General features: G+C 41.5%; 5 protein-coding genes across 12 annotated transcripts; 2 read left to right on the top strand and 3 right to left on the bottom strand.

The window, feature by feature from the left end:
* The first annotated feature begins 26486 nt into the window (after positions 1-26486).
* On the top strand, positions 26487-176605 carry zmynd11 (zinc finger, MYND-type containing 11). 4 transcript variants are annotated; one of them, XM_072254015.1, is made up of 15 exons: positions 26487-26780; positions 79755-79890; positions 98584-98743; positions 102758-102919; positions 118630-118707; positions 132991-133083; positions 143786-143873; positions 146525-146580; positions 149897-149974; positions 152777-152895; positions 159220-159427; positions 161088-161153; positions 169368-169637; positions 173610-173795; positions 175098-176605. In XM_072254015.1, exons 2-15 carry the CDS (start codon positions 79775-79777, stop codon positions 175218-175220), a joined length of 1803 nt encoding a protein of 600 aa, XP_072110116.1. In that variant the 5' UTR covers positions 26487-26780; positions 79755-79774; the 3' UTR covers positions 175221-176605. The 4 variants fall into 4 exon arrangements, with proteins under 4 accessions (XP_072110116.1, XP_072110115.1, XP_072110117.1 ...); XM_072254014.1 differs by having other exon boundaries at positions 26490-26780; positions 161085-161153; positions 175098-176604; XM_072254016.1 differs by lacking the exon at positions 79755-79890 and having other exon boundaries at positions 26490-26780; positions 161085-161153; positions 175098-176604.
* Positions 176606-198552: 21947 nt separating this feature from the next.
* Positions 198553-851890, bottom strand: LOC140195535 (disco-interacting protein 2 homolog C). 4 transcript variants are annotated; one of them, XM_072254007.1, is made up of 39 exons: positions 851602-851890; positions 658633-658776; positions 466276-466347; positions 445602-445712; positions 432408-432533; positions 423428-423640; positions 409755-409886; positions 386694-386813; positions 385251-385448; positions 378620-378711; positions 376039-376149; positions 358078-358201; positions 356111-356220; positions 351612-351714; positions 349378-349442; positions 346943-347036; positions 346615-346734; positions 343511-343625; positions 341056-341195; positions 337802-337938; positions 331486-331694; positions 330028-330142; positions 327802-328003; positions 327381-327490; positions 323373-323453; positions 321649-321772; positions 321256-321377; positions 308908-309019; positions 299586-299695; positions 293136-293234; positions 291813-291943; positions 282286-282454; positions 278786-278956; positions 247636-247697; positions 223267-223324; positions 218072-218146; positions 215648-215822; positions 206477-206600; positions 198553-203428 (listed from the first exon to the last, which is right to left on the bottom strand). In XM_072254007.1, the coding sequence occupies exons 1-39, from the start codon at positions 851684-851686 to the stop codon at positions 203176-203178; spliced, it is 4914 nt and encodes a 1637-aa protein (XP_072110108.1). In that variant the 5' UTR covers positions 851687-851890; the 3' UTR covers positions 198553-203175. The 4 variants fall into 4 exon arrangements, with proteins under 4 accessions (XP_072110108.1, XP_072110109.1, XP_072110111.1 ...); XM_072254008.1 differs by lacking the exon at positions 293136-293234; XM_072254010.1 differs by lacking the exon at positions 423428-423640.
* Positions 851891-947753: 95863 nt separating this feature from the next.
* On the bottom strand, positions 947754-1048205 carry larp4b (La ribonucleoprotein 4B). Of its 2 annotated transcripts, XM_072254011.1 has the most exons (17): positions 1047849-1048205; positions 1013678-1013808; positions 998665-998800; positions 997711-997875; positions 995757-995850; positions 994780-994916; positions 994595-994698; positions 994132-994242; positions 993136-993189; positions 992850-993056; positions 979819-979928; positions 973849-974103; positions 973390-973435; positions 964315-964491; positions 958674-958807; positions 956012-956123; positions 947754-951162 (listed from the first exon to the last, which is right to left on the bottom strand). In XM_072254011.1, exons 2-17 carry the CDS (start codon positions 1013756-1013758, stop codon positions 950869-950871), a joined length of 2217 nt encoding a protein of 738 aa, XP_072110112.1. In that variant the 5' UTR covers positions 1013759-1013808; positions 1047849-1048205; the 3' UTR covers positions 947754-950868. The 2 variants fall into 2 exon arrangements, with proteins under 2 accessions (XP_072110112.1, XP_072110114.1); XM_072254013.1 differs by lacking the exon at positions 973849-974103.
* Positions 1048206-1103204: 54999 nt separating this feature from the next.
* Positions 1103205-1128838, top strand: gtpbp4 (GTP binding protein 4). The gene is made up of 17 exons (XM_072254005.1): positions 1103205-1103313; positions 1107251-1107421; positions 1109507-1109610; positions 1110432-1110568; positions 1111369-1111469; positions 1113999-1114091; positions 1114782-1114973; positions 1115777-1115842; positions 1116103-1116192; positions 1117017-1117127; positions 1119603-1119677; positions 1119755-1119806; positions 1120693-1120793; positions 1122111-1122311; positions 1122568-1122633; positions 1126695-1126838; positions 1128143-1128838. Exons 1-17 carry the CDS (start codon positions 1103266-1103268, stop codon positions 1128293-1128295), a joined length of 1905 nt encoding a protein of 634 aa, XP_072110106.1. The 5' UTR covers positions 1103205-1103265; the 3' UTR covers positions 1128296-1128838.
* A 3997-nt stretch (positions 1128839-1132835) lies between these two features.
* On the bottom strand, positions 1132836-1150302 carry idi1 (isopentenyl-diphosphate delta isomerase 1). Its single transcript, XM_072254006.1, has 5 exons — positions 1149811-1150302; positions 1148629-1148795; positions 1146686-1146778; positions 1136293-1136423; positions 1132836-1133542 (listed from the first exon to the last, which is right to left on the bottom strand). Exons 1-5 carry the CDS (start codon positions 1149966-1149968, stop codon positions 1133225-1133227), a joined length of 867 nt encoding a protein of 288 aa, XP_072110107.1. The 5' UTR covers positions 1149969-1150302; the 3' UTR covers positions 1132836-1133224.
* Between the last annotated feature and the right edge of the window lie 3131 nt (positions 1150303-1153433).

Below are 1153433 nucleotides of genomic sequence, written 5' to 3'. Positions count from 1 at the left end.
CTACAGGACTGCTTTGAATCAGTGGACTGGACTGTATTCAGGGATTCATTTTTGAACCTGGATGAGTGTGCTGCAGTTGTTACCGACTTCATTAAAACCTGTGTGGATGAGTGTGTGCCTACAAAGACTTACTGTACATTCCCAAACCAAAAGCCGTGGATGAACCAGGAGGTACGTTGTCTGCTGAAGGCTAGATCTGTGGCATTCAAGTCTGCCGACCCAGGTCTGTATGAGGAAACCAGCTATGACTTGCGGAAGGCTATTTCAGGGGCAAAGAGACAATTTCAAATGAGGTTGAAGGCAACATCAAATGTACGACAACTCTGGCAGGGTTTGCAAGACATTACTTCCTACAAAGCAAAACCCAATAGCATGAATGGCAGCAACATTTCACTACCAGATGAGCTCAATGCCTTCTATGCCTGCTTTGAAATGAAGAATATAACTGCTACTATGAAGATCCCTACTGCACCTGGTGACCTCTGTCTCAGAGACTGATATTAGGCTGCCCTTAAAGAGGGTGAACCCTCACAAGGCAGAAAGCCCCAACAGAGTACCTGGTAAGGCTCTGAAAACTTGGGCCAACTGACTGGCAGGAGTATTCGAGGACATTTTCAACCTCTCACTGCTAAGGGCGGAACTTCCCACTTGCTTCAAAAAGACAACAATTATATTATGTATTGCATTGAGCTGCTGCTAAGTTAACAAATTTCATGACACATGCCAGTGATAATAAATCTGATTCTCGTTCACAAGCCTGATGGGTGAAGGGTAATAACTGTTGCTGAACCAGGTGGTGTGGGACCTGACACTCCTATACCTCCTCCCCAATGGCAGCAGCGAGAAGGGAACATGGCCTGGATGGTGGGGCTCCTTGACGATGGATAATACTTCTAGCAGGTGGAATTCCAGCAAGTGGAGTGCAAATGGAGTTTGTGATTTAGAGTGGAGACAAAGATGTCTGTCTTCCCAATATTTAAATAACTATTTAAATAAAATATTTTTTTTTTCCTGGACATCAGGCTAGCATTCAAAAATTTGAGATATTGGTCCAGAGGAAGTAGTCTCCATAAACCTCTAAATTTTAATCATGTTCCTCTTAAACATTTCACCTTTCACCCTTCACCCATGACCTCTAGTTGTAGTCTTACCTTATCTAATCTCAGTTTACCCTATATCCCCCTCATAATTTTTTTAAAACTCTATTAATTTTCCCCTCAGTCTTTTATGTCCTAGGGAATAAAGTTCTTACCTTTCAATCTTTCCTTATTAACTCAGGTCCTCCAGACCTGGCAAAATCCTTTTCTCTGTACTCTTTCAATCTTATTTATATATATATATATATATATATCCTGGAGCTAGGTGACCAAAATTGCACATGATACTCTAAATTAGGCCTCACCAATGTCTCATACAACTTCAACATACCATCCTTTCTTTTTAAATCTTTTTATTGAATTAGTACACAAAAGGTAAACCATATAGGCACTGATACATTGTTGCAATATAACTTTACAAGAGCTATTAATACACAAAAAGTAATTAGTACAAACAGTGCAGTTTAGATATAAAATAACAAGGTAATATAATAGTATGGGGGCGACCCACTTTCTGGTACCCAGGAACCGGCTCACAACAGCTCACGCAGGCAGAGGGCCGGCCCCAAAAAGGGCGCCAGGCCATCTTCAGCAGGGGGAAAATCCCGCGCGCAGAAAGGATTTGGGAATATGCATTCCCCACAGTAATCCCGCCCTAGGGAGGGCGGGAACAGGAAGGCTTTAAAGCAGGCCGCGAAGTTTGAATAAATCTCTTTCATGGCAACTCTAACTCACCGACTCTGTGTGGTTATTCTAGCGCTGTGTGTAGCACACCGCTACAGTATATTAATTTTCAAAGATGTCAATAAGGAAAAGGAAAAAAAAACCCACCGTGCAACTAATCTAAAAAGCAAAGCATAGTAATGGGCTAACTAGGTATCAAGTAGAGTTAAACAACTTAAAACAATCACGTCCTCAAACCCGACCTCCATTAAAAACAGTTAAAAAGCAAGAAGGGACTGTAGATATGGACAGAGAAAGAAAAAATTTATATTAAATGAAAATGTTGAATAAAAGATCTCCAAGTCTGTTCAAATAAAGATTACTTCTAATTTTCTCCAAATTTAAACATAGTATCATCTGGGAAAACAAAAAGAATGGTTTTTGGATTTATTTTTAGATGGTTCCCTCATGTCTTTTGAACAATTATCTAACAAATATAACTTACCAAGAATATATTTTTTTAGATATCTCTAAGTTAGAAATTTCCTGAGTACTTTACTCTCTTCCTTTCCGATGCTACCTCCTACATATATTTTAGATACTATAATTAACCTTAATCCATGTCAGAAAGGAGTAATGGCTATTATTTATAATACTATTATGAAACTTAGGAAAGCTCCATTTGATAAGATTAGGTCAGATTGGGAAAAGGAATTGGGCTTTATTATTCCGGCGGATGACTGGGCACATATTTTACAACTAGTCAATACTTCCTCTATCTGTGCTAAACATTCCCTAATTCAATTTAAAGTTGTCCATCGAGCACATATGTCTAAAGATAAATTAGCTTGTTTTTATTCTCATATTAACCCTCTTTGTGACAGATGTCATAGGGAAATAGCTTCCTTATCTCATACGTTTTGGGCCTGTCCTACTTTGGAATCTTTTTGGAAAGACACTTTTAATATTATTTCAAAGGTATTGAATATAGATATTTCTCCCCATCCTATTACTGCTATCTTTGGATTACCTAAAATTTCCAGTAATCTCTCCCCTTCAGCCTGTAGATTGATTGCATTTCTTACTTTAATGGTGAAAAGATGTATTTTACAATATTGGAAGGAGATTAATGCTCCAACTACATTCTTTTGGTTTTCCCAGACAATACTATGTTCAACATAACATCCCAACTCCTGTACTCAATACTTCGATCTAGGAAGGCCAATGTGCTTAAAAACTTTTTTTTATGATTCTGTTTACCTGTGACACAACTTTAAATGAATTATGTAACTGTATTCCCAGATCCCTCTCTTCAGTGCCCTACCACTCACTGTGCAAGACCTACCCTGGTTGGTCCCACCGAGCTGCAAAACCTCACACTTGTCTGCATAAAATTCCATCTCCCATTTTTCCAACTATTCTAGATCTGGCTGCAAGCTTTGATAGTCCTCCTCACAGTCTACCACACCCCCAATCATGGTGTCATCCACATATTTGCTGATCTAGTTAACTACGTTATCGTCCGGATCATTGATATTGGTGACAAACAACAGTGGACCCAGCACCATTCCCTGTGGCACTCCACTATTTGCAGGTCTCCAATCAGAGAGGCAAACATCTACTACCTCCCTCTGGCTTCTCCCACAAAGCCAATGTCTAATCCAATTTACTACCTCATCTTGAATGCCAAGTGACTAAACCTTCTTGACCAAACTCCCATGTGGGACCTTGTCAAATACCTTGCTGAGGTCCATGTGGACAATATCCACTGCCTTGCTTTCAGCAGCTTTCCTGGTAACTTCCTCCAAAAGCTCTATAAGATTGGTTAGACACAAACTACCATGCACAAAGCCATGCTGCCTATCCCTAATCCGTCCCTGTCCTTCCAATAACTTTCCCCCTACTTATGTCAAGCTCATTGGCCTGTAATTTCTTGGTTTATTCTTAGAGCCTTTCTTAAACAATGAAACAACATTATCTATCCTCCAATCATTCAGCACCACACCTGTTGCAAAGAATGACTTACATGTCTCTGCTAGTTCTCCTGCAATTTCTGCACTTGCCTCCCATGGGGTCTGAGAGAACACCTTGTCAAGCCCTAGAGATCTGCCTCAAGACAGCAACCGTCTGTTTCTCTGTAATCAGTAGAGAGACCATGACCTCTGCTGCTTTGTCTTGCTTCTATAGATTCTGTGTCCATCTCACAAATAAATAGAGATGCAAAAAAACCATTTAAGATCTTCCCCATTTCTTCTAGCTCCAAGCATAGACTACAATACAGATCTTCCAGAGGACCAATTTTGTTTCTGGCAATCCTTAGGATTCTCCTTCACTTTGTCTACTAGAGCAACCTCATGGCTTTTTTTCGCCTTCCTGTTTCCTTCCTTACATGTTCTCTTGCATTTCTTATACGCTTCAAGTACCTCATTTGCCTCTACCTGCTATGCACCTCCTTTGGTTTCTTAACCAGGGCCTTAATATCTCTCAAAAACCAAGTGTCCCTAAACCTGTTATCCCTGCCTTTTATTCTGACAGGCACATACAATCTTTGTACTCTCAAAATTTCACTTCTGAAGGCCAAGTTCGCATTTACCAAGTACACATTTGCCAGATAACACCTTTCCTAATCCAAACTTGCCAGACACTTTCTGATATGATCAGAATTGTCCTTTCTCCAATTTAGAATCTCAACCTGCAGTCCAATCCTATCCTTCTCTATAATTACTTTGAAACTAATGGCATTATGATTACTGGATGCAAAGTCTTCCCCTACACAAACTTCTGTCACTTGCCCTGTCTCAGGAGATCAAGTATTGCACACTCTCTCACTGGGACTTCTATGTACTGTACTGATCAAGGAAACTTTCCTGAACACATACGACAAGTTCTATCCCATCTAGTCCTTTTACGGTATGGGACTCCCACTCAAGATGTGGAAAGTTATAATCACCTATGTTGGACAACCTTATATTTCTTGCAACAGTCTGCCATCTCTCTACAAATCTGTTCCTCATTAACATGGGGCTATATATATTCTTATTCCTTATTTCCACCCATAAAGCCTCACTAGAATGATTTATCCAGTCTTCTTATTCCTTATTTCCACCCATAAAGCCCCACTAGAATGATTTATCCAGTCTGTCCTGACTGAGGTGTCAACTATCCCGAGAATGAAACAGAAATTTACCAGAGGTCAGACAAAATTAAATGACAAACTTGATGATGATTGTAAGAAGGTGGCAATGGGTCAAATAAAGGAGCAAAATTGGTCTGGAGATGTGTCAATGGAGGAACCAGAATGTTAAAAATAAAAACATTTAGATTATCAGAGTATTTGTTGGCAATATTGTGCCAGTCAGTATGTAAGAGCAATGGTAGCGTGTGGAACTGATCAAGTTTGTCTATTATACAACAAACAAAACCAATATCCTAAGAAAGCAGAGTACATTTAAGGATCAGAGGAAACCAAACTTTTACAACTTCTGCCAATAAAAGCCAAGTATCTTTTTTATCTAGAGAATGTAGTAAGTGGAGTACATTTAGTTATATAAAAATTATACTCAAAATCTCAGTCTCTTTCTGCGAAGTGGGCATTATAACTGATTGGGCAATTCATCCTCACTTTTGTCCAGTAATAGCATTGTCACTGTTTGCATCCTTAGTCAATTCTGTTAATGATTCCGTTTCTGAACTTCACTTTGTAATATAGAAATTATATGACATTTAATTTAACATGTGTCTCCCAGACTGGATCTCCAAGGCCTATTTGCATAGCCCAACCTTAGCTGATGAAATTAGGTGCAAGACATAGCAAAGACCCCGAAATGGAATACTCTATGTCATCCTGATGAAATAAAAATTGATATATTGCTAGCAGAATAGAAAGGCAGCTCAAAATATCTATGGCAAAGGCAGAAAAAATATATTTATATGATTTATAATGTTTTTCTATGTATGGAAACTGTACTCTTCGTTATCTCTCATATTGATGCTTATAAAGCACAGCTCTGCTAACACCTTGCTGTCCTTTTCACGCCCTACTGCTTCAGATGACACTCCTACCTTGGCAAGAAATACAGTTTCTGTGCATATTAACATATAAAATACAGAGCAGATTGCGGCTCCCACTGCTGAAAATCAAACATTTTTTGAGAAGTGTATGTATATAGAGCCACATAGTAAGTCACCAGGGATTCAGCTACAAAAACTAAGTGCTTTGTGGAGCTATTATTAATTTCCATGTGATGAATTGTTGCAGGAGTTTCTTTATAAATCCAATCCTTGATGTCGCTAATACGGTGCTGAAATTTAATTTGTGTTGCCTGGAAAATAAACAGATGCCGACTGGCTTTATACCCAGCGTAATTTTAGCATTTCAAGCACTAAGCACTAGGCTTCCATTTTTGTACCAGTGCCATACTTTCTACCAAAGAAGGAAATAACTTGAAAACAACATTGATAAATGAAATTCTTTGGATGTGTTCTTATGCTTCTTACATGTTAGTAATAAAGAAATTCCCTGTTGAAATTTTCAAAGCTGATTCAATAATTAAAGGTCACATTCTAACAAGCTTCAAGAAAGAAATACTGCTTCCCTCTGTATTTACTGTTAGTACTATACTGTAGTTGTATGTGGTTTCCCAATGGAGCTCAGTCATTCCAAGGCACAAGTTCTCAAGATTTTTCTTAACCATAGTTAAGTCTTTTTGCCTCTGTGGGGAATGAAAGACCAATTAGAAATGTGTCTGTATGTTTACACCAATAAATATCTTTTTATATTTCCAAATAAACTTCATTAATAATTTTTAAAATATTCGCAAGAATAAATCATGCAATGTATTTTCACTCTTACAATACTTTAAGTAGTACTCAATTACATTTTGTTAAGCCAATAGCACTGTTCCATTCATGTAGACCCCTTGGATGGTACACTACCGCAAGAATTGAGAGGCTTCCTTACCTAACCAGGCCCCTCTCTGTTCATTACACCATTGGTTAGCTGCATTGGAGATTTGCAATTCAGTAAACTTGCCACAGTTCTACAACTCTACATCTGGAGTCCAGGATTTGGAAATCTACTCCCTTGGTTTATTAACCCTGTTCCAAAAATAAATCCCTCAGAATTCACTGATAAGAATCTGACTCTTGATTTGTACATTGTTGCTTGGCAAAAGAAAACTCTATAGATAATCTGTATTGATATTGGAATTGTTTCTCTTTCTAAAGATGCTGCCTGACCCAAAAAATACTGTAAGGTCAGCATTTGCTAATTTATTTTTGTATTCCTAGCTTTGAACTAATGGTTATGACCATGATGCAAGGAAGTACAGCAGTAATGTCCTGCAAACAGTGAATAGGTATGAAACCAAAAAATCTGGTTTTAGTTATCTCAATTAAGAATTAAATGCTGGCTAACACCTATTTTTCAAAGACACAGGAGAGTCAGCATATGCTGGAAATCTTAAGCAAAACACATGAAAATTGCTAGGGGAACTCACCAGGTAAAGCAGCATCCATGGATGGAAATGAACAGTTGACGTTTTGGTCTGAGGTATTTCATCAGGATCAGGATCAGTATGGATCTAGATTGTGTGCCTAAATCTTCAGAAGGGGATTGGAAACTACAACCTTCCGAACTGGATACCAGTTTTCAAGCACTGTCACTAAAAAGTACATTTCGTTAATCATTTTCAAATAGGTTATGGTGGTTGTCCATCGTATCCGACAGTGACAGGAAACCAGTGCGGGAGGGTTTTTAAAGTGAAAAGGCCGTTGCACAGAGGTAGTTCCAATCTCCCAACCTCAGAAGTCCGGGCCCAGTGATACATACAGGTGTCACAAACTGGTGTGTTCCTTGACTGTAGTGGATAATCGTGACTTCTCCTCTGCCTTGTCATACGCTTCGCTCTCCACGGAGTGTTGCAGTACCGCCTACCTAGTTGTTGGATCTCACTATAGGTCCCATGCGCCCAGTATGCCAGAGCTGACTTCACATGCTAGGATTGGCATATCCCTATCTCACCAGGGTATGAAGCTGCCAGCTATCCTCACCTGGTTTAGCCTGCCGGTTGAACCGGTGTACCAGGATGTGGCCGCTGTCACATGCCAACAGCCAAGGTTCAGAGCTGAGCGTCCGGTGAGGACCAAAGGTGAGTGAGCTGTCCCAGAATGGACATGACAAACCTCTTCACCAGAGGTGCTACCCCTCCATGGACACCCCACATAAAGGTTAACGCATTTTTTAAAAATATCTTAGTAAAAAGCTTCATACGTATGTCTGTGGCTTACTACATTTAGCATCATAGAAACATACAGCACAAAATCTGTCAACTCACCTCATCCTTGATGAACACAATGCCTCACTAATTTTTATAGATGCACCGTAGAAAGCGTTCTTCTAGGGTGCATCACAACCTGGTATGGAAGTTGTCCTGTCCAAGACCGGAAGAAGCTGCAGAAGATCGTGAACACGGCGCAGCACATCACACAAACCAATCTTCCGTCCTTGGACTCACTTTACACCGCACGCTGTCGGAGCAGTGCCGCCAGGATGATCAAGGACACGACCCACCCAGCCAACACACTTTTCGTCCCTCTTCCCTCCGGGAGAAGGTTCAGGAGCTTGAAGACTCATACGGCCAGATTTGGGAACAGCTTCTTTCCAACTGCGATAAGACTGCTGAACGGATCCTGACTCGAATCTGGACCATACCCTCCAAATATCTGGGGTTTTTTTGCACTACCTTATTTTCTATTTTTCAATTTTCTATTTATGATTTATAATTTAAATTTTTAATATTTACTATCGATTTGTAATCCAGAGAGCGGGAAGCGCAGACTCAAATATCGCTATGATGATTGTACGCTCTAGTATCAATTGTTTGGCGACAATAAAGTATAAAGTATATCAATGCTGATCCCATTTGCCAATATGAGACCTGCAACTGCCCAAATGTCTTTTAAATGTTGTAATGGTATCTGTTTCCAATACCCCCTCAGGTATCGCACTCCAGACACTCCGCATCCCCTGTGTGGAAAACTTATCCCTCGGATCTCTTTTGTCCATCTAGTTGCCTCACGGCCTGGTATGACAACTGCTCTGTATGTGACCAGAGAAACTGCAGATAGCTGTGGATGCACTTAGCACCTCGTGGAAATCAGCCTCCCCTCCATGAACTCTTTCTATACTTCTCGCCGCTTCGATAATGCAGCCAGCATAATCATAGACCCCATCCACCCCACACGTTCTCTCTTCTCCTCACCCCCCACCCCCACTTGCATCAGGCAGAAAACGTGAAAGACCAAAAGTATGTCCTATTAGGTTCAAGAACAGATTGTACCCTGCTGTTCTAAATAGTTTCCTAGCATTATAAGTTGGACTCTTGACCTCAGACTCTACCTCTTTCTGATCTTGCAGTTTATTGTTTACCTGCTCTACGCCTTCCCAGTAGCTGTTACACTTTATTTTGCATTGTTGTCACTTTACCTTGTTCTACCTCAATGCACTGTGTGAAATGGAATGTTATTTTAATTGGCAGAGATGATGTTACCCATCATGAATATGTACATTATTGTTCATTCGGCTTTGTTGTAAAGCCCTGACTCACAGTAACAGATGTAAATCGATTTCACAATTCACTTGGACTTACTGTAACTGACCTAACAATGGTTATAATATTATTCCAGTGATTATGAAGAACAGGAAAACTATTACTGCAGACAAATTAGTTCAACATAAAGTATAAAATGCTGTTTATCAGAACTTAAATCTAATTATATGCAATGTCAATCTACTCCTGGGACCTGGTAAACAAATTAACCATCTGCCTGTCTTATTATTACAGCATCTTATACACCTGGAGACAGTGAACATCCAGGGACAAAATTAAAATACTAATTTAATGTATGTTTTTGTGGCATATACCAATATAGGAAGCTGATTCTACTTCTCAGCTACAAATAATGGGTAGGGCTTTCCAGTTCAGAAGTTATTTTGTGGTACCAATCATAGGGGATGTGCCACTGCTTTTTGGTTGTTTAAATTTTACCAGATTTTGAGCCAGTCCGAGATCAGACCAGACAGATCAAAATACAATCGGGGCTCTTTCCACAAAGAGAGCAATAAATTAGAAATAAGAAGGGACGGGGAACCCAGAAATAAAATGGAGATCGATGTTCAAGATGGAGCATTTTAAATTATAGTGTCATACATCTTCATACTGTGGCCAATAGACTTGAAAATTAACAGGTGCTGACAGCTGTTCATAATGTGAACACTAACTTTCATAATTAATGCCAAGCAAACAAAAAAAAACACTTAAGTTGATAACATGTGCTTTCTAAAAGAAGATTAAAAAAAGTTAAAACTCATGTAAAGAGCTGTAGTCCACATCAATGTCAGGAAGCCCTGAACTCATATCATTGTCTTTTCCATGCTTCTGTACTACTTCAATGTTAGGCTTTGCCCAGATAAGATGTAAGTTGAAAAATGTGCCATTAATTTGTTATCTCCTTCCACCAAAGTTAGAGAATTTATTGCTTCTGTGTGTCCACTTTATGGGTTACAATTCACCAGGAAAAGAAAGACCTGGATTCTGAATATCCTGGATGTTTGGCCTGCAGTCCTTTGCGTTTCTTTTTCTTCTATGACTTATCCAGCAGACAGATGATGTGAGGAACTTTCTGCTTGAAAAGATCAGAGAATTCAAGTCAAGTTTATTGTCATTTCACAATATACATGTGCACCATCAAATGAGACGTTTCTCCAGACCAGGGTGTAAAGCACAGTAGTACACATAGTGAAAACTACAAATGAATTACACATAACTTAACAAAGTAAAGTGCATAAATTAAATATTGTAGGGTACCTGGAGAACCTTCAAATGTGATGCAGCAGGGAGTTCAGAAGCCTAATGGCCTGAGAGAAGAAACTGTTTCTCATCCTGACCCCTCTTGTTTTTATGCATCGGAATCTCCTACCTGATGGTAGAAAGTGAAAGGGGATGCTGGATGGATGGATGGGTGGGATCCTTGATAATAATAAGGACCCTGTGTATGCAGCGCTCCTGATAAGTGTCCCCAATGGATCGTAGAGACCCCTATGATCCTTTCAGCTGTTCTCACAGTCCTTTGGTATAGTCTGGTATGCTCCCAACCCAGATGGAAATGCAGTTTGTCAGGATGCTCTGAATGGCACTGCTGCAAAATTCAGTTAAGATCAGGGTTGAGGGGTGGTGGGTGGAGAGCCTTGCTTGCCTCGACCTCCTGAAGAAGTCAGACACTGCTGTGCCTTCTTGTTCAGGGAGGTCATCCATGATATGAACTCCCAGGAACTTGGTGCACTGTTCTCTGTATGGAGGAGCCATGTATGCGCAGAGAGGATCGGCTCATCTGCACCTTCCTGAAGTCCATAATCATTTCCTTACTCTTCTCCACGTTCAGAGTTAGATCGTTGTTCTCGTGCCAGTCCACCAGCCGCTCCACTTCCCCTCTGCACTCTGACTCATCATCGTTGCTTTTGAGGCCAACCGCAGTTGTGTCATCCGCAAAACCTGATGACACGTTTTGAGCTGAATCCTGCGACACAATCATGCGTCAGCAGTGTGAACAGCAGCGGGCTGATCACAGAGCCATGGGGAGCGCCAGTGCTCAGCGTAATGGGATTAAAGACATTACTGCCCATACGGAATTTCTGTTAAGAAGTCCAGACTCCAGTTACAGAGGGAGGTATTGACAGTTTTCCCACGAGATTCTAGAGTATGATGGTGTTAAACGCCAAAATTAAGTATATAAACAGCAGCCTCGTATAATAGGCGCCATTTTTCAGCTGGAACAGGACAGAGTGGAGAGTAAAGGCTATTGCATCATCAGTGGATCGATTTGAGCAATAAGTGAACTGGAAAGGGTCCAATGTAGCCTGGAAAAAAGCTTTAAAGCTCTCCGTGAGCAGCTGATCAAAGCATTTCATAATGGTTGATGTTAATGCCACCAGATGATATTCATTTAGACAGGTTACTGTCATCTTCTTTGGCACTGGAATGATGGTTGGCTCCTTTAAAACCAAGGCGACAATGGACTGTTCCAGGGAGATGTTGAATATTTCTGTCAGCACCTCAGTTAGCTGGGCTGCATAGTCTTTCAGAACTCAACCAACATTCTCTTATTCACATGAAACAAGATGCAGTGGCCCTGACAGTTACTCTGAACTTCAGAGATACCAGAATCTTACTTCTGCATTCACTGATTCCCTCAGAGAGGTGTTTTATCCCATTGTCATTTGTCCACAGCACAGAATTCAGTGACAGTAGTGACAGAAGATTGTTGGATTGGCGGCACCATCCTGCACAAGATGCCCTTCAAGGAACGTCTGAAAGCAGTGACCTCCCTCACCACATCCCTCCATCTGTGCTCTCCCATCATACTGGCAACTCATGCAAAGGACATTCTCACACTCATTAAGCAACATGAGAAAATGACCACCTATTCAAAATACACTTTAGAATGTTCTCTTCTACCGCCAGGGCTTACCTACCAAATCTGCAGAAGGAAAACACAATGGCAAATATAGCACATCCTTAATTGAAACTGCTAGAATCTTCTTCCATTAAATTTAGAGGCAGGAAAATCAGATGCCATTGTACATGGGCAGAATGAAATTATACTGTATACAACTCTTTTTGCCGATATTTTATTGAAATAGAGTTTCCAAAGTGAAGAACTAAAATGTACCAGTTTCACTTTCTCAACTGTTTAAAACTCTTTCAAAGTTTCAATCATATACTCAGTTCTGCTCCAGATTCCACCCTGCCCCCCCCCCCGGCCCCTAGATCATGCTTTCCCGCTATTCTGAAAATCAAGCTAAGATGTCTTTCTGCACATTAGGAGCATGAGGCAAGGACATTTGATGTTTAATCCAACTGGACAAATCTAAAGTAAAAATGCTAATGTTGATTCTTCTTAAAAGTGGTACATTTAAGTCTTCTGGATAAAAGCAAGGAATATAAACCTTCAGCTATGACTGCAGACAGTGCAAGTTGGTTACATCTCTTCAACTTTTCATAAAGATACTGCAAGAGAATAGTTGTGGGAAAAACGTAAGACTTTATTTACACCAAGTACTATTCTACCCCTGCACGCTCATCTATTTTATTTTCTCCATTTACTGGAATAAGCAGAAATTGCTGCTGGAATCACAGCTGCCATCAGGAAGATGGTACAGGAGCCTCAGGACTCACACCACCAAGTTCAGGAACAGTTATTATCCCTCAATCATCAGGCTCTTGAATGAAAGTGGATATTCAGAGGCTTTATCCCAGGGCTGAAATGGTTGCCACAAGAGGACACAGGTTTAAGGTGCTGGGGAGTAGGTACAGAGGAGATATCAGGGGTAAGTATTTTACACAGAGAGTGGTGAGTGCGTGGAATAGGCTGCCAGCAACGGTGGTGGAGGCAGATACGATAGGGTCTTTTAAGAGACTTTTAGATAGGTACATGGAGCTTAGTAAAATAGAGGGCTATAGGTAAGTCTAGTAATTTCTAAGGTAGGGACATGTTCGGCACAACTTTGTGGGCTGAAGGACCTGTATTGTGCTGTAGGTTTTCTATGTTTCTATGAAAGGGGATAACTTCACTCAACTTCACTTGCTCCATCATTGAAATATTCTCACAACCTCTGGACTTACTTTTGACGTTCTTGATATTTATTGCTTATTATTATTATTATTATTATTACCACTTATTTCTTTTCATATTTGCACAGTTTATTGTCTTTTGCACACTGGTTGAATGCCCAAGTTTTTCATTGATTCTATTATAGATTTATTGAGTATGCCCACAAGAAAATGAATCTCACGCTTGTTTTTGGTGACATATATGTACTTTGATAATAAATTTACTTTGAACTTGGGCAGCACAGTAGTGTAGTGGTTAGCACAGCACTTTAAAATATAGGTGACTGGGATTTAATTCCCACTGCTGCCTGTAAGGAGTTTGTACTGTGTCTACGTGGATTACCTTCGGGTGCTCCGGTTTCCTCCCAAAGTCAAAAGATGTACCAGTCATAAATTGGTCATTGTAAATTGTCCCAGGACTAGGCCAGGATTAAATTGGGGAATGCTGGACAGCACAGATCAAAGGGCCAGAAGGGCCTATTCTGCACTATCTCAATAAATAAATAGACTTTGAAATGCCATATGCTGATGTATATCGAAACACCCAGCTCAGCAGCCCACCCCCAACACACACAACCGGCCTCCTGTTGTCTTAACACTCCTTTGCTGAAACACCCTGTCACAACTTTCTCACTGTCTGCAACTCCACAATTATCACTTCACACATTGGTTGTGCTGAACTTATTTACAGCGTGCCGGGGGTAAAGCTGGAAGCACGTTGGCCTCACTTATTGCACAGTTTGATCAGGTGTCCGAAAGCTCATGTCGGGCCTGGCTGGAAGGAAGCAGTCAGTCACCTTTTGAATGCGGTCTCCCCTGAGGAAAGCTGCACCTGTTTGTCTCCACCTGATGACAGCAGCTATTAACAAGAGCAGTTAGAAATCGCAAAGCAAGAACAGGACTCTCATGTCAAGTACAGCCATCATTATATGCTTTTAGCACGTCAGCCATGGAGAGAATGCTAAAAGGAGTTAGAGTTACAGTGCTGACTTAATTTCAAACTAACAACCTGCAAAACTCACTTCGAAATGTTTTCAAAGACTTTATTCTATGAGGAAAATGAGGTGGAGTTCTGAATTTGCATTTTCAAATGAAGACCAGCAATCCTCATTGCAAATTCTGGAGTTATTTACAAAATTTTTGCCCCTGTTTCCTGCCTTTTTGGAGATGTTATCATTTCAAAGCCACCATCTATCCTTCAGTAATATGTAAATGTCATTATTATTCATATCTACCACTTTATTAGGTACATCTGTACACCAGCTTGATAATGCAAATATCTAATCAGCCTATCGTATGACAGCAATTCCAAGCATGAAAACATGCAAATATGGTCAAGAGGTTCAGTTGTTCAGACTGAACATTAGAATGAGGAATAAGTGACTTTGACTACAGAAAATCATAAATACGAGAAAGTCTTCAGATGCTGGAAATCCAAAGAAACACATACAAAAGGCTGGAGGAACTCAGCAGATCAGGCAGCTTCTATGGCAATGAATAAACAGTCGGCGTTTCAGCCAGAGACCCTTTTTCAGGACTGAAAAGGAAGGGGGAGGAGAAGGATGCTAACTAGAAGGTGATAGGTGAAGTCAGGTGGGTGGGAAAGGAAGGAGAGGAAGGGCTGGAGAGGATGGAATCTGATAGGAGAGGAGAGTAGACCATTGGAGAGAGGGAAGAAAGAGAGGACCCTAGGGATGTGTAGGCCGGTAAGAAGAGGTAAAGGGTCAGAGTAGGGAATAGAAGACAAAGGGAGGGGGAGGGATTTTTTTAATAACTAGGAGAAATCAATATTCATGCCATCAGGTTGGAGGCTACCCAGATGGAATATAAGGTCAATCACGCTGGAGGCTCATGCAGAATGATTGTTGGTGGTTTGAGAATCACAGAAACTGCTGATCTCCTGGGATTTTCAAACACCACAGTCTCTAGAGTTTACAGAGAATGGTGCAAAAGAAAAACATCTAGTGCGTGGCAGTTCTGTGGGCAAAAATGCCTTGTTAATGAGAGAAGTCATAGGAGAATGGCCAGACTTTTTCAAGCTGACAAGAAGGAGGTAGAAATTCAAATAACCACACATTACAACACTGGGTGTACAGCAGAACAACTCTCAATGAACAACACATTGAACGTTGATGCGGATGTGCTACAGCAGCAAAAAACCACGAACATAAACTCAGTGGCCACTTTATTAGGTACAGGAGGTGACTAATAAAGTGACTAATGAGTGTAAATGAGAGTTAGCAAGTAATTTGACTCTGTAAAGTGTCACAAATGACCTTGCACAAAATTGTCACATGCATTCTTTCCAGTTTTGAACATTATTCCGGATCTATGACTTTACGACATAGAGCGTAGAACTGTGCAAAACAAGAAGAGGGCCTTTGGCCCATGATGCCTGTGATAAATTGAACTAAGTCTCTTCAGCCTACATGTGATCCATGTCCTTCCATTCCCTGCACTTTCACGTGTTTAACGGCCTCTTATATGCTACTCTCAGGTCTGGTTCTATCATTACCCTGTCAGCATAGCTTCTGGTAGTTGACACCTCTACCCTATCTATACTTCTCATAATCTTAGAAGTTTCTATCAGGTCTCCCTTCTAGACTCTGATACTCCCAGAGAAGACAACTCAAATTTGTTCAACCTCTTCTTATAGTTCATACCCTCTAATCCAAGCAGCATCCTGGTAAACATCTGCACTCTTCCGAAAACTTTCTACATCCTTCCTGTAATGGAATGTTTAGGATAGCACATACTACTCCAAGTGCAGTCTAACCAAAGTTTCACAGAACTGCAACATGACTGTCTTATTCTAATGCACAGTGCCCAACATTTTCTTCACCCTATTTATGTATATGGCCAGTTTTAGAGAGCTATGCACTTGGACCCCAATATCCGTCCCATCACCATTGTTGTTAAAGGCCCTAGAATTACAGTAACTGTATACTTACTCCTTATATTTGACCTCCTAAAGTTCCACCGCACTTTTCTCTGTAACTGATCTATATCCTGCTGTATCTATTCACAACCCTCTACACTGTTCACAGCTCTACCAATCATTCTGTCATCCACAAACTTACCAAACCACCAATCTACATTTTGAACTTAGTCATTCATATAGATCACAAATAATAAAGACCCGAGCACTGATCCATATGGAATATCACTCATCATGGTCCACCCTTCTCCCATTACTCGCTGTCTTCTATGGGCAAGACAATTCTGAATCCAAGTCACCATGGATCCCATGCACCTCAATCTGCTGAATCAGTTTACCATGAAGGACTGTCAATTGTCTTACTAAAGTCCAGGTAGACCACATCCTCTGCTCTACTCTTGTCAATCATCTTCATCACCTTTGCAAAAGATACGTGTTAATAAGGCTTGACCAATCCCCACACAAACCAAGCCGACCTTCTCTAACCAGGCAACACACATAAAAGTTGCTGGTGGATGCAGCAGGCCCAGCAGCATCTCTAGGAAGAGGTACAGTCGACGTTTCGGAAGGGTCTTGGCCCGAAACATCGACTGTACCTCTTCCTAGAGATGCTGCCTGGCCTGCTGCATTCACCAGCAACTTTTATGTGTGTTGCTTGAAATTCCAGCATCTGCAGATTTCCTTGTGTTTGTGTTCTCTAACCAGGCCATGTTTTTCCAGATGCACATAAATCCTATCCCTAAGAATCCTCTCCAGTAGCTTTCCTACCATTGATTTGAGGCTCATCAGCCTATCATTTCTTGGATTAGCTCTATAACCTTTCTTCAACGTTGAGCTACTCCCCAATGCTCTGGGACCTTGCCTGAGGTTAGTGAGGATACAAAAATCATCATCAAGTCTCCAGGAATCTTCACTCTTACCTCTTTTAATAACCCCTTTGCCTGTTTTATCGCTTCTCAAACCTAGAATCCCAGAGGACGACCTTCTAGTCCCTGCAACCTCTGACTGCATTCCGGTTCTGCACAGATTGGAGACCAAACCTGGAACCGAATCATTGATTTATATGATATGAAGTTTGTTGTTTCCAGCAGCAGCATAATGCAAAAGCATAAAATTACTATAAATTCAACGAATAGTATCAACAAAAGGGTTGGCGTGGTATTGTTGCTAGGTTTATGGACCTTTCAGAATTCTTGCGGTGCAGGGAAAGATATTGTTTCTGAATCATAGTGTGTGGGTCTTCAGGCTCCTGTACCTCCTCTCTGATGGTCGTAACAAAAAGTGTGCATGTCTCAGATGGTGAAAATCCTCAGAAATAGAAGCACCATTCTTGAGGTGCTACCTCTTGAAGATCTCCTCAACGGTGGGAAGGGTTGTGCCCGTGATGAAGCTGGCTGAGTCAATGCCACTCTACCATCTCTTATGATCCCGTGCATTAGTGCCTCCATACAAGCTCAGAAGACTTTCCACTGCACATTCATAGAAAGTTGTAAAAATCTCTGGTGGCATACTGAAATATCCCAAACTCTTAATAAAGTAGAGCCACTGGTGCGCCTTCTTTGTGCCTGCATCAATGTATTGGACCTAGGGTAGATCCTCTGAGATGCTAACGCTCAGGAACTTCAAGCTGCTCACCTTTACCATCATTAACCTTTCAATGAGGACGAGTAGGTATTTTCCCAACTTCCCCTTCCTGAAGTCTACTATCAATTCTTTAATCTTGCTGATATTGAGTACAAAGTTGTTGTGACCCCACTCCTGTTACCATCTGAGATTCTACCAAAATCAGTGGGGTCATAAGCAAATTTACATTTTATGAGTGCAGCCATTTAGTCATGAGTGTAGAGACAGTAGAGCAGTGGGCTAACCGTACATCCTTGGGGTACATCTGTATTAATTGTTAATGAGGAGGAGATTCTTCACCTTCAACATGGCTTGCTTCAATATTAGGCAAAGGAGACAACAGTCAATCACCAAATCCACAAGACCAAGACATTAATAAGTCAACATAGTATTGTTTAAGAAGCTTCCTCTTATAAGCTCCTAAAATCTATGATATGTTATAAGTATCTGTGTTACAAGTTCAAGCTTAAGGAGATATTTATCTGCTTTGCTGCCCATAATGGACTCTTTTCTATTAGAAGGCATCTGGCACATCACCTGGAGGGTCTGGGAAATGATTGGCTATCCACAGAGTGAGAAAAACAACAGAGAGGTCATCTCCCCATCTTATATTACTGAGAATCCATTTAAATAAAATGATATGTTTCTTTAGGGAGGTGCACCTGATCTGATCAAGCTGGGCAAGGCTTGAAGGATGCCAGAATAATTTTTTAAAATTTATTTGATCTTTTTATCTAGAAGTTATTAGGCTGATAATTGAAAAAAAAACCAGAAAATTCATCGCTGGGGGTGGAGAGGCATCCATCTATAATTGTGCAAAGTTTAGAGAGTTGTCAAAAGGCAAATGGGATTTTATGGTTTAAATATAGATAGAATCGAGAAACAAAGAGGTTATTTAGGACCTTGATGTATACTGGAATGATGGGTCCATTTCTGCACTCTAGGAAGGATGTAAGGGCCTTAAAAAGATCACAGAAAACATTTACTGGAGTGATCCTATGGAAGGGAAACTGCAATTATTTTGATAGAGATAAGAATCTGGAGTTTTTATTTTTCTTGTAACAGAGACAATTGAGAACTTATTTAATGGAAAATCATAACAGTTTGGACAAAGTGAATAAAAAACACTCGTTTCATTTGGCAGGACGGTTGATAACCAAAGAACTCAAATTTAAAAGAATTAAAGGTGGAATAAGTAAAACCTTTTTCACGCAATGAATAGCGATGATCTGGAATTCATTGCCTGAAGCATTGGTGGAAGCAAATTGAAAATACTTGAAGGAAAGGAATTTGCAGGGCTACATGGAGAGAGTTGGAGAATAGATTGTTAACCGGGTTACTTTTATGAAGAGTTGTACAGACTCGATAGTCCAATTAGCCTTCCTTTTACTGTAACAGTATTATGATTCTACAGTAATTGTGACAATTTTACAATGTTAAGAAAAGGCAAATAATTTTTTCTCCCGATTGTGATAGGAATGTCTTCTGGGAACCTGAAAGAAGAGTGTGCTTCTTTTCTAGTACTTTCTCTGTTTTCAGGAAGTGGAGAAAAAACAATGGAAACAACAAAGAATTTTCAAAGGCAAAATAGAACCAAAGACCTTGGGACTAAAGAAATCAAAGGTGACATGAGGGATATCTTTTACATACACTGATTAGTTATGATCTGGAATTCGCTGCCCTGAGGGATAGTGAAAGCAGATTCAGTCAAAGAATAACAGGCCTACACAAAGCAACATAATTACAATGGTTAAGAGACTGCATATTTCAAATGGTAAGTCAGTAGCAAAGGAACAAAGTTCAAAACGTGTGATGTTGTATTGTCAGTGGGGAGGTCTGTAAGCAACTTGGGCTTCTTCCAAAACTATAGAAAACAATTTAAAAAAAAATAGCAGAAAGAAATATGGTGCCCCGCAAATATTAAACACGAGCTCATAAATATATCCCATTCCTGAAAGCAGAGAGGATATTAGAGCAAGAGCATTACACCATTTCAAGCACCACTGTCATTCTTGGGTTACCACGAATGGGTGAGAATAAAGCTTATTTTTGTTTTTTCAGCATTTTACATTTGTCCCTATTATTATGGAATCATATCATTATTTTTATTTGCTCCCATCCTCAACCCCTTTTCCAACCACTTGCCAGTGTCCAGTCCCTATCCCTCCTCCAATTTGTTTCCCCATCTTCTCCTGCAGCCTTCAGTTCCTTCACTTACTTTTCCCCACCCCATTCAATCTCCCCACCTCCTCTTCCAGCAAATATTTATTTAATTTCCTTTTGAAATTTATTATTGAAATATCATTGCACATTAAAAGATCAACAATGCTCAACATTCGTTATTCCCTCCACACTTACAACACAAAGATTCTGAATATCCAATTGCCCATAAAATAATTTGATATACACCCTAGCAACAGCAATAAGAATGCCAAGGCAGTTAATGGATGTGTTTAAGAAATTAAACTGCAGATTGATATAGAGAAGTAAGAAAGGTGGGAACAGGGTTGATGGAATTTCTCCCTTGGAACCAGCAAGGAAATAATGAAACAAGTAGCCTCCTTCTGAGAAATACAAGTAAGCTTGTATTGTAGAGATTTGATTAGAATTGAGGATTGGAAAACAGGGAAGGTATAGGAGACAAATAGAATTACAACATAGAACATAGAACAGTATAGCACAGGAAAAGGCCCTTCGGCCCGCAATGTTGTACTAAGCCAATTAAATGTATAATAATGTAGTAATTTTATTTATAGAACACTTTTCATACAGGCAATGTAGTTCAAAGTGCTTTACAATGGGATAAAACTAGAAACATGAAAATAAAATATAAAAAATAAAACTAAATATGGAAATAAAAGGCAAAAAGATGTTAAAGGATAGGTGAAATAAATAGGTTTTGAGCTGGCGTTTAAAAGTGTCAATTGAGTCCGCATCCCTTACAGTTTTAGGCATTGAATTCCACAGTTTAGGAGTGTAGTTCAAAAAGCTGACCGTCAATTATCTTTTGAGGGAGATTGTTTAAATTTTACAGACTGGTGGAAGAAGACCTGAGCGCTCCAGCAGGGTTATAAAATGACAGTGATTCCTTGATGTACTCTGATTCCAGATCACTAAGAGCTTTACAAACAAGCAAGAGAACTTTAAAATCAATTCTGAAAGATATGCAAGACAATACAGAGTAGCTAGGACAGGGGTGATATGTTCCCTCATCCTGGTTTTGGTTAAAAGTCTAGCAGCAGTGTTCTAAGTGAGTTAAAGTTTGTCAATAGATTGCTTTGCAGGGCCGGTAAAAAGTCCATTGCAGTAATCTAGTCTATTCATTATAAAAGCGTGAATTCATTTTTTAGCATCATTATTTGACAGAAATGAACATACCTTTAGTACTCTTTTATCTATGTGGGATTTAAAATTAAAATCTGAATTGAGGATAACATCCAGGTTTGTTCCTTCTGATTTTACAAAGGGGAGACATGTTCGCAATTTTATCAAGGAGTTTTTCTATGTATCTCTTTTGGTTTTAGAATCAACCGAAAGGATTTCACTTTTATCTTCATTTACTGTTAGGAAATTATTGCTCACCCAATTTGTTTATTGTAGCTATCCCAGAAGTCAGAGAAGATGGGGTGTTATCATCATCAAGGCCTAACAAGATATACAATTGTGTGTCATCTGCATAACCTTGGAAATCAAGTTTATACTCTCTAAAAGATGTCTCCTAAGGGAAACATGTATAAGGAGAGCAATAGGTGACCAAGACAGCTTCCCTGAGCAACACCAAAAAGTAGACAACATCCTTTGCCTTGCCTTCATCAACTTTCCTGGTAATTTCTTCGAAAAACTCTAAACATTTGACCTACCAAGGTTTAACACTTCATATTTGGCTGTGCTAAATGCCATCTGTCATTTCTCTGCCTATATCTGCAAATGCTGTATTATTTGCCAATTCTTTGTAATCTACATTATCCACTACAACACCAATCTTCTCATCATTGCAATCTTACAAACCCACTCATCTACATTTTAATCCAGGTCATTTATATACACCACGAATAGCAGAGGTCCCAGTTCCAGATCCCTGCAGAATACCACTAATCAAAGGCCTCTAGCTAGAATAGGACCTTTCAACCACTACCCTCTGTCTACTATGAGCAAGCCAGTTCAGAATCAGAATCAGGTTTAATATCACTGGCATATGTCATGAAATTTGTTAACTTAGCAGCAGCAGTACAATACATGGTAATATAGAAAGAAATACAAATGAATAAATAACCAAGTAAATCAATTACAGTATGTATATTGAATAGATTAAAAATAGTTCAAAAACAGAACTAATATATAAAAAAAGTTCATGGGTTCATTGTCCATTTAGAAATCAGACCGCAGAGGGGAAGAAATTGTTCCTGATTCGCTGAGTGTGTGCTTTCAGGCTTCTGTACCTCCTTCAACCTGCAACCTGGTCACCTCTGAGGCTGAGGTACGCAGATGTTTCCAACGAGTGGACAGTCGCAAGGCTGCGGGACCGGACAGCAACCCAGGGCGAGTACTCAGGATGTGCGCAGCACAACTGGCAGGTGTGTTTACTGGTATTTTTAATCTCTCCCTCTCCCAGTGTAGAGTGTCCTCCTGCTTCAAATTATCCACCATTGTCCCTATACCAAAAAAGACCAAGGTAACATGCCTGAACGACTGGCACTCACATCAATAATAAGCAAGGCTTATTGAGAAAGTAAGGAGGCATGGGATCCAAGGGGACATTGCTTTGTGGATCCAGAACTGACTTGCCCACAGAAGGCAAAGAATGGTTGTGGACAGGTCATATTCTGCATGGAGGTCAGTGACCAGTGGTGTGCCTCAGGGATCTGTTCTGGGACCACTACTCTTCATGATTTTTATAAATGACCTGGATGAAGAAGTGGAGGGATGAGATAGTAAATTTGCTGATGAGTCAAAGGTTGGGGGTGTTGTGGATAGTGTGGAGAGCTGTCAGAGGTTACAGCGGGACATTGATAGGTTGCAAAACTGGGCTGAGAAGTGGCAGATGGAGTTCAACCCAGATAAGTGTGAGGTGGTTCATTTTGGTAGGTCAAATATGATGGCAGAATATAGTATTAATGGTAAGACTCTTGGCAGTGTGGAGGATCAGAGGGATCTTGGGATCCAAGTCCATAGGATACTCAAAGCTGCTGCACAGGTTGACTCTGTGGTTAAGAAGGCATACGGTGCATTGGCCTTCATCAATCGTGGGATTGAGTTTAAGAGCCGAGAGGTAATGTTGCAGCTATATAGGACCCTGGTCAGACCCCACTTGGAGTACTGTGATCAGTTCTGGTTGCCTCACTATGGGAAGGATGTGGAAACTATAGAAAGGTTACAGAGGAGATTTACAAGGACGTTGCCTGGATTGGGGAGCATGCTTCATGAGAATAGGTTGAGCGAACTTGGCCTTTTCTCCTTGGAGCGACGGAGGATGAGAGGTGACCTGTTGAGGTGTTTAAGACGATGAGAGGCATTGATTGTGTGGATAGTCAGAGGCTTTTTTCCCCAGGGCTGAAATGGCTAGCACGAGAGGGCACAGTTTTAAGGTGCTGGGAAGTAGGTACAGAGGAGCTGTCAGGGGTAAGTTTTTTTACGCAGGGAGTGGTGAGAGTGTGGAATGGGGTGCCGACGGCAGTGGTGGAGGCAGAAATGATAGGGTCTTTTAAGAGACTTCTGGATAGGTACATGGAGCTTAGAAAAATAGAGGGCTATGGGTAACCCTAGGTAATTTCTCAGGTAAGGATATGTTCGGCACAGCTTTGTGGGCTGAAGGGCCTGTATTGTGCTGTAGGTTTTCTATGTTTCTATGTTTCAAATGCTTTGAGAGGCTGGTCAAGGATTACATCTGCAGCTTGCTACCACCCAAAATGGACCCCCTACCATTCACCTACCAACACAACCCATCGATAGATGATGCAATAGCCACAGCTCTACATACCGTCCTTACACATCTGGAGAAAAAGGATGTTTTTGTAAGAATGCTGTTCTTGGACTATAGTCCAGCATTCAACACCATAGTTCCATCCAGGCTTGACAGGAAGCTCAGAGACCTCGGCCTTGACCCTGCCTTGTGCAGCTGGATCCTGGATTTCCTGTCAGATTGGCAGCAAGTTGTAAGAGTAGGCTCCCTCACCTCCACCTCTCCGACTCTCAATACAGGAGCCCCTCAGGACTGCGTAGAGTCTCCTCCTTTACTCCCTGTATACCCATGACTGTGTCACCACCCACAGCTCCAATCTGCTAATTAAATTTGCCAACGACACTACATTGATTGGCCTTATCTCAAACAATAACCAGGTGGCCTACAGGGAAGAAATCATCTCTCTGACACAGTGACGTTAAGAAAACCACCTCTCCCCCAATGTCAGAAAAACAAAGGAGCTGGTTGTGGATTACAGGAGGAATGGAGATGGGCTAACCCCTGTTGACATCAATGGATCTGGGGTTGAGAGGGTAAAGAACTTCAAGTTCCTTGGTATCCACATCATCAAGCACCTCACGTAGTCTGTACACACCAGCTGTGTGGTGAAAAAGGCACAACAGTGTCTCTTCCACCTCAGACAGTTGAGGAAGTTTGGTATGGGCCCCAAATCCAAATAACTTTCTACAGGGGCACAATTGAGAGCATCCTGACTGGCTGCATCACTGCCTGGTATGGGAACTGTATCTCCATTAATCACAGGACTCTGCACAGAGTGGTGCAGACAGCCCAGCGCATCTGTAGTTGTGAACTTCCCACTATTCAGGACATTTACAAGGACAGGTGTGTGAAAAGGGCCCGTAGGATCATTGGGGACCCAAGTCATCCCAACTCCAATCTATTCTATTCTAGCTGCGACCATCTGGGAAGCGGTACTGCAGCATAAAAGCCAGGATCAACAGGCTCTGGGACAGTTTCTTCCACCAGGCCATCAGGCTGATGAACTCATGCTGATTTGAGTGTGCTCTATATTACACCGACTGTTCTATTTTTTATAAATTACTATGATCGCACATTGCACATTTAGATGGAGATGTAACATAAAGATTTTTACTTCTCATGTATGTGAAGGATATAAGAAATAAAGTCAATTCAATTCAATTCCTGATGGTAGCAATGAGAAGAGGGTATGTCCTGGGTGGGGGTCCTTAATAATCAATGCTGCCTTTCCGAGGCCATGCTCCTTGAAGATGTCTTGGATCTTTTAATATGTCCATCTATGGCCTCCTCCACTGTCATGATGAGGCCACACTTGATTTGAAGGAACAACACCTTATATCTGGGTACTCGCTAACCTGATGGCATGAACATCGATTTCTTAAACTTCTGGTAATGACCCCCAACCCCCCTCTTTTCCATTTCCCATGCCCTTTTCCCTCTCTCACCTCACCTCTCCAATCAACTTCCCACACCTTGGGCTCACTTTACACCGCAGGCTGTCGGAGCAGTGCTGCCAGGATAATCAAGGCCATGACCCACCCGGCCAACACACTTTTCGTCCCTCTTCCCTCCAGGAGAAGGCTCAGGAGCTTGAAGACTCGCATGGTGAGATTTGGGAACAGCTTCTTTCCAACTGTGATAAGACTGCTGAACAGATCCTGACCCGGATCTGGGCCGTACCCTCCAAATATCCGGACCTGCCGCTCGGTTTTTTTTGGAAAGCTTACTTTCCATTTCTCTATTTTCTATTTATGATTTATAATTTAAATTTTTAATATTTACTATCGATTTGTAATCCAGGGAGCAGGAAGCGCAGAATCAAATATTGCTGTGATGATTGTACATTCTAGTATCAATTGTTTGGCGACAATAAAGAATAAAGTATAAAGCTCTTTACTTCAACCACCCCCCTCCATGTTTCACCTATCACCTGGTGGTTCTCTCTCCCCTCCCCCCACCTTTTAAATCTACTCCTCCGCTTTTTCTCTCCAGTCCTTCGGAAGGGTTTCAGCCCGAAACGTCGACTGTACCTTTTTCCCATAGATGCTGCATGGCCTACTGAGTTCCTCCAGCACTTTGTGAGTGTTGCTCGGATTTCCAGCATCCGCGGATTTTCTATTGTTTGGATACTACAGAGGCTAGTACCCATGATCTAGTAGTTTGTTTGTTGCTGAAGCACAGCACATTACAAACCCAAATGTATTGAATAGGAGTGATCGAATTAGACCAATTCCGAATTGAAGAAGGGATCAAAGTCAGGAGTAGATTTAGGAATTTCGAACTGGAGTGATTGGGTAGGAGGAAGGTTTCGATTGGAGGAAGAGTTACTTAGATTAGAAGAGGGATCGGGTTAGAGTGATCAGATTGGACATTCTATCGATTGGAGGAGGGATCAGATTAGAGTGATATGATTGGCGGAGTGCCCTGGATTGGAGGGAAGGATTGGATTTGGAGGAATGTTTGGATTAGAGGGGACATCGAATTAGAGGAAGGAATAAAGCGGAGGAGGGAGCGGATTGGAGGAGAGGTTCGGAGTTGCGCCATCGGATTGGAGGGATGTCGGATTGGAGGAGGATCGGTTGGTAGGCAGGGAGGTTGCTGAGCGGGGACGTGGCCTGCGGAGGGCGCCGGTTGCCGCTGAGCCGTGCCTTCGGTGTTTATGTGGAAGGTAGGCCGAGCCCGAGGGAGAGTCGGCGAAGGCGGAACGGAGCAAGGAGCCGCGGATTGACTCCTGCAGCCCCCTTCCCTGCAATAGGAAGCTTGTCGGATCCCACAGCCTGGCGTCGCCGGTGGATGGGTGGCGGATCGCGGCCGGAGCAGGAGTGGCGAAGGTGAGTGCGGCGGGTGGAGCGGGGGGCCCGGGTCGCTCGCTCGGTGCGGCGAACATGGCGGCTGAGCCCAGTAGCTTGGAGCCTCGCCTCTTGGGTCACCGTCGAGCCGGGGTAGGGGTGGGGGCCATCAGAGGGAAGCACCCAGCCCAGTTGTCGGTGACTAGGCCTTCCTCCCTCTTTGTCTTATTTATTTCACTTTACTGCGGTGGATTTTTCTTTTTGCATCATTTCCACTCCTCCCAGACTCTCAGCGAGGAGTCTTAAGTTGACGGGAAATTGATCATGGGGAGGGCGGTTGTCGCCGTCCGCTGGCCGCTTCTGGAGGAGTAGGGGAGAGTCAGAGTGAACAGGGGCAGGGAGTAGAGCGGGGCATCGGACGAGCAATCCACTGTACCCTGATGATAGAGTTTGAAGCCCAAAATCGATAGCTTCAGCCAGCCTGTGCAAGCGGGGGAGGTGGGCACAGAGATTACAATTTATAATGTTGGTCGCACGAGTTCTGCTACTTTTTCGAGGGGTGTCAACCAATAAATTATCTTCGCATTTTGGAAGACAGAATGGAGATCAAGGTGTTTTCACATATAGGCACACTACTGCTTTAAGTTCAGTGAGCATCTGGATTCCCCCCCCCCCCCCGGAGGGTCGGGTAAATCTTTAATGTGTGTTTGGAAAAACTTTTACGTGTGCTGCATTTACAACGGCATTTAATGCTGTCAGGCATGTATTCTAGGATTGAAATACACCCTTCAGTTCCTGCTGCGTGTAGTAGTCCCATAAATTAAGTGAACAATGTCATGCCTACTTTAGCTTTGAAGCTTTGGCTACTGTTTTACTTGTTGCTAATAGTTATCCTATCATGCTTATTTTAGTTTCCTGTACCTTAAATTACTTCGGGCTTGCACAGTTTGTCTGCTCTTGTGTCTGTCATTGACCCTCTTTGATAGTCTGCATATTATATCACTTTTTCAAAAACTGTTAGTAAAGGGTATGTGTAGATGACACCCAACTCTTGATCTCCTTCACAGTTCATTGTAATTAGATTGGAGTGAGCAATCTCTTGACACCTTCTTCCTCCTCCCTGCCAGCTCTGCATTGTCAAGCTGTCAGTGTAGATGAGTTGCAATTCACCTAAACATCGGAGAGATCTAGGATGATTCAATTGCCACAAACTATTTTTCTTCTTGTTGATTCCATCTGCTTCCCTGATTACTCCTTTGCTAAACAAGACTCTTTGTGCCTGTTGAGCTTCCCAAACCACAGTATGTTTCTACTTTATGTTCTGTTCCTGTCTTGGCCTCTTTATCTGTGCCTTTGTTATCTTGTTGAAGTGACAATTTTAAGTTGAGCATCTCATTTGTCACCTAAAACTGGCCCATGGCCTAACAGTATTTCAATTTACCTCATCCTGTGTTGTTTTGCTGTTCACCAATTTCTTGTACTTGAGTTTAATGCCCTTCAGGATTTTGAATCTTTGCATTATTACACTTTTCAACTCTGCAGGCTTTCAGAAATCCTGTATCTCCAACTCTATTCCTTCAATTATGTTGCTTCACCCTACTAGTGACAGCTATATTTTCAGATCTCTAGGGCTTTAAAATCTTAAGTTTTTGTACTCGACCTGTCAGTCCTTTTTTTTTCAGTTCATGGCTTGGCTGAGCCACTGACCAGCTTCTAATTATTTAACCTGTCTCCTTTTTGTGGCTTGACATCAGTGTTCATATGATTACAATGCAGTGAAATACTTTGTTGTTGGAATTTAGATTCTGTATTAGCCAGGTACAATGTCATCCACTCAGGTGGTTCCTTGCTGGTAGAATTTCATGTATATTATATATTTGCAGTTTATCAAAGTTTGTTTCACCAATTGAAACTACCATCATGGGCTGTATAGTCATGTGGCATTTTCTCACTAGAATTTAGTAAAAATATCAATGCTGACATGTTTGTATAATCCTTTGGTGTGAGGCATCTCTCTCTCTCTCTCTCTCTCTCTACTCAAAAGTTTAACATAGTATTTCCCAGTCTGGGGTGTGTGACTTCTTTGATTTGGATAGAAACAACAAAAATCACAGTGGCTCAATGAACTTGGAAAAATAATCAAAAATTTGCTAAAGTGTGCATAAAAGCAAAAATCATGAGTGTAGGAGTGAATTTAGAGAGTGCGAGCAAGTTGTTGCCTTGTTGATTACATCAACATTCAAAATGTTGGGAACTACTGGTCTGGTATAATGGATTGTGTTTGTCTTGAGCTTGGTCATATTTAGTCATTAGATGGAGGAAAGATATTTTCTACATTACACCTATGCCTTCTCTTGCAAGTGCCTATCCATTCAACCTCCAGTGCTTTTGCTGTAGCTTCATGTTTTGTCTGTTTCAGGTATATAATCCAATTCCTTTTAGAGATTTGCTGTTACTTCAGTAGTGAGAAGTACATATTTTTAAGAATCGGATTTAATATCACTGGCATACGTCGTGAAATTTGTTAACTTATGTATTGCATTGTACTGCTAAATCTAGAGGAAAAGCAATAAGTAAATCAATTGCAGTATGTATGTTAAATAGTTAAATTAAAAACGTACAAAAACAGAAGTATTATAAAGTGAGGTAGTGTCCATGGGTTCGATAGCCATTTAAGAATCACATGGCAGAGGGAAGAAGCTTGGAGTTTCACTCAAAATGGATAGGAGGTCAGAGGTACTTGATGGGGGATGGAAAGACAAGCTCATTCACATTATTATCACCCTTGTAGTAACAATACATGAAAATAATAACTTGACTAAACAGCGATTGGTCTTTTATCAATTAGTTTGCAACAGGCCTAGACATAAAACCCAGAGGGAAAAGAAAGTAAGAATAATCTCAAAGTCTCCTGTTCCCTGTTGTGCTTATGTCGTGTCTCAAATTGTTTTGAGTATAATGTTTCTGGTATGTTGTCCCTCACGGTGCAGCATATTTTTATTGAAGAATTATATAGATCTTACTAAAAGAAACAAAGCCAAAAAATCATTTTGCTCTTTGCCCCAGCTATACATTGTCAGAGAATCACACCATTACCAAGATCAAAACACATTAGTTTTTATTCACAGTACAATCACAAGCCAGACTTTTTTTTAAACAAGCTAGTGCCACTTAACTTCACAGGTCTATGTATATGTAAATATATATCAAAGCGATTGTTGATGGGAGTAGGCATAATAGTGCAGCATAGACTAGATGGGCCAAAAGGCCTGTTTTTGTGCTATAGGTCTCTCTGACTAATAATTCTCTTTGAGCGATTAGTGTAACATACCAGCATTCAAAGATTGAGATGGTACCCATGGTAGTAAGCAAGCATTGTTGCTTTAATTACTTTATTTTGAATTTTGAAGCCCTTGCTTGGACTATTCCAAGTTTGGCAATGTTTCAAGATTTTGTCAAAATATCCCATGAGTTTGTTGTTGCAAATTATGCAGTTAATCTGGGCATCAGAGTAAGAAACAGTTTTTTTTCCTTTGGCATTTTGCAATCAATGTCTGCTATGTTGAACCTAGTGTCTGATCTAGTAGTGAAGTGTGCTTGAGGTCAAATGTGTGCATATTGCCTGGAAATATCAGACTTCTGGTTTGACCCATTTGAGTGCATTTGGAATATTTTCTTGTGGAAACATTTTATCAGTATCTGGATGTAATTTTAAGCTAATGGCTAGAGGTGAGGATATTGAGTAGGAACCTTAAAACTACTGCCATTTGCACAACAGGAATATCAAATTTATTTTTAAAAATTAACCATGTGTAAGTAGATAGGGCTGATTAATTGTAGGTGAGTGATCCAACTGGGTGTATAGCAGGGAAGTAAGTGGCCATGTATTTTCAGTATTTCCATCAGTAGTGCAAGTTGTGGACTTTGGGACTATCATTAGTGTTTAAACACCGAATTTTTTTTTTGTAAGTTTACTGCTACTCCTAGAAATGGAGTTTCAATTTGAATGCACTTTCAAAGGTAGGCAGCTGAAATTAAGAATAGATCTAAGGATAAGCTAATTGGTATATATAGTTGAATTCTTTCAAAAAGAATGGGCGAGTCTTTTAAAGTCTATCTTGAATGAGCCTCTCCCTTCCAATTAGTAACCTCACCTCTTCCGTAGCTACCTTTTCCTTTCTTGTGATTCATTCAAGCTCAGTAGGTTATGATCTCAGCATTTATATAGTACTTTAATGTAATTGAACATGCTAAGTTAAAAGTCCAAATGTGAAACAGAAATAACTGAGTACCGTATGTGCCAACTGGAAACAGATGTGAATAGCAATGCTTCTCCTGATCTCTTTTGGTTATGGTGTTTCTTTTTTCCTTTCATGAACCATCTATTAAGTATTTCACAAGGCACTGCTTTGCTATCTTTTCATTTTTGTGCCAGCTGGACTGCCATTGGAATGGAATGCTGTTGGTAAAGATTTAAAAAGTTGAATCAAAGCACATCAGCACCTCCACTTCAGAAGGCTAAGGAAATTTGAAATGTCCCTGATGATTCCTACTAATTTTACCAGATGTCCTGTAGGAAGAATCCTATTTGAATGCATCATAGTTGGGCTGGGCTTGGCATAGCATGACACCTGTGCCCAAGACTGCAAGAATTTGCAGTGTTGTAAACACAGCCGAGACTCCCATCCATTGAATGAAAACCAGTCTCCCATCCATTAATCCATCTACATCTCTCACTGCTTCTGAAGGCATCCAATGTAATTAGGGATCCTTCCCACCTAGGTCATTCTCTCCTCCCCTCCTCTGTTGGGCAGTAGATGTAGAAGCTTTAGAGCATGTACCATCAGACTCGGACAGCTGCTGTCCTGCTGCTATCAGACTCTGAATAACCCTTGATTTTTCTAAAAGATGAACTCCAGATCTTCCTGTCTTCTTCATTGTGGTTCTTGCACTTGTCTACCTGCATTACACTTCCTCAGAAACTATAATATTATAATTCTGCATTGTTTTCCTTTTCTGTTACCTCAAATGACTTGTGAATGGAATTTATCTGGATGGGACATACAAGCCTTTCACTGTATCTTGGTACATGTGACAATAATATACCAATACTAATAAGAATACAGGTCTTGGTTCTTATCACTACTATGCCTTCTCATACTCTGAAAGCAGCATTCTTCATTGCCTACTTCTGTTACCGAAGATTTACTATCAACTTGTATGTTCCATTGAGTGCTCCTCTGCCTTTTGTGTTTGCAAACCTGGGTCAATTTTGGCCCTAATGCTTGTACATTGACAAAACTTTTCATTATTAAATCCAGTAGTTCATATTTCATTTGTCATTTTATAATTCTGTTTGTTAACCAACTGGTGTTTCTTCTGTGCAAAAAGCAAGAGTCTAAAACTGGTTATATTGCATTTGAAGTATTGTTCCACACCTGCTGGAGGAATTCAGTGGGCCAGGCTACATCTTAAGTCAGAGAGCCTGTTTCTATGCTGTAGTACTCTTTAGCCACTCTAGTTCATACCACATCTATGAAGGAAAATGAGTAGCTGAAGTTTTGTTCTGATGAAGGGTCTCAGCCCAACTGCTCAATTTCCTCAATAGCCTGACCCACAGAGTTCTTCCAGTATTTTGTATGCTGATCCAGATTTCCACTATCTGGAGTCTCTTGTGTGTCTGTTTTTAAGTATGGTGTACAGTGGCCTCTGTACTTCTGGAACGATGTACCAGTAGAATGCAGAAGAGATTCAGCAGAATGTTACCTGGAATTGAAGGATTTAATTATAAGAGGAAACTGGTTAAGCTGGGATTGTATTCACTTCAACGCAGGAGACTGAAGGGTGAATTTGTGAAGATTTAGAAAATTGAGGGATACAGATTGAGTTATATGGTTCCAAGGGTTGGGAGTAGGACAGGTTTAAGGTGAGAGGGTAAAGATTTAAAGGCGATCTGATGGCCATTTTTTTTCCACAGTGGGAATACTGTCAGAAATGTTAATCGAGGGGGGTGTATAATAAAATATTTAAGAATCACTTAGATAGGAATGGAATAGAAGTTAGACTGAAGAGCTTGCTTCCATGCTGTATGACTGTATAAAATTTCATTCTTATTTGAGCATACACTGTGTAATTACATATTATACTTGAGCCTGGAGAACTTGACTTGCTCTTGCAATAGTGAATCTTTATTTAGTTGGTATCAATTAATAGCTTGATTTTTACCTGGAGAAACTGCATCTTTAGCGTCGTTGTAAGCATTGCTACTAGAATTACGATGGCTTTCTGATTGCCAATATTACATCACAAATTTGTTTGTCAAATTTTATAAACTGTGTGGTCCGGTTCTGTGGAGTTTCCCGTTCACCTCTATTTCAGATTTAATTTTTAAGAGGGTATTCATCGCTGGGCTATGAGCCATATTCTACTGTTTACTTGTGTATTTTTTTACTGGCTAGACCATAAGACATAGGAGCAGAATTAGGCCACTTGGCCCATCGAGTGTGGTCTACTATTCAATCATAGCTAATGTTATCTCTCTCAACCCCATTCTCTTGTCTTCTCCCTGTAACCTCTGACAGTGACTAATCAAGAATCTGTCAAACTTTGCTTTAAATATACTCAGTGACTTGACCTCCACAGCTGTAGTAATAATGAATTCCACAGATGCATCACCTCTGGCTGAAGTAATTCCTTCTCATCTCTGTTCTGAATGGATGCCCCTCTATTTTGAGGCTATGCTCTACTTATCCACTAGAAGAAACATCCACCCCATCTAAATCTTTAAATATTCAATAGGATTCAATGAACTCTTCCTTTTTCTTCCCCACCTGCCCCCCCCCCCATTCTTTTGAATGCCAGTGGGTACAGGCCCAGAGCCATCAAATCCTTTCATTCCTGGATTAATTCTTGTGAATCTTCTCTGGACCTTCTCCAATGCTAGCACATCTTTTCTTTGATAAGGGGCCTAAAACTGCTCACAATACTCCCAAGTACAGTCTGACCAGTGCCTTTTAAAGTCTCAGCATCACATCCTGATCTTGTATTCTAGTCCGCTCAAGATTATTGATGACTTTGCATTTGCATTCCTTGCCACTGGCTTAACCTGCAAGTTAACCTTTAGGGAATCCAAGTCCCTTTGCATCTCAGATTTTTTGAATTTTCTCCCCATTGAGAGTCTACACCTTTATTCCTTCTATCAAAGTGTATCGCCATACATTTCCTTAATTATATTCCATCTGCCACGTTGCCCATTCTCCTAATTTGTCCAAGTCCATCTGCAGACTCCCTGCTCCCTCAACAATACCTGCCTCTCTGCCTATCTTTCTACTGTCTGTAGACCTGGCCAGGAAGCCACTAATTCCATTGTCCAAATCATTGACATATAATGTGACAAGAAGCGATCCCAATACTGACCGCTGTGGAACGACACTTGTCACCAGAGCTGACCCTTTCTTCTTGCTCTTTGCCTCCTGCCAGTGAGCCAATCTTCTGTCTATGCTAGTAGCTTTCTAGTAATGTCACAAGCTCTGAAGCAGCCTCATGTGTAGCATCTTGTCAAAGGCTTCCTGGAAATACAAGTACACAACATCCATGAACTCTCCTTTGCCTATCCTGCCTGTTAATTCCTCAAAGAATTCCAACAGATTTGTCAGGCAAGATTTGCTGCATTTGGCCTACTTTATCATGAGCTTCCAAACACCCTGAAACTTCATCGGTAATTAGACTCACAGCATCTTCCCAACCACTGAAATAAAGCTAACTGGCCTACAATTTCCTTTGTTCTGCCTCCCTCCCTTGAAGAGTGGAGTGACATTTGCAGTTTTCCAGTTTTCCAGAGCCATTCCAGAATCTAATGATTCTTGAAAGATCATTAGTGCCTTCACAATCTCTTCAGCTATCATTTCCAGAACCCTGGGGTGTGGCCCATCTGGTCCAGGTGACGTCTACTTTCAGACTTTTCAGTTTGCTAAACACCTTCTCCTTAGCATCAGCAACTACACTCACTTCTGCCCCCTGACACTCACATTTCTGGTATACTACTAGTGTCTTCTACAATGAAGACTGACATGAAATGTTTGTCTGCCATTTCTTTGTCTCTCATTACTACCTCTCCAGCGTCACTTTCCAATGATCTAATATCGACTCGCGTCTTTTACCATTCCAGTCAATGTTGGACAGCTCCTCTGTTATGTGTCTGTAATTTCCTTTACTCCACTGTAATACTGTTACATCCGACTTTATTTCCTCCCTCTCAAATTGCAGGGATCATTCTATCATATTCAGATCATTGCCTTCTCTGGGTACCTTTAATCACATCAAGTTCATTACACAACACCTATTCCAGAATTGCCTTTTCCCCCAGTGGGCTCAACCACAAGCTGCTCTAAAAAGCCATCTCGTATGCATTCTATAAATTTCCTTTCTTGGGATCTAGCACCAAGCTGATTTTTTTTTCCCCAATCTACCTGCATATTGAAATCCCCATTACTATAATAACATTGCCCTCTATTATATGTCTTTTCTATTTCCCATTGAAATTTGTATCCCACATCCTGGCTACTGTTAGGTGACTGTATATAACTCCCATCAGGGTCTTTTTACTCCTGTGGTTTCTTAACTCTGTCCATAAAGATTCTACATCTTCTGATCCAATGTCATCTCCTTCTAAAGATTTGATTTCATTTTATACCAACAGAACCACCCCACCTCCTCTACCTATTTGCCTGTCCTTTTTTTTTGAAACAAAGTGTATCCTTGAATGTTAAGCTCCCAGCTATGACTCTGATGTCCACAATGTCATACCTGCCACAGTCTAACTGTGCTACACGATCACTGCCTTATTTCATATACTGCATGCATTCAAGTATAACACCTTCAGTCCTGAATTTATCACTGCTTTTGATTTTGCTCCCACGTTACACTTCTCACCCCACTGACTGCAGTTTTCTCCTATCACCTGCCTGTTCTTCCTCACAGTCGCACTACACAATGCATTGACTCGTATACTAACTGTTCCATGCTCAGCCCTAACACTGTAGTTTCCAAACCCCTGCCAATTTAATTTAAACCCTCCCTAACAGCTCTAGCAAACTTGCCCACAAGGATCCCCTTGGGTTTGGAAATAACCTGTCCTTCTTGTACAGGTCATACCTGACCCCTACATCACTTCCTCAGTATCATTTCATCTGTACCATCCTTCCTGTTCCTACCCTGACTAGCATGTGGCACTGGGAATAATCCAAAGATTACTACCTTGGTCCTGTCCTTCAGCCTTTTCCCTAACTCCCTATACTTGCTGTGCAAAACCTTTTTTGTTTCCCTTTTGTACCCATGTCATTAGTTCCAATGTGCATTACAATCTTCGGCTGCTCACCTTCCCTCTTGAGAATCTTATGCAGCCGCTCTGAGACGTCCTGGACCCTAGTATCTGTGAGGCAACACATCATCCTAGCTTCGTTTTCACAGCTACAGGATTGGCTGTCCTTCCTCTTTATCTATTGAGTCTCCTATCACTATCGCTCCGCTTGACTACCCTTCCTTGCTGAGCCACGGAGTGCCACTGGCCTAGCAGCCACTGCCGTGCCCTGATAGGTCATTCTTGTTTCTCTGCCACCCCAGCTGTATCCAAAGTGGTATACTTGTGGCTGAAGTGAATGGCTACAAGGGAGCCCTGTCCTGACTGCTTACTCCCCTTACCTGCCTGTCATCTGAAGCCTGCACTCTGGGTGTGACCACATCAGTAAAACTCTCATCTAAGAAGTCCTGAGTACATTCAGCTCCAGCTCCAATTCATTGACCTTGTTAGTCAGGAGCTGAAGTTGGCTGCACTTCCTGCAGATGCCATCACCAGGGAAACCGTTGGGCACACTGAAATCCCCCAACTCACAGGTGGAGCATTCCACTGCCTGAATTACCATGCCTGTTATACCTCTAACTTAAATTTAAGTTCAGGCCTGTGCCATTTGAGTCAAAGCCTGACTACTCTTAACACCATCCAGTGACATAATGACCCCTGTGTTCAAACCCCACTTAATTTTTATTGACCCTTGCTAATTAACCCTAGTTACTAATAACCCAGGCAATCTCCCGCTATACAGATAAATCCTGATAGGCCCATCTCATTTTTTAAAAACTGGTGTATAAAGTCGTCAAAGAAAAGGCTCCAGTTCTCTCTGCGCATTCCCGCTCTGCAGACACTCACTTTTCCTTACCTTATAGCTTTTTGAATGTTTATGCTTACAGTAATTTATAATTTTGACATCTGCACCTGTCCAATTTCAGAATCAGTCCTACATAGTCGGTTTGGATTGGGCTAACATTTTGCTAAAAAAAATTTTATATACTTAGCTGCTTTGGTTGTGCTTTGCCAGCCTTTCAAGCAACAGATTATACTGTGCTTCTAATTTAGGGTGCCTGATGTTGACTTCAGGTGACTGTCTTTTCCCCGTGTTGTCTTGGCTTTTTCTGTAATAGTGCAGTTGCCTCAAGGGAAGTGTCCAGGCTAACCTTCTGACCTAGTTAAAATCACTACATTTGCATTATGGCAGTCTCTAGCCTGCATAACTTGACAACCCCATCCTGTTTACTTGAGACCATTAAGTTGAGTTTGCAGTCAGTGACCTCCTCTGTGCTGGATGCTGGGTATCACTTGTAGCTTGTGAGATTTAATAACTGTACTCTTTCTACATTGGCTGCTTCTGCTCTTCACCACCCCTTCCCACTCCGGCATCTATCATTCTATCATTTTCTTCGTCTATGTGAAGAATGGAAAATTAGTTCATGGTTGATGTGATTTTCTGGCTTTTTTTTAAACTAGAAGAAATTGTCTTGCTAAAAATATGCTTTGAAATTTATCCTGAATGTATTTTTCTGGTTTCTTTGTGTCATTTATTCTTTTCACTGTCGTGGGTTATGTTTTTCTCCCCCTATGCCCTTGACACTGGGGTCTGACACATCTAAGGTAAATCCTTCTCTTCAACGTGTGACTTTCAGAGGAGAAAGTCTGATAAACTGCAGCTTCTGCTACTGTGTAGAAGAGATTTTTAACTCGTGAAATGTCAGCTGGAGGGAAAAGGCTATCTACTTAGTCAAAAATCAGTGTTGACAAGCGAGAGTGGGAGAATACATACGATAAGTTGTAATGATTCTAGTCGAGTCAGATAAGATTAACTGCCATGAGAGACCATGGAACAAAAGTAAGATTTATTTAATTCAGCGTTGAAGCTTGGATTGCATGCGCATAATTAATAGGAGGCCCTTAAATAAGTACTGATTTACAACACAGCAGGGAGTGGAACACTGGCTCCCAGTTCCTAAGGACAACAGTGGTTTTACACTAGAGATTTTATTACCCTCTGTGTTCACTCTGGAATAAAGTTTCCACTGTAAACAGTTGCCAAGGTACAAAAAAGTTGGGAATGTATTTCAACTAAGTTGAACTGAGCTGAAATTGTGCATCAATTATGTTTAAATAAAAATAACTTTGAAGGTATTTCGGGGTGAAGTATACAGAATTTATTGTTGATTCTGTTCTGAATTTTAAACAAGAATGTTGTCAAAAACACCAGCCTGATTTGAATTTAAGGAATTTGAATTGGATTCACCTGTGGTAAGTCTGTCCTAAAAAGCCAATGTTATGTTTTCATGAGCTGTATCTCTTAATAAAATGATTAATTCTTGAGTGTGGCAGGATTGCTAAAGATAATTAAGGTAAGCGTTGCCAATAGAATACAAGTATCCTTAAGCAAAGCTATTTAATGTGTCAGTGATCATGCGTTTGTCATACCTTTATGGCTTAATTGAAATTACTCAAAACCAAGTACTCCCTGATAGGAAAGCTACAAATATAATGGCTTTTAATAGGGTTTTAACGGATGGACTAACAAACTATAGGCTGGAGTTCAATACAGTATCTCTTTCCATTTAGACTCCTGATTGTAGTCATGCATAGGTTGGTATCGCCTACCAATAGGTCTGACTGAACTCAGCTTGATATTAAGGCGGATGCTGGTATTCATGCAACTTATCCAAAGACTGTCTTTTTCTACCTTTTGGACATTGCCCAGCTCAACCTGTGGTTCTGTGTGTGTGCGTATGTATGTATGTATATATGTATATATATATATATATATATATATATATATAATTAATATATATAATGTTAGACCTGGCAGATCAGGGGTACTCCTATTGTCACACCTCCCTATCGCGTGTGGGTAAGCGTGTTCACCAGTTGGGGGGAAACGAACGGTAAGCTGCAAGGGGTTTTGTTTGGTGCCAGGTGGAAAAAAAGTTCAAAAGCTGCCCAAAAAGTATTATTTACAAATAGACAAATGAAAACAAATATATGTATAAAAATCTACAAATATACAGAGGCTTTCTCCACAACACACTTTGTCTTTAGCTTTCAATAAAATAGAATTGAAACATGCTTAAACAGATTCTGACATCCTACAGTTTTATTCCACAACAAATGTCTTAGTTAAACCCGTAGATCAGTGCCTGCGTGCTCAGTTGAATATAAAAGAATGTCTCCCCACCTGTGGTGTTGCCTGCGTAAGGTGTAATGCGCCTGCTCTCACTAACCCAGGCATTATTTTAAGACACCCCAAAATGTCCCTTGAGCCTTTTGGGGCCATTCTGCTGTCTACAAACTGATGTAACAATGTGAGTGAAAATAAATGAAACTATTTGGAATGTATTTAGAATCCTTATTTTTGAGTTATAAATCAGTAGAGCACGCTATCTGAAGGGATTGTTTTGATTAGCCAAGCTAGCGATTTTATTTTTTTTCCTTTTGTTTTACTGTTGGGATGAGTAAATGTTGAACTCCCAAGAACTGCTGAATGGGAGATCAGTGTGTGAACTACTGGGGGAAACTAGACCAGGGACGGAATGCGGAGGAGTGACTAACCAAGCAAACGGGTAAGGTTAGTAGGTGAATTGGTATTGCCAACCTGTTCTGTCTCCTCTTATTCTCTCTTCCATAAACTTGATTTAATCACTTTTTTTAGCCTGCATGATTGCCATTCAAAGACTTTATTTTCCCCATTGGTATAACAAAGACTTCTACGATCTCCATCTGTTTCATTGCTTGCTCGGTGTTGAAGTAGTTGCAACTGCATTGTTTCCATTTATTGCAAAGAATAATGACTAGGTTAATTTGGATGTCAGTCGATTTAATAGTGACTGGGACATGGGCAGATTTAGCTATATTTTTGGGAAATTATATCATGGCATATGTGTACTTATGACCATGTGATAATTTTTTAAACAGCTCATTGAAATGATAGCATTGCTTATTGTACATTGCAGTGATAAAGTAAATTTTGCCTTCACTTAATCAGCCTAGTGTTGCTATTTTTAAATAGCCTCAAAAGACAGCATGTATTGTATCACTTAGGTGTCTAGTCATTGGAGTTGAACGTGAATGGCAACCTGAAATCAAAATGCCTGGCATATTTAGATCATACAGCATTAATGGCAACAAAAACACTTCCTGATTTTTTTTTAAATTTCCAATTGCTAACATCTGCAGTATACTACTGAAAAGCCATCTCCTTCTGCAGAGACAAATGAGATTGAGCAGTAATTGGTGATGTTTGTCATTGTGTGGCTATTGGCAGTTGTACCAGAATGGATATGTTTATTCTGTTCGAAGTGAGTGCACAGAGTAAGGGACTTTCTTATTTGGCAAAGTTTGGGGATGTATCTGAATCTGCACCACAAGGCGGTATATTTAGCCCATTGCTCTATTCACTACAGTATATACTTATGACTGAGGCTAAGCACAGCTCTAATGCCATATTTAAGTTTGCTGATGACACAACTGTCGATGGCTGAATCAAAGGTGGTGATGAGTTGGCATTTGGAGGGAGATTGAAAATTTGGCTGAGTGGTACCACACAACAACCTCTCTACTCAATGTCAGCAAGATAAAGGAGCTAATCGTTAACTTCAGGAGGAGGGACCCAGAGGTCCTCATTGGGGGATCATAGGTGGAGAGGTTCAGCGAATTTAAATTCATTAAAAGAGGATCTCTCCTGGGTCTAGCGTGTAAATGCCATTACAAAGAAAACCTCTACTTTCTTAGAAATTTGAAGATTCAGCACGTTTCCTAAAACTTTGACAACTTTATAGATGTGGAGACAATATTGGTTGCATCACGCCCTGGTATAGAAACTCGTATGGAAATTCCAGTGGATATGGCCCACTCCATCAGAGATGAAGCCCTTCCCACCATTGAAAATGTCAACACTGAGTGTTGTTGCAGGAAAGCAGCACGTGTCATCAAGGTCACCCTCCATTCAGGCCGTGCTTTCTTCTTGTTGCTGTGTCAGGCAGAAGCTACAGTAGCCTCAGGACCCACACCAGGCTCTTGAACCAAAGTGGATAACTTCACTCAACTTCATTTGCCTCCATCACTGAATTGTTCCCATAACCTATGGACCCAGCTTCATTGACTTTTCATCTCATTTTCTCAACATTTATTGCTTATTTATTATTTTTCTCCCCTTTTGTTTTTGCACATTGGTCGTTGTCAGTCCTGTTGGATGTGGTCTTTCATTAATTCTTATTCTGTTTCTTATATTTATTATGTTTGCAAGCAAGTGAATCTCATTTATATATGGTGACATATGTACTTTGATAAATTTACTTTGAACTGTTTGGAACTTTGAACTTTGTCCATACAGCCAAAGTTGTGCTGAAATTTTCCTGCCAGTCTCATTGAACTGCAAAAGAAGAGGCACAAGTCATTGTATCGAATTGGGATTTGAGAGTGGTGTTGAATTCACATCAAGTACAAAAATTAAAATTTCAAGTTTTCCGTGCCCATTAGACACGTTATTAACCTGTGATCAGACAAATCTTTGGATGTTAATGTGTGAACTTGTGCCACAGAATCATACTTAAAGAAGTAACACAGCCCTCACCAGGGATAATTTTTTTTTGTTTAAAGCGAAAAAACATCAGAAAAACGACTGTTTCCTGCTGTGTTTGAAGATCTGTTCGTGATTTTAGGAGCTCTGAGCAACTGGAATTGCAGTAAATTCAGTCAGTAGGTGGTTGTATTGATTGAACACTTTCCAGTTATTAGCAAAATTCAACTTATTGACCAAAATACTTTAATAATTGGCCTATATTCATTCCCATGTCTCTTGGTGCAGAAATGGAGGACATTTGGGGATTTCCCACTAATTGTATGTTTAGAATTAAGATTTTATAGAAGTGCAGATATCTTGTACCATTAAACCTTTGTAAAATACAACTGAGAAAAGTGAGTGTTTCATTAATTTTATAATCACTTATTAGCCCTTTTTCCTGCCTTTTGGTGAACAGTTTGCAACTTGTATGTATCGATCCATGACTTTTCAGGTGGAAACAAAATACTATTGATGCTGTCATACCTGTTAAGCATCTTCTTGAGAAAAGTACAGGAGCATTGTGTCCCACATCTTCAGGTTCAGGAACAAATGTTACCCCTTAACCTTCAGGCTCCTGAACCAACATGTGTAACTTCACTCACCGCAACACTGAACTGATCATTGAACACAACCTATGGACTCAATTTCAAGGATCCTGCAACTCGTGTTTTCAGTATTTATTTACTTTATTATTTGTATTTGCAGAGTTTGTTTTTTGCACATTGGTTGCTTGTCAGTCTTTGTAGTTTTTCATTTATTCTATTGTTTTTCTTTGTTATATTGTGAATGCCTAAAAAAATAACTTGCAGTTTGAATCAGTGGAAAGGAAGGCAAATGCAGTGTCAGCATTTGTTGTGTTCTTTACACATACTGTGGGTTACTAAGAACAAACTATATTCTGGAAGAATTAAAACTAGAATGTTTATTTACAACAGCAAACAGCAAGCACATCTCTAACATACAGTTTCTAGATCATTCTGTCATTTCTGCGCATGCTCCCGATTCTGTCCAATCACGTTCTTACACATGATATCACCACATCTTCCTTTCCTTAAAAAAACAATTAGCAACATTAATCAAAACAAATGCATAATTTAATATATCTCCATCAGTCTACGAACATGAGTAGACCTTCTAAGTGGTTCACACAGTTCTTGTGTTTCGTTGTTATTTCCTTTTTTTCATCTGGTCTGCATCAGTTAACTGAAACTCTGCAGTTGGCTCTTTCTTAAAGATCTTTGAGAAGAAACTGCAATTCATTCATTAACTGTGTAATTTTTTTTTATGCTGAGACTTCATTTCAATAAAACTTCCAATTCCTTCACTTGTGCTTTCTCTTCTTCAGTTGGATCCTGATTCTTGTCTCTCTAGCTTCAGATCCGTATTGTACTGTACCAGCAAGTTTGGCCTCTGTCCACTGTTCTGACTCTGTATCACTGTCCAGGACTAAGACTCTTTTTACCAAATTCAGTCTCTCACAGGCAGATAAACCCAGTATTGACTGTACATTTTTTGGCACCACCACAAATGAAAGCTTGTGCACCATATTTTTGTGTGATACTTTTGCCACACATGCTCCTTTAACTGGAATGTCTGCATCTGAATACCCAGTCACTTTTATATTTGTCTGATGTAACTTTGGTCTAGGCTTTAATGCATTAAACACAGATTCTGCAAGAACATTTACTTGTGCTCCAGTATCAAGTTTAAACAGAATATAGTTTTAGTTCACTTGCAGTGGCATAGTCCAGTCATTCTTACTTTGTTTTCACAAAGCACATCTATATAAAACTCCGTTCGTTTTTAAGCACTGCATTTACATGTTTTATTTCCTTTCTACTCTGCAACAGTGTGAAAAATAATTACTCTTACCACAGTTGTTGCACATTTTCCAATACGCTGGACACTTTTTAGGTCGGTGCTCCCGCCTAGAGCGATCACAAAGTATTTTTTTCTTTCAGATGACATTTTGTTCTCTGTCGGTTCTGTTGTCGCTGCATTATTTTTTTCTGATATGTTTGCGCTTTACAGTGTCTATGCAGCCATTCTCAATAAAAAGCTCTTTAGCCTGTGACATCATGGTCCAGAAGCTTTGCAGAGTGCCACAGCTTTTTCCAAATTCAAATCTTGTTCTAACAGTCTTTCTCTCAAATCATTATCCAGAATGTCGGAAACAATTCTGCCTTTAATGAGATAGTCTGTAAGCTCTGCAAACTCACATCTTTTACTGTGGTTTCTCAACTCCGTAACAAATCGATCAATCTTTTGACCAGGTCTCTGCTGACATATGAAAAGTTTTAAAGTGCTGATATGTTGCATTACACTTTGGTATTCAAAATGCGTCAAATTTGTCGAATATCGCTTTTAGATTCAAATTATCTCCATTTTCAAAAGTAAAATGGTTATGTACCTCAATTGCGTCATCCTCTATTACGTGGAGTAGGATCGCTGCTTTCGTATTTTCTGTTTTATTTTCTGCTCTGATCACTGATAAATAAATTTCAAAACGCTGTTTAAATCTTTTCCAGTTTTCAGCTATGTTTCCGGTCAGCTGAAGCGTTGATGGGGGTTGCAAAACTTCCATTGTTAAAGCTGTTAGCAAACAACGAAAAAGTTCATGTTCTTTTTTTGGTTATCTTTGCTTCTCCCGTGTTAGTGAAACGAATTATTCTTCCAAACCGACTTCTGACACCATGTTGTGTTCTTTACACGTACCGTGGGTTACTGAGAACAAACCATATTCTGGAAGAATTAAAACTAGAACGTTTATTTGCAACAACAAACTGGAAGCACATCTTTAACATGCAGTTTCTGGATCATTCTGTCATTTCTGTGCATGCTCCCGACTCTGTCCAGTCATGTTCTTACACGTGACATGTGATATCACCACAGCATTCATTTGTAGAGGACTAGAATACAAAATTAAAGATGCAGTGCTGATGCTTTATAAGGCATTAGTCAGACTGCACTTGGAGTATTCTGATCTGTATTTGGGCCCTTTTTCTAAGAAAGGACGTGCTGACATTGGAGAGATCCAGAGGAGGTTGTTGACAATGATCCCAGGAATGTAAGGTTTAACATATGAGGAGTGTTTGATGGCTCTGGGCCTGTATTTGCTGGAATTTAGAAGAATTGGGGGCAGGGGGATGTTCCCATTGAAACCTATTGAATATTTGGAGTCTGAATAGAGAGGATGTGGAAGGGTGGTTTCCTGTAGTGGGTGAATCTAGGACCAGGCAACACAGATTACAGGCATGTCCATTTAGAATGCAGATTAGGAAAAATGGCTTTAGCCAGAGGGTGGTTAATCTATAGAATTCATTGCCACAGATGGCTGTGCAGGTCAAGTCATTGGGTATATTTATACCAATTTACCAGTAATAAACCAATTTGCCTCCTGTCTGGCAATTCAAGTTAGAAGTCAGGTGTTTTTTTTCAGTTTTAATGTAAGGTCAGTGATCTGAAACATTAACTGACTTCTTCCACAGTTGCAAACTGACCTACTAAGCATCGTGTCCTTGTTTGAATTCTAACATCTGCAGTTTCTTCCTTTTTCATTAATTGTGGACACCAACCTCCTTGTGGTATTTGAAAGCTTTGTTGCTGGATAGCTGTTTTAAGTACCTGTTTAAATGGCAACTCGTGCAAACTTTTTTGTTGGAGAGTTATCAAAAATAATATACTAATTCCAAATTGAGATTTGGAAGTAAAAGCTATGGGCATGCAGTAAAAGTTGAAATTGATGGAAGGAATTAATTTAGCTGGGCATTTGTTTACTAATATGGCACATCACTGTAAGCTGTAAAAACCTGTTCCTATGCTGTATGGTTCCTTGTCTTTGAGCATTTGAGCATCCATGTATATATAAAAAAAATTGGTTCTCTTGCTATGTAAACGCCATTAAAATCTAACAAATGCTTTTGGGTGATAAATAATATATATTTCTTTAAGTAAAATGTCAACTAGGGTCCACCGCTAGTTATTGCAACTGACAAGCAAAATATATAGAATCTGAAAAAAACAATTTTATCTTGAGTTCATAATGTCAGCAAGCCAGCAGGAAACTATTACAAGACGAGCTATAGTTGCAAATGACCTTGTGATAGACAGCTTTACTACTTTTATTTTCTACTGTCTGTGAAAGTCATAAGGTCATTGAGTAGTGGAAATTAACCAAGGCAACAGATGTGAACAAATCCACAGTTAATAATTAAACCTAATGATAAGATCACCTTATCAACAGCATGGTGATTTTCCAGTGAAGTAACAAGACCCAATTGGTTTTTGTCCTGTTTTAAATCGATAATAATTGAAATAGAAGGAAATTTGTGACCTTGGGTATAGTCGTGTTATTTTATCTGTCGTCATAAATGATATACCTTCAGAATATCAGTTTTCAACATGAACACTCCAAATTTGATTTCTCAGGTTTGTAAGTAACTCTCAGTCAATGGAGACTTAAATTTGTGCTTAAAATTAATGGAGCCAGTGCCACTGAAATATTGGAAATGGCAAGCAGTGCCTAAGGCACAATGTTGTGCTGAAGACAGCTGTAAAGCTGCTTTGCCAATGAGTCCAGTGAGGTACAGCTCTTTACGTAGCGTGTTACTGCTCTAACTCACTGTTGCTGACAAGGTACCTATTGTGCCCAAATGTTACCAAGATTCAACTCTGCATTGAACTCTTCAGGGTGACGCTAATAAATTTTACCCCCTATATGCTTTGTATTTTTTTTTGCCTCACTGGCAGTTCACACAACTGAACACTGAGGGAAATTGCACAGCATTGTGAACCTTTGATTAGTGGCACTAATCTAATCAAAACAATCTAAACCACATTGCAGTCAAGGCTGCACTGTTTGGTATTTTGGCATAAAGTAGCAGGTAGTTGCGCTGCTGTTCATGGGAACTTGCTATACCTAAATTGGCTGCTTCCTTTATAATAACTGTGACTATACTATAACAGTACTTAAATTGTTATAGTGTTTTGGTGCTCTTTTGAGGTCATCAGAATATTTGTAGTGCCAGTTTTCTCTGCCTTGTATTTATAGGCATTATCTTCATTTGGGTACCATTGTTGGTGGAAATAGTGATCCCCTGTGGTTTCTGCATAAATTTATCCAGAGCAGACTTGCTAAACAAGTTTCAATTAAGGGGTTCTCCATTGTGACCTGACTTTTCTCAGCAATTAAAAGGTGCATTGTTCATTTTATATGGGTATCCTAATTTAATACATTCCTAAATTCATACCAAGTACAATGTTTCTCATTCCTAGCTACCCCTGTGCCTAAATTTGAGGTGAATTTTTTAAGGGGAGGGGTTATTCTTATGAATTGCTAAAGAAATCTGATTTGTATTCTTCAGAGTTTAGGTGATCCTATTGAAATATGTCCATAACAGAGCAAGGTTTTTCCACCGGTGGGGGGGGGGGGCGGGTGGAGGTGGTTGTGAACGGTGGTTCATATATATATAATATATATATATATGTAAAACTGAAGTGTATGCAATTTCTTTTTGCAGAGAGCACACTTTGGAATTCTCTAAGCCGGATAGTGGAGACGAGATTCTTGGATGAATTTTGGGGGGGGGGGGGGGATCAAGGAATTCCTACTATGGTGTGCTGACACAGAAAGAGGTGCTGCAGCTTGAGGCAGATAAACCATCACTATAATGAGCTGAGGAGAAAAGTCCCTTTAGCCTATGTTAAACTTCAAATGTGAAATTTGCTTATTGAGTATCTGCAGCTTTGATTTTTCGATTCGGGCTTTTGGTCAATTCCCTCATCGCCATGTGATTTTTATTTTTGTTGTTGTTGTTGCTACTTTAAATTTTAACATGTTAAAATTTTTATAACAAATTGTTAGCAAATTGTATTCTGACCTTATGTGCAACAAGCTATCTGTTGTCCAATAAGAATTAAATAGCCAATTTCTATTTCATGTAATTCCCACTTTACCTTGCTAATTTACTTTATCCTTTGTTGAAGAGTACAAAAAGTAGAAAAGGAAAGAGAAATTGAAAGGAAGATTGGAGAAGGGGTTGTAAAAAATAGGAAATTGCATGGGACATTGAATGGCTCCATATTTGACTGGGATTGGTTGCAGCTGTGGAGAGTACTTGCATCCAACTGGCAAAGCTTTCACTAAGAAATCTTTTTTGTCAGCTTCTAACAGTGCTGAGTGTCTGTCTCTTTGCAGTTGCATAAACTGTACCTGTAGCTATGAGAGCTATGTTGATGTACTACTGTTGCCTCTAGTTCTGAGGTTAAAGGAGCTGGCTTTTGTCCTGTTTGCCCTTTTCTCTACATAATTTTAAAGCTGTTTAATGTATTTTTGTTGACCCAGATAAAATGCTACTTTAAAAAATGATTGTGCGAGCATAATATTTTAAAATTGACACCTTTTTCAAATACTGCATATAATGGCACCAAAGTGAACCTAAGATGCAACCAAAATTGTAATGAGATTTTTCGCTTTCTACCATATACACAGTTGAACTGATAAGATAAATTCCCATGTACCTAACTGAGACTGAAAATTACCTCTATCAGTTTGCTAAAGTTACATAGTTCCTTGGTGTGGTTTGCACAGATGCATGCTATGTGCCAAACTAAATCAGCAATCTGATTTGTAACTCTTGAACATTTGTACTTGGCTAGGCTTTTACCCAGAGAAATATGGAAGAATGTGAGAAACTTGCTCAAATTTATTTGAGATACAGTGCAGAATAGGCTCTTCCAGCCCTTTGAGCAGCTCCTGATTTAACCCTAGCCTAGTTATGGGTCAGTTTACAATGACCACTTAACCTACCAGCCGGCGTGTCTTCTGACTGTGGGAGGAAACGCACGGTCATGGGGGGGGGGGGCGGTGTACAAACTCCTTACAGACAGTGGCAGGAATTGAGCCCAGTTTGCTGGTATTGTAAAGCATTATGCTAACCACTGCGCTACAGTGCTTAACGGGGTAGATCTGACGAGGTTGTATTCTGTTGTGGGAGTATCTAGAATTGGTCACAGATTAAAAAGAAACCGCCAATTTTAGAAATGCTATCATTCTTGAGTGGTGCACGTCTTTTTGTTAATTTGCAACAGGAGATGTATATTGACATGTCAGAATAGGGCTTCTGAGCTTCACAAGGCAATATTAAAGTGACACGAGAGACTAGGTAAATTGTCCTGTTCTCTCTGGAGCAGATAAAGAAATTTTGTAGATTTTTAAAAAATATATTGATTGGTTATGTTTTAATTTTCCAGTTTCGAGTACCTTAAGGTAGAATGACCAGAGCATAGAACAGTATAGCACAGGATCAGGTCCTTTGGCCAACAATGTTGTACTGAACCAAATAAATTGGTTATGAAATGGGCAAGTAATCTAATCCTTTCTGCCTATGTAATGTCCATATCCTTAGATTTTCCTCATATGCGCCTATCGAAACATTTCAAGCCTCATTTTAAAGTGTAGATTATCTGTACTGATTGTAGACACATAACATTGGGTTTCATTATTAGAGGGGGAGGATCTAATTGCTATAATACTTGTACCAATAGGTCTAAGGTTTTGCATAATCGGTATGAGGAACAAGTCATTTTAAAAAAGCAAATCTCAGTAATTGGCAAAAGGTGCATACACTTGACGTATGTGGCTCAAAAATTATGGCAAAAATGAGTTTGCATGGTACTGGGGGGAAAATGGAAGCTGTGCCATTAGGATGATTGGTTCATAAGCCATGTTAGTGTTCTAGGGAAGAGTGAGGAAGTAGTGACAATATTGGTAACAACTGTAGGTCTAAGAGAACTAAATGGGAAATGATGACTCGTGTCACAGGGAATAGAAGTCTTAAAGGCAGCGGATAAGATCCAATGACTTAAAGTTCAAAGTAAATTTATTATCAAAGTACATCTGTCACCATATACAACCCCAAGGTTCATTGTCTTGCGGGCATACTGAATAAATTTATAAAATAGCCATAACAGAATCATGGAAGACCACACCAACTTGGGTATTTAACCAGTGTGCAGAAGACAACAAACTACAATTATAAAAAAAAGAAATAGTAATAATAAGTGAGCAGTAAATATCGAACATGAGACGGAGAGTCCTTGAAAGTGAGTCTATAGGTTGTGGGAACATTTCAATGATGGGCAAATCAAGTTATCTCCTTGGTTTCAAGAGCTTAATGGTTGAGGGGTAATAACTGCCTGAACCTGGTGGTATGAGTCCTGAGGATCTTGTACCACCTTCCTGATGGCAGCAGTGAGAAGAGAGCATGTGGTGGGGGTGATCCCTGATGATGGATGCTGCTTTCCAGGGACAGCGTTTCATGTTGATGTGCTCTGTACCTGTGATGAGCTGGCTGTATCCATTACTTTTTGTACAACTTTACATTTAAAAGCATTAGTGTTTCCATACCAGGCTGTGATGCAACCAGTCAATATTCTTTCCATTGCACATCTATAGAAATTTGTGTAAGTTTTAGATGTCATGCTGAATTTTTTGCAAACTCCTAAGGAAGTAGAGGTGCTGCTATGATTTATTCATAATTGCATTTGCATGCTGCAGCGCAGGATAAGTCCTCCAAAATAATAGATTATGAGAACACTCAGTCCTCCTTTATTGTCATTTAGAAATGCATACATGCATTACGAAATGATACAATGCTTCTCCGGAGTGATATCACAGAAAACAGGACAAACCAACGACTAACACTGACAGAACCACGTGATTATAACATCTAGTTACAGCAGTGCAAAGCAATACCATAATTTGAAGAACAAACCATGGGCACGGTAAAAAAAAAGTCTCAAAAGTCCCCGAGTCGATCGACTCCTGAGGCCCCGATAGCAGCAGCAAAAGAGAGAAACTCCCTGCCATAAACCTCCAGGCACCGTTGACTTGCTGATGCCTTGGAAGCAGCTGACCACAGCCCACACTGAGTCCATCCGTCTGAAAACTGAGACTCCAACCGGCCCTCCGATACAGCCTTCGACCTCGCCCCGGCCACTGAAATACGCAAAGCCGAGGATTTCGGGGCCTTCTGCTCCGGAGATTCCGATTACTACACAGTAGCAGCGGCAGCGAAGCGGGCATTTCAGAAGTTTTCCAGATGTTCCTCTGTGCTCTCACATCTGTCTCCATCAAATCAGGATTGTGCACGGTCCCCTACTTGACAGATAACAGATATTCATCACCGGAAAGGCCGCGTGTGCTGCCGTCAGGTCGCCATCTTCTTCTGTAGTAATACACTAGGATTTTAAAGTTGCTGACCCTTTCCACCTCTGATCCCAGACAAGGACTGGCTCGTAGACATCAGGTTTTCTTGTCCTGAAGTCAGTAATCATCTCCTTGGTCTTACTGACATTGAGTAAAATGTTGCTGTGCCACCACTCAGCCAGATTTTTAATCTCCCTCCTAAGTGCTGACTCATCCCCAACTTTTGATATGGCCTACAACAGTGGTGTTGTCAGCAAGCTTGAATATGACATTGGAGCTGTACTTAACCACTCAGTCGAGGGCTAAGCATAGCCTCCTGGTACATCCGTGCTGATGGAGATTGTGGGGGAAATGTTGCGGATTCGAACTGACTGGGATCTGCAAGTGAGGAAATCGGGGATCCAAATGCACAAGATGGTATTGAGACCAAGGTCTTGGAATTCATTGATTAGTTTTGAGAGGATGATGGCACTGAATGCTAAGCTGTAGTTGATAAGAATATCCTGCTGTATGTATCTTTGCTGTCTAGATATTCCATGGTTGAGTGAGAGCTGTTGCTCTAGTAGACAAATTGGAATAGATCCAAGTCATGTCTCGGTCAGGAGTTGATATGTTTCGTAACCAGCCTCTCAAAGCACTTCAAATTGTATAAGATGATGAGAGGCATTGATCGTGTGGATAGTCAGAGGCTTTTCCCCAGGGCTGAAGTGGCTAGCACGAGAGGGCACAGTTTTAAGGTGCTTGGAAGTAGGTACAGAGGAGATATCAGCGGTGTTTTTTACGTAGAGAGTGGTGAGTGCATGAAATGGGCTGCCAGCAATGGTAGTGGAGGTGGATGCGGTAGGGTCTTTTAAGAGACTCCTAGACAGGTACATGGAGCTCAGAAAAATAGAGGGCTATGGGTAACCCTAGGTAATTTCTCAGGTAAGGTCATGTTCGGTACAGCTTTGTGGGCCAAAGGGCCTGTATTGTCCTGTAGGTTTTCTATGTTTCTGTCACTCTGGATGCAAGTCTACTGGATGATAATCATTGAGACGGGTCACCACATTCTTCTTGGGCACTGGTATAATTGAAGCCTGCTTGAAACAGGTGGATACCTCAGAATGCCGAATTGAGAGGGTAAAGATCTTGGTGAATTCCAGCCAGCACAGGTATTTAGTACTTGTCCAGGTACCCCATCTGGACCAGATGTTTTTTCCATGGGTTCATCCTCCTGAAGACTGTTTTCACATTGGCCTTATCCTGAAATCATAGCATCATCAGGGACTGTGGGAGTTTGCAGTGGTTCCTCCAAGTTTTTATAGTGGTGAGCATAGTAGGAATAGAGCTGATTTGGAAATGATGCCCTGCTGTTGCCCATGTTGCTTGATTTAACTGTATAAGAGGTGATGATATTTAAGCCCTGCTATCACTGTCAAGCATCCAATGTACTTGGCATTTACCAAATAGAACTATGCTGTAGGTTGATCTACATTGGATGTTAAAGGGTAAACTTAGAAATATGGAAGTTAGGAAAAAGTGAAAGAATGGCTTTGTAAGTTAAAGATGGCATTATCTCAGTAAAAAGATTATCTAAATTCAGGAAATCATGATAGTCATGTGGAGATGAGAAGTAAAAGCAATAATTTGTTAATGGAGTGCTGCATGGACCCCAACAGTTAACCACAAAGGAAGATGTAGTTTCAATGAAAAAAAAGGTTGCTGGAAAGATAGTGATAATTGATGGTTTTAATTGACATTTAGGTGGGAAGAATTGGATGGCACAGGTACTTAAATGAGTTAATGTTTGGGGAATAGTGTGTACCACAGTCAAGCCATGCATGCGCATACTGTCCCACTTAATATTATTAATGATCTCGTAGTGAAAGTGCCTCTGGTAGAAACAATCAAAATACACTTGAATTTTATTTTAAATTTGAAAGAAAGGGGAGTGGGTCTAAAATATTTAAGCTAAATAAGGGCAATTATAAGGGCATGAAGAGCAAGCTAAAATAAACTCGTAAAATTGGCTAAGGGATCAAGATGCGCTGCAAGAAGGATAATTCTAAGGAAAGAACCAACCACCTGTAGTTAACCAAAAAGTTAAAGATAAATGTATAATTGTGCAACGAAAGAGACCAGGTCAGTAGATTGAACAGAATTTAAAGCAGCAAATAGGCTAAAAGATTGTTGGGGGGGAGGTGGAACTGAGGTAAATCAGGGCAGGAATACAAGATGAAAATTTTAAAAATGTTAAGTGTAAGTATTGGTGTTGGAGTGAATGTAGGAAATTAATATTGAGAAATAGAGGTGATTGAGTTAAGTGGGTCTTCACTTTTGTGGATGCAAGTAACAACCCAACAATAGCTGTACGTTGGGAATTGGATGGAAGGAACAACTAGCAGGGAAATTATTCATCAGGGCAGTGGCATCAAGAAAGTAGTTATGAACCCTAAGCACGAGATGCAGAACAACGCAAAATTCTGAAGGTACTCGGTAGATCAATCAGCTTCCGTGGCCTTCGTGGTAAACTGTCAACTATTTATTCCCCTCCCCTGGAAGCTCTTAACTTGCTGAATTCCTCTAGCATCTTGTGTGTGTTGCTCAAGATTTCTAACATCTGCAGAATCTCTTGTGTTTAGCCTTTACCGATAATACAATAGAATGCAAATGCTAGCTATCCACCTTCTACTCCTCCAGTTCAGGTGAAGGGTCTCCACCTGAAACAAAGACTGTCTATTTCCTTGAACAGATACTGCTTCGCCTGCTGAATAACAGTTTATAATCTAAAATGGTGAAAGATTGCAGAGCTCAGATGTGAATGGATCTGGGATTCCTTGCGTATCATTCATTATGAGGGAGTGTGAAGGTAATTGAAGCTAATAGAATGATCAATTATTGATAGGGGAATTGATTATATTCTGATTATTTAAGAGATGTCATTAATGTGTTTTAAATAGTTTGGAGACTCACTTGACTGCAACCTAAAATGAGCAGGTTGTCTTGAGGGGAAATGCCAGTTAATTTAGACTTTCATCTATAAAGCTTTCAGCCTCTTGTAAACATCCTAAAGTGTACAAGATTTTGAAGGCTATTAACACATGGGAAGTATCTAACACTTCTATAAGAATTTTGAGGTACGGTTTTTGTTTTAAAATGGGGTACTAGCATTTTTTCTGAATGTTGACTCTTGGGATCCCTCCCTCTCAAAAGCGGAGTTTTAATTAAGACTGACAAATGTGGCTAGTCTGCCACGTTTAGTGGGTGTTTACGTATGACTCCCCCTTCTCCCCCTCCCTCCCCCCTCCGTTGCTGTCAGAGGATAGTGCTGGAGTGATGGGTCTTGGGCAAGGTTTAATTGACAAGGGTTGTGGATTTGACTTTGTCATTCATGTTATGATGTGCTTCTGATCGCTCCTTGTTGCTATTTTGATGAAGGCGGCCTGCAGGTGAACTGAGTATGCCTGGATTCTTTCAATTTTATACTTTATTGTCGCCAAACAATTGATACTAGAGCGTACAATCATCACAGCGATATTTGATTCTACCCTTCTACAAATTTCGTGTTTTATGTTCTGCGTTTTTTGTTTTTCTTGTGTTTGCGCAATTTGTGTTTTGTGGATGGAGGGGTTGATGGTTTTTCTTCAAACAGGGTCCATGGTTTTCTTTATTTTGTTGCTGCCTGCAGGAAGATGTCAGGGTTGTATACGGCACAGATACTTTGATGTATTTTGAATCTGAAGGAATGTAAAGGATTACTGCAATCAGTGGGAATGTGGAGTTTTGATTAGTCAAATCAGCTGTGATTTTATTGCAAATTTGACTAGCCTACTCCTAATCCATAAATTGTACTTCGTTTAAAGAAATTTGTTTCTCTCCAGTTTGCTTTGTGCAATGATAGTTGTTCTAAGCATCCCATACTGTTAGACAATGCTCCTAATCGATCTGTGGTGTACTCTTCAACTACTGTCCCTCTGGGATCAGATTTGATTTGAGGCTTAATTAGCATTAGTTATTTTAATTGTTGCTACTTTACAAAGTGAGTATTTTTTGGGGGAATGCAGTTCTGTAAGTTAATGGATGGGACTTAAACCCATAACCTTCTGAAGTGAGAATGCTACTATCGAAAGGATCAATGAAGATTGATTTGCTAGGGTTGTGCATGGTTCAAAAATTCATTATACTATTGCTGAAATGGAGAATTAAGAATCTGAAAGGTTTTGCAAAGGTAGAATCATCAAAAATAGTTTCCAGTGATGGGTGAATTATTAAAATGCAGGTGAACAGTAGACTTGAGGTACATACTAGAAGAACAAAATGAAAGGGAAAATAAAACATGGAAAATTTTACCACAAGCACCATTTGAGAGACTTAAATATTTATAAATATACATCAATGATAAAAGTAAATAAGATGAGAGTGGGGAGTTGTAATTGAAATCATAGAGCTAACCCTTTAATCTAATGACAACTTTACACATTTTTACTAAAACTAATAGTAAAGAGTTATGTGAATTTGTCCATAATGGATCCAACTGTCCAGCTCGGCTCCATCCCTCCCCCTCCTGTCTTCTCCTATCATTTCAGATCTCCCCCGCCCCCTCCCACTTTCAAATCTCTTACTAGCTTTTCTTTCAGTTAGTCCTGACGAAGGGTCTCGTCCCGAAACATCAACTGTACCTCTTCCTAGAGATGCTGCCTGACCTGCTGCGTTCACCAGCAACTTTGATGTGTGTTGCTTGAAGTTCCAGCATCTGCAGATTTCATCGTGTTTGCATAGTTGGTTATTTTTGTAATAGATGTAGCAGTTTTTTGCTCAACAGTGAGATATTACTCTAAAAGTTTGTTTTGGGTAACAGTGGATATTTGTTATCTGGATTAATATACAACACAAGAATTGAATCATTGCATAAACTTTGAAGTATTTTTCAGTACTGAGAGAAGACCATTTCTCATCGGGGGGGCACTGGAACTTTTATACAAATTAAGGAGTTTAAAAATAGGATTGGTCAGATAATTTGGTAGTTTAATTGACTACTTTTCCCTTAATATAATGGGTGGCAAAATTTGGAGTGGGTTGGGTGGGGGGAATAGAATGGGATGAGTATAGAGTCAGTATCTGATGAGGTGATTGATATCCTTTGCCATTTCTATCTTTGCTTATTGGACCCAGGCATTAATTATAGTTGATCTAATAGATTTTTAGATAAATTGCAGCTGATTTTATAAGTTCATAGAATTATTCTTGATTATTGGTTTTCTAATTGTCAGAATTTGAGATCTTTTGGATGATTTAGAGGGCTGAAACTGGCAGATTAATTTCCACCTTTTCTTTTATGTTTCTAAAATGGTAGTTAGGCTTGTTCCAATAATGGCCAGTTCTCAGAAGACTTTTTGAGTGTTCTTTACCATATTAATTTAAACCTTTAGTTGAAAGCAGTGCTATGTTCCATGCGGTCTCCCATCTGTTCTAAACAAGCACTGCCATGGGTTGAGTAGAAAAACACTTGTGGGTTCAAATAACATTCTTGTCTGTTGTGCATAGAATCAAGGCGGTCATTCCGTACAGTACTGTGTCTTGCTTTATTAGTGATGTACTGTAGGATGAGTTGTTAAGCAGAGATTGTCCCCTTGATAACATGCATAACTAATTTGAAAAGAGTAGGGCAGCTTTGATGGTTTCTTTTGTGCCTCAAGCCATATCAAAAATGCAGCTTATTTGGCCATTCTCACTTTTGTATGTAGAGCTCACTACGCATGACATTGTTCCCCATGTTTTCATTGCAGTAGTGACTGATTCAAAGAAAATATTAATTGGCAATAAAGTATTAAGACATTTGAGGTTGTGAAAGAAATTATAAAAATATACCACACATCAGTCCTGCCAACACTCTGCTCCCTCCCCACATGCTGACCAGTCACTAATTTTAGCTACCAGATTACAAGCAAATAAGTAATATTTAATTGAGAAGATTAAGCTGATTTGCTTTGAAATTGTATGATAGTTGCAAAAGAGAATATGCAAAGGTACACATGACAAAGTAGATGTGATTTTAAAAATGAATGTTACACTTGGATATTGAAATCTAAAAGTTTTTAAATAAAAGGCAAACAGCTTGTAGAAGATAATGGATCAGGAAGCATTTGTACAGATGAATGAAGCTATTTGTATTCAGAACTGGTTTGCATGTAGACGACAGGGCAATGGTTGAAGGGACTTCTTTGAACTGGAGGTCTGTAATTGTTGGACTTCCACTGGGATCTGTGCTGGGACCTCTGCCGTTTTGTAATGCATATAACTGACCTGGATGAAAATATAGGTGGGTGGGTTTATCATTTACCTATGATACTGAGATTATTTGAAGGTGTGGACTGAAGGAATGGCAAATGGAGTTGAATCCAGATAAATGTGAGGTATTGCACCTCGGTAGGGCAAATGCAAAGAAATGGATGGTGAGAGCTTATCCCCACTACAAGCCCTAGCTATAACAACCTTAAGGTTGTGCATTGTAATAGATGCAACTTACTCTTTTACGATAAATATTGCTATCCCATTTACTAAGCTTTTATGCTTTTGGTTGTTGCATGTGCCCACCTTTTCACTGACTTGGCTCTCAAAATTCCCAACACATGCCAATCTGGTTTAAAACTTCCCTGGTTGCAAAATTTCCCTGCTAGGGTTTTTGATTCCCCTCTGGTTCAGTTGCACCCCATCCTTGCATGGGCCACCTTGACCCCAGAAGAGATCCTAATGATCCAGAAATCTGAATCTCTGTCTCCTACAGTTACAAATTCATCTGGCTTATCTTGCTACTCCTGGACCCACATGTTATTGAAACCAGGAATTATTTGGAGAACAGTATCCTCAAGCTCCTGCATTTTAATCTCTTATTTGACCCCCCCCCCCACAATACTTGTTCTGCAGTATATCATCCATTGCTCTACCAATGTCAGTGAAGTACAGTTAGAGTGAGATGGCAGATGGATGTAGGAAGGAAACAAAGGAGTGGATGGTGGCGAGGCGGGGGGAAGGACAATAGGGTACGGGTGCAAATGAGTTGGAAAGAGCTGCAAAATTGGGATGACTGGAGAAGCAGGAGGAAGGGGATGTATAATAAGGAGGTGTATTTTAGATGGTGCCCCTTGCCTTTGGGTTGCACATTACCCAGAGGGACTTTAAACTGTTGCTCAAATTTATGCTAAGGCTTTATCCTGGTAATAGAGAGGGTGGATGAGTCAGCGTAGGAAAGGGAACATCAGCAATTTCTTTCCCTCCACAGGTGCTGCATGAGCCACTGAGTTCCTCCAGCACATTGTTCTCTGGATTCCAGCAACGGGAGCTTCTTTTGACTTTGTCCATCACCCACATGCTGCTGCCACTGGGTCCTCTGGTGCTTTCCCCCTACCCCTACTGTCGCCATTTGCCTATGCTGCCTCTCTTATTGGTTCCGTGATCTACAGAGCCTATAAAAATTATTCACCCCCACCCCTCCCCGGAAGTTTTCATGTTCTGTTGTTTTATAACATTGAATCACAGTGGATTTAATTTAGCTTTTTCTGACACAGTCAACAGTAAAAGATTCATGTTAAAGTGAAAACAGATCTCTACAAAGTGATCTAAATTAAACAAATGTAAAACACAAAATAATTGATTGCATAAGTATTCACCCCCTTCAAGTCGGTATTTAATAGATGCATCTTTGGCTGCAATTACAGCCTTGAGTCCGTGGATAGGTCCTTTATTAGCCCAGGATACTGACTTACCAGCAGTTGGACCTTCCAGATACAAGGGAATTTTTACTTTATACTTTATTGTCGCCAAACAATTGATACTAGAGCGTACAATCATCACAGCGATATTTGATTCTGCTCTTCGTGCTCCCTGGAGTACAATAGTAAATATTAAAAATTTAAATTATAAATCATAAATAGAAAATAGAAACGGGAAAGTAAGGTAGTGCAAAAAAAGAGAGGCAGGTCCGGATGTTTGGAGGGTACAGCCCAGATCCGGGTCAGGATCCGTTCAGCAGTCTTTTCACAGTTGGAAAGAAGCTGTTCCCAAATCTGGCCGTACGAGTCTTCAAGCTCCTGAGCCTTCTCCCGGAGGGAAGAGGAATGAAAAGTGTGTTGGCTGGGTGGATCGTGTCCTTGATCATCCTGGCACAGCGTGCGGTGTAAAGTGAGTCCAAGGATGGAAGATTGGTTTGTGTGATGTGCTAGGCTGTGTTCATGATCTTCTGCAGCTTCTTCTGGTCTTGGATAGGACAACTTCCATACCGAGTTGTGATGCACCCCAAAAGAATGCTTTCTATGGTGCATCTATAAAAATTAGTGAGGGTTTTAGGGGACAGGCCAAATTTCCTTAACTTCCTTGGGAAGTAAAGGCACTGGTGGGCCACCTTGGCAGTGGACTCTGCTTGGTTGGACCAAGTCAGTTCAATTGAAACATCTTGACTGCACACAGGTGTCCAAAAACAGATCTCCATTTAACTAATTATGTGACTTCTGAAACCAATTGGCTGTACCAGTGATGATTTGTTCTGTCATTTTAAAGGGGGAGAGTGGTAAATACTTATGCAATCAATTATTTTGTGTATTATATTTGTAATTAAGTTCACTTTGTAAAAGGACTGTTTTCACGGATGCATAAGAGTCTTTTTCTGTTGATCAGTGTCAAAAAGCCAAACTAAATCCACTGTGATTCAATGTTGTAAAACTTCAATGTAAAGCATGAACTTCCAAGGGGGGTGGGTTGAATTCTTTTCATGAGCACTGTATCACTCACTCACATCTATAGTCATGTCCTTCTACAGATGCATAGTGCAGAGCATCCCAACAGACTGAAATACTGCATGGTACAGAAACTGCTCTGTGGCAGGCAGGAGGGCTTTGCAATGGGTATTCAGAACTGTCCAGTGCATCACAGGCACCAGTAACACCATGAAGGGTTGAACCCGCTCTGCTCACATACTGTTTCTCCCACTCCCATTAGGGAAGAGGCTACATAGCATCCACATCAGGATCACCAGACTCAGAAACAGTTACTTTCCCAAAGCCATCAAGCAGATTAACATTTCAACCCAGTAACCCACCCTTCCATATCCCTGCCCCCCCCCCGCTACACTACGTTATCACTTCCTATCAGCACCTTGGTACAGACAGTCCCTTGCCTAGTGTCACTTCATGAAAATAAATCAGTCTATGTATATAAGCTATCTTGTGTATTTATGTTTTACTCCAAAAGAAATCCATACAAATTGTAAATAAGACAAGTTATTATGAGCCAACCAATCCACGATTTATTCAATTAAATGCTTTAAAATTCAGAAATTTTGTAGATTTTAAAATACAAGTTATGTATAAAGTAAAAAAATGGACAGTTACCACAAAGTATCCAAAGGTGGTTTAAAATGAGAGAAAGTCAACATGTTCCTCTCAAGTCATGAATTTCAAAAACAAAGGATAAGAACAAATGTAAAAAAAGTCATTGTATTTCAGTCAGGGGGGTGAACCTATGGAACAGTTGTAGTGAGAATTTAAAAACATGCACCACACTTAACAAGCTTAAAAAAATTATTTAAAAATAATTTAATGAACAAATATAAAATGATTTAAAATGGGAGTAATGTAAGTAAATGATACTTGGAATTGGAATTTTGTGTTAAGATTATGAAATATTTTGTTTTGATGTGAAGATTGACGCCCTAATGCGATGCCAAATATGTTTTTTGTATAAGTGAGAGGGGTAGGCGTAATAAGCTGTAGCTTCAGCCTACACCCTTTTGGCCTGTTTTAAAGAATATCTATGTTTTTGTTTTATGAAATCATCGTTGAGAATGATGTTTTGTTATGTTTGTACTGACCAAAATAAAATTTTATTCATTCATTCATTCAATTTCATTGTGTTCTTTAACTTGTGGGTTATTTTGCTACATCGGATTTGAAGTAGTAATTATTTCATTTATGACATTAAATAATCTTGAATTTTTTCGTCTCAAACCGAAACTTTCTATTTCCACGGATACTACCTGACCTGAGTTCCTGCAAGTTTTATTTGCTCTAGATATAGGTGAACGAAATATATGTACTGAAACTTCAGTAACTGTACAGTTTTGGCCCAAAACATCAATTATTTATTCCTTTCCATAGATGTTGTTACTGAGTTCCTCCAATATTTTGCATTTTCCTAGATTTCTAGCAACTGTAGAATCTCTTCTGTTGATCATTTTGCATTGTCTTTGATATGTACCAAAATGCCTTGTAGGTGTTGTTCAATGTCTTTTAGGTTTGAGGAACTGTAAATATATAAGGAACATGAAACACAAAATCGGCTTGGGGAGGTGTAACTGGGAGTTTAGAAGAATCGTTAACTGACCTGGAATCGCTCTGTCTTTGTCATCTAGTTGTTAGTGGGAAGTTTTGCAGAATGACTCATTTCAAGATGTCTGAAAAACCTTGGAACCTTTTGTAAAATCAGTACTGTAGCTTCTGTCTCGCCAATCAACAAAGTGCAAGATTCCACAACTTTCGATGGACTAATAATTCATATTGTAATTAAAGATCTGATATTACTTTTGATATTCTAAGCCTTTGGAGACACTGACTGTGGTTTTACACTTGAAGAAAAGTTCTGTTTAATTAGTCTGCACTAAAACTTTGCTTTTTCAACACATCAGTTCTGTGTGATGTTATCTTGCTACTGATTACACGTGACTGATGTGTTGGAAACAAGTTGAACCTCAATTAGTCTTAAAGATTTGAATCCCTGTGAGGAATGTTTTGTGTATTTGCAGAGGCAATGTACTGTTAGCAGAAGAAGATAATTGGGTGTTGCTGCTACTTGAAATCTTTTCAGTTATTTGGTGGAACTCTGAGCAGATGTAGTCCAGCCCATCTGATGAATTCAGCTTCATGGGTGCTTGGTTATTTAGTTATCAAAAGTAATTGGGGCATTAAATTTGGTGTGCATTTTAGATTAACAGGTATTGACGTTTGCTTCACAATATTTGAGACCGGTTCACATTTGCCTGGCATGCTGTTGTAAATGGTGAAAGGAGCCTTGGTTTGTAATTAGTGTTTCTTGCTGTCAACAATTTAGCATTTTCATTGCACGTCTAAGCACTTCAAAAATGTTTTTTTTTTGCAGTTATTAGCCAGTTATCAGGTCTTGAGTACATTATAAAACTTTGTCAAACTTTGTACTGCGTTAGATAATTCTTGGAAGCTGCAAGTCATTTGAAGCAGAGGGATGTGTAAAGTTTCATAAAGATCAGTTGCTGTTTTATCACGCTGCTAGATTAGATCTTTGTTAGGGCACATTGATTCTTGAGAATGGACAGTTTTCTGGTTAGAGACCGAAGAAGGAAACACTGTAGTCTGTGCTGGATTAGGCAACATGAAAAAGAATAAAGCAAACAATAACTTCTAAATGCATCCTATGTATTAAAATGGAATGTGTGCACCTTTGTCCCCTTTTTTTATTTGCAGTGGATTTTGAGCTGCAGGGTGGTAGATTTGTCTACTTTGACTTTAGTAAGGCATTTCAAAGATTCAGTATGATAGAAAATTAGACTACAGGAGATCCAGAGTGAATCTGATACGATGTTGGATTTGCACTCTTTCAACCTTATTTACATCTTTCCTGTAGGTAGGTGACCAAAACTGCACATAATACTCCAAATTGGGCCTCGCCAATGCCTTATACAATTTCAAAAGAACATCCTACCTCCTGTTCTCAATTCATTCATGAAGGCCAATGTGGCAAAAGCTTTCTTTACAACTTCATTTACCCGTGATGTCACTTTCTCAAGGAATTATGGATCTGTATTCCCAGATCCCTCTGTTCTACTGCACTCCTAAGTAGCCTCACTGTAAGACCTATGCTGGTTGGTCCTCCCAAGGTGTAACACCTCATGCTTACAATAAATTCCATCTGCCATACTTCAGCCCATTTTTTTCTAGCTGGTCCAGATCCCACTGCAAGCTTTGGTCTTCCTTAGTGTCCCCTACACCCCCAATCTGCAAATTTGATGATACAGTTTGCCACATTATTTTCCAGATCATTGATATAGATGACAGACAATAGTGGAGCCAGCAATGATCCCTATGGCACACCACTAGTCACAGGCCTCCAGTCAGAGAGAGAAACCGATCACTCTCTGGCTTCTTCCATGAAGCCAATTTCTAATCCAATTTATGGCCTTATCTTGAATGCCAGCGACTTAGCCACCATGATCAACCTCCCATGCGGGATCTTGTCAGAGGCCTTGCTAAAGTCTAGACAGACAACATCCACTGACTAGCCTTCACCTTTCTGATAACTTCCTTGAGAAACTCTAAACGATGGGTTAAAATGACTTGCTAAGCACAAAGCCACATTGACCATCCCAAGTCAGTCCCTGTCTATCCAAATATTTGTATAACTGCTCCCTTAGAGTACCTGGCAATAACTTTCCCACTACTGATTGTAGGCTCACCAGTCTATAACTTCCTGGCTTATCCTTAGTCTTTCTTAAGCAATGGTACAAAATTAACTATCCTGTAATCCTCCGACACTTCACCCATAGCTAAGGATGTTTTAAGTTTCTCTGCTAAGGCCCCTGAATTTCTGCACTTGGCTCCCACAGGGTCAGAGGGAAAACCTTGTCAGGCAGCAAATGCCACCACTTCAGGAAGGGTAAGATGAAGGAACACATACTAGGTCTCATAGAGGGATCAGAAATGGAGAGAGTGAGCAGCTTCAAGTTCCTGGGTGTCAGTATCTCTGAGGATCTAAACTGGTCCCAACATATCAATGTAGTTATAAAGAAGGCAAGACAGCGGCTATACTTTATTAGGAGATTGAAGCGATTTGGCATGTCAACAAATGCACTCAAAAACTTCTATAGTTGTATTGTGGAGAGCATTCTGACAGGCTGCATCACTATGTGGTAGGGAGGGGCTACTGCACAGAACTGAAAGAAGGTTGTAAATCTAGTCAGCTCCATCTTGGGCAATAGCCTACAAAGTACCCAGGACATCTTTATCAAGCGGTGTCTCAGAAAGGCATCCATTATTAAGGACATCCAGCATCCAAGGCATGCCTGTTTCTCACTGTTACCATCAGGTAGGAGATACAGAAGCCTGAAGGCACACACTCAGTGATTCAGGAACAGCTTCTTCCCCTCTGCCATCCAATTCCTGAATGGACTTTGAAGCTTTGGACACTACCTCACTTTTTTAATTGTACAGTATTTCATAGAAAACATAGAAAACCCACAGCACATACAGGCCCTTTGGCCCACAAAGTTGTGCTGAACATGTCCCTACCTTAGAAATTACTAGGGTTACCCATAGCCCTCTATTTTTCTAAGCTCCATGTACCTATCCAAAAGTCTCCTAAAAGACCCTATCATATCTGTCTCCACCACCGTTGCCGGCAGCCCATTCCACGGACTCACCACTCTCTGCATGTTTTTTTAAAAAAAAAAAAAAAAAAAATTACTCCAGACATCTCCTCTCTCACGCTCACCTACTCTCAAGCACCTTAAACCTGTGCCCTCTTGTGGCAGCCATTTCAGCCCTGGGAAAAAGCTTCTGACTATCCACAAGATCAAAGCCTCTCATCATCTTATATGCCTCTCATCATCCTATACACCTCTATCAGGTCACCTCTCATCCTCCGTCGCTCCAAGGAGGAAAGGCGAAGTTCACTCAACCTGTTTTCATAAGGTATGCTCCCCAATCCAGGCAACATCCCTGTAAATCTCCTCTGCACCATTTCTATGGTTTCCACATTCTTCCTGTAGTGTGGTGACCAGAACTGAGCACAGTACTCCAAGTGGGGGTCTGACCAGGGTCCTATATAGCTGCAACATTACCTCTCGGCTCCTAAATTCAATTCCATGATTTATGAAGGCCAATACACAGTATGCCTTCTTAACCACAGAGTCGACCTGCGCAGCTTCTTTGAGTGTCCTAGGGACTCGGACCCCAAGATCCCTCTGATCCTCCACACTGCCGAGAGTCTTACCATTAATACTATTTTCTGCCATCATATTTGACCTACCAAAATGAACCACCTCACACTTATCTGGGTTGAACTCCATCTGCCATATGCATTGCATTGAACTGCTGCTAACTTAACAAATTTCACGTCATATGCCGTTGATAATAAACCTGATTCAGATTCTTCTGTAATCTGTGTAGGCTCCATGACTTCCTTGATGCATTGTCTCTCTTCTATAGACTCTATCCATTTCCTGAGTAAATCAAATGCAAAAAAAAAATTAATTTTAAGATCTTCCCCCATCTCTTTTGGTTTCATGCATTGATTTTCACTCTGATCTGCCTGAGGTCCAATTTTGTTCCCTGCTACCTTTTTGCTCTTAGTATCTATAGGAGCCCTTTGGGATCTTCCTTCACCTTGTCTGCTGGAGCAATCTCATGGTGACTTTTAGCTTCCCTGATTTCTTTTGTGTTCTCTTGCATTTCTTGTCCTCCTGAAATACCTGCCTGTATCTGCTATGCACTTTTTTTTCCAAACCAGAAATTCAATATCTCTCTGAAACCAAGGTTCCCTAAATTTGTCATCCTTGCCTTTTTTATTCTGTCAGAAACTCACAAACTCTGTACTCTCAAAATTTCACTTTTGAAGACCTCCTGCTTGTACTTATTTTTCCCCAACTTACTGTATGTAAATGTTGCTGAGTGATGTTTGTACCTTAAAATGAAGCTTGGAGAATGAAGTATATTCGAGACAGTGTTGTATAGTATGGAAACGGGTCCTTTGGCTCAACTATTTCATGTAGACATAGGTGTCTACTTGAACAAGTCTCCCTGCATTAGTCCCACATGCCTCAAAACTTTTCTTGTCCAGATACCTGTCCAAATATCTTTAAACACTGTATTTAGCTCAGCGGCTTCCCTAGCAGCTCATCACCATTCTCGGGTCCCCTTTAAGCCCTCCCTTGCTCACCTTAAATCTTTTAGTTTTGGACTTCCCTACCCTAGAAAAAATTGACTATTTGCCTTACCTATGCTCCTCGTGATTTTACATGCCTCTTCAAGGTCATCCCTCAGCAACCCAAATTCCATAAGAAAAACACCAGTGTCTCTTTATAACTCAAGTCCTCTAGTCCAGTGTCCTTTAGTCCAGTATCATCCTTGTGAATCTTCATCAGGCACGACACAGAGTACAACAGTTGAGATATCAACTTGTTAGTGAAACAATACTTGGAGTAATGTGTGCAGTTCTGGTTACACAGCCATAGGAAGAACATAGGAAAGGGTGCGGACTACCTGTGTCACCACTTTCAGGGAACTACGTACCTGTACACCTAGGTCTGTTCTAAAGGATTCTTCGGTGTCCTGGTCTATTTTCCAAAAGTGAAATACCTCATGCTTAGAGTTAAATGCCTTCTGCCATTCTCTTGCCCACTTCCCCATTTGATTTGGATCCCATTGTAATCCTCTTCTAGGATGAGTTGGCATATGTTGCGCCCCATAGTTCCCAAGGAGACATTGAATTGCATAGATGGAGAGAGAGTTTAAAAGAAGTGAGCATGGGTAGTCTGAAACTTGATCTATAGTTTCAATAATTGAATAGCTTGTGTGAAGTTGAGCTAGTTCTAAAGTGTTTGATTTTCTAGTTTTCGCTGCATCTAGTACTCTTGGCCACTTCATAAAATTAAGGAGTAAAAAGGCTGTTTTCAGTGATGTTGGTGGTGTCAGAAGGAAAATGTGATAATTCCTGGCACTCCTGATGAATGTTGTCAAAGCCTGATGTGCTGAAACTGGAGAAAGTTCAAAGAAAATTCACAAAAATGATTGCAGGTTTGAGCGGCTTGTCATATGAAGAGCATTTGATAGCTCTGGGCCTGTATTCACTGCAATTCAGAAGAATGAGGGGTGACCTCACTGAAAGCTATTGAATGGTGAAAGGCCTTGGTAGAGTGGATGTGGAGAGGAAGTTTCCTATGGTGGTAGATTCTAAGATCTGAGGACACAGCCTTGGAATACAGAAGTATCCTTTTAGAATGGAGATGAGGAATTTATTTAGCCAGAGTAGTGAGTCTGTCATAGTCATACTTTATTGATCCCGGGGGAAATTGGTTTTTGTTACAGTTGCACCATAAATAATAGCAATAGAACCATAAATAGTTAAATAGTAATATGTAAATTATGCCAGTAAATTATGAAGTAAGTCCAGGACCACCCTATTGGCTCAGGGTGTCTGACCCTCCAAGGGAGGAATTGTAAAGTTTGATGGCCACAGGCAGGAATGACTTCCTATGATGCTCTGTGCTGCATCTCGGTGGAATGAGTCTCTGGCTGAATGTACTCCTGTGCCCAACCAGTCCATTATGTAGTGGATGGGAGACATTGTCCAAGATGGCATGCAACTTAGACAGCATCCTCTTTTCAGACACCACCGCAAGAGCGTCCAGTTCCATCCCCACAACATCACTGGCCTTACGAATGTGTTTGTTGATTCTGTTGTTGTCTGCTACCCTCAGCCTGCTGCTCCAGCACACAAAAGCAAACATGATAGCACTGGCCACCACAGACTCGCAGAATGTCCTCAGCATCGTCCGGCAGATGCTAAAGGACCTCAGTCTCCTCAGGAAATAATGACGACTCTGACCCTTCTTGTAGACAGCCTCAGTGTTCTTTGACCAGTCCAATTTATTGTCAATACATACCCCCAGGTATTTGTAATCCTCCACCATGTCCACACTGACCCCCTGGATGGAAATAGGGGTCACCGGTACCTTGGCTCTCCTCAGGTCTACCACCAGCTCCTTAGTCGTTTTCACATTAAGCTGCAGATAATTCTGCTCACACCATGTGACAAAGTTTCCTACCGTAGCCCTGTACTCGACCTCATCTCCCTTGCTGATGCATCCAGCCATGGCAGAGTCATCAGAAAACTTCTGAAGATGACAAGACTCTGTGCAGTAGTTGAAGTCCGAGGTGTAAATGGTGAAGAGAAAGGGAGACAAGCCAGTCCCATGTGGAATTCATTTCCATAGGCAACTGTGGAGGCCAAATCTGTATGTATATTTAAGGCAGAGGCTGATAGATTCTTGATTGGTCAGGACATGAAAGGATAAGGGGAGAAGGCAGGAGATAGGGATTGAGGGAAAAAATGGACCAGCCATGATGAAATGGCAGAGCAGACTTGATGGGCCAAGTGGTCTAATTCTGCTCCTACATCTTATGGTCTTGTATCAACCAAATAACAATGTACAGGGAACACTCGGGACAGGCAGCAGCAGTGGAAAGAGCTAGTTTCAGGTCTAGATCTTTCAGGCCTGTCTGATCTGCCTGATAGTATTCAGTGGTATTGTAATTGACTCATTTTGCTGGTGATCCAGCAGTTGAAATAGCATAACTTTGCCTGAAATTGTGGGTCACCAGTATTTGCCAGTTAATCAGATAGTTGGTTTTACACATTTCAGTAAAGCATGGCTTTGCAGTTAAGTTGAGCTAATCTAGTCTGTACCTGATTAACCCTCACACTCTGCAGTACTATGTCCTATTGACTCTCAATTAAACCTGGAATATTGAACTATTACTGAATCTCACAGTCTAATTAGCTTTCCTCATTTGGTTTTCCCCTTGTTTAGGAAATAGTAGCAAGTAAACCAGGGTGTCATGTCTGGCTACTGTTACGCTGCACCTGTTCGAAATTTCTGAAAGTTAAACTTGCCTTTCTGCCTATTGGATTTGCAAACCCATAGAAGTTCTTTGATACGGGGGGCTTTTTTTCATGCTGTGGATGAGCTTTTCCTGGATAGAATAACTTGCATAAAAACTGTCCCTTTTGGATCATTGTCAATGCTTGCTGAACTAGGTACCTACCTAAGCTAGCCTCAATCGCCCATGTTTGGCTCATCACTTTCTTTCCCATCAGTGTGCTTATCTAGATGTCTTGAGTGACATTTGCACCTGCCTCAACTACTTCCTAAGGTAGCTTGGTGTATATGTGTACACACTAAAGAAGTTGCCCCTTGAGTCTCCTTTCTCCTTAATCTCTGCCTCGGTCCTTAAATCTCTAGTGTTTTTTTTTTGTTCCTATTCCCAGAGAAAAGTACTACATTCATTCTATATATGCCTGTTTTTTTGATTTTGTACACCTCCTGAGGTCACTGGCAATCTTGGACACTCTAATGAATAATTCCTTGCTTGCCCTCTCCCTATAAATCAGGCCCTCGAGTCCTGCCAACATTCTCAAATATTCTTCGCACTATTTGCAGTTTAGTAGTCCTTCTTGTGTCAAGATAACCAATCTGTACCTAGTACTACAAATACAGCCTCACGAGCATCTTGGACAATTGCTCATATCCCAACTCGTATACCCCAGCTGAAGGCCAGCATCCCATACACTGCCTTCACCTCTACCTGTGATTATGAACAAACCGAACTTGTGCTTCTAGGTCCTTATGTTCTACAACATTCCCCAGCATCCTCCCATTTCACTAAGTTCTGCCCTAGTTTGACATCCCAAAATACAATGTCTCAAATCATCTAAATTAAAAGCCATTTACTAATCCTTGGCTTATTTTCTAGCTGATCAAGAGCTTCCTTCACTTTAGTATAATCTGAAAACTTCCTAATCATGTACATTTTAAGACCATAAGACATGGGACATAAGACATCTGGCCTATCGAGTCTGCTTTGCCATTTCGTCATGCCTGATCCAATTTTCCTCTCAGTCCCAATCTCCTGCCTTACCCCATATCCCTTCATTCCCTGATCATCAAAAATCTGTCAATCTCGGCCTTAAATACGCATGAAGACTTGGCCTCCACAGCTTCCTCTGGTAATGAATTACACATTCTCCACTCTCTGGCTAAAGAAATTCTTCCTCATCGCCGTTCTAGACGCACAGATTCAATTGTGAGGCTTTGTGCTCTGGTCTTCGGCACTCCCACTGTAGTAAACATTCTTTCTACATCCACTCTCAAAACCTTGCCATTCAGTAGGTTTCAATGAGGTCACCCCTCATTCTTCTGATTTCTAGTGAATACAGGCTCAGAGTCATCAAACATGACAAGCAATTTGATCCTGGACTTGTATTTGTGAACCTCCTTTGAGCCCTCTCTAGTTTCAGTACATCTTTTCTAAGATGAGGGACACAATACTCCAAGTGAGGCCTCACCATGCTTTATAAAGTTTCAACATTACATCCTTGCTTTTATACTCTTGTCCTCTTGAAATGAAGGCTAACATCGCATTTGCCTTCCTTGCCACAGACTGAACCTGTAAGTTAACCTTTAGGCAATCTTGCATAAGGACTCCCAAGTCCCTTTGCACCTCCATTATTTGTATTCTGTCCATTTGGAAAACCTTCTTCCTGACACTATTCCATCTGCCACTTCTTTGCCTATTCTCCTAATCTATCTGTTCTTCTGTAGCCTCTCTGCTTCCTCAAAACTACCTGCCCCAATACCTGTCTTCATATTGTCTGCAAACTTTGTAGCAAAGCCATCAATTCCATCATCCAAATCATTGACATATAATGTAAAAAATATATCCCAACATGGATACCTGTGGAACATCACTAGTCACCTCAGCCAGTCAGAAAAGGCTCCCTTTATTCTCACACTTTGCCTCCTGCTAATCAGCCACTGCTTTATCCATGTTCAACTTTCCTGTCATACCATGGGCTTGTAGCTTGTTACGGAGCCTCGTGTGGCACCTAGTCAAAGGCCTTCTGAAAATCCTAGTATACAACATCAACAGTCACTAGCAGAACATCAACCAAACATTGGTCACACCCACCTGTCTTCTGGAATCATTGATACTATTGCTTCTTCATCACAAGATCACAAGTCAAAGGAGCAGAAGTAGGCCATTCGGCCCATCGAGTCTGCTCCGCAGCTCCCCCATGAGCTAAACTATTCACCTATCTAGTTCATTTGTTCCATTTGTGAGAGTTTTTGAAATTCAAGGACATTACTTGAGAAATTGCCATTCTAGCCGCAATGAACCTCATTCTGGTCTCGCCTTTATTTTTGTTGATTTAAAAACCTAATCATTGTTTTAAAAATAGTAGCCACAGACGTGCTTAGCATAACGTAAAGTCAGATGCAATAGCAGTGAAAAGAAGCTTGTTCTTTTGCTGCTGTTGCAATAAATGCAAGTAGTGCGTTTCTGTACTCGTTAGTGTGAACTAACCACAAAGCTTTATCATTTCCAACTTCCTATTTACATGATGCTATATATTGCATTTTTTGCATTTCTAAAAGCTACACAAGCAGATAAATGCATTTAATACCTCATACTTTTTTTTTAATTAAGAAAACTAAATTTCATGTATGACAAACATGCATGCGTGGCTGCTCACCACCCTTCTACTTCCGGTGACCTTTCTTAAATGTTTGAAGTATGAAGATAGTTATAGCAGGCTGTAGATTGCTTTTTCTTAAAGCCACATGTAAGATGCAGTGCTACACTTGAAAGATTCTAAAAGCTGTATAAATGTTGAGCTGTTGTGTTGCCCCCATGTCCTTATTGGATATTAAATTTGTCTTTGGATCTGATAAGTGGTGTTGCCAGGAGGTTTGTGAAAGTCTGGTAAGAATATTGTGAAATAATTCTGATTGATTTAAAAGTTGTGAAACTCCTAAGTTAAAATATTGCTGCCAGTTATCTGCTTGATGCAGGGATTAATGAAAATATTTACAGCTTATGCTAAAAAATCTGAGATATGAACAAATTATTAGAAACACTTGACTCATCGGGCAGTGTCTGTGGGGAAAGAATTTGAATCGTTAACATTTTAGAACCTCTTCAGCTGCTGGCTGACCTGTGTTAAGAGGGGTTAGTGCTAATAGTGTTTTTTTTTAATTCAAGCTATCATTATATCCAGTTTGGCTAACTTTAAGGCCGTAGCAGACTTGTTTACAAAAATGGGCTGTAAAACTAGTTTGACCATGCGGACTCTGCAGAATTTGTATCTTGATCTTGTTTTTGGAAATGAGCGCTTCCATAGTGGTGGAAAGTGGGTTTGTGACCAGATTTTCTTGGATTATGGTCTACTATCCACCATAGATGGAGCGCTGTCATCTTATTGGATCCGGTAAGATGGCAGTGTGCTCATTCATGAAAGCTTCTACAGTGCTATCCAAAGGTTTTATTATTTTTTTTATGATTGCAAGACCCTGTTGGACATTAAGAAATTAAAATGCTGCAGGTCTACACCCATCAGCTATTTGCTCAGCGGGAGATCTGAAGGAGACGGACGGTGCAGATCATGCTGCTGCTGCATCAGAGAGGCGTTAGAGGAGTCTGTGCTTGAAGGTGTTGCACAGTCTAACGGCGAGTGTTCGTCTCTGTTGCTTTTCTTGTGATCGCAAGATCCTGTTGGGCTTCGTTAATGTGGAATGCTGCAAGTTCGAATCACTGATTTGATGGTGGGGGTAGCTGCATGGCCTCAGTCATAGTGAGGACTAGGCCTCAAGCCACAGTGTCACCTGTTCACAGCCACCCAGGAGAGAGCCATTGAAGTCAGTGTGCACCACTGAAGTGCCAGGGGCAGTCTAGCATGGCTTCCAAGCTGGAATCATTACTGCCCACCCCCAGCGTTCACTCAGAAGACAAACCTTATTGTATTCAACTGCAGGTTGCTGTAACATTCATGGACTCAAGGTCTTGGACTATATTTTTCAGGATGACTCTTTTATGTACTTGCTATCTTGTATGTGTATGACTGTTAATACTGTATTTTGCACCTTGCCCTTAGAGTAATGCTGTTTCATTTGGCTGTATTCATGTATAATTCAATGACAATTAAACTTGACCTTTAAGTCAACCTTAAAAATGCAGCAATGGTCACAGTGATGGATATTCCACGGTAGTCTTCTGGGTAAAGTGTTCCAGGGTATTATTTTGACAATGCTGAAAGAATGATGCTGCTTAACTTGAGCAAGCTTTGGTGCGAAACTGCAAGATGATACCATATTTATGACACTGCTATTTTATCCTTCCTAACTAAATACTGTGTTGGAAGTCGCTGCTGTTGAAGTATCCTAGATGAGTTGTATTAGTGTTTTAGGAAGTCTACATATGCCCCAGCTATGCCGTTTTGTTGATAAAGTAGGTTGAATCTGAACTTGGTAATAAGACACAAATTAATCAGACTGGACGGTGTTAAGTGTATCACTTTTTTTTCCTTTGCTTTGGCGCTCATTTGAGTCAGTATTTAACCACACTGGTGGTTTGCACCTTGTAGATAGTGGAAGCATTTAAAGGTGAGTGATTGCAGTTATTCACTTTGCACTCAGCTCTTGTAACCATCACTAGGTTTGCTGCTTGTATTGTCTCCAGCTTTTGTATTCTGACTGTGTACAGCTTTCGCCATCATTTGACCTTGAGTTTGTAATCCTATTTTCCTTTTAGGGACTTGCCCAGTAGTGTCATCTACCTTCACCTTATTTCATCCTATTTCTATCTAAACCTAGGTGTGCGTTTGCCTTCTCCAAATTTAACTAATCCAGTATTCTCTTGGCTGGCTTTTCACTCAGTGTTAAACTTTGACAACCCAGTTAATCTATGAGATGTTGCTTCAGACGTGTTTGACACCTCAGATCACAGAGATCTTAAGGAGAAGAAAGGCAGCATTCACTTTAAGGTGCTGCACAAGTAGACAAAACCCAAGATAATAGTGTTTCTGTTGAATTTTATCATGAAATATTGAGAGAGAACATTTTCTCTGGTTTATTGATAACTGGTAAGAGTATATAATTTTAAGTTCTTACACACAAAGAATGGTTATGTGAAAAATCAGTATTTAGAGATAGAGGCCCAACAAGCCATGCTGCCCAGCAACCCACCTATTTAATCCTAGCCTAATCACTGGACAATTTACAGTGACCAATTAACCTACTAACCAGCATGTCTTTGAAATGTGGGAAGAAACCCATGCGCTCACGGTAAGAACATAAAACTTCTTACAGGCTGCATCAGAATTGAACTCTTGACCTCAGTCCTGAGCTGTAATAGCGTCATGCGAACCGCTACGCTACCACAGCTACCTTGATGCAGCGATGAATCTGCGTGGGTAGGTAATTGTTGAGGGAACAATTACCCACTCTCTCTTTTATGAGAAATGGCATATTAACAACTGATGCCCCTTAGAGTACATTACTAAGAATGAGTTGGTTATTGAAATGGGAGGAAAATGTCCAGAAGGATGAGTCAGGGTGATTAGTTTTGGATTGGCATTGGGCATGATGAGTTAAGTGGCCTCATACAAGTTTAACTTCCTTTGGAATGGAAGGAAAATTGCCGCATTACAGTTGTGTCATCTTTTCAAACTCTTGTTTGGAGTGACAAAATTAGGGGGAAGGTAATTGCTAACAATGTATGGGATAGAAGGACTGAAAGCTGAAGGGATGAACAATAATTGTGCTGCCAGGATCTAATGAAAAATATTGATCTTGAATCAATTAAACAGTAGAATTGCTACTGATTAAATGTAATTTCTCTGTAGCAAAAAAATGTGTGGGTTGTGATAGCACTTGCATTCTAGAATAAGCATGGGGGAGCAATGTACACTCAATGGCCACTTTAGGTACACTGTACACTTCGTTAAAGCAGATACCTAATCAGCCAATCATATGGCAGCAATCGCATAAAAGCATTGAGACATGGTGAAGAGGTTCAGGTCGAGGACGCAGGAACTAGGAATGGTCGAGCGTGGTCGTCAGAAGACCTGGTGGGAATGTGATTGAGTGTTTGGCCAGATTGAAGGTTGAGGGGAAGGGAGAGATGCAGTTAATGAAAGAGATCCTGTTGGCTGGTTTGAAGTGGTCACCAGGGAGGGAGTGGAGGAGAGAACATTCTGGTCATTGCTGCTGTTCTTGGCTGGCAAGGAAATGCAGGACATCCTCTTGGTTCAGTGCTACTTCAAAGTGCGAGAAGTTCTTGGAGTACTTAATGACACCTGGATTCAGTTTTATGTTTGGAAGATGATATTAGGAAAACACAATCTAGTTGGTGGTGGTAATGCACCCTTTAAGTTGGACTGCCAACCACCTTTAAAAGACATGAGAAGAAGCAAACATGAGGAAATCTGCAGATGCTGGAAATTCAAGCAACACACATAAAAAACAATGTTGGTGAATGCAGCAGGCGAGGCAGCATCTATAGGGACCCTCCTGATGAAGGGTCTCGGCCCAAAACGTCAACTGTACCTCTTCCTATAGATGCTGCCTGGCCTGCTGCGTTCACCAGCAACTTTGATGTGTGTTGCTTGAATTTCCAGCATCTGCAGAATTCCTGTTGTTTGAATTTACACTCAGTGGCCACTTTATTAGGTAAGGAGGTACCTAGTGAAGGGGCCACTGAATGTATTTTCCTTTCTTGGCTTTGAGACAATCTTTGATCTATTGGTGTGAATTAAAACTAGCCACTATTGTTTACTGTATGATATATTGGGCACACAGTTCCAAATATATATACTTTTTTGATTTGCTATATTAATGGACACTGTGAAGGAACTAACAGATCTACGTCTGCGAGATGTCATTGACGCTGCGGGGGATTGTTTGATGTGGAGAGCCATGATCACCCAAGCGTGTAACGTGCAAGGCACATGAAGACGATATTAATTAGTCCAATTTTTCTTAGTGCAGGGGTAATATGTTCTTTGAGTGTTTTTTATTGCTTTGAAATTTGCTTTTTTATTTTGAGTGATTTTTATTGCTTTGAAATTTGCCTTTTTAGCTTCTGATATTGGAAAATGATTAAAGAAAGATTTAATCCATCTTTTTTGCACTGATTCCCTTGCTTGACTGTATTTAAAAATGTTATGAAAAAGTTGATTATTGATGTGGAAATGGTGCACTTAAAAATTTGCATTAGGCAGAATCAACACTTGTGAGAGGAAAATCACTGACAAAATTGTTAGAGCGTTTGAAGATGTAATTGGTGGGGTAGATAGAGGAGGATTAAATATATTGGATTTTCAGTAGAATTTTGATAGTGTCACAAGTGAATATTGAACAAGATTAGGACTGTAGCAGCTGAGTAATGCGTTAGTGAGCATTGGTAATGAACAAGAAGCAGTGGGTGTGAATTGGTGTTTTTCGGATTGGAAAGCAATAGATCATGAAGTGCTACACTGAGTTGAGTGCTACCACAGTGTTGAGACTCAGCTGTTTTATGAACCAATCATAAAATTGCAAGCGTAAAATGCTGCAGATGTTGGAAAACTAAGATAAAAGAATGCTGGAGAAGCACAGGCAGCATCTATGGAGAAGAACAATTAATTTTTAGGGTGCTTGATCTTGTATCGGAAAGTGTTTCAGAATATAAACCAAGAGGGGAAGTGGGTTGTGAAGAGAATGAAATTAAGCCTACTATTCCTGCAGTGGATGGTGTGGATTTGTACAAAAATGCACATTGGCAGGAAGAACGAATAACCCTTTCCTTAAGTAAATGGATTTTGTTTTAAAGAAGGATTTGAGAGGTACAGAAATATGTTGGCTCATGGCATCCATGTTGACAATCTACCCCGATCCCATTTGCTACAAATTGGGACTGAATCTCTTGATACCTCACGATTTAAGCATCTCTCTAAATATCTTTACCATCACATTCCAGATATCTATCAAAGTATCTTTCCCCCTCATCCCTTTTAACACTCCTACCACTTGCCTTAAACCTGACTTTGGGAAGGCAAGTGCTTTTTGCAATGAAGAAATTGAAAGCATGCCTTAAAAGCATGCGAGCCCTTAGTGAGGCTGTACCTGCAAATGGATGGTGTTTATTTTCACACTTGTGACATGAAATTTGTTTTGTGGTGGCAATAGTGTTAAGACAATATAATTGCATTAAATTACAAAACTAGTGCAAAATAAAGGCATGTTAATATGGTGTTCATAGACCATTCTGTTGGCAGAGGGGAAGAAACAATTTCTGAATCTGAGTATGGGTCTTCAGGCTCCTGTACCACCTCTCTGACTTATGAGAAGAGGACTTCTTTTGTATGGTGGTGGATGCTGTCTTCCTGAGGATGTCCTCAATGGTGAGGTGTGTTGTGCCCATGATGAAGCTGAGTCTACAAATCCCTAGCTTCACATACTATGCTGTAGAGCTTCCATGCATGGCTGGGATGCTCTCCACTGCTTATTGATAGATGTGCAAGAACCTCCTCAGGCTCCTGATGAACTAGAGCCACTGGCGAGTTATCTTTGTGATTGTGCCAATGTGTTGGGCACAGGACGGGTCCTCCAAGATGTTGATACCCCTGAATTTAAAGCTGCTCACCCTTTCCGCTGCTGAACCCTCCATAAGGACTGCTATGTGCTCTCCTGACTTGCCCTTCCTGAAGTCCATATTCGTTTCTTTGACTTAGCTGACGTTGAGTGCGAGATTGTTGTTGCCGTACCACCCAACCAGCTAATCTGTCTCACTCCAGTGTGCCACTTTGTTGCCATCTGAGGTTTTATAAACGCTATTTGACCTGTGTTTAGTCACAAGTGTATACAGTTTAGAGCATTGGGCTAAGCATACATCCTTGTGGTGTGCCTATGTTGTCAGGAGGAGATGTTATCACTGAGGATCCAGTTATACAGGGAGGTATGGAGGCCCAGGTTTTGAAGCTTGTTAATTGGGTTGGTATTGAATGCTTAGTTGTAGTAGATAAACAGCAACCTGATGTAATCTTGATGATTGCATAGGTCAGTGGTCCCCAGCCTCCGGGCTGTGGACCGATACTGATCCGCGAAGCATGCAGGGGTATAGCGGTAGCCAGAACGCACTCAGCACATCTTTAAGAAAAAAGCCGAAATAAACAAGTTAGTTAATTAGATGCCGCCCGGCACGTAAATGTCGGCCCAGATCGGAGGTGATTGCCGATTGCGTCGCCTCTGATCTGGGCCGACATTTACATGGCGGGCGGCATCTAATTAATTAGCTTGTTTATTTCTGCTTTTTTCTTAAAGATGTGCTGGGTGCGTTCCAACTACCGCTGCATTCTTCACGGCCCGGTATCGGTCTGCGGTCCGGAGGTTGGGGACCACTGGCATAGGTGCTCCAAAGAATGAGATACAGTGACATTGTCCACTGTAGACTTGTGGTGATGGGTGATTTGCGGGAGGTATAGTTCCTTGCATAAGCAAGAGTTAATTCTAGCCATGACCTCTCTCTCAAAGGGCTTCATAATAACTGGGAACCACAAAGCAGTAGTGAGATTAAAAATGTCCTTGAACACTCAGCTAGTTGGTAGGCATAGGCTTTCAATACCCAGTCAGGTACACCATCAGGGACTGACTTTTGTATCCTCTTTTGTAACCCCTCCAATCTCTATTTTCTTTGAACTCTACCTCCTTCCCCCCCCCATCATAAAGTTGTATTGCACAGAATTTTGTGTGTGTGTTTTCTCAATTCTTTTCATGACTTTGTAAACCTCCCACGTCACCCCTTTGGTCTCCTCTGGTCTAGCAGGGAATGTCCATCCCTTCCTTGTAACTCAAACACTCCAGTTCCAGTAACATCCTCAAGATTTTTGCACCCTTCTGAAGACGGTGACTAGAACTGTATGTAGTTCTGTAAATGCAGCCTTATGCAACCGTAGCAAGACACGCCATGTGCTGTATTCAGTATTCTGACCGATAAAGACAAGCCTTGCTTCGTGCCACTTCCAATTAGTGGCTAATTTTATGGAATGATACCTGTACCTCTCTTGGAGCAATTTTGATGTCTTCAGTAACCCTCTATCACTAGTGATTCACATCAAAGTTGCTGGTGAACGCAGCAGGCCAGGCAGCATCTCTAGGAAGAGGTACAGTTGACGTTTCAGGCCGAGACCCTTTGCCAGTCCTGAGGAAGGGTCTCGGCCTGAAACGTCGACTGTACCTCTTCCTAGAGATGCTGCCTGGCCTGCTGCGTTCACCAGCAACTTTGATGTGTGTTGCTTGAATTTCCAGCATCTGCAGAATTCCTCTTGATCACTAGTGATTGTTCTTTCACTTCCATTGACTGAGCTTTAGAATTACCACTTCTCTACCTCTATTCACCTTTATGGTTTACCCTTAAACTTGATCAGAGGTAGGTTTTGGATACCTGCCCTAACCTTATGGTGTTTAATATTGCAACACCTGGAGAACTGTGGAATATTTTGTTTCATTTCAGATACTGTTTCTTGTTAGTTGGGTTTTCCTGTAGGCCAGAAATGTAAGAGTACAGGCTGTCCTCGGGTAACGAATTTTTACAGGGATCCATGTGGATTTTGGCCAAGAGTCTAGAAATATACTAACATCACTCTCGGTCATCATTACCTTCATAGTGTTGTAATGAATAGCATTAAATGCACACAAGACTGATTTTTTTTTTAACAGACTAACTAAAAGAGAGAAGAACCCTTTTCTGCCATTTGTAGGAATGAATGTTTGTATGTCAGACTTTTGAATTTGTTATGATAGATCCTTTGTATGGAGGCGTGTTTATAAGTTGGGCGTTCGTAACTCGGGGGTGGCATGGGAATAGTGAAATGGAAAAATTGGTAGTGTTCCAGTAGCAACCAGTTATTCTGAAGGTAACCCAATAGCCATGTTATGAGCAATATTTTTCCATACAAGTTGCAGTTATAAATAATATGCAGGAATTAAATTCGCCAGCTTTTGTGAAGTCTGTATAAAAGCCCTTAATGTTATAGGGCAATATCTTCATGCATGTCCAAACTTTGGATTATGCTTTCCTTTCAAATTACTTGCCATGACTTCCACAATTTTTGAGGTGTAATGATTTTGATTCCAAATTTTTTTTTTGGTATTTTGCACCATAAAAAGAAAAGCCATCCACAATCATAATCTTCACTTTATTAGCCTTCTGCAATTGAATAAATGAGCAGGGTTTTAGCTCAGTGCCACTACTCTTGACTAACCCTGTTGTTTTTATTCTTTTGATGCAGCTCACTGACTAGATAAGACCATGGCTCGTCTAACAAAACGGAGGCTGTCAGACTCTCAAGTGGTCCAGCGGCTCTGGAATGCTATTGAAGTCATCCGAAATCAGAAACAAATTGCAAATTTGGACAGGATAACAAAGTATGTCTTTATTTTTTTTTGTTTAAAAATAGTTCCTGGAAAGTTTGAACTACAAAAAGAAAGGTGACAAGACTGAAATCTTTAATGCTCTCTCCACTGCCCTTTATTTGCTGCATTCTAACTGCTGAATTCAGCAAGATCATGGCATCTACCTATGTCAACCCACTTTCAGATACTGAATTGATAATGCTTCTGCTCTCTTGGAAACCTTTTTAATGAGCTTTCCTAACTTGTTGCTGCAGTCACCATATTGACTTCATTACTAAGGTGGTTTGCCTCTTAAGTCTCCACCCTTTGTACTATGTGTACCTGTTCTCTTGGACTCATTTCCTAACCTGTCAGTCTTGACCTTGACACCTCATCTAGGAATGGTGCCTTACCTCAGACTTTTTTTTACTGCGTCATTGATTCTATGCATTTAAATGTAGATGAATTTACAGAGCATTTTCCAGTGAGAACTCTCCAAATGCTGGAGAGTTCAGAGGTCTGAGTTGTAGGCAAGTATAGTAAACTAGGGTAGGGTAAATGGGTAGTTCTCACCAAGTTAGGCAGTTGATTTGAAAGGTCAATATAAAAAAAACTACATAAAGCATACGACCATTGATGTCCAAAGTCAAGAAACATAGAGAAGAATCCAAAATGTTTGCAATTTCTGACCTGCAATTTTGGTCTTGAATAGTGAAATAGTTCTATACTGAAAACACCAGTTGAATGCAAATACGGTGAATCCTTAATCCAACAGTATTAAAACAATTTGGAAACTATTTTGCCAGGACTGATATTTCATGACCAATGGTCGGTTAATTTTCAGTTCTCCGATAGCTTGCACTGTATAGATTACTTCGCAAAATGTAGTTGTACGCCTACAAAACTCCACAGTTGATCTTCTTTTGCCCAAAGCCTAAAAAAACCTAATGAATGTGCAATGTCACAAAATAATGGAACAGGAATTACTTCAGCCTGCTGCTATCAACATCAAAAACAAGGCTATAATTTATTACTACAAGATTCTGGTCCGTCTTGCAGCATGTGTTTTTTTTTTAAATCCTTTGCTGACCAGGAGTTCAAATCCATATTGAATAACATATATAAATGAAATATTTGTATCTCTAGCTTCAGAAACTTACAGGCAGTCTCCGGGTTACGAACGAATTCCGTTCCTGAGTCCGTCTTTAAGTCAGATTTGTAAATCGGATCAGGTAATCCGTCTTTAAGTCAGATTTGTAAATCGGATCAGGTAATCCGGTATTAGTGCGTGCATTCGTTACTACGAACCATTGTATTTAACTTGAATTTTCAATATAATAGGCTTTGTGGCAGGCCGTTTGTAAGAATGAGTTGAGGCTGATTTATACTTGTGTGTCAAATGTACGCTGTAGGTACCACGTACCCTACGCCGAACCCTATGTTGTAGGGTGATGTGCACCTCCCTAAAAATGTAACTCGCGCATCGCGGCAGCGCAGACCGCAGCAACTGTGATTGGTCCGCTTGATAGCATCGCATTTCTGGTTACTTTTCTCCGCTATGCCTATACACTGATGCGAAATAAATGGTTAGAGACGATGAACCAATGCCGACATCCAAAAATATTTGAAATGCATTTCCTCGTCCAGTCTCTCACGAAGAAACTCAACACAGTGGCATAGAAACCCGACCGCCAACTAGTGTTTTGGCGGTGAATTGCAGAGTGACACAGACACATCTACGCATGCTTGCTACGGCGTAGGGCTACGCAAAAGTATACATCAGACCTGTGGCATAGCCCATACGCACAAGTATAAATCAGCCTTTATTGGTAAGTCAGTCGTTCATAACTCAGGGAACTGCCTGTATCTTTCAGTTTCAAAGACTTACTCACTTGCTGGACTCAATACCTCATCATCTCTTAGATATTTAATTCATAGTATGCATTTCACCATGCCCAAAGAATGGCAAAGACAGCATTTTGCTGGATCCATTTACTAATTAAGTTGTATTGCAACAAAATCTTGAAGTACTGGAATGAAGGTGATATTTGGTGGGGGAGGGGGGGTTGGAGGTACAAGTTGGTAGGAGGAAATAATTTGTTTTTGTGTGGTGCTTTCTGCACCCCTGCACATCCCACAAATGCCCTTTAATCAGTGGGAAACTTTGTGTCATTTTAGGGGTTGGTGGGTGGGGGGGGGTGTAGATAATATTAGTAAGGATATAACTTTACAAAATAACTGTATTTACACCTGGCTGGTGGCGTAGTGGCATCAACGCCAGACTTCGGAGCAAAGGCTCCTAAGTTCAAATCCAGACAGCTCCCTTGCACGCTTTCCATCTGTGCTGGGTTGAGTGTCGAGCTAGCAACTCGGCCTGCTTAAAAAAAAAAGCGCTGTCATGACGGCGTCCCAATGACTCCACTCGGAGTTAAGTGCTTTCTTCTATATTTACACCCATCTAGAGAGCTTAGTTTAAAAGTCCAGGAAAACAACACCTCCATTATGTAACATCCCCTGAATACAGCATTGGTTAATTAAGTTTAAATTGAAATCTACAGTTTTCTGAATTCCATGGTGGATATTCCCTCATAATAAGCAAATCTTTTACACTCTCAAAAACTTCAATATTTTTGCTTTGTTATGCATACATTTATGAAATTAAGCACTCCATATGCTTTAAACAGCTTTCAATCTATATTACCACCTTAAGTTCTATGTAAGTACAGCTCAGAGTTTCCCTCTAAATTCTATATTGCCCTTTCTCATTTGATATTGTATTTTAGACGAGATCACCACACATACAACTTGCAGAGAAGGCCTTCTGTGCTAATCTAATCATGGTACATGTTGCAATTTCCTTTTCCGTATCTCACTTTGTTGGGGGGAAAAATCAATAAGCTCAATCTATTTTTACAAGCTAGCAAATATAAATAGTAGTAAGAAATACAAATGCCTTTTTACAGTAGGGTGGAGACGACAGGAAGGGGGTGCAAAAGGCTGCATTTCTAGTCTTTAAAATACAAAAATAATACACAAGTAGAGTTGACATAAGGAGCATCCATAAAATTGTCACGCATAATGGGGCTGGCATTTAATGTATTGTAATACATTACAATACATTGTCAGTTACTTGTTTTAAGTATCTGTAAAACTAAAAAAAGTTTAGAAATTGTTCAAGGCAAGCTAGAGTTTAGATAATTTGGATCCAGCAATAGGATAAGTGGGCAAGTACAGGATATTTTGGTTTTTTGTTTTAATTATAATAAACGACTGATTCAGCCTTTGGGCCATTTCTACTTTCCAGTAAGCTAGAATGCATTCAGAGAACACACATCAAAGTTGCTGGTGAACGCAGCAGGCCAGGCAGCATCTCTAGGAAGAGGTAGTCAACATTTCAAGCAGAGACCCCTCCTTCGGAAGGATCTCGGCCTGAAACGTCGACTATACCTCTTCCTAGAGATGCTGCCTGGCCTGCTGCATTCACCAGCAACTTTGATGTGCGTTGCTTGAATTTCCAGCATCTACAGAATTCCTCTTGTAAGCATTCAGAGAACTGGGTTATGTACTACATAAAAATGCATTCATGAAGTTTAAGAAAAATAGCTGTGCTTAGAAGTAAGGAGTAGTTCACAGAACAGGTCGATGTTATTAGTAATAGATCTAATATATAGTCAGATCTCATTTTAAGATTTATTTAGATACAGCACGGAACAATCCCTTCTGGCCCACTGAGCCCAGCAACCCACCAGTTTTTAACCCTAGTATAGTCACAGGACAATTTACCAACTAACCAGTATGTCTTTGGACTGTGGAGGAAATCGGAACACCTGGAGGAAACGTGTGCGTACGTGGAAAGAACATATAAGCCTTTCTACAGAGGGCATTGGAGTTGAAGTCAGAAGCCTTGAGCTATAATAGAGTTGCACTAACCACTGTTCTATCATGGTGATTAAACTGTTTAACTTGAATTTCTGTACTGAGATCAACCTGAGCAATCAGTGAATGAGGAATAGTGCAATTTTTAGGAGGAGGTATGTTAGATTGCCTCTGATTTGCTAGAGTGTGTCTTGAAGTACAACAAATGTGAATTTGGGCTAATGATGGGGGAAGGAAAGCCCAGATGTCTCAGGAATGAAAAGCTAGAGATGGAAAAGATGTCATTTTAAACTGAGATTTTTGTTAACAAACTTAAATTGCTATGTCATATATTGGGAGCATTCAACAAATGTTCCATATAAACAGTTCATAGCATTTTTTGTCGTACTGCAAGTTTAAATAAGCATAATTTGGGTGCATCAATTGATATGCCAATTAGAATATCTACTTCCAGCTTCTGGTGCCATTTTATTTGAATAGAAGGACAGTTTGGTAAGTAGTGCCTCGAAGGAACCAGCATCTCAATGTACCATATTATTTTTTGCTTTATGCTATTGCTGACCTGTGGTAAGGTGCCCAATTTTGGAAACAATTCTTTATTTCCACTACTGACAAAAAATTGTGTTAATATTAATACTTTCCTCTAGTTACTATCTTTATTTGATGCACTTTGTTCTGTGTTGAAAATTGTTAATTACTACTTCAGATATTTGACAGTGGCTTTAGTTCAATTTTATTGTCATTCAACCATGTACATGTATACTGACAAATGAAACAACATTCCTCTGGACTAAGGTGCACAGCACAGTACATGTACCTCACACACACCACATTTAATATTGTGCTCTTACTGCATGGCAGAGTAGAAGATTTTAAGCATATTAGCATAGACCTATTGAGTCCAAGGCAAAGTATAGTCCAGATATGTGCCTGTTCCTACTGAAGCATTCCTCTTATTTTCCCAGAGCCCTTATTTTTTCTTATGTGTATGCAGTTCCCCTTTAATTCTGTTTCCAGCATTCTTGCATATAAATTCAAAACAAGTTGTAATGTTTTCCTTGCACCACTTGTTTCTCTAGCAGGATTTGTTTTTAATCTGTGCTCCTGGTCTTTGAGCCTTCTGCTGATGTGGATTAGCTGATAAACTGTATATCTATCTATTCGAAACCAAGTATCCTTTCAACCCCACAGAGAACGTCCCCAGCTTCATTAGCGTAAACATAAAGCTGGCCTCTCTTATTCCTGCAGCCATTTCAGCAAGTATTTTCTGTTTCTCCTTCAGAATCTTTTCATCCATAAGTATTGTGATCAGAATTATTTGCAATATTCCAGTTGCAAGCTGACTGGTGCATTCTGCAGGCTCTGTGATATAACCTATAACAGCATGAATCCCAGGATCTTGCATTCAACCTGCATTTTCAATATCCCCACCACTTGTAAAGAATAATACATGTACATGTAGGGATATCTGTTCCTGCATGCCCTGTAGATCTGTATTTGTTAGCCTTCGTCTTGCATTCTTTTGACAAATTGTCCTATTAAATTTGATCTGTCATTTGTCGTCCATTTAGCAAGCTTGCCGATGTCTACTTGAAGTTTTCCTTTACCATGCTGTGTCATCTAAATTTGGAAATTTTACCCTGAACTTCCAGATCCAAGTCATCAGAAATATATCAAAATAGCAGCACTAGCAACTCAGACACTGATACCAATGATTCTGTAGTCTGAGTCAACATATAGTGGTACTATTGCTCTGCTTCCTGCCATTAAGCTAATTTCCTATTTCCGTTACTGCTGACTGCATAATTCTATGGGTCTCAGTTTTATGAAACAGCCTTTTTTTTTAGTGGGACTTATCAAATCCCACCTGAAAAATCATATTAATACAGCATAAAATTAAACCATTCAGCCCCCTGAGCCCATGCTGACCATCAGCAATACCATTTTATTTTCCCAGTATTCTCCTCATCTTCCCAGATTCTACCACTCACCTCCCACACAATGCACAGTGTATAGTGGTCAGTTTACTTAGCAACCCACACATCTTTTAGATTGTGAGGAAGCTAGAGCCTGTCATTACTTTTGTCATCCAGACAGACTGATGTAAACAATTCCATGTTAAACTGTTAGACACAAGATGGCATTAGCTTGCAAAACAATTCAACTCTTAATTACTGTGATATTTGCATTCTAGGCACTCTGGTATCTTAAATACCAATATAGGCATATTAACATTATTTAAGTCTTGCGTATTTCCTACAAAAATATCCAAATTTGCATTCTATATATTTGACAGCCATTTTAAAGCTGCAGGGGATTGGAGGGGTATGGACAAAAAGTGGAGGCAAAATGTTAAAATCAAGATTGGATCAGTTGTGATCTTATTAAGTGGTACTGCAGACTTGAGGGTCCAATTGGCATTGTCCTGCTCCTGTTTCTTAAGAACTTACTGTAATTCAGATTTACAAATTAAATCATTACATTACTCACAGCAAACTCTGTATTGCTGGGTGATGTATGCCTTCAGTGTTACCAGATTCTTGATGGCTTGCCTTTAATATTTTATTGAAATTTAGTGTAAAATGAGAAGATTGTCATGCTGTGCTTTGTTTTTATGTATGATAACATCTCAAAGCACTTCAGCCTTTGAATTATTGCTCACATTCAGTTGGAGTTATGTATATAACTGCAAGGTGTTTTTTTGAATCAATGCACTTCAAAAAACAAGTGAGTATATAAACAGTTATTTTTGGTAATGATAGTTGAAGGAGCAATATTGGTCAGTGACCAATTCTCGAATTTTCTCTTAAATACCTTTGAATCCTCTATTTATTTCGTCTAGCATTTCTGGCTGTTCCTCGAACTACTAACATGCGATCATAAATAAGGAGAATCAAGGGGTATGGCGATTAGTGCTGGAAAATGGTGCTTGAGATACTAAATGATAAAATAGACTCGGTGCCAAATGGCCTACCTCTCATTTGAGTTCCTTGTGTTCTTAGCAGCTCAAAGTATTCCATAGGAATGTAGATGAAAAGATAGTGTGCAAATTATAGCAGAAAATTAGTTGTGGATGAGCAGGTCATTTTTTTTTTCTATTTGTAAGTATGTATTCTGATGCCGCAAAACTTATAACTTCGCAACAAACTTATTTTGTGTCTGTCTTTGAGACCCTTTCACAACAAGCTGGGGTCTGATCAGCCCCGGCTGGGTCACCTGGAGGAGGTTGTATGATGTTGAAAGACCCGAGACACCCGATGATTCCAGGAACATCACTGAAGATGTGTCCAGAAGCATCAATAGATGTATGTACACAGCTGACTACTTCAGCAACTTCACCTTCCATTGTCCCTATAAGATATAATGTGGAGAAGTATAGTGATGAATCTTCATAGGAAAAATAAACACCATTAATTTAATTTATAACTTTTCAGAGAGTTTGCATCAGACAGACCTGAGATGTGCAGTTCTTTGAAGTAACTGTAATTGTTTTTAGTAGGCCACTGGCTATAATAAAACCAAATGTGCTGATTTGGATTCAATGCCAGCTGATGTCCTTGTAAGCTTAGTATTGATGACTAAAGGTAGATGTCTCGGGACAGTGACCTGAGAATAAGGTGATCCACAAGGAGAATACTTTTTTTTTTCTCCTTGTGCCTAAGGTGCTTGAGTTGCAATGTTCCACGTCATAGCTTCTAGGTACACCTAGTGGCAGTGATCTGGAACATAGTGCCTGAAGGAATGGTCAACAGTGGCTAAATATGAAAGGAAATTTTTTTTTCAGGGCAGTAAGTGAGTAGGTATTGATGGGATGAAGTGTGAGAAGCAATATATTGTAATTTATTGCATTGCTGCCTTTAAGACCAAAAGACATGATGCTGTATTCATCATTGATAGATATTTTAAGTATGGCAAAAGGGCATGATACTGATCCATGGAAGACTTGGCTTACTGCAGAAATCTGAAATCTGAAATAAGCAAATTCTAGGAATTTTCTGCCCAGTTAGAGATAACATAATGCTCCAATTATTAGCCACCCATCAGTTAGTCCTCTTCATGTAGCAAGTTTTAATCTGTTTCCTGTTCTATTGGAGATGGTTCGCTTGAGAATTTCAAACACATGGCCTGCATGCTTCGCAGTCCTTGAACTTTTGCTTATGTGATTAAAACAACTGGAAAATTGTACAGATAAGGCAATCAAATGAGGCAATGTGAATAGTACACCTGCAACCATTACCGGAGACTTATTGAAGTTTTGAATTTGTTACTGATGGAATCTATGATGCATTGCCACTTTGAAATGATTTCCATCTTGTTGCCTTTATAAATAAACACTTAAAAATTATTTGTTAACAATTGCACTATTTAAAGTGAATGCAATGCGCACATTAGGTGAACTTCACTCATTATTAAATGAATTTTATTGTATGTCCTAGAATATTGCATGGACTCCTAAATGCCTTTTGTGTTTCAAGAGTAGTTGATGCTTCAATGTTGTATGCTATTTTTGGATTAGATTTCTGCATTTCTCCTGTCATATTTGTGCAAGTGTTATCAATGACTTGTTGTATTGAATTGTCTCCTATTTCATAAGAAAATGCAACTTTTTTTGAGTTGTGTACAATATTGACAAATTCTGGTCCTCTATCTGTATTTGTTCTTTTAACATTGTTGTATTCTGACTTTGGAAGTTGACAGCTGAATGTACAGTGGTACCAGAAACTTTTTGTGTGAACCCTTTAGTATTTTCTCTTATTTCTGCTTAAATATGACCTAAAATGTGATCAGATCGTCACATGCCCTAAAACTAGCTAGAGATCCCAATTAAATAACACAAAAACATATTTATTGAGAAAAATGATCTAATATTACATGTATTTGTTGGAAAAAGTGTGTGAACCTTTGCTTTCAGTAACTGGTGTGACCCCCTTGTACAGCAGTAACTTCAACCAAACATTTCAGTAACTGATGTCCTGTGCATCAGCTTGTAGGAATTTTAAGCCATTCCTCCTTACAAAACTGCTTCAAACTCTGGGATGTTGGTGGGCATCCTTGTATGAACTGCTTGCTTCAGGTCCTTCCACAACAGTTCTATAGGATTAAGGTCAGGACTTTAACTCTTTTGTTCCAAAATGTGAGATTTCTCATGCTTTAACCAGTCTTTGGTAGATTGACTTGTATGTTTGGGGTTGTTTGTCTTGTTGCATGACCAACTTTCTCTTGAGCTTCAGTTTATGGATTGATGCCCTGACAATTTCCTGTAGAATTTGCTGGTACAATTCAGAATTCATCGTTCCATCAATTCCGTCCCAGTCCCAAGGCAGCAAAGCAGGCCCGAACCATGACAATGCCACCGCCATATTTCACAGATGGGATGAGGTTCTTGTGCTGTGTTTGCTTTTCACAAAAATAACACTTCTCATTTAAGCCATAAAGTTCTATTTTGGATTCATCAGTTCACAGAACATATTTCTAATAGCCTTCTGGCTTATTCACCTGGTCTTTAGCAAACTTTAGACTGGCAGCAATGTTCTTCTGTACAATGTTGTTGTTCTTAGAAATTACTATAATGATTTCTTCAAATAGAACTGCTGTTTCCAGATATTCTAAGTATTAAATGCAAGTTCAACCTCCAGTTTTCTCCATATATCCATTTATCCTCAAATCTGGAATGGCGATAACTGCAGGTGTTTGGGCAGTTTCCATCATTTTCATTAGATGGTGGGTCGTGATGTGATGAGTTGGGAATCTAAGTTACATATGTTCTCAATTTCCTTTTAGTACTTTTCCCCTTAGGAGGCTAAAAGTGCTTTCAGAGCCTATTGAGCTGAACAGTAATCCCTCTGAACTGGCTTTTATTGTGCCCGTATTCTTGTATCCATAATCGTTTACCCTTATTTTTCGATAACCAAAAAATGGCTCTATTTTGAGTGAGACAGCAAATTCTTGACTTTCTGTATGTATTCCCAAGAATGAATTCTACTTTTCTTGTATTGTCAGATGATTTGTGTTCTGTAGCTTCCCATTACTTTTAAGCAATCTAGTTCTCAAGTTTTTGTGCAATCATTTCTGTTGTTTCCATTACAATCAATTCTTCAAAGGGCAGTTTCTCACTTTATCCTAATTTTATTTAGACAGCCAAAAATGTTTCCTTAAATATGAGAAAGTAAAAATGTAAAAGTGGGTAGGAAAGCAAGTTGTGCAGAGGACTGTGTGGTTTTATTTACTGATTGAGATACAATGTGGAATAGACCCTTGCTGCCCTTCAAGCCATGCCGCCCAGCAACCCCCAATTTAATCCTAGCCTAATGACGGGACAATTTACAATGACAAATTAACCTACCAAATTAATCTCTGGACTATGGGAAGAAACCCACACAGGATGTTGCAAGAGTAATTGGACTGTGATTTGGTAAATAGAATATAATGTGTGAATTATATTGCTATCAAGTGGCAATTGCTTAACAACTGTTCGTTACACTCTTAGTCCAAATGTGAACAATAGAAATGAAATCCAGATGTGAAATGCAAGTAGTCATCATTGACATCAAGGTGGTGTTGGATTAAGTATGATATCAAAGAGTCCTAGCTCAACTGATGAAGATGGGAATTTGGGGAAGGGGTTGGTGGGGTTTGAAATCTAATAAGGAGTTGGTGCAGGAGGGAGGGCTTCATGTTTCTGGACAATTGGGCCTTGTTCCAGGGAAAATGGGACCTGTTCCGACGGGGCAGGTTGCACCTGAACTGGAGGGGGACTAACATCCTTGTGGGAAGGTTTGCTAGTGCTGCTCTGGGGAGTTTATACTAGATTTGCAGGGGGAGGGGAACCAGAGTGTTAGTGTAGATAGTGAGGTGGAGGAAGATAAAGGTCATGCGAGAACTGGTATAGTGCATGGAGTAAAGCCAGATCTAAAATATAAAGAGGCTTTGATGAAAGAGAAACAGAATAAAGGGTGTAAAGGTAGTCAGGTAGAAGGGCTAAAGTGTGTGTACTTCAATGCAAGAAGCATCAGGAACAAAGGTGATGAACTGAGAACTTGGATACATACATAGAATTATGATGTAGTGGCCATTACAGAGACTTGGCTGGCACCAGGGCAGGAATGGATTCTCAATATTCCTGGATTTCAGTGCTTTAAAAGGGATAGAGAGGGGGGAGAAAGGGGAGGAGGGGTGGCATTACTGGTCAGGGATACTATTACAGCTACAGAAAGGATGGGTAATGTAGCAGGATCCTCCTTTGAGTCAGTATGGGTGGAAGTCAGGAACAGGAAGAGAGCAGTTACTCTATTGGGAGTATTCTATAGGCCCCCTGGTAGCAGCAGAGATGCCGAGGAGCAGATTGGGAGGCAGATTTTGGAAAGGTGCAAAAATAACAGGGTTGTTGTCATGGGTGACTTTAACTTCCCTAATATTGATTGGCACCTGATTAGTTCCAAGCATTTAGATGGGGCAGAGTTTGTTAAGTGTGTCCAGGACGGATTCCTGTCACAGTATGTTGACAGGCCGACTCAGGGTAATGCCATACTAGATCTAGTATTAGGTAGTGAACCGGGTCAGGTCACAGATCTCTCAATGGGTGAGCATCTGGGGGACAGTGACCACTGCTCTCTGGCCTTTAACATTATCATGGAAAAGGGTAGAATCAGAGAGGATAGGAAAATTTTTAATTGGGGGAGGGCAAATTATGAGGCTATAAGGCTAGAACTTGCAGATGTGAATGGGGATGAAATTTTTGCAGGGAAATGTACTATGGACATGTGGTCGATGTTTAGAGATCTCTTGCAGGATATTGGAGATAAATTTGTCCTGGTGAGGAAGATAAAGAATGGTAGGGTGAAGGAACCATGGGTGACAAGTGAGGTGGAGAATCTAGTTAGGTGGAAGAAGGCAGCATACATGAGGTTTAGGGAGCAAGGATCAGATGGGTCTATTGAGAAATATAGGGTAGCAAGAAAGGAGCTTAAGAAGGGGCTGAGGAGAGCAAGAAAGGGACATGAGAAGGCTTTGGCGAGTAGGGTAAAGGAAAACCCCAAGGCATTCTTCAATTATGTGAAGAGCAAAAGAATGACAGGAGTGAAGATAGGACCAATTAGAGATAAAGGTGGGAAGATGTGCCTGGAGGCTGTGGAAATGAGCGAGGTCCTCAATGAATACTTCTCTTTGGTATTCACCAATGAGAGGGAACTTGATGATGGTGAGGACAATATGAGTGAGGTTGATGTTCTGGAGCATGTTGATATTAAGAGAGAGGAGGTAAAAACATAGAAAATAGGTGCAGGAGTAGGCCATTTGGCCCTTCGAGCCTACACTGCCATTCAGTATGATCATGGCTGATCATCCAACTCAGAACCCTGTATTGGATGTTGGAGGTATTGGAGATGTTAAAATACATTAAGACGGATAAGTCCCAGGGGCCTGACGGAATATTCCCCAGGCTGCTCCACGAGGCGAGGGAAGAGATTGCTGAGCCTCTGGCTAGGATCTTTATGTCCTGGTTGTCCATGGGAATGGTACCGGAGGATTGGAGGGAGGTGAATATTGTCCCCTTGTTCAAAAAAGGTAGTAGGGATAGTCCGGGTAATTATAGACCAGTGAGCCTTACGTCTGTGCTGGGAAAGCTGTTGGAAAAGATCTTGGAGATGGGATCTATGGGCATTTAGAGAATCATGGTCTGATCAGGGACAGTCAGCCTGGCTTTGTGAAGGGCAGATCGTGTCTAACAAGCCTGATAGAGTTCTTTGAGGAGGTGACCAGGCATATAGATAAGGGTAGTGCAGTGGATTTGATCTACATGGATTTTAGTAAGGCGTTTGACAAGGTTCAACACGGTAGGCTTATTCAGAAAGTCAGAAGGCATGGGATCCAGGGAAGTTTGGCCAGGTGGATTCAGAATTGGCTTGCCTGCAGAAAACAGAGGGTCGTGATGGAGGGAGTACATTCGGATTGGAGGGTGTGACTAGTGGTGTCTCACAAGGATCGGTTCTGGGACCTCTACTTTTCGTGATTTTGACGTTGGCAAGTTTGCAGAGGACACAAAGTTGGTGGTGTTGTGGATAGTGTAGAGGATTGTTGCAGATTGCAGAGAGACATTGATAAGATGCAGAAGTGGGCTGAGAAGTAGCAGATGGAGTTCAACCCAGAAAAGTGTGAAGTGGTACACTTTGGAAGGACAAACTCCAAGGCAGAGTACAAAGTAAATGGCAGGATACTTGGTATTGTGGAGGAGCAGAGGGATCTGGGGGTACGTGTACACAGATCCCTGAAAGTTGCCTCCACAGGTAGATAGGGTAGTGAAGAAAGCTTATGGAGTGTTAGCTTTCATAAGTCGAGGGATAGAGTTTGAGTCGCGGGGTAATGATGCAGCTCTGTAAAACTCTGGTTAGGCCACACTTGGAGTACTGTGTCCAGTTCTGGTCGCCTCACTTATAGGAAGGATGTGGAAGCATTAGAAAGGGTACAGAGGATGCTGCCTGGTTTAGAGAGTACTTCTCTGATAACAAAGCAGTGAACATCCCAATTCTGCCAGGCCTGGGCTGATAGATTGTGGTGCCACGCAATGACAACATCCAACAAGGGAAAATCCAGTTATCACTGTATGACTTAAATGGCATTAACTTTGTTAAATCCTCCACTATCGACATCCTTGAGGTTACTAATTACCAGAAATTGAACGGGCTAGCCATAAACACAATGTGGCTACAACGACAGATCAGAGGCTAGGAATCTTACAATGAGTAATTCATTTAAAAACTCTCAAGTCTATCCACCATCTAAAAGTCTTAATTCAGGAATTTGATGCCGTGAAGTTGCACTCGTGGAATATTGTCCACGTCTACAATGCTCAAGAACCTCAGCACCATACAGGACATAGAAGTGTACTTGATAGACACCCCTTCCACCATTTACTCAACTACTGGTGCCCCGTAGCAGCAGTTTGTACCATATGCAGAATGCACTCATTAGACAGCACCACCTTAAACCCATGACCTTTACTAGCTAGGAGGACAAGAGTTGCAAGAGCAGAGGAACATCATGGTCTGAAAGTTGTATGCCATCCTGACTTGGAAAATATATTGCCGTTCCTTTACTGTTGCTGGGCCAGAATCCTTGTCCTCTCCATAACCGCATTGTGGGTAAGAAAATGCTTTGAGAGATTGGTCATGACTAGAATTAACTCCTGCCCAAGTTAGGCCTTGGATCTGCTGCAATTCACCTGCTGCCACAATAGGTTTACTCAAACCTAATCTCTCTGACTCACCACTCTGTTTCTGAGCACCTAGACAAAAGCAAAACATATGTCAAGCTGCTGTTTATCAATTTCAGCTTGACATGCAACAATATCATCCTCTCAATATTAATCTTTGGCCTTGTAATCCTGGGCCTCCATACCTCCCTTGGCAACTAGATCCTTGATTACTTCATTGGTCACCACAGTCGGTGGGAATTGATGATGTCACTAAAGACCTACAAATTTCTATAGATCTCTGGTGGAGAGCATTCTAATTGGTTGTTTCATAGCCTTGTATGTGGGCTCCAGTGCACAGGATTGTAAAAGGCTGCAAAGGGTTGTAAACTCGGTCAACTCCATGAGTTCAACCCACTCCACAACTAAAGACCTCTTCAAAATGCAGTACCTCAGAGGTGGTGTCCATCAATGAGGACCTTCACCATCTGGGATATGCCGCCTTTTTGGTATTACCAGGGAGGAGGTACAAGAGCTTGAAAACCTACAACCAGAGTTTCAGAAATAACCTCTCCCCTCTACCATCTGACTTATGAATGATCCATGAACACTACCTCTATTATCCATTTTTTTCATGCTCTATTGGACTGGAGTGGTTCAAGATGACAGCTTACCATTGCCTGCTGGAATACCATGGTGTTCATGTTCAGGAATACCATGGGGTTGAGGGATGATGTAAGATGCAGAAGCTCACTATTTTAAAAAGAATGCAGAGCTGTGAGATGTTGAGGAATGTGAATATTCTAACATGATTTGATGATGAATACGCAAGCAAAGTAATTTGGAAAAACTAACAGAAATTGAGAATAACTAAATATACAAAATTATGAAGGTCATCTTTCATTTACAAAGAGCATTGTTGAGAACACATCTGGAGCACAGTGTACAATATTAATCATCTTTTTAACAGTTCAGTGTTCATTAAAAACCTATTGTCTTATTAAGAAAGTTGGGCTGACTACCCTTTTATCCACAGGAGTTTAGAAGATTGGGAGGAGACTGGGTTGAAACAAGAATGTGAAGACATTCCTGTACCTAGTATCACTTTATGTACATACAATCAATGTATATAAGCTATCTTGTATTTGTTGTTTTTTTTTTATTATTCTGTTCTTAATGTGCTGCATTGCGTCTGAAGTAACAATTATATTGTTCTTATGTACTGGAAACAACATTAAGCAATCTTGAATCTTCTCTACATGGTGAATATGGAGAGGTTATTTTCTCATGAAAAATCTAGTTCTAGGGGTCATGTTTCAACAAGGGGCAACTTAAAGTAGTTGAGGCAATATTTTCCCCTCTAATTTTAAGTCAAATTTTTAAGGTAGAGGAAGTTGGGTGTGAAAGATTGCTGCAGGTAAGAGGGAATGTGCGTTTGGGACCATGTTCTTATGAAATTATGGAAGATGTCAGGGATTGAGTCTTAAGGGAATGTGCTACCACAAGGCACATTGTTGTAATGAATTCATCTGTATGAATGGTATACCAGATAAGTTTTTCACTGTCCTTTGGTATGTGATAAAATTATTTATTTGTTTTTGTTACTAGAAACATAGAAAACCTACAGCACAATACAGGCCCTTTAGCCCACAAGGTTGTGCGGAACATGTTCCTACCTTAGAAATTACTAGACTTCCCCATAGCCCTCTATTTTTCTAACCTCCATGTACCTATCAAAAAGTCTCTTAAAAGACCCTATCGTATCCGCCTCCACCACCGTTGCTGGCAGCCTATTCCACGCACTCACCACTCTCTGTGTAAAATACTTACCCCTGATATCTCCTCTGTACCTACTCCCCAGCACCTTAAACCTGTGTCCTCTTGTGGCAACCATTTCAGCCCTGGGAAAAAGCCTCTTTGACTATCCACACGATCAATACCTCTCATCTTATACACCTCTATCAGGTCACCTCTCATCCTCCATCGCTCCAAGAAGAAAAGGCTGAGTTCACTCAACCTGTTTCATAAGGCATGCTCCCCAATACAGGCAGCATCCTTGTAAATCTCCTCTGCACCCTTTCTATGGCTTCCACATCCTTCCTGTAGTGAGGTGACCAGAACTGAGCACAGTACTCCAAGTGTGGTCTAACCGGGGTCCTATATAGCTGCAACATTACCTCTCAGCTCCTAAGTTCAATTCCACGATTAATGAAGGCCAATACACCGTACTCCGCCTTAACCACAGCGTCAACTTGTGCAGCTTCCTTGACCGTCCTATGGACTTAGACCCCAAGATCCCTCTGATCCTCCACACTACCAAGAGTCTACCATTAATACTATATATTCTGCCATCATATTTGACATACCGAAATGAACCACTTCGCACTTATCTGGGTTGAACTCCATCTGTCACTTCTCAGCCCAGTTTTGCATCCTGTCAATGTCCCGCTGTAACCTCTGACAGCCCTCCACACTATCCACAACACCTCCAACCTTTGTGTCATCAGCAAACTTACTAACCCATTCCTCCACTTTCTCATCCAGGTCATTTATAAAAATCACGAAGAGTAGGGGTCCCAGAACAGATCCCTGAGGCACACCACTGGTCACCGGCCTCCATGCAGAATATGACCTGTCCTTAACCATTGTTTGCCTTCTATGGGCAAGCCAGTTCTGGATCCACAAAGCAATGTCCCCTTGGATCCCATGCCTCTTTACTTTCTCAATAAGCCTTGAATAGGGTACCTTATCAAATGCCTTGCTGAAATCCATATACTTGTATTGACATGCTTTTATATTGACTTTATTAATACACCCTATTGACTTTCACTTAAATTTTCACCAAATAATCTATTAATAAGGTTTCCAGGGAAGTACCATCAGTCCTTCCACTTCACACTATTAAAAAGAAGCTTCTTTATGTAATACCTTGGAATCCCAAAGTATGTTTATGACAAAGATGTACTTTGAAGTTATTTGTATATAGAAGGAAACAGTGGCTAACTTGAGAGAAGCACCATAAATCTTGGTGATATTGGTGGAAATTGGTATTTATCACCGTGATATGTAAGAAGGCAATCCTTAAGTTTGAATTGAGAGTGCTTACATCAATGTAGTATTATTTTTAATGCCCCAGTGCCAATATTTTGCTCAAGTCAATGTAGAGGGCCTGGATGCTATGATCTTTTTATTCAAAATACTGAGTAAAATTTTAGCAAAAAAAATAAGCATTCTGTATAAGTTTAAAAGCTGAAATGGTTTACTTGATGTAATACTGATGTTCAGTTATATAAGTACCACATGCTGCACATTTAAGTAGTGTATGCCAGTTACTGTTGCTATTGCAAGAAGCTCCAATAATCCTGGTCCAGCATCTGATTCAATCATTAGTCAGGAATGTTAACCAGGGGTTCAGACTGCAAGCAGGATGTGCAGCCATGATCTGGGAGCCAGTCTGTGCTGGGGTGCAGCCAGAACCTGGGGACCGGTATGTGCTGGGGTGCAGCCATGATCTGGGGGCCAGTCTGTGCTGGGGTGCAGCCAGAACCTGGGGACCGGTATGTGCTGGGGTGCAGCCATGATCTGGGGGCCAGTCTGTGCTGGGGTGCAGCCAGAACCTGGGGACCGGTATGTGCTGGGTGTGCAGAAAGGTAGATAGGTTACAACTGGAGCCAGGACCAGGAGCGCTTGTATACTTACCACTCCCTTTAAACTCAGCGGTTCACAGGTAAACTTAGTTACTTTAAATGTTACTTCTATTAATATTCAAAATCATCATTAAATGAAATAGGTGTGCTTGAATATTAAAGTCTGGAAAATCTCTGCTAATAGATTTTCAATTCAAAGCAACTGCAGTAAAACAGTCTAGCACAAAGTCTCATGAGTGCTGAATTGAAGTCTTACTGTAGGTGGTTCAAATTTTCATCTTTATATAAGCCCACTAACTCTTGAGAAATGTATTCCAAGTTCAAGCAACTGATTCTATGATTAATTGTTGCGGCAGTATTATGACAGTACTAATTACAGTCATTGAGGGGAAAATAGAAGCAATTAATTATATTGTTTAATATTGAAATTTGTAAATCAACTAAACTATAATTAGAGCTCTGGAAATCTTTCTTTGGTATGCAGTTTGCTGATGTATATATTTGCTATGCTGCAACTTCAAGAATAAGACAGAAAACTGAAAAATTACAATCAGAAAAAGCTGATTTCTTTAAGAGCACTGTTCCCTGTAAGTTGCATGGATATGCGGTTGCACAGTAGCTGAAATGCTACCATGCAGCTGGAATAAAAACAGACAAGAAAACATTTACAAAATGTGAAAGATTTGCTTGTATTGTATTTCATTATACCCTTCAATTAATAAACTGAAAAGTTTTTTCAGTTTTCATTTTAAATATTTATGGTATGCCTATGACAAAATTAAAGTCCCTGCTTCAGGCTGTGTGTATATGTGTGTGTGTGTGTGTGTGTGTGTATATTTATTTATTTTTTAAAAAATTCTTGCTCAGAGCAATGGTTGTTCTGTGCACCTGTATTTAAAAATAAATTGAGGAGAAGTTGGCTAAAAGATTTATAATTCTAAATTTTTCTTTTTGGGCAACACTCCGCTTTGATTTAACAGTGATTGATTATGGTGGTCTTTGTGGTTTCTCCAATAGGTTTATGTCTCGCCTTCACAGTATGCATCCAAAGGACGCCAATCGACAGTTAGGTCTCGCGGTAAAAGATGGCCTGATTGTTGAAACATTGACTGTGGGCTGTAAGGGTTCAAAGGCAGGCATCGAACAGGAAGGATATTGGCTACCTGGAGATGAGATTGTAAGCATTATTGTTATCTGGCATTGGCCACTTCTGTTCAGAGTGCCTTCGTAGAAGCTGAAAAGAATTATATAACAAGAAAAAGAACACAGTTGCCTGCAAGGATGTAAAATCATTGTTAAAGAAAGTAAAGCTGCATTATATTACAGTGTAATCGTGATTTTTAACAATCCTCTTGGAGGAACATGATTTAAGAAACAGTGATCTGATGTAAAATGAACAAGAACAATAACACGGAGAAATGGTTCTGAATGTTTACTTAGACTGTGCCTACTCTCTTTAGGTCATCTGAAGTGCATCATCCTGTGCAGTCGTATGTGATTTTACAACCCAAGTAAGCCTGCAAGATTGGTCACTAGTGCTGTAGGCACATCCTTGTAAACTCGCTGTTTTCAGTGTTCAAGACAACTTCTATAATACTTCTATAATCATGCAATCAATGACTATTTAGGAAAATTGGGCTAAATTTATTTAATCAAATAAAAGAATTTGTGTTTTATAAATACCTTAATGGTGTTTTTAAAAATACATTTTTGCAGAAACATTTCTTGTAGTATACTGCAGCTTTCAGTATTATGTAACTGCTGTTCATTTGTTTCCAAATAAGTAGTTGTTTGGCGCTCTTAAGGCCTAAAAATTGCAAGTCATTTTGCAATGTCTTTCCAAGTAAGTTTTGTTGGCTTTCAGCTTTAAAACAAAATAATATGGAAAAGACCATAAAGTCCATGATAATAATGTTTATTGCCATTAGTTACAGGGAGCTGATGATAATCAATTTTCCATAATGGGTAACTCCTGCCAGACAAATTTAGCTACAGAGCTTTTAAAAAAACTGCAAGTCAAGTTGATGCAGTTCAGACTAGCCGTCAATACTAATCGTTTAATTATTAAAGGTGAAACCAAATAGAATTTTTCTTTTGCATAGTGTTTTCTAAAACTAACATTGTGTTAAATATTGAGAGATGTTTGGAATGAATAATTACAAATTACTATATGAGCTACTAACAAATAGTTTCTGGCACTGGCTATAAATATCTGCTTAGTATATGGCTTTAAGTTTAAATTTAACTTTCTTCCAGCACTCAAGCTTTAAAAATTCATGTAAATCAGTGTCTTTCACAAGAATCAAAGGGTAGGCAAATGTCTTGAATGCAAGTTGCTTTGTGGATAAGACTGATTGTGCTGAGGGTGATGGACTTGATCGTAAATATTTTTAACCAGTTTTAGTCTGCTGATGTGTTTTGCATTCTAGCAAAATAAAATTTTAAATTGTAGAATACTAATTACTATATTAGATAAGAAATGTTCTTTCCTCTTAATGTTTGCTCAGTTGAAGCTTGGATTTTGAGGTCCTTAGAGTCATAGAGTTGTGTAGCACAGAAACAGAACTTTCAACTCAATTTGTTCAGGCCGACCAGGTTACCTACCTGAGCTAATCTAAGCTACTTGCATTTGTGTGTGCTTGGTCCATAACTGTCTAAGCCTTTCCATGTACCCTCAAGTGTTTTTAAACAGTGCGATTGTACTAATTTCTGCCACTTCCTCTGGCAGCTCATGCTGGAGAGCTATCACCCTCTGGGGGAAGATAAATTGCCCCTTAGGAACTCGCGAGTCAATAAATTAACCATCATTTTATAAACTTCCGTTCAATTACCCTTCAGCCTCCTTTGCTCCAGTGGAAACAGTCCAAGCTTATCAAATCTCATTCTAGAAGCATCTTTGTGAATAATTTTTTACACCCTTATTCAAATTACTTCTGCAGCATAGCAATCAGCCTCGCTAACATCTTGAAAAACTGTAACAAGATTGCTCAGCTTTTGTATATGCCCTGACCAATGAAGGCAGGTGTACCATATGCCACCTTCTAACTCAGTTGACAATTTCAGGAATTATGTACTTATGGAAAAGAGAGACCAGGAGGTACAATATTCCCCTGGGCCTTGCCATTCACTGTGTATGGCCGGCCCTCGTTTAACTTTCCAGAATGCATCATTTTGCACTTATCTGCTTCCTTTGCTCACCTTCTCAGTTGAGCTAGATCCAGTTGTAACCTTAGCTTCCTTCACTGTCCACTAAAGCATCAATTTTGGTAGCCTCCGCAAACTGATAATTATGTCACCTGCATTCTTATCTAATTCTCAACCCTGTGACACAGCTGGGGGGAAAAAAAGAACCCTCCATTACTACTTGAGACTACTTCCACCAAAGCCCATTTTGTATTAAGTTGTCTAGATTGCCCTGGATTCCATGTGATCTAACTTTCCAACCCAGCCAATCATGTGGCATGTTGCCCCCGCCTCTCCTCTCCCCCCCCCCCCGATTTCTTCAACTGTACTCCTAAATAATTGCCTGTAATTTGTGCTTTTTCCTGACTGAAGCCTAGTCAGTCAGGGGTCCCTAATCTCCCTAATCCTACCAACCTTGCCCTTCACTCCAATAGGAACATGTTGGCCTTGAACTCTTCCCTGTCTTTAAAAGCCTCATACTTGGCTGATGCCACTTTACCTGTTGACAGCCTCGCTCAATTAGCCCTTTGTTATTCCTTTTGAACATTGTTTTTGCCAAGTGTTTACAGAGATTGATCTGACTGTGCTCTAATCACAAGTGATACAAACCAGCTTCGTGAGATAGTTGTATGCTGCTACAATTTTGCACTACAACTATGGCTTGGATTCATTGGCAGAGTTATAACATTGAAGAACACTGTTGGATCCACTTGGTCCATAGGAGCTAAAATTGAGCTATTTAGATTAGAACATGGCCCTTTTGGTTCTGGTACTTCAAATTCTTACCCAGCCATTAGCTGAGGGTTTCTACCCCGACTCTTTCAGGCAGCAAGCTCAAGGCCCAAACTACTTTGTCTCGGTCCCCATTGTTTTATACATCTGTTAAATTTTCCTTTTGGAGTCCTTTATTTTAAAATAACTAACTTTATCTTGGCCATCTCTGTAATTCTACATCCCTGAAACATTCTTGAGAATCTTCTCTGCTTCTCCTGTGGTGCCATATCTTCCTGTAGTGGGGGGACCAGAGATCTGTTACTGTAGCTGGGGCTTACCTAATGCTCTGTATAGTTTAGGAATTGGTTCCTATTCTCTGTTCACTGCCTATTATAATCACTAGTACTTAGCAAACATCTGATATGCCGCTCTCATTGGCTACTTCCCTTTCCTGCTGCATCCAGGGACCTGTGGGAGATGTGTTCCAGTATTTCTGCTTCCTGGATTAAAAATCCTTCCATGTGTGATATTTGTCAAAATGCTTCATTAATATCAGAACAGACTACAGAAATATAAAATTGTGCCTTCATTAAACTAGCCACCTTAAAATTGTCTTTGTTTGCCATGAACCTTTTGGGAACATGTAAAATTAAAACTGGCTGTACAGCTGTTCAGATCGATGTCATTTGGAAGCCAGTGAGCAAATTTTACACTGGTCAACAGAGGAAAATGACTGATGCGTACTGTTGACATTTTTCTCATTTTAAAAAGCTAAAAAAAAAACCTGCTGATTCTAAATTTTGAAATGAAAGCAAAACATGCAAGAATTCCTAACCGGATCAAGCAGCTTTTTCTTGGCTATTTGTGGCCTAGATATACAAGTGGATTTTAACATGGGTGTCTCCATGATAAAGGTTTAATCTATCTGCCAATTAATTTTTGCTGCATTTAGGAAAAAACATGAGAGAAATTAGTACTCTTAATACATAATCATGCTAGTTTGCCTATCATATCTGTAATAATGGCCCAAGTAAAGTTTAAGTGGTTAAGTATACTCCACACTGAGGAATTGAATTGTCATTTTAGAGTTAAAGTAATTTTGGAAACAGTTTACAAAATAACTTGAATTCCATTGTTGCAAATGTTACAAACCTTCACAACTAGTATTCATAATTTTTTAATCTCCCTCTGACTTCCTTCCTTCCTTCTCCCCATGTGTCTCTGCTCACTTAGAAGTTTATTTGTATTGGATGTGCTTTAGTTTGCTCTAAAGTAAATGACCTTTCCATTGCAGGACTGGAATGCAGAAAATCATGATTGGTATTGTATGGAGTGTCACATGGCAGGAGAGGTCCTGACTTGTGATTCCTGCTTCCGTGTATATCACCCAAAATGTCTACCTGATGAATTCCGGCCACAGGATAGCAGTTCACATTGGCAGTGCCAAGTGTGTAGGGTGAGTACAGCAGTTTATAATCTAGGAAGCTTTTATTTTGAGAAGAAGAAAAGAAAGCCCTTGACTCCAAGTGGAGTAATCGGAACACTGTCATGATGGGCTTTTTTTTCAGCAGGGTTTCTTAATTTTACGAGGTTGAGTTGCTAGCTCGATGCTCAATCCAGCACGGATGGAAAGCGTGCAAGGGAGCCGGCTGGATTCGAACTCGGGAGCCTTCGCTCCGAAGTCCGGCGCTGATGCCACTACGCCATCAGATGGCTTATTATATAGAGAGCTGGAATGATAATTGTGTGAATTTCTTGAATGCCTATTGTAATTTTGAAAATGGGTGTAATTTATCTCAACAAGAAATTTTATTTCAGCGCTTAATACATTTGAGTTAGTTGCCATTGTCTTCCATTGGTGCCAGCATTAGATTGGTTTGATAACTGAACTGCAAAGAACATCCTCAATGAAAGATTTGTGAATGCTATAAGGGAAGTTTAAACTAAACTAGCAGAGGTTAGGCATAGGAAGGTAACATTGATTTGGGACCGGTGCAGTGGATAGCTACAAAAAAGGTTGGCTGAGGTTCCTTATGCCAAAAAGGGAAATCTGGGGTCTCTGGTCATTTACAACGCAGGTGTATGGATTCACAAAGCAAGGCTGATGACCTGCAGGATGTTATTAATCTCATGGAATTTCAATATTGTGAATATTGACAATAACAGAGACCTGTTTATATTCTTAAAAGTCAAGAAAAGTGTTAAATATTTCTGGATACAAAGTAGTCAGGAAATCCATGGTGATTGGAGGGGTGTAGGGGAAGAAGCTGCAGTAACAGTGTAAACTAAAGGAAACATTACAGTGCAGAAGAGGCAATGTCTTGGAGTAATCAAGGATATATTCTTAGTTTAGAGTTTAAAACCAGTAGGCATTGTTAATCCACAGATTAGTTTATAGGTTACCAACTGGTGGGAACATTTTTTTCAGGAAATTACAAAATTATGCAAAAATCCAGAGTAGTTAGTGATATGGAAAGGCTTTAACCATCCAAATGTAGAATAAAATAGCAGAAATTAGAGGAGCAAATTTGAGGATATTGCAGATAGCTGTTGGATCAATAGGGTTATAATAAGAAGGGAGTTTTAACTTCCCTAGTATTGACAGGATTAACTATAGTACTAAGGATTAGATAGGGCAGAATCTAGGTGTGTCCAGGAAAGTTTTCTGATGCAGCATGTAGATGGCCCTGGTGGAGAAGGCATTACACTTGACCTTAGGAAATGAGGCAGGGCAAGTATCTGATGTCAGTGGGACAGCACTTTGGCGCCAGTGACTATAATTCTATCAGTTTTAAAATGGTGATGAAGTCAGGTAAAATTACAATTTTTAAAAAATTCTTGGACAGGTACTTTGCTAAGAAAGTTTTGGATGAATATGGGACAAATGCTGGCAGTTGTGACATCTTGGTTGGCATGGTCGAGTTGGGCCAAAAGGTCTACTTCTGCATTGTATGAATCATTGAATTTCTACCCTAAGAGGAGAAGAAATGGGAGAACATCAGTACATTTCTGGCTCAATGGGAAATGTGACATTGCTGAATTGCCTTTGTGAAATGCATTGGGAAGAACAGCAAATAATATTGGGGCAATAGTAACACAATATCAAATTCGGAACAGCTAAGGTAAAGGGTATAAACCACTGGGTTTTTTTTTTGAAGAAGAGCCAATTGCAATAGGATGAGAATAAATTGGAGTTGAAGCTTGGCAGGCAAGTCATTGAATACTGGGAGGCCTCCGAAGTGGTTGTGCTTCAGCTGCAGATTTGAGTACATTTCCATGAGTAAAAACGGGTGGGAAAATGATGGCCAGAGCTCCATGGAAGACTAATTGGATTAATTCAATTAATTCAAGAAGGGTGACATTACTGGTCAGGGATACTATTACAGCTACAGAAAGGGTGGGTAATGTAGCAGGATCCTCTTTTGAGTCAGTATGGGTGGAAGTCAGGAGCAGGAAGGGAGCAGTTACTCTATTGGGAGTAATTCTATAGGCCCCCGGTTGCAGCAGAGATACCGAGGAGCAGATTGGGAGGCAGATTTTGGAAAGGTGCAAAAATAACAGGGTTGTTATCATGGGTGACTTTAACTTCCCTAATATTGATTGGCACCTGATTAGTTCCAAGGGTTTAGATGGGGCAGAGTTTAAGTGTGTCCAGGCCGAAATCCTGTCACAGTATGTTGACAGGCCGACTGGGGTGAATGCCATACTAGATCTAGTATTAGGTAACGAACTGGGTCAGGTCACAGATCTCTCAGTGGGTGAGCATCTGGGGGACAGTGACCACAGCTCCCTGACCTTCAGCATTATCATGGAAAAGGATAGAATCAGAGAGGACAGGAAATTTTTTAATTGAAGAAGGGCAAATTATGAGGCTATAAGGCTAGAACTTGCAGGTGTGAATTGGGATGATGTTTTTGCAGGGAAATGTACTATGGACACATGTGGTCAATGTTTAGGAATCTCTTGCAGGATGTTAGGGATAAATTTGTCCCGGTGAGGAAGATAAAGAATGGTAGGGTGAAGGAACCATGGGTGACAAGTAGGGTGGAAAAGCTAGTCAGGTGGAAGAAGGCAGCATACATGTGGTTTAGCAAGCAAGGATCAGAAGGTCTATTGAGGAATGTAGGGTAGTAAGAAGGGGGTATGAGAAGGCCTTGGCGTGTAGGGTAAAGGAAAACCCCAAGGCATTCTTCAATTATGTGAAGAACAAAAGGATGACAGGAGTGAAGGTAGGACCGATTAGAGATAAGGGTGGGAAGATGTGTCTGGAGGCTGTGGAAGTGAGCAAGGTCCTCAATGAATACTTCTCTTCGGTAGTCACCAATGAGAGGGAACTTGATGACGGTGAGGATAATATGAGTGAGGTTGATGTTCTGGAGCATGTTGATATTAAGGGAGAGGAGGTGTTGGAGTTGTTAAAATACATTAGGACGGATCAGTCCCCGGGGCCTGATGGTATATTCCCCAGGCTGCTCCACGAGGCGAGGGAAAAGATTGCTAAGCCTCTGGCTAGGATCTTTATGTCCTCGTTGTCCACGGGGATGGTACCGGAGGATTGGAGGGAGGTAAATGTTGTCCCCTTGTTCAAAAAAAGTAGTAGGGATAGTCCGGTGAGCCCTACGTCTGTGGTGGGAAAGCTGTTGGAAAAAATTCTTAGAGATAGGATCTATAGGCATTTAGAGAATCATGGTCTGATCAGGGACAGTCAGCATGGCTTTGTGAAGGGCAGATCGTGTCTAACAAGACTGATAGAGTTCTTTGAAGAGGTGACCAGGCATATAGATGAGTGTAGTGCAGCAAATGTGATCTACATGGATTTTAGTAAGGCATTTGACAAGGTTCCACACGGTAGGCTTCTTCAGAGAGTCAGAAGGCATGGGATCCAGGGAAGTTTGGCCAGGTGGATTCAGAATTGGCTTGCCTGCAGAAGGCAGAGGGTGGTAGTGGAGGGAATACATTCGGATTGGAGGGTCGTGACTAGTGGTGTCCCACAAGGATCAGTTCTGGGACCTCTACTTTTTGTGATTTTTATTAATGACCTGGATGTGGGAGTAGAAGGGTGGGTTGGCAAGTTTGCAGACGACACAAAGGTTGGTGGTGTTGTGGATAGTGTAGAGGATTGACAAAGATTGCAGAGAGACATTGATAGAATGCAGGAGTGGGCTGAGAAGTGGCAGATGGAGTTCAACCCGGAGAATTGTGAGGTGGTACACTTTGGAAGGACAAACTCCAAGGCAGAGTACAAAGTAAATGGCAGGATACTTGGTAGTGCGGAGGAGCAGAGGGATCTGGGGGTACATGTCCACAGATACCTGAAAGTTGCCTCAGAGGTAGATAGGGTAGTTAAGAAAGCTTATGGGGTGTTAGCTTTCATAAGTCAAGGGATAGGTTCTAAGAGCTGCAAAGTAATGGTGCAGCTCTATAAAACTGGTTAGGCCACATTTGGAGTACTGTGTCCAGTTCTGGTCGCCTCACTGTAGGAAGGATGTGGAAGCATTGGAAAGGGCATAGAGGAGATTCACCAGGATGCTGCCTGGTTTAGAGAGTATGCATTTATGTTCAGAGATTAAGGGAGCTAGGGCTTTACCCTTTGGAGAGAAGGATGATGAGAGGAGACGTGATAGAGTTGTACAAGATATTAATTGGAATAGAGTGGATAGCCAGAGCCTCTTCCCCAGGGCACCACTGCTCAATACAAGAGGACATGGCTTTAAGGTAAGGGGTGGGAAGTTCAAGGGGGATATTAGAGGAAGGTTTTTCACTCAGAGTGGTTGGTGCATGGAATGTACTGCCTGAGTCAGTGGTGGAGGCAGATACACTAGTGAAATTTATGAGACTACTAGACAGGTATATGGAGGAATTTTAGGTGGGGACTTGTATGGGAGGCAGGGTTTAAGGGTCGGCACAACATTGTGGGCTGAAGGGCCTGTACTGTGCTGTACTATGTTCTAATTCCACATGAAATCATAAAACTGAAAATGCAGGTAAGACTCTGTGGGTCAGGCAGCATCTGTGGGCAGAGAAACAGTTAATTATTTCAAGTCTGTCCCTTCATCTGAACTGAAGGGACCTTTACCAACATTAGAGAGCAATGTGTGGAACAAAGGGAAATGATGTGGTTACAAGTAGTTAAGCTTCAATCTGTAAAGTGTAAAATCTGAACTACTGGAACATTACCAACATTCCAGAGTATACAAATAAAAGGAAAGTGGGGCGGGGGAGTGATGGTGGCAGGCAAAAAATCCAATCTTGATGCAAACAGTACAATTAGACAAATAGTTTGGATGTTGGAAATCTAAAACCCAAAGAATTTGGGAAATACTCAGCAGGTTAGGTTACTTATGTGGTTTAAAAATGTGACCCAGCATTTCAGGTTGGAGAGCTCTTATAAGAATGGAAATAGAAGCAGAAGAGGCTGATAAAAGGGGGTGAAGAACAGATGTCTCTGATAAGTTTACACTGGAATGACCAAGATGATAAAGATATAAACTAGGTGAATGGGAGCATTTAGAGGGTAAGAACACAAGCAAAAGAATCTGGAAATTGCAAAATGCAGAGTGGAAGGAACCTGCCTAGCAGGTCATGCTGGACATGTCCCCTGTTCTCAGAGAGAACAAAAAATAAAGTTAATATTACTATGTTCCTTGAGCTTGCATTGGGTCCTGTTATGGTATTGCAGGAGGCCTCAGAAAGAGGCCAGTGCAACAGAGCGCAGGTACTCTACAAAGCAGTCACCCAGACTCTAGTTTGTTTCTCCACTGTGGCAGTGGCCATACTGTGAACACCAAATGACTAGGCCTTTTGACATTGATAAAGGTAGCGGTGGACAAACAGGTAATAGCAACTCGTTGCACGGGAAATTGGCACCCTGCAGGGTAAGTGAAGTGAAGTCAGAACAGAGCAGGCAGTGATTCTTTTTAAAATGCTGAAGTGGGGGAAAGAATGTACATACCTCTGAAATCTTGTTAGACCTGACAGAAATTATGAAGGACGATCTGTTGAAAGCAGAGGTGAGTGGGAATTAGTTTAATGTTTTAACATTGGAGCAAATGTGACAGATGGAAGAACTGAGAGAATAGAATGGAGACCTTAACAAGAGCAAGAGAGGATATTAACAAAAGTTCTTCCTTTTTTACAGCTACATTAATTCACCCTATCAGAGAAATGCTTTGCTCCACCTATTGCCTACTTCACCTTCTCGACTATCTAGACGATCTTGTTTTCAGTCTGATTCTGATGAATTGTTCCTAACCTAAAATGACTTCATTTTCTTTTCATAGATGTTGCTCACCTTGAGTTTCTGGAATTTTCTGTAAACATTCCAGTAAATAATGTCTGCAATGTTTTTTGATTTGCTATATCAAAATGCCACCAAAAGCAATGGATACAGAGGCGGTGAAACTCAATGTCTGTTGGCTCTAGAACCCAGGAGTTTCATTCACCAGTGCCCCATTTGGATTGTAAGGCCATGGGCTTCCGATCTCACCCAGCCATGGTCCATTGTAGACCAAAAAGCTGAATTCCAGAAGTAAGAAAAGTGACTGTTCTTGATATCAAGGCACCACTTGATAGAATGTGGCATCAAGAACTCCTGGTGAGCATCAAGTGGAAAGCAGAGAGATGGATGACTGTGGTTGTGGGTTGAAAGCATGAACAGCAAGTTAAAGTATGGGTCAGAACTGTTATTTAGTCCCCCAGAATGTGACCTCTTAATAGAGTGCAGCATAAATGGGAATTATCCAGGGCAAGTTTGAGGCCAACTGTACTTGCCATGGAGATTTTAATCTATATTTTGATTGGACACACCAAGCTGGCTAGGGTATCATACAAGAAGAGTTTGTAGAATGCATCAGAGATCAATTCAAGAACAAGCTATTTTTAGATTTGGCCAGTAATAATGGGAAGGATTAATGACAGATTTTGTGATTTTTTTTTTAAATGTCCTTGGAAGGTAGAACCACAATATGATAGGTCCAAAAACAGCTTGAGGATTTTATTTAGATTATTTAGTGATACAGAATAGGCCCTTACAGCCCTTCATGCCACGCTATCCCAGCAGCCCTGATTCAACACTACAAAGGGTAATTTACAATAATCAATTTGCCTACTAATCGGTGCACCTTTGGACTGCTGGAGGAAACCTACAGGACCAGAGCCAGTGCTGGAAATAATCTAGAGGACTGGGAAGTTACAGAATCCAACAGTGAGATGCTATTCAAAAAAAATAATAATTTGAGAGAGAATTTTCATGTAATCATACAAACAGTTGATATGCATTTGAAAATTGGAAGGAGAATTGAAAGATAGGTGTGGAGCGCCTAGAATGAGGCTAGTGAATAACAAGAAACACAGAAATGCTAAATCAAATTGCATCATTATTCACTACCAATATCCTAAGATAATAAATGAGTTAATTTTAAATAACAGGGAGGAACTTGAAAAATATCAATCACAAGGAATAAAGGATTATATAAACTCTAGTTTAAAAGTGGCCAGATTGCTGGGACCCAATGGCCTGTATCCAAGCGTTTCAAAGGAAGTGGTTTGTAGGAATAGTAGATCAAGAGAGTCTGAGAGGTCACTTTTGGGGGCTGTTGCTGTGAAATCTGAAGCAAAAAAATGGATGTATTGGTTGAAATTTTTCAAAACTTGTAAATTAAAGGAGGGTATCAGAAGACTAGGGAAAAAGATTCATGTAAATACCTTTTTCAAAAAGGAAGATGGGGGGAGGCAGGACCAGGATTTAGATTGGTTAGATTTAATCTGTTGTTGGCAAGATGCTAGCTCAGATAATAAAGTATGAAATAACTATTCAGTTTAAGGAAACAGAATACAGTCAAATTTAGTAAGCATGATTATGAGAAAGGCAACTCAATCAACATTTGCTTGAATTGTTTTATGGATGTGACAGAAGAGCATGTATGTATAATAGTGTACTAGATTTCCAAAAGACATTTGAGGCGTCAGCTAGGGGGCTGGTACACAAATTGGAGTCCAAAGCATTGGAGGAAGAACATTAGCATGGATTGAAAACTAGCTGTCACATAGAAAAGAATTGGGATAAATGGTCCTTTACATGCTAGAGGGAAGTAACTAGTGGAGAACCACAGGGATTGGTTCTTGACCCTCACTTGATTGCAGTTTACATTAATGACCTAGCAGAAGGGATAGAATGAAAGATTTCCAAGTTTGCTGAAGTGGAAGAGGTGGAATGACATGTTCTGATGAGGACATTGTGATACTACAAAGGGATATTGAGTGATTGGGTGATAAACTCTACTTTCCAGGTTAATGTACAGAAGTGCAAGGTTGTGCACTTAGTAAGAGATCAAAAGGGTGGATATTACCTGAAAAAGAGACTGTAAATAGAAACTAGAATGCAATTGCAAACGAGAAATCTGCAGATGCTGGATATCCGAGCAACACACAAAATACTGGAGGAACTCAGAAGGCCAGACAGCATCTATGGAAAAAAGTACAGTCGACATTTTGAGCTGAAACCCTTCAGCAGGTCTCTTCCAGTGTACTCTTTTCCATAGATGCTGCCTGGCCTGCTGAGTTCCTTTAGCATTTTGTGTGTGTTGCTAGGATCTAGGGTGCATGAGGTGCAAAGTTAGCAGACAGGTTCAACAAGTGGTTCAGAGGGCAAATGGAATATCGGCCTTTTTGCAGGGAAGCTGGAGTTCAGGAATAAGGTTTTGTTACAGTTGTACAGAATGTTTGGCCATCACCTGGAATGATGTGCACAAATGTGTACCTGTTACCTATAAAGGAATAGAATTGTTGGAGAGAGTCCTTTTGGGGCGTGGGGGGGGGGGAATGGGTACAGATGGAATTGAAGAGGAAGTGGTAGATCGTTCTCCTAAGATGGTTTTTGTATTAGGAAGACAGTGATGGTAGTTATCAAATTAAGAATGGTAGTGCTTAAGAAAGCACTGGCTATAAAATCACTCAGCACTGGTACCAAGAAGGAGGATGTTTGTCAGAAATGGGTTAGGATTGGTACAGTTTAGAGGGATGAGAAGAGCTTGAATGAAATTACATGCACAATCTAAGACTTGAGATGAGAAAGGCAAAGACTGGAGAAATAATTTACAGTAATTATCAGGCAGGGGTTCCCAGCTTAAGCCCCATTGAAGTCAGTAAGCAGTTTATGCACTCCTTGTTCGTGGAGGAGAGTAGGAAGAGAACTTAAACAACAGAAAATACAGTAAATACTCAAAAGGTCAGGCACAGGAAATTCATGAAGGTCACCAATCTGATACATTAATTTGACTTATCAATATAATACAAACTCTCATGCTCTGTCTGTGACCTCCAATTAGCGCAAACGGTGCATTACAGCGGCACTTTTTTTGGCTAAATCGAGTTAAAATGCAGTAACTTACAGAATGCAGGCAGAGTTCAGGGTTATGTATTGGTATAAAATTGCTCATTCGCAAAAATCAACAGGCTCCCTTTTAACCCGAGAGCCGATCCGCCTCCATAGAAATTGGGGCGTGACAGCCTGCCGCATGCGCACGGCCAGCCTCAGCAGTGACACCTACCGGAGCAAACGGGCATGGCAGCTCTATTTCATGGAGTCACATTCTGCTAATCACCATCAGCATGTGCAGGATTGGGACAGGTCTAACTGCCACCCATCAATAAGAGATAATTAAATCTTATTGTAATGACGTACTTCGAGACACCCATAAAACCCTTTGCTGCAGTCAGACGACAGCGGTGACTATATCACGTCCATTCAGGAGAGCACCAACCACATCATCAACAATAATCAGCATCCTTTGGTGTTACTGCTTCGTATCTTCTATCCAGCATTAGGGTAAAAAAAATGGTCAGCCTAATTATGCCGTGTGGTCAAGAGATGACGCCAAACGTCGTTGGGAAGCGGCAAGGAGAGGGAGAGAACAAGAATTGCATGAGGCCAGGGCCGCACGACTCCAGGATCAAAGAGTCAGGACAAAAAAAAAAGATGAGATAAGAAGAGACAGAGGAGGAGAGGCATGCACGTCTCCAGGATCAGAGACAAACAACAAACAGCAGAAGAGATGAAGAGACGGGGGATGAAAGGACTGCATGTCTCCAGAATGACAACGAGATGCACAAAGGTGGCAGATCAACCAGAAATGATGCCATCAAAAGTGTCCTTCGTTAAATGAGGAGCAGCTATATTTGCTTTGCTGCGCGTCATTCTTCTTTAATAAACTGAGGTTTTCTACTTCAGTTTCCAAAGCAAAGCGATACCAATAGCATTCAGGAAAATTTAATGTTCATTCTGGTCACATCAGAATGCACTACCCTTCTCTCAAAGGGTGCCCCAACAGGTCACCCTGTTGTCTAGTATTTTTATAGATGTTGCCTGGCCAGCTGAGTATTTCCAGCATTTACTGTCTTTTATATTTTTATTGAGATCAAAGTACAAAATTGGAAGTAAATTTATTATCAATGCACCTATATGTTATCACTTGGTACCTTGTTATTCATTTTCTTGCAGGCATTTACAGGGAAAAATACTACTTTTATGGTAAACTAGATGTAAAGACTGAAACAATCAATGTGCAAGTAAAGGTGCATTGCAAATGAAATAATACTCAAAACAGTAGTAAAGAGTCTAGCATTTTTTTTTGCTTAAACTCTTAGGAAGTAGTTTTTAATTGAGAAAAGGAAGTTGAGGTTCTGCTTTCATTTATGAATGATTGCAGAAATTTTAGCAGAATGCAGTAAGACCCAGAAGCTTATTATAATTGAGCTGCATCCAGAGTTTGTTAGGTGATGCCTATGATCAAGTTTACGTTCTTTGGACTCGACAAAACATGATCTGCCTCATAATGGTTAAGATGGGAGACAGTAGCAGATGTGGCTGATGACAAGTCTGCCATTGGTGGAATTGGAGTGTTTGTTATAACAGGGATATCAATCTCTGGGTTTGTGCATAAATTGGAAGACTGTGAGGTTGAAAGTGGGTGAAAGAATGCAAGTGATGTTGAACGCAGGAAATTTGAAGTTGACAACATTAAACATAACAGCTACAGACCCTTTAGGCCATAATGTCTATGCCAGTATTGATAGTAATCCAAACTAAGATGATCTGATAGCTATCCCTCTATTCCCAGCCTATTTGTGTGTCTGCTTAAATGACTCTTAAAAGTTGCTATTGTATCTGCTTTATCATCTTCCCTGGCAGTGCAATCCAGATACCTACCACTCTTGTGTTTTTTTTTAGAGAAAAAACAATAAACACTTACCTCACAAATCTTATTGCTCAAGATTTCTGCTATTTACGTTATCTCTTGCATTAAGGACAGCTTCTGTTCACTGTTCCAAGACTGCTATATGGTTCTGTAATATGATGAGATGAACTCTTGACCTCACAATGGCAATAATATTCTTGTTCTTTGCAGAGCACATCTTCAGCCAGATAAACACCCCGTTTACTACCATAGATCTACAGCAGTATGGCATTGAAATAGGGCTGTATCTATCCAGGCATTATACCTATTTGTATTAATCCCACTGTCTTCCATCTCTAAGCTTTGCTCATTCAAGTACCTGTCCAGATGGCTCCAAAGTTACCTCTGGCAGCTCATTCTAGATACCATCTACCCTTTGTATGAAAATATCTACCCCAGACCCCCTTTAAACCACCTCCCTCTCACCTTAAACCTATGTCTTTTAGATTAGGCCTCTGCTACACTGGGGGGAAAAAGACTGACAAATCACCTTACTTTACAAAGAAAAATTATAAAGTTTCCCATCAACAACCTTCGCTTCAGGGAAACAATCCCAGCCTATAGTCGCTCCTTTTAATTAAAGCCGTCCAGTCCCAGCAACTTTGTTGTGAATCTGTTCTGCACCCTCTTTAGTTTAATGACACCTCCCTGTGGTTTTAGAGATTCAGCATTCTGGGCCAATGAGCCTGTGCTCATTGCACCCACATGAATAATTAACCTACTAGCCTGTATGCTTTTTGGAATGTGGGAAGAAACTAGAGCAGCCGGAGAAAACCTGTATGGTCACAGGGAGAACATAGAGACAGTGGCAGGAATCAAACCCTGATCAATGATGCTGTAAAGTGGTTGCTCTAATCACTATCCTACTGTACCGACTACAAAATTGAGCATTTACTTCAAAGCTCCTCATGATTTTGTATGCTAAACTCTAAGCTCACCCCTCAGCCACCTATGCTCCAGGAAGTGTCTCCTTGTAACTGGAGCCCTTCAGTTCCAGCAATATCCTTGTGAACCTTGTCTGTACCTTTTGCAGCCTAACAGCATCTTTCCTCTGCTTTTTTTTTTTAGTATGGTTTTAAATATGGGTAAGCACATTGATGCAGCCGATTTGTGCTTATGCCTCTGAGGTCTGGTGATCTAGGTATAGTTCTGAACTCAATTGCTATCTTTGTGGAGTTTGCCCCTTCTCCCTGCAGCCTTGTGCTTCAGTTTCCCCAACACAAGACAATCTGCAGATCCTGAAGATCCAAAGCAACACAAAAAATGCTGGAGGCACTCAGCAGGCCAGGCAGCATCTATGGAAAAGAGTAAACAGTCAATGTTTCAGGCCAAGACCCTTCATCAGGACTGGAAAGGAAGGGGAGAAGTCAGTAAAAATGTGGAGTTGGGGAGAAGGGAGGAAGTAGTAAAAGGTGGAGGTTATAGGTGAAACTTGGGGAGGGGTGAAGTAAAGAGCTGGAAAGTTGGTGAAAGGAATAAAGGGCTGGAGGAGGGGGAATCTGATTTTTTTTAAAAGAGAAGACCATGGAAGAAAGGGAAGGTGGAGGAGCACCAGAAGGAGGTGATAGGCAAGTTATGAGATTAGGTGAGAGGGAAACAGGAATGGTGAAGGGGAGAGGGGGGAAAATTACCACAAGTTTGAGAAATCAATGTTCATGCCATCAGGTTGGAGGCTACCCAGGTAGAATATAAGGTGCTGCTCCTTCAACCTGACTGTGGCCTCATTGTAGCAGTAGAGGAGTGTCAGAATGTGAATGGAAAGTGGAATTGAAATGAGTGGCTACAGGGAAATCTTACTTTTTCTGGTGGACAGAGCCTAGGTGCATGGCAAAGTGGAACAAGCACTGCACCTCCTTTACTACCATTCGGGGATCCAAACAGTCCTTCCACATGTGGCGACACTTCACCTGCGAGTCTGTTGGGGTCACTACTGTACCCAGTGTGGCCTTCTGTATTTCAGTGAGACCTGGCGTAGATTGGGAGACAGATTCGCCGAGTATCTATGCTCTACCAAAGAAAAGGCGGGATCTCCCTGTAGCCATCCATTTCGCTTCTACTTTCCATTCCAGCATGTCAGTCCATGGCCTCCTCTACTGCCATAATGAGGCCACACTTGGGTTGGAGGCGCAACACCTTGTATTCCATCTGGGTAGCCTCCAAACTGATGGCATGAACATTCATTTCTCCAATTTCTGGTAATTGCACCCTCCCCCATTCCTGTTCCCTCTCTCAATCTATCTCCTTACCTGCCCATCACCTCCCTCTGGTGCTTCTCCCTTTCCCATTCTTCTCTGGTCTCCTCTCCTATCAGATTCCCTTCCTCCAGCCCTTTATCTCTTTCATCGATCATCTTCGCAGCTCTTGACTTCACCTTTTCCCCCACCTCCTTACTCTAACTACGTACTTTTCTTTCCAATGCTGAAGAAGGGTCTCACCCTGAAAAGTTGACTGTTTACTCTTTCGATAGATGCTGCCTAGCCTGCTGAGTTCCTTCAGCATTTTGAGTGTTGCGTTGCTTCCATTTCCTCCCACACCCAATCAAATGAGGTTACTGTAACCAGTCACTGTTGTAGGTTGATACTTGGGGAAGCTTGGGTAGTGTTGAGGGACAAGTCAACCTTTTTCTCTTACAGGGAAATGTGAGGCTTTGGGGTTAATGGAATTACTTTGAGATCCAACGAAGACTCAGTGACCCTAATAGTCTTTATCATGGCAAAATGTGAGGTAAAAGTTCAAATTGGAAAAATATGGAGCGAGAGAGACTTTCGGAAGGCTGATATAGTCTGTGGAGCTCAGATGTTTGATGACAAGACTGTTCGTGATAGCAACTGAAATATATGCAGAGTGGAACTGGAGGTCCTGGGTTCTGGATACTTGAGATTAGTGAAGGTTGTGGGTCCTCATTATATAAAACTTGTATGAGATTCAGTAGGCATTGGAATTATGGATAACTTTCTGTCACCAGCAAAACTCACTGATATATTTTTAGAACATTTCAAAGCTAAGGAGTGCTTATACAAATTAATAAAATAAGTTGCGGCTCTTGTTATGGATGGCTCTCTACATGCAATAAACCAGAAGGATCTTGGTTCTGATGTCAAGTATACAACTACTTGAGCACATGGTGCTGAAGGAACTTGGGACAGGCAGCATCTATGGAAAGGAATAGAGTTGAAGTTTTAGGCTGGGACCCTTCATTAGGTCCTGCTGAGTTCCTCTCGTATTTTGTGTGTTACTTTGAACTTTGAGATGCTGGAAATCTAAAGTAAATTTATTATTAAAGTACATGTGTCACCATATACAACCCTAAGATCCATTTTCTTTTGTGCATACTCATTGAGTCCAATAACTGGTTTAAGATGGTGCTTGTAAAGCTCAGTGACTGTTTGCTGGTGGCAAATAAAACAAAGAAAAGAACTAAATACTTCATTAATCACACTTTTCTGCTAAGTGATCACTGCAAACAATGGACTAACTTCCCTGTTGGAGTTCAGCTTTTGAACCACCTGTACGACTTGGCATTTCTGCAGTGGGAGCTGAAGTCTGAAAAGTGCAGGATAGTTGTGGCACGGTGAGCACTGGCTGAATCGAGGCAGCAGGGACCGGGCTGGTGTGTAGGGAATGTGCTAATATTTGGCTTGTGCAGACTTGGAGGCAATGTGGTTCAGCTGAACCGAGGTGCAGAGAGCAGAGGCAATACAGAGTCATGGCAGTGGGGTCCGGACCGCGCCTGAGACTGAGGAAAGGCCTGAGGTTTGATCGATTTAAAGGCCGAGCCTAATTGGAAAAGTTGAGTACGGGTCAAATTGAGGTGGTGCAGCACCGGCCCGAGTGTGTATGGAAATGTCAAGATCCTGGTCCAAGAGCTACAGTAGTCTGGACCATTTAAGTACCGGACTAGATTGAAAAGGGCAGGATGTCGAGACCATCTCAGATCACTGCCCTGTGAGTTTTACTCGACTCTGCACTGAACTTCAGTTTGTTGCTCCATGAGGTTTACTCCTCTCTGCACCAAACTGTGCCTGTAGCTGGCAACTATCACAGTGTGGGCTCACATTTGTGAACTTCAGTTCTGAATGCTATTTGCTTACTTTTATTGTTTGCATTTTTTTTTCTCTCTTTGCAAGTTGGGTGTTTGACCGTCTTTTTTATTTTAATTGGTTTCTTTCTTGTGTGGCTGCCTGTAAGAAGACGAATCTCAAGGTTGTATAAAATATACATACATTGATAATAAATGTACTTTGAGAACCACAATAATCAGTGAAAGACCACACCAGCTGGTGGTTCTTGCTATGTTCTCAGGCACTGGAATAATTGAAGCCGCGTACCTCACTGCCGAACCAAGAGGCTAAAGATCTCTGAAGACTTCAGTTAGCTGATCGGCACAGGCCTTAATATTTAGCCAGGTAGCCCTTCTGAGCTGGATGCTTTTCGTGTGTTCAGCCTCTGAGATTGAAATCACAAGGTCATCAGGGGCTGTGGGAGTTTGTGATAGTTCCGCCATGTTTTGACAGTCAAAGCAAGCAGAGGCATTGAGCTCATCTGGAAGTGAAGCCCTGCTGTTGCCTATGTCACATGATTTTACTTTATAGGAGCTGATAGCATTCAAGCCCTGCCATCGCTGTCGAACATCCTATGTTGATTCAAGTTTAGTCCGGAATTGCCACTTCACCAATGGAACTGCAGATCCTCTTGTGTTTATGATCAGATACCTGCACTGCTTGGTTTCAGATTCATTTAAATAGACTTTTTGGTATAGATTTGTTTTCTAAATCTTGAATGTGATATTGTAACATTGTGTGTAACATTTGCTGTATTTGCATTTTGAGTGACAAACTCATTCAGATCAGAGAAACTTAGTTTCTGGTTATTGTTATTCAATAGATGAGTTAGTGATTGATTCTTCACTAATGTTACTTCTCCATCACAATAGAGCACGAAAAAGAAGAATACAACCAAGCAAGCTATGGGCCGATATTTGGGTTACATTGTTTCTCGCATGAAGGAGCGGGTGAGTAATCATCTCTAGTGAGGATTCTGTGGTGTTACACCCATGTTTAACGAGTTGAATATGATTTTGTTCTACAGCTGTTTTCTATTGATCATGATTAAATTACAAGTTGCATTAAAATCGTATTATAAGAATATTAGTAAGTGGCATTCCACATTGCATTAAAAGACGTTATTTCAATAATGTAGAGAAGTGTGTGAGACCAAAAGGCTATATATCCCAGAGTTTTGAAAGAGGTTACAGTAGAGTTATTGGATGCATTGGTTATCATCTTCTAAAGTTCTATCAATTATGCAATTGTTCCTGTGTATTGGAAGGTAACAAATGAATGAGCTGGCACATGGAATTTTGGGTATTGTATGGCATGGGATTGAGAAATGATTAACAGGTAAAGCAAAGGGTGGGAATAAACATTTTTTTTCTGAAGCTGTTTGGAATACCACAGGAATTGGGGTTTGGAATCCATTTGGTCGCCATTTATATCAATGATTTGATTCAAGCATCCTGTTTTTCAAGTTTGATGAATGACATAAAACTATGTGGGATTGTGCATAGGGAAGCTTTGGAGCTATTGACAATCTGAGTAAGTGAAACATGGATTATAATGTAGCAAACTGCAGTTATTAATTTTGAACAAAAACAGATTATTTTTGCATAATGGCAAGTTGTAAAATGTTATTTATAAGATTCTGGCTGCCTTTGAATAAACATGATTGAAAATCAGTAGTTATAGCAAGTGATTAGGAAAACGGTATGTATGGTGTTACTTTTTTTAAACTAAGAGAATGGTAAACACCTGGGATTCTGTACCCTGGAGAGTTGTAACTTATTGAGTTCATTCAAAGCTAAGGTTTTGACAGATTTGTGGGAACAAGGAGATTGGGAGGCTATGATAGTATGTGAAAGTGGAACTGGATTGAAAGTTCATCCATGATCTGCTAAATGGCAGAGCTGACTCAAAGGCCTGAAGGTGCCATTTGGTTTGATTCTGTTCGTAATTATGTTCTTAATCAGAAAAAAAATGTGGTTAGATTAGGGTAAAGGCCATATAACTAAAAGGAAACTTAATTGTCTTGTTCCCAAGCAACCAGCAGTACTTTGAATAAGAATATAAGGCCATAAAACATTAGAGCAGAAATAGGCCATTGAGTCTGCTGTGCTATTCCATCATTGCTGATTTATTATCCCTCTCAACCCCATTCTTCTGCCTTCTTCCCGTAACCTTTGATGCTCTGACTAATTAAGAACCTATCAACCTACACTTTAAATGTACCCGATGATTTGGCCTCCACAGCTACGTGTGGCATTGAATTCCACAGATTCACTCTCCTCTGTCTGAAGAAATTCCTCTTCATCTGTTCTGAAAGGACATCCCTCTGTTCTGAGGCTGTGCCCCGTGGTCCTGGACTCCCCCACTACAGGAAACATCTCTCCATTTCAGCTTTATCTAGGCCTTTCAATATTTAGATATGTCTCAATTTGATTTCCCACTCATTCTTCTAAATTTCAGCAAGTACAGGCCCAGTGTTATCAAATGCTTTTCATGTTAACCCTTTCATTCCCAGAATTCTTGTGAACTTCCTCTGGTCTCTGTTCAATGTCACCACATCTTTTCTTGGTGTATTGTGTGCTCCTTATGCAAATGCAGTCTGTCCAAACCTCAGCATTATATCATTGCTTTTATATTCTAGTCCTCTCGAAATGAATGCTAACATTGCATTTGCCTTCCTCACCACCAACTCGAGTCTGCAAATTAACCTTTGGGGAATCCTGGACAAGGACTTCCAAGTTGCTTTGCACCTCTGATTTTTGAATTTTCTCCCCATTTATAAAATAGCTGTACCTTTATTCCTTCTGTCAAAGTGTATGACCATACAATTCCCTACACTATATTCTATCTGCCACTCCTTTGCCATTCTCCTGATCTATCGTTAAGTTTTTCTGCAGAATCCCTGCTTCCTCAGCACTACTTGCCCCTCCATATATCTTTGTATCGGCCACAAAGCCATCAATTCCGTCATCCAAACCATTGACATGTAACGTGAAAAGAAACAATCCCAAGGCTGACCCCTACAAGACACCACTAGTCACTGGCAGCACCATTTATTCTGGGAGGACTGCCTCCTCCCAGTCAGCAAAACTTCATTTCATGTTAGTATCTTTCCTGTAATGTCATGGGCTCTTGTCAAACAGACTTGTATGAAGTGGCTGTATTTAAGAATGTATAACTGGGGAGCTCAGCAAGTTTGGCAACGTCAATGGAAATAAATCGGTTATTAGTCACACAAGAATACTAATATTCTTAATTCTAACCACATCGTTATTTTAAAATGATTCACTGGTTTTTCAAATGTTTTAATTTCACCTTTAATTTTAATTTGGTAGAGTATAATCAGTTTGATATGGAAAGCTTTTTGGGATATGATATAACGAATTCTTAATTGGAAAATATCCTGCTTCTTAAGCATTCTTAAAACAAAAGTAGTAGAAATTGAACTGTCAATTGTTTTATTTGCTCAGGTTACAGGAATTGATTGTTTCATATAAATTTAATACCAGTCTCTGTTTTGTAGTCAGTGATAAAGTCATCATGCTACTTGCTGATCAAGAGAAAATTGACCACGTGTTTTGGTGACAAATAGGCCGAAAGACTTCTTCCAGGCTTCAGATTGGAAAGTGATAAGCATGCAGTATAATCTTTGTAGTATTTTGTTCCCTAGACTGATCAAAGGTGAAAGAAATATCAATAATCATTTTAAAAATTAAATTGAAGAAATGATAGCACATACATTTAAAAGAATTGCTTTGGGGATGATAATTTAGAACTAAACTTCAACAGCCAAGGTTTACTTTCCTTTATCTAAATGATAGTTTATATAGTACTGTCTTAGGCATGTGTGTTTTTTAAAAAAAAATCCTATCAAAGATGCTTTCAAAAATAAAGTTTCTAAATATCAAAAAAATTACTATAAAGAACAGCAAACTGTAAAGAGCTCTCCAGGCAATGGACAAACTGTTTCCTGTTTGAGCCAAAAAGTTTCAAATTTTGACTAGTCGGTTCAGAGTACCTGCTGCCATTGTTCAACACCCCGGTACTTGTGTTTTTGTGCATAGGCGAGTCTCTTGGCTTTGTTTCCACTTTTGAAGAATTACTTTTTGCAGCCACTCTTCCCTGACGACTACTTCTGACAAGACTTCTCCAAAGTCCAGAGGGGTATACTTGGGTTCCAGTGGTTTTTGTGAGTTTAGAGCTGAGAGTTTGATTTCTTCTACATCAGTTATCAGTTTAGTTCATTCAACCCATTGTCATTGATCATTAGCACCTGTTTGTTATCTTTGTTTAATCATGCACTGGGCTGTATGCCTACAAAGTAATTAAGTTTTAATGTCGTAGGTGTGCGCCGCTTAACGTCCATTTGGACAACGTCCAATCGCATATACGTCGTAGTCCCGATCGGAGAACATGACGTAGCGAACGTAACCAATCTTGTGTATCGCGTGTCTCTTGAATGTAGTAGTGTTATCTTTCTGTTTAATTTTCTTTCGAAAATATTACCGTAAAGTGCATCATGGCTTCCAAGCGCAGCAAAACCACTCCTAGTGATAGCAGCAGCCAGAGGCAAAGGAAAAGTATTGATTTGGAAGTGAAACAAAAGGTCATTAAACAATATGAAAGTGGAAAACCAATGAATGCTATTGCTCAGGATTTAGGCATGTCACAACAATCACGATGATCCTGAAAAACAAAGAAAAAGTTCTCAAAGCTGTTAAAGGATCAGCTTCACTGAAAACTACAAGGCTCACGAAAATGCGGGGGACCTATAGCGGATATGGAGAAATCGCTAATGACATGGATTTAGTCAATACACAGTACTCCATATAGGTTTGCTAAGTATATAATACGGTGTTCGCACAACGTCCAAATCACATAATGTCCGATTTCATAGAACGTATCATGGATGTTGAGTGACGCATACCTGTAAATCAAATTTTAGAAAACCAAACATTCATTTTCCAAAAAAATTAAATATTTGCTCTTTTCTACTGACACACTAATACAAAAGGCAAAAAAAATCTGAAGCAAAATTTATATGCAGGTGTCCCCCGCTTTACAAAAGTTCGCTTTTACGAAAGACCTACATTAGCACCTGTTTTCGCTAACCGAAAGAATCCGGAGGATTTTCGCTTTTACGAAAAAAGGCGCCTGCTTTAAACTTGTGTTTACCCCGAGGAAAGATTACCATGACTGTGAAGCCTTGCGCATGCAGGTGTATGCGCATGCGTGTACATGCCGATTTTTTTTTTCCACAGATCTGTTTTAACTAAATCTTCCCAATTCTAATAAGTGAAACTACACTGTACGTACATTATTTCTACTTTAAGCTCTGTATTTAACATACCATTCCTGCTTTTACTATATGTTAGTGTTATTTTAGGTTTTATGTGCTATTTGGTATGATTTGGTAGGTTTTTTTTTGGGTCTGGGAACGCTCAAAAATTTTTCCCATATAACGTAGAATATAGAATAGTACAGCACAGTACAGGCCCTTCGGCCCACAATGTTGTACCGACCCTCAAACCCTCCCTCCCATATAACCCCCCACCTTAAATTCCTCCATATACCTGTCTAGTAGTCTCTTAAACTTCAGGAGTGTATCTGCCTCCACCACTGACTCAGGCAGTGCATTCCACGCACCAACCACTCTCTGAGTAAAAAACCTTCCTCTAATACCCCCCTTGACCTTCCCACTCCTTACCTTAAAGCCATGTCCCCTTGTATTGAGCAGTGGTGCCCTGGGGAAGAGGCGCTGGCTATCCACTCTATCTATTCCTCTTATTATCTTGTACACCTCTATCATGTCTCCTCTCCAAAGAGTAAAGCCCTAGCTCCCTTAATTGCTGATCATAATGCATACTCACTAAACCAGGCAGCGTCCTGGTAAATCTACTCTGTACCCTTTCCAATGCTTCCACATCCTTCCTATAGTGAGGCGACCAGAACTGGACACAGTACTCCCAAGTGTGGCCTAACCAGAGTTTTATAGAGCTGCATCATTACATCGCGACTCTTAAACTCTGTCCCTCGACTTATGAAATCTAACACCCCATAAGCTTTCTTAACTACCCTATCTACCTGCGAGGCAACTTTCAGGGATCTGTGGACATGTACCCCCAGATCCCTCTGCTCCTTCAAACTACCAAGTATCCTGCCATTTACTTTGTACTCTGCCTTGAAGTTTGTCCTTCCAAGGTGTACCACCTCACAATTCTCTGGGTTGAACTCCATCTGCCACTTCTCAGCCCACTCCTGCATCCTATCAATGTCTCTCTGCAATCTTCGACAATCCTCTACACTACCTACAACACCACCAACCTTTGTGTCATCTGCAAACTTGCCAACCCACCCTTCTACTCCCACATCCAGGTCATTAATACAAATCACGATTAATGGTGATGGTAATTGAATTTATGATAAATTTATCACAATTTATGACTGAAGTAACAAATCTCTTCACTGAAAGGATGGTAAATCTGAGATTCTGTACCCTGGAGGGTTGTGGCTATTGTTACTGAGTTCATTCCAGATCAAGATTGGTAATTACTGGTAATTGCTTCTTCGCTTTACGCCATTTCGGCTTACGAAAGATTTCATAGCAAAGCTCTACTTTCGGATACAGTATCGGGGGAAACGTGTGTGCCAAAGGCTTTTGCACAATACTGTTTTTTTTAAGTTAGTTCCTGTTGAACCATTAATATTACAAGTCCTCCCCAGCTTATAAATGCCTAACATGTGTACAGCCTGAACCTACAGCTGAGCATCTGGGAGTGACTGGACCTGGTGGTTTGGCTGCTGCAGCCACCTTCTGCCACCGGGGAACTTGGTTCATGGCAGCATTTCCAACTTGCAAACTATTAAGAGTATAAACAGTTTATGGGAGCTGGATATTCTGTAACCTGGTGGCGGGTGGGGGGGGTGGGGGCGGGGGTTGTGTGTGTGTTGTACATGTGTGCTGCTAGTGTCTTTACTGCCGCAGATCCAGGCCACTGTTTTAGTACTAGTGCATCTCTAATGAAGTTCGAAGCTGCTGGCTCTCCTTATAAATGATCTATATGACATTAACAATGATAAGGCAGTATATGATATTAACAGAGTTGAAGCTTAGGTGGAGAATAAAATTTCCAGTTTGATTGGGTCCAGAACTAGAACCATTGGCTTTTCAATACTTGTATTTTACGTGATCACCTTAACATCACTTTTGCAACATGGTTAATTATGTGAATGTTGTACTTGTTCTGTGGTGATCAAGCGATTTATGAAACTAACTTGCAGGTACAGAAAGTAGTGTGGAAGATGAATTGTAGGTTGGCCTTTTATTACAAAACGCTTAATGAGGAAGTAACAATGTCTTGCTACAATTATATGGGACCTTAGTGAGATCAGAACCTGAAGTATTGTTACTGTTTTGGTCTCCTTGCCTAAGAAAAGGATATGCTTGCCTTGGAAGGATTCTTTAGATTGGTTCCTTGGTTAATGGATTTATAGTGTCAGCAAGTGTATTAGGCCTGTATTTTCCACATTTTAGAAGGATGAATGAAAATCTCACTGAAATATATAAAATTCTTGCAGGACATGGGGAGATCATTTTACCAGGCTGAGTTTAGATCTAGGGGTCAGTGACTCTGGAAAAAGTGGTCACAATTTATGACTGAAGTAACAAATCTCTTCACTTGAAAGGATGGTAAATCTGAGATTCTGTATACTGGAGGGTTGTGGCTACTGTTACTGAGTTCATTCCAGATCAAGATTGACAGATTGCAGGAAAATGGAACTAGGGCTTAAAGGGCTTAAGGTGCCAGGTGGCTTGCTTCTGTACGTTTATACTCTTGTGTTAAGATCACAAAGAATAGCCGACAGATTAAAGGCTATTTAAGTGAAAGAACCTTGTGTGTCTTGTTGCCAAGCAGCCAACAATACTTTGAATGCTTCAAATATCCTTAATTCCAAGCTCCTATTAATAGGTCAGTTTCACATTTTTTCTCAATGTTTGGATTTTACTTAATTTTGGTACAGTATAAAAAGGTTTATATCGAAAGGTGGGAAGGTTTTTAGGGCATTATTTCTTTATTGGCAAATATCTTGTTGCTCTGGCATTCCTAATGTAAAAGTTGCAGAAATGGAATTCTCAATAGTTCTGTTTATTCAAGACTGAATGTCCTTTTTATTCAAAAGCGAAAGGTAGGAATTAATTTTCTTCCACTTGTGTTTGATATTGGCTGGTGTTTTTGCAGTTGGTGGCAGAGATTACACTTGGTGATTAGGAGTAAATTGTCCTCGCATTTTTAGGGGTAAAAGACAGTTAATTCAAGATTCCTGATTGTTTAATGTCACTTCTAGTACACAAGTGCAAAGGAGAATGAAATGATTTACTCCATGTCCAATGTAATACAAAAAAAATTAGGATGAAGAATGCAATAATTTAAAAAATCACAAAATATGAATTCCCATGAAAACTTTGGTACTTTGTACATTGGTATAAGTTTGATGGGAGAAATTACAGATAGCTTTTCCTATTTGACTATTCCAACCAAGGTACTTCCCTGAGCAGTATCCAATTTGCCTGCTATTGGCCTACATCTCTCTAAACCTTTCCTTTCCAAGACCTAAACCTTTCCTTCCCAAGACCTGTTCAAATGTCTTTTAAGAGTTGTAATTCTACCCATCTCTAAATGTTGTTTTTTGGCAGCTCGTTCCATTTCCCCACTTTCCTTGATGTGGGAAAACTGCTACCCAAATCCCTTTTAAGTCTTAACCCTCTCACCTTTAAACCTGTGCTTTCTAGATTTGGACTGCTTTCCCCTGCAAAAATTATTTTGACCACCCAACTTATCAATACTCCGGATTTTTATACAGCTCTGAGCTGTATAGCCATCAGCTTCCTGTGCTCAAGGGGAAAGAAGTCCCAGAGCACACATTCTCTTTTAACTCGAGCCCTCCAGTCCTGGCAACATCATTATGTATCTTCTCTGCATCCTCTGGCATAATTAATATCTTCCTATAGTATGGTGATAGGTGTACCTGGTATTCCAGGAGCTAGCTCACCGATGTCTTGTACATCTGTAACATGACTTTCCAACTCCTGTGCCCTGTCCAGTGATGGCAAACATGTCATATGCCTCCTTCATCACCTTGTCTACTTGTGTTGCCACTTCCAAGGAACTATATACTTCCCTTAAGTTTCTGTGTTCTGCAGTATCCCCTAAGCTCGATCATGAGACATAGGAGCAGATTTAGGCCATTTGGCCTGTCGAGTCTGCTCCACCATTCCATCATGGCTGATTTACTATATCTCTCAGCTCTTATTAATCAATTAACCTATCAATCTCCACTTTAAATATACTCAATGACTTGACCTCCCACGGCTACCTCTGGTGATGAGTTCAATTAATTCGCCACCCTTTTGCTAAAGAAATTCCTCCTCATCTCTATTCGTAAGGGATGTCCTTCTATTCTGAGACTATGCCCTATGGTCCTAGACTTCCTCCTACATAGGAAACATTCTCACTACATTCACTCAATCTAGGTCTTTCAATACTTAATAGATTTTAATGAAATCCCGCCCACACCCCCCCCCCCCATTCTCCAGTGAGTACAGGCCCAGAGCCACCAAACACTCCTCAATATTAACTCTTCCATTCCTAGGATCATTCTTGTGAACCTCTCCAACGCCAGCAAATCTTTTCGTGGATAAGAGGCTCAAAGCTGCTCACAATACTCCAAATGAGGTCTGACCAATGCCTTATAAAGCTCCAACTTTACAACTTTGCTTTTATATTCTAGTCCTCTTAAAATGAATACTAACTTTGCAGTTATACTTAACACTAATTTAACCTTTGGGAAATCCTGCACAGGGGCTCTCAAGTCCCTTAGCACATCTGAATTTTTGTCCCCATTTAGAAAATGGTCTACACCTTTTCCTTCTACTAAAGTGCATAATCACACATGTCCCTACACCATTTTCCATCTGCCACTTTGTCCATTCTCCCAGTCTAAGTCCTTCTGCAGACTCCTTGCTTCCTCAGCTCCACCTGCCCCTCCAGCGATCTTCGTATTATCTACAAACTTGACAACAAAACCAATTCTGTCATCCAAATCATTGACGTACAAGCTGAGAAGAAGTGGTCGCAACACCAACCCCAATGGAACACCTCAGTCAGTGGCAGCCAACCAGAAAAGACATCTTTACTCCCACTGTTTGTCTCCTGCCAGTCAGCCAGTCTTCTCCCCATGCTCATTTCTTTCCATGGGCTCTGTTAAGCAGCCTCATGAGAAGCACCTTTCAAGGACCTTCTGAAAATCCAAATAAACCACATCCACAGACTCTGTATATTCTGCTTGTTATTTCCTCAAAGAATTCCAACAGATTTTTAAGGCTAGATTTCCCCTTTATGAAACCATGCTGACTTTGGCCTACTTTATTATGTGTCTCTAAGTACCCTAAATCCCTAACAATAATGGACTCTAACATCTTCCCAGTCACTGGTGTCAGGTTAACTAGCCTATAATTTCCTTTCTTCTACCTCTCTCCCTTTAGAGTGGAGTGACACTTGCAATTTCCCAGTCCTTCAAAACCATTCCAGAAATGCCTCCACAATCTCTCAGCTTCCCTGGAAGTCCCTGCTCCCTGGTCAGAAGCTTACTTACTTTTAGACCTTTCAGCTTCCAATGCACCTTCTTAGTAAGAGCAACTACATTCACTTTTGCCCCTGATGTTCTCTAATTTCTGGTGTGCAGCTAGTGGCTTCCACAGTGAAGCCTAATACAAAGTACTTAAGTTGTGTGCCTTTTCTTTGTCTCCCATTGCTACCTCTCCAGCATAATTTTCCAGTGCCCCAATATTTGCTCTCTCATATGTGTATGTATCTAAAAAAATCTTTTGGTATCCTTTATTTTTTATTATTGTCTAGCTTGCCTTCCTAGCTTTCATACTAGGTCTCCTATTAGGAATGAGTCAGGGCAGGTGCCAGAAGTTTGTGTAAGGGAACACTTTGCTTCGAGTGATTATAATGCCATTAGTTTCAAGGTAATTATGGAAAAGGGTAGGTCTGGTCCTTGGGTTGAGATTCTAAATTGGAGGAAGGCCATTTTTGATGGTATCAGAAAGGATTTGTCAAAAGTTGATAGGGGTAGGCTTTTTCTGGCAAAAGTGTACTTGGTTAAGTGGGAGGCCTTCAAAAGTGAAATTCTTGAGTTTGTATGTTACTGTCAGAATAAAAGGCAAGGGTTAACAGGTTTATGGAACCTTCTCTTTTTGAGAGATATTAATACCCTGGTTGAGAAAAAACAGGAGCATAACAGGTATAAGCAGGAACAAATGAGGTACTTGAGTGTAAGAAATGCAAGAGAAATCAGGAGGGCTAAAAGAAGACATGAGGTTGCTGCAGTAAACAAGGTGAAGGGGGAATCCTAAGGGCATCTACAGAAACATTAACAGTAAAAGGATAGTAACAGACTAAATTGGTCCTCTGGTAGATCAGAGTGGTAATCTATGTGTGGAGCTGAAAGAGAAGGAGATCATACATGGATTTTTTTGCATCTGTATTTACTCAGCAGATTGACACAGTCTATAGATATGAGGAAATGCTGCAGTGAGGTAATGGATCCAGGAGAAGGGTTTGCTGTCTTGAAGCAAATTTAGGGTAGATAAATCCCCAGTGCCTGACGAGGTGCTCCTTCGGACCCTGTGGGAGGCTAGTGCAGAAATTGTAGGGATCCTAACAGAGATATTTAAAACATCCTTAGCCACAGGTGAGGTACCAGAGGATTGGAGGGATAACTAATGTTTCTTTTTTTTAAGAAAAGCTCTAAGACTAAGCCAGGAAATTATAGACCGAGCCTGACATCAGTAGTAGGAAAGTTATTAGAAGGTATTCGAAGATGCTGGATAGACAGGAACACACACATGCACCCACCCCTGCAGCACACCACTAGTTGCAGGCCTCCAAACTGGAAAAAAAAAATCAAAACACTGGATATCTAGTTTCTCAGAATCCCCTCAATAAATTTTCTATCATTGATGTTGGTCTTACTGGTCTGTAGTTCCCTGGCTTGCTTCATAGTAAATCCAAAATGTTATTTTTTTTACTGAGGGGAATGGCCACAGATGAAACCTACACTCCTTGTCTGGTCCTTCTACTGTTCCTAGTGGTCACTTCACTAAAACTCCCATCAACTCATGAAGCACTGATGTACATGAGTGAATCTGGCTCCCAAGTCCATCTGCTCGATGCAGGCAATCAGTATCTAGAGCTGGACACACTGCATATATATAGTCACCAGAAACACTGGAAATGCTTATGGTTTCTTGAGAATTACAAATTCTGACTGTGTTTCAAGAATAGTGAATCTCCTATGAGGTTACTGGTCTAGAGGTGAATGTTCAAAAACTGCTGGCTTCACTTGCTGGAAGTAAACTACATGAAGGTTTACTGTGATTGTAATGGAAACTTTATTTCCCAGGCCATGCATGCAGAAGATACCAAAGTTATAATACTGTGTATTGTATTGAAGATTGAACAGAGAATAGAATTACTGGTTTGGTTCCCAAAATGAAACCATCTTTTTGTTGTTCTTTTCAGTTTGTAGGTGAACTCATTAGCATGTGGTTAGTCCTATGAATGTTGCACTTGTGTGATGACAGAGAGAGGGGTGAAAAACATCATTTACACATTTCATTAAGCAAAAATGAGTTGGAACCAATCTTTTTAAGCTGCAGCCAGAAGATCATTGGATTCTTATAGTCATTGCAGTCCATCTCTTCAAATCTAATTCAAATCTAATTAACAAGCAATAGATTCTGAAGTTGCGTTCCTGTTACCAAAAATATTATCAGAGTTTTAGAAATTAGACTAAACATTTTGAGACTGTCTCATTAACTGGAATATTGTTTGTGGAACAAGTCGTCATGCTTTGAGGATGACTGTTAGATATCATTATGTTGACATATGGTAATTATAATCAATTTCAAAAATGTCATCGTGCTTAATGATTAGGGTTCATCTGGTAGAACATGGTATTCTTGGTTGTGGATTGCCTGAGCATTGCACTAAAGGGACGTTTTAATAATCATTATTTTGTCTGACTGAATTGTGATTGCAGGGGGAAACCTGGGTCTTGTATCATGAAAGCCTTGTTTTATTAAAAAATAAGCATGGTCACCTTTTTTGTAACTTGATTTTACAATCAATATGGTAACATAGATGTTAAGATTAGTAAATTGTTCAATGAAACTTCATAAAGGTTTTTTCTGAACATCATTCCTTGGATTCAAAGTTCTTGTTTTGGGAATTGATAACCTCTGAATTACAATGAAACTTTGAACTGTCAGCAGTTCAAAAACCAGGGAAAATTTAGGAATCACAGCCTCTTTGGGTGGAGCAGTAGCAAATGAAATTTAATTCAGATAAATATGAGTTAATGCACTTTGAGAGGTCAAATTCTGGTGACACAAAATAAATCAGGGACCTAAGGAGCATTGATGTGACCTCGGGGTGCAAGTTCATATCTCCCTGGTAGTAGTGGTGCATGTGATAGGGCAGTGAAAAATGCATTTGGTACATTCATTCATTCATGGCTTGGCTTCGCGAACAAAGATTTAGGAAGGGGGCTGCCCACGTCTGCTGCTGGCTCGCAGATGGCTGACGAGGCCAATATGGGACAGGCAGGTAAAATGGGCATGTCCTTTGGCCTGCGCAATGGTATTTTAGGTGGAGTGGAGTGCGGTGTGCGCGGTACTGGCCCCACCCTTTACACCCGGGGCTCATCTGCCATAGCCTAGCAAGCTGGGATGGTGACGGTAAGGTCCTCGGGTTGTAGGAGTTACGTCGGAGTGTCCTCCTTCTCGGTGGATGGCCTGACGAGGCTAACGAGCCCCACCTGCCCGGGTTTGGAGTCAGAGTTGCCCTTCTCTTAGGCTGGCTGCCAACCAAGGCTAACGAGCCCAGCCTACCCATCCAGTTATAACCAGACAGTGACCATGCGGCGATCACTATACCAGGAAAGGAGAGGTGATGTATTGCGCGTACACTTTCCCTGGGTGAGCAGGACATCAGGCTCAGACCTCACCCCCCCCCCCCCCCCCATTTGGTACATACGCTTGCCTTTATAGGCTGAGGCATTGTGTTGGGACATCATGTTCCCACTGTACAAAACATTGCTTAGCCTGTGCTCAGCACAGTGTACAATTCTAGTCGCTACACTACAGGAAGGATGTGGTAGCAACAACGAGTGCAGAACAGATTCAAATGGATGTTGTCTAGAATGGAGTGCTGAAATTCTAAGGAGATTGAATAGATAGGATGTTTTCTTGTCAGAATATAGGTGAGAGGTTATACAACATAGTTTCTAGAGATGTATAAAATCATGAAGATCCCAGCTGTGATATAGTCAAAATCATTTCCCCAGGAGCAGAAGTATTTCTAACCAGGGGGTACATGCTGAAGATGAAAGGGGGGAAATGGAGATCTGTGGAACCAGGTTTTCCACACCTGGAGTTGCCAGAGGTCCTGTGGAGGCAGATATATTCACAACTTTTAAAAGACATTTGGATTGGTATTTGGCGTGGGGGAAAAAAGCATAGAAGGATATGGGTCTAATGCAGGCAAATGGCATTAGCATAAATAAGCATCTTGATTGACATGGACATGTTGGAGAGAAAGGGCCCATTTCTGGTCTGGAGTCATAATTATTGAAATTTGCAAGAATATTAGTAGAGTTACTGCAAGTAGCTCAATTTGCTAGAATTTATTAATATTGGAAGTCCTGATTAGTGTATTTGATTAAGGTCGTATCTTATTTTGTACTTCACAATGTCACTTCTCCAGATCATGTAATGTAAGGCTTCTAAATTCACAGTAAACTCTATGATGCTTTTATGGAATTAGATTCCATGCCAGTGTTTGCTTTAGGTAAAAAAAAAATATTGCACCTAGTATTAAAGTCACACAGGGCTGCAATTTTTCTTTTAAGAGGTGAAAAGTTGCATACCATATGGAACTGTTGGTATCCTATTCCTAATATTTCAACATGCTTTTCATTTGTGAAGATCAAAATTGTTTTTTGTTGATCTTGTATGTATTCACTGTAAATGGCAATTTGTATTATGTGGAACATAAATTGGCACTTAGAGTATATTGTACATTTCCAATAGCTGAATAGCAAATTTTCTGTGCTTTGGAACTTGAAGGGCTGTGTTTTGAGTTTTTATCTTGTTGTTATTTTTGCAGGCTACAGAACTGGGTAAAAAGGGAAAAGAAAATAAGCATCCAATGTACAGAAGATTGGTACACACACCTATAGATGTTGCCAGCATACAGGAGGTGGGTAGAAAATGATTAGTTGAAAGCATTGTATCTTTGGAAGTTCTTGTTGAATAATAGAGCTAGAATCAAAGGCCTTGTTAGGATGGACAGATTACAGAAATTGGGTTTGTATTTAAGTGGAGAAGATTGAAAGGAAATTTGGTACTGCAAATTATGAAGGTTTTGATAAATGGAGAAAAACTGATTCCAGTGGCAGAGCTCAAAGTTCAGACGACAGATTTGTCTTACTTGTCAAAAAAAAGACCATAGGAACAGAATTAGGCCATTTAGCCCATCAGACCTGCTCTGCCATTCAATGATGGCTGATCCTTTTTCCCCCTTCCTCAACCCCATTCCCTGTAACCTTTGATGCCATCTGGACAACACAAACACCTACATCAGGATGCTGATAATCAACTATAGCTCAGCATTTAATACCATCATTCCCACAATCCTGATTTGAGAAGTTGCAGAACCTGGACCTCTGTACCTCCTTCTGCAATTGGATCCTTGACTTCCTAAGTGGAAGACCACAAACTGTGCGAATTGATGATAACACATCCTCCTCGCTGATGATAACACTGGCACACCTCGGGTGTGTGCTTTGCCCACTGCTCTACTCTTTCTATACATATGACTGTGTGGCTAGGCATAGCTCAAATACCATCTATAAATTTGCTGGCGATTGTTGGTAGAATCTCAGGTGGTGACGAGGGGGCATACAGGAGTGCGATGCCAACTGGTGGAGTGGTGCCGCAGCAACAACCTGGCACTCAACATCGGTAAGATAAAAGAGCTGATTGTAGACTTCAGGAAGGGTAAGGTGAAGGAACACATACCAATCCTCAGAGGGATCAGAAGTGGGGAGAGTGAGCAGCTTCAAGTTCCTGGGTGTCAAGATCTCTGAGGATCTAACCTGGTCCCAACATATCGATGCAGTTATGTTGAAGGCAAGACAGCGGCTGTACTTTGAAGAGATTTGGTATATTAACAAATACACTTAAAAATTTCTATAGTTGTACCATGAAGAGCGTTCTGACAGGCTGCATCACTCTGATATGGAGGGGCTACTGCACAGAACTGAAAGAAGCTGCAGAAGGTTGTAAATGTAGTCAGCTCCATCTTGGGTACTAGCCTACAAAGTACCCAGGACATCTTTAGGGAGCGGTGTCTCAGAAAGGCAGCGTCCATTATTGAGGACCTCCAGCACCCAGGGCATGCCCTTTTCTCACTGTTACCATCAGGTAGGAGGTATAGAAGCCTGAAGGCGCACACTCAGCGATTCAGGAACAGCTTCTTTCCCTCTGCCATCTGATTCCTAAATGGACATTGAATCTTTGGACACTACCTCACTTATTTTTAATATACTGTATTTGTTTTTGCATATTTTAAAAATATTTTCAATATATGTAATTGATTTACTGATTATTTATTTTTATTTTTCTCAACTTGATTATGTATTGCATTGGACTGCTTCTGCCAAGTTAACAAATTTCACGTCACATAATAAACCTGATTCTGATTCTCCCACAGTGAAGACTGATGCAAAATACGCATGTCGTACCACCTGCCACATCCTTGTCCCCCGTTATTATTTCTCGAGCCTCATTTTCTAGTGGTCCTATATCCACTCACATCTCTCTTTTATTTTTTATGTACTTGGAAAGGCTTGTTCTAGCCACCTTGATGTTGTTTGCTAGCTTGCTTTCATATTTCATCTTTTCTCTCCTAATGATTCTTTTTAGTTGTTCTCTATAGGTTTTTAAAAGCCTCCCAAACCTCCATCTTCCAGCTAATTTTTGCTTTGTTGTATGTCCTCTTTTGCTTTTACATTAGCTTTGATGTCCCTTGTCAGCCACAATTGTACTATTTTTGCCATTTGAGTATTTCTTCATTTTTGGAATACATCTGTCCTGCATCTTCCTCATTTTTCCCAGAAACTCAAGCCATTGCTGCTCTGCTGTCATGCTTGCCAGCATCTCCTTTCAACGTACACTAGCCAACTCCTCTCTCATACCAATGTAATTTCCTTTACTCCACTGAAATACAGCTACGTCAGACCCTTTCCCTATCAAATTTCAAGTTGAACTCAATCATATTCTGCACACTGCTTCCTAAGAGCTTCTTTACCTTAAGCTCCTGAATCACCTCTAGTTCATTATATAACGCCTAATCCAGTGTAGCCGATTCCCCCAGTATGCTCACAACAAACTGCTCTAAAAAGCCATCTTGTAGGCATTCAACAAACTTGCTCTCTTGAGATCCATTACCAACCTGATTTTCCCAATTAACCTGCATGTTGAAATCTCCCATGACTATTATAATATCAAATATATATTTGACACGCCTTTTCTATTTCCTGTTGTAATCTGTGGTGCACATTCCCAGCTACTGTTGGGAGGCCAGTATATTACTGCCATCAGGGTCCTTTTATCATTGCACTTTCTTAACACACAAGGATTCAACATCTTCTGATCCTGTGTCACATCTTTCTATTGATTTGATGCCATTCTTTACCGGCAGAGCCATGCCACCTTCTCTGCCTATTTTCCAATCCCTCCGATACAATGTGTAACCTTGGACATTCAGCTTCCAACTAGAACCAATCATCAGCCACAATTCACTGATGGCTACAACATCATACCTGACAATCTGTAAATTTGCAACAAGATCATCCCCCTTATTTCTTATACTCTGTGCGTTGAGATATAACACTTTGAGTGCTGCATTTGCTACCCTTTTTGATTCTGCATCCCGAATGCACTGATGCTCAACCTGCTGGCTGTAATTTTCTCCTATCATCTGCCTGCCCTTCTTGACAGTCTGACTACACGCTACATTTTTCTGTTGTTTACTATCTGTCCTATTATGAGTCCCTTCACTCCGGTTCCCATCCACCTGCCAAATTAGTTTAACCCCTCCCCAGCAGCTCTAACAAAACTGCCCGTAAGAAAGTTGGCCCCCCTCAGGTCAGATGCAACCTGTCACTTTTGTACAGGTCATATCTCTCCAAGAACCTGAAGTCCTGCCCCCTGCACCAGCTTCTCAGCCACACATTTATCTGCCAAATCATCCTGTTTCTACCCTCACTGGCATGTGGCACAGGTAGCAATGTGGAAATTACTATCCTGGAGGTCCTGCTTGTCAGCTTTGTGCCTAGCTCTCTAAATTCTGACTTCAGGACCTTCTTTGCTTTTCCTTCCTATGTCATTGGTACCAATATGTACCAAGACATCTGGCTGCTCTCCCTCCACAAAATATTATGGACACAATCCGAGGTGTCCCTTATCCTGGCACCTGGGAGGCGACATACCATTGGGGTGTCCCATTCACATCCACAGAATCTCTTGCCTGTTCGCCTGACTGTTGAGTCCCTTGTCACTATTGCTTCCTTCTTTCCCTTTGCACCATGGACCCATGCTCATTGCCAGTAAACTGGGTCTCCGTGGTATTCCCTTGGGAGGTCATTTCACTCCTGGCCCGCTTCTCCTTCCCCCCCCCCCCCCCACAACAGTGTTCAAAAAGGTGTGCTTATTATTAAAGAGAATGGCCACAGGGGTGCTCTGTGCTAACTGCCTATCCACCTTCCCATTCCTTCTACCCAGCTACCTGCCTCCTGCAGCTTGGGGGTAATTACTTCCCTGTTACTACAATCGATGAGCTCCTCACTCCTGAAGAAGCTGAGGGTCATCCAGCTGCTGCTCCAGATCCCTAACACGGTCTTCAGGGAGCTGCAGCTGGATGCACTTCACATGATTTAGTTCCCTGAGAGTCTCTGGGTCTCCCGGGACTCCAACATCCAGCATGAAGAGCACGCAACGACCATTTAAACTACACTAAGTACCCCTGACACAGTAAGAAAAAAGGGAAACTTAACAGAAACTGACCCGGACAGCTTGCCCAGATGTCAGCGGTAGCATGAAAAAAGGAAGATTTTGTGTACATTGCACAATTTTAAGAGATGGAGGAAAAAGATGTACTTAAAATTTGGAGGAAAAAAAAATGTGGTTACTGGATATCTTAAAATAAAAACAAAATTCTCAGCGGGTCAGGCCTCTCTTCTGTTGGAAGAGAAATCAATTGATTTGAATTCTGACAAAAAGTCTCTGATTTTTCAGTTGAGCTCTGAGCAGTGATCAATCTAGACATCAGAAGTTTGAGAGGTGGGGGGGGATTTCACCCAGGTCCACTGACCTGATCATGACAGCATAATTGAGCTCTGACCAGCAACCAGTCAGCGTTTGGGGCTGATTAGTAAGAGCAATCTAAAGGAAGACAGGCAGCAGATGCTGTAGCCATCATTGCAGCGGCTATCATTGGAGTGGACAGTTAGATTGGTCATCTTGAGGCTTCTGTAAGGAGAGGCTTCAGTCATAGAGAAAGCAAAAAAAAAGCTCTAGGTAATTTTTTTTTTACACTTCCCTTCTTCATATCTGCTCAATTAGGACAGTAGAAATGCCAGGCAGGATAGTTGAGTACTCCTCTTGCGGGATGTGAGAAGGCAGGGAGACCTCCAGTGTCCCTGGCAACAGCAAGAAGTGCATCCAGCTGCAGTTTCTAACCAACTGTGTTAAGGACTGGGAGCTGGAACTGGATGGACACCGGATCATTCGGGAGGCTGAAGGGGTGATAGGTAGGACATGTAGAGGGGTAGTTACACCCAAGATGCAGGAAACTGACTGACAGTCAGGAAGGAGAAAGGGGTTGAGCTGGTGCATAGTACCCCTGTGGCAGAATCTCTGGAACTGAGTCTGCCTGTGTAACTCGGAAGGGGAGAGAATAGGCACACTGTGGTGATAGGGAATTCGTTAGGAGAATGGACAGGAGGTTCTGTGGGCGAGAACGAGATTCCCAGGTGGTGTGTTGCCTCCCACGTGCCAGGGTCCAGAACATCTTGAATTGAGTCCTTGGCGTTCTCAAGCGAGAGGGTGAACAGCTAAAGATCATGGTCCACGTAGGTACCAATGACATGGGTAGGATGAGTGCAGAGGTTCTGCATAAGGAGTTCAGTGAGTTGGGTGCTAAGTTAAAGAGCCCATGTTAATGGGGCTATACTACAGGCCACCCACCTGTCCAAAGAATTTAGAGGAACAAACTTGTAAGGAGATTGTGCACTGTTGCGAGAAACATAAGGTTGTTATAGTAGGTGATTTTAATTTGTCTCTTACTGGGAATTACATACTATAAAAGGACTGGATGGGGTAGACTTTGTCAAATGTGTTTGGGAAAGTTTCCTTCATCGGTATGTAGAAGTCCCAGTGAGAGCATGTGTAGCTAGATCTGCTATTACAGAATGAGACAGGACAGGTGACAGAAGTTTGTGTAGGGGAACACTTTGTATCTCGTGACCACAGTGCCATTAGTTTTGAAATGAGCAAAAAAATGGGTCTGGTCTGCAAGTTGAGATTCTAAATTGGAGAAAGGCCAATTTTGATGGTATCAAAGGATCTGGCAAGTATGGATTGGGACAGGCTGTTTTCTGGCAAAGGTGTACTTGGAAAGTGGAAGGCCTTCAAAAACAAACTTTTGAAAGTACAAGACTCATATGTGCCTATCAGAATTAAAGGTAAAGTATAGGGAACCTTGGTTTTCAAGAGATATTGAGAAAAAAGGTGCATAGCAGGTATAGACAAGTAGGAGTGAATGAGGTGCTTATGGAGTATAAGAAATGCAAGGAAACACTTAAGAAATCAGGAGGGTTAAAAGAAGGCATGATGTTGCACTAGCAGACAAGGTGAAGGAGAATCCTAAGGGATTCTGCAGATATGTTGAGAGCAAAATGATTGTAAGGGACAGAACTGGTCCTCTGGAAGGCCAGAATATAATCTGTGTGTGGAGCCAAAACAGATGGGGGAGATTTTAAATGAATTCTTTGCATTTGTATTTACTCAGGAGACAGGCACAGTCTATAGAAGTGAGGCAAACTGGCATCATCTTCATGATCCTGTACAGATTAAAGAGGAGGATGTGTTTGCTACCCTGAGGCATATCAGGGTGGATAAATCTCCAGGTCCTGACGAGGTGTTCTGTCAGACCCTACAGGAGGCAAGTGCAGAACTTGCCTGGGCCCTAGCAGAGATATTTAAAGCATCCTTTGCATCAGGAGAGGTACCAGATGATTGGAGGATAGCCAAGGTTGTTTTTGCTGGTTTTTTTTAAAAAAAGGCTGTAAACATAAACCAGGAAAATACAGGCCGGTGAGTCTCCCATGAATTGTGGGAAAGTTATTGGAGGATATTCTAAGGGACTGGATAGACATGGACTGATTAAGGATAGTTAGCATGGTCTTGTTTGTGGTAGGTGATGTCTAACCAATCTTATAATATTTTTTGTGGAAGTTTCCAGGAAAGTGGATGAAGGCAAGGCCGTGGCTGTTGTCTACATGGACCTTAGTAAGGCATTTGACAAGGTGCCGCTTGGGAGGCAGCTCAAGAAGGGTCAGTTGCTTAGTATTCAGGATGAGGTAGTAAATTGGATTAGACATTGGCTTTGGGAGAGAAGCAAGAGAGAGGTAGTAGAGGGTTGCCTCTCTGACTGGAGGTCTGTGACGAGTGGTGTGCCACCGCGAGTGGTGCTGGGTTGTTTGTTGTTTGTCATCTATATCAATGATGTGGTTAACTGGATCAGCAAATTTGCGGATGACGCCAAGATTAGGTGTGCTGTTGACAGTGGGGAAGACTATCATGACTTGCAGGGGGATCTGCATCAGCTGGAAAAATGGACTGAAAATGGCAGATGGAATTTAATGCAGACAAGTGCAAGGTTTTGCACTTCAGTAGGACCAACCAGGGCAGATCTTACACAGTCAACAGTAGGGCACTGGGGAGTGTGGTAGAACAAAGGGACTTGGGAATACAGGTCCATAATTCGTTGAAAGTGGTGTCACAGGTAGATAGGATCGTAAAAAAAAAAGCTTTTGGCACATTGGTCTTCATAAATTAATGTAGTGAGTACAGGAGATAGGATGTTATGTTGAAGTTGTATAAGATGTGGTGAGGCTTAATTTGGAGTTAATGTGCAGTTTTGGTTACCTGCCTACAGGAAAGAAGTAAACAAGTTTGAACCAGTCCAGAGAAAATTTACAAGAATGTTACAAGTCTGAATTATAAGGAAAGATTAAGTAGGTTAGGACTGTATTTTTAGAGCATAGAAGATTAAGAGGAGATTTGAAAGGGGTATACAAATTATGAGGGGTATAAATGGGGTAACTGCAAGCAGCTTTTTCCACTGAGGTTGGGTAGGACTACAACCAGAGGTCAAGGCTTAAGAGTGAAAGGTGAAAGGTTTAAGGGGAACATGAGGCGAAACTTCTTCACTCAAATGGTTGTGAGTGTGTGAAATGAGCTGCCAGCATACAAGCTCAATTTCAACATTGAGGAGAAGTTGGGATAAGTACTTGGATAGTGGGGTTTGGAGGGCTGTGGTCCCGCTGCAGGTCAATGGGAGTAGGCAGCTTAAATAGTTTTGCCATGGACTAGATGGGCCAAAGATTTCTGTGCTGTACTTGACTATGACTCCAAGTGTTAATTCTGTTTTGCTTCCCACAGATATGACTTAACGTGCTGAGTGTTTCTAGCATTTTCTGTTTTTACTTTCCAAATAAATTTCTGATACAAGTGGGGGAAAGAATATGAGGTTAAATAGATGAGTTTTTCCTCTTTTTGGAGCAGCTTGTGGTAAAGCCCCCTAGAGAACAGGCAACTTTAGATTTGATGTTTTGTAATGAGGCAGGCTAGATTAGGGAACTTAAGGTGATGGAACACTTCAGAGCCTGTGAGTCTAACCTGAGAGAATTCATCCTAATCTTTGGCAAGAAGAAGCTGAAGTTGGATATAATTGTATTACAGTTGAGTAAAAGTAACTGCAGAGATATGAGGAGGATCTGTCCAAACTTGATTAGAAGGGAATTGTAGCTGGGAAGACAGTGGGGCAGCAATAGCAGGATTTTCTAGGAGCGGTGATTTTAGGGGAGGCAGCAGAATTTCGTCCCAGGGAAGAAGAAACATACTTAGAGAAGGGACGAGCAACTTAGGCTGACAGAGGAAGTCCGAGACAGCATGAAACCTAAAGAAGAGACGTGTAATATGGCAAAGGTTAGTGGGAAACCAAAAAAAAAAGGCAACTAAGAAAGCAGTGACGCACAAACTCCATCTTTTTTTCTTCAGTCCTGCTGAAGGGTCTAAGCCCAAAACATCGACTGCAGCTTTCATTTATACATTAATGAGCAGGATGAAGGAACTGATGGCATTGTCGCCAAGTTTGCAGAGAATATACAGATAGACAGAGACATAGATCGTATTGCAGAGGCTAAGAGTCTGCACAAGTACCTGGGACAGGCTGGGAGAATGGGCAAAGGGGCGGCAGATGGAATGCAGTTCGGGAGAGTGTGGGGTTATGTGCTTTGGTATGAAGAATACGTAGATGGCACAACATTGTGGGCTGAAGGACCTGTAATGAGCTGTAGATTTCTAAGTTTAGACTATTATAAATGGGGAGAGAATTCTGAAATCAGAGGTGTAAAGGGATTTGGGAGTCTTAAGCTTAGCTTGTAGTTTGAGTTGGTGATAAGGAAGTCAAATACAATGTTAGCATTCATTTAGAGAGGATTAGAATTTAAGCACAATAATGTCTTGATGAGGCTTTATAAGGTGTTGGTTAGACCACATTCAGAATGTTATAAGCAACCTTTGACCCCAAATCCAAAGGAAGGATGTGCTGACCCAAGAATGATCCCAGGAATCAAAAGCTTAACGAGCATTTGATGGGTTTGGGCCTGTGCTCAATGGAGTTTAGAAGATTGAGAATGGGAATCTCATTGAATCCTTACAGGTACTGAAATGTCTGGATAGAGTGGACTAGGATAGGGGTCCCCAACCTTTTTTGCACTGCGGACCAGTTTCATATTGACAATGTTCTTGCAGACCGGCCGACCCGGGGAGGGGGGTGGCTGGTAGGGTTGCCAACGAACAAGAATAGCAGTCAAATACGTTGGGTTTACCCCAAGAAAGACTACAATGACCATGAAGCCTTGCACGGGCACCAGTGCGCATGCGTGATTTACGCATGCGTGTATGTGCCGATTTTTTTTTTCTACAAATCGTTTTTGGTGATTCTGTTCGGGGTGGGGGGTGTTAATCACGAACACAATATAGGTGATAAGTGGCTAATACACTCAATTTCATTTCTAAAAGGGTTTATCTAACGAATTTAATATTAAACACACAGCGCATATTTTGCTCGCACGAATATAGCGATAAGTCAATTATCAGGGGAGCTTGAAGTAAGTGTTGAACGAACTTCCAGTAGAAATGGTAGAGGCAGGTTCGGTATTATCATTTAAAGAAAAATTGGATAGGTATATAGACAGGAAAGGAATGGAGGGTTATGGGCTGAGTACAGGTCGGTGGGACTAGGTGAGAGTAGAGTTCGGCATGGACTAGAAAGGCAGAGATTGCCTGTTTCCATGCTGTAATTGTTATATGGTTATATAAGTCAATAGCATCATAACATTTTAAGTAATGTTTGGATATTAAACACACAGCACATATTTCCCCCGTATGAACATATAAAATCATTGCAACACACCAATATCGCTGAATCAGTGGGAGCCCTGGGCTTGTTTTCCTGCAACAAGACGGTCCTATCGAGGGGTGATGGGAGACAGCGATACTCGAAGGAAGTTCCTTATGTCCAGTCTATTCCGCAATTTAGTTTTCATTGCATTCATTGCAGAGATATGTTGGAAATGGAAGCAACGTTTTCAGTGCTTTCGTGGCTATCTCAGGATATTTAGCCTTGACTTTGATCCAGAATGCCGGCAGAGATGTTATGTCAAATATGCTTTTCAGCCCGTTGTCATTTGCAAGCTCGAGGAGTTGATCTCCTTCCCGCGCTGACATGAATGACACGTGCGTATTGACCTCGCGTGCATTCAAGCTTAACAGTGGGCGTGACAGGGAATGAGGAAGGGTGCAGCTGATTCCTATCGCCAAATCATATCGTTTCCTCGCGGCCTGGAAGCGCATGCTTTGCAGCCCGGCACCGGTCGGCGGCCCGGTGGTTGGGGACCGCTGGACTAGGAGAGTCTAGGATCATTAGGGCACAGCCTCAGAATAAAGAGACATCCCTTTAGAACTGAAGTGAATTACTTCTGCCAGAGGGGGGTGAATCGATGGAATTCCTTTCCACGGATGTCCATTGAAATCAACTCATTGGATGTATTTAAGGCAGAGGATGATGGGTTCTTGATTTGTAAGGGGTTTAAAGGTTGCAGGAGAATGGGGTTGAAAAATCAGCCCTGTTTAAATGACAGAGCATGCTCGATGGGCCAAATGACCTAATTCTACTGCTTAAAGTTGTTCTCTGGACTAAGTGGATAAGTTTTGAAGGACAAGCACAGGAACAATGTACAGATTACAGCCTATTGTATTGAGTAATTTGATCTTGAGCAGCTGTCACCAGAATTCTGGATTCGATGTTGCTCGGTTATACAGTCTACCATCATAAAGTAAAATAAAGTTCTAAAATTGGAGTAGGCAAAGCTCCATGCTTATTGCTTTAAAGTTGAAATTTAGGATGGAATATGTTTCCCTCAATATCAATACAGAAAATTTTGTAATCCCTTTGTATAAAACAGGTTTTGGTTTACTTAGTCATGCTAAACCAATAATGCTTTAGTGCTCAAATGATGTCTTTAAAATTGTTTTAATTTCTTTTCTAGAAATTGAACGAAAACAAATACAAAAGTTTTGACGAGTTTAAAGCCGATGCCCAATTGCTTCTTCACAATACCATACTTTTCTATGGAGGTGAGATTATTTTTATATGCACTTAATTACTAATTGATTATTTATTCTGCTTATTTGCAATGCAGTAGGTAGTTAATATTAATGGAATTAACCTACAATTCAATTCAAATTAGATGAACAGCATTCTAGTCCATCTGAATCTATGCCAAAGTGATTTTTCTTTCGTGCTTGCTCTCTATTATCAGGGAAGGAATGAAGCTAGTTTTGGAAGGTGGGTGTCTTCTTTAGTCTCTAATGTGTTCCAGCTGCTGTTCTGATGGTCGTGCCAGGTTAGCTTTTGGGCCATCATTTGACAGCAATCCACTTTTTTTTTGAATATTTTTAGTGCATCATCTTCCTTCATCATGATTTTCAGTTGGGCGCCAGACACTCGGAAAGATTTGACGGGGGCCATGGTCGAGTGGTCAACGACTTGGGCCAGCTCCCCTACCAGAATTAGTCTGGTGAGGAGGGGGTGAGGACACCCAGCAGGACTTTTAATAAAAAAAAATAAAAAAAAAATAAAAAAAAAAACAACAAGACCTGACAAAGGGTGAATGAGCTCCTCGTGAGCCAACACCATCTTTCGTGGAAGAGATTAAAGCCTCACCACGAATCTACGAATCGTATGCTATGCACCTAGTTAGAAGAGACATGATGAACTTGGGCACTGCACCGTGTGCCTGGACCTGCCCAAAGCCTCCGCCTAAGGAAGGGCAGAGCTCGAAGAAGCGGCCACGGCTGGAGGCTGACACGGCCTCGGGCTCGAGTTTGGCGGGGGCAGCGGCAGGCGGTGCCAAGGTGGCCAGCAAGAACAAACTGGAGGAGATGCTGTACTCTGTGCTGTAGCAAGATCGAAGAAGATGGAGGTGCATAGCCACCAACCCCAGATTTGGGACGGCACCCACTGACAGACTGACTTCCTTCATCTCAGGAGGAATCTGAATTATGTGAAAATTTTATTTTGATTTTATATATGTCATGGAGGAAAATGATTTGTACTTTTTGTATTTTTCCACTTATTTTCAACTGTTCTATTTCTTTGTCAAATGGGAGTTACATTTTCATGAAGAATAAAAAATGACCCATTTGTACAATGGTGTAGAGCATTTAATTTTGAAAGGAGAATTGATTCATATTTTGGGGCAAGTATCCCAGGATGCAAGTGTTGAAAATTTTTTTAAAAACTGCTCCAGCATCCGTGGAACCAAAAGCATTGTTGACATTTTGGGTCAAGTCACAGCGTCAGGACCCAACCCAAACATTGACCATCTCTTTGCCTCTGCAGATGTTCCTAAAACAGTTTGTTTTCTCCTATGCTCCAGGTTCCAGTATCTGTAATTTGTTTTCATAGTCATAGAGCACTGAGGGCCTTTCAGCTACTATTCTATCAAATCTACCTCTGATTCTCCTATGCTCCAGGGAATAAAATCCTAACCTATTTAACCTTTCCCTATAACTCACATCCTTAAATCCTGGCAACATCCTTGATAATTTTCCCTTATCTCCCTACAACTCCTGTCCTAAATACTTCGATTTATGAAGGCCGATGTGCCAAAACTTTCTTTACGACCTTATTACTTGTGGCACCACTTTCAAGGAAAAATAGATCTGTGTTATCAGCTCCCTCTGTTCTACCACACTCCTCAGTGACCTACCATTCACTGTGTAGGTCCTAACCTGGCTTGTCTTCCCAAAATGTGACACCCCCCCCCCCCCGACACTTGTCTGCATTAAATTCCATCTACCATTTTCCAGCCCATTTTTCCAGTTGGTCCAGATCCCGCTGCGAGCTTTGATAGTCTACCTCGCTGTCCCTTACACCTCTAGTCCTGGTGTCACTCGCAAATGTCCTGATCCAGTGTGCTGAATTTTGCTGCTTTCTGTTTGTTTTGTAAATTTAGCATTGTGAATGAAAGCTTTAGCATTGTGGCTTCATTTGTAGCTGTCAACTCATCAGTTTCCTTTCTTTTATTTTGGTGCTCTGTGTATTCACATTATTATAACTGATAATTTGCTATTTCAAACAAAATTCTCTTCAGGCTATGGTGATGTCTCTAATGAAGGCTTCCTTATTTCCTTCATGTTTTCCTGTTTCATTCCAGATGTGTTTTAAATGGTGACTGTAGTCCATATGGAGCCCCAGACTCATTTATTACTGTTTTAAAATCCATTAGTTTTTTTTAATTATAGAAAGTAATTTTGGTTCCTCAGGTTTTTTTTGTTCTTTTTCCTCTTGATATGCTTGCATTCTAATTTGGATTCCCTCCTTTTTAAATGCTAATTTAAAGGAAGGAAAAGTTTTTCACAGCATTTTAATGTATAGTTACTGTTATAACGTTCGGAGTTATGATAACCAAATTGCTTGGTATTGCTCCTAAAGTAGAAAAGTTAGGACACCAGGTGAGCTTCTCAACAAATGGGTTGTTTCATGTACACTAAAACAGGCAAGGATACAAATGACATAACACTTCAGTTCCAAAATTAATGTTGGCCTAAACTTTGTGTTTGAATCTCTGGCCTGTAGTTTGCCTCTTGAGGCAAGAATGCCTCATTGGTCAGTTCTCTTTTTCTAATTTCTTCCAGTCATTTGGCTAACTTTTCCATTGTAAGAAATACTGTATCGTGTTACTATAAGTAGTATAATTTTTGAATTACCTCTCTTTTGGCAGCTGATAGTGACCAGGCAGAAGTAGCCAGGGCTCTGTTCAAAGACACTTGCCATGAGGTAAGCTGTAAAATATGAAGCAATTTAATAAAACAATACATTTCTTGCCAAACTCAGTAGCTACACTTGGACCAATTTCTGTCAGGACAGTTATGGTACACAGCCACAAATCCAAGAATCCATTGGTGCTTATGCTAATGTAAAAACTGTATTTGAACTAATTTTTGCCAACATTCTCATCCACAGTTCATTATCCATCTGCATGCAGTCAGAGGCATGGTTTTAATTATTTGGAGACATTTTAACTTGTATGGAGCACACATTGGATTTGGATGAGTGGCTATCTAGAGCTTCTCTAATTCTCATTTCTGTACTTTAACTGGCTTGTCTTTAAAACTGTTGTGAGATCAGGCACTTGGAATCCAACTGAGTCTTGCAGGGCTCATGGTAGAAATTAGAATGATACCATTTAATGTTCTGATTACCATTGTACTGTAGATTGGGGTCATTTGTAGCTGAAGTCCAAGATGCTGTTTCATATTTTAACAGATCTCAATGTATAACTTGAAGCTTGTGTTGGTCAATCAGTATGCAAGTTAACATGGCAGTAGTGGTTGAATCTCATCTACCCATTTATTCCTGAGGTTCAAGGCTGAGTAATGATTCAAAAAAAAAAGTCATAAAGATTTACCAACTTACTGTAAGAATACCATGCCCTGAATTATTTCATAATATAATGTTTTTGTACCTGACAGTTTTGTACAATCACCAGGCCTAAGCCTGTGGAAAATAAAATTGAACCAATCATTTTAGGATTTTAAGTGGGACGAGTTATTTTTTTTTTAACAAATTTTCCTCTTTTCTTAATAATACTGAATTATCACAAAGCTATAAGACATGGGTGAAGAATTAGGCCATTCAGCCATAGAGTCCCCTCTGCCATTTCATCATGTTATACAATCTTGAGATTCATCTCCTAACAGGCACCCAATGTGCTGAGAACTTAAAAAAAAATGTGTCCATAAGAAACCAAAAAAAAGAAATAACCCATAAAAAGACTGTCAAACACCCAATGTGTAATAAAAAAAAACACATAATGCAAACAGTAACAGCAAGCAAATAGTGTTTCTGATCTGATGAAAGAATAGTTCTCACATTGACTCTTGAATTGCATTGTTAAAGAATGTTCAAAGTTCTCAGATCAGGCAGTGTCTCCGGGGAGTGAAAAATAACTCAGAAATATAGATCTGCTTCCCTCTCCATGGAGACTATTGCCCACTGAATTTTTTAAAAATTATCTTAATAAAATTGCAGCTGTTGTGCTTTACAATTATAGTGTTACTAGACTTAATTATTAGTATTACCTGGCTTAATTTTATGTTCATTGATACTTATTTCAAATCATCTTACATTTTCTGCCTCCCCTTTCCAAGGTGGATATCATTGTGCCTTGGTTAATTTGAGTTGTGAAGTATTGAAATAAGATCATAAGATATAGGAGCAGAAGTAGGCTGTTGGACCCATCAAGTCTGCTCCACCATTTGGTCATGGGTTGATCCAATTCTTCCAGTCATCTCCACTCCCCTGCTTTCACCCCATACCTTTTGATGCCCTGGCTTATCTATCTCTGCCTTAAATACACCCAATGACTTGGCCTCTACAGCCACTCGTGGCAGCAGATTCCACAGATTTGCCACCCTCTGACTAAAATAATTTCTCTGCATCTCAGTTCTAAAAGGACGTCCTTCAATCCTGAAGCCATGCCCTCTTGTCCTAGGATGCCCTACCATGGGAAATAACTTTGCCATATCTAATGTGTTCAAGCCTTTTAACATTTGGAATGTTTCTATGAGACCCACCCTCATTCTCCTGAACTCCAGGGAATACAGCCCAAGAGCTGCCAGACATTCCTCATATGGTAACCCTTTCATTCCCGGAATCATACTCGTGAATCTTCTCTGAACCCTTTCCGATGTCAGTATATCCTTTCCTAAAATAAGGAGCCTAAAACTGCACACAATACTCCAAGTGTGGTCTCACGAGTGCCTTGTAGGGCCTCAACATCACATCCCTGCTCCTATATTCTGTACCTTTAGAAATGAATGCCAACGTTGCATCTGCCTTCTTCACAACCAAGTCAACCTGGAGGTTAACCTTTAGGGTATCTTGCACAAGGACTCCCAAGTCTCTTTGCATTTCTGTATTTTGAATTCTCTCTCCGTTGAAATAATAGTCTGCCCATTTATTTCTTCCACTATTTTAATACAATTTATTATGCACTGGTATTGGTTTATTAGAGTCACATGTACTAAGCTATAGTGAAAAGCTTGTCTTATATACTGTTTATTCAGATCAAATCATAATGTAGTGCATTGACTAGAATAAGATAAAACAAGTTTTCACACATTTAAAGGTTAGCAAAGTTCTATCAAGGATTTTCATCATAATTAACTTCTTGAAATTAAAGTAATATTTTCTTAAACACGAGATTCTGCAGATGCTGGAAATCTAGAGCATCTCACACACACACAATGCTGTAGGAACTCAAAAGGTCAGGCAGCATCTATGGAAAAGTATAAAATACCGAAATAAGAATGTGTGGGGAGGGGAAGGTATACAAACTAAAAGATGATGGGTGGGGGAGGGAGGCTGAAGTAAGAAACTGGGAGGTGGTAGGTGGAAAAGATAGGGGGTTGCCAAAGAAGAAATTTAATGGGACAGGAGAATGAAATGTGGAAGAAAGGGGAGGAGGGGCACTGGGGGAGGTTGTAGGCAGGTGAGGAGAAAAGATAAGAGACTAGATCTAGGGAATTGGAGAGGGCAGGAGGAAAATTACCAGAAGTCAGAGAAACTAATATTCATGCCATCGGGTTGGAGGCTACTTTATTTTCTTTTCTAACATTTTCAATAAAATGGTGTATAATATATAATTAAGGCAAAATAGCATTTTAATAATTTTGAAACTTAGCACAGGATAAGTATCTTAAGGAAGAGAAGGTTATTTACATAAAATAATTATAAACGGCTAGGGTTTTCCTGCATCTTGTGTTTGAGTCTCATCTTGTATGTTTTGATTCAAAAATAATTATTGAAAAAATACTTGACATAATTAAAAGTGCAGGAAATACTCAGTGGGCAATAAAATCTATGGAGAAGGAAGCAGATCTATATTTGTTTTCTCACTCTCCAAAAATGCTTCCTGACCACCAAATTTTGAACATTCTTTAAAATTTACAGTAGATGTAATTTCTACATTTCAGTAACTTAATTATAACTGGTATTTTAATCAATTCAATTTATTAATCTAAAATGTGATCAGGGATTTGAAGTGATTCCAAGTTTTTTATTTTATTCATTAATTCCTTTCATTTTCCAGTTAGCAGAACTTCAGCTCTGCAAGAATTGTTTCTACTTATCCAATGCACGACCAGAGAATTGGTTCTGCTATCCTTGTGTAAGTTGATTAATTGCTGCTTTTAAATTTAATTATTCACTCAATGTACTATTGGCATTGAAGACTGGATAATTTTGTAATGTTGAACATGTGGGGATAGTAGATACAATTTTATGTGAAGTTTATTCCATACTGACTTGTATCCAAAGATGGTAAAAGCTGCTTCATTTACTTTTGCATATCATCCACATGACTACTTTGACTGCATACCATTTCTTTAAAATTTTTGTTTCATGTTGTCAGTGTATATTTAGCATTAATAGACTGGAAGCATTGAAAATGGTGATCTAGGGACATAACATACTGCAAGAGTTGTCTTTTTTGAAATCTGGACTCAAGTCACTTGGTTACACTGACAGAATGCTAATATATTGTACCACTGCATTAAAGTTTGAGAATTAAAATGTCAAAGCTGTCTATGCTTGCATGCGATACCTCGGTGTTTTTGTGAGAGCATCAGGTATTTATAATTTTGTTCAAAGCATAAGAACCCACTGAAAAATTGCTCACAACTTTCAATAGGTACATTTAATGTCAGAAATGTATACAATATACATCCTGAGATTCTTTTTCTTCGCAACATCCGCAAAAACAGAGGTGCCCCAAAGAATGAATGAGTTAAAACGTTAGAACCCCAAAGTTCCCCCCCAGCTCCCCCAACCACATACAAGCAGCAGCAATGCAATGACCCCCCACCCCACCACCAGCTAAAGAACATCAGCACCCTCCACTGAACACTCAAGCGTGCAGCAAAGCATCAATAAATACACAGACTTGCAGTACCCCAAAAACTACTCGTTCACCCGGTCATTCAACATACCACAGGCTCTCTCCCTCCCTAATGAGGGGGGAAAGAGATGTCCACGTTTCACAGCGAGAGGGGAGACCTAACAAACAGCTCACTGATTTACAAAGTTTAAAAATCTGTATACTTGGGGTGAGAACACTTTCATCTTTAGACCAACTGTGCGCCATCTGGAAAGATTTTTTTAACCTACTGATATTATTTACAGTTATCAATAAAAATTTAAAAGTAATCTAAAATAAATCATACACTTATTACCAAATGTGCTGCTTACAAGTAGCTGCGCTTAATAAGATGTGTATCCTTTGAATTTTTAACAAAATAAACAACGTAGCAATATTCCTAATATTCTTGCAGCTGTCTTAAAGTGAATTTTGTTCATTGATTTGTATGTCATAAAACCATAGAGAATTTACACCACTGAAGGACCTAAATTCAACCTCTGCCTTTCCTGGCCAAAAAGAACTGTGTAGCTGAATTTCACCTTCCATAGCACTCGGGTCACTGTTTTTCAAGGTCATGTCCAAATAACATTTTAAATGTGCTGAGGTTTGTTTTGCTCTACCATCTTTTCAGAGTTCCTGAGTGGCACCAATTTATTGGTGGGGGTGCGGGGGTGATTAAGGTTTCCTTCATTTCTTTCTCTCCATTTTCTTCCCCTACTGTCCCCATTGCCTCCCACCACATACAACTGTTTTATCAATTACTCTAAATCTGATTATATTCAGATCAGTTGTCTTCCCTTGGCCACCTTTTCCAAGGAGATCAACCCAGACTCGTATAATCTTCCTTTGTGGCTGCAATTTCCAGTACTAACAGTGTCTTTATAAATCTCCTCTGCACTCTTTCTAGTGAAATTATATGTTTCCTTTAATGTGGTGGTCAGAACTACGTGCAGTACTCAGTGCTGCATCCTGTCTAGCATTATATTCATTTCTAGCCCAGAGCCAGTTTGACAGCTCTCATATTCTTGGTTAATAAAGGACAGCTTTTTCTATGGCTTTTTAACTGCCATATTGACTTGCCTTTAAGACTACTCTAATTTTTCTGTCTTTCACCCCACTCCCATTTACCAGTGGTACAATCTGGGAGGAGTGAGTTAGTAAGAATAAGGGAGAATGAAAATTGGAAATAATGAATGATTGGTGTAAATGGATGGTTGGTTGTACTGTAGATCCTGTTTCAGTATCTACATAACTCTCCATGATTAAATGTAATATCTCATGGTTCCTAATTTAAATTCTGTTTGCTGTACAGTCACATGGCACTACGCTGTAAGCCAGAGGAGTTAAAGAAAAAGTAGAGTAATGTGAGCCTCAATAATTTCCTCCCTTCATCCTTCCTTGTTTAGCCTTCTGTGGCCTAGAACCTGTTTTATCTGGGCGTGGTAACTAATCTAATTTAAATAATAAATGCAATTTTTCATGATTGTGTAACTGACCCGCAATCTCTCACCTTTATTCCAAGCTTTCATTTCCCTAACCAACATGTGGAATCCACGTTCCTTCTACAAGTTGCAGAGAAGTACAGTATTAGGCTGGTGTATTGCAAGTTACTTGCTCTATTCAGATTTTTTTCATTTTGTAGGAATGATTTAACTTTTCCTCCTACCATAGGAAGCCTTTTAGGCCATTGAGTCTATGCCAGCTTAAAGGAATAAGTGTTACCCTTTTGGTTCCCTGTAAACTATTCCCCTTCAAATCTGGTGATTGAGAATTTGATTCTCACAGACATTCAAGCTCAGTTTAATTTCTGCATCCCTTCTCATTTTACTTGTGAGGAGGAGACTCGGCTATTTCCCATTTTACTCACTGAGAACTGAGCGGTTAATTTTAAGACCTTGTGGGCTGTAATCCTTTCAGTTTATTCAGTGCAGATTGTATCCCTTATTTTTATCTTTTGAATGCTGGTTCACAACTCCTGGCAAAAATGGATTTTGCAAAGAATTGGGCTGTTCAGTTTTTTGTATAAGGTGGCAATTTTGTTTTTTAATTTAGGTTCCCAATCATGAGTTGGTTTGGGCACGGATGAAGGGGTTTGGTTTTTGGCCTGCCAAAGTCATGCAACGTCAAGACAATCAGGTAGACGTGCGCTTCTTTGGACATCACCATCAGAGGTACAATATTTTCACTCCTGTTTTAGTTTGGGTTATTACTTTATTTTGTTTTTAATCAAAGCTAAGCAAAATTAATTCATCTTGTTCTGCTTGTTTGACCTAAGCTCAAGGCAGTTTATTTCCTAAGTTTTTTTTTTAATTTACCCCGGATCTTCATGCAGTACACTTTCAGCTTTCCACAGGTCTATTCTTTTAGCTGAATTTAAGTCCCTGCTTTCCAGAAGTTGTCCAGTAATTTGTTCACCCATATTAATGTGAGAAGTTTTAAACTGCAGAAGCTGGGCACCTAAAATAAAACCAGAAAATGGTGGTAACCTAAAGCCTAGCTCCGTTTCTCTTCCTGCAGGTGCAGCCTGATCCATTGAGTATTCACAACACTCCATAAGCAGCTCTTTGGCCCATATCCCTCAACCTTTCCTATCCATATAACTGTCCAAATATCTTTTAAATGGTATATTTGTACCTGCCTCTGCCACTTCCTCAGGCAGCTTATTCCATATACCCAACACCGTGTGGGGTCAAAAAGCTGCCTGTCAATTCCTGTAAGTCTTTCCCACCTCAACTTAAACCTGTGCTGTCTCATGCAAGACTCCCTTATGCTTGGTAAAGGACTGACAGACCATCTTATACCCCTCGTGATTTTATAAATCTCTAAAATCACCCCTGAGCCTCTTTTGTTCCAGGGAAAACAGACCGAGCCTGTCCACTTTCTTTGTTAATGTAAGCCCTCCAGTCCTGGCAGAATCTTTCTGCACGCTTTAGCTTAATCACATCCTTCCTATAGAATGGTGACCAGAACTGCACATAGTATTCTGGATGCAGACTTACTAATGTCTTGTATAGCTGTAATACCTCATCCCAGCTCTTGTACTTGGTGCCCCATTCAATGAAAGCAGTGTGACATTTGCAGTCCTCACCACCTTGTCCGGCTGTTTTCATTCTACGTATTGGTACCCCTGGATTCTTTGTTCTACAATACTGCAGGACTCCGTCATTAACCATTTTCTGACTTGATTTAACTTCCCTAAATGTATCACTTCCAACTTGTCCAAGTTAATCTCCATCTTCCATTCCTTAGCCCACTTTTGGTTTTTAACCTATATTAATGTATTTCTTACGTTGTCCCCTGAATTTGAGGATGACTTCTCTGGTTCTCAGGTGGCTGAATGATCATCTATGAGATCTGTGGACTAGGTGGTAGGTGTTGGGTCAAGTGGGTAATTAGCAGTATTATACGACTCCCTTTTCATAGCAGATGACCTCTATCTATTCCCGTAGACCCTTGAGATCTGACTCTTTCCAGGTGCTGCTGCTCCATTTTGTGTGGTAACGTTTTGCAATGGCAAGTGTTAGTAAATTTGTCATCTAAGTTTTGTTTATAAAAAGTGTGAGCAAAATTGTTGCACCCTACTCATTGAGTTTTGTGGAAAACAAGAATAAGAGTGGATGTTAGTCTTACTGATTTATTGCCTGATTCATAGTTCTAACATCCAAAGTTATGATAGAAGCAAGAAGTTCACTCGTCTACACTTCTAGCAATTCATTGCTAGTTTACTGTAGAGTCTGGCGTCCCCATCTGTTTCAGAATTATCATTTTGGAGTAATGTAATCTGTTTCTTTTCAAATCCTTTGAAGAAACAATAGATACAAACAAAATTTTAAAAAGATGGTCTTCAAAGAGAATATACGGAACTTGAATTTAAGCAGATTGATTTATTCACTTGGAGCTGATGAATCTGTGATAAGCATGTTGGCTGACTATGGCATAACCTATTTCAGGAACACTGGATGTAATAACATTGCATATTATGGCTCTACTACATTTGCTTGTCAGGTCAGAACTTGCTTGGCATGCCATCTGTTTCCATTTAAATCAGTTAGAGCCTGTTATATCATTGTATTGTCAGTGGCTGAACTGGGAAGTCCATCTACGCTGGTTTAGGTGAGACGAAAGAGCAAGTATTCAGTAAATTTCACAAATGACCCATAAAAGGACAAATAAGCATCAGAGGTATTGAGAAAAGTTGGGTACACCCTGGTCACTGACTGAAGAATTACCTGTTATGTAATCTGACTGAATTGATCATAATCCAGATAAGGTAACTAAGGACAGTGATCAGAATACCCATCCATCAGAGCCCCAGCTGCTAATGTTAGGCTCACTAGCCTGTATTTTCCTGAATTATGCCCACTGTCCTCCTAGAACAAGGGAACATCTGCTCTTGTTCAGTCTTCTAATTTGTTGTATAAGGCTAATAAAGATGCAAACCTGTTAGACCCCCAGCAGTCTCTTCCCTTGCTTCCCACAGCTTCCGAGGATATATCCTGTCAGGCTAGAAAGACTTACTTAACTCAGTTTGTCCCAGTATGTCTTAATTCTTTCCCTCTACTGCCATGATGAGGCCAAACTCAGGCTAGAGAAGCAACACTAATTCCATCTGAGTAGCCTCCAACCTGAAGGCATGAACATTGATTTCTATAGCGTCTGTAACTCCCCTCCCACCCCCTCCCCTCCCCTCCCCCCGCCTGCCTCATCCTCTACCTTTCCACTTCCTATTCTGGTTACCCTCACTTGTGCATCACCTCCTTCTGGTTCCTCTCCTCCTTTCTTCCAAGGTCTATTGTCCTCTGCTAGATTCCTTCTCAGTCCTTTATCTCTTCCACCTCGCGGCTCCTTAATTCATTCCTCCTCCTCCTCCTCCCACCCACATTCCCCCTCACTGAGTCTTGCCTATCACCTGCCATCTAGTCCTCCTTCCCCTCCCATCACCGTATTCTGACTTTTACCCCTTTCCTTTCCAGTTCTGATGACAGATCTCAGCCCGAGGTGTTGGCTGTTTACTTCCCACCATAAATGCTGCCTGGTTTTCTAAGTTCCTCCAGCATTTTGTGTGTGTTGTTCCAGAAGTAATGCTGGAACAACTCACACAAAAGGAGCATAGAACTGATGAGGTCACATTTGTAGTGGGAGGGTGCTTTTTTTTTAAAAAAAGAAAACTAATGAAAGACAGGAAAGTAATTTATTTTATTGTTAATTGGCTTTGGACTTTTTTAAAGGGCTTTTTATTTTTAAATTGTGTTGTGGGAGGTGGTGGTAGAGGGAATTAAAGAGCCCCAATTTTACATTAACCTGGAGGCAATTGAGACTGAGAAATTAAAAGAAAAGCACTAATTATTTGATTTGAACCATTGAATATTGACATAACTGCAGAATGTAACATCTTAAACTGTTTCCTTACATTAAAATACAAAAAGATGTGTTAGAATATTGAACTTGATGGTGATCTTATTCTAATAATAGAAGGTTTACGTTTGTCATTGTAAGCATATACTTATGGCCTGTCTCCACACTTGGGAACAACGCACATCTTCATGCATATTTGGACTGAAAATGGACATTTATGATGCAAACTAAATATACTTTTTTAAATATGCCTGTTTTTACCATGGAACACTGGCTGATAGAAATGTTATAAATATTGACTCAATTCAGCTACTCAAATTATTTAATCAAATCAACTTTGACAAAAGATACAAAGCTCTAACTGCATAGATAGTGCTGAATAGCTAGCTGATTGGCTGGCTTCCCCAGTTGGCTCTGTCCACTTCTGACTCATTCCTTCCCTTATTTTGCAAAACCCTTTTACTGCGTTGTTTGGCATGCATCTAGAATCTTATAAAGCATAGTCTTCATTTACATGGCCTTGTCTGTGGGAAATAGTTGGTGCTATTGTCAGTGAGGTGCGTAGGATTGCCCCCAAGTTATTTCTAATAACTAAGAATGACATGACGAAGAGGCAAATTTTAGTCGTGGGATTCCATTGATTAAACTCCCCTCAAGTTAATTAATTCTGCATGTGAAATCAGTGTGGTCCCACCAAATGCAGTGAGGAGTGTTAGATCTGAATTTGGTGCCTGTGTCATGACAACATGGTGCAGTACCATTTTGTTAATTTGGGATCAAGACTTTATTTAGTCTGAGATTTTCTTGACAATTAGATTTTTTTTAAACGAGTACTCCAACACCTTTAAATTACTTTTTTTGAATGGGACGCGGTGCAGATTTTCCAGGAAATCTGTAGTACAAAAGCACCACAGAAACTCTGCCCTGGTGTGTTTAAGGGAGAGTAAGGGCTGGGGCCCAGTGAACATATGCCAAACCGTCATGATTTCCCTGCAGTCTGTTAGCAAAATATCTTTAATTTTCCTGTATGTTCTAACTTGCGTTTTACAAATGCTGGAGTCAAATCTAAATGACAAGGATCTCTGCAGACCCAGGGACTTGTTTACATGATGTGCACAATCTATAGCTAAGTTAACTGTCAAGCTGGAATATTGTGGAATTCAGAAGTATCAAAAACGAGCAGAACTAATTAATTAATATTACTTTTGTCTTTTGAGACATCTTAAAGTCTTTAATGGTTCAGTGCTTATCTAGGGTTTTTCCTAGTAGCATAGCACTGTACAGTGACAGCTGTAAAAGTGGGATTTGATTTCCGCTGATATCCATAAGGAGTTTGTACATGGCTGCCTGGGTTTCCTCTGAGTGCTCCGGTGTCATTCCAAAGATGTACAGTTAATGTTGGTGATTTGTGGGCAAGCTAGTGGTGACACTTGCAGACTGTCCAGCACGATCCTCGCTCTTTGATTTGATACAAACAGCACATTTCACAGTTTGTGTACAAATAATGCTAATCTTTCTAACTGTTGTTCTTCATTGAAATAGTTGGTTTAACAGTTTGTGCCAGGGCTGACTTGTTGCAGATTCAGCAGGCAAATTGCCCAGTGTTTCTGCTGGGAAGTTATAGCAAATTCGCGCATAGCCAGTGAACATCTGAATAAAATTGGGAAGATCAATGAAGATTAGGTAGTAGCACCAAAGCTTAAGTTTATACAAGAATCCTAATCTGTTAATGGACCATCATTTATCTGTATTAACTACATCATTACATTAACAACTCTGTGCCGACAGACATACCTATCTGGTCTAGTTTGGCCCTTATAAGGACCTGTTTGGCCCTTATCCCTCCTAAACCTCTCCCATCCATGTACCTGTCCAAGTATTTCTTAAACATTGTGATTGTACTATTTCCTCTCCCAGTTCATTCTGTGTACCCACCATCTGCTGTGAGAAAAATTTGGCCCTTGCATCCCCTTTGACTCTTTCCCCTCACATCCTAAACCTGTATTCTCTAGTTTTATACTCCCTTACCCCAGGAAAGTACTGACTATTCAGCTTATTTATGCTTCTCGTGATTTTATAAACTTTTTAAAAGTTTGTATCAGATTTTTCCTTTTTAAATTCTGGTTTTCAGCCTTCACATTTTTTTTAAATTTCACATGTTAATTTTGATACCTCCATCCCTCCACATCGTCTGCATCTTAAAATGTTTAATTTCTAACATTTCTTCCTTCTGATAAAAGGTAATCTATCTGAAGCATTTTGATTTCTTTTGCGTCCTGCAGATGAATGTTCCAACATTTAGATATTTATACCTTTTCAGTAGAATGTACCTGTATTTTTAAAGCCAAATCAGTTGTCTCCTTATTTAATCACAGATTTTAATGAAAAATTCTGACCATTTTGTTTCTTCAGTTAATGTAAGTAAAGACTAACTCATCCTCTTGGCTTCCTCTGTCCAAAGTTGATCATTTGTGCTGAATTATCTTTTTGAGGCACACCTTCTCTCTGGGTGGAAACTTGTTACCCAGTCTCTCATTTTTTTTTTAAAAAAAAAGCAAATTGCTGTTGTCCTGAAGCGCTTCAGAGTTGTTGCTGTTGGCTGAGTTCACAAGTTAAGCAAAGTTGAAATTGTGATTTGAGTTTGAATATTTTTGCAGATATGTTTTGTCAAAATACTTCCAAATAAAATGCGAGGAATAAATGGGGAAATTTATTTTTTAAATCAAATCAAGCTTCTGGACATTTTTAAATTTTTTCCTACATCCATTAATCAACTGTTAATTCTAAAAAGTACTGATGTAGCAATGCTTTCATGCTGTATTATACATCAACTGGTTGAAGATGTCCTTACCTTTTTAACTGTCCACTGAAAATTCCGTGGTGCAACTGTGGGTGAATTTTGATTCCTTTCCTCTTATTTCCTGTGGAGTAACTAATATGATGTAGGAGAGCTTAAGATCAAGATACTTGCCATTTAACAAGCCATTGGCACAGATTTTGCATTGTGGTTTTGAGTTATACTGGAAAGGTTCCTTTACTATATATTTTTTAAAAACTGTGGCAGTAAAAAGTTGATTAAGCTGTACGTGTTAAATTGTTAGCCTTGTCGATTAATTAAGAGATGGACTTTTTGGCTACAGGGCATGGATTCCGTCAGAGAATATCCAGGATATTTGTGTTAATGTTCATCAGCTGGCAGTAAAAAGGAGTCTTGGTTGGAAGAAAGCCTGTGATGAGCTTGAATTGCACCAGCGCTTTGTCCGTGAAGGGAGATTCTGGAAGAATAAAGTGGAGGATAAAATGGATGAAGAAGCAGAGTCCAGCATCTCTTCCACAAGTAATGAGCAGGTATGCTTAGTGTTTCTAATATGGACAGTTTTACTTGGGAGCATTCTGAAAGGAACAAGTTTCCCTTTAAACATATTTAATGTTTTATTTTGTCGGGGCAGATAAATAATGACTTGGAACCAAACTTAAAAATATGTTTGAATCGATAAGGATGCTTTCTTGAAATGGTTTGGTTTACCAATACTGTTAATGTGCTTTCTGTTAAGGGAAGGGAAACTTAGAATAGACTGTTTCATACCACGATGAGTAGACATGAGTAAGATATTGGGAACTACTTAGAAGTATAGTGAGAACTATTCTTCTGAGGGTGACAAATGTTAATTGGAAGTGGTGGATTTGAAGTTTTGGCAGGAACTTGAGATGATAGATTCTTAATGTTGTCAGTGCAGGTTGTGAACTAAATAATATTTTGTTTGGAATTAGAAAAAAAGGGCCAAAATACTTAACAGGTTTATTGAAATATCTGGGTCACTAATGTCCTTCAGGCATTTGCTGGCTACTTATTCTTATTCCAGTTCAACTTGTTGCTGGCCATCTCATCTTGGACAAAATGCAACTTTCTCCAGTTCAATTTTGCTTATGTTAAACCTGTTATTCTCCTTCCCATTACAAACACTTACTGTACCACTTTTACCCTCTTTGCCAGTTGCTGCTTTGGGATGAACAAATATTTTCACAACTCAGATTTCATTCGCTTTGCCAATTTTCATCCTGTTGCAATGTTCCCATGTCCATATCTGACATTTCCTTTTGACATTTCTATCTTGGGGAATAAGTTTTATGATCAGTCTCCATTATAAATACTCAGACAACTACACCACCTTACACCTTTTAAGGAGCATTCAATTCTGCCAGTTTCTATGAATTAAGATTTCCCACATCAGTACTTTTCAGAGGTCTTTCATTTCCCTTAACTGGTGTCCATCTCTTTTACTTGTTCCCTTCCCATTGTCTAGGAACCTAGATGAGCCAGGTTATAGCACTTGCTCCGGATGGAAAGGCATAACCCTTGGATTTGAATTGAACTAGTGTATGATTTGCGTAGTAGACTTTCAGTCTTAATGCTGACTTAAACCAGTCACAGCCATGATAATGCCATACTTGTGTACTCTAGTCTTTACTGGCAGTACTCTCAATATTCAGTACATTAGTACAACTGACATCACTAGCTGATTGCTCTACATATAGAAGTGGGTAAATCAGTAATGCTGTCAAAGTTTACGCTTACAGCATAAATATAAAAAACAGTAAATCTACTTGTATTACTGGTAGCAGAGAAATGCAGAATATTTAAACTAAAATGGTCGACTGCATGACAAAGTGCTGAATCCAAAACTCACTTGAAGCCGCTCAGATTTCTAAGAGTAATTTTGATATGGTACATGTGATGACTTTATGCTGCAAATGATGTTTCTTTAAATACACATCATCACTAATGCCACATTTGGCAAAAGATCATAAACATATGTTTTACTTCACATAATGAGTATGTTTCTGTCACAAGAAATTAACTGACTAATGAGAAAACTTTATTTGGAATGTGTCACTGCGATTACAGTTAGGTTAAAGTATCGCCGATCTAGTATAATGGAAACTGATTACAGATTACCTTGGTTCAGAATCTACAAATGTGAAATAATAATTATTGTACTTGTAGCAGAAGAACACACAAGAACCCAAGAGCAAGAAGTCCAGACGGAGTCAGCACTCAGATGCCAAAGATGAAGTAAGCTTAACCGAAACTATGATGGTCTGGGAAGCTGCAACTGTTTGTATTCTGATCTAGGATTTTCTTGGAATTGTATGTTAAGAAGTGTAACTGTCTTACCAGCATAATGCAAAAACTTAAAAGAAATGGAGAAAATCAGTAACATAGAATTGCATGGAAATTGCAACTTGGACTATTCAGCTAAAGCGATCACTGTTGGTTGCGATCTTTAAGGCAATCAATGGTGTTGGCCTTGTGTTTTCCCATTTCCCACAGGAGAGGTTGGACAAACTTGGATTATTTTCTCTGGGATGTCAGAAGCTGAATGGAGACCTGATCAAAGGGTATAAAATTGGGAAGTATAGACAGAGTAGATTTTTTTACTTTAATTTTATTTAGAAATACATCGCAGAGTTGGCCCTTCGAGTGCATCATCAGCAACCTACTGATTTTAACCCTAACCTAATCACAGGACAACTTATAATGATCAATTAACTTACTAACCAGTACATCTTTGTACTGTGGAGGAAACTGGAGAACCTGGAGGAAATCCATGCATTCCACGGGGAGGACATATAAACTTCTTACAGAGGATGCCGGGTTAGACCATAAGACATAGAAGCAGAATTAGGCCAATCAGCTCATCGAGTCTGTTCCGCCATTGTGTCATGGCTGATCGCTGATCCCAGATTCCCATACAGTTGCCTTCTCGCCATATCTTTTGATGCCCTGACCAATTAGGAAACTATCAACTTCCACCTTAAATATACCCACTGTCTTGGACTCTCCTCCAGTCTGTGGCAGAGCATTTCACAGATTCACTACTCTCTGGCTAAAAAATAATTCCTCCTTACCTCTGTTCTAAAAGGTTGTCGCTCAGTTTTGAGGGAGTGCCCTGTAGTTCTGGACACACCCACCAGAGGAAGTGTCCTCTCCACACCCACCCTATCTAGTCCTTTGTCCTTTCAACATTCGGTAGGTTTCATTGAGTTCTTCTCTCCTTCCCCCACCCCACCCCCACCAACCTTCTTTTAAATTCCAGTGAGTACAGGCCCAAAGCTGCCAAACACTCAGATATTAACCCCTTCATTCCCAGAATCATCCTCGTGAACCTCCTCTGGATTCTGTCCAATGACAACACAGGGTTGAACTCTGAGCTCCACCCTGAGCTGCAAAAGTATCATGCTTACTGCTCTGCTACCTTGGTGCCCCTTTTTCCCATGGGAGAAATGTCAACTACTTTGGATACAGCTTTAACAAAAGGAGGAAAGTTCAAAGGTGATTTATATGGCAAGAGTTTTCTCCAGCTGCGGTGGGTTCCCCTAATATGCTGACAGGGGAGGTGGAAGAAGACGGTATGTTCATAATGTTTAAGAAGCATCTAGATGTACACATGAACAAGCAGGGAATTGAGGGATATAGATCACGTGCAAGCAGATATGCAGTTTAAACTAACATTGTGGCTTGCACAGACATGATGCCACAAATGACCTGTTCTGTGCTGTACTGTTCTATATTATGTTTAAATCACCCCTGTAGCTGTTTGTCTTCCACAGATTTTATTTCTCTAACCCCTGTAATATCAATATGTTCTCTGCTTCGGCGAGTAACTATAGGGTTGGCATTCCACAACCTTCTAAGTAGTCATTTCTTTTCCTGTCCTAAGTATCTCTCATTTAATCATGTATCTCTGTAGCCTTGTTTAGATTTTTTGAATCACTGGAAATGATCTGTTCTATCTTAAGACTTGTCCCTAACGTGCCAACAATTTGCTCCTACTTTCCTCAGTTCTAAAACTATAGCCACAATTTCAATTTTTTTAAAACATTATGGCACATATGGCCATGTCTCAGTGAATTGCACTGTGTCTGTTTTATTTCCTCAATATTGTTTCAGAGAGTCTGAAACTGTCTATAGTTCTTCAATTGTGCACTTGTATATGAAGATCTTGTGCATTTTCCCCATTACATCATGGCTTTCATTTCCTATTTAAGCTCTGCTATTTCATTTTCATCCCCTCAAAACTAATCAATAAGCTTCAAGATCTTGGCCTCAATAACTCCTTGTGAAAGTGGATCATCAGTTTCCGCACTTGCAGACCACAGTTAGTTTGGATTGACAATAATTTCTCAATATTGAGGCAGTGTGTTTTGCCCCCTGCTCTAGTCGCTTTATACTTGTGACTTTGTGGCTAAGCTCAGCTCCAATGCCATGTTCAAGCTTGCTGACGACACCGCTGTCTTAGGCTGAATCTAAGGTAGGGTGATGAATCAGCATATAGGAGGGACAATGAAAATCTGGCTGAGTGGTGCCATAACAACCTCTTACTCAATGTCAGCAAGACCAAGGAGCTGATTATTGACTTCAGGAGGAGGAAATCAGAGGTCCATGAGCTAGCCCTCAAAGGTTGAGGGGATCAGCAACTTTAAATTCCTCAGTCTTTTTATTTCAGAGGACCTGTCCTGGGCCCAGCACAAAAGTGCAATTACAAAGAGGAAACAGCAGCACCTCTGCTTTAGGAGTTTATGAAGATTTAGCATGACATCTAAAACTTTTGACAAACCTCTACAGATTTGTAGTGAAGAGTATATTGATTGACTGCGTCACAGCCTGGTATGGAAAGGCCAATCCCCTTGAAATGGAAAATCCTACAGTAGTGGATACAGCCCAGTCCATCATGGTAAAACCCTACCCACCCTTGAGAATAGCTACCCAAAGTACTATCACAGGAAAGCCAGCATCCATCATCAGAGACATTCCCCCTCCCCACCACAACCACCACCACCACCCCCACCCAGGACGTGCTCTCTTCTTTCTGGGTTAGCAGAGGTGCCTACTGTTCTTAATGGCTAATGAGATATTTTCTGCCACTGTCTTCGGCATCTGGTCATGGCAACAACAGCCTTCACCCAGGGCTTTTGGACAGCTGCTGAGGATCTGTTCCAAAGTCCATCTGAGGAGATATTTTCTGCCACTGCCTTCAACACCTGGTCATGGTGCCAGTTATATGTCCTTGTCCCAGGGCTTTTGGACAGCTGCTGAGGATCTCTCTGCCAGCATTATATATGGAGACATATATGTACCTTGATGATATATTTATTTCGAACTTTGAGCTTTTTAAAGTGTGTAACTCTGGGCTTGTGTTAACAGCCATGCACAACTGCAATTTTGTAGGTGAGACTGTACCGGGAATATTATACAAGAACAGATTTTACTTGTGACAGTCAGTGCAACAAATGGTCATGATATTTATTACTAGGATGTAATTATCTCCAAGAGATTGAACCAGTGTTTCCCCAACCTTTTTTTTTTTAACCAACACCCCCCTAAAGAACTCTCATGCTTGCCAACACTCTTAGACACAATATATTTTCTGGCACACCCCCATAGTGTTAAAAAACATGTCTATCAGAATGAGGTTTATTATCACCGGCATGTAACGTGAAATGTGTTAACTTAGCAGCAGCAGTTCAATGCAACATGTAATCTAGCAGAGTGGAAAAAAATAATAATAAAAAATAAAATAAAACATTATAACAATATACCAGTAAATCAGTTACCTATATTGAATAGATTTTAAAAAACATGCAAAAACAGAAATACTGTTTTTTTTTAAAGTGAGGTGGTGTCCAAAGCTTCAATGTCCATTTAGGAATCAGGTGACAGGGGGGAAGAAGCTGTTCCTGAATTGCTGAGTGTGTGCCTTCAGGCTTCTGTACCTCCTACCTGATGGTAACAGTGAGAAAAAGGCATGCCCTGGGTGCTGGAGGTCCTTAATAATGGACGCTGCCTTTCTGAGACACCGCTCACTGAAGATGTCCTGGGTACTTTGTAGGCTAGTGCCCAAGATGAAACGGACTAGATTTATAACCTTTTGCAGCTTCTTTCGGTCCTGTGCAGTAGCCCCTCCATACCAGACAGTGATGCAGCCTGTCAGAATGCTCTCCATGGTACAACTATAGAAGTTTTTGAGTGTATTTGTTGACATGCCAAATCTCTTCAAACTCCTAATAAAGTATAGCCGCTGTCTTGCCTTCTTTATGACTCCATCAATATGTTGGGACCAGGTTAGATCCTTGGAGAACTTGACACCCAGGAAGTTGAAACTGCTCACTCTCTCCACTTCTGATCCCTCTATGAGGATTGGTATGTGTTCCTTCGTCTTACCCTTCCTGAAGTCCACAATCAGCTCCTTCATCTTACTTACATTGATTGCAGGTTGTTGCTGTGGCACCACTCCACTAGTTGGCATATCTCACTCCTGTACGCCCTCTCGTCACCACCTGAGATTCTACCAACGTTGGTTATATCATCTGCAAATTTATAGATGGTATTTGAGCTATGCCTAGCCACACAGTCATGTGATATAAAGAGTAGAGCAGTTGGCTAAGCACACACCCCTGAGGTGCACCAGTGTTAATCATCAGCAAGGAGGATATGTTATCACCAATCCATACAGACTGTGGTCTTCTGGTTAGGAAGTTGAGGATCCAATTGCAGAGGGAAGTACAGAGGCTATATATTAACATGAGAAAAAAGATACTACTTTAAATTTTTATTTGTCTTTAAACCTAGCTTACACAGTACCTGTGTGCTGTGCAGCAGCTTCAATATCAATGTGATCCTTGAGCTTGATGATTTTTAGCAAGTTAAAATATCTGGTTTAATTTGTGACAGTAAAAGCCTAAGTCCCCACGCATAACAATGTCCAAGTGGTTTCTGTTTTTTTGAGCATGTGGTTCACTGCACTGAAGCCTCTTTCAACAAGGTAGGAGGATGGAAATGCAATGAAGAGCAGTTTGGCTCTTCAAAAATTAGGAAACTTCGTATGGTAGTGTAGCCACAACCCACAAAAGCTGACATTTTTGAAAAGCATTTTTGCTGCTTCATCATTCTGAATTTCAATAGTGTCTTCTTGAAAGTTCTCTTTCTGTTCTTCCACTTTGCAAAGAAATAGGTTAATTACCCAGTCAGGAATTTCCAGATCATTCCAATCCTTGAATCAATTCAGAAAATCCTCCTTCAGTGACTGCAGGTGTAAAGCAGTACCCTTGCAAATCACTGTCTGTGAAAGAGAGTGCCATACTTCCCATGCAGGAAGACTGTGAGAACATTCTTCCCCCAATGTTTTGCTTATACATTTCCTATTTTCCCATAAAAGTGGACACAGCACTTTTTGCCTGACTTAAATTGAAGTTCTCACCCTGCAATTTCATATTTAGAATGTTTATTTGTCATACAGATTGGCTAGGTTTGCCACATTTCCACAAAGAAGTTCTATTGTGTTTCCCAAGCTTGTTGAGTTTGAGCAAAAATTCAACCGCCGTATCAACAAGATCAAAGGAACATTTTAAGCAGCGACCTTTTGATAGCCAATGCACTTCATTGTGAAGAAGCAAACGTTTAAACTCTTCATCATTATCTTGGCATAACTGGCAAAATATTCTGTTATTTAATGGAAGAGCTTAATTTTGTTGATGGAAATTACAAGAGTTGTGAGTGAAAAAAGTCGCTAGCTATGGTTTTTGGCTACGAGATGTTAAAGATGGATTACAAACAAACTTGGAATTTCTTTTTTCAGAAATGCCACTAAACCAGCATGGTGACCTGTCATGTATGGTGCTCCATTTATTGCACAAGAAATCATGTTCCTAATTGGAGTACTTTTATCCTCAATATACATTTTGAGCTCATTGATTCTCTGATATTTGTTTTTTACTTTTTACAAAAGAGAATCTCCTTGAACTCTTCTATTTTTGATAAACTGTACATATGCCATTAGCAAAGCCTTATCTCGCACAGTTGACTCATCCAGTTCTATCCCAAATTCTGTTTTTATTTTTGTAGCTCTCTGCATAGTTGATGCTGAATGCCTTCATTTGTTTCGTCAATGCAACAAGCTACAGAGTTAATATTCAGAGGAATTGGTTTTAAAATACTGGTATCCATTTTGAGAACAGTGGTGAGCACTTCTGATACAGCAAACATTATTAATCCTTCAATTGTATGAGATTTTCCACACTTTGCTTTCGTTTTAGAAATGTTATCAGAAGCAATGCGACCACTATCAAGGTCATTTTTAGCTTTGCAAATGACTTGAGTGTGCACCGCTTTTCAAATGCTTCTTTCGTCTCCTGGAACAGAGTAATACCATAAGTAGAGTTTTTAGTGTGTGTTTTACAGAAGTGTTTCTGAAATCTTGATGGTTTCATGGCTTCACTAGACAGTACAGTATTCCAAATAAGACACATGGGGCATTGCTGATCTGACAGGATGATTGAGAAGAAAATTCTCCATCTATCATCTTGGGATTCTCCAGTACAGGCATCCTGTCTGAAATCCCATTTGGCTGCTTCGCTGTTGTTTTTGTGACTGGAAAACTGTCATCAGCGGAGATCCACAGGGCTTGGCTTTGCGTCAGGATAAAGAAGTTTGCAGAGTACGCAAAAGTTGGCCTTGAGTATCAACCCATCTTATATATTTTATCTTCTCACCTGTTCTATTGGGCAGAAGATCCAAAAGACTGAAAGTACATACCACCTGGTTGAAGAATAGCTTCTACTCCACTGTTATTAGACTCTTGAACAGACCTCTTGTATGATGAAATGGACTCGACCTCACAATCTGTTTGTTATGATCTTTCACTTTCTCTGTAATTGTTACACTTTATTCTGCAATGTTATTGTTCTACCTTGTTCTACCTCAGTACATTATGTAACGATTTAATCAATATGAACAGTATACAAGACAAGCTTTTCACTGTATCTTGGTATATATGACAGTCATAAACCAATACAAATAATGTGTTAAAATTTAGGCAAATTATATTTATTAGATAATTGTACAAAGGACATAAAACAATTATCCAAAAATAAATCACGAAATCATACTATACCTTTGATTTTTCCAATCTAAATAAACTTGATCCATAGTGGAAGGTTGAAAAAAGAAATAAGATATAATAGGACTTGCTAAAATAAATTGGATCAACCCAAAAAATTTTCGAAATTGAAACCATGTATGTAAAGTATGTTTAACTATTGGGTTATTCATTTGTTTATATAATTTAGAAAGAATAAAAGGAAGCAAAGTCCCTAAAATAGAACCCAATGAAAACCCTTGTAAAGAATTACATTCAAGATTCACCCAATGTGGACTAGTCCCTTAACCAAAATTTTAAGTGTCGAATGTTAATTGCCCAGTAGTAAAATCTGAAATTTGGGAGCGCTAACCCTCCCTCTTTTTTAGATTTCTGTAAGTGCCTTTTACCTAACCTAGGATTTTTGTTCTGCCATATACGTGAGGAAATTTTTGAATCAACATTATCAAAAAAGGATTTTGGAATAAAAATTGGTACTGTTTGAAATACGTATAAAAATTTAGGCAAAATAATTATCTTGATAGCATTGATCCAACCAATCAGTGCCAAGGACATTGGTGACCATTTAGTAAACAGAAGTTTAATCTGATCAATTAAAGGTAAAAAATTAGCTTTATATAAATCTTTATGTTTTTTCGTGAATTTTAACCCCTAAATATATACAGGAATCAGTAACCAATTTAAATGGTAGACATCCATAAATAGGAACCTGCTTATTTAGGGGAAATAGTTCACTCTTATTAAGGTTCAATTTATAACCAGAAAAGTTACTAAATTGAGCCAACAAAGATAAAATAACAGGAATTGATTTCTCTGGTTTAGAGATATATAATAGCAAATCATCTTCATATAATGATAATTTATGTATTTCATTTCCATGGGTAATACCAAAAATGTTAGGTGAATCTCAGATAGCAATTGCCAAAGGTTCAATGGCAATATTAAATAATAATGGACTAAGAGGTACCCCGAGATAGACAAAAAAAAAGGGAGATCTTTGATTATTAGCACAATATGTTAAAATCTAACAATTTATCTTGAGTTTCATCATCCAGAAGGCAAAGATTTAGAATTCCCTATCCAAGTGGGTTTGGAGGTTCAATTGATGAACATTTTCAAGATGGTTGTATAGATTTTTGGATATTAATGAGGTTAGCACAGGAATGTGGCATTGAGATTGGGATATCTGGATCTCTGGATTCCAGGTCCAATTATTTAACCATTGAGCTAGAACAAAATAAAATTTTCTCCCAGTGCCCTATATACACACTAAGAATTTGTTCTATAATAATAGAAATGGGTATGGGAAGGCATCATTCTAATGTTATTAATGATTTTTTTCTCTGTTTTAGGAACCAGAACCTGAAATTGAGGCTGTTAGTTCCAGCCAAGAAATACCTACAGTGCCACCCCAACCAGAGAAAGTTTCAATTGCAACACAAACAAAGAAGACAAGTGCCTCCTCACCAAGAATGTTACATCGGAGCACCCAGACTAATGACATCCCCTGTCAAAACATGTGTCATGAAAAGTACACCAAAATATTTAATGAATTTAAAGACCGTGTGAAAGCAGAGCACAAAAGAGAGACGGAGCGAGTTGTGAGAGAAGCATTAGAAAAGGTATGGGTTAATTTTGTCTCAAACCATCTATTTGAACATTGATATAACAGTTGGAAATGTTTCTAACATTTTGTGTGACAAACTAAAATCCTCAGACTTTTGAAACTTACAGCAACAAATGTGCTATTAGTTGTATTAATTATACAAGTATACTTATTTATAACTATATAAATATATAATTGAAGTTCAAGTGTCAGTGGGGGAGGGGATAGGTAGGGAGAGAAAATAAATCTCTTTTGCATCTATGGGCACCACCCATCTTCAGTGTCCCGAAGCAACAAAAGTTTGAATGTATTTGGCTTCGCTTGGAGAGCAGAGTGAGTTTTGCTATATCTTTTCCCTACCTTTGTATGTTCTAAACCATTTATAGAATGCACTATCTCTGTAGTCAAAAACATAATAAATGGCTTTGGTCCAAGTATAAATGTTTCATTACAGGGGACCAAGATCTGGTTTAAGAGTTTTATTTACAGATTAGCAGGTCACATTGAAATTTAGTAGTTGGATACTTCTTGTATGTGTACCATTTACAGAGTTATGGTCATGAAATTATGGCCTTCAGGGACTGATTGTCTACTCTTGTGATTGCCTGTTTTTGAAGCTTATAGTAAAAATCAAGCATTGCTGGAAATACACAAGTCTGTCTGTCTGAGATTGGGAAACAGTACCATAATTGATTGACCCTACAAAATAACTGCTTTCAGGCATCTTCAAAGGCAAGCTTGTCAATTCTTGGCCAGCATGAAGCATTTTGTTCACAGCTTATTGGCTGCCCTGAATTTTGCCACAAGTAGCATCCGCAAAGTGACTCCCAGCTTCTGCAGGAAGAAGTACCAGGGCTGGTTTGATAAGAATGATCAGGAAATTGAGCAAGCAGTTAATGAAAACCTAAGCTATCCCTGGTTTGGTAGCTCCAGTAGAGTCATAGAAAAGTATAGCACAGAAACTGGCCCTTTGGCCCATCTAGTTCATGCTGAACCATTTAAATTGTCTTCTTCCATTGAACTTCTCACTTTACACCCTTAACCCATCCAACCTCAGTGGAAAAAGCATTTACCCTATCTATATGCCTCATAATTTTGTATAGCTCTATTAAATCTCCCCTTAATCCTCTACATTCCAAAAAATGAAAGTCCTAACATATTCAAACTTTCCTTGTAACTCGGGTCCTCCAGTCCCGGAAACACCATTGTAAATTTTTTCTGTATTCTTTCAATCTTATTTGCATCTTTTCTGTAGATAGTTGGCCAGATCTGCATATAGTACCCCAAATTAGGCCTCACCAACGTCTTGTACAACTTCAACATAACATCCCATCTCCTGTACTCAATACTTTGATTTATGAAGGCCAATGTGCCGAAAGCTTTCTTTATGACGCTATCTACCTGTGCCGCCACTTTCATTGAATTATGGACCTGTATTCCCAGATCCCTTTGTTTTACAGTTCTCCTTGCTGCCCTACCATTCATTCTGTACGACCTACCCTGGTGGGTCCTACCAAAATCCAACACCTCACACTTGCCTGCATTAAATTCTATCTGCCATTTTTCAGCCCATTTTTACAGCTGGTCCAGATCCTTCTGCAAGCTCTGATAGTCTTCCTTACTGTTCACTCACTACACCTCCAATTTTGGTGTCATCGGCAAATTTGCTGAACCAGTTAATCACTAGTCTTCAAGCAAAAGTAACAAGCTCTACAGGTGCCTAAATGCAGAAATCCAGCAGAAGACTTATGAGCTATAAAAGCTATCAACAATTGATAAATACAAAGCCCGACTCACTGACAACCAAGAACTGAGGAGCAAATTCGTTAGAGACAACAGATAGCTGGATGGAATTTGCTGTAGGAACACTTCGCAGATCCCCTCAACTTCAACTTTGTCCTTGTGTGAGAGCCCTTTGAATCTTTCCAGCTTTGCTGCCATTTCTGAGCAACAAAATGTCAACAATGCTGTATTCCAGTTTAAAATAAAAACAAAAAACCTTTGCGACAAATGGAATTGCCTAATGAATTTCAAAGCTTGTTTGAAGAACTTCGGTAACAAATCTGCAATCTTACCATGCATAGTTGGGAAGAAGGGAGACGCACTTGCTATATTGCAATCATTTTGTTTTAATGAGTGTTCTCCCAACTGTTATTGTATAAAAATTAATTGACTGGGTCCAGCTCAAAAACTAGCTTCCAGTGGATTCTGTCCTTGTAGAGGTGCAGTAGACAGTCTTCAGTATATAATAACTTAAGCAAAAAGCAGGGAGCAGTCCTAACCACAATTTCAACTGTGGAAAAATCCTGAAATGACCTTGATCTTTGTCTCGGAGGCTGACTCCAAAACATCTTTTAAGAGGGTGAACCCTCGTAAGTGATGGTGTACCTGGTAGGGACGTGATAATCTGTGCCAACCAACTGATGGGGTGTTCAAAGACGTGTTCAATCTCTTACTGCTGCAGTGGAGTTTTCCACCTGCTTCAAAAGGTTGACTATCATACCAGTGCTCAAGAAGAACAGGGTGAGCTGTCTCAATGATTATCACCCAGTTGCACTCTCATCTGCTGATGAAGTGCTTTGAGAGGCTGTTCGTGGCCAGAATCAACTCCTGCCTAAGCAAGGACCTGGACCCACTACAATTTGCCTAGTGCCATGATAGGTCAATGGCGGATGCAATCTCACTGGATTTCTGCTCGGCCTGGACAATAGCAATACCTACTTCAGGCTGCTGTTTATTGATTACAGCTCATGCTCTGGGTTCTAATCAACAAGCTCCAAAACCTGGACCTCTGTAACTCTCTCTGAAACTAGATCCTTGACTTCCACCGGGTGATTACAGTCAGTGCGGATCAGAAATATGTAACATCTTCTCTATGACAATCAATCCTGGTGCACCTCAAGGATATGTGCTCTGTCTACACCCACAACTATGTGGCTAGGCACAGCTCAAATGCCATCTATAAATTTGCCAATGACACAACTGTCGGCAGAATTTCAGATGATGACCAGGAAGTGTACAGGAGAGAGATCAGCAACCTTGCACTCAGTAAGACCGAGGAATTGATAGTGGGCGATAGAAAGGGGAAGTCGAGGGAACACACACCAGTTCTTATCGAGGGATCAGCAGTGGAAAAGGGTGAGCAGTTTCGACTTTCTGGGTATCAACACCTCTGAAGGTCTACTGTACCTTGAGCCCAACATATTGATGCAATCACAAAGAAGGCATCACAGTGGCAATGTTTCGTTTGGAGTTTGAGGAGAATTGGTATGTTATGACTCTCCGCAGATTTCTAAAGGTGTACCGTGGAGAGCGTTCTAACCGGTTGCGTCACCATCTGGTATGGAGGGTCCACTGCACAGGATCGGAAAAAGCTGCAGAAAATTGTAAACTCAATCAGCAACGTTATGGCCACTGTCCTTCCTAGTGTAGAGGAAACCTTCAAAAGGCAATGCCTCATAAAGGTGGTGTTTCTTTATTAAGGGCCCCCATCACCTAGAACGTGCTGTCTTTGCATTGTTACTATCAAGGAGGTATATAGGAGCCTGAAGACACACTCAACATTCGCTTCTTTTCCTTTGCCATCAGATTTCTGAATGGACAATGAACTCATGAATGCGACCTCATTTTTTTTCTTTTTTGCTCTTTTTGCACCAATTTACTGTGCAATTTGTAAGTTTTTAAAATTATTATGTATTGCAATGTACTGCTGCCGATAAACAAATATCATAGCATATGCCAGTGGTATTAAATCTGATTCTGATCATTTTGTATTTGCTCTCTGGCATGCCAACCACCTTGCAAGCTAACAGGTTTGTGACAGAGCCAATTTCAGTGAAGACTGGCTATGTAATTGTGCCAGAAGATTATGCGATGAACAGGCAAATCTCTTGATGTCTAGTGATGTGCTCCATAGTTGAACACCTTTTAAAAAGATTAATGTGATTGAACTTGAATGAGTTTTGTTTCTTAAAATGTCTGTCTGTAGCTGCGCAGTGAAATGGAGGAGGAGAAGCGTCAGGCGGTGAACAAAGCTGTTGTCAACATGCAGGCCGAAATGGACAGAAAATGCAAACAAGTGAAGGAAAAGTGCAAAGAGGAATTCATGGAAGAGATCAAAAAATTGGCCACGCAGCACAAGCAGTTCATCTCGCAGACCAAAAAGAAGCAGTGGGTAAGTACAAAAAATTTAAACTGGTGTCAATGCAGCATCTTTTATGACATTAAAATATCAGAAATACAACTGCCAATTTGAATATAGCAAGTTCTTATCATGTGCAACTATTCCACTTCTTGATATATGGTAGAGAGTGAGTACTAACCATGACTTTTTCTAATTGCATACAGTATTCTTTGGACCTTGCCCTTCACGATGTATGTCCTAGCCTCATTAGTACTCCCAAAATTCAACACATCACACTTATCAGGATTGAACTACATTTTTCAACCTTGTAGCCTAACGGCACCTTCCACACTGTCAACAACTCCACCGGTCTTGGTCATCTACAGACTTGCTGATCATCCTTCCAGTTTACACTGATCAATCCCTATCTGTCCAAATATTTGTTAATCCCATCCCTAAATTTTTCTGACAACTTGATTGTCGGCTTGTAGATCTATAATTGCCAGGCAGTTACCAAACTGCCTTTCTGACTGTCATATTTTTTTCATACGTGGCTAAGTGTTTTTTGTAATACTGGTAATTTATTTTACTAAACTTAGAGCAAAAATTCAGTTTCATTAGCTTTCAAAATAAGTTAATGCTGAAGAGATCTGCTTGAAGAATGGTTGTATTGAAAATTGACTATTAATAACACTTCATTACCCAAAGGGTTGGTGATGGAGTGTTTTTCTCATTCAGCGCTGTAAATATTGTAATCAAACCATGCACAGTCAGGAGAGCAGATGTCCATTAAACAGCATGCGAAAGTCAGTTTACCACAACTTTCAATAAGAAACCGGGTAACAAATGACTGTAAAGTGCAGTAAATGAGGGATATTACTTGAAAAGATGTGCTTAATATCAGCCTCAGTCACATGCAGTGCTGCTGACAGGGCTTGACTACATGAAGCATTAGTCAATGATCTGTTGGCCATGCTAGCATACTTTCCTTCAGTTGACTTGTAGCTTGTGCATCAGGGCCCTCTAGGGGTAATATTGTGGCTTGCAACTTCAGTTTTCAGCAGGTAAATAGAAGCATTTTATATTCGATCACAGAAGAAATCCAGATGTACAGTGTGCTCTTGTCTCATTTTTCAGTTTAATTTTTGAAGGACAATTCTGATCAATACATGGCCTATCAGAACAGGAAGATAAATTGCAGTTCTTGAAAATGGTGCTAACTACTTGGCACCACGAGTACTTTGCACTTTATAGAAGAGATGTTGGAAGAGTTTGGTCATTTCTTGCAACTGAAATGGCATTGTAAATTCACCAAGCATTATAAGTAATGTTGTCCTTTCCTTCTCTTTTAAGTGCTACAACTGTGAGGAAGAAGCCATGTACCACTGCTGCTGGAACACCTCTTACTGCTCAATCAAATGTCAGCAGGAGCACTGGCATGCAGAGCACAAACGAACCTGTCGTCGGAAAAGATGAAAGTTTTCTCCTTCTCGAGAGCCATACTAAGAAACAGTTTCCTTTTCACAGACAGTGCTGGTTTTATTTCAGAACCATGTTTCTGTGAATCTTGCTTTCCATTTGCACCAGCATTTTAATCTACAAGCTTAGTTTCCCCCCACCCCACCCACTTTAATCAGAGAGCCGAACTAAGATGGCCTGTTTTAATTGTAACCAGATACCTTTTCGTGTGTTTTTAAATTCTTTTACATCAGTGGTCATGTGATCAGTACTTCGGGACAGGGTTGACTTAGCAGGTAATAAACCTGCTTTAAAAAAAATAACTGTTAATATTTCCCAACTCTGCTTTTTTATATTTTTCTTACGTATGCTACTTTTATTAATAAAAAATTGAATGTTGATCATGTATTAAAGCAGGGAAATGGGATTTCTAATGAGCTGGACCTTAGAGATGGAATGAACATTTAGTTCTGTTTTTGTAATTTGCACATTTCTTTTATTTCCTAACCCAAATGAGTCCACACGCATGTAAAATTGCCAAATACTACCTTTATGTACCAGTAGATATGAACAGAAAAATTACAGTAAATTTTGCTTTCTGCACCAGTGTTCACTGAATATCTGTGCGATTGTCTGTCTTGCAGTTGAATTGTATAAAATAAAATGAAGCACTTAGTTTTCTCAGCAGCTATTAGATTTTTGGATTGTATTTAGCTATTGCTGCCTGTTTGCTTACAGTCCTTGTCACCTTAGACAGAATTACGTAACTGCATGTCAATCCATTTATAAAAGACATTGTGATTGTGGTGGGTCTGTACCTTGCTGAGTGTCTGGTACAAAACATATACCAGTAAATGTTTTGTGATATTGCAGAAAATGGAAAATAATTTAAATATAGAATCATTCCAAAGGCTGTTTTAAACCTTTTACTAGTAGCTGCATGAAAGTAAGACACGTGTAACTTTGACTGTTCTGTTTTCATGTCTTGGTGACACCATAGCACCTTCAAATTATGCAGTATAAACACTCTGTTAAACATGACTGTGGCCTGATTTTGTTTTAAATGATCACTAAATTGACCTGCTCTTGGATTGTTTTAGATGCGTTAAAATCAATTCATTGCGAAATATAGTTGCCATTTGTAACTCCATCATGTAAGGTTTAGCCACTCTGCACATTTATTCATTTTAGTGTGGCATCACATGGCAGTTCAATTAGGACATGGCAAATTCTGGGCTTTTTTGTAAGTTTTTCTTACTGGCAATATATTAAATCATCTGTGTTTACATTGGGCAATAAATGTATTTCAGAGATGTACTTTGAATGTTTAACTTTTGGTGTTTATTTATATATAAATATATAAAATAAAAATAATTGGCAAGGACTGATGCAATGTCGTCTTCCCATCAGGAGAGGTGGGTCTACTTCAGTTGATTATTTAGATGTAAGACCATACAAAAAGCAATATTGTCCCAGAAACCTTTCAATGTAGAGTGTGAACGTTTGACCATCAAAACTTTTAATTTGCTTCATGAATTTTTTTTTTGGTTAAATCAGATTTTTGTTGTGGCCATTTCAAAGCAGTTTATCAGCACGTTAGAGACATGAGAGACCATAGTTGTTGGAAATCAGAAGCAATGCATACCAAATGCAGGAATAGCCCAGTAGATTGGACAGTATCTAATGGAGGGAAGTAAACAGTTAATATTTTGGGCCAAGATCAATTACTGTTGGACAGAAATCTCAATTTAGTTTCTCTCCATAGATGCAGCCTGACCTGAGTTCCTCCAGTGTTTTGTGTGAAATATAGACACTCTCTCCCTTGTTCCTCCATTCTGCTTGAATTGTTGAGTTCCTCCCGCAGTTGGTTTTTGCTTCAGGTTCCAGCATCTGCAGTTTCCTGTGTCTTCAAACTGCTGCTTATACTTCAATTTTGTCAACAAAATTGAGAGAGTACTGAGAAGATTTGCTAGAATGTTACCTGGGTTTCATCTCCTAAGTTGCAGGGAAAGTTTGAACAAGTTGGGTCTTTATTCTTTGGAGCGTTGAAGGTTGAGGGGGGACTTGATAGAGATATTTAAAATTATGAGGGGGATAGATAGAGTTGATGTGGATAGGCTTTTTCCATTGAGAGTGGGGGAGATTCAAACAAGAGGACATCAGTTGAGAGTTAACATAGAAAATAGGTGCAGGAGTAGGCCATTCGGCCCTTAGAGCCTGCGCCGCCATTCAGTACGATCATGGCTGATCATCCAATTCAGAACCCTATACCTGCCTTCTCTCCATACCACCTAATCCCTTTAGCCACAAGGACCTTATCTAACTCCCTCTTAACTATAGCCAATGAACTGGCCTCAACTGTTTCCTGTGGCAGAGAATTCCACAGATTCACCACTCTCTGTGTGAAGAAGTTTTTCCTCATCTCGGTCCTAAAAGATTTGCCCTTTATCCTCAAACTGACCCCTCGTTCTGGACTTCCCCAACGTCGGGAACAATCTTCCTGCATCCAGCCTGTCCAATCCCTTTAGAATTTTATACGTTTCAATCAGATTCCCCCCTCAATCTTCTAAATTCCAGAGAGTATAAGCCTAGTTGATCCAGTCTTTCATCATATGAAAGTCCTGCCATCCCAGGAATCAATCTGGTGAACCTTCTTTGTACCCCCTCTATGGCAAGAATGTCTTTCCTCAGATTAGGGGACCAAAACTGCACACAATACTCCAGGTGTGGTCTCACCAAGGCCTTGTACAACCGCAGTAGTACCTCCCTGCTCCTGTACTTGAATCCTCTTGCTATGAATGCCAGCATACCATTCGCCTTTTTCACCGCCTGCTGTACCTGCATGCCCACTTTCAATGACTGGTGTATAATGACACAGGTCTTGTTGCACCTCCCCTTTTCCTAATCAGCCACCATTCAGATAATCTCTTTTCCTGTTTTTACCACCAAAGTGGATAACCTCACATTTATCCGCATTAAATTGCATCTGCCATGAATTTGCCCACTCACCTAACCTATCCAAGTCACCCTGCATCCTCTTAGCATCCTCCTCACAGCTAACACTGCCACCCAGCTTCGTGTCATCCGCATACTTGGAGATGCTGCATTTAATTCCCTCATCCAAGTCATTAATATATATTGTGAACAACAGGGGTCCCAGCACTGAGCCTTGCGGTACCCCACTAGTCACCGCCTGCCATTCTGAAAAGGTCCCGTTTATTCCCACTCTTTGCTTCCTGTCTGCTAACCAACTCTCCACCCACACCAATACCTTACCCCCAATACTGTGTGCTTTAAGTTTGCACACTAATCTGTGTGGGACCTTGTCAAAAGCCTTTTTGAAAATCCAAATATACCACATCCACTGGTTCTCCCCGATCCACTCTACTAGTTACATCCTCAAAAAATTCTATGAGATTCGTCAGACATGATTTTCCTTTCACAAATCCATGCTGACTTTGTCCGATGATTTCACCGCTTTCCAAACGTGCTGTTATCACATCTTTGATAACTGACTCTAGCATTCTCCCCACCACCGATGTTAGGCTAACCGGTCTATAATTCCGTGGTTTCTCTCCCTTTTTTAAAAAGCGGGGTTACATTAGCCACCCTCCAATCCTCAGGAACTAATCCAGAATCTAAAGAGTTTTGAAAAATTATCACTAATGCATCCACTATTTCTTGGGCTACTTCCTTAAGCACTCTGGGATGCAGACCATCGGTCCCTGGGGATTTATCTGCCTTCAATCCCTTCAATTTACCTAACACCACTTCCCTACTAACTTGTATTTCCCTCAGTTCCTCCATCTCACTAGACCCTCAATCCCCTACTATTTCCGGAAGATTATTTATGTCCTCCTTAGTGAAGACAGAACCAAGTAGTTATTCAATTGGTCTGCCATGTCCTTGTTCCCCATGATCAATTCACCTGTTTCTGGACTGTAAGGGACCTACATTTGTCCTAAAGGGCAAAAGTTTATGCGTAACATGAGGGGGATCTTTTTTACTCAGAGAGTGGTAGCTGTGTGAAACGAGCTTCCAGCAGAAGTGGTTGAGGCAGGTTCGATGTCGTTTGAAGTTAAATTGGACAGCTATATGGACAGGAAAGGAATGGAGGGTTGTGGGCTGAGTACAGGTCGGTGGGACTAGAAGCGCCAAAATGGCCTGTTTCCGTGCTGTAATTGTTATATGGTTAAAGCTGAAGCACACTTAATAAAATTTGGGCAGAGTAAATAAGAATTATTCAAAACAAAGAATTGGAGGAGCAACACCTCGTGTTCCATCTGGATAGCCTGCAACCTGATGGCATGAACATTGATTCCCAACTTCCAGTAGTTTTTTTTCCCCCTCACTCTTTCATCTTCTACCATTCCCCTCCTACCGCTTCTCTTCTCTTCTCTCCTTCCCCTGTTGCCCCTCCTCTTTCCCTTTCTCCCACGGTCCACTCTCCTAGCCAATTAATTCTTTAGCTCTTTACCCTTTTCGCCTATCACTTCCCAGCTTCTCTCTACATCCCCCCACCTCTCCGTCTCACCTATGCCCCCTCATCTGGTTTCACCTATCACCTTCCAGCTCATACTCTTTCCCCTCCATCCGCCTTATTATTCTGGTTTCTTCTTTCTTCCTCCTTCCCTTCCAGCTCTGATGAAACTTCTCAACCCAAAACATCAACTCTTTTTTCCTTTCCAAGATGCTGCCTGACCTGGTGAGCTCTAGCATTTTGTATTTCTTGATTTGAAATATTAACACTTGCTGTCTCCGCAGATCCTAGCTAACTTTCTAAGTATTCTCACTTTTTAAATTTAGCTTTATTTAAACCTAATGTGTTGAATGTTTGTTAATACTTAGTCAGAATTTGAAAGAAAAAACTAATGCATTCTTGCAGTAAAGGTTTCCATTAGCGAGGTTTTAAAGTTTACAAGCACCAAGGTTAGCAGTCAGTGTAAGTTATTACTTAAATGTATTGACTTGAATCTTGCAAAGAAGTATGTATTAATATGCACCTTTTGAAATTGTGCTGTTTTTAAATTTTTTGCAACATTTCTACAATGTGTAATTCTACAAATGTACATAAATGTTAATGCTAAGGTCTGTTGCTGGTAATTTGTTCTTCAGTGAACCACTCTGAATTCATTCCAAGGTATGACATAATGTAGGATTTTGTGTTCACATGCCTCTTCAACCAGTCTTGCTTCATCTTCATCGTTTTTCTTAACAGACCATCCAGTTTTGTTTGCTATGGCCTTCTCTGCCGCTTCCAGTCTCTGTGTTACTGCCTCACTGGATTTGTTGCACCATTTGGAGTCCACTGGAAATACTTTCTGATACTTGGTATTCCACGAAGCATCAACTGATCTACTGTAGTCTTTGTTGTTTTGTATATATATATTTGGAAGGGTGGGTTAGTCAGTTTGCAGATGACGTGAATGTTGATGGTGCTGATTGTAACCTATGATAACCTTCTACACAAAGGGACATTGATGGGATGCAGAGCTGCAAAGCGGCAGATGGAGTTCAATCTGGAAAATCTGCAGTGATGCACCTTGGAAGGTTGAACTTGAAGGCAGAGTATAAGGTTAATGCAACACAAAATGCTGGAGGAACTCAGCAGGTCAGGGAGCTCTGGAAATGGTGGTCGGCATTTTGGGCTGAAACCCTTCAGGTCTATAAGGTTAATAGCAGGATTCTTAGTGTGGATGAACAGGGGAATTTGGTGTCCACATCCATAGAAGCCTCAAAGTTGTCACACAAGCAGATAGGATGGTTAAAGAGGCATATGGTTTGTTTGCCTTTATTAGTAGGCAATTGAGTTCAAGAACTGCAAGGTTGCAGCTCTGTAAAACTCTGCTTACTCCACACTTGGAGTATTGTGTTCATTTCTGGTCACCTCATTATAGGAAGGATGTGGAAGTTTTAGAGAAGGTGCAGAGAATTACTGGCATACCTGAATTAGTGAACCTGTCTTCTGAGGAAAGGTTGAGTTGTGCTAAGGTTTTCTTTTCTGCATGAAGGAGGATGAGAGGTAGCTTGATAGTGGTGTATAAGATAAGAAGTTTACATGGAGTTTTCAGCTAGGGCCGTTTCCCAGAGTGAAAATGGCTAATATGAGAGGGCATAATTTTAAGGTGACTTGAGGTAAGTACAAGGGGATGTCAGAGGTAGGTATTTCTGCAGTGGTGAGTGAATGGAACGTTCTGCTGGGGTGGTGACAGATAGATGAAGGAGATTTAAGTGACTCTTGGATGAAAGAAAACTGGAGAGCTAAGTGGGAGGGAAACGTTGGACTGATTTTGAAGAAGGTTAAAATGTTGGCACAATGTAGTGGGCTGAAGGGCCTGTATTGTTCTAAGAGTTTGGGAGCTCTATGCTTCAAAGTACCCACTCTCCTTAGGTGCTTATTCCCAGGCGCTGCTCCAGAAACTGTTTGCCTATACTAGGCAGCTCCAAATATTGCACTTACCTTGTCTCTTCTGAGTTTGAATGCTATACCTATCATGTCTAGTATGTGTCATTAACAATATTTGTTCCCCAAGTATTTCCTAGTTGTTATTCATTCCTCCCTGCCCATCTACCAACCACTGCTCTCCTCTCTCTCCCCCTCCCCAAAGAACTGGCTGCAGCTGAGTGGCACTAAGAGCCAACAGCAATAACTAGCTCAGCTGCATGCAAGCTGTTGCGGACAATCCGATCTTTTCCATGTATCAGTTAAGTGCAGCAAATTTTCTGACTACTGCAAGTAGAATTTCATTTTACCAGATTTAGTGACTCAACTTGTAATTCTGCCATTTCAAGCCAGCCTCTGACTTACAGCCACTGCAATATTCTGTTCCCACTATCTCTGTGCCTTCATGCAGTTTATAGGCCCATATAAAAACAATGATGTGGGAGTTCAACACAAGATTAATACACCTGGTCCTTCAAGACTGCTGTGCAATTCTTCAAAGTGGTGGCCTTGAGGTTGGAGGATAAGCCCATTTATAAGATGAAACTAAATAAAATACAATAAATCAGTATTTGACTTATCCTACAATCCCTTTTAGAGCTTTCTTGCTGCTTAAACATTAACAGCACAAGAACAGGTCCCCTGGCAAACCATGTCCGTACTGACCATGGTGCCTGTCCAATATCTCCTAAGTGCCCCTATTGTGTCCCCTTGTTTTGGCAATACCTTGTTGTGTTTTTTTTTAATACTGCGCACACCTTTAAACTTTCCCCTCTCACCTTTAAGCTTTGTCCTTTTGTTTTTAACATTTCTGTGGGGTGAGGGGATAGGGAATATTGACCATCTATCTCTTATCACTCAAAAACCTCTCAGGTCTCCCCCCAGCCTCTGCTCCAGCAATCACAATCCAAGTTCCAACCAATACCGTGAGTGCCTTTAAGACTGAGGATGACTTGCTTTGGATTTGTGTGTTCAGGGGAAGTTAATGTGGGAATGGCAGACTTGCATTTGGTGCAGAAATGATTGAGTGGCCAGGTAGTTTGAAATTGTGGTCTGCTTCTTGTGCCACTTGTGCAAGGCCTTGTGGCTCTTAAAACTGTTCCAAGAAGTTAAAGTGGGCTTTGCATTTCTTCAAGGAAGTTATGAGTATTTTCTTGATTTTTTTTAACAATTATCTCTGTGGTGATCCCTTTCATCAATGGAGCTTCGAGCATGGTTTATTTCAGGTGGCTGGTGTTTGCAATTTATTTAGTTCATGACTCAAGCTGTACCTCAGCTTTATTTTCCTGCAGTATCCTCATATTTCTCAATTCCTATAATATCCAGAAATGTATTGGCTGCTAGAGTCAGGGCACTACAGCATAGAGACGAGCAGGTTATTTGGCCCAACTAGTCTGTGCTAAACCATTATTTTGCATAATCCCATTAACCCCTACCTGGAGCATAGCCCTCTGTAACTCCTCCCATCCATGTACCAACTTCTCTGAAATGTTGCAAATGAAACGCCATCCACCACTTCTGTTGACAGCTCATTCCACACTCTCGCCACCCTCTGACTGAAAAGATACCCCCTGAAGTTCCCCTAAGTATTTCACATTTCACCCTTAACCTATGACCTCTAATTCACCCAAACTCAGTTGACTGTGTGCATTTACCCTACCTATACCTGTCAAAACTTTTGCATACCTCTATCAAATCTCCCCTGATTCTCCTATGCTCCAATGAATGAAGTCAAGTCAATTTTTCCCTATAATGCAGGTCTTCAAGTCCTGGCAACTTAATTGTAAATCTTCTCTGCATTCTTTCTATCCTATTGATATATTTTCTGCTATTTTGAATGAACCCTGGAAATGAGCTCTCATCTCTCAGATAGAGAATTCTGAAGTCTTGCCACATGAATAAAGAAGTTTGTCTTTTTCCATTAGTTTTAAATGGCTTACCCCTTGCTCAAGAACCTCTAGTTCTTGGCTCAGCCAGTGGAAACAACTTTCCTGCATCTACACTGTGGAGCTTTCACAACTTGTGTACTTCAATAAAGGCTTTTTTATTCTAAGCATGATGCTGGAATTCTAAGCAGATGCTGGAATCCACAGCAGCTTACGGAATGCTGGGGAGCTTGACAGGTTAGACAGCACTATGGAAATGAGGCCACTTGAGTTGGAGCAACACCTCATATTCCTTGGTAACCTCCAACCTGATAGCACGAACATCGATTTCTCCTGGTAATTCTTTCCCTTTTCCCCTTCCTCCTTATTCTATTCCCCACTCAGGCAGGTGAGGAGAAGAGGCAAGAGGCCAGTCACCTCCCTATCATGCCCCTCTCCTTGCCTCTTCCACCTATCGCCTCCCAGCTTCTCTTTATCCCCAGCCACCTAGCTTCACCTATCACCCTCTAGCTTGTCCTACTTCCCCTGCCCCCACCTTTTTATTCTGCCATCTTCCCCCTTCCTCTCCAACCTCATGAAAAGTCACAACCCAAAACGCTGACTGTTTATTCATTTCTAACGGTGCTGTCTGATCTGCTGAGTTCTTCCAGTATTCTGTGTGTGTTGCTCTTTTATTCTAAATTCTAGAGTATGGTGGCCTAAACAACTCATGTCACCTTGTAGGAAGGCTGTACTATTACATACAAAATTATACAGTACAACACAACAACAGATGCACAATGTCTAGGCCAAGCATGATGCCAAATGAATCTAATCCCCTATACCTGCACATAACCCTTATTCCTCCATTCCCTGCATATTCATGTACCTACCTAGAAACCTGTTGAATGCCTGCAGCAGATCTACTCTCTCTACTACTCTTGACAGCACATTCCAGGTACCTCCTTCCTTAACAAGAGGTGGGTATCCGCTGTATCTGATGACCTGTGTGGGGGGAGTTTTAAAAGTGGAAAAGCCGCTGAGCTGTTCCACTCTTGACTTTGGAAGTCTGGGCCCAGTGGTCCGAGTAGTCATCACCGCTGGGGTCTACCTTGGTTGCAATGACTGCTTCTGTGCCTCGTCACGCCCCTAGCTCACCACGGAGCATTACAGCACTGCCTTCCTGGCCGTTGGATCTCAGAGTTAATCTTATGCCGGAGCTGACTTTGCATGCTAAGACGGGATGCCCCTATCTCAGTGCACTATAAGGCCTGCCAGCTGCCCTCTGCTGGTTTAGCCCGCCTGTCAAAGCTGAGTACCAGGGAGTGGCCGCTGTCGCATGCAAGCAGCTACTTGGAGCCACAGGTGAGAGCTGAGTGACCGGCAGGAACCAAAAGTGAGTGAGCTGTCCCAGATTGGACACTACAAGCCTCTTCACCAGAGGTGCTGCCCCTCGCTGGACACTCTGTATCAAGTATATCCTTAGGATCAGAGCTTAAAACTGTACACATTAATCCAGGTGAGGTCTCACCAATGACTACTTAGTTACAGTTGATTATGTTTTAGTCAAGGCCTTTCGGAATAAAAACCAACATACTTTCTTAACTCCTTGCTGCACCCATATAGATTAAAAGGACATTGTGGTCCATTTGAACGTTTCCCAGTCTCTTGTCATTTTGCAAATGCTCTGCTTTTATCTTATTCTAGTAGTTCATAGTTGTGTAAGGGGGTTTCGTCTTTTATGTTACTGTGTAGGCTAATTAAAATAGCTTCTTTGTTATGTTATACTTGGGAATGCTTCTTTGTTATGTTAAACGCTGAGAAAGTCCTTCCCGCTAGCAGTTTGTGGAATCACGTTACTGATAAGAAGCTGTTATGAACCAATTTCAATAGTTGTTATGTTTTTGGTGTATCTGTAAGATATTGTTTGCGTGGGGTTTTGGGGCGGAAGGCGGGAGAGCGAGACAGAGGATGGACCAGGTGCTGTGAGTCCACTAACGGGGTCGGACCCCGAGCGGGGCGTTCGGTGAGGAGAGGAGACGGACTTGTGTGGAGCGTCTGGTCGACCACCGTTGTTGGTCCCAGGCGGCCGGTTGAGGTGGTCTGAGGGGTCGCAGGGTGAAGAAGAAGAGCCTTGAGCTCCAACTGTTTTTTTCACGAAGAGATTGAACTTTGATAAGTGTGGCACCTTTTATTTTCCTTTTATATTTTATTCTCTATTAATTATATAGTTCCAGTAATATCTATAAACTGTAAATCATTTAATCGTATCTGGTGTATTGTCTATTATTTGGGCGGGGTGGGGTACCTCACACAGCATCCACACAAACTAATTACCCAGTTTGCGGGGCCGAGGGCTGTTTCCCTAGACGACAGCGAGCCGAGTGACCCTGAGGGTGGCCAGGGGGGCTACAGTTGGCTAAATAACGTATCCTCTTACAGGTTTTTCTGGAACATTGATCTGAATGGAGCAATTGTCATCTTTGGAAACAAAAGTCCGAGTGCTCAAAGAAACCACACAAATAAAAAGCTTAGCGAACGATCAGGTACAGTGAAATTGTTACTAACCCCAATTTTTTATTCTGTCGTCTTCCCCCCCCCCACCCTTTTTACTTTCCAGTTCTGAAGAAGGGTCTTGGCCTGAAACGTCGACTGTTTATTCATCTCCAAAGATGCAACCTGACCTGCTGAGTTTCTCCTGTATGTTGTGTGTGTTGCTTTGGATTTCCAGCATCTGCAGGCTTTGTTTATAAATTGATCTGTGTTGTCATTGCAATCTACTGTTCAGCCAAAAATGCAAAGCTAGATTTAATGTGATGGAATATACTTAATGGTTCTGGTAAAGTTGAAAAATAGCAGCACAACTGAATATATGTCAAGGCAAGATGTTTTATTTTCTAAAGCTGATCTTCCAGTTATCTGGGAATGAGACACAACCTGACAGTAGAGGGCAGTAGCGATTTAGCCAACCACCTCAGGGTCACATTAGTGTTTGTTTACTGGAGGTAAATCTGCGACATTGTCACTGCAGACCATTACACAGGGATACTGTCACCTGTGAAGAAACTGAGGGCAACTGTATTGCAAGCGTTACTCTCAAAGAGGCAAAATATTTTCAATTATGAGGTGAAATATAATAAAATACCAGAAAAGCATTGCAACCGTGTGATCATATCTGTCTGTCTATCTGTCTAGGTACCACATCCGATGCAGGTGTCTGGTGACCATGGTTTTCCATATAAATCTCTCCCTCGTTCTTTGGATGACTTCCATTTCCTCGATGTGCAGCCACCTGGCTAGGTTTTCGACGTACATAAGCCGAGGTCTTCCTCTAGGTTTGCTCCCCTTGATCCTTCCTGAGAGTATGAGTTTTTCTAGTTCATCTTTCCGCATGATGTGTCCTAGGAATCTGAGTTGTCTTTCTCTTATTATTGGTATGAGTGTGATCATACTTCAGCAATTTTGAGTCTCATTGCCTGAGGAATTTCACTCTCATTCCAAATACTGAACCAAGAAAGCAAAATGAATTTGGATCAGTTCCTGTATGATGGACAGGGTGCTCATATCTGAGGCCTTCTGATTCAGGGGAATGAGATGGAGTTAAGTAGACCAATATATAATGCAACAGAGTAGACAAATATAGAGTTACAATATTGTTGCTGTTGTGTGGAGACAGTGTGTACTGAATGAGCCATAGAGAAACTGGAACTTGTAGTTCTTTATTCAACATAAGCCAATATCCTGGCAGGAAGGTTTAATAGAGCTGTTAGGGAGGGTTTAAACTAATTTGGCAGAGGAATGGGAACCAGAATGATAGAGCGGAGGAGGGGGAAAACAGAAATAAATCTAAGATAGTGAGCAGTAAAGATGTCAGGAAGGACAGGCAGGTGATGGGGCAGATTTGCAGCCATTGGGATGAGTTGCAGTGCAATCAAAGCAAAAAGTACCAAATACTGGACTTAAGGTGTTATACTTGAATGCACACAGCATAAGGGGTAAATTGGATGATCTTGTCGTACAGCTACAGATTGGCAGGTATGATATTGTGGCCATCACTGAGACATAGCTAAAGGATGCATATCTCTGGGAGCTGAACATCCAAGGATACACGGTGTATCGGAAGGACAGGCAGGTAGGCAGAGGGGGAGGCATGGCTTTATTAGTAAGAAATGATATTAAATCATTAGAAAGAGGTGACATAGGATCGGAAGGTGAAGAATCTTTATGGGTTGAGCTAAGAAATCGCAGGGGTAAAAGGATAGGAGTTATATACAGGCCTCCAAACAGCCGCAGTGATGTGGACTACAAATTACAACAAGAAATAGAAAAAGCTTGTCAGAAGGGCAGTGTTATGATAATTGTGGGGGATTTTAACATGCGAGTGGATTGGGAAAATCAGGTCGACACTGGATCTCAAGAGAGAGAATTTGTAGAATGTCTACAAGATGGCTTTTTAGAATAGCTTGTTGTTGAGCCCACTAGGGGATCGACTGTACAGGATTGGGTATTGTGTAATGAACCGGAGGTGATTAGAGAGATTGAGGTGAAGGAACCCTTAGGAGGCAGTGATCATAACATGATTGAGTTCACTGTGAAATTTGAGAAAGAGAAGCTGAAATCCAATGTGTCGGTATTTCAGTGGAGTATAGGAAATTACGGTGGCATGAGAGAGGAAATGGCCAAAGTTGACTGGAAAGGGACACTAGCGGGAAGGATGGCAGAGCAGCAGTGGCTGGAGTTTATGCGAGAAGTGAGGAAGGTGCAAGACAGATATATTCCAAAAAAGAAGAAATTTTCGAATGGAAAATGGATGCAACCATGGCTGACAAGAGAAGTCAAAGCCAAAGTTAAAGCAAAGGAGAGGGCATACAAGGAAGCAAAAATTAATGGGAAGACAGAGGATTGGGAAATTTTTAAAAGCTTACAAAAGGAAACTAAGAAGGTCATTAAGAGGGAAAAGATGAACATGAAAGGAAGCTAGCAAATAATATCAAAGAGGATAATAAAAGCTTTTGCAAGTATATAAAGAGTAAAAGACAGGTGAGAGTAGATATAGGACCGATAGAAAATGATGCTGGAGAAATTGTAGTGGGAGATGAGGAGATGGCAGAGGAACTGAACGAATATTTTGCATCAGTCTTCACTGAGGAAGACATCAGCAGTATACCGGACACTCAAGGGTGGCAGGGAAGAGAAGTGTGCGCAGTCACAATTACAACAGAGAAAGCACTCAGGAAGCTGAATAGTCTAAAGGTAGATAAATCTCCCGAACCAGATGGAATGCACCCTCGTGTTCTGAAGGAAGTAGCTGTGGAGACTGTGGTGGCATTAGCAATGATCTTTCAAAAGTCAATAGATTCTGGCATGGTTCTGGAGGAGTGGAAGATTGCAAATGTCACTTCGCTATTTAAGAAAGGGGCAAGGAAGCAAAAAGGAAATTATAGACCTGTTAGCTTGATATCAGTGGTTGGGAAGTTGTTGGAGTCGATTGTCAAGGATGAGGTTACGGAGTACCTGGAGACATATGACAAGATAGGCAGAACTCAGCATGGTTTCCTTAAAGGAAAATCCTGCCTGACAAACCTAATGGAGTTTTTTTGAGGAAATTACAAGTAGGCTAGACGCGGGAGATGCAGTGGATGTTGCGTATTTGGATTTTCAGAAGGCCTTTGATAAGGTGCTGCACATGAGGCTGCTAAACAAGATAAGAGCCCATGGAATTACAGGAAAGTTACATACGTGGATAGAGCGTTGGCTGATTGGCAGGAAACAGAGAGTGGGAATAAAGGGATCCCATTCTGGTTGGCTGCCGGTTACCAGTGGTGTTCCACAGGGGTCTGTGTTGGGGCCACTTCTTTTTACGTTGTACATCAACGATTTGGATTATGGAATAGATGGCTTTGTGGCTAAGTTTGCGGATGATACAAAGGTAGGTGAAGGGGCCGGTAGTGCTGAGGAAACAGAGTCTGCAGAGAGACTTGGATAGATGGGGAGAATGGGCAAAGAAGTGGCAAATGAAATAGAATGTTGGAAAGTGTATGGTTATGCACTTTGGCAGAAGAAATAAATGGGCAGACTATTATTTAAATGGGGAGAGAATTCAAAGCTCTGTGATGCAACGGGACTTGGGAGTCCTCATGCAGGATACCCTTAAGGTTAACCACCAGGTTGAGTTGGCGGTGAAGAAGGTGAATGCAATGTTGGCATTCATTTCTAGAGGAATAGAGTATAGGAGTAGGGATGTGATATTGAGGCTCTATAAGGCGCTGGTGAGACCTCACTTGGAGTACTGTGTGCAGTTTTGGTCTCCTTATTTAAGAAAGGATGTGCTGACGTTGGAGAGGGTACAGAGAAGATTCACTAGAATGATTCCGGGAATAAGAGGGTTAACATATGAGGAACGTTTGACTGCTCTTGGACTGTACTCCTTGGAGTTTAGAAGAATGTGGGGGGACCTCATAGAAACATTTTGAATGTTGAAAGGCATGGACAGAGTGGATGTGGCAAAATTGTTTCCCATGGTGGGGGAGTCTAGTACAAGAGGGTATGATCTAAGGATTGAAGGGCGTCCATTCAGAACAGAGATGCGAAGAAATTTTTTTAGCCAGAGGGTGGTGAATCTGTGGAATTTGTTGCCACGGGCAGCAGTGGAGGCCAAGTCATTGGGTGTATTTAAGGCAGAGATTGATAGGTATCTGAGTAGCCAGGGCATCAAAGGTTATGGTGAGAAGGCGGGGGAGTGGGACTAAATGGGAGAATGGATCAGCTCATGATAAAATGACGGAGCAGACTCGATGGGCCGAATGGCTGACTTCTGCTCCTTTGTCTTATGGTCTTATAAGCCGACATTCAGATGGAGACATTCTGATGGAACAGCCTGGGAGTATCCCAGTAGGATCTGTGAGAACTCAAAGTACTTTGAAACAACAGGTGACTGAATATATTTTTTCTTGTTATAATTGCATGGCTGAGTATTTGTGTACCTACAGAAGTTTCCATATGCTTACGTGGGGAACATATCCTAACTAACAAGGCCATAAAATACCTTTGTTGAAATAACGTCATTTGCATGTATTGTCTAAAACTTTTTGAGGACAGAAAACTCTCAAAACTATTAGAATCAGTTTTAGTACCACCAGCATATGTCATGAAATTTGTTGTTTCTGAGACAGCAGTCTGATGCAATATATTATTTTTCAAAACTGAATTACGGACCTCCTAGCTCAAATAAGTCCCTACAACTGCTACCCTTTGTCTTCTATGCGCGAGCTAGTTCTGAATCCAAACAGCTAATTCACTGTGGGCCCCATGCGTCTTAAATTTTCTGGTTGAGCCTCCCATGAGGGACTTTGTCAAACGCCTTACTAAAATCCATGTAGACAACATCCACGGCCCCACATTCATCAGTGTCTCTCGTCACCTTGTCAAAAAAGTCATTGAAGTTGGTAAGATACAACCTGCCCTGCACAAAGTCTTGGTGGCTCTCCCTAATTAAGCCATAGGTTTCCAAATACTCATAGATCCTAACCCTAAGAACTTTCTCTGACAATTTATCTTTAAATGGACCTACCCTCTTGCTCTTGATGTACGTATAGAATTTTTTGGGATTTACCTTAATCCTACTTGCCAAGAACTTTTCGTGGACAACCCACCCCAACCCCTGGCTTTCCTAATTCCCTTCTTTAGTTCTTTTCTGGCTTCTTTATATTCCTCATGTGCTCTGTTTGATCCCAACTTCTGAAGCTTTACATATTTTTCCTTTTTCTTCTTGACTAAATTCATCACCTCTCAGGCTATCCAAGGCTCTCTTGTCTTTCCATCCCTGTCCTTCCTTCTAACAGGAGCATACTTTTTCTGTACTCTGTGCTATTGGTCTTTAAACACCCTTCACGCATCTGATGTGGACTTGCCAGAAAAAAAGGTTTTCCCAATAAACTCTTCTTAGCTCCTGCCTAATTCTCATTTAAAACTCTGCCCCACAAGGACCATACCTATTTTATCTATAGCTATCCTGAAAGTTAAGGAGTTGTGGTCATTGTTCACTCACTGAAAGGTCAGTCATCTGGCCAGGCTCATTATCCAGCACCAGGTCCCTCCTTGTGTTGGACTATCCACAGATTTAATAAACCTTCCTGGATACACTTCACAAATTCTGCCCCATCTAAGCCCCTTGCACTAGGAAGGTTCCAGTTCGTATTAGAAAAGTTGAAATCCGCTATGACAACAACCTTATTATTTTCACACATTTCCTTAATCTGTTTACATAGCTGTTCCTCAATGTCCCGGTGGCTATTGAAGGGTCTGCAGTACAATCCCATCAGTGTGATTGCACCCTTCCTGCTCCTGAGTTCCACTCAAATGGACTCAGTGTCTGACCCCTCCATTATGTCCCCCCACCAGAGTGCAGCTATGATATTGTGTCTGATCAGTAGTTCAACTCTTTCTCCCCCCCGATCTTTTACCTTCTCTATCTTTTCTAATACATGGAAAATCTCATACATTAATCACCCATTCCCACCCCTCTCTCAACCGAATTTCAGTAGTGGCCACAACATCGTAGTTCCATGTACTGAGACATGCTCTAAGTTTATCACCTTAACCTATAATACTCCTAGCATTAAAATAGACACACATCAAACTATCTGACCCATCATAACTGTTATTTTGATTCAATACTTTCCCTGACACCTGTCCGATCCTTCACTGACTGGCCTGGTGCTCCGCTTCCCAGCCCCCTGCAAAACTAGTTTAAAGCCTCCTGAGTAGCATTAGTAAGCCTCCTGGCCAGGAAATTGGTTCCACTCCAGCTCAAACACAACCCATCCTTCTTGTACATGTCACCCCTACCCCAGAAGGTGTCCAAGAACTTGAAACCATGCCCTCTGCACCACCTCCTCAGCCACTCATTCATCCATGCTATTGTCCCATTCCTACCTGCACTAGCCCATGGTGCTCCTCTTCAGCCTCTTTCCTAACTCTATGTACTTGCTGTGTAGGACTTTTCCCTTTTCTGCCTGTCTTTGGAGTCGATATGCACCATGACCTCTGGCAGTTCACCCTCCCCCTTGAGAATATCCTGCAGCAACTCCAATGCATCTTGGACCCTAGCAACCGGGAGGCAAAAAAACCATCCTGGTGTCTCGTTTGCAGCCACAGAACTGTCTTCTTTCTGTCCCTCAAACTATCAGGTCCCATTATCACTACCACACCGCCTGACTTTACCCTTCCCCGATGAGCGTCAGAGTGGCCACAGTGCCACTAGCCTGGCTGCTGCTGTCGTACCATCATGGGTCATCTTCACCCCACTACCAGCAGTGTCCAAAGAGGTATTCTTGTTGCTGAGGGGAATGGCCACAGGGGAACCCTGCACTGATTTCTTAATCCCCTTACCTGTGCTGGAGGTCTCCCATCTACTGTCCAAGGCCTGGACTCTGGGCGTGACCACCTCTTCAAAAGTCTCATCAATAATGTCTTCAGCCTCCTGAATGATCATAAGTACATCCAACTCCTTGACCCAGTCAGTCAGAAGATAAAGTTGGGTTCACTTCCTGTGATGTAGTCACGAGGGAAACTATCAGGTAGCCTAATTTGGCTCTTTTACCTTAAACTCCCTAATTCCCTCCGGTTCATTACATTCAATCCAGTATAGCTGATCCACAAGTAGGGTCAATGACAAACTACTCTAAAAAACCATCTCATAGGCATTCAACAAACTCACTGTCTTGAAATCCATTATCAACCTAATTTTTCCAATCAACCTGCATGTTAAAATCTCCCATGACTATCATAACATTGCCCTTTTGACACGCCTGTGTAATTTGTGGTTCACATCCCAGTTACTGTTGGGAGGCCTGTATTTAACTGCCATCAGGGTCTTTGTACCCTTGCAGTTTCTTAACTCAACCCACAAGGATTCAACATCTTCTGATCCTATGTCACATCTTTCTACTGATTTGATGTTCGAGGTCCACGTATTATGTCTATGTAAGCCCAAATGTACTGGCCAGATTTATTTATCTCTAGATCTATTTTTTAGAAACAAAATTATCTGCTTTTCTTCTGTTACAATGTAATTCTATTATACTTATAATTACAACTTTTAAATGACTGAATTTATACTATCAAAATATTGGAAATAAAGTGGTTATTATCACCATCATTTCCTAAAAGAAAATCTGCCTTCAGGAAATGTACATCAATTTTGTTTTAAACTTGAACATAAAATCATTATTTTACATCGAATCTTTTTCCTAGTGTTTTACAATATTTGCTGACATTCTTTGGTAAAATTGTGAACGGGATTGGTGTCAGTATCTGGATTTCTGGTGTAGATTAGACACAAAAGATCCTTGAGCATGAGCTGTAGTCTCTTTCCCCTTCACTTCTCCAACACTGACGACAACTTAACCTGGGCATCTTCCATGTGAAACGTTTTCCAAAACATGTTGAAAGATTGAATAAACAGCTCCTGATTCTAAGCTGCAATACAGAAAGGTGCTGGTAAAGGGCCAGTAATATCATGAAGAATCCCACCCACCTTGCTCATGAATTGTTTGTCACATTCCCATCAGGGAGGAAGCTGTGTAGCATCCACACCAAGACCACCGGACTCCATAACAGTTACTTTCCCCAAGCAGTAAAGCTGATTGACACCTCCACCCACTAACTCCACCGCTACCTTATTATTTCCCATCAGTCATCAGTATAGCCTAGCGTCAGTTTATGGACACACAATCAATTCATGTTCTTTACGAAGAGAGTGGTGTGCACATGGAATGTCCTTCCAGTGTTGGAGGTACAGGCAGATACATTTAAGAAACTCTAAGGAAGGCAAATGGATCATAGAAAAACAGAGGGTTATGTAGAAAGCAATGGTTAGATTGATCTTAGAGTAGGTTAAAGGTCAGCAAGACATCATCTGCTGAAGGACATGTACTTTGGTGCAGCCTTCTGTGATCCTTATAATCTATGAATGACACTGGAATGAAGTTTGAAAAAGAAGTTAAATTGCAATGCCGACAAGCCAAACATGTGCATGCATGCACACACAAAGAGAAGGACGGTTTGCTTAATCAGACAGTTCAATGCCACAGCTTAATTACAGCCTTTGTCCATCTTTTGAACAAATCAATCGGGTTAATTTATACAAAGAAAACAAAACCAGGTTAAGAAATTCCATGACTCTTGGTAGTAAAACTCAACTCCATCAGTATTCACTGTTAAGGCATCATCACTTTTGTCACTGACAGCAAAAACCCAAGAATAGTTTCTGGAACGTCACTCCTTTCCAGGCATGCACTTTGATCGGAAGACATGCATTCTTAATAGTGACACAACAGACTGCTGCAATCCGGAGCAAAAAGCAAAATGTTGGAGAAATAAAATTTAATAGCAAACAGCGCCTATAGTGTGTACAATTAGCCATTGTGATTATTCACATCCACAAGCCCCAACATTTGCATTAAAAAAATTAAAAATGCAGATGCTGCAATTTTGAAAAATAGGGACTATAATAATTCTCTTAAATAGTAATGCTGCTAATGTTTTAAGTTGATGACTGATGTAGAGACTATGCTTGATCTGTAATTTTGTCAAGTTTTTTCTAGTACTGAGTTACATGCAATGAAATTAGACTATCAGCCAATGAATTGAAAGTGGACTAACATTAAGGAATCTTCTGTACAGCAAAATCAGCTTAGTCTGTCAATTTAAGGAATGGAGATGGCCTACCACCAGAAGCTTCACACTACTGGAGGAGGATAATTCTGGCAATAAGTGCATAGAAATTAGTATCATTTTTGTTTGCTTAGGATTATTGACAAATACAGCATTAATTATCCATCCTTAAATTCCCCCAGAAAGTTGATGATCCACTGTGCTGTTGAGCAAGACAAGGACTTTAGACAGAGTAACAAGGAACAATGTCATATCCCAGTTAGTGTTCTTCATGATTTAGGTTGGTTGGGGAAAGGAACCATGCAGATTGTTATATTCCCTCATACCTGTTGCCTTGGTTGTCCTAGGTGGAGGAGACTGCGGATCTGAGAGCTACTGTTGGAAAGTCTTCGGTGAGTTGCTTTGATCTGGTGGAATATACAGTATTTTGGAGATAGCGCATTTACCTTGGACTTGTTAAAAGAAAATGATGCTGAAGATGTATGGTATGTCTGCTTTATTCTGGATTATAATGAACTTCTCAAGTGTAGTTGGAGCTACTTGTCTGGACACATATGGAGCATATGCCTTCAAAGCCTTGATTTGAAGGCTGTAGATGGTGGAAAATATTTGGTAGTCAGAACTTGGGCTCAGTTTATAATTACTGCATTTCTAATGTACGTACGATTAAGTTTCTGCTCATTAATGAACCCTGCACACCCCTTCACTTCCTACCACTCCACTTTATTCCTGGGCATTCAGGTAATGCTGTTGAGAAGTAGCTAAGCTGGGTGGGTTGCTTGCTGGGTTGGTCATGCTTTGGTACTACCCCAGTGTAAATGCCACTTGTCATTTATCAGCCTAAACTTCAATGATGCCAATCGTTGTGAGTGCTGAGAAGCACTGCTTCGCTGTCTGAGGAGTTATCAATGGAATTAAGCACTTTGTTATCAGTGAATGTACTCACGCTGATCACATGGGGTTTATCGAGGGATTCGAAGAGAAGGATCAGTTTTAACTTCGGTGTTTGGAGATGGAGGAAGAATGGCAGTTGGCGGGAAAGCAGAAGATGGTTGGTTGGGATCATAAGCACAAGAGATTCTGCAAATGCTGGAAATCCAGAGTAACACACACAAAATGCTGCAGGTTCTTTGTGGTCAGGCAGCATCTATGTAGAGAAATAAACAGTCGCTGTTTCGAGCCAAGACCCTTCATCAGGACTGGAAAGGAAAGGAGAAGAAGGCAGAATCAAAAATTTAGTGGGGGCGTGTTGGGGAAAGGAGCACAAGCTGGCGGGTGATGAGTAAAACCAGGTAAGGTAGGTTGGGGGTGAGGGGGAGATGTACGTTATAAATGAGTCATCGGTGGAAGTAGGAATCTGATAGGAGGGGACAGTAGGTATGGCAGAGTGAAGGGGAAGGAGGCAGGGCACCAGAGGGAGGTGATGGAACTAGTGTCACCTGTCACTTGCCAGACCCTATGGCAGCTTGAAGATTGACACAAGATCAAGAAAAATAATGCAGGGGATGAATCAGCTTTCTCTCAAAAAACATGTGGAAGGAACCCTGTGATTTAAACCTACAAGGGACTGAAGGAAGTCAAAGGACTAAGCCTGGGGAATTCTGGAGTTGGTCACGATTGTTGAGAAGGAATGAAGTGGGAGCTGTATCTACAGGGTGGGTGGAAATTGCACATTGAGTGGAGGCCTGATTGGTGATGTTGTGCATAGTCTATAGCAATTGATCAGTGGTAAATATGAGCAGAGAAATGTCAGATGGAGTTTCATTCAGTTGAATGTGAGGTGTTGCACTTTGGGAGATCAAATGTAAAGAGAAAGTATCCAATTAATAATAGGATCCTTAACAGTGTGGACATACAGAGGTATCTAGGGGTTCAGGTCCTTGAAAGTGACTGCAGAGGCTGATGGGGTTGTAAAGGTGCCATTTGGCTTGCTGGACTTTATTCGTTGAGACACTTGCGTTCAATAATCAGGAAGTTACATTGCAGCTTTATAAGACTCTAGTTAGGCCCAGCTGGAGCCTAACCTGAATTGGGCTGCATCTTTATGATACTCTGGTATCATTCATTTCTGATCGCCCAATATAGGAAGGATGTGGAGGCTCTGGAGAAGGTGCAGTGGAGGTTTGCCAGGATGCTAACTGGATCAGCGGGCATGTGCGCCAAGGAGAGCTTGGACAAATGTGGTTGGTTTTCTCTGGGGTGGTGGAGGCTGAGGAAAGGCCTGATAAAATTTGTAAGAAAAGAACAGGTAGAGTAGAGAACTGGTATAGTTTTCTTCGGTGGAAGTGTCTAATATTAGATGGCATAGATTTAAGACGAGAAAGGCTAAGTTCAAAGATGTGCAGGGTACATGTTATTCCACGCAGTGTTGGGTACCGAGAAAGTGCCGCCATGGATATAGATGTGGAGGCAGATATGATAAAGGCGTTTCAGAAGTTCTTAGATAGGCACATGAATGTGGAAGGATATGGACATTGTGTGAGCAGAAAGCATTATTTAGTTAAGAATTGAATTACTAGTTTAATTAATTCAGTATAACGTTGTAAGGGTTGCGGGGTGGAGATATATCTCTACCAAACGAGGGGTAAGGCACTCCTTACTTCCACTAGCCTGCAGGTCACCCTTGGGCAAGGTGTAGCACCTGGTTAGTCCCCCCACCCCCAATCAGGGTCATGTGAAGCCATGGGAGGAGGTGGTGGATGGTCATATGATCAGCTGGTGCGTATCACAAGTTCTGGTTATGTGACCACTGACGCCAGGCAGACAATCTCTGAAGAGTATTGACAATGGCTGGGGTCACCCATCTTGTAAAGACACTGGCCAGAAGAAGACAATGGCAAACACTTCTGTAGGAAAATTGGCCAAGAACCATCATGGTCATGGAAAGACCATGATCTCACCCATTATAGGACATGGCACATAATGAACGAACGAATAACATTGTGGGGTGAAGGGCTGTTCCAGTGTTCTACTGTTCTGTGTTCTAAGTACAGCTTGAGGTACAAAAGGCTGTATACTAAGGTCACAAAACGACAGTATGTCATTCCCAATTTGTCTTGTAGCTTTGTAGCATCTGAGTTTGGAGCCTGGAGATACTGACATGTTTAAAGTAAAGAAAATGCTTAAAGGGGAGTCAGAGAATGAAGAAGTCGGTGGGTGGATGGGTCAAGAATGAATTCTGGAGAGCAGAGCAGCACTGATTCTGAAAGAAACTGGACTGGTACTTGAGAAAGCAAGACCATGCCAGTGATGAGTTGATAACAGTAACAAGAAAGTTGGGCAAGGTTTAGAAGATAAAGGCGTACAAAGTTTTAATGTGTAGCAACAAAACTTTTATTCATAAAAAGACACATAAATGTAATCCAAATACTGTACAATTCCAATTCTGAAAATATAGTTTACAAAGGCAAAATAAACTGACTTCACTTGTGTGTCGCTCATACTGAAACAACACTGCATTTATGATATTGGACCAGTATCCAGCGGTTGGCTGTTAAACGAATGACAGGTTGTGAAGAAAAACACAAAAAATTGACTGTGAGTTTGCTGGCAAAAATGATAATTGCAAACTGCTTTTTAAAATCAAAATCAAACTGGTTCATTCTCCTCCTGGAAGGGGATCTGCCACCTTTACCCAGTTTGCTCCAATGTAATTAACTTATTTCTTTCTAATGTATGTAATATTGCCTGTTTCTCACAGCAACAAATACACCTCTGTGTCAGAAATGGAGAATCAAAACCTATCCAGTGACTGTGAAGATTTAACACCAATAGCAATGAGTTTTTTTTTTAAACCTTAAACTTCTAGTTAAAGCAATTTACTGGTTGTAGATGTTTTGATTAATATTCCATTTTTTATTTTATAATTCTCCTAACCAGTTTCTTAAAATCTGAAAATATCAAAAGTGAAGAAAACATTGAAAGAAATGTCAAGTGTTTCTTTAACTACAGTTGCAGGCTGCAGGCAAAAATGAGGATGTTAGTGTATTTATAGATCTTAAAAGCAAAGTGGTAAATTATTGAAGGAATCACAAATATACTAACACACGACTGTGTGCTCAGGTGATTATCAAATCAATCTCCCCAGCACTTTGAACAGAGGAAGTATTGAAATAGAAATCTCAGATTTGACAGAGAGTGATAGGAAATTAAAAGGCAAACAGGGCACTTTAAATGTAGAAGCAGACTTGATGAAAGTTCAGTAAGATCAACCAATCAGTCCTTGATCAGAAGTGAAACATTACAAAACAGAATTGGTGCCCAAGGTTCCGATGGCACACAACCCTACATCTAACCTTAACAAAAGGCTGTAGGAGTAATGCTGGAAACAACAGGCCGGGTTCTGTCTGGGAATAAAAATGTCCTGAACTGGAAGGAAGTTTCACTGTGACTGAAGCCATCGGTGTGCCGAAGATGGGACTGTTGTTACTTGCAGTGCAAACACAACTTTCAGATGTTTCTTTCTACACCTCAGACCAAATCTACAGAAGGAAGTTTAAGGAAGATTTTAACCTTGCTGTATCTCATTAAAGAGAATCCAGAAAGGTGGGAAGGTGACAAGCATGTGCACTGAATGAAACAGATGCATGGCATTGGGATCAGAGGCTGGGAACAAAACCAAAAGAACAACACAGGAGAAAGAACTGAAGGTTTTGTTGGATCATTTATTGAAACCAACACCTCAACTCTGAAGACTGTATATAGTTTACTGTATATAATAGTCTTTTTTATGCAGCATCCCAATGAAATAAAATTTGATAACAGTACACAAATTACCCTGATAAATGTTCAGTCCCCTTACTGTCTAGAACCAGAAAACAGAAATAACCTTACAGAAGGAAGGTGTACAGGCCATTCAAATTTAATTGCATTACATATAAATCAACTTTTAGTAAGACAAAGTGTGATTGAAAAATTAATTATGGTTTGGATATATATTCAGAGGACTGGTCAATTTAACTACTAGCTTTTAGAACCAATTTGATATTATCTGTTGTACTAGACTATATGTATATTTTGCCATCTCTGATTTTATGGTGCCTATTTCCTAAAATAAATGTCATTCTGCAGATCTTGCATTCAGGCAGAGCAATAACCATCATGACTCTGCTGCCAAAGGTTCTTGTCTAATCTCAAGAAAGCAAATTGAAGAGTACAAGAGTGTAAGCTAATTAAGCCCATTATGAGGAAATTTAGAGTGTTGAATGAAGACAGATGAATTGTTTTCAGAGCAACAAAAATAAAAGCTTTTATTTGTTCATTTGAATATAAAACAGGCGTTATCACAGATGTACAAAGCGTACTGGTGGTTTAACATACAAGAAAGATTGCTGTCCTTTGCACAGTAAAATCCATTCTGATTGGTTGAGTACATGACATTCTCTACCAGTCATTAGACCTTATGACGGAACGCTGCCAACATTCAACTGATAAAGGGACAGTCCTCCCTTGGGTAAAGTGTCAAGCAGGATAATAATAACAAGCACCGTGAGGAATCTGATCCTATTTCTGATATTGTATGATCTTCATGTACCTTCCATTTTTGTGCATGTGCATCGTTTGATTACATGGTTTTCTTTTACTTCAAAGCACTAGATCACAAGACAAACAGTTTTTTATACATTCTAATGCATGGTTTATCTACAATAAGTTTTCTAATACGGGACAAGCCTTCTTTATTGCTGAGTCTGCTGGGACTCTGGATGGTTGCTTCTTCCACTCTCACAACAGAACAAGAAACCTACTTTACTACAAATAGTAAATGTTAGACTCTCTTTACAAATGGCAGGTAGCAGAGGATACAACAAACCTGGCATCAAAAATAAATGTAGCTAAGGTGATATTACCTAATGTGCTGGATTTGGTTCTGTGGGACTGGGACTAGTATATAATTCACTTTAGGTTGTTCTCCAGTAACGGCAAACACCGTTTTCAGACACTGGACGATATTCAACATGCAAGGGTTCAGTCACTCATTAAGGCAGTAATCAGAGCTTCATACCCAACTGGGCAGCTCCAGGCAGCCTGCCACTCTAGACATGCAAATCTTCTATCAAGCTTCCACAGTGCTGCTGTCAGAACACAATTTAGCATTTGAATGAATTTTTTTAAATGTTGTCAACTTGTCCCTGCTTATCCAGCACTTCTTACCAGTTAATTGCAAGCCCAGCAATACTTCCAAGAGCGCAAAGAAACCGACTGGCGACCAGATTCGTTCTCTTAACCTGAAGCATGCGGGAGAACATTTGGCTTGACACATGGCAAATGACCTTTAATAAAACATAGGGTTATGACAAAATGGAGTAACAGCAAAGGTGCCAGCCACCATTTTGTGTGCATGCTGCATCTTATTAGACAGATAAAAATTAAGTTTCTGACATTTTATTGCAAATATTTTTGTTTTAAAAGTTTTACAACATTGTTGTAAAGATTTTAACTGTAAAAAAAATTAACACCATTTCTTGTGCATAAGTTTCTATAATTAAAAAGGTTTACTTGAAAAATGGCTCTTTTGCAGTTATTTAATTTCTGAACTTTTTTCTTAATATCCCGTAACAGGTTAAGAAAAAGTCTAATTATAAACATGATTAGCAGCAGTAGAAAGTTTGAAACTATCATAAATAGCTTGGACTCTGAAACACACAGGATAGAACATGCACATCCTGACAACCACACAATCTACTCTGTGTAACCTGCCACATGTGGAGAGTCTAACAAATGTCAGTGTATGTGTGCACATGCGAACACAAAGTTATTAATGAACACCAGCCAATCTGGCACAATACAATTTTTTTATTGATTTTTTAAAATATTTTAGTGCACTTTAAACTTCAGTTAATTCACAAGCATAAAGATGTCCACAGATCTTTTCACAAACTCTTATCTTCCGATGGAAGGTGCTTGCGTGACGCCACGTCATGTGCTGAGATTATTGCACCTCTGAGGTGGACCGAGTGAATAACACAACCTTATGTTCATTTAAAAACTGGGACACCATGCAAGTCAGAATTACTGCTTTTCTCAATATTTCTTCAATTGGTAAAACCATAGATCTGATGAGTTACCTCGAATATAGTGTGCAGATGTGCAGCTATCCACATAAAATAATGCAACACTTTGCCTCTTAATAGCAAACATTTAAAAGAGTAAAACATTCTCAAATGTCTCTCTCTTAATATACTTCTAAAGAACAAAATAAATTAAAACTGTTTTGTACATAATTACACGATATGAAGTTACTCGGTAGTTTTCTCCTTTTTTTTGTAGTACAATGATAATCATCACCATGAAAACGTATTTGAACCCTTTTATTGGATACACCTGCAATCTACACCCCTGTTGTTAGGTAGCAGACTCCTCCTGATTGCCCTTGCACGGTTTCCTCGAGCCCCGGTTTAAGAGGGACTCATGACTTGGTTGCAACTTTTAAGGTGCCGATAGGGTAGATTTTACTCTCGTACCTCTTAATATCAAATACCAGACATACAAGAAAAAAAGGAGGAATAAAATATCTTCAGTCAGTCATCCCTAGGTAGAAGGTTCCTTGTTTACAACTTTTTTTTTGACAATTTTTGACCAAATCTCAAGAATCAACAACCTAAAATACTTGCTTTTGCCACAGTATGTGAATACATAAAAAGCACCCCCTTAGAGGGCAGATTAAAAAACGTAAGCAACTTCAGCTGATATAACTTAAAAATACAGAGCGCAGATAGTACACTTACTTCAAAAGCAGTTAATCAACCAACAAGCAAAAAACAGTTCCATGACGGGATTTTGACCTTCAAAGGGCTGTGTACTAATCATTGTCTTTGTGGTACAAAGGAAAGTTTCACATCTTTGTGACGAGTCACTAGTGCTTGCGTGTGCAGAAAGGCCCCTCTGGAGTGGCTATTTGTCTTTTGGTTTCTGCACATTTTGTGGTGAACACCAAGAATTCTTTTTACATATGTACACACACACATAGTTAAAGGAAGCCTTAAGCAAGAGGCTACATGTTGTAGGCCACATAGATAGGATCGAGTTGGTCTGCCAAAAACCCATCCCTTAGATGCATGCGTTGCTTTTCTCCACGAGAGTTTATTGGGATCACTCCGACATCAACCACAACTACAACTCCTACAATAAGGTAATGTTCCTCCAGAACAACATTAGTGACCAGAGGAACAAGGTCCAAAGCCTCTTGCTCCGATCCATCCAGTTCCACAACGACCACCAAAAGATTTGTCCAGGTAAACACCGCACTGGAAGAGAGCCAAAAGAGAGAAATAAGGAAGTAGCAGTGGTGCTTTATTTAGAAACAGTAATTTGGATTAAATGAATATTTTCAGCAGTTATCTGTCTTATATTCACTGTCCAGTTTTTCCAGAAGTAAAAACACTTGTTCTATGCGGAAACTGCCTTTCCTCTTGTATCCTGCTGTGACCTACCAACACGTCCCGAGGCTTGACCTAACCCTAATAATCAGGACCCGGTTTGCCGAGGTTACCCCACCTGATCGTTATCCAATATGCTTGCCAATTTAGTTTCTATTGCAGGATTTCACTTCAGTATGTCTTGTTATGAAAACACTAATGCCCCAGAATAGAAAAGTCCACAGAAAGTGGAGGATATAGCCCAGTCTATCACAGGAAAGTCTTTCCCACATTGAGTACACCTATGTGGAGCACTGCCACAGGAAAGCAGCATCCATTAAGATTCCCACCAGCCAGGCTATGCCCCCTCCTTGCTTGTAACAGTGGGCAGGAGGTACACACCATCAGCATCAGGCTCCTGAACTGGCGAGGATAACTTCACTCACCACTATTTTGAACTGATTCTACAATCTAGAGAATCACTTTCAAGGACTCTTTACAACTCATATTCTTAGTATTATTTTTTATTTGCACTTTGTTTCCTTTTGGTGTTTTGTTAGTCCCTGTCTGTTTACCTATAGTTTTTTTTGTAAATTATATTGTATTTATTTTTTTTAATCTGTAAATGCCTGCAAGAAAATGAATCTCAATGTAATATATAGCAACATATAGATTCTTTGATAATAAATTTACCTTGAACTTTGAACTCTCCTTTTTTGACTAATTAAATTTTTAAGCAGCTCCATTGTTATCACCAGGTTTCCAGTGCTCATAATAGGATGAACTGTTCCAAGCCACAGGAAAGCCCTGATCTCTGTGCATGCACCAATCACAGAACTTCACTATCACCCTGCAAAGATTGGTGCTATCTGCAAACTTTAAAATCTGGCAACTATAAAGAAGGAAATCGCCACACAGTTTATAATACTGGAAATGTACAGAGGATAAAATAAGCTATACCCTCATTATTTCAGAGTCACTCTCAAGCATTCATGCTCTGTGCCAACTCCTGACTAGAACCATCCTAGCCTTTCCCCTTAACAATGTATCCTCATCAGCTTCAATTACGTATCCTTCCCAAAACAGACAGAATACACTGCCTCAACGATATGACAGAAATTTCCCCAATCTGGGTCCACATTCATATCAACACACACAAAATGCTGGAGGAACTGAGCAGGCCAGGCAGCATCTATGGAAAAGAGTAAACAGTCAACGTATAGGACTGAGACCCTTCATCAGGACATTTGTATGCTAATTTTAAATTGACAATTTTACTCACATTAATAATTTGGATTCAAGTAGAAATTCACTTTCCAATTTCACCAGAAGCAAACACTTGTTCCATGCAGGAAACAAATTAACTACATTTCCTCTTGTACCCCATTATGACCTACACTACAACATATCCCTAACCTTAACCTAATACTGATTCTGGCAAAGAAAACACCCTTTTCCTATTCCTGTTTTTAAGTCTTTGTCATTGACTTCTGTGGCAGCATGAATCCCTCTTCCCAGAGCTAATTTCCCAATTCTGGCCATTATCCTGTGAATTCTGGGAATCTGCACTGTACCTTGCAGAGAACAAGTGGCCACTTTATTAGGTACAGGAGGTACCTAATAGTCACTGAATGCATGTTTATGGTCTTCTGCTGCTGTAGCCCATCCACTTAAAGGTTCGATGTGTTGCGTGTTCACAGATGCTCTTTTCCACACCACTGTTGTCGCCTCCCTGTCAGCTTGAACCAGCCTGGGCATTCTGCTCTGACTTCTCTCATTAACAAGGCGTTTTTGGCGAGAGAACTACTACTCACTGGATGCTTTTTTTGGTTTTCCTATCATTCTCTGTAAACTCCGGAGACTTGTGCATGAAAATTCCTGGAGATCAGTAGTTTTTGAGATACTCAGACCATCCCATGGGGCACCAACAATCATTCCATGTCAAAATCACTGAGATCACATTTCTTCCCCATTTGAACATTTGGTCTGAACAGCAACTGAATCTCTTGACCATGTCTGCATGCTTTTATTCATTGAGTTCCTGCACATGATTGGTTGCTTAGATAGTGGCATTAACGAGTACCTGTACTTAATAAAGTGGCCACTGAGTGTATATCGTGACCTTGTTCATCTTCAGCAGTCACTCAGATGTGCTGTGACCATATCTCCTGCCACAGTGCAAGTAGATATCTATTAAATTATTTATGCTAAAGGCACTTGTTCCTATCTATTTCCCTTCTGCCTGAGTGCTTACTCAATCATTGTATTCCTTGACTTTTTTTGTGACTTGGCATTTATTTTCCACACATTTCTTTTTAAAAAGCATATTAAATCTCTACAGCCGTGAGTATCATTTCCTGCAAAGAGGAGGCCAGAACACAATGAAACACAGTATGGTTCTCTTCAACCAAGTGTGCATACCATACATACTGTCAAAACCATGTTGGTCAAAACTCTGTTCTGGCAGCAGCTGAGAAAAATAAACAGCTGATATTTTAAATGAAGGTTCCAGTCCAAAACATCAACTGCTCATTTCCTTCTACAGATGCTGTCTGACATGATGAGTTCCTCTATACCCTTTGTATTTTCCTTGGAAAACATTTGTATCCTTTGAGGAACAGATTTACATTTATGACTAACAGAATGAAGCCACAATGGAGAAATGCACTGAATTCTCAATTGTTAGGTCACTTTTTGAGGGAAGATAAAGATCACCAGAATTTAAGGTAAGTTCATTCTGTTAGCCATTAGACAATGATATGACCAGAGAAAATAACTTAAAATATAGTTAAGGAACTTAACATCATTACAGAACAGAGTTAGCTCATGAACAAGCCAACTTCCTGACTTGCAGGAATGGGTCAGAGTGCATTAAAGGCAATATATATACGTATGAGCATTGCGTGGAAACTGCTCACCAGGCTGAGAGAGACCTACCATTCAGTGATGCTCTTGTGAGCACGAATCACAGACGTTTCGATATCAATGGGGTGATACCTCATTCCTCGCAACTCCATTGCTTCATCCAACGCACCCACAACATATAATGCATCATGGCGTTCTAACAAAACACAAATCATTGATTCTTATCGAACTCAGCTTGAAACTTATTTTGCGCACAGACAACAATATGTACACAGTTGCTCAAAACAACTATACAGCAAGAGCGATAAGAAATCAGCAAAAACATTCACTGGATGTTCCAAATGTTGATCAGTATAGGAATACTGATTTATTCTTGTTACATATACTGAGATATGACGAAAAGCTTCTGTTTTGCCTGCCCACCAGAGAATGCCATACATAATTACACTGAGGTAGAAATAAGAAAACAGAATGCAGAGAGTAGTTTTGAAATTACAGAGAAACTGCAAAGCAGTTAAAAATGAAGTACAAGGACTATAATGATGTAGACTGGGAGATTAAGGGTTCACCTTTTGGCGTATGGAAGATCTGTTCAGGAATCTGATAACATGGGATAGAAGCTGTCCTTGAGATTGGTGGTTCATATTCTCAGGCTTTGCATCTCCTGACTGACGGGAGAGGGGAGAAGAGGGAATGACAGGGTGGGAAGGGTCATTGATTATGTTAACTGCTTTCCAGAAGCAGCAGGGAATGTGGTGGTCTTGGGCAGAGTCATTACCCTCGAGCTTCTTAGGCTGCTGCAGTCGCTTTGGTGGAGGTATTCATTTGGTGGTGTTTGGGAAGGCAATCCCAGCAGTAGCAAAAGAACAGCGATCTACCACGAACAAGAGGAAAATCTGCAGCTGCTGGAAATCCAAGCAACACACACAAAATGCTGGAGGGAACTCAGCAGGCCAGGCAGCATCTATGGAAAAGAGTACAGTACCTGCTGAAAGATCTCAGCCTGAAACGTCGACTGTTTACTCTTTTCCTAGATGCTGCCTGAGTTCCTCCAGCATTTTGTGTGTGCTGTTTACATATATCAGAATGATTTAGCCTCCACAGCTGTCTGCGGCAATGAATTCCACAGATTCAGCACCCCCTGGTTAAAAAGATTCCTCCTTATCTCTGGTCAAAAGGGACATCCTTGTATCTGTGATGGATACTTGCTTTCTTTCTCGGTTTGCTCGGTTGCCTTTCTAAACACAGCATCAGCCACTTGTAAGATCAAATCAGTTAGTTGCAAGTAAACTTCTAACTAACAGATCGTTTAGTTCCTTGTCGTAAAACAAGAGTTAGTTTTCAGTTCTTAAAATGTAAAGAAAAGGCTTGAATTAGTTTGAAGTTAAAACAAGTATTGTCTATAGAACAGCTTTGCAGATGCTCTGTCTGTGAGAAAGCAAATGCTAGTCAGTCCTCCTGCTCAATTAAGTGTAATAAAAGAGAATGGGTGGCTTAACTTGGGTTGTTTCAAACAGACAAGCTGACTCCTAAGTTGCTTTGTTCAAGGAAACTTGTAGACTAGACAAAAATAATACCATTTAGCACATCAAATACCTTATGTGTTTATACTTTTATGTATTCAGAGTTAGCTTTAGAGCATTAATAGTAACCAACTAAGATCTATGTCTCCAAAAGAAGCTTTTAGACTGTTTGTATTAAAAGGGTGTCTGAGGAAATATCATATACGTGTGAAGTCACTCAAGTGGGAGGAAAACGGTATACATGTAGAGACCAGTTTAGGCTCTTTAGGAATGGGATAAAGGAACATCAAGAAATCTGGAAGAAAATGGATGAATTAAAATCCATTCCTCCAAGTTCAGTTTCTGCAATGGACAACTTGTTTGCCTGCATTGCGGTATGTCTTTTAATTTTATAGGAATTATACTTGAGTTTTGAAAATTCTTTATTCGTTGGGCTTTGTGCTTTGTCCTTACTGCTCTATGTTGTAGAAAGGCCTTGTGTTTCAGAAATGGTTTGTAATTTGGAAATGTTTAAGATATAAATCCTCTGTGAGTTTTAAATGTGTTTTAAGGGTGTTATTTGGATTTAAATGTGTATCACTGTAAATAAATGAACTGTGTTTTAAACTACTTTGTTAGCTGGAATCCTTGGTAGGAAGAGGGGATCCACCACTCAAATAGTGTGTATTGGCAGCTGAATGCTGGTTGAAGAAATTCATCCTCATCTCTTTATTTTGAGGCTGTGCCCTCCTACTAATGGCAACATCCTCTTTGGTTTCAATGCATTTCCTCTCCTCCCTCTCATCCTTCTGAACTCTCTCAGGTACAGGTCCAGAGACATTGAACATTCCTGATACGTGAAGGCTTTCTTTCCCAGGATCATTCTCATGAACTGCCTCTGAACCCTCTCCAAGGCTAGCACATCTTTCCTTAGCTACAGGGCCTTAATACTCAAAATATGAATGGACCAAGGCCTTTCAATGCAGTAATGGTGCACAGGTTTGGACACAGTGAAGATTTAAGATGATTGTTGGAGTGCTGTGCCTGTTTCCTGAGTATTATTGGAGATGCAGGCACGCAGCTACACACTACTAAATTGTGGCCACATACAGCGGTGCTAGAAAGCTTGTGAACCCTGTAAAATTTTCTCTATTTCTGCATAAATATGACCTAAAATGTGATCAGATCTTCATGTAAGACCTAAAGCTCTAGAGAACCCAAATAAATAAATACCACAAAAAATTAATACTTTTTCATTTATTTATTGAGAAAAATGATCCGGTATTACCTGTATTTGTTGGAAAAAATATGTGAACCTTTGCTTTCAGTACAGCAATAACTTCAGCTGAACATTTTTGCTAACTGTTGATCAGTCCCGCACATCAGCTTGGAGGAATTTTAGACCATTCCTCCTTACCAAACTGTTTCAACTCTAGGGTGTTGGTGAGCATCCTTGTATGAACTGCTTGCTTCAGGTTCTTCCACAACATTTCTATAGCGTTAAGGTCAGGACTTTGACTTGGCCTTTCCAAAACATGAATTGTCTTCTTTTTAAACCATTCTGTTGATTTACTCATCTTGTTGCATTATCCAACTTCTATTAAGCTTTCCTGATATTCTCCTGTAAAATGTCTTGATACAATTTTGAATTTATTGTTCCTCAATGACTGCAAGCTGTCCAACCCCTGAGGCAGCAAAGCAGCCCCAAACCATGATGCTCCTTCCACCATATTTTACAGTTGGGATGAGGTTTTGGTGTTGGTGCAATGCCCTTTTTCCTCCAAACATTACAATGTGCATTTCCACCAAGAAGTTCAACTACGGTCTCATCCGTCCACAGAACATTGTCCCACAAGCATTGTAGAACATCCGGGTGGTGTTTTGCAAACTTGAGACATGCAACAAAGTTTTTTTTTGGAGAGCAGTGGTTTCCTCCGTGGTGTCCTTCTATGAACACCATTCTTGTTCAGTGTTTTTTATATAGTGGACACATGAACAGAGACTTTAGCAAGTTCTAAAGATTTCTGCTGGTCTTTTGCTGTTACCCTTGAGTTCTTTCTCACCTCCTTCAGCATTGAACATTATGCTCTTGTTGTGATCTTTGCAGGAAGCCCACTCCTAGGGAGAGCAGCAACCTACTGAGTTTCCTCCATTTGTAGACAATTTCTCTTATTGTGGACTGATGAACACTCAGGTCTTCAGAAATGCTTTCGCAGCCTTTTCCAGCTTCATACATCTCTACAAGTCGTTTTTTAAGATCCTCTGAAAGTTGTTTTGATGAAGGAATGGTGTACATAAACAGATCTTTCTTGAGAAGAGCAGGCTCTGTCAGTAACCTGCTTCGTGTGTATTTTTTTATATAGGGCAGGGCACCTCAACAACCCACACCTCTCATTGAACGGCTCACCTGACTCCAAACAACTTTTGTAGAAGGCATTACCCCAGAGGTTCACATACTTTTCCAGCAAATACATGTGATATTGGATCATTTTTCTTAATAAATAAATGAACAAGTATAATGCTTTGTGATGCTTATTTAATTGGGTTTGCTTTATATAGTTTAGGACCTGTGTGAAGATCTGATCACATTTATGCAGAAACAGAAGATTCTACAGGTTGCAGCACCACTGTAGGCGACCGGAAGTCGAGAGGTCAGTCACCGCCAGTTACTTCTGATCTATTCTTAGAGCTAGCTTGTTGTGCGGCTGCTTCATTTATTTATTTAGAGATACAGCACAGGCACTTCCAGACCAATCAGTTAAGTCCTCAATGTATCAGGAACAGCTTCTTCTCCTCCGCCATCAGATTTCTGGATGTACGCTGAACCCATGAACACCACCCCCACTATGTTTTTTTGCATTACTTATTTAATTTAATTATACATTGTAATTTTTATAGATGCACTGTAGAAAGCATTCTTCTAGGGTGCATTACAACCTGGTATGGAAGTTGTCCTGTCCAAGACCGAAAGAAGCTGCAGAAGATCGTGAACACGGCGCAGCACATCACACAAACCAATCTTCCGTCCTTGGACTCACTTTACACCGCACGCTGTCGGAGCAGTGCTGCCAGGATAATCAAGGACACGACCCACCCAGCCAACACACTTTTCGTCCCTCTTCCCTCCGGGAGAAGGCTCAGGAGCTTGAAGACTCATACAGCCAGATTTAGGAACAGCTTCTTTCCAACCGTGATAAGACTGCTGAATGGATCCTGACCCGGATCTGGGAATTACACTCCAAATATCCGGACCTGCCTCTTGGTTTTTTTGCACTACCTTACTTTCCATTTTTCAATTTTCTATTTATGATTTATAATTTAAATTTTTAATAATTACTATCGATTTGTAATCCAGGGAGCAGAAAGCGTAGAATCAAATATCGCTGTGATGATTGTATGTTCTAGTATCAATTGTTTGGCGACGATAAAGTATAAAGTACTGCTGCTACAAAACAACAAATTTCACCATGTATGCCAGTGCTATTAAACCCAATTCTGATACTGAGCGCGTGCTATCCAGCTACACCCATGTGACCAATTAATCCACCATCTGTACGTCTTTGGGACGTGGCTGGAAACCCATGCAGTCACGGGGAGAGGGTATAAACTCCTTATAGTCTTGAATTGAACCCAGATCGCTGGTGCTGTAATAGTGTTGTAGTAACCAGTACACTACTGTGCTGCCAACAGTTACACTGAGGGTCATTAGCAATGCCCAGGGTATTGATGATGAGTTTCTGGAACTACTGCTGAATGTCAAGGTGAACGAGCTAAGTGTCCTCTTACTGGAGAGGGTCGGTGCCTGGCGATTTTGGTGATGTGAAAGCTGCAGGGCAGCTCTTGGCCTATATCTGAAAGTTAACTATTTGTGCTGTTAGAGAAACTGTCCATGAAGAGGCCGTACTCACCAAGAAGGATGTGAGTAGAGGAAAGGGTACGCAGATGGTCTGAGGTATGCCAGTATTCAGAAGGGGGAGTTTCAGATGCTTTGGAAAACGTAAGGGTTGATAAACCTCTAGGGCAGATGAGGTCATTCCTATATTGCTATGGGAAACAAGGGAGGAGATAGATGGGGCCCTGGCAGAGATTTGTGCATCTTCTTGGCCTCAGGTGAGGTACTGGAGGACAGTGAATGTTGCCCCTTTATTTAAGAATAAAGCAGGGAAAAGCCAGCTTACTACTAGTCAGTGGTATTCAAGGGATAGGACGGGAGTACACTTGGAAAAGCGGCAGCTGATTTGGAATAGACAACATGGCTTTGTGCACAGCAAATGCTGTCTCATCAATTTCACTGGAGTTTTCTGAGGATGGAACGAAGAAGATAGATGAAGGCAGGCAGTGGACATTAGTAAGGCACTTGACAAGGTAGGCTGGTGCAGAAGGTTAAGACAAATGGGCTCCAAGGTGAGCCCGCTGCCAGTCTAAGACGCAAACTGGCAGTGAGAGTGGCAGAGGGCACATTTCTGATTAGATGCCTGTGACCATTGGTGTACTGCAGGGATCAGTATTGAGACCTTTGCTGGTTGTGACACCTACAGTGGATTCCAGTTACTTGGGCCATCGGTTAATCAGGACAGCTATTTATTTGGGACAACTCTTAAAGAACAAAACTGAATCAAGAAAATAGGGGCAATTCCCTCCATTTATATGGGACGATATGCCAATTAATTGGGGCACAGGCTGTTGACAAACAGTTTGTAACTAGCATCAGTCACGTGCACTTGTATGTCCATTAGACACTACACTGTACTTACAGCAATCAGTTTTTAAATAGCGTCAGTCGCGTGTGCTTGTGTTCAAAAAGCAGTGATTTTTGGTGAGAAATAAGCAGTAAGACAATTCCGAAATATTTTGATCACTGCGGTTTCAAGCATTCAGACTTGCATACTCCAGAAATAGCTGGGAATGAAAATTAAATGATTTCACTGCTTCAACAAGGTAGGAATTACTAAAGTATTAACAATTATCTGGAATGTTACAATGAAAATGACAGATGTAATTTGAGGACGTGATCATCTAAAGTATTGCATTAAGGCAGTCCGTTATGTACACTAGGTGTCTGCACTGATTTTGTTCACTTACAGTTAATCAGAAGAACATTGCAGATGAATTCCTCTTTCGATAACTATTAGGAACTAATATACATTTTTATAGTAGTTTAGGGGTATTGGTAGTGTTCTGATTTATTCATTTAAATACATAAATTATTACTCAGTCAAAAGGTTGTTTGTCTTTGTTATACAATTTAACAATTCACATGAAACCTTGGTTAATTGGGGCAGCCACTTAATTGGGCCAAAAAGTATTTATTGGTCCTGATGTGTCCCAGTTAACTTGAATCCACTGCATTAACAACCTGAATGTAAGTGTTGGTGGTATGATTAGTAAGTTTGCTAATGACATGAAAATTGGCATTGTGGAGAGCAGGAAAGTTATCTAAGGTTACAGCAGGATATCTGTAGCTCAGATGGAAAAATAGGTAGAGCATTGGTACATAGGATTTAATTCCAACAGGTACAAGCTGATGCATTTTGGGAAGTCAAGTAGCAGGGCATAGAACATAGAACAGTACAGTATATAGTGCCAACCTTTTTTACTTACTCCAGAGCAATCTCCCACATACTGTAGCCCTCCAGTTTTCTTTTAACCATGTGCCTCTTAAATATCCCTAATGTATCTAATTCCACCCCTGGCAGTGGATTTGATACACCTACCACTTTCTGGGTAAAAAGCCTACCGGCTATCCCCACATACTTTTCTCCAAACACCTTAATGTTTAGCCATTTCCACCCTGGGAAAAAGTCTCTGGCTGTCCATTTGATTCTTGCCTCTTATCATCTTGTAAACCTCTACTGAGCCACCTCTCATCCTTCTTCACTCCAAGCTCACACAAACTGTCCGAGCTCAATCCTCATAAGACATGGACTGTATGCATCTACCACTTACCCTGGTACCTACCACTTTCTGTAAAAAAAAACAACTAGCCTCACACATTTTTAAACATTCCTTTAGACTTTTCTACTCAATGAAGGCAAGCATGGCATATGGCTTCTTTCCCACCCTTTCCACTTGTGTTATCATCTTCAGGGAGCTATGGACTTGCACCCCAACATCCACTGTGCATTTGCTCCTAAAGACCTTGACATTCACTGTACACTTTGCCCTTACGTTTCATCTACAGCATGTGCAGAAGTCCTTGGCACCTACATGTATCTAGGGAGCCTAAGAAATGACACAGTATAGTATTTTATTCGTCGATGTGGAATGGAGAGCGGGTTTGTATATCTGGCAGAAGCAAAGGATGCTGGGAATGGTGAGGGTGGAACACTGCGGGAAGGAGTGCCTGCTGCGGGGGGGTGGCACGGGTGTAGGCACACCCAGCCCTGAGGCACCAGGCAAGGTCATCTGATTCCAAACAAATAGTTTACTGATCATTACAGAATGTCTCTCTGGTTCTTCCACCTCCCTCCCCTCTTCCCAACCATGATTCCTATCCCCCTGTCCCTATCACACTCTTAGTCCACAATAGAAACCCATATCTCATTACTCACATGCAGTATGTCATGAAATCTGGGTTCTTTTGTGGCAGCAGTACAGTGCAATACATAAATTACTACAGTACAGTGCAAAAATCTCAGGCACCCTAGCTGTATGTATGTGCCCAAGACTTTTGCACAATAGTGTAAAGCTCCCAAAATGCAACACCTCACACTTGGCTAGATTAAAGAGTATCTGTCCTTTCTCCGCTCATATATCCTGCTGTATCCTTTCACAAACTAGGAATATAGGGTATAGACATCAAATGGTATGGTGCTAAGGACTGATGATTTACAGAAACACTTGGAGTTCAGATCCACAGATCCCTGAATGTGGCAGCCTAGGGTGTAAAGAATGCATAGGGCAGGTTTGCCTTCTTTGGTCAATGCACAGAATATAAAAGTTAGAACATTTTGTTGCTATTTTACAAAGTGCTGATTAGGCGGCATTTGGAGTACTGTGTGTTGTTCTGATCACACCACACCACGGGGGGATTTGGTTGCACTGGAGAAAGGACGGGGAAGATTCACTAGGGTGTTGCCTGGATCGGAGGACTTTACCACGGAGAGAGATGGGATGGGCTGGCTTGTTCTCCCTCCAACGAAAGAAGCTGAGGGGTGACCCGACAGAACTTTGTAAAGTTATAAGAGGCAGAGATAGGGTAGACCCAGGAGACTGCAAATTCTGGAACCTGGAGCAGCAAACAATCTACTGGAGGACCTCAGTGGGTCAAGCTGCAGCTGTGGGAGGAATGGAATCATTGATGTTTCGAGTTGATATCGGTGCAACAGGTCTGAGGGTGCAGAGTGGAGATGGCCCAGTGGTTTAGATGGGGTAGACAGTCAGTATGTTTTTCTATGGTAGAGCATCAAAAACAAGAGAGCATAGGTTAAAGGTGAAGGAAAGAGTTTCAAAGGGAATTTGTGGGGAAAGGCTTTTTTTTAGAAAACAAGTATTTGATATCATGAACTCACTGCCAAAGCAGTTGGTGGAGTTTGATACAATCATTACTTTTAAGAGACATTTGGACACTTGAATAGGCAAAGAAGAGACTTAATGCGGGTAAATGGGACTAAAATAGATGGAGATAAATATTGGCGTGAACATTGTGGGCCAAAGGGTCTTTTCTTGTGCTGTACAACTCCATGGCTTTGAACAAAGCATAATGAAAATGTGACAGCTGGTTATGCTTGCCAGCCCTTACCTCCGTTGGCATCAGTAAGATCCGTCCGTCTGAGAAATCCCAAGTAACCTGTCCGAGCCCAGACTGTTTGCGTATCTCCAAAGCTGAGGCGGGAGTTGAAATGATCTGACTGAAGAGATTCATCTCCATAAATGGTGAAATATCCACTCGCATTATGAGCACTGTGAACCCAAATCTGTTCATTTGGGAAAAAGATGTGAATCGTTGTTTTTGTCTTAGTCCAGCAAAATACCGTTCTTGCAATCTGTTGCAAATCTCCACAATGCCTTCAATATCATAAATAACAAATCCCTTAATGTTCACAAAAGTACAGTAGGAGCGAGTGGAAAGATCCAAAGAGGAAAATTTAAACACTAATTAAAGGATGAAAAAAATTAAAAAGACACACTGGAGATAAATAGTGATAGTTAGAAGAGAACTTCCTCAGTCTTCAAATTAAATTGGTGCTCGCATAGCAACATTAATATCCAATAAGAGGAAGGAAATATCCCCGGCTCAGTGGCTGTAGGAGAATGAGGGGTGACCTTACAGAGAAGAAATTATAAAGTAGATGTAATGGGTCTATTCCCCAGGGCAGGGAAGTCCAAACCTAGGGGGCAGAGGTTTAGAGGGGAAAGATTTGAAAAGGAACCCGAGGGGCAACTTTTTAAAATGTATTTTTATGTATTGACATACAACATGGAATAGACCCTTCTGGCCCTTTGAGCCACGCTGCTAGCAATCCGCCGATTTTAACCCCAGCCTGATCACGGGATATTTTACAATGATGACCAATTAACCTACTAACGGGCACGTCTTTGGACTGTGGATGTAAACTGGAGCACCCGGTGGAAGCCCATGTATTCACAGGGAGAACGTACAGACTCCTTACGGATCACATCGGAACCGGACTCCAAATTCAAACGCAGTGAGCTGTAATACTGTTGCACTAACCATTCGTGGAGAGAGCAGTGAGCCTATGGAACGAGCTGCCCGAGGAAGTGGTCGAGGTGGGAATAATAGTATCATTTAAGAAATTCTTGGATAGGTACATGGAGAAGAGGGTCCTGGAAGCATTTGAGCCGAATGCAGGAAATCGGGACTAGCTAGATGAAAAGCACAATATGGCCAAAGGGCCTGTGTCTGTGCAGTATTGCTACAGATGATTCACAATCACACAAATCCATGTCATTCTATAATCTTAATTCACAAAACTAAGTTAAAACCCCGCTTTGCAGGGATGTTCCAGTACTTTAAGAAGAGAGACAGCTCAATGAACCATAAAAGACGTAAGGAAAATAAATTGGCCCAGCTGGAAGAAAGCCAGAGATATTCCAAGAGGCGGATGCAAGTGTAAAGTCAGTTTTTTCCCTATAGAGACTCAGAATCTAATTTAATCAACATCATCTTCAGTTTAATTGGGGGCACTCTTGCTTCTTGTTCAAATACTGCTCCAGAGTCTTCAGCTCTGGTGGACAGTGTAGGAAGGAGAGAGGATGCTCTCTTTGTATGAGATAATAGACCACACCATTTGCTGCATATACCCACGCAAGATACCCGCAATGCTTCTGGAAAGAATAGCAAAGGATTTTGCTGACATTTCCAGGACAATAGAGCAAAATAGCACTGACAGAATATGTGGTCCTCTCACATTATACCTAGTGGGAACTAGCTGTGCACAATGTCTTTGCCATGTGACCTATGTTACAACAGGGATCTCCAGCTCTAAACTTCTTGTTAAAGGGGCTTTACAAGTGAAGTCTTCCTTTCATTCACTTCAAGATAATTACAGTAACAGAAGTCATTTGATGACCTGGCAGGCGAGGGGTGAGGGAGGAGGATGTCAAGGTGACACTGCTTGAGGATGATGGAGTTTAGTGAGTGCAACCTGACGAGCCCCGCTTGGCCCTGCGACATTTGCTGTGGACTTGTAGATAGTGCAATCAGAAAATCTAACTCAGTCATGACAATTTAAATGATCAGCAATTGAGGAAACATCTATAACCTAAAAGTTAAGGTTAAGTGAGAGAGATAGGTCCGAAAGACCCTCAATCAGAAAGCAAGGCTAAATGCAAATCAGCTGCTTAGATGAACAAACTCTAAGAAACAAATGGGTTGTTGCTATGCCTGATGTTGGTCTGGCCTGAGGCAGTGAGTGCTGAGAAGTACTAGAAAGCATGTGGAAAGCCAGCTAGAGAAAGAGAATGATATCACGCCTGTGAAATCCTCCAAAACAAGGCTAATCCCGCACAGCTGCAGACCCAACTTTCTCAGAACTCCACTGACTAGCTCGTGCACGTTAACCCATTCAAAGTGGGTGCACATTGTGACAGCAATAAATTTTCATAGCCCAATGAACAATTAAATAGATCACTCATAACATAAGTTGAATTGCATCACAAAGAGATCGGTTTGAAATAGAGAAAGAAATTACAGACAATTCACCTCTCCAAGGTGGGAGTCCCCCAGTGGCCCTTTTGTTTCAGGGTTGGCAATGATGATTCTGACTCCAGGCAGGATCTATAAGACAGTTCACAAAACATAACATCAGTCATGACAAAGAAATCATCAGGAAAAATCATTGCGGATGTGACCCGCCTGCAAGTTGCATTTTCTAAAAGCTCCCTTCTGGAAGCACTATAGGGTTATTAGGACAAAAACTTCATGCCATCTCCAGATAGTTAATCTGATCAACCATTCTAGTAACTCCCCCCTCCATTACCACTGTCACTGCACCAGACTGTAAACACTAAACCATTTTTTCTAATGCTATTTACATAGTGAATAGTCGAACATGTACTTACTTTAGAAACTACCTAGGGTTACCCATAGCCCTCTATTTTTCTAAACTCCATTTACCTATCCAGGAATCTCTTAAAAGACCCTATTGTATCCGACTCCACCACCATTGCCAGCAGCCCATTCCACACACTCACTACTCTCTGCACAAAAAACTTACCCCTGACATCTCCTCTGTACCTACTTCCAAGCACCTTAAAACTATGCCCTCTCATGTTAGCCATTTCAGCCCTGGGAAAAAGCCTCTGACTATCCACACGATCAATGCCTCTCATCATCTTATATACCTCTATCAGGTCACCTCTTATCCTCCATCGCTCCAAGGAGAAAAGGACAAGTTCACTCAACCTATTCTCATAAGGCATGCTCCCCAATCCAGGCAATCTCCTTGTAAATCTCCTCTGCACCCTTTCTATAGTTTCCACATCCTTCCTGTAGTGAGGCGACCAGAACTGAGCACAGTATTCCAAGTGGGGTCTGATCAGGGTCCGATATAGCTGTAACATTACCTCTCAGCTCCTAAACTCAATCCCACGATTGATTAACGCCAATGCACTGTATGCCTTCTTCACCACAGACTCAACCTGCACAGCTGCTTTGAGGATCCTATGGACTTAGACCCCAAGATCCCTCTGATCCTCCACAATACCAAGAGTCTTACCATTATTACTATATTCTGCCATCATATTTGACTTACCAAAATGAACCACCTCACACTGATCTGGGTTGAACTCCATCTGCCACTTCTCAGCCCAGTTTTGCATCCTATCAATGTCCTGCTGTAACCTCTGACCGCCCTCCACACTATCCACAACACCCCCAACCTTTGTGTCATCAGCAAATTTACTAACCCATCCCTCCACTTCCTCATCCAGGTCATTTATAAAAATCACAAAGAGTAGGGGTCCCAGAACAGATCCCTGAGGCACACCACTGGTGACCGACCTCCATTCAGAATATGGCCCGTCAACAATCATTCTTTGCCTTCTATGGGCAAGCTAATTCTGGATCCACAAAGCAATGTCCCCTTGGATCCCATACCTCCTTACTCTCTCAATAAGCCTTGCATGGGGTACCTTATCAAATGCCTTGCTGAAATCCATATACACTACATCTACTGCTCTATCTTCATCAATGTGTTTAGTCACATCCTCAAAAAATTCAATCAGGCTCGTAAGGCACAATCTGCCTTTGACAAAGCCATGCTGACTATTCCTAGTCATGTTATGCCTCTCCAAATGTTCATAAATCCTGCCTTTCAGGATCTTTTCCATCAACTTATCAACCACTGAAGTAAGACTCACTGGTCTATAATTTCCTGGCCTAACTCTACTCCCTTTCTTGAATAAGGGAACAACATCTGCAACCCTCCAATCCTCTGGACTCTCTCCTGTTCCCACTGATGATGCAAAAATCATTGCCAGAGGCTCAGCAATCTCCTCCCTCATCTCCCACAGTAGCCTGGGGTACATCTCGTCCAGTCCCGGAGACTTATCCAACTTGATACTTTCCAAAAGCTCCAGCACATCCTCTTTCTTAATGTCTATATGCTCAAGCTTTTCAGTCTGCTGTAAGTCAGCCCTACAATCGTCAAGATCCTTTTGCATAGTGAATGCTGAAGCAAAGTACTCATTAAGTACCTCTACTATCTCCTCCAGTTCCATACACACTTTTCCACTGTCACACTTGATTGGTCCTGTTCTCTCATATCTTATCCTCTTGCTCTTCACATACTTGTAGAATGCCGTGGGGTTTTCCTGAATCCTGCTCGCCAAGGCCTTCTCATGGCCCTGTCTGGTTCTCCTAATTTCATTTTTAAGCTCCTTCCTGCTAGCCTTATAATTATCTAGATCTCTATCATTACCTAGTTTTTTGAACCCTTCGTAAGCTTTTCTTTTCTTCTTGACTAGATTTTCAACAGCCTTTGTACACCATGGTTCCTGTACCCTACCATCCTTTCCCTGTCTCCTTGAAAGATACCTATGCAAAACGTCACGCGAATATCCCCCACACATTTGCCACATTTCTGCCATACATTTCCCTGAGAATAGCTGTTCCTAATTTATGCTTCCAAGTTCCTGCCTGATAGCTTCATATATTCCCTTACTCCAATTAAAATTTTTCCTAACTTGTCTGTTCCTATCCCTCTCCAATTCTATGGTAAAGGAGAATTGTGATCACTATCTCCAAAACGCTCTCCCACTGAGAGACCTGACTCCTGACCAGGTTCATTTCCCAATACCAGATCAAGTACAGCCTCTCCTCTCGAAGGCTTATCTACATATTGTGTCAGGAAACCTTCCTGAACACACCTAACAAACTCCACCCCATCTAAACCCGTTGCTCTAGGGAGATGCCAATCAATATTCGGGAAATTTTAATCTCCCACCACGACAACCCTGTTATTATTACACCTTTGCAGCATCTGTCTCCCTATCTGCTCCTCAATGTCCGTTACTATTGAGTGGTCTATAAAAAACACCCATTAGAGTTATTGACCTCTTTCTATTCCTAACTTCCACCCACAGAGACTCAGTAGACAATCCTTTCTTGGCTTCCTCCTTTTCTGCAGCTGTGACACTATCTCTGATCAACAGTGCCACACCCCCACCTCGTTTGCCTCCGTCCCTGTCCTTTCTGAAACATCTAAAGCCTGGTACTCTAAGTAACCAATACTGCCCCTGAGCCATCCAAGTCTCTGTAATGGCCACAACATCATAGCTTCAAGTACTGATCCACTCTCTAAGCTCATCCGCTTTGTTCATGATGTTTCTTGCATTAAAATATAAACACATTGGTATTTATGTATTTATGCAGATTTTAATCCACGGCTGTACTTTAACTTCAAACTTTACTTTTTATATAATTCTTTATTCTTTATAATTGTTTAATGTTATTGTTTTTTGTTGCAAGTCACGCCAACACACCACAGCCAATTCCTAATACATGCGAATGTATATGGCGAACAAAGTTGATCCCTTCTGTTTTAGTAAACACAAGTTCACATTGGGCACCATTGTACATTTCGACATGCTGAATTATCAGCAGAGTTTCCTAAACCAAACTTGCACAACTAACCATTAGTACTACTGAGAATTCTTAAAACATAATTTTCAAAACATGACTGCCAATAACAATGTAATTTCATCATTAGTGATCACAACCATAACGGTTCAGTTTAGATCTTTCAACTTCCTGACTTAAATGAAAATAAAAATCCTTATTCTCAATAATCTGTTTTCATAGCTGCAACCATAATCCTTCATTCTTCATCTGTTAGTACACAGTTAGTGCAGCGAGAATGGCTCCAGGGGCTGCGTTGTATTCTTTGTGCGAGATGTGGGGATTCTGGGAGACCTCCACACTCCTGGATTGACACATCTGCACCATGTGTCAGCCCCTCGGAGAACATATTAAAGAACCAGAGCTGCAGTTCAGTTTCCTCTGGCTCATATGGGAAACTGAGGTGGTGATAGATAGGAGCTACAAGGAGGTAGTCACCTCTAAGTTACAGGAGGCAGGTACCCGGGTGTCTGTCAGGAATGGAGGGCTATGGTCCCAGAGACATCGATGGGAACAGATAAGGTAAACATCCGTAATCTTTTTCCTTGTGTAGAGGAGTCTAAAACTAGAGGATACAAGTTTAAAGCGAGGGGGGAGAGATTTGAAAGGGATCTGAGGGGCAACTTTTCCCCCACACAGAAAGTAGTGTGTATATGGAATGAGCTGCCATAGGAAGGGAGAGAAGCTGGAATAATTAGCAAGTCCGAGCGCCATGGCAACGTAGCAGTTAGCACGACGCCATTACAGATGAGGGTGTCGGAGTTGGGAGTTCAATTCTGGAGTCCTCAGTAAGCAAATTTGTACATTCCTTCCTGTATGCGCATGGGTTTCCTCCGGGTGCTCTGGTTTCCTCCGGGTGCTCTGGTTTCCTCCCACAGTCCAAAGACATACCAGTTAGTAGGTTAATTGGTCATTGTAAATTATCACATGATTCGGCTAGGGTTAAAATCAGTGGGCTGCCGGCAGCAAGGCTCAAAGGGCCAGAAGGGCCTACCGAGCACTGTCTCTCCAAAATGAGTAAATAATGACAATTTGAAGCTGTTTGTACAGGTAGACTGATAGGAAAGATTGAAGGATATGGGCCAAATGCAGGCAAATGTGACTAGCTCAGTCAGGCAAATTGGTCAACATGGATGAGTTGGGCTGAAGGAACATGGATGAGTTGGGCTGAAGGTCCGTTTTCAGTATTGAATAACCTTCCGACTCTTTTCTGTCCCTTTGCAATCAGCACACTGCCCCACCGTTGGATTACGGCAGACGTGAATTTCAGTACAGGACAACACCACTTCCACTCTCAGGGATGAAATTCCTATGAAGGCAGCTAATCTTCCACATAAATAAACAACAAGGATGTTTTCATTAAACATTGAGCGCAGAACTGCCAAAACACACTCCCTTCCACTCTGGCTGAACCCAACCAAGCTCTGCCAACTCCAGAACACTCACATGACGTTAGTTTTTAACTAGTTTCAAATTAGCTCCTCATGGAGAACAAACTTCACAAGAGAAACTCAACTGTAATCTCAAGCACAAAGCTGGCCAGCATTCAGAATGATACAATAATGCAACACTGTGTGCCCACCCGAAGATTACCCACTTTCGTTTCAGCTTTTCCTTTCTAATACATTGGAAACTTTCAAAACATGCATCCTTCACCTGGCTAAGCATAAAATCCACCATAAGTTTCTGGAAAATATCAAAACACACTTAATTGCAAACAAATGAATATTTGCTTCTTGTTTTTAAATCCATTTTTCAAAGTCAAATTTGTTACTCACTTTTCCGGATTCCATTAGTGGCAGGCTGTGAGGAGATCCTCGTTCCACTAAGCGGACCCTGTAAGCAAAAAAGGGGATGTCGTGTAGGCTTCTGCTAATAGTCACGCCCGTGTTGTGCAAGTTAAAAATTCCACAGATTTATTCAATAGCAGTCTTTTAAGATTTTTTCCAATGTCTGTTTTCACAATCTGCTGCTATATTAAAAGCAAAAAAGGGCAAACAATGATAGGAAAAGCAAACTGTGCTGTTATTTATCAAACCCTGGGTCTCCCCTTTTTACATTGGATTCAACCTTATAATATTTTTGACCACAGTCACAGTAACTTACATGCTTGTTAAGTAGTTTTAGAATCAATAACTCTTTACGCAATCTGCTGACCCATAGTCGGCAATTTCTCTATCTCATATCCCAATAATAATGGAAACAAGATCTCATAAACTTCATTTATCAACTTTGAGTTACTTGTAAGTCCTCCCCAATTAAGATTTGTTTGCCCATTATCTGAAATGACATCTGGCGGGAGGAGAGAGAGCAGTGCGCCGTGCGTGCGCAGCCCTCCGGTGAAAAGTGATACCGTATCCGTTAAATAGGGGCCGTGCACAATTCTGATTTGATGGAGACAGACGTGAAAGCACAGAGCAACATCTGGCGAAATTTCTGAAACGCCCGTTCGCTGCTGTTGCTACTGTGTGGTCGGGAATCTTCCGGAGGGAAGGCCTCAAAATCCCCGGCTTTGCCTGCTGCTGGCGACCGAGATTGAGGTCGAATCGTTTGGACAGAGATGGCACTCAATACTCAGTGTCAGAGAGCTGAATCAGAGGATCAAAGTTTTCGGATGACTCAGAGTCGGACTATGGTCGGCATGGCAGGGAGAGTTTTTCTTCCTTCTCCCGTCTGCGTGAGATGTGGGGCATTTGAGAGACTTTGAACTTTTTACTGTGCTCATGGACTTCTTCATCAAGTTGTGGTATTGTTGCACTGTTGTAACTATACGTTATAATTATGTGGTTTTGTTAGTTTTTTCAGTCTTGGTCTGTCCTGTTTTTGTGATATCACACCGGAGGAAATATTGTATCATTTCCTAATGCATGCATTACTAAATGACAATAAAAGAGGACTGCGTGTCTTCATAATCTAAATAATCTCTCACCACCACAGACTTATACATTCAATTAGAACTCAGAACTTAGAATTTGTGCTATACATGTTTAAAATTTAAATACAGTTCCCAATAGATTTTTGCAATAAATTTTGAAGCATGCTTTTTGTTATCTGTTAAATGTACCATGGAATCGTAGGCCCTCAATAAGCATTAAACTAATTAATAGACATACAATTCCAATAGATATACTTCAATCAGACTCAATCCATTTGCACACATCAATAACTATGCTTTGTGTTCCAGTGATCTGTGCAATTTGAACAGCAGTACTCATTCAAAACCCTGTCTCCCACATTTTAGTTAATTGATTTGTTCCACCAGGACAAGACTTCTCCAACAGCTTGTCTGAGAGTTTTTTTGTTAGCATTGCTGTCTGCAGTGCAAACTATAGTTCGGTTAATTTTCATCAAAAGTTCAAAGTTCAAAGTAAACTTATTATCAAAGCATGTGCATCTCAACATATACGGCAGATTCCATCTAATTGGGACACATCAGTTACTGTATATTTTGGCCCAATTAAGCGGCTGCCCCAATTAGCTGAAGTTTCATGGAAATAGTGAAAAAGGAAAACTGAGTAACAGGTTGTATGCCAGTCCTATAAAACCATGTATTAGTTCCTAATAGTTATCGACAGAGGAATTCATCCAGTGTATGCAATGAACAAAATCAGCACACACACCAAGTACAGATACTGGACTGCTTTCATATGATGCTGTCAATGATTGCATCCTCCAGATCTTCATTTTCATTGTAACATTCAAGATAATTGTTGATAGCTTCAAAGCCTCTGTAGTTCCTGTTATATTTTTTTTTAACTCCAAAACATAAAACTAATCAAAGGAAAAACACAGAGCCATGGATAATGTGTCCTTAGTTTGTTTTATTTAGTGAGACGCGCACTTATATCATGGTGGCATAATGATGCATGCCATTCGCGTACTCTTACATATAACCCGTAATCAATCAAGTATATTTATAATATTACCCAAATATTAAGGTTCGTCCATCGTCATCGATGAAGACCTCAACACCATTGGTACTTTTTACGAGGTCGGGTTGCCAGCTCAACGCTCAATCCAACACGGATGGACAGCGTGCAAGGGCGCCGGCCAGTTTCGAACTCCGGACCTCTCACCCCCACCTTCTTGACCGTTGGATCTTCCATTGGTCTCGTCTGCTCAATCCACCGGAGTCTGTCTTCACATGCTGGGATAGACATCTCCCTATCTCACCCAAATACTATTGAAATATTAAATACACAACTCTCCTCCCTGCTTAGCTATAAATTCCAACTCAGTATAGAATGCATCTCATGTAATAGTGAACAACTTCTGCAGATTCCAGCCATCTTGGGTGGCCACACGGACTTGAGACAGTGTGGGGTCTTATTTGGTTTCCCTTTGTATTATCTCTGCTGTAAGGAGGAGATTTTTGATTTGCATTATGGAGAATACATCAAGAGGAGGGTCCTCTTTTGTAAAATTCCCAGGCATTTCCTTTTCTAAGGGTAAATGGGACAATCCATCAGCATTTCCATACTTAGTCATCCTCTTGAATTCAATTCTGTAATTCTGTCCTCCAAGAAAAAGAGCCCACCTCTGTATTCATGCTGCTGTTGTTAGTGGAATACCCTTCTGTGGACTGAAAATGGACATTAGTGGTTGACGATCAGTAATGTTCATGCTCACTTTCATTCTTGACCGCAGCTCACTTGTGTCTCTGGGTGCTGTTTCCATTGATACAGCAATTTCAGCTGCTCTTTTAAATGTGAGTTGTGCTTCAGTTAGGAGCCATTTTTGAAAGCATTCTTGTAAGATTCCAGAAACTACACAATCTCTCAGTGTGTCATTATGTGCGTTACTGATCTGACAATGCTCAGACAATTTCTTCAATTCAGCCATGTCAGCTGCAATGGAATCCCTTGCCTCTTGATTCCACTTATGAAACCTGAAGTTTTCTGCAATCAACAATGGTTTTGGTTCTAAATGTTCCCTGCATTACTTTCACAATTCAACAAAACTCATTTTGGCTGGTTTGGCTGCAGCAGTGAAACTTCTGAACAAACCGTAAGCCTTTTCACCTGTTTCGCTCAGCAAAACTAGCACTTGTTTTTCACTGGTTATTTCATTTGCTTCAAAATACTGCTCAATTCATTCAGGATACATCAAGCAGTTATCTGTTATCCAATGGAACGCGTCTATCCTTTCAATATATCCAGCTATTAAAATTTTATTTTTATTATCAGGTAATCACTGTTTATGGACATGTTAATTTCATCCACTTTTTGCCTTTTTTTTAACTCAAACATCTAAAGAAAAAACATGCAGTGCTCGTTTTCAAAAACTCAAACTTCTCTCGCTCTCTCCCCCCTTCAGAAGAAAAACATGTTGTTCTTCATCTGCTCTGTAGTTCGTTTTAAAACTGTTAGGTTTTGTAACTTCAAAGCATAAAACTAATCAAAAGAAAAACACAGAACTGGGGATAACATGCCTTTAGTTTGTTTTACTAGTGCAAGGCGTGCACTTATGACATGGTGGCATAATGACGTATGCCATTCATGTGCTTTTACATATAAATTTAAACAACAAAGCATGTTTAATAAAATAATACATTCACAATATTACTCAAAATTTACTGAAATATTAAATACACAACACTTGTTTAAGTAGTGAAATCATTGCATTTTCAGTCCCAGCTATTTCCGGCATCTCCAAGCTGGAATTTTTGAAACTGCCAGGAGCAAAACAGTTCAGAATTGACTTACTGCTTATTTCTCACCAACTATAAGTGACAAAAATCACTGCTTTTTGAATACAAACACACGCAACTGATGCTATTTTAAAAGTTTTTGCTCTAAGCATGGTGCAGTGTCTAATGGCAACTGACGCCAACTATAACCTGCTCGGCAACAGTTTCCTGCCCAAGTTAAGTGACATGGTGTGCCAAATAAACAAAGAGTCAATTTTCTAGATTGGTTTTTGTTTTTTTAAGAGTTGTCCCAAATGGACAACTGCCCTCATTAACCGATGGCCCAACTACCCTGAGATTCATTTACTTGTGGGCATTCAGAGTAGAGACAAAGAAATACAGCACAGTCAATGAAAAACTACACACAAAGATAGACAAACACCAATGTATAAAAGAAGATGAGCTGTTATGCAAATACAAACACAATAATAACTTTTAAAAATAAATAAATAATAAATAATATTGAGAACATGCATTGCAGAGTCCTTGAATGTAAGGACATAGGTTGTGGAATGAGTTAAGTATTGAGATGAGTCAAGTTGTCTACACTGGTCCAAGAGCCTGATAGTTAAAGTGTAATAACTGTTCCTGAACCTGGCGCTGTAACTCCTAACTCCTAACTCCTTTCCGACGGCAGCAGAGAGAGCAGAGCATGGCTTCGATGGTGGGTCCTTGATTAGGGTTGCTGCTTTCTTGTGGCAGTACTCCTTGTGCTCAATGGTAGGGAGGGCTTTTCCTGTGATGGAATGGGTTGTATCCACTACATTTTGTGGGCTTTTCCATTCTACAGAACTAAAGATTACAGTTCAAGACTAGAGCTAATTCTCAGTTGATGCTTTGGGCCAAATGCCTTCCCAAGAAGCCCACTGTTTATTCCCCTCCATTGATTCTGCCTGGCTTGTTGAGTTCCTCCAGCATTTTGTATGTTGCTCAAGATTTCCAGGAACTGCAGAATCTCTTGTGATCATAGTCAATTCTCTTTCACCTTTTGAGAAAGTGACCATACCACACCAAGCAACATTGGGACTACCTGCTTCTCTCTAAATCCTTCAATGCCGTTCACTGCATGACATCCATGTTTCCTGCTTCCCAAGAGCTGGTCTCTAAATATTTCCTTCAGATAACTTGACCAGTAGCATCCTTCGGAATTTCTGTCAATGCCACCACTATCAGCATCCCAACAGGCCTGTTATCTTTTCCCTTTGTATCTCCACCCATTTACGTCACTTCTCAAGGGAATTTCCCATGCAAATAAGTAAAAAAAAACACGTGCCCTTTTTCCTTTTCCCTTCCCATTATCAAGCAGTCCTTCCATATGAAGTGACAATTGGCTTGCACCTCCTCCAGTTCAGCCTACAACATTCATTACCCACAGTGTTGCTCCTACAATGGGAGATAGCTTTGCAGAACACCTCCATCCTAGCTATTAAACAACTCTTAGACAAGCTAGTATAACAAATTCTGCAATATCTTTGGTTCAAATTATTAATCTTGAGTGGCTCCTGGCACCTTCTGAAAGTCTAAATACAGCATACTTATCCGACACAGGGTCTTGGACTTCAGACATTAATTTTGAGTCTCTCTCCTCAGATGTTGCCTGACCTGCTGAGTGTTTCCAGCATTTTGTGTTGTTATTTCACCTTACCAGCACATGCAGATTGTATTGATTTTCACCTTACTTACAGATTTACTACCTTGAAAACAAACATTTGTCAAACATGATTGCCATTTCACAGGCCTGTGCTGATCCCTGCCCAATCTAATTATTATTTTTCAAATGCCATTTTATCACTTCCTTCATAATCATTTCCAGCCTTTTCCCCTCTATTGACGTTAGATTAATTGCTCCATAATTCTTGCGTGATGCTCTATAATTCTCTGGTCTCTCTCACCCCCTCTCAGAAATGGTCAGGAAGGTCACATTAGATGCAGATACGATGTGCCTTCTCAGGAGGACGCAACACTCACCAATGGTAATATTTGACAAACAGCTGGGGAGCTATCAGTGCTTCACTGGCAAATACTACGCCTCAAAGACGCCACTGAAAGGTTTTATCAGATTATTATTCCACTGGCTGTGGGAGTCTGCTCATATAAATAAGTGACTGCCATTCCTGCATCCTTCATGATTTCACCTCACCCACAACCGGATCCCCCCTGATTCAGCTCACCCACAACTGGATCCCTCCTGATTCAGCTCACCCAAGTCCCTCCTAATTCACTTCATCCACTGATTGTGTCCTTTATGATTCACTGCCCAGGCACCCTTGTACCACAGAGGCTGTGTTATGCAGCATAGAACTGATCCATTTTAGAGCACAAGACCATAAGACATAGGAGTAGAATTAGGCCATCTGGCCCATCGAGTCTGCTCCACCATTCAATCATGGCTAATCCTTTTTTCTTCTCCTCCTCAGCTCCAGTTCCCCGCCTTCTCCCTGTAAACTTTGATGCCATGTCTAATCAAGAACCTATCAATCCCTGCCTTAAATACACACAATGACCTGGACTTCACAGCTGCATGTGGCAACAAATTCCACAGATTCAACACCCTTTGGCTAAAGAAATTTCTCCACATCACTGTTTTGAAAGGGTGCCCCTCTAACCTGAGGCTGTGCCCTCTTGTCTTGAACTCCCACTATGGGAAACATCCTTTCCACATCTACTCTGTCTAGGCCTTTCAACATTCAAAAGGTTTTAATGAGATCCCCCCCCTCATCCTCCTGAACTCCAGTGAGTATAGACCCAGACCCATCAAACGTTCCTCGTATGACAACCCTTTCATTCCTGGAATCATCCTTGCTAACCTTCTCTAGACCCTCTTCATTGCCAGCACATCTTTTCTAAGATGAGGGGCTTAAAACTGTTCACAATACTCAAGGTGAGGCCTCACCAGTGCCTTACAAAGCCCCGGCAACACACTCCTGCTCTTGTATTCTCGATCTCTTGAAATAAATGCTAATGTGGCATTTGCTTTCTTCACCACCGACTCAACCTGCAAGTTAACCTTCAGGGTGTTTTGCACAAGGGCTCCCAAGTGCCTTCGCATCTCAGATTTTTGGATTTTCTCCCCATTTAGAAAATAGTCCACACATTTACTTCTACTACCAAAGTGCATGACCATGCATTTTCCAACACAGTATTTTATTTGCCACTTTCTTGCCCATTCTCCTAATCTGTCTAAGTCCTTTTGCATCCTACCTGTTTCCTCAACACTACCTGTCTCTCTATTTTGTCCACAGTACCCATGTGGATCTTGATCACAATTCACTGAGTCTACTGACTGTGTCTTTCATGATTTACCTCATTCCAACACCATGTTTTATTTTTAATTAGCAGTACACTGACTCACCTCTCTCCTCCTCACTGTGATTCTGGGCAGTTCATTGGTTTTACTCTCACTTATTCTCATTTCACAAGGTTATTTGGAATTTGAAGCTTCTTATAGGGGTTTGCTCCACATTGATTCATTATTAATTCATGGACCCATTCAAGTTCTGCAACTGAACTATGGCAAATCCTCCACTCTGCACCAGGCCTCTTTCACCTTGCTCGGTGCCAGGTTTGCTTCCTTGGCCTTGGATCTTATCTCACAGGTCTGTAGCGTTGCTTTGTGTGCAGGTTCAGCAGGCAGTGTGATCTGCTGGCCCTCATCTCTCCTCCTGGTATGGACGACCAGCACAGTAGCAAGGGCATCCATCCTGTGGTGGATTCAACATCCCTTATGAAGCGACCGAGGGCTTCTTTCTTTGGAGCGGAGGAGGATGAGAGGTGACTTGTTGGTGATGTACAAGATGATAAGAGGCACTCAGAGAATGGATAGCCAGAGACATTTATCCAGGACGGAAATGGCTAATATAAGGAAGCACAATTTTAAGGAGGAACGTACACAGGGATGTCAGAAGTAAGTTCTTTACACAGAGAGTGGTGGGTGCACGGATGCCCTGTCAGGAGTGTTGATAGAGGCAGATATATTAAAGGCATTTAAGTAACTCTTAGGTAAGCAGACAGATGATGGAAAAATGGAGGGTTATGTGGGAGGGAAAGTTAGATTGATCTTTGGTTAGAAGGTTGGCATGACGTCATGGGTCAAAGGGCCAATACTATGCTATAATGTTCTATAAGCCCAAATGAGCACCAACATGTTCTTTTTCTTCCCCCAGTGCAATCCAGGTTGATGTGTCAGCTTAGTGACTACCAACTGGGTTACATGGCACAGGTTTCATGGAGACCATGGTTTCAGATAAGGAGAAACTTTGCTACTGTATAAACTTAATAACCCATGCACAGAGACTGTAGAAATATTTTTGTAACTTAAACAGCAAAATATGCCAGTGAACCAAAAAGTATATAAAATGTCAGTGAAGAGCACATTCCACAAGACCCAACCCAGACTGTCACACAAACCTGATTGAAGAAAGATGTGGAAAGAAAGATATTTATAAAGGACAGGCAGTAGTGGAAAAGGTCAAGGAACAACTACATAAATAAAAACTTGAGAATAAACAGCAATTCAACTCCACTCCTTTCAGATTGCCTTATCCACTGCATGTCCAGGGTTGAACAGTAAGTTTGCTCTTCACCAGTTCTGAACAGCAATGCATTGTACATATGAGAGCTTCTGCAGGTGCTGGAAATCCAAAGCAATACCCACACAAAATGCTGGAGGAACTCAGCAAGTCAGGCAGCATCTATGGAAAATAATAAACAGTCGATATTTCTGGCTGAGACCCTTCTTCAGGACTTGTTGGCTCCTTCCTCATAAAATTATGGAGGGCTTTGGTTGAAAAACCTGTCACCCACCTCTCCCACCCCCAGGGAGGGGTTTAAGATCAGAGGTCAGGGCTTAAAGGGGGACATCGGGGGCAGCTTCCTCATGCAAAGGCAGATACAGATGTGGAGCAAGCTGGCAGAAATCATGATTGAAGTGGGCACATTAACAACATTTCGAAGCCGGCTGGGGAAGAACATAGGTGGGAGAGGTCTAGGCAGCCATGAGCCAAATGCAGACAGATGGAGTAAGCTTGTTGGGCAACAGAGTTGACATGGATGAGTTGCACCGAACAGCCTGTTTCCATGCTGTGTGACTGTCTTATACTGACTACTGACATACTTTATTTCAGATTAGTACAGCCAGCCGGTGCTGAGAGAAGATTAACAAATAAGATCATTAGAGACACCTGGCGTTGCTGGGACGGCCCAACATCCGACAAGCGTACATGACTTCTGGAATGTACAATAAGCGTACAAGGCAGCTCTAGGAGCAGTGTTACATTCAATCCGACCAATGGCAGAATTAAAGATCAAATAAAAGGCTACATCTGATGCTGATTACAGTGAAATCAAACCAGTTGTAAAAAGTGCCTGTTTGGAAATTTACTGTAATGAATTAGCTACTGTGTGCTATTAAATGTCGGTCAGTCATAAGGGTCGTATATTAAGAAAATTATATACATGAGTGATAATTTCTGTCAATCACTGGCACATTGCCAGGAACTGCTTTTCACAAAGAGATTCACTTTAATATGGTTAAACAATTTCAAATTCAGAGCTTTCCAGTTAATTGGGCTATCAGTTAATCGTGACAAGCCACCTATATAGGACAACCCTTACAGAACAAAACTAACTGAGAAAATAGACGGAATTCCCTTAATTTATTTGGGACACTATGCCGCTTAATTGGGACAGGAGATTGTTGCCAAACAGTTTCTAAGCAGTGTCAGTTGCGTGCACTTTGGCGAACACTTCACTGTGCTTAGAGTAACTGTGTTCAAATAGCGTCAGTTGCATATGCTTGTGATAATCATTTGGGTCGACAGGCGCTGAATTAAAAGGCAGTGATTGTTGACACTACTCATACAGGAAAGCAATGGCGGCATCTTATAATCTGCACTAGGGGCCTGCGCTGATTTTGTTCACTTACAGTCAATCAAAAGAACATGCAGTATATGAATTCATCCTTCGATAATTATGTGGAAGTAATACAGTTTCATAGTGCTCTAGTATTATTGGTGTTCTAATTTGTTCTGTATTATATTTCAATACTTAATTTATTACTCAGTTAAACCATAGTTTGTCTTTTTTTAAACCATTTCCATGAAACCTCAGCTAGTTGGGGCAGCCTATTAACTAGGCCAAAACGTACGGGTCCTGATGTGTCCCAATTAACTACAGTCCATGTCCTAAAACTCGCAGCAAAAGATAAATCACGTTGCAGCAAACACAAGACTTCTGCTGAGAGAACTAAGACTTAAATATATTTCTGTATAGTACCACAAAGTGTCCTGAAAAATCCAAGAGAACTGTCACTATCAAGTTTTACATTAGCTGAAGACCGAATGTGAAAAATTAAAACCTCAATCTTATCAGGTCGTAATTACAAGGTAAAAATAAAAATATACATGCATTAGGGTAAGAATTGAGTGATGTTGGTATTTGCATAATAATCATCTGGAAAATATATGGTGCATGCTCTCTGAGGTCAGTGAGTTCCCCAAGGAGGCCGAGATTGTTTGATGTCTGTTAGGTGTGGTCTAACTAGGGCTTTGATTAGCTCCATCCCTTTGTTAATCCACAGAATACAGCATTTTTCTGTATTTGTCTGGAACATTTTGTACACGCGTATTCTACGTCCCTTCCTTTTCATAAATTAGAGTATTTTGCCTGATCCTTTTTAAGTTCCAAGTGGATGGTAACAAATTTGCTTATATTGTAATTCATTATCATAGTTCTGTTCAACTGCTTAAATATATTCATATATTTCTATCTCATCTACCTACAATGCAACCATCTTTGTGAAGTGTATTGAATTCTTTTTCACTTCAAGGATCTTCCGAATTATCTATCCCAGTTGAGTTTCTGTGCAAACTCCATCATGCGTTTCTAATATATATTATTCATAATTTGCAACCGGATAATATTCACTTCAGTAAATCATTTCTGCTTAGGTTTGTTCCATGGAACGTCTCCTCTAATCAATACTATGCAAGTTACATTACCACAAACTAAATCCCTCATCACTGGGATTAATTTATTAAGAAGTCAAAAAACAAGAAAAACTTCAATTGCTGGAAAACTGAAAGGAAAAAAAAAACTAATTTGTTCCAATGAAGGATCATCAAATTCTAATGAAGTATCACCAAGTTGGAAATATTAACACACACAAAATGCTAGAGAAACTCAGCAGGCCAGGCAGTATCCACTGAAAAAAGTACAGTCCACATTTCGGGTCGAAATCCTTCAGCAGGACTGGAGAAAAATAGGCGACTGTACTTTTTTTCCATAGATGCTGCCTGGCCTGCTGAGTTACTCCAGCATTTTGTGTGTGTTGCTCGAATTTCCAGCAATAAACACAAAATATTAACAATATTTCTTTTTCTACATATTCTGTCTGATACAATGAGTATTTCCAGCATTTTTTATTTTAATTCCTACTAAGACAGTAAATAAATTGTTATTTAAGTTAATACGTTACTGAATTTCCCTGCCATATATGTTGAAATCCTCAATTTTAAACCAATTCTAACTGTGCTCTACCTCATTTCATCCATCCTTTCCTAACAGTTCATTCGTTGCTAAATCAATCTAACACATGACAATATCAATGCTGATCTAATCAGTGGGCCATTTTCTGTACAGTAGCTATTTCTTCCAAACATCTCTCTTTACATTAATCACCTTCCACAATCAATTACGCAAACAAGAACAAAGATGTTAAATTCAATGCGAGGGTATCGGCCATGGTTTATAATGACAGAAGCATCCAACCGTCCCGTAGCGGGTAATGCTTTTGGCAGACCTTTCCGATCAAAACCACTTATTAAAAATAGACATCACCAGTGACAGCCTCTTAAGGTGACCCTTTGAAAATAACTGGAGTTGTCAATGCTGGCACAAGCAGAGATCCGGCGACAAAGCACACTACTTTCCTGATTTGTGGCTTTATGGTTCAAACTGTTACTCAAAATTGTTATATGAGAAGCAAAGACATCTGTGAACTAGTAGCAACCACACAGTCATGTGAGCTATAAAATACCCCTTAATGTATCAAGGAGTGGTAACCTGATACATTTTAATAAATAACACTTCAAACCTCACCCCTAATAAGGATCTTAATGGTAGTATCTGGTCTACAACCTGTGACTAACCTGATTTTCCATAATAGGAAGTGGCTTTCAAAGAATCAGGAAGATGCCTGGTGTCATTGGTCTCAACCAAAAGTTACAATTCATTAATTTATAAAATTTTAAACATGATCAATAGTTAATTTTACGACCCTTCCTGCAGGCAGGAACATGGGCACAAATAGGGGCAACTCCATGCTGAGCAATTTGATCTGGGGGTTCCCGGTGTTATGGGAAAAGGTGGTTTTCAGTTCAAATGTTTGTGTTTCAAGTTCTGCAAACTACAGTGGCTGAAATGATTTTGGATGAATTTCACTTGATGCACAGAAGAAAGTAAGGAACATAAGTAGGAGATGATCATTTGGACACTTGTTAATGCCCCACCATTAATAAGATCATCTCTGTTCTACCATGTCGCTACCTAATCCAACATCCCTTGATTCCCTTAATGACATCTTTTGCCTTCACAGATGCTGTTTGACCACACTGCTTTTTCCAGCATTCTGTTTCTCTTTTCAGACAACAGCGTCTTTTGTTTGTAAAAATCTACTGATCATTGTGCTGAATAAATTGTCTGAAACTCCACAGTTTTCTTGTATGCAGAACTCAAAAAATTCACTACTCACTGACTGGAGAAATTTCTGATTGCATAGAAACATAGAAAACCTACAGCATAATACACAAAGTTGTGCCGAACATGTCCCTACCTTAGAAATTACTAGGCTTACCTATAGCCCTCTATTTTTCTAAGCTCCATGTACCTATCCAAAAGTCTCTTAAAAGACGCTATAGTACCCGCCTCCACCACCATTGCTAGCAGCCCATTCCATACACTCACCACTCTCTGAGTAAAAAAAACTTACCCCTGACATCTCTGTACCAACTCCCCAGCACCTTAAGCATGTGTCCTCTTATGGCAACCATTTCAGCCCTGGGAAAAAGCCTCTGACTATCCACACGATCAATGCCTCTCATCATCTTATACACCTCTATCAGGTCACCTCTCATCCTCTGTCGCTCCAAGGAGAAAAGGCCAAGTTCACTCAACCTATTCTCATAAGGCATGCTCCCCAATCCACGCAACATCCTTGTAAATCTCCTCTGCACCCCTTCATGGCTTCCACATCCTTCCTGCAGTGAGGCAACCAGAACTGAGCATAGTACTCCAAGTGGGGTCTGACCAGGGTCCTATACAGCTGCAACATTACCTCTCAGCTCTTAAATTAAATCCCACGATTGATGAAAGCCAATACACCATATGCCTTCTTAACCACAGAGTCAACCTGTACAGCTGCTTTGAGTGTCCTATGGACTCTGACCCCAAGATCCCTCTGATCCTCCACACTGCCAACAGTCTTACCATTAATACTATATTCTGCCATCATATTTGACCTACCAAAATGAACCACTTCACACTTATCTGGGTTGAACTTCATCTGCCACTTCTCAGCCCAGTTTTGCATCCTATCAATGTCCTGCTGTAACCTCTGACAGCCCTCCACACTATCCACAACAGCTCTAACCTTTGTGTCATCAGCAAACTTACTAACCCATCCCTCCACTTCCTCATCCTGGTCATTTATAAAAATCACTAGAGTAAAGGTCCCAGAACAGATCCCTGAGGCACACCACTGGTCATCGACCTCCATGCAGAATATGACCTGTCTACAACCACTCTGCCTTCTGTGGGCAAGCCAGTTCTGGATCCACAAAGCAATGTCCCTTTGGATCCCATGCCTCCTTACTTTCTCAACAAGCCTTGCATGGGGAACCTTATCAAATGCCTTGCTGAAATCCATATACACTACATCTACTGCTCTTCCTTCATCAATGCGTTTAGTCACATTCTCAAAAAATTCAATCAGGGTTGTAAGGCATGATCTGCTCTTGATAAAGCCACGCTGACTATTCCTAATCCTCTCCAAATGTTCATAAATCCTGCCTCTCAGAATCTTCTCCATCAACTTACCAACCACTGAGGTAAGACTCACTGGTCTATAATTTCTTGGGCTAGCTCTACTCCCTTTCTTGAACAAAGGAACAACATCCACAACCCTCCAATCCTCCAGAACCTCTCCCGTCCCCATTGATGATGCAAAGATCATCGCCAGAGGCTAGGCAATCTGCTCCCTCGCCTTCCACGGTAGCCTGGGGTGCATCTCATCCGGTCCCAGTGACTTATCCAACTTGATGCTTTCCAAAAGCTCCAACACATCCTCTTTCTTAATACCTACATGCTCAAGCTTTTCAGTCTGCTGCAAGTCGTCACTACAATCACCAATATCCTTTCCCACAGTGAATACTGAAGCAAAGTATTCATTATGTACCTCCGCTATTTCCTCCGGTTCCATACACACTTTCCCACTGTCACAATTGATAGGTCCTATTCTTTCACGTCTTATCCTCTTGCTCTTCACATACTTGTAGAATGCCTTGGGGTTCTCTTTAATCTTGCCTGCCAAGGCCTTCTCATGGTCCCTTCTGACTTTCCTAATTTTCTTCTTAAGCTCCTTCCTATCAGCCTTACAATCTTCTAGATCTCTAAAATTACCTTGCTCTCTGAACCCTTTGTAAGCTTTTCTTTTCTTCTTGACTAGATCTATTACAGCCTTTGTACACCACAGTTCCTATACCCTACCATAACTTCTCTGTCTCAGTGGAACGTACCTATGCAGAACTCCACACAGATATCTGCTGAACGTTTGTCACATTTCTTTTCCCTGAGAACATCTGTTTCCAATTTAAGCTTCCAATTTCCTGCCCGATGACCTCATAATTCCCCTTACTCTAATTAAACACTTTTCTAATTTGTCTGTTCCTTTCTCTCTCCAATGCTATTGTAAAGGAGATAGAATTATGATCACTATCTCCAAAATGCTCTCCCACTGAGAGATCTGACACCTGACCAGGTTCATTTCCCAATACCAAATCAAGTACAGCCTCTCCTCTTGTAGGCTTATCTACATATTGTGTCAAGAAACCTTCCTAAACACACCTAACAAACTCCACCCCATCTAAACCCTTGCTCTAGGGAGATGCCAATTGATATTTGGGAAATTAAAATCTCCCATCACGACAACTCTGTTATTATTACACCTTTCCAGGATCTGCTTCCCTATCTGCTCCTCGATATCCCTGTTACTATTGGATGGCCTATAAAAAACACCCAGTAAAGTTACTGACCCCTTCCTATTCCTAACCTCCACCCAGAGACTCCGTAGACAATCCCTCCATGGCGTCCACCTTTTCTGCAGCCGTGACACTATCTCTGATCAACAGTGCCACGCCTGCACCTCTTTTGCTGCCTGCCTCCCTGTCCTTTCTGAAACATCTAAAACCCAGCACTTGAAGTAACCATTCCTGTCTCTGAGCCATCCAAGCCTCTGTAATGGCCACTACATCATATCTACAAGTACTGATTGACGTTCTAAGCTCATCCGCTTTGTTCACAATACTCCTTGCGTTAAAATAGACACATCTCAAACATTCGGTCTGAGCACATCCCTTCTCTATCACCAACCCATCCTCCCTCTCGCACTGTCTACAAGCTTTCTCTATTTGTGAGCCAAACTCCTCTTTCCCAGTCTCTTCAGTTCGGTTCCCACCCCCCAACAATTCTAGTTTAAATTCTCTCCAGTAGCCTTGGCAAACCTCCCCGCCAGGGTATTAGTCCCCCTGGGATTCAAGTGCAACCTGTCCTTTTTGTACAGGTCACACCTGCCCCAAAAGAGGTCCCAATGATCCAGAAATCTGAATCCCTGCTCCCCGCTCCAATCCCTCAGCCACGCATTTATCCTCCACCTCACTCTATTCCTATCCTCACTGTCGCGTGGCACAGGCAGTAATCCTGAGGTTACTACGTTCAGTCACAAACAGTCAATCTTTTATTTTGAGCTTGAACTAGGAGAAACACCAGCTCCACATCTATCCTGGCAGACTTCATAAGACTAGGTTTCAATGAGATCACCAATTTAATGACCCTGATAGGACAACAATCCCACCTCCTTCCAGGAACCAATCTGACAAACGTTCATCACCCTCCCACTAACACAAACATTTCTTTCATTAAGTAAGAGATGAAGAGAAGAAGAAAGCCCTTAACTCCGAGTGGAGTCATTGGCACACTGTCATTACGGCTTTTTTTTTAAGCAGGCTTTCTTATTTTTACGAGGCCCAGCTGCTTGCTCGACGCTCAACCCAGCATGGATGGAAAGCGTGCAAGGGAGCCGGCTGGATTCAAACTCAGGAGCCTTTGCTCCGAAGTCCGACGCTGATGCCACTGCGCCGCCAGCCGGCTAAAGTAAGAGATGAGATCCTGTAAAATTTTCCAGGTGCAGTCTCAATCACAGTTTTAAGTAATTGTAATAAGATGTCTTCACTCATACTCACATCTTCTTGCAGTGTAGACAGACTAACTACTTATTTTCCTAATTGCTTGTTTCCCCTCATGTTAACTTTCAGACAAGGCCACTCAGATTTCTTTGAGCATCAACATCTTTAAATCTATTGCCATATAAAAAATATTAAATTTGTAATCATCTGAATCCTGATGAAGGGTCTTGGCCCAAAATATTGCCCTCTCCATAGATGCTACCTGACCTGCTGAGTTCCACCACCATTTTGTCCATATTGCTCTAGATTTCCAGCATCTGAAAAATTTCTTATTTATATTTAGTTTTGTATTTTTTTCTACAAAGGGGATGATCTCACCCTTTTCCTCATTCTATTCCACCTGCCACATCCTCACCAAATCGCGCATTCAGTCTACATTCCTTTGAAGCTTCTCTGCATCTTCTTCACAACACTCATTTGCAACAAGCTTTGTATCATCATCCACCTGGATATATTACACTTGGCTTTCTCATCCAGATCACTGATACAGATTGTGAACAGCTCATGGCCGTGCATCAACCCTTGCAGCACCCCAATCCCAACATAAACAAGACACATTTATTTCTATTCTGATCTGTTAATCAATCCTCAAATCATATTAGACCAAATTATATGGGATATTTTAAAAATAATTTCTACATGACAGCTTATCAAAGTCCAAATACACCAGATCTACTTGTTGCTCCCTTTTCTAATCCAAAAAAGCTGAGATTGTAATCTTTCTTTCATAAATCCACGTCGACGTTTGCCAAATCCTATTATTATTTCCAAGTGCCATGTCACCACTTCCTTATAATAATAGACACTAGCCCCACCAATGATATTGGATAAAATGTTAAGTAGTTTCTTGTTTTCTCTCTCCCTCTTTCATTAAATAGTGGGGATGCACTTGCTACTTTCCAATCTGTAGAAATGATATTATAATCCATGGAATTCTGGAAAAGACAAGGTGTCAATGTGTCAAGTTGATAGGGTAGTTAGGAATATGTATGTTATATTAATAGCAAAAGGATGTGTATATTATATTAATAGCAAAAGGATAGTGAGGGATAAGATTGGTCCCTTAGAGAATCAGAGTGGACAGCCAAAAGAAATGTGGAGCCAAAAGAAATGGGGGAGATTTTAAACAATTTCTTTTCTTCAGTATTCACTAAGGAGGAGGATGTTGAATTGTGTAAGGTAAGGGAAACAGATAGGGAAGTTATGGAAACTATGATGATTAAAGAAGAGCAAGTACTGGCGCTTTTAAGGAATATAGAAGTGGATAAGTCTCCGGGTCCTGACAGGATATTCCCTAGGATCTTGAGGGAAGTCAGTGTGGAAATAGCAGGAGCTCTGACAGAAATATTTCATATGTCATTAGAAACGGGATGGTGCCGGAGGATTGGCGTATTGCTCACGTTGTTCCATTGCTTAAAAAGTGTTCTAAGAGTAATCCGAGCAATTATCGGCCTGTGAGTTTGATGTCAGTGGTGGGTAAATTGATGGAAAGTATTCTTAGAGATGATGCATATAATTATCTGGATAGACAAGGTCAGATTAGAGGCCGATGACTAGTGATGTGCCTCAGGGATCTGTACTGGGTCCAATGCTGTTTGTCATATACATTAATGATCTGGATGATGGGGTGGAAAATTGGATTAGTAAGTATGTAGATGATACTAAGATAGGTGGAGTTGTGGATAATGAAGTAGGTTTTCAAAGCTTGCAGAGAGATTTAAGCCAGTTAGAAGAGTGGGCTGAAAGATGGCAGATGGAGTTTAATGCTGATAAATGTGAGTTGCTACATTTTTGTAGGACTAATCAAAATAGGACATAGGAAATAGGAATAATGGTGCATAGTTCCCTGAAGGTGGAATCTCATGTGGATAGGGTAGTGAAGAAAGCTTTTGGTATGCTGGCCTTTATAAATCAGAGCATTGAGTATAGGAGTTGGGATGTAATGTTAAAATTGTACAAGGCATTGGTAAGGCCAAATTTGGAGTATTGTGTACAGTTCTGGTCACTGAATTATAGGAATGATGTCAACAAAATAGAGAGAGTACAGAGAAGGTTTACTAGAATGTTACCTGGGTTTCATCACCTAAGTTACAGAGAAAGGTTGAACAAGTTAAGTCTTTATTCTTTGGAGCGTAGAAGGTTGAGGGGGGACTTGATAGAGGTATTTAAAATTATGAGAGGGATAGATAGAGTTGACATGGATAGGCTTTTTCCATTGAGAGAAAGGGAGATTCAAACAAAAGGACATGAGTTGAGAGTTAAAGGGCAAAAGTTTAGGGGTAACATGAGGGGGAACTTCTTTACTCAGGGAGTGGTAGCTGTGTGGAATGAGCTTCCAGTAGAAGTGGTTGAGGCAGGTTCGATGTTGTCATTTAAAGTTAAATTGGATAGATATATGGACGGGAAAGGAATGGAGGGTTATGGGCTGAGTGCAGGTCGGTGGGACTAGGTGAGAGTAAGCGTTCAGCACGGACTAGAAGGGCCGAGATGGCCTGTTTCTGTGCTGTGATTGATATATAGTTATATGGTTATACAGTATGATGTGTTGGCCTTTATTAGTTGGGGAGTATTGAGTTCAAGAACTGTCAGGTAATGTTGCAGCTCTAATAAACTCTGGTTAGACCACACTTGGAATATTGTGTTCAGTTCTAGTCACCTGATTGTAGAAATGATTTAGAAGATTCAGAGAGGGTACCGAGGAGATTTATTAGGATGCTGACTGGATTATGATGGTAAGTTGAGTGAGCTAAGGCTTTTCTCTTTAGAATAAAGGAAAGTGAGAGGTGATTTGATAGAGATGAAGAAGATGATGAGACACATCGATCAGGTGGATAGCCAGAGGCATTTTTCAGGGTGGAAATGCATAATACTGGGGGCATAAGTTTAAGGCGATTGGAAGAAAGTATAGAGCAGACGTCAGGGGTAGGGTGTTTCACAAACAGAGTGGTGAGCGTGTGGAATGCTCTGCCAGGGTTGGTGCCAGGGGCATTTAAGACACCTGGATGATAAAAAAAAATGAAGATTATTTAGAATGGAAGTGTTAGATTAACCTTAAAATGTCAGCACAACAACACGACCAAAGCGCATGCACTGGCTATAGTGTCTTATGTTCTATGTTTGGCATATCTAGTCCATGCCAGACTATTACTCTGCCTAGTCTCATGGACCATAGCCATCCATACCTCTCCCTTCCATGTACCCATGGAAGTTTCTTTTGATATTGAAATCAAACTTACATCCACCAGTCCGCAGGCAGCTCATTCTACTCCCTCGCTACCCTCTGAACGAAGTTCCCCCCTCATGCTCTCCTTAAATGTTCCATCTCTCTCCCTTAACCCATGACCTTTAGTACTAATCTCACTCAACCTCGCTGGAAAAATCCTGCTTGCATTTACCCTATCTATACCCCTCATAATTATGGATACCTCCATCAAATCTCCCCTCATTCTCCTCGACCCTGCAGAATAAATTCCCAACTTAATCAACCTTTTCCTAAAGTGTAACTCTTCATGTCCCAGCAACATCCTTGTAATTTTTTTTTGGCAACGGTCTATCCATTATCTTGATAGAAACCCTTTCCAAAATCTTGGGATGCAGGTAAACAAGTCTTAGGGATTTATTGGCCTTAGACCTATTAATTTCTCCAGTATTTTTTAAGCACATAGATTGGTACAACACAGGAGCAACCCCTGGCCCACAATGTCTGCAGTGAATATGATGCCAAATTAAACTAACCTCTTCAGCCTGTACATGGTCCATATCCCTTCATTCTCTACACATTCAGGTGTCTGACAGCCTTGCAAATGTCACTATTGTATCTGTTTGCACCACTCTCCCTGACAGCCAGTTCCAGGCATCTACCATTCCCTGTGCAAAATACTTCCTTTGCGTATCTTTTTAACTTTCCTCCTCTCACCTTAAATAAATATTGTCTAGTATTTGGCATTTCTGCCCTGGAGAAAAAAAGATTCTGATTGTCTAGCCTATCTTTTTCTCTTATAGTTTTAATAAAACTCTTTCATGTCTCCCCTCAACCTCCACTTTTCTACAGAAAACAACCCAACTTTGACTAACCTCTCATAGCTCACACCCTCCAATGCATGCAGCACTCTGGTAAACCTCTTCTGTATACCTTGTAAAGAAATATATCAGAGGCATTGAAGAGGCTCTTAGCTGGGCACATCATGGGCTGAAGTTCCTCATCATTTGCCCTGCTCCAATTTAAAACTATTATTTAAACCCTATTATTTTCACACATTTTCTCAATGTGATTACATCAGAGGGACAACAGTGGAAAATGCGAGCAGCTTCAAACATCTGGGGGTGCACATCTCACTCAACCTGTCATGGTTCCAGAAGACATCCCGCACAATCAGGAAAGCTTAGGAAGAGCTCTACTTTCTGAGGAGGCTGAAGAGAGCAGGATTATATACATCCATACTCACATCATTTTACATACACGCAGTAAGAAGCATCCTAACATGCTACATCACTGCATGGTACAGAAATTGCACTGCGGAGTCAGGTAGATTTTATAAAGGGTAGTCAAAACTACCTAACGCATCAATGGCAACGGCCTACCCACCATCAAGGACACACATACAGAAAAGTACTGGAAAAGGCCTAGTAACATCACCAAGGATCCCACCCACCCTGCTCATGGACTGTTTATCCCATTCCCATCAGGGAGGACACTACATAGCATCCACACCAAGACCACCAGACACAAAATCAGTTACTTTCCACAAACAGTAAGGCTGATCAACACCTCCAACACACTAACCCATCCCTCCACACCCCCCACCATCACTACTTTATCATTTCCTGTCAGTTACTTGATGTACAGACACTCCTATGCCCACTGTCACTTTATGGACACACAATCAGTCTACATATCGAAGCTATCTTTTGTGTTTATATTAATTGTGTTTTTAATTATTATTATTATTATTATTATGTTCTTTATCTTTTTTGTGCTACATTGGATCCGGAATAACAATTACTTAGTTTTCCTTCACACTTGTATACAAGAAATGACATTAAACAATCTTGATCCTTCAGCCTATTATGTCCCTGTTAGCCAAAAAAGTGGCTAACCACACTCAAATCCACACTTAAGTTTATCTGAAATCAGCAGAATTTACAGTTACATTACATACATGGAAGATGGAACAATACAGCAGAGGAACGGGACCTTTGGTCTACCATGAATGTGTCAACCACGAAGCTGATTTAAACTAATGCCGTCTGCCTAAACATACATCCCTCCATTCCCTGTATGTTCCTATGCCTGTCTGCAGGCCTCTTTCACCAGTTTCACTGGCAGCACATTCCAAGTACCTACCAAAATCAGAAGAATCTGAATCAGGGTTATTATCACGAACATATGTTGAGAAACTTAGTTTTTTTTTGTGGTAGCAAAAACTACCACTCTCAATGTAAAGAGAAACTGCCTCGCTAGTTTTCTTTAAATCTTATCCCTTTTCACCTTAAATGTATGAATTTTTATATTTGACATTTCCAACCTGGGGGAGAAAATGACTCTGGCTATCTTCCTACTTATGCCTTTCCTACTTTTATATGTCTTCCGGTTTGGTCGCCAGCCGCTCAATCATGGTTTTTGGTCGAGCACCGGATGCTTGGAGAGATTTGGTGGGGGGGGCGGGCACCCGGCGCTCGGCTGGGGGCCGTGGTCAGGTGGTCGGCAACCTGGACCGGCTCCCCCACCAGACATAGTCTGGTGAGGAGGGTGTGAGGGCACCCAGCAGGACTAAAAAACAAGACCTGACTAAGGGCGGATGAGCTCCTTGTGAGCCAACGGCCATCTTCCGTGGAGGAGATTAAAGCCTCACCACGTATCTACGAATCATATGCTGTGCACCTAGTTAGAAGAGACATGATGAACTTGGACGCTGCACTGTGTGCCTGGACCTGCCCAAGGCCTCTGCCTAAGGAAGGGCCGAGCTCGAAGAAGTGGCTGCGGCTGGAGGTCGACACGGCCTCGGGCGCGAGTTTGGCGGGGTGACGGCAGGCGGTGCCAAGGCGGCCAGCAACAGCAAACTGGAGAAGAGGCTGTACTTGGTGCTGTCACAAGATCGAAGAAGATGGAGGTGCATAGCGCCAACCCCGGATTCGGGACGGCACCCACTGACTGACTGACTGACTTTTATATTCTTTGATCAGGTTGCCACGCAACCTCAAATGCTCCAGATAAAACAACTGAAGTTTGCCCAATGTCTCCTTATACCTAATAGTCTCTAATCCAAGCAGCAGCCTAGACAACTTCTTCCTCTCCAAAGCCTCCACATTTCCTATAGTATGGCAACCAGAACTGCACACAACACACCTACTTGAAATTTTAGACAGCTGTTACATGACTTGCCAAATTTTTTTTACCGAAAGCCTTGACAAACATGCTGTGCACCTTCTTTACCTCCCTATCCACCTGATGCCACTTACAGGGAGCACCCCAAATGCCCACTCTACAATCATGTCTTAAGGGTACTGCTATCTACTCTATATTTTCCTCTTACACTTGACCTTCTATCTCACACATCTGGATGAAACTTCATCTGCCATTTCTCCACCTCTATGTCCAAATGACCTATATCCTGCTGTATCTTTTGACAACCTTCCTCACTATTCACAGCTCCTGCAGATTTTGTGCTGTCTGCAAACTTACAGTTCGGCCCACCTACATTTTTGTCCAAATCATTTACATACTTCACAAATAACAGAGGTCTCAGCGCTGATCGATGTGGAACACCACTAGAATCAGAATTAGCTTTACTATCATTGGCATAGGTCATGAAATTTCTTGTTTTGAGTTAGTAGTACATTACAATACATAATAAAGTATAAATTGCTATATATATGTAGTTCAAAAAGAGAGCAAAAAAAAGAAACAAATATAGTGAGGTGGTGTATATTCAGAAATCTGATTCAGAACTGACAACATTCATCAGGGACCCACTGCACCCAGGCCACGGGCCACGCTCTCTCCTCACTGCTACAATCAGGAAGGTGGTACAGAAGCCCCAGGACCCACACTACCAGGTTCAAGAACAATTATTCACCTGCCAGGTTCTTGAACCAAAGGGGATAACTTCACTCAGCTTCACTTGCCCCATCATTGAAATGCTCCCACAACCGATGGACTCACTTTCAAGAACTCTTCATCTTATGTTCTCAATATTTATTGCTTATTTATTATTATTTTTTATTTTTGTATCTGTACAGATTGTTGCCTTTGCACACTGGTCGAACACCCAATTTTGAGAGCTCTTTCATTGATTCTATTATGGTTATTATCCTATAATGGATTTATTGAGTATGCACATAAGAAAACAATCTCAGGGTTGTACATGGCGACGTGAATGTACTTTAGTAATAAATTTACTTTGAACTTTTTTGTGTACGATAGAGAATGTACCCATCCTTTCAGAATCTGTCAGAAGAGGTGATAGAGCCAGGTACATCAGAGACATGCCAGAAGTATGTTGACAAGTATACAGATGACAAGAGTTTGTAAGGACATGGGTCAAGTGCTAGGAAATAGAATTAGCTCGAATATGGATATGAATGAGCTGAAGGGCCTTTTCCTATGCTGTACAACTCTCTGACTACCCATTCCCTAAAATTTGTCAGTAATCAAATGTGCTGAAGAAAGAAAGTACTAGGGAGGCTCATTTATTCAAAGTCCATTGCAAGCTATGTATAAAGATGTGGATGGGAATGATTCCACTCCAGGTTAAGTCATTTTGCATTGCTGCAGGCTATCAGGTGTTTATATCATATTCAAATTGCCCTAGCACGCCCATATAACTTTGTTCTGGCAGCCAGCTGTGAGCATACATGCAGCAGGAGTTTTCAAATCTATTGATTACCTGTGGGAAAATGTTAACACCACATTCAAAATAGCTGGTTATGATTGCCTTAATTACCTGTCATGCCGTAGAGCTCTCATATCCACGTAAACGGTCGTGGGATCTGGTCCCGACGTACCCTGCAATCAACAGCATGAAGTGATTAGAAAATGAGCGCTGTAAAAGAGCACCGTCTTTCTTCACAATTAAATTTGCTTGAAATAAACTTTTAGCTGAAGCCATCATATGAAAATATTATCAATAAAGGCCTTTTTTTTTTAACAAATATATATATGCCAGTCTTATAAAGACACAACTTCCATAATTTGGTTTTACGGGCTGAAATATACATTCAGTATTTTAAAGTGGGCTGGCTGGTGGTGTAGTGGTATCAGCACTGGACTTCAAGGCAGGTGGTCCTGAGTTCAGACCCTGCCAGATCCCAACCTGGGCAGCAGCAGTATCCATGCGGAAGAAAGGCCTGGCAATCTCCTTCTGTATCTTGCCATGAAAACCCTATGATCCATGAGGTCTCGAAGAGTCAGACCCGACTTAGTGACTGAACAACAACAACAAATTTTAAAGTACCCACACTGAAAATACAGGTGGTTGATTCATTCAGTTTTAGTTCCACTCGGGTTGGTGAGACTAGAACGAGGGGTCATGGGCTAAGGGCAAAAGGTGAAACGCTTAAGGGAATCTTCTTCACACAGAAGGTAGTAAGCGTGTGGAACGAGATGCCAGAGGAAGTGGTAGAGGCAAGTTCAATTTCAACATTGAAGAGACATTTGGATTGGTACATACATGGATGGAAGGGTATTTGGTGGCTACAATCTCAGGTACAGGTTAACGGGGCTAGGCTGCCTAATAGTTCGGCATGGACTAGATGGGCCGAAGGGCCTGTTTCTGTGCTGTAGTGTTCTACAGCTCTTCGTGTACACTAAGGCTTTCATTTCTTACTTGGCCACAAAACTTGTAAACACAAACTATGCAAACAATGACAAAATTGCACGTTGACAAAAAGCAATTAGATAAATTCATGCAGGAAAAAGATGCAATAAACATTAACACAGGTGAACAAATGCATTAGAACAAGGAGTAGTTTTCACCCTTACGATAGTCAATTGAGAAGACATACTTAACGTGGCGAATGAAAAGCACCAGAAGTTCAGTTTGCAATTGCAACCAAACAGTGCAAGGAAATGATACGGGATAAACATTCCATACTTAAGACAAACTAATATCATTAACAGAATAAAAGTAAGTTCCTTCACAATCGGGTCCTTGCTAATCTATTTGCAAATAGATTCTGTTTGAGAGTTCAAAAATGTTTTCTTACGTTTTACAAGCCATTCATAACAAAATGCAAGGAACAATCCTTCATAAACTATTTATTGAATGTGTTAATAATGCCAAGTGAATGGCAAGATTTCTTATAAAATTTGCCCCAAGCCAGATGCCATCAACATCTGGTTCATTCATGAAACCAAAAAAGAAATTAAAATGATTAACAGAGCAAAAAACTTGAATGTTGCCAAATCTTGTATGTTTGTGAGTAAGAATTATAAGAGGAGTGCAGACAATACACACACCTGCCCTCATGGATGCAATAGTATCATTTCCCCAGGGCAGGTAATTAAAGGTGAGAGGAGGAATGTTCAAAGGAGATTTGTGGGGCAAGTGCTGGAACGTGCTGCCAGAGTTGATGCTCAAGGCAATTACGAAAGAGGAGTTTCTTGGGTAGGCACATGAATACACAGAGACGGGGGGGATATGGACAAGGTGGAGACAGAAGGGGTTAGGTGTCATTAGTTTAATTAATCCAGCACAAACTTGTAGCTCAAGGGGCTTCTTCCTTTGCTGCACCATTCAATATTTTGTGAAATAAGTATTTGCTCATTACGTTATTGGGAGTAACTTCAGAAAGGGCAGAATTAAATTATAAATTCATAAGTTCCACCTTAACAGTCACAGATGGTTTAGTTCGAACTCCAAAGTAAATTTTTCAATGCCTACCAATGTTGTAGTAGCTCTCTTAATAGCTAGAAATTTTGATACCTGCCATCTGTGGGCCTTCACTCACTTCCACAGCCTTTCCTACTGAGTGGAGGCTAAAGTATTTATTATCCGAAACTTTCTCAGCATCAACATGAGCAGGCAGCAGGATATTCACATTTACCTTCCATTGTGGTAAGTATTGCAGAGAAAAAGGTCAGGGTTATTTGTCATGTGTACATTGAAACATACAGTGAAATGTGCTGTCTGTGTAAAATCAAATCAGTAAGGATTGTGCTGGGCAGCCTACAAGTCTCGCCACGCTTCCTGCACCAACATAGCATGCCCACATCTCACTAACCCTAATCGTACGCCTTTGGAATGTGGGAGGAAACTGGAGCACTTGGAGGAAACCTGAGCGGTCACAGGAGAACGAACCAGCTCCTTATGGACAGCGCTGGGAACTGAACCTCAAACACTGGCTCTGTAAACATAGAAACATAGAAAATAGGTGCAGGAGTAGGCCATTCGGCCCTTCGAGCCTGCACCGCCATTTATTATGATCATGGCTGATCATCCAACTCAGAACTCCGCCCCAGCCTTCCCTCCATACCCCCTGACCCCCGTAGCCACAAGGGCCATATCTAACTCCCTCTTAAATATAGCCAATGAACTGGCCTCAACTGTTTCCTGTGGCAGAGAATTCCACAGATTCAACACTCTCTGTGTGAAGAAGTTTTTCCTAATCTCGGTCCTAAAAGGCTTCCCCTCTATCCTCAAACTGTGGCCCCTCGTTCTGGACTTCCCCAACATCGGGAACAATCTTCCTGCATCTAGCCTGTCCAATCCCTTTAGGATCTTATACATTTCAATCAGATCCCCCCTCAATCTTCTAAATTCCAATGAGTACAAGCCCAGTTCATCCAGTTTTTCTTCATATGAAAGTCCTGCCATCCCAGGAATCAATCTGGTGAACCTTCTTTGTACTCCCTCTATGGCAAGGATGTCCTTCCTCAGATTAGGGGACCAAAACTGCACACAATACTCCAGGTGTGGTCTCACCAAGGCCTTGTACAACTGCAGTAGTACCTCCCTGCTCCTGTACTCGAATCCTCTCGCTATAAATGCCAGCATACCATTCGCCTTTTTCACCGCCTGCTGTACCTGCATGCCCACTTTCAATGACTGGTGTATAATGACACCCAGGTCTCGTTGCACCTCCCTTTTTCCTAATCGGCCACCATTCAGATAATTACACTCGCCATTATGCTACTATGCTGCCCTTTTAAACCACATGAGAAACAGTCCAGAGCACAAACAGAAAGATCTGGAGACATTATCGGTAACCACCAAACTGCCAGAATGGCTTAAAAACCTATCTGCTTCACTAATACCCAAAGAGGAAGATATATGCCAGCTTCAACAATCTGACCCATACAGGACTCCAGAACCTAAGTAAAAGGCACTCATAATTTGAGGGAAACAATGGGCTTCTGCAAGGACCAACATCCAGTAAACCAAATAAAAAAGAAACAACACAGTACAATACATAAATAATAACAAGTCTCAAACTTGTGGTGATCTGCACAACATCTTATTTGCTCTTAAATTAAGGACAAAGAGCTGCAAAGTACAAAATGTAATACACAAAGTTTTAAAATGCTTCATCACATTTCTACAAAATGAACATACCAATAGTTCTATAATTATTTTTAATGAATTTGTTCAAAGCAACAGTTTGTCACAGGACATATCAAGAGTACCAGTAGGATGGTGTCATAGTTAGCACACTTGCACCTCACAAAAAGCGCCTCAAGTATGGTCCAGTCTAGCAATAATAGAAACTCTGTTTTCTACACATTTGTATGTGAATAAATTTCATATGGTTTCAATCCTCCTTGTGAGGGGCACAAAAATTGCTCCAACTTTAGCACCATTTGACAATCTTATTCTGAATAGCTAAGAAGAAAACCCTAGTATAGATATGGGAAAATTCACAAGCAGAACAAGCCACCTCTTGTTTTAGGGTCAATTCAGACATGCATTTACTTCAGAGCTAGTTTCAGTCCACCTGTGTTGGAAATAACACAATCTTTGCTGCTGAATGCCAACTTATGTCCTTAAATGTCAACAAGTCCAAGACTCCAACCCGTGGGTAAACAAGCACTCATGTCCTGAATTCAATTACTGAATGTTGTGCTCTTCTGCTGCACTCCTGTGCAGTCCAGAGGCACAGTTTAATCAAGTCCAGGATTTATTCTGGGCACCGGGGAAAAACTGCTGGAGATCTATTGATTTCATGGGTGTGGGGTAGGGGTTGCATTGTTGGTGTTAGGAAAAGAAAAGTGTTCATTTTTAGAAAAATAAATTGTGCTTTGTTCAATTGAGCCCTCGTCTGGGATGTTGTTAATCATTAGCAACATCCTCCGGGTCCGGATTAAGAAAGTTGAAGAGTTCTAATCCCTGCAGCAAAACCTTTCCTGCAAAAAGTGCCAAAGCAGGAACATAAACCAGCGTGCTGCACTGTATTTGGTTCAAATCCTGTGCTTGAATGGAATTCAAAACTGGAAATCTCTCATCCAGTTTACATAAATTCTACTTCCCTCCTGGGGCATTGAAAGAGCCTCTAACTACATAAGTAAACACTCTCTGCACATCTAAGACCAAGAATTTGTGGGAGAAAAAGAGAGAAAATATTACCAAAAGTAACAATGTCTCATTTAAATAAATAACTTAATAAGATTCTAGGAAAATTTCTTCACACCACTTACTGTTTTTGGTTTTTTAATGGCAGGATGTAGCAGAAATAATGCAATGGTGATCAAATTTACCAGGATCCTGTCCAACCAGATTCACCCCTTACGGTGAACACCCTTTACCATAAATGGCCTAATACCTGATCACTGCATCATCCTGCTATTAAATCCCAGCAAAGACTCGAACATGCAGGCTAGTCCCTAACAGAGGCTCAGGTGTAGATGATAGAGAATGTACCATCCTTTCTGAAATTAGTTGGTGTTTTTCCCCCATTTAACCTTTGTAAAGAATTCAGCAGCAAACTGACTGGAGCTGAGCAGGGAGATTATCCGTTTCAGTTTCTTCCAAAGTCATCAACCAAGTTAGAAAATTAACAGGAATGCATCCTCAACAAAAAAGAAACTGTAAACATGACATGCTACCATAAAGAGTACATCAAAGAACAATTTAAGGAGACGATTAATCTTCAAACACAGAGTTAAAAATGAAGCAAACTCCAGGAAGAAAATTTTAGATTTAAAAGCTTACAAACAATGTGATATCTGTGAGGAGGAGAAGATGGCAACATGACACAGCGCACGCGGCCACTCCGGTGGTGATGTCTGTTATTTGTCAAGTAGGGTACCATATACAATTCTGATTTGATGGAGACGGACGTGAGAGCAAGGAGAAACATCTGGAGAAACTTCTGAAATGCCCATTTCGCTGCTGCTGCTACTGTGTGGCCTGGAATCTCTGGAGGAGAAGGCTCCAAATCCTCAGCTTTGCTTGTTTTGGCGGCCGGGGCGAGGTCAAAGGCGCTTGGCAGAGGATGGCACTCGGGAGGCTGTATCAGAGGGGCTCATTGGAGGCTCGAAGTTTTTGGACAGACAGACTCAGTGTCGGCTGTGGTCGGGTGCTTCCAATGCATTGGCAGTTGTCGGTGCCTGGAGGTTTATGGCAGGGAGTTTCTCCCCTTTGCCGCCTGCTATCGGGGACTCGGGAGCTGATTGGGACTTTGAGACTTTTTTTTTACCGTGCCCATGGTCTGCTCTTTATCAAATTATGGTATTGCTTTGCACTGCTGTAACTATATGTTATATTATGTGGTTCTGTCAGTGTTAGTCTTGGTTTGTCCTGTTTTTTTGTGATAACACACTGGAGGAACATTATGTCATTTCTTAATGCATGCATGCATGCATTTCTAAATGATAATAAACGAGGACTGAGTGTTCTCATAATGTAATCTAATATCTTTTATTGGAAATGCAAACAACCAGGCTTTAGTCCTTTAATTTAGAAAGTAGACCTAATAACGAGGCAAGATATTTATTGGCCGTCTATTTCCCTTCACAGATGCTGCCTGACGCACAGAGTTCCTCCAGCAGTTCAATATTTTTGTCTGTACTTGTGGATGTTCCTGCGTTTAGAGGGCTTGGTGATTCAGCTTGTGAGCTTGCCCCAGAGGCACTCTGCCTCAGCTCAGGTTTAAATTGTTACCTCAAACCCCCCAGCACGAGAACTTCACAGCACACTCCTGCTTTGAGGACAACCACCAGTCAAATTCAGTTACATTCCAGCAGAGTATGGTTTGTTCCTAAACTATTTCAGCCATTTGTTTAAGAACCTCATAAATACTTAGATGGCCCTTACAGTGTAATAAATTGCATAGTTTTTCAACTAGTCTCGTTCCTCAAATGCTTAATTTTAGAAGTGAGTAGATAACTGACAGAAAGTTGATACCATTCAATCAATTAACAATTAATTAATTTTGCTCTTATGCTAGTTATTATGATTTTATGGAAAATTTAAGACATTATTCTAACAATGTCATGAAAACTCTAAGTCGCACTCACCTCAATCATAAGCAAATGCTACAAGGACTACATCTGCTGCATGCTACCACCCACACTGGACCCCCTCAACTTTGCTTACCGACACAATCGATCAACAGACAATGCCATAGCCGCAGCACTATACACCGTCCTATTGACATCAACGGGACTGTAGATGAAAGGGTGAGTAGTTTCAAGTTCCTCGGCATACACTTCAGCGAGGATCTCCTTTGGACTGTACATACCAGCTGTGTGGTGAAAAGGCACAACAGCACCTCTTTCACCTCAGACAGCTGAAGAAGTTTGGCATGAGTCCCCGAATCCTAAGAACTTTCTACAGGGGCACCATCGAAAGCATTGTGACTGGCTGCATCACTGCCTGGTATGGGAACTGTACTTCCCTCAATCACAGGACTCTGCAGAGAGTGGTGCAGACTGCCCAGCGCATCTGTAGATGTGAACTTTCCTCTGTTCAGGATACTTACAGCAGCAGGTGAGTAAAAAAGGCCCGGAGGATCATCAGGGACTCCAGCCACCCCAACCACAAACTGCTTCAGCTGCTTCTGTCTGGCAAATGCCACCGCAGCATTAAGGCAGGGACCAACTGGCTGCGGGACAGCTTCTTTCACCGGCCATCAGATTTATCTGTACACGTTGATCTGATTGTGTATCTGACTGTATATACATGTATACAAAACAATTATGTATACAATCTCAATATTCTCCATTTCCATTCCTTAGAGGACAGAAGAAGATGGCAGCACGACGCAGCGCGCAGCGGCCACTCCGGTGATGAATATCTGTTATCTGTCAAGTAGGGTGCTGTGCACAATCCTGATTTGATGGAGGCAGACGTGAGAGTACGGAGGAACATCTGGTGAAACTTCTGAAATGCCTGTTTCGCTGCTGCTGCTACTGTGTGGTCCAGAATTTCCGGAGGGGAAGGCCCCGAGTCCTCAGCTTTGCTTGTTGCTTGGCGGCCGGGGCGGGGTCGAAGCACTCGGCAGAGATGGTGCTCGGTGTTCAGTGTCAGAGGGCTGGTCGGAGGCTTGAAGTTTTCGGACAGACTCAGAGTCGGCTGTGGTCAGGTACTTCCAGGGTGCTGCATTGGTAAGTTTGCGGCAATAGAGGTTCATGGCAGGGAGCATTTCTCCCTTCTACCATCTGTGTGAGATGATGGGCTATCGGGACTTTGAGACTTTTTTTTTTACCGTGCCCATGGTCTGCTCTTTATCAACTTACGGTATTGCTTTGCACTGTTGTAACTATATGTTATATTTACGTGGTTTTTGCCAGTTTTAGTCTTGGTCTGTCCTGTGTTTCTGTGATATCATGCTGGAGGAACATTGTATCATTTCTTAATGCATGCATTTCTAAATGACAATAAGTGAGGACTGAGTGTCCTCATAATCTAAATCTAATCTAAATCTATTGCTTGTACATAGTGACAGAAATGCAACATAAATATTTTTACTCTCTCATGTTGTGAGATGGATATAAGAAACAAAAATTCTAATTCTAATATCATTCTGAAGGAAAACCAGTCATCTCACTTAATCCACCATGTTTACGATCAGCGAAAGGATGATGCAACCTTTTCAATAATTTCAGCAAATGAAACTAACAACGTATGCCCACACAGTGGTGAACAGATAGTTCATGTGGATGCCCCCGAGGTAACTAAGTAATGTTAGTGAACTGAAAGGGATAATTTACACTCAGTGCTCAGTTTATGAGATACACCTGTATACCTGTACACCTGCTTGTTAATGGAAATATCTAATCAGCCAATCATCTCGCAGCAACTCAATTCACAAAAGCATGCAGATATTATCAAGAGGTTCCGTTGTTGCTCAGACCAAACATCAGAAGGGGTAAGAAATGTGACCTAAGTGAGTTCGACCATTGTTGATGCCAGATGAGGTGTTTTGAGTATCTCAGAACTTGGGATTTTCACACACAACAGTCTCCAGAGATTACAGAGAATCAGTGACATCAGATGGGAATCCCTTTCATTAGCTGAAGGATATCTTTGGCAAATACCCTTTTTCTCAGAGATATTCAAGTTGCTTCCCTTAGTAAAATTAGAGCCGACGTAGAGGCTGGTTAACAGAGCGAACAAACCAGGACATCCTCAACACCAAGACAGCTTCCTAATTAAGATAATTTGGTGGATTGCTTCAATTGTAACTAATTGATATATTCACATAAAGGAAATGTTTGAAGATGTTTCTCGGGAGTTATATTGAGCACTCATTCAAAGGAAGTAGTGCAGTTGGCCACAAACTTGGTCAGAGAAGCAGGTTAACCTCTCTCAAACTTGCTGAAGGGAAAAGAGGTTGAGAGGTCTAGGAGAAAATTCCAGACAGTTGAAGACATGTACCACTGGTGAAGCTGTTAAATTTGGGGATGCTCAAGAGGTCAGTACTGATGTTGTTCGGATATCTCAGAGTGCTGTAGCCATAGATCAGAGGTCCCCAATCACCGGGCCGCGGACCGATACCGGGCTGCAAAGCGTGTGCTACCGGGCCGCGAGGAAACGATATGATTTGGTGATATGAAACAATATGAGTCAGCTGCACCTTTCCTCATTCCCTGTCACACACTGTTGAACTTGAAATAACCTACCAAATCATACCAAATAACACATAAAACCTAAAATAACACTAACATATAGTAAAAGCAGGAATGATATGATAAATACACAGCCTATATAAAGTAGAAATAGTGTATGTACAGTGTATTTTCACTTAACAGAATCGGGAAGATTAAGCAAAAACCGATTTGTAGAAAAAAATCGGCATGTATACGCATGCGCACACAGGTGCCCACGCAAGGCTTCATGGTCATGGTAGTCTTTCTCGGGATAAACACAAGTGTCCCGTATTTGACCACTACTTTTGTCCCTTATTTGGGAGTGAGAAAGTTGGCAACCCTACTTGAACACTCCCCCTTCTCCCCCCCCCCCCCAGAATCTATCGACTTTTGAAAGATCATTGCTAATGCCTCCGCAATCTCCACAGCTACTTCCTTCAGAACACGAGGGTGCATTCCATCTGGTCCAGGAGATTTATCGACCTTTAGCCTATTTAGCTTCCTGAGTACTTTCTCTGTCGTAATTGTGACTGCGCACACTTCTCTTCCCTGCCACCCTTGAGTGTCCAGTATCCTGCTGTCTTCCTCAGTGAAGACTGATGCAAAATACTTGTTCAGTTCCTCTGCCATCTCCTCATCTGCCATTTCAATTTCTACAGTATCATTTTCTATCGGTCCTATATCTACTCTCACCTGTCTTTTACTCTTTATATACTTGAAAAAGCTTTTAGTATCCTCTTTGATATTATTTGCTAGTTTCCTTTCATAGTTAATCTTTTCTCTCTTAATGACCTTCTTGGTTTCCTTTTGTAAGGTTTTAAAGACTTCCCAATCCTCTGTCTTCCCACTAATTTTTGCTTCCTTGTATGCCCTCTCCTTAGCTTATATTTGGCTCGCATAAACTCCAGCCACTGCTGCTTTGCCATCTTTCCCGCCAGTGTCTCTTTCCAGTCAACTTTGGCCAGTTCCTCTCTCATGCCACTGTAGTTTCCTTTACTCCACTGAAACACCGACACATCAGATTTTGGCTTCTCTTTTTCTAATTTCACAGTGAACTCAATCATGTTATGATCACTGCCTTCTAAGGGTTCAATTTCATTACTCCTATACACCTGTAATGTATCTTGGAAAGTACTATATGTAATTCAGTATGCAGGGAGTGTGCTTCATTGAAACCCTATCACGTTCTTGCATAATAAAATAGTAGGTCTCTGGAGAGTGATGAAGAAGACAGAGGCCTAGGGGCACAGGGTAATTAGGATGATGAAGAAGGGGCTTGGTATTCATCAGGACACTGGGCTCTCAGATGAGGGGACTGAGTATTGTGCAGGAACACAGATTTGTATCATACAGAAATGGGCCTTTGAAATTGATGACCCCTGAAGTACTAAACAGATTTTTAAAAAATAATAAAGAGGAATGTGGGATGCTTTCCTTTATTTGCCAGGACGCAGCACAGAACACAAGGAGGTACTGCTGGCACTGTACACAACACTAATAATACTCCATGGGCAGTTTGCCCAGGCCTACTCATCAAGTACGAGGGGGTGAAGTGGAGATGGTGTTGACTGGAAAATTACAGCATGAGGTAAACTGGAATGTTGTTTGGAACAGAGGAGTCTTTATTGAGGTGAATAATCAGAGCCCTTGGTAGAATAAATGGGAAGAATGCATCTCCCTTCACAGAGGGATAAAGACTCAGAGTCACAATGTAAATGGAAGGAGTAAAGAGGATAAACTCTTTCACTCCGAAGGTGGGAGTAGTTTGGAGCTTACTGACTGAAAGATTGGTAGGAGTATAAACCATCGTTACATTGAAAGTGTACTTGGAAGTGTCTTGAAGAACTGTGACCTCTATGGCTGTGGGTCAAGTGTTGGAAGTTTGGAGAGCTCCTTTTCAACAATGATTTCATGAAATTCATCCCTTTCCCAATTACCTATCTCTCACCCTTATCTTCAAATCTCCCTGCCTCCAATTATGTATATAATATCTTGTTCTGCTACTCTCAACCAAGTTGCCCACAGGAAATATGTAAGAAGATACGCAACTCGGTTGGACACTTGTACACCTGATTTCTTCATAAGGAAATCCATCCCCATCCCCATTTTCTTCACGGTCCAAAATTAACATACGGCCCCCTGGCATGCAATAGCACAGAGAATCAACTGAGTGATATTTCTATTTTTCCAGGAAGCAGGCTCAAAGCAGGTCACAACATAGGTCCTCAATGACTTGCATTCTGATGAAAGGCCACTACCTGAAGTGTTAGGCGTTTCTCTCTCTACACATGCTGAGCATTTCCAGTACCTTTTGCCTCTATGTTAAGTGGAAGAAATGAATTTGATAAGCTGGATAGTCATTATCACTTTTCATGTTTTCTTGTAGCTTGAAGAGAGGAAGCCTCAGCACAAGCTGAGGTGACATCATCTGCAAACACCTCACTTCGTTGCTTGAGAAATGGAAAGTAACTGTTGCTTGTTGCTTTTATTTGATTTCTGCAGGGACTGAATGGCACTTGTCAAACTTATATGGCTGCAGTATAACTCAAAAGATTTGATGAGATTCAACATGTTTTAAGAAAAATATACAATCCCAATAAATGATAGGCCTGCAGCAGATAAAATATGTGCAGCTGAACATCACAGACTCTTGACAACCTCTCATTTCAAACAAATCTGGCCGAGTGGTGCCACAACAACAACCTCTTACTCAATGCCAGTTAGACCAAGGGACTGATTATTGACGGAGGAAACCAGAGGTCCATCAGCCCATTCTCACCGGGGGATCAGAGGTGGAGAGAGTCAGCAACTTTAAATTCCTCAGCATTATCATTTCAGAGGATCACCCTGGGCCCAGCACGTAATTGCAATTATGAAGAAAGCAGGGCAGCACCTCTACGTCCTTAGAAGTTTGGAAAGATTCAGCATGACATCTAAAACTTTGACAAACTTCCATAGATGTGTGGTGGAGATATATGGACTGGTGTTTCATGGCCTGGTATGGAAACACCAATGCTCCTTGAGTGGAAAATCTTACAACAAGTAGTAGATACAGCCCAGTCCATTCCGGGTACAGCCCTCCTCACAGTTGAACACATCTACACAGAGTGCCATTGCAGGAAAGCAGCACCCATCATTGGAGACCCCCATCATCCAGGTCATGCTCTCTTCTCACCCAGGACCAAGGTACAGCAGCCTCATGATTCACCACCAGGTTCAGGGATAGTTATTGCCCCGTCAACCATCAGGCTCTTGAATGAAAGGGATAACTTCATTTGCCCCATCACTCAACTGTTCCCACTGCCTAGGGACTCACTTTCAAGGACACTTCATCTCATGTTCTTGATAATTATTAATTAGCTATTTATTATTATTACTTTATTTTTTATATTTACAAAGTTTGTTTTCTTTTACAACTGGTTGCTTGTCCACTCTATTGTGTTCTATTGATTCTATTATGGTTCTTGGATCTACTGTGAATGCCCACAAGAAAACAAATCTCAGGGTTGCATAAGGTAACATTATGTACTTTGATAATAAGTTTACTTCGAGCTTTGAATCCCTGTTTTGTGGGGGGCATGGCTTATTCTGCCTATCGAAAGTCTCTTCCGTTGTGAGTGGTTAGTTTAGAAACTGCAGCTGCTTACCCCATTGGTCAGTTGCCTGGTGTCCAGTTTCAAATGTCTCAGGTATAAAGTTGCACATAGAAGGGGCTTTCTCTCTCCTCTTTTGTTTAAGGCAAGTGGTGCACATAGCCATTAGGAAGGTGTGCCCTGTGTGCGCTTTTAACTAAATGTTCGCTGAATATTCAGCTTTGTAGTTTCTGTAACTTGGGAAACATGAATGTTTGATTAAACTTTTACTGTTTGTAAATAAATGCCAAACCCGCGAAACTGATTCAATGTTACAATCCCAATTGAAGGAAATATAAATGATTAAACAATAGACAATAGGTGCAGGAGTAGGCCATTCGGCCCTTCGAGCCAGCACCGCCATTCACTGTGATCATGTCTGATCATCCACAATCAGTATCCAGTTCCTGCCTTATCCCCATAACCTTTGATTCCACTATCTTTAAGAGCTCTATCCATCTCTTTCTTGAAAGCATCCAGAGACTTGGCCTCCACTACCTTCTGAGGCAGAGCATTCCATATATTCACCACTCTCTGGGTGAAAAAGTTTTTTCTCAATTCCGTTCTAAATGGCCTACCCCTTATTCTTAAACTGTGGCCTCTGGTTCTGGACTCACCCATCAGCGGGAATATGCCTCCTGCCTCCAGCGTGTCCAATCCCTTAATAATCTTATATGTTTCAGTAAGATACCCTCTCAGCCTTCTAAATTCCAGAGTATACAAGCCCAGTCGCTCCAATCTTTCGACATATGACAGTCCCGCCATCCCGGGAATTAACCTTGTGAACCTACGCTGCTCTCCCTCAATAGCAAGAATGTCCTTCCTCAAATTTGGAGACCAAAACTGCACACAGTACTCCAGGTGTGGTCTCACCAGGACCCTGTACAGCTGCAGAAGGACTTCTTTGCTCTTATACTCAATTCCCCTTGTTATGAAGGTCAGCATGCCATTAGCTTTCTTCACTGCCTGCTGTACTTGCATGCTTGCTTTCAGTGACTGATGTACAAGAACACCTAGATCTCATTGTACTTCCCCTTTTCCCAACTTGACTCCATTTAGATAATAATCTGCCTTCCTGTTCTTACCACCAAAGCGGATAACCTCACATTTATCCGCATTAAACTGCATCTGCCCACTCACCCAGCCTGTCCAATTCACCTGCATTCTCATAACATCCTCCTCACATTTCAAACTGCCACCCAGCTTTGTGTCATCGGCAAATTTGCTAATGTTACTTTTAATTCCCTCATCTAAATCATTAATATATATTGTAAACAGCTGCGGTCCCAGCACTGAACCCTGCGGTACCCCACTGGTCACCAGCTGCCATTCCGAAAGGGACCCATTAATCACTACTCTTTGTTTTCTGTCAGCCAGCCAATTTTCAATCCATGTCAGTACTCTGCCCCCAATACCAAACTAGGAGTGTTTTGCTTAGAGCAAGAAAGGTTGAGTGGAGTTTTGATAGGGATGGGAAGAGCTGCTGTAAATAGAGAGAAAAACATAGCTTGAATTCTGGGGGAGCAATTTCTAAATGACAAGCAAAATTCAAAGGCGGATGAGAAGATAAAAGCTTTTTGTATATAGTGGATGGTTATGATCCAGATTTCACAGCTTGTCAGATCATTTTAACAGTGTCAGTCAAGGCTTCCAAAGGTGGATTGGGAATGGATGAGGGAGAATGAGGGCAGAGGGCAGTAAGAAAAGAGATCGAGTTGGCACAGTTTGGTGGATTGGTGTCTCTTTGTGATGTAGCAACTCTGCTTGTAATTTTACATTGTGAACAGGAAACAGCAATTGAAAAGCTTTTCTGTCATTTGTAAGAGCAGCCATAAAGCCACTACTTTGCAGTTAACTGTAAAATCTTTGATATTTTTTATACTACCCAGCACTGCAGGAGTTTTTCTGAATAATGGCCTTTGACCAAGCCATCTTTGTTTGACTTATCAGAAAACTCAGAAAACGTCTGCAACAAGACCTGGGACAATATTCAGGCAAGAGTAATATTAGTGTCACAGAAGCAGCAGGCAATGACCATCTCCAACAAGGGAGTCGAGCCATCTTCTGTTAAATCCCATGGCATTATTCTTTCCAACTATCGACATCCTGGAAGTTACTGTTGACCAAAACTTCAGCTGGAATAGCTATATAAATATGTCGGGTGCAACAGTAGGTCAAAGGCTGGTTATTCTAAAGTAAGTAACTCTAGCCACCAAGCTTACTGTTCATTATCTTCACCACCAAGAAACCATGACTGCAATTACACGCCTGGACTATTCCAACCAAAACAAGCATCCTTTACTACCAAGGCAGTTAAGGACAGGAGTTACATGCCCTCCAGTTCACAAAATATAAAGTTTTTCCTCTACTGAAGTTAGATCAAAATGCTGAAAATGCAGTCAAAAACCTTCATCAGAAACATCGCAGTACTTCAGGAGGCTCATCTCTATCTTTTGGAGGGTAAATAGAGATGGACAACTGATCATACCTACTGATCAATGTCCACATTTCCCCAAAGCCACAAAAAAAAAATGAACAGATCTCTGCACAAGTTCCCTTCCCTCCTTGTGTGTATCTGGCCCACCATTTTGTATCTTTCACATCAAAGCACCTATGCTTTGTTCAGATAAGCTAACCGCCATGATCCATTAGACATTACAAAGTAGTGGTTAGGAGTGCAAATTTGAAAATGGTAAAACATGATCACAGGGAAAATGTCCCTTTGAGGTAAGTCTTGGTCAAGATTCAAGATTGTTTAATGACATTTCCTGTACACAAGTGTAAAGGAGAATGAAATAATTGTTACTCCAGGTCTGATGCAGCACAATAAAACAAACAAAAAAGTTCAAAGTACATTTACTATATACACCCTTGGAGGGGTGGATTAGTGGGTGGAGAAGGCTTGGGGAAAGTAATGGTTTTGAGTCTGGTGGTCCTGGTATGGATGCGACATCGCCTCCTCCCAAATGGGAGTGGGACAAACAGTCCATGAGCAGGGTGTGTGGGATCCTTCATGTTACTGTCCATTTTCCGGTACCTTTCTGTATATATGTCCTTGATGGTGGGTAGACTGTTGCCAGTGATTCATTGGGTATTTTCAACGACGAGTTGTAGAGTCTTCCTATCTGCCGCAGAGTAGTTTCCATACCAAGCAGTGGTACAGCTTGTACTGCAGCAGTCAAGAGTATTATGTTAAGTAATATTCCTCCACAAACTGTAAATATTAAGGATTCCTAGGAATTATTTTACAGTATTGCATCCTGCAGCTTGAATTACTCCTATGAATAAATACAAGGTATTCTGCAGAGGCTAGAAGTCTTGAGCAACGATGTAAAATGCTGGAGGAATTCAGCAGTCTAACAACATCTATGGAGGGGATGAAGGATCTCAGTATGAAACGGGAACTGTCTATTCCCCTCAGTGTTAGGTACACCTGCCAATTAATGCAAATGTCTAATTAGCCAATCATGTGGCAGCAACTAAAACATGCAGACATGGCCAAGAGGTCCAGTTGGTGTTCAGACCAAACATCAGGATGGGGAGGAAATGTGATCTAAGCAACCCCAACAATGGAATTGACATTGGTGACAGACAGGGCGGTTTGAGTATCTCAGAAACTGCTGATCTCCTAGGATTTTCACTACAACAGTCTCCAGAGTTTACAGAGAAGGGTGTAAGAAATTTAAAAAAGCATCCAGTGAGAGGCAGTTCTGTGGGTGAACATACCTGGTTAATGAGGGAGGTCAGTGGAGAATGACCGGGTTAGTCCAAAATGCCAGGAGAGTGACAGTAACTCAGACAATCAATCTTTACAACAGTGGTGTGCAGAAGAGCATCGCTGAATGCACATGTCGAACCTCGAAGTGGGTGGACTACAGCAGCAGAAGACCATGAACATACACTTAATGGCCACTATTTCAGGTACAGGAGGTACTGTGCCTAATACAGTGATCACTGAGTGTAGATGTTGATTGACTTGCTGAGTCCTCCAATATTTAGAGTGTGTTGCTTCCATACATATCTGTGATTTGGCCTCCTTTTCTATTGCAAGTTCCCATCTCTACATTGGGCATCAGCAAGAAGCAGACTCACTATGAGGTGCAACTATCGCAAGAAGAAACTAATTCAACTAGTTACTCATTGGGAGCACGATGTAGAAGGAGAGCATAGAAATGTATTGCTAAGCAACAGAAGCAATTTTTATGCACAGAGGAAGATGCTAATTGGTTGTGTTATTAAGTGCTTTTACAATATTAATTTGTGATTGGCAGAGCAACATCCTGTGAGTCACTGGAATGAATAGACAGCCCAAGAAAGAGCTCATATTGCTTTATATTAATCCCAACTACAATTGCTGTCCTAGAAATAAAGCAAAGGGGAAAATGCATTGAACTGTAACAATAAAGCACATACAGTAAGGCAGCAGCATGGACTTGGGAAGCCACAGGGTTGTGAAAATACACAGAGCTATGGCAATTTTTCATTTAAAAAAAATCGCTGCCACTCATTGACTTGAACCTGCACAGTCGTTTTTCAAATGTGAAAAGCTGAACCCATAGAGCTCTGTAAGGCACATGACGCTGACAGTTCCTTCAGAAGCATTCACCACAGGTAACAGATACTCAAAAGTTTCCCATGCTGACATCCAAATAAAGTACACTGACAAAAAAGTTTAAGAAACATTTTAAATTAAAATCAATGGCATATTCAGTGCCTTTCAGTTTCGAGTTCCTGGGTGTCAACATATCTGAAGATCTACGCTGGGCCCAACATATTGATGCAATTACAAAGAAGCTACGACAGAGGCTATATTTCATTAGGAGTTTAAAACGATTTGGTATGTCATCAAAGACGAGCAAATTTCTCCAGATGTACTGTGGAGAGCATTCTAACTGATTGCATCACCGTCTGGGATGGAGGGGTCGCCACACAGGATCGGAATTATAAATAAATAAATAAATAAATAATTGTAATTTACTGTGTTTTTATTATGTATTGCACTTTACTGCTACTAGAAAATGACAAATTTCATGACATGGCAGTGATATTAAACCTGATTCTGATTCATGCATGCAGTGAAATACAGGGATTACAGTTTGTGACAATGAAATACACATATTCACCACCTTCTGGCTCCATAAATTCCTCATCTCTGTTTCAAAGGGACATCCTTCTATTCCACAACTGTGCCTCCTGATCCTAGATTCCTCCACTATAGGAAACATCCTCTCCACGCCCACACTGTCTAGGCCTTTCAATATTTGATAGGGTTCAATGTGATCCCCCATCATTCTTCTAAACTCCAGAGAGTAAAAGCCCAGAGCCATCAAATGCTCCTCATACATTAACCCTTTCACTCCCGGAATCATTCCCGTGAAACTCCTCTGGCCCCTCTGCAATGCAGATGCAACCATTCCTAGATAAGGGGCCCAAAACTGCTCACAATACTCCACTTGCAGTCTCACCAAAGCCTCATAAAGTCTCAGTATCACATCCTTGCTGTAAAAGTAAAGAAGGATAAAAGTCAGGAGATCGTGCTCTATACAAAACTTTGGTTCGGCACATTTGCAGTATTTTTGTAAAGTTCTGGTCACCATATTACAGGAAGGATGTAGATGGTTCAGAGTATGTGCATAAGAAGTGCACCGGGACAGGACCTTGCCTCGATTAGAGAGTATGATCGATAAAGAGAGGCTGGACAAATTTGGATTAATTCTCTGGAGCATTGGAGGCTGAGAGACAACCCGATGAAATGAGAGGCATAGATAGGGTAGGCTTACAGAGTCTTTTTCCCAGGATGGAAATGCTAAAATACTAGCAGGCATAGATTTAAGGTGAGTAGAGGGAAGTTCAAAGGAGTTTAAAAAGGCAATTATTTTCCTTTACAAAGGCTGCATCACTGTCTGATATGGGGGGGGGAGAGGGACTGGGTGGAAGAAAGCTACAGAAAGTTAGAAAATTTATCAACTGCATTTTACTAGCCTCCATCCTGCTAGCCTCGGTAGTATCTAAGACAACTTCAAGGACTGGTGCCACAAAAATGCACGATCTTTAATAATGACCCCGATCACCCAGGACATGCCGCCTTCTCATTGTTACTGTTAGGAAGGAGGTACATTTGTCTGGAGGCACACACTCAGCGATTCAGGAACAGCTTCTTCCCCTCTGCCATCTGATTCCTAAATGGACATTGAACTCATGAACACTACCTCACTTTATTTATAAGGCAGATGGAATTAATTTAAACTGGTGTCATGGGCAACACAGCCATGGTATGCCAAAGAGCCTGTTCTGAGTTGTACTGTCCTACTTCTTACAATTAAAACATACCCAACAGGAGCCAGCAAACATGATGAAAAGCAGAAGAACCATCTTGCCATATAATATATCCTCACATCTCTCCAACTTCCAAAGTTCTCGAGATACGTTGGAGTGTAACATGAAATGTCAATGTTACTGTGTAACACGCCTGGTGACATGTTGTGGCCAATCCTTTGCCCTAGGCTGCATTACAAGAGCAGCTATTGTCCATGCACATTGAACCTCAATGAATGAGGTGCAGCTGAGTTCCTTAACGTTGTCATAGTTGGCAGCAGTAGTGGAGATTAGCTCCCATTACCCATTACATAGTCCCAAAGGTGTACGTACATCTCAAGTTGCCACTGACAACCAAGTCCAGCTCCTGGCCTTCACGTGTGGCTTACCTACCAAGCCTGGCCATTTCTGCTAACAGTAGAACCGGCAAAGATAGGTTAGTGGTGCCTCAGAACCAGTTGCTTTGGGCAGATGGGGCTCGTCAGCTGTAGTTGGCAGCTCACCCAGGAGAAAGGAAACTCTGATCTCAAACCTGTGCTGCCTAGCAGCTATGGCCACCCATGGGGAAAGCTTCGGGAGTAAACCCTGAGGAAACATCCAGTGCAGGGGTCCCAGATGCAGTCCTATGTTGAGTTCAACGCTGACTGGCAACTCCTGTGACACTGCTGGTGCCAAATTATATGCAGACTGCCATTCTTTTGGATTCATCAGCTGTGTGGAGAGAGAGAGGGCCTGCTGCACATTCAACAGCTTGCTCTCCATATCGTACTGCTCTGGATTGTATAGACAGCCAGGACGCAACACGGTCGATCCGATCAATGGAGAGTCTACCACTATACCTATTCATCATCATCAATCAATAACTCTGAGCTGGTATTGGAAACGTGGAGCTTCATTTTCTCAGAACAATCAATCCAGCAACGCATTTCTTTAAGAAAACCATTTTGTAAATATTATGTTTACCCAGGTATTATAAGATGGACTATGTCCCAATGTTTATTTCATTTTGTCTAATATATTCCATAACAAGAGTTATTGGTTCCTCAGTCGATTTTATGTCAGCACTCTGCTGGATGCCACAGATCCACTACAGTTCCTGCCTGTTGCCAATGGAGTCAGGGAAAAAAAGGGAAATTGGACCAAGAAGCTCAATTTGTGGGCTGCTTTCTTTATCACAGACAGAAAAATCTTGCCCATAATACCATATGCAGAGTGGTATTAACCAGGTACTTCAACACAGAAACAAACTGCCTTCTCAACTGCGTTAATGCTCCATACAAACACCCTTGCATCTTCCTTCACTTGTTTCTCGTTCATTAGCAAACGATAACACAAGACAGGAAACGGGATATCCAAATTATGACTTCCAGTTCTTCTGTACACACGTTGCATTTTGAGTCACATAACCTAAAGCTCTTCAGCTGCCAATTACATTCCCAAAATGCACCAATATTAAAACTTCATTCATTTCTGTATTTAAATTTCATATCCTCATTTAAACATTGCTGTACATCTTCAATTACAGAAGATTTGATTTCATAATGTCATTGATATAAATCTGTTGTACACATCTTGTACTTTTTATATTTAAGACCATAAGACATAAGAGCACAAATAGGCAATTCAGCCAATCGAGTTATCTCCACTATTCCATCACGTTTGATTTCTTATCCATCTCAACTCCACTCTCCTGCCTTAGAGTCATAGAGTTATAAAAAACTAGTAACATAGAAACAGTCCCTTAAACCACTTAAACTGTCCAGTCCCATTGACCTGCAACAGGACCAAAGCCCTCTATACCCAAACTTCTACACATCTGTGGAAACAAATAGGAGATGAAAAATGATAATCAAACCACCTCAAAGATTGATTGAAAGTTGATGAGTGATGAGTCTGTATTCACTAAGGAAACTAGCATGAAGTCTATGGAATTAAGGGAATCAAGTAGTGAGACCATGGAAACTGTACAGATTGAAAAGGAGGAGGTGCTTGCTGTCTTGTGGAAAATTAAAGTGGATAAATCCCCGGGACCTGACAGGGTGTTCCCTCGGACCTTGAAGGAGACTAGTGTTGAAATTGCGGGAGCCCTGGCAGAAATATTTGAAATGTCGCTGTCTACGGGTGAGGTGCCAGAGGATTGGAGAGTGGCTCATGTTGATCCGTTGTTTAAAAAAGGATCGAAAAGTAATCCGGGAAATATAAGCCGGTAAATTTAACATCGGTAATAGGTAAGTTATCGGAGGGAGTACTAAGAGACAGCATTTAGACAGACAGGGACTTATTAGGGAGAGTCAACATGGCTTTGTGCGTGGTAGGTCATGTTTGACCAATCTATTGGAGTTTTTCGAGGAGGTTACCAGGAAAGTGGATGAAGGGAAGGCAGTGGATATTGTCTACATGGACTTCAGTAAGGCCTTTGACAAGTTCCCGCATGGGAGGTTAGTTAGGAAGATTCAGTCGCTAGGTATAGTGGTGTGCCACACGGATCAGTGCTGGGTCCATTGTTATTTGTCATCTATATCAATGATCTGGATGATAATGTGGTAAAATGGATCAGCAAATTTGCTGATGATACAAAGATTGGAGGTGTAGTAGACAGTGAGGAAGGTTTTCAGAGCCTGCAGAGGGACTTGGACCAACTGGAAAAATGGGCTGAAAAATGGCAGATGGAGTTTAATACAGACAAGTGTGAGGTATTGCACGTTGGAAGGACAAACCAAGGTAGAACATACAGGGTTAATGGTAAGGCACTGAGGAGTGCAGTAGAACAGAGGGATCTGGGAATACAGATACAAAATTCCCTAAAAGTGGCGTCACAGGTAGATAGGGTCGTAAAGAGAGCTTTTGGTACATTGGCCTTTATTAATCAAAGTATTGAGTACAAGAGCTGGAAGGTTATGATGAGGTTGTATAAGGCATTGGTGAGGCCGAATCTGGAGTATTGTGTTCAGTTTTGGTCACCAAATTACAGGAAGGATATAAATAAGGTTGAAAGAGTGCAGAGAAGGTTTACAAGGATGTTGCCAGGACTTGAGAAACTCAGTTACAGAGAAAGGTTGACTAGGTTAGGACTTTATTCCCTGGAGCATAGAAGAATGAGGGGAGATTTGATAGAGGTATATAAAATTATGATGGGTATAGATAGAGTGAATGCAAGCAGGCTTTTACCACTGAGGCAAGGGGAGAAAAAAACCAGAGGACATGGGTTAAGGGTGAGGGAGGAAAAGTTTAAAGGGAACATTAAGGTGGGTTTCTTCACACAGAGAGTGGTGGGAGTATGGAATGAGTTGCCAGATGAGGTGGTAAGTGCGGGTTCGTTTTTAACATTTAAGAATAAATTGGACAGATACATGGATGGAAGGTGTATGGAGGGATATGGTCCATGTGCAAGTCAGTGGGACTAGGCAGAAAATGGTTCGGCACAGCCAAGAAGTGCCAAAAGGCCTGTTTCTGTGCTGTAGTTTCTATGGTTTCTATGGTAAGGTACTGTATATAAAAACATAAAAAAATAGAAAACCAACAGTACAATACAGGCCCTTCGGCTCACAAAGCTCTGCCGAACATGTCCTTACCTTAGAAATTACCTAAGGTTACCCATAGCCCTCTATTTTTCTAAGCTCCATGTACCTAACTAGGTGTCTCTTAAAAGACCGTATTGTATCTGCCTCCACCACCTTCGCCCGCAGCCCATTCCACGCACTCACCAATCTCTGGGTAAAAAACTTACCCCCGACATCTCCTCTGTATCTGCTTCCAAGCACCTTAAAACTGTGCCCTCTCATGCTAGCCATTTCTGCCCTGGGAAAAAGCCTCTGACTATCCACACGATCAATGCCTCTCAACATCTTGTACACCTCTACCAGGTCACATCTCATCCTCCGATATATGCTCATTATAATTGAACAATGTCAACACCTTTGTTGGAAAGGATTATTGTTCCCTGCAGGTTGATAAGGACATCTTATTGTATTCGTTTTTCTTCAAAGGGGGAAGATATGTTATTAGATGTGTACTGTACATAAAAAAGAACTTCAGTTCCCAGTGGACAAAGCAGTCAGTTCACCCAGAACTGCAAGTTACAATGGTGAGCTGGTCACACGTGCTGTGTTGAACAGTGTTAAGAATAAAATGTGCCTGTACTTATTCATGCCAGGATTGACTTTATGTTTAAAGCAAACATAACCTATCCAAACTTCTCTTAAATGGTGAAATCGAAGTTGCATCCACTACTTCCACTAGTGGTTCATTCAACCTCAAAGTGAAGCAGTTTCCCCTAATGTTCCCCTTAAACATTTCACCTTTCACCCATAACCCATGACCTCAGTGGAAGAAGCCTGCTTGCATTTACCCTATCTCTACCCCTCATCATTTTGTATACCTCTTTCTCCCTGTGATGCCACTTTCAATGAATTATGGACTGTATTCCCAGATCCCTTTGTTCTACTGCACTCCTCAGTGCCCTAACACTCACTTTGTAAGCCCCAGCCTGGTTGGTCCTCCCAAAGTGCAAAACCTCACACTTGTCTGCATTAAATTCCACCTGCCATATTTCAGCCCACTTTTCTAGCTGGCCCAGATCCCGCTGCAAGCTTTGATAGTCTTCCTTGCTGTCTACTACACCTCCAATCTTGGTGTCATCCGCAGATTTGCTGATCCAGTTAACCACATCATCATCATGCAGATCGTTGATATAGTCGACAAACAACAACAGACTCAGCACAGATCTCTGCAGCACTCCTCACTTACTAGCTCCAGTCAGAGAGGCAAACACCTACTCCTTCCGCAAAGACAATGCCTAATCCAATTTACTACCCCATCATGAATGTCAAGTGACTGCATCTTCACGACCAACCTCCAATGAAGGACCCTGGCAAATGCCATGCTGAAGTCCATGTAGACAATATCCACTGCCTACCCATCAACCTCCACTTTAAATATAAACAATGTCTTGGCCTCCACCAGCAGTCTGTGGGAATGAATTCCATATTCACCACCTATGGCGAAAGAAATCCCTCCTCATCTCTGTCCCAAAATGGTGTCTTGCTATTCTGAGTCTGTGATCTCTAGTTTCAGACTCCCCTGCTATGGGAAACATCTTCTCCACGTCAACTCTCTGTAGGCCTCTTAGTATTCGTTAGATTTCAGTGAGAACCCCCTCATTCTATTAAACTCCAGTGAGTATAAGACCAGCCATCAAACCTTTTCATTTCCGAGATCATTCTTGTGAACCTCCTCTGGACTGTCTCCAATACCAGCACATCTTTTCTCAGATAAGGAGCTCAAAACTGCTCACAATACTCCAAGCACGGTCTGACCAATGCCTTATAAAGATTCAGCATTACACCCTGTTTTCAGATACCTTGTATAACAGCACGAAGGCACAGAAGTAAACACAGTCTTTCCCGCTATGAATTCAATTACATTGCAGTGCTTTAGCGCTGTGCCTTGGCCACGATATGAGGGAATAGGGTTACACTAGTAAAATATCAAACACAAATATTATTCTTGAGTCTTAATAATTTCTTACACTTACTCAAGCTGAGGATACAAATACAGCTATCATGGTTAAATGAAGACATATTGTTTTTCCACAAAATTAATAAACTTTTAATTATTTTCCTCAGCATAAACAAATTTACCCAATATTTTCACTTTGCTGATTCAGAGGAAGTGTTATTACAGCGCAACTTGAGAATCATAATTCCCTTGTACTTTGCTTTCCTGCCCATCACTCATAAAGGTAAAAGCCAAAGTAAATACTTCATCTCTCTCCTCCAGGGCCCTCCTGTTAACAAGATGACTGTTAATTTTCCATTGTATGCCTTAAATGGAAAGAGATAGCGTCACTGAGAGTAATTTGAGTCGAATACACTTTTGAGTGCAATAAAGCTTTAGAGCATTGGGATTGAAAACACTATGTATTCTTTGTATTAACCATGTGTCCATAAGAACTCCACAGAAAATTTCAGCTGCAAAATCCTCGAGGTGAAACGGAAACGTCAGATTCTCACAATGTTCCTGAATTTAAAACTTAAAACATTTCATTAATAATTTTTCTAATCATAGAAAGAATTCTAAGATCAATGACTGTTTTGTTGGTTAATCTTGGATTAAAACATTGAATTGTACAGATCTACGACCCAATATTTGTGATGAAAATGACAATGAAGATATAAATCCCTTGCCTATAGCAGGTAATAGGGAGGAGAAGATGGCAGCGCGACACAGCGCGCGCAGCTCTCCGGTGAAATGATATCGTATCTGTTAAATAGGGGCCGTGGACAATTCTGATTTGATGAAGACAGACGTGAGAAGCAGAGGAACATCTGGAGAAATTTCTGAAATGCCTGGTTCGCTGCTGTTGTTACTGTGCGATCGAGAATCTCCGGAGGGTAGGCCCCAAAATCCCCAGCTTTACCTGCTGCTGCCGACCGAGGCTGAGGTCGAAGCGTTCGGATAGAGATGGTGCTCGGTACTCGGTACTCGGTGTTGGAGGGCTGATCAGAGCTCGAAGTTTTCGGACGACTCAGAGTCGGACTGTGGTCTGGCATGGCAGAGAGAGTTTTCTTCCCTCTCCCGTCTGCGTGAGATGTGGGACTTTCGAGAAACTTTGAACTTTTTTACTGTGCCATGGACTGTTCTTCATCAAGTTATGGTATTGTTGCACTGTTGAAACTATATGTTATAATTACATGGTTCTGTTAGTTTTTCAGTCTTGGTCTGTCCTGTGTTTTTGTGATATCACACCGGAGGAATATTGTATCATTTCTTAATGCATGCATTACTAAATTACAGTAAAAGAGGACTGCGTGTCCTCATAATCTAATCTGACGGCATCTTTTTGAGTGCACACATACTGTACATGCTGAATGTGGAATTCCAGAAGTCACTGCCAGTGATTTAGCACACTGCCATGGAATATGAAAGGATTTTAGCTTTTGTAGGAGAGATTGAGTAAACTGGTACTGCACTTATCAAGGAGAAGGAGGTGGATGGTGGTGAGATTAAAGAGAGGCATGTTGAAATTCGAGGGCATATCAATATTAAGAAGCAAGAGGTTTAGGATGTCTCAAAAAACATTAAGCTAGATAAGACTATGAGATCTATCCCCAGGATACTGTAGGACACAAGGGAGGAGATTGCTGGAGCCTTTGCATCCTCTTAAAACATAGGGAGAGTGCGAATGGACTGGAGAATAGCCAATGGTGTCCAAAGACAAACCATGAAACTAAGGGCCAGTGAGTCTTATATCAGTGATAAAGAAATTACTGTAAAAGATTCTTAGGAATAGGATTTAGCCACATCTGGAAATGTGTGGGCATGCGGGATAATCACCATGGCTTTGTGCAGGGGAGGTCCTATCTCTCAAGTTTGGTTGCCTTTTTTTCAGGAAGTGACAAAGATGATTGATGAGGGCAGATCAGTAGATATTGTCTACATGAAGTAAGAAACAAACTGCTGGAAGAACTTGGTGGTTTGGGAATGCTGTCAGCCCTCGACCCACAATATTGGCCATCGCCTGGCCTCCAAAGATGATGGTCAACTTGCTGAGTTCCTCCAGCAGTCCGTTTCTTGTTCTAGATTCCAGCATCTGCAGAATCTTGTGTCTCTCTCAATGTGGACTTTAGTAAAACATTTGACAAGGTTCTTCATGGCATGACTTAATCCAGGAGATTAAGTCATGAGGGATGCACAGCAACTTGATAGATTGGATCCAACACTGGCTTGGTCCAGAGGACAAAAGGGAGCAGTAGAGGGCTGTTCTGACTGGAACAGAGGTGTTCAGCAAGAACAAGTGCTGCCACCTCTGTTGTTAGCTAATTATTGATTAAACATCACCTTCCCCTCATTACTAATCACCAAGCTTCAAAATCTGGATCTATGTACCTCCCTCTACAACCAGATCTTTGACTTCCTTATCAGGTGACCACAGTCTGTCCGGATCAGTGAAAATGTCTCCTCTTCACAGACAATCGACGTAAGTGCACCTCAATGATGTGTGCTTAGCCTACTACTCCACTGTCTATAAAGGTTTTCTTTAAGTTCACTAATGACACCACTGTGGGAAGAATCTCAGATGGTGGCGAGGGAGTTTACAGGACTGAGAAAGATGGACTGGTTGAATGATTTTGCAGCAACATCCTTGCATTCATTGGCAGCAAGACCAAGGAACTGGTGAATTTGGACCGGGGAAGGAAGTCAGGAGAACGCACAACAGTCCACGTTGAAGGGTCAGCAGTGCAAAAGGCCTCAAGTTCCTGGATGTCAACGAGACCATGCTGGGACTAAAAGATTAATACAATCATGAAGAATGCACGTCACTGTGAGAGGTTTGAAGAGATTCGGTATATCACCAAAGACATTTCTATGGATGTAGTGTGGCATTCTGACAGGTGGAGGTGGCATCAAACCTGGTATGGAGGCTCCAAAGCACAGGTTTGCATCAGGGTGCAGTGGGTTGGAGGTTTGGGCAGCTCCATTGCAGGCACAACCCTCCCCACCATCGAGAACACCTTCAAGATGTGGTGCCCCAAAAAGGCAGCATCCACCACCACGGACGCTCACTACATTCTGCTCATTACTACAACTTGGGAGCAAGTACAGCAGCCCAAAGACCCCACTCAATGATTCAGGAATAGCCACCTCCCCTCCACCACCAGATTTCCAAATGGTCCATGAACCCTTGAACCCTACGGCATTAACCCTTTTTTTCTTGGCTCCTTTTGTTTTTGTAATTTATAGTAATTTTATGCCTTTGCATTGTACTGCTGCTTCAAAACAACAAATTGAACGTTATATAGGTCAGTGATAATACATCTGATTCTAATCCTGATTCAAAGTTCTGGATGGTGAAGGTGGTTGTTAAAGTATACAGTAGCTGGAAATTTGGGCAGAAAAATGACAGATTCACTTTAATCCAAACAAGTGTACAGTGATGCATTTTCATAGATCAAGTACTAGAAGAAAGTATATAGTAAATAACAAACCTATAAGAGTACTGATGTACTGAGGGATCTTGGGGTCAAAGTCCATAGCTCCCTGAAAGTAGATAGGCTTTTAAAAATCTTTGGGAACAAGGTTTATAGACCTCAGTTTCTGAAGAAACTTGGAATGAGATTTTTAAATTAGTTCATACTTCATCGTTATATGCTCGTCATTCCCTCCTACAATTTAAAGTGTTTCATAGGGCTTATATGACCAAGGATAAGTTATCTCATTTTTATATGGATATATCTCCCTACTGTGATAGGTGTAACAATGGAGAAGCTTCATTTATTCATATGTTTTGGACGTGCCCAAGTCTTAGAAAATATCGGAAGCAAGTATTCGAAACTTTTTCTGTACTCTTTAAAGTAAATTTTAAGCCTAATCCTTTGACTGCCCTATTTGGTAATGTTGGAAGGAAAGATATCATTTTGAAGACATCTGATCTGCACATTCTGGCTTTCATCTCTCTTATGGCTAGGAGGGCGCTTTTGTTTAAATGGAAGGATGCTGTTCCGCCTAACCATGTTCAGTGGTTACGGGATGTTATGGCATGCCTAAATTTAGAAAAGATTCGTTGTCAATTTCTGAATCTAACCAAGATTTTCAAAATTTGTGGGGGCCGTTTTTAAATTATTTTCATAATCTTTGACTTCTTGTTGAAGTACAGAGGTTGGTTAATAGCATATTTTATTATCTGATAAGTTTTTTTCTTTCTTTCCCCCCAAACAGCTTTGACTCTGGTAGTGGGTGTAGATCTTTTTTTTTAATAAAATTGTTTATATTCTAATATACGAATTAATCTAATCTATATGAACATAGAGTAAGGAGTTCGTTAGTGATTCAATATACTGTATCTGGTATTACTATATTTTTTCTTTTGTTTTATAATATGTATTCTCTTGGACTCTGTATTCTTCTATATAGAAATCAATATTGGAAAAGAAAGGAAGTAGATAGTCTGGTAAAAAAGGCATACTGCATGCTTCCCTTCATGAGTATTAAGACTGGGGAGCCAGATTATAGCTATATAAATCTTAGGTTGGGCAATTAGAGTTATTTTGTATGGTTTTGTTTCTGGCCGCTATACCAGAGCAAAGAAAAACAACCTATGGAGAGGGTGTGTATGAGGTTACATAGACTCAGGTCTATTATCTACAAGGAGAGGTTGGACAAACTTGGGTTTGTTTTCTCTGGGGTGTCAGAGGCCAAGGGGTATCTGAATACAAGTTATTAAAATTATGAGAATCACAGCTAGGGTAGGTAGTCGAAGGTTCCACCCACCCGCCAGAGTGGAAAGGACAAATAGTATAATAGACATAGGTTTAAGATGAGAGGAGGAAAGTTTCAAGGAGACATAAAGGTGAATCTTTTTGCACAGAGCACATTCAGTTTCTAAAACAAACTATTGAAGAGATACGAAAAGCATTGTTTAAGAGAAATGCAGACAGGCACAAGAAGGGGCAGAGGATGGGGATGGGGGTGAATGAGGGTACGAGTAATGTGCAGGCAGATTGGATTAATTTAGATTGGCATCATGGGCCAGTGCCAATATGGTGGGCAGAGTGTCCTGTCCCAAGGCTGTCCAATGTCCAATAGAGCTTAGTTCCAAACAAAATTCTCCAAGGCTTTGACGGGCTAGTTGCAGGAAAATATCCTTCCTGATCATAGAGTCTAGAATCAGGTGCACAGTTCAAAATAAAGAGTAGGAGAGATTTCTTCACTCAGAGGGAAATGACTCTTCAGAGGTCTCTACCACAGAGGGCTGTGGAGGTGCCATCACTGCAGATTCAAAGCAGAGGCTGTTGGCTTACTGAACGTTATAGGAATCGTGGGATTTGGAATACTGCTGGAAGAGCACACAGAGGTGGAGGATCAGGATTGATCTTAATTATTGGTGGAGCAAGCTTGAAAAACCACCTCCTCTTTCTTAATTTCTCTTCAGCAGAAATCAGTGAATTGACAAATATACCATCTGACTTTTTAAACTAACAACTCCGACTGTAAAAAAAAAAGATTATCTTGTAGAATGACTTATAACTTAATCTATAAGTGCTCACTAAGCTAAAACTACTCTTCATTAACCTTAATATCCTTAAAATGCTTATTGTTTATTGGTGGAGACTAAGATACCCTAAGATAATTACTCCAAAGTTCTTTAGTTTTTAAAATATATTATTTACATTATTTTAGTCATTTTATGGTCTTAGCTTCTAGGTCCATGCTTCAATTTTTATCCTACAGTTTGCAAAAAGTCAAATTTAAATACCAGTTTTGTTCCAGAATAAAAACACAGAAATATGATTGGCTGCTGAGCCTGCATGATGACATCACTGAGTTGGGTAGTGACAACTGTCTTGCAGTGAGATCAGGGTAGAAGCTGCTCAAATCACAACGCAGGCGTCTTGAGATCAGCCTAGAGCGCCAACGTCTTGCCACTGACCTCAAAATCCAAGCCGTTGTGACCAAAGATGCCACAGATCCAGGGACAAGTTAATTGCTGGAGAGGATACAAATACACAGATTGCCAAACAGTACACTAATTTGTTATTTCAATTACTTCATTCAGTTATCTCTCAATATGACCAAGCCACAGCCTCTCCAACTGAGAATTTTACTTGATCAGCTGCCTTCATAAACTTGGGAGATCATAGAAAATTCCTGAGATGTACAAGTAGAAACAGTCCTAAGTATTCCTCGGCAACAAAACAGAAAAGAATTTGATGACTGCCCTCTGAGTCAAGGCACATTAACATCTGATATGCAGATGCAATGTGCTAATTTGTTTGTCTTCAATACATTGAAAGCAATCTCTACCATCTTCTCACAAATGCATACAAACTATTGTCCATTCTCTATGAAAACCCCCGAGACAGACTCGGCAGTACTATGAAATCATGAATGCAGAAGTCTGTAAATGACATACATTTTAAGAGCTGAACTTCCACACACAGAAGCATAAAATAATGCGATTACTGGATGTCACCGAGAGAGAAATAAACACAGAGCAGGAGCAAACAAACCTAAAGTTCTGAGAAGTAGTAATAAATATTAAAGAGTCTGTCATTTTTATTCATAAGTAAAAAGCTTTTGTAATGATAAACGTTTTCATAACTATAATACACAAATGCATACCTGAAGGCATATTGCAAGATTCACTCTGCAGCCAAATGATGTGCTAACCGCTCTTGGGTTGAGGTTCAGGTCTTTAAATAACTTGGAGAACGATTGAGTAAGCGCTATTCGAGGGCGCTCTTCTGCAACGACGACACATGTCCGCACACGAGACAGATCCAATCCTCTCGTCTAAACCCAGAAAAACACAAGGAATCAAAAGGAATAATAAGTAGAAGATATCTAACCAAAATCATAGTGCAAATTCTGCCACTTAAACTCTAGCATCTATTGAGTGGAAATTTTGAACTCAAACAAAATTGTGTTAAGATTTATTGAGGAGGTTGAGGTACAGTAGGTAAAATGATGAGTGTGCCAGGCAGCGTAATTAGGATGGGCCCTATTTCCTTCCACCAAGGATCAAAACTAATGAGTAAGGATTTTTCGTTGAAGGATCAGTAGGTGACAGGAGACCCTTCTGACTGCCTGAAAGGGTGGTAGAGGCATTTAAATGGCACTTGGATCTGTACTTGCAGAGCTGTACACTTTGTGCTGGGAGGATCAGTAGCTCTTTTTTGACCAATACAGAGACAAATAGCCCCCTTCTGTGCCATAAATTTCCTGTGATCAATCTTTTGGTCCTAGAATCCACAGTAATTCTCACCATCTCTTTGTGCATCTTAATCTGAGCTTTCCTGAAGGTAGATGGCCATTCGGTAAATGAAAATGACAACTTGTGATCATTCTGCTTCAAGCACAGAAAGTTAGCCTCAATTCTTAGAAACATAGAAAACCTACAGCATAATACAGGCCCTTCGACCCATAAAGCTGAGCTGAACATGTACTTACCTTAGAACTACCTAGGCTTACCTGTAGCCCTCTATTTTTCTAAGCTCCATGTACCTATCTTAAAAGACCCTATCATTTCCCCCTCCACCACCGCCGCCGGCAGCCCATTCCACACACTCACCACTCTCTGCATAAAAAACTTACCCCTGACATCCCCTCTGTACCTACTTCCAAGCACCTTAAAACTGTGCCCTCCCGTCTGACTATCCACACGATCAATGCCTTGTACATCTCTATCAGGTCACCTCTCATCCTCCATCACTCCAAGGCCAAGTTCACTCAACCTATTCTCACAGGGCATGCTCCGAAATCTAGACAACATACTTATACATCACCTTTGCACCCTTTCTATGGTTTCCACGTCCTTCCTGTAGTGAGGCGACCAGAATTGAGCACAGTACTCCAAGTGGGGTCTGACCAGGGTTCTATATAGCTGCAACATTACCTCCCAGAATAATTGTTAGAATAATTTTTACAAATATAATATGTCTATACTTTGCACTAGCTTAAACAAAAAGTCCACCCACCCAGACGTTTTCCTTTTGGCCCCTCCCATCAGGCAGAAGATAGAAAACGTTGAAAGGACATGCCATCAGGCTCAAGGAGAGCTTCTATTCTGCTATTATAAGACAACTGAACAGCACCTTTGAATGATAAGATGGACTCTCGACCTCACAAGCTGCCTCATCATGGCCTTGCACCTTATTGTCAGCCCGCACTTTCTCTGTAACAGTATTCTGCATTCTGATGTGGTGTCTCCCTTGTACTACCTCAATGGACTTATGTGAGAAAATGATCTAAATGGATGGCATGCAAAGTTTTTCACTGTACTTTATTAATGTCACATGTACCACGTACAGTGGAAACAACAGAGTGGGGCCAAACCAATTTATTCATTTACACTGTATATTTATATACACAGTTTAAGTGGGTTTAAAACTGTCTATCCCTGATGAAGGGTCTCAACCCAAATCGTTGACAGTTCATTCAATTCCACAGATGCTGCCTAACCTGCTGAGTTCCTCCAGCATTTTGTGCGTCTTGCCCTGGATTTCCAGCATCTGCAGAATTTCCCTTGTCTGTGCATTTGTAACATAATATTCAGCAACTTGGTATGTTTTTTTTAGCTCTTTTTTAGAAATACTTCGAAAAGGCAGGTGGAGAAGATAAAAAGCCCAACATCAAAAGAAACTTACAAGAAAAGAAACAGGTTAGCTCTCCTTTTTCAGTTTTCTTGCAATGTTTAATCCAATAATTCCTCAAGACCTATTCTCATCATTGTCATTGCCCGTATTAGTTGAAGAGTATTCCTCATTCAAGCAAGTGGATCCCAAAATACTAAATTTAAGTCTAATAAAAGAAACATAATGGTGAACTATCATCTCAATAAAATGATGATGTCACCAGAGATTCCCCAGTGCAGTCAAACAAAGAGAGAGAATAAGTTGCACGAGTACTGGGAATTAAATTAAATTGAATGGATTGTGAGTCTGCATGGACCCAATTGATTGAATGGCCTCCTACTTTGCTGTAATAAATGGAAACAAGTGGAATATTAACAATGATCCAAGGGGCAGAAATTGGGTCTAGGCTTTAACAGTAACTGTGAGAGTCTGCCTGCTGGTTGTACTTGCCACAATGCACTTGCTTCTAATCACAGCAATTCCGTGGTGAATATTTGTGCATTACTGGCAGAGGCATTGGCGTTTGTTCCTCAAAGATTTCAACAGGAGTTTAGCTCTATACTATTAGCAACATTTCTCCACTGGTGCTGGAGTGGTGGCATGTAAACTTTCTTATGGAGGGTGAGAGCATCCCTGCAGTTGCTACCATTTATTCTCCATCCCCAACTGGTCCTGTCTTGAAGAGGTAGTTAAAAGTCAAGTAGGTGCTGAGTTAGAGAAAGATGATTTCCTTCCTTGAAGTATATTAGTAAACAAGATGCAATTTTTTACATAAACTTGGCAGCCATCAAATAAACTCTTATTTATTTAGTCAGTTGAATTTACATTTGCCAACTGCCATAGTGAAATTTAAATTCAGCACTGGTAGCCAATCCGGCAACTGCCATCTTAAGTTACCCTTCCATAACTAATCCCCTGCCACCGCTTTTATCCTCTGTCCTTAGAGAGACTCAGGATCGAAGAAGACCTGCTTCCCCTCTTGTTCTGAGGGGTAGAAGGGACCTGTGCATAAATTATTTTAGAGGTGATCCTTTGTTAAACTTTTGGTGTTCACATTAGTTGCTACAAGCATATATATAATGGAAGTTCTTGCTCTTTGTGTCATTTTCTTAAGACTACAGAATTGCAAATTTGTATAAATTATAACCTTCTATAAAACAGTTAGAAAATAGATGGCACTTTAGAGGTGTCATTGCTCCCAATGAAATGCTTATAGAAGAAATGGCTTCTGCCATTTTTTCACCTTACTTAGTTTCAAGACTTCGATGATTTTTTTTGCATTCATTTCCCCATGGTTTCCAATTATAAAGGTAACTCTACAAGATTTGAATTCACGTCCACAAAGTTTCCGGGCATGTCTCATTTAATCCAGATCACCCCACAATGACACAGTGGTAGAAAGCAGGCCTACAATATTCAAGTATAGCTGCAGAAAAAATTCTAAATTGAAGATTAGCTGTTCCAGAATTTTTTAAAAAAATCATTAACCTTGAGCGATTCCGTTTGCGAGCCAAGCCCCTTTGTGCACAGTTCCATGACAGAGTAGGAGCAGAAAGTGTCTCGGACTTTGTACTGACTGACAGCAAGGAGCCAAAGCGAAGGGTTTATCTCCAACTCCGATGGTGGGATTAGGATGGACTGATGCCCTGAGTAGACACTGGAAAGAAAAGTTGTCACAATAAATGATAAAGTTTAAATAATGTTTAATAATGCCATCTCTCATGGCTGTTGCTCCTAACATTTCAAAACTGAATGCTTCAAATGGCAATTTTATTGGGGTGTGGGCATCTGGAGGCATGTAGAGATGCAGGATAGATGCAAGTCCTTATTTTATGCTTACTCCTGTTTTATTAATATAAGTTAATTTATCATTTCTGAAGTCAGAGTGTATGAGGGAATATTATAATGTCGTACACTCAATTCTCATTATCTGAAAGGTATAGCAGCAAAGATGGCCCACCGACGATAAAAATGTGGAAGCAACTCTGGCTCTCTTCTATGTAAAGCATTAACAAAAATGGCCTCCCTCCCCCAATCACAGTTCTAGAAGCATTACATTTACTTTGATGATAGTAGTTGGGCCGAGGTCCCTTGATGAGATTCTCCATCAACTCCACACCAACCTTCATCCCAGTGAGCAACACACACACAAAATGTGGTACATCTGATAATAATAAACCAAACAGACCAAAGCAAAGCACTCAAAATGTGTGAGAAACTCAACAGGTCAGGCAGCATCCATGGAGGAATTAAACCGTTGATGTTTCAGGCCAAGATCCTTCATCGGGACTGGGAAGGAAGGGGATGGAACCAGAATAAGAAGGTGGGCTGGGAGAGGAAGCAGGACAAGCTGGCAAGTGATAGATGAGACTAGGTGAGGGGAAGGGTGTTGAAGTGAGAAGCTGGGAGGTGACAAATGGATGAGGTAAGGGGCTGAAGAAGGAACCTAATAGGAAAGGACAGTGGACCATGGAAGAAAGGAAAGGAAGCAGAGAACCAGAATGGGGAATGAAAAACAGAAAAGGAGGTGGGTGGGAGGGGGGGGGAATTTACTCAGAGGGTGGTGAAAGTGTGGAACGAGCTGCCAGAGGAAGTGGTGGATACAGGTTTGATTTCAACATTTAAGAGAAATTTGAATATGTACATAAATGGATGGAGTACAGGGGACTATGGTCTGGGAGCAGGTTGATGGGGCTAGGCAGATTAATAGTTTGGCGCAGACTAGATGGGCTGAAGGGCCTTTCTCTGTTCTGTAGAGTTCTATGACTCTAATTACTGGAGGTCAGCGAAATCAATGCCCATGCCACCAGTTTGGCGGGTACCCAGATGGAATATGAGGACGTCCTCCTCCAACCTGGGTGTACAGCAGAGGGGGCCACGGACAAACATGTAGGAATGGGAATGGGAAGTCAAATTGAAACAGGTGGCCATTCTGCATCTTGCGGTAGATGGAGCGCAGTTGCTAGGCGAAGCAGACCCCGTCCTTATGTCCTCTGTACATTGCAGGTCCTTCAAATCCCACAGGCCTGACTCAAACCAGTGACAAAAAGTAGCACTCCTTTTTTCACTTTTGGAGCTGTGTCAATGATTTGTCTGAAGCTGGTGATACTGGGAGAATTTCTATGCATTGCACTGTTTATCAGAGCTCAGTCCAGCTCCCTATCCACACAACTACTGTATCCTAATTCGGGAGAGGCTGGACTTGCAGACCTATTTCCCAGAATGCCTTAGGCAGAAGATGCCCTAACAGGCAGACACCAGAACAGGGGGTTTGGGAGAACCTTGCACTGTTTACTGATACTCCCGGTGATACAATGCCAACCTAAAGTGCATTGTGGACAGCAGATAACTGGATAATGAACACTATGTGTATTGTCCTCTCAACTTCTGCCGCTCTAGAGAAACAATCCACGTTTGTCCATCCTTTCACTAATACCCTCTAATCCAGGCAGCATCCTGGTAAACCTCTTCTAAACCCTCTCCAAAACATCGACATCCTTCCCATAATGGAGTGACCAGAACTGCATGCAATGCAATGAATGATATAGCCCATGGAACTGGAGAGAGGAAGCTGAGGGTAAGAATTAATTAATAGTTTTTCTAACTGATAAATAAGGGAAGTGGTCCACTTTAAGAATGTACTCTGGTGCCTCCTTGTAAATGAAAGGGGGATGAACAATACAGCTTACAAAAGTATCTGCAGAAGATCTTGCAGTAGAATAATTAAATATGAGATTGGCAGGAAGGGATCAACAGTGCAGATAAGCAGATTTTTAAGAAACAAGAGAAAATGATTTAGAATTACATATAGGTTTCAGTGATGCTTAACTTATACCAAACATTTGGAGCATATACACAATTCTGAGCATTGTCATTTATTAATGTTCAGGAATATATTCAGACAATAATTACCAAAGTTATGCCAGGAATTAATAATCACTGTCAAGAGGAAAATTTGTAAAGCTGGGACCTTCCTGACAAAATCTAATGAAACCTTCGAGCTACGAGAATCTTTGGGAGCTGTAGAAGTGAAGGCTGCTCCCAAATATAAAAGAATCAGTAAGACGGGAGGGAGGGAAAGTAAACAGTTTCCTACTCAGAAAGGATTTATACAAGGGAGCAATTTATTTATTAAAAACATATACTTGGCAGTCTTCAGTATTGCCAGTAGATAATGTTTGTTTGCATTTGAAACTGGGGAAAATCAAAAACACTACCCCGAGATTAACCAGAATATGAGTCAGGAAAACATTATTCATTAGCTTCTTGGCTTTGCGTGTGTACTAGACCCTGAGAAGCTCCATAATGAGAAAAATCCATATCTATAAAAGGAACTGATGCCACAGGCCAAACGACCAAAAAGGATTATATATAAAGACAGCAGACAGTAAGAATATTATATGATTTTTAAAAAATCCAATAAGCAGATCAATCAATGTCACATAAATTATGCTGGGCAGTATTAAAACATCAAAGCTACACACCGTACAACTTGTTCTTGTGCATCACTGGTGGTCAGTGGCTTGATCAATAGAACATAACAAGTCTCTCAATAGCTTTGGAGTGGTTTGGACATCAATTGTTTGACTAGAACTAAATTACAATGGGCTTTGCTTTCCTAATGCAACTTGGCCATCTGTTACTTTACACGCATTTTCAATCTGTCTGGGAAAGTCAGTAAATGACAGTCTTAGGAGGTTAACGCTTTATTAAATATAGCATTCCTTTGGGTCTGACCTTTCGATCCGCTGAATTTTAAAAGTCATTGAAAAGATAATTAAGATAGACAGTTTTTTTTCCAGCTATTCCAATGGTTCCAATTTAGTATCTAATTAGGCCAAACAACATGGTACAGAAATTACTCGTGGGTTTGCACAAGTTAAAAGAGGCAAAACATTTCACTTGCTGTGCTGAAGAACCACAGGGTGTGGAAAGCAAACATTTCAAAACCACAAGAGTTGGATCTCTACTTTTGGGGGAAAGTCAGTTTAATAGTTCAGATAATCAAGAATGCACAATTTAAAAGTGCTAAGTTATATTATGTGGAAAAATCTGGTTTGCTGCTTTACGGGCAGGAACTGGGGACTCTGAACATTACTTGTCTGAAGGCAAATGCATTCCCTGCTGATAATGAGATAAATGTCTTTACATGGCATCTTTGTTTGCTGGAGTTGGGTGAGGAAGGTATGTTAGTTTGAGAGATTTGTGTTCATTTAAAATCAGAGAGTTATACAGCACAGGAAGGGGCGCTTTGGCTCAACTGGTCTGTGCTGACAAAGATGCCCATCTACATGTCCTACTTGCTGGTGTTTGGCCCAGAGCCTTCTAAACCTTCCCTATCCATGTACCTGTCCAAGTGCCCTTTAAATGTTGTTAATGTACCTGTTTCAACCACTTCCTCTGGCAGCTCATTCCAGATGCTGACCACCCTCTGGGTGAAAAGTTGCCCCTCAGGCTCCTATTAAATCTCTCCGCTCTCACCTTTACCCTTTGCCTTCTTGTTCTCGATACCCAACCCTGGGAAAATGAATATGTACATCCCCTATAAATAACACTAATGATTTCAAATGCCCCTATAATATCATGAATAAAGTCCTATCCCACTCAGCCTTTCTCTTTAACACAGAGTCGTGTGTCCTGGCAAGGTCTTCATTGCATTCTTTCTAGCTTAATGTCATCTTTCCTGTAGGAATGTGATCAAAACTGAACACAGTATTCTAAATGCAGCTTCACCAGCAGCTTGTACAACTACAACATAACATTCAATGTCCTTACTGATAAGGACATCTGGTTAAAAACTTCCTTTGTGTAATCTGATAAGATCACGGCATCTCTTACATGGGAACAAGTAAATGGGGCTTTGGCGTCTGGTCTCGTGTAGACCTGTTGCTTCCTGAGTGCCATACCGCAGTGTCTGTCTGCATTATTTCATCAGGTTCTAGGAGGACTATTGAACATACTGACTTCTGATTCAGGGGCAAGACTGTTTTCAATTGCCTCAGCTTGTCAGTAAACCAACGATTCCACAAACCTACAGACCTCAAGAAGAAATTGAGTGATTGAGAAATTGGCTGAGCAGATTGAGAGAATTAGAATCAGATTTAAAATCACTGGCACGTCGTGAAATTTGCTGACTTTTCAGCAGCAGTACAATGAAATACATAATAATATTTAATAGTTAAATTAAATAAATAGTGCAACAATTGAAATTTAAAAAAGTAGTGAGGTACTGTTCGTGAGTGCAATGTCCATTCAGAAATCGGATGGCAGTGGGGAAGAGGCTATTCTTGAATTATTGAGTGTGTGTCTTCAGGCTTCAGTACCTCCTCGCTGATGGTAGCAATGAGAACAAGGCATGACCTGGGTGACGGGGGTCCTTAATGATGGACGCCCCCTTTTTGAGGCATCGCTCCTTGAAGATGTCCTGGATGCCTCGGGAGCTGATGCCCGTGATGGAGCTGGCTAAGTTTACAACTCTCTGCAGCTTACTTCGATCCAGCACAGCAGCCCTCCCATACCAGACGGTGATGCAGCCAGGTAGAATGCTCTCCACGGTACGTATGGAATCATATGTACACATGGAAACATATGGAATCCTGAGCTTCATCAGTAAAGGGAGAAGAAACACAAAAGTGAAGACGTTAAATTGAAATAAGGTAGTACAGTGGCCTATCGGTTAGCGGAACCACTTTACAGCAATCACCAATCAGGTTCGATTCCCGCTGTTGTCTGTATGGAGTTTGTTGGTTCTCCCCATGACTGCGTGTGTTTCCTCCGTGTGCTCCAGTCTCTACCCACTTACACGTACGTGAGGATTAGTAAATTATGGATGTGCTACACTGGTGCTGGAAACATGGCAACAGTTGTGGGCTGCCCGCAGAACAATCCTCGCTGATTTGATTTGACACGATTGGTGCACTTCCCCTTATGTTTCAATTTACGCGTGAGAAATAAAAGCTGACCTTTAACCCTTGTCACACCACAAATAGAGTCCTACACCCGGCCCTGGGCCACTTCATTTAGAAAAGATGCAAAGGTCATTGGATGTCTGTGGGAAAGGTTTATCACAACAATTCAATGGATGGCTTGTTTCATTTCAAAAAGCAGATTAGAGAATCTGGTTTACTTCTCCTTGGAGCAAAGAAGATTCAGACAGGATTTGATTCAGTAATGAAAGAATTGACAGGTTTAGATCAGATAAATGGAGAAAAACTACTCCCATTAGAATGGGAACCAAGAAGGAAAGGAGATTAATGATTTTTAAAAACTGCAGGTTACGCCACAAAACATATTGTTATTTACATTGGAGGTAGTTATAAGCTAGAATGTAATGCCTAAGAATGTGATGGACACAGTTTCAACTGCGGCTTTCAACCAGCATTTGGATAAATCTTTAAAAGAGAAGAACTGCAACACTCTGGGGAACAGTATTAATTACATGGTTTTGCACAGAACTGAGGGGCTGAGCGGCCTCCACCTGCCTTCTATCGATTTTGAAATTCAGTGACTTGCCATTGGAACCATGAATTGATTGCTCTCAACCAACACGGGTAGGATTAAACACAAAGCTGATGACACCCCCCCTCCCCAAAAGTCGGGGGTCCATACGAGTCCGAAAGTCCAGGCCTGAAGGTCACACCCATAAATGGCAAGCCCTGAGGTGAAGTCTGAAGTTGGAGGCCTAATGTCTGTGTATCTGAGAATCCAGGAACAAGAACTGGAGGTCCAGAGGTGGCCCTGGTGTTGGAGACCTGTCTGGGTGGGTGTGAGGGATGGGAAAGCAGCTAGTTTTGCTGTTGTTGTTGTCGTTGCCTGCGTTGTTCTGTGGAAGTTTGTAGCCACGCTATACTGACAGCAGGATGTTGTGACAATCAGCAGACTTTAGGTCTGCTGATCGTTAACCCAAATGATGCATTTTACTGTGTGTTTAGATATACATGCGATAAATAAATCTGAACCTCATTGGAACATAGAGCAAAGGTATGAACTTTACATCCTGAAAGGGTCCAGTGCGGGAGGCTCTGTCAAGGATCATTATTTCCTCACAGCGTTAGATGAAGATTATGGACATGCGTGTCAACTAACAAAGACCAACATTTATTAACGAACCTGTAAGGATGCCAGTTACATGTTAAGTCACCTGAAGTTTGTGCTGAGAAATCTAACTGAGATTGGTCAAATATACCGTACTGTGCAAAAGTCTTCGGAACATACATTACATAGACTCTTGCACAGTACTGTAGTGATTTTATGTATTGTACTCTATTGCTGTAGCAAAAAAAAGAACAAATTTCATGACATATGTGAGTGATGATAAACCTGATTCTGATAAGGATCTCTGTTGTGGACTGAGAGTGGGAAGGGGGCAGAGAGAGGGGAATCATTGTTGGGAAAAGGTGAAAGGAGAGGGGAGGAAGTGCGAAGCACCAAAGAGACATTCTGTAATGATCAATAAACTGATTGTTTGGAATCAAATGTCTTTGCCTGATGTCTCAGGGCTGGGTGAGCCTGCACCTGCACCACTCCCTGACCCTGGTACTCCTTCTTTGCCAGTTGGCACTCCTGCGGTGCTCCACGCTGTTCCCAACATCCTCAGTTCCTGTCAGATTTACAAACTCTGTTAGAGAATTTAGTACTGATCCAACACAAAGTCGGCAAAGGCCTCAAAACCAGTTACGTTCTTCATTTTGTGATATCACAGGGAGCCGTTTCTCACAATGTCTCCCCCAACGCAAGGTTACAATTCAAATTTATACAGTAAACCTAATCACACTAGGTCAGCCAGTCTCCAGACATCGTTTCCACAATTTACACAACAGTAGCGCCTTTACAAATTGGTTCCTCATTCATCAGAGTACCAAACAGGCCATTAATCATGTTGCCTCTCAGACGATTACACATATACAATTGGTTCCTCATTGATGACATGATCTATTGTTAATACAAGGAAGATATGCCCATTCTGTTGTTGTCCCTCTCCCCAGGATTCTGTGAAGCCACAGACCTCGAGCTTAATTTTTCTCAGGTGTATCTACAAACGTTTGTACATCTAAGACTTCTGCACAGTACTATATATCAATGTGGATTCCAGTGGATGTCAGAAAGAGTGAAAAAAAACAGGACAGACCTTCTATTCCCTGAGGTCGCTGGCCACAGCCAATGCAACAAATGGGTGGTGGGCCTGGTGTAGTTTTTGCTGGCAGGCTGGCTCTCCACAATTTATGCCGGCAGGGAGCAATTTAGGAGCTGCCTGAGGGCAAGGATTTGACTGCTATCCCGCTGTTATCAGACTGTTGTACAGACTGACCTCTTGTACATTAAAGGTGATGTCTTGATCTCTCAGTCTACTTCGTCATCGCCCTCGCAGTTGTACCATTTGTACTGCATTTTCTCTGTAAGTGTACCAGTAAATTCTGCAGTGAGAGAGTGCACCTTGATGGGAAAATCAATACTGCTTTTCCCTTCATGATGCACTTTTTCAATTACATTTCGGCATAGGTGACAACAATAAACCAAATACCCTCACCTCACCAAAGCAAAACACCACCAGATGATGGGAGTAGGCAGAAAACAGATCAGCATGGACTAGATGGGCTGAAGGACCTGTTTCTGTGCTGTAGTGATCTTTGACTGTATGACCCATTTAAAGAAAATGTTTAGTTTATTAAAGATCGTACACCTCAGATTATGACATAAAACTTACATCAAAACTTTCTCCAGCAGTCAAAGTCTCCTGTTCATTTTGATGGGCCATTTCCCTTGCACTCAGTTTAACCAGCCTCAGTCCCAACAGGCAGATCTCCCAGCCTGAGAGCTGGCTGGAGTCCAGAGGAAACTGGTTTGAAAGATGCTGCAGCAGTTTCCCGCCCACATTGGTGCTGGCCTTCAGGATTTCTTCCGTATCCCCCAGGAGCGAGCAGGTCTGCCCCGGGCAGATGTTCAACACGGGATGACCAGGGAGTAGAAGCAAATGCAAATACTCCAAGTGGGAAGCAGCTGCACCAGGTTTCGCTCTGTCACTGTTAATCACAAATCTATGGCACAGAAAGTGAAACTGCCCCATTCCCTATTCTTAGACCGAACAACTCAAGTTATTTTTAAATGTAATGATGATTTCCGTTCCCAGCCAAGCTCCCAGCAAAAGATTACACTCAGGGCCATTTTGGAAGAAAGTGTTTGCAAACCTTCTAAACTTTCTATCAATTAACTTAAACCGTATAACTGCAGTGATTGACTTTCCACCAAGGGAAAAGCTCCATCGTGGGCAAAACCATTCCCACGAGAAAAGACATCTCCAAAGACTGTGGCTCAAGATGGCAGCATCTATCTTGAAGGACCCTCACCGTGCAGGACTTGCCCTCTACTCATTACTACCATCAGGCAGGAGGTACAGGAGTCTGAAGATGCACGCTCAATGTTAAAGATTAGCTTTATTTACCTATCATTTGTGTCAAATCAAATCAGCAAAGGTTGTGCTGACCAACCTGCAAATGTTGCCATGGTTTTAGAGACAACCCAGCATACCCACAACTCACGAGCCCTAACTATACATCTTTGGAATGTGGGAGGAAAACAGAGCACCCAGAGGAAACCTATGCATTCACAGAGAGAACGCCTTACAGACAGCAGTGGGAATTGAACTCAGATCTTTACAGCTGATGCTAAGCAACCATGCCACTCTATGATTTAGGATAGCTTCCTCCCCTCTGCCATCACATTTCAGAACAGTCCATGAGCACTACCTTGTTATATTCTTTTGAACTATTAACTAATTTTTATTGTAATTTACTGTAGTTTTTATGCCTTGCATCGTACCGTTGCCACAAGACAACAAATTTCACGATATATGTCAGTGATAGTAAACCTGATTCTCTTCATCGTTTTGTCTAGGCCTCTCATGATTTTGTATACAAATGGTGACAATCCGATGGGTTTATCATATCCTCGACTATTCATCTTATACTACTGTGAGTAATTGAATAGAATAAAGGTGCTTATTAACATCTGCTTCTCACCTGCAGAGGCACCAAAGAACAAATCCAAGTCCGCAATATGGGTCCAAGCAGATTGCTACTTCTCGGGATGGATAGAGCTCACACTGCAGCTTAATTGATCGACACAAGGCACTGGTCGCTGCATGGGACATCTGCCAAGCAAAGGAAGGGTCTCATTAGAAATCCCAACATCTTCATAGAAGTCCCTCCTCTACAACTGACAATTACCCCTCATCTTGCATTGGTGTAAGATAGAAACTATACTGTCATGGAGTAATTTCAAATAATTTCAGAAATAGTGCATGTAGATATTTTTAAACAATCATTGTTTTAGTTCTCTTATAAAACTGTATTTTCTCCTTCAGGACTAACCAATTTACAAGTTACACATTTATAGATAAAAAGATTGAGATTCAGAAACCATGTAATGTGTGCTCTAAAATAAAACTTTATTTCCCTACAACACATTGTCATAGTTATTTAAAAAATTACTGAATTGTGTCACATGATTGAGCATGCATGCTAAGTGGCTTGAATTGCCAAACATTCCCACAGCTGATTGGCATCATCCACTGTTGAGTCAGTTCCCCAGTTTGGATGGCAACTTTAGCTAGGGATCACGCTCAGATTTTGGACACGCATTCATGGAAAAAGAATTCTAACCAGTGGAACTTTTGAATCTCCTTTTGTAATTTAAACCATCTATTAAAATTTAAATCGACATGCTATTTCCCTTAAGCATGCAATTTATAGATTACACTACAAAATATATATCTGTAATTGTCATGAGAGAAGCTTCTAACTTGAACAACTATAGGTGTGCACCTCGCAAAATGAACCAGCTTCAAAATGCGTATAGGAAGGAAATTTAGCTACACATGATATCTAACAATCACAATCTGTGCAGAATCAAATTGCACTTTGATAGGTCATAATGGAAAATATTCATTTTAGAAACCTCTGATATAATGAAATGAAGACCATGAGCTTAAAGATTGATGTCTTAATTTTATATTTTTGAGTTTTCAGTTATATGAAATATTTTAATACTTTAAGATCTATAATTTGTACTGTAACATCTGGAAAGAACAATCAGCTACAGATATTTGAAAATATCTAAACCAGTTTATAGATTAGTTTGAAGCATAACACCACTCTCAATTATTTTAATGTTAACAATAGAAAATACATTAAATTCACAAAATTCAAATAATATGAAATCATAGATCACACATAAACAACTTTAGGGGCTCAAACAGGTCTTTGAAGGCTTGACTAACATTCATATAGCAGGAGAGATGGCTTTCATGAATAAAAATAGCAATAGTCTATCAAAGGACTCACATTATGAGTGAACTGATTGATGGAAATAGAGGGCAAGGCTTGTGTATATATGCCAGGTGCTCCTGTGTAAGAGTCTTCAACCTCCCAGCAGTAGTTTTTCTACATTTAATTCAAACTAAGAATTCTTAGTAGTCTGCACATAAGAAAGCCATTACATTTTACACAATGGAACTATTACAGCTGCAAATGCAAAAGGTTAAGAATCTCAAGTGGGCCAACCCAATCTCAATCCCAGATTTCTTTGTCAACATTCATACTTCGGTCTTCCCCTAGGAGAGAAAGAATTGTTAAGTACAGTGAAGTCATCTTACTTTGATTGAGAGGAGTAGTTTTCCCACACTTCTCATGTGTGTCTCCATGTAAAGTGACCAATACTGAAATTGTCTATGGTAATCTACTCATGCCTAGTTATTTCATCCTCTTGTTTGAGGACAGGCTGTCTCTTTAAATAAAATGAGGACAAGGGAATTGTCGATGCAAACAAAAATACTGCGATCTTTCTCCAGTGGCGTCTTGATGTGAATTAATTTGGCGGAGAGCTTGGGGAATGATAGGGGAAAAAAATCCTGCCTCAAAGATCTTGAGGATTGTTATGATTAAATTAAAATAAATTTTTAGAATGTTACCTGGGTTTCAGCACCTAAGTTACAGAGAAAGGTTGATCAAGTTGGGTCTTTATTCTTCGGAGCGTAGAAGGTTGAGGGGGGACTTGATAGAGATATTTAAAATTATGAGGGGGATAGATAGAGTTGACATGGATAGGCTTTTTCCATTGAGAGTGGGGGAGATTCAAACAAGAGGACATGAGTTGAGAGTTAGGAGGTAAAAGTTTAGGGGTAACATGAGAGCGAATTTCTTTACTCAGAGAGTGGTAGCTGTGTGGAATGAGCTTCCAGCAGAAGTGGTAGAGGCAGGTTTGATATTGTCAGTTAAAGTTAAATTGGACAGCTATATGGACAGGAAAGGAATGGAGGGTTATGGGCTGAGTGCAGGTCGGTGGGACTGGGTGAGAGTAAGAGTTCGGCACGGACTAGAAGGGCCGAGATGGCCTGTTTCCATGCTGTAATTGTTATATGGTTATAAACACACTTCTAATTATTAATCATGCCAGGACCCATGCTTGAAATATAAAACAACAGTCAAAAACAAAATCTCTTAATTCTCTAACCCTGATCATGAATCCAGCCCAGTGATGAGTAATGAAAGTCACATGTTCATGGCAATGACAAAGTCATCTGAGAATTCACATCTAATCTACAGAGTGCAATATGTAAGTGCCTTTGGCTAAAGTGGACCTGGTGCCGTTACAGTGATGAATAGAACTGTCATGTCTCTGTCACTGCCTGCTCTCACGCTCCAGGGTACATTTCAAGGGCTGTGGTAAACATTATTAAGCAGAGCCACAGGGGTTGGTGTTGGGACTGCTTCTTTCCATGACCTGGATGATGGAATTGATGGCTTTGTGGCCAGATTTGTGGATGATGCAAAGATGGGTGGAGAAGCAGGTAGTGTTGAGAAAGCAGCGAGTCTGCCAAATGACTTAGACAGACTAGGAGAATGGGCAAAGAAGTGGCAGTTGGAATAGAGTGTAGGGAAGTGTATGGTCATGCACATTGTAGAAGGAAATGGGGAGAAAATTCAGAAATCAGAGGTGAAAAGGGACTTGAGTCCTTGTGGAGGATTAACTTGCAGGTTGAGTCAGTGGTAAGGAAGGCAAATGCAATGTTAGCATTCATTTCAAGAGGACTTAAATCTAAGAGCAATGATGTAATGTTGAGGCTTTATTAGGCATTGGTCAGGCTGCACTTGGGCCCTATATTTAAGAAAACGTGTGTTGGCATTGGAGAGAGTCCAGAGGAGGTTCAGGAAAATGAACCTAGGAATGAAAGGGTTAATGTTTGAGGAGCATTTAATGGTTCTGGGCCTGTACTCTCTGGATTGGGGGGAGGGGGGAGGTCTCATTAAAATCTATCAAATATTGAAAGGCTTAGAGTGCTTGTGGAGAGGACGTTTCTTATGGTAGGGGAGTCCAGGACCAGAGGAAATAGCCTCAGAATAGAAGGATGTCCCTTTAGAACAGAGATGAAAAGGACTTTTTTTTTAAAGCCAGAGGGTGACAAATCTGTGGAATTCATTGCCACAGACAGCTGTCAAAGCCAAGTTATTGGGTGTATTTAAAGTGGAGGTTGATAGGTTCTTGATTAGTAAGGGCATTAAAGTTTATGGGCAAAAGGCAGAAGAATGGGTCTGAGAAAGATAATAGATCAGCCATGATGGAATGGCAGAGCAGACTTAATGGACCAAGTGGCCAATTTCTGCACCGATGGCATATGATCCTATTGGCTAATGGCTCCTGCTATCACTCTACACACAATTTCTTGGAGTAGCAGGGTACTTAATGCAAAATGATAATAATTTGGTGTGTTTGTGAAGTATAAAATTAAGGAGATGCTTATGCCTTGGTGCTCAAAGATCAATATGCCCAAGACTAAAGTTAATTTAAAAAGATTCTGTCAGATAAAGGACTTAAAAGTAGCAAATTCAGGTATGTTCACTGTTCAAATTTTCACACAGCTATACCCAAAAGCCTTAAATCTTTTTGCATTAAAACAATGTAACTCAAGAAAATGCCATTGTCCAGCTAATGAGTGTAGAAAACAACACGAATTTCAAAAAAATGGCACTTTTTATGAATTACATAAAAATTAAGGTCTCAAAAGACCACAAGATATAGGAACAGAATTGGGCCATTTGGCCCATCAAGTCTGCTCCATCATTCCATCATTATCCCTTTCAACCTTTCCTGCCTTCTCCCCATAACAGTGATGCCTTTTCTCAGGAAAGTTTATTTTGCAAATAGTGCCTAAAAAGCTCAAAATTAATTGCAATGTTTAAATAAGTAATGTTTTGCATTTTTATAAATTAAAAGAATCATCTAATTTGTCATCATCTGTGTCTTAGCTATTGTCTGGGAAAAAGTCACGGACACAAGCTTCCACCCAGTGATCATAGTCCTACAGATTATACACGTTAAGGTAATTTTACGTGCTCAAGTATTCTGTGCTAGAATTAAATGAAGGATCTTTCCTCATGAGCATTCAGAGATAGTGGCAACTATTTGTGTTTGGTTAATATCTTCTATAAGTGGTATACACTGGCTCAAACCCAAGGACACATTGTGATATTAAACCGCCCCTTAATCTGACTGTTCTGTATCTAACTCACAGCAGAATGCCAAATTAGCACCAAATGATGATGACAGCCATGCTCACTCAAAACTAGAATGGTTTTACCAAAATATATTATAAGCAAGTCAGCAGTGACTTTCAGTTCACCAGTCTGGCCTGGATTGGGTGCAAAATCACAGATATGAAAGGCTACTTGCTCATCAACTGGAACATTTAGCAGACAGCAAAGAATTTACATGTACAAACTAATAAAAAGGATTTTGTATATATGTGATAACATATTATAATTTTTTGTATTTGTACTACTTTCCTTGACATTCAAGAATGTTTGCAAACTGTTCCATTACAGACTAAAAAAAACCCACTGACATAAATATAAGAACATAGCTTTTGCAGTTAAAAATTTGAAATTGCCCAAACTCCAAAGTAGCAATGAACGTTAATTCATAGCTATATAAAGAATGCAAAAAATATATAGATTTTTTTTCCACAGTATCTTGATGCAAGAACAATGTCACGATCCAACCATTTAGCTGATCTGGAGAAATTACAATGTGTTTTTAATGACACTTCCTGCAGACATTCCAAATGACATAAGATGCTTTGCTGTTATTTTTTTTAAGCTCGTTTGATTAATGGAGTCTGTGACATTATTCCATCTTCATGTGATCTCATTCTGTAGGCTGTTGTAACAGTTTGCCCAAAAATATATTTCTCCCGCAAACCCCGCTCTTACCAAAGGAGACAGCTGACGCTTGCCACGGTATAAATACATCATCATAGTCTTTAAAATGAGCATTGAATGTAAATATGTACAGGGCTATTCAACTACCGTTGCATCCCAACTGATCCGCATCTTAGGTTCACCTGTGTAAACCACAAACTTTACAGCAGAAGTCACTGGTTAGATATCAGGACCAGGAACCACAATTACAATTCTTCAAAACTGAGGGATGCAGAGGGCAACTTTTACGGATGAAAACAGCTCAGCACAGAACAAGGATGAACACTGAGACGTTCCTGGGCTGTGTGTGGTTTCAATCCACACCAGGTGACAAATTGATCAACCAAACAGTTGGAGCAACATTGCATTTCGTGACATCTGAAATAAGCATTCATACCGTTTTAAAAATAGAGGAAAACAGTTATATGTTACAGATGCACTAACGAGTACCTTTGCACAAACAGTAAAAATATGACAACAGAACATCAAGGAAATACAGTGTTTACAATGTTATCAGCAAGGCTTCTACACAGACCTGTGTGCTTGACATACAAATCCTACTTTTGCCTATATGAAAAGATTAGTTTGAAACAAAACAATAATTGCTTGTGAACTTTTAAGCCTACAATAATTATTGACAAGTTTTTAGGATTGGTACACTTCATTAAAAATTGCTTTGGCAACTTTATCAAATAACTTTATCAATTTGATATCTTAAATAATTCAAAAATAATTTATATTTCCTATATGCGTCTTATGTGTACCGCCATCTTAAACAAAGTTTACAGTAATGACTGTGTTATGGATTAGTATGGCAATGCTGTAACATAGCAGGAGTTGACTATTCAGTCCCTCAACCCTACTTTGCCATTCAATATGATCGTGGCTGATCCTGTATCTCAATACTATACTTCAGCTCTCTTCCCATATCCCTTGATAGCTAGCAAGGGAAAATTCACCACATGATATAATATTTTATTCAGCAGATTATCATGGTCACAGTCTCAATGTCTGGGTCAGTAATAGACTTATTAGTACTTAATAGCCCAAATCAAACATCTCCTGAGGCAAATTTTTTTTATTACAGAGTGCTTGGACTATTAACAAATTGTTAGGATTTCCCTCTGCCCCAGTTGGTCTGAATAATAATTTGGAGAGATATATTTAAAAATTATAACTGAATTTATAACTTAAGTCTTATAATCTATTAAAAATATGCTTGGACTCTTCCAATTTTGTGTTTTATATTTTTCGCTCTTTTTTGTTCTTTGTACGATGCGGCTTTTTTGCGCATGGGGGAGAGGAGGTCTTTGAACGTGTCCCATGATTTTCTTTGTTTCGTGGCTATCTACGAGGAAGACAAATCTCAGGGTTGTATACTATGTACATATTCATATAATAAATGTACTTTGAATCCTTGATTTTTTAAATATGGATTAATTTTACTCTCTATTTTTAACTTTTATTTCATTAACTTTAAAGGTGTCTATGTGGACAAAACAATCAGAAATCCGGGCACAATCTCATCTCCTGTGTAGCTTGTGACCTGTCTGATTTTGGTTTGATCGTGACAATCCCAAAAATATCTTCCACAGAATCATGGTGAATACAAATAAGGACATCATTCCAACTGGACTCATTTCTTAATAAATGCTACTTCTATTATAAGAAAGCAAACAACCACAATAAAAGGCAGTGGAAATAACATCATCTGATGATAAATGGCAATGAAAGTACCTCAAAATGTGATTTTAATTCAAGTGGCTCATCAAACAAGTAAACAAAAAATAAATCACAATGATGTGAAAAAAGCAAATCCCATTTAGTTATACTTCAAAGAGGCTGATGAATGATACAAAATGGTACACAGTAATTCATGTAAACACAATTTAAAACATGCTCAATATATTTTACTTAGCTACTCAAATCCATGTCAGGGCATATAATCTGGAAATAAAGTACAGGAGATAGTATACATAAATATTTTCTGCCCTTCCATTTCATCCAGCATCATTAGCTCCCAAACCAGGTTTGGGATAATGATCTTATGGATTATCTTCATTTGTCACACATACATCGAATGTGTTTTTTTTTGTGTCAAATCAAATCAGTGAGGATTGTGCTGGGAAGCCTGCAAATAGTAAAACCCAATCATATATTAAGGCTGCAGCAACTTCCCTCTGGAAAATAATCCTGAGAGACTGTGTGAGGAGACACATCGACTTGGCAGAGTCTCTCTCTGAGACAGCCGAGGCCAGGCAGACAACTTATTAATTAGTTCCATGCCACATTCTACTGCTCTACTGTGGAAAAGATCCAGGCCAAATATGCTCAGCCACCTATTCGCTCCAGATAATTGCCCTTGAATGGACAGAAGTACCAAAGTTACCCAGCTTCAGTATTTATTGTTTACTCAGCTCATTTCAAACGTCATTCTTAATTTGAGATGGGAATGAGATGTGCAATATAAAAGCAGGTGAGTTTTCATTTAGACAAAGACTCATGAGACAGGAGACAAAAGCTTCTCTTTTATCTTACCTTCACCCCTGCCAGCATTCCTGTTGTAGATACACTAAAATCAAGGTAGGCCAAAGTGTCGGGGTTTGAGGGTTTGTAAATTTGGGAAGGCCGTCTCTTTGGCAAATCATCTGAAAGGAAATTAATGCATTTAAGGATATGAATGAACCTTTACTTAGATGCAGACTATGGGTAAACTTATCACCAAGCTTTTGAACATTTGAAAATGCCAAATTTATGTTAATTTTTTTTTGAGCATTATGAAAATCATGCTCTCTGAAACACAATAGACTGCCTTGTTAATCCTGTACATGGTAACGTGTACATCTTGAGTCACATCACCAAAGCCAATCAAGAGAAAGCTGCTGGCATCAGGCAGGAGCCACACAGCCTGAACAGCCACACGGCCGGTTTCTACAACAGCTTCTAACCTGAAAACACTTAACATTACCTCGGACTCCGTTCCTGCTTCTTTCCCTCAACTAGCAGTAACGCCATTATATTGTGTTTATTTTGTCGCGTTAAGTCATGTATAATTGAAGCTTGTCACGCTTGCAGCATACTGTGATCCTGCTACAAAAAGCTCATTTCCATGGCATGCACACCCTGTGTAAACATGCACACAACAATGAACTTGAATTCATCTATGGCATTAACAGAAACACAAAAACATTACTGAAGTAACAGAAGTAGGCCATTCAACACAAATATGGCTAATTCTCTAATATCAACACTATATTGTGACTACCATAAGAGGATCAAAATCAGGCCATTTGGCCCATCATGTCTGCTGTGCCATTTAATCAAGGCTGATCCATTCTCCCTCTCAGCCCCAATCTTTTGCCTTCTCCCTGTATCTTTTCATGCCCTGACTAATCTGCTTTAAGTGTACCCAATAATTTGTTCTCTACTGCCTCCATGGCAACGAATTCCACCAACTACCCTCCATGACCAACTGCTGACTCTTGCATCCAAAACCTATCTACCTCCTTCTTAAATATATTCACTAGGATGGCCTCCTCCATCTTCTGGGGCAAGGAATTCTACAGGTTTAACATCATCTCAGTGAGGAAATTTCACCTCATCTCATTCCTAAATGACTCATCCATAAAACTGTGACTCTTCATTCTAAACACACATCCTGCAGAAATAGTCTCCTTGCATCGAGTCTGTTTAACCCTGTCAGGATGACATATTTGTCAAAGAATTCTTCTCTCAACCTTCTAACCTATTCAAAAACTAGTCAACTGATTGTTTCTCATGTAATAGTCCTGCATCCTCCAGGAGTCATTCAGTTGAATCTTTGCTATGAGAATTATATCTTTTCTTCACCAAGGGAACCAAAATTGCTCATGATATTCCAGTGTGGTCTCACCGAGGCCATATATATCTGCAGCATGACTCCCCTATATCAAAATCTCGTGCAATATAGACCAAACCTATCATTTGCCTTCTTAACTTTTTGTTGCAGTTCAAACTTGCATAGGGAAGTTCAAACTCAGAGGCATTTTTAAAAGTACACAATGACAAGTAGTTTTACGTTAGCAGGAAGATCAGTTGCCAGAAAATAAAATTTAATGTAGTTATTAAAAGAGCCAAAAGGGGGATAAGTCACTACATTAAAAAAAGTACAGTTTGAAAGGGTTGCAGAAGCAGATTAGAAAGGTGGCCTTCAAATGAGATATGGCATAGCTGAGCTGTGATTACGAGACTAATATTCTAAGGTCTGGACCACTGATCTGTGAACACAACTTCAAATCTGGCTGGAGGAGCTTCAAATTCATTCAACACATTCAAATAATTAAAATTCAAGGATTTGTAAAGGTGACCACAAAACTATCATTGGGTCAATGTGCTTCACCACTTCTCTTCAGGGAAGGAAGTCTATTGGACAAACCTCGATAAAAACATGATAAGGAAATATTTGAAGGGACAGTGGAGTGAAACTAATGGGATAAACATTTCACAGAAGTCATAGAGTTAGATCTTGGAAACAGTCCCCTCAGACTAAATCACTCATACTAACCAAGGTGCCTACCACAGCTAGCCTCATGACCCGAAGTTGGGCCCATACACCTCTAAACATTTCCTATCCATCCAAATGTCTTTTGAATGTTATCATTGCACTTGCCTCTACCACTATCTCAGGCAGCGTTCTGCATAAACCCACCACTCTCTATCTGAACACATGCTCCTCGGGTCCCCTTTCAATCTTCCCTCTCCGACCTTAAACCTACCTCTTCAGTCTTAGACTTGCCTACTTTGAGAAATTGACCCTGACAGTCCACCCTACCTATGTCCCTCATTTTATTGACCTCCGTAAGGCCACCCCTCAGCCCCATTTTCTCTTGGAGAACAGTCCCAGCCAACATAGTCTCTCCTTATAGCGCAAGCCTTCCAGCTTCAGAAACACCCTGTAACATTTCTTTCCTTAGCTCAGTCACAGCTTTTCTACAGCATGGCGACCAGAACTGCACACAATACTCCAAGTAAGGTCTGAATGTATTGTGTAGAGGTAACACGAAGTCACAACTCTTTTGTTCACCCCCACAATTGCTTTGGGCAAGCTTGCCCAAAGCCGTTTTCACCACCCTATCTACCTGTTTTACCACTTTCAGAGAACTATGTACTTGTAACCCTTGACAACACTCCCCAAGGCCCTACCAATTACAATGTGTATCCCATAATGCTTTGCTTCACCATTATGAGATAAATTCCATTTGCCATTTCTTTGCCCGGTTATCCAGGTGTTGGAAATCCTGTTGTAACCGTAGACAACCTTCACCACCGTCACTAAAGCATCAAGTTTGGTGACATCCTTAAACTTATTAATCATGCCACCTACATTCTCATCCAAGTGGCTAATGGATATGACCCATGAAGCACTGATCCCTGCAGCGCTTTACTGGTCGCAGGCCTTCAGTCTGAAAAATTACCCTCTACTACTATCTTCTGACCCCTACAGCAAGACAACCGATGATTTAAAAGTATTTTTTATTTTAGAGATACACTGCAGAACAGGCCCTTCTGGCCAGCTGAGCGGCACCACCCGGCAGTCCACCAATTTCAGCCCAGCCGAACCACCGGACAATTCACAATCAACCTACTAACCGGAATGTCTTTGGACATGGGAGGAAGCTGGAGCACCCAGAGGAAACCCAAGCACACACAGGAAGAACACACAAACTTACTTACTTTGTCACCTTTTCACAAACAATCTGACAAAGGGTCTCGGCCCGAAACGTCGACTGTACCTCTTCCTATAGATGCTGCCTGGCCTGCTGCGTTCCACCAGCATTTTGTGTGTGTTGACATTTGTCACACAGATACTGCCTGGCCTGCTGAGTTCCTCCAGCGTTTAGTGTGTATTTCTCTGCATTTCCAGCATCTGCAGAATCTCTTTCGTTCATCACATTTGACAGACATGATTTCCGATACACAAAACCATGCTGACTCTCCTTAATCAGCCCTCACCTTTTCAAATTCAAGGAAACCATGTCTTGCAGTTACTGGAGTTCTTTCCAGTAACTTCAAAATCAGAATCAGGTTTATTATCACCAGCATTTGACATGAAATTTAACTTAGCAGCAGCAGTTCAAAGCAATGCATAATCTAGCAGAGAGAAAAAAATAATTATAAATAAAATTTAAAAAACAGTAATAATAAATGAACAAGTAAATCAATTACGTATATTGAATAGATTTAAAAAAAACATGCAAAAACAGAGACACAGTATATTTTAAAAAAAGTGAGGTAGTGTCCAAAGATTCAATGTCCATTTAAGAATCAGATGGCAGAGGGGAAGAAGCTGTTCCTAAATCGCTGAGTGTCTGCCTTCAGGCTCCTGTATCTCCTTCCTGATGGTAACAGTGAGAAAAGGGCATGCCCTGGGTGCTGGAGGTCCTTAATAATAAATGCTGTCTTCCTGAGACACAACACCCTGAAGATGTCCTGGGTACTTTGTAGGCTAGTACCCAAGATGCAGCTGACTAGATTTACAACCTTCTGCAGCTTCTTTCGGTCCTGTGCAGTAGCCCCTCCATACCAGACAGTGACGCAGCCTGTCAGAATGCTCTCCACGGCACAACTATAGAAATTTCTGAGTGTATTTGTTGACATGCCAAATCTCTTCAACCTCCTAATAAAGTATAACTGCTGTCTTGCCTTCTTTATGACTACTTCGATATGTTGGGACCAGGTTAGATCCTCAGAGATCTGGACACCCAGGAACTTAAAGCTGCTCACTCTCTCCACTTCTGATCCCTCTATGAGGATTGGTATGTGTTCCTTCGTCTTGCCCTTCCTGAAGTCCACGATCAGCTCTTTCATCTTACTGACGTTGAGTGCCAGGTTATTACTGCGGCACCACTCCACAGGTTGGCTTATCTCACTCCTGTACACCCACTTGTCACCACCTGCGATTCTACCAATAATGGTTGTATCGTCAGCAAATTTATAGATAGTATTTGAGCTATGCCTAGCCACACAGTCATGTGTATACAGAGAGTAGAGCATTGGGCTAAGCACACACCCCTGAGGTGCGCCAGTGTTGATAGTCAGCAAGGAGGACGTGTTATCACCAATCTGCACAGGTTGTAGTTAGGAAGTTGAGGATCCAATTGCAGAAGGAGGTACAGAGGCCCAGGTTCTGCAAATTATCAATCAGGATTGTGGGAATGATGGTATTAAATGCTGAGCTATAGTCGATGAACAGCATCCTGACATAGGTGTTTGTGTTCTCCAGGTGGTCTAAAAACGTGTAATGAGCCATTGAGATTGCGCCTGCCGTTGACCTACTGTGGTATTAGGCAAATTGCAATGGGTACAGTTCCTTGCTGAGGCAGGAGTTCGATCTAGTCATGACCGAAACATTTCATCACTGTCCAGATAGAGAAGTTTTGCTGCCATTCATGCTATGGAGTTTCGCTTTGCAGGAGAAATGTCTTAGTTGCCATGCATCTGATGCCGCCTCCAACCTTGTTTGAAATTCTCTCTTCGCCCTTGAAATAGCCCTCCGCAAATCCTACCTGGTTAGCTGGTACAGGCCTGGAGTGCCAGACTCGAATGCCACAGACCCAGCCTTCAGCAGACGATGCACCTCCTGGTTCATCCACATCTTTTGGTTTGGGAACATACAGCAAGTCTTTGTGGGCACACACTCATCCACACAGGTCAGTAACAACCGCAGCATACTTGTCCAGGTTCGAAGATGAATCCCTGAATACAGTCCAGTGCACCGATTCAAAGCAGTCCTGTAGGCGCTCCTGTGCTTCCCCTGTCCAAACCTTCTTGGTCCTCACTGCTGGTGCTGCAGTCTTCAGTCTTTGCCTATACTCAGGGAGCGGATGTACAGCCAGGTGATCAGACTTCCCAAAGTGAGGGCATGGAATAGCATGGTACGCATTCTTGATGGTGGTCGGTGTGTTGTTTCCTCTGGTATTGCAAGTGATCTGTTGATGGTAGTTGCTTAGTGATTTTTTCAGACTGGCCTGGTTAAAATATCCCAAAACGATGGTAAAGGCGTTAGGGTGTGCTATTTTGTGCATGTTGATCCCATTGCTCAGATCATCTAAAGCCTGACTGACATTGGCCTGAGGTGAAATGTAAACTGCTACCAAAATGACCACAGAGAATTCCCATGGTAGGTAAAAAGGACGGCACTTAACTGCTAGATATTCCAGGTCTGGTGAGCAGAATTGGGACAGCATTGATACATTTGCGCACCAAGAAGAGTTGATCATGAGGCATACTCCTCCACCTCTGCTTTTGAGAGACTCTATAGATCTATCGTGACGGTGTGGAGTAAACCCGCCGATCTGGATCGCTGCATCCAGTAAGAAAGGGGTTAACCAGGATTCCATGAAACAAAGGACACATGTGGTCCTAATGTCCCTCTGATTCAGCACTCTAGCTCGGAGATTATCAATCTTATTCACCAGAGACTGCACGTTCACCAGCAAGATAGTCGGTACAGGGAGTTTAAAACGCTGTTTCCTTAAACGCACTTGTAATCCTGATCTACACCCGCGCTTCCTCTGAGGTGCCCTATTTGGGCACTTCCTACCATAATTGGTGTTCTCTCCGTCGGTTTTGAGCGGCGATAGTTGTTTAAGCGCATTAAGACATCTTTGTTGACTGTACTGACCTTGCAAGCAGTTGTGCTTTCCAGCCGAAAAGGGAATATTTAATCGTATCCATTGAGAGTATTGCTGCTGCTCGAGTCGCGCCTAGGCCCCCCAGAATTTCCCCACCACTGGTGAAATAAAAAGTTGTATGATGTTGTGAACTGGAAACCAGTTTCACATCAGCATACTTACACCTAATATTAAATAAATTGGGTGTCGGGGTGGAGAGACATCCCTACCAATGGAGGTGTAAGGTGCTCTTTCCTTCTGCTAGCCTGCAAGTCACCCTTGGGCAAGGTGCAGCACCTGCTTAGCCTCCTCCCCCCCCCCACCCGAACAGGATCTCGTGAAGACATGGAAGCAGGTGGTGGAGGGTCGTATGAGCAGCTGGCGCATATCGCAAATCCTGGTTATGCGACCACTCTGGAAGAATTCATAACGGCTGGGGTCACCCGTTTTGTAAAGACGCTGTGCAGAAGAAGGCAATGGCACACCACTTCTGTGGAAAAATTTGCCTAGAAAATCCTTGATCACGTAAAGATGTACATCATACGATATGGCACATAACAAAGAATGATTAAATTAATGACTAATTAACATAAAATGACTATGTCTCCTATGGATTGGCTGTGGGGTGGCACAGTAGCACAGTGGTTAGCCCAATGCTTTTCAGTACCGGTGACCCGGGTTCAATTCCCGCTGCAGTCTGTAAGGAGCATGTACCTTTTCCCTGTGACTGTATGGGTTTCCTCTGCGTGCTCCAGTTTCCTTTTCAGACCCTGGATGCACTGTTTGGTCAGTTAATTGGTCATTGTAAATATTGTCCTGTGATTAGGCTGGGATTAAATTGGGGGATTGCTGGGCAGCACGTCTCAAAGAACCAGAAGGGCCTATTCCGTGTTGTATCTCAATAAATAAATTAGGAAAAATGTAACTCCTTGTGATGCTTGCCTAACAGGTTAGTCAGCTTTGAAATTTCTCTTGCACGTAAGTAAACTCTGACCCGTTGTTATTTTATTACCTTAATTCAGGGGTTCCCAGCCTTGTTTTTATGCCATGGACCCCTATCATTAAGCGAGGGGACCGTGGACACTAGGTTGGGAACCCCAGCCTTAATTGAAACAAGTGAGAATAATTTCAAAATTAAAACTTTGTTGTACAATTATGAAAACCCCATCCCAGTGTGGTGCTGAATGTATCAGTATGGTACTGTTTTAACCCTGTTTTGCAGTTTCTTTCCCTTGCTGATATACAAAGAGGTAAAAGAGATTTATTTCTTGTTATTGGAGGTGTCAGGATCCAAATGTTATAAATATAAACAAGCTATTGCTATTCATCCACTCCTAGTACCATGCCTTTAAAGTCTTTACATAATGAACCATGAAAAAACATCTTCAGACTGTTGAAGAGTCTCAATCCTCTTTTAAAGTCAACAGATAATGGGAACATTCAGTATCAGTGAGGATGGTGCACTATTAAGCTGCAAGGAACCATCATAAGCAATTTCTGTTAAAGCTGATAAAGTAGGGCAATTGTCAACTTGCACTGTTTGTTGAAAGAAGATACACAAAGCCATGATGTACAAATCTGGAATCTGTACAATAAAAGCCACTGACTGTCCAATTTGTTTAAGGAATGGGACAGATTTACTTGTTTTGCTTTTTCTCCCCTCAAGAAAAATGATCTTTTTGATTGACACCACATCAACGCTGGCAGTAAACAGTGCATTTAGTTCAAACACAATCTTTACACTCTGCATTGGATAATCACCGAGTACAACCAACCTAGTTCATCTGATTGTCTTCACCAATGAACCATAGTTTGAAAGCTAAAGAACCGGAAAGGGGCAAGGTGCACATTTCACTAATGTCCCAGTATGCTGCCTTGCTGAGCACACAAGGACATACAGGTAATAAACAGGTTGAGTAGACCGCGTAATAACTAAAACATGACCCAATCCACCATCCAGGATTATGGAACTTCATAGTTCCCCCATCCTTTCCCTGCAGCTTAGGAGCCATACTTTCCCGTATTCAGCCTGGAACTTGGAGTAACTTGGCCTTACTTTCCCAGACTCCAATGGTAGAGTGAGTTGATCTTCCTCACCCTAGAGGCCATCCATAATTGGTCAGACTCTGAGCTGCTTCTCCAGCTACTGCAGGGGCCCTGTTCCCAAAATATTCCATTGCACTGCAGGTTTTAGGCTTTGGGGTGACCAACAGAAACATATAAAAAGCTTTGAAATGTGGAGAAGTTCAATAATTGGGGCCAGTATCCCTGATGAAATCCCCATCCTCAGCTCACTGGTGAAGAGCGGTGAGCCCAGCTGTACAGTGAGTGGATCCGATGGGCGAGGTACCTTCAGCCTGCTGTGATTGTTCGTCTGAACACAGGGGTCTGAGTTGTGCCCAGGCTCACATAGCCAATTCCTGTAAACATTCAGGATGTGCTGAAATTATATATCTTTTTTCTTCCGTACAGTACAGGAGACTATTCAGCCCATTGAGTCCATGACAACCCTTGGGGAATTTCTATCAATCCCATTCCCCCAATATTTCCCTTTAACATATTCTCCCCACAATCCCATCAACATCCACCACCTACACTGGGGGTAATTCACAATGGCCAACTAATCTAAAAACACATCCTTGGGACATGGGAGGAAACTGGAGTACTCCGGGGGAAACCCACACAGTCATGGGCAGATCATGCAAACTCCGCGCAGACAGCACTGCAGTGAGTCTGGGTCGCTGAAGCTGGGAGGCAACAGTTCTAATAGCTGCTCCGCTGTATATACCTCCACCAATGTTAGAATTAACAGTACACCAGAAACTGTTTAAACATTGAACAGCTTAAACAAACCTAAGTTTCCCTGAAAAACATGCAATCGAAGAATTATTTTTAAAGGTATTGAAAATAAATGCTCAGACTCTGAATTTATAGTCGAATATACAGTATTTAATGAAATGTTGAGCTTATCTTAATGCTCAGAATAATATGAGGGTTCACCGACCAAGGCCTTGTTTAATTACAATTTAAACACTGCATTTACCTAGAACTGCTTAAAATGCATCACTGAACATTCATGCAATATTAATTGGACTTCCCATCATAGAAACCCATAACAACCAGGTTAATAAGTTGAAAGTGACCTACCAAACGCAGAACAGAGTGCATTTTTCTCATTTGCACTTAGTTTCTTAAGTCACATTTCCTACCTGTGTCTAGAACAGGAGGCCACGTTCTTACATCAACAGCTGCCCCTGCTTCTCTCGATCTTAGAAGTTTGACAATCAATTGTGACGTCATAATGCATGCTGACCGGCTGACCTGTAAAACAATGGCGCTCTTCAGTAAGTGATAGACAGAGAATACCAAGCCTAATCAGCTCGGTCTTTTGAGAGTGCTTTAACTTAGAAAGTATCCAAACATAAAACCCTTGATCATTGCAATAAAATGTGATTGATATTACTTTAATGCATTGTTTGAAGAGATTGAGCCTCAGGACGTAAGCATTCTTAAAAGCATAACATTTCTGCATCTCCCGGGTGCTTCAACCTTGACGCAACTGATAAGTCACGGGCAATCTATGACTCAGCAGCATCTGTGTTGAGAAGCAGTAGCAGAAACACATAAGCTAGACTAGAGCGCGTTTCCTTCCCTAAAACACATTGTCAGTCTCTTCTTAAAAACAAATATAGTCAGACACATACCATAGATGTATTCCAAAAACAAAAATACTCAAAAGGCAAATTAGTATAACGGTGGCTGACAAGGGAAGTCAAAGTTAATACAAAAGCAAAAGAGAGGGCATACAACAAGGTGAAAATCAGCAGGAAGATAGAGGATTGGGAAGCTTTTAAAAACCTACTGTGAACAACTAAAAGAATCATTAGGAGGGAAAAGATGAAATTTGAAAGCAAGCTAGCAAACAATATCAAAGTGGATAGTAAAAGCTTTTTCAAATATGTTAAAAAAATAAAAGAGAGATGAGAGTGGATGTAGACATGCTAGAAAATGAGGCTGGAGAAATAATAATGGGGGAGAAAGAGATGGTGGATGAACTAAACGAGTAATTTGCATCAGTCTTCATCGTAGAAGACACCAGCAGTGTGCCAGATGTTGAAGGTTTGAGGAAGAGAAGTGAGTGCAAATACTATTACAAGGTGCTCGGAAAGACCTAAAAGTGCTCAAACCACCCCATCTGCCACCAACAATCATTCCACAGTCAAAGTCACATTTCTTCCCCATTCTGATGTTTGGCATGATCACCAATGAACCTTCTGACCATGCCCGCATGCTTTTATGCATTGAGTTGCAGCCACATCATTGGCCAATAAGACATTTGCATTAACGAGCAGGTGTACCTAATAAAGTGGCCTCTGAGTGTACAGAACACCAACTTCAGGAGTTTCACTATGATTGTATAATCATTAAAATACATGTTAAGATCCCTGCTGGACATTTTCTCTTCTCCCCTCTCCCATCGGGAATAAGATACAAAAGCGTGAAAGCAGCTGCCACCAAGTGCAAGCACCGCTCTTATCAGCCTCTCGAATGGCCCTATTATATGATGAGATGGACTCTTCAAATTAAATTTATTAACAGCAGTACATAGATTTCACCATATACAACCCTGAGATTAGTTTTCTTGTGGGCATACACAGTAAATCCAATAATCATAATGAAATCAATGAAAGACCACACCAAAGGGCAGACAACCAGTGTGCAAAAGACAACAAACTGCAAATACAGAAAGAAAGAAGAACTAATAATAATAAACAACGAAGTGAGGAATAAATATTGAGAAGATGAGATGAAGAGTCCTTGAAAATGAGTCAATAGGTTGTGGGAACATTTCAGTGATAGGGCAGTGAAGTTGAGTGAAGTTATCCCCTTTGGTTCAAGATCCTCTCTTGACCTCACCATCTACCTTGTTACGATCTTTCACTTTGTTTAACTGCATTTTCACTGCAGATGTTACTCTTTATTCTCTGTTGTTGTGGTACCTTGTTATATCTCAATGCACTGTGCAATGATTTGATCTGTTTCAACAGTATGCAAGACAAGCTTTTCATATATCTCAGTCTATCTGACCAAAATAAATCAATACCAATTTCAATACCTGGGTTGCTAAATATGTAATGGGTAACTTTAACCTAACCTCTTCAGTTGAGTAGGAAACTAATGTCAGGTGGGAATTAACAATGGAGTGAAAAATTAGGTGGATACCTAGTTGGTTCATTAGGATAAAGTTTTCTTGATGTTGCAATAGAGAAAGTTGGTTGAGATCTGATACAGATTTAAATATTAGGAAGAGTCGTGATGGAGAGAAATTGATCCCATCAGAGGGGTTAGGAACCCTCCTCCTAGTATTGTATTCTAGGCACCCATCACAATAATTTTTATTATGTAAAATAATGTGCATCTCCTTTAAGCTTTCTCCCTCTCACTTTAAACCTATGCACTCTAGTATTTAAACACAAGAGATTCTGCAGGTGCTGGAGATCTTGAGAAACACACAGAAAATGCTGGAAACTTCAGCAAATCAGGCAGCATCTATGGAGGAGAGTAAACAGTCAACATTTCGGGCCAGGACCCTTCATCAGGACAGGACTGTGTGTGTTGTGGTATTTTCACCCTGGGAAACAGACAGACTATCTGTCCTGTCTACATCTGTCATAATTTTAAATGCTTCTATCAGGTCTCTCCTTAGCTTCTGACTGTCTCAACCCAATTTGTCTAACCTCTCGCTGTAGCTAATACTCTCTAATCCAGGCAACTTCCTAATGACCCTCTTCTGCACCTACACTGAAGCTTCTATACCCTTCTTACAATGTGGCGACCAGAACTGCACACAATATTCCTTGACTCAATAGTAAATATCGCCCACGTACTGTGAGACTGGGATCTCCTAATTTCGGAGTAACATGTTCTTCCACATAAAATTGGGATGTGAAGAAATACCTTCTCTAGAAGGGTTGGAAATTTTACCCAGACAGATGTGGAAGTAGTATCATTGAACCTATTTGAGGCTGAGATTAGTTTAGATTTTTGGACTACAGGTAGGTTAAGTTATAGGAATGAGAAGGAAAAGACTTAAAAAGGAGTGGAGGGCAAACACTATCACAACCTTTGATGCCCTTACTAATCAAGAATCTGTCAACCTCTGCTTTAATATACCCAATGCCTTGTCTTCAACAGCTGTCTGTGGCAATGAAATCCACAGCCATCATCCCCACCCCGCAACCCCGGCTAAGGAAATTCCTCCTCATCTCTGTTCTGAGCGTTCATCCGTCTATTCTGAGGCTGTGCCCTTTGCTCCTAGACTCACCCACCACAGAAAACATCCACTCCAAATCCACTCTATCTAGGCCTTTCAATATTTGATAGGTTTCAATAGATAAGTGTTCATTCTTCTAAATTCCAATGCGTGCAGGCCCAGAGCCTTCAAACACTCTCATACGTTAACGCTTTCATTCTCGGGATCATTTTTGTGAACCTCCTCTGGACCCTCTCCAATGCCAGCACATCTTTTCTTAGGTAAGTTGCCCAAAGTTGCTCACAATACTCCAAGTGCAGTCTGACCAATGTCTTATAAAGACTCAGTATAACATCCTTGCTTTTACATTCCAGTCCTCTCGAAATAATGCTAACATTGTATTTGCCTTCTTTATCACCGACTCAACCTGCAAGTTAACCTTTAGGAAATCCTGCACAAGGACTCCCAGGTCCCTTAGTAGCTCAGCTTTCTGCATTCTTTCCACATTTAGAATTTAGTCTACACTTACTGGAGATGGAACAAGCTACAAACTTTAAAAGACATATAGACAGGTACATAAATAGAAAAAGGTTTAGAAGGTGAATGGAACTAGCTGGTCAACACAGACAAGTTGGACAGAAAGACCAGTTTCTTTGCTGTATAACTCGATGGGGCTCAGGACGAGATCAAATAATCTTACTGAGTGCCAGAGGAGGCTTCAGAGCAGGATTCTTCTATTTTTGAAGGGTTCTAAGTGAAGAGTTACATCCCATTAAAGAGCTTAATAAATCATACCGTGCAATGACATTACATTTCAATAATTAATCTAAGAATGAGTCATTTGTTTTGAGCCTTTTTTCTGCCTGTGTGTAAGCAAGCACAAACATAATCCTCAGCAACCTCGTCAAACAAGCTTCCACCCTGGACTTATGCAACCTGATATCAAGACTGCCCACCTATTTGAGAGGGAGTATTTTGATGCTTATTTAAGTTTTTTTTAATCTATATAACCAGATCAGAGGGAAATTGCAGTTATGATGAATGATGACGTACATTCGCCATTCTGATTCATAACACCATCATTTCCAGGCCCCAGTAAATTCAAAAGGCTTGGTAATAACTGTGTGTCTTTGTGCACAATGTCACAACAGGCAGTGCTGCTGCAGTGCAGTTCCAGTGACTCAAACTTGATTCTAACTCTCTCACACCACCATGCTCTCTCTACTCCCTGAAACACACACAAAACGCTTGGGGGTTCTCAGGACTGATGAAAGGTCTCGGCCTGAAATGTCGACTGTTTAGTTTCTCTCCATAGATGCTGCCTGACCTGCTGACTTCCTCCAGCATCTTGTGTGCGTTGCATAAGATTTTCAGCAGAATCCCTCTGCTCCCGTTAACTCGGCTTCCTCACACATCCCAAAGAAACGCCCACGCATTAGATTCAATTAGATTAGATTCAACTTTATTGTCATTGTGCTGAGTACAGATACAAAGCCAAGAAATGCAGTTAGCATCTGACCAGAAATGCAAAGAATAATGTTATTTACAAAATAACTGCGAATAAAAAGTAAGTGTTATAGCACACAAATATAAAAAGTACTGAGACAGTACAATATGGGTGCAATACTGCTTAGCGCTGTGATGTGAGGTTCAGCGGGGTCACAGCCTCAGGGAAGAAGCTCTTCCTGTGCCTGTGGTGTGGGAGCGGAGGCTCCTGTAGCGCCTACCGGATGGGAAGAGAGTAAAAAGTCCATGGTTAGGGTGAGATGCATCCTTGATAATGCTTTTTGCCCTGCCCAGGCAGCGTTTATGGTAGATGTTCTCAATGGTGAGCAATTGGGTGCCGATAATCCGCTGGGCAGTTTTCACCACACGCTGGAGGGCCCTGTGGTCCAATACGGGACTATTGCCATACACTGAGATGTAGTTACTGTAAATGACTACTGTAAATTAACCCTGAAAGAGGGCAATCAGGATGACATTAATAAGCATGCAAGAAGGAGTAGGTTACAGCGAGATCTGTGGGAGCAGGGATTTGAAGAGATTTCTCTGAGAGTCAGTGTTTCAGTTCCCCTTGACAGGAGTTGGTCAATCAGCAACAGAAAAGCACCGGCTGGTTTATATTCACAGTGCCTCACCTCACACCTACACTGACTGTAATGCAGTTTTTCCCCATCCCAAACTGATAAATCTGACATTGCAAAATTACAATGTGGAATGGTGCATTAAGTGAAAGATTGTTGTGTCAGTTATGGATCAGCAAAGACATTCTGAAGGTTGTGGATTGGAATCCTACTCAAGTGATGAGATGACAAAATTTAGGCTGATACTCCAACACAGTCTGAGGGGAAGGGAAGGCTGCTTGTTCGAGGAGTCACCTTCTGGGTCAGGTTCTGTTGCGCTTTCTAAAGCCTGAGTTAAGAATCTAATGTCACTATTTCAAACACTGGCTGAGCAGAATTATTGGTAAATATTTGCAGTTATACCAGATATTTATTCCATAAGAAAATTAAACATAGGAACAGAATTGGGCTAATTGGCCCATTGAGCCTGCTCCACTATTTGATCATTCATGATTATCCCGCTCAAGCCCATTTTTCTCCCTTCTTTACATAACCTCGTACACCCTTACTAATCAAGTTATTATCAACCTCTGTTTTAAGTATACCGAGTGACTTGGCAAAGAATTCCACAGATTCACCACCCTCTGATGAAAGAAATTCCTTCTTATCTCTGTTCACCCTGGGATAGACCAAGGCAAAGGAACTGATTGTAGACTTCAGGAAAGGGAGACCAGAGGTTCACGAGCCAGTACTCATTGGAGGATCAGAGGAGGAGAGGGTCAGTAACTTTAAATTCCTCGGTGTCACTATCTCAGAGGACCTGTCCTGGACCCATCATATAAATATAATCGCAAAGTATGATAGCGCCTTTACTTCCTCTGGAGTCTGTGGAGGTTTGGCACCTCATTGAAAACCTTGATAAACTTCTATAGATGTGAATTGAATTGAATTTATTTCTTACATCCTTCACATGCATGAGGAGTAAAAATCTTTACGTTTCCATCTAAATGTGCCACATGTAATCACAGTAATTTATAATAAATAGAACAGACGGTGTAATATAGAGTACACTCAAATCAGCGTCAGTTCATCAGTCTGATGGCCTGGTGGAAGAAGCTGTCCCGGAGCCTGTTGGTCCAGACTTTTATGCTGCGGTACTGTTTCCCGGATGGTAGCAGCTGGAACAGATTGTGGTTGGGATGGCTTGGGTCCCCAGTGATCCTACACACCTGTCCTTGTAAATTTCCTGAATCATGGGAAGTTCACAACTGCAGATGCGCTGGGCTGTCCGCACCACTCTCTGCAGAGTCCTGCGATTAAGGGAGGTACAGTCCCCATAGCAGCCAGTGATGCAGCCAGTCAGGATGCTCCCAATTGTGCCCCTGGAGAAAGATCTTAGGATCTGGGGGGCCCATACCAAACTTCCTCAACCGTCTGCGGTGAGAGTGTGGTGTACTTACTGGCAGCATTCTGGCCTGGTATGGGAACGCCAATGCCTTTAAGCAGAAAGTAGTAGATTCAGCCCAGTGCATCGCTGGTAAAACCATTGAGCACATTTACATGAAACATTGCAGTAGAAAAGCAGCATCCATCAAAGATCCTCACCTTCCATGCCATTCTCTTCTCTCGCTGCTGCCATTGAGTAGAACGTACAAGTGTCTCAGGACTTGTGCCACCAGGCTCAAGCACAGTTACTACACCACAACCATCAGGCTCTTGAACAAAAGGGGATAACTACACTCACTTAAGGACTGTTTGGTCTTGTTATTTCATGCTCATTATTTATTGCTATTTATTTCTATCTGCATTTGCTCAGTTTGTTATCCATTGATACTGCTTACAGTTATTGTTCTATAGGTTTGGTAAGTATGCAGGAAAAGAATCTCAGAGTTGTGTGTGGTGACATGTACGTACTCTGATAATCACTTTTACTTCGAACCTCGCACTCCTAAAGGAGTGTACTTCTATTCTGGTCATACATTCGCCCACTATCGACATCTTCATGCCCACTCTGTCAAGACCATACAGTAGGCTTGAATGAGAACCCACGCCCTCCACCTCCCCCCCCACAAACATGTTCTTCTAAACTCCAGGGAGTACAGGCATTAGAGGTAACTAATGTTCCTTATACACTAACTCATTTCATTCCCAGGATAATTCTTGCAAACCTGCTCTGGATTGTCTCCAACGGCAGCACACCCTTCCTTAAATATCAGGCCCAAGTCTGCTCAATACTCCAAATTCTTTTATATTTGATTCCTTTTGAAATGAATGCTAACATTGTATTTGTCTTCTTAACTATCATCTTAACCTGCAAGTTAATCTTCAGGAAATTCTGCACTAGAACTCCCAAGTCACTTTGCACCTCTGATTTTTGAATTTTCTCTCTGTTTAGGAAATAGTCTTTGCCTTTATTCCTTCAACCAAATGCATAACTTCTCTGTGCTACAGTATATCCCATCTGCCACCTCTTTGCCCATTCTCCTAATCTATCTAAGCCCTTCTGCAGACTCCCTGCTTCCTCAGCACTACATGCCCCTCCCCCTTCTTTATATTGTCTGCAAACCTGACAATAAAGCTATCAATTCCATCATCCAAATCACCGACATATAACATGATAAGAATGGCCCCAATACCAACCCTGTGGAACACCACTAGACACCAGCAGCCAAGCAACAAAGGCCCCCTTTATTTCTATTCTTTGCTTCCGGCCAATCAGCCAATATTCTATCCATGCTAGTATCTTTCTTGTAATACTATGGGCTCTTTATTACCTTCCACTGGATTTTAAAAGGTTCCTAATTGTCTAGCTCCCCACAGATTTTTGTTGTACTGTATGCTCTCGTTTTTGCTTTTATGCTGTCTTTTTCTTCCCTTGTCTGCCATGATTGCTTCATCCTTACTTTAGAATACTTACTCTTTGGCATGAACTAATCCTGCATCTTCCAAATTATTCCCAGAAACTCCAGCCATTGCTACTCAGTCGTCATTATCTGTTAGTTTCCTCCTCCAATCAACTTTGACAAAAAATATTAATTTTGGCCAACTCCTCTCTCATGCCTCTGTGGTTACCTTTACCTCTCAAACTGCAGGGTGAATTATATCAGATTATAATCACTGTCTCCTAAGGGTTCCCTTACCTCAAACTCCCACCAGAGTCTGTGGTGGCCAGTGCGATCATGTTTGCTGTTGTGTGCTGGGGCAGCAGGCTGAGGGTAGCAGACACCAACAGAATCAACAAACTCATTCGTAAGGCCAGTGATGTTGTGGGGATGGAACTGGACTCTTTGACGGTGTTGTCTGAAAAGAGGATGCTGTCCAAGTTGCTTGCCATCTTGGTCAATGTCTCCCATCCACTACATTATGTACTGGTTGGGCACAGGAGTACATTCAGCCAGAGACTCATTCCACCGAGATGCAGCACAGAGCGTCATAGGAAGTCATTCCTGCCTGTGGCCATCAAACTTTACAACTCCTCCCTTGGAGGGTGAGACACCCTGAGCCAATAGGCTGGCCCTGGACTTATTTCATAATTTACTGGCATAATTTACATATTACTATTTAACTATTTATGGTTTTATTACTATTTAATTATTTATGGTGCAACTGTAACGAAAACCAATTTCCCCCGGGATCAATAAAGTATGACTATGACTAGTGCCTCAGCCAATATCTTTTACACAAAGAAATAGTTCTGTTCATATATTGTTTTCAATATTATAAGTTGTCTCAACAAGTCTCTTGGGAAGATTATTCAACAAAATTTGTGAAATGACCATACTGAGAAGTATGACAATTCAGTTTGAAGGGGCATCGGGTAAACGTGGATCATATGGAGTCAGGCATAACCTCATTAAGATGGAGGAGAAGTCTCAAGAGGCAAACTACCCTCCCTTATTCGTACTTGCTATGCACAAATTAGTCTTCACTCTTTCTATAGTATGGCAGTGACTACATTTTGTGGGTGTTTAATTAATGACGAAGTCCTTGAAGATATCTCAAAGTAATGAAAGGTTCAATATAGCAGCAGACAGCGCACTCACTGTGGAGCCAATGTTCCACTCAGATACATTTGAAAACTGCTTTTTGCAATGTCCCTCTACTACTCCAGAACCAGCAGCATGACTTCCTTTCCATTAGAGGGGAGAATGAAAGTTATCATTGATAGCATTGCTGAGGTGTAAATGAACCATAAAGCAAGGCCTTGAAACACTGGAAGGATACTCCACTGTCTGAATGTCTGCTCAGAATAAAACAGAGTGTTTGATGGACAAAAATTAATATAACCCCATAACCTGAAGGTCAGAGATAAATAATGAGAAATTTTCACAAATTATATATATCGCTATGGTCAATTAAGCAGAAGATTTCTAGTTACCACACTTATGAACGCTGAACAAACCATGATCATTATTATTCATTTAAATCACTGGATTCATTTCTCAGTAATTAAAATTGTCATCCACTGGCTCATTGGGACGTGCATTTTAAAAGGGCACACAGACCTACCGGCTTGCAGATATTTACAGAACTGATCTAACCAGAAGGCATACCAGTGCCACCAACAACTAATTCAAGCCTAGGTATCAAAGTTCAAAGTATGTATACCTTACACAACATTGAGATTTGTCTCCTTATTGGTAGCCACCAAAAAAGAAACCTGATAAACAAAAGACTTTCAAACACCCAGTCCACTAATTGCAGGCCACAGTTTCAGTACAGAGGCGAGCAAGGTATCAGTTTGATAATGGCGATCACGTTTTACAATATTTTACCTTCAGGATTCCTAGCACCTATGAACTAAAACAGTTAGCAAGAGAACATTAAGTGAATGTTTATGATCACCTGACAGTTGTTTATTTAGAGATACATTGTGGAACAGGCCCTTCCAGTCCAATGAGTTGCACTGCCCAGCAACCCCAGGATCAACAGCTTGTTCTTCATATCGTCCTGCCCTGACTTGCGTATCACTGAAACAGACATCCCTGGCCAACCCTGACCAGCGGAGGGCCTCAATCACAGGACAATTTACAATGACCAATTAACCTACTAACCGGTACATCTTTGAATTGTGGGAGGAAACTGGAAACTTCATGGTATTTTGTTAGTGACCCAGAGGCACAAGGCTAAATCCCAGCATTGTAAATTGTGAAAGCAATTTCATTAAATTTGATCAATTACAAATTAAACTCATAAGATAAAATGATCCTGAGAGGTCTATTGACGTGCTCCAGGGTAGAGGTTCCATGGCCTGGGAACTTGATATGCATGCAAAATGTTTGATTCTAATTTACGCTAAATAAACTTCGCTTGTTGAGTTTGTATTCTGATATCAAGTCAAAAAACTAATTGCTGAAGTAATTTGCAATATATTTTTAAAAAGAGCAGCACAAACAAACACACAGAAGTTGTTATTGAGAATGGAATTATTTGAGAATGTAAGCACATGAAAAGGCATGCCAGTGTAACCAACAAATTAACAAACAGATGCCAGAAACCTGAATTAAAACTGGAAACTGCTGGAAATAATGTGCCTGTTTTGTTTGCTTTTGTTTGTGTGTGGGGGGGGGGGTCGATGTCCCTGTTCTGTTTTTGTTTGTTTTTTTTGTGCAGGAGGGGGGATTTGGGGGTCAATGTCCCTGTTCCATTTTGTTTGTTTTTGTACAGGAGGGGGGATTTGGGGGTCAATGTCCCTGTTCCATTTTGTTTGTTTTTGTGCAGGAGGGGGGATTTGGGGGTCAATGTCCCTGTTCCATTTTGTTTGTTTTTGTGCAGGAGGGGGGATTTGGGGATCGATGTCCCTGTTCCATTTTGTTTGTTTTTGTGCAGGAGGGGGGATTTGGGGGTCGATGTCCCTGTTCCATTTTGTTTGTTTTTGTGCAGGAGGGGGGATTTGGGGATCGATGTCCCTGTTCCATTTTGTTTGTTTTTGTGCAGGAGGGGGGATTTGGGGGTTGACGGTTGTGCTGCCTTTCATTTCTTTCTTGGTTTCCTGCCTACCCGGGAAAGAAGAATTTCAAGCTGTATACTTTGGTAACAAATGAACCTTTGAACCTCCGAAACACTCAGCAGTTTGGAAGCGTCTGTGGAGAGATCTGAGGCAATACTCAAGAAGGGGGCATCCATCATTAATGTCAAAGGCATGCTGGCTTCTCTTTGTTACCCTCAGGAAGGAGGTACAGGAGCCAGAAAGGACAAGCTCAATGTTTTAACAACAGCTTCTTCCCCTCCACCATCAATTTCTGAACCCATCAGTACTACCTCATTATTTTGCTCCCTTTTTGCATGATATTTTTTTACGCTCCTTTTTGAGACCTATAGTAATATTTCACACTGTGCAGCACTGTACTGCTGTGTAAGATGATAAATTTCACAGCATAGATCAGTGATAATAAAACGGATTCTGAGAAAAACAGAGTTGATCAGGGCATGGATTCTCTTTCCTGAAAAAAACCTCAATACATTTGTTGGGTTTATTCTTATTTTCTGAGTTTAACTCACAAATGACCAAATTTAATGAAATTAGTTTCACAATTAGCAACACTGGAACTTATCTCATACCTCTGGATCATTAGTGTAGTACCATCAACTTTTGGTGCCCATAAACATTCACAGACATTTACCTACCAGCAGTTTCTTAGCAACCTGATGGTAAAGCGTGTACATATCTGCAGCACCGTCACCATTATCTAGCTCATACTGTATCCAGCCTGGAGGAATATGTTTTACAAGCAGCTGGAAGCCTGTGGATCTGAACTTGTCTGTTCAGAATGATAGAATGGAAGGCAATGGTAGTTGCTTAAAAATGGGCGCAATGGTTTGAAAGAGTAATGATGATCATTGGTTTGGAATGGCACGAGCTCTCTCTCCCCAGATGCCGCCTTCCTGTCAAGTAATCAGTTCTGAGAAACAATTTTGACATGACTTACTTCTCAACAGAGTTCCAGAGCACAACAGTATTCACTGGAGAATTTTTGGACAAACTTGAGTGCGATGGTATTCCTGAGTCTCCACCCGCATGATTGCCAGTAGCGAAAACCGAGAGGAAGCTACTGACATGATGAATAAAGCCCTGAACACCACCAGAGGTGGGGAACATTCATTGCTGCCCATTACACAGTAAGAATGTCTGTTACTTGAGTCAGAACTACCTCAGCCTCAGTAATTATAGTGGGAAGAGTTGGCTGAAAATTCAAACACAGAACATACTAAGAATGTTAATACTAGGAATCTTCACCTACCTCCACTATCATCTTCACTGTGGGTAACGTGGTCGCAATATTCTGTGGATGTGGAGGTCGAACAGTTATTGGCACACAACCTGCATACAGGCATCCATAAAATGCTGCAATTAAGTCTATCCCTGCATGAAGGACAAAATATTTTTCAACTCAGTATCTGCATTTTAAATTCCAAAGCCCCACGTTAGCACAGCCTAGACTTCAGACCAAACTAAGTTGTAAGGCTGTCTCTAAAAGCCACCTGAACAATGTTAAAAAGTGATTGATTAAGTGGATTTCCCTGTATTTCATCAGCTGAACATAAAACTATTTTTTTTTAAAAACCATTAGATTTGCCATGAGAAGAGAAGGACATAGTAAAGGTCTTGAACAAAAATTATAATCTGACTCTACCTGGCGGATATACCAAAGCCACATGATCTCCGTCCTGTAAGTGTCCTCTCTCCATCAGCATAACTGCTATTTTCTCTGCTCGTTTATGCAGCTGAAGGCATGTTAAAGAATTGGCTATTGTCCCCTGTGAAACAAAAATAAAAGGTAATTTGTGATTACTTCATTCACAGTTCAATGATCATCTTAATTGCTCAAGAATTACGAACAATATTCACACTCGTCATCAGTACCCACCTTGGATATTCACTTCTGAAAATTAGTTCATCAAGCAGAATCTGCTTCTCTTTTATATTCTGAACAAAAGATCATGATTACATTTATAGAAATAGCATTTAATTTAGAATTAATATTTTCTGCCCAGAAACAGGACTTAGGTCCAATAGATCTGTATTATGTTCTACATGAACTTCCTCCCAAGCCTCTAAATCTATTTCTTTCTCCCTCATGGGCATTTCCACCTCCCAATATACAGTAACTGGCCACTTTATTATGTACACCTGCTCGTTAATGCAAATATCTAATCGGCCAATCACATGGCAGCAACTCAATGCATAAAAACATGCAGACATGGTCAAGTTGCTGTTCAGACCAAACATCAGAATAGGAAAGAAATGTGATCTAAGTGACTGACTGTGGAATGATTGTTGGTGCCAGATGGGGTGGTTTGAGTTTCAGATACTGTTGATCTGCTGAGACTTTCACACACTATATTCTCTAGAGTTTACAGAGAATGGTGTAAAAAAAAAACATCCAGTGAGTGGCAGTTCTATGGATAAAAACACCTTGTTAATGAGACAGGGGAATGGCCAGACTGGTTCAAGCTGACAGGACAGTGACAGTAACTCAAATAACCAAATGTTATAACAGTGCCGTGCAGAAGGACATCTCTGAACGCACATGTTGAACCTTGAAATAGATGGTTTTCAGCAGCAAAAGACCACACTGTGTTCCACTCCTGCATCTAATAAAGTGGCCGCTAAGTGTATATCCAGGCTTTTTACCTCAGCGCCTTGCTGTAGGGAATTCCACGTGCACTTACTGGAGAACTTCCTACAAAATTGTTCTTCTATCTGATACTGTTGACCTCTTTTGGTCTCACGCATTTTAAATAACTTAACTAAATCTACCTATTCGAATGTATTCATAATCTTGAAAGCTTTGATCAATCACTGCTAGTCTTCACCAGCCGGAACAAAGGGTCTCGGCCTGAAACTCTGACTGTTTTCCCTGACTTGCCTCTAGCACTTCGTGCATTTTCCGCATCTGTAGAATGTCTTGTGCTTGTGATTTGCTGCTCCACTGTGAAGTCCCTCTGAAGTACGTAGTTTCCCTCACTGCTTCCCCTCTGCGATTTCTGCTGCTCTCTGACTCTTCACCAGTTCTGATGAAGGGTCCTGGCCTGATATATTGTCTGTTTTCATAACTTGTCTCCAATATCTTGTGTTTGTTCGATCTGCGCAGATTTTTACTACCACTTCTTTACATTCTCATGTGAATCTATGACCCTTCCATTACTCTTGGACAAAGACTATTCACAATATATTGGTTAGTCTAAGACACATTTCTGATGGTTTAATATTTTACCTCTACTTTTCAATTCGTCACAAAATAAATGAAATATTTTGTTTGTTTTTTTTATTGTCAGGAGACTCTTTAACCTATTCAGAGATAATCAGGGAATGGATAACTTCGTTTATTCAACAATGAAACTATACAAAACTTACCCTAGAGTTCAGTAGTGTGAAAAGCACATGGTCAGGAGTAGTTTGTGCACGCCATTGTAGAACTTCAGCCAGAAACATAAACTATAAGAAGAACATAGCGATAACAGGCTTAAAAATGGTCACTCTGAGAATATGGATAAGATGTTATGTTGAAATTGATATATCTACTCAATTCAAAATTAATTGGATGAATCAAGGTCACATGCTTTGTGGGGTAACTTCCCTTTAAACCTAACTGCTGGGAATCAGATTCAAATGGTCATGGAAAACAAAAGTCAACATCATAACCATTGTCATAGCTGTAGAAGAAGAAATACAGGTGTGGGGCTATTTTAAACAAATGTAGCTGGAGTGATAGCAAATGCCAGAAAAACTAAAAAAAAATTAGAAACACCACGCTTCAGAGCTTTACACAAAATGCTTTAGTCTTTGAATCTGCTTTTGGTTAATGGATATAAAATGGCTAGTACAGTTTATTTAATTCAAATCAGGTATTACTGGAAATCTATAAAGCAAATCTCAGCTCAGAACTTTTCTACATGACCAACTCTCAGTGCAGTCACACGAGCAAACAATGGTCCACAACGATGTTGTCTTTGGGCAATTCAGACACTCGTTCAATCAGCTAGTTTCATTCAGGCTAATCTAATGTACTTGCTGAAACCCTCACGACTGATAGACGTTAATTAAAGATTACAATGAAAGAACTGGAGGTTAGAAATAGCCCAGCTATTCCTCTGAATAAAACTGAGCTGAATCAAGAAAGCAAAAAACATACATTGAAACAAGAGATTGTAAACAGGTGGGGGCATAGTAATAAAAACAAGAGATAGAATCTTTTCACATGGTAACCTTATTAAGTCATTCTATTCTGACCATTTGTCGTACCTGATCTTTACATCCTAATATAATTGTCCACGTGCACCTTATAGCTCCCTCTCCTCTGGACAAGTACATTTGTAGTATCAACACTTACTGAAAATTGGAATACATGTTTATTTTGTTTGTATGCTCATCACATTGAAATTCATCTCTGTTTAAATGCTCTGTAATTAATGTTCTTTAAGGAAAAACATCTGGTAAAAATGTAGTTTTAAAACAGCATTGGATGTTAAAACAGTACATCTGGTCAGTTTAATTATCAGATTGTCAGACTTAATTTAAAGTCACTTTCTAATCGCATAGTAATTGCTATTGAAATTTGGTTGATCAACAAGCCTTATTAAAGGAATAACCATGCAGAGCGGTGTAATACTGCATCCTAAGAACCATGGCTGGTGATTTCTAACACTGATCAACTGGGATTGTTATTTTGTTATAATACTAGAAGGATGCGACCCATCAGTTTAAATGTCAATGTTCAAAATAAATTTATCATCAAAGTACAAGGATTGGAGAGAATGCCTTATGAGAATAGGTTGAGTGAACTTGGCCTTCTCTCCCTGGGGCGACGGAGGATGAGAGGTGATCTGAAAGAGGTGTGTGACAAGAATACACATAAATTAAGATGTTAGCTGTCCTGTGCTGGCACCAGTGGGATCAGCAGTTGGTCTGCCGCCTGTCTTCAGGAGAGAGAGAGATAAGGAAAACAATGGAGCAGCATTTGGAGATGTTAATGAAGGGACGGGAGAGAGTAACGGAAGGAGAGCTGTCAAGATCGGCTCCCCCTTTGAACCCTGAACTGTTTGAAGTGATGGACAGGCGATACCCCAGAAGGGGAATAAAAAGGGACAGGTTCGCTAAGGCAAGACACACACGGCACCCGAGGTAACGAGACCCTGGAAGCGGTGCGTCTCTCACAAGTTGGTGGGAAGTTTTGGAAGGCCGGATGCGGGACCAGGCCATAGACGCACAGGGTGGAAAGGCACGATCGGCGGGAACCTGGTGTGTGTCCACCCTTGCCTGGGTGCTGGGTTCACCGCAGAGAAACAATCGTATCTGGAAACGGAGGGGGGGTCGCGGTCGGTGACCTCAGATGACATCACAAAGGGCTCGCACGAAAGCTGACTGCGAAGGTCTGTGTGGAAGCCGTTTGAATATTCATTCGTTTTTGCTCTCTCTCTCCTTCCCCCCACTGTCCATCGCCACGGCAGCGATTACTGCGAACTGAACTGAACTAAATTGAACTGAGCTTTGCGTCATTTTGAAACTGGTCATTTACCCCTAGACAACGATAGAGCTTGATCGATCCTGTTATCTTAATTCTGTGTACATGTATGTTTATCATTGCTGAACTGTTGCATTTATTATCCTTTTGATTAGAGTACTGTGTTGCTTATTTCTTCAATAAAACTTTCTTAGTTCTAGTAATCCAGACTCCAACTGAGTGATCCATTTCTGCTGGTTTGGCAACCCAGTTACGGGGTACGTAACAGATGTATAAGATGATGAGAGGCATTGATCATGTGGATAGCCAGAGACATTTTCCTAGGGCTGAAAAGGCTAACATGAGGGGGCATATTTTTAAGGTGCTTGGAAGTAGGAACAAAGTGGGTGTCAGAGGTAAATTCTTCCACACGGAGAATGGTAGGTGCGTGGAAGTGCACTGCCAGTGAAGGTGGTAGAGACGGATACAATAGGGTCTTTTAAGACCGTGGTCCCCAACCTCCGGGCCGCAGACCGATACATTGCCGCGGAGCATGCAGCGGTGCAGCGGTAGCCAGGACGCACCCAGCACATCTTTAAGAAAAATGCCTAAATAAACAAACTAATTAATTAGGTACCACCCGGCACGTAAATGTCGGCCCAGATCAGAGGCGATTGCCAATTTCACTTGCTCTACACAATCGGCAATCGCCTCTGATCTGGGCCATCTATATGTGCCGGGCGGTACCAAATTAATTAGCTTGTTTATTTAGGCTTTTTTCTTAAAGATGTGCTGGGTGCATCCCGGCTACCGCTGCACCTCTGCATGCTTCGCAGTCTGATATTGGTCAGCAGCCCGGAAGTTGGGGACCACAGTTTTAAGAAGTTCTTAGATAGGTACACAGAGCTTAGAAAAATAGAGGGCTATGCGGTAGGGACATTCTAGGCAGCTTCTAGAGCAAGTTACGTGGTCAGCAGAACATTTTGGGCTGAAGGGCCTGTAATGTGCTGTAGATTTTCTATATTCTATGTTCTAAAGTACATATATATTACTGTATACTACCTTGAGATTTTTTCGCAGGCACTTACAGGGAACAAAATGGAATGCAATGGAATTTTATGAAAAACTATATATAAGCAAAAACCTGAAAGTCATCAGTGTGCAAAAGAAGACAAACTGTGTGAATAGTGAGAACATGAGTTGCAATAAAGGTCCTTGGAAGTGAGTGTGTAGATCATAGAATCAATTTACAATAGTGATGAGTGAAGTTATCCATGCCCAGTTCAGGAGCCTGATGGCTTTAGGGTAAGAACTGTTGCTGAACCCGGTGTTGTGGGACCTAAGGCTTCTACACCTCCTGCCTAATGGTAATAGCAAGAACAAGGCAGGGCCTGGAGACGAGGAGTCTTTGATGGTACAGGCCTCTTTCTTGTCGTAGTGCTCCAAGTAAATGTGCCCAATGGGAAAGGCTTTGCCTATGAAGGACAGGGCTGTATCCACTACACTCTGTAATCGTTTCTGTCTTGCAACAACAGTGCTTCCATACCCAGTTCTGACGCAACCCAGGTAGGAAACTCTCCACTAGACGTCCCTTCACCTAATCCACATCACTCACCGTTCACCATGATGTTAGCGAAGATTTTTCTCAGAAGCAATTCTGAGATAACTGACTACATTACTTTACTCTAGAGTTGCACAGCATAATCAAGACAAATTGTTGAGCAGCCTTCATCAAAATTAATTTGATTCCAGAGAAAAATCTTGCATTTGATTTTACTGCATTTAACATAGCAGCAATTTTTTTTACCTTTATCCGATATTATAATCTATAATTTTGTCAATTTCATTTTTACATGAATTGGAAGTCAAGACTGTTCAGAAGATGTCTCATTTGGAGTGTGCCGAAATACAATTCTGCTCACCTTTCTACCTTGGTCATTGTCTTCAATCTGCCCCAAATCCCTTCCACTGGCCTGGGCGATTCTCTTTCCTGATACCAGATTTCCCACCATTACCGAAGCAGGGCCGATCTCTGCAGTGGGCATAAAATCCCAGAGAAACCTTGTTAGCAAAGAGTATCCACCAAAAAGCATAACCAGTAGTAAGTCTGGAGCCATATTGTCCATACAAGATGGTATACTTATTCAAACTACTTGGTGCACAACCAGACCAAGAAATGCAAATGTTAACAATATTTCATATATTTTAATTTAGTGCTTCAGTCACAATATAATAAACAAAAGAATATTCTACCCATTGTTACACACAAATTACTGATTATCCATTTAATTATTTTTCATGGATGCAGTTTGACATTGAGCTTATGGAAGCAAAGATCTTTACCTGGTTGTTTCTGCCTTGGTTTGGGCAGATTTGTTACGCACGTGTGTGGACACATTAACACATTGCAAGGATGGAGAGAACCTTCTAAAAAGCACTGTTTGGTTTCAGAGAGGTGTATACCACCCAGAGGAGTTTTTGGAAGAGTATTAGCTGGTACCAGAGCCAAGCAGTAAACCCCTACTTGATGAATACCGTCGATTGCCTTTAAAAAATCATTAATGAAAATTAATACACAACTCTCTTCAATCATTTTCCTCACTGCCAAGTCAAAAAATAAACTACAAGCATCACCAACACATCTGAATGAAATCAGAAGAAGAGGGACAGCATGTTTGGCTTACTTTCATATAAATTCATTGCTGTTGTTGTTTCTATCATTAAGGGTTTATTTGCATGAGTTTTCTTTGAATAAAGTTTGCTATCTTAAAGTTATGATTAAGGAACTCTGTTGCCTAACACACAAGGCTTCTATATCAGCTCCAAAGAAAGCATTATAACGGAATAATAACACTGCTGAGTAACCTCAAGGATGGTAGTCATTAGAAACATGATCAATATATACAGTAAAAGGCATGTTTTCAAAGATAACCACTGGCTAATCTAAGCTAATAAAATAAGTGACTCCAATATAAAAAAAGGTTAACTTGTTTATTAAACATTTGCCAGTATAGGTGTAAGGAGAAAATATCTTTCTGAAATCAGTGCTAATGTAAATGAAGGAAAATTGTAATGATCAACAATGTCTAAGTCTCGGCAGCATATCTTCAAAGGATTCCATTCAACACTAGATCCAACATAAATAACATTGGCAAAATTGTAACTGTGCAAAAAGGAAGCGTTTATGCGAAAGCATTTCTTCTTGCATTTAGCTTTCTTCAATTATCTAAAAACTATGTATAATTCCAAGAGCTTTCACATTGCCGATGCAGCTTGAGTATGCACTCTGATCTCAGATCATGCAGCTTATTATCCCCACCAGGGATAAGTTCCCCTTGTCCTCGCCTACCACCCCACCAGCATCTGCATCCAGCACATAATTCTCCATAACTTCCGCCATCTCCAATGGGATCCCACCAGCAAGCACCCCCACTTTCTGCAGGGATCACTCCGTACACAACTCTTTTCTCCATTCGTCCTTCCCCACTGATCTCCCTCCTAGGACTTATTCTTGCAAGCAGAACATGTGCCATACCTGCCCCTACACCTCCTCCCTCATCACCAGTCAGGGCCCCAAACAGTCCTTCCAGGTGAGGCGACACTTCACCTGTGGGTCTGTTGGGATCATCTACCATATCCAGTGCTCCCAGTGTGGCCTCCTGCATAGCAGTAAGACCCAACGATTGGCAGACCACTTCGGCGAGCACCTACACACTGTCTGCCAGAAGAAGTGAGTTTTCCTGGTGGCCACCCACTTTAATTCTACTTCGCATTCCCATTCTGAGATGTCAGTCTATGGCCTCCTCTACTGTCGTGATGAGGCCACGCCCAGGTTGCAGCAGCAATGCCTTATACTCTATCTGGGTAGCCTCCAACCTGATGGCATGAACACTGATTTCTCGAACCTCCGGTAATTGCCTCCCCCTTTCCCATTCCCGCTTCTTTCCTTCACCTCATCTCCTTACCTGCCGGTCATCTCCTTCTGGTGCTCTTCCCCCTTCCATTTTCTTCCATGGTCTTCTACCCTCTCCTATCAGATTCCCCCTTGTCCAAACCTTTATCTCGTTCACCTATCAGAATCCCAGCTCTTTACCTCTCCCCCTCTCCCAGTTTCACCTATCACCTTCATCCTCTCCTCCTCCCACCTTCTTGCCCTAACTTCTTTCCAGTCTGGATGAAGGGTCTTGGCCCAAAACATTGACTCTGTCCCATAGATGCTGCCTGGCCTGCTGTGTTCCTCTAGAAATTTGTGTGTGTGTGTTGCATTTTATTATTCGATTTCATTGCACAACTTATTGATAGCAACATCACTGGTAAGCTCAATCCTATCCTCATCCAAGTTTCCACAGTTAATGAAATGATCACCGGACACAATAATGGGAGCCTTTTTAAACCATATGTATGATCTCCAATCAAATGACTGGAGTCTCAGCTGGTTGTCAAAACGTCAGAGACTTATCGAAGATCAAAGTAAATTCAAGATCAAAGTGCATATATGTCACCATATACTACCCTGAGATTCCTATCTGCCAAACTTGAGTCAAATGTAGTTTTGGTGATCATCTTTACCTGAAGGACTCTACTCATCCACTGAAAGCTATCCTCCTCAGTAGAATCTGGTCTCTGCTCAGCAATGATTACGATCCTCTCATCATGCAAAACATTTATAGAAAACACAGCTATTCTGTTAACAAACAAAGATGAATCAAATTAAATGACTGTCATGTGTAATCTAACAACAATTATTGTTCTTATTCACTTGTGCTACTGTGACCTTCCCTTTATTTTTGGTCATCGTTTAGCCCTTCATCTGGATTTAACTCAGAGTCAAATGGATCAATATGCAAACTTGTCGCTTTTCAAAAGGCTTAATGTCCCACCATAAACTCTGATATCTAACTTAACTAACTGTTTCACAGTTATTTATAACTATTGTTCCTTTAGATTCGGGTTGTATGACTACAATTTTACTTCTCAGTGAATTTTTTGAAGTTAATATATAATTTTTAACCTTTTAAATGTCAAAACATCTCCAATTGTATGTTATACCCATTTCCTCAATAACTATCATGATGATTAAAAGTCAATGAAAAATTTGGTTAAAATTCTATAAGATTTAATTCTATCATACATGAGTTTCTTCTTTCAGTTAATGTGAAAGGAACATTTTGACCAAATTAGTTAGTTTTTGGGGAGGTGATCAAAAGGATTGACAATGGCAAGATGCTGGACCTTGTCAACAAGACCTTTGACAAGAATTTACATGGTCGGCTGGCTCAGAAGGTTAGAATACATGGGAACTTCGGTGAGTTAGCAAATCCATTACAAAATTGGCTTGTTGTTAGGAGACAGAGTGGTTGCCTTTTAGGTTTTTGACCTGTAACCAGTGGTGTGCCACATGGATCAATGCTTGGTTCTTTATTGTTTGTTAATGAATTGGAAGAAAATGTAAATAACTTGATTAATAGGAATGCAAAGCTGGTGGCTGAGTGGGCAGTGAAGAAGATTGTCTAACGTTATAATTGAATAATAGGGATGGTGGACAAGGAAACGACAGGTGGAATTGAAATCAAACAAATACAAGGTGACGCTTTATGATACGTGAAATCAGACCACGGCATACAGAGTAAATAGCAGAGTCCTGGAGAACAACAAGGTATAGTGGTAGAAGGACGTAGTTTCCTAAAGGTGGCAACACAGGTAGGCAGATCGGTGAAGAACACATATGAAAAGCTTCATTGGTTAAGAATTTGAGTTAGAAGTTGGGACACAATGCTACACTTGTTACTGAGTTTCGAAGCACTTGATTTTTCTCAGTCAAAATTTTTAGAGATAATCGAACTTACGAACTGTAACAGTTAAATGTAAAACCATCACCTTCCATCAAAAAACAATCAACAATATATTTACTTTGAGCAACTTGAATTGTGCAATTAATGCTAACACACAGAATTTGGCCCCAAAGCAAAACAGTTTGCAGGATCAGCTCTCAGGCTTTACGTTCTACAAGCCAGCACAGACACAGACCTTCCTCTGTAGACAAACTTCATTGGTTCCACTGCAAGTGCCGTTGCCACAATGTCATCTGCATTGTGTCGCCGCCCACTGACAACCATCAGACCGTCCATTTTTCCCACCACAAACACCATTCCACCGGGGCCAACGAAGCCCAAGAGTCCAGTTCGTACGAAAGGATATTCACTGACCGGAGCTCCTGAGCTCATCATGGGAAACATCTGGAACCGGAAATAACGGTGATGGGGAGAAGAATCAATGAACAGATGAACATTAAAATTCGTCACACAACAAGGAAGTTGCACAATGGGTATTTATACAGTATGAAGAGAAAGGGCACTAAGAATTGAAGTAATATTTATAAGAGATCAAATCCCTTTTATAAATCCAATTTAAAGTATTGGTGGGCAGTCTGCAAAGGTAGTAGAAAGCAGCTTGTAGAAGGCGGTAGTGGCTGCTCTGGAAGACAGTAAGAGGTCCTCAGATGAAGGGTCTCAGCCCGAAACGTCAACTATAAATTTTCCTCCACAGATGCTGCCTGGCCTGCTGAGTTCCTCCTGCTTTTTGTGTAGTGGCCACTGCCTAGCGTGCACTCAAACACCAGGCAGATGCTTGAGAAAATTTCTCAGTACCATTGAGATGATGTGTCCCTTCCTAAAAGAACCAACGTAAAAACGTCAACTATGAAGTGCCTTTTGCTCCCCAGAGACTTCTGTTTTTGTTTCAGATTTCCAGCATCTGCAGCATTTTGAATTAAGAAAGATGTTCCTCGAAAACAAGGCAGCAGACCCCATTTTGCTATGCTTAGAGATGAAGTTTTAATTCATACACATGGGAAGAGATGTTACGAAGTTGCCTGTTGTCCCAGGTTAGGAGCAGTCATGTAGCAATGAGCTGGAGGCCCGGTGTCAAGGGACTGATTGCATTTCCAGAGGTTGACGGCCCAAGTCCTGTGAATCTACTTGGTAGTTTGAGGTCTGGAGACAGCCTGTCCTGGGGTTGGAGCCCTGTCGGTACGTGTGAATGGGTGGTGGGTGAGAGGGAGGAAGGCGGCTTGTTTTGCTGCTGTTATTGTTTGTGTTGTTCTGCTGACCGTGTGGGCATGCTACGTTGGTGCTGGAATGCGTGACGACACTTGTGCCTGCCCCCAGCACATCATTGGAGCATGACACATTTCACTGTATGTTTCAATGTACATGTGATAAATAAATGAATCTGAATCGGAATCTGTGAAATAGAGATTATGGATGTTTGCCTACCCAGGATCTCTTAGGTCAGTAAGTGATAGGGTTGCCAACTGTCCCGTATTAGCCGGGACATCCTGTATATTGGGCTAAATTGGTTTGTCCCATACGGGACCGCCCTTGTTCCGTATTTCCCCCGCTATGGTAGAGCGTTCCTATGAAACTTTTCGTGCTGAAATGGCGTAAGGCGAAGAAGCAATTACCAGTAATTTAGATGGGAAAAATTTTTGAACATTCCCAGACCCAAAAAATAACCTACCAAATAATACATAAAACCTAAAATAACACTAACATATAGTAAAAGCAGGAATGATATGATAAATACACAGCCTATATAGAAAGTAGAAATAATGTATGTACAGTGTAGTTTCACTGAACAGGATCACCAAAACTGATTTGTAGAAAAAAAATCGGCACGTACACGCATGCGCACACACAGGTGCTCGCGCAAGGCTTCATGGTCATGGTAGTCTTTCTCGGGGTAAACACAAGTGTCCCGTATTTGACTGATACTTTTGTCCCTTATTTGGGAGTGAGAAGTTGGCAACCCTAGTAAGTGGGCTTCCTCAGAATGGAACAGTTGTGTATTTAGTACATGAGGTTACGGCCTATTGCTCTAACCACGTAAGAATTCTTCCTTCTGAGAATCTCGGAGTGCCATTGGAACATTATGACGAAGCCCTGCTTGTTTCAACAAGTAACTTGGCAACTTGGAGTGAGACAGTGGTAATAAAAAGAAAAATAAATAATAACCCTGCAATTGGAGAAAAAGTGACTCAACTGCCACAAAAGAAATGACTGTGTCAACTAAAATGAAAATAACATAATGAATCTGAGTCAGAACCGTGTTTAATATCACCGGAATATGTTGTGAAATTTGTTGTTTTGCAGCAGCAGTACATTGCAATTTTAAAAACTATAAATTACAATAAGAATTATATATAAAGAATAAATTAAATAATTAGCACAAAAAGAGAGCGAACATTTTGAAATAAAAGTGAGGTGGTATATGTGGGTTCATTGGTCATTCAGAAATCTGATGGCAGAGGGGCTGGTTCTAAAATATTGAGTGGGTCTTCAGTGATCATGTCTTCTGTAATCAATGAGAAGAGGACATGGCCTGGGTGATCATATAACAAAAACCAAAACTATCTGAGGTTTAGGTTGAACTCGGCTTTTTCCACTGCTATGCCCTTAGATTTTGTTAGAGTGTGAAAAATAGCTGTATTTTAAATTGCTTTTGGACAAAAACTTTGCTACTTTGAAATGAACTGCAGACTCCAGATTGAATTAACTACTGTTGTTAGTTCTATCAATTCTGCTTGTTTGTGGTTTTGAACAGACTTTAAATATAATTTTTTTTAAACAGACAAGTCTACCGATAGACAACTTGACTATTAAGTTTTCCTACATTATTAGAAAATGGATACAGTCCACCAATGTATAAATTAGGTTCTGTACTATTTTAAAATAATGTTTAGGTGTTTAAAATTATGTCCCACAGAGATAGTGGACCGATGAAAAATTTCTTGAAAAACAAATCATTTTCAATTGTATTCATCAAACTGAACAGAGATGCCATCCTCAAATAGCGCAAGGAGTTTTCTCTAAAAAGATTTCTCTCCAAAAATAGAAATTGAATTTCAAGCCATTTTTGAGTTGTTAAACACTTTCTGCACAAAGTCCGAACTTTGGAACAAATGTGCAAATTTGTCCAAAGTATGTGAAAAGTAAATACACTACGGGATGGTACAAAAGCTGAGTGACTCCCATCCGAATCTCTTTGCAGAGCCCCTGACCATCTCATCAGTACTGCACTGACTGCTGGGAAGTGGGTCACTACTTCAGGTATCTGCAAGGCAGTCACAGTACAGGAAAGGGTAACCGTGAAAGTGAGCCAAACTACAGGACAGGAGCAGGGAGGGGAAAACAATGCTCTGCTGTTCTTCAGGGCCTGCCACATAAGACAAACTGGACTGACTGGCTACCATTCCGTAAGTGGGCCCAAGAGGCTTGATACGTCTGGAAGCAGATCCACAAATGAAATGTACACCTGGTACCAGTGCAAGCAGGGAGTAAGTGATTGGTATTGGCTTATTATTGTCACGTATACCAGAAAACCAGGTATGATTTGTGGAGGGTTATTTCAAGGGCGAAGAGACAATTTCAAATGAGGTTGGAGGCGACATCGGATGCACGACAAGTCTGGCAGGGTTTGCAAGACATTACTTCCTGCAAAGTGAAACCCAATAGCATGAATGGCAGCAATGCTTCACTGCAGAATGAACTCAACGCTTTTTATGCCCACTTTGAAAGGGAGAACACAACTACAGCTGTGAAGATCCCTGCTGCACCTGATGACCTTGTGATCTCTGTCTCAGAGGCTGATGTTAGGCTGTCTTTAAAGAGAGTGAACCCACGCAAGGCAGAAGGTCCCGATGGAGTACCTGGTAAGGCTCTGAAAACCTGCGCCAACCAACTAGCGGGAGTATTCAAGGACATTTTCAACCTCTCACTGCTACAGGCAGAAGTTCTCAATTGCTTCAAAAAGGCAACCATTATACCAGTGCCTAAGAAGAATAATGGGAGCTGTCTTAATGACTATCACCCAGTAGCACTTGCATCGACAGTGATAAAATACTTTGGCAGGTTGGTCATGACTAGAATGAACTCCTGCCTCAGCAAGGACCTGGCTCCATTGCAATTTGCCTATAGCCACAACAGGTCAATGGCAGATGCAATCTCAATGGCTCTCCACAGGGCTTTAAACCACCTGGACACCACAAACACCTCTGTCAGGATGCTGTTCATCGACTATAGCTCAGCATTTAACACCATCATTCCCACAATCCTGATTGAGAAGTTGCAGAACCTGGGCCTCTGTACCTCCATCTTCAATTGGATCCTCAACTTCCTAACCGGAAGACCACAATCGGTGCAGATTGGTGATAACATCTCCTCCTCACTGACGATCGACACTGACGCACCTCAGGGGTGTGTGCTTAGCCCACTGTTCTACTCTCTCTATACCCATGTCTGTGTGGCTAGGCACAGCTCAAATACCATCTATAAATTTGCTGACGATACAACCATTGCTGGTAGAATTTCCAGTGGTAACGAGAGGGTGTACAGGAGTGAGATATGCCAACTAGTGGACTGGTGTCACAGCAACAACACTGCACTCAACGTCAGTAAGACGAAAGAGCTGATTGTGGACTTCAGGAAGGGTAAGACAAAGGAACACATACCAATCCTCATAGAGGGATCAGAAGTGGAGAGAGTGAGCAGCTTCAAGTTCCTGGGTGTCAAGATCTCTGTGGACCTAACCTGGTCCCAACATATTGATGTAGTTATAAAAAAGGCAAGACAGAGTCTGAAGAGATTTGGCATGTCAACAAATACACTCAAAAACTTCTATAGATGTACCGTGGAGAGCATTCTGACAAGCTGCATCACTGTGTGGTATGGGGGGGGGGGTGGTGGGAAGAGGGGGACTACTGCACAGGACCGAAAGAAGCTGCAGAAGGTTGTAAATCTAGTCAGCTCCATCTTGGGAACTAGCCTACAAAGTACCCAGGACATCTTTAAGGAGCGGTGACTCAGAAAGACAGCGTTCATTATTAAGGACCTTCAGCACCCAGGGCATGCCCTTTTCTCACTGTTACCATCAGGTAGGAGGTACAGAAGCCTGAAGGCACACGCTCAGTGATTCAGAAACAGCCTTTTCTCCTCTGCCATCCGATTCCTAAATGGACATTGAACCTTGGACTAGTCACTTATTAATATATGGTATTTTTCTGGGTTTTGCACAATTTTTAATCTATTTAATATATGTATACTGTAATCGATCTATTTATTTATTTATTATTTTCTTTTGTTTTTTTTAAATATATTATGCATTGCATTGTACTGCTGTGCTAAGTTAACAAATTTCACATCACATGCCAGTGATAATAAACCTGATTCTGATGTATCAACCCAAAAGTTTTGCTTGCATGCCATCCATAAAGATCATTTCAAAATTCAGGTAGTGCAAAGAAAAAGCAGAATATAGTTTGACAAAGGGTCTCGGCCTGAACCGTCGACTGCACCTCTTCCTAGAGATGCTGCCTGGCCTGCTGTGTTCACCAGCAACTTTGATGTGTGTTGCAGAATATAGTGTTAGAGTTAGAGAGAAAATGCAGTGCAAACATTGACAAAAAAGTGCAAGGGGCACAATGAGGTAGATTAGGAGATCAAGAGCTCGCCATTAACGTGCAAGAGGTCCATTTAGTGCCTACTATTCAGTGCAAACTATATATGGTCTCAGATTTGAATTCTGTTTCATGAAGCAAGAGAAAAATGTGAAGAAAACTGTAATCAGGTTCATTTGCAGACTGATTTTTGTCCAATGCTTAACCTCCCCAGCCATTAATGCAAGACCAACATAGTTATTGCACTAAAGCTCAGACTCCAACCTACTTCCCGCATTTTTTAAAAAATATATTTGTTTTTACACAGACAGTGTTGAGTACATGGAACGTGCTACTGGGAATGTAGAGACAGATACATAAGAGACTCATATATAGGCGAGCAGATGACTGAAAAATGGGGGCTATGTAGGAGGGAAGAGTTAGGTTGACCCTACAGTAGGTTAAAAGATCAGCACAACATCGTACGTGCCTCCATTTTATATCGTCCATGTGCGTCTCTATGAGTCCCTTAAACATCCCTACTATATCTACCACAACCAGCACCCCTAGCAGGGTGTTCCATGCACCCACCACTCTGTGTAAAAAAATTAATAAATATATAGGCAGCAACCAGATTCCTGACCATTGGGCTGATGTCACCCTTGGCCTACTGTGCTAATGTCCCCTCCAACCTACCGGGCCACTGACCTCTTAACTTTGCACCCTCGCCTCACCCCACAGCTAAACGGGCCCACACCCTCCTGCTCCACTGGGCCCACTGTATTTGCACAAATGGGAAGCAAAAACTATGAGAATCTTTGAGACTGTCCAACAGCACAATCGCCAGAGCAATGCCAAATTTCTTTCTGCAGTATAATCCCCCAGGGTTGTAAAGAAAGACACAGACCGTACCTCAAAGGTATTCTTTGTCATCCCTGATAGACCGTAGTAGGACATGCCCGCAGCGATGGAACAGACACAGAGTTCCCCAATTTCATCAGTTCTACAGAGCAACGGGATTCCTTCCGGTCTGACAACACACATCACAGCTGCAGAGAGGCACAAGTGTCGGGAAGATTAACTCAGCAAAACTTACAAAGATTTAAAGTTACAGAGCTAATATGCTACAGAGGGATGGTGTTCCCATTAGTCAATTGGCCAAAGGTCTGAGAACAGAATTAACATTTCAGGTTGAAAGATTTTTATCGGATGCCAGGTTATTAATTCTTTCTCTATCTCTGAGTGCATCCTTGATAGCTGAATGTACATCCAGCGTTTCCTGTTTTAGTTCAGTTTTCCAGCATCTGCAATCAATCCATTCTGCACCCCCTGCACCTGCTCACCATCACCTTGGTAGCTCTCAGAACCCTCTGGCAGCTATCACGGAAAAATAAATATACTCTGATGTATACACAGGGATACTCAGCATACTCTCAGGAATATGTGATACAGGAAACAGTTGTAAACTATAGAGTTATGAGGTGGTCGATGTACAAGCACGAAATGCATATGGGAATATTTTACAGGGCTATCTTATCAATTACACCAGGTTACAAGAAATAAATACCCCCATGGCTTCAGTGCAATACAGGCCCAGTCTTCTGGAGTCCTTTCAGAAATTGATTCAAGTAGCAGACCAAAGCCATCTGATTTTCAGAATGCATTCAGAAGGAATGCCCACTTGATAATGTGAAACAGGGTTCATACAAAATTAACAACAAACATATAAACAGATAAATAATTAATTAAAAGTAGATATAGATTTGTCTGAGGAAGGCAGTGACTAACAATCAGTGACATGCCTCAAATACCAAATAAGACAGCAAACTACATAACTGTGTAACTGGACCTTCTGGACTTGAAAGGAGCAAGAAGGTAAGCAAATAAGCTACAGGGATGATTTTAGGTAGAGACAAATGTGAGATAGTAAACACTGATATATTAGCAACCAAGGACAAGGAAACAGGAACTGAAAGTGATTACCGTTCTGCTGCTATTAGTGAAAATGAGGTTCATTAAATACTCCTCTGCAATCTGAAACCTTTTCATACTAATTTCAAAACTGTTATATTAACCCTGCAAATCATCGCTAGAACAGAGACAGAAAATTGAGAACTATATGAAGCATCGTACATTTAAAAGGATACTAATGAACTGGCAGACACACAAAGAATTGTATCGATTAAGATGCCAAGATATATGGTTGGGTTGAGTTGTTTTCCAATCTTAAGTTTACATAAATAGGATTGAGGTCTGCACGTCTGTTTACAGATTTGTTTGCAGAAAACCACCCTCCTAGGAATTGTCTTGCATGGCCTGTGTTTGCTTACGCCATGAGTTTCAGTCGAATTTGTGCCCCTCTCAATCTTTATGGGTAGAGACTAGGGAGAGTTGATCATACCACTTTACAGTTCCATGGATCCTCCTGACATTATAACTAACGACGACCAGTCAACTGATTGTTAAGTATATGAAGACCAAGAATTTGGAAGACAGAATACAGTTGACATCACACCGATGAGATCTCCTCGTATGGTGATGAATCATTTGCAAGCAAATCACCAAGATTGGAGAACAACTCTACCCAACTATCAACCACCTGAGCCACTCATTTTCCGAATTATCTCCAAGATATACTGTATACAGTAGGTCCATGTTTAAGCCTTATTTAGGAACCTGGGCATGAGCTGGTACAATATCAAAGGGAAAGTGCAAAAAGTGCAGTTGGCCTCTTCTGAATCTGTCACTATACAAAGGGCAGCTTTCTTGCCAAGGGTGGAAGTACATGATCATGCAGTATTTTAAGAGCAAAACACAAGAGGAAGGGTCCTGATGAAGAGTTTCTGCTTGAAGCATTGACTCTTCATTCCTCTCCATTCATGCTGTCAGACCTACTGAGTTCCTCCAGCATTTTGTTTCTCTGGATTTCCAGCATCTGCAGAATTTGGTGGTTTTGGTTTTAAGAGCAGATATTGCTGGGGTTTAATTAGGAACAGATCTCAAAGGACTACCTGATATTCATTCTCTTCTAATACTGGAGTGAGGATAATATATTCAATAAAGGCACTAGAAATGATCAAGGTAAGGAGGCAGGAAGGCAGTGCCTTTTGTGGCACTTGGATAACATGTGGGTCATGTGGAAAGAATAGCTCATAGCTGAGTAGCACAGTCTATTGAGCATCCTGAATTGTTCAATTACAAAAATAATTGAAATGCAATAACGTGTTTGTGCATAGCACCAGGACTCCTATTAGTACAAACCTCTGGTGAATGAATCATTGATTGAGATGGAAAAAATGGAGAGGCCATGAGAGACTGCAGGTTTTCTTTTAATGAAAAACACACCCATTGTGCACAAGGCAAAGTCATCAGTGGCTTAAATAGGGAGAACAATTTCCCCATAATTGGTCTGTCTCTAGCCAAAGAGCATAGGTTTAAAGTGAGGGATAAGAGAGCTGGAGGAGAATCTGAGGAAAAATGATTTTGGTCATTGGGGGGTAGAAGCCTGGTCAGTATGACCTGTGGGAGTGCCGGAGGGAGGTACTCCCACAACACAATAAATATTTAGATAAAACATGGCATCAAAGGCCTCTGGCTAAGTGCTGGAATATGGATTATGTACAGTACTTAACCTTCATTGGGTCTATTTCTACACTTCGTAAGTCTAGTATGGACAACTTAATGTTGTCTTCTCTATCTGATATCAAGTGGAATATTGCTACTATAATTTCATTCCTTGTAGGGATATGCAAAAATAATTATATTTTGTATAATTAAATTTAAATAACATCTGCACTTTTTTTTGCTTAAAGTGCTCACTAAAGACAATTGTAAAATAATGAATGAAGAAATGCTATTTCTTCAGTTTTAAAGTCTGTTAATAACAATCAAACACTTGCACATCACCAACAACTTAGCATCACACGAGCATAACATAATAATTAATGCACTTATTCATTTAAACTGCTTCGCTATTCATCATCCAACTATTAGGCACAATTAACGTGGAAATATATTCTACAGACTTCATCTGCCTAAACACCATTGATACATTTGATACTTGCACACTCGAGATTTTACAAAGCACGGTGTGCATTAGCTGATTAGCTTAATCTCCATGTTGAGTTGAGAAAGCAGCACTGAAAACGTGCCCCAATGTGCCATACCTCCAGGCATCACCATTCCAACATCTTGCACAGTCAGAACAGACAGCTTTTCTTCAGAGTCCACTCTTATCACCCCGTAGCTCAAACCATGCATGGAGAGAACGCCTCGACCAGGAGGCTGGTTGGTATCATCGGTCGGCCTAAAATATAGAGAGGTGGTGTTACATAGTAGGGAAACAAGCCCTTTGCCCCAGCTCATCAATGCCAAACAAGCTGTCTACTTCGGCCAGTCCCACTTGCCCACACAAAATAGCACAGCATTGGGTAGATCACTTGGCCCACGATGTCATCATGCCAATTTACATTAAATGTCTTCTTCTTGTGCATCGGAGTCAAAGAGCACTACAACATAGAAACAGGCCCTTTGGCCCATCTAGTCTGAACTATTAATCTGCCTAGTCCCATGGACCTGCACCTGGAGCATAGGCCTCCATAAACCCTCTTATCCACATACCTATCCAGTTACTCTTCAATGTTGAAATAAAACCCCCAGCCACCACTTTCGCTGGCAGCTTGTTCCACACTCCCACTACCTTCTGAGTGAAAAAGTTCCCCCTCAGATTTCCCTTTAAATATTTCATATTTCACCCTTAATCTATGACCTCTAGTCTCACCTAACCTCATTGGAAAAAGACACCTTGCATTTCCCTATTTACACCCCTCTATCAAATCTCCCCTCCAGGGAATAAGTTCTAAATCTATTCAACCTTTCCCTATAACGTTGGTCCTTAAATCCCAGAAACATTGTTGTAAATGGATTATTAATTGAAGCATATCCTAGTTTATATATCCGAGTATTATCAATATCCCTCACTTTCAGATATCACTTCCACTACTTTCCCTGTAACTAATTGCAGGCATCTACCACTCTCTGTGTGAAAACCTTGACCCCCATGACATTTTCAAACTGCCCCCAACCTGAAAAGCATAGCCCCCTCTGGTGTTTGACGTTTTTACTCTTGGGTAAAGATTCTGACTGTCTGTCCTGTCTATGCTTCTGATAATTTTATAAACCTCTACTGGGTCTTCCATCAGCCCCCTGTATTCTAGGGAGAACAACCCAAAGTTGTCCAAGCTTTTCTTATTGCTCATCCCCTCTACTCCAGGCACAATCTCTATAATGGGTCACCTAGAATGACACACAATATTCCAAGTGCAAACTGACCAAAGCTTTACACAAGCTGCAGCGTAACTTCCTTACTCTTATCTGCAACACCCCTATCAATAAAGGCAAGCATGCCATATGCCTTCTTTACCACTTTATCAGCTTGGAAGCTATGTTCAGTGAACCCCAAGATCTCTTGGCCCATATCCTTCTATACCTTTCCTTCTCATGTACCTGCATGCTGAATGTTGTAACTATCACTTCTGGCAGCTTGCTCTGCATATCCACCACTCCCTTTGTGAAAAAGTTGCCACTTGGGTCCTTTTTCTTACCTCTCCTAATAAATATTCACACACTAAATATTTAATGGAAAGTATCCTACATTTTTTTTTCTAAAGAAGAGTTATATATGGGATGGTGTGAAGACTGATATTGGATCAACAGTAAAAGATCATTTAAGTGTGTTATATTTCTCTACAAAGTAGTGTAGAGAAGTGTATGGCCATGCACTTTGGGAGAAGGATTAAAGGCTTAGATTGTTATCTAAAAAGGGAGAAAATCCAGAAATCAAAGATGCAAAGGGACTTGCGAGTCCTCATTCAAAAGTTTAAAGAAAACTTGTTATCAAAATACATACGTATATGTCATCATATACAACCCTGAGATTTGTTTTCTTGCGTGCAAACTCAATCCAAGATTGCACCAACAGGACGGACAAACAACTAATGAACAAAGACAACAAACTGTGCAAATACAACAGAAGAAAAAACATGACAGAACTGTTCCCACAACCTATGGACTTTTAAGGACTTTTCAACTCATGATCTTGATTTTTTAATTATTTTTCCTTTTGGCCTTTCTATATTTGCACAGTTGGCTGTTTCTTGCACATTGATTGTTTGTCTGTCCTGTTGGGGGCAGTCTTTCATTGAATCTATTGATTGTATTTTTGAACTTACTGTGAATTCCCACAAGAAAATGAATCTCGGGGTTGTACATAGTGACGTATATGAACTTTGATAATAGATTTACTTTGGACTTTGAACACCACACTGATTTTTCCTCAGTTAAAGCTGGAAAGTGTGATGTATACCTTCCTCTGCCGAGTATTTAATAGAGGAGACTACAGGCTCTGAACTCAACTGCTGTGCATCTGTGTAGCCATAAAGACTATGACAGGCAAACCAGGAGCATGGTAGATACCAACATCAACAACACATGTTCATATCTGAATTGCTTGATCAATAGAAAGCTGCAGTTTTAACAGGCAAAGGCCAGTCACAAGAACAACATTCAAGATGCAAAACCCTTCCCCTTCTCCTTAAACTTTCAAACAAGTTGATGACATACCTGCGGATAGCTACAGTAAGAGCTTCAGGGGAACTGGCACAAGGACATATTACTTCAGGGCGCAATCCTTTGCTTTGGAAGACATTCAGGAATGCATCACAGGAAGAAATAGACCCTAAGGAGCAAAACGTTTACAAAATATTAGAACAATTTTAACAATCAGGTACTAATCTAAATTTCACTATGCAAGCACTATTGCATTTTTCTTACTGCTAAATTGAAATTAAATGCAGGGCAACAGCCTGCAACTTACACTTACAATGAGAACACAGAACAGTACAGCACAGTAAAGGTCCTTCAGCTCACTAGCGGGGCACTGTTTACGCCACCCCGAGCTACCTGCCAGCCTAGTCATCATATGGGAGCCCAAGCATGGGAGGATGAACCCTGGGCGCCCTCCCAAGACTATGGTCAACACGCTCCTAGAAGACAGCAGCGCGGCTAATGTAGATGAACTGAACACACTGATGAGGGAGAGGGAGAAGTGGAGAGTTCGTCATCGTGCCCGACGCCAGCCCCCTAGGCCTGAGTCCACGTAGTAGTAGTAGCCCACAATCTGACCCTACATAGCTCATGCAAGAAGGACAATCCTAAGAAGTCTGGACCAATTCTGTGGTTAACGAAAACAAAAACACTAATTCAACACACACAAAACGCCAGAGGAACTCAGCAGATCAGGCATCATCAATGGAAAAGAACAAAGCGTCAATGTTTTGGGCCAAGAACCCTCTTCTGGACTGCTCAGGACCCGGCCCAAGTTGTTGAACAAAAGGACGACAAGAATAAAAGCAGTAACAGGCCATCTTACTCCACTATTCAATGAGGTCATGTGAGATCCTTTACCTCAGTGTCACTCCCTACTCTAATTCTATATCCCTCACTCGATTCATTGACTATTCAAATATCTGTTAACTTTTATCCAGTAAGCGACAGAGGCTCCCGAGTAGAGAATTCCAAAGATCCACTACCCTCCAATTTTCTGTTCATCTCAGTCCTGGCACCCTAGTCAGAGTAGACATCGTCCCTGTATTTAACCCTTCGATGCCTTGGAAGAATTATGAATATTTGAATTGTGAACAGTTCTGATTACCGTAAACTCCTGGTCTATTTAATCTGTCCTCATATGAGAATTCACCCATCCCAGCAATCAGATCAATGGACCTTTGCTGCATTGACTTCCAGTGTAATCCTTAGGGAGGAAGATCAGATCAGGACACAATATACCTGGTGCAATCTCCCTTTACAATTGAAAGATTTATTATCAAGATATGTATGCAGTATACAAACTTGAGACTCTTCTTCCCATGAATGCAATAAGATGCATTTATTTTTGTATTCAAATTCCCTAACAATAAAGGTCAACATACCACCTGCCTTGTTATTGTTTACTGTACTGGTAACTTTCAGTGTTTCATGCACAGCACACACAGGTCCCTCCAAACATCAGCTTGCTCCAATCTCTCAGAATTTGAAGAATACTTGTCATTTTATTCTGCCTCACATTTTTCCACATTATATTGCAGATCACATTCGCACAGACTATTTTCATCTCTGCGAAGCCTCTCGGCACCTTCCTCATTACCAGCACAGTCCCCCAGCTTGGTTTCATCAGCAGACTTGCAAGCATCACACCTGCGTCTTCATCCAAACCACTGCTGTTGCATATGAATGACTGAGATCTGCAGCAACCCTCGAGTCACAGCCTCCCAACACAAAACTGACCCAACTACTTCTACTCTCTGCCTTCCTCAGGATATTAATGTCAATCCCATGCGTTTGATTTTTTAATATCTTCTTATTTAGCACCTTATCAAAGACATTTTAAAAATTCCAGAAACCCCAGATCCACTGGTTCCCCTTATTCTGCTAGTCACAACTTCAAGAAACAAAACGGATTTGTCACATGTGAATCATTTGATTTTGTGGCTTAATTTTTATCTGCTACAATGCAAGCCAGGATCTGAACCAAGATTCCCCAGACTCCCAACCCCTTCAACAAGGCTGCGTCATCACTTCAATCCCCTCCTCTGTGGCAATGAACTTGATTTTGTATTTGACTTTGACTGAATCTTCTTTGTTATTACCAGTGTTTTACCCACAAAAGGTCCCCCAGGATGGAACTTTGTCATTTCCCTCCCAGAACTAAACATCACCCAACCTTACTTATCGAAATACAGTGCACAAGCTATACTTGTGCATATTCAGAGACCACAACCTTGACTCCTACATTGAAACATATGAAACAAGAGTCCTCACATTAAACACCTGGAAGGCAGTGGTTCTCAACCTGACTAGCCCCGTTATATAACACTGTTCTCCAACAATCAAGTTCCACAACGAGACACTGGATAAATAACAGTTAACTATCAAAACCAACACAAGAGATTCTGCAAATGTTGGGAATCTTGAGCAACACACACACAAAATGCTGTAGGAACTCAGCAAATCAGGCAGAATCTATGAAGGGGAATAAACTGTCATCATCCTGATGAAGGACCTCGGTTCGAAGTGTCGACTGCTTATTCCCCTCCATAGATGCTGCCCGACCTGTTGAGTTCCTCCAACATTTTGTGTGTGTTGTCCACTGATAAATATCAAGGGTGCTTCCTCGTAGCAAGAGAAATCCACAGCAGCCTCCAGGTGACCGGTTGAACGCGATAAAGATGGCCTAAGAAATCAAAGCTTCAAACCTTCCTCACTGCCCACTGAACAACAGCGATCCCTACCCTGCTGGATGCATCAGAGACAAGGCCAACCTTCAACAAGCAACCTAAAACACCGGGGAGGTACTACTAACGCTGCCCTGAAAATAAATTTACAGGTGATCATTGTTCACTTTCAGATCAATGTTTTAAGGTGAGGAAATCCGTGTCCAAAATTGGGCATTTCAGATTCAGATTCATTTATTTATCACATGTACCTTGAAATGCATCGTTTACATTAGAAACCAACACAACCTAAGAATGTACTGGGGGCATTATTCTTTGCATTATGCTGCAAAGCCAAAAATTGCATTTGAAACTTTGACAGCTGCATTACCAAACCACGTACAATGCATTTTTGCTTTAAATCAGCAGGTGTTTGTAAGAAAGGAAGCTACTTACAAGGGTTGGCTCCATCTGCTACAATAAGCATCCGCAGTGAGGTGAGGTTGATATCTCGTTGGTCTCTGTGTGCTACCAAAGCCCAGTGCATATCCCTGGACTTCACACAAGCTACTTTGGCTGAAATTAAAGGGAATGAAATGCATCATTCTCTCTCTAAACTCACTCTTCTTTTCAAAGTAAAATTCAAGTAAAAATCTGCTCAGGTTTTTATTATGTTAATCAAAACTTTCATAGAATGTGCTTTCAATGTGAAATCAGGAATAATATTCAATATTTAAATAATTCCTTCTGCACAACTATCATTAAACAATCCCACTGCACTTACCCTTATATGCATAGACTTTCTGTATCCATGATAGGGGATTCACCTTCATTAATGAATATGGGATACTGATTACATGCATCATGTTCATAACACTCTGAGGAGCACAGTAAAACATAGTGAGAAAACAAAACACTCAGAAATAGCATTTCACTTCAAGGCTAAGCATTTCAGAACCAATTAACATTCTTTCAGAACTAAACCACACTCGTACACAGAAATAATAAGAACTTGGAAGTTTCAGCAGTACCAGAATGTTTAAGCAGAACAATATGATTGTAAGTTGAGGTTGAACCACACCTCTTTTATTGAGAACCATATCATACATTTTCCAAATAAGATAGCTTGCAGAAATATTTCATAATAAGCTTCCAGATCAGAAGACTGAATCAACAAAACATCCTTCATACTTCCTAGTTTATTGCATGGTGAGATCCAAATATTTCAACCCACTTCTATTGGAAACTGAAGTATCCACTAATATCCCTTGGTCCTCCTTACTGAAGTACCTACGACTATGACTACCAGCTCTGGAATTGACAGTTGCCAGATTCTCTGCCAACTCCCCAGGCTCTGAGTTCTCATGATCCTCTTAAACTGCCTGGTTCTGTTCCCAATGCTCCCTTTAAATCTAACAAATAGTAACAAAGAACAAAAAGTGATTTAGAATTGTGTCCCAATTTTAATAAACTAAAATTCATTAGTTCGGAATGTCTGTTGGTCCAGCATCACCAACGTCTCAGGAAGGTGGGATTAACAAAGGCTTAGAATAAATTCCGTGGGACAAGAGTAGGGAGAAACAGTCCTGTTTTTTCTTTCTTGGATTGAGGTAGAAGTTGTGGTGCTGGATTGGAGGACTGTGGAGACAATGAGAGGGAAGTTCTTTTCAGTAAGGCCAGTGCCTCTAGAAATAATGGCCATATATTCTGTGGTGGTTTCTTGGTCCAAGCGCTTTGAGATGGAAGTCAGTTCACCAAAGAACAATTGTGCTGTCTTCCGCGTTTCATGACAATATTGGCCGTATTTACTCTCTTTCTCTCTACCTACAGATGTTGCCAGTTGTACTATTTATTTTTTTCTCTTTTTCACGCATCTTGTCCAGGTTCAAATTTGGATATAAATCTGAACACATCACAAATGGATTCACTTAAGGTAAGTCTCTTCCTTAGTTCTCCATTTCAAAAAGAGAAACTACTCTAAATAATGTGCAATACTCATGTTACAAAGTATTTAATCATGATGTTTCGTATCTTGAATCTGCTAAATCCTACTTCCCTCACTGCAGACTTATCACACATGGAAGCCTCCTTGTAGGAACCACCCACTCAAAGTTCTACTTTGTTCTTTGTCCATTCACGTCACTTAGAATTTCTCCTGCCTACAGTGCAATTCAAATTTGAATTATTGAGTTAAGGATAAAATCAAACACAATCTAATACTGATGATTATGACAGTTAAAACATAGCAGGGTTGTTTAAAACATAAATTAGTACTGTTGAACTTGTTTACAAACAAAATTAAAATGTGATTGGTATTGTCTTACACTGATAAAGTCAAAGCAATCATTATTCAAGACTACTGAAATATAACTGCACAAAAGGAGGAAATTTGGTCTACCAAACCAACCTTGCTATTCTTATTGATGAAAATTAATCATATACTTATAAAGGAGAATAAGATGATGAGAGGCATTGATCACGTGGATAGTCAGAGGCTTTATCCCAGGGCCGAAATGGTTGCCACAAGAGGACACAGGTTTAAGGTGCTGGGGAGTAGGTACAGAGGAGATGTCAGGGGTAAGTTTTTTACTCAGAGAGTGGTGAGTGCGTGGAACGGGCTGCTGGCAACAGTGGTGGAGGCAGATACGATAGGGTCTTTTAAGAGACTTTTAGATAGGTACATGGAGCTTAGAAAACTAGAGGGCTATGGGGAAGTCTAGTAATTTCTAAGGTAGGGACATGTTCAGCACAACTTTGTGGGCCGAAGGGCCTGTAATATGTTGTAGGTTTTCTATGTTTTTATGATAAATTAAAATTTCAGTACTTCTTATTTGCAGGAGCAAAATCATATTTTATATGTTTTTTGGGGGCAACTGACAAGTTGAGAGAAGATGGCAGAGGTGAAGATGTGTGAAGGTGATCTAATGGGAAGAGCTTTAACATGTCAGCAGCATCACTCACAAATCCAAAGAGACCAACCCACATTCTAAAACTTTACTCATGTGTTTCTTAAGAAGTGAAATAGATAGTGGGAAAGACAGCTAAGCTATGTTGGGAGAAAAAAGTCTCAGACTGGTTGGACCATATAACCTCCTCCTGCCCTAGGAAACCCTGATGTAAAATGATCAGTTAGATGAAACCCACAATCTTCAACAGAAAGAAAACACGAATTTCTGATGTGCCGTATCTATATGCATGGATTTAATAAAATAAACTTACCGTAAGAATACCATGCCACAAACCAACATCTTTCTTAAAATCCAATACATTCACAATGGTTTCCGCTGTTTAAGAAAGATAAGACTATCTCAGCTGAAGTTAAGTTTTTGAAGAGAATTTAAAAAAAAGAATACATTTCACTTCAATCCAAGTGTCACAATGTATTTATTTCTCCCTCCAATTTTCTCCACATGTCCATTCTTTCCTAAAGGGAGGTATCATTTAGACACACAGAGCTATTTATTACTCATCACATTATGTAGTGGGACACTGCATGCTTGGGGTGTTATGACTCAGTGCTAGTTCTTTTCAACAAAATGTACCTCAGTTCTTGTTCCACTGTTTTTCGTACCTCCACTGGCAGATATGTAAGAATGAACACTTACAAATATCAGCATATTTACAAACACAAGGGACTCTACACACAGCAACACACACAAAATGATGGAGGAACTCAGCAGAACAGGCAGATTCTATGGAGGGGATTAAGCAATCGATGTTTCAGGCTGAGACCCTTCATCAAGACTCAACAGTACAATTAAATATGTTTTTACCTTATTTTTACTGGAATGGAAGGCTCTTCAGCCTCATCAACAGCAGACATCGACTTCAACCTCAATACAAGAATGAACTGGGTCTATTCGGTATACTTATCAGTCATTTTCTCTGTATTTTGGCTCATGATACTTTGGAACCCAAGTTTTAATACAAATTTTATTATTTTAGAATTTTCCCCTTCCTAGATAAAGTTTAAGAATTTATTTATTAAAAAGATTCTGGATACATCTACTAAGCATTTTAAATATTTTGTATTTCCTTCTATAATTTTCCATATTTCAGTTTGATTCAGAAGTATTGTTAATAATTAAGGGTCATTTGTATTTGTTTTAGAGGGTAAAGAATTTACAGAAAAAAAATAACAAGCTCCAGCTAATTATTAATTCAACTTTTTGTTTTCCCTGAATTACTGCACTGCTTTTATTTGAACGAAACTCATGCATGCACTCTTGGATTGATCGCCAATTATTGATAAATAACAGTCTGGGTTTTATTAGATGTGGTGTCTTGAAGGTGTCACAACTTGCAAAAAAATCAAGTGGCCATTTACAGGAATATAAAGTACCAAAACAAATTTCAAATACGCCAGCTATATTGCTAATCAATTATTCAGCATTTTACTGACACATCTTCTTGAAAACACTATGGCTCCGGATTACTGTAAATATTTTATCACGTTTTACAATAAGGACTTTGGAAAAAAAACACTACTGGGGGCAGCACAGTATTGCAGTAAGCAGCACTGCTGTTGTCTGGCCTCAGCAAACCACATTCAAACCTAACCCTGATGCTGCGTGGAGTTCACATGCTCTTCCTGGGACCGTCTAGGCTTCCTCCAGGTGCTCCGATTTCCTCCCACAACCCAAAGACATGCCGCTTGATAGGTTAGTTAGCTGCTGTACATTGGTAAATTACAACAGATCTGAGGCTGGGGTGGGGGGCGGGCACGAGAATAGGGGGCACATGAGAAAGAATGGGTGATAGAGAAATGTGCAGGAATGTGAGTTGTGAGACTCAGCACAGACATGATGGGTCTCAACGCCTCCTTCTCTGTCACAAACATGAGAAATGAGAATCAGAAACCACAAAACCCAGTGCCAGTGAATTCTTTGACAGAGAACAAATTGAGAATTTTTCAAGTAAATCAATCTCTAAATCCTAATCATCCAAGTCGATGGGTGTAGGGATTGGGCTCACAGTTGTGAACACATGGTGTAAGTAATGTCAGCATTCCAAACACATTACTTTCAAAACTGCAGGAAACTATACAACTGCCATTGTCCTTAACATTAACATCTTAAGATTATCAGCGCACGTTAAGGAATGCCAATAGTAGAATTTTTTAAATCGCATTAAAACTAGATAATGCTATTATTTTAGCAATTTCTTCAGATTCGTTCACTCAGAATAGATAAGAGGCTGATGATGATAATCAATGAGTTTGTCAATAGCTTGCAGTTTACTCAGTTCTAGATCTGCTACCGAGTGTAGGTTTCACTTGGAGATTCATTCACATGCTACACAAGCTCTCGCTTTCTAAATAGGCACCAGCTTATGTTGATACACAGGACATTTCATTGTAAGATATTAGCGTCTCTCCACTTACAGAACTAAGTTACACAGCTGCTTTGGTCTTACTTGCTTTAAGTAATAGGAAAAAGGAAAGGAAGCCTTACCTTCTGTGTATGCACAAGCCTGAGTCAGAGCCTGACAATGGGTCAGGAGTGCAATTCTGGTCACAGTGACGCCTAACACGCTGCCATCCTTACAGGTCTTGTACTAATAATGAAAAACAGGCCAAGGATGTTGATGCAGTTGGGAGCACTCAGTGCAATTTACTTTGCAATTCTGCAACCAGACAACTTTCCCCCCACATATAACAGCCTTACGAACAGTTAGGATAAACCTTCTGTATTTCTCCAATAGGTCCACTGAAGCAATCCAATCCACCCTGCCATTATTTTACACTTTCTAGATGCATTCATCCAAACATTCATTATTGATACTGTACCTTCCTTAAAGACAGAAGGCATATAAGTACTTTTGTTATAGAAATCTCACTCACTTTTTAAAATTACTCCATCCGGGTAATGGTACCACAGCATTAAAGCCAGGACTAATAGACTCCAGGACAGCTTCTTTCACCAAGCCATCAGACTGATTAATTCACGCTGACACAATTGTATTTCTAAGCCATATTGACTGTTCTGTTGTATACCTTACTGTACATACTATTTATTACAAATTACTATAATTTGCACATTGCACATTTAGATGGAGACATAACGTAAAGATTTTTACTTCTCACGTAAGTGAAGGATGTAAGAAATAAAATCAATTCAATTCAAGAGCATTGAATACAATTGCCCTTAACATCACAAAGTGAACTCAACTAAAATACTTATTTCTGTGCTGTTACATATTTATAATATGTTATCAGTCATATCTATACAAAAGCAGATAACTGAAGAAGCAGTCTCCTAATCCATGCCACAACTTTCTCAGAAGCTGGGAAAATGATTTTCCAAATTACATATTATATCTGAAGACTATAGTTAAACATAACCAAAGCAAATTGTCGTAAATTTAAAAACTCAACACAAATAATCTACTCTACCTTGATTCCAAACAGGTTTCTGCATCCAAAGATGCAGTAATTCAAAAGAAAATGTCTAGCATATGTTTGCTACTTACCTCTAAATAAAATTATAAGTTACTGCCTTTGAGATTTAAATTAACCTCAACAGGTGTCTGTGACCATGAATTACATTTCATGTTCTTTCCACAGTGATACCAGAACTAGACTCTATGTGGCTGATACAATTTCACTTTCCTGATCACAAAGCTACTTCTGATCTTGAAATATGTAAACTAATTATTCCACATGATGTTTATATAAGAATACATGAAAATTTGAGCAGGTATGCCTGTTAGACCCTTCAAGTCTGCCTCACTATTTAATATTGTCATGTCTGATCCACGCTGACCTCAAATCCTCTTCTATGTCATTTCTCCATTCCTCTCAAACCCTTGATTTATCAAATATTTATCCACCTCCACTTTAACTACTTCCAACTTCCACCACCTGCCAGGGCAGAGATTCACTGTCTTACGCTGGAAGAAGTTTTAAATGACCAGCCCCTTGACTTGTAATTGTGTTACCTTGTTTGTGACTCCCCTGTTAGTGAATGTATTCCATTATCTAACCTGTCAAGGATCTTATACAGTGGTGCTGGAAAGTTTGTGAAGCCTGTAGAATTTTCTCCATTTCTGCATAAATATGACCTAAAACATGATCAGATCTTCACCCAAGTCCAACATGTAATACTGGATCATTTTTCTCAATAAATAAATGAACAAGCATAATTTTTTGTGTTATTTATTTAATTGAGTTTTCTTTATCTAGTTTTAGAATGCATGAAGATCTGATCACATTTTAGGTCATATTTATGCAGAAATAGAATTCTACAGGGTTCACAAACCTTCTAGCACCACTGTATGTTTGAATAAGGTTAACCCTCATTCTTATAGAGACCCGAACTATTTAGTCTCTCTTGATAGCTTTACCCTTTCAACCTTGGAATCAGCTTGTACTGCCTCAACGTCACCCTGTACAATTGCAACAGAACATCCCAAGTTTTAAATTCTATTCCTTTTGCAATGAAAGCCAAAATGTCATTGGCCTTCTGAACTACTTGCTGGAGCTGCTTGCTAGCTTTTTGCAATTTATGCACTAGAACACCTAAATCCCTCTGTATGACACTCACTTGTATTCCATCTTCATTTTGTTGATAATCTGCCTTTTGATTTCTTTATCTGAAGTGAATGGCCTCACACAGGGTACAATGAACTCCATTTGCCAGAATTTCGCCCACTCACTCAATCTTATCTTTCTCTTTTTGCAGAATCACAATATAACCCTTCCACCATTTTCATATCATCAGCAGACATGAAACTAGCTCTGCATACTAATCCTTCCTCCAGGTCACTAATGTAAATAATGAGCAATTGTGTGCAAAGAACAGAGCGCTGAGATACTGCACCAGTAACCTCCTTATCCAGTCTGAAAAGGTCCCATTTATCCAACTCCTTGTTTACTGTGAAACAGTCAGTTTTTAATCGGTTCTAACCCGCTTCCTTTATCATGGGCTTTTAATTTATGCATCAGCCTAATATTTGACACTGTCAAAAGGTCTTTGGAAATCTAAAAACACAAGTTCTCTTTATTAATTCTCCCTGTTACATCTCAACAAAATTGAGCAAATTTTGGCAAATCTGACTTACCTTTATGAATCCATGTTGACTAGCTTTAATTAAATTCATCTTTCCTAAATGATTAACTCTTTCCACTTTGATGACTGACTCTAGTGTCGTACTGATAATAGTTATTAATGTAACCAGCCTCTAGTTCTCTGCCTTGGCCTTTCTTTTTTTGAACAAAGAGTCACATTAACCCATTTAAAACCTTAGGGATATGATATCCGATTATATTAAACCAGTTAATGTGTTAATACCAGTCCATGGTGAAGACTTATGCAAGAAGTGTATTCAATATATTCAACTCCTTTGTTTTTGGTTCTATAAGGACTGCTCTCTGCTTATTTTAAAAAAAAGAAAAATGCATCTGAAATCTCCACATCCACCTTTTTCAAACCAACACATTTCTGACCGGACAAAAGTCCAGAATGAAAGTCCAGCCTGTAAACATGTTCTTAATGTTCATCAGTGCCACTGCTTGGTTGTCATAGCAGGATGCCAAAGGAAACATTCAGTTTCCTGCCTTTACTTCCACTCCAACTTAAAGCTGAGAGTGAAAAAACAACATTTTGGGGTTCGCAGGTTATGGAGACCTGATTTATAAAAATCCAATTTAATACAATTTGAAAAGAAATTCAAGATAGAGAAGTTTATAACAGAGAGGCAAATTTCTTTTGGAGTGATGACATAGCAAACAGTTTTTAAAATAAAATGTTGTTTACATTCAAGCTCGCCACAGTAAGCAATTGATAGAATTGCTTGTAAGATTAACCTGGCAGTCCTCAGCAGGTGGCTACTAAAGATGTTTGCTTTGGAAACTGACAAATTACTTGTAAAATACCTTATCAAACAAAGGAACATCCATTGAAACTAACCATGGTACTGTATGTGAAAAATTCTCTTAGTCTATAACAATGTAACCACACAGAGGAGAGCAATTGATAAGATGTTCTTGTTAATCGATCCTCTGAAGTACTTCGTTTCTGACTTGCAGAAAAATAGGTTTTAGGATAGTTGTCAGGAATGGAATCCTTATATAAACTGGGGACTGCCTGAATGAATCTGAATACCCAGCAAATCTCAGGCAGGGTGAGGCTTCTCAGGCGTTTTCCTGGCAGAAATCTCCTGTTGCGCTCCGCTGAGGTCATGGAAGCAGAATACAAGAATCCCTGAGGAATTTCTCATGTGCAGATTCCTCATACAGAATACAGATGCCCTCATGGCATTATACTGATGTATGAGCTAATGAATAACTTCACCATGGACGGTCCCAATCTGGGCTGAGAAAGGAGAAGGTTTGGGCATGGGTCTAGCAACCCCATTCCATAAAATCCCAGAGCTACCCAAACACCAGGAGAAGCTACAAACGCCTCATCCCTGGGAGAGGAAGGATCTTCGAGGATAGGGCCTGAACAGTAGGGGTAATGGGCTTAAAAAGAAGGCGATCTAATGAATGCTCTATATTCCTTTTGAAAATGTGTGCTTTGTTTAATGACCAAAGCTTTTGCCCAGCCTAAGGGGAGCACAATAAGAAATTAGCGGTAACAGAATGTTCACCTCTCCCTTTTGTCATCATATCTGTAAACTTGCCAAAAGTTAACAGAAATAATTGACTTAAATTCTAACTGACAATGTTAAGTTACATCTGTGAGTAGTTTAGACGGTGTGGCTACAATATTAGCTTACCAACCAACTTTAAGTGTGCACATTTATAAATGTACCATAAACATCACAGGGATGAATTCTAAAATCAGTTAGACATCACTAGCAACGGAGAAAATGTAATTGCTTTTTCAGTTTTTATAGGCAAATTTTAAGTGCCTTGAAGATCACATTCCTTACAAGTTGGAAGATAGTTATGACATTGATTGATCAATTGGATGGAAAACACTTTGCTTAGAACTTCAGTTCATCTCACCTCAATGTATGCAGTGTCATTGTTTGCATCCTTGATATGAGGGAACCAGTCCCGTGGAGGCTTAGACAGGTGCTTAGATTCTGTTACAAACCACAGCAACCGTGGCCAACCTAAAACAAAATGAGAAAAGGCAAAATCATCCTAACCTTCAAAACTCCAATACATTTAGGTGCATATATTTCCGATCAATTAAGCCATATTTTAATTAATAATTTTTATGATTGCTATAAAACAAATTAAATATACAGTAGATTCCAGTTAATTGGACCATTGGTTAATTGGGACAGCTCTTCAAGAACAAAAATTAATCATGAAAATGGCTAGGCTTCCCCTTATTTCCTTGGGACATTGTCCCTTAATTGGGGCCAGAGACTGTTGCTAACCAGTTTCGTCCATTTGTGTGGCCAGTAAACACTACACCGTACTTACTGCAAATAGATTTTAAATAGCGTCAGTTGTGTGTGTTTGTGCTTAAAAAGCAGCGATTTTTGTCACTGATAGTTGGCAAGGAATAAGCAGTAAGAAAATTCAGAAATGTTTTGCTCACTGCAGTGCCAAGCATTGAGGCTTGGAGATGCTAGAAGTGGCCAGGAATGAAAAGGAAATCATTTCACTAGTTCAACAAGTTAGGAACTAGGAAGAATTTAAAGGTACAGTAATGACAATCATCTTGAACATTACAATGATAATGATTTGAAGGATGCACTTGTCGAAAGCATTGCACAAAGGCAGTAAGAAGGTGTAGGTGCTGATTTTGTTCATTTACAGTCAATCAAAAGAACATGGCTGCATATACTGGATGAGTTCCTCCATTGCTAACTATTAGGAACAGTTTTGGTAACGTTTCATTTTGTTCTGTATTTTATTTAAATACATAATTTGTTACTAAGTTAAATAGTAGTTTGTCTTTTTTTACACCTTTTTAACTATTTCCATGAAATTTTGACTAATTTGGGTAACTGGTTAACTGGGCCAAAATGCACAGGTCCCAATGTGTCCCAATTAATCGTAATCCACTGTATACATATTCTAGCTAAAGTACAATCGGTGGAAAATATTATAATAGCTTATTCACAAGAACAATGACATGAGTAAATGAACCATAGTAAACTTACTGTATTTGATTTTTTGTTGGTTCTTTACATTAGAATTAGAAATACAAAGATATATATTTTATACAAACATGCACATAGAAGAGGAATGACAAAACAATTAAGCATCTGAACCCAGGGTTATCATGATTTATTTGAAGAGTAGAGCTTTCTTTAAGCTCTCTCAATGAGCATTATATCCAAATGCACAACTCTACAATGCACGTGAAATTCTAATGTACCACATTAGCTAATCCTCTCTGCTTCTGAATAAGGTTGCCAATTACTATCAAATTATAGACTCTGCTGGGTTTTGAAATGTGCCCAGTAAACATCTGGAACTGAAAATGCCAATGTTAACTTTGTTGAAAGTTCTTGCAGCCCAAGAAGAAATGTTACATCCTATTAGTTTAGAATAGATTTGCAATTTGTCTCCAGAAGTGAATGGATTAAGTTCAACTCCATTCCTCTATCACATTTCACACTTCTCGGTTTGGAAACTGAATATTATCTTCCAAATAATGTGCTTAGGTACCTGAAATATCAGCATTAGAATGTTTGTTTTAAATATTAATGCTCAGACAATACCACATAAACAAATTCTTGACTTCTTTTTGTCTGTATGTAAGATGGACTGTCGGTTTTTAAATTAGAAATCAACTTATAATTTTTCATTGGTGTTGTTATTAAATCACCATGTAAAGAAAAAGAATGTTATGTTATATTGTGAAGAAATTGCCACAAAGGGAACAAACCTCACTATTCATGGAGCTGCACGTGTTAGAGAGGAATATCTGAAATTAGCTTTGTCTGTGAAGTTAATGACAGCAAAATGCAACTAATGTGGAAAGAGTAAACGAAGTGAAACAAAATTACCTTTAAACTGGAGAATCTCGCCTGTTGGACTTTTAGGCAAGCCTTTATGGCAAGCATCACTGGTCAGTGCTACAGTAACCCCACAACTTCCCAAAAGAAAACCAATTTGTTGGCTTCCAGCATCCTGATGGGAAATGAATAAAAACAATTCTGTCCTGTGAGGTATTTCAAATTTTAAATTTGAAAATGTTAAAAAAAATCTTCGTGCTGATACGGGAGAGGAAAGATGGACATTTATAATAAAAACAAAATCACTATAACTTATTACAATTATTGAATGTACAGAATTATGATACATACAAATTTAAAGACATGCACTTTTCAATAGTCTGCAACTTAATAAATATATATGTGATAAATATGTATTGAATAATGACATCCTTGGGCTGAATTCCATGCCTGTATGAGAACACTATCATGGCAAATCCACATTTAACCCTTTGAAAGTTTCACATTGGCCCCTGTTTTCAACACAGAGTAAATCTGGAGAAGCAACATTGCCTCTGATACATTTACGGCCACTCTGCAGATTTACAGGTTGTTACCTGGAAGCATTAGGGTTGCTCCATTGACTATCGGTTAGATGGAATGGTCTACTGAAAGGCAAAGAACAACTTGTGCGATTTATGGAACTCTGGAATGCAATGCACCACAGAGAAATGCTCCCATAAACTAATAAATATGACTAAGAGAAGTCAGCTTATTTCACTTTGAACTTTGGAGTTTGAGGTAACACAGAGCGACATGTGTGCAGGGGATGCCCTGCCAGGGGGTGGTAGAGGCAACTACTTTAGAAGATTATAGAAACTTTTAGATAGGCACATGGATGTTAGAAGAACGGAGAGCTATGTTGGAGGGAAGAGTTATATTGATCTTAAGAGTAGGTTACAAGATCATGGGCTGAAGACCCTGTACTGTATTGTACTGTAGTATTCTATGTTAAATGCACACCCTCTGCCATTCAAAAGTTCAGGTCCTGAATTACTTTTCTTCACAGCATCAGGAGTCGGAGAAACTCACCCCTGTATAGAAATCATTTGCAGGTACTCTATTCAAGTACTGTCTTCTGTTTTTTAATGCCATGCCTATTATTGCTGGTCTTCAACAACTCCTGACTCCAAGAGCCAAACCAGTCCTCATCTAATTACAATGGGCTCCAGTTACTTGGGCTGTCAGTTAATTAGGGCAGCCACTTATGTGGGGCAACTCTTAAAGAACAAAAACTAATCAAGAAAGTAGCTGGGATTTCCTTCGTATATTTGGGATACTATGTCACTTATTGCAGCAGGACACCTTTGCCGAACAGCTTCTAACTAGTGTCAGTCGGCTGCACTTGGATGGCTGCTAGATTCTACACTGCGCTTATAATGAGAGTTTTTAAATAGCGTTAATTGTGTGCATTTGTGTTCAAAAAGCAGTGATTTGTGTCACCGGTAGTTGGTGAGAAACTAACAGTAAGACAATTCCAAACTATTTTGCTCTCTGCGGTTTCAAACATTCAGGCTTGGAGATGCCAGAAATGGCTGGGATTGAAAATGAAACAATTTCACTACTTCAGCAAGTTAGGAAACCATGAAGAATTTGAAAGTGGACAATCTTATTGAATGTTGTAACAAAAATGAAGATCGGAAGATTGAACAGCTTTTGACTAGTGTCCATCGCTTGCACTTGTGTGGCCGTTCCACACTACACGTGCCTAGAGCCAACAGTCTTTAAATAGCGTCAAGTTGTGTGTGTGTTTGTGTTGTGTTATGTTATTCATTTGGAATGACCAACACTGCTTCATGCAGGAAGGCAATGAAGGCAATCCATTACCTGCACTAGGAGTCTGCGCTGATTTTGTTCATTTACAGTCAATCAAAACAACACAGCAGTGTTCAATGGATGAATTTTTCTGCCAATAACTACTAAGAACTAATACGCAGTTTCACAGCACTGTAGTAATATTGGTAGTGTTTTAATTCATTCTGTATTTCATTTAAATACATGATTTGTTACTTAACTAAACGGTATTTTATCTTTTGTTAAACCACTTCGATGAAAGTTCGGCTCATTGGGGCAGCTGCTTCATTGGGCCAATATGTACTGGTCACGATGTGTTCCAATTAACCGGAACCCGCTGTATATCTTTAAATCTTGCTCCAGGAAAAAGGCTATCCCAAAACCTGCTGAATAAACTCATCTAGAATTCACTCACACAAAATTCCTAGCGTACATAAGCCAGCCACCATGGTCAATGAGCAATCCCACTATTATGTTGCCACATCCTGTATTTTGACTACAGTGGCTGGTCCAACAGCTACAGAATGAAAAGATATTCAGAGTTTCTAGTCTGCAAATTATAATTTGATTTACTGTTGTCACGTGTACATTGAAAACCTATCTGTCCATACAGAACAATTCATGACACTAGTGGACTCAAACTCTCACCGACCCAGGTTTCCTGATTGACCTTTGGGCTTTGATCTTCGGTATAGATCCCAAGATTCGCCAATGATGTCGAATGAGGACTCGGGATGAGGGCCCCGAAATCCAGACTCGCCTTTGACGGGAGACTGAAAACTAAGCCTATAGAACTCCAGTCTCACTGATCCGTGTACCTATTGAGGTCACCAGCCCTTGTGCCTCCAGTCTGCAGGGAAATCTGATCAGGAACCCACCAATAACTGACTGACCTGGGGATGGGGTGGTGATCAGCCCTTCTCTTCTCTGGTCTGCCAGCCCTATATCCGATTATGGATATCCTACATCTCATGTCCACATCACTGGCCTTCAAACTCAGAGGCTTAGAATCCAGCCTGATCTCCAACTCCCCCACATCCCTATCCCTAAACCGTAACCTGACCCCCTAACTCTCCTCTCTGTCCCCAAATCCATTCCTACCAACTTAAAAAACAAGTAAGCCTGAGCCACAAACTCGATGGAGACCACAGCTTGGCAGCAATGTGACCAGAATTTTTATATGGAGGATCAATATTCTTTTAGCAGTAGAGAGCAAGTCTAACTGGCTAAAGCAAAGAAAGTAATAATACAGGAAGGCTTGGTTTACTGTCTGCTCCTTCTCAGATTAAAGAAAAACTAATCCTACTAAATGTTTTTATCAAACATCTAAAAATGCTGCAACTCCAAGTACTGACTCTATTTTCTTTTGAGGAATGCAATGATCTTCCTGGGTGACTTTCTAGTTTAAAACAGTACATTTGCATTCCACATTTCTCATAATCCAAGGAAAACATCTGCTCCAGTGGAAGTAATGATGGTCTTGAACTGGTACCCATCTCTGCAATCATCTTGTAGAGTCTCCAATTACCTGTCTCGACAGCTTCTATGTTCTTTTGTAAAAAAAATGGCCTGGAGTTTGTAACAATACTTGAAACAATGGTTTGCACAAATACAGTATATCACTACTTTAAAACAAAATGGGCTGAACCACCAAAGGGATATTGATGAAAAGCTAAGAGCTTTGGGAAGGGTTCCAGGGGTCCCCAACCTGGGGCCTACATACCCTTCAGTTACTGGTGGGGCGCATGGCATAAAAAAGGTTGGTAACCTCTGGTTTCAACTGACAAGATATTTAAAGCAGCACATCAATATATACAGACTGAGTTCTTCCAGCAGGTTGTTTATAACACTGAATGCATAAGCCCATGAATTCAAACTATTGCACTGTCAGACATAAGCATGAAAATGTAATTATGAATCCACGCATAGACTAAGATTGAAGCATTTTGTGCAGCTATAGTCTTACGACAGGGTATACAAGAGTGAAGCCGGTGTTGCTTCGCAGTTTGAGAATGGTTGCCTTCTATAAAGAACCTTCTGATATCAGTTCTGTTTTTTTCTGAGTGAAAATGCCCAACTAGGGCGTTCAACCTGATAACTTGGAGATAAAGATAGTATGTTACCATCAAGGACTTTGCAACTAATTTTGTCCATATTATTTACTATTTGCATAATTTGTCATCGATCATCAGGGACCCCCACCACCCAGGACATGTTCTCTTCTCGCTGCTGCTGTCAGGAAGGTGGTACAAGAGCCTCAGGACTCACACCACCAGGTTATTACCCCTCAACCATCAAGCTCTTGAACCAGAGGGTCAACTTCACTTGCCCCATCACTGAAATCCACAACCTATGGATTCAATTTCACTCACTCTTTATCTCATTTTCTTGATATTTATTAATTATTATTGTTTCTTCTTTGGTATTTGCAGAGTTTAATGTCGTCTGCACTCTGGTTGAACACCCTAGTTAGGTGGTCTTTCATTGATTCTGTTATAGTTATTATTCTATAGATTTGTTAAGTCCACAAGAAAATGAATCTCAAGGCAGTATATGCTGACAAACATAGAAACATAGAAAACCTACAGCACAATACACGCCCTTCAACCCACAGAGTTGTGCCGAACGTGTCCTGACCTTGAACATGTCCCTACCTTAGAAATTACTAGGCTTACCTATTGTCCTGTATTTTACTAAGCTCCATGTACCTATCCAGGAGTCTCTTAAAAGGCTCTATCATATCCGCCTCCACCACCGTTGCCGGCAGCCCATTCCATGCACTCACCACTCTCTGTATAAAAACTTACCCCTGACACCTCCTCTGTACCTACTCCCCAGCACCTTAAACCTGTGCCCTCTTGTGGCAACTATTTCAGCCCTGGGAAAAAGCCTCTGACTATCCACATGATCAATGCCTCTCATCATCTTATACACCTCTGTCAGGTCACTTCCCATCTCCGTCGCTCCAAGGAGAAAAGGCCGAGTTCACTCAACCTATTCTCACAAGGCATGCTCCCCAATCCAGGCAACATCCTTGGAAATCTCCTTTGCACCCTTTCTATGGATTCCACATCTTTCCTGTAGTGAGGCAACCAGAACTGAACACAGTACTTCAAGTGTGGTCTGACAAGGGTCCTATATAGCTGCAACATTACCTCTCGGCTCCTAAATTCAATTCCATGACTGATGAAGGCCAATAAACCGTATGCCTTCTTAACCACAGAGTCAACCTACGCAGCTGCTTTGAGTGTCCTATGGACTCGGACCCCAAGATCCCTCTGATCCTCCACACTGCCAAGAGTCTTACCATTAATACCATATTCTGCCATCATATTTAACCTACCAAAGTGAATCACTTCACACTTATCTGTGTTGAACTCCATCTGCCACTTCTCAGCTCAGTTTTGCATCCTATCAATGTCCCACTGTAACCTCTGACAGCCCTCCACACTATCCACACCTCCAACCTTTGTGTCATCAGCAAACTTACTAACCTATCCCTCCATTTCCTCATCCAGCTCATTTATAAAAATCACGAAGAGTAAGGGTCCCAGAACAGATCCCTGAGGTACACCACTGGTGACCGACCTCCATGCAGAATATGACCCGTCTACAACTACTCTTTGCAGTTTGTGGGCAAGCTTGTTCTGGATCCACAAAGCAATGTCCCCTTGGATCCCATGCCTCCTTACTTTCTCAATAAGCCTTGCATGGGGCACCTTATCAAATGCCTTGCTGAAATCCATATACACCTCATCTACTGCTCTTCCTGCATCAATGTGTTTAGTCACATCCTCAAAAAATTCAATCAGGCTCGTAAGACACGACCTGCCTTTGACAAAGCCATGCTGACTACTCCTATCATATTATGCCTCTCCAAATGTTCATAAATCCTACCTCTCAGGATCTTCTCCATCAACTTACCAACCACTGAGGTAAGGCTCACTGGTCTATAATCTCCTGGGCAAATATGTACATTGCTAATAAATTTACTTTGAACTTTTAACATTAGCTTGTGAGTCAGCGGTTCAATTGACTCCAAGTAGGAGCATGAGTGGTGAGAAGGGCAGGAGGGAGACACATGAGGCACATCATGAGTCGAAGCAGGCTCAGCCTTATGCCCTGGATCTGCACCAAGTGAAAACCTTGGTTAAGGTGGATCAACTCACGGAGGTTCTAAGGAATGACACAGAACAGAGGGACACAACGATAAACAATGGTAAGCAAGGATAAGACACTGAGCTAGTCAGGGACATCAGTGGGAAAGCAGTAGGTTGGGTGCGTACTGAGGGTGGGTAATTTACGGATCATCTGGATGGAAGGAAACGATAAATTAGCCTGCCATGGATATTGATTCAGGATGCTTTGACTATAAGGTGAGGCATTAATTGTGTGGATAGCCAGAAGCTTTTTCCCAGGGCTGAAGTGGCTAACACAAGGGGGCATAGTTTTAAAGTGCTTGTAAGTAGGTACAAGGGGGATGTCAGAGGTAGTTTTTCACACAGAGAGTGGTGGGTGCTTGGAATACACTGCCAGTGAAGGTGGTAGAGGCAGATACATTACGATATTTTAAGAGACTCTTAGCTAGGTACATGAAGCTTAGAAAAACAGGAGGCTATGCAGTAGAGAAATTCTAGGCAGTTTCTAGAGTAGGTTTGGCACAACATTGTGGGCCAAAGGGCCTGTAATGTGCTGTAGATTTCTATGTTTCTATGCTCTGCTGTCACAACGGCCATAAAAAGACCTTCATGAAGCCGACAGCCCTATGTGCTTCGGAAGGAGGGAGGCTGGTCTACTGAACAAACAAGTTGTGAATGTGCATATATTATGGAATCAGGAGACAGAGACAGGAATACTCGGTGATATTCATTGCACACCTAAAGAGAATGGTTCCTGTACAATCACAATGCCATTCAGTGTATAATCATAAATATGAAAGTAGATATGTAGCAGGGTTGTTCTCTGTTCAAATGAGGCACATAGTTGTAGTAGTTTTGCCTGTTCCTACTGATGAACCCAAGACGGTGTTCTGACACTCTTGAGATGCACTGCTGAAGGTCTGGAAGGGAAAACTGGATCCAGTTACCTGCCATAGCTTCAGACAGTGTCTGTGCACTTGTGATCCTGGGGCAGGTATGAATTGATCATTCAGACTGAGAGCTCTGTTTTGAAATGAACATGTACTTCAGGATTGAGGGGGATCTAAAAACCAATCACAAGAAGACTACTGATTGGTAACCAGGGACAGGGGTGGTGGGGGTTGGAAGGTACCAAGGGGGCTATACCTAGCAGATGGGATCTACAGCCTGCTGCAAAAGCCCATGCCAACCAGTTACTTCAGTGAAAGCATCTGTGGAAGAAAAAAAATGATTGTGTTTTTGCAAGCAGCATTTCACCTAGTGTAAAGAGCAGTTTGGGATTTAGTACTGACAGCTACTAAGAATCCTGCAGCTTTTCCCAGTTAGTGCTGTACATGCTCATGTCTATCCTCTACTATGTGAAAGCAGAAAATGAGCCTTTGAATCTTGTTGTGATGTTTGTGCTATTTATAAGAGTGAGCCACCCCTTACACTTCCTCAATGGCTATATAATTGTCTTCTCAAGATCAGATTCAATTTGCCTCTGAAATATTCTACTTATTTCCATGCACTATTTTAATATACCTCTTTTGCTGTTTAGCTTAAATCGTTGACCTTGAGTCACTCTTGCCAGTGAACAGATAATCACTTCATTTATTCTACGAAAACATTTTTGAACACCTCTTGAAATTTCCTCTTCACCTTTTCTGCCCCAAAGAAAACAATCCCAATTTTTTTAGTCTCCCCATGTAACTGGAGTTTCTCATTAATAACCTGCAGAATTTTACACAAGTAACATTAGATTCACTGCACTATGTTCAATTTAGTCCCTCCTCAGAAAAAAGAAGATATTAACCTGGCTTCTCTTCAGTCCCCACACATTAGTTGTACACTGCCCTCCTGATGGACGTCTTTGACATAGCTGGTCCCAGCATCCTCTCTATTATCAATAGCTCCCTGGCCACTGGGACCTTCCAACCTGCTTCAAGTGCGTCGTGGTCCAGCCCCTCCTGAAAAAACCCAACTTAAACCCTACCTTACCTATTAACTACAGACCTATTTCTAAACTTCCATTCCTGTCAAAGGTTCTCGAAAAGGTTATTCTTAGTCAATTGCTGCCCTACCTACACCAAAACAACACCTTGGAAAGATTTCAGTCAGGTTTTAAGGCTTGTCATAGCACAGAGTCTGCCCTGTTGAAAGTGTACAATGATCTCCTCCTCTCTACCGACTCAGGTGACTCTGCCGTCCTAATTCTTCTTGACCTCAACACAGCATTCGATACTGTGGATCACGCCATTTTAATAGACCGTCTCCAGTACGGGGTTGGTGTTGATGGCACTGCCTTGAACTGATTCACATCCTACCTCAAAAATAGAAGCTTCTCTATCAACATTGGCAAATTTTCCTCTTCTCCAGCTAGTTTCTCCTGCGGGGTCCCACAAGGTTCCATCCTAGGTCCCATTCTTTTCTCTATATACATGCTTCCCCTCGGCCAAATCATTCAAAAACACGACATTCCCTTCCATTGTTATGCAGACGACACACAGCTTTATCTCCCCTTGAAACTAAACGACCAGTCAAATCTAGTCAGCCTCATGAACTGCCTTGAGGACATAGTGTTGGATGGCACAAAACTTCTTACAGCTGAATGAAGGCAAGTCTGAAGTTGTCCTATTTGGCCCCCCTGACTCCATCAAAGTGATTACCGACAGTCTTGGAAACTTGTCCACTCTTGTCAAACCCCATGTCAAAAAACCTTGGTGTGATATTTGATTCCGCCATTAAGTTTGACAAGCAAGTTAATGCAGTAGTAAAAGCCAGTTTTTTCCAGCTTTGTACTATTAGCAAAACCGAGCCATTTCTCTCTTTCAACGATCTCAAGAGAGTCATCCACGCCCTTACATCCTCCCGCTTGGACTACTCCAACTCTCTGTATACTGAGATTAGTCAGTCGTCCCTGTCCTGCCTGCAACTGGTCCAGAACGCCACAGACAGGCTCCTGACTGGTGCCCGGGACCATATTACTTCGATCCTGGCCTCTCTCCACTGGCTACCAGTACGATTTAGAATTGATTTTAAGGTTCTCCTGTTTGTTTATAAAGCCCTAAGTGGGCTGGCCCCCTCCTATATCGCAGACCTTCTAACCCCAGGTCCCTCAGGTCGGCTGGCTTGGGGCTCCTGCCTATCCTGTGATCTAAATTCAAGCTCAGGGGTGACCGTGCCTTTACTGTTGTAGCCCCTAGACTGTGGAGCAGCATTCCCCTCCCTATCAGATCTGCCCCCTCCATCGACTCTCTTAAGTCCAGGCTCAAAACTTACCTTTATTCACTAGTGTTTGAATCCTCCCGATGTGGCTTTTTTTTGGCTTGTGCCTAGGATCATGCGTTGTTTATTTTGTGCCTATAAGCTGTGTACTTTGTTGTTTATACCTGGGTTTCTTGTATTTGTGATTTTAGCTACCTGTTATGGTTTGTACAGCACTTTGGTCAACATGGGTTATTTTTAAATGTGCTTTATACATAAATTTGATTTGACTTGACTTGACCTGAGAATCAACCAAAACTTGCTCTGAATCAATGCCATCTTCTTCCTGTATGACTTCTTCATCCATTAAGTTTGAGTTCTGCGATTCTGCCTGAGAGCTACACTCAACGGCCACTTTATTGAGTAACTCTGCTGCTGTAGCAGATGTTACAAATGCCTGAGGCTAGAACTAAGGGGCCAACAGTACAAGACAGCAGAACAACCTTGGAGGAAATTCTCCACCTGGTGTATGTGGAACTCCCTACAACAAGGTGCTGAGGTAAAAAGCCCAGATATACCCTCAGTGACCAATTTATTTGGTACAGGAGTGGAATCTGCCATGGTCTACTGTTGTAACCCATCCACTACAAGGTTTGATGTGTTGTACGCACAGAGATGTTCTTCTCCACACCACTGTTGTAACGTGTGGTTATTTGAATTACTGTCACCTTGAACCAGTCTGGCCATTCTCCTCTGATCTCTCTCATTAACGAGGCATTTTCACCCACAGAGCTTCCGCTCACGGGATAATTTTTGTTTCTCGCACTATTCTCTGTAAACTGCGGTCCGTAAAAATCCCAGGAGATCAGCAGTTTCTGAGACACTGAAACCACTCCCATCTGGACCCAACGATCATTCCACGGTCCATCGCATTTCTTCCCCATTCTGTTGCTTGGTCTGAACAATAACTGAACCTCTTGACCATGTCTGCAAGCTTTGATGCATTGAGTTGCTGCCACGTGATTGGCTGATTAGATATCTGTATTAATGAGCAGGCGTACAGGTGTACCTAATAAAGTGGCCACTGATGAGAATAGAATCTCCAGTCCACTGGGCATTAATACTCTGGCAAGGACAGTAGGGTCGGTGTCAGAGCTTCATTTGTTCTTCAATTTTAAAATGTGAACACATGATGATACAGCTTTTCACTATAAGAGATATTCTACTTTCCGAGCAGCTTCTGCTGGCAAGATACTTCCTTCCACCAGAAACTGACAAAAAAAAACGACTAAAAATACAATATATGAAGCCTCAATCTGCTGAAAGAACTCAGTGAGCTAAACAGCATCTGCAGGAGGAAAGGGATTGGTTACGTTTTGGGACAGGACGTCTTGGCAGATTGCTTGTTGCTGGAGATTCCAGCACCTGCAGTCTCTTGTGCCTTTATTGGTCTTGTTTCAGGACCCTGACCTGACACATCGACAATTCTCTTTCCCCAACAGATGATGCTCGACCTCCACTGTGTTCCTTCACCATATTGTTTGTTGCTCCCGATTCCAGCATCTGCAGTTTCTTGCAGGCTGGGTGCTTAACCCCCTGCTCTATTCACTTTATACTGTGTGGCTAAGCACAGCTCCAACGCCATTTTCAAGTTTGCTGATGACATCACTGTTGTAGCTGAATCCAAGGTGGTGAAAAATCAGCAGATAGGAAGGAGGTTGAAAATCTGGCTGAGTGGTGCCATAACAACCACCTCTAACTCAGTATCAGCAAGACCGAAGAGCTGATTATTGACGTCAGGAGGAGGAAACCAGAGGTCCACGAGTCAGTCCTCATTGGAGGATCTGAGGAGGAGAGGGTCAGTAACTCCTTGGTGTTATCATTTGCAAGGATTTGTCCTCGGCCCATACAAAACAATAAACGGCAAGCCTTAGAGGCCCCAGAAGTGATTCTACAGTCACGGGCCGCTGAGTAAAGTCAGTCAAGAAGCCAATGGCCACTGGTCAGTTCGGTGCTGTGTCAATGGTTGTGGTCACTGAGTCAGTCAGTTCGGTGCTGTGTCGATGGTTGTGGTCACCGAGTCAGTCAGCTTGGTGCTGTGTCGATGGTTACGGTCACTGAGTCAGTCAGTTCGGTGCTGTGTCGATGGTTGTGGTCACTGAGTCAGTCAGTTCGGTGCTGTGTCGATGGTGAATGATCACTCAGTCAGTCAATTCGGTGCTGTGTCGATGGTGAATGGTCACTCAGTCAGTCAGTTCGGTGCTGTGTCGATGGTGAATGGTCAGTCAGTCAGTTCGGTGCTGTGTCGATGGTTACAGTCACTGAGTCAGTCAGTTCGGTGCTGTGTCGATGGTTATGGTCACCGAGTCAGACAGTTTGGTGCTGTGTTGATGGTGAATGGTCAGTCAAGTCAGTTCGGTGCTGTGTCGATGGTTACTGTCAGAGTCAGTCAGTTCAGTGCTGTTGTCGATGGTGAATAGTCAGTCAGTCAGGTGCTGTGTCGATGGTTGTGGTCACTGAGTCAGTCAGTTTGGTGCTGTGTCGATGGCCGCAGACCTCGTTCAAATTGCAAAAATAGTAACTGCGTTCAGCACTGAGGATATTAAACGTCAAACTGCAGCCGAAAGTGAGTCCACAGCCATGAGCCTCCGAGGCGATTGATCCTTGCAGTGTGATTAAGATTGAAGACTAGCTTTATCTGTCGCACGTACCTTGAAACATCAAAACACAGAAACATACAGTGAAATGCGTACTTTGCGTCAATGATAAACAGAACCTGTGGATGAGCTGACAGCAGTCCGCTGGTGTCACGGTGCTTCTGGCACCAACACGGCATGCCCACAACTTACTAACCCTAACCCATTCATCTTATATGTGGGACGAAACCCACCCTCACATGTAGAGAATTCTTTACGCAGTGGAGGCAATTAAACCCTGACTTTACAGCTGGTGCTGAGATACGTTACGCTAACCACCACAGAGTACGATGTTGCTCACTGACTCACTGACCGAATATGTCGATCTGTGGTTTTGAGCCCAGTGTTCTAGTATTCATGTCCCCTGGATCAAATTCTGTAAGTGACTGTCTGTTGAGCCCCATTGCGTATTTATGGGCATTTACCCCTCATCAATCTGCTGCAGAAACTCAGTGAGTTAAGCACCCTCTGTGGGAGGCTGAGGCTGTGAGTGTTTTGAGTCAAAATCAGGAACAGAGTGGAGCGGCAGATGGCCATTGTGAACTGAGCATCAGCGTTCTGCAAAAAGGTCGCTGAGTCTGCGTTTGGTATCCTCGATCTAGCGCAGCTATATCAGAAGCAGCAAGTAGACTAGAAGAGGTTGAAGGAGATGGATGTGAACCTTTGTCCCACCTAGAAGGTCTGTTTAGCTCCCTGCATGGTGGTGAAGGAGGTGTACGGACTGGAAGGGCAGGGGAAAGTGCCAGAGGTCAGGAAGCAAAGGGTGCAGAGGGATGAACCGACCAGGGTCTCGTGTGGAGACTGGTCCCTGCGGAAGGCGCAAAGGTGTGGGAAGGAGGAAGGAGAAGACACGCAGGGTTCGGAATGCAGCTGGCGGAATAACGGCGGAAGATATACTGGATGCGGAGGCTCGTGGGGTGAAAGGTGAGAACTTTGGAAAATCTAACACTGTTCTGTGAGGGAGGAGGTGGAGTGAGAGCGGAACTACAAGAAACAGAGAAGAAGACCGTGGGGTTAGGCAGGGTAAGTACACAGAATGCATTCAAGTATGTTTCATTATCAAATGTAAGCAGCATTGAAAAAGCACGAAGATGACAGACCTTCAATAACAGTCCGTAAACATACACAGCAATTAAATATGGTTCCTGCCAAGGAGTAACACTTACCACATGTGACAGCTAAAAGGGTTCTATGTTACACTTAAAAATAAATTCTTGAAACCATCTTACATTAAATTAGTTAATAATGCATTTGTAACATCACCATGCCTGTGGGACATCAGCAATATGTGGATAACAGATGGTGTGTAGTTGTGGGTCCAATCTTTTATAGATCAGTTACTTAGCAAGTGGGAGATTCATTATTTTCACAAAATAACAATGGAATGCAGTAATAATATTGCAAAACAAAAGACCAACAGCACAATAGGCATTATCTTTTTCTGCTTGCGCAGCAAGGGACTTTCTGTTGTCATTCCCCTTAAATAAACTCCATAAATTCAAGTAAACTAATGCCTGCCACAAATGAGAAAAAATGCTTAGGGAACACACAAAATGCTGGAGGAACTCAGGAGGTCGGGCAGCATCGATGGAAATGAACAAACAGTCGACATTTCGAGCCGAGACCCTTCCTCAGGACTGGAAAGGAAGGAGGAAGGCACTAGGGAATGAAGGTGCTGATTTTGATTGCTTCAACTTGAAACTAAGACAACGTACAAAAGTAAAGCCTGTGGACCCTCAGAATCTATGTTTCATTATCTCCGGAGTCAATATTGTGATTCATACCACTTCACTTGCAAGGTGTTATTTTCTTTCCAGCATTAATCAGTCATGGAAAAATCCTGACAAGTCTTCTTGATCACCTCTAACGCTCTCCCATTATCTGTCAACATTGCATAATTCACAGGCTAATGTCCTTGGCCACCCTGAAACGCCCACTCCTTTCAGTTAATTAGGGTGTCAGACAGTCAAGATCGTGATGAGCACAGAAAAAAAAGTTCTCTTTAGCTAAAATGATGCACAAAAATAAAAGAGGTTCTCCGCACACCCACTTCACTCCTTGGCCCATAACAGGAGTATGTATTCATGTAATTAATTACTCTGTAACTTTTGTTTGAAGGTGCATTGGAATAGATGAATTCATTGTTATATACAACAAGATACAATGGAATTCCTTGCTTGGCAAGCTGGCCTTCATAACAAGGGGAATTGAGTATAGGAGCAAAGAGGTCCTTCTGCAGCTGTACAGGGCCCTGGTGACACCACACCTAGAGTATTGTGTACAGTTTTGGTCTCCAAATTTGAGGAAGGACATTCTTGCTATTGAGGGAGTGCAGCGTAGGTTCACAAGGTTAATTCCCGGAATGGCGGGACTGTCACATGTTGAAAGATTGGACTGACTGGGGTTGTATACCTTGGAATTTAGAAGGGTGAGAGGGGATCTGATTCAAACATATAAGATTATTAAGGGATCGGACACGCTGGAGGCAGGAAGCATGTTCCCGCTGATGGGTGAGTCCAGAACCAGAGGCCACAGTTTAAGAATAAGGGGTAGGCCATTTAGTTGAGGAAAAACTTTTTCACCCAGAGAGTGGTGGATATGTGGAATGCTCTGCCCCAGAAGGCAGTGGAGGCCAAGTCTCTGGATGCTTTCAAGAAAGAGATGGACAGGGCTCTTAAAGATAGCAGAATCAAAGGTTATGGGGATAAGGCAGGAACTGGATACTGATTGTGGATGGTCAGCCACGATCACAGTGAATGGCGGTGCTGGCTCGAAGGGCCAAATGGCCTACTCCTGCACCTATTGTCTATTGTGTGAAGCTCACGATGTCAGAGGAGAATGGCCAGACTGGTTCAAGCTGACAGGAAGCAACTCAAGTAACCACATTTACCGCAGTGGTGTATAGTTGAGCATCTCTGAACACGCAACACATCAAACCTTGAAGTGGATGGGCTACAACAGCAGACCACGCCAGCTTCCACTCTCATGGCCACTTTATCAGGCATGCTCCTACACCTAACAAAGAGACCACTGTGTTTAGCTCTACGGTAAATAAACAGGACTATCCACAAATACTTCGGATGTCATTTCATACGGGGTAGTGGAGGTACAATTTGTCCATCTGTGCTGATCACCCCATCCTTGTCTAAGCTGTTCCACCGTGAACATGATCTGTTATGAGTCAACATGATGCTTTCAGATCAGGTCATGCATAGCACATACCTCTGCCGCTGGGGTACAGGGGCTAGCGACCCTTGTGCCTGTTCTATGTCTATCGCTGGGCAGCAGTGAACCATCTGATTGGCCTGCCAGAGTTCTCTTTGGGAACTAGTTGACTTGATCAGCATTTCTGATCTGGCTAGTGTTCACAATTGCACTTAATAATAAAAAAGACAGGTGTCAAGCCTTCATTTCTTCTTCTCTCCCTTTGACTTTAGGGGTGGAAACCGTTAGCACAGTTTTAAGTTCACTTTGTGCCGATGACACCAAGATTGGGTTGCAGTGGACAGTGAGGAAGACTATCAAAGCTTGTAGCGGGATCCAAACAAGCTGAAAAAACGGGTTGCAAAATGGCAGATGGAATTTAATGCAGACAGTGTGAGGTGTTGCACTTTGGGAGAACCAGCCAGGGCAGGTCTTGCACAGTGAGTGGTAGGGCACTTAGGTGTGGGGTAGAACAAAGAGATCTGGGAATCCAGGTCCATAATCCATTGAAAGTGGCATCACAGGTAGCTGGGATCATAAAGAAAGCTTTTGGCACCTTGGCCTTCATAAATCAAAGTATTGAATACAGGACACGAGGAAATCTGCAGATGCTGGAAATTCAAGCAACAAAACACAAAAAGTGCTGGTGGAACGCAGCAGGACAGGCAGCATCTATAGGAAGGGGTAGAGTCGACGTTTCGGGCCGGGACCCAGTTAGTCCTGACGAAGGGTCCCGGCCCGAAACATCGACTGTACCTCTTCCTATAGATGCTGCCTGGCCTGCTGCGTTCCACCAGCATTTTTTTGTGTGTGTTTATTGAATACAGGAGTTGGGATGTTATATTGAAGTTGTACAAGATGTCGGTGAGGCCCAAAACTTGAAGTATTGTGTGCAGATTTTGTCACCTACTTACAGGAAAAATGTAAATAAAGTTGAAAGAGTACAGAGAAAATTTACAAGGATATTGTTGGACCTGGAGGACCTTACTTACAAGGAAAGATTGAATGGGTTAGGACTTTATTCCCTAGAAAGTAGAAGACTGAGGAAAAGATTTGATAGAGGTATACAAAATTATAAGGAGCATAGATAGGGTCTATGCATGGGGCTTTTCCCACTGCGGTCGGGTGGGACTACAACCAAAGGCCATGGGTCAAGGGTGAAAAGTCAAATGTCTAAGGGGAAACTTCCTCACTCAGAGAGTGTCGAGAATGTGGAAAGAGCTGCAAGTGATGGATGTAAGTTCAATTTCAACGTTCAAGAGAAGTTTGGATAGTTACATGGGGTATGGAGGGCTATTGTCCAGGTGCAGGTCGGTAGGACTAGGCAATTTAAATGGTTCGGCATGGACTGGATGGGTAAAGAGCCTGTCTCTGTGCTGTAGTTTCCTATACTATGATACTAAGGATACTAATTTAATGCAATACAACCGTAGTCATATTTCAAGCCAATAAACTGACAGCACACACTACATCAGTATTTTTTCATCTTGTACACAATTCAAATTTATCCAAGACAGTGTTCTTTCCATTAAAATTGACTGATCTGTGTTTCATGATTTTTACATTTTTACTTTCGATTTCCAGCAGCTACAGATTCTTTTATTGAAAATTTTATCAAGCTGTGTTACTCTTAGGCACGGCACTGGGACAAATTCATTCCATATATTTTAACTGGAGGGGAAGAAAAACAACCTCAGAATAAAGAAAAATAACTTTTCGGACAGATGATAAACTTGTCTGGTCTGAACTGGTCTGAACTCAGCATGTTGGCCCTTTCTTGTTTCAACTTGTGGAGAGCTGTAACTTTTTAGCTTATTTTTCACATTTGTATTCCATACTTTAACAATTTCTCCTTCCCTGCCATCATCCTGATTTCACGCCTTGCTGATTTTCATACATCTTCCATCAATTGTCATTACTTCTAGGCTTTCAGCAGAATCTCTAAGGGTACACTCTGATGAATCATCTATTCCTCCTTTCCTCTCAGCTCCCCAACTACCACCCCCATCTCTTTGTTCAATTTAATAGATGTGTCATTTTTCAACTCTAACTCTGACAACAGGCCACACTCAAAATATTAAGCAGACTCTCCATTTGCAGATATTCTTTTTACTGTTCACATTAGTAAAACTTACATATTTACTTAGTAAACTTAAAAAAAGACAATGATGGTGGTAAAGAAGTGTCCTTAGGCCAGATTTGTTCCCAAGGTTAATTCCCGGGATGGCGGGACTGTCAAATGTTGAAAGATTGGAGCGACTGGGCTTGTATACACTGGAATTTAGAAGGATGAGAGGGGATCTGATTGAAACATATCAGATTAATAAGGGATTGAACACGCTAGAGGCAGGAAACATGTTCCCGATGTTGGGGGAGTCCAGAACCCGAGGCCACAGTTTAAGAATAAGGGGTAGACCATTTAGAACACACATCAAAGTTGCTGGTGAACGCAGCAGGCCAGGCAGCATCTCTAGGAAGAGGTACAGTTGACGTATCGGGCCGAGACCCTTCGTCAGGACTACACCCAGTCCTGACGAAGGGTCTCGGCCCGAAACGTCAACTGTACCTCTTCCTAGAGATGCTGCCTGACCTGCTGCGTTCACCAGCAACTTTAATATGTGTCACACAGAGGGTTGTGGTTCTGTGGAATGCTCTGCCTCAGAAGGCAGTGGAGGCCAATTCTCTCGATTCTTTCAAGAAAGAGTTAGATAGAGCTCTTAATGATAGCAGAGTGATGGTATATGGGGAGAAGGCAGGAAAAGGGTACTGATTGTGGATGATCAGCCATGATCACAGTGAATGGCGGTGCTGGCTCGAAGGGCTGAATGGCCTACTCCTGCACCTATTGTCTGTTGTCTATTAGCTGGCTGTGACCTGAGACACAGAGACACAGGGACAATTTAAGGTAATCTCAACCTGTGCTACTGTTATTAAGATTGAAGAATTCATCTTACCTTTCTCGTCAGGGGCACTTCAATTGGAACAGGAACTACCTCTGCCAATAGGCAGCCATAGAAAGCAACCATAAAGGCAGCAGGATCGTTGTTCGGAAAAACAAGGGCTACCTAAAAGCAAACAATAAAGGCAGCTTCAAAGTATTGCAGAAGAGAAAAGACCATAATGCAGAAATCTAAACCCTGGCCTGAAATTATCAAGTGGAATTATCAGTTTTCCCATATAATCTACACATGCATGAATAGGATAAGAATAAGATAATAATAATAAGATAAGAATAAGATAAGAAAATATATTAGAGAACATTTGTAAGGTAGAGTCATAGAGTTATACAGCATGGAAACAGGCCCTTTGGAGCAACTTGTCCAAGCCAACCAATATGTCCTCTAAGCCAGTAACAATGAATTCTACAAACTATGGACTCAATTTCAAGGACTCTACAAGTCATGTTCTCAGTATTATTTATTTACTTTTTTTAAAATTTGCATTTGTCTTCTTTTTCACGTGGTTTGTCAGTCTTTGTGTGCAGTTTTTTATTGATTCTAATGAATTTCTTTGTTTTCCTGTGAATGCCAACAATAAAATGAATCTCAGGGTAGTAATTGGCGATATATACGTACTTTGATAATAAATTTACTTTGAACTTTGTTTGGTCCACCTTGAGTGAACATCCCTCTAATCCTTTCCTATCTAATTAACTCTCACATCCTCGAGATATTCAAAAATAGCAGAGCTGAAATTAAATTCTTCTGAGTTATGCTGCAGAGCTTAAGGGATATAATCAATGCCCAGATGGCTATTTTTTTAAAGTGCACTGACTGGTCAAAGATACCATGTCCGACATAGGAAAGTAACTCTCAGCTTAGTGCCCAACATTGACCTTTGAATAGAAATGTCCTGATGGGGCAGCAGCTGTGGCCTGTACAAGAGTTGCTCCACAGTAGCTTTCTCGAACTGAAGCAGCCCATGTACTGGAGAAACTCCTATGAGGCAAAGAAATAAAGGATGACTTTAAAGGGACATAGTGCCTATCAGCATGACATGCAACTTGGGAATGTTGGCAGGTATGTGCTACCCTTCTTCCAGGTGAGGCACATTCAAGGTGCATGTTGAAATTATGCAATGCATCCTGTGGACAGCATCTTCACATCGAGAGTACGGATGAACTGAATGTTTTAGGTGTGGTTGTTCCGTGCTGAATGGCGAAAATTTCGAGTGTTGTTGGAGTTGCAGGCATTAAAGCATTCCTTAGAGGTTCTGAGAGGGCTTTGAAGAGGCAAAGAGTAAGAGGGTCACTCATCACACTGAACAATCAGCCTAAACATCTAGATTTTGCTACGGGATTTTGACTACAGAAGCCTGTTGAAATTCTGGTCAATATTGACTCCATGATGTTAATTTTTTAAAAATTTATTTTAGCGAAAGAGCACAGAATAGGCCCTTCCAGCCCTTTGAGCCGCGATGTAGCAACAACTCCAAGTTAACCCTAACCTAATCATTGGACAGTATACAATGACCAATTAACCTATGGATTGCAGAATGAATCTGGAGTGCCTGTGGAAAACCAAGCTATTCCATAGGGAAGATGTACAGACTCCTTACAGGTGATACCAGAACTGAACTCCGAATTTCGACACCCTATAGATATAACAGTGTTGTGCTAACTGCTACACTACCATGGCGCCCTAACCACGTGCACTGCCCGGGATTGTAAAGGGCTTCAGAGGAGTAATTGCCCTCCTGTAGTGGAAACAGTCATTGAGTGGAATGTGTACCACAACTTTTCACGTGTCAGGTCAAACTTGGATATTGTCTAGATCTTGGTGCATATGTGTATGGGCTATCTCATTAGCTGAGAAACTGCAAGTGGTAATCACCAGCAACCCTCCCTATTTTGACTTTACGCTGGAAAGATACTTGCGGGTAAAATGTCAGGAATTCCAAGGGTTGAGATTTCAGAATAACAGGCACCAGTCAAAATAACCACAGCTCTGAATATTCAGTAAATTGTATAAAAATATATGAATGTAACAACCTTTGATGTCTGAGACTTAGATTCATAATTATCAAATGAAGTGACTTTAAATTAGAAGGATCTGGTAAATATTACAAATTTTATTTCCTTTCATTGACCTTTCTTTGCCAGATGCTGATACAATCAAACCCTGTCACTTCCTTTACAGTCTTCCCTATTTCATCACCATCTGTGTGAAACAACTAAATCTTTAATCTCATCCTCCAATCTCTGTTTGTCTTTGTTGCATGAATATAGTGATGTTATTCTATGAACATGATTAGACCATAAAATATAGGAGCGGTATTAGTTCATTTGTCTATTAAGTCTGCTCTGCCATTCAATTGTGGCTGATTTTTTAACCCCATTCTCTTACCTTCTCCCTATTACCCTTAACCCTGTTACCAATCAATCTCTGCCCTAAATATACCCCTTGAAATTTAGCCGCATGTTCCTTTGCTGGGTTCAGAACTATGAAATCACAGAGCAACTGAAGTTAGGAAGTGACTGAGTGAACCTTGAAACAGTGCTTGCAAATCGGAGCTACACTAGAGCAGAATTCTCACCCGATCTCCAGGCCTGACCATTGGTTCCTGCTTGGTGCCCAGTTTATGCAGGATGTTGTAGGCCACTTTCATACTTCTTGTCCACAGCTTCCCTGATGACAAGATGCAATGTTAAATGATTACTAACAAGCAAAGCCACAGTAAGTATTATGCTTATTTCCTTGATCATAAAAGATCCAATTCATGCCACACTATGTAGAAAACAGGAGGATGGCTTTATAGTTCACATCAACACTGAACAAGCATGAACACTTGACAGATCATGCAAAAAGAGAAAAGAGAAAAGATTTCCCTACCTACATCAAAATATTATGCAAGTGAATAAGGAGATTTAATAAGCACACAAGAAGGTGGGAATAGGGGTAGACCAGCAGGCCTTTCAAGCCTGGTCTGACTGTGATTGATCTACATTGGCCTCAACTCATCTTCTGTGCCAATTCCCCATAACCTTTAATCCCTCAGTCTTTCAAACATTTATCCAATTCTGCCTGAGAGAAGAAATTTCCATATACAAACAAGAAAATCTGCAGATGCTAGAAATCCAAGCAACACACACAAAATGCTGGAAAAACTCAGCAGGCCAGGCAGCATCTATGGAAAAAAGTACATTCAACGTTTTGGGCCGAGACCTTTTGGCACAGCACCTCAGTTTTAAATGTTTGGTCCTTTACTTTGTAACTACTTTCTCCTGTTCACGTTTCTCCCACAAGTGAAAACTTCTCAACATCTGCCCTGCTAAGTCCCTTAGGACCTTATGTTTTAAGAAGCCAATCTTTATTCTTCTCAATACCAGGGAATACACACGGGAGCCGCACAGCTTCTCTTCACTCATCTTCGGATTCAGCTGGCGAATCTCCTCTGGACTGTTTGCACGTTCCAGCATAGCCCCACCCAACTGCTAAAGTGGATGAAAATACCTTGCTCTGTCAACGTACTTCTATAGCTTTCAAAGCATATTTCTAGAGTTAAGTCAATGCATTTAGCTCAGGCAAGCAGGTGTTACAGAATACAAGCAAACAACTGTGTAGGGGTTACCTTTCCAACTGGAGCTTATATACTAACATATCATTCACTGAAACTCAAGTTGAAATGGCAGTGCATATAGGAAAATAAGACCATACACATCACTCCTGGCACAATACCAATGCATTCGATGACCCATTCCTTGATCTTGAAATTTCTTAGAGGATGGCAGAAAAGAAACCTTGCAGAGAATCAACTGAGCTTCTCTACAGCATGCAAGCTACGTGTCCTTGTAATTGCAAGAGAAGTCATCCACTATACATGTCTTCTTCACAAGAAGCAATAAAGAAGAAAAGGAGAGTGAGGTATATCCTTTGTTATTCTCTGCCAAAACAACCGCTCGGATGGTGGTTTAGAGGTTCTGAGCTGAGCTAGGTTCACCAATCACCTGGCCTAGGGACATACTCTTGTGTGGAAGGTGATCAGCGAGGACCACAAGGTCCAGGCTCCCCAAGAGCAAGTGCCAACCCTGGATTATTTTGGCACCTGGCCCCAGGCTTTCCAGAGGTCAAAATTCTGGCTGAGACTTTTAAACTCAAGAGCTTCTTTAGATGCTGGAAATAGAGCAACACACATAAAATGGTGGAGGAGCTCAGCAGGTCAGGCAGCATCTATGGAGAGGAATAAACAATTGATGTTTCAGGCTGAGCCCCTTCATCAGGACTGGAAAGCTTCCATCCCCTTCATTCTTATTCTGGTTTCTTACCCCTTCCTTTCCCGTCCCAATGAAGGGTTTCAGCCTGAAATGTCAACTGAAACTTTTAAAAACATTGAAAAATATTCAACAAAATTTTTTTTCAAAAAACGCACTGAAACATAATTGAAAATAAGTAAATAAATTTGGGTCACTTCAACTAAGGGAACTTATCCTTCTGTCTGCAGTTATTTCTACCACACAAGTCAACAGGCCTGTTGGAATTGTTCATTCGGTACCAGCCGATGTGCTGAGAACTCTGTGCAAGTTTGCTCTGCTGCCTTGGGATCCTGGGACTCTGAACAGCAGCCAAGATGCCTCAGAACTGGCAACATCCAGGGAGCAAAGTGGGTGACAACCAGGAGGTAGGAACAGAACAATCTGTTCTAAGTGGAAGATGTGACCTAACGATCAATTTTTGCTATTTCCGAATGTTTGCAGTTAATGTTCGTTTGCAGGTTTTGGAGTAAAAGCTAATAAATAATTTGCCAAGCAGTCTTATTTGCAATTCAAATAAAACAAAGTGAACAAATCAATTAACTTGGTCAATAATACACGAGCCTGAAAATGGATAGAAGTGACCTTTCAAAGCAATAATATTTTACCATCGTATGCACTTCATTCAAAATTGATGCAATTTCATGACAATTATCAAATTTCACCTAAGCAATCAGACTGGTAGCAAAATAGGAGTTAAGTGTTTGGTGAAACAGATTAGCCTAGAAATTCAATCATTCACCATTCTTATTTATGCAATGTGCAATTGAATTGAAGTGTAAAATCCATTGTGGGCACTTCCAAGTGTATGTACTTCTCTACGTGAAATTGAACTGCTTGCTTCCATGTACTGGATTATGATCCAAATCAAAATATTTCAGGACAATTTACTCCTCATTTCCACAGGGTTATTGAAGTAAACCTTTCGTTATACTTGCCAATACTGGATTATCCCAGCAAGACTGGGAAAATAACCGTATCCAGATGGTTCAGGTGCTTTACTCTCTAGGTCTTTCCTATCACAGAAGGACTCCGACAAAAGTGAGGTTTGCAATTTGAAATACTACAAGTCGATAGTATCTGTGTTAGTCCTTGGAAAAATTCCTTGAAAAAAATCCCTGCTCTTTCTTCGAATTCCAACTATTTCTTTTTGCCCCTCAAATATTTACCTTTAATTTTGTTTAGTTTAATGATGGAAACTATCAACTTTGCTTTACCAGGCATCCAGATCATAATTACCTACTGCAGTAGAAACTGTATTTCCTGTCAGCACCATATCATACGGTAAGTTGAACGTCGGGTTAGAGAAACGAGTTGCAGTTAATAGCCAACTGCACATGAAAAGCTAATTTAGCCAGCAAGCAAGGTTTGCTTGAATTATGATGGAAGCAAAAATTATACCAATTTCTCCCAACAAAAATATATGATTTCTCCAAAAATGGCAATGAACCAATCACGGTTGCATGAATTAATTGAATAAAATTTCTCTCATTAATACACTTGATAGACAGGGGAATAATCATCTCTACTTCGCATTGCTAAGAGTTACTATAAAATAGTGAAACTGCCTTCCTCTTGATCCTTAGATAGTTACACTACATTATACCTGCATCCCTAGTTCACTGAACTACTTGCCAATGGAAAACATTAATTATTTCAAACAACTCTGCCACATTCCTCCTTCAATCTTACTGCTGCTTGAATGAAAGTCCAATTAAAGACCATGAGATCATTAGACATAGGAGCAATCCCATCGAGTCAGCTCACCATTGTATCGTGGCTGATTTAATATCCCTCTCAACCCCATTCTCCTGCCTTCTCTCTGAAACTTTTGATGTCCTTACTAACCAAGAGCCTATCAGCCTCTGCTTTAAACATGCCCAATAACTTGGCCTTTTGTGTGGTGTCTCCTTATAACTTGAAGTCCCACGTAAAACTGGCATCCCTTGTAGAGCATTGTGCTTCAAATTACACAATACTTCAACAAGAGGATTTCAAAAGGTGCGGTAAAGATCCACTTTATCTAACTACATGCTGCTGAACATACCATAACAAAGCAAATAATAGTGTCAGACTATGAACTGTAATAAATATGATCTTTATCCTTTCATTCTGGAACAAGGTCTCCCATCTTGGGTCCACAGCCCCTTGCTTAATAGAAGTCCACAGCATAAGAGAGGTTGGGAACCTCTGTTTTAGAGACACCTTGCATTCCACATAAACTCTCAGTTCAGTTCATCTTTTTCCGCACCCTGAAGCGAGCTGCTCAACACTGTAATGAATACATGTCTGAAAATGCCACCCTTTGTCATTGGAAGGCAGGCCAATGTAATTTTACAAGAAACCTGGCCAGATTCCAAAGCAGATTCCTAATCTTTGCCTTCCTTGCATATTTGTCACTGAAGGACATTTGTTATTTGCAAGGTTATAAGAGATCATAATGAATCTCATTGTATACAACATATTACACTAAATCCTTAAAATGGAGGTAAATTACTACATGCCATTTAATGACATTAACAGGCTAATGTTGTACAATTAGCTCCTTCTGCTGATTCACAAAAACTATTTTTGAGCATATTTTTCTTCAGCATTCAGCCTTGAAAAGAGACGTGATCAATGAGGCAAAGCCTGACATCTCTACAAGGAGATACAAAATAAACACGTATTTTACTTTCTTTCACCAAATACCTACTTACATAATGATGAAACAAATTTGGATTTTCCTCCAAAATGGAACTCAATACCTGCCTACATATGTGAATATAATCACTAAAAAACTCGAAAGACTTAAATCAAAGCCACTAAATTTCATGCACTGTCAGTGGAAAAACCTTGCACTGATGAATAGGCTTCAGAAATTTTGATTTAATGACTTTTGGCATAACAAATAGATACATTTTCAATAAACTATTCCGGAAGAAGATTTAAGAAAGAAAAAAATATCACTCAGGAAATCAATGTCAAAAAAAAGAGGATCATGACTAATTTAAAACTCAATTTCATATCAGCTCTGCACACTCCTGTGACATTCTCTTACCATGACATAGTGATTGCTTCATCCGTAGGCAAGTCTAGAAATAGCTGTAAACAATTTGATGTCAATTGTACACCAAAGAAGACGACAAATTTACCCACATCCTACAGAAACAGAACTAAAGATTGAAAAGAAAAGTTTTCATGGATACCTAAAGCCAGTCCTCTAATCTGTTGTTAAATAAATGTAATAATTTCTAGGATTAAATGGCTGGTAAAAGTGGTTGGTCTGCAAAATCTCATCTTTAAACAAAAGTCACACCACTGCAAAATGGAGATAGATTTAATAATGTGATTAGGATAGTTTAATGGCATCAAAAATAATCACGATTCTTATTTCATAATTAATTTAAATGTCATTGGAAAGTGATGAATAGCAATATACTTAATCAAACCAACAATCAAATTTACATTTCTGGAAACGGCTGTGTTGCTATGGTGTCAGAGTTATAAAAGTATTGTAAGCCTGCAGCAAGCTCAAGCCTGATTTATATTTGTAACTGTTAGTATCAGGCTTAGAAAGAGATGATGCTGATTTTTTTTCCCTAATTGAAATGTTTTCTACTCACCCTGACTTCCACCCCCTTCTTGGATTAAAGACTGACAGCTCACAGGATTTACTTACAAACTGCTATCGAACTTGCAGCTTGCAAGGATCTGCAGCAGTGATAAACTAAACCTCCTCTCTGCCCACCCAAAATGTAATGCTCTATCTCTCAATTTCGTACAGGGTTCCATTAAAAGAAGTACTGTAGTGAGGTCACATATGCGTGTAGCCAACTGATGAATGAACTCCAGCCTCCAATGGAACACTCACCCACACTTCACTGGAGATCAGAGCTCGCTGTTTCTTTACTGCGCTACGTTACTGGCACTGTACACACCCAAGGACAACAAAACTGAGGCAATTTATCTTATCAACAGGCTGAAAAATACCAGCCATCAGTCTGACTGTAGAATCATTATTGTTTCATATCTTATCAACTAAATTCTGCTGCTTCCTGTGCAAATCAATAGACTTGATTCTGAGAAAGCATAGGACAATTGGAACTCACAAATTTGTTATGTTATGGCTCATGAAACCAATCCTTGGATAATCATTAAAAAAATTATACAGCAGCAAACCATGGCCATGAGGTTCTGATACTTAATGTAGCTACTGTCTCCTACGACTAAATCAACAGAATGGAAGAATAAGCCATGTAATATTGATCTTGAATAACAGCTCAGATGATCGAGCATGTGTTTGTAAAATAAGCTGGTAGAATTCTCACAAAGAATCTTAAAAATAAGCAGATTCCTATCCGTGTCAATCTTGAATGGAACTTGACTGGTCTGCAAAGCTTGATACAATACATCAAAAATAATATGACTAATACGTGGCTTCTCCTTGTTACCAATAATTCATCACAATTATAGGCCTCACCATATATGTAAAGTCAAGTTATTGAATAATCATCTGACATAAACAAAAGGGAAAATTTACACACTAGGTGCCAGTCAGCTTGCCAAAGCAGTGTCAGAAATCTTATAATAACATTCCTAGACAGGTGAACGATTCAACACTATTACACTCCCAGAGAGTTGGACTGAACAAACCGATCACTGCCCCTTAGAAGAGAAAGCATTCTTTGGCAGTTTTCTTGTTGTGATCATATTATTTTAGATAATGAAACATATAATTAAAAAAAAAACAGAACATGCAGAAATTACTCAGCAGATCAGGCTTCATCTGTGTGAAGAGAAACATTAACTCAATTTCTCTTCCCACACAAGTTGCCTAACCAGCCAAGTATTTCCAGCATTTTCTGATTTTCATTTGAAATTTTCTGCTGTTTTTTCATGCAAAAAGAAAAGATCCGGCTAGAAATATCCACGTACCATATGTAAGAATGTAAAGAGGTTTTCCATTTGTGTCCATGGTTGTCAGGCAAGGTGCTTTTGGAGAGATGGTACCCCAGCGCTGAAGAGCTGCCTCAAGAGAGGGTGGCCAATTAGTTACCACACCAAGCTGCTCTCCCCGAATGGCCAACATCTGTGCTCCCTCTGGTCTCGGCTGGTTTGGGTCTGGCTGTTGAACTACAAGAGAATTTAGAGATTATAATTTAGTTCTTCATCCAAACCCCTGAACTTCTGTAAAATTGATCTCCACAACCAGTGCACTATCCTTCCGGGTACGCCCTGACGGTGCAGCCCGGTGGTAGAGTAGGAACATCTGCAACCTCCTCGTGGTTATGTGGGAAACTTGCCCATGAAATTCGGTTCAAGTCCAACACTCCCAGTTACTTTACAACAGCCAAAATAGAGCTGTAAGTTACAACTAAGTTGCATAATTTTGAATTAATGAGTTAATTCAAGAACTTTGTGTTTTTTGTTTTCTGGTTTAAAAAAGTCAAGAATCATAGAAAAATACAGCAGAGAAACAGGCCCTTCGGCCCATCTAGCTGATGACAAACCATTTGAACTGCCTACTCTCATCGACCTCCCATTCTTTTTTGCAATAATTTTACATTTAAACATTTTTGATTGTTCAATATTCTTAAATTCTTGGACAAGTATAGTGGGGTGAGTGGTTTAGTGTCTATCATAGGTCATTTGCATAGGAGGGCTTTAAGGGGATTAGGCCAAACATGGGCAAATGAGATGAGCTTGCTGGGTACCATGATTGGCCTGAATGAGTTAGGCTGGAGGGGTTGTCTCCACGCTGTATTTCTCCATGACTCTTTCTGTGAGATTGACAGTGGATGAGACCCTACGTTGCTCAGAGCCTCAGCACAGCCAGCACCCTTGAGGAAGACCTCCCTGCAGAACTCACTCAAAGTGAAAACATTCTTACACTTCTCACAGCCTCGGTAAAGCAGCCAACATAATCAAAGACCCTTCCCAGGAAAACATCTACCTCCTCTCCCCGTCCCATTGGACAGTGGATGCAAAAGCCTGAAAGATTGTAACACCAGGCTCAGTGTTAGCTCCTTTACACTGTTAAAAGACAACTGTACGGTCCCTGGGTGGACCCTTGATCTCACAATCCATCTTGTCATGGTTTTGTACCTTATTGTCTGTCTGCGGTTCATTTTCTTTGTAACTGTAACATTGTATTCACCATTCTGTTATTGATTTTCCTGATCTGTCTGGACAGCATGCAAATTAAGGTTTTTTTCCCTATACTTCTGTGCATGTGATAATATCAAACCAATTTGCCAGTTCACCTTGATCAAGTCCTTGCGGTGCAGGTGAAGCCCAGAACCGACAGCTTTTTTGGGCACACGTGTATTCCTAACAATTCCAGAAGTAAAAACCAGTAACTAAACAGATTGCACTTACCTTCCAATAGTTCTTCAAAATCGTCAACAAAGAATTCTCGTAACGGCGGGCGCTTTGGCCGTTTCAAAGTGTTCACAAGTTGCTGGATCTTTGCAGAGACTCGGCTGCTGACTGGTACTCCTAGACAAGAGCATTCAGTGCATTGATTGAGTTATTGAGGATAAAGTAGTCTGTTGTCAGAACATGGGCAGTTTTGCAGAGCTGGTATCACTTCATTAGAAAATACAGGAAATTCAACACAATCAGTACACCTCTTCCCTGACATTCACTGTGTCATCATGGTTCTTCTCGAAGCAGAAGGAATCCAAGCTAGGCCTTTCCCTACAGAGGCTTTCCGTTGGCTGCAACCTTCAGCATGTCCTCCTACAGCCTTCAATGTGCCAGTCCCTTACCACTGAGCAGAATTTTAAAACATTAAGACAAATTGTACGCCAGCTGGTGGCGAAGTGGCATCAGTGCCGGACTTCGGAGCGAAGGCTCCAGAGTTCGAATCCAGCCGGCTCCCCAGGCACGCTTTCCATCCATGCTGGGTTGAGTGTCAAGCTAGCAACTCGACCTCGTAAAAAAGAAATTGCCTGCTACAGAAACATCAACAGCAAAAAGTTGATGGCCTATGCACTCTCGCGAGTTTAAAAGGCAATTTCCTTTTCCTTTACGACAAATTGTGCTCTTCACTGGTAATTATACTGAATAGTTCTAACTTTGAAAGGGGCTCCGTTCAGAACAAGTGACTTGACTGGCTGTAGTGCTACTGAAGAGCACATACCATTGTGAACCCGAAGTGTTATCAACATACTGTATGTTGATAGCAAGTAACTGGAAAATCATCATTGCTGTCTTTTCCTTCTATTTACTTCCAGTAAAATCAGGATCAATAGAAATTAGCATTATAATCTGACTACCTTAACAATACATATTAAACTACGATAATGAACATTAGATCTAGCAGTTATTTACATGTTGAAAGACCATGTTCCCACAGCACTTAATGAACAAATCATAAGTATTGTGAAGGTAGTGGTCATTCTCTTTCTGGAATCAGTGTGAAGCTTGTATTGTACAGTTAGGTTGGGTGTTCCAGTATTTTATTCCAGTGGGAGGCTCTGGGTTTGTATAGTGGTGGTGGTGGTGGACATCAGTTCATTTATTCCTGGCTGCATTATTCCCGGTATCTAACTCGCTCTTGTAGCCTCCTCTTTAATGTGATGATGTCTTTGGGAGATCCCAGAGCAAGTTAATAGAATCAAACGTACCCTCCTATCTCATCTGGCAACGGGTTTCATACTAAACTTTGGCCAACTCTTTACCTACGTGTCGTATTGCAGCTGAACTAAATCCATTGTCAAATATTTATACAAACAGAAATGTCCTTCTTGCAACAGTTATAGAATAGCAATCTTGGACAAGGGTCTTGGCCAATCTCTCTTTGTGTCTTGCCATTGTAGTTGTACTGTCAAAATCATAGATTAGTAATCTGCAAATTAAAACTAGATTTGCTTGGTCTGTAGAGCTGAAAAAAATCACTTTAGAAATTTCCTTAGCTAAAAGGGAAGATAAAAATTGTAGTTTTCTTACTTTAATCTTCACTCCCTCTCTTTACCAGCCTACTTCATGACAACAAAAAAGGGAAATAGTTTTGACATCTTTAATTTTCAATAATTGTTATTTAATAGACTCATAGACTCTAGAACAATACAGCACAGAAGCAGGATGTTTGGCTGATCTAGTCTGTGCTGAACGATTTAATCTGCCTAGTCCCATCGAGCTGCACCTGGACCATAACATTTCATACCTCTCCCATCCAAGTACCCATACAAACCCCTCTGTTCAAATTGAAACCAATTCCTCTACTTGTGCCGGCAGCTTGTTCCACATTCTCACCACCCTCTGAGTGAAGAAGATCCCCCTTCATGTTCTCATTAAACATTTCACCTTCCACACTTAACCCATGACGTCTAGTTCTATTCTCGCCAAATTCAGTGGAAAAAGCCTGCTTACATTTACCCTATCTATACCCCTCAGGATTTTCTATACCTCGATCAAATCTTCTCTACCCTCATTCTAATGCCAACAATTACTGATTCCAGCCCCCATCTGGAGTTCGAACACAATCTTGGATAATTATATGAGTTATAATAGAATAATAGAATTTATCCTGCTCATAGATGCTAAGCCAAGTGCGCATTGACCTCATTCGGGTCAAAGTGCAACATTCACTGTTACTATTTTGAACATGCATGCCAATGTTGCTTCCTCAAAATAACCTCACTTATTAAATCATCAATTTCCGAAACCTTGCGTTCCAGATAATCATTGATCGGCCATCTAGCCACTACCCCTGCTTGCTGTGGTGGTTTTTCCTGTATTTCTTTGAACTCCAGTTCACTAGCTGTCCAATGAGAAGAATGGACCACGAAGTGTGAACCAGGCCTCGAGTAGAAGCACATCCCACACCACCTGGGAACCGACTGCCATTAAAAATGTCTTGGACCAGGGACGTGCCAAAGCTGTTCAAACATTCAAATTATATTAAAATATTTAAAAAATAACAGATATACTTAAAATATGTTCAAATGTGAGAAATTAATTAATATCACAATCGTGTAAGCAGAAACAAACCACATGTAAGAATTTAACTTTTCATTTAAGGAATGACATCCCTGGTGAAAAGCAAACGGGAAAATCTGAAGGTTGGTCCATGACCTCAGTTCATAGTCATACATCACGAATCATGCCACTCTCCTCTCTATCAAGGCCATGTCAATATTAATATCATTTTCAAGCACTGAGACTTCTGTGCCTTTTTTTCCAGAGCTCATCCAAATACATCTTAAATGTTGTGAATTTACCTGTTTCCAACATCTTCTCAGGCACTGTGTGTCAGAATTCAACCACCCTTTGGGCGAAAAATGTTCCGATAACATCCTCCTCTAGTCTGAAACTTATGTGGTTATTACATCGCCAATCAATGGGAATGTATTTTGGCTGAAGGTCTGACTCGTGGTGTTCCACAGGGATCTGCACTTTGACCTCTGTTGCTTGTAATATATGTAAGTGGTTTTGTTGAATACATGGATAGGTGGGGTCGTAAGTTCACAGACAATACAAAGGTTGGTGGCATGGTGGATCATGTAGAAGTCTGGCAAAGGATACAGTGGGATATAGATCACTTGCAGACTTGGGCAGAGAAATCATAGATGGAGCTTAAAATGGATAATGTGAGGTATTACACATTGGGAGATCAAATGTAAAGGGATGGTACACTGTTAGTAGTAGGACCATTAACAGTATTGATGTGCACAGGGATTCAGGAGTGCCACTTGCTGTTCCCTGAACGTGCTTGCACAAATTCATAGGGTGGTAAAGAAAGTGTATGCCATGCTTGCCTTTATTAGTTGAGACAGTGAGTTCAAGAGTCAGTAAGTTATGTTGCAGTTTATAAACCCTTGATTAGCCACATCTGGAATATTGCATTGACATTTCAAAGGAGATATGCAGAACAAGTTTTTGTTTATACAGATAGTGCTGTGTGCCTGGGATGTACTGCCAGGGCTGGTGATGGAGGCAAATAGTATAGAACATTTTTTGAGAAGCTCTTCCACAGACACATAAACAAACATGCAGAGAATGAGGTGATATGAACATTGCCTTAGCTGTTAGGCATTTACTTACCAGTTTTTTTGGCAAGATGGCGCCGATGAACCACAGTGACATTATGCAGGCTACGTACAATACCTCTAAATACACCTCTTCTGAATTACTCTTAGTGCAACCTGCAGCATGTAATTTCCCTTTTAGCAATGTATTTTTGAACCAGCGTAATGAACACAATCTCATAAAGGACTCAGTGGACTTAACCCTCAAGCAAGCAGCTACGGAACCTTTAAGCGGACGAAAGATCATACTCATGGCTGGAAGGAAGGCTTGAGAGGGGTCATCCATTCCAGGCTCAAACGCAGAGGGATGAGGGCCCCTCTACCCAGCATTCTGATTGCAAACGTGCAGCCGCTGGAGAACAAAACTGAGGACCTAAGGTCAAGATTGATGTATTGTAGGGAAATGAGAAATTTTTGTGTTCTGTGTTTTACAGAGACATGGCTTACTTAGACTATGCCAGATACACAGGATGATCTGAACTTCATAAAAGGCAAAAAGGTGGGGGGGTGTGCTTCATAATAAACTCTCTGTTGTGTTCCAATGTGGCCGTTTTGTCATACTTGTGTTCCCACAACCTTGAACACCTAACGATCAAATGCTGACTGTACTATTAATCAAGAGGTCCATGATCCTGACCGCAGTTTATACTTACCAGCAGCCAACTAGAATCAAGTGCTGGAGGCACTACATGATGCTCTCACCAAACAACAACAGTCCACTCCGACACATTTCAAATCACAGTCAGGGATTTCAATCAGGCTTGTTTGCAGACATCCCTGCCCAATTATCATCAGCATACGACCTGTAGCACCACAGATCCCAACACACTGCTAAGGAGTGCCTACCTTTCCATGCTGAGAGCACATTTCAAGGGATCTGATCACTTGGCTGTCCTTCTCCTCCCTGCACATTGACAGAGGCTAAAGAGCAATGCTTTAGAGATTAGGACAACAAAAAGGAGGTTGCAGGAGACGGAGGAGCAGCTATGGAATTGCTTTGAGTTGGTGGACTGAGCAATGTTCATGGACTCATCTGTGGATCTGAATGAATACACCACGGTTGTCACAGACAATTGTAGACGAGTGTGTACAACAAAATCATTTAGCGTCTTCCCAACAAGAAGCCCTAAATGAACCATGAGATCTGCAATCAGCTCCAGGCTAGGTCAGAGGCATTCAAGTCTGGCGACCAGGTAAATTACAAGAAGTCCAGTTACGATGTCTGGAACGCCATATCGCAAAGTGGCAATTCTGGACTAAACTTGAATCAATGAAGGATGTTCGACAGTTGTGTCAGGGCTTGAACACTATCACCTCTTACAAAGTGAAATCAAGAGACACAGGTGGCAACAGGACTTCACCTCCAGATGATCTCAATGCCTTCTATCACCTTGACCATAAAAACATGGAGGAACCAACACAAACACCTACAGCCCCCAGTGTCACTGTAACTTCAGTGCCAGAGACCAAAGTGAGAGCATCCTTCAGGAGGAAAGTATCCAGCCCAGATGGGGTACCTTGCTGAAAACTAAAGACCTGTGTTGATCAACTGTCTGCAGTGTTCACTGAGATATTTAACCTCTTGTTTCAGCAGTCTGAGGTACCCACCTGCTTCAAACAGGTTTCAATTATACCAGTACTTAAGAAGAACACGGTAACCTGCCTCAATGACTCTCGTTCAGTTGCACTTACATCCACACTGTGATGAAGTGCTTTGAGAGGTTGGTGATGAAACATATCAACTCAAGCCTGAGAAGTGGTTTGGATCTGCTCCAATTTGTCTACCAGCATAACATGTCCACAGCGGATTTAATTTCAATAACTCTTCACTCATCCTGCAAACATCTCGACAGCAAAGATGCATACATGGCAATGATCTTTATTGACTCCAGCTTGCCATTCAATACTATCATCCCCTCAAAACTAATAAAAATTCAAGACCATAAGACATAGGAGCAGAATTAGGCCATTCAGCCCATTGAATCCACTCCGCCATTCCATTATGGCTGTTCCCGGATCCAATTCAACCGCATACACCCTCTCACCATATCCCTTGTTACCCCGACCAATCAGGAATCTACCAACTTCCGCTTTAAATATACCCATGAACTTGGCCTCCACTCAGTCCACGGCAGAGCATTCCACAGATTCACCACCCTTTGGCTAAAAAAATTCCTCCTTACTTCTGTTCTAAAAGGTCACCTCTCAATTTGGAGGCTGTGCCCTCTAGTTCTGGATAGCCCCACCAGAGGAAACATCCTCTCCACATCCACCCTATCTAGTCGTTTCAACATTCAGTAGGTTTCAATGAGATCCGCATCTTCTAAATTCCAGTGAGTACAGACCCAACGCTGCCAAATGCTCCTCATATGTTAACCCTTTCATTCCCGGAATCATCCTTGCAAACTTTGGCCTCAATAGCCTCATGTAGAATTGGATCCTCAATTTCCTCATTTGCAGATCCATGCCAGTTTGGATTGGCAAAAACATCTCCTTTACAACCTCCATTAGCACAGATGCACCTCAAGGCTGTGTGCTTAGCCCCCTGCTCTACTCACTTTACCCTTATGACTGTGTGGCTAAGCACAGCTCCAATGTCATATTCAAGTTTATTGATGACACCACTGTCATTGGCTGAATCAAAGGTGGTGATGAATCAGCATATACGAGGGAGACTGAAAATCTGGTGAGTGCTACCACAAAAAACCTCTTCGTAAATGGCAGCAAGACCAAGGAGCTGATTATTGACTTCAGAAGGAGGAAACCAGGGATCCATGAGCCAGTTGTCATTGGGGCATCAGAGGTGGAGAGGGTCAGCAACTTTAAATTCCTTGCTGCTATAATGTCGGAGGACCTGCCTCGAGCTCAGCACACAAGTGTAATTACAAAGAAAGCACTGCAGCGCCTCTATTACTTCAGATGTTTGCAGAGATTCAGCATGATGTCTAAAATTTTGGCAAACTTCTATAGTGGAGAGTACTTTGACTGGTTGTATCACAGCTTGGAATGGAAACACCAATGCCCTTGAAAGGAAAGCCCTACAAAACGTAATGGATACAACCCAGTCCATCACGGGTAAAGCCCTCTCCACCATTGAGTACATCTCCAGAGAGTGTGGTCACAGGAAGGCACCATCCATCATCAGGGATCCCTATCACTCAGCTCATGCTCTCTTCTTGCTGCTGCCATCAGGAAGAAGGTGCGGGAGCCTCAGGACTCAGCACCAGGTTCGGAAACAGTTACTATCCCTCAACCATCAGGCTCTTGAACCAGTGGGGATAACTTCACTTGCCCCATCATGGAAATGATTCCACAACCTATGGGCTCACTTTCAAGGACTCCTAATCTCAAGTTCTCAATACTTATTGCACATTTATTATTATTTTTCTTTCCTTTGCTATCCACAGTTTATTGCCTTTTATACACTGGTCCTCCACCCTGTGGCCACGCTCTTTCATCGATTCCATTATAGTTATTGAAAACATATATGTACTTTGATAACAAGTTTACTCTGAACTTTGAACTTATTTGGCACAACATCGTAGGCCAAGGGGCCTATTCCTTTGTTGTAACTGTTCTATGTTCAAAGTTATGAGAAGTTCCTTGTTACCTAATTTATGTCTCCTCACAATTGTGTTCAGTTTAAACAAGACCCTCTCTGATTTCTCCACTCCAATGAAAATCTTTTCACACTCCATTATCTGTATTCTGCTCTCTAACTGCACTTATCTTATTGCTTTTGTTCCTTTAGTTCCCCCAGGAGTCTACAACTTATTCCCACAGTAATACTGGCCTCATTCCTATACCACCAGGAGTTCTCCTGCAACTTTAAACTTAATAGTAATATAATAAACGGCAAAGTGAAATTGTTTCCTACATCAATAACCAAAGGAAGTAGAACGGAAATGATTGAAAAAAAAATTCAGTCAAAATTTATTTCCACAAATGGTTTGGATTTTGACAAACTTTATGATTTGATGCTGGATATGAAATCAGTAGTCACCTTCTAAAGAGGTTTGGATAAAATCCTGAAAGAGATGCAGGGAAATAGCAATGAAGTGGGTAAATCAGAAATATTCTTCAATAAAGCTGGCACAGACTTAAAGAAAGACTTTCTGTTCAGACTCAAAGAATGTCCTAATGCCTACATGATTTATGATTCTTAGTATATAACTGTATTTGGGGGAGCACTGGTGCTGAATGTCAGCCTATGTTTCTGGATGTTATTTATTCAGAGAGGCAACTGCTGTGTAAATCAACAACACTTCGGTTTCTGACACTTAAGCCTGTATTTTGATAGGACTATCTGTATATGTCTGGCCGCCTGGCTGTATGAGAGGTGGGAAAATGATTTCCATACATCCCCAAAAAACCTCAGGAGTATCTAAACCCATTCAATACCAAGGAGCAACAGGATTTATCATTCCAACCTGCTGAATATGCCTATTTCAGAACTTGTGCAACATAGGCTTCTTCTCTACAGTAAATTACTGTGCAAGGCATTTAGTCACAAATTCATACAGCATAGAATCAGGCCCTCTTTAGCCCAAATGAAGCCTCCTAACAAAGATGCCCGTTCAAGATAGTCCTATTTGAAACCTTTCTGCTCCATGTATTTGTCTGGTTGCTATTGGATCCGCCCAAACCAGATCCCCTGGCAGGAAGATTTCTTAAGGGCAGAAATGAACTGCTGAATGCTTGTACTTGAATAGTACTTAAACATTGGTTCTGCTCAATAATAAAAATCAGCATCTAATCAATTTTACAAATATTTCTTTAAAAGAACTTGATAACCTGGCAAAGTGGGCCCACAACTTTCTTATAAATTCTGCTTTAACTGAAGAAGGAGTATCTTAAAATTCTCCCAACTATTTCCTCATGTAAAGGCATATTTGAAAATTCTTGATATTGAAAGCAGTGCAATGAAGCCAAACATTAATTCCTTTCGCAGTTTCAAAAATAAAAAGGATCATTGCTGGTTAATCACAACAAAATATTGCCTATGAGGCACTGGCTGTAGTAATATTATACTCAAATTAAACACACCTGGCGATTGTCAACATCAGTTAGACAAATGTAAAAACTTAAGTGTTTCTGAATGACTCATTTGGAAGTGGACATCGTCAACACAAATGCCAGTCGAATTCCACAGCTGAACATTTTCTTGTGATCTTACTGTTCTTTGTGCATACCAATTGGAATATAATGCAGTGTTCTCACCAACTTTCTTTTATTTGGGGAAACAATGAGAACATCACTTCCTTGAGCCTTTAACCAAACTAGTGACTTCCATCATTGCTGCTTCTCCTGATCCATCAGGATTTGCTGCCTTAATGAAACAAATAGTAGTGAATCCCCACCATTGTACCCGTTGCAAGAATTTCTTTAAACTATAGGTTGTTTCCTGAAGACACCATTCATTAACTATTGTGAACAGTTGTTACTGCTTGTGGTGTATTTGAACAGTCAGCGAGCCCTATAGAGAATTACTACAGGGGTCAGCAAACTTTTTGGCTCTGTGGGCCGGATCGCGTATTAATGAGTGGACGGTGGGCCAGACAAGTGCCATAAAAAACTTGAAATATGGGAATTATCCATTTAAATACATCTAGTTATGTTTTGTCTCAAATTAATGAATAATGCATGCTAGAAAATCATTTGTGCATAAGGTTGCCTACCCCTGATCTATGATAATCTCTCTTGTATGTGGCAGCTTCAAATACAGGAGTGGATACTTTACTGCAGTCTAACAACTCAAGACTGATGGCTTCATTGTGTATATCAAGTCAGAGCAAGTCAAACCAAGTTTATTGTCATTTAACCATATACATGTATACCATCAAATGAGATGTTTTTCCAAACCAGGATGTAAATCACCATAGCACACTGAACACACAATAACTTATGAAAGTAAGAATAAAATCTACAGATGAGTCACACATAAATAAACAAACTAAAGTGCATAAATTAAATACTATAATATGTAGAACAGATTAACCAGTGACACTTCGAATGCGGTGCGGCAGAGAGTTCAGAAGCCTAATGGCCTGAGGGAAGAAGCCGTTTTGTCTTGTTTTTAATGCTTTGGAGTCTCTTGCCTGATGGTAGAAAGTCAAAAAGGATGCTGGATGGATGGGTGGGATCATTAGTAATACTAAGGATACTGTGCAGGCAGCACTCCTGATAAATGTCCCCAGTGGTCGGTAGGGAGACCCTATGATCTCCTCATTTGCAGTTGCAAGAAAAAGTTTGTGAACCCTTTGCAATTACCTGGTTTTCTGCATTAATTATTCATAAAACGTGGTCTGATCTTTATCTAGGTCACAATAATAGACGAACGCAATCTGCCTAAACTAATAACACACAAATAATTGTACTTCTTCTCGTCAATACTGAGTACACCATTTAAACAATCACAGTCTAGACTCAAAAAGTATGTGACACTCTGGGGTAATGCCTTCTAGATTAGATTAGATTAGATTCAACTTTATTGTCATAGTGCCCAGTACAGATACAAAGCCAATGAAATGCAATTAGCATCCAACCGCATTCTACAAAAGCTATTTGGAGTCAGCTGTTCCAATCAATGAGATGAGATTGGAGGAGTGCCCTGCCCTTTTTAAAAAAGACAAGAGTCAGGTTACTGACAGTGACTGTATTTCTCAAGAAAGATCTCTTTATGTGCACCGTGCCTCAATCAAAACAACTTTCGGAGGACCTGAGAAGAATAATTGTGGAAATGTCTGAAGCTGGGAAAGGCCACAAAAGCATTTCTAAAGACCTGAGTGTTCATCAGTCCACAGTTGGAGAAATTGCCTCCAAATGGAGGAAATTCAGTACTGTTTCAGTACTGTCCCTAGGAGTGGGCATCCTGCAAATAGCACACCGAGAGAACAATGTGCAATGCTGTAGGAGGTGAAAAAGAACAATAGGATAACAGCATAAGACCTGCAGAAATCTCTAGAACTTGCTGAAGTCTCTGTTCATGTGCACACTATAAGAAAATCACTGAGCAAGGAAACCATTGCTCTCTAAAAAAAACATTGCTGCACGACTCAAGTTTGCAAAGACCACCTGAATGTTCCACAACACTTCTGGGACAATATTCTGTGGACAGCTGAGTCAAAAGTTGAACTATTTTTGAAGAAATGCACACAGCTATGTTTGGAGGAAAAAGGCCACTGCACACCAACACCAAAACCTCAGACCAACTGTGAAGCATGGTGGAAGGAGCATCATGGTTTGGGGCTGCTTTGCTGCCTCAGGGCCTGGACAGCTTGCAATCATTGAGGGAGCAATGAATTCAAAATTGTATCAAGACATTTTATAGCAGAGTGACAGGGCAGTGGTTCGTCACCTCAAGCTCAATAGAAGTTAGATGATGCAACAAGACAATGATCCAAAACACAAAAGTAAATCAACAACAGAAAGGTTTAAAAAGAAGAAAATTTGTGTCTTGAAATGGCCAAGTCAGAGTCCAGACCCTAACCCAATTGAAATGCTGTGCCAGACCTGAAGAGGGCTGTTCATGCAAGGTTTCCCAGAAATATTGATGAACTGAAACAGTTTTGTATGGAGGAACGGTCTAAAATTCCTCCAAGCTGATGTGCAGGACTGATCAACAGTTAACAGAAACATTAGGTTGAAGTTATTGCTATTAAAGGGGATCACACAGTTACTGAAAGCAAAGGTTCACATACTTTTTCCAACAAATACAGGTAATATTGGATTATTTTTCTCAATAAAGAAATGAACAAGTATAATGTTTTCAAGTTATTTATTTAATTGGATTCTCTTTATCTAGTTTTAGGACTGACATAAATATCAGATCATATCTTAGGTCATATTTACACAGAAATTATGGCCTCATAAGAACATAAGAAATAGGAGCAGGAGTAGGCCATCCGGCTCATCGAGCCTACCCCGCCATTCAATAAGATCATGGCTAATCTGTCCGTAAACTCAGCTCCATCTACCTGCTTTTTCCCCATAACCCTTAATTCCCTTACCATGTAAAAACCTATCTGTTTCTTAAGTATATTTAGTGAAGAAGCCTCAACTGCTTCCCCAGGCAGACAATTCCACAGATTCACCACTCTCTGGGAAAAACAGTTTCTCCTCATCTCTGTCCTAAATCTTCTTCCCTGAATCTTGAGGCAATGTCCCCTAGTTCTAGTCTCACCTACCAATGGAAACACTTTTCCTACTTCTATCTTCTCTCTTCTATCCTACCTCAGGGGTGTGTGCTTAGCCCGCTGCTCTACTCTCTATATACACATGACTGTGTGGCTAGGCATAGCTCAAATACCATCTATAAATTTGCTGACGATACAACCATTGTTGGTTGATACTCAGGTGGTGACATGAGGGCGTACAGGAGTGAGATATGCCAACTAGTGGCGTGGTGCTGCAGCAACAACCTGGCACTCAACATCAGTAAGATGAAAGAGCTGATTGTGGACTTCAGGAAGGGTAAGATGAAGGAGCACATACCAATCCTCATAGAGGGATCAGAAGTGGAGAGAGTGAGCAGCTTCAAGTTCCTGGGTGTCCAGATCTCTGAGGATCTAACCTGGTCCCAACATATCGATTAGTTATAAAGAAGGCAAGACAGCGGCTATACTTCATTAGGAGTTTGAAGAGATTTGGCATGTCAACAAATACACTCAAAAACTTCTATAGTTGTACCATGGAGAGCATTCTGACAGGCTGCATCACTGTCTGGTATGGAGGGGCTACTGCATAGGACCGAAAGAAGCTGCAGAAGGTTGTAAATCTAGCCAGCTCCATCTTGGGCACTAGCCTACAAAGTACCCAGGACATCTTTAGGGAGCAGTGTCTCAGAAAGGCAGCGTTCATTATTAAGGACCTCCAGCACCCAGGGCATGCCCTTTTCTCACTGTTACCATCAGGTAGGAGGTACAGAAGCCTGAAGGCACACACTCAGCGATTCAGGAACAGCTTCTTCCCCTCTGCCATCGGATTCCTAATTGACATTGAAGCTTTGGACACTACCTCACTTTTCTTTAATATACGGTATTTCTGTTTTTGCACTTTTTAAAAATCTATTCAATATACATAATTGATTTTCTTCTTTATTTATTATATTTTATTTATTATTATTTTCTCTCTGCTAGATTATGCATTGCATTGAACTACTGCTGCTAAATTAACAAATTTCACGTCGTATGTCAGTGATAAGAAACCTGATTCTGATTTTGAAATAGAGAAAATTCTACAGGGTTCACAAACTTTCAAGCTCATACCACCCTAGTACATACCACCAGACTGAAGGACAGCTTCTATCGCACTGTTACAAGTATCTTGAAAGACCTTCTATTATGATAAAGGTAATGTTTTGATCTGTCAGTCTACCTCACTCTGGCATTGCACCTTACTGTCTACTGGACTGCACTCACTCTGTAACAGTTACACTGTGTTCTGCATTCTGTTTTTTTTTGGCTTTTGTACTAGAAATGATCTTTCTGGATGGCATGCAACACAGACTTCTTTCATTGAATCCTGGAACAATAAAAATAAATTATCAATTAAATACAGAGATACCACATGCATGGGGAGACTAGGAGGAAAATGCTGACTGGGCTGTTTATTTTTCCTGATCTACAACATTTGTGTTGCCTACTCTGACAAATATTCTGTACTGTCCCTGGACATGTCTAACATTACTGTGAACAATTATTTGAACTCTATTCTCCAAAGTGTGAGAACATATCATCTTCCTCCTAGGTTCCCATTGATTGCTCAAAACAACCAACAAGTTGCAGATGGTTGAAACACTGGAAACATAAATAGTCTTCCTATCTTTGCAGGCTATGGCCATCTTATAGAACAGGGGAGAAAAGAATAAGAAAAGGAATTCTACAGCTCAATTGTGCTCCACCATTCAATGAGATCATAGCTCATTAGCGGCACTATTTCATTTATCAATCTTGGCTTCTACTGTTTTTTGAGTACGAATCTTTTATTTATATTTTTACTTTATTTCTTCCTTTAAAAAAGCAACAGCTGTATTTACCTCTCCCTTGTAGAAATGGCAAACTGGAAGCAGGCCGACAACTCTTTCTGAGTTACTGATCATTTATGCTGTAATGGTTTGTTCAATAATCACTCTCTAGTTGAATTCAAGTAATACTAAACAGCGAGCTGCACAACCACACAGTTTTTGGCAGCTGTAAGCTCTCAATATTGCAGTCTGTTTGCAGGTCACATTTCTATCCTTATTGATTTCAGTCTAATTCAGAGAAGTAGTGAGAGCTCTATTAGGTTCTCAAGAGATCGAATTGAAGTCTGTTACCGTTAAGGTAAATCGGCATTTCCCACTGCACATACATACAAACTGAATCAAGCATTAGCCAAACTTGACATTTTAGACACTCAACCACTCCAAGATGGTGCCCTTAAATGCTAATCAGCAGTTTTATTTCTATTCTGAACTGGGGTTTATAGACTATACAATTCCTCTTCACAAGTACCTTCCATTTAACTTGCCACAGCTGTGATATAATTCCCATCCACCCCAGTCATTCCCTCTTCTCCCCTGTCCATCATGCTGAAGACACAGAAGTTTGAAAGCATGAACAAACTCAAGAACAGCATCTGTTCCTGCTGTTATCTGGCTCTTGAATGAACCACCAATGTCACCCATCACTTGCCTGCGTGTGCTCCTTAACCCCTCCCCTCACTCCTTTTGTGGCTCTTCTCTCTTCCTTTCCAGTCCTGATGAAGGGTCTCGGCTGCAAAATATCGACTGGTCATTCCTCTCCATAAATGCTGCTTGACCTGTTGACTTCCTCCAGCATTTTGTCTTTGTTCCTCGTGATGATCCAATTTACCTTCTTTATGCTTTTGCACGTTGTTTGCTTATCTGCACTTCTCTGTAGCTGCAGCACTAAACCCATGCTTTCTGTTTGCTACCTTGATGCACTTACGCACAGCTATGAGACAGCAGAGTAGCGCAGTGGCTGGCACTACGTTTTACGGTGCAGGCAACCTAGGCTCAATTCCCGCCATTGCCCGTAAGAAGTTTGCACGTTCTCTCTGTAACTGCTTGTGTTTTTTCTAGGTTCTCTGGTTTCCTCCCACAGTCCAAAGACGTACTGGTTGATGGGTTCATTGGTCATTGTAAATTGTCCTGTGGTTGGCTGGGATTAAATTGGGGGACTGCTGGGTGGTGTGGCTCCAAGGGCCTGAAAGGCCTGTTCTGCACTGTATCTCAATAAGTAAAAAAATCTGACTCTATGACACACAAACAAAGGCTTTTTTAAACCAATTCCAATACCACAAGTGACCCTGTTGACTTGTGAGGTTTGTCCGGGTCTTTCCTCAAAAACACTAACAATTAAGTAGACAGAATAATAGACGTTGGGATTCTGACCCAGGTTTCCAATCTCCCTCCTCGAAAAATGCTGTGAGGATGTTTCTCCTAGAGGGGGATGTAGAACCAGGAATGCAGGAGGCAGGGTGGGAATGGGTTGCATTTTGTCAGGTTATAGGGTCAACCACTTAAGTTCACTAGAGAAGAAATTTCTTCCCTTGAATGGATGGAATTCTCCGTCTCACAGAGCTGTGGATGCAGTCATTAGAGACATTCATGCCAGAGATTTGGGGCCACAAGGGACTCTGGGATTATAGGGATCAGACAGGAAAGTGCAAGGCAAAATTTCAGATCAACCTTGATCTTACATAATGGTAGAAACAAACTCAAGGCAGTGTGCGGTCAAATACTTCTCCAGTTTCTTACATTTTTAAAGTGAAGTGCTGAGATTTGAATTGAAGCAGTGAGCAGTATAGATTTGGGGGTTGTTGTAGAGGGATTTAACAGTACACAGGTTCCTGAAAGGGACTTCACAGGGAGACAGAGTGCTGAATTTGTTTAGTAGGACACAGAATAAACAGTCGATGTTTCAGACCGAGACTCCTCATCAGGACTGTGGTAGCATAGTGGTTAGCATGATGCTGTTACAGTTCGGGGTATCGGGGTTTGGAATTCATTTCTGACGTTCTCTGTAATGAGTCTCTGTACTTTACTCCGTGGAACGCATGGGTTTTCTGCAGATGCTCCAGTTTCAACCCACAGTCCAAAGACATACGGGGTAGGTTAACTGGTATTTGTAAACTGTCCTGTAATGAGGTGAGGGTAAATCAGGGTTCAAAGGGCCAGAAGTGCCTACTCCACTCTGTATTGCTAAATAAATAAAAGTATTTTCGCATGCTGACCTTCATCAGTCAGAGCGCTGAGCGTAGGAGATGGGAATGTCATGGTGCAGCTGTGCAAGATGTTGGTGATGCTGAACTTGGGAATGCAGTGTTCACTTTCTGTCACCCTGCCTTTGGAAAGGTGCCATTAAACTGGGAAAGGGTTCAAAATGATTTACAAGATGTGCCAGGACTCAAGGGAACAGATTAGAGGTGAGGTTAGGGAGGCTAGGATTTTATTCCTTGGGGTGTAGAAATCTGACAGGGATCCTCTACAGATGTATACACTCTACAGTTAGGGTGAATGCATGCAGTCTGCTTTCCAAGGTCGGAAATCAAAAGCTGGATGGCATATGGACTGAGCTATCAGAAGATGTCATAGAGTCATGGGAAAGTACACCACAGAAGCAGGTCTGTGTTGAACCATTTAAACTGCCCAGTCCCATCGACCTGCATTGGGGCCATAGCCCTCCATATGTCACAGTCCGGTCCGTTGACTCCTCATTTTCTTTTAATTCCCTTTTCCCCGTGTTCTACCAGGCTCCTTGATCAAGGCACCTGATTCTCATTCGAACCGGCAGCATAAAAACTCCAGTTTACACCTACTCGGGGTTGGACCATCACCTCAGCCGGTGTGGCAATGCACGTTCCGGGCCGCCGAGAATGGTGGATTCTAAGTTGCTTCGGTAATTCTGTCTCTTCATGTCCAGCTAAGTGATTATCGGCTGTTTGCTGCTTCATGTGCTACTCCGTGTCAAGAAACGAATTGTCTGTCGTTGTTTGGTTTTGTCATCTCATGTCCAGCTGAGTATTGCCGGCCATTTGCCGCTACTCCGAGTCAAGATACGAACTGTCTGTCGTTGTTTGGTTTTGTCATCTCATGTCCAGCCGAGTATCGCTGGCCGTTTGCCGCTACTCCGTGTCAAGGTACGAATTGTCTGTCGTTGTTTGGTTTTGTCATCTCATGTCCAGCCGAGTATCGCCGGCCGTTTGCCGCTACTCTGAGTCAAGATACGAATTGTCTGCCGTTGTTTGGTTTTGTCGTTTTGTGTCCAGCTGAGTATTGCCAGCTGTTTGCCTCTTCAGGTGCTACTTCATGTCAAGATAAGAATTGCCTGCTGTTTGTCTGTGCTAGTCTGTGTCGAGATAAGGATCGTCAGCCATTTACCTTTCCAGTTAATACTCCACGGCAGGAGGAGTGTTGCCTGCCGCCTCTCTCCAGTTAGAAGTCCAGCTTGAGGAACTTGGCCTGCCTACCGCTCCTCTGTCCACCCACGCTGTTTGCCTGTGTTTACGCTGTCTCTCAGCCGCTGAGTGCTCTATATTCTAAGTTCCGTTCCCGCGTCGGTTGCCTGTGTTAATCCCCCCCCCCCCCGTGTTAATAGGAGCAGGACATTCCACCCTCACCCTCTGTTCCTTCCCAGTCACGCTTATCCCCTGGTCCACATCCCTGCTCTGTCCAAGTCCCGCCACTAAACGCCAGAGTCTTGCAGTAGTGACCCGGGCTCGATCCCCGGTCCAGCTTTGCTCACTCCTTGGCTCCCCTCAGCTTAATCCTCGCTCCCCGGCCTTCTTTGCAACTATCAATAAACATACTTCTGTTAATGCTACCTACGTGTCGACGTCCTGCATTTGGGTTCACTTCCAATGCCCTTGTAACACCATTCCACTACCAATTATGTACTTACCCAAACTTCTCCTAAATGTTGAAACCGCACTGCTGCTGGCAGCTCGTTCCATACTGTCATGACCCTCTAAGTAAACGTTTACTTCCCCTTAACTCCTCCCGTTATGTCCCCCTTAAGCTTTACACCTTTCACTTTTATATATATTTAAGGCAGAGGCTGACAGATTCTTGATTGGTCAGGGCGTGAAGGGGAGAAGGCAGGAGACTGGGGCTGAGAGGAAAATTGGACTCAATGGCCCAAAAGGCCTAATTCTGCTCCTATATCATATGGTTTTAACCGATGACCTCTGGTTGTAGTCCCACCCAACGTCAGTGGGAAAAAGCATGCTTGCATTTACCAAATCGATACCCCTCAAATCCTCTATCAAATCTCCTCCCAATCTTCCACGTGCTAAGGAATAAAGTCCTAACCTATTCAAACTTTCCTTATAACTCAGTTTCTCCAGACCAGGCAGCTTCCTTGTAAGTTTTCTCTGTACTAGTTCAAATTTATTATAATAGAGCTGAGTATAATAACGACATTGGTCAGGTCTATGGATAGGAAAGGTTCAGAACTGGGATTCCCAGCTTGGAGTCTATGGTAAAGGCACAAAAAGGGTTGGGAACCCCCAGTTTAGAGGGATTTTGGGCTGAATGCAGCAAATGGGCTTAGCTTAGTTGGGCCAAAGGGCCTTCTTCTCTCCTGTATGACTCTATGAACTTAATCATCACTGCTCAGTAGTCCTGTCTGAATAACTGCTGCCTCTTGGACTTGAACAGGTTCTTCTGACATAGAATCAAGTATCAAAAACCTGAGAAACAGGACATCCATATCTAATAGCCTAGCTTGCACAAACTTGAATTGATTGATTAAAATTTCAACCTTTCTTGTCCTCTCTCCCCTCAGCAACATCAATGAAACTTCCATACAAAGTATGGCAGAGCACATGAAAGACCAGAGAAATCAAGAGTTGCTTGATTCCTGTGATATGGAGAGGAGCAAGGTTTTAAAGCATCAATCTTAATGCAAGCTGCCAATTTTTAAACGCACAGGGCTGATTATATCAATGTAACCTGGAGCAAGGGAAATTGCTTAGTGATAAGCCAGTATCTGAGGTCGGAGCAGATCATCTGGAATCAAGGAGCTCGCAGAGCCGATACCATGGCGAGGAGTTCAAGTGCACCTGCACCCACAGACTTTGTAATCGGGACTGCGAGGAAATTACAAGATAAAAGGAACAGGACTCAGGTGCAAGATTATATGTAATTATCCTGCACTTGAATTCCCTAGGTCATTTCAATAAAAACAGGTCTGTACGTGATGCCAGAGAGAAGTGAATCAGATTGTGAGCGGGCAAAGATAAAGTGATGGAACCCCTTGCCCAAAACATTGACTGTTTATATCTCTCCACAAGGTGCTGCCTGACTTGGCGAGTTTCTGTAGCATTTAATGTGTGCTGCTCCAAGGTGAATAGTCTTTTTCCGCCAAAGAATAAGACATAGGAACAGAATTGGGCCACTCAGGCCGTCAAGTCTGCTCTACCATTTCAACATGGCTGATCCATTTCCCTCTCAAACCTATTCTCCCACCTTCTCCCCATAACCTTTTACACCCTGACTAATCAAGAACTTATTAACTTATGCCTTAAATGCATCCGGTGGCCTCGTCTCCACAGCCACCTGTCAATGAATTCCACAGATTCATCATCCTATCACCCTTTGGCCAAAGAAATTCCTCTTCATCTCTGTTGTAAATGGATGTCCCTCTATTTTGAGGCTGTGCCCTCTGTTCCTAGACTCCCCCACCAAGGGAAACATCCCCTTCACATCGACTTTATCTGAATCTTTCAACTTTCATTACGTTTCTATTAGATCTCCTCCCAGTCTTCTAAATTCCAGTGAGTACAGGCCCAGAGCATTCAATAACTGCTCCTATGATAACCCTTTCACTCCTGGAATCATTTTTCATGTACCTTCTCTGAACTCTCCCCAACGTTTGCACATCTTTTCTTAATCAAGGGGGCCAAAGCTGCTCACAGTACTCTAGTGAGGCCTCACCAGTGCCTTTTACAGCCTCGGCATTACATCCTTGCTTTTATATTAGAGTCCCCTTGAAATATATTTTCAAGAATGGGGGGGGGTGGAAGAGGGGTAGAAGATGTGTTTCGTGGTAGGATCCTGATGAAGATAGTGGAAGCTGCAGAGAACGTTGAGGTGGATACGAAGGCTTGTGGGTGGTAGATAAGGATTAAAAAGGAAACTTCAGCTCTGTTACGGCGATGGGAAGATGGGTAAGGCAGATGTTCAGGAACTTGATGAGATACGGTTAAGGGTATCAGGGCTCCTTGATGTCAAGTCTGCCAAATGCTGTTGTCATATCCAAGGGCAGTCCCTCGAGATTATCGGTATCTCATGGGACGAAGCCATTGCAGACTGAGTTTATTGTTCGTACTTGATTTGTAGTAAGTGGTAATCTAGGCCTTATGAGAAAGGCTCAGATTAATAGCTTTAAAATGCAAGCAGAGGGCTTATGGGCATGTGAGAGAATAAACTGCATAGCTGAAGGAGAAAAGGGAAGGGGAATAGACTTTGACATAAGGACAGCATTTGACGGACTGTGACATCAAGGAGCCCTGATAAATTGGATGTCAGTTAGCATCAGGGGAAAATATCTCATACTAAGGGCAATGGTTATTGTTAATGAAGGTCAAACAACCCAACCCAATGGCTTGGCTGCAGGAGTTCCTCATGGGATTTTTCCAGGCCTAATATTCTTCAGCTGCTTCAACAATACCCTTTCTTCCATCACACAGTGTACACTCCATTGTACACTGCTGGATGCACAATGTAAAATTCCATTCACAACCCTTCAGTAACTCAGGGAGTTCACAGCAAAGTTTAGCCAAATTTCAGGCATGGACTGATGAGCGACAAGTCCCAAACCTCCTCAAAAATGACATGCAATCAGCAATCCCCTTTAACCACTGTGCCACGGTAGTGGAGCAGTTAGCACAACGTTACTGCAGCTCTGGGCATCCTGCGGTTCAGAGTTCAACTCCAGTGCTGCTCTGTAAGGAGTCTATATCCCTGCCCCACGAAGTGCGTCGGTTTTCTCCAGGTCCTCTGGTTTCCTCCCACAGTCCAAAGACGTACCAGGAGCTGTAGGTTAGCTGGTCGTTGTAAGTTGTCCCGTGATTAGGTTAGGGTTTGATTAGGGTTGCCAGGAGGTGCTGGAGTGGCACGGCTCAAAGGTGCTGGAAGGGCCTACTCTGAGCAGTATTTCTGAAACAAATATAAACTAAAAGATATTATAATAACCTACGCTTCAATTACCTTTCGTAAGCATCCTGGCAACATACTGGGATCATCACAGACCAGAAACTAAACTGAACACAAAAAAAAAAGGCCATTTAAGCCTGCCCCACCACTTAATGATACTAGCCTGATCTACAGTGGCCTCAAATCCTCTTCTATGTTTTTCCCCACTACTTCTCCATCTATCAAATATTTATCCACCTTCACGTCAAATATTTCTAATTGTAAATAAATAGTGTAAAAAGAAAGCAAACTAGTGAAGTGGTGTTCATGGGTGCCTCGCTCTGTGAGGTGAGCCACTCTCTGTGAGGATACAGTTCTATGTACCTCAGTTTCAAATGACCAACCCCTTATATTGCAGTTAGGTCCCACTGTTAGAGATTCTCCCTCGAGAGAAAACGACAGAATATCTACCCTGTCAAGCCCTCTCATTCTTCTAAAAAAGACTAAATAGTTTGGGCCTGTAAATACAGGCCCAAACTATTTAGTCTTTCTTAGAGTGGTAGGCCAACCCACTCTTCCCAAGAATTAACCTGATGAATCTCCTTTGTACTGTCTCCAATGTTATGGTATTTTCTTCTGGAATGGGGACCAAACCTGTACACAGTGTTCCAGGTAAGGCCTCATCAACACGCTGTACAATTGCAACAAATTCCTTCGCAGTGAAAATTTTTTTATCCTCTTAATTACTTGTTGGACTCTCTGGCTCATTTTCCTTGGTTCGCGAACCTATCATATAAATACTGTGGCTAAAAAAAACCGATTAGAGTTTGGTAACACTGCAGTGAGTAACCTCCCACAGTCTTTCAAACATTTACAGGGCACAAGCCAAGAATGTGAAGGAACATTTTGAATGTTCGCCGAGCCTCCAGAATTGCTTTACAAATGTAAAAGGTTACCTGACTAAATATTCCTAAACAGGCTGGACGATGGGTTAAATGGTCTGAAGTTTCCACTTTCATTCTTGAAATGTACTTATAGTCTCTTCAGGGACCGATTCATCAGATCCATTTTGATGCTGTGGCTGTGTCTGGGAGATTGTTCTCAAACCAAATGGTACTACACTGATCAATATAGATTAACAACACCAGACCACTTAAAACGTTAAGTGTCTTTTCTCCTTGTAAAAAATGTGCATATTTTATGTTTAACTCTCGTACTTCTTAGCAATACTACTTATGATGCAATGTGCCTGTGATGCTGCAGTAAGTACATTTTTCACTGCATCCGTACAAATGACAATAATTCAAGGTGTCAATTGAATTTAGCAAAATCGTACATCAACCTTCTTTAAACCCCCACAGGAAACTCCAACACGAACAGCTAATTAATAAATACAACCTTAATTACTAATAAATACAAAGTTAAAAAGATTGAGATACATATTGCTTTCAGAGCTCAAGGGAGGAGGCACATTAAACGCATTTTCAATTTTCAGCTTGTCTCCGAATTACACTTTGCTGATTTCTGCCTTGGTGTAAGGTCTTGCCCTTTTAGTGACTGGAAAAGACTCACCAATGGCAGGCGTAAAGGTGGTCCATTAGTGACCCTCTCAGGCCAATGATGACAGCCCATAATCCACAATAAGGTTAAAAAAAAACACAACAATTTCTCATGTTTAACATTAATAAAAACTGTTTAACTCTTCATTCCTTTTTTACTCTTTGTCACCATGCACCACGGACATCCACAGAAGGAGCTCTTAATGAACTCATCAAAACTATTCCAAAATTGGTCACCGAGACATACGTGAACATCTTCATAATTTCCAAACAGCAATCAGTAATTCAGGTCAACAGGAATTAGTTGTGTAAATGTCTATTCCACAACTATTGTGCCAAGAACCAGTCACTACAGGCCAATCACACCATTTCTAAATCAATCTGGATTCATTGCCATTCATTTTTTGACGTAAGCATTCTTCCAGAACTCCACTTTTTCCACGTAGAATAAAAAATTCCAACTTAGTAGGGAAATCAATTATTAAGACTGTCCGTATCTAGCTTATAAATAAATCAGTCATTAACATTAATGGATGCTTGAAGTTACAACAGCTATTTATACTGGTTGATCATATCCACATCATTCACTTGAAATTCAGAATCATTCATGCCAATTAAATGATGGAATTCAGAAACATTATTACCAGTTAAATGATGAGTTATAAACCGAGCATGGAATAAAACAAGTCATCAGGCTCAAACCTACCATCTCCAGTTTCCATTAGCTCAGCATTGCCGTATTTTGGGACTGCTCGAGGTGTTGATGCTTGTGGCCGTTCAACTTGTATTGAGTGCTCTGTGGTGTAAGTGGTGATGTCTGGAGGTGCAGAATGGTTTTCTAGTGGAAGTAAAGGTACAAGTCAAACAAAAATAAACATTTTAACTAACTGGTTTAAAGGCAAAAATTTAATGCCTTCTCGAAACCCATTTGGTTAACCATATATACATCTGATATGTAAATAAACCTAAAATTTGCTTAGGAAGGTTAAATAACCAATGCTCAGGTTAATTTGCCCACTTCTTGCTTTTTGATCTTACTCATTCTCCAGTTTGATGACCAACAATTAAGAAAACAAATCTAACTCATTCTTTAGGTGCAGATGCACAATATATTGTTATGATACCTTCTCTCTTTGTAAAACTTTCTTGGGCATTTCATTGCACAGTACAAATGCCACCAAAATGCAAAAATGAGCAATATTTGGTGGATTTTGAACATTCAGTTTGTTCAAACTCTGTGTTTTAATTCTGCACTTGATAAGCACACCCTCTATATGTCACTTCAAACTCACTTGCAATTTGGTTAACAGCAATGTAGTGCCTTTATCATGAATAAATAATTTTGTTCTATGTCCTGGTTAGTATTATTTCCACATTGTGTTCTTTCTTGTAAAAATTGTGGCACATACCCCTAGGCTTAAGGACAGCTTCTATCTCACCGTTATAAGACTATTGAACAATGATAAAACGATGACCTGCTAATCTACATCATTAAATATTACACTTCATTGTCTACCTATACTGCACTTTCTCTGAAACTCATATTGTTTTACCTTGCACTAGCTCAATGCACTGTTGCAATGAATTGATCTGTAAGGATAAAATACAAGACTCATTTTTCACTGTACCTCGGTACACGTGACAATAGTGAACCCATTTACAAAGTTTATGTTTAATTATTTTTATTTATAACGGTGAGATAGAAACTGTCCTTAAGCCTGGGGGTATGTGCCACAATCTTTACAAAAAAGAACACAATGTGAAAATAATACTGGACAGGACACAGTTAGAACAAAATCATCTATCAACTTTCCAGCTCTTAGCTCCATCCCTCTCCCTCCTGTCTTCTCCTATCATTTTGGATCTCCCCCTCCCCCTCCCACTTTCAAATCTCTTACTATCTCTTCTTTCAGTTAGTCCTGACAAAGGGTCTCGGCCCGAAACGTCGACTGTACCTCTTCCTAGAGATGCTGCCTGGCCTGCTGCGTTCACCGGCAATTTTTATGTGTGTTGCTTGCTGTTCATGTTAAATGCCTACATTGTTGTTGAGCAAATTGCGGGTAAGTTTGAAATGACATATAAAAGGCAAGTATTATGCTCCAGAATCATTTACCCGAATAAAAGCCAGTGTAAATACTAATTTTAGATGTACGTTTGGGTGGTGGGGTGGAGGTGCGTCTCTACCAAAGGTGCTCCTTACTCCCGCAGGTTACCCTTGGGCAAGGTGTAGCACCGGCTTAGCCCCCCTCCACCCCCCACTGGATCAGGGTAATGTGACGCCATGTAAGCAGGCGGTGGATGGTCGTATGAGTAGCTGGTGCATATCACAAGTCCTGATTATACGACTACTGACAGGCAGACAATCTCTGAAGAGTGAAAACTGCTTATATGATGCCATATGTCTAATGCCACTACATGCGAGGTTCTCATTGCACCTGTGCACATGACAATGATCTTGACTTTAACCTTGAGTAAATATCCCCAAGTGCCTCATAATATCTTTACCCATCAAAATATGAAACCAAGCTACATAAGGATATATCAAGAGAGTGGTAAGCATTAACAGCACCTCCAAAATGGATGGAAGCAGGTTTGCTCATTGAAGGAATTCCAGATGTCATTTACTCTAAGTTCTTGTTTTTAAAAAAACTCAGTTTCAGCTTGTTCTGTTTCCTTGTGAATTATTCCTGAACTCTTCCAACAAATTCCTTCTAACTTGCCCATCTCGAAAATCAATACACAGTATATCCATTATTCTGTTTAAATAACCAATTGTAATGTTACACACTTATCACATAAGATCACAAGACATGGGAGCAGAATTAGGCCACTTGGCCTATAGATATCTCTCCGCCATTCCACCATGGCTGGTTTGTTATCCCTCTCAATCCCATTCTCCTATCTTCTCCCCATAACCTTTGACATCCTTACTAAACAAAGCTATCAACCTCTGTTTTAAATATATCTAATGACATGGCCTGCACAGCTGTTTGTGGCAATGAATACCACAGATTTATCACCCTCTGGATAAGAAAATTCCTCCTCATCTCTGTTCTAAAGGGACGTCCTGTGCCCCATTGTCGCAGACACCCCCACCAAAGGAAACATTCGCTCCATCCACTGAAAAGGAAACTTTTCAATTTTTGATAGCTCTTAATGAATCAGAATCAGAATTGGAATCAGGTTTAATATCACCAGCATATGTCATGAAATTTGTTAACCTTGTGGCAGCTGTACAATGCAATACATAATAATATAGAAAAAATATACTGTGAATTACAGTAAGTATAAATTTATAATAAATAGTTAAACTAAATAAGTAGTGCCAAAAAACAGAAATAAAAAATAGTGAAGTCGTATTCATGGGTTCAATGTCCACTCAGAAATCGGATGGCAGAGGGGAAGAAGCCATTCCTGAATTGTTGAGTGTGTGCCTTCAGGCTTCTGTACCTCCTTCCTGATGGTAGCAATGAGAAGGCGGCATGAGTTCGCACCCCATTCCTCTACATGTGCTAGCTTGTAGGTGAAGTTCTGATATGACCCTAATACTCAGCTGTTTTGTGTTAATTGTTTATTGGTTTACTCTCATGAATGACTTTAATCTGCATGGGAATCAAATAACAACTGCCGATGCTAGAAATCTGAAGCAGTTTGGTATAGAGCAAGAATAGGCATTCAAGAGATTTTGCAGATACTGAACATTATGAACAAGGCACACAATATGCTGGAGGAACTGAGCATGTCAGGCAGCTTCTATAGAAATGAATAAAAAGGTTGACATTTCAGGCCGAGACCCTTCACCAGGAAGGGGAAGACAGCAAAATAAAATGGTGGGGGAGAAAGGAGGGAGGGAAAGCTAGAAGGTGACAGGTGAAGCCAGGTGGGTCAGAAAGGTAGAGGGCTGGAGAAGGAGGAACTTGTTTGGAGAGTGGAACATAGAAGGAAGGGAAGAAGGAGGGGCACTGAGGGAGGTGATAGGCAGATCAGAGGAAGAGGTAAGAGGACACACTGGGGAAAAGAAAAAGAGGGAAGGGAAAGTGGATAAGATAAAATAAAATAAAATTTACTGGCTGGAGAGATCAATGTTCATGCCAACTGATTGGAGGCTACCTAGATGGAATATGATGTGTTTGCTCCTCCACCCTGAGAGTGGCCTCATCGTGGCAAAAGAGGCGGCCATGGACCGACATGTCTGAGTGGAAATGAGGATAGGAATTAAGATGGTTGGCCACCAGGAAATCCCACTTTTGGCGGATAGAGTGAAAGTGGTCGACAACACAATCTCCCAAATTACATCAGGTCTCACCAATGTATAGGAGACTGCATCAGGAGCACCAGTTACAATAAACGACCCCCAAAGATCCGCAGGTGAAGTGTTGCCTCACCTACAGCCCAAAATGTCAACTGTCCATTTCCCTCCATAGATGCTGCCTGACCTGCTGAGTTCCTCCAGCATTTCGTGTGTGTTGCTCCAAAGCAGAAATTATCTGGTTTTGACGCAAAGGCAAACCAAAAACATTGGACTAGATTGCATCAGATACAGCCTGACCACCACTGCGTGACACCTCTCCAGCCACACTAACCTTACATGGCCATTTGGTTTACACTGACCTTGGACCTTTGCTGGCCAGCCACCAGGCCTAGGCAGAAAAATACAACCTGCCCCCTAACCATCTGATGTCCTCCTGACACCTTGTGCTGGCAGATTTTCCTCACTGTATCTAAATGTCTCTGCAGATCGGAGAAATTTAAGTTTAAGTGAAAAACGTTAAAATAATCTTAAAAACATAAAAACTTACAAAAGCAATCACATGCTGTTAATTAATTGCCACCAATTAAAGTAGATAAAAATAATGAACATTCGAGTACTATTGAACGCGGCCGCATTATCTATGACTGACATAGGGCTGAGGGTCCAAATACAACATGTATCCAGTCAATTACGAAAAATAATGGGTTCAGTAATAAGTCTATAGTCAGAGCATCTTACCTCTAGTGTATTGCATAATTCAATTATCTGGTCTGCAGATCCAGACAGCAGTGACACAAGCAGAGCAGTGAGATGGAGACTTTCAGTGGACCCGTGTAGCTATGCATCTGTGCAATCCAACCTGCTAACTCCACTGCACGGTCTGCTTTGTATTCCCAGTTTCTTTACAGCTTCTTTAGAGCTTGAATCTACTCGGGAAGTGGTGGAACAACTCACCTTTTTCTCTTTTCCTGTGATGCCAGTAACTCTCTAAATGCATGTAATTTAATAACTGTGGTCAGATCCTGCGCAAGCCCCTCTATCTTTAGATATCTTTCTAAACCCTAAGTATCTATTATCAGGTCGTTGTGGTGTGCTCACTGAGTGTTCTGCTCAGAGACACCACGAATGTCCTCATTCTCACCTCATCTATATTTAATCAATATCTCCAGATAAATGCAAACAGTGTAATGAAGTCTCATTTTGTGTGTTAGCTCCTGAAAAAGCAAAGGTGACAATACACTTTCAGGAAGCAATTTGAGAGTGATTTGATTGAGACAATCACAATAAATTTAGATAGTCACAAACATGAGAAAACTTAAACAGCGTAAATTGAGAGATGTCTTCAGTAGTGTGAAAGCCAGGAAATGCAGATCAAAATTGAAGGGTATAGATGCAAGAGTAAGGCAGTTTAGTGATTTGAAGAGATTTTCACCTTCCCTAGATGTAGTTACAGTCAAGAACCGGGTGCTTGGAAGATCAGTGGAAACTGGCTTTATCCGGACTTTCAAAAGAAATTGCATAATACCAGAGAGATAATTTCCAGGGCTACGGGAAAGAGCAGGGGTAAGGGATGGACTGAATCACTGTACAGACTCCTGTGCTGACTCTATTACACTATTAAATTTACCAAAACTCTCATGAAATCAACTTCTAAAATTAAATGAATGGATGGGAATCAGAGTGGTAACTGTTTTACTTCTCTCTCTCCCCAAATCCAGCCTGCTACATGTTTATGAATTGATTTGTTGAGATACTGCAAGGAATAGACACTTCAAGCCGTGCCACACAGCAACCCGCGATTTAACCCCAATTTACAATAACCGATCCAAAACATTGACTATACTCTTTTCCATAGTATGCTTTTTCCCGTAGATGCACCCTGGCCTGCTGAGTTCCCCCATCATTTTGTGTGTGTTGTTTGGATTTCCAACATCTGCAGAATTTCTCTCATTTGTGATTGAACCTATTAACCAGTGCGTCTTTGGACTGTGGGGAGGAACTGGAGCACCCGGAGAAAACCCACACATTGCACAGGGAGGACGTACAGACTCCTTACAGATGACATTGGAAATGAACTCTGAACCCCAGCGCCCCGAGCTGTAATAGCATTGTGCGAACTGCTACATTACCGTGGTACCCCATATGGTGTGTTCTGTCACTAGTGAATGAATTAACCAAGATCTTTCCCTAGTTCTTAAAAAACAAATGTAAAGCAAACTTTAAGAAGATGGATATATCAACTACATCAGTTAAATATACTACTCAGGGACAAGAGGAAACCTGCAAAAGCTGCAAATCAAAGCACACACACAAAATGCTGGAGGAACTCAGCAGGCCAGGCAACATCTATGGAAAAGAGTAAACAGTCGACGTTTTGGGCCCAGACCAGTCTCATCTTTTTTTCCAGTCCTGATGAAGGGTCTCAGCCTGAAACATCAACTGTACTCTTTTCTATAGATGATGCCTGGCCTGATGAGTTCCTCCAGCATTTTGTGTGTGATACTACTCAGGGCATTAACAAGTTCAACTTAACAAGAAGTTAGTGCCAATTACCTTTTAATATTGCATGACATAATGTAACTCCACTTTTTAAAAAAGGAGGGAGAGAGAAACCGGGGAATTATAGACCGGTTAGCCTAACGTCGGTGGTGGGGAAACTGCTGGAGTCAGTTATCAAGGATGTGATAACAGCACATTTGGAAAGCGGTGAAATGATCGGACAAAGTCAGCATGGATTTGTGAAAGGAAAATCATGTCTGACGAATCTCATAGAATTTTTTGAGGATGTAACTAGTAGAGTGGATAGGGGAGAACCTGTGGATGTGGTATATTTGGATTTTCAGAAGGCTTTTGACAAGGTCCCACACAGGAGATTAGTGTGCAAACTTAAAGCACACGGTATTGGGGGTAAGGTATTGGTGTGGGTGGAGAGTTGGTTAGCAGACAGGAAACAAAGAGTGGGAATAAACGGGACCTTTTCAGAATGGCAGGCGGTGACTAGTGAGGTACCGCAAGGCTCAGTGCTGGGACCCCAGTTGTTTACAATATATATTAATGACTTGGATGAGGGAATTAAATGCAGCATCTCCAAGTTTGCGGATGACACAAAGCTGGGGGGCAGAGTTAGCTGTGAGGAGGATGCTAAGAGGATGCAGGGTGACTTGGATAGGTTGGGTGAGTGGACAAGTTCATGGCAGATGCAATTTAATGTGGATAAATGTGAAGTTATCCACTTTGGTGGCAATAATAGGAAAACAGATTATTATCTGAATGGTGGCCGATTAGGAAAAGGGGAGGTGCAACGAGACCTGGGTGTCATTATACACCAGTCATTGAAAGTGGGCATGCAGGTACAGCAGGCGGTGAAAAAGGCGAATGGTATGCTGGCATTTATAGTGAGAAGATTCGAGTACAGGAGCAGGGAGGAACTACTGCAGTTGTACAAGGCCTTGGTGAGACCACACCTGGAGTATTGTGTGCAGTTTTGGTCCCCTAATCTGAGGAAAGACATCCTTGCCATAGAGGGAGTACAAAGAAGGTTCACCAGATTGATTCCTGGGACGGCAGGACTTTCATATGAAGAAAGACTGGATGAACTGGGCTTGTACTCGTTGGAATTTAGAAGATTGAGGGGGGATCTGATTGAAACGTATAAGATCCTAAAGGGATTGGACAGGCTAGATGCAGGAAGATTGTTCCCGATGTTGGGGAAGTCCAGAACGAGGGGCCACAGTTTGAGGATAGAGGGGAAGCCTTTTAGGACCGAGATTAGGAAAAACTTCTTCACACAGAGAGTGGTGAATCTGTGGAATTCTCTGCCACAGGAAGCAGTTGAGGCCAGTTCATTGGCTATATTTAAGAGGGAGTTAGATATGGCCCTTGTGGCTACGGGGGTCAGGGGGTATGGAGGGAAGGCTGGGGCGGGGTTCTGAGTTGAATGATCAGCCATGATCATAATGAGTGGCGGTGCAGGCTCGAAGGGCCAAATGGCCTACTCCTGCACCTATTTTCTATGTTTCTATGACATCACTGTTGTTTTTAGAGACTCAGCAAGTCAGGCACCATCTATGGAGAGGAAAAAACAGTCAGCGTTTCGGGCTCAACTGTTCATTCCTCTCCGTAGATACTGCCTGAGCTGCTAAGCCCTCCAAGCATTTTGTCCGCTTTACACTTGATATCCAGCATCTGTGGAATCTCTTGCATTTGCGTTTAGAACGCAAGCTAAAAATTTCACATAAGCCAGCAAGAAAGCAAGTGTATCTACCCGTTCAAAGGAATGTTATGTTCAGGAAACAAAATAAAACAATTGCCATCTGTTCATTTTTCTTCATTCAGGAGTTCCAGGTCTTGTTTGAAGTTGCCAATAACTGAAACAGATCATCTCCATGACCTTTTCACTCAATTGTACTTACTGTGTTATTTCAACGTGGAACGTATTAAATCTATTTTATCAAAATGGCAGCGGAGTATTCAAATCATGCATTTCTGGCCTCCTACTGGGATAATAACACAGCCTTTGCAAGCACTTTTTGTAAGTATATCTAGCACAAATAGCTGGTTATCTATGGCTGACATCTTTAATCGTATCATTGGGTAAAGGCTTTGTACCAATAGATTGCCTCTGCAGCCTCAACTCATCCAATTTCCTGAACCTGATGCCAACAGCTCAGCACATTCATACGTTAAAGGCTGGTTCTGGTTTTTATTTCCCAGTCAGCAATAACTCATTTAACTAATCAAGTTCCATCAAACAAATAATATAGCTACAGCCAACAGTGATCTCCAAAAGTACCATTTTGTACTTTGCACTCACTGTAAGTCAAATTTCATCCTCTAACAAAATATTCAAATTATTTTGTTGCATTTTCAAGATGTATTTTCCTTTTTGAATACACTCACCCGTGCACCTGTACACCTATTCGTTAATGCAAGTATCTAATCAGCTAATCATGTGGCGGTTACTGAAAGCATAAAAGCACGCAGACATGGTCAAGAGGTTCAATTGTTGTTCAGACCAAACATCAGAAGGGGGAAGAAACGTGATCTAAACCAGGTGGGATGGTTTGAGAAACGGCTGCCTGGGATTTTCACACACAAGTCTCTAGAGCTTAAAGGGAATGGTGCAAAAAAAAAACAAAAAACATCCAGTGATGAGGCATTTCTGTGGGGGAGAAAATGCCTTGTTAATGAGAGAGGTCAAAAGAGATTGGCTAGGCTGGTTCAAGTTGAGGGGAAGGGACAGTAACTCAAACAGCCACAGTGGTGTGCAGAAGAGCATCTCTCAGTGCACAACATGTCAAACCTTGAAGTGGATGGGCTACAGCAGCAGACCATGAACATACTCTGTGGACACTTTCTTAGGTACGGGAGGAATTTAATGAAGTAGCCACTGAATGTGCATGTTTTCCATTTTTTTTTACTTTAAATGTTTCCGTTCGAAAATTACAGATTGGCTGCATTGCTATTTTATCTTTTCATACCCTCGAAGCAAAATTATAGAAGAACTGTAACTTCTTTTTAATATGGTAAAGTGTATTAAGGCGTTTCCCAGAATGTTATCAACACACACACACACACACACACACACACACACACACACACACACACACACACACACACACAAGGATGCTGGAGGAACGCAGCAGGCCAGACAGCATTTATGGAAAGGAACAGTCGACCTCTTGGGCCAAGACCCTTCATCAGCCCTGTTTATTTCTTTCCATAGACGCCGTCTGGCCTGCAGAGTTCCTCCAGTATTCTGAGTGTGTTGCGTTGGATTTCCAGCATCTGCAGATTTTCTCTCGTTTGTGTGATCAACATGCCTTTTTCTCATTGCTGCCATCAGGGAGGAAGCACAGGAGCCTTAACACTCCACATGTTAGGTACAGCTTCTTCCCCACCATCACCCCACCCCCACCGCTATCAGATTTCTGCATGCACAGTTAACACTATCTCACATTTCTTAGTCTCCTTTTGCAATACTTATTTAATTTAATTTTTACATATACAGATATTTCTTTTTGTAAACTATACCTTTTATATGTAAGGCACTGCTTGCAACTGCAGAACAACAAACTTTACAATATATGCCAGCGGTATTAAACGTGATCCTGATTCCAGTCAGGAAAGGTATTGATGTATCTCATTATAGCCACATACTCAACAAAAGCCGCTACTGCAGCATCCTGAAATGCTTTGGATATGTTACATTTCAAAACCAGTGGAAGTTCACTTTAGATATAACTTTTCCATTCCCTGGAGCCATTTATGTAACACCACTTGCTTGAGAAGGCCAGGTTTTTTTTTACAAACTTTCCTCATAACTCAAAAACTGTTCTTACCTCTGTATTTCCCTGTGCAGTGTATAAAATACATCACGCTTCACAAATTTGTTACAAAATAAAAACAAAAGATGCTGGAAATACTTTTTAGCTCAGTACACAGCTGCAGGAACAGAAACAGAGTTAATGCTTCAGGTCACAGACTCGTTTGATCTGGGAAGGAGACAAAAGAGGCTCATTAAGGTGAGGGAGAGGAATGTCTCTGATAGGGTAAAACTGGGGGTGAGCGTGGAGATAAACGTGAGCAAATTGATTCGCCTGGTGAGTGAATGGGAGCAGTTAAGAGATGAAGAATACAGACAAAAGAATATAGGAGTTGTGAAATGCCACGCAGGAAGGTACGCTTCGATGGTCAGGGCGGGAAAGGTTCGGCACTCCCAGAAAGAGGAAACAAACAAGTAGATGAACAACCACAAATACAGACAGAAAAATCAAGTCACCTCAACTTGTAAAATTCATTGTTGTGTCCATGCTTATTTCCCATCTGGGAACATTGAAGCTTTCTAGACACAATATTGAATTCAACAAAGCCAGGTAATTTGATTTCTCTATGTGAGTCGTCTATCCGTGACACTGGCATAGCTGGTTTGCTCTTTACCTCTCTGGAAGCAGAGGACACAGCCTCAAGATTCAGGGGAATAGATTTACCTTTTCCATTCTCTAACATCATCTGCTTTTTCTTTGAATAGGCCAGACTGATAAGGAGGGACTGCTTTTCCCAGAGATCAGTGAATCCCAAGGGAGCAGTAGAGACTAGCTCATTGTGGCCCTCCATTGGTCGAGCTCGAACTGCCTATGTTATTGATACAGTGCCGTCTGCGGCTGACGAGACCAATGCGAGAGTGGCAGTCACTGTTGCAGAGGTCGCATGTATAAGTGGCCTCAGCTCTGCTGGGGATGCGGCATTCCTCTCAATGGGCCTGTTTGTCTTCTGTTGCTTTCAGGAATTTTTCCTTGCCTGATTTAAGGCATCGCTTCAGGGTGCTTCTCCATCTGGTGTGATTGCCAGCAAATTCCTCCCAGGACTGAGCACTGATGTCCAGCGCCTTCATGTCCGACTTGCGCACGTTGTGGGTGGCCAGCGGTTCTCTTGCCCGAAGCCAGCTCACTAGAAAGGATGCCTTTTGGGATTCAGAAGTCATGGCTCAACCAGCGCGGCCTACGCTACCCGAGCAGGGTATACACATTAGGGAGGCTGGCACGAGAGAGGGCCTTAGTACTGGGTATGCTATATCCAGGCGATGCACAACGTGTGACAAAAGCATCTTAAATAGAAGACTTTGAGCCTTCCCTTCTGCCTCACGTATGTTATTGAAGTCTTGCTGCTGTGCAGTAGTGTACTGGTGACACAGACACTGTACAATACCATCTTTGTTTTGACTGAGAGTCTGGAGTTCTCCAGACTCATGTAGTGAGGTGGACAAGAGTTGTTCAGCCTTCCCGATGCACTTGTCAAGTTCTGCATCCAAGGAGAGGCTGTCACTGTTGACAGACCCCAGGTCTCTGAACTGAGAAACAACATCCAGTTTGAAGATATCAATGGTAATGACTGGTGGAGCCTCCACATCTTGTCCCAAGAATTTTGTCTTTTTCAGGCTGAGAGTCAGACTAAATTCCTTGCAGGCCTGGGAGAAGCGATCCATCAAGCTCTGGAGCGTAGGTTGCGACTGCTCCATCATCAGCAAACGGCACGTCTCTGATCATAGTCTCATGCACTTTGGCCTTAGCTCTTAGGTGGGCAAGGTTAAAAAGCCTGCCATCTGATCTAGTATGGAGGTAGACCCCCTCTGTTGCAGTGCCCAATACATGCCTCAGGAGATGGGCAAAGAAGATCCTGATTTATACACACTTAGATAGATTTTTGCATAGCAAAAGGGTTATGAAGGATTGAAGGGTTATGGAGAAGAGTTACCATCAGATCAGGCATTTTCTAATTGAATGGTGGAGCAAGTTCAATGGGCTAGATGGCTTACTCCTGCTCCTCTTTCTTCTGTTCTTAGGAGATGCCTAGCCTGGCCTGTTGGACAGGTCCTCCTACTCTGTGTTTCGCAACTCCTAGATTCATTCATCTATGTTCTCACTCCCCTACTGCTGCCATTCACTCATTAAGCACAATCATGTTTTCTCCCATCAGAGATATAACCCCCCCCCCAACTCCCCATGAATCACCTCCCCCATTGTGCACACACCCTGTATCTTTATAAACTTCTTTTGCCTCCTGTTTTGATTAAGTTTTTCTGTCTGAGATGATGACTCTGTTTCTCTTCTCATAGATGCAGCCTGTCCTGCTGAGCATCTGCAGCATTTGCTGTTTTTATTTCAGATTTCCAGCATCTGCAGCATTTTTCCTTTTTTTAAACACTTATTATATACTTGTATAAATTTTTGAAAGTCTAATAAAAATCAGAATCCAAAGAATAAACAACATTATTGGTATGAAACATTCATATAATATTCATCTTTGAGGCATGGGTGAGATAGCAAAAGACTGGCTACTTCAGTAGCCCATGAGTTTGGGCTAAGTACAGGTAAATAACACTTGCTTGGTGAGCACCGTGGTTGGAATGGAGGAGCTAGGCCGAAGGGCTTGTTTCCTTACTATATTACACTATGATTCTGTGAAGGGTGATTCCTGCTGTGCCTTTACTTAAGAAGGGCAGCAAGGAAAAGCCAGGGAGATTTAACATTGGATCTGGGAAACTTTTTGTAAGGGATTCCATGAGAGAGCATTTGGAGAGGCAAGAACTGATCGGTACGGCAATCAGTGACATCACAACTGGTGGTATAGTGGACAGTGAATAAACTTGTCTCTCAAATCACAACAGGGTACAAATCACCTGAGAAAGTGAGCAAATGAATGTCAGATAGAATTTAAATGAGACAGTTGCAAAGCGATTCATTCTTGGGGAAATTAAACCAGGCCAGGACATATACAAAATGAACAAAAGGACCCTGGCTGAGAAGTGTCGTGGTACAGCAAGAACTTGGGGAACAAGTACATAGTTCCACAGAAGTTGCAACACAGGTGGCCGGTGGTGAAGAAAGCAGATGGCATGACTGCCTTCATTGACCAAAGCAACGATTACAAGAGTTGGGACGTTATGTTACAATTATACAAAACACTGAATAGGCTGCACTCGGGCATTGTGCGCAGTTTTGGCTGCTACGTCGCAGTAAAGATGTGATTAGGCTGCAGAAAAGATTGGCTGGATTGGAAGCCTTGAGTTACATACAGATTGGATATGCTGGGTGTTTTTACCCTGGAGCGAATGAGGCTGGGAGGTGACAAGATTTATAAAATTATGAGAGGCATAAACAGGACAGCTAGCCATGGTCTATCCCCTATGGCAGGGTATCTCAAACAGTTAACATTGTTTTAAGGTGAGAGAGAGAGAGAAGACTTAAACAGGAGTTTAGGGTAACTTTTTCCACACAGAGTAGTTGATATCTGGAATGAGCTGCCAGATCAGGTAAGGCAGGAGGAATACTAGCTTTTAGGAGCCACCTGGACAGGTACTTCAAGGAGCTGGGCACAGAGGGACATGGAATTAATGTGAACAAGAGGGATTAGTGCAGATAGGCATGAAACAATGGCACAGTGGGTAGAAGTGCCTGTGTCTATGATGTAAGAGATAGACTTTAGAAAGCTTAGAATAGAAACAAAATCACACAGGCTGCGAGTTACCCAAGTTGATTTTAAAAGAGCCAAGGCGTAGATGATTCTGCTTTAAATGAAGGAGCAAATAGCTACGGCGATGTATAAATGGGGACAGATATTGTACCAACCGATGCGCGTTTGTGTCATGACATCAGCCAACGCGTTAGCAGCACTACTTCCGCCACTCTGCGTGGAAGAGGAGGAGTTGGTGGATGATGTTGTGGAGCCATGAATTGCTCGACTTATCCAGTGTTCCATATTCAGGCTGCCTTGGCTGGAGGAAGGGGTTCCCTGGGAGTCACCCTGCCCTGATCCCTCATCCTCGGACCCAGAAGAGGTATCTAGAAGAAGTTAAAAGAAACACCAAAACATTAGGTTATGGTATGTAGACGAAAGGGAATGCAAATGCTGGAATCCGGAAAAAAAGAAAACAGAACACTTGGAGAACCCAGAATCATAGTCATACTTTATTAATCCTGGGGGAAATTGATTTTTGTTACAGTTGCACCATAAATAATTAAATAGTAATAAAACCATAAATAGTTAAATAGTAATATGTAAATTATGCCAGGAAATAAGTCCAGGACCAGTCTATTGGCTCAGGGTGTCTGACCCTCCAAGGGAGGAGTTGTAAAGTTTGATGGCCACAGGCAGGAATGACTTCCTATGACGCTCTGTGTTGCATCTTGGTGGAATGAGTCTCTGGCTGAATGTACTCCTGTGCCCACTCAGTACATTATGTAGTGGATGGGAAACATTGACCAAGATGGCATGCAACTTAGACAGCATCCTCTTTTCAGACATCGCCATAAGAGAGTCCAGTTCCATCCCTACAACATCACTGGCCATATGAATGAGTTTGTTGATTCTGTTGGTGTCTGCTACCCTCAGCCTGCTGCCCCAGCACACAACAGCAAACATGATAGCACTGGCCACCACAGACTCGTGGAACATCCTCAGCATCGTCCGACAGATGTTAAAGGACCTCAGTCTCCTCAGGAAATAGAGACGACTCTGATCTTTCTTGTAGACAGCCTCAGTGTTCTTTGACCAGTCCAGTTTATTGTCAATACATACCCCCAGGTATTTGTAATCCTCCACCATGTCCACACTGACCCCCTGGATGGAAACAGGGGTTGTCGGTACCTTAGCTCTCCTCAGGTCTACCAGCAGCTCCTTAGTCTTTTTCACATTAAGCTGCAGATAATTCTGCTCACACCATGTGACAAAGTTTCCTACCGTAGCCCTGTACTCAGCCTCATCTCCCTTGCTGATGCATCCAAGTATGGCAGAGTCATCAGAAAACTTCTGAAGATGACAAGACTCTGCGCAGTAGTTGAAGTAAGTCTCTGTGCAGTAGGTTTAATATCACTGTCAAATGTTGTGAAATTTGTTGTTTGGCAGTACAGTGCAATACATTTAAAATACTATAAATTACAAAATATATGTATATAATGAAATTAAATACGTAGTGCAAAAAGAAAGCAAAAAAAATAGTGAGATAATGTTCCTTGATTGGTTCACTATCCATTCAGGATTCTGATGGTGAAGAGAAAAACACTGTTCTTAAACCATTGGGTGTACTTCGGGCTCCTGTACCTCCTCCCTGGTGGTAGGAGTAAGAACAGCAACTGTGTAAATTTATTATTGATGTACTGTATATGTCACTATGTACATTGCTGTACTCACTGTACACCCATGATTGAGTAGCCAAGTTTCCATCGAACTCAATATATAAGTTTGCTGATGACACAACAATTGTAGGCCGTATCTCGGGTAATGATGAGTTTGAGCACAGAGAGGAAATTAAGAACCTGGTGGTATGGTGCGAAGACAATAACCTATCCCTCAATGTCAGCAAGACGAAGGAATTGGTTGTTGACTTCAGAAGGAGCAGCGGACTGCACGACCCTATTTACATCAGTGGTGCGCAAGTGGAACAGGTCAAAAGCTTTAAGTTCCTTGCGGTCACAAATGTCCTGACTTGGTCCAACCAAGCAGAGTTCACTGCCAAGAAGGCCCACCAGCACCTTTACTTCCTGAGAAAACTAAAGAAATTTGGCCTGTCCCCTAAAACCCTCACTAATTTTTATAGATGCACTGTAGAAAGCATTCTTCTAGGGTGCATCACAACCTGGTATGGAAGTTGTCCTGTCCAAGACCGGAAGAAGCTGCATAAGATCGTGAACATGGCGCAGCACATCACACAAACCAATCTTCCGTCCTTGGACTCACTTTACACCGTACGCTGTCGGAGCAGTGCTGCCAGGATAATCAAGGACACGACCCACCCAGTCAACACACTTTTCGTCCCCCTTCCCTCCGGGAGAAGGCTCAGGAGCTTGAAGACTCGTATGGCCAGATTTGGGAACAGCTTCTTTCCAACTGTGATAAGACTGCTGAACGGAGCCTGACCCAGATCTGGGCCGTACCCTCCAAATATCCGGACCTGCCTCTCGGTTTTTTTGCACTACCTTACTTTCCATTTTTCTATTTTCTATTTATGATTTATAATTTAAATTTTTAATATTTACTATCAATTTGTAATCCAGGGAGCGGGAAGTGCAGAATCAAATATCGATGTGATGATTGTACGTTCTAGTATCAATCGTTTGGCGACAATAAAGTATAAAGTACATTATTAATTTTTGCAGGCATTCACAGTAAAACAAAGGAATGCATTAGAATAGATGAAAAACTACACACGAGGACGGATAAACAACCAATGTGCAAATATTTGGGGGGAAAAAGTGCATATTGATGTCTGGGGTGAGACTCTGCATCATCTGGGCTGAAGGAAAGGGGAAGGATTGCCAGTATGCAGCACTTCAAGGTAGGAGTTTATAAAATCACGAGGAGCTCAAATAAGTCTTCTTTCCCTGGATAAGGGAGTCTAAAACTAGAGGCCATGGGTTTGAAGTGAGAGGGGAAAACTTGCCTCCATTGCCCCCGTCCAAAGGTGAAGAAATCTGAATATGTACTCTTTAGGAGGAGGAAATCTTGATGAAGCATAGAGAAACTTCAGAATAGGGGTAAAGAAGGGTAATGGAAAAAGAGAGAAGGGAGAAGGGGTTCTGGCTCCCCTCTTATCCCTTCTGCTCACCTGCCTATCACCTCATTGCAGTATGTCTTCTCCTTCCCTTTCTCCTGTGATCCACTCTCCTCTCCTATCAGGTTTCTTGTCCTTCAGCCTTTTCCACCTATTACCTCCCAGCTTCTCACTTCACCCCCTTCCTCCTCCCCCTCCCCCTCCCCCTTAGTTGACTTCACCTATCATCTGCCAGCTTATACTCCTCTCCTCCCCCCATTTTCTTATTCTGGCTTCTTCCCCCTTCCTTTTCAGTCCCGAAGAAGGGTCTCAACCCAAAAACGATGACTATTTATTTCCCTCCATAATTGCTGCCTCGCCTGCTGAGTTCCTCCAAGCATTTTGTGTGTGCAGCTCTGGACTACCAGCATCTGCAGAGTCTCTTCTGTTTACGAATGGTAAATGCAGTCTCGCAGGGTAAGGCAGTTCAATACTTTTTTTTTTGTGCCGTTGTTTTCATGCACAAATTGTGAAACTCCTGCTCTCCTGTATGTTGGTAGAAATAGCAAATAAGCTGCTGTTTCAATCCATTTTGTACCTTGGCCCTGCACCAACCATTGGCACGCACCACTGATCGTTACCTCACCGGGTTTTCAGTAAATTTCGACATAAATGTGCCACAGGAGCTTCAGCACAAAGCAGCGCAACTTCTGGCTTTGTCGCCAATTTCGACAAATGCTTGGCCATCACTACCATGTGAAAATTAGAGATCTCAGCTGGCATTGGTCACAGTCAGTTAGATACTTGGCTTTATTCATGACTGAGAAAACTTCTACATAATTTTAAGATTAAACTGTGCCTATCACACCAGAATTCTAATTGTTGTAATGTTCCTGCTTCAGGCTACTGTTCAAACTTTAATTTTAACAGCTAATAATGAGTAATCTTAGCTACTACATGTATTAATTGCCTTTGTTTCTTTATTTTTACACATTTTTGGAGTGTGATGTATGTTCTCCAAATGATTTAATTATGAAATCTCTTCAATGCCACAGTGCTATAAGGATTATTACAATGTAGTATTTGAATTACTGTTCTGCTATTACATTGGAGATACGTAAAACCATAAGTTATACAAGCAGAATCAGGCCATTTGGCCCATCGAGTGTGATCTCCCATTCCTTCATGGCTGATCCAATTTTCCTTCTCAGCCCCAACGTCCTGCCTTCTCCCCATATTCCTTCATGCACTGGCCAATCAGGAATCTATCAACCTCTGCCTTAAGTACACGTAAAGACTTGGCCTCCACAGCTGCCTGTGACAACAAGATTCACCACTCTGTGGCTAAAGAAATTCCTCCTCAGCACCATTCTAAAAGGATGCTCCTCTCTTCTGAGGCTCTGTCCTCTGGTCCTAAATTCTCCCACCATAGGAAACATCCTCTCCATATTCCAGTGAATACAGGCCCAGAGCCATCAAACTCTCTTCATATGACAAGCCATTCAATCCTGCAATCATTTTCATGAACATCTTTTGAACTCTCTCCAGAGAGTTATTCGCAACACTCCAAGTGAGGCCTCAACCATGCTTTATAAAGCCTCAATGTTATATCCTTGCTTTTACATTCCAGTCCTCTTGAAATAAATGCTAACATTGCATTTGCCTTCACAATCTAACATACCACCCAGCTGTCTCTATCACACCCTCAGAACCTCATCTCTGTTCCTCTGACTAAGGAATGTCCTATCACAGACATCCCATCTCTCCTGGAAGGTCCGGCAGTCTCCCGCAAATTAATAGTGGCTCCCTGATGCCCGCAAATTATACACAATGTCCTGGAAACTGATTTTTTTTTTAGAGCGAGCGCAAGAGCGAGAAAGCGAGAGCGAGTGAGAGCAAGAGCGAGAAAGCGAGTGCGAGTGACCATGAGCGAGAGAGTGAGAGCGAGAAAGCAAGCGCGAGAGAGAGCAAGAGCGAGAAAGCGAGTGCGAGTGCGAGTGACCATGAGCGAGAGAGTGAGAGCGAGAAAGCAAGCGCGAGAGAGCGAGAAAACAAGCACGAGAGAGCGAGAGCAAGAGCAAGAAAAGTGAGCGCGAATCAGAGCGACCACGAGCGAGAGAGCACGCGTGTGATAGAGAGAGAGCGAGAGCGAGAGTTCCAAAAAAAGTCAGAGTGGCAGTGTGTTCCAAAAAAAGAAAATACAAAACGTACGTCACCCCAGACTACACTAAAGTGTACCCCTGCCTAATAGGAACCAAAAATAATGACAGTGTTCCTCGCTGCACTGGTTGCAACTGTGACTTTTCTATTGCCCATGGTGGGTTAAAATGTAAAAGACATGTTGAGGTGAGTTTAACAGGTGTCATTCGTTCATTAGCATAGCCAACATTATTTAAACTAGCTGGCTGGCTGCTAAGGAGCTACTCTATTGCAGACATCCCACCTCTCCCTGAAGTCTCCCGCAAATTGATGGTGCTACCTCCCTGAAATGAGTTTTTGCAGGGTGGGATGTCTGCTGTCAATACATTATCCTCTTCATCTCTCTGCTCTTCTGAGCCACAGCACCAGACCCAGTGCCAGAGATCTGGTCACTGTGACTTCTCCCTGGTAGGTCATCCCCCTCAACAGTATCTAGAGTTATTATATACTTATTACTAAGGGGAATGGCCACAGGTTTACACTGCACTGGCTGTGCATTTCCTTTTCTTCTCCTGACAGTCACCCAGTTACCTGTCTCCTGCAGCCTAGGGGTGACTACCTCCCTGTAGCTCCTATCTGTCATCTCCTCATTCTCCTGTACGAATTGCAGCTCAGAGTATCTGGTACAGATGTGTTTATCCGGGAGATTGCACATCTCTCAGACCTCCCCTATCCCACAAGCAGTGCAGACCACTGCCCCTGGAGCCATTCTCAATGAACTACTATGCCCTAATGAATGAAGAATGAGCAATTAAGAATAGAAAGAGAAACATCAAATACTTTCCCCCGCCCAAGCCTGATCTTGCATTAGAGCGATGACCCAAAGCCACTCTAAACACTGGCACACTCAGAAGAATGGCCACTGTGCTTGCACTTGTGCTTTTTAAAATTCGCCCTTCCTAATGAATCCCTGTCGGTGATTGTCCGCAGTCCAACTCCGACAAACTGCCACAAAGCTCTACTTACATTGTGGCTCCACTTAGGAACACAGAATTCAAAGACGAGGAAGGGCCACAATTCAGCTCACATCATAATTATTATTACTGACTTATGATGTGATATGTTTTACTTTGCAGCAGCAGTGCAAAGAAATAAAAATCTATAAACTACAAAAATAAATAAATAAATAATGAAAAACAACGAATAATAAGGTAGTGAACGTGAATTCATGGACTGTTCAGAAATCTGATGGTAGAGAGGAAGAACAGCTTCAGGCTCTTTTACCTACTCTCCGATGACAGTAATGAGAAGACTCTTCCCAAATTGCTACGAGTCCTTAATGATGGATCCTGCCTTCTTGGAAATATCCTTAGTGGTGGGGAGGGTTGTGACTGTGGTGGCTGAGTCTGTAACTCTTTGAAGCCTCTTACAATCCTATGCATTGCAGCCTCCACGAGGCTTAGAGGCAATTTTGCAGGAGTCTTTGGTGAAATACTGAATCGTTTCATCTCCTAATGAAGTACAGCCACTGGTGTGCCTTCTTTGTCCACGCATTGACGTGTTGAGTCCAGGGTACATTGTCCAAAACGTTGACACCCAGGAAATTGAAGCTGCTCACCCTTTCCACCAGAGAGTGCTCAATAAGAATGAGTGTCTGTCCTCCCAGTTTCCTTTTCCTGAAATCTACAATCATTTCCTTGGTCTTGCTAATGTTGAGTGCAAGGTTGTTGTTGAGTGTTGAGACACCGCTCAATCTATCTCACTCGTGTATGTCTCCTGCGATTCTGCCAACAACAGTGGCACCATTGCTGAGCTGCGCTTACCCACACAGTCATGAGTGAAGAGACAGTAGCGCAATGGACTAAGCATGCGTACTTGAGGTACACCTGTGCTTATAGTCAGCATTTTTATCTCCCCCGTTGAAATCCTCTTTATCTTGTTTGCTCCATCACCTTCATTAGCTTTGGAGTAAATGTAGGTTTAGCCACTGTGATTGGTATTCTGGGTTCCATATTATTTATTACAGATACATAATAAACATGACATCCAACTTGTAAAGACACGACCCAGAAGAAGGTACTGGCAAACCTCTTCTGTAGAAAAATGGAAAGATCATTTGGTCATACAACACAGCACATAACAAATGAATAAGTAAACAAAAGGGACTGCTGAGAATCCTCTTGAGTCACTAATAACATTCACTCGGACTGCTGACATTCCAAGTACTACTTAAATCAGGATTCTGGTAACGAATTATATATTAACTGTAAATGGATCCTTGACTTGTTAATCGGAACACCACAATCTGTGTGGATTGGAAATAGCATCTTCACCTCAGTGACAATCAACTCTGGTGCACCTCAGGGATGTTTGCTTAGCCCACTGTTCTACTATCTGTGGCCATGATTATGTGGCTAGAAATAGCTCAAATGCCATCTATAAATTTACTGATGATATAGCCCTTGCTGGCAGAATGTCAGATGGTGACAAGAGGGCGCACAGGAGCAAGACAGATCAGCCGGTTGAGTGGTGTCACAGCTACAACCTTGCACTCAACATCATTAAGACTAAAAAACTAATTGTGGACTTGAGAAAGGGTAAGACAAGGGAACACACACCAATCCTCGTAGATGGATCAGAAGTAGAAAGAGTGAGCAATTTCAATTTCCTGGGTGTCCATATCTCTGAGGATTTAATCTGGACCTAACGTAGCAATGCAGCTACAAAGAAGGTACAACAGCAGCTATATTTCATTGGGAGTTTGAGAAGATTTCGTAAGTCACCCAGAACCCTCACAAATTTCTACAGATGTACCGTGGAGAGCACTGTAAACTTAGAAACTTAGTCAGGTCTATCACGGGACTAGCCGCCATAGTATCCAGGACATCTTCAAGGAGCGATGCCTTAAAAAGACAGCATCCATTATTAAAGACCCCCAACAGCAGGCCATGCCCTCTTCTCATTGCTACCATCGGGAAGGAGGTACAGAAGCCAGAAGGCACACATTCAGTGATTCAGGTATAGCTTCTTCCATCCGATTTCTGAACGGATACTGACATCATGAACACTACCTCTGTATTTTTTATTTCTATATTACTTATTGAACTATTTAATGTATATATACTTACTGTAATTCACAGTTTTTTCTTCTAACATTATGTATTGCTGCCACAAAGTTAACAAATTTCATGATGTATACGGTGATATTAAGCCTGATACTGATGCTGGCGGCGATGTGACACGGTGTCCAGGCTAGAGTTGGTGCTGTCCCCCCAGTGTTCACTTGGTGGGCTTTATTGTGTTCGGCTGTGGATTGATGGCATGGGTTTTGGGATTCTTTTATTGTGTGATCGTAATACCCATTATGTGTGCTTTGTGCCGTGTTGACTGTTGGTACAGTGTCTTGCATCTTGACCCTGGAGTAACGCTGATTTGTTTGGCTGTATTCATGAGCGTTCATATATGGTTGAATGACAATTAAACTTGAATTCAATTTTGATTCTGAAAAAAGTAATTCTATTGATTCACACTGATTTTATCAGTGGAAGATGTACTGTAGTCTCAGAAATGCATATGATACACTTCACTGAAATTATATCTTCTGCCTTGCTTCTAACAACCTCCTAAGAAAAGCAAAAACTTATACTGCAAGATCTACCCTTCATGAAGTCGCTTGTGCAATCTTTTACGACTTAATTTCCAACCAAATTCTCCACGATCTTACCTTTAAGACCATGTTTCCGTTAACTTTTGCCACAATGAACTCTGATTTTCTGGATCTTTGTTGCCCTTTCACAGAGGAATAATCATTGCCCTTCTGTTCCTCGGGCACTCCTTTCGTTGTCAGCAATTTCTTGGAGATCATTTTACTAACTTTGCTACAGGGAGGGAGAATGCAAACTTGACTGGTGACTCAATAGATTACGAATGCTTTGATTTACCTGGAGGTGTGTAAGCATCCATTGATGTTTGTACCACCAGTGAGCGTCGTTTCGATGGCATGGGAACAGCCATCTTTCTCTCTTTGTGTTTGGCAAGAGCAGCTTGCACCGCCTCTGTGTGCACGTCTGAAAAAAAATAGAAAGCAAGGATTAAAATTGAAAAACATTAAATCCACATAAGATCTACATTCGAACTTAAATCACATGAAAAAATACACGTGTCAAGGGCTCACCACTAATTTACAGATAATTCATGAGGACTAATGCTGAAGAGTCTTCATAAGGTCAGATCCTAATACACACATGGGGTTTAATCAGCTGCATTACTAAAAACTACCTAAGTCACATTTATTCCCCTAACAAGATGCGGATACTCTGCTGATACTACTAAAAAGGTGAAATACACCAAAGACGAGGTTCTGCAGATGCTAGAAATCCAGAGTAACACATACATAAAGTGCTGGCGGATCTCATTAGGGCAGTCAGCATCTATGGAGAGGAATAAATGGTTGACATTTTGGGCAGAGACCCTTCATCAGGACTGGAAAGAAATGGGGAGGAAGTCAAAGCCTAACAAACCTTCTCTTTCATTGCTTCATTAAAACTAATTATTCCTCCACTTTGCTGAACTAAATATACCAGAGAGTATATACTTGTATTTGGAAAAGCAGGGCCTAATTAGGGATAGTCAACATGGCTTTCCACATGGGAAATCTTGTCTCATGATTTCAATAGTTTTTCTGAAGAGGCAACTGAGAAAACAGATGAGGATAGCATGGTAGACATTATCTACACGGGCTTTAGCAAGGCAAGATACTGCATGGCCAGGCTGGTCTGGAAGTTAGATCACACGGAATTCAAGGCGAGCTAGCCAAACAGATACAAAATTCACTTGACAGTAAGTGACAGAAGGGTGGTAGAAGATTTTTTTCGTGACTGGAAAAGCCACAGAAAATATCCAGCTCAGACGGGGTATCTGGCCAAGTGCTAAAGGCCTGTGCTGATCAACTGGCTGGCATGTTCACTAATACTTTTAACCTCTCACTTCCGCAGTCACAGCCTGCTTCAAGCAGGCTTCAATTGTACCGGTGCCCAAGAAGAACGTGCTAACCTGCCTCCATGGCTATCATCCAGTAGTACTCACATCCACTGTGATTAAGTGCTTTGAGAGGTTGATGATGAAATATATCAGCTCCTGCCTGAGAAGGGATTTGGATCTGTTCCAATTTGCCTAACACCATAACAGGCCCACGGCTCTTTAGTCTCAACCCTGGAACATCTGGACAGCAAAGACGTGGCCAGCAGGATGCTCTCCATTGCCTGCAGCTCAGCATTCAATACTATCATCCCCTAAAAATTAATCCATAAATTCCAAGACTTCCTTGTGCAAAAGGATCCTCGATTTCCTCACTTGCAGATCCCAATCGGTTTGGACTGGCAACACCTCCTCCAGAATCTCCATCAGCACAGGTGCACCCCACTAGGCTGTGTGCTTAGCCCCGTTCTGCTCGCTTTACACTTATGAATGTGAAGCTGTGTACAACTCCAATGCCACATTCCAGTTTGCTGATGACACCACCATCATTGCCTTCACGCAATTTGCACAGCTTGTTGTCTTTTGTAAATTGATTATTTGTCCGTCTTGTTACGCACGGTCTTTCATTGATTTGACTGTGTTTCTTTGTATTTACTGTCAATGCCCGCAATAGAATGAATCACAGGGTTGTATACGGTGACATATATTTACTTTGATAATAAATTTACTTTGAACTTCGAAGGACTGTGAGTAGCAATGTTCCACAGGGGTCAATGCTGATCCGCTGTTGTTCGTGATTTATATTAATGCTTTGGATGATAATATTGGTGACAAGGCTATTAAGCTTGCAGACGATACCAAAATTACTTGTTGGGTGGATGGTGAAGACAATTACCTAAGATTATAATGGGGCCTTGATCAACTGGACCGGTAAGCCAAGGAATGGCAGATGGAGATTAACTCAGATAAACCTGAGCTGCTGTGTTTTGGGAAGACAAATCAGGGCAGGACCTGTACAGTAAATGGTAGGACAATAGAGAGTATTGTAGAACAGGGAGACCTAGGGATGCACAAACATAGCTTCTTGACAGTGGTACCACAGATATTCAGGGTGGTGAAGAAAGTGCTTGGCACATCTGACTTTGTTCAGGATATTGAGTTAGGAAGAGATACGGGGGTGGGGGGGGAAGGCAGGAGATTGGGGCTGAGAGGAAAAATGGATCAGTCATGATGAAATGGCGGAGCAGATTCAATGGGCCAAATGGCCTGTTTCTGCTCATATATCTTATGGTCTTATATTACAGACATCGGTGAGGACACACTTGGAATACTGCATACAGCTCTGGCCATCTTGTCACTGGAAGAACGTTACTAAACTGGAAAGGGTGCAAACAAGATTTATGAGGATGTCAGCAGAACTGAAGGGTTCAAGTTATAGAGAGAGGTCGATCAGCTAGACATCTTTCCCTGGAGTACAGCATGCTGAGGAGAACCTCATAGAGGTCTATACAATCATGGAGGGCTTAGAACATTAGAACATAAGAACATAAGAGATAGGAGCAAGAGTAGGCCATCTGGCCCATCGAGCCTGCCCTGCCATTCAATAAGATCAATGCTGATCTATCCGTAAATTCAGCTCCATTCACCTGCCTTTTCCCCATAACCTTTAATTCCCCTACTATGTAAAAAGCTATCTAACTGTATCTTAAATATATTTAGCGAAGAAGCCTCAACTGTTTCCCTGGGCAGAGAATTCCACAGATTCACCACTCTCCGGGAAAAACAGTTTCTCCTCATCTCCATCCTAAATCTTCTCCCCTGATTCTTGAGGCAATGTCCCCTAGTTCTAGTCTCACCTACCAATGGAAACAACTTTCCTACTTCCATCTTATCTATCCCTTTCAAAATTTTGTATGCTTCTATAAGATCCCCTCTCATTCTTCTGAATTCCAGAGAGTATAGTCCCAGGCTACTCAATCTCTTCTCATAAGTTAACTCCTTCATCTCTGGAATCAACCTGGTGAACCTCCTCTGCACAGCCTCCAAAGCCAGTATATCCTTCCTCAAGTATGGAGACCAGAACTGCACACAGTACTCCAGGTGTGGCCTCACTAGTACCCTGTATAGTTGCAGCATGACCTCTCTGCTCTTGAATTCAATCCCCCTAGCAATGAAGGCCAACATTCCATTTGCCTTCTTAATAACCTGTTGTACCTGCAAGCCAACTTCTTGCGATTCATGCACAAGCATTCCCAAGTCCTTCTGTACAACAGCATGCTGCAATCTTTCACCATTTAAATAGTAATCTGCTCTACTATTATTCCTTCCAAAGTGGATGACCTCGCATTTATCAAAGTTGTATTCCATCTGCCAGAACTTGGCCTACTCACTTAACCTATCTATATCCCTCTGCAGACTCTCCACCTCCCCTGTACAATTTGCTTTTCCACTCAGTTCAGTGTCATCAGCAAATTTTGCTACACTACAGTCAGTCCCCTCTTGCAAATCATCAATGTAAATGGTAAACAGCTGCAGGCCCAGCACTGACCCCTGTGACACCCCACTCACCACTGACTGCCAACCAGAGAAACACCCATTTATACCAACTCTCTGCCTTCTATTGGTTAACCAACCCACTATTCATGCCAATACACTTCCTCCGATTCCATGCATCCGTGTCTTATTTATAAGTTTCTTGTGCGGCACCTTATCAAATGCCTTCTGGAAATCCAAGTATATGACATCCATCTGTTCCCCTCTAACCACTGCACTCATAATGTCCTCAAAGAACTCCAGTAAGTTTGTCAAACAGGACCTGCCCTTTCTGAATCCGTGCTGCGTCTGTCTAATGGAACCACTCCTTTCTAAATGTTTCACTATTTCTTCCTGAATGACAGTTTCAAGCATTTTCCCGACTACAGATGTTAAGCTAATTGGCCTACAGTTGCCCGTCTTTTGCCTACATCCTTTTTTAAAAAGTGGCGTGACATTTGCTGTCTTCCAATCTGCCGCGACCTGTCCAGAGTCTAGAGAGTTCTGGTAAATGATTACCAACGTGTCTACTATAACCTCCAGCAATTCCCTCAGAACCCTGGGATGCATCCCATCAGGACCAGGGGACTTATCTACCTTCAGGCCCCCTAGTTTACTCATCACTATCTCTTTAATGACAGTGATTTTATCGAGGTCATCACCTCCCATTTTGCCCATAACATCACTCTTTGGCTTAGATAAATTGAATAGCCACAGTCCTTTACCCGGGGTAGGGAAGGCTAAAACCAGAGGACATAGGAGTGAGAAGGAAAAGATTTAAAAGGGACCCAAGGGGCAACATTTTCAAGCAGAAGGTGGTAGGTAAGTAGAAATAATAGAGATGGGTACAAATGAGCCATTTTAAAGACATTTGTACATGGACATTAATGGGAATTATTTTGAAGGATATGGACCAAAATCAGGCAAATGGGATTTGCTCAGTTAGGCAACTTGGTTGTCCTCGAAGAGTTGGGCTGAAAGGCCTTTTCCCATGCTACACAGCTCTGTAACTGATCATGTTGGGAAGTGGCACAATAACGACGACAGTAGGATGGACAGATGTAGTGTTACTGTAGAACTGATATGATGCCTTGGTTGTGATCTTCAGCTCCAAATGGTTTTCCCGGTTGAGATGTAATTTTGCACCCAATGTCATTAACAACTTCACCCCTCCTCTTCCAACAATCTAAAGCAAGATGGGGGCGGAGTGGCAAGGTGCATTCATTAACCAAAAGCCCATCAACCCAGAGCCAGCTAATGAAGCAACACTGGCTTATAATTACCAAAGGAATTAAACAAAATAAGGGAAGCTCTCAAGTGTAGTAATTCTGACATTTTGGCCTGATTTACAAAACCATCTTTGGAACAACTCAAGGATATTAATCTAACACAGTGTACTACATTTTTCAATTCTGGCAAATTGCTTTCATCCCAATTGCTTCCAAGAGGGTTTTGCTTTCTCAGCTTGGAGCAGGGGAGAGATTCCCAAATCAAAGCTGTGAGTACAATCCCCAGTACTGTACTGAAGATCTGACAGTGCTGTTCGGATGGATGTGAGTGATCCCATAGGGCGCGTTTGCCAGAGGAGAATATGGTTAGGATTAGCAATTCAAACAATGACAACATTTGAACACTAATTCACCATCTCTACTAACCTAAGGGAAGGAAATTCTCCACAGAAATCCACATTCTTTCCCTCCACTCAAATATTTCCAGACTTTATACTATTTATTTTGGTTTTCCTTTCATAATCTACATCCTTTGAGATGCTGCTTGACCAGAATCTCTTTTGTTTCAGATTCCCAGCAGTTGTGCCGTATATCTTGCAGTTGCAACAGATCCCCTCCCCACCCCTTCTTTCCTCTGTTCCCATTCATCTCTTTCCACTTGCATCCTTCTCCAGACAGACAAGTCATTATTAACCACCAACATTGTGTCATTCCATCCCTTTTGATCTCTATTCTATCTCAGTAATTTTCTTTGTTCTCTCTACTCTCCCCTCTCTGCAACTTAAATCATTGATTTCTAACCTTTCCTGCTTCAAATGAAAGTCTTTGATCTGAAACACCGATTCCTGCTGAGTAATACCAACACTATTTTCTTTAATGCCACTTTTCCAATGTTGTCTTGCTGGACAAAGTTGTGATATGGTGGCTTTCCAGTGCTGGATAGGTCATTCAAAGATCCGACCTATTAATCAAGGATACAATTCAAATCCCATCAAGGCATCTGCAGAAGTTAAATTGGATTCAAATTACAAAGCCGGAATCAGATTGTGGTTGTAGCTTCCCTGGTTCCTTTACGTACCATAGAAACAGAAAACTGCCATTCTTACCTGCACTGTCCTATATGTTACCCTCACCCCTCACCACCTACCCCTCCCCACATAAACGGCATTGTGGTTGACTCTCATGAAAGGTCAAAGATGATCTAGAAAACTGTTAATTTCAAATGCATGCAAAAAAGGCTAATGTATGTAAAGATGCATATAAAAACGTTCAGCATTTCAGCTCTGGCCCCTTTAAAGCTTGGTAATGCAACTTGTGTCCCTTACGTTAATTATGGTGAGCATCAAAATTAACTTATTCTATTCATACTTTGAAGAGGAAAGAATATTTCCATCCTTGCCTCCTCTCCATAATCTTAAAACAAATTTGACTTTTCCTGTCTCATGAACTTGAGATATAATCAATGTTTCCATCACCACAGACACTGCTTGAATCAATGAATATTTCCGATACTGTCTCCTTGTAAATAACCGAACTATTTGGATTGATTCATGACTCACATTATCTCTCTTTATGGCACACAGAAATAGTGATATGAGGACTAATGTTTTTGTTTTTGCAGCAAGTTTCGGGCCATTATTTGCTAGCATGTTTAAGTCAGTTAGTCATCAGAAGCAGTGTAGTTTCAAACGTCATTCAGTGTGTATCCCCACAGATGCATCTCTATATGTAGACTTCTGACCAAAATATGCATACAGAAGTTAAGAAGGTTAGACTGGTTCACATCATGACATCCCGCACACTCTCTTTAGCTCGAGTTCTGGTCAAGATGGCGGCAGCAAACAATGATTCCTCGGGCAACATCTTCCAGAGAGCAAATCTATTCAATCATTTCATTTTTCCTGCGCCTTTTGCATGCTCTTTTCGTCCTGTTTGTGTTACAGAAACTGTTGGAGCCTGTAACCTGCAGTTTGGAACTCGATTGAATGATCTAGCGTTCTGCTGTGTCCAGAGAGCTGCCTCGTAGAGATCAGAGACGGTTACCCAAGAAGGTCCGAGAACACAAGCTGACTCATAGAAAAGACCAGAGATGGCTCCATCTCAAAGCGGTGAGGAAGAATGAGACATCGAGATAAAAATGGGGGGGGGGGGGGGGGAGGAGGATGGTCAGTAATCACTGTTAACGGAGACCACCAGGGCAATGACGGTCAGCAGCCGGATCGGCGGCGTTCAGACCGGTCGGCAGTCACTCTTCATGGAAGGATTGAGTTCAGGTGGCCGCTCTCCTCGTATGCTGATGAAAAGATGTTTTCGACATTCTGAGATTTATGTGATTATTGGATGTACTTTCTATTGGTCTCCTTCAGTTTTTCAGTGTTGTCTCTCTTGTGGCAAATTGGCAGGTGGGGGGTGTTGGGGAATTTGATGCTATTATCACTTTTTTTCTGTGAGTGAGAGGGTCAGGGATTATTGCTATCGCAATTTTTTTCTGCAGGGGAGAGTTACGGGATTTATGCTATTGTCGTTTTTTCCTGCAAGGAGGGGGTGGGATATTTTGGGGTTTGCAAGTTTTGTTCCTTTTCCCGGGGGGGAGGGAGGGGGAGTCGATGTCCTTTCTTTCTAAGTATTTTAAGGCTATCTGGAGAAGACAAATATCAGAGTTGTATTGTACTTGCATACTTTGACAATAAAATTAATCTTTGAACCTTTGAGTGGTGAATCTGTGGAATTCAGTGCTTTGGCAGCTGTGGAGGTCAAGTCATTGGGTTTATTTAAGGCAGAGGTTGATAGATTCTTGATTAGTCAGGGCATGAGGGGATACAGGGAGCAGGCAGGAGATTGGGGCTGAGAGGAAAAAGGATCTGCCATGATGAAATGGGGAAGATTCAATGAGCTAAATGGCCTAATTCTGCTCCTACATCTTATGGTCTAAAATGCAGCTTCTTTGGAATGCTTTTTCTGATTTTGAAAATCAAACAACTGCAGACACTGAAAACCTGAAATAAGTTCAAGTATTTTGTCATACAACAGTAGACATGAAAACTGCCAAACGAGACAACATTCCTTTGGACCATGGTGCACATCACAGTACATATATGTCATAACTCACACACGTAACAAATAAAGTTATATTACCACAAATAAATTAACAAATAACAAAGTACGATGCAAGTTAAAAAGTAAACAGTATAATGCTACTGGTGCTTCATAGATGATGAGACCTGAGTGGTGACAGGGAGTTCAGTAGTCAGCTAGTCAGGCCACTACAGTAGAAAGCCAAGCAGAACTAACATTTCAGGTCAAAGCCCCTCATCAGAGTGTTTCCAGCATTTTTGTTTTTATTTTACAGACTCTGATTTATTTTTATTTAAAAAGTCTTTCACTATGGCAGTTAGTCCTGGGAACTGCAAACCAGACCTCTCAGATATAGAGAAACATAGAAAACTTACAGCGCAATACAAGCCATTTGGCCCACAAAGCTGTGCTGAACATGTCCTTACCTGAGAAATTACCTGGAGTTACCCATAGCCGTCTATTTTTTTGAGCTCTCTCTTAAAAGACCCTATCGTATCCACCTCCACCACCATCGCCGGCAGCCCATTCCACGCACTCACCACTCTCTGCATAAAAAATCTACCCCTGACATCTCCTCTGTACCTACTTCCAAGCACCTTAAAATTGTGCCCTCTCGTGCTAGCCATTCCAGCCCTGGGAAAAAGCCTCTGACTATCCACACGATCAATGCCTCTCATCATCTTATACACTTCTATATTCCAACAGATTAAGTAGCTTCCAAACATTGCTGCAACTATCTCCCATTTATAATTCTCCAAAATGTTCTAATTTCTGTAATTATTTTTGTACTGCAAGTAGCCACTTCAATTCCCAAAACCCTTCTTGTAAACATCGACTTCCAGAGAAAAAAGCTGCTGTGGTTCAGTCTTTCCTGCATGTGGAGTACACAATTTGAATGGATGGTTTCAGAACTCTGGAATCCATTATATCTTATTGTATTCCATGAATGTCAACATTTTTCATAACATCCCATGCACAGTTGAACAAATCTTTCATTTCCAGCATTTCAATTCTATTCTTTCAGGAAAACATCGCTGAAATGTGTTTACTTTTTCCATGGTCTGGATAACTTTGTTGATTTGTTGTTGTGTGCTCTCTCATTTTCAAAAGATTATGCATCCTCTTGCCCCTGCCAAAAGCTACACCCTCATTTCTCTCATTTGAGGTTAATTTGCCAATGGTATGCCATCCTGAGGTTTGTTGACATATTGTTTCTGGCACCAGCGAACAACGCAACCGATGGTGACATCCAGTAGACAGTTCACAAAGCTACTTTATTTCTTCTTCTTTCAAATATGACTCTACCACTAAGCTATGTGCGATTGGAACCTGTGATTTACATTTTGATGGTGTGCTTTTGGGCCGATGGAGCGATCTGGTGCTTTACTGTCTCCGAGGGAGCAGGTTTGGAGCAGAATTTGCGGTCTGGAGGCTAGGAAGCCTGGAGACGGGGTACAAGCCCACGATCGACTCCACTGCTTTTCTCCAATTGAGGTGCCTAGGGTGCAAGCCAACAATCGACTCCGTTGTTTCTGTCTGATTGAGGCGCAGGGTGAGGTTGAAGTCGATGAGGGTGACAGCGGACGACGGGCAGGTGTTCGAAACCGACTGCCTGCATTCGACTGATCTTCCTCTCCCTCTCACGAGCTGCTGTCAGATGCAGGTGCAGGAGTCTTGGGATCCACGTTGCAAGGACTGATCAGCGAGGCTGTGGACTCCGCCTGGAGGACGTTGATGTTTATGGTGCATGTGTTCCTGGATTCTGGTTACTCTTTTTTTTGCTATTTTTGGGCGGATTGAACAGGGCGATCAATGTGGACTGGAGTGCTTTGGTGAAGAATGGCCCTGCGACCAGCAGCGTACTAGCCATGCAGCACTGAACTGAACTCAACTGAATACTCCTGGACCCCTGGTTCGATGTTCGATGTTTGATATTCTGTGCGTTGTTCGCTTGCTTTTTGCTGTTAGCGCAATTTGTTCTTTTTCTGCGCATTGGATGTTTTCTTGAACAGGTTCCACAGTGTTTCTTTGTTTTGTGGCTGTCTGCAGGAGGACAGATCTCAAGAGTTGTATTCGGTATACATACTTCAATAATAAACGTACTTTGAGTCTTTGAATCTCAATCTTTGTTTCTCAGATGACCATGTCATGGTTATAAATCCCAGTTTATTAGTGTTGCTTCAGATTACTAACTGTATTATTCAAGTAAAAATAAAAAAGGATGTGTTGATCCCAGTAACCGTGAGTTTTTCCAAAGATTTTTAATTCCCTAATGATTCAATAGAGTGAATACAGAAATACATTTACTAATTTAGATGTTGAAAGCTTGAAGAAATGTGGGCTGTTTGAACAAGCCTGGTTGTTCTTGTACTCAAACCACAAGAAACTTACATGCAAGTGTAACAGACATGCAGGAAGCAAGTGGTATGTTGGTCTTTCCCGCAAGAAGATTTCAGTACAAGTGTATGGATGCCATACCACAATTATATGGGACCTCACAGAGACTACACATGGAGCATTGCGCACGATTACTGTGTACAATTTTGGTTTCCTTATCTAAACTATTTACTTGCCATTGAGGGAGTTCAATGAAGATTGGATCATGAGCAGAGATTGAATAGGTCTGGGTCTGGATTCTTTGAGTTTAGCTTAGAGGAGTAACAAGTGATCTCACTGAAAACATACAAAGTTTTTACTAGACTCAACAAGGCGGACCACTGTTCCCACTAAGCTGTGCAGGTGCACGGTCGCGCAATAGCTGAAATGCTTCCCCACACATAGCCTTCGTTGTCATGCAGCTAGGATTTTCTTTCATACAATGTTAATATAATTTTGGTCTATGTTAATAAAATTTAGAAATGCCCTTTATTAAATATGTGTTAATGAATATAATCCATAAAGTTTATAAATAATTAATGTGCCACAACCTGGCATCTCCTTGTAAATTCCTTCAGAAAAGTTGTTTGAATACAATTGAAGCAATACTGTATGCAAAAGCAAAAATTAACAAATTATGGTCACAGTAGCTTGGCGATACCATTTATTATTCAATTCATTCAACATGGATAATAGATTTCCTGACAATGAGTCAAGAGAATAACAAGCTTTTGACCCTGTAGCTACTGCAAATGCAACCAATTTTGAATTTGGAAAAGAGAATATACTACGACTGACAAAAAATATACTCAGCTACTATTACAAACCATGATGAAAGCATTGCTTCAAAAATATTGCAGCAATATGTGATTTCAAATTTGTAGCTTCTAAGAAAGTTAAGACTGGTTTACTTAAGGCTTTTACTAATACGCTGAACTACGTGCTTAGAAACGAAGAATTTGAAGAACTGGCATCTTTGGAACATTTCAAGCTTCTAGTGCTGACTGCGAACGTGGATTCAGTCTTAGGAATTCAATCAAATGTAAATCCAGAAACAGACATGAAGTGGAACATTTGGATATCTGATGAGGATTAAGACGTTATCTTTCGTCTGGGTGCAAAATTAATCAGGACAGTGTTTATAGATAATGGATTCGTAGCAAAGACAGACAAGAAAAAGTTACGAAATGTTAAAGATTTTCTTTGTTGTACTGTATTTCATTTTACCCTTCAAAAAATAAATAAAATCAAAAGTATGTCATTTTTCAATTTTCACTCTAAATACTCCTAGTACACATATTACAAAAAGACATTTAAAGTGCTGTGCAGTTTTCAGACCATTTAAAAATTTTCTGCTCACAGCAATGATTGGTCTGCACAACTGTAAAGAAATTGAGGAACTTTGGAATGGACATGGGTGGATGTTTAGGATGCTGAGGCGCACTGAATCAGAAAAAGGAGTCGGCTCACTTTGGACTGGGACGAGGAAAACTTATTCACTCTTTGGTATCTTTGGAACTTGCTAAGCTAGTAGGCTGAGGAGGTTCAGTTCGCTGCATTCAAATGGGCCACTCGTTCTTTTATTTCTTGCTGTCTTTTTCTTGCTTATTTGTCCCATAATGCAAGTTTGGTTATTATGTCAGGAATTAAGTTTGACTATTTGATTAATTACCCACCCCAAAGCATGAAGTGGGAAAAAATACAGGCAACCCAGGTTCAGTTCCCGCTGCTGCCTATAATGAGTTTGTACGCTTTCCCCATGACCAAATGGGTTTCCTCCAGGTGCTGCGGTTTCCTCCCACAGTTGAAAGACGTAGGTTAATTGGTCACTGTAAATTGTTCCAATGATTAGGCCAGGATTAAATCAGGGGATAGCTGGGCAGTGTGACTCGAAAGGCCGGAGGGCCTATTCTGTGCTGTATCTCGATAAGTATATAAAACACATAGTTAGCAGAAAATATAGCACAATTTAAATAAGATTTAAAGTGCTAATTAAAGAGGAATCATGATGGTCAGAATTGTCGAGCTCAGATCTCAACTCTGGATATGGCCTTAGCTTTACTTGATTTTCAATAACATTTTAAAATGAATTATACATTAGAATGTTTTCCTTTCTCATGGGACTGCCAAATGGAAAACATAATTTCATCAAGTGCTCTACAGTTTGTGTGGAGCACTAATTATTACAAGTGTGCAATCATCATAAAATTGTTTCTAAATCGCAATTATGAAGCCTGCATAAGGTATCCTTTGTTTCAGGGTTTCTGTGAAGCCATCATTCATTATCAGCCACATTTAGCCAGGGTTAATTACAATATTAATGATATATTAAATTATGAAACAGTAAACTGTGAAAGTGGTCCAACCTACAGGAAGTAGAAGGAAAATCTAATGGATGGTGTCACCCAAGGCAGAATAGCACAGGGATGAGACCTGGACTAATAATCATAAGGAAAATATTGAAAGGGCTTTAATGTTTCAGTTCTGGTGTGGACCGAGTGCTGACTGGGAGATCACTGATGTGGTGATGCAGCAAAGGGAGACTTGAGGAACTTCAAGGCACACGTAAGGAAACATTGTCGATGAACCCTACCATAAAATGCAACTGCAGTATAAAGATGATTTTGTTGCAATGTCTTGCTTTAGTTTTTGTTCTGAAGCCTGAATTGGACCTTTTGTTTTAACAATCAAATAATTTTAGAAAGTTAAGTGAGATGCATGGCTGTAATATTATTAAAAAAAAGCGCTGGATGAAAAATGTGTATTTCAAAGTGGTTATATTTTAGTCTGGTTTAAGAAGATGACAGGATTACTTCTAAATGTTTAATGACATCATTACAGCCCTGATAAATTGGGTCGATTCTACAACTGTAAAGGAAATACTCATTCAGAAATACAAAATAGGTCACTAGTGTAGGAAAGGAAACAACTGGGATCATTGCTGACCTGATCGGTACCGCTCATCTCGTGATCCTGACGACCGACGTCTATGATACCTGGAGGAGGAGGATGGCGTGACGGGTGTTCGCCGCTCTTGTGGCAAGGGCGGTTCCACTCCTGTAATGACAGAAAGTCAACAGTCACCACAGTCGGTACACACAAGTCATTCTGCAGATCCTGGAAATCCAGAGCAACACACACAAATCGCCGGAGGAGCTCAGCAGGCCAGGCGGCATCCATGGAAAGGAATAAACCACCAACATTTCAGGCCAAGACCCTTCATGAACTTCCTCTGGCCTTCCTTCCTTCATGGCCCTTCCTCCAGCTTTTTATATGTGCTTGCCACTACAACTATCTTTTTACCTCGCTACAATCTGCCATCTGCTGATGAAGATTGTGATCCCTGCAAAATCTAATGGATGAATCCTATGTCAATATCTAAACTCGAGCAGGATCTTGCTCTGACTGACAGAAACAGTGCACACTGCACCCCAGACTAGTAATGAAGTAGGGTGAACCTGATGTTAACACTTCAGCATGTCTGAGCATCTTCCTGCGGGGGTGAAGTTAAAGAATTCAAAGGTAGCCCTGAGATACCACTGGAGTTTCGCTGACTCTGTTTACTATTTCCATTACAGATGCAAGACTGTTCGTTCCAACTGGGACAGCATGGTAGCACAGCGGTCAACAAACACTTCACAGCACCAGGAACCTGGGTTCAGTTTCCACCGCTGCTTCAAGGAGTTTGTACGTTCTCCCCATTACTGGCTGGGTTTCCTCCGGGTGCTCTGATTCCCTCCCACATTCCGAAGATGTGCGGGTTAGTAGGTTAATGGGTCACGTGAGTGTAATTGGAAGCTCAGGCTCATGGGCTGGAATGGCCTGTGACAGCGCTGTACCTCTAAATAAATAAACAGGCAAACAAACAAACAAACAAATAAATAAATAAACTGGAGACATCAGGGACTGCAGATTCAGGAATCCGGCACAACAAACTACTTACTGAAGGAATTCAGTGGGTGGCGCAGAATCGGTGAGAAGAGTAGAACTGTCGATGTTTTGGGTCGAAACTTTCCGTCAGAACTATACTGAAGGATCTTAACCCAAATTGTCAACAGTTCCTTGCTGATGCTGCTCGACTCATTGTTCCTCCAGCAAATTCTTACTCATTGCTCCAAACGTCAGTTAGACCACACAGTATTATCGTGCACAGTTCTAGTCACCACTCTTCAGGTATCAGGAAAGATTTACTGAGATGTTGTCTGGAATGGAGGGCTGGAGTTATAGGCTGTGTTTACTCCCACTGGGATTTAGCAGACTGAAAGACCTTACAGAGGCTTATGAAATTATGAGGGGCACGTAAAGGATAGAAAGTCAGAGCGTTTATCCCAAGGCAATGGAACGGAAAACTAGAGGCCACAGGTTTTAAGATAAGAGGGAAGAAATTTGAACGAGGGTAGTAAAGTTTTGGAATGACTTGTCATTGGAAATAGAGAAGGCAGACACTACTACAATACTTAAAAGGGATTTAGACAGGTACTTGGATAGGATAGGAGTATAGCCCGAATACAGGCAAATACATTTAGTGGCTACTTTATAGGTACAGGAAGTACCTAATAAAGTGGCCACTGAGCGTATTTGTGTATATTTGTGGTCTCCTGCTGCTGTAGTCCATCCACTGCAAGGTTCAATGCATTGTGCGTTCAGCAATGCTCTTTTGCACACCATTGTAGTTATCTGAGTTATTGTCAGCTTGAACCAGTCTGGCCATTCTCCTCTGACGTCTCTCATTAACAAGGCATTTTCACCCACAGGACTACCACTCACTGGATGTTTTTTTTGTTTTTCGGACTATCCTCTGTTAGCTCCAGAGAAAATCCCAGGAGTTCAGCAGTTTCTGAGGTAGTCAATCTATTCCTTCTGGTGCCAACAATCATTCCATGGTCAGTGTCACTTAAATCATATTTCTTCCCCATCCTGATGTTTGCTCTGAACCTCTCAACCATGTCTGGATACTTTTATGCATTGAGTTGCATCCAGATGATTGGCTGATTAGATATTTGCATTGATGAGCAGATGTACAGGAGCAATTAACAAAGGGGCGGCTGAGGGTAGAATTACTGTAGATAGGCATCACAGCTAGCAAGGCTATAATGGGCCTGAAGGGTCTGTACATTTCCATGTACAAGAGTGATGACATCACTGTCTTCTAATCTCACATCTTATTTAACATAACAATATACAAATACATCACTGAGGAAAACATGCATAAACACTTTTTGGAGTTATACTGAATCATTGCAGATTTAGTCTATCTTTTGCCACTTTAATCTCAGTTGTGTCTTGCTTCTGACGTATCCCTTGCCGGAACTGTGGAACTCACCACTTTTTGACTCATTGCTGCTTACTGATTCTTAACTCTGTGCTGATACCACAGCTGGACTCATCATACATTTAATTCAGCATCTGCAAGGATGACTCTTACTGTAATTGTTTGGTCTACATGGACATTTCGGACATAATTCTGCATTCAAACTCAATTCCGTTCAACACTACTTCGCTAAGCACTCATCACTGAATCTCACTTCCCCTTATGGCCAGCACCGAGCTGGACATGTTTTTCTGTACCTCTGCTTCAGCTGATGCCCCTTTGCTCTCTAAGTTCGGAGGCACACAGCGCAATGCCTGCAAAGATATTGAAAAATGAACATCTCTTCCAAGCTGACACCAGTAGTGGAGGAGGGAGCCAAGTGGTACATAAACAAGAGGCTAGCGGCCCATTGATGGCCTTCTGTTCCACAAGCACAGATCTTTCCTTAAATTCAGTCATACATCACGTGATCCTTAGGCTACGTCTACACTAGACAGGATAATTTTGAAAACGCCGGTTTCGAGCAAAAACGACAGGCGTCCACACCAAGCATTTTCCAAAATATTTACGTCCACATTAGAACGGATATTTGGGTGAATTTCCTCCTACTGGACATGCGCAGGACACAGAAAACAAGCCAAGAGGAAACGGTATACTTGGAGCACATTTGTCCAGTTACAGACGAGAAAAGCTTTAAAGGATTGTTGTTGGCTCTCGCGCAGGAGTACTTAAAACTAAAAAACAACAAATACTGGAGCGTATGGAGGTAACCGATACACGGACAGTATGACCCAGCTGACAATGAACAGTGAAAAACTGACTAACTCTGTTGCATTAATAAAGCACCATGTTTAATGTATAAAACATGTCTGCATCAGTGTTATCTTGTATTTCCATACAACATTAGATTAGGCCGTTACACATCTATTGTCAGAGAAGTACTTGCATAAATAGGTAAACCACCTTCATACAAGCAAGGATAGAAAACGGCAAGTTTATTCAGGAAGCTATGGGTCAAAGTATTTGGTGAGTACATTTCTAACTCTTCTGGCTTCAGTCCCGTTGCCATCTGTTCTGAAATTGTTAGGTTGTGTGGGGGGTTGCGTTCAAGAATACAATGAAATGCCGCACTGCCGCCATCTGTTCCAGCACGTCATGACAGCGTTTTTAAATAGTCAAAAAGCTCACTTTACAATTTAACTCTCACGCCATTCACACCGACTGTGCGTTATAACAGCCGTCCGGCAGTGCTTGCGCATTACCAAGCAGAAGCAGAAAAAGCATTGCTGTTGTGGTGCAGTCATGACAGCGTTTTTAAATCTCTCCATTTACCCCATCCACACTACAACACACAACAATTGTTTTCAAATTTACACACTCTGGAGAGTGTTTTAGAAAAGCTCAGTTTTCAGGGGATGAAAACGCTGTTTCAATGTGGACAGAGGGTCAAAACGAAGAGAAAAAGCTTCGTTTTCAAAATTATCTGGTGTAGTGTGGACATAGCCTTCGTCAATTTGCAATTCTGCCCATGTAGCAGACAGCAAAAATTCATCTCAACTCGTTGATGGTACTTTCCACTGACCTTACAAAGAGCGATGTGTCAGACTTCAATCCAGTTTGAGTATGTGTTGATGAGGAGGAGGAAATGTTTAATGCAACTGATCCCTTTGTGGCAAAAATTTCATCAAGGATTTGTTGGAAAGGCCAGTGCAGCCATTTCCATGGTTGAGATGGTATGTCAGGTAGAATTATAGTCATAGAAAAGTATAGCATATAAACAGGACCTTCAGCCCATCTAGTTCATGCCAAACCATTTAAACCGCCTACTCCCATCAATGCACTGGGGCCATAGCTCTCCAAACCCTTACCATGTCCCTATCCAAATTTAAACATTTAAATTGAGCTCACATGCACCACATGCGCTGGCAGCTCATACCACACTCTCATGACCCACTGAGTGAAGAAGTTTCCCCACATGTTCCCCTTAAACTTTTCACCTTTCACCCTTAACCCATGACCTCTAGTTGTAGTCTCAACCAACCTCAGTGGACTTTGAACATTGACCTTATGAACTTTGGAAAAAGTGTGCTTTCATTTACTCTACCTATATCCCTCATAATTTTGTATACCTCTATCAAGTCTCCTCTCAATTGTCTACAAGAAATAAAGTCCTAACCTATTCAATCTTTCAATATACTCAGGGTCTCCAGACCCAGCAAATTTTCTCTGTACTCTTTCAACCTTATTTACACCTATCCTGTAGGTAGGCGACCAAAACAACACACAATGCCCCAAGCTAGGCCTCACCATTGTTGTATACAACCTCAACGTAAAATCCCATCTCCTGTAGCCAATACTTAGATTTTTGAAGGCCAAAGTGCCAAAAGTTTTCTTTACAACCTTGTCTACCTGTGACACCACTTACAACGAATTATGGAAGTGTATTCCCAGATCCTTTTGTTCTACTATCCTCCTCAGTGTCCTTCCGTTCACTGAGTAAGACCTACTCTGTTTGGTCCTACCAAAGTGCAAAACCTCACAATTGTCTGCATTAAATTTCATCTGTCATTTTTCAGCGCATTTTTCCAGCTGGTCCAGAACCCGCTGCAAGCTATGATAGTCTTCCTCGCTGTCCACTCCACCCTTGTGCATTGCTCTGTATTTTCATAGATGGATATCACTCAGTCACCCCTTGACCAATGTAAGAATATGGATCCCATATCTACTGTATACTAGTACCATTTGCCTACACTAGAACAGCATGGTACTATGCCTTATATATATTGTGCCCATCCACTTGTCTCTTAAATGTAGTGCATAGAACAGTACAGCATCGAGAATGGCCCCTAGGCACATAATGTCTGTGCCATCGACGATGCCAATTTAAACTAATGCAACCTGCCTGCACATGGTCTACATCCCTACATCCCATGTATGCTCATCTGCCTCTCTCAATGCCTCTTAGATTTTGTTAAAGTATCTTACTCCACCACCTTCCCTACATCATGTTCAGAGCGCCGACCGCACTATGTGTAAAATAAACTTCTTCCTAATCTCCTTTAAAGATTTATCTGATCCCCATACCTCTGACAGCATATTTCAAATACTGACCAGGTTATAAAAACGGACACAGCAGCTTCCTTTTCTTTTACCTTAAATCTACGCCCTTTTTTTCCTCCCATGGTAGGCTCATCAAAACTATGATTCTTTACCACATCTAAGTCTCTCATGATTTTATATACAGTATATCTATCAGGTCACTTCTCAACCTCCTTCACTCCAGAGAAAACAGAACTATAGCCAATCTAGTCTACAGTCCTAAATCAAGGCAACAACTGGTGAATCTTCCCTGCATTCTCTCCAGCATAATCACGCCCCTTCTAGAGTGTGCTAACCAGAACTGCACACATTAGTCTACTGCAGTCTAAACAGTGTATGAAATAAGGGATACCATATGCTTTCTCCACTAGCCAAATCACCAGTGACACTTATGGGGAACTGTGTTCTGCCTAGATCACTCTATTTATAAACATTCCTAAGTCTCCTACCATTTATAATATCAGGAAATATGAATATACGACACTCAGAGTCTCCATCTAAATCATAACAACTACAAGCAATTGAGCTCTAGCATTCATCCCACAAGAAACTCAACAAGTTACATAACTTTTGTTTGTTGATAATCAATCCTCCGTCTTCGGTAATACATTATTCTTGATCCCATGAGCTCTTATTCTGTGTAGTAAACGTAATGTGGCACCTTATCTTTTTTTTTAATTCTGAAGCAGAAACTTCAAGTAAAGAGAAATGCCTTTCCAAGTCAGTGCAGCTTTGGATGTGGAAAATTGATTGCACCTAAACTGAGAACTCTAGACCCCTGTACCAATTATGAGAGTCCAACTTAAAGGAAATTCATCTACGGCATCAGATTAGCACAGCACATTACCTTCTTTTTTATTTTGTTTAGAGATACAGCACAGTAATAGGCCATTTCGGCCCAATGAGCCCACACCGCCCAATTATACCCATGTGACCAACTAACCTCCTAACCCATTCGCCTTTGGAACTTGGGAGGAAACTGGATTACCCTGAGGTAACTGCAGGGTGAAGGTAAAAACTCCACATTGTAGGAACATCTTCTTCCCCTCCGCCATCAGATTTCTGAATGGACAATGAACCTATGAACACTACCTCACTATTTTTGCTCTCTTTTTGCACTACTTAATTTCTTTAATACTCATTGGCCAATTTATTTAGTACAGGAGTGGAACCTGGTGTGGTCTTTTGCTGCTGTAGCCCTTTCATAGAAATAGAAACATAGAAAATAGGTGCAGGAGTAGGCCATTCGGCCCTTCGAGCCTGCACCGCCATTCATTATGATCATGGCTGATCATCCAACTCAGAACCCCGCCCCAGGCTTCCCTCCATACCCCCGGACCCCTGTAGCCACAAGGGCCATATCTAACTCCCTCTTAAATATAGCCAATGAACTGGCCTCAACTGTTTCCTGTGGCAGAGAATTCCACAGATTCACCACTCTCTGTGTGAAAAAGTTTTTCCTAATCTCGGTCCTAAAAGGCTTCCCCTCTATCCTCAAACTGTGGCCCCTCGTTCTGGACTTCCCCAACATCGGGAACAATCTTCCTGCATCTAGCCTGTCCAATCCCTTTAGGATTTTATACGTTTCAATCAGATCCCCCCTCAATCTTCTAAATTCCAACGAGTACAAGCCCAGTTCATCCAGTCTTTCTTCATATGAAAGTCCTGCCATCCCAGGAATCAATCTGGTGAACCTTCTTTGTACTCCCTCTATGGCAAGGATGTCTTTCCTCAGATTAGGGGACCAAAACTGCACACAATACTCCAGGTGTGGTCTCACCAAGGCCTTGTATAACTGCAGTAGTACCTCCCTGCTCCTGTACTCGAATCCTCTCGCTATAAATGCCAGCATACCATTCGCCTTTTTCACCACCTGCTGTACCTGCATGCCCACTTTCAATGACTGGTGTATAATGACACCCAGGTCTCATTGCACCTCCCCTTTTCCTAATCTGCCACCATTCAGATAATAATCTGTTTTCCTATTTTTGCCACCAAAGTGGATAACTTCACATTTATCCACATTAAATTGCATCTGCCATGAATTTGCCCACTCACCCAACCTATCCAAGTCACCCTGCATCCTCTTAGCATCCTCCTCACAGCTAACACTGCCACCCAGCTTCGTGTCATCCGCAAACTTGGAGATGCTGCATTTAATTCCCTCATCCAAGTCATTAATATATATTGTAAACAACTGGGGTCCCAGCACTGAGCCTTGCGGTACCCCACTAGTCACCGCCTGCCATTCTGAAAAGGTCCCGTTTATTCCCACTCTTTGCTTCCTGTCTGCTAACCAATTCTCCACCCACACCAATACCTTACCCCCAATACCATGTGCTTTAAGTTTGCACACTAATCTCCTGTGTGGGACCTTGTCAAAAGCCTTTTGAAAATCCAAATGTACCACATCCACTGGTTCTCCCCTATCCACTCTACTAGTTACATCCTCAAAAAATTCTATGAGATTCGTCAGACATGATTTTCCTTTCACAAATCCGTGCTGACTTTGTCCGACGATTTCACCGCTTTCCAAATGTGCTCTTATCACATCCTTGATAACTGACTCCAGCAGTTTCCCCACCACCGACGTTAGGCTAACTGGTCTATAATTCCCCGGTTTCTCTCTCCCTCCTTTTTTAAAAAGTGGGGTTACATTAGCCACCCTCCAATCCTCAGGAACTAGTCCAGAATCTAACGAGTTTTGAAAAATTATCACTAATGCATCCACTATTTCTTGGGCTACTTCCTTAAGCACTCTAGGATGCAGACCATCTGGCCCTGGGGATTTATCTGCCTTCAATTTCATTTCAAGGTTTGACGTGTGCATTCAGAGCTGCTTGTCGGCACACCCCTGTGTGATTATTTCAGTTACTATCACCTTCCTATCAACTTGGACCAGCCCAGCCATTCTCCTCCGACCTCCCTCATTAACATGACGTTTTTGCCAACAGCACTGCAGCTCACTAGATGATACTTTGTTTTTTTGCACCATTCTCTGTAAACTCTAGGGAGTGACGTACATGAAAGTCCCAAGAGATCAGCAGTTTCTGAGATACTCAAACCACCCCATCTGGCACCAACAAACATTCCACTGTCAAAGTCACTTAGATCACATTTCTTCCCTATTTTGATGTCTGTTCTGAATGACAAACAAACCCCTTGACCACGTCTGTGTGCTTTTATGCATTGAGTTGCTGCCACATTATTGGCTGATTAGATATTTGCATTAACGAGCAAGTGTACAGGCGTACAATACCTAATAAAATGGCCACTGATTGTATTTCTTATTATAAATTATAGCATGTTTATGGATTGCACTGTACTGCTGCTGCAAAGCAACAAATTTCACGATATACGTCAGTGATAATAAACCTGATTATGACTCCGTACAGACACAGGCAGAATTGAACCTGGGCTGCTGGTGCTGTAGTAATAGTATAATAACTGCTACTCTACCGTTCAAATTGGGTACTCAATCCCATCTCCCCAACCAGTTTGTTCAAGAAATAAATCGTGACAAAATAATATTGTACTCTGTTTATGTTGTCCTTGGTTATCAGCTAAATAAATTGATGTACAATTGTGTTTGAAATGCACATAGTCATAAGATAAAATTCCTCTTATAGGGCTACAGGAATAATATTTAATATGAACTGACAAATAGATTGTATGTGCAAGACTGAGTTACTATAGTAAATTCAAACTGTTGCCTTCGAATATTGCTGCAAAATATTGATTAAACTCAACAATTCATATTAACAACATAACTTTTGACCAACATACTAAGCTACTGGACGACTTAAGTGTAGCTAAAATCTTTGTAATGTAGCTTTGGAAACGCGACAAATAGCCTGCCAAAGCCAAGGTGTCTTCAAGTGAGATTTCAAGCAAGGGAATAAATTGTCAGTAAATCTTGGTATTATAATGATTATCCATTTTATTCTTTTCAATTGTCGTGTCCCTTAGAAAAAGCAGTTTAAGCCATCCCAGTCTAAAGCATGCAGGCCAGGCAGCATCTCTAGGAGGAGGTACAGTCGACGTTTCAGGCCGAGACCTTTCGTCAGGGCTAACTGAAGGAAGAGCTAGTAAGAGATTTGAAAGTGGGTGGGGGAGGAGGAGATCCAAAATGATAGGAGAAGACAGGAGGGGGAGGGGTGGAGCCAAGAGCTGGACAGGAGATTGGCAAAAGGGATATGAGGGGGTCATGGGACAGGAGGCCCAGGGAGGAGGAAAAGGAGGAGGGGGGGAAAACCCAGAGGATGGGCAAGGGGTATAGTCAGAGGGACAGAGGGAGAAAAAGGAGAGTGAGAGAAAGAATGTGTGTATATAAATAACGGATGGAGTACGAGGGGGAGGTGGGGCATTAGCAGCTTCTCCAGCTTCTGCTAATGCCCCACCTCCCCCTCGTACTCCATCCGTTATTTATATACACACATTCTTTCTCTCACTCTCCTTTTTCTCCCTCTGTCCCTCTGACTATACCCCTTGCCCATCCTCTGGGTTTTCCCCCCCTCCCCCTTTTCCTCCTCCCTGGGCCTCCTGTCCCATGACCCCCTCATATTCCTTTTGCCAATCTCCTGTCCAGCTCTTGGCTCCACCCCTCCCCCTCCTGTCTTCTCTTATCATTTTGGATCTCCTCCTCCCCCTCCCACTTTCAAATCTCTTACTAGCTCTTCTTTCAGTTAGTCCTGACGAAGGGTCTCGGCCTGAAACGTCGACTGTGCCTCCTCCTAGGGATGCTGCCTGGCCTGCTGCGTTCACCAGCAACTTTGATGTGTGTTGCTTGAATTTCCAGCATCTGCAGAATTCCTCGTGTTTACCAGTCTAAAGCAGCCCAGTCTAAATCGTCCCAGTCTAAAGCAGCCAGTCTGAAGCAGCCCAGGCTAAATCAACAGCCAATGTAAAATGCATTGCTTAGTACATAGAAATACTTTCCTAGCCAATAGCATTAAACTCATGCAACACACATCAAAGTTGCTGGTGAACACAGCAGGCCGGGCAGCATCTCTAGGAAGAGGTACAGTTGACGTTTCAGGCCAAGACCCTTCGTCAGGAACTCACTATCTTGTGACATTGGAGCAGAGTATTCAGCAACTTACACATCCTGTTGACTTCAGTGGAGGCAGAGCTGATGGTGATGATCTCAGTAAGTACCGATTTCCATGTTGCCTATTGGGGATAAATATTTAATTTTTGTCGAAACATTCCAACCTGATTGAGACCCAGTAAAGTTGATGGTAGTTTTCTTTCAGATGATCTAATTATCCAGAAACTGAGAATGGTCACATTCAGACCAAATGATTTTATCCGGTCCATATATTAGCTGCTCCTGTTATCCCACCATCTGCCCTTAGCCCTGCAGCCTCGATGGTCCGAATGGTCTAATTCTGCTCTTATATCTCTTCAGCAACTTCTTTAAATCTTTTCTCCAATGCACACCATATCCTAGCAGTGCTGAATAGTTTTTGTAAAGATTCTTCATGAAATCCTTGCTCCATTTTCAATTTGGTCTTTCAACTTGGAGTACTTCAACAACGTTCAACAGTAGTAAATTCGATTGTGAATGGTTTTCACTGATTATTGTCTGCCTTAAATGATTTTTCAGACAGAGCCAACATCGGATGTCTTGTCAACACTAATGCTGTGTGGTTTGAATGCCTACGCTCAGTGGCCACTTTATTAGGTACACCTGCTCGTTAATGCAAATATCTAATCAGCCAATCACATGGCAGCAACTCAATGCATAAAAACACGCAGACATGGTCAAGAGGTTCAGTTGTTGTTCAGACCAAATATCAGAATGGGGAAGAAATGTGATCTACGTGACTTTAACCATGGAATGATTGTTGGTGCCAGACAGGATGGCTTGAGTATCTCAGAAAATGCTGATCTGGGATCTTCACACACAACAATCTCGAGATCTCACAGAGGATGGTGCGAAAAACAAAAAGCATCCAGTAAGTAGAAGTTCTGCATTGTTAATGAGAGAGGTCAGAGGAGAATGGCCAGACTGTATCAAGCTGACAGTAACTAACGTAACCACATGTTACAACAGTGGTGTGCAGAAGAGCATCTCTGAATGCACAACACGTCAAACCTTGAAGTGGATGGACCACCACAGCAATCGCATTGGGTTCCACTCCTGTACCTAACAAATTGGCCATTGATTGTAAATCTTGGAATTATAGCTTCGACATCAGAAATCTTTTTTAAAAAATAGTTGCTGCTGCCTCTGAAAGTTAGGAGAATAAGATAAAAGGCAAGTGTTTAATATTTTTCACCATAAGGTGAACTCTGAAGCAAAATAGAAGTAAAATAAGAAAAGTGACAGATGTGAAGAATTTCAGCATCTGCAGATATCCTCATGTTTGCATTTTTAGATGCGGAGATTTGATGGCTTGTAACCTATAACAGGATGTAAGATGAAAATTTTGAAATGAAACTTAAGGAGATCAGGTTAAGAGTCTGGACCAAGTGTACAAATGGATGATATTATTTTAGAACAATTTACTCTATTTTGGACTATTAGAACTTGGAATTGGTAAAAAAAAATCCCCCAGATAACAATGAATCTCAAGAATTTTCCAACATTATTTGCAGGCAATTGTCTGTAATCTGAAATTCAAACATCAAATTTAGATATTATCATTTTCTGCAGGAAGAACTCAGCAATAATCATTAAAAATAATTAGTTCTATTGGGTGTGGCACGATAGGGTAGCAGTTAGCATAATGGTATGACAGTAGGTGAATTGGTCACATGGCTCTTTGGGCTGTGACAGCTTGATACTATGTTGTACCCTTAAATAAATAATATTGATAGTTGAACTAACTGTGCCCATTTACTCACAAATATTAATTAAAAGAGAACAAAATATTTCTGTTCAATATTTGTAGCACTTGATCTTCTTGCCCTCAAAACAATGCCACCACCTCCCACCTGTCGACAGTCACTAATCCCAAATGTGAAAGGTAAAGGTGAGCTGTGTCAGATGCAATTCTCACATTGTGAGATCCATCACTGCCAAATTCAGGATCCTCAAAATCCAATAAAATCCAGAAAGAATTGTATTCATCGTTAAATGATTGAAGCTGACGCATGCACGGAAAATCAATAGAAATGTTTGGAACGTGGAGCTCGCTTCCGTGTAGAATAGCTGAGGCAAACATTATTGATGGATTTAAGAGGAGGCAGAACAACTACTTCAGACAGCAAAGAAGTAGCTTACGAGAATGGGGTTAGATGAAAGAAAGTGAGACGAGGAACATGAGCACCACACCAAATTCATTTCGGATGGCTGCTCACTTCCACATTGAATCTTACAAATAATACTGATGGTGAGAGGTAAGTATTGCAGTATTACACCGCTGATATTTTTCATTTTTCATGCACGGAAGATCACAGTACAAACAAGGGTATGAACTATAATGCTTTTCCTTAAAGGTGGATCACCTCTACAAAAAAAAAAGGGAGAAAAAGATTTGAAAATCCATGAAATTTATTCATCAACATACATCCACGAAAGCCCTAATTATGGTAAAGTGTTTGTTCTGCCCATCATTGGCCCAGCAAGAATGGAGGTTGTAAGCCTTCCCCTTGAAATGCAATGGTTTTTGTTGTGATGAGATCTTTGCAAATTAGTCTCTGGAAATAATTGTGCTACTTCTCTCATCCCCTTGGCAACTGAAGTGAACAGGGAGGATACCGCTGTTAAGCTAACCCATAGTAATGTCCACCAACAGAGCCACTATATCATGGAAGCAACTGCATCTTGGATGGTGCCCATCTCAATGCAAACTGCACTTAACCAGATTGGTTGTGGGTATTCTACATGTACAGTACGTTACACAGGGTTTAAGCATTCAGATGGAAAGACGTTTGAATAAGACCCGAACTTACATTTGGTGGTTGTAGCAAGCTGACCGGCCAACTTTGGTTTAGGAAATTGAAGTACAGGCACAGATAATGGAGGGTTTGACAATGAGGATGTCCTTGAATACCTTGGGGAGGTAGCTCATGCTGCTTGCTTGTAACATTGAGTCATAGAAAAGTACAGAACAGACATAGGCCCCACAGCCCATATAGTCCATGCTGAGCCATGTAAACTGCTTTCTCTCATCAACCTGCACTGGGACCACAGCCCTCCATACCCCTACCATCCACGTACCTATCCAAAGTTCTCTTAAATGTTGAAAGTGAGCATGCATGGACCACTTGTGCCGCAACTCATTCCACACTCTCTCAACCCCATGAGTGAAGAAGTTTCCCCTCATGTTTTCCTTAAACTTTTCACCTTTAACCCTTAACCTATGGCCCATTGTAGTCCCACCCAACCTCAGTTGGAAAAGCCTATTTGCAAAGAGTATCTAATCCAATTTACTACCTCACCTTGAATGCCAAGCGACTGAACCTTCTTGACCAAGCTTCCATGTGATACCTTGTCAAATGCTTGTCCATGTAGACAACATCCACCACTTTGCGTTCATCAACTTTCCTGGTAACTTCCTTGGAAAAACTCTGTAAGATTGGTTAGACACGACCTGCTACACACAAAGCCATGCTGACTATCCTTAAGTCAGTCCATGCCTATCCAAATATTCATATATTCCATCCCTTCCAATAACATGCCAAATACTGATGTTAGGCTCATTAGCCTGTAATTTCCTGGTTTATTTTTAGAGCCCTTCTTAAACAGTGGAACAATATTGGCTATCCTCCAATCCTCTGACCCCTCACCTGTCACTAAGGACGATCTAAATCTCTCTGCTAGAGCCCTGGCAATTTCTGCACTTGCCTCTCGCAGGGTCCAAGGGAGCAACTTGTCAGGCCCTGGGGATTTATCCACCCTAATTTGCCTCAAGACAGCAAACACCTCCTCCTCTGTAATCTGTATAGGGTCCATGGAGCTGATGCCACTTTGCCTCACTTCTGTCAACCCTGTGTCCATCTCCTGAGTAAATACAGATGCAAAAAGATTATGTAAGATCGCCTATATCTCTTTTGGCTCATCTTTTGCCTTTACTATGATTTGGTCATATGGCATTTAAGTTCCAAGATGCTCTTGGATTTTTAAACATAAAAAGAATGCAGGTTAGTGCAGGAAAGGTGCACTCAAGTAGAAGTTCAGCCACAACTATATTCAATGGCAGAACCACTGAAATAGATGACATTGTCAACAATGGAGGTGGTTATCAAAAATCTTATGGGAAGCTCTTGATCATCTGGTTAAGTGGGTAGAGGAATGGCAAATGCAGTCAATCTAAATAAGTGTGAGGTGTTGCATTTTGGGAAATCAAACCTGGGTAGAAGTTTCACAGTGACTAAGAGAGTCCTGGGCAGTGTTGTCAAACAGAGGGACCTTGGACTACAAGAATATAGTTCCTGGGTGGTAAAGAAGGCACTTGGCACATGATCCCTCAGTCAAGGCACTGCGTATGGGGAGCTGGGATGTCCCATTGTCGTCGCACAAGACATTGGCGAGGCTGCACCTGGAGGATTGTATACAGCTTTGGTCACCATTTTTGGAAAGTCATCATCAAGACAAAAAAAGTGAAAAGAAGATTTACAAGAATGTTATCAGGTTTTGACAGCCTGAGTTACAGAAGCTTGTTGGGCAAGGACTTTATTCACCGGAGCATAGACCACTGAAGGGTCATTATACCGAGGTGTATAAGGTCATGACTGGCATTCATAGAGTGAATGCAGTCTTTTCCCAAGGAAAGGGAATAAAAAGACATAGGTTGAAGGTTAGAAGCTTACATCAGGATGCTCTTTGCTGATTACAGCTCAGCACTCAATACCATTATCACCTCAAACCTAATCAATAAATTCCAAGACCTTGGCCTCAATATCTCCTTGCGCAATTGGATCATCAATTTCCTCACCTGCACCAGTCAGTTTGGATTGGCAACAACATCTCCTCCACAATCTCCATCAGCACAGGTGCACCACAAGACTGTGCCACTGAACAGCTCCAAGTTTGCTAACAACACCACGGTCGCTGGCCAAATCAAAGGTGGTGATGAATCAGCAGACAGGAGGGAGATTGAAAATCTGATTGAGAGGTGCCACAACAACAACCTCTTACTGAATGCCAGCAAGACCAAGCAGCTCACTTCAGGAGAAGGAAACTAGAGGTCCATGAGCCAGTGCTATTATTTCAGAGGACATGTCCTGGGTCCAGTACTTAAGTGCAATTATGATGAAAGCAAGGCAGTGCCTCTACTTCCTTAGGAGTTGAGAAGATTGGGCATGACATCCAGAACTTTGACAAACTTCTGTAGATGTGCAGTGGAGAGTATATTGACTGGCTGTATTACAGCCTAGTATGGAATTACCAATGCCCTTGAATGGAAAAGCCTACAAAAAGTAGCGGATATAGCCCAGCCTATCACAGGTAAAGCCTTTCCAACCATTGAGCTCACATCTACATGAAACGTTTTCATAGCAAAGCAGCATCCATCATCAGGGACCTCCACCATCCAGGTCATGCTCTCCTCTCGCTGCTGCCATCAGGAAGAAGGTACAGGAGCCTAAGGACTCACACCACCAGGTGCAGGAACAGTTATTTTAAGGCATCCATTAGTCTTGCAAGACCATGGATCTACACCTGGAAAGTCTTCACTCTCCAGGGCACAGGTCTGGGCAAGGTTGTATGGAAGACTGGCAGTTGCCCATGCTGCAAGTCTCCCCTCTCCACACCACCGATGTTGTCCAAGGGAGGGACAAGGGCCGATACAGCTTGGCACCAGTGTCGTTGCAGAGCAATGTGTGATTAAGTGCCTTGTTCAAGGACACAACACGCTGCCTCAGCTGGGGCTCGAACTCACGACCTTGAGATTGCTAGTCGAACGCCTTAACCACTTGGCCTCGTGCCTAAACAGTTATTACCCCTCAGACATCAGGCTCTTGAACCAGTGGAGATAACTTTACTCAACTTCACTTACCCCATCACTGAAATGTTCCCACAACCTATGGACTCACTTTCAAGGAATCTTCATCTCATGTTCTCAATATTTTCTTTCTTACTTATTTATTTATTTATTATTTTTTTCTTTCGTTTTGTATTTGTACAGTTTGTTGTCTTTTGCACACTGGTTGAATGCCCAAGTTGGTGCAGTCTTTCATTGATTCTGTTATGATTATTATTCTACGGATTTATTGACAAAAAAAGACACGTACGTTCGAATGCTGTTCATAGACTTCAGTTCAGCATTCAACACAATCATTCCTCAGAAACTGATTGGAAAGCTGAAACTTCTGGGCCTGAACACCTCCCTCTGCAATTGGATCCTAGACTCCCTGACTGGGAGACCTCAGTCAGTCTGGATTGGAAGCAGCATCTCCAACACCATCACACTGAGCACGGGGGCCCCCCAGGGCTGTGTGCTCGGTCCACTGCTGTTCACTCTGCTGACCCACGACTGTGTTGCAACACACAGCTCGAACCACATCATCAAGTTCACCGATGACACGACCGTGGTGGGTCTCATTAGCAAGAACGACTAGTTAGCATACAGAGAGGAGGTGCAGCAACTAACGGACTGGTGCAGGGTTAACAACCTGTCTCTGAATGTGAACAAAACAAAAGAGATGGTGTTGACTTCAGGGGAGCATGGAGTGACCACTCTCCCCTGAACATTGACGGCTCCTCCTTTGAGATCATTAAGAGCACCAAATTTCTTGGTGTTCGCCTGGCAGAGAATCTCACCTGGTCCCTCAACACCAGCTCCATAGCCAAGAAAGCCCAGCAGCATCTCTACTTTCTGCGAAGGCTGAGAAAAGTCCATCTCCCACCCCCCATCCTCACCACGTTCTACAGAGGTTGTATCGAGAGCATCCTGAGCGGCTGCATCACTGCCTGGTTCAGGAATTGCACCGTCTCGGATCGCAAGACCCTGCAGCGGATAGTGAGGTCAGCTGAAAAGATCATCAGGGTCTCTCCTCCCACTATTACAGACATTTACACCAGACGCTGCACCCGCAAAGCCAACAGTATTGTGAAGGACCCCACGCACCCCTCATACAAACTGTTCTGGCAAAAGGTACCGAAGCATTTGGGCTCTCACGACCAGACTGTGCAATAGTTTCTTCCCCCAAGCCATCAGACTCCTCAATACTCAACAGTCTAGACTGACATCTACAGCATTTATTATTATATTGTAATTTGTCCTCTACTGTGCCTATTGTCTTGTTTATTAATTATTGTACTGCCCTGCACTGTTTTGTGCACTTTATGTAGTCCTGTGCAGGTCTGTAGTTTAGTGCAGTTTTTATGTTGTCTTACGTAGTCTAGTGTAGCCTTGTGCTGTCTCACGTAGTCTAGTGTAGTTTTGTGTTGTTTCATGTAGCATCAGGGTCCTGGAGGAATGTTGTTTCGTTTTTACTGTGTACTGTACCAGCAGTTTCTGGTCGAAATGACAATAATCTTGACTTGACTTGATTATGCCTGCAAGAGAATGAATTTCAGCACTCTATATGGTGACATATACACAAACACATACATATACAGGTGTCCCCCACTTTTTGAATGTTCGCTTTACGAAACCTCACTGTTATGAAAGACCTACATCAATTACCTGTTTTCGCTAACAGAAGGTGTTTTCACTGTTACGAAGAAAGGCAGCGCGCGAAAAAAATCAGCGCGTGATAAAAGGCAGCGTGCGCCCCGAGCAGCCGCTCTCCCCCAGATTCGGAACGGCATTCTCGCCGGCATTGCTTAAACACATGCCTGTGAGCGTCCATTTGCAAGGTGAGTTCTAAGGTATCAGAAAAGCCTGAAAGAGCTCGTAAGGGTGTTACACAGCGTAAAACCAGACAAAATTAAGTGTTTCGATCGTGGTGAACAAAGTAAGGGCAAAGTGAGTTTGGCTTGTGGAAGTTGACGAAGATGATGTTGAAGAGGTTTTGGCATCCCATGACCAAGAACTGATAGATGAAGAGCTGATGCAATTGGAAGAGGAAAGGATAACAATCGAAACCGAATTCAGTAGCGAAAGTGAAGTCGTCCAGGAACTGAATGTGAAGCAACTGCGTGAGATTTTCGCTGCAATAATAAAGTACGACTTTAATTTTGAAAGGGTACGTCGGTTTAGGGCATACAATATTTGCAAGATGGTTTGAGTGCTTACAAAGAACTATATGATAGAAAAATGTGCGAGGCTCAGCAGTCAAGGAAGCCTTCCACATCAGCCACAGCAGACGATGAACCTCGACCTTCGACATCAAGGCAGGCAGTCATAGGAGAAGGTGAGCTGCCTGCCCTAATGGAAACAGACGACGATGAGATGACACCTCAGTGTCCCACCACCCCAACCCCCAGGCCGCGGACAGATACTGATTCGCGGAGAATGCAGTGGTAGCCGGGAGGCACACAGCACATCTTTAAGAAAAAAGCTGAAATAAACAAGCTAATTAATTAGGTGCCGCCCGGTACATAATTGTCGGCCCAGATCAGAGGCGATTGCCGAATGCATTGCCTCTGATCTGGGCCGACATTTACATGCCAGGCAGCACCTAATTAATTAGCTTGTTTATTTCGGCTTTTTTCTTAAAGATGTACTGTGTGCCTCCCGGCTACTGCTGTACCCCTGCATTCTTTGCGGATCCGTATCGGTCGGTGGCCCAGAGGGTGGGGCCACTGCACCACCCAAACTCCGACGACTCAGTCTAACACACCATCATCAGTGTGCTCGGCAAGCTGACTTCCCGATTCCCGTAAGTGATAACACACTGTACATACATTATTTCTACTTTATATAGGCTGTATATTTTTATGTGTTATTTGGTATGATTTGGCAGCTTCATAGCTTAAAGAGTGTTTTTGCCAACAGCGCTTGCGTGAGATTTTCGCTACGGTGGATCCTGCTGCAATGATTGTGGAAAAGTATTTCTACTTTATATAGGCTGTGTATTTATCATATATCATATCATTCCTGCTTTTACTATATGTGACTGTTATTTTTATGTGTTATTTGGCATGATTTGGTAGGTTATTTTTGGGTCTGCGAACGCTCACAAAATTTTCCCATATAAATAAATGGTAATTGCTGCACGACATTCCGGCTTACGAACTGTTTCATAGGAACGCTCTACCTTCGGATGGTGGGGGAAACCTGTATACACATATACAAGGAGAAGACAGGCAGTTGGGGCTGAGAGGAGAATTGGATCAGCCATTGTGACATGGGGAAGCAGACTCAAAGGGCCAAATGCTCTAATTCTGCTCCTATATCTTATGGTCTTACATATGTACAGTAATTTGATAATAAACGTAATTTGAATTTTGAAGGGAAAGACTTAAAGGGGACTTCCTCATATAGAGAGTAGTTTATAATGAGTTGCCAGGGAAAGTGGTTGAGGTATTTATAATAACAACATTTAAAAGACATCTGGACAGGTACATGGATAGAGAGAGATGGGCCAAGCACAGGAGTAACTTGAATGGGCTAAAGATAAGGGACAAACATTGTCAAGCAGGACTGGCTGAGACGGGCTAATGGTAGGCATGGATGCGTTAAGCCCAAGGGGCTGTCTCCATGCTTTATCACATGATGGCTTTATAACAAGGATGATGGGTCAAATGTTCCTTTTCCTCATACTGTGCTCGATCGCTCAAATAACAAATGGCTTGGCCTTTGCTGTAGTCTGCTCATGACTAAACATTGCCTATCAATACACAATGCTCAATATATTTAATGCCCAAGGAGTACCAATGTAAATAACTATCTCAAGTAGTTAAAATTCCTTTAAAAATTTAAACAAGCTGAAAACCTGATTTTAAAATTACAGCATACAACATTTAGCAGCTTGAACTGAGAGATTCTCAAGTTCCAGAAAACCACACGACATAGGAAAAGGATTAGGTTATTCTGTCCATTCAATCATGGCTGATTATTTTCCATCTCAACAACATTCCTCTGCCTTCACCCCATAACCTTTGGCACCCTTAGTAACTAAGTAGTTATCAAACTCCCCTTTAATTATACCCAATGACTTGGACTCCACAGCTGTTTGTCGCAACAAATTCCACAGAGTCACCAATCTCTAGTTAAAGAAATTGCTCCTCATCTCTGTTCTGAAGGAATTTCCTCCTATTCTGAGTCTGAGCTCTCTGGTCCTGGATCTCCCACTATTCAAATTGTGATAGTTAATGAAGTTAAGTCTTTATTTCACACTTCATTTTGGTTTGCCGTTTAAGTAGCTTACCTGGAGGTTGTGGCAGGTAAGCCCCCAGCAATTTGGATTTCTTCTTTTCATAGCCTTTCTGTGTGATGTCTCCTGTAAATGAAAGAATAAGCCATTATTAAGTGAGAGTTTGCAGAATAAATTTCTGTACCAAGGCTGGACACATTGCCAACACAACAGCTGCTCTGGCACATTGCTTCAAATCAGGGCATGCTGGGTCACAGACTTCTGAAATCCACAGTCATGTACAGTAAGTGATCCTTTTGCTGGATAAAAACCTGGTGCAATTTGTTTCAGTGGGACTGGTCGAGGATTCACAGCTTAAATCCTTGCTGGCTGGATACCAGCAGAATAACACAGGCACTTTCATCAAAGCAATCAACAATGAATTATGCATTGGCTATGGGCTTGTAATTGCTGTCAGAATGAATTATCTACCAAGTCCAATCATATCAATTTAATAAAGATGGAAGCTCTATAAATAGAAAGCATTTCCATCAGCATCAGAAAAGGAAGAAGAAAAATAGTTGGTTCATTGTGAGTAAAGCTGCCCTTTTTAGACTGACCAGATCTCACAAAGAAATTCTGCTCAAAATGTTGTTATTTTTTCATATTACCATCAATACGGGATTCCAATATTTTGCTTTGATTTCAGTTTGCAACAATTAATTGTTATACAAAAATTGCTTAACCATGTGGGCAAATATACTACTGCAGCATAATTACAAGTGTGTCAGCAAAACTATTTACAATTTGACAGGTTGAGTGATGTAAAAATAGAGATCACACCAAGTGATTGCAAGCTCGTTCAACGTTAAAAACCAACTAGTAAACAATCTGGCCCATTTCCTGCTCTCATTCCGCTTATTTTTAGTACAGTCACACTCAATATTTATGATTCTCTGAGGTAAGTTCAATAAAATAATATAGTAACCCACAGACGTAAGAAATGTGTTAATTTAATGATTAACTGTGGCAAATTGAAATGAAAACAAAACACTGGAAGCACATAGTAGATCTGTTAGTAGCTGTAGAATAGGCAGGTTAACAGTTTGAACAGAGTTCCTATTTATTTATTGAGATTCAGCGCAGAGTAGGCCCTTCTGAGCCTTCAAGCCAAGACACCTTGCAACTCCCGATTTAACCCCAGCCGAGGCACAGGACAATTTACAGTGACGAATTAACCTACCAACCAGTAGGCCTTTGGAACGCTGGAGGAAACTGGGCACCCTGACGAAACCCACACGGCCACGGGGAGAATGTACAAACTCCTTGCAGGCAGTGGCAGAAATTGAACCCAGGTCGTTAGTACTGTAAAGCGTCGTGCTAATCACTACACTACCGTTCTTCTGTGAAGCCTGGAGAATACATCCGTCTAACAAAATAGAGTGAGCTGCAAATGAAGATTAGGCCTCAGGTCACAGAATGCTTCTATAAAAATCTCTTTAGTCTAAAGCTTTCAAAATTTTAAATCAGAAATAAAACTGGTGAATCACAGGCATTTGTTTCTTATCAATTTAAAAGTTTAAAAGACAGTAACCTTTTTAAAATATAAGAACTAGACAAGGAAAGATACAATTTGCATTATAGCTATTCATGAAAATCACAATGGTTTAATTAAAAAGATATTTAACATCGTATTTGTAAGGGTATTACTCTTGTTGTAACTTCAACATCATCACCAGTGTTAGTGCACGAACAGAAGGGAATATAGTAGAACAGTGGTTAAGTTACCACATTGGTATCTGGAGGCCTGGTTCTCTAATAAGTTCCTGGACCAAGACCCACAGCACTGTGATTGATTCTTAATGAACTGACTTATCACCAGTTCAGGGCAAATAGTTATGGGTATTAAGTGATAGCTTAACCAATAGCACCCAATGTGCTTTGAACAAATAAGTAGAACCACTTCCTTGTCACTAGAACTGGGTGCAGAGCAGCAGGCACTACTTCTTGTGTATGTTGCTCGGATTTCCAGCATCTGCAGATTTTCTCGTTTGTGATTCGATTACTCCACTGTAAAGTCTCTTCCAGAGATGCCTACCCAGAAGAAGTTTAAATCGTCCCTTCGACAAGGGTTCAGTAAACACTCTCTCTCACTGCTCCTCCTCTGTGATCTGTGCTGCTCTCTGACTCTTTGACCACGCACCAATCGACTTCCCAGCTCTTTACTTTATCCCTCCCCCTCCCGGTTTCACCTATCATCTCTCTCAGACATCCCACCCTGCAAAAACCCATTTCAGGGAGGTAGCACCATCAATTTGTGGGAGACTCCCGGAACTTCCGGGAGAGGTGGGATGTCTGCAATAGAGTAGCTCGTTAGCAGCTAGCCAGCTAGTTTAAATAACGTTAGCTATGCTAATGAACGAATGACACCTGTTAAACTCACCTCAACATGTCTTTTACAGTCTTAACCCACCATGGGCAATAGAAAAGTCACTGTTGCAAACAGTGCAGCGAGCATCACTGTCATTATTTTTGAGCCCTATTAGGCAGGGGTACACTTTAGTGTAGTCTGGGGTGACGTACGTTTTATATTTTCTTTTTTTGGAACACTCTGCCACTCTGACTTTTTTTGGAACTCACTCTCTCTCTCTCTCGTGGTCGCTCTCACTCGCGCTTGCTTTCTCGCTCGCTCTCAAAAAATCAATTTCCGGGACATTGTATATAACTTGCAGGCATCAGGGAGCCACTATTAATATGCAGGAGACTCCCGGAACTTCTGGGAGAGGTAGGATGTCTGCTCCCTCCCCTTCCCCACCTTTTGAATCTACTCCTCATCTTTTTTTCTCCAGTCCTGCAGAAGGGTTTCTGCCCGAAATGTTAACTGTACTTTTTTCCATAGATGTTGCCTGGCCTGCTGAGTTCCCCCAGCATTTTGTGTGCATTGCCAATATCAGTCCATTGACTTGACCTGAACTTTAGAACTCACTCTCCTTAACCATTAAAAAGACAAAAATATGAATTGCTGTATTTTTAAATAGTATAGAAGGACTTAAGCATTTTACATCAACCAAAATGCTTATCTGAAACAGTTCCGAAAAGTCAACACTTTTGATTCAGATTGAAATGGTTCTGCCTGAATTATAGATTTTCAAAACCCTGAAAGTTGACCATAAAATGAAAATCTTTGTTTTGTCTCTTGGGAAGGAGGAGAAAAACATCCATGTAGATTTTAAAAAGCTGTGCATTTTTATTTGAACAGTTTATTTCTTGTTGTGTCGCATCAAATGAAAGGAGGGGCCTTTTCAGTACACAGTGCTAGAGCAGGGGCTGCTCATCTAAACTACTGTTCTCCATTTCTGTGCTTAAATCAGGTTCAATAACATCTGCAATCATTAATCTCACTTTCAAATAGCAGCTTGCAGAAAAGCACATTTTGTGACATTTCTAATTTGTGTAAGCAGTTAAAAGGAAAATATTCCTCTGAGGAGGGTCCAGAGGAATGATCCTAAAATGAAAGGATTAATGTATGCGGAGCGTTTGATGGCTCCGGGCCTGTAATCATTGGAGTTTGGAAGAATGAGTGGCGGGGGTGGGGGATCTGATGGAAATCTATAGAATATTGAAAGGCCAAGATTTATTTATGTATGTATGTATTTACTAAGATACAGTGCAGAACATGCTCTACCAGCCTTCGAGTTGCACTGCCCAATTTAACCCTGGCCTAATCATTAGAGAACTTACAGTGACAAATTAACCTTTCAACCAATACATCTTTGGACTGTGGGGGGAAACTGGAGCACCCGGAGGAAACCCACACGGTCACGGGGAGAACATGCACACCGACAGCAGCTGAAATTGGACCCAGATCCCTTGTAGTGTAAAGTGTTGTGTTAACTGCTACACTACCGTACCGCCCCCTATGAAACAATGGATGTGGAGAGAATGTTTTCTATAGTGGGGGAGTTTAGGACCAAAGAGCACAGCCTCTGAATAGAAGAACGACCCTTTAGAACAGAGATGAGGAGGAATTTCCTTGGCCAGAGGGTGCTGAATCTGTGGAATTCATTGCCACAGATGGATGTGAAGGCCACATCATTGGGTATATATAAATCAGAGGTTGATAGGTTCTTGATTAGTAAGGGCATCAAAGCTTACATGGAGAAGGCAGGAGAATGGGGTTGAAAGGGATAATAAATCAGCCATGATGGAATGGCTCGATGGGCCAAATGGCCTAATTCTACTCCTATGTTTTATGGTCTTATTTGTTGAGCTATACTCTACAGAATAGGATGAACGTGGACAGCTCTTCCATTGAGCTGATATGGTCTCAGTGAGCCAAATGGCCTTACTCCAGAGGGGAATCAGTATAAAGGTCTGATGAGAACTGCCATGTTCATTGCCAGTGAAGGATCAATTACCTGTACTCCTCTAGTTCCATGCTGAGATGTTCAGTATCATCCTTCACAAAGACCCTCCACCACTCTCAGAACCAGACAAATCACATCAATTGCGGACGGAAACACAGGAGATTCTGCAGACGCTAGAAATGCTGAGCAACAGACACAGAAACCTGAAGCAGACAGATTTCCACCCTTCATATCAAATTAACCAAAAAGGGCATTTATTACACAAATACTTTTAAAATCTGATGAACAAAAGTAACTGCATAAATTTAGTTTTTAGTCTGGTTTGGCATTTTCACAATTTTGACTGTCAACATCAAGCAACTGATATCTTACATCTTGCGCTAAATACACCATTCTGTCTTTCTTGATACGCAACTAATCGGCTACCTTGGATGCTTTTCAAAGCATTGCAACTCAGACAGAAATTTATATTTAGCATATTCCCTTGAGTGCCAACTCCACCATTGTTAGCTAGACCAATGTGAGAGCAGACAAGCAAGCGCAGGCAATCCAATCACTGCTCTGCTGACTTAAGTTAGCCTCAGCTTCAGTCTCCCAGCAGCACTACACTTTTGAATGTCTGAAACAATAAGCAAACCACCTTCTGAAAAAAAGAACACTCTGCAAGCTTTATGAGGAAAGAAATTTTGCTAGTGGAAGATTGGGAGATTTTTGAATAAAACCAAAAATGACAGGGATCATTTACGGTAGTACTTCAAATTATAGAAGGATGGAGGGTCTAGAATACAGATAAAATTCAAAAGAGAGATTTTGGATTTACTGTACTCAATAAGACTAGTGCTTAACCAGTAGTTTCTCATCCATCATTATTACATCTTCATCTACTCAGAACCAAGAATACAAGAAATTAGGGGTAGGAATAGTCTATCAGGCTTCTCAAACCTGCCACACTATCAATATGATTATGGCTGTTCTAACCAATACCTCAATTCCTTCCTGCTTGAACCCCCCATAACCCTCCATTACCCTAACATTCAAAAATTTATCTAGCTTCACCTCAAACACCAAGCCTCCACAATTCTCTGAGCAGGGAATTCCAGAGATGTCTTCATCTCTGTGAGAAGAAATTTCAAAGTACCTCAGGTTTAAATGACTGGCCCCTTATTGTGAAATTATCCCCTCATACTAAAATTCTCCCATGAGTGAAAACATCTTTATATTATATTGTCAGACTGACTTCGGACCTTGTACCTTTCAACAGGATTGCTGTTCATTCTTGTAAGTTCAAAAGAATACAGACCCAACCTGCCTAACCTCAGATCTCTCCTCTCAGGAATCCGCCAGGTGAATTTCTTTTGGACTATCTCCAATGTCACCACTTTCAGAGCTGTTCCTAAAAGTGCACTATTCATTTTTCAACATTCTCAGCTCACGTTTGTGTCCTTCCTCTCCCCAACCTTTAAGGCAATGTGGTACTTTTTTCTCCCTCTCTGTCAATCTCACTTTTTTAAAAGCTCTTTACAAATTAAAACACTCATAGATTTTCCTATCCATTAACTTCATAATTACTTCAAAGAAACTAATTCTCTTTATAAGGCACATTAGTCATATCGAATCCATTTAGCCAAGATTTTACATATGCACCGTTTAAGATTTCCCCAAATATACTTAATTTTACTGATCTCAAACTCCTGCGTCAATAATTTTCTGATTTGATTGCCACCTATCCTAAAACATTTCAAGAGCCTACAGAGGTTGAGTAAAAGACTGGAATCTCAGTCAAGGGGTTACAAAATAGTGTGCTCTATTGTCTTGAGTAAACTTCACCCTAGGGCCTAAGACAAAGAAGTTTATAATAATAAAGACCAGGAAGTCTGCAGATGCTGGAACTCCAAAGCGACACACACAAATGCTGGAGGAACTCAGCAGGTTAGGCAGCACCTATGGATCGGAATAAACAGTCACCTTTTTGGGATAAGACCTGAAACGGTGACTGCTTATTTATTTCTATAGATGCTGTCTGTCCTGCTGTGTACCTCCAGCATTTTGTGTGTGAAGTTTATAGTAGTTCAGGTGATGGAAGTAGAGGGAAAATTCCCTTTAACAGATGATTCATGGAGTAGGGGAAATGGACTTAACGTTTTAGATAAGAAATACAACAATGTGAGTAAAATGCTTTACTCAGACAGAAACTATGATTTTGTTACTCATTGTCTCCACAAGCATAGCGGTTAGCTTAATGCTAAATAGCGCCAGTGATCAACATCCGGGGTTCAATTCCTGCCGTTGTCTGTACATTCTCTCCATTCCTCCCACATTCCCAGGTTAGAGCTAGTGAGTTGTGAGCATGCTATGTTGGTGTCGGAAGCCTGGTGACATCCAGCATTTCCTCGGACTGCGTTGGTCGATGACAAAAATGATGCATTTCACTGTATGTTCTTCTTTGTGACAAATAAAGCTTAAAAGAGTCAGAGATTTCAAAGTGGAGCTGGAAAGGCAGTACAGAGAGTAATTTGCAGGACCGTTGCGAAACTGTTGGGAGCATGGACCTATGCAATTACACAACCAGGGGGCAGAATCGACTCACAGTGCTAAATGACCTTCAACGGTACAGTATGACACTATATCCTTCAGCCACAATATGCATTCTACTAGTGGTTTTCAGCACTTCAGTTTACCAAGAATACCAACCACAATTCACTAGAACAGTTCAAAGAAGAGGCTATTGCCTGATGAAATCACAAATATTAGGGGCTACTTTCCTGAAAAAGAAGTTTAAGTCTGCTTTAAAGATTGGCCTTTTTACTAGGCACATCTGTGCACTTGCTGGTTAATGCAAATCACATATTAGCAACTCAACACATAAAAAGCATGCAGACATGGTCAAGAGGTTCAGACCAGACATCAGAATGGGGAAGAAATGAAATCTAAGTGACCTTGACTGTGAAATGATTGTCGTTGCCAGATGAGGTGGCATTCAAAAACTGCTGATTTCCTAGGATTTTCGCACACACTAGTCTCTAGAGCTTACAGAGAATGGTGTGAAAAGCAAAAATCATCATTTGCCGACTGAACTGCCGTCAGTTCAGTCGGCAAAAATGCCTTGTTAATGAGAGAGGTCAGAGGAGAATGGCCAGACTGGTTCCCACTGACAGGAAAGTAACAGTAACAGAAATAACCAAGTGTTACAATAGTGGTGTGCAGAAGAGCATCTCTGAACTGTGAAATGGTTGGGCTTCAGAAACAGAAGACCACAAACATACAGAAATACACTAAGAGGTCACGTTATTAGGTATCTCCTAAACCTCATGATTTGGGTGGTGAAGTGGAGATACGTCTCCACCTAAGGAGGTGTAAGGTGCTCCTTCCCTCCGCTAGCCTGCAGGTCACCCTTGGGCAAGGTGCTTATCCCCATGATCAGGGTCACAAGAAGCCTTGGGAGCAGGTGATGGATGGTCGTATGAGCAGCTGGTGCATATCCCAAATCCTGGTTATGCGACCACTGACACCAGGCAGACAATCTCTGAAGGTCATTGATAATGGCTGGGGTCACCTATCTTGTAAAGACAGTGCTTAGAAGGCGGCAATAGCAAACCATTTCTGTAGGAAGAAATTGCCCAGAACAATCAGGGTCGTCATATGACAATGCACATGATGATAATGATGATGATGATGTCTGTACCTAATAAAGGGGTTATTGAGTGTAGATGTGACATTACAAAAGATTTTCAATCAGTAAACAAACAGCTTTGATTACAAAAGACCAAAGATTAACAATTAACAGCAAGAAAAAATAATTTTAGTTGTAGAATTGGATTACTGTAATTTTTTAATACATTAACTTATTATTTTTGGAATGCATTTGGCAAGGCCAACATCCATCCCTATTCTTAAATCTTGCATCAACTTCTAAATGGAAAGAGATAAATAATTGAGAGGGAAGAATAGCAATATACTGGGAAAAAGGCAAGGAAATGAGATTATGGTAGATAGGTTCAGATGAAGAGCAACAGGGAAAAAAACCACAGAAGGGTCAAAAGATCCCCCTTCTTGGGATTCAAAATGGCATCTTAAGCACACTGCCTTCAGTGCAGATGCACTGACATCCTGTTAAAGACCAGACCGTCAAACCATCAGAAGCAAATGACATTTTTCAAAGAGAAAGGTCTCACTCTAGCAAATTTCCACAGATATACCGTGGAGAGCCGTCTGACCGACTGCACCACTGCCTGGTCTGAAGGCTCCAATGCACAAGATCAAAAGAGGCTGCAGAGGGTTGTGAAGGCAGCTGGCTCCATCATGGGCTCAAACCTCCCAACAGCCAAGGACACCTTCAAAACCTGGTACGTCGAAAAGGCAGCATCTATCATCACCATCCAGGACATGCCATCTTCTCATTACCACCATCAGGGCACAAGAGCCTGAAGACACACACTCAATGCTTTAGGAACAGCTTCATCCCCTCCACCACCATATACTGAATGGCCCATGACCCCTTTGCTCTCTTTCTGCCCTATTTGTTTATATTTCTTACAAATTTCCTCTTGCAAGTTGCAATAACTTTTACGTACTGCACCGTACTGCTGCTGCAAAACAACAAATTTCATGATATATGTTGGTGATAATAAACCTGATTGTGATTCTGATTTCTCGTTCACTGGGTGTCAGTGCTTTTACCTGCTTCTTTCTCTGCTCATACTCTCATGTGTTGCTTGTCATCATTTGCTGACAGAGTATCCACAGCGATCAGGCCTTTGCCTCTGATTCTGTGCAACCTGATGTCTGTAGCATCAACATCACGTTGACATCTCTCCGCAGAAACCCACAAGACCAAAATAGAACAGGATATTTTTTCTCCAAGATTGTTTTTTATGTTAATTTATTCACAGGGATGTCAATATCCTGGGCAGGGACAACAATTAACTCTGGTCTTTAATTGCCCTTAGGCTGACTGGCAAGCCTGGCCATTTCAGGGGACAACTACATTACTGTGAGTCATTAACAGGTGAGACTGGGTAGCACCACAGATTCGTTTTACTGTAGAACATGATCACCGTGGCTGATAGTGACATTTCATTCCAAATATACATAACTACAGGTCCTCCACAGGTTGCAAATGCCCAACTACACAGCCTGTACCACAAACGAGACTGGCAGGCATCACCAGCCAGCTGGAAAATCAGTTTACGGCCACTTTTCCAATGTGGGCTGCTCAGGTTGCAAACTGTTCACAGGACCGGAACCCTGCCACAACCCATGGAGGGCATCTGCTTGAACTTAAGCTTCATTGCTACTTGCAAAACTCATGCTTGTGGCGCAGGACAACATGCGTCATTTACTAGTCCAGCAATTCAACTGCTACATTTCCAGGGGCTGTAATGGTTATATGGTTATATGGTTATGCTCTTACTTGATTAAAAAAATGTTAATGATCCAAAATAGGATCTAGAGTGGCGTGATGCAGGTCTTTGTGCATAAATTAGTGATAATCTTCTAAACAATTTCTCTCATGTACCAAAGAGCAGAGATTGTCAGAAATTAATGAAGTAGTAACAAAAATGGACATTTAAACCATAAAACATAGAAGCAGAGTTAGGCCATTCGGCCAATCGAGTCTGCTCCACCATTCCATCATAGCTGCTTTATTACCCCTCTCATCTCCATTCTCATGCCTTCTCCCGGTAACCTTTGACATCCTAACTACAAGAATCTATCAAGATCTGCTTGAAATACACCCAATAACTTGGCCTCCACCGTCGTCTGTGTGGCAATGAAGTCCACAGATTCACCACCCTGTGGCTAAAGAAAATACCCCTCACTTAAGAAAAAAAGGATGTCTTGTTGCTTATTTATGGGCATTAATTGTTAAATTATTATTACAATTATAACAGAGATTGATTGAAGTAAATCGTGCTTTAGAAAACCTGTCCAAATATTAATAATATTTGTTAATAAATTTATATTTTTTAAAATTGAAAAATAACATTAATTACAGGTGGGTGAAGAGTTATTGGGCCAATGAAGGAGAGTGGGTTACAGAGAAATAAGGTGAGGAAGGGATTATTGGGATTCCTGTGATAGACAGCAGAGATACAATGGCCCAAATGGTTGACTTCAATGTTCTAAGGAAATAGGGTATTTGAATGAGAATCAGATTTATCATCACTGACTTATATGACTAAAATTTGGTACTTTGTGACAGCAGTTCTGCACAAATATATAAAATTACTGTAAATTATAAAATTAAATAAATAGTGCAATAAAGAAAATAACAATCTGAGCTCAATGGGTTCATGGACCATCCAGAAATCTGACGGGAGAGAGGATGAAGCTGTTCCTGAATTGTTGAGTGTGAGTCTGTGATCTGCTTGGACAAGTCCTTTCAAGCCACATGGAAGTCAGCTCATGGGTGAGGTGGAAGCTGCCTTCTGTATGAATAGCCACATGTGCACCACTGAAAGCTACAGGAATGCCCAATGTGCATAAACTTCCCAAATTCCAATTTCTTTCTGAAGACAAAGGAGACTGAAGATAATGGTAAAAGGTCTCGGCATGAAATATCAAAGTTCAAAGCAAAATTATTATCCAAGAACGCTGAGGTTCATTTTCTTGCGGGCATTCACAGAAGAACAAAGAAATACAATAGAATCAATGCTAAACTAGACACAGCTTGTACCTTTTGCCTCTACAAATGCTGTCTGACCCAGAGTTCTGTCAGCATTCTGCTTGCATTTTGTTTCAATTATTCTTAAATCACATTGAACTAGGATTGGTTAGAGCACAAGTCTTTGTTGGCAGTGGAATGTAGAGATTTGATGGGAATTGAATGGAGAAGTTTCAGTAAATTGAAATTTAAAAAAATGTTTATCCTCATTCTATTTCCTATTTTGCAATGCTTCCTAAAGTTTTGGTAAATATTTCATTTTTGTTTAAACAAATTCAAGAGCTAAATGTAGGCCAGCAATAACGTGATTAATTCGTTCAGACAGCAAACTATAACGACCTCGTGACATGTTACTTCTGGCTTCTTTGTAAAATTAACAGAGAGCCTTTCTCGACTGCAACTCCTTTATCAATCTGCTTTCATTCCAGGGGGTCCCTCACTCACCACAAAAGGCCACTCTTTGCTTCCAATCATCTCCGAAAGATTATTGTTCCCTCATCTCAGGGACCAAATTCAATATCACTTGGCTGACAGATGACTTAGAGAGAATAAAACCCCTTCAGTAAAATAGCATGATGCAGTCTTTTCCAGATACAGTACTCTGATAAAGTCACAAAGATTTTGCATGCTGTTTACTGTATTGCTAATATTTTTGGCAGTGCCCTGCAGGAACATTTTTCATCAGATCCCATGTGGTTCTTGGTTCACTAGACCATTCACAACCCTGTTTTGGCAAATAAAATGCAGAAAAGACACCTGTTTGACAATGCTGGCGGAGACAGCAGGTTCAGTAAAGCTCTCTCAGCCTGCTGGCTCGATAGCCTATCACACACAATCTCCCAGACAAAGCAGGGCCTGTCCTTCACCACAACCAAATCATTACAATATTTACGAGAAGTAATATTTTGTCTAGAAATGCTCTCCTAATCTCCATTTCAGGCCTGGTTAATATGTATTAACCTTGGGCTCAACTGAACAGAAAATGCAAATTTGCTTTAGGCTCAAATAAGGTATCCCTGTTTACCAGCCAGATTTGATAGGATGTGTGAAAACATAGCTTTAGTCATTGTGTTTTGTAAAAGGGAACACATATTCTGTAAAATCACCATATACATAGGCTTTACCCTTTCAAAGCTGAAACTACAGCTTCTTGTAAATATGTGGATGACACTTCCATAATTTCCAATAGCATACGTACATCTGGCTGTTCATTCGGAAGCAGGCCATTGGGCAAGTATCATCACGACATTAACTAACTTCCTGCAACAAAGACTAGATATTCTTCCACATGGATTAAGGAGTATTACGTCAAGAGCTGTATGCCAGTACTACCTAGGATTCATCTGCAGCCTCAGAGATCCATCATGCAAGAAATCCAAGGTATGGTGTGGTTTGAACAGACCCCCCCCCTCACAGTAGGAAGCTTGCAGAATGACCTTTCCTCTATCAGCTCTGGAATGGCTCAGTTAGCAGACAGATTGGGCAGGGCAGAGGGGTGCACAGCCAACCTTAGCTGGAGTCTGGGGACGGTGCAGTGTCTATACAACTGGGGGAAGTGCAAGGTGAGGTGGGGTAGTGGTGGGCAGGAGGATAGAGGTATTGAATTGGACACATGTTTGAGCTGGGAATTGGACAGAGGGGTGGTTTTAAGGAGGGGGTGGAGTTAGTCCACTCACTCAACCAGTCCCTAGTGAAAACCAAGAGGAGGGTTGGCAGTACACAGCAGGGAAACTGAGGATAAAGTAAATTACTTAATGAAAAGCCTCCAGCATTGTAACAAGGGAGCCTGACCATAGCAACCGAAAATACACAATTTATTAAAAGGCTTGTCATAATAGATGTGCATTGGATTTCTCTCCAGCATAGAGGTCTATAACCCTTTCTCCTGCCAAAGCGTTATAGTCACAAAACAAGTGGTAGGTACTGAAGTGAAGAAACCTCTTATTGCAGACTTGAATGGTGAATCTTTGGACTTCTCTGTCCCTTAAGGATGTGAAGTCTTGATCATTAAGTTTGTTCATAGCTGATATCAATAGATTTCTGAATATGACTGAGGGACATAGAGTGAAGAAAATAGCGCTGATCCTGCTGATCGGGCAGATAGGATGTAAACTCTCAACTTATTTATGGGAGCACAGACTGGCGGTACAGAGAAGAGATCTACTGCCATTGATCTCGGTACATGAAGATCGAGAAGAATACTACTTTAACTGGAACACCGTGGACGTTCTGGCGCAGGCAGACACGAAACAGCATGAGGATTTTTAGAAGTGTTGTCCTCTTCTGATAATTCTGTAGCCAAACATATCGAAATAGATGCCAATTAACCCTTAAGAGGCCAATGCAACGCAGGCCATCAGAATTCGAAGGTCAACTGACGGGGTAACCAATCAAGATTAAGGAAAGCGAACAGAGGCCAGTATAAACGTGAGCACTCCCAGAGAGAGAAACACCAACAATTGTGCACTCAGGATGTTGCCTCAACTGGTGATGAAATGTCTGCAAGCTCATTTCCAAGCTCGGAGAACACCACAACATCAAACACCTCAACCCGAGCTACCAATATTCACCACCATCCTAAATCTTGCTGAATGTCAGTTCAGGCTTAAAAGAGGCAAACCCTGCTCCAAATTCTTCTACTCGTTTGTGTTGTGCGGGCAGCTGTATTCTGGTACATTAAGGTAAAATGCTACATTCATTGGATTAGCAGTTGAGTGGCCTTCCATTATGCTCCCCAATCAATCACAAGAGAACATTGAGTACCACAGGCACCTAATCAGTCTTGGGATCCAGAAATTTAAAAGCATTCCCATTAGGCCAACAATAATGCATAGAGTCTATATGCCATTACTTAGTTATAATTCCTTCAGGGTTGGTGAACTGCTTCCTACCTCTGTAAAATTGAATGGTCTTTATTTAATGGGCCAGACAATCCTATGTCACACTAAATGCAAAGCAGAAAATTATAGCAATTGGGAGAAACAGAGCAGCAGTAAAATAACAGTTCTTACACCTTCAGATTAATCAGTATTCCCCCTGGAGCTATCACTTACCACCAGAACAAAACTGTACTATGTGCCACCACATTACCGAAAAGAAAACAACGTCAGTTTTTTTCTCATATCCTGAATACAAATAATTCTCTAAGCATTTTTTTTAAATAAAGGCACAACAGTTTGTCTATCCCGAGTGATCAAACAAGAATTAATAGTTAATTTACAGACCCTGCAATGGTGCATGTGTTCTTATAATCCATGGACCCATTTGCAGTATTTTTTAGTTATTATATATATGAACCCCCAAGTGAAACCACTAACTTTCTGTACACTTTGTTTGCTGATATGTACATCCCATAACCAATGCAAAGCTGTCCTTGTTTTCTTCTCCCCAAATATATTCAGTCAATGCGCCAAGAAAGAAGTTACGAAATAATTTTGTGGTGCTTTATTCAAATGTATTATGTCTAAAGTATGACATGGGGTACATGAACTAAACGATAAAGGGTAAATTTAAACTTAATTTTAAAATGCGTAAAAATACAAAAAAGAACTCACGAAAACTTCTACAGATGTACAGTGGAAAGCATTCCGACAGGTTGCGTCGCTGTCCAGTATGGGAGTGGGGAGCGGGCTACTGCACAGGATCAAAGTAAACTGCAGAGTTAATAAAATTATTCAGCTCCAGCATGGGTACTAGCCTCCTTGGTGTTCAAGGCATCTTCAAGGAGCAGTGCCTCAGAAAAGCGGCTTCCATCATCAAGGACCCCCACCACATGTTCTCTTCTCAATGTTACGATCAGGATGGAGGTACAGAAGCCTGAAGGCACACACTCAACAATTTCCTAAGGGACATTGAACTTATGAATACTACCTCACTACTTTGTTTTAAATCTCTGTTTTTGCACTACTTATTTTAATTAAACTATTTAATGTAATTTAATATGTGTTGGCGCGTGGCCAAGTGGTTAAGGCGTTCATCTAGTGATTTGAAGGTCGCTAGTTCGAGCCTTGGCTGAGGCAACGTGTGTGTCTTTGAGCAAGGCACTTAACCACACATTGCTCTGCGACGACACCGGTGCTAAGCTGTATGGGTCCTAATGCCCTTCCCTTGGACAATATCGGTGGCATGGAGAGGGGAGACTTGCAGCATGGGCAACTGCTGGTCTTCCATACAACCTTGCCCAGGCCTGCACCCTGGAAAGCTTCCAAGGTGCAAATCCATGGTCTCATGAGACTAACTGATGCCTAAAATAAAAAAATTAATACATATACTTACTGTAATTCAGTTTTTTTTTCTGTATTGCACTGTTCTGCTGCCTCAAAGTTAACACATTTCACCAAATATGCCGGTGATAGTAAACCTGATTTGGATTCAGATTCTGCCTTTATGGATGCTTGCATATTCTCATTGAATGAGGCTGGAAACTATGGATATGGGGCTGCAGTAACAATTCTTCTGTATTCTGTGCTAACAGCCGTTTCTCTAGCCACTGATCTTTATGAATTAAATTCTAACTTTTTAAATCACAAAACCTGCAACATGCACACACAAAGGCCTTCATTAGCTTAATTACCCAAAATGGAATAGACTCCACTATTTTCTTGGTTTTGCACAGCAAAAAAAAACAATTCAATGCTCAATTCTGTGTAGTTATCTATGATTAAAAGGAAAAACAAAAGAGCAGTTCAAAAGTCAACATTGAAACTATTCTCTTGATTATAAAGATGATCCCACTACGATGTTTTCTGCTTTCTTTTCAGACTTACAACATTTGCAGTTTGTTAAATTAGTCTGTTCCCTGGAACCTGCCCTTACATGTTGAAGAGAGGTGTAGTTGTAATTTTCATATTAAGAGCAATTGATGGGGCGGATGTAAGGAAATGAATTCTTCTGGCTGAAGAATAACAAAACCTTCATCTAATTCATTGCAAACTTAAAATAGCATTATTCAGGTGGTAAGATTAAGTTAAGAAGCAGAACATTTGCTGAATAATATTAATTTGCAAAAGTGCCTGAGGATGAAAATGGAAAATCATTTCTTTGGTTATGATGAAAATCCCAGGCCCAGTGAACTGTGCATCAGGAATCTGGGTTTTAATTAAGATCCACATGCACAAAGCAGTTTACACGTAAAAAGAAAATATGATGAGGTAACTGTCACTGCTGAAAGCCAATTAGGAATCTTCCTCTTCAAGGTGGGAGAGTTGCAAAGATTAAAGAAAAGATTCCAACTGACCCCTCCATAGATATTATTCTTCAACAAATGTTTATATTAAAGGTATGAAATGAGAGGCTATTGGGAAGAGGATGATAAAGAGACCACAGCAAAATTCTAGGAGTTACTTCAAAATCCCGATATAGTTCTCACCATTTACCCCATTAGTTCCTCTGAATAAAGTTTCAATAAATTCTCCGATTAGTTTTACACACTAACTTTTAACTTTAAGAACATCAAATTGAGGAATTGAAGATGATACAACTCTGAAAAAGAAGCAGAAAGTACCTGGATGGGACATTTAATTAAGGTCACTGCCTGTAAGGAGTTTCTACATTCTCCCTGTGACCGTGTGGGTTTCCTCCCACAGTCCAAAGACGAACTGGTTGGTAGGTTAATTGGTCATTGTATATTGTCCCACGATTAGGCTTGGATTAAACCAGGGAGTTGCTAGATGGCACGGCTTGAAGGGTCAGAAGGGTCCATTCTGTGCTGTATCTCAATAAATAAATAAATACATTTGCACCAGCAGGAAAAGTGTTTCAGAATTGACTTCTAGTTTAATCTTTGCCACCTACCTTCTAGTTTAGTTCTTTAGTTTCATGAACTAAAATTGTCAATGTTTTTTCTGCTGTGTGAAACTAAGGCAAATACTTGAGTCGATTCCAATTAGATAATTACAGTAATGAAGACTTGTGTGTGTGTGTGTTATATACATCTTCACTTGCACATGAAGAAAACTCAATAAGGTCTTCAATCAGCACCTCACATATTGGAACACTCGCGGCAGTGACAACATCACGCACAATATCTCGCAACAATTTAAAACAGGTAGGTGAGATTTCTTGAGAGCAGTTGGCGTGTCAGAAATACTCTATTTAGCCAGTGTGAATGAGAAAGAGAAATTCCACCAAAAAATATCCATCTTTAGTAGGTGTGTTCCTTTCCTTTTTACAGAAGAAGACCCATATATAAATCTGACTTTTGCCTTCACTGGATTCAGGTATTTTATGGCGTCATGCAATCATTCGGGACAGAACCATCCCGTACAGTGCAGTGGCTAGCGGAACGCTATTACAGCTCACAACATTCCAGAGTTCGCAGTTCAATTCCAGCACCCTCTGTAATTCGATGCTCTGGTTTTCTCCTATGGTCCAAAGACGTACCGGTTAGAAGGTTAATTGGTCATTGTAAATTGTCCTGTCGTTAGACTCGGGTTACATAAGCGGGTTGCTGGGCAGTGCAGCTCACTGGGCTGGAAGGGGCACTGTATTGCTAAATAAAACAAAATAAATAAATACTGATCTTTGTTAATCCCATTCTCAGTACTGGCCTACAGCCTTCTATGTAATATTGTTTCCACTGCTCATTTAAAACCTTATGTTATATCATGATTGAGGGGAAAATAAACATCACACACCATCTGCACTGTAGCAGCTGACCATAATATCTGCAGTCACAGTGATTCCAAATTATATCTGACTCCGTGCAATAACAACAAGATGCCAATGGAAACTGGAAGAACACCTTACCTTCAGACAAGGCACATTGCAATCTCCTGGATTCAGCACTGACTTCAATAACTGGCACTAGGAAAATGCTCATTTTAAATTTCTAGCATTTACAGCATTATGCCATGGTAATGTTTCCGTTCTCTCCAATTGCACCAACCTTTTCTCTACGTATTCCATTATTGCTTTCTGGACATTGGAGTAATTACACTGCGGTTTGGAGGCGGGACAGTTGCACCTTGAACAGTCAATCCACTTTTTGATCTATACCAAGCTTAGACATTTATCACCTTGTGGGTCAGGCACTTTGTATCTGCACCCTCTTCCCGCCTGGTTTAGCTCTTATTGAAAAGGTGCAGGGTTTGGGAGAAGCCCTTTGACAGTAAAATCTGTCAAAAGAGCCATCAACTTGGTTGAGGCTTAGTCTCTCCGATCAATGGTCTATTCACCAGAGATGCTGCTAATGCATTAAGATACACAGGGCCACAGAAGTGTAATGGTGGCGTTACTGCAGACAGTGCTAATACAGAGAACAGTAATACATTTTATTACCTGTAATTATCTGGGCAGAAAACATTCACTCCCAGGCACTTGATATTAAAGATGCACATAAAATGCAAGGACATTATGACTCCATTAGCCTGTGTATCTCCCCAGAAGAAACATGCAATGTCAAACTTAATAACTCATGACAAACAGTTTCCATTCGAGCAGAAGCAAAATTTGCTGTGAAGACTGAAGAAGCAAATGCAATGTCACCAGGTGAAGTTGGAGAACAGCTGAGGATATATACCAGCCTACAAGTCTAACAGACACCAAAAAAACTAAATACAAGATTTTTATTGCCACACAAGCTAACGGCTGATGTCAAGGAGGCTATTGGCACTGCTTCATAGGGACTAACTGGAGGGGGCATCATATCAGACTAATCTTGGGCACAGCTAAATACGAAGCTCAGAAGTAATGGCGGCAGCAGTCTAGCAAGGCACCAGAAACCAGATGTCATAGTCATAGTCATACTTTATTGATCCCGGGGGAAATTGGTTTTCGTTACAGTTGCACCATAAATAATAAATAGTAATAAAACCATAAATAGGTAAATAATAATATGTAAATTATGCCAGGAAATAAGTCCAGAAGCAGCCTATTGGCTCAGGGTGTCTGACCCTCCAAGGGAGGAGTTGTAAGGTTTGATGGCACAGGCAGGAATGACTTGGATCAAAGTAAAAATAGGCAGAAAAGACATTGGTGCAGAAAACCGAAGACTGAAAAAGCAAAGGAATAGAGGCAACCTGATGAATGTGTGAGGGGGGAGGGTAAGAGTTATGGTTAGGGTTAGGTTAAGAAGAAACAACAGCAGAAAGCTCCAGAAAGATGAGAGAACATGAGAAGGAGCACTTAATCCAGAAATGAGATTCCAGTACTCCAAAACACTGTTGATATTGTGGTCTGTTGAATAGTTCTCCTCAATATGTGCAGAGTAAGTTGAATATTTGGGGCAGGAGACTGTTGATACTGTGGTCTGTTGAATGGTTCGCCACATTACATGCCGAGTAAGTTGAATATTTGTTAAAGCAGCCAAAATCAAAACATAGTGAATCAAAAATTAACTCATCCATGGAGATGTTCCTATGGATGGAATTCTAAATGGAGGTTGCCAAGACTTTTTTTTAGTAATGTAGTTACTAGAAATTTGAATTAAAAACAGAAAATACTAAAAATGTCAGACAGAATGCACAGAGAAATGGAATTCATCCAACCCTTCATCAGTCCTATTCAGCAAGCTCCACTGGTGAACATGGCAGCGATTACAGGCAACAATAAATAACATTGGTCAAAGGCCTGAGGAAAATGGATTTTGGTTTCAGAATCATCCACCGGAAAGCAATCAAACCCCTTCTTCATCATGACCTGTAACCAAATACATTGTAATAGTGCAGTTGTTGAAATTTGATTTTAATAGTTCTTTACAATTTTTGAATTGCTGGTCGAATTAATGAGCAACAAATCATCTGAAACTGGAAGGACCTCAAAAGCAGTTTCTACTCCCACATCACACATCGAAAGGTAAAGAGGATTTATTCTCAAGAGAAGGACAGGCCATATAAACATGAGAATGCTAGAGTATTCCCATGAAAATCTTTACTGGAACCTAGCAGATGCCATCGATTGAGTTCCACGAGGAATACTGCTAGGACATCAACATTTCACAACTTATGTAAATGACTTGGATGAAAGCATTGAAGACATAAACGTTAATTTTACTAATGAAACCAATGATAGGCAAGAAGGAAAGATGTGCAGAGGAGGCTGCAAAGGGATATAAGCCCATTCAGAGAATGGGCAATGACCCTCATCAGTGTGACACATTTTGGACAGGCCATGCTGCTATACACCAGAGTTCAGAAGAACTGGAGATGATCTGACTGAAACAAACAATTCTGAAGGGCGTCAACATAGTGGACTGGAGATGATGTTTCCTCCCACATGAGAATCCAGAGCAAGGAGTCATAATTTAGAATCAGAATTAGCTTTAATATCACTGGTATATGTCGGGAAATATTTTAACTTTGCAGTAGCAGTACAATTCAATACATGATAATGTAGAAAAAATTGCGAATTACAGTAAGTATATTGTATATACTTTAAATTGTTAAATTAAATAAGTAGAGCAGAAACAGAAATAAAAACTGAGTGAGGTAGTGCTCCTGTGTTCAATGTCCATTCGGAGATCAGATGACAGAAGGGAAGAAGCTGTTCCTGAATCATTGAGTGTGTGAATAAAGATTCAAGATTCAATTACTGTCTGTTGCTATTCTTTAGTACATAAGTGTAAAGGAGAACAAAGTGATTGTTACTCTGGATCCAACCCAGCAAAAAAAGGACATAATAAATATAAACACTTAAGATTAGTTTTTTTTATATATATATATATATATATATACATACATACACACACACACACACAGAGACAGAATGCATATACGTAAAGTGACGCAAGGTGCTGGAATATTTGTATATAAAAGAGATGTAAGGAAGAGATAAGGTTCCAGATAAAGTGTTTCAGCCTGAAATGTCGACTGTTTATTCTTTTCCATAGATACTGCCTGGCCTGTTGAGCTCCTCCAGCACTTTGTGTGTGTTGCTTTGGATTTCCAGCACCTGCAGATTTTCTTGTGTTGGTGTTTCCATAGCAGGCTGTGATGCAGCCAGTCAATATACTCTCCACTACACATATATAGAAGTTTATCAACGTTTTAGATGTCACGCCGAATCTTCGCAACTCCTTAGAAAGTAGAGGCACTGCCGTGCTTCCTTCATAATCGCATTTACATGTTGGGCCCAAGACAGGCCCCCGAAATAATAACACTGAGGAATTCAGAGTTTCTGACCCTCTCTACCTCTGATCTTCCAATGAGGACTGTCTCATGGACCTCTGGTTTTCTCCTCTTGAAGTCAATAGTCAGCTCCTTGGCTGTCAGCAAACTTGAATATGTTTAGAGATTGCATGCAAAAAGTACACTCTCCAGGCCACTCGAATGGAATTAATCTTTGATACCTTTTTCTGGCATAACATTTAACAAAGGCAAAGTGTGAACTAGCAGTGGAGAACAAAAGAGCCATCCTAGTTTGCACATCAACACCTGTTACCAGCTGTCCACAGATGGACACAAGAGAAGCTAACAAATATCAGAGACTGCTTGCCAGCCCCCTCAGATGGAGTGTTTCAGGGTGATAAAAATACTTTGAAACATGTGTTGAAAACATGCATTGGGTAGTTAATGACAGATATGGCTCAATTCAAAGTCAGAAGGAAATAGAACAAAGATAATTTGCTCTATTTTTTGTTCTTTTTTTCTCAAAGTTATTTTTTCAAGATAATTCAAAGGTTTTGTTTTCATTTTTAAATGCATTAAAATACAATTTATTGCTGATTGGATGTTTGACGGCCTTTTTTAATGGGTTCTACTGGTTTTTTTGGCTTTATGGCTGCCTGGAAGGAGCTGAATCTCAAGGTCATATATAGTATACATACTTTGATAGTAAGTGTACTTTGAACACAAATATTTGTTTAAATAAAAAGATGTGATGGCTTTTCTGACTGAGTGTCAGACTCACATCATCCAATCTACTGAAGTCAATGAGGATATTTGTTAAAATCAACACTAAAAGCATTCTATGATGAACAGATATAGATTTCTTAAAGCACTATTGCAGATTTGTGTATCATGACTTTCACATCTGCCACTTGTTCTGGGCAATTTCACAGGGGTTTGAATGAAATAAACGCATACTAAGTTAATTACTCTATCTGTGTTTCTAGGTTTACTACTGGCCCAAAGAGAGTAATCCTATCACCCAACACATAAATAGGATGACTTGTGGTTTTCAGTTCACTGCTTCCATCTCTCCTAATCATCATTTATTCTGAAGAACAAAAAAATATAAACTTTAGGTGCCATTTACAAGCAGTTATATTCCTGTTCTAATATTGGAGATGATCCAAAAATGGAGAAACAAATTTGAAAGATCAGCCTGTCATTTACTTTCTCCACCCACCCCACCCCTCACCATATACGCGCTGCAGGCATTATTGATAAGGCCAAAATTTATTAACCATCACTAATTGCCCTTGGGTGATTTGGTGTAATTGAATGGTCTGATAGACATTCCATGGGCTGGTTAAGAGTTAACCTCATTGCTGAAGCAGAGGGAACATGAAGTCACTTATAGGCATGAATGGCTTAAGAATGGCTGCATTCCTGGAGGGCATTGATGTTCCATATGTGGTTTTATGATAATTCAAAGGTTTTGTTTTCATTAGAATGGATATTTCAGTCCCAGAATTTTTTTTTCTGATTTCATTAACTGCATTTATATTTCCCAGGTGCCATAGTGATATTTGAATTTATGTCTCAAGATCATTACTCAGAATAATTCATGCGTTATGCTACCATAAATGTTAAAACTTAATTACAATAGATATACAAGAAACACTTCATTTGCCGAAGATGATTTAGCCACTCCTGACTTATAATGGAAGCAAATTAACTCCGGAGAAGTAACCTGTAGGGACATTTCAACACTTTCGTAGCCAGCTTATGTAGAAAAAAGCAGGAACTCGTTTTACACTATAACAGAAGAGCTTTAGATAGAATTCATTATATATTTTGTTTCCATTTTTAACTATGCCACAGAGATCATGCATTGGAGGGAGCTGTGCCTCTACATTAAGAGAATCTCAATTTCTTTCCACCTTGTCTTGTTGGCTATTGGCTGCAATGGACTTAGAAAAACTGGGCTGGATAAACTGGTTCTTTAGTCTGATGGATATGAAGAGAAAGGAAAGAAGAAGAGTTGATTAACAAACACAAATTGCTGGAGGAACTCAGCAATTCAGGCAGCATTTAAGGAGCAAAATAAACAGTTGACATTTCAGGTCAAAACCCTTTATCAGGACTGGAAAGGAAAAGAAGCCAGAATTGTTCATTATATAGTTGGCTCCTTCTCTGCAGTTTACCAGGGATCCGTCACATCTTTGAGTCAGATATCTGTTCCAGGTTAGACCGCACTTGGAATATTGTGTTCATTTCTGGTCATTTCATTGCAGGAAGGGTGGGGAAGTTTTAGAGAGGTTGCAAATGAGATTTGCCAGGATGTGGCCGAGACTGAATAATAGCTTTTCTGTTTGGAGAGAAGCAGGATGAGAGGTGACCTGCTGGAGGTGTACAAGATGATAAGAGGCATAGTGGATAGGCAGGGATTTCTCCCAGGTCTGAAATGACTAATACAAGGAGGCATAATTTTAAAGTGACTGGAGGAAAGAATAGGGAGGGCATCATAAGAACCATAAGACAAAGAAGCAGAAGTTGGCCATTCGGCCCATCGAGTCTGCTCCGCAATTTTATCATGAGCTGATCCATTCTCCCATTTAGTCCCACTCCCCCACCTTCTCACCATAACCTTTGATGCCCTGGCTACTCAGATACCTATCAATCTCTGCCTTAAATACACCTAATGACTTGGTCTCCACTGCCGCCCGTGGCATCAGAAACAATTTTTTCACACGGAGAGAGTTGAGTGCATGTAATGCCCTACCAGGGTGGTGATAGAGGCTGATACATCAGGGACATTTTAGAAACTCTTTATTAGGCACATGGACAGTAGAAAAACTGAGGGCTATGTAGAAGGGAAGAGATAGGTGGATCTTAGAGTAGCTTAAAAGGCTGGCACAACATCGTGGGCCAAAAGGCCAGTACTGTGCTTTAATGTTCTATGTTCTTTCAGCAAATCCACACTGGATGCCAAATAACTAGGCTGTGAGGTAATAAAAGGGAATGAAACTCCATTTCATTAGAGAATGTGTCTAAACAATGTACCAGTCCAAGTTCATTGTCAACAAAAGGCAAATTCCAGATGTAAAGGTGATGAGGATGTGACATGTTAAGATAGAGACCTGAGCCTGTTTACCTCTTCACCTGGAAATTGTAAGCACCCCTGACACATTAAGAAGAAAAATATACTTTGAAACATTTACAACATTTTTCCAGTTACATTTTTCAAATGCTACATTCAATGTGTTAAATTAGTTAACCTGGAAATAGCTCCATCATTTTTGAACATCTCTACGTAGAGGTGACTAATTCAATTTCTTTAGGATTATTCATTTCAAGACTAAAGTTCCACTTATACTCTCTGCTTGTTCTTAAAGCACGAATCAATTGCAATTAGCCATTGCTATGACATTTGATCACCAGCATCTAAGTCAAATTGTCTAACACAAAAGTTTACTTCAATGTTTCAAAACCAATGATACAACCTATAATTGCTATCAGCTTTCTAATTAATCTTATTCTGAAACTGTGTTGTAATATGAAAAGGCTGTTTTACAGATATGCACATGCCTTGCCATTATTTTTAACCATTTGTGTTCTAAACCATCTCTTAGTTTCCAAAGAATGTTCATAATGTACAAAAGACAAATACCTCACCAGAGAGACAACCAAACTGAAATGTAGATTAAAGTTAATTATTATGGCAGCCCTACAAGAATGTTTGTTCTTGGTTTGCAAATACAGGAGCTAATCATGTTCCACATATTTTAGCCAAATATTCCAAGCTAATTTTTAATAGATAGCCTGTAATTGTAAGATAAATTCTCTTCCTGCATAAAGTCCTCTGCGTGAACAGGTGATATTCCAGATACAATTGCCAGGTGTTTTACAGTTGACCTTCATTAAACTGAAATCCTAACCTATACAGATCCTATCCCAAACATGAAGATGGCGGTGCAACGCAGCTCCCAGCGGCCACTTCGGTGGTGATGTCGGTTATCTGTCAAGTAGGGTGCTGTGCACAAACCTGATTTGATGGAGACATACGTGAGAGCACGGAGAAACTTCTGAAATGCCTGCTTCGCTGCTGCTGCTACTGTGTGATCCAGAATCTCCGGAGAAGGCCCCGAGTTCTTGGCTTTGCTTGTTGCTTAGCAGCCGGGGTGGGGTCGAAGCGCTCGGCAGAGGATGGTGCTCGGAAAGGCTGTGTCAGAGTGGCTGGTCGGAGGCTCGAAGTTTTCAGACGGACTCAGAGTCCGCTGCAGTCGGGTGCTTCCAATGGCGCTGCATCGGCAAGTTGGCGGCACTTGGAGGTTCATGGCGGGAAGAGTTCCTCCCTTCTGCCACCTGCGTGAGATGATGAGTCTATTGGGACTTTGAGACTTTTTTTTTCCGTGCCCATGATCTGCTCTTTATCAAATTATGGTATTGCTTTGCACTGTTGTAACTATATGTTATAATTATGTGGTTTTGTCAGTTTTCGTCTTGGTTTGTCCCATTTTCTTGTGATATCATTCTGGAGGAACATTGTATCATTTTTTAATGCATGCATTTCTATATGACAATAAGCGAGGACTGAATGTCCTCATAATCTAATCTAATCTAAAAAATAAAAGTTAGCAAGGGTTTACCAATTGTTATGAATCAGCTGCTTGGGACTTAAACTAAAATCTTCTTTCAGCCAACTCAGAACTTCCAATCATTATCTAGGAACTGGACATTTTAAACTCCATTTATGCCCAATGGACTCAGTTTCTCTTTATAATTCAGCTCTAGCATCCCAGGAGTCAATCTAGCTGACCCACAACTTTCTTTTACCACCAAAGGAGTACACCAAAATTGCAATCATTATTGTAACATGAGGGAAGCCAATCTCATAAATCAAATTTACTACTTTAGCAATAAATATCGGTCACAACTTCAGGGAGAACAAACCCACAGCCACCTGAAGGGTCACAAGGGACATGGGTTGATTGTTGCATCCCAAAGCCCACATTGCAGTAAGCCTTCAGTTCTGCATGGAAACATCAGTCTACAGTTCGTCCTCAAATTGTTGGAGTGAAGCTTGAGCCCATAATGCTATTATTATTTAAAAAAAAAGTATTTATTGATTGACTGATTGAGATACAGCACAAAATTGGCCCTTCCAGCCCGCTGTCCAGCAATCCCCCGATGTAATCTGAGCCTAATCACAGGACACTTTATAATGACCAATTAACCTACTAACCAGAACGTCTTTGGACTGTGGGAGGAAACTGAAGCACCCGGAGGAAATCCATGCGGTCATGGGAGAACGTACAAATATGTTACAGGCAGCGGCAGGAATTGAACCTGGGTCACCTCTACTGTAAAGCGTTATGCTAGCCACTATGCTACAGTGATAGAGTTTAGTTGCAGGCATTACAGTGCCTGCTGTTAACCATCAACAAGGGATCACCATTGATAAGTAACTCAACTCGGCCAGCTATGTAAATACTGTGGCTACAAGACAAGGCCAGAAGCTGGGTATCTGGGTATCCTTCAGTGACTGACTCAGGCCACACAGATGCCTTTGCACTATCTGCTGGGCCCAAGTAAAGAAGATGGTGGAATATGTTCCACTTGGCTGGACGAATGCAGTTCCAACAATACTCAAGAAGCTCGACACATTCCTGGACAAAGCAATTAGTAACCCAACCACCAACTGAAATGTTCATTCCCTCCAACACTGGCACACCATGGCTACTGTGAACCACCACAGCACCTCTGCTTCCTTAGAATTTGGTGTTTCATCTAAAATTTTGACAAACTTCTATAGTGGAGTGTATCCTGACTGGTTGCACCACGGCCTGGTATGGAAACACCAATACACCCGAATGGAAAAGCTGACAAAAAGTGGTGGATACAACCCGGAGAAAAAGCCCTCCCCACCATTGAGCACATCTACGAAAAATGCTGCCACAAAAAAGCAGCATCCATCATCATGGACCCCTAACAGCCAGACAATGCTCCCTTCTTACTGCTAACATCGGTAAGGAGGTAGAGGAGCTTTAAGTCCCACACCACCAGGTTCAAGAGCAGTTGTTACTTTTCAACCACCAGGCTCCGGAACCAGTGAGGATAACTTCACTCACCTTAACACAGGACTGATTCCATAACCTATGAACTCACTTTCAAGGCACTACAACTCATGTTTTCATTATTATTTATTTATTAATATTACATTATTTTGTATTTGCACAGATTGTCTTCTTTTGCACATTGTTATTTTGATTGAGTGTAGTTTTTCTTTGATTCTGCTGGGGTTTTTTTGTTCTACTGTGAACGTCACCAAGAAAATGAACCTCAGGGTCGTAAATGGTGACTTTGATAATAAATTTACTTGAAGTTCGATCTACAAGATGCTCTGTAGTTATTCGATGAGGCCATTCTGGCAGCATTTCCTAACCTTGTAACCACTTTCATCAAGAAGGACAAGAGCACAGAAAAGCCAATAATACCCAGTTCCCTTCCGCTGTCGCACACGATCCCTTCTTAGAAGTACTTGCCATTCCTTCATCATTGCTGGCCAAGATCCGAGAACTCCTGACCCAACAGCAATGTGGGACTACAACAATTCAAGAAAGTGTCACATTACCATCTCCTCAAGGCCATTAGCTTTGGACAACAATAAGTGCTGGTTTTGCCAACAATGCTCGAAGAGCAGGTAGTGGTGAGGAAACAGAGAGCCTGCAGAGAGACTTGGATAGTTTAGGGGAATGGGCAAAGAAGTGGCAAATGAAATACAATGTTGGAAAGTGTATGGTCATGCATTTTGGTGCAAGAAATAAATGGGCAGACTATTATTTAGATGGGAAGAGAATTCAAAATGCAGAAATGCAAAGGGACTTGGGAGTCCTTGTGCAAGATACCCTAAAGGTTAACCTGCAGGTTGAGTCGGTTGTGAAGAAGGTGAATGCAATGTTGGCATTCGTTCAGAGGTATAGAATATAAGAGCCAAGATGTGATGTTGAGGCTCTATAAGGCACTCCTGAGACCACACTTGGAATATTGTGTGCAGTTTTGGGCTCCTTATTTTAGAAGGGATATTCTGACATTGGAGAGGGTTCAGAGAACATTCACAAGAATGATTTCAGGAATGAGAGGGTTACCGTATGAGGAACATCTGGCAGCTCTTGGGCTGTATTCCCTGGAGTTCAGGAGAATGAGGAGGGATCTATTAGAAACACTCCAAATGTTAAAAGGCCAGAACAGATTAGATATGGCAAAGTTATTTCCCATGGTAGGGGATTCTCAGACAAGAGGGCACGACTTCAGGGTTGAAGGATGTCCATTTAGAACAGAGATGCAGAGAAATTACTTCAGTCAGAGGGTGGTAAATCTGTGGAATTTGTTGCCACGAGCAGCTGTGGAGGCCAAGTCATTGGGTGTAATTAAGGCAGAGATAGATAGGTTCTTGATTAGTCAGGGCATCAAAGGGTGTGGGATGAAAGCAGGGGAGTGGGGATGACTGGATGAAGTGGATCAGCCCATGATTGAATGGCAGAGCAGACTCGATGGGCCGAATGGCCTATTTCTGCTCCTAAATCCTATGGTTTTATGATCCCATCTGAAAAAAAAAAGGTGCTGGTAACAAACACAGAAGCCAAATAGAGAAACGTTACATTTGAATGGAAAAAATGCATGGCGTTAACAAACTCCAAGACATTCAAGAACTGACTACTAAGAGCAGGAATTCCCTAAAGTTGAAACACTGTCTAGCATTCACTTAGCACCTCTCTACATTTCTCAGTCTCGACTTTTAATTTAATTTAAATGTACTAATATATACTCTTTTCGAAATAAATCTTTTATTATTTTCCACTACTTACTATTGATCCGAGACTAACCATCAGCTCTCAGGCAATTAGGGATTGCCCTGTAATTGCTGGCCACACTAATGAGGTCCACAATGCTTGCAAGAACAATATCCCAAAAGAATCAGAATTATACTGCTCACCTTGTCCATGCCAAATGTGAGCCTCTCTACGCTAATCACTTTAGCCTCTATTAAGCCCTTATCACTCCATACATTTCAATCCAAGTATGTGTCAAAATGCCTTTTAAACATTGTAATTTTATCCGTTTCTGTCACTTCCTCAGACAGCTCATTCCAGATAACCAAAACCCTGCCCCTCAGATCTCCTTCAAATTTCTCCCCTCTCAACTTTAACTTATATCCTGAAGTTCTAGGTTCCTCTGCCCTGGGAGAAAGACTGATTATCTATCCTATCTTCACCCTTGTATAATGGCACTCTGGTTCCTTAAGATTGTTATAGCAGGGAATGGTAATGGGGACAAGCTCTAACTACCTATTAATGCTCCCAATGACGTGCAACTCAACCAAGTCCAGCTCTTGGCCTTCATGTGTGGCTTAGCTACTAAGCCTAGCGGAACCATTTCTACTGACACGAGAAGGGGCAAAGGTGCCTTAAAACCAGTCACTTCGGGCAGATGGGGCTCTTCAACTGTGATCGGCAGCTCATCCAGGAGAAGGACACTTCTGATCTCAAATCTCCACTGCCTTGGGAGTATACCCACTCCTGGGAGAGGCTTCAGGAGTAAACCCCGTGGGAAAAATCCAGTACTGGAGTCCATAAGGCAGTTCTACGTTGAGTTCAATGCTAATCAGTAACTCCTGCGATGCTGCTGGTACCAAACTGTATCAGTTTCTGCCGTTCCTTTGGGTTCATCAGATGCACGGAGAAGGGAAGTTTGGTACATAGGCAACAGCTTGGTCTCCATATTGCACAGCCCAGGCTTCTGTATCTAGACAGTTAGGACACAATAGCCATGGTCGACCCTAACCATCTCATCAATACCACTACTACTACTACGTCGACTCAGGCCTAGGGGGCCGGCCTAGGGCATGATGACAGACTCTCCACTTCTCCCTCTCCCTCATCAGTGTGTTCAGTTCATCTACATTAGCCGTGCCACTGTCTTCTAGGAGTGTGTTGACCATAGTCTTGGGATGGTGCCCAGGGTTCATCCTCCCATGCTTGGGCTCCCATACAATGACTAGGCTGGCAGGTAGCTCAGGGTGGCCCCACTAGTTGCAGTCTTCTCGCCTCAATTTTAGTGATGAGCATCGGTAGGTTGGAATAGAGCTCGATGTTTGTCATGTGCTTTTGCCAACTCATGTCAAGAGCCACCCGGAGCATTCGTGTATAGCAACATCTAGAGACTTTCGCATCGTCTTGGTGAGTGTCCACGTCTTGCATCCGTATGTGAGAATGGACTCTATGACTGCTATGAAAATCCTCTTTTTAAGCCCTCTGGTCAGGTTTGACTTCCAGATTTCCTTCATGTCGTTCATAGCCCTCCACGCCAGAATCTTCTGTATCTTTATGTCCTTCTCCGATCTCATCATTCTTGACCCGAGGTACTTGTAGTCAAAGACTTTCTTAATGGTATCATTCTTTATAGTCTTGAGAGTACCTTCGTCACAGTTAAACACCATGTACTCTGTCTTTTTAGCATTTAGGTGAGGTCCAACTTTACTGCACTCAATTTCCACTTTTGTCAGTAGCTGCTGTGCTTCCTCCATCTGGTCGGAGAGCAGGACTATGTCATCTGCAAAATCGAGATCTGTGAGCGTAACTGGTCTGACCCTTTTGGTTCGTCCTGGTTTTATGGTAAAACCAAGCTCGTCATGATCTTTGGTAGCTTGACGCAGAGCGTAATCAAGGACGATTATAAAGATGTAGGGTGTCAGAGTGTCTCCTTGCAGCACACCAGCTAGGAGCTCGAACACTGCAGTTTCTCCTTCTGGTGATACAACTTTCACCATGGTTTTGGTAGAGCTGGACTCTATTGCTCTCAGTAGATGGTCTGGCACTCTGTAAACCTTCAGGATCTGCAGGATTTTATCTCATCAATCGTACTCTGTCAGCCTCCTACATTCCGGTTAGAAAAAAATTCAGCTTAGACAATCCTTCCTTACAACTTCAGACCTCCATTCCAAGTAACATCCTGGCGAATCATTATCAATTCTCCCCAAAGACAGAAATAACACATTGTCGATAAATAAAATAATTCACAGAAAATCTGAAGCCACGGTGACTAAATGAGTCAGTTTAGTGATCCAGAATCCCTCAGTACAATTTAGTCTAGTTTTTCTTTCACTTAATTATCTTGACTGACCTTTTTCTAAATACCAATGAATTTGCTTTGTTCCTTAATTTATTTCGCAATTAAGAGCTTCAAGTTTATTCCTGGAAAGGCAATTTTTGCTCCTTGAGGTAATGAGTCATACTTGCCTTGTAGGACTATGACTAGTAGTTATACGTCATGCATGAGTTGGACAATGGGCTTCAGTAGTTTGTTTGTGTGAACCATTAAAGCAGGTATTGATCTCATGCTTACTATCCTTAACTAATGACAATATTTTCAACTGGACAGTTAACCAATTCATCCTCGCAGTGTAGTGTGACTCTTGTCGGTAAGCATCAGCTAAGTCAAAACACAGCAGGCCAAACACCATCTAGAACAGAACATTACAGCACAGTACCGGCCCTTTGGCCCACAGTGTTGTGCTGAACTTTTACCCCAACTCTAAGATCAATCTAAACCCTCCCTCTTACTTTGCCTTCCATTTTTCTATTATCCATTTGCCCACCAGAGTTTATTAAATGCCCCTAATGTGTCTGCCTCTACCGCCACACCAGTCCCCACCCCAGACCCACCATTCGCTGTGTAAAGAACTTACCTCCCATACTTTTCAAACACCATAAGGTCAACATAGCCCCCCTTCCTCTATTCCACACTCTGGCCTCTTACCTCTTTTTACCTGCCTATCACCTCCTCTCCAGGTCCCTTCCTCCCCTTTCTCCTATGGCCCATTCTCCTCAGGTTCTTTCCTCTCCGGCCCTTGACCTTTGCCACCCACCTGGCTTGGCTTCAGCTATCACCTTCTAGTTAGCCTCCTTCCCCTGCCCCTTTTTATTCTGGCATCTGCTCCCTTCCTTCTCAGTCCTGAAGAAGGGTCTCGGCCCAAAACGTCGACTCTTTTTTTCATTTCCACAGATGCTGCCTGAGCTGCTGAGTTCCTCCAGCATTTTGAGTGTGTTTCTTTGGACCTGCAGACTTTCAACATGCTTATCACAAAATAATAACCCCTTTGTGATAGCCACCCATTCAAGGAGGAACCGTTAACATATTAAGGCCAAAGTCTTTTCATCAGAGTGCTTGCTTTTCATCATCAGCTAAATATTCATTGAAACCACTCAGCATCAAGAGATAATTTTAAATCTCTCTGAACTTTCTTTTAAAGATTTCACAGACAAATACAAATGACCTGAGTAGCTGCACCATTGGATATATATTTAGTTATAATTTGCCTGGCAACTTCCCTGCGAAGAATTTTAAAGCATTTTCACAGCAAGAAATGAGCTATAATAATTAAAAATGCTGTTGTTCCCCTGATGTGAATAACATTTGAAAGGATAAATTTATTAATCCTTCTGAACAAAAAAAAACAAAATAGGAATAAGCAGATAATTTTCAGGTTTGGAGGTGCCACAGGAATTAACACTGGGTCTCCAACTGTGCACAACCTACAAATCTACATTCAGTAGCCAATTAATTAAGTACACCTGTACACCTGCTTGTTAATGCAAATATATAATCAGCCAATTACGTGGTAGCAACTCAGTGCCTAATAGCACGCAGACATGGTCAAGAGGTTCAGTTTGTGCTTAATTATTCGTTATATCTTGTTGGAAAATATCATTCTGGGGTGTGTGGGTTTGGTCATCATTATGAAACAGTTGAACACATTCGTTTACAATGTGAAGCACATAAGGTTGAAGGAAAGCAAATACAGGCCGCACTACTATCTTTGGGGGTTGATAGTTTTCATTTAAAAACTTTACTAAAGTTATGGAGGTGACTTAAATTTAATTTCAAATATTGTCTTTCATTATTTACAATCTATAGGACTTTTTGGGATAATTTAGATTTCATTTGATAACGAACTAGTATGGGTTTTATTTCCCAACTCTCGACACCACACTCCTGTCCAGTTGGTTGTGGTCATGCTCCTTTAAGTTAGACTGCCAAACGCTACTAAAAGTCAGAGGAAGAAGAGGAAGAGGAGGAGATTCAGTTGTTGTTCAGGCCATGCACCAGAATGGGGAAGAAATGTGGCCTAAGTGACTTTGACTGTGGTATGATTGATGGTGCCAGATGGGGTGGTTTGAGTATCTCAGAAACTGCTGATCTGGGATTTTCACACACAACAGTCTCTAGAGTATACAGAGAATGGTGTGAAAAACAAAAAAAAAAATCCAGTGAGTAACAGTTCTGTTGGCAAAAATGCTTTGTTAATGAGAGGTCAGAGGAGATTGGCCAGACTGGTTCAAGCTGACAGGAAGGCAACAGTAACTCAAACAGCCACGCGTTACAGCAATGGTGTGCAGAAGAGCATCTATGAACACACAGCATGTTCAACCTTGAAGTGGATGGGCTACAGCAGCAGCAGATCACCGACACTCGGTGGCCACTTTACAGGAGGAACCTAATAAAATGGCCACTGAGTTTATATCAGCGCTTTATGTAAGGGGACCACATGTACAAATTTCTGGACAATACTCACAAACAAACTGCTGGAGGAAATCAGAGGAGGAATTGGTGACTTTTCAGATCAAGCCTTTATCAGACTCTGAGTCCTGATTTTATTTTGGCAATTTCTTTTCCCCAGCAGATGCTGCTCAACCCATTGAACTCTTTCCAAAGAGAATCTTGTTAAAGGCCTTACCAAAATCTACGTGGACTTCATTTCCCTCATCAACGTTTTGTTACTTCTTAAAAAAGAAACTCTGACAAATTAGTCAGTCAGGATTTCCTATCAAAACATTTATGCTGACGCTTTTTGATCAACCACCAATTTTCCATTGGATTAATCCTGTCCCTGTTACCTACATTTTGTTTTATCTTGTCAGAGGCAAATAAGGATGTTGTCCCTGAAATATATGTTTGAATGTCTTGGAAAAGCAAAACTCCATATTTTTATCAAATCTATTCACTGAAGGATTTGACTATGGGCTTTTTACTTCAAGAAGCCCATAGAAAAGCAATGCACAATGCCATTAGAATGCTAATATATCAATCCAACCTGCTGATTTTAACCTCACAGAATGCATATAAATAATAAGTGCCTGTCAGTTTTCTGGACATAAACTTGCTCAATGCTCAAATACCATTTGACTCTGGAACTGATATTTGCCCTTGTTTTTCTTGTGTGAGTGATGCGAACACCGTACGTCTTTCCCACTGCTGTCCGTTCTCCCCATGACTGGGTGGGGTTTCCTCCAGGTGCTCCAGTTTCCTCCCACAGTCCAAAGACATACTAGTTGGTAGGTTAATTGGTCATTGTAAATTGTCCTGTGATTGGGCTAGGATTAAATTCAGGGGATTGCTTAGTGGCACAGCGTAAAGGGCCTACTCCGTGCTGTATCACTAAATAGAATAAAATACTATATACTGTACTTAGTAAATTTAATTCTCTTGAAGGCATGGGACCAAATGTTGGAATTGCTAAATTGGATCTAAAAATGGATTAGGAAAAGGAGGAAGGCGATGTTGGAGGGTTGTTTTTGTGATTGAAGGCAATTGACAAGTGATGTACCACAGGGATCAGATTCTTGCTTTCGATCGGCATGTGAATGTCGATGGTATAACAAGTAAGTTTGCAGACAACACAAAAAAATGGTATTGTTGTTGACAATGAAGGGATGTCCACATAGTTCTTTTAACATGGCAGGAGAGGCAGGTAAGAGGGTGAAGAAGGCAAGGCTTCATTAAGAGATAAGGCCTATGAGATCATTGAACAACTTTTTAACACTTTGGCTTGGACTGGAGTACTGTGTGACAGAAAGGATATGACTGTACCAGAAAGGGTGCAGAGGAGATTTACTTGCTGTTTGGGATGAAAAATTTCAGGTACAGTATACGGACAGAGTGGTTAGACTAGGTTTGTTTTCCTCAGAGCTGAGGACACAAGAGGGGATCTGATGGAATTATACAAAATTATGAGGACATCGATGGGGGTGGAGAACTATCTTCACCCAAGGTCTGATTAGGAGGAGCTGGTACTCTCACAACACTTTAAAAAGAATCTGGCTGAGCACTTGAATTGTCACAGCATAGAAGGTTATGGACCGAGAGCTGGTAAGTGGAATTATTATAAATTAGTCATTTACGGTTGACATAGACAATCTCCAAGGGGTCTTTTTCTGTGATGTGTGATGTTATCAAAGTTCAAGAGTTCAAAGTAAATTTATTATCAAAGTATATATATATATATGTCACCACATACAGGTTGAGTACCCCTTACACGAAAACCTCCAAAATCCGAAATCTTTTGAGCACTGAGATGGCACCACAAATGGAAAATTCCACAAAGCACTGGGAAAGTTTCCAGGCAATATGCAGGCCTCCGAGCACCACAGACAGTTCGGAGAAGTGACCCCACATACCCTGAGTGGGGCCCTGTTGGCACCAATTTGATTTCAGAGGTCATCATAGCCAGACCTTCGTGCATTACTTACAGTGATTACCTTGTGTTTTGTGCTTATCCTCTGCTCTGTGATGTGAAGATATTGTTGAAAATACTAGATAAAACTACATTCAGGGTATATGCAAAAGCTATATATGTAATATAAATGGATTTTGTGTTTAGACTTGGGTCCCATCCCCAAGCTATCTCATTATACAGAGGCAAATACTAATATAATCCTCACTATAGGAAGGATGTGGAAGCATTGGAAAGGGTACAGAGGAGATGTACCAGGATGCTGCCTGGTTTAGAGAGTATGCATTATGATCTTTACTCTTTGGAGAGAAGGAGGATGAGAGGAGACATGATAGAGGTGTACAGGATAATAAGAGGAATAGATAGAGTGGATAGCCAGCGCCTCTTCCCCAGGGCACCACTGCTCAATACAAGAGGACATGGCTTTAAGGTAAGGGGTGGGAAGTTCAAGGGGGATATTAGAGGAAGGTTTTTTACTCAGAGAGTGGTTGGTGCATGGAATGTACTGCCTGAGTCAGTGGTGGAGGCAGATACACTAGTGAAGTTTAAGAGACTACTAGACAGGTATATGGAGGAATTTAAGGTGGGGGCTTATATGGGAGGCAGGGTTTGAGGGACGGCACAATGTTGTGGGCCGAAGGGCCTGTACTGTGCTGTACTATTCTATGTTCTATATTACAAAATCCCAAAAAATTTGATATCCGAAACACTTCTATCCCCAAGCCTTTTGGATAATGGGTAGACAACCTGCATTACCTTGAAGATTCATTTTCCTGCAGGCATTCACAGTAAAACAATACTATAGAATCAATGCAAAAAAAACTACACACAAACTAAGACTGACAACCAATCAGTGTGCAAAAGACAAACAGTGGAAATATTAAAAAGTAAATAAATAATACTGAGATCATGAGTTGTAGAGTCCTTGAAAGTGACTCCGTCAGTTTGGAATCAGTTCAGAGTTGAAGTGAGTGAATTTATGCTCACTGGATCAGGAGCCTGATGGTTGAAGGGTATTAACTGTTCCTGAACCTGGTGGTGTGAATCCTAAGGCTCCTGTACTTCCTTCCCGATAGCAGCAGTGAGAAGAGGCCTTTTTGGTGGGGGTCCTTGACAATGGATGCTGCTTTCTTGTGGCATCACTTCTTGCAAATGTGCTCAATGTTGGGGAGGGTTTTGCCTGCGATGGCCATCACTCTAAAAATTACTTTCATTGCCAGCCTTTAAACCCCTTCCTCGAAAACAAAGTTTAAAAAAAACACTTCTGTTTTATCCATGGAAAAGCATGCATATAATTAAGGCAACACACACAAAATTGCTGCCCAGGCAGTGAAGAGCTGGGAAGTTGATTAGTGAAAGAGATGAAGAGCTGGAGAAGGGAGAATCTGATAGGAAAGGACTGAAGACCCTACTCTGCCTTCCCTTTCTTCCATGGTCTTCTGTCCTCTCCTATACTTCACCCGTCCCCCCTCCAGGTTTCACCTATCACCTGCCATATTGTACTTCTTCCTCCCCTCCCCCCACCTTCTTAATCTGACTTCTCCCCTTCTTTCCCAGTCCCGAAGAATGGTCCCGGACTGAAACATTAACCATTTACGTACTCCTTTCCATAGATAGCCGAGTTCCTCCAGCATTTTGTGTGTGTTGCTTTGCATTTCCAGCATCTGCAGGTTTTCTTCTGTTTATGCATATAATTAATTCCAGTTGTCAATGGGTTTCAGAAAACCAAGCCTATTTGTTACTTATTATCCGGTGAAATATTTAGTACAGAGGCTGAGCACGGCTGGAGTTAGATTGCTTTCCAATGCCAGAGGGATCCAACAATAAATAAATTATTCTTTCGAACATATTGTGTACATTGCAAAATATAATTCAAAAGTTTCGATAAAAGCACTTTTGCAATTCAAAGCTATAGTATGAGTCACACTATCATTAAATGCCCATGAGCTTTTGATATTCCAGTTTTATTGTAGCTGCTGTTGTCATTGAAACATAACAGGCAATTAGTCTTGTGTTTGCTATAAAAGGCAATAATATGCAGTCAAGGATCCAAGCAAGCATGCAGTCCGTCTGCTTGCTGCCCTTGTATTTGAAGCATTTCAGTAATGTGATCTCACTCACACGGGGAGCACGTAGTGGAAGTGAATGCCTGTGCCCTTTCCACTTTGGAGCTCAACTGAAATGCATCCTCCTTTCATCCAAATTTCAGTTCCACAACTTGTATCCATTGGCAAAATAATGCTTCAAAAAATAATTAACCAACATTCCCTCATGCATCAATCTTCATTTTAATTTTTATTGAGATACAGCATGGTATCAGGGTCTTCCAGCCCCGCCCAGTTACACCCGAGACCAGTTAACCGACTAACACCCAGACGTCTTCGGAATGTGGAAGGACACCGGAGCGCCTGGAACAGGGGTTCACCGACTCTCTCAGTTCATGGTGAGGATCTACGGCATTAAAAAAGGTTGGGAACCCCTGACCTAGAGGAAACCTACACAGTCATGGGAAGAATATACAATCTTTTTACAGACAGTTGTGGGAATTGGACCCAGGTCGCCTGGCACTGTAAATCACTGCACTAACCACTACATTACAACAACCGTGCACAACGATGTGTGAGGTAAACAAACATTTCTATAGGTCTCTATTTTGTGTTTATAATCCATTTGGCTAAGTTTCATGTTGGCTTCCTATAGATAACTCCATCAAATGTAAGTCTAGCCACTATTGAGCACATTTACAGGGAGCTGTGCCACAAGAAAGTAGTATCCATCATCAAGGACCCCTACTATCCAGACCACGCTCTCTTTTCATTTCTACCATCAGAATCAGAATCACAATCCTTTATTATCACTAACTATGTGGACACATACAGGGAATTTGATGCCGGTTTCCCTGAGCTCTTGCCGCACAGAATCAAAAAGCAAACAAAACAAAAGTGCAAATAATCATGAACTATATACAATGAGGTATACCTGTGTATGTACAGGTGGACTTGGTTTACAATAGACTAAAATTCAAGTGTTCATAAGACTGATGGCGTACGGAAAGAAACTGTTCTTGTAACTATTTGTCCTGGCATACAGTGATCTAAAGCACCTACCAGAAGGAAGGAGTTGGAACAGGTGATGTCCAGAGTGTGATGGGTCGACAATGATGATGCTTGCTCGCTTCCTGACTCTAGATACATACAAGTCCTGGATCGAGGGCAGCTTCACAACAATAATCCTTTCTGCAGCCCTGACGGTTCTTTGGAGTCTATTCTTGTCTTGTTTGGTAGCTGATCCAAACCAGACAGTGATGGACGAACAAAGAACAGACTGGATTATTCCTGAATAGAATTGAATCAGCATCTCCTGAGGCAGGGTGTACTTCCTGAGTTGACACAGGAAATACAACCTCTGCTGAGCCTTTTTGATAAGAGTGTCCGTGTTGGGTATCCACTTCAGGTCCTGGGAGATTGTGACACCCAGAAACCTGAAGGTCACCACAGCAGACACAATACTGTTGAGTATAATCAGGCAGGAGGTACAAAAGCCTTAGGAACCACACCACCAAGTTCAAGAACACTACAACCATCTACCTCCTGAACCAGTGTGGATAATTTCACTTACCTCCTCACTGAACTGACTCCACAACCAACAGATCCAATTTCACGAACTCTACGGCTCATGTTCTCAGTATTATTTAATTATTGTACTTTTTCTATTATTTGCACAAATTGTATTCTTTTGCACATTGTAGGTTTGTCGGACTTTGTTATAAATCCTATTGTATTTCTTTATTTTCCTGTCAATGCCTGCAAGAAAATGAATCTCAAGGTTGTATATGGTGACATATACATACTTTGATAAGAAATTTACATTGAGCTTATGTTACTGCAAAACTAATCCTGTCGAGTACGTCCATAGGGCAAGAAAATCGCAGACTAGCACATTCCACTGAGACAACTACAAAATAACTAATTTACGCTGGATCTGCTTTACTTTTAATGAGGATTTGTTGGTCTGAAAAAGACAATGCTGTGCATGCATGCCTAATGACAGCACTGAATATCTGCCAGTATTCAAGACTGCTGTGACACTTTGTGAAGATAGCCAGCTTATGGGGGCATGAATTATGATCACATTGAACATGTGCATCTCCATGAAGTAGTGTGTTTCTACTGTGAAACGTGCTGCACAGCACTCTTGCATATGTTGCAGTTGCCAGCTCCCAATCTTTGGTAATTTACTTGAAGGACTTTTAAAGAACTCATCAGAAATTATTTTTTCAGAAAGCTAATGAAGCAAAAAAACATTAATGAGGAACAACTGGGCTGCAAATCCAAGAGACTCAATATGCTCGGACATCTCTGGGCCTCTGGAGAACCATAGTCGTAAGTCTGGTAACCTTTTACAAAGAGTGTATTGAATGCAGCCATCAATATAAATTTAGCAGTGCTGATTGACCTTGGGTCATTCTGGGTTGAACTAAACAGCAAAGGCCAGACTATATTAATCATGTTCTGTCAGTATTTAACAAACATCTGATCAAAATTGCTTTGCCAAATTTTTATTTGAATATACAAGTTTCTTGGAAAAAAATGTATTTAAGAATCAACATTTGACCAGGCACAATCTATTCAGTGTGTGCATTGAATAATTTCACAGGTGTGTAGTGATATGGAACAGGACCCTGCCAATCGCAACCCAGTCAAATAGCCCTGCTTAAAGCTAATTAAATCTGAGCTCAAGCCTTACTTGCTCAGCACTTTGTGGTATGACGGGAAGGATTTTTACTAAATAGGCCATTAGAGGAACTTGCTGAAGCAGGTTTTATGTACAGGTTCTATCCAATTGCACAGTCTATGAGTGTTTAACAAGTTTGAACTTTATCAACCATCTACCATATATTCCAAATTCTCACAGGTAAAGATTTCTAACTTTGTGAATGTTATTGCAAGCGATTCCAATCTAATCATTTATCACAGTCAAGCTTGGATGACCTGGATGCAAATGAATTGTTAGAATAAAATCCTGTGAATATGCAGCTTACAAAATATCCTTAATGTTTATACTAAATTGCCTGTTGCAGTCTAGCAAACTAATTATTACTTTCTGGTTAGTGTTTGATTGTATGTTGATATGAATTGACAATTCAAAACTGGCTGCCTTACATGGTACTTTTTTAAAAATAAAATTATCTGCCTCATTATAAAACTCAACGTTCTCCAGTCAACCCTGAAAGATTTAGAAAGTCAATCATGCATGCATAAAGCCATTCTGTGGACATGCTGAATATTCTGCTGCTCAGATAAACAACAGACTTCTGTTTTAATCTTTTGACTTTGGGTGCAAATTTATTTATTTATTACTGAGATACAGCGTAGAGTAGGTCATTCCGGCCCTTCCAGACATGCCGCCCATCAATCCCCAATGTAATCCTCGCCTAATCACTGGAGAGTTTACACTGACCATTCAGCCGACACATCTTTGGAATGTGGGAGGAACCCGGAGCACCTGGAGGAAACCCACGTAGTCACATGGAGAACATACAAACCCCTTACAGGCAGTGGCAGGGTATAAAAATAAAATCTAGATTATAAATACAGTTGCTGGTTACATTACTTACTTCTTACCATTTAATTCCCCAGTATAGTAACAGAATGTATTGCTATTACAGTGCCAGTAATCACCATATGACCACAGTGGTTAGCACAACGCTTTACAGTAATGATGACCCAGGTTTAATTCCCACCGTTGTCTGTAAGGAGTTTGTATCCATGAACACTACCTCATCATTCCTTCTCTTCGCACCATATATATACAAACCCCATTTCCAGAAAAGTTGGGATATTTTCCAAAATGCAATAAAAACAAAAATCTGTGATATGTTAATTCACATGAACTTTTATTTAACTGACAAAAGTACAAAGAAAAGATTTTCAATAGTTTTACTGACCAACTTAATTGTATTTTGTAAATATACACAAATTTGATGGCTGCACACACTCAACAAAAGTTGGGACAGACTTAAAATAAGATTGAAAAGTGCACAGAAAAGTCATGCTACTGTTGCAATTATAGCCACCTAGGCTCAGGAGTACTTCGAAAAAGTAGAACAGCAATGGCAAGTGTTTCTGGGAATATTGCGGAAGGTGCAGGATCAGTTCGTTCCAAAGAGGAAGAAAGATCCTAAGGGGAGTAAGGGGAGGCCGTGGCTGACAAGGGAAGTAATGGACAGTATAAAAATAAAAGAGAAGAAGTATAACATAGCAAAGACGAGTGGGAAGCTGGAGGATTGGGAAACTTTTAAGGAGCAACAGAAGGTAACTAAAAAGGCAATACGCGGAGAAAAAATGAGGTACGAAGGTAAACTAGCCAGGAATATAAAGGAGGATAGTAAAAGCTTCTTTAGGTATGTGAAAAGGAAAAAAATAGTTAAGACCAAAATTGGGCCCTTGAAGATAGAAGCCGGTGAATTTATTATGGGGAACAAGGAAATGGCAGACGAGTTGAACAGGTACTTTGAATCTGTCTTCACTAGGGAAGACACAAACAATCTCCCAGATGTAATAGTGGCCAAAAGACCTAGGGTAACGGATGAATTGAAGGAAATTTATATTAGGCAGGAATTAGTGTTGGATAGGCTGTTGGGTCTGAAGGCTGGTAAATCCCCGGGACCTGATGGTCTGCATCCCGGGGTACTTAAGGAGGTGGCTTTAGAAATCGTGGACGCATTGGTAATCATTTTCCAATGTTCTATAGATTCAGGATCAGTTCCTGTGGATTGGAGGGTGGCTAATGTTGTCCCTCTCTTCAAGAAGGGAGGAAGAGAGAAAACAGGGAATTATAGACCGGTTAGCCTGATGCCGGTGGTGGGAAAGATGCTGGAGTCAATTATAAAAGATGAAATTACGACATATCTGGATAGCAGTAACAGGATTGGTCCGAGTCAGCATGGATTTACAAAGGGGAAATCGTGCTTGACTGATCTTCTGGAATTTTTTGAGGATGTAACTATGAAAATGGACAAGGGAGAGCCAGTGGATATAGTGTACCTGGACTTTCAGAAAGCCTTTGATAAAGTCCCACATAGGAGATTAGTGGGCAAAATTAGGGCACATGGTATTGGGGGCAGAGTACTGACAAGGATTGAAAGTTGGCTGGCTGACAGAAAACCAAGAGTAGCAATTAATGGGTCCCTTTCGGAATGGCAGGCGGTGACCAGTGGGGTACCGCAGGGTTCAGTGCTGGGACCGCAGCTGTTTACAATATATATTAATGATTTAGATGAGGGAATTAAAAGTAACATTAGCAAATTTGCCGATGACACAAGACTGGGAGGCAGTGTGAAATGTGAGGAGGATGTTATGAGAATGCAGGGTGACTTGGACAGGCTGGGTGAGTGGGCAGATGCATGGCAGATGCAGTTTAATGTGGATAAATGTGAGGTTATCCACTTTGGTGGTAAGAACGGGAAGGCAGATTATTATCTAAATGGAGTCAAGTTAGGAAAAGGGGAAGCACAACGAGATCTAGGTGTTCTTATACATCAGTCACTGAAAGCAAGCATGCAAGTACAGCAGGCAGTGAAAAAAGCTAATGGCATGCTGGCCTTCATAACAAGGGGAATTGAGTATAAGAGCAAAGAGGTCCTTCTGCACCTGTACAGGGCCCTGGTGAGACCACACCTGGAGTACTGTGTGCAGTTTTGGTCTCCAAATTTGAGGAAGGACATTCTTGCTATTGAGGGAGTGCAGCGTAGGTTCACAAGGTTAATTCCTGGGATGGCGGGACTGTCATATGTCAAAAGATTGTTGCGACTGGGCTTGTATACTCTGGAATTTAGAAGGCTGAGAGGGGATCTTATTGAAACATATAAGATTATTAAGGGATTGGACACGCTGCAGGCAGGAAGCATGTTCCTGCTGATGGGTGAGTCCAGAACCAGAGGCCACAGTTTAAGAATTAGGGATAGGCCATTTAGAATGGAGTTGAGGAAAAACATTTTCATCCAGAGAGTGGTGGATATATGGAATGCTCTGCCCCAGAAGGCTGTGGAGGCCAAGTCCCTGCATGCTTTCAAAAAAGAGATGGATAGAGCTCTTAAAGATAGTGGAATCAAAGGTTATGGGGATAAGGCAGGAACTGGATACTGATAGTGGATGATCAGCCATGATCACAGTGAATGGCGGTGCTGGCTCGAGGGGCCAAATGGCCTACTCCTGCACCTATTATTTATTGTCTATTGAAAAATCATTGTCACTCAACACAGTCCATCGCTGCATCCAGAAATGCAACTTGAAACTGTATTACACAAGGAGGAAGCCATACATCAACTCTATGCAGAAACGCCGGCGAGAGGCAAGGAAGATGCATTTCAGTTAAGCTCCAGAGTAATGAAGGAAGAGCACAGACATTCACTTCCACTCCATGCTCCCCGTGTAAGTGAGTTCACTAGCCCCGAGCTCATCTCAGATGGACCGAAAGACTGTGGAACCGTGTGCTATGGTCAGATGAGTCCACATTTCAGCTAGTTTTCGGGAAAAAACAGGCGTCGAGTTCTCCGTGCCAAAGACGAAAATGACCATCCAGATTGTTATCAGCGAAGGGTGCAAAAGCCAGCATCTGTGATGATATGGGGGTGCATCAGTGTCCACGGCATGGGTGAATTGCATGTATGTGAAGGTACCATTGACTCTGAGGTGTATATTAGGATTTTAGAGAGACATACGTTGCCATCAAGGCGACGTCTCTTCCCGGGACGTCCGTGCTTATTTCAGCAGGACAATGCCAGACCACATTCTGCACGGGCTACAACAGTGTGGCTTTGTAGACACAGATTGCGTGTGCTTTACTGGCCTGCTGCCAGTCCAGATCTATCTCCTATTGAAAATGTATGGCGCATCATGAAGAGGAGAATCAGACAACGGAGACCACGGACTGTTGAGCAGCTGAAGTCTAATATCAAGCAAGAATGGACAAAATTTCCAATTGCAAATCTACTAGAATTAGTATCCTCAGTTCCAAGACAATTAAAAAGTATTATTAAAAGGAAAGGTGATGTAACACAATGGTAAACATGCCTCTGTCCAAACTTTTGCTGAGTGTGTTGCAGCCATCAAATTCTGAATTTGTGTATGTTTACAAAATACAATTAAGTTGGTCAGTAAAACTATTGAAAATCTTTTCTTTGTACTTTTGTCAGTTAAATAAAGGTTCACGTGAATTAACATATCACAGATTTTTGTTTTTATTGCATTTTGGAAAATATCCCAACTTTTATGGAAATAGGGTTTGTATGTTTTTTTGTTGTAATTTTTCTGTCTGTAGACTGTACTGCTGCCACAAAACAGCAAACTTTATGTCACTTAAGTCAATGATAACGAACCCGATCCTGATTCTGAGAATGAGGAACACAGTCCCTTTCATCCCTTCTACAAGACATAGGAGCAGAATTAGGTTGTTTGGAGCATCAGGACTGCTGCACTATTCCATCATGGCTGATTTATTAATCCTCTCAACCCCATTCTCCTGCCTTCTCCCCGTAACCTTTGATGCCCTTACTAATCAAGAATTTGTCAACCTCCGCTTTAAATATACCCAATGACCTGGCCTACACAGTCATCTGTGGCAATAAATTCCACAGATTCACCACCCCCTGGCTAAAGAAATCCTCCTCAGCTCTGTTCTAAAGGATGTCCTTCTATTCTGAGGCTGTGCCCTCTGTCCTAGACTCACTCACAGTGATTTCAGTTCACCATTGATTACAATTAACCTTTATCTCAGGACTACTTTTTTGCATTCTATGACTCAGAGTTCATGTGGGTAGAGAATTTCAAAGACTCACTACCCTCTGGGTGTTGAAATTTCTGCTCAGCTCTGACTAGAGCTGCCATTCTCTTACCTTAAGATACTGATCCCTGGTTCTAGATGTACCAGCGAATAGAAACGACAACCCTGCACTTTTCAACGTGATGCCGACAGCCCAGCACATCTGTAGTTGTGAACATCCCTTGATTCAGGACATTTACAAGGACGGGTGTGTAAAAAGGGCCCGTAGGATCATTGGGGACCCAAGCCATCCCTACCACAATCTATTCCAGCCGCTCCCATCCAGGAAGTGGTGCCGCAGCATAAAAGCCAGGACCAACAGGCTCTGGGACAGCTTCTTCCACCAGGCCATTGGACTGATGAACTGACGCTGATTTGAGTGTACTCTACATTACACTGACTGTTCTATTTATTATAAATTACCGTGATGGCACATGGCACATTTAGATGGGGACCTAACATAAAGATTTTTACTCCTCATGTATGTGAAGGATATAAGAAATAAAGTCAATTCATTCATTCATATTTCTGTAAACTCTGGAAGTGGGAATCTATTAGATAGGCATGATGGCCAGTATATTCACAGTGGGCCAAAGGTTCTGCTTCTGTGCTGTCCAACTCTGTGACTTTATTTTCCTGCTCTCTTACCTTCCCATCAGCTCCTCCCTGATACTCCAGCCAAGCCACCTGCACTGGGGGTCAATTAACCAACCAATGTGTCATTGTTATCTGGGAGTCTGTATAATGTGTAGACTCCATACACGTAGCATTAAAGGTTGGATCGGAGCCCAGTTCACTGGAGCAGCAGCACCACTACAAACCCAGGAGATTCCACAGACGCTGGAAATCCAGAGCAACACACACAGAATGCCGGAGGGAGGCAGCAGGTCAGGCAGCATCTATGGAAGTGAATAAACAGTCGACGTTTCAGGCGGAGACCCTCCATCAGGACCACGAGCTGTGCTGCCATTGTGTCACAAGGTGCGGTCCTCTCTAATCCACATTGACTCTGCGCAACGACACGTCATTTTTACAAAGCGTTCCCTACTGCAGACACCAAGCTAATTGGTCTGTAGCTCTTACTTACTCTCTCACCCCTTTACTAAATAGTAGTCACATTTACAACTATCCAACGTGATGGAACCATCCCAGAAATGCATGGAACTTCAATGGACCCACTGAGTTCCACGAGCACCCCTTTAAATTTGAAGGATCCAGAGGGTATAACGGTCTTACAGAAAAGATAATCTGAAACTTTCTCTGAAGTACCAGCCCTGCATTTGTCAGGGAAGAAGTAGCAGGCTGACCCCGATATGTCTTTAGGTGTGTTGGTTGTTAATGCAAGTGGCACATGTTTCCCTATACGTTATCAGAAGAGAACCATGCTTCTAAAGATTCTCGTGTCTGCTTCGAGTTTGCCTGCGCCAGAACCTCCACAGTGTCCCGATTGAAGTGGTGTCTTTTGTCTTCATGTACAGAGATGTGAGAGTTTACGTCTTGTCTACCTAACATCACAGGTTAACGGGGTCAGAAAGAAAGCTTTTGGCACATTGGCCTTGCTACATGTTTCCCTGTATGCTTCCATGTACTTGTAACAACTAAGTCTGAAATCATTTGCTAGGACTTAAGAGCTAGGATGTAAAGCTCTGCTGGAAAGTGGTGTCAGAGTTTGAAACTCTACATGATTTCTGTGGGCTGGTTACCTACTGAGTGTTTCCAGCTCATTTCCAAATTTGTTCACGTAATATGGCCACAAAAATTGAGAGCTAAATGTTGATTTAAAGCATCCCAAATGCTTTGATCTATTCTTCAGCCAGACCACTGAAAAAACTATGACATGACAACATTTATTTAGTAAACTAATGTTTGGTTAAAGCCTTGCTTGGCTCTAATTCACATTCAACAATGCACACAGTAATAAAAATAACTACAGTACACCAGATACAGTATTTCTGAGAAATTCAGCTCGACAATGGGGCAGGTAAAAATGTGCATTAACAGTTTACAAATCTATAAAAGGATTCAATTTTAACATGGTGTCCTAGAACACTACAGCACAGAAACAGGCCCTTTGGCCCATCTAGTCTTTGCCAGACTATTAGTCTGCCTCGTCCCACTGACCTGCACATGAATATCAGCCCTCCATACATCTTCCATCCACGTACCTATCCAAATTTCTCTTAAGTGCTCAAATCAAACCCACACCCACCACTTCCACTGGCATCTTGCTACATACCCTCACCACCTTCTGAGTGAAGAAGTTCTCCTTGAACATTTCAGCTTTCGCCCTTAACCCATTACCTCCAGTTGTAGTCTCACCCAACCACAGTGGAAAAAGCCTGCTTGTATTCACCCTATCTAAACCCTTCATAATTTTCTACACCTCTATCAAATCTCCCATTCTTCTACTTGCTATGGAATAAAGTCCTAACCTCAAGACCTGGTAATATCCTGGTCAATTTTCTCTGCACTCTTTCAATCTTATTGACAGCCTTCCTGTAGGTAGGTGACAAAAATTGCAAGCAATACTCCAAATTAGGCCTCACCAACATCTTATACCACTTCAACATAACATCCAAACTCCTGTACTCAGTACTTTGATTTATGAAGGCCAATGTGCCAAAAGCTCTCTTTATGACCCCATTAACCTGTGATGGTAGACAAAACGTAAACTCTCAAATCTCAGCACATGAAGACCAAGGACACCACTTCAATCGGGACACTGTGAAGGTTCTGGAAACACGAAGCAGGCACGAGAAACTTTAGAAGCTTGGTTCTCTTCTGATAAATCTGTAAACAAATATATCAAAAATAGACGCCATCTACAAACCCTGAGAGCCAAAGAAACGCAAGCCAATAGAATTCAAAGGTCAACTGAAGGGGTGGCCAATCAGGACCGAGACAAGCAGACAGGGGCCTAGATAAACGCGAGCACTCCTAGCGAGGAACAACAACTGTGCACTGAGGATGTCACCTTGACTGCTGATGAAACGTCTGCAAGCTAATTTCCAAGCTCGGAGAACACCGCAACGTCAAACACCTCAACCTGAGCTACCATCCTAAATAACGCCAATATATTTTAAACAAATAAAACCTTACAAAAACGTTTCAAATCATTAAAACATCCTCCTGTGTGGGAGAAATAATTTCCCAGCAACAATCTTGCACAATAGGTGTCTGCTTTTTGTGCAAACCACACATTTTTATTTGTGTACAGACGGCTGAATGTTTACCTCATGATAAGATCACATATATGTTATATCAGGACTGCCATTCAGCCCTTTGTAAATAATCCAGTTAGTCCCATTCCCCTGCTGTTAACCTGTAGCCCTGCATATTATCTTCCATCAAATGCCACCCAGAGCCTGTGATTGACTCTTCCTACGCCACACTGGCAGGCAGCAAATTCCAGCTAGAAACTGCGCCTACCTCGTTGCAGCTTTTTCTATCACTCTCTATCTACATCCCTTAGTCACTGAACCACTTACTAATGGGAACAGCTTCTCTATTTACGCTGTCTTAACCCATTTTGATTTTACACTGCTTTTTCAAATCACCTCTCAATTTCCCTTTTCCATGGAGAACAATGCCAGCTTCTCTCTCCAGCTGTGCCGTTGAAATCTTCCATCCCTGGAATCATTCCAAGATCTTTTCTCAAGCTTTTAGAGCCTTCACATGCTCCCCAAAGTGAGTCGACCAAAACGTAATACTCCAGTTGATGTGATAACATCAATATAACCTCCCTTATTTGTACGCTATGCCTTGATGCATCCCAGGATTCCAAATGCTTCACAATCTACTCTGTCATCATATCTTGCTGCCTTCTGAGATTTATAAATAAATACGAAGGACTGATTTCCAACTGATAGGTCAGTCAGCCTTCTCCTGCTCTATCAAAGCTAGCATTTATTACGTCACGAGGCAGCGACCATTTCTGATTTTGCTTCATCCAGTTCGGAGCAAGAGTAAAGAAGCTAAGTGGGGCAGCGTGGCGGTTAGCGCAACGCTTTACAGTATCAGTGACCACGGATTCAGATTCAATTCACGTGTAAGGAGTTTGTATGTTCTCTCCATGACCGCGTGTGCTAACCCTGGTTTCCTCTCATCTCCCAAGACGTACAACTATAGCGAGTGAGTTGTGGGCATGCTATGTTGGTGCCGGAAGCGCGGCAACATTTGCAGGCTGCCCCCCAGCACATCCTTGCTGATTTGATTTGATGCGTACGATGCATCTCACCTGGATGTTTCACTGTTTTGATGTATAGGTGACAAATAAAGCTAATCTTTGAAATAACATATTCCTTCATGGATACCTTCACAATATGGCAGAATGTCATTAGCAATCTGTTTTCGATTCAGACCTCCATTTGTTTTTTTATATTTTTAGTATTGTTAAATTGAGTGTATATTTGAAATTGTTATTGCGTAAATTCTGTCAGGATTTATATCCTAATGCAAATTCCTTACCCAGGAGATACATATATCATACATTTATTAACTGTTTATTACACCATGATTCACATTATTAAAATCTTGTTCCAAGCAACAGCTGCTTGCTTGATATTTCTTTTAACAGCAAGACGTGCTGACCTTTCCATTGCAGTTACTGTTTTCCTGCCCAGATGTGGTTCTTGACTTGAAAGTGACACCATCCTTAGAAGTCAGGTTTGTAAAATGTTTAACACGCCATTTCATGGGAAGCATTCAATTCCAACATGACTTTTAGCATAAAATCAAATCCATAACCCACAAAGTAATATACACACAGTGGCCACTTTATTAGGTACAGAAGTTTCAGGGTAATAAAGTTCATGGTCTTCTGCTGCTGTAGCCCATCCACTTCAAGGTTCAATGTGTTATATATTCAAAAACACTCTTCTGCACACTATTATAGTACTGCATTGTTACGTGAGTTACTATTGCCTTCCTGTCAGCTTGAACCATTCTGGCCATTCCCCTCTGATCTCTCAACAAGAGGATAATGCATTTTTGCCCACAGATCTGCCACTCACTGCATGTTTTTTTTTTAAATTTATCACACCATTCTCTGTAAACTCAAGAGACTGCTGTGTATGAAAATCGCAGGAGATCGGCAGTTTCTGAGATACCCAAACCACCCCATCTGGCACCAATAATCATGCCATGGTCAAAGTCACTTGGATCACATTTCTTCCCCGTTCTGGTGCATGACCCGAACAACAACTGAATCTTTTGACCATGTCTACATGTTTTTATGCATTGAGTTGCTGCCATATGATTGGCTGATTAGATATTTGCATTAATGAGCAGTTGTACAGGTGAACTTAATAATATAGGTGTATAATCTGCATTTTATTAGAAACTCTAGGCAACAGTCTAGTAATTTCAAATAAAATGTTTTTTCAATGATACTCAGCAAATATGTACCTGTTATCAAGGCTACCCTCATATCACTGTTTTCAGCAAAATTGCCATGGCAATCAAATGTTCATTCTAAAAGTGTGAAATGCCAAAGATGCATTAAATGCACTTGCTTTCATTCAGTAGTCCTTGCAAACTCAGTGTGCGGTTGCATTTAACTGCAATAAGGTACACTGTTAATAAAGAGACAGCTGACTTATCTGTTTACTTATAACTGATAGACCAACAGCTGTTCTTCAGCATTGTATATGGGTAAGTTAGAATTTGCAATTTTTTTTAAGAAACGCATGCTTAAGATATGTTACCGCTGGGAAAACCACCATTTACTGAGTCTTATGAAAGGTCTTGGCCCGAAACATCAACTGTTCACTCTTTTCCATAGATACTGCCTGACCTGCCGAGTTTCTCCAGCATTTTGAGTGTGTTGCTTTGGACTCCAGCATCTGCAGATTTTATTCCGTCCATCCCACTGTGCCTTCATGAAAGTGAAACTCCGTTGTCCTCCAACTTTGGTGAAAATACTCAAACCATGTTGCTGGATGGGGATTACCACGATTATGACAATGTTGCAGCAGTTAAATATGCACAAGTGGACGTGTGTGGTGTTTTTGTGCGGGAGAAGTAATTTGGAGGTCAATCTACCTGTTCTGTTTTTCACAAACGATAGAAAATCTGCAGACGCTGGAAATCCAAGCAACACACACAAATAATGCTGGAGAAACTCAGAAGGGCAGGCAGCATCTATGAAAAAGAGTACAGTTGGCGTTTTGGGCCGAGACCCTTCTTTCTGCTTTAGTTTGCTGGGAGGGAGGATTTGGGGTTGATAATCGTGCTGCCTTTCTTTACTTTCTTGGTTTCATGGCTACCTGGAGAAGAAGAATTTCGAGTTGTAAACTTTGGTAATAAATGAACCTTTGATCCTTGATATAAACTTGGAAGTGTATTTGGGTGATGCCATTTTCCTGAGCGGTGGGAGCCGCAGATCAGGGAGGTGGCACTGAAGAAATCCTGGGGACTGTGAGTAATGCACCATCCAACCACAGCAGGATGACAGCTCAGCCACTGGATGGTTAAGGCAGCTGTTAGGTACCAATCAAACGGGCAGCCTTTATTCTGAAGGGTGCCAGGTTTCTTGAGTGTTGGCGTAGCTGCACTCATCGGGGAAATACTCCAGAACAGAATTTACATCTGAAAAACTGTCACCAACACGCTGAATGTCATCTTAACGAACTGGCGGGGTTCCTTCTATCTTAAATTCAAAGCTGATTTACTTCAATTATCCCTGCCTTCCCTGCAATTAAAGGGAATAAACCTGATGCCATAGAAACACTGCCACTTCAAACCATTACAGCCTGAATATAAATCATCGCTTCGCCAGTGATCAGGAGAGAGTGCTGGATTACCATGCTGCATTGTGGGAGCACCAGTATCACAAACGTAGTTAACGTAGGTTAACTGATCAACGTAAAATTGCTCTATGATTTGGCTAGGGTTAAATAGGTGAGTTGCCGGGTGGTGCAAATGACTCATTGGGCCTTAGGGGCCCGTTCCGCGCTGTAAATAAATAAACAAAATAAAATAAACCGATGTTCTTGCCATCAGGTTGGAGACTACCCAGACAAAATGTGAAGGGTTGCTCCTTCAACTTTATCACGAGATCTGCAGCAGCTCAAAGATATCTGACCACTTCCTCCAGGCAATCCTTGCTGTCATCACCCATGTTAAAAGTACATTTTTCTTCATATGAAGTATTATAGCATACTGCATTCATTTTATTTGTTTTTTTCATTTAGAGATACAGCACAGCAACAGGCCCTCCCAGCCCAACGAGCCTGTGACGCCCAGTTACACCCATGTGACTAATTAACTTACTAAGCTGTACGTCCTTGCAAATGTGGGAGGAAACCAAAGCACCCGGAGGAAACCCACGCAGTCACGGTGAGAACGTACAAACTCCTTACGGACAGCGGCAGAATTGGACCCAGGTTACCAGCACTGTAATAGCATTATGCTATCTGCTACTCATTGCATAGTGCCCATGCCCTGTAAAAATAACTAATTCCTGAATAGCGAATTCTCAGAATGCTTGGAATACAGTCGTCATAACCAACACACTGTTCCATCAGATACAAGAACAAGATCTCATGGCAACAACACTAGCCCTATCACTGTCATTTCTTTAACACAAGAGATGCCGCACATGCTGGGATTCTTGAGCAGCACACAAAGCATGCTGGAGGAACTCAGCAAATCAGGCAGCATCTATAGAGGGGAATAAACAGCTCTGGGCCGAGACCCTTCATCAGGACAGGAAAGGAAGTGGGCAGAAGCTGGAATATGAAGGAGGGGAGGCAGGGAGTGGAGTACAAGTTGGGAGGTGATAGGTGAAACCTGGTGAGGGGGAAGGTGGGATGAAGTAAGAAGCTGCGTGGGGATAGGTGGAAGAGATAAGGGACTGAAGGAGGAAACTGATAGGAGAGGACAGTGGACCATGGAAGAAAGGGAAGGAGGAGGAGAAGTAGAGGGAGGTGATTGGCAGGTGAGGAGAAGGGGTGAGAGGGGACCAGAATGGGGAATAGAAAAAGCGAGGGCATTAAGCTAACTGCTATGCTACCATGTAGCCTATACTGCTTCCCTGGGCAGTGAATTTTGGATTAATAATTATATAAAATACGTGATAGGTTGCTTTTTTCAAAACCAGCATGGACCTGATAAGCTAAATACCTTCCTTCTACATCAGAATAACTAAATCCTAGGTTTTAATCTTTTCAGCATTATAACATCTGAGTCAAAAGGATACTGCTGCCATATGAATTAAGGCATATCAGTAAACAAGGGGGAAAGTTCTGTTCTCACCAAGAGTAATAATATGACAATCTGGGGGCTGTCTGGCGTTAGTGACATCAGCTGAGGAAGTGTTAGTCACCATCTCCAGAGAAAACAATTAATGAGCCGACTTAAGGATCACCGCTTTGAGTTATGACTCACACTGAACTCATCAGCAAGTTCAGGCTCCAACGGAAATGCAGTCTAACATCTCCACAAGGACCTGTCAATAGCAAAATGCTGCAGGTCATCTTAACTTTTTATACTTCAGAAGAACATTTAGAAAGGGGGGGGGTTGGTGGGGAATTAAAAACAGGCAATATGAAGCTAAGAGACAGTAGTGAGAAGGTTTTAAGAGCTACAGTTCTGTTAGGTTTTTACCACAAAATGTTACTCTCAGCACTCAGAGGAGAAACAAATAAAACATAGATGGTGGCCAGGGTAGTAAATACTCCGATTGAAAGTTTCATCATTTCTGAATTCCTGAAGAGGCATGGTGTTGTTGAATAACTGTGCTGCACCATAATATTTAAACCGTAAATAATTATAAAAATGTACCTGCTGGGCAGAAGTTAAACATAAAATCAGCCCCTACACACTGAAAGCAAGCGACTAGAGAATTGTTAAATTACCCATCATTGCAGAGCGAAGAGAGTGATGGATAACTGCAGGAACATTTAAGAGGTATTCAAGAGATATTAATATGAGGCATTTGGAAGGGCACTTGAGCAAGCAGGGAATGAAAAGCAGATGCTGGAATTTACAGCAACTCACCAGAAGTTGGAGGAGTTCAGTGGGTAAGGCAGCATCTATGGAAAGAAATGAATAGTCAAATTTCAGGCCACGACCCTTCCTCAGGATTGTTCTCTTCCTTCCGTAACTGCTGCCTGTCCTGCTGAGCTCCTCCAGAATTTTGGGTGTGTTGCTCAAGATTTTCTGTATTTTTAAGTCTCTTTGGGTCATCACACAGGACATGCCATCTTCTCATTGCTACCATCAGGGAGGAGGTACAGGAGCCTGAAGACACACAATCAATGATCCAAGAAGAGCTTCTCCCCCTCTGCCATCAGATTTCTGAATGGACACTGAATCTATGAACACTACCTCACTACTTTTGTTTCTCTCATTTTCTCTTTTTTCTCTTATTTAATTAAAATTTTAAAAATATATAAATACTTACTATTATTTTACAATTTTTTATAATTATTATTTACAGACATCCCACCCTGCAAAAACTAATTTCAGGGAGGTAGCACCACCTTTTCAGGGAGGTAGCAGCCCCACCCCCCTGCAACCCCATATCCCACCCCCCTCCCCGGTCGACCTCCAAGGGTGTATGTAATACTTTGTTTAGTGATTTTGTCTAATCTGTAAACCAAGTTGGGTATATGCAGAAAACGTGACATTAAAATATGTACTTATATTATAAGGAATCCGTTAGCCTTGCGAGACTATGGATCCGTGCCTGGAAAGTCTTCACTCTCCAGGGCGCAGGCCTGGGCAAGGTTGTATGGAAGACCGGCAGTTGCCCATGCTGCAAGTCTCCCCTCTCCACGACACCAATGTTGTCCAAGGGAAGGGCACTAGGACTGATACAGCTCGGCACCAGTGTCATCGCAGAGCACTGTGTGATTAAGTGCCTTGCTCAAGGACACAACACGCCACCTCAGCTGGGGCTCGACCTCACGACCTTCAGATCACTAGTTGAATGCCTTAACCACTTGGCCATGTGCCCACTACATATATTATATTATATTATCATGTTTATTCTATTACAACTTTAAGCAAGTCTACAGGGAGTTTGGCCTCATCACGTAGGACATTAATAGGGTAGCTCCTTAGCAGCCAGCCAGCTAGTTTAAATAACGTTAGCTACGCTAATGAACGAATGACACCTGTTAAGCTCACCTCAACATGTCTTTTACATTTTAACCCACCATGGGCAATAGAAAGGTCACTGTTGCAAACAGTGCAGCGAGCAACACTTTAATTATTTTTGAGGTCGACTGTAAAGCCCACCCACAAAGAAAACTGATAGGTCTACTTAGCACAAAGAGAGACCAATCAGGATGCTCGCTCTCTCTCTCAAAAAAATCGATTTGCAGGATATTGTATATAATTTCCGGGCATCAGGGACACTCCCAGAACTTCCAGGAGAGGTGGGATGTCTGTATTTATTGCAATAGACTGCTGTCAAACAGAACAAATTTCACAACATACAGTATTCCGATGATATTAAACCTGATTTTGATCTGGAATGGAGTGACACAGACTACGTGCTGGCAGATGCGATTAGTTTAAATTGGCGCCATGTCAACACAGAAGAGATGGGCCAAAGGGCCTGTTCTGTGCCATACTGTTTTCTGTTCTATGCAACAACAACACAATAGCTCACGATCATATTATTCTTAACTACTCACAACTAGTCTTAGGAATGTTGGCAGCAAAATTGCCAAATTATCATAAAAACTGCTTACTTATGTCCTTCAGGCAAGGACACCTTCCATCCTTCATTGGTCTAACCTGTAGTATAGAATCATAGAAATCTACAGCACATTACAGGCCCTTCAGCCCACAATGTTGTGCTGACCATGTAACCAACTCTAGAATTACCCTACTGCATAGCCCTCTATTTTTCTAAGTTCCATGTACCCAGCTAAGAGCCTTTTAAAAGAGCCTTTATCACTGTCGCAGGCAGTGCATTCCACACACCCACCTCTCTCCATGTAAAAAAACTTACCTCTGACATCCCCCTTGTACCTACTTCCAAGCACCTGAAAACTATGCCCCCTCGTGTTAGCCATTTCAGCCCTGGGAAAAAAAGCCTCTGGCTATCCAATGATCAATGTCTCTTATCATTTTATACACTTCTTATCAGGTCATCTCTCATCCTCCTTCACTCCAAAGAGAAAAGGCCAAGTGCACTCAACCTATTCTCATAAGGTATACCCTCCAATCCAGGCAACATCCTTGTAAATCTCCTCTGCACTCTCTCTTTAGTGTCCACATCCTTCCTGTAGTGAGGTGACCAGAAATGAACATAGTAGTCCAAGTGGGGTCTAACTAAGGTCTTATATTGCTGTAATATTACCACAGGGCTCTCAAGCTCAATCCCATGTTTGATGAAGGCTTCTTAACAACACTGTCAACCTCCACAGCAGCTTTGAGTGTCCTGTTGATATGGACCCCAAGATCTCACTGATCCTCCACACTGCCAGGAGTCTTACCATTAATATTACATTCTGTCTTCAAATTGGACCTACCAAAATAAACCACTTCACACTTATCTGGACTGAACTCCATCTGCCACTTCTCAGTCCAGTTCTACATCCTATCAATGTCCCTCTGTAACCTCTGATAACCTTCCACACTATCCACAACACCCCCAACCTTTGTGTCATCACCAAACTTATTAACCCACTCTTTTACTTCCTCATCCAGGTCATTTATAAAAACCATAAAGAGGATGGTTCCCAGAACAGATCCCCACGGAACACCATAGGTCACCAACCTCCATGCAGATTATGACCCGTCTACAATCACCCTTTGCCTTCTGTGGGCAAGCCAATTCTGGATCCACAAAGCAAGGTCTCCTTGGATCCACTGCTTCATTACTTTTGAATGAGCCTTGCATGGGGTACCTTATCAAATGCCTTAATGAAATCCATATACACTAAATCCACTGCTCTACCTTCTTAAGCTCAATCCCATGTTTGATGAAGGCTTCTTAACAACACTGTCAACCTCCACAGCAGCTTTGAGTGTCCTGTTGATATGGACCCCAAGATCTCACTGATCCTCCACACTGCCAGGAGTCTTACCGTTAATATTACATTCTGTCTTCAAATTGGACCTACCGAAATGAACCACTTCATTTAACGTGTTTTGTTACCTCCTCAAAGAATTCAATTAGGTTGTAAGGCACGACCTGCCCTTGACAAAGCCATGCCGACTATCCCTAATCAAATTATGTCTCTCCAAATGTTCAAAAATCCTGCCTCTCAGGATCTTCTCCAACAACTTGCCCACCATTGAAGTAAGACTCACTGGTCTATAACTTCCTTAGTTATTTCCACTCCCATTCTTGAACAAGGGAACAACATTTGCAACTTTCTAATCCTCTGGTACTTCTCCTGTCTCCATTGATGATGCAAAGATCATCGCCAGTGGCTCAGCAATCTCCTCCCTTGCTCCCCACAGTAGCCTGAGGTATATCTCACCCAGTCCTGGTGACTTATCTAACTTAATACCTTTCAACAGCTCCAGCACATCCTCTTTCTTAATGTCTGTACACTCAAGAGTTTCAGACCGCTGCAAGTCATCCCCACAATTGCCAAGGTCCTTTTCACTGGTGAATTCTGAAGCAAAGTGTTAAGTACCTCCACTACCTCCTCCGGCTCCATGCACATCTTTCCACTATTGCACCTCACATGGCCCTTCATTGAAAAGACCCAGGCAGTCTATCAGTTTCAGAGCAAATTGGGACAGGCAATAGATGCTGGTCTTACCAATGATATCTATATGCTGAAACAAATGAATTATAAAGAAATTGCATCAGAGGCAATAAAAACATAAATAAGCTGTCAAGCATCTGGAGATCTATTTGACTAAGCCTACATCATCCCAAAACATGGTTCAGAAGTAAAAACATTCACTGCTCCAAAACTTCAAATCATCTTGATTTATTTGAAGATACTGCCCCATCTTCTACCTCAGGGCTTTCTTCCTACATGGAGATTTACACAGTGCTGCTCAAATAGATGACCAGGCTCCAAGAATCCACACCGTAATTCCAAACAGTGATAAAACCATTAAGTTCTTTAGAGACCTAGTCTCAGGTAACCATTTGACCACAAAGGTTTCCAAACTTTGCAATTCAGAAGCATAACATCTAGAATGTGTAGGGAAGTATATGGTCATGTACTTTGGCAGAAGGAATAAAAATATAGACTATTTTTCTAAAAAGGGAATGAATACAGAAATTGGAGATGCAAAAGGAATTGGGTGTCCTAGTGCAGGATTCCCTAAAGTTTAACTTGCAGGTTGAGTCAGTAGCAAGGAAAGAAAATGCAATGTCAGCAGTTACTTTGAAGGACTAAATATAAAAACAAAGATGTAAGGCTGATGCCAGTTTTGGTTCCCTTATTCTTTTGGTTCCCCACAACTTAGAAGTTGTGCTGGCATTTGAGAGGGTCAAGAGGAGTTTCACAAGAATGATTCCAGAAATGAAAGAGTTAATGTATGATGATAGCTCTGGTCCTGTACTCGCTGGAGTTTAGAGGAATGAGGGGAGATCTCATTGAAATCTATCCAATATTAAAGGCTTAGATAGAGTGGACGCGGAGAGGAAGTTTTCAATCGTGGAAAAGTCTAAGACCGGTGTTCAGCTCACTGCTCGGCAAGGTTGACTAGCCTCTGCACTAAACTGAGGCTGCAGCCTGCTACTAACAGGCTCCCGAGTCGACTGGGTCTGGATTCGTGACCGTGGACTCACTTCCATCAACTTCAGATTGTAATGCTATTTGCTTACTTTTATTGTTTGCATAATTTGTCTTATTTTCTGCACATTGCGTGTTTGACAGTCTTCAATTAGGTTTCCTTGTTTTGTGGCTGCCAGTAAGGAGACAAATCTCAAGACTTCATATCATATACATACTTCGATAATAAATGTACTTTGAACTTTGAGCTTTGATGAGCTTTCCCATATTACCTGCAATGTATACTTCCTACTCTACTTGCAGCCTAATTAATGTTTTATATATAAACAGACAGTGAAATACATGAAACAAACAACACAGTCTGAGAATGTGCTGGGGGCAGACTATAAATGCAGCCACTCATTCCAGCATCGATGTAGCATGCCGACAATGTTCCATCGACCATCATACAAGCAACAACCACAAAACAAACCCCTTTCTCAAACCCCACTCACCCAGCCACACAGCTATCCTTCACTGCTGACCATTGACATGTGCATTCCATTTTTTTTTTAACCCTCTCTAAATGTATTACCTCAAACATCTCTGGAATGTTAACCATTGGCGACATTTTTGTTCGGACAACTAGCCTGCCAATCTTCCTGCAGGTTGAACTCTTTTTCCTGTCAACCACACCACTCTCCCCTCCTGTCAGATTCCTTCCTCTCCAGCCCTTTACCTTTTCCACCCACCTGGTTTCACCTATCCTTCCAGCTAGCCTCCTTCCCCTCCCCTCACCTTCTAATACTGGCAACTTCCCCCTTTCCATCTCAGTCTGAAGGAGGATCTCGGCCCGAAACGTTTACTCTTTGCCATTGAGGTTGCCCGACCTGGTGAGTTCTCCAGCATTCTGTGTCTGTGTGTCACTAATGCTGCCATCACCTAGAAATTCCTTAATTATATTCAATTCCAAAGCACTGATACATTCTTGTGAAGTTAATTCTAAATAGTACCTGAGCAAATGTCAATTTTTTTTAGGTGCATAGCATTTTATGACCTTAAAAGGAATTGAAAGGCATCGCCATGATTTTTCTTTCAGGAAAACAGCCAAGTTAAACATCAACTTGAACAATTTTATATTTAAAATCCTTTTCCTCAGATTTAAGAATACAATCATTTTTGCAACAATGTATTCCAACAAGATGCACATAGAACTGGAGATTCTCAAACAAGCAGTCTTAAGAGATGCTGCCCATGCGACACATTAAAATACTTAAGGCTGCAAATCCAAGAACTAACATCATAGATCATGCTGACAGAATTGGAAAAACATTATTCAATGGATTAAAGAAAAGGTAAATAAGTTTCAAGGTTCAGAGAATTTTGGGTACCTTTTTTAGCCAGGGAGTGATGAATCTGTGGAATTCATTGCCTCAGTTGGCTGTGGAGGCCAAATCACTGGGTATATTTAAGGCAGAGTTTGATAGATTCTTGATTAGTCAGGACATGAAGGGATACGGGGAGAAGGTGGGAGACTGGTACTGAGAGAGAAATGGGATCAGCCATGATAACATGGCAGAGCAGATTCAAGGGGCCAAATGGCCTAATTCTGTTCCTGTATCTTATGGTACAGGTAGGGTAGATGCCAGCAGGCTTATTCCACTGAAGTTAGGTAGGGGTCAAGGGTGAAAGGTGAAACATTTAAGGGGAACATGAGGGGAAACTTATTCAGAGGGCAGTGAGTGTGTGGAATACGTTTCCAGTTCAATTTCAATGTTTGAGAGAAGATGGGACAGGTACATGGACGGCAGGGGAATGGAGGTCAATGGTTTGGGAGCAGGTTGATGGGACTAGGCAGTTTAAATAGTTTGGCATGGACTAGATGGGCCGAAGGGGTTCTTTCTCTGCTGTGACTTCTCTATGATTCTATGACTCTAGGCACTGAAACAGAGATCGTGGGAATAATAAGTCCCCCCCACCCCGGTTAGTTTGTGCAGGATTTCAATGAGGCAGATCTTCTGCTGACCTTGAGGTCAAGTCAGGAGAACATAGACCATATTGTCTTTCAGTACAGTCCATCACTGCATTGTTTTATTGAGAAGGGTCGAGCACACAATAGGGCCTTACGATAACAAATTAAAGCACAAAGTCACCACCACAATTTTCAGCTGAAAGGCAAAAGATTTGAAAGGGGTCTGAGGGGCAACTTCTTCATGTAGAGTGGTGTGTATATGAAATGAGCTGCCAAAGGAAACGGCTGAGGTTGGTACTGTAACATTTAAAAGACATTTGATTAAGTACATGGATAAGAAATGTTTAGTGTGATTTGGGTCAAATGCTGCCAGATAGGGCTAGCTTACATGGGCACTTCGGTCAGCATGGACAAGATGGTTTCCATGCTGTAGTATTCTGTTCCTGCTGTGGCATTTATTATCACTGCAGATCTTTCAAGTACTAATCCCATATGCCTTGAATATTCTTAGTAATTGAATCTCCATAGTGCTCCAGAACGGAGATTTCCAAGAATGCACTATCATTGGAATGCACGAATCTCTTCTTGCCAAGAGGCCTAAACTGTTGGTTAAGATAGCCCCCTGGGAGGAAATTCCCATCTCCTCATCTAGCAAATTAATCCCCTGAAGAAGGTAGTCACCTGTTTCAGTGAGATCACCGAAACATCCCATCGCTACCCATGAGGAGTTTGTTCGTGGGTTTCCTCCCACAGTCCAAAACCGTACTGGTTGGTAGGTTAATCGGTCATTGTAAATTGTCCCGTGACTGGGATTAAATCTGGAGATTGCTGGGTGGTGTGGTTCAAAGGGCTGGAAAGATTTATTCTGTGCTCTATCTAAGTAAAAAAATCACTGCTCCAGAGATTATAGGTTTAATCTCTTCTCACAATCTACAAAGGCGTGTGCTCCGTTCTATGGAAAAAGACAGCAGAGACCATTGGGGCAATACACAAGATGCTGGAGTAACTCAGCAGGTCAGGCAGCACCTACAGTCAACATTTCAGGTTCAGATACCCTTCAGATTCAGCAGAGACATAAAGCCTTGAAACTAAATTCTATATTTAAAATCAATTTCTTTAATAGTCATAGTCATACTTTATTGATCCCGGGGGAAATTGGTTTTCGTTACAGTTGCACCATAAATAACAAATAGTAATAAAACCATAAATAGTTAAATAGTAATATGTAAATTATGCCAGTAAATTATGAAATAAGTCCAGGACCAGCCTATCGGCTCAGGGTGTCTGACCCTCCAAGGGAGGAGTTCTAAAGTTTGATGGCCACAGGCAGGAATGACTTCCTATGACGCTCTGTGCTGCATCTCGGTGGAATGAGTTTCTGGCTGAATGCACTCCTGTGCCCAACCAGTACATTATGTAGTGGATGGGAGACATTGACCAAGATGGCATGCAACTTAGACAGCATCCTCTTTTCAGACACCACCGTCAGAGAGTCCAGTTCCATCCCCACAACATCACTGGCCTTATGAATGAGTTTGTGATTCTGTTGGTGTCTGCTACCCTCAGCCTGCTGCCCCAGCACGCAACAACAAACATGATAGCACTGGCCACCACAGACTCGTAGATCATCCTCAGCATCGTCCGGCAGATGTTAAAGGACCTCAGTCTCCTCAGGAAATAGAGATGGCTCTGACCCTTCTTGTAGACAGCCTCAGTGTTCTTTGACCAGTCCAGTTTATTGTCAATTCGTATCCCCAGGTATTTGTAATCCTCCACCACGTCCACTCTGACCCCCTGGATGGAAACAGGGGTCACCGGTACCCTAGCTCTCCTCAGGTCTGCCACCAGCTCCTTTGTCTTTTTCACATTAAGCTGCGGATAATTCTGCTCACACCATGTGACAAAGTTTCCTACCGTAGCCCTGTACTCAGCCTCAACTCCCTTGCTGATGCATCCAACTACGGCAGAGTCATCTGAAAACTTCTGAAGATGACAAGACTCTGTGCAGTAGTTGAAGTCCGAGGTGTAAATGATGAAGAGAAAGGGAGACAAGACAGTCCCCTGTGGAGCCCCAGTGCTGCTGATCACTCTGTCAGACACACAGTGTTGCAAGCACACGTACTGTGGTCTGCCAGTCAGGTAATCAAGAATCCATGACGACAGGGATCTGATTTAACTGATTTTGAAACACAAACTCTCTATGGGATCAGCCAAATAACACACACAAAATGCTGGAGGAACTCAGCAGGCCCAGGCAGCATCTGGGAAAACAGTACAGTCGACATTTCGGGCCGACACCCTTTGTCAGGGGTCCTGTATCTGCAGATTTTCTCTTGTTTGTGATGGGATTGGCCAGTCCAGCAGAGAGGAACTAAACTTTCTCCCCCGCCAAGCCCACTCTTCATAATTTTAGTTGCCAGTCTTAAGGCTGATTTATACTTGTGCATCAACTTGACGCCGTAGGTACGGAGTCACCACAAACCCTATACAGAGCCTACGCGGATCCCTATGCCATAGCCTGATGCGCACCTCTCCCAAAACGTAACTACGCGTCGCAGCAACGCAGACCGCAAAATTGTGATTGGTCCGCCTGGTAGCATCGCATTTCCTCCTACGCTGCAATAGCTTCCCATTGGGCGACTGAAGGGCAGGGAAGGAACTCTGGCTGCTATGCTTTCCACAAAGCTTTACAGACCTCCGAAATTATGGAGGACTCATTTTACTTTTACGAAAAAAGACGCTCGCTTTAAACTTGTTTACCCCGAGAAAGACTACCATGACCATGAAGCATTGTGCGGGCAGGTGTGTGCGCGCATGCGCGACGTGCGCAAATTGCAGAGTGACGCAGACACACCAACACATGTTTAAATGCTCACAACACACATAGGCCACTTGTGTAGGTTACGGCGTTGAGTTGGCGCACAAGTATAAATCAGCCTTTAGAGTCATAGGTTGAAATGTTGCAGATTTTCTCAGTGCCAAAGGTTTCAAATTGATCTGATTAAAAGAAAGGTAAAGAAATACCCACAGGCGTGAGAAAATCACACCTCCTTTACAGCCTGTCAAACTAACAAAGGTGGAAAGAGGAACAAAAAGGTGGGGGGGGGGGAAAGAGTAGGAAAACCTATTCAAACTAAAGCTAAAATGCACAGAAAACAATGAAACTGACATCATGTTACAGAACATGAACGCTCACCTTTTTGAAAGGAAATAAATTTAACATAAAGTGTACTTTGCAGAAGTTCACTTAAGACACACAACAGCCGAACAATATAGCATTAAGCAAAATGGATTCCCGAACTAGTCATTGGACAGCATTGAGCAAGTGAGAATGCTTCTATACACAAACATTATTCACTCATTATACACTTGAATGATGTGCCAACACAACCCAAAGGGAAGAAATAAAACACACGGTAGAATTCATCAATAATAGAGAAAGGAAAATCATGCTTCCACAATTTATGCTTTCAAAGATTTATATCAGACTGCAAATCACTTCCGTAATAGGAAAGTTGAGCTGAGACACACAGGGGCCAGAGAAACTTACTGCAAATTATTAAACTGGAGAAATATAAACCCTTTGGACAATTTTGCTCAACAAAATTTGTGCTGGATTTTAAGATACTCCCAGTTTTTTTATAGCAAAAAATTTGTCAAATAAATCAAACGACTCTATTTTCTGAAGATTTTTCCGATTGCGAGTACTGCTGAGAAGATCATCAGGATATCTCTTCCACCCATCGAAGATATTCATCAGGAGCACTGTGTACATAGGGCCCTTTGATTTGTCAAGGATCATTCCCATCCATCTCACAATTTCACTGATCCCCTACCATCAGGCAGGAGGTACCGTAGCATTAGGACAAGAACTCTTCGAATGGGAAACAGCTTCTTCTCCCAGGCCGTGAGGCTACTGAACTCCCTGCCACCAACTAGGTCTCATCATGTATGAAGCGCCAGTAGCTTTATACTGTTTACTTTTTAACTTGTGTTGCATATGCACCTTATGCTGAATGTCAATCTTCTGGAATATATTTAATTATCTGTTAATTTATTTGGGATCATATTACTTTATGTGTTGTGTGTGAGTTACGTGTACTGTGTTGTGCAGCTTGGTCTGGAAGAACATTGTTTCGTTTCGCAGTAAACATTATGGTTGAATAACGACAAACTTGAACATGATTTGGTTGGGAATGAAATTTGCCATTAGCATAACTGGTGCAATAAACCATCATATGCTTCCACAAATCTGATGCAAAACAAAGGCGAGGTGAAGTGCCAGTTTTATCCTAAATCCAATCTCCAACGTTCACGACAGCTGATGGTACACAAGTATTTTCACAATAGGAGAGCTATTCTGGGTCGTACAGAACAGCAGAAGCCACACCGAGGTGCAAGAACAGACTCAGTGAGTGCCACAGGGACAGCTGGCAGCCACACTGGGCCAAAGACAGAGCAACACGTGGAACTCAGCAGCTCGGGCAGCATCTGCAGAGGGATAGTCGACGTTCCAGGTCAAGGCCCTTCATCTGAACTGACAGAAAGAGGGGCCTTATTCCTCTACTTCTGAAAGAGGTTGGAGGGCAGGGTAAAGGATGGGACAGGGAGTCCCAAAGAGGCAGTAAACTGTCCCTTGGAATTCGCTGGATTTTATATTGATTAAAGAGAGTAACTTTATTTGTCACGTGTAGATCGCAACATCAAAGCGTAAAGTGAAATGCATTGACTGCGTCAATGACCAACACAATTTAAAGATGTGTTGGGTGCTTCCAGCTTCGATATATCACACCCACAAGTTACTAACCCTTACCCATATGCCTTTGGAATGTTGGAGGAAACCAGAGCACCCGGAGGAAACCTATGCAGTCACGGAAAGAATGTATAAACTCTTTGCAAACACGATGGGAATTGAACCCTGATCACTGTGCTGCAAAATATTTGCTACATCTCTAATTATTCAGAAAAATAACAGATGCTGGGATTTTGCCCAAGTAGAGATTTCTCCTGCTTTCAGTTCTCTTTACCTCTTCTTCTTAGAAAAACTTAAAGGGGCCATAAAAAGATTCAGATTGTTCTTGATGGTGTTAACTTCAACCTCTGAGTTAAGAGGTGACCGGTTTAATTCCTAATCCAGTGACAAAACACGAGGTTTATACTACAGTGCAGTACTGAAGGACAGCCACCATTGTTGAAAATTTTTCCTCAGATGATGCCATAATGTAAGGTCCTTTCAGGTGAAAGAAACATATCTTGGCCAATTTTTCCTCAGTTGATGCCTCAGTGCAAGGTCCTTTCAGCTTGTCTGGCCAATAGCTAACACCTGAAAATATAACAGGGAAACATTGGCACAACAGCCAACTCCACACAGGCAGCATGTGAGGTCAGGTTTGAACTGGGTTACTGGAGCTCTGAGGCAGCAAGCTCTACTAGCCCATTTCATTGAAATGGACAGCTTGGGAAAGATCCATTCACCTCATCCTATAAAAGTTATACAAGCGAGCAAATGGGACTTGCTTAGATAGGTCTTGGTCAGCATGAGATAGGCCTGTTTCCATGCTAAGTCTCAATGATATCAGACTGCACCTGGGAGGAGAAGCAAACAGAGGGTTTTCAACCTGCAGTGTTGAATCTGTTTCTCTTTTAATGGATGCTGCCAGGCCTGAGTGTTTCCAATATTTTTGTTCTTATTTCAGATATCTAGCATACGCATTTTTGAAACTTAACTGAAAGTAGTTTGATCACAGTATTTTAGACACACCAGCCATTACTTACTGGGGTTCCTAAGCAAGCCTATAACAAAGGGGAGAAGATTTTACAAGTATTGCCTTTCAAATATTTGCCAGTCCTGGAAAGATTTGTGTTTAGTAGATTGTACACATATTGAAGAATGAAGATACATCAAAGTGGGCTGAATCAAGCCAAAAACACGGTTTTAAAAAAAACCCATTGTGATCATTTGAGCCAAGCTAGGTCCTAGTTAGTTTATTTGGATTGGCATGATTGCATATGTGCTCACCTTTATTCACTGAGTTGGTTCACAAACTTGTGAATGAAGGAGCACGTATCCTACGCAAAGCACTGGCAACCAAAGATTGGCTTAGAGCAGGATTTGTTTAGTAAGAGCACAGAGACCAGTGGCTTCAATGAAAGATGGGGAGGAAGTAAATTGCATTAAATGCTTATTTATTCATTTAATTAGATAGAGGTACCACGTGGAACAGGCCCTTTTGATCCCAAAATAAAACAGCAGTGCACCTATGAAACACTAGCCACATTACAGGACAATTTACAATAACCAATTAACCTACTAACCGGTATGTCTTTGGACTGTGGGAGGAAACCAGAGCACCAGGAGGAAACCCATGCAGTCATGGGGAGAACATAGAAACTTTTTACTGACAGTGCTAGAATTGAACTCTGAAATCCGACGCCCTGAGCTGAAATAGTGTTACGCTGACCATTACACTACAGTGGCACCCCAAATGGGTAAAATAACAGCATTTCTGCTATTTACTAGCCTTATCTACTCCTAATGTACTTTGCTCCAAATATATCATGTAATCTGGCTAAAAGAGGCAAAATAAATGTTCTTTGAACATAGAGATATGCAACATTGAGTTGGGTTGAGATTGATTTAGAAGTTTACAGGTGAATTACAAGGTTCTGGCTTCTTCCCCCTTCCTCTCCAGTCCTTAGCCAAGGTTTGACTGCTTATTCCTCTTCATAGATGCCGTCTGGCCTGCTGAGTTCCTCTAGCATTTTGCGCATGTCGCTCTGGAGTTTCAGTACCTGCAGAATTACCTGTGTGTAAGCGAGTTCTAACCATGAGAAAGGTAAAGCTTCAATGTGGGTCTGCTCGCAGATTAACCAGAGACATCTAATGCAATTGCAATGCCCCGGCTAACAAATTCAGAAGCACCCATTCAGCACTGGCATCTAAAGCTGCTCCAGTTGCAATCTACCTTGACGATGAAATGGTCATCTTTCAATAATTACTTTTTTGGAAAGGAAGGGCAGAAAATTACATTTGCAATTTGAGGTGTGGTAGTGGAAGAATGGTGTGAGAGATGCAGGCTAGCAAGAACGCCGAATGCAATACGACATATGGAACCAATTTAATATTACATAATTGAAACTAGGTATCAGTGCTAACGCTGTGTGACTAATGTGGATTCTAATTAACCCAGAACAGCAAATTTATTCTTGGCCTTATCTACATTACACATATAAGTCTCTAAGTATTGCAAGAGAATTTCTGATCAGGATTTCATTAATCAAATTAATCTCAAGCCAAGATGCCGCAGAATAATTAGTTTTCTGAATGAAAAGATGATCTATTATTTATAAAGCTAACTTGTTTCTGTTGCAAAAGCAGATTCTTTTTTTGAACATAGAATCAGAATAAATATTGAAAAAACATCATTTCTTTGATCAGTTTACTATGATTAATTAATAAAATGAGAACTACTCGTAATTAACCCAAAAGAAATTCTAACAAGTGGTTTTAATTAATGCATCTTCAGAATTCTTAAGCAGTTATTTCTGAAGCTGCTGTTCTATCGAACTGTAGATAGCTGTCCTATCATAAACCATGTGTTTCTGGAAAGGTTTTCAATCATTTCCACAAATAACTTGGGATCCACCAGCAAAACTTTCCCATTATATCCACACGACCAGGTTATGCAATCCAGGGAATTACAAACCATTTGAGAACTTCGACTACAAATACATTTGACAAAAAAAGACCACAATACATAGGAGCCTAATGAGGACTTGCAGCCCATCAAGTCTGCTTTGCCATTCAATCATGGCTGATTTATTATCCCTCTCAACCCGATTCTCATGCCTTCTCCCTGTAACTTTATTCATCAAGAACCTATCAACCTCTGCTTTAAATATACCCAATTTACTTGGCCTCCACAGTTGTCTGTGGCGATGAATTTCACAGATTCATCACCCTCCAGCTGAAGAAATTACTCTTCACCTCTATTCTAAAGGGATGTCCCTATGTTCTGAGGCTGTGTCCTCTGATCCTAGACTCTCCTACAACTCTGAAATTCTTCAATTCTCAGAGTAGAAACTGAGAAAGAAAGGCAGCATTATCATTAACTCCCAAATCCCACTTCCCCCAAAAGAAACAGAAAAGGCACAACAACCCCCAAAACCCCCTACCTACACAAAAACAAAACAAAATGGATCCGGCACATAGATCCCCAAATGCCTCTACCCGAACAAAACAAAAACAAAAGTGGATCAGGCACATCGATCCCCAAATCCCCCTCCCTGCACAAAAACAACAAGAAGATTGTCAAAAAACACAGAATATAAAAAAACTAAAAGAGAGCCTATAGTCCAAGTCCACTACCAAAACTCTCAAAAAACCTGGACAATACTCTCTGGGCACAGTGGCAGGCTCTCCCCTCTCCAGTACATAGCAACCGATCTAAAGGCAGGTAGCCAGCACTCACCCCCAGCACTCGCTTCGACGTTTCAATCTCCCTTGCGCTTTAATTGCCGAACAATGGAAGCTTTAATAGGCGAAATGGTGCCAACCATCAGCTTGCACTTCGTCCTGCAGCCGCAAGGTTCACTCACGCTGCCTCTGTCTCCTGGAATCCTCTCAGAGATAGCAGAACGCTGAAGCACTCAAATGATCTCCAAACTTCTGCATTCGCCTTGTTGCTTCAATTGCCTTTATCGCTTTAATCAGCGAACAACGGAAGCGATAATCAGTGAAATGGGGTCGAATGTTAGCTTGCACTTCGTCCCGCAGCCTTCCCGCCATGAGGTTTGCTCACGCTGCCTCTGCCTCCCAGAATCTTTTCGGAGACTGCAGAGCGCTGGAACACCCAAACGATCTCCAAACAGAAAAACACGGGCTCCAACAGTTCCAGAATCCCATCCACGTCGAGAAACAAATGTAAAAGACATAAAAAAAGACACGTCCACTCTATCTCGGCCTTTCAGTAATCAGTAGGTTTCAATGACATCCCCCCACCACCCATTCTTCTAAAGTCCAGTGAGTACAGACCCAGAGCTATCAAATGCTCCTTATATGTTAACTCTTTCATACCCAGGATAACTCTTGTAAATCTCCTCTGAACCCTCTCCAATGTCAGCGCATTCTTTCTTAACTATGAGGCCCATAACTGGTTACAGTACTCCAATTGTGGTGAGAATAATCTTCCTTCAGGAAACTTTTCGCAATACTTCTATTACATCGTCAGTGAATTCATGCTCTGGCAGCCAGGTAATCATCGTTCATCTGTAAGTGTCAAAGTCCCTCTCGTCACAAGCGAACAATATATCTCTATATCTACCAACAAGAAAAACACACCAAAGCAGCTGGAGGAACTCAGCAGGTCAGGCAGCATCTATGGAGAGATTTTGGGCTGAGACCCGTCATCAGGACTTGCCTGACTGTCCATTTCCCTTCATGTATGCTACCTGACCTGCTGAGTTCCCCTAACTGCTCTTTGTGTGTTGCTCTAGATTTCCAGCAGCTTTTGTCTCTGCACAAGAATTGTTTTACCTTTTTTAATAGGGGAAAGAAATGGGGTTCCTCCAAGATCTCACACCAGCATGAAATTCACGTGTGTTCCAGCAAAGTTTAGAAGCATGGTCACCGATCTTGAGAAGATGATAAAGAATTTCTACTCTGCAAAGGCAGTGAATCTCTGGAACCCTCCACCCCCGAGAGCAATGAAGGAAGAAACGTTGGATATATTCAAGACTGAGAGAGATAGATGTTTAGCCTTGGGCGTTAAAGTTTAACGGGGAACATGCAACAAAAAATGGGGCCAAAGCCAAGGTCAGATCAGTACTGATCTTACTGAATGGAAGAGCCAGCTCAAGTTCCATTTGACCTACGCCTACTCCTCTCTCTTTGTGTTCTTAAGGATACAGATAAGTGGAACAAAGAAACTTCAGATTGAAACAAGAGATTCTGCAGATGCTGGAAATCTTGAGTAACACACAGAGAATGCTGGAAAACTCAGTAAATCAAGCAGCATCTACAGAAGGAAATAAACAGTCCTGGCTCAAAACATCAATTGTTTACTTCTCTCTGTAGATGCTGCCTGACTTGCCGTGTTGCTCCAGCATTTGGTGTGTGTAAATTCAGTTTAATCTTTCTCTGGGTTGAAATAGATGATGTCAGGCTCAGCAGTTAAGTTGTGTGACATTGTGGTGCATGGGAGGAAAGGGGGTTGGGGACCAAGTGAAACACTGGGACTGATATTTCTGACTGTCCTTGGCTGATATATCCAGCAGTGTGAAATACACACAATCAGGAAGTGTGCAAGTGCAATTAAGGCGCATTTCTCTGCAACTGGATCCTGGACTTCCTCGTCGGGAGAGCATAGCCAGTCCAGATGAGAAATAACACCTCCTCCTCGCTGACAACCAACACTGGTGCACCTCACATTACTACCATCAGAGAGGAGACACGGGAGCCTGAATGGTAGCACAGCAGATAGCATGACGCCATTACATCTTGGGGTGTTGGAGTTCAGAGTTCAATTCCAGTGTCCTCTGCAAGTAGTCTACACGTCCTCCCCAAGGAACATATTTTGTTTTCTCCAGGTGCTCCAGTTTCTCCAACAGTCCAAAGACGACTGGTTAGTAGGTTAACTGGTTATTGTAAATTGTCCCATGATTTGGCAAGGGTTAAGTCGGGGTTTTGCTGGGCGACATGGCTCAAAGGGCAAGAAGGGCCTATTTCCCACTGTATCTCAATAAATACATAAATACACACACTCAGTATTTTAGGAACAGATTCTTCCTCTCAGTCATTGGTTTTCTGAATGGACAATGATCATTGAACTACCTCACTATTTTTGCTCACTTTTTGCACCATATATATTTTTTTCATACCTCTTTTGGGTGATGTGTATGTGTGTTTTTCCCTCAGTCTTGGGTCTTCTACCAGAGGTCTGTCAGCTTGAGGGTTCAGTGCAGTACTCTTGCTGTTCCCAGTAGTGCCCTCTTACGGACCGAGACCTTAGGTGTTGTTCCCAGGATTTGTTGGAGCCATTCTCCCAGTCCGGGTGTCACAGCTCCAAGTGCTCCTTTCACTGCCGGGATTACTCTGGCTTTAACCTTCCACATCCTTTCCATCTGCTCTTTCAAGCACTGGTATTTCTCCAGCTTCTCATATTCTTTCTTCCTAACATTACTGTCATTCGGGATTGCTATTGCTTTCTTCTGTTCCTTGTCCAGTATTACTATGTCTGGTTGGTTGTCCAGTACCTGTTTATCAGTCTGTATTTGGACCTTTCGAGAGGATCTGATGACGCACCTGAACGCTGAGAACATGTGCCAAGCAACCGGCGGGAGTGTTCAAGGACATAAAAAATAAGGTTCAAAGGTTCAGTTATTATCAAAGTATGTAACTTTGAAATTCTTCTTCTCCAGGTAGCCACGAAACCAAGAAAGAAAACAACAGCAGCACAATCATCAACCACGAAATCTCTCCTACCTGCACAAAAAAGTGAACAAAAATGGAATAGGCACAGCAACCCCCAAATCCCCCACCTCCGCACACAAAAGAACAAGAAAGATCGGGGGGAAACACAGAATATAAAAACTGTAAGACTAGAAAATAGTCTATGGTCCAAGTCCATATCCAGAATGCAGAAAACCTGAGTAACATTCTCCGGGCATATCAGTAGGCCTTTCCCTCTCTAGCAGTGAGAGATCTCACCAGCGATCCAAAGGCAATCTCCTCTCTCCGGCAGAAGAGTGATCCCTCAGCAGGATGTGAAAGGCAAGCAGCCAACGCTCTCCTTCCACACTCGCCTCTATGATTCAATCTCCCTCGTCACCTTAATTGGTGAACAATAGAAGCTTAGATTGGTGAAATGGAGTCGAACACCAGCTGTCACCCTGCCCCACAGCTTTCTCGCCATGAGGTTCCCGCACCTTGGCCTCTCAGAGGCTGCAAAGTGCTGAAACACCCAAACGATTTCCAAACTGCAAATCACAGGCTCCAACAGTTCCAGAACCGCATTCAAGATGAAAAACAGACGTAAAAGACATAAAAGAAGTGAAATATATTGTTTCATGACCTATCCAGAAGATGGTGACCAAAGGAACGTTGTATGCAGGTGCCATCTTGACTGGGAGTTCGTCAATTATCCTCCGTCTCTCACTACTGCAGTCTGAGGCTCCCACCTACTTCAAAAGGGCGACAATCATACCAATGCCCAGGAAGAGCACGGTGAGCTGCTTTAACAACTATCACCCAGTCGCACTCACATCAACTCTGATAAAGTGCTTTAAGAGGTTGGTCATGGCTAGAGTCAACTCCTGCCTGAGCAAGGAACTGGACCCACTGTCACCACAGTAAGTCCACAATGGATGCAATCTTACTGGCTCGCCACTCAGCCTCGGATCACCTGGACATTAGTAATGCAGGTTGAGTACCCCTTATCTGAAATTCCAAAATCTGTAAAACTCCAAAATCTGAACTATTTTTGAGCACTGGCATGACCTCACAAATGGAAAATTCCACAAGGTGCTAGGAAGGTTCCCAGGTGCTGCGCAGGTCTTTGAGTGTCAGAGATAGTTCTGAGAAGTAACCTCACATACTGTATGTAATTAGCAGAAGTTAATGAAAAATAGAAAAACCACATAAAGTGAAAAATGAAGATCTTAACATTATTGAAAGAGTGGATCCGTCAGTGTTGGAGTGAACATATGCTGCTTAATGGTATGCTGATCACAAAACAAGCAAAAATCTATCACGACAAACTGAAAATTGAAGGCAATTGTGAATATTCAGCAAGCTGGTTGCAGAAATTTCAGAAAAGGCACGGCATTAAATTTTTAAAGATTTACAAACTTTTAAAGATACAGCTTCTGCTGATCACGAAGCGGCAGGGAAATTCATTGATAACTTCGCAAAGATTGTCGCTGATGAAAATCTAACACCAGAACAAGTCATTTTATATTTTTCATAAAAGGTAAAACACAAATACGGTGTTCTGTAAACTTTTAATCAAAACACAGCATTGAAAGTGGAGACTGAAAGCCTGCTGTAGTTTGTTGTTGATTCAGGTATTCTCCCCATGCTGTTGTGCTGCTTTTGTTACTCTGCACACATTCTAATTTCATTATATTAATGATGTGATAAATTTTACTGTTAAGTACATATGTGTGATAAACAAGTGTACAACAAAGATTGCTCACTGGTGGAACTTAAGTTCAGAGTTGAAGATGACGGCAATCCCAACCTATCTCATTACATTAGAATTAGAATTAATTTAAATCTTACATCCAGCCCACAACATGAGGGAGTAAAAACCTTCACATTATGACTCTGTTGCAATGTACAGACATGTGAATTTAAAAGTCTAATGGCTTGTAGAAAGAAGCTGTCCTGTAGCCTATCGGTCCTGGCTTTAATGCTGCAGACGGAAGCAGCTGAACCACAGTTTATGGTTGGGGTGGATGTTGTCCCGATGATCTTCCAGGCCCTTCTTTCTGCACCTGCCACTATAAATGTCCTCAATGTAGGGAAGGTCACATCCACAGATGCGCTGAGCTGTCCGTACCACTCTCCGCAGTGCCCAGTTAACAAGGTTGGTGCAGTTGCCCTACCAGGTGGGTAATACAGCCAATCAGGATGCTCTCAATGGTGCCCCTGGAGAAGGTTTTGAGGATCTGGGGCTCATGCCAAACCTCTTCAGTTGCCTGAGAGGGAAGAGATGCTGTTGTGCTTTTTTTTTTTTTAACCACACAGCTGGTGTGTACAGTCCAGGTGAGAACACTGGTGATGTGTATACCGGGGAACTTAAAACTACTCACCCTCTCAACTGCAGACCCATTGATGTTGATCGGACCGAGCCGGTCTCTGTTCATCCTGTAATCCACAATCAGCTCTTTTGTTTTTTGGACATTGAGGGAGAAGTTGTTACCTTGGCACTACTGTGTCAGGGTGTCAATCTCTTCTCTGTCGGCTGTCTCATTACAGCGAGAAGCAAGACCGATCAAAGTCGCATAACTGCGAATTTGATCAGCAGATTGGAGCTGTGTGTGGCAGTACAGTCGTGGGTGTAAAGGGAGTAGAGAAGGGGACACAGAATGCAACCCTGGAGTCAATTCCAATTTCTGCAAACGGATCCTTGACAAAAAAGTCCAAAACCTGGGCCTCTGTACCTCCCTCTGCAAATGGATCCTTGACATGGTCACCAGGAGACCCACAGTCTGTGGAGATTGGAAATAACATCTCCTCCTCGCTGACAGTCAACACTGGTGCACCTCAAGGATGTGTGTTTTGCCCGCTGCTCTACTCTCTCTTACCCAGACTTTGAGCGTAGAGCACAGAAAGCCAGAGCTTTAACTCCTCCACATACCTGTCCTTAAACCATAAACTGACCTATAACGGCCTGACATCCATGTCCCTAAGCCTTAACATGACCCATTACTCCCCTCCCTGTCCCCAAAACTATCCTTATGAACTTAGAAGCGATCAAGTCTGAGTCATACTGCCAAATGAAAATATAATTAGTGTAATTTTTCTTCTAAGATGGTTAAATGTTAAGAATGAGGTTGTCAATTATTTTGATGTATTCTCATTGGAAAAGTAGACCCCCAAAGATGAGAATGAATGCAGGTTTATAGAAAGTATATTCAAGATAACGATTAACAAATATTTGCACTATAGTGGAATCAAGGGGTATAGAGAGAACGTGGAAAAGTGATGGAGACCCAGACTGAATCAACCAGGGCTTTTCTGAATAGCAAGGCAGAGGCAAGGGGCCAATGGGCCTACTGCTCCTGGCAACATCCTGGAGGGACTCAGCATTTATGGAGAGAAAAACAACAGGCAATAAAGCAGGGTAAAACAATGAGTCCTGATACAGGGTTTCAACCCAAAACTCCACAATTCCCATACAGACACTGCTCATCCCAGTGATGTCCCAGTAGATTAGTTGTTTCACCATGTTCCAGCATCTACAGTATCTTTTTGTCTTATGTTCTCATACTTGAATTTTCAGAATTACATCCCTATGCATGGAAATGAATGATAGAAATTGAAGATGTATTTCTCACAGTTTGCTGTTTACTTACTTTATGGCAAGGGCATTAAATACAGACTTCATAATCAAAGATTCAATTTGAGAAATGTTAGATACTGAAAACATTATGCATGTGGATGTATTATGCTCTGTGGCATGAACAGAATGAGGATTATATCATCTGTGGATTCAGTACAATTCTTCCCCTTTGCTTTCTGATCTTGCTTAGAAAACATGGATAAATATTAGCAGCTATTATGCATTTCTTATTCCTCCAGAACCAAGGAGGCAGTTGACAGCCACCCTCAAACTGCTTTAGTCATGGATTGGTCAAAGCGAGCAAAGACAGCAGTTTTAGAATATGTAAACGAAAAGCTCCAAGCCATTTGGCCCTTCAAGCCTGTTCTTCCATTCAACTTGATCTGAGCTTCCAACTTCCATACCTTGTGCAGGCTTTTACCCCCATATCCCTCAAGGATATCGCCAAAGGATATGTCCCCCAAAGGCCATATGCAAATCAGATGGGGTTTAGGCAACAATCTAGTAATTTCAATAATACTGTTCTTGGGACAAAATCAAAAATGTATGAGATGGGTATAAAGGAACCAAAGTAACAATTTGAAAATGTAACTTTTTCTAACCTTCTTTAGTCAAGTTTCCTGCACATGGAGCCAAGTATCCTACTCCAGCTTCCATCTCTTACAATTTTATTTAATTAAAGATAGATTTACATTTTCTGACCTACCGCTGGGAGCGAAAGGCTTACATTGCTGTGGAGACTACCCTCCAAAGGTACTGTACTTAAATAACCATCAAGCATTTTCTAACAAATGATAATATATATTTGTTGAGCGTTGGGTATTTTCTTGAACGAGTCCATGGTGTTTCTTTGTTTCGTGGCTATGGGAGTTGTATTCTGTATACATACTTTGATAATAAATGTATTTTGAATCGTTTTAAAGGGTAATATAAATGCAAATTCTCTCACTTACTAAAAGGCAAAAAGAAAACAATGTATTGCAACCCATTGAAGGATCCTGGTAGCAAGTGCTAATCTGAAAGTAACTGTTAAATAGAATAAGAGCTGGCTTCTTTAACATCAATACCAAATGAGTATTTATTGTATTTCTGAAGCTCTGGCCAACAGTAATGATTTTAAGATCATATTTTTCCACTAATGCTGATGCTTTTAAATATCTCTTCCTTAATAAGCTGCAAAATGTCAGGCCTGAGAGGCTGAGAAGACTGTGCCATGTGAAAAAAAACTTAATTACTTAATCACTTAATTAACAACTTCAAAACATGTTTGGACAAAACAAACATGTAAAATATAACCAGTTCTAAAAACATTCTTTTTTTTTAAAAGACAAAATATACTAGCTGTCTTGTCAAACTTCAATTTTTAAATTCAGGTTGTTAGAGGATCAAAGATGTCGTTACAATGTGGAACCAGTGATAAACTAAAGCACCAGGGTAAACCTTACACTGAACAAAAAAAAACCCAAATCAGCTTCATCCCTAACATATATATACAAATTCTCATCTTCCATATCATGCTAGTTGCTGAAGCTGTAAATAATCTCCAAATAAATAACCAGATTTCCATAAAATGCTGGATACTCCTGGCAGAGCAGACTGCAGCAGTAGAGGTCTTCACTTCAGATTTATAGCATCAGCAGTGATTCACTCCTGCTTTTTATACCAGAAAATGATCCACTACCCGATGCATCAATTAACCAGCAAATCCCTGCATTGCTGCAGCCATTGTCGCTGTGGCCCAGAAAGGACTGCACAGTCAGTAAACCAGCAGAGATCAAGATGGAACTCTGGGTTAGAGATTACCTTTGAAGAAACAGGAGCTACATCAGAAGCCATTGAGAGTTTAACAGTGGGAGGGAACTATAAGAAACCTCTAGTGTCCTTTCTTTTCCTCCTTGATTATATACTGACACAGAGGGCAACCATGAGGCCATCACACCCTGGTTGGTCCCCAGTAGGACAATCTCGTTCACCTAGAACACAGAACAGACCTGTGGTAAACCATGTATATATGTTGTAACTCGGTTACCTGTCTGGACACACTCCTCTGCTGACTGCCCCTGTGGCTCCTCCCACAGAGTCCTGTATAAAGATGTTCGTCTTGCCCCTCTCCCTCAGTCCGGGGGCAGACACTCACTGTGGAGGTCGTATTGTACAGCAAATAAAAGCCTTTCAGTATTTTTACCAAACCTCAGTCTTTTGGAGTAATTGAAGGTGCTTCAAGGCCCTTTAGTCCACAATGTTGTACCAAGTTAATTAAGCTCATGACACCAAATCTCTTCTCCCTTCATGTGGTCAGAATCCCATTCATATTAAGTGTTGGTCCAGCTCTCATCCAGGTACACCACACTCCTGACCTGTACCTTACTGATGGTGGAGAGGGTCTGGGGTGTCAGGGTGTGTCGTGGTACAATGTGCCCCATCTGCAAAAGGCACTACAGTTAAAACTCTGAAACAAAAAAGACAAGGGAATTAGGCACTTGGGAACACAACCAACTCAGGATCCCATCCAAGTCTCATCTCACTAGTCCTTTGTCATCACTGAGTCTCAATCCTAGAACCACTGTCCCAAATGCACTTAGGGATCATCTACACCAAATGGACTGCAGAAGTTCAAAGTGCCAGCTCACCAGTACGTCGTCAAGGAAAAGTAAGAATAGCCAATAGATGCTGACTTTGCCAGCAAAGTCCCAATCCTGAAACCTGAATTAAAAAGAAACTCCACTGGGTCAGGCAACAGAGATATTATTCAAAATGTTGTTTTTGACCCTGATCCTAAAATGACTGAGTGCAGCTACAAAGGCATAAAGCTTTTAGAGCCAATTCTCCTGAAAGAATACTTACAATGAATTATCAGAGACGAAAATATGGTCAGCCTGGTGGAAAGGTCCACCATCTTGGACTCAGCCTCATGGTACTGACTTTTGAGTTATTAACTTAGGATCATGGGCCTTTGAACATTCGTTTCTTCTTCAAGAAAGCTGGAGGATGAGGTAGAAGGAACATTGGAAATGAGGCATTACTACTGGTTCTGGTCCCCCATTGACAGAAATAAATTAATCTTTAACTAACTTTCACAAGCGCTTGCTACGTGGAAAGATCAGCAAGGTTTGGCTCAGAGTAAGCTCTCATTCACTGGCAAAGGAAAGTAGTCAGCCAATACTTACTGTCTAGACATACTAATGATGAATTATCTCCTGGGCAAGGCATCAAAATCTGCCAGGATTCCATAAAACTATACTCTGATAGTACCTTCCGAAGTGGAGGAAGGGTTACAAAGACAAAGGGTGACAGGTATGGACAGAATGCTGTCTGGTTAACCAAATATTCTTTCTGTCATTTCTTACAGTCAAGTAGAATATACAGCACAAATTCAGCACTAAACCAGATTTAGTACAGAATTAGCAGTGAAAAATCCAAAGGCTGGCAGAAGAAACCACAAAAGTGGAAGAGATGATTGGGTCTGACTAGAAAGGAGGTATCAGTAAGGACCCAGTTCTCAGCATTACACAGGTCAATCCCTTCCATAGCTCTCAGCAAAATTAGCCCCCTGCCTGAAGCATCTTCATCATTTCCTGGCCACATACACACAAATTTGCAATGGTTTTACCCATATTCCAGCAAAAGATAGCGAAGGAATACCATAAAGAAATATAATTACCCAAGTTTAATGAAGATGAATAAATAATTTGCACAATCTAGATGCTGAAATTTCCACCTAACTCTCCATGCACCATACAAATCACTGGAAGAACTCAGCAGGTCAGGCAGCACCTAAGGAAGGAAATGGTCAGTCAATGCTTTGGGTCGAGACCCTTCATCTGACTAGATGAAGTACTAATCAAGTGGGTTGCCACCACAAGAACATGGCGTCAAACTTCTTGTGAGTTGTTGTTACTGTGCAACTAGAGAGTACTCCATCACACTCCTAATTTGTACTTGGTAGGTGGTGTGTCACAATCTCAGTCACTCATCACTGGGTACCCAGCTTCTGTACAACTCTTGTAGAATGGTATCTATGAGGCTGATCCAATTTAGTGTCTGATCATAGGGACACTTTTGATGGAGAGGGACTCAGAGATGGTAATGTTAATGAATGTCAAGAGTAGGCAGTTGGACTTCTGGTTGGAGGTGATTATTGCGTCACACTTTTCACTCGCAGTCTGTCAGCTCGTGCCTGAAGAAGGTTCATTCTTATGAAAAACAAGAAAATCAAGCAATCCATGACAAGTTTGCTGTTAATTGTACATTTAAGAAATATTTTAACGCTTGCATCCTAACATTGAAGCGTGAAGCTACAATTTTCAAGTGAGATGGCTCAGAGGCCAAATGTTGGGCAGGAACATATCTTCATATCTTGTAACCAAACACTCATGTGAAAGTCAGATGTACAACAAGGTGCTGTTCTGAACAGCCTCTGTAACACCGGCAGCTCTTAAGCTTTCACATCGAAAGATTGGATAATAAAACACAACCTCAATTAAGAAGCTACTTAGATACTTTAAACACTATTGCACCAAGGAATTCTCCAAGCCGCTGTCGACTTTAAATAAAATTTGTTTCGGTATTATTTTATGACAAACATTTTTTTCCCTACACTATTTTTTTGAAGTTTCCTCACACTGAATATTCTTGAATCCCTTCAGCTTTGCTCAGTTGCTGATTGGCTATCATCAAATGGCTAACCACTTGCTGATTGGCTATCATCAAGAGGTTAACCAATTGCTGATTCGCTATCACCAAGTGGCTAACCACTTGGCTTTCCCTTTCTTCCACGATCAAACACACTACAAGCCATCCACTCTAAAGGGGTGGGTGGGTGGGTGTGTGTGTGTGTGTAAAACACTTGTGCACGTTTGTATGTGTGTACACGTGTGCATACATGCAAATGACAACTATTTCATTCCCTTTTTGCAAGGAGGATTAGACAACCAATCCAAAATACCACCAATAACTACAAACGTTTGTATTTACCCACGGCCAGAACTCTTGAACTTTCTCAAAGGTCCGAGCTCACGGAAACACCACTATCTGCAAATCCCCTCCAGTCGCACACCATGCTGACTTAGAAATACGTCACCATCCCTACATTCCTGCTATCCAGCTGCTCCACAGGGAGTTCAGGAGCAGTGTGCCAGCTTCCCAGCAGTCACCTAATGCCACAACTTCATTGACCCCATTCCCTTCCAGGGACCGAGAGAAAGAGACGTTTCAACTGGTTATGGTTTCAATCAAAATTGAGTTGACCTAAAAAGTATTTATTTTCTTAATGCACTTAAAAAGAATTTCAATAGTATGCTTAAAGTTTAGTCAAACTCTTTCCAACGTTTTTCTATTTTGGTGACATTCGGCAAAATTCCAGCTCCTTGGCAGTTGTGCCAGCCGGTAGCAAAGATGAATACTGCAGACGCAGGAAATCTGAAATAAAATCTGAAAGTGCCAGAAATACTCAGCAGATCAGGTTGCAGAAATCTGTTTCTTTTAAAAATTATTTTAAGAAAGTATTTAGGAAACATTGCATCTTTAATGGTTCGACTAAACTAATGTCTGCTTTTGCACTGTTTTCTCCTCACTGTCTAGCCCAATTCATCAGTAATTTATATTGTGTGGGTTGCCTGTACTGTACCTATGTGCCTGTGATACTGCTGCAACCAGGTTTTCATTGTACCCCGTTCCTCTCCGTATATGACAATGTACCCAATTTGACTCAGCCAAAGGTCCTGTCTGTACCAGAGATTCCAGTTTTGTTGGCTCCACTCAGCCAAAATCCTCCTGACATTATTGGTCCAACTGCACCAAAGCTAGAACTGAATTACTTAAAAGCAGGGCTCTTGCCAAGAACAGGAGATTCTAAATCCCAGGGACGTGTTGAGAGGCTTCATCAGTGGATGAACAGAAGAGAGGAAGATGGTGGGAAGAAGTCAAGTTTATTGTCATTTAACTATATACATGTATATAACATATATAACCATATAATGTATATAGAAACAAGACAATGTTTCTCCGAACCAGGGTGTAAAACACAATAGTACACATAACACAGATGGAAGTATTCTGACACTACTACACATTTCCAATCAGAATTCCCTCAGTATAGCACTCAGACCTTGACCTTGATTAAATGCTCAGGTCCCTGGAGCTAAACTTGAATTTACAGCCTTCGGATTCAGATGAAGGAACACCATCACTGACCACAGCTGACAAAAGCCAAACTCAACGTTTTGTCAAAATGCCAAATGTACTTAATTTAGATTCTTGTACTAACTAATTAGCTGTAATTGGTAGTTCTTGTGTTGACGAATACAAAATACAAAAAAGGTATTGCTTTCTGGAATATTTCAATTCCCAGCTGGCAATCTATGTAAAGCACAAACTACAAATAAAAAAGAATGCCCATTATCGACAAATTTCACATTCTTAACTGGTTGAGGAACAAAAAATAGCTTTTAAGCAACATTGTTGGCTTTTCTGATTATGCCATCTAGCTGATATAAAAGCTGGGAAAATGTGTGGAAAGCTAATCTGCATGACTTTTGCAACAATTTATATTTAAAATTAGATTATTTTATTATTTATTTGTGGTAATATTACTTTATATGCTACGTGAGTGAGCTGTATGTGCTGTATTGTGCACATTGGTCAGAAAGAACATTGTTTCATTTGGCTGTATACATGTATAAACTCAAACTTGAACTTGAGTTTATAATTAATATATCTGACCTTCCGGAGTACATAACCAGTTCAGAATCAGGCAGTACTCCTGGGTCACAAAAGACTGGAAATACTGGAATATAGAGCAAAATAAAAACAAAATATGGGCGTTCTCAGCGGGTCAGGCAGCATCTGTGGAGGCAAAGAGGCAGTTGAAGTTATGTGTCAAGACCCTGCATCTGGACTGAGAGCTTAAAGGGAAGATAGCCAATATAAAATGGGGTGAGACGGGGCAGGTAGGTGGCAACAGATGAGATGGGGAGGGTGTGTTGATGGGCAGATAGGGCCAAATAGAGAAGGGGATGTTATAAACAAGAGAAAATCTGCAGATACTGGAAATCTGAACTGAAGGGTTTTGGCCCAAAATGTTGACTGTACTTTTTTTTCCCCCCCATCGGTGCTGCCTGGCCTGTTGAGTTCCTGCAGCATTTTGTGTGTGTTGAAGGGGGATGTTATACTTGCTTCCTCACAAGACAAACTAGTCATAATAATAAAACCGGATGGGGACAAGAGAACCTATAAAGGACAGCAAAGTACAGCAGAGGAATTAAGCAATTACTTTGCATCTGTCTTCACAGAAGGACAAACACGAACACTGCTGGATATATTAGGGAGTCAAGGGTGTAGCAAGAATGAATACAGAAGGAAATATTGTATCCGTTGGGCAAAAAAGATACTGGTGAAGATAGCAAGTTTGAAAGCTGGTAAGTCCCAAACACTTGATGATGTCCTTCACAAAGTTTTGAAGGAGATAGTTTTACGGGTTCTGAACGCTCTGGTTGACACCTTCTGAAGTTCCAGTAAACTCTGAACCTACTCATGTCAATTGGAGAATGATGAATGTGGCACTGTTATTTAACAAAGGAGGCTGAGAGAACACAAGAAACCTGTTAGCTTAGTCTCAGAGGCAGAGAAGATATTAGAATCTACAAAGAAGGGATTAATAACAGAACTGCTTGAAAGGAACAATAAGATTGAATAGAATCAACATTGAATGAATAAAAGAAAATCATATTTGGCTAATCTGCTGGAGTTCCTTGAGAATAAGACTAATAAAGTTGGTAAGGGAGAACTAGTGAATGTGTAGTCTTTGGATTTGATAAGATCGCATGCATGAGTTTGATCAAAAAGTTTAGAGCATGTGCAATTAAAAGATATAGAAGCAGAATTAACCACTTGGCACATAGTATCTGTTCCACCATTAACTTATTTATTGAGATAGAGCGTGGAGTAGGCCCTTCGAGCCTTCGGGCCGCACCGCCCAGCAATTCTCCAATTTAATCCTAGCCTAACAATTTACAGTGACCTACCAACCGGCACGTCTTTAGACTGTGGGAGGAAACCGGAGCACCCGGACGAAACCCACATGGTCACAGGGAGAATGTACAACCTCCTTACGGGAGTTTGATTGATTTGGAATTTAGAGTAATGGTTGATTTTGATTTCAATTATAGAGGGAGGGGGGAGGTGGGGGGACTTTGGGGTTCTCATGGTTAACTGTTGTTCATTCTTTGGGGCACTTCTCTGTTTTCGTGGATGTTTGTGAAGAAAAAGCATTTCAGGATGTATATTGTATACAATTTCTCTGACATTAAATTTGACCTTTGAACCTTTGATTCATCAACTCATCAATTGAGAAAGGTTATTTGACAGAAATCAGGGAGTGGGAATAGACAGATTGTTGTCAGGCTTGCAAGCTATGACAAGTGCAGTACAATACAGATCAGTGCTTTGACCACAGCCACAGACAGTCCACAGATTATGCAGGGATTCCATTCCTGAGAACTGCCCACAAGTCAATTTCTCTGCAAGTTAGATTTCTACAGTACACCTATCCGTATTGCATTCCTCTACATACACATGAAAGAGTCATAGAGAAGTACAGCCCAGAAACAGGCCATTTGGCCCATCCAATCCATGCTGAAATCATTTAATCTGCCTACTCCCATCAACTTGCACCAGGACAATAGCCCTCTGTACCCTTACCATCCATGTACCTACCCCCATATATAATGTCCTCATTTTATTGAATAATAACTAGCCATAATTCAACTTATGAAATATATATATTGTAATTAATGAATACAATAAAACATTTTATTGTTATTACTAGCTCAAAAAATGCTTGTAAAAGTGTATGGGAGAACTTTCATAAAGTCATTTTTCCATAATTCAAGTCATTCTTAACCTGGGAGCCTCTGTATTCACAATCTGTAATTGATTCAAGTGAATCAAATGAATCAGAACCAAATCTTTTGAAGTTTGCAGTAGATGAGATTGAGGATTCAGAGGAGGAAGTAAAGAGGTTCCAATGGGATATGGACAGATTGATACAGAGTACAGCAGGTGAAATACATTGCAGACAAATGCAAGGTTCTCCATGTTGTGAGCATAACACAAAAGCAGGTTCTGCAAGTGCTGGAAATCTTGAGCAACATAGATATAATGCTGGAGGATCTTAGCGAGTCAGGCAGCATCTATGGGGGCAAACAAACAATCGACATTTTGGGCAAGATGCTTCATCAGGACTGGAAAGGAAGGGGGCAGAAGCAAGAGGAGCAGAGGAGTACAAGGTGGCAGGTGATGGTTGAGATCAAGTGAGGGATAAGGTAGGTGACTGGGGGAGGGATGGCTTCCTCTACTGTCATAATGAGGCCTAACTCAGGGTGTAGGGACACCATCTCATATTCCATCTGGATAGTCACCAACCGAATTGTATAAGCATTGATTTCACCAGCTTCTGGTAATTTTTGCTCCCTCCCTCTTTCTGTTTTTTGTCATTCCCCATGGTTCCTCTCCTCCTTCCCATTCTTCCATTCGTCATTGTCCTCTCCAATTAGATTACTACTTCTTCAGCCCTTTACCTCATCCACCAATCCCCTCCCAGCTTCTTACTTCATCACCTCCCCTGATATATGGTCTGTCCCTGCTCCTGTTTCTTTTACTCTCATAATGAACTTATGAACAGGATCCAGCAGCACATAACTAGTTTTCAAATATACAGTACGTACAAAGGTTATGCATTAGAGCAGAGCATGAGTATTATTCATGGTCAAGGACACTCTGAGTTTGCACACAGGATGACATATCTGCTCCAGATCAACTCTGTTCAGCTACAATTAAACACTCCTTAGAAACAGAAACGATAAAGAAAAACCAAGGCACTCTGCTTATCTGCGGAACTCTCTGTTATGCAAAGCTAGGCTTTGTCCTTTAAAAATAAAACTCCCTTCACTTTCTGAGCCAACGGTGCTGCAGAAAAACTGTCACACGTCCTTGATGATGGATGCTGCTTTCCTGCAACAGCGCTCCTTGTAGATATTCTCAACAGTGCGGAGGGCTTTTTACTTGTGATGGATTAGACTGTAATCACTAACTTTTGTAGGCTTTTCCATTCAAGGGTGTTAGTGAACCCATATCTGGCCATGATGCAACCAGTCAGTATTCTCTCCACCATGCATCTATAGAAGTTTGTTAACGTTTTGGATGTCATGCCGAATCTTCGTAAACTCCGATGGAAGCCGAGCCACGTTCTTTGTAATCGCACATACGTGCTGGGCCCAGGACAGATCCTCTGAAATAACGCCAAGGAATTTGAAGTTGCTGACCCTCTCATTCCTCCCCTGATGAGGACTGGCTCATGGGCCTCCAGTTTCTTCCTCCTGTAGTCAATAATCTGCTCCTTGGGCTTACTGACATCGAGTGAGAGGTTGTCGCTGTGGCACCACTCAGCGAGATTTTCAATCTCCCTCCTATATGCTGATTCATCACCACCTTTCATTAAGCTAATAAGTACGGCATTGGAGCTGTGCTGAGCCATGCAGTCATAAGTGTAAGCTGAATAGAGCGGGGAGCTGATCACACAGTCTTGTGATGCACCTGTGCTGATGGAGATTGTGGAGAAGTTTTCGCCCATCGGAACTGACTGGGGTCTGCAAGTGAGGAAATCCAGGATCCAGTTGCACAAGGAGGTATTGAGGCACAGGTCTTGGACCTTATTGATTAGTGTTGAGGGGACGATCATACCGAATGCCGAGCTGTAGTTAATCAAGCGCATCCTGATGTATGCATCTTCACTGCCCAGATGTTCCAGGATAATTGAGGAGCCAATGAAATGGCATCTACTGTTGATCTGTGGCGGCGAAAGGCAAATTGGAACAGATCCAACTCTTGCTCAGGCAGGAATTGATATGCTCCATCTGAGGCCTCTGTTGGTGGGGCTCGACCATGGATGCTGCATCCTAGCTCTCTAGATTCTCAAACCAGTACGCAGGCCAAGGCAGTACAATATGGAGTCCAAGCTGTTGCCCATGCAGCAAGCTCCCTCTCTCCACACAGCTGATGAATCCAAAGGAACGGCAGAGGTCGCCGGTTTGACACCAGCAGTGTTGCGGGATTCAATGCAGAACTGCCTTAAGGTCTCAAACTCTGGATGTCTCCTCGGAATTTACTTCAGGTTTACGATCAGAGTTCTCCTTCTCCTAGATAAGCTGCCAACATGCTTCATCACCAGCCTCTCAAAACACTTCAACACAGTGGATGTAAATGCGACTGGACGATAGTCACTTGCCGTGTTGCTCCAGATTCCAGCATTTACAGTCTCTTTTAAAGTGTAAGTGGTAAGAATTTAGGGACAACAGAGCCTATTGATTTCCACTTGATTTTGTCTTGTATACACATTACTGTTCCCAGTCTACCTTTGCTTGGTCCTATTTTATGGTTTCAAAATTGGCCTTCCACCAATTGTTTAGTTCACATGATCTTCAGATCTATCCACAGACACTCAATAGTATCCTACGCTGTCAGAATCAGAATTATTATCACTGGAACATGTTGTGAAACTTTTAACTTTGCAGCAGCAGTACAACGCAAAACATGATAAACAGTGACAGTAAATTAATTAATGACATTTAAAAGGAACAGAGCCTCATACGGGCAGCGTAGTTTGCGGGCAGTGGAGTGAGCCGGGAGCAGAGTGAAGACTTAAGGGCTTTGGCTCAACGGGCAAGGCGAGGAAGGTTTGGTATTCATTTTCTGTTGTTATTTGAGGAGAGGGGCAGTATGAGTGTAAGGGCAGTTTGTTGTTCTCGGTGTCGGATGTGGGAGGCCCTGGAGTCTCCAAGCCTCCCGGACGTCTACATCTGTGCCAAGTGCATCGAGATGCAGCTCCTAAGGGACCGTGTTACGGAACTGGAGCTGCAGCTCGATGACCTTCATCTGGTCAGGGAGAGTGAGGAGTCGATAGAGAGGAGTTACAGGCAGGTGGTCACACCGGGGCCACGGGAGGCAGACAAGTGGGTCACGGTTAGGAGGGGGAAGGGGAAGAGTCAGGTAATAGAGAGTACCCCGGTGGCTGTGCCCCTTAACAATAGGTACTCCTGTTTGAGTACTGTTGGGGGGGACAGCTTACCCCGGGGAAGCGACAGTGGCCGTGCCTCCGGCACAGAGTCCGGCCCTGTAGCTCAGAAGGGTAGGGCAAGGAAGAGGAGGGCAGTTGTGATAGGGGACTCGATAGTAAGGGGGTCAGATAGGCGATTCTGTGGATGCAGTCCAGAGACCCGGATGGTAGTTTGCCTCCCTGGTGCCAGGGTCCGGGATATTTCTGATCGTGTTCAAGATATCCTGAAGTGGGAGGGTGAGGAGCCAGAGGTCGTGGTACATATAGGTACCAATGACATAGGTAGGAAAAAGGATGAGGTCCTGAAAGGAGAATATAGGGAAGGGAGTTGAGAAAAAGGACCGCAAAGGTAGTAATCTCGGGATTACTGCCTGTGCCACGTGACAGTGAGAGTAGGAATGCGATGAGGTGGAGGATAAATGCGTGGCTGAAGGATTGGAGCAGGGGGCAGGGATTCAAGTTTTTAGATCATTGGGACCTCTTTTGGCGCAGGCGTGACCTGTACAAAAAGGACGGGTTACACTTGAATCCTAGGGGGACCAATATCCTGGCAGGGAGATTAGCGAGGGCTACTGAGGTGACTTTAAACTAGAATGGTTGGGGGGTGGGAATCAAATTAAAGAGGCTAGGCGAGAGGAGGTTAGTTCACAACAGGGGGATGGGAACCAGTGCAGAGAGACAGAGGGGTGTAAAGTGAGGGTAGAAGCAAAAAGTAGTAAGGAGAAAAGTAAAAGTGGCAGGCCGACAAATCCAGGGCAAGCATCAAAAAGGGCATCTTTTCAACATAATTGTATAAGGGCTAAGAGAGTTGTAAAAGAGCACCTGAAGGCTTTGTGTGTCAATGCAAGGAGCATTCGTAACAAGGTGGATGAATTGAAAGTGCAGATTGTTATTAATGATGATGATATAGTTGGGATCACAGAGACATGGCTCCAGGGTGACCAGGGATGGGAGCTCAACGTTCGGGGATATTCAATATTCAGGAGGGACAGACATGAAAGAAAAGGAGGTGGGGTGGTGTTGCTGGTTAAAGAGGAGATTAACGCAATACAAAGGAAGGACATAAGCTGGGAAGATGTGGAATCGATATGGGTAGAGCTGCATAACACTAAGGGGCAGAAAACGCTGGTGGGAGTTGTGTACAGGCCACCTAACAGTAGTAGTGAGGTCGGAGATGGTATTAAACAGGAAATTAGAAAAGTGTGCAATAAAGGAACAGCAGTTATAATGAGTGACTTTAATCTACATACAGATTGGGTGAACCAAATTGGTAAAGGTGCTGAGGAAGAGGATTTCTTGAAATGTATGCGGGATGGTTTTTTGAACCAACATGTCGAGGAACCAACTAGAGAGCAGGCTATTCTGGACTGGGTTTTGAGCAATGAGGAAGGGTTAATTAGCAATCTTGTCGTGAGAGGCCCCTTGGGTAAGAGTGACCATAATATGGTGAAATTCTTCATTAAGATGGAGAGTGACATAGTTAATTCAGAAACAAAGGTTCTGAACTTAATGAGGGGTAACTTTGAAGGTATGAGACGTGAATTAGCTGAGATAGACTGGCAAGTGACACTTAAAGGATTGACGGTGGATATGCAATGGTAAGCATTTAAAGATTGCATGGATGATCTACAACAATTGTTCATCCCAGTTTAGCAAAAGAATAAATCAAGGAAGGTAGTGCACCCGTGGCTGACAAGAGAATTTAGGGATAGTATCAATTCCAAAGAAGAAGCATACAAGTTAGCCAGAAAAAGTGGCTCACCTGAGGACTGGGAGAAATTCAGAGTTCAGCAGAGGAGGACAAAGGGCTTAATTAGGAAGGGGAAAAAAATTATGAGAGACAACTGGCAGGAACATAAAAACTGACTGTAAAAGCTTTTATAGATATGTAAAAAGGAAAAGACTGGTAAAGACAAATGTAGGTCCCCTACAGACAGAAACAGGTGAATTGATTATGGGGAGCAAGGACATGGCAGGCCAATTGAATAATTACTTTGGTTCTGTCTTCACTAAGGAGGACATAAATAATCTTCCAGAAATAGTAGGGGACAGAGGGTCCAGTGAGATGGAGGAACTGAGCGAAATACATGTTAGTAGGGAAGTGATGTTAGGTAAATTGAAGGGATTAAAGGCAGATAAATCCCCAGGGCCAGATGGTCTGCATCCCAGAGTGCTTAAGAAAGTAGCCCAAGAAATAGTGGATGCATTAGTGATAATTTTTCAAAACTCGTTAGATTCTGGACTAGTTCCTGAGGATTGGAGGGTGGCTAATGTAACCTCGCTTTTTAAAAAAGGAGGGAGAGAAAAACCGGGGAATTATAGACCGGTTAGCCTAACGTCGGTGGTGGGGAAACTGCTGGAGTCAGTTATCAAGGATGTGACAACAGCACATTTGGAAAGCGGTGAAATCATCGGACAAAGTCAGCATGGATTTGTGAAAGCAAAATCATGTCTGATGAATCTCATAGAATTTTTTGAGGATGTAACTAGTAGAGTGGATAGGGGAGAACCAGTGGATGTGGTATATTTGGATTTTCAAAAGGCTTTTGACAAGGTCCCACACAGGAGATTAGTGTGCAAACTTAAAGCACACGGTATTGGGGGTAAGGTATTGATGTGGATAGAGAATTGGTTAGCAGACAGGAAGCAAAGAGTGGGAATAAACGGGACCTTTTCAGAATGGCAGGCAGTGACTAGTGGGGTACCACAAGGCTCAGTGCTGGGACCCCAGTTGTTTACAATATATATTAATGACTTGGATGGGGGAATTAAATGCAGCATCTCCAAGTTTGCGGATGACACGAAGCTGGGCGGCAGTGTTAGCTGTGAGGAGGATGCTAAGAGGATGCAGAGTGACTTGGATAGGTTGGGTGAGTGGGCAAATTCATGGCAGATGCAATTTAATGTGGATAAATGTGAAGTTATCCACTTTGGTGGCAAAAATAGGAAAACAGATTATTATCTGAATGGTGGCCGATTAGGAAAAGGGGAGGTGCAACGAGACCTGGGTGTCATTATACACCAGTCATTGAAAGTGGGCATGCAGGTACAGCAGGCGGTGAAAAAGGCGAATGGTATGCTGGCATTTATAGCGAGAGGATTCGAGTACAGGAGCAGGGAGGTACTACTGCAGTTGTACAAAGCCTTGGTGAGACCACACCTGGAGTATTGTGTGCAGTTTTGGTCCCCTAATCTGAGGAAAGACATCCTTGCCATAGAGGGAGTACAAAGAAGGTTCACCAGATTGATTCCTGGGATGGTGGGACTTTCATATGAAGAAAGACTGGATGAACTGGGCTTGTACTCATTGGAATTTACAAGATTGAGGGAGGATCTGATTGAAACGTATAAAATCCTAAAGGGATTGGACAGGCTAGATGCAGGAAGATTGTTCCCGATGTTGGGGAAGTCCAGAACGAGGGGTCACAGTTTGAGGATAAAGGGGAAGCCTTTTAGGACTGAGATTAGGAAAAACTTCTTCACACAGAGAGTGGTGAATCTGTGGAATTCTCTGTCACAGGAAACAGTTGAGGCCAGTACATTGGCTATATTTAAGAGGGAGTTAGATATGGCCCTTGTGGCTACGGGGATCACGGGGTATGGAGGGAAGGCTGGTGCAGGGTTCTGAGTTGGATGATCAGCCATGATCATAATAAATGGCGGTGCAGGCTCGAAGGGCCGAATGGCCTACTCCTGCACCTATTTTCTATGTTTCTGTTTATATAGTTAAATTAAAACTAGTAGTGCAAAAACAGAAACAATAAAAAAGTGAGGTAGTGTTCATGGGTTCAATGCCCATTCAGAAATCAGATGACAGAGAGGAAGAAGTTGTTCCTGAATCACTGAGTGTGTGCCTTCAAGGCTTCTGTACCTCCTTCCTGATGGTAACAATAAGAAGAGGGCATGTCCTGGGTGATGGGGGTTCTTCATAATGGACGCCACCTTTCTGAGACACCGCTCCTTGAAGGTGTCTTGGATACTACAGAGGCTAGTGCCCATGATGCAGCTGACTAATTTTACAACTTTCTGTAGCTTATTTCAATCCAATGTCGTAGCTCCACCCTCCCCCCATACCAGACAGCGATGCAGCCTGTCAGAACGCTCTCCACAGCACATCTGTAGAAGTTTTTGAGTGTTTTACATAAAAACATAGAAAAACTACAGCACAATACAGGCCCTTCAGCCCACAAAGCTGTGTCGAACATGTCCTTACCTTAGAACTACCTAGGCTTACCCACAGCCCTCTATTTTTCTAAGCTCCATGTATTCATCTAGGAGTCTCTTAAAAGACCCTATCATATCTGCCTCCACCACAGCCGCCAGCAGTCCCTTTAATTGACAAACCAAATCTCCTCAAACTCCTAATAGCCACTGTTTTGCCTTCTTTATAGCTGCATTGATATGTTGGGACCCGGTTAGATCCTCAGAAATCTTGATACCCAGGAACTTGAAATTGCTCACTCTCTCCATTTCTGATCCCTCTATGAGGACGGGTCATGTTTCCCCAACTTACCCTTTCTCAAGTCCACAACCAGCTCCTTGATCTTACTGACATTGAGTGCAACACCACTCAGCTAGTTGGTATACCTTGCTCCTGTACACCCCCTCGTCTCCATCTGGGATTTTGCCAACAATGGTTGTATCATCAGCAAATTTATAGATGGCATTTGAGCTACGCCTAGCCACACAGTCATGGGTATAGAGAGAGTAGAGCAATGGGCTAAGCACACACCCGTGAGGTGTGCAAGTGTTGATTGTCAGCGAGAAGAAATTACTATTCAATGCATTCTAGAGATTACATCCTTAGTGGTCCTCCTCTCTGTTCTTATACCTACTGCAGCTCCTTAACTTCGTGTTGTTGGATCCCACCACTCTCTGTAGTCAATGTTGTCACATCAATATGATCCATGACCTCTGTCTAGTTAGCCTTCCCCCCCCCCTTTAGAAAGCTCTCCTACTGTTTTGTGACATCTTTGACCCTAGCACCAGGGAGATAACATGCATTTTGAAAAATGTACAGTACAGGGTGCAAATTGTAGAGTACAGCACTCGTGTGTGAGATTTATCACCAACTAAATATTATTTACACAGGCTGGTGATAGGAAACATCACTGAACCTCTGTGTGAATTATTACAAAGGAGTGCAACATTCCACATAACTTCTTCACAGTGTCTTATCCTGTAAGTGTAACAGAAACAGTACTTCAAAACTAGTCACTATGGTCAAAGAAATACTGCAATTTACTTAGATTTACTAGAAAACAACTGTGACATCTTGTTTCTATTTTCCCTTTATACTAAGCAGAAAGTTGTAATGGATTATATATTTATTTCACGAATGAAAATGAAATATTAACTTTAGATGTTAATTTTGAACAATGCCAACAGAAAACAAATTTAAACTGCATTTGAACGTACGAACTGAGGGAAGGAATAAGCCACTTCATAAACAGAAGAGATTCTGCAGATGCTGGACATTTTAGAGAAAGACACACAAAATGCTGCAGGGGCTTAGCAGGTCAGGCAGTGTCTGTGGAGGGGAATAAGCGATTAACGTTTTGGGCCAAGACCCCTCATCAAGACTGCTTACCACTTCAAGCCTGCTCTGCCATTTAATAAGAGCTTGGTTAACATGCTCCTGTCTGTCTCAGTAACCATTCATCCCCTTTCTTAGCAAGTGTTTACCTCAAAGTTCAAAATAAATTTATTATCAACATATGTAGACTATATATAGCCTTGAGATTCATCTTGTTGGAGGCAGCCACAAAACAAAGGAACACAAAAAGCCCCACACAACGAAGACCGACAAACATCCAATGTGCGATAAAAAGAACAAGTTGTGCAAACAATAAACGAGTAAACAAATAACACACAGAACATGAACTGTGGAGTCCCTGAAAGTGAGTCCACAGCCGTGGAGCCAGGTCAGCACCGGGAGGAATGAACGGGCAGCCCGGTAGCTGTGGAGTCCAGTCCAGGAGTCCACCGGTTCGTCCTTCACCCTCAGCCTCAACGCCATAACCTCTTACTCTGGCTCAGTGCTTAAATCAGCTAAACATTGGTTCGTTTATCATTGCTGGGCCCAAGCCCCAATGCTTCGAGCCAGCCGAAGTCCGCCCCAGCAATGGTGTGCCATAGTGTTACCTGCATTCTCGAGAGTCCAGTTCGCTGAACTCCTCTGGTGATCACAGAAACGTCAGCCCAGCGCATCTGTAGATATGAACTACAGACTCAGGACTTTTACAAAGACAGGTGTGTAAAAAAGGCCGAAAGGATCTTTGGGGACCCGAGCCTCCCCAACCACAAACTGTTCCCGCTGCTACCATCGGGGAAAGAGTACCGCAGCATAAAAGCCAGGACCAACAGGCTCCGGGACAGCTTCTTCCACCAGGCCATCAGACTGATTAATTCATGCTGACATAATTGTATTTCTATGCTATATTGTTGTACATACTATTTATTATAAATTGCACATTGCACGTTTAGACGGAGACATAACATAAAGATTTTTAGTCCTCAACAGTATATAAAGGATATAAGTAATAAAGTTACAATTCAAATCAGATCATTCAGACAGTTGAAAAGTATACCCCCCAAATTAAACTCCAGACTGTGGATTACATTTATCATAGTCTAGAGGTATTTAGTAGAATAGCTAGCAGTTTTGTGAGCTTCCTACAAAATGTCATTGGGTATCTCCAGCACCACCTTGACATGACTACCTCAACCTTAAATAATTATTTAAAGACCATATCCACCACCCTTGAGGAAGAATGTTCCATAACATCAGGACGTTCAGTGAAATATTTTCAACTCATTTTAATTTGCAACAACATATTTTTGAACAGTGATCTCTACTCCTAGATTCTCCTAAAAGAAGAGACAATCTCTTCACATTCACGTGTTGGGATACATCAGGACAGAAGGAGATGCAGATGCTGGACACCTGGAGCAACACAGGAAGGAACTGGGGTAACACAGCAGGTCAGGCAGCATCTGTGGAGGGAATGTGAAGCCGGCATTCTTGGGTCAAGATCCTCGACACGCAGCTGCCATCAGGCAGAGGTACACACAAAATACTCTGCAGATGCTGGGGTCAAAGCAACACTCACAACACGCAGGATGAATTCAGCAGGTCGGGCAGCATCCGTGGAAACGATCAGTCAACGTTTCCGGCCGGAACCCTTCCTCAGGACTGTAGAGGGAAGGGGCAGAGGCACTATAAAGAAGGTGGGGGGAGGGTGGGAAGGAGAAGGCTGGCAGGTCCCAGGTGAAGAACCAGTAAGGGGAAAGATAAAGGGGTGGGGGAGGGGAAGCAGGGAGGTGATAGGCAGGAAAGGTGAAGAAGGAATGGGGGAAAGCACAATGGGGTAGTGGAAGGAGGCGGAACCAAGAAGGAGGAGGTAGGCATCTGGGGGAGGGGGCAGAGTGACATAGGGATAGAGGAAGGGAGGGGGAGGGAATTACTGGAAGTTGGTGAATTCTATGTTCATACCAAGGGGCTGGAGACTACCTAGACGGTATATGAGGTGTTGCTCCTCCAACCTGAGTTTAGCCTCATCATGGCAGTAGAGGAGGCCATGTATGGACATATCTGAATGGGAATGTGAAGCAGAGCTGAAGTAGGTGGCAACTGGGAGATCCTGTCTGTTGTGGCGGACGGAGCAGAGGTGCTCGACGAAGCAGTCCCCCAATCTGCATTGGGTTTCACCGATGTAGAGGAGGCCGCACTGGGAGCACCGGAAGCAATAGGTGACCCCAAAGGACTCACAAGTGAAGTGTTGCCTCACCTGGAAGGACTGTTTGGGGCCCTGAATGGTGGCAAGAGAGGAGGTGTAGGGACAAGTGTAGCACTTACGCTTACAGGGATAAGTGCCCAGTGGGAGATCCGTGGGGAGGGACGTGTGGACCAGGGAGTAACGGAGGGAACGATCCCTGCAGAAAGCGGAGAGGGGTGGAGAGGGAAAGATGTGCTTGGGGTCCTGTTGAAGGCGGCGGAAGTTGCGGAGGATAATGTGCTGGATCCAAAGGCTGGTGGGGTGGTAGGTGAGGACAAGGGGAACTCTGTCCCTGTTATGGTGGCGGGAGGATGGGATGAGGGCTGAAGTGCGGGAAATGGAGGAGATGCGAGTGAGGGCATCATTGATGACAGCAGAAGGGAAACCACGATCCTTAAAGAAAGAGGACATTTGAGATGTCCTGGAATGGAAAGTCTCATCCTGGGAGACGGAGGAACTGGGAATAGGGACTTGCATTTTTGCATGTGGCAGGGTGGGAAGAGGTATAGTCGAGGAAGTTATGAGGTACAGTCAGCTGAAATCCCACACCACCAAGCTCAGGAACAGCTATTCCCTTTCAAACCATTTGGTTTTTCATCCAACTAACAAAACCCTAATCACTACCGTTTTGCAACACCATAATTACTTTAACCACTTTGTGTTACAATGGCCTTTGTGTTTTTTCTCCTAATTATATTTTCTTGTAAAAATTGTGTATAATTTATGTGCAGTTATGTGTATGTGGCTATGTGCCTGTGATGCTGCAAGTAAATTTTTCATTACACATGTCCTTGTACATCTGACAACAAACTTGACTTTGAGGTACGGAAGGAACTGTAATCTATAGAAAGTGCACAAGTTCAGCTATGGTGCCCAAGGAACTGACAACCTCAGACGTACAAAACCTTTACAGAAAGGGGTATAACTACTGAACTATCAGCTCATCCTCAGCAGTGAGAAAACATTTCAGAAATAATTACCATGAATAAAACCAGTAGTCACCTGGACAATGATGAATTGGTTAAAGAAAGCCAGCATGGATTTATTAAAGGCAAAATATATCTTACTAATAATAACAGTTTTGGAATAAAGTAATGAAGAGACAGAGAGAGAGAAACCTAGGTGATATGACAAATACAATCCTGCAAAATGTGTTTGATAAGGAGCCACATAATAACTCATCATGAAGGTCAAAACTCATGGAATGAAAGGAATCGTGGCAGCATGGATAGAAAATCGGTTCAGGGATGGGTTGCAGAGAAAGAGTAGATAACTACTATTGTTCCTTGGGTGAGGTAAGTTTCAGCTAAGTTTCTTTTTCTTCGTTCTTGATTAGTCAGGGCATGAATGGTTACGGGGAGAAGGCAGGAGAATGGGGTTGAGAGGGAAAGTGGATCAGCCATGATGAAATGGGAGAGCAGACTGTATGGGCCGAATGGCCTGAATCTGCTCCTATCTCTTGTGATCTTATGATCTACTGAAGAGAAATGTGGAGTGGGGTTCCCCAGCAGTCAGTATGAGGATCACAGCTTTTTAAAGTTATATAATTGACCTAGATTTTTGCAGAGAATACTATTTCTATATAATGCAAAACTTGGGAGGCATGGTGAACTGCAGATAGTAATTGCCTTCCAGGGGATACTGGATGGGTGGATAGTACCAGACGAAATTTAATATTGAGAAAGATGTGCTGATTCATTTTCGTGAGTAGAATGAAGAGCAGAAGTAATATAAGGTGCAGGTCACAAATGGGAAAAAAAAAGGTACCTAAGTATATTTGATATGTCACCCAAGGCTCCAGCAAATTTCTACAGAAGTACCATGGATAGCATTGTAACTGGTCGCATGACTGTCTGGTATTGAGGGGCTGCAGCACAGGATGAGAAAAAGCTGCAGAGGGCTGTTAACTCAGCCAGCTCCAGCATGGGCACTAGCCTCACGTCATCAAGGGCATTGTCAACAGGCGATGTCTCAGAAAGGCAGCATTCGTCACTGGGAACCCCACCCCCCCATCACCCAAGACATGCTCTCTTCTTACGAACTCCATCAGAAAGTAGGTACAGAAGGCATACGTTCAACATTTTAGGTACAACTTCTTCCCCTTATCATCAGATTTCTGAATGGACAATGAACCAAACCATGAACATTACCTCCCTGATTTTTGCTTTTCTTTTTGAACTACTTATTTAATTTAATTTTAATGTATTCCTGTATTTTTATGGACCCCCAAAGGAATTGATCCCAAAGGAAATTACAGTGTCACAGTGGCATTTCAAGTGCATAGATATAAATATTATTGGACAAGAATAAAAAATAAATTACCTCAAACAATCTAAGGGGGGGAGGAGAGAGAGGAAGTCATCACTTCCCCAGCTATAGGTTGACTAATGGCTGTGGGTAAGAACAACCTCATGTAGAACTCATTGGAGCACTGCAGTTGTCTCGGTCTAATATTAAAAGTGTTCCTCTGTTCAGCCAAGGTGGCATGAAGGGGGTGAGAAACATTGTCCAGAATGACCAGGATTTTCTGTAGGGTCCTTCGTTCTACCACAGCCTCTAGTGTGTCCGGTTTGACTGCTACAACAAAGCCAGCCTTTCTAATCAGTTTACTGAGCCTGTTGGCATCACCTGTGTTGATGCCATTGCCCCAGCACACCACTGCATAGAGATAGTACTGGCAACAACAGACTGGTAGGAGATGTGAAGAAGAGGCCTGCATACCCCAGAGGACCTCAGTCTGCTCAGGAAGCTCTTACGCAGAGCCTCTGTGTTGGTGCTCCACTCAAGTCAGTCATCCAGGTGCACCCTCCAGCTAGGTGTAGGTCTTCACCACGTCCATGCCCTCACCGTTAATTGTAACAGAGAACAGTGCAGGCTTAGTCCAGTTCTGTCCAGTTCTGGTCGCCTCACTATAGGAAGGATGTGAAAGCATTGGAAAGGGTACAGAGGAGATTTACCAGGATGCTGCCTGGTTTAGAGAATATGCATTATGATCAGAGATTAAGGGAGCTAGGGCTTTACTCTTTGGAGAGAAGGAGGATGAGAGGAGACATGATAGAGGTGTACAAGATAATAAGAGGAATAGTTAGAGTGGATAGCCAGCGCCTCTTCCCCAGGGCACGACTGCTCAGTACAAGAGGACATGGCTTTAAGGTAAGGGGTGGGAAGTTCAAGGGGGATATTAGAGGAAGGTTTTTTACTCAGAGAGTGGTTGGTGCATGGAATGCACTGCCTGAGTCAGTGGTGGAGGCAGATAAACTAGTGAGGTTTAAGAGACTATTAGACAGGTATATGGAGGAATTCAAGGTGGGGGCTTATATGGAAGGAAGGGTTTGAGGGTCGGCACAACATTGTGGGCCGAAGGGCCTGTACTGTGCTGTATTATTCTATGTTCTATGTTTAGTCTTCCTAAAGTCCATCACCATCTCCTTTTTCTTACTGATGCTGAGCTGCAGATGATTCAGTTTGCACCATTTGACAAGTCCTCCACCAGGGTCTGTATTCATCCTCTCAACCTCTATACATGCAACAATTCCTGAGTCACCAGAGAACTGCTGCAGATAACATGACTCAGTGTTAGAAACATAGAAACTTAGAAAATAGGTGCAGGAGTAGGCCATTCGGCCCTTCCAGCCTGCACCGCCATTTATTATGATCATGGCTGATCATCCAACTCAGAACCCTGCACCAGCCTTCCCTCCATACCCCCTGATCCCGCTAGCCATAAGGGCCATATCTAACTCCCTCTTAAATATAGCCAATGAACTGGTCTCAACTGTTTCCTGTGGCAGAGAATTCCACAGATTCACCACTCTCTGTGTGAAGAAGTTTTTCCTAATCTCAGACCTAAAAGGCTTCACCTTTATCCTCAAACCGTGACCACTCGTTCTGGACTTCCCCAACATCGGGAACAATCTTCCTGCATCTAGCCTGTCCAATCCCTTTAGGATTTTATACGTTTCAATCAGATCCCCCCTCAATCTTGTAAATTCCAACGAGTACAAGCCCAGTTCATCCAGTCTTTCTTCATATGAAAGTCCTGCCATCCCAGGAATCAATCTGGTGAACCTTCTTTGTACTCCCTCTATGGCAAGGATGTCTTTCCTCAGATTAGGGGACCAAAACTGCACACAATACTCCAGGTGTGGTCTCACCAAGGCTTTGTACAACTGCAGTAGTACCTCCCTGCTCCTATACTCGAATCCTCTCGCTATAAATGCCAGCATACCATTCGCCTTTTTCACTGCCTGCTGTACCTGCATGCCCACTTTCAATGACTGGTGTATAATGACACCCAGGTCTCGTTGCACCTCCCCTTTTCCTAATTGGCCACCATTCAGATAATAATCTGTTTTCCTATTTTTGCCACCAAAGTGGATAACTTCACATTTATCCACATTAAATTGCATCTGCCATGAATTTGCCCACTCACCCAACCTATCCAAGTCACTCTGCATCCTCTTAGCATCCTCCTCACAGCTAACACTGCCGCCCAGCTTCGTGTCATCCGCAAACTTGGAGATGCTGCATTTAATTCCCTCATCCAAGTCATTAATATATATTGTAAACAACTGGGGTCCCAGCACTGAGCCTTGCGGTACCCCACTAGTCACTGCCTGCCATTCTGAAAAGGTCCCGTTTATTCCCACTCTTTGCTTCCTGTCTGCTAACCAATTCTCTATCCACATCAATACCTTACCCCCAATACCGTGTGCTTTAAGTTTGCACACTAATCTCCTGTGTGGGACCTTGTCAAAAGCCTTTTGAAAATCCAAATATACCACATCCACTGGTTCTCCCCTATCCACTCTACTAGTTACATCCTCAAAAAATTCTATGAGATTCGTCAGACATGATTTTCCTTTCACAAATCCATGCTGACTTTGTCCGATGATTTCACCGCTTTCCAAATGTGCTCTTATCACATCTTTGATAACTGACTCCAGCAGTTTCCCCACCACCGACATTAGGCTACCGGTCTATATTTCCCCGGTTTTTCTCTCCCTCCTTTTTTAAAAAGCGAGGTTACACTAGCCACCCTCCAATCCTCAGGAACTAGTCCAGAATCTAACGAGTATTGAAAAATTATCACTAATGCATCCACTATTTCTTGGGCTAATTCCTTAAGCACTCTGGGATGCAGACCATCTGGCCCTGGGGATTTATCTGCCTTTAATCCCTTCAATTTACCTAACATCACTTCCCTACTAACATGTATTTCGCTCAGTTCCTCCATCTCACTGAACCCTCTGTCCCCTACTATTTCTGGAAGATTATTTATGTCCTCCTTAGTGAAGACAGAACCAAAGTAATTATTCAATTGGTCTGCCATGTCCTTGCTCCCCATAATCAATTCACCTGTTTCTGTCTGTAGGGGACCTACATTTGTCTTTACCAGTCTTTTCCTTTTTACATATCTATAAAAGCTTTTACAGTCAGTTTTTATGTTCCCTGCCAGTTTTCTCTCATAATCTTTTTTCCCCTTCCTAATTAAGCCCTTTGTCCTCCTCTGCTGAACTCTGAATTTCTCCCAGTCCTCAGGTGAGCCACTTTTTCTGGCTAATTTGTATGCTTCTTCTTTGGAATTGATACTATCCCTAATTTCTCTTGTCAGCCACGGGTGCACTACCTTCCTTGATTTATTCTTTTGCCAAACTGGGATGAACAATTGTTGTAGTTCATCCATGCAATCTTTAAATGCTTGCCATTGCATATCCACCGTCAATCCTTTAAGTGTCATTTGCCAGTCTATCTTAGCTAATTCACGTCTCATACCTTCAAAGTTACCCCTCTTTAAGTTCAGAACTTTTGTTTCTGAATTAACTATGTCATTCTCCATCTTAATGAAGAATTCCACCATATTATGGTCACTCTTACCCAAGGGGCCTCTCACGACAAGATTGCTAATTAACCCTTCCTCATTGCTCAAAACCCAGTCCAGAATAGCCTGCTCTCGAGTTGGTTCCTCGACATGTTGGTTCAAAAAACCATCCCGCATACATTCCAAGAAATCCTCTTCCTCAGCACCTTTACCAGTTTGGTTCACCCAATCTTCATGTAGATTGAAGTCACCCATTATAACTGCTGTTCCTTTATTGCACACATTTCTAATTTCCTGTTTAATATCAGCCCCGACCTCACTACTACTGTTAGGTGGCCTGTACACAACTCCCACCAGCGTTTTCTGCCCCTTAGTGTTATGTTGTATTTAAAGTCCGAGGTATACAGGGTAAATGTAACTTGCTGTATTTTTTATGTCTTGTACTGTACTGCTACTGCTGCAAAACAACACAATTCACAGTATATGTCAGTGATATAAAACTCCATTCTGATTCTCAGAGGTGTTTGGTGTCTATATGTGCAGAGGTCATTGAAAATGACAGGGCAGAATGACAGTGCCGTTAAAGTAAATCTACCATGTCCTGAGTATTAAAGTGGGAGCACAGCACTGGAGCAGGACATCGTCACAAACTTCTACATAACATTGGTTTGGCCACAGCTGGAGAATGGCGCACAGCTGCAGGCATATATTTCAGAAAATGTAATGACTTTGAAGGTGGTGCTGGAGAGATTTACAGAAATTATTTCAGGAATGAGGAGCTTTGTTTTCTGAATGGCAATGAACCCATAAGCACTACCTCACTATCTTTGCTCCCTGTAAATTGCACTGTACTGTGTTGCAGAACAATGCATTTCATGGCATGTGTCAGTGATAATAATTTAGTGATTTTGATTCTGATTCTGTTTATGTAGACAGACATGAAAAGTTGGTATTGTTCTCTTTGGAACAGAGGGATCTGAAAGAAGCAGTTAAATACCTAGACAAGATAGACAGACAGAGATGGGAGAGAGATACATTGTTTTTATTCACATGAAAGTAAAGAATGAGGGTTCACAGTACAAAAGCAATTGGCAACTAACCAAAAGCAAAGAGAATGTATTTTTTTTCAGAAACATGGCAGATGTTAAATTGCAAAGGGCACAAGTAGATGCAGATTTTACTGTGGTGTTCATAACAGAGCTGGATAAATCACTGAAAGAATGTGCAGGGATATGGGATGAGGGCAAGGAATTGAGACTAGTTAAATTACTCCGGTACAGAGCTACTACAGGGTGATAGGTTTCTGTGCTGTGGCAAAGCACACCAAGGGCCTAAAGACTGTAATTTCCCATGCCAATTTTTCATATACCTGTAATGCAAATAAAGGTTTCCAGCTTTTCAAATTCTCACTGCAACTTGCACTTTGTAGAATGAACTTAAATAGCTCTGCCATTAGATTTCTGAATGGTCCATGGACCAATAAACTCTATCTCACTATCTTGCTCTTTTTTCAAATATTTATATTTCTAATATATTTTATAGTAACATATATTATCTTCTTACATATTGCACTGTAACACTGCGGCAAATCAAGTTTTACTGCATACATCAGGGATATAAACCTGATTCTGACAGGGGTATCAACAGAAAAATTGTAGACAGAGCCCATTCAAAATTGCACTCTCCTTCTGTTCTATCGCTCCCTTCCTGAGCTCCATTCCTGACTCTACATGTTTGCTCTCAATGAGCGTTCCCCTGAACTTCTTGCATCCTCCCCTCTTCTCCTCTTCTATGAAGCAAAGTCTTCCAAACACTCCCCTTTAATTTCTTATGTCTCAGCTTCCCTCCCATTATCCACCTGCAGTCTATGCTAGCTTGGCGCAGTTAAGAGCACTCTTAACCACGCATTATTCCCAGAGTGGACACATGGTAAATGCTGACAATTCAACCCAGAACTGAAAGAATGTGGTGCTGTTGCTGTCTTTTAAAGCATTCCCTGAATGAAGCCTCTGTATCATTGCTCAAATGGCTGCAAAATTCTAAGGGCATTATTCCAAGACAAGCGGGGAGTCCTTTCAGCTTTAGCCAATATTTTCCCTCAGACAACCTGACCAAACTCAGTTATTGTTTCGCTGCCCTTGCTGTATTGAAATTAACTGCCATGTTTGCCCAAAAAAGCATTCACGTAAAAGCCAATTTGCATTAAGGGTGTGCAGTCTTAATCTAAATTATAATGAGACCAAGTCCAAAGCACAAAACTGCCCCTTAATTTAGCATTAATTGGAATTAAACTGGAAATCAGCTTGAAGAAATTAGGGTGAAGAGTATTAGAAATGGAACAATCTCACAGCAGTGCCTCTTTGATAGGGAGACAGGGATACATAGTAAAGACAGTTAACTGATAATATGCATTTAGCTTGTGATTTGAGTTGTGCTACCTCTTGCTGACTGGGTGTGTTCAGGTCCGTGACATTCTGTTCTACTGATGAATATAATATTTGTTCACAAGACCTCCCTGAAAACACTAAGGTAGAGACTTAACATGCAGTGAAACTTTTTAAGAATATAGGAGAATGCTTTTCCCATCGGACTTTACAATACACATGCTCTGGTGCTTTTCTATATTCTTGATTAGGGCGATTCTATTAAAAATCTACCTCATAAAATTACAATATACTCAATTGTTAGTGCTTAAATATAAAACAGCTACAACACAAGGGCTTTAACAGTAGATCTTCCAGAGTCTGGAGGTAGTATACACTTTTGCTTGCCTCTCTAGTGCACTAATAAGGCAGAGCCCTGCTAATGGAAGTCCCACCTTTCGGACAATATGTGCAGCAGATGACTTCTCCCTCAGATAGATATAATTGAAAAGGGAGATGTGACCTCTAATGTCCTGATCAATATCAAACCTTTCACGAACAAAGACTGTTTGCTTGCTGATGTGAGAGTCTGCAGAATTCAAAATGGTACAGTATTGAAAATTTTTAATTTGCTGTAACATGCTCTGGGGTTTACTGTGCTGAAGTGAGGCAGTATTTATATAAAATCATCTTTTTTTCCTCTTAAACGTTTTGAAAAATACGACAAGCAAAAATGAAAGTAGGATGTCCCAAGCAATGCGCTGACATAGTTTATTTATATAGGCATCCGTTAGTCTCATGAGACCATGGATTTGCGCCTTGGAAGGTTTCCAGGGTGCAGGCCTGGGCAAGGTTGTATGGAAGACCAGCAGTTGCCCATGCTGCAAGTCGCCCCTCTACACGCCACCAATGTTGTCCAAGGGAAGGGCATTAGGCCCCATACAGCTTGGCACCGGTGTCGTCGCAGAGCAATGTGTGGTTAAGTACCTTGCTCAAGGACACACATGCTGCCTCAGCCAAGGCTCAAACTAGCGACCTTTGAATCACTATACGAACGCCTTAACCACTTGGCCACGCGCCAACACCGACATAGTTAAAGTGAAAAATAATTAAATATATTTAAATCTATTTCCTACTCCACTTAACTGCATGGTCTGTTTATGGATCTGCACATAAATGGCAGAAACACAAGAGATGTTGGAAATCCAGAGTAAAACATACAAAAGGCTGGAAGAACTCAGCAGATTAGGCAGCATCTATGGAGAGGACTAAAGAGCTGACGTTTCAGGCTAAGACCCATCATCAATTGACTCTTTATTCCACTCCACAGATGCAGCCTGACCTGCTGAGTTCCTCAGCATATTGAGTGTGTTACTATAAATGGCAAAATATCAAACAAATTATAGCATTGTATAGTATAAATTATGCTTTATACCATTGGAGGGAGCTCTTACATTTACAACTTCTCAGATCCTATTTTGTCTTAGTAACAGAATCAACCCTGGAGCCAATGATCACAGGGCCTACATGTTTTCATTCAGAAGCTCAGCATTTTATCAAGTCTGGAAACCAGACATGTATTGTTTTTTTTGAAAAAAGCTTCCATTGCCAACTTTTAATTTTATATCATAAATGATTAAGTCAAAGGAGGAAGCCATTCAGCACTGTGTACGCTGGTTCTCTGCCACACCCTTGCTCACTGCCCGCAGCTCTGCAATTTATTTTTCCTTCCAGTATCAACCCTCTATCCTTTTTCCATTCTGTAATCGGGAGGATGGGCCATTTTCTGAGGCCTACCACTATCAGTGGTCCCAAGAAGTGTGGGTAACTAGCACAGTGATGCTTCTCTTACCCAGTCAGTTCACAGAAGAGAGCAGATTTTTTGGGAAGAGAGAGTTGTGGAAATTTGATCAGTTGGTGAGCAGAGGGCTGAAGTTGAAGGAAAACTTCCATATCTATTCAAGGAATCTATTACCTAGCCAAAACCTGATTAAATAGTTACCCAACGTTGTCCTTCATTTTTGTAACCACACTTCTCACAGCCCACCTTTAGGATCATAGCTGCATAATGTGTGTAAAATAACCCCATGGCATCCCATAAGTGTGAAAGATTATTTACTTAGTGACTAAAGTGAACTATTATTCTGTTTCGGTATGTTGGCACATAAGCGCAGAAATTCAACCCACAATATAATCGTGTGTTGTAGACAGTTTCCAAAATTTATTTCAATTAACTTCAATGAACTTATTTTGTGTGTTTTGCAGGAGCAACTGAGGACAAACTTTGAAATGCTTCAAGCCATGCACATGCTAGCTTATAGTTTGTTAATTATGAACATTTTATGCACCATTTAATTATTTTGTTTTGATATTGGGAGATATATTTGGCCCTTGGCAAGAAAGCCACAAACACTTCTCTTAGCCACATTATTCAAAAAGATAGAACAACTATCCATTATGGTTGTAGATTAAGAATGTGCAGTGAAGTGTTGCTAAATTTGAAAAGCAAGAAACTGAAGATGCTGGAAATCTTAAACCAAAAGAAAATACTGGAAATGTTCAGCAGGCCAGATGGCAGCAGTAGAAAGAGAAACAGTAGGAACATGTCGGATCCTGAAAATTTATACGACTGAATCATTAACATTGCTTCTTCCTCATCAATACTGCCTAACCTGAGTATTTCCACATTTATGTTTTTCTTTACTTAAAACATCAGTCTCCTTTTAATGCAATGGAAGGTGGAATTAATTAGTGTGGAAAATGAATCTCTACACGGTTTACAAAACAGCAAATAATAGATCTTCACTTCGATAACCCAGATAGTGAGCAGAAAAATTTTTAAAAACCATGAGAAACACTGAGGCAAGTCTTCCCATGTCTGAATTATAACATGACAAGTGAAGATCAACCAATAACAGTAAAACAAAAGTTCAAAGTAAATTCATTGCCAAAGTATATATTCAACCCTGAAATTCATTTTAGTGTGGGCATACTCAATAAATCCATAATAGAACCAATGAAAGATATTCAACCAGAGTGCAAAAGACAACAAATTGTGTAAATACGAAAAAAAGAAATAAGAATTTTATATATATATATATATATATATATATATATATATACACACACACATATACACACACACATACATACACATATATATGGAACATGAGATAAAGACTCCTTGAATCTGAATCCATAGGTTGTGGGAACAGTTCATGGGAACAGGGACTGGACATGCTACAGGCAGGAAACATGTTCCTGATGTTGGGGGAGTCCAAAACCAGAGGCCACAATTTGAGAATAAGGGGTAGGCCATTTAGAACGGAGTTGAGGAAAAACTTTTTCACCCAGAGAGTTGTGGATCTGTGGAATGCTCTGCCTCAAAAGGCAGTGGAGGCCAATTCCCTCTATGCTTTCAAGAAAGAGTTAAATAGATCTCTTAATGATTGTGGAGTCAAGGGATATGGGGAGAAGGCAGGAACAGGGTACTGATTGTGGATGATCAGCCATGATCACAGTGAATGGCGGTGCGGGCTCAAAGGGCCGAATGGCCTACTTCTGCCCCTATTGTCTATTGTTGGGGTGAGTGAAGTTATCCCCTTTGGTTCAAGAGCCTGATGGTTGAGGGGTAATAACTGTTCCTGAACTTGGTGGTGTGAAACCTATGGCTCTTGTACCTTCTTCCTGATGGCAGCAGTGAGAAGAGAGCATGACCTGCATTGTGGGGGACTCTGATGATGGATGCTGCTTTCCTGCAACAACACTTCATGTAGATGTGTTCCATGGTGGGCAGGGCTTTACCCATGATGGACTGGGCCATATCCGCTACTTCTGTATGATTTCCCAGTCAAGGGCACTAGTGTTTCCAAAATCATGGAACTGAACAAATTTCGTGGTTCATTATATTAACAAAATATTCTGACTACATTACAGGCATGAAAGACTTTTTAATGGATCAAATGTAAACCTCCTTAGTGACCAATAATTGAAAAGCTCAGTAACATTCAGCCCTACTCCTCACCAAAGATATTGGATTCAAACCAAATAGATGCCATAAATACAACACCACAAACAGCTCATTGAGAAAGACTGGCTCATTTTAACGTATACTGCTGCACGATAGAAACTTTTAACATTATGAAGATGGGATATGGGATGATTAATTGATAGAGCAGTCAATGGGTCGCCATCCCAGTGCAATAGATAAACGATTTAAAGGAAAGTATGCTGAAATCGATGGCTGGATAACACTTTCTAAATTACTCATGGAGTTGTGAGGAAGTAGAGAATAAGGGTCAAAGCGGAAACGACATACTCATTCCAGATTAGGTTGGGTGGGTGAACAGAAGGAGCTGAAGGGATATGAGAACATTGTGGGTGAAAGAGAATAGATCAAGGACTGATTAATTAGCATTAATAATATGATTATTTATATGTTAACCTGTTAATTGCATATACTTGTCAAAATGCTGCATAAAAGAGCAAGCTGATGAACCTCACACACAGAATGCCACAGGAACTCAGCAAGTCAGGCAGCATATCTGGCGGGGAATAAGCAGTCGACATTTTAAAGCTCAAAGCTCAAGGTACATTTACAATCAAGGTACTGCATGTACACATTATACAACCTGGAGATGCGTCACCTTACAGGCAGCCACAAAACATAGAAACCTCAAAAGAGCCCTTTAGAAAAAAAAAGACTGTCAATCACCCAATGCTCAGAGAGTGAGAGAGCAAGAAATAAATTGTGCAAACAATACAAGTAAGAAAATAGCATTCAGGACTAGAGCGGAGTTTCCAGCATCTGCAGAATCTTTTGTTAGGAAGTGAACCTCGATTTGCCAGATGAGTTGTATGAGATGGACAGTGACAGAGGCACAGGAAAAGAGAACTACAGCACAGCAGAGGTTTAGTTATCACTCCTGAGAAGCGGAAAAATCCTGAAAACGTTGCTTAAAGTTCACTGCAGCCCCGCTAGCTCCCTCACAGCTGAAAATTGACACCAAACCCCAACACTGTCCACAGAAAATCAAAAGTACAATACTAAATAATAACAAAAATAGCCCCAATCACAATTAATGGTTAGTGTTAGTAGTTCAGCACCTTCAAAACCTTATATATAAAAAAATATTTTACCAGGCTGGCACGTAAATGATATTTAATTCATTACCTGAATTTATATCCAAACCAAGAAAAAACTCACACATCCCAACTAGGTACCATGGATCATACCTTTCAACATTCCATAACTTCATAAGAAATGTGAATGGCGTGATTTTGTAAAGGAGTTCAGATGAATGACGAGCAATGGGAACTGAAGCAATGAAAAGAGAAAATTACAGTGCATTAACTACTAGGTGAGGGAAGTAGCACCAGAACATGAAACAGGAAGTCTCAGATGGGGCCTCACTGAGAATGGGGAGCACACTGAGAGTGGGGCCTCACTGAGAATGGGGAGCACACTGAGAGTGGGGCCTCACTGAGAGTGGGGACCGCACTGAGAGTGGGGACTGCACTGAGAACAGGCAAAAGAAGGCTGCTTGGTAATGTAGCATTAGCACAATTGCTTTACACTCTCAGTGGTCGCTGACTGAGGTTCAATTCCTGCTGCTGCTGTCTGAAAGGAGTTTGCATGTTCTCCCCATGACCACGTGTGTTTTTCTGGGTGCTCCAGTTTTCTCCCACATCACAAAGACCTACAGTTCGGGTTAGTGAGTTGAGGACATCCTGTTTATTTACTGAGATACGGTGCAGAATAGACCCTTCCAGCCCAATCATGGAACAATTTACAATGACCAATTAACTTACTAACTGGTATGTCTTTGGACTGTGGGAGGAAATGGTGGAAAGTGAGAATCAGTGGAAAGTGATTAAGGGAAGAGCTAACGTGTAATGTATGAATCTATTTCTTTTAGAGCAATAACCCCCCCCCACCTTAGAACTACATATTGATCTGTTGACTGTGCATGCGCTGTTGTCTACGCAAGTGCATTGTTCTCCCTCGTTGCAATGTGAATACACTTCTCTCAGTTAGTCCTGACGAAGGGTCTCGGCCTGAAACGTCGACTGTACCTCTTCCTGGATATGCTGCCTGGCCTGCTGCGTTCACCAGCAACTTTGATGTGTGTTGCTTGAATTTCCAGCATCTGCAGATTTCCTCGTGTTTGAGTTAACACCATCTCCTGTATGCGTGTTTTTACTTAATTGATATGTAGGTGTGCACAAACAGACAACGTAATGGATGCACTGAAAATTCTGAGCCATAAAGGAGAAAGTGAGTTCCAGCAAGAGGACTGAAATCCAGAGAACTTTGCCTCACCAAAACTTCAGAGGAGAGATTAAACATCATTGTTTTAAAAAAAAACAAATTATCTTGCTATGATAATATACTGCATTAAATGCATAGCAAATTGGGAATGTACTACATTAAAAATATCTAAGCATATCTAATGGTAAGCTTTGACAGGGAATTTGATATGTACCTAAAAATAAAAGATTTACTGTGGGGGCCAAGGGAAAGAATTAGGGAATGTAAGAGCTTTGTCAAAGATCTGGCACAGCACAGAAGTGGTTGCCTTTGTATCTATATTTTATATTGTATATCATAAACACAAGAAAGTCTGCTGATGCTGGAAATCCGAAGCAACACCCACATGCAAAGTGCTGGAGGAACTCAGCAGGCCAGGCAGCATCTGCAGAAAGGAGTAAACAATTGACATTTCGAGCCGAGACCCTTCATCAGGACTGGAAAGGAAGGGGAAAGACGCCAGAATGATAAGGTGAGAGGAGAGGAATTAAGATAGCTAAAAGGTGATAGGTGAAACCAGGAAGGTTGTGAAGATAAATGGTGGAGGAGGAGGAATCTGATAGTAGAGGAGTGGACCAAAGGTGAAAAGGAAGGAGGAGGGGACGCAGGGGTGTAATGTACTGTATATTGTTATCCATTTCTGCCTGTTGTGTCTACAGGTCAGTACCAGTTCATCAACACCCCTTCTCTCCCAGCCTTGTCTCACTCCATTAAATCATAAACCAAGCATATTACATAACATTACAGCAGTGAAACAAACAAAGCTGCTGTAAATAAAGATGGAGAAATAGCATTGTCACAAATGGATACGCATCACATGCCGGAAACTGGATTTATACGTGTACCTTCACATCATTTATAAATCCATGAAGCTTAACATAGTGGCAGCCAATTCATTATCCACCTATAATCATTTTACTTCACATGAAAAGCAACTAAAATGGATTCTTAAAATTCTCTGTCATGTGTCATTCAGTGCTCACTAATCCTTGTCTTTCCATCTTGCTACACCAGGATTCCTCAGCTTTCTAGAGAAGCGTATCTCCGAAGACAAGGTCTGGCAGGTCAAATTACAGATCCACAAAAGGAAGCAGTCTTCTTCTAAACATTCAACATGACAACAATGGATGCAGCAAGCCTGGTTCCTCAAACTTTACCAATGCAAAGGAAGAACTAGCACTAAATGGTAACGGAAGTTACCATAAATAGAGAGAAGGTCCTTGGGAAACTGAATGGTCTGAAGGTAGATAAGTCAGCTGGACCAGATGGTGTACATGCCAGAGTTCTGAAAGAGATCGTAGAGGCATTAGTAATGATCTTTCAAGAAACATTAAATTCTGGAATGGTTCTAGAAGGCTGGAAAATTGCAAATGTCACTCTACTCTTCAAGAAGGGACAGAGGCAGAAGAAAGGAAACTATAGGCCAGTCAGTCTGACCTCAGTGGTTGGGAAGATGTTGAAGTCGATTATTAAGGATGAGGTCTTAGGATACCTGGAGGCACATGATTAAAATAGGCCATAGTCAGCATGGTTTCTTCAAGGGAAAATCTTGCCCTACAAATCTGTCGGAATTCTGTGAAGAAGCAGGATAGACGAAGGAGAATCCGTGGATATTATGTACTAGGATTTTCAGAAGGTCTTTGACAAGGTACCACACATGAGGCTGCTTAACAAGCTATGAGCCCATGGTATTGCAGGAAAGATTCTAGGATGGATAAAGCAGTGGCTGATTGGCAAGAGGCAAAGAATGGGAATAAAGGGAGCCTTTTTTGGGTGGCTGCCAGTGATTAGTGATGTTCCACAGGGGTCTGATTGGGACCGATTCTTTTTACGTTATATGTCAATGATTTGGATGATGGAATTGATGGCTTTTTTGCAAAGCTTGCAGAGGATATGAAGATCAGTGGAGGGGAAGGTCATTTTGAGGAAGTAGAGAAGCTACAGAAGAACTTAGACAGATTAGGAGAATGGGCAAAGAAATGGCAGATGAAATACAATGTTGGGAAGTGTATGGTCAGGAAAGGGTAGACAATTTTCTAAATAGAGAGAAAATACAGAAAACTAAGGTGCATAGGGACTTGGGAGTCCTTGTGCACGGTACTCCAAAGGTTAATTTGTAGGTTGAGTCTGTGGTGAGGAAGACAAATGTAATGTTAGCATTCACCTCAAGAAGACTAGAATATAAAAGCAAGGATATAATGTTGAGAGTTTATAAAGCACTGCTGAGACATCACTTGGAGTATTGCGAGCAGGTTTGGGCCCATTATCTTAGACAGGATGTGCTGAAACTGGAGAGGGTTCAAAGGAGATCACGAAAATGATTCCAGGGTTGAATGGCTTATCATATGAAGAGTGTTTGATAGCTCTGGGCCTGTATTCACTAGAATTCAGAAGAATGAGGGGTGACCTCATTGAAACCTATCGAATGGTGAAAGGCCTTGATAGAGTGGATGTTTCCTATGGTGGGAGAGTCAAAGACCAGAGGACACAGCCTCAGAGTGTGTTTTTAGAACAGAGATGAGGACTAGTTTCTTCCACCAGAGAGTGGTGGATCTGTGGAATTCTTTGCCACAGGCAGCTGTGGAGCCCAAGTCTTTGTGTGTGTTTAGGGCAGAGGTTGATAGATTCTTAATTGGTCAGGGCATGAAGGGATACAGGGAGTAGGCAGGAGATTGGAGCTGAGAGGAAAATTGGATCAGCCATGATGAAATGGTGGAGCAGACTCAGTGGGCTAAATGGCTTAATTCTGCTCCTATATCTCATGGTCTTAAAATCATAATATGCTAAAAGACTGCTGACACTGTAACTTCAACCAAGCCAATTACTTTTCAAACCATACAAAGAGGTTCCTTCATTCATTCCTACAGCATTGCACTGCTCATGAGTTGGCTTCTCCATGGACTGTCACCTTGTTGTGGTGGAGAGGGTTGCAAGTTCTTGAGATCCCTAGAGTAATGGCTTCTGGAGTTTAGCTTGTGGTAGGGTTCCCTATGGAGGTAAGGTCAAGAGATGATCCAACCCTTAATTGTGGAGCTGGCGGAAGATGATGATATATCACAACAGCAGTGAAGATGGAGGAAGGCTACAGCAGTGAAATGACTCCAGTTATCTTGCAGTCCACGTCACTGAACACTGTCTCCGATCTGCCAAGGACCACGTGGTGGCTGCTCACGCATCAGCTTTCCCACGTTAAACAAGTCACACACGCATGCCCCATTAAGGGAAACGACCCTAACATCTCAGCTTTGTGTAGACAAACTCTTTCGAGGCCATCATACTCAACTTGATTGATTGCACTACGTGAGTCCCTGCATTTGTAAAAAGTTTTAGTCTGAAAGAATGTTTTGCACCACAACACACAAAATGAATTATCTAACGAATGCATCCCTTTTTGCATAATTTACCTAATTTTTTTTTTACTGAACACACCAGCTGTTATCTTTCATTCACTACCCTACCCCGCAAGTTAGATAGCATCCAGTCTGGAAATAAAATATTTAAAATTACTTGGGTGTATCACACCAATTCAACTGAACCATCAACCGTCTGCAGCAGTGCCATAAATAGTCCAGGCTATCTAGTCAATAAGTGACATCTAAAACTTTGACAAACTTCTATCAATGTGTGATGGAGAGTATGTTGACTGGTTGCATCACAGCCTAGTGTGGAAACACCAATGAGGAGAAAATACTACAAAGAGTAGTGGATACAGCCCAGTCCATTGTTGGTAAAGCTCTCCCCACCATCGAGTACATTTACACAGAGTACTGTCACGGGAAAGCAGCACCCATCATCTCGGACCTCCATCATCCAGGCCTTACTCTCTTCTCGCTGCTGCCATCAGGAGGAAGGTACAGGAGCCTCAGGACTCACATCACCGGGTTCAGGGACAGTTATTGCCCCTCAAACATCAGGCTCTTGAACCAGAGGGGCTAACTTCACTCAACTTCACTTGTCTCATCATTGAAATGCTCCTACAACCTATGGACACATTTTCAAGGACTCTTCATCTCATATTCTCCACATTTATTGATTTTTTATTATTTTGTATTTACACAGTTTGTTGTCTGTTGTACACTGGTTGTCTGTTCTGCTGGGTGCAGTCTTTCATTGATTCTATAGTGTTCTTAGATTTTCTGTGCATGCCTGTAAGAAAATGCATCTCGGGGTTGTATATGGTAACATACATGTACGTCAATGATAAATTTACCTTGAACTTTGAAGTGAAGGAATAGAAATTCCTTGTGACAATTTCTTTGCATTGACAGGTTACACTCTTGGTCATGCCTCCACTTTGGCATAAACGGAACTCTGTAGGAGCAGCATCTATGACAGAGCCCTGGAGAGCAGAAACCGGGCCTTTCGGCCCATTGAGTCCCTACTATCACTCTCATTCTCACACATTGTAACCATAGTATGCTCCGTAGAGCTCAATGTCAGAATGAGGACTGCTGGAGCAGTGTTCCATGTTCCAAGTTAATGCTTCTAGACTGTCTGAATTTTAAACTACAGAGCTCCACAATTATTCGTCTATGATCAACTCAGCCTAATGTAGTTTCACAACTGTGGGGAAGTACATCTTCCAGTTTGCATGTATAAATTGTATTCTACTTTCTCCTTAAGGTAACTGCTGTCTGACATTCCGTACTTTTAGGTTCCTGAATTTGCGTCTTCTTCCTTTCAAGCCTCCATTGGTAACATGCTGCTTGTCACAGTCAATGTCTAACACCAGATGACATGCACTGAGGTGAGAGGGGGTAGGTTCAAGAGGGATATCAGAGGTAAGTTTTTTACTCAGAGAGTGGTGGATGCCTGGAATGCGCTGCCTGCTATGGTGGTAGAGGCAAATACATTAGAGGCTTTTAAGAGACGTTTGGATAGGCATATGGATGTAAGGAAGATGGAGGGATACGGACATGGTGAGGTAGGAGGGATCAGTGTTTGGGTGTTTTTGATTTGCTTTTTAGCTGGTTCAGCACAACACTATGGGCCAAATGGCCTGATCCTCTGCTGGACTCTTCTATGTTCTATGCTCTCTATCTCTACTCCACTTCGAGGTCTCTGTCAATTTCAGAACAGAGAAAACCCCAGATGAAAAGAGAAGACAGGTAAACGTGAAATACCAAGGCCCTCAACTTTATCACATGGATTAATTCCTGCAGGGGTTTTGAGGAAGCGTTTCCCTCAGGTAAAAATGATTACATATCATTCATGTACATCTTCCAAGAAATTTAACTTCACCCCCTTGTTAATCTGCTAAATAGGAGCTTCATTCACCCTAGTCCTATCTGTGGAACCTGTGAGAGAAACAGCAAATTAGTAACAAACGTTCTGGGCCAGAGGAACAGCAAATTGGTAACTGGGTTGTCATGGACATCTTGGACCAGAGAAACAGCAAACTGGTAACTGGGTTGTCATGGGCCTGCTGGCCCAGAGGAACAGCAAATTGGTAACTGGGTTGTCATAGGCAAGCTGGCCCAGAGGACGTTTCTATGCTGCAAGGTTCCGTGGTAAAATAGATTTTAAAATCATTAGGGTGGTTTGCAGTCTTTCTCCTTCATTAACAATGATGCTGGCATAATTCCCTATGGCCGCAGAACGTAAATCTGGCAGCTGCAGCTTCATCCCAACAATGATTACTGGGAAGTGACTCAGTGCCTTAAACCACTCGCTCCATGGTAACCACTGGAGAGTGCCACAGAGCAGAGGGGAAACCGGGAAGGGGCTGGGGGTGGCAGTCGGGGTGGGGAAATCATTCGTCCTTGGTGCCTGTGTGGGCACGCTCTCCTCTGTCCATCACCAATACTGATAGCATCCCATGCCTCCTGTAGTCTCACATGCCAAGGATCCCAGCGTGTTGGCTGTCACAGTCGTATTCATTGCACCCTTACAGACCCAGCAATGACGATAGTAACGGAGACGGAGTCGCAGTCAAGCACAAACAGCGATTAATACATCAATGTCGGGTTACTGGTTCACATCTGCTTAATGACTTGCTGTGGGAGAATCATCCTGGTATGATCAGATTTTTTTTTTTAAAAAGTTCTGATTTTAGTTAAATAAAAAATTGAATTAATGCACGCGTCATTCTGCTTTAATCTGCCAAGACAAACTGTGAAATTCCCTCCCTAAACCACTGTTATCCATCTTTGGTCTCTTAAGACAGCATTTAATACCTACCTTGCCAGCTAATGTTTGACTAAATCAGAACCAAGTTTTATTTTTTTATCACTGAGACACATCATGAAATGTGTTGTTTTATGTCTTGCACTGTACTGCTGCCACAAATTTAAGATAGGTCATAGTCATAGAACAGTACAGCAAAGAAACAGGCACTTTGGCCCATCTACTCTGTGCTGAACTAGGTAGGTAATAAGTGCTACCTTCAGGGACGAAATATAGATTACACCGATGGATAAGTTTAGAGTTGGAATTCCATAGTTTGTCTGGGATGATGAAGGCAGGTTGGAGTACGCAATAATTTAATTTTTATTTAACTAAAATCAGGAATACTCAGTCAGGGAGGGTAAAATCAAAGTACTAGTGAAATTTTTAGTGAGGAAAAAACAGGGATGTCCAGGCCATGTACAGACTTTACGGCTGAGAAACCACACCAGTACCTCTACTTCCAAAGAAGGGTAAGGGAATTCAGCATGCCTCTGCTAATCTTCGCAAATTTTTATCAATGCACCATGGAAGGCACCCAGTATGGATATATTACAACTTGGGATGATAACTATTCTATCCAACACTGCATGAAATTGCAGAGAGGTATGGACACAGCTCAGCCTATCATGAAAACCAGCATCCCCTCCCCTCCCCCGTCTACACTTCTCGCTGCCTCAGAAAAGCAGCAACATATGCCACAGTAGCACAGCAATTAGTGTGACGTGATACATCTTGGGGCATTCCGTAGTTTGGAGTTCAATTCCAGTTCCTTGTATGTTCTCTGCATGAATTGCACAGGTTTCCTCCAGGTGCTCCAGTTTCCTCCCACACCCCAAAGACTACACAGACTATTTTCTAAACAGGGAGAAAAATCCAAAAATCTGCAAAGTTGAGGGACTTGGGAGACCTTGTGCAGAACACCCTGAATGTTAACTTGCAGGTAGAGTCGGTGGTGAGGAAGGCAAATGCAACGTTAGCATTCATTTCAAGAGACCTGGAATACAAGAGCAGGGATGTGATGCTGAGGCTTTATAAGGCACTGGTGAGTATTGTGAACAGTTTTGGGCTCTTTATATAAGAAAAGATGTTCTGGCGTTGGACAGGGTTCAGAGGAGGTTCACAAGGATGATACTGCGAATGGAAGGGTTATCATATGAGGAAAATTTGATGGTTCTGGGTCTGTACTCGCTGGAATTTAGAAGGATGAGGAGGGATCTCACTGAAACCTTTCGAAGTTTGAAAGGCCTAGATAGAGAAGATGTGGAGAGGATGTTTCCCACAGTGGACAAGAGGGCACAGCCTCAAGATAGCAAGACACCCATTTAAAACAGAGATATGGAGAAATTTCTTTCGCCAGTGAGTGGTGAGTTTGTGGAATTTCAGGCCAGGTCATTGGGTGTATTTAAGGCAGAGCTTGATAGGCTGTTCAGTGGACACAGCATCACAGGTTACAGGGAGAAGGCTGGGGAGTGGGGCTGTGAAGGTGGAAAATGATCAGCCATGATTGATAATGGGTCATATGGCCTAATTCTACTCCTAAATGGTCACTGTAAGTTGCCGTGTGATTAGGGTTAAATAGGTGTTTTGCTGGGTGTTGTGGCTCAAGGGCCTGTTCCACGTTGCATCTCCAAATAAATAAACGTAATCAGAGACTCCTCCCAGCACAAGCATTCTTTCTCTCCCATCTCCAACAGGCAGAAGATACACGTTTGAAAACATACACCTCTAGGCTTCTGTTCCACTGTTCTAAGGCTACTGAATAGAGCCCTTCTATGACAAGATGGATTATTGACCTCACAGTCCAACTCACCAATCCACTTTTACCTTATAGTCTACCAGCACTGCACTTTCTCTGCAACGAAAACTTAACACCATATTCTGCATTCTACTGTTATCTTGTACTACCTCAATGAGCTTATGATAATAATAACATTAATAATAACCTACTTATCGAACATTTTTTCATACAATGGAGTTCGAAGTACTTTACAATGGGATAAAGTGTGAACATGAAAATAAAAAATAAAAATAAACATGAAAATAAAAGACAAAAAAAATGTTAGCAAGGTTAGATAAATAGGTTTTGAGCTGGAATTTAAAAGTGTCAACTGAGTCTGCATCCCTTATAGTTTTAAGTATTGAATTCCACAGGTTAGGAGCATGGTTCAGAAAAGATTATATTTTAGGGAGACTGTTTCAATCCCAGAGACCGGCGGAAAGCAACCCGAGCGCTTCAGCAGGATTATGAAGTGAAAGTGATTCTGTGATGTACTCCATCCTAGTCCATTGAAAGCTTTAAAAACAAGTAAGAGAACTTTAAAATTGATTCTAAAAGATACAGAAAGCCAATGCAGAGTAATTAGGATGGGAGTGATATGGTCCCTCATCCTGGTTTTGGCTAAAAGTCTAGCAGTGGCATTCTGAGTGAGTTGAAGTTTGTCAATAGTTTGCTTTGGAAAACCAGTAGAAAGTGCATTACAGTAATTTAGTCTATTCAATATAAAGGTGTAAATTAGATTTTCAGTACATTACAAAAAAGAACATACCCCTGCAATATTTCTTTAGTGTAGAAATGCTGCTCTGGTCACTTCTTTATGTGGGATTTAAAATTCAAATCTGAATCAAGAATAACACTCAAGTTTGTTACTTCTGATTTTACAAGAGGAGCCAAGTTTCCAAGTTTATCAAGAAGTTATCTATCTCTTTTTGGTTTTAAGACCAACCAAAAGTTTCATCTATATTTTGATATTTTCATTTACAGTATGTTGTGTAATAATCTGTACAGATGGCATGGAAAGCAACATTTTTTGAGTATATCAATAGATCTGACAAGTATTGAGTACAGGATGTTATGCTGAAGTTGTACAAGACATTGGTGAGGCAGAATTTGGAGTATTGAGAGTTGTTTTGGTCACCCACCTGCAGGAAAGAAATAAAGAAGCTGAAAGATTCAGAGAAAATTTACAAAAATGTTGATGGGTCTAGAGGACCTGAGTTGTATGGAAAGATTAAATAGGTTAGGACTTTATTCCTTGGAATGTAAGAGACTGAGAGGAGATTTGATAGAGGTATACAAAATTATGAGGGTGTAGATAGGGTAAATGCAAGCAGGCATTTGGATGGGACTGGAGGTCATGGGTTAAGGGTGAAAGATGAAAAGTTTAAGGGCAACACGAGGGGAAACTTCTTCATTCAGAGGGTCTTGAGAGTAGGGAATGAGCTGCCAGTGCAAGTGGTGCATGCAAGCTCAATTTCAATGTTTGAGAGAAGTTTGGATAGGCATATGGATGGTAGGGATATGGTCCTGGTGCAGGTAAATGGTATTAGGTAGTTTAAATGGATTGGCTTGGACTAGATAGGCTGAAGGACCTGTTTCTGTGCTGTACTTTTCTATGACTAGAATACCTAATACAAGATGATAATTAAGTACAGACTTAAGTGCATGCTACATTGTCAAAGGTGACACTTTTTTTCCCCAATAAGGTTCATTGTGTTTTCTTTTAAAAAAAAGTGTCCTGGTGGATGTCAAAAATTTTATGGCGCAGTTTGATCATCAAAAGAGCTCTCCAGGAGCAGAGGGATTCTCCCAGTGATGGTTATATCTCCATGCATCTGAAGAACAGTAGCTAGACACACACACACTAAATAATCCATTGTTTATAAAGGGCTTCGGGTGGCACATGATACATGAAAGCAAATTTGTTTTATCTTTAAATTCATTGCCAATTCTCCTTGGAGTACTTGTCCTAGGAACAACATAGAACAATGGAGTACTCACTGAGTTCATCTGTTACTGAGCCATGAGATTAATCTTATGGGTAGTTTTTAATCATCACTATGGAAAATTAAGAAGCATTTCCAGAGCTCATCTCAAGTAGGATGTGCGTGAAGGCACGATTTGACTGGTTTGGAGTATAATATTCTTTGAGATGAACTGTGGAAATGTATGGATGCTTATCACTTTCAATAAATTATATAGCAGGCATCATAAATAAAACTTCATTATTACAGCAAGTGTACAACTGAAAGATAATGTTTTAAGTGATGAGCAGTTCAAGATATTCACTTCAACACTTCGAACATAAACAGGAAATACTCCAGTTTTCCTGCTGAACAGCAGCCAAAGTTTCTTTAGTGTTGAGGAGTATTGCTGAAGTATAAATTAGAAAATGTAATCAGGAAACAATTACTGAGTGAACAAAACATTTCTGCAACTTCTGTGAATACAGCTTTCCAACAAGATCCAAGGTACCTCACCAAGAGAAAATATGATCGCAGAAGCCACGTTAGGAAAGACAAGGAGAAGTGATCTGCCCATGGCATAAAAATGACAATTCTAAGGGAAGTTTACCCAGACATTTTCTCCTCAAAGTGCAATTGCACATTTAAGGATTGCAACAACTATTGAAAACACCATATTTAATATGATTATGAAGACATGTAGTTCTCTTTTATTGTCATTTAGTAATGCATGCATTAAGAAATGATATATTATTTCCTCCGGTGTGATATCACAAAACACAGGACAAACCAAGACTGAAGAAAACTGACAAAACCACATAATTGTAACATATAGTTACAAACAGTGCAACAATACCATAACTTGATGAAGAAGTCCCTGAGCACAGTAAAGTTCAAGGTTTCTCAAATGTCCCACATCTCACACAGACGGGAGAAGGAAGAAAAACTCTCCCTGCCAGGCCGACCACAATCCGACTCCGAGTCATCCGAAAACTTCGAGTTCTGATCAGCTCTCTGACACCAAGTACTGAGTGCCATCTCTGTCCAAATGATTCGACCTCCTTCTTGGTCGCCAAAAGCAGGCAAGGCCGGGGATTTTGAGGCCTACCCTCCGAAAGATTCCTGACCGCACAGTAACGACAGCAGCAGGCGGGCGTTTCAGAAATTTCTCCAGATGTTCCTCTGTGCTTTCACGTCCATTCTCCATCAAATCAGAATTTTTCAGTATTTCAGTAGTATTTGTAATACTGTAAATATATTGTTCGAGGAAGCACTCTTGATCTTTAAATAATTCATTACAGGTTATATGTATAAATACATGACTTGCTTACATCATCACACCACCAGGTAACATGTGCACACCCTGCTTAAATTAAAACACAAAGTTAAACTCACATTTCGGACTCACATGTCTTCCTTTGAACTAACGTAATGTTTTGAAGTTACAAAATATAACATTGGTGACGAGAATAGGTTTGAAAAACTCAAGCGTATCAGGGGTAAAATAGTGTTAAATGAAAATGCCGCAGCCAAGTTTTGCAAAGCTCATCTGGCTCCTGATACCATCTGTGATAAAGTAACCTATAAGCTAGATCACACGGAGGCTGAAGGAACTCTCTCCAAAGTTGAGTGGAGCCCGTCGACAACACCAGTACTCCCGGAAGTCAAGAAGAACAAGTCTGTTAGGATCTGTGGTGATTTTATGGTCACCATCAACCCAGTGTTGAATACCCTTTGCCCAGGATAGAAGATATCTTTGCAAACCTTTCTGGAGGAAAATACTTCAGCAAAGTGGACTGAGCTGAGGACTAATTACAAAAGTCCTAAGTGTTTCTCACCATGAACACTCACAAAGGGCTTCATCACTACAACGAGCTTATTTTTGGAGTAGCACCTGCACCCTGGCAGAAAGCTACAGAATAGCTGTTGCAAGGTTGTCCAGGCACATCGTGCTACCTGGATGACATCATTCTTACTGCTAAGGGTGACAAAACCTCAAGGCAGTGTTAAAAAGATTAGAAAATGACGGGCTCAGAGCACAACATCACAAGTGTGAATTCCTTAAAACAAGCAGCACATGCTATGGTCACACTACTGATACAGAAGGATCACACAGGTGTGCAGAGAAAATTCAAGCAATGGTGGATGCTCCAAGGCCAGAGAATGTCTCACAGTTGCAGCCCTTTTCAGGATTTTGTTTATCACTATAGCAGGTTCCTGCCAAACCTCTCTACTGTGCTCCAACCCTACAGATCGGGAAGAAGTGGCAATGGACAAAGCAGTATGATGTGGCTTTCAGAGAGGTAAAGGAAGCGGTGACAGCAGACACTGTACTCACCCATTATGATCTTTATTGCCCAGTAAAGCCTGCCTGTGACACCTCGCCTTATGGTATAGGTGTAGTCATGTCACATGTTTGAGTGATGGATGTGAACACCCATAGCCTTTGCATAATGTTCCCTTACCGCTGCAGAGAGAAATTACGCACAGATTGACAGAGAGGCCTTGAGTCTGGTTTGGGGATGCAGATGAGAGAGAGCTGGGAATTCACTTGGTCGAAGAGATAAAGGGCTGGAGAAGGGGGAATCTGAGAGGAAAGGGCAGAAGGCCATGGAAGAAAGGGAAGGGGGAAAAGCACTAGAGGGAGGTAATGAGCAGGTAAGGAGATAAGGTGAGAGAGGGAAATGGTAAAGGAGAGGGAGCGAGCAATTACCAGAAGTTTGAGAAATTGATATTCATGCCATGAGGTTGGAGGTTACCCATACAGAATATAAGGTGTTGCTCCTCCAGTCTGAGTGTGGTCTCATCATGGCAAAAGAGGAGGCCGTGGACTGACATCTCGGAATGGGAATGGGAAGCAGAATTGAGATGGGTGGACTCCGGGAGATCCTGCTTTTCCTGGTAGTTGTTTGGTGAAGTGGTCTCCCAATCTACGTCAGTTCTCACCGTTACATAGGAGGCCACACCAGGAGCATCGGACACAGTAGATGACCCCAACAGGCTCACAGATGGAGTATCGCTTCACCTGGAAGGACTGTTTGGGGCCCTGAATGGTAGTGAGGGAAGAGGTGCAGGGGCAGGTGTCCACTTGCAAGGATAAGCACCAGGAGGGAGATCAGTCGGGAGGAGTGAATGGACAAGGGAGTCACATAGGGAGCGATCCCTGTGGAAAGCGGACAGTTGGGGGCGGGGATAAGGGAAAGATACACTTTGGCCACTAGAGTCCATTTTCAGTCCACAGAAGGGTGGTCCACCAACTGTAGCAGCACAAACGCAGAGACGGGCTCTGTTTCCTTGAGGAGACAATTACAAGATTGAATTCAGAGGATGACTAATCATGGAAATGCTGATGGGTTTCCCCATTTGCCCTTGGAAAAAGAAATAACTGGAAAATTTACAAAAGGACACTCTCTTGACTTATTCTCCCCAATGCAAATTGAAAGTCTTGCTATTACGGTAGAGATGATCCAAAGGAAAACCAGAAAAGACCCCACCCACACTGTCTTAGGTCCACATAGCTACCCAAGATGTCTGGAATGTGCAGCAGAATCTACAAAGTACCTACAAAGGGCACCAAACTACAAAATACCCAGCACATCAGAAAGGCAGCGTCCATTATGAAGGATGTCAGCACCCAGGGCATGCCCCTTTCTCACTGTTACCATCAGGTAGGAGGTACAGAAGCCTGAAGGCACACAGTCAGCACTTCAGAAACAGCTTCTTCCCCTCTGTCATCTGATTCCTAAAAGGACATTTAAGCTTTGGACACTACCTCACTTTCTTAAAAATATTCAGTATTTCTGTTTTTGCACATTTAAAAAAATCTATTCCATACACGTAATTGATTTACTTGTTTATTTATGTTTTTTATTTATTATTATTATTTTTTCTCTCTGCTAGATTATGTATTGCATTGAACTGCTGCTGCAAAGTTAACAAATTTCACATCACAAGCCAGTGATAATAAACCTGATTCTGATTCCGAGAATCTCCAGTTCCATCACTTTTACTAGTGTCTAGATGAACTTGCTGTTGCTAGGGGTTGCCTTACGTGGGGACGAGAGTTGTTGTACCATCCGAGCTGACAGCTGAAGTGTTGGAGGAGCTACCTGCCGGTTGTCCAGGCATGGTTAAAATGAAAGCATTAGCTCGGAGCTTTGTCTGCTGGCCTGGGATAAATCAGCAAATCAAGCAGCATGCCATGCACTCTTCAGGATGCCAACGTGTCCAGATGATGTCAAGGGCAATGCCTCGCCATCCCTGGGAATGGCCTGCATTGCCCTGGCAGAGGATTCATGTGGATTTTGCTGGACCATTCATGGGCACAAGTTTCTTGGTGGTGGTGGATGCAGCTACAAAGTGGCCAGGAGTGTTCCCGATAGCTTCTGCCAAAGCCTCACACACTGTCGGTGTACTGAGAAGCCTCTTTTGCAAGGACCGTTGTTCCAGAACACTTAGGCAGTGACAATCGACCACAGTTTATGGGGGAACAGTTTCAGTCATTCCTAAAAAATGAATGGATTAAGACATCGTATCACCTAGCTACAAATGGCTTGGTGGAAAGGGTGGTTCAGTATCTAAAGAACACACTGCGAGCAATGCCAGCAGGACACACCACCACAACACTGAACCAGAAGCTCGCCATTTTCCTCCTTGCAGATCGTAATGCAGCACACTCCCACAACCGACAACTCACCAGCCATGCTTGGGTTGTACCTTGTGCTCACACTCGATCCCCTCAAACACAAACTCCGGAGGAGGATGATGGACAAACAGCTGAGACAAACTGAGGGCTCCTCAAACGAGGAGCTTCGATGTTTCACTCCTGGACAAGCAGTCCTAGCGAAGGACTACAGTGTTGGTCAGAAGTGGGTACTCGGAAAGTTTGAGGACAAACAAAACTGGACCACTCTCCTACGCAGTGGAGATTGAGCCTGATATCATCTGGAGACGACACATCGATCAGTTGAGGAGAGCAGAGTCAATTGTTACAGAAGAAAGGTTTCTACCGCGGTCAGAACCACTTCCTATAGTCTCAGAGTCAACTCCTACAACCACCACGGAGAAGGCCCCAGAGCCTGAGATGGTTTCACAGTCGCAAGTCTCACCTCTCAAGCAGAGTGACCCCCCCCCCACCTCGTTAGGAAAGACATTATCCCACAAGAGTTAGAAATCCTCCACAGCAATTCAACCTTTAGGCCTGAATGGGACAATTTAAAAAAATACTATGCTGTGGATGTCTGTATATAACCATATAACAATTACAGCACGGAAACAGGCCATCTCGGCCCCTCTAGTCTGTGCCCAACGCTTAACTCTCACCTAGTCCCATCTACCTGCACTCAGCCCATAACCCTCCATTCCTTTCCTGTCCATATATCTATCCAATTTTTTATTTTAATGACAAAATCGAGCCTGCCTCTACCACTTCTACTGGAAGCTCGTTCCATACAGCTACCACTCTCTGAGTAAAGAAGATCCCCCTCGTGTTACCTCTAAACTTTTGCCCCTTAACTCTCAACTCACGTCCTCTTGTTTGAATCTCCCCCACTCTCAATGGAAAAAGCCTATCCACGTCAACTCTGTCTATCCCCCTCATAATTTTAAATACCTCTATCAAGTCCCCCCTCAACCTTCTACGCTCCAAAGAATAAAGACCCAACTTGTTCAACCTTTCTCTGTAACTTAGGAGAAGAAACCCAGGTAACATTCTAGTAAATCTTCTCTGTACTCTCTCAATTTTGTTGACATCTTTCCTATAGTTCGGTGACCAGAACTGTACACAATACTCCAAATTTGGCCTTACCGATGCCTTGTACAATTTCAACATTGCATCCCAACTCCTATACTCAATGCTCTGATTAATAAAGGCCAGCATACCAAAAGCATTCTTCACCACCCTATCCACATGAGATTCCACCTTCAGGGAACTATGCACCATTATTCCTAGATCCCTCTGTTCTACTGCATTCTTCAATGCCCTACCATTTACCATGTATGTCCCATTTTGATTAGTCCTACCAAAATGTAGCACCTCACATTTATCAGCACTAAGCTCCATCTGCCATCTTTCAGCCCACTCTTCTAACTGGCCTAAGTATTTGTATATAGTAATTGTATTATGTCCTATACTGTGTATATAGTTGACAAGCATTCTCTCTTGAGTTGGAGTTTATAGCTAAGCAGGGAGGAGTGTTGTTTATTTAATATTTCAGTAGTATTTGAGTAATATTGTAAACATACTGTTTGATTAAGCATGCTTGTTCTTTTAAATAATTCATTACTGATTATATGTATATTATGTGAATTGCATACGTCGTCACACTACCACGTGATATGTGTGTATATCACTTAAAAGTAAAACTCGAAGTTAGACTCATATTTCGGACCTCTGTCTCTTCCTTTGAATTAGTTTAATGTTTTGAAGGTACAAAATATAACATCAAAGTATGATTAAAATGAAAGATTAGCTTTGTTTGTTACACGTACATCGAAACATCAAAACATGCATTAGTGGCATTTGAGAAACTCTTAAGTAGGGCCTATAGATGATAGAAAGCTTGAAGGCTATGTAGAAAGGAAGGGTGGGATTTATCTTAGAGTATATTAAAAGGTCGGCACAACACTGTGGACCAAAGGGCCTGTACTGTGCTGTAATGTTCTATGTTCTTAAAGCATACAGGGAAATGCAGCCTTTTGCATCAGCAACCAACATAGTCCATGGATTCAGCTGGGGGCAGCCCACAAGTGTTGCCATGCATCCAGCGCCAACATAGTATGCCCACAACACAGTAACCCTTTCTGTACATCCTTACAATGTGGGAGGAAGCCAGAACATGCAGAGGAAACACACACGATCAAGGGGAGAGTATACAAACTCCCTGTAGACAGCGTCGTATCGAACCCCGAAAGCAATTACACCGTGCGGCCTTGAATCAGTCCAGCTGCTATTTTGTTTTCTGCCCAACACTCATAATTGGAAATGTCATGGAGAACCAACCACAATCACATGAAAATAATATTCATTTTGAAGGGTCAGATAGAAAAAGCTTCATCAGCACCTGAGCTAAGCTGGAGAGAATCGAGTAATTTGAGTGTAAGTTGTGTTCATTACCAAGGCTATCAAAAGACTGGCGTATACGAGGGGTGATTGATAAGTTTGTGGCCTAAGGTAGACGAAGTCAATTTTAGAAAACCTAGCACATTTATTTTTCAACATAGTCCCCTCCTACATTTACACACCTAGTCCAGTGGTCGTGGAGCATACGGATCTTGGACCTCCAGAAAGTGTCCACAGTAGGGGTGATTAATAAGTTCATGGCCTACAGTAGAAGGAGATGAGTTATACAGCTCTCATTACATGCACATGCAGTTCAACTCTTTGAGTGCTTATGGAGAAAGTTTGAAGTTAATAACTCATCTCCATCTACCTTAGGCCACGAACTTATCAATCACCCCTCGTATATTCAATAGAATGCCAGTGAGCAGTTGGTCAAGGAATGACGCCCACTTCCAAGCTGGTGAATGGAGAAAGCACCATTGCTGAAGAACTTGAAGATTGTGGTCCTGAACCATTACTTTCACAAACTCCCAAAGCTGAGCTAAGTGGCCTTACATTTGTGCGAGAAGAGTTTTCCCACCAATTTCAGTTTCACCCGGGCTCTCTGGGGACATGGACAGGCCAGGAGTAAAAGTTCTGACTTGGGCCAAGGTTGATTTTCCCTGTCGAGTCATGACTTAGCAAATGGGGACTGAGAGAAGTTTGTTGACAGTAATTCGAGCTGGAGGATGTATTCAGGGAGGAAATAGTGAAGGTTCAGAACAAACAAGTATTCACTGAGTGCAAACAGAGAGTTGCCAAATCTAGGCCCCCAGGACGAATGTACTTAAACAGGATAGAGCAAAAAGAAAGGAAGCTTATGGCACATACTAAGAGTTCAGCACTAGCAGTAACTCTGGAAGACAATAGAAAGTTAGGAAGGCAAGAGAGTGCAAAGGATATTAATATGTAAAACCAATGCAAAAATCATGATGAAACAAGATAACTCCTAAATGTGAAGTGAAAAACAGTAAAATGGACAAGGTACATGGATGGAAAGGGTACGGAGGGCTATGGTCTGGGTGCAGGTTGATAGGACTAGGCAGTTTAATAGTTTGGTATTGACTAGACAGGCTGAAGGTCCCGTTTAGGTGCTGTAGTTTTCTATGAGGGCTATAGGTAGGGTAAATGTAAGCAGGCTTATTGCACTGAGGTTGGGTGGGACTGCAACTCAAGGTCATGGGTTAAGGGTGAAAGTTGAAAAGTTTAAGGGGAGCATGACAGTTGTGAGAGTGTGGACAAGCTGCCATTGCAAGTGGTACATGCATGTTCAATTTCAACACTTAAGCGAAGTTTGAACAAGTACAGGGGTGGTAGGGGTATGGAGGGCTATGGTCCTGGTGCAGGTCATTGGGAGTAGGCAGTTTAAATCCTCAATCCTCATAGAGGGATCAGAAGTGGGGAGAGCAAGCAGTTTCAAGTTCCTGCGTGTCAAGATCTCTGAGGACCTAACTTGGTCCCAACATATCGATGCAGCTATAAAGAAGGTAGGACAATGGCTATACTTCATTAGGACTTTGAAGAGAGTTGGTACATCAACAAAAACACTCAAAAATTTCTATAGGTGTACCATGGAGAGCATTCTGACAGGCCACATCACTGTCTGGTATGGGGGTGGGGGGGGCCTACTGCACAGGACCAAAAGAAGCTGCAGAGGGCTGTAAATCTAGTCAGCTCCATCTTGGGTACTAGCCTACAAAGTACTCAGAACATCTTCAAGGAACGGTGTCTCAGAAAGGCAGAGTCAATTATTAAGGACCTCCAGCACCTAGGGCGTGCCCTTTTCCCATTGTTACCATCAGGGAAGAGGTACAGAAGCCTGAAGGCTCACACCAACGATTCAGGAACAGCTTCTTCCCCTCTGCCATCCGATTCCCAAATGGACATTGAACCCATGAACACTAAAAGGGTCTGTTTCTGTGCTGTACATTTCTATGACTCTATGACTTATGACTAAGATGGGCAAGAACTGTGCTAACAGAAGACCAAAATGTGAAGTTGCAGACGAATACTATGTATCCTTCTTTGCAGAACTGGGGAATGATATACACTCAGTGGTCACTTTATTAGGTACACTTGTACACCTGCTCATTAATGCAAATATCTAATCACGTGGCAGCAACTCAATGCATAAAAGCATTCAGACATTGTCAAGAGGTTCAGTTGTTCAGACCAAACATCAGAATGGGAAAGAGATGTGATCTAAGTGACTTTGATTGTGGAATGTTTGTTGGTGCCAGATGGGATGGTTTGAGTACCTCAGAAATTGCTGATCTACAGAGGATGATGTGAAAAACAATTTTAAAAAAAGCATCCAGTGAGTGGTTGCTCTGTAGGAAAAAACACCTTGAATATGAGAGAGGCCAGAGGAGAAACGCCAAATTGGTTCAAGCTGACAGGATGGTAATACTATCTCAAATAATCACGCAATACAATAGTGTACAGAAGAGCATCTCTGAACACGCAACATGTCGCAGTCTACAGCAGCAGAAGACCATGAGCGTACGGGAAGTATGTAATAATGTGGCCACTGCCTGTAGATATTAATATTGAAGAGGAAGAATGCAAATTAAGAAGTAGTGAACAGTGAAAGAGTGAAACATTAGGAACATCTTTAAAGCGTACAAAAAAAAAATCATTGGCCCTCATAAAAATACACCCCAAGCCCTTACATGGATCTAAGGAGGAACTAGCAGACATCGTGACAAAAGTTTTTCCCAACTGTCCTTGGTTACAGGTGTAGAGAAGATATTCTAGAATGTTGCCAAGACGAGAGAATTACTGTTACGAGGACAGACTATTCAGTCTGGGCCTCCTTTCTTTCAAACAAAGGAATTTGAGCGAAGATTTAATTGGGATGTATAAAATTATGAGAGGCCTTTGGAAGGTAAACAATAGAAGCTTGCTTCAGTTTCAGCACTAGCTTGGGGCACATTGATTTAAGTTCATTGAAAGGTGCAGGATTATTTGGGATAGTTTATTCTAATAGTGCTGGGGTCCAGAATTTATAACCTGAGACGGTGCCAAAGGTAGAAACTTTCATCACACTTAAGAGAACTTGGATAAACATTTGAAGATCTGTAAACTGCAAGCTAATAGATCAAGCATTCAACTGATGACAGGGCTAAGCCAAGTGGAGTTTTTCTGTAGCAAAAAAAAACAAAGTCCTGAGGGAACTCAGCAGGCCAAACGGCACCTGTTTTGACATGGTACGCATTAACGATATTAGCATTGTATGTACTGATATTGGGCCTGGTGTTTATCCCTTTTTAAAGAGAAGTTCCCAAGGCAGCAGCTTCCAGACCCATGACCACTACCATCTGGAAGGATGAGAACAGCAGATACCTGGGAACACCATCACTTGGAAATCCCCCTGCGAGTCACTCGCCATCCTGACCTGGAAACATATCGCTGTTCCTTCATTGTCGTTGGGTCAAAATCATGGAATTCCCTCCCTGACAGCACTGTGGGTGTACCTACACCTCAGGGACTGCAGTGGTTCAAGAAAGCAGCTCTTCACCACCTTCTCAAGGGCAGCCAGGGATGGGCTATAAATGCTGGTTTAGCTGGCGATGCCCTATCCTGTAAATGAATAAATAATAGAGGAGGTACAGGAGCCTGAAGGCATACACTCAGTGTTTTAGGAACAGCTTCTTCCCCTCTACCATCAGATTTCTAACAGTCCATGAATGTTACCTCACCATTACTTTTTTGCATTACTTATTTTTTATTATAACCAAAAGTAATTTTTTTATGTCTTTCACTGTACCTGCTGCCACAATAAACAAACAGATTTCATGACATATATCAGTGATAGTAAACCTGATTCTGACTTCCTCTTTCTTTGCTCTCTCTCACTGAACACATTATGTGTGTTACTCTCTCCTTGGCTGCTGCCTGACCTGCTGAGTACCTAGAAGTTTGTGCTTTTATTTCAGATTTCCAGCATCAGTTTTTGGCTTTGAATCCTTCAGCTAAAGTGATAGAATTTGAATCCATACTTCTGGAACAGTACTCCAGGCCTCTGGATTACTAAATCTAAGTTGGTGTTGCTGGGTGTCTGTCCAGAATAATAATAAAATAAATTAAATAAAAATTAACAGCTTAAACAGCAGTCTAATGAAACGATTCTGGAGGGCACAAACAACTTTTCAAAATCAATTCCAACTCTGTAGATACACTATTGCCACTGGGCAGCAGGGGATTAAAACGTAAGGTTTTAAAATTCTTTCTGGATTCTATTAGTTTGGTCAAAGCTGCTAGAGACAAATACAGATAAGGTCACAGTTATGGGTTTCTTTGTTTCATAGCTGCCCGCAGTACAATTCTTAGAGATGTATTCTGTATACATACTTTGATAATATATGCACTTTGAATCTCTGATAGAACACTCAACTCCATTGGGAACTCAGTCACGTAATTATCTGTAAATATACATCACTGTTTTTTTTGCAGAAAGGCAATGTGGAAATGAGTATAGGCTCGTGGTTATTGTTTTACTTTGTACTGCCTCAGTGCACTATTCAAATGAATTGATCTGTATGAACAGTATGCAAGGCAAGTTTTTCACTGCACATTGGTACATATGACAATAATAAATCCATTTACCAATTTAGCTCATTAGAAACAAAATACAGAAAATGTAATTGATCACAGCCTGTTTTATTTTAAAATAAAAACAAGTATATCTTAAATAAATAATCATTTAAATTGCTAGAGTTATTCCATGAGGGTAAAAATTGATGCTCTCCATACTTAGTACTCATTTCCTCTCATTTTGGTCATCTATAAAGAGTTATTGCATTGGGAATTGTGTAGCAACAAGGTTCATGGGAAGACCCAGTTTAAAATTCCATTCTAGAATGACCACAGGGGAGGAATTTCACAGCACCATATATATTTAAAAAATCACACACATTTAAGTTCCAAACTGTGCTGCTGATGATGCAATGGAATGGAATCACAGCATGCAATAGTTTTGGAAGCTGATCCTGAAACAATATTCCTTTAGATCAGAGGTTTACAACACTTTCCGTGCGGAAGGACTCCTATGAATACACACACACACAAACACACACCCCGGGACCACCTGCAGAGTTCTGTCACATTCGTGAGACCATATATTCCTACTTCCAAACAGCACTCCGCTGCGTCATGATTTCCACAGCCACATTATTACAATAATCAGCAAATACCAAAATATTAAAGATATGGTACTGCAAAACAAAAATAGCAAACAGTAAACATTTAATCAAGCTACAGAAAATAAAATCCTCCTACTAATTTCAGTGACGAGTTCTGAAATGAAACCCACTGAAATTGTCTCAGGGAATCATAGAGTTATACAGCAGGAATTCAGGTGCTTGGGCCCAACGAGTCCATGCAGAGCACATTGTCCCCCTCGATGAGGGGTTCTCAACCTTTTTTATGTCTAGGACACCTACCATTAACTGAGAGGTCCAGAGGTCCTAGGTTGGGCTGAGATAGACCCAGTTTCCGGCATTCTGGCCATATCCCTCCATGTACTTATCCTAGTACTTGTTACATTGCAAATGCAATGTTAGCATTCATTTCCAAAGGTCTGGAATAAAAGAGCAGGGATGTGATGCTGGGGCTTTATAAGGCACTGGTGAGGCCTTACTTTGAGTACTGTGAACAGTTTTGGGCTCCTCATCTAAGAAAAGATGTGCTGGCATTGGAGAGGGTTCAGAGGAGGTTCACAAGGATGATTCCAGGAATGAAAGGGTTATCATATGAGGAACGTTGGACAGCACTGGGTCTGTACTCGCTGGAATTCAGAAGGATTGGGGCGGGGGGAATCTCATTGAAACCTTTCCAATGTTGAAGGGCCTAGACAGAGTAGATGTGGAAAGGATGCTTCCCATGGTGGGGGCGTCAAGGACAAGAGGGCACCGCCTCAAGATCGAGGGGTATCCATTTAAAACAGAGAAATTTCTTCAGCTGAAGGGTGGAGGATTTGTGGAGCTTATTACCGCAGGCAGTTGTGGAGGCCAGGTCATTGGGTACATTTAAGGCAGAGATTGATAGGTTCTCGTTTGGACATGGCATCAAAGGTTATGGGGAGAAGGCTGGGGAGTGGGACTGAGGGGGAGAAACGATCAGCCATGATTGAATGGAGGAGCAGACGCGATGGGACAAATGTCCTAATTCTGCTCCTATGTCTTATGGTCTTACATGATACTACTACTACTCTCAACCACATCCTCTGTTAGCTCATTCCATAAACTTGTCAATTTCTGTGTTAAAAGTTGCCCCTCAGGTCCCTCTTAAATCTTCTCCCTCTCATCCTTAATCTATGCCCACTAAGCTCTGGACTCCTCTGCCCTGGGATAAAGACTGCTCTTGCCCACCTTACCTAAGCCATAGAATCCTTTAATTGAGAACTGACATACTGTTATTCCCAGGAATAACTGACTATTTCACAAATAAACAGTTATATTTCCAATATATTTATTTATTTTCCATTCCTTTATTCATTTATGGGACCTTGGGAATCACTGGTAATGCATTTATTCTCCACCCCTCCTTGTCACTGAAAGGAAGAGTCAGTTAAGGGTCAATCACACAGCTACGTCTGGAATCTCATCTGTATCAGATATGCAAGGATGGCAGAGTTTCTTCCCTGAGGGACATTAGTGAATCAGAAAGGCTTTTGGATCAATCCAGTTGTGGCATAATCACAGCTGCTAATATTCATATCTCTCAACCAAAGTGTTATTTTGCAGAAATTGCGAATTTCACAATATATCGCATGTTTTGGCATAGCAATTCAACAGTGAAAACTGCCCTGCTCACTGACCTGTACACACACAATCTGTACAACCAGTGCAAACAGAGCAGTAGAGAGAAGGAGTTGTGTGTGTGTGTGTGTGTGGGGGGGGGGGGGGGGGGGTGAGAGAGAGAGAGAGAGAGAGAGAGAGAGAGAGAGAGAGAGAGAGAGAGAGAGAGAAGAGAGAGAGGTGAGTGAGAGAGAGAGAGAGGAGTGTGAGTGAGAGAGAGAGAGAGAGAGAGAGGACAGAGAGAGACAGAGAGAGAGACAGAGTGAGGAGTGAGAGAGGAGTGAGAGAGAGGAGTGAGAGAGAGGAGTGAGAGAGAGGAGTGAGAGAGAGGAGTGAGAGAGAGGAGTGAGAGAGAGGAGTGAGAGAGAGGAGTGAGAGAGAGGAGTGAGAGAGAGGAGTGAGAGAGAGAGGAGTGAGAGAGAGAGGAGGAGTGAGAGAGAGAGGAGGAGTGAGAGAGAGAGGAGGAGTGAGAGAGAGGAGGAGTGAATGAGAGAGAGAGAGGTAGAGAGAGGAAGGTAGAGAGAAGGAGGGGGCGGGAGGGAGAATGGGGAGAGAGAAATAGAGAGGCAAAGAGAGAGAGAGAGGTGGAGGTGAAGAAAGAAGTGGTGGAGACAGTGAGAGGTGGAGGTAGAGAGAGAGAGAGAGAAAGAGAGTGAACGAGAGAAAGATAGAGAGTGTGAGAGAGAGAAAAAGAGAAAGAAGAACCTCAGCTTTGCAAACTTGGACAAGGAATTGTCTTATCCCTGGGGTCTAAACATTGGTGAGTTCCTGTGTAGGGCTTTAACTAGGTACGTATGCCAGTTGGTAGCTAGCATTGCCAGGAATCTTGGGGCTATAAATCACTTGGATTTTAATTTGGCAAAAGCATAACTGAAGGGCATTATGTGGGTGTTTTTCCACACATTTCAGTTATGCAGATTCCTCCTTTCTAATTATGCGACCAGGAAAGATGACAGGACTCTGGATACTGACAACATTCCCCAGGATTCATGCTCTGCTGCGAGAATAATTCATGACTCCCATCCTCTATAATATAATAACCTCAAAATGCTCAGTCCTTTCCCCTTTGCTCACACGTAGAGTCTCAGCATAGAAGTAGGCGCTTCAGCCCGAGTATTCCAATGCTATTTGTCGACATTCCACTCAGTCAGTATTTCCATTGTCAACTGCAAAGATTTCATGGGCGTCTCTGTCCAGAGGTTCCTGACCAAGTGGGCAAGCTGCTTCAATTGCCACCCAGCTGTCATCTCTGGCCTCTTCACTCCCTTCTTTCACTCATCTTAGTCTTGCCTTCTAAATACTGGCTATTGTTCGTCCGTCAGCTCACCTTTTCTGATTGACATCACGGACGATTGGAGGCAAAATATTTCCCAGAGAGTGCCCAGTCAGTACTAAAAGTGACACCTCAGTAAGTGCTTTAACAACTAAGAAATGAATGACGTAGCGTCAAAACACACAGAAAGATAAAAGACTGAACCAAAGACAGAAAGGCATAATTGAAGGTTAAAACTAAAGACCAGGCGTGATAAAGATCAGATCATTGAAATGTCATAGAATTTTCAAACTTTTCTCGATATCAAGCCAAATTTGTCCTTTTATTTTGATCTTGAAACATCTTAAATAAATTACTTGTTTTATTAAGGATCAAGAATCAACTTTATTCGCCATATAGAGTACACTTATTCACATGTATTAGGACTGTGCTGTGGCATGCTGGCACAGCGAAAAACACCATTCAACAGTAATAAAGAATAAATAATATCAAAATGTTAGCAGTACAGATACGGAATAAAATGTGCATTAATACATAAATACCAGCATGTATTTACAATGTAAACAGCATTATAGAAAGTGGCTTAAAGTGTTTACAGTGAAGTGAATGGAACCTTTCCTAATTCTCTTTGCAGCATCTACGTTTTCAAATGGAGTCCATACAACGATGATTGACATTCAACCTCTGGCCCTGAATTACAGCATAGCTGGTAGGTATATGTCTCTCTGTCTACTCATCATCACTTTACAATGCAAAATAATTCCCCACCAGTTCATTTCATCCACAACTCTGCTACAAATACTTATTCAGTCTTTCTCTAATATTGCATTCAATACACCAGCAACAATTTCACCAAATTTTCCTCCACCTTCCTTTGCACTTGGACCCTTAGACACTACCTCACATTTTAAAAAATATATAGTATTTCTGTTTTTTGCACAATGTTTAATCTATTCAATATACACATACTGTATAAAGTATACTAAATAAGATTTAGTTATTTATTTTTCTTCTATATTATGTACTGCATTGAACTGCTGCTACTAAGTTAACAAATTTCATGTCACATGCCGGTGATAATAAACCTGATTCTGATTTCGAGTTGCCACATTTCCATATACGTGTCAGTGAGGCTCATACAGAACTAAAAATATGCACTTTCTCGATAGTATCCACATCCTTCCTTTTGTGAGGTGCCCAGAACTGAACACAGTACTCCAAGTGGGGTCTAACTAAGGTCTTATATAGCTTATATATAATTTTTAATATACTATACATTTATTGTAACTTATTTTTTATGTACTGTATTGCAATTTACTGCTACAGCAAACAACAAATTTCACAACATATGTCAGTGATATTAAACCTGATTCTGATTCACTGCCATTTGATTTCTTGTCTCATTACCAACATTCTGTCCAAGCTCCTGGTGATGCAGAGAAGTATCATTTTTAGGAAATCCATATAAATGCATTGAAGTGCTGTGTAATGAATGATACAATTAAACACTACTTCTGCCAATAAATTATGGAAAAGTAATCCGTTGTTATGAGATACCATGAATTTAAGTTTCATGGCAGCTGATTAGCTCATTAATTCCTGAGGCAAATTTTCAGAATTATTTGTTTGACAAGAATTGTCACAGGAGAAGGAACATGACAGATGTTCAACAAAGTATTACGCTGTTTATAGCTGAGCTAATCTGTAGTTTATATACAGTGGCAGAAGATATGCTCCATATAAATCAACTTTTAACAATGACTTTACAAATGTCTCCGCGTTATGAAGCTTGATTTGACAGAGCTTAAATACTCACACCTCATGCCAGATTCTTGTAGTGAGCCTTAGAAAATACTTCAAGTTGACTCTGTTATCTCTATATCTTAAATCTCTAAAAACAAAAGTTGCCAGCAGAATTTTGCATGCACCCAGAGTCAATAGTAATATAAATGTTGTAAACTCACTGCTAAACTCAGAACAGAGCCAAGAGGAAACGTTGAGCTGCTTATGTTCTTAGACCATTAAAGCAGCCCGTTAGAGAAGTCAAGGTTTATTAGTTGTGAATCCATGACCAAAAGAGACCTTAAAAATCACAGCTGAATTCCAAAACCCAAAGATAAAGGATGCCTTTACTTGGCCTTCATACAATACCTGGATTAGAGGGCATGAGAGGTTGGACAAGCTTGGGTTGTTTTTTCTGGAGTACCGGAGGCTGAGGGGAGATCTTAGAAACATAGGAAACCTACAGCAGCGATCCCCAACCAGCGGGCAGCGGACCGGTGCTGGGCCGCAAAGCATGCACTACCGGGCCGCGAGGAAACGACATGATTTGGCAATAGGGATCAGCTGCACCTTTCCTCATTCCGTCACGCCCACTGTTGAGCTTGAATGCACGCGAGGTCATTACGCACGCGTCATCCATGTCAGGGCAGGAAGAAGATCAACTCCTCGAGCTTGCAAAATGACGGCGGGATGAAAAGTATGTTTGATATAACATCTCTGCCGGCATTCCGGATCAAAGTCAAGACTAAATATCCTGAGGTAGCCACAAAAGCACTGAAAATGTTGCTTCCATTTCCAACATACCTCTGCAATGAATGCAACGAAAACTAAATTGAGGAATAGACTGGACATAAGGAACCCCCTTCGAGTATCGCTGTCTCCCATCACCCCTCGATAGGACTGTGTTGTTGCAGGGAAACAAGCCCAGGGCTCCCACTGGTTCTGTGATATTGGTGTGTTGCAATGATTTTATATGTTCATACGGAGAAAATACGTGCTGTGTGTTTAATATCCAAACGTTACTTAAAATGTTATGATGTTATTGACTTATAAGTGACTTATATAACCATATAACAATTACAGCACGGAATCTCTCTGCCCTTCTAGTCCGTGCCAAACGCTACTCTCACCTAGTCCCACCGACCTGCACTCAGCCCATAACCCTCCATTCCTTTCCTGTCTATATACCTATCCAATTTTTCTTTAAATGATAATACCAAACCTGCCTCTACCATTTCTACTGGAAGTTCGTTCAACACTTACTTCAAGCTCCCCTGATAATTGACTTATCGCTATACTCGTGCGAGGAAAATATGCGCTGTGTGTTTAATATTAAATTTGTTAGGTAAACCCTTTTAGAAACGAAATTGAGTGTATTAGCCACTTATCACCTATATTGCGTTCGTGATTAACACCCCCCTGAACAGAATCGCCAAAAACGATTTGTAGGAAAAATGGGCACGTACATGCATGCGCACTGGTGCTCCATGGCCATTGTAGTCTTTCTTGGGGGGTAAACCCAACGTATTTGACTGCTACTCTTGTTCGTTGGCAATCCTACCCCCGTCCCCACACCCTCCCCGGTCGGCCGGTCTGCAAGAACATTGTCAATATGAAACTGGTCCGCAGTGCAAAAAAGGTTGGGGACCCCTGACCTACAGCACCATACAGGCCCTTCGGCCCACAATGTTGTGCCGAACATGTCCTTACCTTAGAAATTACCTAGGGTTGTCCATAGCCCCCTATTTTTCTGAGCTCCATGTACCTGTCCAGGAGTCTCTTAAAAGACCCTATTGTATCCGCCTCCACCACCATCACCGGCAGCCCATTCCACGCACTTACCACTCTCTGCGTAAAAAACTTAACCCTGACATCTCCTCTGTACCTACTTCCAAGCACCTTAAAACTGGGCCCTCTCTTTTTAAATCTTTTTATTGAATAAGTATACAAAAAGGTAAGCCATATAGGCACTAATACACTGTTAGAATATAATAAAATTACAGGAGATATTAATACAGAAAAAAAAAGTGATACAAACAATGTAATTTAAACATAACATACTAAGGTAACATAATAGTATACTTAGTATACTAATTTAAATATATATATCTCTCAATAGAGAAAAGGAAAAAAAAACCCAAAAAAAAACTCACCGTGCAACTAAACTAAAAGCAAAGCAAAGCAATGGGCTAACTTGGAACCAAGTAGAGTTAAAGAACTTAAAATCACGTCCTCAAACCCAACCTCCATTAAAAACAGTAAAAAAAAACAAGAAGGGTATATAAATATGGAGCAAAAAAGAGAAGAAAAAAAATTACATTAAATGAAAATATTGAATAAAAGATCTCCAGGTCTGTTCAAATTTAAGTGAGGAATCATAAAGATTTTTTCTAATTTTCTCCAAATTCAAGCATAATATCGTCTGAGAAAACCAAAAAAAGGTGGTTGGAGCATTAAGCTCTTTCCAATGTTGTAAGATACATCTTTTTGCCATTAAAGTAAGAAATGCAATCATTCTACGGGTTGAAGGAGAAAGATTACTGGAAATTTTAGGTAGTCCAAAGATAGCAGTAATAGGATGAGGAGAGATATCTATATTCAATACCTTTGAGATAATATTAAAAATGTCTCTCCAAAAAGTTTCCGGAGTAGGACAAGACCAAAACATATGAGTTAAAGAGGCTATCTGCCCCGGACATCTATCACAAAAAGGATTAATATGAGAATAAAAGTGAGCTAATTTATCTTTGGACATATATGCACTATGAACAACTTTAAATTGAATTAGGGAATGTTTAGCACAGATAGAGGAAGTATTGACTAATTGTAAAAGCTGCCCCCAGTCATCCACGGAAATGATAGAACCCAATTCCTGTTCCCAATCTACCCTAATCTTATCAAATGGAGCTTTCCTAAGTTTCCTAAGTTTCATAATAATATTATAAATCATAGCCGATGCACCTTTCTGACATGGATTAAGGTTAATTATAGTATCTAAAATGTATGCAGGAGGAAGCATTGGAAAAGAGGAAATTTCTAACTTGTAGATATCTAAAACAATGTATTCTTGATAAATTATATTTATTAGATAATTGTTCAAAAGACATAAGGGAACCATCTAAAAATAAATCCAAAAACCGTGAAATACCCTTAGTCTTCCAAATTTGAAAAGCACGATCCGTGAAAGAGGGAGGAAAAAATATGTTACCTAAAATAGGAATCGCTAGCCCAAATTGGTTAAGATCAAAAAATTTTCTGAATTGAAACCAAATACGTAAGGTATATTTAACTATCGGGTTAGATACCTGTTTGAGGCGTTTCAAATCAAAAGGAAGAGAGGAACCTAAAATAGAGCCAAGTGTATAGCCCTGAACAGATTGTAATTCCAATGCTACCCATTTAGGAATGGATAGTATATCCTGGTCAAGTAACCAAAATTTCATATGTTGAATATTAATTGCCCAATAATAGAATCTAAAGTTAGGTAATGCTAAACCTCCATCTCTCTTAGCTTTCTGTAAATGTATTTTACCCAGTCTCGGGTTTTTATTTTGCCAAATAAATGAAGAAATTTTTGAGTCAACTTTATCAAAAAAAGATTTTGGAACAAAAATCGGTAATGCCTGAAATATATATAGAAATTTTGGCAGAGAAAACATCTTAACTGCATTAATACGACCAATCAAAGTTAAATATAAAGGAAACCATTTAGATGAAAGTTGAATAATATGGTCAATTAAGGGTAAAAAGTTAATCTTAAATAAATCTTTGTATTTACAAGTAATTTTAATCCCAAGATATGAAAAATAATTATTAATCAATTTAAACCGAAAGTTATGATATAAGGTAAGTTGTTTATTAATCGGGAAAAGTTCACTCTTACTAAGATTTAATTTATAACCTGAAAAGAGACTAAATTGTGCTAATAACTCTAAAACAGCAGGGATGGATTTTTGAGGATTAGAAATATATAAAAGTAAGTCATCAGCATAGAGTGATATTTTATGGGACTTTAAGCCCCGAGTTATCCCAGTAATATTTGGAGATTCTCAAATGGCAATTGCAAGAGGTTCTAATGCAATATCAAATAATAAAGGACTAAGAGGACAACCTTGTCGAGTATCTCGAAAAAGAGGGAAAAAAGGTGAGCTTAGAGAGTTAGTACGGACCGAGGCCACAGGAGAATGATATAACAGTTTGATCCAGGATATAAATTTCGAACTAAAATTAAACATTTCAAGCACCTTAAATAAGTAAGGCCATTCTACTCTATCAAAAGCTTTCTCAGCATCTAAAGAGATAACACACTCAGGAACATTTTGTGAGGGGTTATAAACAATATTTAACAGTGTGCGAATATTATAAAAAGAGTAACGACCTTTAATAAAACCCATTTGGTCTTCCGAAATAATAAAAGGAAGTACTTTTTCTAATCTGTTTGCTAATAACTTAGAAAAAATTTTAGAATCAACATTTAATAAAGATATTGGTCTATAAGATGCACATTGAGCAGGATCTTTATCCTTCTTTAATATTAGAGAGATTGACGCTCTATTGAAAGATTCCGGAAGTTTACCAAGTTTTAATGAAACCTCAAAAACCCTACAGAACCAAGGGATTAATGAAGGTGCAAAACATTTATAAAATTCTACGGTAAACCCATCAGGGCCAGGAGCTTTCCCCAAGTTCATAGAGGAAATAACATTCTTAATCTCATCAGTGGTAATGGGAGTATCTAGCATAGAAGACATATCCTGTGAAATCTCAGGGAAGTCTAGGTTATCTAAAAAATCATTCATATATTTAGAGTCTCGAGGAGACTCTGATTGATATAAGGAAGAATAAAAATCAAAGGTTTGATTAATCCCCGCATGATCAAGTATCAGTCGGTCATTTTGATTATAAATCTGATTAATTTGAGATTTAGCATAATTAGACTTCAATTGGTTAGCCAACAGTTTGCCAATTTTGTCACTGTGTACATAAAATTCACTTCTTGTTTTCTTTAATTGGTTTACAATCAAGGACGAAAGTAATAAACTGTGTTCCATTTGAAGTTCAGTTCTTTGTTTATATAACTCCTCAGAGGGAGCTGTAACATATTTCTTATCAATTTCCTTAATCTTGTCCACAATTACCAACTCCTCCTGCTTCAGCTTCTTCCTCAAAGCAGCAGAATACGAGATAATCTGACCACGAATAAGCTTTAAAAGTATCCCAAAGAATGTTCACAGAAATATCCTCTGTATAGTTGATTGTAAAAAAAAAAGATCAATCTGTTCATTCATAAATTTAACAAAATCCGAGTCCTGAAGCAACAGCGAATTAAAGCACCATTGTCTATTATTTTGTGTATTGGCCTGAATTTTAATAGAAAGCTTAAGTGGAGCATGATCCGAAATGGTTATAGAGTCATAATCACATTTAATCACTGAAGAAATAAGACGAGAGTCAATAAAGAAATAATCGATCCTTGAATAGGAATGGTGAACATGTGAAAAAAAAGAAAAATCTTTTTCCTGAGGATGCAAAAAATGCCAAATGTCCGTCAACCCAGAATCAGAGAGGAATGAATTAATCAAAGTTGCAGATTTATTAGGTAAGGTCTGTAGAGGAGCTGAACGGTCCAAAGCTGGAGATAAACAGGTATTAAGATCTCCGCCCCAGATCAATGAAAACTCATTCAAATTCGGGAACTGATTGAATAATGATTTATAAAATTCTGGACAGTCCATATTGGGAGCATAAACATTAACCAAAACTACCTTTTTATTAAATAGTAGACCACTAACCAGTAGAAATCTACCATTCGGATCAGAGATAATATCATGTTGCATAAAAGTAACTGAGGAGTCTATAAAAATAGAGACGCCTCGAATCTTAGCGTTAGAGTTCGAATGAAACTGTTGTTCCTTCCAGAATTTAAAAAAAACGTAGTCTGTCCCCCCTCCGCACGTGGGTCTCTTGTAAAAATAAAATTTGTGCTTTAAGTCTCTGGAACACTTTAAAAACTTTTTTCCTTTTAATAGGATGGTTAAGACCATTAGTATTTCAGGAGACAAAATTAATAATAGACTCCATAGACCCTAAAGTCAACCCGCAACAAGGAGGATTGACGATAGGCTCGACCCATGAACCCGGAAAGGGAACAGAACAAATAAGAGATACCGGGAAGGAGAACGCAACCAATACTTCAATAGTGTACATAGCCCAAGAAGAAAAAAACTAAAACGTGAAGCCCCTCCCACCACCCCCCACCCCATGACCCCAAGGCTAAATCTAACACAGACCAGCCAGAAAGAAGCAAGCACTAAAACTACCCCCATGACTTCCGATAGACGCTCCCTAAAAAAAAGTGTAAATATAAAAAAGATCAGCTAGTTATAAAACAGTAAAAGAATAAAAAAAGTAAATCAATTAAAACAAACACTTAATATAACAGAGAAAAAGCCAGAAAATATTAAAAAAACTGCAACAAACCCCAGACCCTATGAATAAACAAAAAAAGAAATAAAATTATTAACATAAACTAGTTATGAAAACCTACAAAAAAAAGATTTAAAAACTACAAAATTTAAGGCCTCAAAGGAAATACGTACAATGACGCTGAGGGAATAACCACCCAGAATCCCCTAGGAAAAAGAAAGGAATGACGTAGATAGAAAGAAAGTTTAGCAACCATATTAATTAATCAAAAATAAACTTTTCTGCCCATATAAGGCAGAAAAAAATTAAGGCCGACAAATTCACAACCTCCGATCAAACGGAGATAGTTAAAAATTACGATTAAGATGTTGAAGGTGAAAATTGATCCAGATAACTCTGGGCATCCGGTGGAGATTCAAAAAAGCGAAGGGCTCCATCCGACGTACGAATCCTTAGACGTGCTGGGTAAAGCAGCGCTGGTTTTAAATCCATCTTGTAGAGTTCCGACATCACAGATCTGTAACAAACCCGTTGATCCTGAATTGGTTCACTGAAATCCTCCACGAATCGGAATTTAAGATCCAAAAAATCAATGTAACCTTTAGATCGAACGAAACGAAACAGTTTCTCCTTGTCTTGAAAGTAATGAAAATTTAAGATGACATGTCGAAGTTTATCTGACTTAGACGAGTATGATGGAACTCTGTGAACACGATCCAGTAACGGTGGTTGGTCAGGAAATACAGTAGGAAATGCATCTTTTAAAAGTTGAGAAAAATACTTCATAGGGTTATCAGATTCAACAGCTTCACGCACCCCAATCATTCGAAGATTCTGCCATCGCATTCTGGATTCTAAGTCAGAGTTTTTAAAGGTCAGAAAGTCAAGTTTCTTCTGCATTACATTAATTGTTTCTTCGATTTTCTCCATCTTGAGCTCATTTTGTTGCGTGGATTTTTGAAGATCAGATATAGCCGACTGATGTTCCATAATAGATGTTTGTATCTTATTGACTGAATCGGCAATTTTCTGGAAATTAATTGAAATTCCTGCACGAATCAGCTCCGTAATAGAGGTTGAAATTTCCCTTTGAATTAGATCCGATATAGCTTTCAAAGTCACCGGTGGTTCAGTCGGAGGAAAATCGGTACCTTTCGGTCTAACCGGAGGTTTGCCGTCCTTCCCGTTTTTTCCATTCTTAGACATAGCAGACCTTAAAAGCATCCGATTATCAAAGAGCCCAATTTATTTCAAAATATTGTAAAAGTCGATGCCTTAATGGTTAATTAAAATATAGCTGATCATAAGAAGAAAAACTCAGAGGTAATGGAGTGAGTCAAGAACACGACTTCACTCCATGAGCTCTACCGGAAGTCTACCAAAACTGGGCCCTCTCATGCTAGCCATTTTAGCCTTGGGAAAAAGCGTCTGCCTATCCACATGATCAATGCCTCTCATCATCTTATACACACTATCAGGTCACCTCTCATCCTCCGACGCTCCAAGGGAAAAAGGCACAGTTCACGCAACCTATTCTCATAAGGCATGCTCCCCAATCAGGCAATCTCCTCGTAAATCTCCTCTGCACCCTTTCTATGGTTTCCACATCCTTCTTATAGTGAGGCAACCAGAACTGACCACAGTACTCCAAGTGGGGTCTGACCAGGGTCCTGTATAGCTGTAACATTTTCTCTCAGCTCCTAAACTCAATCCCATGATTGAAGGCCAATGCACCATATGCCTTCTTAACCACAGGGTCAACCTGCGCAGCTGATTTGAGTATCCTATGGACATGGACCCCAAGATTCCTCTGATCCTCCACATTGTCAAGTGTCTTGCCATTAATGCTATATTCTGCCATCATATTTGACCTACCAAAATAAACCACCTCACACTAATCTGGGTTGAACTCCATCTGCCACTTCTCAGCCCAGTTTTGCATCCTACCAATGTCCCATTAGAACCTCTGACAGCCCTCCACACTATCCACAACATCTCCAACCTTTGTGTCATCAGCAAATTTACTAACCTATCCCTCCACTTCCTCATCCAGGTCATTTATAAAAATCACGAAGAGCAGGGGTCCCAGAACAGATCCCTGAGGCACACCACTGGTCACCGGCCTCCATTGAGAATATGACCTGTCTACAGCCACTCTTTGCCTTCTGTTGGCAAGCCATTTCTGGATCTAGAAAGCAGCGCCCCCTTGGATCCCATGTCTCCTTACTTTCTCAATAAGCCTTGCATGGGGTACCTTGTCAAATGCCTTGATGAAATCCATATACACTACATCTACAGCTCTACCTTCATCAAAGTGTTTAGTCACATTCTCAAAAAAATTCAATCAGGCTCGTAAGGCACGACCTGCCTTTGACAAAGCCATGCTGACTATTCCTAATCATATTATACCTCTCCAAATGTTCATAAATCTTGCCTCTCAGGACTTTCTCCATCAACTTACCAACCACTGAAGTAAGACTCACTGGTCTATAATTTCCTGGGCTATCTCTACTCCCTTTCTTGAAAAATGGAACAACATCCGCAACCCTCCAATGCTCTGGAACCTCTCCCATCCCCATTGATGATACAAAGATCATCACCAGAGGCTCAGCAATCTCCACCCTCACTTCTCACAGTAGCCTAGGGTACATCTCGACTGGTCCTGGTGACTTATCCAACTTGATGCTCTCCAAAAGCTCCAGTACATCCTTTCTTAATATCTATATGCTTAAGTTTTTCAGTCCACTGTAAGTCATCCCTACAATCACCAAGATCCTTTTCCTTACTGAATACTGAAGCAAAAGTACTCATTAAGTACCTCTGCATCTCCTCCGGTTCCATACACATTTTCCCACTGTCACACTTTTTTGGTCCTATCCTCTCATGTCTTATCCTCTTACTCTCCACATACTTGTAGAAAGCTTTGGAGTTTTTCTTATTCCTCTCTGCCAAGGCCTTCTCATGGCCCCTTCTGGCACTCCTAATTTCTTTCTTAAGCTCCTTCCTGCTAGCCTTATAACCTTCTAGATCTCTATCATTACCTAGTTTTTTGAACCTTTCGTAAGCTCTTCTTTTCTTCTTGATTAGATTTACGACAGCCTTTGTACACCATAGTTCCTGTAACCTATCATCCTTTCCCTGTCTCATTGGAATGTACCTATGCAGAACCCCATGCAAATATCCCCTAAACATTTGCCACATTTCTTCCATATGTTTCCCTGAGAACATCTGTTCCCAATTTATGCTTGCAAGTTCCGGCCTGATAGCCTTATATTTCCCCTTACTCCAACTAAACGCTTTCCTAACTTGTCTGTCCCTATCCCTCTCCAACTTTATGGTAAAGGAGATAGAATTGTGATCACTATCTCCAAAATGCTCTCCCACTGAGAGATCTGACATCAGACCAGCTTCCTTTCCCAATACCAGATCAAGTACAGCCTCTCCTTATAGAGTTTATGACAGGCACAGAAAGAGTAGACATGCATTTCAGGTGAGAGGGGTAATTTCAAAGGAGATGTGAGGGGCAAGTTTTTTTTTATATATATACACACACACAGAGAGTGGTGGGTGCCTGGAACGCACTGCCTGAGGTAGTGGTAGAGGCAGAAACATTAAGGACTTTTAAGAGACATTTCGCTGTCCGGGGAGGGCGAAAAGCATTATCAAGGATGCATCTCACCCTAACCATGGACTTTTTACTCTCCTCCCATCCGGTAGGCGCTACAGGAGCCTCCGCTCCCACACCAGCAGGCACAGGAAGAGCTTCTTCCCTGAGGCTGTGACCCTGCTGAACCTCACATCACAGTGCTAAGCAGTATTGCACCCATATTGGGTATTGGTATTACACCCAAATCTAATATCTCAGTACTTCTAAATTGTGTGCTGTAGCACCTACTCTTTATTCGCCGTTATTTTGTAAATAACACTATTCTTTGCATTTCTGGTCAGGTGCTAAGTACATTTCATTGCCTTTGTATCTGTACTCGGCACAACGACAATAAAGTTGAATCTAATCTAATCTAATAGGCACATGAAGGTGAGGAAAATGGAAGAAGATGGATATGTTGTAGGCAAAATAGTTTAGACAGCCATTTCATTACAAATTTATTTGGTTCGGCTCAACTTTGTGGGCCGAAGGGCCTGTTCTTGTGTTGTACTGTTCTATGATCTAAAATCAATTTTACCGACATTGTTCTACCCAGATTAGTTTTAATTAGAAACGTGTATTATTTTTCACATTCTTCCTGTAAGAGGATGCAATTTTTGATCTAGACAAATGTCCACTATTTCTTACCATTCATAATACGGTCATTGTTGTGAAAACAGATACGTTGTATTATTGGAACAATATATAAATACATCACAAAATTCAAATTGCAATTGTAGAATGTTTCACCTAGTGGACAAAAATCAAGGAATAGAAATACAGAGTTTAAAACTAAGCTATTAATACTTTTGGGTGAATAACTGAACCAATGATTTACTTCTGAAGACTGAGTTATTCATATTCTCCAGACTTTATCATGAAATGATCCATAACAATGAATACATTAATATTCAAGCCTGCTGAGATTTTATTTTAAAACTTAATCTAAATTACACTTATACCATATTAATTTTGCACTCACATATTGAACACAAATTACTTTTAAACAAATTCCCAATCTTTCATTTATAATTTCATCTTTCAAAGCAAATCTAATATTTGCCTGTGATGCAAAGTACCAAACAGAAAGCTCATTATTATTTTATTCCTGAATAACTTATCGAGAGTTAGGTCTCAAAAGAGACTGCATCCACTTACACTAATGCTGACTAATACCACTTCTCAGTCCTGAAGAAGGGTCTCAGTCTGGAATTTCAACTGTTTATTAATTTCATAGATTTTATAGATGCTGCCTGACATAATAAGTTCCACCGGCATTTTGTGTATGTTGTTTTGGATTTCCATTCTTTCTATGGATGCTGCCTGGCCTGCTGAGTTCCTCCAGTACTTTGTGTGTGTTGCTTTGGACTTCTTGCACCTTCTTATAATCCCAATTTATTCCCGCCACATTCCTCGATATTCACCCTCCCACCCAATATTCAAACATTTAGCTACATACTAACTCAAAGCTATAGATGCCAATTCAATCAACTTGCATATCTTTGAGATATGGGAGAAAGCCCATGGGATCACAGGTAGAATGCAGAAACTCCTCCCACACGGCACCAAATGTCAGGATTAAATCTGGGTCACTGGACCCATAAGGAACAGCACCATCAACTGCACCACTCCGCCACCCTACCATTCTCCATCTTCACCAGGAGTATGGTGAGCAGCTTTGGGCCCCTTATCTAAGAAAGGATGTGTTGGCATTGGACAGGGTGCAGAGAAGGTTCCCATGCGAACGAATCGAAGGCCTAGATAGAGAGGATGTTTCCTATAAGTACTTAGCAGATCAGACAGTGTGTGTGGAGAAGGAAACATTTTTAATCTTTGAAGTTGCTGACCCATCATCAGAACAAGAATACAGAGATAACAAACACATTTTAAGATGCAGGGATGGGTCTGGATTAAGAGACTAAAGAGAATGATACACACAAAATGGCACACACACAGGCTCTGAGTCTGTACTGGCTGGAGATTAGAAGAATTGAAACCTATTGAATATTGAAAGGCCTAGACAGACTGGATATGGAGAGGCTGTTTCCTGTAGTGGGGGAGTCTAGGAACAGAGGGAACCATCTCAGAATAGATGAGTAGAAATTTCTTTCACCAGATGGTGGTGAATCTGTGGAATTCATGCCACAGATGGTTATGGAGGCCAAGTCATTGAGTATATTTAAAGCAGAGGTTGACAGGTTCTTGAGTAGTAGGGTGTCTAAGATTACGGGAAGAAGGCAGGAGAATAGTGTTGAGGGGGTAACAAATCAACCAAGATTGATGGGCCAAATGGTCTAAATCTGTTTCTATGTCTTATGGCTTATCTAGTCTACGGATATTAGACATTAATGCTAAAGCATAGAACAACAGAATTTATTGATGGCAAATGCAGAAACATAATCCATGGAGTTTGTGAAATTTAACGGCAAATTCTACTGCGACTCATTGAGCGTTAAGTGCGAAAGGAGAACTTCCCAACAGCTTTGTGCTGTCTGTATTGGCTAATTTCAGTGCAAACAAATATTTTGCCTTTGCCTCACATCTCAAGTTTACTAAATAAAGTGCTCAATTTAATTTTGTGCCATTGAACTCTGAAGCCTCTCAAAGTGTTGAACTAATTGCAGACTGGTGTGCATTTAAGATTGCCCCATGCCAGGAATGCAAATTCCAGAATCTTAAATCAACATCAAGTTAAACCCAAGACTAAATGAAGTGTTGGTGCTGTGAAATGTCTTGACTGCAGTTGGCATTATCAGACTAAAAGCAAGTTATAGCCAAAGTTACAATGCTGGCATTGTACATGTCACTGCTCATTCATTTATCTGATCTACTGGGCAACAGTACAATTCACATCAGTTAACCAGCCTTTGTAAACTCTCATTTAAGTTTGATTTAAAACACTCTGGAAGTGCGGCATGCAGAAACGGAAATTGCTCAGTATTACTGCCCAAGGTTGCTTCCTCACTCTCTGCACTGGATGCAGAGCAAGGATGCCTTCAGCCGGGACCTGGGGAATGGCGTATCAGTGTCAACAGAGTGAACAGCCTTTGATACGAGGTAAAGCTGGGGCACGGTTTAACTCCTGCCAATATCCAGAAGGCTTATGCTCTCTGAATTATTTTTGACTGTGCCTGATATTCAGGAGGCATTTAAAAACTATTATACATCCAAAACCTCCAAGAGCACCACAGCCTTGTTGTGGTTTGGAGGCTTGCATGCCTCAATGACCTGGAGAGCTATGTAGGCTGGAGTCAAGGCTCTATGCTTTGGCTCTTGGTGGGGGTCACTCATTCCCAAACAGGTCAAAGGGTAAAGGGTAACAGGTCAAAGGACCAGACCAGACTGCTCCACTAGTCCTTCTGGTTCGGGGGTTCAGCTCAGGGCTAACAACCCTGACCGGTCAAACAAAAATGTTATGGAAACAGCAATGAAGAATCCCTCTCCATCTGAGTGCGATGGTGTTCCTGAGTCTCCAACCATGACTTGCATGATTGACAGTAGTGAAAACTGAGAAGAAGCTACAGGTATGATGAAGGATGCCCTGAACATCGCCAGTGATGGAGGACATTCATTACTGCCTGAAACACCAGCAGCACAACAGACAGTAAGTATACATCTAAGAATTATTGGTTTAAAAATGTTTTTAAATATTTGCAATTAGAAGAAAGCAAACAAAAAGAATCTGCAGATGCTAGAAATCCGAAATAAAAACTGTCAATGCTGAAAATACAAAGCAGTTTAAGCAACATCCATGTAAGGACAAATATGTGTTAGTATTTATAGTCAATGGCCCTTCATCCAAAGCAGATTAACCACCAATCACAGACATTCTCTTTATTACAAACACAAGAGATTCTGCAGATGAGCCCCGATGAAAGGTTTTGGCCCGAAACATCAACTCTTTGTTCTTCTGACCAAAGAACAAATAAATGTTGCCTGATGTTGAGTTCCTCCAGCTTTTACGACATAAGATCTAGGAGCAGAATTAGACCATTTGGCCCTCCAACTCTGTTCTGCCATTCCATCATGGCTGGTTTATTATCCCGCTCAACCCCATTGTTTGGTCTTCTCCCCATAGCCTTTGACACCCTTACTAATCAAGAACCTATCAACCTCCACTTTAAATATGCTCAATGACTTGGCCTCCACAGCCGTCTGTGACACTGAATTCCACAGATTCACCACCCTCAAGTTAAAGAAATTCCTCCTCATCTCTGTTCTAAATGGATGTCCCTCTATTCTGAGGCTGTGCCATTTGATTATTGTGGAGATTGTGGAGACATTAGTAATGATCTTCCAGGTATCACTAGATTCTGGAATGGTTCCAGAAAACTAGAAAATTGCAAATGTCAGTCCCCTGCCCCCATCTGCAGTGCAAGAATCCCCACTGCACCGAATGGGGCTTCTGAATTCAGGTTCAAGTTTGTTTAATGTCATTTCCAGAGCACAAGTATAAAGTAGAACAAGATCATTGTTACTCTGGATCCGATGCAGCACAAAAATTGCAACAGGTAAAGAACACAATTACAAAAACACAATGAGTATAAATACTTAAGATAGCATATATATGTAAATGCACAGGAGTGTCTGTACATGCAGTGACTCTGACAGGAAATGATAAAGTAGTGGTGGTGAGAGGTGTGAACTGATGAGTTTGTGGGTGGAGGCTCAACCTACACCAGGTTGACTAGCGCACGATCAGAGAGATTATTCTCCACAATAAAACTGTGGAACCCCATCAGAACAGGGCAGAGCCACCTGAGTCCACAGAATGAGCAGGATGGCGGACTCAGAAATTGAGCACATCCTCGTCTGACAGCAGGTCAGTGCAAGTCCAGGAATTAGTTATAAGCCATGGAGAGACGGTCAAACCCTCACCCCGGGTAGGGATTGTGGATTGGGGTCCTCTTCCTGAGAGTGTTGGCCGCAATTCTGCTTACTGCTTTAGAACAGCAACCACTTGACCCAGTGCACTAGTTTTTAAAGAGAAAGCTGCTAACCACAGCTACACCTTTCAGTTTCAGATGTATGGAGTTCAGCCACACAGTTGGAGAACTATTTCTTTCTATCTGGTACAGGAGGCAAAATTGAATGAAACAGCAGTCACTGCAGAGTCTGACAACTTTATTTTACAACTGACATCGGGAAAGTAAAGCTGAAATCTCCAAAGGAGTACAACATGCTGAAATGTGCAAACTGTTCTTCGCACAGTGATTTGTTTTTATAAGCACCGTAACAAAATGTTCAAAGCTAAATCATTTGACAAGCTAACAATAGAACTTAAGGAGATGTTGGTGCATCTACTTACTGCACAGTGAGGAGATCACTTCAAAACCCTACAGTATTTACATTTACAGTTACATCACAGTAGGAAATTTTTGCACAGATACGTGTTCCCTTCCTGTAGATAAACTACATTGCAAGCAGTAAACACCATTTTACGTAATGGAATCGGGCTCAAATAGAATAATGGGCCACACAATCAATAATAAGGAAAAGTACAGAGTATATTATCAGTGTTAAAAGACAGTACATTTATTTATCTTCGGAAAAAACATCCTTGCCTTTCAGAATTCTCTACAGGATTGAGTAGGCAGTGTAATTTTCGGCATGACATCTAAAACGTTGAGAAAACTTCTATAGATGTGTGGTGGAGTGTATACTGACTGGTTGCATCACAGCCTGGTATGGAAATACCAAAGCCCTTGAACAGAAAATCTTCCAAAAGGTAGTGCATACGGCCCAGTCCCTCCCAGCTACTGAGCACATCTATATGAAACATTGTTGCAGGAAAGCAGCATCCATCGTCAGGGATGCTCACCACCCAGATCATGTTCTCTTCTCACTGGGAAAAGGTACAAGAGCCTAGGGAATCGTAACACTAGATTCAGGGACAGTTATTGCCCCTCAACCATCAGGCTCTTAAACAAAAAGGGATAACTCACTCAATTTCACAACCAATTGTTCCCAAAACCAATGGACTCACCTTCAAGGACTCTTCATCTCTTGTTCTCTTCATTTATTGTTATATATTTATACTTGCATTTGCACAGCTTGTTGTCTTCTGCACTCTCGTTGAACGCCCTTGTCTGGCAGCCGTTCATTGATTCTGTTATATTTTCTAATCTATAGAGTTGTTGAGTATGCCCACAAGAAATTGAATGTCCCGGTTGTATATGGTGACATATATGCACTTTGATAATAAAATTTACTTTGATCTGTGATTCCTATCTATACACATTGGCCACTTTATTAGGTAAAAGAGGTACCTAATAAAGTGGCCACTAAGTGTACGTCTGTGGTCTTCTGCTGCTGCACTCCATCCACTTCAAGGTACAACATGTTGTGCATTCAGAGATTCACCACTGTTGGACTGTGTGCTTATTTGAGTTACTGTCAATTTCCCATCAGCTTGAACCAGTTGGGCCATTCTCCCCCTGACCTCTCTCAGTAACAAGGCATTTTCATCCACAGAACAGCAATTCATTGGATGTTTTAGAAAACCTACAGCACAATACAGGCCCTTCGGCCCACAATGCTGTGCTGAACATGTACTTACTTTAGAAATTACCTAGGGTTACCCATAGCCCTCTATTTTGCTAAGCTCCATGTACCTATCCAGGAGTCTCTTAAAAGACCCTATCGTATCCATCTCCACCACCGCCGCCATTCCATGCACTCACCACTCTCTGCATAAAAAAAACTTACCCCTGACATCTCCTCTGTACCTACTTCCAAGCACCTTAAAACTGTGCCTTCTCATGTTAGCCATTTCAGCACTGGGAAAAAGCCTCTGACTATCCACACGATCAATGCTTCTCATCATCTTAAACACCTCTATAAGGTCACCTCTCATCCTTTGTCGTTCCAAGGAGAAAAGGCCAAGTTCACTCAACCTATTCCCATAAGGCATGCTCCCCAATCCAGGCAACTTCCTTTTAAATCTCCTCTGCACCCTTTCTATGGTTTCCACATCCTTCCTGTAGTGAGGTGACCAGAACTGAGCACATGGGGTCTGACCAGGATCCTATATAGCTGTAACATTACCTCTCGGCTTTTGAACTCAGTCCCACAGTTGAGGAAGGCCAATGCTCCGAATGCTTTCTTAACCACACAGTCAACTGAGATCAACAGCTTCTGACATACTCAAACCACCCCATCAAGCACCAACAATCATTCCACAATCAAAGTCACTTAGACCACATTTCCTCCACATTCTGATGTTTGGTCTGAACAACAACTGAATCCCTTCACAATGTTTTTATGTATTAAGTTGCTGCCACATGATTGGCTGATTAGATACAAGTAATAACAGGGTGTATTAGTGTACCTAATAAAGTGACCAATGAGTGTAGAATAGTGGGCCAGACAGTCAATAATAAGGAAAATACAGCATATATTATCTACATTGATCACTTCAGAAGAAAAATACTTCCACGCCTTTCAGGTTTCTCCACAGGGTTCAGTAGGCAGTCTACTTTTCTGATTTCCATCTCTACTTACTCTGTCAAATTGTCATTAAAGTGCATTGCATCCTCTTTTTTCCCCCTTCTTAGCCAGGAAAGCTGCCTTCATTTGGCACCACATCAGCAAACAGTACTTCATATGTTCATAAATTATGGATAAAATGCATCGTGTTTAATGCAAGACACTCATACAGTCACGTAATTTCCCTTTAGGATGGCTCATTACCTCCCTGAACCCACGTTATTTGGCCAAATTCTCTCAGATCTATAGCTCTGCTGATTATTTTTCTGACAAAAGATTCACAATCAAATTAGCAAAGTTCGATAATAAAAAGGGAAGCTCTACATTGTGACCAAATTGACTGATCTGAAATCCTTCAAATGTGTTTCTCACTGGAAAGCCTATCATTTAATGCCATTTCCTAACTTCCCTTGGACTGTGACCCACCCTCTTGAACCACTGCTGTCTACATAACAAGAGTCTCTGGTCTATTATACCTGAGCTGAATGGCTTGCAGGACCATTTGAAGGGTTGGTTAGGGCAGAAAGCCTGTTACTTTGATCTCAGTTTTCATGTTAATTGAGCCATGTAAGAGGGGCAGATTCCTTCCTCGATGAACACAAGTGAATCAGCTAGATTTTTGTAATAACCCAGCAGTGTCACGGTCTCCAGACCAAATTTAACTTTCGAAGTGACTGCCACATGATTTGAAATCAGTGATATTCACCAAGACTCCTTGCAGTAGAAATTTGGGCTACAGGCAGGCAAAACCACATCATTGCTGCTTAAGAATGCGTCGTCACTGGAAATTTTCTGATTCGTGGAAATCCTGCGCGATGCAGCGTGTAGTCCTCTGTGTAGCTCATTACTGATTTCAACAATTTTTCACCTTAATTATAATTGCCTAGTCAATATAAACTGCTACAATGGCAGGGAAATTGAATGCTACTGCTGCCACATGAAATATTATAGAATTGACTTATTGAAAATTAGTCCTTGCTCACCATGTGATAACCTTCTGAGTGACTTTTTGATTTTGATAAATTTCTCAGCCTGCATTTCAGCTTAATTGCTTTTATTTTAAATAACCCTCAATAGTAACTTGCATTCATATACCGCAGGCATAGCTGATCACCAATCACCCCTCAAAATGTAATATATTAATTAATACATAGGCAGCCTTCTGCAGCGGAGAATTTCAGGTGATTATCACTCTCTCAGTGATGGAATTTCTCATCTCAGCCCCAAGTATCTTTTCCCATTTACAGGTGTCCCCCACTTTACGAAAGTTTGCTTTACGCCACTTCGCTTTTACGAAAGACCTACATTAGTACCTGTTTTCGCTAATCGAAAGAAATCCGAAGAAGATTTTCACTTTTATGAGAAAAGGCACCCACTTAAAACTTGTGTTTGCCCCGAGAAAGACTACCATGACTGTGAAGCCTTGCGCGGACAGGTGTGTCCGCATGCGTGTACATGCCATTTTCAGGTTTTATGTGCTATTTGGTATGCTTTGGTAGGTTATTTTTTGGGTCTGGGAACGCTCAAAAATTTTTCCCATATAAATTAATGGTAATTGCTTCTTTGCTTTACGCCATTTCGGCTTACGAAAGGTTTCATAGGAACGCTCTACCTTCAGATAGCGGGGGAAACCTGTACTTAGATTGTGGTATTTTATTTTAGACATTACAACCAAGAGAAATATCATCCTTGCATTCGGTCTGTCTCATCATCTCTGAATATTGTAACTTTCAATGAAATCCCTCCTCATTCTTCTATATTAGAGACAGTGCAAACTCACTCATCCTAATCTCTCCTCGCAAGCCACTCCTGCCATTGCAAGAGTCAATCTGATGAACCTTTGTTGCACTCCATCTGAGGCAAATATAACCCTCTTTCAATCAAAGAATCAAAACTGCCATCTACTTTAGCTTTGCAACCATATCTACATAAATAAGGGTTTTATTTATACATAGAAAGAAAGCTCATAGGCACTGGAAGATAGAGAATTAAAGTAGTTAAATATGGAGCTGAGGGAGGCAAGAATCCTAATTTTTTATTGATCAGGGAATTTAATTTTCTCTGACACAAATGTAGTCTACCTTTCAATTCATGCCATACACAATAATTCTATATCTCATTCCATGATCTAGCTCTCTTGTTTTTTCCATTATTTCCCCAGAATTAGCATATGTGCATTTATTTGACTCGCCAGCCAGTGGTGTCGTGGCTTCAGCACCGTCCTTCAGGAGAATGGTTCCAAGTTCGAATCCAGCCAGCCCCAAGCACGCTTTTCATCTGTGCCGGGTTGAGCGTTGAGCTAGCAACTCACACTTATTTAAAAAAAAAACAGAAAAATTGCTGAAGAAGCTGCAAGGTTGCCACTCAACGCGCCACAAGGTACAGAGAGGAATAATAATAGATTTACTTGACTAAAGATGTTTTACTGGAGACTTTAAGAGAATAGACTGTAATTATCATCCACCATTTGCAATAGGAACATCAGCCCTCAAAATCCACAGGTATGACTCAAGTTCCTCACAAGACTTTACATACGGCAACAGTATACTTCCTTGGACCTAGGAAAGATCCAGTGGAGGCAGATATAAATGAAAATGGCAGGGTAAATCATAGGTTTCATGCACTCCTCTAGAATAAGGAAACACAATTCAGCAGGAGATTTTCTGCGATAATTTTAACATTTGCATTTAATTCAATTAACTTCAGTGCACTAAATAATAGGAAATCAGAAGAATATTGCTTATTCACAACAGTTTAAAAATCCTGTAGCTCAAAGGAGCAAAGAAACTGTAGGCAGTAAAATAAATTCAAAAGATAAATTTGATGTTCCTAGTACAAGTGGTGGTGGAGAGTTAGCAGGAACAAAGAGCCAAGGACGCAGTGAGATTGGAGTTGGTATCTGAGTTAATGAAATTTCCCTACCACATGGGATATTCAAGGTTTAATTTCAGAACACTTTTATCTATTTAACAATGAAACATAACAGGACTGATGGCGTATTATAACAAGAATAAACAAATACTTCAAATCCTTAATATACTTCAGGTTAAATATAGTTAGCTTAAGTTCAAGAAATAGCATGCTATGAATTCACCAAGTTGGCACAGCACTACTTAACAAATCTGTTAATCATACAAGGGTCTAAATAGTTTATTTACAATCATTGTTCGAAATCAATTGATTTCCTCCAGCCAGGAACATCGGCTGATATGCATCACTTTCATAACATCACTTAAAATTGCATCACACTGTTTGAAGACTTATTACATTACTTCAATAACAAACGACAAAACAAAACACATTTCCTTCCCTAAAAACCAACACGCAAATTGTTCACAGTTATAAAACACTTCCAACAATTAGCTAGAATACTGCAAACAATTAAGAGAACAATTGCAGGATGATACTCAGATTTAAAAGGTCTGTCGCATTCAAAGCACACTTGTTTCATCAATAGGTTTCCACTGTTCAACTCCTAATCATTTAACCAGGATGGGTGAAGAGACATTTGTGTAAAACAAGTCTCTGCAATAATGAATAAATATTCCTGGTTACGAAAAGTACAATGAAAGTAGATCTGCAAACTCAAGCAAACATCTACAGAAAGCCACATAGATTTGTAGACCAATAATTTGATATTAACCTGTTTAAAGGTCTCTATTTGGGTTCTGTTAGAACTACCCAATTCCAGACAGTGTCACAGCCTAATCAATTCAAAAGCACAACAGAGGTGAATTCCAGAGTTGAGGTGAGTGACTGCTCTTAACACAGCAGCATCGGTTCCAATGGGATCAAGAGCCCATCATAACTAAAGTTAAAGTGGAACCTGGGTATAACTCTCCACCGCATGAAATTTTCCTTCACAAAGCAAGTTGTCTCTTTGATGCCCATCAGCTCAGCTTTGGGAGACCATTGCTGGAGCTGCTCCATGACTCAAAAGGCTTCAGCTACCTGTTGCGTTATTCATGGAGTCAGAGGTGGGAGTAGTCACACAAGAAAACAGAAGGACTCGGCCTGCAGCACCACCTCTCACAAGCCTGTCCTACCATTCGAGCAACACACATCAAAGTTGCTGGTGAACGCAGCAGGTCAAGCAGCATCTCTAGGAGGAGATACAGTCGATGTTTCAGGCCGAGACCCTTCGTCAGGACTAACTGAAGGAAGAGTGAGTAAGGGATTTGAAAGTTGGAGGGAGAGGAGGAGATCCAAAATGATAGGAGAAGACAGGAGGGGGAGGGATGGAGCCAAGAGCTGGACAGGTGATAGGCAAAAGGGATACGAGAGGATCATGGGACAGGAGGCATAGGGAGAAGGAAACCCAGAGGATGGGCAAGGGGTATAGTCAGAGGGACAGAGGGAGAAAAAGGAAAGAGAGAGAAAGAATCTGTGTATATAAATAACGGATGGGGTACGAGGGGGAGGTGGGGCCTAGCAGAAGTTAGAAAAGTCAATGTTCATGCCATCAGGTTGGAGGCTACCCAGACGGAATATAAGGTGTTGTTCCTCCAACCTGAGTGTGGCTTCATCTTTACAGTAGAGGAGGCCGTGGATAGACATGTCAGAATGGGAATGGGATGTGAAATTAAAATGTGTGGCCACTGGGAGATCCTGCTTTCTCTGGCGGACAGAGCGTAGGTGTTCAGCAAAGCGGTCTCCCAGTTTGTGTCGGGTCTCGCCAATATATAGAAGGCCACATCAGGAGCACCGGACGCAGTATATCACCCCACCCGACTCACAGGTGAAGTGTCGCCTCACCTGGAAGGACTGTCTGGGGCCCTGAATGGTGGTAAGGGAGGAAGTGTAAGGGCATGTGTAGCACTTGTTCCGCTTACAAGGATAAGTGCTGGGAGGGAGATCAGTGGGGAGGGATGGGGGGGACGAATGGACAAGGGAGTTGCGTAGGGAGCAATCCCTGTGGAATGCAGAGGGGGGGGCAGGGAAAGATGTGCTTAGTGGTGGGATCCCATTGGAGGTGGCAGAAGATATGGAGAATAATATGTTGGACCCGGAGGCTGGTGGGGTGGTAGGTGACGACAAGGGGAACCCCATTCCTAGTGGGGTGGCGGGAAGATGGAGCGAGAGCAGATGTGGGTGAAATGGGGGAGATGCGTTTGAGAGCAGAGTTGATGGTGGAGTAAGGGAAGCCTCTCTCTTTAAAAAAGGAGGACATCTCCCTCGTCCTGGAATGAAAAGCCTCATCCTGACAGCAGATGCGGCGGAGACGGAGGAATTGCAAGAAGGGGATGGCATTTTTGCAAGAGACAGGGTGAGAAGAGGAATAGTCCAGATAGCTGTGAGAGTCAGTAGGCTTATAGTAGACATCAGTAGATAAGCTGTCTCCAGAGACAGAGACAGAAAGATCTAGAAAGGGGAGGGAGGTGTCGGAAATGGACCAGGTAAACTTGAGGGCAGGGTGAAAGTTGGAGGCAAAGTTAATAAAGTCAATGAGCTCAGCATGCGTGCAGGAAGCAGCGCCAATGCAGTCGTCGATGTAGCGAAGGAAAAGTGGGGGACAGATACCAGAATAGGTTCAGAACATAGATTGTTCCACAAAGCCAACAAAAAGGCCTACCATTCGATCTGAGCAAGGCTGATAGACCCTGCATCTGAACCCATCGTCTGCACCACATCCCCATAGCCTCAATCCCCCTTATGTTTGGGGTTAGTTAAACTGGTAACATGGTTGGCACAAATGTGCTGGGCTAAATGGCCAGTTCCCGTACTGTGTAAGTTTGAACAACCTTTCACTATTCCAGTGAAATGAAAGCCAATGCATTAATCTAACTTTTGAAACACTTTCTATTTTAAAATTCCAAGGTCTTTGGCATGCACATTGCAAAACTAACCTAATGCTGATCTATTTGGTTTAAGGCAAATAGACTTCCACAATAAACTGACAGTCAAGTCAAAAACCGATTGGCTTTATTTGTCACATGCACATCAAATACACAGTGAAATGTGCCATTTGTATCAACCACCAACACAGTCAGAGGATGTGATGGGGGAGACCCACAAGCTGTCTCCATGCTTCTAGTGCCAACAGATCACATCCACAACTAACCCAGACATCTTTGGAAAGTGGGAGAACACTGGAGCAACCACAGAGAACCCACATGGTCATGGGGAGAACACACAAACTCCTGACAGACGGTGGCAGAAGTCGAACCCTGATCACTGGGGCTGTGAAGGGTTACTCCAACCACTACGATACCATGCCAATACAGAAGCAAACTCCATTTTTTCCTCCTCTCACCAAGTCCTCTGAAAGCTCGACTAGAAAAATATTTCTTACATCCCTAAATAACAAAATGTAAATGTCTTTTTCACAAAGCTATCATCAAAATTGAAAAGATCTCCTCAATAATGCACAGATGTATGCTGATCCAAATGGACAAGGGCACCACATGATTAACAAAATTCAGAAATCAAAGACATAGCTTATTGATTTGAAAAATATGGTTATGGAGCATTGAAGCTGCTCAGTGGTGAGGGCATCTAGGAGGGTTTTTTCATGTCAAAGGTGCTACTTCTGGAAACTGGAAAGAAGAATTTACAAGGCAGAAAATCAATAGGTTTCTGTATCTACAGCAGAAAAGATGACTTAATGTTTTCTTCACGGATTCTTTATCAGATCAAATTCTGACATAATCTCTATTCCTGAAATGTTAACAAATGTGTTGTGAATTTCCTACTTTTGTTATTTTTTCTTGCAGAAGAGTAGCTTGGGAATAGCTCCACTTCCGATTAACCTTCTCTTCCTGCGAGGAAACCAGGCCTTGTAAAAGGTATACTTTCTCCATAGTACGAGCCTCGCGGGAGAACGTAGACCTACGCCCCAGTTATACTGAGAGCAGGAGTGCAAGTCAGTCCCCACAAGCCAGAATTTAGACCAAACTGAAGTCCATCTAGCTCAATAAGACAAAAATGATATTTTGTACAGTCTTCTGAGAAAGATCCTCTCTCAAAAAAAAAACTGCTGCCTTGCCAACAAAACTGAAGAGAAAGTTTACTTTTTGACTGGCAAAAGCAGATCATTGTAAATGACTAACTACTCCAGCACTACAGAGAAAACAGCCGGCATTCCTGTTTTCATCGATGTTGCTTCAACGGGAAGAGGCAAGTTTCTAGTTAATGATGTGTATGAGGAAACCTTAAAATTACTTACACTTCAGGTAAAGTGAATAATACTTACATGGCATTTTTAATCATTTTCTCAAAAAAAAATTTTCATCAAGATCATTTCTGAATGCAGGATTCAATTACAGTTGTTCGTGGGCTAGAAATCCCATAAGTTTCAAGGTTTATGGTTTATGGCTTTAGGCTTCAAGGTTTATGGCTCAAGGTTTATGCAGAGTACCAGATAATAAGTTCCATCAACCAGATCAGTTCCATAAAAACAACTGCATGAAGGTGTGGTGAAAGGAGGGTTTTAGCACAATTGCCTTCATCAGTCAGAGCACTCAGTATAGGAGATGTTACAAGGCATTGGTGAGACCATATATGGTGTGCCTTTCTGCTGGCTCAACTACAGGAGTTATCAAGTAGGAAAAGGGTGGAGAAAAGATTCACACAGTTACTGAGCAAAAGGGCTTGAGTTATTTGGACAAGCTGGGACTTTTCTTTCTCAGAATGTAGGAGTATGGGGGGGGGGGTAAACTTCTAGAGATCTATATAACCATGAATGGAGTAAATGAGGCGAGTGATCTGAGGTGAGTGATCTTAGCCTTGTTACCAGGACAGAGTCTAAACCTGGAAGGGTTTAAGGTGACAGGGAAAACATTTAAAAGGGACCTGAGAGGGCAACATTTTCACACAAAGAATGGTGCATATATGGAACATGTAGATGCATGTTTAAAATTCATTTTTACAGGTATGTGCATAGGAAGGATCGAAAGGGACACGAGTGAAAATGGGACCAACAGATAGATATCTTGGTGGCAAGGACAAGTTGACTCAAAGGGCCTTTTTCTGTGTTGTGTAACAGAATGACTTGTTCATGACAGGAGAATGAAAGCACAATTTTGATTCAGATACAAAAATGAACTATAATCAGGATTCAGTTCTCAAAATTATGACTTTTTAAATAACATTTTGCTATTGCTGAAATGACTTTGGTTGCCGGAGATCAAAGTTCAAAGTACATTTATTAACAAGGTACACATATCTCACCATAAATAACCCTGAGATTCATTTTCTTGTGAGCACACTCACTATATCCATAATAGAATAATAACCAGAATAGAATCAACGAAAGACCTTGCCAACTTGGGCGTTCAACCAAAGTGCAAAAGACAAAAAACTGTGCAAATAGAAAAATAAATAAATAATAATAATAAATAAATAGGCAATAAACCAGCAGCAGCAGCAGCAGCAACAACTATGTCGGCAAGAAAAGTATTTACTTTTGAAGTATGTCAATAAACATGAAGGATGCCAAAGAAACACCGGCTTGTTGCCTTGCTCTGCCAGATTTCTCAATGCCCCTGGGATCGACACTGGATAATGGCAGCTACACCCTTGCTCACCATTCGCACTGTCCATTTTTTAAAGAGCAAGAGGGAATGGGCTAATTACTTTGCCTTGCGCCAATGAAATACATTAGCTAGGATTCACAACAACTGCTTCAGGCAGTCGCCCACATAGGCTTTGTCAGGGAAAGAATCAAGTGATAGGACATGCAACCGTTGTTCACAGCACACAGGACTTCATCATAATGAGATGTTTTTAAAGACAGGGCCAAGTGACTTAGAATATAGAACATAGAATAGTACAGCACAGTACAGGCCCTTCAGCCCACAATGTTGTGCCGACCCTCAAACCCTGCCTCCCATATAAGCCCCCATCTTAGATTCCTCCATATACCTGTCCAGTAGTCTCTTAAACTTCACTAGTGTATCTGCCTCCACCACTGACTCAGGCAGTGTATTCCACGCACCAACCACTCTCTGAGTAAAAAACCTTCCTCTAATATCCCCCTTGAACTTCCCACCCCTTACCTTAAAGCCATGTCCTCTTGTATTGAGCAGTGGTGCCCTGGGGAAGAGGCGCTGGCTATCCACTCTATCTATTCCTCTTATTATCTTGTACACCTGTATCATATCTCCTCTCATCCTGTTTCTCTCGAAAGAGTAAAACCCTAGCTCCCTTAATCTCTGATCATAATGCATACTCTCTAAACCAGGCAGCATCCTGGTAAATCTCCTCTGTACCCTTTCCAATGCTTCCACATCCTTCCTATAGTGAGGCGACCAGAACTGGACACAGTACTCCAAGTGTGGCCTAACCAGAGTTTTATAGAGCTGCATCATTATTTCATACCCTCAGAGTCGCTGAGCTGTGGAGCTATAAGCCAAAGGAAAAAAAAACACTTCACCAAACAGAAAATAACTATGAGGTTTTCCACTGAGATTGGGTGGGACTTCAACTACAGGTCATGGGTTAAAAGTGAAAGGTGAAAATTTTAAGAGGAACATGAGGGAAAACTTCTTCACTCAGAGGACCGCGAGTGTGTAGAATGAGCTGTCAGCACTAGAGGTGCATGCGAGCTTGATTTCTACATTTAACATTAGTTTGGATAGGTATATGGATAGCAGGGATATGGCACCAGTGCAGACTGATGGGGGTAGACAGTTTAAAAGGTTTTGGCATGGAGTAGATGGGCTGAAGGGCCTGTTTCTGCACTGTACTTCTCTATGACCAAGCACAAAATGCAGGTGCCGGATATCAGAAAGAAAATAAAATCAGGAAGGGCACAAAATGCTCAGCAGGTCAGCGGCACAACCAGTCTCACCAATTTATGTACTATGGGGTCACCGTCGCTCGGGCCTCCTGCCCACACGGATCTCTGATACTAGAACCAGCTGACGACTCGCTGACCTGGGCAGAGGGGATGGGAGATGGTCCAGTGTCTTTGGGATGTTGGAGAGAACTGAAGCGCTGGGTGAAAAACAAAAGTAGGCAAAGTGAGTACGTCAAATTCACCAGCACCCAAAGTCAGGATCAAACCCAGGTCCTGTGAGCTGTGAGGCAGCTGCACGAACTGCACACAACTGCCTCAGCACTCACAATGCTGAACTAAAAAAAGAATTTTACTATTGACAGGCTCTGTGTTCATTTATCCTTTGATAGAATTCCAAGCAATTTAACAATTAAATTACTCGAATAAATTTCAATTCCACAAATATTCTACAAACCATTGATTCTAAAATTCTAACTGCTAAATATAATCCATTGAGAAACTCTTTTTATTTCACTAACTCAAAGCCTGTGATTCTGAAAGTTAAACCATTTCATTCATTATATCACCCCTGTGAAATAAAATCTATTCATATTGATTTTAATACCATGGAAATCAAAGGCTTTATCTTTCACAGGAAACTTTGAGGCAAAGTCATCAGTGAGGTTCTTCTCTCAACTATTGCCATGTTTCTCAACGACTTCAGCTTCATCTACACTTGCTTCTCATGAGGGTCATCTATTTAAATATTTATTTTCTTTTTGGACCTATACAACATAGGACATAGAATATTACAGCACAGTATAGTGTTGTGCTGACCTTCTAACCCGCTCTAAAATTAATCTGATCTTTCCCTCCGATACAGACCTCCATTTTTCTATCATCCATGTGCCTATTTAAGAATTTCTTAAGTGTCCCAAATGTATCTGCCTCTACCACCGCCCCTGGCAGAGCGTTCCACACACCCACCACTCTCTTGTATGAAACTTACCCCCGACATTTTCATCATAAGAGAAGATAGTTAAAGTAGTAAAAAAAAAGGTATTCTTGAACTATAAAATGTGCAGCATACCTCCCGAGCACAGTGCTACTGTTCACAGAACACCGTACTGCACTATAGAGTGACAGAACGTATGATTTCCACCACAGTAAGTTCTCACAACCAAATGGGCTCCATCAGAGCAAACTAAAAGAGATGTCATACTAGGCAGTAATGCATTTCCTACTTCATTAAATGCAAAACTTATCACCATGAGCTGTTGACAAGAAGAAGAGCTGGACTTGGTACGGACCATGTTGCTGCCTGCTACAAGAAGACATCATAGGCATTGGGGTTGGTGCGCGAAGCAGCGTGCAGTGTAATCGTGGGTGATTGTCATGGGTGCTTCTCTTGTGACCGCATGTCCCTGTTGGACATCGATAATGTAAGATGCTGCAAGCCTGTTTCCCTTGTTTGGTGGTGTGACAGACAGAGGGGGAGCTGCGTGGCCTCAGCTGTAGTGAGAACTAGGCCTCAAGCCACAGGCATGCCTGCTGCTGCCATCCAGGATAGAAGATGCCAGAGGTGGTGTACCATGGCATCCTTGCTCGGCTGGGGTGGGGGGGGGGGGCTGGCATTTCCCATTGATGCTTCCCCAGTGACCGATCAGTGGAATGACAAGCTGGATTGCGTGAGTGTGTTTGTCGGCGGATTCCCGGGAACCACACTATCAATTTGAGGGTCATGTCACTTAGGGGCTGGGGCTATATTTTTTTTGCGTGATTGTATGTGTGTTCGCTATCTTGAACGTGATGTGTATGTTTTGCAGCTTGACCCTAGAGGAATACTGTTTTGTTCGGTTGTATGGCTACATGATAATTAAACTTGAATTTTATATGAATTTGACTCTGATTATCACTGTAATAAAGTGTTCAGTCCAGAAACTAGGACTCATACACATTCATGAAGGGTATCGGCCCAAATCCTTGCCATAGAGGCTGCCTGACCTGCTGAGCCCTCCAGCATTTTGAGTCTGTTACTCTGGATTTCCAACATCTGCAGAATCGCCGGTCTCGATGCACACTCAGTTTGGTTATCCATTTTAGTGACTTTCTTGAATTCTACACCCTCCACAAAGTCCAGCCTTTTGTATCTGCCTGATTTTCAACCTCTACCACTGGGCATCCCTTCCGTCAGTTGTCAAACCCTGGACATCTGCCTTACGCCTTCTCGTCTCTCTTCTGGGATATTTCTCAAAGTGCAGTGTTTTGATCCTGCAAAAATCCTATTACTATTGTACCTTGCTACACTGCCCAGGACATACAGCACTGTATCCATATTTTCGTAGACTCTTTTTTAATCCCATCTCAACCAACATCTAAAATGAAAGCAGAATCTCTCAACAGGATCTATCTTCAAACTGACTGCATTTCAGACGAGGCTCCATCTACCCTCTCAAGTGGACAACACTGTCCTAGATCCTGGTCAATACTGTACCCTCACTTTGTTCGTTTGTCAGTTTTTTGCTATTCTCACATTTTGGCAGTATTCTGCAACAAGTCTAAAAACTGCTATGCAAGCTGTCTATAAATATATTGTCAAGGTTTATAATCACCATCATACTCAGATGCGAAATATGAAGTACTTCGAATAAATGGGTACTCTTCTGAAAATAACTCCTTTTTGAAGTTGCTTCAGAAAGGGCAGATTTAGACATGAGCTACTCTCTATATATAACCAACTTCTACTTGTGACATATGAGGTGAAATATTTGGACTCAATGAAAAGAATTCATTTTTTCCTCCTTTATGCAATTACCATAAGCTTGGAAATAAGAAGAGTCTTTTGTGAGCATGCTCTGGTTCAAAAGGGTGCCAAATCATATGACACAAAGAAGTGACCTAATTAGGTCAAAGTCAAAAGTCTGCCTTAACATCACTCACTGAAACCCAAATCCTTTCTGATGTTGTGCAGAGTAAAATGGTAAGTTGTAGTACTAATTCTCAGGATAGGTATAATTTAATATGTGGAGGCATAAAAAGTATTGCTCATGATGCAATGATTATCAAATTATTTTAAAGATAGCCGATTGTTCAGTCATTCGAAAACATGAATGTTATCAACTTAAAAAATAATAGCCATTAAAAATTAAACCGATTTCTTCTGGCATCAGCTATCTTACAGACTATATTGGCAGCAACTGACTTGTCAAGTTGCATGAGTAGCCATATGTTCAGCGCTGTGAAGCAAAATAAAAGCTTTTCCTTATTCTATATCTTCATGAATTTAAAGAACGAACAGCAATCTAATCTGACAAGTGGAGACATACACTCAGTGGCCATTTTATTAGGGACTTTCTGCTCTGAACAAAGTAGCCACTGAGTATATTTTCATGTCTTCTGCTGCCGTAGCCCATCAACCTCAAGGCTTGCTGTACTGTGCATTCAGAGATGCTTTTCTGCACACCACTGTTGGTTTTATGAGTTACTGTCACCTCGAACCAGTCAGGCAGTTCTCCTTTGATCCTCCCATTAACAAGCATTTTCGTCCACAGAATTGCCACTCACTGTTCTTGTTTTTCACGCCATTCTCTGTAAACTCGAGACTGTTGTGTGTGAAAATCCTAGGAATCAGCTGTTTCTGGGATAGTCACACCCCGTCTGATTCCACGATCAACATCACTTAGATCACATTTCTTCCCCGTTCTGATGTTTGGTCTGAACCTCTTGGACAGGTCTGCATCCTTTTATCCACTTGATTGGTTGTCTAGATATTTGCATTGACAAGGTGTACAGCTGTATCTAATAAAAGTCCTCAGATGTATATTGTGATACAAATCCAGCACTGATAGAACATTCTTCCTAGCAGAAAATGAAGTGCAATCGCAGACTTGCCCAGGAATGCAAATTACATTTAATGATGATTGAGAGTTTTGGGATAAATTTTGCAAATTTATTGACACCTTTGGGAAAACCATAGTTATAACAACACTAAGAAGTAAGTGGGTAATCAGGAGCGGATGAGTAATGAGAAAATTACTGCTGATAAAAGTTTTATTTGAATAATTCAGCAGAATCCCGAGGGAAGAGAAAAGCTAAAAAGCAGAGACCCCATCTGATGGACAAAAAACACCATTCAGCAGTAATCAGCACTTGACCCTACATAACCTTTAGTAGGTATTATGAGATATAGTCATAACAACATACAGCATAGAAACATACCCAAACAGTCATGCATGAGTAGCCATCTGTTCAGAGCCATGAAGCAAAAAATAAGAGCTTTTCCTCATTGTATTTCTTCATGAATTTAAAGAATGAATAACAACCTAATCTGACAAATGGAGACACACTACAATTACCTCTTGACCATCTCTGCACGGAGTTGCTGATTAGATACTTGCATTAATGAGCTTTAAAGGTGTACCTAATAAAGTGGCCACTGAGCGTATAGCGTTTCAAATCCGGTACTGATAGACAATTTCTCCTCACAGAAAATGAAGTACAATCGCAGACTTGCCCAGGAATGTAAACTACATTTAATGATGGCTATGAGCTTTGGGATCCTTATTGACACATTTGGGTAAACTACAGTAATAAAAACAATTAGGAAAAGGTGGGTAATCAGGGGGATGAGTAATGGGACATAAAGTCTAGAGAAGCTTAGCCACTCATCAGGACTGATGAAGAGTTTTGGCCAGAAATGTTGACTGGTTATTCCCATCCATGGATGCTGCCTGATCTGCTGAGCTTCTCCAGCACTTTGTGTGTACTGCTCTAGATTTCCAGCATCTGTAGTACCTCGTGTCTATGGGAGAATTACTGCTGATAAAAGTTGCATTATTGCAGAATCCTGAGGGAAATAAAAATCTAAAAAGCAGAGACCCAACCTGTTGGACAGCAGATATTATTCAGCGATGATTAGTATTTGTCCCTACATGGCCTTTGGTAAGCATTATAAATACTCATTAACAACATACCGATCACAAAGTCAACAGCTTTACATTAATCCTACATCAATCTCATTTTTAACTCTCCTCACATTCCCACCGAATATCCCCAGACGCTACCACTCACCCAGGGGCAATAAACAGTCTCACTTCCTTTACTCCAGGGTCCAGTTCTAGTAGTCCTGTGTGCTCATGGTTGCATCTCTCCAGCAGTGGTCTCCAATCTTCACACACGCCTTCCCCACATCACTCCATCTGCTCTCCATATTATTTTCTCTCTCTTTGTCCGCCTCTATCATTCACCTTCTGTTGGCCCCTTTCGTGCTCCTCTCTCCTACCTGCCATCTTACCTTTCTTCAATCCACTCCTTTCCCACAACACTCCTCTTCTATACTTCCTACTGCCCGTCTCAGCTCAACACTCTCAGTCCTGATGAAGCGTTTCGGCTCGAAACGCTGACAATTCCTTTCTTCCCACAGACGCCGCCCGACTCGCTGACTTCCTCCAGCAGTGTCGCTGAGGCTATGAAGACTGTCCCGGCTGCTGTGCTCCGTATCTGCTAATATGATGAACTGCTAAGTGAGGCTTCGGGCCTACTGCGGGCTGCGCTGGGGTTTGGATCCGAGAACCCAATTTTTGGTTTGGATGGTTGTCGTTCACTTCAATTGTTTGTATGATTCGTATTTTTTTTCTCTTGCATATTGGGTGTTGGTCTTTTGTTTTTATTTTATATTTTTTTCTTTAATTTGGCTCTATTTGTTTCTTGCTTTGTGGCTACCTGAGCACAAACAAATCTCAAGGCTGTATAATTTATATATTCTTTAATAATAAAGGTACTTCAAATCTTTTTAACTCTTTGAACCTTTGTTGCTCCAGATTTCAGCCTCTGAAGTCTCCTGTGTCTCCAACTTATCAACCCCCAAGTGCTTTGGATAAGAGGGGAAACCAGAGCACCTGGAGGAAGCCTGCACGGTCACAGGAAGAACTGGCAAACTCTACACAGACAGTAGCAGGTCAGGATTGAGTATTGCCCTCTGGTGCTGGAGGCAGTAGTTCCTCCAGCTGCATTACTCCGCACCCCGAATATTTCTTTTGAAGACTTACAATTTTTTTTAAAGCAAGCTTAGTTGAATTGGGTAAATGCCAATTAACTGGAGAGACAACCAAGGGCAAATGCTTGAATCTGGAGAAGAAACAGGGATGGTATGGTAGGTAGTGATTAGTCTAGCGCCATTACAAGGCCAGCAACCAGGTTCCTTCCTGCTGCTGTCCATAAGGAGTTTGTATGTTCTCCCCGTGACCACATGGGTTCCCTCCAGGTGCTTCAGCTCCCTTCCAAAGACATATGCGTTAGTAGGCTAATTGGTCACATGGGTGTAATTGGGTAGTGCAGGCTCACTGGAACCGTCTTCCTGGTTGCGGATTCTAGTGGCCTGGCAGTATTTATTGCCCATTTCAAACTGACCGCAGTCCTGCCCGTGACTGCGCTTCCACAGCGCTCCAGGGTACGGTGTTCCAGGATTCAGACCAGTGAAGGTGAGGGAGCGGCAATATATTCCCAAATCAAGGTGCAATTATGCATGAAGGGAAAACCGCAGGCAGTGTATTTCCATGTGCCTGTTGTCCTTGATGTCTGTGGCATAATCTGTTACTTAAGGAGGTGATTACGGGGCAGGGAGAAGATAATACTGGATGGGACAGAATCAGTGTGGGTGCATGAAAGTGAAACAATGGTCAACAGTTATGTGAAGAGATTTAAAGCTGCATATAACGTTGATTTAAAGAGGCAAATATAACAGAGGAACTCAGCAGGTCAAGCAGCATCTATGGAGAGGAACAAACAGCCAATGTTTTGGGCCGAGAACTTTTATCAGGACTCCTGATGTTTCGTGACCTGCTGAGATCCTCCAGCTTTTTGTGTGAGCTACTCTGGATTTCCGGCATCTACAGAACCCCTTGAATTTAAAATGCAATAGAGGCATTTAGAAGGCTCTTAGGTATGTGAATGTGCAGAGAATGGAGGGGTATTGATGACGTGCAAACTGAAGGGATTAGTCTAGTTACACATTTAATTAATGGCGACATGATGGCAGCGCGCACGGCCTCTCCGGTGATGAATATCTGTTATCTGTCAAGTAGGGGACTGTGCACAATTCAGATTTGATGGAGACAGACATGAGAGTACGGAGGAACATCTAGAAAACTTCTGAAATGCCCGCTTCACTGCCGCTGCTACTGTGTGATAATCGGAATCTCTGGAGCAGAAGGCCCCAAAATCCTCGGCTTTGCTTGTTTCAGCAGCCGGGGCGAGGTTGAAGGCGCTCGGCAGAGGATGGCGCTCGGGAGGCTGTATTGGAGGGGCTGGTCGGAGGCTCCAAGTTTTTGGACAGATGGACTTAGTGTCGGCTGCTTCCAAGGCATCGGCAAGTTGACGGTGCCTGGAGGTTTATGGCAGGGAGTTTCTCCCTTTTGCCGCCTGCTATCGGGGACTCAGGAGTCGATCGACTCGGGGACTTTTGAGACTTTTTTTACTGTGCCCATGGTTTGTTCTTCATCAAATTATGGTATTGCTTTGCACTGCTGTAACTATATGTTATAATTAGATTAGATTATGAAGACACGTAGTCCTCTTTTATTGTCATTTGGTAATGCATGCATTAAGAAATAATACATTATTAATTATGTGGTTTTGTCAGTGTTAGTCTCGTTTGTCCTGTTTTCTGTGATATCACTCCGGGGAAACATTGTATCATTTCTTAATGCATGTATGCATTTCTAAATGACAATAAAAGAGGACTGAGTGTTCTCATAATCTAAATTAGTTCAATATAGATATTGTGGACCAAAGGGCCAGTTCCTATACTGTTCTTTATTCTATGTTAACCAGCTAGTAAACCAGTCAAATCAGTCTGCATGTCGTTAGTTCAGTTGCAGAGCTTGTAAAATAAACAAAGTTGTAAGAAAATGTGAGCAGCAGACCAAGAGAAGCAGCAGGTGGGTGTTATGGTTGTTGCATATTTAATATTTCAGTAATGATTCAGTAATATTGTAAATACATTGTTTGATTAAGCATTCTCATTTGTTAAATAATTCACTGCGGGTTATATGTAAAACTAAGTGAACTGCATACATCATGATGCCACTACGTCATGCATGGGTGCCTCGCTTAAAGTAAAAACAAAGTACACAGGTTTATCTTCCAGTTCATCTCGTTTTCAATTAGTTGTAATGTTTCGAAGTTAAGAAGCACAACAGTGGTGTGCTTCAGCAGCAGAATCACCACTCTGAATGCTGGAGAGGTTCAGAAAATAGAAGCCCAGCTTGAGAGAAAAATGCAAATTAAAAGCAGTTTAAAACTTTCTAGTCAAACAGGTTCTCGGCAGCAAGGTTTTGTAACATCCAATCCCAGTATCTCAGGAATTCAGCAGTAGAGGAACCCAAACCTGAAGACATTTACTGTTGTTGAAGGGAATAGTCTAAGTAAAGAATATGATGGATTGAGGAGTGGACAACAGTTCCGTGTGCGCAGCAACAAATTTGCATTTGAACTTATAAATAAATTTAAACGCAGCCATATCAAAGCCACAGGATGAAAGGATCTGATACCTGAAACAGCTAGGGAAACTGATGATTAACTAGCTAACAGATATACAGAGCCATCACCCAGGCATGCCCTCTTTTCATTGCTACCATCAGGGAGAAGGTACAGGAGCCTTAAAGCACACACTCAACAATTCAGGAATAGCTTCTTCCTCTCTACCATCCAATTTCTGAATGGATATTGAACCCATGAGCACTACCTCACTATTTTTTTTCCGCTTTGTGTACTGTTTATTCAATTTAACTTTTTGAGTATATATATTTACTGTAATTTACAGTTTTTGTTATTATGTATTGTAATGTCCCGCTGTTGCATAACAACAAATTTAACTTCATATGAAACCTGATTCAGATTACTGGAGTAAAGGGGTGTTTGAATTCTGGGAAGAAGTATCCCTTTACCTCATTCTCTCAAGGTGAATAGCAATGGCTGGACAGTGGGGTAGGAAAGGCAGCTTGAGTAAATGTAGTGAAGGTGTATGAACACTTGTGGGTCTCTAAGTCTTGGCTCTACCATCATTACTTAAATTATCTGGCTTCTTGTCCAAGTATGTCCCTGGAAGAAAAACAGCAAGGTTGATTTTATGTTTCCACTGTCCGAAACTGAAACACAGACAGAAACTGAAATACAATCAGCAGCTCAGGGAGCACTTTGTGAAAGAGAAACAGCGCTTCAGGTTGCCAGAATGTAAACATTTTAAAATTACTCAAGAAGAATTACTTCTGAAAATAGTGCCTACACCACAGCCAACTTACCAAAATACATTAATGTTTCTTACATATTGTAACTTCAAAAAATTAACCTAATTCAAAGGAGCACACAGGAGACTGAAATGCAGGTCTAGCTTCATCATTAATTAAGGTGTATATGTATTACGCGGTAGTGTGATGACTTATGCATTTAACGTACTTTACATATAACCTGTAATTAGTTATTTAAACAAACAAGAATACTTAATCAACAACATATTTACAAGACTACTGAAATATTATTGAAATATTAAATACACAACAATATTCATTGTTCCCTCTAAGCTGCATGGGTGCACGGCCACGCAGTAACTGAAATGCTCTCATGCACATAGCCTTTGTTGCACACAGCTGGAATTTTCTTTTCTAAGATGTTAATATAAAGTGGCATTCAGTTTTCAGGCCATGTAAAAATTTCCTGGTCAGATCAATGGCTGGACCATGCAGCTGTAAAATATATTGCTCTGAGGAGGAAATTTTAATTCTGGCAATTTTAAATTTATGTAGAGCACAACCAACAATTCCCCCCAGAATCTTTCCTTAAAGCCAAAATGGAAATTCAGCCTACAAAGCCATCCATCCACCTCCATGAAAGGCAATCCCAAATGACATCCTCTGCACTTCTGCTGAGTACTATATCATTTTCCACTACAAATATGTAGTTTATATTTAAATCCGAGGGTCTATATACCGCAGTGAAGTGTGCAGTGTTGTATCGTTCCTTTGTATAAAGAGAGATGCATAATAAATGTAACATTACAGTCAACCTTGGCAAAATAATGGGGCCGGAACTTGCTAGGAATTGCCAGCCAAACGTCTGGCACTTACACCTATTAGCATCGACAAATTCAGGACACTGACAGAAGTATGGAAATCCCTCACTTGCTAGACAAGTTTCAAAAGCAGTTTCCCAGCTGCATTCCTACACTGGACTTGTTTATTTATTTTTATTTAGAGATACACCATGGCAACAAGCCCTACTGGCCCATTGAGTCCACACTGCCAACTTACACCCTGCGACCAATTAACCTACTAACCTGGTACATCTTTGGAATGTGGGAGGAAAGCAGAGCATCTAAAGAAACCCACGCGATCATGTGGAGAATGCACACAGTCCACACAGACAGCGACAGGAAATAAGCTAAGGTTGCCGGCCCTGTAATACATTAGGCTAACTGCTACGCTAGTTTGGTAGCAGAACAGAAACCTCCTAAATCCTTGGCATCTATACTGAGGGATTTGCTCACAGAATCTGCCCCAATAGGTCATTGATTTGGTGATACTAAATTTCCTCTAGATTTCCAGCATCTGCAGTACCTCTTGCGTATATAACTGTCAGCTGATCAATATTCAACGTAAATTTAACATTTCTTAATCATGACCAGAATAAGCAAATTTATTATTCCACATAAATATCAATGTACCAAGACACCTTTTCAATGGCTGTGGCTAAACGAATCAAATACAAAATCAACTCTTCTCTCTCCAGAGAATAAGACCATAAGACATAGGAGCAGAATTAGGCCACTCAGCCCATTGAGTCTACTCCACTGTTCCATCACAGCTGATTTATTATCCCTCTCAACCCCATTCTCCTGCCTTCTTCTTGTAATTTTTGACTCCCTTACAAACCAAGAACCTATCAACCTCCACTTTAAGTATTCTCAATGACCTGGCCTCCACAGTTGCCTGTGGCAATGAATTCCACAGACTCACCACCCTTTGGCGAAATAATATGTTTTACAATGGTCACCTGGGACGAGTTAGTATCTAAAAACTAGCAGATTATTTTTCATATTAGCAAAATAATAGATCAAACAGTATACTTACACAGAAAGGTTGAACAAATTGTGTTGAAACAGCTCCATGTCACTTGTACTTCTGACCCATGAAAACAATATAATGATGTAGATGCTTTTCACTTATAGATACTAAATGCGTTTTTGTATTTTGCTGCCTCAAATCCGGAAACTCATCTGTACCATTAAGCTGCAGAACACAATCATTCAGCACATTAGAACTGAGATTCACTTTCTCATTCCACGTCCCTGGTTATTAGATACATGAAGCAATACAGAATGGAAAAAGGTCTTTCAGCCCAAATCATCAGTGCTGACCAACGTACCCACTCACACCTAGTCCCATTTGTCCATAAATGCAGCAGAACCATCACTGAAATGACAAAATGTGACGGCTTTTTGAGCTAACCTTGGCCCATCTCTCTCTAAACCTTCCCTACCCAAGCACTTATCCAAATATCATTAAGCGTCATTATTCTATTTGCCTGAATGACACTCCCTACACCTATTTTCAAGTAATCATCTAATTCTGTGAGAAATTATTTCAGTTACACTGTTCCGCAAAGCCTTTTGTAGCCAAATTCTGATGAACCACCTCATGGCAAAGCACTGTACTTTAAAACATACAGCCATACTCTCGGCCTGAAACGTCGACTGCACCTCTTCCTACAGATGCTGCCTGGCCTGCTGCGTTCACCAGCAACTTTGATGTGTGTTGCCATACTTAATGCTCTGTTTGTAATGGGCTCAGCACCTCAAAAGATGGCAATTTTCTTGATGTAGAAAGATAGCTCTAAAAGCCCTTTTCACATTTCGTCACTTCAGTGATGGTTCTGCTACATTTATGGCTCCTTGCATCTCTGATGATTTCTGTTGCTCAACTCTTAATAGGCTCACATTGGAGAATGAGGTTCAGAGGGAAAAATAAATCAGCCGCCATCAAATGCTACATCAGACTCGATGGCCATTTCCTCTTCAATGTCTTATGGACTAAAACCAAGCTGACTGCTCCTGATAAGGCCTTAACTATCCAATTGATGGTAGATCTTGTGTCTCATAATTCCCTCCAGTAATTTACCTGCTGCTGAAATCAGGCTCACTGGCCAGTCCTTGCTACCCTTCTTGAACAATAGAACAACATTAGCCTCCTTCCAGTCGTCAGGAATTCACCAGCAGCTAATGATAAAACAAATATCTCTTCAAAGGGCTCCGCATGTGACAATACTAAACCAATTACAATGTTTGTGTGGACACTGTTCATCTGTATTCGTACAAACTCAGATTTCTCTTGAACACAGCTCACCAGGAGAGATCAGAGAAACTTTCCTTTACCTCAACAAGCCTCCTCTGCCCGACAATCACCACCTCACCCTTGTAACAACAGGTGACATTAGATTTACTTCCTGACACAAAGAACTCAGCTATAAACTTTCCACAATTGTAAGGTAGCTACTTACAAAGTTGTCTCGTTTATGGATCTCGGCATGAAGTGCACCCTTGTGCTGAGGGGCTATTTTCTAAAATGGAAGAACATGCTAGCGTAGCCATTAGCATAACACTATTACAAAACCAGTAGCCCAGGTTCAAATCCGCCGCTGTGTATATGGAGCTTATACTTTCTCCCCGTGGCCCGTGGGTTTCCCTTGGGTGCTCTGGTTTGTTTGAACCGTGTTCCAAAGACGTATGGGTTAGTAGGTTAATTGATCACATGGATGTGAATGGGTGGCACAGGCTCATTGGGCCAGAAGGGCCTGTTACTCTGTTATATCACTGAATAATAAATAAACAAACAAACAGACAAACAAGCAGGGAAGTAGAAAACCTGAAGGGAGTATTCAATTACTTTGTATCATCAACTGTGATTATAAAGGATCTAGTGCTCTTCCGGTGTATATGACACACAAGATCTCCTTGGGCTTCCAGCCAGGCCCAGGCATCGATTTTAACTACCCTGACCCAGCTGGAAGCCCAAGAAGAGTTAATGCATCAACTGTGGTTATGGAGCAGTTTCATACATGCTCCAAGATAACTGCATACGTAGTACAAGTGTGTCATTGCACTGACGGAATACAAATTGGAATGTTTTAAAAATTATTGAATGTCACCTTCCTCAGCAGCTTTAATTACAACTCGGCCTGGCCCTGGCATTTGCCCATTAGGATTTGAATTGCAAAACACCATACAAATATTAGATTTCTGGGAATTATTTGCTAAAATGCATATGCTTCAAATTAATAAAGAGATTATTAAACAGGACACAGGATAAATTTGAATGAAAAACTTGTGTTATCTAAAGCTAAGATCCTACAAAGGCTAAGGCCTTTTCTCATTGAATGGCATGGACACTGATAGGGGCAGGAAATCAACCCATTTCTCCTTGAATCCGTTCCACCATTAAATTAATTCATGGATGACCTTTGACATCACTTCCTAAGTATTCCCATTTCTCTTCATGCATTATGTCAACAAAAACCTAACAATCAGAAACTGAAAGTTAACAATTGGCTCAGCATCAAATGCAAAGTCCAAACCTGGGCCACACTAGGTTTGTAAAGATGCTTTGCAAAATGACGGTGGTAGGGAGAAATGGAGCTTTGATTTGTTCTGTGGGGATGCAAGGGTTAGAGCAGCAAGAAAACAGCACGCACTGTGGGGAGAGGAGATGGTAAACGCAAAACACTAACAGACCAACCACAATCTAGCCCGCGTTCTCCAGCCGCAGATACAAGTTGAGGGAGCAGAATTTTGTCTCAATTCATTGTCATGATGACTGAAAGTCACTCGTGTAAGATCAATGTGTGTCTATCGGTGTACTCTATCAGCTTGAATCTCTTGCGCTTTAGAAAATCCATACAGAAATCCACTTATCCGGAAGCAGCAAATGATTGTTCAGTTTCTAGTGTCCATGAGGGAATGAAATGTAGACCTTAAGTAGAACAGAAAATGAGCCAGTGGCTGTTTTCAGGGGTAGATCTGTCTATCACCAGATATTCACAATGCAAAACAAATTCAAATCCGTCCCTTCGCAGCTGCTGAGCTACTGAACTGCAAAATGAGCTTTGCCACAAAACAAAGGTGTTACAATTATGTAATAAATATCATATCCTCGCGGCATTTCAAAGCTTTTCACAAGCACTGAAGTGTAATAACTAGTATGATGTGGACAAGGAATGGCACCAATGGATGTTAGAAACATTGAACAGGTAAATGGCCAGTGTCTGCTCCAGACATTTTCTCTTCTTTGTTTCATGTAGCAACTCCATTCTATTCTCTCAGTTTAACCATCCCTGTCGTATCTACTCTCATGACAAAATTTACACATCAGTGCCTTTTAGATTCCTTCTTTCTTCCTTAACCTTGGCTTCCACTTTCGCATTGTAGAGGGAGCACTCAACCAGTCTCCTCTCTTTCCCACACCTTTTCCACCCATCCATAACAAGGATGGGTCCCCTGTCCTCACTTTCTAACATATCAGTGCACACATTCAACACAAAACCATAAGAACCCAAGAAGATAGGAGCAGGAGTTGATCATAAGCTATTCAATAGGATCATGGCCCATCTATGCTGCCCTAAATTCCTCTTCTCCAAACCCTTCCTCTTCCTCAATCCATTACTTATCCATTTCCACTTTGAATACATCGAATGATTTTCTACCACCCACTGCGTCAGAGAATTCCAGAGATTCACCAACCTGTGAGAAGAAACGTCTAGTATCTCAGTTTTAAATGACAGCCCCTCATTTTGCAGTTACAGTGCCTGTAAAAAGCATTCACCCCGCTTAAAAGTTTTCAAGTTTTATGGTTTTGCAACATTGAATCACAGTCAATTTAGTTTGGCTTTTTCGACACCAATCAAAGGAAAAGACGCTTTGTGTTAAAGTAAAAACAAATTTCCGCTAATTGATCTAAATTTATTACAATTATTAAACACAAAATAATTGATTGCATAATTACTCACCACCCCCTTCAAGTCAGTATTTAGTAGAAGCACCTTTGGCAGCCATTACAGCCTCGAGTTTGTGTGGATAGGTCTCTATCAGCTGTGCACATCTGGACACTGCAATTTTTCCCCATTCTTCTTTTACAAAACTGTTCAAGCTCTGTCAGATTGCATGGGGATCATGAGTGAACAGCCCTTTTCAAGGTCAGCCACAAATTCTGGGTTGGATTGAGGTCTGGACTCTGAATTAGTCACTCCAGGACATTAACTTTGTTGTTTTTAAGCCATTTCTGTGTAGCTTTGGCTTTATGCCTGGGGTCATTGTCTTCCTGGTAAAACAAATCTTCTCCCAAGTCGAGTTCTCTTGCAGATGGCACCAGGTTTTCCTCCAGGATTTCCCTGTGTTTTGCTGCATTCATTTTGCCCTCTAGCCTCACAAGCCTTCCACGGCCTGCTGCAGTGAAGCATCCCCACAGCGTGATGCAGCCACCACCATTTTTCACAGTAGGGATGGTGTGTTTTTGATCATAGTGTTTAGTCATATGGCCAAAAGGCTCAATTTTGGTTTCATCACACCATAAAACCTTCTTCCAGCTGACTTCAGAGTCTCCCACATGCCTTCTGGCAAACTCCAGCTGAGATTTCCTGTGAAACTTTCCGACAGTGGCTTTCTCTTTGCCACTCTCTCATAAAGCTGCCACTGGTGAAGCACCCAGAGAATAGTTGTTATATGCAGGGTCTCTCCCATCTTAGCCACTGAAGCTAGATTTTAATCCATTCAATATATGTATACTGTAATTAATTTACTAATTTTATTATTTTCTTTCTTTCTTCTATATTATGCATTGCATTGAACTGCTGCTGCTAAGTTAACAAATTTCACGAGACATGCCTGTGATAATAAACCTGATTCTGATTCTGATTTGTAACTCCTCCAGAGCTGTCTTAGGTCTCCTGGTAGCCTCCCTCACTAGTCACCTTCTTGCACAGTCACTTTAAGGGATATTGAGTGAATTGGAAAATTTCTTGTGTCCATCTCCTGACTTGTACTCTTCAATAACCTTTTGTGGAGTTGTTTGGAGTGTTCTTTTGTCTTTATGGCATAGCTCCCCCCTCCCCAGGAGACTGACTTACCAGCAGGTTGACCTTCCAGATACAGGTGTATTTTTACTACAATCAATTGAAACACCTTGACTGCACACAGGTGATCTCCATTTAACTATAAGACCAGAAGATATAGGGACAAAATTAGGCCATTTGGCTCATTGAGTCTTCTTTCCCAGTTCATCCTGGCTGATCCAATTTTCCTCTCAACTCCAATCTCCTGCCTTCTCCCCATATCCCTTCATACCATGGCCAATCAAGAATCTATCAACCTCTGCCTTAAATACACATAAAGACCTAGCTTCTTGTGTGACTTCTAAAACTAATTGGCTGCAGCAGTGATGATTTAGTGTGTCATGTTAAAGATGGTGAATACTTATGTGATCAATTATTTTGTGTTCTATATTTGTAATTATTTTAGATCACTTTGTAGAGGACTTTTTTTTACTTAGACATGAATCTTTTTCTGTTGAACAGTGCCAAAAAAAGCCAGATTAAGTCTACTGTGATTCAATGTTGTAAAACAATGAAACACGAAAGCTTCCAAAGAGATTGAATACATTTTATAGGCACAGTATGCCCCTTTTTTTTTCAGACACATCCACTCATGAATACACCTCAATATCTACCCTGTTATTCCCCATTAGGATCTCACAATACTGTGCAAAAATCTTAGGCACACATATATAGCTAGGGTGCCTAAGACATTTGCTCAATACTGAATTAATTTTATGCATTGCACTGTACAGCTGCCACAAAAGAAAACAAATTTTCATATGTGAGTGATATATGTGAGTGATGATAAACCTGATTCTGATATCAGTTCTAATGTGGATTGAGAGTGGGAAGGGGGTAGGGAGAGGGCAATCATGGTTGGGAAAATGGGAAGGGAAAGGGGAGGGAGCATGAAGCACCTTAAAGACATTCTGTAATGATCAATAAACCAGTTGTTTGGAATCAAATGACCTTGTCTGGTGTCCCAGGGCTGGGTGTGTCTGCACCCACACCACCCCCTGCCCTGGCACTCCTATGCCACCTGCCCACATCCCTCTAGTGGTGCTCCACCCTCACCATTCCCAACGTCTTTCGCTGCCACCAAATTTATAAACTCACTCTCTGCTCCACGTTGACAAGTAACTATGTGTGCCCAAGACCTTTGTGCTGTTTACCTTTGAATAAGGTCATATCTCTTGGTAGGGCAACTGTCTCATCCCAGGATTAAGCCTGGTGAGTTTCCTTTGCAATTCCTCCAATGTTAGTGAAATTTTACAAGAGGGAAAATGGGCCAACACCCTGAACAAATGCAACAAAACCTCACCGTTTTTCATTCCAATACCTCTGTAATGAGTACAGTATTGTCCTCTATAAATTCTGCCCCACTCAATAGGAATCAATCACCAGACACATCCTCCTTCACCACAGCAGTTAGTATGATGCTATTACACGTTGGGTGGGGTGGGGGGAGATCAGAGTTTGGAGTTCTATTCCATGTCACCTGTAAGGGATCAGTACGCCCTCCCTGAGGAGTGCAGGGGCTTTGTCCAGGGGCACCGGCGTCCTCCCACAATCCAGAGATGTACCAGTTAATGCGTTAATCAGTCTTTGTAAACTGTCCTGTGATTAGACTGGGGTTAAATCAAGGGTTGCTGGGTGGTGCGTCTCACAGGACTGGGAGGGCCTATTCCACCCTGTATCTCAATAAATAAGCAAATCTGCCCCTCCCTCCATAACCCTTTTGCTGGTTCCTCCGCTTACACCTTTCCTCGGCACCTTCTAAATCAACCTGAGGTAACACTACACCTGCCATTTTACCCCTTCCCTTCCCACCTTCCAGGTGAAGTAGATACCACATTCAATGTGTTGCATTTGGTGCTCGGAACGTAGCCTGTGTTGTGGTTTGGACTGCGACTTTGTGAAATGTCTTCCTTCCTGCACTATTCTAGAAATGTGAAGAACCTAAAACAGTTCGGCAGAAGAATTAGCCCTTTGGCCCAAAATGTCTAATTAAATTAATCCCTTCTGCCTGCATACAATCCATATCCATCCATCCCCCGTATATTCATGTGCCCCTCTAAAAGCCTCTGAAACAGCAACAGCATATCTCCTTCACTACCATTCCTGGCAGCCTGTTCCAGGTACCTACTAGGAAATAAATTTGACCTGTATGTAAGACCATAAGACATAGGAGCAGAATCAGGCCATTCGGCCTAATGAGTCTGCTCTGTCACTCCATCATAATTGATTTATTATCCCTCTCAACCCCATTCTTCCTTCCTTCTCCCCGTAACCTTTCATGCCCTCACTAATCAAGAACCTACAGTATCAACTTCTGTTTTAATGACATGTCCTCCACAGCCACCCGTGGCAATTAGTTCCACAGAGTCAATACCTGCTGGATAAAGAAATTCTTCCTCATCTCTGTTATAAGTGGACATCCCTCTAGGCTGAGGCTGTGCCCTCTAGTCCTAGACTCACCCTCTCCACATCCACTCTATCCAGATCTTTTAATACTCAATAGGATTCAATGAGATCCCAATGAATCCCCTGTGAGGACAGACCCAGAGCCATCAAACACTCCTCATGCGTTAACCCTTTCATTCCTGAATCATGCCCGTGAACCTCCTCTGTACCATTGCCAATGTGAGCATATCTTTCCTCAGAGAAGGGGTCCAAAATTGCTCACAATACTCCATGCAGTCTGACCAGACTTACAAAACCCCAGCGTTACATCCTTGCTAATATATTCTAATCCTCTTGAAATAAGTTCTAACACTGCATTTGCCTTCCCTGCTACTGAGTCAGCCTGCCAAGACTCCCAAGACCCATTGCACCTCTGATTTCTGAATTTTCTCCCCATTTAGAAAAGTCTTATTTCTTCCACCAAAGTGCATGACTACACACTTCCCTACACTATATTCCATCTGCCATTTCTTTGCCCATTCTCCCAATCTACTGTATCTAATTCCTTCTGCAGACTCCCTGCTTCCTCAACACTACTTGCCCCTCAATCTACCTTTGTATCGGCCACAAACCTGGTCACACCATCCATATCACTGACTTATAACACAAAAAGAAGCCGTCCCACACCGATCCCCGTGGACAACCTCTAGTCACTGGCAGCCAACCAGAAAAGGCCTCCTTTATTCCAACTCTTTGCCTCCTGCCAGTCAGCCATTCTTCTATCCATGCTTGTATCTTACCTGTAATACAATGGATTGTTATCTTGTTAAGCGGCCTCATGTGCGGCACCTTGTTAAAGGCCTTTTGAAAATCCAAGTTAGCAACATCTACTGACTGTTCTTTGTCTATCTTGCTTGTTATTTCCTCAAAGAATTCCAACTGATTTGTCAGGCAAGATTTCCCCTCAGGTAAACCACGTTGACTTTGGCCCATTTTATCATGTGCCTCCGAATACCCCGAAACCACATCCTTAATAAGAGACTGCAGCATTTTCCCATCCACTGAAGTCAGGCTAACTGGCCTACAATTTCCTTTCTTCTGCCTCCCTCCCTTCTTAAAGAGTGAAGTGATGTTTGCAATTTTCCAGTCCTCCGAAACCATTCCAGAATTTAGTGATTCTTGAAAGATCATTATTATTGCCTGCCCCCCCCCCCCATCTCTTCCACTACCTCTTTCAGAGCCCTGGGGATCAATCCATCTGGTCCAGGTGATTTATCTCCTTTCAGACCTTTCAACTTCTTAAGCATCTTATCCTTAGTAATAGCAATAACTCTCACTTCTGCCTAGTGACATTCTTGAATTTTTGACATACTAATCATGTTTTCCACAGTGAAGGCTGATATAAAATACTTATTAAGTCCCTCTGCTATTTTTTAATCACTACATACACTCCTGCACATTTTCCAGCAGTCCAATATCCACTCTCGCCTCTCTTTACTCTTTATATATTTGAAAAGACTTTTGCTATGTATTTTTTATATTTCTGGCTTGCTTCCCTTGATATTTCACTTTTTCTCTCCTTATGGCTTTTATATTTGCCTTCTGTTGGCTTTTAAAAGCTTCCCAGTCATCTAACTTCCCACTCATTTTTTGCGATATTGTATCCCCTCTTTTGCTTTAATGCTGTCTTTGTCAGCCACTGTTGCCTCATCCTCCCTTTAGAGTACTTCTTCATCTTTAGGATGTATCTATTCTGCACCTTCTGAATTGCCCACAGAGACTCCAGCCATTGCGGTTTTGCTGCCATCCCTGCTAGTGTTCCCTTCCAATCAACTTTGGCCAGCTCTTCTTTCATGTCTCTGTAACTCCTTTTACTCCATTGTTAAACTGACACATCTGACTTTAGCTTCTCCCTCTCAAACTGCAGGGAGAGTTCTATCATATTATGATCACTGCTTCCTAAGGGCTCCTGTACATTAAGCTCCTTAAATAAATTTGGTACATTTCACAACACCCAATCCAGAATTGCCTTCCACTTAATGGATTCAACCATGTTACTCTAAAAAGCCATTTCAAAAGCATTCAAAAAAATCCCTCTCTTGGGATCTAGCACCATCCCAATTTTCCCCAATCTACTTGCATATTGAAATCCCCCATGACTATCATAACATTGCCCTTTTCATTTCCTCTCACTTGTTGTAATTTGCAGCCCACATCCTGGCTACTATTTGGAGGCCTGCAAATAACCTCCAGCAGGATCTTTTCACCCTTGCAGTTTCGTATTTCTTCCCAGAAGGATTCTACATCTTCCAATCCCAAGTCACCTCCTTCTAAGGATTTTTTTTTAAATCAGCAGAGTCAACCCTCTGCTTATCTGCCTGTCCTTTTGATACAATGTTTTTCTTGGATGCTAAGCTCCCAGTTATGATCTTACTTCAGCCATGACTCAGTGATACCTGCAACATCACACCTACCAACCTCTAATTGCTCTACAAGATCATCTGCTTTATTCTGCATACTGCGTGCATTGAAATATAACACCTTCAGCTCGGTATTCATCACCCCTTTTGAATTTGCCCCCATGCTACACCTCATCTTATCCCATTGAGTGCAGTTTTGTCCTAGCATCTGCCTGCCCTCCCCCACAGTCTCACTGCACACTGTATGCCAACTGCCCTATCCTCAGCCCTATCAAACTGATTCCCATCACCCTGACAAACTAGTTTAAGCCCTCCCCAACAGCTCTAGAAAACTTACCCACAGGGATATTCACTCCCCCTTGAGTTCAGCTGTAACTAGCCCCTTTTGTACAGGTCATATTTTACACAGCAGAGATCCCAGTGATCCAAACATCTGAGACCCTACTCCCTGCGCCAATTCCTCAGCCACACATTCATCTGCCAAATCCTAATCTTACCCTCACTTAAGTGTGGCACAGGCAGTAATGTAGAGATCACCACCCTGGAGGCCCTGCTTTTCAGCTTTCTTCCTAACTGCCTATATTCTCTCTTCAGGACTTCCTCCCTTTTCCTACCTATGTTGTTGGTACCAATATGTGCCATGACTTCTGGCTGCTCACCTTCCCCCTTCAGAGTGCTGTGGACCCAATCTAAGGTGTCCTTGACTGTGGGAGGCAAAATATCATCCGGATGGCTTTTTCACGTCTATGGAATCTCCTGCCTGTTCCCCTAACTATGGAACCACTCCCCCCCCATCACTACCACCCTCCTCTTCTCCTCCCCTTCTCTTCTGAGCCACAGAGCCAGATTCAGTGCCTGAGACCTTCTCACTGTGGCTTCTCCCTGGTAGGTCCCCTGTTCCCCTGCCCCCATCCCACCCAAGAGTATCCAAAGTGATATACTGTACTCTTATTTGAGGGGAACAGCCACAGGGATACTCTGCACTAGTTGCCTATTTCCTTTCCCTCTCCTGACATTCACCCAGGTACCTGCCTCCTGTAACTTCGGAGTGACTACCTCCCCACGGCTCCAATCTTTCACCTCCTCATTCTTCCATATGAACCAAAGGTCATCGAGCTGCAGATCCGATTCATTAACATGGTCACTGAGGAGCTGCGGCTTGGTGAACTTCTTACAGATGGAGTTATCACAGAGACTGCAGATCTCCCAAAGTCAAATCTCCTTTAAACATTTCCACTTCCACCGTAACACCTACATCTGTGTTTAACATTTCTACCCTGGAAAAAATACAGTGGAGATATACCATAACTGGGTCTCCCATAATTTTATGAATTCTGTCATTTCCCCTCGACCTCCAACATCCCAAAGAAAACAAAGCAAGTCAGCCAATCCTCTCTGTATAAAATCAAGAAAGAGCACATCAGCTTTTATCTGGGTATGTTGCAGCCCTGGAGAACTCATCTGATTATGTAAAATACTTTTTGTTCTCTTTCTAAATATAGTCTCAGTTTGTTCCTTTGTATCTTTTCTTCCCTTTGTCTAACAGAGTACCCCTGTATCTCTCTTCATGACATTACCTGACCTGCTGACCACTTACAGTTCGATTTCTACTACAGCATCTATAACCGATTTGCACCCAGCCTCAATCACCACAACCCTCCGGTGACTGCTCTTCCAGTCTGCAAATCAACCGGACCATTAAATCAAGCCCAAAGCCCTTCGCGCCATACACACCCACAGCTCCAATACCCCAGGCTCGCGAGTCACCTATATTTAGCTACAAAACTTCGGACGGCACAACCTCACAGTGGCACAAGGCTGGGTACGATCCCAACCTTGGGCTCTCTTCGTGGAGTTTGCTTGTTTACCCTGCGATTGTGCAAACTTGGTCCGGCTGCTTGGGTTTCCTCCAATTTTCCAAAGACGTGCATGCTGATTGGTAAATTAGCCGTTATAAATTGTCTCTGGAAGTGTAGGTAGATGGCAGAATTTGGGGGAAGCTGATGAGTATGTGGGGAGAATGAAAAAAAAAGGGATTACTATATGGTTATTATTGTGATGGATAGTTATTGGTCAGTACAGACTTGATGGGCTGAAGGGCCTTTCTCCATGCGGTATCTCTCTGTCCAAGTCCACTTGCTTTGCTGCTGATCCACTCTCTTTAAAAAAACCCTCCATGATTCACTTTGCAAATTCAGTAGAATGCATACTGTGCAACTCGTTTGATAGCTTTTAATGTGTTTTACAGCATTCAGTATTATCCTTTCCTCCAAGAGGACCACAAATTTGTCATGGGATTTGGAGACATGCATGCCTCAATGACCCAGAGAGCTATGTTGGCTGGAGTCAGGGCCTTGTGCTTTGGCTCTTGGTAGGGTCACCCATGCCAAACAGGTCAAAGGGTAGAAGCCAGACCTAGAGTGGTCCACCGGTCCTCCAGGTTCAGGGATTCAGCTCAGGCTTGAACAGAAACAGCAGTGAAGAATCTTTCTATACAGACAGAGATGGAGGACCTTCACTGCTGCCCTAAACACCAGCTGCATAATGGGCGGTAAGTATATTATCCTTTGACTCTCCTTTCTTGTGTGTTATCTGTGGAGTTGCTACCTCCAATCCCTCAGACGAATGTACGCACATGGTGTGAGCAGAATTATCTGCAGCTTAATGTGAAAAAGACTAAGGAGCTGGTGGTAGACCTGAGGAGAGCTAAGGTACTGGTGACCCCTGTTTCCATCCGGGGGTCAGTGTGGACATGGTGGAGGATTACAAGTACCTGGGGATACAAATTGACAATAAACTGGACTGGTCAAAGAACACTGAGGCTGTCTACAAGAAGGGTCAGAGCCGTCTCTATTTCCTGAGGAGACTGAGGTCCTTTAACATCTGCCGGATGATGCTGAGGATGTTCTACAAGTCTGTGATGGCCAGTGCTATCATGTTTGCTGTTGTGTGCTGGGGCAGCAGGCTGAGGGTAGCAAACACCAACAGAATCAGCAAACTCATTCGGAAGGCTGGTGACGTTGTGGAGATGGAACTGGACTCTCTGACGGTGGTGTCTGAAAAGAGGATGCTGTCTAAGTTGCATGCCATCTTGGACAATGTCTCCCATCCACTACATAATGTACTGGGTGGGCACAGGAGTACATTCAGCCAGAGACTCATTCCACCGAGATGCGACACAGAGCGTCATAGGAAGTTATTCCTGCCTGTGGCCATCAAACTTTACAACTCCTCCCTTGGAGGGTCAGACACCCTGAGCAAATAGGCTGGTCCTGGCCTTATTTCCTGGCATAATTTACATATTACTATTTAACTATTCATGGTTTTATTACTATTTATTATTTATGGTGCAACTGTAACAAAAACCAATTTCCCCCGGGATCAATAAAGTATGACTATGACTATGAATAGGAGACAATCATATGTTCACCTTTCTCATCAAAGACCGAGCAATGGTGTCACGTTCCCGTCCATTTAGTCATTAAAATTTGAATACCGTCTTGGGACTGGCACCTCCTTTGATATTTTTACATGGGATGGGGAGCACACAGCAATGGGCAATTAGAAACCCCAGTCTACAATGTACCACAACATAAACTAGAAAGTAAGCAACCTTTCACAATGCACTGTTCTAGTAATTAGCATTTCAGTGATTGCCAGGAAAGGTCCAGGCTCTTCCCTCCATTCAAAGCAGATTACAAATGTCACAGAGCTGCCAGGAGTTTTGCAGGGACACACACTGGCTGCAGTTCCAACCTGCCAGCTGGATCAGAGGAATGGCGATGACTGTAATTATCGTTTAATAATTACACACAAGTTAGTTTTGTGATCGGCAATAATTGTTGTCTATACCTTAAGAAGAATTTTTTAGAAAAATCGGATGTGGGATAGAATACTGAGATGGCAGCTGTAAATGCAATTTATCCTTAATGACCTGAGGGAAAAAATACACATTCACTCACAGAAAAGTATATTTTAAAATATGTAATCCAGTTTCTTATACCCATAAGCTGTTAAGTCAACAATAAATGAGTGTTGTGAATTATCAATCAAAATAACTGATTTCTACTTCCAATATTGCAGCTTAGAAACTCTTTTATTATTATGCAGAATGTGGATGCTGTGGGTAAGGCTAATATTTATTCCCCATTTTTAATTGTCTCCTGAGTGTAAACCATTCCTGAGGGTGTTTAAGAGACAACCAATTTGGTGCAAGGCTGCAGCCTGCGCAAGGATGCGAGATTACGTTCCCGGAAAGACCTTCATGAACCAGATGTGTTTTAAAACCCACATTTTAAGAACTAATGGCCTTCTTTGTCTAAATGCTACTTAAGTTTAAATCCCTTGATGCAGCATTCTACATTTTCTCCCAGGAACTTTACTGTGCTACTATACTGTGAATGGCACTTCATAACACACCAATACCATTACATTTGGAAAGTGAAAATAAGATAATCCTGTAATTCCACAATGTGAGATTAATTTAGGGTTCGGATTAGCTACGTGTCAGTTATAAGAAGTGAGTGAGAAATGAGCAGCTAGACTGCAGTGTCACTTCACTGTTGCCTGTCACTCCAACACCACATTTAGGATTTCTGATACTTCTTCCTTTTCAGCAGCTGATTGATGGAACATATAACAGAACAGAAGACTTTTATCCAAGACAAGATGAGAAAACACGACACCTCTTCCACCCTGAAGCTGGTAATGGAATGACTCTTATAATCATTGGAGATGAAGTGGAAACTCCAACTTCAGAGAGGACAGAGAGTATCTTACCAAGGAGCAAAGGGGAAAACACTCCCTCCTGCGACTCAAAGAAACTGAGAATCACTAATGTTTTGATTTATCCTTTTCAACCACAAAACGTCACAGTGGAAACACAAATCCTGATGTCCTTTTGAGTCTGCAACAGCACACTTGAACAGCCATTACTCTGTTAACTTACCACACACTTTTGAAAAATGCAACATGCAAAATACTCGAGTTGGCTTTATTCATCTTATATGATCTGGGTGAAGGTGGTGGCAGACCTCTTCTTGGACCACTGCAGTACTTCTGGTAAAAAACAGTTCCATGCATGGCATAGTAGTGTAGCAGTTAGCGTAACACTATTACATCACCCGCTGTAAGATCGAGGTTCAATTCCTGCCACTGTCTGTAAGAATGCTGTACATTGTCCCCGCGCCCTTGTGTTTCCTCCATGTGCTCCATTTTCCTCCCACTTTCCAAAGACGTACAGTTAGGGTTAGCGAGTTGTCCAGATGCTACATTGGTGCCAGAAGCTTGGTTACACTTGCAGGCTGCCCAGCACAAACCTCGCTGATTTGATTTGACACAAAGCAGTACACTACACTCTAAGTTTCGATGCACATGCTACAAATAAAACACCTTTTTCCACAGGATGTTAGGGAGGGAGTTCCAGGCTTTTGGCTCGGTGAGTTCATTTAACTCAAGTATGTGCGTCTTAAAATGAAACTAGCAGATGATGGTGTTCCACTGCCTCTGTCCACCTTAGTAGTAGAGATCACAGGTTTGGGAGGTGCTGCCAAATGAGGAGTTCACCTACAATATATCTGGTAGATAACACACAAAAGCATCACACCAACACACTGTGGCTGCAATGTACTGGATGGGGTCAAGCTTCGTGAGTAGAATTTGGCAACCTTCCACATTGGATTTGTCACTGTATTGGATCAGCCCAGATGAAGGGTCTCGGCCCGAAATGTAGACTATTTATTTGTTTCCATAGGTGCTGCCTGACCTGATGTACTCCTATAGCATTTTGTGTGTTGCTTTGGATTTCCAGTGTCTATAGGTTTCCTCACATTTGGATCAGCTTGGCTGGAGGCAAGCCTCATTCAGCAGAGCAGCTATTGGAGTGTGGATATTGTTGGAGACACAGCCTTTACTGCGGTCACTGTTATCCATGACTTCTTGCTTCCACATAGAGTGCATCAAAGCTGGCTGAAGACTGTTCCTTCCAGCCAAACATCTATAAATGTTTCAGCCTTTTCTTTGCCGCACTATTACTCAAAGCATTCTCTGCCCATGAGGTATTTGACTGTCCATCACCATTCACAAGAGAATTTTGGTCTGATCTGTCGGCTGTGAGGTAGATTTGCCGTGTCTATTGCTTGTGTTTTCTGCTCTTTATTACACGTAGTCCTAAACTGCAGCTTCACCATGACGGCATCTCACCCTCAGGGGCCTGCTTTCAGTAAATTCTACTGTATTCTTCACCGAACGAATGTTGTTCCTTTATCTTCATTGCAATAGATAAGTGGTAGGCTATGAGGTTAAAGGATGTCATTGCTCAGTTTTCACTTGGGAGATCTGTGGTAAGTCCATTCCATTTAGTGCAACAGAGCCACACAATATCGTGAAGTGTCTCCGAAAGAAGTGCAGGGTGCTCACTCCCACAAATACGTTGACACAAAACAGCTGAATTACTGGTCAACAGTAACAGAGACTTGGTAATTCCAACTACTGTCTTCGCAGCGGGTCTAGGATTTAATTTTATTTTACCAACATATACATCACAACAAATACAGAGCATGCTTTTTGGAGATGAGGTACACGAGACAATGGAGACCATGGAGATGCTTCCTCAATTATGGTTTTTAATGCAAGAGCCATACAGAGACTGTACGATGGAAACAACAAAGCTATTTGGTGTGGTACATTTCAAGCAAATGCTAACGAACCACAAAAACCAAACAGAAATCAAATGAAGAACACAAGCATGTACTGAAGGACAATTCTACCCTACTTAGAACTGTGGATGGGGTGAAGGCTTACTCACCATTATAGTTAGGTTTTGTATCTAGGTGAAGAAAAGTGTTGTCAGTGATTACGTGCAGCTCACTTGGATGTTTGGGTACTAGGGCGATGCCATTGTTTCTTTCTTCGTCGCAGCCATGCCTAGGAAATTCCATTGCATCACTTCCTGTAGTGGACACAAAGTTCTGTTGCAACCATTTCTTTGATTATTGCTTTAATAGTAAACGTAGTCAATCACATATGAACAGAGAACAACAATTTCAATTGCTTTGTTAAAAGCCATTTGATTTGCCAGTCCATCCTGCCCTGCATCAAACCCCACCCCCACCCAAAATAGTAAGTGATGCATAGGAACTTCCTGAACACAGTTCTCAAGACAAATTCCATAAAGCTATCACCTTGGAATCTAGATAAAACCACTTGCAGCTTTGGACAGTGGCAATATTACAGAGTTGTACAAAATCTGCATAAATTAAGCAACATTTTGCCATATTCATAGTTATTAATTAGATCAGGAGTTCCCAACGTTTTTTTATGCCACAGACTCCCACCATTAACCCAGGGGTCTGTAGACTCAAGGTTGGGAATCCCTAATTTCAAGAGAACCGTCCTTTCCAAAGATAAACCTGTTATTAATTTTTAAGGGCATAAGCTCATAACTTTAATGTTAAACTAAGAAAGATACATCATCATTTCTGAATTGCTACCAGTGCAATAAATGCTGAGCTGTAGACTATGTCAACAATACCATGTAATCATTAGGGAAACAAAGTATAGTATAAGCACATTCAAATCTGAAGACCTCTTCTTACAAGAAAGCTCTAAAATTCTTTGTCATTTTTTTTTGTTATGATCGGAGAATGTCATACATAGGGGTAACAAAATTTATGCTAACTTACACACTTCTTATCCATCATTTTCAGTTTAAAAGTTCCACAGAGCTCAATAAATTCAAAGCTAAACCATATTAAAAGTGGTGTGTACTTTCTCACTACAGAGCATCCCAATGAAACTGAATAAGTCCACTACTAGACCATAAGAGCACAATAGGCCATTCAGCCCATCGAGTCTGCTCCACCTTTCAATCTTGGCTGATTTATTATCCCTCTCAACCCCATTCTCCTGCTTTTTTTCCCATAACCTTTGATGCCCTGACTAATTAAGGAACTATCAAACTCCACTTTAAATATATCCAATGACTTGGCCTCCACAGCCAACTGTGGCAACGCATTGCACAGGTACATCAATTGCTAGGTAAAGATATTCCTCCTCATCTCTGTTCCAAAGGAGCGCCCTTCTATTCTGAGGCTGTGTCCTCCAGTCCTAGACACCCTCACTATTGGAAACATCATCTGCAAGTCCATTCTATCTACGTCTTTCAATATTCGATAGCTATCAATGAGATCCCCCCCTTCATTTTTCCAAACTCCTGCGAGTACAAGCCTCACAATGCATTAAACCTATCGTTCTTGGGTTATTCTTGAAATCCTCCACTGGACCCTCTCCAATGCCAGCACATCCTTTCTTAGATAAGGGACCTAAATCTGCTCACAATACTCCAAGTGCAGCCTGACCAGTGCCTTATACAGCCTCAGCATTACATCCTTGTTCTTAAGTTCTGGTCCTCTCGAAATGAGTGCTAACATTTCATTTACTTTTCTTACTACTGACTCAAAGTACATAATATCAAAATATGTATACATTATGCAACCTTGGGATTAGGCTGTCTGTAAGGAGATGAACCTCAACGTCGTATAATGTATACATATTTTGATAATAAATATACCTTGAACTTTTGAACTTTGAAACTGTAAGTAAATCCTTAGGCAATCCTGCACTAGAACGTCCAAGTCCCTTTGAACTCCTGAATTCTGAATTTGCTCCCTATTTAGAAAATAGACATTTGTACTGGTTCCAATATACAGGGCTGTGTCTGGTGCTCTAAATGTGGTGCCAACATGATGGAGAGACAAAGAGCAGACTGAGTGACCACTTTCCAGAATTACTCCCTTTTCATCTGCAAGGGTAACCCTGTGTTTCCAGGTGTCTGCCACTTAATTCCCCATCCACTTTGACCTCTTACATCGTTCCATCATAACCTCATGTAAGCTCACAGGCAAGCATCTCATCTTCCTACTAGAGAAGTCAGCTTCATCAGGAAACAATACTGAAGTCAATAATTTCAGTTCTGGTGCAATCTCATCAACCTGCAATGTTAACTTCTTTTACCTCTCTCCTGATGCTGTCTGATCTCTTGAGTATCACAAGCAATTTTATTTATTTCAGATTTTGAAACCATCTTCAAATTCCATAAGTACTTCCTGTTTTTCTTGTATTATTTTAACAAGCTGCAGCTGTGAACTGTCAATTAATGGAACTCTCCACAACAATCCACTTAAAATCTATTTATAATTGCAATAAGCAAATCTATAACAAACAGCACTTAAAACATTTTTATGAGAAACAGGATCTTACTGATCTGCTATTTCATCAAGTTATTTTCAGTCAATGGGAACAAACCCTTACATTGCAAAGTCAACTTCAAAGCCATTCAAAGCAAGAGAAGTTCCCTTGGACTAATCTTCCCACAGTGTCCATTGTACAACAGAAATACCAAGGAACAGAGCTCCCAAACACAAGAACGTCTTGGAAATCCAAAGCAACACATACAAAATGCAGGAGGAACTCAGCAAGTCAGGCAGTCCTGAAGAAGAGTCAACTGTTTATTCATTTCCATAGATACTGCCTGATCTGCTAAGTTCCTCCAGCATTTTGGGTGTGTTGCCAAGGAACAGAGCAGATGGACAGTGGAGACCTTCCATCAGCTGTACTTCATGAGAAAATTCAGTATGTACCCAGAAGACTGGGCAGCATCCACAGGGAAAAAAAACATGTCAGCAAATCAAGATTCAGTTTGAACTTCCATCAACACTGCTTCTCACTCTACAGATGTTGACTGAGCTGCTGTGTTATTCCAGTATTTTCCTTTTTTTAAGCCATCCAGCACATTCCATATTTCACTTTATCACTTACATGCATGGCTTGCTATTCATCAGTAAAATGCTGCAGCTCACCTTTTGTTTCCATACATGTTACTTCAGATTCCCAAAGTCATTTCAAACATATTTAATTCCACTTTTGGGGCTTTATGCATTGAGCTGATGTATAACTGAGAACATCTGCCAAGTAAGTAAATTTGAAAATATCTTGAATCACATAGAGCTGAAAACCTATTTGGAATATTAAAATCATTCCAAATGTTCCTAGGGCCGAACCTGATCACAAAATCTTTCTATTTCGAACACGAGAAAGTCTGCAGATGCTGGAGGTCCAAAGCAACACACACAAAATGCTGGAGGAACTCAGCAGGCCAGGCAGTATCTATGGAAAGGAGTAAACTGTCGCCGTTTCACGCTAAGACCGTTCTTGGGGACTGAGAAGGGGTGGGACGGTGTTAGGGAGGGAAGGCGCCAGAAGAAAAAGGTGGGGGGGGGGGTAGGGGAAAGAAAGAAGCTAGCTGGAAGGTGATAGGTGAAACCAGGTGGGTGGGAAAAGTCAAGGTTAAGGTCACCATTCTGCATGTGCTGCTTAATCTTTCTAGTTGCTGATCATAAAACACAAGGTGCATACTGGCTCTTGATGACGATGTAGAATTCTCCTGGTACTATAGCAGGTGATCAACTTTAATTAGGCGAGCAAGCTTCCAGACAGATACCTGGGCCATCAGTTCGAGCTCAGCAGGCACCCATGAGGTTCAAAAATAAAAGCCAGAAGTATGTAACAGTGAGCCATAAAGACGATTTTAGTACCATCAGTGTAGGAATGTGAGTAATTGCTGCAAAACCTGCAATTATCCAAAAGAGGAAGGCACTTTCAGTGCAAATGTGGAATCACGTAGGGCAGATGCAGATGATGAATTGAAGCACCAGCAGTTGAATTGTTTAATGTACCTTCACTGTCAGTCCATGATAATTTTAAAACAAAGATGTTGATATGATATTTGGAGGGGAAGAGCAACTATGCACTTAAAATTTCACTGATCCTTATGACAAGGTTTATTAAGGATAATCACAAATATATGATTAAAGTTCGAAACTCCGAACCACTCAGAAATATAAGTACATCAGCATTTTCTGATCACATGATGACAGATCAGTCTCAATTTATGATGTTACTATGATTAAAATATTTACTTATTACAGGGCTTGGAACGAGTAATTAAGAATCCTGATGCATTTCTTCACTGAAGTGAAAAATTTGGCGTAGTTGGCAAAATTTCCATCTTTATAGTGAACACTAGAACAAGTATCACCCTGGGCACAGGGTGTGGTGGATACAGCCCAGTCCATCATTCCCTGCCATTGAATACACTTATATGGATCACTGCCACAAGAACACAGTGTCCAACATCAAAGCCTGCCACCATCCAGGCCATGTCCTCTTCAAGCTACCAAAGTTGGGTAGAAGGTACAGAACCCTTAAGTCCCATGCCACCAGGTTCAAGAACCATCATTACACTTCCACCATGAGGCTCCTGAGCCAGAATAGTTAACATCATGCACCAATACCCTGAACTGATTCTATGATCTACTGGCTCACTTTCAAGGACTCTTTACAACTTACGTTCTGAGGCATTTATGTGCAGTTTGTCTTCTTTTGCACATTGGCCAGTTTTGGAGTCATAGAAAACTACAGTACAGAAACAGGCCCTTCGGCCCATCGAGTCCATGCCGAACCACTTAAAATCCCTAGTCCCATTGACCTGCACCGGGACCACAGCCCTCCATACCCACCACCATCCCCCCCATCCACATACCTATCCAAACTTCTCAAATGTTGAAATCAAAACTGCATCCACCACTTGCGCCTGCAGCTCGTTCCACACTCTCACCATCCTCTGAGTGAAGAAATTTCCCCTAGTTCCCCTTAAACATTTCACCTTTCACCCTTAACCCATGACCTCCTGTTGTAATCTCACCCAACCTCTAAATAGAAAATGCAGCTTGCATTTACCCTACCCATACCCCTCATAATTTTGTATACCTCTATCAAATCTCCTCTCAATTTTCTATGCTCCAGAAGATAAATTTCTAACCTATTTAATCTTTCCCTATAACTCAGGTCATCCTGTCTTGGCAACAATCTTGTAAATTTCATCTGTACTCTTTCAATCTTACTTACATCTTTTCTGCAGGTAAGTGACCAAAACTGCACACAATATTCCAAATTAGGCCTCACCAACGTCCTATACAACCTCAATATTACATCCCAACTGCTGAACTGAAAACTTTGATTTATGAAGGCCAATGTGCCAAAAGCTTTCTTTATGACCCTAGCTACCTGTGACACCACTTTCAATGAATTATGGACCTGTATTCCCTGATTTCCTACTTCTACCACACTCCTCAGTGCCCGTCCGCTCACAGTGTGAGGCCTACCCTGGTTGGTCCTCCCAAAGTGTAACACCTCACACTTGTCTTCATTAAATTCTATCCCACATTTTTCAGCCCATTTTTCCATCTGGTCCCAATCCCACTATATGCTTTGATAGTCTTTCTCACTGTCCACTACACTCCCAATCTTGGTGTTATCCACAAATTTGCTGGTTCAGTTAATCAGATTATCATCCAGATCACTGATATAGATGACAAACTATTACAGACCCAGCACTGATCCCTGCGGCACTCCACTAGTCACAGGCCACCAGTCAGAGAGGCAACCATCTGCGATCACTCTCGGGCTTCACCCGCAAAGCCAATGTCTCATCTTGAAAGCTGAGCGACTGACCGTTCTTCACCAACCTTCCATGCAGGTCCCTGTCAAATGCCTTGCTGAGATCCATGTAGGCAACAGCCACTGCCTTGCCTTCATCAACCTTCCTGGTAACTTCCTTGAAAAACTCTATAAGATTGGTTAAACACGACCTACAACGCACAAAGGCCTGTGACTATCCCTAATCAATCCCTGTCTACCCAAATACTGATATATCTGGTCTCTCAGAATACCTTTGAATAACTTTCCCCCACTGATGTCTGGCTCACAAGCTATGTTCCCTCTATGCTGTGCGCGTGTGCGCACGCACACGTTTTTCGACCAGCACACAATGGAAATTAAAGTGCGCACAGAAGGTTAGTTAACTAAAATAATGTAATAATTAATAATTGTATTTATTGAAAATAATCATTTAGCTAAATACTTCTGTTAACTAGTTGGTCGGTTTTTCAAATACCACAATGCACGTCACTAATTTATGTCACCTCACCTTTCCTGTTCCGGTTTATATAGCTGCATCACGGCGGCAGCCATCTTTGGCGGACAGTGTTCATATCATAAAGTTTAAAAAGATCTATTTCAAATCCTGTAGATAGCTTACTAAGTTTTCATTGAAAAAGATCAGTCAAATGACCCTGTGGCTAAATACTGTCACAAGAAATAGATAAACATCACATACAAAGTAGCTTTACAGGTTTTAAATGATGTCTTTGTTGAACTGGCTGCACTGTGCAAGATTCTGCAAAAGAGTGGCCTGACACCGATTGGTTCACTTCATTTTGCGCGAGGTAAAGTTAACAAGATAAGAAAGCTGTATCTGGGAGACAATGTTTAGTGAAGTGACAAAGTTAAGTTTTGCTAAGCCAACAACGTGAAGAAAACGTCACAGTAGATAAAAGTTCACTGTTGGCTTTTATAAATAGTCCTTGTGTTCATTTAGAAGAAAGGTTTCCTGAAGATGAGGTACAAGAATGGTCAGCTTTTGATTTCTCCGCAATTGCAGATTGTGACTTCACATTTGGTGATGAACAAGTTAATGCCTTATGTCTAAAATATCATGATTTTCTAGCTGAAAATACTGTAATAGTTAGACAGTTTAATGATTTCAAATTTTCCATGCAAGAAAAAATTAAATCCAAACTGATTTCAAACTTTGCTCAAATGGTGGCATTTGTACTTCAAAATGAACGGTTTTGCGACCTTGCACTGTTGATGGACATGGGGGGACCTTTCTTGTGTCTAGTGCAGACTGTGAGTGAGGTTTTAGCCTAATGAATCAACTCAAAAACAAGCTGAGAAACTATTTAGGTGAACATTATTTGGATATGTTAATGAGAATGAAAAGCTATCAATTGGATGGAAGTTCTATTAGTCTAGATAGAGTTTACAAAGAATAGGTAAATGCTAAAGACAGGAGAGAGAAAAAATAACTGAGTGACTTCAACATATATGTTATTTTGTTGTTATTCTGTGCAGTTTTATGTCAAATATTTTATAAACCTACATAAACTGTGCCATGTGTGCATTCAGTGCGCACATACTTCTGTCACAGGAAAAATTTTGCACAACATAAGATTTTTGCACACACTGAACAGTAAAAATTAGAGGGAACATTGCTCATGAGCCTATAATTTCTTGGCTTATTCTTTCTTAAACAGTGGAACAACATTAGCTATCCTCTAATTCTCCAGGACCTCACCTGTCGCTAAGGATGTTTTGTAAAATTCTACTGTATTTCCTTTTTTCCTGTAAATAACTGCAAGAAAATGAATCTCTGGGTGGTATACAAGACCATAAGACAAAGGAGCAGAATTAGGCCATTTGGCCCATTGAGTCTGCTCCGCCACTCAATCATGGCCGATCCTTTTTTTTCCCTCCTACTCCCCGGCCTTCTCCCTGTAACCTTTGATGCCGTGGCCAATTAAGAACCTATGGTGACATATACATACCATAATGATAAATTTACTTTGAATTGGTACATCAGGAGAACTCTTTATCAACAGTCAGTACACAGAGGAGATTTAACCAAGGCACAGCCTGTTCACTCAAGTGACATTAATGGATCACGTAGCACTTACCTCACTAGGCAACAGTGACTTCCTGAGGTAAACCTTAGAATGGATCATCTGGCAATTTCTCTCATTGCTTTATGTGGAAACTTGCTATGCACAAATTAACCTGAATGGTTCCCCACATCACAAGAAGTGAGAGCACTTTAAACTGTACTTTAGTGGTTAAGTGCTCTATTATGCGTTGCTGTCTGGAAATTAAAAAAAATGTGAGTGCTTTGTTCAACACATGGTTGTGCTGGAAATGGAGAACAGGGACAAGCAAGAAGATGACAGACTGATTAATAAAAAGGGGATGGGGACAGGTGCTAACTTGTTGTTCTGAGCAATAGTCTGAGAGCCGGTGTCAGATTTAGAAGAGGAAAGTAGAAGCATTCATGTCAATCACTGAAAATTAATGCCTGTTACGGGCTAGAGAGGAAAATAACCACCCAGTCTAGCTTAAACTGCAGTGTGGGAGAGCTCCAGTACTTTACTGGGTCGTAAATTAAAATTTTACAACTAACTTGTGGGCCCATTAATGCAATCAGTAAGTAATTGAAGACAAAATGGCTGGTCAAGTAATGAAGCTCGCTCAGTTTAAGTGATAAAGCCTGTAAAGTTTGAAGCACTTTCTAGTGCATTGAGAGAGAATGATGAAGAAAACATGAGAAATTAATAAAACCCATTTGACCCACACCATTCTACTCAGCCACCAAACCCAAGGGAATGTATTTGATTAGTTGAAATTTTTTTAAGGTTGTTGAAGTAGAACACCACATTGTTTGTTGAAAATAGGTTTAATCCCCCCAGTGTGATAAATTTCCAATCTCAGTAATATTACCACAGGAGAAGTAAATGGAAGAAAAGTATATGGTTTATATCAGGCTTATAATATTGGTTCCTTAAGGTTATTATAGCTGGGGGCTGGTACTGAGGAAAAGCTCCCACAACCTATTAAATGCCAATTAAAAGTCCTGATGAAGGGTCTCGGCCTGAAATGTCAACTGTACTTCTTCCTATAGATGCTGCCTGGCCTGCTGTGTTCACCAGCATTTTGTGTGTGTTGCTTGAACTTACAGCATCTCCAGATTTTCTCGTAAATGCTCCCAATGGTGCGTGTCTCAGATTGCCTCTGACAACCAAGTCCTTCATGTGGTTTAGCTACTAAGCCCAGCGGAACCATTTCTACTGACAGGAGAAAGGGTAAAGTTGGGTTACTGGCACCTTAAAGCCAGTCATTTCGGGCAGATGGGGCTTGTCAGCCGTGGATGGCAGCTCGCTTAGAAGAAAAGCATTGATGTCACACCTCGCTGTCTTGCAGCTATTCCCAAAGTTTACTTCTGCAGTAAACAGAGAGCAAACATAGAACATAGAATAGTACAGCACATTACAGGTCCTTCGGCCCACAATTTCGTGCCGACCCTCAAACCCCGCCTCCCATATAACCCCCCGCCTTAAATTCCTCCATATACCTGTCTAGTATTCTCTTAAACTTCACTAGTGTATCTGCCTCCACCACTGACTCAGGCAGTGCATTCCACGCACCAACCACTCTCTGAGTAAAAAACCTTCTTCTAATATCCCCCTTGAACTTCCCACCCCTTACCTTAAAGCCATGTCCTCTTGTATTGAGCAGTGGTGCCCTGGGGAAGAGGCGCTGGCTATCCACTCTATCTATTCCTCTTAATATCTTGTACACCTCTATCATGTCTCCTCTCATCCTCCTTCTCTCCAAAGAGTAAAGCCCTAGCTCCCTTAATCTCTGATCATAATGCATACTCTCTAAACCAGGCAGCATCCTGGTAAATCTCCTCTTTACCCTTTCCAATGCTTCCACATCCTTCCTATAGTGAGGATATAACTCCAGAGCTGGAGTTCCTAAGGCAATCCTACATTGAGTTCAATGCTGACTACCAAACTGTATCAGCTTCTGCTGTTCCTTTGGACCTATCAGCTGCGTGAAGGGGTGGAGCTTGCTACATAGACAACAGCTTGATCTCCATAGTCTACTGGCCAGGCTTGCATACTGGCTTGCTTATCACATAGACCGCTGGGCCACAACATCCATGGTTGACCTCAACTAACGGAGGACCTCACCATATCAGACATAAAATCAGAGGGAAAGGGGAAACTAGATGCACTGTGGTTTTATCCTGACTAAAGAGTTGGTATATAACTGAAATGAGACACAAAGCTGTCAGGAATGGTTTCTATCAAAAAAGGGAAACGGTGAGGTGCACTCTTCTCTAGAGACAGGGTGGCTTTGAATTTAGTGTTGTTACAATATAAGTAGAAGGAACAACAAAAATACAATGAATTGTGGAGGTTACAGAAGCAGTGCGTTGTGAAAGCCACTTCCAGTTTGTCCACATTATTCACATTGGCGAGTAGGAACCACAGATTTTCACTGGAGACCCTTCAGACCAAACATCTCCACATTCAAATCCTTACAAGATAAACACCTTGCTCTGGGCTTCTTACTGGGTCCTCAATTTCCAATACTGTACAGCAACCATTATTTCTACACTGTATTGTTTCCTTTATAAAAGTGACCATTAGGCAAGGACCCTACACAGCTCTACCCCCTCCCCACCCCATCAAATTACTTCTTGTTTTGAGAGACCAATCACCACATCAATTGGGGACAGCATGGTAGCGTGGGGGTTATTACGGCACCAACAACCTGGGTTCAATTCCCACCACTGTCTGCAAGGCGTCGACATTTCGGCCTGAGACCCTGCTTTAGGACTCATGTTACTATATTTATTTACTACACTATTCACAGAACTTAGAACAGTACAGCACAGGAACAGACCCTTCAGCTCACAATGTTGTGCTAAACCAGCCATTAATATTGATTCCAATAATTATTGAGTATTGATTACAATAGCAATTTCACTAAAAATCATGCAGAGATGGCAAAAAGAATGGAAGGAAGATAGTTAAGAGAAAACAATTCAAGAGACAAATAATTAAATGATATGAAACTTTACACTTATTAAGGATTAGAAAGGCTATCATATTAAAAAGAAATATTACCTAAACTGAAAAACACATTTTTGGCAAGATAACCAGTTAATTGGTGGCTAACTACATGAATTCAAGTATCTCTGTGCATTTTGATTGCCAAGTCTGTTGGCAGGATACCAGCCAAGGAACAAGGCAAAAGCTACAGCCGGTTTTAGACTACATTAACTGCACATTGGTCTATTCCCAAACATGCTGATTTATTCCATAAAGATGAACTTTGTGAGTCTTCAAACAAGTGTTATAGATAAAGACACTTAAAAGCATTTATTCAGATACAGGAGTTCATATAAAATAATCCAAACCACAGTGATTCTATGTATATTAATATACTAAATATTAGCAATACATCACTACATGAAGCAATACATTCTACGACACAGTCACAGTCCACCTACTCCACAAAGGGCGGTATTACATTTTTGAACTCAACTGTTGAGAATATCAGTCTCCATAAAAATAATCCAAAGATGAGCAGCTCTGAAATAAAGAGACTGGAGCTGTAATTTCTGATTTCCTATATGCTGATTCCGCTATTGATTTGCATTCATATCTACTTTAAAAGTCCAAAACTGAAATGGCAAAAATACTTTTTCTTTCCTCATCAGCGAAGAGAAAGTAAAGCCGTACGGTAAACAACTTTGCTCATAGGATTTACACTTGAAAATAAACTTCAGAACATGGGTTATCCCCTCCTAAACGAAAGGAGATAACTTCACTCCTACAGCACTGTTAGGCAAAAACTGTCAGGATTTTGTTAAGCAAATAAAAAGAGGCAACAAATTGATGTACTAGCTAAAATGGTGTTTGGCTTGGAGCTGATGCATCTGACCTCTTGCCATTTTTGCTGATGGCACTCACAGTACCAGAGAATCCTTCATGTGCTGCTGTTTGCATTGTAAAAGACCAGACCAGCGGTTGGAGGAAGTGTGCTGGATTTGCAGACTTCGGTTTGAAATAATCTCGCTCCTCACCCATTCTGATTTCCTGGTGTGAAGCCCAAAATGAAGATTAGACAACTGAGAAAGGAATTGGCTGAAAACTTTCATGAAGGCTTGGGTTTCACTTAACACTGCTCAGAGGGTTTCCAACTGCAGATGAAAGCGTACATCTAGTTAGCAGTGGTTTACAAACACTCCTATAGCTGTTATAGATGGAGTTTAAATAGAATTCCCGATCATTGAATGAATATAACACCTGCCTTTAAAAGCACTACAGTTGGCAGTGATGTTACTTGTTCACCAAAATGACAAAAGCAAATAATGGTTGCTTTGATCACTTGTGCTTCCAAAGACATTCTACAACCTGAAACATTGCATTATTTATAGAATTCTGGGCCAAGCAACAATACCGGAGTGTGCACCAGCTTTAACAAGACGTACCCAATCAAGTAGTTCAGTTCAAAATCAGAACCAGCTTGATTATTACTGATAAACAGTATGTGATGAAATCTGTTGTTTTGCAGCAGCAGTGGAAAATATTAAACTTTAATTAACCTAATCAAAGTCAAACTAAATTTAAATTGTAAGATATTGTATTCTATCCTCCCGTCAAATCTGTGTCAAAAAAGCAGCTTCAAATACTTAACAAATCTCCTCACTGACATTCAATCAGGAGTCAATGCTGAAAAGCTTTCTTACAATAATTCAAGTACGTTCCTGTCAGCTCTACACCATGTAGCAAAATAGGAAGCTAGAAAACACGATGTACTAGGCGACACTAGGCTTTTTATTTTTTCAAACTGGTCAACTGATGATAAAGCATTGTCCTTTGTCTGTAACAATGTTAATCAGTGTTTGAAAGGCACAATGGGTAGAAGACACTAGATCTTTCCCTAGCATTTGATCAAGCAGCAACCCCATCTGCTAGCTTGCATCCTTTGACACCGGCCTGATGGAAACCCTGAAATTAAAATATCCTTTGTGCAGTTGTGGCACGACCCACGCCATACGCCAACTGGCAGAAATAACTTCCAAAGGAGATCGCTGGCCAAAATCCAAGTTAAATATTCCAGTGCACTGACCTTGCTAAAATGTCAATCAAATATGCATATTCCTGTTCTACAAAATTTCCACCGTGAACATTTGTCACATTTTTTAGTAAAGATTATCCTACAGTCTTTATCACAAATGACTTGAAAAGTGGTGAACCCGTCACCTTGTGACACTAATTATTTAAACAAGACTACAAGGTTCCTTTTCACATTATATGTTTGTAATTTGGATGATGGAATTGATGGCTTTGTGGCCAAGTTTGCAATAGGGGCAGGTAGAGTTGAGGAAGAAGGGAGTCTGTTAAAGACTTGGACTTGCAGATTATGAGAATGGCCAAAGAAGTGGCAGATGGAATACTGTGTAGGGAAGTGTATGGTCATGCGCTTTGGTAGAAGGAATAAAAGTGTAGACTATTCTCTAAACAGGGAGTGAATCAGAAATCAGGGGTTCAAAGGGTCTTACCAATGTAGAGGAATGCTGCATCAGGAGCATCGGACACAGCAGTCGACCCCAGCAGATTCGTAGGTGAAGTGTTGCCTCACCTGGAAGGGCTGCTTGGGGCCCTGACTGGGTGTGAGGGAGGAGGTGTAGGGGCAAGTGTAGGGCCCTGACTGGGTGTGAGGGAGGAGGTGTATGGGCAAGTGTAGGGCCCTGACTGGGTGTGAGGGAGGAGGTGTAGGGGCAAGTGTAGGGCCCTGACTGGGTGTGAGGGAGGAGGTGTGTGGGCAAGTGTAGCATTTCGGCCACTTGCAGGAAGAAGTGCCAGGAGGGCGATCAGGTGAGGGGGGGGGGTTAAGGAAACAAATAGACGAGGGAATCATGGAGGGGGTGATCTCCGTGGAAATTTGGAGGAGGTGGGAGGTAAAGATATGTTTAGTGGTAGATCCCTTTGGAAGTTGCGGAGGATAATATGTTGCATGGAGATGCTGATATGCAAGGACAAGAGGAACTTTCTCCCTGTTCAGACGGCAGGAAGATGGGGTGAGCGCAGATGTGCGGGAAATGGAGGAGATGTGGGTGAGGACAGCAGCAATGGTGGAGGAAGGAAAACCCTGTTCCTTGAAGAAGGAGGACATCTCTGACATCGTGGAAAGGAAAGTCTCATCCTGGAGACGAAGGAACTGAGAAAAGGGAATAGCATTTTTACAGGAGATAGGGTGGGAAGAGGTAAAGTCAAGACAACCATGGGAATTGGTAGGTCCATAAAAGATGTTGGTAGACAGCTTGTCACTAGAGACAGAGACAGAGAAATTGAGAAAGGGGCCAGAGGTGTCAGAAAAGGATCAAATGAATTTAAGGGCAGGGCTCACATGCCTTGTCACATCTATAACTTCTTTTCCACAGAATTACAAGATACAAATCTTATTCTATGTTCGTGTTTTTGTTACAGCGATGAAGTGCTTTAACTGTGATTATCGGGTTGATAGAGCAATAAACTGTACAGGAGTGGTTACAGTTTCTGAAGATGTGGTCCTTTACTGCGCATATCAGCTTGGAATGAAAAATAGCTTTGTTACAGAAATAAAACATCAGATTGCCCCAGAGACTAAATCCATACCCACTGTGGATTTATATAACAAGCAGAAATGGGAAAAGGGGCACAATGCTTCATTTTTTGTTAGATTGTAATACATCTCTGCCACAGAGGGCTGTCGGCATTCAGGAAAGATCTTCAGACAAAGATCGACAGACTTCTCAACTCCAGACTAATCTAGACATGGGAGACAGGGACAGGAGAGTGTAGCCAAACTGACAATTAACTTGTAATCTTAGCGAACGGGACAGCAGATTCAACATGCTGCTTGTTATTCCAATTTCTAAAGTTTGTGTGTTTTTTCCCCCCATTATGTCCTGGTAATGGCTGCATTCAACTTACTGCATACCAAACCCATTCTCTTAGATATCACTGCTTTCTGCAAATACAGTGTTCACTTTTCACAGACATTACCGGACTTGTAAATTCTCAGGATGATGCCTGGATTGGAGCATTTACAATGGAGGAATAGATATAATGGGCTTGCTTTCTTTCAACGAAGAAGTCTGAGGGAGGCAGACAAAACTATAAGAGGTACAGATGGGGTAGATAGTGAAAATCCCTTTTCCCTTTGTGGAGGAGGCTAAAAGAAGAGGCATAGGTTTCAGCTGAGAAGGAGATGGGTTGGAGGGATGAGGAGCTTCAAGCTTCTGGGCATCAGCATCTCAGAGGACCTGCCTGGGACCAGCATAATGATGCGATCATGATGAAGGCGGGCCAGCAGCTACACCTCATTAAATGCTTGAGGAAACTTGTTTACGCCACCAAAGACTTGAGCAAATTTCTACAGATGTACCATGGGAAGCACTTTGACTGGATGCATCACCATCTGGTATGGAGGCTCCGACACACAGGATCAAAGCTGCAGATGCTTCAAATTTCAGAGTTCAAAGTAAATTTATTATCAAAGTACATACATGTCACCATCGACAACCCCGTGATTTGTTTTCCTGCAGGCACACACAATAGAATCATTGAAAGACCGCACCCAGCAGAACAGAAAAATAACCAACGTGCAGAAGACAATAAACTGTGCAAACACAAAAGAAAAAAAATAATAAATAAATAAGCAATAAATATCGAGAATATGAAATGAAGCATCCTTGGAAGCCAGACCATAGGTTGTGGAAACAGTTCAGTGATGGGGAGAGTGAAGTTATTCCCTCTGGTTCAAAAGCCTGATGGCTGAAAGGTAATAACTGGTCCTGAACCTGGTGCTGAGAGTCCTGAGGTTGCTGCACCTCTTTCCTGATGGCAGCAGTGAGAAGAGAGCATGGCCTAGGTGGCGCGGGTCCTTGATGATGGATGCTGCTTTGCTGAAACAGTGTAAGTGTGCTCAATGGCTGTAGACTTGGCCAACTGCATCACGGGCACTAGCCTCCCCACCATCAAGGACATCGACAAGCAGCCGTCCCTGAAGAAGGCACGTCCATTATTAATGACCCTCACCTTGCAGGACACGCCCTCTTCTCATTACTACCATCAGAGAGAAGGCATAGGAACCTTCAGTTTCACACTCCGCACTTTAGGAACGGCTTCTCCCCTGTGCCATCAGATTTCAGAGCGGTCCGCAAACTACCTCACTGTTTTGCTCCCTTTTTACACGATTTACTTATTGTTGTTTTAATACTTCTTATCGTAACTTACGGCATTTTTATGTATTGCACTGTGCTGCCAGTCACAGAAACAATGACTTCTATGACATATATCAGTGATAGTAAACCTGGTTCTGTGGGGAAAGCTTTTTCACAGAGCATGGTTAATACCCGGAACACGCTGCCAGACAACATGGTGGCAGCAGATGCAATCATACACCCTGGAATTGACAAGGCACGGAACCTAACGCTATGTCCACACTAGACCGGATAATTTTGAAAACGCTGGTTTTGCGTAAAAACGACAGGCGTCCACACTCGGTGTTTTTAAAAATACCTCTGTCCACATTAAAACGGATATTTGGGCGAATCTCCTCCTACTGGGCATGCACAGGACACACAGAAAACAAGTGAAGAGGAAACGGTATACTTGGTGCGCGTTTGTCCAGTACAGACTAAAAAAACTTAAAAGGAAATTGCCAAACGAAAGACTTGGTGTGTGTTTGTCCAGAAACATTCCCTACAGCCATTGTCTCTTCACCGATGAAAGGGACGACAGCTACAACTAAATGCAATAAGGCTCGTTACTGGGCAAAAGTGAAATTTGCTGTTACCTCATTTGTTTGCCTTTAATTTTGCCACGTCTTTGTGTATTATTTTGCTGTATTTAACATGTGCAATAAAGCGAGTTGCTGGGCAAAAGTGACAATTGCATCTATTGAATGTTTGCACAAGCACAAAGCACCTTGTTAAATGTATAAAACATGTCTGCATCAGTGTTATCTTGTATTTCCATATAATGTTACATTAGGCTGTTACACATCTATTGTCAGATATTGTCGTTGTGATGTTGGAGGTTGTGTTCAAGAAAACAATGAAATGTTGCGCTGCCACCACCATTTGTTCCGGCACGTCATGACAGCGGTTTTAAAAATAGCCTATTACCCCATACACACTACACCGGATATTAGGCGTTTTCAGATTAATTCACTCTGGAGAGCATTTCTGAAAATCTTCATCTTCAGGGGAGGAAAACACCGTTTTAGTGTGGACGGAGGGTCAAAACAAAGAGAAAAAGCTTTGGTTACGAATTTATCCAGCCTGGTGTGGACGTAGCCTCAGGATGTAATGGGATTGATACGGATAGGTACAACACATATGGAAGCAGTGATTCAAAGGGCCCATTTCTGTGTTATATAACTCCAAGAATACGACTGCTAATTATCAAATATTAAATAGGCTGCTGCCATAGTCATTTGAGTTTAGAAAAATGGGAAGTTACCTTATTGGAACAAATCTATATCCTGAGGGGAACTGGCAGGGTGAATGCAGAGATGTTGTCTCTTGTGTGAATACTGAAAAGTGTAGGCCATGTTCAGATTCAAGATCATTTAATACCATTTCCCGTACACAAGTGTAAGGAGAAGAAAATAATTGTTACTCCAGATACAACATAATACAAAAAAACACAGATAAATAAAAATAATAAAAATATAAGATAGCTTATATACGAGATTGATTGTATATCCATAAAGTGATGCATAAGGTGAATAATGGGAAATAATAAAGTAGTCTTGGAGTTAGTGGGTGGAGGTGTTGATCAGCCCTACTGCTTGGGGAAAGTAGCTGTTTTAGAGTCTGGTGGTCCTGGCATGGATGCTACATAGCCTCCTGCCTGATGGAAGCAGGACAAACAGTCCATGAGCGGGGTGTTTAGGATCCTCCATAACCAATTTCCCCCGGGATCAATAAAGCATGACTATGACTATACTATGTTACTGGCCCTTTACCAGCACACTACTGTATATATATCCTTGGTGGCAGGTAGTCTGGTGCCAGCGGTGCGTTGGGCAGTTGTGACTGCCTGTCGTGAAGCCTTCCTGTCTGCCTCAGTGCAGTTTTTGTATCAAACAGTGATGTGGCTTGTTGGGATGCTCTCTACTGCACATCTGTAGAATGATATGAGTAGGAATGTGCCCCCTTCACCTCCTCAGAAAGTAGAGGCTTTGCTGAGCAGTCTTGACCATGTAGGATGTGCTCTGGGATGATGAGAAGTTCTGTGCGACATGCCAATGGTGAGTGGTGGAAGTTCTCCTGAAGATGACAACCTTCTCCTTTGTCTGGCTAACACTAAGGAAGAGGTTATTTTCCTGGCACCAGGCTTCTTGCTCTTCCACCTCCTCTCTATAGGCCATCTCATCATTGTTGTTGGTGTGTGCCACCACTGTGGTGTCACCTGCGAACTTGACGATGTGATTGCTCGGGTGTTTGGCCGTCATGTGTGAGCATAGTGTACAGCAGTGGGCTCAGCACGCAGCCAATGCTCACAACAAAGCATTATGTTCACAAAAAATTGTTTTCCTGTTAAATGGAGATGTATTTTCTTTAATGTGCTCTGCCCCAGAGAGCTCTGGAAGCAAGTTCACTAACTAAAGGCAGAGACTGACAGGGGAAATCAAAAGCGGTCTTGAGGCACGGATTGACTCAGCTATGATCATACTGAATGGTGAAGGTGTTCCAACTTGCTGAAAGGGTGGTAAAGGCAGATACCCCCATCATTGCTATTACCTACAGGAATCTGGCACAGCTTTGGAAAAAGGGTACTAATCTACAGTAGTACACACGAGGAATTCAAGCAACACACATCAAAGTTGCTGGTGAACACAGCAGGCCAGGCAGCATCTCTAGGAAGAGGTACAGTCGACATTTCGGGCCGAGACCCTTCGTCAGGACTAACTGAAGGAAGAGCTAGTAAGAGATTTGAAAGTGGGAGGGGGAAGGGGAGATCCAAAATGATAGGAGAAGACAGGAGGGGGAGGGATGGAGCCAAGAGCTGGACAGGTGATTGGCAAAAGGGATATGAGAGGATCACGGGACAGGAGGTCCAGGGAGAAGGAAAAGGGGGAGGGGGGGAAAACCCAGAGGATGGGCAAGGGGTATAGTCAGAGGGACAGAGGGAGAAAAAGGAGAGAGAAAGAGAGAGAGAGAGAGAGACAGAGAGAGAGAGAGAGAGAGAGAGAGAGAGAGAGAATGTGAGTATATAAATAAATAACGGATGGGGTACGAGGGGGAGGTGAGGCATTAGCAGAAGTTAGAGAAGTCAATGTTCATGCCATCAGGTTGCGATCATGCCACCTAGAGTAGATCTGTTTCAACCAACATTGCCTCAATGGGCTAAACAGTCATTGAATTCTGCATGAGAAATTTTGTATGATGCTATTTTCTGTCACTCCATCAGCATGGGTTACTATGTAAAGTTTTAGAAAGTTGAGTAAAAAGTTAGTTTACTTTCCAGGGAATGGTGGATAGTGAAAGAGACTGATTGATGGCTCATAGGGTCAACAGGAATTTGGCAGATTTGCTTTCCCCAAATTAGCCCCTGTTTTTAACCTGGCTTCTCCCTCCTCTTGCTCATCCTTCTCCCTAACAAGGAGAATGTATGGTCTTTTGGGTTGGAGCACACGTATAGTGCCTATAAAAAGTATTCAACCCCCTTAGAAGTTTTCATGCTTTATTGTTTTACAACATTGAATCACAGTGGATTTAGTTTGGCTTTTTTATGACACTGATCAACAGGAAAAGACTCTTTTGTGTCAAGGTGAAAACAGATCTCTACAAAGTAATCTATATGAATTACAAATACAAAACACAAAATAATTGATTGCACAAGTACTCGCTCCCAAATTATCACTGCTGCACCTTGGCTCTCAATACCTTTGGAAGTGCATGTAGTCTCACTGCTCTGGTTAAGGTTAGGGGGTTGCTAGGATAGACTGTTAGGGAGAGGGAACACTGTTCTTTGGCAACCTCATTTTGACCAATCACTGCTGTGTTTGCAGACATCTGCAGACATGAGGTTTGATAAAGATAAATGAAAACTTGAATAATGAAGGTATTGCAATACATAAGGCATCACCATTGTTTGGGACAGATCGGATCTATCTCTGGGCTCTTTCCAATACAGCTTCCATAAAATTCCATGAAATACTCTGATTCTGCTTGACAAGAGTTACTAATGGTATTATTTTTTTAATTAACTTACTTTGTAAATGTCAGCGGGATTTATTATCTGCAAAGGACTCACTGACCAAACAGTCAAGGTTGAGAAGGGAATTTACAAATTGAATATCAAATAATCCCTTCGTACGCCTCCAGAAGGAGACAAAATTTCAACAATTTCTAAATTGAAGTTTTAAGCTATTTAAGATATATCCAAGTTTCAACAGTTTGCATGAACAAAATTTTGATCAAGTGATCTTACTCGAAGCAAACTCTGGAAAAATCACAAAGTACAGGCACAGAAACATGCCACACATGAAAACCAACTTGGTAGGTTAATTGTAAACTGTTCCATGATTCGGCCAGGATTAAATCGTGGTATTGCTGAGAGGCGAGAATCGAAGGGCCAGAAACACCTATTTCGTGCTGTATCTCAATGAAATAAATTTTTTTAAAAAACCTTACAATCACTGCCAATCAGCATAAAATCCCATCCCAAACCTCAGTCTTTTAAGGGAAGGGGCAGTATTCCAACATGAAGCTGGACCTAATGTATAATAATTTGTAGATCATAAGGCTTTGGTTATATTTACAATGATCCAAATAAAGAAACTGTTCATGTCAAGCAAAAATCCTTTCTTCTTCCGCGTTGTTTCTTCAGGTTTTGGTGACACCACTCTTAAGAGTATTGTATGCAGTTTTGGTCACTCTATTATTGGATGGCGGGGTGGAGATATGTCCCTACCAGAGGCGGTGCAAAGCGCTCCTTCTCTCCACTAGCTTGCTTAGCACCCCCCCTCCACCCCCCCACAATCAGGGACATGTGAAGGTATGGGAGCAGGTATGGTCCTATGGGCAGATGATGCATATCCCAAGTCCTGGTTATGTGACCACTAATGCCAGGCTGACAACCTCTGGAGAATATTGGTAATGGCCGGGGTCCCCCATTTGGTAAAGGCACTGCCCAGCAGGAGGTAATGGCAAATCACTTCTGTAGAAAAATCTGTCAAGAACAAACATGGCCACAGAAAGACCATGATCACCCACGGCACATAATGAACAAATTATTATAGAAAAGATGCTTTTATAGGTGGGGATACTGCCCCACCACTACTGTATACACATCAGCCACGCCTTCACTGTGCGTCACTTTATGTACATACAGTCAGCCTATATATATATATAAAAGCTGATCATATGTATATACAGCCACACTCAAACAGTGCATTTTATAGGATTGCATCACAATGCATCATAACCTGGTATGGAAGTTGTCCTGTCCAACACCGAAAGAAGCTGCAGAAGATCGTGAACACGGTGCAGCACATCACACAAACCAATCTTCCGTCCGTGGACTCACTTTACATTGCACGCTGTCAGAGCAGTGCTGCCAGGATAATCAAGGACACGACCCACCCAGTCAACACACTTTTCGTCCCTCTTCCCCCTGGGAGAAGCTTCAGGAGCTTGATGACTTGTACGGCCAGATTTGGGAACAGCTTCTTTCCAACTGTGATAAGACGGCTGAACGGATCCTGACCCAGATCTGGGCCGTACCCTCCAAATATCTAGACCTGCCTCTTGGTTTTCTTGCACTACCTTACTTCCCATTTTTCTATTTTCTATTTATGATTTATAATTTAAATTTTTCATAATTACTAATTTTAACTATTTTAAATATCTTTAATATTTAATATTTGTAATCCAGGGAGTGTGAAGCGCAGAATTAAATATCGCTGTGATGATAGTACGTTCTAGTACCAATTGTTTGGCGACAATAAAGTATAAAGTATATTTATATTTATTGTGGTTTTTTTTGTTTTTTCATTGTGTTAATTATGCTTATTGTGTTTTTTTATGCTGCATCAGAACCGGGTAACAATCATTTTGTTCTCCTTTATAATCATGTATTAAAGAATGACATAACCGATCTTGAATATTGAATTAAGATGAAAATAGTGCAAAGAACACTTATGGGAATGTTGCTAAGATTCAATGCCGAGTTATAGGGAGAGGTTGGGCAGACTAGGGCTTTGTTTATTGAACTGTAGGAGGAGGAGGGGTGACCTTATAAGATGTGCATAAAATCAGGTGGTGAATGCACAAAGCCCTTTTTACAGAGAAAGGGAACCACAATCTCGTAAGTTTAAGGTGAGAGGGAAAAGATTTTAAACGGGACCTGAGGGGTATCTTCTTCACATAGAGGGTGGTGCATATATGGAACAAGCTGCCAAAGAAAGTAGTTGAGGCAGGCACAGTAATGATATTTAAGAGACGTTTGGATGAGTACGTGAATCGGAAGGTTTCAAAGAATAAGGGCCCAACATGGACAAATGAGGCTAGCTTGATGGGGCACCCTAGCTGGCATTGATAAGTTGGGCTGAAGGCTTTTTCCATGCTGACTCTAATCTCAGACATGCTCACTATTTTACAAAGCACAGATGGGTAGGAACCGTGCCAAACATTAGGAAGCATGTCAGGGTTTAGGAGGAGATTTGCTAAAAGGCTCAGTTCTCTGCTGTGGTTGCTCTTTCTGCGAAGCAGGTTAAAGTGAAGTTTGATAGAGATGTTGAGATTCACGAGTGTTTCGATAGAGTGAATAAGAAACTTTTTCAGCAGCAGAAGGATTAGAAACCAGAGATTACTGGTAAGAAATGAAGGACTCATGAAAAATCCTTGCTTTGGCACAGATGGTTCTTGTGATCTATAACACACTGCCTGAGGGGATGTGCAATCAGATAACATTAAACAAAACGGAGAAATATATGAAGGGAAAACATTTACTGGTTCACAGGCAGAGAGTTAAGACTAACCGGACAGTTCTACAAAATATGCAGTACAATCCTTTCAGCAGAAGATTGGCCTCTTTCAGTGCTGTACCACTACACAGTCCAACAGACTGTAGTCCTACTGTGACCTGAGAATGAGATATCCAAGAAACCAGGCAGAACAATTAGGTGATATCAAAGACCATAAGACATAGAAGACATGCCATTCGGCCCATCAAGTCTGCTCTGCCATTCGACCATGGCTGTTTTATTATTCCTCTCGAACCCATTCTCTTGCCTTTGCTCTGTAACCTTTGACGGCCTGACTGATCGAGAAACAATCCACCCCCATTTTAAATATACCCAATGATGTGGCCTCCACAACCATCTGTGACAATGAATTCCACAGATTCATCACCCTTTGGCTAAAGAGATTCCTGCTCATCTCTGTTCTAACTTCTGAGGCTGTGCCCTCTGGTCCTAGACTCTCCCACTATAGGAAACATCCTCTCCACATCCACTCTATCTTGGCTTTTCAATATTCGATAGTTTCAATGGGATCCCCCACTCATTCTTCTGAATTCCAGTGAGTACAAACCCAGAGCCATCTCCTCAAATGTTAAACAAGAGAAAATCTGCAGATGCTGAAAATCCAAGAAACACACACACAAAATGCTGAAGAAACTCAGCAGGCCAGGCAGCAATTATGGAAAAAAGCATAGTCGACGTTTCAGGCCAAGACCCTTCATCGGCCTAAACTGTCGATTATATTCTTCTCCATAGGTGCTGCCTGGCCTGCTGAGTTCTTCCAGCATTTTGAGTGTGTTCCTCAAATGTTAACCCTTTTTGCGTTATAACCGTGTAACTCAAGAAAATGCTATTGTCCAGCTAATGAGGGCAGAAAATACCAAAAACCTCAAAGACCATGGCACATCTAATAAATTACATAAAAATTGAGGTCTCATAAAACCATAAGACATAAGAGCAGAATTAGGCCATTCGGTCCATCAAGTCCACTCTACCAATCAATCATGGCTCATTTATTACCCCTCTCAACCCCTTTCTTCTGTCTTTGACTCTAAACAAGAATCTATAATTTCTGCTTTAAATATACCCATAACTTGGGTTCCATAGCCGTCTGTAGCAATGAATTCTACAGATTCACCATTCTCTGCCTAAAGAAATTCCCCTCATTCGTTAATCCTTCAGAAGAAACAGGCTTCTCTCTTCCTTTCAAAACACTGAGAAACAGCAGGAAGCACATAACTCAGCAACGTTATATATCAGAATATTCTCTCTATGTCAACTTTTAAGAAGAACAAGCGATATCCACAAATCCCAGGATGTAATTATACACACAGCCATGATTTCAGATTTGTTGGAGGTTCCTTTTAACATATGTAGTTGTGAGTCTTCTTAGCTTTCTTATAGCAAGGCAAGACATTGAATTACGACCATGAATCCTTAGAGACAAACCTGTTAGCTATACTGATGCAGTCTGCCCCAAAATTATAATTATAGCATTCGTCTAGGAATTAGTACCTTAGCAACCATCATTTTTGAACATAGAACACTGCAGCTACTAATAATATACTTCTCTCTGAAGTTAAATGGCAGTACTGTAATTGTTTTTGTCAGAACCTTTGTTTCAGATTTGGATTCCATTAATTTCCCCACAAAAAACTGACAAAATCCACACTGTTTTACAATGACAGCAACATCACTCTGTTTCAAGGCAGTTTGCTTGCCAAATCCGAAGACACATTTGACTTGTAACAGCAAATGTTTTTCTGCTAAAAGCTTGCATGGTTTCTCCAGTACAAACGTTCAAAAAACACATTTACATTAATCTAATACATATCTTCCTCCTCAATTTCTTTCATCTGTAATTTTAACAAAGTGCACACAGTATAGTCAAGCAAAAGCATATACTAGCATCTAAATAACAATTAGAAGAATTTATTTTGGAATCTGAAGTTTTGTTGGCATGGCCTCACTTACATAAGGTCAACAAGTGCAAACAATGAGTAGATAAACTGCAGCTTTGGCTTCCCCACTGTTAAGCAATTCACCCTATCAATTGTGGAATTAAGCTGATAATTAAGAAAGGTGCCAAGTTCATCACTGATTATGTGACAGTTACCACTCCTGGTTAAATTACAAGAATTGGAACTGGAATTGGAATATTATTGTCACATGCACCATGGTACAGTGAAAACCTTGTCTTGCATACTGTTCATACAGATCAGTTCAATAACATAATGCTTTGAGGTAGAACATGGTAATGTGCCAGCCAGTGGTGTAGTGGCAGTGGCATCCACATTGGACTTTGAAGACAGTGGTCCCAGGTTCGAACCCGGCCAGCTCCTTGCACAATTTATCTCTGTGCTAGCAAATCGGCCTTGTAAAAAACAAAGAAAAATGCCAAAGACATGGCTAGGTTGCCACCCGATGTGCCACAAGGGGCAGTAAGGAACAACAACAATGGTAAAGCAATAACAGAATGCAGAATTAAGTGTAACAGCCAGAAAAAGTGCAGTGCAGCTAGACAATAAGGTGCAAGATCACAATGAGGTAGACTCAAGAGTCAAGACTCTATCTAATAGTACTAGGGGACAATTTAATAGTCTTACAGCATTGTGGTATAAGCTGCCCTTGAGCATGGTGGGATGTGCTTTTAAGCTTTTGTATCTTCTCCCCAGTGGGAGAAAAGTGAAGATATAATGTCTGGGGTGGGTGGGTTCTTTGATTATGCCAGCCACTTTACTGAGGCAGCAAGAAGTATAGAGAAAGCCAACGGTTTCTGTGATGTGCTGAGCTGTGTCCACAACTCTCTGCGGTTACTCGCAGTCACAGGCAGGGCAGTTCAGTTCAGAATCAGATTCAATATCACTGGTATATGTTGTGAAATTTGTTGTTTTGCAGCACCAGTACATTGCAATACATAATAATAAAAACAATAACTATCAATAAGAAATATGTATCAAAAATTACATAAGTAGTGGGTGCAAAAAGAGAGGAAAAAATAGTAAGGTAGCATACATGGGATCATTATCTACTCAGAGATCTGCAGGAGTTGTTCCTAAAATGTTGAGTGTGTGTCGTCAGGCTCCTCTACCTCCTCCACCTCCTCCCTTTATGGTAGCAATGAGAAGGGGGTGTGTCCTGGGTGGTGGGGGACCTTAATGATAGATGCCGCCTTTTTGAGGCAAGGCCTTTTGAAAGTGTCCTCAGTGCTGGGGAGGCTAGTGTCCACGACGGAGCTGAATGAGTTTACAGTTTTCTGCAGCTTTCCCGATTGTGCAGTGGCCCTTCTGTACCATACAGTGATGCAGCCAGTTAAAAAGCTCTTCACCATACATCTGTAGAAATTTTACGAAAGTCTTTGATGACATACCAAGTCTCCTCAAATTCCTAATGAAATATAACCGCTGTCATGCCTTCTCTGTAATTGTTTCAATATGTTGGGCTCAGAATAGATCTTCAGAGATGTTGACACCCAGGAATTTGAAACTTCTCACCCTTTACACTTCTGATCCCTTAATGAGGCCTGGTGTGCGTTCCCTCGATTTCCCCTTCCTGAAGTCCACAATCAATTCCTTAGTCTTACTGACGTTGAGTGCAAGAATATAGTTGCAACACCACGCAAACAGCTGATCTATCTCACTCCTCATCACCATCTGAAATTCTGCCAACAACAGTTGTGTCATCGGCAGACTTATAGATGCCCTTAGAGCTGTGCCTCGCCGCACAGATGTGGGTGTAGAGAGAGTAGAGCAGTGGCTAACCACACATCTTTGAGGAGCGCCAGTGTTGATTGTCAGCAGGGAGATGTTATTTCTGATCCACGCTGACTGTGGTTACCCGTTAAAGAAGTCAAGGATTCAGCTGCAGAGGGAGGCAATGAGACCCAGGCTTTGAAGCTTGTTGATTAGTACTGAAGGGCTGATGGTGTTGAAGGCTGAGCTGTAATCAGTAAACAGCAGTCTGGTGTAGGTATTACTATTGTCCAGGTGATCCAGGGCTGAGTGGAGAGCCAGTGAGATTGCATCTGCTGTAGACCTATTGTGGCAAAAGGCAAATTGCAGTGGGTCCAGGTCCTTGCTTAGGCAGGAGTTGATTCTGACTATGATCAACCTTTCAAGGCACTTCATCACAGCAGCCATACCAATCTGTGATGCATCTAGATAGGACACTTCCAATAAAACCATCAATAAAAAGTCGGTAAGTGTCAAACTGAAACTTGTCTAATTTCTTTCCTCCACTGTGGAAATGGGGGTGTTGGTGACCTCACTTAGCCATGATGTCTATGACAGTCTATTGGTGATGTTTATTCCTAAGAACTTGAAATTCTCAGTACCCTGTAAACAGGAGCATGTGCATCACTCTCTTCCTGAAGTCAATGACCAGCTCTTTTGTTTTTTGCTGACATTGAGGGAAAGTTCATTGTCACAACACCTCTTTATCTTTATCTCTTTACCTTCTTCATATACTCCAAATCGTCATTATTTGAGATATGGCTCGCAACGGTGGTATCATCTGCAAACTTGTAAATGGAGTTAGATGGCCACGCAGTTATCAGTGTACATGGGGAAGAGTAGGGCTCAGGACATAATGACGCGGAGCACCAGAGTTTAAGAGGTGTTGCTGCCAGTCCTGACTGACTGTGATCTGTTGGTCAGCAAGTTGCAGAGGGAGGTGTTGACCAGAGAGCCACCTCCTAATAAGTTGGAAAAGTTAAATTACTGGACAGTGATTTATTTCTTCCTGGGAAAAGATTTTCCTATGAAAAGATAAATGAAAATTGCCTGCTATTTATCAGGGTTTAGAAGAATGAGGTGTGATCTGACTAAGTGTATAAAACTTTGAGCGGGATTGTCAGATTAGATGCCGAGAGGCAGTTTCCTGTACTGGTGAGTTTTGAACAAAGAGGCATGGTCTAAAGTTAAATGATCTCCATTTATAAAAAAATACTACAGCTGCTAAAGCAACAAAACAAAAACAGAACACTAGAAGAATTCAAGCTTGACCCAATGGGTTTCTTCCAGCATTCTGTTGTTGATATTTAGTTAGGACTAAGATGTGAAAAAAAATCTTTTTACACCATGCAAACTTTCTCAGAGAGTTATAGGTAATTAATTGTGGTACAGGGTCAGGAGAGCACTTCAGCCACTTCTGCTTCTATTTCTTAATGCTGGGCTGTAGTATGATGTTCCCCTTTATTGCCACTGACCATTCAGATTTGTGTGTAAACAGCAGTACACAGCATGCAAGGTTCAACCATTACAGCAAATTATGACCGATTTTTGGTCTAAGGAGCTGGTAAGACTAGAAAGGGATAAACTCATTAAATACTGGAACACATGGACCAGCTGCAGTGCGGAACTTTCTGTGTCGCTGTGGCCTGCAGACACTGAACTCCTGGACGAGCTGCTGTGTTGAACTGGCTCAGTGACTGCGGACTTACTTTCTGTGTGTTAATTGTTTATTTTTCTGCTATTTGCTCAGTTTGTTCTGTTTTCTCACATTGGGGATTTGATGGTTTTTGTTGTGTGGGTTATTTTTAATGGGTTCTATTGAGTTTTTTTTCTTTGGGCTGCCTGCAAGAAGATGAATCTCAAGGTTGTGCATGGTATACATACTTTGAAAGGGAAAAAAAGATTTTAAAAAAATTGACCCAAGCAGCAAAAATGTCTAATATTTTGTGTTTTTTCCATAAATTTGTAAGCATTTTTCCCTCAAAATGCACATGGCTCCTACTTGCAACTTGCCCACATTACTCTACAATTAACTTTCCAATCTCACTAGCGAAGATCCGTCAAGTGTCTTACATCTAGTGTTGCTATGGCAATATACTTCCTGAAGCGCAGGAGAAAATAGCCACTTTTAGCTGAGGATGCTTTCAGGCTAATGGCTTCAGCCCTAACCATAATAAAGTCAAATAATATTGCATCAGAGGAATAAGTCATTCAGCCAGTTGCACTTACGCGTCTATTTGTTCCCTCTGATGCAATTAATACAATCACACTCTCCTATTTCCTTTGTCCTTTAAAGTTCCTTCCTCAATCAGCTATTCAAAATATGAAAGGATTTGTGGACGGGACCTCAGCAATGCTTTACAAAGATGTCCGCACTCTGCCTGAATGGCTGTTTAAAATTTTGTCAAAGCTTTCTCTAATCACTTAAATCTTTTGTTCTTTTGATGACCATCTCACAAGGAAACAATTCATCACGGCATGACCTTCAGAACTGTGAAGACCTCACAAGATCTGTCAAGTGGTCTGACTCATTGCAGAGGTGAACATCTGATGGCAATGAAAACTCCGTGCATGGGAAAGGGGAGGTTCTGCTTTTAATCTTCAGCTCTGTAAGGCACTTGGGTATGGCCAGTAAATATTTAAAACCTTCTCTCATGTTTAAGTGCAAATCAATGTAAAAAACTGCAACAGATTAAAATGTAGGTATAAATAATACATGCAGCAGAACAGCCTGCACATCTGGATGCAACATATTTAAGATTGTGGATCCAAAGAATTTATCTGTGGTAGATGGTTCGAACTTAAACTACCTTTGGTACATAGCGCTTAGAAAAATGGAGGGCTATGCGCCAGGGAAACCCTAGGCAGTCTCTAGAGTAGAGATTGTAGACTGAAGGGCCTGTAATGTGCTGTAGATTTCTATGTTCTATATTCTCTTCAGCTCATTCGAATAAAAAAGGAAGATGTTAAGGCATGTTAGAGAGTGTTTCTGTTAATCCATCAAGCTGTCCACTTCCTTGGTATCACCTCAAGAATAGAACAGGAGTAGGCCCTTTGGCCTTCAGGGTTTATGCCAAACCTAATGACAAATTAAACTAAATTTCTTCTGCCAGTACATGATCCATATCTCTCCATTTCCCGCACCTCCACGTGTCTAGTAGCCTGTCCCCCATGTTCAATTAATCACCTCAACATATGAACAAACCCTCACTTCTCAACTGGAGGTAGAAACCAGACATCATTAACGTCACCATTTCTTGGAACAAAAAGCAGAAAGTGTTATAATTATTTCCCAGTATAATACTGCGTCAATTAGGTCTGGAAATTATGAAGTTAAATATTGAAGCACAAAAGGAAGTCAAAGATATCTGTGGGCAGAACAAAAATGTACTAAATTTTTTGTATATTAATCTCTGTGTAACAAGGAATCAATAATTTAAGATTTAGAAAGAAAAATGTATGAGGAAATTAGATGGATATTATGGTTTAGATCAATCAGAACTAACGTGTTTATTTAGTGAAATGGCATTCCACCATTCCTAAATATTCATAGTACTTTTAGCGTTACATTAATTTACATAGCATTACCAGAATTACACTTATCTTTCCTTTAACTTCTCTTTTGACATTCTCATGGGAATATTCCCATCGAGATACCTTTATCCGCTTTCCCATCACACAATGCTTGCAGCAGTTTCCACATTCAAGCGTGGACACATTTTACTTTCTCCTTTCCACTGTTTCAGGCCCAGGAGTTCCTTCCAGTGAGTACAACAATTTATCTGGACTTTTCCAAACCGACAAGTTCATGTAAACCTCTTCCAAAGCAATTATCTCTATACGGTGGGGGGGCGGGGGGCAACCTAGTCTGGTACGCAGTTCACCGAACATGACTGTTCAATTCTGCAAATGTTCTCAGCTTCCCACCTGCAGACCAGCTGGTTCCATAACCTCTTTCACTAAGGGCAAGACTAGCAGGTGCATACAGACACAGCCACCTACAAGCTCCCTTGTAACACACCATTCTAACTAGGAATGTCTCATAAGAATGTTGGGGGGAGAAAAAAAGAGCAGGAGCCAGTCTTCCAGGTTTCTTAGCCATTCATTACGATCATGGCTGATCTTCTAACCGAACACCAAGTTGATGCTCTGCGTCCACATCGATATGCTCTACGCACCTGTCCCAAAGTTCTCTTAAACTGTGACATTTAAGAGAAGTTTGGATAGGTACATGGATAGAGGTGTATGGAGAGCTGTGGTCCCGGTGCAGGTAGATGGGATTGGGCAGATGATCAGGCCAGCATGGACTAGATGGGCCAGAAGGCCCATTTCTGCGATGTAGTGCTCTATGACTCTCTGGTTCTATCATCTGATTCCCTTAATGTCCAGAAGTCAATCCATCCGTGTTTTAAATGATGGAACGCCCACAGCCCTCCAAATGAAGAATTTCTCCTCACCTCAGTCCTAAATTGCCTACACTTTATTCTGAAACTAAGCTCCCTGGTCCAAGACTCAGCCAGAGGGAGCATCGATCCTGCATCCCCCTATCATCAGCATGGGCACCAGGCCTAGGTGCTTCCCCCTCTTTCTCAACAGAAGAAATACAGTAACACAACGTGACATTATGACTATATGCAAACAAGAGAAAATCTGCAGTTACGGCCTCCTCTATTGTCGCGATGAGACCACACTCAGACTGGAGGAGCAACACCTTATATTCCGTTTGGGTAGCCTCCAATATGATGGCACGAACATCGATTTCTCGAACTTATGATAATGGCGCCCCTACCCCCTTCATCATTCCCCATCCCCTTATTTCCTTCCTCTGGTGCTCCTCCCACTTTTCTTTCTTCCACGGCCTTCCTACTAGACTCCCCGTTCTCCAGCCAGGTATCTCTTTTTACCAATCTACTTTCCAACTCCTTACTTCACCTCTCCCCCCACCGCCCCGCCCCCCCACCACTCCCGGTTTCACCAGTCACCTTCTGTTCCTCCCTCCCCACCCCCATTTCTTATCCTGACTTCTCCCCTTCCTTTCCAGTCCTGGTGAAAGGACTCAGCCTGAAACGTTGACTGTACTCTTTTCAATAGCTGCAGTGCTGGCCTGCTGAGCTCCTCCAGCATTTTGTGTGCGTTGCTTGACAATTTGAAGTCTGCAACAGTTGCTTAGACTAAGAATGGATGATTGGGCAGGTTAAATCAAGCTATGATTCAATGCTTTCAAATGGGGACAGGGTGATAATTTATGGTTTATTCAATACAGTTCAATACCATGGTTGCTCTGGTTGCAAATCATTAACAGAAGATAGAACATAACAGCAGAGTACGACGTTGTGCTGACCCTTTAACCTACTCTAAGAACGTGCTTCCAGTGAAAGTGGATGCAGGTTTGATTTCAACATGCAAGACTTACTTGGATAAGTTACTGGAGGGGAGAGGTACAGGTGTAGGTCGATGGGACTAGACAAGGTTAATAGTTGAGCACAGATCAGATGAGCTGAAGGGACTGTTTTGGAGCGACAGTATTCTATGACTCGATGATTCTAAGATCAATCTAACCTTTCTCTATTATAGCACTGTGCAAAATCTTAGGCATATTTATACAGCTCAGGTGCCTAAGACTTTTGCACAGTATTGTATTTGTCAATGTGGAGCAGAAAGTGAGTTTATAAACCTGGCTGGGGCAAAGGATGTTGGGAATGGTGGAGAGCTGTGGGAGGGGTGTGGGACAGGTGGCAGAGGAGGGATGCCAATGGCGATAGGGAGAGGCACGGGTGCAGACTCACCCAGCATTGAGTCACCAGGGAAGATCATTTGATTCCTAACAATTGGCTTATTGATTATTACAGAATGTCCCTCCGGTGCTTCCCACTCCCTCCCCGCTCCCTTCCCCTTTTGCCAACCATAATTGCCCTCTCCCTACCCCCTTCCCACTCTCAATCCACAATAGAGACCCATATCAAAATCAGGTTTATCATCACTCACATAGGTCATGAAATATGTTTTTTTTTGCGGCAGCAGTACAGAACAATCATAAAATTACTACAGTACAGTGCAAAAGTCTTAGGCACTCTAGCTATATATACGTGTCTAAGATTTTTGCACAATACTGTACATAGCCCTCTATTTTACTATCATCCATGTGCCTATCTAAGAGTCTATTAAATGTCTCTAATGTACTTGCCTCAATATTCCTGGTTTTCTATGCAACTATCATTTTCCCTGTGTACCTCTGACTTCCCCCCATGCATTCCTCCAATCACCTAGAAATTACACTTGATAAAAAGGTAAATTCTTGCCAAGAATCTACAGCACAATAGCTTACAACCACAAATGTGGCTTTTCACAGTTTCCAATTCTTATCTGGGAGCAAAGCAAGGCAAATCATATAAAGTCAATTGCTTTTAAAGGAATCTACTAAAGCTTTTAAGAAGTTGATAACAATAATTTTTAAAACCATTATACAAAAATTGTTCCAATTTTCCAAGCTAATGCTATCGTTAATTCTTCTTGTATCAACAGATCCATTACTGAAGATACTGTACGCAATAGTGCACACTCATCAATTTAATCTTCCCTGCTCTGCAAATTTAAATCTTTTGAATTAATTTAACTTGTTGAGAATCCAATCATGCAAAATTAGATTAGTGCACAAAATATCATCCAGACATGGGATGAGATGCATCGCAGCTAGTTGTGAATATTACAATCACTCAACTTAGACAAAGCAGATTTATTACTCAATAATTCAAAAAGATGCTAGAGTTAATTTTACAAGAAATATCAATACAAACAAAAAAAGCAGATCAACTAGTTAATGAAAAATAATTGGTTCAAACAGATTTATGCTTATGGTTGAATCTGAGATATGCATAAAATGCCAAGGCAAATAAAAGCTCTTCACACAAAATGATGGAGGGACTCAGCAGGTCAGGTTACATCTATGGAGAAGAATAAAGTCAACCCTCTGACTAAAGAAATTCCTCCTAATCTCTGTTTTAAAGGGATGTCCCTCTATTCTGCGGGTATGCCTTCTGATCCTAGACTCCCCCACTATAGAAATCTTCTTCACCTTCATTCTTCCAAACTGCAGTGAGTACAGGCCAAGAGTCATCAAACACTCATCATATGTTAACCCTTTCATAGTCAAAGAGTCATAGAACACTACAGCATAGAAACAGGTCTTAAAGCCTATCTGGCCCATGCTGGACTATTAATCTGCTTAGGACCATTGACCTGCTCATGGATCATACCCCTCCCATCCATGTACCGATCCAAATTTCTCTTAAATGTTGAAATCGAACCTCAGTTCTTCCCTTCCACTGGCAGCTCGGCCAACACGCTCACCAACCTCTGAGTGAATAAGTTCCCGCTCTCATTCCCCTTAAACAGTTCATTCCTTGGAATCATTTTCTGTGAACTTCCTCTGGACCCTCTCCAATGCCAACAAATCTTTTAAGACCATAAGACCTTAAGGTATAGGAACAGAATTAGGCAAATTGACCCAGCAAGTCTGCTCCACCAGTTCATCATGGCTGATCAAATTTTCCTCTCAGCCTCAATCTCCTGCCTTCTCCTCGTATTCCTTCATACCCTGATCAATCAAGAATCTACTAATCTCTGCCTTAAATATACCCAATGACTTGGCCGCCACAGCCACCTGTGGGAACAAATTCCACAGTTTCACCACTCTCGAAAGAAATTCCTCCTCATCTCTGTTCATTCAGGTGAGCACTCGTGGAGATAACACACTTGACCACTGCTGCACTCCATTCCACAACGCTTACAAAGGTCTCCTTCACCCAGCTTTTGGAAAATCAGATCACTTATCAATTCTGCTTTTGCCGACGTACAGGCAGAAGCTAAAACAAGAGGTGGCCATAGTTAAAACCATCCACTGTTGTCCAACCAATCAGCCTCCATGCTGCAGGACTGCTTCGATGACGTCAAATGGAATGCCTTCCATGACGAGGATACCTCCAAGGTCACTGATGGAGTCACGTGCTTCATCCGGAAGTTCATTGACGATGCTTTACCCCAGAACTCGGTCAAGCTCTTCCCGAACTGGAAACCCTGGATCAATAGTTCCATGCGAGCAGCATTTACAGTGCAGCATCAAGCTCATATCAAAGGCGATCAACTAGAGTTCAAGAAAAGTAGCTATGATCTTCGCAAAGTTATCACGGCTGCAAAACAGCAATACAGGGAGAAGATTGAGTCAAGGTTCACAACGAATAGCACACGTGACTTGTGGTGAGGGCTGCATACCATCACAGACTTCAAAGCCAAACGTTGTGGTGCCACCAACATCGCGGCCTCTCTCCCAGATGAGCTCAATCGCTTTTATGCTCGGTTCAATGTCACTAACTCTGAGCCTCCGAGGAAAGCCACCGCTGCAACCTGCAACCTGGTTATCTCTGAGGCTGAGGTACGCAGATGTTTCCAATGAGTGGACAGTCGCAAGGCTGCGGGACCGAGCGGCATCCCAGGGTGAGGACTCAGAATGTGCACAGCACAACCGGCAGGTGTGTTTACTGATATTTTTAATCTCTCCCTCTCCCAGTGTAGAGTGCCCTCTTGCTTCAAATTATCCACCATTGTCCATGCACCAAAAAAGACCAAGGTAACATGTCTGAATGACTGGCATCCTGACACACTCATCTCAATAATAAGCAAATGCTTTGACAGGCTGTCAAGGATTACATCTGCAGCTTGCTACCACCCAAACTGGACCCCCTACAATTCGCCTACAGACACAACCCATTGCAACAACCACTGCTCTTCATACCGTCCTTACACAACTGGAGAAGAAGGATGCTTATGTGAGAATGCTGTTCTTGGACTACAGTTCAACACCATTCAACACCATAGTAACATCCTAGACTGACAAGAAGCTCAGCGACCTCGGCCTTAACCCTGCCTTGTGCAGCTGGATCCTGGACTTCCCAGATCGCCAACAGGTTGTAAGAGTGGACTCCCTCTACTCTGCCCCTCTGACTCTTAATACAGGAGCCCCTCAAGGCTGTGTACTAAGTCCCCTCCTTTACACCCTGTATACCCATGACTGTAACACCACCCACAGCTCCAATCTGCTAGTTAAATTTGCCGACAAAACTACATTGATTGGCCTTATCTCAAACAATAACGAGGTGACCTACAGGGAAGAAGTCATCTCTCTGACACAGTGGTGTTAAGAAGACAACTTCTCCCTCAATGTCGCAAAAACAAAGGAGCTGGTTGTGGATTACAGGAGAAATGGAAATGGGCTAACGCCTACTGACATCAATGGAGCTGGGGTTGAGAGGGTAAACAGCTTTAAGTTCCTCGGCATCCACATCACTGAGGACCTCACGTGATCTGTACACACCAGCTGTGTGGTGAAAAACTCACAACGGTGCCTCTTTCACCTCAGACAGTTGAGGAAGTTTGGTATGGGTCCCCAAATCTGAAGAACTTTCTACAGGGGTACAACTGAGAGCATCCTGACTGGCTGCATCACTGCCTGGTATGGGAACTGTACCTCCCTCAATCAGAGGATTCTGCACAGAGAGGTGCAGACAGCCCAGCGCATCTGTAGTTGTGAACATAGAATAGTACAGCACATTACAGGCCCTTCGGCTCACAATGTTGTGCTGACCCTCAAACCCCCCAACCTTAAATTCCTCCATATACCTGTCTAGTAGTCTCTTAAACTTCACTAGTGTATCTGCCTCCACCACTGACTCAGGCAGTGCATTCCACGCACCAACCACTCTCTGAGTAAAAAACCTTCCTCTAATATCCCCCTTGAACTTCCCACCCCTTACCTTAAAGCCATGTCCTCTTGTATTGAGCAGTGGTGCCCTGGGGAAGAACTTCCCATGATTCAGGACATTTGCAAGGACAGGTGTGTAAAAAGGGTGTAAGATCACTGTGGACCCAAGTCATCCCAACCACAATCTATTCCAGCTGCTACCATCCGGGAGGTGGTACCGCAGCATAAAAGCCAGGACCAACAGGCTCCGGGACAGCTTCTTCCACCAGGCCATCAGACTGATGAACTCATGCTGATTTGAGTGTACTCTACATTACATTAACTGTTCTGTTTATTATAAATTATCATAAATTACTATGATTGCACATGGCACATTTAGATGGAGAAGTAACAAAGATTTTTACTCCTCATGTACGTGAAGGAATAAGAAATAAAGTCAATTCAATTCTAAAAGTTCACTGAGGCTGTGTCCTCTGGTCTCAGGGATGAGGCTCTTCATCGGGACTGGAAAGGAAGGGGGGGGAAGAAGCCAGAATAAGAAGGTGGGGGGAGGGGAAGGAGTACAAGCTGAAAGGTGATAGGTGAAGCCATGTGAGGAGGAAGGTAGGAGGGTGAAGGATTGAGGATAAAGTGAGAAATTGGAGGGGGAAGGATGGAAAAGGTAAAGGACTGAAGAAGAGGGAAATACAAGTGAACCATTAGCTTTGCATTTGAAAATAAACGAGTCATTATATCTCTGCATACTTCAGATCTTAAACATATCACCCAGAATGGAATGGAATGACATACATTCCCATGCACAATCCTGATGTTTATTGCGCTAGCTCATCTGGGCTTTGCAGTAAGTTTGCTACATTTCAACCAAGTGCCCTGGGCATTGAAAGCAATAGAAAAATAAGCCAGAGGTGCCAATATAATAGCCAAGCACTCAGCACTAACACGTGTAAAACTGGACTCCACCCATTATACATATAACAAGCTAACTCGCCTTGAATACATGGGCGGAACTATCAAATTTCCCTGAGCCAGCCTCCCGCAATATTGTCCCAGAGTCTCCAGGTACCGACCACCACCCACCCCACCCCCCGAGAAAATTTCAAGAAACACTTTACAAAATATTTATTTTCATAGTAAGCTCACGTTTATTCTAAAAGCACTAGAAATGAGAGAGGTGGTGGACTGGCTACCAAGAGACATCCAGTCAGCTAATGAAGCTACACACTGATGGATATAATACAGGGAGGATAGATGTATGAGGTAAACACTCAATGGGCCAGATGGAATCAGGATGTCATACAGTATGGTGAATAATTCCACTTGGGTTGGTCACCCTACACAGGAGGATTTATCTTGGCCTCAGCATCATCACGTTCAGAGCAAATGGAGGATGTTGGTGAAGACAAGCTAACGCTCAGATGTAATGTCCACCTTCCATCAAATATTCCATAGCAACAACCACCCTTGGATAACTAATGTATTGATATGGTGCAGAAGACCAAACAGTGCCCGTGGAAGAACTTCAGAGGAAGGAGTCAATAGCTGCAAGGAAGTGAGAGGCAGTAAAACAAAGAGAAAATAATCTTGGAAGATAATTCTTATATATATAAAAAAAAAGGGACCAGAGTGAGCTACTCAGTTATAAATCACTGCCTTGAGGTAGATCAAACTGCGATAAAAACTGAAGGCGGCTGATGGCTTGGAAGAAAACAATTATTAAATGGCAACTTACAATCATGCAGGACGTGTCAGCATTTGCTACAGGCTACAAAGCTCTACATCACTCCTCATCGCCCTTTCTCCATTTGTTTCAGATTGTAAAGAATGAAGACGTAGAAGGTTTAAAATAAATCATCTTTCAGGATGTCAGAGGGCTGATCGTGACTCAGGTATGCTAATAGGGAAAACGACAAAGTTAAAATGAGCAATGCACACAAAGTGCTGGAGGAACTCAGCAAGTCAGGCAGCATCTATGGAAATGAAGTCAATGTTCCCAGCTGAGAACCTTCATCGGGACTGGAAAGGAAAGGGGAAGAAGCCAGAATAAGAAGGAAGAGTATAAGCTGGGAAATGATGGGTGAAGCCTGGTGGATGGGGGAAGAGAGGATGAAGTAAGAATGAAGTTTGCTGGCACTTCCAAGGCTTTTTTCCTTTCCTATCTGGTTGTTTAAGGCTTTCAAAAAATCAAAGTACATTTATTATCAAAGTATGTACACAGAATACAACTCTGAGATTCATGCTCCCACAGGCAGCCACGAAACAGTGAAACACTATTATTAAAAATTAACTGACTACAAGTCAGACCATTTCGATGGTGACATCTCAAATGTTGCATACGTTCTTGGTTGGCACTTTGTGCGTGTCAAGTATTGACAGGCCAGAAGATGTGGTTGCATCATTTATTTATGATTTCATTCGGGACTGCTTTTTTTGGCTACATCTGCCTGGCTCCTGGGCATGAACAGCAGGATGTTAAATACATTGCACTAAGTCAGTGCATTACGACGGGCTTTTTTTAAACCAGACTTTAGCTGGGTTGCAGTTTTGCGCAAGCATATAAATTCTAAAAGTGATGAAAATAGTGCAGTATTTCTTAAAAGCTTCTTCTTTTTGGCATTTGGAATGTGGGCAATGCTGCCAAGTCTGCATTTAATGACCACCACTAGCTTCCACAAACAACTAATTTAGTGTCTCTCAATTCTGTTAACCAACAATAATGCTTAAACAACAAAGCAATGCTCGAACAATGCAAGTTATAATTGTTTCCAGCACAATACAGTTCTTACTCTTCTTTGAACACAAAGAGTGGCATCATCAAAATAACACTGGTGAGTTGATGCAGCAAATGCTTCAGGTTGAATTTATTCCAAGCAAAGTTTGCTGGTGATAAAGTGATACTGAATCCAGGGACAGGCATGTCAATCAAGCACACAGCTCTGGCAGATGAACAACTAAAGTTCAAGGTAAGTTTATTATCAAGGTATGTATATGTCACCATATAGTACCCAGAGTTTCATTTTCTTGCAGGCATTCACAGTAGAACAAAACAAAATAGAATCAATGAAAGACTGACAAACAATCATCATGCGAAAGAAGACAAAATATATAAATTCAAAAAAGAAACAAAAGATGATGGATGGATGGATAGATGGATAGGTGAATAGATCAATAAATACAGAGAACACGAGTTGTAGAGTCCTTGAAAATGAGTCTATAGGTTGTGAGATCAGTTCAGAGTTGAGGTGAGTGAAGTTATCAATGCTGGTTCAGGAGCCTGATGGTTGAAGGGTAATAACTGTTCCTGAACCTGGTAGATCATTGCAAGTACTCTGGCTTGGCTTAATTTGAGACCTGTTCGGTCCAGAATGGATCATCACCACCAGTGGTTTCTCTTTTGTCCAAGGCATGTGAGTCTCTCAAGAACAATACATTCTTGGCTCATTCCTCTTTACCTGTGCAGTTCCTTCTCACTATACCGTGATGTCGCACAGAAATTCCTCTACATTGCCAATGGCCAGTTACCTACTAACAGCAAATTTGAGATGAGAGGAATTTCCTTAGTTAGAGGGTGGCATATCTGTGGAATTCTTTGCCACCGACAGCTGTGGAGGCCAAGTCATCGGGTATATTTAAAGCAGAGGTTTATAGGTTCTTAATTTGAAAAGGCATCAAAGGTTACAGGAAGAAGGCAGAAAAGTGGGGTTGAGATGGAAAATAAATCAGCCATGAATGAATGGCGGTGCAGACTCGATGGGTCTAATTCTCCTCCTTATGGTCTTACTCATCTTAGCAACACCAAAGTGCACTGTAATTGGTTAAATCAATCATTCCAGTGTCCCTATTGTGAGACTGTGAGATATATATCTGATGTTCAAATGCAGATGATCCCTAATTTCTTGCAGTTGAACAGTCCATCTTTGCTCCAGTTCATCAATTTGTATTTGTAAGGCACTCTTAGCCAACTATTACAGCCAACGATGAAACACGGGTTAAAGAAAATGATTTTAAGGAGCACCACTAAAAGAGGATGGGTAGCGATAATTCCCAAGGTTCGGGACATTGCTGCCAATGGTCTATTGATTAGGACAGAGAATATCTAGAGAGTAGTTATCTCAGATAGCCATAGGGCTGAAATATTCAAGAAAGGCCATTTCACGCAAATGGAAGGAGATCATTGAGGACAACTTTTCCACACAGAGGGTTGTGGTTCTGTGGAATGCTCTGCCTCAGAAGGCAGTGGAGGCCAGTTCTCTGGATTCTTTCAAAAAAGAGTTAGATAGAGCTCTTAAAGATAGCGGAGTGAAGGGATATGGGGAATAGGCAGGAAAAGGGTACTGATTGTGGATGATCAGCCATGATCACAGTGAATGGTGGTGCTGGCTCGAAGGACTGAATGGCCTACCCCTGCACCTATTGTCTATTGACAAGGTTTGATGTGGAGGTAAGACTTGTCAGTTATAAAGAACCTGACAGGCCAAGTTTAATTTATCAATCCAAACCATTAGATTTGCCTCAACGGCAAATAACATCCATAATAATCAACTGGCATCATATGTCTAGGATCACTTTTGTCAAAATTGCAACAAAAGGTCTTCACAATCTTCACCAAAAAAAGCCCCTTTCACAAACATTTCCAAAACAAATCTTTGCTCTTCTAACATAAAGAAGGTGTTTATTTCTATGAATTCAACCTTTGAAGGCCATGGGGCTGGAAACATATAGTTCAAGCACGACTGGTTTCATTCCCTCTGCAAGAAATAACTGAATGCATCAGTTCTGGTGACATTTAATGCACTGTAAATTGCTAAACGTGATAACCTACTGGATGCAGAATATAATTGTTATTGCCCAGAGACAGCCTCACAGACATGCATGCTGAACTGCTTTCATAAATGTGTATTTGCAACTCTGAAGAGGTCAAGTTCACATCAAGTACACTTTGCACTTGGATTACACAGTGACATATAATCACCAATGTCATTTAAGCGCCAGGCCAGATGGATTGAAAAGGCAGGGTGTCGGGACCAGAGGTGAGGGTCGGACTAGTTCAGCTTGCTGCTCCATGATGTCTACCCTGCTGCCTACTGCACTGAGGTGAAGGGTGTGGCCTGCTCCGGGCTCCGTGTCTGAGGTCTCACTTTTGTTCTAAATACCATTTGCTTACTTTTATTGTTTGCACAATCTGTTTTTTTTTACATCTCTCTTGGGTGTTTGTCGGTCTTTTTTTAAAATGGGTTCTTTCGAGTTTCTTTGTCTTGTGGCTGCCTGTAAGGAGGATAAGCTCAAGGTTGTATAATATATGCACAATTTGATAATAAATCTACTTTGAACTTTGATCTGGGACACCGGCAAACCCAGGGAACACAGAGTTGCTACTGAACAGGGAAGGAGGGAACATGGCAAGCAAATTAAAATTACGAACATAAAGCTATGACAACAATGCTGCATGAAAGGGCAGCACAGCAGCATGGCGATTAGCACAAACGCTTTACTAATCGGGGTTCGATTCCCACTGCTGTCCAGAAGGGAGTTGCTGTGCTCTCCTCCTGACCGTGAGTTTTGTCTGGGTGCTCCAGTTTCCTTCCACATTCCAAAGACTCAGGAGTTCATCAGTTGTGGGTATGCCATGTTGGCGCCAGAAGGATGGGAACACTTGTGGGATGCTCCAGCACATCCTTGGACTTTTTCGATGTACAGGAAGCAAAGAAAGCTAATCTTAGCTATGTATCAAATAGCTTTATCTTAATAAAGCTAACCTCAGTGACATTAGCAAGAAAAGCAAAGAGGAAGCAGAAGCTAAGTGACAGAGTAATCATGTACCCTGAAAATTAACAAGTAAGGTGGTTCCTGGCTTCCCTTCTTGGAATGCATTTTACCGCATTGGTAACTATTGATGGAGGATGAACTTCATCATTTCAGGCAGCTTGGCTCTCCAGTATAAACACGAGGAGATCTGCTGATGCCGGAAATCCAAAGCAACACACACACAAAACGCTGGAGGAACTCAGGCAGGTCAAACAGCATCTGTGGAAAAGAGTAAACAGTCAACCTTTCAGGCCAAGACCTTTCATTGGGACCTTAACTAAACTAATCCCTTCTGCCTTCACAATGTCCATATCTCTCTATTCGCTGCACATTTACGTGCCTACGTCAGATCCTTTTTAAACCCTCTATTGTACTTGCCGACGTTTTGGGCTGAGACCCGTCTTCAGGACCTGCTGAGTTCCTCCAGCATTTTGTGTGTGCGTTGCTTTGGACCTCCATTCACAGAAGCTGATCTCTCAGGAGACTGCCCTTTGGGCTCAGATGTCCACACCTTGCAGACTTCAGTCTTGTCATTTGCCAAACTTTTCAATTCCGTTTATTCTTCGAAATCAACCACTCTGAACCAGAAAGTTATAAGCTCCTGTTCCACTGTTAATATTTTTGACATTCTCAATTCATGTACTTTATGCCTCTACTTGGTTTTATTCTATAAATATAAAAATTGTTAACTTGTTCCACTCGAATATCAAGACACTTAAGTGAACAAATGCAAAATGATCCATTGATAAAACTGAATTCTACTGTACCCACTACCTGGGGATCTGTGAATAATATAAATAACCATGTGACAGGGTATTTTACATTTCTCAGAGTGTCAACCCTAAGATCAGATAGTACCCAAGAAGAATGAGCAAAATAGATCCAAAATTGACCGAAAGGTACGAAACAAAGGGTGATGGTGGAAGAGTGTTTCTCAGACAGGATGTATGCTACCAGTGGTGCGCCTGAGGGCCCATTTTCATATGTCATCTACATAAATAATCTAGATGAGAATATATGAGGAAAAGTCATTAAGTTTGCAGAAGATACTAAAATAGGCACCTGCAGAATTCCTCGTGTTTGCCATTCTAAAATAGACAGTGAAGAGGAGTATCCAGAACTGCAGTGGGATCTTGATCAGCTGCACTGAGGAATAGCAAACAACATTTAATTCAGAAAGGACAAAGCGTAATATTTTCAAAGTGAAAATTAAAGTAGGACTTTTGCATTGAATGGAAGGGCCTTGGGTATTGATTCAGAACAAAAGGGATATTGGAGTACAGGTACATGGTTCCTTCAAGTGGAGTCACAGAGTGACAAGGCAGCGAAAATAGTTTTTGAAATGTTGCATTCATCTGTTGGTATACTGAATACAGACATCCCACCCTGCAAAAACTCATTTCAGGGAGGTAACACCATCAATTTGTGACTTCCAGGAGAGGTGGGATGTCTGCAATAGAGTAGCTCGTTAGCAGCTGGTCAGCTAGTTTAAATAACGTTAGCTATGCTAATGAATGAATGACACCTGTTAAACTGACCTCAACACGTCTTTTACAGTCTTAACCCACCATGGGCAATAGAAAAGTCACTGTTGCAAACAGTGCAGCGAGCAACACTGTCATTATTTTGACCCCTATTAGGCAGGGGTACACTTTAGTGTAGTCTGGGGTGACGTACGTTTTATATTTTTTTGGAACACTCTGCCATGGCGCGCTCTCGCTCCCGCTCTCTCCCTCTCTCGTGGTTGCTCGTGCGCTCTCAAGCACTCTCGCTCGCTCGCGTGCTCTCACTTGCTTTCTCTCTCACTCGCGTGCTCTCGCTCGCTTGCTTGCTCTCGAGCTATCTCGCGGTCGCTCTCACACTCTCTCTTGCTTTCTCTCGCTCGCTGTCAAAAAAAATTGATTTCCGTGATATTGTATATAATTTGCGGGCATTAGGGAGCCACTATTAATATGCGGGAGACTCCCGGAACTTCCGGGAGAGGTGGGATGTCTGTGAATATTGAAGTTGGGAACTTACGTTGCAATTCTACAAGACGCTGGTGAGGCCGTACATGGAGTGTTGTGTTCAGTTTTGGTCACCCTGTCACAGGAAGGATGCCACTAAATTAGAAAGAATGCACAAAGATTTACAAGGATGTTGAGAGGACTTAGGAGACTGAGTTAATGGGAGAAGTTAGACAGGCTGGGACTTCATTCCTTGTAGCATAGGAGCCTGAGGAGTAAGCTCATAGAGGGTATAAAATTATGAGGGGCATTGATGGGTGTAGTCTTTTTTCCTGGGCTGGGGAATCAAAAACTAGAGGATGTAGTTTTATAGTCAGGGGTGACAGGTATAGTAAGAACTTTACGGGCAACTTTTTTTTATAGGCAAACTAGAGGACATAGTTTTATAGTCAGGGGTGAGAGGTATAGTAAGAACTTTACAGGCAACTTTTTTTATACGTAGCAGGTTGTAGATATATGTCACCAGCTGCCAGAGAAGTGGTTGAGGTAGCTGTTTTAGAAACAGTTAAAGAATATGTGGACAGGTATAGGCATGACAAGTGTTTAGATAGGCCCCTTGTTTAATGGTAGGGGGACATGGCATAAAAGGTTTGGGAATCCCTGGTTTAGAGGAGTATATCACTGGGAAAGGAGATTAGCTTAAAGATACATCTTAGTCAGCATTGACATGAGCAGGCTGAAGAGCCTTTTCCCATACTGGACAACTCTATGATTCTGATCCAGATAGGGATCTTGTGCCTTACTCCCAAAGATTTCCCACTTTTCATGGTCTTGAATTTGCTGAACAGTGTGGCATTATCAGTCATCATTTGAGAGTAACTTACTCAGCAGTTTCCCTATCAGACTGCCAACACAAGGAGATCTGTGTGTTAGGAATTTGCTCCTAATGAATACAGCAGCAAGATGCACAACACTGATAATGTGGAAATGGTAAATTTTTTTTTTGAAAAAGGCATCACAAAAAGGCAAAAGGCTGTGAAGCCAATAAAACGCCGTTGCAGATTTATCACAGGACACTCACTGTAAGAGAATAGCCTCAGGTCATCAAGTGTGAGGAATAACTCAGCAATTTTGCTCAGAAACATTGAACAAGAAATCCCCTGATGTCATTGTTGCAAAATCTTATGTTTAAGCTGCTCTTGGATTCAGACAAGATTTTGACAATGATATTCTCAGTGTCCACCCACTTTATTATTAACACTGGTACAACTGCTTATTAATGCAAATTCCTAATCAGCCAATCATGTAATTCAATGCATGAAAACATGCGTACATGGTCAAGAGGTTCATTTGTTGTTCAGACCAACAATCCGACTGGGGAAGAAATGTGATCTAAGTGTCTTTGACCATGGAAGGTGGCAGACGGAGTGGTTTGAAAAACTGCTGATCTCCTGCGATTTTCATGCACAACATTCTCTAGAGTTTACAGAGGATGATGAGAAAAACAAAAAGAGAATCCAATGAGAGGCAATTCTGTGGGCTAAAATGCTTTGTTGATGAGAAAGCTCAAGGAGAATGGCCAGACTGGTTCTAGCTGACAGGAAGGCCACAACAACTGCAAGAACCATATGTTACAACAGTGGTGTGCAGAAGAGCATCTCTGTACACACAACACATCAAACTTTGAAGTGGATGGGCTACAGCAGCAGAAGACCACAAACGTACACTCGGTGGCCACCTTATTAAGTACCTCCTGCATCTAATAAAGTGGCCACTGAGTGTATTTTGCAATCTTTGGAAATATTTTGGTTCATGCCATACCTCTAATCACAGACACATTACTGGAATTATTCAATTCTCAGCAATAGTAACAATCAATCCAACACTTTTTCACTACAGTATTTTTAATTACCCTAGGGGTACTTGAACAATTCACAAATTCTGGAAAGACACACCATTTAAGTTTGAAATAAGTGAGGCCAGACCAGGACAGGCTGCAATCTGAATTATTTGACAGGTGAAGAATCACTAAAGCTAAACCAACAGGAATCTTTTGGAACCACAGACTCAAATGACATATTCTGCTAGTTATGACCCATCATCTCACAACCATGTGGAATCTAATATATAGCTGTATTTATTATGAGCTCTCAAATGGTTTGAATTTACATAAGAAACTAATAACATCCATCTGCATGGTGCAGTCCACACTGCCAGGAACAAGCAAACTGATAACTGGCTAAATCCAATTAAGCTTTTCAGGCATTTCATAGCTGTGCAATTCTCTTAATGGGACCAAAATCATTTGGTCCAAAACACAGACTGGAAGTTGTAAGGACATCACAAATATACAGTATTGTGCAAAAGTCAAAGGCACAGGTAAAAAAAAATCCGTAAAGCAAACATGCTTTCAAAAACACCGAAATGAAGTTTCAAAATATCAAAGAAATTACTATAAAGAACAGAAAACAGTAAGAAGCTAACTGAAACCAATATTTGGTGTGACTACCCTTGGCCTTTAACATTGCATCAATTCTCTTTGTTACACAGCCATACAGTTTTATAAGTTGGCTGGTAACTTGTTCCAAGCACCTTGGAGAACTTGCCATAGTTCTTCTGCAGATTTTGGCCTCTGTCTCTCCAGGTAATCCCAGAAAGCCTTGATGATGTTGAGATCTGGGCTCTTTGGTAGCCATAACACCTGAAACCACACAAAATATCTGGAGTGCCTAAGACTTTTGCACAGAAATGTATGTGGTAACAAATATTCAATGTGTTTGACAAAAACACATTATGATGTGTAAAAGGGCATGATTTAGAATGACATTACTTGACTTGTGATAAATTAGTTTACTTTAGCCAAGACCGAAATGTTCTTTACATTACAAAGTGCTGAACTAAAGGAAAGGAGGCCATTTTCTTTCTATGAATACTAAACACTTATTGAGAAAACAATTAGATAGTTATGATGCATTCAACAGCGCAACAACCCAACATCCCAATTAGAAAAGTCAATCCTTGTTTATACTTGAAGAATGTCACTTGAAGGAGGTCATTCATTTTTACCTGAGCTTATTGTTTCTGTAACATGATTCTCTAATAATAATCTTCAAAAGTAGAGGAGACATATTAAAAATTAAAACAACCCTGTAAAGATATACTTCACATAGTAGTCTTTGGAGTCAATGTTTCAGAGGGTGAAAATCACTATCATGATTGTAAAATCAGCACACGATTAACAGTCACAAAATGCTGGAGGAATTCAGCAAGCCAGGGAGCATCTATGGAAAGGAATAAACATTCAACGTTTTGGGCCAAGGCCCTTCATCAGGATTTCCAGCATAAGCAGATTTTCTCTTGGTTATACATTATTAATATTCACTGATTCTAATGAGAACAATTGGCTATTTCTCACATGATATTCTCATAAGCCTTATTATTACCATCAGGTAGGAGGTACAGAAGCCTAAAAGCGATTCAGGAACAGCTTCTTCCTCACTGCCATCCGATTCCTAAATGGACATTGAACCCATGAACACTACCTCACTATTTTGATATATATTATTTCTGGGTTTTTTTTGCACGATTTTTAATCTATTCAATATACATATACTGTAATGATTTATTTATTTATTTCCCTCTTCTTCTATATCATGCATTGCATTGAGCCGCTGCTGCTAAGAACAAATTTCACGACACATGCCAGTGATAATAAACCCGATTCTGATTATTCGAATTTACTTAAACAATCAAAAGCAAAAAACTGACGAGAAAAACTGATTAGAGCGACACTATTACAACTTGCAGTTCAATTCTGAAGCCATCTGTAAGAAGTTTGAACATCTTTCCCACGAGCACCTGGGTTTCCTTCGGGTGCTCTGGTTTCCTCCTCCATTCTGAAGACCTACCGGTTAGTAGGTTAATTGGTCATTGTAAATTGTCCTGTCATTAGACTAGGGCTTAAGTAGGTGGGTTGCTGGACAACGCAGGTCACTGCGCTGGAGGGGCCTGTTCCACACTGCATCTCTAAATAAACAAAAATATAATAATGACTTTTTGAGCAAATCCGCTTTTCAGGATAGATCATGACTTGATCTGAATTAGCCTCAGCTCTGCTTTCTGACTTGATCTCCAGGCCCCTTGACTCCATAAACTTTAAAAACTTATCCATCTCAGCCACTTTCATTTAATTGAACTGCAAGTTATGATAGTGTCGCTCTAACCACTGCATTACCATGGAACCCTGTTTATTCTGCTCCCCTACACTTTGTTCTGCTTGCACTTGTTGTAGTAACAGCAACAAGTCTGTGATGTGCTTAAACTAACTCCAGTTTCCATGATTTACTAGTTTAACGTGCAAGTCCCCAAATAACTAAGCTTGGTTCAGGCCTCCTCCCCAGGCTTCACTGCTTCCAACCTTTCCTGTGGAATTCAGGGGAACAATCAATTTCAGTTTATTTTAATGAACTGTCTTGGTTGAAAAATACTCTGAGATTATGCCACAAGATCTGAGTATTCAATGGCATGTCGAGCCAACTATGCGGTCCTCAAAAAAAAATAATAGAAGAGCTGATACCTGTGAGTCCATGGGTCCAGAGGAGGCTGGAGGCCTGGAGGTGGACTGCCATGTGGTTGAAGGCCTGTCTGTGTGTGTGAGTGGGTAGAGGGGAGAAAAGGGACTTCTTTTGCTGTGTGGTTTGTTGCTGTTGTTGCTTGTGTTGTCCCGCTGAACATTGTGGGTATGCTATGTTGGCAGCTGAATGTGTGGCAAATCTTGCAGCCTGCCCCCAGCACATCTTTAGGTTCCTTTGGTTGTTAAAGAAAACAACCCAATTTAATGCATGTTTCAATGTACATGTGATAAATAAGCAAATCTGAATCCGAGAATAGATTTTTAAAATAGCTTTATTTATAGCATTTTAGCTTCTATCTTAATCATAGGTGTATGATTCAATCTTTACTTAGCATTTTGCATTACATTTAGAAAATGAATGCTTCCTGGCATTCATTCACTGAATGATTGATCAGTCAACTTATACAATATCTGCTGGACTCTGGGATTCCTAGTAAATAAACATCTTAAACAAAAACAGAAATGTTAAATTCTTGCCAGCTCTTCACGGGATTCATTCTTCAAGGTCAGGATAAGCACTGATGCTTTCCGAAGCAAATTCTGGTCTATGTTTCCCTTATTTATTAAGGTCAAATTCCTGACAAAATTACAAATTTCAAAGGAAGCAGAAAGGCAATAGCAGAACAAGTACTTATATTAATCTTGAAACTTGCATCCATTCCATTTTATTAACTTCCTGTTTTTCTCCTTCCCCAACCAAATAACACATAAAATGTCGATATGAATATCTTAATTATGATGCAAGATACAAATAGGGCACCAAAGATATTACTGTATTGTCTTGGGCATTAAAAGAAAAGTTGTCCCAGCAGAGCTTCCAACATACCAGAATAATCCCGGACTCCAATGCAAGCAACGAGTCATAGGAATATTTTGAAAAATTCTTCCAAATCCAACGGATGATTAAATAGCTCAATCACTTCAAACAAAATAAATTGATCTAAAATAGTTCCTAAATTAACACATTCAGTTAAAGCACATTAATTAATGAAGAGTGTGTCATCACGATAAGTGCTCTTTCTCAAAACCAATTTCAATTTAATACTTCCCTCCCTCTACTAATTCTTTTGGAATAGATACTGAGAATCAACTGCGAGGTGAGAGTTACTAAATTGTGGAGCTGAGTTATTAGCTGAGACATTGCCACTAATGTGGCACTTGAGTTGTAGAATTTAATTTCCATATATTTATTTTGTTTTCATTCACACTCCTGCAAAGCTGGTTCCTCAGATGGAGTAACAAGCATCTTAACGTCAACAGTCAGTTTAAAAAAAAAGACTGCTGCAGAGTTTTTTTGTGTGAAAAGAACACTCTTTTTCCCCCAGTGTTTAATTAACAAATGGAAGTCTAATGACACAACAGGATGGATCTTATTGAATGGTGGAACAGGTTTCAGGGGCAGAATGGCACGCATCAGTTCCTATTTTTAGAATCTTTAGGCCATTTTGGTAAGGTACAATCCTATCCACTTTAATCCACATTCAAACACACATGTCCTTTCTCAACAGGATTTCAAATAGTTTAATGTTTAAAACTTCCTTTCTTCCTACACAAACGCAAGCAACCGGACCAGCTGCAGATCACAGGACCACGGACCAGACCTCACATTCATCTAGATTGTGGGTGAACTTCCACCCACTTTCCCACCTTTACGCCACACCCTTTTATTCCCTCTGAGTATTGCTATAATTACTTATTGTGTTGCTGCAACAAATCACAACTTGGTACTTACTTTGCACTCATTTCCACGTCTACATTAGAAAGTTAAGACCCGAAATATCCAATAACCTTGGGTTTGATTCAAAGTACACTTATTATCAAAGTATGTATAAATTATACAACCATGAGATTTGTCTGCTTACAGGCAGTCGCAAAGCAAGAAACCCGAAATAACCCAATTTAAAAAAATATAAAGACTAACACCCAATGTGCGGAGAAAGAGAAAAAACACAAATCATGCAAACAAAAGAAGCAAGCAAGCGCATTCTGTACCAACTTGAGTCCTTAGATCCAAGTCCTCAAAGTAGTCCAATGTAGGCCCAAAGCCTTGGTCTCAGTTCGTCATATTACTGGGGCAAATAGCCGCAAAGCTCCCAGACACAAAGCACAGCAGCTGGGGTAGTCTCACAGCTTCAGTGTGAAATCAGCCCGACACTCCCCTCCAGTCCTGACACCCTGCCTTTCCAGTCTATCTGGACTGGCGTTTAAATGGATGTGTGCCAGCACATTCTAGGATGTATCACAACATCAAATGACTTATATTGTAATATTCAAAAAAAAGAACGTGAGGGTATTGGTTTCCTCTCCCTTAATGACTGTTTATTATATGGTGAATTAGGCAGTATGTTGAGGTCGTGACCTCAATCATCTCATGCAGAGAACCATCGTAACTGTCAAATTTATTCACACCCAATGATTGATAATACTGACAAAATTTGTTTAAAAAAAAACAAATGAGTATTTTAACTCACTGATTACCCATAATCAGTACAGTAGCGTATTGGTTTGCACAACGGTTTACAGTACCAGTGGCCTGGGTTCAATTCCCACCACTGCTTGTAAGGAGTTTGTACATTCTCACCGTGACCACGGGGGATTCCTCCGAGTGCTCTGGCTTCCTCCTACAGTCTAAAGATGTACCAGTAGGTAGGTTAATTGGTCATTGTAAATTGTCTTGTGATTAGGCTGGGGGCTGGGGTTAAATTGTGGAATTGCTGGGTGGCAGGCTCAAAATGCCAGAATGGCCTACTCCGCACTGTATCTCAATAAGTAAGTAAGTAAATAAATAAATAAATAAACAGCCAAACAAACAAACAAACAAACAAACAAGCAAGCAAGCAAGCAAGCAAGCAATGAACACAAATGCCTTTCACCTATCTAGTCGTTATATCTTTGTGGTTGGGGCTAGTGAAGTCTAGTTTGAATTTTAAACCTTGTTTTTTTTTGTATTTTCTTTTAAGTAAACCAGAACTGGGAGAACTGCTCAGGCAGCGATTGGAGACAAGCATCCTATCCAGAATGTCACCAAAAAAAGTCAGAAATAAGTCTACCCAGTTACGATTTTTGTCACAAGGATCATTAACTCATTTCACCCTAACTTTCACATTAATACAAACACTAAGAGACTACAATTAAGGTATAAGTGTGCAGAGCTGGTGTGTGATGGACGAAGTAGGTTACAGAAGTGATGGTGTTTTGTAAGAACAACAACGATACAACAACAAACATGAGAAATGAAAATGGTTTCACTTGCTTGTGTTCCAAAAATATTAAAAGTAAAGAGCATCTCAGCAAGTATCATTTTAAATGCTTTCACATAGAACACAGATATCTACAGCACATTACAGGCCCTTTGACCTACAATGTTATGCTGACCATGTAAACTACTCTACAAAATGCCTAGAATTTCCCTAGTACATAACCCTCTATTTTTCTAAGCTCCGTGCACCTATCTAAGAGTCTCTTAAAAGACCCTGTTGTATCCGCTTCCACTGCCGCCGCCGGCAGTGCATTCCACGCACCCACCACTCTCTGTGTGGAAAAACTTAGCCCTGACATCCCCTCAGTACCTATTTCCAAGCACCTTAAAACTTGTGTTAGCCATTTCAGCCCTGGGAAAAAGCCTATGGCTATCCACACGATCAATGCCCCTCATCATTTTATACATCTCTATCAGGTCACCTCTCATCCTCTGTCACTCCAAGGAGAAAAGGCCAAGTTCACTCAAGCTATTCTCATAAGACACACTCTCCAATCCAGGCAAAATCCTTGTAAATCTCCTCTGCACTTTCACTATAGTATCCACATCCTTCCTGTAGTGAGGTGACCAAAACTGAACACAGTACTCCAAGTAGGGTCTACCTAAGGTCTTATACAGCTGTAACATTACCTCAAGGCTGTTGAACTCAATCCCGTGGCTGATGAAGCCAACACATGATACGCCTTCTCAATAACACTGTCAACCTGCCCAGCAGCTTCGAGTGTCCTATGGGCACGGGCCCCAAGATCTCTATGATCCTCCACACTGCCAAGAGTCTTACCACTAATACTATACTCTGTCTTCAGATTTAACCTACAAAAATGAACCACTTCACACTTACCTTGGTTGAACCCCATATGCCACTTCTCAGCTCAGTTCTGCATCCTATCGATGCAGGGCTATAACCTCTGACAACCCACCAGACTATCAACAACACCCCCAACTTTTGTGTCATCAGCAAACTTACTAACAGACCCTAATTCCTCATCCAGGTCATTTCTAAAAAAATCACAAAGAGGAGGGATCCCAGAACAGATCCCTGCGGAATACCACTAGTCACTGACCTCCATGCAGAATATGAATCATCCACAAACACCCTTTGCCTTCTGTGAGCAAGCCAATTCTGGATCCACAAAGCAAAGTCTCCTTGGATCCCATGCCTCCTTACTTTCTGAATGAGCCTTGCATTTTGGAACAAAATAGCTCACAAAAATTGGTAACTTATCTCAATGAGCCAGCTCTTTGGTCGAATATCAACCTAACCTTTCCATGGTATGAGCAGTTGTGTCTTGAGCCAACTTTCTTGCTAGTGCAGCCAACCAGTCTTTTGAATCTGCACAACTTATCTCCTCATTTGTGACCCAAGCATCTGCTCCATCCCAAACTGATGGCAGTGATGGAGATGATAATTGATGATGGTAATGATGATGATGTTGAAGATGATAATTGATGATGGTGATGATGATAATGATGACGATGATGATGAGAAGATTGAATGAGTGTTGTCAAGCTTGGATTTTGGAGGTGTGAGGGACAGAAAGCTAGTAACCAGCAGAGTGGTCTATGACAACAATATCTTATCACTCAAAAGGTGGGTGGTAAAGGTATTCACAGAAAACATCAGCCTTCTCTCCTCAGCACCACAATAGCAGCAGGTGTGGTTGGAAACATCAAAAGATTACATGTGCTCCTTAAAACATCCAACACCCATTCTGAGAATTGTATCATTCCAAGCATTTAACCAGACTGACTCCCACAATTCACTTCAAGTCTTGAAAACAATTCTTTATTTACTCGTTTTCAAAAAGCAGAAGCTAAACTTTTCTCTTACTGAAAGTGCTTCATTACCGCAAATACCACTAAGTGCCACTCCATGTTTGGTATCATTGCTGGTTAACAGTATGCCATTAAGTGTTCTACACTGTATAACAATACCTACCGTAAACCCACTGCAACATTAACACATGGAAAATAGGAGCAGCAGCCATTGGCCCTTCAGCCGGCTTCACCACTCAAAACAATCATGGATAATCATCCACTTCAATACCAATTTCCTGTTTCTCTGATATCCCTTGATCCCTGTAGCATTAAGAAACATCTGTTTCCTTCTTAAAGATATTTAATGACTTGCCTGCTTCCACTGTTTTTCTGTGATAGGGAATTCCACAAGCACAGGGCGAAGGCATTTCCGACATCAATTCGAAACAGCATAGCTTGTATCTTCGAACTGCTGGTGAATACTCTGGACTCTCCATCCTTCAGAAGCATCTTCCCTGCATCTAGTACTGCCTTGATAGCCACCAGCTCTCACTAGCCCTGATAAAAGGTCTTGGCCCGAACTGGCAACTCTTTATTCCCTCCATAAATACTGCCTGACTTGCTGAGTTCCTCCAACATTTTGTGTGCGTTCCTCATTATTTTTGTTTCCTTGTATCTAGCCAGCCTTGTCCTATTCTAATTTTATGGGTCTCCATGAAACCCTCCTCTCATTCCTTTATACTCTGATCTAACTGAACCAACTTGTCTCATACATCAGTACAACCAACCCAGGGAATTTAGTATAGTGAGCTTCGTTGCACTCCCAATAACACCCATCCACCGATAAAGAGACCAAAACCACTCACAGAACTCCAAGTAGAGTCTCAGCAAGGCACTCTACAGAAGCAGAATGATATCTTATATTCAAATCCAATTGCACAAAACGAAACAGACTGCAGATGCTGAAAATCTGAAATTAAAAAAAAAACAAAAGAAAACAGGAAATAGAGGAAATACTCAGCAAGTCAGGCAGCATCTGCGGAAAGAGAAACAGTTAACATTTCATTTCAGGGACTATTTTTCAAGGATGTTGATTTAAAACACAACATATCTAAGGCCATCTAAGGTCAACAAAGACTAAATGACATAGGCAACAGAAGCTTACATTCAATGAAAAGTGGGCAAGTATCTGGCAAAGTAAATCAGCAAATTTCCTGTCAACAAAAATAACCTTAATTAACCTCAGCATGGTGCCTTGTTATTTGAGTACTCTTTCAACATTCTTAAATTTGTTTCTCATTATTATTCTCCGAGGAAGTGTGGGTGTCACTGCAAGGACAACAGTCAATTCTCATCCCTAATTAGCCTTCAGAAAGTGTTGATGATCCAGCTTCATGACCTACCCCTGCCTGGTCCAATATGACTGGGTCATTTTGTTATCTCTTATTTTATGGATGGGTCTGGACCAGACAGGGTAGCAATGGCAAATTTACAACAATCTGGTAGGCTTGTGATCATAATTAAAGATTAAAGTCTGTCATAACTGATATATATTAAATAATTAAATTTAATCCAGCTGCAGTGGTCGCAATTAAACTCATCTCTCAACCTTTAGTCCAATTACTTTCACAATAACTGTTGAGGGGGGGGTAAGTCCTAAAGAAGGGTCTCAGCCCAAAATTTTGACTGTTCATTCAAATCCATGGATGCTGCCTGAGTTGCTGAGTTCCTCCAGCATTTTTGTGTGTGTAACTGTGCAGGGAGGCTGGGTTGTGTGATGGAGTGGGCTGCAATGACAACTCTACAGTTCCTCGTGGCCTTGGATAGAGTAATTGTTATACCAAGCTGTAATGCTTCCAGGTAGCATGCTTTCTATAACATGAGAAATCTAAGGCAACACACACAAAAATGCTAGAGGAACTCAGTAGGTCAGGCAGCACCTATGGAAAAAAACAGACAGTTGACGTTTCAGGCCGAGACCCTTCTTCTCAGCTCAAAACGTTGACTGTTTACTCTCTTCCGTAGATGCTGCCTGACCTGCTGAGTTCACTTTTTTTGCTTCCTATGTTACATCTGAAAAAATTGGTGGGAATCATCAGGGATATGAGCAACTTCAAAGGGAACTTGCAAGTGGTAACCTTCCACCAGTTTCTATGTGGTAAGATGGTCAGTGGGAAGTACATCTGAAAAACACTGGCATAGTGCAGAAGTAATTATATCAATATGACACAGAGGTTTCACCAGAGAAGTGAACCAATTGCCCGATTCTCAAATTAACAAAATAACCTCACTCATATAGAACACAACTACAGCTGTGAAGATCCCTGCTGCACCTGATGACCCTGTGATCTCTGTCTCAGAGACTGATGTTAGACTGTCTTTAAAGAGAGTGAACCCTCGCAAGGCGGAAGGTCCCGATGGAGTACCTGGTAAAGCTCTGAAAACCTGTGCCAACCTACTAGCAGGAGTATTCAATGACATTTTCAACTCCTCCCTGCTATGGGCGGAAGTTCCCATTTGCTTCAAAAAGGCAACAACTGTATCAGTGCCGAAGAAGAATAATATGAGCTGCCTAAATGACTATCACCCAGTAGCACTCACATCGACAGTGATGAAATGCTTTGAGAGGTTGGTTATGACTAGACTGAACTCCTGCCTCAGCAAGGACCTGGACCCATTGCAATTTGCCTATCACCATAATAGGTCAACAGCAGATGCAATCTCAATGGCTCTCCACACGGCTTTAATCCACCTGGACAACACAAACACCTACGTCAGGATGCTCTTCATTGACTATAGCTCTGCATTTAATACCATCATTCCCACAATCCTGATTGAGAAGTTGCAGAACCTGGGCCTCTGTACCTCCCTCTGCAATTGGATCCTTGACTTCTTAATCGAAAGAGCACAATCTATCCGATTGGTGGTAACAAATCCTCCTAGCTGACGATCAACACTGGCGCACCTCAGGTGTGTGTGCTTAGCCCACTGCTCTACTCTCTATACACAGACCTGTGTGGCTAGGCACAACTCAGATACCATCTATAAATTTACTGATGACATAACCATTGTTGGTAGAATCTCAGGTGGTAACGAGAGGGCGTACAATAGTGAGATATGCCTACTAGTGGAGTGGTGCCGCAGCAACAACCTGGCACTCAACATCAGTAAGACGAAAGAGCTGATTGTGGACTTCAGGAAGGGCAAGACGAAGGAACACATACCAATCCTCATAGAGGGATCAGAAGTGGAGAGAGTGAGCAGCTTCAAGTTCCTGGGTGTCAAGATCTCTGAGAATCTAACCTGGTCCCAACATATCAATGTAGTTATAAAGAAAGCAAGACAGTGGCTGTACTTTATTAGGAGTTTGAAGTGATTTGGCATGTCAATAAATACACTCAAAAACTTCTATAGTTGTACCATGGAGAGCATTCCGACAGGCTGCATCACTGTCTGGTATGGAGGGGCTACTGCACAGGACCGAAAGAAGCTGCAGAAGGTTGTAAATCTAGTCAGCTCCATCTTGGGCACCAGCCTACAAAGTACCCAGGACATCTTCAGGGAGCGGAGTCTCAGAAAGGCAGCGTCCATTATTAAGGACCTCCAGCACCCCGGACATTCCCTTTTCTCACTGTTACCATCAGGTAGGAGGTACAGAAGCCTGAAGGCACACACTCAGCGATTCAGGAACAGCTTCTTCCCCTCCGCCATCTGATTCCTAAATGGACATTGAATCCTTGGACACTACCTCACTTTTTTAAAAAATATACAGTATTTCTGATTTTTGCACACTTTTTAATCTATTCAATATATGTATACAGTAATTGATCTATTTATTTATTATTTATTAATTTTTCTCTTCTATATTTTATATTGCATTGAACTGCTGCTGCTAAGTTAACAAATTTCACGTCATATGGCAGTGATAATAAACCTGATTCTGATATCACATTTGTTTTTAAATATAAATGTAGCTGTAATTACAGCCCACACTTTTAGCATGGACAGTTCTCTCATCAGACACTAAGTATTTCTGTAGTAAAACAAGCACTTATAATATATTAAGTGTACAGATGATTATGTTCCTCGCATTAGGTGTTTCCTCTGTAACAAAGGCTCTGCCAATTTCCGCCAAAGTCAAGGCCCTGAGCCGTTCCAATCAATTGCTCACACCTTGTTAAATTGCAATGAGCTTACTAATTGAGATACAGCTAATTATTAAGGGAGGTAATTACTAAATGGGGAATTCCTTTTTTAATCTGCTGATAAACATACCATTTTGTTTATTTTTATAACATCAACTGTACATTGTACATAAATCTAGTGAATAAGCAATTCTTCATTAATTTCTCAGGCTGCCAGTATTTATTGCCCATCTCTCATTCCCCTTAAACAGAGCCGTAACTTCAAAGGATATTTTAAAGAGTTAATCGCATTGACGTCACATATAGATCAGATCAGGCAAGTTCAAAGTAAATTTATTAACAGAGTATATAGTAAGGAAGGTAAATGCAGTGTTATTATATTCTAGTCCTCTTTCATTTCAAGAGGACTAGAATATAAAAAGCAAGGATGTAACACTGAGGCTTTATAAGGCACAGGTCAGGCTGCACCTGGAATATGGTGAGCAGTTTTGGGCCCCTTTTCTAAGAAAGGATGTGCTGGCACTGGAGAGGGTCCAGAGGAGGTTCATAACAATTATCCTGGGAATGACAGGGTTAACGTATGAGGAGCATTTGATGGCTCTGGGCCTGTACTCACTAAAGTTTAGAAGAATAAGAGGGACCTCATTGAAACCTACTGAATATCGAAAGGCCTAGATAGAGTGGATGTGAAGAGCATGCTTCCTATAGTGGACCAGAGTGCAACAGTCTCAAAATACAAGGGCATCCCTTCAGAGGAGGGAGGAGGAGGAATTACTTCAGCCAGAGAGCGGTGAATCTATAGAATTCATTGCCCCAGACGGTTGTGGAGGCCAAATCATTGGGTATATTTAAAGCAGAGGTCGACAGGTTCATGTTTAGTAAGGGCATCAAAGGTTACTGGGAGAAGGCAGGAGAATGGGGTAGAGAGGGATAATAAATCAGCCATGATGGAATGGCAGAACAGACTTGATGGGCCAAATGGTCCGACTCTGCTCCTATTTCTCAAGGTCTGAACAACAATGGCATGTTACATATAAACCAGATCAGGTAAGTTCAAAGTAAATTTATTATCATATACTACCATCTATTACCATATACTACCCTGAGATTCACTTGTTGCAGCCATTTACAGGAAAAAAATACAATAGAATTTTATGAAAGCCTGCACAGAAGCAGGTAAAGGCTTACAAGCAACCAACATGCAGAAGACAAACTGTACAAAACTAATAATACTGAGAACATGAGTTGTAAAGGATCGCACATTTTCCTCCCTGAAGGCATTAGCTACAGGGTTGTTGATTAGGGTTCATCTGAACGATGAGTAGCTTTTTAGTTTTAACTACCAATTTCCTCAGGAGATTTGAAATTGGGTCTATTAGAAACCCATTGGCTGGTTGTTTAGGCAGATGTACACTGGTATGTTTACAAAGAACAGTACTCTTACTGTGACCCTGCAAGGCCAGCAACAAACATCCCAGTTCTGGGCCACCAGAAGACAAAGGCCCAGGAGATGAATTGCACAGTTCTCCATGTGACCTGGTTCCAGCGCCTAATGGCGCACAAGTTAATTAGCCAGTGTCAATTGCCCCACTTATAGTCAAGTGGGAAGAGAATACAGAGGGGTTTGATGTATGTATGTATGATTATTAATTGCTCACAGGGAGGTTGGGCAGGAATGGGATTAAGGAGATCAATCGGAGCTGGCACAGACCCAGTGGAATGAACAGCCTGCTTTCGTGTTGTAAGGAAATACCAAGGCTGATTGGCACATGGCTGAAAGGGAAATGGAGGGCTATGTGAGAGGGAAGGGTTAGGTTCATCTTGGAGTAGGTTAAAAGGTCAGAACAATATCGTGGGCTGAACTACCAGTACTATTCTATGTTCTATAACGTGAACAGATAGGATTATTATAGACAGCCAAAAGTGGATAACGTGGAAGGACTCCTTCCTCTCGATACTAACATCATCTTCATATTATTTATTTAATTTTCTGTTCACAAAACATTGCATTCAAAGTAGCTGCCACATTTAACTCAGCACAAAAAAAAATTATTGGCATAATACTACTTTGCAGAGACAATATGAAAGCTGATATATAATGGCACTGCCCTTCTTTTATAGAGAATACACCCATTTAGAAATTACTTTTTAAATGATCTTACTTAAGAAGCTCTATAGCTGTTGGATAAGCACAATTAAGTGTTGCTAATTTCCAGAAAATTTATGGGCAAGTCTGAGAGTCTTTGAGTTGGGGATTTCTGAGTACATACATTATCACACTGTCGCAACTCTTCATACCTAGAGAAAATACTGCAGGTTGCACGCTGGCTTTTCATTAGGAACACTGCAAGGGAATGAGCGACTTTAATGCTTAGATGCTCAGTGGTGATGTGGTAGACAGATTGACAAATGCAATCTGCTGAAGTTTAAACACAACATGGAGAATTTTAATTAGCATTCACTTATATGGAAGCAAGCATGCTTGCAGGATCAATATTTTTGTAAACTGCTGATCCAAAAAGAAAACAACTTTTCTTTTGCACAATTTGAATCTTCAAGAAGGTTTAACTGTAAAATAAAATTCACTTTTCCTGATACATAAAACCTTGCAAGCAATACTATGTGCTGCATAATAATGATAATTATGGATACTTGGGAATTAATCTATCATCCTGCACTTTGTGACAAGTCATAACAATAGGTACTGCTCAGAATTATTGTTAATATATCATTTTAATCATGCTGGGGCTCAATTTTTATTTTACATTCATGGCTCAACAAATCCTCTGGCAGCTTTCTTGCATCTGGCACAGAAGGTTGCGAGTTTAACTCACAAACTCTCTATGTGCATTGTAAGCTAATGCGACAGTGTAAAGGAACATAAGAGTGCCGAACAACAGGAGAGGCCATTGGTGCTTTTGTGATCCAAAAGTGTTCCACAAGTTAAGAGCTATGCTTCTGACACTAACCTAGTATGCTCACAACTTACTAACTCATAAGTCTTTGGAATGTGGGAGGCACAAAATTTGCTGTTTACGATTGTTTTATTAAGTATTACAAGAGCAAAGTAGACAAAGGGAGAAGAAGCATGACCAGGGTCAAAGAAGAAAGAGAGAGGCAGACAAAGAGAACAGCAGGGGAAATGAGAAAGTCACAAAGTAGTGTGGTCTTATTCCAGACTACTGATAACAGAAATTCCATTGACAATATTAAGCAATCAGATAGCCAGATTCAAGTAATTTGGCACCTGCCACAGAAACGAAGAAGTTTCCAGAAAAACACAGAGGCAACTTTAACCACTGAAAAACTCACTGACCTATTGCATGTTTATTGGTGATTATATAAAAACGCAAACAAGCATAAGAAGATTAAATGGCAAGGAAAATGACAATTCCACAGCCCAATCCAACACCATAGTTTGAACAATACATCCAACCAATACCTATTCAACGCCAGTTCAGATGTGATGAAAGATAATGAAAATATGTGATTCCTTCTAGAGTGTTGGCCAATGTTCTTTGCTCAACCAATATAATGACTGGCAAAAGAAACTGCTCATACCCTTGCACAGGGCACTACTACCACAGAATGGCAAGTAGATTTTACTTATTCTGCATTCGTGTAAAATGCATAAGATGTCACCATGTGGATAATCTTGAACTTCTACAGATGCACCATATCCGGACAGGTTGCATCTGAGCTTGGTACTCTGCTCTGGATCATCAGAACCTGTAGAGATTGGTAAACACTACCCAGTACATTACAGGCACATCACTTCCTTCCATCCAGTCCACTTTCACGGTGTACTGCTTCAGGAAGGCTAACGGTACCCTGGCCATTTCCCGTTCTCCCTTCTACCTTCCAAAAGAAGATGCAGGATCTTGAACAGCTGAAGGACCAAACTCAAGAACAGCCTCTTCCCCCACTTCAATCAGATTCCTGAAGCCATCACCTCTCCCATATCCCCTTTCACTGGTGCTGACACATTCTTAAACCCTTAATTCTACCTCTTCTGTTATGTCACTTCAGCATTTTTTGAACTGCCTCAGTAGCACTCCCAGAGTTAGCACCATACCAATGTTTTGTGCTCTCCTTGTATTTTCGCCATTTATTACCACCACCATGTACACAGAAGCAAGCAATTTCATTTCACTCTAGTTTATGTGACAAAAAATGCGACTGAACTGGAATCTAGATAGCACATCATTTAAAAATGCTTAGTTTAAGACTTCAATATCTACAGTTTTCATAATGCAGAAAAAGTTAACTCAAGATCTGCTACCCTGCTTACTTTGAATCTTTAACTCATGCTCACATTTCAATAGACAATAGGTGAAGGAGTAGGCCATTCGGCCCTTTGTGCCAGCACCGCCACTCACTGTGATCATGGCTGATCATCCACAATCAGTATCCAGTTCCTGCCTTATCCCTGTAACCTTTGATTCCACTATCTTTAAGAGCTCTATCCACCTCTTTCTTGAAAGCATCCAGAGACTTGGCCTCCACTGCCTTCTGGGGCAGAGCATTCCACAGATCCACAACTCTCTGGGTGAAAAGAAAAGAAATTTCCACAGGAGATTAAGTATTAGTTTTATTTGTCACATGTACATCGAATCATATAGTGAAATGCAGCATTTGCATCAATGACCAGCAGTCCGAGGATATGCTGGGAGCAACCCGCAAGGGTTGGCCTGTTTCTGGCACACTCCCAACTTACTAACCTGTCCTCTTTAAAATGTGGGAGGAAACCAGAGTGCCCTGAGAAAACCCATGCGATCACGGGGAGAACGTACAAACATCTTACCAACAGCGGCAGGGATCGAACCCGGATTGCCAGCACTGTAAAGTGTCAGGCTAACTGCTACGCTACCGTACATGACAGATGTGAAAAGGTGGCATATGCGATTAGCATTTTTCGTTAAAAATAAGTCAATATACAACATTTGGATCAATTAATGCATCCAATCTAGTTGATTTTCAGTTGTACTTATTACATAACAATTGCTTTTCCAAGAATTATAAAACTCATAAATGGATCTAATCCTTCACGAGTGCATGAGTGAACCATTAGCTTAATAAAATGTCAAAACGATTAATCATCTTGTTTAAATAGAAATGAAATCAGGCAAGCTATTTTCTCTTGTATTTATTGAGCTGAAAAACTAGTACGTATTTTCAACATACTTTGCTTTCCTCTCCATCACCTATCCTCCAAAGAACAGCTCTCCAGATTTCTCCTGGATGATGCAGCAGCTTCAGGGAGGGCAGCAACAAAATACCATGGAGAAAGTTGGAGGGCTATGGTCCCGGTGCAGGTCAATTGAGCTAGGCGGAGTATTAGTACAGCACAGTCTAGATGGGTCAAAGGGCCTACTGTTCTATGACTCTATGATTTTAAGACTATGGCTAAGTTTTCCATTTGTTCACCAACACATGGTGCTCTGCACATTTACTCTGAACTAAATAGATGAAGAATCCCAGACTGGGAATCCAAAGATACTAGTCCAAGCTAAGTTATTGATGTAATGAAAACATTTTCAGATTTGTGCAACCATCTGAATAAACACAACAGTTTCACTGACCAAATATTTCAAAAATACAAGAGGTTCTGCAGACGGAAATCTGGAGTAACACACACAAATTGCTGGAAGAACTCAGCAGGTCAGGTAGCATCTATGAAGAGGAATAAATAGTCAGTCCGAGTCTCTTCATTAGGACTAAATATTTCATCCATGTAGGAAGTCTTTTGTGTCTCTTGAGAATTTTAATTTCACAATGAAATTAAATTGTATAAATTAATCCAATTGATAAACTAACTCTTTTCGGGCTTCCAGTTGGGTACGGGTATCAATTATAACAGACGTTTCAATGACAAGCTCTGCCATCTTCATCAGGGATGATGCCTGGTCATGTCTAGTCCAGTGGTATTTATAGCCCCGTAGTCCATCCCTCCTGATTGGTTAGTCCTCATCCTATTACATTTCCCCTCTCCCACCTTGTTTACAATTGAATTCCAGTTCTTACTTGGCGCAAGACCTTTGACTTTGTTAAAATCCTTTTCCTCTAGTTTTATTTCAATGGGTTCCTTGACCAGGCAGTCCCATTGTCACAGCACGGTAGTTTTGTGCCATTGAAGTCAATCCTAAGTCAAAGACGAAGGTTTCATTCTGAGTAAGGTCTGTAATTCGATTGTAAACAAGGTGGGAGAGCAGAAACCTGATTGGATGAGGACTAACCAATCAGGAGGGGGTATAAATACCACTAGACTAGACATGCCCAGGCATCATCTGATGAAGATGGCAGAGTCTGTCATCAAAGCATTGGATATAATCAATACCCATACCTGGCTGGAAGCCCGAGAAGAGTTGATTCATCATATACACCAGGAAAGCACTCAGTCCTTTTTGTATCCAATTGATGTTCTGAAAATCAAACAGCCTGTCGTGTTGACGGAACTTTCCAAGTACAGTCAATTTCTAAACTGGTTTAACAACCATTTAAAGTTCAAAGTACGTTTATTATCAAAGCATACAGTACATAGTAAATACAACCTTGAGAGTCGTCTCCTTACAGGCAGCCACAGAACAAAGAAACCCAATAGAACCCATTTAAAAAAAGACCATCACGCACCCAATGTGCGGGGGAAAAAAGACAAATCATGCAAACAATAAAAGTGGGCAAATAAAATTCAGAACTGAAGTTCACAGAAGTGAGTCCACGGCCATAAAGCCAGCCACAGCCGATCCAGGAACATGTTAGTTGCAGGCCTCAGACTCAGTTCAGCACAGGGATGAGATCTTCATATAAATAACTCTATATAAATCTAAGTTCAGAGATTTAGATTTAGATAGCATCTTTGGAGTAGAGGGGGAGAAAATCATTCCGAGGCATGTTGCAGCAATGTTCTCAAATATGGATGAAAGAAATATGGAGGCTAGGGAAAAATGAAGGGAAGAGATAAATTGGCCTTAGCGTAGGTTAAGGGGTCAGCACAATACTGTGAACTGAAAAGCCTGTAATATGTCTGACATTCTATGATCAATATTCAAACTCAAATCACACAAGGAGACATTCAAGACAAGGTGGTATGGAACATGAATTTAAAATCACCATAAAGCCATGATTGTTCTTGGCAAATTTTTTCTACAGAAGTGGTTTGCCATTGCTCCCTTCTGGGCAGTGTCCTTTTTATAAGACAGATGACCCCAGCTATTATCAATACTCTTCAGAGATTGTCTGCCTGGCATCAGTGGTCACATAACCAAGACTTGTGGTATGTACCAGCTGCTCATATGCCCCTCCACCATCTGCTCCCATGCTATAATCTAATACCAAAAACAAAATATTTAGTCAGGGTTATACTCCTGGTTTTACCAGCTTGTTGTACACCTTGTTTCACACATTACAGCCAAAGTAATGTGTCATGGAACACCTTTACATTGTGAAGGCTGCCTAGAAGTTTTTCTTTCATCCTCTTCTTCCTTTGTGTGCTTTCTTAAAGGATAATTACTCTCGAACATGTATGAAAGGGGATAGATACACATTGTCTGCTGGCTGGTCTCTGACTAAATTACAGCCATAAATAATAAAACTTTTAAAACATATCAGACCAATGAGGTGGATAAGTTTTGTACCTTTCAGTGCAGCATTGAGGCTGGACAAATCTTTGCTTCGTAATCTAGACACCTTTTTGTTCTGAATCTCGCTTGGCTGACGATGCAAGGTATAATTACAAAGAAGCGTTATTGTTCATCTGAAAGCCAGTAACCTGCACTGAAAGCACGGGTGCACAAGTGCTTCCTAAGTTAAAATTGCATCATATTTGGCTGCAAATTATATGTCTCTCCACCACACCCACGCCCTATGTATCAGGTTCACAGCAAGCCACAGAATGGGTACCTCTACATAGCACTAATGGAAGTAAAGGTTCCATTACAAGAGGAATTTTTAAAACAAAATATCAGAACAAATTTGAGCAGAAAAGGCCCCTTTTTATTCAGTATATATTTATGTCAATACACAAAAATATAGCACAGTTAAATTTGTTTATGAATCACTTAGGCCACACAAAATTCTAGAAAATAACCATGCTTTATGGTGGTTTTTAATTCATGTTACCTACCACCTTGGAGCAAACAGTATATTGTTAGCGTGGATGATGAAATAATGTGATAAAGCTCGTGTTCCAACAGTTCTAGAGTAGATGCCAAAAAGGTCTGCAATTGTGTTATCTCTCGAAGCCAACGATTCAAAACTGTGGGCTGCTGGAGCCAATATGTAATCAGAGGTTGTGGGTAAAATTATTTCCTTCACTGAATTCTTTCTGCGGTGTTACTGTGCCAAACCAGACCAAATAAAGCATTTATCGACATCCAGGTCTGCCAAATAGCGATTTTCTTAAATAATTGTGTTTATTCGCTTAACAATGAATAGAGAGAGCTAGAAGCACTTTTAACCTGACTTGTTGATAGCAAACAGAGCCAGCAACTTGTGTTTCTGTTTTACTATTGGAGATTCCAAGCTTTTAAGCAGTGTTCTAGGGATCTCATTCAACAATATTAGCATTTTTTCCATGAAACTTGAAAAATCTGAGTTTCTGGACAAGTGATCCTGAACATCTGGCAGGCATATTTAATGCCAAAAGATGCATATTTCCTCAGCTAGTTACAGCGTGTGAACGTCCCTTCAGATGAAGTAGTGCTGCAAGTTTTCACCGTTCTATCACATATATTTGTCCTTGGACCCTATTACAGTAAACCCTCTGTGGAATTCACTCTACCAATAGCCCACCACAAAGTGGTTATTGCTGCCCTTCAAACTGCAGACTAATTGGGCCTCATACAATCATTTAATGTGATTGGGTTGCAAAGCCGACTGATTGGTAGAGCAGGCTTGAGGGGTTGAACTCTTTAACCTATAGAAATTCAAGAAATTCTGCAGATGCTGGAAATTCAAAGTAACACACACACACACACACACACACACACACAAAATGCTGGAGGAATTCAACAAGACAGGCAGCATCTATGGAAATGAACGAACAGTCGATGTTTCAGGCTGAGACCCTCCTTCGGGACTGGGAAGGAAGAGGGAAGACGCCTGAATAAAAAATGGTGGGAGGGGAAGAAGGATAACGAGAAGGTGATAGTTGAAGCCAGGTGGGGATGAGCTCTTCATCCCAACTTGTCCATACCAATCAGGGTGCCCTTCCAAAGCAGCTTCCATTTGCCAGTGGTTATCCCATATCCCTCTGAGCCTTCCCTCTGCATGTACTTATCCAAATGTCTTTAAAATGTTATTTAGTTTGACTGCATAAACTTAATGTACACGACACTATCCCAACCTGAAGATTTGTTGGTCCCAGAGACACCAATAAATTAATACATCTACTCTCCTGTCAGATTCCCTCATCTCCAGCCCTTTACCTTTCCCACCCACCTGGCTTCACCTATCACCTTCTAGTTATCCTTCTTTCCCGCTTTTTTATTCTGCGGTCTCCCCCTTTCCATTCCAGTCCTGAAGAACGGTCTCAGCCCAAAATCTCGACTAATAAACCAATTTATCAGTAAGATCATGGCGGACTACCACCTCAACTCTGCATTCTTATCCATGGCTGATAATCTTCCATCTCCTCCTTTCCTAGAAATGCATCTATCTAAGACAAGTAAGGGGCTGGTTGGAGGGGTGGGGAGCATGGGGGAGAGGAGAGAGGGGTGTGCGGAGGCCACTGGTTTCCCCCAAACGAAGGAGTTACTAAAAATAAAGTGTTCAGGTTCAGCTCAGGACTTCATGAATAATTGTATGACTTTATCTTTAAATTCACTGCTATAATGTTTACATTAAGAAAGTCTTTTTAAAGTAATTGAATCATGCAGCAAACAGGCCCTTCAGCCCAACTCATCTATGCTGACCAAGCTGTCTACTTGATCTGAATGTATTTCCTTATGCATGGTCCATATCACTCTAAACCTTTCCCATCCATGCACCTATGTAAATGTTTCTACATCTTACAATTGTACCTACATCTACCACCAATTGTGGCGGCTCATTACATATACCCACCATCTTTTATGTGGAAAATGTCCTTCAGCTTCCTTTTAGATCTTTCCCCTCTCACCTCAAACATACACCCACTAGTTTAGGGAAAAGACCACGCTCATCCACCCATTCTAAATGCTAAGTGAAATGTGCAGACACTTGAGGAATGGTTTGGTGTCGAGTATTAGAGTTTAAGAAAAGGAGGTGTAGGCAATTTGTGCCCTGCCCCTAATTCGCCACTCATTAGGGTCACAGCTGACCTTGTACATCAACCCCCACCTTTCCACATTGGCCCCATATCTGGGCCAGGCTGAGGCACACACCTGCTTCAAGCGGGCTTCAGTTATACCTGAGAAAAACATGGAAACCTGCCTCAGTGACCATTGTTCCGTTGCACTTACATCCACTGCGATGAAGTGCTTTGAGAGGGTGGAGATGAAACATATCAACCCCTCCCTGAGAAGAGACTTGGATCTGCTCCAATTTGTCTACCATCATAACTAGTCAACAGTTGATGCCATTTCATTGGCTCTTCACTCAACCCAGGAGTATCTGGACAGCAAAGATGCAGATATCAGGATGCTCTTCATTGACAACAACTCGACATTCAATACTATCAAAACCAGTCAATAAACTCCAACACCTTTGTGCAACCGAATCCTCAATTTCCTCAATTGAGTCCCCAGTCAGTTCGGATTGACAACAACATCTTCTCCACAATCTCATCAGCACAGGTGCATCACAAGAATCTGTGCTTATCCCCCTGTTCTACTCTTTATATTTATGACCGAGAGTCTAAACACGGCTCCAATGCCATATTCAAGTTTTCCGTCTTTTGGCCAAATTAAAGGTGGAGATGAATCAGCACATAGGAGGGCGATTGAAAATCTGGCTGAGTGGTGCCACAACAACAAGCTTGCACTCAATATCAACAAGACCAAGGAGGTAATTATCGACTTCAGGAGGTGGAAACTAGAGGTCCATGAGCCAGGATCAGAGGTGGAGAATGTAAGCAACTTTAAATTCCTTGCTGTTATCATTCCTGGGTCCTGCATATAAGTGCCATTATGGAGAAAGCACAGTAGTGCCTCTACTTTCTTAGAATTTTGTGAAGATTCACTTGCTTTCTTAACCTTTAACAAACTTCTATAGTTGTGTGGTGGAGAGTATATTGACGAGTTGTAACATGGCCTGGTATGGAAACACCAATGCCTTTGAATGGAAAATCATACAAAAGGTAGTGGATATGGCCCAGTCCATCTCGAGTAAAGACCTCCGCACCATTGAGCACATCTACACAGAGTGCTGTTGCAGACAGCAGCTTCCATCATCAAGGACCACCACCATCCAAGACATGCTCTTTCCTCACTCTGCCATCAGGAAGCTGGTACAGGAGCCCCAGGACCCACACCACCAGGTTCAGGAACAGTCATTACCCCTCGGGCTCTTGAACTTCACTCAACCCATCACTGAACTGCTCACACAACCTATGGATTCACTTTCAAAGACTCTTCATCTTGTTTTCTTTATATTTATTGCCTACTTATTTTTTTCCCTTTTTGTGTTTGCACAGCTTGTTGTCTTTTGCATGTTGATTGTTTGACCGTCCTGTTGGGTACCGTCTTCCATTGATTCTATTGTGTTTCTTGTATTGACTGTGAATGCCCACAAAAGAATGAAACTCAGGGTCGTATTTCATGACATATATGTTTAAATTTACTTTGAACTTTACTCGAATGAAGTACTTTAATTACCTAGAAAATGAAAACACCTGTTGTGTATTTAATATTTCAGGAATATTAGAGTAATATTGTAAATATATTGCTTGATTAAGCATTCTTGGTTTGAATAATTCATTATGATTGTATGTACAAAGTGCATGACTGACATATGTCATCACGCCATTGCCTCATATGCGCGCGCATCGCTTAAAGTAAAAGCAAACCAAGACTTGCACCTCTGAGCTCCCTTGTTTTCCTTCCAAATAGTTTGTTTTAGAGTTACAAGACACAACACCAATGATTACAGCACCAGAAGAGAATCCACTTGCGTACTAATCGCAACAGATAAAATGAAAAACATTGCCCATCCATGCCTCAGGTAAAGATTTAAAACATCATCACTTCTTGAGAAATTAAATATGGTGATCTTATTTAAAATTCCAACCAAGAACAGAATTGTTCAGTACTGGTTAATGCATGGGCACCCTTTCCAGGAGTAAATTTTAACCTGGAATGCAATTATCTATTCCTGTAACTATGCCGAGCAGTTTACAGCTGTTGGAGCAACAAACTGAATTCTTTTGTACAGTAAATACTATTTCACTTGGCCAGAAGCGCGATATGTCAGCAATGCAATTGGCATGACGAGTCATACAAAGCAGCTGAATTTATATATAGCCGTGCATGCAGACATGAAACAAGTGTATTCGGGCCCAAACCCTTTGTGACACGACTGAAATATGTACTGGGCAGGGGTGAACCAACCAAATTACAGCTCTGTAGAAACACTGCACGTGCTGCAGTTTCAGAAATTATTTTAACCATGGTTGTAATTTATTTGGGACACATTTCAGCATACCGCATTAAATCAGATAATGCTGGAACTACACATAATAAAAGCATGTTAATATCTGATAGGAAGAAAGTTGGAAAGAATACTTTATCTGAACACTGGTCCCACCTGAAACATCACAGATTCAACATTCTGTGAGAGAAAAATGGGAAACCATGGCACCATGTGGTGGAACCCAACCAATAGTATTTTGCCTCAAGTCAGACCAATGATACTTCAAGTATTTAAGACTTTAAGAGATGGTCCACGTGATGCCTTTTTCCATCATTTGAGAAAAGGCAGCTCAACTATTCACAGAGCTTTTCAGCAGCAAATACCTCCCAGACCCATACAAAAACCCAGAGTCCGAATCAGCTTTAACATCACTGGTATACGTTGTGAATTTGTTGTTTTGTGGCAGCAGAACATTATGATACATAATAATAGCTATAAATAAGTAGGAAGCACCAGAGAGACGTTCTCTTATGATCAATAAACCAATTGTTTGGAATCAATTGACATGCCTGGGATCTCAGGGCTGGGTGTATCTGCACCCATACCACTCCTACCCCTGCCCCTGGCACTCCTTCTCTGCCACCTGTCCCACATCCCTCCTGCAACTCTCCACCCTTGCCATTCCCAACATCCTTTGCTCCCACCAGATTTATAAACTCTCTCTCCGTTCCACATTAACAAACACAGTACAATGCAATGTATTAGGCACCCTAACTAAATACATGTGCCTAAGACTTATGCACAGTACTGCATGTATAAAACTTAAATTAAATTAATAGTGCAAAAAGAGAGAGGAAAAAAATTGTAAGGTAGTGCTCATGGGGGTTCATTGTCCATTCATAAATCTGATGACGCCAGAGGAAAAGAAATGGGCTTTCTGCAGCTCTTACCCAATCCTGTGCTATGCTCTCTCCAAACCAGACAGTGATGCAACCAGTTACAACAATCTCCACGGTGCATTTGTAGAAATCTTCAAGTGTCTTTGGTGACATACCAATTCTCTTCAAATTCCTAATGAAATACAGCCGCTGCCAAGTCTTCTATGTAATTGCATCAATATGTTGGGCCCAAGATAGATCTTCAGAGATGTTGACACCCAGGAATTTGAAAATTCTCACCCTTTACACTTCTGATCCCTTGATGAGGAATGGTGCATGTTCCCCTAACTTCCCCTTCCTGAAGTCTACAATCAATTCCTTCGTCTTACTGATGTTGAGCGCAAGTTTGTTGTTGTGACACCACTCAACCAGCTGATCTGTCTTGCTCCTGTCTGTGTCCCCATCAGTATATGAAATTCTGCCAACAATAGTTGTGTTGTTGGCATTTGAGCTGGTGCCTAGCCACACAATTGTGGGTGTAGAGAGACTAAGCAGTGGGCTAATCACACATCCTGGAGGTGCACCAGTGTTGATTTTCATTGAGGAGAAAGTGTTATTTCTGATCCTCACGGACTGTGGTCTCCCGGTGAGGAAGTCAAGGATCCAGTTGCAGAGGAAGTTACAGAGGCCCAGGTTTTGGAGCTTGTGACTAAAACCAAGAGCATAATTGTGTTGAACACTGAGCTGTAATCAATAAACAACAAGCTGACATAGGTATTCTGACTGTCCAGGTGATCGTAGGTTGTGTGGAGAGCCGGTGAGATTGCATATTGCAGTGATCAGCAAATTGTAGCCACTCCAGGTCCTTGCTTAGGAAGGAGTTGATTCTGACCATGACCAACCTCTCAAAGCACTTCATCACTCTAGATGTGAATGCCACTGGGCAATAGTCATTGAGGCAGCTCACCCGCTCCTCTTGAGCACTGGTACAATTGTCAGTCTTTTGAAGAAGGAGGGAATATCTGACTGCAGCGGTGAGAGACTGAAGATGTCCTTGAACACTCCCACAAGTTGGTTGGCACAGGTTTTCAGAGCCCTCCCAAGTACACTATTAGGGCCTGATGCCCTGCAAGGGTTCACCCTCTTGAAAGTCTGATATCAGCCTCCAAGATAAAGATCACAGGGTCACCAGATGCTACAGGGATTTGCACAGGTGTTGTTTTATTCTCCCTTTCAAAGCGCACATAAAAGATGTTGAGTTCATCTGGGAGTGAAGCACCATAGCCATTCCTGATGTTGGGTTTCACTTTGTAGCAAGTAATGGCCAGCAAACCCTGCCAGAACTGATGTGCATCTGATTCTGTCTCTAACCTCAATCGGAATTGTTTTCTCATCCTTAAAATACCTATTCGTACATCGTACCTGGACTTCTCGTCTAGTTCTGAATCGCCAGTTCTGAATGCCACAGATCTAACCAACAGCAGACTACGAATCTCCTAGTTCATCCATACCTTTTGGTTTGGGTATGTTCAGTATTTTTCTCGAAGGTACATACTCAACCACACAGGTCTTGACGAAGTCGGTGACAACTGTGACATACTCATTCACACCCGCAGATGAATCCCTGGATATTGTCCAGTCCTCCAACTCAAATCAGTCCTGTTAGCATTCCTCCACCTCCCTTGACTATATCTTCTTGGTCCTCACCACTGGTGCTATGCTCTGTAGTCTCTGCCTCTATGCTGTGTACAGGAGTACAGCCAGCTGATCAGACTTTCCAAAATGTGGGTGCGGGATGGCATGGTAAGCGTTCTTGATGATGGTATAATAGTGGTCAAGTGTGTTGGCTCCTCTAGTTTCAGAGGTGGTACCTTGGTGGCAGTTGTTCCAAGACTTCTTTAAGCTGGCCTGGTTGAAATCTTCCACAATGATGGAGAGGATATCAAAGTGCAGAGTTTCATGCTTGCTGATTATATTGCTCAGCTCCTCCACTGTTTGCCTGACATTGGCCTGAAGCAGAAGGCACACTGCTACCAGGGTGATGGCAGAAAACTCCCTCAGCAAATAAAATAGACAACATTTGACCGCTAGATGTTCTAGGTTGGGTGAGCAGGACTGAGACAGAACTGACTCATTTGTGCACCACAATAAGTTAATCATAAAGAATACTCCTTGTCCTCCTCCTCTCCCTTGAGCAGTCCTCTGTTTATGGAGAGTGGTGAAACCATTGGCTACAGCATTGTATCCAAAATCACCGGTATGAGCCATGTTTCTGTAAAGCAAAGTACACAGCAGTTCCTCAGGTATTGCAAACTTGCTCTGAGGTCTTCGATTTTACTTTCCAGAGACTGTACCTAATACACACGTCTCTTCGCTAATATACCCAAAGATTATTGTTTGACCACAGTTTTGGAAGTGCACACATCCAATGTCAGAGTGCTATTTGCTGACAATATGCAAATATTCTTACAGACATTTCAACGTAGAAAATATATTCAGACATTTTTTTATATGCAGCACACTGCTAACTACTTCATGCTGCATAGATTTATGATTAGGATCATAATCACTCAGAGACATTGTAATTAACAAAATGTGGGCCTTGGAATATTTAGTTGGACCTTTAAGAATGGCCAACTCAATTTTTTTTTCATCTAATGTTAAACATTACCTGTGGGGAATTCATTATTTTCTATTATAGATTAGATTAGATTATGAGGACACGCAGTCCTCTTTTATTGTCATTTAGTAATGCATGCATTAAGAAATGATACAATATTCCTCCGGTGTAATATCACAGGAACACAGGACAGACCAAGAGCGAAAAACTAACAAAAACCACATAATTATCAATTAAACACAGCCATTGTAATAAATGCTGACTTGGGAAGGGACAGAATCCTTCAGCATCAAGGTTGCTTCAACTCTATTCCTGGGCATTCTGGGGTGGCTGATGATAAATAGGTCCCGCAGAGTCTGCCCCAGGACGCACAGGAGTTGCCTGAAAAGGCAGGCAAGCAGACATTTGGGAGTTGCAGCATCCTTTCACCATTTACTCTGGGCTTCTCTGTATTCCTGATGAAGGGACTTTACATTCCCAACACCTTATTTATTTGTTTGTTTGTTTATTTAGAGATACAGCATAATAAGAGTCCCTCCTAGTCCAATTAGCCTGCGCCACCCAATTCACCCATGTGACCAAATCACCTGCCTACCCTGTATGTCTTTGGAATGTAGGAGGAAAACCCGAGCACCCAGAGGAAATCCACGCAGTCTTGGAGGGAACATACAAACTCCTCACAGTGACACAATTGAACCTGGGTCACTGGTGCTATAAAAGCATTACGCTAACCGCCGTGATATTTTAAATACTTCTTCTCCACTTTGTTGTCTTAGGCCAGGGATTTCCACTAGTTGGTGAGGAATTTTACCCTGCCAATAGATTTGAAGTATTTTACAGAGAACATTGATGGTATCCTTTTGCTGTAGGTAATCCAGGTCTCAGAAACGGCAGCCACTGCTGTCTGGTTGACCACATGCCAGATTTGAGGTGCTGATCTTCAGATTCTTTGCTTTCAGACGGCTTAACAGAATGATTCGTGACTCACTCACTCCACGGTAAACATGTTCAATTGTTGCTCTGAGCATCCAGATTATGTGCAAGTTAGTAAGAGATCAAAAGGGATGTGTGTAAATTAAATCTCTCAATAAAAGATGTTTCAGTCAACTGATTCAATCAATTTAGGCTGCATGAGAATAATGCATTTCTTTAATCAGCTCATTGAATCCTGATGTCATCAAAACTAGCACAGGTCATTCTTGGACAATGAATATGGGTGTTGTTTTTACAAATTTATGAGTCGATTTTGTCTACAAGTCAGAAAATACACAAAAAACACTTGATATGGTAACCATATCACATTGGCATCAAAAGTACAATAGACGGTTAAGAAAGAACAATTACTAAAAGTGGACTGAGAGCAGAGGAAAATCCTAGTCCTGCCATTCATAGGCACGCGTGTTACCTCATGATTTTTAATAATATTATGGAAGTTCATCATATGTAGAGGTGTCCCTGTCAGGATTTCTTAACCCAGGATGGCTTATAACATAGCTTCAACAAAAGATCTCAAGTCTTTTGTCTTTTAAGTGAACCTAAAGCATTAAAATACATTCTAAGGATGTACAATGTTTGCACCATGGTAGCGTAGCAACGAGTGTGACGCCTTACAGTGCCAGAAATCAGGATTCAATTCCCGCCACCATCTGAAAAGAGTTTGTACATTCTCCCCGTGGCTGCACAGGCTTCTTCTGGGCACTCCAGTTTCCTCTCAGAATCAAAGCTGTAAGGGTTAGTGACCTGTAGGAATGATATGTAGTCGTCGGAAGCGCAGTGTCCCTTGCGGGCTGCTCCCAGCAAATTTTCGCGGTGTTGGTCATTGACACAAACGATGCATTTCACTGTACTTGTGATGTACAAATAAAAAAATAAAGACTTTTTTTATTAATCTTTTACAATGATATCAAAGGAAGTGCACCAGATTAGTTTGAAATCGCTGACATGTCACTATTTATAAACCTGAAAGACAGCACTTCCAATACTGAACATTTTTAACTTTTCTATTTAACATTTACAATGTGCAATCAAAATGTGTCAGGATAAATCATAAACACAAAATATTCTGCAGATGCTGGGGTCAAAGCAACACTCACAACAAGCTGGAGGAACTCAGCAGGTCAGGCAACATCCGTGGAAACGATCAGTCAACGTTTCGGTCCTGACGAAGGGTTCCCGCCCGAAACGTTGACTGATCGTTTCCACGGATGCTGCCCGACCTGCTGAGTTCCTCCAGCTTGTTGTGAGGATAAATCATGAACAGTTGAGAATAATGTAAGAAGTTAAATCACCTGATACCCTCCATGTACTTATGTATGACCGTTCTGGATGGAGCACAAACAAAAGATTTTCACTGTATCTCAGTACAGGTGACAGTAATAAACCAAAGACAATGCATGTTATCATAGCAACAAAGACAATGAAGGCACATCAAATAGTCTGACATGAACAATACAGCATTGAAGGAAACACCCAGTATATACCATGATCCCTACTCTGGTTGGCATTGTTCACAGAGCCACACAAGGATAATTACATGACTGGCACTGTTTGTATTGATAGCTTTATATAAGTCATACTTTTCACAGCAGAAAATAAAATAGAGCAAGGTGGTAAAGCAGAAAGCAAAAAATTGTTTTTGCCAGGAGTAATTGTCATCTGAACAACTCGAGAACAGGAATATGAGACAAACAACTCTACAGTATTGTATTAGTGAAAGTATGTTCCCTAATTAGTAGATTTGTAGAGTAGATTCCAAGAAACAATTTCTAAAAAGGGGAAAGAAGTGAAACTGGTTGAATCCCTTACATTGTTATATTCCAAGAATTGGCACCAGCTCAGTCTGTTAGGCAATGAGGTAGCAATATAACACAAAACCCACCAGGTCAGAGTGGGGTAAGAACACTCAGATGTGGGAGATTGTGGTGCTACACAATCAGTTTCCCAAAAAGAAAGATGCAATAGTCCAGTGGTTGTTTTGCAGGGAAGTTAAAGCCACCAGATGTGAAATTGGGGCAAGACTCAATACGTCCATTCAGTGATTCCAACTCTATTTTAGATGTCTACATCTTTGTGTCTTCAGGGCAAACAATTGTTACCTTACCACTGTCACAAACATCCCCAGAAAATAGATCAGAATATGTCATGAAATTTGTTAACAGTTGCAGCAGCAGTACAATACCATACATGATACTCTAAGGGGAAAAAACAGTGAACTGCTTTTAAAATAGTTAAATTAAATAAGTAGGGCAAAATTTAAAAAAGACAAAAATAAAAATAAAGTAATACAATAAACATAGATGTTTGAAAACTTCTGTTTTCCGCCTATATCTTAAAACTCAGGTCTCCAAAGAGAGAAGGCACCTCAGCCAAAACATTTCTGGCCAAGCACTAACAGAGATTAAGTGTAGTCGGACTGGAATTCCCAAACACACTAATTTTTTTTTATAAAGAAAGTGGTGCGTGACTTGGCCAAGATAGCATTGATTGGTGCCAGTAAACTTTTAAATTAGTTCCTGATTTTGATTAACTGGATTGGCTTGTGATGTCAGTGGGTCATTAATCTCCCTGCATTGTCCTTTATCTCAGGGAGACTGTGCGAATGAACTCCTGCATTAATCCGTGGTCACCTGTAAGTCGCTGGAGATGGAGTGTCTGATGAGTTCCTACTGAGAATAGATTATAACAAGTGTCACAATTTTCCACCCTTGCTCTCCCCATCTCGACGTAATTATTAAAAATTTAATTTTACGCAGGTCATCCGAACAAGCAGGTAGCTGTGCGCAGGGGGATATTAAATAATTATTTGAAAGTACATTAAGTAGTGTGCTTTCAGGCAAAGTTTCAAGTGTGCATTGAGTACAATGGCTCTCAATAGGAATCCCAGCCTGCCAAATGCTGTTTCCTTTTAATCCATTTGCACTTTCTGCTCGTCTTGTATGTGATCATCTGAGCAATTTATAATGAACACAGACACGGGCCCTTGGCCATTGTGTCCGCAAGGTCATGCTCCAGACCCGTGGGAACCCTTTTGCAACTCCACCAATTCCGCTATACACCAGGGGCAACTTACAGCAGCCAACTAACCAGCACACTTTTGGGATGTGTGAAGAAAATGCAGTATCCTGAGAAAACCCAATTTTGGTTTCAGGGAGAATATACAAAATCTTTACAAGCAGCACTGGAGATCAGGATCACAGCTGGATCATTGGCACTGTACATAGACTATGAGAAGTATAATTTTAACAAGAGCCCATCAGAAAGGCAAGGAAGGTTGAGAGACCAGCCTGCTGATGAGATGGAGGTAATTTGCAGTGATCTGGTGACACAAGATGAAGAGGGAAACATGCCCTTTATCCCAATTGATCCAGGCTGACCAAGATGACCATCAAAGCTAGTCCCATTTGTCTGCAATTTGCCAAGGCCCTCTACACTTTTCCTATTAATGTACCCATCTGACTGTCTTTTGAAAATTGGATTCACTGAATCTACTGCATAAATTTTGCACCTGGTCTTAAGACAGCCTGAGACCCGAAGTGTTTGAGACCTTAAAACAGAACTGCAAATGCTGGATATCAGAAGCTAAAAAATAGAAAAAGCTGGGAACATTCAACAGAGCAGTATTTGTCAAGCGAGAGACCGAGTTAACATTGCAAATTGAAAACACTCTGTCAGAACTGGGGAAGAGAGAAAATGGGTGATTTTCCAAATTGAAAACATTGGCTGGTGTGATGAGACATGGTGAACGTGCAAAATGCAATGTAATGTGGAAAAATGAAAAACCATCCTCTTTGGTAAAAAGATTTACTACCTCTCAACCATCAGACCCTTGAAACTAAGAGAGTAACTTCACTTGCCCCATCATTGAAATATTCCCACAACCTTTGGACTCACTTTCATGGACTGCATCTCACGTTCTCGATATTTATTGCTTATTTATGTATAATTATTGTTTCTTCTTTCTGCATTTGCACACTTTATTGTTTTCTACACTTATTTTGAACTTTTGAACTTTGAAAGAAAGTGAAACTGATCCTGCATGCACAACTGATGTAATTTCATTTCATGGGTGAATTATGTGAAAATACTTCTCTGCTGCGCCCTTTTTATCTCGGGTAGTTTGCTTCTCACTCTCCACCACAATAAATACACTACTAGCTGCAATTAAGCACTTCAGATCTAAGGCCCCTCATACTTCAATCGCTGTTGTGACATATGTAGCGGGCCCTTGCTAGTGCGCACATTCAGAGGCCAAGAGCCAAGTCATTGAATGTTCAACTGGTGAAGGATAGGGCTAAATGGGCCTGGCACTGAACAAATGCAAAAAAAGGTCACCCAGGTATCCACTGATTATTAATGCAAATGAGGCATTTCATTGTGTTTTTCCATGTACATGTGATTCTGAATCACTGTGCAATATTGACCTGTGGAAATAGCAATCCATGACAAACCCTGGACTACTCCCCATATCTCAGGCAGAAGTTAATGGTAAAATTCACCATTACCTATAGTGCAGAAGCACGGCCTTTGGCCAACTCAGTAAAAGGTCAAGACTTCAAACTTGACACAATGCTCATGGTCAACTGGGCAGTTGCTCCCCTGTATTCTTCTGAAACATGGAAAGCCACTTCCCTGCTCTGGCGTAGTACCACCAACACTGCCCCAGCTAAGTTCTGCAAATCCAGAACCACAGGCAGAATAAATACCAATATTCAATATAAATACCAATATTGTAGCAGTGTGTGCTATCTACAAGATGCACTGCAACAGCACACCAAAGTTCCTAAGGCAGCACCTTCCAGACCCACGACCAGTACCATCTAGAAGGACTAGAACAGCAGATACCTGGGAACACCACCACTTGGAAATCCTAATCCAAATCACTCAACATCCTGACTTGGAGACATATCGCTGTTCCTTCATTGTCGCTGGGTCAAAATCATGGAATTTCCTCCCTAACAGCACTGTAGCTGTGCCTACACCTCACTGACTGCAGTGGTTCAAGAAGGCAGCTCATCACCACCTTCTCAAGGGCAACTAGGGATGGGCAATAAATTCTGGCTTAGCTGGCGATAGCCACATCCTGTAAATGAATAATAATTTTTTTTAAAATTCCTGGTGCTGGGGCCCCAGTTACATTTGGTCATTTCTGCTGGACAAGCCATTTCTTCACATAGTCGACATCCAAGCATCGAAATGAACATCCTACTTCCAAGGTTTGTTATGGCAGGACATTATCAGTCTAACACACCCACTAGCTCATGGGAATCACAGGCCAATCAGAATAGTGAAGCAACATTCAACTTGGCTTTAAGAACTTCAACCCTACTCATCAGAAGTGCACAGAAATCCAATGTAGATTACCAAAGGTCATGCCCATCTTCCCAACCACTCACTTGGTGTCCCTTACAAGCACTACTTGTTCCATCCGCAGGTCCCAGAGTGCCCTATCAGCCACCCTAGAATCCACGGAACTAGACAAGAAGTAAGTCATCCTCGATCCCAAGGAACTCACTAAGAATAACAAGAACATCTAGTTCTGGTCTTTAAGAAAGACTTGAAATCCCTTGAAGGCAGATGAACTTAACCAGAATGTCTCAAGCAAGGAGGGATTTTAGCTACGGGGATCGGCTGGAGACATTAAGATCATAAGACCATGAAACATAGTAGCAGAATTATGGTATTCATTCAGCCTATCGAGTCTGCTCCATAGATTCTTTTCTCCAAGGATCAAAGGAAACAGGGATTGAATGTGGCGTAGAGAGATTATGACAACGTCTTTACTAAATTACCTTGGTTTCATATGGGAAGAATGGAAGCAGAACCTACACTTGTAGGTCTGTTACCGTCGCCCATCCACTTCAACGTTTGATACATTGTGCATCTGGAGATGCCCTTCTGCACACTATTGTAACGCATGGTTACTTGAGTTACTGTTGCCTTCCTCTCAGCTTGAACCAGTCTGGCCGTTCTCCTCCGAGCTCTCTCATTCACAAGGTGCTTTTGCCAACAGACCTGCCACTCACTGGATTTTTTTTTTTTTTTGTTTTTAACACCATTCTCTGTGAACTCCCGAGCAGGGTTCCCAGCCTGGGATTTACGGACGCCTTGTTTCATGGTAGGAGTCCATGGCATAAAAAAGATTGGGAACTTCTGCTCTAGAGGCTGCAGTGCATAACAATCCCAAAGGATCAGCAGTTTCTGAGATATTCCAACCACCTGTCTGGCACCAACAATCAATCCACAGTCAAAGTCATTAGATCACATTTCTTCCCCATACGGATGTTTGCTCTGAAGAACAATTGAACCTCGGTAAATCATGTCTGGATGCTTTTATGCATTGAGTTGCTGCCAAATGATTGGCTCATTAGATATTTGCATTAGTGAGGTGTACAGGTGTAACTAATAAATTGGGCACTGAGTGTATTTCTATAGGTATTCAGATAAGCATGGAAGGAAAATTAATTTTCGGGACTGTGGGGAAAGGGCAGGGGAATGGACGGACTGGATTACTCGATAGAAGACAGCACGGACAGCTCTGTGAGCTCAGCAGCTGGAATAACCGCGTCTCCTGTTTCAAACTGACCGCATTCAGTTTTTGCATGAGTTGATAGGGGATACTCCCAAATGAATTTAACGGTCACTTGTTTTATTTAGTTAAACAGTTTCAAAATCGCACAGCGAGAGGCAGCAGTAAGTGCAGAGCAGATCTGCAATTTAAATCTCTGGCTTCAACCACGATAAAACTACAAAACAAGCTTTTGTGGTCAATAAAGGTCGTCCAAACAAAAATTAAATTGTGACTCTTGGCCCACACTCTGCCATCTGTTCCTAAAATCCAATATATTAAACTCTCAAAAATGATAATGGCAGGTAATAGTTCTAAAATTAATTGAATGAATTCTACAAGAGGTAACTGTCACAGAATACAACCAACAAATGATACAGAGGAGGGGTTAATAGATAGACTGTATTTGCGCAGTGAATTAAAATACTTTAATCCCATTTCAATCTGTATTACAGTGCACTGGGTTACTGCCCTTTGCATGTCCTGTTTTACAGATTACCTGCAGATATGCAAGTACGATCAACTTGTTCATAAATTATATGAACAAAAGTAGGTTTCAAGTTGGCTTTAGCATTTCCTTAATGCCTCTAACATTTTTGTTCATTTCTGCATGTTGGATTAGACAATCAGCATTCACCACACTGGTAATTCATCATTTACAGGACACCTTGAAACAACTAAATTTGAGAGGTCAGGAATAATTATGGGTTTCATGGTTCTCCTTCAAGTTTCAGTACAGAATGGATGGTGGAATGAAAACCAGGAGTAAAACCAGGGGGTAGTGAGAACATGAAATAGCAGAGTCAACAACTTTAAGATTACAACTACCACTCGAGGTCTTATTACCCCCTCGGGTAGACGGCAAAGTATAACAGATAGATTTCCAACAAAAGCCTTAACATCTTTACCCACAAGTTGTTTAAAACTCAGTTAGTTCTGCTGATCTTGAATGCAATATGAGGGGTGATTGATACATTCGTGGCCTAAGGTAGAAGAAGTCAGTTTTAGAAAACCTCGCATTTATTTTTCAACATAGTCCCCTCCTACATGTACACACTTAGTCCAGCGGCCGTAGAGGATACAGATCCCTTCCTTGCAGAAGTGGTCCACAGCAGGGGTGATTGATAGGTTCGTGGCCTAAGGTAGAAGGAGATGAGTTATTAACTTCAAACTTTCTGCATTATCACTCAAAGAGTTGAACTGCACGTGCATGTAACGAGAGCATCTTGGACCTCCAGGTGGTCCACAGCAGGAGTAACTGGTAAGTTTGTGGCCTAAGGTAGAAGGAGATGAGTTATACAGCTCTCGTTACATGCACGTGCAGTTCTACTCTGAGTGAAAATGCATAAAGTTTGAAGTTAATAACTGACTACTTTCTGCCTTAGGCTACGAACTTATCAATCACCCCTGCTGTGGACCACTTTCTGGAGGTCCAAAACGCTCACTTCTACAAAGAAGGGATCCATATGCTCCATGACCCGCTGGACTAAGTGTGTAAATGTAAGAAAAATAAATGTGCTAGGTTTTCTAAAATTGACTCCTTCTACCTTAGGCCATGAACTTATCAATCACCCCTTGTACATATGTATGTGGTATCACAGAGTCATAGAGCAATAGAACACAAATACAGGCCCACTGGGCCAACCAGGGTGATGGAAACAGACTGAAGAGGAGTTTTGAGGGATGGAGCTGGATTTCATTATAAAGTTGCAGTACTCCAGGGGAAGTGACACAAGAGCATTAATTTAAGGCACACCCAGAGAGCTGACAAAGCCATGATGAGCCAAATGGTCTCATTCAATGCTGTGAGATTCTGTGATAGAGAGGAAGTCTGGCTGTGCCTTAAAAAACACCATAATTAAATTGCTTTCTTTAAATTATTGAACACTGACTTTTCCCCCCCGAGAGACCTCATGAATCATTTGTTCCTTTTCCATAATGAACGAAACAACTAATTCTTAATTTGCATCCTGGATGTTGTACTTATCAACAGGATAGGATTCTGCTAACTGAGAATTCCCTTCACTGATGCACAAAATGGCAGAAAGCAGCAGCCCTGAAGCTCAGAGCTAGATTCAACCTGGGCTGTCTGGAAAAACATTTTATTAGTACTTTGACCAGGGCGGAGTGGATCTGCGGCCTGAGTTAACGAATGACACAGCGCTAGATTGAGCTGAACTGAGCAAAACTGAATATGCCTGGACTCTTCCGACGACTTTGGGGGTTGGTGTTTTATATTCTGTGGTTTCCACTCATTTTTTTTTCCATCTGCGCGATTTGGGGGTTTTTTTGTGCATTGGGGTCTAATGCTTTTCCTTGAACAGGTTCCATAGTTTTTCTTTGTTCTGTGGCTGTCTGTGGGAAGACAAATCTCAGGGCTGTATTTTGCATACATACTTTGATAATAAATGTACTTGGCATTTTTTTTTTGAAAGAGAATCAAAGAAATTAAAACCTGGCTGTCAGAGGGTGAATATCCTGCACCAAGTGAAATAAAGGTAGGAAGTAGAGACAGTCACCGACACTGCTCAGGACATCATGAAAAGCTGCCACCCCTCCATGGATTCTGTCAACACTTCTCACTGCCCTGGACAAGAAGTGAATATAATCAAAGCCCCTTCTCCCCCTGAGCTTTCCCTACAGAAGATGCAAAAACCTGAAAGCATCAAGCTCAAGGGCAGCTTCTATCTTGTTATAAGACCCATGAATGGACCTCCTGCACGATAAGATGTACTCTTCTCTTCACCACCTAGCTCATTGTGACCTGGTACCTCATCGTCTTCTCGCACTGCACATTCTCTGTATGGTAACACTGTGCTCCACGTTCTGTTACTGCTTTTCCCTCGTCCTGCCTCGATGTACTGAATGGATGGCATGCAAAACAGATTCTCCCTGGACCTTGACTCATGTAACAATAATAAACCAGTTACCAAGTCATAAGCCCTTTCTAACATCTGCAAGCCACAAGGCAAGTGTGTAGCAGGATACCCTCCATTTGGCAGGATGAGTATAGGTCATAGCATTCAAGACTCTGAGCATTACCCAGAACCAAGGCGGCCATTTTGATGTACCTGGACAACTTTATTCACTCCTATTCTGTACTGATTTGATGATCTACAGACTAACTTTCAAGAAATGTTTTCAGTATTATTTTTATTTGCAGAGCTTGCCTTCTTTTGTACATTGGTGTATGTCTGTTTGGTTTATGTATATTTTTCGTAAAAAATCTATTGCAATTCTTTTTTCCTGTAAATGCCAGCAAGAAAATAAAGCTTAAGGTAATATATGGTAACATACATTGATAATAAATTTACTTTGACACCTGACTGATACCCTATTCACTACCGTAAACGTGAGCTCCCTCCACCATTGTCATACAATGGCTGCTCTCCGTGCTTTCTGCAAAAATGCATAACGGAGGCTCACTGGAGGTTTTCTGGAATCACCTTCAAAACCGGAGACCTCTGTGTCTGAGGAGGACAAGGTCAGCAGCCACTTTGAAAAATCTCCAGGTTTCTCACCATCCTCATCACTTTGTACCTCAATGCACTGTGTAGTGGGGCGCCATGGTAGTGTAGTGGTTAGCGCGAGTGACACTATTACAGCTCGAGGCATCAGAGTTCAGAGTTCAATTCCGGTGCCGTTCTGTACGTCCTCCCCATGGGGTGCGTGGGGTCATTGTAAATTATCCTGTGATTAGGCTAGGGATAAATCGGTGAGCTGCTGAGTGATGTGGCCCATAGGCCGGAAGGGCCTATTCTACACTGTAACTCTAAATAAATTATTTATATTTTTTTGAGCTACAATGCAGAAAAGGCCCTTCCAGCCCTTCAAGCCACACTGCCCAGCAATCCTCGATTTAATTCTAGCCTAATCGCAGGACAATTTACAACTACCAATTAACCTACCAACCAGTAAGTCTTTGGACTGTCTGGAAGACACTGGATCACCCGGAGGAAATCCAGATGATCACGGGGAGAGTGTACAGGAGGCAGCGGCAGGAACTGAACCTGGGTCGCCTGTACTGTAAAGTGTTGCGCTCACCACGACTCTACTGCGTCGCCCATAATGATCAGATCTGTTTGAACAGCATGCAAGACAAGCTTTTCACCGTATCTTGGTACATGTGACAATAAGAATACAATCCCATTTCCATATTAACTTGAAATATATCATCATTCCTTGAGAGTCTAAATCCCGGAACTCTGTTCCCAGCCGCACAGTGGGAATATTGTACCTTTATCAAAGGCATTGCGGTGATTCAAAAAGGTCGCTCTCTATCATTTCCTGAAGGGTAATCAGGGGTAGAGAAAAATGTTTTGACATCATTACACTGCCTGCCTGTATCCTTTAGGAACAATTTCAAAATGCTCTTAATTGTATATAAGGCTCTGAATAATCTAGCTCCTCCATATACTTTGGAGAATCCATCCTCTTACATCCCTAATTGTAATCTTAGATCTGCGAATACTGGTCTGTTTAGCGTTCCTAGAACCAAGCATATAAGAACTTGTGATGCAACCTTCTGTTGTTATACACCAATAACCTGGAAAACTTTACCGACTGTAATACGCCAGGCTCATACTGTGGAATGTTTCAAAACACTTCTAAAAACCTACTTTTTTAATTTGCCTAACTTATAGGATGACAATGTCTGTTGATGTTGTTTACATTTCTATAATTATATTTTATTCTATATATTATTTGTCTTTACTTACAATTTTTAACTTTGTTACATATTTTTATGACTATATTGATTTATCTTTACAATCTATGTAAAGCACTTTGAGCCTGCATCTTAATGTATGAAAGGTGCTATATAAATAAAGTTATTATTATGTTCAAAGTTCAAAATAAAATTTATTAAAGTACATACTCGTTACAATATACAACCTTGAGATTCATTTTCTTGTGGGTATACTCAATAAATCTATAGAATAATAACCATAATAGAATCAGTGACAGACTGCCCAGCTAGGGTGTTCACCCAGAGTGCAGAAGACAACAAACTGTGCATATACAAAAAGAAAAATATAATAAATAAATAAGGAATAAATATCAAGAACATGAGATGAAGAGTCCTTCAAAGTGAGTTGTTGGAACATTTCAATAATGGGACAAGTGAAGTTATCCCCTTTGGTTCAAGAGCCTGATGGTGGAGCAGTAATAACTGTTCTTGGTGGTGTGGGTCCTGATGCTCCTGTACCTTCTTCCTGATGGCAGCAGCGAGAAGAGAGCATGGCCTGGGTGGGGAGGGCCCTGATGATGGATGCTGCTTCCCTGTGACAGCATTTCTTCCCAACATTAGAACCAAATGTGAATGAATTATATCAAGAAAATCAAAAACACACGTCTTACTCAACATTAGAGATGGTGACTCGGGTATGTATAACAGTTTAAATTGCATTATTCAATTAGTCATTCACTAGAAATGAATGCACACAGCAGGATTAGCAAGTTTGCAGATGATGCCAAAATAGGGAGTCCTGTTGATTATGAAAAAGGTTACAATAAGTTACAAAGAGATCTTCATTAGTTGGAGAGATGGACTGAGGAATGGCAAATGGATGTCAATTGAGATAAGTGTGAGGTGAAGCATTTCAAGAAACGATGGGTCAAGTTATTCAGTGTTTTGTTTAGGAATTCATGATCTCACAGCCTTTGGCAATGACTGAAAAGATCCCGTAGCAATATCAGTTGCAAAAATATCCTGGCCATCATTTATCCTCCAAATCTTAAACTGAAAAAAAAAGCCTCAACATGCTTACTGCATCTTTTGGTCTACAAACTGACCAGCTTTTTTTTGACTGCATAACCATACCTACAGTTCAAAACTGATTTATTACAGTGAGATCATTACGATAAGCTGAAGCAATGAAAGATGATCTACAAATGAGTGTTCAAAGTCACATGTTGTGACTAGAGAAAAGAAAATCACAAATGATTGATTAGCTTTCCGCTGGATTCTTTGTCCTAACTTGTGTAATATCGCAGCATTCTTAATTTAACAGACTGCAGCTATCCACAAGACAAGCTTAGCCCAATCTGCCCTGTACCGTGTAATATACAATTTAGCTTGTAACACCTTAATTATAGATGTATAGAATAATGTAGAGCTTTTTGAGCAAAGCATCTTAAATTAGACTAAATATCAAAGGTGAACAAGTGCAAACTGAGCTACGGTTTCACCTCACAAATCAGATAATGACCATGAAATCAGTGTCACAAATTGCAAGAGTGGAATTCATCAAAGCACAAAGAGAAGCAATCAGAGATAAAGAATAACCCCATGAATCCTGTGTATATAAGTAAAAAAAAATGCAAGTTTTAATGTCAGCTTGTAGGCTCCCGTTGTGCAGTTTTATAGGAATACAAACATTGATAGAATTTTCAACAAAACTCTAATGATACTAAGAAATTTATGCAAAGGGCCAAAGTTGGTACGCCAGTGAATCACTATGTTCAACCAGGCAGGAAGAAGAAATGAAGAGCCCCATCATCCGGTGAAAAAACATTCAATTTAAACATGACTGGGTGTATTTGCATTCAAAGATAAACAAAGGAAAAGCAATCGAAACCCTGATAAAGTCAAGTAGAAAGTGCATAAGTTGGTCCACACAGAGTTTAACTGCAATTGATTTCCATCCAAAATGGTGCCAGGGTCAGAGCTATAAGTTTAAGTTTCAGAAGCTGAGGATGGCTCTCCACAGAACATGCGAGCTTGGAAGAAGCGGCTTACATTCACGACTGGCCTGGAGAGAGTAAATAGATAGACTACCAGTCAGAAACAAACAGGCGACGCTGGTCAGCAGTACCGATAGAAACAGAGTTAACGTTTTGGGTCAATGGCTTAGTGACCAGGAGTACAGGTTTAAAATTCTGGATGAAGAGTACCAAAGGGAAAGGGGGAAACTTTCAGAACAAAAATGCCTAAGGTGGTTTCAACCTGAAACTCTCGACTTCCAAGGATGGTGGAAATGGAATCACCGAGTCGTTAAGAGAGAATGAGATAATTACAGGTCGATCTTCACTAATCCGGCACCATTGGGACCTGAAGAGTACTGGATTAGTGAAAATGCCGAATTACTGAAGGATCACATTAAGCATAATCAGTGCCGGATTATCGAAGGAACTGGATTACAGGTAGTCGGATTAGTGAAGGTCTACCTATACTCGGGAGAACATCTCCAGTTTGGGGGAGCATGGTGGCATAGTGGCTGTGGCCTGGGATAAATTCTGTTTACTGTCTGTACGTTCTCTCCCCTGACTGTGTGGGTTTTCTATGCTTTCTGCCCACGTTCCAAGCACTCAGGGACTGGTAGATTAATTCGCCACGTGTGTGTAACTGGGCAGTGTGGGTTAGTGGGTCCAGAAGGGCATGTTATCATGCCGTATCTCTAAATGAAAAGGACAAATAAAACCACTTCAGGCTTTTGGATGCTTGCCTTTATTAGTGGATTCATTAAGGCCCGGCCAAGAGTCAGGAGGTTATGTTGTACTTTATAAATCACCAGTTAGGCCGTATCTAGAGCAGGGGTTCACAACCCGGGGTGCACGGACCTTTCAGTTAATGGTATTGGTCCATGGTATAAAAACGGTTGGTGATTGAGAGTGTTGCATTACGTTCTGGACACCCCGTTATAGGAAGGACATGGAGGCTTTGGAGAGGGTTTACCAAGATGCTGCCTGGATTAGAGGATTAGACACTGTAAGGAGAGTTGGACAAACTTGGACTGTATTCTGCGGAGAGGTGGAGGCCGAGGGGAGACTTTACAGAAGTTTATATGATTATGAGAGGAATGGATAGGGTCGACAGCCAGTATCTTTTTCCCTGGATTGTAATGTTTCATACTGGAGGGTATGCATTTAAATTGCAAGGAGATAAATTCAAGGGAGATGAGTGGGGTGATTTTTTTAAAACACAGAGAGCGGTAGTGCCTGGAATGCACTGCCGATGGTGGTAGTCGAGGCGAATGCAACAGAGGGGTTAAAAAGGCTCTTAGATAGGCACAGGAACGTGCAGAGAATAGATAGATACAGACGTAGTATAGACAGAAGGGATTAGTTCAGTAAAGGTGTTTAACTGCTACTTTAATTAGTTTGTCATAATATCGTCAGCCAAAAGAACTGTTCTACATTCTATGTCAAAACAATGTGCAACACTATGGAGAATGAATGGGGCAAAGGAACTAAGGGAGTTGTCTCCAGGGAGCTGGTATGGGCCACAGAGGCCTCTGGACCATTCTAATCCATGTTCCTGGACTATTTCCCTTATCTGCATCATCTTACTTTTAGCTTCACACCACAACGCACCCGCCATCCCCCCCCCCCCCCGTATCTCCTCACTTCAACAGATACCCCCTTGTTTTCGAATGATAAACTCAGACTGAGCTGACGAAGCAAAGTGCAGCAGCTATGGCCAAGAACTCAGTCACAGGTACAGTACATTGCAAGAGAACCGTAATACAAAATGTCTGTGAGTGGCGTCAGTAAGAAATGTCTTCTTGTAAGAAGTAACAGCCACCCACATAAATATTCAGAAATAATGCTTTTAAAAGCAGCATAATCATGAACAACCATTAATTTGGGTGGCTCAGATGACATCACAAACCAGTACCAATTAACCCAGAGCAGTTGATGCTCAAAATAATCCAGGATGAACTGCCAGCTATTATTCACTGAACCATGAATGGTATACTTTTGATTTCTTTTGAATGGCCACACACAAACTGGTTTACCTCATAACATCAGTGACAGGTAATAGGAAAGCTTTGAACTTGCGTTCCTGTACTGCTCGTTTGTACTGCCATTATAAAATCTTCTGCTCATAAACTGATGACCAAATAGAAACTCTGCATGTCATTCCAGATGCTGAGAAGTCGTTTATAAAGAGATTCAAGCGTTCAACAGAAGCTCAAGATGTCTTCTTGTGTGAGCCCCATGACGCAGTACCTTGAACACGAAGTTCACTATGGCAGTCAACAAGACAATAGACACTTGCCCTGAATAGGGAGTGCAGTTTGAAAGTTTGTTACGCTGGCTCAGAGATTGGGCAGGACATGGTTCTTGGTTGTGCTGCTGGGGAAAAAATACTGCCAGCTTGTAGGGAAGGAAAAGAAACAGAAGAATACAGGAGGAAAATCAAGAACATCTGGCATCGTACTTGATGGTTAGAAACAACTTTTTTTAAAAAATCAATAATCGTGGCAGAGAATGAAGTCTAACATTCAAGTAGAATCTACATTGGTGATTGAAACTTACAGTTTTGCCAGCAAGGAATTTTTGCTTCAATATACTGTAGACATTGTAAGTTTGATACATTAAACATTGACCTCAATGCTCACAGTGCTGGCCCCTGTAGACGGCGGGAAGTGACACTGAACCTAGTGGACCAGGGTCAAACGAAGTATCGTGTTCAGTTTTGCCACTTCATTATGAGAAGGATGTGAACAGATAGGAGAGGGAGTCAAGCATTTATGACAATAGTTCCTGGGATGACAGTAGAAAATCACAAGGATAGGCAGGTGTGGCTGGGCTGGTCTTCATTGAAGAGGGGAAGAAAGAGAAGATCAGATGAAGTGAAATGAAGAGAGATCTGAATGAAGTGGATAGAGAGAGGCCATCTTATTGGAGCAGAGCTTCCAATAAGCTTCCATACCTTGGCCTCAATACCTCCTTGTGCAGTTGGATCCTCGACTTCCTCACCTGCAGACCCCAGTCCATTTGGATTGGCAACAACATCTCTTCCACAATCTCCATCAGCACAGGTGCATCACAATGCTGTGTGCTTAGCCCCCTGCTCTACTCGCTTTACACTAATGACTGTGTGGCTAAGCTCGGCTCTAATGCCATATTTAAGTTTGCTGACGACACCACTGTCGTAGGCAGAATCAAAGGTGGTAATGAATCAGCATACAGGAGAGAGACTGAAAATCTGGCTGAGTGGTGCCACAACAACAACCTCTTACCTCTTGGGTCAGTAAGACCCAAGGAGATGATTATTGACTTCAGGAGAAGGAAGCCAGAGGTCTATGAGCCAATTCTCATCGATGGATCAGAAGCAGAGAGGGTCAGTAACTTTAAATTCCACGGTGTTATCATTTCAGAGGATCTGTCCTGGGCCCAGCACGTAAGTGCAATTATGAAGAAAGCAAGGCAGTACTTTTACTTCCTTAGGAGTTTGCAAGATTTGGCACAACATCTATGGCATGTCACTGACTAACTCGTACAGATGTATGGTGGAGAGTATATTGACTGGCTGCATTACAGCCTGGTATGGAAACACCAATGCCCCCAAACATAAGATCCTACAAAAATTAGTGGATACAGCCTTCGCCACTATTGAGCACATCTACATAAATCTTTGTCTCAGGAAAGCAGCATCCATCATGCTCTCTTCTCACTGCTGCCATCAGGAATGTGGTACAGGAGCCTCAGGACTCGCACCACAAGGTTCAGGAACAGTTATAAACCCTCAACCCTCCAACCTTCTGAGCCAAAGGGGATAACTTCAATCAACTTCACTTACCCCATTACTGAACTGTTCCCACTACCTATAGACTCACCTTCAAGGACCCTTCTTCTCATGTTCTCAATAATTATTCCTTGTTTATATATTATTATTATTATTTCTTTTTTTCCTTTCTTTTGTACTTGCACATTATTTGTGGACTTTCACTGATTTTATTTTGGTTATTCAATTTATTGAGTATGCCCACAAGAAAATGAATCTCAGGTTATAGATGGTGACATGTATGTATCTTGATCAGTGCATGAACTCTTTCGATCTGTTTGCCATGGTGGAATACCACTGGTAACACATTCTTGGCAGTTGTTAAATACATTTAATATCTGATATTATTTTGGTGATCTTGAAGCATGAAAGATACGATACTCAAGTTTTCTGGAACAAGAAGGGAATACATCTAGCCAGCATTTCAAAAGTTTAACTCCATGGTTTTGGAACATGCTGACTGCTCAAAGTGAAAAGTTCAAATTATGATCAAAGTACATATATTGGGGCGACACGGTTAGCACAACGCCCTACAGTACAGGTGCCCTGGGTTCAATTCCTGCCGCTGCCTGTAAGGAGTATTGCATGTTCTCCCTGTGAACCCCTGGGTTGCCTCTGGGTGCTCCAGTTTCCTCCCAGGGTCCAAAGGCGACCCAGTTGGCATGTTAATTGGTCATTGTAAGCTGTCCCGTGATTAGGCTCGGATTAAATTGCGGGATTGCTGTGCGGCGTGACTTGAAGGGGTGGAAAGGCCTATCCCATCCTGTATCTCAATGAAAATTACAAAAAAAAAAATTTTAAATATGTATGTGTTACCATATACTACTTTGATATTCAGTTTCTTGTAGGCATAAGAAATACAATGGAATTTATGAAAAGCTACACTCAAGCAAAGACTGACAAATAACCAATGTGAAGAACGTCCTTCCTTCCCAGTCAGTCGATACTGCCACAGTTAGCAGGTGATGATCAGCACCTGGCACGTTGCACACTTCAGTGCATTGACACACGCGCATGCAACACCATCGGCAAATGTTTCAGTGAAGTACTTCTTCAGTACCACAGTTCAAACCAAAACATAACGCACTCCCATTATTTCAATAATTTTCTCAAGGCAAGGAAAAGCATTAACATCAGGCCATGCAAATACAAAGAAAGTGAGTGAAGATCCAAGGGTATAATTTAACTTGCTGCTCTTAACAGCACAAGAGGAAGGCAGTCATATTCTGGACCAGATGTGTTAAGCAATGTTAAATCTCAAGAAGTGATATGTTCTGTCAGGAAGTACAATACAGTGTAGAATAGATGAAAGTGTTCTGAAGGGAGCATGGGAACCTGAGTGTGTTTATGAATAAATCACAGAAAATGGTGGAGCATGTTGAAAGAGTGATAAGGCAATGGTACGTACAGGACCGTGTTGCTGTTATTCCTTTCCGCTTCTAGGTGGCAACCTTGCAGTTCCTTTAGCATTTTGTCTGTTTTTTGTACGAGGCCGAGTTGCTAGCTCAACGCTCAACCCAGCACGGATGGAAAACATGCAAGGAGCCGGTCGGATTCGAACCTGACACCATTCGCTACATCACCACTGGCCGGCTGAGCATAGGACCTTAGGCTTTGTAATCAGGTATGTAAAGTACCAAAGTAGGGAGCTGCACAAAATACTGGTTAGGCCAAAAATGGAGTACTGCATCCAATTCTCATGTCTCATAAGTTCATCATGTCTCTATCATGTATCATAAGTTGAAAGAAAATTTATTATTAAAGTTCATTAATGTCATCATATACTACCTTGAAATTCATTTTCTTACAGGTATTCACAGTTGAACAAGGAAATACAACAGAATCAATGAAAAACTACACACAAAGACTGACAAACAACCAATGTGTAAAAGACTATCTGTGAAAATACAAAAAAAAGATAGAGAGAGATGGGGGGGGGGAGAGAGAGAGAGAGAGAGAGAGAGAGATAAATAATACTGAGAACACAAGTTGTAAAGTCCTTTAAAGTGAGCCTACAGGCTGTGGAATCAGTTCAGAGTTGACATGTGTGAAGTTACCCTCACTGGTTCAGGAGCCTGTTGGCTGAAGAGTAATAACTGTTCCTGAAACTGGTGGTGTGGGACCTAAGGCTCCTGTACCTCCTTCATGATATCAGTAGCAAGAATAGCGCATGACCTAGACTGTGCATATCCTTGATGATGGATGCTCCTTTTTTGTGGCAGCATTCCTCGTAGATGTGCTCAGTGGTGGGGAGGGAATTTCTCGTGATAGACTGCCTGTACTCACAACATTTTGTAGTGGTGGTTAATGTAACTTTTGAAAGTATTGTCCAAAAGATACTAATTGAGGTAAGGAGAATTTTTTTAATACAATACTCACAGATAATAACAATCCATGCCCATTGTCTGTGAGGATGGTGGAAGTAGAATCAATTAGGCCTAACCAGAGGGAAATGAATGGGTAGCTGATGAAGAATAATTTGAAGAACCAATGAGTGGAAAATGGGTTCTACCGAGAGCCGGTAGAAACAGCCAAATAGTACCTAAACTCTGTTGTGACGTTATCCTTGACATAAATGAATTATTGGCTGAACCTTTTCTTCCATTACTGCTCTTCTGCAGAAATTAGAACCAATTACTCTTTCACAATTTCTTCTGAATGGAAGGAATAATCCAAGGAGATTATTCGTGAGGTGCCGACTGGGTTCTACAAGCTATGCTGAAAGAAAAGACGACAAAAAAGGACTTCAGTTTCCTTGAGCGAGCAGGTGACAGGATGGTTTTGGACTGGACGTCAACTGTTTGTTCATCTCCATAGATGCTGCCTGACCTGCTGAGTTCCCCGAGCATTTTGTATGTTTTGCTTTGGATTTCCAGCATCTGCACAATTTCTTGTGCTTTCCATTTAATCCCCTTAACTGCAATAAAAATTCTACCTTCATCCATTTTCCCCTCTACTCAATCAAAATTAATCCTAACATAAGACTACCATTCCATAATGTACCAGAAGACTGATAACTCAGCTACATAGCCATGGGTCATTGGTAGGGTGAGCAGCTTTTGGTCAAATGCAATTCTCTTTATCTCAGCGATTGAATTTTTTCAAACTGCAAACGATGGCAAAGTGATTGAAATGGATAATGTTGAAAATACTCAGCAATTCAGCTAACAGCTGTGGACAGAGAGTATTTCAGGTCAAAAACCTAATATTTCTAGCCAAAGACCTGTCATGAGAACTGGAAAAATTAAGAGAGAAAATTAGTTTCAAAGGGGCGGGGGGGTGAGGGTCGGATATGGAGTGGACAAGCAAATACTGTTTCTATTAGTAGGAGAATCTAGGATCTGAGGACAAAGTCAGATCTCTTTAAAACTGAGACGAGGAGGAATTTATTCAGCCAGGAGGCAACAAATCTCTGGAATTTGTTGCTTGGGGTGGGGGGGGGGCAATGAAGACCAAGTCAGTGGATATATTTAATGCAGAGAGTAATAGGCTCTTGATTGGTAAAGGGGTTGAGGGTTACAGGGAGATGGTAAAATGGGGTTGAAAATAAAATCAGCCATGATTGAATGGCAGAGTAGACTTGATGGGCTGCATGGCCAAATTCTGCTCCTATATATTGTGGTTGGTGTGGGACAAATGGAATCTCTCTGACAGGGAGAAGCCATGGTTGCTTTGATTATGCTTTGCTTACGGGATTGTCTGGCTGCTAGTATATAGTTTGTCTATGCATTGAATACATCATGGATCCTAAATATAATACACATTGGTGCCTTCTACACCGGAGAAACCAAATGCAGGCTGGTGAGCCCTTAGTGGATCACCTTTGTTCAACCTGCTGGGCCAAACCTGTCACTTTAATTCTCAATCTCCTTTTTTTTTTACAAAGCCACAAAAGTTTATTCACACAAAATACTAACATCAAGTATTTACAAGACAGCAAACAAAATCAAATATTAAAATGATTATCACTGTCCAGTTCTTGTGCTCTGTTTCATGCATTGCTTGGTCCTGGACTGCACTGCTCCCATGAAGCCAAGCACAAGCTTGAGGAGCAGCGCCTCGTGGTCCATCTGGGCACGTGCAGTCTTTGGGACAAATATCAAATTCAACAATCTCAAGTCATTTGTTCCCACTGTTTGTATCAGAACTGGCCAGTTCTGCTGCAGGGTTATCCATCTGTGGCATTTACTCAGTTTTTCTCACTCCTGACATGCTTGGCATTTTCTGTATTCATCAGGTTTCAGGTCTCACCAGCAGCTCTGATTGGCATTTCCTATTTATATCTGTCCCGTTGCTTTCTCCCATACTAAACTGCCTTTATTAATCTATCAGCAAACTGGCTTCATAATTAGCAGAATTGCCAACACAATCCTGGCTTTACCCAGACAGAGGTATGTATTCCTTTACTGCTTCCTCGAGGTGCAAGTAGCTTGCTTTCTTACCCTTTCAGTTTCTGAGAATTCCTCTGATATTCTTTCACTGCCTGGCCCGGTTAAGAATTTCCAACACGCTCTACCTCCGTATCTCGGTTGTCCGTGCACTTTTCAGGATTGGTAGATCACTAACAGGAGTTCAAGCTCTGTTTGCTTAAGCCGCCACCGTCCCTACTTAGGTCTTAGCAGACACACATGACTGTAAGCTTTGACCTCTGGTGTTCATAGCACAGTACTGTACCAAAAAAAAATCAATATTGGTTTCTACTGTCTCTTTTCTCTCTCCTCCACCAATCAAAGCACTGTATGAAGGTCAGGCACTTCTCTAAAAAGGAGAGAAAATTAGAGGTAATGCTGCCCTTAGGCCAAGGCAACATGCCTTTTGCCAGCTGCCACACAGGATCACTAATGACGTCCTTGTTGTAGGTCACTCGGCCTCTGAACTGAAGTTAATGCATGACGAATGAGAGCAAGATTCCATACAGTGACAGCACACCAGATTGAGCAAACGCTTCTTATTTCTATTTAAGAGTCAAGTAATTAACTACTTATTTTTAGTGCAGAACTCACTGCTGAAATCACACAGAACTGCTCTTTCGAAGAGCTCAGAGGCAGTGCGTCACATCGCAACAAGCCCTCAGAATCACTCTACTGGAGGGAAAAGCGAGCGGTAACCGTCACTGGTGCCACCTCAGAATGTCGACAAACCGGATCGAACATCACGGTGGGGCATCCTCAGCCCCCAGACTTCAATAGTTCAAAAGGAGAGCTCACCACCACGTGCTCAAGGACAACCAAGCAGGAGCTGGAAGGGCTACTACGGCCACATCCCCAATGATCTTTTTAAAATCAATACCAAGCAGCACATTTTTTTAACTTTGTGATGAAGAAGTTTAATTTTTTGCTAGTGCTCTGCATGAGCAGAGAACTGTTCAATTAATTTTGCTTTATATCAACTGGATGGAGGAAGTCCTTAAAATCAGGTTTCCTTGGCCTTTTTGACAAAAACACTGGGATCAGAAGCTCTGGCTGCCTTAGATCTAATACTGGACGAGGGATCAAAGAGGAAACGATTTTTTTAAAGCACTCGAAATAAAAGAAAATCAATACACTATAGAAGTGACACCTTTAACCTTAATGCCCTCTGAACCATGATGTAGCAACTCACAAAGTCAGCACATTTTCAAAGCAAATGCAAATGTAGACAGAACATCAATCATTTGTGCAGTAGCGATTCCAGCTACTAGACGTACATATCAAATCATGCACTAATACGCTTTGAAATGTCTACTCATCAATATTTTTTCCCAAATCACCATTTTTCATTTGTTCAAATTTCCAGTGCTTGGATTTCGCTGCTGTTACCATTCTTTTTAAAAAGGCATTTGGTATTTCTCACTGGCCACCTTCCATATAACGAAATTGCAATTCTCTCTCTGAAAACAAAACTGCCTTCCAGCTTGATAAATCTTCCGAGGCTATTATATTACCTCTACCTTAAATAATGCCAAAAGGTGCATTAAAATCAGAGGATCTCTTAAGGCCTTTGATACTAAATTTGATTTTTCATAAAATAGACTTGTTTTTCCGCTGCCTACTCTGGATCTACTCTCAGTGGCCACTTTATTAAGTACACCTGCTCATTAATGCAAATATCTAATCAGCCAATCATGTGGCGGCAACTCAATGCATTAAGGCATCCAGACGTGTTCAACAGTTTCATTTGTTGCACGGAGTAAATATCAGAATGGGGAAGAAATGGAATCTAAGTGGCTTTGACTGTGGAATGATTGTTGGTGTCTGATGAGATGGTTTGAGTATCTCAGAAGGTGCTGATCTCCTGGGATTTTTACGCACAACAGTCTCTAGAGTTTACAGAGAATGGTGCAAAAAAAAGCATCCAGTGAGCAAAAGTTCTGTGGGCAGAAATGCCTTTTTAATGAGAGAGGTCAGAGGAGAATGGCCAGACTGGTTCAAGCTGACAGGAAGGCAACAGCACTCAAATAACCACACGTTACTACAGTGGTGTGCAGATGAACATCTCTGAATGTACGTCAAGTCGAACCTTGAAGTGGATGGGCTACAGCAGCAGAAGACCACGAATATACAGTCAGCCACCACTTTATTAAGTACGGAGGAATGTAATATACTGACCACTGAGTGTCAAGCATCTGAAAAGACCTTCCAACTTAAATCGAACAGCAAAGCAAAACAAAATGTCAGTCACTCATCCCCGCTATGAATGTTAATCTGAAGCTAGTGAAGCAAAAATTGTACGCACTTCAGAATTTTCAATTAAGTTGAAGCCACAATTTGCAGTTGAAGGATTCTTCGCCAGGGCCTGCCTGGCTCAGCACATCGTACATTCATTCTGCCCCCAAGAACAGCGAGATACTGTATTTACTGTCACCACAGCTGGTTCCCTTCAGGCACTTCAAAAGCAACCCCCATGGCTACATTAAGCCAAAAGTTAATAAAGCGGCAGAGGTGCTTTAAGTTTAAGGGAGATCATAGCAGCAAACGTTACTGTCAACCGAATGCAGAACATAAAGCTCGGCAGACCTTCACCTCATTACGTCTTCACGTCAGATACAGCATTTTAAACTCAATGCTGGTGGTTGTGTATTATGCATAGGCCCCCTCCAGAATTCACCAAAACCAGCAATGTGAGCCTGTCCAGATCTCGGGTGAGCCACCTGGCTCAGGTCCTATGTTCCGTGGGGAGGGTGGGGAGGATACAGCAGGTGCCTTTGGCTCAATCAGAGACGTGTTGACGCACTTATGGTCATGTCACAACGCCGGGAGCCTGGTAGCAGAATCCTCCAAATCTTCCTGGGCCAGTTTAAAGCGATCTACCAAAATACATACAGGCTGAACCCTCCTACCTATAATATAGTTCTTTTTCTCTCCATTCCAAAACGCGGAGCGGGCCGTGAGGGGTGGCCGAAGGGGATGTTGGTGTGCATCGTGGCCGAGGAAAACAAACAAGGCAGAATGTAGGTCAACAGGATTATAAGATCACACTGTGTCACTGTCAGAACAATTCCTACCTAAATCTTCATTTAAGGGTTTCATAAGTGACTCTCAGCTTAATGGGCCCTGAATGTATGTTTAAAACCTCGACAATACATGAAAGAGGAAGGAAAAGTAATACATCTTTATAAGCAAAGGTTAATGTATTTTGGATTAACCTGAATGAAGTGAACTTGTAAATCAGTCCATATTTTGTACAAACATGATTTAATAGAACTCATTTTAGGCTCAAAGCATCCTATATGCTTTAAAAGTGCAACAGACAGGGGAGGTTACAAGTCTCTCTTTGTAGACTGAGCTGCAAACATTAGGTTACAGACAGCAAAGCAAACATTTGAAAATGTGTTAGGTATGCAGCAAAATCCATTACAGTCAATTTAAGCCCCTTATTTGTCCCACTCTGGACTGAGATCTGGCTTCCACAAGAGGTCTTGACTGGTTACATCACGGCCTAAGGACAGAAAAGCCTACGAAAGGTAGTGGATACTGCCCAGTCCATCAGAAGATAAACCTTCCCCACCACTGAGCACATCTGCAAGGAGCACTGCCACAGGAAAAGCAGCATCCATCATCAAGGACCCCCCACCTTGAAGCCATGCTCTCCTCTCGCTGCTGACATCGGGAAGGAGGTACAGGGAGTCTTCAGTCCCACACCACCACCAGGTTGAGGAACAGTTATACTGTGACCCTTCAACCGGTGTGGATAACTTCAGTCACCTCAACTCCGAACTGATTCCACAGCCTATGGACTCACTTTCAATAATCTACAAGTCATGTTCTCAGTATCATTTATTTGTTTATATTATTTGTTTCTATTGTGTGTGTGCAGCTTATCTTCCTTTACACACTAGTTGTTTGTCAGTCTTTGTTTTTCATTGATTCTATTGTGTTTATTCGTTCTACCGTGAATGCCTGCAAGAAAATGAATCTCAAGGTAGTAGCTGGTGACACACACGCACACACATACTGAACTTTCCCTTTGTTGACTGAGCTGCATACATTAGCAAGCAGACACCAAAGCAAATATGTGAAAATAAGTTAGATACACAGAAAATCAATTACTGCCTATTTAAGCTCCTTATCTTTGCCCACTCTGGACTGAGACCTGGCCTCCACAAAAGGCCAGTGCCTCAATTCTGACGCAAAGTTTAAAAATGAGCAAAAAAGCCCGAACATACACTTCTTCGTGGGACAAGTAGCTTGACATTAGTTACACAATTCAGCATGCAAGTAAGTGATTAAATTTAGTTTATTTCCAAACATCCAAAGCCAAGGTCCAGTTTACTATTATATGCAAAAGCACGTGTATGCAAAGGTGCATCGAAAAGAAACTTACAACATCAGATAGGACAGTGAGCAACGCAGTTTATGCTGCCTCGATTGCTGAGTTCCTCCAGCAGTTCGAATGTGTTGCTCAAGATTTCCAGCATCTGCAGAATCTCGTGTGTTTACAGCACCAGATAAGCAGCGTTCACGACAAAAACATAAATCATGCACAATCTTTACAAAACAAAAATCCATTGTCGAGCCAGGTGCTCAAAGTGCTGCAGTGTTTTGGGCTGGGCCAGTTGGTTCAAGAATAAATGACTGAACAGCCTCTGCCTGCTTGTACATTGCCCCTCTGACCGCATGGGTTTCCTCTGGGAGCTCTCGTTTCCTCCCACCTTCCAAAGGCGTACAGGGTAAGTAGGTTAATTGGGCGCATGGGTGTAATTGGGGCGGCATGGGCTTGTTGGGCAGAAGGGCCTTTTACCATGCTGTATCTTTAAACAAAAGTGAATACATTGAAGGGAAAGGGTTGTTCTCGAAGCTGACAGTGTTGGACCTCAGGCCTCCGACAGAAGCTGCAGGTAGATGGTATAGTCCACATGGTTCAGGCCTTTGATGACTGATGTTGCTCTCAGTTAAATGCTACATGCAGGGCTAAACAAATCTTTTAAGAAATCTGGAAATAGATTGATTTTTAGCCATATTAGGTACAATGAAAACCCTGAAAGCATTTGGAACAATATTGACTTCACATCAATCAATACTTGATAAGCCTTTGTTAACTCCTACTGCAGGGTGTTCCAGCCATCGCTGCTATGTCACAGTGATTATTAACAGTCCCGATAAGCCTGCGAGCTAGTGAGTGCTCTCCCGGAACTTAAAGATTAGTGTTGTGCTTTGCAGGGTCCCAGTAATCATAACTCATTTCCAAAGAGAAGAAAAATACATGCCACAAACCAAAGTGAGCAACCATAATAAACCAGTAAGGATGCAGCAATTAACCCTACCAGAACAAACAACTATATTGCATCTTTTACTGCAGACATCCTGCAGTAGAAGTCAAAATTTATAATCAATGTACACAGTCCACAACTTCCGCCATTGTCAACAAGGTCCTACCACCATACACATCTTCACCTCCCCACACTCCACATTCCACAGGGAATGCTTTCTCCGTGATTCCCTTGTCCATTCATCCCTCCCTACTAATCTCCCTACTGGCACTTATCCTTGCAAGTGGAAGTGCTACACCTGCCAATTTACCTCCTCCCTCACCTCCATTCATATCCCATCTGGGTAGTTTTCAACCTGATGGTTTGAACATCAATTTCCCTAACCTCCAGCAATTCTTCCCCTTCTCACTTCTCTCTTCTTCCATTCCCCTCTCTGATTCCCCTCTTACTTCTTCTCGTCTCCCACCTGCCTATCACCTCCCCCGGTGGCCCTACCCTTTCTCCCATAGTCCACTCTCCTCTCCTATCAGATTCCTTCTTCTCCAGCTCTTTATCTTTTCCAGCTATCACCTCCCAGCTCCTCACTTAGTCCCCCCTCCCCACCCACCTACCTTACCACACAACTGGCTTCACCTTCTAGTTTGTAGACCTTCCGCTACCCCACCTTCTTAATCTGGCTTCTTCCCTTTTCCTTTCCAGTCCTGATGAAGGGTCTCAGCCTGGAATGTCAACCTTTTATCCCTCTCCATTAATGCTGCCTGACCTGCTGAGTTCCTTCAGCATTTTGTAGCTGCTACTCCGGGTTCCAGCATCTGCAGAATCGCTTGTGCTTATAATCTAACTTCATAGACAGTCTGTTACCATATACATTCATTTTGTTGCAAGTGCCCATTGCCCCGAATAAGCGAACTATTTTCAAAAAAATTATACGATACAATCTGCATCTTTTCAATTTAAAAATAAGCTTAGGTTTTCATAGTCATAGTCATACTTTATTGATCCCAGGGGAAATTGGTTTTTGTCACCAAATATAACAAGCTTCAGAGGTACAATGTGCAATACAAGCTGCTGTTAACCATCCAATAAGTTTCAATAGGTCAATAGGTACATTTAATGTCAGAGAAATATATACAATATACATCCTGAAATTCTTTTTCTTCACAAACATCCACGAAAACAGGGGAGTGCCCCAAACAATGAATGACAAGTTAAATGTTAGAATGCCAAAGCCACCCCCCAGCTCCCCATCCCATGCATAAGCAGTAGCAAGCAATGACCCCCCCTCCCCCACCAGCAAAAAAAGTATCAGCGGCCCTCCCCCACAACCAGGCCCTCAAGCATGCAGCAAAGCATCAATAAAGACACAGACTTGCAGTATCCCAAAGACTTCTCGTTCACCTGGTAATTCGACATACCACAGGATCTCTCTCCCCCACCCCAATAAGGGAAAAAGAGGTGTCCCCTTTTCACGAGGCATAACAAAACAACTCGCCGATTTATAGTGTTAAAAGTCTGTTGCGTTGCTTCTTCTGAGCTTAGTGCCCAAAGAACTCCTTAAGTTTCCAGATTTCTCTGGGTGTCTCAGCACTTCATCACACAGAGCTAATAAAGGGCAGATATATTCAGCGGGCAGGAACTCCAACATCCATGCTGAAAATGGAGTGAGGGGAAATATTGGATATCACTTTCAGTTGCTAAATGTGTCGATCAGCACTCGTGCAATGGAGACTTCCTTGAACCCGACTTTAAAAATAGACCGCACAATTTACGGAAGGGATCAATAACGCACTGGCTCCTGAATTCAAATGACTGCCAGTTGTATTTTGGTTTTCAGGAAAGCACTGACTTGAAGGCGGCTGATTTGCAAGAAAGGCCTCCTTTCGAGGACACTGCCATGGGACTGTGCTACCTTGATAATGCACACTATGGCAGCAGCTAGCTCCCTCATGTCTCAGTGAAACACCCTTTGTGGACCTTTTGCAATGCTTAAGGAGAGATTTAGCCAAGATTACCGATGAAGAAGCTGCAGGTAAATTTGACAGAGTTTGTCACAGGACATTCTAGTATTGTTATTAACACAATATTTTTAGAAACATATATCACACCGAGTAAGCCCACTATCATGAGAGTGATAATAAAAACTGCAGGCATTGTTTAAATTATGTTTGGGGATGGCATTGTTGCAGACAAGAGAAACAAGCCTTTACTGTTACACTGGCAATGATGATAACCCTGTGCATGCAGATGCAGTCAGTTTCAACATTTTGTGTGAGTTCTTCTCAGTATGAACTTTAATTACTGTCACATAAAACACAATTTCTTACAGCCATCTTGTACCTCGGTAAATAAGAAACAGATCTACAAGTATCACCCATTCAAAGTGCTGAAGGAACTCACCAGGTCAGGCAGCATCTATGGAGGGGAATAAACAATCGACGATTCAGGCCAAGACCCTTCATCAGCCCTGATGTACGTCCTCAGCACAAAATGTCAACTGTTTATTCCCCCTCCATAGATGCTGACTAACCAGCCGAGTTCCTCTAGTATTTTGTGTGTGTTGCTCAAGATTTACAGCACCTGAAGAATCTCTTCCATTTAGAGCGACAAAGATGAGTTTTATTTATCACATGTACATCAAAATGTCAAAACGTACAGTGAAATGGGTCATTTTGCATCGATGACCAATGCGATATGAGGATGTGCAGGGAGCAGAGTGTCGCCAACTAACCACCCCTGCCCTGTATATCTTTGGAACATGGGAGGAAACCAGAGCACCCAGAGGAAACCCACATAGTCATGAGGAGAATGTACAAACTCTTATCAGACAACAGCAGAAATGAACCCAGGTCAGTGGTGCCGTATTAGCATTACACTAACTGCTACCCTACCGTGACACCAGGTTCACCATATAGCCACTGGTATTGACTCCTTTAGTCAGTGAGACGGCTGTGATCTTTTATGTTGACAGGTTTAGTGCGGCTGTGATGCTGTCATCGTCATCATTATGTGCTGTGTTTTGACCAGGATTGTTCTTGGCAAATCTTTCTTCAGAAGTTCGTTTGACATTGCCCTCTTCTGGGCAGTGTCTTTACGGGACAGGTGACCCCAGCCATTATCAATATTCTTTAAAAACTGTCTGCCAGGCGTCGGGAGTTGCAAAACAGGACTTGCGATATGCACCGGCTGCTCATACGACCTACCACCACCTGCTCCTGTGGCTTCAAGTGACCCTGATTGGGGGTTAAGCATGTGCTACATCTTGCCTGCAGGTTAGCGGAGGGAAGGAATGCGTTACACCTCCTTTGGCAGAGACTTATCTCCACCCCGCACCCTTGATGTAGTGACACACGGTTAAGGTACTGCTGACGGGGTCTAACCTCGTGCCACTCAAGAGTGCGTTCCCAACTATCCAGATCTGTTCCGCTGGGAAAAGGTTTGAAAGGCAAAGACAGGATTTCAAGTCGTAAGTTGCGCAGGAGAAAAGCATCCTGGCGGTGAAGAACTAAAGATATTTATGAAATGCTGTAACATACTACTTATGAGGGCAGCACAGTAGCAAAGTGGCTGGCGTGATGCTCTAGAGTGCCTCCTGTACGATCAGGGTTCAATTCCCACCACCGTGCATTCTCCTTGTGACCATGTCAGTTTCCTCCACGTGCTCTGGTTTCCTCCCACACTCCTGAGACAAACGGTTAGGGTCAGTAAATTCTGGGCGTGCTACGTTGGCGCCAGAAGCATGGCGACACCTGCGGGCTGAAAATCTCAGACTGTGTTGGCTGTTGAGGCAAAATTGACCCATTTCAATGTATGTGTTGATGTATACGTGACAAATAAAACCAATCTTAATATCTTAAAACTACATAGCTGCAAAAGCGTTACATTTTACCTGACAGCAGCACTAGGGAGCGTGAGGTAACTGTTCATCGTGCACAAAATAAAAAGCAAGTGAAACTGGTCAATACCACTCATCTGAGTTATCTTACCGCAAAATATGGATTTTTTGATTGTGAGTGGGTGCTGAAAAGGCAGACCCTGAAGGATACATGTTGAAGGTGCTTTCACGGGAAGTTCTTCTCGATGGCATCAAATGAACAGCTTGAGCTGTTGCTCTCAAACAACAGAGCAGATGATGTAGAGGACCATGAAATATTATTGCAAAGAGAATGAGAGGAACAAAGAGCAGGATTTTCTACTTTGAATGATCACCAACATTAATTTGATGAGCAGAGCTCAAAATCGCGCTGTTGTTGTGGCATCCGCCACCGCAAACTGGAATGATCTGCTGAGGCAAAGAGTGAGTGAGTTATGTGCAAAACTCGGCCATTCTTTGTAATTATGGTATTAAGCAAACCCAGAAATATCACAACTCCAACTATATAGAAAAAGCTGAAGCTGTAGCAGAGGTCATTGACAATTCTACTGATCGTAGATTGCTGTTCCTTTTCGCACCTTCTGGCGCATTTTTTGTCATTTCCTTAGCATTTGTCTGATGTTTTTTACCAGCCGAGATGCTCATCCCAGCAAGGATGGATAGCGTGCAAGGATCCAGCCGGATTCGAACTCAGGACCATTCGCCAGTCCAGTGCTGATGCCGCTACACCACCGGCCGGCTTACTGATCCTACATACCTATTTGTAATTCAACATTATAATCAGAGTACTCAGCAATAATAATGTAGTTTACAATGCTCACATCAACACACCAATTTATCTTCTCGCAGGGTAGTCATCTTGTCGAGGCGGTAAGGCTTGGGAGTTCCTGAGACCCCGATAGTGATCCCTCCCCCTCCCGGTTTCACCTATCACCTTGTGTTTCTCTCTCTTCTCTTCCACCTTTTTTAAGTCCACCCCTCCACTTTTCTTCTCCAGTCCTGCCAGAGGGTCTCAGCCTGAAACATTGACTGTACTTTTTTCCATATAGATGTTGCCTGGCCTGCTGAGTTCCTCCAGCATTTTGTGTGTGTTATCCTGAAAGCGATGCTGCCTGGAGTTTAGCCATCTGGCGCTTGGCTCAAGGTAGAGTCTCCCTTGGCGATAAGGACAAAGGGAAGGCTCCAGACAAAGAGCGATCCAACCAAGCACTCAGTGGTGGAGCTGGTGGAAGACAGAAACATAGAAACATAGCAAACCTACAGCACAATACAGGCCCTTCGGCCTACAAAGTTGTGCCAAACATGTCCCTACCTTAGAAATTACTAGGCTTACCCATAGCCCTCCATTTTTCTAAGTGAAGATAGAGGAAGACTGCAACAGTGAAGGGTCCCCAGTTGTCTTGAACTCCATGTCACTAGCCCCTGGCCCCTGGCCCCGATCAGACAAGGCCTGTGTGGTGGCTAACTGTGCATCAGCCTCCCCATGTAAAACAAAATTACTCACAGGCATTCTCCATTAAGGGAATCTTCCCTAGCATCATGGATTAAGTCCTGTGGTAATCTGAGCATGTGGCAAAGGGGGCAGGACTGTGAGGTCTGGAAGCCCCTCAGCATACGTAGAACCCAGATCTGAAGACCCACTAATAAACAACCCCTTAGGAGAACATCATACTCAAGTCAACTAATTGCACTATTCTTACTAGTTAATAGAGAGGCCCATTAACATTACTAACTAATAGAGAGGTCTTTACTAGTTAATAGAGAGGTCTACTAACATTACTAGTTAATAGAGAAGTCCATTAACATGATGATTGAATCTTTACATTATTCCCCTACTAACTATACAGTGAGGTTGAGAACATATTTTCTTACAACATAACAAAACCATTTACGGTGTGACGAAAGCTCCTATTGCAAACGATTTCTGAAGGCCACTAACGTGATATTATCTGTAATCTCAGGTTTTGGATAGTGGCAGCTTTGAGTGAGCATTTGCAACATGGATGACGGACCCCGCCAGTTGCAGACAGATTGCAGGAAAACATCAGAGTGATACAGTGCCCAGCACTGTGGCAATGAACAAGGTTAAAGAGGCAGGATGCTCACTCTGTCAATTTCTAAAACAATTCCAAAAAACTGGAAAGGTAGCTTTGAGGCTGCACTCTCACTATACTTGAGTAATATCTGTGCTGGCATTGGAGAGGGTCCAGAGGTGCTTCACAAGAATTATCCTGGTAATGAAAGGGTTAACATACAGAATCACAGAACACATCAGCACAGGAACAGGACTTTCAGCCAATCTTTCCATGCCTAACTATTAATGTGCTTAATCCCAATAACCTGCACCCAAACAATAACCCTCCAGACCCCTCCCATCCATGTACCCATCCAAATTTCTCTTAAATGCTGAAATCGAACCTGCATTTCGCTGGCATTTTGTTCTACACTCTTACCATCCCGAGTGAAGAAGTTTCCCTTCATGTTCCCCTTAAAGAGTTCACCTTTCACCCTTAACCCATGATCTCTAGTTCTAGTCTCACCCAACCTCAAAGGGGAAAAAATGCTTTTATCTACCCTATCAATACCCCTTACAATTTTTATACACCTCTAGGAAATAAATTCCTGATCTTCCCCTATAACTCAGGTCCTCAAGTCCTAGCAACATCCTTGTAAACTGTCTCTCCATTCTTTCAATCTTATTGATATTTTCCCTGTAGATAGGTGACTAGAACTGCACACAATATTCCAGATTAGTCCTCACCAATGTCTTATACAACTTCAATAAACATCCCAACTCTTATAACTTGATTTATGAAGACCAACATGCCAAAAGCTCTCTTTATGACCTGATCTACCTCTGACTCCATTTTCAAGGTATTGTGATTTCCAGATTCGTCTGTTCTACCGCATTCTTCAGGGCCCTACTGCACTCCGTGTCAGGTCAGGAGTATTTGACGGCTTTGGGCCTGTACTCACTGGTGTATGGAAGAATGAGGAGGGAATGCATTAAAATATTGAATATTGAAAGGCCTAGAGAGAGTGTGTGTGGAGAGGATGTTTCCTACAGTGGGAGAATTTAGGACATCCATCCGCACGCTGTCGGAGCAGTGCTGCCAGGATAATCAGGGACACGACCCACCTAGCCAACACATTTTTCATCCTTCTTCGCTCCGGGAGAAGGCTCAGGAGCTTGAAGACTCATATGGCCAGATTTGGGAACAACTTCTTTCCAACTGTGATAAGACTGCTGAACAGATCCTGACCCGGATCTGGGCCGTACCCTCCAAATATCCGGACCTGCCGCTCGGTTTTTTTTTTGCACTACCTTACTTTCCCTTTTCTATTTTCTATTTATGATTTATAATTTAAATTTTTAATATTTACTATTGATTTGTACTCCAACGAGCACGAAGAGCAGAACCGAATATCGCTGTGATGATTGTACGCTCTAAGTATCAATCGTTTGGCGACAATAAAGTATAAAGTAAAGTAAACGGATGAGTAGGAATTTTCTTAGTCAAAGAGTGGTGAATCTGTGGAATTAACTGCCACAGATGGCCTTTGAGGCTAAGTCATTGGGTATATTTAAAGCAGGGTTTGATAGGTTCTTGATTAGTAAGAGTTTCAAAGGTTACTGGGAGAGGGGAAGAGAATGGGATTGAGAGGGATAATAAATAAGCCATGATGAAATGGCAGAGCAGACTTGATGGGTCAAATGGCCTAATTCTGCTCCTATGTCTTATGGTCCTATGGTTTGAACAATGAATGTATTAGACCATGCCCGCAATATTGCATTGACATTCGGCAATGTATCGCAGATATTGCTCATAAAAGCCAGGAAGAGATGATGAAAATTAAATGAGTAAGTATAAACAATGGTTCTCAAGGGATAAACGTTTTGATTGAATGCAGTCTCAACAAATATCTTCTGTATCAAGCAATCCACGGTATTCAATCTGCAGTGACATATCCAAAGGCTGAATTACCCAATGGGCCATACATTGATATCAGAGTCGACTTTCCTGATCTGGATTCTGATCACCAGTTTGTAATTGCTGATGAGCACAGTACATTCCCTAGGTATAGAGATTGCCTGTGTGTCCTCTGCAAAAAAATGCCATCTCAAAACGAAAGGCAGCAGCCGGGTGCTGCTTGGTGTTTTAAGAACACTGATGAGCCTTTCAACACTTTAAGACAGAAGGCAGTGGAAACTCAGTAGGTCAGACAGTGTCGTATAGAAAGAAAAAAATGTTAATATGAAGATTGACTCCGAATTACAGAAGGACCATGGATTCACAGAAAAGTACTGAACAGAAACAGATCTTACAGCCCACTTTGTCCATGCTAGCCCATGATGGCTATCTACATTATTCCCATTTGCTTGTATTGGGGCCATATTTCTCTTCTCCTGTCCTATCCACATACCTATCTGAACACCTTTTAAACATTGTAACTGTATCTTCCTCCATCACCTCCTGTGACACCTTCCTGCAGATATTCACTACCCTCTCTGTGAGTAACCTACCCAACCTTTAAACTTCTCTCCTTTCACCTGTATCCTCTAGTTCTACACTCCTCTACCTTGGGAACAAGATTCTGACCATCTAAGCAACACACACAAAATGCTGGAGGAACTCAGCAGGCCAGGCAGCATCTATGGAAGCGAGAACAGTTGACATTTTGGGCCGAGACCCTCTGGCAGGTCCTTTCTGACTACCTATGTCACAAACATCCTCATACACCCACTCTCAGTCTCTTAATTTCTATTCAGAATAAACCCAACCTATCCCACCTCTCCTTATACAGTAACTACAACCTCCTCTTCCGTTTCTTTTGCATTCTCTCCATTGCTACCACATCCATCCTGTACAATATCTAAGTATGGTGTAACCAACATTTTGTATAACTTCAAAACGATGTCCCCACTCTTATACGCAATACCTTGACAGGCATTGTAAATGTCTTTGTCGCTGTCCTGTCCGGCAATATTTCTGCCTTCTGGGAGCTATGGACTTGAATCCTAAAGATTTCTCTGTACATCAATGCTCATGAGGTCTATTAACATTTTTAGTTAATAGAGGGGTCTATTAATGTGATGATACTCAGTATGTCCTAACCAAATCTGGCCTCCCAAAGTGCTTTAAGTTGTACCATTTAGATTAAATTTCCACAGCCACCACTCTGCCCAATTTTCCAACTCATTATGTTCTATCGTTCCTTTAGACAATTATCTTTGTTAAGACTCCACTAACTTTTGTGTCATCTGAAAACTTACTAATCAGACCTCCCCAACATACTCATCCAAGTCGCTTATATATTTTACAAACAAAACAAGCATTGAACCCTGTGGTACACCACTTGCTACAGAATACCAGTCACCACCCCACTCTGCCTCCTATCACCCAGCCAATTAAGAATCTAGTTTGGATTACTTTGTGCCCCGACCTTCTGAACAGGCCTACCAGGTGAGAGATTGTCAAAAGCCTTACTAAGGTCCACATGGACAACATTCCACTCACTTGCTTTCATCATTCTCTTAGTTACCTCCTCAAAACGCTTGCCTTGATTTGCGAGACACAATTTCCCGGCTCAGAGCCCTGAGAGAGACGCACAAGAGATTCTGCAGATGATGGAAATCTAGAGCAACACACAAAATCTAGAGAAACTCAGTAAGTCAGGCAGTGTCTATGGAGATAAATGAACAGAGTCCTGATGAAAGGTATCTCTTTTCTGTGTTGCTCAAGTTGTTCCATTGCAAATTCTCTTCAATGTCTGCCTATCCTGAAGAAGTCTTTCTCCTCATTTTGACAGGAATTCTGTGAAACCCTCTCTCACTGCTCCTCGGCTCTTCTAGACTCATCACCACAACCACATGTCCTTCCTCAGAACTTGTTTTCATCACCAGAGCCCTGAAGAAAGGTCTTAGCCCAAAATATTGACTGTTCATTCCCCTCCATAGCTGCTGCCTAACCTACTGAGTTCCTCCAGCGTTTTGAGTGTGTTGCTGTACAAAGCTCAGTTTTCTTTTTCCCACAGATGCTGCCTGACGTGCCAAGGGTTTCTACCTTTTTTATTTTTTACTTCAGAATTCCAGCACCTGCAGTTTTGCTTGGATTTTTATTCGCCAATCAACAGTGGCAACTTCAAGAGCTTTGCAGCCTACTTGGGTTTCATACATCACAAAGCACATCTGCTGGCCATAAGTTACTGGTGAACTGGAGAGATTTATGTAAACACTAAAAGTAATCTGTCCAGCTTGTATCAAAGGGAAATCATGAAATCATAAATTTTATGTTCTTCAAAAAAAGACTTATGAATGATTGCCACAATCAGTGAAAATATCCATTTTTACATGACCAATGCATACATGTGTCTTCCAGAGGTACTCTGCAAAACAGATGAACAGCATTTACTTAAGGGTGACACAAACAAAAGCAATAAAACAAATGCAGGAAACATGAAATTCTCGTTTACTTCATTATAGCCCAAGGATACAGTCCTTGTGAAACACACAAATCATACAAGCTCAAACTCCATATGACGCGCAGCTATTTAAAATGACCACTACAAAAGAATTCATGATCACGGCACCACATGACCCAAAGAGTTGTGTAAGAAATTTCTACCATACACTGTCAGTGAATCTGAAGATCAAAGCAAAGCAGCTGACCTAAGAGCTAGGAGCCTTGTATCCAGAAATCACTATTATCCGACACACAAATGGAAACTTCCCTCATAATTGAGACACATTGAAATGAAGCAATATAATCAACGACATCAGAAAGCTTCTACTAATAGAGTGGATGTGGAGAGGATGTTTCCTAAGGTGGGAGAATCTAGGACCAGAGGACACAGCATCAGAATAGAGGGGCATCCTTTTAGAATGGAGGTGAGGAAGAATTTCTTTAGGTAGAGGGTGGTGAATCTGTGGAATTTGTTGCCACAGGCGGCTGTGGAGGCCAAGTTTTTAATGTATATTTAAGCCAGAGGTTGATAGATTCTTGGTTGGTGAGGGCATGGAAGGATATGGGGAGAAGGCAGGAAATTGGGGGTTGTTGAAGGCAGGATATGGGGTTGAGAGGGAAAATGATGAAATGGAGAAGCAGACTCAATGGGCCAAATGGCCTAATTCGGCTCCTATATCTTCTGGTCTTAATAAGCAGAGGGAAATGGTGTTACTATGCCATGTTAGTACATTTCCTTTTCAAGAACACCATGTATTTCCACTTTAAGACTGTGAGCTTGTCCAGTCACTCGGGTACGACAATAAAGAAAGCAGCCATTGTGTACTGTACAATGTGCTCAGCTGTAAGTCAGAGTAGTCACATGTGCTTAACAGTCACAGCTTATAGACATTGCTCTTTATTCACTGAATCACTGCATAATGTGAGCATGTGCCCTGCTAAGGCAGCATACATGCTGTGACCCCAAATGGCAAAGGTACGCAAGTCAAATGTAATTCACACAGACTACACAACAAGTAGCAAGTAGCAGTGGAACACACCTCAGATATCAAGAGGCCAGACTGTGCTCAGCCCATGATGAGACTCATATTCACCAAGATGCCATCATCATGATTGTGTGGTCCACAGCTCCAAAGACCACGAGCAGAGACTCAGCTCAGTATCTCTTATTCCAGCTAGCTCAGGAGTTAACCATATAACAATTACAGCACAGAAACAGGCCATCTCAGCCCTTCTAGTCAGTGCGAACTCTTACTCTCACCTAGTCCCACCGACCTGCACTCAGCCCATAACCCTCCATTCCTTTCCTGTCCACATAGCTGTCCAATTTAACTTTAAACGACAACATCGAACCTGCCTCAACCACTTCTGCTGGAAGCTCGTTCCACACAACTACCACTCTCTGAGTAAAGAAGTTCCCCCTCATGTTACCCCTAAACTTTTGCCATTTAACTCTCAACTCATGTTCTCTTGTTTGAATCTCCCCCACTCTCAATGGAAAAAGCCTATCCTATGTACTTGAGATTCAGATGAAGACATTAGATATTCATCATACACAGGACTGAAAACCATCCAAAACGAACTTCTTGGTGCACTGGATGGTGGCCTATCCACTATGTGAGAGACTCTTGTGCAGTCTGGGTCCAATAGGAATGCTGTATGTGACATGAAACTTACCAAACTTTTTTATGGCATGGACCCTCAGCATTAACTGAGGTTAGGACCCCAGGTTGGGAACTCTTGTTGTAGCTGGAGGTCTGTGACTAGTGGTGTTAGACCATTAGACCACAAGAGGTAGGAGCAGAATTAGGCCATTCAGCCCATCGAACCTGATCTGCCATTTCATCATGGCTGATCCATTTCCCTCTCAACCCCACTGTCCAGCCTTCTCCTCATAACTTATAAGACCAGGGTTCCACAGGGATCTGTACGAGGACCTCTGCTGTTTGTGATGTATATAAATGACCTGGATGAAAATGGACTGTAGATGGGTGAGTTAGTAAGTTTGCAGATGATACAAAGATCGGTGGTGTTGCGGATAGTGTCGAAGCCAGGCAAAGAATATAGTGGGATATAGATCAGTTGTCGATACGGGCAGAGAAATAGTAGATGGAGTTTAATCTGCCCAAATGTTGCACCTTGGTAGGCTAAATGTAAAGAGACTGCTAAGGGCAAGACCCTAACAGTGTTGATCAGCAGAGGAATCTCGGGGTCCAAGCTTAGCATTCCCTGCAAGTGACTACACAGGTTGATTGGGTGGTTAAGACATATGTCATGCTTGCCTTTATTAATCGAGGCACTGAGTTCAAAAGTCAAAAAGTTATGTTGCAGCTTTATAAAACTCACTTAAGGCTGCAACTAGAGTATTGTATACAGTTCTGGTCATCCCAACACAGAAAGGATGTTGAGGCTTTGGAGAGGGTGCAGAAGAGGTTTACCACGATGCTGCCTGGTTTAGAGGGCATGTGCTGTCACGAGATGTTGGACAAACTTGAGCAGTTTCCTCTGGAACGGCAGAGGCTGAGTGGAGATCTGATAGAGACTTATAAAATTATGAGAGGCATAGATAGATTAGACAGACAGTGCCTTTTTCCCAGGATTGAAATGTTTAATAGTAGAGGGCATGCACTTAGGGAGAGAAGGAGATGTGAGGGGACAGTTTTCTTTTTTAAAACATAAGAGAGTGGTGGGTGTCAGGTATACGCTACTTGAGGAGGTGGTAGAAGTAGAAACATTAGTGATTTATAAGAGCCATTTAGATAGGCATGTGAATGTGAGGAAAATGGAATGATATAGACATTGTGTAGGTAGAAGCAATTAGCTTAATTGGCCATTAGGTTAATGATTTAATATGTTTAACACAACATTGTGGGCTGAAGGACCTGTTCCTGTTCTGTGTTCTAGGATCACTGAAGAACACAACACAATGAAATAGAAGGCTCAATGGAGTACAGCAGGGTATCTTCCTAACAGCACCATTCATCTACGGCACCTCACGGTTCAAGACGGCAGCTCATCACCACCTTCTCAAGGGCAACTAGGCCTGTGAAGCTCACATCCTTACACAGATCTGCTGTATATGCATATGTATTAACGATCATTTCAATTAAGTTCAGTAACAAACTATTAAGTTTCAGTCCTGATGAAGGGTCTCAGCCTAAAACATCAACTCTTTATTCCTCTCCATGGATGTTGCTTGACCTGCTAGTCAGCATTTTGTGAGTTACTCTGGATTCCAGCATCTGCAGAATCTCTTGTGTTTCTTTTTACATGGAAAATATTTCTTATCTGGAACTCAGTGCCACAATTGGTGGTAGAGTCAAGTACAATCAGTAGGCTTGAGAAACATTTAGACAAGAACTTAAATAGGAAACCGCCAAGAGGACCACAACGTTGTCGTGGAATTTGGAGGCCTTGTGTGCCTCAGTGACCCAGAGAACTATGTTGTGCTTTGGCTCTTGGTAAACAAGTCAAAGAGTAGAGGCCAGACTAGAGTGGTCCACTGGTTCGGGGGTTCAACTCAGGGCTAACAACCCTGACTGGTCAAAAAACAATTGTTACAGAAACAACAATGAAGCATCCTTCCACACAGACAGAGATGGAGAACCTTCATTGTTGCCCTAAACACCGGATGTGTAATAGGCAGTAAGTAGGCAAGTTAAATTGTCAAGGCATTGAAGGATATTGTGTACAGTGGTTGTGGGCTGAAGGACCCATTTTTTTGTGCTATACAACTTTGATTCCAGCCGATATCACATGTCCACAATCCTCTAACACGTCACATAACTAACTTCAAAACACAAACTGCAAAGGCATATGAAGCTGATTCACCAGAAACACCTAATCAAGAGCAACAAGAACCAAACAATGCATGCTGACCCTGCCAGTGATGCCTATATTCGGAGACTAGATGAAGAAGTTGTGTACTCAAACACAGATTACAAACACAGACGTCGGCACACTCTCTGGTCACAGGTCACCTTGCATACATTGATCATGCTCTCACGTCCCTGAGTGGAGTCTAGTGCCTGGTCTGTTCAAAAGTTATGTTTTTTATACATTCATAAAGTAGGGGTCTGAATGTCCTGCCAAGGAAGATGATGGAAGCAGCTATCATGTTAATGATAGGTACACGAGCAGACAAGGAATTATTTATTTCTGTATTTATTGAGATACAGTGTGGAATAGGCCCTTCCAGACCTCTGTGTCTCACCTCCCAGCAACCCCAGAGAGTCCCTAATCATGCAACAATTTACAATGACCCATTACCCCATCAACCTTTGTGGGAGGAAACTGGAGCACATGGAGGAAACCCATGTGGTCATGGAGAGAACGTACAAACTCCTTACAGACAGAGAAATAGACCATACACAAGTAGATGTGCAATTTTAATTTCTATCACGGGCAGGGCAGACATTGAGTGCCAAAGGGCCTGTTACTGTGTTCTATACTATAGTACCTTCAAATTGTCCATCAGTTTCAAATTATATGGCAATTTTCACAGTGCTCCCATCTTCATTTCAATTACAAAGCAGTAGAAATAAGCCCTCAATATATAGAGGAAAGAAAGTGGGGAAAGTTTGAAATTGTGCACAACAGCAGTTCAATGTGAATTCAGGAAACTTGAGAGTGAAGGCTCACAGCAGCCACAAGCACAAAAAAAAATGCTAATACACTCATTAGATCATCAAGTTTGTGAATATGCATTATGATGTGTGCTGCAAGCAGTTTGAAAAGTATTTTTTAAGTATGAAGTACATGCCATCGTTGAAGAATAAAAAGTCTTTTCATTAAAGCCCTCAACTCAGTCTGCCAAGCCATAAACATAAACTGGGCACATTGTTTTGAAGAATGTAGCTACAAAGAGGGCCAATTGTTGAAGAAATATCAGTGACAAAGAACAGATTGCTGAATCTCAGAGAGCTGTTGGGGTCACAGATAAAGGAGAAGGATTACTCAAAGTTCCCAATCTCTGCTTTGTGTAATTCACTCATCTGAGAATTGGCCACCAATGCAGTATAAAGCTGTGCTTATGGTAAAACATGCGAAGATCATTTGCAAAGCCCATTATGTGCACCATTGACATAATCTTATGCCTATCAAACACAAAACAAAATACAGTGATGCTTATCAAAACTAAATGGTGGAAATATAATGTAAACAGAGAACATGACTACTAATAGAATGAAATACTCTATAATACACCCATTGACACTTAACGGGGAGACTGCAAAGCAATCAAACCCAACGTCCAAGCACAAAAAAAAAGTAATGTCCATTTACAGTCAGCTAATTTTCAATGTAACTTAGCATATAAAATCCATTAATTCTGGAGCTATGCAGCCAATTCCTTTAATTGTTAAATCTGACTGAATATTTATCTGGAGTTTGTGTTAAATCAACCCATACGTTAACTGTAGATCTGAAAATGCCAACCCAAAAATAAATTTGCATATGACTGTTGTCAGCAGTTTTCTTTGCTCTATTACAGGGGTCCCCAACCTCTTTTGCACCGCGGACCGGTTTAATATTGACAATATTCTTGTGGACCGGCCAACCAGGGGTTAAACTCACCTCAACATGTCTTTTACAGTTACGGTTGCCAACTTTCTCACTCCCAAATAAGAGACAAAAGTAGCAGTCAAGTCCCAGTACACTTTACCCCCAAAAGACTACCATGACCATGAAGCCTTGCGCGGGCAACTGTGTGTGCATGTGTGACGCGCGCATGTGATGTGCGCATGTGCATATGTGCCTATTTTTTCCCCACAAAACGGTTTTGCCTTCATCTTCCCCTCTACACTGTACATACATTATTTCTACTTTATATAGACTGTGTACTTATCATATCGTTCCTCCTTTTCCTATATGTTAGTGTTATTTATTTTTGGTTTATGTGTTATTCGGTATGATTTATTAGGTTAGTTTTTGGGTCTGGGAACTCTCAAAAAATTTTCCCATATAAATTAATGGTAATTGCTTCTTCGCTTCACGCCATTTCGGCACGAAAGGTTTCATAGCTCTACCTTAGCAGGGGAAATATGGGACAAACCAATTTAGCTCAATATACAGGATGTCCCGGCAAATACAGGACATTTGGCAACCCTATGTTCAAGTTCAACAGTGCGTGACAGGGAATGAGGAAAGGTGCAGCTGACTCATATCGTTTCCTCACTGCCCGGTAGCACATGCTTTACGGCCCAGTACCGGTCCGTGGCCCGGTGGTTGGGGACCGCTGTTCTATTACATATGAATGGTCGGAGCAAAGGGAAAGACAGTAAGCACTACACAAAGTATTAGCTATATGAGTGATATCTGCCTCTCCCTTGTTAGTGAGACCTGTGAGATGTCAAAATGTTGGAGTGAACAGTTAGTTTTTGATGGACTGTAGACCATGTATCTCTTTGGGAGCTTTGCCTTTGCTTGTATGGTGGGTGGTGAGAATGCTGATGCTTTATGCTAGAGATAGTGGGGAAGGGGAGGGATTGATGCTACTTGCTGCTGCTTATGCACGGCAGGGGGCAGGGGGCTTTGGGATTCTGTCATTTTTTTTCTGTCATCCATTCTTTGTGGATTTTCTGTGTTGAGGAAGTCTGGGGAGTGTAAGGATTGTTTACATTCTCTGATATTAAATAGAACTATTGAACTATAGATAGGCCTAGATAGAGAAGATGTGGAGAAGTCTAAGAACAGAGGGCACTGCCTCAGTATAGAGGGACATCCCTTTGGAAAACAGATGAGAAAGGATTGCCTTAGCCAGAGGCTGGTAAATCTGTGGAATTCATTGCCACAGACAACTGTGGAGGATCATGTCGCTGGGTATATTTAAAGTGGAGGTTGATAGGTTCTTGATCAGTAAGGGTGTCCAGATTATGGGGACAAGGCAGGGGAATGGGGTTGAGAGGGACAATAAATCAGCCATAATGAAACGGCAGAACAGACTCAATGTGCAATTCAACAGGAATTCTGCAGATGCTGGAAATTCAAGCAACACACATCAAAGTTGCTGGTGAACGCAGCAGGCCAGGCAGCATCTCTAGGAAGAGGTGCAGTCGACGTTTCAGGCCGAGACCCTTCGTCAGGACTAACTGAAGGAAGAGTGAGTAAGGGATTTGAAAGTTGGAGGGGGAGGGGGAGACTCAAAATGATAGAAGAAGACAGGAGGGGGAGGGATGGAGCCAAGAGCTGGACAGGTGATAGGCAAAAGGGGATACGAGAGGATCATGGGACAGGAGGTCTGGGAAGAAAGACAAGGAGCGGGGGGGTGGGGGACCCAGAGGATGGTCAAGGAGTATAGTCAGAGAACCAGAGGGAGAAAAAGGAGAGTGAGAGAAAGAATGTGTGTATAAAAATAAGTAACAGATGGGGTACGAGGGGGAGGTGGGGCATTAGCGGAAGTTAGAGAAGTCAATGTTCATGCCATCAGGTTGGAGGCTACCCAGACGGAATATAAGGTGCTGTTCCTCCAACCTGAGTGTGGCTTCATCTTTACAGTAGAGGAGGCTGTGGATAGACATGTCAGAATGGGAATGGGATATGGAATTAAAATGTGTGGCCACTGGGAGATCCTGCTTTCTCTGGCAGACAGAGCGTAGGTGTTCAGCAAAGCGGTCTCCCAGTCTGCATCGGGTCTCGCCAATATATAAAAGGCCACATCAGGAGCACCGGACGCAGTATATCATCCCAGCCGACTCACAGGTGAAGCGTTGCCTCACCTGGAAGGACTGTTTGGGGCCCTGAATGGTGGTACGGGAGGAAGTGTAAGGGCATGTGTAGCACTTGTTCCGCTTACACGGATAAGTGCCAGGAGGGAGATCAGTGGGGAGGGATGGGGGGGACGAATGGACAAGGGAGTTGCATAGGGAGCGATCCCTGCGGAATGCGGGGAGGGGGAGGGAAAGATGTGCTTAGTGGTGGGATCCCGTTGGAGGTGGCGGAAGTTACGGAGAATAATATGTTGGACCCAGAGGCTGGTGGGGTGGTAGGTGAGGACCAGGGGAACCCTATTCCTAGTGGGGTGGCGGGAGGATGGAGTGAGAGCAGATGTACGTGAAATGGGGGAGATGCGTTTAAGAGCAGAGTTGATAGTGGAGGAAGGGAAGCCCCTTTCTTTAAAAAAGGAAGACATCTCCCTCATCCTAGAATGAAAAGCCACATCCTGAGAGCAGATGCGGCGGAGACGGAGGAATTGCGAGAAGGGGATGGCGTTTTTGCAAGAGACAGGGTGAGAAGAGGAATAGTCCAGATGTGCAAATGTGTCAATGTGCAATTGGCTTAATTCTGCTCCTATATGCTGCGCTCATGATAAGTCTTGTTATTTCACTCCATCCATACAACACAAGAACCCTTAGATCCTCGTCCATGGCCATGATTAATGCTAGAATTAATAATAATTCTTTTGGGTCAGAGGTTTAAGGCTGCTCCAGAGTCTCTATACAACTCCTTGCCTCTTGGCATCTTTTCTCCCCGCAACCCTGGGCAGAGAGCGTCAGCAAGCCTACGAGATATTAGCAACCTTGAAGCTGAGGCTGAGTTTGTTCTCCATCTCACTCACTACGGCTTCCAACAGTGGTGACTGCAGTTCCTCACCTCCACACCCCAAATGTACATAGAGTATTACAGCACAGAAATAGGCCCTTTGGTCCATCTAGTGTGTGCTGACCTGAACATCTGCCTAATCCCATGTACCTGCACCCAGACCATATTCATCCAAATCTCTCCCATCCAAACTTCTCTTAAATGTCACGAGTGAACCCACAACTACCACTTCTGCTGGCAGCTTGTTCTAGACTCACACCATCCTCTGAGTGAATAATTTCCCTCTCCAATTCCCCTTAAATATTTCATCTTTCACCCTAAGCTTATGGTTGGGGGAAGCCTCCACTTTATCTAGACCTCTCAGAATACCCACAGGCCAACTGCATAAGACCATCTTAAGGATGGTCTGTGAGAGGGAAGTGGATCAGCCATGACAAAATGACAGAACAGACACAATGGGCCAAATGGCCTACTACTGCTCCTACATCTTATGGTCTTATCTCTTCAGCAGAGAAACATAGAAACATAGAAAATAGGTGCAGGAGTAGGCTATTCAGCCCTTCGAGCCTGCACCGCCATTTATTATGATCACGGCTGATCATCCAACTCAGAACCCTGCACCAGCCTTCCCTCCAATACCCCCTGATCCCCGTAGCCACAAGGGCCATATCTAACTCCCTCTTAAATATAGCCAATGAACTGGCCTCAACTGTTTCCTGTGGCAGAGAATTCCACAGATTCATCACTCTCTGTGTGAAGAAGTTTTTCCTAATCTCAGTCCTAAAAGGCTTCGCCTTTATCCTCAAACTGTGACCCCTCGTTCTGGACTTCCCCAACATCGGGAACAATCTTCCTGCATCTAGCCTGTCCAATCCCTTTAGGATTTTATACGTTCAATCAGATCCCCCCTCAATCTTCTAAATTCCAACGGGTACAAGCCTAGTTCATCCAGCCTTTCTTCATATGAAAGTCCTGCCATCCCAGGAATCAATCTGGTGAACCTTCTTTGTTCTCCAGGTGTGGTCTCACCAAGGCCTTGTATAACTGCAGTAGTACCTCCCTGCTCCTGTACTCGAATCCTCTCGCTATAAGTGCCAGCATACCATTCGCCTTTTTCACCTCCTGCTGTACCTGCATGCCCACTTTCAATGACTGGTGTATAATGACACCCAGGTCTCGTTGCACCTCCCCTTTTCCTAATCGGCCACCATTCAGATAATAATCTGTTTTCCTATTTTTGCCACCAAAGTGGATAACTTCACATTTATCCACATTAATTTGCATCTGCCATGAATTTGCCCACTCACCCAATCTATCCAAGTCACTCTGCATCCTCTTAGCATCCTCCTCACAGCTAACACTGCCACCCAGCTTCGTGTCATCCGCAAACTTGGAGATGCTGCATTTAATTCCCTCATCCAAGTCATTAATATATATTGTAAACAACTGGGGTCCCAGCACTGAGCCTTGCGGTACCCCACTAGTCACTGCCTGCCATTCTGAAAAGGTCCCGTTTATTCCCACTCTTTGCTTCCTGTCTGCTAACCAATTCTCTATCCACATCAATACCTTATCCCCAATACCGTGTGCTTTAAGTTTGCACACTAATCTCCTGTGTGGAACCTTGTCAAAAGCCTTTTGAAAATCCAAATATACCACATCCACTGGTTCTCCCCTATCCACTCTACTAGTTACATCCTCAAAAAATTCTACGAGATTCGTCAGACATGATTTTCCTTTCACAAATCCAAGCTGACTTTGTCCGATGATTTCACCACTTTCCAAATGTGCTGTTATCACATCTTTGATAACTGACTCTAGCATTTTCCCCACCACCGATGTTAGGCTAACCGGTCTATAATTCCCCGGTTTCTCTCTCCCTCCTTTTTTAAAAAGTGGGGTTACATTAGCCATTTCACACAGTGCAGCCCAGGCATCCATGCTCTGCACAGTTGGACACTGGTTAAGGTAGACAAATTAAAACTGGAGAGTGTCGTGGTTAAGAGTCGAAACACTCTGTGAAGGTTGGGAACCACCTGATGACATCTGCTCCTGGCTGAAGGCTACGGTTACCTAAAAAGGTATCTGGAGAATGCACCCTTACAGGTGTATGTAACAAGTTTCAACTTATCATTTATATTATCAAAGGTACATCCACTATCTTAAAGCATTTTTCAGTCATGAGAGATTGAAAAGTGTTGGTGTTCAAAGGGTCCAAGACGTTCTCTTACGAGAACCTGTGCAGGTACAGCAGATAATTAGCAGGACAAACAGCATGCAGACCATTATAACAAGAGGATCTGAGTACAAAAGTGAAGACAAAAGTGAAGCAAAAGTGAAGACAAAAGTGGTGAGACCACTTTTGGAATATTTTGTACGGGTCTGGTCTCTCTACCCAAGAGTGGGTATGTTTGGAATAGAAGAAGTATAATGAAGATCTAGCAGATTGATTCCTAGGAAGGGTTCTTGACCTTCGAGGCGAGGTTAACAAGACTAAGCAGATATTTTCTCCAACAAGCAATTCTGGAAGAATTCAGCGGATCAAGTGGTTTCTGTTGTGAGGGACGAGGGGAAAGAAAGAATTAGAATTTCAGGTCAAAACCCTGCATCACAAGTCTCTCTAGTTTAGACAAATTATGAGGAGTACTCATTGGAACATATACACTCAGTGGCTACTTTATTACATGCCTTCTGTACATTATAAAGAGACTTTTGAGGGTCATGGTCTTCTGCTGCCATAGCCAATCCACTTCAAGATCCAACGTGTTGTTTGTACAGAGGTGCTCTCTGCACATCACTGTTGTAACATGTGGTTATTTGAGTTAATGTCACCTTGAACCAACCTTGACTATTCTCCTCTGACCTCTCTCATTAACAAGGCAATTTTGACTACAGGACTGGATGTTATTTTTGTCTTTTTGCACCATTCTCTGTAAACTCTAGAGACTGTTGTGCATGAAAATCTCAGGCAATCAGCAGTTTCTGAGATACCAAGCCACCACACTTGGCTCCAACAATCATTCCACGGTCAAGGTCACTTAGATCACATTTCTCCCCTGTTCTGATGTTTGGTCTAAACCAACAACTGAACCGCTTGGCCACGTCTGCATGCTTTTACGAATTGATTCGTCGCCACGTGATTGGCTGATTCGATATTTGCATTAACAAGGAGGTGTACAGGTGTACCTAGTAAAATGATCACTGACTGTATACTCTTACAAGGTGAATGCAGAGCCGATTTTTTTCCTGGCTAGGATGACCAGCACCACGGTTGAAGTCTCAAGATATGGACAGAACTATTAAGAGTTGAGAAATGAATTTGAACACTGGTCCAGAGAGATGAAAAGCCCGAGTGCTAGGACTGGAGGCGAGGGCCGGGCTGATTTCACTCACTTTCCCATGATGTTCATTCCCCTCTCTGCGGCGTCAAGGCTGTGAGCTGCTCCAGCGGCTGTCGTCTCTGTGAGTTTCATGGTGTTTTTGCCCCGCTAATACAAAGAACTGAGATCCAGGCTTCGGCCTACTCCAGCTGCTCCAAGGAGCGGATTTAAGGACTCAGTCTGGTTTGAAATGCTATCGTTTGCTCCTATTGTTGGCATGACATGCACGTGGGTTTTGTTCTCCTCCTTCTCAGCGCAGTGGTTATGGTCTTTCTTTTTTTTAAATTGGGCTCTTCAGGTTTCTTGCTTTGTGGCTGCCCACAAGCAAACAAATCTCAAGGTGTATAATTTATATATCCTTTGATACAATTCAGAAGGTCAGGGACCGTGATGGATGGAGAGACATGATTGCCCACGCTGAACAGCAAGGCACCTGAATGAATGATCCTTGGATAATAAATGCACTTTGAACCTTTAACATGAGCGAGGACGGTGAACCTTTCCAAAGGCAAAATACCACAGGTGCTGTAAACATGACATCAAAATAGCGGAGATATCCAAGTGCAGGGAGTTCAATGAAAGTTCATGGACCAGAATCATTCACTGCTTCTCTCTTGACCAGTGCCACCTCAGCTGCTGATTATTTCCAGGACCTTTTGCTAAGATTTCAAATATCTTTCCATTCTGCAATTCAGCATTGTTTAGCAGCATCTAGATCACAAATGGCAAAGAAAAAAAAGAGCCATATGTGCACGTCTCCTTCACCAGCGTGAAATATCACCCTTAGGACAGTGAACCAGAGGTAGATAAATCACACACTCCATAAACATGGCACCCTCAATATTCGTGAACAGTTTGGGGATCATCTGCTTAGCTTTTGCTTCAGTTTGTATTTTCCACAAAAAGAACAGCTTCTATGCCCAAGGGCTGATGTTTCTCTCCCTGGTTTGAAAGGAGTTACATATTTCAGGGCGGTGCCTCGATCATGTCTGGCTGATCCCGGAGATTTCTGCTAGCAGATGGCATATTTACCACCAGGCAAAGGCGAAGCATAAGCGTGTTACACTAATGAGATCCTGTCACAGACTCTATTGTGAATCACCCCCTGGCTATGATGGCCGATCTCTCCGCATTTCCTTGATATATTCAGCCGGCTATTTGAAATAAAACCAAAATTCAATGACTGACACACCCCAGCAACCCAACCTGGCTCGCCTGAAGATTTCTGCAAAGGTTCACTCTCCAACCAAAGAGAATCATTGTTCCAGGATCCAAAATATAAATACTTGCAGAGAATTATTGTTCTGACAAATATTAATTTAATCATTCTTTACAGAAAACAACATTTTTCAATTTGCAAATGATTTGCACTATGCATTTCAGCGATAAAGTCCTGTTGATTTATTCCCACAAATACAAAGCTGTGAAGTTTGAGCATTTTATGTACAGAAAACATTCTGCAGATGCTGGAAATCCAGAGTAATACACACAAAATGCTGGAGGATCTCAGCAGGTCATGCAGCATCTATGGAAAGGAGTAAAGTATCAATGTTTTGGACCAAGACCCTTCATCAGGACTTTATGCATTTTTCTGTACCTGCCCCTTGCAGACTTTGAGTGCATCCTTTTAACTTGTGATCTTCACTGGTCTTAAAGCGGCAATCGGTAAACAGAGAGGGGAAAATAATCGGGCAATCTTTTAAAATAATGCAAAACACTTATTTCAAAACATCACCTCCCACACGCCAGTGAGATTTTAATCACTGGTGAATGTCCCATGACAGTGTGTTGGTTGTGGGAGCATTGTGGGCATGCTGTGTTGGTGCCAGAATGTTTGCCAACACTTGCGGGCTGCCCCCAGAACAATTTAAGATGTGTTGGCTGTTAACACAAACAACACATTTCACTGTATGTTTTGATATACAGTACATGTAATAAATACATTTGAATTTGAATCTGTTTAAGAAAGGACACGAGAGAGCATGATGCAAGAGTCAGTTCACTATGGTTGAGGGAGCTCGAAGACACTGCTGTTTTAACTGGAAATACTATACCTCCTATCCAATTACATTCTGCTTCAACTCGCAGCTGACAGGGTGAGGAACTCTCCAGTCCTCACGGGTTCACACAGATTTCATTCTTTGTATTTAGAAAATGCATCCTTTTTTGTGTGTGTGGCTGTGCCTAATTCCTCACCAGATGTGGAAATGCAGAAACTACCAATCAGAACACGCAGACAACACCAAGAGCTGGAAGATCACCAAAAAGGAAGAGCTTTCATCGTCCAAAATCTGCACATGTAAGGAGACTGAAACCAGAGCATTTTGGGTCATGTTAATTTTGCCACCAAAGTCCTGTAGGCAATCACTACTGATCTAACACAATTCCTTCAGTCTTGTTCTGCCCTCCATGGCTAACAATTTTCAATAAATCTACCCATATAAAGATATACTCCAACACTAAGTAACTAATTCTAATGATATGGAAATGTATTGTTACTTATAACTAGTCAGAATCTACAGTACATATATAGACCACTTGATTCAATTGATTACAGTATTTACTTTCTCAAATCTCCTTCCACTGTAACCAACACCTCCCATTCTGTCCTCTTTTCCTTTCCAATTGTTTAGCTTACGGGAATGAAAGACAGAATGGGATTATTCAACAGACATATCCTTTTAGAAATAATGTCAACAATTATATTTTGAGATGGGCAATGTGCATATTTATAACTAAAGAAGCATTTTTAACCCATTGAGAAACTGTCTTGATGGAGCTGATGCACCACCCAATATTAGCTTCTGGTGAATTAGCGTAATATGATCATGTCATTATCCCACCTAAGGTTTAAAAATTACAATTACCAGATGAATTTCAGATAAATGTTGCACTCTGGAGGATAGTAATAAGCTCAAACTGACAGCAAGTCTGGCAGAACGAGGAGGAAATTGCCCACGGAAATTTGATACAGTGAAGAGCGAAATGATACACTTTGGCAGAGAGAGAGAATATGGACTATAGTTCTCAGAGGTATATGGGAACAGAGGCACCTATTGTATACATGCATAAATCCAACAGAGCAGCTGAACATATTGGGAAAGTAGAGAGTATAACTGGGATTTATAAACTGACGCACACAGGAAGGAAAATACTGAACCAGTAACAAAGACTGTTGAAGCCAAACGGGGAGAATTGTGTCCAGTTCTGGTCAGCACACTTACAGAGTCATAGAGTCACAGAAAGTGGAAACAGGCCAAGGCTAATCCCATTTGCCCGTTGACCCATATCCCTCTAAACCAGGGGTTCTCAACCTGGATCTATAGACCCTTGCTTAATGCTATTGGTCCACAGCATGAAACATATTGGGAAAACCCGCTCTAAACCTTTCTTATTCATGTACCTGTCCAAGTATCTTTTAAATGGTGTTAATGTACCTGCCTCAACCACTTCGTATGCTCTCCATTTCTTGATTCCCCAACCCCGAGAAAAAAAACTGCGCGCACTGACTCTAAATATGGCCCCCATGAAGAATACACCTCTATGAAGTCACCCCTCTTTCTCCTACACGGCAGTGAGAAAAGCCTCGACCACTCAGCCTCTCTCCATCACTCAATCCCGAGCTCTGGCAATGTCCACTACCTCCAACTTAATGGCATCTTTCCTACATCACGGTGACTAAAACTGAACACAAGCGCAGCCCCACCAATGTTTTAATGCAACTGCACCTTCTGTACTCAATGCCCCAACTAATGAAGGTCGGCCTGCCTACAGTCTCCTTCCTCACGCTGTCTAACTGCGATGCCATTTTCAGAGAGTAAAATTGGGCCTATCGTTGTACAGCACTCCCCAGGGCCTTACCAGAGGAGAAAAGAAGATGCAGGAAAGATAAATCATTCTGAGATGAGAGATTTCACCTGAGGTTTGACTAAAGAACACAGGACTGTTCTCCTCCTAGGGAAAAAAAAAGTTAAGAAAAAATCATTACAGACAAGTACAAGATCATGACTAGCTTTAGAACATAGAAAAATACAGCACAGGCCCTTTGGCCCACAAGGTTGTGCAGACCCTTTAACCTACTCTCAAATCAATCCAACCTCCCTTCCATAATCCTCCACTTTTATTTCATCCGGGCGCCTATATAATTTTGACGTATCTAGTTTAAAGGTCCAGTGACACAGACTGAAAACTTTGAACCCACTACAAAGCAAATGCCAGGAAGAAATTGTGCTTTAAATGCAGGACAGCTGCTATCTGGAACACATACTAGTAGAGGTGCTTGAAACAATCAAAGCTCAAAGTAAAATTTATTATCAGAGTACATACATGTCACCACATACAACCCCGAGATCCTTTTTCCTGCAGGCATACTCAGCAAATCTATAGAATAGTAACTGTAAACAGGATCAATGAAAGAGCAACAGTATAGAAGATAACAAACTGTGCAAATGTAAATAAATAACAAGAGCATGAAATTAGAAGATAAAGAGTTCTTAAAGTGAGATCACGGGCTGTGGGAACATCTCAAAAGATGAGTGTAATTATCCTCTTTTGTTCAAGAACCTGATGGTTGGAGGGTAGTAACTGTTCTTGAACTGGGTGGTGTGAGTCCTGAGGCACCTGTACCTTCTTCCTGATGGCAGCGGCGAGAAAGAGCATGGCCTGGATGGTGAGGGTCTTAGATGCTCGCTGCTGGTTTCCTCTGACAGTATCTCATGTAGATGTGCTCAATGGTTGAGAGGGCCTTACTGGTCTGAATCCACAACCTTTTGTAGGATTTTCAGTTGGAAGGCATCAGTGTTCCCATACCAGGCTGTAACACAGCCAGTCAGCACACTTTCCACTACACATCTATAGAAGTTTGTCAAAGATTTTCATGTCATGCCAGATCTCTGCAGCCTTCTAAGGAAGTAGAGGCACTGTTGTGCTTTCTTTGCAATTACATTTATATGAAGGTCCAGGACAGCTCCTCTGAGATAGTGACACCCAGGAATTTAAAGTTACTGACCCTCTCCACCTTTGATCATCCAATGAGGACTGGCTCATTGACCTCTGGTTTCCCTCTCCAGAAGTCTACAATTAGCACCTTGGCCTTGCTGACATTGAGTGACAGGGTGTTATGACACCATTCAGCCAAATTTTCAATCTCCCTCCTGTATCTGTTTCATCACCACCTTTAATATGGCCCACAACAGTGATATCACCAGGGCTTTTAAAAAGGAATGGCGTGGACTTTGAGAAAATGACCTAAGTGGCTACAGCAAATGAGCAGAGAAATGACATTGACAGGATCAAGCTAGTACATACAAAACAGGTTGAATAACTTCCTCCCATGCCCTAGCAATTCTATGATTAGGAAGCTGAGGACAGATATTCTCTGGCAGTAAATTGGATTACAGATACTAAGTTTTAATGATTCTGGACTATTATTTATAGTTATACATGTCTTCATAGATGTGACTAACATTCTCACAGAGGGATACAGCTGAAAAACAGGCCTTCAGCCTGGTGTCCACGTTGATCATTAACCAAACATCGACACCTACCCGACACTAATTCAGTTTTCAATCTCCCCCCCCCTCAACGCATTATCATCAGTTCCCGCCCCCCCCCCCCAGATTTTACCTCATCTGCATGCGAGGAGTAATTTATGGTTAACCTACCAACCCATACAAACTGGAGCAACCACATGAAACCCATATGGCCACTCTGAGAATGTGCAAACTCCGCGCAGACAGCACCCAAGGTTAGGATCAAACGTGAGTCCCTGGGGTTGCGAGACACCACCTGCACCACTTCAGACTTCCCTAGTAAATTTGCACTATTTTTAAATTTTAGCTACAGTATTTGAAATATTTTAAACAATATGTGACTATGAAATACATACCATCAAGACTCAGAACTTACCACATTGCTTTATGTGGAAAGAAAATAATTTAACATAACAAACTACCTACCTTTACATTCCACTATCACTTACAACCTTTCCAACTTCGAAAACGTGATCCCATAAATCAGTCAGTTCCACTGTTGCCATTCTTCCTCAAAAGCAGCTGAACCCTCCGTGTGTCTCCTAATAATATATACTATTCTAGGAAAATCGGGCAAGGTTGTAGGTGGACTAGAACTCACAGCTCCAATTTTCCCAGCATGACCATGTGTAAAATGACAGTGTTAGTAGGCAATAATTATGTTTTATTTCATATACCTGATAGACCATTGCTGCTGTTAATCAAAATGTTTCGTAGCTCCACCAAGAATGTCCTATTAACTCACGTGGCTCCTACTAGTATTTGTTTCCATCTAAAATCTTTAAAAGAGCAAATTAGATTTGATTTACTCTGAGAGATTTTGGACTTTGCCTCAAAGGTGATCTTAAAAACAGTCTACAAAATATGGTTGGGGAAATGGTATAGTCTCTTTAATAGAACTCCATAAAGGTGTCAGCCTTAATTAAGCAGTATCTTTTAAATTTGACAAATGACCAGAGTGCTACCTTTGATCCACATAAATGCGGTAATTATCCACAAGCCAAGCACTAAAGTATGCCACTTAGTATCTGTGTTTCCAAGACTACACATGGAAACACTATTATTTATTCTCGATGAATGAACACAAAATTGGTTACACTAGGATTTTCTTTTGGTGTTCAGAAATTAACCGAACTTTGAGGAATTATATACAGACAACACTGTCAAAACCTATAAACATGGTATAGATGTGGAACATTATTCTCTTTTATCAAAATAACCACAAAAGTAAAAGATCCAATGATTTCAGTTCAGTTAAATCAATCAAGATTTGACTTTTATTACAGTCATTTTTTTTCTTTTATGTATAAGAGACATAAAGCACAGAAACTGGTGTCAACATCACGGAGGATCTGTCCTGGGCCCAACACATTGATGCAATCATCAAGAAGGCACGCCAGTGGCTATGTCTCATTAGGAGTTTGAGGAGATGTGGTATGCACCAGGAGAGTATTCTGACCGGTTACATCACAGCTTGGAACAGAGGCTCCAAAGAATACGATCAGAGAGGTTGCAAGGGGGCTGGAGGCTCAGGCAGCTCCAACACAGGGAACAGGCCTCCCTGCCATCAAGGATATCTTCAAAAGGCCATGCCTCATGAAGGCGGCATCTGTTGCTATGGATCCTCACCATCTGGGACATTAACGCCATCAGGGTGGAGGTACAGGAGCCTGAACCCCCTCAACGTTTTAGGAACAGGCCTCCTCCACCCCACCATCAGATTTCTGAATGGTCTACAAACCCATGAACACTACCTCGCTAACCCTCTTCTGCACTTTAAAAAAAAATTAATAATTTATAGTAATTTTATGTCTTACATTACACCACTGGCACAAAACAAGAAATTTCACATCATTTATCAGTGATAATAAACCTGATTCTGATTCCACCATCAACCACCCATCCACACTAATCCCATTTCGCTCTCCCCACCACGTTACTATCAACCTCTACCCCCTCCACCAGCACCAGAGCCCCATATTCTACCATCCACCTACACACCAGGGGCCATTTAAGTCATTGAGCTTGTTGGCAAGTGCATACGTACAGTACGATACTGCTGTAATGAAAAACACACCTGCAGCAGCGACACAGACAAACACATACATAAATTGCACCAGTGGAAAACAAAAGTCTGAACAAAAGCAAGACCTTCGCACACAAAAAAGACACAATCAGGGACGAGAGTGGTTAGTGGCAAATTAACTTACTGACCCGCACGATTTTGGGATCTGGAGAAAACTAGGGCACCTGGGGAAACCCCAAATGGTGGCAAGTTGGGTATGCAAACTGCACACAGATGGCACCAGTGGTCAGGGTTGAACCTGGGCTGCTGGAGATGTGAGGCAGCAGCTCAATAAGCTGCAACTATGCCACCTTTTATTCTGCAAGTCTTTCTCCATTTATCAGAATTACTCACGGGAATAATGTGCTCGAATACTACCAAAAAGGCGCCATTTTGAAACGCACCTATACAAGGTAGCTGTCAGCACTCCAACGCAGCACATAGGTTTAGGCAGTCCCAGCTGCAAGTGAAGACCTCCGTGGGGCTTTTGGTCCTCTGGATGTGGACCCTGCGGCAACACCACATTCAGTCCTCGTGATGATTGCTGAGAGAATTACAAAGCAAGGCCCAGCAATGAGAGGTAGTGATGAACTGTAGTGCTCTATGTAATGAGGAGGCCCAAATCAGGATGGCCCACAAACTGGAGCAGAAAAATCAGAAGGGATGCTATTATTGTCATAACTTCACTTCCCTTGTCCTTCTCTATCACTGCTGCAGGAGAGAGACAGCCTAAAGGGAACTAACCCTGTAAAGTGTACCCATCGAATTTACACATTGGCCCATATTGAGCTGAATACACTCAGTGGCCACTTTATTAGGTACACTTGCTCATTAATGCAAATATCTAATCAGCCAATCATGGGGCAGCAACCCAATGCATAAAAGCATGCAGACATGGTCAAGAGGATCAGTTGTTGTTCAGACCAAACCTCAGAATGGAGAAGAAACGTGACCTAAGTGACTTTGACCACAGAATGATTATTGGTGCCAGATGGCGTGGTTTGAGTATCTCAGAAACTGCTGGGCTTTTGGGAATTTTAAGCACAACAGTCTCCAGAGCTTATAGAGAATGGAGCGAAAAACACAGAACCTCCAGTGACCAGCAGTTCTGTGGGTGAACCTTGTTAATGAGAGGATGGCCAGACCGGGTCAAGCTGACAGGAAAGCGACAGCAAATCAGATTACAGCAGTACTGTGCAGAAGAGCGTCTCTGACTGCACAACACGGTGAACCTTGAAGCAAATGGGCTACAGCAGAAGACCCCGGACATACACGTAGCTCTTCAAATCAGTGGCAGCTGCTGAATTTTAGATTGGGGAATAAAAGCTTAACTATTCTGACACAACCCAAGGAGTGCAACGGATTCATAACTGTTTGAATTATTCAACCTGCTTTTCTGATGTCTCTGTTGACTCAGTGGGATACCGTTTATGAACATCCAAGAAAAATCACAGGAAAGTGGGGCATCAGGGAACAATAGGATGAAAAACATTGGAAGGTAAAGTAAGGACACTCTTTACTGGCAACATGTACTGCGAAATATATCAAAATATAAATGCATCATTTGTGTCAAATCAAACCAGCAAGGATTGTGCTGGGCAACAATAATCGCATGCTTCTGGCAGCAAAAACTCACTAACTTTAACCAGTTTGTCCATGTGGAATGTGGGAAGAAACATGAGCACTCAGAGGAAAACAGTTGGTCTCGGGGAGAACGTACAAAGTCCTTACAAACAACCACAGGAATCAAACTATAATCTTACAGCAGGTACCGTAACGTGTGGCACGAGCCGCGATGTTGCCGTGCTGTTAAGGATAATCTATGAAACTTTACCTGAACCGGCCACCCGATAATGAACCAAATCACTCAAGCATCAATTGAGTACTTCTAAAAACCAGCCTTTATAGTCCTTCAGAAAACAAGTCACTCATAACAAGCCAACATAAATAGCAATTAAACCACCCCAGCAACACGCACAAAATGCTGGAGGAACTCAGCAGGCCAGGCAGCATCTATGGAAAACAGTGTAGTCAATGTTTCGGGTCTAGACCCTTCAGCAGGACTTACCTCCTTGCCTGCCCATCCCCTGCCATCAGAGGTAAGCAGGCGGGGAGATAAGACCTGATGAAGGGTCTCGGCTCCAAACGCCGACCATACTGAGTTCCTCCAGCATTTTGTGTGTTGTTTGGATTCCCAGCATCTGCAGATTTTCTCTTGTTTCTGATTGCAGTAAACTAGTCTCCCATTTCAGACTTTTGTTGAGGGGTAAACTTTAACCAGGAGAATTCAGGTCAGGACTGGAATGGGTTTGTAGGTCAAGTACTATTATAGGATTGCTTTGTTCACTTGACAAGCTGGATGACGGAACAGCTCGGATTACATGGCTCAAGAAAGCAAGCAGCTCTTGCTAATGGCTAATGGGTTCCTTCTGATATTACAGCTATTTCTCACCTTCTCACCCCATATTCCCACCTCCTCTGGCAGAAAGCAAGAAAGCAGGACCAGGAGTAGGCCACCAGGTCCCTTAGGCCTGTCCTGTCAGTCACTGTGATCATGGCTGATCAAGAATGGTATCACCTCCTTTTCTGTGCCATTTCTCCATGTCCTTAGACTCTTCAATCAATGGCATATTTATCTACCATACCTCAGTTTTAAATGGCCAGCCCCTAATCATATCTCCTTGTTCATCACACTCCTGCTAGTGAAAATATCTCATTATCTACCCTGTCAAACCGCCTTAGGATCTTACACGTTTCAGTAAAATCACCTCTCATTCTTGCAAAGGATACAGGCTCAAATCATGTAGTCTCTCTTGCTGGGACACCCTTCTCATCCCAGAAATTCCTAGACTAGTTTAAAATGTCAGCACAACATCGTGAGCCGAAGGGCCTGTACTATGCTGTAATGTTCTATGTTCGAGATCCTGGTGAATCATATTTTGACTGCCCCCAACGCTAGTGTATCCTTTATAGGGGAGGGGGCCAAAACCGCACTCAGAATTCTAGGTGTGGCCTAATCATTACTCAGTACAACTGTTAGTAAACCTCCCCATTTTTTTAAAACTACAACCTCTTTTGCTCTAAAGGCCAAAAAACACTTCCCAAGCCTTTCCTCCAATGGCTGCTGCTCAGTCTTCTGATTTCTGCCAGTGGATTGTTTGCTGCCACAGAATCCAACACCTACAGGCCCCTGTGTCTCCAGCTTACTACTCCACCGCAAAGTCTCTTCACGGTACGCTGACTTCGAAGAAATTTTCCTTCCTATCCGTCCTGAGGCAGGGTTAGACCCAAAACGTGACAATTCCGTTCCTCCCATGGATGCTGCTGAGTTCCTCCTGCAGGTTGTGTGTTACTCCAGATTTCACCATCTGTTAGAGGCCCGGAGACAGCCTGTCCTGGGCCCGGAGACAGCCTGTCCTGGGGCTAGAGGGCTGAGCACACGTGCATGGGGGGGGGGTGGGGAACGGGTTTCTTTTGCTGTTGTTGCATGTGCTGTTCTGTTAACATGGCAGCATGCTATGTTGGTGCCCCAACGTGCGGCAACACCTGCAGGCTGCCGCCCAGCACGTCCTTGGTTTGTGTTGGTGGCGTTGGCAAGTGGCACATTTCACCGCGGGTTTCTGTGTGTGCAATAAATACATGAAGCTGAACCTGGTATCAATAATCACCTCTTCCACTGGCAACTGCTCTCTCATTTGTGCACTTGCACTGGCAGTCAGGGGCATGGGTGGGTTTCAGCTGCACTAAGTCAAAGATTGAGCACACAAGTACTAACCTGAGGGGCAAGATGTAGCTCATATCTTGTCTGTCACTTTATGCCATAGACGGTTACATAAGAAGCACAACATTCCACTGAAGAGGGTCATTAACTTTGAATTAAAAAGCTAATGGTCTGTTTCTTTTTATTTTTAGTGTTAATGATTTTTATCTTTTTATATTTATTTGAAATTCTTAATTATTCTGATTAATAGGGAAATGTGAAATAGTTTCACAAAGCCTTTGATAAGAAAAGGCTGTCAAAGACTGTTATGGAGCAAGCCTCAGAATCCACTGCCTGAGGCCTGGTTGGGGCTCACAGCCCAGTCCACCTCGACAGAAGCGCAAGCTTGATCTAATTTGTTGCCTCAGAGTTCATATGGTTCATTCAGCTGATAGGATGGCCATAAGATATAGGAGCAGAATTAAAATGTTTGGCCCATCGGGTTTTCTCCACCATTCAATCATGGCTCATTCTTTTCAACCCCATCCTCCTGTTTTCTCCCCATAACCCTTAACCTTCTTTCTAATCAAAACATATCAATCTCTGCTTTATATACATCCTAAAACTTGGCCACCACGGTCCTCTGTGGCAGCAAATTCCACAGGTTTGCTTCCCTCTGGCTGAAGAAATTCCTCCTCTTTTAAAGAAATGCCCCTTTATTCTAAAGCTATTTCTTTGGATCCTGGACTCTCTTCTTCCATCCTCCTCTTGCCCACTCTGTCCAGGCCTTTCAGGCCTGTCCAGGATGTGGAGAAAAAAAAGCGTGGTCCCAAGAATCAGTCAAGTGCAATCCTGTCCAATATCCTCTTAGGTGAACACCAACTGAATTTTACCTGCAGTCACCCCAATAAATCCTCACCCTGCATAAAAGGATTACCTACCCTGCTGATTTCCAATAGATGTTTTCCTGGTTCCAACATTAGCAACAGCTATGGAACTTTGGACAAGTCCATGAAGACATCATCAGAAACAGATGAGTTCACATTTTAAGTATATGACCACGTTAAAACATCAATCTTCAAAGCTGTGCCAACTATCCTCTGCTTTGAGAGCAACAGGGAACGAACAAGTCCAACAAGAAATTTTTACCATCCGATTACCGTGCACAACTTGCATAACAATGTGCTTCGGCATGTTTTACATCATCAAATTTGTGAAGGGACGAAAGGCTCGCCAAAAACTTAGTGAAGACAGTAATATTTTCAAACCCATTTCTAAAACGTAGTTTTGACTGAGCGAAGTGAATACCCTTGAATACTGGCAGTTAAACTGCTCAATTAACTGGGAAGATACATTAATACAAGAGATTGAATAAACTGGGAGTTCGTTCTAACCATTAATTAAATTGGGCGTGTAAGAAATTTTTTTTCCTCCAATTACATTTGGCCTCTTTTTCCTTCAACAGATAATTTGCTAAAGTTTAGAACAAGGATTGTTCTTGTAATATACTAGTTATTTAAACCCAGAAGAATATTTGTAAGTTATTAACAAAGCACAGAAGTAGGTATCAATAAGACAGAGTAAATCAGTCCATCATCCTCTTAAAAATTTACAGACACCCATCAAAGTACCCAAGTGTCTCTTGAACAAGCTTGGAATTTTTGCTACGTAATTCTAGGTGTTAATCAATTGTGTACGGTAATTTTCTATTGTCAGTGAAGAATATGCATTTAGCAAGTTTAAAGATTTTATCTTGTTCTTGTAACTTCACTCAAAACGGTGCTCACAATAAATATATTGAAATGATCAACAAAGCAGAGGCACAATAACAACTGCCTGCTATGTCTAACAAATTGCCATGTGCTCGTTTATTATTGCTGCATCATTCCTTGCTGAGGTGATCAGGCTAATTTATGAACCAGGGTCAATGCTGTGCAAACATATAAATACTTCTGGATAAGACCATTTAATTAGCTTAGATTTGCTTGATAAAATTGACACTGTTTGATGGTATTCATCAAGTTATCAAACAATACCCAGAATTAATTTCAGCCTGATAACATAAAAACCTTAAGAACCTTCAATATTTTACTCATATCATAAAAAAATCATACTAGTGAATGATTGCATATTCAATGTTTTGCACTACATCTTATTAATACAAAACAACTTGCAAATACTAGATACAACCAGCATTGTAACAATCACAATGTTTATTGATAAAACATTCGAGAATACCGAAGAGAAGCATTTGATTCTTCTTAATGCAGTGATGGATTTTATTGCAAAGTTTTTATCCCTGATCTGAGCAATAACAACAAGAAAAAAAAATGGTTTTAATGAACAATGAAGTGCTTTCAGCACTGTAAATGAGGCTCATGTACCTCATGCGGTAAATCACTCCAGGTCCCCATTCCACTGTAAAACAATGGAACATTCATTAGCAGTCTGCCAGGGGGAAGAAAGACTATTTTTGTTAACAGTTTTCCTTTATACTACTTTTGATCATCCAGATTTACTTCAAGAGTTTGTACTTTTGACACAAATAAATAACCACTCAACTGGCCTCATTGATAAAATGCAGCTAATCTATTAACTACCATCTTATTAAGGTAAATTACGATGAATTAGTGCCAGCATTTCTGAGAAGCAGAGGATAATCACAATCACCAACAGCCAAACAAAGTTGAATATATTTAGCTTGTCAAAAACAACTAACTGAAACTTCTGGTGGTGATTAACATCTGGCTCTTAACCTGTAATTTGATTAATAAAATTATTTCTCTGGCTTTTTCTCAAAAGAACTGAGTGGCTCACGACTCTTCTTTTGGGCTTTATTCACTTATATTCTGCATTGTGATACTGCAGCTCCCTTTGAATGCCCTCAATGTACCTGCATTTTGAAATGATCCATATGGATGGCACACACAGCAAAATTTTTCATTGTATCTTGGTACATCTGACAATTAACCTATTATCAATATTCCCAATACCTATCTGGTGTCAATGCCTAACCTAATTGTTTCGCAGTGTTAAAGCTTGTTCACGTTATCCACATTCTAACTCACTCCAATTCTCATTCATTCATTGTCCCAGTCTCTCAAATGCCTCCACTTTTTGAATAGACTTTAGATTACGAAGACACGCAGTCCTCTTTTATTGTCATTTAGTAATGCATGCATTAAGAAATGATACAATATTTCCTCCAGTGTTATATCACAAAACACAGGACAGACCAAGGCTGAAAAAAGACTAACAAAACCACTATTTATAATATATAGTTACAACAGTGCAACAATACCATAACTTGATGAAGAAGTCCATGAGCGCAGTAGAAGTTCAAAGTCTCTCGAATATCCCACATCTCACGCAGGCAGAGAGAAGGAAGAAAAACTCTCCCTGCCATACCCGACCACGGTCCAACTCTGAGTCATCCGAAAACTTCGAGCTCTGATCAGCTCTCCGACACCGAGTACTGAGTGCCATCACTATCCGAACGATTCGACCTCCTTCTCGGTCGCCAACAGCAGGCAAAGCCAGGGATTTTGAGGCCTACCCTCCGAAAGATTCTCGACCGCGCAGTAATGACAGCAGTGGACGAGCGTTTCAGAAATTTTTCTAAATGTTCCTCTGTGCTTTCACGTCTGTCTTCATCAAATCAGAATTGTCCACGGCCCCTATTTAACAGATACGATATCATTTTTCATCGGAGGGCTGCGCACGCGCGTCGCGCTGCTTCTCTTCTCCTCCCTTTATCTTTCCCATCTCCTACTTTCTCCACTATCCCAAATGTCTAAGATCACCTCTCTTTGTACCAACTGTATTTTTATTGGCCCACTACTGATAATAGGCTCTCCGAATCAGAAACACTTCTGTTCCCTTCTCAGAAATTTCCTTTGTACCAGTTTTAGTTCACGTGGTCTACATTAGACCAGTGGCAATTTTGTTTTCTTCTGTTCTTTCGTAGCTTATTGTCAAGATTGGAAACTAGGACATGAAACAATTTCATCTCATTTCAGCTCAGCTGGTGACATTGATTTTAGGGCTTCCAACCTAGTTCCAGAAATTGGGCATTTCATTCACATTGACTAACGTAACACACATTAACCAACCAGCACTGCAGAGATTAAGAAGAATCAGCTTTGATTTATAAAACTGGAAATCATGTCTGGCCAATCCATTGGAGTGCCTTGAGGACATACCTGATGGAGCAGATGAGAGGAAACTAGTGAATGTCATTTATTTGGGTTTTCAGAAGGCAGCTACTGATGTCTCATGCTGAAGTTTGACGAACAAGGTTAAAGATATGGATCAGGGGGTGAACTGAGATTGGTCAACAGACACAAGAGATTGATTGATTGATTGATTAATTAATTAGTTAATTATCATACTGTGTGGAATAGACCCTTCCGGCCCTTCAGGCCACAACACCTAGCAATCCCCCAATTTAACCCCAGCCTAATCATGGGACAACTCACAATGACCAGTTAATCTACCAACTGCTATGTCTTTGGACTGTGGGAGGAAACCGGAGCACCTGGAGGAAATCCACACGGTCACAGGGAGATCGTACAAACTCCTTACAGGCAGCGGCAGGTGATGGAAATCTCACAAACTGACAGAGGAACTCAGCCAGTCAGTCAGCATCTATGGAGGGAAATGAACAGTCAACTTTTCAGCCCAAGACCAGTCCTGTTTATTCCCCTCCATGGATGCTGCCTGACCCGCCGAGCTCCTCCAGCATTTTGTGGGTGCTGCCCGTTGTGTTACAAATAAAAGATTCTCAGATTGGGACAAGCTCGTAACTATTGGATACTACAGAGATCGTTGCTTGGGCTGCAACTATTGACAATCTATCAAAAGATTTGGCTGAGGGTACAAGAGGCACAAAGGACGAGAGATAGCTTGACTGGTAAAATGTGACACTGTATTGGATTCAAAATTCAAGATTGTTTAATGTCATTTCAGGTACACAAGTGTAAAGGAGAACAAAAAAAATTGAATGAGAAAAGTAGAGCAGAAAGCCAAGTTATGGAATCATACATCAGAGAAACGCTCACCTTGTCAATATTGTCCATTGTATTTATCCATAGCAATCCTATTTGATCTGGAACTTTCTCTGCATTGGATCACAAATGAACTTCTATCTCAAAACCCTTTTTGCTGTGCTGTCCATACATCTCTTGATTCCATTTGTACACCAAGGTCAATCTATTGCACAGCTCTGAAGCACTGGAATCTGGGTATATTGGCACGTGCCTTGCAAGATGCCAGCACGCAGCTGCAGTAAGTGCAGCTGCAACCTTTTTGCTTCAACTATTTCATTTTAAATACCAGGTGGGATTATCTGTACTTCCACCACCAGATGGTAAAAAGCTCAGGAAGCAAGGCGGCAATCTAGGAATACACTTGGACGACTGTTCTTACACACAGTCGTTGATTTGATGTGCTGAATCTTTGCCCCCAGTGCAATACTTCCACTTCCTTCTATTTCGTTTTCCTTTTCTATCTTCCCCATTATTTCATTTTTTCTTATGATATAATGGAGGCCTATGGGGTCTCTGCCAGCTTTGAGGATACCCATTTCCACTATTTATTTCCCTGTAACCTACTGCCTGATCGTGGTAGGTATGGAGAAAGAATAGAGAATTGGAATTTAAAAGATCGAATTGAGCCAGCTAAATATAGGCTCAATAAACCAGATAGCCTCATCCCATCACCAATAGGGCACAGGTATCACTATACGATTCGAGGAACATCCCTGGATTTGAGATAAATATTCAAACCAAAGCAAAATAAAAGCTCCAACTATTTTGCAACATTCTATGATGATCCAATTCCAAAAGCAATGTACATGTGGAAAACTTTCCGAAAACAGAAGTGTGTGAAACTCCCTTTTCGTATGGGGTCATAGAACAATACAGCACAGGAACAGGCCCTTCAGCCCATCTAGTCCATGCTGAATGACCTGCACCCAGACCCTAGTGCTCCGTACTCCTCCCATCCACGTACCTACTCTCAAAATGTTGATATTGAACCCGAATCCACCATTTCAGCTGGCAGCTCATTCCACACTCTCACCTCCCTCTGAGTGGAGAAGTTCCCCCTCAAGTTCCTCTTTCACCCTTAACCCATGACGTCTAATTCTAGTCTCACCCAACCTCAGTGGAAAAAACCTGCTTCCATTTACCCTACATCTACCCCTCATAATTTTGTACACCTCTAGCAAACCTCCCCTTATTCTCTATGCTCCAGGAAATAAAGTAATAATCTATCGTAAACCTTTCCCCATAACTCAGGTCCTCAAGTTCTGGCAACACCCTTGCAAATTTTCTCTGCACTCCTTCAATCTTATTGATATCTTTCCTGTATGTAGGTGACCAAAAATGCACACAATACTCCAAATTAGGCCTCACCAACTTCAACATAACATTCCAACTCCTGTACTCAATACTTTGATTTATGAAGGTCAATTTCTTTATGACCCTACCTATCTGTGCCGCCACTTTCAAGGAATTATGGATCTGTATTCACAGATCCCTCTGTTCCACTCAGATTTCTCAGTACACTGCTGTTCACTGTCTAAGTCCTATCCTGGTTTGTCATCCCAAAGTGCAACACTTCACACTTGTCTGCATTCAACTGCATCTGTCATTTCTCAGCCCATTTTTCCAGCTGGTCCAGATCCTGCTGCAAGCTTTGATAGCCTTCTTTGCTATCTACTATGCTCCCAATCTTGGTGCCAACTGCAAATTTGCTGATCTAGTTTACTACATTATCATCCAGATTGCTGATATAAATGATAAACAACAGACCCAGCAATGATCCCTGTGGCACAGCAGTAGTGACAGGCCATCAACGAGCATTCTCTAGTTTTTTCCCCATGAAGTCAATGTTTTATCGGATTTTCTTTCTCATCCTGAATTCCAAGTGACTGAACATTCTTGACCAACCTCCCACGCAGGACCTTGTCAAAGACCTTGCTAAAAACCATTGGCAGAGGAGGTTTGATAGAGGTGATATCCACTGCCTTCAACCTTCCCAGTAACTTTTTTCTAAAAACAGGGAGGACCATTTTCTGAGCTAGTTTATGACATTACAGACTGGCCCTCACCACAAATTTTTGTTCCAGTCTTGTTTGTATTGTGTTTTATGCCGTTTGACATACCAAGCTAACTAGTAAGAAAACCCACTGGAAATACAGAATGCCAATTTTTAATTTGGATGACAATGATCAAGTTTATGGTCTTAATGCATAAGCACAGTAAGTATCAGGTGCAATGAAAAACTCACTGGCAGTCATATCACAGTTATATGGGTACAGCTAACACATAGAAAATATACTATACAATTCAGTGGAGAGAGGAAAGGAGAGATGGAGGGAGGGAGAAGAGGAGGGGGAGGGGGAAGGGGAAGAGAAGGGGAGGAGGGAAGAGGAGGGGGGAAGAGGAGAGGGAGGGGAAGGGGAGGGGGAAGAGGAGGGGGAGGGAGAGGGGAAGAGGAGGGGGAGGGAGAGGGGAAGAGGAGGGGGAGGGAGAGGGGAAGAGGAGGGGGAGGGAGAAGAGGGGAAGAGGGGGAGGGAGAAGAGGAGGGGGAGGGGGAAGAAGAGGGGGAGGGGGAAGAAGAGGGGGAGGGGGAAGAAGAGGGGGAGGGGGAAGAAGAGGGGGAGGAGGAAGAAGGGGAGGGGGAAGAAGAGGGGGAGGGGGAAGAAGAGGGGGAGGGGGAAGAAGAGGGGGAGGGGGAAGAAGAGGGGGAGGGGGGAGAGGAGGGGTGAGAGGTGAGGAGTGAGGGGAGAAGAGGAGGGGTGAGGGGAGAAGAGGGAAGTGGAGGGGGAGGGGGAAGGGGAGGGGAGGGGGAAGGGGAGGGGGAAGGGGAGGGGGAAGGGGAGGGGGAAGGGGAGGGGAAGGGGAGGGGAAGGGGAGGGGAAGGGGAGGGGAAGGGGAGGGGAAGGGGAAGGGGAGGGGAAGGGGAAGGGAACACTTCAAAAACAAGATCTTAGTACTGTACAAATCTGCAGCATCTGCAGATTTTCTCTGGTGTGTGACAAAGATTAACACTCAGTACTGCAGAGTCATATGAACCCAGAGCTGAAAGAAAACAACCTTAAATGTTTAATTCATGAAAAGAACAAAAAAAATTGATAATTTGTTTCTGTTCATGTACCTTGATATTATTTCAAGATTTTCCAGATTGCTTTGGAATTATTACTTTGAGTGGATGGATTTAAATTCTAACAGACTAAATGTGATTTTGTTTGATGAGATGAGAAGGTGGGTTCAGAGCCATATTTGGGGGTGTCCTATTTGAAATGATTAACATTACGGTGTGTCTGCACTGTCGCATCAACTTGAGGAAATTGAGCGGGAAGTTTTCATAAATGGGGTCCAATTGTTTTAATTCTCTGAAGGATCCCATGTGAAATTGTCAGTGTAATTTTCACAGTTTGCACACAGCTGGGGTGGAGGTAACAGATTATTGTTCTGAATTAGATCTTAGTCAGAAGAGTCTGCAGAGTGAAAAGTAATAGGTATTGACTCAAGATACAGTACTGTGCAAAAGTCTTAGGCACGTATGTATGGCTAGGGCGCCGAAGACTTTTGCAAGTACTGCATTTTCAATGTGGAGCAGAGAGTGAGTTTGTAAATCAAGTGGGAGCAAAGGTTGTTAGGAATGGCAAGGGTGGTGCACTGCCTGAGGGATGTGAGACAGGTGGCAGTGAAGGAGTGCCAGGATGGAGAGTGGCATGGGTGCAGACACACCCAGCCTTGAGACACCAGGCAAGGTCATTTGCTTCCAAACAATTGGTTTGTTAATCAGTACAGAACGTCTTTCCTGCAGCCTCCCCCATCCCTTGCTTGTTTCTCAACCATGATTTCCCCTCTCCCTGCCCCCTTCCCACTCTCAGTCCACAATAGAGACCCATATCAGAATCAGGTTTATTGTCACTCACATAAGTCATGAAATTTGTTTTCTCTTTGCAGCAGCAGTACAGTGCAATACATAAAATTACTACAGTACTGATCAAAGGTATTAGGCACCCTAGCTATACACGCATGCCTAAGACTTTTGCACTGTATGTGTGAACTTCAAGAGAATGGGGTATTGTGAGAGCTATCCTTTCCAATGAAACTACATTAAATAGCAAAAGCAACACACATCAAAGTTGCTGGTGAACGCAGCAGGCCAGGCAGCATCTCTAGGAAGAGGTACAGTCGACATTTCGGGCCGAGACCTAGGCCTGACGAAGGGTCTCAGCCCGAAATGTCGACTGTACCTCTTCCTAGAGATGCTGCCTGGCCTGCTGCGTTCACCAACAAATTTCATGTGTGTTGCTTGAATTTCCAGCATCTGCAGAATTCCTCATGTTTATGTTTTTAAATAGCAAAAGCTAGTTCATAAGTTGCAACTTCTTTGACACTTCCATCCAAAGACACAGCAACCACCTACAAGGCAAATGGAAGTGAGGGCAAAGGAAGATTTCAATTTCTCTTCCCCTTGCACAGCACAGACTCAGAAATTAATCCACTCCTTTACAGCTCTATGATCAAAATCCTACGATAACCTTCACAGCAGCAATGTAGCACTATATTTAACCGAATGCCTACAATAACTTAAACAGTTAAAAACTAAAATGAACATTCCTATACTCTTCCAAAGACTCTGTGGTTTGAAGTTTTATATTCTGAGTTTTTTGCTCATTTTTTTTTGCCATTTGCATGATTTGTTCTTTTTCTTAAACGCGTTGAGTGTTTGACGTTTTTTTTTAAATGGGTTCCATGCTGTTTCTTTGTTTCATGGTTGTCTGTGGTAAGGCAAAACTCAGCGTTGCATACTGCATACATACTTTGAATTTTATAGTTTCAGAAGACTACTCACTCAAACCTTTCTCAAAAGAGAGAGGGTGGGCAATTAACTTCTGGCTGGCTTTTCATAGCCTGGTAAGGAGCCTCTGACGCATACGATTGCAAAACCCAGCCAATTCCATAATGGGCAGAACCATCCATGCCACTGAGGACCCCTTCAAGAGAAAGTGCTTCAAGAAAGAAGCAACCATCAAGTATCCTTACCATCCAGGACACACCCTCTTTGCCTTACTACCACTGGGGAGAGTACAGGAGCCTGAGGATGCACACTCAACATTTTTAGGAACAGCTTCTTCCCTTCCTCCATCAGATTTCTGAATGGTCTGTGAGCCCATAAGCACCACCTCCACTATTTATTTATTGTAATTTTATGTCTTGCTGCCACAAAACAACATATGTTGGTGATAATAAACCCAATTCTATTCTTATTCTGAAACAAGGGTTGCATAGAACAAACGTGAACAGAATAGTGGCATTTAATATTTAATGTTATTGATTATGAAGTGTGTTTATAGAAGAAAAAAGCATGTTCTGTTTGGGAGAGTTGGGAGGTCTTGACAACTAAACAATATGGAGTATAGCCTTAAGCTAAAATGCTGAATTACTTGGCCAAAACAAGTGTGGTGAGAAAGTCTGGATCAAGATGAACTCAAGAGAACAAGCATCTTCCAACGCCTCTACCTTTTTGAAGAAGCTGAAGAGAGGTGGACTGTGCACATCAATACTCACACCCCACTACAGACACGCAGCTGAGAGCATCTTAGCATGCTACATCACCGTGTGGTATGGAATATGCACTGCAGCGGACTGGAGGGCTCTGCAACAGGTCGTTAAAACTGCCCAACACATCACCGGCACCCGTCTGCCTGTCATCAAGGGCATACTGTGCATACAGAAGGGTGCCGGAAAAAGGCCAGCAATATCATGAAGAATCCCACCCACCCCGCTCATGGACTGTTCGTCCCACTCCCGTCAAGGAAGAGGCTATCCATGCCAGGAACACCAGACTCAAAAAAAGTTACCTCCCCCAAACCATCAGGCAGATCAACACCTCCATCCCACCACTATATCATTTCCTATCAGATTCTCCTTATGCAGATTCTCCTGTACTGAGCGTCATTCGATATATTGTATGCACGTAATACATATATACACACTAATCTAATGCATTTCCATTTATTGTGTTCTTTATGCTCATTGTTTTTTCTGCTGCATCAGATCCAGAGTAACGATCATTTTGCTCTCGTTTACACTGACGAACGATGATAAGCAATCTTGAGAGTTGAATGTTGAAGTAGCAGGAGTAGAAGGCAGAGTATATCTCAAACCTGCCCACCTCTTCAACATGATGAGAGCTAATCCACCCAACGCATCAATTCCTCCTTTGTTCCGAACGCTCCAGAGCAATCAATCCCCTGATCATTCAAACGTATCTATCATGACTTTTAATGATCTAGTTTCCACAGCTCTCCGGGTAAAGAACTCCAGAGATATGTCACCTCCTGCAAGAAAAAATTTCCACACACGCAGTTTTAAAGGGCAAGCCCCATTGTCTTAAAATGATGTCTCCTCATTCAAGTCTCTCCCACTTGAGAGAACATCTCAAAATCATTCACTTTGGGATCTTCTATTTCAATAATGTCATCCCTCATTTATCAAAATTCCAAAGAATGTCCTCTCTTCCCAACCTGTCCTCCCTTGATAAATTAATCCTCTCATTCCAAGAGTTATCCTGATCAATCCCTTCTGGACTGCCTCCAAAGCTACTGTATTCTTTCTAAGGGAAGGGGACCAAAATGGAACACAGTACTCCAGGTGTGGCCTCACCAATACCCCACACTATTACAACAAAACTTACCCAACCCCTTCGTAATAAAGCCCTAAATACCAGTTACTCTCTTCACTATATGCTGCACCTGCCTTCTACATTTTGATGCTTCATGCCCAAGAACAAGGAAATCCCTCTGAACTCATTGATTTTCTATCACTTTCCATTCAGATAATTATCTGCCTGTAAATTCCTCTTACAACGTGTATGACCTCAGCTTCCCACATTAAAATTCATTTGCCGAGTTTTCACCCACTGTTCAACTCTATCTATATCCCATTGCAGAGACACAACAGTTTCATCATACTGTGCCATTCCAACTACCTTAGTGTCGTCAGCAGACCTGAATACCTTATATTCCAGCCCTTCTCCAGGTCATTAATAGAACCGAGCATGGCACACCAGCAGCTCTACTTCACTCAGAATTAGCATCAGGTTTAATATCACTGGCATATATCATGAAATTTGTTGTTTTGTGGTAGCTGTACATTGCAATACATAATAATAAAAACTATAAATTACAAAAAAAGTATATATAAAATACGAATTAATTAAGTAGTGCAAAAAGAGAGGGAAAAAATACTGAGGTAGTGATCATGGGTTCATTGTCCATTCAGAAATCTGATGGTGAGGGTAGAGGCTGTTCCTGAAACATTGAGTGTCTGTCTTCAGGCTCCTGCACCTTCTTGATGGTAGCAATGAGATGATGGCAATAATGGATCCCGCCTTTTTGAGGCAAGGCCTTTTGAAGGTGTCCTGACTGGGGAGGCCAGTGTCCATGATGGAACTAGCTGGGTTTAAAACTTTCTGCAGCTTTTTCCGATCCTGTGCAGTCGCCCCTCCTTACCAGGTGGTGATGCAAGTAGTTAGAATGCTCTCCACAGTACATCTGTAGAAATTTGCACGTGCCTTTGGTGACAAACCAATTCTCCTCAAACTCCTTATGAAATATAGCCACTGTAATTGCCTGAATATGTTGGGCCCAAGAGACATCCTCAGAGAGGTTGACACCCAGGAACTTAAAACTGCTCATTCTTTCCACTATTGATCCCTCGATGAGTACTGGTGTGTGGTCTCTTTACTTACCCGTCATCCAGTCCACAATCAATTCCTTGGTCTTACTGTCCTTAAGTGCAAGGTTGTTGCTGTGACACCACTCAACCAGCTGATCTATCTTGTTGATGTATGCCACCTCGTCACCATCTGAAATTCTGCCAACAATAGTTGTGCCATCAGCAAGTTTATAGATGGCATTTAAGCTGTGCCTAGCCACACGGTCATAGGTGTAGAGAGAGCAGAGCAGTGGAGTTTGTGATTTGGCATGTCACCAAAAACTCTTACAAGTGACAGTGGATAGTATTCTAACTGGTTCTATCACAGCCTGGTATGGAAGCCCCAGTGCACAGGATTGTGAGAGGCTGCAGAGGGTTTAGACCCAGCCAGTCCAGTCACGGGCACAACCCTCCCCACCACTGAGGACATCTTCAAGGGGCAGTGCCTCAAAAAGGTAGCACCAATGACTAAGGACCCTGACAATCACAGAAACTTATGATACATTGAAAGGTCTAGATAGAGTGGATGTGGAGAGGATGGTTCCAATAGTGGGAGATTCTGTGAGCCAGAGGGCACAGCCTCAGAATAGAAGAACAGCCCTTTAGACCAGAGACAAAGAAGAGTTTCTTTAGCTAGAGGGTGGTGAATCTGTGGAAGATTGGAGACCAAGTCATTGGGTATATTTAAAGTGGAGGTTGATAGGTTCTTGATTAGTAAGAGCATCAAAGGTTACAAGGAGAAGGTAGGAGAATGGGGTTAAGCAAGATAATAAATCGGCCTTGATAGACTGGCAGAGCAGAAGACAGGCAGAATGACCCAATTCTGCTCCTATGGCTTATAGTCTTAAGATCTTATCACATGCCCTCTTCTCATTACCACCATGGGGGCAGGAAATATAGGAGCTTGAAGACCTACACTCAACAATTCAGAAACAACTTTTATTCCACCACCATCAGATTTCTGAACAGTCTATGAACCCGTGAACACTGCTTCATTATTCCTTTTTCTTTTTTGCACTATTTAGTTTTGAAATTTATAGGAATTCTATGTCTTGTCACTGTGCTACTATTTCAAAACAACGTACTTCACATCATCTGAACCAGTGATAATTGATATTGGTTCTAAGTTGTAAACAATTAGGGCCAAGATCTGATCCTGCTGTACTCCATTCACAGCTTTGTTTCACTGCCTTCTATTCTTCAATGAACGATGAACGGTACAGAACAGCAACTGGCCCATCCACCCACAATGTTGTGCCAAATTTATTAAATTAGTAACCAAATGACCAATTAAACTAACGTGTTCTGCCGAAACAATATCTATATCCTTCCATTTTTCTCACATTCATGTGCCTATCTAAACTCTTAAAGGTCTCTGATGTATCTGGCTCAACCACCACCCCAGGCCATGCACTCCAGGTAGCCGCCACTCTCTGTGTAAAAAAACACTTGCCTCTCACATCTCCTTTCACCTTACCCCATTTCACATTAAATGCTTGTCTTCTGGTATTAGACAATCCTGTTGCCGTTTTCCAGATACGTTAGTGTTTTTTTTTGCGAGAGATGGGTTTCAGATTGGGGGGGTTGATGTTCTTGTTAGTGCTTTTTCACTTGGGTGGTCTGTTAGTTTTTTGTGTGTGAGAGAGGGGGTTGGGGGGTTGATGTTATTGTTGCTGTTTTTTTCTGTATGTTAGTTTTGTGCAAGGGAGGGGTTGGGGGTTTAGGGTTTGCGAGTTTTTGTTTCTTTCTCTTTTTTGTGTGTGAGGGGCGTTGATGTCTTTTCTTTCAACGACTCCAATTGTTTTTCTGTTTCGTGGCTGTCTAGCGAAGGTGAATCTCAGAGTTGTATACTGTATACATACTTTGATAATAAAATGAACCTTTGAAACCTTTTGAAAAATATACTATCTGTCTGCTCCATCTACACCTCTAATAATCTTACAGACTTCTGTTACATCTCCCCTCAGCCTTCGTTGCTCCAGAGAAAACTATCCAAGTTTGAACAACCTCTTGTTATAGCACATGCCCTCTAAACCAGGCAGCATCCTAGTAAACCTCTTCTGCACTCTCTCCAAAGCCTCAACATCCTTTCTGGGCAACCAGAACTGCATGCAATACGCCAGATGCAGCCAAACCAGAGCTTTATAAAGCTGCAACACAGCTTCCTGACTTTTGAACTCAATGTCGCAGCTAACAAAGGCATGCATGCCATATGCCTTCTTAGCCACCCTATTAGCCTGTGTAGCCATGAGAAAGAAAGAGGTGCAGAAGATAAACAGGCAACAGAGAAGAGCTGATCACAGGAATCAATGAATCAAATCAATTTTCCTTTCTCTTTCCAAACTTAGTGAAATAAAGTGACACTTTTCAACAATTATAACAAATATTAAAGCCTACAAGTACTAGCAAATATTAAAGCAAACTAACAAAGCAGACCTACTTCTATGCTGATTCAGAGCAAAGTCAGTTAATCATCCTTCAAAGAGTTTGACAAAAATAGGAATTGGATTCAAGGCAGGAAATACAGACGTAGATGAGAAAATGCAATATAAAATATGATGGGTTTTCAACTGCTGGCAAAACAGAAATGTCAGGCCAAGAAAAGCAATTAGTTGAAAGTGAATCATGAGATCTGAGATTCAACTGAGACATGAAGATGCCTTGCCACAGAGGAATATGAAGAGTTCGGGGCAGTGATGAAATAAATTCCTCATGCACTGGCAAGAATATATTCAACAGCCCAAATGCCCTGGCTTGTTTAATGTTTAACACAAATGATGGGATGTTATGTTGAAGTTGTTTAAGATGTGTAGTTTTGGTCACCTGCCTACAGGAAAGATACAAATAAGGTTGAACATAAGAACACAAGAAATAGGAGCAGGAGTAGGCCATTGGGCCCATCAAGCCTGCTCCACCATTCAATAAGATCATGGCTGACCTGGCCATGGATTCATCTCCATCTACCTGCCTTTTCCCCATAACCATTAATTCCCCTATTATGCGAAAATCTATCCAACCTTATCTTAAATACATATTAACTGATGTAGCCTCCACTGCTTCATTGGGCAGAGAATTCCACAGATTCACTACTCTCTGGGAAAAGCAGTTCCTCTTCATCTCTGTCCTAAACCTACTCCCCTGAACGTTGAGGTTATGTCCTCTAGTTCAAGTCCAGAGAACAAAGTATAAAGAGTACAGAGATAATTTACTAGAACATTACCAAGTCTGGAGGACCTGAGTTATAAGGAAACATAGAATAGGTTAGGACTGCATTCCCTAGAATGTAAAAGATTGAAGGGAGATTTGATAGAGTATATGAAATAATGAGGTGTAGAATAGGGTAAACCAGGTTCTTTCCACTGAGACTCAGGGGGGGGACTGCAACCAGAGGTCACAGGTTAAGGGACCATGAGGGAAAACTTCTTCATTCAGAGGGTCGTATGAGTGTGGAATGATCTGCCAGTATAAGTGGTCCATGCGAGGTCGATTTCAATGTTTAAGAGAAGTTTGGATAGGTACATGGATCATAGGGGGTATGGAGGGCTATGGACCCAGTGTAGGTGGATGGGACTAGGCAGTTTGAATGGTTTTCAGCCTGGACTAGATGGGACAAAGGGCCTGTTTCCGTGCTGTACTTCTCTGTGACAAACTGTGCTTCACACCAATAACACGAACAGCAAAAGGAACAAGCATAAATTATCTGAAAGAAATCACATCATCATCGTGGTCTTTAAAATCACCGTAAAACCTCCACCTGCCACACCACCTAATTTTCCTCCGTTTGAGGTAACAACATCCAATCAGGGACAGGGAAAGGGAAAAAAAAGGGACTTAAACCACGGAGACGGATGAAGAGAAGCAGAGGCAGCTGGATGCATACCGAGATTTGTACTCACTCCTAGAAGCAGCAGAGTTTATTCTTAATGTTAACAGTACACAGAGCATGCTGCTTAATGAATCATCAAAACTACCAGAGGCAATCCATAAGCTTAGCTCACTCTAATACAATTGCCTGTCAATTAAAATTAATTACATTAGTAAGAGTTTCCTTGTATTTAAGGTTTTAGTTGAAAGTTCTAAAGATATAAACTGTCCCATAGGTATGAACTTGTATAATTCCTTACTCTGATGTAGACATGAGCATTAACTTATTCCTTTAATTCTTTGGTGTCTCAAATGGCAGGTAAAGCTTTTGCAAGAGCACATTATTGTAGCCAGACTAATGAAGACATCGCTCGTCAGCTGCACGCCTCTGCCGTTCTTCAACTGTCCCCTTGTTACCATTCCTTTCGCGTTTCTCGTCTGGTGCTCAGTGCAAGGCTGCTCTGGGTAATGTCTCTGCTAGCATATGACACATATGCCCAAGCCATCTCATCGCCTCATTTTCGCTCCTTGAACAATAGGTCTTTCATTTGCCTTATTAAGAGAATTTAGTAAAATAGATTTGCTAACCTGCAACTTTTTTTTTAAGGAATCAATGAGTTATAAGGACACAAGAAAATGGAGCAGGAGTGAGCCAACTGATTGCTCAAAACCGATCAATGCTGAACTTAACTCCTCCTCGGTGCCAATTTCCTATAACCTTAAACTCCCTGAATTTGTTCATCGATCTCCACAATATATCTAATGATCTGTCCTCCTCCAACCTCTGGGGCAAAACCTTCCAGAGAGTCACTACTCTTTGAGAGAGGAAACCTCTACACACTTTTTGTCTGGCATTGAAAGAATGTTCGGTCTGTATTGAACTCCTTTTCATGGGCTGCAACTCATTCCCACTTCCCTTTCAGGTACTGGAGATGAGAAATCTAATACATTTATGGCTTCTGCATCATCATGCCACTGTTTGAAAATTATTCTACAGAAATACTTAAGAACTCCATAGGGCCAGAGGGAAAATTGAATCATTAAGAAGTCACACAGTACACTGAGCTAACTCTATCCACAAACTCTACTCAATGTCGGAAATACTGCAGTGTCTTGTTTTTCCACAATGGGAGCAATGTCAGATAATTACTTTATTCATCTTTCAGTATTGTCACCTGCTCTGACAAAGCCCCACATGCCACCAACACTATCCCTTGTGAAGTCTCAAAGCAATGCTTTCAATCATTAATGCATTCTGAGCTAACTCAACGAGGCCTGGGCCACGGCCTGAGATTATACTTTTTCCACACAACAGCTTTGCAGCTGGTCTTGGAGAGTTTCTAATTTAAGAATAGAATGCAACTCAAAACGTATGTGGTTTTTGAGTTGGGCATCTCCAGGGAAACAGGATTCACAGACTTGCAGAGACCTATGTTCCAGTTTAAATAGATGACAGCATACCATTACAGAACTTAAAGATTTATTTTAAGCCATGCATACAGCACGAGGCTGCCCATGTTTGCATTCAATCTTGGACCCCCTCACTCTATCTGACTAAAGGGAAGAAATCTTTCCTGTCTAAGTCTGCTCCTGTCTTTCCATCAATACTGAATGGACGTATGCATAGGCAAGTGAAATATAGCACATGCATAATGGCATTAGAATTATCAACAGCGCAGGGTTTTTTTTAAATCACAGTGAGATAAAAATATAAATCCACCTAGTAACTGGACCCATTTCATGATAGACTTCACTGATATACATGTCAGAGATGGTCAAGGCTATGGTCTATCAACGCACAAAATTACAGGAAATCAAGAAACTGCAGATGCTAGAAATCTGAGCAAAGGTAGAAAATGTTGTACACAGAGAACTCATCTTTCTCCATCACCTCTGCTCTTACTGCCTCTTGTCTTGCACAAAGCATGAACCGAATTCCCATCTATTCCACACACCAGCCTCTGCAAGTCCACCAGCTTCAACAAAATTCCACCGGTCGTATTCTCCTCCCTTCCCTCCTGGCAATTTCCTGGTCTGCACTTCAGTGTCCACCGATCATTCCCAGTCTTACAGACCTTTCCAATGCAACTGTAGGAAGGATAATATCTATCCTTTCAAATCCTTCTTTCACACGTTCTAGGAATCCAAGCAGTCACCCCATATGTGTAATGGATATTCACTTTCCAGGGAACAGAGTCAAAGAGAAGTACAGAAAAGGCCCTTTGGCCTATCTAATCCATGACAAACCATTTAAACTGCCTAATCCCATCGACCCGCACCCAGACCATAGCCCTCCATACCTCTCCCATCCATGTACCTATCCCTGGAGACATATTGCTAAACACAGTTTTCTAGTACAGCAGCATGAACTTCCCTTAAGGTCAGAGTTATTTTTGACAGAGTTAAACTTCTAACAACTATTCCTTGCTCAGCTTCTTGTTGTCAGTAAACACGAGGAATTCTGCAGATGCTGGAAATTCAAGCCACACACATCAAAGTTGCTGGTGGATGCAGCAGGCCAGGTAGCATCTCTAGGAAGGGGTACAGTCGACGTTTCGGGCCAAGACCCTTCGTCCATCTCCTGACTTGTGCTTTGTCCTGACGAAGGGTCTCAGCCCGAAACGTTGACTGTACCTCTTCCTAGAGATGCTGCCTGGCCTGCTGCATCCACCAGCAACTTTGATGTGTGTTTCTTGCTGTAAGCAAGTTTTTAACGTAAATTGCAAATGACAGTGTTACAGACCACAGGCTGCTGGCCCACAGCAGGGTTGGGGGAGTGAATGTGACCATGAAATTCCTTGTCTGCATTAGCCAAATGCGACAATGAGGTTATAGTGCCTATAAAAAGTATTCCCCCCCCCAACACCAGAGCTTTTCATGTTTTATTGTTTTACAGCATTGAATCACTTGTGGATTTAATTTGGCTTTTTTGACACTGAGTAACAGAAAAAGACCATCTCAAAGTGAAAACAGATCTTTACAAAGTGATCTAAATTAATCAGCTTTGCACATCTGGACACTGCAATTTTTCCCCATTCTTCTTTATAAAACTGCTCAAACTGTGTCAGATTGCATGGGGATCATGAGTGAACAGCCCTTTTCAAATTCTGCCACAAATTCTCAATTAGATTGAGGTCTGAACTCTGACTTAGCCACTCTAGGACATTAACTTTGTTGTTTTTAAGCCATTCCTGTGTAGCTCTGGCTTTATGCTTAAGGTCATTGTCCTGCTGGAAAACAATTCTTCTCCTAAGTTGCAGTTTTCTTGCAGACTACATCAGGTTTTCCTCCAGGATTTCCAAGTAGTTTGCTGCATTCATTTTACCCTCTACCTTCATAAGCCTCCCAGGGCCTACTGCAGTGAAGCATCCCTACAGCATGATACAACCACCACCATTCTTCATGGTAGGGATGATGTGTTTTTGATGATGTGCAGTGTTCGGCTTATGCCAAACAAAGCATTTCGTCTGATGACCAAAAAGCTCAATTTTGGTTTCATCAGACCATAGAACCTTCTTCCAGCTGACTTCAGAGTCTCCCACATGCTCTCTGGCAAACTCTAGCCAAGATTTCATGTGAGTTGCACGGTTTCTCACATCTCAGTCCCTGAAGCTTGTAACTCATCCAGAGTTGCCAGAGGTCTCCTTGTGAAAACCCTTACTAGTCCCCTTCTTGCGTAGTCACTCTGTTTTTGATGATGGCCTGCTCTTGGCAGATTTACAGCTGTGCCACATTCTTTCCATTTCTTAATGATTGACTTAACCGTACTCCAAGGAATAGTCAGTGACTTGGAAATTTTCTTGTATCCATCTCCTGACTTGTGCTTTCAATAACCTTTTTGCAGAGCTACTTGGAGTGTTCTTTTCTTTTCATGGTGCAGTTTTTGCCAAGATACTGACTCACCAGCAGTTGGACCTTCCAGATAAAGGTGTATTTTTTTTGTAAAAACAATTGAAAAACTTTGACTGCACACAGGTCTCCAAAAACAGATCTCCATTTAACTAATTATGTGACTTCTAAAACCAATTGACTGTACCAGTGATGATTTGGTGTGTTATATTAAAAGGGGGGATGGGGGGGGAATACTTATGCAATCAATTATTTTGTATTTTATATTTGTAATTAATTTTAATCACTTTGTAGAGATCTGTTTTCACTTTGACCCAAAAGGTGCTTTTTCTGTTGATCAGTGTCAAAAAAAGCTAAATTATATCCACAAGTGATTCAATGCTGTAAAACAATAAAACATGAAAACCTCCAGTGGGGAGTGGGGGGGGGGAATACTTTTTAAATCGGGACTGTAACCTCATCGTAACCTGATCTCACTCTATCATAGATGTTTCCATAGTTCCATCTAACTTTCCTACTCTCTTCAACTGAAAAACCACCCTATTGTTATCATCTATTTGAGTTCCGATGAAGGGCCTCTGACACCTCTTTCTTCGGATGCTGCCTAACCTGCTGAGTATGTACTGAAGGTCATCACCTTCCTGTGGTGGAGAGGCCTGAGAGTTCCTGAGACCCAGAGAGCGATGCCAACTGGAGTTTAGCTTCTGGTAGGGTCACCCATAGCGGTAAGGTCAAGGGGAGAGGTTCTAGATAAAGAACGATCCAACCAGAACCCCAGTGGTGGGGCTGGCGGAGGATGATGACACATCGCAACGGTTGTGAAGGTGGAGGAAGGCTGCAGCACTGAAGGGTCTCCAGTCATCTTGCATTCTACGCTGCTGGACACTGACCCCAACCTGTCACAAACTTTGTGGTGGCTGCCCAGGCATCAGCCTCCCTATGCAAAGTCACACCCAGGCGTTCCACCCTCTGGAATATGTGGATCCTGGATTGGCCTCAACGGCCACCTGAAGACCCACTACAGCTGACCGCTTAGGGGAACATCAAGTGATTGCAGTACTACAGAATCATCTGATCAGGTTACCTTTGGTTAATCGTAAAACTTCACATTACCTCAGGGAAGAAAACTCTGCTCAAGCCCCAGACTGGTCTCTCATTAACACTCACATCTTGTACAGAATACTGAGTCTTGTGCCCATCTAAAGCAGTATAGTAATTAACACAAAGGTAGTAACTTCAAGATGAAAGGGTTCCCTATCAACATTGGGGTGCAGCAAGACCTTAGATTAACAGTAAATCGGATGGAAAATGATAGTGGCCATGAACAATGGAATCAGGGGAAGAGCAGGCAGGAGGAAAGGACTGCCTGAGAGCGTTTGTTTTCACAAACAAGGAACTGGAGGAAGCTGAGAGTGAAGCTGCATACAACTGAAGATGGAACTTATTATTCTTAACAGGGACACAGAGGAGGGATTGCAAGTCGAATTTGAAATTCAGATGAAGCCACCTCACCGTCAGATTCAGTGACAAGGAGTAGCAATAAACAACCACAGTTTCTCCACAGAAATCAAGGAAAAGACAATTTTTTTTCTGCTGCATTCATTTGCAGCAGAGAATTAAGAGCTTTTGACTACTCCAGACGTGGTAAGGCATCTTGCAGCGTAGGCAGGCATGACTCATTAATTTACAAAAAAAACCTTCCATCCAGCGAGCAGCAAAAGAGCAATTTAAAGACAGGTAATTGTGAAGAAAGCAGAGCGTCAGAGGCTCCTGGAAGCTTATAATTGCTATTGTAAGAGCAGCAGTCTAAAAATTCCACAGAGCACAATATTTCACATCATATATAATGTGACATCTCTTCAAGAAGAACATTTTTTAAATACTTCTTTTTAAAAGAAAGCCTTCCCCCCCCTTGAGTAAATATTTGTTTGTACATCAAATCTCAGATAATTAAATGAAACCACCAGCCGTTGCAAAATTCCATCAAAAGATAACCAGATCGATTTTCTCATGCAGGGAATTCTTAATTTGAGGACAAATAGACCATGTTCATCCATCAACATTCCACATTAACAGAACTGCTGATTCCTCTCTTCGTTTATCGACATCATACTCAATTTAGATCAAGATGAATGGAAACAAATACTATGATCCCTGAGGGTTAAGAGCAGGAATGTTCTTAAGTCAGTTCATGGGCAAAGATAAATTACCCACCCAACACATAAATTGGGTTTTAATGCTCAAAACATATCAATCTGTTGACCAAACTATCCTGACACATACATTCTGCTTGACAGTACTAGGCAAATACAAAATAGAAAAGATAGGAGCTTTAACCCTGAAATAAAACTGAAGACATAACATCCCTTTCATTCCATAATCTGGGCATAGCTATGTTTGTGAATCATATCCATATGCCGTTATTGAAATGCAAATCCTCATGATGCAAATTTCTTAAAAGCTTTCCACAGGAAAGGTTGGAAGCAGTGAAGCCTGGTGACGAGGCCTGAATCTAGCTCGGTCACTTTTGGGATTTGGACATTAAACTAGCAAATCATGGAAACTGGAGTGTCTGTAGTTTATGTACGTCACAGATTTGTGGTTATTACTATGACAAATGTAGGCATAAAAAAGCAAAGAGAAGCAAAATAAGCCCTGGCACGCCAGGGTAGCATCACAGTTAGCATTACGCTATTACAGCTCAGGGCACTGGAGTTCAGGGTTACAACCAGTCATCCTGTGAAATCGTGGGCTTCCTCCGGGTGCTCCAGTTGCCTCCCACTGTCCAAAGATGGGTCGGTTGGTAGGTTAATTGGTCATTGTATATTTTCCCGTGATTAGGCTATGGTTAACTCAGGCATTGCTAGCGACTTGGCTTGAAGGGCCAGGAGGGCCTACTCTCTGCTGAACCTCTAACTAAAATAAAATGCAATGAGAGATATTGTATATAGAGCTATACCGAAAATACAACAGAGACAGGTAATTTGGTTTTACAACCTACTTATACATCAATCTAAACTCCTTTTATCCAAGCTTATCCAACGCAGTCCTCTCTGTAATTCTCCCTCATAGCAAGCTAACATTTCATTCCATTAACCCGTACTATTCACCTGCAATACCGTCTCCTGTCAAGACCTCCCCTTTCTTGCCAGTTTTGAGGTTAAGAAGTTTCTTCCAAATTCCCAATTCTATTACAATGTGATAATCTTGTACCACTGGCTCCAAGATTGTCCTTCCCCACACTATCAAACCTTTGTTTGATTTGAAACATCTCTGATTATGCAAACCTTCAACCTTTTGTAAAGGGAAAGGCGATTCATCAGCAAAACGCTGGAGGAACTCAGCAGGTCAGGTAGCATCTTGAGTGGTGACTTTTTGGGGCTAAACCCTTCATCAGGTGATTCACCCCATCTCGGCTCAAAACGTTGACTGTTTATTCCTCTCCATAGATGCTGAGTTCCTCCAGCACTTTGCATGTGTTGCTCAGGAATTCCAGCATCTGCAGTGTCTCTTGTGTTTCTGTAGGTGACTCATCCTTTCAATACACTGAAAGTTAATCTGGTGCAGAAACAGCCAATTGTGGATAAAATACAATAAAAACAAGGCAATGCCTAGATACACATAATGTTTCTGAAATGGCATGCGCTGGATTAGAATATTATCATCAGTTCTTAAACAGTTAGCATGAGAGTGTTACACATAATTTTCCGCTGTTAAAGCACTCAGATGGAAATTAATCTCAGTTCCACGAGAAAATGGAACAGAAATAGATAAATCTGTGCAGAGATCGATCAGTGATGCCTGGATCTCAAAAAAGATGAATTGACCATTGAACCAAAACTTTGAAGATGTGAGTAATACCAGTAAGATCTAGCTCATTACCAATTTTGCACTAACTTGTTCAGTCCATTTGACACAGCACAAATGCTTACGTGACAGCAACAAGTAGGTTGTAAAGAAATACAGGCCAGTGTTTATAATTACATCCCTCCCCACTTTTGTAGATAATCTCAAAGCACATTGTGGAAAATGAAAGGCAATCACAAAGGTAGGTGTGAAAAAAACACAGCAGCCAATTTATCAGCAGCTTTTATCAGCAGCTAGTCCCAGGGAGAACATGGTGACAGTGATAGGATGATTTGTTTAAAGTAATTTTGAACAAGTTATAAACATAGCACGGATAACATGGAAATCAACAGTGCAGCAAGAGAGAGGAGTGTCACACAAAACAACGAATGGTTCTTTGACAACCCAGCAGCTTCTGCACCATTCCTTTTTGCATGTGTGTCAGGCACAGATGAGTCATCGAGCACTACGCACAGAAACAGGACCTTCAGCCCATCTAGTCCATGCCGAACTGTTATTCCGCCTAGCCCCATTGACCCACCCCTGGACCATAGCCCACCATACCCCTCCCATCCATGTACTTGTGCACATTTCCCTACAGAGACACAGAGCACGGAATTAGTCATTTGCATGTGAACTTTCATTCATTCTTGCATTTGCATTAATTGCCTATATCACCACTCAATATGTTTAATTTAGCGCCATTGGAGAAGGGACACAATTTTCCACTCAATCAGCAATCAATGCAGTTCTTCTGCCCTGGGAGTACCTGAACTCCCGTGGCACTGGGCAGCAACAAGTAAAAATGGACACGAGTTATACGGCGCAGCATGCTTTTCATTGGATCGCGAATACGGCGCAGCATGCTTTTCATTGGATCGTGGGTACGGCGCAGCATGCTTTTCATTGGATCGTGAGTACGGCGCAGCATGCTTTTCATTGGATCGTGGGTACGGCGCAGCATGCTTTTCATTGGATCATGAGTACGGCGCAGCATGCTTTTCATTGGATCCTGAGTACGGCGCAGCATGCTTTTCATTGGATCCTGAGTACGGTGCAGCATGCTTTTCATTGGATCATGAGTACAGCACAGCATGCTTTTCATTGGATCATGATCATCGTTCACAAGGTGGCCATTTGCTGCCCACCCACTCGTTGCCTTTAAAGATGGGTCTGTTTCCCAGCTGCAGTCCATGCAAAAATGTCTCTATCCCAGGTTCTTCACGTAGAATCTTGGCTCTTGACCCAGTAATAATCGGCACAGTGTCATATTTGGAGAGGATGGCGCACTGGGCTCACTAAACTTGTCCTTCTAGGTAGTGAAAGACACATGTTTGGAAGCTGCTGTCACCCTATACGCAAATTGCAAGTCATTAAATTCAGGACTCAAATTAGTTCAAAAATTTTGAAAATTAACTACCTTATTCAAAAATAACCTCAAAGAAATAAATATAATCCAAATATACGATGTGTGATCTCCCTGCAAGATTCTACTCTGCCAACATTTTGCTGTACAATCACCACCCTGCACTAAATTAATTCACAAACAGATATATTTTTTTTCCCTCACAAGTTTTCAGTCCCAGGAGTGTGCCCAAGAAGATGATGACAAGGGTGGGGGTGGGAGTCAGAAATCTGCAAATCATACTTAAATCCAAATTCCACAACCAAGACCATTCTGAAACTAAGTAGGCTTTGGGGCAAGTAAGTACTTGCATTGTTGAAGTAAATCATGAAGAGAGTTAGAGTTTAAACTGTTCAAATGGTGTAAAACTAGAACATCAAGTCTATTTTTTTTAATATGTAAGTTGGATATCAAACGCCTGGATAAAGATCAACTGAACTTGGTGGTCAGTAATTTGAGAGAGCGATGAAATGAGGCACAGCGGCAATGTAATGGTAAATGAAGTAAAGAAATCTTGAACCTCTTGGATATCAAGACGAGCTACAGGATGTGAGACAACTTTCATCACAGAGCAAAAGCTTAGAAAAGGCTTTTAAAATCAATAATTAAAAGCCCTTTGGCCTTTAATTTCATTTCTAGATTTACTTTGTGTTTTTTTTAAATGTTCAATACTCATGTTTTTTTCCCTGTATCCTTCTGCATAACATAAGCATTCTGCAAAAAGTGGTACCTCTGTTTCATTTTCTCTGTGCAATATCTCAGCAGGATATCCCAAGAGAATTTCAACAATTCAGAATGGCAGTGTAACAAATATATTGTGTTGTCCTCAAGGACAGTTATCCATCTCCTAGATGACAAAACAGACTTCAAGCCATTTGAAATTATATGCAGCAAAAAGGCATATCTTTAAACCAACAAGCATGAAATATGTTATTGCTTTAAAATGGTTCAAAGATTCAGAGTATATTTATTATGGAAGTATGTATGCAGTATACAACCCTGAGATTTATTGTCCCACAGACAGCTGTGGGAGATGGATCTCCGTGTTGAAAACTGCATATATACAGTACTTTCATCATTCAGTAATGCTCTTCTTGGGCAGAACTTTGGAACAAAGGGTCTTTTTTTTTCTGTTCATTTTTTGTGGGTTCTGAAGTGACAGATGAGGCCAATGCAGAAACTGTTGGTACCCCCACAGATTAGGCAGGTAGCAGCATGGTTAGTAAGGTAACAACTTCCTTCCTTAAGGTAACATCAGCCCTTCCGTGTGGCCGCAGTGCACAGACTTGAGGTTCTCAATCCCAGCCTAAACATTCTTTCTCCACTTTGAGCAATCATGGGCTATATGGGGTTGAACGGGATCTGGGATCAGCCATGATGAAATGGCGGAGTGGACGATGGGCTGAATGGCCTAATTCTGGGACTGTTGCAATTCTAACCAAGGAGGACTTTGAACACATCCTTGAATCATTTCCCCTATCTTCTTGGTAACCTCTTCCCATAATAAAGTTTCTCTTTTGGGAGTAGTACAAGCCGGCCCAGTGAAGTGCAGCTTGGGCCTTGGTGCCATGACCATTGGCCTGGGAGAGGATTCTGCAGAGACGAGGATGGTGCTTTGAGGTACTTGCTCCAGGTAATCCAACCCTCAGAAGCAGATACAAGGGCAGCAATCACTGCTCCCTGGCAAATCAGGAGTTTTAGAAGGTACAACTGGGCCTCTAATTTCTTAGAAGTTTGCACAGGTTCCGCATGCCATCTATAATCTTGACAAACTTCTATAGATGCACAGTGGAGAGTATCCTAACTGGTTGCATCATGGCCTGGTATGGAAACACCAATGCCCAGGAATGGAAAAGCTGAGAAAAGGCAGTGGCTACAGCCCAATCTATCAAAGGAAAATCCCTCCCTACCACTGAGCACATTTACAAGTTGTGCTGCCACAGAAAAGCAGCACCTATCATCAAGCACCCCACCATCCAGGACACGTTCTCTTCTTGCTGCTGCCATCGGGAAGGAGGTACAAAAGTCTTAGGTCCCATGCCACCAGGTTTTGGAACAATAATCACCCTTCAACCAGCAGTCTCCTGGACCGTTGTGAATAACTTCATTCAGCCCAGCACTGAACTGATTTCACAACCTCTGGACTCACTTTCAAGGACTCCACAACTCATACTCCCTGTATTGTTTATTTATTTTGTGTTTGCAGTGTGTCTTTCGCACATTGATTGTTCGAAAGTCTTTGTGTGTAGTTTCTTAAGTGTACTACCTGTTGGATGGAAGCGACCAACAACTCTGATAGAAGCAGATGCCAAGTTTTTAAGCTCACCAGTGGGAGGTGGTGCTTTAGCACTGCTGGCCCACCACCTCGAGGGAGTCTTGATCATAAGCGGGCCGAAACCTGAAGACAGGTGGCAGGTCAACTGATGACCCCACTGGTGATAGCACAGGACAGTTAACATCTTAGTCCACGTGTATTTTATAACTCTTGTATTTCTTTGTTTTGCTGTGAAAGCCCGCAAGAAAATGAATCTCAGGGTTGTATATGGTGCATGATAATGAACTTGTTTTGAACTTTGAGCCAAGTTGGATGACTTGATCATTAAACATAATTTCCTTCAATCGATCAAAGAATATGCTAGTGAAGTCAATGAGGATTTCCATCATCAAGATAGAACAAGATGACCCCCTTTACTGGGAGATGGTTCCAACATGAGAAGTGTTCCATGTTTTCCAGAGATCATCATCAGCCTTTATTGGCAGAGGGAAACACAATGATCAGGGCAGTTTGTTGGAAGATCAAATTAAGTTTATTATCAACATACATATATGTCACCATATACAACCCTGAGATTCATTTTCTTTCAGGCACACTCAATAAATCCAATAACCGTAATAGATTCAATGAATGACCACACCAACAGGGCAGACAATCAGTGTGCAAGAGACAACAAGCTGTGCAAATGCAAAAAGAAAAGATAATAATTAATAAATAAAAACTACGCATTGAGAATGTGAGGTGAAGAGTCCTTGAAAGTGAGTCCATGGGTTGTGGGAACAATTCTGTGATGGGGCGAGTGAAGTTATCCCCTCTGATTCAAAAGTCTGCTGGTTGAGGGGTAATAACTGTTCCTGAACCTGATGGTGTGAGTCCTGAGCCTCCTGTACCTTCTACCTGGTGGCAGTGGCAAGAGGAGAGCATGGCCTGGGCGGTGGGGGTTCCTGATGATGGGTGCTGCTTTCCTGCGACAGCACTCCGTGTGGATGTGCTCAATGGTGGAGAAGCTTTACTCGAGATGGACTGGGCCACTTCCACTACTTTCTGTAGGATTTTCCATTCGAGAGCATTGGCATTGCCATGATACAAGTCAATATACTCTCACCACAAACATCAATGGAAGTTATAGATGTCACGCCAAATCTTCGCAAACTCCAAAGGAAGTAAAGGTGGTGCCGTGCTTTCTTCGTAATTGCACTTGCGTGCTGGGCTTGGGACAGATGCTCTGAAATGCTAACACCGAGGAATTTAAAGTTGCTGACCCCCTCCACCTGTGACCCCCCGATGGAATCTGGCTCACGAAACTCTGGTTTCCTTCCCCTGAAGTCAATAATCAGTTCCTTGGTTTTGCTGACATTGAGTAATAGGTTGTTGTTCTGGCACCACTCAGCCAGATTTTCAATCTCCCTCCTATATCGTGGTAGTGTCAATATTGACAGTAAATCTCATGTGTTTGCGTACTGCACTGACCAAGTCAACAATACATTGTAGCTCCGCGTTTGAACACCTGCAAACGCAAGTGCCATCAATGCACAGCATTTTGACCACTGACGCTCTATTTTATTTTTTTATTATAAGTTATAATTATTATTATTACGTATTGCAATGTACTGCTGCCACAAAACAATAAATTTCACGACCTATGCAGGTAATATTAAATTTGATTCTGACAGGAAGAATATTTTCCACTTTCAGCAGCACTGTGATTGTGGAAGAAACAGGTTTCTGCTGAATGAAGGTTTTCACCTAGCCCTGCCAACAACAATGGGTATCCCACAATTAAGATGTGTGCAAACCAAGCTGCCGCAACCACACCATGAGTCCTCAGAGCTATGTCACAAAGTAAGAATTCCTGCTCGAGAACACAAGAGTTTCTGCAGATGTTGGAAGTCCAGAGTAAGACATAAAAAATGCTGGAGGAACTCAGCAGGTTGGGCAGCATCTTTGGAAAAGCGTTAAACACATTAAAAAGATTTGGCCTGAGACCCTTCATCAGGACTGGAAAGGAAGGGGGAAGAAGCCAGAGCAAGTGATGGGAGGGGAAGGAGTACAAGCTGGAAGGTGATAGTGAAGCCAGGTGAGGGGGAAGGTGGAGAAGTTGAACTGAGAAGCTGGGAGGTGGAAAAAGTAAAGGGCCGAAGAGGGAATCTGATGGGAGAGGAGAGTGGACCATGGGAGAAAAGAAAGGAGGATGGGCACCAAAGGGAGGTGACAGGCAGGTGAGGAGAAGAAAAGAGACAAGAAGGCAGCCAAAGTGAGGAATGGAAGAAGAGGAAAAGGAGGGGGGGTTTCTTGCTATCGAGCTGGAGCCTACCCAGATGGAATATGAGGTGTTGGTCCTTCAACCTGAGGATGACCTCATCGTGGTAGTAGAGGAGGCCACAGAGTGACATATCAAAATTGGAATGGGGACTGAAATTAAAGTGGTTAGCACACGGGAAATCCTGCTTGTGGATGGTGCGAAGGAGCTGCTCTCTGTGAAACTTAACAGTGATAAAGTTATATACCCAGGTTTTCTCACAGCTCTGTTGCGAATTCATCCTGAGATAAATCAGTCTATTTGGCACCAATGAAGCCATCATATGATGGGAAATGGAAATCTCCTACAATAAAAATGTATTTTAAGAAAATTATGAATAGATATTTATCACTTCCAGTAACCTAGCAAAACAAACAGTATTTTGTCTTTGAATGTTAATCATTTAGGAATGTATGAAGTTGAACTTTGAGCAATGAAAGTTCGACTCATCCAGAAATAATTAAGGGATAAGAAGCAAAAACGATCTCACTTCAAGAGTTTTGTATCTTAATAATAATTTAGTTCCCAAACAGGAAATTGAGCATACATAAAGGAATACAATTTTATCAAATTCTGTGGTAGATTAAGTTCAAAACTTAATAATTCTGTTTGGATTACAAAATAGAACATTTCACAGAGTTCTATCCTCTCTCAATGCAATAAGGCTCAGTGCACTGTTTTAAGATGAAATTAATTTTATTGCACATTTTGAAAATAACTGTCAAAGGGAATTAAAGGGTTAATTGTGAAGGGAGGTGGCAAAAGAATCAACAACAGAAGATGAAAATTTAGAACAGGTCAAGTGCTGAAAATGGGAAACAAAAATCAATAAAAAGCTGCCTGAACCACTAAACACAAGAGATTTCCACCGATGCTGGAAATCAGAATCACTAAAGAGTTTTTTTTGTTGCTCAAGACAAAAAAAAGGACAAGTTAAAACAAAAAATCATAAAGTATGAGAGATAATATAATTTAATATTGTACAATTTTGAAACAGGTGAAGGGGAGAGAAATTAATGCTGTTGTAAATCTTTCAATTATGCCAGATCAAATTGATAACATTTTTAAAATGCAAAAAGATCTTGGCTTAATTAATAGATACAAGAAGTACAAAAGCAAGGAAGTTATTTTAAATCTTTATATTTTCACCAGCTTTCCTGATCTGGGGAATTCCACAAAATTGGAGAAAATTAAGAGTTTTAGTCTAGTATGATCACTGAAGTTGACTACGATGTTCTCCTCAGGGGTTATCTATTGCTGGATCCTCAGGTGCCTGGTGCAGTGCAGACATGGGTAAGTGGTGGCTATGGTTAGTGGTTGGGTCTTTTGGTTTTTCAGTCTCTCCTTGTGTAGCTGTGGCTTGTTCTCTCATGAACAGAGGTCACTCTTATGAAGTGCAGCTCCCTCTTGAACAGATTTCCTCCAGGGGCATCTAGTGAGTATAATGTCTTCCCAGTTTTTAGATGTAATGTTGAATTTCTTCAGGCTAATTTTGATATATATATATCACCAGGGGCTTACTGACCTTCCTTCAACTGGGAGTAAAGTATCTTTGGGGAGATGAGAGTTAGACATCCAGATGACATGACCTATCCATCGGAGTTGATGTTGCTTTATCGTGGAGGAGATCCTGTTTGTGTTGGCCTCCTCCTGTACACTGGTAGTGCGTTGGTCCTTCCAGATGATCCTCAAAATCTTTCATAAGTATCTTTGGTAATATTATTCCAGGGTTTTCAGGTGTCTACTATAGGTGGTCCATGATTCAGTTCCATACACTAATGTAAGAAGGACGACTGCTCTATAGATGACAAGTTTTGTTTGGGCCTGTAGGTTGTGATCTTCAAAGACTCTTTTCCTTAATCTTGCATAGGCTCCACTAACACTACACAGTGAAACTCCGAGTCAATGTCTGCTTTTGAGGAGAGAATGCCGTCAAGGTAGGGAGAGTGGGCTACATTTTCAAGGGCGATTCTTCAACTTTTATGAAGGGTTGGATAAATGGTTGGTTAGGCTGTGGCAGATATAGGACCTGTGTCTTTTGTTTAATATTCATAACATGATGCAGGGCTCTATATGCCTTGGTGAAGGTATTCAGCATACATTGTAGGTCTTCTTGTGTTCTGTGATGCCTTTGTCCATAAAGCTCCATGATAGTGGTGGTGCTGACCTTGTTCTTGGCCTTGAACTGATTGGGATTGAAAAGCCTGTTGTCCATTCTATACACGATTGGGATTCCCTGAGGCAGGTCTTGGCCAATGACGTGAAGAATGGCAGCAATAACGGACAAATAGGGTGGGTGTAATGATGCTGCCCTGTTTGACTCCTGTCTTGACGCCGAAGGGTTCTGTCTCAGCACCACTATTGCTGAGTACTGTGGCTGACATACTATCATGCAGTGGCCTCAGTATCATAAGTACTTGTCAGGGCAGCCATGTCTTGATTATGCACCAAGAGATTTAGTAGTTTGTACCTCAAGGTTGTGTTGTTCTTACCATGGAGAATTTAAATGGAGATGTGATAGGGGGTTGATATTAAGTAAGAAATTGCTTGGAAAGAGCAGATAAACAGATAAAGCAACTTGTGCTCATTGGCAAAAGAAACAAAGTAACGATATGCATTTAGTGGCCACTTTATTAGGTACAGGACTGAAGCCTGGTGCTGCACACCACCCACTTCAAGGTCCGATATGCTGTGCTTTCAGAGATGTTCTTTGGCACACCACTGTTGTAATATGCGGTTATTTGAGTTACTGTCACCTTCCTGACAGCTTGAACCAGTCTGGTCCTTCTCCTCTGACCTCTCTCACTAACAAGGTGTTTTTTGCCCACAGAACTGCCGCTCAGTGAGGGTTTTTGTCTTCCTCACCATCCTCTGTAAACTCTAGAGATGGCTGCATGTGAAAGTCCCAGGCAATCAGCAGTTTCTGAGACACCCATCTGGCACCAACAATCATTCCACGGTCAAGGTCACTTAGATCGCACTTCTTCCCTATTCGGATGTTTGGCTGGAGTAGAGATGCAAATTCAAAGGCGAACTGGATAAACAGCCTCAGGGAGAAACTTCTCAGGTGAAGGATGACTGTGCAGGAGCAACCTGCAAGCTCCGCAAAATAAACCAGGCGGCCGAATTCACAGCCAACCACTCATTATTTTATCAATAGGCACCAGTGTTATCTGCATACCCACAGGTAAACCAGTTGTCTAGCACTTTTATTTCCAAAGGCTTAAGGAGCTGGAAGCTCAGTCTAATAACGCAGCAGAGGGTGCCCACTCACAACAAGACCTGGACAACATACAGTATTATTTTGTAGTAACACTCGTGTCACGAGTGCCAGAGAATTAACTATCTCAAGCATATGAGAGTCTCACCAGCTCCATTTGACAGCGAATAGCATTTCAAACCCATATCTACCACTTCAAGCATTCAATGGGGCTGGAGTTGGGATAAGGAAGGGAGAGAAGGGCTAGGGTGAAATGCTGCAGAAAGCATTTGACTGGAACTGGAAACTTCACTGAAACATCCAAACATATCTCGCAGAACAGGTCAGGAGTTTGAATATTCTGCAGCATATGGTAATTAGATGTTGACTCTGCCAGCACCACCTACATCCTGTTGAAATAATAAAAAAAACTTCCTCTAAATTTTAAACAGATCCAAAATGCCAACTATGTTCAGTCAGTGAACAGTTCCACCATCCCTAATACAGACCTATCAATAACTCTGAACCATATAGAAAGGCATAACGTAATATTAAACCCGTATCCCGAATGGAGATATGGTCTGCTAAATTTTTGTACACTAGTTTCAGTTCCTAAAACTGGTAAATTAATGATTGGGGAACTTTAGCAGTAACTTTCCAATAACAGATCAGGTTATCTGCCTACCAGATTGTCTGATTATCAGGTTGCCAATATAGCAAGTCATCACTTTGAAATGCCTACTTTTACCATTAAATTCCAGGGTTGGGTATATTACTTTAAAGAGCAACGGCATCTTTTGAGAAAGTATGTTTATATTTGAGGATTTTTTTTTTAAACGTTAACTGGTCAAAACTGCACTTTCTGTAAGACTTTTTTTGGCACTGATGTTCTATTCATTCACAAAGTACCATTGATCTTTCTGAAGATAGTTCAACTATGCTACTTTAAAAAGTTTGTATCAATTCCTTAAAAGTCATTGAAAATCATTGATTAGTGTTCTAATGCCAGAAAGTTAGAAACAGCCTATATGAAATGCCTAGCTTACATTAAACACTATGCAACATTTTGAGAGCACCTACACTCTCTTTCAGGACTCTTAATTGGGAGGAATCCTGGAATTAGGAGCAAAAAAAACATCAAAGATGAGCACAAAACATACTGCTCCTAAACCAACTATTTGGAATCTAAATACAGTATCTAGAAATAAACTTCCCGGGAAGTATTCGGCAACAAAAGAGGATATATTAGACAGGTCACTGAGCGCAAAAAGTATTAACAACCTTCCCAAAAGTTAAATTGCAATCCATCTTGCTGCAGAAGGGTGGAATCTGAAAAGTTTTGACTTGGCACAACTATGTAATAGTTTCCATTTTTTATACTTACAATAAAGCACAATTAATAAAGGCATTATTCTATAGGACCCTCATGCCCTTTAGAAATAGTTATTTAAGAAAATATACAACTTTTGTGTCATCAATGACAACATTGTGCACTCTGCACTGTTTCCATTTTATACTTTTTAATTCAGCAGATATGAACAGAAAATGATATACTCAAGCTGTTTCTTTACAATATTTTTAATACAAACTAGTGAATGGAAATGGACTGTTGAGCCCTACCTTGCTTATTTGCAAAATAAATCCACACAAGAGCAGAGTCCTCGCAATTGCACACTTAAATTGAGGAATAATTGCTAAAATGACCTTCTTTCAGAAACACTCCCTGCTGGTTACCTGGATTTAGACAGTATTTTCCAATAAAATCGGCTGTTTATGCCTCAACACAATCTTGCTACTCTTCCAATCTGCATGTGGTCTGCTTACCACAAGCTGAGGATGCATTACTAATTTACAAAAGGTTTAACACAAGTTTATTAGCCAAATTCTAATTTGCATATTGCCACGATTAAAATTAAAGTGGGGAAATAATTCCCAGTTATAAATTTATGATTGTATGAACTTCTTCTTCGGGCAGACGGGGCTCGTCAGCCGTGGTTGGCAGCCCACCTAGAAGGAAAACTCTGATCACAAACCCCCACTGCCTTGAGGCAAGACTCACTCACGGGGAAGGCTTCGGGAGTAAACCCCAAGGATAAGTCTGGAGCTGGAGTCCCTGAGGCAGTCCTACACTGAGTTCAACGCTGACTGGCAACCCTGCAATGCCACTGGTGCCAAACTGTATCGGTCTCTGCCGTTCCTTTGGATTCATCAGCTGTATGGAGCAGGGTAGCCTGTTACATGGGCAACAGCTTGCTCTCCATATCATAATGCCCTGGCTTGCATATCACCTAGACAGCTGCAACACCACATCCATCATCGACCCCAACTCATAAAGGGCCCCAATCAACGTATAAATATGACCTTGATTTACACAGCAACATCTACAATAAATATCTAAATCAACCTATTCTCTTTGAAGTTGAGAGAGCAGAACAAAGTGGGAAACGTAAATCAAAAAACGACATCTTCTACCTATACTGCATGTTGGCATTTTCACAACGCTTAATCTCTGCGAAACACCTTTTCTCAAAAGGCTTTTGGCAACCGAATGCATGTGCAATTAAATGACAGAGAGCAAAAGGTACTTTTAATTGAAATTTTAAAGAGAGTCTACTTTATGATTAATGACTCGTATAAATAGGAGTCAGGTAATAGATGAGTGACCACCAACAGAAATAAGAGGGGTCAGCAGTTCGTGCAGGGATCTGCGGCCATTCTCCTCACCCACTCAGCAACAAGTATATCCTTTTGGATACTGCTGGGGGAGGGGGAAATGACCCATCAGGGCACAGAAGCAATAGCTAGGCCAGCAGCACTGTGGCCGGCTCTGATTCCCGGGAGGGAAGGATAAAGTCAGACAGAGCAATAGTGGTAGGAAACTCTATAGTTAGGGGGATGGACAGGAGAATCGGTGGCTGAGAAAGCATTGCCGGGATGGAGTGTGTAGCCTCCATCGAAGGTCAAGGACGTCTCAGAGCAGCTGCAGAATATCCTCAAGGAGGGTGAGCGGACAGTGGCCATGGTAGATAGATAGAATGGGGGAAGAGCTCCTGCAGAGTGAGTACGGGGAATTAGGGAAGAGGCTGAAGAGCAGGACCTCCAAGGATTACTCCTAGTGCCATGTGCTAGTCAGAGCAGGAATAGGATGATAGTACAGATGAATGAGTGGCTGAAGAAGTGGTGCAGGGCATAGGGTTTTACATTTCTGGATCATTGGGATCTCTTCTGGGGAAGGTATGACCTGTACAAAAAGGGCGGGTTGCACCTGAACCCAAGGGGAACCAACATCCTTGCAGGCAGGTTTGCTATAGCCATGAGGGAGGGCTCAAATTAATTTGGCAGAGGGATGGGAATCAGAGTGATAGGGCTGAGGATGGTATACTGTAGATACAGTGTGTAGTGATACTGTGAGGAAGAGCAGACAGACAATAGGGCAAAATTGCAGCCAGAGGGATGAGTTGTAACATGGGGGAAGAATTGAAAAGGGTGATGAATATAGGATTGAAGGTGTTATAATTGAATGCACGTAGTATACACAATAAGATAGATGATCTTGTAGTGCAGTTAAAGATTGGCAGGTACGATGCTGTGAGCATTGTTGAATTGTGGCTGAAAGAAGATCATAGTTGGGAGCTTTACATCCAAGGATACACTTTGTATCGAAAGGACAGGCAGAAGGGGACAGGGTTCTGTTGGTGAAAAATGATGTCAAATCCCCGGAAAGAAGTGACATACGATGTAGAATCCTTATGGGTAGAGTTAAGAAACTACAAAGGCAAAAAAAAACCCTCTGTGGATTTATATTCAGGCCCCCAAACAGTAGTCAGAATGTGTGGTGCAATTTACAATGGAACAGAAAAGGCAGGTAAAAAGGACAATGTTACGATAGTCATGGGGGACTTCAATATGTAGGTAGATTGAGAAAATGAAGTTGGTGCTGGATCCCAAGAAATTGAATTTCTAGAATGCCTATGAGATGGTTTTTTAGAACAGCTTGTGGTCCAGCCACAGGTTTGATTAGGGAGCTTAAGGTAAGAGAACTCTTAGGAGTCCCTGATCATAAAGTGACAGAATTCACCGTGCTGTTTGAGAGGGAGAAGCTAAAATCAGATGGATCAGCATTACAGTGGAGTAAAGGGAATTACAGAGGCATGAGAGAGGAGCTGGCCAAATTTGATTGGAAGGGGAAACTAGTAGGAATGACAGCAGAACAGCAATGACTGAACTTTCTGGAACCAATTTAGAAGACACAGGAGGTATACATTCCTCTCCTTTGCTTTTATTCTGTCTTTGATTTGCCTCCTCAGCCACAATTGTATCATCCTTCCTTTAGAATACTTCTTCATCTTTGGGATATAAGGGAGGATGACGCAACCATGGCTGAAGAGGGAGATCAAAGACAGAATAAAAGCAAAAGGGAGGGCATATAAAATAGCAAAAATCTGTGGGAAGTTAGAGGATTGGGAAACTTGCAAAAATCAACAGAAGGCAACTTTTTTCAGATATATATCTGAGAGTTGAAAGTGGATATTGGACTGTTGGAAAAAGGTGCTAGAATGATAGGAATGGAGGATAAAGAAATGGCGAATGAACAATAAGCATTTTGCATCAGTCTTCACTATGGATGACACTGACAGTCAAATGCAGACCATTCTATTTTCCTTGGGAGTTCTCATCCATGATCCTGATGGCAGCTTTTATACCACAAGCAGCAGGCTATAAGCAAGCACTCGTGATGCTGCGTGATCCCATCTCCAAACAAGAGATAGCTCATCCCAACATATTTCAAATGATAATCAGAGACTTCAACCAGGCATGTTTGCAGAAAACCCTGCCTAATTATCACCAGTATATAACCTGTAGCACCAAAGGTCTCAACACACTAGACCACTGCTACACTAAAGTGGTGTAGCCTACCATTCCTTGCCTAGTTCCTTGTGCAATTGCATACTGGATTTTCTCACTTATAGCAATCTGAACAATGCTGTTCAGATTGGCAACAGCATCTCCCCCACAATCTCCATCAGTATAGGTGCACCGCAGGGCTGTGTGCTTAACCCCCTGCTCTACTCACTTTATACTTATGACTGTGTGGACAAGCACAGCTCCAACACCATATACAAGTTTGCTGATGACACCACTGTTGTGGGCCAAATCAGGGATGATGAAGAATCAGCACACAAAAGGGAGATTGCAAATTTACCTGAGTGGTGTCATAACAACAACTTCTCACCCAATGTCAAGGAACTGATTATAGACTTCAGGAGAGGTCTGTGAGCTAGTCAGAGAGCTAGTCCTCATCAGCGGAACAGAGGTGGAGAGAATCAGCAACTTGCAATTCCTGGGTGTTACTACTTCAGAGGATCTGTCCTGGACCCAGCACGCAAGTGCAATGGTTAAGAAAACACAGCTGCGCCTCTACTTCCTCAGAAGTCTGTGGAGATTCAGCACGACATCGAAAACTTTGACAAACTATTATAGATGTGTAGCGTAGAGGGCACTAATCAGCTACACCATGGTCTGGTATGAAAACATCAATGCCTTTAAATGGAAAATCCTACAAAAGGTAGTGGATCCGGCCCAGTACGTCATGAGAAAAGCCCATCCAGCCACAGAGCACACCTATGTGAAAGCAGCTTCCATCGGAGATCTCCATCACCCAGGCCCGCTCTTTTCTCACTGCTGCCATTAGGTAGAAGGGACTCACACCACCAAGCACAGTTACTACCCATCAACCATCAGATGCTTGACTCACTCACTTGCCCATCCATTGAGATGCTCCCACAAGCAATGATCTCACTTTCAAGGATTCTTTATCTTGTTATCTCATGTTCTTATTATTTATTGCTATTTATTTATATTTGCATTTGGACAGTTCGCTTCTGCACTCTGGTTAATCATTCATCGATCCTGTTATAGTTACTATTCTATAGATTTGCTGAGTATGCCAAAGGACAATGAATCTCTGGGTTTTATATGATGACACATATGTACTTTGATAAGAAAATATACTTTTAACTTTGAACATTAGCAGTGTGACAGAAATTCGAGAGTGTCAGTGGGCAGAAGTGAATGTAGTTGCTATTACTAAGGACCAGGTACTTGGGAAGCTGAAAGGTCTGAAGGTAGATAAGGCACCTGAACATCATGTACTACATCCCAGGGCTCCGAAAGAGGTAGCTGAAGACATTGCTCAGGCAGTAATAATGATTTTTAAAGACTCACTGGAATCCGGAATGGTTCCTGAGAACTAGAAAACTGCAAAACGCCACTCCACTCTTTGAAAGAAGCGAGGGAAGGAGAAGAAAGGAAATTATAGGACAGTTAGCCTGATTTCAGTGGTTGGGGAAATGTTGGAGTCCATTATTAAGGATGAGGTTTCGAGGTATTTGCAGGCATATGATAAAAAAAGGCTGAAGTCAGCATGGTTTCCTTAAGGGGAAATCTTTGAGGAAATAACAAGCAGGATATACAAAGGTAGGTCAGTGGGTTTGCAGATGGCCTTTGACAAGGTGCCACACACGAGGCTGTTGAACAAGATATGAGCCCATGGTATTACAGAAAAGATACTAGCATGGATAGAACTGCTTCTTCATGCTATATGTCAATGATCTGGATTTGGAATATATGGCTTTGTGGCCAAGTTTGCTGATGATATGAAGACAGGTAGAGTGGCAGATAGTGTTGAGGAAGCAGGGAGTCTGCAGAAGGACTTGGACAGATTGTGAGAATGGGCAAAGAATGAGCAGATGGAATACAGTGTAGGGAAGTGTATGGTCATGCACTTTGATAAAAGGAATAAAGGTGTAGACTGTTTTCTAAACAGGGAGAAAAATCATGGGTGCAAAGGGACTTGGAAGTCCATAAGACATAGGAGCAGAATTAGGCCATTCAGCCCACTGAATCCACTCTTGTCATTTCATCATGGCTGATCCTGGATCTCATTCAACCCCATACACCTGCCCTCTCACCATATCCCTTGACGCCCTGACCAATCAACTATCAACTTCTGCTTTGAATATACCCATGGACTTGGCCTCCGCCACGGTCTGTGGCAGAGCGTTCCACAGATTCACCACTCTTTGTCTAAAAAAATTCCTCCTTACCTCTGTTCTAAAAGGTCGCCCCTCAATTTTGAGGCTGTACCCTCTACTTCTGGACACCCCACCAGAGGAAACATCCTCTCCACATCCAACTTATCTAGTACTTTCAGCATTCAGTAGGTCTCCTAAAATCCTGTACAGGAGTCCTTAAAACTTGCAGGTTGAGTCAGTGGTAAGGATGGCAAATGCAATGTTAGCATTTATTTTGAGAGGACTAGAATATAAGAGCAAGGATGTAATGCTGAGGCTTTATAAGGCATTGGTCAGACCACACTTGGGTATTGTGAGCAACTGGGCCCCTTAACTAAGAAAAGATGTGCTGGCATTGGAGAGGGTCCAGAGGAGGTTCACAAGAATTATTCCAGGAATGAAAGGGTTGATATATGAGGAGCATTTTTATGGCTCTGAGCCTGTATTCAGTAGAGCTTAGAAGAATGAGGGGGGGATCTCATTAAAAACTTTTGAATATTGAAAGGTCCAGAGAGAGTGGATGTAGAGAGGATGGCTCCTATAAAGGGGAAGATTAGGACCAGAGGGCACAGCCTCAGAAAGAGGTATATCCATTTTTAGAACAAAGATGAGAAGGAATTTCTTTAGCCAGTGGGTGATAAATCTGTGGAATTCATTGCCACAGATGGCAGTGGAGGCCAAGTCACTGGGTATACTTAAAGCTCAGGTTCTTGATTAGTCAGGACATCAAAGGATACAAGAAGAAAGGCAGAAGAATGGGACAATAAATCAGCCATGATGTAATGGTAGAGCAGACTCGATGGGCTGAATTGCCTAACTCTGCTCCTTTGTCTTACGGACTCAAATGAAACTGTGGAGAAATTGGCTTTGAAATCTGTTTTCTAAAAATAGGCCTTCATTAAACAGATTTAAAAAGCTCCCATCTTTTTTCCCCACAATTAAGCTTCAATTTCCAAAGGGAATGGCATGGACATGACCAATTATAACATCAATACCAGTAACACTCTCAAAGTGCATTTTACATGGATTAACAGAATCACATTCTGTGATTTATCTGCAGTTAATACATGCAGATTTCCTGGGAACAGACACTTACTAACTAATACTATAGTATGTCTTTGTTCTACTGTGAATGCCTACAAGAAAATTAGTCTCAGGTAGTATGTGGTAACATATATGTACTTGATAATAAATTTACTTTGAACTAGCTATCCTTGAGAGTTTTAATCTATAAATCAAAACAGGGTCAATATTGCTTCATATAAATGTTCTTCCACAGTGAAAGTTAACAATTATTCACAAACAAATGATAGCAAACTTGTATCACACCATGTTTGGACCACTGGTGTATGATTTAAGTTACCATTATATAATAAGTAACTGCAAAATGCAGGGGGGGAAAATGAATGATCCGAGGCTGTTGACTTAGGAAAGGATGAAGTGAGTTTATTCCAAGGAAAAGAGAACTGTCTGAGCTGATCTCAAAAATTTCACAGGTTTCGACAGGACAAGAAAAATAGCTGCAGCATTTCTTCCACTGGGGAAGACAAATACCTAGAGCCTTGAAATTTTAGGGTGACTGGTGAAAAGTATTGTAGGTCACATCACAGGCAAGTGTTTTTTAAAACACAGAGTGTGGTGGGTGCATGGAATATCCTGGGTGGTGGTTGAGGCAGACACACCGGGAGCATTTAAGAAACTCTTAGACAGGACCATGGATGATAGTAAAATGGGGGGCTATGCAGGATGGAAGGGTTAGATTGATCTTCGAGTTAGCTGGAAAGGTCGGCACAACATCACGGGCCAAAGGGCCTGTACTGTTTATGTTCTAAACTTGCAGCAGAATGTCATCAACAAGAGAAATCCAGTTTGTACTGATTACATCAGTAGGTGGTTTGGCACTCCAACCACCATGGATATTCCCTCCACCACGAGGGCACTGAGTGTGGCGCGTGGCCAAGTGGTTAAAGCGTTGGACTAGCGATCTAAGGGTCGTGGGTTCGAGCCCCAGCTGAGGCAGCGTGTTGTGTCCTGGAGCAAGGCACACTGCTCCAGTCCACCCAGATGAAGATGGATACCGGCAAAATGCTGGGGGTTAACCTTGCGATAGACTGGCATCCTATCTGGGGTGGGTGGGGGGGGGGGGTGGCAGTCTTGTACTCTCAGTTGCTTCACTCCACGAAAACCGGCTTAAGCACCAGCCTCGGTTAAAGGCTCGGAACAGACTTTAACTTAATTAACTAGGGCACTGTGTACCACACGCTATATATCCCGGCAATTCTCACAGCCCGTCCCAAACCCGTAACCTATAATCTCCACAGAGCACTGTGGAACACCGTGACTGTAACACACACAAACTCAGCAGGCCAGGCCGCATCTATGGAAATGACATTTCCGGCTGAGATTCTTCATCAGGGCTTCTGATGGAGGGTAACAGCTTAATACTCCGACCGATACTCTCTGCCGGCCTGCTGAGTTCCTCCAGCGTTTTGGGAGCGTTGCTTTGGATTTCCAGCATCCTGTTTGTCACCACTACTGCAGGTCACGCAGCATCCAACCTTAGAAACCCATCTGCGTTCCTTCATTGTGACTGGGTCTACACACCATCCAACCCCACCTTCATCAGGAGGACTGCAGCCACAAACTAAGGATGAACAATGAATAGTGCCTTCTCAAGTCTATCCTAAAATCACATTAAATTAATTAAAATAATCCAGATTCACAGAATCCACAGTATTTTGCTTTTGCATTAATTATAGAAAATAGTGGCCGTGCTAACTTTCCAAATTTAGGGGGTATTCATGATAAACTATCCATATATGGCACATAGATAACAACGTCTCAAAAGCAATTGAAATGCAGTGAAAAAGACAGGCATCTTGCCTGTTCCAACTAAAATGTACTATTCCATATATAGATACATGAAGAAGCTTTGGCAATAATCAGTCTGTCTGAGCACAAGCAGAGAAAAAAAGAGAGAAAAGTTTATAAACTGCCAAGATTATATCCAATGAATTTCTTCTGAAAGGCAGTGACTGCCATCACAAACACAAGAGGAGGCAATTGACGATCTTTGGTTTTCAGATATGCAGTGCAGATGAAACCAAATACTGTATATGACCACAGGGCTTTTTTATTGCCCTGGAAATCAGCAATTAGATTGTTCTGTCATAGAGCGAACTACCAATTTGACACATTGTGTTATTCACTACATAGCCTGCTTGTACTAAATGTATATATACACACACACACTTCAGCCACATAAAGTGCTGCATGGATTTAGGGAGAAACCTGCAGCTTGGATTAGAGACACGTCATTAAACAGCAAAAATTCAGCTTCATTTCCATTTGACCTTCACACCTTCAAAGGCAGGCTGAGGTGGCTCGAGAGCTCTCACATAACCAAATCAATCCAGCGAGACGCCCAACAGAGGCGTCACATTTCAAACTGCTATTCTAGCAATGCACGCTGATCCTTAGAAAAAGTGTGCTTATTCAACAGTTTTATGGCATATTGGCCAGCAGTGCACTGAGCAGCAGTGAAATCATGGCATAGTCTTAAAAAAAAATCACAGAATGAAATATTCTCCCTTCCCAAAACTGAAGCCGAAATCTCTTCCTGTTACCACATTGGGAGAACCATGTAGGCCAATGCCTCACAACTCTAGCAGATGTTGACAACCACTTCCTCAGCAGGCCTTTCAGACACAGTGACTAATATGCATGATAAACAGGACAGCCATATGGAACACATAAACATACAACCTCTTCCTCCACCTCCTACCAACAAAATATACATCGAGTTGCAGATTACTTAAGGGCATTCCATTTATCCAAATTTACCTGGTTTGTGAACTGAAAACACTAGAAAACTGCTTCAAAGTTCACTGGGCCCATTTTGCAATCTGTGGCCGCCAAATGAAATTCAGTGCACTTTGTTTGGGAAGGCTTTACACAGCTAATTGCTTATCCATTAATCTCGAAAAATTGGACATCTTAGCAACAATGGAAAGTCAGAATCAGTGTGTATCACTGACATACGCCATGAAATGTGTTGCTTCAAACAGCAAGACATAAAAAATTACTATAAGTTACCGAAGTGTGAAAAGAAAGCAAAATATTGAGGCTGCTGGTCCATCTAGAAATCTGACTGCAGAGGGGAAGATGTTCCTAAAATGTTGAGTGGGTGTCTTTAGACTCCGATACCTCCTTATTGATGAACATTGGTGGGGATTAAGGAAATGTCCACTTGAAGAAAATTTGATTAATACCATGGCAGGGTCTGTTTAAAGTTAGTTGTGTAGTTGGAGAGAGGTAGAGGGGGTAAAAATGTGCAGGGTGCACACAGGTCAAATTATTCACAATGTAATTTACCCTTTTTCACAACCTGACAGAAGATTTACGCACTTCTCCAATTTATTTGTATGCAAAGTAGGTTCTTAAAGTTCCTTTAGCTAGAGGCAACTTCAGTTTCAGCTGTATTTCCCTGTCAATAGATCTGTTGGACGCGCAGGAACGAACCGGTTTGAAATGCTGCACGGTTTGTGTAGTCTGTTTTCTCTAAAACCACCAAACATGAACCAATGAGGAGGTAGGTACTTATTCGCTGGTCTCAAGACACTAAGTTCCAAACTTTACAAAATCTGATTTCTAACGATCGAAGGTGCCCACCATCAGGGCCAAGCCATCTTTTTGCAGCTACCATCGGGCAGGGGTTACAGAGGCCTGAAGTCCCAAACCACCAGGTTCAAGAACACCTGCTTCCCTATTTGAACCAAATGACAAAACCCTAATGACAACTGCTTAGCAACACTATGACCTCTTTGCTCTAAATTTTATGTTGTTTATCTGCTCCATTTGTGTTTTCTTGTAAAAATTGTGTATAATTTATGTGCAATTTGTTTTTCTTGTGAATGCTGTTTATATGATGGTACGTATCTGTGATGTAGTTGCAAGCAACTTTTTCATTGCGCCTGTACGCATGACAAGAACTTGAATTTGACTTATTTGCATTATTTTACAAAATGCTTGTAGAAATTAGTGTTTTTCTCTATCTGAAAGTCAATCATTGAGTCAACTTCAACTTCTATAATTTACCCAGGAAAATGGCAGAGGATAAGGCAAAGAAATCTAGCTTACGACAGTCTGTAGCAGTGTGATCACTCAGAGTCTGATGTGCTCTGAAGGAGTGGTCTAATGTTGGGTCTTCAGCTGGCTGTATAGGGCAGTCTGGGATCCACATATTCTGGTGCAGTGTGGGCAAGAGTAAGTGGTGGCTGTGGTTAGTAGTTGGGTCTTTTGGAATCCCGTCAGAGTTGGTGTTGCTTTATCACGGTGGAGATGTTGTTCCTGTTGGCCTCCTCCAGTATGCTGGTGTTACTGTGTCTGTCCTTCCAGATGATCCTCAAAATCTTTCACATTTGGTGATATTGGTCCAGGGCTTTCAGGTGCCTACTGTCTGTGGTCCATGATTCAGCTCTGTACAGTAATGTAGAGAGGACGACTGCTCAATAGAACAAAAGTTTTGTTCAGTCTTCTTAGACAATCTCTAGCAGGACACAGACACATAACAACTCAATGCAAATTGCTTTGGAAGAAAGTGTATCTCCATCACCATGAAAACTTTGGCCAAGAACCAAAAAAACGCACAGCTCATCCTGTCACTGAGTCTACAAAAATGGCATTACCTTCTAAATACAAAACAAGATGTTTTAACCGTCATCTCCCAAACCAGCCCAGTCAATTAAACTTTATGCTCAGGCCTTTTTTTCCCCCCTTTGGCTTCTCATAAGTGGTCAGATAAACACCCACAAACCTACCTTAAAATGCTTTCAAGTGATGTGAGTTCACAGTAAGAAGTTTGCAATGCCAACTATCCTTCTGCCTTTAAGAAAGTAAATTCTGAAACTCAGCACAAACACATTACTTGCCAATTGCCTTTGAGCGCACAATCCCCGATTGTAACTCTGGAGTTAGGTTAACAGGAATGTAGTGGGAAACCTCAAACTAGTTAAAAAATGCAAATAGTAATGGATGATTTTGAACTTGCAAGTATTATTAATATTCATACATTTTTGAAAACTTTAACAATAATAGAAAATAAATCTGAACGGAATAGGAAAATCCAATAACAAATAATCCAGTTTCTAAATGCACACCATATGGTGATCCACATTGTCATGCAATTGCTGAATCAGGAACTTGACTAACTGTGAAACACACTGGACAGAAAATCCCCTCATCCTGATTAAAGTTTTATCAAGTGAATGATACCAAAGTCCTCTTGCTCCCATGCTCTTATGATGGGGATTCTCTCTCCCAATAACTGCACAGCCCTGTCACCTCATTGCCTCCATCAAGAATCACAACAGTCTGCAGCTTCCTGTTTCTCTTCAGGAAATATGGCAAACCTGTTCCATGTGTCCAACTTCTCCCATGACTACAAGACTCCCATGATATTCTGCTGGCTCAGAATTAAAGTTAGCCAAACATAGTACCACATAAAAATACCTTCAATACATTTATCAGGACTAAGCTACATTTCCAGCATCTGTATCCAAGATTTAGTCAGGGCATGAAAGCTGAAACTGGGTAAGGTAAAGGAAGTGACGAGGGATCACATAATCAAAATATACATATCCAAGGTACAAATATTATTTTTAAATGTTGTTTTTTCCATAAAAGGAAACAACTTATTTCTGATAATCCTACAGATACCTTAAGTCAATGTTCATATACATTTGTGTCGTAAATGCAACTTATTATTTGTTAATTTATTGGGGGCAATATTACTGTGTGCGAGTTATATGTTGTGCACCTCAGTCAAGAGAAATGTTGTTTTGCTTGGTGACATACATGTGTACTGCTGAATGACAATAAACTGAACCTGAACTTGATACATTCAGTGGCCACTTTATCAAATACACCTTCATACCTGCACGCTTATGCAAATATCTAATCAGTCAATGATGTGGCAGCAACTCAAATGCATTAAAGCACGCAGACATGGTCAAGAAATTCAGGTGTGCTTCAGACCAAACATCAGAAGGGGGAAGACATGTCATCTTAGTGACCTTGACCGTAGAATGATTGCCGATACCAGATGGGATGATTTTTGCTCATCTCCTGGGAGTTTCAAACACAAAAGTCTGCAGAAAATGGTGAGAAAAACTAAAAAAAAATCCAGTGAGCAGCAGTTCAGTGGGTGAAAATGCCTTGCTACTGAGAGAGGTCAGGGAGAATGGCCTGACTGGTTCAAGGTGACTAACTCAAATAATCCCATGTTACAACAGTGGTGTGCAGAGACACACAGCACATTGAATCTTGATGTGGATGGGTTACAGCAGAAGACCATGAATTATTCCTGATAATCCTACAGATATATTAATGAAGAGTTATTTGTGCACTGGAAGATTTGGAGTACCGTAACACAGAAAATGCTAAGTATTAGGCAACATCTAAGAATGGAGGCACAGGCTGCCAAACAGAAAATTAATTACTATTGATGTTTATTCACTGATCAAGACACCTCAAATGAACATGAGCTCAGATGTAGCTTCAAGAATTTAAAATCCATTGTAATTACAAGAAACTTCAAGAGACCTCTGATTGAAGATTTGCAGGAACATTGGCACTGAAATGTAATGATGGGCAGTATTAAAAATATGGAAATTTTATTCGATTCACATAGAATTGCTATAAATCTTGATCAATCAAATAGCTGGCAAATGTGCAGAGCATGAAAAGGTCAATGTGTAATAAAACGGAGATGCAATCCTCCGACAGAAGTGCCCTCTTTAATCTAAATGTATAGTTAGATGTATAATGTAATTAGATTTCTAATCATTGGTAGGAGATTAGACATCTTTTTAGTGTTTATGCATTATCCACGAACGTGAACTTCCGTCCATTTCCAGTCGGCCTGCATATGGAACAAATTTAATTCCACAAGAATGTATAGATTATATAAACAAAAGAAACTCTGCTTAGTACGTAGTTTCTTTCGATATTTCAAAGTGCACAGAAGCCAAGTTTCTAGGGGAAGATTCTAATTTAAGCTTTTATTGACAGCTGTTGATTCTGACAAAAAGTTACATCAGATTTTACAACCACAATCATGGAAGCTCGGACAGCCACAAGATGCCAGGTCCCAGCTAAAGGGCTCACGTCACAAATCACATGCCACACCAGTTGGATTCCACAGGCTTCTGGGATTCAGATTTATTTATCACAAGTACTTGAAGCATAGAAACATAGAAAATCTGCAGCACGTTACAGGCCCTTCAGCCCACAGTGTTGTGCTGACCATGTAGTCTACTCGAGAGCCTGCCCAGAATTTCCCTACCGCAGAGCCCTCTATTTTTTGAAGCTCCATGTACCTATCTAAGCATCTCTTAAACAACCCCATTGTATCCACCTCTACCATCACCGCTGGCAGTGCATTCCACACACCCACCTCTCTCTCTCTGTGAAAAACTTACCCCTGACATCCTCCTTGTACCTACTACAAAGCACAGTAAAACTATGCTCCTTCATGTTAGCCATTTCAGCCCTGGGGAAAAGCCTCTGGCTATCCACACGATCAATGCCTCTCATCATCTTATACACCTCTATCAGGTCACTTCTCATCCTCTGTCACTCCAAGGAGAAAAGGCCAAGTTCACTCAACCTATTCTCATAAGGCATGCTCTCCAATAATTGCAACATCTTTGTAAATCTCCTCTGGACTCTCTCTATAGCATTCACATCCTTCCTGTAGTGTGGTGACCAGAACTGAACACAGTACTTCTAGTGGGGTCTAACTAAGGTCTTACATAGCTGTAACATTACCCTTGTCATTAGGTGTGAAGGCTTGCATGCCTCAATGACCTGGAGAGCTACATTGACTATAGTTGGGGCTTTAAGCTTTGGCTCTTGGTAGGGTCACCCAGGCCAAATAGGTCAAAGGGTAGAGGCCAGACCAAGAATAGTCCACCGGTCCCCCAGGCTCAGTTCAAGGCTAACAACCCTGACTGGTAAAACAAAGTTGTTACAGCAATGAAGAATGCTTCTACACCTGAGTGTGATGGCGTTGCTGAATCTCCACCTGGAACTTGCATGACTGACAGTAGCGAAAACTGAGCTACCGACACGATGAAGGAAGCCCTGAACACCACCAGAGATAGAGGACCTTCATTGCTGCCCTAAACACCTGTCATCAGTGGTGTAACAGGCAGTGGAGGGAAGGAGGGATCAAATATACTGTTTATGTTATTGGTATATTATTGTCACATGCACCAAGACACAGCAATAAGCTTGTCTTGCATATTGTTCATTCAGATCATATCAATACACAGTGAATTCAACTAGAATAGGGAAAAACAATAACAATGCAGAATAAAATGTAAATGGTACTGAAAAAGTCCAGTGCAGGTAAAGAATAAAGCACAAGATCATAACGGGATAGACTGAGAGGTCAAGAGTCAAGAGGTGCTATTCAAGGGTCTGATAACAGTGGGATAGAAGCTGTGTGTGAGCCAGGTGACATGTGCTGTTGGGCTTTTGTACCCAACAGCAATGCAACTAGTCAATATACTGTACACTGCACATCTGTCAAAATTTGACAAACTTCTATAGACGTGTGGCGGAGAGTATTTCGACTGCTTGTATCGTGGTCTAGTATGGGAATACCAAAGCCCTTGAATGGAAAATTCTACAAAAAGTAGTGGATACAACCCAGTCCATAATGGGTAAATCCCTCCCCACCATTGAGCACATCTACTGGAGCACTGTCACAGGAAAGCAGCATCCATCATCAGGGACCTCCACTACCCAGGACATGCTCACTTCTCACTGCCGCCATCAGGAAAAAGGTACAGGAGCTCGGCACGCCATCAGGTTCACGAACAGCTATTACCCCCCACCCCCCAGCCACCAGAGGTGTCCCATCACTGAGATGCTCCCACAACCTACGGACTCACTTTCCAAGGGCTCTTCATCCCATGTCCTCGATACCCCGTGCTTGTTTGTTCCTATTGTTATAACTGTCTTTTGTATTTGCACAGTTTCTAGTCTCCTGCACATTGGTTGTTTGTCCGTCCTGTTGGGTGCTGTCTTTCAATGATTATATTGTGTTCTCTTGGATTTATTCTGCATGTCCGCAAACAAATGAATCTCAGGGTTGTATACGGTGACGTATGTACTTTGCTAATAACTTTACTTCAAACTTTGAACTTTTTCCCGGATAGGAAAGGGGAGAAGAGAGAAGTCTGGGGTAGGTGAGCTCTTTGATTATGCCAGCTGTTTTACTGAGGCAATGAGATGCGTAGGCCGTGTCCATAGAAGGGAGGCCAGTTCCCATAATGAGCTGTGCTGTGTCCACAACTCTGCGCTTCTTGTGGTTGCTTTACCAAGCCAAATGCATCCAGCCAGAAATGCTTTCTGTGGTGCATCGATACAAACTGGTGGCACACAGTGCATATAAAAATAATAAAACCAATACCACGCTGACTCTTAATCTGTGTACCATTTCTCAGATAAACAGGCGCACCGCTGGGGCAGTTCAGTTTTACTCTGGTCCTACCTGGTCACATTCCAGATTGACTCCCAGACAGCCAGTCCCTGAATAACAAAGTATTAAACCTAATATTTTCACTCCTGCTCACCATGTGTAAACAGCAACCGGTTCATCTGTATTGAGATTAATTCCTGAACTGGGGTATGGATAACCAAAATTAAGGTCCTCATTTGGATTATCATGAGTCTATTTATAGTATGATCCATGAGAATTCTTCACCATTGCCATGAAAAACAGGTTACAAATTTTAGATGCTTGAACAATCCAAGATAAAACTCCTGTGCCAACGTGACAGTTTTGCATAAATGGATTTGCTTCTGAAGGCATACAAATTTACATCTACGTCTCTCTCTGTTCCTTTAAACTGAGTTGCTTAACAAGGTCAAGAGAAACAGTAAGCTGAAGTGCAAGCATCCAAACTAATATTTAAGAATGCAGCTTAATTAAATTCAAATCCCTATCCAGGACTGAACCGATTTGCATTGATTGCACAGTCCTAATGAACTTTAAATTGCAATTATGTCACTGTCATAAATGAGTGATCTGAATTGCTTTGTCAAGCGCACATCCTGCCTGAATTAATAGATATATTAATTTCCCCCAAACCAAAATAGTTTGGGAGAATCCACAGTACATGATCACAATTATCCAGCCAGTAACCAGTTATAACAGCATTGCAAATGTTGAATCCCCAGAACACTGTGTAAAAAGTACAAGTATTGCAAGGTTCTAATGTGAAATCCCTGCTTGGTCAGCTCTCCCTCAAATGAGTTTTGTTATTTTCATCTCCTCTGATGATGGCAAAGATGATTTGTTATAACTCCAAAGCCTCTGTCAACTCTTCTGGAATCTTGAACAACTGGATCTCTGGTATTTAATGCACCACAACAAAATCATGATTCTGGCCTTATTCAAAATCCACCGCCAGCAACTTCATGGTGGCAGTAAAATAAAGAAGTGAATCAGGACACATGCCAGACAACAAGGGCAAAGGGACAAAAGTATAGATGTCTAGGGTGGCAGCTAAAGGTTTGCCAGAGTTAATAGTAATAGTAATGTTTAAATAATATTTAGACAGGTGCATAAATAGAAGAATTCAGCCAAGCCCAGTTGTGAAAGGAGGAGGGTTGGCATCCCATCCCATAAAATGCTGGAGAGGAAGGATCTTCACCTGGAAGATGGATGGTGAAAACCTAAGCCACAGGGCTGACCAATCTTCAGCCCAGGACAGAGCACTCTGGAGAGCTACTGTTGGCGGCCTATGCTCCAGTAGGGGTGAAGGAGTTAAGGAGAAGAAATAGAAGAGGCTTTGAGGGAATTGGGCAAACAACAGGAAAATGGGGCTCGTTTGGTTGGGTGCTTTGGTCAGTACAGGTGAGCTGAAAGGCCAGTTTCCATGCTGAATTGCTCTATGATACACTTAAAACGGGTTCTTAACTTAAGAAGATATCCCAAAGCTTATGACCAAGAACGGAGAAGGCAAGCTACCAATGGGCAAGGAATCCTTCTCAGCTTTACGTTTATATAGCCAGGCCATGGGAGAGGGTGGGAGGAAAGGGAGTTGAACTCGGATGGGAATTCTAAACTGACAGCCACTTGGGGATCAGTAGCCATTATTGATCAGTGAGCAAAAAGGGTATAGGTGAGTAAGATGTCACTGCAGGTTTGGAAAATGCAATGGTCTTGAATGAATTTATGAAGGTTTCAGGATGGAGGCCTAACCTAGTCACTGATGTTGCAAGTAGATGATGAGTAATATTTTACACTAGAGGGATGAGTAATATTTTTTTTAAAAACACAAATGTGGCAGCAAGATCAACACTCTTCAATTATTTTTCCCCTTTCTTTCTCCAAAGATATCAGAACCACCATGACAAAGACTATTGGAAAAAGCTTAGAGCAGAGATTTGGTCCATGACCTTCACAATCATGATCACTTTGAGAATGCTTCATGATACACCTGTCCACCGAGGCATCAAGAACATGAAGTAACCTCTGAGGGTGAGAGTGCAGGAGAGAGACATTGGGGGATTTGAAATCCATTCTCATTATATGAGAGTTATGCACAACCAGGAGATTCCATTGTGTGAAGTGGTCCAAAGTGAAGAATAAACAGCTACAATCTCTCCAGTGGATTAAGAGAAAATTAGCAACTTATTACAAAACAAAAAACTTCCACAAATCACATCTAAAATTTAATCTTTTTCAAAAAACAGTTTTCTGCAGGAGGAAACTAAAAGTAAGATACCCCAAATCTAAAATAAATTATCACAAGGCACTATGACCTCAAAACACTTACAGATAGTTGGACATTTTTCTCAGTCGAGGAAATTGTAATATTTTTCTGTAAAGAATTAGAAAGACTGATAAAACTCAACCAACCTCTCCAAAAGAAGTTTATATGACTTATCCATTTTCTAAACTCCTAAACATGTAAACAAGAATACAAATATGTATATATATTTAGCTGGTTTTATAACCCTGTTAGACTCAGGTTAAGTGCAGGTGTGGCATAACAAGTGGCACCCCTACTCATACAGAAGCAGACCATGCTAAGTGCTGAGTGCTAAAGTGGCAATTTATCGTGCCCACAGGACCAACATCAGGGAGTAATGTTGAGTTCCCATCACTCTGATTCTTGTACATTATTCATACATTACGGTGGTTAATGTGTCACAGCATCACAGAGCTATACCGCATGAAACCAGGCCCGTCAGCCCATCTCACGTGTGCTAGGCTGAGCTGGTCTTTTTTGGCCACATTTACCCCATATCCCTCCAAATTTTTCTGTCGATGTAACTAGCCAAATGCCTGTTCAATATTAGAATTATTCCAGCCTCAGCCACTTCTTCTGGCAACTTGTTCCATATACCCATCACCTACAATGCGAAAAAGCCCTTTCTAAATCTTTTCTTTCTCGCTTTAACTTATGCTCTCTTGCTTTAGACCCCTCGGCGCTGGGAAGAAACTTTGCCTGGTCACCTTTTCTACCCCCTCATGATTTTATACACCTCTTTCTTCACCCCTCAGACTCCTTCACTCCAAAGGGAATAAAAAGCCCCAATTTTCCAGCCTAAAAGGTGAAGAGAATTGGAGAAGCAACTAATATACCTGCTGAACAAATACACTCACTCTAACACAACTGGTGCAGGTCAGGAATAAACAACCCCTCTCCAAAACGTTAACTTTACACCTGTGCATACTAACACAAGATGGCTGTTCCCTGTTGTGTTGTGATCTGGTCTTTCACTTAAGCAATGTTTTCTAAGGGCAGGGCAGCGGTTTTCCCAGTCCCACTGGCAAGCCTGTTTTTCTCTGCATCCTTGTGTCAAGGATACCCGACTTTGAAAGCATATCACCAGTTTAACACTGTTTCTCCTTTACCTGCGCACTTGGCTAAACTACCAAAAGGTCCATACGTTCACTTTGATGAGAGTTGGGGGCTCCGCACAATTACTAAAATTAGCCTCCGCTCCACGTCATACAGTGATAGGGCACTACAGTACAGAAACAGGACCTTCGGCCCATCCGGTCAGTGCCGAAATATTATTCTGCCTGCATTCTCACTGTCTTAGAAAAATAAACAATATAATCAAAGAGCCCACCCACCCCGGGCAATCTCCACCCCAGCAGAAGATACAAACCCTGAAAACACGTGGAATTATTTTATTAGTTCCATCGACCTGCATCCCGATTGATAGTCCTCGAAACCCCTCTCATCCACGTACTTGTCCAAACTTAATTTAAAGGTTGAAATTCAACCTACCTCCACCACTTCCGCTGTCACCTCGACCCACACACTCACCACCCTCTGAGTGAAGAGGTTTCCCTTAAACATTTCACCTTTCACCGTTAACCCGTGACCTCACATAACCTCAGTATAAAAAGCCTGCTTGCATTTACACTATCTCTACCCCCATGCTTAACACACGCGTTCAAGTTTAATTGTCGTTCAACCATACATGAATACCCATGCATACAACCAGACGAAACAGCGTTACTCCGGGGCCAAGGTACAAAACACAGTACCAACAGTCACACAGCACAAGGCACAGACAGTAGATATAAGATAGCAATAAACATACAGTCACTCAAAAAAAGATAATACAGCCCAAGTCCCTGAGTCATTGGGATGTTGTCGGCAAATCGCAGACGAACGCAATCCACCTTGTCTTTCACAAAGTGTCTGGCTACATTTCTCACTGTCTTGGAAAGGTAACCAATATAACCAAAGACTCCCATGCACTCCGGACGATCTCTTCCTCCCCGCCCAGTGGAAGATAACAGAAGCCTGAAAGCACCTCCCACCAGGTTTAAGATAAGAACATCTTCCATTGTAACAAGGACATTGCAGGACAGGATGGGTTGTCGGCCTCGCAATGCCCCCGGCTGTGTATGCCTGCTCTTTCTCCGTAACTTTTAACACTATATTCTGCTTTGCTAATGCTTTTTATCCCCCTTTTATTATTTCGATATACTAATATAGTGAAAAGATCTCCATACTGGCACGCAAAACAAAAGCTTTTCACTGCACCCCGGTACATATGACAATTCCGCAACAGTCACTTTTTCAACGGCTACGTTTCAGTGCCTGTTCACAACGCTCGGACTTATTTTCTGGCAGAGCTGTTCGGCTACGATGTTATCGTTGCTGGCGTTTTTAAAAAAAGTAATTACTCATTATGGGAACAGGCGTATAGTACATGACGTGTAATGTTGATTGCAAATCCAGCTGCAAAGGGTTAAATCGCTCCCAATAACTTTACAATGCACAATCTGAAAAAGAGGACGAAAAATCAATGCTAACATCCATTAGCTGTGCACTTGAAAGTTAAGTGTTCAGCCTGTGTAGAACCTTTATGATATACAGCCCACAGCTACCACATTCCAAATCCGCGCCGTCAGTCAGAGGAGATGGGAGTGCGGGAGGTCACATACGGACGATTTCAAACTGCCCGCAGGATGGTGGTCGCTTGCAACGACTTTATGTCACGAGAGTCCGCGCTTACGATTTTTGAAAAGCGCTGCATTTCGTATCCTCTCATTTCCTACTAGCGCCCAATCAACCGTTAAGTACTCCCATCCAATGCGATGACAAATACACACACACACACTCCACCACACAACTCATAAGAGACTTGGATCAGAGAGTCCTGCTTCCCGATCTCCGCTTCTCCAAAAGTTACCGAAAGTGACACGACACACACACACACACACACACACTCGCACAAGCACGTGAGCGTAAAAACTTTCCAGGAAAGATCACAACGTTACTCTTTGATATAAACAGCGCGTCGTTTAAAGTATCAGATTTCAACTAGAGAGGGGAAAAAAAACATCCGGCGCGTTTACACTTCTTCGAAAATTGTCAACAGCTTGGAGCTCAAATCTTACAAAACACACCAAGTTTGTTTATAATAAAAGTGAGCAAGCATAATGTGTCTTAAATAAACTAAAACCAGCTCGAATTGCTCACAACAACCGGATGAGTTTGTTAGACTTGACTACGTGATTAATGAATGGTGCACATCTTCATCGTTTGAGAAAGACAAGACACAAAGGGTTAAACGCGATCGGGTCACTCCGCCGCTGCCAGTTTGATCCTTAAACAATTCAGCGAAGAAGCTTGTCTGTCGCCGGCTGCTGGTTTCTATTAATTCCTGTTTCGGAAGTCTGTGTACAGAGCCACCGAAGGGAGAACGTGCTCTCTGGCTCCGAAAGATGAACCCGCCTGCAGCCTATCTACAACCGTGCAATTCCAAAGCACCGCGGTGACAGGGAAAATCTCAAAATCTACAGGTATTCATGAGCTGACACTGCTCGCAACCGTCGGTCTGAAACGTAGATTTGATGACATTTGTTTTCAACGGAAGAAAGGGGTTTGCCCCCTCCCTTCCACCGCCGCCCAATGTGTTACAGGTACCGCTGATCAAGTATCACAGCGAGACAACGCGAGTCGCTGGTTTGATTTGAAAAATCAGAATTGTACTCGTCATTTGTTGAGGTTACATACAAACATCAAATCCAATACAATGCCACATCGACCTCAGAGTACACAGTGACACTAATTATCTTCCCACTTTCAGCTCTTTTCATCACGTAAGGTTAAGTACGGGACTATGCCGTCTCTCCCACCATCACAGTCAAATTATACCGTCTGCCACCAATGTACTAGTTGGGATATATTCATAAACCGAGTATCTCTTTGTTGTGCATTACACAACACACACTTGATTAACACGCCTCTTAATTCCGATTTTTTTTTATATTGCGATCTCAAGTTTGCCGGATAAATTAGTGCTTGTTAATCGTTACACCCAATAGAAAACAAGACAATTTGACGCGACGAGTTGCATTTTACAAAATGCCAATTTTGACTTCTCCCTATTTCAAAAACCAAGAGAAATAACAGCCTCAACAGCAGCAAATCAGTGGAAAGAAATCCTGCAAAACCGTTAGCCGAGGAATAGGGCAAAGCCCAGCCCTGATATTATTATTTTTTTTCACCTCCTTCGCCTTCAATGAAGTGTCACGGCTTCAGCTGAAAGGCAACACGGTATCATTAATATATCGTGCAGCAACAAGGGGGGGGGGAGAGAATCAAAGTGAAGGTGTGAGCATTGAATACAAGAGATAAGACTGGCAGATTTAGACAGAGAGCGCGGTGGCAGCAAATAAGAGAAGCCCCCATGAAGGGGGAAAAAGGTTGGGGGAAAATATCGGCTTTTACCTTCGGATAATTCCAAATCCAGCTCGGCCAGCTTCGCCCTCACCTCGAGAGGAAGAACCAGACTATCAATACTGCGATCCGCCATTCTCTCTCTTTGTGTCCGAGTGTCGAAACCACACTTCAGCACTTTACAGCGAGGTAAAGGAGATGCATGATATTATGCACAAGGGGAGGAGTGCTAGTGTTGGTAAAGGAAGGGGGGGGAATCTCCACCACTTCACACCACCGCCATGTCTGCTCCGACTCTGTCTTGTATGTGTCTGTCTGTGTATGTGTGTGTGTGTGTGTGTGTGTGTGTGTGTGTGTGAGGGAGAGGGAGTGAAAGCACGCGCACGCGCGTTCCCGGGATAGCGCCACACGCGACTGGACGCCGGGCGCGCTCACGCAGAGCGAGTCTGCCACCAGAGGGGGCGAGTGAGTGTGGAGGGCGAAGGACGCACAGACTCGGGCATGAGGGAGTAGCGTCAGTGACAAGGTACTGTGCTGTGACTGAGTGGGAGTAAGATACAATGTTCCGGACGGAGACAATGATACTGTCTGGGGGAGGTGATGCAATGCATCCGTCTGAATGGGAGAATGATACAACGTAGCTGTAAGGAAAGATAATATATCTGAGAAAGATACTGTGTCGATGCATGAGAGTATGGTTCATTACTGGAAACGCTTGTGTCTATAAGGGAAACACCGTATAATGAAATTGTATGTACGTTTGTGAGGGCCGAATCTATCAATGCACCTGAGAAAGAAGTATCCATTGTACAAACTGGTAATTTATTTACTATTTTCACTTGCACCGAGATAAAGGGAACAGTTTTGTTTGCGTGCCAACCAAACGGATCATTCCATACACAGAAATAGATGGAGAAATTAAAGTCGGGAGCGACACAAAACACTTCAGTCCAGATGAATCGTCGGCTGTGCATTTCCCTCCATAGATGTTGCCTGACCCGCTGAGTTTCTCCAGCATTTTGTATGTTGATTAAGGAGTGTACTATGTGAGAGCAGACATTGTGCTTAGTGGGGCAAAAAACAACGCTACATTTCCTTTCAGACAATAGGCCCTGAAATTGAAAGAAGACAAAGGTTTTAAAAGTTGGCTTGGATTTGTTTTCACTGCTTCAACAGAAGCAGTAACCTTATATTAATCTGCCGCTAAAGTTATTTATCCAAATTAAGATAATACTGGTCGAGGCTCGAGGCAGCACGGTAGCATTGTGGTCAGCCTAACGCTATTCCAGCGCCAATAACCAGTATTCAACTCCCACATAGTCATTGTCTGTACAGAGTTTGTATTTTCTTTCTAACTTTCAAATTCTGATATGGTCTTATCTCTCTTTCCCTTATCATTTTCCACCTTGTGGCACTTTCCCGGAGATCGTTTTCCTTTATCATCTTATGCACAATCTATCTTTACTTGCCTTTGATATTTACTCTACCTTGTTTGCCACTATACCTTGTCTGTTTAGGTTTATACAAACCCTCCCCCCCCCCGTTTCATCTATTTCATTTTCTCTCGTCTGTTCCTAACACACTGCGTCTTTATCTCCTATTGTTTCATTTTCACGAGAGACACAGTTTAACCTATGTTGCAGGTGAACTGAACCCTCCTCTTTCAGAATAGTATTTTTCCTGTTCCACATGAAAGTGTCTTCCTCACTTTTCTAGAATCAAGCCCTATTTCTCATTGACTCCCCTTTATCAGCTCATCCACTACTTTCTATTATTTGAAAGGTCACAAAATAGTCATAGTCATAGTCATACTTTATTGATGGGGGGGGAATTGGTTAAGAAGAAAGGTTGTGAATGAGCAAGGTTTAAGTACTGTAATAATTTTAATTTCTCACATCACAAAAACATAGAAAAATCAATTCAATTGCTGAGCAATCATTTCTTCAATTCAGACCCACTCAAACAAAATGAATAATACAGAAGATAAAACCATGACACTGGCCCACTTCAACAATGGCCATTATTGGAGTGGGCCAGTGTTAGAGTGGCCAAGCTTTGACAAGGACAAGTGGAGTCTAAAGGTGCTGAGTAATTTGATGTAAATTGTTTTGATTGTGGAACTAGGGCTTGAGAAGTTGGAGCCAAAGAAATAACAAGCTCTGTTGTACCATACAGACTCTTTGCATCTTTATCTTACCTCATCTTTACCCTTATCTCACACATATAACTTGGTTTCTCAGGCAGAAAATATTTTGCTTCATACTCAATATACTAATGTACACATTCTTTCATTACTTTGAGGATTGCTATTTCTGTTTAATTTTTTTGTATTTAGAGATACGTACAGCACCGTAAAAGGCCCTTCTAACCCAATGAGCTCATGCTCCCCAATTACATCCACGTGACCAGTTAACCTACTAATCCGCACAAATACATTTCAAGGCATTTAGATGGGTACATGGATCAAAAATGAGTATTTGGGCTTTTTGCAGGCAAATGGGATTAGCATGGAGAGATAATCATGGTTGTCATAGACGAGGGAGAATGAAGAACCTATTTCTGCACTGTACATTTCTATAATTTCTACTATTCCTAGGTACGTGCCCTTCTGAACCCTAGAAACTTAGTTAGTGTTACTAGGTATGGTGTGGCAATACACACTCAGCCATAGCTTAACTCCAAAAAGTTTATTACTTTAGATGAGGTAAGTTATGAAGCAACAAATGTTGATATAAAGGAACAAGTTCTATTTTGTCAGAAATTCCCATGGCGTTTTATCAGGACCTGATAAATGGTGAAGGACCTGATCAGTCCAGATGAAAGGTTTCCACCCAAAACATCAGCTCTTCTTCCTCTCCATGGATGCTGCCTGACATGAGTTCTTCCAGCATTTTGTGTGTGCGTTACGTGGATTTCCACCCTCTGCAGAATCTCTTGTGTTCCCATCACAACTGGTTTATACATTTCCTTGATTACAGATTACTCAGCAAAACATGTTAATGCCATTCTACACTGCATGATGTATCACTGGTTAATCATTGATTGGCCTTGGCTGAGAAAATTATGTCACTATTCTATTTCCTTTCAGTTTTCAGATCTCATCTCCTTGCTTTGCCTAAACTTCACTGGATTTGCACTAATATTTATGGGTTATCCCAGAACTGTAGCTGTGATATGCAGGCAGGAACCTACAGTTTCAGTTCCTAAGCTGACTCTTCAAATACAGAAAGAAAAGAAACATGGAATCCTGCTGCTCACTTTATCATACCTAGTGTTTCACTCACTTTGCAACAAAGGAGAGGGGCGATCACCAATATGAAGGGGAGAGGAGGAGGAGCAGGGCTGAGTCAGGAGGTAGTCAGTGACTGGTGTTTTAAGCAGGGGTTAAGAATGTGGGGCAGATGGAGCCGGGTAGAGGAGGGGGAAGAATGGAGTGGGGAGAGAGTGGAAGGTGCGTTATAGATGGAGGCAAACAAAAAGGGACAGTCAGAGTCAGGAGGGGGCAGGTAAAGTTGGAGGCAGTGAGGAGGGTGATAAGCAGGAACACAAGGGGTTCACCATTCTGTCTCTCTTGGCGTTGGTTAGCTTTCCTCTCCACTCTTATTCCTGAGGTAGGGTTTCTTTGATCCAAAATAAATAATTTCTTTTCCCCATACAGATGCTGCTGGGCCTACTGAATTCCACGGTCAGATTACTTTTGATCCTGATTCCAGCACCTGCAGTTTCTGTTGTCTGATATTCCCATTTCTGTCCACTCTTCCTAACAACCTGAATTTGCAGATATGAGATGTATATCAACATTAAAATGCTGTAATAAAGAATATATGAAATGTTTCATACCCATGGCTTTCTATTATTTGAAAGACCACAAAAGAAGAAACCTCTTGCGTAAGCAAGGTTTAAGTACTACAATATTTTTCATTCTTCACATCACATAAAGATAGAATAACCAATTCAATTGCTGAGTGATCATCTCTTCAATTCAGACCCACTCAAACAAAGTGAATAATACAGAAGATGTAGCCAATGCCCTGGCCCACTCCAACGATGGCCATTGTGGGAGTGGTCATTATTTGGAGTGGGCCAGAGTTAGAGTGGTCAGGCTTTGGCAAGGACAAGTGGAGTCTAAGGGTGCTGAGTAATTTGATATAATTTGTTGATTGTCAAAGTTGGGGCCAAAGGTATAACGAGTTTGGCGAGAAGAGGCTGAGCAAGTTCTATGGTTTCTAAGTGGCTTAACTGAATGCAAAACTCAAAGGTGTCAGAGAGAAGGCACAGTTGAGAACAGATTAGCCCTTTTATTGTGGGTAATCTTGTTCAGTGTAGGCAGGATGGTTAAGACAGTAGAATGTTCCTCCTGTGGGATGTGGCATTTCAGGGTACCCGACACATCCCTGATGACTACATCTGCAGGAAGTGCACCCAAGTTCAGCTCTTGACTGACAAGATCAAGGAACTGGAGCTGGATATATTCAGGACCATCCAGGAGTCTGAAAACCTCACAGATAAAAATTACACTGAGGTGGTCACACCCAGAGCACAGGTTTCAGACAGTGGATGGGTGACCACCAAGAGAGGCAAGGGGATTTAGAAGTCAGTGCTGGGTTCCCCTGTGCCCATTCCCCTCAGCAACAAGTATACCTCTTTGGATACTGCTGATACATTTTGTATTTTGCCACAGTAGTGGTTAGTGCGACACTATTGCATCTTGGGGCGTCACAGAGTTCGTAGTTCAACTCTGTACGTTCTCCCCGTGACCACATGGGTTTCCTCCAGGTGAATGGCTTTCCTCCCACAGTCCAAGGCATCCCAGGTGGTAGGTTACATGGTCATTGTAAATTATCCCGTGATTAGGCTGGGGTTAAATAAGTGGATTGCTGGATGGTGCAGCTCATTGGGCTAAAAGGACCTATTCCATGCTGTGTCTCTAGATAAAGTAAAAGAAATATAATGGCATTCTGAGAGGATACTTGTTAATGCACATTGCACAGAGGGGAAGGGAGTCCTGCAGTGGATAAGTGTTGGTCTGGACTATTTTTTGAATGGTATCTTTTGGTGCCCAACTACCCATGTAAGCAGAGTCTGAGTTTTAACATCTTAACCAATTACTTCCACAGAACAGCTTTTGGAAAGCACCAAGTTGGATACATTTCCAGGACCAGACGAGATGTACCCCAGGCTACTGTGGGAGGCAAGGGAGGAGTTTGCTGAGCCTCTGACAATGATCTTTGCATCATCAATGGGGATGGGAGAGATTCCGGAGGACTGGAGGGTTACAGATGTTGTTCCCTTACTCAAGAAAGGGAGTAGAGATAGCCCAGGAAATTATAAACCAGTGAGTCTTACTTCACTGGTTGGTAAGTTGATGGAGAAGATCCTGAGAGGCAGGATTGATGAACATTTGGAGAGGCATAATATGCTTAGGAATAGTCAGCATAGCTTTGTCAAAGGCAGGTCGTGCCTTACAAGCCTGATTGAATTTTTTTGAGGATGTGACTAAACACATTGATGAAGGTAGAGCAGTAGCTGTAGTGTATATGGATTTCAGTAAGGTATTTGATAAGGTACCCCATGCAAGGCAGAGTGAGAAAGTAAGGAGACTGGGATCCATAGGGACATTGCTTTGTGGATCCAGAACTGGCTTGCTCACAGAAAGCAAAGAGTGGTTGTAGACAGGTCATATTCTGCATGGAAGTCAGTGACCAGTGGTGTGTCTCAGGGATCTGTTCTGGGACCCCTTCTCTTTGTGATTTTTATAAATGACCTGGATGAGGAAGTGGAGGTATGGGTTAGTAAATTTGCTGATGACACAAAGGTTGGGGGTGTTGTGGATGGTGTGGAGGGCTGTCAGAGGTTACAGCGGGACATTGATAGGATACAAAACTGGGTTCAGAAGTGGTAGATGGAGTTCAACCCAGATAAGTGGGAGGTGGTTCGTTTTGGTAGGTCAGATATGATGGCAGAATATAGTATTAATGATAAGACTCTTGGCAATGTGCAGGATCAGAGGGATCTTGGGGTCCGAGTCCATAGGACTCTCAAAGCTGTTGCACAGGTTGATTCTGTGGTTAAGAAGGCATACAGTGCATTGGCCTTCATCAACTGTGGGATTCAGTTTAAGAGCTGAGAGGTAATGTTACAGCTATATAGGACCCTTGTCAGACCCCACTTGGATTACTGTGCTCAGTTCTGGTCACCTCACTACAGGAAGGACATGGAAACCATAGAAAGAGTGCAGAAGAGATTTACAAGGATGTTGCCTGGATTGGGGAACATGCCTTATGAGAATAGCTTGAGTGAACTTGGCCTTTTGTCCTTGGAGCAGTGGAGGATGAGAGGTGACCTGATAGAGGTGCATAAGATGATGAGAGGCATTGGTCGTGTGGATAATCAGAGGCTTTTTCCCAGGGCTGAAATGGCTAACACAAAGGGGCACAGTTTTAAGGTGCTTGAAAGTAGGTACAGAAGAGATGTCAGTTGTAAGTTTTTCATGCAGAGAGTGGTGAATGCGTGGAATGGGCTGCCGGCAACAGTGGTGGAGGCGGATACGATAGGGTCTTTTAAGAGACTCCTGGATAGGTACATGGAGCTTAGAAAAATAGAAGGCTGTGGGTAACCCTAGGTAATTTCTAAAGTAAGTACATGTTAGGCACAGCATTGTGGGCCGAAGGGCCTGTATTTTGCTGTAGGTTTTCTATATTTCTATGTAACGGTACTGAAGTACTAACTCAGATTTCAGCTCAATTGCAGAATGCAGAAATAAACAGCTTGTAGGATAGAATGGAACTTGTATACCAGTACAGCACGGAGAACAGAAAGCAACTGAAGCAAAACCTATAGGAAATTCAGAGGCGGCTGTAAAATCGACGCTTGAATGGACAATGTAGAGCAGTGAGCAATACCACAATAAATTATATTTCTAATTAGTAAAATACAATTCCAAAGTTGTTATGTTATGACCTCTGAGCTTTATTTGGAAACTCTTAATTGAATGGCCCTTTCAGTTCCAATCACAAAAGAATGAAGAAAGTGTCTAACTTAGTACTTAAGGGTACAGCAGCAGTATGAATAGTCTACTGGACCAGTACCCAGGGACCTGGGTCATTGATTTGGAGTCTGGAGTTCAAATTGCACTCTGACAACCAGGGACTTTAAAATTCAGTTAATTAAATCTTGAATTTTCTCGTCACCATTACTAAAAGTAGATTTTGTAATGGTGACCAGTTCTGAGGTCACTTGTGTCTTGTAGAGATGGTGTTTAAGTAGATGGTGTCTTGTAGAGATGGTGTTTCTGTGCAAGGAGTGGTGCCCCACACAGACTTCCAATCTGTGCCTTGTAAGGCATGAAAATGACCGACGCAGGCCTCTCATGGTCTGAGTCGACATTCCCTCCCTTATGTGGTTCCAGGCTGGACGGTGGGATTGACATATAACAGGCTTCTGAAATGACTTAGCAAACTGATCAGTTCAGCGGCAATCCTGAATGGGTAGTACACGCCCCTTCCAGCAAGACTCGATCCTGCGGATAGGTTAGTTCAAGTAATCCTTACTGTTTCCCAACTGAATTTTATAAGGAAAGGCCACATGAATACCTGCGACTTAGGAGAAATTGAATGAGATAATTTTTGCACAACTCTATATACTCAGTGGCCATTTTATTAGATACACGTGTTCATTAATGCAAATATCAACCAATCATGTGGCAGCAAAATGCATATAATAATGAAGACCTGGTCAAAAGATTCGGTTGTAGTTCAGACCAATCAACAGAGTGGGGAAGGAAATGTGATCAAAATGACTTTGACCATGGAATAATTGCTGGTGACAAACATGGTGGATTGAGTATCTCAGAAATTGCTGATCTGTTTGGATTTTCATGCACAACAGCTTCTAGTGTCACGGGCAGTAGCTTCCCCATCATCCAGGACCCCTTCAAAAGACAATGCCTCAAAAAGGCAGCATCCATCATTAAAGACCCCCATCACACAGGATATAAGACAAGGTAGTAAAATCAGGACATCAAGTCTGCTCTACTATTTGATCATGGCCATTCTATTTCCCTCTTAATTCCTTCTCCTGCTTTCTCTCCATAACCCATCACACCCTGACTAATCAAGAACTTATCAGCCTCCACCTTAAATACACCCAATGACCTGGTCTCCATAGCTGCCTGTGGCAATGAATTCCACAGATTCAGTACCCTCTGGCTAAAGAAATGTCTCCTCATCTCCATTCTAAATGAGTAACCCTCTATTCTGAGGCTGTGCTCTGTGGTCCTAGACTTTCCCATAATATGAAACATCCTCTCTATATCCCCTATATCTATACTTTTCAACATTCGATAGGTTTCAATGAGATCCAACCCCCCATTCTTTAAATTCCAGTGAGTACTGGCCCAGAGCTGTCAAATGCTCCTCATATGATAAGCTTTTCATTCCCAGAATTATTTTTGTAAACTTCCTTTCAACCCTCTCCAATGTGAACATATCCTTTCTTAGATAAGGGGCCCAAAACTGCTCACAATACTCCGTGAGGCCTCACTGGTGCTTTATAAAGTCTCAGCATTACATCCTTGTTTTTATATTCTATTTCTCTTGAAATGAATGCTAACATTGCATTTGTCTTCCTCACCACCCACTCAACCTGCAAGTTAACCTTTAGGAAATCCTGCACGAGGACTGCCAAGACACTTTGCACTCTGATTTTTGAATTTTCTCCCCGTTTAGGGTATAGTCAATGCTTTTATTCCTTCTTCTGAAGAGCATGACTATACACTGCCCTGCACTATATTTCATCTACCATTTCTTTGCCCATCTCCCAATCTGCCTCAGTCCTTCTGCAAACACCCTGATTCCTCACCACTTCCTACACCTTCACCTATCTTCACACCGTCCACAAACCCATCAATTTTGTTATCCAAATCACTGACATACAACGTAACAAGAAGCAGTCCCAACACCGACCCCTGTGGAACACCACAAGTCACTGGCAGCCAACCAGAAAAGGCTCCCTTCAATCCCCCTCTTTGCCTCCTGCCAAACAGCCACTGCTTTATCCATGCTAGTATCTTTTCTGTAATATCATGGGTTATTACCTTGTTAAGGAGCTTCATGTGCAGCACCTTGTCACAGGCCTTCTGAAAATCCAAGTACACAACATCCACCATTTTTCCTTTGTCTATCCTGTTTGTTATTTCCTCAAAGAATTCCAACAGGTTTGTCAGGCAAGGTTCTCCCCTGAGGAAACCATTCTGACTTTGGCCTATTTTACCAGGTGCCTCCAAGTTACCCAAAACCTCATCCTTAACAATTAACTCCAGCATCTTCCCAACCACGGAGGGCATGCCAACTGGCCTATAATTTCCTTCCTTCTGCTTGAAGAGTAGAGTGACATTTGCAGTTTTCAAGTTCTCTGGAACCACGCCAGAATCCAGTGATTCCTGAAAGATCATTACTAATGCCCCTACAATCTCTTCAGCCACCTCTTTCAGAACCCTGGGATGTATTCCATGTGGTCCAGGTGACTTGCCTGCCTTCATATCTTTCAGCTTCCCAGGCATCTTCTCCCTGGTAATAGCAACGCCCCCTGACACTTTCGAACTTCCAGCATACTGCTAGTGTCTTCCCCAGTGAAGACTAATGCAAAATACTTACTCAGCTTCTCTGCTATTTCCTTGTCCCCCATTACTGCCAGCATCATTTTTCAGTGGGCCATTACCTACTTTTGCCCTCTTTTACTCTTTATATATCTGGAAAAAAGTTGGTATCTTCTTTGATATTATTGTTTTCATATTTCATCTTTTCCCTGCTTATGCCTTTTTTTTTAGTTGCCTTCGGCTTCCCAATCCTTTCATTTTTCTCATTGTAAGGAGGATGTACAGGAGTCTGAAGGGACACTCAATGTTTCAGAAACAGCTTCTTCACCTCCATTATTAGATTTCTAATGGACAAGGAACTGACAAACACTACCTCAGTATTTTATTCCTCTCATTTTGTACTATTTATTTAATTTATATAGATAAACAAATTTCACAACATTGCCAATGATATTAAACCTGATCCTGATTCTGAAATGGGTTGGTTTGAGGAGGCCCTTTATATGAGTTAAAAAAACAAACCATGCATAACTCAAAACTACTTAGTTATGGTTTACTATAACACATAAAAGAACAGCATCATTAAAATTCTATTAATACAATAATCACATTTCTCATAATACAAAATTTGCTATTTAAAAATATAAACAGTGCCATAACTTTTATAGCTCCATTAACAACATAAACAAGCTTAATCTCCCAGGATGTTTCTTGCACCTCCTGCATGCAGAAAGAATGAAAGGACATCAAGCTGATATTTGCAGCCTGTGGAAAAGCAGAATGAGACAGAGAAACAGGGCTTAACATTAGCTTGAGAAGCAGTATTTCTTTCCATGTAGTCACATTGTAAATTTCACAAATCAATGATTAATTTCAGATAATTAGCAATTTTAAACTTATTGCACATTTTCAACATTCAAAATATTCTTTCTTCTCATGGAAAAGGTTATCTGACTCAAAACATTAAGTTGAGTTTATTGTCAAGTGTATAAGTATGGTGAGGTAGAAGCACAATGGAAAACGTTTTTGTAGCAGCAAAGTTTAAAGTTCAAAGTAAGTTTACAGAGTACAGCACAGAAAATGGCCCTTCAGCCCACAGTTGTGCCAAACCAGCTAAAAAGTAAATCAAAAAACCTCCAAAAACTAATCCCTCCTACCTACAAAATGTCTCTATCCCTCCATCTTCTTCATATTCATGTGCCTGGCTAAACACCTCTTAAAAACACCACCCTAGGCAACATATTCCAGACATCTACCACTCTCTGACTAAAAAAACTTACCCTTCACATCCCCTTTGAACCTGCCCCCTTTCACCTTCAATGTATGTCCTCTGGTATTAGACATTTCTACCTTAGTAAAATATGCTCTCTGTTTATTCTACCTATGCCTCTCATAATCTTATAAACCTCTATCAGAACTCACCTCAGCCTCCAGAGAAAACAACCCATGTTTGTCCAGCCTCTCATGATAGCACATGCACTCTAAACCAGGCAGTATCCTGGTAAACTCTTCTACACCCTCTCCAAAACCTCAACATCCCTTTTGTAGTGGGGTAGCCAGAACTATATGCAATAATCCAGACGTGGCCTAACCAGAGTTCTATAAAGTTGCAACATAACCTCTTGACTTTAGAACTCAATGCCTTGACTAATAAAAACAAGCATTCCATAAGCCTTCTCGACCTGCGTAACCACTTTCAAGAAGCTATGAACTTGCCCTGAACAATGTACGGTCTCCTTGCATTTACCCTACCAAAATGCAACACCTCACATTTATTTGGGCTAAGTTCCATCTGCCATTTGTCTGCCCGTATCTGCAACTGATTTATATCATGCTGTTTTCTTTGCCAGTCTTCTACAGTATCCACAACTCCTCAAATCTTGGTATCTTCTGCAAACTTACTAACCCCATCATCTACATTTTCAACCATGACATTTATATAAAGTATATACTTCACAGACAGCAGAATTCCCAGCACAGATCCCTGCAGAACACTAATTACAGACATCCATCTCAAATAAGACCCTTCAACCACTACCCTCTGTCTTCTGTACACAAGCCAGTTCTGAATCCAATTCGCCGTGGACCCCATGCATCCTAATCTGCTGAATTAGCCTCCTGCGAGGAACTTTGTCAAACATACCTTACTAAGATCAATGTAGACAACATCCACTGCTCTACCTGCATCAATCTCTCTCGTCACCTTGTCAAAAAGCTCAATCAAGTTGGTAAGGCTCGACTTGTCCTGCACAAAGTCATGCAGGCTCTCCCAAATCAGACCATGGGTTTCCAATTGCTCATATATCCTCTCCCTAAGAATTTTCTCCAGCAATTTCTCTACTGACATGTGGCTCACTGGTCTAGAGTTCCCAGGATTTCCCCTTGTTCCCTTCTTAAACATTAGCCACTCGCCATTCCTCCAGGACCTCGCCTGTGCCTAGAGAGGCACAAAGATACTAGTCAAGGCCCCAACAGTCTCGACTCTTGTCTCCCTCAATAACCTGGGGCAAATCGCATCAGGCCCTGGGGTCTTATCGAACTTAATACTCATTAGTAGGCCTAACACTTCCTCCTCTAACATATCTATAGACTCAGCACTGATCTCCTGGTCCTCCATATCCTTTTCCTTGATAAATACGGAAGTAAAATATTCATTATAGATCTCACTCTCATTCTCCTCAACCAAGCAGATGTTCCTCTCTTTATCCTAGAGTGGTCCTACCTGCTCCTTAGTTACCCTCTTGCTCTTTATTTTTAAATTTATTTTCAAAGTACATGCATGTCACCATATAAAACCCTGAGATTCATTTTCTTGCGGGCATACTCAATAAATCCAATAGCCATAATAAAATCAATGAATGATCACACCAACTGGTGTGTAAAATACAGCAAACTGCAAATACAAAATTTAAAAAAAAACACAAATAAACAAGCAATAAATATTGAGGATAAGTTTGCAGAAGATACCAAGAGTCCTTGAACGTGGGGTCAGTTGGTTGTGGGAACGTTTCGGTAATGGGGTGAGTGAAGTTGGGTAGTTATCCACTCTGGTTCAGGAGCCTGATGGTTGGGGAGTAATAACTGTTCCTGAACCCAGTGATGTGATTTCTGAGGCCCCTGTACATTCCTCCTGATGGAAGCAGCAAGATAAGAACATGACCTGAGTGCTGGAGGTCCCAGATGATGGATGCTGCTTTCCCGCGACAACCCTCCATGTAGATGTGCTCAGTAGTGGAGAGAGCTTTACCCATGTACTTCTTGTAGGATGTTCTGCTCAAGGGATTGGTGTTTCAACACCAGGCTGTGATGCAACCAGCCAATATACTCCTCACCACACGTCTAGATAAGTTTGTCAACATTTTAGATGAAATGCTGAACCTTCACAAACTCCTAAGGAAGTAGAGGTGCTGCCATGCTCTCTTTGTAATTGCACTTTCGCGATGTGATCCTTCTCAAATGATTTTTGAGGATTTTTAAATTGCTGACCCTCTCCGTCTCTGATCTCCCAGTGAGGACTGGCTCATGGACCTCCGGTTTCTTCCTCCTGAAATCAATAATCAGCTTCTTGGTCGTGCTGATGTTGGGTAAGAGATTCAATCGCAAACAGGAGAAAATCTGCAGATGCTGGAAACAGCCCAAACCATCGACTGTTTACTCCTCGCCATAGATTCTGCCTGGTCTGCTGAATTCCTTCAGCACTTTGTGTGTGCTGCCTCAGGGAGAGGTTGTTGTTGTGGCACCACTCAGCCGGAATTTCAGTCTCCCTCCTACATGCTGACTCATCACCACCTTTGATTTGGCCTATGACAGCGATATTGTCAGCATGGCATTGGGGACACAGGTTTGTAGTGCATCTGTGCTGCTGGTCATTGTGGAGGAGATGTTGTTGCCAATCCAAACCGACTGGGGTCTGTAATTGAGGAAATCGAGGATCCAATTGTACAAAGAGGTATTGAGGCCAACCAAGGTCTTGAAGCCCATTGATTAGTTTTGAGGGGATGATAGTACTGAATGTCGAGTTGCAGTTGATAAAGAGTATCCTCATGTATGAATCTTTGCTGTCCAGATGTTCCAGGATTGAGTGAAGAGCCCATGAAATGAAATGCCTTGTGCAGGGAGGCAAATTGGAGCAGATCCAAGTTGCTTCTCAGGCAGGAGCTGATATGTTTCTTCACCAACCTCTTAAAACACTTCATCACAATGGATGTAAGTGCTACTGGATGATAGTCATTGAGGCAGGTTACCATGTTCTTCTTAGGACCGAGTGTAATTGAATCCTGCTTGAAGCAAGTGGGTACCTCAGACTGCTGAAGTGAGAGGTTAAGGATCTCACTGAACAGTCCAGCCAGTTGATCAATACAGGCCTTTAGTACTTGGGCAGGTACCCCAACTGGGCCGGATACTTTTGGTGGGTTCTCCCTCCTGAAGGATGTTCTCACATCAGTCTCGGAGACCGAAATCATAGAATCACTAGGGATGTGGGAGTTTGTGATGGTTCCTCCATGTTTTGATGGTCAAAGCGAGCATAGAGGCATTGGGCACATCTGGATGCAAAGCCCTGTCGATACCTCTGTGAGTTGATTTCGCATTGTAAGTGGTGATAGTATTCAAGCCCTGCCGCAGCTGATGAGCGTCCTTCAAGTTTCAAGTTTAGTCCAGAATTGCCACTTCACCCGTGAGATGGCTTTCTGGAGACCATCCTAGACCTCTTGTAACTTGCATATGTGCATATATGTACATGTAACACAAAGTGCTGGAGGAACTCAGCAGGTCAGGCAGCATCTACAGAGAGGAATAAACAGTCAGCATTATGGGCCAAAACCACTTTCGGGCCATTGATGGGCCAGGTGAAGCTGCGACAGCGCTTGTCAGTGACTCCTTCGAGCTCATCTGCGGAAACAGCTTAATTTCTACCTTTAATATCTCTCTTTTTCCTTTTCAAGGTGGATGGGGTTCTGTCGAAGATCCTGACCTAGAACTGCACCTAAACTTTGATTCTTTGTGGCATTGGGACCTGGTCCCAGGGGCTCATGATGGGACATTTTTTGACATCCCAAGGATGCGGCTCAGAAGACGAGCGTGCTTTCAGTGTTCTGAAGGCCTCACAGCCCTGTGGACAGGCTGATTCTATGCCAGTGCCACCGACTGAAGCATTGCAGGAGAGAACAGAACAGCGGATTGGCTCTCAGGGGCTCTGCATTTGGCGCATTGCATGCTCTCTCTCTTTCTCTCGGTGGTGGGGGGAGAGTTTCTTGTCAAGTTTTGAGTCTGAGAACTCGGGGGGGGGGTGAGAAGATGACGTGGCAGACTTTAATACCATAATCAGCAAGTTGTTCGTCTTTGTTGGTCTCCCCTCTCGCTGTGAAGGAGGGACTCACCTCTGCCCCTTTATTAGGGAGAGAGAGAACCTGTGGTATGTTGAATTGTCGGGTGAATGATTCGTTTTTCTTGTACTGCAGGTCATGGTCTTCCTTGGGGCTTTGCAATTACTTGCTTGGTGGGTGGAGGGTACTGATGCTATTTTTGCTGAAGTAAGTGGGAAGGGGACGGGTCGTTGCTTTGCTGCTGCTTGTGGGTTAGAGGGGGCAATGGGGGGCTTTGGAGTTCTAACAGTTTTTACTGTCACTCACTCTTTGGGGCACTGTTCTGTTTTTTGTGGATGTCTGTGAAGAACAAGAATTTCAGGTTGTATATTGTATACATTCTCTGATACTAAATGAAAATATTGAACTCATGAACAAAATCAATCATCAGGTTTTCAGCATGTGCAAAATCACTTGTGTTTATTACATGTGTATGCATATGGCCTCACAGTCTGAAAATGATCAGGATGGTGTTCTGGGGAAAATACAAATAGATAGGCATTTCTGCTGCATTAAAATGCAGGGATAGGATGGTGCTCCAGATAATCGTTGTGCAAACTGGAAGGAACTGAAGTCAGAATATTGAAAACAAACACAGAAAAAGACAGTGAGCAAAAGGAATAAACCTGACTGCAGCTCACAGTAGTGCAGATTAGTTCTGAGTCTCGCCATAGACAGCACTGATTTACATCTGATTCCCTGCAAACTTCAAGCGTAGATGCTAGAGATTCTGCAGATGCTGGAAGTTTTATATAATACACATAAAGTGATGAAGGAACTTGGTAAGTCTGGCAGCATCTATGGAGAGAAATAGTCAAATCTTTGGGCCGAGTTCTCCTTCAGTTCCTGTGAAGGGTCTCGGCCTGAAACATTAGCTGTTCATTTCCTTCCATGATGCTGCCTAGCTTGCTGAATTCCTCCAGCACTTTGGGTGTGTTGCTCAAAACATCAAACTTATCAAGGCAGTTGTTCTAGATAATTACTACCTAAGTGAGCCAGTGTTGCAGATATAGTTGATAGCATAGTACCAGATTCATACAGACCTTTCTCACTCCCTCACTGCCTCCTTTAACTTCTCCAGCCTTTCTAGAACCTTCCATCATTCCAAATTCAAACTTCATAATGAAGCCCTCTAAAAGAAATCCCATTAGTTCCCTAAAGCTGTTAGGCTGGGAAATAGCTTTCCTCTTAGTGAAAACTTGCATTGAGAGAGCTCCATTTTGATTACTCTCTTTTTAAATGTGTTCCTGCTCCATTGAAGTCTTGGAAATTCTTCAGTTACTGTTGAATGAGAAGCCTAATACCTTCATCAGAAAATAACTTCAATGAAATTCCACGTACATTCCTGATTCCAGAAGTTAAATGAAAGCTCTGCGCTGAATGTCTTGTTAAGATACTTAAATTTGCCCTAGAAGTCGACATGAGATAGAGTGAATGAACAGAACACTGTTACAGGTTTCTATATTTGTGTCCAATAGTTTCCTGCATAAATTCAACCCCTGGGTACGGCATTGAGCAGATGCTATTTTAGAAATACACTCACTTGTAACTTTATTAGGTACACCTGCTTGTTAATGCAAATATCTGATCAGCCAATCATGTGGCAGCAACGCAATGCGTAAAAGCAATCGGGAGGTTCAATCATTGTTCAGACCAAACATAGGGATGGGGAAGAAAGGTGATCTCAGTGACTTGGGCCGTGGAATGATTGTTGGCGCCAGACGGGGTGGTCTGAGTATCTCAGAAACTGCTGATCTCCTGGGATTTTCACCCGCAACATTCTCTAGAGTTTACAGAGAATTAATGCTAAAATAAGAGAAGAAACAGGGAGCGGCAGTTCTGTGGGTGAACACGCCTTGTTAATGAGGGAGGTCAGAGGAGAATGGGCAAACTGGTTCAAGCTGACAGGAAGGTGACAGTAACGCATTACAACAGTGGTGTGCAGAAGAGCACCTTTGAACACACAACATGTCGACCCTTGAAGTGGATGTGCTACAGCGGCTGAAGACCATGAACACAATGTACACTCAGTGGCCACTGCAGGAGGCACCTAATAAAATGGACACTGAGGGTGCTTTTATTTGACTTCGTTGCTATCAGTCTTCTTGAAAGTTGCTGGAACAACAACCATTCAGGCAAGTGGAGAGCATTCCACCATGCTTATTGTCATGCCCATGTTGGAAACGTGTTGGGGGTCCAAGAGGTGCTGCGCGAGTCCCAGTGTCTGATCTGCTCTGCCAGCCAGGGATTTTATGTGGCTGGTCCAATTGAGTCTCTGGTCAGTATTGATCCCCAAGATGTTGTTGGTGTGGGACTCCATAATGTAGTAATGGCATTGAACATCAAGGTAGATTCACTCTTTGGAGAGATGGACATTGCCCAGTATTTTTGTGGCACACATGTTACCAGCCATTTACCAGACCATGCCTGAATATTGCCAGGGTTTGGCTGCATGAAGCGTGGGGCTGTTACGTATGTTGAGAAGTTGTGAATGGAAATGGATATTGTGCAATCATCCCCACTCTGACCTTACAGTGGAGAGAAGGCCACTGACGAAGTAGCTGAAGATGGTTGTGCATAGGACAGTGCCCTCAGGAACTCCAGCAGTGATCTACGTCCTGGGACTGAGGTTAGTTCCTGACAGCACAACCATCTTCCTTTGAGTGGGTGTCAATATCCATTGACTGGTTTTATCATAGCTCCTACCTCCCACATCAATCAAGTGCTGCACTGATGCCATGTGCAACTGCCTGCACCTCACCTGTCACCTCTTCGGGACCGTTCACTTTGGGTGAAAGGTGAAAAGTTTAGGGGAATTTGAGCGGAAACTTCTTCACTCAAAGGGTCGTGAGAGTGTGGAATGAGCTGCCAGCACAAGTGGTGCATACAAGTTCAATTTCAACGTTTAAGCAAAGTTTGGATAGGTACATGGATGGTAGGGGTATGGAGGGCTATGGTTTCGTGCAGGTTGATTGGAGTGGACAGTTTAAAAGTTTTTAGCATGGACTAGATGGGCCAAAAAGCCTGTTACCATGTGGTACTTTTCTATGACTGTATGACTTAATTTGGACCAATAAGGTCTATGGCAAGCAGTCAATAGACAATAGACAATAGGTGCAGGAGTAGGCCATTCGGCCCTTCGAGCCGGCACCGCCATTCATCGTGATCATGGCTGATCATCCACAATCAGTACCCTGTTCCTGCCTTCTCCCCATATCCCTTGACTCCTCTATCTTTAAGAGCTCTATCTTGAAAGAATCCAGAGAATTGCCCTCCACTGCCTTCTGAGGCAGAGCATTCCACAGATCCACAACCCTCTGTGTGGAAAAAGTTTTTCCTCAACTCCGTTCTAAATGGTCTACCCCTTATTCTTAAACTGTGGCCTCTGTTTCTGGACTCCCCAGCATCGGGAATAAGTTTCCTGCCTCTAGCATGTCCAATCCCTTAATAATCTTATATGGTTCAATCAGATGGTTCAATATTGCCAGGGTTTGGCTGCATGAAGCGTGGGGCTGTTACGTATGTTGAGAAGTTGTGAATGGAAATGGATATTGTGCAATCATCCCCACTCTGACCTTACAGTGGAGAGAAGGCCACTGACGAAGCAGCTGAAGATGGTTGTGCATAGGACAGTGCCCTCAGGAACTCCAGCAGTGATCTACGTCCTGGGACTGAGGTTAGTTCCTGACAGCACAACCATCTTCCTTTGAGTGGGTGTCAATATCCATTGACTGGTTTTATCATAGCTCCTACCTCCCACATCAATCAAGTGCTGCACTGATGCCATGTGCAACTGCCTGCACCTCACCTGTCACCTCTTCGGGACCGTTCACTTTGGGTGAAAGGTGAAAAGTTTAGGGGAATTTGAGCGGAAACTTCTTCACTCAAAGGGTCGTGAGAGTGTGGAATGAGCTGCCAGCACAAGTGGTGCATACAAGTTCAATTTCAACGTTTAAGCAAAGTTTGGATAGGTACATGGATGGTAGGGGTATGGAGGGCTATGGTTTCGTGCAGGTTGATTGGAGTGGACAGTTTAAAAGTTTTTAGCATGGACTAGATGGGCCAAAAAGCCTGTTACCATGTGGTACTTTTCTATGACTGTATGACTTAATTTGGACCAATAAGGTCTATGGCAAGCAGTCAATAGACAATAGACAATAGGTGCAGGAGTAGGCCATTCGGCCCTTCGAGCCGGCACCGCCATTCATCGTGATCATGGCTGATCATCCACAATCAGTACCCTGTTCCTGCCTTCTCCCCATATCCCTTGACTCCTCTATCTTTAAGAGCTCTTTCTTGAAAGAATCCAGAGAATTGCCCTCCACTGCCTTCTGAGGCAGAGCATTCCACAGATCCACAACCCTCTGTGTGGAAAAAGTTTTTCCTCAACTCCGTTCTAAATGGTCTACCCCTTATTCTTAAACTGTGGCCTCTGTTTCTGGACTCCCCAGCATCGGGAATAAGTTTCCTGCCTCTAGCATGTCCAATCCCTTAATAATCTTATATGGTTCAATCAGATCCCCTCTCATCCTTCTAAATTCCAGTGTATTCAAGCCCAGTCGCTCCAATCTTTCAACATATGACATTCCCACCATCCCTGGAATTAACCCAGTGAACCTAACGCTCCTACGCTGCACTCTCTCCATAGCAAGAGTGTCCTTCCTCAAGTTTAGAGACCAAAACTGCACACAATACTCCAGGTGGGGTCTCACCAGGGCCTTGTACAACTGCAGAAGGACCTCTTTGCTCCTATACTCAACTCCCCTTGTTATGAAGGCCAACATGCCATTAGCTTTCTTCACTGCCTGCTGTACCTGCATGCTTACTTTTAGTGACTGATGAACAGGGACACCTAGATCTCGTTGTACTTCTCCTTTTCCTAACTTGACACCATTCAGATAGTAATCTGCCTTCCTGTTCTTGCCACCAAAGTGGATAACCTCACATTTATCCACATTAAACTGCATCTGCCATGTATCTGCCCACTCACCCAACCTGTCCAAGTCACCCTGCATTCTCATAACATCCTCCTCACATTTCACCCTGTCACCCAGCTTTGTGTCCTCTGCAAATTTGCTAATGTTACTTTTAATCCCTTCATCTAAATCATTAATGTATATTGTAAATAGCTGCGGTCCCAGCACCGAGCCTTGCGGTACCCCACTAGTCACTGCCTGCCATTCTGAAAAGGACCCGGTGAAATCCGAGCTGGACATCAGTGAATAGGATTTTGGGGAATAAGTACCCCTGAGAGATTTTAGTTAATGATTGAGAGTAAACTGTTCGGGTTGTACTCATCCAGGCTGGATTTGTCCTGATTTTTGTAGATACAATATACCTGGGCAGCTTTCCTTATTGTGGGCTATGTGTCAGTGCTGTGACTGTAGAGGAGCAGTTTGTCCACAGCTAGTCTAGTGCACAGATCTTCTGTATAATGGCCGGAATGTGGTCGGATCTTTTGCTGTATGAAGCGTTTTTACCTTTTCCTTTTCTTTATGTCACATGGAGTTAACTGGAAACTGGATTTTGTGGTGGTGGGAACCTCAGGAGGAAGCACTGTTTGATCATCTGTTTGGCACTTCTGGTTAGAAATCCTGCAGAATTAAAATTAAAACTCCGCAATACTACTGCCCAGTTAATGAGTTCAAGCAACAGAGAACAGCTTTAATCCTCATTTTTTTACTGGAATAATTAGAGAAGACAAATGTAAAAATAAAATAAATAGTTTGAAAACAAGGGAAAATAAACTGGGACAGAATAATGTTAAGTTCCAACAGATAGAAATCTTAGCATCACACACCGAATGCAGAAGTAACTCAGCAGGTCAGGCAGCGTCTATGGAGAGGAATAAACAGTCAACTTTTCAGGCCAAGACCCTTCTTCAGGACTGGAAAGGAAGGGGAAATATCGACCGCCTATTCGTCTCCGTAGAAGCTGCCTGACCTGCACAGTTCTCCCAGCATTTTGTGTGTGTTTCTCTGGATTTCCAACACCTGCAGAATCTCTTTTGAAATCTGACCATAATTCCTGAAGGATTTTGAGTGAACATGTCAGTTATAGAAAAGGTTAGCTTTGTCTGATTTATTTGCCCCACTAAAAGCATACTATCTGGATGTATCACAGCTCAGTACGACAACTGATCTGTCCGTGAATACATGAAAGTGCAGGGAGTTGTGGACACATTTCAGCATATCACAGAAACCAGCCTTCCCTCCATAGTCTCTGTCTGTACTTCTCGCTGCCTCAATAAAGCAGCCAGGACATTCTCTCTTCAACCTTCCCCCATCTGAAAGTACGTACCGTCAGGCTCAGGTCAGCTTCTGCCCTGATGTTCTAGGTCTATTGAACAGTTCCCTGGTATGGTAAGATGGACTCTTGACCCCACAGTCAACCTCACTGTATTGATGCACGTTATTGTCTACCCTGCTCTGTACTTAATTCTGCATTGTTACTGTTTTTCCTCGTACCACCTCAATGCACTGTGTAATGATCTGATCTCTATGAACAGTGTGCAAGACAAGCTTTTCACTGTATCTCAGTACATGTGATGATAGTAAACTAATAATAAAAATCTATTTCTCTACTCTTCATACGATGTTGTATACCTTTTAAACAAACGATTAATAAATGATTAATTGCGTTTTCAATAGCCATAATTACCATTTTGAATACAGACAGGTAACAATGCAAATTTAAATATACAATGATAGCACATCCTAAATAGCAGAATCTCTATTAATATTTAAATGCTGGTGGCTGGACTGAAAGTTTCTGAATATAAATTTCAAACACCAAAAATATACCCCGTGTGTGCTTGTCATGTCATACTGGGGCAGGCAAGTTTTTACATTGCATCGGTGCATACAGCTACTTGTGCGTACATACATATACTTGTGCATCTGACAATAAACACGACTTCACCCTCCAATACTACCTTTAAACTCATTAGGACCCCACTTTCCCAGTCCCGTTAAACTCATCTGGGCTCGATTTCCAATGATGTTTTTAAAATCACCATGACACTCTTCGCACCATTCCTTATAAACACAAGAGCTTCACTGGATAATAACCATAATATTGTGCAACATTTCAAAAATTTTAAAAATTAAATGTGTCTTGGTATATTAATAGCAGTAATATCCAATAGTCTGGGAAATCTATCTATCCAGTAGCACTGGAGTCCTGAGTGTGCCAGATTGAGTTATACTGTATCACCTGTGGTCCCTTCACTTAAACCATTGGTATAAATTGATGGAATTTGTTGGCTGGAATATTGATGGAATGTTGATGTCCCAGCCTTCAACACTGTTGCACCCCACAAGTCATAGTCCCAGTCATAGTCCACCAGGAGGAGAAGATGGCGGTGCAACGCAGCACGTAGCGGCCACTCCGGTGATGAATATCTGTTATCTGTCAAGTAGGGTGCCGTGCACAGTCCTGATTTGATGGAGGCAGATGTGAGAGCACGGAGGAACATCTGGAGAAACTTCTGAAATGCCTTCTTCGCTGCCGCTGCTACTGTGTGATCTAGAATCTCCAGAGAAGGCCTCGAGTCCTCGGCTTCGCTTGTTGCTTAGCGGCCGGGGCCGAGGTTGAAGCGCTGAGGAGGCTGTATCGGAGGGGCTGGTCAGAGGCTTGAAGTTTTCGGACGGACTCAGAGTCAGCTGTGGTCGGGTGCTTCCAATGCATCAGAAGTTATCGGCGCCTGGAGGTTTATGGCAGGGAGAGTTTTTCCCTTTTGCTGCCTGCTATCGGGACTATCAAGAGTTGATCGGAACTTTGAGACTTTTTTTTTTACCATGCCCATGGTCTGCTCTTTATCAAATTATGGTATTGCTTTGCACTGCAGTAACTATATATTATAATTATGTGGTCTTGTCAGTGTTAGTCTTTGGCTTGTCCTTTTTTTTGTGATATCACTCTGGAGGAATATTGTATCATTTCTTAATGCATGCATTTCTAAATGACAATAAATAAGGACTGAGTGTCCTCATAATCTAATCTAATTTAATCTAAACTGTAAAGAACCCCTTCATTCCTGTTCATAATATAATGTCGGGTTATCAAACCTCGGTATACATAAAATCCACCGGCTCCCTCTCATCAGCTCTGCTAGTTATAACCTCAAAAACTCAAACAGGTCTTTCAAACATGACAAACACCATTTATAAATCTATCTTGACTCTACACAGTCTTATTATTTTTCAAAGTATTGTTGCCACTTCCTTAACAATAGATTCTAGCCTCTTCCTACTGTTGATGCCAGTTTAACTGGACAACTGAGTTTTTCTTTTTTCTATCTCTCTCCTTTTTTAATAAGTGGAGTTACATCTGCTACCTTCTGCTCGATGGGAACTGTTTTAAGGTCTGTAGAATTTCACTGTGAAATGCCATTCTGAATTTTCTCAGAACAAGCCTCTCCTGTATTGGAGTACAGTAACCACAATGTGATCTTCATAAACACATGTAAAATTGCAAAGTTTCTTCTGCCTTTGGAAGACAAGAATAGGTGAAACAATTATTCAAAGGATTTCAAAGTGCAGTTATTATCAAAGAATGTATAAATTATACAACCTTGAAATTGGTTTGCTCACAGGTAGCCACGAGGCAAGGAACCGGAAATAACCCAATTAAAGAAAGATAGAGACCAACACCCGATGCGCAAAGAAAGGGGAGGAAACACAGATCATGCAAACAATAGAAGTGAGCAACAACATTCTTAACCAAAATGAGTCCTTAGATCCGAACTCCAGAGCAGCCCGGAGTAGGCCTAAAACCTGGGTGTCAGTTCATCATATTAGCAGACACAGAGCCCAGCAGCCTGGGCAGTCTTCAAAGCCTCAGCACCATGGAGAGAGGTGTCATCATCACGGGACAGTAAGCAAAATCAATTCTCGCCTCTGATCGTGATACCCTGTCTTTCCCATATATCATTTAAGTTATCCATATAGCGTATCATACCTCGCACAAGGACCCAGGCATCGCTGCAGTGAAAGGCCATCCTAATTTTTTTAAAAACACTGAAATTACTGAAAAAATAATTGAACAAATCATAATAGGGGAATTGAGTGATTGATTGATCTAGGTCTATTTCTCGTGCCAAAGGTTTATTGCATTAACTATTATAATGAGTATTGATATTATCATCTACGTTAAGAAGCTATGTGTTTTCCAGACAACTATTGTCCAAAGCAAAGGAAACATCTTTATTAATAAACCTTTTATCCAATTTAATCTCAGCTGGCTATACACCAATAGGATTAACAATTGATTATATAGCATAACAATATGGATACCCAACCAGGTGCCTAGTAACGTATAAAGGGGGAACGATGACTCAGACCATGAGAGGCCTGCTGTGTTGGGCACGTGGCTAAGTGGTTAAGGCATTCATCTAGTGATCTGAAGGTCACTAGTTCGAGCCTCAGCTGTGGCAGCGTGTTTGTGTCCTTGAGCAAGGCACTTAACCACACATTGCTCTAGTCTGTGCGAGGAGTGGCGCCCCACACAGATTTCCAATCTGCACCTTGTAAGGCATGAAAATACCCGATGCAGGCAACGTATAAAGGAGAAGGTTTAACCATCTTACATTCGGTAAATAGACAACTCCAGGTCATCCTGTGATGCTCTGAGCCAGAACAATGGGTAAGCATTTAGTGAAGTTGTGTATCCGGTTCATGCTGTCTCACTGCTGATCAGCCCTGTCTATGAGACCATAAAATAGGAATGTGGTTAAATCCCACTGTAGCTAGTCAGTTCTCCATTTTGTGACATAATACGTGACATGCTCCATTTTGTAGCGCGTCCACTTGTGCAAACTCCCTCTGTTTTTGCCATGGCCGCTTCTAGTTCCCTGCCTCATAACCCTGTGGGAGTAGCCATGCAAAGGGCGGGGACAATAGGAAGTGGGGATAGACAATTACTGTCAAATCTGTAAACAAACTTTTTAAAAAATTGATTCAAAAAAAAACTTAAGTTTTATGTCTACTAATTCCATTCTTACAGGATACAATCTTTGAACCATTTGAGAATACTAGATCATGCATTTTTACTGCTTTAGTCCTCGGTTTATTACTGTTCATTTCTTTCACCTCCCCGTTGCAGATTACAGCCACAATTCCTTGACTCATCCACCGCCTTTTTATAAAGCTTCACCAATTTATCAAAATCTTTTCAAAGATAGATTGCCCAATAACCCATAAAACATTTTCGCTGACAATCTGACTAAGATCAGAATGACCTGTTTTGAGTTATTGCAAAATACGCTTGAATACCAACCTATTATATTGACTTCATCGTTTCAATGAAGAGTTAATAACTTCTGCAAATCATATTGACTTGGGGATCTCATTATGATTGTATGCATATGTAATAAATGTTTTTTCAACCAATGGGCAAACGTTAGTTTCGTAGCTTTCTGAAAATCTATGCATTTATTTGGCCCTGATATTTTTCAAAGTTCTACTAATCTTAATTCTCAACATTAGCATTGTAAACAAAACTAGTTACAAGAAGTGACTTTAATTTCAAAAGTTTGAAGTAAGTTTATTATCAAAGTACCTGTATGTCACCATATACAACCCTGAGTTTCATTTTCTTGTGGGCATACTCAATAAATCATATTATAACCAATGGAAGACCATACAAACTTGGGCATTCAACCAGTGTGCAAAACACAACAAACTGTGCAAATATAAAAAGAAAGAAATAATAATAAATAAGCAATGAATGCGGAGAACATGAGATGAAGAGTCCTTGAAAATGAGTCCATTGGTTGTGTGAACATTTCATTGATGGGGCAAGTGAAGTTGAGTGAAGTTATCCCCTTTAGTTCAAGGGCCTGATTGAGGAGTAATAACTGTTCCTGAACCTGGTAGTGGGGTTATGTGTGGAATAAAAGACGTAAAAATACCTCTAGGATTACAAGCCTTTTTCACCAATTGCATCATCGTGTTTTATTTCTATAACTGTCTGTCTTCTCAACTAAATGTCAAGTGAATATAAAATGACATGAGTTGCAGTCTTTCCATGATGTAGAATTGGTGCTTATTTGATATCGAAGTTAAGTTTGCATATCATGGGAAAATAAAACTCTTTGAAGGATATAATAAAAAGGTGGGGGGAGAGGACAGAGGCAAGCTAGCAGGTGATAGGTGGAGCCAGGTAAAGGGCTGGAGATGAAGAAATCTGATAGGAGAGGAGAAAATGAAGGAGGAGGGGCCCCAGAGGGAGGTGAGAAGAGGGAAGGGACCAGAGTGGGGAATAGAAGTGGAAAGGGGGAGAGAACTTTTTTTTTTACCAGAAAGAGAAATCGAGATTCATGCCATCACGTTGGAGGCTACCCGGATGGAATAGGTGTAGCTCTTCTAACCCTGAGGGAGGCCTCACCATGGCACAAGAGGAGGCCATGGACCGACATATCAGAATAGGAATGGGAATCGAAATTAAAATGTTTGGTCACCGTAAATTTCCGCTTTTGGCGGATGGAGTAGAGGTGCTTGATGAAGCGGTCCCCCAATTTACTTATACTTTATACTTCATTGTCGCCAAACAATTGATACTAGAATGTACAATCATCACAGCGATATTTGATTCTGCGCTTCCCGCTCCCTGGATTACAAATATTAAAAATTTGAGTTATAAATCATAAACAGAAAATAGAAAAATGGAAAGTAAGGTAGTGCAAAAAAACCGAGAGGCAGGTCCGGATATTTGGAGGGTATGGCCCAGATCCGGGTCAGGATCCGTTCAGCAGTCTTATCACAGTTGGAAAGAAGCTGTTCCCAAATCTGGCCGTATGAGTCTTCAAACTCCTGAGCCTTCTCCCGGAGGGAAGGGGGATGAAAAGTGTGTTGGCTGGGTGGGTCATGTCCTTGATTATCCCGGCAGCACTGCTCCGACAGCATGCGGTGTAAAGTGAGTCCAAGGACGGAAGATTGGTTTCTGTGACGTGCTGCGCCGTGTTCACGATCTTCTGCAGCTTCTTCTGGTCTTGGACAGGACAACTTCCATACCAGGTTATGATGCACCCTAGAAGAATGCATTCTACGGTGCATCTATAAAAATTAGTGAGGGTTTTAGGGGACAGGCCAAATTTCTTTAGCTTTCTCAGGAAGTAAAGGCGCTTTACAACGGGTATCACCAATGTAGAGGAGGCTGTGTTGGGAGCACTGGAGACAAGAGATAGCCCCACAGATCAGATTCACAGGTGAAATGTTGCAAGAAAATACATACTCAGAATCAGAATCAGGTTTAATGTCACCGGCATATGTTGTGAAATGTGGTGTAATGCAGCAGGAGTACATTGCAATATGTAATAATAATTAGAAATTATGGTGCGTGTATGTGTGTGTGTGTGTATATATATAAATGAACAGACATTGAACCCATGAACAATACCTCACTACTGCACTACTTTCTTTGCACAACTTGTGTGATTTAATGAATATATAATAACTGTATTATAGTATATAGTATATATATTATAATTTGTTAAATCACATAAGTTGTGCAAAAAAAGTAGTTCATGATTTCAATGTCCATTCAGAGATCTGATGGCAGAGGGGAAGAAGCTGTTCATGAATCATTGAGTGTGTGCCTTCAGGCTCCCGTACCTCCTGCCAGATAGTAGCGATGGGAAGAGGGCCTATCCTGGGTAATGGGGGTCATTAATAATGGATGTCTTGAATGCTGGGGAGGCTAGTGCCCATGATGGAGCCGACTGAGTTTACCACTTTCTGCAGCTTATACCTATCCTGCGCAGTGGCCCACTCCCATACCAGAGGATGATGCAGCCGAGTTAGTTATAGACAATGAATTTGAGTACCTTTGATCTAAGTGTCAGATAAAGTATTGCAGAGTTTTTCCTATCACTGAACAGTGATGATCCTAATAGAGTTTTAAATCTTTAACAATCAAGTGTAATCTTCTACCTGAGAAGAAGAGAAGCTGGTAATCTGAGCTGGTGGTGGCCTTCTTTTCAAATTAGCACTAATGATGTTCATAACTGAATATCATCCTAAGAAATGCTGTGTTCACCAACAAATGATATTATCTCAGTCATCAGTTGGAGCTTCCATGCATCACTATAAATCCATTATTAAAGTGAAGTGGTATAACTGATTTCATTGTGATATTTGATTAGAAGGAAGACTGATCAGTACTACCTGTCCTCCATTTGCTCTTCTGGGTTGTGAGGCCTGATTGAGATTTCAGCTGGAATTTTGTTTGAAAGTCTCATCTTACTATGTAAGGAAAGGTATATTTGCAATAGAGGGAATGCAGAAATGGTTGCCCAGATTGATGAATGTGATCAGGGATTGCCCTATGACAAGAGATTGGCAGAATAAATCTGCACTCACTGGTTTAGAAGAATGAGAAGTAATAGCACCTCAAACAGTACTGCACAGAAACAGGCCCTTCAGCCCACAATGTCAGGTGAACTAATTAAACTAATGACGTGTAGTTAAACTAATCCCTTCTGCCTGCACATGGTGTATATCCTCCATTCTCTGCACATTGATGTGCCTGTCTGAGATTCAGATTCAGATTTATTGATCAAATGTACATTAAAACATGCAGTGAAACGTGCCCTTGCAACTAACACACCCAAGAATGTTTTATCTGCCTCCATCCCTGGCAATGCATTCCACCACACTCTGTGTGTAAAAAAAAATCTTGCCCCACACATCCCTGGCAATGCTTTCCCACTTAATCCCTCACCTTAAAAGCATTCAGCCCTGCTGTGAAGATACGGACTGTCTGTCTCTGCCTTTTATAATTTGTGAACTTCTATCAGATCTCCTCATAGCCTCTGTGCTCCAGAGAAAGCAACCCTCGTTTGCTCGATCTCTCCCTGTAGCACCTGCCCTTTAATCCTGGTGGCATCATGGTAAATGTAGCACCCAGTTCAAAGCCTCCATATCCTTCCTATAATGGATTGACCAGAACTGAATGCAGAAATCTCACTGAAACAGACAATTTTATTTACGGGTCTTGATAGAGTACACAAGAAAATAGGGGCAGGACTTGGCTACTATTTGCGCAATTTGATCAAGACATCAAGGCTGAGGGTAAAGGACAAACCGGTGTTCAGCTCACTACTCTATGAGGGTTACTTGCTCTGGTGTTGAACTGACACTGCAGCTGTGGCCTGCAACCATCAGCACTCGCCTCAGCACTGGACTGGCTCTGTGGCTGTGGACTCACTTTCAGAGATCCTGTGGTTCATGCTCTGTGTGTTATTTGTTTACTTGTTGATTTTTTCCATGATTTGTTCTTTTTTTTTTGCACATTGCATGTTTGGCAGTGTTTGGTGTGTATGCGTGTTTTTTTAATGGGTTCTATTGTGTTTCTTTGTCTTGTGGCTGCCTACAAGAAGACAACTCTCAAGGTTGTATACAGAGTACGTACTTTGATAATAATGTACTTTGAACTTTAAAGCTCAAAGTATTTCCTAAACATAAAGGGCAAAGGATTTCCAAAACACAGGTGAAATTCTTATAAGCCAAAAGGACATACCACAATATGGAAAAAACAAGTCATCTGTCGCAGAAAGCAAAGCTGGAGAAATAGATTCTCACTCACTTTATGTTTCTAGATGTTCTTTATCCCATTCCTAATAAGCCTGAACTACTCTCTACATTTATGCAGTTTCTCACACTGGGGTGACTCCACATGTATATGATATTTACTCAGATATCCTTTTAACACAAATGGTCTAAAAGCATTTTTGAAGTCATGGGCCTCAGCTTAATGTTCATAGTTCACAATTAATGCTGTAAAGCTAACATAAATCTCCCAAATATAAACAAATCAATTATTGATACGCAAATTATATTATCCATCTGTTCTGCAAACTTCCTCGAACTAAACAACTTAAGAATCAGCTTGTCCCTTTGCAACGACCCAAATCTGTCTCTTTGAAACAAACCCAAGTCCATTGTTTTATATTGCATCATGAGCAGTAATAAGGCAGAGGAAGTAAGTTTCCACGGACAGAGAATCTTATATATACAGAGCTATTTTCAAACCTGTTCTATAGATGATACTGTTTTATCTTCAAGCTTTCCATTTTAAGAACTGAAGGTTGACTTCCATTTACAACCACAAACTAAGCAGACTGTTGGATGGAAGTTTACTTACAACTGCTTTTGATCAATAGCAGTGGCAGCTGCTATTGTTTAGAAAGCTAGCTTAGCAAACACGAGATCTCCTGCCAGCACAGTGAATATCTGTCACATTCTAAAATACTCCATAGTTAATAAATTACATTTGAAGTATAGCTACTGTTAATCGTTATGTAGGGAAACAGAGTGGTGAGTGTGTGGAATGGGCTGCCGGCGGTGGTGGTGGAGGTGGAAACGATAGGGTCTTTTAAGAGACTACTGGATGGATACATGGAGCTTAGAAAAATAGAGGACTATGGGTAAGTCTAGTTTGTTCTAAGGTCAGGACATGTTCGGCACAGCCTTGTGGGCCGAAGGGATGTAGGTTTTCTATGTTTCTATGAAACAGGGAAGCTAATCAGTGGACATTGTTGCACAGATAACTGAGAGATTATTCAATCAATTTTCTATTTTAATGAAGGGAATACTATTAGCCATGCCCCAGGGTTCAGTCATGGGGTATCAATAGCTTACAATTTATGTAAATGACTTGCTTGGAGGTACCTGTTAAATTCCGGGATTTTGACGCAAAAGTTTTGCACAAATTTGTCAGTAAGAAAATGGTGTGAGTTGGAAGGAGCTTGAAGATTCTAGCTGGTGTTACTCTGTTACTTACCATTCGCATTACAGAAGTCCAAGCAAAATGGGCCAATGAAACATCTCTCTATCATTGCAGTTTGTGAACTGCCCTTCAGAGTGGCAGCAAGAAAATCTCTCAAACTGGAACTTGGTGCAAGTTTGTTCTTGGAAAGGATTATAGCCGTTCTCTGCTCACCAAAATAGATGCAATCCTGAAAAAAAAATTTCTCAGTGAAATTTTGTAAATCAAAAATGATGGGTACAATATGTGTATTTTGTTGCATTGCGTACCCTGTAAATGGCATGCTATTCGTTACGGTGGAATTGTAAATTGCCCTGTGATTAGCCTAAGGTTAAGTAGTTGGGTTGCTAGGCAATGTGGCTCCTTCAGCTGAAAGAGTCTGTTCCGCACTGTATCTCTAAATAAACAAATAAAAATGAATAAATATATCTAAGTCATGTAGCTCAAAACATTAATGGAATTATAAGTAAATTTGTAACTCAAACAGCTGTAAATTGAGGCTTACCTGTCAGCACCAGTTACTGGACAGCTGGATTCTCAGAACTTAAAAGATTGGAAACCAAATTTAGACAGGTAGACCAGAACAAACCATTGGTCACAGACAGGGATGAACAAAACTGTCACATTGGTCTGGAATCGAAACATTGCTTCAGCATCAGTACTTCATGGTGTAGCATCTTCCACTTCTTGTTGGACACCAAAGAATTCAAAAGGTTTACAGTTATCTTTGTTACATTTTGCCTTATGTTGTTTTAAATAAATATTGGGAGAAGTGACTTAGAGAAAATACTAAACCTGACAGTTAGGGCAGTGCTCTAAACTGGGGCCAGGAAACTTTGCCATTTGAATTTCACTCGGTTCAATAAATTGCCTGGGGAAATCTGATTATTCTAACCTTTACAATTCAAGTAAACTGGCTACTAGTTAAGTAAGGATTCAATATAGATTCGCAGAACAATACTGGCTCTTCAAGCCACAATGTTATGCTGATCTATATATACATAATCCATGATGGATCTAACCCTTCCCTCCTACAAAGCTCATAAGCCTCCATTTTTCTAACATCCATGTGCCTAAGAGTCTTTAAAATATTCCTATTGTATCAGCCTCTACCACCATCTAAAGCAGGTCGAAACTCTGCACCCCTCACCTTAAACAGATGTCCCTTGGTATTAGCTATTGCCACCCTGGAAAAGAATTGCTGGCTGTCCAATCTATCAATGCCTCTCACAATCTCATCATTCATCCTCCATCATTCCAAAAAGCTAATATGTCCACAATTCTTTCGTCTCTGCAATGGGGTCACTGCTATAATCACAGGAACATCCAGGAAAACCAGGATTCTTCCTGATACTTCATGGTACTAATGAAACAGCTCTGAGTTCTGCAAACATACAAAATTATGAATAATCGTCCCCGTGCCGAAGAAGTCTTCAGTGTCCTGCCTCAACGACTACCGTCCCGTTGTTCTCACATTCATCATCATGAAGTGTTTCGAGAGGCTCATCATGAGGCACATCAAGACCCTACTGCCCCCCTCACTGGACCCCCTGCAGTCTGCGTACCGTCCCAACCGCTCAACAGACGACGCCATCGCCACCACCCTCACCCACTTGAACAAAATGACACATACGTTCACATGCTGTTCATAGATTACAGTTCAGCATTCAACACAATCATTCCTCAGCACCTGATTGGAAAGCTGAGCTTACTGGGCCTGAACACCTCCCTCTGCAACTGGATCCTAGACTTCCTGACTGGGAGACCTCAGTCAGTCCGGATCGGGAGCAGCATCTCCAACACCATCACACGGAGCACGGGGGCTCCCCAGGGTTGTGTGCTCAGTCCACTGCTGTTCACTCTGCTGACCCACAACTGTGCTGCAACACACAGCTCGAACCACATCATCAAGTTTGCCAATGACACGACTGTGGTGGGTCTCATCAGCAAGAACAATGAGTCAGCATACAGAGAGGAGGTGCAGCAGCTAACGGACTGGTGCAGAGCCAACAACCTGTCTCTGAATGTGAACAAAACAAAAGAGATGGTGTTGACTTCAGGAGAGCACAGAGCGACCACTCTCCGCTGAACATTGACGGCTCCTCTGCTGAGATCATTAAGAGCACCAAATTTCTTTGTGTTCACCTGGCGGAGAATCTCACCTGGTCCCTCAACACTAGCTCCATAGCCAAGAAGGCCAGCAGCATCTCTACTTTCTGCGAAGACTGAGAAAAGTCCATCTCCCACCCCCCATCCTCGCTACATTCTACAGAGGTTGGATCGAGAGCATCCTGAGCAGCTGCATCACTGCCTGGTTCGGGAATTGCACTGTCTCGGATCGCAAGACCCTGCAGTGGATAGTGAGGTCAGCTGAGAAGATCATCGGGGTCTCTCTTCCCGCAATTACAGACATTTACACCACTCGCTGCACCCGCAAAGCTAACAGTATTGTGAAAGACCCCATGCACCCCTTATACAAACTCTTCTCCCTCCTGCCATCTGGCAAAAGGTACCAAAGCATTCGGGCTCTCACGACCAGACTGCGTAATAGTTTCTTCCCCCAAGTCATCAGACTCCTCAATACTCAGAGTCTAGACTGACATCTATATCAATTATTATATTGTAATTTGTCCTCTACTGTGCCTATTGTCTTGTTTATTAATTATTGCACTGCCCTGCACTGTTTTGTGCACTTTATGTAGTCTTGTGCAGGTCTGTAGTCTAGTGCAGTTTTTATGTTGTTTTACGGAGTCTAGTGTAGCCTTGTGCTGTCTCACATAGTCTAGTGTAGTTTTGTGTTGTTTCCTGTAACACCAGGGTCCTGGAGGAACGTTGTTTCGTTTTTACTGTGTACTGTACCAGCAGCTTATGGTCGAAATGACAATAAACTTGACTTGACTTGACTTGACTTGACTAATCAAAAGGATAAAACCAATAGGCTCTGCCTTGATGTCATCAGGAAACATACCTTTGATGCTTTCAGATGAAAGGACAGGAGACTTAGGACTCACACCACCAGGTTCAAGAACAGTTATTACCTCTCAACCATCAGGCTCCTGAACCAAAGGGGATACACATCACTTAACTTCAATTGCCCCCTCATTGAAATGTTTCCACAACCTATGGACTGGCTTTCAAGGACTCCTCATCTCATGTTCTTGATGTTTATTGCTTATTTATTTATTAATATTTTTGTTTCATTTGCACAAGTTGCTGTCTTTTGCACTCTGGGTGAATGTCCATGTTGGTGTGGTCTTCCATTGATCCTGTTATGGTTAGTAATATATTATGGATTTATTGAGTATGCCCACTCGAAAATGAAACTCAAGGTTGTATATGGTGACATATTTACTTTGAATTTTGAAGCCATTTGTAAAAAGTTGAGGATCCAGCTTTGATGATCTCTGTGGCACATATTGCCAACCAGAGAAAGAAACATTGAGACATATTCTGTTTCCTGATATTCAGGTCAATTTATACATCACAGGGTTTTAGTTTTCATAAAAAAGCCTTTGATCAGCATCTTACAAATGCCATCTGGAAATCAGGGTAACACATACACTCAGTAACTGCTTTATTAGGTACCTTTTATATCCAACAAAATGGCCACAGAGTACATGTTCTACTGCTGTAGCCCATCTACACCAAGGTTCGACTTGTTGTATGTTCAGAGGCTCTTCTGCACACCACTTTTGTTAAGATCACTACTGCTATGCTGTGAGGTATTTCATTTTAGTAGTTTTCTGTAAAAACAGAATGTAGAATGTTTTGGTTTTGGCTAAAGATAGGAAGAAATGTTGTTTAACTTAGGAATGTTCTGTCAGCCAATCAGGAAGGTGGGGCCGGGAGAAGGTTCTAGTGAGCAAAAAGAGATTTGTGATGGACGGTAGTGGGGGTTGTGGTCTTTTGGCAAGAGATGCGGAGAAGAAAAAAATCAAGAAACCAGCCCATAGGATTCGATCCAATAGACAGACGGGAAGACTCTATTGCAAAGAGTGCTTCATGAGGTGAAGGCGTCCGAGATGGGAAGTTCTACTGGTGATTGGAGATGAGAAGTCAAGACTGTGTGTAATGGTTATACCCAGCTTTTGGAAAAGATGAGCTCCGATGGTCATGTGCAAACTGGCCTAACTGTAATGGGTCCTTTTATTTCTTTTCTTTCTCTTAATAACTGTTTGATAAAGCTGAAATTAGTGAATATACATTCTTTATAATTTTAGGCTGGTGTATGATTTGTCATTTCTTGGTGACCGGTAATTGTATATGGATAGTATTTACACAGCATTCACTCAATTAAGGCTCTGTTAATTGGAACATCCCAATTTTCCTGTTTGGTCGAACCCCAATTCATACTGACCCTAGAAGTACAGCGTCTATGAAAAGTGGCCTTCTCACTGCCGAGTCAGCAGAGTGAGCTGTCAAGCCACATTTGCATACGAGCCTGTTGAGAGGGTTACACATCATAATTTGAGTTACTGTCAGCTTGAGCCAGACTGGCCATTCTCTTTTGATCCCCCTAATTAAAAGGTGTTTTTGCCCACAGAACTGCCAGTCACTGGATGTTTTTTGTCTTTTGCATCATTCTCTGTAAATTCTAGAGACTGTTGTGCATGAAAATCCCAGGAGACATTCAAACCACCCAGTATTGCACTAACAATCATTCCATGGTCAAAGTCACTTTGGTCACATTTATTCCTGATTCTGATGTTTGGCCTCAACAACAACCGAACCTCTTGACCATGTCTGCATGCTTTTATATATCGTGTTGCTGCCGTATGATTGTTTGACTAGGTATTTGTATTAACAAGCAGGTGTACAGGTGAACCTAATAAAGTGGCCATTGAGTGTATATACCCTTTTCCCTCAACACAAGTTGCTTCATCAGACCAGATTTCCCTTTTACAGAAACGCATTGACTTTTTCTGATCTCCTTCCATGTGCTCTGTAATAATGCCTTGAGCCGTATCCTCTAATGTTTCCCTCCTATGAAGGGTTAAACTAGCTGACCTGGAGCTTCCTGTTTTCTGTCACCCTCGCCTTTTCAACAAAGGAGCTACTTTCTTTGAACCTTGGGAGCTTTGGAAAATTGGACCGAATCCATCAACTGTTGCACAAGTCATTTCTTTTAAGGTAAAATTTGTTTGGACCCAGAAACAGTTCCAACAGATTTCTTAATACCAGCTCCCTGGTGACTGCAGGAAGAGGTCCCATGGACCTCCTCCCTTTGTCCCCCTTATTGCAGAGGTTCACTAGTCTGGGATGTGTTGTACGAAGAGCCTGGATGAGTAATTGCAGTGCGTTTTGTAGATCAAGCACTGTACCTAGAGGGAATAAATATTTGGATTGACCAAACAGGCATTCCAAAGGCTTGCTTTGGCCTGGATGCTCTTGTAAATCTTCAGTTCTTCAGGAGCTGCATTTATTGCAGTTGTTCTGGGGCTGCATGGCAGCAAAGTACAATGCCTTACAGAGCTTGCGACCACTGGAGTTCAATTCCCACCACTGTCTGTAAAGAGTTTATACATTCTCCCCGTGACTGTGTGGATTTCCTCCTGGTGCTCTGGTTTCCTCCCACATTCCAAAGATGCATGGGCTAGAGTTAGAAATTGCGGGCATACAATGTTGCCACTAGAAGCGTGGCAACACATGCAGGCTGCCCCCAGCACAATCCCTGCACTGTGTTGCTCATTGACACAAATAACACATTTCAATGTTTCAATGTACGTGTAGCTAATTAAGCTAATCTAAACTAATCTTATCCAGGCAAATGGAGAAGATCCAGTTGTGCTGGATGGTGGAAAGGCTCTGAGGTACCGAGAGATAAGTCACTCACCACACAATAGTCAGTCTCTGATCCACTCTTGTAGGTTTGGAATTTGCGTAACTGGTCCAGCTGATCTCAAGGTCAATGATAAAATGTAAATTTAGTAACAAGGAATGCATTATATTGCCATTGCCTGTCAAGGGTAGAGAGTAGAGTTGTAAATGGTCATCACATTTACTTGACACTAATAATTCCATATGACATAGGAACAGAATTAGGCCATTCAGCCCATTGAATCTGCTCCACCTTTTAATCATGGCTGATTTATTATCCGTCTTAACCCCTCCAATAGTTCAATGTCAGATAAATGTATACAATATGCAACCTGAAATTCTTGTTCTTCACAGACATCCACAAAAACAGAAGAGTGCCCCAAAGAATGAGTGACAGTAAAAACGTTTGAACCCCAAAGCCCCCAACTCCCCTGCTTCCACACACAAGCTGCAGCGAAGCAATGACCTACCCTATCCCCACTTACTTCAGCAAAAATAAAGCTTCAGCACTCTCCACCCACCAAGCAAGCAAAGATTTCAAGAAAGACCATGATCTGCAGTACAACAAAAACTGATCATTTACTAGACAATTCGACATTCCACGGGCTCTCTTTCTCACTAATAAAGGGACAGAGAGATGTCACCCTTTCACAGCGAGAGGAAGACAACAAGACAACTCATTGACTTGCAATGATAAAGTCTGCTGCATTGCTTTATTTCAGAATTCTCCAACTGAAGAATCGGCAATAAGCTCTCCCCTGCCACCTTCCTTATGCATCCTCCCTGTAATCTTTGATACCCTGACTAATCAAGAACCTATCAAACTCCATTTTAAATATACCCAATGACCTGGCCTCCAGAACTGTCCATGGCAATGACTTCCACAGATTCAAAGATCAAAGTAAATTTATTTACGAAGAACATTTATGTCACCCTATATGCTGAGATTCATTTTCTTGTGGGCAATCACAGTAAATATAAGAAATACAATAGAATCAAAGAAAGAGCGTGCCCAACAGGACCTACAGACAACCAATGTGCAAAAAATAACGACAAACTGTCTTGAGGCAAATTAAGGTGAATAAATCCCCAGGGCCTGACAAGGTGTTCCCTCGGACCCTGTGGGAGGCGGTGGAGAAATTGCCGGGCCTTAGCAGTGATGTCCTTAGCGACAGGTGAAGTACTGGAGGTTAGGAGGATAACTAATTTTGTTCTGCTGTTTAAGAAAGGCTCTAAAAATAAATCAGGATATTATAGGCCGGTGAACCTCTCATCAGTAGTGGGAAAGTGTTTAAATGCATTCTAAGGGACCGGATATATGAGTATTTGGGTAGACCTGGACTGTTTAAGGATAGTCAACATGACTTTGTGCATGGTAGGTTGTGACTAACCAAAAGTTAATAGAGTTTTTCGAGGAAGTTACCAGGGAAGTTGATAAGACCAGAAGACCACAAGACATAGGAGCACAATTATGCCATTTGGCCCATTGAGTCTACTCCACCATTCAATCATGGCTGATCCTTTCTTTCCTTCCTCAGCCCCACTCCCCGGCCTTCTCCCCATAACCTTTGATACCGTGTCCAGTCAAGAACCAATCAATCTCTGCCTTAAATACACCCAACGATCTGTCCTCCACAGCTGTCTGTGGTAACAAATTCCACAAATTCATCACCCGCTGAATAAATAAGTTTCTCTGCATATCTGTTTAAAATGGACGCCCCTCTATCCTGAGGCTGTGCCCTCTTATCCTAGAATCCGCCCCATGGGAAACATCCTTTCCACATCCATATTGTCTAAGCCTTTCGACATTCGAAAGGTTTCAATGAGATCCCCCCTCATCCTTCTGAATCCCAGCGAGTATGGACCCAGAGCCAACAAACGTTCCTTGTATGATAAACCTTTCGTTACTGGAATCATCCTTGTGAACCTCCTCTGGACCCTCTCCAATAATGGCAGCACATCTTTTCTGAGATACGGAGCCAAAAACTGTTCACAATACCAAAGGGGAGGCCTCATCTGTGCCTTATAAAGCCTCAGCATCACATCCCTACTCTTGTATACTAGACCTCTTGAAATGAATGCTAACATTGCATTTGCCTTCCTCAGCACCGACTCCACCTGCAAGTTAACCTTTAGGGTGTTCTGCACAAGGTCTCCCAGGTCCCTTTGCATCTCAGATTTTTAGATTTTCGAACTATTTAGAAAATAGTCTGCACATTTATTTCTACTACCAAAGTGCATGACCATGCATTTTCCAACACTGTATTTCATTTGCCACGTTCTTGCCCATTCTCCTAATCTGTCTAAATCCTTCTGCAGCCTACCTGTTTCCTCAACACTACCTGCCCCTCCACTAATCTTCGTATCATCTGCAATCTTGGCAACAAAGCCATCTATTTCATCATCTAAATCATTGGTACATAGCATAAAAAGAAACAGACCCAGAAATGACCCCTGCAGAGCACCACTAGTCGCTGGCAGCCAACCAGAAAAGGATCCTTTATTCCCACTTGCTTCCTTCTACCAATCAGCCAATGCTCTAACCATGCCAGTAACTTTTTAGTACTTTGGCCTTCATAAATCAACGCATTGAGTACAGGCGATAGAATGTTATGTTGAAGTTGTATAAGACATTGGTGAGGCCTAATTTGGAGTATTGTGTGCAGTTTTGGTCATCTACATACAGGAAAGATGTAAATAAGATTGAAAAAGTACAGAGAAAATTTAGAAGGATGTTGCCAGGACTGGAGCAGTGAGTTATATGGAAAGATTGAATAGGATTTTATTCCTTGGAGCGTAGAAAATTAAGGGGAGATTTGCTAGAGGTATACAAAATTATGAGGGGCATAGATAGGGTAAGTGCAAGCAAGTATTTTCCACTGAAGTCGGGCGGAACTACAACTAGAGATCCTGGGTTAAGGGTGAAAGGTGAAAAGTTTAAGGGGGACGTGAGGAGAAACATCTTCACTCAGAGGGTGGTGAGAATGTGGAACGAGCTGCCAGCACAAGTGGTGCATGCAACCTTAATTTCAACAGTTAAGGGAAGTTTGGATAGGTACATGGATGGGAGGGGTATGGTGGGGTGTAGTCCTGGTGCAGTTTGATGGGAATAGGCAGCTTAAATGGTTTGGCACAGACTAGGAGGGCCAAAGGCCTATTTCTGTGCTGTGTTTTCCCATGACGATGACTCTAAACTGTGCAAATACAAGAAGAGAGAGAAAAAAGAAATAATAATAATAAATAAGCAATAAATATAAGAACATGAGATGCAGGGTCTTTGAAAGTGAGTCCATAGGTTGTGGGAACAGTTCAGTGATGGGGTAATTGAATTTATCTCCTCTAGTTGAACAGCCTGATGGTTGAGGGGTAATAACTACGCCAGAACCTGGTCGTTTGGGTCTTCAGGGTCCCATCTGACCACTATCTGGTTAAAGAAATTCCTTCTCATCTCTGTTCTAAAGGAGCATCCTTCTATTCTGAGGCTGAACCCTCTGGCCTAGATTCTCCCACTTTTGAAAACATTTTCTCCACGTCCACTCTATGTAGCTGAGGGCTGCCATTCTCCACTCTCTCATTGTTTCTGTTCACTTTGCCTAAGTTTCTCATAATTTTTACATCAACGCAAGAGTTTCTGCAAATGCTAGAGATCTTGAGCAACACACACAAAATGCTGGAGGACCTCAGCAGGTTAAGCATTACCCATGGAGGGAAGCAAACAATGACTTTTTGGGCTAAGTCTCCTCATCAGGACTGGAAAGGAAGGGGTCAGAAGGCATTGTGTAAAGGAGGGGGCAGGAGTAGGACACAAGCTGGCAGGTGGTAGATGAAACCAAGTGAGTGTGAAAGTACGTTAGTGAGGGAGGGAGATGGAGTAAGAAGCTGGGAGGGGATAGATGGAGGAGGTAAAGAGCTGAAGAAGGAGTCTAATAGGAGAGGACAGTGGACCACAGAAGAAAGGGAAGGAGGACAAGAACCAGAGGGAGGTGATAGGTGGGCAGGTGAGAAGAAGAGGAGGGTGAGTGGGAGAGAAGTAGTGAAGGGGGAGAAATTAGCAGAAGTTGGAGAAATTGATGTTCATGCCAAAAAGGTCTTCCCATTACCATTTTGACTCACCTCTACTGGCATAATGAGGCAACACCTCATATTCCAGCTGGGTAGCTTCCTACCTGATGTCGTCATCATTGGTTCTCCAACTCCCGTTAATTGTAGTGTTCAGGTCCTTGGAATGGGAATTAAAATCACATTCTTAGTCCAAACACTAAATCCCAAACAATTAAGCAATACAAATTCAAGACGTATTTTAGACCATAAGACATAGGAGCAGAATTAGGCCGTTCAGCCCGTTGAGTTTGTTCCACCATTCCATCATGGCTGATCCCGGATCCCACTCAACCCCATACACCTGCCTTCTCACCATATCCTTCGATGTGACCGATCAGGAAACCATCAGCTACTGCCTTAAATATACCCACGGACTTGGACTCCACCACAGTCTGTGGCAGAGCATCCCACAGCTTCACTACTCTCTGGCTAAAAGAATTACTCCTTACCCCTGTTCTAAAAGGTCACCCTCAGTTGTGAGACTGTGCCCTCCAGTTCTGGATACCCCTACCATAGGAAACATCCTCTCCACATCCACCCTATCTAGTCCTTTCAACGTTTGGTAGGTTTCAATGAGTTCCCCCCACATTCCACTAAATTCCAGTGACTACAGGCCCAAAGCTGCAAAACACCCCTCATATGTTAACCCCTTAAATCCTGGAATCATCCTTGTGAACTTCCTCTGGACTGTCTCCAATTCTTTCTGAGATATGGGGCCCAAAACTGTTGATATTACTCCAAGTGCGGCCTGACTAGTTGTCCTATAAAGGCTCAGCATTATCTCCTTGCTTTTATATTCTATTCCCCTTGAGATAACTACCAACATTGCATTTGCCTTCTTTACCACAGTCTCAACCTGTAAATTAAGCATCTGGGAGTCTTGCACAAGAACTCCTAAGTCCATCTGCACCTCTGATGTTTGAACCTTCTCCTCATTTAGGTAATAGTCCACAGTATTGTTCCTTCTACCAAAATTCCATCTGCCACTTTTTTGCCCATTCTTCCAATTTGTCTAAGTCCTGGTGCGATCATATTGCTTCCTCAGCACTACTTACCCCTCCACCTATCTTTGTATCATCCACAAACCTTGCCACAAAGCCATCAATTCCATTATCCAAATCATTGACAAGCAATGTGAAAACTAATGGCCCCTGAGGAACACGGCTAGTCACTGGCAACAAACCTGAAAAGGCCCCCCTTATTCCCACTCACTGTCTCCTACCTGTCAGCCATTCCTCTGTCCATGCCAGTATATTTTCTGTAACACCATAGAATTTTATCTTGTTAAGCAGCCTCATGTATGGCATCTTATCGAATACCTTCTGAGCATCCAAGTAAATGACATCCACTGTCTCTCCTTTGTCCACCCTGCTTGTTACTTCCTCGAAGAACTCATAACAGATTTGTCAGGTAAGATTTCTCTTCGCAGAAACCATGCTGACTTTTCTGAAGTTAGGCTAACTGGTCTATAATTTCTTTTTTTTTGCCTTCCTCCCTTCTTAAAGAGTGGAGTGATATTTGCAATCTTCCAGTCCTTCAGGACCCAAGCCAGAATCAAGTGATTCTTGAAAAATCATGACCAATGCATCTGTTATCTCTTTAGTGACCTCTCTCAGGACTCTGGGATGTAGTCCATATGGTCCAGGTGATTTATCCACCTTAGAACATAGAATTATACAGCACAGTACAGGCCCTTCGGCCCACATTGTTGTGCCGACCCTCAAATCCTGCCTCCCATATAACCCCCACCTTAAATTCCTCCATATACCTGTCTAGTAGTCTCTTAAATTTCACTAGTGTATCTGCCTCCACCACTGACTCAGGCAGTGCATTCCACGCACCAACCACTCTCTGAGTAAAAAACCTTCCTCTAATATCCCCCTTGAACTTCCCACCCCTTACCTTAAAGCCATGTCCCCTTGTATTGAGCAGTGGTGCCCTGGGGAAGAGGCGCTGGCTATCCATTCTATCTATTCCTCTTATTATCTTGTACACCTCTGTCATGTCTCCTCTCATCCTCCTTCTCTCCAAAGAGTAAGGCCCTAGCTCCCTTAATCTTTGATCATAATCCATATTCTCTAAACCAGGCAGCATCCTGGTGAATCTCCTCTGTACCTTTTCCAATGCTTCCACATTCTTCCTATAGTGAGGCGACCAGTACTGGACACAGTTCTCCAAGTGTAGCCTAACCAGAGTTTTATAGAGCTGCATCATTACCTCATGACTCTTAAACTCTATCCCTCTACTTATGAAAGCTAACACCCCTTAAGCTTTCTTAACTACCCTGTCTACCTGTGAGGCAACTTTCAGGGATCTGTGGACATGTACCCCCAGATCCCTCTGCTCCTCCACACTACCAAGTATCCTGCCATTTACTTTGTACTCTGCCTTGGAGTTTGTCCTTCCAAAGTGTACCACCTCACACTTCTCCGGGTTGAACTCCATCTGCCACTTCTCAGCCCACTTCTGCATCCTATCAATGTCTCTCTGCAATCTTTGACAATCCTCTACACTATCTACAACACCACCAACCTTTGTGTCATCTGCAAACTTGCCAACCCTTCTACCCCACATCCAGGTCATTATTAAAAATCATGAAAAGTAGAGGTCCCAGAACCGATCCTTGTGGGACACCACTAGTCACAACCCTCCAATCTGAATATACTCCCTCCACCACGACCCTCTGCCTTCTGCAGGCAAGTCAATTCTGAATCCACCTGGCCAAACTTCCCTGGATCCCATGCCTTCTAACTTTCTGAATAAGCCTACCATGTGGAACCTTGTCAAATGCCTTACTAAAATCCATGTAGATCACATCCACTGCACTACCCTCATCTATATGCCTGGTCACCTCCTCAAAGAACTCTATCAGGCTTGGTTAGACACGATCTGCCCTTCACAAAGCCATGCTGACTGTTCCTGACAGACCATGATTCTCTAAATGCCCATAGATCCTATCTCTAAGAATCTTTTCCAACAGCTTTCCCACCACAGACGTAAGGCTCACTGGTCTATAATTACCCAGACTATCCCTACTACCTTTTTTGAACGAGGGGACAACATTAGCCTCCCTCCAATCCTCCAGTACCATTCCCGTGGACAATGAGGACATAAAGATCCCAGCCAGAGGCTCAGCAATCTCTTCCATCTCCTTGTGGAGCAGCCTGGGGAATATTCCGTCAGGCCCCAGGGACTTACCTGTCATAATGTATTTTAATAACTCCAACACCTCCTCTCCCTTAATATCAACATGCTCCAGAACATCAACCTCACTCATATTGTCCTCACCGTTATCATTCTCTCTCATTGGTGAATACTGAAGAGAAGTATTCATTGAGGGCCTCATTCACTTCCACAGCCTCCAGAGACATCTTCCCACCTTTATCTCTAATCCGTCCTACCTTCACTCCTGTCATCCTTTTGTTCTTCACATAATTGAAGATTGCCTTGGGGTTTTCCACCTCACTTGTCACCCATGGTTCCTTCACCCTACCATTCTTTATCTTCATCACCGGGACAAATTTATCCCTAACATCCTGCAAGAGATCTCTAAACATCGACCACATGTCCATAGTACATTTCCCTGCAAAAACATCATCCCAATTCACACCCGCAAGTTCTAGCCTTATAGCCTCATAATTTGCCCTTCCCCAATTAAAAATCTTCCTGTCCTCAAGACACCTTAAGACCTTTGAGTTTACCTAGCACTTTTTCCTTTGTAATAGCAAAGGCACTCACTCCTGCTCCCTGGCACTCGCATACCTCTAGTACGCTGATAGTGTCTTCCACAGTACAGATGCAAAGTACCCGTTAAGTTCAGCTGCCATTTCTTTGCCCCCATTACTACTTCACTAGCATCATTTTTCAGTGGTCCAATGTCAACTCTCACCTCCCTTTTACTCTTTATACAACTGAAAAAAACTTTTGGTATCCTGCTTTATATTATTGGCTAGTTTGCACTCAAATTTCATCTTTTACCTTCTTATAGTTTTTTTTTTAGTTGCTTTTTGTTGGATTTTAAAAGCTTCCCTATCATCCAGCTTCCCACTCTTGCTACCTTATATGCCCTTTCCTTGGCTTTTATGCAGTCCCTAATTTCCCTCATCAGCCACAGTTGCCCACCCCTGCCATTTGAGAACTTCTTTCTCTGTGGGACATATCTATCCTGCATCTTGTGAACTATTCCCAGAAACTTCAGCCATCTCTGCTTTGCCGTCATCCCGGCCAATATCCTCCTCCAATCCACCTGGGCAAGTTCCTCTCTCGTGCCTCTGTAATTCCCTTTATTCCATTGTGATACTGATACCTGTGACTTATGCTTCACCGTTGCAAATTGAAGTATGAATTCAATCATACTATGATAACTGTCTCCTAAGGGTTTCTTTACATTAAGCTCCCTAATAAGACCTGGATTATTACACAACACCCAATCTAAGATAGCCTTTTCCCAATTAGGTTCAAGAGCAAGCTGCTCTAAATAGTCATCTAATAGATATTCAACAAATTCCCTCTCTTGCAATGTGACACAAACCTAATTTTGATTGTCTAATATATTTTATCTCCTTAAATATTGAAACAATTTAATACTTGAACTTCTTAATTACTGTCATAATGTCGATTAAAACTACAAAGATATAAGTAACTTCAAAGAAAAAGAGGTGCCGGGCGTGACTCTGTTATTTACAGATTATTTCACAGAATATATCATGAAGAAAATGCTCAAAGGCTTTCTACAGAGTTGTATAAATGAACATGCAGAGTGGACAGATATCAGACTACAGTCAGTGCCGTTTCAGAAATAACAGATCGCATTCCGAAAATTTAATGGAACTCATTCAGGAGTTAAATCACCATAAGGGTAATTCAGTGAATAGTAGCTAACTTGGATTTTTGGAAAACGTAATTTTTTTCTCTTCAAGATTTATCAGGACTGTTTAGGGCTCTTGGGAAGACAAATGTCAAAGTGCAGTGACACCTGACCTACAGAAAACAATGAGTGGTAATAAAGACTAACAGTTTGCTCGGGAAGGAAGTAGCTAATGATGCTGTAAAGGAGCAGACAGTACTCCACAATGGGACTTCAATGGTAACACAATTATACACACAGTTATTGCTGGTGCTGCAAAATGGTAGATGCAGAGTGCACTGTCAATTAATTAGGGAAGAGGACCACAAGTAGCCCAAAGCAAGCTTAATGACAAAGGATTTTTTTCCCCCAAGAGCAGAAAACTTATTGGAAAATAACTGAGGGATGAAACCAATCTGTAGTAATTGCAAAAAAATATATATGGTTTTGCTTAGACCATAGCAGTTAGCACAATGCTATTAGAACGTAGGGCTTCGAACTTCAAAGTTCAATTCCAGTTTCTCTGTAAGGTCTCAGTACATCCTCCCTGTGACCGCAAGGGGTTTCCCCAGGTGCTCTGGTTTCCTCCCACCATCCAAAGACGGACTGGTTAATAGGTTAATTGGTCATTGTAAATTGTCCCGTGATTGGGTTAGGATTAACTCAGGGGTTGCTGGGCAGTGCGGTGCAAAGGGTCAGAAGGGTCTATTCCGTGCTGCATCTCTAAATAAATAAACAAACAAAGAGAAGTTTTATAAATTGAGGGGTCTTCCAAATTTGACTGAACTGTGATGAAAATATTGTGCAATGTTAATCATAGAGTTGTTTGTCCCACAACATTCAGGCCATCATCTTTGACTGTCTACACCAGTCTTTGTTAGGGCTCTAGGAGAAACACTGTGAAACAAAGTGTGCATATCCAACAATCGCTGAAGTGTGGTGAAGAAGCCATTAGGCATAATTACCTTCATTAGGCAGAGCTCTGAGTAGACGAGCAAGAAGGTTTTGGAACAGTGTTTGAAATATTTAGTCAGGCAACAACTGGAGCATTGTGTGCCGCTGTGGGCACCATTTTATTGAAAGGATATGTTTGCACTAGAAAGGGAGCAGAGGAGATTCAACACAATGGAGTGCTTTGGCTATGGGATAATGTAATTTGATTGCTTTTGAATCATTCAGCATAAGAAATAGGCCTTCAGCTTAATTTATCCATGCCAGCCACTGAGTACCCATCTATATTAATCCCAGAGTCCACAATCTTCTACTGATTATTCAAATGCTGATCAAAATACTTCCAAATGTTGTGAGGTTTGCTGCTTCCAGCAGCCTCAGAGGGTGTATTCCAGATTCCAATCGCACTCTGGGTGAAAACACTGCTACGTAGATCCCCGTCTACCCCTTATGCCCACTAGTTTTATACACCTGTTAAGGAGGAAAGATTTTCACTACTTGTCCAATTTTATGCCCTTTCTAATTCTGTGCATTTTTCTAGAACTTTACTGGAGGGGCAACCTGAGTGAAGTAGGCAAAATTCTGAGGGAGTTGGATGTGGTAGGTAGGGAGAGATGTTTACCTTTAGCGGAGGTCTGAATGGTCCACGAGAGCCCGCCTTGTTAGTTGTCTTTTGCGCTATTGATTTACTTTGTAACTTACAGTAATTTTCATGTTATGCCCTGTACCGCTCCCACGAAACAACAAACTTCACAAAATATGTCAGTGATAACAAACCTGATTCTGAGATGTTTCACGGTCAGATGATACACATGGCGTCCCTCCCAAGCAGAGCTGAGGAGGAATTTCTTTAGCTAGAGGGTAGGCAATCTGTGGAATTCATTTTCACAGGCCAAGTCATTGGGTATGTTTAAAGCAGGGATTGATATGTTCTTGATTAGTAAATCCATCCTAAATTATGGGATGAAGGCAGGAGAAAGGGGTGAGTGGGAAGATCGATCAGCCATGACCGAACAACGGAGCAAATGCGATGGTCTGAATGGCCCAATCTGAAGTTCAGAAGTTCAAAGTTCAAAGTGAATTTATTATCAGAGTACATATATGTCACAATATATAACCCTGAGATTCTCTTTGTCAAAGTTCAAAGTAAAACTTACTAACAGAGTACATACATGTCACCACATACAACCCTGAGATTCTTTCTTCTCTGGGCAGACTTAGCAAATCTATAGAACAGTAACTGTAAACAGGATCTGTAAACTGTAAACATCAGGAACTGTGAACTGTAAGCAAACTGTGCAAATTCAGATAATAAATAAATAGCAATAAATAACGAGCTTGAAATAACAAGGTAAAAGACTCCTAAACTGAGTGTAGTTATCCCCTCTTGATCAAAAGCCTGATAGTTAAGGGGTAGTAACCATTCTTGAACCTGGTAGTATGAGTCCTGAGGCGCCTGTACTTTCTACCTGATGGCAGCAGCAAGAAAACAGTATGGTCTGGGTGGTGAGGATCTTTGTTGATGGGCACCGCTATTCTACTGCAACATTTCATGTCGATGTGCTCAATTGTTGGGAGGGTTTTACTCATGATGTACTGGGCTGAATCCACTATCTGTTGTAGGAATTTCTGCTCAAAAGCATTGGTGTTCCCATACCAGGCCATAATATAGCCAGTCAGCACACTTTCCACCACACATCTGTAGAAGTTTGCCAAGGTTTTTGATGACATGCCAAACCTCCACAGATTCCTAAGGAAGTAGAGGCACTGTCATGTTTTCTTCACAATTATATGAAGGGTCCAGTTTAGGTCCTGTGGGATTGTGACGCCCAGGAATTTGAAGTTACTGACCCTACCCACCTCTGATCTTCCAATGATTACTGGCTCATGGACCTCTGGTTTCCCTCTCCTGAAGTCTACAATCATTTCCTTGGTCTTATTGACATTGAGTGAGAGGTTGTTGTTATTACACCACTCAGCCAAGTTTTCAATCTCCCTCATGTATGGTGATTCATCACCCCCTTTGATACAACCCACAGCAGTGGTGTCATCAGTAAAATTGTATATGGTATTGGAGCTGTACTTCGCCACACAGTCATAGGTGTAAAGCGAGTAGAGCAGGGGTTAAGTACACATCCCTATGGTACTCCTGTGCTGATGGAGATTGTGGAGGGGATGCTTTTGCCAATCCGAACTGACAGGGATCTACAAGTGAGGATATCCAGGTTCCTATTGCACAAGGGGGTATTGAGACCCAGGTCTTGGAGTTTACGGAGTAGGTGAGGGTCACTGCTACTTATCCCACGATCTCTTTGACCCTCTACCGGCAGGAAGGAGATGGCAGGAGCACAGGGCTAGGACTGCCAGGCTGGGTAACAGCTTCTTCCCTCAGGCAGTGAGACATTTGAATACCCTGCCAGAACTGAGGTCTCGTCACGAGGACAATGAGCTGTTTACTGTTTACCATACTGTTTGATGTTTAATGTTTACCTGATTCATTTTACATGTATTTTGAAATATATTTTATTAACTAATTTATGGTAATATTTAGTTGATATGCTGTGTGTGATATATGTTTTGTAAGCACACCATGGTCTGGAGGAACATTGTTTCATTTGGTTGTATATATGTACAGTCAGATGACAATTAACCTGAACTTGACTTTTTTTTGCCAGCATTCGCAGTAGAGCAAAGAAGCACAATAGAATCAATGAAAAACTACTCAAAAACAAAGACTGACAAGCAACCAATGTACAAAAGAAGACAGAATGTTTAGTCACAGGGTTGGGGAAATACAGTGAGAGGAAACAGATTTAATAGACGCCCAAGGGACAATGTTTTCACACCGAGATGGTGATCAATATATGGAATGAGCTACCAGAAGCAGTGGTTGGAGCAGGTACATTAACAGCATTTAAAATATGATTGGGCAGGTACATGGATAGGATAGGTGGCAGGGTGGAGATACATCTCTACCAAAGGAGGTGTAAGGTGCTCCTTCCTCCCGCTAGCCCGCAGGTCACTCTGGAGCAAGGTGTAGCAGCTACTTAGCCCCCAGGTCAGGGTCTCATGAAGCCATGGGAGCAGGTGGTGGGTGGTCGTACGAGCAGCGGGTGCATATCACAAGTCCTGGTTATGTGAGCCGCTGGCGCCAGACAGACAATCTCTGAAGAGCCTTGATAACGGCTGCACTCACCCGTGAAGGCACGGCCCCGAAGAAGGCAATGGCAAATCGCTTTTGTCAAAAAGTTTGCCCAGAACAAACATGGTCATGAGACCATGATTGCCTATGTCATACGACGGAGTGATGATGATGTCATGGATAGGAAGGGTTTGGAGGGATGGGGGGTAAGAGGGCGACATGTCACAACATGTGATGGCACAGTAACGTGGCAGTTATCGGAAAGCTACTACAGTGACAGAGTTTCCGCCGTTTTTATGTTCTCACCATGACCATGTAGGTTTCCTCAGCGTGCTCTGTCTCCTCCCACATTTCAAAGATGCACCGGTTAGTGAGTTAAATGGTCTCAGGGGTGTAACTGGGTAGTGTAGGCTCGCTGGGTCAGAAGGGCCTGTTAGCATCCTGAATCTCTAAATAAACAAGCAACTCGCCACAGACCAGAGGAGTTGAGGGGCCCATTCCTGTGATGTGTGACTCGCTGACGATTATTTTTGTAAGTTCCAGGCACTCATTGATTGATTCTGTTTTAAAAAGAGCTTCCTCTTTTTGGCAAACGGAAACTATTCGTTCAGTGGGATTTAAACTAAACTAAAGGATCAGAACCTCAATCTGCCTCCAAGATGTCAGCTCAGCAGCGCGGTTTCTCATCAGAAGCATACTGGCAGTTAAAATCCAGACCAACAATCATCAGAGTTATTCCCTCCTCCCTTGCTCAACCCCTGCCTCTCGCTAACTGATCCCAGCAGAGAGGCTGATCCTGCATTGCCTTTGCCTTCAACACAGAAGGAATAGAGGTAAATAGTGTACTATTTACTGTACACAGTGTTGGTGAGATCACTCCCGGAGTATTGCCTCCAGCTTTGGGATCCTTGCCCTGCCAGGTCAAGAACAGCAGATCAGTGTTGGCCCTGTGCCCACTGGTTGTCCTTGGCACTTTACTCACGCACTGAATCCCCCTCAGTCCTTGGCACTGTGGGACGGCAAGTTACACATCGCAATCAGGCTCTCTCCAAACCCTGGCTGCTCTCCACCCGTGCGTTCTCTCCCGACTCAGCCTCTGGAACTCCCAAACACCCACCACTGCGCCAAGAACCATTTTTTGACTCCCTGCTGTCAGGATCATCTAACAGAGCACATGTTGAGGCTGCTTAACTGGGAGCATTCTGACACTGGTGCCTCGTACACCTTTGAAATGAAGATTGTGTCTGCACATAGAACACAACAACAGCACATATTTCACAGGACCTTCAGCTCACAAAGTCATTCCAATCCATATAAACTTACTCACCCCCCCCCCCACATGCCAATAACCCTCCATTTTTCTTACATCTATGTGAATGATGCCTTTAATACTATCATTCCAAATAAACTGATTCCTAAGCTCCGGAACCTGGGCCTTAGCACTCAGATCTGCAGCTGGATCTTCAACTTCCTCACAGACAGGACCCAGGCTGTAAAAATAGGGGACAAGCTCTTCTCTACAATCACTCTGAGCACCAGTGCCCCACAAAGCTGTGTACTCAGCCCCCTGCTGTACTCGCTGTACACCCATGACTGTGTGGCCAAGTTTCCATGAAACTCAATATATAAGTTTGCTGATGACACCACAATTGTAGGCCGTATCTCGGGTAATGATGAGTTTGAGTACAGAGAGGAAATTAAGAACCTGGTGACATGGTGCAAAGACAATAATCTATCTCTCAATGTCAGCTAGACGAAGGAATTGGTTGTTGACTTCAGAAGGAGTAGCGGACCGCACGACCTCATTTACATCAGTGGTGCGCAAGTGAAACAGGTCAAAAGCTTTAAGTTCCTCAGGGTCAATATCACAAATGACCTGACTTGGTCCAACCAAGCAGAGTCCACTGCCAAGAAGGCCTACCAGCGCCTTTACTTCCGGAGGAAGCTAGGGAAGTTTGGCCTGTTCCCTAAAACCCTCACTAATTTTTATAGATGCACTATAGGAAGCATTCTTCTGGTATGGAAGTTGTCCTGTCCAAGACCAGAAGAAGCTGCAGAAGATTGTGAACACAGCCCAGCACATCACACAAACCAATCTTCCACCCTTGGACTCACTTTACACCGCACGCTGTCAGAGCAGTGCTGCCAGGATAATCAAGGACACGACCCACCCAGCCAACACACTTTTCATCCCTCTTCCCTCCAGGAGAAGGCTCAGGAGTTTGAAGACTCGTATGGCCAGATTTGGGAACAGCTTCTTTCCAACTGTGATAAGACTGCTGAACGGATCCTGACCTGGATCTGGGCCGTACCCTCCAAATATTCGGACCTACCTCTCAGTTTTTTTGCACCACCTTACTTTCCCTTTTCTATTTTCTATTTATAATTTATAATTTAAATTTTTAACATTTACTATCAATTTGTACTCCAGGGAGCGGGAAGTGCAGAATCAAATATCGCTGTGATGATTGTACATTCTAGTATCACTTGTTTGGCGACAATAAAGTATAAAGTATAAAAGTACTGTCTGAGAATCTCTTACATGTTCCTATATATTTAGGTTCGACCACCCCCAGCAGTGCATTCCAAGCCCTGAAAACCCATGTGGAAAAAACCCGCCTCTGACATCCCTCACACTTTACTCCACTCTCCTTAAACAGTTGTCCTCTGGTATCGGCCATTGCCACCCTGGGAAAAAGGTACTGGCTGTCCATGCTAATTATGCCTCTCTCTCATGATTTTATACACCTCCGTTAAATGGCCTCTCATACTTCCTTGCTCCAAAGAGAATAGCCTCTGTCAGACCAACATGTAACTGCATTTGTTACATTATTGGCCTGAAGGGCTATTTTACTGAAATGGAAAGATGCCTCTGCTCCCACTTTGATACAATGGTTCTCTCAGGTGATGCTACGTCTTAGTTTGGAGAAAATCAGAAGTCAAACTTTTGATCCTCGATTTGACTTTGAGAAAAGGTGGGGTTCATTTGCCCGCTACTATCATCTGATTTGAGTTAATTAAGATAGTTTCCTTCTAATTCTTGTTTAAATGGATTTGAGTTAGCGGATTGATGTTTTTCTTTTATGGAAGCTTGCATGCTCCCAATGGGTTTTTTTTTCTCGTTTTTTTTTTGTTAGCAGGGTTTTTTTTGTTTTAGTTAGTAGGGGTTCTTTTTTCCCTAAAAAAATATTCTTAACATTTTATTTTTTCTTTGTATTATTGATATATTGTTTAGCTTTGTTAATCAGTTATTTGGTAATTTGATTCTTCATTGTATATATATTGACATGTTGACTTGATTACCTTAATGTTTTTTTTGTTGATCTTTAATAATAATTAATAAAAAAGATTTTAAAAATGAAAACTGAGAATAGCCTCTAGCTCACTCAACCTTCCCTGTAAGATGCATTCTCTAATCCAGGCAGCATCCTAATGAAACTCCTCTGCACCCTCTCTAAAGCTTTCAAATCCGTCCTATAATGAGGTGATCCGAATTGAACACAATTCGGTCTGAACATCTCCTCACAGCTCTTGAGCTCAATCCTCTGAAGAAGCTTTTTGACCATCACATTCCAGGTCATAGTGGGATGCTAAAGTTTATGTGGACATTTACAGATCACTGAGCCATCTAATAGGTTTTTACCTCAGTGATTACTCAGCGCCTGCCTTCCTGATGGTCAATCAGGGAACTGTCTCCAGGCCAAATGCGAAAGTAAGCATTGAATTTTCCTTCCCGAGCCTGTTGTTGAATTTACAGTGAAGAGACATAGACAATACCTATTGATCTTGGCCTCAGGACCCACCTGGCTACCTATTTTTCAGAACACTTTGCCCTGTGTCCTGTGAATCTATCTATCCCAGCTAATGGCTCATTCGTTACTGTCCACTGGTGTAGAGAATCACAACCTATAGAGAAGAAATCCTCCGATTGAAGTGGATATTTTCTTATCGTGAATCAATATCCTGGTTCTCCATAATCTATGAAAGGAATATCCTCTCAGCATCTGCTTTGTCTGTCCCCAAGATCTTATATTCACAAAGATGATATATTATTCTTCTCAGCCCCAGTGTTAGTGACTAATCACTCCAGTGTTAATAATTATTGGCCCAACCTGTACAACTTCCTTCAATGGACAATCTTCTTTTTTTCTGAAAATTAACCTTGTTGATCTTCTCTAAACAGCTGAAATACAAAGTTTGAAAGTTCAATGTAAATATTTTTTATCAAAGTGCGTGTACATTGAGTGGCTGGTTTATTAAATACTGCACTTCCTGTACCTAATAAAGTGGTCAATGAGTGAACGTTCATTCTTTTCAAGGTTCGACGTGTTGTGCATTCAGAGATGCTTTTCGGCACACCACTGTTCTACGTGTGGTTATTTGAGTTTCTGTCACCTTCCTGTCAGCTTGAACCAGTCTGGCCATTCTCCTCTCACCTCTCTCATTAACAAGATATTTTGGTCCACACAACTGTCGCTCATTGGATGTTTTTTTTAATTTTTCACACCATCCTCTCTAAACTGTAGAGACTGATGTGCATGAAAATCCCGGGAGATCACCAGTTTCTGAGACACTCAAACAACCCCAGCAACCATTCCACAGTCAAAGTCACTTCGATCACATTTCTTCCCCACTTTGATGTTTGATCTGAACAACAGTTGAACCTTTTCACAAACAAGAGCAAATCTGCAGATGCTGGAAATCCAAGCAACACATACAAAACACAGAAGGAACTCAGCAGGCCAGGCAGCATGTATGGAAAAAAGTACATAAGACATTTTGGCCCAAAACGTTGACTATCCTTTTTTCCATAGATGCTGTCTGGCCTGCTGAGTTTCTCCAGCAATTTGTGTGAATTGAACCTTTTGACCATATAACCATATAACAATTACATCAGGTCATCTTGGCCCTTCTAGTCCGTGCCGAAAGCTTACTCTCACCTAGTCCCACTGACCTGCACTCAGCCCATAACTCTCCATTCCTTTCCTGTCCATATACCTATCCAATTTTTAAATGACAATATCGAACCTGCCTCTACCACTTCTACTGGAAGCTTGATCCACACAGCCACCACTCTCTGAGTAAAGAAGTTCTCCCTCGTGTTACCCCTAAACTTTTGCCCCCTAACTCTCAACTCATGTCCTCTTGTTTGAATCTCCCCCACTCTCAATGGAAATAGCCTATCCACGTCAACTCTATCTATCCCCCTCATAATTTTAAATACCTCTATCAAGTCCCCCCTCAACCTTCTACACTCCAAAGAATAAAGACCTAACTTGTTCAACCTTTCTCTGTAACTCAGGTGCTGAAACCCAGGTAACATTCTAGTAAATCTTCTCTGTACTCTCTCTATTTTGTTGACATCTTTCCTATAATTCAGTGACCAGAACTGTACACAATACTCCAAATTTAGCCTTACCAATGCCTTGTACAATTTTAAATTACATCCCAACTCCTATACTCAATGCTGTGATTTATAAAGGCTAGCATACCAAAAGCTTTCTTCACCACCCTATCCACATGAGATTCCACCTTCAGGGAACTATGCACCATTATTCCTAGATCACTACATTCTTCAAAACCCCACCATTTACCATGTATGCCCTATTTTGATCAGTCCTACCAAAGTGTAGCACCTCACACTTATCAGCATTAAACTCCATATGCCATCTTGCAGCCCACTCTTCTAACTGCCCTAAATCTCTCTGCAAGCTTTGAAAATCTACTTCATTATCCACAACTCCACCTATCTTAGTATCATCTGCATACTTACTAATCCAATTTACCACCCCATCATCCAGATCATTAATGTATATGACAAACAACATTGGACCCAATACAGGACACTGAGGCACACCACTAGTCACTGGCCTCCAACCTGACAGACAGTTATCCACCACTACTCTCTGGCATCTCCCATCCAGCCACTGTTGAATCCATTTTACTACTTCAATATTAATACCTAATGATTGAACCTTCCATGTGGAACCTTGTCAAAGGCCTTACTGGTCCATATAGACAACATCCACTGCTTTACCCTCATCAACTTTCCTAGTAACCTCTTCAAAAAATTCAATAGGATTTGTTAAACATGACCTTCCACGCACAAATCCATGTTGACCATTCCTAATCAGACCATGTCTATCCAAATAATTATGTATACCATTTCTAAGAATACTTTCCATTAATTTAGCCACCACTGACATCAAACTTACAGACCGATAATTGCTAGGTTTACTCTTGGAACCCCTTTTAAACAATGGAACAACATGAGCAATACGCCAATCCTCTGGCACAATCCCTGTTTCTAATGACATTTGAAATATTTCTGTCAGAGCCCCTGCTATTTCCACACTAACTTCCCTCAAGGTACTAGGGAATATCCTGTCAGGACCCGGAGACTTATCCACTTTTATATTCCTTAAAAGCGCCAGTACTTCCTCTTCTTTAATCATCATAGTTTCCATAACTTCCCTACTTGTTTCCCTTACCTTACACAATTCAATATCCTTCTCCTTAGTGAATAATGAAGAAAAGAAATTGTTCATTTCCAAATTTGTCCATTTTGACCTTTTCAACCTTTTGTTGGGGGTCATGAAGTGTATGAAGTTATAAGACCAGACTACAACAGGAAATAGAAAAGGCATGTCAAAAGGGCAATGTTATGGTAGTCATGAGAGATTTTAACATGCAGATCAATTGGGAAAATCAGGTGAGTTGGTCTGAATGCCTAAAAGATGGGTTTCTAGAGCAGTTTGTCATTGAGCCTACCAGGGAATCAGGTATACTGGATTGGGTGTTATGTAATAAACCAGAGATGATTAGGGAGTTTAAGGTAAAAGAAACCTTAGGAACCAGTGATCACAATATGACTTGAGTTCAACTTGAAATTTGATAGGGAGAAAGTAAAGTCTGATGCAGCAGTATTTCAGTGGAGTATGGGAAATTACAGTTGTATGAGAGAGGAGTTGGCCAAAGTAAATTGGAAGGAGCTACTGGCAGGGATGTCAGCAGAGCAGCAATGGTGTGCATTTCTGGGAAAAATGACGACAGTGTAGGACATGTGTATTCCAAAAATGAAGAAATACTCAAATGGTAAAATAGTTCAACCATGGCTGGCAAGGGAAGTCAAAGCTATTGCAAAAGCAAAAGAAAGGGCATACAACAAAGCAAAAATTAGTGGGAGGATAGAGGATTGGGAAGTTTTTTAAAACCTACAGAGAGCAACTAAAAAAATCATCTGAAGGGATATGACGAAATATGAAAGCAAGCTAGCAAATAATATCAAAGTGGATAGTAAAAGTTTTTTCAGGTATGTTAAAAATAAAAGGCAAATGAGAGTGGCTATAGGACCGCTAGAAAATGAGGCAGGAGAAGTAATAACGGGGTTAAGGAGATGGCTGATGAACTAAATGAGTATTTTGCATCAGTCTTCACTGTGGAAGACACTAGCAATGTGCCTGATGTTGTAGTGTGTGAAGGAAGAGAAGTGGGTGCAGTTACTATTACAAGAGAGAAGATCTTCAAGAAGCTGAAAGACCTAGAGGTACATAAGTCACCCAGACCAGATGAACTGCACCGTAGGGTTCTGAAAGAGGTAGTGTTAGAGATTGTAGTGGCATTTGAAATAATCTTTCAAAAATCATTGGACTCTGGCATGGTGCCAGAGGACTGGAAAATTGCAAATGTCACTCCACACTTTAAGAAAGGAGGAAGGCAACAGAAGGGAAATTATAGACTGGTTAACCTGACCTTAGTGGTTGGGAAGATGTTAGAGTCAATTGTTAAGGATGAGGTGATGGAGTACCTGGTGACATAGGACAAGATAGTATAAAGTCAGCATGGTTTCCTTTAGGGAAAATCCTGCCTGACGAACCTGTTGGGATTCTTTGAGGAGATTACAAATAGGATAGATGAAGGGGATTCAGTGGATGTTGTATATTTGGACTTTCAGAAGGGCTTTGACAAGGTACCACACATAAGGCTGCTTACCAACAGCCCATGGTATTACAGGAAAGTTACTAACAAGATTAGAGCATTGGCTGATTGGTAAGAGGCAGCGAGTGGGAATAAAAGGATCCTTTTCTGGTTGGCTGTCAGTCATTAGTAGTATTCCACAGGGGTCAGTGTTGAAACCGCTTCTATTTAAGCACAAGCTTCAAGATCGCCACCATCGTGCCAGTGCCAAAGCATTCCACTGCCATGCGTCTGAATGACTTCTGCCCAGTTGCACTCACCCCCATCATCGCAAAGTGCTTTGAGAGACTGGTTCTATCACATCTGAAATCCTGTCTGCCCCCTGCCCTGGACCCCCATCAATTTGCCTATCACACCAACAGGTCAACAGAGGATGCCATCTCCACGACACTTCACTCTGCCCTGACCCACCTGGACAGCCCCAACTCTTACGTCAGAATGCTGTTCATTGACTTTAGTTCAGCATTCAATACTGTGATCACCTCCAAGCTGATCACCAAACTTCGTCAGCTTGTATCAGCTCATCCCTCTGCAATTGGACCTTGAACTTTTTGACCAACAGACCCCAATCATTTAAGTTTGACAACCTCTCCTCCTCCACTCTCACCCTGAACACCAGCGTGCCTCAAGGCTGTGTGCTGAGGCCTCTTCTGTACTCCCTTTTCACCTATGACTGCGTTCCCGTACGTGGTTCTAACTCCATAATCAAGTTCGCAGATGACACCACGGTGGTTGGCCTGATCAGAGGGAGGTGATGAGATGGCCTACAGGGACGAGGTCCAGCACCTGGCCGCGTGGTGTGCTGACAACAACCTGGCCTTTAACACCCAGAAGACCAAGGAGATCATTATGGACTTCAAGCGTGCTACGAGCCACACGCACATCCCCATCTACATCAACGGAGCTGTAGTGGAGCATGTATCAAGCATCAAGTTCCTTGATGACCACATTTCCGAGGATCTCACCTGGTCCCTGAACTCCTCCATCCTGATCAAAAGGGCGCAACAGCGCCTTTATTTCCTGCGGAGCATCAAGAAAGCTCACCTCTGTCCCAGGATACTGACAGACTTTTACTGCTGTACCGTTGAGAGAATACTCACCAACTGCATCTCAGTGTGGTATGGCAATTGTCCGGTATCGGATCGCAAAGCACTCCAGCCTGTGGTGAAAACTGCCCAGCGGATTATCGGCACACAATTGCCCATCATTGAGAAGATCTACCATAAATGCTGCCTAAGCAGGGTGAAAAGCATTATCAAGGAGCATCTCACCCTAAACATGGACTTTATACTCTCCTCCCATCTGGTAGGCGCCACAGGAGACTCTGCTCCCGCACCAGCAGGCACAGGAAGAGTTTCTTCCCTGAGGCTGTGACCCTGCTGAACCTCACATCACAGCGCTAAGCAGTATTGCACCCATATTGTACTGTCTCAGTACCTTTATATTTGTGTGCTGTAGCACTTACTTTTTATTCGCAGTTATTTTGTAAATAACACTATTCTTTGCATTTCTGGTCAGATGCTAAATGCATTTCATTGGCTTTGTATCTGTACTCAGCACAATGACAATAAAGTTGAATGTAATCTAATCTAATCTAATATCAATGATTTAGATGATGGAATAAATGGCTTTGTTGCCAAGTTTGCAGATGATATGAGGATTGGTGGAGGAGCAGGTAGTGTTGAAGAAACAGGTAGAATGCAGAAGGACTTAGACAGATTAGGAGAATGGGCAAGAAAGTGGCAAATGAAATACAATGTTGGAAAATGCATGGTCATGCACTTTGGTAGTAGAAATAAATGTGTGGACTATTTTCTAAACAGGGAGAAAATCCAAAAATCTGAGATGCAAAGGGACTTGGGAGTCCTTGTGCAGAACACCCTGAAGGTTAACTTGCAGTGGTGAGGAAGCCATGTTAGCATTCATTTCAAGAGGCCTAAAATACAAGAGCAGGGATGTGATGCTGAGGCTTTATAAGGCACTGGTGAGGCCTCACCTTGAGTATTGTAAACAGTTTTGGGTCCCTCATCTTAGAAAGGATATGCTGAAACTGGAGAGGGTTCAAAGGAGATTCGCGAAAATGATTCCAGGATTGAATGGCTTGTCATATGAAGAGTGTTTGATGGCTCTGCACCTGTGTTCACTGGAATTCAGAAGAATGAGGGGTGACCTCATTGAAACCTATCGAATGGTGAAAGGCCTTGATAGAGTGGATGTGGAGAGGATGTTTCTTATGGTGGGGGAGTTTAAGACCAGAGGACACAGCCTCAGGATAGAGAGGTGTCCTTTTAGAATGAAGATGAGAGGAATTCCTTTAGCCAGAGAACGGGAATCTATGGAATTTGTTGCCAAATGCAGCTGTGGTAGCCAAGTGTTTATGAATAATTAAAGCAGAATTTGATAGATTCTTGATGGTCAGGGCATGAAGGGATACGGGAAGAGGGCAGGAGAGGAAAATTGAAATAACGGAGCAGACTCGATGAGCCAAATGGCCTAATTCTTCTCCTATATCTTATCTTATCGTCTTATGGTCTTAACAAGAAGGTGTACAGGGGAACCTGGCCACTGATTGTATGTCACCATGAGATCCATTTCCTTGCAGACATTCTCTGTCAAACAAAGAAATACAACAGAATCGATGAAGAACCACACACAGACAAAGACTGACAGACAATCAATGTGTCCCTCCTTAAGTGAGGCCAGAACCGCACAAACTACTCCAGGCATAACCCACCATCCTGTAAAGTTGTAGTAAGACATCGCTACATTTTCATCCTGTTTAACTTCCTAATTACAAGCCATGCTAGCTAGGTGTCTTGTGTAACTGGACACCCAAATCTCCTTGTACCACAGCATTCAGTCATCTCCCCAGTTTACTCAGCTTTTCTACTCCTCCAGTGTAAGTGAACTACCTGCCATCTCCACATCTTAAACTATAATGGAGCAAACTGCCCAGAGTCCAGCATCTTAGAGTATTGCCCTGGAGAGCATGAAAACCATGAATGCAGTGAGGAGGGAACCTTCCAAAGGCTTTAAGTGTTGCTTCCTTTTTTGGATTAAGAACTTCTTAATACATTAAGAACTTCTTGCCCCAACCCCCCAGAGTGTAGTTAAAATTACATTCATGGCAATTACTGTCAGCAGGGCCTGACTCGTTGACGTATTAACTTATATATGCAGGGGCTTTTGCTAACACTCAGATCCTAGCAGCACTGAGAACTAATTGTACAATGAATGAAACTCAGTATGTTGGTGAATAAGGGGAAGAGGAACAGAATTAACAATTTAAGAATCAGGGTTGAATTAATAAGTCGCACCCCAGAGGTTAATGTGGCGCGGTGCTGTAGCGGTTAGTAAAATGTTATAATTGCGCCAGTGACCCAGGTTCAATTCAGTTTGTATTCAGTTTGTACATTCTCCCCATGACCATGTGGGTTTCCTACAGGTGCTCTGGTTTCGACCACTCCTTCCCCCCCACATACATACCAGAGAGGTGTGGGTTATCAGGTTATTTGAGCCCATGGGTGTAATTGGGTGGGGAAGCCTCACTGAGCCAGAAGGTCCTGTTACTATGCTGTATCTCTAACATAAAATTTCAAAAATAAAAAGTTGAAGAACCACGACAAAGGAATCAAAGTATGACAGAGTAAGTGTTTTAACCATGGCTCCAATCACTCTAGCTGAAACATTGGCACAGACAAAGATCATATCTGGAATCTTACCCTCCAAAACCCAACGGCACAGCCTAACACGTACTTATCAAATCAATAATCTTTCACCACGTTTATCAAAGGTGAGGATGCCCAGTACTGAAGAAAGATCTCAGCCCAAAACATCTACTGTTTACTCTTTTCCCTAGATGGTGCCTGGCCTGCTGAGTTCCTCCAGCATTTTGTGTGTGTTACTCAGCAAAAAAAAATTTTCTGTGAGAACAGAAACAGTTATGAAACTGACATCCAAATTTCCTTGCATCACTTGTTCTACCGTGTGAGGATCATTTGATGACTCTGAGCCTGTACTCACTGGAGTTTAGAAGAATGAGTGGCGATCTCATTGAAACCTAGCAAATATTGAAAGGCCTGGACAGAGTTGGACAGATGTTTCCAATAGTGGGGGAGTCTAGGACCACAGAATACAAGGATGCCCAGTGAGAACGGAGATGAGGAGGAATTTCTTAAGCCAGAAGGTGGTCAATCTGTGGAATTCATTGCCACAGACAGCTGTGGAGGCTAAGTCGTTGGGTATATTTAAAGCAGAGGTTGACAGGTTCTTGATTAGTAAGGGTGTCAAAGGTGACAGGAAGGCAAGAAAATGGGGTTGATAGGGATAATAAATCAGCCATGACTGAATGGTGGAGCAGACTTAATTGTCTGAATGGCCTGTTTTTGCCCCTGTGTCCTATAGTTATGAATTCTGCTGTTAGTATTGTTGGTGCAAACTCTATTCTATAATTGTATTAGCCATTCTGTTCATTTGGGAATAGTCATTGATTTACATTGTGCATGTACAGGTGGGCAAAGAATCCTGGCCTCATTCTCCAATATGAAAAATTACTGGCCCTACACTGCATATGTTCAACTTAAAGGGTCAAAGTCTGCTGAACATTGGAATGTTCCGACAGTGACAACCTTCTCCAGAAACTTGAAAACATCTCAATGCAAACATTTCAGAGCATAATAGTATCAAAGGTGCTGACGTGATGGTGAAGTATTTGCCTCAGACTGTGACAAACGCTTTAGTGCATCTCTATCTCTCTCTAATCCCATGAATACTACCTCATTATTCCTCTTTTTCGCAGAATTATTTTTTTTAATTTAGAGATTCAACACAGGGTAGGCTCTACCGGCCCTCCAAACCACACTGCCCGCAACCCCCGATTTAATCCGAGCCTAATCACAGGACAATTTACAATGGCCAATTAACCTGCCAAGCTGTACGTTTTTGGACTGTGGGAGGAAGCCAGAGCACCTGTAAAAAAAAGTCCACATGGTCTTGGGGAGAAGTTCCAAACTCCTTACAGACGACACCATGATTGAAGTCCGAACTCCAACGCCCCGAGCTGCAATAGCGTCACACTAACCACTACGCTACCAACGGGTACCATAACGTAATTTTGTCTATGCACTATACTGCAACAAATTTTGTATTATACGAGTCAGAGATAATAAATCCAATTATGATGGGAGTACTTAAGGAAGAGTAGAGGAACTGCTCTAAAATGCTTGCCAGCATCTGCCCGTCAATAAAAAGCATCAAAACTAGAACTGTCAATGGAGGAAGCACAGGTTAATATTTCAGCTGTATAAACCCAAGGTTCTGACAAAAATCATCAGGTTTAAGTTGTCTTGCATAAGCTGCTGCACCTCTTTAGCCTCTAAATGGAAGTAGACATAAAAAGAAATCATTTGCCTGTAAAGAGTGAAAGTGCAGTACATGACAATTCGCTAATTATGTTTTTTTTTCTGAACAGTGTGCAAAATGCCACTATTGTTGAATTTGATTTATTTTCTCCATTTTAATGGACTGCTTTTCCTTCCAGTATCATACATCCATGTTGCTTGCAATAAATATCATCCACACTTGCTCTATCATTGGACATGTGGCGTAAGTAGAGTAGAAGCTGACTTCATTTCCCCTTCCTCCCCAAGGCATTCTACTCAGTGCTAAATCTAAGTACTAAGAAAGCTCTAGCTGTTAACTGCCTATAGTTCCATGTAACATATGAGAACATGACATTAATGGCTCCAGGTCATCTTTAATTTTAAAAATTACTTACTTTCTGTTGTCAGTAAAATTACACACACACAAGTAAATTCAATTAAAATAGAAACAATTTGGATATAACATACTCATGAAACCTGCATTCGTACAAGTATAAGACAACAGAGGCAGCCTACTGAAATAGCTGCAGACTTAAGAGAAATATACTTCACACAGATGTGCACGTGGAATAGAAAATCAAGTCATTTCACTCAGACCATTCCTGTCTACTCTTTTTTTTACTGATCTTCTATTGATGGAGAACAATCGCTCCACACTCACCAAATTCTTTTTGATGTCTCAACCACGATGCCGTTCTTCATGCATGAATATTGATAAACTACGCTGTTTCTTGTGGTCTCGGGTAGAACCAAGCTCCTTTCTATAGAGCATCTACAAAAATGGGAGAAGTTGCACGTAAAAAGTTAAGGAGGTCTACCTGTATTGTTCTTGCAACAACTCAAGACACAATTGATCTATCGGACATATTCGATGTTATACATTTCCGAGAGAGTTATCAGAGCAAATTCAAAGGTAGCACTTACAAATCGGGTTAAAGGGGATAATAGGTGGGAACTTGTGATTAGATCAGAGTCTAATCTTAGAACATGCCAAATATTCTGACTGGAAATGTGTTAATTCATTTGAGTGGGGATCAGTCAGACCTACAGGAGTTCAAAACACCAGGATTATCTCCTCAAAATAGATGCACTTATTCACTGTGATTTAAATGCTTAGCTGCTGTTAATTAATTGTATTCCGTCAGAGCATTAAACATGGTTTCCACCAGTTTGATCTTTGTTCTCCTACAAGTGAAATTTAACTGGATCACTAGGGAGGTGCTACAAATAGCAATGCATCTTCATCCAAGTATTTTCACAGTGGCAAAGGTCCCAGTCAGCAAGCAGGGGCAGTGCTAGGGTAAGACTAACTCCTCGTTCCAATCAGGCTGTGTCTTGACTGCACGTCACAGTTTCTCCCTGAAGCTCAGTAAAGCTGTAGTGTAAATGCCACAATGCCTGATAGCTTACTGCTGTGATGCATAGTGCCGTGCAAATTGCCATAGCAACCGATGAGCATGGCTTTATTTGAAGATTCAATGTACACAGGTGGCCCAGTGGCTTGGGCAACTGTGTACCTACACGATACTCAGATCAGTGGCAGTCACAACAATCATCTCAGCTTACGTTAGAATTTCGTCAATTTTAAATTCACATCATTCTGTGCTGCATAAAGATGTTTGTGTTGATCCAAATTTCCAAAAGACAACTGTTTTGCAAACTTCTTTCGGCAACAGGCAGTATATTCAATGGTTCCCTTTAATATCAGAGAATGTATACAATATACATCCTGAAATTCTTACTCTCTGCAGACGTCCACAAAACAGAAGAAAAATCCTAAAGAATGAAGGACAGGAAAATGTTAGAACCCCAAAGCCCTTCCCTTCCCCACTCACACGCACAAGCAGCAGCAAAGTATCGACCCTCCCTCCTCCCATTCCCCCACCGGCCTGAGCAAAGCATCAGCCCCACCACCGCCTGCCTTGTAAACAATCGAAAAGCCCCCACAGAGACCATGATCTCGAGCCCATCAAAAACCACTGTTCATCCCAACAGTTCAGCGTGCCACAGGCATGCGCTCTCTCTCTCTCTCTCTCTCTCTCTCTCTCCCTCCCTCCCTCTCTCTCTCTCTCACACACACACACACACACAGGAAGATAGGGAAACCGGTAACCCTATGTCAAATCTGGGCAAAAAATAAAGGGAAGTCAGAAAGAGCAATTGAAATAACGTTGGCAGCACTTCACAGCTCGTGGTCCAGTTTTGATCCAGACCTCTGGTGCACATTCCCCCTGACACGGTTTGGATTTTCCTAAAGCAGGGGCTCCCAACCTTTCTTGTACCGTGGACCCCTACCATTAACCGAGGGGTCCATGAACCCTGGGTTGGGAACCCCTGCGGTAAAGGCATGCAGATTGCGCTTAGTGTATAGGTGTAACTGGACAGCATTGATGGCAATGTGGAGATAGGGTCACAGGGAAAATTACGCACCCCCCCACCCACCCACCCACCCACCCAATTTTGCTTTCCATTGGTTTATACATATCTCCATCTCAAAAAACTATCCAGATCCAAGGGTTCAACCCAAAATATTGGCAATTCTTTTCTCCCTACAGATGATGCTCGACCCACTGAGCTCTGCCAATGTTGCTCAAAAATTACCCCAATTGTTTGCATTCTATTAGCTAAAGTGGTACGTGGCCAAGTGGTTAAGGCATTCGACTAGCGATCTGAAGGTTGTGAGTTCGAGCCCCAGCCGAGGCAGCGTGTTGCGTCCTTGAGCAAGGCACTTAACCACACATTGCTCTGCAACAACACTGGTGCCAAGCTGTATGGGTCCTAATGCCCTTCCCCGGACAACATCGGTGTTGTGGAGAGGGGAGAATTGCAGCATGGACTACTGCCGGTCTTCCATACAACCTTGCCCAGGCCTACGCCCTGGAGAGTGAAGACTTTCCAGGCGCAGGTCCATGGTCTCGCAAGACCAACGGATGCCTTTACTAGCTAAATAAATTCATCCATCTCCATCATGGGCACTAGCTTCCCCAGCATCGAGGACGTCTTCAAAACACGATGCCCCAGAAAGGTGGCACCCATCATTAAGGACCCCCATCATCCAGGACATGTCCTCTTCCCATTGCTACCATCAGGGAGGTGGTACAGGACCTTGAAGACACACAGTCTGCGTTTCAGGAACAGCTTCAACAGCATAGCAAGAATCGCAACCCTATTACAGCTTAGACCATCCTGGAGTTCGGATGTTCAGTTCCGGTGCCACTCTGTAAGGAGTCTCAGTACGTCCTCTCCGTGGAATGTGTGGGTTTTCTCCGGGTCCTCCGGTTTCCTCACACTGTCCAGAGACGTACCGGAGGGCTTGACTGGTAAATTGTAAATTGTCCTGTGATTAGGTTAGGGTTAATCGGGTTGTCGGACGTTGCTGGGGGTGACATGGATCAAAGAGTCTCCTGCGTACTGTTTCACTAGATAAATGGATGGATGGATGGATAGATGGATAGATAGATAGATAAATAATAGAAACTTCTTCCCCTCCACCATCAGATTTCTGAATGGCCACTGAATTAACACGTGAACATGACCTCACTATGTCTTGCTCTCTTTCCACTACTTATTTAACTTTATTCATATATTTTAAAATATTTTTATATATTATGGTAATTTATAGTTTATCATGCATTTGCTGCTGCAAAACAATATGTTTCTCAACTTGTGCCAGTGGTATTAAACCCAGTTCTGCTTCTGATTCTGAGCTGGATCTTCAATTAATCAGTTCCATCCCCTCTAACGGTAGCAAATGGTTGCTCTTTTCTTTTGAAGATTTTCCAGGAATATGTTCCGAAACAGAAAAGTTACTGATCTCACTTTCCTTTAGAAGCAGGGAAACACAGGTGGACGTGTACCCTGGCAGGGAGACATTAGTGAAGTGTGTGAGCAACTAGATTTCCAGTTTAACTGCAATGGTTGCAATTGTCTTGTTGAACCATATGGAAGGCTGATTGTCTAAGCAAGAGCGGTGAGTGACAGGGTGTGTGACTCGATATCTTTCTCAGGTAATACAGTGGATAAACACATTTTGTGCCGATTGAAGTAAAGGTATCTGATCACGATATTTTTATATGTTTAGTCATATCTCTCTCATGTCTTTGATACCTGTTACCACATTGGGCTCATTTTGGATACAGCCTGGGGCTACTGCAGAAACATGTCATGGCTTCCTTACACCGATCATCCACCCTACTTCATGGCTTCCTTACACCGATCATCCACCCTACTTCATGCCTTCCAATTTCCTTCCACTTTACCAAGTTGAATTCCCAAATACGCCTGATAATGAGAAGGATGCTGCAGGTAACTACAAAAGAACCACCACTGCTTTCATACTGATCAAACAGATTGGATAAAGCACCAGCAGAAAAAACTTAGCCCCAGCGTCTGCATTTTATTTTGTAGATGAGGCGTGAAGATAAAAATGAAAAGCAAAATGGTGAAAGGGTATGTGGAATCGAGACTGATCCACTCCTGTACGTTTTGCTAAAATTCCCAGGTCTAAAGTGCATATTTTTGTTTAATGTAGCATTTTCCCACTTTGTTATTCACTGTGAAATGAAACAGATTCATGTTGTGCATCAAGTCTCAGCTTTACCAAGCCCTTTCTCACACTCCAGTGACCATACACTACTGAGGTCAGGTCACAAGGGTGCATTATCATGACATCATGCTTCCTCCAGATTAAACTCGTGCAGAACTATTATCTCAGGGAAAGCATGTAAGTGCAATTGTGAAGCAAGCACAGCAGTGCCTCTACTTTCTTAGAAGTTTGTGAAGATGTCATCGAAAACTTTGGCAGGCTTCTGTAGATGCACGGTGGAGAGTTCCCTGACTGGTCGCATTACAGACTGGTTTGGACAACACCAAAACCTTTGCACGGAATAGCCGACAGAGAGCAGTGGATACAATCCAGTCCATCGCAGGAAAGGCCCTCCTCACCATTGAGTACATCCCATCACAGGAAAGTAGCATCCACCATTGTGGTGATATCACGTGCAACGATGTGCCAGCACGTGATTGGACAGAGCACTGAGCGTGCGCGGGATTGCCAGAATGTTCCGGTACGTGGCTGGGTTAAGACGTGTTTGTTTATTACTGTAAATAGGAGTTCTCTAATTCTTCCAGAATGTGATTCTTCACTGTTAACCCACGATACGTTTAAACAGAAGTAACATAATAATCATCGAGGACCCCCACCATCCAGAACATGCTCCTTCTCACTGCTGTCATCGGGAAGGAGCTAGCGGAGACTTAGCTCCCACACCACCAGGTTAAGGAACAGCTATTATGCCTCTCAACCATCAGATTCTTGAACCAGAGTGGATAAGTCCATGGACTCACTTTCAAGGACTCTATATCTCATGTTCTTCAATATTATTTGTTTACATATTATTTTGTTTTTCTTTTGTATTTGCACAACTTGATGTCCTGAGCACATTGGTTGTTTGTTCATCTTTATGTGAAACTTTTCTTTGATTCTAATTCATTTCCTTGTACAGTATCTGGAAGAAAATGAACCTCAGGGTAGTATATTGTGAGATATATGTGCTTTGATAATAAATTTACATTAAATTTTGAGAAAACAAATCTCATCCGGCCAAAAATCACCTCATCTGTCTACTCACAAAAAATAATGGATGACGTTGATAATCTTCACTGGGAGCATTTTCCACTGTTTGGAGTTCCATCTATTATTGGAGTATAGTCGTTGGCGGGTAATCACAACTTTTAAACCACCCTTCATAACCAGAATGAGGATCATCACCTTGTCGTGGTGGAGAGGCTTGTGAGACCCTGAAATCCCGAGGGGTGATGCCCACTGGAGCTGAGCTCCTGCTCGGGCCAGCCATGGTGGCAAGGTCAAAGGGGAGGCTCCAGAGAAAAAGTGATCCAATCGAGACCTCAGTGGTGGAGCCGGTGGGAGCTGATGGCACGTCACAACGGCAGTGTGACAGAGGGTGGCTGCAGCAGTGAAGGGTCCCCAGGGGGTCTTGTGCTCCACGCCACTGGACCCTGACCCCGATCTGTCATGGACCGTGTGATGGCTGCCTGGCCATCAGCCTCCCCTTGTTGAAGAAAGGTCACGCACAGGCATTCTCCATTAAGGGCAACCTGAGGAGAAACTCCAGCGAGTACAGCCCAGAGCATTCAAATGCTGCTTGTACAGCATGTTAACCCTTTCACTCCCAGGAGGTTATGCCCCTGATACATCGGGCTGAATCCACTCGTCTCTGTAGCTTCTTATGATCCTGTGCATTTGAATCGCCACACCAGAACCATGATGCAACCAGTCAGGATGCTTTCAACAGCACATCTGAGTGAATGGAGAAAAGAGGTGACCGAGTCCAACCCAGGGTTATTAAGGGATATATTATTTTCAATACCAGGAATTCAAGACAGAAGAGAAAAGTGAAAAAAAAACAGATTTCCAACATGCATTGAAAGAAAAGATATTTTGTTAGAACAACTGCGTCACAGTGTCAGAGATCCAGGCTCAATCCTGATCTCCATTGCTGTCGGTGTGGGTTTTCCATGCCCTCTGTGACCATGTGGGCTGATAAATTAATTGGCCTCTGTTAATTGGTAGAATCTTGGGGGGGAGGGGTGAGTTGATGAGAATATGGGAATGAAGGAGGATCAGGTTAGTGTAATGCAGGTGAGTGATGGTTGTCATGGAGCTGGTAGGCCGAAGGCCTGGTTTCCTTGCTGTATCTCTATAAATGCAATGTGCCTCACTGAAAGATAAGCTCAAGAAACAGAAACGTACCCCAAACATCACTAAAACAACTTCATCATTATTATTACATGCTGTAAGCTATCATGGTCTCATAACCATGGTTGTTCTTGGCAAAATTTTGGACAGAAGTGGATTGCCATTGCCTTCCGGGCAGTGTCTTTATGTGACAAGTGATCCCAGCCATTATCTCTTTGGAGGCTGTCTGCCTGATGCCTGTGGTCGCATAACCAGGGCTTGTGATACGCACCGGCTGCTCATGTGACCATCCACCACCAGTTCCCATGGCTTCACGTGGCCCTGATCGGGGGGTGGGGGTTTTAAGCTGGTGCTACAATCTTGCACAAGGGTGACCTTCAGGCTAGCAGAGGGAAGGAACACCTTACACCTCCTTGGGTAAAGATGAATCTCCACCCTGCCACCCATAAAACAACTTTGCTGGCCAAATAGAAAGGTCAGAGAGGAAGTGGTACATTGAACTAAAGTAACTGGTAACTGGAGTTCAGCATCACTCTTTCAGACTGTCTGAGAAAGCAACCACTCGATTGCATTTGATTCCTCCATATCGTGAAGATCAAGTGCGGTGCACCAAATCAGAAGTCCAAGAGAACCACAACATTGTCATTCCCTTACTATGTAAAAACCTACCTAACTGTTTCTTAAATACAATTAGTGAAGAAGCCTCAACTGCTTCCCTGGGCAGAGAATTCCACAGATTTACCACTCTCTGGGAAAAACAGTTTCTCCTCATCTCTGTCCTAAATCTTCTCCCCTGATTCTTGAGGCAATGTCCCCTAGTTCTAGTCTCACCTACCAATGGAAACAACTTTCCTACTTCTATCTTATCTATCCCTTTCAAAATTTTGTGTGTTTCTATAAGATCCCCTCTCATTCTTCTGAATTCCAGAGAGTATAGTCCCAGGCAACTCAATCTCTTCTCATAGGTTAACCCCTTCATCTCTGGAATCAACCTGGTGAACCCCCTCTGCACTGCCTCCAAAGCCAGTATATCTTTCCTCAAGTATGGAGACCAGAACTGCACACAGTACTCCAGGTGTGGCCTCACCGGTACCCTGTATAGTTGCAGCATAACCTCCCTGCTCTTGAATTCAATCCCTCTAGCAATGAAGGCCAACGTTCTATTTGCCTTCTTAATAACCTGTTGAATCTGCAAGCCAACTTTTTGCGATTCATTCACAAGCACTCCCAAGTCCCTCTGCACAATAGCATGCTGCAATCTTTCACCACTTAAATAGTAATCTGCTCTCCTATTATTCCTTCCAAAGTGGATGATCTCGCATTTCCCAACATTGTATTCCATCTGCCAGACCTTGGCCCACTCACTTAACCTATCTATATCCCTCTACAGACTCTCCACATCCTCTGTACAATTTGCTTTTCCACTCAGTTTAGTGTCATCAGCAAATTTTGCTACGCTACACTTAGGAGGCCTGTGTGCCTCAATGACCCGAAGAGCTATGTTGGCTGGGATTAGGGCCTTGTGCTTTGACTCTTGGAAGGGTCACCCATGCCAAACAGGTCAAAGGGTAGAGGTCAGACAAAGAGTGGTCCATTGTTCCTCCAGATTCGATAGTTCAACTCAGGGCTAACAACCCTGACTGGTCAAAATTGTTATGGAACTAGCACTGCCCTAAATGCCAGCGGCGTAGCAGGCAGTAAACTAAACCAGAAGTTCAAGTCAATGGCTGCCTCACCGGGAAGGTCGGATTGGGTCCCTGATGGGAAGGTGAAGAAGAACGGCTGCTACATTTCCTCAGGTTGCTTGGGAGACAGGCTTGAGAAGGGGTCTGTCCAATGGAGATGGAAGATTGGAACAAGAAGTTGCAAAGGCATCAAACCCTTTATAATGCTGAAAGGAAAGGGAAAGAAAATGAATGGGGGTGGGACTGTTGGGGAATTCTGGCTGGGTAGACAAGGATGTGAGAGTAAATGTGCAGGAAATTGAGGAAACATAGTTGACAGCCCTGTCAACTGTGGTCCAGGGAAGCCCATAGTTAGGGATAAAAGAAGACATCTCAAAAAGGCAGTGATGTGGAAAGTTGGCGTGAATTCTGAAGTAGGCAGCCACATGACAGATAACATTTTAATGCAGACCAATAACAAAGTGTTACATTTGGGAGGAGAAAGACGGCAGGCAAAGGAAATGGTGCCATTTGAAAGCAGCTACAGAAGCAGATCTGCAGGGTGCTTGGTAGAACAAATTAAGCCTGTGGATAAAAATAATCATTGCCTTCATTAGTAGAGGAAGCGAGTACAAAGGCAAATCACACTGAACCTTTATAAAACATTGGTTAGGCTGCAGCTGGAGTATTATGTCCAATTCTGGGCAGCACATTTTCACAAGGATGCCAAGACCTTGGGAAGGCGACAGAAAGGCTCAAGGATGTGGGACTTCAGTCAAGTGGAGAAACTGGAAAGACAGGAGCCAAACTCTTGAATTGCCTTAAGCTGAAGTACAACAGTTTACATAATTGTATTCAAAAATGAGAAGAAGTGCTGGTTTGTTACTCAAACTGCCACCAATACTGGCTTCAAGCTTGCATCCCATTGATTCTGAGACAATCTGCTGTTTATCTCAAAATTGTTCATTTTTACTCGTCACTCGTGCTTAAGCAGAAATCAGAGTTAAAAATAAATTGCAGTTAACTTAACAGGACACCATACATTTACCTTTATGGCATTTTAATCAAGCTCTTCTAAAGCATAAATGTATCTGATATAAGGTGTCTGGAGGGAGAGAGAGAGAAAAAGAGTTTTAGCACAAACCCCATTGGCATTTCATTTTTGAAATTTTCCATCAGTGTTAAACCATCCAAAAAAGCTACCATCACATTTAGTGAACGTTATTTCACCACAACTCCAAAACCAAACAGAGAAGTTGTCTTCCTGCCTTCAGGCTGAGAAATTTTGGCTACACTTTCCAAGTGGGAAATTCCACCCTCAGAGAAAGTCTCTTGAGACTGTAACTTTAAATCAGTTTCGCGGGTCTGGCAAGTGAGACAGAAAACACTGACTGTGAATAAGTATACTAATCATTTATTTAAAAACAATAAAAATTCAACCAAACATTCATGTTCCCCAAGTTACAGAGAATTCCAGGCTGTATATTCAACAAACGTAATTAATTAAATGCATACGCAGAGCATACCTTCCCAACAGCTATGTGCACCGCTTGCCTTAAACTAAGGAAGAGAGAGTAAGCCCCTTCCACGTGCTATTTTATACCTGGGATGTTTGAAACTGGTCACCAGGCAGTTAACCAATGGGAAAAGCAGCTGGCAGTTTCTAAACGAACCAATCACAACAGAAGCAACATTTGACGAGCGGTATAAGCCACACCCCCAACAGGGCAGCGACCAACAGTTTATGAACAGCAAAGTCCTTGAGAGATAGGCCTAAAAGTCTACGTAGATTACATTAGGTACTGGCAGACTTCAGTGGCTGAGACACAACACCAACCTCAGAATTACCTACAAAAGACTGACTGAACTGTCCACTCTGCAGGGTAAGACCATACCATTACGGCATCCATCTAGGACATTTATTCCCTAGAATGTAGATTAGTGAGAGGTGATTTGATAGAGGTATGCAAAATTATGGGGTGTATAGATGGGGTAAATGCAAGCAGGCATTTTCCACTGAGGTTGGGTGAGGCGACAACTAGAGGTCATGGGTTAAGGGTGAAAGGTGAAATTTTTAAGAGTAATATGAGAGGAAACTTTTTCACTCAGAGAGTGTAGAATGAGCTACCAGCATAGGTGGTGGATATAATTTCAATTTCAACGTTCAAGAGAAGTTGGATAGGTGTATGGATGGGAGGGGTGTGGAGAGCTATTATCCGAGCGCAGGTCGATGACACGAGGCAGTTTAACTCGTTCAGCACAGAGTGGATGGGCCAGTTTCTGTGCTGTAGTTTTTCTATGAAATGTCCTCCATCTCAGGAAGGAAGTACAGGAGCCTACAGACCTATACTCAACGATACAGGAACAACTCCTCCATCTGATTTCTGAAGGGTCATGGACATGAACTCCTTTTTCCTTCCTTTACACAAATTTAATTTGTAATGTTATGTCTTTGCTCTGTACGGCTGCTGCAAACAAACTCCATGTCTAATTAGATCCCGTGATAAGGATGTAGAAGTGAATAAGAAGAAGGGGAATTAACAAAACTAAGAGTTAGACTGACAGGTTGGTGTGGAAACAGAAACAATTGATCTTTGTCTTTGGATGTAGCTACATCTTGAAACATATTGTGCTAGGAAAGAAAGGGAGCTTTGTAAGAGACCTCTGTTAATTAAATATTAAATGTCTCTGAAAACTATTCTGGAATATTTGATCAGGTATTGTCAGAAGGCGACGGCAAACCACTGCTGTAACTTGCCTCGTACGCAATTTCCCAATACGACAGAGCGGCGTGGAAGGAAATCGCCCGCTAACCGGAAAATTCCGGATGCGACATACCTTTATTGTCAAATTACACTGATTAACATTAACTTTGTAATACCCTAGATAGGGATGGGATAAGGACAGGACCAATTGATATGATTAAGGAAAAGCAGAGACATTGATTAGGTTAATACCTCTGGTGCAAGGACATGGGGAAATAATTAAATAAGTAAATGATATCAGTTTTGTTTGACCCTATGTGCATTAAAAGTACATAAACATGGGGAAATAATGCTTGGGCAGACAGTCTCAGAGACATTCTGAACTATTCTCCTGAGTTATCAATCCTGCGCTTCTCTCAACTCCTGTGATTTTTATAAATGACTTGGATGAAGATGAGTTAGTGGGTTTGCAGATGGCAGATGATGCAAAGGTTGGTGGTGTTGTGGATAGTGTAGGACATTGTCAAGGATTACAATGGGACATTGATAGGATGCAGAGCTGGGCTGAGAAGTGGCAGATAGAGTTCAACCCTGAAAAGTGTGAATTGATTCCCTTTGGAAGGTCACATTTGAAGACAGAGTACAGGGTTAATGGCAGGAATCTGTGTGGAGGGACAGAGAGATCTTTGGGTCCATGCCCACAGATTCCTCAAAGTTGCCGTACAAGTCAATAGATTTGTCAAGAAGGCGTGCAGTATGTTGGCTTTCATTCATCAGGGAAATGAGTTCAAAATCCCCAACATAATGTTGCAGCCCTATAAAACCCTGGTTAGATCACACTTGGAAGTTTGTGTTCAGTTCTGGTCATCACTTTATAGGTAGGATGTGGAAGCTTTAGAGAGGGTGAAGAGGAGATTTATCTGGATGCTGCCTGGATTAGAGAATATGTTTTATGGGAACATAAGAAATAGGAGCAGGAATAGGCCATCTGGCCTGTCGAGCCTGCTCCGCCATTAAATAAGATCATGGCTGATCTGGCCATGGACTCGTCTCCACCTACCTGCCTTTTCCTCATAAGCCTTAACTCCACTACTATTCAAAAATCTATCCAACCTTGTCTTAAATATATGTACTGAGGTAGCTTCCACTGCTTCATTGGGCAGAGAATTCCACATATTCACCACTCTCTGGGAAAAGCAGTTCCTCCTCATCTCCGTCCTAAATCTACTCCTCAGAAACTTGAGGCTATGGTAAGGGAATAAGTTGAGTGAGGTAGGCTTTTCTTTTTGGAGCAGAGGAGGATGAGAGGTGAGTTGATAGAAGTGTACATGATGATAAGAGGCACAGATAGAGTGGACAGCCAGAGAGGGTGGAAATGGCCAATATGAGGGGATATAATTTTAAGGTGATTAGAGGAAAGTATGATGGGGGGGTGATGTCAGAGTTAAGTTTTTTTTTCATGGAGAGTGGTGAGTGCAAGGTATATGCTGCCAAGGGTGATGGTAGAGGCAAATACATTAGGGCCATTTAAGTGACTCTTAGATAGATAGAAAAATGGAAGGCTATATGGGAGGGAAGGGTTAGATTGATCTTAGAGTTGGCACAACATCATGGGCCGATAGCCCGCACTGTGCTATGTTCTAGTCTGAACGCCTCGATTTTATTTTGACTCTACAATAAGCATGGTCTCATCGAACCCCTTATGCCCACTGACAATTGGGAAAAACACCACCCATAAAGGAGCAGGGGTAGACCAGCCAGTGACCGAACCTTTCTAAAATGGGTGGTTATGGGTTCCAATCCATTCCAGAAACCAAGACTACAATGTTAAAGTCTTTAGTAGTTAAACTGATAAGAGGGTCATTTGCCAAGATAGGCAACTATTTAATGCACCATAAAAATAATAAAGCTCCCCAAATGCAATTTTTTTCAATATACAGATGCTGCAGATCTGAAACAAAAATCGTTAGAAATCCTAGGTCAGTGAGCACCTGCACAGAGAAACTTTTCAGATGTTTTATTCACAAACCACACATTGTCAATTATTAGGCTGTAAGGATAACTTTTAAGACAAGGTTTTTAGAAAGCAGCATTTATTTTTATATACCTCTGACATCATTTTATAACCATCTTTGATTAATATTTATTCAAATAATTGTAACATTTCAACTTCCTGAAAAATATATTCTGAGTAGAAAGACTAATCTTAAGTAATGGGCAAATATTCTGGTGTTACTAGGAAATAATATTTACAGTACAATATTGGCACAGGCAGTGAATGGTGCCACAGTATGATAGTAAGGAAAATATAGACTTAATTAGATGAAACATTTTGACATTTGCATCATCTCAAGGTGGCTACAATATCATTGTTACAAGACAAAGATATTTTTAAAAATGTTATATATCTATTTACCGTATAACATGTTGTTAATGTAAAAAGTATCTTCCTGCAATTTGTATTGGATGTTAATGTGAAAAATATCCTTGAATAGCACAGACTTTGAACATCAAACCATGATAACACCTTTCAGCGAGGGTTATATGAAAAATGGGAGTGGTTTGCAAACATTGATAACAACTAACACATCTCATCCGTCCAGCGAACTAAAAGAAGCTCTCTCCACTAAACTTTATGTGTGCATTATTCATAATGCAACACGAAGAGTTCAAAGTTCACAATTCAAAGTTAATTTATTACCGAAGAACATATATGTTACCACATATTACCTTCAGATTCATTTACCCGCAGGCATTTATAGGGAAAAAAGAAACACAATAAGATTTACAATAAACTATACAAAAATAGAGAATGGCTGACGAAAACCAATGTGCAGAAGAAGACAAACGATGCAAATAAAAAGTAATACTTAGTACTTGAGTTGCAAGGAGGCCTTGAAAGTGACTTTGTAGGTCGTAGAACCAGTTCAGAGTTGCAGAGAATGAAATCCTCCACACCGATTCAGGAGCCTGATGATTGTAGGGTAGCAAACACAAAACATTGGAGGAACTCGGTTTGTCAACATTTCAGGCTGAGGCCCTGAACCTGGTGGTGCAGGGCCTAAGGCTTCTGTCCCTCCTGCTGATGGTGGTGGCGAGAAGCAGGAATGGCCTGGATGGTGGGGTGGGGGGGTGTGGGGGGCTGCCTTTGATGATGGATGCTACTTTCTTGTGTCAGTTCACCGTGTAAATGTGCTCAATGGCGGGGAGGCTGTCTCCTGTGATCCATCACTTTCTGTGGCCCTTTCCATTCCTGGGCATGGGTGTTTTCTGGCTCTCATTGACCTCATATGGAAGTTAAATAAGGGAAACTCTGTCAGCCAAAGGCAGGCACCACTCCTATTTGGACAAATATTTGGATTTCTCTTATCACTGGTCATGGTGTCCCCACCACTGTTTCAGAATCGGAATCAGGCTTATCATCTCTGACAAAGGTCGTAAAATTTGTTGTCTTGTGTCAGTAGTGCAATGCAAAATGTGGGAAAAATTACTATTAAAGTTTAAATAAATAAATAGTGACCTGGAAGAATAGTGATATCGTGTCCATGAACCATTCAGAAATCTGATGGTGGAGGGGAAGAAACTCACATCCGTAAGAAACAACTGTGCTGTCAGCAGAAGAGAGTTATCACTAATCCCAACTAACCGTGGTCTCATAAGAACTCATCTCCACCTGCCGGCTTTTTCCCAATAACTCTTAATTCTCCCACTATCCAAAAATCTATCCAACCTTGTCTTAAATATATTTACTGAGTTAGCCTCCACTGCTTCGTTGGGCAGATAATTCCACAGGTTCACCACTCTCTGGGAAAAGCAGTTCATAAAAGCACAGTACAGGCCCTTCGGCCCACAAAGCTGTGCCGAACACGTCCTTACCTTAGAACGACCAAGGCATATCCATAGCCCTCTATTTTTCTAAGCTCCATATATCCATCCAGGAATCTCTTAAAAGACCCTATCGTATCCGCCTCCACCACCGCCGCCGGCAGCCCATTCCACGCACTCATCACCCTCTGCGTAAAAAACTTACCCCTGACATCTCTGTACCTACTTCCAAGCACCTTAAAACTATGGCCTCTCGTGCTAGCCATTTCAGCCCTGGTGAAAAGCCTCTGACTAACCACATAATCAATGCCTCTCATCATCTTGTACACCTCTATCAAGTCACCTCTCATCCTCCGTCGCTCCAAGGAGAAAAGGCTGAGTTCACTCAAACAATTCTCATAAGGCATGCTCCCCAATCCAGGCAACATCTTTGTAAGTCTCCTCTGCACCCTTTCTATGGCTTCCACATCCTTCCTGTAGTGAGGTGACCAGAACTGAGCACAGTACTCCAAGTGGGGTCTGACCAGGGCCCTATATAGCTGCAACATTACCTCTCGGCTCTTAAACTCAATCCCACGGTTGATGAAGGCCAATGCTCCATATGCCTTCTTAACCACAGAGTCAACCTGCGTAGCAGATTTGAGTGTCCTATAGACTCGGACCCCAAGATCCCTCTGATCCTCCACACTGCCAAGAGTCTGCTATTAATGCTATATTCTGCCATCATATTTGACCTACCAAAATGAACCACCTCACTCTTATCTGGGTTGAACTCCATCTGCCACTTCTCAGCCCAGTTTTGCATCCTATCAATGTCCTGCTGTAACCTCTGACAGCCCTCCACACTATCCACAACACCTCCAACCTTTGTGCCATCAGCAAATTTACTAACCCATCCCTCCATTTCCTCATCCAAGTCATTTATAAAAATCCTGAAGAGAAGGGGTCCCAGAACAGATCCCTGAGGCACACCACTGGTCACTGGCCTCCATGCAGAATATGGCCCGTCTACAACCACTCTTTGCCTTCTGTGGGCGAGCCAGTTCTGGATCCACAAAGCAATGTCCCCTTGGATCCCATGCCTCCTTACTTTCTCAATAAGCCTTGCATGCAGTACCTTATCAAATGCCTTGCTGAAATCAATATACACCTCATCTACGGCTCTACTTTCATCAATGTGTTTAGTCACATCCTCAAAAAGTTCGATCAGGCTCGTAAGGCACGACCTGCCTTTGACAAAGCCATGCTGACTATTCCTAATCATATTATACCTCTCCAAATGTTCATAAATCCTGCCTCTCAGGATCTTCTTCATCAATTTACCAACCACTGAAGTAAGACTCACTGGTCTATAACTTCCTGGGCTAGCTCTATTTCCTTTCTTGAATAAGGGAACAACATCCGCAACCCTTCAATCCTCCAGAACCTCTCCCATCCTCATTGATGATGCAAAGATCATTGCCAGTAGATCAGCAATCTCCTCCCTCGCTTCCCACAGTAGCCTGGGGTACATCCCGTCCCGTCCTCCTCATCTCCATCCTAAATTCACTCCCCCAAATCTTGAGGCTATGTCCCCCTGGTTCTTGTCTGCTCTACCAGTGGAAACAACTTTCCTGCCTCCATCGTAACTATCCCTTTCATAATTTTATGTTTCTATAAGATCTCTTCAAATTCTTCCGAATTCCAGCGAGTACAGTCCCAGGCAACTCAATCTCTCCTCATAGTCTAAACTCATCTCTGGAATCAACCTGATGAACCTCCTCTGTACTGCCTCCAAAGCCAGTACATCCTTCAAGTAAGGAGACCAGATCTGCATGCAGTACTCCAGATGAAGCCTCACCAGTACCCTGTACAGTTGCAGCATACCGTCCCTGCTCTTAAATTCAATCCCTCTCGCAATGAAGGCCAACATTCCATTCGCCTTCTCGATAGCCCGCTGCACCTGCAAACCAGTCTTTTGCGATTCATGCACAAGCACTCCCAAGTCCTCCTGGTGAGGAAGTCAAGAATAGACTTGCAGAAGAAGAGTCAAAAACACAGGTTTTGAAGTTTGTTGATTAATTCTGAGGCGACAATGGTTTTGGAGCGCCAGGCTGTAATCAGACAGTTCACCCTGCTCTTCTTTGCACTGGTATGATTTGAAGGAGGTCAGAACCTCCAACTGCAGCAAGGAGAGGTTGAAGATGCTGTTGAACATTCCAGCCAGCTGGTTGGCACTGGTTTTCAGTACCCCACCAGATACACTGGGGCCTGGCACCTTGCGAGGGTTCACCATCTTGAAGGATGTTCTGACATCAGCCTTTGGGACAGAGATCGCAGTGGTCGCCAGATGCTGGGGAGATTTGCATAGGTGTCGTTTTATTCTCTCTTTCAAAGCATGCATAAAAGGTGTTGTGCTCAACTGGGAGTGAAGTATCACAGCCATTCACGCCCAACGAAGGATATCAGCCCAAAACATTATCAGTTTATTCCTCTCCATAGATTCTGCCTGACCTGCTGGGTTCTTCCATCCATTACTGCTGTTAGGTTTCACTTCACAGGAAGCAATGGCATGCAAACCCTGCCCCACTCGTCATGCATCTGACTGTGATCCATACAACATACATCGTTCTACTAAAGGACCCACCCCATTCGTTTGGCAACATCGCATGTGCTGTAAGAGAAACGTTACCAGTGGCAACCATATCAAGGTATCAAGCAAACTTGTGTTTATTCTGCAAATCAAGGGTGACTTGTTCAGCAGGCATAAAAAGTTTTGCATCATTAATACTGACTAAACGCTTTACAAATTAGGGAATTTGCAAGGAGGAGCGAGGTGCAAGACTGTACAAGGTCAGGCATGTGTTGAAGTCACACAGGTAACTGCTGTGGAATCATCATGCAGGCTTCAGACAGCGATGCCTCAGTTCCTGTGAGCCACACAACCGCAGTCATGACATTGTGCAAGTGCTGCTTTCCACTCGGGCACCATACAAGTTGTACAACTTCATACACATATCCGGTTCACCAAGCTAATGCAGATCAGCTGTGACACATACTTCATCGCCAAGATGACTTCAGTCGCAGTACGAGTTCAGTCAAGCCTGAGGCAACGAAAAGGAAATGTCATCAATTAAACGTTGCCACTCGGTTCATTAGTGGAAGGTCAGCAGTTTGCTTTCAGAGTGAAGGTACAATGAAGCAAACATTTACTAAATTAATTTCTTCGATAATTTCCGGCAGACATTTCGGATTAACTCCATAATGTACAGATTGTTGAGTTACGTTTGAAATCAGTCAGATGGTGGTGGGGAACATGGAAGGTAGAACAGAACAGCATAAGACTAAAGAGCTGCTGGTAGACCTGAGGAGAGCTAAGGTACCGGTGACCCCTGTTTCCATCCAGGGGGTGAGTGTGGACATGGTGGAGGATTACAAATACCTGGGGATATGTATTAACAATCAACTGGACTGGTCAAAGAACACTGAGGCTGTCTATAAGAAGGGTCAGAGCCGTCTCTATTTCCTGAGGAGACTGAGGTCCTTTAACATCTGCCAGACGATTCTGAGGATGTTCTACGAGTCTGTGGTGGCCAGTGCTATCATGTTTGCTGTTGTGTGCTGGGGCAGCAGGCTGAGGGTAGCAGACACCAACAGAATCAACAAACTCATTCGTAAGGCCAGTGATGTTGTGGGGATGGAACTGGACTCCCTGACGGTGGTGTCTGAAAAGAGGATGCTGTCCAAGTTGCATGCCATCTTGGACAATGTCTCCCATCCACTACATAATGTACTGGGTGGGCACAGGAGTACATTCAGCCCGAGACTCATTCCACCGAGATGCAACACAGAGCATCATAGGAAGTCATTCCGGCCTGTGGCCATCAAACTTTACGACTCCTCGCTTGGAGGGTCAGACACCCTGAGCCAATAGGCTGGTCCTGGACTTATTTCCTGGCATAATTTAGATATTACTATTTAATTATTTATGGTTTTATTACTATTTAATTATTTATGGTGCAATTGGTGCAAAACCAATCTCCCTCGGGATCAATAAAGTATGACTATGACTATGATATAGGCTTCAGCCTACAATGAGGCCCTCCGTTGAGCAGGGTCAACAATGGATGTTGCGTCCCAGCTCTCTATGTGATATGCAAGCCAGCTTAAGGAACCTGCCTATAATGTTGTGGCAAAATAATTCAATTAGCAATCAAATGGATCTCTTCTGCCAACAATATGTTCATATCCTTGAGGTTCCTACAGATTCATGTACCTATCAAAGAGCCTGTTGAGCACCTTTTCTGCTAAGATGGCAACGCACTCGGTTGCAGTGGCCTCACCAGGTTGTCTTTTATTGTCCTTTTTAAACTTTTAGTTTGACAATTGCAGGTACTGCTGGACTTTAAGTAGTGCAGGTCTACCCATCAGCAGGGGAGCTAGATTTGGCGTGGACTGCGTTGCTGCCTGCTACAGAGAGGCGTCTGAGTCGATGTGCACTCCAGCGGCGAGTGATTGCCCTGGATGTTTTGCTTGTGATCGCAAGATGCTGGTGGACATTGGTAATGTAGAAATCAGCAAGTCCGGTTCACTGGCTTATTGGTGAGACCGATGGTGAGGGTAGGGGGAGCCTCATGGCCTCGGTCGTGTTGTAGACTAGGCCTCACGGCGTGGCATTGTCTGTTGCTGCCACACAGGAGAGAAGGTGCCCGAGGTGGTACGACACATCATCCATGCTGGGTTTGGGCCTGGCTCTTCCCTTTGGTGCTGCTCTCCAGTGTTTGCTCAGTGGAAGACAAGCTGGACTGCGTTCGGCTGCAGACTTGTTCTTGCCAACAATATCATGCACCATCACTCTGCAGGACCTGACACTCAGGGACTTGGGCTACATTACATTTTTTCTGTGGTTGTATGCTGACTGCCATGTATGCTTACGTGTGGGCACGTAGCCAAGTGGTTAAGGTGTTTGACTAGCGATCTGAAGGTCGTGAGTTCGATCCCCAGCCGAGGCAGCGTGTTGTGTCCTTGAGCAAGGCACTTAACCACACATTGCTCTGCGACGACACCGGTGCCAAGCTGTATGCGTCCTAATGCCCTTCCCTTGGACAACATTGGTGTTGTGGAGAGGGGAGACTTGCAGCATGGGCAACTGCCGGTCTTCCATACAACCTTGCCCAGGCCTGCGCCCTGGAGAGTGAAGACTTTCCAGGTGCAGATCCATGGTCTCGCAAGACTAACGGATGCCTTTGCTTTATGCTTACTGCCACCGTATATGAGTTATATATGCTGTGCGTGTGACTGTTGGTAGTGTGTTTTGCACCTTGGCCCCAGAGGAACAGTGTCTCGTTTGGCTGTGTTCATGGGTGTTCAGGTATGGTTGAATGACATTAAACTTGAACTTGAACTGTTGAATTTGTCTTCATCATCACCCAGGTATTCCAAGCACCCACTACTCTGTCCAACACATCTCCCTCAAACTTACCCCCTCTCATCTTAAAGTTGATTATTCAAAGAAAAGTTATTATCAACGTGCATACGTTACCATATACCATCCTGAGATTCATTTTCTTGTAGGCATTCACAGTAAATACAAAGAAACATAATCGAATCATTGAAAGACCACACACAACAAGATGGACAAAAAAACAAAATGCCAAAGACAACAAACTCTGCAAATAGAAAAAATCTTAATAATAATAATAATAAAGAAATAAGCCATAAGTATTGAGAACGTGATGAAGAGCCCTTGAATGTGAGTTGATGGGTTGTGGAAACATTTCAGTGATGGGGTGAGCGAATTTGAATGAAGTCATCCAGACTAGTTTAAGAGCCTGGTGGTTGAGGGGTAATAATGGTTGCTGAACTTGGTGTTGTGGGTCCTGAGGCTCCTGCACCTTCTTCCTGATGGCAGCAGTGAGAAGAGAACATGTCCTGGGTGGTGGGGGTCGTTGATGATGTATATTGCTTTCCTGCAACAGCGTTCCATGTAGATGTGTTCAATGGTGGGGAGGGCTTTACCTCTGATAAACTGGGCTGTTTCCACAACTTTTTTGTAGGCTTTTCCATACCTGGCCATGATGCAACCAGTCAATATATTCTACACTGCACAGAAGTTCGTCAAAGTTTTAGGTGAGATGCCAAATCTTTGCAAACTTCTCAGGAAGCAGAGGCACTGCCATGCTTTGATCATAATTGCTGGATGCAGGACAAATTCTCTGAAATATAGCACCAAGGAATTTAAATTTGCTGACCCTCTCCATCTCTGATCCCCCAATGCGGACTGGCTCATGGACCTCTGGTTTCCTCCTCCTGAAGCCAGTAATCAGTCCCTTGGTCTTACTGACATCAAGTGAGAGATTGTTGTTGTGGCACCAGTCAGCTAGATTTTCAATTTCCCTACATATGTTGATTTGTCACCTCTGATTCAGCCAAGGACAGCAGCCAAATGACATTGGAGCTGTGCTTGGCCTCACAGTCAGAAGGAAAACACAAACAGAGCAGTGGCTAAACACTCAGCCTTGTCCTTTGCCTTGAATACTATCTCATTTCTTTGTTCTTTTTATGATGTAATTTAACGTCATCACACTGTACTATTACCACAAAACATACTTCACATCATACAATACAATTGCAGTAAACCTGATTGTATCAGATCACTCCTCAAGCCTCTGCTGCTTCAGAGAAAATGAGCCTTTCTGACTAATCTCTCCTAACAGCACATGCCCTCTAATCCTGTTAAACCTCTTCTGCACGTTCTCCGAACACTGAACATCCTTCTCATATTGGGGCAACCAGAACTGAACTCAATAATCTATGGAAAAGAGTAAACAGTCGGCGTTTCAGGCTGACACCCTTCATCAGAACCCTTGGATCTTCAGAAGGCCTTTCACAAGGTGCCGCTATGAGGCTGCGTAGCAAACTATGAGCCCGTGGTATTACAGGAAAGATTCTACCCTGGATAAAGGAATGGCTCATTGGCAGGAGGCAAACAGTGGGAATAAAGGGAGCCTTCTCTGGTTGACTGTCAGTGACTAGTGGTGTTCCACAGGGGCCCTTGTTGGGACTGCTTCTTTTTACATTATATGTCAATGATTTGGATGATAGAAGTGATGCCTTTGTTGCAAAGCTTGCAGATGATATGAAGATAGGTGGAGGCACAGGTAAGTAGGCTACAGAAGGACTTGGGTTAAGAAAATGGGCAAAAAAGTGGCAGGTGGAATATAGTGTTGGGATGTGTATAGTCATGTACTTTGGTAGAAAAATGGAAGGGTTGGCTATTTTCTAAATGAAGAGAAAATATAAAAAAACTGAGGTGCAAAGGATTTGGAAGTCCTTGTGCAGGATTCCCTAAAGATTAATTTGCAGGTCAGTGGTGAGGAAGGTAAATGCAATGTTAGCATTCATTTCAAGAGGACTAGAATATAAAAGCATGGATGTAATGTTAAGACTTTATAAACCACTGGTGAGGCCTCACTTGGAATATTGTGAGCAGTTTTGGACCGTTTACCTTAGAAAAGATGCTTTGAAACTGGAGAGGGTTCAAGGGAGGTTCATGAAAATGATTCCAGGATTGAATGGCTTGTCATATGAAGAGTGTCTGATGGCTCTGGGCCTGTATGCCCTAGAATTCAGAAGAGTGAAGGGTGACTTCATTGAAACCTATCGAATGTTGAAAGGCCTTGATAGAGTGAATGTGGAGAGGATGATTCCTGTGATGAGAGAGTCTAAGACCAGAAGACACAGACTCAGAATAGAGGGGTGTCCTAATAGAGATGAGGAGGAATTTCTTTAGCCAGAGAGTGGTGAATCTGTGGAATTCTTTGCCACAGGCAGCTGTGGAGGCCAAGTGTTTATGTATATTTAAGGCAGAAGTTAATAGATTCTTTATTAGCCAGGACATAAAGGGATACCGGGGGAAGGCAGGAAAAACAGATCAGTCACGATGAAATGGCAGAGCAGACTCGATGGGCCTAATGATGCCTCTATTTCTTATGGTCTTATAAATGGGGATGAAGATGGCAGCACATCTGATTGCAGCAGCTTCCACGGGGCCAATCAGAGATGTTATGAATTTTATAAATGTATTTTTTAAACAATCGTAGGACCCTGCTGGACAGTAAGAACTTAATACTGCGGGCCTAGCTCATCAGCGAGCTGCTCATTGGCAGAGAAACTGAAGAAGCAGGACTTGGTGTGGATTGTGTTGCTGCCCATATCACAGAGGCGTTGGAGGAGTTTGCGTGCAGTCCAACAGCGAGAGATCATCTTACTCACTTCTCTTGTGATCACAAGACCCTGTGGGACATTGTTAATGTGGAATGCTGCAAGATCAATTCACTGATTTTTCGCGGACCATGAGGGAGCTGTGTGGCTCGAGGACTGGGCTTCAAGCTGTGGTGTCACCTATTTAAAGTCACGGAGGTGAGAGGGTTTGGAGTCGGTGTGATCCACAGTCAGTGCTGCCCTCCAGTGTTCACTCAGCAGAATACAGGCAGTAACATTCATGGATTCATCATTTTGACTGTTCTTTGTATGCCTATTTTACTGACATCTTATACTGTATGTGCTATATGTGCCACATATGCCTTGTTCTGTGTGTGACTGTTGGCACTGTGTTTTACACATTGAGTTCTTCCCTGTTTTCTAAAGGGAAGTCAATTCTAAATCCAAATACCCAAATCACTATTGATCCCATGCATATTAAGTATAATCATGTAAATACCTCACACCCCTCTTTATATCAGCAGCACAGCAGTAGAAACTGCAAGTAGTTTCAAATTCCTGGGAATGCACGACCTCTCATGGTCCCACAAAATCTAGAATGCTCACCAGCGGCTCTACATTCGGAGGAGGCTGCAGAGAGCTGGACTACACACACCGATGCTCATGTTATTCTGATGCAGACAGCATCCCAGCATACTGCAACACTGCACGGTACAGAAAGTGCAGTGCTGGAGTGGACAGGAGGGTTCCACAAAGGCTATTCAAAACTGTCCAGCACAGCACTGGCACCAGTCTCCCCGCCCTCAAGGACATGCTACACAGACAGGGACTGGAAAAGGACCAGTAAAGTCATAAAGGATCCCACCCACCTTACTCATAGACTGTTTACCCCCACTCCTGTCAGGGAAGAGGCTACATAGCATCCACGGCAGGACCACCAGACTCAAAGACAGGTACTTTCTCCAATCAGCAAGGCTGATCAACACCTCAATCCACCAACCCACCCCTCCACCCCCACCACTTTATCACTTCCTGTCAGTCACCTTATGTACTGACACTACTGTGCCTAGCATCACTTTATAGATGCACAATCAATGCATATAAACTTGTCTTACGTGTTCATGTTTATTGTGTTAACATTTTTGTGCTGCAGTAACAATTAATTGTCTCCTTTACACTTGTGCACTGGAAATGACATTAAACAATCTTTAATCTGAAGACATTCTATACATACATCAAAAACAAGAGGATAACTTGGGAGCAGATAGGACCACTCAAAGGTAAAGGAGACAGGTTTTATTACATGTACATCAAAACTTGCAGTGAAATCCTTCTCAATATGAGAGTGCAAATATGTGAGGCCAGGGCACCTCACAAGTATCACCATTCTTCTGGCACCAACATAGCATGCCCACAACTTATTAACCCTTACCCACATGGATTGGCAACTGGAGGAAAGCCAAACGGCCATGGGAAGAACATACAAACTCCTTACAGACACGGTCAGCAATTGAAACCTGTTCGTTGGTGCTGTAAACTATTGTGTGTGCTTGGAGCCGGATTTAGGTGAGATCCTAAATGATTACTTGGCATCAGTATTTACCATGGAGAAGGACGTGGAGGACCAGGACATTGTGAAGCATGCCAATTTGCTAGGCTATTTGGGAGGAGGTAGTGTCGGGGTGAAGGGCCATTTTAGGAACATAAAGGTGGATAAGTCTCCAGGACCTGATAGGATATACAACAGGTGATTGAGGGAAAAGAGATTTCTGGGGCCTTAACCAATATCTTTGTGCCCTCTCCAACCATAAGTAAAGCCCTGAAGGACTGTCAAGTAGCTAACAGAAAACAGGGATAAATGTTGGAAACTGACGAGTCTCACATCAACAGTAGGGAAAGGTAAAGATTAAAATTAAGGGAATTTAGTGGAGAGCGATTTTAGGGATAGGAATTTTAAGCAATTGGAAGACCATTGCCAAAACAGGGACAGTCAACGTGGCTTTGTGCAGGGCAAGTCAAGGTGATTGATGAAGTAGAGCTATGTTAGGGAATATTCTGTAGATATGGGATTACGTGAATACAGATGTTAATTCAAACAAGAACCACCCTTCAGTTCATAATGTAAATTGCAAGCTGTAACCAGTTTGAAGAGGACAGCTGTGCTATCACTGTCTATAGAGTACAGACCGCTGGCCCACAGCAGGGGGTTTGCAAAGTGAGGTGCCCGTTCTTGAATGCATCAACCAAATGTAAAACAATGGGGTTATGCTCATTGGCCTGCAATAAATCAGGCAACATTACCTTGCAATATTGTGATGGAGTCCAAGCAAACTTGCAGACCAGACTAATTTTGTTAGTACATCAAACAGAACCCCAGGTATAGCTGATCAACCAGTTAGGATATTTGTGTACTCTGAATCAGCCACAACAACATTCATTTTGGACGTCTGCGGTCTCTGTCAACAGAAGCCTTTAGACCAGTGCGAAGGATCAAGGGTCAACTTTATTTGCCATCTACGGTACATTCACATACACCAAGAAGTTAAGTGTTGGCACAACATGCAACAAAAACATTCAACAATTATAAAGAATACAGAATTATTTAATAGTTATAAGTACAGGTATGGAATAAAATGTGCATAAATACTAACATGCATTTACAACTTCTTTGTTCCAGATGTGTTTGAACATTGAGGTGTCTCCCACCGTAGATATGCAACTCAAAGGAAGCTTTGTCAGACTCAATACTGAAGTAAGCAATGTCAGTGTAACTATTGAAAATATATTGAATCACCTCCTGTTACCTTTGATCTTAAGGGTACAAAAATCTGATGTACTTTGAGTTTGGGATACTCCACTGAGAGAATATCTGCTTGTCATAATGAATAAGGACCTTTATATCACCAGATTCAATCTCTCCAGTGACTCAGACCAGTCACAACAGTTTACATGAATTTTAATAAGGCGTTTGACAGGGTCCCTCATGGGAGGCTTACCAGTAGATTAAGATGCATGGAAACCATGGTGATTTCACTGTTTGGAATCAGAAATGGCTTGCCCAAAGTCAAGAGGGTGGAGCTCAATGGGACTTGTTCTGGCTGCTGGTCAGGGAGCCGGTGTTCTGGAGTGAACCATACTTCATTCCAAAGACAATGGGATTTTAACTTCACCATTGCAACGTCAACTTAACATGTCGAGCCCCAGTTTCTCATCTCAGTCATTTTGCAGTTATCCTTTCTTTCCACTCTCTGGAGCAGCATCCTAAATCACCCTTCCTCAGAATAGTTGCAAAAGAGACAGGTGATCTCAACAAGCCCAAGTTTATCACCTATTAAATCTTGTAGTTCAGCATGACATTTGAACCTTCAAATTGTTGTAATGGTATTTTTCTTACAATGAGTACTTGTACAAAATAACTGTGAACCGCCCCCCCCCCACACACCAAGCACTTCATTACATGTTGGCTCTGTTGTGATATGGGAAATATTGTTTAGACACTCTTCCATGAATAGCATTGAGATAAAATACCAAGTTATCTGTTGCAGGTGTTGAAACAATGATCAATATTGGCTAGGGCACAGTACTGCCATCTCTTTGGCAAATAGCATCATATATTACATTATCTGAAGGATAGGGAGGACCTCTGTTTAGTTCCAAACACAATGTCAGCACTCCCTCGACAATGAACTAAAATACCATCCTAGTCCTGGGAAAGGAATTGAACAATTAAATTTGGAATACAAGGGCACAACCATACTACCAGAAACTCACTGACCCTTGCAAAACAAGAATTATTGTCATGGGGCATTACTGTCGTTGATGTCCACAGGGAAGGGTGCAAAGAATAGTTGCACAGTCTGTCCTTTTACTTGGGTGGGGAGGAACATAGAGGACTTGCTCAGACTAACAGGTTGAACATATCTGTACAGTCATTTAATAAACCTAAATCATAAACACAAGAGGTTCTGCAGATGCTAGAAATCCAAACACATACAAAATGCTGGACGTAACCAGCAGTCAGGCAGCATCCATGGAGGGGAATAAACAGTCAATGTTTCAGGCTGAGACCCTTCATCAGGACTGGAAAGGAAGGAGGAGACACCAGAATAAAAAGGTGGCAAGGGCAAGGATAGCTAGAAGATGATAGGTGATGCCGGGTGAGGTGGAATGAGAAGTTGGGAAGTGACAGATGGAAAAGACAAAGGGCTAAAGAAGGAATCTGATAGGAGAGGAGAATGGATCATGGAGAAAGGGAAGAAGGGCACCAGAGGGAGATAACAGGCAGGTGGGAAGGGCCAACTTACAAGACTTGAAAATATTGAACAAGCTGATGTTGATAAAGCTGGAATGCAGCAGTTAAGTCAACCATTTGTGTGGAGTTATTAATAGCTAATTTCCTACATGGACTTTGCAATCGCCATTGCCACAAACCAGTCCAGGATGAGACGATGGTTGACAAGAATTAATTTCTTTCCCTTTTGTAAGTGAACCTTGCCTGTGTGCATCTAGTTTCATATCTGGAATGACATTAACTTTCCAGCTTCCTCCAAAAAAAGTGTGCAAAGTACCAAAAATATGAATATCAGCTGAGTGATGATATGTGCAGAGTTTGACAAGTGGGAACCACAAACATTATGACAACAATAGATTTAAATCTGCTATTCTATTATTGGTAATTATTTCACTTTGGGAGATTGTTAGTCTAGCTTCCTCATATATTCATCTGATTGAATAGGTGTGCATACCCAAAAGCATCAAGCCCTACTTTGGAGATGACAATAGGCAACATGGTATTTGAACTCCTCAGCTCCAGCAAGTCAGCTTCCATGCTCACCTTGGGCACTGTCCATGGGGAGGTTTCCATATTCTTCCTCCTTTTCCCTGGGTTTGCTCCAGGTGCTCTGATTTCTTCCCATATCCCAAAGATGTATGGGTAGGTGGGCAAATTGCCTGTGTAGGTGAATGGAGGGGGTGAACCGAACTATGACGAGAGTTAAAAGTGATTAATAAAAGATGTATTTGCGAGTCAATATGGATTTATCAGGATGAATTGACATTATCGACTGCTTATTCCCTCCATGGATGCTGCCTGAGCTGTTGAGGTCCTCCAAAATGTCGTGTGTTGCCGTGGGGTGATTGGCCTCTTTCTGCTTTGTGAGATTCTACGACGCCATAGTTGTCACTAGGGATCCTATAATCCTCCTCTGATCTTTCCTGATCCCCAACCAAAGACTGGCTGCAAAACATGTTGAATAAGCTGAAGCGCCAAACTCAGATTGGCTGGTGTGTCTCTCTCCATCTCCAAGTGACCTAGAAACCTGTCTATAGTGATTGTTGAGGAACCTGTAGAGAATGGACACCAAAAAAAAAAAAAAAAATAATGACCGTCAGTTTGGCAGCCTGAAAAAGCATCCTAAAGATTGGATTAATAGAAATATTTAATGAATATGAAATAGGAAGGAGCTGAAAGTTTGCAATGAATCCCTTTACATAGAAAAATAGCTTCTTTAGAATAGTTATTGCCTGAGATCTTGGTCCATTTTGCCCAAACATATTTTCCATCCAATGGATTCTGAGCACCCCCTACTGGCTCACCAAAGACGACAACATCTTGGAGCCAGTTCTACCAGCTTGGTGAAATTTGGGAACTTTGACCCAAAGTAATTCAATTCATAACTGCAAGAACAGTTATGTTGCCATTATATTAATACAATTATATTGATAAATATTTCAATTAACACAGGGTACACCAAAAAGAGTAATTTTTTAAAAAGTAGTATGTCTGCTTCAAAGCTTGTAAATTAAGTTGTTGGCTTCAAATTGTTGTGCACAAACTGAGGGGAATCCATTTGAATCACTTATCACAGAAATGTTGGGAAATGTGTTGTTTTGCTGCAGTATTGTGTAAGGACAAATGTCTATTACAATGAACAAGTTGTGCTAAACTAAAGGAATGAAGTAGCTACTTAATAATCTGATGCTGGAGTGGAAGATGTTCCTGAATGGTTGTATGTGGGTCTCAGGCTGCTGTACCTTCCCCCAATGTAGGAACAAGCAGACCTGTCCCAGATGGCGAGGGTTCTTAATGATGGATGCCACTTTTTTGAAGCTGGGCCTCTTGAAGATATCCTCAATGGTGTAAGCAGGTTGCACCCTCAGCAGTCTTGTGACCAAGTGCAGTGGAGCCTCCATACAAGGTGCTGCTTCAACCAGCCAGAATGCTATTCTTCATACATCTATAGAATTAAAAACATCTTTTCAAATCATCATAAAATCCTAATGAAGTAGAGCTGCTGCGTATTGGGCCCAGGAAAGATACTGAGATGTTGACACTCAAGAACCAAAAGCTGCTCACCATTTCACCCACTAACCCCTTAATGAGGATTGAAGGGTAATCATTTCCTTGATCTTCCTGGCACTGAGTGTGAGGTTGTTATTATGACACCACTTAACCAGCCAATTTATCTCACTCCTGTACACCACCTTATCACCATCTGAGATTCTACTAACAATGGTGATGTAATTGGCAAATTTATAGAAGGCATTTAAGCCATGGCAGCATAGCAGTTAATGCGATACTATTATAGCCAGGGGCGTTACAGAGTTCAATTCTACTGCCTTTCCGTAAGGAGTCCCTGTACATCCTCAACATGGAGTGCGTGGACTTTCTCTGAGTACTCCAGTTTCCTCCCCACAGTACAAAGATATACCCGATGGTTAATTCACCATTGCGAATTTCTCCCCGTTATTATTGTAATTTGATGGGGCAGCATGGCTCCAAGTGCCAGAAGGTCCTACTCCATACTGCATCTCAAAATATAAACAAAAAGTCAGCATGGCTTGAGGACATGCATACCCAATGCTGGGGGGCTTTGGAAGGGTACTGCATTCAGTTGCACCTTCTGGGCAGCAAAGTTTATAGGATTACTAGATAAGAGATGGGCTACAAGTACGATACATATATTGATGATAAATCAAGTTTCTAGCTGCTTACAAGTGTAATTTGAACACTAACTACTGAAATAATTCCTTCCACATCAGGGTTCCTCCTGGACTTTTGACAGCAAGTTCCCAGTTGTCTCTGCACAGATTGTTTTCTGGATTCTTTGAACCTGAATCAAAAGGCAGAACAGATGGTGCAGCCAAAAGAGCTGCCACCTCATGTCCAAAGACCTCCAACTCAATCTCTGGAATTTGCACATTCTCCTTGTAGCTGTATGGGCTTCCCCTGGGTGCTCTGCATCCCCCTCCCCGCCAAATTCCAAAGATATGTTGGTCAGAATGTTAACTGGCTGTGATAACTCACCTTTATTTTGTTGGTGTGGGGAGTTAGACTATGGGGAGAACAGCTCAGTGACAGAAGGAATTGCTTTGAGCCAGCACAAACTTGATGGGCTAAAGTGCTCTCAATGTGGTGAGGGAATATCCCAATCTTGGTATGAAACTATTAGTTTCATGTCATTTGGCAATTTTTACAAAGGGCAATCAGACATTGTTCATTATTTACTTCCCACAAATAATTGCCAAAGCATGGAAATAGGAGTCTCAGCCCAAATTTGTGCCGGCCACCAAGCATCCATTGTATTCTCTCCACATTTCCATCAACTTCCAGTTTCAACCACTCACTTGTACATTAGTGGTCATTTACCATAACTAACCTACCAATCCAACATCTGTGGGATGTGAGAGTAAACGAGAATGCCTAGGTGGGGAACCCAACAGCAGTCACAAGGATAACATGCAAACTCCACAAAGGTGTCACTGGAAGTCAGGACTGAGCCCACATTGCTGGAGTTGAGAGGCAGCAGCCCTACCAGTTGACTCCATCAACTAGCCAAGGTACCCAGGTTTTGCAGATATCCGGAATTTGCCATCCAAGTTTGAAGTCATAAGCCCTGAATGCATTTTAAAAAACACAATGACATGCCAACATGAAACGCAGTCATTTTCTAGTTAAGCAATCTTCTATGATTTAAAGATACTTACAGCTGGCATATTGCTAGATTTAAAATGCGACAAGTCAATTTACACCTACATTATTAAAGCTAGAAGATACACTCTTAAATAGAGACCCAAAGGTTGATGCATATAAGTTTATGAAATCTTCACCCACTTATACTGACCATTGCTACACTCAGTGTTTGACAGTATGCAAGTGTACAAAAACATGTGTTTGTGCACTTTATTCAATTATTCCTGGGAACAAAATTCACACAGTAGCCATAAGCCACAGTAACTTGTACTCTGCCTGGACAGGTCAGCTCAGTGCACTTACAAGCAACACACATAAAAGTTGCTGGTGAACGCAGCAGGCCAGGCAGCATCTCTAGGAAGAGGTGCAGTCGACGTTTCAGGCCGAGACCCTTTTCGAAGGGTCTCGGCCTGAAACGTCGACTGCACCTCTTCCTAGAGATGCTGCCTGGCCTGCTGCGTTCACCAGCAACTTCTGTGTGTGTTGCTTGAATTTCCAGCATCTGCAGAATTCCTGTTGTCAGTGCACTTACACCCATTTCACCAATAGACAGACCTGTCAAGTTCAACTGCAAAAACCCAGAGACCAAATTATAAAAAGATGCAGATTCCCAAACTTGGTGCTAAAGTAATGTGACATTGTGCACGTGGACATAGAAATAACTGATCCTGCAAACATACATTCTTATTTTTGAAACAGTAAACAGGCTAGCTCAGAGGTCAATTCCTTGCAGTGGCAACACATCAGGGTGAAAACCCTGTTTAAAAGTATTTTATATACTAACTTGTATAATTAAATTTTAGCTTACTTCACTGGCTGCACAAGACAGGGTGACAACTAGGGCTTCTAATATTGAATGAAAAGTCAAGTGAAGCAAAACAAACACCTAAACTATGATCCACTGGATCTCTGCTTAGCATATAGTAGCTTGCTTCTCTCACTGATAGCTCAATTTAGAAAATGTTCTTTTCCTACATCAGGTTTCAAGAAAATGGGAGAAAGATGGAGTTGTGACTGAAAACAATTAAGAGGATAGATTGAAGAGGATATTGGAGTGCCTGCTTTGATAGGCTATGTAGTTGTTTCAAGTTTGGTTTTGTTTCTACAAAAGGGCTTGCATGATTCCTATGCAATCCTTTAATTAACCAATCTTACTGTTTAATTCAGCCAAGCCAGTTAAATCACAATTTAAAAGGACAAGTGGGCATTCATGAGGATTCCAAGATTGAGCTGTTATTAAATTCTCAAACACTTCTGTGACTAAAACCCGAGTGAGTTGGGTGGGAGCAGAAACACGAGCGAGCCCGGTGTGGAAAGCACAACATATAGGCAAACCCATCCATTTTTATTTTCACAACAATGAGCCAAAAAAGGAGAAATCCCCAATTCAAACATGATACAAAGTTGCAAGGAACATGATTAAGTTATAAATAAAACCAGACCTATCAATTATTCTCGGGAACAAAATTCAATAATTAAGTGGAGGATGAAAGAGACCATTTTAGTCATACATTAAACATTTAATTATTTAGTACAACATATGTGCCAGTCTAAGCACACCATATTTAATTGGACCATTGAACAAAAATTCAACTCATTTCCAAGTTAGAAATATAGTCAAGCAAAACAGCATTCAAGAAACCGGTTTGAATTTGATATTTGGAAAAAGTATGCTATATATTGCCCATCATATTCCCCATATAATCAAATGGATAAACCTTCTCTAGAATAACTTCTCTCAATTTGCTGAAATGATTATTTCAAACTTCAATCTTGTGATTCAAATGTTAATTAGCTAAAACACAAATTTACACAAATAGTCCAAAAGTTGCTTTCAGTTTTGCTTTGTCCTAGGCTGCTTGAAGTAGTGGTCCAGATTTACCTTCTATCACCATTTGTTACTGACTACAGCATAAGTCCCATTATTTAATGCAGTCAATTTTAAAGCTTAAGAACTTCAGTGTGCATTTAATGCACACAACTCAAGTGTTCTTTGGGTGCTGAATTACCACAGTTCATTTTGCTCTATGTAATGTAAACCTAAAGTAGCAGAAATAACTAAAAATGCATGTCATTTTTACAACATCATATTTATATTATAAGATAGCATGAAATAGAATAGTTGCATTATAGAGATCAATACCATTCATATTGCAGAGAACACTAACACAGGAAATTGATTTTACAATTGCTAACTCAATTTATTTTCAGAAGCTACATTTTCAAATGAGACAGTTTTGCATTGTATGACACAAAGAAAAATTAAATTACCAATAGTTTACATGTAAGCTTGATTCCAGTTTGTATTGCAGCATTTTAAGACAAAACAAAAAACCCTCAATGCTTCCAATATTTATCCTCCAAAGCAGGTTCTGCCATTACCTCCCCTTCAATTGTCCACTGTTAGTGTAATTGGTTACAGTACACAAAATTGCAACAAGCTGAAGTAAATACAGCAACAGGCATCATCATGGCCATCTCCTGCATTTATAAACTGCACTACATGCAGACAGACAAAAGGGGTCATTATGATTGGCTGCAACAAATATTGTTAACAGCTCAGTGACATATCAATTGAACAGTACTATTGTGGCATTCACAATACATCATGTGGTTTTGATATCTTCATCTAACTTTACTGAGGTGCAACACAAACAGGTAGCTGTTTCATGTTGGTGGATTTACTAAATTTTAGTGCTTTATCCACATGAGATTATCCTGCCTCGCTCATGTTTACGCCTGTGTGCGTGAACACAGCAAGCCTCCATAACCGTGACAGATAATTCAATTTCAGCTGCTATGAAAATAACAGTACCCACTACAACTGTCTAATCAGATATGATCAAACTCCATGCTCTGATAACAGAAATCAAGTAATTGTGTGCCCTTTACTAAAAAAAAACAGCAAATAATTAATAGTGCACTCACACTTATAGCAGGATGCTGAACATCACAATAAAAATGTACCAGTTGGCTACAAGATAATGAATTGGTTGTGTTATTGAGCAGTTCTCACTGGATGCAGCCATTGATCACCGTACTTTCAGCAGCCAAGCAAATTTACCCACAGTTGACTTTAACCCTACACAAATTGTCAAACTGCTGCACACACCGACCCCAGGGGAAACAGCACGCTCAGCAAAAGAAAACGTAATGGCACAAATGTTTCAATTATTTTCTACCTCTTGATTATATAAAAATTTAAGTCCGTACATAATTTCAGCTTGTTTGGCGTGTGCATTTTTAAACTGTTACCTGAGATGTTAATGATTCAAAATAATGATGAAAATTACCAGGTCATTCTTTAGAACCTGCTCAATTAGTTTTTTTGGGGAATGGGTGGAGGAAAATGAAAGGAAAGATAATTAAAAGGCCATTTACCTTACTGCTGATTTTCCCCAACTTCCCCTTTAGCAGTGAGCACAGGATCAGTTTAACACACCAGGAAAAAAAAATCCAAACTACAACACTTAATTTTTGCTACATCCAGCTCAAGAGCAACATTGAGGATATGCTAACAATATCAATATTTTATATCAGTTTTTAAAGGTACCTTTTATATGTTCTGATTATTTACAACTGTACAAGCAAAGCACACACTTCCAAGTGCACAAGTTTAATACAGTATTGACTATCTTTGCATTTACAGGGTTTTTAACAATCTGAAAAAAGGATCCCAACTTTTAAGATCTTTCATAAATTATATTACAAAAAAATGCTATTTACTGCTAGTTTGCACACTTCTGATTTACCCAGTAAGACTAGTGACAGTAGATGTAACTGAGTAACCTTATCTTGCCCATTCCAACCCTCTGGGTCAGTTATAGCAACATCTAAATCTGTCTCGTACAAAAGTTAAGGCAAAGTCATTTTCAAGTTTAAAATGAAATTCAAGTTTCTCATTTTGACACTGGATGGAAATTAATTTATACCATGAAAAGAACACAGTTGTTGAAATAATAATAACCTTTATGGAATAACTTACCCATTTTCTCCTATGACTAGCAAATTTGTGCCTAGTGCTGTACTGCTCTCTTTGGAAGCAGTTAAGTTAGTCTGGATTACTATGACCACTAGCCATAGGAATTTAAAAAGCCAATACTCCTGTGTAGCAAAACAAGAAGCATCCACATATCACCTGCAACATTAGTAGAAGGCAGTAGACTCAGTGCACTCGTCCTTCAACATTATATTTTCTTCTTTAAAAAACTCAGCAACTAATCTAATATCTTTACACACAGCAGAGATGAATCGCTATTAGAAAAAAAAACTGGCAAGACAAAAACATGAAAATTCTGGGGAATTCCACTCCAAACTTTAATTCTCACCCCATTTCAAGTACTCCGCAAGTACCAAATTAGAAAGATGCCAGTGTATTGACTGGGAGTTCAGTTTCTTTTTTTTAAAAAAGCACTTGGAAAAAGAGCATTAAAAATAAACAAATGTCATCACCTATGTTAGAGCACAGAGGTACACAAAAACCAGTCTTTTGCAGTGATTCATAATCACTATGTGTTACACATTAGACAGTAGCCTACTCTTGTCCAAAGATCAACTGCCCGCTTAGTGCAAAAGTAAACTCAAGCGTCAAGAACAATGGAAACTCAGCCATAACAGAAAAGAAAAATTCAACAGCTTTTTATTCCCTGTTAAATCTACCATCCAGGTTATTACTCCAATTAATTCCCACAAATGCCTAACTGGTTTGAGATTTTTTTTGTACTTCAAGCCACTAGCCTCTATGTAGAAACAAAAAAATATTTTTTTCTATGTCAGCACTCGCACACTGATCACATTCTGCACTAAATAGATTTGTGGAATAGAAAAACCACCTGCAACACTGCTTAACACCATGAAAGCAGACCCAACGTCTACTGCTCCCCATATTTTATCCCTGTATAATTACAGAAAACAAACCACACATAACATAAAAAACCACGTTCTGGCCCGCAGCATAATGTTCAAGCCAGTTTGCTGATCATGGTTCCATTCACTCCCCCTGCCTTCAATTAGTTAAAAAAATTCTTTTCCCAATCTATTATTGAGCAAGAGATTAAATTACAGTAGACATTACACAATGTTTCACCGAATGTTGAAAAGTGGCACCCTAAGGCAAGTAGTATTACACTCTCACTCCCAATAAAAAAGTGCTTTTGTTGCCTTCAACCACTTTTCCAGCAACCCCATTATTTCAACAACCTCTGTGCTCTGATTGGGGGACTTGGGGAGGGGAGGGGGAATTACACTTGAACAGACCAGCCCCTTTAACCAATGCCACAATTTCTGCACCTTCAGTTGGGTGATTTTGGGGGAGTATGCTGCTCTTTATTTGTACGCTTGTTGATGCCCTGAGGGGGTGTTCTTCGACCCGATTGTCTTCGCTGCTCTCTGGGCTTTCCTGGGTTAGTTTTTCCAACAGGTAGGTCTTTGTGTTTAGACTCTTTATCAACTGGTTCCTCTGGAGCTTTTTTGTCATCTTTGTTGCTGACTGCAGTGTTGGGTTTCTGCTCCTTCTGTGGTTGTAGTGTTAAAGATTCTTTAGCACTTCTCTGGCATATCTCTGCGTAACTAGGCTTTCGAAGTTCCTGTTAAATTACAAAGAAATCAGTTATCTCAAGAGTTTGCATTATTTATGGTGGTAATTTCTCACAGGGAAAACAAACATTTATTGATATTTATTTAGTAATAAACCACGGAGTGGGCCCTTCTGGCTCTTCCCCAGCAACTCCTGACAAACTCAACTAACCCTAACCTAATATCACAGGACACTTTACCAATTAACATATCCGGAAGGTCGTTGGACTGTCGAAGGAAACTGGAGCACCCAGGGAAAATCCACGCAGCCCACGGACTCCCTATAGAATGGCACCCAAATTGAACTCTGGAACTGCTTTAATAGTGTCACGCTAACCATTATGCTAACACGGTGCCATGTTTTGAATAACTTAAAACTCACACCAAGAACTTGCAGTGATTCACGACATCTTCCCATTTCAATTTCAGAGTAAATTAGAGCCGATTTGATCTGCAAAAACTACTGTCATGCTTAATTTTATAATAGTTAGATCACAGGAATATTAAAAATTCATGTTTATGAAGAAAATTAATCAAGACACCAGGAGAACTCTATGGCTGTTTTGTGTTGAATATCATGGGATTTTTTTTATGTTGAATAATCAAATGGGGCCTTAATTTAAGGGATTTCATCCAAAAGATGGTTTTTAATTTACAATTATAATTGCCAGAAATGAAACACCCACACCATGCTGAAATTTGAAGATATTATTTCCAATTTATTGCTACAGCATTCCTTGCATTTGTGCACAAGAACTAGTGTTTCAACTTAAAAATGTAGGTATATCGCCGGCTGGTGGCATAGTGGCATCAGCGCTGGACTTCGGAGTGAAGGCTCCTGAGTACAAATCCAGCCGGCTCCCTTGCACGCTTTCCATCTGTGCTGGGTTGAGCGTCGAGCTAGCAACTCGGCCTCGTAAAAATAAGAAAGCCTGCTGAAAAAAACGCTGCCATGATGGCGTCCCGATGACCATTTGGAGTTAAGGGCTTTCTTCTTCGTGTCACTTATGCTCCGCGCTCCCCCCCACCCCCCAGAAACTAAGCTTAACCATCTCCATGATAACTGCCTACTTCTAGTTCAAAATATTCTACTTAAAACAGCATGTCTGAATCTAAATTGGGCAGTTTCGTAAAATGCTCAATTTAGACAAAATGCTGGAGGAACTCAGCAGGCCAAGCAGCATCTATGGAAAATAGTACAGTCAACATTATGGGCCAAGATGCAACAATTTAAATCTCTCTAACAGAGGAATAACAAGCCAAATTGCACTTCAATTTTCTGCTCTTAAAAAAGTGACCACTAATCCCTGTGACATGATCAATCACGACCATAAGGTCCCAGTCATATCCATGTGCGCCAAAAGAGGTAATTTCAAACTGTCAGCACGTTTCAATGGCAATGTCAAATTTGCTTAGCCCTAGATGCCCGAGTGCAGCTGACTGTACCTCCAAGGAAAAGAATCTGAGTAAAAATCAATTTGAAAAAGAAATTTTAAGACTTTCCCAAATCATTCTTTAAATTTGTAAATTTCGAATATAATTCATTCATGTTACCTCTTAAGAAGTGAATGATACTTTTATATGGGATTCCAAAACAGGCTTGCCTTCCATTGATCCAGTGCCATATCGAAAATATGCAGGTAATTCAGGTGAAGTAGATGAACTTGTGTTGCCTGAATTGACCGCAAGCTTCCTGCTCCCATTACTTGAGTTCACATCCCGCTCTGACCCAGTAGGTCAGAGATGGGTCAGGGTGGGATGTACTGCTGTAACAAAGCCCGATGCAAGCTGGAGGAACAACACCACCACCACCACATCACTTGCTTGGGCATCGTGCAGCAATTGAAAACTAGTTTCCACAACTTGAAGTAACTTGATTTCTGTCTGTATCAATCATCCATGTTAATAGTTCAGCCTGTTCTCTTTCTGCCCGCATCCTTACAGAAATGAAATACATTCCCAGCCTACAATCATCCTCCTCTGCATTTCAAACGCCTAAATTTTGTCTGAACTTTCAAGCTTCAACTGCTCCCATCCACTCATTGATCAGATGATCTCATGTATAGCTTATCCACACTGTTTACTCCAGTACTGCCCAAGATACTCCCTCACCTCGCTCCAGCAGATTAACAAGTTTGTTTTCTCTGCCCCAACCTGAAAGATTAACCATTTCTTTTTGCACAGATGTGGCCTGACCTAATGACCATTTCCAGCACTATTTTGTGCAGAAAGATGATGGAAGGAAGATTCACACCAGTTCACAGCTTGAAAGTTGGTGGAAATACCTATTGAAGAACATTACAACAGTCACAGAAGTGAGCCGTAGATGTAATTAAAGCAAGTACAAGGCTCTAATATATGGCCATTGCAAGACTTCACTAAACACAGGTAGACCATGAAGGTTCATATTGTTTACAATAGGTTTAACAGTCTATTTCACAATATATGTGCCTTCCGTATTCACTGTAGGCATTTGAAGTACAAATCCAAGAGAAAGTTAGCTCACCAGCAGGGGTACCATCTATACAATTCATCTCAAAATATAGTACAAGCTTTATAAGTTTTAATGCTTATGTTGCCATTTCCTCATTGATGGCACTTCTGCAAAGATGGAAGAACTACACTTCCACTGTTCTAAAATTTAATTCCTGAATTTTCTTTTGAGAGCTGTCGACAATCTATCATGAAAACAAGACTCCCCTCCATGGTCTCTTCGGCACCTCTCACTGCCTCAGAAAAGCAGCCAGTATATTCAAAGATTCCTCCCACCTCTGACATTCTCCTCTCCCCCCCATTGGAAAGATACAAAAGCTTGAAAACACAGAACCAAGGACAACTTCTACCCCACTGTTATATGACTCTTGAACGGATCTTTCTTCTATGCCAAAGATGAATTCTTGACCTCAATCTACTTCATGTCTCTGGCACCTTATTGCCCACCTGCACTGCACTTCCTCTAACTGTAACATTATGCTCTGCTACCGCTGGCCCCTTTCACCTTCCCACCATTAAGCAGATCTACATGCAGATCATCAGGGACACCACCACCCAGGAGATGCTCTTCTCGCTGCTGCCATCAGGAAGGTGGTACAGGAGTCTCAGGATTCTCTCAGGTTCAGGAACAGTTATTACCTCTCAACAATCAAGCTCTTAAGCCAAAGGGGATAACTTCACTTGCCCCAACATGTAAATGCTCCCACAACCTATGGCTCAGTTTCAAGGACTCCAACTCATGTTCTCAATATTTATTGCTATTCATTTATTTTTGTATTTGCACAGCTTAATGTCTTTCACACGCTGGTTGAAGATCCAAGCTGGTGTGATATTTCACTGATTCTAATGCAGATTTGGTATGCCCACAAGAAAATAAATCTCAGGGTTGTATATGGTGACGTATGTACTTTGAACTTTACCTTGATGTTCTTTTGTTTTGAAAATATATGGGTGACTTACAAAATTAAATGTGCATACAGACATAGACAAGTGGGCTGAAGGGCTGTTTGTGTTTAATCAGGAAGATAGCACTCTCTGAAAGATTGCTTTAACTTTAAAACTTTTAAAATTTAACTTAAACCTCCATAATATTGTTTATAACGCCTGGTTTTCAAAGTCTTAAAGCAAAATGCTGTCAAAACCATAAAGGAAACGTGGGGCAATTCCTGATTACATTTTGCATTGCCATGTTTATGCTGGAGTCAGGACTGTATAATGCACGCAGTCCATTGACTGCATGACCACAGGGGTCTGTGTCAGGACTGCTTCTTTTTGTGCTGTATATCAATGATTTAGATAAAGGAATAGATCGCTTTGTTGCCAAGTTTTCAGATAATACAAAGATTGGTGGAGGGGCAGATAGTGTTGAGGAAACAGGAAGGCTGCAGAAGGACTTAGATTATGAGAATGGACAAGAAAGTGGCAAATGAAATACGATGTTGGAAAATACATGGTCATGCACTTCGATAGTAGAAATAAATGTGCGGTCTATTTTCTAAATGGGGAGAAAATCCAAAAATCTAAGATGCAAAGGAACTTGAGAGTCCTTGTGCAAAACACCCCAAAGGTTATCTTGCAGGTGGAGCTGGTGGTGAGGAAGGCAAATGCCATGTTAGCATTCATTTCAAGAGGTGTAGTACACTGAAGCAGGGATGTTACGCTGAGGCTTTATAAGGCACTGGTGAGGCCTCACCTTGCGTATTATGAACAGTTTTGGGTTCATCTAAGAAAGGATGTACTGGTATTGGAAGTTCACAAGGATGATTCCGTGAATGAAAGGGTTATCATACGAGGAATGTTTGATGGCTTTGGGTCTGTACTCGCTGGAATTTAGAAGGATGGGGTGGGGCGGGGGGGGGGGGGGGAGTGATTTTATTGAAACCTTTCAAATGTTGAAAGGCTTAGACAGAGAAGATTTGGAAAGGATGTTTCCTATGGTGGGGGGGGGGGAATCAAGGACAAGGGGGTGCAGCCTCAGGATAGAGGGGTGTTCATTTAAAACAGCTGCAGAGAAATGTCTTTAGCCAGAGGGTGGTGAATTCAGCAGCTCCTCCCAGGCAGCTGGCTGTACTTACGGCAGAACTTGATGGGACACGGTGTCAAAGGTTATGGGGCAAGGAGGGGGAAAGGGATCAGCCATGATTGAATGGCGGAGCAGACTCAATGGGTCAAATGGCCTAATTCTGCTCCTATATCTTATGGTCTCAATAAGACTATCAGAATGCTATGCTTCATTTTGCCAATGTACAATCATTCCTAACATTGGAAACACCTCAGAACAGAATAAATTGCAGATTTTTAAAAATGTTTTCATTCTAGAATGTACAATGATGCAAAATATTGACTTCCTTTCTCTGGGACACTCACCGTGGCTGCGCCATTGACTTGTACTGATTTGCTTGCAGTGGAAAGAGATGTGGTCAGTCTTTCTAATGGAGTCTGTGTCTCTCTCTGCTTGGTTTCTTGATTCTTCATTTCACTACAAAAAACAAATAACACACTTTAGTTTCAGTAATAACCACAAATGCTTTCCCTATCAAAACTACTGCAGCTCATGCAGGCCAACATCTGACCACTGCAAAATGCAAAACACAAAACCATTCCTTGATTCAATAAAGCATGATGCATGAGGTGTGCAAGACACTAATCAAGCTACTAAAGATAGCCATGAGTAATGCAACTGTGTTTGCGCAAAATTTTAGATTAAAGTCCACTCAATGATTAACAAGAAGTAATCTAATCTCCAGCACAGTACTGCTTGAACTACTGAAATGCAGTTGAAACACTACACTATGTTCCTGCCTGATATGCCAGTGTTTTTCACTGCAGGGTCTGTGAGCCAGTGGCAACTCTGATCAACTCTAAATGCTGCTCTGCACCATTATATTCCAAACATTTAGGAGGGAAGGAAACAGCGCTGCAGCCAAAATCTGGAACTGGAGACCACAACATAGTTAGGGATTTGGGCAGGTGATCTACAAGCTTACAAATGGACAAAGTTTAAATGGAGCAATGGCATGTTTGAAGGGAATTGCAATTTATGATGGGTGATTTTAACCTGGCTAATAAAACTGGCAAGGGTGGTGTGGTAGGTAAATTTATGATATTACAGGACCTGCAAGGAATATTTTACAGAAATGTTATTAGGTCTTGTTCTGGGTCTTGTAGGGTGTAGTGATCACAACATTCTAAAATTCCAGATACTATACAAGGAAGAATATCTCTGGTCCATTATTAGTGGCCTGAATTTAAATCAAGGTAACAATAAAGTTATAAAGATTAACTCCAGTGAACTCCAGATTGTCTCCAGTGAACTGGGAAAATAGGTTAATGATAGATCAGTATCTGGACAATGGCAGATACTTAAGCAGTTATTTCATGCTCAGTTGCAACTAAGCCACTATAATTGGGATAAAAAAAAATACCAAAAAACTAGGAACTACTAAACCAATAACAAAAATGATGCATACAAATGACAAAAGCTCTTGTTAGGAAGGGAATGTTCAGGGATCAAAGTGCAGGGAAGTTGATAAGGAAGAGAGAAATATCAAGCAGGAGCTTTCATTTATATAAAAATACTTCACCTTTGCCATCTGATTCCTAAATGGACATTGAACCCTTGGACACTACCTTGCTGTTTTAATATATATTATTTCCATTCTTTGCAAGATTTTTAATCTATTCAATATACATATACTGTAATTGATTTACTTATTTTGTTTTTTTCCTTCTATATTATGTATTGCATTGAACTACTGCTGCTAAGTAAACAAATTTCACAACACATGCCCGTGATAATAAACCTGATTCTGATTCAAATAAGCTGGCTAATTTGAAAAATATCATCTGCTCAATGAAAAATTTAAACTTCATACATTGTTCTACAAACTTATGAGCAACCAATCGTACATCACCTCTCCTTCCATGATTGTATGTGTTTTATAGCATTTGAAATTCATTTCTGCATTTTTGAAGTGTAGGAAAGTCATAAAGTAAAGAGCAGATGTTCTTCTGTGTCCCCCACTACAGCAGTTTATCAAAGAATAAATATTAGACAGGCCAACAGGGGATAACTCTGCTTTTCTTCAGAACCTGGGATCTTACATCCAGGTGGGTGAGAGACAGTCTTCACTTGTCTCATCTAAAAGGCATAAAGTACATCCAGCAGCGTATTATTCCCTCAGTGCTTCCACTGAGAGGCAGCTGAAATTGTTATGCTGTTCTCTGGAGTGCGACTTAACTCTCAGCTACCTGCCTCCAGTCATAGTTAAGAGGGATTTTACAATTAAATGCAAAACAAAAGAATGATAGAATGGTGGCTAGATACAAAAAGAATGGAAACACAACTAAGCAGAACTGCTTAGTATCGTGAAGAATTAAAAGCATTATCTAAGCAGATGACTCTGATATCCACACATTAACAAGGCATGTTATCCACAACTGTTTTCCCCAGCTGAAAAAACAAAGTTGAATTCTCAACTTTATGATGGAGTAGATACCAAGAGAATGAATCATTAGGAAGATCCATAAAAACATAATGCATATTTGATTAACTAATTCCTCTCTTTCAACACCAAGTCTAATACACAGCTTACATATTACAGAATTTTCCGAACACCTGAATAAAATGGAAATGTACAGGTATTTCTGGACTTCTTTTTTTAAAGCATTAACCTTATTCTGTACAGACTCTGGGTGACAGTACAAATTTGAGAATTAATGGTCCACAGAAAAATTCAAGTAGCTAGCACATTAGGTCATACTGTGAGCAAAGATATCAAGTAGCATCTTTCATAAGGAAGAACTATGTAGGTTACTAATATACAGCATTCAATGTTATGATGCCCAAACAATTTGTTTCGCATATGTATCAAATTCTACAAGAGATACCTACACATTTCCAATAATTTCTATTATTGTAGCCCTATTTGATTATGCTCAAGCATACTTAACCAAGTCCACAAAGGTATATGAACAATATTTGCTTCTAAATTAATCAGTACTACTTCAGAGGAATTAAACAACTTACTGAATTTCTGGAGAATGAGGTGGTGAAGGGGAGGCCTTTGAACTCACTGGCGGTGCAGCTGGAGATATGGATGGTAACGTCTCCCTTGGTATTCCCGAAGGAATAGTGTTGGTACTTGCATCAACATTTATACTCTTTAAAAAGAAAGAAAGAAAATTTTAGTTAGGCACAAAATGGCTATTGCAGGAAGTAGCAAGACAACTACTTCCTGTAGTTAAACAACAGTCAAGCAACTATACAACTCATCTTTCTGCTGGCAACTAAAATACTGAGCACAATTATTTTTGAAATATGAACAAGCACAAGCCCATTGTTTCAAGTAATGTTGTTTGAGGAATAAGTATTAGGCAGACCTCAAGAGCACTTCCTTTATTTCCCTCAACTGCAAAAAAGCAGACAGCAACTTATTTTAGTATCTCATGGACTTCGATAGTGTAGCTTCTCTTAATATTCTTAAAGCTTTCAGTTCCCTGCAGAAATGTTTCCAAAAAGCTATTTTACTTTCCATTCTTGCCCCATCTTCTCGTTGTATCCTAAATGTGCCCCATACAACACTGTTTTCTGCAATACAAACCTTCCCCTTGCTCGGATTACCTAATGACAGGTACTTACTTAGCTACAATGCCTTTTGAAATCCACTGGTTTGTTTCCCTTGATTTGTCATCTCACCACTTTCAAAATTAGCTGCTGCAATCCAGCTCAGTATTTTTGACACTGACCATCTTTAAAACTTTCTCAATGTGTTTAATTAATGCAGTAACATTTATTCTCAGACTGGAATAAAATGTGGGAAAAAAAAAACTGACTGCAAAATGTGGTTTTCCTGCATTCAATGCTGGCAGTGACAGGCACACAACTTTTGAGACAACAGAACTGCACTATAACTTGCAATAAGCCTCTGTTCCTTTATCCCATTGCACATGGGACAAAATGGCACCAACTACCCACAGCGACATTTTGCAGACAGCTCACAAAACGACGAGATACGCTAATGGATATACTTTTTCTTAACTGTGATCACTGCAGTCCACAAGACGTAGGAGTAGAATTAAGCCATCTGACCCATCAAATCTGCTCCACCATGGCAGATTCTCTTTTAACATCTATTACATGTTACATGTCTGCAACATGTAACTGAATGGACTAAACAACCTGGTCCTTTTGCAGTCTCCTGGGGAATTCTGTGAACTACACTGAGTGCAAGCACAGCTGGGGTGGCCATTGCTGGGGGTTGACACTGCATTACAGTCTGACGGCAGAAGATAAACCTGTGTTCTGCTCAATTACTTGGTGCCCATTAAAACATAGAAATTAAAATTGTCAAGGATAACAGCAGAAAAGACATAAGCATTCAGCAAACACCACCTGCATCTGACCGGTCTCTTTTCTCTCTATTACTGCTGCAGAAGTCTTGGATCCCACACTGCTAGGTTTGGGAGTAGGTGTTGCCCTGCAGCTGTGGACTTAAATTTTGGGGACACTGCAGTTCATGTTCCATGTTTTTGTTTACCTTTTTTTTATTTATAATGATCAATTTGATCAAGGCATCAAGGCCAAGGGTATAGGGAGAATTGTTCAGCTCACAAGTCTGTGAGGTTTACTCATTTCAGTGCTGTAGCTGTGGCCTGCAACCATCAGCATTCGCCTTAGCACCCAGAATGCAGCCAGGGAAGTTTGAACAATGTGTTGGCGGCCCTACTAGAGGCAAAATAACACTCAAGCTCAGATTGGGAAATGAAGCTAGGCAATTGATTTGTCAGTGGAAGAGCACTTTCGGCCCAATGACTAACTCTTAGTTTTAGAATGGATATATAAAATTGTCTGTGTGGTGGATTTATTGGGGCAAGGATAATTTTCATAGCATTAGACAGGAACTTGCAAAAGCTGATTGGGAGAAGCTTGCTTTTTAAGGAATGCTTGCTTTTTAAAAGTGACATGGGGGAAGTTAAGTTTATGTTTCTGTCAGAATGAATGGCAAAGCTGACAGGATTAGGGAACACAGATTCACAAGGAATACTGGGGCCCTGGTCAGGAAAAAGGAGGCAAGTGTCAGGTGTAAGAAACTGTGATCCAATGAATACCTCAAGTACAAAACATGCAGAAGTACACTTGAGGATGAAGGGCAAAGGAGGATGCCAGATAACTAATTTGCCAGAGATCAAGGGGAAAACCAAGAGATAAGTATACTGAGGGTAAGAAGGGTAACTAGGGACCACAGGGTTCATAAGGATCAATATGGCCATCTATATGGAGAACCATGGGAGACAGGCGAGGCCTTAAATGAATAGTTGTCTGTATTTACCATAACAGTTAGAGAAGCTGGGGAATTTAAGGAAGAGAACAGCAATGTCTTAGGACACCTTCACCTTATAAGAGGTGTTTGTGGTCTTAATGCACAAAGGTGGATAAATTCCTGGGGACTGACCGAAGGTATCCTGGGACATTGCTGGGGCTCTGGAAAAGATACTTGTATCACTATTACCAATGATATCTGATGATCATCATTAGAAAACTGGAGGGAGGCTAATGTTATTCAAGAAGGGCTGCAAGGACAAGTCAGACAGTTACACGCCAGTCAGCCTTACAGCAGTGATGGGAAAGTTAACGCAGAGACAGGATCCACCTAAATTTGGAAAGTCAGGGCCTGAACAGCATGGCTTCAGATGTTTTTTTTCCGGTAACGGTGACCCTTACCAAGGGAGATTGATTAAGGCAGGACAGTAGACATTATTTACATGGACTGCAGCAATGCCTTTGACATAGAAGCTGGTCTGGAAGGGGAGATCACATGGCATCTAGGATGACCTAGCTAATCGTATACATTATTGGCTTGGTGGTTAGGGTTAAAGGTTTATAGTGGAAAGCTGTTTTTCCCCCAGACTGGAGGCCTGTGACCAGCATTGTGCAACAAGGATTAGTGCTGGGTCCATTATTGCTCATTACCTATATTAATGATTTGGATAAGAATGTAATTTGTGTGGTTAACAAGTTAGTGTGTGAAACCAAAATATTAATACTGAGTAAAAGTCATCTAAAATTAAAAATCTCAAAAACAAACTGGGAAATTGGACGAACTAATGGCAGAAGAAATTTAACTGATAAGTGAAGAGTTGCATTTGAAGTAAAATTACAGCAGGATTCTCACAGTAAAATACAGGGTCCTGGAATGAGTGGTAGAACAGACAGACCTATAGTAAAAGCACATAATTTCTTGAAAGTGACGACAAAGATAGAAGGCAATTAAGGCATCTGGAACCACTGCCTTCATCGATCAGGGCACTGAGTACAAAAGTTAGGACGTCCTGTTACAACTGTACAAAGATGTTGGCAAGATCACCCTTGGATTATTGTGCACAATTCTGGTCACTATCTACAGAACAGATGTCAGTAAGCTGAAAAGAGTCTAGTAAAGATTGAAAGATGTTACCAGAACTGGCTGGGTTGATTTTGAGGGGGTACTGGATAGACTGCGGCTTTTCTCCCTGAAGTGCAAGAGGCAGTGTAGTGACTATAGAGGTACGGAGATTCATGGTGGGTACAAACAAACTAAATGGTCTGTCTTCTCAACATAAGAGCATATTCAACTGGCTGCAGGGTGAGAGGGGAAAATTTTAAAAAGGAGACCCAAGGGGCCAACCTGTTCAAATACGGACAATTGCACAGTTTTTAAAAAAACACATTTGGACAAGTACATGTATAGGAAGAAGTTTAGAGGAACACGAGCTAAAGATAGACAATTGAGACCAATTCAGGTAGGCAACTTGGTCAGCACAGCCGATTAAGGATGAAGGGTCTGTTTCCATGCTGTATAGCTAATGAAGCAAAGATGCATCAACAATGGTGCAAATTCTTAAAACTAATTTTAGACTGGAATATGAACTTAAGTGATGATCTTTCTGTTTTCCTTTTATAAAGGAAGAAAACTACTCGCAGAACTTCAATTAATTGTTCTACCATGTCTACAGCCACTTAGAGGCACTAGTTTGCAAACCATTGGGCACTAGCAACATGTCTACCTTTATATCCATTAGTGTTTCACCTTTAAATTATTCTCACCCATTTCAAACTGATCCACTTTTGTCATGTCTTCCACCATGAATACAAATGCAAACTATTGGCTTAAATTATCCACCACTTCTTCGTTTCCTGCTCTTAACTCCCTAGTGTCATTCTTTGGGAGTGACATTTACTTTCACTCCCCTCTTCATTTTTCCAGACACTCACAGAAACTCTTGCTTCCCCCCCCCCCCCCCCCCACTATTAATTGCCAGTCCAGACTCAATTTTCTACCAACACACATCAAAGTTCCTGGTGAACGCAGCAGGCCAGGCAGCATCTATAGGAAGAGGTACAGTCAATGTTTCCGGCCGAGACCCTTCGTCAGGACTAACTGAAAGAAGAGCTAGTAAGAGATTTGAAAGTGGGAGGGGGAGATCCAAAATGATAGAAGACAGGAGGGGGAATGGATGCAGCCAAGAGCTGGACAGTGGATTGGCAAAAGCGATATAAGGGGATCATGGGACAGGAGGCCTAGGGAAGAAGGGAGAGCCAAGAGGATGGGCAAGGGGTATAGTGAGAGGGACAGAGGGAGAAAAAGGATGTGTGTATAAATAAATAACGGATGGGGTACAAGGGGGAGGTGGGGCATTAGCAGAAGTTTGAGAAGTCAATGTTCATGCCATCAGGTTGGAGGCTACCCAGACGGAATATACGGTGTTGTTCCTCCAACCTGAGTCTTTTATGTGTGTTGCTTAAAATTCCAGCATCTGCAGATTTCCTCCTGTTTCAATTTTCTACCTTCAGGTTTTGAAATCCCTTACAGCTTGTTCCTGAAAAGTTTCTAAATCATCGAGTCCCTCTTTCTGATTGGGTTAAATTTCAGGTGAGCATTGGGACATTGCTGCTATGGTACCAGCCGCTGTTTGTTAATTGACCTTTGCTTTGGGCCATTTTCCCCAGCCATTTTAAACTTAATGCTTCCTTCATACCTTTATGATGTCTCAGAACACTGGTTTCAGACCAGATATATTCGTCCTCATGCTACTTCCAGAATTTTACCAATCTGTGATCACTATTCCCTATACACCCTTATTGTAAGGATTCTTGTAAATTCCACTTATTACATGAAAAACTAAAATAGCCTTGTCCCAGGTAACTTCCACAATGTTTGGCTTTAAGAATTTTATGATTAGTCAAATGTACACGCAGACTAACATCAGCCTTGATTAATAAGAATTCCTGCCTTTGATATTTCCCAATTTATGCTTTGTCCTCCAGCAAGACTTGAGTGCTACAGATCATACTCATTCATCTTTCCCAAGTTATTCATTTCCTCCAACCAAATCCAGGTCAATGCCCTGCACACGTCTCATTACTCATCACCACATGGATGCCTTCCTGGACTAAAATTGCCAACCCACTTTTCCTTTTTCCAATTCTGGAACATTCAATAACCTGTAATTTCAACTCCTCAAACAGAATCAAATGTCATAACATTTGTTATTGCTGTGTTTATTAGTTACCATTACTTAACTGCTCTACAAAACTTGAAAAACTGACTTCTTTGAACTTGTTCTTGCTTTTAAACATTTACAATCCACCTCAATACAAATGCTCCAGAGAAACAGAACTACCACAATACCTGTACTATCTGTGTCTTCTCTTTTGGAATTACTTTGACATTGGATAGTCTGTTCTCAAGAACTTCTTCAGTCTTCAGATTGCCTGCAGCACCAGGCAAAGGAGGAAAGTTGGACAATCCTAGTTCAAAGTTGGGTGATGGCGGCTTTGGTGGAGGAGGGGACTGTGTCTGGGATCTCTGCCAAAATAAAATTTAGTTATAATAAGCACTTGTCCCCAAAATAACAGGAATTAAAACTGGTTCTGATATAAACTGCTCAAGAAAGGAAGCCACTAAGACTTAAAATCAGTTCAAGAAAAAAAAACATTGTACATGTTCAAATTGCGAACAATACCCAATTACTTGTCACGAATTTTTCAAAAAGCACTTAGGAGTGACCTGATAAAGCTATACAAATAAATTACGGCTATAGATACGATATATAGTATACTATCGTAATACTATTAAAAAACTACAAGACATTGCATTGGGTCACAGAAATTCAGAGGCTGAGGAAGACCCTTTTCACCCAGACGGTGGTTATAATCTGGAACATCTTTCAGAGCCCGAGTGGTGGCTGCAAGTACCCTCAATGTTTTAGTATCTAAGGCAGTATGTGTAATAAAGTCAGAAAAGGTGATAGACCAAATGTGGTAAATAGGATTAGATGTATTTGATGGCCAACACAGACATGTGTTGCTTTTATGTGTAACTGAGCAAAATACCTAAAATTTTACAAAACAATGTCACCAGATCTGACCGAATGCAAATCGCACTAAGGGACTAATAGTCATTTTGCATCAACTTCTGGAGATAGGCTACGATACGCAAGTTATGTTCCGCCTTGGAAATACAAGTGCAGTAACTGCTACTAATAGGAAATGGACACCAATTTAAACTGTGCAAGTTCTCACAATAAACTGACCAGATCATCTGCTTCCTAGTGTTTCACTGAGAAATAATGTTAAAAGTTCAATTAAACAGTAGCTCAAAAATCAGTGCATAATCCTCCTCCTTGCAGCATTATATTTAAACAAATATCGCTATGGTGATCGTACGTTCTACTATCGATGATTTTGTGACAATAAAGTATAAGTATCTTAGATCCTCCAGAAATCCACTACTACTTTTCTGTCCAAAGCAACAGACAGGTTGAAACCAGAAAGGAACCCAACACACAAAATGCCGGATGAACTCAGCAGGCCAGGCAGCATCTATGGAAGAGTCAACAGTCAACATTCAGGCTGAAACCCTTCATCAGGAACTCAAGTGTTACTGATATATTTAGCCATCCTTCTCAAATAAGGTTTCAACAAAATACTAAAGAATTTTATTTTATTTTATTTTATTTTATTTTTTTTTTAAAAAGTTTGTGAATTTGCCATGGGCAAAAATGTAATTATTCTACATTTTGCATTTTTGAAATTCTCCATGCCCCCCCCCCAAAAAAGTGGGTATGCTGTAAAGTTATTGATTTTGGTTTCACTTTTCTTCCTTCTGATGACTGACTACCAAACCTCTGCTCTATCTCATTCCATGGTGAAACTATTCAGTAAATGTGCTGCATATTTTGTTTTGCTTACTTTGTTTTACTTAGCAAAAAGATTTCACAATTTCATTCTCAATGCTTCATTTCACTTATTTGAAAGATGTTATTTATCTCATACAACCATAAAGTGCTTCTGGTTTAACAGCAATTTCCATTAATCAAGGAAGAGTTACAATCATAGAACACTTTGTCAGGGTCTGGGGGCTCATCCACCCTAATTTGACTCAAGACAACAAATATCACATCTTCTGTAATTTGTATATAGTCCATGAACTCCCAGCTGCTTTGCGTCATTTCTATAGAACATTTCCATCTCCTGAGTACAGACGCAAAACATCCATATGATCACTTCCATCTCTATGCATAGATGACCACTCTGATTTCCAGAGGACCAATTTTGTCCCTTGCTATCCTGTTGCTCTATCTATAGAAGCCCTTAGGATTCTTCTTCATCTTGTCTGCTAAAGGAAACTCATGCTTTCTTTTAACCCGCCTGCACTTCGATACTCAAGTATCTACCTCACTTCCTTCCTCCTGCATATACCAGCTATGTGCCTTTTTTTTCCCTCAACCAGGGCCTCCCTAAACTTGTTATTGTGTCAGGAACATGCAAAACTCTGTACTCCCAAAATTTCATTTTTGAAGTCCTTCTACTTACTAAGAACTCTTTTGCCAGAAAGCAATTTGTCTCAATTCATACTTGTCAGACCCTTTCTGACACCATCACAATTGGCCTTTCTCCAATTTAGAATCTCAACCGAAGGACCAGACCTACCCTTCTCCATGATGATCCTGAAAATAATGGCATTATGATTCAGTTTGGCACCAAGTGCTAGACAGTGTGGGAGCATCCCCATGTATTTTGCGGTAGTTCAGGATGTCATTTTGTCACTTTCAGACATGGACAATAATGTCCTACAACAGGGAAAAAACCCAAGCCTGGTAAAACTATCTGAATTTTATTTAACTTATTCCTACAAACCCTGAAGAATCACAATACATTGGGAGAACCAATGAGGTTAAAGTAGTTGCAAGACCGAGAATAAAAGCAAATGTACATTGAGGATAATTCCTTAACTGGTCATGCCCAGTATCTAGCCTCAAGGAAAAAGATTGATTGGGCTTCTGATACCCCTCAGAGACAACAGTTGTTATAGGGCTTCAGTTTTTTCTTCCTTGTATAGAGAGAAGGTTTTTAAGCAAAAAAAAATTCATTTAAAGATGTGACTGTGTTATTCATCCTCAATGCAGGAGCCAGCTACTTGGCTCACACAGATCTCATTTCTCTGCAACACATTTTACCTTTGATTCCTTTCGCTATTTCCTGCACTGAGCCAATTAATTTGCATGTTTTAGATCAGAGGAAACACATGAAGAAATAAGTAACATCCAAGATGGAATCCACATCCTTGGAAATAGACAGCAGTGCAGATGACTCATGAAAACACAGCAATAATTTAAACATGCTTCTAACTGCTAGTACATGTTATTTCTTACAACATGGAGTAAGTATGAGACTTTGGTTCAGCCTAGCCAAGTACTGCACAAAACAAGGATTGAATGGCTTATATTACAGGTTTGTCATCCTTTAAGGTTAAAGTACAATACAGGTGGCCCCCGTTTTCTGAACATTCGCTTTACGACACCTCGCTGTACAAAAGACCTACATTAGTTACCTGTTTTCGCTAACTGGTGTTTTCACTGTTACGAAAAAAGGCAACGTGCTAAAAAAGGCAGCTTGTGAAAAAAAGGCAGCATGCGCCCGAACAGCCAAGCTCCTCCCCCGGAACTGCATTCTAGCTGCCAATGCTTAAACACGTGCTTTATCTCGATTTATTTTGTGCAACCATTAGCAAGATGAGTTCTAAGGTATCCGAAATGCCTAAAACAGCTTGTAAGGGTGTTACACTTAGTGAAAAACTAGACATAATTAAGCGTTTTGATCGTAGTGAACGAAGTAAGGACATTGTCCGCATGTTGAACTTGTCCCCTATTCGCACTATTTATACGCAGAGAGAAAGAATTGTGAAAGCTGCCGATGTTACTGTTGGTTCTGCTTGTAGCAAAGTGGTCTCTCTTAGTCGGCATCCAATAATGGATAAAATGGGTAGTCTATTGCTTGAATGGATTGATGGGTGTACAAAGCTTGGTGTTCTGTTAAATTTTCTTATACTTAAGGAGAAATCAGTCAGTCTTTTTAATAAGCTGAAACAGAAAGCACTGGGCAATGGTGATGAAAGTGTTGCGAAAGTGGAATTTAAAGGTAGTCATCGGTGGTTTGATCAGTTTCTGAGGCGAGGGCAGCTTCATAGTTTAAGCAGTGGTGGTCCCCAACCTCCGGGCCGCAGACCGATACAGTACATTGCTGCGAAGAACGCAGGAGTGCAGCGGTAGTCGGGATGCACCCAGCACATCTTTAGAAAAAAACCAAAATAACCAAGTCAGTTAATTAGGTGCCACCCGGCACATAAATGTTGGCCCAGATCAGAGATGATTGCCAATTGCATCAGGTGGTTATTCGTACAAGTGTTCAACTGTGACGAAGCTGCAATTTATTGGAGTCTTCCTGATTCCGGTAAGTGAAACTACACTGTACATAAATTATTTCTACTTTATATAGGCCGTGTTATTTGGTATGATTTGGCAGCTTCATAGCTTAAAGGTTACCGGAGAGAGTGTTTCTGCCAAGAGCGCTTCTGCAAGATTTTCACTGCACTAGACAGTGCTGCAGAAAAGTATTTCTACTTTATATAGGCTGTGTATTTATCATATAATTCTTGCTTTTACTATATGTTACTGTTATTTTAGGTGTGTTATTTGGCATGAATGTTTGAATTACCGGGTTATTTTTTGGGTCTGGGAACACTCAAAAAATTTCCCCTTATTAATAAATGGTAATTGCTTATTCACTTTACGACATTCCGGCTTACGAACCGTTTCATAGGAACGCTCTACCTTCAGATAGCGGGGGAAACCTGTATTCTATAATTAAAATTGTCCAGATTCCCATCAGAATATCTTGAGAAATGCACAGGAAGTGAGACAGCTTTATCTTAAGTTTGTTGTGCATTTACCTCTAGTACCTGGAATTAAATTATCAAGATGAAGTGCAAATTTGATTCATCTGGATTCAGTATCATTTGGATGGTCAATAACAGGTACAGCTAAGTTCACAGTATGGTCTTCCACAGGATGTAACTTTGTCAAAATCTGGATAATTCAGTTAACATTCAGTCTACATTCAATGTTACCAGAAGAGCTGATAACTGATCATTGATATCAAACCAAATTAAAGAATTGTTAAGCACTTGAGGGAATAAGGGCCATTAAACTACCCAACATATCCAATTTTAAAATAATTTGTAACAAAAAATTGTCATAGAAGTAAATGGCAACCTAGTTACAAGATTCTATGATTTTTTTCATGTGCTGTCATCCGAGAATCTCATTATGTGTAATGACATGATAATACAATATCCTAGATTGATTTAATAAAAAATGCACTTATGAACTTTAATCAAACCTTACAAAGGAAAAGTGGAAGATTAAGTACTATAAATGTGTAAGGACTGGTATCCAAGTCAAAGAACAATGAACAGCAGGTGCTGTAATTACATTATGAAATAGGACAACAAAATCAAGGCTGAATAGGACAGGCAAGTTACATGTGTGGCTATAAAAGACTAGCTAGGCTGAGAGTACAAGGAATGTTCAGTTAACAAAACTGAGTCACCAAGGTGAAACAGAAAGACCAAATTCCCTCAGCAGAGTGTAAATAATAAGATGTTTTATAAGCAATGTGAAAAAGTGAAAATTGGGCAAATTATGATTTTTAGGAGACATGGGCAAGGTTGTATCGACCATCTGGACAGTGGAATTAAAACTCTCTCCTTGGCTAACACAAGGAGGACGGTCATAGTCTTTCCCCCCAGCATTCAACACTACAGGGCACAAACAAAAGGGAGGAAGCGATTAAGACACCTGGGAGCTAACTAGTCACCTGCCAGAGAACATGGTCAAGGCAGGTACAATAGCAGTTAAACATTTGAGAAGGCATATGGAGGGGAGGTGATTACAGGGTTATGGGCTGAACGCAGATAAGTGGGACTAGACAAGGATGCTGTGGTCGGCATGAAACAGATGAAACATTGTATTGCTATGGACATTTGAAAAACAGGCTGCAATGCTTGTGTCGTATGTGTCTGATATTGAAACAACTGTTTAAAGTACAAGAATTTGAGAATACAATGTCAAAAAAATTGCACCAATAAATGGGGGCATAAAAGAACCATGGCTTACCTTGACAGCAGAATATTTAAAATCAGGGGCAACCTTATTCAAGTTAGCAAATGGCACACAAGATTAATGTAAGGATACCCATGCACCAAAAAATGTTCAGGAGGGGCATGCTGAAACGCGATTTTAAAAAGCAACAAAATGCAAAGTTAAAGCAGCATACATACTTTGAGAGGAGGCATAAAAGGAATTAGGTGAGTTGAGTTGTGCTGCAACAACCTCACTATCAGCAAGACCAAGGATTGATTGTGGACTTCACAAAGGGAAAGTCAGAACACCCAGCAGTTCTCATGAGGTCAGCAGTGGAAAGGGTGAGCAGCTTCAACCTCCTGGGCCCAACCCATTGATAGAATTGTGAAGAAAGCATGCTAATACATTTGCTTCAGAGGAGTTTGAAGATATTTGCTATGTCACCAGAGATACTTGCGAATTCCTAGAGATGTACAGTGTAGAGGATTCTGAACAGTTGCATCACATCTTGTATGGAGCGTCCGATGCACAGTCACAGGAAGCTTCGAAGAATCATAGACTCGACCAGTTCCATTGTGGTTATATCCCTTCCTGACACAGGAAGACTTCTAAGAGGGAGCAGCATCCAGACATTCCGGGTCAGGCCCCGATTCCCACTATCACCACTGGGGAGATGGTACAAGAGCCTGAAGACCCAGACTCAACATTATAGGAAAAGCCTCTTTCCCTTTGCCATCAAGATTCCAGAACAGTCCATGAACTCATGAACACCTCATTATTCATCTTTTGCAATATTTAGTTTTATAACTTATAGCAATTTTCCCCAAGTCTTGTATTTTCTGTAAAACTTCATGACATACATTAGGGTAATAAGCCCAATTCTGATTTTCCTTGCAGAGATTTTGCTAGTGAAGGTGAGAATGTATCAGAGTAAGTTGTGTGGGGTGAAAAAAGCACCTACGTGATGCTCTCATATTTTCAGCTATTAGCTGAAAATGAACTGGATAATGTCTCAATTAGCATTACAGTCCTCTCCCACAATGTTTTGAAATAAGGAATGTGCTGAGTAGAATGATGTCACTTTATCAACAGATTAGATTATGCTGCTCTTTAGTAGCATATTGTGAAATATTCAGATGTCCTTCACAATTGAGTCATCAGCCAATTGGAAATGTGCATGAAAACACGTAGCAAAGAGGTAACCAAATGCTTTAGCAAAGGCTTTATTTTAAAGATGTTAAAGATATGGAGATAATGAAGTTTAAACAGAGGGTCACGAGTTTAGAGCTTAACCAGCTGCAGGCAAGGCTACAAGCAACAAGGCAAAAGGAAATAGGGTGCAGAGAATCAAGTGGTTCTTCCACTATCATCCTTTGCTATCACATCTGAAATCCTGTCTGCCCTCTACTCTGGACCCCCATCAATTTGCCTATCGCACCAACAGGTCAACAGAGGATGCCATCTCCACGACACTTCACTCTGCCCTGACCCACCTGGACAGCCCCAACTCTTACGTCAGAATGCTGTTCATTGACTTTAGTTCAGCATTCAATACTGTGATCACCTCCAAGCTGATCACCAAACTTCGCTAGCTTGGTATCAGTGTATCACTCTGCAATTGGACCTTGGACTTTCTAACAGACCCCAATCAGTTAAGTTAGACAACTTCTCCTCCTCCACTCTCACCCTGAACACCGGCGTGCCTCAAGGCTGTGTGCTGAGCCCTCTTCTGTACTCCCTTTTCACCTATGACTGCGTTCCTGTACGTGGTTCTAACTCCATAATCAAGTTCACAGATGACACCACAGTGGTTGGCCTGATCAGAGGGGATGATGAGACGGCCTACAGGGACGAGGTCCAGCACCTGGCTGCGTGGTGTGCCGACATCAATCTGGCCCTTAACACCCAGAAGAGCAAGGAGATCATTGTGGACTTCAGGCATGCCAGGAGTCACACTCACATCCCCATCTACATCAACGGAACTGCAGTGGAGTGTGTATCAAGCTTCAAATTCCTTGGGTGTCTACATTTCCAAGGATCTCACCTGGTCCCTTAACTCCTTCTTCCTGATCAAAAAGGAGCAACAGCGCCTTTATTTCCTGCGGAGCATCAAGAAAGCTCACCTCTGTCCCAGGATACTGATGGACTTTTACTGCTGTACCATTGAGAGCATACTCACCAACTGCATCTCAGTGTGGGATGGTAATTGGCCCATATCGGACCGCAAAGCAATCCAGCGTGTAGTGAAAACTGCCCAGCCGATTATCGGCACCCAATTGCCAACCTTTGAGAACATCTACCATAAACGCTGCCTGGGCAGGGCGAAAAGCATTATCAGGGATGCATCTCACCCTAACCATGGACTTTTTACTCTCCTCCCATCCGGTAGGCGCTACAGGAGCCTCCACTCCCGCACCACAGGCACAGGAAGAGCTTCTTCCCTGACGCTGTGACCCTGCTAAACCTCTCATCACAGCACTAAGCAGTATTGCATCCGTATTGTACTGTCTCAGTACTTCTATATTTGTGTGCTGTAGCACTTTTTATTCGCAGTTATTTTGTAAATAACACTATTCTTTGCATTTCTGGTCAGATGCCAAATGCATTTCATTGGCTTTGTATCTGTACTCGGCACAATGACAATAAAGTTGAATCTAATCTATCAAGGCAGTATTGGTTAAATGCCCAAATATATTAACATGTTTGACCCCATATGGTTAACCCAACATATTCAAATTGTACGAAAAACCATCAGACATCCATGTAAGCTTGCCCACTTCACTCCTACCTGGTCAGCCCCTTGTTACAGGCTTTCTTCAATGGCTGATTGCATGTTATGGCAACCATAAATAGTAAGAGGTGCAGCCAGATGTGAACATACCAACAGCGAGAGCTTCAGAGGGAAAGCTGGACACCTGATTGTCCAAATGTACACACCAAATAAACATGTAGGGTTTACTCTCATTGGGCCAAAGTCAATTTGAAGGAAGCAGTTAATTGCAAGGAGCTTGTCCATGTGACAACACAACTTGCATGAGACCAGTTTCAAATATTCCATATTTAGCATGATTGGATCACACAAGCTATTTATGGTGAATTTCTAGCATGGCAAATTGCAGAGAACATTATATTAATGCTCTCATATCATTTCCACTCCTCTTAGCTTCAACATGTCAGATAGGATAGACAAGTTACACAAGACGAAATTCCAGCTGGCACAAACAAGCATCCTGTCTAACCAACTATGGCAATCAAAAAACTTCAAATACTAAAAAAAATACCGTGAACTTGTCTTCTCTTTTCTTCCTGTATCCATATGAATTCTTCCTGAAAAAAAATTCCATAAAATCTTAATTATTCAGACAAAAATATTGGTTTCCTCATGCTAATTCATAACAGTCTACCTTTAATGCTTGCTTTGTTTAACAATGCCTATCAGTTGAGACACTGCTACAAAGAATTGTTTTAAAATTCAAGCAATGTTTAAATTCAAACATCTGTGATCCCTACTTGGCTATGAATGCAAATTGCAATGTGCGTGGAGCATAATCATTATTAGCTGCTAATTACAGGGTAAAAATGAAAAAGGACAAGGTGGTAACATAGGCTGACCTGGAGGATGTTCAGCATTCCTGGTTAAGGAATATCTATATTTTTTTGTCTGACTAACACACGTTTGAAACAAAAAAAAGGGGTCAATTTGATAGTTATGCTTCCTTACTTTGGTTAATCAAACTCACCTTCCTCGACCCATGCTGGGTGATGAATCAGCATTGATTTGTTCCGCTGACCTGGCAATTCCAAAATCTCTCTTATTATAAGCTGCATTGCTATGGATCCGTGTCCTATTAGGCCCAGCCGGTCGCATCTGAGGACTTCGTACACCATTCAATAGACGATCCGTCGAAAAATTAAATATCGTTGGGCTCTCTAATAGTCCTGGTCCACGATCTGTGCTCGGCAATGTGGGGCGGAGATGAGATTTGCTGTGGTTCCTGATCACAAATTCAATGTATGGTGATTTGTTAGAATATGTGATCTTACTGGTTTTCAGACCACATAACGAAAGGCAGAATATTTAATAACTAATCATTCTTCTACAGTGATAGTACAACTGTGGGTCTTACAACACTGGATGACCAGGAGGATTCATCACAGAAAACTTCATCTTTGGGGATCAATGGAGATGGTCAATGGTTCACTTCCATGCTCCTACATATGTCCTGGCTATTATTCCATCGCCAACCATTCCAAACACAAACCTATCATGGACATGATTGGCAATAGGATGATCAAAGCCAAATCTTTTGCATTATATACTGCCAGAAACAGGCTGAAAAAGCACCTGGCATATAGGAATACTCTCAATTAAACAAATTTGCAATCAGCTAAAGAGACTTGAATGCTAAACTCCAAAGAAATTCAACTGCCTTCAAAAATTCAACCCCTTCCTGCAGTGGAATACAAGCAATCAAAACCTTCAACTGAATCATAGTAATCTGCAACCTTTGCACATGTAAAATAATTAAGTACAGTATTATGGGCTCATGGACAGCCCATCCAAGGTGGGGTATTTGGTAGGTGACAACAATCTATCCAAGGTGTGGCACTGTCTGGTTGATCTGAAACCCTAAATCAGAATATGTAATTATGCAAACTGAACTTACACAGTTGTAAAAATTCTGGATAATAAAAGGCAGAATTCTTCCACTCGAAGAACCCATGAAGATACAACAGATCAAGAAAATTGTCGTAATTAGTTTTCTTTGGGTTTTAAAAATCACTGCAGATTTGGCATGCGCATTTAAGTGCATATTATTTAAAAAGCAATACATTTATTATATATGCCAGCTCAGGCCATCCCTGTAGGTCAAATAGCTGGTGCACCCAGTTGAACTTCCAATAGTCCAAATGCATCTTTGTCTGTCATTCCAACTTGCTTCTCTGGGGTCACTTAATTTCCAGCCCATATGATAACTGCTGAAAGGAGATGCATTCATTCTCTTTCAGAATGATTATCTGTAGACTAAAGCAGTTCCTGCTCAGGTTACACCTCTAAATTATATTACCAATTGTCTCTTAATTTTTCAGCTGGGACAGGAGAGTCGGCTTTGCTTCGAGAGGATCATTTGCTACCATATTTGTCATACCTGCAAACATCCTAATACTTCAAAACATGTTTAATAGCTCCATGCCTCAATATTTGCACAGTAGGTTAATAGATCTACTTGAAACTACTTGGCCTCCTTTCATTTGCAGGGCCTAATACAACTAAAAGAACAGATTAAGACTCCTAAACACAACTTGACAGCCAATAATTCAGCCACATGACATATCTGGATGTTACAGTGCCTATAAAAATTATCACCCTCCTTAGAAGTTTTCATGTTTTGTTTTACAACATTGAATAACAGTGGATTTAATTTGGCTTTTTTGACACTGATCAACAGAAAAGACTCTTTCATGTCAAAGTGAAACTAATTTCTACAAATTGCTCTAAGTTTATTACAATTATTAAACAAAATAATTGACTGCACAATTGCTCACCCCTTCAAGTCAGTATTTAGTAGTTGCACCTTTGGCAGCAATTACAGCCTTGAGTTTCTGTGAATAGGTCTCTATAACAGTTTTGTGCATCTGGACACGAATGTTTCCCTACTCTTAACAGAATTGCTTAAGCTCTGTCAGATTGCATGGGGATCGTGAATGAACACCCCTTTTCAAGTACAGCCACAAATTCTCAATTGGATTGAGGTCTGAACTCTGACTTGGCCAATCCAGGACATGAACTGTTTTTAAGCCATTCCTGCGTAGCTTTGGCTTTATGCTTGGGGCCATTGTCTGACTTCTCTGAAGTCACAGTTCTCTTACAGACTGTATCAGGTTTTCCCTCAGAATTTCCCTATATTTTGCTGCATTCATTTTACCCTCTACCTTCACAAGCCTTCCAGGGCCTGCTGCAGTGAAGCATCCCCACAGTACCATGCTTCATGTTAGGGATGGTGTGCTTTTGATATACAGGGTTTGGCTTATGCCAAACACAGCATTTAGTCTGATAACCAAAAAGCTCAATTTTGGTTTCATCAGACCATAGAACCTTCTTCCAGCTGACTTCAGAGTCTCCCACGTGCCTTCTGGCAAACTCTGGCCGAAATTTCATGCAAGTTCCCCCACCCCACCGCCCCCAATAGTGGTTTTCTCTTTACCACCCTCCTGTAAAGCTCAGACTGGTGAAGCAACAGTTGTGTGCGCAGTCTCTCTCATCTCAGCCACTGAAGCTTGTAACTCCCCCAAAGTTGTCATAGGTCTCTTGGTGGCCTCCCTCACTGGTCCCTTTCTTGCATGGTTACTCAGTTTTTGAGGACAGCCTGCTCTGGGCAGATTTACAGCTGCACCATATTCTTTCCACTTCTTGATTGACTTTGCGCTCCAAGGGATATTCAGTGACTTGGAAAATTTCTTGTAGCCATCTCCTGACTTGTTCTTCAATCACCTTTGCGCAGAGTTACTTGGAGTTTTCCTTTGTCTTCATGGTGTAGTTATTGTCAGGATACTGACTCACTAGCAGATGGACCTTCCAGATACAGGTCTATGTTTACTATAATCAATTGAAACACCTTGACAGCACACAAGTAATCTCCATTTAACTAATAATAAGACTACAAGACCAGAAGATATAGGGATAGAATGAGGCCATCTGGCTCATTGACTCTTCTCTCCCAGTTCATCATGGCTGATCCAATTTTCCCCTCAATCCCAATCTCCTGCCTTCTCCCTTATCACTTCATACCATGTCCAACCAATGATCTATCAACCTCTGCCTTATACATACATATAGACTTGGCTTCTGGTGTGACTTCTAAAATCAACTGGCTGCACCAGTGATGATTTGGTGTGTCATATTAAAGGGGATGAATACTTATGCAATCATTTTGTGCTTTATATTTGTAATTATTTTAGATCACTTTGTAGAGATATTTTTTCACTTTGGAAAGAGTCTTTCTGTTAATCAGTGTCACAAAAGCTAAATTAAATCCACTGTGATTCAATGTTGAAAAACAATAAAACATGAAAACTTGTGGGGCAGGCGAATTGTATAGGTACTATAAAATTACTACTTTCCACAGTTTGGCTTGTCATATAAAAATATTGTTGCACCATCTAATACCCAAGATCTTGTATTCAACTTTTGACATCAAGTCAAAAATATCAGGTCAAACAATGTGCGAGCCTATGAATGATATTAGTGTATTACAGGAAAACTGAACCAGAAACCTCCAGGAGTTCAGGATAGGATCTGAAGCGATCACAATTTCAAATAATTAAATCATTAAAGGACAAAATGCACTGGGAGCCGTGTAGCCATAATGAGCATTTTACACGCACATTACTTTTATCAAAATACAAATACAGTGGTCACTATTTTTTTTTGTTCAAATACCAACTTAAGATTCCAAATTAAAAACTAGGAGTGGAATATATGAAACCATGAAGAAAATAAAGCTTCAAATGGGGAAAATTCCAGAAATGACAGCAACACTTTGAAATGGTTACTGATTTCGTAGAATGGAACTTTACACTTCACAAATTTTGAAAGCAAGCACTCTGTTCAAAATACTTTTGTTTTAAGTTTAAGTTTTGCTTTAAATTTGTAATGAGTTTGGATGTAACTGTAGAGTTCTCCCTAAGATTGTGTGGATTTCCTCCAGGTACTCCTGCTTCCTCCAACAGTCCAAAGACATACTGGATGGTAAGTTAATTGGTCATTGTAAAGTTCTCCTGTGATTAGGCTAGGGTTGCTGGCTGGTGCAGCTCAAAGAGCAGAAAGGGCCTATTCTGCACTGTATCTCAATAAAGTAATCGCTGTGAACAAATTGCATTTTCTTGTACATTAAAAATGCTGCAGGGCATACCCTTTCTCTTCCAAGTGTGTTTAAATCTAGGGAAACACAAGGAGTGTGAGAAGAATAAAATAGTTTTAGTGTAACTGGTACTTGATTAGTGCAGACTCACTAATTAAGACACTTTTTCCCCTGCTGTGTGATGTACAATACCTTAATATTGACAACAGAGAACGTGCAGAAGCAGAGATCATCGTGCAAGTAGTAAAATCTTGCATGAATGGGAGATAGTTTTCATGTGAGTAAGCCAGAGCAGCCACAAGTAAAATTCTTTTCCTAGCTGGGAAGATGCAAAAAAAAAAAAAAAAAAAAAAAAGGTGCCATACACATCAGTGCTGGACCTCAATTTTTCACAAGTTATATTAATTAGGTTCATGTCATAAAGTTCAAACAACCGCAGAGGTGATTTAAGATATTGCTGGGATAAGGGATTGAGTTAAGAGATTGAGCAGTCTGGGCTGTCTTCATTGGAGTGCAGGAGAATGAAAGGCAATCTTAAGCAAGTGTATATAATCATGTAGGGACATTGCCTCAAAGCAGTCTTTTCCCCTGGGTTTGGAAATCAATAAAGAGAGGAACTTAGAAAGGGCAACCTTCTTCCACCCAGGGAATGGTTAGTCTATGGAATGAGCTGCGGAGAAAATGGTTGAAGCAGGTAACTAACAAAATCAAATTAAGTACTTGGACAGATATACGATAGCAAATATTTGAGTACGAGTCAAACATGGGCAAATGGGACTAGCTTAGTTAGGGATCTTTGCCAGCATGCACCAGATGGGCTAAAGGGACTGTTTTGTGCTTAAAACGACGATGATTCTAAAGACTGGTAAATTTGCTGTTGAAACAAAAGTAACAAGGAACAAGATTTGTGAAGAGTACTGCAAAGATCTGACAAATTGAGAATGATATGGTAAAGTCCTAGCTTTATTCACTTTGGCAGTAATATAACATTTTCTGAATGCTCAGACTGCAAAGCAAGATGATTAGATGGATTGCGGGGGGGGGGGGGCTTTAGAGCATGATCAAAAGCTGAGCATGTTGGCAATAATTACAACATCCAGAATAATACTGATTATTGCTGGGGGGAACTGCAGGCTCTATTAGAGATGTTGTATGTCATTTACATAACTGGGCAAGACCACATCTGTGCAAATTATTGGTGACCTTATTTAAGGACGAATGTTAAACCACTGAAGACAGGAAAAGACAGAATGACTTACAAGGTAGGACAGGTTTGGTTTGTATTTCCTGGACTTTAGAAGTTTGACTGAAACAAAATTATGAATCTTGTCAGGGTGTGTATTGACAGACTGCTTCCTTGTGGGAAAATCTACAACTGGAAGACATAATTTAAAATAGAGTGCATCTCATTTAAGACAGCCAAGGCAAAATTTTGTTGGAATTGTCTTTCTCCATAGGAGTGGAACCAGAGTCTTCAAATAAATGACAGAGGAATTTAGATATGCAAGGGAGTGAAAGGTAACAATTAGATTAGCCACATCTTGTTAAAAGGCAGAGCAGGCTTGAGGGGTGAAGTATTCTACCCATGCTCCCAATTCAAATATATTGCTTTTATATATTAAAAAAAGATTGATGTAACCTTGCATATCCAAAATGACTGGGGAATAAAGTTGGCAAAAGGCAAGCAGCACTAGTTTCTCTCCATTTTGCTTTTGCCCCAGACAACCCACTTTCCATCTGCAGTTCTCGATATCACTACCAAGCTTTTACCAGCACATCTATTTCTATCACATGCTATACTTATCTTAATTTTGCATTTTGAAGGAAAAAATTTTTTTTAAATCTTACCTGTTTCTAGGGTTATATTGTCTGAGTGAGGTCAAAGGGGCTGTAGCAGTTTTGAAGTTTGGGGCTGCAGTAAATCCATTTATGAAGCCAGCATTTGGGAATGGAGACACCTATCGAACAAGTTGAAGACATTTAGTAAATTCAATGCGCAGAATATTTGGAAAAGATAGCTCGGATGTAAAACACAAATATGGGATAAATAATCAGTAACTAAATTACAAACTTTTATTTTTCATTTTAAGAATCTCACTGGCTCTCCACTCAGTCTTGGTTCACCTGGACAATAGTAATAACTACGAGGCTGTTTATTGACTATAGCTCAGTGTTCAAAACAATTATATTGTCAGTTCTACTCAACAAGCTTCAAATCCAGGGCCTCTATACCTCCCTCTGCAACTGAATCCTTTACTTCCTCACCAGATCAGTCAATGCAGACAGGAAATAACATTTCCTCCTCGCTGACAATCCACACTGGTGCACCTCAGGCATGTGCGCTTTCCCAACGCTCTACTCTCTCTCTACACCCATGACTGTAACGTGGCACACTCAAACACCTTCTGTTAATTTGCCAAGGAAACTACTGGCAGAATTTCAGATGGTGACAAGGCGGTATACAGGAATGAAAGATCAGATGGTTGATGAGAGTCACAACATTATTAGGACCTCCATCACATGCCCTTTTCTCATTGCTACCATCAAGGTGGCGGTGCAGGAGCCTGGCAATACACACTTTACGTTTTAGGAACAGCTTCTTCCCCACTGCCAAATTTTTGAAAAGACAATGAACTAATGTATACTATCTCAATTTTTTTGCTCTTTTCTTGCACTAATTTAATTTGTGTATATCTCTTACTGTAATTTGTTAACTTTTTATAACGTACTGCTGCAACAAAACAATGTATTTCACGACATATGCCAATATTAAACCCGATTCTGAAAGTCCATTCAAAACACCAGCATTTTCAAAGGCAAATCTTTCTAACCCAATATTCTAGTCTTGGTTTAGTATTCATCATTAGCCTACAAAAAAACTGATTCCAGGAATGAACGGTTCTGGGCCTGTACTCACTGGAGTTTAGAAATATGAGGGGGGATCTCACTGAATCTACCAAATATTGAAAAGCTGAGACAGAGTGGATGTGGAGAGGATTTTTCCTATAGTGGGGGAGTCTAGAATTAGAGGCCACAGCCTCAATAGAGGGAAGCCCATTTAGAATAGAGCAAGGGGAAATTTCTTGGAAACAAAAACCTGTGGAATTTGTTGCCAAGGTGGTTGTGAGGGCCAAGTCAACAGGTACATTTAAAGCTAATGTTTGATGGGCTCTTGATTAGTCAGGGCATCAATGGATTTGGGGGTGGGGTGGGAATAAGGCAGGAGAATGGGGTTGAGAGGGGCAAGAAATCAAGACATGATAGAATGACAGAGCAGACTCAATGGGCTGAATGGCCTGATTCTGCCTGTGTATTATGGTCTAGCACAACCTTTCTCAAACTTTTTGCCCTGGAGGAACCCTTGAAATAATTTTCAAGTCTCAGGGAACCCCAGCATAAAAAAATTATTATATCTACAGCTCACTGTACATTAGTGTGATCAGCAATGTGAATATAATAATCATCCAAAAATAAGTGTCGATGCTCTTTTGAGTAGAGAGTGAATTTTTAGCCAACCTTTCTTGAAAAACTAGTTGAGCTCATCTTACCTTTCTTGAAAAAAAAACTCAAGGCAAACATAATAAACTTCTGTTAAGTAACTGGCTTTAGCCAAAATTGAACTTATTTTTTCTAAAGATAAGCTCCGTAGATTTAATTTAAATAAAGGTTGTTTAATACTTAATGCTATTTACAACAAAAATTTATTGACAATGGTGAATAATAAAGATACTAAAAACCACAAGTCAAAGCAATAGGAATGAAAAGATGGCTTAAGACAATTTTATACAAGACCGAAGAAACGTTTTCTTACTAAGTGACATGATCAGGCTCAAACCTGTGAAACCTGTGTCTTTTTTGCTGCACAAATGCTCAATTCTGTGTTGAATTTGACATAAGCATACATTGATTTCACCTTCAACTGAAATGAGACCATCTCTGTCCTTGCTCACACATGCAAGCTGAAAGCGGCAGCAAAATGCTCAGTGCTTTCCTTTGAATGGCAGGATAGTCTTACAGAAATCCAGAACTTGTCCAGGGGCAGGTCAGTTAATCTCACCTTGAGTGCATGATCAGACTGCATCTCAAAGTTCTTCCTCTTCTCTCAAAGAGAAGTCCTCAGGTTGAGCAGAAGATTCAGAGAAAGGGCCCCCTCACTCAGTCGTACACTCGACTGAACAGAAGGAAAATACTGTTCAGTTTTGTTCTGCTGTTCTTCCAGGTGTTTTTCAGTAAGGCTCAAGACTTTACGATCCTTTCTCAGTCTCAAGCCCAAGCAACAGTAGAAACATTTCAAGATTTTTTTGCAACATGATTTTTCTAAAGATTCAGTTTCCTTTCAAATCCACGAATTTTGCAGACTTGTTTAACTGGCTCACATGATGAAAAATGTCTCTAAGCAAGCTAGTTTCTGCCGCCATTCTTCATCTTCAAAGCACTCAGCAAAATCTGGCCTATTTCCCAGGAAGTACACCTTAGTGCTCAGACACACTGTTGAGAACTTTTCCTCTGCTATTCACTGGATTTCCGTATGTGGTAGGAGACTGGTGTGCTCTTTTACCCAGGTTTCCACAGTTGTGTTTTTTTATTAAACACTCTTGAGTGAACTGGTCTTTGTTAATAAAGGTAACCATTTTTGTAGCACCATCTGGAAAATCAGCACCTCTCTGTGAAGAAAGCAATGTGTTGTGACACTGTCAGGACTTTTTCCTCTTTTTTTTTTTGAAAACAAGAGAAACAAAACCTCTCATGGGACCAGCCATTGATGGGACACCATCAGTACAGATGCCAGCACAGTTCCTCCAAGACAGGCCTTTTGTTTCCAGACATGAAGACAAAACATTAAATGCATCTTGGCCTTTGCTTGTTCCGGGCAGCTCTTCACAACAGAAAAAATTTTGAATTTCACCATCATTTACAAATCTGACAAATGATACAACATGACATTAACTGGTGAAATCTGTTGACTCATCAACCTGGATAGAGTAGCTGTTTTTCAGTTTCACAGAAAACCCCTTCAGCATCATGTGACATGTCATCAATACGCCCACTTGCGTATCGTTTGAGAGTGGCTGCCTTTTCGCCTGAACAAAAACCACACAAAAGCCCATCCGCAAGCTACTATATGTGGACAACTGTGCTCTTCTCATGCACAGAGGACACGCTACAGGCTGCAGTCAAAGTTCGCCAAGGCTGCAAGGGCTTTCGGGTTAACAGTCAGACTGAAAAAAACAATGATCCTCCATCAGAAGAACCCACCTCGGATCACCATTGACGACCACCCTCTCGCCACAGTTGAGCAATTCACCTACCTGGGCAGTGTCATCTCCAATACTACAGTAGTAGGGGACGTCGACAACTGACTCGCCAGAGCTGGTAGTGCCTTTGGGCGCCTCTAGAAATGCTTGTGGAAGAACCACCAGCTGCATCCATCAACAAAAATTCAGATGTACAGGGTTGCTGTCATCACAACACTGCTACACGGCTCTGAAGCTTGGGTCTTGTAACACAAGCAAATCCAGCTGGCTCAAGTGCTTCCATCAGCACTGTCTCCGCTCCATCACAGGTATCAGCTGCCAGAATCCTGTCTCCAACAAGGTCCTGGAAAAGGCTCAGCTTCCAAGCACTGAAGCAGCTCTGCTGCTCAGGCCACGTACCTCACATAGGCAACTCCAGGTAACCAAAAGCACTACTCTATGGAGAACTTTCTCAGGGCAAGAGTGATCATGGTGCCCCGCACAAGATGTAAAGGCCAACTTAAGGAGCAGCTCCCTCAGGCAAACAGAGATCACAGAGTGGCAGCAGATGACTGGTGACAGAGACCGCTGGAGAACACTGATCCATGGAGCAGCCAAGAACTTTGAGGCATCCAGAAGAGCGACTGCTGAAGAGAAAAAGAGATGCGGGAAGGATCCTACTACCCAAGCACCTGTATCACAGCTGTTTTCGTGACCTTGCTGCTCCAGAATCGGCTTCTACAGTCACCAATGATCTTTCTGTCAATCCTGAGGACTCTTCTTTCCCCCTGAACTTTGCAAGTGAAGAACCAGCCATCATTATTGAGCACGAAACCTTTTCAATTTCTCCTACTGCATCTTGTCCTAGCATTTTACCCAGTATAATTTTACATGCTGGTATTATTAGGTCCTCATCAACTGTGTGAATTTTCCTTTTCTGGGCAAAAATTTCTGCTACTAAATAACTTGCTTCCCAGGACTTTTTACTGACTGACTTTATTACTGTTTGCTTTGAGATTCCAATGGCAGTTTAAAATAATCAGCACTTTTAGGCTATGATTTGTAGTTCAGTGTATTTTCAATTCTGCTGGAGCCATAAGGTATGTCTACTTTATTCAACCTCGAGATTGGTCTTCTTACAGGCTGCTACAAAACAACTCATTAAAAAGACGAGAGACTAAACACCCAATGTGCAGAGCAAAAAAAAACATGTTAACAATAAAAGCAAGCAAACAATATTCAGAACTGAATTTTTCCAAAAGCGAGTCCACAGTGTGATAGTTGCAAGCCATAGCCATTATTCAGTGCACAGACGAGTAAACCTTGCGGAGCAGTGAGCTAAAGTTCAGTGCAGTTGTAGAGCCACGGTTGAAGTGGCCCATCCCTCGCCTGTAGCCCCGACACAACCGACCTTTTCAATCTGGCCCAGCATTTAAATTGCTCAAACCTCAGGTCAATAGCTGCTCTTGGACATGGGTCCTGCCACTTCGATATGTTCTCAATTAGGCCCGTATCCAACTTTTCCAATTCAGCTCAATGCTTAAAATCAAGCCTTGAGTCTTTCCTCTCACTCAGGCCCAGGTCTGGGTCTTGCCACCTTGACCCTGTATCACCTACACTCCAAGATCAAACAGCCAAACACTAGCTCTTTACTCGCTCTCCGCCACCCTGATTCAGCCCGCACATAACACGCCGCAACTGACTTGCACCTTTGAGACTTCAGTTCCCACTGCAAAAATGTCAAGTTATACAGGTGGTTCAAAAGCTCAACTCCAACAGGCAAGTTATGGCCTAATGTCTGCAGTGATCACTCATCAGAAAAAGTGATTTACGTAATATTCAGTTGTTTTCTTCCTTTGCCAGCAGCAAGTAGTCGCTGAGCATCACTAGCGCCAAATTAAACCAGAAGTTAACTGCTCTAGGTGGCGCAAGATGGAGTGAGTTGAGTTGAAGCTTGCTCCTAAACTTTTCAATTTTTTACCACTCTTCTATTACTTACTTACACTAAAGCATATAATATTTTCATATGCTTGAAATTGAATCCTTATTTAGTGAAAATGGTGACAATGAATACCAGAGGACAAAAGACACTAGCCGAAAGCAGTGGAAAGGGGGAGTTTACCTTGGATGCAATATCGAAAATACTGGATATAAAAATCGACCAAAAAAATTTGAAACTAGAGGAGAAAATTTTCAAAATTACTGAATGAGAAAAAAAATAATCGAGCAGAGAGATTTGAAATTGAAAGAGAAAATTGATGCCATGGATTTGACATTAAGGATGATTAATAATGCAATGGAAACATTTAAACAGGAGACCAAGGAGTTACAGGGACGTATTTTTGAACTTCAGGAAGCGGACAAGAAGATAGAAGGCAGAGTCGAGACTTTGGAAAGGAAACTGTATTCGACTATTCAAGCACTGGAGCGACAGAAAATTAAGATGACTGATCTGGAAGGTCGAAGTCGCAGACAAAATATTAGAATAATTGGCCTGCCTGAAGATATTGAAAAAGGAGAAGACCCCACTGAATTTTTCTCTCAATTGCTGAAGCAGGTGTTTGGCTCGGAAATACTCTTGAACTTACCAATTTTGGATCGCGCGCATCGAGTTCCGAAAAAAACTGGCGTCGGATCTCAAGCCAAAGTGTATTATATTACGATTTCATTATGTACATATTAAGGAACAGTTAATTAGACTTGCCCACCAGAAAAGAATTATGGCTTATGGAAATCACAAATTTCGATTGGTAGAAAATTATAGTCCTGAAATAATACGCAAAGATCGGTGTTTAAATCAGTGATGAGTGATCTGTATCATGCTAAACTTAGACCTGCATTATTATTCCCTGCTCACCTCAGAATAATCTTATCTGATGGATCCCTCAAATGGTTCACTTCAGTCGAATAGGCTCAAAATTTCAGAGGATCAAAATGCAAGTTTGACAGTTTCGATAGACGGTTATGTGGATTAAAAACTTAAATCAAAACTTAAAACTTAAACTTTGACAGCTTAAATCAAAATGACAGTCTTCCATAGTTTAATGATAGATTTTATTTGCCTAGTGAATAAAGTCAATAGTTTGTTACAGTCTGACGGTTTCGAAGATTAAAAACTACCTTCGATAGTTTAAACTAAAATGGTAATTTGTTACAGTCTACAGTTTAATGGTAACTTTTTTTTCTACTTATGTTTTGGTAAAATGTGTATCCTGTTTCGAATTATAAGTATTTGCCATATTTTTAAGATAATTATTTGTCTTTTAAGATGGCTTTCTGAAATTTTTTTTTAAAAAGTTTAAAATAGCAGAGCGTCTGTTTCAGTATGCTCTACGTACTTGTTTTTACTTTGTTTAGTCTACTTGAGGGTGGTGTAAATTTAAAACATGGCAGTCCCCTACAGATTAAAGATCAACTTTGTTTATTCGTTATGTATTAACATACACTCGGTTTAAGTTCAAAAAAATTTAATTTATAAATCTAGACTTTTATCATTTGAATTTTGTTTTCCTCCTAGCTTTAGTAAAAGGTATATTCGGTTTTGAATTAAAGGTATCCATTATATCTTTATGATAAAGCCTTTTTTTTAATTGTTTTTTCCTCCCTTGTGACTATTTAAAATAACTGTTTGGCTTGAGTTCTAATGGACTGATTGCCCTTTTTTGAATTTGTGAAACACAAATAATCTCAATACTTTTTTTCTTTTTTTTTTTGAAATTGTCTTCGTGATATTTTTAAAAATGCTTAGTCAAATGGTGGATGCTCAAAATGTGAGTGGTATGAATCCATTTTCTAAAAAAAAATTTGGAACTTCGTCACTAGGAGATGGGGGTAAAGTTTGGGGTAGTTTGCTTTCTAGCTGTCTATTGGTTAGTTTCCAGGTCTTGTAGGGTGGGGGAGGGGTGTCTTTTTTTTGTTTTCTCTGGGCTGACCTGAAACTACAAATATGTCTGACTGCCGTGACTTGCGGTTCCTCTTTTGACCTGTTTTCCTTTTTTGGGGACATGATTTCCCTGCAGTAGGATTAACCTTTTACACACTATATGATTTACTCATTGAAAATGGATAAGATTATTAATTTTGTTTCATGGAACACTAATGGTTTGAACCATCTGATTAAACAAATTTTTTTTTAATATTTCATAGACTGAAAGCTCAGATTATTTTTGCACAGGAGACTCATGTGAAGGAGGAGGAGGACAATCAACTTTTTTTTTTTATAAAGGTTTTGGAGGGACATGCAGTTTAATTCTAATTATCCGCAAAGGTGAAAGGTGTTTCAATATTTATTGACTCTTCAATTCCATTTGTTCATTATGAGACAATTTCAGACCCAACTGGCAGATTTTTGTTAATTAACAGTTTACTTTGTAATCAAAAAGTTATGGTTAATATTTATGCTCCAGATGTCGATTATCCTGAATTTTTTAAGAAATTATTTGCATTATTCCCTAACTTAAATGAATATAAGTTGATAATGGGTGGAGACTTTAATTGTTGTTTAAATCCTTTGATGGATAGGTCTTCAGTTAAACAAATCCTACCAAATAAATCTGCATTTCTTATTAATTCTTTTTTAGTGGACTCTGGAATATCAGACATTTGGCGGCTCTTACATCCTAATGATAAAGAGTTCTCTTTTTCTCTCATGTATATCATAATTATTCTAGAATTGATTACTTTTTTATTGACTCCCGATTAGTACCATCTGTCACTGCTTGTGACTATGATGCAATTGCTATTTCTGATCATGCACCTTTGAATTTATCAATTAAATTAGCTGAAGTTTTAGAACTAAACAATGGCGGTTCACCTCGATCTTACTTCAAGACTTCAAGTTTGTTCATTTCATTAAAGAACAGATCGTTTTTTTCTTTTCAACTAACTTTACTGAAGGAATTTCCAATGGGACATTATGGGAAACTTTTAAAGCATATATTCGTGAACAAATTATTTCATACTCTGCTGGATTAAAAAAGCAAACCAATAATGAAATCTGTATATTGGTTGATAAGATTAAAGAAATTGATCAAGAATATTCAGTTACTCCCAATTTGGAGCTTTATAAAAAGAGAGTTGAACTTCAGATGTAACATAGTTTGTTATTAACATCTCCTATTGAAAACCAGTTACTTAAAATTAAATCTCCATTTTATATACATGGTGATAAATTAGGGAAATTATTGGCCAATCAATTGAAAGCTGTTTCGGTTAAACATCAGATTATTGAAGTTTGTAAACAGAATGGCAATTTTACGGTTGACCATGATGAGCTTAATAAATCTTTTCAAGAATTCTATACCTCTTTATATCAGTCAGAATTCCCTGACGATACTACTACAATGCATGAATTCTTAGGGAAATTGAATATTCCCAAACTGTCATCTGATGAATGAATACTATTAGATACACTGATTATGGAGGAAGAAATACAGAAAGCAATTTCTTTAATGAACTCCGGTAAAGCTCCTGGTATGGATGGATTTACAGTAGAATTTTTTTTTTATATAAATGTTTTTCCGACTCACTCTGTCCTTGGTCAAGTAGAATTTTTAAAGATGCCTTATTGGTAGGTAAACTACCACAATTCTTCCATGAAGCAACCATTTCCTTAATTCTTAAAAAAGATGAAGACCCTACTGCATGTGCTTCATGCAGACCAATATCTTTGTTGAATGTAGATTTTAAAATTCTTTCTAAAATAAATGGTAATTAGATTGGAAAACATGTTGCCCAAAATTGTTTCAAAGATCAGACAGGATTTATTAAAAATCATATATACTTCCTCACCTAAAATCTCAGAATGTATTATTTCATTGGATGCTGAGAAGGCATCTGACAGAATTGAATGGAAATATTTGTTTAATACACAAGAAATTTAATTTTTGTCCAGTGTTTACATCCTGGATTAAATTGATATATCATACACCTTTGGCCTCTGTAGTTACGAATAATCAGAGACCTCTCCTTTTTTTAAGGCTTTTTTGTGGTACTAGGCAAGGCTGTCCTTTAAGCCCTTTACTATTTGACATTGCTTAGAACCCTTGGCAATTGTTTTTCGAGACTCACCAAATATATTTGGCATTATTCGGGGCAATGAAACACATAAGGTATCACTATAAGCAGATGACTTGTTATTATACATTTCTAATCCAGAGAAATCCCTTCCTTCAGTAATATCATTACTTGCTCAATTTAGTAGCTTTTCTGGTTATAAATTAAATTTTGATAAGAGTTATTCCCATTAAATACGCAAACTTTAATTTACAGAAATTTTCCATTTAGATTGGCTACAGAATATTTTATGTATTTCGGGGTTAAAATTACCAAGAAACATCAAGACCTATTCAAGGCTAATTTTTTTTTAAACCTTTAATCGATCATATTAAACAATTAATTAAATGGTCTTCAAAGTCCTTATCATTACTTGGTCAAATCAATGCAATTAAGATAATAGTTCTACCTAAGTTTCTTTATTTATTTCAGGTAGTACCAATTTTTATTCCTAGATCCTTTTTTGATATTATTGATTGTAAAATTTCTTCATATATATGGCAGAGTAAAAATCCTAGGTTGAGTAAGAAATATTCACAGAAATCCAAGAAGGATGGTGGTTTGGCGATGCCGAACTTTAGATTTTACTATTGGGCAATTAATATCGTTTTGGACCCCAAGAATTAGATAAAACCCAAAGTTCAAGATGGTTGAATCTTGAATGAGAGTCTGTGCCAGGGTTTTCATTGGCATCTATCATAGGGGCTTCGCTCCCCTTTGCATTTACTAATTGAACAAATTACTAACTCAATAATTAAACATACAATACGAACATGGTTCCAATTTCATAAATTCTTTGATTCCAATAAATTTACCCTTTCCAGCCCCATTTTTTTTTCAACCATCCAGAATTGATCAAGCCTTTCTTTTTTGGAAAACGAAAGGAATAAACCACACATTTTAATTCCACATCCCATTCCCATTCTGATATGTCTATCCACGGCCTCCTCTACTGTAAAGATGAAGCCACACTCAGGTTGGAGGAACAACACCTTATATTCCGTCTGGGTAGCCTCCAACCTGATGGCATGAACATCGACTTCTCTAACTTCTGCTAGGCCCCACCTCCCCCTCGTACCCCATCCGTTATTTATATACACACATTCTTTCGCTCTCTCCTCTTTTTCTCCCTCTAACTATACCCCTTGCCCACCCTCTGGGTCCCCCCCTTTCCTTCTCCCTGGGCCTCGTGTCCCATGATCCTCTCGTATCCCTTTTGCCAATCACCTATCCAGCTCTTGGCTCCATCCCCCCTCCTGTCTTCTCCTATCATTTTGGATCTCCCCCTCCCCCTTTCAAATCTCTTACTAGCTCTTCCTTCAGTTAGTCCTGACAAAGGGTCTCGGTCCAAAATGTTGACTGTACCGCTTCCTAGAGATGCTGCCTGGCCTGCTGCGTTCACCAGCAACTTTGATGTGTGTTGCTGGAATAAACTGTCTTCATGATTTATTTACAGATAACTGTCTTATGTTTTTTGAACAGTTATCTAATAAATACATTTACTTGGATCGCACTTTTTTTTAGATATCTACAGATTAGAAATTCTTTGAGTGTTACTTTGCCTACCTTTCCGATGTCACATCAAACTGATATTACAGAAAAAATTTTAAGTTTAAATCCCTTACAAAAGAGCGTAATAACAACCATCTATGACTTGATCATGAAAATCCCTTCAGGAGTATCTGATAAAATAAAGAATGAATGGGAACGAGAACTTCAAGTAAATATATCCATAGAAGAATGGGAAAAGATTCTTAAATTAGTTAATACTTCTTCAATGTGTGCTTGACATACTTTAATACAATTTAAAGTGGTTCATAGAACGTATATGTCAAAAGATAAACTAGCCCGTTTTTATTCCCATATAAACCCTATGTGTGACAGATGTAACTCTGCATGCATTATTCAATGACAATAAAAGAGGACTGCGTGTCTTCATAACCTAAATATACTTTGGTCCTGCCCTCTTTCGAAAAAATACCGGAAAGACATCTTTGATATTGTTTCAGCAGTTTTACATATTCATTTACAACTTCATCCTAGTATTGCAATTTTTGGATTACCAATGATTGATTATAATTATTTACCATCTTCAGCCTGCCGTTTGATAGCATTTTGTTATGCTGATGGCCAGAAGATCCATTTTATTTAAATGGAAAGATTTTGATCCCCCTACACCTCAACGGTTTTCTCAAACTATAGCTTGTTTAAACCTAGAAAAAAAAATCAGGAGTAGCACGGTTAATTCCTCGATTAAATTCGAGGAAACTTGGGAGACCTTTATTCAATATTTCCATACATATGACTTGTTGATTTTCTTTTTAAGTCCTTTTTCCTAATATTTAATTGTTTATGGAAGGAGGAACGGAGTCAAGGACAGAATAATTATAATTGACAAATTATGGCAGCCCAGTCCCCCATTTAGTTTAGGGGTTTTTGGTGGTTTTTTTTTTGGTTTCTTTTCTTGAACAAATCTTTTGAACTTTTTTTCCAGTTTCAATTAACAAGAGATCGGGAGGACCTGTCTGGGTATGATATTTGGAACTTACTTTTGTATATATGATTGCTATTATTGCAATCCTGTTCTCTTGTTACTATCATTATTGATATGTTCATTTAACTGATTATAATGCAATAAAAAGATTTGAAAAGAAAGAAAAAAGGTAACTTGCTTTGCTACAAGACTTGAGATACATTTTGCTGTGATCACACTGGGCTGTCGTGAGACTTCCCTGGAACACCAATTTTGATTTCCATACTCCAAACAATATATAAACATACAAGTACTGTACAAAGAGAGACGGGCTGAGCCTATATTTAGGAGGTTGAGAGGCAATGTCATTGAAAGTTACAAAATTCTTGAGAGCTTAAAAGTGTGGATGAGGACGACAGTGGCAGGGATGAGTCATTGATAACGGGTCTCAGAGCATGGATGAATTTTGATATCTTCCATCTAAGCTCACTGGGTTCATTCAAAACATCTATAGATTTTTGGAGTAAGCGATATGGGGAAAATGCAGGAAAATGGAGCTCAGGCAGATGATTGGCAGGGCATAATCAAGGTGTCAGATTGCCACTAATTTTATGTTCCTATCTTTGGAAGCTTATTTAATGTTCTACACAGCTGGCAAAGGACACAGCCAATAGCCAAAAATTAGGGGAACTGGAGCTACTTTCTATCCCAAGAAATGCCAGCCACTTTCACTCCTGAACTTATTTCAATTGTCCCACACCCAATGAGAGAAAATGAAATAGAAGTGAAATGAAGCTGCCGAACAGCTTGGGGGATTTTTTACAAAATGAGGAAAAATCATTTTCTCTCAAATGCAAAGTCAAAAAGCACAGTACTGACCACTGACAAATGACTGGTTCTGAAAAAGAAAACCGAGCACATGCCTTTGCTTCCTACAGAAATTCTAAGGGATCCAAACTGTTTCTGACTATTACATAATATTAATGAAGTTTGTAAAAGCCAAGCAAGGAGTGAAAATACTTCTGTAAAACCAAAATAACTTTCAAACAAATTCCAAATGATCAGTAATTCAAATAGCATGCACATACTTTAGGAGTTTCCAAATGGATCATGCTTACCAGTGTTGGTTCCAGGTAGCTGTGGGTTGTAGACCAAGACTGTGGAGCAAGAAGGCTGTAAAGTGGAAACTGCTGCTGAGGGCTGTAGATAGGAGGCACATAAAATGATGTGTACCTCTGCTGAGTGTATAGGTTCATGTCAAGAGGTCTGTAACCATTCTTTGGTAGAAAAGTGTTGATAGCCATTGGCTTTGCTTTTATCCTTGCCTACAAAATAAAGGTCCAAAGTCAAGGGCATATTTCGTATTACTGACAAGAGAAAATTAAGTGAATATGAAACACTTACCTTGATGGGCTTCCCTTGAAAGGTTTTTACTTCTTCTCGAAGGTATCTGTACGCCTGACCAAAATAAACAGGTCAGAACACAGATAGTTACTCCTTATAAGGATATAGGATTGATGTTCAAGATGAAGAACTAAATTTTTCAGTTGACAGTGCATGCTCAGTTAAGGACAAGAATACTATTCCACGCGGTGGCAATTTCAAGTGGCTTTCTATTTAGAAATGAAAGCTGACAGTATAGCAAATACTATAGTAAACATACACTGCTGAAAGTATAGATATCAAATCCTCTAATGGTCAAGGCTAAATAAATAAGTATTCCCTTTCAAATATAATCACAAATCAGCAGGAAACAATTAAACAACATATACATTTCCTTTGAAGATGTGAGTGAAATCTAGGTCTCCTTAAAAGGAAAGGGATTCAACAAGCAGCATAATTTTTTAAAAAACACACAATTTCTACTGAAAAATGATCAACCTCAATGATCTGCTTAGAGTTTTAACCTGCATGTTTCAATGAGTTTAATTTGCAAAAATCTTCAAAATAATAGTTACTGCTTTAATAACAAAGTTTGCCATTTAGTTCCCCCTTTGTCATCAAAAATTACACCCGATAAATTAAAGACCATCCATTTCAACCATCCTGTACTAACAATCAATCATTGGCAACCACAGTGCTCTTCAATCTCAGGCCCACGTCGCCCCCTACTGCACCAATTTGGCATTGCCTTTTAGCTGCAGCTTCTTTGGATTAGTGCAAAATCACATCTATGGAACAAACCAAATCAGACACAGGCTACACAATACTTAAAAGTTACCAATCAGGCTTTCAATCTGGGCCCACTTTAAACAAAGGTCAAGTAGTAAAGGTCATGTGCAATGTGCATCGGCTTAGATACAAAACTATTTTAAGGCCATAGCAACTCCCAGACCATCATACAAAGAATAATTTTGCAACTGACAAATCTAAAAATTCTCATTGCAAATTTGATTTTACCTGTTGTGCATCAGCTTCTGATTCAAAGGTAATAAACCAATTGTCATTGTAAGCAAATTCACAACTCATGAATTTTGGGAAATTTTCTCCTTTAAAGAGTGCTTCGACTTCCTGGAGGGAGAAAAGCAGATAGCTGGTTATCAAACTATTCCATGCAAACTAGCTACCTGCTTGGATTTCTGTTCAAAAACTAAATTCTAAATATGCAAATAGGATGTTACTATTGCTCAAGTATTTCATAAAAATGGTAAATACTTATTTTACCTAATTCTAGGGAGATGAACGTACATTTTCCACCTAATCACTAAAAGTTGGCCCTGCTCCAATTCAGGGCTTTAACCTGTGGACCTGGTCTATCTAAAACTAATCCCGTCTGTACATTATGCAGTTTTAGACTCCTTACCCTATTTTCAATTGTTTGAAGATTTGTAGTTGTTAAATTCTGATGGAACCCTGCTCTTACCTCAATAGGTGTCGACTCTGGTACTTCTCGTAAAATAACGATGCAGCGATTTTGATTTGGCCTGACCTTCTCTCCCTTCTCATCGACTTGGACCAAAGGCAATGCTAAAAGAATCACATACATCTTCAGTAACAACTCTTCAATTTTTTTTGTTTTTCAAAACTTCTTAATAAAGCAATACTTACATCTCAAAACTTCAATAATTAGGTCCACATCTGTGCTCAGTTTCTTCACATGATCAAGATTTGCTACAGTCAGTATTGGCACATATTGATCACTATCCATTTGGGATACTAGGTACATGTCAGTGGCCAGATTTTCACTGTAGAAAATAATAATTCATTATGAAAACCAGTAAATTTGTTCCCATTTCAATATTCACATATTAAACTTAAGAAAATCTCACAGAAGTAAAATGGCTACAACTTGAAAGTTCTCCCACCAAGCTCACTATAGTTTTATACAAGGGTTCAAGGGCTGTCCAACAACCTGGTCACCAGATCCATTCCTCACAGCATTGTAGATTCCTTCCTTTCAGTTACTGAGCTAGCTTCCCTTTCAATACTATGTTTCAATCTGCTTCCACTATTTTCCCCCATCGGTACATTCCAACCTTTGCCACTTATTGAAGCAAAAAGAAATTCTTTTGTCAGTTTGCTAGACCCATTAGCTTATCAACTCTGCTCTTCATACGAGTTATTTCAACACTCTTTCACACACATTTAAAACTGCGTAACTTACTCGTTTCAAAAGCAATTAGCACACCTGAGGAGAAAGGGCAAACTTAAGAGGCCAGGGTTGATTGATAGGAGTATTCTTTGGTTTGAATATATTCACTGCTATTTGTCCCATTCAATGAAAGACATTGAACATATGCAGATAGCTGATAATTGCTTTGAGCACAGAATATTAATTGAAGCTTTGAATATAGAACTTCTGCAGACCTTTACAGATACTGAAAGCCACATCTTACTGGGTGTGGTGGGTTTGAAGTAATTGTATTCCTAATTTGATAAGAAAACTATCCAGTCCAAGAAAAAAATTGTCTGTAGAATTCAGCATTATCCAAATATTTTTTTTTTTTTAAAAAGGTACAGAGGTAAACACAGTGAACATGAAATCCTTTAGTCGAAACATTGAAAAGCTACTATTAAGGACTCACCGAGACAAACAAAACTCCAGAGTCTTTTTCAGCAATTCCCTCAGGTCTTCTTGACCAACTGTCTGAGCTTCTAACAGAGTTTGATCTCCTCCTCCTACAAGGCATTAAAAGCTGGTACATTAGCAGATATGTACATGATATCTAGTAAATTTTAATAATTCAGAATCACACCAATGCAAAGCTTACATAGATAAAGTGGAGCGAGTTTAATCTTCTATCGAACATTAGCGATTCCTTCGAGCATATAGCTCTGAACAAAAAGGGAAGTGTATTATCTAAAAAAGACTCTTACTAACTGACCAGCAGACTACTGCATGATATTTTGCATTAGCCATTAGAGGAAAAGTTAACATGTCAACAAGCGCACAATTTACTTATTGAGACACAGTGAGGAATATGCACTTATGGTCCTTCAAGCTGCACCACCCAGCAACCCACCTATTTAACCTTAGCCTAATCATGGGACAATTTATAATGACCAATTAACCTACTAACTGGTACATCTTTGGACTGTGGGAGGAAACCAGAGCACCCAGAGGAAACCCACACGGTTACAGGGAGAGCACACAAACTCCTTACAGACTGCAGCAGGAATTGAACCTGGGTCGCTGGTATGATAACGTGTTGTGCGAACTACTATGTTACGGTGCCACCTCATAACAGAAGACAAACAATGTATTAAGTAGATATGCCTTTTTCCAATTATACAAGTTCCTGAAAAGTGTACATCTGGAATAATGTACAGGTCTGGTCTCACTGTCTATTGATTACATATCCTTTAGGGAGCATACTACAGAGAAGATTTATAATTTCAAGGATGTCACCCTTGTAGTACAAAGATTAAACAGAATGGGACTTGTGTACTTTTGCATTTTGAACAATAAGAATTTTTCTGCAGAAAATTCTCACGGCACTGGAGAGGTTAGATGCAGAATTATGCGACTAAAATGAAGGCCATCAATCCAAAATAAGGGCTGGCCATTATGGCCCATGCTAAGTCGGCACATTCGCCCAAGGTTTTTTTTTCCTTTGAGGAGTCAGGTCAGTAGCTATTTGTCTGTCTAATACTTACAGGTTTGCAGACATTAAGGGAATCAAGGGATATGAGATTAAGTGTGGTTAAGTAAAAGATCAACGATGTTGATGAACAGCAGACTAGGGACAAAAAGGGCCTAATGGCTTTTATTTCTCATTTATTCAGTATCCATTACAGCTCAGCACAGAGTTCAAAGGTTCAATTCCAGCATTGTTCAAGGAGTTCCCCTATGGAATGTGTGGATTTTCTCTGGGTGCTCTGATTTCTTCTCAATCCAAAGATTATACCAGTTAATTAGTTTAACTGGTTATTGTACATTGTCCTGTGATTAGGCTAGGGTTAAATCAGGGTCTGTTAGGTGGTGTGGTTCAAATGGCCTGAAGTGCCTAATCTGTGCTGTGTCTCTAAATAAAATCAATAAAATAAAAACAAATTACTAGATTAACAATCTGAAGTATCAGGAGGAGTTGAAACAGTTCCAAACATTGAAATACAGCTGTATTTCATTCAGCCAAATGTGCCAACACAAAAACTTGTAGGTTTTAATTTGAACTGCAATCTGGTAAGAATGCAATTCCATCAGACCATAAAATATAGGAGCAGAATCAGGCCATTTGGCCCATCCAGTTTGCTCAAACAAAACTACATTGTGTACATGAATAGCACAAAATAACTTTAGACAATGAGATCAATGCATTTACTATGTTTTCAAAGTAAAAACCAAGCCAAAACAGGCTTGGAAATTTGGAAGTCCAGAGCCAATAAAACGGAAAAGATCAGAACTGAATACGGATTGCAGCTCTTTCTCCCCAAAAAAAAAAAGGATAATGGAAAACACATAAGTGGAAATTTATCTTAAAAGCAATTAATTCAGGAGAATCAAGTTGATTATAATGAAACTGCAGTGTCTTTTGTTACCTGTTTGTCTGGTTCCATGCATAACATCATACTCCGAGTAATAAGGTTCTGAGCACTGCAGTGTAACAGCATCCAGATCAGTTTGTTCAGAGGAAGGAACAGTCAGAGAGGACTCCTGTGATGGACTCTGAAATGATTTGCCAGCATCACCATTGTTTTCAAATCCTGTAAAATGGAATATGATATTGAAAAGACAACGTTTTCTTAACTTACAAAAACAAAAGCAATTCTGGCTCCTGAACCCCAGAACATCTTTCCAAAATGCTCAACGTTTTACCAGATTGTGCGTCATTGGTGATATTTTGGGCACAATTGCTCTGAAGAACTATCTATTTAATTCCACTGTTCTGTAAACACCTAAATGGAGAGAGATTACAGAGCTCAAGAATTGAGGAGTTTCAGCACGAGCTGATCAGTGCACAATTTGTTAAAGGAAATTTGCAAGTAAAGCTAAAAATAATTTCTTATTGCTCAGGGAATTAATATAGAGGTTACACTTATGTACAACAATGATGAGATATCTGAAGGACCAGTGCAGTTACAGTCAACATATCTGAAGGGTGTTAATATCTTGGAAGCAATTCAGAAGTTTTATGAGACTGACCCACAGAATTCTTTATAAAGGAAGGGTATAAAGGCCATGCTGGTGTCTTTGGGTGCAAGAGGTGTCTTGAATAGAAGAGGACATACAGTTGGACAAGTTGAGTTTGAGGTCAGCCGTTTTTGGGTAACTGATGAAGGATGAGGATAAAGGGAGACAGGTGCGGGAATGGCGGAAATGAAGACAATCCCAATGGTTTCAGAATTCCTAAAATTTGTACATAATATTTTTGCTCTGCCAAAACTGGCTGCAAACACGACAAATTAAATGTGGCGCGCTTTAGTGCTAAAAGATAGCAGCTAGGTATGTGTAGAGGTACTAACAGATGAGCCTTGAACTCGAGCATTCCATACCTTCTGGGCAAGCCTCGGGAGCCCCCAGTTGCTCTTCCCAAACTTCACAGGCATTGTTCGCAGCAGCATCCAGTTCTAGCACATGATTTGCCCATACTTTGGCATTAGGATTCAACTCTGAAACCTTCACAGACTCCTGTCAAAACACAATTTATTTTGTATTTTATTCTTCATACTTGAGGTAGAAAACATCAAGTTAAGATATACACACCAAAACTTGGAGAGGCGACCAAAAACTTGGTTGAATACTTAGCAAGAACTGGGATTTCCAAGAAGCACAACATGGAAAATGCAAACAGGTACTCCAAACAGCAAACCTGGGTTGAGGAAGATCCAACTTGGTCATTACAATGAAATCTCAAGCTAAACTTGAGCACTACAAATCTAAAAGTATACAGTCACCCCTCCTTATCCGTGGGTTCCGCATGCACCGATTCAGCCAACCGCGGATCGGGAAAACCCGGAAGTTCCCTCTCCAGCACTCGTGTGAGCATGTACAGACTATTTTTTCTTGTCATTATTCCCTAAACAATACAGTATAACAACTATTTACATAGCATTTATGTTGTATTAGGTATTATAAATAATCCAGAGATGATTTAAAAGTACAGGCTGTCCCCGAGTTATGAACAAGTTCCGTTCCTGAGTCCGTCTTTAAGTCAGAACAGGTACATCCGTATTATTTAGCGTCAGTTAGTCAAACATTTGTCTTAGTATTTATTTATTTTACCTTTCTATGAATATAAAACACTTAAGAAATGTATGTATTTCAATAAGTAAACAACCGTGTTGCTTAGTAATAATTATAGCTTTCATCGAGGCAGGGCCTTTCACATGTTCCATTAAAATTGTTCCGATTGTTGACCGACTGTAGCCTAACGCTTTTCCAATGACCAACGGCATTTCACCTCTCTCCGATCGCTTTATCACTTCCACTTTATTTTCAATTGTGATTGAGATTATTTTCGTGAACAGAAACACTGCGGATTCAGAGCTGCACTGGGTCCTAAAGTCCACCACACTGAGACAGGTTAAATAAGGTATGGGGTTCCACTGGGTTCTAAAGACCACCGCACTGGAGAGGTTAAATAAGGTACGGCGTTCCGTTGGATCCTAAAGACCACCACACTGGAGAGGTTAAATAAGGGACTTGAGCATCCATGTTTTTTAGTATCTGTGGGGGGGGGGGGGTGATGGTACCGGAACCAATCTCCCACTGATAAGGAGGGCCGACTGTATTTTGCACTTCTTGAAAACCAACATAAACACAAGTTACAGTAAGTAAATTTCTACTAAATTAAGCATGAAACTGGAAAGCAGATCACAGAAAACAATGTAATACAAAATAAGAGCATTTGGCAACAGATGCCACAGGCCAACTTGGTGCATCATTCAGTGAACACATCTGTAAACAATATTTCAACTATTAGATACAAAGTACATTTCAACTCAACACAAAGTACCAGCATGAGTAAGCCACTTGCCATGCATTTTCATTATGTCTGCCTGATCTGCTCCAGATCATCTCCTCTGTACCAATTGCCAATGGTTCTCTATTTCCTGAACTTTCAAAAACATCTGCTTCCCTCTTAATTACCCACAATAATCTAGCTTCTACTCTCCTTCTGGAGTAAAGAATACCAAACTTCGTATGTATCGCAATCTTAAATGACAAATTCATCATGTTACTTTGTCCCCTTATTTGAAATTTTCACGTGGAAAAATCCCAGCATCTACCCTGCCATGCCTCCTGAAGTTCTTTACTTTCAATATTACCTCTCATTCTTCTAAATGGGAACAAAACTGTACACTCAGGTGTGGCCTCATCAGCACCTGGACAATTGTAAAATTAACCATCACATGATCAGATTTAAATTTTAGTTAATATTTCTTCAAGCACCTGGACAGTCTACAAAAATGCAATTCTTATCACTTTGAAATCAACCCAACCCCATAAGGTAAAAATAGTGACTATTAGCTCGGGGGCCAAAAAAAGTTTAAATCATCCAACCTTAGACCAAACACAGTAGAAGGCCCGAGTAAACTAGAACAGCAAAAGTTAACTCATCTGCCAATCGAATTTAAAACCCATAATTTATTGCACAAGACTATGTGGCCCATCAGATGAAAGTTAACCAATTCTGATGGTGTTTTTTTTTTTAAAAATCTGAGATTTATTCTCAAACACTGTCTGACCTGCTAATCTTACAACATTCTTTTTAACATTTCACACCTATTCCTATTTACTAGTTGTGCATATCATTCAGCCACAGCATCTCAAGGGCTTACTCATAATTTTAATAAAAAGTGCACCTGCATTAGTCACCAGTCAATTGAAAAACATCTGGGATTAAATATATTCTTTCTATTTCATCCCTCAAATCTACATTCCCCCCCCCACCCTTAATGTTCTCTCTTCTCCCTATCCACCCCCAGCCAGAAGGGATCTATATGGACATTTCAATTTTATGTACTGATTTAATTTGTCTATTTCTTATAAAATCAGCACCAGCCTATGATAATCTGTAAGTAAATCTCTACATCAGCATTTTCAAGACTCCCTGAATCTTCTAGAGCCAGTGTTCCTGCCAGACTTCAGCTGCAGCAGTATGTACAAATAGTCTTCCATATAAAAATACACAAAGCAATTTTTAAAAAATTATTTGAGCTGCAGCACAGGATAGGCCCTTCTAGTGATCCTGCAATCCTCCAATTTAATCCTTGCCTAAACATGGGACAATTAATAATGACTGAGGAAACCAGAGCACCTGGAGGAAACCCAGGTCACAGGGAGGGTAGACAACTCATTCCAGGCAGCGGAGAGAATTGAAGTTCTGTGCTAACCATTAAGCTACTGTGCCGACCCTGTCATTTATAAATTTAACCAAATCAAAGATGGGATTAGGTATCAATAAAGAATACAGTCTCATTGAGTGAGAACTCCAAACAGGCTGCTTCAGAAAGGTTTTTTTTAAAATAATGTTTTTATTCGATTTTCAAACTTGATTACATGGAATAATATCTACCCTCCCCCCTCCCTTTAACCCTTCCCCTCCGATACATACCCCTACCTAAAAGAAAGGAAAAGGAAAAAAGGAAAAAAGAAAGAAAGACTGCCTGGATATTGGAAGGTCTCCACATGCTCTATGGGATTCGAAATAAGTTTATGTATTTGTGTCTTTCCCCAAAGGACCAACATCTTTATCATCGGAGCACCTATATATACAATCCTATCTTTTGGAAATTTAAGGGCACCAAGTATTCAAAAATGTATCATATTTATTTCTTAAATTATAAGTAATTTTTTCAAGTGGAATACAACTAAAAATGTCATTATTCCAACGATCCATACTTAAATACGAATCCAATTTCCAAGTAACTGCAAGAGCCTTTTCAGCTACTGCCAACACAATTTTTATAACTTCTTTCTGGTATTTATTCAATTTAAGTTTCAGTTTTATCCCTTCAATGTCACCTAATAAAAATAATATAGGGTTATGTGGAAGTTGAATTCCAATAATTTGTTCCAATAAAACACTTAAATTTATCCAAAAAGGTTGAATTTTGGTTTTTGACAACATTTGTGTTTGTCTCATTAATTTATTTTAATAATATCCTTGTGACAAGTTATAGAATTCTGCACAATACATGCAATCAAAATTGCTCAAATACATACTTAAGTGGGGCATCACGTCTGAGGATTAATAATCATGGTCACCTTACACCTCTCCAATTGCCCTATTTGAATTACTCCCTCATTAACCACAATGACTTCCATGCACACATAGCTTCTGTACCTCAGACAAACCATCTTTCCCTTGCAAGATTTCTGACAATCTTTTGGTTCCTCACATAAACAAGATATGTATTATGACTATCTCCATAACTATTGAGTTTTCCAGTTAACAATGATTTGTAACTTTTGAAGAGCCAGTAAATGTAGTTCATTTTTCTAGTACTAGGGATAGAGCTGGATGAATACTTCAATACAGCAAAGAAACAGGCTTTTCAGCCTATCCAGCCTGTGACAAACTTATGCCGTCTAGTCCCATCAACCATAGCTCTCCACCCCCTCATGCACCTATTCAAATTTCAGAACTGTTACATTCCAACCCGCATCCACATCTGCTGTCAGCTCATTCCACTCATACCGCCCTGAGTGAAACTCCCCTTTGTTCCTTTTAAATATTTCACCTTTCACTCTCAGCCTTTCAGGATGGATCACTACATCATTTGAACTCCACTACCGGACCCGGGGACAATCCACAACTCTGTCCTAACCGTGCTCCTAAGTCTATTAAAGACCCATCCCATCCTGGACATTGTTCAATCTCCTGCCATCTGGTAGAAGATAGAGAAACACCTTAGCCAAGACAGCAAGAGTGAAAAACAGTTTCTTCCTGAGGGCTGTAGTGCAGCTGAATACTGCTGCACTCCAGCTTTCCAATGACTTTTAAGTGATAGGGACTGTTAATCATTTTTATTAAGCTGTACCACGTGCATTGTAAATATCTGTTTTTGCATTGACTAGAGTAGCACCGCAATCTCGTTGTCTTGAGCAATGACAATGAAACAATGACCCCTACTTCTTGACTCATACAACCTCAGTGGAAACCTCTATCAAATCTTCCATTTTCCTACACTCCAGGGGGAGAAAAAATTCAACTTCTCCCTAACTCTGAATCCCAAAAAGAAAATAACATTTCTTTCATCTTTCAAAATGCCAATATACTCCAAGACTAGGAAAATATGGGTAGCAAAAATCAACCTTGTCATTTTTTGCCTATTTGTTTCAGTTGCTGGAAATTGTTCTGGGTTCACCCAATACTTAAAAATAGGCACTGCAGCCAAAGTAGTATAAACATTTTTTAAACATTCTATTTTATTTGGATGCGCAGGGCAGATTCAATTTGAATTCACTTTGCAATATGTCATCAATGCACACTGAACTCTGCTCTGTTCACTGTTGCCTAAGCATCTGCCTCAGTGGTAGAATTACTGATATATTTGAACATCCAACTTCAGACAAGAACAGGATTTAATCTCCACACCTTCAACTGTCATACTCTCAAGCTATCTTCCAACAGCCAGTATGGAAAATACAAATAATCTATTTAAAAAATCACATCCATGATCTGAATTAGTAGCACAATTATGCTGCAATTCAGTTTAATTCTCCTTACTGGGAAATACTGTTTGCAGCATATTAGATGTAGAGCTGACTACATGGTCATAAATTAGCTTACCTTTTAACACCGACGAAAACACCACAGCACTGAAAAATGATGAAGATTCCATTTTGATCGCATTCCTCATTTTTTCCCTTCTGGCCGAAGATACCACCCCCCCCTCCCCTGCCATTTCTCATGCCACCATGCTGCTATACAGCCCTTTTCAGAATTCCAGAGTTTGCAATCTGTTAAATTTCACAGGTGATGGACTGAAAAAGTTAGTATGGCAGCTAATATCCCCCAATGAAGTCATTTACCTCCATGAAGTTCTTAATAATACAAAGTATTCCATTAACAAAATTGTCGCATTCTTGGAAAAAAAATGGTTGAGACATGTTGCAAATCAAATGCTGAATAAGATGCACGCATACTGGTTCAGCATATCCTTTTGGAGTAACATGCTATCTGTGGGTGTAAAGTAGAATCATGAAGGACTCCATCTTATGTCCATATGGTTAATTTCCTTATAGCATGATGCTATTTTGACCCACAGTCTATGGCTACTCACAAAATCATGCCAATCTTTGCAGTAAAATATTCTGACGTTTCCACCCCCACACTAGCGATGTGATCCATCGCCTACACAATTGGAGCAATTCATGACAATCAACCAACATTTCTTGGGACACACAAGGAAGTCCCAGTGCCCTGGAAACACAAACAGCACAGGAAGATGGAGCCAAATACACAGACAGGGACGGGGACCAAAATTGAACACAGGTCACTCCATTGTATCATCATGTAGACATACCTATAATAAACAAATTTTTAAAATTCAGCAACAGAACATCTGTTGTAATCAGTAATCACTCATACTCAAGTCTCCATTCCAAATCCAGGCTGTGTAGCAGGAGATTTTTAAATTTGTCATTTCATACAGAAATCAAAATAACAGCATTTTCTGCACATCAGTACGGTAACCATACACTGTTTTAAATCCTGCAACACTAATTTCTCACAACTGCTCCATTTAGAGCACAATATCTTAAAAAGTCTACAAGATCATCACCAGACCATGTTCAGCTTGGCTTTCAGTCAATTGAGCAACCCAAATCTGAAGCAGATGGATGATGAAAGAAAACTGATGCCCCATCATGTTTCATATCCAGATCAATTGTACAAATATCACATAATTCACTGGATCTAGAAAGAAACTAATATCCAAGAAACATCCTCACATTGTTATTTAGCTTTAACTAAGACTGACAAAATGGAACTTCTACCATGTGCTCCACATAACATTAACTACTAGTGAGCTACGCTCTGCAAGCACAATTTGCCGATCTCTGGCAGGCAACCAAATATATTCTCTCGTTCAACTTTACCAGACAGTATTTCTGTCATAGGCCAATACTCTTTTGGATTTTGTTTGCAGTTCAAATTAACGTGTCAAGAAAACTTCAGCTTTCTTTGCAGCATTTTTAGCTTGCACCAGGCACTGATTGTGTTTTTTTAAAAAAAAGATTTTGTTGCTAATAAGACCCAGATTCCCAGCTTACATGCCTGCTTTTCAAACAGCCTTTGTATTTCTGGTTCAATTTGCAATCTGTAGTGCATTCAGCTTGCCACTTTGACCTTGTTAATTCCTGTCCTCATTTCCAGTTATACTTTTAAGGGTCATTCCAGTATTCAGCTTCCAATATTCACTTAACTTTTTAATGTTCATTTCAACATTTTGGACAAAACTAGTCTTCTCCCCCACCCCCACCCCCCCCCCGAAACCTCTGCCAAACAATCTTTTTAGTTACATAGCAAGGTATGCTTAGCTGTCACTGCAAAAACCCTGAACTCCTGGTCTTGTGAAAACAGCATTAGCTGAAATCAGCTGTGGTACTGCTCTCTAATTGGACTATACCCTGGTGGATCTGCTGCAAAATAAGTGTCCAGTAAAAACACAGGCTAGTGAACACTCATGCTATAATTAACACCAAGTTAAAGATTCATATGCCCCTGTCACTCAAGCCTTGTAGCATTGCTCAGTTAGCATTCCAAATAATTTCCACTTTTGTAATCTAGATATAGTACTGTGCAAGTCTTAGACCTCTAGTTTCTTAGAAATGTTATTTTATGCATTCTGCATTACTAAGTCAAAAGAGCATATTTTAGATTTCCAAATATTTTACAAAAAAGTAAATGTTAGAGAAATTGTTGTATTGCACGTTAAAATTAACATTAAATAACAAACCACTTTTCAAATAAAAACATTGTAGGACTACATTATCAGTGCATGATTAAACAAAGATAAAACAGAATGCTAATGATCAATGAGAATGAGTTGAATAAACTAAACTGATCAACTGAAACAGTAACTGGTATTCTAGGAATCAAACTTGAAGGACAAGAGACATTTCTCGCAGGTCGGCGGCAATTATTTATAAGAGAGCATTTGTCCATTGTACGGGGCCCATCAACAGAACTCTACAAACTAAACAAAAGTACAGAAAGGTTAAGCAGAAGGGCCATTGATGATAGTAGAAGCGACAGGCTTAGGCTCAAAAGAGGCATTGGCTCTGTGTGGAGTGTCTGTTAAGGTTTCCTTTTCATCTTTTTTCCCTCTTACTGTACCATTTAAATGGCTGTGGTGTGCTCTTCGTGCCAGATGCTGGAGAACTGGTAGACCCAAAGTCTCCCGGGGGAACTACATCTGCATGAAGTGCATCTAGCTGCAGCTCCTTGAAGACCATATTAGGGATCTGGAGCAGCAACTGGATGACCTTCAGCTTGTACGGGAAAGCAAGGAGAAAATTTATCTACGTTACAGGGAAGCATTCACCCTGAAGCTGCAGGAGGCAAGTAGCTGGGTGACTGTCAGGAGAAATGGAAATAGGCAGTTAGAGCAGAGCAACCCTGTGGCTATTCCCCTCAAAAACAAGTATACCGCTTTGGATAATTTTGTGAGGAATGACATCCCAAGGAGAATGCCACGGTGACCAGGTTACAGGCACTGAGCATGGGTCCGTGGTGCAGAAGGGAAAGAGAGAAGGGAGCAGTAGAGATAGGGGACTCAATAGTCAAAGAACAGGCAGGAGATTCTGTGGACATGAACGGGACACCCAGATGGCACGTTTCCTCCCACGTGCCAGGCTCAAGGATGTCTCAGATCACATCCACAACATTTTGGAGAGGGAGGGGGAGCAGCCAGATGTCTTGGTACATATTGGTACCAATGACAGAGGAAGGAAAAGTAATGAGGATCTGAAAAGAGAATTTAGAGAGCCAGATAAAAAGCTCAGAAGCCAGTCCTCCTGGGTAGTAATTTTTGGATTGCTGCCTGTGCCATGCACTAAAGAGGGTAGAAACAGGATGATTTGGCAGATAAATCTGTGGCTGAGAAGCTGATGCAGGGGTTAGGTTCTTGGATCATTGGGATCTCTTCTGGGGGAGATATAACCTGTTTAAAAGTGACGGATTGCACCTGAACCTGAATGGATCCAATATTCTCACGGGCAGGTTTGTTAGAGCTGTTGGAGAGGGCTTAAACTAATTTGGCAGGGGGTGGGAGCTGGAGTGCAGAGACTCAGGTTAGGACAGATGGTAAAAAAGTAAAAGATAGCGTGTAGTCAGACTGTTAGGAAGGACAGGCAGGTGATGGGCCTTAGTTGCAACCAACAGGGGAGCCTACTAGGGCAGGGCAGGGGTCCCCAACCTTTTTTGCACTGCAGACCGGTTTAATACGGACGATATTCTTGTGGACCGGCCGACTGGGTTGGGGGCAGGGGCAAGAATGTTAAACTCGCCTCAACATGTCTTTTACAGTTAGGATTGCCAACTTTCTCACTCCCAAATAAGGGACAAAATTAGCAGTCAAATCCCGGGACAATTGTGTTTACCCCAGAAAACACTACCATGACCACGAAGGCTTGTGCGGGCACCTGTGTGTGCATATGTGATGTGCGCATGCGCGTACAGGCCGATTCCCCCCCCCCCCACACACACACAACTCGGTTTTGGCTTCATCTTCCCAACTACACTGTACATACATGATTTGTACTTTATATAGGCTGTGTATTTATCATATCATTCCTGCTTTTGCTATATATTAGCATTATTTTCAGTTTTGTGTTATTTGGTAAGTTATTTTTTGGGTCTGGGAAGGCTCGAAAATTTTTCCCATATAAATTAATGGTAATTGCTTCTTCGCTTTACGCCATTTCGGCACAAAAGGTTTCAGAGGAACACTCTACCTCAGCAGGGGAAATAACAGGACAAGGGCGGTCCCATATGGGACAATCCAATTTAGTCCAATATATGGTATGTCCCAGCAAATATGGGACAGTTGGCAACCCTATGTTCCAGTTCAACAATGCGTGACAGGGAATGAGGAAAGATGCAGCTGACTCATATTGTTTCCTCGCAGCCTGGTAGCACATGCTTTGTGGTCCGGTACCGGTCCGCGGCCCAGTGGTTGGGGACCGCTGTACTAGGGGATCAGCTATACTGGATTGAGTGTTATGTAATGAACCGGAGGCAATTAGGGAGCTTAAGGTAAAAGTACCCTTAGGAACCAGTGATCACAATATGATTGAGTTCAACTTGAAATTTGATAGGGAAAAAGTCTGATGTAGCAGTATTTCAGTGGAGTAAGGGAAATTACAGTGGTATGAGAGGGGAGTTGGCCAAAGTGGAAGAAGCTGCTGGCAGGGATGTCAACAGAGCACTAATGGTGTGCGCTTCTGGGGAAAAATGAGGAAGGTGCAGGACACATGTATTCCAAAAATGAAGAAATACTCATATAGTAAAATAGTATAACCGTAGCTGACAAGGGAAGTCAAAGCTACCGTAAAAGCAAAAGAAAGAGCATGCAACAAAGTGGGAAGATAGAGGACTGGGAAGTTTTTAAAAATCTACAGAGCAATTTAAAATCATTAGAAGGGAAAAGATGAAATATGAAAGCTAGCAAGTAATATCAAAATGAACAGTAAATGCTTTTTCAAGTATGTTAAAATAAAGGAGAAATGAGAGTGGACATTTTCTGCTAGAAAATGAGGCAGGAGAAATAATGAAGGGGGCCAAGGAGATGGCTGATGAACTAATTGAGTATTTTGCATTAGTCTTCACTGTGGAAGGACTCTAGCAGCATGCCTGATGTAGTGTGAGGAAAGAAAAGTGGGTGCAGTTACTATTACAAGCGAGGTGCTCAAAAAGCTAAAAGACCTAAAGATACACAAGTTACCCGGACCAGATGAACTACACCCTAGGGTTCTGAAAAAAGTAGCATTAGAGATTGTGGTGGCATTAGAAATTAACTTTCAAAAATCTGGCATAATGCCAGAGGACTGGAAAACTGCAAATGTCATTCCACTCTTTAAGAAAGGAGGAAGGCAGCAGAAAGGAAATCATAGACCAGTTAGCCTGACCTCATGGTTGGGAAGATATTAGGGTCAATTGTTAAAGATGAGGTTGTGGAGTACTTGATGACACAGGACAAGATAGTACAAAGTCAGCATGGTTTCTTTCAGGGAAAGTCCTGCCTGAAAAACCTGCTGGAATTCTTTGAGGAAGTTATAAGTAGGCTAGATAAAGGGGATTCAGTGGATGTTGTATATTTGGACTTTCAGAAGGCCTTTGACAAGGTGCCATATATAAGGATGCTTATGAAGTTAGAGCCCACAGAATTACAGGAAAGTTACTGACATGGTTAGAGCATTGGCTGATTGGTAGGAGGCAGCGAGTGGGAATAAAAGGATCCTTTTCTGGTTAGTTGCCAGTGACTAGCGGTGTTCCGCAGGGGTCGGTGTTGGGACCGCTTTTTATGCTGTATATAAATGATTTAGATGATGGAATAGATGGCCTTGTTGCCAAATTTGCAAATGATATGAAGATTAGTGGAGGAGCAGGTAGTGTTAAGGAAACAGGTAGGATGCAGAAGGACTTAGACAGATTAAGAGAGTGGGCAAGAAAGTGGCAAATGAAATACAATGTTGGAAAATGCATGATCATGCAGTTTGGTAAAAGAAATAAATGTGCGGACTATTTTCTAAACGGGGGGGGGGGGGGGGATCCAGGAATATGAGACGCAGAGGGACTTGGGAGTCCTTGTGCAGAACATCCTGAAGGCTAACTTGCAGGTTGAGTCAGTGGTGAGGAAGGCAAATGTCATGTTTGCATTCATTTCAAAACATCTAGAATACAAGAGCAAGGATGTGATGCTGAGGCTTTATAAGGCACTGGTGAGGCCTCACCTCAAGTATTGTGAACAGTGTTGGGCCCCTCATCTTAGAAAAGATGTGCTGGCATTGGAGAGGATCCAGAGGAGGTTCACAAGGATGATTCCAGGAATGAAAGGGTTATCATACGAAGAACGTTTGATGGCTCTGGGTCTGTCCTCGCCGGAATTCAGAAGGATGAGGGGGAATCTCATTGAAACCTTTCAAATGTTGAAAGGCCTAGACCGAGTAGATGTGGTAAGGATGTTTCCCATGGTGGGAGTCTAGGACAAGAGGGCACAGTCCCAGGATGGTGAATTTGTGGAACTTGCTGCCACATGCAGCTGGGAGGCCAGGTCGTTGGGTGTATTTAAGATAGATTGACAGGTTCTTGATTGGACATGGCATCAAAGGTTATGGGGAGAAGGCTGAGAACTGGGATTGAGGAAGCGAAAAAAATAAAAGGATTAGAACAGACTCGATGGGCCAGATGGCCTAATTCTGCTCCTATGTCTTATGATAGTATGGACAACTAAACTGTGAGGGTGTGGCAGATGTGTGGCAAGGGTATAGCAACAAGACACGAGGCATTCTTAAATCATGTGGATTTACCTCTAAGCATTGTGCAGAAGTCTTAGGCGCATGTAAAATCTGCAAGGTGTAGATGCTTTCAAAAATAATGAAATATTTCTAAATATCAAAAATTACCATGAAGAGCAGTAAACAGTTAAAAGAAAAACTAAATCAAATCGATATCTGGTGTGATCACCCTTTGCCTTTAAAACTGCATCAATTCTCTTACGTACACTGTCACACAGTTTGATAAGAAAATCAGCTAGCAAGTTGTTCCAAGTAATCCCAGACAGTCTTGATGTTGAAATCAGGACTCTGTGGAGGCCATAACATCCATTGCAGGTCTCTCGCAAGTAGAAATTTTGCAGTGGACAGAGGTCTCAAGATGTGTTGTTCGAGCACTTCCAAAGGTTGAGAACCTGAAATATAGTGGAAACTAAGTGTAGCAGACAAGAGATGCATCAAACTGATGTCTCTTCTGAATCAGAAGTCCAGCTCTGAACTCAAACCACTGGAACCCAAGTATACTCCTCTACAGCCTGGAGAGGTCGAGTGGTCTTTCATGTTAGAATTGTTGCCAAAAAAAACTATTCCTCCTGAAGTGCAAACAAAGCCAAGAGACTCACCTGCACACAAAAACACAAGGATTGGGGTACTGAACAACAGCAATATATGCTTAGTAATGATGAGTAAAAATTCGAATTATGTCTCAAACGTGAAGCAGTTTGCCCCTAGAAGAACTGGAGACCTTTACATGACGAGTGTCTAGAGCCAACAGTGAAGCACAGTGGAGGTTCCCTGCAGGTTTTGGGCTGCACTTCAGCAAATGGAGTTGGTCTTCTGGTCAGAATCAAAGCAATCCTCAATGCTGAGAGATAGAAGCAGTTTCTCATTCATCACTAATGCCGTCAGGGAGACACCCAATCAGTCCCAATGTCATCATGCAGCAGGACAATGACCCAAACACGCAGTCACGGCCATAAAGAATTACCAAGAGCAGGGAGTTCTGCAACAGATGGCATGGCCTCCACAGAACCCTGATTTCAACATCAAAGTTGTCTGGAAGCAAGCAAACAGCCAAAGTCTGCAGAAGAACTGTGGCAAGTTGTGGAGCTATGGAACAGCCTACCAGCTAATTTTTTAAAAAATAAAACTAGATGACAGTGTACCCAAAAGATTTGATGCAGTTTTAAAGGGCAAAATGTGATCACACCACATATTAATTTGATTTAGGTTTTTTTTTTAACTGTTTACTGCTCTGTGGTCTTTTTTGATATTTAGAAACATTTCATTTTTAAGGCATCTTCACATTGCAGATTTCTTTAACATGTGCCCAAGACTTTTCCACAGTACTGTAGTAGTAAATCCACAAGATTTAAGATTTCAAATATCAAAAGTAGGATGAAACGGAACAACATTTGGACACCAGATTTAAATAACCATTAATTCACCATGACTATTGGAAGTCAACTGTTAGAAATACAACTTTATCATGGGAAGTAGTGTCTGCTTTCATTTTCCTTTTGCCCGAGATCATAAAATCAAACATACTGGCAAAAGTTAAAATTTAACCTACAAGGAACAAGAACCCATGCGTTTCTCCATCTAGGTAAGCAAATGGTTACTCCAGTAATATTAAACTATGATCAATAAATTCAAAACAATTCTCTAAGGAATAAAGGATCATTTAAACCTGAATTATAATTTTAATTTAGCTCTGTGAAAGTTCAAAGGCACTTTAAAACATCCAGATCTCACATTTGAATATAGTATTGAAAGGGTTCTGAGACACCGTACTACAAAATTTTCCATGGAAGTTTATGCTAAATATCCCACCTGTTCCAGGCAGATTTTAAGAACATTTCAATATTCAGGCAACAAGGGAACAGAGTCTCACAAAGGGCTTCCAGTTCAATACCATTTCTGAGGGTGAAGTGCACAGCTAACTACCAGATCTCCATTCTCAGCAATTTTCAAAAACTTAAAGCACAAGAATGCTTCCATACAAATTAAGTTGTAGGTGTAGGTCCAAGAACTACCTCTCTTCGTCCAGGCCCAATATGTAATTTTGCACTAATAAAATACTTTATATAACTGCAGGGTTCAAAACTATTCAAATGATATTGGCAGAGGAAATAAAATACTTCCCACTTCAAACTTATCTTGAATCTTATATTTGAAACGTCATTGCATGGAGGATGGGAGACAGAAAGAGCTCCAGTTTGATGTTTCAGGTAAAAGAATATATTTGGGAAAAAAAACAACCAAATCTGAATGCTCACCTGAAATGATTTGTAAATATTTACAAGCAGAATTTAAATTCAATGAAAAAACCTGGCCAGTTAGTAACAGCCTTCTATAAAGTATTGCATCATCATAGCTAGGATAAAATTCAGGCTTTAATTCAGGTTTAAAGCAGGTATCATGCAAAACAAGCTTCAGATTTTTTTTCTAAATTTTGAACTTTATTTCAGCAAGTCTTACCAGGTTACCCTTAGTGCATTAGAGCTATCTTTTGAATCATGATTACTTTTATAATTTAGAGAAACAAAGCAATTGGCTCCCGCAACTAACATTCAAAGATGTTTTAATAGTTGTATTATGTAAAGGATAAATATTGGCCAGTACATCAAGTGCAACTCTAATACCAGAGAAAATTCAAGGTCTCAGCTCATAATCAGACAGAGATACCTCCCACAAAGCTGCAGAGGAGTGCCAGGTTGGATCTTCGATGCCTAAGGACAGTATTCTGATAATGGTGCAAATTTCACTTTATCTCCCCCAATGCATCTGAGATATTGATGTGCTATTAGTCAGTTATATCATTTTCATAACATTCAGTCAACTTAAAGGACAAAACCATAACTGATTCTAGCTAATGCTGTTTTCACAAGACCAGGAAAAGTTATTTGAACAAACTCAAAATTCTTAACTGATCCAACAAAAACAGTGATCCAAATGATTTTTATAGAATCAAATATCGCTGTGATGATTGTACGTTCTAGTATCAATTGTTTGGTGACAATAAAGTATAAAGTATAATTCCCAACACATTTAACTTACCAGTGGGGTACTGTCAACAACCTCTTGGACTTGCTGCACCTGCGGTTCAGCCACAACTTTAGTGTCCTGGTCAGAAGTCATGAGCCGTCTGCTTTCTGGCTCCGTAGAGAGAATTTTGCTTGTCAAAGAAACTGTGAATGAAAACATCAATTGAGCAATTCTCTCAAGTTCACAAGTCCATTCAAAGCAATAATAAATCCTATTTTTTTCCCATTTCTACAGAACAGCAAGTGCATTCTATAGAACATTAGCAGTGACATAAAGCTGCTGGTATTAAGATTGGAGAACAGAAAAATCCTGATGGTAAAGAGTTATAGTGAACTAGGTGAATAGTGGATTATTTTAACTTGCCAATAAGTTATATAAAGAATTCAAAGTTAATGGAGACAATGGTAAATAAACTATTACCTGCTGCAAACTACTATAGCAGTCTTCATATATTCTGCACAGTAATCAGAATTCTACAAAAACCTGGAGGTGTTAAATACAGTAAGTAACTGTGTTGCAACAATTTAGGGTTTATAAATTGTTCAAATAGAAACGATGGAAATGTTTGGTGCTATATTTAAACCTGTTTCACAAATCCTACAGGTATCCTATTTGAAATACAGAACTATGAAGCACTGCTCACAACAGAAGAATTCAGTGTGTTCACTCACCAAATCCTCTTACTATGAATAGTTTAATATCAGAGTATAAAATTAATATTCAGTGATATAAAAACTCTTCAGAGTCATTTTAAAACATTAATATCATCTCCTCTACTCCACCCTTTGCAGTACTTGAAGATCCACTACCCAGGACATGCCCAGAGGCTGTATAGGGACCTGAAGATGAGAACATTTCAGGTACAGTTCCATCCCCACTGCCATCAGATTTCTGAACAGAACAAACCCATGGATACTACTTCACTATTATTGCACAACTTCATTTGTTTATAGATTTCTTGCTGTAATCTATAGTATATATTATCCAATGCACTGTACTGCTGCCACAAAACAAATTTCGTGGTATATGTCAATGACAAATTGATTCTGAAAGATTATGTTCTCTTCCAACTGAAAATTATGCCATACGTTTTTAAAATAAGTTTGAAAATTATAATGTTTTGTGGTGCTCACTATTCAGTGGATTCAGTACAGATTCCATTTGCTTCCTACAGGGAGTGTTAGAGTGAACATTAGATGAAATCAGCTTATTTTGACCAACACAATGTAGGTAACTGAAGAGAACATGTATTTCTCCCTTAGGGAAAAATTGGCTTACAGACAGTTCTCAGGAACTGAACATTTGCATAACCCAAAGACTGCATGTATATTAGTAACACCAGTAATATTTAAAAACTCCCAAAATGCTCAAATACAAATTTTAATTTTAATGTCAAGTCAGTCATCCTCATGTGGAATACATGAAAAATTGTATAAAAAGCCACAAATTATGAGCTAAAGCAGCATATGCAGATGAATTGAGTATGATGCCAAAAGCAACTGAGGATCTTTGGCATTTCTAATCTATACAAGAATACAAGCTGATTAAATTCAAGGAAAGTACTGCTGAACAAGTTACAAAATTAACAAACTGATAGACCAAGGGCAGATTTTTTCTACCGTTCATGAAAGCAATTTTCAAAACCATCGAGCATTTATTGCCCAACTCCAAAAACACATTCTGAAGTTCATTGCAAATTACAACTAACCAGTGATCAGCGTAGTCACATAACATCCAAGCATTATAAGATTTTGGAATTTGACTAAGATGTACCAACTTGAAAATACTTCCAGTGCATAAGCAGGCCATTGTTATCAGCTGATCGTACTGCTGACCAATAAGTACAAGCCAGTCAATAATAGGACAGACTGTTCTATACTTGTTAGGGAACAAGATATGGGCTGGAGAAATTCCGTTTGAATGAATACACTGGATTCTGGTTAATTGGACTATCGATGAATCAAGGCAATCATTTGGGACTAAAACAAAAAACTAAGAAAATAGCCAGGGTTCCCTTTTATTTGGGACAATATGCAACTTTAATTAGGACAGGAGAATTGTGAAACATTTTCTAACTATGTCTGTCAAGTGCATGTCGTGTGGTTGTTGGGACACTACATGGTGCTTAGAGTGAATAGAGTTTAAATAGCACCAGTTGTGTGAATTTGTTTTCAAAGAGCAGCAATTTTTGTCGCTGATAGTTGGGGAGAAATAAGATTAACTTTAGCTCTCTACATTTTCAAGTATTCAGACTTGGAAATGCCAGAAATAGATGGGAGTGAAAATTAAATGATTTCACTACTTCAACAAGTTACAAACTATGAGGAATGGGAAGGTTATCAATAATCATGTTTCTCCCCCAAGTGGACCTTCAGTTCTCACCTGTGCCCTCAAATAGATGCTTACATGTGACAGCAGCCACATCCTGGTGCACCACTTTGACAAGTGGGATAAACCAGGTGAGGGCAGCTGGCAGGTTTCATACCCCAGTAAGATAGGGACCTGCCAGTCCTAGCATGCAAAGACTGCTCCATCATGCTGGGCAGATGAGATCAGAGATCCAACAACAAGGAAGGTGGTTCTGCAACACTAAATGGCGAGTGACGGGCATAACGAGGTACAGAAAAGGCCATGTTATCCACTACAACCAAGTTGTGATGCCTACTTATCCTCTGGCTCCAGACTTCTGAGATCAAGAGACTGCCCCAGGGCAACAGCTTTTACACTTTAAAATTTCTCCCTCTCAGATTTCTTGTCATCGGATATGACAGACAACCATCAGTAATATCAGTAATGTTATAATTTGTGCTTTAGTTCAACTAATACATGTGTTGTACAGTTAAATGGCAGTTCATCTTTAAAACCTTTTTAACTATTTCCATGAAACTTTGGCTAATTGAGGTAGCCATTTAATTGGGCCAAAATGTATGGATCCCAATGTGTCCCTATTAACCAGAATCCACTGTATAGTGTACAGATGCACCAAAACCTTTCAATTAGAGGAAGTGACTTGGAGGGAAGTACACAATAGGGCCTGAAGTGTTGCTCTACCCAATGTGCTACCCTTTGCTAACAGCACGTGCACCAAATCTGCTAAGATAGCTCAGAGGCTTAGGTGGATCCAGCAAAGTGAAAACATTTAAATATCCTGGAACATGACTATGATAGACCTTCTCTCAGAATCCAACTGATCAACAGCAGCCTTGACACCTCTGCAAACATTTCATCCAAAATACATTGTGGGATTACAACCTTGCACAGAACACGCTGATTCTGCATAGTTACATCTTTTGCTTCAGCAGGTTGGTACCATTTTCTTTTTGGTTGCAGTGCTGTTCTACACTTACTAACCGAGACTGATGTACTTATTCTCAGCGAAGGAAATGCCAAGGAACAGAGTTAAAAGCTACAGAATACAATTCTCCGGCACTTCACCTGTGAGTCGGCTAGGGTGATATACTGCGTCCGGTGCTCCCGATGTGGCCTTCTATATATTGGCGAGACCCGACGCAGACTGGGAGACCGCTTTGCTGAACACCTATGCTCTGTCCGCCAGAGAAAGCAGGATCTCCCAGTGGCCACACATTTTAATTCCACATCCCATTCCCATTCTGACATGTCTATCCACGGCCTCCTCTACTGTAAAGATGAAGCCACACTCAGGTTGGAGGAACAACACTTCATATTCCATCTGGGTAGCCTCCAATCTGATGGCATGAACATCGACTTCTCTAACTTCCACTAATGCCCCTCCTCCCCCCTCGTACCCCATCTGTTATTTATTTTTATACACACATTCTTTCTCTCACTCTCCTTTTTCTCCCTCTGTCCCTCTGAATATACCCCCCCCACTTGTCTTTCTTCCCAGACCTCCTGTCCCATGATCCTCTCATATCCCTTTTGCCTATCACCTGTCCAGCTCTTGGCTCCATCCCTCCCCCTCCTGTCTTCTCCTATCATTTTGGATCTCCCCCTCCCCCTTTCAAATCTCTTACTAACTCTTCCTTCAGTTAGTCCTGACGAAGGGTCTCGGCCTGAAACGTCGACTGTTCCTCTTCCTAGAGATGCTGCCTGGCCTGCTGCGTTCACCAGCAACTTCGATGTGTGTTGCTTGAATTTCCAGCATCTGCAGAATTCCTGTTGTTTTGCAATTCTCCGGCTATTATTTTTATCAACCCAAGGATGTCTGATTTTGAACTGCTACACATGTTTGCAATCTCCCTTATTTACCATGTTGACATAGCCACAAACTAAAACTTATCCTCATCCTAAGAGTCAGAGTTCACTTCAAGTTGGGGTTTGTAATAGCCACTGCTAACAGATACATTTTCAACAAGTAGAGATCCTCCTTTCCCAACCTCGCCCACAACACCGCCACTACTGGTTCTAATCAGATGCTGTAGACAGTGACGTCCTTTCAGACTTCCCCACGTTGGTCAGCAGTGAGACCACCAACATTCAATATGACATTCAATACCACTTCAATTGTGTGCAAGATCAATGTAGTCACAAATGAAGAATATCAATTAATGGAGCAGGGAGATAAGGCAAATTTAGCTAGATGTGCATGTACTGGAAAACAAAGGGATAAAAAAAAAAATGAACAATTCAGCTGAAACTCTAGTGGTAACCAACAAGTTTGACTATTTTTCTGGATCTCATGTCTACAATTTGGATGCTGTGTCATTATTTTTCAAAAAAAAACATTTTCTGACTGTAGGATAAATCCCAGTGGTAGTGCAGGCCCTTGAGACATTGTTGAAAGGTAAAATTCTGCAAATAGCAGGACGTTTGTAGCTCGAACAAGTTTGCAAGACAGTTCTCCCAATTTTGCTACACGCTCAAATGCTAGTGAGGGGAAATTGTTAGGCTCAGCCTTTGTCATAAATAACAAAGGTAAATGCCCGATAATCTTTCTGATTCAAAGTTAAACAACTTGAGTGACCGATATTATGTATCGGCTAGATCTGACAAGAACAGATCTTTTTCTCAAGGTGTTAGTAAATCATATGGATTCTTCTCTTCAATCTGGCAACACGGTTAGCAGTCTATTACATTTCTACAAGTTTTCAATGCAATTGAAACAGCTAGAAATTGTCCATAAAGTCCTGTCAGCATACCTCCTTTCAGCCCAAAATCTCCAGTAAACAAATTAAGTAGTTGGACAATCCAGTGTTTGCATGCTTGATACCAGATTGCAGAAACATCTTTTTGCAACTCAAGATTACCAGAGAATTCAAGACTGCACTAAAAGCCTCCTTTAAAAATTCGCAAAATCTTTAACTCTTGAATATCCAAAACTCCTGGCTGCTCCAAGTATAGGAGCATTCAGCACATGGGCATACAAAATCTAACATAAGCAGGAGAACTACTACTACGTCAACTCAGGCTTAGGGGGCCAGCATCGGGCATGACAACGGATTCTCCACTTCTCCCTCTCCTTCAGTGTGTTCAGTTCATCTACATTAGCCGTGCCGCTGTCTTCTCAGAGCATGTTGACCATAGTCTTGGGAAGGCGCCCAGGGTTCATCCTCCCATGCTTGGGCTCCCATAGGATGACTAGGCTGGCAGGTAGTTCGGGGTGGCATAGACAGTGCCCCACTAGTTGCAGTCTTCTCGCCTCGATTTTAATGGTGAGCATCGGTAGGTTGTCATAGAGGTCGACGTTCGTCATGCGCTGTTGCTAACTCACGACAAGAGCCATCCGGAGCATTTGTGTATAGCAACCATCTAAAGACTTTCGCATAGTCTTGGTGAATGTCCACGTCGCGCATCCATACATAAGAATGGATTCTATGGCTGCTATGAAGATCCTCTTTTTAAGCCCTCTGGTCAGGTTCAGCTTCCAGATTTCCTTCATGTTGTTCATAGTCCTCCACGCCAGCACCCTCCGTATCTTTATGTCCTTCTCCGAACTCATCATTCTTGATCCGAGGTACTTGTAGTCAAAGACATTCTCAATGGTATCATTCTTTACGGTCTTGAGAGTACCTTCATCGCAGTTAAACGCCATGTACTCTGTCTTTTAGCGTTTAGGTTAGATGTTGGGCACGTGGCCAGGTGGTTAAGGTGTTCGTCTAGTGATTTGAAGGTCACTAGTTCGAGCCTCAGCTGTGGCAGCATGTTTGTGTCCTTGAGCAAGGCACTTAATGACACATTGCTCTAGTCTGTGCGAGAAGTGGCACCTCACAGACTTCCAATCTGTGCCTTGTAAGGCATGAAAATGCCCGACGCAGGACTCATGGTCTGAGTCCCTCCCGAGGTCCAACTTTATTGCACTCAATTTCCACTTTTGTCAGTAGCTGCTGTGCTTCCTCCATCTGGTCAGACAGCAGGACTATGTCACCTGCAAAAATCGAGATCTGTGAGCATAACTGGTCTGACCCTTTTGGTTCGTCCTGGTTTTATGGTAAAACCAAGTTTGACATAGAGTGTAATCAAGGACGATTATAAAGATGTCGGGTGCCAGAGTGTCTCCTTGCAGCACACCAGCTAGGAGTTTGAACCCTGCTGTTTCTCTGTTTGGTGATACAACTTTCGCCATAGTTTTGGTATAGCTGGACTCTATTGCTCTCAGTAGACGGTCTGGCACTCCATAAGCTTTCAGGATCTCCATCATTTTACCTCGATGAATGGAGTCAAAAGCTTTGCGAAAATCGATGTAAGTAAGCACGGTTGGTAGGTTGTTCTTCTTGACTTCCTCAATGATTCTACAGAGAGCAAGTATTTGCATTACTGTTGTGCACTTCTGCTAAAAACCATTCTGACTGAATCTTAGCTTAGGGTCAATGGCGGTGCGAATCCTGCTCAAGATCATCCGATTGTATAGCTTTGCTATGGTGCAGGTCAAGCTGATACCGTGGTAGTTATCTGTCTTCGTGAGGGATCCAGACTTGGGGACTGGGATAATGTTTGAAAGTAACCACTGTTCTGGTTTGTCGCCTTTCATCAGTGCCATATTACATATGTCCAGCAAGGTGTCGTCCAGGTCGCAGTTCTTCAGGACATCTGGTGGTATCCCATCTGGTCCAGTGCTCCTGCCCTGTTTGAGTGCATATTTGGCCTTCTTCAGTTCCTCAATGGTGAGTGGGCCGTCATCGATGTTGACTTGCGTTAGTATTGTGAGTATGTCCTCCTTTTCTTCCGTGATTGTTGGGGGGGCTTCCCAGCAGGTTCTTAAAGTGGGTAAACCATGTCAGGACACAGTCGTCTGATGTTTTACCACTTATCTGATCTGATGGGAACTTCTTCCGTCTGCTCACCTCGTAGACTAGGCGCCATGCTTCTCCATGCTGCTCATCTTCATCAGCAGCCTCTACCTCTCTAATCCTCTCAGCTAGTTCCTCTTCCTTCAGTCGGTCATTAAGTGGCAAAGAGATTCTTCTTTGCTGTTTTGAACTTGTCTCTTAGCTCTTCTGTTTCGCTTTTTCTAAGTTCGGCATGACAAGCATTGACCATACTTCTTGCTGAGATGACATCAGGATGTTTCGAGATCCGGCTCTTCTTGATACGCTTCACCGTAGGCAAACTCTTTGCTGCATCTCTGTGTGCATCTATAAGCCTTTGATAGCGGTCGGTGGCAGTCTCTTCCTCCCCACTTTCCAGTGGGCCGAAGTGATTTCTCACCTCCACTGTGTACTAGGCTTGAAGAATAGGTTGTGAGGAGAATGCCTCCTCCTTCTACCTTCTCCTTGGGACTTGTGGCTTTGGGTTGCCGCAGGCTCAGTCTCACTTGCATTGACATTACTGCGGTCAGAACTGACCGAGTTGAAGGTGCTGTAGGCTTCTGTGTTGATCACACAATTACACCATTTTGTTCTTATGAGGATGTAGTCGAGCTGTTTCCTATAGATGGAGGCACTGTTTTCATATGTCCACAGTTTACCAGCTTGCTTCTTGAATTGTGTGTCGGTGGCAATGAGACTGTGTTCCTGGATGATATCAACTAGATCCAGGACAACAAGCAGGAGAAAGTCACTTGTAATGCCGTGATTTTTCAAAGAGCAACGAGAATTGAAAAGTAAAATTATGAATTGGTACTATAATCACAACCGAAATATTTACCCTGGAAGCTGCAGTGCAGATTGAAATGAGATTTTAATGTACTCGTGGGCTCCAAAACCAAAATCTTTTAAAGTGAATTAAAGTGTACCACAGAGCATAGGTGATCTGATCAAGAGTTTTGGTCAAGAATGTTGAAGCAAACACCACTGATCACAAACGGGCTTTACTAAGATTCTGAATGAATTTTTTCACTCCCTGCTCCGAAACAAACAAATGCATTTGTTGTTAAGATGTCATTCGCATCCCCCCCCCCGCCCATCCCAGAATAGGCAGTGCAATTGGAAACAATACTTTTGAATTCACTTGTTAACTTCTGTAAATACTTAGAACTCTTTGATGCAAGGCAGTCCAATGTGCCAAAAGAAAAACAAATGTAACTGAGAACACACACAAAACGCTGGAGGAACTCAGGGTCAGGGAGCATCAATGAAAATGAATAAACAGTTGACATTTCGGGCCAAGACTGTTCTTCAGGACAGAGTATAAAAAGGTGGGAGGTGAGGGAAGGGGAAAGAGGTTAGCTGGAAGGTGACAGGTGAAGCCAGGTGGATGGGAAATGACAGAGGCTGGAGAAGAATCTGATATGAGGAGAATGGACCACAGGAGAAGGGGAAGGAGGTGGGACCTGGAGGTGAGGTGTAAAAGGCAGGTGATGAGTAGTAAAAGGGCCAGGACAGAGCTTACATTTCGCATTGTCTCATAATATCATCCAACTCCTATTAAGCTTCAGCTGATGGACTGATACCCTGACATTCCCCTGTAAAATGTCTCGATAAAATTTTGAATTCACTGTTTCCTCAACGAATGCAAACTGGCCAGGCCATCAGGCAGCAGAGCAGCCCCAAACCATGATGCTCCTTCCATCATGCTTCTCAGCTGGGATAAGGTTTTAGTACTGGTGTGCTGTGTTTTTTCTTCCAAACATAGCAACATGCATTTCTGCCATAAAGTTCAACGTTTGTCTCAACTGTTTGTGTCAGGGTGATGACAAAAGTTGAGACCAGTGAACAAGAAAACAACCTCTCTATGGTTGTGGACTACAGGAGGAATGGAGACAGCTAGCTACTATTGACAATGGATCTAGGTTTGAGAAGGTGAACAGCTTCAAGTTCCACAGCATAAACATCACCAGGGATCTCACATGGTCTGTACATACCAGCTGTGTGGTGAAAAAGGCACAACAGCACCTCTTTCACCTCAGAAGGTTAAAGCAGCATGGTGTGCCCCCCCCCCCGAAATTTCTACAGGGGTACAACTGAGCGCATCCTGACTGGCTGCATCACTGCCTGGTATGGGAACTGTACTTCCCTCAATCACAGGACTCTGCAGAGAACCATTCAGACAGCTGAGCGCATCTGCAAATGTGAACTTCCCACTATTCAGGACATTTACAAAGATAGGTATGTAAAAAGGGCCTGAAGGATCATTGGGGACCCGAGTCACCCCAACCACAAACTGATCCAGCTGCCATCATCCGGAAGACTGTACTGCAGCATAAAAACCAAGACCAACAGGCTCCGGGACAGCTTCTTCCACCAGGTCATCAGATTGCATAATTCATGCTAACAACTATATTTCTATGTTATACTAACAGCCCTGTTGTACATGCTATTTATTATAAATTACTATAAATCGCACATTTAGACAGATGTAACGTAAAGGTTTATTGAGGAATAAAGTCAATTCAATACTAAGTTTCCTCCAACTGTAGACAATTTCTGTTTCTGTGGACTGATGAACACTCAGGTCTTTCGAAATGCCTTTGTAGCCTTTTCCAGCTTCATGCACCTCTATAATTCTTCCAAGGACCTCTGAAAGTTGTTTTGATCAAGGAATGATGCACATAAACAGATCTTTCTTAAGAGCAGTCCATCAGTAACCTGACTGTGCCCTTTTTAAAAAAAGCTAGGCAAGGGCACCTCTACAACCCACACCTTCAATCTCACCTCACTGATTGGAACCAAACTCCAAATAGCTCTCATAGAACGTTCACACTCTTTTAAACTTAGACTGTGATTGTTTAACTGAAAGGTACAATTGTGTGGTATTAGTTTAGGCAGATTGTGTTTGTCCATTAATGTGACTTAGATGAAGATCAGACTACATTTTAAGAGTAATTAATGTAGAAAACCATGTAATTGCAAAGGATTCACAGACTTTTTCTTGCAACTGTAAATAGTGGCCTAGCATTCACAGGACACCACAATTAACAGTGCACTGCCGTCTCCTTGTATGGTAATGAAACGTTTGCAAGTAAATTGCCAAGATCAGAGAACAACTCAACCCAATCATTAACCATCCAAGCTACCCATTTTCCATACATCCCCATATTCTTCATCTAGCCTTTGACTTTCCCACCCACCTGGTTTTACCTATTACCTTCCAGCTAGCCCCTTTCCCCTCCCTGACCTTTTTATTCTGGCATCTTCCCCTTTCCTTCTCAGTCCTGAAATGCTGACTGTTTATTCTGTTCCATATATGCTGCCTGACCTGAGTTCCTCCACCGCTGCTTGTATGTAGCTTTGGATTTCCAGCATCTACAGAATCTCATGCTTGGAAGTAAGAACATGCCGCTAATTGTGCAATTTCCATTTTGCAGGTTCTTAGTGAATATCTGTATGAGTCTTTCTGGATTCAAACATTTTTGGTAAGTTAAATATACTTCCTTCTGCTCCCTATACTAGAACCTAGAACTCTAACTGTACAAGTCTGAGAAACAGAATCAACTTTGAATTTGGCTAACTGGCGGAATCAAAAAAAATTAAGCAGCCAGTTTAGGTAAACAGCCCTACAATCAATTCAACTTTAACCTTAAGCTAGCTTCTTCCTCCCTTTCCAGTCATGAAGGGCCTCAGTCCAAAAAAGTGACTCTTTATTCCTCTCCAAAGATGCTGCCAACCATAGAACATAGAAACATTACAGCACAGAAACAGGCCTTTTGGCCCTTCTTTGCTGTGCCAAACCATTTTTCTGCCTAGTCCCACTGACCTGCACCTGGACTACATACGTCCATACACCTCCCATCCATGTACCTGTCCAAGTTTTTCCTAAATGTTAAAAGTGAGCCCGCATTTACCGCTTCATCTGGCAGCTCATTCCACACTCCCACCACTCTCTGCGCGAAAAAGCCCCTAATGTTCCCTTTAACCTTTCCTCCCTTCACCCTTAACTTGTGTCCTGTTTTTTTTTCTCCCCTCGCCTCAGTGGAAAAAGCCTGCTTGCATTCACTCTATCCATACCCATCATAATTTTATATACCTCTACCAAATCTCCCCTCATTCTTCTAGGCTCCAGAATCTGCTGAGCTCCTCCATAATTCTGTGTATTACTTAAATAAATTTTATGTCACCTTTCTTCAGTGAACAACACCTCACTTTTAAAAAGTGACTTCCAACACTAGCTTCTCATTTTCTTCACATCTACCCTGGCAAGAATCTTCAGGACCTTAGATTTCATTCAATTACCTCCTCATTTTCTTAAAACTTCAGTGATTGCAAGTCTAGCTTGCCTGACACTTCATCTACTTGCCTGGTATTCTGATCCTTAGGATCAGCTCTTGCACTATCCTATCCTGAAAGCAAGTAAGAACTACTTTGCTTGCTGAGTTGCAAGTAAAATTGAACCCAAGCAATCAACAATTACCACTTTACATTGCAGCCTTTGTGTCATCCAGTTTCCTTTTTTAAAAATAAAATCTGAACTGCCAGAGTAGGGAATCATGAAGAGAAACAATTTTCACAATGGTTTTCACAGACCTAATCTATACATTGCAGCGTAATCCTGGATTTGTCAACTGATCAACAAGATTAAGAGGACAAATATAATATCTGTACTACAAATAGCAGGAATTCCCTCATCTTAGTGAAAACAATACACTCAGCAGTTCAGACAGCATTTATGGAAAGAGAAACAGCAACAGTTCAGGTCACTGACACTTCATAGCTAGGAAAGAGAAAACAAGGGTAGAAAACTGGGGAAGGGGAGGAAGAGAATAAGTATGGCGTGAAGAAGAATAACCAGGTGCAAGGTAAGGCCACATTTGCTGTGGAGGATAGAGGTCAGCTGACGATAGGGATAACCAGAGGGACATAATACAATGTAGTATATTGCATAACAATAGTTTCCAGGACACTCCAGTAGGTCAAGCTGCATTAATAGAAAAAAACTGAGTCAATTGCACAACTGGATAACTTAGCATCAGAGCTAGTCAGTTCTGCTCTAAGCGACTGACCAGAAATTGGGAAATTCAGAAGGTCAGAACATCTGCCTTGAAAGTTAATGAGGTCCTGTTCTTCCAACTTGCACAAGGCCTTGATGTAACAGCGCAGAAAGCACACACAGGTCAGTATGAGTGGGATGAAGGATCTTGCCTTATGTCCATTTGAGGCAACAGTTCACTTGCACTTTTTCCAATCATTTGTTTTACATTGTGTTGAAAGTACAGTCTCCTCCATACTGGAGAAACTAAACAGACTGGGCATCAGTTTTGCAGTGCATCTGCATTTTCTGTGTTTATTTCAGATTTCCAGCATCTGCTGTTTTATTTTGATTTTCCAACTTCTCACTGAAGCAAACAGCAAAAGCCAATGAGTTGCTCATGCATATGAATAAAAGGCTCTTGCAACAATTACAGAGTCAGGTTTATTTACATGACAGCAGCTACATGTAAAATAAACAATGATTTGCACACTGTTTTGCAATATTGTGCCCAATGGCTGTTCGCAACTACATTGGATTTTTTTTTAATTCTGTTGGAAGTGCAGATTTGACTACCTAAAACTCCAGTATATCTGCAATTAATGAAATTGAATTTCTGGATGTAAACATCCAGAATTTTGTTTAAAATCAGATATAAATTGACAACTTTCACTGAAAATTACAATGGTGGTTCCTCAAGCCACTTACAACAGATCAGCTTGCATGGAAAAGCAGCTTAAAATCATTGTCAACACTAATTCTAGCTCATTCAACTGTGAAGCTACTAGTTCTTTCAGAACTGGTTCAGAGTTATAAATACCTAACTCTTCCAGTTCCAATAATGTCACTTTCATTTAGATTGCATTACATCTACAACTTAATCAATTACTTTCTGTCCAAGGCCACTGACTAAGCTACTGAGTTCAGCTCATGAGTAACAGGGAAGTTGAAGCAACATTATGGCCAAGGACTACTTAGAATATTTTTCACTGCAGCAAAAACTAAAAGCAAGCTACTGGAGCAAATCAGCGAGTCAGGCAGCACATTTAAGAGGGAAATGGCAGTCAGCATTTTAGGACAAGACCCTTCATCTGGACAGAGTAGATAGCAAGGTGAGGCAGAGGGCTGCAGTGACAGATGGCAACTGATAAGTGGATACAGATGAGGAGGAGCTTATTAGCAGATGAAGTCAGGTCGGAGGAAAAGTGGAGACAGCAAGAGAGGCTGGAAGGCAACTAAGAGGTGCAAACAACGGAATCTGCTAAAATAAAAATAAAGAGGTATGGCAAGAAGTAGTGCGAGGAGAGAGGACCCAATGGGACAAATGTTGGTGACAGACAGCACAGGAAAGAATCTGGGTGATGGCTTGGAGGGGTGTGTTGGAAAGAAAGTGTATGGAAGATGATGCAAGCAGATCAGAAGCTGAGTAGTCGGGACAGGGGGAAGCTGATTGCCTGGAATTCAATGTTCATGCCATCAGGCTCTAGACAACCTAGATGGAATACATGGTGCTGTTCGTCTAGTCTGTGTTTGCCCTTAACTGTCAGTGGAAGATGAGACAGAATGGAGTGGAAGTGGGGAGATGGCCTGGAATGGCCTGCACATGATTCACCACCACACAAGGAGGTAACATTACATTCAAGATGGGCAGGATTTATTAGTTGGATGTGAATAATGACTTTTTACATTTTTCTAAAATCTTTGCTAATGTAATGGTATGTAAATGAAGTCATCTTATGATGTAGAAAGCAAAAAGCCATTTTAAAGTGATGAATCAAAGGTTGACCCCAATTTTAGTAGGACTATACAATTTCATACATTAGAATAAAGGAGATGAGGATCACTTTCTGATTGAAAGAGCAGGTAGAACACAATCCAGGCTTTAAAATGCTGAGAAGGACAGGATTTTTTTTTAATGCTCATTACCACATTGAAATGCAATGGTTCGGCAAACCAGATTTTCTTCTGCACCAACAGATGCAAATGCTGAGTTATAGTTCTTGTGCTACACTTTTATCATTGGAAAATACAACTGTAGGACAGAAGTTGTGATATTTGTTGCTTCTGGGTTAACGAGAACAAAACAGGCATCAATGTTTAATAACTTAAAATTATTTAAAAAATTTTCCTAACTTTGCAGCATTGTACTGAAAATATACAAATTACCTGTGGCAAACTTCAGTTATTGTTTTGAGAAGCAATTCATTTAAATCATTCACAACTGCAAGTGTGTAGCACTTACAGCTGGAATTAATCAAGAATTGCTTCCTAAAATGGTGTTTAATTATAATATTTTACATTAAACATTATGTATGAAACATTTGTGAATAATTCCTTTGATGTTGGACTTGGCATGCAAATATTTTCTTTTTCCCCTGAAACTTTTTATATTTTGAGATACAGTGTGGAACAGGACCTTCCGGCCCTATGAGCCACACCACCCAGCAACCCCCAGTTTAATTGTCTAATCACAGGACAATTTACAATGACCAATTAACCTACCAACTCATAAATCTTTGGACTCTGGTAGGAAACAGGAGAACCACAAGGAAACCACATGGTCACAGGGAGGATTTACCAACTCCTTACAAGCAGCGGCCGTTCATGTTCCAGGTCATGGACATTTATACAGATTACAGAGTAGACTTTAACTATTTTGAGGCAAATTAGAATGGATGAATCCCCAGGGTTAAGGTGTTCCTATGGGAGGCTGGTATAGAAATTGCAGGGACCCTAGCAGAGATATTTAAACATCCTTAGCCACAGGTGAGGTGCCAGAGAATTGGAGGATAACTAATGTCATTGGTTTTTTAAGAAAGGTATTCCAAGGGACCAGATATAAATATTTCTTTCTTTTCAAATCTTATTGTTATATTATACAGGAAAATAACATGAGTACATTGAAGTAACAACACTTACAATGCCTCAAAAAAACACATCTCAAAGACTGAAAAAAATTGTGATAACAAAAAAAAACCTAAGCAGAAAAGTGAGAGAGAAAAAAAAAAGAACCCATCAGGTGTACAACCCCAGAGTCATGCATCATACAAAAAGCTTCTAAAAATAAACATCAAACCACCAGCAAGAAAATATACAAAAAAATTTACATTAGATCGTGGAAAAATTATATCAATTAACTCAAATGATAATAACGAGCAAATGAGCCCCAATTTTTCTCAAAATCAAGGTTCAAAGGTTCGACTTCTAATTTTCTCCAAACTAAGACATAGCATCACCTGAGAGAACCATTGTGACAAAGTGGGAGCTGATGTATCCTTCCACTTCAACAAAATGGCCCACCTAGCTATCAATGTAACAAATGCAATAACATGTTGGTCAGACACAGAAATACCATGAATATTTTGAGGAATTAGTCCAAAAAGCACAGTTAATTTATTAGGTTGTAAATTAATTTTAAGTGCTTTAGAAATTGTTGACAAAACGGACTTCCAGAACTGTTCCAATATAGAACAAGACCAAAACAAATGTGCCAGTGTAGCTATCTCAGTGTCACACCTATCACAATGACTATCAACATTAGAAAAGATTTTAGAAAGTCTCTCCTTTGTCAAATGATAACGATGTACAATTTTAAACTGAATCAATGAATGGCTAGCACAACTTCAATATCCGCATCCAATCCTCCGTCATAAAAGTCAAGTTCCTTTTCCCAATCCTGTTTAATCTTAGATAAAGGACGCTTATCCCATTGTAATAATAAATTATAAATTCTTGCAATAGAACCCTTAATCAAAGGATTCATACTCAATAGTATCTAACAGGTAGGCCTCGAATATGTAAGGAAAATTACTTAAATATTTTTATAAATAATGTCTAACTTGAAGGTATTGCAGAAAGTGTATGAAAGAGAATATTTATCAATTATTTGTTCAAAAGACATCAATATATCTTCTTTAAATAAATCCAAAAAAGAATTAATACCTTTATTTTTCCAAAGTAAAAAAATTGGATCACTCAAAGAAGGCTTAAAAAAGTAATTTCGGTAAATTAAACTACAAAGTTTAAATTTTTTAAGATTAAAAAAATCGTGGAATTGGAGCCAATTTTATAAAGAATACTTAATCACAGGATATAGGTTTAAATTAACAACTTTAACTAATTGCATAGGTAAAGGAGCTCCCAATAACGAGGTTAAATAAAGCTGTTTTACAACTTTCAGTTCCAAATTGGCCGATCACTCTTATCAACCCAGTATAACCAAAAAGACACATCACACAATAACAGCCCAATAATACATTCTTAGATTAGGCAAAGCAAGACCTCCATCCTTTTTCAATTTTTGTAAATGACAGGTTGGTCTTTTATTATTCCAAATAAAAGATAAAATAATAGAATCAATCCGAGCAAAAAACTTCCTAGTCAAAAAAACAGGAATATTCTATAAATGTTTGCATAGACAGAATGATTAGTGAATCAACATGGCTTTGTGAGTGGTAGCTCATGTCAAATAATCTTAATATTTTTGAGGAAGTTACCACAAAAGTTAACTAATGCCAGGCAGTGGATATTAGCAAGGCCTTTGACAAGGTCCTGTCATTTAGTATTCAGGATGAGGTAGTAAAGTAAACCGGATTAGGCATTGGCTTGCGGGAGAAGCCACAGTGGTAGAAGTTGCCTCCTTGATTGGAGGCATGCGTGAAAAAAAAAAGGTTGAAAATGGCAGATGAAATTTAATGCAGACAAGTGAAGTGTTGCATGGGGGGGGTGTGGAGAGACAAAGCAGGGTGGGGTCTTACACTGCGAGTGGTAGAACACTGAGTGTAGCACAAGACAATCTGTGAGTACAGATCTCCAATAACTTTACAATTGTGTCACTGGTAGACAGGGTCATAAAGCTTTTGGCCTTCTGAAAGCAAAGTCTTGAGATTTAGCATGTTATGTGAGGCCTAATTTAGAGTATTGTATTCTGGTCACCCAACCAAAGGTATCAATAAGGTTGAAAGGGTTTACAAGTTTACAAGGATGCTGCCAGTACCTGAGGACCCAAATTATTGGGAAACCTTATTCTCCAGAGCATAAAAGAATAAAGGAAGATTTGAGAGAGGTATACATTATGAGGGATATTGATAGGTTAAATGGAAACAGGCTTTTTCCACTATATCTGGATGAGATTAAAACTAGAAGCCATGGGTTAAGGATGAAAGATAAAATGCTTAAGGGGAACTTCTTCACTCAGTGGGTAGAGTATGGAACAAGGTGCAAGGAAAGCGGCGAACGTGGGTTTGATTTAAAATTGAGAAATCTGGATAGGTACATGGAAGCAGGAGTATGGAGGGTTGTGGTCTGTGTGAACATCAATGGGACTAGGCAGATTAATAGTCCAGTGGACTAAACAGGCCGAACGGCATGTTTCTGTGGTGTTGAGTTCTATGACTTGATAATGAGAGACAAGCAGTTTTCCAGGATCAAATTTAAAAAGACAAATTTAAGAAAGACACCATATGCTAAGTCTAGCAATGAGAGCAGTAACAAAGGTTGAAATTCATTCTACAGCATCTCCATTAGCCCTCAGTTATGAATCAAAACAGATTAACAACCCCAAACACGCTTACCTCATTCCAGCTGATTTTACCATTTAGACAAAATATTCAAACTGCACAACTGCAGAGTGACAAAAATCTTAATTTTGGAATGAACACTGGTTTTCAGAATCTGGGCCACAGAGCAAGTCAGTAGGCTGGCATTCTATTTCAAAAGTAGCACAGATAAATTTTTAAATAAATCACCGCAACTTCTCAGTACTCAATTAAACTGACAAGCTGAAAATTGAAGGGCATCTGATGGCAAAGACAACATGGGAAACAAAACATGTAGACTGTACGATTAGTTTTGTCTTCTGCAATAAGAAACCAATTAACTGAAAGCCAGGGCTATCTTTGTTTTGCCAGGCATGTATATGAGTGCTTACCCCACCTGTTAAACATACTACCCCTCCCAAGTAGCAGATTCAACAGCAGACTGGTTAAACTGCAGGAAGAAAATAGATAGTTGCAGAAATTAAAATTAAAAGATTTGAGAACTGTGGAAAAATAATCCAACTTCAGCAGCGATACAAAGCCACTGGAAACTTTGAAAATACATACCCCACTAACAGTGCATTTTGAGAAGGCCCCAGGCAGCATACAAAACGTCATACAAACTCAAACAGTCCCAGCACCTACCAGATTGCTACAGACATCTTAATAAAGAGAATAAGGTGCCTACTTTGGATTAATGAAGTATTAATAAGCCTTTAATTCAACCAACAGAAATATGCTCGAGTCTACTGCAGTGGATTAGAATTCTATAATAAACTCCTACAGCTAATTTCAGAGCAATAATACATCTAATTGCAGGACATCCAAGTCCTTGCAGCCTGCATCATGGGATGCAGAGAAGCCCACTTGGCCCATCTCACATTTTAGATTATTCCAATTAAATCTTATCTGCATTTTCATCGACATATTACAAAGTACTGCCGTTAATTTTAATTCACTCTCAATAGCCCATTCCAGCTGAAAGTGTCAACTTTGTGCAAAAATTCTTCTTAAACATTACCAGAAGTGCCTACTTTCAAGTTACTCAGGTTTTGGAAGGTCAGGGTGGGAGAAATAAATTTCCTATTTCCTATTCCTATCAAACCAAGCTTCAACACTTCTCTCAAGTTTACACATTCTACTTTGCTCCAAAAACAATCTCACTTTTTATGATCCCTCTATACAAGTGAATTCACTCCAACTTTCCTCTAGTGGTACGTCTTCAGGATCCTTTTAAAACAATTCACTATTTTCTTACATTTGCTCAGAATCAAACACAAGAGCCTGCGCTGCATTTCTCTATAAAATCTAATTTTAGAAAATACCCCTTCAGCTTATTCCATCACATACAGTGACTGAGCAAGTGATGTCAATATTTACTGGAGCTTCAAGTAAGGTGATTAAGTCAAAAAGATTGAGGTGATTTGACAGAAGACACTGAAGAAAAATATTGCCCTGCCCCCCAGCTTGTGACACATTCACAGATAACAAAGATGTATCTGGGATCCACGAGAGCTCTATGGAAAGGAGCTCTGAAATTATAATTACCAGGCATCCTTCTGATTTGGAAGACATGGATATTATCCTCTTTCATTCAGATTCAAGTCACCTCAGATACACTGGAGAGCTTCCTGTACCAAACCCCTATCCCTGGGCTATGGAATTTTATCCACAAATTTTGCTATCCAAGTCAATTCTTTAGGCTTAACTAGGTAATACTGCCTGTCAAGTAGAGCAAACCAGCAAAACCAAGCGAATCATTTTAGCTGCTTCGGTAACAAAGCCAGAACATCCAGAAGCAAAAGGCAAAAATTCCAAGAACACTTCAGATTACCGTGGACATTCACGGAAAGCAACCATTTTCATTGCAATCTCATTCCAAAGTGTTGGTCGAGTCTCTGACTGCCACTATGAGGTCACTCATATTGAGCAGCAAGACCTCATACTCCATCTGGGTAGCTTCCAACCTGATGACATGAACACCAGTTTCTCCAACTTCCGGTAATATTTCCCCTCCCCATTCATCAATTCCCAAACTCTGCCCCCCCCCCACTTCTTCTCCACACCTGCATATTACCTCCCTGCTCTTCCTTTCTACTATGAACACTCCTCTCCTATCTGATTCCTTCTTCAGCACTTTACCTTTCCCAACTATCGGCACCCTCCCACATATACCTGGCTTCACCATCACCTAGCTTGTACTCCACCCCCCCCAACAAAAGCAGCCAAGTATATTCTTAAGACCCCAATCACTGCAGATATTGTCTTTGTCCCTCTTCCATCAGGCAGATATAAAAGCCTGAAACCATGAAGAACATGCTCAAGGACAACTTCTATCCCACTGCTACAATTAAATGGCTCCCTAACATGATAAAATGGACTCTTGGCCTCACAATCTATCTTATGACCTTGCAGCTTGACTGCCTACACTTTCTAATATCATTTTCCCTTTATACCACTTCACTGCTGTAATGAATTGATCTGCATGAATAGCATCAGGTGAAAGACTTGCATGAGACAATAATAAACCAATATACCAATTTAGATGTGCCCCACCATATAAAGATTTGAGGAATTATAACTATTCAGCCCACAAACACACCAAGAGGAACCTGAAGACTTAAGTTACTGGCAATTATTGCACCAATGGAAATCTGACAAATCAAATGATATACCCTATCACAGTACAACCTCCTGCTATGTAATCAAAAGTTCTGGCTTTGCATATTAACTACAAGCAGACTAGTTTTAATCAACACAGACCTTGTCATGAGATGTAGGCACATAAAAGTTTTTCACTGAAGGTAACCAAGATGCTCCAGACTTTCAGATGATAACAGAATAATGTTTTGTGCTAAAATATCCAAGCAACCACTTGGGCATTCACTGCTCTGCAAAAGTGGTTCTCAACATGGGCCATAAGGCCTCCCAGGGAGCCACGCTGAATTTCCTTGGGGGCACAAGTGAAAAAAGAAACTAGGGGCCACAGGAGTTTCTGAATGGACCCTGATAAGTTTACTGTTTTAATTAAATAGTGCTTTTTTATAAATAGATGCATGTAATTTAACTGGATGAAATTAATGGGAAAACATGCTAGGTGATGCAAATGAGGCAGCAGAACAGCGTGGGGAGAGGAGGGGTGTGGCAAGTCAATTGTTATCTCTGCTCTTGCTTGACCATGCACAAATCACCATTCACACCCTGCAAGGACAGCCACTGAGCCTTAATTCAACATCCACCCCCAGATCAGAAACTGCAGATTGGGACTGCTGTCTGCAGCAAGGCCAATCAGTGAACATGCAGCAGGAGACTGGTTCTGCTCGACTTCCACTGACCCCTGCATATTAAACATGACACACAGGCTGCAGTTACCACAGTAAGGGCATCTGCCTGAAATAGCCAAACTATGGACAGGTGAGAACAGAAGAAGTCTACCACTACATTACCATCTACCACTGCAAATTCCATTAAGTCCCTGATACTTCACATTTTGAAAGGAAGTTCAATTCACTTTTCTTGATAGTACTGTAGCATTTCCAAGTGATAAGTAGCTTGGAGAAATTGTTGATGCCAAGTCCAACATATTTCAGCTGTCAGATATTTGAAAAACTGAATTAAACTAACAGTCACAAGAAAAAGAAACTGCAATCTCATATCATGCAAAGAGGCTATTACCACTTTCCTTGGAAAACTCAAGTTTTGAGCAGCAGTCATGCGTTTATACCATTTCCTTTGCTGGCCACTCTTAAAATAGAATTCCAAGATGATCTGATGGTATATTTTGATCATTTGAAACAACTGAACACCAATATGGAATTTTAGTTCAGAGAGCTGGAGATACATACTCCAGATTGGGTGGTGGATCCATTTGGGAAGAATGTGAATGATGTTGATGCAGACACCCCACTTCTCTTGGAAGTTCCGGGAGTCTCCGGCATATTGATAGTGGCTCCCTGATGCCCGAAAATTATATACAATATCCCGGAAATTGATTTTTTTGAGAGCAAGCGAGAGAGCGGCAGAGTGTTCCAAAAAAATATAAAACATACATGACCCCAGACTACACTAAAGTGTACCCCTGCCTAATAGGGGTCAAAAATAATGACAGTGTTGCTCGCTGCACTGTTTGCAACAGTGACTTTTACATTTTAACCCACCATGGGCAATAGAAAAGACATGTTGAGGTGAGTTTAACAGGTGTCATTCATTCATTAGCATAGCTAACGTTATTTAAACTAGCTGGCTAGCTGCTAAGGAGCTACTTTATTGCAGACATCCCACCTCTCCCGGAAGTTCCAGGAAATTGATGGTGCTACCTCCCTGAAATGAGTTTTTGCAGGATGGGATGTCTGTTGATGCCACATTGCAACAATGTTTTATTGAGCTGCAGAGCGATACAATAGCTTGAACAAAATTTCTGGATAACTTGTGATGGATGCTTAAAATAAGTTTCAACATCTCCGGACCCAGCTGGTGGCATAGTGGCATCTCTGGACCCAGCTGGTGGCATAGTGGCCGGACTTTGGGATGAAAGGTCCCGAGTTCAAATCCAGCCAGCTCCCCTGCACGCTTTCCATCCGTGCTGGGTTACAAGCCGGTGATCTGTTTGGAAACTCACCCGGCAGAAGGCCACTGCTGTAACTTGCCTCGTACGCGGTTCCCCACTACGTCAGAGAGGCGTGGAGGGAAATCGTCTGCTAACTTTTGAAACTCCAGATGCCATGTACCTTTCCTTTTCAACATCTCTGGGAGAAAGCGAAGTTTTCAACTGGATTTCTAGCCTTTATCTGGCTGAATGTGGTTTTATCCACAGCAAATATATGCAATCAGATTGCTGCCTCAGTCACTTACTGCAAGCCCCAGTAATGGGGACACTCCAGTTTTCTCCGAATGTTGATATTAAATGTTTATGGCAAACTAATTATACAAGACACCAGATTACATCCATTTTTATCTCAATATGTAATTTTGGCTTCTTTCAGTTATCACATCTGCATGGCACAGTCTACATCTTTGATTATGCAACACCCTCAATTCCAAATACAAGATGTCACTCTGCCTCAAAATTTTACCCAGTTAACTAAAATTAAACTAAGCAAAACTAAAACAAAACTCAAAAGCAATTCTGCACTGGGACATTACTTTTTAGGAATCAGCATTTCACCCATGAAATTGAAGACTAACAACAGTTCTTACACTTGGAGCACCATCTTGATTTAGATGAAATAATATCCATTGTGCAAATTACTGGTATTATTTACAGGTAAGAATTCATTCTTCACACTGCCACCAATATTAAGTACACAACATTTAATAAACTGGCCTCCCAACTGCCACCTGGTTTCATAGGCAAGTAATATGGCTGTACTTCCTTATTTCAACATAGGTCAGTTTTAAAAGTTCAACCATCCAATGTTTAGCTGCAAGTGTTACTAAGTTTATGCCAGGAACACACATTATCATTCAGAACAATGTCTCTCACTTAATTTCCGAAAACAAAAGAGCTGATCATGGATTACAGGAGGAACAGAGACAGGCTCGCGCCAATCAACAACAACACTGGTTGTGTCAAAAAAAGCACAACAGCATCTCATCCAGCTCAGGCGACTGAAGTAGTTCAGCATGAGCCCCCAAATCCTCAAGACCTTCCACAGGGGCACCACTGAGAGCATCCAGAATGACTGTGTCACCACCTGGAATGGGAAGTGCACCAACCTCGATCGCTGGGCACTGCAGAGAGTGGTACAGACAGCTCAGCACATCTGTAGACGTGAACTTCCCTCCACTGAGAGTACTTACAGCAGCCAGTGGATAAAGTCGTCCTGGAAGATCATCGGAGGCACCAGTCACCCCAACCACAAACTGTTTCAGTGCTTCCACCTGGCAAATGGTACCACACCATTAAAGCCTGGACCAACAGCCTACATGACAGCTTCTTTCTACAAACCATTAGACATGCGGAGTCATGACTCTAAGATTTTTATTCCCTCATATTGTGGGATGGATGCGAGATTTAAATAAATTCAAATCCATTACCTCAAGCTGCAATCATTCAAAGACAAAACGAAGATCATTGGAGAAAATGACAAACGTTTTTATAATTATGTAGACAGATAAAGACCGTGGGTAAACAATTGTTTTAGATCCACAATTAGTTATCCATCAAGAAAAAAGGACCACAGAAGCCTGCACTGCTCTCAAAGTCAATCAATCCTGAAGTATGCTGCAGTGATACAAAATAAAAACATTGCTCTTTAAAAAGAGTCCAGATGTAGGGCAAAATGAGTCCTCATTTGTTAGCAAGTGTATCAGTTGTATTTACCAGCCATCATTCCAGAAGCCAACTGTAAGAGATCTATAATTGGAAGACAATACCTTCGCACCTGTTAAAATTCAAAAATTTATATTTGTTTCCCTGTAACGTCACTCATTTTATCAAACTTTCAAATATGCTGCAGCAACTTGCACTTTGTCAAACAACCTGTGTATATGCAGTAAGGTAGGCTTTGTTGAATAACTGAATGCAGTAAATCTAGTCACACTCTGGACCAAAGCATCTTTAAGATACCGTTGGTGCCCATTTGTTTTGTTTGCATTGAATTCAAAATACCCAACATGCAGTAATTTAGAAGTCTGAGATATCAATATAGCATCAGGGCGGCTGACAGTGTAATACAAGTGCTATTATAAATTTGATGGCACTGTACAAAACACCTATACCCAATTGATAATTCATGAAACAAATATATTATACAGTACTCCACATGTGCACAATTATGCAGTGTAAAACCACTTAAAAGGATCCATTTGAAAGAAGTTTTCACATGGAGACTGGGTGACTGAGTGACCAGTGATCTATTGCCTGATATAGATAGATATGGCTGCTATCGCAATGTCACAAATAATGAGCATTCAACCATGGAAAGCAGGTTCACCACTAATTCAGCAAATGTTAATGAATAAACATGACTCATATACACTATGTGTACTTCTACAGTCTGGAGCAACATGTACAATATTGCTGCCAAACAGTTTTTGATGTCAGAGAATCAAATTTAGAATGTTCCTTTCATCAGTGAATTGTTCAAAGACTAAAAAATAAAAACGTAACACATTTGGTAATGCTTAACTGCACATTTATATGCAAAATGCTATAAAAATGCATTTCTCCTGTCCCTTCCTCCATCTCAATAATATGAAACACAAATCAGACCACACCTGATTTATTTTACTATACAAATCACTACAGCAGATGAGCAGTGCTCCTCTGCTGTCCGAGTAACCCTATCCGGATGTTTCAAGTGTTCAGGAAGAGGTATTATGTCCAATGAACACCAGCACTACAATTTAGTGATCACTACAGTCACCAAACTACAGTACCAGTTGAGTGATATTTATCAATGTTTCCTTCGAAAGGATCAATTATCCAGGGGTTGTAGAGCATTCCACAAAATATAAACAGCAGATTTCACTAGTTTTACCTTAGTCTTATCAGCAAACAGTTGAAAGAAAATCAGATCTTACAGATGTTCTTTAGACACTAAATCAAGCTTAAGGAATCCCAGCATATCTCTAAGTGCCCACTCACTTTTATCCTAGGTGACCTTTGATACTCTCACCCATTACCATCCCAATGGAAAGATGGAACTGAACTACTTCCATCTATAAATTTCAATCTGTACTATTCAGCCAAGTTTACTAATAATTTCTTCCAGATCAAGATCAACACCCAAATTAGGGACCAAGGTTTAGTAGATTAAGAGGGGCTCCGACCTTATGTTGCAGCCTTTAGAACATGCATGGGAAGTGAGCCTCACACTTGTGTAGTTTTCAGGGGGTGGGGAGAGAAGGTACAAGGGAATATAATAAATACCAGTATATTAAAATAAAAACATATTCTATGATTTCCCAAGCATACAAATACTCAGATGCACAAACAGATGCTGAAGTTCATGAGTTGGATACATTTACCTACTTTCAACCACTTAGATGAGAATTTTGTCAGAACAGACTATTTGAGACCAAAGAGGTTGTCTCTATGCTACATAACCAATTGTCTACCCCAGCTTCTAGAGAGGTATAGCAAGACCACATGTGGAACATGTGCAGTTCTGGACTCCCTGTCCAAGGATACGATTGCAGTAAAGTTTCAACAGATCCTGGGATAGTGGATTTGTCGTTCAGTGCAAGGTTACCGAATGTGTCCTCATTTAGATTAAGGAGGAATCTCAAAAATATTGTGATGGACACAGATCTTCCAGCTTTAGTGCTATAAACAGAAGACAGATGAGATGGAAAGAGTTGGAAGCAGTCACTGTGTAGATTCAAACAAGATGAACTGATTTCTGGATAATACAATATGGTGTTTCTGTCTGAAAATAGCTTAAAGGAAACTAGTGTTGAAACAGATCAACACTGATCTTTTAAATCACATATTGGGCTCAAAAGTTGAATGAATTTTGCCTGTCTCCACTTCCTATCATTTGTGGAGTATGGGTCCACACATTTGAGTCCTGATGAAGGGTCTCAGGCCAAAACATCCACTATTTATTTCTTCCCATGGATGCTGCCTGACCTAAGTTTAACCAGCATTATACACCTCATTACAACTAAAACTCTAAACACAAATTCTGTAACTGAAACCAATCATGACATCAGCTAAGGAAATATAAAGAGAAGGCCATAATATCTCTATAAACGCAAACAACAGGAATTCTGCAGATGCTGGAAATTCAAGCAACACACATCAAAGTTGCTGGTGAACGCAACAGGCCAAGCAGCATCTGTAGGAAGAGGTGCAGACGATGTTTCAGGCCGAGACCCTTCGTCAGGACTAACTGAAGGAAGAGTGAGTAAGGGATTTGAAAGTTGGAGGGGGAGGGGGAGATTCAAAATGATAGGAGAAGACAGGAGGGAGAGGGATAGAGCCAAGAGCTGGACAGGTGATAGGCAAAAGGGGGATACGAGAGGATCATGGGACAGGACGTCCGGGAAGAAAGACAAGGGGGGGGGGGGGGAGAGACCCAGAGGATGGGCAAGAGGTATATTCAGAGGGACAGAAGGAGAAAAAGGAGAGTGAGAGAAAGAATGCGTGCATAAAAATAAGTAACAGATGGGGTATGAGGGGGAGGTGGGGCCTTAGCGGAAGTTAGAGAAGTCGATGTTCATGCCATCAGGTTGGAGGCTACCCAGACGGAATACAAGGTGTTGTTCCTCCAACCTGAGTGTGGCTTCATCTTTACAGTAGAGGAGGCCGTGGATAGACATGTCAGAATGGGAATGGGATGTGGAATTAAAATGTGTGGCCACTGGGAGATCCTGCTTTCTCTGGCTGACAGAGCGTAGTTGTTCAGCAAAGCGGTCTCCCAGTCTGCGTCGGGTCTCGCCAATATATAAAAGGCCACATCGGGAGCACCGGACGCAGTTTATCACCCCAGTCGACTCACAGGTGAAGTGTTGCCTCACCTGGAAGGAATGTTTGGGGCCCTGAATGGTGGTAAGTGAGGAAGTGTAAGGGCATGTGTAGCACTTGTTCTGCTTACACGGGTAAGTGCCAGGAGGGAGATCAGTGGGGAGGGATGGGGGGGGACGAATGGACAAGGGAGTTGTGTAGGGAGCGATCCCTGCGGAATGCGGGGGGGGGGGGGAGGGAAAGATGTGCTTAGTGGTGGGATCCCGTTGGAGGTGGCAGAAGTTACGGAGAATAATATGTTGGACCCGGAGGCTGGTGGGGTGGTAGGTGAGGACCAGGGGAACCCTATTCCTCGTGGGGTGGCGGGAGGATGGAGTGAGAGCAGATGTACGTGAAATGGGGGAGATGCGTTTAAGAGCAGAGTTGATAGTGGAGGAAGGGAAGCCCCTTTCTTTAAAAAAGGAAGACATCTCCCTCGTCCTAGAATGAAAAGCCTCATCCTGAGAGCAGATGCAGCAGAGACGGAGGAATTGCGAGAAGGGGATGGCGTTTTTGCAAGAGACAGGGTGAGAAGAGGAATAGTCCAGATAGCTGTGAGAGTCAGTAGGCTTATAGTAGACATCAGTGGATAAGCTATCTCCAGAGACAGAGACAGAAAGATCTAGAAAGGGGAGGGAGGTGGCGGGAGGCCCCTGGTCCTCACCTACCACCCCACCAGCCTCCGGGTCCAACATATTATTCTCCGTAACTTCCGCCACCTCCAACGGGATCCCACCACTAAGCACATCTTTCCCTCCCCCCCCCCCCCGCATTCCGCAGGGATCGCTCCCTACACAACTCCCTTGTCCATTCGTCCCCCCCATCCCTCCCCACTGATCTCCCTCCTGGCACTTATCCGTGTAAGCAGAACAAGTGCTACACATGCCCTTACACTTCCTCCCTTACCACCATTCAGGGCCCCAAACAGTCCTTCCAAGCGAGGCAACACTTCACCTGTGAGTCGACTGGGGTGATATACTGCCTCCAGTGCTCCCGATGTGGCCTTTTATATATTGGCGAGACCCGACACAGACTGGGAGACCACTTTGCTGAACATCTATGCTCTGTCCGCCAGAGAAAGCAGGATCTCCCAGTGGCCACACATTTTAATTCCACATCCCATTCTGACATGTCTATCCACGGCCTCCTCTACTGTAAAGATGAGGCCACACTCAGGTTGGAGGAACAACACCTTATATTCCGTCTGGGTAGCCTCCAACCTGATGGCATGAACATCGACTTCTCTAACTTCCGCTAAGGCCCCACCTCCCCCTCGTACCCCATCTGTTACTTATTTTTATGCACACATTCTTTCTCTCACTCTCCTTTTTCTCCCTCTGAATATACCCCTTGCCCATCCTCTGGGTCCCCCCCCCCTTGTCTTTCTTCCCGGACCTCCTGTCCCATGATCCTCTCGTATCCCCCTTTTGCCTATCACCTGTCCAGCTCTTGGCCCCATCCCTCCCCCTCCTGTCTTCTCCTATCATTTTGGATCTCCCCCTCCCACTCCAACTTTCAAATCCCTTATTCACTCTTCCTTCAATTAGTCCTGACGAAGGGTCTCAGCCTGAAACGTCGACTGCACCTCTTCCTACAGATGCTGCTTGGCCTGCTGTGTTCACCAGCAACTTTGATGTGTGTTGCATAATATCTCTATTTTCCTTTTTAAAAGTAGTTAGACTTCAGAATTGCCAATAAGCCTAATTTTAACCCCTAATGAGCAGCACCAACATTGCTAAAACTTTATTCACAAAGTTTGCAATTTAAAGGAGCATTAGCATTGAGATAGACTCGTAATCTTTAATCGCAGAAGTGAAGCAACCTTTCAAGTTGTCGTATAAACTTTGAACTTTGCCAAATACATAGGCAAATTACAGAAGAGTTTAACAAATTAAAGGGTTGCAGTAGTGGAGGATGAGCAAGTAGTCGAAGTGTCTGCAGAGGAACCCTTTAGAATCAATAACAAATTCATAGAAAATGGATGGACTTAGAGTTTAGACAAAAAATTGGAGGCAAATCTCAACAGCGAAAGGCAGGACCTGGCAAAAGTCAATGCGAGCCTCTGCTCAAAGGAAAAACTTTTTTTTGGGGGGGGGGGTATTCACTGAGATGATGTGGAAGATGGAAAGTTTGCTTATGTATCTTTATCAGCAAGGGGGAAGTGTTAGATATATTGGCACATGTTCAGATGTACAATTCCCCAGAGCCTAACAGGGTATATCATCAAATTCTTTGGGAAGCAAGAACAGATTGCTGAGGCTCTAAGAATTTTTGGCATCTCTTGTTACCCAAGCTTGAGGTACCAAAAACTGGAGGTTGGGTAATATTCCCTTATTCTAGAAGGACAATAGGGATAAAGAAGGAAACCACAGACTAGTAAGCTTTGCAACAATATCAAGAAATATTGGAAAAATTTCTAAAATTCATAATCCGAAGGATTTACGTTCCACATAGGACCTGATGAGTCAACATGGCATTTTGGATGGGAAATCCTGTCTCACAAATCTAATGTTTTTTGAACTGGTAACTTAAAACATAGTTTACATTAATTTTAGAAGGGCTTTTGACAACTCCAGAGTTAGCAGACATGGCATCCAAGGGATGTTGCAAAATGGATCCAAAGTTGGCCTTCTAGTGCAGGCATAAGGTAGTGATAGAGGTTTGTTTGTCTGGCTGGAAGCTTGGAACCAGTGGTATATGCCAGGGATCAGTGCTGCCTCTGACCATTGCTGTTTGTCATTTGTGACCGTGACTTGGAGAAGCATGCAAGTAGAATGAGGACAGGACTTAGCCTCAAAATTATGAGGATAGATAGGACAGAGTCTCTTTTCCTGTACTGGGTGGGTCTAAAATGAGAACAGTTTCAAAGTGAAAAGGAAGAAATCTAAGGATCTGAAAGGCAAGTCCCCTGTTCCCTCCCACCTCCCCCCCAGAGGGTAGCAGTTATAGAACAGACACAAAAAGAAATGGTAAAATACTATTAAAGTGTTTTAATAATATTTGGACAAGTACTTGGATAGGAAAGGAGTGGAGGGATACAAGCAAATGGTGTAGATATGCATCACAATCAGGATGGAGTTGAGCCAAAGGACCCATTTCTGTGCTGTCCAGCTAACAAGCGTGGATAACCAACAAATGCTTGTTTAGTTTGCAAGCATGCAAAAATGCTCGTTCATGCAGTCGCTCCTGATTTCTGCTTTAACCTGATGGTAAAATAATCACCAATCCAAGAAGGCGGTAGCAATGAGTTTAGATTAGATGAAAAATATTTGAGGCCTGGGCATGAAACAATGCAGAACAGGCATGATAGGGCAAATAGCCAATTTCTACTCTCAATTATTATTGTCTTTAGAACCATAAATGCAAGAACTGGGTCAACAAAGCCACTGCATAAGCATTATTTTAGTCCCCAAGAACTATGGACCATCTAAGCAAATTCACTCAATATAAATATCTGGATACACTTACACTGTACCTGCATAACAGTCAACCCATTAGAAGATACAGAATGACAGTGCAAGTATTAGCAGCACTCCAGAGCATCAGTCATTCATCTCTTTCACACAGAATCCAGTTAACCAGCATCATGACTTGTCTTGACCTCATTTAACATTCTGCATATCTGAAACCAGTAATGAAAATAATGCCCATTTCTCCCTGGCCCAAGGATCTGAAATCGAATTTCAACACTACAAATTGTCCTTTGGCTTATATAAACTGAGCAAGGGGATACTCTGACACTGGACCCGTAGCAAGTGAATGTTGTCTTAAATTCACAAATTCCTCAGTTTGAGCCCCAAAGTACATTACTATCTTGTAAGTCAATTTTCTCAAGTATAATTGAGAGTTAAGACCATCAGATTTGTACATGTTGTTACAAATACACTCTGCCATGCAAGATATTTGCATCTAATTAAATAACTAATAACACCATGAAAGGAATAGTTACCACCACAACAAAGTTAAAAACAGAAAATACAAGAGATTCAGATCATGTAATATCTATGGAAAGAGCAGAGTTAACATTTCAACAAGTTTATCATTATTGTGATCAAAGGTCAACTAGAAACATGAACATTGTTTTTTCTCTCCATAGATTCTACCTGACATACAAAATACTTCCAGAATTAGTGTTCACTTCACATTTCTAGCACCTGCAGTTTTGTTACCCTACATTTTAAATACTTAAACAATACATGAAGGAAACTGCTTAAATTTCACAGGCAACACACATTGAAGTTGCTGGTGAACACAGCAGGCCAGGCAGCGTCTCGAGGAGGAGGTACAGTCGACGTTTCGGGCCGAGACCCTTCGTCAGGACTAACTGAAGGAAGAGCTAGTGAGAGATTTGAAAGATTTTTCAGGAGCTCCTCCTTCAACCCACCATCTACGTCTCCAACTTTCTCACAATTTTAGTGAATGACCTCTTAAATTGTGCTTTGGCCACATTTGATCTGCTAAGGTAATTCTCTAATTTAACCATAGTGTTGCCTCTTCAAATTCAAAGCGCTTCCAGCTGTACATCCATTCATTACATCAGTGTATCTGCTAGATACTCAACACTGAGCCCTCACTGCCTCTAGGAATCCAGTTCTTTGATCAAGCTTCAAGATAGGAATCAGAACCTTGCTTTCCGCTCCTCCCTACAATACTGTCCATATTAGAAACTTCAGAGATGTCTAATCCCATCTTGAAGATAATTTTCCCTTCAATTATTGCAGACTCTAAAATTTGCTCTCCAAAAGCCCCAGCTATTCGCCAGAAGCCACCCTCTTGCCAAGATTATGATCACCATATATCCAATCCAGTGATGGGGTTTAGTCTCTGATTGTTAAAGCTCAATTCTATTTATCTAAATGTACTTTCAGCTTGAAAAACAGCGGACATTTCAGGCTCGAACCTTTCATTGCAACTAGAAAGAAAAGGGGAAGCCAGAATCATCCCAGCCTCTTTAATGCCACTAAAATATGGTTTGCCTTTCTTGCCCCTCCTTTTAACAATTTTGAAATTCAACTCAGTCTGTTGCAGGCACAATCCTTGCCTCCCTTATTCATTCAATATACAATCAGTCTTAAAACCTGTCATGTAACCAGTACTTCCTCATTTCATTCTTCCCTTTTCCCCCAGTAGCATGCTGCATACATCACATGCTAATCCTTCAACTGCTAATTTCTACATAAAATGACCCTTGATGGCCTCTGTATTTCCAATGAAAATAAACTAATCAAAACTGTTTAAATAGGAATATTATGAACACATAATTGGGCGACATAGAAGCAGGAAAAGTTATATAATAGTGTATAACTTTTTCCTGTGAAATAATCAGATTCCATCATTTTAAATCAGTACATTGCAAGTCTTGCATTTGAAACAATACCTGTAGATTCATCGTGAACTTCAATTTTGCCCTAGCAATGACCTGCAAACTGCTTGCTTATACACTAATTACAACACCTTTTCAGCATTAAAATTGTACCAATTCCTACAGAAGTTATCAAATAGAATTTCACTGTTTGGGTAATTTTATGACAAAATACCAGCTACGCCTGTTCAAGAGACTGAAGCCATCTGGGTGTACACTCAAAAATATTAACCTTAAATTACTCCTAATCAGAGGTATTCAGCAACAATCATAATGGCACTAAGTTCAAAGTTTTAAATGTAAATAGCTCGTTAAATCAAACTCAAATCAAGCAGCGTTTTGAAGACTAAAAATTGCAATTAGAATTAGAGCACTGTACATCTAACAGAGGAACATTGGTGCGACTCAAAAAACATTTTAGTGGAAGGCATGATGATAAATCCATTTTAAGGAGCCTATAACTGAAGCGTTTATTACGGACGACGGGGGGGGGGGGGGGAGAAGAGAAGAGAAAGCAAGGTCTTGTTCAGTAATTACGTATTCCTCAAAAAGCTCAAGGCACTTTTAGTGTTCGATGTCTAAAGCTAAAGAGTAAAACACGCTAGTAGGCCAAAGCCTACATAATATCCCTGAAAAGTTTTTCGCAGCAAGCCTCTGGCAGCTACAGACGCAGTGCGGTCTCATAGTTAGCTGACACAGCTACGAGTCTCGCTGACATTTTTTTTCCGTTGGGCAAAATGGTAATCTTCATACCCTTAAGTTGACAAGCGGCCTTTACAGATGCAGAATAATCATTAAATCACTAAACTCAACGAGCAAGCAATCAGCCAGCATCCCTAGTCGGATTTCTTACGCCCCCCCCCAATCCTCCGAAGAGAAAGGATGGCTGGGGGTGGGGGTAGTTAAGGACAAGTGGGGAATAATTACTGCTGCCCAAAGGAAATTGGAACTTATAGAAGGGGTCACAATGGGGACGAAAGTACGAAGAACCGTTCAGGTTGCAGTGAGATCTGGGTGGATCTACAAACATATGGAGGAACACTAGTGCAATTCACCTAGCCAGAAACCTCCAGGAAAGTACATATAAGTAAAAGAGCCACACATGGCAAAGGCTCTTCTGCTTTTTTTGTGTGTGCGAAGTCGAGTTCTCGCCATTCATTGGAGGGAAGCACATGTTCTTCGTCAGCTCGCTGCACAACCTACTCCCAACATCCACTCAGCCTTAACCCACCCCCCAACCCCCATCAAGCAGATGGAAAGGGAGTAGGAGCCCAAAACTGGACGGGAGGGCCTGCGTCAGTCGAGGCCTACCCACGGCACGGGCCGGTGGATCGTGCTCACCGGCCCCAAGGCTGGAGTGGGAACTCGACAGTGAAGGCCAGAGGCAGGCCGGCCAGCAAATATGGCGACCGCCATCTCTCCCGCCGCTCGCACCCGGGCCTCAGGCCCTATCCCCACACCCCCTCCCCCTCGCATTAACCAACCACCCCCCACCCTCACCTCCCCACCTCCAAATCCCCCTCAGCCACCCCCACCTCCCCCCCCCTTCGCGCCGGCCAAGCGGCCTCTCACCTGCCTGCCGGTCTCGCCTGCACTTCCTGGGACTGCCAAGCTGATGCAGTGCGAGAGAGCGTGTGCGCTACACGTCTTCCCTGCCCCCGGCGGCGGCGGCGGGGAAATAACAAGGAGGAGGACAGGGCCCTGGATACGGCTCGCACTAACTCTTCCCTCTCACACACGCCACACGCACGGATTTCGAGTCCGACTTCCGCAGCTACACCACTACCGATACCACAAAACCAAAAAATAAAAAGAAAGGCCTCGACGCCGGGCTTTGGCCGTTTAATCCCAGTCGGGTCCGGTTAAAAAGCACTCGTCGTCCGATCGCTCGCCTCGACAGGGAGGGGGAGGGGACGGGCAGCACCAGGGGAGGGGCGAGCCCGGCAAACTTAGCGCCGGAAGTCCCGCCTCCCCCGCTCCGAACGCCCGCCCACCAACGGCGGCCGTCCATTGCCAACACCGGCCGTCAATCATCTGGCTTTCCCGCCCTCTGCTCCGTTTTAATTAATGGGAAGCTAGCGGATTTGAGCGTGGCGGTGGGTGGTCGGGGTGCCAGGGCTGTTACACCTTCCGTAACTTAAAAATCAATGGTTGCTTTGGGAGGGGTGGATGTGGCGGGGCAGCATTTCTCTTTTGCTTTCGGTTCCCCGTGTTCAAGCCGACCATGAGATGGTTTGGCCGGAGCGGGTGGGAGGTGGTGTCGGTGCGCATGTCCACGCTGTTTTGGGAACTTGCACAGCTATTTTGTGCCCCACTTTCAAACGCAGGACACCCGAAGTATCCTTCTTCATCGCGTGACAGATTACTGAACAGTGCAAAACCGCTTTCATTCTCAGGTGAAGCAAAGCAGAAATACAGAATAACTATCTTTCCCTGCAAACAACCCACTTATGCTCAAGAACTTTAAACATATCGATGCTGGAGACGGGATGTATGCGTTTTTCAGTCTGTCTCCCTACAGAGTTTCCCGCCTTCTTCCCGTGTGCCGCAGTGCGTAAATGACGCTTGAGTGCACCTGGAAATGAAATCAGCTCTTTTCAGCCATCATTGCATGAGGCTGCATTCCTCTGACCTATTACTAATCCACAGCAGTACCAATGAATCTAACGAGGGCTTCGAGTTGCGTCATGGCCACAGCGCGCTCGTACGCGTGCTCCGACTCGGGAGATTGCATCGCGTCTACTGGTGGAAACGTCTTGGCTGCAGCCGCCTTCCAGCTGGAAACTAATGCATGTTAAACAGCAAAACGTGCGTGTCGCCTTTTCACATCAAGATCAAAGGCTAAAAGATTACAGATACCGTGTTATTCAAAAAGTTTAATTTGAGCTTTTAAAGTGCAAGTGCAGGGAGAGAATTATTGATAATCTTTCAGGAAAAATAGCAAATTCTCTATTCGTACTTTTAGCGAGTTATAACACGAATAAAAAAAACGCAACTGTGAGGGAAATGTCATATTTTCTTTTTAGTGGAGTTGGTTGAAAGGCAGATGTTTCACAGGGCATACAAAGTAAGCATGGAAGTGGACCATTTGGCCCCTTGAGTCTATTCTGCTGTCGGCTAACTTAACACCATTTCCAACTATCCTGTTCCAACTATCTTTTAATTCTAATTTACTAAAAAATTGGGTTGTTTTTAATGTAAGCATGGGCTGAGCTTCTATTGTTTTGTAATGCATTCCAAAGACTTTACTCACAGGGTGATAAATCACTTTTCATTTCAGTCTTTAAATAGTGCATTGCTTATTTTAACTCTGACTCTTGAACACTGTGAGAACTTTGCTCTTCAACTTGAGTTGTTGGCTAACCTGAACTGGTGCTACCATACGCTGTCTTTCACAAGACCTCCACAGGGGTGTCAATGAAAATACAGTCATCCAACACACACACCCCCACCCCACCCCACCCCACCCCCCTGTTCATGTAGAAACAGTGACAATGTGCTACCACTGATGAAACCTTTCAACCTTGTCTTAATTGAGAGTTTTAACTGGCCTTTATAAATCTACATCATCCTTTAGTTAAAATAGGCAGATAGGACTAGTTTAGATGGACATGTTTGGTAGGCATGCAACATTGGGCCAAAGGGCCTGTGTGCATGCTGAAAGACTATACAATTCTACAACACATAGGGAGGTAGCTGGTTGTTTAGGTAAATTTTGGAGGTTTTCTTAAAATAATGTGTAGATAGTCTAACTAATGAAGGGACTAGTGTAGATTTTGTATTGGGGAATGACCCTGACCTTGGACAGATGATTGAGATTACAATAGGGGAGCATTTTGAGATTAATGATCATAGTTTTGTAGATTTTAAGGTAGTTATAACTGAGGATAAGACTAGTCGAGCAATGAAAGTACTTAACTGGGGAAGGCTAATTACCATAGTATTAAGCAGGAACCCGATGAAAGTAGATTGAGAGCAGCTGTATGAGGGTAAATCCACATCAGATGTGTGGGAGTCTTTTAAAGGTCCCAGTAGTTTGAGTTTAAAGCCAGCATAGTCCTGTGAGGATGAAAGCTAAGGATGGCAAAGTTTGGGAATTGTTGGCTGACAGGTGATATTGTATGTTTAGTTAAAATGTAAAAGAAAGCATATGTAAGATTTAGGAAACTGAAGTCAGTTAAGGCCTTTTAGTAATATAGAAACGCAGAAAATAGATGCAGGAGTAGGCCATTCGGCCTTTTGAGCCTGCACCACCATAGTATTATCATGGCTGATCATCCAACTCAGAACCCTGTACCTGCCTTCTCTCCATACCCCCTGATCTCTTTAGCCACAAGGGCCATATCTAACTCCCTCTTAAATATAGCCAATGAACTGGCCTCAACTGTTTCCTGTGGCAGAGAATTCCACAGATTCACCACTCTCCGTGTGAAGAGGTTTTTCCTCATCTAGGTTCTAAAAGGCTTCCCCTTTATCCTCAAACTGTGACCCCTCGTTCTGGACTTCCCCAACATCAGGAACAATTTTCCTGCATCTAGCCTGTCCAATCCCTTTAGAATTTTATACCTTTCAATAAGATCCCCCCCTCAATCTTCTAAATTCCAGAGAGTATAAGCCTAGTCGATCCAGTCTTTCATTATATGAAAGTCCTCCCATCCCAGGAATCAATCTAGTGAACCTTCTTTGTACTCCCTCCATGTCAAGAATGCCTTTCCTCAGATTAGGGGACCAAAACTGCACACAAAAGGAAGCAGAAAAGACCCTAAGCAAGCATTAGGAGGTCTATAAATGACATAAAATGTCCTTGGCGAGCAGGATCCAGAAGCTCTCAAGGTATTTCATACATGTGTTGGGGAAAGTCACTAGCAGGGGGAAAGGAGGGAATTTTAAGTGTACAACCAAAGAAGCAGGCAAGGTTCTACATTAGTACTTTGCATAGGTATTCATCAAAGAGAAGAATGTGAATAATGGTCAGATCAGGAAAGCCAGAGATCGTGCAGATTATCTGGGACTTGTCAATATTTAGAAGGAGGAGTTGTTGGGTGTTTTGAAAACTATTTTGGTGGATTAATGCCCATGGCCTGATGGAATCTATCCCAGGATATTCAGAGATGAGATTGTTGTAGGCTTAACAGAGATATTTAAAGCCATTATAGTCACAGGCAAGATTCCAGAATTCTAAAGAATAGCCAATGTTGTTTCTTTGTACAATGAAACGAGGAAATTATAGGTCAGTGGGCTTTACGTATGTGGTATTGAAATTATCGGAGAAGATTCTTCAATACAGGATTAACTCACATTTGTTAAAGCATAGACTTATTATGAAAAGGCAGTATGGCTTTGTGTAGGAGAGGTCATGTATCACAAATTTGATAAGAGTTTTTAATGATTAATAAGGGTAGGGTGGGGAATGTTGTCTCTGAGGATATCAGTTAAGGCATTTGACAAGGTCCTTCATAGTACCAACACATACAAAATGCTGGAGAAACTCAGCAGGACAGGCAGCATCTATGGAAAAGAGTAAACAGTCGAAGTTTTGGGCCGAGACCTTTCATCAGGGCTGTAGTAGATTGGTCCAGAAAATTAAGTTGCATGGAATCAGCAGTGATTTGGGAAATTGGATACAAAATTGGCTTGATCATAGAGTCAAAGAGTAGTGGTGGAGAGGTGCCTTTCTAATTGGTTGTAACCATTAAGGTTCTGCAAAGATCAGTGGTGAGAACCATTTATTTGTAAATTATTTGGGTGAAAATGTAGATAGTTCAGATTAGTAAGTTTGCATATGACACAAACATTGGTGGAGTGAGAAAGGTTGTCAAATGATAATCAATTGAAATTTGGATAGACAAATAATGATAGAGTTTAATCTGTGCAAGTGTAAGATTATGTGTGGGAGGACAAATGCAAGAGGAAAGGTGTTCCCTGTCTTATAGAAGACCTGACATATGGAAGTCCAACTTTGCATAAATTCCTCCATAATTTTTAAAATAATTTTTCCGAGACAGGGAAGTTAGTTAAGGAAATGTAACTAGTATTCTTTAACAAATGGATACAATGCACATTCAATTAGTTTAAGTATGCGAAGTGTTAGAGTGAACGAAGGATTACAGGAAAAGTACACAATTGGATATGGTTAAGGTAATTATATATTCTAAAGAATGGATTCCGTACAATAATATGGCACAGTTTTATTCTGATAATAGTGTCTGGTTCCCAATCCTACTTAATTTGATATTTGTTGACCCTGGTTTTGTGGGTGAATCATTGTGTGGGCTTGCAGAAACCTACTGTATTAATATTTATAAGAATTCCTTTTATTACTGCATCAAGGAACAAGATTGCCTCCTATTTTACATAATTAAATAATAGTGTAAAATAAAGCAGTGCTATAGGATTTACATAAAGCAAAACCCTGCCATCCATATCCCAACTCGCACCAAAAGTCTTCTCGCCAATAACTTCTGTACTCACCAACCTATGGGATAAGTAGGTGATGGGGAATTCTCAGGAGTGGAGTTAATGCGCAATTGGGGGTTTGCCTATAATTGACAAGACCCTTTTGGAGCATTGATGTTCTGAGGATTCTTAGGATGCAAGTCAATTGCTCCCCGCAAGTGGCAACACATATTGATAGGGGATAAAGAAAGTGTAAGGCATGCTTGTCTTCATAAATCAAGACACAGAATATAAAGCTTGGCAAGTTATTTTGCTGCTGTCTAACACCTTGAGGCCAATTTGGAGCACTGTGTGTAGTGTTGGTTGCTGCACTATAAGAAACATGTGAAAGCTTTGAAGGTGTTGCACTTTGGGAGGAAAAACAGTGGTAGGACGTACAGAGTGAACAGTAGGATATTAAGGACTATGGTAGAACAAAGGGATGTGGGAGTGCAGATCCATAATTCACTGAAAGTGGCCTCACATGTAGACAAAGGTCGTAAAGAGAGGTTTTGGTACAGTGGCAGTCATACAAATCAAAGTACTGAGTTCCGGAGTTGGCATGCTATGATGAAGTCGTATAAGACATTGGTGATGCCAAATTTGGAGTGTTGTGTACAGTTCTGGTCACCTACCTACATGAAAGGTATCAATAAGATTGAAAGAGTGCAAAGAAAATTTATAAGGATGTTGCCAGGACTGATTTATAGGGAAGGGTATTTCCTTGGAGTGTAGGGGAATGAGGGAAGATTTGATAGAGCTAACATACAAATATTATGAGGGATATAAATAGGGTAAATTCAGGCAGGCTATTTCCACTGAAGATGGGTGAGATTAGGACTAGAGTTCATAGGTTAAAGATGAAAAGTGAAGTATTTAAGAAGGAACTTCTTTACTTGGAAGTGGTGGATGTGGGTTTAATTACAATATTTAAGAGAAGTTTGGATGAGCATATGGATGGGAGGGGAATGGAAGGCTATGGTCTAGGACAGTGCAGGTAGATGGGACTAGACAGAGTAACAAATTGGCATGGACTAGATGGCTTGTAGGGCCTGTTTCAGTGCTGTAGTACTCTATGACTCTCAGGTACAGAAGACATCTAAAACTTTGACAAACTTATGTAGATGTGTAGTGGAAAGTATTGATAGGCTGCATCACAGCCTGGTATGGAAACACCAATACCCTTGAACGGAAAATCTTACAAAATGTAGTGGACATGGCCCAGTCCATCACAGGCAAAGCCCTCCCAACCATGAAACGCTGTTGCAGAAAAGCAGCATCCATCATCAGATCCCGTGGTTAAGCAAAACTGCCACAGAAAGCAGTGGACATAACAAAGATATTGGATGGTGATCAAGAGTCCTGCACCACAGTTGTGGTTTCTTTGACATCCAGCATCTTCCTGACAAAGCAGAAAATTAGCCAGGTGTCACAAATCAGGATCAAAGTTCAAAGCAAATTTATTACCAAAGCAGAATATGTCACCGTATGCTACCTTGTGATTCATTTTCTTGCAGGCATTCACAGTAGAGCAAAGAAAGTCAATCAAAGCAATGAAAACCTACACATGTACAAAGATTGAAAAACCAATGTGCAAAAGGCGGCAAACAGCGCATTGACTAAATAAATAAATAAACCTGAGATCATGAGTTGTAGAGTTATCAAATCAGTTCAGTGTTGAGGTGAGTGAAGTTATCCATGCTGGTTCAGGAGCCTGATGTTGAAGGATTACAACTTCCTGTACCTGCTGATGTGGGACCTAATTCTCCTCTAGATCCTCCCCAATGGCAGCTGTGAGAAGAGAGAATGGCCTGGATAGTGAAGACTTGAGAGGTGCATGGCTGGAACTGAACCTCGATGATGGATGCTGCTCTCTTGTGGCGGTGCTCCTTGTAGATGTGGGTCATTGGTAGAGAGGGCTTTGTAACACTGCCCAATGTGATGATTCCTAATCACCATTAAAGTTATGGAAGTGTTTCCACCTGGTATGGGATAGATGAGGCCAATTGTCAAAGCTACAGGATAATGCTCCAGGTGTTTTACTGGGAAACACTCTTGGCCAATCTGACAAAAATGAAGTATTATTCATAAGCAATACCACAATGTTCCCCCTCTTTCGCAACTCCTCCCTTGATAAACAAACTTGATTCAGTGTATATTGACAATGTGGATAACATTAAGAGCTAGTCTGAGAGGTGACCAGTAATCTCACTGCTACACTGCAACCTTGAATGAACAAAGGCCTCACTAAAAATTTCTTACCTTCATTGGTCTCATTTGTGTCAAAAGATGCCAAAATTGGACAAGATGACGCTAGTTACAGGAGGTGATGTTTTGCGGGCTACTCATAGAACTTCTAGCTATCCCTCTTCTGAACTACTATCACTGCAATCTGCAGCCTGTGTTTCCTTTTAAGTCATAGTCATAGTCATACTTTATTGATCCCGGGGGAAATTGGTTTGCACCATAAATAATAAATAGTAATAAAACCATAAATAGTTAAATAGTAATATGTAAATTATGCCAGGAAATAAGTCCAGGACCAGCCTATTGGCTCAGGGTGTCTGACTCTCCAAGGGAGGAGTTGTAAAGTTTGATGGCCACAGGCAGGAATGACTTCCTATGACGCTCTGTGTTGCATCTCGGTGGAATGAGTCTCTGGCTGAATGTACTCCTGTGCCCACCCAGTACATTATGTAGTGGATGGGAGACATTGACCAACATGGCATGCAACTTAGACAGCATCCTCTTTTCAGACACCACCGTCAGAGAGTCCAGTTCCATCCCCACAACATGACTGGCCTTACGAATGAGCTTGTTGATTCTGTTGGTGTCTGCTACCCTCAGCCTGCTGCCCCAGCACACAACAGCAAACATGATAGCACTGTAGTGACAATTAAGTTATTTACAACAAGTAATTTACCTTTAAACCATATAATGAGCTAGCGATTTCACAATATCCTGAAAGACTCTGGACTCAACTCTCAGCAATGCAGCATCTTTAACTGGACGAAGGTACATCACCATGGCTGGAAGAGAGGACTCCAAGCCAGACTAAAACAGTGAGGTGTAACGCTTCCTCTATCCAGTACTTTGTTAGCAAATTAAAGCCTCTAGAGATCAAGATAGAGGACCTAAGGGCAAGATTGTTGTATTGGAGGAAAATGAGGGTTTGCTGCATTCTCTGTTTCACGGAGATATGGCTCATCTCAGACGCGTTTGTTATGTCAGTCAGATCCGAGGGCTTCTTGATACACTGGAGGGACTGAACTATTGACTCAAAGAGAGCAAAAGATGTTTCATGTTAAACTCTTCATGGTGCTCAGATGTAGCTGTCTTTTAATGAGCTCAATGTCTTTTTAGTTCACTTTGACCAACAGAACATGGAGGCATCTTCACGGACTCCAATAGCCCCTGATGACCCTATGATTTCAGTCTCTGAGGCTGACGTGAGAGCATCCTTCAGGGGGGTGAATAGATAGAAGCATCTGGCCCATACGGGGTACCCGTCTGAGTACTGAAGACCTGTGCTGATGAACTGTCTGGAGTGTTCACCGTTGTTTCTAACCTCTCACTTCAGCTGTCTGGGGTACCCACCTGCTTCAAGCAGGCTTCAATTATTTTTTTATTTTATTTTAACGATACCCCACGGAGTAGGCTATTTTGGCCCTCAAGCTGCGGCAGCCCAGCAACCCTGACGACCCTGATTAACCCGAACCTAGTGACAGGACAATTTCCAGTGAGGAATTAATCTACTCGGTACTTTTTTGGACAGTGGGAGGGAACTGGAGCACCCCGGGGAAACCCAGGCATTCCATGGAGAGAACGTACAAAGACTCCTAACAGAGGACACTGGAATTGAACTCCAAACTCTGATGCCCCAAGCTATAATAGCGAGACATCTCACCCAATTATACCAGCGCCCAAGTAGAACGTGGTAACCTGCCTGAATGACTATCGTCCAGTAGCAGTTACATCCACTGTGATGAAGTGCTTTGAGAGGTTGGTGATGAAACATATCAACCCCTGCCTGAGGAGTGACTTGGACCTGCTCCAATTTGTCTACCATCATAATGGGTCGACAGCCATTTCATTGGCTCTTCACTCAACCCTGGAACATCAGAGATTAAGGGAGCTAGGGCTTTACTCTTTGGAGAGAAGGAGGATGAGAGGAGACATGATAGAGGTGTACAAGATAATAAGAGGAATAGGTAGAGTGGATAGCCAGTGCCTCTTCCCCAGGGCACGACTGCTCAATACAAGAGGACATGGCTTTAAGGTAGGGGGTGGGAAGTTCAAGGGGGATATTAGAGGAAGGTTTTTTACTCAGAGAGTGGTTGGTGCGTGGAATGCACTGCCTGAGTCAGTGGTGGAGGCAGATACACTCGTGAAGTTTAAGAGACTACTAGACAGGTATATGGAGGAATCTAAGGTGGGGGCTTATATGGGAGGCAGGGTTTGAGGGTCGGCACAGCATTGTGGGCCGAAGGGCCTGTACTGTGCTGTACTATTCTATGTTCTATCAGGACGGTAAAGATGCATACATCAGGATGTCTTCATTGACTACAGTTCTGCATTCAATGCTATCATCCCCCCCAAAAGTAATTAATAATCTTCAAGACCTAGGCCTCAATACCTCCTTGTGTAACTGGATTCTCGATTTCCTCACTTGCAGACCCCTGTCAGTTTGGATTGACAACAACATCTCGTCCACAATCTCTACTGGCACAGTTGGAACCACAAGGTTGTGTGATCAGGCCCTTGCTCTACTCACTTTACGCTTATGACTGTGTGGCTCAGCACAGCTCCAAAGCTATATTTGCGTTTGCTGACAACACCGCTGCTGTTGGCTGAATCAGAGATGGTGACGAATCAGCATATGAGAGGAAGATTGAAAATCTTGCTGAGTACTGCCACGACAACAACCTCTTACTCGATGTCAGCAAGGTCAATAAGTTGATTATTGACGACAGGAACAGATTCTCTTCAGGAGATTAGAGGCGGAGGGGATCAGCAACTTTAAAGAGGATCTGTCCTGTGCCTCTACTCTCATAGAAGTTTGCAAAGGTTTAGCATGTCATCTGAAACTTCTATAGATGTACAGTGGAGATTATACTGACTGGCTACATCATGCTCTGGTATGGAAACACCAATGTCCTTGAATGGAAAAGCCCATAAAAAGTAGTGGCTGCAGCCCAGGCCATCACGATTAAAGCCCTCCCCACCATTGAGCACATCTACAAGAAGCGCAGTCACAGAAACATAGCACCCGTCATCGAGGAGCCTCACCGTTCAGGTCCTGCTCTCTTCTTGCTGCCATCAGGAAGAAGGTACAGGAGCTCCTTGTCTCATACCATCAAGTTCAGCAACACTCAACCATCAAGCCCTTGAACCAAAGGAGCTAACTTCACTCACGCAACACTGAAATGTTCCCACAACCTATAAGCTCACTTTCAAGGACACTTCATCTCATGTTCTCTATATTCATTGCTTAATTATTTACTATTGTTTTGTTTGATTGTTTTTCTTTTTATATTTGCAAAATTTGTTATCTTTTGAACATTGGTTATTTGTCTATCTTGTGTGCAGTTTTTCATTGATTGTATCGTGTTTCTTTGTATTCACTGATTGCCCATGGGAAAATGAATCTCAGGGTTATAAATGGTGGCATATGTGAACTTTGATAATAAATTTATGCTGAACTCTGAATCACTACACTACCAAAATATTGGAGGCCAATACTCATACTTTTATTTGGGTCAACAGTATCATCAGCAGTATCAGTGCAAAGGTTGGATACTCTATGCTGGGTGCCTTATCTTTTGCCATTTAAAGCTTCTGGAATGTTTACAAGCTTCTGTAGTAAAAAAAATGCAAGGAACCCTGAACCACTCAGAACAGAGTAACTAATTGATATTGAACACATTGGATTAAATCTGGATTAGTATGCTGCAGTTGTTACCGACTTCTTTAAAACCTGTGTGGATGAGTGTGTGCCTACAAAAACTTGCTGTAAATTCCCAAGCCAAAAACCGTGGATGAACCAGGAGGGATGTCGTCTGCTGAAGGCTAGATCTGTGGCATTCAAATCTGTCAACCCAGGCCTGTACCAGAAAACCAGGTATGATTTGCGGAGGGCTATTTCAAGGGTGAAGGGACAATTTCGAACGAGGTTGGAAGTGATATCAACTGCACGGCAACTCTGGCAGGGACTGCAAGACATTACTTCGTATGAAGCGAAACCCAATAGTATGAATGGCAGTGATGCTTCACTACCAGATGAATTCAACACCTTCTATGCTGGCTTTGAAAGGGAGAACACAACTACAGCTGTGAAGATCCCTGCTGCACTTGATGACCCTGTGATCTCTGTCTCAGAGGCCGATGTTAGACTGTCTTTGAAGAGAGTGGACCCCCACAAGGCAGAAGGTCCCAATGGAGTTGCCAACCAACTAGCGTGAGTATTCAAGGACACTTTCAACCTCTCACTGCTACGGGCAGAAGTTCCCACTAGCTTCAAAAAGGCAACAATTATACCAGTGCCAAAGAAGAATAATGTGATCTGCCTTAACAACCAAAGCCCGGTAGCACTCACATCGATAGTGATGAAATGCTTTGAGAGGTTGGTCATGACTAGACTGAACTCCTGCCTCAGCAGGGACCTGGACCCATTGCAATTTGCCTATCGTCACAATAGGTCAATGGCAGGTGCAATCTCCATGGCTCTCTACCCGGCTTTAGACCACCTAGACAACACAAACACCTATGTCAGGATGCTGTTCATCGACTATAGCTCAGCATTTAATACCGTCATTCCCACAATCCTGACTGAGAAGTTGTAGAACCTGGGCCTCTGTACCTCCCTCTGTAATTGGATCCTCGACTTCCTAACTGGAAGAGCACAATCTATGCCAATTGGTGATAACATCTCCTCCTCACTGACAATCAACACTGGCGCACCTCAGGGGTGTGTGCTTAGCCCACTGCTCTACTCTCTGTATACACATGAGTGTGTGGCTAGGCATCGCTCAAATACCATCTATAAATTTGCTGATGATACAACCATTGTTGGTAGAATCTCAGGTGGTGACGAGAGGACGTGCAAGAGTGAGATATACCAACTAGTGGAATGGTATCACAGCAACAACCTGACTCAACGTCAGGAAGATGAAAGAGCTGATTGTGGACTTCAGGAAGGGTAAGATGGAGGAACACATACCAATCCTCATAGAGGGATCAGAAGTGGAGAGAGTAAGCAGCTTCAAGTTCCTGGGTGTCAAGATCTCTGAGGATCTAACCTGGCCCCAACGTGTTGATGTAGCCATCAAGAATGCAAGACAGTGGCTATACTTTATTAGGAGTTTGAAGAGATTTGGTACGTCAACAAATACACTCAAAAACTTGTATAGTTGTACCATGGAGAGCATTCTGACAGGCTACATCACTGTCTGGTATAGAGGGGCTACTGCACAGGACCGAAAGAAGCTGCAGAAGGTTATAAATTAGTCAGCTCCATCTTGGGTCCTAGCCTACAAAGTACCCAAGACCTCTTTAGGGAGTGGTGTCTCAGAAAGGCAGCGTCCATTATTAAAGACCTCCGGCACCCAGGGCATGTCCTTTTCTGACTGTAACCATCAGGTAGGAGATACAGGAGCCTGAAGGCACACACTCAGCGATTCAGGAACAGCTTCTTCTCCTCTGCCATCCGATTCCTGAATGGACTTTGAAGCTTTGGACACTAACTTACTTTTTTTAATATACAGTATTTCTGATTTTGCACATTTTTTAATAATCTATTCAATATACATAATTGATTTACTTGTTTACTATTATGTTTTATTTCATTTATTATTATTTTCTCTCTCTCTGCTAGATTATGTATTGCATTGAACTGCTGCTGCTGCTAAGTAAACAAATTTCATGTCACATGCCGGCGATAATAAACCTGATTCTGATTCTGAAATATCTACTCCCTTCATTGGTGGTTATGAGTAATATCGTTTAAAAATGCATTGCAAGCAAATCAAGAAAGCACTGACTTTACTTGTTCCCGCTCTGTTCTCTATATTTCAGAAGGAGCATTACAAGCAAATCAAGAAAGCATTGACTTTACCTGTTCCTGCTCTGCTCTCTACATTTCAGAAGAAGCAATGCAAGATGGCCGTGGAAATCATTTGCTTCTTCGCACATTTCACTGAGGATTGCAAGTCCCTTGACTTCTCCATTCCAGAGCAGGGGTTCCCAACTTTTTTAATGCCATGGACCAATACCATTAGTCAAGGGCTCCGTCAATCCCAGGTCAGGAACGCCCGTTCTAGAGTGTTGTGGAGGAAAAATCATTGGAGATAGTGAAAGGAGGAGTCGATACATTCTTGAAGAATCTGAGAATGTGTTAATTATTAGGCTAGTGTGCTGCCCATTGTGCTTCTGTCCATAAGTTCTTCTTGATCTAAGACAAATGAAGGGAACAAAATCAATCTACCTTGTCTCCATTGAATGATCCAGATTCATTAAATCATGAATTGCTGAGATTTAACATCCAGTCACCCTTCATCCGGTAAGATGGTGGGGCACTCAAACGCAGTGGCCACTCTGGGTCCAATCAAATGTGTATTTGTTCATTTTTGTAAGTCTTTCCTACAATTGCAAGTCACTGCTGCGAGTTTACCCACATTGATGGAGCTGGACTTATTGCGTATCTTTATCCGGTTGTCGCCTGGACTTGTTGAATACTGTTGTGCTGAGACGGTGTGCGTTCCAACAAATGGAGTGAGTGATTGTCTTGGACATCTTTATTCAGATCACAAGACTCTGTTGGACATTGATAATGCAGAATACCGCAAGTGGGGTTCTCTGGGTCATTGGTGAGACCCAACGGCAGGGAAGCTGCATTGCCTTGGTTGTGGCAAGGACTAGGCCGAGGCTGCAGGGTTGCCTCTTGCAGCCATCCAGGAGAGGTGAGCCGAGGCACGCTGGAACCCGTACTGGGTTAGGGGCTGGCCCCTCCCATTGGTGCTGCCCTCTGGTGTCCGTTCAGTGGGAGGACAGGCTGGACCAGGAAGATCGACAGCCCTGCCACTCAGGAACTTGGGCTATGTATTTTTTTTTGGTGACTGCATGTTTTAGTGAAACTGTAACCACGTGCTATGTGTTGTTGGTCATGTGTTTTGCACCTTGGCCCAGGAGGAATGCTTGGTTATTTTCATGTATGGTTGAATGATAATTAAACTTGAACATATTAATAATCTGCAAAAAGGTGTCAAATTGCTGAGACCTCTGCAGGCCTATATGAATTCCGGTTCCCTGAGTGGAAGGTGCAAGAATGTTGCCTTCTATACCCGGACTGCAGTCAAACGAGTTTGCACGATCTCCCCTACCTTGTTCACCATAGTAATCCAATATCAACATCATAATGATGCTTTTTTACAATGGAAGATTTTTAAATCTTTGTCATTTCTGGGTTAAAATAAAACATCATTAATGATAGCCAGATGTCTGCCATGTGATGGTTCACTCTGCTCAGAGATATTAGATGTCTTCAATATCTGTCTTTGCAAACCTGCCCCAGGCCTGCTAAACTTCTCTCTTGCCATCCATATAGATTGACGTTGGCGTAACGATTACGGTAAGGAGCTTTATTTGTCACTTGTGCACTGAAACATCAAAACTTCAAGTTCAAGGTCAAATTATTGTCGTCTTACTGTACATATATACAACCAGACGAAACAATGTTACAAACAAGAGAAAATCTGCAGATGCTGGAAATCCTGATGAAGCGTCTCGGCCTGAATCGTCTACTATTAGCACTTTTCCATAGATGCTGCCTGGCCTTCTAAGTTTCTCTAGTATTTTGTGTGTGTTGCTCTGAAACAATGTTACTCCAGACTATGGTGCACCCACACAACATACATCACACACAACACAGAAACCAATAATTATAAATATGAATAAATATAATTCAAAATGCATTAGCACAGCACAGGTAAACAGCTCACTGCCCTCGTGACGAGATCTCAGTGATGGCAGGGGAATCATTAGTCTCACAGCCTGAGGGAAGAAGCTGTACCCAGTCTGCTGGCTGTCCTAGTCCTGATGTCCTGAGGCTTCTGTACCTTCTTCCTTACGCTAACGGATCAAAAAGGTTATGGGATGTGTGCTAGGAATCCTCAACAATGCTTTGGTCTTTTCATCTGCGACGGTCCTGGTAAATGTCACAAATGGGGGGAGGGTGGGAGGGCAACCCCGATGATCATTTTGGCCTCCTTTACTGTCCTCCGAAGGGTCTTGTGTTCCGATGCCTTGCAGCTTCCATACCGCACAATGATGCAGCCAGACCATAAGACCGTAAGACAAAGGAGCAGAAGTAGGCCATTCGGCCCATCGAGTCTGCTCCGCCATTTTATCATGAGCTGATCCATTTTATCCTATTTAGTCCCACTGCCCCACCTTCTCACCATAACCTTTGATGCCCTGGCTACTCAGATACCTATCAATCTCTGCCTTAAAGACACCCAATGACTTGGCCCCCACTGCTGCCCGTGGCAACAAATTCCATAGATTCACCACCCTCTGACTAAAAAAATTTTTTCGCATTTCTGTTCTGAAAGGGCGCCCTTCAATCCTGAAGTCATGCCCTCTCGTACTAGACTCCCCCATCATGGGAAACAACTTTGCCACATCCACTCTGTCCATGCCTTTTAACATTCGAAATGTTTCTATGAGGTCTCCCCTCATTCTTCTAAACTCCAAGGAATACAGTCCAAGAGCGGACAAACGTTCCTCATATATTAACCCTCTCATTCCCGGAATCATTCTAGTGAATCTTCTCTGTACCCTCTCCAAGACACTCTCAATCTGCTCCTATAGAAATCTGTTAAAATGGGGGAGGGGAGTCTTGCACACCTCAATCAGGTCAAGAACATGGAATTTTAGACTTTACAATATGTACTTATAGTATAATTGGAGTTGAGAGGGATAATAAAGCAGCAATGATCAAATGGTGGAGAAGAGTCTCTGGCCCAAATGACATCATGCTGCTTCTATGTGTTATGGTCTTATGGTCTAAGACAACTGCAATGGTCAGAGAGTGTCTCACCACCACCTTCCCAAGGACAATATCCTGCAAGTATTAAACACGAGCATCTGCAAATGCTGAAAATCCACAGCAACACGCAAAATGGTGGGAGAATTCAGCAGGTTTGACTTGCCAGGTACAAGTATTGAATGCTGACCAAACATGTCTGCAAAACAGAGATAAGTAATATAATAATACTTTTCAAAGGGTTGCATACAACATGTTAAACAAGATCCTGATTACTTATTCTGAAAATAATTAACCGAACAACAACTAAATGGGGTATATAGATAGGGTAAATGCAAGCAGGTTTTTCTCACTGAGGTTGGGTGACTCTAAAATTAGAGGTCATGGATTAAGGGTGATAGGTGAAATATTCAAGGGGAACATAAGGGGCAACGTCTTCACTCAAGGGGTGGTGAGAGTGTGGAATGAGCTGCTAGCAGACGAGTTGGATGCGGGTTTGATGTCAATATTTAAGAGAAATCTGGATGGGTACATGGTTGGCAGGGATATGGAGGGCTATGGTCCAGGAGCAGGTGGATGGGACTAGGCAGATTAATAGTTCAGCACACACTAGATGGGACGAATGTCCTGTTTCTGAGCTGTAGTGTTAGCTTTCACTAAAAACATTTTTTGTTCATATCTTTGTCATAACTGTAACAAATACCTTTTTCATTTGAAATGTCACATTGAAATATCCAAAAGCTCTTCACACTACTTTTCCAAGAAAAGTGATGGTTACTTTTAACCTTGAAATCCCTCAATAACTCAGGACACTAGTTCTAGACTTTTGTTCCAAGTTTTCTCTTCTCAAATGCATAAATACACTCCAGACATATTTTAGTTGGTATTTTTGCAGACTGCTGGTAAGTGTGCAGACAAAGTGAGCTTGCTTGGCATATCCTTCTATCCATTTTGTCCAGGGTCGTGGAGTCAGATGTTAGGCTCATTAAAATTCAGCAAGAATGCCAGTTAGAAGTGGCTGCCAGACTGTCTAACTATTGCCAAAGAATGTGGTATAGAAAACACACATTGGATATTGTTCTGGTGCAGCTTAAAATTAATGGTTTCAAAACTCTACCTGTACCCTGCTCAAACACCCTACCCCCTACACCTGCACTTTGCAATCCAAATGTTTGTGCCATCTTCACTGTAAATGAGATAAATTAGATTTGAAAGAAACATGATTGGAGTCCATTAGCTTCTGTATCTGGATTCCTATTCATGGGAATAGTGTACGAAGAATGCTAAGTCTGAAAGCTCATTTTGCTCTGAAGTTGTTCGTCTTTTGAATGAGATAGGCTGAACACATTTCATTGCAACTAAAAGAATCACTAGGAAGGAAAAGAAGAAATATGAAAGCGAACTAGCAAACAATATCAAGGTGAACAGAAAAAGCATTTTCAAGTATGTAAAAAATAAAAAAGACATGAGAATGGAAATGGGGCCGCTAGAAAATGAGGCCGGAGAAATAATAACGAGGGACAAAGAGATGGCAAATGAACTAAATCTGTGTGCCAGATGTTGAAGAGTGTGAGGGAAGAGAGTGAGTGCAGTTACTATTACAAGGGAGAAGGTGCTCAAAAAGTTGAAAGACCTAAAGGTGCATAAGTCACCCAGACAGATGAACTGTACCCTAGGGTTCTGAAAGAGGTAGCGGTAGAGATTGTGGAGGCGTTAGAAATGATCTTTCAAAAATCATTGGACTCTGGCATGGTTCCAGAGGACTGGAAAATTTCAAATGTCTCTCCACTCTTTAAGAAAGGAGGGAGGCAGCAGAAAGGAAATTATAGACCAGTTAGCCTGACCTCAGTGGTTGGGAAGACGTTGGAGTCATTTGTTATGGATGAGGTTATGACATACTTTGTGACACAGGACAAGATAGGACAAAGTCAGCTCGGTTTTCTTAAGGGAAAATCTTGCCTGATGAACCTGTTGGAAATCTTTGAGGAAATTATAAATAGGATAGATAAAGGGGATGCAGTGGATGTTGTATATTTGGACATTCAGAAGGCCTTTGACAAGGGGCCACAGATGAGGCTGTTTACCAAGTTAAGAGCCCATGGTTACTAGCATGGTTAGAGCATTTAGCTGATTGGTAGGAGGCAGCAAGTGGGAATAAAGGGATCCTTTTCTGGTTGGCTACCAGTGACTAATGATGTTTCACAGGGAACGGTGTTGGGACAGCTTCTTTTTATGCTCTATATCAGTGATTTATATGATGGAATAGATGGCTTTGTTGCCAAGTTTGCAGATGATAAGAAGGTAGTATTGAGGAAACAGGAAGGCTGCAGAAGAACTTAGATTAGGAGAATGGGCAAGAAAGTGGCAAATGAAATATAATATTGGAAAATGCATGGTCATGCACTTTAGTAGAAGAAATAAATGTGCAGTGTATTTTCTAAATGGGAAAAAATCCAAAAATCTGAGATGTAAAGGGACTTGGGAGTCCTTGTGCAGAACACCCTAAATGCAAGTTGAATCATTGCTGAGGAAGGCAAATGCAAAGTTAGCATCCATTTAAAGAGGTCTAGGTTATAAGAGCAGGAATATGATGCTGAGGCTTTATTAGGCACTGGTGAAGCCTCACCTTGAGTATTGTGAACAATTTTGGGCTTCTTATCCAAAAAAAGATGTGTTGGCGTTGGGGAGGGTTCAGGGGAGGTTCACAAGGATGATTCTGGGAATGAAAAGGTCATCATATGAGGAGCATTTAATAACTCTGTGCCTGTACTCACTGGAATTTAGAAGGATGGGAGGGGGGATCTCATTGAAAACTTTCAAATGTTGAAAGGCCTAGACAGAGTAGAAGTGGAAAGGATATTTTCCATGGAGGGGGAGTCAAGGACAAGAGGGCACAGACTCAGTATAGAGGTGTGTCCATTTAAAACTGAGATGTGGAGAAATTTCTTTAGCCAAAGGGTGGTGAATTTGTGGAATTTGTTACCACAGGGAGCTGTGGAAGCCAGGTTGTTGGGTGTATTTAAGGTGGAGATTGATGGGTTCTTGATTAGCCATGTCATTCTAAGGTTGCGGGGGGAAGGCTGGGGAGTGCGGCTGAGGAGGGGAAAAAAGATCAACCATGATTGAATGGTGGAGAAGACTTGATAGACCAAAGGTCTAGTTCAGCTCCTATGTCTTATGGTCTTATCATTGATGAAAAAGGACACAGATCAATTTCAGTTAGAGTGGAACTACCTTCCAGCAATAACTGGTGAATGAGGTAATGTTAATCTATAAAACCCTGGTTAGACCACACTTGGAGTATTGTGTTTAGTTCTGATCTTTCATTATAGGAAGGAGGTGGAAGCTTTAGAAAGGATGCTGAGACTTACTGGGATGCTGTCTGGATTAGAGAGCATGTCTTATGAGGATAGGCTGAGGAAACCAGGGGTTGTCTCTTTCGAGAGGAGGAGGCTGAGAGTTGTCTTGATAGAAGTGTACAAGATGAAAAGAGAAGGAGGTGGAGTGGACAGCCGGAGGTTTTTTCTTTGGGCAGAAATGGCCAATACAGGAGGACATAACTTTAAGATGTTCGGAGGAAAGTATAGGGGGAATTTCAAAGGTAATATTTTTTTTACAGAGAGAGTTACATAGCAAGTGCATGGAACATAATTCCAGGGGTGGGGGTAGAGGCAGATACATTAAGGACATTAAAGAGACTCTCAGCTAGGCACATGGATAAAAGAAAAATGGGGGTCTATGTCGGAAGGAAGGAATAGGTTGACCCTTGCACACTTTAAAGGGTTGACACAACATTATGAGCCTGTACTGTGCTGTTCTAAGTTCTATGTTTAACCAGTGAATATTCATTCATAACTCAGATCCTCAAGGTCCACAATTACAATTCTCGTGAGTTTAACTGTTTCTTTAGGACAGTTGTGTTAAACATGGGAACAGTGGACTAAATAGTATTTGCAACTTGAGCAATCTAATCGGAGGTGTATTTATTCCAATCATACCTAATTACTGAGGCTAATGAGAATAAAGAAGTATCACAGGTCCAAAATGCAACACATGGACTTCAGTTTCTATCTACACTTCCATAATAAACAACAAAATAATCATTTTGTAGTGTTTGGTGTGAACACACTTAGTTGAACTGAAACCATTCTTCTGATGAAGGGGGAGGGTGGGGAGAGGGTTGCGTTTCTAGGAAAAGTTCAGTACCAGGTTTTTCCGTAACACAAAGCTGCCACATCCACGCATGCATCAAGAAATGTGATTGGGGAAATTGTGTTTTTTTATTTAATTGCTTATTGTATGTTATTTCAAAGACATAAATTCAGTGAGAGAGAAGTTTCTCCATATCTCAAATTTTTGGATTTGTGACTTCTGTAAGGGCAAGTTTCTATGACCAGAAATGTCACAAGGTGGTGGGTTCACTGATACTCACACAATGCTGTTGAGCAAGGAGTTATGAACCAGTGCATCAGTACTTCCGCATTCAATACTATCATCCCGTCAAAACTAATCAATAAGCAGCAAGACCTAGGCCTTAATATTTCCTTCTGCAACTGGATCCTCGATTTCCTCACTTGCAGACCCCAGTCATTTCAGATTGGCAACAGCATCTCCTCGGCAATCACCGACAGTATGGGTGCACAAGACTGTGTACTCAGCCTCCTGCCCAACTCGCTTTATGCTTATGATTGTGAAGCTAAGAACAGCTTCAAAGCCACACTTAAGATTGCTGACAACACTACTGTTGTTGGCCGAATCAAAGGTGGTGACAAATCAGCATTTAGGAGGGAGATCGAAAATCTGGCTGAATGGTGCCACAACAACCTCCTCTCACTCAATGTCAGCAAAACAAAACAGGGGATTATTGTCCAAAGGAAGAGGAAGCCTGAAGTCCATGAGCCAGACCTCATCGAGGGATCACAGGTGGAGAGGGTCAGCAACTTTAAATTCCTCAGTGTTACCATTTCAGAGAATCAGTCCTGGGCCCAGCACGTAAATGCCATTACACAGCAGTGCCCCGACTTTCTTTGAAGTTTATGAAGATTCAGCATGTCATCTAAAACCTTGACAAGCTTCTATAGATGTGTGGTGGGGCGTATACTGACAGGTTGCATCTGGTATGGAGACACCAATACCCTTGAACAGAAAGGCCTACAAAAAATGGCATGTACAGCCCAGCCCATCAGAGGTAAAGCCCTCCCCACCATTGAGCACATCTACAAGGCATACTACTACAAGAAAACAGCATCCATCATCAAAGACCCCCCACCATCCAGGTCATGTTCTCTTCTCACTCTGCCATCAGGAAGAAGGTACAGCAGCTTCATGTTCCACACCACCAGATTTAGAAACAGTTATTGCCCCTCAGTCATCAGGCTCTTGAACCAGAAGGGATAACATCACTCACCTAACACTGAACTGATTCCACAACCAAGGGACTCACTTTCAAGAACCCTACAACTCAGATTCTCAAAATGTATGCAACACACATCAAAGTTGCTGGTGAACGCAGCAGGCCAGGCAGCATCTCTAGGAAGAGGTACAGTCGACGTTTCAGGCCGAGACCCTTCGTCAGGACTAACTGAAGGAAGAGTTAGTAAGAGATTTGAAAGTGGGAGGGGGAGGGGGAGATCCAAAATGATAGGAGAAGACAGGAGGGGGAAGGATGGAGCCAAGAGCTGGACAGGTGATAGGCAAAAGGGATATGAGAGGATCATGGGACAGGAGGCCCAGGGAGAAGGAAAAGGGGGAGGGGGGAAACCCAGAGGACGGGCAAGGGGTATAGGCAGAGGGACAAAAAGGAGAGTGAGAGAAAGACTGTGTGTATAAAAATAAATAACGGATGGGGTATGAGGGGGAGGAGGGACATTAGCAGAAGATAGAGAAGTCAATGTTCATGCCATCAGATTGGAATCTACCCAGACAGAATATAAGGTGTTGTTCCTCCAACCTGAGTGTGGCTTCATCTTTACAGTAGAGGAGGCCGTGGATAGACATATCAGAATGGGAATGGGATGTGGAATTCAAATGTGTGGCCACTGGGAGATCCTGCTTTCTCTGGCAGACAGAGCATATCCCCTTTGCCAATCACCTGTCCAGCTCTTGGCTCCATCCCTCCCCCTCCTGTCTTCTCCTATCATTTTGGATCTCTCCCTCCCCCTCCCACTTTCAAATCTCTTACTAACTTTTCCTTCAGTTAGTCCTGACGAAGGGTCTCGGCCTGAAATGTCGACTGTACCTCTTCCTAGAGATGCTGCATGGCCTGCTGCATTCACCGGCAACTCTGATGTGTGTTGCTTGAATTTCCAGCATCTGCAGAATTCCTGTTGTTTGCGTTTTTAAATTCTCAAAATGTGTTACTTATTTATTTTGTATTATTATTATTTTGTTTTCCTTTCTCTTTTGTGTATTTGTACAATTTGTCCTCTCTTGCACATTGGTTGTTTGTCCATCTTTGTTGTGAACAGTTTTTCACTGATTTTATTGTGTTTCTTTCTGATTACCCTGAATACCCACAAGATTAATCTCACGGTAGTATATGGTGACATATATGTACTTTGATAATAAATTTACTTTGATCCAGTGACAATGAAGGTTTGCCGATATATATTTCCAGGTTGGGATGATGTGTGGTGTGGAGAGGAATCCGCAGGTGGTGGTGGTCCTATGTGTCTGCTGCCGTTGTTCTTCTCAGTTGTAGGGGATGTGGGTTTGGGAGGAGTTGCCGATAGTCAAATGAGTAACTGCAATGCATTTCATAGATATTAACTATTGTGCATTAGTTGTGGAGTGATTGAATGTTGTTGGGTGTTGGATGGGATGCCAGACAACCAGATTCTTTTGTCTTGACTGGTACTGAGTACCATTGAATTTGTTGCAACTGTATTTATCCACGCAAATGAGAAATAGTCCATTACTCTCCTGAACTAAGCTTTATATATGGTGGAAAATTTGTAGGGTCTTTACAGGGTTCTAGCCCCATTTCTGCTTTGGTAGCCAGATGATTTGTGCAGATGCCAAGGTGAATTTCTGATCAATGATGACTACAAAGTTGTTGATGGTGGGGAGCTTTGTAATGGTCGTGCTATTGAATGTCAAGGCTTGGTGTCTGGACTTTCCTTTGTTGCTATTGCCTGACTCTTTTTTAATTTAAACTTTTTTTTTGCAAATTCTCCACACAAGCTGGTATATTTGCTAGGTTTTTCTGCATATAGGCTTCATTCTCTGAAGAGTTATTCAGCAAGTTGAGTACTACACAATAATTAGTGAAGCTCCCGTTCTGGCCTTATGATGGAAGAAAGTTGTTGCCCTGTGCAATTCCTGTGGTATTGTCATGGGGCTGGAATGACTGACTTCCAACAACCACAACCACCTTCCTTTGTGCCAGGTAGGATGTTTATTGACTTCAGTTTGTCGTGTCTGCTTGATGCCTTCATCACCATATGCTTCCTTGATGTCACTCTCAGCTCATCCCTGAAATTAGGGTCTTTGGTCCATGTTCAGATCAAGATCGCAATGAGGTTTGGAACCAAATGGCATTTTGATGAATGTGTACTTATTGATAGCACAGTGAAATCCGTCGTGCATTACTCTCTTGATGTTTGAAAACACATTGATTAGACTGGATTTATCCTGTTTTTTTGGTAGTGGTGACGTGGTAACTTAGTGGTTAACTATTAACACTATTGCAGTGCAAACAACCAGAGTTCAATCCTGCTGCTCTTCGTAAGGAGTTTGATATGTTCTCCTCATGACCATGTGGGTACTGTGCTCTGGTTTCCAAAGATGTACAGGTTAATTGGTCACATGAGTAAAATTGGGTGGCCTAGTCTCATTGAGCCAGAAGGGCTTGTTGCCATGGTGTATTTCTAAATAAAATTAAAAATAATAAACAAACTAGGACATATCTGACACTTTTCCATGTTGTTAAGTAGACACCAGCTTTATAACAACGCTGAAACTTGGTTAGATGCATGGTTAGTTCTGGTGTTCAGGTCTTAAAGTGCTACAGCCTAAATGTTTTCTGGCCCCATGGCCTTTGCTGTACCCAGTTCTCTCAGCTCTTTCTTGATATCACAAAAATGAATCTAACTGCCTGAGGATTCCCTTCTGTGACACGGTGACTTTTGGAAGGAAACAAGATGGTTCATCTATTTGTGTTCAGCTGGTGAGCCTCACCGCCTCGTCCTCTAGTTGGCTGTTTGTTTATCCACTATCATTCTCAACAAGACCAGGTGTTTATTTTAACAGAGATACAAGAGACTGCAGATGCTGGAAACGTGGAGCAACATACAAAACCCTGGAGGAAATTAATGGGTCAGGCAGCATCTAAGAAGAGAAATGGTCAGTTAATGGTCAGAGGGAGGAGAAGATGGCGGCGCAACGCAGCTCGCAGCGGCCACTCCAGTGGTGATGTCTGTTATTGGTCAAGTAGGGTGCTGTGCGCAATCCTGATTTGATGGAGACAGACGTGAGAGCACGGAGGAACATCTGGTGAAACTTCTGAAATGCCTGCTTCGCTGCCGCTGCTACTGTGTGATCCAGAATCTCCGGAGGGGAAGGCCCCGAGTCCTCGGCTTTGCTTGTTGCTCGGCAGCCGGGGTGGGGTCGAAGCACTCGGCAGAGGATGGTGCTCGGTGCTCGGTATCGGAGCGCTGGTCGGAGGCTCAAAGTTTTCGGATGGACTCAGAGGCGGCTGCGGTCGGGTGCTTCCAATGGTGCTGCATCGGCAAGTTTGCGGCGCTTGGGGGTTCACGGCAAGGAGAGTTTCTCCCTTCTACCGTCTGCGTGAGATGATGGGGCTATCGGGATTTGAGACTTTTTCTTTACCGTGCCCATGGTCTGCTCTTTATCAAATCACAGTATTGCTTTGCACTGTTGTAACTATATGTTATAATTATGTGGTTTTGTCAGTTTTAGTCTTGGTTTGTCCTGTGTTTCTGCGAAATCTTTCTGGAGGAACATTGTATCATTTCTTAATGCATGCATTTCTAAATGACAATAAGCGAGGACTGAGTGTCCGCATAATCTAATCTAATCTAAAAAATCTAATATAATGTTTTTGGTGGAGTCCTGATGAAGGGTCTTGACCCGAAGCATTTTTGCTTCTGATTCAGAATTTGTGAGTGTAAGAGCGATTTGAACACAGAAATCCCCACCGGTAACGCAGTCCAACATTTGAGATGTTAAAACGAGGCCTCATCTATCTTGCCAGCTGAATGTAAAAAAATCTGTAAGACTTATTTTAAAGAAGTGCTAGAGACATTATTCCTTGGCTAATAATTTCCTCTCTATCATCATCACAATTGTTTGTGAAAAGTTTGTGTAGGTTGAATGTTCTTTAGAATACAACAGCAAATCACACTTCAAATGTCCTTCAGTGGCCGTGAAGCACATCGGGATAGCTGAAAGGGATGAAAGGCCCTGTCTATGCAAGTCTTTTTAGCACTGTTACTGTGTCAAAGGCAAGCTGCAGTGTGAATGGTATTTATCACTAGAAGGTTAACTGAGGACTTTGTCAGCTGAATGAATTAAACCCTGACCTTGTCAGTGTATTCACTGCGAATGCCAGAACTACAATGTATCTTTGTTTATTGCTTTGTGTTTTTGTACAACTATCCAGAGCACAGGCCATTGGTTGTTTTAAAGCTAATTTAAGTGAATAGCAACGTAAAAGCCGAGGGCAAAATTAAACTGCTCAATTAACTCAGCAGGTCAAGCAGCACCTGTGGAGACAAAGGGAAGGTCAATATTTTGGGTCGAGACTCTGCATCGGGACTGTATCGTAGTGAGAAGGAGGGGTCGGAAAGAGGCTGGTGAGTAATAGGTGGAACCTCTACTAGCCTCTGCATTGAGCAATTTGCCATTTACTCCACTTACTATGGGATCCTACCAGCACTCACATCTTCCCCTCTCTGCTTACCGCAAGAACCATTCTCTCCATGAATCCTTAGTTTACTCTTCCCTTCTCGGCCACCCTTCCCTGTACGACACAGCGTCTCAAATTCTGCTTGTGTAGCCTACCACCCAAGGGTACCAAATGCACGTTGAGTTTTCCATTTTCTGGGAATCCTGGGTTCCCTTCCCACTGCCACTGTAGGTTTTCGCGAATAAAACAAAGTGAGGCGATTTGTGTTTAATGAAACCCGTAACACATTTTACTGAACTCCGAAATCTAAACACAAAAGCAGGCTAAGATTCCTTACAAAACAACGTCATCACATCAGACCAGCCTCCTGGAGCGAAACCCCAACTCCATGTTGGTGGTTGTGAACTAAGTACATTTCTCCCAATTACATTACCCGACACCATTAGTTCACCTACTCCCTCTCTGCTTCTTCACCTTTTCCACTCATCCATGGATGAACTACAACAATTGTTCGTCCCAGTTTGGCAAAAGAATAAATCAAGGAAGGTAGTGCACCCATGGCTGACAAGGGAAATTAGGGATAGTATCAATTCCAAAGAAGAAGCATACAAATTAGCCAGAAAAAGTGGCTCACCTGAGGACTGGGAGAAATTCAGAGTCCAGCAGAGGAAGATAAAGGGCTTAATTAGGAAGGGGTAAAAAGATTATGAGAGAAAACTGGCAGGGAACATTAAAAACTGACTGTAAAAGCTTTTATAGATATGTGAAAAGAAAAAGATTGGTTAAGACAAATGTAGGTCCCCTACAGACAGAAACAGGTGAATTGATTATGGGGAGCAAGGACATGGCAGACCAACTGAATAACTACTTTGGTTCTGTCTTCACCAAGGAGGACATAAATAATCTTCTGGAAATAGTAGGGGACATAGGGTCCAGTGAGATGGAGGAACTGAGGGAATTACATGTTAGTAGGGAAGTGGTGTTAGGTAAATTGAAGGGATTAAAGGCAGATAAATCCCCAGGTCCAGATGGTCTGCATCCCAGAGTGCTTAAGGAAGTATCCCAAGAAATAGTGGATGCATTAGTGATAATTTTTCAAAACTCTTTAGATTCTGGACTAGTTCCTGAGGATTGGAGGGTGGCTAAAAGGAGGGAGAGAGAAACCGGGGAATTATAGACCGGTTAGCCTGACATCGGTGGTGGGGAAAATGCTAGAGTCAGTTATCAAAGATGTGATAACAGCACATTTGGAAAGCGATGAAATCATCGGGCAAAGTCAGCATGGATTTGTGAAAGGAAAATCATGTCTGACGAATCTCATAGAATTTTTTGAGGATGTAACTAGTAGAGTGGATAGGGGAGAACCAGTGGATGTGGTATATTTGGATTTTCAAAAGGCTTTTGACAAGGTCCCACACAGGAGATTAGTGTGCAAACTTAAAGCACATGGTATTGGGGGTAAGGTATTGATGTGGATAGAGAATTGGTTGGCAGACAGGGAGCAAAGAGTGGGAATAAACGGGACCTTTTCAGAATGTCAGGCAGTGATTAGTGGGGTACCGCAAGGCTCAGTGCTGGGACCCCAGTTGTTTACAATATATATTAATGACTTAGATGAGGGAATTAAATGCAGCATCTCCAAGTTTGCGGATGACACGAAGCTGGGCAGCAGTGTTAGCTGTGAAGAGGATGCTAAGAGGATGCAGGGTGACTTGGATAGGTTAGGTGAGTGGGCAAATTCATGGCAGATGCAATTTAATGTGGATGAATATGAGGCTATCCACTTTGGTGGCAAAAACAGGAAAACAGATTATTATCTGAATGGTGGCGGATTAAGAAAAGGGGAGGTGCAACGAGATCTGGGTGTCATTATACACCAGTCATTGAAAGTGGGCATGCAGGTACAGCAGGCGGTGAAAAAGGCGAATGGTATGCTGGCATTCATAGCAAGCGGATTCGAGTACAGGAGCAGGGAGGTACTACTGCAGTTGTAAAAGGCCTTGGTGAGACTACACCTGGAGTATTGTTGCAGTTTTGGTCCCCTAATCTGAGGAAAGACATCCTTGCCATAGAGAGAGTACAAAGAAGGTTCACCAGATTGATTCCTGTGATGGCAGGACTTTCATATGATGAAAGACTGGATCGACTAGGCTTATACTCGTTGGAATTTAGAAGATTGAGGGGGGATCTTATTGAAACATATAAAATCCTAAAGGGATTGGACAGGCTAGATGCAGGAAGATTGTTCCCAATGTTGGGGAAGTCCAGAACGAGGGGTTTGAGGATAAAGGGGAAGCCTTTTAGGACCGAGATTAGGAAAAACTTCTTCACACAGAGAGTGGTGAATCTGTGGAATTCTCTGCCACAGAAAACAGTTGAGGCCAGTTCATTGGCTATATTTAAGAGGGAGTTAGATATGGCCCTTGTGGTTAAAGGGATTGGGGGTATGGGGGGAAGGCTGGTACAGAGTTCTGAGTTGGATGATCAGCCAGGATCATACTGAGTGGCGGTGCAGGCTCGAAGGGCCAAATGGCCTACTCCTGCACCTATTTTCTATGTTTCTATGTTTCTGTCCTTCTCACCAACAAGACCTCTGCCACTTGGTTACCTCTCCACTCTCAGCCCTGAAGCAAGGTGTCGACCTGAAACACAGATGCTGCCTGACCCGTTGAGACCTTCTAGCAGTTTGTTCTCTTTTGCTCCAGATTCCGGCATCTGCAATCTCTTGAGTCCCTTGGCATTTTTAACCCCATAAGACCATAAGACAAAGGAGCAGAATTAGGTCATTTAGTACATCGAATCTGCTGCGCTATTTGATCATGGCTGATCCATTTCCCTCTCAAACCCATTCACATATTTTCTCCTTGTAAGCTTTCACATGCCATGGTATGTCCTGGCAATTATGGAACACAGGTGCAGGGAAAAGACAGACACCCACTTAGAGGCCTTCTGAAAATCCAAGAGCATCCAGTGATTCTCCTTTGTCTATCCCGCTTGTTATTCCCTCAAAAGTATTCCAACAGTTTGTCAGGCAAGATTTTCCTTTAAAGAAACCATGTTGACTGTGGTCTGTTTTATCAAGAGCCTCCAAGTACCCCAAGACCTCATTCTTCACAATTATATCCAACATCTTCCCAACCAATGAGGTCAGGCGCTGGCCTATAATTTCCTTCCTTCTGCCTTGCCCCCTTCTTAAAGAGCTGGAGAATGATAAAGTGTTATATGCAATTTTCCAGTCCTTCAGAGCCATGCCAGAATCTAATGATTCTTGAAAAATCATTATTAATGCCTCCACATTCCACCTTTTCCCTTCTCTGGGCTTTTTTGTTGACTAAAGCTTCTCAATCCTCTAACCTGCCACTAATTTTTGCTCTATAATATATCATCTCTTTTGCTTTTATGTTGCCTTTGACTTCCCTTGTCAACCACAGTTTTGTCATCCTGCCTTTAAAATACTTCTTCTTCTTTGTGATGTATCTATCCTGTGCCTTCTGAGTTACTCCCAGAACCTCCAGCAATTGCTGCTCTACCGTCATCCCTACTATGGAATCCCCTACCACTACTGCACTCTCATGTCTCTATAATTCCCTTTATTCCACTGTAACATTTGACTTTAGCCTCTCCCTCTCCAATTACAGGGTGAATTCTATCATATTATGATCACTGTCTCCTACGGGTTCCTTTACTTAAGACCCTAATCAAATCCATCTCATTACACAACAACCACAAGCTACTCGAGGAAACATCTCACAGGTACTTTTCAAATTCTTTCTCTTGGGATCCAAAATCAGCACCAACCTTATTTTCCCAATCTACCTGTATATTTGTATCCTTCATCACTACCGTAACATTGCCCTTTTAACATGCATTTTCATTCTTGCATTGTAATTTTTCGCCCACATTCTGGCTACTGTTTGGAGACCTGTATGTAACTCCCATCAGGGTCTTTTTACCCTTGGAGTTCCTTAACTCTACACACAAGGATTCTACATCTTCCCATTGTGTGTCACCTCTTTCTCAGGCTTTGATTATTCTTTACAGACAGAGCCATGCCACCCCCTCTGCCTACCTGCCTGTCCTTTCGATACAAGGTATATCCTTGGATGTTAAGCTCCCAACTATAATCTTCATTCAGCCATGGCTCAGTGAAGCCCATGTCATACCTGGCAATCTCGAATTGCACTGCATGATCATCTACCTTATTACGTATCCTGTGTGCATTGAAAATTAACACCTTCAGTCACCCTTTTTGATATTGTCCCCCTGTTACACTGCAACTCATCCCACTGACTGAAATTTTGCCCTGTCATCTGCCTGTCCTTCCTGACAGTCTCACTACACTCTGCTTCTGCTTGTATACCAATTGCCCATTCTCAGCCCGAGCACTCAGTTTCCCAACCCCTACCAAATTAGTTTAAACCCTTCCCAACAGCTCTAGCAATCATGCCAGCAAGGATATTTGTTCTCTTGGAGTTCAGGTGTAACTCATCCCTTTTGTACTGGTCATAGCTTCCCCAGAAGAGATCCCAATGATCCAGAAATCTGAACCCCCTAACTGCTGCACCAGTTCCTCAGTCCCGCATTCATCTGCCAAATCATCCTATACTTACCCACACTGGCAGCAATCCAGAGATTACTACCCCTGGAGGTCCTGCTTTTTCACTTTCTGTCGAGCTCCTTAAATTCTCTCTTCAGGACCTACTTCCTTTTCCTACCTATATCATTGGTGCCAATATGTACCAACACCACCGGCTGCTCACCATGCCCCTTTAGAATGCTGCGTCCCTGACCCTGGCATCTGGGAGGCAACATATCATCTGGGTGTCTCTATCGCATCCACAGAATTTCGTGTATACTCCCCTAACTATGGAATCCCCTACCACTACTGCAGTCTTCTTCTCTCCCTCTTCCCTTCTGAGAGATAGTGCTGGTCACTACAGCTTCTCCCTGGTACCACATCCCCCCATCAGTATCCAAAGTGGTATACTTATTATTGAGGGGAATGGCCACAGGGGTACCCTGCACTGTCTGCCCATTTCCTTTCCCTCTCCTGACAGTCACACAGGTCCCTGCCTCCTGCAACTCAGGGGTGACTGTAGTTCCTATCTACCACCTCCTCAGTTTCCCCTGTGGCCATCGAGCTGCAGCTCCAGTACCTGAACACATTCTTTGAGGAGCTGCAGCTTGGTGCACCAGGTGCAGATGTGGCTGTCCTGGAGGCTGGAGTGTCCCAGAACTCCCATGTCTCACACAAAGAACACAACACAGCCGCTGGAGCCATTCTCACTGCACTGACTATGCACCTACGGACAAAGAGTGAAGAAGGAAGAAGAAGAAACTTACTAGATACCAGATAAGTACCTCACTCAAGCCTGTTCTCACCAAAGCCTGATGAGCCAAAGCCTCCCCCCTGCTCCGCTCCAACAATGGCCACTCTGCTGGTCCCTACCTTGTTTTTATTTGCCCTTGCTAATGAATCGTGACTCCACTGGGCCGCCAGAGATCACCAAAAGCCTGGAAATGTTTCTTTTTAAAATCTCATTCTCAGACCTGCGAGTTGCCTCTCTCTCATTCACAATTCAGTTGGGCTGCCAGAAAAACACCAACAGCCCACGAACACTCCTTTTTAAATCTCAGTCACAGACCTGTGAGTTGCCTCCTCTCGCTCCTGATTCAATTGGGCCACCAGAAAAATGTAGAAAGCCTGTGGGCGCTCCTTTTTAAATCTCTCTCACGGACCTGTAAGTTGCCTCCTCTCTTGCTCTCCATTTGATTTGGCCACCAGTAAAACCCAGGTTGTCCTCGCAAACTGGCGGAGCAGACAGACCATTACAGCAGTAAAGGATTAATCACTGAGGCTCTCAGCTCTTCTGGCACTTTCTGATTTTAGATTGCTCTTTTCAACATATGGGATAGACAATTGCTGGAAACCACTGCTGACTTGACCTTATTGACATTGTGGAGAACCAACTATTATTTTAACTGGAGGCCTGCCCACAGATATTGCTGTGACTTTGCTGCAGGCCAGCCAGAAATGCAAGAGGTGTCAGAACCAGAAGAGACCTAAAAAGCTAATGTTTTGTGCATCTGGGGTGGGGAGCAGGAGGATCATCCAGACTCTAAAGGGAAGTTTGGCTTCAACCCACTGACTAGCATTCATTTCTCATTAAATTCACATGGGAGCCTATCACAGCCTATTGCAAATAAAACCTGCACACAAATCCTTCCAGCTTCAAGTTGCCATGGTTGGGAACATTTTCCTGTCTCCTCCGCATCTATTTACCTTTGAATGAGGATAAGATGTCATAGGAGTATTACTGAAACAAATGAATTCTAATTAGAGGTGACATGATCACTGTAGTGTGATGCTAAAATTTATTTAATCTTCAGTCTTTTCAGATGTTTTATTTTGTTGAAATTAGTCATTAATGTAGATGTGTATTGTGACTTATTAGATAGTTTCTATTCGTTTGCTTCTGAGGATTGCTGACATAGAAGTGTTTCTAGTCTTTTCCCCAGGACAGGCGAGTCCAAAGCTAGAGAGGCTAGGTTTAAAGTGAGAGGGATTTGAGTGGCAAGTTTTTCACCCGGAGGGTGGCGTAGGATCCTGAAACAAAGTTTCCTCGGAAGTCATGAATGATGTGCTCAATCATTTTATTAAATGTTACAAAAGCAAAGAAGAATAAGTATTGCAAGAGAGAATGAAAAGAGAGGAGACTTAAAGTAGTGTGGTCTTCTTGTACCAGACAACTGATTATAGAAATTTCTTTGATAACAGTCAACCAATAAAATAGCCAGATTCAAGCAATGTGACACCTGCCACTGAAATCAAGAAGTTTCCAGAAAAATAGAAGCAATTGTAACCGCTGGAAATCTAACTGAACAATTACGTGTGTCCTCCAAGTGGATCACAAGCTTGTCGTAGGGTTTGGAGGCTTGCGTGCCTCAGTGACCTGGAGCGCTACGCTGGCTGGAGTCAGGGCCTTCTGCTTTGGCTCTTGGTAGGGTCACCCAGGCCAAAGGGTCAAAGGGTAGAGGACAGGCTAAGAGTGGTCCACCAGTCCTCCTGGTCGGGGTTTCAGCTCAAGGCTAACAACTCTGACTGATCAAAAAAAAAGTTATGGAAACGGCAATGGCGAACTCTTCTATATCCGTGTGCAACGGTATGGACGGATAGAGATAGAGGACCTTCGCTACTGCTCTAAATGCCAGCGGCATAACGGGCAAGAAGAAGAAAAATTACACGTGTGATGGCATTGATATATAAAAAAAAACAAGAATAATAAAGTTAAACTACAAGAAAAATAACTACTTTACACCACCATCCAACAGTGGTGAGCAAGTGGAATGAGCTCCCAGAGGGACTGATAGAGGCAAGTACAATGATTTAAAATGCACAACAGCAGTTACATGAATAGAAAGGGTTTGAAGGAATATCAGCCAAATGCAAGCAAATAGGACTAGCTCAGTTAGCCAACTTTATAGTGAGGGAGAGTTGGGCTGAAGGGCCAAGTTCTGTGCTGTATAGCTCTATGACTCTATAAGACCATGCTGTTAACAACAGGAGGTAGCTCCCAAAGCAGGTCGGTATAAGTTGCCCAGTTTTCTCACGCCCACTGTTTAGAATTGTATGTCAGGTAGCACTGATAATACTGCAGAATGTAGATCCATTGTGAGCTGCACATACTAGGTTCTTTTTCCCCAGTGAGGCCTACCACAAAATAATCTGATCACAAGATCTGTCCCCGGCTTAGCCAGCTGTCAAAGCAGTTGAAAATACTAGATGTTTCACACGTTTAACAACTCTTCATATGTCTCACTGCAAAACATCATCTGTGAGCTGGCACATTCGTTTCTGAAGCACAGGCATTACAGGTGACACCATTTGCCTAATGTCTAAGGTTGCACGTGAGAACCAGTGGCTGTGATTGAGAAACTGAGTGATAGTGTTTTTTTGCACTGTCTTCACGCTGTTTCTCCACAACCAGGCAAGGCTGTAGTTCTTGGAGTGTCTGAAAGTGAATAGAGGCAAGATAATGAAAGGACAGAAGAAAATGAGAAGTGCATATGTTATACCCTCACCCATTATGCAATAATTGGAGATTTAGAGAGGAGAAAATAGTGAAATGATAAGAGGAGGGATTATGATTGACTGTATAGCCATCTTCAATGGATTCAGTCTCATCAGTAATCAGGGCTTCAGCCTTAAGCAATCTTCATTATTGTGAATGTCATCTCTTCAGCAGCAGTCAGATCATGCTCTGTGCCATCCTTTCCTGCAAGGAGCTCAAAGGATAGCAAGCAAAATGTTTTGGTAATGTTATTGTCATGATTGAATAAGGTGCATTCTTTGTGTGTTTTGCTGTAAGGCCTGCCATGGGTAGGATGAAGTGAATGGATGAATATTAGGTATGAGTCCTTACATTAATATCCAAGAAAGGAAAACTCTCCAGAAAGTGGTGGATAAAATCCTGCCCACCATTGAGGACATCCACATGGAGCACCCCCACATGAAAGTAGCGTGCATCATCAAGGACTCCCACCATCCAGGCCATGTTCTTTTCTTGCTGCGATTGGGAAGAAGGTACATTTAGGTACCTTAGGTCCCACAGCACCAGGTTCAAGAACAATTATTACCCTTCAACCATCAGGCTCCTGAACAACCATGGATAACTAACTTTAACTCTGAACTTGTTCCACAACCAGTGGACTCTCTTCCAAGGACTCTACAATTTATGTTCTCAGTATTATCTATCTAACTATCTATTATTATTTTTTCTCAGTTCAAGCTGGTAAAACCTGAGGTATGGGCATAGCCAAGCACACTCATTTCTCAATTGCCAGGAAGTTTCAGACTGTTTTAGTGGTGTTTAGTATTGTGGCTTTCTGGAGATTTACAGTGTATAAATATTGCTGTGTAGGCCTAATTGTTTAATGTTATTGTGTAGTGCCTTTGGGATGATACCAGTTGTAGATATTACTATTGGGACAATGTATACCCTGTTCATGTTCCATAGCCTTTCAATTTCCTCTTTTAATTCAGCATATTTATGGTGTTTTTCACCAAATGATTTCTGGATGTTGTGTGTGTTTGGAATGGCTATATCTACGAAGTAAGTTGTTCTTGCTTGTTTATCCCATATGATTATATCTGGATGGTTAGTATGGATTGTCCTATCTGTAATCATGGGTCGGTTGCAATATAATTTGTAGGACTCTGCCTCTAAAACTGGATCAGGCTTGTATTTATAGTAAGGCATAGTGTCTTTTATGAGTTTGTATTTTAAAGCAAGATTTTAGTGAATGATATTTGCTACTTGATTGCATCTGTGTAAGTAGAAGCCCACAAAGTTGTGCCGAACATGTCCCTACCTTAGAAATTACTAGGCTTACACATAGCCCTCTATTTTCCTAAGCACCATGTACCTCTCCAAAAGTCTCTTAAGAGACCCTATCGTATCCGCCTCCACCACCGTTGCCGGCAGCCCGTAATCAGATTGTGTTAAATTGCTGCAAGATCCTGTGGTGCGTTGGATTGTTTCTGTTTTTCTTGGCATTGTTTGCATTAGTCATCTGAAATTTGTTGGTCTTTTATTATGTTTCTTGGATAATGTTTGTGTTACCCACCTGGTCCTGTATTGCCACAGGCAATCCCTCTGTTTCTGGGAAGAAGTCTCCAACTCTTGAGCCCTGGTGTCTGACACTTCCTCATTGACACCTAATCTACTCTGATCATGGGGATTTCTTTAATAAAGGGCCGTGCTCTTCCATTGGTTAACTTTTTCTTCAATAGCGATAATTTCTTCATTTTTCTAGGTTGTGTTCTGATTTAAGTTTAATGTGATGTGTACTTTTTATCAGAATTACATATGCTTGCATAGAGTGCTGAATCCTGTTGTCGTTGATGAAAGTATATCCTTACAAGTTTTACCTGACTGTTGTGTAATTTTTAAATGTCTGTTATTCCTCTTCCTCCTTCTGTACTAGATAAATGAGTGCATTCAAGTGTACGTAGTGTTTTCTAAAATCAGTCATTTCAATTCTTTTCGTAATTTTTCCAGATCAGGTTAAGAGCAAAATATTTTGCCAAAAGAATATTATTATTTTTTATTTGCACAGTTTTGTCTTCTCTTGCTCATGGATTGTTCGTCATTCTTTGCTTGTGTGTAGTTTTCATGTTGATTCTATTGTATTTCTTTGTTCTACTGGTAAGCCTGCATTAAAATGAATCTCGGGATAGTATTTACTTTGAACTTTGAATTAGATTTGAAGATTCATCCATGATTCTGCACACTCGTGAGGGCTCGTTACACTTATTCTTGCAGTTAATCCATAATTCTAGGAGCTGTGTTTCTAACACTGACATCCATGGCTCTCTAAGTACCTACAAAACCACCACTTTTGAGCACATAATACCCCAGTGCTTCAGTTAAGGTCACCAGTGCAGGAAGGCCACACTCTCCAATGACTCATTCATCGTTTTTAATCGCAAAACACATTGATGATTTCGGATGAGTTCAGATCCTCTAGCGGACACGGTGTACGTCAAACTTTGAAAGGTTCAGATTAGTTTTAATTAGTATGACACAAGCAGAATGCTGTTGAAGCACATTGGAGGCGTTGTCTGCACAAGGGTATTGTGCAAATGAGGAAGCAGAACACATTAAGAGTTCTACCTAAATTTCAATCGGGGCTACATTAATCATGCATGAAAATCCTGTACCATTTCTAGTGATAAACCTATAATGGATTGAGGAGGCTCTTCTGAATATCATGCCTTAGGTTCCTCTTGGGGGAGTAATCATATTTGTACATTTCTCCCCTGCAGTTTGCTCATATATGCCATTTAATCCTCTGAGTTTAGTGTTTCCTTTAATCTGTTTTCAAAGTAAATTGAAGTGGACAATTTACTAATTCCACATCCTTGGGATGTGGGGGGGAAAAGGAGCCACTGGATGAATCCAATGCAGTCACACAGAGTATGTGCAAACTTACACAGACAGCTCAAAGTAAATTTATTATCAAAATATGTAAACAACAGGAATTCTGCAGATGCTGGAAATTTAAGCAACACACATCATCAAAGTTGCTGGTGAACACAGCAGGCCAGGCAGCATCTGTAGGAAGAGGTGCAGTCGACGTTTCAGGCCGAGACCCGTCGTCAGGACCCTTTGTCCTGAAACGTCGACTGCACCTCTTCCTACAGATGCTGCCTGGCCTGCTGCGTTCACCAGCAACTTTGATGATGTGTGTTGATCATATACAGTACTGTGCAGAAGTCTTAAACACTTGTGTATAGCTAGGGTGCCACAAAAAAAAAACACATTTCATGACATATGTGAGTGATGATAAACCTGATTCTGATATGGGTCTCTATTGTGAACTGAGAGTGGGAAGATGGCAGGGGGAGGGGAAATCATTGTTGGGAAAAGTGGAAGGGAGAAGGGAGGAAGTGGGAAGCACCAGAGAGACATTCTGTAATGATCAATAAACCAATTGTCTGGAATCAAATGAGCTTGCCCGGTGTCTCAGTACTGGGTGTGTCTGCATGCACACCACCCCCTGCCCCTGACACGCCTTCACTGCCACCTGTCCCATACCCCTCACACAGCTCTCTACCCTCGACATTCCCAACATCTTTTGGTCCCGCCGGACTTACAATCTCGCTCTGCACTCTGCGTTGACAAGTACTGTGCAAAAGTCTTACGCACCCCAGCGAGAGATACAGTATGTGCCCAAAACTCCTGCACAGTACTGTGTTATGGTCAGATTCACTTTCTTTCAGGCATTTACAGAGAAATAAGAAATACAATGGAATTTATGATAAACTACATACAAACAACAAAGACTGATGGACAATCGCTGTGCAAAAGAAGACAAACTGTGCAAATCAAGCATAATGAGAACAGGAGTTGTAAAGATTCCTCGAAAGGTGGTAAAATCACTTCAAAGCAGCAGTGATTGAAGTTGCACACATAAAAGTTGCTGGTGAACGCAGCAGGCCAGGCAGCCTCCAACCTGAAGGCATGAACATCAACTTCTCTAACTTCCGCTGATGCCCCACCTCCCCCTCGTACCCCATCTGTTACTTATTTTTATACACACATTCTTTCTCTCACTCTCCTTTTTCTCCCTCTGTCCCTCTGACTATACTCCTTGCCCATCCTCTGGGTCCGTCCCCCCCCCGCTCCTTGTCTTTCTTCCCGGACCTCCTGTCCCATGATCCTCTCGTATCCCCTTTTGCCTATCACCTGTCCAGCTCTTGGCTCCATCCCTCCCCCTCCTGTCTTCTCCTATCATTTTGGATCTCCCCCTCCCCCTCCAAATTTCAAATCCCTTACTCAGTCTTCCTTCAGTTAGTCCTGACGAAGGGTCTCGGCCTGAAACGTCGACTGTTCCTCTTCCTACAGATGCTGCCTGGCCTGCTGCGTTCACCAGCAACTTTTATGTGTGTTGCTTGAATTTCCAGCATCTGCAGAATTCCTGTTGTTTTAGTGATTGAAGTTATTGGTTAGGGTTCAGGATCCTGTTTCTGAACCCGGTGCTGAAGTTCCTAAGGCTTCTGTACTGCCTGGCCGATGGTAGTAGTGAGAAGAGAGCCTGGTCTGGATGGGTGGGGGTGTCTTTGATAATGGACGCTGCTTTCTTGTGGCAGCGCTCCATGTAAATGTATTCAAAGGTAGGGTGAGCTTTGCCTGTGATGGGCTGGGTTGTGACCACGGCTTCCTGTAGTCTTATCTGTTCCTGGGCATTGATGTTTCCATACCAGGCCAGGGCGCAACTAGTTTGGATACTTTCCACTATCAAAGTTTTTGGTGACATGCCAAAGTTATGCAAACTTCTAAGAAAGTAGAGGAGCTGTTGTGCCTTCTTTGTGATAAGACTTAGGCACTAGTCCCAGGACAGATCCTCTGCTATGTTAATGACGAGGAATTTAAAGCTACTGATCCTCTCCAACTCTATTACCCTAATGACGACTGACTCACGGACCTATGGCTTCATCCTCCTGTAGTCGATTATCAGCTGTTTGTTTTTACTGACATTGAGTGCAAGGCTGTCGTTGTGGCACCACTCAACCAGATTTTCAATCTCCCTCCTATATACTGATTTGTCACCACCTTTTTAGTTGGCAAACAACAGTGCAGTCATCAGCAAGCTTAAATAAGGTTTCTGGGGCTGTAATTAGCCACAGGATCGTAAGTATAGAGTGAGTAGATCAGGGGGCTGAGCATGCAGCTCCATGTTGCATCTGTGCTGATGGTGAGTGCGGACAAGATGCTGTTGCCAATTCATGCTAAATGGGGTGTGCCAGCGAGTAAGTTGGGGATCCAGTTGCACAGGACAGTACCAAGGCTTAGGTGTTGCAACTTAGTGATGAGCTCTGTAGGGAGGATAGTGTTGAATGCTGAGCTGTAGTCAACGAAGAGGATGCTGATGCTTGCGTTGTCCAGGTGTACCAGAGTGGAGTGAAGAGCCAATGAAATGGCATCTGCTATTGACCTGTTGTGACGGTAGGCAAACTGGAGTGGATCCAAATCACTCCTCAGGCATGAGTTGATATGTTTCATGATGAACCCCTTGAAGCACTTCATCACAGTGGTTCTAGGTGTCACTGGATAATAGTCCCTGAGGCAGGTTCTTCTTGGGTACCAGTATGAGTGAGGCCTGCTTGGTGCCGCTGGGTACCTCTGACTGCCCAAGCGGGAGGTTAAGGATCTCAGTGAGCACAGTCCCCAGTACTCAGTCAGATACACCATCCAGGTGGATGCTTTCCAAAGGGTTAACCCTCCTGAAGGATGTTCTCACATCGGCCTCAGAGACTGAGATCACAAGATCGTCGGGGGCTCTGGGGATTCATGAAGATTCCTCTGTGCCCCATCGGGAAAAAAATACATAAAATAACTTGAGCTCACCTGGGAGAGAAACCTCACTGCTCTTGATGTTGCTTGGTTCTGCTCTGTAGGAGGTGATAGCATTCAAGCCCTGCTGCAGCTGTCAAGCATCCCTCCAAGATACAAGTTTAGTCCGGGATTGCCTCTTTGCATCTGAGGTGGCTTTCAAGAGGTCATACCTGGGTCTCTTTTACTTCCCTGGATCACCAGTCCTAAACACCATTGACTTAACCCTCAGAAGATTACAGGTCTCTCCGTTCATGCAGGACTTTTGATTGGAGAAGACTCTGAATAATTTTGTGGGGACACACGCGTGCACCTGTGTCTTTATAGACAGTGCCCAAGCTCAAGATTAAATCCGTGTCCTTGAATCGCTGATTTGAATTCCAGCCTGTAGATTGGATATCGCTCAGAAATCACACAGATGACCAGAAGACAAGCTCAGCAGTGATTATGGTTACACAGTGGTTAAATTACAAGACCAGTCGCCAAAAATCTGGACTTTAGGTAGTTGCCTAGACACTAGACTATGTAATGTCATGTATTGTGCGTCACACATTTCAGTTTCCGTGAAAACTCGTTTCCAAGTGAAGAGCCCTCAGGCAGGTCATCGCCATTCAATTTCAAGCTATTAAAAACTTGGAATCAAACAAAAGCAGATGGGAGTCACAATATCCATGGAGCTGCAAGATCATTGAAAAAAAATCTACTTCCTTCATTAGTGTCCTTTAAGCATTTAATTTCACCATCTTTACATGTTTACTTTTTAAGTGCCTCTTCAGTTCAGCGGTAATGGGGGATAAACAATAAATGCTGGCAATGCTGATGGCACTCACTTCCTTGAAAGCATTGGATTAGTCTTCAAAACTTTGGGAAATCATCCAGATTTTTGGGCTTTAATTTCTACTTTTTGAAACTGAGTCAAAAGGAGGAATTTGTAGATACATTTTTAAAATGGAATGTGATCAATGATGATCACAAAATATTAAGAAGCTCTGTTGATACAGACACAGGTACAGGGAATAGCTAGGAGGAAATCGATCTTTTTAACCAACTTCAATTTTCAGGAAATGACAGAAAAGTACAATAGTAGTATTACTTACTTATCAGTATTATTTATTTGCTATTTATGTATTATTATTATTTGTATTTGCTCAGTTTATCTTCTTTTGCACATTCGTTGTTTGTCAGTCTTTGTGTGTAGTTTTTCACTGATTATACTGTATTTCTTTGTTCTACTGTGAATGCCTGCAAGAGAGTGAACCGTAGGGTACTATATGGTGACATATTGTACTTTGATAATAAATATATTTTGAACTTAAAAAAATAAGAAACATCTTAAAATTTTAGTACAGAATCTGTCTGGCTTGTGATTATGCAGAGGTGCTAAAGGTCCCAAAGACCTCCAAAGACCAGAAGAGTTTTCTCCTGATTTCCCATTGAAAATATCTATTAGCAACAACAACTGTTCTTTATTATTTATGGGATGTTGGTGGTACAGAGCATCTACAGTGTTTGCTTACACAGGTATAGGAATTGGGGTGATTCCTTTCAAAGTTTTCAGAATTGTTTGACACGAGGCGATAGTACATATTTATTAAAAGCTTTGTACTCTACACTTCTGCTTATGTGTTTTTTTCATTGAAACTGGAGTTCATAAGTGGATGATTTAAATTTATTTTATTAATTCACAACAGCATGAATTCACATAAAACTAACTTTGTAAACATTTGCTTTTTGATTAAATCTTTGACATAAGTTATAGCTATGCAAGAAAACATGAAAAAGAAAAAAAACAAAACCGAAAAAAAACAAACCCCATCTCCAAAGAAAAACAGAATTCTTTTTCATGTTTTTTTTTATTTGTATTATCTGTTGTCAGTTCCACATGATTGGGAGCTTTGTTAACTTACACTATTTGATTTTATAATTACTTTTCCTAAATGTAACAATATTTCCCCTACTATTTGTATTATTACTATGTTTTGTTTCTATACTTCGAAATTAATAAAAAGATTGAAAAAGAAAGAAATTATAGCTATGCGACAAATTTCAACATAAGTTTGATGTATATTTATTATCAAAGAATGTATAAACTATGCAACCTTGAGATTTGTTTGCTCACAGGTAGCCACAAAGCAAGAAACCCAAAAGAGCCCAATTAAAGAAAAAAAGAATAAAAAAATAAAAAATAAAAGACCTACACCCGAAGCACAAGAGAAAAAAAGAAATACATGCAATTCATGCAAACAATTGAAGCAAACATCAACAATTCAAACTAAAAATTGAGTCCTCAGATCCAAACCCCAGAGCAGCCCAGGGTCGGACTAAAGCCTTGCTTTTCAGTTCATCATATTAGCAGCCGCGGAGCACAACAGCTGGGCTGGTCTTCATAGCCTCAGCGCCATAGAGAGAGAGGAATGACCATCGCGGAGAATGAGTGAAATAGCCTCTCACCCTGGATCCGAACACCCTATGTTTTCAGTCTGTCTGGGCTAGCGTTTAAATTGACGAAAATGATGGAACAGTGAAAGGCTCTGGAGAGAGGAGAGAATATCGTGGCGAGCAAGCAAAATTGGCTCTCGCCTCCGATCTGGGCTGGTGTTTAAATTGTCTGAACAGCGTACTGTACCTCGCACTAGGGCCCAGGCACCACTGCAGCGAAAGGCTCCAGGCCTAGACCACACTGCCCAGTGACTCGCTCTGGGCCCAGATCTCATCGCCCAGCCTGAAGCCATCTCAAGCTCTTCAAATCAGCTCAGCGCCCAACCTCGTACCCGGGCCAGTTGTACGGGCACCAAATTTCCTCAGCCCATGCCCTGACTTCCCCTTTCAGTGCCCAGAGCAATCCAGCCTTGCTCCCGGGCCAGCTGTATAGGCTTTGGAACTTCATCTGGAACAATTCTGCAACACACCATCTTGACTCACCCTCTGAACTCGCCTTGCCATCGCTCGCCCCTTCACTATTTATAGCAATAATTTAACATATTGTAGTGTGTCTGGAAAAAATTCCAACAATATTGATTTAATTCAAGTACTTTATCTTCAAACACACAGCCAAATTTTCAATCACACTGAGACAAATTATGAATTTATTTGTTAAATTTATTAAGAAATTTAACAATGTGGTTTCTAATCAAACATTTAATTCACTTTTTGCCATTTCACTGAATTTAATGAGATATCAGATTTAAGTTGCACTGGATAAATCAAACATGGAGAGTCATAATGAACAGTTCTATATAGAAGCATGTCAATGAGTGAAAGATTGAATACGTACAAAGTCAGTCATCCAGGACATCCTCAAGGAGCGTTGCCTCAAAAAGGCAACATCCATTATTAAGGACATGCCCTCTTCTCGTTGCTACCACCAGGAAGGTACAGGAGCCTGAAGGCACACACTCAATGACTCAGGAACAGCTTGTTCCCCTCTGCCAACAGATTTCTGAATGGACAATAAACCCATGAACGCTACCTCACTTTTTTAACTACTATTTTGCACTGCTTTTTAAATTAAGTGTATATATACTCACGGTAATTCATAGCTTTTGTTACTGTGTATCGCAATGTACTGCCTGCTGCTGCATTTCACAGCAGATGCTGATGATATTAAACCTGATTCTGATTCTGATCAGAACAGGTTTGAAAAAGATGTGGTCTTAAAATTTACTTTCAAAACTTGGAATGTAACAACTAATCTTTAAAGAGAGGTCGTTGGTCAGAAATTAAACAACGGTACAGACTGCAGATGCAAGAATTAAAACATCTGCTGGAAGAGCGTAACTAGTTGAGCACCACTTGTGTGGAGGAAAGAACTGTCGATGTTTAGTGTTAGTCCCTGCTTCATTCCTGACTCCCCTGTCCTTGACCTGAAACGCTGACAACTCCTCCCCCTCCTCCCCTACATGGACTACCTCATACCATGTTTCCGTCCCCAACAAAACTTGAATTCAATGATAAATTGACCTCAGGCGGGTGACCCTCAAGCAGAACATTCATTGCTTCATTAATCCATTGCCCCAAACAGGTACTACTCATTTTCACAATCTGTGAAATGTAAGGGCCAACATAATTCATAGTAGCACGAGTAAATAAATCACCTCACTCACTTGTTTAAGGTGTGTTCTCTGATTTTGGACTGCAACCACATTGTGCATGGCAGGGTCCTATGAACAGCAATGTGTAAACAATCTCTTTATTGTGCACCCATGAGGTCAATGCAAATAAAAATTCATTTGCAAAGGGATCTTTTGCTTGCTGATCTGTAGCAATAATAGGGATGGTTTTAACTCCCCTAATATTGACTGGGACTGCCATAGTGTTGAGAGATTAACTACATGGAATTCATTAGTTTTGTCCAGAAATATTTTCTGAAACAATATGCAGATGGTTTAACTAGAGAAGGGACTCCTCCAAACCCTCTTCTTTGGAAGAGAGGACTGATAGTGGGGGAGTACCTTGGGAGCAGTGACTATAACTTTTTATATAGTTTTGGTAAAATTAAGATTGATCCACAATTTAAAGTCCTAAATGGGGAAAGGCTAATTTTGAAGGCATTATACAGGAACTTGCACAGGTTTATTGGGAGAGGCTTTTAGCAGGTGGGAGGATCTTAAAAGTGAGATTGGATGAGTTAAGGACCACACACACAAAATGCTGGCGGAGCTCAGCAAGTCAGGCAGCATCTTTGGAGGGGAATAAAGTTCCTTCCATAGATGCTGCCCGACTTGCTGAGTTTATCTAGCATTTTATTTTGCTCAAGACTTCCAGCTTCTGCAGAATCTCTTGTAATTAAGATCTCAGAGTCAACATGCTGCATATTAAAGGGCAAGACTGGCAAGATTAGGGCACCTTGGTAAATGAGGGATATTGAGGCTCTGGTCAGGAATAGGCTGCTGTGATTGAGCCCGTCCTTTGGGATGTAGGAATACACTTCAGAATTAACGTAGAAAGGCAAGAGGGGCTCATGAGCTATCCCAGGCAGCTCAGATCAAGGAGAAGTGTAAAAGATACTGTCAGCAACCAGGGAGCCAGAAGGTACCCTAAAGAAGTCTATGTATGGGAGATCGCTGACATCTTAATACTTCTCGTCCAAATTTATTGTGGAGAAGGAAACGGAAGCCAGCGAGTTCTGGGAAGAGAACTATGATATCCTTAAACATATCAACAATATGAAAGAGGAGGTGTTGGCAGTCTTGAAGCCCATTGTGGACATTGTGGGGAAAAAGGGAAGAAATTGCTAGGGCTGTGGTGGAGATTAATGTAGCTACAGGTTAGGTACCCAAAGACTAGGGAATGGCTAATGCTGTGCCTTTGTTTGAGAAGGGCTGCAAAGTCAGGCTAGGAAACAACAAGCTGGTGAGGCTTGCATCAGCGGTAGGAAAGCTTTTGGAAGACATTCTGAGAGACAGGCTTTGTGTGTATTTGGACAAGTAAAGACTGATTAGGGTTAGGCAGCATGGCTTTGTGCATGGGGAAATAATGGATCATAAATTTAACATAAGACATAGAACAATACAGCACAAGGTCAGGTTCTATATCCTGCCTTTACTGCAATGACCATAATACCAATCTTACTGAATTCATCTGTCCTCTCATGAACTGTATTATTTATATTTTTCAAACAATCTTTATAGATGGCATGCAAAACCAGGTTTGTCACTTTATTTCAATACATTTGACAATAATATACCAATTTCATTTTCCCGCCTGTTTCTGCTTACTTACTTGTCCAAATGCCTCTTAAACATTGTTATCGTATCTGCTTTTTTTCATTGCCGCCAGCAACAAATTTCAGGCACCAACCATTCTCTGTGTAAAAAAAATGCCTCAAAATTCTTCTTTAAACTTTCCTCCTTGCACCTCCAATGTAACTGAAGACTTACCCACCCTAGCCATTCTCTCTTCTCCTCCCTGCCACTGGGCAGAAGATACACAAACCAGGTACAAGGACAACACCTGTCCCACTGTTAGAAGACTATTGAAGGACCCTCTTATATGATCAGATGGACTCTTGATTTCACAATCTACCGTGTAACTTTCTTGCACTTCAGTGTCTGCCTGCTCAGCACTATCTCTGTAAATGTAACACGACATCCTGCATGGTTATTGCTCCTCCCTTGTATTACCTCTGTGCATTGATGTGGTGAAACGACCTGTATGGATGGCATGCAAAACAAGGCTTTAATTGTACCTCCTTACATGTGAGAACACTAAACCAACATAACAATGTCATTTCCCAATTTAACAAGCCACAGAGTATCATCTTTTGGATGAGCTACTTGGCTGAGGCCTCATCTACCCTTCAAATGGAGCCTGTGACACTATTTGAAGGAAGTGTACAAATGAGGTGCAGGGGGAGTTGCCCTGAACGGTACGTATTCCTCAGTTATTCCTGGGCAGCACAGCTCAAGGATGATCCAAGACTCTTGGAGTTGCATTTAGTCATGTGTTACACGTCACTGAGCTGAATTTCACATGCTTGGACTCATCTGTGCATTATATTATAGATTCATGGATTTATATACTGAAACGTGTCCTTCATCCAGCTCAAATCTGACTCAGACTAAGTTAATCCAATTGCTTTCACTTGGCGCTCTAAACCTTTTATTTCCATCTACCTGTACAAAAGGAATTTTTTTAAAGAATGTAATCATACCCAATTCTACCTCTGCCTCTGTTCATCCTCTGTGCAAAACAGTTTCCCTTTTAATTTTTCCCTCACCTTAAATCTATGCCCTTTAGCTTGAGACTTTCATATCCCGGGAAAAAGACTGTGACCACGTCCTCGAGCCTGGTGCCATGTGCTTTCGTGCTTTTGTATCTTCTGCCCAATAGTAGTGGGGAGACAAGAGGACGTGTGGGCTGGAAGGAGTCCTTGATTATGTTGGCTGCTTTACTAAGGCAGCAAGTGTGTAGATAGAGTTCATGGAGTCCTCGTGCACAACTCCATGGAGTTTCTTGCATTCTCTGGCAGAGCAATTGCATACCAAGCTGTGATGTAATAGGATGCTTTAAGCAGTGCATCTGTAGCAATTGGTGAGGGTCAACAGAGTCAGGCTGAATTGAGGATACAGAGGTATACTCTACTCCCTCTACACTCATGGCTGTGTGGCTAGGCACAGCTCAAACACCACCAATAAATTTGCTGTTGATACCACTGTTGCTGGCAGAATCTCAGATGGCAATGTGGAAGCATACAGGAGTGAAATAGGTGGGTTGGTAAAGTGGTATCACAATCAACGTCAGCAAGGCCTTACAATCAACGTCAGCAAGGACAAGGAACTGTTTGTGGAGTTCAGGAAGGGGAAGCTGGGAAGTACACACCAATCCTCAGTGACAGGACTGTGGTGGAAAGGGTTAAAAGCCTTAACTTCCTGGGCACCAGATGCTTCAGAGGGTTGTAGGCCAAGCCAGGTCCATCACAGTCACAAGTCTCCCCACCACTGAGGACATCTTTTTTTTAAATTCAAATTTTTATTATTATTTATTCTTACTTTACAAAGCAGCACAGCATATCACGGAGAAGATACAGTACAGCATATTTACACAGTCATCCCATGACAGGAAAACAAATAAAACTTAGAGACAGAAAGAAGTTCTAATTTAAGTTTAAATTAACATACAACCAAAATTGATCCCATGCGTCTTCCACTTTTCCCTCGCTGTTAATTCTTCCCAACATGTGTTCATATGATGAAATCTTAATCATTTCCTCAGTCCATTCCTTCACAGTGGGACATCTGGGTTTTTTCCAGTTTTGCAATATAGATCTTGCAACTGTGATGAGACCCACCTCTAAAATAGTAAATTTGTCATTGTTTACATTAGGTATCATTGTCCGACCACCCAAGAGACAAAACCGTGGGACACCTTGAAAAGAACAGGTCCTCAAGAATGGTCATTAACCTCATTAAGGTCCCACACCATCAGGGATGTGTCCTGTTCGCATGACTATCATCAGAAAGGAGCCTGAGGACCCGCACTCAATGATCTAGGAACAGCTTCTTCCTCTGAATTATGAGGAAAGCTTGAACAGGTTAGGACTTTTTCACTGGAGCAGAGGAGAATGAGGGGAAATTCGATAGAGGTTTATTATGAGGGTTATAGATAGGATAACTGCAAGCAGGGTTTTCCCACTGAAGTTAGCTGAGAACTAGAGGTGATAGGTTAAGGGTGAAGGTGAAATATCTAAGGGGAACTTGAGGGGGATTTTCCTCATTCAGAGGAGGGTACAAATATAGAATGAACTGCCAAGGAAGCTTGAATGCTGGTTCGGTGGCAAGATTTAAGAATAGTTTGGTTAAGTACATGGATGGGGAGGGGATGGATGGCTATGGACCAGGTGCAGATCGATGGAACGAGGCTGAATAACAGTTCAGCATGGACAAGATGGGCTGAAGAGCCTGCCTCTGTGCTGTACTGCTCTATGACTCTGCCATCTAGAATTCTGAATGTCCCATGAACCCATGAACACTACCTCCCTATTCTTCTTTTCCACCATTAATTTTTTATGGTAACTTACACTAATTTGTTCTTCCTGCACTGTACTGCGGCCACTAAACAATTAATTTCACAACTAATGTCAGTGGTAATAAACCTGATTTGGATTCGGATTCTCTTGGTGCACTTTCTTGTCGATGGCATGGTCGAGAAAGTTATTTGGACCTGGGCCTATTGGTGATGTTTACACCCAGGAACTTGAAGCATTCAAACATCTCAACTTCAGCATCACTGACATAAACAAAACTCTGTGCACTACCACCCCCCCCCACCACTTCCTGAAGTTAACGACCGGCTCTTTTGTTTTGCTGACAATAAGGGAAACGTTCTTGTTATGACACCATCTCACTAAGCTCTCTATCTCCTTTCTGTACTCTGGCTCATTGTCATTTGATATTTGGCCCACTACAGTGTTGTCTTCTGATAACTTGTGGATGAAGCTGGAGTGGAATCTGGCCCCACAACTGTTAGTATATCAGGAGGGCAAGGACACAGCCTTGAGAGGCACCAGTGTACAAGATAATCATGGTGGGGGTGTTGCTGCCTACCCTTACTGATTGAGCAAGAAGTCAAGGGTCTGGTTGCAATGGGAGGTGTTGTGTTCCGGGTTTATGAGTTTACTTGGACTTATGGCATAGAAGGCAGAGCTAAGTCACTGAATTGTAGTCTGATGTATGGGGTCTTTATTATTCAGATGCTCCAGAGATGAGTGTAGGGCCGGGGAGATGACATCTACAATCGACCTGCTTCGGTAGTTGCTCAAGCTTTCGATGGAGGAGGAATCGGGCAACATATTTTGTCCTGGGATGCTACAAGTATTGTAGGTCCACCTCATGATTCATGCATAGAATTTCCATAGCTGAGGTCTACATTACTGTTTGCCGCAGGCAACCATACTCACAGCCAGAATTCACAATCAGAATGACTTAATTGTCCACCACCCCAATAAGCTCTGTGATAACAAGACAGAAATCCATGTAGAAAGGATGTTTCCCAGAACTGATATCAGCTGTTGCCAGAAGAGATGCATATATTGTTGGCCCACCCTATCTGGCTTCCAAAAGCATAGCTGCCAAACTAGAATTTCTGGGTTTATGTCTCCATGCAATTTAAAAACTACCCTCTAATGTTCCTTTTAAATGTGGTAATAAAAGACACCTTAACATAATGGAGGAAGTGTTTAACTGAGGAATAGAAAGCTAAGCCCCCTCTCTCTCTATTCGCACTGGAAAAGGACACAAGGGACAGAACGAAGTGATGTTGGCGCTAAACAGCGACTCTGTTGCTTGCATCTTTGGAAACAGCTCTATTTCTATCTTTAATATCTCTGTTTTTCCCTTTCAGGGTTCTTTTGAAGACCCGGACCTGGAGTTACACGCTAACTACGGTTCTTTGTGGAAAGGGACCCGCTCTCGGGGTTTCATAACTGGCCGTCGTTTGGCACGCCAAGGGCTCAGCCTAAGAGTTTGGCTTGGATTTGGAAGCCTAGGATCTTGGGGCTCTGGAGGCGGTTGGATCGAAGATTGGTGTCACGGCAGGAGACCCACGTGCTGTTGGGGGAGTCAGAAAATCTACGGCTGTGTGCCCAGAGACTCGAGATCTTTGGGCACAGAGCTAGATAAAAGCAATGTAATGAACTTATAACATCATAAACCAGTGAGTTGTTTGTTATGTCTCCACACTCGCTGGGAAAACGGAGACATCTCTTTCACCTTTATTAGGGAGAGAGAGAGCCTGTGGTATGTCGAATACCGGGTGAAACGCGAAGTCTTTGGGGTAACTCAAGTCTGTGTCTTTGCTGTTGCTTTACTCATGCTTGAGTGCTCAGCGGCGGGTGCTGGTGCTTTTTTTTGCCGGTGGCGGGGGGGAGAATCATTGCTTGCTGCCGCTTACACATGGGAGGGAGGGGAGCTGGGGGGAACTTTGGGGTTCTAACATTTAACTGTCATTCATTCTTTGGGGCACTCTTCAGTTTTCATGTTTGGTTGCAAAGAAAAACCATTTCAGGATGTATATTCTATACATTTCTCTGACATTAAATGTACCTTTGAAACCTTTGAATTGACCTTTTTGAGGGGATCGTTTTGGGTTTCTTTGTCCAAATCAAAAATCTAGGCCCAAATGGAAATTCAGGATTTCCGAAAACATTTTACGACCATGAAATAACTTTGAAATGTGACTTCTATTGTAATGTAGAAACCTAATAAGCAGTTGTGGATTCAGCAAGGTCATAGTTGGATTAAGATTTATTATCAGACTACACATATGTAACCACATACCAACATGTGATTCTTGCAGCTCTGTTAATAATTTCTTAATTTTGTCTGTTAATAACTCTTTAATTTCTTAATTTGCCCTTCCCCCACAATTCCATTTGTCCAAACTTTGTTCAACAACTTAATGTATGGAAGTTTATTGAGAGCATTCCAAAAATCCAGGTACACCTCTACTAGCTATATCTTCAAAGAACTCAATAAAGTTTAAGAGTGTAATTTCCCTTTAACAAATCCATATTGATTGTGCTCAATCATATTATAATTTTGTAACATCTCAGGCTGAAGACCCTTATGCAGAATTGAGAAAGAGAAGTTGCAGATCTTCAAATAACTTGCTTTTTTCAACAACCTAAGTCTGAATATGAAGAAGAGGACGGAAATGATTGTGGACTTTAGGAAGTTGCAGATGAACCAACCCTCCCTGCGCATACATGGCTCCTCCGTAGAGATTTAGTGTACCAAGTTCCTGGGAGTTCACATCATGGATGACCTCACCTGGTCCCTCAATATCACTTCTCTGAATAAGAAGGCACAGCAGCGTTTCCACTTCCTGAGGAAATCAAGGCAAGCAAGGCTCCCCTCTCTCCCCATCATCTAAACTGAATTTTACAGGAGCACCATTGAGAGCATCCTGACAAGCTGTGTCTCCATCTGGTATGCATCGGGTCAGAAGTCCCTGCCAAGGACTGTGAGGACAGCCGAAAGGATCATAGGGGTCCCCCCACTATCCAGAGGATACATTTATCAGGAGCACCGTGTACGCAGGGCCCTTAGTATTATCAAGGATCCCACCCATCCATCCATCTAGCATCCCCTTTGTGACTTTCTACCGTCAGGCAGGAGACTATGATGCATAAAGCCAAGAGTGGTCAGGGTGGGACACAGCTTCTTCCCTCAGGCCACTAGGCTTCTGAACTCCCTGCCTCATCACATTTGAAATGTTAGTGGATAATTTGTACTGTAATGTATGGATCAATTTCTTTCAGAGCAATGAGTCCCCCCCCCCCACATCATGTACTGATCTGTTGTCTGCGCATGTACATTGTTCTCTCTCTCTCTCACTGCAAGGTGAATACACCAGTTAAAGCCATCTCCCTCGTGCATGCTTTCACTTAATCGATATGTAGCTGTGCACAGACACAACAAATTGGTGACAAGGACGAACCTGAATATCACCAACTGCACCGACAGTTATGGCACGATTACACGGAACAGCGAGAGATACACTGTACAGAGGAGGCTGTCACAGATGCAAGTGAGTGCAGTGTATAGTAACAGTGAAAGACACGCTAAACTTAAAGTGAAAATAATGTGGTGATGGCTTCAGTCAGGAAAGTGACGGATTTGATGGCACAAATGAAGGCTGGGAGTTGTATAACCAGGATTGAACTGTATTGTAACGCGAACAATGTGGAGGAGAAAAAGAAAGCCCCTACACTTCTTAGCTTAATGGGCCCAAGGATGTACTGTATCTTATGCAACTTAGTAACTCCTGAAAAGCCAGCAAGCAAGACTTTGATGAAATTGTTACAATTTTACAAAATCACTTGAGCCCTAAATCACTGGTAATAGTTGAGAGATTTAGATTTTACAAAAGGAACCAGTCAAAAGATGAATACATTTCTGAATACATCGCAGAACTATGCAAACTTACTCAGTACTTGACTTTAGAGATGGACTTTCTCATGCATTAAGGGATAGGCTAGGTGAAGGTAGTGCAGTGGATGTGATCTATATGGATTTTAGTAAGGCATTTGACAAGGTTCCATACGGTAGGCTTATTCAGAAAGTCAGACGGCATGGGATCCAGGGAAGTTTGGCCAGGTGGATTCAGAATTGGCTTGCCTGCAGAAGGCAGAGGGTCATGGTGGAGGGAGTACATTCAGATTGGAGGATTGTGACTAGTGGGGTCCCACAAGAACCTGTTCACAAGATCACAAGACAAAGGAGCAGAAGTAGGCCATTTGGCCCATCGAGTCTGCTCCGCAGCTCCCCCATGAGTTAAACAATTCACCCATCTAGTTCCAATTTCCGGCTTTTTCCCCATATCCCTTGATACCCTGACTAATTAGATACCTGTCAATCTCCTCCTTAAACACCCTCAATGATCGGGCCTCCACAGCTGTATGTGGCAACGAATTCCACAAATCCATAACCCTCTGGCTAAAAAAATTTCTCCTCATCTCTGTTTTAACTGGGTACCCTCTAATTCTAAGACTATGGCCTCTTGTCCTGGACTCACCCGCCAAGGGAAACAACCTTTCCACATCTACTCTGTCCAACCCTTTCAACATTCGAAACGTTTCTATGCGATCTCCTCTCATTCTTCTATACTCTAATGAATACAGTCCAAGAGCCGACAAACGCTCCTCATATGTTAGCCCCTGCATTCCAGGAATCATCCTCGTAAATCTTCTCTGAACTCTCACCAACATCAGTATATCCTTTCTAAGATAGGGGGCCCAAAACTGCACACAGTATTCCAAATGAGGTCTCACTAATGCCCCATAGAGTCTCATCAACACCTCCTTACTCTTATACACTATTCCTCTTGAAATGAATGCCAACATAGCATTCGCTTTCCTTACCGCCAATCCAACTTGGTGGTTAACCTTTAGGGTATCCTGCACGAGGACCCCCAAGTCCCTTTGCACTTCTGATTTTTGAATTTTCTCCCCATCTAAATAATAATCTGTTCTGGGACCTTTACTTATCAACCTATCCTCCAATCCAGGCAACATCCTTGTAAATCTCCTCTGCCCTCTTTCTAAAGTATCCACAAATGAATCTTAAAAGTTTTATGTGGTGACATATATGTACTTTGATAATAAATTTACTTTGAACTTTGGAGAGCTGTCTGTGCACTTCAATATATCTACAGGTGCACAGTTAAGAGCATCCTAACGTGCTGCATCACTGCATGGTACAGAAACTGCACTGTGGTGGGCAGGAAGGATCTACAATGTATAATCAGAAGTGCCAAATGCATCTCCGTCAACAGCTTACTGCCCACCACCAGGAGCATATTTGCAGAAAGGTGCTAGGAAAGGGCCAGTAACATCATAAAGGTTCCTACCCACCTGGCTCATGGACAGCATGTCCCACTCCCATCAGGGAGGAGGCTACGTAGCACCCGCACCAGGATCATCAGACTCAAAGACAAGTTACTTTCCCCAGGTAGTGAAGCTTGACTGTGACTCTGTGGCTAGGCACAGCTCAAACACCATCTGTAAATTTGCCGACAGTACAACCATTGTTGGTAGAATCTCAGGTGGTGACGAGAGGGTGTACAGGAGTGAGATATGCCAACCAGTGGAGTGGTGCCGCAGCAACAACCTGGAACTCAACGTCAGTAAGACGAAAGAGCTGATTGTGGACTTCAGGAAGGGTAAGACAAAGGAACACATACCAATCCTCATAGAGGGATCAGAAATGGAGAGAGTGAGCAGCTTCAAGTTCCTGGGTGTCAAGATATCTGAGGACCTAACCTGGTGTCAACATATTGATGCAGTTATAAAGAAGGCAAGACAGCGGCTATACCTTATTAGGAGTTTGAAGAGATTTGGCATGTCAACAAATACACTCAAAAACTTCTACAGGTGTACCATGGAGAGCATTCTGACAGGCTGCATCACTGTCTGGTATGGGGGGGGGGGGTGGTGTTACTGCACAGGACCGAAAGAAACTGCAGAGGATTGTAAATTTAGTCAGCTCCATCTTGAGCACTAGCCTACAAAATACCCAGAACATTTCCAAGGAGCAGTGTCTCAGAAAGGCAGATTTATTGACCTCCAGTACCCAGGGCATGCCCTTTTACCTGTTACCATCAGGTAGGAGGTACAGAAGCCCAAAGGCACACACTCAGCGATTCAGAAACAGCTTCTTCCCCTCTGCCATCTGCTTCCTAAACGGACATTGAACCCTTGGACACTACCTCACTTTTTAAAAAAATATGTAGTATTTCTGTTTTTTGCACGATTTTTAATCTATTCAATATACGTATACTGTATAAAGTATGCCTAATAAGATTTACTTATTTATTAATTTTTTCTTCTATGTTATGTATTGCATTGAACTGCTACTGATAAGCTAACAAATTTAATGTCAAATGCCAGTGATAATAAACCCGATTCTGATTATCAATACCTCCACCCCACAACATCCCCCAATACTTTACCATTGATAGTCAGAGTCGCCTTATGTAAAAATTCTACTACGCCTGGCATTACTTTATGGACACGCAATCAAACAGATGTTTATAAGCTATCTTATGTACATATTTATATTAATTGAATTGATTTTCTTACATCCTTTATATACACGATGAGTGAAAATCTTTACATTACGTCTCCGTCTAAATGCGTTTTTTAACTATTGTGTTCTTTATCTTGTTTTTTTTGTGCTGCATGGAACCTGGTGTAACAATTATTTTGTTCTGCTTTACACACGTTTGTAAAATGAATTAAATGCACGAAACGAAGAATGGAGGGATATGGGATATTGTGTAAGCAGAAGCTATTCATTTAGTTTGGCACGACATTTTAGGCCGGAGAGCCTGTTTCTGTGCTGTACTCCGTATGTTGCATCTCGTGGGATAGCTAATAATAAGCATTTTGACACCATCTTAGGGAGAATAGATTTTTTAAAAAGTAAATGCTGGAAATAAATAATTCGAGGAGTATCTGTGGAGAAAAAAAAAACAGGTTAATGATATTCCAGCACCGTCTGCTTTCGTTTTATACCAGCAGTTCAATGCTGTATTTCTTCAGTCCAACCAATTGTTTCTACACAATCCCTCGGTTCACCTTGTACAATATTCCATTCTCTGCTGAGGACGCAGATGTTCTTCCTTGGAGGACCGAGGCGCTGAGCCCAGGAGGACCTGTACAAAGCACGTCGCAGATCTTGCCGGGGAGAGCTCCTTGTTATTCCCGGCGGCCTCTGCGGGTGACGGACTGGGGCGCATGAGGAAGCGATGGCGCTGTACAACTTCAAGAAGATCACGGTGGTGCCGAGTGCCAAGGTGGGGTTCTGGGCGGAGGGACGGACGGACGAGCAGACAGGGGCAGGACGCCGGGATAGCACCCAGCCCGGCTGCTTGCTGGCCTGAGAGCACCGGTTCTGAGCCGTGAAGCTCCGGACACGTGTGTCTTTCTCTGAGTGCCAGCGGGTGCGAATGGAGATAGGGGCCCGAAAAGTTGGGGGGGGGTGGGAGGGCGGACACGGGGATAGTGCTGGGGTCCGGGTTGCAGGCGGACGGAAGTGTTGGTGTGACAGGCGTGTAGGGAGTATGGAAGTTGTTAAAGGGAATGGGGGAAACGAGGACTCGGGGGTTGTGGGGTTCCAGGGTGTTAGAGGGATGAGGTTTTAGGAGAAAGGGGTGTTCGAGGAACGGATGGATGACGACGACGACGACGACGACGGGGGTGGGGGGAGAGGTGGTGGTGGTAACAAGGGTGGTTAGAGGAATTGAGGGGTGGGGATACAGGGGATGATGGAGAGGAGGCAGTGGGAAAGGAACATGAATGGGAGTCACTGGTGTGTGGGCACTCAGGCTGGAGTTGGTGGCATGAGGATTTTGGAGAAGGTGATTACATGACTTCCACTTGCTGAATGGAGTATTAATTCCTAATTCAAACAAGATTTTGAATCCCACATGACTGCAGATATCCTATTCACTCTGGGGTTTAAAAAAATATTGCAACATTCCATAATATTCTGTATATTTCTGGGGTTTAAAAAATATTTCAACCTTCCATAGTACCCTGTATATCTAGGGATTTTCATGGGATTTAAAAGCTAATTTGAAATGTCAGCTGTTTACTCTTTTTCATAGATGCTGCCTGACCTGCTGAATTCCTCTAGCATTTTGTGTGTATTGCTGTCATTTATGGAAGTGGGCATTCATAATTAGGTTAACTTCTTTTAACTATCTCCTTCCTCTGCCAATGTTGGACATTGTTTTTCTGTTAATCATTTGATATCAGTTTGTACTTTGGATCTGAGGCTTCAATTTAAGAAATGGCAGCTGTTTGGGTTTTCTGCTCTGTCACCATAGCATCCTTGTGGTTAAAGGTTTCTACTGCCACAATGATCTGGAATTTGATAAGCTTGTAGTTCCTCTAAAGTTTTCTATGATATCTCAGAATGTTAGTCATTTGTCAATGTGATATTCCAGGCAGCAACTTTAATTTTGTTCCATAGTTCAGCTTTCATTGTACAAAAATAAAATACTCTTGTAGATATAGTAATCTGAAATACAAAGTAAGGCTGGAAATAATCAGGTCAGTTAGCATCTGCAGGCGGGGGGAAGCATCCAGTGTTTCGAAACAGATCCATTGCTTATCATCTTAATTGTACAGACTTGCTGGAAAATAATGTTGTGTTTGGATTTGTCAGTGATTTGCATTAACGGTGTAATGTTTGCACTTCTAAACCATAGTTGGTTATGCAGTCCATTCTCAATTCAGTACTGTAGATTCAGAAAAACTATTTTGTTGTAGGATACTTAATGTGTAAATGTGTTTAATTTGCCCAAGGATATGGCTTCTGAAATAATTTTAATCATTACTATTCTGTTGCTAATTGAACATCAAGATTGATGTGAGTGCCACAGTGTTGATGAGTTTGCATCAATTATCTGAATTTGAAGTTATTGCCAGGAAGTATTTTTAATAGACTAAACTGATCTAAAATACTTAAACATGAGGAAATTTGCAGATGCTGGAAATTCAAGCAACATACACAAAATGCTGGTGGAACGCAGCAGGCCAGGCAGCATCTATAGGAAGAGGTACAGTCGATGTTTCAGGCCGAGACCCTTCTAGTTAGTCCTGATGAGGGGTCTCGGCCCGAAACGTCTAAAATACTTGGTCTAAAATACTTGGCAGTTTTAGCAAACCAAATTTAATGAGATGGGGATCAAAAGCTTGGTCAAAGAATTCACTTTAAGAAGTGGCTATATTTCATAAATGATGCAATACAGCTGGATATCTGACATTGCTGAATTCAATTTTGAGTCCGGAATTACAACTTACCTATTCAGAAGCTGATTTCCTGTTCATTGAGCTTGAATGGGGCTTACTTGGAACAGTGTAAGAGGGTTAAGGCAGAGATGTCAGAGTGAATTGGAGAATTAAGCTGACAGACAAAAGGCACTGAGACTGGCGGGGGCATAAGTGAGTGTAGTTTCTATCACTAAGGAGAAGGTGCTTGAGCAGCTGAGAGGTCTGAAGGTGGATAAGTCGTCTGGACCAAGTGGACTGCACCCGAGGGTTCTGAAAGAGGTAGCTGAATAGATTATGGAGGCATTAGTAGTGATCTTTTCAGTACATGCTGGAATGGTTCTGAAGGACTGGAAAATTGCAAGTATCGCTCCATTCTTTAAGAAGAGAGGGAGATAGAGAAGGGAATCCTGAGTTAGCCTTACCTCAGTGGTTGGGAAGATGTTACAATCCACTATTAAGGATGAAGTTACAGGGTGTTTGGATGCACATGATAAAATAGATCAAAGTCAGCATGGTTTCCTTAAGGGGAAATCTTGACTGACAAACCTATGGGAATTCTTTGAGGAAATAACAGGCAGGATAGACAAAGAGTCAGTGGATATTGTTTCCATGGATTGACAAAAGGCCTTTGACAAGGTACCACATGTGAGACTGCTGAACAAAATTACAGCCCATGGTATTACAGGAAAGATGCGAGCAGGATTGAAGATTGGCTGACTTGCAGAAGGCAGAGTGGGGAAAAAAGAGGGCCTTTTCTGATTGGCTGCTGGTGATTAGCAGTGTTCCGCAGGGGTTGGTATTGGGATGGCTTCTTTTCACATTATATGTCAATGATTTGGATAATGGGCCAAGATTGTAGATGATATGAAGATGGGGTAGCACGTGGAAGCTTTTGAGAGGGTGCAGAAGAGAATAACCAGGATGCTGCCTGGATTAGAGAACATGTCTTAAGAGGAAAGGTTGTACAAGCTAGAGTTTAAAAACGCAAACATGAGGAAATCTGCAGATGCTGGAAATTCAAGCAACACACACAAAATGCTGGTGAACGCAGCAGGCCAGGCAGCATCTATAGGAAGAGGTACAGTCGACATTTTGGGCCGAGACCCTTCGACGACCTCTTCATATAGTTGCTGCCTGGCCTGCTGCGTTCACCAGCACTTTTTATGTGTGTTGCAAGCTAGAGTTTATCTCTTTGGGATGACAGATGATGATAGATGGACTTGATAGAGGTGTATATGATTGAGAAGGATAGATAGAGTGGACAGCCGGCAACTTTTTCCCAGAGCAACAGTGGCCAATACCAGAGGACATCCTTTTAAGCCTGTGGCAAGGATCGGGCCAGTTCATCTTGCTCCTCTGCTCTGTGCTGAACTAAGGGTCTGTGGCTGGACTCTCTTTGTGAACTTCAGTTCAGAAGTAAGTGTAGGGGAGCCTCTTATATTGGCACATGGATTTAAGAAATATGAAGTGTTCTGGGCTGTGTAGGAGGGAAGGTTATATTGACCATGGGATAGATTTATATAGGTTATAGCAACGTCATGAACCAAAGAGCCTGTACTGTGCTGTACAGTGTTCTGTGACTGATATGAAACAGGCAATGTGCCACAGGAAATGTTCTTGAATACATAATATATAGCATATGATAGACTGCAGACAACGTGCTTTTGAAGTGAGCACTCCTCATGTATTTCTACTTAGTTTGCTGAAGATTATAGTCTGGCATTCCTTTGTAATAATGCCATTCAAAAATCAAATACAATGTTAAAATCTGATCATGTTGTTAAATGTATTCAAGTGTAACATGAGGAAAATTTAAAACTGCTGTAATCTTTCAAAGGAGCCTTTTGATGTTATTACAAATAAAAGATTTGTGGCTTGCAAACATGCAGAATGTTGTTGTTTCGACTGGAGTTGCTGTTCATGGTCCAACTTACTTTTCTATCTTTGTAATAGGACTTCATCGATCTGACATTGTCAAAAACCCAGCGGAAGACTCCAACTGTGATACACAAACATTATCAAATTAACAGAATTCGTCACTTTTACATGAGAAAGGTCAAATTTACGCAACAGAACTATCATGACCGTCTTTCTCAGATTCTGACTGATTTTCCAAAACTTGATGTAAGTCATCCAGTATTGTGTGAAGTATTAAATTTAGGCATACTTATGCTGAATGCTTTTTTTTTCCTGTAGAAACGTTTAGATCAATGGCAAATAAATTGTATTTATTTATCTGCATATACAGCTGTGACATTTACTATGCTGTTATTCATAGCTTTTAGTGAATGGGGCTCAAACCCAAATATGTCTAACTGGTTGTCATATTGAAAAATTGTGGTTTCTGATTAAAAATGGTTTACTTTTGGGAGGTCTGGTGTGAAATATTTCTGCATGCTAATATTAAATATCTATTTATGTAGTAATGTTCAACTTAGTTGTGGATTATTTAGATCCTGCATGTCATTGAATTTAAAAAATAATTTTGCCATCTAAAGAGTTGGGAAAGTGAATACAGGGTGCCCAAAACTTGGCTTTTAATTTCTCAGAGTCAAGAAAAGCAACACAAGATGATTCCACGTGTTTCAGAAATGGGGTTGTTTGCTCCATTCACTCACTTAAGGAATAATTGTTCAGGTGCAGGTATTTAGATTGTATAATCCTCTGTGAGAGGGAATTAGGTAATTGCTTGAACAGAGAGTGTTTGCAGAGCTGTCGGGATTCCTGGGTACGGTGCTTGATATACCTTCTGGCTTCTTCTGCACTGTGCCACATGAGGGCAAGTAGATTTCACACTAATTACACTGAAGGTCAGGGTTCATCCCAGATCACAGGAGCTGATAGGCAGCAGAGCTTTCCAGTCCCTTCTAACTATACTCCCTCATTCCTGGAACCCTTGACCAGTTACTCCCTCTCTGGTGTCTTTATACACTTCCTACATCTCTCAACTGCTCATCAGTTTGTGATTACTCTGAGCTCCTATATTCAGTGATATCCAGACCACGTGCATGGCCATACTTCAGGGTTTGTAGCAAAACTGGATCAAAAAGCTCCATTTGTGTTTCATGTGTAATGCTCGTAAGCAGTATCTGCCAAATGAAACAATTGGAGCCCCAGTTGTGTGGTTTTGAACGACACTATTCATGTATACAAGCTTCTATCAAGATGACCAATGTTTTGTCTGTGCAGATACCTGCTTTACTTTTGTGTTGCTCAAACGTTACATCTCTGCTGATGCACACTTCTGTTTTTAACCTGACCTCTACTGGCGACACTGACAACAGTGAATTGTCCCACAGTTACTGTGTTGACAAGCCATTTTGGATTGAATGATCTCTTTGTCACCCTCTCTTCGATGTGTTGGAAGTTACTATTTCCCCCTCTTTGTTTGCCTGCCCAACTCTTTCCCAGTCTGGCGATTTCTATGCAGGAACAGATTTTATATTGGGTTTTGATTCATTATGGGAGTGCTGAGAGCAAAGATTTGCACTGGGTTCCTTGCACAGCAGTGGGGAAAGCATAGATTTGTGTCAGATTACCAGTAGGAGTAGGGATGACAGATTTAAGTCACATGCATAACCTGAGTGATAACTGGGCTACATTTCTGTGAATGTTCAAACTGAAGGACCAGGAGCATTTTAATAAATTAGTGTTCTGTGGGGTTAACACTCAATGGAGTACCAGCTTAAATCCATAATTAGTGGTAATAGTAATAAGACTAATTACATTATCTTGTGTTTTCTAATCATTTTATTATAAAATAAAGTTATCAAATCTTGGTTGTGGGTTTTTTCTATGGACTTGCATAGTTTTTTTTTGGGGAAGGATGTTCCCTGTGTTATTTAGAGTTTAAAGTGGAAGTATATTTTGAACACAGGGTTTCTTATAAAAATGCACATTTGTAGTCATCACGGTTGATGCTTTATAAATCTGTTGTCAATTGGCGATTACTTTGGGTAATGTCAATGAAGTGGAACTTCCAGCAGAAGCTTCTTTTTGATACCAATTGATTTTTTTAATGCATCCAATCCCATGATATGTTTGGTTTAGTGAGGGTGATAAAATTGAAGAATTCATCATTAAATAATTGAGCAATGGCTTGAAATATCCGGAATTTCAAATAACTTTTATAACAAATTTAAATCAGTATAATTTCTGGCAGCTGTTTCAATGAGCTTGTATAAGGAATTGTGAAACTTTTCTCTGTAGGATGTGCACCCATTCTATGCTGACTTGATGAATGTGCTGTATGACAAAGATCACTATAAACTGGCATTAGGACAGATTAATATTGCAAAGAACCTTATTGACAAGTAAGATCTATATTTATCTCTACTTTTCATATCATAAGTATTGTAATAACTTTAGACCATGCATGAGGTTGTTTTGTTAGAAAAACCAATGAATTACTACAATCAGTTGGACAGAATACTGTGCTGCAGTTGAGTTTGAAAGATTCAGAGTTCCTTAAGTGAAGTGAATTTGCACTCTTGTACTAACAGAAAAATATCTTGCTGGGTATTGCACCTTAATAAATAAAACATAACAAACTGCCTTATTCAAGTTTCTGTTCTATAGACTTCCATATGGCATAATGTTCGTGACAGAGTTGCTAATTGATTTTTTAAAAAAATAAGACCAAAATGACGAGATCAAATCAAACATTTTAAAAGTAATTCTTCCATTTATTTATGTAATCTAATTTGTAATCTAATCACACATCAGATGTTTATTTGGCTGCAGCTTTGAAGTAGTGATGCTCCTTCTATCTTTAACCTATGAGGTAATCAGTCTTCCAAGTACACCAACGAAAATCTGGTTTTCTAAAATAGGTTATAAGTAAGGTGTAGGAGGGGAAAGGAAAGAAGGCTAATGACAAAGATTTGTGGTTGGAAAAAGGTGCACAACTTTTGGGTCAGTGTAAGATATGTAGATAATGAAGTAAATGGGTTGTTGCAGCAAACATAATGGACATAATTTATTGGTGTCTCCGAACCTTGATGCATGACGTCTGTGCCAATCCAAGCTAATCCTATCTGCTGTACATAGATTATAGTTTATCCACTTATTAGCTCTTGATTACATTATACAAATTTTTAATTGAGCCTTAATCAAAATCCTATTTTTCAATTAGTGTTGCTAAGGACTACGTACGTTTGATGAAATATGGCGATTCTCTGTACCGTTGTAAGCAGCTGAAGCGTGCGGCACTGGGACGCATGTGCACAATTCTCAAAAGACAGAAGCAAAGTTTGGAATATTTAGAGCAGGGTAAGTGCCAGATTTTCTTGCACTTGTTTATTATGGCTTGGGATCTTGCAGACTTTTGAAGTAATATTTTGCTTTGTAATGCCCTTTATCAATATTTAGAAACTAAATTTAAGATTTTGTTGGTTCCTTGCCAGCACTCAGTCCCAGGTGTTGATGTGTACACAAGTTCTAGCTTCCAAACCAATGAAAATTTTCAATCTATTAACCCATCATTTTCTCTAAGTCCCTGATTGTGGTGTTCGGTACACATAATTGTTATCTAAGGTCCACTGGATGAAATGCCGTGCTTTTTTAAAATCCTGTTTGCTTTTGTTTTAACCACACCATAGTTCACTATTGTAATTCATAAAATGTTATTACTGGAAAATAATTAAATTGCTCATACCTTAATGAGAAGTCATATTATCAAAAGTAAATTATTTTATGAACTATTTTGATGTTTTATTATTGACAAATAACTTATCGTTCATTCACTTGCTCAGGTAGTAGTTATTATAGTGTGACAGTAGTTCTCCAAATTATGTAAAATAATAAAATCTACAGGCATCACTCATGCAGGTGAAATTACCTCGTAATGGGTCTCATCCTGGCCACATTTTTGAAGGTTAATGCTAATGGACCTACCTGCATCTTTCAACAAAATTTCATTTGTTTAAAGTTAATAGCTTCTTACCCAGACAAGTATGATTTATAAGATGGAATTAATTTGAACTCTTTTTGTTCTGACCAGTTTTGTATATTTTAGTGAACAGAACGTCCAGTACCTTAATATCTAATAAGTGCATTAATATTTCTTTCAGTGCGGCAGCATCTTTCTCGTCTGCCTTCTATTGATCCCAACACAAGGACTCTATTACTCTGTGGGTACCCTAATGTTGGAAAATCCAGCTTTATCAACAAGGTGTGTGCTTTGAAATAAAATCTTAATGGATGATTAATCATTCCTTAAAACAGTTTGATTTTAAAATGAAAGTACATTTTCATCATTTGCAAAGATGATGAAAATGTTAAATCTAAAATGTACAAAAGCCAAGTTACTGATGTGGTGAATGCCTTGCTGTACTATTTGAAAAGCTGATTTAAGTTTGTTGATAATTAGTTTGTCCACTGATCAATGCCATAACTAAATTATTCATAAGATAACATTGTCACACTAAGTTTGGCATGCAGTCTTATCCCTATCGGGTAGCAATGAAGAAATGCTATTGTATTACATGCAGGCATTTGTAGTCCAAGCAGCTCTAATTTAATGTTGGGATCATTGGATAACAATGTTAACTACTTAATTATTATTACTGTTGGCGACATGCTGCTCTCCTTTTGCATTCCTCCCCAGCTCTATATCCCAGCATGAGGTTCCCTCAGACCTTGTGGGAGACTAGTGAAGAAATCACAGTGGCCCTAGCAGAGGCCTTTAAAATGTCTTTAGCCATGGGTGAGGTACCAGAGGATTGGAGGATAGCTAATGTTGTTCTATTATTTAAGAAAGGCTCTAAGAGTAAGCTGGGAAGTTACAGGTCGGTGAGCCTGACATCAGTCGTGGGTAAGTTATTGGAATATTCTCAGGGACAGGATATGTAAGTATTTGGATAGACAGGGACTGACAAAGTATGGCTTTGTGTATGGTAAGAGGTGTCTAACCAATCTTGGAGTTTTTCAAGGAAGTTAGCAGGAAAGTTGATGAAGGCAATGCGGTGAATGTAGACATGGACTTTAGCAAAGCCGGGACTTGAGGACCTAACCTGTGGGGAAAGGTTCAGTAGGTTAGGACTTTATTCCCCGGGGCGAAGGAGAATATGAGTGGCGATTTGATAGAAGTATACAAAATTATGAGGAGCATAGATTGGGTAAATGCAAATATGCTTTTCCATTGATGTTGGATAAGACTAGAAATCATGGGTTAAGGGTGAAAAGTGAAATGCTTAAAGGGATCATGAGGGGGAGCTTCTTCACTCAGAGGGTGGTGAGAGCATGGAACGAGCTGACAGCAGAAGTGGTGGGTGCGGGTTCCATTTTAATGCTTAAGAAAAATTTGGATAGGTACATGGGTAGGTGGGGTATGGACAGCTATGGTCCTGCTGCGCAGATCAATGGGACTGGTAGGTTATCAGTGCGGCATGGACTAGATGAACTGAAATGCCCATTTCTCTGCTGTAGTGTTCTAGGACTGACTCCATAGATCCTTTTTTTAACTTTTGCTATTGATCACTTTTCAAAACACATACAAAACGTTAGTTATGTTAGTTTGGTTCAGTTAAGGCATTTCCCATAAGTTGGAAAGTGGCATATACAAATTCCAATTTTAAATGAGCATATTAATTTGCGGCATTGTTATATTGTGGAGTTGAAGGAATATTGCATCATACATCTGCAATTATTGTAACTGCGGCATTCAACCTATTTGCCTCTTGAGATTTTGAAAGACCTTGAGGAAGAACAAAGTCTTGATAATTCCCAACAGTAACTGCATCCAGTTTGCTGTTGGTGGAAAAATGGTGCTTCCCATTGGTAATCAGGTTTTTGCTTAAATTTCTTTAGTTTTAGTCACTTTTTAAACTCACTACACCTTCAGTCATTGTTATTTAAAAGGTGTTTTGTAGTTGTGTTTTAACAACATATGCCTCACATTTTCAAAATTGTAGTTGGGCAAATTCTCAAAAGTCGACGTGCCTAGGCACTTAGAAAATGTTAATGGATGTTAATGGAAAATAGCCATGTAGCTTTTATTTACGTGTCTGAAAAATAACATGGGTATACAATACCTGCATTTGAGCCACTTTAACATAGTCATACAGTCAAGGTCACCCCAAGGTCTGTGCGTCATTTCTGATCAGTGACATTGTAGTATTGTCACCTTGGTTTGTTGCTCTGTGATATAAAGGAAGGCAGTATCACAAGCATTTAGACTCGTGACTTTTAGGAGTTTGATATTGAATAGCTTTTATGGGACAGTCTGCTTTCCAGGCAAACAGATCATGAAAAGGATATATCCAATAAAATATTTTTGATACTCTTGAAATACTTTTGACATCTCTTAAACTAATTGATATTTGGTTAGAGTTGAGCTTTATGGGAAAATATTTTTAAGTGAACAACTTCTGCATATTTCATGCATGACCCTGATGAAGAAAGGCATAAATGTTGTTTCTTTTGTTTCTAATTTGTGAAAAACTCCACTAGACAGGAATTATTTTGAAATAAATAAATAGTGGATTGTTTGGGTTACAATGGTGTGAAACAATGGCAATTTTGCAGATTCAGTAATAAGAATTGGCAAAATTATTCATAATTTATACTGACTTTTTTAAGGTTAAACATAATTTAATCTTGACTCAATAAACGTTTCCATTATTTTTCAAAATATTCTGATTTCTGGTTTTCGTTTAAAAATTTGCAGCCATGAATTAACTGGTTTAATATTTACTTGCAGATTACTCGAGCAGATGTTGATGTACAGCCATATGCTTTTACCACAAAGTCATTATTTGTGGGACATATGGATTACAAGTATCTACGTTGGCAGGTTAGTTTCCACAAACTTGTCTCATTTACTTTATAGTATAAGTGATAGGCCTAGCCCAGCAGAGAATCACGACTCAAGTTGTGTCCTTCAAGATTTACATGAAAGTTCACATATAAATATATTCTGAATTCGTTCTTTGAATTGCAAAGTATTGGGAATTGTGGTTGACATTGGCCTTCCTGACCCAAGAAATTGTTAGCAATTTCAAAGGATGTCAGTATGTTCAAGGTAAATTTATTATCAAAATACATGTGTCACCATATACAGTAAGTACAAAGAAATGCAACAGAATCAATGAAAAACTGCACACAAAGATGGACATAGAATCAATGTGCAAATTGTGCAATATCGAAAAGGAAAAACATCTTGATAATGTAGAGAAATGCTGACTCTTTAATTGGCTTTGGATTGTAGGTGCTGATAATTCTTGTGGACTTAAAGGAACACTTTGATCAAATGATTAATGTATTGAGTTTGATAGATGAGTACAATTCTTACTTAGCAACATCATATCAATAGAACAGAGTGAAGGACATCTTTCCCAACTGGATTAGAGTCAAAGGTTTGCAGTTAATTCGGTAAATGTAGTGGGAGGTTTTCAGAGATGATTAATGCTGTACTGTATTCTTAAATGCGAAACGAAATAATCTGAGATCAGGCTGGTGCTGTGTGATATCCTTTTTGGTTCAGGTGGTTGATACTCCGGGCATCTTGGATCATCCACTGGAAGAGCGGAACACGATTGAGATGCAGGCGATCACTGCACTGGCTCATCTCCGGGCTGCTGTTCTGTATGTGATGGATGTGTCTGAACAGTGTGGCCACACTGTGGAAGAGCAACTGGATCTCTTCAAAAACATTAGACCTCTCTTTGCCAATAAGGTAAAGCACTAATTTTAAGTATGCAACATTTAGTTGGATATTTTAGATGTGATGACATATACAAAGACTGTGCCCGTTGTAATCTGATTAAAACATTAAAGCAAACCCTTGATATTTCTTGCTGTCTCTGGGTTAATTCTGTTGCTTTAATTTGAAAAAGTTTATGCAGTTTTTAGAATGTTAAGCAAAGAATACACATGTACAAAGTTTAACTTCGATAATTTGAATGAAAAACATTCCAACAATGTGCAAGGAAGAGAAGAAATTTATCTCAAATTGTAGCAAATATTATCTTGCAATCAGCATCACTAAAGCAGATTAATGTCTTATTTAATTGTTGTATGAGAGCCTGTTGGTGAATACGAATTAGCTGCTGGATATCCTATTTATGACAGTGACCACAATTCAAAGCAATTCTCAAGCTGTAAAACATCTTGGGACATTGAGGCAAGGTTATGAAAGGCATTCCATAATCTATTTGGAGCAAAACTAAACACTGGAAATGGAAACGTGAACATGGTGTTTCTATTCTGTATGACTAAAACAGCTTTCCACAAGTTAGCTTACCTTTTACTTGATCAAGTAACAAGGGGAGGCAAATGGAATGTGGAAATTATCAGCAGCTTTATTCATATGTTTAAGCATAACTTGGGAAAATTGTATTGACAAGAGTATACCTGTTAATGTGGAGACAGTGGTGGTTTTGTGAAGCTCCATTGTTCATTTGTGTTGGTCTTTTAAAAATTTACATGTGATCTTACAATTGAGGAAAACTGGCACTTTATTGATTTTCTTTGTTTCAGCCCCTGATTATTATTGCAAACAAATCTGATATAAAGAGAATAGAGGAACTTTCTGAAGAACACAAGGTTAGTGGTTTTGCTAATCATATTGCAGCATTAAAGCCAAGCCTCGCACTTGATCGCCTGTAATATCCACTTTAGGAAGTATTACTTTACCTTTGAAGAAGTTGTTATCCATATTTGTACTCATTTGATTTTCAACCAAAGCAGTTTGACATTTTCCATTTCTTGAAGACATACATACATTTGAAAATATTTTGATATTTACATTTCTTGTTCAGTTTCAACTGTGACAATTCAATCACAATTACATTTTATTCTCGCAGAAAATCTTTGCAGATTTGATGGCAGAAGGAATCACTGTTACAGAGACAAGTACTTGGACAGAGGAGGGTATCATTAAAGTGAAAACTGAGGTGAATGCATTTGCGTTTCTCATTTTAGTTCAGGTGTGATTTGCATTTGAATCCTTTTGATACAAACTTCCTGCATCATTATGACTTAAAGATTAGTTTTTAAGTATAATGTAAATGTATTCAGAGGAACTTGGAGTAGATTTCAATTGCAATTGAATTCTGGGGTAATTAATTTTCTTTATTTGCTGTACTGTAATCTTATTTCAATACCTCTTAAATCCTTTAGAAAAAGGATAAAGTTAACCGGAATGAATTTGTTAATCTTGAAAGGTGGCAGCAAGTTTTAAAAGTCACACTGCAAAATGTGTTGGTTTCAAAATATAGAGGAAGCTACCTACAGCTACTTAGAATTATAGTATCATACAGAATAAAAACGGGCCATTTGACTCACTGAGTCTGTGCTGACCATCAAACACCAAGTTACAATATTCCCATTTTATTCTCCTTCACATTGCCATCAATTCCCCTCAGAGTATACCACTAATCTACCTAAGAGGCAATATTTAATACACCAACCCAGAAATAGGAGAAGATTAGGACACTCAAGGGGAACCTCTAGTCACAAGGCGAGCATGCAAACTTTATACAGGAGAAGTTGGGATTGAATGTGGGTCACTGGATCTGTGAGGCAGTAACTTAACAGCTGAAACATCCTGTTGTCCTCCTATTTTAGGTTAATTTAGATTATTCCACGGGATTAATTTAATGTTTTGTGTTGTTACAATGATATCTAAGATTTCTGTTATTTATGTTATATATTTTTGTCTAAGAAAAAGAAATGTCATTATTAATTTATTGAAATTGGTCGACATATTCCCTGCCAGGCTTGTGACAGATTGCTTGCACATCGTGTTGATACCAAGATGAAAGGTAAAAAGGTGAATGATTTATTGAACAGACTCCATCTAGCTGTTCCAGCAAAGAGGGATCAGAAGGTGAGTTAAAACACTCCTGCCATTGCTATGATATAGACTTGCAATTTAACACATAATTAACAACTCTAATATTTTTCTAAGAAATGTATCAGTATTACAGTGGAGTAAATGGGAACCACAGGTGCATGAGAGAGGAGCTTGCCAAGGTTGATTGGAAGGGGTCACTGGATAAGATGATGGCAGAACAGCAACGGCTGGAGTTTCTGGGGGAAAATTGGAAGGTGCAGGATACGCCAAGGATGAAAAAGTATTCTAAAGGGAGGATGAGACAACTGCAGCTGACAAGGGAAGTCAAATACACCATAAAAGCAAAAGTGAAGGTATATAACAAAGCAAAAATTAGTGGGAAGCTTTTTTTTAAAAAAAGGCAGCAGAAGCCAACTTAAAAAAAAAACAGAGAAAAGGTGAAATAGGAAGGCAAATTAGCCAATAACGTTAAAGAGGATACAAAAAGTCCCCCCCCCCCCCAGATATATAAAGAATAAAAGAGAGAGAAGAGTGTTTATCGGACTACTGGAAAGTTATGCTGATGAGATAGTAATGGGGGACAAAGAAACAGCAGATGAAACTAATAGGTATTTTGCACCTGTCTTCAGTGTGGGAGACACTAGCAGTATGCCAAATATTTGAATATGTCAGGAGGCAGAAGTGAGTGTAGTTGCTATTGCAAGGAACAAATGCTTGGGAAGCAGAAAGATCTGAAGGTAGATAAGTCACCTGGACCAGATGAACTTCACCCCAGGGTTCTGAAAGAGGAAACTAAAGAGATTGTGGGGACATTAGTAATGACCTTTCAAGAATCACTAGTTTCTGGAATAGTTCCGGAAGACTGGAAAGTTGCAAATGTCACTTCACAGTTAGCCTGACTTTAGTGGTTGGGAAGATGTTAGAATGAATTATTAAGAAAGAGGTCTCAGGGTACTTGGAGGCACATGATAAAATAGGCCAAAGTCAGCATGATTTTTGTTTTAAAGGGGAAATCTTGCCTGACAAATCTATTGGAGTTCTTTGAGGAAGTAACAAGCAGGATATACAAAGGAGATTCAGTGAATGTTGTTTATTTGGATTTTCAGAAGGCCTTTGTCAAGGTATCACACTTGAGACTGCTTTACAAGATGGGAGCCCATGGTTTTACAGGAAATATACTAGAATGAATAGAAGTTTGGCTGACTGGCAGGCAAAAAGTGGGAATAAAAGGGGCTTTTCTAGTTGGCTGCCAATGACAAGTGGTGTGCTGCAGGGGTTGGTGTTGGGGCTGCACATCAGTGATTTGGATAAAGGAATTGTTGGCTTTGTGGCCAAGTTTGATGATTGGAAGCAGTGTTGAAGAAGCAGTTGCAGAAGGACTTGGACAGATTAGGGGAATGGGCAAAGAAATGGCAGATGGAGTATAATGTATGGAAGTGCATGGTGGTGCATTTTGGCACAGGGTATACAGGTGTGTACTGTTTTCTAAATGGGAGAGAAAATACACAAATCAGAGGTGCAAAGGGACTTGGAAGCCCGCGAGCATGATTCCCTAAGGGTTCGCTTGCAGATTGAGTCAGCAGTAAGGAAGGCAAATGCAATACTAGCATTCATTTGGAAAGGACTAGAATACAAAAGCAAGGATGTAATGCTGAGGCTTCATAAGGAATTGTTCAGACTGCACTTGGAATATTGCAGGAGAATGGGCCTGAGAGGGATGATGGATCAGCCATGATGGAATGGCGGAGCAGACGCAGAGGGCCGAATGGCCTGATTCTGCACCTATGTTTTACGGTCTTGTATACCTGGTGATGGCAGCTGCTAATTTCAACTTCCTACCACCCTTTTGTGTTTGACATAATTGTAATTTATAAATTTTTAATTTTATTTCTATCGATGTCAAATATAAGGAGCATAGGATTAAGGTGAGAGGGGAGAAAACTTCAAAGGAGATTTACAAGGCAGGTCTTTTTACATAGTTGCAGAGGCCTAGAAAGTGCTGCCAGGAGAAGTAGTTGAAGCAGATCTCTTACCAATGTTTATGAAGCATTGCTACTTTATCATAGTACCATTTTTTTGATTAATCAAATATTATATTAGGATCATTTACCCAATGGTTCAGACTTACTTACTCAGCTCTGGTAGCAGGCAAACTATTTCAGTGTAGAAGCACGATTTTGGATTCATTTGGAATTAATACTTAGGTTCTTCTGCAGAAAATACTGTATACAAAAACTGTAGGAATTCTTCTATTTTCTCTCTTGCCTACCTTTTTGGCTGACATGACCGGTTGAGATTTTTACCCAGGCTGAATTAGATTTTTTAGATTAGATTAGAATTACCATGCAGAAGTCTTTAATATTACTGTTTGATTGAGTTACTAGAAATTGATATATTGGTCATCTAATATAAAACACCACTTGGTAAATTTGCACAACATAAATTAGTATTTTCTGGTATCTTCTGTTAAATTGATATTAAACATAGTTTTATCTTGTACTATTGCAGGAGAGACCACCCTGGATTCCTGAAGGAGCTACCACACGCAGAAAAATGGAGGTGGATATGCCAAAGCGAAAAACGGTTGGTATGATTTTCAGTTGCAAACAATTGATTTGCGTTTCTCAACTATGTTTTCATGAAAGACTCTCATCTGACAGGAGCGGGACTTGGAGTTGGAGATGGGCGATGATTATATTCTGGATCTCCAAAGTAAGTACTTTTCTGGAATAATAGATGTTTTCTGATGTTCTGTAGTATTTTAAATTATAATTTTAAAAAAAGTGACGTAAACAATTTGAGAGGCCTTATTCTGATGAATAAAGGTAACCTAAACCAAGTAACAAAAGTTTAAATTAGAAGCGTATATGAACATTATTCAATGATTTTTTAGAAGTAATTTTATGTCCACTTGTTCAAAGTAATTTCTTTATCAAATGACCTTATGTCACCATACACAACCCTGGGATTCATTTTCATGCGGGCATTCACCGTAAATTCTAAGGAACATCTTAGAATCAATGAATGACCACATGACATGAAGAGCCCTTGAAAGTGAGTCCATGGGCTGTGGATGAAGTCAGCCTCAAGAGGGTTAGCATAAATTTAGCTTTTGCATCTTAGTAGGCCTCTGATTACCAAAATACTCAGGTAATACAAAATTCAGCTGAAGTGCATAACCTTGTTCTAAATTGGCAATGAGCTCCTTCCATATCGTTTTGCCAGGCAAAACATTGATTCTCCATTGTTAATTTTCTTATCCATTAGACTGGCATCATAGCTATAACTGTCTCGTTCTGTCATATTTTGAGCTTCTTTCAATGACACATTTGAAGCTTGGCACTTACATAACATTTGTGCGAATAGAAAAAATATATAATTGAAGACCTGACATGCAGTCTTGATTCAGCTTTGTGACTTCGAAGGGAGGTCAATCTAAGCCTAAGTCTTTTCCAGAAGTTTCCAACAGCAGTGGCAAAACTTACTTTGCAGCCAAACACAAATGTCTGGAAATTATACTTTAGTTTGTCATCTCATTAGTGGTAACTGGTATCTATTATTGATGTACCAAGATATCTTGTTTTTCTTTTCCATTTAGAATACTGGGATCTGATGAATGAGTGTGAGAAGCAAGATCTGATACCTGAGATATGGGAAGGTCATAATGTGGCTGACTACATCGACCCTGATATTATGAAGGTGAGTTAAAATTTAGCATTTCAATTTTAATTTGGCATCTTGCCAGCACTGTTTTGTAGATCAATAAAAAATTTACTAAAGAAACATCAACATTGTAGTTTGACTGTGGTATAAATTGAAGCGTGGTGGACATACTGTCAACATTCTACTTGTGCATTAACATTTGTAGTTAAATTAATTAAGCAGAGGGTTAGGCTGTGATCTAGGTGCATAGCTGAATGTTATCAAGTTGAAGCATTAAATATAAATCCTGTACATTTACAAAAGCTAGTATTAGTAATGATGATCATGAAACTATTGGGTTATCATGTTTTTAAAAGAAAAATGCATCTAGTTTACTAATGTCTTTCAGTGTGGTTGATTTGTAATTGTAAACTACCAATGTAATTTTGTATTTAAGGATGGAGAAAACTGCTGGTCTTACCAGTGACTTCTAATCCCTCAAGACTTTTATCAACCTTCAAATTTTATTGTTCATTTCCACTCTAAATGTCATCACAAAAGGCCTATACTGAATTTTAATACGAGATGCAATTCTGTCCTTAATACAGTTGCACTGGTTGCTTTATCAATATGTTTAAAAATTCTGAGTATTCAGTGTTTTCATTCACTCAAGCAGTGCAGTCATAAAAGGGGAAGATGGAAGTAGTTCTTCAGAACATATCAGTGCTCATAGTAATTTAAATTCAAATTCTTAATGTTAGTGGGGGAAGAAGTTCCTTTACAATTCTCAACCATGTAAAGATTTTATAGATAAATAATACATTTCAAATTTTTAGTTCTACTCTGGCTGCTTCTGAATGGGGAGAATTGTTTGAATGTTTTGAGCAGAGGAAGCCGTTTGGTAGAATCCCTTTGGAATCCCCTTCAATACCTTAAGCCTGTGTTACTAACTCATCTGCCAAAGGGAAGTTTATCATTAGTTGTGGCTGATCAAATGAATAAATAATTAATACCTAGCATTTGTCCAATCCCTTGGTTCTTCCTTTTCCTGAAATTTTCATGCAGTAGCCGTCATTGCAGTTTTGATCAACAGTTCACAGTTTGTAAACTAGGATTATGCTTTTTTCCACTTTATAAAGATCAATTATGTTATATTTAGCTGAATGAAACAACGTGTTATTTGTGAATTATTGACTTGATCTAAATGCTTATATGGAATAGAATTGTGATAATTGTTTTTAAAACTTACTGATTTACGACAATAGCTTCAGCATTGGAAATTCTTTTCAGTGTATATTTTAACATGTGCTTTTTGTCCGTCAACTATTTTGGAATTGAGGCTCAGTTTAAAATATTGTAACTGTACCTTTTCAGAAACTTGTAAACCTGGAAAAAGAAGAAGAGTTGAAACAATTAGCAGGGGAATATGATTCAGATTCCGACAGCGAGGATGAGGAAATGAGAGATATCAGAAAGTTGGCTGCTCAGATACGAGAGAAGAAAAAGATGCGAATATTGCTGTCGAGAGAAAAACAAACAAAAAAAGGTCCCAAAATGCCCAGAACTGCTAAAAAGGCAAGTACTTAAGCAACACAAGCAGTGTTTTGAGGAGTTAGTTATGTGCTTTAAGATACACCCTGCATGTGAAATTTTGTGCTTTCCTAAAATCCAGCTACTCTCATCTGGTGGAGGTTCAAGTCCTCTATTTTTCAAGGAAACACTGTTGTTATTTGTAGTTTCAAATAATGGATTTTTGTGTATACTGACAATGGAGCTCCCTGATCAATTTTAGTCATTTTTGAGTTTTGGTTTCTTTCTGAATATTTTGCAGGTTGAAAGAAAAACTTTGGAAAAGGAGATGGGATCCCTTGGTTTGGATATGGCCAACAAAGATGAGGTAAAGTTGATTTTAATGAATATTACTTGAAATACATTTTGGTTCTGTGGCCAAATCCACTGTATATCAACACCTCCTTTTTGATCTGCTGAATTTTATATAAAAATGCCTTATGCTCACCCAGGGCATGCCGCCTTCTCATGGTTACTGTCATGAAGGAGGTACAGATGCTTTAAGGCACACACTCAGCGATTCAGAAACGGCTTCTTCCCCTCTGCCATATGATTCCTAAATGGACATTGAATCCATAAGCACTACCTCATTTTTTTAAATATACATATAGTTTCTGTTTTTACAGCATTTTTAATCTATTCAATATACATACTTATTTTTTCTTTATATATTATCATGTATTGCTTTGAACTGCTGTTAATAATTAACAAATTTCATGGCACATGCCTGTGATAATATACCTGATTCTCATTCTGCCTCACAAATCAAGTGAAGGATCCTTGGCACTTCTGGACTTGAATACAAAGACAAGTTTTGTTGATTCTCGAAGTACTTGTTTTAGAAGATCTTGTGCAATAGGTATCTCTGTGACTAGCATGTAACTGTTGGCACTTTGAAAATTTGCGTTTGAAATAACTATACCTGCAGTCCCTGTGTTATGTAAAAGCTCTGTTCCCGAAAAATGTTTAGGTTGATTTTACCACAAGTCAGAACCTCCATTTCTATATAACATATTACTGTACAGACTTTGCCACAATTTCATGTCATTGAATAGTCACCTGAACACTGTCTTTCATTAAGCTAATGGTATACATGCTGTATCCAATCATTGGTGTATTCAGCCATGAGACATAACTTATTATAGCTTGAAAAATGTTCTGCTGTGTACATACATCTATTGATGCTTCTGGACACATCTTCAGTGATGTTCCTGGAATCATCGGGTGTTTGGGTCTTTCAACATCATACAGCCTCCTCCAGGTGACCCAGCCGGGGCTGATCAGACCCCAGCTTGTGTCCAGATGGCTAGCTACTTATGACTCCATGGCTCCCCTCTTTTGAGCCACAGCCATCTTGAGGCCCTCTGTGCCGCATCGATGGTACTGCGGATGGCTCTCCTCTTTCTCTGTCCCTCGATGCCCAAAATGCTGAAGGCTCTAACTAAAGAACGGGCTATGAATCCCCTACAACCAATCTCCACTGGGAGACACCTCGCTCTCCATCCAGCCTGCTGACAGTTGCTGACCAGTCCTGCGTACTTGGAGAGCTTCCTTTCAAAGGCCTCTTCCAAGTGATCTTCCCATGGGACTGTCAGCTCCAGCAGCACCACTTGCTTAGCAGACTCAGACACAAGGACAATGTCTGGTCGCGGGGTGGTGGCTGCGATATGGTTGGGGAACTTCAGCTGCCGTTCGAGGTCCACCAACAGCTGCCAGTCCCTTGCAGAGGTCAGAATGCCTGCAGATGTTCTTTTGGTGGGTATTGGCTGCTCGCCAGCTCTGACAAAGGCAATGGTCTGCTTGGAGGGTCGGGACCGCTTTGCCCACTTAACTCCTGCACTGACGGCTTCAGCGATGGTCTTCAGGACCTGATCATGCCTCCACCTGTACCGTCCCTCACCAAGTGCCCTTGCACAGCCGCTGAGGATGTGCTCCAGGGTTCCTCACTTGGAGCATAGTGGGCACGCAAATGACTCTGCCCTGCCCCATGTGTGCAGGTTTGATGGGCTTGGAAGCACATCGTACACTGCCTGGATGAGAAATTGGATGCGGTGTGTTTCGGCTTTCCAAAGATCAGCCCAGGTCATTTTCTTCTCAACCGCATTCTCCCATCTTGTCCAAGCTCCCTGTTGCTTCATTCCCACCACCTTGCAGGCTCTCATCTCCTCGACTACTGCTCTCACCTCCTCCTGAACTAGATGACACCTTCTCTTCCCTCTGGTGTCCATTTGGGGAGTTGGAAAGGATCCTAGCCCAGCTCGGCCTTGTGTGACCACTCCCACCAGCCTCCTGTGATGCAGCCTCGCCTCTGCCTCCTGAACAGCTTCCTCTGCCCTCCACTTCCTGCCAGTAACTTGGATCCCTGCTGTAGCCACCTTCGGGTCACTTGAATCCCCACACTGTAGCACTTCTCTGGCTCTTGTTATCTTGAATTCTTCCTCCAAGGATTTGAACGGCAGTTGCAGTTTGTTGTGGTGTCCATAGAGTGCGATGCTGCTCAGGGTCTTTGGCAGCCCCAGCCATCTCCTGAGGTGGTTGCTAACCCTCCTCTCTAAGGTTCCGACTGTCGAGATCAGAACTGCATAGACGAGGAGGGGCCACAGGATTCTGGGAAGAATGCCATGCCGATACACCCAGGCTTTAAACTTCCCAGGTAGGCCAGACTTGTCCACAGATTTCAGCCAGCCATCCAACTCAGTGCAGGTTGCCTGAATGGATGTTGTGTCCCTTAAAGAGCTGTCAAAAACTTTGCCTAAGCTCTTGACTGGCTTTTCTGTGATGGTTGGGATGGCTGTGCCTGCGATGCTGAACCGGAACTTGTTCTCCACCTTCCCTTTCCTCAGCACCATCGATCTTGATTTGGCAGGTTTGAAACGCATCCAGGCCCACTCCACCAGCTTTTCGAGACCTTGCAGAATCTACCGGCAGCCTGGGACTGATTCTGTGGTGACTGTGAGGTCATCTATGAATGCCCTGATAGGTGGTTGCCGTTGAGGGGAATTCATTCTGGGCCCTCTGCACTCTGGTTCAGCAGACTTAGTGAGCATGTTCATGGCCTGGGAGAACAGTGTCATTGAGATAGTGCACCCTGTGATGATGCCGATCTCCAACTTGTGCCAGGTTGATGTAATTGCTCTTGAAGAGACCCTCATCCTGAAGTTGCTGTAATAATCAGCGATAAGGTCTCTGATTCTGCTGGGGACGTGATATTTGGTCAGCGTGAGCTGCACCAGCTTGTGCGGAATGCAGCCATATGCATTTGCCAGGTCGAGCCACAACACTGACAGGTTGCCCTTGTTCTCTCTGCCCTCCCTGATGAGCTGTGTCACCACACCAATGTGCTCCAGACAGCCTGGCATCCCTGAAATGCCACCCTTCTGGACTGATGTATCAATATAGGTGTTCTTTGCTAGGTAGGTGCACAGCCAGTTAGAAACGGCACTGAAGAAGATCTTCGCCTCGACACACAGCAGGGAGATGATGCGAAACTGATCTATCTGGGTGGCATTTTCCTCCTTCGGGATCCACACCCCTTCAGCCACTCTCCACTGTCCTGGGATCTTCCCCCTTCTCCAGAAGATTCTCAGGATCTTCCACAGACGCAGCAGGAGTTTGGTGCAGTTCTCGTACACTTTGTACGAGGTGTTGCTTGGTCCTGGAGCCAAGGGTATGGGAGAATTTGCATTGAGATTTCCATAAATTGTGTCAATTTTAATCCAAATTATAGGGGATTATTTATTCTACATTCTATAATTTTTTTGATGTAATATCTCAATGCACTAATATAATGAAATGATCTGTATGGATAGCATGCAAAACAAAAAAAAATTCACATCTTGGTACTTGTGACAATAATATATGAATTTATCTAAGTCAATATAATTTTTCAGTTGATAAAATACTGGAATATGGTTGTTCACTTATACGATGGCTTCTGTTACATGTTAACGCATTAGAGTAACAGAGACATTTCGAAACCCAAGATGTGAAGACTAGATAATGCATAGGTAATGTGACCAGTAGTTATGCTGAGGACAGGAGCTATTGTAACTCCTGCCATTCTTCCTCCTTTTGTTTCCTGTTACGAGTGAATATATTGCAAATATTGAAAGAAAACTGAGTATATTCTATTTTGAAATCCAATGCCTTTCAAAGTCACAAACTATACCGTTCTTTGAAAATAATGCCAATTTGCAATTAGCATTCTTTGGGATTTAATATTTTTGTACACTGCAGAAAGTTGCTAAAAATTAGAATATTCTTATATTTGGTTTGCGTATGCAATAAAGGTAATAAATTTAGTTGTTAATGCACTGTCACTTGTATATTGAGTGTTTCAAAGCTACTGAAGTGTGGATAACATTTTATTTTTGTTTGCATGCTGTTTAGACACACTACGCAGAACAAGCTCGGCGGTCTAGAAGTGTCACCAGGAAGCGCAAGCGCGAAGAATCTCAGCCACCAATGTCTAAAGCGCGCAGTCGCAGCACTTCTCGTACTCCCCGTGATGTGTCTGGTGTGCGTGATGAAAAGGTTAGTTCCCAGTTCATACCCAAACTGACTGTAGTGTGGAGAAGCAAAAGTGGTTCCTATCCTTTCTACTGAAATGAGCACGTCATTGAACTGACCATTAGCATCAGTGGATCTACAAGTGATAAGGTGTTAAAACCTGATCATTTAGGGCAGGGATCCCAACCTGGGATCCATGGACCCCTTGGTTAATGATAAGGCATAAAAATAAAGGTTGTGAACCCTGATTTAGGGGATATGTCCGAGAACTATGATGAATAATTTCTTGGTTGGAACTTGATCACGTTTGGAATCAAGATCTGTACACTTTTAGGTTGGGATATTTTCAAGATTTGGGCTTTATTTTGCCTTGTCACCTTTTGAGGAAGTCTCAGTTGTTTTCATGTTAGGAATTTTGATAATTGCCGCAAGATCCTCAGGAAATAGGATAAAGGATGTTGTCAGTAAGATGGCTCATCAACGTTAATTTTAGTGCAGTAACTCGATACTGAGGACGTCAATGGAATAGGGGTATATAGTATTAGTACAGCACTTGTTTTGTGGGCTTTAATCACCCATAAAGGAAATTTTACAAATGGAGAAACAGACTACTACAGGCCCCTTGAGCCTACTCTACCTTGTAGTAACTTCATGGCTGATCTATGCACACCTTATTCCTGCCCTATTCCACATCCTTGCGTTATCTAATACCTATCAATTCATCAGTTTCAATCTTGAAAGAAATGAATAACTAAGCTCGCAATGAATAAATACTATTTCAAAGATCCACCACCTTTCTTTTTGCAGGTGTCATCTCATTTCAGTGTCTAATGGCATACCCAACATTTTAAGAGTTTGTGATCCCTAGTTTTTTTCAAATTCCAGTGATTCATTGAAGTTCCAAAGCTACCATGGTGATATTTGCTCTTGACTTGGATTGCTAATCTTGGTCTCACTTTGGTAAATTGACCCCAGCCATTCAACACCACTGTATCTTGTACAGTGGGAGCAGTACCTCTTTGCCTTTCAGTAGTGCATTGGGAAGTTGGTTATTTGGTTTCAAACCCACCCTGCATATGACATTTTGTTTTTTCTCAAATCCAAATACACTCCTGCGCAGAAAGTTCAAAATCACTATTTTTCGGGAGATTGCTCTGAATTGTAGGATTTAAGTTTGTTCATTTTAAAGAATGGTAGCTTTAGGGTATAAAATCAACTCTGCTCCATCTTTTAATTTTGTTTTCTTATAGCTTATGCCTTCAATAATGTTGTGTAAAGCAAGTGTTGTCCCACATCTTTTGACTTGAATGTCTTTATTCCTTACATAGATGTTGAAGAAGGTGAAGAAGATGATGAAGAACTCTCAGCAGGATATGAATCGCATGGGCAAGAAAGGAGAAGCTGATCGACATGTATTTAACCTTAAACCCAAACATCTTCTCGTTGGCAAGAGGAAAATGGGCAAAACAGACCGTAGATAAAGTGGCATTGTCAATCAGACTGTAGGACTTCCATATTCAGTTATAAGAGAGCTCTCAAGTGACTTGTGATATGATGAAGTGTTACATCATTTCGAAACTTTTAAGTTCAGATTGTTCATCAGAACATAACTGTGCCTTTAATGATTCCTATATAAAAAGAAATTGAATATTAAATTCTACAGACTTTTTATCTGTTGAAGTGCATTTCCTGACACTGTCTAAGAAATATGTACAAGATACATTAGGGCAACAAATGTCTGTTTTGAAACGGGCATAGCCAGAGAATAACTGGCAGGATTCTACTTTGAAGATGCCTAATACTATCGAGTGATAACTTTTGATAGAGTTTTGATTTCCTGCCTATAGTTTTTAAATGTACGTGGTAAACATGACTATAAATTCTTGCATTGGTAAACTGAAAATGTATGAAGAGACTGGAACCCACTCAGTGGGTTTTTCAATAACCAAAAGTGAGATATTAAATAATTTTGTCCATTTGTTGCATTGCATTATAATTACAAGATTCCTTTTTGTGCATTTCAATAGCTTTTGTTCTGTTTATTTTAAGAGTGCTTGTTTCTTTTTAACCCCCTTCTGGAGTTGTAGACATGGGCAATGCTGTTTTGTCCTGGATGATGTTAAACTCTTTGAATTGTTGGAGCTGTACTCTCAGGTGAAGACTATTTCATCACATTCATGCCTTGTTGGAAAAGGTCTTGTGGTCTCAGAAACTGAGTCCCTTGCTACAGAATATTCAGTCTCTGATCTAGTCATCACTGTTATTTTATTTGTGTGATTGGCCTAGTAAATTTCTGGTCAGGACTGAGCTCCTAGGACTTTTGGTTATGACGTTGAATATCAAGCTGGTTGATAGTGATTTGATTAGTTTATTGTCAGATACATCAGGATACAGTGAAAAGCTTTTGTTTTGCTTGCCATCCTCAACAGATCATGTTAGTCAAAATTACATTAAGGATGCAAAAAGAAAAGCAATGTAGTGTTGCAGTTACAGATAGACAAATACTGTGCAACAGCCAGAATGGGATTGGGAGATCAAGAGTTAGTCTTTACAGTGTGAAAGATCTGTCCAAGAGTCTGATAACAGTTGTTCTTGAATCTAGTAGTTGGTACTCTCAAGCTTTGGTATCCTTTAATAGGAGAAAGGAGAATGACTGAAGTGTGAGGAATCCTTGATTATGTTAGCTGCTTTCCCAAAGTGAGAAGTTTAGATGGAGTAAGGGAGAGGGGTTTGACTGGGCTACATTCACATCTTCAATTTCCTGTACTCTTACCATACCTAACCGTGATACATCCAGCCTGGATGCTTTCTATGGTGTATCTATAAATATTGAATTGGTGTGTCATTGAAGAAATGCCAAATTTCCTCACCCTTTCTGGTGTGCTTTCTCGGCAAGCCAATACAAATTGTTGATGACATTTACACCTTGAAACTTGAAGCTCGCAACCATCTCTACATCAGCATCAATGACCAGCTTCTTTATTTTACTGTAATTGAGGGAAAGTTGTTGTGGAGCTGGTCACTGTCTAGTAATTCTGTGGTATGAATGTTGTTTGGCACTTTTCAGGCCATGCTTGAATGTTGTTGTGATCTTGCTTGAGGAATTGCAAATGATACTGATTTTGGAAAAGGTGTCTGCAGTAATGTTTATAGTACTGGATTATATATATGTGCCGCAAGCTTTAGTTATATATTGCCTGTTGTTTAGTGAACTCTTGCCTTTGAGTTGCAATCAGGGGTTCAGCTTTCAGCTCAAAGATAATTGAACAATGCAGAATTCCAAGAACTGTAAGAGGTGCATATTATGAGATAATGTTAGATCCTTAATTCTGTTAGGTACTGTACAACCTCTATGAGGAGTTGTGGAATTCTTCCATTTCCTGGCCTGGCAGTTTGTCCTTCAGGATATGGGAGCATGATCACTAATCTGGCCATTCTTGGTGGGCATTTAAAATCCCCGTCCAGAATAAATTGTTGCCCTTCAGAGTTTGAGTATTGTTTAATGTGGAATTCAGGAGTTGGTGATTAGCTGGTTTCCTTGCCTTATTGACAAGGTGCAATGCCCACTGGGGATTGTGAATTAGTGTTGAGGATTGCACAGGCTGCTCATTTCCTGATATTTCTTGTACTCTGACCTCACTTCTCAGAATCGGGTTTATTATCACTGAATTAGATGACGTGAAATTTGTTTTGTGGAAGCAGTGCAGTGCAAGGATGTAACATTACAAAAATAAATAGTGAAAAGGAATAATGAGGTGGTTTTCAGAGACTCCAGAAATCTGATGATGAAGGGGAAGAAGCTGTTTCTGAATCACTGAGTGTGGGTTTTAAGGCTCCTGTACTTCCTCCCCAATAGTAAAAATAAGAGGGAGTGTCCTGGATGTTGAGGGACTTCAGCGATGCATGCTGCCCTCTTGGGGCACCACCTCTTGAAGGTATCCTTGATTGTTGGGAGGCTTGTTTCAATGATGGGGCTGGCTGATTCTACAACCCTCTGCAGCCTCTCTTGATCCTGTGAATTGGAGCCTCCACAGCAGGCTGTGATGCAACTCGGTTAACTGCACATCCATGGAAATTTGGAAATCCTGAATGTACCAAATTTCCTCAAGCTCTTAAAGTACAGCTGCTGGCAATTGGATTAATGTTTTGGGCCCAGGAACTTGAAGCTATTTATGCTTTCCACTGCTGAGCCCTCAGTGAGGACTGATGTGTGTTCTCTGAACTTCCCCTCTAAAGTCCACACCCTGTTCCTCAGTTTTACACAATTTTAGCGGGGTCGTTGTTGCGATACCTCTCAACTAGGCAATCTACCTCACATCTGTATCCATTTCAGATTCTGCCAATAGTGGTTACCACAGGTGGCTGAGAAGGCCAGGTCACTGGGTGGATTTAAAGTGGAGTTTGATAGGATCTTGATTGGTCAAGGCATGGAAGTTTATGGGGAGAAGGCAGGTTAACGGAAATGGATCAGCCATGATGAAATGGTGGAGCAGACTTGATGGCCTAATTCTGCTCTTATGTCGTATGATTCTCTGTATATTTACAGATGGCACTTCAGCTGCCACACAATCATGAGAATAGAGAGAACAGTGGGCTAAACATATTGCTTTAAGCCTGTCATTTGGAGAGATGTCATTAATGGTTTGCACTGGTCTCCTAACGTGGAATTCAGTGATAGTGTTGCAGAGAAAGGAACAGATACCAAGGTTTTGAAACCTGGTTATTAATACAGGTAGTACAGGCGAGTCTGCCTTGGCAATACGCCCGTATGTAACACTGATTATGGTAGAGTGACTGGAAATTGGTTGAAAGATGTGATTTTATTTTTTGAATGCATCTCCTTTAAAGTTGCTTGACATCTGTGGGATATGATCATTTCTCAAGCACCTGAAATTTATAAAATGTGTAATATTTTGCTTTCAACTTGCATATAAATTTAGCATGGATCACTTGTTGACAGACGTGTCAGAATGGGAATTGAATTGAAATGGGTAGCCACTGGGAGATCTTGCCTTTTGTTGCAGACCGTGAAGGTGCTTGGCAAAACAATTTCCCAATCTGTTGGGTCTCATTGAAGTAGAGCAGACAACAGTTTAGTTTTTGAGCCTAACTGTTGTATCCAGTGCTCTTGAGTATGGCTTCTACATCAATGAGACTCGACACAGACTGGGCGACATGTTGAGCACCTTTTTTCTGTCTGCTGCAAAAGGCAGAATCTTCTGGTGGCTATCCTCTTTAGCTGGACTTCCTATTCCCATTCTGACGTCTGTCCGTGGCTTCCACAATGAGGCCAATTTGGAGGATTAAGTTCTGTTTGGGTAGCCTCCAACCTAAGAGATGAACATCAATTTCTCCAACTTCCGGTAATTAACCCCCTCGCTTTTTTAAATATTCTCCTTTCTGGTTACCCTCCCAGCCTTTCCCCTTGCCTCTTTCCTTTTCTTCCATGGTGCACTTTTAGTCTGCTATGGGATTCCTCCTTTTTTCAGCCTACTCACTTCAACCTGCACCCACTCCCCTCGCCTGGTTTCACCTATCACCTTGCACTCCCTCCCTTCCCAGTCAACTGTTCATTCCCCTCTCTAGATGCTGCCCAACTTGCTGAGTTTCACCAGTGTTACAGCTGTGTATACTATCAAGTATTTAATAATATAACAGCTGATTTACCCTTCACCTCTTATCAATAGTCAAAAATTGATTTCAATTTTCTTTGTACAATTTAGGGTCTTGAACCATTATAAGTAACACTTTCAGTAATAAGTGGATCACTTAATAAATGGCTTGTATCAGAGCAACTTGTATCTTTAAATGTTTAGCTATTGTTTCTGACACTGACAACCAGTATATTGTAGCATGAAGACTTAGTCATTAAGCTGTATCTTGCTCCTAGTGTTTCCATTCCTTATCTATTTTTTTTTTAAAAAAGGACCTTAAATAGTTTGAGCCTAGTTGTGCAATACACACAATCCTAAAGGAATGCAGCATCTATGGAAGGAAATGAATCTTCAAGATCTGTTATGATAGGTTTCAATCATTTTATTTAATTTATTATCAAAGCATGTATCCACATACAACTGAAATCATTTATAGAGCTATTTAACTAAACAGGATACTCATAATTGACAAACCTCTTCAATACACTAAAAACAATTACAAATTTATAACTTGCATGTCAGTATAACCATGCATATGGCTGATACATATACAGAACAAACCCAAACTACATTTAGAATAATTACCTTAGACAATTACTACATTTTCCTCAAAACCAGTACCCCACTCGGGTTTTATTTGCACAATACCGAGCACAACAGCCACTTCTCTGTAAATTCCAGTGTGAATGATTTACAAAAATTAGTGTCTTTACTGATTAGTTCTCTTCAAGGGAATTCAGTAATCAATAAAGCATTTTACATCCGGTGAATTTCCTCATGGTTTATGAACTGCTTAAGATTATGCAGACTATCCCACCACGTAAAGAGAAACTTCTCAGCAATAAGTTTGAACCACGGTGTGATTTTCACTGCCTTGTTTTCTGCTTTCTCCAGTAGATCCTTCAGTTCCTCTTTTGTCACGTAGCAGTAACTTTTGATCTCATTTGGGTCGGGTTTCAAAGTTACATCCTTCTGTATAAATATTATATAGTCAATTTCGTGTTCTCCCCAGATCCCATCAGACTGAGCCTTGTAGTGAATACGGGTCAAGTAATTCATCTCTTCTAACGGGACCTATTAAAGTTAAATACAAAGAATATTAAATTGGGAAGGATGAAGTCATAGATATACATATTGAGCTGTTGAATTAGTAAACATTCATTACAAAACTGTTAATTCATTGTTAAATATTATACTATTGACTGGTTAGGTTCGACCATAGGAAACCACACAGTACTCGTTTATTTAGGTAAAATCAGTCATGTTAATTTAGGTTATTTTCTGAAAAATTACATTTGTGAACTGATTGTTTGGCAACTCATCTAGTAGGGAGTTTGCCAAAGAATAAGGAGTGAACAGTGGGGGCTGGTGGTGGTGGATACATGGGAGAAAATGTTAGCCATTCACCTCTGCTCCTGTGCTTTGTGATCATGGCTGACTAGAATCTCAGCAGCTCCTACGGCCTTATGTCTAACAAAAACTTCTCCCCAATTATCTGCAACACAGCTTTGTTAACAAATTCCACATTCTTATCCAGAGTGAAGCTTTCTTAGATCCTGCCCCATATATTGAGGCCGAACCCATGTTCTGGATATCTTGGCCTGGAGCAACATCTTCTAAAATCGCAATAAAGCATATTTGGTCCTGTAGGAAGGTTTCCACCCAAAATCCAACAACTACACCATACATATTGTTCAACCCACTATTTCCTCCAGGAGATTGTTTGTCACTGTGGAGTACAATATCTGCAATCTCTTGTATCTCCATTCTCAATCCAGCACTCACATCCTTCTCAGAAGGTCAACGTAACCTTTGCCTTAACTGCTTGTGTGCACATTTGCCTTCAGTGCCTGGTGTAGAAGGGCAAAGTCTTTCAACAAATACTTCTAATCTAACACTACTTAAATAATTCTTTTCTGTGGTAATAGATGACAACACATTTATCCAGGTGATATGCCACCTGCCTCTATTTTTCCCCACTTGCTCAGTGTTGAAAGTCACCTTGGAGACTCTGCCAGTTTGTTGTTGGTAACATGAAAATTTTATTCTCTCCTCCAAATCATCAATGCCATGAGCCAGGATTCAAGCACCAGCCCCTGTAGATTTTCCACTTATCACCTTTCCAATAAAGACCTTTGTTCCAACATTGTGCACAAACCAATGCTCAATTCATGTCAATATTATCCCATGTTTTTTTTGAAGAGAGGGAGAGTTAGAAAGTGGACAAATGGGGGTAAGTGCTGGCCATTCAGCTGTTTGTGATCATGGTTGATTAGTATCCTGTCATTTCATGTTCACAAAAACTCCTCCATCATCAACATGGCCTCAACAGCAAATTCCACAAGTTTGTTTGAAGGAAAGGATGCTCATTACCATGCAAGGCAGTCATTTGCCCATCAAATTCATACCAGCCCCCAAAAGGACAATCCTATCTGTTCAGCTCCTATTCCCTCAATCAGCAGCCTATTCCCCGTCATTTGCCTTTTTATTTTCCACTTACCAACCTCAAAGTCAACTTTTCAGAAGCCAATTAAGAGCACATCTTTGGGATGTGTGAGGAACTGGGTTGCTGCAAGGCACCAGTGTCCACTGAGGTGCCCTAATTTCACACCAACTTTTGATGAGACTGTCAGAATCTTCCCTACAATCCAAGTACAACAAATGCACTTGTTTTCGCTTCTCTTATGTCACTAGCTATATACCAAAAGCATTCTAGTACCTTCCTTAAACCATTTTCCTTCTGGAAATCTATGCTTTGAACAATCCAGCTATTATTCAAGTGTACCATTAAACCTTTACCATCTTTCCCTGCTGAGGTTTGACTAATTGGCCTGTAATTTCCAATTCTGTAGAAATCTGAGGTTACATTGAGAGATGTTGGGGAGTGTGGCTGGTGGGATAGAAGGTGAAGGTAGAGGAACCCCTACATGGTGCTGGTAATGAGGGGAAAGGAAACACATCAAAGACTGACAGAAGTGGAGAGGAATCAAGCAGAACAAGGGGCATAGGGTTAATGCTTCAAGTTCATTTCCATATTGTCAACTGTTGGTAGTGAAATGTTATTCAGCTGGCTACCCCCAACCTTCAGAAACATGCCTGCTGAAGAGAAGTACTTAATGGTAATGCTTGAATCTGTCCAGCCTCCTAAAGAGATCACAAACAATGCTCCCTCCAAACAGAAGACAAACCTGTCAATCAGCCTGCTTTCCTAACAGGAAATGGGTCGCTTACAACAGTGGTCCCCGACCACTGGGCCACAAAGCATGTACTACTGGGCCGCAAGGAAATGATATGATTTGGCGATAAGAAATGATATGAGTCAGCTGCACCTTTCCTCATTTCCAGTCACGCACTGTTGAACTTGAACACAGCACCACCCCCCCGCACCCCCACCAGTCAGCTGGTCCACAAGAATATCGTCAATATTAAACCGGTCCGCGGTGCAAAAAAGGTTGGGGATCCCTGACTTACAAGAAGAGTTCCATGCGTAGGTGATTGTTTAATACAAATTAAAATTAGTTAAGTTTCATAACACAAATAGGAATGGCCACTTTTAGAAGTGGGAAATGATATTTAACTACAAACAGAAAGTGCTAGAAACACCACAGAAGGAGTAACAGAAATATCGCCACAGGTCCAAGATCCTTTTTCATAAACTTTAACAGAGCAAATCAGACTCTAAACCTCAACTGTACCCCTATCCACAAATCCTGCCTAGCTTTGTCTCTGGCATCTTTTGCTCTCCTCCCTCCTCAAATTTCCAGCCTTTTGATTTTTTTTTTTAAAAAAAGATTATTCGTAAGCATTGATGCAGAGTGTTTTACCTGTTGCACAGGGATGCCAAACTCTTCTTTTAACCTGCGCTGGGCTGCTCGTCTTATGCCAATTGCATCTTTTTCCTCCATTTCTGCTGCTGTGCTAAGTGGATGACTGCAGCAAGTGTTTGTAAAACAACCTGGAAAAGAAACATCGCAAAACATAGACTTAACCAAAAATCTAAAGCTTTACTACAGCCTAACCTCAGGAACTTCGATTACTTTACAAGGAGACTGCTGCAACAAAGCAGCATCCATTACCAAGAACCACCGCCACCCAGGCCATACTCTCTTCTTACTGCTGCCACTGGGAAGGAGGTACAGGAGCCTTAGGTCCCACATTACTGGGTTCAGAAACAGTTATTACCCTTCAACCATCAGGCTCCTGAACCAGCGTGGGTAATTTCACTCACCTCAACACTGAGCTGGTTCCACAACCTATGGACTCACTTTCAAGGACTCTACAACTCATGCTCTCGGTATAATTTTATTTACTTATTTTTTTTTGTACTTGCAGTTTATCATCTTTTGTACATTTTTAAAAAAGTCTTAGTCATTTTTCTTTTTTTCCTGAAGTACAGTGGCATGCAAAAGTTTGGGCACCCCAGTCAAAATTCCTGTTACTGTGAATAGCTACGCGAGTAAAAGGTGACGTGATTTCCAAAAGGCATAAAGTTAAAGATGACATATTTCTTTAATATTTTAAGCAAGACTACTTTTTTTATTTCCATCTTTTACAGTTTCAAAATAACAAAAAAGGAAAAGGGCCCAAAGCAAAAGTTTGGGCACCCTGCATGGTCAGTACTTAGTGACACCCCCGTTGGCAAGTATCACAGCTTGTAAACGCTTTCTGTAGCCAGCTAAGAGTCTTTCAATTCTTGTTTGGAGGATTTTCACCCATTCTTCCTTGCAAAAGTCTTCAAGTTCTGTGAGATTCTTGGGCCGTCTTGCATGTACTGCTCTTTTGAGGTCTATCCACAGATTTTCGATGATGTTTAGGTCAGGGGACTGTGAGGGCCATGGCAAAACCTTCAGCTTGTGCCTCTTGAGGTAGTTCATTGTGGATTTTGAGGTGTGTTTAGGATCATTTAGAATACCTGTTGTAGAAGACATCCTCTTTTCATCTTCAGCTTTTTTAAAAAATATACAGACAGTGTGATGGTTGCTTCCAGAATTTGCTGGTATTTAATTGAATTCATTCATCCCTCTACCAGTGAAATGTTCCCCGTGCAACTCAAGCCCAAAGCATGATCAATCCACCCCCATGCCTAACAGTTGTAGAGGGGTTCTTTTCTTTTCATGAAATTCTGCACCCTTTTTTCTCCAAACAAACCTTTGTTCATTGCAACCAAAAAGTTCTATTTTAACTTCACCAGTCCACAGGACTTGTTTCCAAAATGCATCGGGCTTGTTTAGATGTTCCTTTGCAAACTTCTGACGCTGAATTTTGTGGTGAGGACGCAGGAAAGGTTTTCTTCTGATGACTCTTCCGTGAAGCTCATATCTGTGCAGGTGTTGCTGCACAGTAGAACAGTGCACCACCACTCCAGAGCCTGCTAACTCTTCCCAAAGGTCTTTTGTAGTCAAATGGGGGTTTTGATTTGCCCTTCTAGCAATCCTACAAGTTCTCTCGGAAAGTTTTCTTGCTCTTCCAGACCTCAACTTGACCTCCACTGTTCCTGTTAACTGCCATTTCTTAATTACATTACGAACTGAGGAAACGGCTACCTGAAAACACTTTGCTATCTTCTTATAGCCTTCTCCTGCTTTGTGGGAATCGTTTATTTTAATTTTCAGAGTGCTAGGCAGCTGCTTAGAGGAGCCCATGGCTGCTGATTGTTGGGACAAGGTTTGAGGAGTCAGGGTATTTATAAAGCTTTGAAATTTGCATCACCTGGCTTTTCCTAACAACGACTGAACAAGCCATAGCCCTAACAAGCTAATTAATGTCTGAGACCTTGATGAAAGTTATCTGAGCTCAAATCTTTTGAGGTACCCAAACTTTTGCATGGTGCTCCTTTCCTCCCCCCCACTCTAAAATTGTACAAAACAAAAATAATACACTAATCTTGCTTAAAATGTTGAAAAGAGTGTTTGATCTTTATGCCTTTTGGAGATCAGTTCATCTTCTACTCACTCAACTGTTCACAGTAACAGAAATTTTGACTGGGGTGCCCAAACTTTTGCATGCCACTGTATTTCTTTGATCTGCTGTGAATGGCTGCAAGAAAATGAATCTCAGGATAGTATGCGGTGACATATATTGATGCAAGAAAGTTTATGAACCCTTTGCAATTACCTGGTTCTCTGCATTAATTACTCTAAAATGTGGTCCGATCTTCAAATAAGTCACAACAATAGATAAACACAATCTGCCTAAACTAATAGCACACAAACAATTGTACTTCTCGTGTCTTCGTTGAATACATTGTTTAATCATTCAGTCGAGGCTGGAAAAAGTCAGTGAACACTTGTATTTAATAACTGATAGAACCTCCTCTAGCAACAATATCCTCCAAACATTTCCTGTAGCTGCTGATCAGACTTGCACAATAACAAGGAGGAACTTTAGACTACTCCGCCACACAAAGCTGTTTCAATTAATCAATATTGGCATACAGAACAATCTTTAAAAGTTGTCATGATAATCCAAAGAGGCTCTGGTGGGATTACTTGCATGCAGATTGATGAATTTTTTTTTGGTAAGTCAAATAAAATGGCAGAATATAGCATTAATGGCAAGACTCTTGGCAGTGTGGAGGATCAGAGGGATCTTGCGGTCTGAGTCCATCGGACACTCAAAGCTGCTACGCAGGTTGACTCTGTGGTTAAGAAGGCATACGGTGCATTGGCCTTCATTAATTGTGGGATTGCTTTTAAGAGCCGAGAGATAATGTTGCAGCTATATAGGACCCTGGTCAGACCCCACTTGGAGTACTGTGCTCAGTTCTGGTCACCTCACTACAGGAAGGACATGGAAACCATAGAAAGGGTGCAGAGGAGATTTACAAGGATGTTGCCTGGATTGGGGAGCATGCCTTATGAGAACTGGTTGAGTGAACTTGGCCTTTTCTCCTTGGAGCGACGGAGGATGAGAGGTGACCCGATAGAGGTGTACAAGATGAGAGGTACTGATTGTTTTGCTACGAACCCACAGGTTTCATTTACAGATTCTGTTTCTTTAAGAACGCTGAATTGAGGCAGGACTATAACATCAGTAACAGGCTGCTGCGAACTTAAATTCATATACAGAGAGCGACCTTCGGGGGAGACTGGGGAAGCCAGTTGCTTCAGCTTGTCGCAGCTGGAGCTTGGAACTCTCTTATGCCCAGAAGGGTGGGTTAAGCATCGGCACGCAGTGCACAACGAATGTGTGACTGTCACTTCGTACAATCCATAGTAGTGGATTTTTTTTGGGGGGGTATCTTGTGGGACCACTTTTGTAGCCCTTGCCTGGGTATGTTGTGTGGTAACCACTGGGAAGACAATATTCCCGTGACAGGTCACTTTCGGTGATAATTCGTACGTGGATTTGGAACGACATGACGGACAAGATCTACGGCGACTGTTATCTCGTTTTACCAGCATGGAATCGGTGGAATACTTCGTACTAACCTTTTCTCTATGTTTCATCTTGGATTACAAATATCTCTCTCCCATTATTTAACTCGTGGATTACTGACCTTTCCTACTGTACCATCTAAAGACTCTAAGCCTTATTCCCACAAGCTCAACAGTTTGGGAGTTATATTTACACACTATCTTCACAACACTTAACTTTTGTTTACCTTAGTTGAGTTACTATGTTATAAGTAGTTACTAATAAAGATGATGGTTTTAACATCAAAACCAGACTCAGTGTGAAATCTCTTGCAACACACATCAAAGTTGCTGGTGAACGCAGCAGGCCAGGCAGCATCTCTAGGAAGAGGTGCAGTCGACGTTTCAGGCCGAGACCCTTCGTCAGGAAGAGTGAGTAAGGGATTTGAAAGTGGGAGGGGGAGGGGGAGATCCAAAATGATAGGAGAAGACAGGAGGGAGAGAGATGGAGCCAAGAGCTGGACAGGTGATTGGCAAAAGGGATACGAGAGGATCATGGGACAGGAGGTCCGGGGAGAAAGACAAGGGGGGGGGGGGACCCAGAGGATGGGCAAAGGGTATAGTCAGAGGGAGAAAAAGGAGAGTGAGGGAAAGAATGTGTGCATAAAAATAAGTAACAGATGGGGTACGAGGGGGAGGTGGGGCCTTAGTGGAATTTAGAGAAGTTGATGTTCATGCCATCAGGTTGGAAACTACCCAGACGAAATATAAGGTATTGTTCCTCCAAACTGAGTGTGGCTTTATCTTTACAGTAGAGGAGGCCGTGGATAGACATGTCAGAATGGGAATGGGATGTGAAATTAAAATGTGTGGGCACTGGGAGATCCTGCTTTCTCTGGCAGACAGAGCGTAGGTGTTCAGCAAAGCGGTCTCCCAGTCTGCGTCGGGTCTCGCCAATATATAGAAGGCCACATCGGGAGCACCGGACGCAGTATATCGCCCCAGCCGACTCACAGGTGAAGTGTCGCCTCACCTGGAAGGACTGTTTGGGGCCCTGAATGGTGGTAAGGGAGAAAGTGTAAGGGCATGTGTAGCACTTGTTCCGCTTACAAGGATAAGTGCCAGGAGGGAGATCAGTGGGGGGGGGGGGGGGGGAAGAATGGACAAGGGAGTCGCGTAGGGAGCGATCCCTGCGGAAAGTGGGGGGGGGGGGGGGGAAGATGTGCTTAGTGGTGGGATCCCGTTGGAGGTGGCGGAAGTTACGGAGAATAATATGTTGGACCCGGAGGCTGATGGGGTGGTAGGTGAGGACCAGGGGAACCCTATTCCTAGTGGGGTGGCAGGAGGATGGAGTGAGAGCAGATGTATGTGAAATGGGGGAGATGCGTTTGAGAGCAGAGTTGATAGTGGAGGAAGGGAAGCCCCTTTCTTTAAAAAAGGAAGACATCTCCCTCGTCCTGGAATGAAAAGCCTCATCCTGAGAGCAGATGCGGCAGAGACGGAGGAACTGCAAGAAGGGGATTGAATTTCCAGCATCTGCAGAATTTCTGTTGTTTGAAATCTCTTGCTGCTGGTTTGTTTCTAAAACGTTACAGTTTGTAACAGTGTGGATAGTCAGAGCCCCCCCCCCCCCCCCCCCAAGGCTGAATGGCTAGCATGAGAGGGCATAGTTTTCAGGTGCTTGGAAGTAGGTACGGAGATGTCAGGGGTAAGTTTTTTTTTCGCAGATGATGAGTGTGTGGAATGGGCTGCCGGTGGCAGCAGAAACGATAGGGTCTTAAGAGACTTCTGGATGGATACCTCGAGGACAGTGAGAAAATGGTCAGAGGAGGCTTATGAGGCACTCCAGGGTTGTTTTGAGGTGACAGACTGGTAGGCACTCTGTGAGCCACAAGGAGAGGATATTGATGGGCTCACAGAGTGCATCTCTGATTACATCAACTTCTGTGTGGATTGCAATATTCCGACAAGAACTGTCCTTTGTTATTCAAATAACAAGCCATGGGTGACAAAGGACATTAAGGACATCCTGAACGCTAAAAAGAGGGCATTTAGAGATGGAAATAGGGAGGAGCTGAGGGCAATACAGAGGGACCTGAAAGCCAGGATCAGGGAGGCTAAAGGCAGGTACAGGAGAAAGCTTGAGTGGAAACTCAAGCAGAACAACATGAGAGAGGTCTGGAGGGGGATGAGGACCATCACTGGGTTCCGGCAAACTAGCAACAGAGGAACGGAAGGCAGTGTGGACAGGGCCAACGAACTTAACCTGTTCTTTAACAGATTTGACATTGTGGCCCCTGCCCATCCCCCACATGAGTCATCTGTTGTCCGCCCCCAACCAACACATATTCCACTCCCCCCTCCCACTCCTCCTCACAGTCCCCCACCCTGCTCTCATGACTATACCCCTTCCCCATACGAAACCACCACGGTGAGCTTCACAGCTGAACAGGTGAGAAGACAGCTGAAATGTCTCAACCCAAGCAAGGCTGCAGGACCGGATGGTGTCAGTACCAGGGTGCTCAAAGCCTGTGCCCCTCAGCTATGTGGAGTACTTTACCATGTATTCAACCTGAGCTTGAGGCTCCAGAGGGTTCCTGTACTGTGGAAGACGTCCTGCCTCATCTCTGTGCCGAAGACGCAGCGCCCCAGCGGCCTTAATGACTACAGACCAGTGGCATTGACCTCCCACATCATGAAGACCCTGGAGAGACTTGTTCTGGAGCTGCTCTGGCCTATGGTCAGGCCACACTTAGATCCCCTCCAGTTTGCCTACCAGCCCCGACTAGGAGTTGAGGATGCCTTCGTCTACCTGCTGAACCGTGTCTACGCCCACCTGGACAAGCCAGTGAGCACTGTGAGGGTCATGGTTTTTGACTTCTCCAGTGCATTCAACACCATCCGCCCTGCTCTGCTGGGGGAGAAGCTGACAGCGATGCAGGTGGATGCTTCCCTGGTGTCATGGATTTTTGATTACCTGACTGGCAGACCACAGTACGTGTGCTTGCAACACTGTGTCCGACAGAGTGATCAGCAGCACTGGGGCTCCACAGGGGACTGTCTTGTCTCCCTTTCTCTTCACCATTTACACCTCAGACTTCAACTACTGCACAGAGTCTTGTCATCTTCAGAAGTCTTCAGATGACTCTGCCATAGTTGGATGCATCAGCAAGGGAGATGAGGCTGAGTACAGGGCTACGGTAGGAAACTTTGTTACATGGTGTGAGCAGAATTATCTGCAGCTTAATGTGAAAAAGACTAAGGAGCTGGTGGCAGACCTGAGGAGAGCTAAGGTACCGGTGACCCCTGTTTCCATCCAGGGGGTCAGTGTGGACATGGTGGAGGATTACAGATACCTGGGGATACGAATTGACAATAAACTGGACTGGTCAAAGAACACTGAGGCTGTCTACAAGAAGGGTCAGAGCCGTCTCTATTTCCTGAGGAGACTGAGGTCCTTTAACATCTGCCAGACGATGCTGAGGATGTTCTACGAGTCTGTGGTGGCCAGTGCGATCATGTTTGCTATTGTGTGCTGGGGCAGCAGGTTGAGGGTAGCAGACAACAACAGAATCAACAAACTCATTCGTAAGGCCAGTGGTGTTGTGGGGATGAAACTGGACTCTCTGACGGTAGTGTCTGAAAAGAGGATGCTGTCCAAGTTGCATGTTATCTTAGACAATGTCTCCCATCCACTACATAATGTACTGGGTGGGCACAGGAGTACATTCAGCCAGAGACTCATTCCACTGAGATGCAGCACAGAGCATCATAGGAAGTCATTCCTGCCTGTGGCCATCAAACTTTACAACTCCTCCCTTGGAGGGTCAGACACCCTGAGCCAATAGGCTGGTCCTGGACTTATTTCATAATTTACTGGCATAATTTACATATTACTATTTAACTATTTATGGTTCTATTACTATTATTTATGATGCAACTGTAACAAAAACCAATTTCCCCCGGGATCAATAAAGTATGACTATGACCATGACTATACACGGACCTTAGAAAAAATAGAGGGCTATGGGTAATCCTAGGTAGTTCTACGGTAAGGACATGTTTGGCACAGCTTTGTGGGCCAAAGGGCCTGTATTGTGCTGTAGGTTTTCCATGTTTCTATCTCAGGTAAATAAAAACATCTAGTTTGGCAGCTGATTAACTTACATTTAACATTATGAACCATCAATCAGCCCTGGTTGTTTTTCCTCACTTAAATTAGTGAGGTTCAAGACCCAATTAAAAATTTGAATATATAATCCCAGCACACATTGGTATATTACTGGAAGTAAAACAGTGATGCAGGATCCAGCTCTCAATCTGAAGCATTTACTTTACTGTTACCATCTCAAAGCCAAGATCACTAAAGGTCTGACAGGTATCCTTGGCCAATCAATGATGCTAAAATCATTGGAAGCATCTCTTCCCTACCAGATGGTTACAAGTAGCATCTTGCCATAGTAAGAACTCATTTCAACTCTGAAGCCATGAAAATGATCCAGATTTAGTATTTCAAAGACTAGCAAATATTTACAGATGTATCATGGAGAACATTCTAACTTGCATCACCAGCTGATGTTGAGAACTGTACAGGATCAGAAAAAGCTGCAGATATTTGTAGACTCATTTTCATCATCAGTTCTAGCTACCCCACCCCGCCCTCAATTAATGCCATCTTCAAAAGGCAATACCTCAGAAAAGCAATATCTATCATTAAAGACCCCCATCACCTAAGATATGCTCCCTTCTCATTACTACCAGAGAGGAGAGACAGGAGCCTGAAGACATGCTCATGTTTTAGGAACAGCCTCTTCCCCTCCACCATCAGATTCTCAAATAGACGGTCTTTGCACTACTTAATATTCTTTTATATTGTAGTTAATAGTATTTTTAATGTGTTGCACTGGTGCAGCAAAACAGTAAGTTTCACAACACGTCAGTGATAATAAACCTGATTTTGAACTACAAAAAATAAGGTTGAACGTTCCAAAAGGTGCTAGACAAACAAACTCAACACCAACCAAATATTGCAAAAGAATGATAAGATTATATATTTTCCTAATTCACATGTTCCAGTGTTAAGCCTCATGTTGATTGTCCCTGTTACTCAGTATTGGTAGGTACCAAACAGAGGACTTAAAGGCTGCATTAAAAAAAACATAAATCACCCCTAAGTACAATGTAACAGAGTACTGTGCAACACTTAGATATTTCTCCATTAGTATACAGCCCCGACTGCAGAAAATGTCCCTGAGGAATCAAATCTGTTACAGCACAAGTGCCCATCGCCCAAAAAGTCCATGCTGAAAGTAATCCAGTATTTTCAATAAAACAGAACTAAGCATTCATGAAGTTTCAAACAACTTTTGGTTTGATTTTAAAATCCCATCTACCATTGAGAGTTTCAATTCATATCATTGGATTATTCTTCTCTACACAGCTTTCAACCTTATAACATCCCAGCAACACACAGCCCTGCCAAAAATCTACAAGCAAAAGTGCCCTGTCAGATCAGTTTTAGCCTGCTCTTGCTCCAAATGCATTTCTTCCTACACTGACTGTAAACTGGTCCATTCCCACGCAATGACCCATGACCTCCAAGTTTCCATTTCCCTAATCCCAGAAGGCTCATCTTTACCATAAACGTGCAATCTCTCCACTATCAGAATGGTCTGAAGACCTCCGCTTCTTCCCTGAGCCCAAGACATAGGAGCAGAATTAGGCCATTTGGGCCATTAAATGTGTACTACCATTCAATCATGGCTAAGGGTAACCTTTGATACCCTTACTAATCAAGAATATATCCACAGCTGCCTGTGGCAATGAATTCCTCGATTCAACGAATTCCTCTGGCTAAAGAAATTCCCCCTCATCTGTTCTGAAGGGATGTCCTACTCCGAGGCTGTGCCCTTTGGTCCTAGACCCTCCCACTATCGCAAACATCCTCATCATGTCCACTTGGCGTTTCAATAGCCAAACTGAGGCCCAAGAAGCTTCCCTCCATTAACACTCATTCGCCTGGTGGAATTTCTCAAATTGAGCAATCTTTTTCCAACTTCTGTTTGGTTCCCCCAGACCAAAGGGTGAAGCTTTTGTTTTAATCCTACATGAGCTCACTCCAACTCTTCTCCCCAGTAATTCCATGATAGCATCCGTACTGTTTCCTACGCTCCTGCCGGACACAACTTCATCACTGTCAAATTCCACCCTGCCCTCACCTTCTTGTGGTAAAGGTCTGGCTCTTCCCATCTCCATCTCAGAAGATGGATTTGTAATTGATGTTAGTAGCTATCCTACCACCACCAACCCTAACCCCAGCTTTCCGTCTACTCCTCCCTACCCTACCCTGTCTCTTGCAAGGACACTACTGCATTCTCCCAGTCCTTTAATCTCCATCATATTGTCTGATGACAGTTTCTAATGGGTTCTTCCAAAATGTCTTCCTTAACTATGGCTCCTCTTCTACCGTTGTTAATAAAGGCCTCGACTGCAACTCAACCATTTCACGTGCCTCTGCTTTCAGCCATTCTCCTCTGCGACAGAACAAGGCTGGAGACATTAGTCCTCACATTCCACTCCGTCAAACTCCCCATTCTCAAGATCATTCAGCACAATTTCTGGTAACTTAATTTCAGTCTGTATCAGTCCCCTATCTGTGACATTGTCAGAATCACCAGCACATGTTGTGAAATTTGCTCGTTTGATTTTATTCACCCCTCTTAAGCTCCCTATGAGTAGAAGGCATGCCCAGCCCAACCAGACAGTCCATTTCCACCCACAGATGCTGCTTGGCATGTCAAATTCCTCCAACATCATGTTGCACGACATAACTTCGACCTGAGAAAATGCAAATGTTACGTACCAGGAAAAGTGATCTTCGCGTCGGATCGCTGCTGCAGCAAAAGCTTCCCCTCACTGTTGAAGATGAAAACGCTGAAGGCTCTGTGAAGCAAACCTGGAAAATGAAAGATGTAATTTCCAGTACACAAGTTTACTCAAGTGAGCTGATAGGTAATTCTTAGTAGTTTCACTTCCATCATATCATTGCCTCAGTCCTAGCAGCCTAAACCTAATCACTGCAGCTGCATGCTAACATTCCTCATGAAAATGAAGTTAGACCATTGTATTAAATGGTGTTGTGGGAAAGGAGAGAAAGAACTAAATTTTACAGTGGGATTAATCATTTGAAGTAGGGAAAGTAAGGTTTTGTTAGAGGTGCTTGTAAATTCGGAGTACGATAAAGTACAGGCCCTCTTTATCCACACCAGCTGTCAGTTATCAGCCTATGATAAAAAATTCCAAAAATCTGCCACCAAACCATTCAGAAATCCCAGTGGCTTGGCATCTGGCTCAGTGGACGTGTTTGTAGTTTCCCCACGCTGAAGGATGGAGAACTGAGACTTTCTCTAAACTCACCTGGTTCTGTTGGCCTGTACACCCTTAAAATGTACAGGTTTCACCTAAATGTTACAGCGTACAGACACTGTAGATGTGAACTTCCCACTAATCAGAACATTTACAAAGACAGGTGTGTAAAAAGGGCCCAAAGGATCACTTGGGGACCCGAGTCATCCCAACCACAAACTGTTCCAGCTGCTACCACCCAAGAAACAATACTGCAGCATAAAACCAGGACCAACAGGCTCCAGGGCAGCTTCTTCCACCAGGCCATCAGACTGATTAATTCATGCTGACACAACTGTATTTCTATGTTATATTGACTGTGTTGTTGTACATACTATTTATTACAAATTACTATAAATTGCACATTGCATTTAGACAGAGACATAACGCAAAGATTTTTACTCCATTTGTATATGATGTAAGTAATAAAGTCAATTCAAATTTGCTAGTCCAGTTTCAATGGATTAGTGGCCTTTTATCATATTCCAATCTCATTTTGATTACTTGACTCAACCTTCTAAACTCTCATCTAAATAGTTTAATGTAGGATTATCTGCTTCCGTCAATCTGGACAGTGCGCTCCAGGGTTTCCACCTTGCAGGCGAGGAAATTCCCTCTCACATTTCTTTAGTCTCCTTACTCTCACTTAATCTGTGCCCTCCAAAGGAGGGGTCTCTCATTATTGATTGTATTCACGCCCCTTAATTCTGTATACCTCAAATAGGTTATAAACCTCGTCCTTCTCTGCACCAAGAAACGGAACAGGAGCCCACCCAGTCTCTCCCCATGGCTGAAACACTCAATTCTGCTGAACCACATCCTTGCTCTACAACAGAGATAAGAATTGCATGTGGTCCTCCTGTGAAATTTCCTGAGAAACCTCGCATTCTTTTTCCTTCCTGCTGTGCCAACAGAACAGCAGGTCCAGCCGGGATCTCACTGTACGCACGGCAATTCTGCAAGAATAGCGAAGACAAGAAATGCCACATGGCCGTCCTGAAAGGATAACCATTGGGCACGAGATCTGGGCCCATGTGTTTCCCTCAGTTTAGGCAATATCCCTCATATACCTCACATTACTGAAGGAACTTGGATACAGCACTTTATTGCATAAATGCTTGGTTAACAGTTCCAAACAGCAAGGTTCACAAAGGTACCAAACACAAACCCACACCATACTGTTTGGCAGAAAGAAGCGAGAGAAAATGTAGACTAAATGGCAAAGTTAAAAAGATATGTGGCATTAAGTACACATGAATGTACACAAACCCACACTTCAATGGCAATCAGTTGTCCAGGTTGCTACCAAAATAGTTTCCACAAATGGAGAACTTTTCCCAAACAATTTCCTACTGACTGGCTCCTCATATTTGCATTCAATATATCTGAACATTCATTCACCTTTATTAATGTTTTCATTGAGGTGACAATTCCTCTTTGTGTCTGCTCCAGTTTTAATGTCATTCTCGTTGATCAGGATGCACATTTCAGCCAAGAGCTGGACCTGTTTTGCATCCAGGTTGTCAGTGTTTATTACCGGCATGGCTGCTGTGCTTTTTCCAACGGCCCTAAAGTCAGAAGAAACAGATAATCAGGGAGAATTTTTTTCAATGTTATCAGGATTAGAATTAGCATCACTGTCGTGAAACTTGTTTTATGACATTGGTACGTGGCAATACATAAAAATTAGTGCAAATCATAAGAAATGTTAAAAAAGTGCAAAACAAGAGCAAGTAGTAAGGGAGTGTTCAAGGTCCATTAATAAATCTGATGGCAGAGGGGAAGAAATTGTCCCCGAAATGTTGAGTGTGAGGTTTCAGGTTCCTGTATCTCCTCCCTGTCCTGGGTGAGGATGAATGATGGATGCCACCTTCTTAAGGCATCGCCTACTGAAGATGTTCCAATGATTTGCATTGTTAAAAAGGTTCTCTTTACAATTATATACCCAAAGTTGACAACAGTGATAGCAGAGAATCACTAATCTTCTCAATACAACCTTTTCAACCAAAACATCAGAAAACTACCAAGTTCTACAAGCAAGTCCCCAAAGAATGATATTGTGCCTGACTACAAAGCTTTTAAAGATCCTCCAAATTCAAGGAGTCTAAATTGCAACCAAACTTACACAGGGGAATTCCCCGCCTCCTCTCAGGTTTTAGGAGAGGAATACCAATGAATTAAGTTTCCCTTCCCCAATAGCATAATTATTAATATAATTCACACCCTATTTTAATTCTGATTAGAACTGAAAGGACAAGCAACAGCGCGCCTAATAGCCGATAATCATCGCAGTGAAGATAGTTATATTGACTGATGTCATGCATCCTGAGGTAAAAAAAACACATTCATACTGGATGTCTAAAGTAAGAACTCGCGGATAATGTCCCGCATGATCTGTGAACCCAAGTTGTGTTAGAAATATCACTACACTTCATGCCCCGCTTCAGCAACTCAGGCCACAAAGCAAAGGTGACTATAAATTTATCCATTTCAATAAACGATGGAGAGCAAAACCCAAAATCGCGGCATGTGATAACTGCGCGTTCGAACTTAACACAAGTTGTTTACGAAAGCAATATTTACCAGGAATGCTGGCTTGCTACGGAACTACGGCGAGCCTGTCGGCACCAACTGGCCGCTCCCGGCCGCGCAGCAACAGCCCGCTTCCACCACACGCCGCCCGTCACTCCACGAGGCGAGAGAGTCAGCAGCGCCCGCGTCATCACCCCAATCGACCCCATCCAATCAGCTTGCAGTCTCCTGTTCACCTTCGCCAATCTTCCGATCGGCCGGCCAATCAGCGCAACGTCCTTCCAGCTCGCCACCGGCTAAGGCAAAGCTCGAGACGAGACGCGACGCTGCACGCCCCGCCCCCGCGCCCAGCCGTTCACTCGACCCCCGCCGGCGGCTGCGCGCTCTCCGAGATGGAACCCGGGTCGGCGGCAACCGCGGTCACGTTTTGATAACGTCAGCGCAGCTACTCAGCCGCGCTCTACCGGGACCGGGACCGAACCCGCCACGCTCGCTGCCCCGCTGCACTCCACTTCCGCGCTGACGTCTCACGCTTCCAGCCGAGAACGCGAAACATTCGTCACTTCCGCCAGCTGTAGCGGAGTTCCGCCACCACTAACCTCTTTCCCACCCGCTTTTATCTGCTTTCGATGTGAACGACTCCATATAAGGCCGTAAGGTATAGGAGTAGAATTAAGCCATTTGGCCCATCGAGTCTATACCGCCATTCATCATGAGTGATCCTTCCCCCCCCCCCTTCAGCCCCACTCCCTGTGACTGTCTGGTTCGTTCGTTTCACCCCAAGAAATTGCCTGCCCTGGCACTGTCCTCTGTAACTGCAGGAGATTCCCGCACCTGCTCCCTCACTAGCATCACCCTTCCATGTGAGGTGAGGATTTGCATGCACTTCCTCCAGCCTTTAATGCTCTCTATATACTCCCATCAGTGAGACCAAGCGTACACTAGACACCTGACCTGCTGCGTTCACCAGCAACTTTGCTGTGTGTTGCTTGAATTTCCAGCATCTGCAGAATTCCTCGTGTTACCGTTTTTGCACAACACGCTTACTCTGCAATGTCATCAGGACGAAATGAAGGGTCTTGACTAGAAATCTTGATTGTCCATTATCCTCCGCAAATGCCGCCTGGCCCACTGAGTTCCTCCAGTAGTTTGTTTTTTTTTGAAAAATTGGATAAATTAGTTTATTGTTGCCACATGGACTGAGGTATAGGGAAAAAAAACTTGTCTTGCATGCCACTCATACAGATGATTTCATTGCAATACAATACCGAGATCCAGAAACCAGCATCTGCAGTCTCTTGTGCCATTTTAACTCCCATTCCTGTCTGTCTTCAGCCTCCTCCACTGCCAGGGTGAGGCCAAACGCAAACTGGAAGAGCAACACCACATATTCTAAGCCATCCAATAGAATGAATATTGAATTTTCCAGTTTTAGGTAACCTTAAAAACCTTAAGTTATCTCTCCTTCTGATCCAACCAAGTTCTCTCACATTCCTTTCTCCACCCCTGGACCCCACAGGGGTCCAACTGTCTATCATCCACAAAATCTATTGGGTCTTCTGTCTTCTTATACTCCTCAATACCCAGAGCCTGGACTGACACCAATCTACTGCCCTCTACTGAGCATATTGTCTTGTTTATTATTTATTGTAATGCCTGCACTGTTTTGTGCACTTTATGCAGTCCTGGGTAGGTCTGTAGTCTAGTGTAGTTTTGTGTTTTACGCAGTTCAGTGTAGTTTTTGTATTGTTCATGTAGCACCATGGTACTGAAAAACGTCTTGTTTTTATTGTGAGCAGAATTATCTGCAGCTTAATGTGAGCTGGTGGTGGACCTGAGGAGGGCTAAGGCACCGGTGACCCCTGTTTCCATCCAGGGGGTCAGTGTGGACATGGTGGAGGATGACAAATACCTAGGGATATACATAGAAACATACATAGAAAATAGGTGCAGGAGTAGGCCATTCGGCCCTTCGAGCCTGCACCGCCATTTATTATGATCATGGCTGATCATCCAACTCAGAACCCCGCCCCAGCCTTCCCTCCATACCCCCTGACCCCCGTAGCCACAAGGGCCATATCTAACTCCCTCTTAAATATAGCCAATGAACTGGCCTCAACTGTTTCCTGTGGCAGAGAATTCCACAGATTCACCACTCTCTGTGTGAAGAAATTTTTCCTAATCTCGGTCCTAAAAGGCTTCCCCTCTATCCTCAAACTGTGGCCCCTCGTTCTGGACTTCCCCAACATCGGGAACAATCTTCCTGCATCTAGCCTGTCCAATCCCTTTAGGATCTTATACGTTTCAATCAGATCCCCCCTCAATCTTCTAAATTCCAACGAGTACAAGCCCAGTTCATCCAGTCTTTCTTCATATGAAAGTCCTGCCATCCCAGGAATCAATCTGGTGAACCTTCTTTGTACTCCCTCTATGGCAAGGATGTCTTTCCTCAGATTAGGGGACCAAAACTGCACACAATACTCCAGGTGTGGTCTCACCAAGGCCTTGTACAACTGCAGTAGTACCTCCCTGCTCCTGTACTCGAATCCTCTCGCTATAAATGCCAGCATACCATTTGCCTTTTTCACCGCCTGCTGTACCTGCATGCCCAATTTCAATGACTGGTGTATAATGACACCCAGGTCTCGTTGCACCTCCCCTTTTCCTAATTGGCCACCATTCAGATAATAATCTGTTTTCCTATTTTTGCCACCAAAGTGGATAACTTCACATTTATCCACATTAAATTGCATCTGCCATGAATTTGTCCACTCACCCAACCTATCCAAGTCACCCTGCATCCTCTTAGCATCCTCCTCACAGCTAACACTGCCACCCAGCTTCGTGTCATCTGCAAACTTGGAGATGCTGCATTTAATTCCCTCATCCAAGTCATTAATATATATTGTAAACAACTGAGGTCCCAGCACTGAGCCTTGCGGTACCCCACTAGTCACTGCCTGCCATTCTGAAAAGGTCCCGTTTATTCCCACTCTTTGCTTCCTGTCTGCTAACCAACTCTCCACCCACACCAATACCTTACCCGTAATATCGTGTGCTTTAAGTTTGCACACTAATCTCCTGTGTGGGACCTTGTCAAAAGCCTTCTGAAAATCCAAATATACCACATCCACTGGTTCTCCCCTATCCACTCTACTAGTTACATCCTCAAAAAATTCTATGAGATTCGTCAGACATGATTTTCCTTTCACAAATCCATGCTGATTTTGTCCGATGATTTCACCACTTTCCAAATGTGCTGTTATCACATCTTTGATAACTGACCCCAGCAGTTTCCCCACCACCGACGTTAGGCTAACCGGTCTATAATTCCCCGGTTTCTCTCTCCCTCCTTTTTTAAAAAGTGGAGTTACATTAGCCACCCTCCAATCCTCAGGAACTAGTCCAGAATCTAACGAGTTTTGAAAAATTATCACTAATGCATCCACTATTTCTTGGGCTACTTCCTTAAGCACCCTGGGATGCAGACCATCTGGCCCTGGGGATTTATCTGCCTTCAATCCCTTCAATTTACCTAACACCACTTCCCTACTAACATGTATTTAGCTCAGTTCCTCCATCTCACTGGACCCTCTGTCCCCTACTATTTCTGGAAGATTATTTATGTCCTCCTTAGTGAAGACAGAACCAAAGTAATTATTCAATTGGTCTGC

Source organism: Mobula birostris, chromosome 3 (genome assembly GCF_030028105.1).
Source record: "Mobula birostris isolate sMobBir1 chromosome 3, sMobBir1.hap1, whole genome shotgun sequence".
Lineage (NCBI taxonomy): Eukaryota > Metazoa > Chordata > Chondrichthyes > Myliobatiformes > Myliobatidae > Mobula > Mobula birostris.
This window is presented reverse-complemented; position numbering and strand designations above follow the sequence as displayed.

Excerpts from the sequence above, each read along its gene's own strand:
- zmynd11 (XM_072254014.1), top strand. The coding sequence starts at position 79,775 with ATGGCTCGTCTAACAAAACGGAGGCTGTCAGACTCTCAAGTGGTCCAG. Across the intron at positions 98,744-102,757 it reads GGCTACCTGGAGATGAGATT|GACTGGAATGCAGAAAATCA; the intron begins GTAAGCATTATT and ends TTTCCATTGCAG. Across the intron at positions 143,874-146,524 it reads TACCATACTTTTCTATGGAG|CTGATAGTGACCAGGCAGAA; the intron begins GTGAGATTATTT and ends CTCTTTTGGCAG.
- LOC140195535 (XM_072254007.1), bottom strand. The coding sequence starts at position 851,686 with ATGGCGGATCGCAGTATTGATAGTCTGGTTCTTCCTCTCGAGGTGAGG. Across the intron at positions 346,735-346,942 it reads GAAAGTCTATGCATATAAGG|CCAAAGTAGCTTGTGTGAAG; the intron begins GTAAGTGCAGTG and ends CTTTAATTTCAG. Across the intron at positions 215,823-218,071 it reads GGGACTCCCACCTTGGAGAG|ATTTGGGTTCACAGTGCTCA; the intron begins GTGAATTGTCTG and ends CCAAATGAACAG.
- larp4b (XM_072254011.1), bottom strand. The coding sequence starts at position 1,013,758 with ATGACTTCTGACCAGGACACTAAAGTTGTGGCTGAACCGCAGGTGCAG. Across the intron at positions 994,917-995,756 it reads CTGGAGTTTTGTTTGTCTCG|TGAAAATCTGGCCACTGACA; the intron begins GTGAGTCCTTAA and ends TATTTTCTACAG. Across the intron at positions 979,929-992,849 it reads GCTACCTGGAACCAACACTG|GTGTCTCCATTCCCAAATGC; the intron begins GTAAGCATGATC and ends CTTGTTCGATAG.
- gtpbp4 (XM_072254005.1), top strand. The coding sequence starts at position 1,103,266 with ATGGCGCTGTACAACTTCAAGAAGATCACGGTGGTGCCGAGTGCCAAG. Across the intron at positions 1,109,611-1,110,431 it reads GCAAAGAACCTTATTGACAA|TGTTGCTAAGGACTACGTAC; the intron begins GTAAGATCTATA and ends TTTTTCAATTAG. Across the intron at positions 1,120,794-1,122,110 it reads TCGACCCTGATATTATGAAG|AAACTTGTAAACCTGGAAAA; the intron begins GTGAGTTAAAAT and ends GTACCTTTTCAG.
- idi1 (XM_072254006.1), bottom strand. The coding sequence starts at position 1,149,968 with ATGGGGTCGATTGGGGTGATGACGCGGGCGCTGCTGACTCTCTCGCCT. Across the intron at positions 1,148,796-1,149,810 it reads GTAGCAAGCCAGCATTCCTG|GGCCGTTGGAAAAAGCACAG; the intron begins GTAAATATTGCT and ends TTCTGACTTTAG. Across the intron at positions 1,133,543-1,136,292 it reads TTGGCATCCCTGTGCAACAG|GTCCCGTTAGAAGAGATGAA; the intron begins GTAAAACACTCT and ends TAACTTTAATAG.